The sequence below is a fragment of the Macaca fascicularis genome, chromosome 5 (genome assembly GCF_037993035.2).
Source record: "Macaca fascicularis isolate 582-1 chromosome 5, T2T-MFA8v1.1".
NCBI classification, from domain to species: domain Eukaryota; kingdom Metazoa; phylum Chordata; class Mammalia; order Primates; family Cercopithecidae; genus Macaca; species Macaca fascicularis.
The window spans coordinates 102,848,719-103,859,865 of record NC_088379.1 but is presented as its reverse complement, the minus strand read 5'-3'; the positions used below and the strand labels follow the sequence as shown (position 1 = coordinate 103,859,865).

The window sequence follows — 1,011,147 nt, the reverse complement described above, 5'->3', positions numbered from 1 at the left end:
CTGCTGGGTTGGCGGCGGCACAGCCAAGCTAACCCGGCGGAGGTCCTGTGATCCCGGGGCCGCCGCCCGTTCCCACCACCACTCGGCCGCGGGGAGAACCTGAGCAGGGCGCTCCCACTGAGGGCGTCCTCCCGACCTGGCATGCGCGTGAGGCCGGGGCTGGCTTCGGTCGTCTGCCCTGTGGGAGGAGGCTGGAGGAAACCCTAATCTTGCCCTGGCTCCTCCTGGGTGGGGTGCGGAATCTGGTCGCTCTCCGAGGCGCAGCGACCGCAGTCCTTCAGGGGAGAGGGTGCAGTCAGCAGTACAACCTGTGGGAGAAAGATAGCTGAATCGAGGTGTCTTTCCCCTGTCAACTTTCACTCGGTCAATCCAATGCTGAGACAGGGCTTTTTTTGTTTGTTTTTTAATTAGTCGCCTATTGTCACAGTCATCAGTTTCTGTTGGGTGACTGGTATTTCGAGCACACAAATCCGAAGGGGCCCTGTAATTTGTTAAGCAAAGAGCAGATTTTATGTGATTTTTCTACAGTAAGAAACGATAATTTAAAAGGTTTGGTAAAACAGGAAAATACAATTTAACTGCTGAAGTCAACTATATGGGACTTTTCTGATGCACGAGACTATCAGGCATCTCACTCTCTTAGGATGCTCTTCTTGTTTGCTTCTCAAAATAATCCCTAGTTCCCTAGGGATGCTGTAACATACCACAAATTGGGTGGCTTAGAACAACAAATTATTATCTCACAATTCTGGAGGCCAGAAGTTTGAAATCAAGGTGTAGGCAGGGCTGTGCTCCCTCTGAGGGCACTGGGGAAGCATCTCGTCCAGGCCTCTCTGGTAGCTTCTGGTAGTTTCTTGGTATGTGGCAGCATAATTCCAATCTGAACATGGCTGTTTTCCAGTGTTCTTGTGTGTTCAAATTTCCCTTTTTAATAAGAACAGCAGTCATAACGTATTAGGGGTGAACCATCCTCCAGTATGACCTCATGAACATTAATTGTATCTGCAATGACCCTATTTGCAAATCAGGTCACATTCTAAGGTACTAGGGGTTAGGACTTCTACATACGAATCTGGCCAGCCTGGCCAACATGACGAAACCCTATGTCTAACTAAAAATACAAAAAATTAGCTGGGGTCAGGCACAATGGTTCACGTCTGTAATCCTAACACTTTGGGAGGCCAAGGCAGGCGGATCACTTAAGGTGAGGAGTTGGAGACCAGCCTGGCCAACATGGCGAAACCCCATTTCTACTAAAAAATAAATAAATAAATAAATTAGCTGGGCGTAGTGGCACGTGCCTATAATCCCAGCTACTTGGGAGGCTGAGGCAGGACAATCGCTTGAACCCGGGAGGCGGAAGTAACAGTGAGCTGAGATCGCACCACTGCACTCCAGCCTGGGCCACAGAGCAAGACCCTGTTTCAATTTAAAAAAAAAAAGAATCAGGGAGGGATACACAATTCAACGCATAATACACCAACGCAGACCCCACCCTCAGGGCCCCTCACTGCCCCCACATCTGCCATGTCACACATTCATTTTGTTACTCCTCCAGAAGACCAGCCTGGGCCTTTGCATTGCTGCTCATCATTTTTTGTTCATCTCTCCTTAACCTTCATTAACCTCTTCCAGATTCTCAAGTTAACTTGCTTTATTTTTCCTACTTCCTTATCTAATTACATATTACAATAATTTCATAGAGTATCTTCTATCATTTATTTGGATGCAAGCACTGAAATTAGCAAAAGCAGCTGAAGTGGCTTTCTCACCTCCCATCTGACACTAGTTTAAGTGCCTTTTTTGTTCTACTTCAATCTACAAGCCATCTCCTTAGCCTTCCTGCCAATTAAAACCAAAGGGTTGTTCAGGCTTAGTGCATATACTGAGTTCTAATGCAATGGTGTTGTAACCATAGTGAGAACCAATACTGATTGTTACATGCAGAAGTGAATTACTTCCAGACTGGTATATTGCCTACTCCTTGCACACACAATGCCACCTCCCTTCCCCTCTCCTTTCTTGTTCTATTATAAAAATATAACGTTTCTTTCTCATATATTTACTTTCTTCCTTTATGTGTTTATTCAAAAGTTACCTGCATGAGATCTTCCCTGGTTATCTTATCTAAAATTTCAACATTCCTTCCCATTTCATATGCCCACTTCTATACTTTATTTTTTTCCTTAGCACTTATCAGTAAAATAATATATATTTTGCTTTTGGACTGTCTTCCACATTTAAATGTAAGTTCTCCTAGGGAAATAATTTTTGTCTGCTTTATTTACCATTATAACCCCCATGCCTAAACAGTGCTAGCACATAGCAAGTGCTTAATAAACATTTGCCAGGTATGGTGGCTCACGCCTATAATTCCAGCACTTAGGGAGGCTGAGGAGGGAGGATCAGAGGATCACTTGAGGTCAGGATCTTGAGAGCAGCCAGTACAAGACAGCAACACCTTATATCTACATCTCCTGACATCAGGGATGTGAAGAGACTCTTCCAAAATCAATCTACTGATACCCAAACTGCAGGTTAGGCAATGGTCAGGATTTTATCAGGCCTGCTACAAAGCAAAGGAAGTTCTGGCCCAGTGCAAAGGTTTTCAACTTCAATCTAGGAAATGTCATTTATAAAGTATCAGATTTATTTGAATGGCAATTTCTGTTGAAAATTGGTTTATGATTAGCTAAATAGCTGTTATGGGGGAGTATCAAGGAAAATGTCTTTTAGACAAGATCAGAAGCCGTACATTTTGGCAAGACTTATCACCTCATTGATGCATGTAAGCTTTAAAGAGGTTAGAAGGTGATTTAAATTCTTTAGAGGAAATCTATTGGGAGGGGCAACACAACAGGAAGTAGAAAGAGAGGAGAGAATGTTCTCTAAAAGTATAATAGGGAACTGATTGCCTCCTCTTCACCAAGATGTTCTGAATATCATTTAAGGGAATTTCACTGGAGTAGTTAATTGAACTTTGCAGTGATAGAAAATGATTTGGCAATGAACAGCCTTCTGCCTAAACTGTTTATTTTTCAAAGACTTCGTTGGTGAGATCCAGTTAGTCCAGGTTGAACAACTGAAATGTCTTAACCTCAATGTAACCTCTTTCTCCCCCGCTCTCCATTTATTTAATATTGTAGCCATTTTCTAAATGTTGTAAAATCTAAATTGTTTTCATAGGCTGTCACCTCAAACTAATGTCTACATATTTCAAGCAACTACAGACCTAGATTACATACAGTTTTTAGATGGGACATACCACTTTAAAATCAGTCATGTAGTTATTGAACATTTCTTCTGAGCTCAGTACTGTGCTAGATACTATAAGAAATAGCTATAAGAGCCAGGCGCAGTGGCTCATGCCTGTAATCCCAGCACTTTGGGAGGCCGAGGTGGGCAGATCATGAGGTCAGGAGATCGAGACCATCCTGGATAACACAGTGAAACCCCATCTCTACTAAAAATACGAAAAATAAGCCAGGCGTGATGGCGGGTGCCTGTAGTACCAGCTACTCAGGAGGCTGAGGCAGGAGAATGGTGTGAACCCGGGAGGCGGAGCTTGTAGTGAGCTGAGAACCTGCCCCTGCACTCCAGCCTGGGTGACAGAGCAAGACTCCCTCTCAAAAAAAAAAAAAAAAAAAAAAAAATCGCTGTAAGTACATATCATGCAAAACAAGAGAGTAAGACCAATCTCTCTTAAAAATCTCTTCCTACTAGTCAAAGATAGCTGTATAAGGAGAACATACCTGAAGAATGGATATAATTTTCTAGAAAGGATGGGAAGAAAATAATTTACTCCAAGACAGGGAAACAGAATGAGGTAAGACACCTATATGCCATATTCATAAGACCATTAAAAAGAGTACATATTGGCCGGATGTGGTTGGTCACACCTGTAATCCCAGCACTTTGGGAGGCCAAGGCAGGCCAATCACTTGAAGTCAGGAGTTCAAGACCAGCCTGGAAAACATAGTGAAACCTCATCTCTACTAAAAATACAAAAATTAGCTGGGCCTGGTGGCGCGTACCTGTGGTCCCCAGCTACTTGGGAGGCTGAAGCAGGAGAATCACCTTAACCCAGGAGTTGGACGTTGCAGTGAGCCAAGACTGCACCACTGTACTCCAGCCTGAGTGAGGGAGTGAGACGCTGTCTAAAAAAAAAAAAAAAAAAAAAAAAAAAAAAAAAAAAAAGATGCAGGGGTACTTATTGTGGCATCTTGAGAAATAAGATTAAAAATTTACTATGAAGAACAGATTGTGAGGGGCTGGAAATGCCAGCCAGAGGAATTTAAACTTGGTAAGTTAGGAAATAAGAAACCATTGAAAATTTCTTGAGAAATGGAATACCGTGGCAAAAACAGAATTGAAGGAGGAGAAGTAGTGCATCAAAGAAAGTAATATTTATTGTTATTTAATAATATTATAATTTTAGTAATTATTGTAATTTATTGTCTTTTTTTCTTTTTCTTTCTTTCTTTCTTTTTTTTTTTTTTTTGAGACAGAGTTTCACTCCATTGCCCTGGCTAGAGTACAATGGTGTGATCTTGGCTCACTGCAACCTCCACCTCCTGTGTTCAACCAATTCTTCTGCCTCCGCCTCCTGAGTAGCTGGGACTACAGGCATCCCCCACCACACCCAGCTAATTTTTGTATTTTTTAGTAGAGATGGGGTTTCACCATATTGGCCAGGCTGGTCTCGAACTACTGACCTCGTGATCCGCCTGCCTCAGCCTCCCAAAGTGTCGGGATTACAGGTGTGAGCCACCACACCCGGCCGTAATTATTGTAATTTAAGTAATATTGAGAGATGTGTCATTCTGTCTGGGAATTAGGTACACACGGTGAATTTTTGGGACTGAAAGAGTATAGTGATAGAGACAGACAAGTAAATAGTTAAAATACAGTGCTACAACTACCACACTGGGGTAGTGTGGAAGAATATGGGTATAACATTTAACTGTATCATAGAAAGCCTCCTGGAGAAGATGCTATCTGAGCAGAGACCTGAGGAATGAATAGAGTCAACTAGGCAGAGGGCTAAATGTACACAGACCTGGAGGCAAGAGTTTGAATTTTTAAGAAACCTGCAAGCAGTGCTTTCTGGCTAGCATGAAGCATGCAAAGATGCAGGGAAAGAGAGAAGGTCATGGGACAAGAATGGAGAAGTTAGAGGGATCAAATCTTGTAGGGCCTTGACATCTGACCTAAGATATTGGACAGTATCCTAAGGGAATCAGGAGCCATTAGAGGGTCTTAAGTTTAAAAGCGACATTGTTAAATTTATATTTTAGTAATTGCGAAGTAAAAAATGGCTAAGATATACCTAATATAAATGACGAGTTAATGGGTGCAGCACACCAACATGGCACATGTATACATATGTAACAAACCTGCACGTTGTGCACATGTACCCTAGAACTTAAAGTATAATTAAGAAAAAAAAAAAAGAAAATGGCTAAGAATGGAGTGTAGACCAGAGACTGAGAGACTATTAAGGGACTCTTGTAATATTCCAGATGTGAGCTGAAGTAAATTAAAAGCAGTGGGGTTAGAGAGTAATAGACAGTCTTGAGAAATATTAAGGAAGTAGTATTGGCTTGATGATTGATTAGAGGTTGTGTGGAATTATTTATGTGTCAGAAATTCTCATATATTACTATTAAATAATATAACAGTGCTATGTGTGAAGTATTATTATGTCAGCTTTACAAATAATGAAAAATGCTCAGAGATTAAATAATTTAACTTAGGATCTATAACTAATAAGTAAAAAAAGCAGAAGTAATTTCTAAGCCTCTCTGGCTCAGATCCTCACAGCAAAAATAATATGCAGATAAATGTGTTGAGGGAAAATGCCCTATCTATTGTGTGACCTCCACACATTAAAAAATAATACAATGTTGTAAAATATCTTTATTTCAATAAAGATGTTCATGCCTTTAAAATATGATTTATTAATATTTGTTCCTACTTCTCTTAAATTTACAGATGTAAGAAGAATCTCTGTATTACTATCATATCATTTTATGAATGGATGTTTAACAAAGATACTTTTGATTAAGACATAGGTTCAGTTATTCTTGAAATAATATTTAGCCTATTTTATAATAATTTCAACTGGCTTTGCCATTCTGCCCACCTCAGTTCTTAACTCGTTCTTAGGAGTGATATCTGCTCAGAGAAGAATGAGCTCTCATTTTAAAGAAGCCTTACTGAGTTTTCTCACATCATTGTATCTTCCACATTTCATAGTAAAGTTGTGCCAAAGTAAAATAAGAGGTGGCTTGAGAACACCAAGAAACCTGATGGCTGACAACATTACCATAGCGGGAAAGAGAGTCCAGGAAATGAGAATGTCGAGTCTCATTCCACCGCTAACTACCTCTGATAGTTAATTTTGTTTCTCTGAGCAGTTGACTTTGTCTCTGGCTCTCATATTTCCTGTTGGTAAAAATTGTGAATTATAATATCTGCATGTCAAGGGGAGAAGCCATGAATTGTCTTTCAAATGTAAGAAATATATTTCTCATGGAGTTTGGTTCTAGTAGAGGGATTTAGTTCTACCACCTAAAATCATCTCCACTCTCCACCCTCCACCCTACCTACCTACATGTACACATGTTCACAGACTCACTGAAGACATCCTCCATGTCTTAAAGCATTCCATTCTTTCTACCTCGGTCTAGCCTAAGGGAAAACTGGGAAGTAACTGAAATTTGTCCTTGATGCTCTTGGAATTATTTGTATCAGAAACTCTCATATAATGCTAACCACATAAGTTAGTTATGTTACAGATAAGGACATGGAGAATCAAAATATTTTAATTCATTTGTCTAATGTCACATGACCAGTACAATGTAGAATTGGAATTTGAACATGGTCTGTTTGATTTCAAAGTCCATGGTCTTTCCATTTCATCATACTGCCTTGGGTAAATTTGTTTCTCACCCCTAAGCTTACCTCCACTGTGACATTCCATGAGAAAGAGAAGTCTATCTTACCTACTTATCCACACTGGCATGGTTACCTGTCTGGTTCAGTTTCTATCTAGAAGTGCTTTCCTTTCCAGAGCAATAGGAAGCTAGTCAAGTAATCTATGCCAATAGGCTTATAACCATCCCTTCCAAAGTCTTGTGAAATAGGTATATGTGTTTTAAGAGTGGTCTTTTAGGCAAAAATAAAGTACAATTGACCCTTGAGCAACACAAGGTTGAATGTTATGGGTCCACATATACCTGGATTTTCTTCTGCTTCTGCCACACCTGAGAGAGTAAAACCAACCCCTTGTGTTCCTCCCCCTCCTCAGTCTACTCAGTGCAAAGACAATGAGGATGAAGACTTTCATGATCATCCACTTCCACTTAATAAATAGTAAATATATTTTCTCTTCCTTATTATTTTCTTAACCTTTCCTCTCACTTTATGGTAAGAATGCAGTATATAATATAAAACACTCAAAACTGTGAGATAATTGACTGCTTATCTTATCAGTAATGTCAACAAGTAAGCTATTAGTAGCTAAGTTTTAAGGCAGTCAAATTAAAGTTATATGGAGACTTTTGATGGGGATTTGGGGGACAGTGCTCCTAACTCCTAAATTGTTCAAGGGTCAGCTGTAATTCAAAACGGTGTTTCTGATGAGATTATCTTACTTCCTTCACATACTTCTATGTAGCTCCAGTTGCCAGTAATTACCCATCCTCCCATCTCTTAGGGTTTTTCTAGATCCTCTTGAAGTCTCTGCCATCTCCTTTTCAAGGATCCTCTTTTATCTCCTTGAAAGTTCACCTGAAGACTCACTTCCTTTAGGAGACATTTTCTAATTGAATCTCAGCCAGTCCTGATTAAGCAATTCTTAGTATTTACAAAAGTTCTGTAATAAAAGCTGGCTTATTCAGCCTTCTGAATAGGAAAACCTCATTAACCAGCATGTCTACTTACCTACAGTTCACTAATAATTGATTCTCATATGATGATCCTGAGGGGCTGCAAGATTCTAAAATACTAAAGGCTGAATAAAGTTTGCTTAATGTAGTTGTGTTAGTTTCTTATGGCTGCTCTAACAATTACCCCAGATTTAGTGGCTTCAAACCACACAAATTTATTATCTTACAGTTCTGGAGGTCAGAAGTCCAAAATGGATCTCACTGAGCTAAAATCAAGGTGTGGGAAGGGCAGGGCTTCTTTCTGGAGGCTTTAGGGGACAATCTGTTTACTTGCCCTTTCAAGCTTCTGGAGGCTGCCTGCATTCCTTAGTTTGTGGCCCCTGCCAGCCAGCAATCGCATCACTCAACCTCTGCTGCTGTAATCACATCTTTCACCCTCCTGCCTCTTTCTTTCACTTATGAAAACCCTTGTGGTTATATCCAGTCTGCCCAAATAATCCAGGATAATCCCATGCTTCTTAATTTAATCACATCTGCAAAACCCCTTTTGCCACATAAGGTGCCATATTCACAGGGTCTAGGGATTAGGACATGCATATGAACATCTTAGGGGAGTGGGACAGGGCATTATTTTGCTTACCTCAGTAGTTAATATCAAATTTATTTTGTTCCAATTTTTAAAAATTAGTAAGAACCTATATGTATAAATGATACATATGTGATATGTATATGTAAAGTTACTTAATAAATGTATTAACTTTCTCTAATCATGCTGGAAAATAGACTTTTCTTACTTTTTATTTTATATGTGTGCTTTAATCATGTCAGTGACATACATTTTTGTCTTTTCAGATGTACCATAAATTTCCTTTTTATGTCCTTTTTTCCCTCCTAAAACTTAGTCAAAGTTCCACAATGTAATTTTCAATAAACATCATTAACTTGACCCCCGCATTCTTGAAGTAACGTCTCTCTAAGGCATTTGTATTTTTAGAACTTTGTTTTTATGGCAAAAAGAGAAACAATTTCTGCTTACGTGGGAACAAAACAATTACTGAAACATGAAAAATTCACATGGAAATGAATTGAAATAAATACTTTGTAATTATCAAGTCAGAAAACCAGGTATTAATTCTAAATTGCTAGTTCCATGTAATCATTCATTTATTCAACAACTACTTATTACTAGCCTACTGTGATTTAAGTCCTGAAGATACAATAGTGAACAAGAAAGACCTATTCCCTCATTGAGTACATTTGAGTGAGGAGGACAATCAATAAGCAAATAAACAAACAAACTACACATGAAGATGTGATATGATAAATACTGTGAGGAAAGCAGATAAGGAGCTGTGATTGACAAAAATGGCAGTGGAGAAGCACCTTTATGTAACATTTTGTGTTTGAAGGCCACTCTTGGAGCATGATAATTAATTTAAGACCCAAAGATGAGAAAGAGCCAATCATGAAAAAGCCAGAGGAGAAACATTTTAGGCAGAGGGAGCTGCAAGTGCAAAGCGCAACAAGAAAATTGTGGCTATGTTTTAGGAAATAAAAGAATGTCAGAGTAATTGAAGCCTAGTAAACAGGGGAGAATGGCAACAAATGAAGTTGCAGAGGCAGTGAAAAGTCAAATAATGTGAAAGTTGGCACTTTAGTGGGTGCCAGTAAATAAAAGTCCTCTGTGTTACTCCAGAATTTGGAACCAAGGTGGGAGATGAGACTCAAGAGTCACTAGATGAAGATCAAAATGACAGCCTTATTACTGAGTTTGCTGATTGGAGAATTTCAGCCAAATGGGCTTCCAAATACTCCTCCCACTGTCATCACCCTGAATCAATTTACCTCTCTATTGACCCAGGCAGAGCGGAACTGCAGGCTTTCCTTCCAGGGTAGGCTACTAAGTAACTGGCAGAGAATTAAGCCACTCTAAGGGAAAGAACCCAGTAAGACACACATGCTCAATTTCTCTTCGCCTCTCACCAATGAGAGGATTATCTTTTCCTCTCAGGGAGAGAAAGGAGTACTAAGGGATGAGAGGAGATGAGGCAGTTAATGAGAGGGACCAGGAATGTTTCCATGATCTTCTTCCTGTTGATAGAAAGTTCTTGCCTCTCTATGAAATGTGTGGAGTGAGGATAAGTATTATCCTTACACTCCTATCAGATGGGTCTTATAGGCCATGATTTGGAATCAGAATTTCATTCTACATACTAAAAGAAAGCATTGAACGTGTTTTACCCATGAAACTACATAGACTGACCAACAATTTGGAAAGATCACTCTGGCAGCTATGGAGATAAGTGGAAATAAGGTGAGCTTCCAGGAGGCTGTTGCAGAGATCAGGGTGAGACATGCTGAGGCTGTACCAGGGCAGTTGTGGTGGAGAAGGAGAAAAACCAGAGGTTTGGTTGTCTACAGGTAGAAAAGCTGGGGCTTGCTGATGAATTGGATTTAGAAGAGAATGTAAAGGAGGAGTTCAGGTTAAGTATTAAATTCCTGGTTTAAGTGATTGGATGAATGATGATGTCATGTACTGAAATAAGGAAAACTGGGAGAGAAATAAGATGGCAACAGAATCGTACTCTGGATTTGTCAATGTGAAAATTGTTGGTCAGTTAGCAAGAATGATTTCTGTGAATACTGTGAAGGGAAGCTAGATTTAGAGTTTGAAGAACTAGTAAATGATTCTGTGTATACACACACTTTTTAAAAGAAGTTCTGCTGTGGAGGTGAGCAGAGAAATGGCATAGGAGGGGAAATACGATATTTTAAAATATTTTTGTTGTTGTTTTACACTGAAGGAAATGATCTGTTGGTGACACAGGATAGACAGAATAACTAGAGGTACAAAACTTTTGGAGAGGCAAGAGTGGGTGAAGGTCCTGAGAGAAGGACACCCAACATGAACCTTTGTAACAGAAATGAAGACCATCATACACAGGAGGGTTGGTAGATTTGATGGCAAGAAGATGGAAAGTCCCCACTGAATAACTTCGATTATATTTATGAAGCAAGAGAAGGGGTCATTAATGGAAGGTAAGAGAAGGGGCATGGGAGATAGACGATTTGAGGAGAGAAGAGAGCATGAAGCTGTTGTATCCAAAATTGTGATTGCAAACCTAAGGCAGAAATAAAATAGTATTTGCTGGGCTGTGTTGAATGGCCATTTAAGGTTTGGAATCATTGGCGAAGAGTTTAATATGTCAGCCTGGTTGTGTTATTTTCCTCAACAATTTTCATTGTTTATTTGAGGTCCTGATGTGGCCAAGGAGTGGTTGCAGTGCAAGTAATAGCACATGTGAACTGAAAGGATAAAATGTTTAAAATTTGTATTTCAGAGGTATTTCAGTTTATAAGTTTTAGGGTGTGACCATGAGAACAGGTGGTTAAGGAGGAGTAGGGTAAGAACTAAGAAGTCTCGAAACTGAGAGAAAGGTTACTAGCTGAGTCATCACATGGGTGGGATGTATTGGGCTTTTAGTAGGTGGGGTGTGAGGGAAAACACAAATGTCACTTGAGAGGACTACTGGGTAAAATTTTGTCCTCAAATGGAAAGTTACTTACAAGTCAAAAATTTGAAGGGAAAGTTCCCAGAGGATTGAGTATGTAAGAGAGGGTTTTGTTGTGTATTGCTGTCCAATAGACCGTGTGAAAACTCAATGTTTTAAAATAACAATTTTATTATCCCTCAAGATACTTTTGGTTGACTGGGCCCAGCTGGGTGATTCTTCTGATTCACATGATATTAGAGGGAGCTGAAATCACTGGAGGCTTTGACAGGGCTGAAACAGCCAAAATGGCTCATTCACATAACTGGTACCTGCTTTAGTGGAGGTGGTGGGATAGCTGGGCTCAGGCAGGATGGCTAGTTCTCTCTCTCTCTCTCATCTCAAAGTCTCTCTTTCTTCACATGAACCTTCCAGCAGTACAGCTGGACATTTTACATGGCAGCTCAGGGCTTGCAAAAGTGCAAAGGTGGAAGCTGCTAGGCCTCCTTGAGACTTAGACACAGAATTGGCACAGCATCACTTCTGCCTTTTTCTCTTGATTAAATTGAAGAATGAGGCCAATCCAGATTCAAGAGAAGGGACTCACAATGATATCAATACCAGGAGATGTGATCCAATGGGAAACATCTGTGGACATTAGCTACAACAGGAAGTGTATTGATCCTAGATCCAGAATTTTTTGAGGGTCGATTGGAAAGACTGAGGTAGAAGTGGGGGTTCAGTTTAGAAGATTACAAAGCAGTATGGGAATGAAAAAACAAATTGTAGTAGATGACAGAGGGACTTGTACCTCCCAACATAACAGAAGTAAACAGAAATTTGAGGCATGACAGGACTAGTTCTACTGAAGCAGTGATTTCCAAATTTCTTTATGATCGTGCACCCCTTACTAAAATTTTTGAACACTCCTCAAATATTATAATTAAATAATTATTAATTATATATATTTAATATTTTCGCCAGGCTTGGTGGCTCATGTCTGTAACCTCAGCACTTTGGGAGGCCAAGGTGGGTGGATCACTTGAGGCCAGGAGTTTAAGGCCAGCCTGGCCAACATGGTGAAACCCGCCTGTACTAAAAACACAAAAGTTAGCCAGGGTATGGTGGTACATGCCTATAATCCCAGCTACTCGGGAGGCTGAGGCACAATAATCGCTTGAACCCAGGAGGCAGAGGTTGCAGTGAGCTGTGATAGCGCAACTGCACTCCAGCCTGGGTGACAGAGCAAGACTCTATCTCAAAGAAACAAGCAAACAAATATTCTGCTATAATATATACTTTGTAAAACAACCAAAAACAAAGATTAAGAATGGTGAGATAAAGATTAAATAATATTTTTTGAATTATTTCATATTGTTTATCAATGGTTTAATAACTTTTTTGCCTTTTCTGGTGAGAACAATTTGACTAAAAATGCGTCATCAATTTTAAAAAATCTTGATTTTATACCTTGTGATATTGTGGCTCAGAAGTCTGGTTCTAAGTTCAGCGTATTCCCATGTTGGTTTTAATAGCTATTTTAGCTGAAATAGCTATCTCACAAAAATAAGTACAGCCAGATGGAAGAAGTGCACCATTAGTTGTGCTTGCTAAATCATGATATTCATTTTTTTTCAATCCCATCCCCAATTATGCAAAGAGTTTTATTGAAATTCAGCTAGCAAATATATATCATCCCCAATATCATCACTTTTTCTTGCAGACTAATCAGAAGTTATTGCATTTTTGTGTCTTTAAGAAATGGGTTCAAAACATTGAAACTACTCATTTGGAAGATCTTTTACAAACAGTTTTTAAAACTCTATTTTTCCAAGTTTTTAAATGTGCAGATATTAAGAGTTTCTACATTTAAATTGCTTTCAGCAATAAAATTAGATAATGTTGGAACATTTTCAAGTTTCTATTTTAAAAATTCTCTCTCCATAGCACAAATGTCTTTTGAACAGCAGCCATTTTCTCCTTCATTATTAAAAATGTCACCTTTACCTTGAAAGAACTGATTAATAATATTGTTTTTAAAAATCTGACAGTCACTTGTATTCATAGAAAAGGTCAGCATACTAGGAACACTTATTAAAATTTTTAAAGCATAAGTGTTGCTACTCAGCTTTTAGTTGGACAGTCATTTCTGCAAGATAACTGGTGAGCTGGTTACTATGTGGTAAAAAAAAAAAAGTTCATGATCAGCCCTTGTCTTATTACAAAGTATCACAATGACTCTATTATTATTTCAAAGATTTTACTTTATAAAAAATAATCACATTGACAATGTTCTGTGTAGCACATAAACTGTGGTACAGTATAAACATAAACTGTGGTGCAGTGTAATACATAGAAGAGGAATGAATTTATGAGTGTCTTGCTGCCAAGCCCTACTGGGGCTACCCACTGTACTATATTTGACTTCTGGAACATGTGAGAACAAGTGTTAGTCATTACATTATGTGTTAGAAAAACGTAAATCCTTCCATATTTTCTAGATACAAAATAAAGTACAAAGTCTATACTTTATATGAAATTTATACAAAATAAAGTATAAAGTTTATATTTATAAAGTATATATTTTCTTCTTGCTTCCCATTGTTTTGTTTTGCACACCCCATGTTAGAAACTACATTCTTTAAGGATGAGGAGAGTGGACATTTTGCTCTAGCAACATGGTCTGCTTAAAACTGTAAAACAGCTCAGTAAAACAGTGACTTGGGTGACTAATGGTTCCAGGTTCTCAAGACACCTGGCATGATAGAGAATTCATACCAAAAAGTCTCACTGCAGTACAATTATTAAGCACCAACTACATACAGACAATTGTTTAAACAGTGACTTTTTTTTTTTGAAATGGAGTCTCACTCTGTCACCAGGCTGGAGTGCAGTGGCATGATCTCGGCTCACTGCAACCTCCACCTTCAGGTTCAAGCGATTCTCCTGCCTCAGCCTCCTGAGTAGCTGGGACTACAGGCACGTACCACCACACCCAGCTAATTTTTGTATTTTTAGTAGAGATGGGGTTTCATCATGTTGGCCAAGATGGTCTCGATCTCTTGGCTTCGAGATCCACCTGCCTTGGCCTCCCAAAGTGCTGGGATTATAGGGGTGAGCCACCATGCCCAGCCAATGACTTTTACATTGAAGGAAAGGAACTGGACAGGAGAGAGAAGAATAAAGAAATTGATACTACTGGTTTATCTATCTCACACACAATTTTTAACCACCAAATCAGGGAGAATGAAAACTCTTAGTATTTGACAAGACCTCTGGATGATAAAGAGATCTGGTCTAACTCCTAGTGTTTGGGTGTATATTACATGCATATATTTATTTTTTCACTCATTCACTTAATGTTTGTTCCAGAACTTTTGGCATACTTTTTATTTTTTGTATTTGTTTTGTTTTTTATAGTACAGAATGACATTCAAAGTACACATTTTAGAAGTGAGACAAATGTGTTTCAAGGATTCACCAAATTTTACACTAGTAGTGAACAATAAGCTAAGCTCCCAGGTTTTCTACCTAAAAATGCTTCTCTTAAGAAGTTCTTCAGTTGCTGAGATGGAATTTAATCAGGCATAAAATGCTCAAAATAAAACAGAGACATCCCCCCAGAACAAAAATGCGCAACAGGACTTGTGCCATTGGGGGAAAAGCATGACATCCAATTGCTGAAGTCAGATAACAGTATGCCGAGTTCAGAAATGACTGGTGGGTGGCTTGCAGCACTAGAAATATCACTCAAAATAAGAAAGTTCTTGGAAATGTTTGTCTTGTTAAAACAAATAAGCACATTGGACCAGCATCTTATAGGCAAATCCTAGCATTTCTACATACAGTAACATAAGAAAAGAAGATCTTGTTGGCTGTTTGGTAGTGATTATAAAATGGGCATTGGATGTAGGAGTCTGCAGCTTAGTGGAGAAGAGTTCATGCTCTGTTTTTTCTTGTAACTCAGAGGCTCCTTCTCTGCTGTCCTCTAAATACTGGTGGCCTCCCGTCCCCTTTTTTTCTCTTCTCTTCTCTCCTCTACACACCTTCCCTGAATGTCTCCATTTACTCCCAAGACTATATGTCATCTCTGATCTTGACACTGAGCTCCAGATGTGTATATCCAGTTACCTATAATGATACTTCCTCTTGCATGTCATAAACAATTCAATTTTTATGTGGCTAAAAGACAAATTTTGATTATCCTCTCCTCCTTAATCTGCTCCTTTCCCATTCCTTACTATGTCATTTTATTTAAACCAAAAACCTAGAAGCCATTGTTGGGATTTTTGTTTGTTTGTGTGTTTTTTGTTTGTTTGTTTTGTTTTTTTAGACAGAGTTTTTCTCTTGCTTCCCAGGCTGGAGTGCAGTGGCGCCATCTTGTCTCACTGCAACCTCTGCCTCCTGTGTTCCAGTGATTCTCCTGTCTTAGCCTCCTGAGTAGCTGGGATTACAGGCATGCGCCACCACGCCCAGCTAATTTTTGTACTTTCAGTAGAGATGGAGTTCACCATGTTGGTCAGGCTGGTCTTGAATTTCTGACCTCAAGTTATCTGCCTGCCTTGACCTCCCAAGGTGCTGGGATTACAGGCGTGAGCCACCGTACCTGACCTTAGAAGTCACTGTTGATTGTCCTTTTTCTTTCTCTGTTGCCCTCACATTTGATCCATTGAATTCCTCCTTCTTTCAAAACGTATTTCACATCTATCCACTTCTACTGTTATACCACCTTGGTCCAAGCCACCATCTTCTCATGTCTATACTTTTTGAAGAGTCTCCCAGCTAGTCTTCCTTCCTTTTATCTTGCCCACTTACAATCTAATCTCCATAGAACAGTCAGAACCATCATTATAAAATCAGGTCCATCACTCCCAAGCTTAAAATCTTCCAAAAACCTCCTACTTCACTGATGTGGTTTGGATTTGTGTCCTTGACAAATCTCATGTTGAAATGTAGTCCACTGGAGGTGGGAGATATTTGGATCATTGGATAATCTCGCTCATGAATGGCTTTGCACCATCCTCTTGGTGATGAGTGAGCTCACACTAGATCTGGTTGTTTAAAACTGTGTGACACCTCCCACTCTCTCTCTCTCTCTTGTTCCTGCTCTGGCTATGTGACGAGCCTACTCCCACTTCACCTTCAGCCATGAGTAAAAGCTTGCTGAGGCTTCCCTAGAAACTGAGCAGATACTGGAGCTGTGCATGTACAGCCTGCAGAATTGTGAGCCAATTAAACCTCTTTTCTTTGTAAATTACCAGTCTCAGGTATTCCTTTATAGCAACACAAGAATAGACTAATACACTCACTTAGAAGAAAACTGAAATTTGTTACCCTGCTAGTAAGACCTCAAGTGCTCTATGCTATGCTTGTATTTTTGTCATCATTTTAAATCTTTTCCCCTTACACTTTGTTTCTCGAACGTGCCAAGCACATTCCTACCTTACATATTCTCTCAGTGAGGAATGTTCTTTCCTCAGATATTTCTATAACTGCCTCCTTCTGGTCATTCCCATCACAGATCAAGTATCTTGGAAGAACTCAGTTGCCTCATTTTTATAACGTATACAAACAAACAAATCTAAAATCGTCATTCTATCACATCATCCTGTTTTATTGTATTACACCCTTATTCTTTTCTGGTATTTTGTTATTTTATTTGCTTGCTTGTTTTTTCTCTGTACTAGAGTGGGATAACAATGAAAACAAGGATTTTGTCTTTCTTGTTAACTAGCACTGTTAGAACAGTGCCTGGCATGATTTTCTTTTAAACATCAATTGTATGCTCTAATTGACTGCAGTGGAAGAGACAGCTTTAAAGGTTAAAGAATTATTAAAGAATTAAATAGTATTATAAGCCTCATTAAAAAGTATCTCAAATCTAATGTTATTTAATGGGAGAATGGACCATATTCAGCAACATTTGTTTGGTAGTGGGAGAGATGTCTAATGACATAACTGTTTTCTAAAGTGTCTTCATAGCTTTAGACTTCTGTTTCAGAGAAAGAATGAATAGGCTCAAGGAGCACTTCTGAGCATGTGCCATGCTGATGACGTTGATAAGATTATATAGGAGATACCATTGTGGAATGGAGCACCTCATTTTTCCAGCTTCTTATATTATAAGGGGTTGGGAGAAAAAGACCACAGAAATAGTACTAAAATAACAATTGCAGTAGTCCCCCCATTATCCACAAAGGGTACATTCCAAGCCCACCCCAGTGGATACCTGAAACCTCAAATAGTACTGAACTGTGTATATACTGTACTATGTTTTTTTCCTGTAAATATATGCCTATGATAAAGTTTAATTTATAAATTAGGCACAGTAGGAGCTTAACAACTTCTCCTTGGCATATGTTTGGCTTCTCTTTGGCATATCTGAAATGCCAGCAGCATTACTCTTCTACTTTGGGGTCATTATTAAATAAAATAAGGCTTACTTAAACACAAGCATTTCCATACCGATACTGAAACAGTTGATCTGATAACTGAGACAAGCTGACTAAGGGGCATGTGGGTAACATCTACAGTGTGGGTACACTGCACAAAGGCATGATTCACATCCCAGGTGGGATGGAGCAGGAAAATGAGAGAGTTCATCCTGCTACTCAAAATGATGGCAATTTAAACCTAATGAATTTTTTATTTCTGGAATTGTCCATTTCATATTTTTGGACCACAGTTGACCACCGGTAAGTGAAGCCACAGAAAGTGAAACTGTGGATAAGGGGGAACTAGGTACAAGAGAAAAACAGGATAGAGCTGGATAGAATTCAAATCAATGGCATAAACAAAGATCAGTTACTATAAAATATGATTCATGCCTTTAAAGAAATTTTCAACATAAAAATTGAGGCTAACATAGTTCAAAGGAATCACTTCACGCATATCTTCAGGCCAGGCCACTAGGTTTTAGCTCTTAAATAAACCCAACTGTGAGAATACTGCTTAGAAATATAGACTCACTACAAGTTTAGTGGGAAAACAGAGGAGGGAATGATACAGCAAACAGCATTAAACTGCTCTTTCTGTGAAGTTTTTCTCATATAATTGCCTTATTTCTTTTGGTTCTGGCTCAGAACCTCCTCAGCAGCCTTTCTAACCACCTTACTGAGGTCCCCTTTTCCCTTTCCCCCTTCTGAAAATCTAGCCACCTTGCATACATGTCTCAGCAAGCAAAATCTAATTGCCAGCCAAACTATGGCCACCTATTTTTCCTCAAGTGCATTGTAGGATGGTTAGCCTAGGGGTGCGGGTGGGGAGTATGGCTCAACTCTTTGGAACATAATATAATAGAAATATATGAACATGTTACAGCTATGTTCAGAAAATGAAAAATAATCCAGTGCTATCAGAGTTCAAACTTTATGATGGAGGTAAGTTGGTAATAGATCTGAAAAGGTAGCTTAGACCATGATCAGCCTTGAATGCCACTCCAAGCATTTGGACTTTGTAGGTCAAGGGGAATCTTGAAGATTTTTGAACAGAGATGTTTCATGATCTGATTTGTATTATAGGAAGATAATTCTGGGAGCAACATGAAAGATGAATTAGAGAAATAGCCCAAGCAAAACAGGAATACAGTTGCAGCTATTTTGAAGGTATTCAATGATGAGACTATAAAATAGAGTATTGGAAATTACATGGAGGAGAAAATTTCCAGATACATTTTAAACTCAAGAATCTTTAGAATTTTATGTTTGGTTAGATGTAGATGGTGAGAGGTTCTCTTGTTTCTAGTTTTGGCAACTGGTAGGAGAGTGATGTAATTAACCCAGAGAACGTTAGACAATGAACAGCAGCGCTTTGTGTGTGTGTGTGTGTGTGTGTGTGACAGAGTCTCCTTCTGTTGCTCAGGCTGGAGTGCAGTGGTGGGATCTCAGCTCACTGCAACCTCCACCTCCCAGGTTCAACCGATTCTCCTGCCTCAGCCTTCCGAGTAGCTGGGACTATAGGTGGTGCCACCACACCTGGCTAAGTTTGTAGTTTTAGTAGAGACGGGGTTTCACCGTGTTAGCCAGGATGGTCTCGATCTCCTGACCTTGTGATTTGCCCACCTTGGCCTCTCAAAGTGCTGGGATTACAGGCGTGTGCCACCGCGCCCGGCAGCTGTACTATTTTTGTGTATATTTTATGATTTGTTTTTGTGGGCAGAGATAATGATTTAGATGTCAAGCCAGACAAATGTGAATAGGAACACAACACGCCCACATGAAGATTTACAGCGTTTGGAAATGCAGGTGTGGGGTTTAAAGTAAAGGTTAAAGTGAACCGGAATTAGCTGTACGGAATGATGGTGAAAGCTTTAGAAAAAAGATAAATGATGCATGCGCAAGTATGGAGCTGGAAGAATATAGTGCTTAGAACACATATTGCATTTAAGAAATCTGTGGGAAAGGCCGGGCGCAATGGCTCACGCCTGTAATCCCAGCACTTTGGGAGGCCGAGGCGGGTGGATCAGAAGGTCAGGAGTTTGAGACCAGTCTGGCTAACATGGTGAAACCCCATCTCTATTAAAAATACAAAAAATTAGCCGGCATGGTGGCATGCGCCTGTAGTCCCAACTACTCGGGAGGCTCAGGCAGGAGAATCACTTGAACCCAAGATGCAGAGGAGGTTGCAGTGAGCTGAGATGGCACCACTGCACTCCAGCCTGGCCGACAGAGGGAGACTCTGTCTTAAAAAAAAAAAAAAGAAAGAAAAGAAAAGAAAAAAGAAAAATCTGTGGGAAAATAAGAGCAAAGAGACAGGTTGACGAGGAGTGGTCAGGAGAAGGATTGTCAATGAAAAGGAAACTATTACTTTTGAAAAAAGAAAGAACAATGTGAGAACTCAAGGAAAAGAACTGGGATAATTTAGAAGTGGTTAGATTTTTAATCACATATTTTAATTACCATAAACTGTTTACTTTTGATGTAAGTGTTCCAAAGTATGGAAAAAAATAAATAAACTGTTCACAGTTGTAAGCCTTGATTGTAGTGAAGTGAGGAAGAGGGAGGATAGAGGAAACGTTTCAGCTCTGAGAGTGAGATGGATGGAGCAAAAGAATTCTCATTTTCAGGGCACTTTTGTGTAGGTCCAGAAATCTAAATTAGACTTCTCTTCTTTCTCCATATCTTTTTTATTAAAAGTCAGCAAACTTTTTCTATAATGGAGCAGGTAGTACATATTTTAGGCTCTTTTTGGGCTATACTCTGTCCCCCAACTACTCGACTATGCCATTGCAGAACAAATGTAGCCATAGACAATATATAAACAAGTGGGTATGGCTGTGTTCTGATCAACTTTTGTTTGCCAAAACGGATGATGGGCTGGATTTGTCCCACTGATGACAGTTTTGTGATCCCGGTTCTTGATCAGTAATAGCAGAGAGATTGATATCTGGTTAGGTTGGGACATGTTGATCTTGATTTTTCCTATTTAACTATTGGTCTTCTACAGAGGAGGTTCAGTCTTGCCCAGCTAAAAATCACTTTTATCTTCAGATTTTCATGTAAGTATGGTAAACATCAATCTGGTGATCTCTGAAGATCCAGAAAGTGTGATGATCTTGTTACATGGACAAGAGAACTTTTGACTTTGTTGAGGTAAAAACCTGTTTGATTAACTAAATATTCACAGGCCTTTGATGTTTCTTGGGATTCTGACAACTACATGCAGTTTTTGTGACTCTTCATTATGTTTTTAGTCTTCAATTTAATTGATAAATCAATGTGTCTTAACAAATAGACCAATTCCATTGATAAATATTAGTTCGATGACAGTTACTTGTCCTGTTTGTATTATTAATCAATACATTGCTTATATAATATCTATTGCTGATCACTGCATTAAAATGGGCTTAAAATACTCAAAATAGGTGACCATCACTTTTTCACTCTTCACCAATATTTTCTGTGTGCTTTATTCAATTAGCCTTTCTCTTTTCATCATAGTTAAAAATACAATATGTATTCATGCATTTATTCATTGAAATCTTGAGTGCGATGTGTCAGGCAAAATGCAATGTGCTGGGAGTACAAAGACAGTCCTGATAAATTTTTGCCCTCAAGATGTTCCCTGTCAATAGATAATAAAGATTCCAGGAGGAAGGAATGGTCAACAGTGTCAAATATGGCAGAAAATGTAAATGTGGGAAGTTAACAGAGGCCATTAGATTTAGCAATAAGAAAGTCATAGGTGACCTCAGAGAGAGTTAGTTTTAGTAGAGTATCAGTATAAGTGGACATAACTCTTAAATTATTCATACCCTCACCTATACTACTATGCTCAGATTCCCAACACAGTATGACAGCAGTCTGTTTCTCAATAGAGCTTGTTTGTTGAACTTCTTCTTTAATTTCCTGGTGGATTGGACCTCAGAGCTGTATCAGTAAGAATTGTTAGTTGTAAGCAATAGAAACCAGCTCTGCTAAGAATAAGTAGAAAAGGATTTTCATAAAGGATATTGGCTACCTCTCAGAATCTCTAGAATGGAAGTCGAACCAAGCGTGGAGGTTACACAGATAGAAACCAACTCTGAAGTCTGAAGCCAAATTAGTCCCATGAAGGCACCACTGCCCAGATGCTGCATCTCAAATAGCTGCCAACATATAAGAAACACTTAACTATGGCTACTATAGAACTGCTACCACTGCAGCTTCTGGATTGGATTCCGCAGAGTGCCTGCTTCCTTGTGCCACTAACTCCTGAGTCAAAGTGGAGCCTGGATACATTTCTTTCTACCTGCAAAGGAAAGTAGGAAAGAGAGTATCTAGCTTCTAGATGGGGCAGGGAGTCTTTGTCTCCCATCAAGATTTATAAGGCAGAGAATTCCCCAAATCCAGAAAAGGACTCCAATGCTGGGCAGTCAAAAGAAATGACAAGCATCTGCTAAAGGAATTCAGAAAGACATATACAGTTATCCTTCGCTTCTCTTACTTCAGGCTGAGGCTGAGAGTCAATCTCAAACAATTCGCTCTGTACTTTTTCCATCCCTGTATCTGTAAAACAGTAGCATTCCTCAGTCCAAGAGAGACAACAGAGCCCCAGAATTCCAAAGGTCCAAAAGACCCATGAAGTTCCTCAGCCCCAAAAGGCAAAATCCTGAAAGCTCACAGGCTAAAAGATTTAAAGCCACAAAAGCCGACAGACCAAAAATCCATGACTCCCTCAGCTTCCTTTAATGCTCCTATAAAAGTTTTAATCCAATCTTTTAAACGAAAGAGACAAAGGGAGAAGAAAGGAAAATATCTGTTCCTTGTTCTTCTAGGCAAGGTGTTCTCCCCCAGCTTTTCAGGATGTTTTCCTACTCCTAAGGCTCACCTTTACCATTGTTCCTGGTTTGGGATATTTTATGACTCCATACTCCTCTCTCCATACCTTCCTCTACTGAGTGATTTTAATGCCTTCTTCCTTCACCCTTTTCTGCAGTTAATGAAAGGATAGGATGTGGAATGAATAGTGACCACAATATTCAATTCAATTCAATATTCAATAAATACTAATTTTTTTTAGAAAGGTAGGTAGTATTTGTTTTCCCACATCCTCATCCCCTTATGGTGCAAAGTGAATTATATTGGATTGACAGGATTTTTTTTGTTTTGTTTTATGTTGTGTATAAGTTATCCATAGATGGGAATTTGTCTTTGTGTATGAAGTTCCAAACTGGCATCCCTTAAGTCAAATTCTGCCTTCAGATTTGTTTTGTGCAGCATACGTGGTTTTTAACATTTTAAAATCTGAATACCTTTTGACTGGCGTAGTCTCTTCATTTCTTTACAGGCTGTACCACTCTCTGCTGCTTCATGCATTTATGTTTTCCACTTTGATCTTTGAAAGCCTTTGCATAGAGGCCCCTGCTAATGCTAATCTGCAGTGATCAGATCTCACTTTCCACATTGTGGCAGTTAGACTCAATTGCCATTAGATATTAGTCTGTAGCTAACTTGATTTTTAAAATTACCCTCTCATTCTTGGGATAATTTGCTAATGATTATGTAAAAATGTTATGTTCTTGGGCTTTTTTATTGCCTTTCCATTGGATTCCAACTGTGGCAACTTTAGATTTTCTAAAAATTACTTTTATTTAGCCACATTGTTTATCTTCTTCTGCAAGATAGATACCTTTATCCCTAGATAATTGCGGGTAATGTAGCTGATTGAATGTTATCAACTCCTCCTATGGAGCTAGTAAGAGGTCCAGGCTCAATTCGAACACAGGTCCACCTGCCTTCAGAGCCAGTTCTCCTTCAACACCTCTTTGCTTCTTGTCATCACTTTGTGAGTGCTGTGATCACTTCTTCCAGCACTGACACCTACTTTTAAATTTCCAACTAATTCCTTTCTGTTAGCAAGAATCAGATAGGTTGTTCACAGAGCCTTCAAAAAAAATGGGTAAACTATGGTTATCTCAGTTGATTTCAGAAGAGATATTTTGGAAGTAAATATATTTTGTTTTTGTGAGACATTAAAAAAAAATTTCCCTTTCTCTCTCCATCTACCCTAAAAGAGGAGGAGCCTACATATGGGTCAACGATGTAACATGCCAGGAGTAAAGTTACTCTAAATACCCTTGGACTGCGACACATGTTCCTGCAGCACTCTTCTGCATTGTCATCCCTCTTGGTCCTTCCTTAGTGCTTTGCTTTCTTCCTGTCATGTCATTGGAATAATAAAATGGAGACTGGATGCATTTTCAGACCTCCCTGACCTTGAAAGGCAATGTGGAACACAGCGTTGGCCTACCTTTGATGTGAGCCTTAAGATAAAGCAGTAAAAGGAGTTTTTGAGGCTTTCATGTAAGTCCAGCATACTCCATCAGAGTGAGAGACGAGATCATACACAATGAAGAGTGCCTTTGCCTGAAATGCACCTTAGGATTTGAGCATGGCAGCTGGCTAGGAAGCAACCTTCAGGATGCTGGCCATATGTCTTTCTTCAGAGATGGATCTAAAAACACATTCCATTTCCTGGACTCTAAATCATGGTTGATTTGCTTGCTACAAAAAACTCATTTTGTCTTATTGCTTTAGATTTTCTACTCTGCATTTTTAATTTCTATTACCAAATAATAAGGTTACTCCACCATAATTCCAATGTGTCCTAATTGTGTTATTGAGCCTAATTTTCTGATTTGCTATGGTGGCATTGCTATAAATTCTCAGAGAGCCATCAAATGTTTCTTTTATTTCGCCTTAATTACATCTTATTTACATATTTTTCTTTTCTTTTTTTAAATTATAAAGGTGAGGCATACTGACTATTTACTTTCATGATAAATTGCTATCTCAAAATTAGACTTCTTTCAATGCAAGTTTTATGTTTTTTATGTTAATCTGTATCTAATAAATTTAGGATAAAATTCCCCTCACTATCTTAACTGACCGCCTATAGTGTATGAAACAATTTGGCTTTGGAAATAATTGTTGCATATATATAACTAGATTTTTCTTATTGTAGGAGACTCTTGATTTTAATTTCTGTATCTTTCTACTTTAAATTCATCAAAGGTAAGTGTCTGTCTGGAAAACTGTAACAGCACTGTCCAGTAGAATTTTCTATAGTGATGGAAATGTTCCATAGCTATGATGTTCAATATGGTAACCATCAGTCATGTGTGGGTATTAAGCAGTTGGATTGTGGCCCAAGCTATTAAAAAACCAAATTTTTAACTTAAAATTTTAACTAAGTTAAATTTAAATAGCCATATGTGGCATGATTAGACAGCACTGACTAGAACATGCCTTCTAAAGTTAATTTTGCTAGAAGAAATAAGACCTTGTGTTTGATAGATCGGTAGGGTGACTATACAATAATCTATTTATAATAATCTATTGTATATATCAGGATAGCTAGAAGACAATAATTTGAATGTTTCTGGCATAATATTTAATATTTAAGGTGATAGATATTCTAATCACATTGATTTGATCATTGGAAATTATATAAATGTATTCAATTATCATGTGTACCTCTAATAACTTTATTATTTGGAAATATGTATATCTATTGCATAGCAGCGAAAAAAGTTAGTTTTTTAAATGTAGGCCTTCTATTTCACTCCTTCGCATTTCAAACTTGATACATCAACAAAATATTAACACTTTATTACCCCTGAGCTTGTGTGCACAATGGAAGTAAAAGTCTAAGATTCCTTGACATTAAAGGCTGCAGTCTAAAACACCAAGTTCAGATCTGAATAGGTTCTTTTGTTTCTCTGTATCCCCAAGAACAATTGAATTTAAAAGCATGAATAACTTCATTTCAAAGTTGAGTGATACAATCATGGTTTCAATTTTTCTATCAAACCAGCATTATTTTACCCTTGTGCATGATGTACCAGAAAGAATATTGGCTTAGCGTTGTAAGATGCATGTTCCATTTACGGCTCTTTTATCTAGTAACTAGGTGACCTTGGCCAGATCACTTACCTCAGTTTCAGTTTCCTTATCTATAACGTGGAGATAATGATCCCTATCCTACCGGACTTAGATGCTTGGTGAACTATTAAATGTTAAATAAATATAAGCTCTTATTAACATTGTTTAAAATGACTTTTCTCAGTACTATATAAAATCAATCTGTCTGGGAGCTTTAAGGCTCTTAGGTCAAAGCTACTAGGTTTGTTTTTTTTTTTTTTTTTTGGCTGGTATTTCTCATACTATCTGTGGGGACAACCAAGTTTTTGAATTTCCAGTTAGTTGTGGACCAATACCAACACATTAGAAATGAATTACTTGAAAAATTCAATAAAAATAATGTTTTTAGATTTAATAGACATAAAATTATTGTCAAATTGCTATAACAGTTGCCAAAGCTATATTCTGAGTTTCTGAGCTTACTACATCACAACCACTAACAGTTTGTAGATTAGCATCAGTACACAAAACTCACTCTGAGCAACATTGTTCTAAGCAATCCAGGGCTACATAGTTAATAAAGTATTTAATATATAATATTTGTGTTAACTTACCCATTACATTTAAGCCATCACATTAATTGCTTGGTACAAAAAGTAAGAATTATAGGCAAATTAGGAACTTCTATCCTTAGAAAAAAAAAGTATCTAGCTCAGAATCAATGATTTGTGTCGAATTTTTCATTGAGATAGAGATATATATCCCCAAAGAAAACGAAGAAATGTAAAATCCATAAGATCTGTGGAAGCATGTAGTGATAAATACATAGTTTACTTATTTATCATTTATTTAAAAACATACAATCATACCATATCAAGTAATGTGTTTGTTTACACAGAAATTAATATGCTTTATTATGTACAATTCAAAAGATGAGGCAATTGTTTGTGTAATAGAGCTTAACACAGTTTCTGTTAGTTTATTAAACAGTCTTACCTCCCCTGCATTTTGTAATCCTTCCAAATCTAAATAAGTACTTTCATGATTAAAATTTGTAGCTGGTTTAAAAGCGTACGTTTTCACTGATTACAATATAGTAAATTAAACATATGTATCTGCCAGTTTCTTGATTTCTTATGAGAAAACTCAGTTCTGATGACAGGACTGTACAAATCTTCCTTTTTAATTAAAATTTATGAATTAGACCTCGTTAGAGAAAACTATGTATGTGTTTGATTTGAGTAATTGATTTGTCCCCTGTAATTAAGTGATATGGACTGGATACGCTTCTTTTCTTAGATCCTCTTAGTTTTCTACCTCCAACCCGCCTTGCATATAGCCCCTTAAAACAGCTGTCACTCACCAAAAAGAGATGCAGCCAAGATACAGATTGAGTGGGTGTGCTTAGGGCAGTTCAGCCTTCTCAGATTCCCTAAGAAGGCTAGGCGGTAGTTGCGCTTTAAGGACCTCAGGTTAACTTCAGCATTTTTAAAATACTTAAAATGGGGGGGCTGAGTGTGGTGGCCCATGCCTGTAATCCCAGCACTCTGGGATTTCAGAGGCAGGCAGACAACTTGAACCCAGGGCTTCCAGACTAGCCTGGGCAACATGGTTAAACCAAACTCTGTCTCTACAAAATATACAAAAAATTAGCTGAGTGTGGTGACGTGTGCCTGTAATCCAAGCTACTTGGGAGGCTGAGGTGAACTGAGCCCGGGAGGTTGAGGCTGCAGTGAACCAAGATTGCACCACTGCACTCACAGCCTGGGCGACAGAGTGAAATCCTGTCTCAAAAAAGTGAAAATATGTAAAATGTTTTTAGTATGCACCGTTCATTATTTAGAAAGCCTGTAATGCTGATTTTGTTGATTTAATTATTACAATATGTTTGGTAAACACTTAATGTAGATGAAAACTGTATCATATGACAACTACAACTACCATCTACTTATTTGTTCTTTTGCATATTATTATTCACTTACTAGAGGTACTTAAAGGCTATTTGTTTATTTATAAAATATTTCAAACCCGTGAAAAATAGGATAATGAATACCTTTATCTCCATCACTCGGATTTAAGAAATTCTAACATTTTGTCAGATTTGTATTCATTTTCTAAAAACTTATTTTTTTTTCCCTTTAAGCTCTGTTGAACTTGATATTCATTATTTTTTTAAACATCACGTTTAAAGCTTTCTGTGTAGCCTCCGTCATCTCTTTTCCTTCTCTTCTTTCCTAGAGACAACAACTCTCATTCCCATGTCTGCTTTTATATTTTTACTATTGTGACTGAGACATCTATCTGGTGGGCTCAGCGCCTTATTTACTCCTTGTGTACATTATTTACTCCTTGGGCATGTGGCCACACGAATAAACTGCATTTCCCAGCCTCCCTTGCAGCAAGGCAAGATTAAATTAGGGACAATTGCACGTAAGTGGAAGTGATGATGCAACTTTGGATAACCTCTTTAAAGATGCTTCCTTTTTCTCACTGGCTGGAAAGTGGTAACTGAAACAGCCTTGGAAGCCACATGTTAAGGCAGAGCCACCGTGCCAGTCAGTGTCCTTGGGTAACCTCACGGAGCAAAGTGCTTCTATCTGCCCTGAAAAGACAAATAACCTTTGATTTAATTAAAGAAACTTAGTTTATGTAAAATTTATATATCCATAGTTATATAATTATATCCATCTTTATTTCATATATATATACATCCATAAACAATTTTATGTATTTTGCATATTTTAAAACTTTATATAAATGGTCTCTGTAGTATCATTCTGCAACTTCTTTTCATTTAACATTAGATTTTTAAAAGTTACGTATGTTAATGTGGCTGTAGTTCATTCAATTTAATTGACGTGGTATTCTGTTATTTGAATATACACTTGACTTTTACATTCCTCTGATGAATTATATTGATACTTTTTTCACATTTTTTACTATTACGAAAAATGCCACAATGGACATCTTTGTACCTGTCTTTTTTTTTTACTATTATGAAGAATGCTGCAATGGACATCCTTGAACATGTCTCCCTGTGCACATATCTGAGATTTTCTCTAGAGCATATAAATAAAAGTGTAATTGATAGGTTTATGCATCTTCAGCTTTAGATTTAGCCTGTTCTGCTACCATTCAAGTTTCTGTGACATGAATTAGATTTATAAATTGGTATATAAAGAAATGATGTCAGTAAAATCAAATCACATTTTCTCCAATCTTTCAATGTTTTGTGTCATCAAGTAATAGCAGCTGAATGCAAATTACACTGATGCTACTGCACTTACAAACTGTGGGGGAATACAGTGTTGTACACAGTGCTCACCCACTCATATTCTTCCCTTGGCTTATATACTGTCTGTTACTGGTTTTGAGCTTTCTTATTTTATTGGTTTTATTCTTATTGTGTTGTTTTAATTCTTATGTCTTATTCCTTCTATGATTCTTTTATTTGAATTACCTACAACTTTTTTCTGCTGAGTTGTTTATTAAGATACATGAGTATTTACACATACATATATATGTTTTACACATATGTATATTCTTATACAGTTTATATACATTTGTAAAATAAGATTTTTTTATTTTAATAACGTCAAATGTATCAAACATTTCCTTCATGGTCTGTAATTTGGCTTTTGATAATGTCTTTCCCTGTCCTCTCTCTCTATTTTATTCCAAGTTTTGCTTTTCATAGTATTCCTTCTTTAACTTAGAACAGATTTTTCTGTATGTTGCATGATAATTTTAATTTTCCATATGGATAGCAATTGTACCAACAAACTCACTGATGGGCCCATAACTCCCTCAGTAGTTTGTAATGCCATTTCTGTCATAATTAAGTTTCCATTTAGGCATGAATCTGTTTCTGTGATCTTTATGCTATTTCATGATCTATCGCTGTGTGTATGGCATGCTGTTTAATAATCATGTTCTCATAAGAAGTTATGCCGGGTGTGGTGGCTCAGGCCTGTAATCCCAGCACTTTGGGAGGCCGAGGTGGGCGGATCACGAGGTCAGGAGATCAAGACCATCCTGGCTAACACGGTGAAACCCCGTCTCTACTAAAAATACAAAAAATTAGCTGGGCGTGGTGGCGGGCGCTTGTAGTCGCTGCTACTCGGGAGGCTGAGGCAGGAGAATGGAGTGAACCCGGGAGGTGGAGCTTGCAGTGAGCTGAGATCCGGCCTCTGCACTCCAGCCTGGGCGACAGAGCGAGACTCCGTCTCAAAAAAAAAAAAAAAAAAAAATTTTTTTGCTATCTGGGAATGTAAGTTTTCCCAATTTGTCCTTCCTGAAAATTATCTTGCTTAATTATAATCCTTTGCTCTCTGTGTGAAATTTTAGATCAGTTCTCAGGGTCCATGAAAAATCCATTTGGATACTTTCATTAGAATTACATTGAATTTATAGATTAATTGGGTGAGGTTGACATCTTAACAACATTGAGTATTCTCTGATATGTGCATGGCATATTTCTCCATTGAATCAGGTCTTCTTTGTCACCTTTTTTTTTTTTTTTTTTTTTTTTTTTTTTGAGACAGAGTCCCGTTCTGTGGCCCAGGCTGGAGTGCAGTGGCCGGATCTCAGCTCACTGCAAGCTCCGCTCCCGGGTTCACGCCATTCTCCTGCCTGAGCCTCCCGAGTAGCTGGGACTAAAGGCTCCCGCCACTACGCCCAGCTAATTTTTTTGTATATTTAGTAGAGACGGGGTTTCACAGTGTTAGCCAGGATGGTCTTGATCTCCTGACTTCGTGATCCGCCCACCTTGGCGTCCCAAAATGCTGGGATTACAGGTGTGAGCCACTGCACCCGGCCTTTGTCATCTTTCTTGGTTGTTTTGTGTTGTTGTTGTTCCCTGAACAATAAGACAGTGAAATTTGTTAATGAAAGTTTTTTAATAGTTTTCTGCAATTTCCTCCAAAATTATTCTCTGTATATACTGATAGATTTATTCTTATATGTTCTTAGGCTAATATGTATTCTTAGGCCTAATATATGTCTTTAGTGACTTTTGTGACTACTACATTTTCTAGTGTTTTATAGGTATATGGGAATGCTATTGATTTTTATATGTTGCTTTAAATTTTTTTCTTTTCTTTTATTAATTTCTATCTTCATTATTTTATTACTTTTGCTTTTTATTTAGTTTTTTGAGACTGAGTTTTGCTCTTGTTGCCCAGGCTGGAATGCAATGGCACAATCTTGGCTCACCGCAACCTCTGCCTCCAGGGTTCAAGCGATTCTCCTGCCTCAGCCTCCCAAGTAGCTGGGATTACAGGCATGTAATTACATTACGTCACCACATCGGCTAATTTTGTATTTTTAGTAGAGATGGGGTTTCTCCACGTTGGTCAGGCTGATCTTGAACTCCCGACCTCAGGTGATCTGCCTGCCTCGGCCTCCCAAAGTGCTGGGATTACAGGCGTGAGCCACCGCGCCCAGCCTAGTTTTGCTTTTTAGAAACTTTAAGACACTGTTCTTTCCCTAGCTTCCTGAGTCAACTTAAGACTTTTAAAATCAATTTCACTTATTTTTAAATAAATGCATTTAAAACTGTACAATTACTCTACAATTATTGTTTTGGTTGTATGTCACAGGATTTTTTTTAGTATATTACATTTATTTTCATTTAATTATAAATATTTCATCATTTCCATTTCTATTTAACTTATGAAGAACTTAGGAGTGCATCCTTTAGTTTACAAATGTATATCTATTTTTGCCATTATTAATTTATAATTTAATATACGTTGTTATTATTTTGTCACCTAATGCTCAATCTTCATAAATGTTCTAAGCATGCAAGAAAAGGATATGTAAACCCATAGGGAGCAGGACTGTATACATCATGTTGTTAATTCTGTTGTTCAAATCTTCTATATTCTAAATTTTTTGCCTGTTTGTCATAGTAGTTTCTGATAAGGAGGCATTACAATCTTCTATAATGACTATAGAGTTTGTTAATTTTTGCAATTCTATTTTATGTGTTTCATGGCTGTTTTGTTATTGTAACGTAATTATTGTTAACATTCAGGTGGCTGTTTTCTGTTACTATTTTGTTATATCATTTTTTTCAATTAATGTTCTATTTTTTTATAGCCCTTAATTTATTTTTTATTTATTATATTGCTAAAATAACCTTCCTCTGGTTAGTATTTGCATAGTATATCTTTATCTTTTCTTGTTAACTGTGTCTATGGTCTTTGTTTCAGTTTAGTGTATTACTAGCAGCATAGAGTAAGGTTTTGTTATTTAATCCAATCTAATAATCTTATTTATTATTATTTCTGGTACATTTGTACTGATTTTTACTATCTTATTTTATGTTTTCTCCCTACTTCTTTGTTGTTGCTTTTACATTTTTTTCTGTCTTCTCTTGGACCAAAAGTTTTCTATTTTCATACTTTTCCTCTGCTGAGTCAGGTATTACTGATTTTATATATATGTATTACATACAAATTATACTAATTTTATATATATGTATTACATACACATATATATGTTAGTGGTAACCCTTAGTTATTCACATAATATTTAACTATAATTTTTTTATACGTTTTAATTTATTTGCCATTTCTATGCTTCTCCAAACATGAAAATATTCTTAGCATGCTTGAGTTATTTACTGATTACACTCTCCCATGCTGTTATGATTGTTATTTTATTTTATTTTGAAAGTGAGTTTTGCTGTTGTTGCCCAGGCTGGAGTGCAATGGTGCGATCTTAGCTCACTGCAACCTCTGCCTCCCGGGTTCAAGTGATTCTCCTGCCTCAGCCTCCCGAGTAGCTGGGATTATAGGCATCCACTACCATGCCCAACTAATTTTTTGTATTTTTGGTAGAGATGGGGTTTCAAAAGTAGTGGGGTTTTTTTTACAGTCAATACTAATATTAATTAACTTTATTTTTATTAATTTTTGAGCATATCATTAAAAAATAAATCTTGCATCCCTGCTGGTTTTATTTGTTGCTGAAGGACATTCTTTATTATTTTAGTGAGAATCCATGGATAAAAATCTTAGTCTTTGTATATTTGAAAATGTATTTTAACCCAAATAATAGTTTAACTGGATATTAAATTTTAGGTTCATAATTATATTTCTTCATTGCTTACAGGTATTACTTCATTGCTTTTTGGCACCTATTATCACAGAGGAGAGGCCCGCTGGAGGTCAAAATGTGTTCCTTTTCTCTCTGGTAGCTTTTAATATTTTCTCTTTATTCTTGTTTTTAAAATTTAAGCTTATTGAAGTATAGTTTACATAGAATGAAGTTTACTATCTAATGTGTAAACTTGATAATGTGATAATATAGAACATTTCCATTAACCCAAAAAATTATTTTATGCTCCTTGTTATTTAATCCCTCCTCTAGTTCCAATCTCTGACAATGATCTGATTACCATCTCTATGGATTTACGCTTTCCAGAATGTTGTGTAAATAGAATCATATAGAACTCAGTGTTTGACTTCTGTCTCTTAGCATGATGCTTTGGAGGTTTATCCATGTTCTTACATGTATTGGTACTTTGTGACATCCTACTGCTGAGTTGTATTTCATTGTATGAATGTGCCACAATTTGTTTATCCATTCATTATTCACCTGTTGATGGACATTTGAGTTTTATCCAGTTTGGAGGCTATTAGAAATAGACTTGTTATAAACATTCTCTTATAGGAGTTTGTGTAGACATATGTTTTTATTTCTCTGGAGCCAGTATTTTGGAATGTGATTGCTGGGTCATACAAGAAATGCTTGTTTTACTGTATAAGAAATTGCGAAGAAGTTTTCCAAAGTGTTTGTCCAATTTTACATTGCTATCAATAATGTAGGAGGGTTCTAGTTAGCTATGCTAGTAGTGTGCAGTTGTATTTTATTATATTTATTTATTTATTTATTTAATTTTGAGGCAGAGTCGCACTCTGTCACCCAGACTGGAGTGCAGTGGGGCAATCTTGGCTCACTGCAACCGCTGCTTCCCAGGCTCAAGTGATTCTTCTGCTTCAGCCTCCCAAGTAGCTGGTATTACAGGCATGCACTACCATCCCTGGCTAATTTTTGTATTTTTTTTAGAGACAGGGTTTCGCCATGTTGGCCAGGCTGGTCTGGAACTCCTGGCCTTAAGTGATCCACCTGCCTTGGCTTACATAGGTATGAGTCACTGTGCCTGGCCTCTATTTTTAATTTTTGTAAGTTCTGTAATTGTCACATGTATCTGTTTCTTCTTTTATCTTTGTATCCTTTATTTTTTCTCCTTTTGTTTAAAATTTTTCATTTTTGAAACTTTACCTTCATATCAATTAACTTACTAAGAATTTATTTTAATATCTTTTTTAGACTGCTCTCTAATTTCATCTGAGATGGATTCATCTGATTTTTTATTTTATTAGGTGTTGCTGTTGGCTACACACACACACACATACAAATACGTATTTTGAAGTTTCACTTTGCATTTCTCTCTTACTCTCTCAACCTCTGTGTTCACATCTGCTTGTCTGGTGGTTGTATGGTTACCTCTGCTCAGATGCCCTGGCTCCCAGGCCAAAATCAGGCATCATCATATGAGTTTGGAGTCTTTGGTACGCAAATATTGACTTGGTAATATTGCAAATTTGTTTATCAAGCCAGCTGGTGGCTTGCTTTGCCTCATATTCAAGGAACTGTGCCTATTGTTCTCCCTGCCTGAGCCTAAAGTTTCAAATGAACTATGAACAAAGCAGCAGATACAACAATTATTTTTTATTTCCTTTTAGGAGGTGAGTTCCATCTCAGGTTTTAGCTTTGAGCAATAGATGTAGTGTCAGTCTTCTATCTTGCACGGTATATTTTCTGACCTTTCAGCCTGCAAAAACCAAATTCCAGCCACCAGTGCCTAGTCTTGGTTTAGAATCTAGCAGAGGTGGTGGCGTTTCTCTTCTGCTTCTTATCCGTGGATATTTATCTTGTATTTGGATCTGACTAAGTCTTTTTGGTTTTCTTTCTTAATGTTTTTATCTATTACATATATATTTTTGGTTCCATATGTTGCATGAACACCTATATTTAGTGTCATCTTAACTGTAAATCTCTCAACACTCTTTTAAAGCCTAAAACTTCATGCTTTCTCTGCACCAGAAGGATGAGATGAGAAAGGCAGCACACTTAGAAAGATTCTCTGCGTAAACTACACTATTCACTTGTGTAAGTTCTTCTGTCCAACTTTTGTGTGGAAAGGAAATCATACATTGGGTGGAAAGGTAAGGTACCATAATCTAGAAAGTTTCATTATTTCTTATAAGCAAAAGTTCATTCTATGGCATCCTCATTGTGGCCTTTATTGTGGGACTCTGGAAATTCTAAAAATGTCAAGTGCATCCATACAAATTATACTCTATGTCCGGATGCAGCGGCTCACACCTGTAATCCCAGCACTTTGAGAGGCCGGAGTGGGAGGATCACTTGAGTTCAGAAGTTTGATGTCAGCCTGGGCAACATAGCAAGACCTTGTCTCTACTAAAAATTAGAAAGTTAGCTGGGTGTGATGATGTGTGCCTGTAGTTCCAGCTACTTAAGAGGCTGAGGTGGTAGAATTACTCGAGTCCTGGAGGTCAAGGCTGCAATAAGCCATGATCGCACCACTGCACTCCAGCCTGGATGTGAGTGAGGCTCTGTCCCAAGAAATAAAGTAAATTATACTCTAAAGTTAAAAAACAATATGATTGTCCAGTCCTTAGAGTTATCTGCCATAACTTTCCATAGTACTGTTGAATGGCATAGTAGTTGCCTTCTATCTTTTAATAGTTTTATTTGTAGTAGTTGCCTTCTATCTTTTAATAGTTTTATTTGTAGTTCAATTCAAATATTTGTCCTTTTTTTAAAGTTTTAGCTTTCTCCTTTTTCCTTTATTAATTATACATATAAGTGCTTTAACTGTAAGTACATAGGTAAAAGTAAGCAGCCCTCTATATTAACCAAGTTTACTATTAATTAGAAAATTAATGTCACTTTATCTATTTTCTTGTTTGTAAAAGAAGGCATTTTAGTTTTCTATTGCTGCTCTTCTGCCAGACATCTATTGACTTCAATATGGATGGCACCGTGTTCGAGAGGCCAAAGAGGAGACCTGGAACCAGCAAACGAGACATAGGGCTTATTGAGAGGACTTACATACAGGGCGGTGCAGTAGTGGTGGGCAGGATGGGAGGATTGCAACCAAGTATAAAAAGCATGCAGTTTATATTGCACTTTCACTTAGCACCCTCCCCCTAGCAGCCTCCACCAGGCAACCTTCCTTTAACCCAAAACAAAGGGCCTTGATCTTCAATATGGCCTGTGCTCCATGGAATGGACTAGGGGTTCAGATGTTCTTCGCAGAATAAGGAATAAATCTTCAGGTTGGCCGCTCCTGGATTCCTTAACTTGAAACTTGAAACACACCCTCTTCTTAGATTATAAGGTCATTCTCAGGGTAGGCTTAAGTTAAGCTATTGTTGACAGGTGCATCTGCCATATATTGCTGTAACAAACTACCACAGACTTACTGGCTTAAAACAATACAAATTTATTATCTTACAGTTCCGGAAATTAGAAGTCCAAAGTGGGTCTCTCTGGGTTGAAATCAAGGTGACGTCAAAAGGCTCTGGGGAGAATCTGTTTCCTTGCCTTTTCCAACTTCTAGAGACTGCCTTCTTTGCTTGTCTCGTGGCCCTTGCCCCAATATTCAAAGTTATAGCATTCTCAACTCTTTCTCTGACTCTGACCCTTTTGCCTCCCTCTTCCACTTACAAGCACTCTTGTGATTACATTGGGCTTACCTGGATAATCCAGGGTACACACCACATCACAGTTTCATCTGATTAGCAACCTTAATTTTCCTTTGCCATGTGACCTAACATATTTACAGGTTTTTGGAGATTAGGATGTGGGCATCTGTGATATATATCTTCTGTCTACTGCAGAAGATATTATCACTTCAAGTGAGAAGAAAAAAGTGATTATAAATTATATTGAAATAAGTGGCTAGGCACTTGGGAAATTAGAAAAAGGGCTATCTACCTTATTCTTAACAACATAATCCAAATAGCTGGATAAAAAGCTTAAGTTTTATTAAACAAAATTATAAATATATAAGAAGAAAATGTGGCTGAATAAGGTAGACTTTTAAAAGAATATCATGAAAATTAGAAGGTACTAAATGAATAATTCTGAAGCTACTATATAAAGATTTGTATGAAAAATAATCTCAAACATAGTAAAAAATAATCAATAAACCACAAACTAGAAAAAAAATTGCCAAACATCTGCTAAACAAAGGACCAGCATCCATAATAAACAAAGAGCTCTTAAAATCGATAGTAAAAAGGCACTCAACCCAATAGAAGAATAGAAGTGAATGAAGCCAGTCACAGAAGTATAAATGAATACCAAACAAACTTTTTAAAACTTTTGCTTTGACCATGTTTGATTTTATAATTCAGAAACAAATTTTTAGTGTAGATTTCATAGTAGGTAACTTATAATTGTCCTTCCTGGTCTATCAAAGATTCTAAATTTTATAAGTATTCTATGAGATTCCTATTTGTACCAACGTAAGAAGATAGTATATACCTACTGAATAATGTATAAGAATTTTGACTACATAATCACAAGTATTTACATCTTGCTAAATTCATAGAACTAAATTTTTATTGAATACATTAAAATATAGAAACAAAGGCTGAACGCAGTGGCTCACGCCTGTAATCCCAGCACTTCAGGAGGCCAAGGCGGGTGGATCACGAGGTCGGGAGATCGAGACCATGGTGAAACCCCATCTCTACTAAAAATACAAAAAAAAAATTAGCCGGGCGTCATGGCGGGTGCCTGTAGTCCCAGCTACTCGGGAGGCTGAGGCAGGAGAACGGCGTGAACCCGGGAGGCAGAGCTTCCAGTGAGCCAAGATCACACCACTGCACTCCAGCCTGGGTGACAGAGCGAGACTCCGTCTCTCTCTCTCTCTCTCTCTCTCTCTCTATAATGTTTGTATTTGATAAATTTGAATTTATCATCATTTCTTTTCTGGCCTATACACACACACACACACACACACACATACACACACAAATATCACAATGATTACTTTCTAATAGTAATTTAGAAGGTAGCCTAATATTTTAAACTGTAAACCAAGATTAGTGTGAGGATTCCTTACACTTTTAGAAAACTACTTAAAATTGAAAAGCTTTTTCCATCTTAACTAGTCAGTGAGAGTATTATCACAATGGTTTGGTAGGCATTTAAGAATTACAATTTAGTGAAGTGTTTTTAATTAAATTCTATCTTATTTACAATTTGCTTTATTTTATTGCAGTGGCAAAATGCAAATGTTTCTCATAGGAACTTTCATATTCAAACTCAAAAATATTCTCAAATCCAGTGGGATTTATTATAAACATTAATCTTTCCTTATTTTTAGGTGGGTGTGGCCAAAGTAGGAGCCATTTATATACTACTATGCATTTATGGGAGTCTTTTGTTTTATTACTCTTATTAAGCTAAATGCTATCATGAAAATGACACTGTTTTTGACCCAAAGCAGACAAAATAACTGTAGCTTTCATTTCAGATAAGGAATATATTCTTGAAAGGAATTACTACAGTTCCCAAACAGAGAGAATGATTTAAAATGATAATGCAAAGTAATTTTACTTTCATAATCCACTATTGCTCTTTTAGCTTTAACATTTTGGTTTAAATTCTTGAACAAAATTCGTTTGATACGCTTGTTAGGTAGATGTTCTTTTCCCTGGAGGATTTTTCAGAATATTGCATCAGCTTGTGTTTTCCAAGTTCCCATATCTGAGAATTTGAATAGAGGCTCCCAAAGAGATTATAGCTAAGTGAGACCTCATTATCGAAATACATTTGATTTGAATTTATGCCCTAGGATTTGAATCTATTTATCATCATTTCTTTCCTGGCCCCAATTATCAAGGTAGCTGAATATTTTCCACAATTATCATTTTTAGTTAGCAGAAACAATTTTTTTAAAGCACACCTACCATCAGAAATGCAACGAATTCTATCTGCATTAGAACTGTCATTAAAAGAGAATAATTGGTGACTTACACTATTTAATCACGTATATATCATACAACTTCTTAAAAATACTCAGAATATTTTAGTACATAATTTCGAACAACTTCCAAATTAGACATTTACACAAATTAATTACTCTTCTGTAGATGTTCCATAGACCCTGTCTACGCTACAAAGAGATGCATGTGTCTGTAGTTGTCAAACTATCAAGGATGATAGGAAAACAGCATGTCACAGATGCAAAACTGTCTTCATCTTTAGGAGCACCCCTCTTTAGTTAAGTTTCCAAAAACTTCTAATCACCTAGATTTTCTTAACAGAACTACCAGGTGTTTGCAAGATGGTTGGAAGCTTTATGAATTCATGGTCTTTTGGTCCTGAGATATTTTTTAAGTGAAGATAGATGTTAAATTTTTGTTTTCACTATAGCCTGGATTATAATTTTTTTTTTTTTTTTGAGACAGTCTTGCTGTGTCACCCAGCCTGGAGTGCAGTGGCATGATCTCGGCTCGCTGCAACCCCCGCCTCACAGGTTCAAGCAATTCTCCTGCCTCAGCCTCCCAAGTAGCTGGGATTACAAGCACATGCCACCATGCCCGGCTAATTTCTTTTCTTTTCTTTTTTTTTTTTTTTTTTTGTATTTTTAGTAGAGACAGGGTTTCACCATGTTAGCCAGGCTGATCTCAAACTCCTGACCTCAGGTAATCTGCCTGCCTCAGCCTCCCAAAGTGTTGGGATTACAGGTGTGAGTCACTGTGCCTGGCCTCTTTTTTTTGAGAGGAAGTCTCATTCTGTCACCCAGGCTGGAGTGCACTGGTGAGATCTTCGCTCACTGCAACTCCGCCTACCGGGTTCAAGCGATTCTCCTGTCTCAACCTCCTAAGCAGCTGGGATTACAGGCGCATGCCATCACACCCGGCTAATTTTTGCATTTTTAGTAGAGACAGCGTTTCACTATGTTGGTCAGGCTGGTCTCGAACTCCTGACCTCAGGTGATCCACCTGCCTCGGCCTCCCAAAGTGCTGGGATTACAGGCATGAGCCACCATGCCCAGCTGGATTATAATATTTTAGATTTTCCTGTTAAATAAAAGTAGAGAGTTTGAGTGTGTATGTTAACTAGGACTTGCGTCTAGGGGTAAAATGCAGAAGTTCACACAAATTTTGGTTTTTCAAACTGCGAATTAGAGAAGAGTAGTGATTTATTTATTAAAATTTTATTTGAAATACGGTTTTCCAGTGAAAATTGCAAAAGATGGAAAATATTTCCCATTTGTCCTGAGTTGATGCTATGACTCCTGGCCAGTTCAATATTGAGTGATTTGAAGATGCATGTTGTGAACATCATTTGGCCATGTTATAGGAAGAAGAAACTTAATTTATCCATAGATTTTTATAACTCACCAAAGTTCACTTTATGTAACGCCCTCCCTTTTGTTCTGATATTTTTTAAGACTTTATCTTATTCAAAAATTGCTCCACCAGCTTTTCTTCACAAGGTATGGCTGAAGAGGGAAGGATTCCCTTGGGATACAGTCTCCGCTGGGGTATGAGGAGCCCTGGGTAATCTCAGCCTTCCTGTGTACTGGTGTGGGCACTCAGGATTCGGGCTGAGGACCTGCTAATTTTGCTGGAACTGATCTGCAATTTTGTTAGATTGGGTGTTTGCTTTCCTGGCCTTATAAAGATTGTTGGTCTCATACAATTTTTGAAAGAACCAAAGAACCAACATGAGAGGGTTCTTTTTTTTTTTTTTTTTGCAACAAGGTCTTGCTCTGTCACCCAGGCTGGAGTGCAGTGGTGCAATCACAGCACACTGCAGCCTCCACCTTCTGGGCTCGAGTGATCCTTCCACCTTAGCCTCCCGAGTAGCTGGGACCACAGGCATGCACCACCACACCCAGCTAATTTTTTCCTTTTTTTATAGAGGCAGGGTCTCACTATGTTGCCCAGGCTGGTCTCAAACTCCTGGGCTCAAGTGATCCCTCTGCCTTGGCCTCCCAAAGTGCTGGCATTATAGGCATGAGCCACCATGCCCAGCAGTACATGAGTCTTTTAAAAGACCAGTTACTCTTATGGCCCCGCTGAGTTAGGAGTGTTTGGTAATAAAGAGTCTGAATTTACACGGGGAAAAAGATTTGTTTTATTTTTTTCCCAATGGGTTCAATTGTGGGCATTTTTTGCTGTAGAAGATGTAACAACTCTATTCTCACATGAAAGCCATGATGGATCATAAAGTTTGCAAGCCTGGCTCAAAGATCACAAGACAATGGGTGAGGAAATTAAACAATAGGTCATTTCGATAATTTTTTCAATCAATGTCATATCCTACCAATGCAGAGGGACATAAAGAAATATGGTTGAGAAACTGGATAGCATAAAATTTGCTGGTGTCTTCCACTCAAGGATCATCTCTTTACTGCCCAAACGTAGATCAGCCTTTCTCTGGATGTCAAACTATTGCACTTATCACAACTTCACTCACAGCAATTATAACTAGATAATTATGTGTATAATTATTGGTAAGTCTTTCTCATTAAATGCTATGTTCCTTGAGGATGGGGAACATGATTGTCTTGCTGCCACAGACTCAATACCAGGCAGACAGTCGATAATGCATACTTGTTGAATGAATTAATGATAATAAATTAGGTGGAAGCAAAATCACCCTGCAGTTCCTTCAAGCTATATGTGCATGAAGTTGAATTTAACTTCTCTTCTACCCCCATGTCCTTCAAATCTTTTTTTTCTGTATTTATTAACATGGTTAATAGCATTATAATTTTTTGGTCTTCTAAGTTAGAAAGCTCAGAGCCATACTACATTCCAGGTCTTCCCCAATCTATGCCTAATTGACCTTCAAATATTTTTCATTTTGCTTTACACAGTTTCTAGATTTGTATTCTTCTCTCCCTTTATAATGCCATGATCTTAATCTAGCTTTTATAATCTATTATCTGAAGCACTGCAACAGTCACTGGATGGAACTGTTAGCCATTAATTTCCACCCATTTCAGTCTATATGATGCCATTGGTAGTATCTTCCAAAACATTTGTGTGTGGACACATTTCTGCTTATCATATTTTCATTGATTCTGTATTAACTAAAACATAGTTTTACATCACTTAAAGAGTGGTCCTCAGTGGGAATGAGACTGTTCCCTAGGGATATTTGCTAATGTGTAGGGACATTCTTGGTTGTCCCAGAGATTAGAAGTACTACTGGCTTTTATTGGGCAGGGACTGGGGAGGTTAGATCCTGCAGTGCTTGAACAGTCTTTCTCAACAAAATATTGTTCCACATCCTGCACAACTTTCAAATGTCTCCCTAGCAATTAATATAGGTGAAAATCTATTTCAGCATATAAACAAGAATTTTCTAGAAATGGAAGTATTGTGTAAATTGAGGGAAGCATATACTTTTCTTTTGTTCAGAGTTTTACAAAATTTGTTAGCTATTTTGGAGAATCTTGCCACTGTCGGTAGATGCTGCTTGGGATATTTGAGTTGCCAAAAATGTACCTGCATTGTGGCTGTCACATTTATGGCATGTAACTATAAATAGATGCAAGCATCTGACTGCTTCAGGTATTCTAGTATAGCTGTGCCTGAGCATTGACATACTGAAACACATACTATTTTATTACAAATTACTTTTTTCTCATTTCTCTTATAAAGATATAATGTTAAATATTATATTGATTATTTTTGAAACTCTGCATAGGTTAGTTTTGTTATACATGAATTTCATTTCAGGGGAGTAATAGGAGCAGATATTTGTTAATAGTAAGAATTGTTGCGTTTAAAACTATATGTGATAAAAGAGCTTAGATTTATTCACATTATACTCAGGTGAGCAAAGATGAGCAAAGAAAATGGAATTTCTTTATTTTCTCTAGGGCTGATCCTATATTTCCCATAAGCCCTCACTTACTGTGTGGTGGGTAAAAATGTTGTTCTAAATCTGTGGACATAATCTAGTAAAACAATTTTAAATATCTCTTTGGATTAATGTGTAGTCACTTAAGGTAGCATGCTTAGTTTCTCAGGTTTCTTCTCTCTCCACTATTCCTCTCCAAGAGTCTCTAAGGTGGGAGGAGAAGGTTGTGCACTTCACACAGCCTTTGGTAGTGAGGAAAGAAGTTCCTCGCTCCCTGTGTAGTTGAACCCATCATAGGTAACACTTGGCTTTTTTTTTTTTTTTTTGAATGCCATTTTTATGCTGCAGATGACCTGTAGACTGATCTCCAATCTCCAATTCTAAATTCTTCTTCTCTAGACTTGTGTATCTTTCTCCTAACTTGGTATCTCCTCCTGGATTCATTAGCATCTCAAACTTAACACAGACAAGGCAAAACTCTTGACTCCTCTGCATCTCATTTTCTACCAAGCCTTCCATGTCAGTAAAGGTCACTGTACCCCATTGCCCATGACAACAACGCAAACCCACAGTCTCTAGTCCCTTCTTCTTTTTTTTTTTTTTAATGTGGAACAGAATCTCACTCTGTCACCCAGGCTGGAGTGCAGTGTCACCATCTCAGCTCACTACAACCTATGCCTTCCAGGCTCAACAGAGTCTCCCGCCTCAACCTCCAGAGTAGCTGAGATTACAGGCATGGGCCACCACACTCAGCTAATTTTCGTATTTGTAGTAGAGAAGGGGTTTTGCCATGTTGGCCGGGCTGTTCTTGAACTCCTGACCTCAGGTGATCTGCCTGCCTTGGCAAAGTGCTGGGATTACATGCATGAGCCACCACGCCTGGCTAATTTGTTGTTGTTGTTGTTTTGAGACCGAGTTTCACTCTTGTTGCCCAGGCTGGAGTGCAATGGCAAGATCTCGGCTCGCCGCAACCTCTGCCTCCCATTTCAAGCGATTTGCCTGCCTCAACCTCCCAAGTAGCTGGGATTACAGGCATGTGTCACCACACCTGGCTAATGTTGTATATTTGGTAGAGATGGGGTTTCTCCATGTTGGTCAGGCTGGTCTCAAACTCCTGACCTCAGGTGATACACCCGCCTTGGCCTCCCAAAGTGCTGGGATTACAGGCATGAGCCACTGTACCCGGCCTTGGCTAATTTTCCTAAAATTTTTTTGTAGAGATAGGTGTTGCTATGTTGCCCAAGCTGGTCTCAAACACCTGGCCTCAAGTAATCCTCCCTCCTTGGCCTCCCAAAGTGCTGAGATTATAGATGTGAGCCACTGTACCCAGCCTATAATTATTTCTTTACCACTAGTTTGTTCAGTCCTTTAATAGCAGGGGTACAGTTTCTCCCATCTTTTTGCCATCAGCCCCTAGTATTCTGGTGAAACCTATCTCCTCTGTTATTATTTAATATAGATAGCAGAACAAATGTAACCTTATTTAGGAAAAGATTACTGAATTCCTGCAATAATATAATTTTTCCTTTAATTTGCTATGTAAAAATGTGAAAGCAACAAAGAATAAGAAGAAAGATAGTTTTATAAATAAAAAATTACCTCTTTTTATGCAAAGGATAAATAATTCATGTTAGGAAAAAACATCGTGATGAATTTTTAAAAAATCACCATTCCATACAAACTTCAAAAAGAATTATAAACTAATATTTTAAAAGTCTCAAATATTCTATTCTATATTAATAAACAATCATAATGTTTTCGATAAAATATTCCAATTATGCTTCAATGAATGAATATACAAAACTAGATTAAGAAAGGAAAAATCAATATAATAACTAATTGTACAATGTAAACATCAATTAACAACAAAATAAAAGGTTTTGTTTTATGAAAACAGATAACATGCCCATAGAATTATATCCTATTTTCTTTCCTTCGTTTTCTTCTTTCATAATGAAATAAAAGCAGGACTTTAACACAAGTAGGAAAAAGTACGTCAAAACAATGAATGGGAAAGTCATTACTCAAGGGAAGGCTATGTTCTCAAGAGTTTGTTAAAGCAGGAGCCTGGAGACATTGACTTTTCTTTGATGCCCTGTGCTTCTTTGTTCAACCAAAGCATTTTTGCTGTAACCCACCCCTATTGTGGTCTTGAGGCTGTTATTTTTTTATTTGAGCTTTTGAATCTGAACATATTGCGTTTTTACCTTTGTAAAATTCAGCAACTGTAAGAGGTAGCATTTTATTTAAGAGACTTGAAAGCATGGCCTGCAAAATATTTAGGTTTTTCACATAGATATATGTAGTGGATTAGATAAAGTTTCCCCCAAATTCGTGTTCACCCAGAACCTCAAAATGTAACCTTATTTGAAAGGGTCCTTGCAGATGTAATTAGTTAAGGATCCCAAGATCAGATCATACTGGATTAGGATGGATCCTAAATCCAATGATAAGTGATTTTATAAGAAAATGTGAAGATGCATAAAGACACAGAGAGGAAACCTATGTAAAGAGGAAGGCAGAGATTGGAGTGATGCAGCTACAAGCCAAGGAATGCCATGGATTGCTGAAAGTCACCAGAAGCTGGGAGAGGCAAGCAACGGTTCTTCCCTAGAGCCTCCAGGAAAAACATGGCCCTGTTGACACCTTGATTTCGGAATTCTAGCTTCCAAAACTGTAAGAAAATAAATTTATGTTTTTTAAGCCACCAAGTTTGTGGTAATGTTACAGCAACCCTAAGAAACTAATATAGTGGAGTAGATAATTCTTAGTCCCTACGTTATCTTAGAAAGCAGAGAGGCTAAGGGATTTTGTAGGGAAGAAGAACTCTTCTTTCTATGAACTTTCCCATCACTGTTCATAGCAATATAGTCCTCTTGTTTTTCTTCCTCTTATTGTTATCCGATATATAGATGACTGTCCCTGGTGAATTATAGAGTCTTTCGAAAACATCCCTGAAGTCATCTTGAACTGGATAATATCCGAGGACTGAATAAGTGGGAGTTCCTCAAGTTTTGCTTAACTGTTTTCAGAGATACATAAATGCTACACTCTATGACTACTGTGTACAGTAGGGTAGGTTGTATACTGCACAACTCTAGGTTGTGCTATAATTGACATTTATATCAATGTCAATATGCAGAAGAGTCAAACAGTGCACAGTGTGAACAGACATATAGTGGATGTTATTTATAAATATATATTCATCTAAAAGCATTAATGAGTTAATAGCAATTATTTGTTAAATATTTTTCTCCATGATTGGATTTTTAAATTATGACTATGATCTTGTAGGTGACTATGAGTTTCTTAAAAAGATGTCCTTACACAGAAAATATTTGTTGACTTTGCTACCCTAATAAGGGCAGAATCAGGGAATCCTTTTTATCTGTCCCCATCATTTGTTACCCATATCAATCAGTCCCAAAACTTTGCCCATTCCTTCTTTATAACATTCCTTAAATACTGTCTGTCTTCTGCATAATAACCACTTTACTCCAGGTGTTCAGGACCTCAGACTAGAATAACTATAATCAAACTCCTATATTAATTTTGTTTTCCATCTCTTGACTCCTGTTTATTCCTAGCAGAGTTGCAGATTAATCTTTGCAAAAGTAATTTTTTATTGGGTCAATTCTCTGGTCAGGAACTCTCACTGACTTACTTTTACTTGTAGAATTAAATCCAAGTTTCTCAGTCTTTCATTCAAACCTCTGTTTACTTATTCTGTCTGATCCCTCTTTTTTTGCCAGTTCCTATCACGCTCTTTTGAAGTTGGTGAATTGACTTCACAATAATGTTAAATAGCAGCAGAGAAATTTTGATTTCCCTCTATTGCTTCCCATTTCCATCTTTTGGCCTGTCATCCCTTCAAAGGAAGTTCTAAAAAGAAGATACCTGAGGTAAGAAAGAAGATCTGGCTCAAAATTATTTATTCATTTATAGCTTTAGAGAACCTGTTTTATAAAGACATTGGAAAAGAAAAAAAATGTAACGAAAGTAATTCTTCTTTGTGAGAGCTGATAATACGATACAGTTATTAAAGAAGCAAAAAACTGACAGTTACATATTTATTAGTAGTAATCAATTATTATTATTATTATTTTTAGAGACAAGGTCTGGCTCTGTTGTCCAGGCTGGAGTTCAGTGGCACAATCATAGCTCACTCAGCCTCACGGTAGCTGGGATTACAGGCGTGTGTAACTGTGCCCGGCCCCATCAGTTATTACATTTGATCACAAAATATAGTGATAACAAAACAATTAATTAAAATTAGATTTCAAGAAACTTCTCATCCAAATTGCATATTGTAGCTTAACTTTAAGAACTTATTTTTAGGCTGGGTGTGATGGCTCATACCTGTATTCCTAGCACTTTGGGAGGCTGAGGTGGGAGGATTGCTTCAATCCAGGAGTTCAAGACCAGGCTAGCCCACATGGTAAAACCCCATAAAAAAAAAAATACAAAAATTGGCTGCGTGTGGTGGCTCACACCTATAATCCCAGCACTTTGGGAGGCCGAGATGGGCAGATCACAAGGTCAGTAGTTCGAGACCAGCCTGGCCAACATAGTGAAACCCCGTCTCTACTAAAAATACAAAAAAATTAGCTGGGCATGGTGTTGGGTGCCTGTAATCCCAGCTACTTGGGAGGCTGAGGCAAGGAGAATCGCTTGAACCTGGGAGGCAGAGGTTGTAGTGAGCCGAGATCACGCCATTGCACTCCAGCCCAGGTGACAGTGCGAGACTCTGTCTCAAACAAACAAACACAAAAATTAGCCGGGTGTGATGGCACACAACCGTAGTCCTAGCTACTAGGAAGGCTGAGGTGGGACGATCACCTGAGGCCCGAAAGTTGAGGTTGCAATGAGCCATGATTATGCCACTACACTTCAGCTTGGGCAACAGAGTGACAGCCTGTCTAAAAAAAAAACGCGGCCGGGAGCGGTGGCTCACGCCTGTAATCCCAGCACTTTGGGAGGCCGAGGCGGGCGGATCACAAGGTCAGGAGATCGAGACCACGGTGAAACCCCGTCTCTACTAAAAATATAAAAAATTAGCCGGGCGCGGTTGTGGGCGCCTGTAGTCCCAGCTACTCGGGAGGCTGAGGCAGGAGAATGGCGTGAACCCGGGAGGCGGAGCTTGCAGTGAGCCGAGATCGCGCCACTGCACTCCAGCCTGGGCTGGGCGACAGAGCGAGACTCCGTCTCAAAAAAAAACAAAAAAAAAAAAAAACCCGCTTATTTTAAAAACATTAAAAACGTTCTGATTTCTTATGTAACCATAATTTTGAAAGCATTATTGTCATTTTCCAATAATTATTACACTAACAAGTAAAATTCAGTCTTTTCCTTTTATATCTCAAGTGAAAACAGATCTTTACATTAAAAAATATTTGTAGCAGTTCTTCTAAGGCGAACTGGAAGGTTATTTTTCTTTCTTTTTTTTAAAAATCAGGCAGCATCCTGAGCCAGAGTAGGTTCAGAGAGACTCCAGGCTAATTGAGTATTAATTAAAATTCTGTTGCTAATAATCCATACTTTCTATATTAATAGTGAAGTTTATTATACATGAAATGTTACTCATAGATGTCATTCATTACTTAATAAATGAAACTTCACACTTACAAAATTGACAAAATAGGGAGCTAACACATTATCTGAAGTTAAGATACTTGCTGGAGGAATACAACATGTATTAGCCTCCTATCTGTTCAGGTCCTTTAACATATTTTATTTTATTTATTATTTTTTAACATTTTTAATTTTTAACATTTAAAAAGTATAAAAGGTAGGAGAATTCTATGAAGAACCTGGACATACTCAGGCAAAACAGATTCTGCAATAGAAGGAAATAATGAAAGAGTAGATCATGAAGTAGAGAAGGCATTGCTAAGATCTGCCCAAATGTTCAAAAACCTAAGGCAAAAATTGCTCATCACTAGGTGCCTTGCTCATCTGGAATGCTATTATCTGACGATAGCCAGCAAAGCACAATGATGATCACCATAGCAATCTTTTCCTTCTGGAAAGCTCTGGACTCAGCCAAATGGAGAATTTGTTTTGCATGGTACTATCTCCCCAATTCCGTAATTAAAATAACAAATAGCATTTTGCCAAATTAGCTTTTCAGACAGTTTTATAGAATCCCATCTGTCCTTAAAGAGTCGGGTACCTGAATAATCATTTTAATACTCTTTTAATACAGTTACTGGAAAAATAATAATTGTGTTTTGGCTGCAACAATCCACATTTATTAATTGAAGCTGCAATACTACTACTGACATTGGCAGAGTCAGTAGTAAAAAAAAAAAAACCCATATGTTATTTAGGCTGCTTCTGAATATCTGCTTTTTTTTCCTCTTTAGTGTTTATCCACTTGGAGCTGAATGAAGTGTAAAGGCCAAATGAGAATCTGACAGTTATTCAACCAGAAAATGTCAACAAATCGGGAAGTTTTCATCTAGAAAACTTTGCCCAGAAATAGATGTTAGAAATAATGGCACAAAATAAAGGTTAGAAGAAGCATGAAATGAGATTGGACATCAAAAATTGACATGTACACCTATATACATTGTTTTATTCCTTGTGAAAATGTCGGGAATGTCATCATTTATTATTGGCTACATGTTAACAACTCAGGGTAACCTATCACAGTAGCAGAGATAAAAAGTACTCACCCTAGACTTGGGAGGTGGAAGTAATGGTCAGGAAAGTAGTGTATAAAAATGGTGAGAGAAAACAAACCATGGAGATGAGGGATGGGTAAGAGACAGATGAGAAACTCTCCCTTGCAAACTACATATGATCTCAAGTCTATGTGAAACAATATTCCCATATATTCTCTGACCGGGGATGCACCAAAAATGGGCCCATTGAAAACCAGTAAGAAAAAAATTACCAACTTCAGCTACTCTTTTGCAATAATGCATGTTATATGGTAGAAATCTGAACTAAGCATGCATCTGCTTACAAAGCCCTAAAGCATATAAAATCCATAATAATATTACCATTCCATAACAAAAACATGGCCCGGCGCAGTGGCTAACACCTGTAATCCTAGCACTTTAGGGCTGAGACGGGAGGATCTCTTCAGCACAGGAGTTCAAGACCAGCCTGGGCAACAAAGTGAGACCCTGTCTCTATAAAAAATTTAAAAAATTAGCCAGACATGGTGTCATGCCATTTTGTCATAATCCCAGCTACAAAGGAGGCTGAGGCAGGAGGATCACTTGAGCCCAGGACATCAAGGCTAGTTAGCTGTGTTTGTACCACTGTACTCCAGACTGGGTGAGAGAACAAGACCCTGTCTCAAAAACAAAAACAAACAGAAAAACAAAAACATGACAACTACCACCAATTCTAAATTGGATGTAATGCAGTTATTGAGCATCTTAATGATGTCTATTTCCACAAAATATTACAGTAGCATTTCCTGCATGATAGTGTTGCCTATATTGGGCAGGTTTATGAAAGTTTTATCTTACTCTCTTTTATGGAAGGCCAGGTTTGGGTGCTAGTTAAGCAGACAGATGGACTACAGGTTAGATCATGCGATGGTTACCTGAAGTACTAGGAGGAACAGGAGCCAGAGTGAAAGCAAGTGGAGTCTCAGAGAATTGAAAATAAAAACCAGGAAAATCAAATTTGTTATCCCTTTCAAGAGATAATCCTAGGCCAGGAATGGGAGACAGGCCCTGGAGACAAAAGTTCAGGGCCACTAGTGTAGGGATCACTTATAAGATGGCACTGGTATTGAAGAAGATTCTCTTGCTTAATTTAAATTATTAATTTTATAGAAAATAGGCACATGATAAAAAATTAAACAAGTACATAGAACTGTGAAATGAAATGTGAAGTCTCCCACCCCTGTCTCATTTCTACTTCCACTCTCCAAATCATCGTTACTAGTTTCTTATATATCCTCCCAGAAACTTTCTATCCACATGGAAATATGGAATTTTTACTTTAAAAATTATTATATTTATGATGAAGTTATATTAAAGTGTAAATGTAAGTCAGATAATACCTCAACAAACAAAGCAAACACACACACACACACACACACACACACAAAACCCATGAAGAGTTCCCCAATGAAAATCTACAAAATAAACATAGTCCTGAGAATCAAAATCCAAGCAGAATGGAGCATTCATTACTGATCATTTTTTATTATGTTCAATGAAAATTATAGGGAACAAACCAGTTAATTGAAACCAGATATAAAGACATTAAATATCCTTAAAGCAAACACGCATGTGCCTTTTAAATTCTTTTAAATAACAATGGAATCATGCTATAAGCTGCTTTTGTACCAAGCTTTATTTTCTTTAACAATGTTGTTTTTGGAGAATTCCATATCAGCCTATATAGATTTATCTTAAACTTCTTGATTACTGAACCATTTCTGTTATATAGATTTGCTGCAATTTCTACAACCAGTTCAATATTAGTGAACACTGAGCTAATTGCAATTTTCGCTTTCAAACAATGTTGCAATAAATAATTTTACATTTTTTTTGCACATTTGTGTGAGTATATCTGTATAAGTTCCTTTTAAATGCAATTACTGTGTCAATTTTTTTTTTTTTAAGACAGGGTCCTGCTCTGTCACCTGGGCTGGAATGCAGTGACTGGATCTCGGCTCACTGCAACCTCCACCTCCTGGGCTCAAATTATCCTCCCACCTCGGCCTCCCAAAGTGGTAGAATTACAGGCATGAGCCTCTGCGCCCTGCTGGCCTACTGTGTCCATTTTAACACTTAAAATTTAAAATTCTAACAGGCCAGGTGTGGTGGCTCATGCCTGTAATCCCAACACTTGGGAGGCCAAGGTGAGAGGATCTCTTGAACCCAGGAGTTCAAGACCAGCCTAGGCAACATAGTGAGACCCTGTCTCTACAGAAAATAAAAAATTAGCCAGGTATGGTGTTGCATGCCTATGGTCCCAGCTACTCAGGAGGCTAAGGTGGAAGGATTGCTTGAGCCCAGGAGGTTGCAGCTGCAGTGAGCCATGATCACACCACTGCATTCGCGCCTGAGCTGGAGTGAGACACTGTTTCAAAGAAAAAAAAATTGCCTGGGCCTGGGGTGGCTGATGCCATTAATGCCAGCACTTTCAGCAGCGGAGATTGGGGGGATGGTTTGAGGCCAGGAATTTGAGACTAGCCTGGGAAACATAGTGAAACCCGCTCTCTACAAAAAATACAAAGATTAGCCAGGCATGGTGGTACATGACTGTAGTTCCAGCTACTTGGGAGACTGAGGTAGGAGAACCACCTGAACCCAGAGAGGTTGAGGCTGCAGTGAGCCATGATCACACTACTGCCCTCCAGCCTCAGTGACAGAGTGAGACCTTATCAATAACGACAAAAAAACTAGATAGATTAGATAGATAGATGATAGATAGATAGATAGATAGATAGATAGATAGATAGACATTAACAACTTGTCCTTCAAAGAAATTGTACCAATTTACATCCATTAATGTGGAGGAATGTGCCTGTTTCCCAAAAATTTCCCCATGACGGGGTATTTCAACTTCCAATTCTTTGCTAATGTCCTAAGTGAGAAAGGTGGTATATCAATTTTTAAAAGTCTTTCGAATTAATAGCAACTGGTTGATTTTTTTTTAATAAGATTCTCAGCTATTTTTATTCCTTTTTTAAAATAGAGGAGTAAGATAGACCGCATCCATCTTCTCTCAAAACCATCCTATGGTTTTCCATTTTATCCAAAGTAATATTCATAGTTCTTACTGTGTTCTACAAGACCCTAAAAGACCAGCTCTTGGCGTCCTCTCTGACCTTATCTTTCAATCCCACTCTTTCTCCCTCTGCTCCAACTATATTGGTTTTCTCACTATTCTTCAAGCATGTCAGACATGTTCATGTCTTAGGTTCTTTGCTCTTGCTGTTCCCTCTGCCTGGAATTCTTCCTCTGTAGCAGCATGGCTCACTCACTTCAGCTCACTGCTCAGGTGCCAACTTTTCAGAGAGCTCTTACCTTACCATCCCACTGAAAGTTGCCTATGCCTCCTTCATTCTGTCTCTTCTCACCCACCTTTATTCTTCTTCATAACACTCTACCTGAAATGTTATTCATATATCAGTGGTTGTCAACAGGGGAGAGAGGTATTTGGCAATATCTAAAAATATGTTTGGTTTTCACAAATGGGGAGGGTGATTGCTACTGTGGGCATCTAGTGGGTAGAGGCCAGGGATGCTGTTAAACATCCTACAATGCACAGGACAGGCTCTCACGCAAAGAATTATCCATTCTTAAATGTCGGTACTGCAGAGGTTGAGAAACTCTGCTATACATTCTTGTTGGTTTATTGTCTGCCTACACTCTGCCAGCAGTGATGATACCTAAAATATTTAACAACTAAAAGGGGCATGGGCATTGACCAATAAGAGTAAGCACAAGTCATAAGCAACTAGTATGGCTATACAAGTGTTCACCAGCTAACTGTCAGCCTTCCTACTAGAATTAAGACTCATGAAGGAGACTTTTTCTGTGCCTGTGTCATTTCTTAGTGAAGTAAAGTATTTTAAATTGATCTACAGGTCTATAGACAGTGCCATTTATTTTGTCTATTTGATTGCCTTTTTTCTTATTGATTAGCAAGTCTTATTTGTGTATTAAAGAAATTAAAATTTTATTGTCATATGTTGCAAATAATGCTTTCTTCAGGTGGTTTGTTGTATTTTGTCTTTGTGGTAAGACTCTTTTTCTTACAGGACTTAGACTTACAGGAGATCTTAGTTTTCATGCAGTCAAATGTAATCTATTCCTTAACGACTTCGGATTTTCAGTCTTCCTATAAAAAGCCTCCTAGTCTAAGATTGTTAAAAAAAATCCTCTGTTTTTTCTTTTAGTTCTCTTATGATTTCATTTTTACAATCAAGTATTTATATATCTGGGTTTTATTTTGAGAGCTTTCTAAATTGCTAGCCCAGTTTTTCAATATTGGTTTTTTGAACAACTGATTTTTCTCTCAGTAATTTAAGGAGATATATTTATTAATGCACTGAATTCCCATTTGTTTTTGAGCTTACTTCTGAATTCTTTAGTTTCACAGATCTGCCTGTTCTTTGGCTATTAATAACATTCATTAATATTAAAGCTTTATACATATTAATACCAGATAGAAATATTTTCCCCACATTAATTTTCTTTTTAAGAAATTTTCTGGCTCTATTCATATATTTATTTTTATAGGTGAGCTCTTGTATTGCTTTTGCAAATCAAAAAATAAAAGAAGACAACTCTTTGGAATTTTGCTAGGGATTACATTGAATCAACTTACTAAATTTTGGGAGAATTTTCATGTTTATAAGATTGGTCTTTCTATACCAGATCAAAACATATCTCCATTTATTTAAAGTTTTAAAAATTCCCTAATTTTTTCTCCAAGTAGATTCTCAATTTTTACTCCTAAGTATTTTAGTTATGAAATCTGATTTTGTAAATGGGATGCTTTCTTTCATTTTATTTTCCAACACATTTTTGTCCAGAGGGTTTTTTGTTTTTTTTTGTTTTTGACTGGGTACCAGGCACATAAGGAATAGAAGTGTGAAACCGATTTAAAAGCACAGAGTTAAGACATCAGTTAGAGTTTCTGGGTTATATTTGGTCTTTTTTTTTTTTTTTTTTGGTCTAGCTCTTATCCTACTTCCCAGTTCCCCATTCCAAAACTAAGAATGCCTTCTCTAATTATTCAGCCAATCTTGTATCTCAGCATCTTTCCCAATTAGCCAACTTCCTACTGGCCACCTAAATCTTTGAGATTTGTAAAACAGGCTACATTGTTGTGTTTTTGGTTTGTTTGTTTGTTTGTTTTGAGAGGCAGTTTCACTCTCGTTGCCCAGGCTGGAGTGCAATGACGTGATCTTGGCTCACCACAACTTCCACCTCCCAAGTTTAAGCGATTCTCCTGCCTCAGCCTCCTGAATAGCTGGGATTACAGGAATGCTCCACCATGCCCGGCTAATTTTGTATTTTTAGTAGAGATGGGGTTTCTCCGTGTTGGTCAGGCTGGTCTTGAACTCCTGACCTTAGTTGATCCACCCCTCTTGGCCTCCCAAAATCCTGGGATTACAGGCGTGAGCCACTGCACCTGGCCAAAACGGGCTACATTGTAAATCTACATACTGATTTCTATGTTTTAATTTATTATGTTTTCTAATACTTCGAGTTATGTGGATTTTTTAAAAATAAATTAATTAACTATTTTTCTGCTCAATTTTTATGCTCCCATGGAATCCACAGAACTCTTATCTAAGTTTTGCAATATATGCAGCTTATACTCAGAGACACAGGAATACAGGGAGTCTGCCAAAACTCTAAAACCGAGCAGAGCTGGAAACCACAACTTAATTTATCAGTTTGGTCTATATCTATTAGCAATCTCCTTCTTGTATTTGCAGAAATATCAATGTCTGCCTCCTATTGCCTCCCCACAAAAAAACTGTTCATAAAAAGGAGTGAAGAGAGAGAACTGAAAATTCCATGAAGGCCTTTAATATCAAAGGTTTTCTATTATTGCACTTGGTTTTTCTACCAAGCACTTGTTCTGCAGTCTAAGGAATGCCTATTTATTACTGCTGCAATGATATCCTTTCTTTGTTCAGATCTCTTTAGCACTGCACAGTTATACCATAGTTAGGTTTCAAGTTTATACAGACACACATTTAGCCTTGAATCTCCAAAACTGACCACGTGCTAGGTTCTTAGGAATTGAAGTAGCTTAGGAACTTCCCACTTCTCACATGTGCTTTAACTGAAACTGCTTATTCTGGATGGCTAGGCTCATGAGTTGGATGGGTCTTAAGCCCAAAGCACTGAGGGAGACTTCTATTTCAAAACCTTTGATGCCATTTTCCAATTAAAAATCTTGAGCAAAGCCACCTCAATCTGTCAGAAATTTTCTAACGACGTTAAACCTCAAAAGGGAATTTAGTCGTTCAGATCTTGACTCATTTTTTCCCTAAAAGGCTCCTTCATTAGTATGCAAATTTTCCATACCCTACCCTAGACGCAAGCTCTGCATACCAAGAAGTCTTGACAAACATCAGGTTATGGGACTTCCCGGCAAGAGAACAGGTGCCTGAACATCTTACACAACTAAGAGCAAAACAGAGAAAATCTCCAAGAGGACAGGCTACAGGTACGTAAAGCAGTACATGCTGCCAGCTTGTCACTCAGTGTTCTAAATTCAGCCTCACTTGGAACTCTATTATACATGCAGGCCATCAAAAATTAGAGCAGGCCAGACGGAGATGAGAGTTTTGGGAGAGAGAAATGGAAATGTGGGGAGGTAATTGCCTAAAACTTCTCTTCGTGCTTTCACTTTGTCTTTATGGTGTGTGGGTGGATCAGCCAGGTGTAAAAGATAACTGACAGAAGGGACACTATGAAACTGCAATGGGCCTAGTGGGCAAGTTTTTAAAACAGTTCACATAAGCTCTGTTACGATTAGACTACAAATGCCACCTTTTTTATGCATTAACATAATTATATTCTAACCCCACATGTTGTTTTAGGCATCTCATTTACCAACATACTTGGACATCAGATAGGCATAAATTAAAGTATGTAATTTGTAGGGCATAAAAATCACAGAAATGCTTACTGATTCCTAAATTAGGATAACATATTTTCACTGGTGCAGTCTTTTTATCAATAAATCGTAATTGAATTTCCAAGTTAGAACCTGCAGGGCAAATGTGCTCTAGTTTTTTTGGGTTTCCAGAAACACTGAGCCTAAACATGAATATTCCCTGACTAAATGTAACTGGATCACTTTGCAAGAAAGATGATTCAATTCTCTTAATTTATTCAAATGAATATCATTCATTATTCTAAGTCCCAGGTTTTCAACTACTCTGTAAATGTAATTAGCTTTTCTTATAAACTATATTCCAACCAGTAGAATATTATTGAATATTACTCTTTCTCCTTTAAATGCATTCTCAAATTTCAGTCCTATTTTTAGTACAATCACACATTAAACCTTTACCTGTGTGTTATAAATAAAGTTTCGGTGCTGCAAAAGAAATAGTACTTGAATATAAAATTTTCTTTTTAATTCTCAGCAAGGCAAGTTACTTGTATAGAAGGGTGTGCCCTTACAGATAGAGCAATGGTGAGCGCACACTTGGACAAAGGAGGGGAAGGGGTTCTTATCCCTGATGCACGTGGCCCCTGCTGCTGTGTTGTTCCCCTATTGGCTAGGGTTAGGCCGCACAGGCTAAACTAATTACGATTAGCTAAAGAGAGTGACGGGGTGAGTGGTTTGGCGGGAAAAATGGTTATGCAGGGTGGAGAATGAGTTAGGGTGGAGCAGGTAGCAGCAGGTAATCGGAATGAGTCAGGGTGGAGCAGGTGATTGAAACAAGTCATGGTGGAGCAGGTAATCGAAAAAGGTTGCTTTATGTGGAAGTTAAGTTTAAAAGTAGAAGGCAAAGAATTGATTTACTAACATATTGATTCTTTGAAAAGAAATTTAGAACTCATATCTAACATGTGGGATAAACAAAAATTTTTTTTAAAATTTTTAAATGACTATTCACTTTAGGGAATTTTTTCAACTTTTTTTTTTTTTTTTTTTTTTTTTTGAGACGGAGTCTCGCTCTGTCGCCCGGGCTGGAGTGCAGTGGCCGGATCTCAGCTCACTGCAAGCTCCGCCTCCCGGGTTTACGCCATTCTCCTGCCTCAGCCTCCCGAATAGCTGGGACTACAGGCGCCCGCCACCTCGCCCGGCTAGTTTTTTTTGTATTTTTTTTAGTAGAGACGGGGTTTCACCGTGTTAGCCAGGATGGTCTCGATCTCCTGACCTCGTGATCCGCCCGCCTCGGCCTCCCAGAGTGCTGGGATTACAGGCTTGAGCCACCGCGCCCGGCCAAATTTTTTAGAAAATGAAAAACGTATGCCAAATACATTAATGGCATAGAAAGGCATTGGAATAATCCCAACATTTAAAAAGTGATATTCAGTATTTTAACATTTTGACTAGAAGAAAACAATGGTTGATGCATTCACTTTGGAATTTTAGTTTTAATTGCCTCTTTTTATAGGAAATATTCAAGGTTAATATATATAATTGTCTTAAAATTGTGCTTCCATTAATATGGTCTATCTTCATTAGGTTTCCTTCAAAACAGACCCTGGAACAAGAGCTTAGATGCAGATGATATATTTGGGAGATAATTCCTCATGGTAGGCAAACTGAGGAAACCAAACTGAGATAGAGAAGCAGGGAAAGCCAATAAAAAGTGCATCAATGAGCAAAGTACAGCAGTGGGCAACTGGGGCTTAATTTTGTTGGGATCCCCAGAGAAACTGTACCCCATATATGGAAATAAATGAAGACCAAATGAGAACAGACAAAGCATATATTCAGACCTTGATATAGCAAGAGAGTCAGGCATCATCACTTGTGTTTTGATATAGACTAGACTCATCACTTGGGTTTGGTAGAGGCAGACATAGGAGTGGAAAGCTTTATAGTGGAAAAAAGAGGAAGTTTCAGGTATGCCCTGATTTGAAGCTGTTGGCTTAAGAAAGCTATAGGTGGGCTAACCAGATTTGGGGCTTTCTGTGTGATTGATTAGGGGTACATATTTGGCTTTCTCTGACTCATCCTAATTTGGAAGCAGGGACAAAAATTAGGGAAGCTGTCAGTTATCAATCAAGTCCTGGCCATTTTGGGCCAATTGTTATAGGGATTATTGTTTGATTTACTGGACTGATTACTGGAGATAGTGGTCTGACTTCCTACAAATCTGACTTATAAATAATAGCCTGGCTTTCGGTAGATATGGTATGATTTCCTAGGGTGGTTGCTACAGACTGTAGGTCAGAGTTCTATCTTCATATATGGTCTAGCCATTGTCTATACATATATATAAAGAGAGAGAGAGAGAGAGAGAGAGAGAGAGAGAGAGAGAGAGAGAGAGTGTCTCTCCAGTGCTTTAAAACTAGCTTGTGGGAGGCTGGAAAGCCTGGGGCATTTATCAATCTACTTCAAGCTCGTATTGATTGTTGTTGCTTTGAGTGACTTGGGTAGAGCAGGTTCCCACAGTCTGTCCCAGAAAAAACCCTAAGGCAGAGAAGAGACACACAACGTTTGAGGTGGTAAGCTGTCCACATGTTGAAATTGTCTCCTGCAGGTGACCTATTCATAAGTTGATTACATCTGCACAGACCCTATTTTCTTTTCTTTGCTTTTTTTTTTTTTTTTTTTTTGGAGACAGAGTCTTACTCTGTCACCCAGGCTGGAGTGCAGTGGCATGATCTCAGCTCACTTCAGCTTCTGCCTCCTGGGTTCAAGCAATTCTCCTGCCTCAGCCTCCCAAGCAGCTGGGACTACAGGTGTGTGCCACCACGCCCAGTTAATTTTCTTGTAGTTATAGTAGAGACGGGGTTTCACCATATTGGCCAGGCTGGTCTCAAACTCCTGACCTTGTGATCCACCTGCCTCGGCCTCCCAAAGTGCTGGGGTTACAGGCATGAGCCACCGCACCCTGCCTGACCTTATTTTCAAATAAGGACCATTCTGAAACTCCAAGTAGACATGAATTTTGGGGGAAAACTATTCAACCCAGTCCAGGAAGTAAGAATTAACTTGCCCAAATATGATTCCTTGCAGGGTGGCCTCCAAAAAAAAAAAAACCAAAAAAAAAAAAAAAAGCAATTGGCCTTCTACAAAGCTGTATGAAAACTGGCCACAGCCAAACATCAAGGCAGTGAATCCTGGTCAACCATAAGACCTGCACTTAGGTTCCTGATTATGCCAGGGGAAGGGCTCATGTTTGCTGCAAATATAAAAACTCACTTTACAGACTAGGGCTGGAGCCAAGGTTTTGCAATGTCATCTTGTTATAGTATCCTGATCCCTGATCACCTGACAGTAGGAGCCAGTGCTTCCAATCAGTCATCTTAAAAGTCTGCACACTAGGGATTAGGGGCCCTATCCCATAACGTGACATGAGACCATGCTAGCACTCTGTGTTCCACTTTACAATGCAACAGGGGACTGCATGCTTGTTACTGCTCCTGTCTCCATGAATTTCCCCCAACAAATTTTGCTCTAGCAGATCTGGTATGTGTACTGACTGGCCATTGGTCCCTTTTTGCATAACAATATATTATTTTATTTAATTGCAACACCACTCTCTGAGGTAAATATATAGTCATCACTCTTAATATTACTTAACTAAAGCTAACTCTCTTTAGCTGATTAAGCAGAAAAGGGAGTTTTTAAAAAGACTTGGTTAGCTCACAGAAGCATTTGGAGGCCTGGAGAGCTAGACTTGAAGTTAAGCTCCTAGGAACAATTCCGAAAATCACACGGCAAAGTTGGCACAGAGAGGAAACTGCTGCTTCTCTTGCTGTCCCACAGAGCACTAGGGAAGGTGTTGCCAACTCTCAACTCCCAACTCCCTGCCTGGGCCACATCTGTGCTTGGAACTTGACCTTGAAATCACCAAGAAACTAAACTGCATACAGTGTTGTTGCTACCACCACAAGACAGCAGCATTGTTGTCCACCGTACCAGAAAAATGGATTCTGACTGGAGCCTTCTTCTTCTTGTATGCAAGATTTTAAAACGGTCCACATAAACTCCATTACTTACCTGTCAAATTCTTACATGTGTGAGACTCATAGAAGCCAAAGCCACTGTCATATCCCTAGATCCAGCAGTAAGAGAGGCTGAGAATTCAGTTTTCTGCATTCTACCTTGTGGAAGTGGGACTCTAAAGACCGAGGATTTTCTGGTGTGGTAAAATTGTTTTCAAAATATGCTGGGTAGTTAGAAAACATCACAAATATCCACGTCCAATATAGTAAGCAACTTTATTTTCCCTGTGAGGAATCTGAAAATCAGGAAATTTCAATAACATGTCTAAAATGTTACATAGCCAGAAAGGGATAGAGTCAGGCTATAAATCCAGGTCTGTCTGACTTTAAATCTCGCACTCTTATTCATTGCTTTTTTGGTCCAAACCAAAAACATATAGACAGGTATACATCCTCATACATGGAATTTTAAAGTAAGAACAGTTCACAGTTGTTATTATTACCAAAGAGTATTGACAGTGTTGTTCAAATGGGAATATATAGTGTGCCTCTGCTTTTTGTGTGGGTTTTTGGTGAGGGGAGAGGGGAGTCTGCTCATAATCCCTTCTTTATTCTTCTGGTAATAGTAACTCTTCCTTTGGAAAGCCATCCCTCTCTAAATACATATAGACCCAGTGGGACCACTGTCACAGCATTTTCATTACATCCTTCAGGAGTGGTTGTGCAAATTATGCTGTCCGACTGTCGACCTCATCCCCTTGGCCATAGTGATTGTCTTAGGGATGTGCATATTACCCAAGCTGGGTCAATAGGAATTCTTCCTGGTACTTTTGCTAAAGTTAGCATTCTAAGAGACCCTCTGTAGTTGGCTGAATAATCACCTCCCCAAATATGTTGATATCTGAATCCCTAGAACCTATGAATATGTGACCTTACACCATAAAACAAATTTTTAAAGATATGATTAAATAGAGAATATTGACATGAACAGATTGTCTTGAATTATCTGGATATTTCATTTGGGATGTGTTTGATATAATCATAGGAGTCCTTACAAAAGAGAAGTAGGAGATCAGAGTTAGTTGATAGCAACATGACCATGGAAGTAGAGACGGGAATGATGCTGCCACAAACCAAGGAATGCTGGCAGCCTCTAGACCATGGAGAAGTCAAGAAATAGATTATCCCCTGGAACCTCTAGAAGAAACTAGCCCTGCCCACATCTCAAGTTTTAGCCCTGTAAATCTCATTTTGGACTTCTGACTTCTGGAACTTTAAGAGAATAAATTTTTGATGTTTTAAGTCCCTAAGGTTGTGGTCATTTATTATAGCAGCAACAAGAAAACTAATACATCTTCTTCCCAGAATGATAAGAGAAAGAGGCACAGAGAGAGCAATTAATATGATAATAATGATGGTGATGATACTGTAGTTTGAAACCCTTGATTTAGTTGTGTCTGAGCTAGCACCATCTCTGCACATTGCAGTTAGTTAGCCTATACATTTCTTTTAAGGGACAAATAATTTGTATTATATTTCCACTACCTAGAACAAAAAGAGTCTTGACAGCACAAGGTAGCTATTTCATTTTCAAAGTTTCCAATTTGTAAAACATAAGGATCATCACCATAAGACAGGGTGAAAAAATATATATATGAGGAAAATGAGAGCATAAAGGATACAATTTTCTTCTCTCCCTTGCACACAAGTAAAATGGATTAATTGAAAAAATGTTTTCTGAATGCATTAGTATATTCAAACTATGAACATTCAGATGGAGACAGTATTAGAAATGAAAAATGCTAAAAAGATTTCTACAGGCAAGAGAAAGCAAAGTCAATGTTTCAGTACTGAATTGAACTTGCTTATTGTCTTTGGATAAAATAGCAAGCACTTACCTTGTGAATCATGAAAGATCACTGACTTCAAGAACGAAGTTGGTATCTTGGCCAAATACAAATTTTGTTCTTGGTTTAGGAGAATTCAATTCCCAGAAATATTTGACTGATGTGGAATTTAAAATAGAGCAGTACCTAGATCTTTAGGTAGCATGATTGATTGCAGCCCAACACATGGTAAATACAGGATACAGTTTTACATTAATAAGTCACTTTAGATAATAGAACTTTTATTTAGTTTGGAAGGCATTTATTACTTCAGTTATATGTGCAAAAGCAATTCAAGCAAAGGAACACAGGTACATATTTACTTTGACAAAAAATGGTTTATTTCTATGTGGGAAGTTTGTATTTATTTTCATTTTGGGGGGCAACACGTAGAAAAAGAAAACATTCCAGGTTGAATTAGTTTTGATAATCAAAAGAATGAAAAGTGTTACAACTAGATTTACTCTGCCATTTAAACATAGGTAAAGGGTGTTTTAAACTTGAATTCAATAGCAATTTAAATGTTCATATTAATTTTACTTTCATGTAACTTAACTGGTCTGAAGTTATATAACTTTTCATACTTATTGATAGCTTCTATATGCCAGACACTATGCCAAGAACTTTACACATTATTTCATTTCATTGTCATGGCAACCCAATGGAATAGCAACTATTTTTATTTTTATTGTAAAAATAATAAAATTAAAGCTTTAAGAGATTAAGAGTCTTTCCCAGTATCACACAACTAAGAAGTGGAAAAGGTAGGTTGCAAATGTGGGCAGTAGGATTCTACAGTTTGTACTTCAGAGCCTACTCCCTAAACCAATAATACCAGACCAACTCCAGCTTGAAATTATATATACTACCTTTGTTTCAATTTTATCCTTCTGGTGTTTCTGCTGTATGTTCTAGATATATACATCTTTGTGGAAATACATGACTAATAACTGTCCTATGGACCTACAAATATACTAATTTGTTAAATATCATAAAGGACCTAATATCCACAAGTAATTATTTTTCATGGAATCATTTTTAAAAATTGGACTACTTACCATTTTTCTATATAATTAATTGAGTTTGATTCTAAACTGATATTTATATACCTCCTTCTTCTTAAATATTTGAGTTTCCCAGGGTTGTGTCCAAGGCTTATTCCCATATTCTACTTACAGAATGCTACCTGCGTGATTGCATTTGACTTCATAATTTTAGCCACCACTTATATTCAGATAACTTACAAATCTGTCTCAATAGCCCAAATATCTCCCCTCAATCCAGTTGCTTAATGATTGTCTCTGCTTAGCAGATCCATAGACACCTACCAGAATTCATTATCCCTTCCCCCTGGAGCACATCCTTTTTGATTGTGAATCCCTTTTTTTTTTTTGATACAGGGTCTCACTCTGTTGCCCAGGCTGGAGTGCAGTCGCCCAGTCTCGGCTCACTGTACCCTCAACCTCCCAGGCTCATGTGATACTCCCACCTCAGCCTCCCAAATAGCTGGGATTACAGGCATGTGCCACCACCCCTAACTATTTTTTTGTATTTTTTGTAGAGATGGGGATTTCACCATGTTGTCCAGGCTGGTCTCAAACTCCTGGGCCCCAGTGGTCCTCTCACCTTGGCCTCTCAAAGTTCTGGGATTACGGGTGTTAGCCACCACACCTGGCCTTGTTACCCTCTTAATCCCTTTTTATTTTCTGCATGTCCTTTTCAGCTAGTGTGGCCACTATCCATCATCTAAGCATCTTTGATTTCTCTCATCTCTTTCACATCTTTCTTACATATCCAATCACTACATTCTAATAATTCTACCTTCCAAATGTGTCTCTTATTTTCCTATTTTTTAAAAATCTGAAATAGAAGAAAATTTAGTAGTTCATATTTTCATTATCTCTATAGTAGATTTTGTTTTCTGTTTTCCTCTTCACAGACATCCTGCATAGAGATAGGTCTAGAGGATATTTTACTTCTGACCAGGCAGACTCATCTTGTGTTTGTTGTTGTTTTTAATTTTGAAAGGAGAGCTTTATTTCTTATAAAAGATTGTAGCTGGCAGGGTGGCCATTCTAATAGGCTGGGAAACGTACAGAGCCTCCGGACAAAAATCAACACTTGGAGGGAGGGGAAAAGGGAATTCATGCTGAACTAGGTGGCTGACTGTACATATTCAATAGATTATAGGAGTCATGAATATTTATAAAAGGAGAAACACATGCACTTACGCAGTTGAGCTTCATTCATCTTCACGGGTAACATGTTTAAAAGATGGCGATGTTAGCATAACTCAAGGGTGGAGTTTTCCTCCCTGTGATGTCAGAAAGTGAGGCAGAGGACTAAAATCCCTTACTACACATTCTCACATCCTTCAAAGACTGGCAAGAACCACTTCTTAGTCTGTGGTCTCTTAGGCAAAAAAGAAGGGCAGTCTCAGGAGGTTGGTTGAGATCAGTGGTGCAGCCTTTTGAAAGGGCTGGTTTTTGTTTACCCCTTAGGGAAAAAAAGGCTAGTGGTGGTTAGCAAGGGAGATAAGGCATAAGGAAGTGTGTCTGACTTCCAATACTATCATGGCTGAGAACCCAGTTTTCAAGGTTACTCTGGTGTCTTCTTGGCCAAGAGATGGTCTGTTCAGTCTGTTGGGGGGTTAGAATTTTATTTTTATTTCTCATTTTCCCCCTTTGTCTGATATTTTCTAGATGCAGCATCTACAGCTAAACTTTTATTTTTTCCCATATTGTTGCCAGGGTGGTGTATCTACCTATTCCAGTTCCAGTCTGTCCCTCAGTGGCCTGGAAGGTCAACGGACTTAGAGCTAAAAGACTTACAGCAAATTAAACATTCTAGGCTAGAAGGGAATGGAGGTGGACAGGCACTCATGAACACTTAAAACCTTTTAAGCAACACAGGAGTCAAAAACTAAACCCAAAAACAGGTTTACAAAGTTGACTTATCTAAAAAGTCCATGCATTGAGCTACTATCATCTTGGTTTTAGTTAGATGTGTAGCAATTAGCTATACAAAACATATCCATTTTGCTAAAACATTAAAGGTAAGGAATTTAGAGACTTTTGTTGTTCTGCAATGGGTTTTGTTGTCTCTAGCAATTTGTCCTAAAGTGATCAATAAAATATTTTTTGTCATCTCTACTTGTATAAACCACACAATTGGGAACAACTGTACCCAAAAGGCTCTGTCACTAGTGTGAAAAGTAAAAAGTTCCTCTTTAAAGTTTCCCTTTTTGTTAAAGAATAAATAATAAGTGTTAGAAATAATAGTTTCTTTTAAAAACTAACTTCCTTTAAGCTTCCTTGCTTTTTGCTAATAACTTTTTGTTAAGCCCTGTGTAGCTGTTAAATATAGTAAGGGAACAAGTACATTCTATGTCCTTGTACTTTAACCAACTTATTTATTCTGGCCTATAACCTGCTCAAACATGTCTGAACATGCCCAGGCATTTCCCAGCTTACAGCCTACACCCCTTCCTTATTTGGAAATGTTATTATTCTCCTAATTTCCCATAAACAATCCCCTTCCTCTCCTTGTTCTCCATTGCACATTTGCCTTTTTAGGAAAGTTTTAAGCTTTTAGCCAATCGGGATCAGTCTAGATTGTATGGTCCAGCTCCAGCCAATGGAGACAGGACACAGAAGTAAGGACCCAATGCGTCAGGAATAAAAATCTCTGTTTTTCTTTGTTCAGGGTGCTCTCGTGACAGTCAGGCTTCCAAAAAGCACCCTTTCTGCAGAAAGTAAAATTGCCTTGCTGAGAAAATTGGTTTGAAAATATCAGAGAGCTAGGCAACTGGGAACTAGGAACCTATCAACCAAGATCTTGGAAAGAAGACACAGAAATTGAGATGATCCTAACAGTCTTTGTTGTTTATCCCCTCAAGGAATTTGCTGATTGTGGGTGATACAAAATGAGGGATTAGAAATTAAACAGAAAGTCGGGCATGGTGGCTCAAGCATGTAATCCTAGCACTTTGGGAGGCTGAGGCACGTGGATCACCTGATGTCGGGAGTTCAGGACCAGCTTGACTAACATGGAGAAACCCCATCTCTACTAAAAATACAAAATTAGCCAGGCGTAGTGGTGCATGCCTGTAATCCCAGCTACTCGGGAGGCTGAGGCAGGAGAATTGCTTGAACCCTGGAGGTGGAGGTTACAGTGATCTGAGATCACACCATTGACTCCAGCCTGGGCAACAAGAGCAAAATTCTGTCAAAAAAAAAAAAAAAAAAAAAAGAAAGAAAGGAAGGAAGGAAGGAAGGAAGGAAGGAAGGAAGGAAAGAAATCAAACAAAAAGCACTGACCAAGAAGTTGATTAAGCAGGATTTTTTTTTTTTTTTTCAATCTTATGATGCTGGGGAGATAAAATTTGGAGTTCAGGGTCCATCAGAGGCAAGTGACTTGTATAAACACTCCAGATTTTTGTTGGAAGGATAATCCTAGGAGTAGTGCAAACTGAAAATATAGAGCCATTGCAAAGACCAAAACTCAGCTGTTAGGCTGGGCATGGTGGCTCATTCCTGTAATCCCCGCATTTTGGTATGTCAAGGTGGGAGGATTGCCTGAGGCCAGGAGCTTGAGACCAGCCTGGGCACCATATCGAGCCCATATCTCTACAAAAAAATTAAACTAAATTAAGTTTAATTTAAAAAAAAGAAACTCAGCTTCGAATCAGTACAATCCCAGAGTATATTCAGGTGATCGAACTCTATTTGCCCGCCTACCAGAAAAGATAAAAAGTAATCTCCAGAGAAAGAAAACATCATTGAAAGCTTCAAGTTATTACTACAACTCTTCATACACAATGCCCAATACTTAGTAGAAAATTGTAGGCATACCAGAGCACAGACTAAATGACCACATCACAAGAAAAAAACAGAAACAGGCCACGTATGATGGCTGACACCTGAAATCCCGGCACTTTGGGAGGCAGAGGCAGGAGGATCAGGAGGACTGCTTGAGGCCAGGAATTCAAGACCAGCCTGGGCAGCATAGGAAGACCCCGCCTCTAAAGAAAATAAATTAGCTGGGCATGGTGGCATGTGCCTGTGGTCTTAAATAAATAAATATATAAAAAGAAACAGGTAAACAATTCCATAGAGATCCACATATTGTGTTTGCACATGGGCTTCTTTTTTTTTTTTTTTTTTTTTTTTTTGAGACAAGGCCTTAATCTGTCACACAGGCTGGAGTGCAGTAATGTGATCATGGCTCACTGCAACCTTTACCTCCTGGGCTCAGGCAATCCTCCTGTCTCAGCTTCCAGAGTAGTTGAGTTTACAGACATTTACCAGCACTCCCAGAAAATTTTTTCATTTTTTTTTGTAGAGACAGGGTCCCAGTCTGTTACCCAGGCTGGTCTCGAACTCCTGGCCTCAAGGGATCTTCCCAACTTGGCCTCTCAAAGTGAGGCCAGGAGCTGGAGACCAGCCTGGGCAACAAAGTGAGACACACATCTTTATGAAAAAAAAAAAAAAAAAGAAAGAAAGAAAGAAAGAAAAAATTGCCAGACATGGCAGTGTGTCTGTAATTTTAGCTACTCAGGAGGCTTAAGTGGATCCCTTGAGCCCAGAGTTTGAGGTTGCAGTGAGCTATGATCATACCACTGCACTCCAGCATGGGTAACAGGGTGAGACTTTGTCTCTGAAAACAAAACCAAACCAAAAACCCCTTGACAACAATAGCACAAAAAGAGGAAAGGAATAGTTAACGGAGTTAAAGTGAGGTGTTCTGAGAGTTCTGTTTTTTTCAATCATGTTAAGTTTTCAAAATCTAGAGCATTTTACCTTTTATAACATATCTCAATTTGTACTCACCACATGTCAAGGTCTCACGTGTGACTACTAGCTAACATATTGAACATCCCAGATCTAGAGCAGTGGTTCTCAAGAGAGGATATTTTGTCCCTCAGGGGACTTTCATTCATGTCTAAGGACATTTTTTATTATTATAATTAGGGGAGGGAGAGTGGTGCTAGTGGTATCTGATGTGTAGAATCCACGAATGTTGCTAAAAATCTTACAATATACACAGAATGGCCCTCCCCAAACCCAATAAATAATTATTCAGTCCAAAATGTCACTTGTAACATGGTTGATAAACTCTGCTATAGCATAACCCATGAAATAATAAAAAGTATGTAACCAATAAGCAAATAGTGGGAAGGGGGAAATAAACAGCAACAATTACTTCACTAATTCCAAAGAGTAAAAGAATGGAAAGAAAAAATGAATATAGAACAGGTGGGACAAATAGAAAATAAATTATAATAATACTGGTAAAATTACATTAAATATTAATGGATAAATATTGCAGTTAAAGACTAAAATTTTTAGATTGAGGCCAGGTGCGGTGACTCACGCCTGTAATCTCAGCACTTTAGGAGGCGAAGACGGGCGGATCACCTGAGGTCAGGAGTTCGAGACCAGCCTGGCCAACATGTGAAACCCCGCCTCTACTAAAAATTAAAAAATTCGCCAGGCATGGTGACGTGCACCTGTAATCCCAGCTACTTGGGAGGCTGGGGCAGGAGACTCACTTCAACCCGGGAGGCAGAAGTTGCAGTGAGCCGAGATCGTCCCACTGCACTCCAGCCTGTGTGACAGTGAGACTCCATCTGGAAAAAAAATACATTGTTAGATTGAGGAAAAGGTCTCTAACTATTTTCTGTGAAGATGAAGGTAAAATGGTTAAAAAGTCCAGAACATGCAAATTCTAACCAAAACAAAACTGGTAAAGCTATACTATATCAAAAACATTTTAAGGCAAAATGTACTACTACTAGAAGCAAAAAAAGAAAAAGTTCATAATGATGCAAGGGTCTTCCATCAGTATGATAGAAGTGATTATTTAAAATGCCATATGACCATATGACTTCACCGATATATATTTTTCAGTGTCTCTCCCATTGACCTTGGATAAGGCTTAAACTACAATATGGCCAAAAAGATCCTCTGTGAATCACCTGCTTCATCTCTAGCAGCTCATGTCATTTTTTTCCTCAAAATTTATGCTTAGGAGTGTTGAAGAACGTGCAATTCCTCAAAATCGCCACATTCTTTTATATATTCTCTATGCTTTTGCTTATATTGGTCCCTCTGCCTGGACTGCTTTTCTTCGTGGAAATTATCTGAAAAAGTCCTATTTATCTTTCAGAGATGTATTCTGCTATATCCTATCTAAAGTTTTTCTTATTGACTCCTGCATATAATCTTTCTCTCTTCCGTATACCGCTATACCTCATAAGCATTTTTTAAAAATCATTTTTTTGTAATGTATTTGCTCCTATATTCTGCCTTTTCTTCTAGCCAGCAGGGAGTATCAGACACTCATTAACTTTTACAGAACTCAATTTACTTGTGTTGGTAAATTGCAGTAGCCTTAGAGAGATCGTTGCTATAAAATTGTCTGAATTTTTAAACATTGTATTTTGCTGAGAAATATATTTCTTTTAGATTCAGTTAAGATAACTAACAAATTATTTGTCTAATGGTTTTAATTAGTATTTTTAAAACTAAAACCTCATTATTCTGTTATTCTCTCATTTTATTAATTTTATACTTATGAATGAAGTCATACGAGCAGTTAATACGACTAGTTATGCCAGTACAATAATTGAAAAAGAGTATCTATTTATATTGCTCTTTTGTTATGGATTACTTGACTCTTTTTCATAACATTGTTAGTTTTCTAGACTGATTTAGCCAAATTGTAATTAGTAAATAAATTAACTTGAAAATTTTGCATTTGTATGTATTTTTATAAAATGTATGAATTCATACTATTTGAGAATTTATAAAAATTGTTTAGAGCAGAACTATTAACCACGGTGCCGTCATTAATAAAAGCTGCAATGACAAGGTTTGAATTTTTGGATATGTTTTGGCTGATTCTACAGTTCTTTTTGCTAGACTTGCAAATTAAAATACCCAAAGTAATTTCTTAGATGAACTGATTTATAAGCAGGCTAATGATTTTTCGTAATTTTAAAATAGAGGACTTTCAGATTTGTGTTGTAGGAGATCGGTTAAAGGATGAAAAATTTGTGTCAAACTGCCTAGATCTGAATTCAAGCTTTGCCACATTTTGCCCTATATAATCTTGAACAATTTGCTTAACTTCCCTAAGCCATAGTTTTTTCCATCTATGTAATACAGATAATAATTTATCTATTTCATAGATTATTTTGAGGTTTAAATGACAATATTAACAGGATATTTAGCATAGTTTCTGTTACATAGTAAATACTCGAAGATGAGGTAATATAACAAATATAGCTAAATAAAGTCAATAAAACATATAGTTAATTTAAAAACTATTTTACAACTACCATGTATCTAAGTACTATTTATTTATTTATTTATTTATTTACTTTTATTTTTTGAGACAGGGTCTTGCTCTGTCGTCCAGGCTGGAGTGCAGTGGTGCGATTACGGGTCACTGCTGTCTTGACCTCCTGGGCTCAAGTGATTCTCCCACCTCAGCCTACTGAGTAGCTAGGTAGGTGTCACTACACCTGGCTAATTTTTTTTTTTTTTATTTTCAGTGGGGATGAAATCCCAGTATGTTGTCTTGGCTGGTCTCAAACTCCTGAGCTCAAGTGATCCTCCCACCTCAGCTTCTTAAAGTGCGAGTAGTACAGGTGTGAGCCACTGCACTCGATCTTAAGTACTATTCATGAAAGCTACCATATAGTGAGGATTTGTGCTAAATATTTTATATACATTATCTCATTTAAACTTTACAATAACTTTGGGAGTAGTTATAATGTCCTTATTTTATGGACAAGTTAACTGAGGCTCTGAGAGTATATGTCCAAAATTATATATTTGGTAAGGATATTCCGACATGATCATTTGGAGCAGATATTTTAAGGTCAGGAATATTTTGGTACAGTCTATAGGAACAAGTCTTTAAACTTTCTACTTTCCCCTGCCAAATGAAAATAGCTCTATTATGCTTGTTTCCAATATATTTTTTTAAAAGAACATGCATTTTGAAAACAATTGAGGCAATACAAGAATCCCTTATAATTTAACCACTCAGTGGTAGTCACAGTCAATATATTTGGTAAACATGAATTGCAGACACTACTTGCCTATCAAATATCCATTCTCTTCTTATTTCTTAACAACAGATCCAAATTTCTGTTTGGATCTAGCTAAAATACTCATCTCCCCAGACAAGCCCTGAGAACCAGTTCTGGCCAAGGAGATGCAAGCAGAAATCACTGAGTAGGTGCTATTGGGAAGGCGGCTGACTTGCCTAGCAACCACCTCTAGTCTGCATGGTGTGCAAACATGCTAGGAGTGAAGTCATTTCTTTGGCCCAAAGAACAAAAATTGTCCTTTTTTTGTCTGGCATAATGAAGTCTGAGTTCCTTGTGGCATCATGAAGCCCTTTGATCAGTCCTGAACTGCCTAATTTGGAAATTCTTGTTATAAGGAAAAAAACTTTTCTGATTAAGCATTTAAATTTTAATCCAATTTCTGTTACATGCAACTAAAAGCAATGTTAACTGATACACTATCATTCTGGGGTGCTTTTTCCTATTTAATTACATTAAACATTGAAAGATAACCTTATAACCTTAAAATGCTTATTATAAAAGGTCACCTTATTATATAATTATAATTTTGCAGTAAACAATATTCATTTGTATGTCATTCAGGCAGTCTGCTGGCTGCCAACCCAACAACCATTTCTCCTACATTTATGTTAACAGAATTCTAGTTTTGTTTAGATAGCATTTCATTCAGCCTCTGGGATAAATCTTGATTGGTATATATAATAATTATAGCTATCCATTCTCTTTTGCCAATAATTTGTCTAGAAATGACAGTGTAATGCCACTCTGGTCAATGAGACCTAAGAGGAAGTCTACTGAAGATACCTGGGAAAGATTTACCATCCTGAAAAAAGACATGTAAGAGGATCATTTTTTTTTTCCCTCCTTCAGTTTCTTCTGCTCGAGGTTGTATTGTATGAAGACGTACTGTTTGGAGCTATAGCAGCCCTCTTGCGAAAATAAAGGGAAATATTATTGGCATTGTAGTGATGACCTAATGTAGACAATCTGTGACACTAACCAGGTTTTCTTGTAACATAAACAATAAGTGGGGCAGGCACAGTGTCTCACGCCTGTAATCCCAGCACTTTGGGAGGCCGAGGTAGGCAGATCACCTAAGGTCGAGAGTTAGAGGCTAGCCTGACCAACATGGAGAAATCCTGTCTCTACTAAAAATACAAAATTAGCCCAGCATGGTGGTCCATGCCTGTAATCCCAGCTACTCGGGAGGCTGAGGCAGGAGAATCACTTGAACCCAGGTGTCGGAGGTTGCGATGAGCAGAGATGGAGCCATTGCACTCCAGTCTGGGTAACAAGAGTGAAACTCCGTCTCAAACAAAAACAAAAACAAAAAACAGTAAGTGTATTTATGTGCTTTAAGCTCCTGCTATTTTTTTTTTATTTATGGACAAAAGCATTCCTAATGATGTTTATTCGAAAAGCATTTATTATTCATCTTCCATGTGTCAGGCACTATTTCATGTGCTGGGAATTTATCAGCAAACATAATCAAATGTTTTGCCTTCATACAGCTTACTTTTGAAGGGAAAGTCATATTAAATAAATAAATTATATCATAAGGAAGTTATAGTATATATTAGAAAGCAATAGGGGCTACAGAGAGCAGGAAGACAGGATAGATACTTACGGAGTGTGCAAGTGTTGGTCAGGGAAGGTCCACTGAGAAAATAATGTTTGGGTAAAAACTCAGAGTTGGTAAGGGAGTTAGCTTTGTGGATTTCTAGACACAGAGAGTTTCCGTCATTCTCACAGAGAGAATGACAACTACAAAGGAGCTGTGATGGGATGGGAGAGTGCCTGGCACCTTCAAAGAGTACCAAACAGACCCCTGTGGCTACAGCGGAATGGGTGAGTAGGAACAGAAACTGGCCAAACAGACCTGGGAGGACAAGATTGCCTAGGACCTAGTTAAGACCTTGGCTTTTATTCTGAATAAGCTGAATGGTCATTCAAGAATTTTGCATAGAGAAATAACATGATTCAATTAACATTTTAAAGAATCATATAACTGCTGTTTTGAGAATAAATACAGGGGAGTGTATGGGGGTCATGGCAGTAGTTATGCTGAACAAAGAGAACTGCCAAATTACAGAAGCTTGAATAAGGTTTACTTCTTGAGATGTTGGTAGTATGGTTCTGTTCCATGTGGTCAATCAGGAACCAGATTAATCTATTAACAACATCTATTTTGTTGTTCTCTATCCTTTCAATCATGTCTTTATCTTGCTTGTGTTCACAGGATCATGACATCTTGCAGAAAAGAGGAAGAGAGAGTTTCTAGGGCAAATGGCTTGTTTTATATGTTAGAGATGAACCAAAAGTTGTACATTTCACCCCTGCTCACATCCCATCCTTCTTAATCATATAGCCACATCTTGCTTCAAGTGAGACTGAAAATACAGTCCCTAATGGGGGAGGAGATGATGACCATGTGTATAGCCTAAATTTTTTTTAAGAAAAAAAAAAGGTCCGGGCGTGATAGCTCACTCCTGTAATCCCAGCACTTTGGGAGGCTGAGGAAGGTGGATCACGAGGTCAGGAGATTGAGACCATCCTGGCTAACACGGTGAAACCCTGTCTCTACTAAAAATACAAAAAGTTAGCTGGGCATGGTGGCATATGCCTGTAGTCCCAGCTACTTGGGAGGCTGAGGCAGGAGAATCACTTGAACTCGGGAGGCAGAGGTTGCAGTGAGGTGGGATCGCACCACTGCACTCCAGCCTGGGCCACAGAGAGAGACTCCGCCTCAAAAAAATTTAAAAATTAAAAAAAAAAAAAGAAAAAAAAAAGAGAAACAAATTGGTTGGAGGACTATAAGTTTATGCTACAAGGAATAAAGATAGAACCAGAGGAAGCCTTGGACACCATTGCAATAACATCCTAGTACATGATGGTGTCTTGGACTATAGTGGTAGGAAAGGAGATAAGGGGAAGTGGTCAGATCCTGGATACATTTTGAAGCTATATCCACTAAGATTTGCTGATAAATTGCATGTGATATATGAAAAATATAGAAGAATTAGGAACCTGTCTACTGTTTTTAGCCTGAGCAACTAAAATACTCGACTGACTAAAACTGAGATGGAGCAGAGTATGGGTGATGCTGGCGCTTCAAGGAGAAAAATTATGGGTTTTAGATATAATAAATATATGTCTATTCAATATATACATGAAGATGAGAAGTAGAAAGTTGAATATTATATGTTAATGAATATATGTTTTATATGTATATACACAAAATTTTTTTTTTGAGATGGAGTTTTACTTTTGTTGCCAGGCATGTGTGCAATGGTGTGATCTCAGCTCACTGCAACCTCTGCCTCCTGGGTTCAAGCAATTCTCCTGCCTCAGCCTCCCAAGTAGCTGGGATTACAGGCACCTGCCACCATACCCGGCTAATTTTGTATTTTTTAAGTAGAGATGAGGTTTCTCCATGTTGGCAGGTTAGTCCTGAACTCCTGACCTCAGGTGATCCACCCATCTTGGCCTCTCAAAGTGCTGGGATTACAGGCGTGAGCCACCATGCCCGGCCATGAATACATATTTGTACCATTCATTTGAGAAAGCTATACTTTTTATTTTATGGAGACTTAATGTGTTATTTAATAAGCACCTTTTAATGGAAATATAGTTTTTCCCCAGTTTTTAGAAAAACTAGTATTAACAGTGCTCTGATTAATATTTTTGAACATTTATTTTTATATTTGCCTTCCTGAAAGTAGTTAAATAACAGGACTGAATTCCTGTCCTTAGAAAGGCCTGCTTGTAAATTTGGCTTCTGGTTGATGTCTGGTAACTTACATTTTGCAAGGGTTCCTACCATTAACTGATAATAGTAGCTCACTATGCCTAATCTGTTTGTATAAACAATATGGTTTTTACTGAATACTTGTTTTCCTTACGTGTCTGGAGTTTTGGTACATGCCAAGGAAAAGTTGCCTATGTGATCCACCCCCAATAAAAACCGTGGGCATTGAGTGTCTCAAGAGCTTCTGTGGTTGGTATTTCACATACGTCATGATAACTGGTTCCCGGGGAAATTAAGCATATCCTGTGTGACTCCTCTGGGAGATGACCTTTGGAAGCTTGTGCCTGGTTTTCCCTGGACATTGCCCAGTGCACGTTTTCCCTTTGCTGATTGTGCTTAGTCTTTTTTCACTGTAATAAATTATGAGTATGAGCATATGCTGAGCCCTGTGAGTCCTCTCAGTGAATTACTGAACCTGAAGGTGGTCTTGGGGATCCTCCAACACAATGTCCAATTATTTCCTTAGGCTACATTCTCAATACTAAAATTGCCACTCATTTAAAATCTGATATACAGTGCTAATCTATTCCTACCAGCAATGTTGGCATTATTAATCTTTTAAAGGATCTATCTAATAGGTGAAAAATATTTTTGTGGTTTTATTTTTCATTTTACATTTCTACTTGAAACCTCTTCTTTGTACCTATTAACTAAATTTTTTCTTTAACAAAGAAATATACTTTTCCTGCCGGGCGCGGTGGCTCACGCCTGTAATCCCAGCACTTTGGGAGGCCGAGGCGGGCGGATCACAAGGTCAGGAGATGGAGACCACGGTGAAACCCTGTCTCTATTAAAAATACAAAAAATTAGCCAGGCGCCGTGGCGGGTGCCTGTAGTCCCAGCTACTCGGGAGGCTGAGGCAGGAGAATGGCGGGAACCTGGGAGGCAGAGCTTGCAGTGAGCCGAGATGGCGCCACTGCACTCCAGCCAGGGGGACAGAGCGAGACTCTGCCTCAAAAAAAAAAAAAAAAAAAAAAAAAAAGAAATATACTTTTCCTGTTTTAAGCTTCATTTAAAATTCCAATTAATGTTTTTAATCCTATTATTTAGCTTAATATTTTTCTTCAAGAATATTTAGGGCTCAGGAAGAAAGTTAGAAGCCATTAAGTTCTTTAAAAAGTGCTTTTTTAGGCCAGACATGATGGCTCATGCCTGCAATCTCTGCACTTTGGGAGGCCAAGGCGGGCGGATCACCTGAGGTCAGGAGCTCAAGACCAGCCTCACCAACATGGCAAAACCCAGTCTCTACTAAAAATACAAAAAAATTAGCAGGGCATGGTAGCGTATACCTGTAATCCCAGCTACTAGGGAGGCTGAGGCAGGAGAATCGCTTGAACCCAGGAGGCGGAGGTTGCAGTGAGTCGAGATCATGCCACTGCACTCCAGCCTGGGTGACAGAACAAGATTTTTTCTCAAAAAAAAAAAAAAAAAAAAGTGATTTTTATTCCTCCTTTCATCTACTTCTATTTTATTCAAGACCTAAATATAGAGATGCAAGACAAAGGGAAGTTAAGAATCTTCTAATTCTTAACTTTGTGTTGAGGAAGGATGTCATAGTTAGTTTTGTGCTGCTATAAAAGAGTACCTGAAACTGGGTGATTTATAATGAACATACATTTATTTTCTCACAGCTCTGGAGGCTGGGAAGCCTAAGATCAAGGATCTGGCATATGGCAAGGCCTTTGCTGCATCATCAAATGGAGGGAGGCAAAAGGACAAAGAAACAAAAGAGGTTCAAATTTGCCTTATTATAATGGCATTAAGCCCGCTCATGTAGACAGAGCCCTCGTGGCCTAATCACATCTCAAAAGTCCCACCTCTTAGTACTGTTACAATGGCAATTAAATTTCAACATGAATTTTGAACAGTACAAACATTCAAACCATAGCAAAGGAAAAACTATTTTCTATCTCTATTTCTATTGGTATTAGGATGAACTTAAATGATTTTCTGTGCTTCTGGGTAGCACTTTAGGAATTCCAAGTGAAAGAAGCTAATGAAGGTGCTTCATCATGGAGCAGTTCTCCCAAAACTCTGTTGCTCCAGCAGTTGTGAAGTGGAAAGTAATACACGAAAGTTTGAATTATTGGTCTTAGCTTTTAAACCCTCTGCCCATGATGAGAGTATTAGCCTTCTCATCTGATCTGTTGAGTCTCTTCAGTTCTCCAACATGCTGACCTTTTCTCAGTTATCCAAAACAATGCATAAGACTAGGCTGTAAGTTTTTAATGTTTGACTTTGATAACAACACAGATAACTTAACACTGGATAACTGGCAGTTCTCAAAATAAGCAGACTGAAGCCCTTTCCTAAGTATATCCTGCTGAGCTCCTTTTTCTGATATCCTGGCTTAATATATTGTGGCAGATGTTTGTTTTCTTTCCAGCATCTGCCTGCTCTAATTCTGCAGAAACAGTTTACTTCTTCTCAACAGAAACCTGCTGCCCCTTTCCAAAGCCAAGTCCCCTAACTTCTGTCTGCCATAAAAGAAAAACCTTTTCCTTTCACCTCTTCTAAGAACTACCTTTTAAGTCTTTTCCTTTGTCATGATGGCCTGTTGCCAAGAAAATTAACAATGGGAACATGGTGCAGTAAACCCTACCCTCTGATATGTGGTCTTATTCTTTGGCTTCCCCAAAATGAGTGCCCTGTGGTGGAGCAGACAGTACAATTTCCAAATGTGGGTTATTTGGTCTTGAAAAATGACTTGTGTGAGACCACATTACTACATTACATCAGTGTGGGCCAAACCCAATCTAACTGCTTTACAATCTTGTTGAAGTGGGAACGAGTCTGCACAAATTTCCAGCTCTTGCTTTGTCTTCCTGACTTCTTTTCATTTGAGCAACATAAGCTCTCTCTCTCTCTAACACACACAGAACTAGCAGTAATATATTGTGTACAAGTTTATCTCATTGGAAACAATCTGCCGCAGGCATAGATTTGGCAAAAGATGTACCCCATTTACATTGCAAACAGAACTCCTAATTTCTCAGGCTGAGGGGTTTTACTTTCCATCTTTTAGTAGGTAGAAACTTATTGCAAACTTTAATGAAGTAATTCTCAAAGGGCACTCTCCTAGAAAGTATTTAGAATTTGTGAGAGATGTTTTTTTTGGTCACAATGATTGGGTGGCATTACTGGCATTTAGTGACTGGGAGCTATGCATCTTAAATATCCTGTACTGTGAGAAACAGTCTCATTAAATGTAAGACTGCTCTGTGTCTTGTACCACTTTTAGATGTCTCACTGCATATTTATGACTTGGAAAGCCTGTTTATAATTTTCTGAGCCTAGAATCCAATACCATTCTACCTACAAACAAAAGCATTTTCAGAAGATTTTTGTATGCTTGAAATTTTTTAGGAATGCAACTATGGGGCAAATCTAGGGAAAATTGTAGCTTTTTTCTTGTAAATCTTGCCAACTGCTGTTCACCATTTTGGAAAATCCTGTCACTGACATCCAACTCTACCCCTGATATTTGAATTGCTGGTATAACTTACTCTGATCAGTTGGCATTTATTGCCCCTTTCATGGTGATTTCAAATGTCAAACAAATATAAAGAAAAGTATCCACAATATTCAGCTGAATATTTTCTTACGTCTTTTAATTGCAAGCTATTCATGGTAATAGGTGCAAGAATCGACCTACTTTAGGCCGGGCGCGGTGGCTCAAGCCTGTAATCCCAGCACTTTGGGAGGCCGAGACGGGCGGATCACGAGGTCAGGAGATCGAGGCCATCCTGGCTGACACGGTGAAACCCCGTCTCTACTAAAAAATAGAAAAAACTAGCCGGGCGCCTGTAGTCCCAGCTACTTGGGAGGCTGAGGCAGGAGAATGGCGTGAACCCGGGAGGCGGAGCTTGCAGTGAGCTGAGATCCGGCCACTGCACTCCAGCCTGGGTGGCAGAGCGAGACTCCGTCTCAAAAAAAAAAAAAAAAAAAAAAAAAAGAATCGACCTACCTTATAGGTCTTCTTGTTTAGCTGTGCTTATAAATATACAACAATAAAATGTATTTTTTTATTTTAGACTAAATTCCTTTTTTTGTATTATAGACAGGGTACTAGATTGTCTTCTTGTGGTGAAATTATATGCTTCTTCGTCATGCCAACAATGAGTTACATTTCAGGATAATAAAATGGTTGCTTCAAAGCATTTATTCTAAACACAGGGTGTTAGGTCTGATAGGCTTAAGAAGCACTGGTTTGAAGGATGTTTTTTCTTATCTGTATCAGGAATTCTAAATAGTCTTGGTATCCATTCTCAACCTACAATTATTTCATCCCAAATGTAAAACATCTTAAGAAGTTTGCAATCTAGTTTGGAAGGTAAAACAAAGACATGTAACATTAGACAACAATGAGGTACTCACAAGATACTAACCTATGCTTTCTCCAGTTTTGGGTTTTTGTTTTGTTTTGTTTCATTTTACAACTGTGGGCAGATTTAAATCTTGACAAGATTTCAGAACTAAGCATCACAAGCACATATAAATTGCAAACATAAACTTGACACATACTTAATCATAATGCATAATTTTTATTGTCCTTAATGATAATTAGGAATCTGTGGTAAAACATTTTTTAATGACTATAATTATATTATTGTTATAAAATCAAACTATTTTTCTTTCTTTTAAAAAATTAGTTTTCCTGATATTTTTGAGTGCAAATGATAAATATTAAGTTTATCTGACTCTATAGGCAGTTTAAATTTGATCACACTCATGCCAACTAATGCATTTAAAAATCCAAAATCTTGGATTTCTGCTTTACAGACTTATAAGGATTAACTTGTTCAAGTTTATATTGTTGAAGATGAATTATGTCTCTCAAACCTATTTTTGAGCCACGACTCAGGACAGGCAAGACCACACTGCTCTTACCTGTCTCCTCTGCCCTAGGTGACCTCATCACATGAAGAAAAAGAGCAGAGTGAACAAAGTGGCTGAAGGGGAAGGTCCAGGGTTAGGGAACAATGCATTCGGTACTTTTATTCATGTCTTCATTCACAAATATGTGTGTGTCCTTCTTAGTACTGGTGGATAACATGCCTGCTCTTTCCTTCCTTAAGGGCCTGTCTGAGAGTACAGGGGAGCACAGATGGGGCTCTGAAGCTATGAATATATGCCCAGACTTGGGATAAAATATTTTCTCAGCTTTTCACATACTGCAAGGGCTAGCTATTGTTTTTAGTTGTCAAGTACATTAGTCAGGTTACTGGTCAACTCCCATCCCTTCTTCTAGTGGCAAAGGTTATTTCCTTGGGTGTATGGCTCAGACCAGGTCAATGAGAATACCTCTCCCTATGGTGAGGTAGATCACGTGACCCAAGTCGGTATTTTACCAGGATTGTTGTAAATGGAACTAACTTTTGAATACCAGAGTTAAAATTTTATGAAAATAGATGCCAATGGTTTTATTTCTTGGTCTTGTGGAGAATGCCTATTTGCAGTAGGAGATAATAAAACACCAGAGAGGGCATAGATCAAAGGAGAGAGAAAGAGAGAGATAATGGGAGAAAGAGGGAGAGAGAGAGACAATGGGGGGGAGAGAGAGAGAGAGAGAGAAACAATGGAAGAGAGTGAGAGAGAAAGAGAGACAATGGGAGAGAGAGAGAGAAAAAGAGACAACAGGAGAGAGAATGCGTTGAATACTCTTTCCAGGTCTGAGGTTCTAAAACCTGACACTCCTTACTGTTAGTGTATTAAAGATTCTGGACAGAGGAGGCTGTCTCTTCAACTCAGTATCACACTTCACCATCTGGAGCTCAAAGCAGCACTGTTCATGCCCAGGGCACTGAATGTATCTTACATAAGCAGTTCCTTCAACCTCTGGTCCCTAGGTCCTTATCTGCTACCAGCAATGTCCTCAATTCACATCTCCCAAGAAAGGCAACCATTTTCAGGTTTAGAGGAGTCTTAATCTCAGGAGAGACATTCCCTCAAGGGAACTAAATCTGTGGAAATGCAGCTCTTGTCTACCAAGTAAAAAAGCTTTTACATAATTAAACAAAATCCCATCTTTTTCTAATTCTGCCTTTGCCGTACATTTACATAACAAATCATTCAAGAGTTTAATCAGGTCAAAGTAGCCAGTTGTCTCTGATCTATTTCCATGTTTTTGTGAAACAAAAAACTGTTGGCAGTTTTGAAATGGCAGTTTTTTCAGCTCCTACTCTTCTAAAGCAAAGTGCCAAGATTCAGTTCAAGCTCGAGCTCAAGGTACCATCATGCACCTTTCTTCCCCTTAGGAGTTTGTGCAAGAAGTTCTTCATAGCTTATGCTCTACAAATGGTAACTGAGCTCATAGGGATGGTAGTGTAGGTGACTTTCTTTTCCATTTTGCTCCAGATATCACTATAATGTTCCCGGGAAGATGATAAACATTTGAGTGGGGTTATTCTGTGATTAGTTAGAAATGTAATATTGAAATATCATGAAATGCCAAGGTAAGAAAGAGAAATTTAAGAGCAAATCCAGTGGAGGTAAGAGTTGAATTAATCTGTCATGTGGTGGGTTCAGAGTACTGTGACTTTAAGAATAATTGTGGCACACTTTTGGGGACAGATCCAGAAGCCTTTAAATGAGACCAGGTTAGGACATAATGCAGTTCATTAGTTCTACTTGGTTGGACTTCAAGGCCTCCTAATTCCTTGCCTCACCTCTTCATATCATTGCCAAATAATAGCTGCAATCTTGATCAGCCCCTTTCAACTTGAGTTCTCACAATAGCCCTCTCCTCAGTCTTTATGTTTTTGCCACTTGCTTGGGTTCCTGAAATGGCCCTACTGCTCTTTCTGCTTTTGCTATTGGCATTAAGCACATAGAAGAGATTCTGGCATGACATATGACACAACACAGCTTTAATATTAGGTTTTTATTTCCTATGATGAAAAGCAATGGGCATTTAAAAGAAAGATGCATAATAACTACAATTAAGTTTATTTTAGGATGTCACTGGAAGGGAAGCTTAAAATAGACTGGATTTCAATTAGAGTGTGAGAATTAATAATGGAATTGACCTCAGTCTTTCTTCATTATCATCTCATTCTTTAGTAAGAGGCTGGGAGCACACACTCAGGTACATTCAGAGTTGGGTGTGATGCCATAGGTACATTGCATGGTTAGGAGAATCTAGGGTGTAGAACTTCTGCTAGAGATGGCTGTATTAAATATTGCCATTTTGGAGTCATGGTGTGTCAGATTCTATATGTTGGCTCCTGTGTTAGGGTTCTCTAGAGGGATAGACCTAATAGGATAGATGTATATATAAAGGGGAATTTAATAAGTAGTATTAACTCACATGATCACAAGGTCCCATGAGAGGCCATCTGCAAGCTGAGGAGCAAGGAAGCCGGTCCGAGTCCCAAAGCTGAAGAACTTGGAGTCTGATGTTCAAGGGCAGGAAGCATCCAGCATGGGAGAAAGGTGTAGGCTGGGAGGCTAAGCCATTCTAGGCTTTCCACATTCTTCTGCCTGCTTTCATTCTGGCCATGCTAGCAGCTGATTAGATGGTGCCCACCCAGATTAAGGGTGGGTCTGCCTTTCCCAGTCCACTGACTCAAATGTTAATCTCCTTTGGCACCAGACACACCCAGGATCAATACTTTGCATCTTACAATCCAATCAAGTTGACAGTATTAACCATCACAGCTCCCATAACGCCCACTCCACATTTCATACCTGCCTTTTTCTTTACTTTATTATGGTGTCTGTAAAGCCTAAAATCTCAATTGCTCAGCCTTTCTTGAAACTACAGTGGTCATGTGATATGCTTCTAGTGAATGGATTATAAGCAAATGTGATTTGGTGCCATTACTTTCCCTCTCTTCTTTTTGCCTGGTTTGTGGTTTTGAGGCCTAGAGGCACTGATGTCATTTGGTACCATGAGGCAAAGAGTAAAAGAAAAATGACAGTATGGTAAGGATGGCAGACCAAAAAGGTAGAGAGTGCATAGGTGCCCAATGGCATTGTAAGTATCAGCCCAGAACTGTCTGCCCTGGGACTTGCGTCACATTGTAGCAGGCCAGGTCTCACTAACACAGCTCTTCCTAACAACTGTTTCAGTACTAACTGAGTGGTTAAGTTAAATATTAAAAGCTGATAGAGCCAGTGCCCTTATACAAAGGCTGGAATGTAGCAAAAGCCCACCAAGAGTTTTGCCTAGGCCTTTCCTGGGCCTTAAAGCATGACAAGTTAATGAAGGAATTTCTTAATGGGACCCATTTAGGATTAAACAACTTTTATTGGGGGTCTGAAGAAACTCCCCAGACTTCCACAAACAAGTTTACTGAGGACTAAAGGAACTCCTCAAACCTCCATGACTTAGCAGTAGACAAAATAAGGGTAATCACCCCAACATCTAGACCCATTTAGATGAAGTAAATTTACCGAGGAAGGTCTTCAGGATTCAGATCTTAGCTATAGATTAAAAGAAGTTAATCACTTATGTCTTTAGATGAATATGTATAAGCTCTGGAAAACTTCTTAATTTTGATTGGTCTGGTGACAATTTCCAGGCCTTCTCCCTGTAACCGGTTACAGAAATAAACTCTCTTCTCTCCAGGTTCATCTGCATCTGGTTATTGGGGCCATAAGAATAAGCAGCCCGACCCTCGGTTTGGTCCGGGAGAAAAATGAGCCAGTAAACTCCTATTACTGTAGGCCAATGCTTCTGACCCTTTTCCGTGTCTCACCACACATACTCATGTGCTACATGTGGGTAGCTGGACAAAGCTGCTTAGTATTGGAGACAATCTGTGCCTCAAGTGACTACTCAAGACTAAATGATCAGTATCTCAGCTTACTTTTAATCATTTCCTATTCTCAGAGAATTTTTATTTGAGCCACTTTATTTTTAAAATTTTTATTTATTTATTTTTTCTTCTTAAAATCCAGTCCAATTTAGCAATGGGGGGGTTATATACCAACTTTAGTGACACCAGTGTTAATAAATTCTGATAACCCACTATCAGACTAGCCTGATTTAAGCCTCTTTTACTTATGGTTTCTCTTATCTGAAGCTGAATGCATCACAAACACAATGGAGTTTGAATAGGGTGTTGGGAGGCAAGGAGGTAAATGTTAACCTGAGAAAGAGGGAATGGTTCAGTAACTTAAAGTCATGATGAAGGTAACTACCTAGTTAATCTTTGTGAGGTAAAAGCAGGAAATGTGGCATGTACAAAAGAAATTATCTTAAAGGAGAAGGCTTTCTGATTTAAAGAATCCAGGGGTCAGTTATTGTGAAGAGAAAAACAAAGTAAAGGCTCTGCAGGTGCTTGACTAAGGAATGGGGATGAAGGTCTACAGAGTCAAGGAAGGAAAGAAATATGAACTAAAGGAACTGGAGCTGTGACATTCCCTCAGAATGTAGAAGATATTGGTGTACAGAAAGAATACGCTGTTGAAGGATGAAGGTATCAAAGGAGAAGGAAGAAGTTTTTGCTAGAGGAGAATTATAATGCTTTGAAGTGGGAGAAGAGATTTTGACTGAAGATATACTTTTATTATTATTGTTATTATTTTTGAGACAGAGTCTCGCTCTGTCACCCAGGCTGGAGTGCAGTGGTGAGATCTGGGGTTCACGCCATTCTCCTGCCTCAGCCTCCTGAGTAGCTGGGACTACAGGCACCCGCCACCATGCCGGCTAATTTTTTTGTATTTTCAGTAGAGACGGGGTTTTACCGTGTTAGCCAGGATGGTCTCAATCTTCTGACCTTGTGATCCGCCCACCTCGGCCTCCCAAAGTGCTGGGATTACAGGCTTGAGCCACCGTGCCCAGGTGAAGATATACATTTCAAATGATGAGACTGGAAGGGAGGGTGCTGATTCTATTGTCTGGAAGTAGCATTGGGAATATAGGAGAAAACCAACCATATATTTTTACTTTTCCTTCCCTTGTTCTCCCAGTCACTCACTTGACCTTTTCTTGCTCCTCCTTCTCTGGTCAATTTAGTTCAGACTGCAGCACTGGAAATAAAATATATGGATGAGTAGATTTCTCTGAACTGTCTTTCCTGATTAGGAGTTAATAACAATTAAAAATAATAATCATTATAATTATACATATATAATTAATATATGTATAATATACACCGATATATCTATAGATAATTTAGGCATTATGGATAATACATTGTTGAACATATAATAGGTGTCTGACACCATTCGAAGTGCTATACATTCATGTATTAACTCACTTAACCCAATTAATTTTATGTTAAAGTGGCATTGAGCATTACGATTTGGTTTGTGACAAAGAACGCTGGACAATTAAGGGGATGATTTTATTTGGGTGATTACAATAGGGAAAACATTTATTAATGAAAAACATTAAAGCATCTCAAAGAACAGGGAGAGGTTTGGGGTTTTATAGATGCAGATAAACAAGGGAGCCATATGGGAGTTATGAGGAAGGATGGAGACACCTTCCAACATGTGAGGCCAGGGTTGTATTTTGTAGTTAGCCATTTCCTCAAACACAAAAGGGTTCAAGGATTTCTTTTTTCTTTTTTTTCTTTTTAGATGGAGTTTTGCTCTGTCGCCCAGGCTGGAGTGCAGTGGCGCGATCTTGGCTCACTGCAACCTCTGCCTCCTGGGTTCGAGGATTCTCCTGCCTCAGTCTCCTTGGTAGCTGGAACTACAGGTGCACGCCACCACACCCAGCTAATTTTTGCATTTTTAGTAGAGACAGGGTTTCACCATGTTGACTAGGATGGTCTCGATCTCCTGACTTCGTGGTCCATCTGCCTTGGCCTCCCATGGCCTAGGATTACAAGTGTGAGCCACTGCACCTGGCCCAGTACAAGGATTTCTTAACAATTGCTGCTTAGAACCCAGGTCTCAGAACACTATCAGGCAGTTGAAGAATGCGATGAGTGTATGAATGTAGCATACAATTTCATGAAAACTTTCAAACTCTACACCCCTAATTCAAACCTTTTGACTTGAATTAAGGGTTATTATTCTACAAGTTAACTGAAACTATCTACTTAGGGTCATTCTCACTGCTACATTTTTTAAAAAGCCAAAAAAAAAAAAAAATTGAGAAGTGATTATAATACAAAATGATTACTTAAAATTTTTAGCTAGCCTCCCAAATGGTCTATTTTTGGTAATAGTGTCAACAGTGAGAGGCATATCAAGAAATTATCAATAAGAAAAATAAGATTGCCTTCTGAGAAAGCTATTCTTAGTGGCTTAAAAACAAAAAACCAGGAACAGTGTCTGTCTAAGTCATCCACAGACCTAAGCAATCGTCATCCCCAGTTAGGTTATCCCCAGACCTAAGCAATAGTTGAGTACCTAGTCTATGCAAAGCACTATTTGCATAAATTTGTGACCTTGTAGGAATCGACTTGGAGACTTTGTATAATTGCAGAACTAAAGAATTTGAGAATACTCCAAACTCCAATCAAAATAACCTGGCTGCAGTCTCAAGAGGCAGGTCTAGAATATGATTAACATTTAATAATAAAACCCTAAGCAGTGGTATTATGCCCTATTTGGAGAGACTGTATAAACAAAAAGGTAAATTCTATTTGGAGTAGAGAAAATGGAAACCCAAAATGAAAAGTTGCTAATACCCACTCAAGCATTGTCAGGGCAGAGAATGATCAGGCTGATGAAAGTGTCCTGATGAGGTGAGAGCGCCAAGCTTCTTTAACCTGATCCCATTAACCACTTGAATTCTATAACGAATGTTCGTATTCTAATTCCATGCTTATTAAGCAACATTGTAATTCTAATTTGGCTTCCTGTGGCTGCCAGAGCAACAAATCTTGGACTTAGTGAGATTTGTATTGTCTGTACTAACCATGGCAAAATTGAACTGCAACCATGCATTTAGCTATTTCTTTACAGATACATTATTAACTATTCCACCCTGGAAACTGAGAAGCTGAGAAACAGCAGCAGTAAAATGGCTAGAATTTATTTCAGGTATACTGTATATCTCAGGCTGCAACGTGAAGATGGGATTTAAAAAATACAATACTGTAATCAGGCAGACAAGTTAGAAGTGTGTTACTGTGATTGTCCAGGCAGGGAATAATGAGGGCCTGAACTAGGGGTGTGTAGGGCTATAGGAATGTGGAGCCAAAACAGGAAATAATATCTCTGCACCTGACCAGTCCTGGATACTATTTTCTAAATCTGCTCACTTGATAGGTGAGCAATGTTTTTTCATTATTTAGATTTTAATCACTCATTACTCATGAAGATGCAGATTTATTACTTGATTATTTTGCTTAACTACTATTTAACTTTTTAAAATTTAATTTTTCTTTCATAAAATTCTTTAGATTTTAAATGATGAGAGATTCAAACTCTTGAGAATAACCAACAATGGCAATAGGGGCATTTAAACATTGAAAACCAAATAGAACAAATTGAAATGCAAAGCAATCCTATTTTACTTTAATGTAATGCATTAACTTTGGTCTGACCTTCAGCTTTGATTTATACAAAGTTGCCTGGGAGACAGAATTTACTGACTCAGCATAGACCAAAGGACTTGCATTGTAAGAATCTAAAGATTTAATCCTAAGGAATAGAATAAATTCCTCCAGAATTCAATCAGTTCAAAAGCTCAGGAAAATAATTTTAAAAATAAGACTAGAAGAGCAATTCATAAGCAAACTCCATGGTAATATTTTTCTTCCTGGTGTTTATTTATTGTACAGTAAGCAAAGATCATAGCAACAAAGGACTTACAATTTTTTCCATGGACCAAAGATTTTTATAACCCAAACTCAAATTTGAATCATGTATAATTAGCATCTTTTAATTACCTTACAAATAATTTTTTTTCTCATTTTCTTTTCTTTCGTTACTCTCAAATACTTCTTAGTATGAAAGTAACATGTAAGCACTATAGCACTGTGAAAATGATTCTGAAATCAGATCTGGGCTTTTACAGTAGCCCTGTAACTTACAAATCACATGTTCATAGCATTTTTTTGAACTTTAGTTTTCTCTTCCATAAATAAAAAATTACATGATTCTTCTAAGGATTAGATAGGGCCAAATTACAGATCAAATACACAGTGAATGTAATTCTCTCTTATTCCACAGGTGGTATTTAAACATGATAATCATTTATACTGACTTATGAATTGATTTTATGGGTGTACTCCAAATGATCAATGCAAAAAAATCCATGCTTGGGCCAGTCGCAGTGTCTCATGCCTGTAATCCCAGCACTTCGAGAGGCTAAGGTGGATTGCTTGAGGAGTTCAAGACCAGCTTGGGCAACATAGTGAGACCCCATCTCTACAAAAAATAAAAAATTCGCTGGGCCTGGTGGCACACATGCCTGTAGTCCCAGCTACTTGGGTGGTCAGGTGGGAGGATCACTTGAGCCCAGGAAGTTGAGACTGCAGTGAGCCATGATCAGACTGCTGCACTCCAGCCTGGGCCACAGAACAAAATCCTGTTTAAAAAAAAATCCATTCTTACTTCAGCTTTCCTGAGCACATGTGAGGCTGCCCTTTTATTAAAGGCTATAATCTATACTTGAAATACCTTTACCTTTTTGTTCAGTGCTGCCTCCAACTCATAGGAATGCTTAATTAACTGCAGACCAAAACCAACACAATTTAAACCTTATAATAAGCAAAGGGGAATTTAAGAAATTACAAAAATTCTTGAAAATGACAAATACTAATTATCCCTAAAATTTCTTTTAGTTTTCTTATTTGTGTTATCTCTTTTTTGTTTTCCAGCACCATGCTTTGCCTAACACAGTGGGTATGACTTGAAAGAGCCCTGTAGGTAGGCACTTTGCTGCCCATCTCATGAAGGGAAAGGATGAAGAACATCCAATACTATTTGCAAAACTAGATTCTCACAGCCTGACATGAATTCTGGGTCCCACCGCTGAACTAGTGAACCAACAGAATCACTGGTCCCTTGCAGACATCCCCTTTTTCTCTCTGAGAGTAGCAGGAAAAGCAACAGACAAAACCCCTCAGACACCGAGTTAAAGAAGGAGGGCTTTATCTGGTTGGGAGCTTCTGCAAGACTCACATCTCCAAAAACTGAACTCCCCGAGTGAGCAATTCCTGTCCCTTTTAAGGGCTTACAACTCTAAGGGGGTCCACGTGATTGATTGAGCAAGCATGGGGTATGTGACTGGGGGCTGCATGCACTGGTAATCAGAATGAAACAGAACAGGACAGGGATTTTCACAATGCTTTTCCATACAATGTCTGGAATCTATAGGTAACATAACCAGTTAGGTCAGATTCGTTCTTTAACCAGGCCTGGGGCACGGTGTAGGGCTGTCTGCCTGTGGATTTCATTTCTGCCTTTTAGTTTTTACTTTTTCTTTCTTTGGAGGCAGAAATTGGGCAGAAGACAATATGAGGTGTGGTCTCCTTCTTTATTCCCCACTTTGAGAATCTCACTCATTAGCAGGAGTTCTCACTTTCATTCTCACTACCCATGTCTTCTTGCAAGACAGATCAATAGTGATTCATATAGTACACCTATGCCGAAGCATTTTGGTGAACTAAGATAGCATTGAAGCTCTTTATCATTTCAAGAAGCACAGGTAGCAAACAAGGGAGCAGCAGGCAGGTTTCTGTTAGTATTGTAACTCCTATTATAAGAGTTTTAAATCTTTCTAGCCCTAGGAACCATTTTCCAAACATCGCCCCAGGATCAAATCCATGCCACACTTGAACAGGCACATGTGCCAGTTTTGTCATATTTCTAACTATGCCTTCAACTACTTGCCCTTGATCATCTATGTGCAGACAGCAATCAGTAAGGTTAAATTTCCTACAGACCCCTCCTTCAGCTGCTAGCAAGTAGTCAACAGCCAATCTATTTTGATAGCATTTCTTGTCTGAGTTTCTTGCTGGGCCAGAATAGTCAAGGCTCTGCCGGTCTTATTAGTGATTATTTCTAAGACAGTTTGTAACCATATGATTCAGTCGAGCATGTAAATGGGGGTCTGGTATCCCCATGAGCCGTCTTGTGCCCAAGTAGTAGGCCCATAATATAGTATGATTCTCTCAGGGGGCCATTTACTATCTTTCCAATTTCCTATAGCTACGCTTCTCTTTTCATGGGAAGCATAGACAGGGAAGACCAGGAGTTCACCTGTCTTTATGGGCAGTAGGAAGAAAGATGGTTTAATAGTTCCAATAACACAACTACCTGCCCACTGGTTGGGTAATTTGGTGTAAGGTCTATGCCCACCTATCCAGTATAATCCAGTGGGGGCTGTCCAGTCCTGGTAGGACTCTGGGTGGGTCCACACAATTTGCAATTTGGAAATTTACTAAATGGATTTTTCTTAGTGTGGTTTGAACTCCACTAGGTGGCTGTTTTTGTAGTACTATTACACAGTTTTTGCCCAAGGCAGCTGAGTTTTCCCACAGGAAGGGTGAAGTCCTTCCCCACTCTTGCTATACAGTACTGTCTAATGATTGAGGCTTTTAGGACCCAGAAGTTATAAGGATGGTTTTTTTGAGCTGGGAATTCATCAGGCACTGGGTCTGTAGGTGCTAATTCTCTGGGTCCCCATGGTCATTGATCTCCTATTACAGTTCCTCCAGATACATAACACGAAGTGACACTGAGAGACTGGGCTACCTGCTTGGCTAATTGCAAAAACAAATTTCTTGTTAGTCCTGGAATTTCTTGCACTGGCACATCCAGTTCGTCATAGAAGGTTTGAAATACTGGCTCAGGAGAGCGTTTATAAACTTCTCCTCAAACCACAATATTTACTCAAGGATCCAGTCCAGCCCTATTGATTCCTAGGGTTACACACTCCCCTTTTTTTCCAGCGAGGATCAAGGGGGTTGCTTATTACTAGTTCTAAGGGGTTACACTGACCACTGGTACGGGAAGGGCCACTTTTCCTTTTCTGAAGGTAGACAGGATTTTTTTCATTTTTTATCCAAGTAGTCTAAATGACACAAGACCAGTATCCACATTCATTTCCACACAGTCCTAATTCATGACAAATGTACTTATTTTCTGCCATATAGCCTCTTTCTTAATTAAGAGAACCACATCCTATTCCTAACTTATTACTGTTAATGACAGCACAGGCATCATATTTCAAGGTGACTTGTTTGGGCACCCCTTTTTCTTTTGTTTTGGTTAACACTTTACTCATATCGTTTATGAGCCCACATCATTCCTCAGTCCTTAATGTTATTTCAAAAACTGTGGTCATGGGAGGCTCAGATGAGTCATAACACACATCAGGTTGGTCATTTCCTGAGCTACATACCTTGTATAGAATAGCATTAGACAAACAGGTTTTTCTTAGAGTCCTGGTACACTTATAATAACCATAAAATAATAGGACCATAGCAACCTTTTGTCCTACCTCAATGACTTGATGTATACACTGGGAACAGCCCTCAGTCTGAGGAAGGTCAGTTGAGTCCTTACTGCACAAGTCCAAATTTTAAGGAAAATGAGTCCCATGATGAGTTTTGTCACGCTTCAGCCATGTGTGGACCAGTCATCTTCTGGGTGTGACTGGAGTAGGGCTTGTCATCTTCTTCAGAATCACTTTGCAGGGGTTGGCAAAGTTGCTCCCACCCACATACCCACCCACAGTCTACTGATGTTCAATGATGGTCTCGGAGGTTGGGTCCACTAGAATAAACTGAATTCAACACTTCTACACAGTCATGTTCAACTGGGCTTTCTGATACCAGGAGCAAAGTGGCGGGGTTTAGGGTGTTGCAAACTTCAGTGGTTATGCAGGGATTTTCACATAGCTAGCTTTGGTACTTGGTCAATCTAACATTTGTTAACCAACGATGTTGGTATTCATCAAAGTTACCACAGCATAGGGGGTCTTTATATTCAGGTTTTGCCCAAGGGTTAATTTATCTGCGTCTTATGCTAACAGGGTCATTGCTGCCAGGGCCCTTAGACATGGGGGCCAGGCTTTGGAAACCCCATCTCGTTGTTTTGAGAGATAGGCCACTGACCTTGGCCAGGGCCCCACAGTCTGGGTTAAAACTCCAACTGCCATTTTTTCTCTTTCTGACACATAGAATATAAAGGGTTTTGTCAGGTCAAGTAGCCCTGGGGCTGCGGCCAACATGAGTTTTTCTTTTAACTCATGCAAAGCTTGTTGTTGTTGGTTGTAATAGATGTAGTTTATCCAATTTACATTTTTATTAACTATCACCCACCAAAATATTGACTCAAATCCTGCAGCCATTTGTTTTCAAGCTTTAAATTGATCTGGTATTCCCCGTGGGACTCCAATTGCATCTAAATAGATGTGAGAGTCAAAAGACCCATAAGGGACTTCTCTCGCTTTACAATGTCTTATTTTTCCTCTCTCTGGTTGATGAAATGCCAGGGTGAAAGGGACAGCCAATTGGACTAAAGTACAAGTGCCACTCCAGTTGTTCAGCAGAGTGCCCAGTAAAGGTCCACCACAATACCACCACACATCTGCTCGGGAATGAGCAAGGGACTGACTGATTGATGTGCTCTTGAAAATTCTTAAGCTTACTGAATCCCTTCAGGTCTCTAAGGAACTCTAAGTTTCCTCCCTGTCATGAAAGACACGAAGTGAACTTAGTGTGGGGAGATGGAAGCTTGATGGCCCTCATGGGCTGATCCTCAGGGTGGCAGACTTTGGGATATAGCAGAGAGAGCTTGGCACGACTTATTACTCCAGGCTGTAGAATCCTGGAAAAGAGCTACCATGCAGCCCATGCCTGGTCAACTGGGAGGACCACGTCAGTGGAAAAGGGACAGTCTGGGCCTCCAGCCTGCCATGTGCACAAGCAAAACAATTGCTTTTGTTTAACTTGCGGATGGAATATTTGATTCATTTCAACCAGGTGTTTACATCTTGGTATCCTGTCTTTATTGACAAAGTTTGTTTTAAGTCTTTAACTTCTATGATCCTCTAGTAAAATGAATGTATGATTTTAAGAAATTACAAAAACCTCTTGAGGCAGTCCATCCTTGCTCTTTAGGGGTTCACAGAACGTTGGACCAACTACAGCATAAAAGCTCTACATTGGGGGGCAAGACTCCTGGTTGACACTGGAGACTTTATCAAAATTTCCCTGGATTAAATGGTCCTAATTTACTAGTGCCCAGTCTGAGGAGAGTCAGGAGGGACAGAGGTACTTTTCTGAAGTAGAGAGCTGTCTTTGACTTGACAAGTCCCTACAGGGTATAACAAGGCAAGCATTAAATACAATGGTTTGAGGTGAAATTGACTTGGTTATGTTAATAACTAGATGGTCAGCAATAGAACAAGCAAAGGAGAAAGAGTAATAGAATAGATGAAAGAGTTAAATTCTTCCTAGCTTTAGTTTGGTAGGGTTTTCCCAGGACTATGGCCCATGACGCTGGAGAGGGTGGTGCTTTCTTGACTTGGGTGTGATAAGCCCATCTTTTTTTTGCTGTATGAACAGCAGTCTCAGTGGTTAGCAGCACAAGGTCGAGTCCTTCCTAGGTTGGCTCAAGTTTCCTTTTTTTCACCCTTTGATGAGAATGTGATCTTCAGCCTGGTGCTGGTTTACCGGAAATTCTAGGGGTGGTACAAGTGCTAAAAGACTTTTAGTTTTGAGAGAAAGGAAAGTGGAAGATAAACCAAGTACGTAATTTTTAAGAAATTGACCTTCTGTTTTAAATGTGGGGACATCAGTAGTGGACTTTATAGTCCTTGGTGCCTTTCTACTGAGAAATTTCCTTTAGCACCTATTTTTATTAGTTTTCAGACCAAAAAAGTCAAACACCGTTTCATATTTGACAACACTTCCTGTATGATTTTTATACCAGATAAGCTAAATTTCACCTTTATATTAGTGTGTTATTAATGTTAAACTTAGTTTTAATAAAACTTTGTAGACATATTTATTCAAATTTTAATGTCAGGCCATAAGGTAAGATTTTTATAGACTCTTTTTAACCTTTTATAATCTTGTTAAAGGGCAGGTTAGTGCTTTAAGAAAAACCCATTGTGTTTTTATTTTAACGTTCAGTTCACAGAAAAACTGGATGATACCCCTTTAACTTTAGCTAGCATGTTTACACACAGATTTTTTTTTAAAACAATTAATGTTTTAAAACTTGCTTAAACCTTCAAAACACATTTTTAAAATCCTTTTAATGTAGGCAAAAATTTACATTCTTATGCCTCCTTATAATCCTTTTACCAAAGGTATATTTTACTTTCCTTATACACTTTGCACATAAACTATTTTTTCAATAGTTTTACATTCAGGAGGCCTAGTTACTTTTAAATTACACAACATTTCTTGGATAATTTTTTTATAACATTTTTTTTTTCTCTTTAATGACTTTCGCAGACAATTCTTCTACCTGCCTCAACTTTCAGACAAACATTTCTTTCTTAAACAACCAGTTAATTTATTTCAGGACAAGAATTTACCCTATAACATTCTTTTTACATAAATTCTGCCCCCCTTCCCCCCTTTTATTTTTGAAGATAAACATTCTTTTCCAAAGTGAACTTCCTTTATGTCTGTCAACTAGACTGCCTAAGGCCACAAGATTAGAAGTTACTATAATACATGTTACACTGTTAACTTTTAGCAAACTTTATTTTTATTGAAAACCTTGTAAGTTTGGGATTTCAATTATCCTTTGCTCTTTGCTATTAATAAGACCTTGTTTAGTCCAAATTAATTTAGAATTGGTATAGATGGCTTTTTTTTTTTCCTTCAGTTACCTGGGAGGAACCATCTATCATCCTGTCCTGAAGGGAGTTCCTCTTAGGTCTGGTTGGAACTTTGTATGGTAATTAAGATTTAGATCCCCTGTTAGAAAACCTGCTGGGTTAAGGGAATTCTCAGTGGTTAATGTTAAATCATCTTTTTTTTTTTTTTTTTTTTCCCTTAGGATACTTCTGAACTGGTGAGGTGTACTCACAACGAGGTTTCTTCTAAAAGTTATTTTTATACTTTCTTCTGTTAGCAAAGCAGTTGCCACTACAAATAGAATGCATTTGGGCCATCTGTGGGTTACTGGGTTAAACATTTTTGATAGGAAGACTACAGGTTGTCAGTGGCCTCACTGCTTTTGGGCTATGCCCTTGTTTACACTTACAACAAGGTTGTATTGTAGTGTTGTAGGGTCATAGAGAAGACCTTCAATTGTCAAATATAGGTTTTAAATTTACCCTGGCTTTTAAAGGAATAGGCTACACTTTTTTTTTTTTTAAACTACTTGTGTATTTCTCTCTTTTCTTTCTTTGACTTTCTGTCTCTCTCTCTTTTTGACTTTCCTTTTGCCTCTGTCTCTGTCTCTCTCTCTCTCTTTTTCTTCTTGACTCCCTCTTTGTCTCTCTGTCTTTTCCTCTCTCTCTTTGCCTCTTTTCCTCTCTGTCTCTTTCCTCTCTCTCTCTCTCTGCTGGTCTTTCCCTGCCTCTGCCAGTCACTTATGTTGCTGTTCTCTCAACAACTGTGGGGCCAGGGGCAGGGAGTGTAAAACCAGCTATAACCAAGTGTCTATGTACGGGAACTGGTCTGGGTGCCCTGGCTTACAGGTTACCTTGTGCCATACCTTTGAAATGAGGTACCTGTCCAGGCTTCCTTCTGATGGCCAACCCACCTCTAATGCTGGCCAGTGTATTTCACACAAAGTTTTAAGTTTTCCTGGTGTCACAGTAACACCATAATCTCACTTAAATTCTTTGTTGAAAATTTTCAACATAGTTCCTAGTGGGGTGGGCTTACTTTGTGCCTGACCCATGCTTCCTCAAGACAAAACATCATGCTCACAGCACACGCACACCACAAAACAAAGAACAGGTACAAAGGGCACACACACACTTTTACAGTTTACACCTAACCAGAATCAAAACCAAAATCAGAGTATCAAGAAATCCAAGCCAGGTCAAAACTAAAACCAAAGTATCAAGCAATCCAAGTCAAGTCAAAAACAAAAACCAAAGTGCCGGTATAGGCATGTCGTGGGTGATCAGGCCATGCTTCCACTCACATGGAGTGGGCAAGTTCCAAAGACTAATCTTACCAAGTTTCAGATGTCTGGACTTCAAATGCCACTTCCTTCCAGGTGTTCAGCCATTGCGTTGATCCTCCACAGGGGTCTGCCATGCGTTGCTCTGGTGAGGTGTTCCACTGGGGCAATTGCCTACCCAGGAGCACTCTCAGGATCCATGTCGCTCAAGCTGGCCAGAGTCCCCCACAGGGATGCTCCACAGGCAGGCCTAAGCTACCTAAGGGGCTGTTTCAACTGTCTGTTAATCACCTCACTTCCCGGTCAGGGAACCAAGAAAGGTAGCAGGACAAACCACAGACAAAACCCCTCAGACACTGAGTTAAAGAAGGAAGGGCTTTATTTGGATGGGAGCTTCAGCAAGACTCATGTCTCCAAAAACCTAGCTCCCTGAGTGAGCAATTCCGGTCCCTTTTAAGGGCTTACAACTCTAAGGGGGTCTGTGTGAGAGGGTCATGATCGATCGAGCAAGCAGGAGGTATGTGACTGGGGGCTGCATGCACTGGTAATTAGAACGGAACAGAACAGGACAGAGATTTTCACAATGCTTTTCCATACAATGTCTGGAATCTATAGATAACATAACCGGTTAGGTCAGGGGTTGATCTTTAACCAGGCCCAGGGTGTAGGGTCGGGCTGTCTGCCTATGGATTTCATTTCTGCCTTTTATTTTTTACTTCTTCTTTCTTTGGAGGCAGAAATTGGGCATAAGACAGGGGTAGTCTCCTCCTTTATGAGCACAAAACACAGATGGGCCTCTTCTCAATCTAGGTCAGGATCATACTGACCCTAGACCTGTAGTCACCTTGTTTTTCTATTTTGATAGATGTTAAGGCTCAGAGCATCTTAAGCTAACACTTGGTCTTAGTATATCTTCTGTTCCCTTTGATTTGTCTTAGGAATGTTCCTTAGCCAGAGGTTTATGTGAGTGTTTTTTTTTTTTGGGTTGATTTCAGCTATTTGAACAATTGATTTAAACTAGTGTGTGAACCTCTTCTCACAAATGGTCAAATAGCCCATAGTAGAAGCAGGTTCTTCCAAATTTGAAATATTTGCTTCCTTTAAAATCTCTAGCATAATTTTCATTTTTGGTCTGCAGGGAATGGTTCCTAGAGTTCTCAGCTCAGCTGTCTTTCAGAGACAGATGATATACCATGAGTTCAAGGAGTCTCTGACTGTTGCCTCTTTTAATTATTTCTCTGCAATGGAAAGTAAAAAGTCTATTATTAGGTGACAACTGATTCAGGTAATCAGCTGGATGCTAAACTATCCCATACACAACAGGAAACTTACATGGTCTCAACTTATCCAATCACAAATTTCCAATTAATTATAAAAGGAAAACTAGTAACTCTATAGTGGAGAAACCTGGCAGACAGCACCTTAATTGAGTGATCAAAGTTAACATCACCAATAATGGAACTGGGTGGAGAAAACTCAAACGGTTTTTTCTCTGCTCTCACACTACAACAACACGGAATATTTCTGTGACCAGATGTGTGGGATCCCCCTCTCCCTGCCACACCAAGCATTTCTGTAGCAGACACCAGCTGAATATCCTCTAATTCAATTCAATTCATTTCTGACAGTATCTCCCTAGAGATCCCATGATTGAGGACTCAGTCTCCAAGACAGCCTCCCACTCCCCACTTCAAATGCCAATCTCAAGTCCTAGGTTGTTTTACCTGTGCTTCTGACAATTGGCTATAAATTGGGGTCTCGCAACTGCCTCCTCAGGTTTGATTAATTTGCTAGAGCAGCTCACATAACTCAGGGAACATTTACATTTACTAGTTCACCATAAAAGATATTACAAAGGACACAGATAAAGAGATGCATAGGCTGAGGCATGGAAGGGGGTGTGGGTGCCCTCCCCAGGTGAGCCATCCTCCAGGAGTCTTTATGGTTTTGGCTACCTGAAAGCTCTCTGAACCCAGTCCTTTTGGGTTTTTATGGGAGCTTCATAATATAGGCACAATTGGTTAAATCATTGGCCTTTAATGATCAACTTAACTTTCCTCTACCCTCCTCAGAGGTTGGGGGCAGGCTGGGCTGAAAGTCTCGACCTCCTAATCCTGCCTTGGTTTTTGTAGTGACCAGTGCCCGTCCTGAAGCTACCTAGAAGCTGCCAACCATCAGTCAATCATTAGCATACAAAAATACTTTGGGGATTCTAAGGATTTTTGTAGTTGTATGGGTTGGAGACCAAATAAAGCATATATTTTATAATATCACAGTGACAAATGGTCATCAAGTGATGAGAAATACTGCTAAGAACAACATGACGTTCATAGAGTATTCCAGCCAAAGATACACAAACTTAATGAAACCATGAAGAAAGAAAGCTCAAATAAATCTAGAGGGAGGGGTGGAGCAAAATGGCTGAATATAATCCTCCACCGATCATTTTCCTAACAGGAACACCAAATTTGACAACTATTGACACAAAAAACACTTTCATAAAAAACTAAAATCAGGTGAGCAATCAATACCTAGTTTTAACTTCATATCACTGAAAGAGCCACTGAAGGGGGTAGGAAAAGCAGTCTTCAATCACTGATGTCACCCCTCCCCAGTCTCCTGGCAGTAGCTTTGTGGCAAGGAGAGAGAATCTGTGCTCTTAGGGGAGGGAAAGCACATTGAATTCAGTGTTGTCCTGCCACAGTAGAAAGCAAAACTGGGCTGAACTCAGCTGAAGCCTACCTATGGAGGGGACATTTAGACCAGCCCTAGCCAGAGGGGAATTGCCTATCCCAGCAGTTGGAATCTAGTTCCAGCAAGCCCTGCCACTGTTGGCAAAAGTGCTCTGGGACTGTAAATAAACGTGAAGGGCAGTCTGAGTCATTGGGACTGCAGTTCCTAGGCAGGTCATAGTGCTGAGCTGGACTTGGAGCTAGCAGACTTGGAGGGCATACAACCTACTGGGACACCAGCCAGGGTGGCTAACGGAGTGCTTACATCTCTTCTCCCCCAACCCCAGGTAGCACAGTTCTCAGCAAAGAAAGTGAGTCCTTTCTTCTGCTTGAGGAGAGGAGAAAGAAGAGTAAAGAGGACTTTGTCTTGCATTTTGGACACCAGTTCAGTCCTAGCAAAATAGAGCATTGAGCAGAGTTGCGAGGCCCTCATTCTAAGCCCTATCTCCTAGATGACATTGCCAGATGAGACCCTGGGCCAGAAGGGAACCTTAGGCCTTGAAAAGAAAGACCCAGTCCTGGCAGGATTCATCTTCTGCTGACTAAAGAGCCCTTGCACCCTGAATAACCAGCAGTGATAACTAGGGAGTATGCCATGTGCCTTGGGCTCTGAGACATGCTGGCTTCCGTGGTGACCCAGCACATTCCCAGCTGTGGTGGCTACAGTGAAAGACTCATTCTGTTTGAGAAAAGCAGAAGGAAAAGTAAAGTGGACTTTGTATTGCACCCTAGATACCAGCTTAACCACAAAGGAGTAAGAAGCAGGTTTTTGGGGTCCCTGCATCTAGGCCTAGGCTCCTGGACAGCATTTATGGACCTTCCCTGGGCCAGAGGGAAGCCCACTGACCTAAAGGGTGAGTCCCAGGCCAGGTAGCATTCATCACAGGTTAACCAAAGATAACCCTTGGGCCTTAAGGGGACATGGGTTGTAGTCTCCTCCAATCAGTTGCAGGCTTTAAGAGAAAAAGACAGAGGTACGTCAAAGAAGAGAGAATTCTGGTAGCAGACTACCTTTGGACTCTAATTATTCCTTGCCACTCTTCCCCGAGTCTCTAGCCTGCTTGTGTACCCTGCAGATTTTGGAGGTAATAACCCCCACAACTGTGTAGGCCAATGCCTCACAATAAATCTTTCTCTCTCTCGACACAGACACAGACACAGACACACACACACACACACATACACACACACCTATTGCTTTTGTTTCTAGAGAAACCTGACTTACATAGTTCTCTCAACAGGAATAGCCTTGCCAGCAAGACAAATGGACATGCCCAGTGCTTAGTTGGGCTTACCTTGGTGATTCTTCTTCTAGTCTACTTCCATGGCCAATCAGTATCTCCCTCTCCTTTATCTGGATACATTCTTTCATCAACTGTGTTAATATAGTCAATAAGGAATAGTCAACTCTTGCTTACTTGTCTTGGCAGGAACTCTTGTCTTTTGAGTGACTTTGCCTATAAATTGATTATATGTAAGCACATAGTTTACCTCTTCAAGGACAATCTTGTTTACCCAATATCCAAATTCTTGTGAGACCATCACTGCAGCACTCTGTACTAATGACAGTAGAAACTAAATTAATGTTTTACTTATAGCTGCATTTGAGGTTGATACACCAGACATTTCCTAGACATCAATGGCTAGTCCAATTGTGTAAGATGATGTTTGGGAAATCTCTTAAGCATTGCTTTTCATTGTAATTATTTCACTTGAGCTTAGGTGTCCTGCTGTTGTATTATTTCCATGTGCCTGCATTTGCATATTTCCATTGTGATAAACATCTGCACTCATCTTTCTTTCCTCCTGTCTTAGAAAATGAAGTGACCCTCCTACTGCTCAACCCACTGCCATTTGCCTTTTGTCTTTTCCCCACCTCAAGACTGAAATGATCTTTATTGAAATAGTGTATTAAAATTGCCAAATTCATTGTAGTCTTGTCAATCTTTATCTTACCAAATCTCTTTTTATTTCTGATTGTTGAACAAGCACTTCTCAGAGCTCTATCCTTTCTGCTCCTGGCTTCCCTGCCATTATTTATTCTAATTCTAACCACATATGCCGATAAGCCCTGGACAATTTTATTATTTTCCTTGATAGGCTCCTCCTCTTTTGCTGCCAAATCATTAATCATGATTTGTTTCTGTCTTCAGGCACTGCTTTTCTCTCTTTGTCTCCTCATGTCAGATGACCAGTAACATGGTTTTTATTTTATTTTCTTTGGGTGGGGGGAGACCATATTATTATGGATTTGAGTTTTATTATTATTCAAATCCATCTTCCTGAGCATTCGAGGATCGTAGTTTTTAAGGACAACTTGGTGTGTGACAGGAAGCCAGTGAACCAGGAGTGCTGATTGGTCAAGTTAGAAATGAAATCACAGGAAGTTGAAGCTGTCTTCTTGCACGGAGTCAGTTCCTGGTTGGGGGCCAGAAGATCACATGAGCCAGTTTATCGATCAATCTGGGTGGTGCCAGCTGATCCATCAATGGCAGAGTCTGCAAAAAAAACCACAGGCACTGATCTTAGGAGCAGTTTAGGGAGGGTCGGAGTCTTGTATCCTCCAGCTGCATGACTCCTAAATAATAACTTCTAATCTTGTGGCTAAATTTGATAATCCTACAAAGGCAGTCTAGTCCCGAGGCAAGAAGGGGGTTTGTTTTGGGAAAGCACTGTTACCATCTTCGTTTTAAACTATAAACTAAGTTCCTCCCAAAGTTAGTTCCACCTATGCCCAGAAATGAACAAGGACAGCTTAGAGATTAGAAGCAAGATGGAGTTGGTTAGGTTAGGTCTCTTTCAGTGTCTAAGTTATAATTTTGCAATGGCCATTTCAATCCCGCCCTGTGGGTTTTATAAAACTTTAACCTCAAGGTGTTTGCTAAAGAAGATGAAAAAAGGGCAAAGACTGCCCTAACTTCTTTCTGCTGATCAGGGCATAGTGGTGGTAGGTGCTGACCCCAAGGTAAGAGGAGTGGAACCTCTTTGCAACTGTCTGAGCACACTCACACAGGCCTGGCTGCGGTTCCAAGGCTTGCATGGCAAAAACGTTAGTATTGTCACCTATAGTTTTAGGACCACATTTAAGGCAGGCGCATACCATAGGATAAATAATGGGTATGAGGGTAAGGAGTGGAATTTCCAGGTTTAAAGTAAAGATTTGAAAGCATTAGTTAGGGGACTTTTAGCCCACAAAGAATTTAGGATTTATTCCAAACTGCAGGAAAAGAAAAAAAAAGAAAAGAAAAAAAAAGAATAGCTAACAATATATATTATAACTTTTTTTGGAAGCACAATTTTTCTCTCTCCAGTCCTCGTTTTTATTAAAAACAAGTCATGATAGGATTGATTCATTTGCAAACCAAACTTCAGTCTTATACTTGGCCTGATTATTTGCATAAAGTGCAGCAAAAATAATTATTTTTCACATAGGCTCTATTAATATTGGCTTTGCTGAAACTTTATTCTATAAGGAATCTCAGGTTGTACTTTTTTTTTTTTTTTTGAGATGGAGTCTTTCTCTGTCAACCAGGCTGGAGTACAGTGGCATGATCTCAGCTCACCGCAACCTCCACCTTCCAGTTTCAAGCGATTCTCCTGTCTCAGCCTCCTGAGTAGCTGAGATTACAGGTGTGCACAACCAAGCCTGGTTAATTTTTGTATTTTTGTTTTAGTAGAGATGGGGTTTCACCATATTGGTCAGGCTGGTCTCGATCTCCTGACCTCAGGTGATCCACCCACCTCGGCCTCCCAAAGTGCTGGGATTACAAGCAAAAGCCACCATGTCTGACCAAAAAAAAAAAAAAAAAAGTACTTTTTAAAAGCCTTGAAGCCCAGCTACAGACTTATCTATGCCTGAAAATGCCTGTGAACTCCTCACTTTAAGGTCCCAAGATAACCTGGGCCTTCTGGGCCTATCAGAAAGCGACATTCTTCACTTATCACGGGTCAGCAACCCTATACAGGGACTGCGTAGACAAGGCATGAGGCCAGTTTTCCTGAGGGGCTTTTGTTGGCTCTATAAGTCCACTTTGATTCTTTAAAGAATGAATAACATTTTAGTGAAAGCCTTGCTAAAATAACCAGTTTCTCCAATTGTGTCCTGTAAGTAAAGAAGACAGATTCTTACTGCACTTATGCAAATAATTATACTGCCGTAAGTTGACAATACTCATAGATAGTTTCTAAATCCTGGAAAAATCCGATAGAGAGAAAGCGATATGCTCCAAATTTTGTTCCCAGGAGTACACTTTACTCACTTGTTTAAAGTTGCAAATAGGTCAAAAGAAATAAGTTCTCTTGACTCTGAAAACAAAAGGATTAGCAATGTTTAAAACATCAGCTCTCCATGACAGTCCTAGAAGTTCCATTTATTTTCTCTATTCCAATAGCACAATTTTTAAAGTTATCAGAGACCTGCACTTAGGGTCCTATATCTGATTATAAACTACCTTTTGAAAAGGACTAAAGCAAGACAAAATGTCTATGGATGACAAAAGTTTTAGGACAGCCACTATTAAAGCTACAATTGACTAAGAATTTTGGTTACTTCTGTGACATACAACAAATTTACATAACTATAGCTGTTAATAACATATACTAAATTATATCAAAATTATAGAAGTTTCCCATAATTTTGGAACACATTCTAATAACACATTTATACAAATACAGTCCAAATAAAGCCAAACACCATTTCATATTTGACAATGCTTCCTATACAATTTTTATACCAAATAAGCCAAACATATCATTTTTGAACTTCTGGGGACCTAATGTCTAAAGGATTAATTAGGTCAGAAAATAACACACTTTATAATTTGATTTTAGAAAATCTGTCAACTATCGAAGGTTTACAACACTGAATATCACAAAATAGAATAACAGGTTATCCATTTATCCAAAGTGGTAACTCAAAAAAAATTTTTTAAAAGGCAAAAACCTTTACTCTGATAGAAGAGACTTAGCTTTCCAAACAAGACCCAATGAAGACAGAATGAGGCCAACTAAATGTGTCTCTTCTCTCTCCTCCTCTTTTATTCCTCTGCCATTTACCCAAAGGGGCAAACAAAAACCTTTCATTACCTTTTAATATTACATAAAAATCTTTTTCAAAAGAAAAAACAAATTTTGTGTTTGCTTTAGTGCATTTTTAATGCTAAAACTAGTTTCTAAATAAAATTTTGTAACTCTATGCAGTTTTAATTAGTTTGACCACTGGGCGCAGTGGCTCACACCTTTAATCCCAGCACTTTGGGAGGCCAAGGCGGGTGGATCATCTGAGGTCGGGAGTTCCAGACCATCCTGACCAACATGGAGAAACCCTATCTCTACTAAAGATACAAAATTAGCTGGGCATGGTGGTACATGGCTGTAATTCCAGCTATTTGGGAGGCTGAGGCAGGAAAATTGCTTGAACCCAGGAGGCAAAGGTTGAAGTGAGCCGAGATCATGACACTGCACTCCAGTCTGGTGACAGAGTGAGACTCTATCTCAAAAAAAAAAAAAAAAAAAAAGAAAAAAAAAAATTAGTTTGACTGTAAGGTAAGATTATTTTCATAAAGTTTTTAGAACCCTTTACAAATTTCTGTTAAACAGTAGAGCAATTTTCTAAGAAAACCCTGTTATTCAGACACATGGGCCCAGATTCTGGCCTTGCATTAATGTGCTTTTACTTTAATGTTCAATCTATGAAAAAAATTAAATAATCCCCTTTAAATCTTAGCCGAATTGCTCATATCCACCAAACTTTCTTTCCAAGACCAACCCTTCACAAACCGTTTTCACCCTGCTTAAACCTTCAGCTTTGTCCCATTACTCTTTTAGTTTAAGACAATCTTTAAAACCCTCTGTACTAGACAAAATTACATTTTAACAAAAGCCATATTCCCATGCCTTCTTATAATCTTTTACCAAAAACACATTCTACTTTCCTTATGCACCTTGTATGTAAAACTCTCTCTCTAGTGGTCTCAATTACATATTACAATGTTAACTTTCGGCAACTTTTATTTTTGGGGAAAACCTGATAAGTAAACTATTTAAATTATGTTCTAGGTGTGGAGCCTAGGATGTCAGACAGAAATGAAGATAAGGTTTGTCCCTTTCCAGCATAGCCAGGGGGCATGGCTAACTCCACATGTCCTCAGGTCTCATCTAGAATCTAATGCTCTAAAGTAGGTAAATGAAACAATTTCAAAAGTCAAAGAAGCAGTTTATGACCTTAAAGCACTTAGTAAATCTGATATCTGACCTTAATTTAGACCAAATGTCTACATTTGGAAGACATTTTCATTTTGTCAATAATCTTTAAAACTGTCTTTTTTTCCAAAAGATTACTAAAGTCACATGAACAAAAAGGCATTAAAGTTTCTATTTTTCTGACAGAATATTTGACTTAAGTGCTTATTTTTCTAAGATAATTAATCAGAGCTCTTTTTATATAAATACCACACACATAACACATATAAATACATAGAAAGAGAGAGATTCAGCACTTGTAAGATTTTTCATTTACCAGTTTCTCTTTCTTTCTTTTTTTTTTGAGACTGAGTTTCACTCTTGCTGCCCAGGCTGGAGTGCAAAGGTGCAATCTTGGCTCACCACAACCTCTGCCTCCCGGGTTCAAGTGATTCTCCTGCATCAGTCTCCTGAGTAGCTGGGATTACAGGCATGTGCCACCACGCCTGGCTAATTTTGTATTTTCAGTAGAGACAGGGTTTCTCCATGTTGGTCAGGCTGGTCTCGAGCTCCTGACCTCAGGTGATCCATCTGCCTTGGCCTCCCAAAGTGCTGGGATTACAGGTGTAAGTTACCGCATCTAGTGCATTTAGTAGTTTCTTAATTGAATTACTGGCTTCAGGGTGGAGCCCTTGGAGGAACAGGGTGAGGAAAGTATGTAGTTCCTAGGGTCCAATAAGCAGGTACAGCTGGAAGGCAAAGACAGAGCCCCAAAATTAAGGGTGCCATTTTATGTTGGATCCTGGATCCCCCAAAAGGAGGGAAATAGTATGGGAGAAAATAGTGCAGCGCTTCTACCATGCATTTCATTTCAAGGCAACCCAAAGCCAAACAGCCCATTTTGTGATCAGCTCGTCCTCCACTGGAGTCTCTTTCAGTGGGGATTGGGGATGTTTCCATATATTTTAGGTGGCCAAGAGCATGCTTCTCTAATTGAAACATCAAACAGCTGAGTATCCCCCATAAATGCCATTAGCCATCCCAACAGGTATATTTCCTACCTAATTATTACACACCAAGTTTCCCTTATAATGTGAGGTAATTTCTGATACCCACAAAAGTCAAAAGCATCAGTTAACACAATGCAAAACAGAACAGAGTCTTAGATTTTGAGAGGGATCTATTCTCATTCAATTATTGGGCTTCTGTGAGGAAAACAGAGGTTTTTGCCAGAATGGGGTCTGTGGTGCCTCCTCTGCTTTTCCCCAGGAGTCCCAGGCTGTTAGAATTTATCTTAGGTTCCGTCATGTGGGTATCAAGAGTGGCAAGAAGACAAAAAGGAGAAGAACAATTTAGTCTACTAAAAAGAAAAATCTTTTTTTTTCAGAAAAACATGATTCAAGAAGAAAAAATGATAAAATCCTCTTACATAGATATAGCTTGGATATTTGTTTTTAATTCAGCTGATACTAACCAAAGAGTTTTTTATCTTAAAAGAATTCTTTTAAATCTCTTATTACCAGACTCTAACCAGGACAGCCAATATTTCTGGCTTTTGAATTCTACCACAGGTAACTTCCCACATGAAATTATTAAGTTTTAACAAAGATTATAACCTAACCATGGATGTATAAGGTGCCTCAAAGAGATGGTAAGCAGTTTCGTTCTTTCTACAAGATTTAGAATCTCCCCAATGGTAGTTTAGAGAAAGGAAAACCCAAGACAGGAAATCAGAAGTTATTCATGGGGGAAAAACCCTCAAGAAATGGCAAAGTTACACAAATAAAAAACCAGAAAGGATTCATTCCAGTAGCCAAGAATTGAACCCAGGTCAGCATTCTCAAAAGACAATGGCTTAGCTACTGAGCTACACAGCATTGAGCAGTTTCTATTGCTCTTCCCAGAAGTCTAGAGTTTCTGATTTTAATCTTGCAAAGACTCTTAACTGCTCAAGGTAATTTTTAGGGCTAACTATGATATGAACCCCCAAATTCTTGTCCTGTGGATGGCAGAAACCAAGAGAAAGTATCCCCATATGGTCACAGAGTCAAGCCCTTAAGGACACAAAACAAGACAGAGAAATTTCATTTGGTATTAGTTTCAGGGACCTGGAGCAAAAATTGTAACCGATTACCTTTCTGGGCTAAATGAAAAGCAGGCTTATAGAGGAACAGCTCCAGTCTACAGTTCCCAGTTTGAGCAATGCAAAAGACTGGTGATTTCTGCATTTCCAACTGAGGTACTGGGTTCATCTCACTGGGACTGGTTGGACAGTGGGTGCAGCCCATGGAGTGTGAGCCAAAGCAGGGCGGGGCATCACCTTACCCAGGAAGTGCAAGGGGTTGGGAAATTCCCTTTCCTAGCCAAGGGAAGCCATGACAGATGGTATCTGGAAAATCAGGACACTCCAGCCCTAATACTGTGCTTTTCCAATGGTCTTAGCAAATGGCACACCAGGAGATTATATTCTATGCCTGGTTCAGCAGGTCCCATGCCCACAGAGCCTTGCTTGTTGCTAGTAGAGCAGTCCGAGATAGAACTGTGAGGTGGCAGCAAGGCTGGGGGAGGGGTGTCTGCCATTGCTGAGGCTTGACTAGGTAAACAAAGTGGTCGGGAAGCTCGAACTGGGTAGAAAGCCCACCGCAGCTCAATGAGGCCAGCCTGACTCTGTAGACTCCACCTCTGGGGGCAGGACATAGCAGAAAAAAAGGCAGCAGAAACTTCAGCAGACTTAAATGTTCCTGTCTGACAGCTTTGAAGAGAGCAGTGGCTCTCCCAGCATGGAGTTTGAGATCTGAGAACAGACAGACTGCCTCCTCAAGTAGGTCCCTGACCCCCGAGTAGCCTAATCTCCCAGTAGGGACCAACTGACACCTCATATAGCCGGGTATCCCTCTGAGACAAAGCTTCCAGAGGAAGGATCAGGCAGCAACATTTGCTGTTCTGCAGTATTTGCTGTTCTGCAGCCTCCACTAGTGATACCCAGGCAAACAGCGTCTGGAGTGGACCTCCAGCAAACTCCAACAGTCCTGCAGCTGAGGGTCCTGACTGTTAGAAGGAAAACTAACAAAAAGAAAGGAATACCATCAACATCAAGGAAAAGGACATCCACACAAAAACCCCATATGTAGGTCACCATCATCAAAGACTAAAGGTAGATAAAACCACAAAGATGGGGAGAAACCAGAGCAGAAAAGCTGAAAATTCTAAAACCCAGAGTGCCTCTTCTTCTCCAAAGGATCACAGCTGCTCGCCAGCAATGGAACAAAGCTGGACGGAGAATGACTTTGATGAGTTGACAGAAGTAGGCTTCAGAAGATCGGTACTACAAACTTCTCCAAGCTAAAAGAGGATGTTTGAACCCATTGCAAGGAAGCTAAAAATCTTGAAAAAAGATTAGAACAACGGCTAACTAGAATAAACAGCATAGAGAAGATCTTAAATGGTCTGTTGGAGCTGAATACCATGGCACGAGAACTACGTGATGCATGCACAAGCTTCAGTAGCCGATTCGATCAAGTGGAAGAAAGGGTATCAGTGATTGAAGATCAAATGAATGAAATGAAGCGAGAAGAGAAGTTTAGAGAAAAAAGAGTAAGAAGAAATGAACAAATCCTCCAAGAAATATGGGACTATGTGAAAAGAACAAATCTACAACTGATTGGTGTACCCTGAAAGTGACAGCGAGAATGGAGCCAAGTTGGAAAACACTCTGCAGGATATTATCTAGGAGAACTTCCCCAACCTAGTAAGGCAGGCCAACATTCAAATTCAGGAAATACAGAGAACACCACAAATATACTCCTCAAGAAGAGCAACACCAAGACACATAATTGTCAGATGCACCAAGTTTGAAATGAAGGAAAAAATGTTAAAGGCAGCCAGAGAGAAAAGTTGGGTTATCCACAAAGGGAAGCCCATCAGACTAACAGCGGATCTCTTGGCGGAAACTCTACAAGCCAGAAGAGAGTGGAGACCTATATTCAACATTCTTAAAGAAAAGAATTTTCAACCCAGAATTTCATATCCAGCCAAGCTAAGCTTCATAAGTGAGGGAGAAATAAAATCCTTTACAGACAAGCAAACGCTGAGAGATTATGTCACCACCAGGCCCGCCTTACAAGAGCTCCTGAAGCAAGCACTAAACATGGAAAGGAACAACTGGTACCAGCCACTGCAAAAACATGCCAAATTATAAAGACCATTGATGCTAGGAAGAAACTGCATCAACGAATGAGCAAAATAACCAGCTAACATCATAATAACAGGATCAAATTCAAATATAACAATATTAACCTTAAATGTAAAAGGGCTAAATGGCCCAATTAAAAGACACAGACTGGCAAATTGGATAAAGAGTCAAGACCTATCAGTGTGCTGTATTCGGGAGACCCATCTCACATGCAGAGACACACATAGGCTCAAAATAAACGGATGGAGGAAGATCTACCAAGCAAATGAAAAACGAACAAACAAACAAAAAAAGCAGGGCTTCCAATCCTAGTCTCTGATAAAAAAGACTTTAAACCAACAAAGATCAAAAGAGACAATTTAGGCCATTACATAATAGTAACAGGATCAATTCAACAAGAAGAGCTAACTATCCTAAATATATATGCACCCAATACAGGAGCACCCAGATTCATAAACCAAGTCCTTAGAGACCTACAAAGAGACTTAGACTCCCACACAATAATAACGGGAGACTTTAACACCCCATTGTCAACATTAGACAGATCAAAGAGACAGAAAGTTAACAAGGATATACAGGAATTGAACTCAGTGCTGCACCAAGCGGACCTAATAGACATCTACAGAACTCTCCACCCCAAATCAACAGAATATACATTTTTCTTAGCACCACATCCCGCTTATTCCAAAATTGACCACGTAGTTGGAAGTAAAGCCCTCCTCAGAAAATGTAAAAGACCAGAAATTATAACAAACTGTCTGTCAGACAGTGCAATAAAATTAGAACTCGGGATTAGGAAACTCACTCAAAACCGCACAAGTACATGGAAACTGAACCACCTGCTCCTGAATGACTACTGGGTATATAACGAAAAGAAGGCAGAAATAAAGATGTTCTTTGAAACCAATGAGAAAAAAGATACAACATACCAGAATCTCTGGGACACATTTAAAGTATTGTGTAGAAGGAAATGTATACCACTAAATGCTCAAAGAGAAAGCAGAAAAGATCTAAAATCAACAACCTAACATCACAATGAAAAGAACTAGAGAAGCAAGAGCAAACACATTCAAAAGTTCACAGAAGGCAAGAAGTAACTAAGATCAGAGCAGAACTGAAGGAGACAGAGACACAAAAAACCCTCCAAAAAATCAATGAATCCAGGAGCTGGTTTTTTGAAAAGATCAACAAAATTGACAGACTGCTAGCAAGACTAATAAAGAAGAAAAGAGAGAAGAATCAAATAGATGCAATAAAAAAATGAATAAGGGGATATCACCACCGATCCCACAGAAATACAAACTACCATCAGGGAATACTATAAACACCTCTATGCAAATAAACTAGAAAATCTAGAAGAAATAGATACATTCCTGGACACATACACTCTCCCAAGACTAAACCAGGAAGAAGTTGAATCCCTGAATAGAACAATAACAGGCTCTGAAATTGAGGCAATAATTAATAGCCTTCCAACCAAAAAGAGCCCAGGACCAGATGGATTCACAGTCAAATTCTACCAGAGGTACAAAGAGGAGCTGGTACCATTCCTTCTGAAACTATTCCAATCAATAGAAAAAGAGGGAATCCTCCCTAACTCATTTTATGAGGCCAGCATCATCCTGATAACAAAGCCTGGCAGAGACACAACAGAAAAAGAGAATTTTAGACCAATATCCCTGATGAACATTGATGCAAAAATCCTCAATAAAATACTGGCAAACCAAATCCAGCAGCACATCAAAAAGCTTATCCAACATGATCAAGTCAGCTTCATCCCTGGGATCCAAGGTTGGTTCAACATATGCAAGTCAATAAACATAAACCATCATATCAACAAAACCAAAGACAAAAACCACATGATTATCTCAACCAATGTAGAAAAGGCCTTCGACAAAATTCAACAGCTCCTCATGCTAAAAACTCTCAATAAACTAGGTATTGATGGGACGTATCTCAAAATATAAGAATTATATCCTGTTATTACAAAAATAATAAGAGTTATTTATGACAAACCCACAGCCAATATCATACTGAATGGCTAAATACTGGAAGCATTCCCTTTGAAAACTGGCACAAGACAGGATGCCCTCTCTCACCACTCCTATTCAACATAGTGTTGGAAGTTCTGGCCAGGGCAATCAGGCAGGAGAAAGAAATAAAGGGTATTCAATTTGGAAGAGAGGAAGTCAAATTGTCCCTGTTTGCAGATGACATGATTGTATATTTAGAAAACTCCATTGTCTCAGCCCAAAATCACCTTAAGCTGATAAGCAACTTCAGCAAAGTCTCAGGATATAAAATCAATGTGCAAAAATCACAAGCATTCCTATACACCAATAACAGACAAACAGACAGCCAAATCATGAGTGAGCTCCCATTCACAATTGCTTCAGAGAGCATAAAATACCTAGGAATAGAACTTACAAGGATGTGAAAGACCTCTGCAAGGAGAACTACAAACCACTGCTCAACAAAATAAAAGAGGACACAAACAAATAGAATAACATCCCATGCTCATGGATAGGAAGAATCAGCATCATGAAGATGGCCATACTGCCCAAGGTAATTTATAGATTCAGTGCCATCCCCATTAAGCTACCAATGACTCTCTTCACAGAATTGGAAAAAAGCTACTTTAAAGTTCATATGGAACCAAAAAAGAGCCCGCATTGCCAAGACAATGCTAAGCCAAAAGAACAAAGCTGGAGGCATCGTGCTACCTGACCTCAAACTATACTACAAGGCTACAGTAACCAAAACAGCATGGTACTGGTACCAAAACAGATATAGACCAATGCAGCAGAACAGAGCCCTCAGAAATAATACCACACATCTACAACCATCTGATCTTTGACAAACCTGACAAAAACAAGAAATGGGGAAAGGATTTCCTATTTAATAAATGGTGCTGGGAAAACTGGCTAGCCATATGTAGAATGCTGAAACTGGATCCCTTCCTTACACCTTACACAAAGATTAATCCAAGATGTATTAAAGACTTTAATGTTAGATGTAAAATCATAAAAACCCTAGAATAAAAACTAGGCAATATCATTCAGGCCATAGGCATGGGCAAGGACTTAATGACTAAAACACCAAAAGCAATGGCAACAAAAGCCAAAATTGATAAATGGGATCTAATTAAACTAAAGTGCTTCTGCACAGCAAAAGAAACTACCATCAGAGTGAACAGACAACCTACAGAATGGGAGAAAATTTTTGCAATCTACCTATCTGACAAAGGGTTAATATCAAGTATCTGCAACGAACTTATTAAGTTCACAAGAAAAAAAATCAAACAACCCCATCAAAAAATGGGAGAAGGGGCCGGGCGCGGTGGCTCAAGCCTGTAATCCCAGCACTTTGGGAGGCCGAGACGGGCGGATCACGAGGTCAGGAGATCGAGACCATCCTGGCTAACACGGTGAAACCCCGTCTCTACTAAAAAATACAAAAAAAACTAGCCGGGCGAGGTGGCGGGCGCCTGTAGTCCCAGCTACTCGGGAGGCTGAGGCAGGAGAATGGCGTAAACCCGGGAGGCGGAGCTTGCAGTGAGCTGAGATCCGGCCACTGCACTCCAGCCTGGGAGACAGAGCGAAACTCCGCCTCAAAAAAATAAAAAATTAAAAAAAAAAAAAAAAAAAAAAATGGGAGAAGGATATTAACAGACACTTCTCAAAAAAGACATTTATGCAGCCAACAGACACATGAAAACAATGCTCATCATCACTGGCCATCAGAGAAATGCAAATCAAAACCACGATGAGATACCATCTCACACCAGTTAGAATGGCAATCATTAAAAAGTCAGGAAACAACAGGTGCTGGAGAGGATGTGGAGAAATAGGAACACTTTTACACTGTTGGTGGGACTGTAAACTAGTTCAACCATTGTGGAAGACAGTGTGGCAATTCCTCAAGGATCTAGAACTAGAAACACCACTTGATCTAGCCATCCCATTATATACCCAAAGGATTATAAATCATGCTATTATAAAGACACATGCACAAGTATGTTTATTGCAGCACTATTCACAATAGCAGAGACTTGGAACCAACCCAAATGTCCATCACTGATAGACTGGATTAAGAAAATATGGCACATATACACCATGGAATACTATGCAGCCATAAAAAAGGATGAGTTCATATTCTTTGCAGGGACATGGATAAAGCTGGAAACCATCATTCTCAGCAAACTATCGCAAGGACAGAAAACCAAACACCACATGTTCTCACCCATAGGTGGGAATTGAACAATGAGAACATATGGACACAGGGTGGGGAACATCACACACTGGGGCCTGTTGTGGGGTGGGGAACATCACACACTGGGGCCTGTTGTGGGGTGGAGGGAGCGGGGAGGGATAGCATTAGGAGACATACCTAATGTAAATGATGAGTTAATGGGTGCAGCACACCAACATGGCACATGTATACATATGTAACAAACCTTCAGTTGTGCACATGTACTCTAGAAATTAAAGTATAATAATAATAAAAAAAGAAAAGCAGGCTTATAGAGGTCCTACGCCCATGTTCTATCCTATGATACCCCTGTCTGCATTACAGAAAGACACATTCTTAGTACAAAGTAAACCAGATTTGCTACAGCCTAAGACTAGTCTCAGAAATCCTTTTATTTCTATTAACCAAACCCTTGTAGAGGAGACAAATAATGATGTTTATCATTACACACACACACACACACACACACACACACACACACACGCACACGAGAGACAGAGATAGAGAGAGAGAGAGGGAGAGAAACTAGAAACTTGGCTGGTAAGAATATCTTACCCTTTTTGCTGGCATACCAGGTTTCCGGGTTTCCTTTCTCTGCCCTTTCCAGAATAATGGATCAAGTTTTTGATGGCCCTGCTTGCTGTGCTCAAGCCACCTTACAAAATAAAATCACCCTTTTCTGTTTTATGAAACCATAGGCAAAATATTCTCAATTTTGCAAGATGTTGCCCAACGGGCTGTATGGGGCACTGAATTAGCATTTTTCATCCCAGTCAAAGCAAAATGCACATAACAAAACAGACACTAGTCACCTTGTTCAGCACACAATATGGACCTGGCAAGGCTCATACTTTCTCGTTGGTCCCTGTTGTCTTTGATCCACTCCAGGTTGAGAGGGATGATCTCTGACTGGTAATTCAATAGTTGGCCTCTGGGCAAGATGAAGAACAGATAGCTGCCCCAATTCAGGCCTGTTGAACTTTCTTCAGGGCTCACCAGATGTGACTAGACAAGTAAGGACGGTTCTCTGAGTTAGGCCTGATGGAGTTCTGTCAGCAATTCTTCTGAAATTCCCTCTACATACACAAACACATAAAAAAATAAAATAGAAGGACTTCCAAATCAAGATCCTTATCCAAGAATTCCAAGAGTATCCCTTCCAAACTATCCTCCTATTTCTCCTATTCTCCTTCTGAGAAATCTCCCTGAAATCTTCCTGACTGAGAAGTCTCCCAAGACTCTTACTACTAATCAGAGAGAGCCAACCAAGACTCCTGAAGGAGCCAAACTGAGACAGACACCTTACCATGGGGGAACAGAAAAACTGAGACACCGGAAGGGGCCAAAGTGAGATAGACATCTCAGAATGGGGCCATAGACAGACATCTCACCATGGGGCTTCAGAAAAACCAAGACCTCCGAGGGGGCCAAACCAATTGGAGAAGGGAGGAGGCATTGGCAGCACCTAAAATACTCACGAAACCAGACACTCCATGACAGGGCTATAGACAGGTACCTTGTGATAGGGCTACAGTTACCCATACCCCATGGTGGGGCTACAGACAGACATCCCACCATGGCTACAATTATGGGATGTCTTCCAGGACTACTTCTCTATATCAATTAAGTCCATGCACATTAGGTCAGCAGCACCCTGCCAGTAGAGACAGTACCAGAGTCAGCCTTAGTCCAAGACAACTAGGCCACTTAAGAGATTCACTAGTTGTTCTGAGATTAAGGAAATATTGCATCTTAAAAATAATCCATTATGAAGCACCTGTATGCTTCAAGAGCTGAGTTGCCAGCTATCTGTATTAGTTTGCTAGGGTTGCTGTAACAAGTAAACACAATCTGGGCAGCTTAAGCAACAGAATTTATTGTTTCACAGTTGTGAAGGATAGACGTTTAAAATCAAGGTGTCAGCAGGGTTGGCTCCTTCTGAGGGCTGTGAGGGAATAAGTTCCAGGCCTCCCTCCTTGACTTAAAGATGATCCTCTTTTCCCTATGGTTCTTCACATCATCTTCTCTCTGTGTACCCCCATGTCTAAATTTCCTCTTTTTATAAATACCCCAGTCATATTGGATTAAGTACCACTCTGAATGCCTTATTTTAACTCTAGAACCTCTGTAAAACCCCTCTTTAAGTAAGGTCACATTGTGAGGTACTGGGAGTTAGGACTTCAACATATAGAGTTCGGAGGACACAATTCAACACATAACACTATCTGAAACACATTCTCTGCCCTCAAGGAGCATTCAGCCTAATGTGTGATATATACATTTATTCTCTATCTTCTATTTATTCAACTTTGAATTTAAAGAGAAAAGACTAAGTTGCTTTGTAATAATGATAATATTAAGTATTCACATTGTACTAATTGTAGTTTCAGGTGTGTCTGGTATAATACCAAGTTGGTACTTTCTAGAAATAATTATCTTAAATACATGTCTCAATCACTTGGGCTGGCCTCTGGATCCATCACTGCAGGGAGGCTACTGAACCACGGTCAGGTAGCCACAAGGGCAATCCTAGACAAGTCCCCAAATTTGCAACTACCCAGTGGGTTCACCTTGCCTGCTGCCTAGACAGCCGATTTATCAAGATAGGGGAATTGCAATAAAGAAAGAGTAATTCACACAGAGCTGGTTGTGTGGGAGACTGGAGTTTTATTATTACTCAAATCGGTCTCCAAACATGGTTTTTATTTCTATTTTTTTGACACAGGGTCTTGTTCTGTGGCCCAGGCTGGAGTGCAGGAGGGCAATCACAGCTCACTGCAGTATCAAAGTCCTGGACTCAAGTGATCCTCCCACCTCAGCATCCTGAGTAGTAGTGACTACAGCCATGTGCCACCATGTCTGGCTAACGTTTTTTATTTTTTTGTAGAGAGAGGCTCTTGCTATATTGCCTAGGCTAGTCTTATACTCCTGGGCTCAAATGATCCCCCTGTCTTGGCCTCTCAAAGTGCTGGGATTACAGGCATGAGCCACTGCACTCAGCTTCTGCTAACATGGTTTTAATATATATCTTGTGTGCTGACTTCCAAGTCTGTAGAGCAACCCTGACCTTTCCCGTATTTATACTCATTTAACTAACTGGATACAAATTCCTGAGTATTGTCAATGTTTTGGCATTTCATACCATGAAAATAAAAATTCACTTTTGTTGACAAAACTTTACATTTTGTAACCATATAAACTGGCATTACGTAGAATTTTTTCATGTCATTACAGAGATATCTTCCTTATAATATTTTTTGAATTGTTCAATTTAATTAGATATGCAGATTTAAAAGGGAAGAAAATTAGATACTTACATGTGTGAGAAATTAAATAAATATATAACTAGGCTGGATATATTAGATTTAAATCAATTTCTCAAGATAAAGGAAAAAATAATTTAATTCAAGTGAATATTGAGACATGTATTTAAGAGAATTATTTTTAGAAAGTACCAACTTGGTATTATACCAAACACACCTGAAACTAAAATTCATGCAATGTGAGTACTACATATTATCATCATTACAAAAGCAACTTAGTGTTTTTTCTTTAAATTCAAAGTTGAATAAATAGAAGATAAAGAATAAATGTGTATATCACACATTAGGCTGAATGCTCCTTGAGGGCAGAGAATGTGTTTCAAATAGCGTTATGAGTTGAATTGTGTCTTCCCAAATTTATGTGTTGAAGTCCTAACTCCCAGTACCTCACAATGTGACCTTACTTAGAGAAGGGTTTTACAGAGGTACTGAAGTTAAAATAAGGCATTCGAAGTGGTCCCTAATCCAGTATGATTGGGGTACTGATAAGAAGAGGAAATTTAGACATGGGTGTGCATAGAGGGAAGATGATGTGAAGAACCATAGGGAAAAGAGGGTCATCTGCAAGTCGAGGAGAGAAGCCGGGAACTTATTATTCCCTCATAGCCCTCAGAAGGAAGCAATCCTGCTGACCTCTTAATTTTGGACTTCTATCCTCCAGAACTGTGAAACAATAAATTCTGTCGCTTAAGCTGCCCAGATTGTGGTTACTTTGTCACAGCAACCCTAGCAAACTAATACAGATATCTGGTGACTCAGTTCTTAAAGCATATAGGTGCTTCATAACTGATTATTTTTAATATGAGATATCTCTTTTAATCTCAGAACAACTAGTGAATCCTTTAAAATTTAAATCAATCAGATGACATGATGGAACAAAATAGTCAATGTAAATTGGTTACATTAATTGCTTTGGTTGCAAACTGTATTTATGACTTTAAGAAAATCTTTTATCTTTCTTTTAACATTATAATTTGGTTTATAACATAGCGAACATATTTTAAAATTATCTTTCTGAAAGTTTTGTATACTTTAATATGAATCATACCAGACAATAAAACAATAAAATTAGATTACTTGGCTCTCATATTTAACATTCTCTAAATTCATCCCTTACCATACCTTTAAGAAAAAAATCTTTTTAAAAAAACTTTCCATTTTTCTTGATTAACTTTTTTCTTCCTGAACAAATTTTCCTCTTTTGCTTTATATATTATTTGGGACAAAGACCCCTTGTTGAATAATTATGGTATTTCAGATGCTATGCTACATAACTTCATATTTGTATCATATGTGATTCTCACAATAACCCAGTGAATTGGGTATTAGTACTTCTGCTTTTTACTGGAGGAAATACAGGATCAGTGAGACTAGGTAACCTGCCCACGGTTATATAGGTAATAAGCGACCAGACCACAGACTATGGTATTGCCTTGTGTCTCATTTCTATGCCCAGTGTTCTTTCACCTGAAACTGTGTTTCTGGATATAATTTGACTAGTTTTATGTCAACAAGCCCATCATTTAAAATATTTTGTCTGTAAGTAATAGAAACCCCGACTCAAACTCATGTAGACAATAAAGAAATTTATTATCTCACATATTAGTAGCTCCAGGGTTAATCTCTTCAATGGCATGAGGATCTAAAGTTGCCCAATTTCTATTCTGCCTACGTCCTATACATTATTGCCACATAAGGTTTATTATGTGATTGTAGGGTGATCTAGCTTTCAGGAATTCTGTCAACATAATCCTCTACATCAACAAGTCAGCTCTAGTCATTATGCCTAGACAATGCAATATCTAGAGAAAGAAGAGATACCATTTTGTCCCATGGCTCTTTCTTAGAAATAAGTAAAATAAATACTTAGAAACACTTACTTAGAAATAAGTAAAATTTCCCTAGAACTCCTAGAAGGCTCTATTTTACAACTCTTTGGCTACTGTGTTAGCTTTCTACTGCTGTCATAACAAATTACTACACATTTAGTAGCACAAAACCACACTTACTTATTATCTCACAGTTCTGTAGGTCAGAGTCCTGGTGGGCTCAATTGAGTTCTCTACTTAGGGCCTTATAATGCCCAATCCAAAGTGGAGGCTAGGCTGGGCTGGGAGGATTTGAGGAAGAATCTACCTCCTAAGTAGAACTTAGCTCACTAAGTTCATTGACAAAATCCTGTTCTTTGTGGTTGTAGGATTTGGTCCTTGTTTCCTCATGGGCTCTCAGCTGGGGATTCCTCCCAGCCCCTTGCGGCTCTCTGCATCCCTCAGCCGGTGGTTCCCTCGAATCCTTCTCATGCTTCAACTCTCTCTGACTTTCCCTTCTGCCATCAGCTGAAGAAACCTCTGCTTTGAGTGCTTGTGTAATTAGATGTGGCCCATCTGGATAATCTCCCTATTTTTAGGTAAGCTGTGCCTTATAACAAAACTTAATCATGAGAATGACATCTCATTTTATCTGTAGTTTTTAGGAATTTAAATGGGAAATCTCTGGGGAGTCATTTTAGAGTGATGCCTACCACAGCCACAGTTGGGTCATATGTCCTTTTCTGAATTAATCAATGACAAGGGGAATGAATTACCATAATTTGCTCAGATAGCCTTCTGGGATGGAATGGAAATGTTGGGGAATAAACCACAATGTCCATTATGTAACCACATTATAATGCTTCTCTTAAGAGTGCTGAATGGGTTCATATATTCTCTATACCATATATTGATATTTTATTTTCACAAAGAATACTATCATCTGGATAGTACTCTTTTCCTCATTATTTTTCATGATGCTTAATACATGTTGGCTAGAATACTGGTTAAAAATTATCTTAGGAAAGACAAAAAAGAGGCTGTGTAAGTACAGTTCTAGTATTCAAGAACAAAAAATATTCCCCATCCTGTCATGGTAAATTATCTTAAAAAGAGAAAGCTGGTTGAGCGCAGTGGTTCACGCCTGTAATCCTAGCACTTTGGGAGGCCGAGGTGGGCGGATCACGAGGTCAGGAGATTGAGACCATCCTGGCTAACATGGTGAAACCCTGTCTCTACTAAAAATACAAAATATTAGCCGGGCATGGTGGCGGACACCTGTAGTCCCAGCTACTCGGGAGGGTGCCTGGGAGGCAGAGGTTGCAGTGAGCGGAGATCACGGCACTGCACTCCAGCCTGGGTGACAGAGCAAGACTCTGTCTCAAAAAAGAGAGAGCTGATTAACTTGTTGAGCTGATAACAGCAGCATTATGGCTATAATTTGGGTTTCTTACAAGTCTTTCTGTAAAACATTTAATAGGATTATGGCAGATATAGAGAGAATATTAGTCCACCTGTTATAGATAAGCTGCCTTAGATACCTGGGAACAACTTCATGTAAGAAATCGCTGCCCACTTAGTATTACCATTGAGAAACCATTTATAGACACAACCTACAACGGTCTCCCTTACTTCTTTAACAGTTCCTCTGTAGGAATTGTAACTTCTTTTCACTCCCAGTCCCCTCCACATCCACCACCCTGCTCTGTCTAGTTTGTTGCAATGTAAAAAGAAATCTAGCTGTATACCATGTCCCTCCATTAATAAGTAGACTAACTTGCGACAGTGTATCTAGCAAGGTAGATGTCATCTTCTCTATTCCCTTATATGTGACCTTCTAGAAGCTGTTACCTTTGCCCAAGATGATGACTTTCCTCCTAAGATATTCTTTTTCATTGGAAAAGAATATCTAAGTAGGGGCATTTCTCTCTTAGAACCTCTTTCAACTGCTGTTGATTGCACCACCTAGCAGGAGTGTTTGCCATCTAATGGTAAGGCAGGACTGCTCCAAGATCCTAAGCCACAGTTGGAAGATGGTACAAGTGCAGTGTATATTCTGTTTGTTTGGCTGATGTGCTACGTCTCATATGTCAAAACGTAGTTCAAGAACTGATAAGCTCTCTGAACTATAAGTAATCCTAGGAAATGAAGTGATAGTAAAAACACTGGACAGATCTGGGACTTTTGTGGTAAATATGGTACTTTAAAGGAATAACAAGTCGACTGAATGGTAAATCAAGTAGACTTTAATCATTTCCTACTGTTTCTAGATAAGCTTTTTCATTTTTAGGCTTGAGGAAACTAAGGTCTAAGGCAAGCAGTTAGTAAAAATAAATGAGACTTGTGAGCGTTTAGATAGTCTTTCTGGTACCTTATTTTAAGCATTTGTAGTCAATGGAATCACCAGTTCACTTTATTGTTTGATAGAGTTTTATATTATATTTAATATACTTTATTAAATCTACTTTATTGTTTGATAGTTTTATATTATTAATAAATATTATTTAATATATTATTATATAAAATGTATATTTAATACAAATCAATGTTCAATATCTGTAAGTTTTTGGTGCGTTTTATTATAGAGAGACACTTATTTACTTTGGGTAACTTAAATTATTCATGCAGGGTTGGGATTCTGGTTATTCTGTTCATGAATAAGGATATAAAATGTTGTATATTAGAAATATTATATTTTCAAGAACTTTTATATTTGTTATATAGGTTTTTTGTTAAATTATTTAGGTGTAACTATAAAGCTAAATTATTTTATATGTGAATAAAAGGATGAGTGATTTTATTAGCATAAGTTGGTGGAATTGTGCCATCTAGTGCCTTTTACTAAAAATAAAAACCCTTTTTTTTTTTTTAAGATTTATTTTTCAGTTCCTAGAATCTCAAAGTTTGAAGATTAAAATAAGTGTAGCATGTGACAGGATTTCCTTCCTTTTTAAGGCTGAATATTATTCAAGGTAATGATTTTTAAAGTACTTAGCTGAAGTCAGGCTAGCTTTAGCCTCTAAATCAATGAGAACTACAAATCAATTTAATGTGATTTGTATCTATAATAGAAAAATATAGTTACCTATGTTTAATAAAACACTGTACCATGCTGAGACAGAATCCCAACAACTGAGAATCTCCTAAAACTATAATAAACTCCTTTGGGACCATTATGCAAGAGGGTAGCTTTTGACAAATGCCATGTAAATATATTCTTAAATTTTGTTGTCAACAATTTATAAGTTGAGCTACTGAGATTTGAACCTCAATACCGTTTCCATTTTTAACATACTGAATAAAAAGAATGAGCAGTGCCAAATTCATCAATTTTCAGTTTCTAAAAGCACACACCATACTTTAAAAAGACTTTTTATTTATTATTCATTTGACGTTCTTAGAAGGAAAAGTAAAATGCCTTACCATTCCATTCATACTTTTAAAAAGAAAGTACTGCATTTGTTATTGTTTTCCTTATTCTCATACCATTACAAAAATGTTTTTTACATTCTTAGATGGTTGAACAAATTTTTTAAAGAATAATATTTAATGACATGTGAAACTCACATGAAATTCAAATTTCAGTGCCCATAAAGTTTTATTGGAACATACACGCACACCACACAGACAAACACACATGAGCAAATTAACATACACACACTAGAAAACATTTCTGGATTCTTTCTTTAGTTCTCCTGGTCTTTTACTATGCCAATGCCACATTGATTTGATTATAATGGCTTTACAGCCACTATATCTTCTGATTCATGGAAATCAGAGTTATTCTTCACCATTCTTTTTCTCATACTCTATTCCCCCACATTATTATATCAAAAAAAAGGTGAATTCTAATTGAAATCATATATTAATTTTGGGAGAATTGATATTTTAATATTGTTTTCCTATTTAACTTTGATGTCTTTCCATTTGTTCCTATCTTCTTTGTTTATATTCTATGCGTTTCCTTTGAGTAATTCTGTCATTATTTTTGTCTTTATTGAAAATGAGATTTTTTTCCAATTTCCTTTTTAGGTCATTGTTAGGATAGATAAAAACTACTGATTTTTATATGTTTAACTTTAATATGGTCACTATACTTAATTCTCTTGTAATCCTAGGGTAATTTATTACATTTTCCTGTACTATTTTGGCGTCCAATTACATCATAGGCAAAAAGAGATATTTTTATATCTTTCTTTCCAACTATCAGTTATTTTACTTAATTTTGTTGTATTCAATAGACACACCATTATTTTAGTATATGTACTGTCGAAGCAAGAATGACACACCATTATTAGATAATAGTAATAATAATAGAGGCATTTCTATTTATTTTTTATTTTAATTGAAATAGTTTTAGTATTTCCTGGTTGGGATAACATATATTGATTTTAATTTTTAAGGTATTTTTTATTATATTAAAATAGTATTCCTCAATTTCCATTAAATGTAGAATTATCATTACAAATAACTCTTTAATTTCATCAAATGCTTTTTTTTTTTTTTTTCCCCCCACTTTGGGAGGCCTAGGTAGGAGGATCACTCAACTGTCTTTTCTTCATCTATTGATATGAACATATATTATTTTCTTTGATAATTTATTAATGTAGAAGATTATGTAGTGTTTTCTAAAACTGAATTATCCGGGCAATTAGAGAAGTTACTTATTTGGTCTTAACATATTATCCTATAAAAGCATTGCCAGATTCTGTTTGCTATTGTTTCATTTTATTTGTTAGATACATATTTGTGATAGAGATTGATTGTATTATTCCTTTTTGGTAGATTCTTAAACATGTTTTAGTATTAAAGTTATATACATTCATGAATAAAATGGAAGGAATTTTTTCTTTATAATATGGAATATTTTAAATAACATTGGAATTATTTCTTTTTTAAGTTATGCAAGACTTAGTTGTAATTTTCATCTGGTATTCATGCCTGTTTTTTAACTAATATTTTATTTCAGAAAAGTTTTAGATTTTTAGAAAAATTACAAAGTACAGAGAGATACCCAATCTATAACCCACAGAGAGTTTCTGCTATTTGCTCCTATAGCAGGCAGGAGTTTGAGATTACAGTGAACTATAATAGTGCCATGGTATTCCAGCCTGAAAGACAAAGCAATACCCTGTCTTCAAAAATATTTGTGTGTGTTTGTGTATGTGCAGATGGAATTAGCAAGCAGGAAGAAACAATGAAGCAATATTAATACATTGTTATTAACTAAACTCCATACTTTATTTGGATTTTAGTTTTTACCTAATATGCTTTTTCTGTTCTTCATTGCAGCCAACATATTCAATATTGAATTAGTTTAATTTCTTGGGCCTTGTTCTTGTTCAAGCTTCATTTTGAAGTTTATTCTGGTATAAGCCAGCAGGGAGAAATGGAAAGAACTCAAATTTTGAACTCAAATAAATCTTAGCTCAAACATAGGTTCCATCTATAGAATTACTAATATAGTAAAATGGTTATATAGTGTGGTTAATTAGCATCAAAACTTTTGTAGGAATTTAGAAATGCTGAACCACATTATTTCATATTTATATGTAATTATAATTCTGTGTTAACATATTAATTTTTTTAGTAGTATACTAATTCCAGACTATTGAATAAATATTTACAATGAGAAAATGAGAAAGATTTATTTTTCTCATTAAAAAATATTTTCCAATCTTGAAATACTGTGTATCATTCTCATTACTGAACCATAAGGAGGAAATAATAGCTGGGAAATATAGAGAGCATAGCCACAGTCATCAAGGAAATAGAAATTTTCATACTAAAACAATTTTCTTTTAAGACAGGGTCTTGCTTTGTCTTCCAGGCTGGAGTACGGTGGAACCATCATAGCTCACTGTAATCTCAAACTCCTACTTGGCTAATTTTTAATTTTTTTTTTCTTTTTGTGCAGGTGGAATCTCCCTGTGTTGCTCATGCTGGCCTTGAACTTCTGGCCTCGAGCAATCCTCCCCCTGGGCTTCCCAAAGTGCTAGGATTCAGGATTACAGGTGTGAACCACTGCACCTGGGCTCATAGAAACTTTTAAAAGAAAGATTTTTTTTGTTAAGAATGCAGAATTTTGAGAGACCAATTATTACCAAATTATGAAGAGTATATAGGTTGTACGTCAGTGGTGTAATATTTAGGTAGGATCTGGCCAGAAGACCCAGAAACGCTGGAGTCCTGCCACTGATCGACTACCCATTTCTGTGAAGCCTTGAGGAAAAAGCATTCACTCAGGAGGCAGGCAAGGTAAATGTATTCCTAGGTGGTACTCAGTTAGAAACTCTCCCTTAGAGGCCTGCAAATGAGCTAGGGGGGTGCAACGAAGAACTCCCTTTGTCTAAGTTAGGTTACGTTCAATGGCTGAAAATCAAATCACACAGAAAGCATATAAAGTCAGCTTTACCATTTCCATTTCCAATCTCCAAAAATATGTATATCCCAGCAAACAATAATGCAGACTGCTGCAGACAGAATGGCCAGACGGGGCATGAAATTCTGCATCAGTCCCTATGGCAACCATGGCCTAGACCTGAGTTTGCAGTTTGGGTTGATAGCTTTGTTTGGATCATCAAGGGCAAATGATGTCCTTAAGGACATAGCGGGCAAATTTACAAGCACCACTGGATTGTCATACAGAGCACATGAATTTTTCTCTTTCATCTCTGTGACTCTTTCTAATATGTCATAGTAAATATCTAGCTCTTCTGAATGGGTATAGGTGGCAGTTTGGAAAATAAGGTTAAAATAACGTTGAGAGAATTATGAGGGTTTCTGACAGAATGCAGGGAGAATCGAAGTTGGTGAGATGTTTCCAAAATATTACAATATTCGTTTTCCTGCCATTAAAAAAAAATCTTTGCCACCTCTCGTTTTGGATTATACGTCTCTCCCCATTAGAGAGAGAACACCTGAGGGCAGGGACTTTCTTATGCTTTTGCATCCTCATAACTTAGCAGGGATGGAACCTATAGTATACACCAATTCTTGTTTTTTAAGTGCATAAATAATTTAGCTAGCTATTGAACAGGAAAAAAGGTATTACAGATACATCCTTGAGAAGCATATAGCCTCGCAAAGAGTGGGTTCTGACATATATGGCACAATGAAGCCACAGTAAATGTTGCATAGAATTGAGTGGCAAATCGTGTATGTACTACAGAATATGAAAACTATAAAAACTTGTAGTAGGAACAAATTAAAGTACTGTAGATCATTTGGAGGTGAGGTATGATCAAGGTAGGATTCGTCTAAGCCTTTGAGGATATTTAGAATCTGGACAGAATTCTTCCCGGGAAAAACAGCCTGCGAGAAGCAGAGGTGGATTCTGACATAGATTCCTTAAGCTCCCAAGGACAAGCTAGGTTTCTTTTGCCCAAGGTTGAGACCCATGGTTTAGTGGGGGTGGACTGAGCTTTTTCAGTGCCTTCGCTTTGCTTTATAAAGAGATGAATCAATATTGTGGTTGCCTGGCATCCGACAAAAGCGGCAGTTTTCGCCACTTGCCCGGCTTCAGTTGGTGAGCTTTTCGCCTCCTTTCCTGGGGTCCCCATTTCTTTCTTTTTTTTTCTTTTTTTCTTTTTTACCCTTATCTTCTTTGTGATTTTTTTTCTGGGCTCCCCATTTCTTGTCACCGCCCTAACCCCTGGGTTTGTCTTAGTTTGGACTATCTACGGGTTAAGATCAGAGGTGCTTTTCCTCTGTGAGTACGAGTGGAGTTGCAGTAGCATCCGGGGAGAACTTGCGGAACCCCAAGCTCTCTGCTTCATGCTACTGCTTTTTTCTTTCCTAGGTTCTGTTGAGTCGGGAAGCAGATCAAGGTCAAGTTAGTCCTCACCCTTCCTAACGCGTTTTTTAAGGTTCTTCTGCACACTTAAAAAATTCAAGACCTAAGTAGTTACCGGGATCCCAAGAGCTACGACGTTTAGTCCTGCCTTCTTCAAAGTGCGCCGGGCTCCGGGTGGAGAGAGCTGTGGAAGGCTCACGGTTCACCGCGCATGCTCCGAGGGCTCGGCCCAGGGAGGCGCCTCTACCTAGCTCCTTAGAGACTGGGCCCGCCTCTTCCCCAGGCTTCCGGGCGGAGAGAAGTGGGCGGAGTCAGGGCCGGAAGCACCAGGGCGAGCATCTAATCCCTAATCCCCAATTTTGGTGGAGCGTGCCTGGCAAACTGGTGATTGTGTGAGACGTCTAATCTCTAGTCGCTCACCCCTCTACTTTACCACAGGGCTAGAAATCGATTTGAGGAAATCTGATACCAATGAGCGGGCGGGGAGACAACCCCAATGCTAATTTCTCTATTTACAGAAGTTCTGTCCCGGCCTCCCCAGACTGGTGTCGGCTTCCTTTTTCTCCACACCTGTAGCCGCCTTGTTTTTATCGTTTTCGGCACCTGCCCTTCCCCAGCGCCCCCACCACCCCGAGCACTATGTATGATCGGGCTCCCCGCCTGCTCAAATTGGCTGAAGGTGGCAGCACTGAGGCCCATGTGGGTCCTGGATCCTACCAGGTACCTTTCCTGAAGCAGCAGGCGACAGGTAAGATGTAGGGAGAGGCAGATCTCCTGTGACAGGCATCCCATCTTCAGCCCGCTCCCCTTCTGCGTGTTTGTGAGTTAAACATAGAGCGGAATAGCACCATTTTGTAAATGTAACAAAACATGAAGTAGGCAGGGAAAACACTATACTTTTATTTTACAGTTGAGATTGGTGGTATCACTTGTCCCATTTCAAAAGGCTGGTGAGCATATGTCTAGGACTTTTGATTCGACAATAGTTGTTTACATCCTACTTTTGATTGTGCAGTTTAGGTCTAGGATGATTTCCTGGCTCTGTTGACTACATGAGTCCCCAAATCCTGTGCCCTTACCTCCCACTGTCTCATTGCTTTGTAATCCTGCCTGCCTCACACCTTTCCTCCCATTGACCGGAGACATTTATTTACTAAGATGCAGCTTATATTTCTATTTTGCAGTATTATTTAAAGATAGTTCCTTTTTTTTTTCCAGACAGATTTTTCTGACCATCCTCATCTTCTAACACACTTCAGGGGAGCCCCTTTTCTCCACATTCTGTAAAGAAAAGCTATATTTTTGACCAGTGAAGTGGGCAAAAATAAATACATCGATTTTGCTGTCTACTTTTTCTATTCTGATGATTTTCTGGAGCTTAATACCGTCCAAATGATAGTTTTTCTTAACTTGCATTTTCCCCATACCTACGCTATGTGTTTTCCAGCAAATGCCAGGATCCATTATTCTGTTACATGACTGATCAGATAAGGATTGGTTTAGGTTTCTTGGGGTGGAGTACAAATTTGACTTCTGTCAGTGTTTCACATGTTGAATTGTACTGCTTCACAGCATCTGATATCGCTATTCTTGCAGCTTATTCTATGTCTTTATTTTAATAGAGTTGGGCATTATAAGCATTAATTCCCCCAACAATAGTCATAGGTGGCTAACAATGACCACCTATGACACTTTGCAATCCTTCATTTTGACACAGCTGACCACTTGCTTCTTGGAAACACTTCTTTCCAAAATGTAACATCATTTTCTCCTGGTTTTTTTTTTTTTTTTTTTTTTTTTTCCCCAACTACTGTCTTGGAAGAGTGTCTGGGATGTGGTTGGGACCTAATAAACATTTGTTAAATGCTGAATCAGGGCAACATTTTCTCCCCCTCTCCAAGCAGTCCTTCATGGCCTTTTTAAAATGTTTTTATGTTTCTTGTTGATGAAAAGAGTCAAACTCTGTAAAATATTTTAAGAGATTTATTCGGAGCCAAATATGAGTGACTATGGCCTGTGACACAGCCCTCAGGAGGTCCTGAGAACATATGCCCAAGGTGGTTGGGGTACAGCTTGGTTTTATGTATTTCAGGGAGGCATGAGGCATGAATCGGATACACGTAATAAATAACATTGGTTTCGTTCAGAAAGGTGGGACAACTCAAAAGTGGGGGCTTCCAGGCTATAGGTAAATGTAAACATTTTCTGGTGACATTTGGTTGAGTTTATCTGAAGACTGGCATCAAAAGGAATGTTCAGGTTAGATAAAGGATTGTGGAGACCAAGTTTTGTTGTGCAGAGGAATCGCTCAGATAGCAGACTTCAGAGAGAAAGCGCAGGTTGTAAAATGCTTCTTATCAGACCCAAAAGGGTTGCTGGCTCTTAGTTGATTATCTCCTGTGTCTGGAAAGGAAAGAAAATGAAGGGGAAAGGGAATTCTCTATAGAATGTTGATTTTTCCCATGAGAGACTTTGCAGGGCAATTTCAAGGTATGGCAAGGAAATATATTTTTGGGTAAAACATTTTGACTTTCTTCCTTGTCTCATAATGTTATTCCAGAGTCAGATTGGAAAGTAAGTCATGATATATAGGGTTAAATAAAACCCATCTGATGAGAATTTATAGTTTGTAAGGCATGACTCTCTAGACCCCTTAGATAGGAATTTGGGCAAGATAAAAAGAAAATCAGAACTTAGTTCTCATTTGAAACATCTTTAAATGTTTATATACTGTACTTTCCATCCTTTGCTTGTTGCTTTTGTCATATGTACTTTCTCATTTGTGTTCATAGACTACTATCCATATTCTGATTCTGATGACTCCCAGAAGGAAATCTTAAGAGATATAGGTGATTTATGTCTCTAAGATGAGCTTTCTCCTAATCTTTCGGCCTTCAACACTGCTAGTCACTTTTGTTTGTTTTTCTTTTCTTTTTAATTCTTTTTTTGTTGTTGTTGCTGTTGATGTCCTTGAGTCATAACCAGTTACTTTTTTGAACATCTCTACCTAGATAGTCTGGCATCAAAGTTTTAAGTGTCTGAGCTCATAATTTTTTCCAGCAATACCGGTCCCTTTTTGAAAATTCCATATTAGTTTATGATAAACTTTTAAGTTTTGGAATTATTCTAGACTCTTTTCTCCCTGACTACTCCTGTTGATCATTAACACCTAATGATTCTATCTTCTCAGTGCCTCTTTGATTAGTTCCTCTTTTCCATTTAGCTGTCCTTGACTTAGTTCAAGCTCTCATTATTTCTATTTTGAATTAAACCTATAAAATATTACTTGTTTTTCCTTATTTCAGTCTTCAATCCATCTTCTATCTTGTGGCAAGAGTGATCTTTCTAAGATATATTACGTTATTTGTGAAAAAAAATCCTTTGTAACATCAAGGTTAAAATCTGAACTCCTTAACATGGTTTATAATGTTCTTCATGTTCTGGACCCTGACCTCATCTCCCACACCTCCACCTCCACCTGACCTACATTTCAGCAATTTCAACTTTACGGTTTTCTTAAGTTCATGCTCACTCACCTCTGTGCCTCTGTATCTGCTGATACTTTTGCCCAGTACACTGTTTTCTTTCTTCACTTGGCTAATTCCTATTTTTTCTTTGAGATTCAGCTAAGGTGAAGTTGTTCACGGGCTTTACTTTTTCTCAGGTTTTTCTTCTCTGACTCCTTAATGGCTTTTATAGCACTTTGATTCTATATTGTAATTAATGTTAACTTATCTGGCAGACCCACTAAAATGTGAGCTGCTTGAGGGCAATAACCATGATCTTTACTCCATTATTCCTAGTTTTTAGCTGAATACCATAACACGTAAGTTAAAAAACAAACAGTAATCTTGAAATAAAATTAAAACATAATGAGCCACATATAGCGTAATTTAAAACTCTTGTAACTTTGCTTAGAGAGAAGTGAGGAGCGTGTGGTAAAACCCTTTTACTGTTTTATAGGATTGTGTCTTGTTGATCTGTGAGATAAAGTATGAAATTCCATGCTGGGGAAATTTGAGCAGCTGCATCCTGTATGTTTTTTTAGCAATACTAAGAGAGAATATGCTGAAAATCAGTAGAAGGAACAGGTGTCTCTTTGGTGATTTCTCTGCTGGATTCTCTGGAAGATAATTTAAAAGGAGCTACCATCTTTCCTAGGTACATACTACCTCATCTACCTTTAGGACCAGTAACACATGGGACTATGCAGAAGTGTACAACTATTTTAGCTAAGGGTCAGGTTCATTTTGTGGAGCATGGTGTGGGAAGAACAGATGTAGGGGCTTTATATAACTTACTTGTTACTTTGAATTTCGCAAGAGGAAAATACCTTAGAGCCCTAGATACCGATACTCTTTATTCCCAACCTTTCTCCCCTAACTGCTGCTCTCCCGCTGTCCCCTCACTGTAGCCTGCTTGGCTAGGCGAGTCCTTCAGGATATTGGCTCTACATTTTCCTCAGGAAATTCTTTTTACCTTAATTGAAACTATTTCATTGGCTGTAGGCCATTTGATCAGGGAGACTCTCTTCTACCCAGGAATTGCAACCTGAGGGGACAGGACTAAGCTGTTTTTCTTTCTGCTTTCATGAGGTGGGAGAGATTGGATACTCAAATTCCAGATTAGTGAGAGCTATGCCTGATTTTCTCACGATTACCTGAGAAGCAAACATCTCTTATTAAAGTAAATATTCCCCAGAGACAACCAGCCTAGTATCATGTGATAAAAACATACTCCTTTTACTAATATGACTACTCTTGGCATTATTGTGCCAGGGAGTATTTCATTGCTTTTTGGCTTATTTATATAATAAATATCAGCTGTATATATCTCTTGGTTCTCTATTAGTTAGCTAAGCTGGGTGCCATCATCTCCTAAAAATATTCTTTCCCAGATTTCTTTTTTGGTTGGGGAGTGGTTAGCTTTATTGGCCACAGAAGGATAAGTTGGCTATGGCCTCATACCTGTGCCTATGTGCTTATGTCAACAATGATAATTTTATCTTTTTAGCCTATCAGAATATAGCTGCATCAGGGAATGCAGTCTGTCTCTTTTAAAGTTTAGATAATAATATGTATGTGATTGCTGTATATGTTGTTGTCCTGAAGATGAGTACATGTTTCAAAGATCTAATTACTGCTTATATGTGAAAAATGTCCTTTTCTTTCTTTTGTGGCTGTAGTTGTGGCTATAGTATTTGTCCTTTAATCACATACTGCCCACTTTCTCTTTCAGCATAGACTGACTATTGCTTCATACCAGTTTGATTTATCTTTCTTTGTTGGTGCCTCAAACTCAATATATCCCAAACTGAACTCATTTCTTTCTTCTCAAATCTCTTCTTCTATATACTTAATTTCTTCTTTCTGTCAGTTTGATTTATAATTTGTAGTTGGCACTTCACATGTCAATATAGCCATATGTCCCATATCAAACTCTACCATCTCTAATTCCCCAGAACCCTCTTCTATATTTTATACCTTAATTATTGGCGGTGCTTTTTGTAGCATAATTGTCTATTTGTCAGGCTTACCAACTATTTGAGGGCAGGGTTTTATCTTATTCATTATTGTACCCTCACTGCCTGTCATACATGCATGTCTCCCATACATAATAGAACATTCACTATTACAGAATGGATGACTAGTTTAGAAGATCATTTGTTAATTGGTCACCCTCACTGTAAACATTAGGCACACAGTTATGAATAAATAAACAAGTAAGTTCCTTCTCATGGAGTGTATCATTATAAACATTTAAATTTTTTTGTAGTTTTACTTGTGCTCAATATTTCTTGTATACTTTTATTGACAAAAGATTCTATATAATTAATTTTGGAAAACTTCAATGAAGATTTTATGAGTGCCAGCTTTCTTGATTCTCTTTGTTGCCCAATTATTTCATATATGTATGTGTGTGTGTGTGTGTATATATATATATATATATATATATATATTCTACAATTAATAGTATTAATAATACATTGAGTACATGCCTAGTGTGTGTTTTTTTTAACTTTTATATGAATTTCAGTACTCTCCAACTAATTTTACATTTGTTTAAGGTAGATTCATTTAGGGGCCCTGCTGTGTTCTGATGCCAACTACCTCAGAAGTAGCGTGGGTTTCACTTTCTTAGTTTTCATGTTTATCTCAGATTACCTTAATGTTCATATGAACCTAAACTTAAAACCCTTTTATTATGAGATAGAATACTTACATAGAAAACCACATAAAATATAAATGTAGATCTTAAAAAGAAGATATTCAGTTAAAAAATAGATTTGCCATCAGTGGGTACAGGAAACTAAAAACAAAAAGCAAAAAAAATGGAGATAGAACATTCCAAAAAGTTCTTTTTGGTATTTTTTATCTCAACATTTTCCTTCTCCCCTACAGTTAAACACTATCCTGATTATTATGGTAATAACTTCCTTGCTTTTCTTTATAGATTGTTAAATCCTGTTGATGAAATGACCCCTTTATCGTTATGAAATGTATCTTTTATCCCTGTTATTTCTTGTTCTAAAGCCAGCTTTGTCTGATTTTAATATAGGCACTGCAGCTTTTTGAATTCATGCATGCATGTTATAACTTTGTCCATCCTTTTAATTTCTGTTTTTATATCTTAAGAGAGTTACTTAGAGACAGCATAAAGTTTGGTCTTATTTATACAATCTGACAATCTCTGCCTTCTAATTGAGGTGTTTAGAACTTTTATAGTTAATTTCACTATCAATATCTTTGGGCTTTAATGTACTCTTTTGCTATTTGCTTTCCATTTATCTCATCTGTTCTTTTTCCTTTTTCCTTACTTTTGTTGCAGGAATAAAGGTTTTTAAAACATAATTCTTTTTTTATGTCCACTATTGGCTTATTTGCTATACCTCTCTTGTTTTATTTTTAAGTGGTTGCCTAGGGTTTACAATATGTATTTCTAATTTATTACAGTGTACCTTCAAATAATATTGCACCACTTCATATATAGTAAATAAACTTTACAGAGTATGCTTCCATTTCCCCCAGCTCACCCTTTGTACTATTGTGGTTATACATTTTACTTCTACATCTGCTATAATGCCTCAATAAATTGAGACTATTTTTGCTTTAAGCAATCTCAGACAGTCCTTTACTTATGATGATTCAACTTAACATTTGTTTAAATTTTGCACAATGGTGTGAAAGTAATATGCATTCAGTAGAAACCAAACTTCCAGTACCCACAAAACCATTCTATTTTTCACTTTCAGTACAGTATTCAATAAATTACATAAGATATTCAACATTTTATTATAAAATAGTCTTTATATTAGGTAATTTTGCCCAACTTTAGGCTAATGTGTTCTGAGCATGTTAAGGTAAACTAATCTATGCTATTATAGGTTAGGTATATTACATGCAGTTTCAATTTATGATATTTTCAAATTACAATTATTTTATTGGGAACTAACTCCATCACAAGTCATCGAGCATCTATATTTTTTAAAGGGATTAAGAATTGAGAAAAAATATATTTTATTAATCCACAAACATTTGTTATTCCATCCAGTGTATTTTTCATTCTGTAAGTTTGATTTGGGTCTTTTTTATACCTTCCCTTTATCTTGTCATCATGTTCATCTTTTCTCTACCTTGTTGAATATATAAAGAATATTTATAATAGATAGTGTTCTGTCTGCTGATTCCACCTTTTCATTTCTCAATCTGTTTCTTTTCATTGACTTTTCTCCTCTTTATGGGTCATATTTTCCTGCATCTTGAAAGTACACTCTCTGGTAATTTGTATGATTCATTTTATATGTAGTTTGAGTGGGTATGTGTGTGTATTTATATGTGTATTTGGAATGAAATCTGGTTCTTGTTCTCTGGCTATTTACTCTGAGTAAGTAGAATGTTTCACTGGTGTCCTGCATTTCTCAGCTCTACCAGACAACTGTTGCCTTTTCAAAATGAACCTTGGCTTACTTTTAAGGATTTCTGGTCTTCTGGTCTTTGTAACTAATTTAAGGTCAGTCTGTCTTCTTTCCTCCCTTTCCCTTTCTTTTGCCTTTCCCTCTTCTCTTCCCTTCTTCTCTGATTTGGGATAACCAGCTAAAACCATCAGTCACTAAATTAATACCTAGAATTTTAACATCATCCATGAAGTTTTTCCTGATCATCTCAATGTGGATGAGAATTTCTCTTCTTTTTGAATTTGCATATGTCTTCCATTATGTCATTAGAGATGTTTTTCCTTGTTTAAAATCATTACAATACTTTTCTTAATGCTTCAAGATACTACTTTTTTAGAGGTAAGATCTATATTTTGCTCACCTCTTTTATGTTGCAATATCTAACACAAATAATTCTTGACATTGGTTGCATTTTAATACATGTGGGCTCAAAAGAAACACATTATTTTATTTTAAATAGAGTATCTTTTATTATTAGTCCAGATTAGCAAGATTTTTACTATATTATCACTATACATTCTTACAGTAGCACACATTTTCCTTTAGTATACAAGATTTAGAGTAAAAGTTTTGAATCTTCACTTGCATTCTTTTATTACCTATTTGAATATAGCTGCTGCTCTATTCTCTCCCTTCTCTTCTTTGATATCCACATTGCTTAAATGCTAATAATTTTTCCAATACAGATCTTGAATTTTTTAGAATCAGTTTTTCAGTATTCAAGTTTGTATTATCTTATGATTATTTGTTCCAAAGAAATTTGTGTCTTCTACTTGTGAACCTTTGTTTAGAGTCAGCCAATCAAGAAATATTTACTGATACCAACTATGTGCCTAGGCAAGGAGACATGATGAATGATCTGCTGTAAACCCACTTTAAATTATTTCTATCTAGGCTGTCTTTACAAGTTTATATAAGATGTTTTCTACAAATAATATATGCTATTTCAAAATATAAAACAATGGTCTTCTGAGGATGAAAATGTTTTATCAGCTAAATATAACTGCTATTTTCGTCCCCATCAAAAATGATTAGAAGACAAGAGGGTTTTATTTTCTTTAGTTTTTTTTGTTGTTCAATAAGTCTCAGGTCTTTAGGTTCTTATATTAATAAAAAATTCTTATCTTATATCAGATTTTAAAAAATGTAATAACTTCTCTGACTAGCCGTTAGTTCTGAAAATAAAGTCTTAACAATTGAGGATACTCATGATTATATATATTTTGAGTGTTTTTTTCCTGAAATCCTTGGACTCCTATCTTATCTGCTGTTCATGATTTTATTTTTATAGGTAGTTATGCACCATTTCTTTCTTTGACTGCCAGAGAAAGTACTTTTACCATTGCCTCTAGCATTGAGAAAGCTGTTCCAGGTCCAGGACACTATAATGTTTCAGAAGCACAGGTAACTTTATAGTTACTATAATTGATTTAATAAAATAATGTTTTCTTGGGCCGGGCGCGGTGGCTCAAGCCTGTAATCCCAGCACTTTGGGAGGCCGAGACGGGTGGATCACGAGGTCAGGAGATCGAGACCATCCTAACATGGGCTAACATGGTGAAACCCCGTCTCCACTAAAAAATACAAAAAACTAGCCGGGCGAGGTGGCGGGCGCCTGTAGTCCCAGCTACTCAGGAGGCTGAGGCAGGAGAATGGCATAAGCCCGGGAGGCGGAGCTTGCAGTGAGCTGAGATCCGGCCACTGCACTCCAGCCTGGGCGACAGAGCGAGACTCCGTCTCAAAAAAAAAAAAAAAATAAAAAAAAAAAATAATAATAATGTTTTCTTCCCTGAATAGATCAAATGTCATTTGTTATATTTTATTTTCTGCTCATATTGTCTTTTCCTTTCAAATTATATTTTATAATTTGAATAATAGAAAATAAATGTATTCGATGTTGGTTGCATGATTGGGTTGGATGTTTTTCATTATTCTACATACTCTATAAGACACAAAACATTGTTACATGCTGTATGGTCCTTGAGAATGAGAGAATAGGACTCTTGAATGAATTATTGCCCATGGAAGTTGTGCAGATAGTCAAAATGTGTAGAAGAGGAATTGCAGTAGAGTGAAAGAATTGGTTTTTGTGCCATGCTTTAAAGCTATAGCCATTGCCATTGTCTCATCTGTCTCCTGTTTCTGCACAGTCTCAAGAGTCTGTGACCAGATTATCTTCAATGGTTCATTTATGTTTAGAAATAGTAGATATAACTCTGATATCTTCATAGTCATGAGTACCACCTTTTGCCATTTTCACATAAATTTTGCCTTTATATGTATTGGCTGCTAGCTGATCCCAGCAGAACCTTTAACTCACCTGTTGGAGGCGCAGATAAAGTCCTTGTTGAAGTGATCGATATAGATGCAGATTGCAGTTTGATTTGTATGATCATAGAGCCTATGGTAATGGCTTTTAAATTATCAAAATTTGAAAAGTTCTTCTCTTTTCACAGGATTTTACTTTTTGTTCAACTTGTTAGTGTTTTTGTAAAATAAATCATTAAAGTTATTTTCATACATCTACTCTTTAAACATAGAAATTCTGATCTTTTAAAAATAGTAATCAAGTAGTGAATTGCCTATTTAAAAATAAAATTTGACTCAATTTTTAAAAGAAGACCTCCTTTGTATGTTTCTTAAAAGCTGAGTGAAGTTGAATAAGGTGCCCACTAGAGACAGGCTCTGTGAACAGTGACTGTGAACAATTGGACATGTGAAAAGGGCTATTTGTAGATCAATGACTTAAAATCTTAGCTGATCAATCAGACGCCAGCCACTGTTATCATAACTCATCTTTTTGAAATGATTGCACTGTAATTGTTTACAGGAATCTTTATGATGTAATTTTACCCAAATTAATTGGATATTCGTCAATTGGTAATTTTCAGATTCTGGAAAATCCAGATATGTAGCATGGAGAGCCCTGGAAGATTCCACCCAAATGTTTGCTCTCTAATAAACAATGTTTAAAGTTAATCTGAACATAAAACCAAGCTGTTGCTAATAAGTCTTAATAATTTTTTCTGGAAATGACCAAAATGTTATTTGTGAAAATAATTATCAATAAACAACCTTGAAGGGTTTGCTTTTCCCCTTCAATATGAATGCCAACATTTTTTTTTTTTTTCAGTTCATTTCAGGGGTAAAATTTTTTCTAAGGGCTTTTATTCTTGCTCTACAGCTTTGGGAATTCCCATCTCTGATTTCTTCTTTAAAACAGAGTTTTCTTGTACTCTCTCAAAGTTCTCCAAGTACAGCAAATTTCAGTTTTGAGTTTCAAGTTAAAACTGACAACTATAATTGCTATCTGCTGTTGCTATCCCCTTTTACTAGAACTATGTCTTCAGTCAAAGGGTGAACTTTCTTAGCTTGCATTTAAAAACTATTTTCTGATAATAATTAATGTTTATCAAGTAGAAATTAATTGTAAAGTGCTTCTTTTATATATCAGAAGGTTTTTTTCTTCTCCATTTTAGTGTAACATAAAAGGAGGCCATAGTCTACAAAACCGGGAGAAACGTTTTAAGAAGTTTATTTCAGATAATCCAGGACCAGCAAGCTATAATCAGTCTTATCCTAAAACACAAGATATCATGAACAGAAAAGTATTAGAGACCAGAGAGCATCTTCAGTCAGTACGTTTCTATTTTAAATTATACTTGTAATGACATTTTTTTAAGTTAAAATAGTCAAGGTTTAATATTTTATGTGATATTAAGTACATTTAAAAAGCCTTCCTATAAAAATTAGATTTGTTAGTATTTATATTTTAGTTATTTTATAGGTAAATAAACTTTAGTTTTTAACTGTATTCATGTCTAACTTCATATTTGCTCCTAATAAATCTATAGTCACTTTCACTATCTGTGGTGAATAAAAAGTAAGGGAGATTTTACAGACTACCTGAGTGGTTTACCTATGTATAGAGGAAACTCTGTGTTAAGTACTGTTAATAATATATTTCCTTCCTGGTGGCAAGGAAGGAAAAAATATAAATAAAATAAGTTAAAAATATGATTCCTGAGATAAAAAAGCTTAAAATTTAGATGGGAGATAGACAAATAGGTAGCTGTTAATTCAAGACAAGATGCGACAGTTGCTAAATGAATGATCATGTAATGAAATGCCATAGGAATTTAAAGGTGGATTACTGTATTATGTGAAGGCATAATTTATGGAAGATTTATAGAGGTTTTGACATGACATTGAAGAACAGAGTTGGAATATGGATTCCAAACTGGAGTGTTACATGAGTGAAGATACAGAAGTGAGATTTTTATGGAAGATAATGAGAAGGTTATTTTAACTGAAATGAAGAATTTCTTTGAAATAAATACTATTATCGAGCAGATTTGGTCACTGTTTGTTTAGAGTGGTTCCCTTCTCTTGTCATAACTTTCATGTAGCTCATATTACATTTTAATCAGTTTTTTGTTTAGGAAGATATATTTTAAGGCTAAGTACTTAGTTGAATAATATCAGTGCAATGACATTGAGGTTAAATTTTGTAAGCATATTTAAATATCAGATATTTCGTGTGTGGGGACAAAGTAAATGTTCATTTACTTTGGGGGTTTATCAAATATTTTTTGAGTGACTATATGGCCATACATATAATGCTAGATGTTGGTAGTACATAGAAAATATTATTGCTTCCTGAGATGTATAATTTTAACAGGAAAATAATGAATGAAATTCAGTATAATACTGTTAATGAAATGCTATTTTAGAGCCATAATACAGTGTTCAGTAGTAGCTCAAAGTAGAGAGTCTTTGGAGGGAATAGGGGAGACAAATTGGACCTGATCTTGAAGAAGGATTCACCGAGTAGTTAAAAGGAATGGGAAAAAATATTTTTCCCCACTTTATGTGCAGAAAAATCCACATGAATAAAGAAACTGAAGTGTTTGATAGTATGATATATTACCGGAAAGAACAAAATTCTTTGGAATGTTTGGAGTACAGGAGTGAAGGGAGAGTTGTAGGAATAGAGAATGGAGGTAGGGGCTATGTTTTGGAAAGTCTTGACATCACACAAATACTTTTTAAATGTACTGAAAGGAGGGAAAGCCATTCAATGGTTTCTTATTTTAATTTGGTAATTAATCTCATAGGTATTACTGAAACTACTTAAAGGTTGTCTTTAATTTGATAAAAGATAAAATTCTGGCTGGGTGTGGTGGCTTACACCTGTAATTCCAGCACTTTGGAAGGCCGGGGAGGTGGGGGCAGATCACTTGAGGCCAGGAGTTTGAGACTGGCCAGGCCAACATGGTGAAACCCACTCTCTACTAAAAAAATACAAAAATTAGCCAGGCATAGTGGCACACTCCTGTAATCCCAGCTACTTGGGAGGCTAAGGCATGAGAATCGCTTGAACCTGGGAGGCAGAGGTTGCAGTGAGCCAAGATCATGCCACTGTACTCCAGCCTGGGCAACACAGTGAGACTTTTCCCCCACCCCCCTCCCAAATTATATTAAGAAAGAAAAACGGCTGGACACAGTGGCTCATGCCTGTGATCCCAGCACTTTGGGAGGCCGAGGTGGGCGGATCACCTGAGGTCAGGAGTTCGAGACCAGCTTGGCCAACATGGTGAAACCCCATCTCTACTGAAAATACAAAAAAATTAGCCAGGTGTGGTGGCATGTGCCTGTGATCCCAGCTACTCAGGAGGCTGAGGCAGGAGAATTGCTTGAACTCGGGAGGTGGAGGTTGCATTGAGCAGAGATCATGCCACTGTACTCCAGCCTGGGCAACAAGAGCAAAAACTCTGTCTCAGATAAAAAGAAAAAGAAAATTTGCTACTGAGAGTATGTTTATAACATAATTGTACATGGGCACATGAATATGCAACTATAGCATTAATTTATTCATACAGAAACTTCAGGAATCAATATATTCTTAATAATTTCAGTTTCCCAATAACTAAGTCCTTTATATGCCAGTACTTTTAGTTGATATATCTTATATTAATATTTGTAATGTATGTTATACCTTCATTTTTTAATTTAAATTATAAAATATTTTACATTAAACCAAATTTTGATAAAAGGATAATCACCCTAAAACTCCTGACTCTAACATTAATTTTCTGTTAATTTTTGCATAGCGTCTTTTGGTGTTAAATTATATGTGTATGTGACTTTATACATTTATATATGATTTCACATAGCTATATTCATAATTCACTTTTATATTTTGCTATTTCCATTTAGCATTACATCATAGACATTTTCCTGCTATATAGCTTGCATACTTAGGATATTTATACAAGACTCAGGAAATGTGGAAGCAAAAGTCAGGAGCTGGGAATGAATGAAGCCAGAAAGTATTACTGAAAAATGCAAAGTTTGTTTTTGCATAGCAGATAGTGTAATAGCATGATTGTTGATGTGAATAGGATTGCCTGTTTTTAGAATTAGTAATGATGGTTTTACTAAGCAAGATAAGTAACTGACCCAAATGAGAAAAAATCTTTGCTTCTTATGATGACTTTACTAGTTACCTATTATATTATATTCTACTCTAAATTTAATAGAAATACATTCTCTTGGTTTATAGTATGAAGCAACAGGCTTGAATTCACTCCTTTAAATTACTTTTACAAAACAAACATTTTTGGCCAGGCACAGTGGCTCATGACTGTAATCCCAGCACTTTGGGAGGCTGAGGCTGGCAGATCATTTGAGGTCAGGAGTTCAAGACCAGCCTGGCCATCATGGCAAAACCCCATCTCTACTAAAAATACAAAAATTAGCCAAGCATAGTGGTGCACGCCTGTAGTCCCAGCTACTTGGGCGGGTGAGGTCGTGGGGAGAATCGCTTGAACCCGGGAGACAGAGGTTGCTGTGAGCCAAGTTGTACCACTGCACTCCAGCCTGCGTGACAGAGTGAGACCCTATCTCAAAAAAATAATAACAGTCATTTTTGTTTTATATCATGAAACTCATTAAATTAATATTTAATAGTTGCGTTTTAGTAACTTTTAATATTTGGTTCTTCATTCCCCTTCCTCTTGCCTTGGAATAAATAATATAAAATGTTTTCCTTGTAGAAAATTTCAAGAGCACCTACACTTACCAGAAGTGTTGATGTTCCTTCAATTCCTTCTTATGGAAAGTCATATGGTTATCATATTAATGATGATGGCAGTATTATAAAATGTTTTCCACCTGCTAGTGACAGTACCCTTGGTCCAGCGTATTACAAACCTCAATTTGTAAGTATAATGTATTTCATATTGACAATTGGAAAATTGTTTATGATTTACATATGGGTTTCTTTTTTTTCTGGCTTATTTCTCCAAGAAAAAAATGATTACACGTTTTAGTTAATGTAGCACTAATTGTGGTAACAAATAGACCCCCAAATTTTAGTGGTTTAATACAGTAGAATTTTTTTTCCTCATTCATATGGGCATGCTTATTAAGTGACTTTCCTTCATGTTGAGATCCAGGGACACAGGATTATTCCAGTTGTGTTTCTGTCATCCTCTAGGGACTTGTTGTCATCTGTATCCCGCTGGCAGAAGAGGATGAGGAATTATGCATTGAAAGTTTTTGTAGGCCAGGCTTGCAGCTATAGCCGGTCACATGGCCATACTTAACTGCCAGGGAGGATGGGAAATACAGTCTGTGTATCTCAGAAGAAGAAATGGGAGTAAATTATTAGGAGTCTCTGCCACAATGAATAATCATAAATAATACATAGATATTCTTTTTCTGAATTTGAAAAGAAAAAATAACATTTTATTTTTAAAAGAATTTGAATCTGAGAATGTAAACATCATTTATTCCAGAAATGATTATTTAAAAAATAAGGAGCTTCTCTTTGACTGAAATATCAGTTATAATGTAGCTAATTCATTTCATCCAGAGTTTAAATTTCAAACCTGACCAGACTTGTCAAGATTTTGTTGAGACAGTTGAAATGTATGTGTTATCCATGAATACAGACAATGAATATAGATGGTATGTCTGGTTTTACTCAATTATAAGACAGAAATACATAGTACTTTGAACCTATGATACTTTTATACTTTAATGAGGTATAGAAGAAGTAATTCTAGTGAGGAAATTTCTAAAAGTAAGTATAGATTTAAAGAAAGGCTGAAGAAAAGGCATTCTCAGTATTTATCTTGATCTTTATTCCCAGTATTCTATAGTTATTTGTTGTTATATGACTCCATCTTTGGGCTTAGATGTAAGCACCTTCAAAAACTATTTGGTTTGTGGCAGTAGGTACACTGGGAAGTTTTGGGGGTTTTAGATCCTTTGAAGCATTAACATCTTTTTTCTTAAAATATTTTAATTGTAACATATATCAAACACATAGATAGTATGAAAATAATAATGGATACCTATGCACCCATCACACAGATAAAACACATGTTAAAATTTCGTCACATTACAATTAGCTTTATTTTAAAAGAAATATGTTATTAAGATGTTTGCCCCATTTTCCTGTCTTCATTCCTCACCCTTTGCCACAATAATTAAACCTTTATTACATATTCATATATGAATAATAATATATATTGTTTTATGATTTTAAAAATTTAAATAAATATTATCTGGTATATATGTTGCTTGGTTTTTTGCTTACTGTTATATTTTCCAGATTTAACCATATGAATATATTAGATCTAATTCATTCATTGTTCCCAGTTAGATAAGTTTCTTTTTAAAAAATAATTTAATATTTTGAAATAGTTTCAGACTTATAGAAAAACTATAATAATCTTATCCTTCACTCACATCCTGCAGGTGTTAACATTTTATCACATTTGTTGTATCATTTTTTTCTCCCCATGTATTTATATTATTATTTTTATTAAATTATCTGAGAGTACATTTTGGACATGACGCCTCTTTACCCCTAAGTAGTTCAATGTAAGTGTTCTAATAACAAGACATTCTCAGAACACTAGCCAAAGATGGCCGATTAGAAGTAGCTGTGGTCTGTGGCTCTCACTGAGAAGAATGAAAATGGCAAGTGAATTCACCTTCAACTAAGGTATCCAGGTTTCTCATTGGGACTGACTAGGCGGTTGGTACAACCCACAGTGAGTGAGGAAAAGCAGAGTGGGTTGATGATGGCCCACCTGGGAGCAGCATGGGGCAAGGGGAGTTCCCTTCCCTAGCCGAAGGAGGCAGTGAGTGATCGTGTTATCCTGTCCAGGAACTACACTTTTCCCATGGATCTTTGAAACTCATGGACCAGGAGATCCCCTCGTGAGCCCACGCCACCAGGGCCTTGGATCCCCAAGCACAGAGCTGTGCAGGCTGTTGGGGTCACTCAGGTTGGCGGCCACTCAGGCATGTGGCCACTTGGGCAGGCACTGAGATGCAGGAGTTGTTTTTCATGCTCTGGCCCCGGGAATTCCGGTGAGGCAGGAGATCGTCCACTCCTGTAGGAAGGGGACTGAAGCCAGGGATCCAAAGCAGCATCATTCAGTGGGCCCCACTCCCATGGAACCTCACTAGCTAAGACCCATTGGCTTGGAATCCCTGCTGGTCAGCAGCAGCAGGCTGGAGACTGCCTAAGATGACTGAGTTCCCCAGGGGAGGGGTGGCTGCCATCTCTGCAGCTCCAGTTGGCTGTTTTCTTCTGCCAGTGCCAAAGAGACTGAGTGGTTTGTACCGGGAGGAATTCCCCACACCATGGCACAGTGGGTGTGGCAGACTGTGGCCAGACTGCTTTAAGTGGGACCCTGAGCCATCCCTCATCACCAGGCAGGGCCTCCCCATGGGAATTTCAGCAACTCCAGCCAGGGGTTTATGGACAGAACTCTGATCTTCCTGGGACAGAGCCCCTGGTAGAAGGCGCAGCCACAGTCTCTGCAGTACACTCTATGTAGTCTTTCCTGCCAGCTGGTCCTGGAGAGTCTGGACAGTCTAGAGAAGGGGGATTTGTCCCAGTTCAGCACACCTGTTCTGCTGAGGAGCAGCCAGACTGCTTCTTTAAGCAGGTCCCTGATCTTGCTCCTCCTGTCTAGGTGAGTCCTCCCAATAGGGGTTACTAGACACCTTATGTAGGAGTGTTCCAGCTGGCATCAGGTTGGTGCCCCTCTGGGACAGAGCTTCTAGAGGAAGAAGCAGGCTGCCATCTTTGCTGTTTTGCAGTCTCCGCTCGTGATGCCTCCAGGTGGGGGAGAAACCTAGGCAAATAGGGTATGAACCCCCAGAAAACTGCAGCAGCCCTACAGAGGAGGCCCCTGATGTTAAGAGAAAAACAAACAGCAACAACAACAACATCAACAAAAAAGACCCCACAAAAAACCCCATCCAAAGGTCCAGCAGCCTCAAAGATCAAAAGAAGAAAAGCCTACAAAGATGAGAAAGAGTCAATGCAAAAATGCTGAAAACTCAAAAAGCCACAGTGCCTCTTCTCCTCCAAATGATTGCAACACCTCTTCAGCAAGGGCACAGAACTGGGCTGAGGCTGAGATGGATGAATTGATAGAAGTAGGCTTCAGAAGGTGGGCAAAAATGAACTTCACTGAGCTCAAAGAGCATGTTCTAACCCAATGCAAAGAAGCTAAGAACCACGATAAAACATTACAGGAGCTGCTAGCCAGAATAACAAGTTTAAAGAGAAACATAAGTGAGCTGATGGAGCTGAAAAACACAACATGAAAACTTCACAGTGCAATCACAAGTGTCAATAGCCAAATAAACCAAGCGGAGGAAAGAATCTTAGAGTTGACAAGTATCTTGTTGCAATAAGACAGGCAGACATGATTAGAGAAAAAAAATAAATGGAAAGGAATGAACAAAACCTCTGAAAAATGTGGGATTATGTAAAAAGACTAAAACTGTGACTGACTGGGATACCTGAAAGAGATGGGGAGAAAGGAACCAAGTTGGAAAACATACCTCAGGATATCATCCTGGAGAACTTCCCCAACCTAGAAAGGCAGGCCGACATTCAAATTCAGGAAATCTAGAGAACCCCAGTAAGATAATCCATGAGATCAACCCAAAGACATATAATCATCAGATTATCCAAGGTTGAAATGAAAGAAAACATGTTAAGGGCAATCAGAGAGAAAGGCCAAGTCACCTACAAAGGGAAGCCCATCAGACAAAAAGCAGACCTCTCAGCAGAAACCCTATAAGCTAGAAGAGATTGGGGGCCAATAGCCAACATTCTGAAAGAAAAGAATTTCCAACCCAGAATTTCATATTTGGCCAAACTAAGCTTCATAAGTGAAGGAGAAATAAAATCCTTTACAGACAATCAAATGCTGAGAGAATTCATCACTACCAGGCCTGCCTTACCAGAGCTCCAGAAGGAAGCACTAAATATGGAAACCAGCCACTATACAAACACACTGAAGTTCACAGGCCAATGACACTATGAAGTAACTACATAAAGGAGTCTGCAAAATAACTGGCTAGTATCATGATGACAGGATCAAATTCATACATAACAATATTAACCTTAAATGTAAATGGACTAAGTGCCCCAATAAAAGACACAGAATGGCAGGCCACATAAAGAGTCAAGATCCATTGGTGTGCTGTATTCAAGAGATGCATCTCATGCAAAGACACTCACAGGCTCAAAATAAAGTGATGGAGGAACATTTACCAAGCAAATGGAAAACAGAAAAAAGCAGGGGTTGTAATCCTAGTTTCTGACAAAACAGACTTTAAACCAACAAAGATAAAAAAAGACAAGGGCATTATATAATGGTAAAGGGTTCAAGTCAACAAGAAGAGCTAACTATTCTAAACATATATTCACCCAATATAGGAGAACCCAGATTCATAAAGCAGGTTCTTAGAGACCTACAAAGAGACTTAGATTCCCACACAATAATAGTGGGAGACTTTTGACACCTCACTAGCAATACTAGATCATAAAGACAGAACATTAACAAAGATATTCAGGACCAGAAGTGAGGGCTAAATCAAGTGGACCTGATAGATATCTATAGAACTCTCTACCCCAAAACAACAGAATATACGTTTTTCTTGGCACTACGTGGCACTTAATCTAAAATTGATTATGTAATTGGAAAAAAAACACTCCTCAGCAAATTAAAAGAACTGAAATCATAATGAACAGTCTCTCAGACAACAGTGTAATCAAAATAGAACTAAAGATTTAAAAAGTCACTCAAAGCCACACAACTATATGGAAATTGAACAATCTGTTTCGGAATGACTCCTGGGTAAATAATGAAATTAAGGCAGAAATCAAGAAGTTCTTTGAAACTAAAGAGAACAAAGAGACAATGTACCAGAATCTCTGAGATGCCTTAAGCAGTGTTAAGAGGGAATTTATAGAAATAAATGCCCACATTAAAAACTAGAAAGATCTCAAGTCTACATTCTAACATTACAACTAACAGAACTAGAGAATCAAGAGCAAACAAACCCCAAAGCTAGCAGAAGACAAGAAATATTATCAGAATGGTACTGAAAGAGATAGAGACATGAGAAACCCTACAAAAAATCAATGAACCCAGAAGCTGTTTTTTTTGAAATTAATAAAATAGACTGATAACTAGATTAATAAAGAAGAAAAGAGAGAAGAATCAAATAGACACAATCAGAAATGGTAAAGGAGATATCACCACTGACCCCACAGAAATACAACCAACCATCAGAGGATACCATAAACACCTCTGTGCAAATGAACTACAAAAATCTAGAAGAAATGGATAAATTCCTGGATGTATACACCCTCTAAGACTGAACCAGGAAGAAGTTTAATCGCTGAATAGACCAATAATGAGTTCTGAAATCGAGGCAATAATGAATAGCCTACCAACCAAAAAAAGCCCAGGACCAGACAGATTTACAGCTAAATTCTACTAGAGGTACAAAGAGGAGCTGGTACTACTTCTGAAGCTATTCCAAAAAAAATGAAAAGGAGGGACTCCTCCTTAACTCATTTTCTGAGGCCAGCATCATCCTGATACCAAAACCTGGCAGAGATACAACAAAAAAAGAAAACTGTAGGCCAATATCCCTGATGAACATCAATGCAAAAAATCCTCAAAAAATACTGGCAAGTCAAATCCAGCAGCACATCAAAAAGCTTATCCACCATGATCAAGTTGCAAGGTTGGTTTAACATGCAAATTAATAAATGTAATTCATCACGTAAACAGAACTAAAGACAAAAATCACATGATTATCTTGATAGATGCAGAAAAGGCCTTTGATAAAATTCAATGTCCTTTTGTGTTAAAAGCTCTCAATAAACTACATATTGAAGGAGCATACCTCAAAATAATAAGAGCCATATATGACAAACCTACAGCCAATATACTAAATAGGCAAAATCTGGAAGCATTCCTTTTGAAAACTGGTACAAGACAATGATGCCCTCTCTCACCACACCTATTCAACATAGTATTGGAAGTTTTGGCCAGGGAAATCAGGCAAGAGAAAGACATAAAGTGTATTCAAATAAGAAGAGAGGAAGCCAAATTATCTTTATTTGCAGGTAACATGATTCTACATGTAGAAAGCCCCATTGTCTCAGCCCAAAAGCTTTTTAAGCTGATAAGCAGCTATAGCAAAATCTCAGGATACAAAGTCCATGTGCACAAATCAAAGGCATTTGGTCAGGTGCAGTGGCTCATGCCTGTAATCCCAGCACTTTGGGAGGCTGATGTGGGCGGATCACGAGGTCAAGAGATCAAGACCATCCTGGCCAACATAGTGAAACCTCTTCTTTACTAAAAATACAAAAATTAGCTGGGCATGGTGACACATGCCTGTAGTCCCAGCTACTTAGGAGGCTGAGGCAGGAGAATAGCTTGAACCTGGGAGGTGGAAGTTGCAGTGAGTCGAGATTGTGCCACTGCACTCCAGCCTGGTGACAGAGAGAGACTCTGTCTCAAAAAAAAAAAAAAAAAAAAAAAAAAAAAAAAAAAAAAAAATTCATAGGCGTCCCTATACACCAACAAGAGACAAGCAGAGAGCTATATCATAAATGAACTCCCATTCACAATTGCTACCAAAATAATAAAATACCTAGGAAGACAGCTAACAAGGGAAGTGAAGGACCTCTTCAAGTAGAGCTACAAACCACTGCTCAAAGAAGCCAGAATGGACACAAACAAATGAAAAAACATTGCATGCTCATGGATAGGAAGAATCCATATCATGAAAAAGGCCATATTGTCTAAAGTAATTTATAGATTCAATGCTGTTTTCTTTAAACTACCATTGTCATTCTTCACAGAATTAGAAAAAGCTATTTTAAAATTCATATGGATCCAAAAAAGAGTTTGTATAGCCAAGACAATCCTAAGCAAAAAGAACAAAACTAGAGGCATCACACTAGCTGACTTCAACCTATATTACAAGGCTACATTAACCAAAACAGCTTGGTACTGGTACAAAAACAGAAATGTAGACCAATGGAACAGAATATAGAACTCAGAAATAAGATTGCACATCTGATCTTCAACAAACTTGACAAAAACAAGCAATGGGGAAAGGATTCCCTATTTAATAAATGGTGCTGGGAGAACTGGCTAGCCATATGCAGAGAATTGAAATTGGACCCCTTCTTTATACCTAATACAAATATTAACTCAAGATATGGATTAAAGACTTAAATGTAAAATCCAAAACTATAAAAATCCTAGAAGAAAATCTGAGCAATACCGTTGAGGACATAGGCATGGGCAAAAATTTCATGACAAAAATGCTAAAAGTAACTGACACAGAAGCAAATCTGACAACTGGAATCTAATTAAAGAGCTGCTGCACAGCAAAAGAAACTATCACCAGTGCAAACAGACAACCTACAGAATGGGAGAAAATTTTTGCAATCTATCCATTTGACAAAAGTCTAATATCCAAAGTCTATAAGGAACTTAACCAAATTTACAATAAAAAACAACCCCAGTAAAAAGTGGGCAAAGCATATGAACAGACACTTCTCAAAAGAAGATATTTATGTAGCCAACAAACATATGCAAAAAAGCTCATCACTGATCATTAGAGGAATGCAAACCAAAACCACAATGAGATACTATCTCGCACCAGTCGGAATGGCAATTATTAAAAAGTCAAGAAACAATAGATGCTGGCAAGGTTGCAGAGAAATAGGAATGCCTTTACACTGTTGGTGGAAATGTAAATTAGGTCAACCATTGTGGAAAACAGTGTGGTGATTCCTCAGAGATCTAGAAGCAGAAATACCACTTGACCCAGCAATCTTATTACTGGATATATGCCGGAAGGAATATAAATCACTCTATTATAAAGATACATGTGGCCAGGTGCAGTGACTCACGCCTGTAATCCCAGCATGTTGGAAGGCCAAGGTGGGCAGATCATGAGGTCAGGAGTTCAAGACCAATATGGTGAAACCTGACCAATATGGTGAAACCCCGTCTCTACTAAAAATACAAAAATTAGCCAGGCGTGGTACCATGCACCTGTAGTCCCAGCTACTCGGGAGACTGAGGCAAGAGAATCGCTTGAACCCAGGAGGTAGAGGTTGCAGTGAGCCAAGATTATGCCACTACACTCCAGCCTGGGTGACACAGTGAGACTCCATCTCAAAAAACAAAAACAAAAACAAAAACAAACATGCATGAGTATGTTCATTCCAGTACTATTCACAATAGTAAAGCCATGGAATCAACCCAACTGCCATCAATGATAGACTGGATAAAAAAAATGTGGCATGTATACACCATGGAATACTATACAGCCATAAAAAGGATTGCTATAAAGAGGAATGATGTCATGTCCTTTGCAGGGACATGGATGGAGCTGGAAGCCATTATCCTCAGCAAATAACACAGGAACAGAAGTCCAAACACCACATGTTCTTATAAGTGAGAGCTGAATGATGAGAGCACATGGGCACAAGGTGGGGAACAACACACACTGGGACCTGTTGGGGGTAGTTTTGGGGGATGGGGAGCATCAGAAAAAAATAGCTAATGCATGTGAGGCTTCATATGCAGCAAACCACCATGGCACATGTTTACCTATGTAACAAACCTGCACATCCTGTCGATGTACCCTGGAACTTACAAAAAAAAAAAAAAAAAAAAAAAAGACATTCTTTTTTGTAACCACAATGCAGTTATCAAAATCATGGCATTTCATTCATTATTATGAAAAAATTGCTAATTATCTCAATTATATCTTTTATAGAAAAAAGATTTTTGGTCCAGAGTTCAATCTGATGTTGCATTTAGTTGCATGTCTCTTTAGAATCCCTTAATTTGGAACAGTTCTTCAGTATTTGTCTTCTTTGATCTTTACTTTCTTTTTGAAGAGTACAGGTTGTTTATTTTGTAGAACATGTTTCAGTTATGGGTTTGTGTATATTATGAATATCTGAAGGTTTGTTTAATATTTTGGCAGGAATACTATAGAAGTGATAGGTTTTTTTTTTTTTCTTTTTTTTTCTTTTTTTTTTTTGAGACAGAGTCGCGCTCTTTTGCCCATGCTGGAGTGCAGTGGCACTATCTCAGCTCACTGCAAGCTCCGCCTCCTGGGTTCACGCCATTCTCCTGCCTCAGCCTCCCAAGTAGCTGGGACTACAGGTGCTTGCCACTGCGCCTGGCTAATTTTTTGTATTTTTAGTAGAATCGGGGTTTCACTGTGTTAGCTAGGATGGTCTCTATCTCCTGACCTCGTAATCCACCTACCTTGGCCTCCTAAAGTGTTCAGATTACAGGAGTGAGCCACCGTGCCTGGTCAGTGATAGGTTCTTAATACATCATGTAAAGAGTAACAAGGTATTTATCTCATAAATGATTATGTTAACTTGAGGTGACTTCTAGTTTTAACTCATGTAAAGTAAATATTTTTTGAGGATTACTTTAAGACTAAATAGATATTTCATTCATCAAACTCTTAACCTATTTCTCATCAAACTCTCACTTAATAGTTTTAACACCTATTGATGATTCCTGAACCAGTTTTACCGTGATGTTTATCAAATGGTGATTTTCTAACTCTAATTTTTAACCTTTATTTGTTGGCATTTTACTATAAAGAAGAGATTTTTTTCCCCCATTTATATATTTATATCAGTATAGATTTATGAATTCCTGTTTTACTCAAAGGGTTATAATTTATTTCTTTATTGTTTATTTTGAGGCATTGGTGATTCCAGATTTGACCCTTGGGAGCCTTTTAGGCTATCCTTGTGTCCTTTCGACATGTTCATATCATTCTTTGAAAATTTCCTTGCTTTCTGGCATAAAAAGATATTCCAGGTTCATTTTATTCATTTGCTTATTTGAGCCTTGCAATCAGCCACTTCTTTAAGGAGCTCTACTTCCATAGCAGCAGAATGTATTTCAAAGTAAGTTCAGTATACGAGGTACACGCATTGCTACTGGGTGTTAGGGCTTCTAGGTCATCTCAATGGACAGAGTAATACATCTATACTTAGTTGTCTATTAAAAACTTTTAGTTTATACATATACCTCCAATTTCAGTCTAACACCACAGGTTTATTTTAGGCTTTCTCTTTCCATATTTGACTCGCTGCTTCCACAGTGATAAACCAAGCTCCCATTATCCTCAGTTATGTACTTATTTGCTTAATCCCATAGTACATTGAAAGTGGTTTTAGAATTGGTAAACTATCACTGCAAAAAACAGACTTGAGAATGTACAAGCTCTTACCTTCAGGTGACCTTGAAGCTCTACACAAGCAGGAAGTGATGGCTAACACAAATTTGTAAACTGACTGCTTGAGCATTAAAATTATGCCCCAACACAGGTATGGAGAGCCTTGGCAAAGGTTGGAGATGTATTGGTTCAAGGCACTTAAGAAAATTTTTGTCCAAACATTACCTGACCACTCAGCTAATTAGGCTAAGATTTCAGTGTGCATACATGACAAAGAATACAGAGTTTAGAGAATTAGTCTAGGAAAATCACTAAACCCTCAGGGTAGGAATTCGGATCTTCATAGTTGTCACATTATGTCATACAAAGTATCTGGTTTCAGCAAAGAAGTATGAGACATGCAAATAATAAAAAAATGGCCCATACACAGAAAAAGAAATTGTTCTTAAGGAAGCTAAGGCATTAGACTTCTTAGATAAAAATTTTAAATTAGCTATTTTAAATATGTTCAAAGAAATAAAGCAAACTATGTCTAAAGAACTAAATGAAAGTATAAGAATAGTGTCTCATCCAATAGAGAGCATCAATAAAGAGATAGAAATTATAAAAACAAACAGAGTAGAAATTCTGGAATTGAAAATTACAATAATGGAAATGAAAAACTTGCTAGAGGAGCCCAAAAGAAGATTTGAATTGGCTGAAGAAAGAATCAGTGAACTTGAAGACATGTCAATTGATATTATGCAGTCTGATGAACAGAAAGAAAATAGGATGAAGAAAAGGAATCAGAGCCTCAGAGATCTAGGGGACACCATCAAGTATATCAATATACACATAGTGGAACTCCCAGAAGGAGAGGAGAAAGAGAAAGGAGAAAAGAGAATACCTGAAGAAATCATGGCTGAAAACCTCCCAAATTTGATGAAAAAAACATTACAGAAAGAAGCTTAACAAACTGTCAGTAAGATTAATGCAAAGAGATACACACCTAGACACATCACAGTCAAGCTGTTGAAAGCCAAAGAGAAAATCTTGAGGGCAGCAAGAAAAAAGTGACATTATCATGTAGAGGGAATCCCCCAAAAGGTTAATAGAAATCACGAGATCAGAGGGAAGGGGGTGACATATTCAAAGTGTTGAAAAAACAGACTGCCAATCAAGAATTCTAGAATCAGCAAAGCTATTCCTTGAAAATAAAGGAGAAATTAGACATTTTCAGATAAATGGAAGCTGACAGAATTTGTTGCTGGCACACCTCCTAAAAGAAATAACAAATGGAGTCTTCAGGCTGAAATGAAAGGTTATCAGACAATAACTGAAATTCACACAAAGAATTAAAGAACAATGGTAAAGGTAAATATATAAGCCAGTATTATTTAATTTTTGATTTGTAACTTTTTGGAAAAATTCCTATTGATTATGGAACAAAGTAGAAATAATAATTTTGTGTTTAAATACAGTAGTAGGCAGATATTTTAAGACTAATGGATTGTTTCATGCTATAAAACTTATGAAGGACCAGATTAATTCTGGTAACATGGAAATTAAGGATAATGTAAGTTACATGTTTCCTGTTCTAACCATGAGAATTCCCATTTCTTTCTGGCCATGGGAGTTTTTGTCTCAAGAATATTTCATTCTCCCTTTCTATGACATACCTGGTCTTCCAGGCCTTGACTGTCCCATCATCCTATTGATAACAATGTGACAAATTAGTCTTCATTAAGATATTTAAATATCTTAAATATTTGAGTAATATATGCTTATCTGAACAATAGGTTCAATTCTGTAAAAATTCCAGTGAAATGGTCTTATGGTTTGATATTAGGATATTCTCCCCAAGGTGAAGAACAAGTTATGCAAAGAAGTGTAATGGAGCCAGACTTTCTGGTTATGTGTCTTGACTCTACCACTTAATAGTTATTTGTCCTTGGCCAAGTTACTTAATCTTTGTGTTCAGTTTCCTTACCTAAAATATCCTGGGAAAAAAAACTATGGTCTAATATTTTGGAATTAGTATTTATTCTTCACAATTAGTTGTAGATTCTTGACTTTAGCTTAATAATTCTGTAATCACTCTTAACTTAAATCTCAAAGTGTAATTCTTGCTTTAAGCTAATTTTTTGGTTTCAGAATAATGTATCATCTATTAGAAGGCCACAATAATGCCTTCGAGCTTCCCTGCATATATAAAATCTTTTTCCCACATGAATAAGCATACTTTGACATATAAAACTTGATTACTTCCTGGCTAAATTATTATTTATAGAAATAATAATAAGAAGATGTTTATTTGATGACCTAATTTATTTGATGGCCTAATTTAATAGTTATTGAATCAATGTAACTTGTATTTATTGGAATAAAAATCTAGATGCTATTTAAAAAATGTTATATAAAAACAGTTTTCTATATCAGTTAAAGACATAGTTCATAATATTCAAGAAGATTCAGCAAAGTTTAGTACAAACTGAATTTTGATATTTTTTGAAATTCTCGTCTTGGATTTCTTGGATTTGAGAGAACTAGAGATAGGGTGGCAAAGCTCAGTAGCTGAAAGCTTTATTTTCTTCTGTTTCTCCTGTAGAAAAACACAGGTTCTTCACAAACTACTGCCAAATTGATACTGTAATAATGTTAATTCAAATCTTATCCAAATTTCTGATAATTCTGTGTAACTCTTTGCTTGCTTTTTGAAATAATATTTAATATTATATGTGGGTTTAGTTTCCAGAGGTGCATATTGATAGAAAATTAAGAAAATAATCCAATAAATGGGAGTTATTGTGATTCTTTCTTAACTGGTGAATCACATCTGCTGAAGGTGTCTAATAAAGCTTAAATACAGAATTAAGAGGTATAAGACTCTAAGTGACAAATGATAAACTTTAGCTAAATTTAATTTGTAAAGAGAAATCCTACAAAAAAGTTATTTTATATAACATTTTGAATGATGAAATTTAGCTTCTTTCTTCTTTTAGAAGAGCCCAGGTAACTATTAGAAATCTATTTTTCAGAGGTGGATTTCACAAGCAAAGTTTGTGATTGGAAAGATACTGACATATTTGCTAATGATAACATGATGAGAACTACCTGTGTGCTGCCACACTGGAAAACAGTCTATTAGTGTTTGAATTGATGCACTTTGGGCATTTTAATTCTTCACAAATTCTATTTCCATATTTAATTATGGAAAGACACGGGGGAAAGTTGCATAGCCCCATCTTCATTTATTTAATTGTCAGTGAGAGTGGCAGTTAGTAATTCTTCTTCAAATTATAGTGTAGCATTTACTTAAAAGAATGCAGTTCCATGCTGAGTTTGCTTCAATTAAGTCATATTTTATTTGCTAATGATTTTCAAAATTGACAGTGACCTTGAAGTTGGTATTGCCAACACTTCTTGACACAAAAGAAACTGTAATTTAGAGATAAAAGTGCATCAATTTATCCTTTGTTTTCTATCTGTATTTTAAAAAGGCTTTTACATTTCTGATTGAACATTTACCTGAGTACCGCAGAGGTTAATGAGTTTAGTAGTTGTCAATTAACGTGGTTTACATGAAATGGATTTTATTGTAGACACACGAAAAGGATATTGCTAGTGTCTTAAATTGTGGGTGTGTGTGCGCACACGCGCATGTACACCTATGTAATCTTTCCTCTTACTGGATTACCGTTAGAATTGTGAAACAATTGAATCATAAAATCTCAATAATGTAAATTCACTTAAAGAAAGCTTCTTGGATGGAATCCTGCTCAAGGTCTTGAATCGTATTAAAAGAGTTAATATAAAACCTTAACATGATTTTAGGCTATAAAAATGTGATGTAAAAGATGACATCAAGATGCTCTATTTTAAAATACTGCTTTTTTGACAAATGTATAGGCTATAGTAAATCAGTATATTAGATATGTTCTTGTATGAAATGTATACAATGTCTAAAATATCCAGCATGACTATATTATATTAGAATGTAGTTTCACATTTTGTACTTCACTGCCTGTTATGGTTATAATATAGTAGAAAAAAATATGCACGATTATAATCTGCTTTATTTCTGAGTTAAAAATAAACTATAACATAAATGGGAAATTTCATTCTTTCTGCCATCACAACTGCCTATGTACTTTAAAGTCCATGGTTGTATTAGGCAATTGCTTTGGAAAGGTGGTCTGGAGCACTTATTTTAGCAAGAGAAAGTGTTGGTTGGCTAGGTTCTCTTTTTTCCTGAAGTTCTGTTGGGCACAGCAGTCTTTGGAATTGCCACTGACCCTGTAAGAAGAGTCTGTTTTCAGCTATTCTAGTGGATGCTAGGGTTTCTCCCAGTGCTCTTTTACTGGCATGTCCTGCTCTGCTGGACATGCCAGGCTCTGCCACTTTTGTATGTCATTCTGCTAGGTTTTATAGCATTTGTCTCTTCCCCCCTACACCCACTAGACCCAATGCCTTTGGATGGTCTGACTCCCTTATTTCCTTTTGTGTTATACTTAGGAATTCCAAAGTAGTGTATATATAACCTATTGTCAGGCCTCTGAGCCCAAGCCAAGCCGTTGCATCCCCTGTGACTTGCACATATATGCCCAGATGGCCTGAAGTAACTGAAGAATCACAAAAGTGCAAATGCCCTGCCTCGCCTTAACCGATGACATTCCACCATAAAAGAAGTGAAAATGGCCGGTCCTTGCCTTAAGCGATGACGTTATCTTGTGAAATTCCTTTTCCTAACTCATCCTGGCTCAAAAAGCTTCCCTACTGAGAACCTTGTGACCCCCACTCCTGCCCTCCAGAGAACAACCCCCTTTGACTGTAATTTTCCTTTACCTACCCAAATCCTATAAAACGGCCCCACCCTTATCTCCCTTCACTGACTCTCTTTTCGGACTCAGCCTGCCTGCACCCAGGTGAAATAAACAGCCATGTTGCTCACACAAAGCCTGTTTGGTGGTCTCTTCACACGGACGCGCGTGACACCTATGTGTTACAGAGATTTGTGGGATAGCTTTTTCAGTTTTTATTCATAGCTTTTTTCCTTGAAGGACGTGACAAGGGGCTGGGCTTTGGAATTGTGTGTCAAACTAGAATCCTTACTTGTAACAATAATACTATTGAGAATAATAATATATTACTTTGAGATAGTGCTTTATAAGACTATCACTCATCACTCACTGTTAAAGCTGAATGTCCATAGTGAAGAAAGGCAAATACCTTTCTGCTCTTTGTGTTAAATAGAAGGGATTTGCAGATCAATAATTCAAGCACACTGAGACCACGTATAGTGCTGAAAATATTCCTAGAGGAAATAAGGATTCATCCTTTTTATTTATATAACACATTTTCCCAGGCTTCATTGGATTGGAGGTACTAAAGAGAGTCGCAATAATGTTAATAACTTTAATACCTTTTTTTTTTTGGTCTGTAACTATCAATGTAGAGGACATATAGCCTTTTGCAAAGTTCCTCTACCTACGTATTTCTAGATGTCCCCGGGGGCTGTCTCAGCTATGCCCTGGAATAAGTCTGTTTCCATTGAGTACAGCTGCTATTCCACCAGGCACTTCGGTCTCTTGCCATATGGTGCTCTCTGCTGGGCGTTTCCGCCAATGTTCTCTTTCACAGCTAAAGCTGCCGGATTAGCTGGGATGGAGTAGGGGGAGGAGGATGATGTCTTTCTTCATGTTATACTCTATTAGAAGACTTCAAAAGTAGTGCAGGTTTTTTTTTTAAGCCAATATTTTAATGAAACAGTTGTTTTAGTTATTTTTTTTCATAGTTTCTTCACACTCAAAAGGATATGAGGCCTAAAGTCATTGAAGATTGTCTGTGTTAAAAGGCAAACCCAGTCGACAGAAAATCCCCAGTATTTAGCATTGCCACTCTTTTGACACAAAGATTTTCTTACTAGGTGTTGGCCATCATGATTAGCTGCTGCTTCTCATAGGCTTAATTTTTACATTTGCCTTTTGGTTGTTTTGCTCTGTTCACTAGGTATTCCAAACATGTCTGAATTCTCTCTTGTCAGCTCCAATATTCTCTACCACCAAAGAAAGGAACAATCTTGTTTCTCTCTTGTCAGCTCCAATATTCTCTACCACCAAAGAAAGGAACAATCAAGATGATTTACTAAAATCAAAGCAGAATAACTCTTTAGGAAAACTATAATTTTCTCTACAAGTTTGCATCTAGGAAAAAAGAATCAACAAAGGTCTCATTTTACTTCATGCAAACATTAAAGTTCTGTCAGAGGTTGGGTTAGTCTTTGTATTAGGATTCTGCAGAGAAACAGAACCACTGCTTACACAGTCATGTGTCAATTAATGATGAGGATACGTCCTGAGAAATGCATTGTTAGGTGATTTTGTCATTATGTGAACATCATAGAGTATATTTATACAAACCTAGATGGTATAGTCTATGACACACCTAAGCTATATGGTATAGCCTATTGTTTCTGTGATTCAAGCCTGTATGGCGTGTTGTTATACTGTCTGGTATAGATTACAAAGATACAGATACACAATGGTATTTGTGTATCTAAATACATCTAAACATTGAAAAAGAACAGTAAATACATGGTGTTATAATCTTATGGGCTCACCATTGTATATGCGGTCCATTGTCATATATGCAGTCCATCCTTGAAACATCATTATGTGATGCATAACTATATATGCGAGATGGGGTTTATTCTGGGAATTGGCTCACGTGATTACGGAGGCTGAGAAGTCCCATGATATGTTGTCTGCAAGCTGGAGAAGTAAGGGAGCTGGTGGAGTAGCTGATTTCAAATCTGAAGGCCTGAGAACCATGGGAGCTGATGGTATAACTCTCAGTCCAAGGATAAAAACCTGAGAACCTGAGTGGCTGCTGGAGCAAGTCCAAGAATCCGAAGGTTAGAAAACCTGAAGTTCTGATGTCCGAGGGTAGGAGAAGATGGGCGTCTCAGATCCAGAAAAGAGAACAAATTTACCTTTCTTCTGCCTTTTTGTTCTATCCGGGCCCTCAACTGATTGAATGGTGCCCACTACATTGGGTTAGGATGGTTCACTGATTCAAATGCCTATCTATTCTGGAAACAGCCTCACATACATACCCAGAAATAACACTTTATCAGCTATGTGAGTATTCCTTAACTCAGTCAAATTGACATCTAAAATTGACCATCACAGTCTGCGTTTAATTTTTTCAGACCAGGCAGATGTAGAAGGGCAAGTTAATTCTATTGTGCTTATATTTTATAATGTCTGAGAGCTAGGTGTTAGTGGTAAGTTCAAGGAATTTTAGTGTGTGCCAGCTTCTTTTTGAATTTTGTTGTGGCACCTCAAAGCTTTCTGGAGTGGTGCCTCTCTAGCTAGAAAGTCACTAGGGACAGGGGAAAGTGCTTTCAATTTAGTTTCAACTGCATCTGTCAAGAATAAAGTGGAGGTTAGCATTCTCCTCATCACTTAATGTAATGGCACTGGCGCACATCTCCAAAGGTGCTAGTAGTTTTGACAATTGCCCCCTACTCACTACCCAAGAGTTTATCTGCAGTTTCTGTCTTTTTGGGGATGTTAAGAGGGTTCAGCTGAGACTCTTTTCATATGTAATGAGGTCCTTTTCTGGTTCTGGGGATGTTAAGAGGGTTCAGCTGAGACTCTTCATATGTAATGAGGTCCTTTTCGGGTTCTAGTCTTTGCTGTGCTATATCTTCCAGAAAGTCCTTAAAGTTTCTGGCATGTGAATCATACTGTTTCTAGCACTTACTCGTGTCTATTTGATATATTTCTTCTGAAATTTTGGAGTTGGGTGGGGCAGGTATGGATTTGATTCACCATTTTGAACTGAAATTATGCTTTTTATCACTAATGTTGCTACTTACTGCATTATTCTTGCTTATAATGGTAACTGAGAGAGGTTGATTCCATTGCTGTAGAATGGTAATAGCCATCTAGAACAACTTAGCGGTGACGAATCTGTATGGGTCTGCAGCCACCTCAATTCTTGCCTCCTCATGAGAAAGAATTCGATCGAGGGGCATAAGGCAGAGTGAGAGACCAAGGCAAGTTTTAGAGTGGGAGTAAAAGTTTTTTAAAAAGCTTTAGTCCAGGAATGAGAGGAAGTAAAGAACACTTGGAAGAGGGCCAAGCAGGTGATTTGAGAGATCAAGTGCGTGGATTGACCTTTTAATTTGGGGTTTTGTATGTTGGCATGCTTCCAGGGTCTTGCATTACTTGCCCCCTGATTCTTTCCTTGGGGTGGGCTGTTCACATGCTCAGTGGCCTGCTAGCACTTGACAGGGGCCACGTGTGCAGTGTGTTTACTGGAGTTGAGTTGTACACATGCTCACTTGAGGCATTCTTACCTTTCCAGTTGAATGCCCCTAAGGGTCATATACCAGTTAAACACAGCCGTTTTGCCTTTTAGTGCACATACGTGAGCCCATTCGCCCAACTCCTGAGATGTTATCTGGAAGCTACTGATCACCAGCTTCAAGATTTTTCTATCAGGAGACTGCCTTTCCCTGGTGCAAGCTGCAATCATTTATTATTTTAGAGAGACTGTTAACAACTGCCTGACCATCACATGATGGTCGTCTGACGTTCTTGGTTGGGGGGGCCCTCTCCTACCCTGCTCATGTCAGACTGTCTGCCTGCTGTAACAACCTGACACATTGTTAAACTATATGTTATGAGAATTGTAGTAAATACCATTAGTTTAAAAATATGTTTTAAAATATTCTTAAATGATTTCTCAACTTAGAATGTTTTAGGTCAAGAGAAGAGGATTCCTATATAAAAAAAAAAGCTACTGTTGTGTTATGCTTTATTGTTTTAGTTTCTGGTGAAACAGTGTGCTTAAACTTTTTGTGGTTCATGCTTAATTTTGACATTTATTGTAGTGGGTATAAAGAAAAGATGATTATTTCTCATGTCACAAATAATTTCTCTGTCATAATAGGTATCATTTTGATAGGTATTTCTATTTCCCAAATAATGTTATCCCCTCTGTCTTTTATAAATGATGAGGAGCTAATTTTCATTTTTCTTAAGGTTTTAGATTACTGGGTGTACTGCCAAGACCAAAACTGTTCTTATTGGTTGAGAATATGCTAATGTTAGAGGTACTTCTCTGGGAACCCTAGCTGACTCAGGAGTGGGATGGGAACCAACAGTGACAACTTAGCCTGGGATCTGTCCAAGAGCCCTTTAGCATTTACCAGTGGAACCCCCTTACTGAGGCTATCCTTGCTTTAGATTTAGACTTAGGTAAAGCCAAGCATTGTTTCATGACTTACTTAAACTATGTTTCATCCTCACTTTTTATTTTTTAGAATGTTTCCAATGCAACTTTGAAATACAAAGGAATTCATTTTGGCAACTCTTCAGGAAGACAAGAGTTACCTAAAAAGTCAGGTCCTGGTCCAGGAGAGTATGATATAGTCCAGTAAGTAAAAAAATATAGTATACCTTTAATGTAGCTCTTGACTAGAAAAGTATTCTAATAATTCAGACTAGGCTATGCTGTAAAGGAAGGAAAATTAGTATGAAAAACTCCAAGAAGTATTATATTTTGGCATAACATATATGAAAGTTATTATTTTTTTAAATTATACGTTAAGTTCTGGGATACATGTGCAGAACATGCAGGTTTGTTACATAGGTATACACGTGCCATAGTGTTTTGCTGCACCCATCAACCCATCATCTACATTAGGTATTTCTCCTAATGCTATCCCTCCCCTAGTTCCCCATCCCCCCAAGTTATTGTTTTTTTATAAGCCAAATCTTGTGCTATCTACTTATATGTATTAACTCATTTAATCTTCACAGAAAGCTTTGCATAGTTAATATTGTTATATCTATTTTATCAGTAAAAAATCCAAGGGTTAGAGGGGATAAATAACATATTCAAGATCATGCAACTATTAAATGGCAGAGCTAAAGTTAAATTGAAGCCTGTTTGATTACACAGTCCATGTATCCATGTACTAAAATATACTGTCCTTAATTATAAAGTAGATAAAAGATCAGAGAAAATGTAAAAGAAGGTGACCCAGAATTCTCCATTTTATCCCTGGCTCTCATCTTCATTCCTCTGACTATATGATGGATTTAGACGGCATTCTCAGTCAGTGTAGGTCAGAGAATATTTATGAAGAAATACATTTCTGGCGAAATAACTCTATTTTCTCCTACTCCTACAGTGAGGTTTTAGACATGAGTTTATGGAAGGCAAAATTGAGTATCAAATACCATGTTGTCCTCAGAATCTACTACCCTTTCTTATAATTAATTTTTTAAGAGTCCAGCTTATCTGTCTTGAGTCTTTCTCTTTCATAGGTTTTTTTTTTTTCTCCCAAAAAGCCCCGGAGTGATTACATACTCAATTAATTTGCTAGACAGATCAGACATATCTGTATACTAGCAGTGGATATATTTTAGGATCTTGCTTGGACTCCCCTGCTACTGTTCATTCACTGAGTAAACGTTGTTTGAATTATTGCTATGTACCAGTTCTGAACTTAATAACTGAGAATAACAAGAATAAAACATGACCCTTGTTTTTGGGAATTTATACTCTAATCCATTATCCTGTTCACTTTTCACTCCCTTAATATGGAATATACCTTTGTATTTTTATTCTTTCAGTAGTTATGCTAGAACCTTAACATGCATATTTAGCTTAATTAAGTCTTTACTTATTATTATTATTCCAAACAAGACGAGGTCTTTAGAATACTCTAACACATATCATGGTCTTCTTGACATATGCTTTTGCTCTTCAATATTTTAATCCTAATCTTTTCTTCTGCCAGATTGGCTGGTTTGTGCTCATGCTCTCTCTCTCACCCTCTCTCTTTCCCCTCTTCTCAGTTTTATTGAGGTTTAAATAACATAAGTCAAAATTCATCTTTTAAAATGTGTATCATTCTGTGATGATTGTTTTCCATCCATTTCACTATACTTCTGACTGAGTACCCCAGGCATAACTGGGACTCTAAGTAGTGTTAACTGATTCTGCTTGGTGGTTTTTCCTACCAGTCTGTTTTCTTCCCTAACCCTGTCTCATTCTCATTCTACACCCATTTGTTGTGCTGTTGCTTTATTTGATCTTTGTTATTTCTCCTGTTATTCCTCTTCTTTCATTTGTGTTTTAACTTTTACCTGAAGATATGTGTTAATATAGATTGCATTCCTGACTGCTTCAGTTATTTCACCATTTTTGTAATTTGTTTGCTCTTTGAGTTAGCTGCTTTCACTGTATCTTTTACTTGTAGTTGTCTTAGTTCTTTCTGGCAGTTGACATTTTCTATTTTTTTTTTCTTTCTTGCACTTTTTGTTTTATTTAGTGAGTCAGAATTATTCTGGGAGGCTTGATTCAGTGTAAAAGTGGAGATATTTGGTTGCTCTAAATGAAAGATAAGTGTATAGGTCTCTTTTTGGTAAAGATACAGACCTAAATGATATGTGATATTTCTGCTATTCCATATATAAGTTTCTTATCCATAAACCTTTTTGAGGTTTGAAAGCAAGTTTATTTGTTGAGATTTTAGCAAATAACAATCAGTGAGGAAGTGAGCCTTTAGCAGTGAGCAGGGATGGTAAATGCATATTAAATCATAGCACTGCTGAACGAAGAAAGTAATAGCAATTACATAACTTTGTATTATATATATTTTAATCCGCATATGTTTAGTATAGTTTGTTGGAAATATTGGGTATCAGATTTTTTTTTGAAATTCTCTTTAAGAAATAGAAAAAATAGTAGTGTGGTCTGTATAGCCTGTTTAAATGTGATTCTTGTAATAATAATAGCTAACAGTTATTGTGTGCTTATTATGAGCCATGTATGGCATTAACCACCTTATATATATTATCTACTTTAATCAATGCAACCTTGAGAATTGGTTATTACTATTTCCAGTTACCAGATTCCAATCACTAGATTCATTAAGTGATGAATCTGAAGCTTAGAGAAGTTAGTTTGCATAAGGTTATATAACCAGTAGGTAGCAGTAGGTAGCAATGCTGGAATCTTATCAGGCTGTCTAACTTCAAAGCTGGGGCTCTTACTTACTGCTTATTTAGTTTGTGATTCTTTCTTGAGGTTGTCTGAATTTCAATGAAAAGAAACTTCCTTTTTGTTTACAGTGATCTTTTCTGATTATTGTATGATATAAATAGCATAGGGCTATTTTCCTCTTATTTTGGTAATATTGAAATACCAAGGGATTTTGAATTTTAGACTTTTAATGGTACATAAAATACACAGGAAACTTTTTTTAGTGTTAGCTCTTTTTTCAATTCACGATGTAAATACCAGATCTTATTTTCTTTTTGTGATAATTATTCAGATAGGTTTATAATAATGTTCTGAATTGGAAAAAATCGTAACTAACCAACAAAACAAATACATTTTACAGAATTTTGAATATATTGATCTAATACACCTAGATAATCTTCTTATTCCATACTTTAATTCCAGCACATGTTGCTGTAGAAAGAACTTCTTTGCTTACATAAATATTTATAGGTTTAAAATTGAGAACTCTTAATTTCTATTTGAATTTTCTAAAGGAAAAAGACATCATATTATGAAAATGTTAACATCCAGAGAGATCAACAACAAAATTATTGCTCATTTGTCCCACGACTATATGAAATAATAGTATTACAGGAGGAAAAAAAGGTAAGTTGAAAAGTGGCTATTGCATATGTTTTCCCAATTTTAAGATCATTGAATCCTATTATCACAAGGTTACTGTGCTCTTTGATCTAATGTGCCTGATAGCTAATTGTCACTCAATGAATATTGTAGAAGGAACTACTTATTATCTCTGTCAAGTGGTTGCTGTCTCCGCTTGAAAACCTTCTTGCAAAGAACTCATGACTCCTAAGTTGATTTTTTAAATTATTTAATTGCAAGAAAAATGAAACAAAGGGTAGAACACAAAAATCCCTGTGAATTTTCAAAAGCCAAATTTTACAATCCCTACAATATTAACATTTATTACCAGTTTTTTTTTTTTTTTTTCTGACCCAGTCAGATGTAAGAGGCCTCTAACTGGATCCAAGCCTGTTAATTATAGGATCAAATCCCATCCTGGACCCAGTTCCATTTCTGTTACAACTTCCAAACTCAATTTGGAAGATAAACTTGCTCAAAGAAACTCGGAGAGCTCAAAACACAAATCCTTGGAGCGCTGAACTTGGAGAGAGAACTTACCACAATCCTCAGCCTCTCTGAGGAATCAAGGGCACAAGTGGGTCCTTGCAGGGTCCTTGTAGCTACCTTGCTTGTTCACTCAGTGCTCCTGGGGGTCGTTTAGAAGCTCTACTTTGGACCCCGCTTCTGACTCCATCTGTTAAAAGAAACACTTTAGCCCAATTTAAAGGAGTGTGATTGAGCAATGAATGATTTGTGAATTGGGCAGTCCCCAGAATCACAGTAAATTCAGAGAGACTCCAAGGATGCCTTTTGGTCAGAATAAATTCATAGACAAAAAAAGGGAAATGACATACAGAAATTGAAAGTGAGATACAGAAACAACTGGATTGGTTATAGCTTGACATTTGCGTTATTTGAACACAATTTGAACACTCAACAGTGTATGAGTGGTTGAAGTAAGGCTGCTGGGATTGACCAAGACTCAGCCATTGTTACAGGTGCAAACTACTAAGTTAGGTTTTCAGTCTTGTCTACCTATTAAGTTAGGTTGCAGTTTGTCCACAAGGACTCAAGTACAGAAGTACAGAGTCCTTCTTGGGCCACATTTAATTTGCCTTAACAGTGGTAATACTAGATATCTTGGGGTGTTAGGGGAATAGGTGGGGAAAGATGTGAATGTTCTAAAGAGCTGAAGATTTGATTGCTTCTTACTGTGTTCCTTTCTAGTGAGATCTCATATACAGTTTAAATTTGACCTTACATAAGGGTAATTTATCTCTAATTACATATATGCTTTGAATTACACAATTAAAAAAATGTGAGCCTACCCAGAGGCTTATTTATCTATTATTAAATGTAATGTGACTCTTTCTTTTGAAAATCAACTCTGTGAAAACAAGTCTGATAAAATAAGAATTTTGAAGTATCAAAGAGAATTTATAATTAAAGCAGAAATGGGAAAGTATTGTTATTTTTGCATATTTAGTATAATATCAAATAAATGCTTTGCTTAAAATTGAAGATTTGTTCAATGACTTTTTCTATCACAGTATCTTAAAACTAGAGAAAATTAGAAGAATCACTTTTTATTTCTTTACCTTATACATAGTATAAAGAATAAGGAATTAAATTGAGTGAACTGGTTGAAATATAGGGGCTTTATTGTATGTAGCATTTTCTCAGTGCTTTATTGTCATAGCAAATATTTGTTCCTAAGGTGTAAAAAATTTTAATTTAAATTTTCAGGCAATGAGGGAAGATGGACCCTTATTCATTCCCTAAATTCCAAATTTTTTGGCTTATATAATGCTAAATGGTAGTTTCCCATGATTATTTTGACATGGAACCATTAAATTTTCATTGTTTTGTTATATATACAACTAAATGCTGACACTGATTGTGCATGTGTGCGTGTGTGTATAGGCAAGCAAGTAGGAAAAGGCAGGGACGACTTAAAAGTGGATGAATTGGATGACTGTGTCACTAGCAGAGGTGGTCATCACAAAAGCTACTCATTATGATGAGCAGTTATGAGTTCAGCTTTAGGCAATTGAATTTGGAGAAAAATTACCAACACACAGTAGAAATTTGAAAATATAATTTGTAATACAAATTATGGGTAGAGATACTGATTTAGCAGTTATACTCATGAAGGTGATAATTGAAGTGATGAAGTTGCTACAGAAGAGAATACAGAGATGAGAAGAAAATTAAGAACAGATCCTGGAGGAACACAGATTTTTGGGAGTGAGGCATGATAGAAGAGCTAGAGGAGAGATAATTAGTGAAGTAGGAAGTGAGTTAGGGAATGTAGATACCAATGATAGAGATTTTATTTTTATTTATTTTATTTTTTTTAGATGGTGTTTTGCTTTTGTTGCCCAGGCTGGAGTGTAATGGTACGATCTCGGGTCACTGCAACCTCTGCCTCCCGGGTTCAAGTGATTCTGCTGCCTCAGCCTCCTGAGTAGCTGGGATTACATGCGTATACCACGATGCCTGGCTAATTTTGTATTTTAAGTAGAGTCAGGGTTTCTCCATGTTGGTCAGGCTGGTCTCAAACTCCAGACCTCAGATGATCCACCTGCCTCAGCCTCCCAAAGTGCTAGGCTTATAAGTGTGAGTCACCGCTCCTGGCCCTGAAATACTTTAATAGACAGATGGTCATGATAAATTAGTAAATAAAAAGCAAATGCATAATATGATTTTGATTACTATTAATAGATATATATACATTTAGTCATAGTAAAATATTTATATTGTTTAATTCAAACTGGTGAAGTTATGGGTGACTTTTATTTATCTTTTCTGCTTAGTTGAATTTTCTATTGTTTTATAATGAACATGTTATTTAAAAAGATAATGAAGTTGAAATAACTGTTTAAAAGAAGAAATAATGGAGAGGAATGCAGGACAAGAACAAGGCTTTGTATTTAGTTAATAAAAGGTATTGAGAGAGTAAGTATTTTAATTATTGTGAGTATTGAGAGAACAGTTTTGGTAGCAGATAAGTTAGGTTCCATGGAATGAGGGAAATGGGGCCAGACAATAGAAACATTGAATATATAATATATATAATTATTTGTTATATATTATATTACATGTTAATATATTACATGATATATTCCATATTAATATACATTGTTATATTGTTATATGTCATATTAATATTTATATATATGTTATATATTATATTACAATATTATATATAATATTCAATGCCTCTACCACCTTCTACCACCAGAACTTTGATGGTAAAGGGAAGAAGAAAAATCAGATGGTCGATTGAAAAGATAACAGAATGAGAGACATTTTGATTTTGCAGGGAGCACATTGTTAGAATAGTTGAAGGATCCAGTGGGAATAGAGGAGCTACAGAAATGCATAAATGAGATAATTAATAGAGTAAGGTTCAGGAGCAGATGATCAAAGGGACGCAAGGTATAAACAGCTAGTTTATATTAAAGACGAACAGAAATACCTCTTTTTTACGAAAAGGAAGAAAGAATGGATGATGAAATAGATCAGGGATTAGAAAGCTTTTTCTATAAAGGGGCAGGTATTAAATATTTAGAATTCATGGGCCATATAATCTCTTTCACAACTAGTCAACTGCTGTTGTAGCACAAAAGGAGCCATGGACAATATATGGATAAATAGTAATCCAGTAAAACTTTCATTTACAAAAGCAGACTAGCTGGATGTGAGTTACAGGCCATAGTTTGCAGATCCCTAAAGACAAATATAGAGGCGTATAGGAGATCAAGTAATTTTATTTCATCACCAAAACAACATAGTTTTGGTGATGTATTCAATGAAGTCCTCTTCAGAGGTGAGGGAGGTAGGTATTCAGTAATTGAGAAGAATGGAATGTATATCATAATGAATCATAAGGAATGTGACAAATAGTTAAGATAAATAAAATAGTTGCAGGTGGAAGAAAAAGGTCCCATTTTATAGTGGTTAGCACAAGCTCATTATTGACAATAAGAGCGCAAGTGTAGAAACCTGTATTGTATGGCTAAGCATCGCCAGAGGTTGGAGCTATAAGTATGGTTAAGCGGCAAGGGTTTGAGAGAATCAGGGTTTCCGAGGCCAGTATGGCTAATCTTGGAATCCAGGCTAAGTGGGGGGGATAAAGAAATCATAAGGGGATTCATGGCTTGTAAGAACAGGGAAGAACTGAGAATTGAGAGATAAAAATGAGAGTCAACAGAAGGTAGGTAGGAGAGAAGGGAGCACAAGAGGTGAAAGGATAGGAGATTATGGTCACTAAGGGTAAATGTTAGAGTTCAATGTCATAGAGAAGAGATTGTTCCTAGTGGCCACAAAATCTTGAGTGTTTTCTGTCTATAGGTAGCTGAATTGGAGATTAAATTTGTAATCAGGTGATAAGGGAACTGTAAAACATTTTTTTAGTTCTGTTTAGAAAGCTCTTGCAGGAATTGCTACTCTGCTGCTCTTGCATTGTACAGGGCTGTGTTTAAGGTGGGGTGATTCTCATGACTTGCCACTTTTCTGGCTGCTACCTAGAAAATGAGGCTCAAGCTCTTTTGTTTTTTTCTCGGAATCACAAGCCTATTTTGGATAGATCACTCCTTCACACCTCTCAACTTAGCACTTAGCCTTGAGATGGGCAAGTATAAAACTTAGGGCCCATTCTCAAATTACTGTGTTTGAATCTTTTGCTTTTCTTCCAACTCCCTTACTCACGGGATCTTTCTCTAGGCAAGGAGAGAAAATGCATGGGAAAAATCTCTCTCTCATGGTGCTTTCTTCTTTTGCTTTGATGCTCGATCCCTAACTTTTTATGATTTCTGGAAATTGTCTCTTATTCTGTATCTCTTTCATAGTCTTAGCTGCCAAATGCAGCTGAATAGAAATGAGGATATGGGAAGGGATTTCAGTGGTAAAGTGCTGCAGAATTTTCAATAGCTGCTATGAACAAAGAAAAAATCTGGTAGGCCAACTGGAGAAATGTCTTAATGTGGGGTCTCAGGGATGGGAAAAGGGGCAAGAAGAACGAACCAGGTTTAAAGGTCCAAGGGAAACAACACTTTGGAGTACGTCTCCTGCACATTAAGAGCAGCTGAAGGAGGCGGGGTGCAGTGGCTCACGACTGTAATCCCAGCACTTTGGGAGGCCAAGGTGGGCAGATTGCTTGAGGTCACGAGTTCGAGACCAGCCTGGCCAATATGGTGAAACCTCATCGCTACTAAAAATACAAAAATTAGCTCAGCTGGCGGCATGTGCCTGTAATCCCAGATACTCAGGAGGCTGAGGTACGAGAATCACTTGAACCTGCGAGGTGGAGGTTGCAGTGAGCCAAGATTTTCTCCATTGCACTCCAGCCTGGGCAACACAGCAAGGCTCTGTCTCAAAAAAAAAAAAAAAAAAAAAAAAAGGAAAAAAAGATATAACTTGGGAAGGCTGGTAAATTTGGTGTGTGATAGGCTTAATAGCTTCACTCCATTTCTTGGCTCTTTAAGTTCAGCAGATGCACCCTTACAATAGATGGTACATAAAAATGAGTTATAGGTAGTAAGTCCTTGAAATTGTCTTGGAATGCTCTTTGCTTATATTGAACCCATTCCTCTTTCTCTTGTTTCTCAAGATTTCAGATTTCCAGGTTGTATTGACCCTTATAATGCTTAATGGTGTTTTTGTCTGAACTTACGATTAATTTGAATAATAATATTTCTTGTATATGGAATGTTTTTGATATATTTATCTTACATCCTCAATTAAACCATAGTTCTTAGAGGACAAGTATCTTACATTCTCTTTTTAAAACATATAGTGAAGTGAGGTACTTATGTTTAGTAATGCTTTCTGAATGAATTAATTACAGATCTGAGAAATAGGCAGTTTTGTGTAAAATTTGGAATGTAGAGAAATAATTCTTGTTTTTTCCTTTCTTTGTACTTATCCCATTGCCTAAGCAGTATAAATTTTAAAGTAGTAAAATAATTTAAAAAGTGCTATGGTATCTTCATTTTTTGTATATGTTTTTAATTTGAAATTTTTATGGGTACATTGGTAGATATATTTATAGGTACATGAGCTATTTTGGTATAGGCATGCAGTGTGTAGTAATCACATCATGGAAAATTGGGTATCCATCTCCTTAAGTGTTTATTCTTTGTGTTATAGACAATCCAATTATGCTCTTTGTAATTTTAAAATGTACAGGCCAGTTGTTATTGACTATAGTCCCCTTGTGCTATTACATACTAGGTATGTAAAAATATTTAAAATTTTTTTTAGAATTTATTTTTATTTTAAAATTTTGCAGGTACATAGTAGGTATATATATATTTTTATGGGGTACCTGAGATGTTTTGATACAGGCATGCAATGTGAAATAAGCACATCTCAGAGAATGGGTTATCCATCCCTTAAGCACTTATCCTTTGAGTTACACAATCAAATTATATTCTTTTTCTTTTTATTTTTTTTGAGATGGAGTCTCGCTCCGTCATCTAGGCTTGATGGAGTGCAGTGGTGCAATCTTGGTTCACTGCAAGCTCTGCCTGCCGGTTCACGCCATTCTCCTGCCTCAGCCTCCCGAGTAGCTGGGACTACAGGCACCTGCCACCACGCCTGTCTAATTTTTTTGTATTTTTAGTAGAGACGGGGTTTCACTGTGTTAACCAGGATAGTCTCAATCTCCTGACCTCGTGATCCGCCTGTCTCGGCCTCCCAAAGTGCTGGGATTACAGTCATGAGCCACCGCGCCTGGCCCTCAAATTATATTCTTTAAGTTATTTTGAAATGTATAATTAAGCTATTATTGACTCTAATCACCCTATTGTGCTATCAAATAGTGGGTCTTATTCATTCTTTTGGTTTATTTTTTGTACCCAGTAACCATCCCCACCTCCCCATGAGCCTCATCCCCTGGCCATCCCAGCATCTGGTATTCATCCTTCTACGATCTATCTATAAGAGGTCAGTTGCTTTGATTTTTAGATCTTACAAATAAGTGAGAACATGTGATGTTTGTCTTTCTGTGCCTGGCTTATTTCAGTTAACATAATGACCTCCACTTCCATCCATGTTGTTGCAAATGACAGAATCTCATTCTTTTGCATGGCTAAATAGTTCTCTATTGTGAATATTTTCTTTATCCATTCATCTATTGATGAATATTTAAACTGCTCCCAAATCTTGGCTACTGTCAAGAGTGCTGCCATAAACATGGGAGTGCGTGTATCTCTCTGGTATATTGATTTCATTTATTTTGGCTATATATGTAGCAGTGGGATTGCTGGTTTATATGGTAGCTCTATTTTCAGTTTTTTTTTTTTTTTTTTAGGAACCTCTAAACTCTTCTTCATAGTGGTGCACTAATTTACATTCCCACCATACGTGTACAAGGGTTTCCTTTTCTCTACATCGCCACCAGCATTTGTTATTGCCTGACTTTTAGATAAAAGGCATTTTGACTAGGATGAGATAATATCTCACTGTAGTTTTGATTTGGATTTCTCTGATGATCAGTGATGTTGATTACCTTTTCATATGTTGCTGCCATTTGTATTTCTTCTTTTGGGAACTATCTATTGAAATCTTTTGCCCATTTTTGAATTGGATTATTAGATTTTTTCCCTGCAGGGTTGTTTGAGCTCCTTATATGTTCTCATTATGGATCCCTTGTCAGATGGGTAGTTTGCAAGCATTTTCTCCCATTCTGTGGGCTGTCTCTTCACTTTGATAATTGTTTCCTTTGCTGTGCAGAAATCTTTTTAACTTGATGTGATACCATTTGTACATTTTTGCTTTGGTTACCTGTGCTTATGGGGTATTATTCAGGAAATCTTTGCCCAGTCCAATGTCCTGGAGAGTTTCTCCAGTGTTTTCTTTTAGTAATTTCATACTTTGGAGTCATAGATTTAAGTCTTAATCCGTTTTGATTTGATTTTTGTGTAAGGCAAGAGAGAGAGGTCTAGTTTCATCCTTCTGGATGTGCATATCCAGTTTTCCCAGCACTACTTGTTGAAGAGACTGCTTTTTCCCCAATGTATGTTCTTAGCACCTTAGTCAAAAATGAGTTCACTGTAGGTGTGTGGGTTTTTTTCTGGGTTCTCTATTCTGTTTCCTTAGTCTATATGTCTGTTTTTATGCCAGCACCATGGTGTTTTGGTTACTGTAACTCTGTAATATTGAAGTTAGGTAATGTGATTCTTCCAGTTTTGTTTTTTTTGCTTAGGATAACTTTAGTTATTAGGGTCTTTTGTGATTCCATATACATTTTAGTTTTTTTTTTTTGTTTGTTTGTTTTTTCTGTGAAGAATGTTATTGGTATCTTGATAGGGATTGCATTGGATCTGTAGATTGCTTTGGGTATCATGGGTATTTTAACAGTATTCTTCCAATCCATGAACAAGGAATATCTTTCCATCTTTTGGTGTCCACGTCAATTTCTTTCATCAGTGTTTTGTAGCTTTCATTGCAGAGGTCTTTCACTTCTTTGGTTAAGTTAATTCTTAGGTATTCAGTTTTATTTGTGCCTATTGTAAGTGGGATTACTTTTTTTGATTTCTTTTTCAGATTGTTCACTGTTGGCATATAGAAATGCTACTGATTTTTACATGTTGATTTTGTATCCTGCAACTTTACTGAATTTATCAGTTCAAGTCATTTTTTTGTGGAGTCTTTAGGTTTTCCAAAATATAAGATCATATCATCTGCAAACAAGGATTAACTTCTTCCTTTCCAATTTGGATGCCTTTTATTTCTTTCTCTTGTCTGATTTCTGTAGCTAAGACTTCTAGTACTATGTTGAGTAACAGTGGTGAAAGTGGACTTCCTTGTCATGTTCCATGTCTTAGAGGAAAGACTTCCAGTTTTTCCTATTCAGTATGATATTGACTGAGGGTCTGTCATATACGGCTTTTACTATGTTGAGTTTTGTTTTTATCAGGAAAGTATGTTGAACTTTATCAAATGGTTTTTCAGCATCAATTGAAATGACTGTATAGTTTTTGTCTTTCATTCTGTTGCTATGAGGTATCACATGGATTGATTTGCATATGTTGAACCATTCTTGCATCCCTAGGATAAATCCCACTTGATTATGATGAATGATCTTTTAAATATATTGTTCAATATGGTTTGATAGTATTTATTGAGGATTTTTGCATCTGTGTTCATCAGGGATATTGACCATCAGGGATAGTTTTGTGTTTTTGATATGTCCTTGTCTGATTTTGGTATCAGGGTAATACTGGCTTCATAGAATGAGTTTGGAAGTAATCTCTTCTTTTCTATTTTTTTGGAATAGTTTGAGTAGGATTGATATTAGTTCTTCTTTTAATGTTTGGTAGAATTCAGCAGTGAAGCCATCAGGTCCCACGCTTTTCTTTACTGAGATACTTTTTATTATGGCTTTGATCTTGTTATTGTTCCGTTCAGGTTTTGGATTTCTTCATGGGTCAGCCTTGGTAGGTTGTATATGTCTAGGAATTTATTCATTTCTTCCAGATTTTTCTGCAAATTCATTCCTTTGAATGATCTTTGAATTTTCTTTTTTACCTCTGATTTTATTTATTTGGATCTTCTCTTTTTCATAGTCTGGCTAAAGGTTTGTCAATTTGTTTATCTTTTCAAAAAACCATTTTTCGTTTCATTAATCTTTTGTATTGTTTTCTTCATTTCAAATTTATTTACTTCTGCTCTGATCTTTATTATTTCTTTTCTTTTAGTAATTTTGGGTTTGGTTTGCTCTTGCCATTTTAATTCTTGAAGATGCATCATTAGGTTCTTTATCTGAAATTTTTCTACTTTTTGGTATAGGTGCTTATTGCTATAAACTTTCCTCTTCTTAATGCTTTTGCTGTATCTCATAGGTTTTGGTATGTTGTATTTCCGTTATCATTTAAGATTTTTTTTTTTCTTTTTTTTGAGATAGGGTTTCACTCCTGTTACCCAGGCTGGAATGTAGTGGCATAATCATGGCTCACTGCAGCCTTGACTTCTTGGACTCAGGTGATCCTCCCTGAGCTTCCTGAGTAGCTGGGACTACAGGTATGTGCTGCCATGCCTGGCTAATTGTTTTTATATTTTTGTAGAGATGAAGTCTCCCCATGTTGCCCAGGCTGGTCTTAAACTTCTGGGCTCAAGCAGTCCTCCCACCTTGGCCTCCCAAAGTGCTGGGATTACAGGTGTGAGCCACCCTGCCCAGCCCATTTCAAGATATTTTTAAAATTTCTTCTTAATTTCTTCATTGACCCACTGATCATTAAAATTTCTTCTTAATTTCTTCATTGACCCACTGATCATTAAGGAGCATATTGCTTAATTTCCATGTGTTTGCATAGTTTCCAAAATTCCTCTTGTTACTTATTTCTAGTTTTATTCCATTGTGGTCAGAGAAGATACTTGATATGATTTCATTTTTTGAATTTTTAAAGACTTTTTGTGGACTAACATATAATCTATTCTTGAGAATGATCTATGTGCTGAGGAGAAGAATGTGTATTCTGCATTGAGTGAAATGTTCTGTAAATATCTCTAGGTCCACTTGTTCTATAGTGCAGATTAAGTTTGATGTTTCTTTATGGCTTTTCTCTTTGGGAGATCTGGTCCAGTGCTGAAAGTGGAGTGTTGACGTCTCCAGCTGTTATTGTATTGGGGTATGTCTTTTCTTTAGCTCTTATAATATTTGCTTTATATATCTGTGTTCTCCCATGTTGGGTACATATCTATTTGTAATCATTTTATCTTTTTGCTAAATTGACCCCTTTGTCATTATATAATAACCTTCTTTGTCTCTTCTTACAGTTTTTGTTTTGGAATCCATGTTGACTGATATAAGTATAGCTACCTTGCTCTTTTTTGGTTTCCATTGGCATGGTGTGTCTTTTTCCATTCTTTTGCTTTCAGTCTCTGTGCATCTTTATAGGTGAAGTGTGTTTCTTGTAGGCAGGATAGCATCGTTTTTTTTTTTAACATCTGTTTTTTCTTTAAAAACATCTGTTCAGCCACTCTATGTCTTTTAATTGGAGAGTTTAGTCCATTTACATTCAATATTATTATTGATAAGTAAGGACTGACATCTGCCATTTTGTTATTTGTTTTCTTTTTTTTTTTGTGGTCTTCTCTTCCTTTTTTGCATGCCTTCCTGTCTTCCTTTTAGTGGAGGTGATTTTCTCTGGTGGAATGCTTTAGTATTTTGCTTATATGTTGTATGTTTTTTGATTTGAGGCTACAATGAGGCTTCCAAATACTATCTTATAACCCATTAGTTTAAACTGATGTAATACTAATTACATAAGCAAGGAGCATGCAGAAAGAAACTAATAAAAACACTACACTTTAACTTCATCTGTTTTTTAACTTTTTGTTGTTTTTCCTTATGTCCTATTGTACTACCTATGTCTTGTAGTTGTTATTTTTGATTGGTTCATCATTTGATCTTTATACTTAATCAAGTATAAGCTTATTTTAACAAGCATAAACAACTATATACTTAGTTAAGTATAACACTGTAATTTAGTGTTTGGGAATTTACCTGATGTTCTATTCTACTGTGGCTAAGCTAGCACTTAATCTATAACATGAAGTCCTTCTTGATCTTCACTCCCCTTTCCACAGGCAGAGGAGCCTCTCCCTGTGCCCACTACCACCACTGGTCCATAGGGGGTTGGGGGTAAGGAGTTCTGCTAGGCCACTGCCAATGTTCACTTAAAGCCCAAGGGCTCTTCTGGCAGTTTGTGATGAATGCTGCCTGGCCTGGGACTTACCCTTCAGGTCAGTGGGCTCCCTTCTGGCCCAAGGCATGTCCAGAAATGCTGTCCAAGAGCCTAGGCCTGGACTCGGGGACCCCAAAATCCTGCTTGTTGCTCTACTCCACTGTGGTCGAGTTGGTACCTAGGGTGCGAGACAAAGTCCCCTTTGCTTTTCCCTCTGCTTTGTAAAAACAGAATGAGTCTTTCACTGTAGCCACCACAGCTGGGAATGTGCTAGGTTATCGCTGAAGCCCAGCAGATATTTCAGAACCCAAGGCACATGGCAAACTCTCTAGTTATCACTGCTGATTATTCAGGGCCCAAGAGCTCTTTAGTCAGCAGGTGATGAATCATGCCTTCGTTTCAAGACAGCAGGTTCCCTTTTGGCCCAGGATGTGTCTAGATATATCATTCAGAAGCTGGGGCCTGGAATGGAGGCTTCACAACTCTGTTCAATACTCTATCCAGAGAAAATCCTCTTTACTCTTCACTCTCCTTAAGCAGAAGGAAGGAGTCACTTTCATTGCTATAAGCTGTACTGCCTGGGATTGTAGGAGGCATGGCACAAGCTCTCCTTTAGCTGCACCAGCTGGTGTCTCCCTAGGTTCTGTGCTATCCTAGTTTCCTGGCTCTAAACCCAGTCTACTACTGTGAGTTGCCTAGAAATTGCAGTCCTTCTGTCCTAAACTGTCTTTCAAGTTTACCTTTTTAAATTTATAAATTTTCTTTATAAATGTACTTCCTGAGAAACTCTAGTTCCAGCCATTGGGATGGGTGATTCCCCTCTGGCTAGGGCTAGTCCAAATGCTCCTTCACTGCATGGTTGCTGGCTGAGCTCAACATGGCTTTATTCTCCACTGTGACAGGGCAGCACCAAGTTCAATGTAAAGTCCCCCAGTTGCTGTGCTTTGCCTTTCCAAAATGCACTGATTCTCTCTCTGTGCTGCATGGCCACAGTCGGGGGATGGGGAAGGAGTGATATCGATGATTCAAGACTATATCCCCTGCCTTCGTCAATGCCTCTTTTAGCATTATGAAGTCATAACCAGGTACTGTGTTTGCCACCTGGGTTTTGGTGTTTGTGATGGTGCTTTTCTTCATGTAGATAGTTGTTAAAATTTTGTGTTCCAGCAGGAGGCATGAATGGTGTAGGCTTCTGTTCCATCATCTTTCTCCCCCTCCTATAGTATCTTTGGATTTAAGCATTTTCTGATATTGCAACAAAATATGTAATAATATGAATATAATATTTTAATGAATGTGAGTTTTTAAAATCATAACTGTCCTTGAATTTTCTTAATTTGTACATGTATTGCTTTAATATATCTTTTGAATATTCATTACATTATAATTTACTGAGAATTCCTATTAAAAAACACGGATGTTAACTTTTATGCGACCTGAATAGTTCACTCAGGAATGTCTTGCCTTTGGTAATGAAAAATTTTTTAGTATCTTTCTTAATATTAATAAAGTCTTTAAGATACATATTTACTATGCAAAAACATTTAGTAATTGTTTCTATTGAAGTTCTTTAATTTGGTAATACAGAATATATGAACTTGCTGTATTAGCTTCGTATTAGTTCAAATCACTGAGTACAGTTTCACTAGGTGGCGCCAATACTTTGAATCTTTATAGACATAACACCTTATTTATTCACTGATTTCTCAAATTCGTTAAAACAAATGCCTAAAAATTTTGTGGCAAGATATGAAAATTTGCCTTGAAGTTCATTTGAGCAAATCCTAAATTGGAAATTTTAGTTCTTTTGGCAGTTCTGCCAAACGAAAATACCTTGGAACTATTTAAAAATATTATTTAAATTCTGGTTGCAAACTAAGTTATTTCTATTCATCTATATAAATTTGTCAAAATTATTAGACTTTTAAAAGTTATATTAAAATATGTTATTTGTAAACTAGGTTATTCTCTTGGTTAGTATAAGTTTACATAAAATAATTTACTAATATCATAGATCTTAAATAGAAAGTTTTAGTTTCAAATAAGTAAAATTATGCTAAACAGGTTAATAATAAGGACATGAAAGGCAGAAATAATTTAAAACTTTTTGCGTTTTTTTCTTTAATGGGTGGATTATTCCATTATTTTTGATGCAAACATTTTTACTTTCTTCCTTATCATTGCTAGGCTTTAATATTTATTAAATTATCTGGTTACTTGGTTTTATAACAGGCACTTGGCAATTTATTACTGTTAGTAATATGTGGTAGTGGCCTTGGTTTTGAGGGTGAACAGAGACTTAAGAAGACTTGCACCTAATTAAACATGCTTCCCCCCCCAAACCTAAATTAGTTGTTCATGTTATAGTTACTGTATCTCAAATACTGATTGCTCACTTTTCCCATTTTCTAAGGCAAGTTTTTCAATTTTTAAACTATGGGTTTTAAAGAGGTGAAAAAAGTATCAATAAAGATGGAAGGAAAGGGTTGAATTATTAAAAGATAAATGGACAAAATTGTATGTGAGAGAATGAGTGAAGAAGAGATTGAAAGTATTTAGTTATTGCTTAAACAATGATTCAGTATCTTTTGAGAGAGCACCTTATGTCTTCAAGTCTTATTGTAAAATAGTTTGTACTACAGTGAGTGAGTTTTATGTACCGAAGTCATACTCATTCATGGTAAAATTTTAAGATCTGTATAAAATAAATAAAGCCTTTTGTGTTTATTTATGGTTTAGTGGTAAAGAATTCAGATTTTGGAATCACACTGCATTCAACTTCTTGCTCCATCACATACTAGGTGTGTGATATTTTGCTATTCTAAGCCTCAATATTCTTCCTTTTAAGTCTCTAAAATATGAATAATAATACTCTACAAAAACGTTACTGTGAGAACCCAACGACGTCTGAATATATATGTATATACACACAATGCTTAACACAGTGTCTGACATTTGTTAATACTCAGTAAATGATACATATTATTACTCATTTAATGAACAATTAATTGAATACCTTTTATATGCTGTGGATAGAAAGATGATGAATAGGGCAAAGCTTCTTGAATCAAGGAGTTCACATTCCTTAATGGAAGATACAAATACCTAAACAATTATACAATAAGATACAAATAAAGTGAATGAGACTTAAAAGGAGAAAGGCATTGATTTTGCTTGGGGATTGATAGAAATCAGGAAAGGATTCTGAAGTGTGTTTGAGTTATATTTTGAAGGACAAGTAGCTGTTTGTCAGATGGAGTACAACATTCCAGGCAATGAGGATTTGTAAATCCATGAAGGTGTGAGAAAGCAACTTGTATTTGTATCTATAGGAGATTATGGGCCAGTAAACATTTTAAGCAGTTGATTCGTGAACAGATTTGTAATCTCAGAAAGTTAAAACAGGTAATTGTGAGGCAAATGGATGGGATCGATATTAGAGAGAGAGAGGGAAATCATGAGGTAATGCATAGTTGTTCACATAGTGAATGCCTGTATTAAAATAGTTAAATGAGACTGAAAATGAGGGGAAAGTGACAAATACTTAGGTGTTAACATTGATTTTATCTAGTGATTAATTTGATCTGGGAGGATGAATGAGAAGTATTGATGATGACTGTTAGATTTTTTGCTTAGAATACCAGGTGAATAATGATATGGAGATTTGGATAGAGAGAGAATATAAGAAGCATGTAACATTTTGTGTGCGTGCGTGTGCGTGTGTGTGTAGCACTGGAGAATCAGATTATTTTTAGCATCTATTATATAGGCATAAGTGTCTTGAAGGCAGTCAGAAAATTGAGAAGGATCTCAACTGGAGATTTAGGAAACAACCTTTGTATTACATTACACAGTCTACAGGGATTAGGGACTTAATCTGGGATATGTAATGGTAAGTGGAGGAAGGGGGACATAAGAAAGAAATAAAGAAGAAGGATTAAAAGTGACAGGATTAATAGATGACACAAACAAATGGAAACACATCCCATGCTCATGGTTGGGAAGAATCAATATCGTGAAAATAACCATGCTGCCCAAAGTAATCCAGAGATTCAGTGCAATTCCCATCAAAATACCATCATCATTCTTCACAGAGCTAGGGTAAACAATTCTGAAATTCATATGGAACAAAAAAAGAGCCTGCATAGCCAAAGCAATACTGAGCAAAAATAACAAATCTGGAAGCATTGCATTACCAGACTTCAAATTATATTACAAGGCTATAGGAACCAAAGGAGGTTGAATTTCAAGAGAGTTGTTACTACCTGTTTTATATGTTAATATCTTGGGTTAGTTAATAAAAGCGTGGTGGTGGGCACCTGTGGTCCCAACTGCTTGGGAGGCTGAGGCAGGAGAATGGCATGAACCTGGGAGGCAGAGCTTGCAGTGAGCCAAGATCGCACCACTGCACTCCAGCCTGGGTGACGGAGCGAGACTCCGTCTCAAAAAACAAAACAAGACAAAACAAAACAACAACAAAAAACAAAACAAAACAAAAAACGTGGGATCCAGAAGCATCCAATGAACTTTGCAGAATTTCAAGATCATTGGTTACTTTAGCAAAGCCCTGGACTAGGTTGAAAAATGAATGGAGGGTAGAGAAGAGAATCCTATGAATACAGACAGCTCACTCTTTCAGAGAGCTTGCCTGAGATGGAAGGCAGAGAATAAGCTCTTGAATGGCTGGAGTTTTTTTTTTTTTTCCCCCCTAAAGGAGAGATTTTATAGTCCTTACCAGTATAATTTTCTACATGTATTGTTTACCTTTTGCTAATTTAGGAATACTGCCAAAATAAAATCTAGGTTTTTGATTTTAAATAACTTGATAATAATTAAATTATTATTTTTTCAATTCAAGAAGCATTTATTGAAGTGAGTATTTTGTTCAGCATTACACTAGTTGTATTAGGGTTTTAGAAGCTAAAAAGAAACTTTGTTTTTATTTGTCATCTAATTGGAGACATACATCACATACAGGAAACAATTAGAAAAAATACATAGTGTCTCCTTTAAACATTTGGTGAATGAATGAATGACTTAAATCTCTAAGGGTTAAAAAGAACATATATATGAAATATAGGGCTATACTGAGTGAGATAGGCTTTAGTCAGAGAATACTTCTTATCATGAAATACTAAGCTATTGTAATCTGACCCTTAATTATCTCCCCAACTTCTTGTTTCACAGTTTTTCTGTATGCATCCTACATTTTAGTCATATTGAACTATCTTCAGTTTCCTGAACTTAGCATTGTTTCCCTCATCCTGTCCCTCTCCCTCTGCATAAGCCAGTCTTTGATCTCAAATGCCCCCTTTCTTGTCAGGTGGCTGATTCCTGCTCATTCTTTGAGATTCAACTGCTAGTATTCTACATATATTCCAGTCATGGCATTTATGGTGTTATATTATCATGGTCTATTTCCATGTCTGTTTCTGCCACCACATCATTCCATTCTTGGGGTCAGGGATTAGGGCTTATTAATTTTAAATCACAAACACAAGATGGATTAAAATAATTATTTAATTAAGGAATAAAATTATGTTGATCTGAATTTTAAAGAAAATATTGGATTGATGGAGATACTGGATGAGGGCATTTTGAGTAGAAGTAGAAAACATAACGTGTAGCTGGCAGACTAATATGGTTGGCTAGTGAGACCGTCTTGGTGAGTACTGAGAACCCTGATTAAAGAAATAATGGAGGGCTTTTAATAGAAGCTGGAGATGTACAGATTCTATGTAAATTATATTAGTTATTCTTAAGCAGGGAAACGTGAAGTTTTTAGGTTATTTATTCTGATAGTTGTTCATTTTACAGAACTCTCTTGTTGTTCAACTTTAATGCATTCTTGAAAGCATGTTGGATAGCATATTTTTGGGTAGCAGGAACCTGTAATCTATTATCTTAAATGAGACGATAATAATATAGCCAGCCCATGCAAGATTCTAGGTTGATTTCTTAAATAAAATGCTCTTTTACGTCTGTATAACAATCACCCAAGGATTTCTGAAAGCTATTTAAGACATGTTATTTAATTTTTCAAAAATGTTTATTGAGCTCATTAGTATGTGTGTATGCTGTTGACAATGATACTGTTCTATATCAGATATTATTTTGTAATTTGCAAAAAAATTCTATAATGTAAGTAAACAACAAAATAGTATGTTATAGATAGTGAAAGTATCTAGATTGTTTGGGTTGGTCGTATCCTTAGTCATTTGGCAGAACAATGAGGTGCTAAGCCTGGGGAGCAGGGAAGGAATGGGAGGAGGAAGAAATATGATAAGATGATTGCAATAATGCACTATACTTTAAACAAAACCAGTGGCAATATCATCAAGACAACGGTTGAGATAAGACTGCAAACTACTTTATATTTCCTGCTTAGATTTGTGCAGGGCACATTTTTTTTTTTTTTTTTTTTTTTTGCTGGCATGCATCTGTAGATTCATTATAGCAGGTTTCTATTTGTATATTAAATTTTGGATAAGATGTTTGGCAAATCATTATTTAAATATTTGGATTCAGGTAGTGAGTATTTAGATAGTGATTGAGACCTATATTTAATTATTTTCTTTTAAAAATGAAATTTTTTTTTGGTGGAGTTATAGGTGTTTAAAATTTTCTAAATGTTATTATATGTACATTTATATATATATATATATAAAGCAGAAAGTGCTTTCTTGCTATTGTGTATTTTTAAAAAATATTTTTCTTCCTCTTTTTTATTTAAAGTCATCAGCACTGAAAAACTATGGCACGGACTTTATGGAAGTCGGATTTTGGTTTGAGTTCTGCTCTAATTTTACCTAGCTGTGGGCCCTTGGGCAAATTACTTAACTATTATAAGGCTCTTCTGTGAAATGAAGATTATCTTATAGCTTGTGAGAATTAATTTCAACCAATGCAAATGTGCATACTTTAGTATATATTATAGTGATAATGCTTACTACTTTATTCAATAATTTATATTTTCTATAATTCTGCAAATATACCAAGTTTAAATTAATGGTACATATAATGCCTTTCTTTTGGATTGTACTCCACTGATATGCATTCATTTAACTTAACTGAGTCCAGGTGATACATTTAAATTCTTTCAGTTTTAAATTTTTTTATGCGTTCATCTGAGCCATTGCCTACCTTAACACAAAACTGTTTCATCTTTATACTAGAACAAAATATTTATAAAAGGAACATGAGGACTGTGATAACTACTGATTAGGCTTGATCAATATGTATGGATGTGATAGTTTTAATACTCTTGTAAAACCCATATTATAGACTCATTTCCTTGGATTCCTTTTTTGATTTAATGAAATAACATATGATTGCTTAGATAAAAGCTACCAGAACTAATAAGTGAGTATAAGAAGGTCACACAATATGAGGTTAACATAGAAAAATAAATTCATTTCAATATTCTAGTAATGGAAAAATAAAATTAAAACACCATTTAAAGTAGCACCTCAAAACATAAAATACTTAGGAATACATTTATCAAAATATGAGCAATACCTGTACGGGAAAAGTATAAAACATTGCTGAGAGGATTCTGAAAAGATCTAAAAAAGTTGAGATATATGCCATATGTTTATGGATTGACAGATGCCAATACTATTAAGTTGTCAGTTCTTTCCAAATTAATCTACGGATTCAATGTAATAGTATCAACCCAATCAAATTCCTAGCAGAGGTTTTTTGCAGAAATAAACTGATTGTAATATTAATATGGAAAGGTGGCAGATTTATACTACTTGATTTCAAGATTTATAATCAATCAGATAATCAAGACAGTGTATTATTAGTATTAGGATAAACATATAGACAGTAAAGGTTAGAGAGTATAGAAATAGATGCACACATACCGGTTAATTGATTTTTGACAAATGTACCAAAATAATTCAAAGAGGATGGAAAGACTTTGCAACAAATAGTGCCAGAACAACTGGATATCCCAACCAAACCAAACCAAACCAAACCAAACCTTAAAACATACTTCATCCCACACAAAAAAATTAATTAAAAATGGGTCATAGATCTATGAAACTTTTGAAAGGAAAAATATTGGAGATAATCTGTACAATTTTGGGGTAAGAAAGTGTTATTTAAATAGGGTACAAAAAGCATGAACCATAAAAGGAAAAAAATTGATAAAATGGACTTCATCAAAATTGAATACTCAAAATGCTCAGTGAGTCATTGTTAAGATAATGAAAAGTCTAGCCAAGACTGGGAGACAATATTGCAACATATCTATCTGACAAAATAATTGTATCTAGAATAATAAAGGATTCTTATAACTCAATATGATGACTAAGAACTCATTAAAAATGAGCAAATATTTGAACTGGCACTTTATAAAAGAAGACATAAGAATGACAAATAAGCACAATAAAAGTTGCTGTAAACTGTTTGTCATTAGGAACATGCAAACGAAAATGACAATGACATACCAAGGCACCCACATTTAAACAGCTGAAGTAAAAGAGACTGGAAATAACAAATACTCATAGCAATATGTAGCAACTAGAACTCTTCATACATTTCTTATGGGAATGTAAAATAATAAACTTGCTCTGGAAAAATTTGGACAGTTAAAGTTAAAATATACATACTGTGTTATATCACAATTTCACTCCTAAATATTTATGTAACAGAAATGAAAATATATGTTCACCAAATACTTATACAAATATTTTCATAGCAGCTTTATTTGTTATGATGACTATTTCCCCAAACTGAAAACAACCCAAATGTTAATCAGTAGGGGAATGGATAAACAAATTGTGGGATATTCGTACAATGTAATACTATTTAGCACTACAAAGAACTACCTGTGGAATGACTCATTCATAAAACCACATGGCAAATCTCAAAAATATACTCGAGCAAAACAAATCAGACATTAAAAATACTGTATGATTTCATTCATATAAAACTCTAAAAAAGACAAATTCATAATAGCAGAAAACAGGGCAGGCATGATAATTCATGCCTGTAATTCGGCACTTTGGGAGACTGAAGCAGGAGGATTGCTTGAGCCCAGGAGTTCAAGACCTGGCCTCTGCAAACAAAAAAGCAAACAACAACAAAAGAGCTGGGTGGGGTGGCTCATACCTGTAGTCTCAGCTGCTTGGGAGGCTGAGATAGGAGGATTGCTCGAGCCACCCAAGAGTTCAAGGCTGCAGTGAGCTGTGCTCCTGCCACTGTATGTCAGTCTGGGCAACAGAATAAGACAGTTTTAAAAACAAAAAAGAAAAAAGATTACCTGTGGAAGAATTGTCTGAGAATTGGCACAACGAAACTTTTGAGGTGATATTCACATTCTATATCTTCATTACGGTGATGGTAATAGAAATTATGAATCTGTCAAAACTCATATTGTTTGCAAATTACATTTGTGCTGTATGTAAATTGTATGATATGTATAGAATATAAGTGGCGAGAAGGCATAGATTTTTATTTTTCATATTTTGTTCACTGTGGTATCCCCTCTTCTTAGAATAGTCCAATATTAATATAATTGTATATTTGAAGAATGAATTGATAAATCTGATAGAAATTTGGGTTGGATAACCTATAAACACTTTCTTTTTGGCACTATTTTTATACAGTCTTTTTCTGCTTGTCAATCTTGGATATTTTCCCCATTATAATAGTGTTTTCATATTTTCCAAGAATTTTTATGTATGAAAGGGTTAAGCTCCACCAAAGATTTGGTTGGCCTATTTACACTAAAGGGAAATTTATATCAATGTGATATTCCAATTATTTGGAAAAAATTAATTCTGAGATACCTAATTTCTTATTTAGTAGCGAATTCCAAAGTTATCTTTTCATCAGAATTTAAATTCACAGAAGATCTCTATTTGTTTTTCAGATTTTTAGTGTTTAAGAACCATTATTACATGTGTTAGTTTTCTGAGATGGGACTGATTAAGGTCTTGAGAGAAGGCCGGTGGAAGTGGGGTGAAGGAGAAGAGGAAGTGAAGGAGAAGGTACAGGAGGATATTGGGAGGTAGACAGAGGCCAAAATAGGGCTTTATAGGTCTTGATAAGAAGTTTTGATCTTATTCTTAGGACAATAAAGGGTTTTACATAGAAGAGAAACATGATATTTATACTATAAGGACACTAGAAAGGAGAGATCTAAAGTAGAAGATTATGGCAATAGTGGCAATACAGATGGAGTACATTTATTTAGAATACCATTTGGATTGTAGTAGAAGTGCTTTGTGTGCCAATGTAAGGTCTTTGTGCTTTACTGCACTGGCAAAAGGGAGTCAATGAAGAGTTTATCAAGAGAGTGGCATGATTAGATTTGTTATTTAGGAAATGTTTGATGTATTAAGAGTGAACCGGCTGGGCGCGGTGGCTCAAGCCTGTAATCCCAGCACTTTGGGAAGCCAAGGCAGGCGGATCGCGAGGTCAGGAGATCGAGACCATTCCGGCTAACACAATGAAACCCCGTCTCTAGTAAAAATACAAAAAAAAAAAAAAAAAAAAAAAAATTAGCCGGGTGTGGTGGCACGCGCCTGTAGTCGCAGCTACTCGGGAGGCTGAGGCAGGAGAATGGCGTGAACCCGGGAGGCGGAGCTTGCAGTGAGTGGAGATGGTGCCACTGCACTCCAGCCTAGGTGACAGAGTGAGACTCCATCTCAAAAAAAAAAAAAAGGTGGACCTGCATATGGGAAAGATGGGAAGAAAAGCGACCAGGTACACGTTTCTTTAGTAGTCCAGGTAAGAAATGCTCTAGCTCTGGGTCTCCTGTCTGTGGCAGTAGTTTTCTCATACTTCCTTTAAAATAAACAAGGTCTTGAGGTGCTCCATCTGTGTAGCGGTTATAAAGTGGGGTAGGACTAAACCGAGATGTATCCTGGCTTGAGTGCTGTCATGAGGTGAGTGTCTCTTAATATAGGAAGTAGTTTCAAAATAAAGGCCTAGAGAAATTCCCTGAGGCACTAGAGTAGAACATAGTTGCATGGGGTTTGCACTGGGTTCAAGTGACCTCATTGGTGGGTTGGAAATATATTGGTAAGGATGTCTGACTGACTTCATAACTTTCTCATAAACTTGCTTATTCCTATGAGACAATGCTTCTCAGTTCTTAATATTTAATTCTTGTATTTCTTGGTAAGGGCTTTTAGTATTTACTGCACTTAAACTTTTCTTTTATCATAGCCTCTGTTGAACTAAACTATTTGTCATGGCCCTGCTTATCAGTCTTGGGCTGACTAATTAATACCTTCTTTTTGCTTCCTTTGCTAAGTTTATAAAACTCAAGCTTTAATCCCTACTCAGTCTCCTTTTTCTCAGTGTTATGCATTAGAGGAGTTTGCAGGATTCTAGCCATCCTCAAGACTGAAATGTTTTCAAAGATTGAAAATACTGACTTTTAAGACACAGAATCTGATCCTGCTGGCAAAGATATGGGGAGCCTTGACCCATGAACACAAGTCATGCCTGTAAGCAAAATTAAGTGTTTAGCCACGTCTTTAACTTTCAATAAAATCTGATGCCATGTCAGAATAATAGTTCTTGTAAAGCTGAATCAAAGCTATCCAGGAAATTCTCATGGTTATTTCCATTGCTTATTCTGGGATTCTTCAAATAATGGTCTTCCACCAGTTTTTTTTTTTAATTTGTTTTGAAGAAAGATTGATAATTTTTTCACAAGAGAACCCCATTAGCTTTTATCTCTTATTTTCCCTTGCCTCATGCATCTAGAAATGGAAAATGGACAATGACTACCTTGTATTAGGAAAAAATACACCACATCTTCTGACTTAGAAGTAGTTGTCAGCCTGGGATTACTATCAGGAGGAGGGCTCAGCACACACTGATATTCCAAACTGACCTCACAGATAAATCAGTATAGTAGTTCCTTTAAAAAATTGAAGTATTTGCTTTTAATCTAGAACACTTAATTCTGTGTCAACACCCTTGGTTAGCCTCCAGACGACTTGAACCTCACAGAATACCTTTCCTTTCAGTTGATTCTCTTATCTGGAAGTTTTGCAATCATTAATTTTTTCCTGCTGTCAGAGCTGAAAGGTCATGGTAGAGGGCAGCAGCTTTGAGAGGCAGGACAAAGACATAAAAGTGCCCAATGCAGCATCTAAAATTTAGATAAGAATAGAGGGGAAAGTTCAAAGGTAGAAGCTGATTATTGAGTCTGAGGAATAAGGTTAGATTATTAGTAGGAAAGTGAGGAAATAGTTTAGTATTTAGGAAAATCAATAATTGGTTGGTAAACATAATAAGAAGTGGCTTAGGCAAGGAGTCAGAATGGAGATCATGAATTGTGTAAACATGTTGAGTCCCTTTTAATGCACTGCTGGCTGCATGTTTTGAAGATGGGCTTATATCACTGGCTGCATGTTTTGAAGATGGGCTTATATCACCCCACTGAACTTGGCACTTCATCTTGATTTTTTTTTTTTTGAAAAGTACAAACATATCAACTTATTTTTTCAATGTTTCCAACTCCATTTATCATTTGGGATGGGCCTCCCTTGTTGATAGCCTGCTACACATACATGTAGTATATATGTGTATAGGTATGTATATTTGGTGCATGTGTTCACATGAATTGTGACTGTTAATTATTGGCAGGTAATGAAGTTTAGTCATGGGTACCTACTTCAGTAAACTGATTTGCTATAAGAATAAGTAGTCCATTTGTGACTGAAGCAACAATAGGTTATCTTAAGTCTTTACATAGAAAGTGAAACTAGCCATATGTGGTGAGGCATGCCTGTAGTCCTAGCTACTTAGGTACTGAGGCAGGTGTATTGCTTGAGCCTCAGGAGTTTGAGTACAGCCTGGCCAATGTAGCGAGACCGTATCTCTAAAAAAAAAAAAAGGTAAATAAAGTAAAATTTATAACAATATAGTTTATAAACTATAAAAACTTTAAACTTAGTTGAAAATTATTTTACATTAAACAGTTTTTACATAGTTTTCTTTATATGTGAAATGTGCTTTTTCTGTTATGTTTTTACTTTCAGATTTTATATATTTACTTTTTATACATACTAATTTTTCTAACGACCTATTTTAACATTAGATTTTCTTTTAGAGCTTTGGTACAATGTAATACATATTTTATTCACAAAAACAACTGCATAAGTTATGATTCTTGAGTATTACCCACAGCATCTTTCAGAAAGTAAAATGACCATCTCTATAAATTTTTTAATAGATATATAAATTTTTCATAGATTGGTATCTGTAAGTGAATATTCTTTTTGGAATCTTGAGTAAAATAATTTTATATTGACATTTAAAAATATTTTAAAAGCAACATTTTAGAGATGATATTGATTATAAAATTACATGTAAATATACCTAAAGAGTTTTATGACATAGGAAAATGTTACCTTTTTTGTTTCTCATATGGAATATTGCTATATCACATTATGAAGTTGATATCTTGTGGGTCAGTCAGTGGAGAAATTTTGGAGGAATTAATTTCTCAAAAATGCTAGCAAGGTTATTTTTAAAGAGAGAATCTAATAAACAATAGTAATAATGTTTAAGAATTAATAAAGACAAGTAAGTAAAGAGTGAGTATGTAAGAGAAAGTGAAAAGAATGTCTTGGTAAGACTAATGAGTACCTGAAATACTCATCTTTGCTTTTCAAATTCAACCTTTTAGGTTATCAGTCAGTCAAAAGTGGCAGGTAGTGACCATTAGGAGGATTCATTAACACCCTGCAGCCAGCTTATACTGGGTGACCCACATCTGTCTTCATTAGAAGTTTTCTTATTGCCAGTAGTGAACAGATGGATCATTACTGCCAACAATGCCCTTTGGGTCTACCTGGAGGACATGCAAAGTCATCCTATACAGGATACATATCCACATTTGCCTACTATGGTATGAGAACAATATTTTTAGTAATGGTGATATGTTGTTTATTTTAATCAGCAGGCTGCCCATGTATATATTAATATTTGTAAACAGTTTATGCAAAAGTATTATTTTGGCAGAGAGAGAAATTATTTAAATGTATACATATAATTATTGTGAGCATCCAAAAAAGCTGGGATATAATTGAATTGTAGATTAGGCATAGGCCAATCATAAATTTTCATTCAGATAATCTGAATTTAGTAGTATATTGAAAGGCTTTAGTAGAAGCATAATGTGTAATAATACGGTTATTACTGGTGCTTCTACATCATAAATACTGTATATTTCAAGATTTCCTTCCATTATCTAATAGACTTACAATACCTTTTAACATATATTAAATTCCAAATATAAGATATTTAGAAGCTTAAAGACCTATGTATATATAATCAGTCTAATTGGTTAATATGAAAGGGAAATCATTCTCTTAGTCTTAAAATACGCAATTTTAGCATTGAATTATATCTTTCAATGCTAAAAAGATATAGATTGTCAAAGAAATAGATTGTCTATTTCTTTCTGTGGTAGCAAGCACTTTTGTAAGAGCAGATTAATTACATTTGTTGTAACATCCTGGGTGTAAATGATGGGAAGATATCAACTGTGCACATTTATCTTTGCACTCTTTGCACACCTGCTTTTCCTTTTTTTTTTTTTTTTTAAATCGATTGCAAGGCTTTGTTCATTAACGTTCAGGATCACCACAAGTGCCAGCCACTTGTATATACTTAAAACACTGAAATCATGACAACTATTCTATGAGATAGTTACTCTTTACATAATACTGTAGAATATTGTTTTAAATATAGTATTTTTTATTTAGAAATCTGAAGACTGGGGTCCTGGGGAATTGGAATACTTAGCTATTCAAGGAATTTATTTTTTCCTTAAATGTCATCTGCTAACTAGTGGTGGAATTTATGTTTTTTCATGTAAGTTTCCAAGAGAAATATAGTATGAGAATTCCCAAATTATAATAATAACAAAGGACCAGATTTCCTTTAAAACAGTATCCCTAGGTGAAGATACTTGCCTAAGGAGTTTAATGAGTGTTTAGTAGAAACACAGTTCTCTACTTTTTGTTCAAAAATGTAAGTTTTCTTCATGAGCACTCTCTTTCTTTCTTTCTTTTTTCTCTCTTTCATTTTGTAGTAATCAACTTGCTTTACAGTTGGAGAGAGACAAACATTTTTTAAGGATCATATTTGAAATGACATTCAAATTCTGTGTCTGAGATAAAATTTGTTTTATTTTGGGGAAACTGTCCTTGTATTGACATTCAATTTATCCAGGAACAAAGAGAATGAAAGAATTAAGAATATGTTGGAGGTCACTTGCACAGTATATTTTTTCTACCATAGTGATTCTCTCTGAAATAGGTAAATGTAATAGGACATCACATCAATAATATGAAAATCTTTGGTGCTGTGAGGGTAGGAATTTTAGCATTGGTGAACTTTGCTTTTTAACTTTTATTATATTTGACTGGTATAATTGGACACTTAGGATTTATCAACACAACATGTAATAATTTTTTACTATTTTTATCTTGTGTGATATATTAAAAAATAGTTCTACATATGTAGTAATATTTCTTTGTTTATCATTTTTCTGTCTAAATTTATCTTTTAGGTTGTGGGGCACTAATTCTCAAACTTTTTGGCTTCAGGATCTTTTTTTTTTTTTCTTTTTTCTTTTTTGAGACGTAGTCTTGCTCTGTCGCCCAGGCTGGAGTGCTGGAGTGCAGTGGCACGATCTCGGCTCACTGCAAGCTCTGCCTCTGGGTTCACGCCATTCTCCTGCGTCAGCCTCCCGAGTAGCTGGGACTACAGGCGTCTGCCACTACGCCCGGCTAATATTTTTGTATTTTTTTTTTTTTAGTAGAGACGGGGTTTCACTGTGTTAGCCTGGATGGTTTCGATCTCCTGACCTCGTGATTCGCCCGCCTCGGCCTCCCAGAGTGCTGGGATTACAGGCGTTGAGCCACCGCGCCCGGCCCAGGATCTTTTTATACTCTTAAAAATATTGAGGGCCGGGCTTGGTGGCTCACGCCTGTAATCCCAGCGCTTTGGGAGGCTGAGGCAGGCGGATCACCAGGTCAGGAGATCCAGACCATCCTGGCTAACACGGTGAAAATCCGTCTCTACTAAAAATACAAAAAATTAGCTGGGCGTGGTGGCACGCGCCTGTAGTCCCAGTTACTCGGAAGGCTGAGGCAGGAGAATTGTTTGAACCCGGGAGGCAGAGGTTGCAGTGAGCTGAGATCGCACCACTGCCCTCCAGCCTGGGCGACAGAGGGGAACTCTGTCACAACAACAACAACAACAACAACAACAACAACAACACTATTGAGAACTCAAAAGAAGTTTATGTAGATTACATCTAGTGTTTCTTATTGTATTAGAAATGGAAAATGAGAGACATTTAACATACAAGAATACACAAGTGTTTATGAGAGAACAAAAGTCAACTAGGCAAACAAAATCTTAGTATTAATATGATAATAATTTTGATCTTGAGGATTATCTGAAAGGACATCAGGAATATTGAGGGGTCACTGGAGATACCTGAGAACCATGATTGTAGGGTGTTTAAAGTTAAAAATAGCATCATTTTGTTTGTTGATTAAATGTCTAGACCAGAAAGTAGTTAATGCATATTAGTAATAGTAGCAACAATTCTGTTACTGTATTTGTTATAAGGTTGTAGTTTTAATGTATATGTAGGTTTTAATCGAACTGTTTTTTAGTTAAAAATGTGAGATTGTATCCTTTCTTTAAACATATAGTGAAGTTGTAATTTGGAAGAATAGCTTTTCTAACTATACCTGTTAAAATTATAGTGACCTTTAGAGATATTGCTGGCATTTGCGACTCTTACATCAAATGTCTTCCAACATTATACTGTCAGCAGGGAACATGAGGATTGACTAGTTTGAAATGGCAGTCTTAGGGAAGGACATAAACTTTGAAATATCTATAACTGCTTTTAATGTCAAAAATCACACATGAGCAATCTCAACATTTATTTTAATGCTTCTGAAATCTCTACAAATTTTAAAAATTGTCACTTTAAGGATTATCTTCTTACTTAATTTCCATCAAATGTTTATATGGAAACAAACATGTTGATATTTTCAATTGTGATTACAAATATGAGTCAGAAAATAGCAAGCTATTTATGAGATTAAGGTTATATCAATTTTAATAACAATTTGAAAGACGTTTCTCTTACAAATTAATCTGGATTTTTAGTTCTTTCAGTTTTTCATGTTGGATTATTTGGATGCTTCACTGTTCATTTGCTTCTTTAATGCTTTTAAAAATTGTATGGTCTTTTCTTTTTGAAGATTTTAAAAGTGCCCTCCAGGGTTTCAGACTTCATAGTTAAACTCTCCAAAAATATAACTTTATGTGATATTATGCAGGATAGAGTACTTACTTTTCATAATCTCCAGAGTATATTCCCATTATTGAAGCTGTATTTTATTATTGTGTAACTATTTTTTTCCTTCTCGTTTAATACTATTCAGTTACATACTTAAGTATCTTAAAAAGAGTGGTGAAGGTTTTTGTTTCTGGTGATGCTGGAGTGGCTTGTATCAGACCAAATATCCCATTGAGAACAACTGTAGACGCTGGATAAATTATGTGACTGCAAAATAGCTGAATGCAGCAGAAGCAAATAAAGGAGATAAGACTTAAGGAATAAAGATTCCAGAGAGGAGGGGACATGCATTGATGTTAACCTGACATTCTCTGGAACTTTTTCTATCAAGGCATCTTTTAATTTGTAAGTGGCATAGGACAAATGGCTAAGATACTAAGCAGAAAAGGCTAGTAAAATCTTTCAGCAGTTTCACAGGGTTAGGAAAACAAAAATTGAAATTTAGTCAGTGATTCAGGAACCAAGAGTGTTAAGTAAAGGGAAGTACAGAAGAGCAATCCTCACATGCTGTGCTGCTTTTCCCCTTGGGACATTTGTTAATTTCTAAGCTATGCAGGCAGGAAGTTACAAATTCAAATAGAAAGAAAGTGGAAGCTAAAAATGTAGACTTAGATTTGGTGGTCTCATGGTGCTCCTGGGAAGACAGAGAACAGGAGGAGGCACTGCCCAGAAAGAAGGATCCTGGTAAACACTTCAGATTTTCAGGAATAAGAACAAATGGGAAATACATCAGCAATCACAAAGATTTAAACTCAGTGTCAAAATTTCTCAATCCCTGATGGACCTAACATGTTCTGCCCCTATTTAACCTCAAGACAGACATTAAATCCTCTCTGGAGGAAAATAACATAATTCAGAGTTTATATTTTTTCTATATATAATATACAGCACTTAATTATAATCCAGGAAGACACCAGAACCCCTAGTTGATCAAGATATTTAACTTCTCAAACTTTAATATAATTGTGATTACTCTGCTGAAGAATTAGGAATGAGATAAAGAATTTAACAGATAACTGAGTTTGTAAAAACATCAAACAGATTTTAGTAATTATAATACATAAAATGAAGAATGCCATTGGTGGTTTTAACAGAAGATTAGAACTGGAGACCTCTTTGTCTTTTTACTAATCCTGGTGCCAAAGAGAGAATTAGTAAGCTTGGAGACAAGTTCAGTAGAAAATATTTGGACTAAAAAACTGAGTAAAAGAATAGAAGGTATAGAAATGACTGCAAGAGACATTGGACCATATGTGTAGTTAGAGTCTCAGAAGGAGAGAAGGGAGAGAATGGGACAGAAGCATGATATGAAAAGATACGGGATGGTCATACCCAAAAAGGGATGAAAGACATCAACCTTTAGATTCACGAAGTTCTACAAACTTTAAGCAGGATAAATACATAATAAACCACGTGAAGGCATAACATATTAAAATTGCTAAAAACCAAATACAAAAAGGAATTCTTAAAAATGATCGGAGAAGAAACAGCTGTCTTCAAAGGAGCAAATATAACCTCTAGATGACTATTCAACAGAAATGATGGGAAACCAGAAGACAATAGAGATAACATCATTCAGAAATGAAGGTGAAGTAAGGATGTTTGTTTATCATGAATTACATTTTAATAATCTAAAGAATTATAACAGGCAAAGTAATTTCAGTAGGAAAGTTATTTTTGTGTCAGTTGTTTTCAGTGGGAACTGAAAGAAAAGAACATATCAAATATATACACACAGATCCTCAGCACCTCTAAATAAAAACCAAAATTATCTAGGGGAGCAGAGATCTGAAGGGAGAGGATTTCAATAGTTTGAAAGAGATTTGCCAATGATTCTGATATTATTCTGCTTTACTCCTATTTTAGAAGTTGATTTTTTCTATTTTAAGCAGTGATGTATATTGTCTCCTCCCAATTTTACTTAAAATGTACTTGCAATGTGCCTGTAACAAGGCAATAGTACTTTAAAATATGCAGTGCCAAATTTGTGTTGTATTTTATCCTTAATTTTATTATTATTATTATGATGTACATTTTTTGAGATGGAGTTTTGCTCTTGTTGTCCAGGCCTGAGTGCAATGGTGCGATCTTGGCTCACTGCAACCTCCACCTCCCAGGTTCCAGCAATTCTCCTGTTTCAGCCTCCTGAGTAGCTGGGACTACAGGTGCCCACCACCATGCCCAACTAATTTTTTGTATTTTTAGTAGAGACGAGGTTTCATCCTGTTGGCCAGGCTGGTCTTGAACTCCTGACCTCAGGTGATCCACCTGCCTTGGCTTCCCAAAGTGCTGGGATTATAGGCATGAGCCACCATACCTGGACAATTTTATTATTTTTTTCTGTCATCAAAATTATTTATTGAATTATCAATGTTATGAACACTGCTGTGATATTATTAGTATTAGACATGCATTGATAATACACAATATGAAAATTCTAGCATAGTGCCTGTCATGTATATATACTATATTCTAACTCAGCTGAGTTAGAATCTGTATATTAGACTCTATGACTGGATTACAAAGGAGTAGGAGAAATAATTTTTAAATATGTGTTTTATATTAATGTACAAGACAGGACAAGTGGAAAAAATTCTAATACCTCTTTTAGCTAGCAGTATTAACTATGTGAAACATAGCAAGACATCTGGAAATAAATATAAAAAAACTCCTTAAGCAGCATGAATGAATACATAAATAATAATACCTGTAATAACCACCACATTTTTCAGGCATTTTAACTACCTGCATCTCATATAGCATTCATTCTTCACAGCAGTCTTTTGAGGTATTGTTGTATACATTTTACAAATGAGATTACTCGAGAAAAAGAGATTAAATAGCTTGCTCAACCTCACACGACTAATAAGTGTGGAACTAAATTCAAGCAATGAAGCAGGTTCAAAGTAGTAGTGTGGTTAGAACTGCTAGGTTGGCTTGCTACTCTTCCATAGATTTGGCTGATAAGGAGATAATAAGCCCAAATGGATTTAGACAGTTTAATACAGCAATAGTAACATCTTGGCTCTGGTGTCCTAATCTCCTAGCCTAATGGGGCAATGTGAATAGGGTCAAATGTTGTCTGCACACACAATTGGGGATGCATTACAGGAGAGAATTACTGAAATTAGTAGACTCTAGTTTTGTTTTATTTTATTTTATTTCATTTTATTTATTTTCCCTTCAACTTTTATTTTAAGTTCTGTGGTACATGTGCTGGATGTGCACGTTTGTTACATAGGTAAACAAGTGGTTTGCTGCACAGACCAACCCATCGCCTTAGTATTAAGCCCAACATTCATTAGCTGTTATTCCTGATGCTCTCCCTCTCTCCACCCCACAGGCCCCAGTGTGTGTTGTTCCCCGCCATGTGTCCATTTGTTCTCATCGTTCAGCTCCCACTTAAAAGTGAGAACATATGGTGTTTGGTATTCTGTTCCTGTTAGTTTGCTGAGAATAATGACTTCCACCTCCATTCATGTCCCGCAAAGGACGTAATCTCTTTGCATTTTATGGCTGCGTAGTATTCTGTGGTACATATGTACCACGTTTTCTTTATCCAGTCTATCATTGATGGGCATTTGGATTGATTCCATGTCTTTGCTATTGTGAATAGTGCTTCAGTGAACATACATGTGCATGTATATTTGTAACAGAATGATTAATATTCCTTAGGGTATATACCCAGTAATGGGATTGCTGGGTCAAATGGTATTTCTGCCTCTAGATCTTTGAGGAATTGCCAGTCTGTCTTCCACAATGGTTGAACTAGTTTACACTCCCACCAGCAGTGTATAAGTATTCTTTTCTCTCCACAACCTTGCCAGCATCTGTTGTTTTTTGACTTTTCATTGCCATTCTGACTGGCATGAGATAGTATCTCATTGTGGTTTTGATTTGCATTTCTCTAGTGATTAGCGATGTTGAGCTTTTTTTCATATGTTTGTTGACTACGTGAATGTCTTCCTTTGAGAAGTGTCTGTTCAGGTCCTTTGCCCATTTTTTAATGGTGTTGTTTTTTTCTTGTAAATTTAAGTTTCTTGTGGGCCCTTAATATCAGACCTTTGTCAGATGGATAGATTGCAAATTTTTTCTCCCATTCTATAGGTTGTCTATTCACTCTGATGATAGTTTCCTTTGCTGTGCAGAAGCTCTGTAGTTTAATTAGATCCCATTTGTCAATTTTTGCTTTTGTCTCAATTGCTTTTGGCATTTTCATCATGAAATCTTTGCCTGTGTCTGTGTCCTGAATGGTATTGCCGAGATTTTCTTCTAGGATTTTTATAGTTTTGGGTTTTCATGTTAATCTTTAATCCATCTTGAGTTAATTTTTGTATAAGGTGTAAGGTAGGGGCCCAGTTTCAATTTTCTGCATATGGCTAGCCAGTTCTCCCAACACCATTTATTAAACAGGGAATCATTTCTCCATTGCTTGTTTTTGTTAGTTTTGTTGAAGATCAGATAGTTGTAGGTGTGCAGTCTTATTTCTGACTTCTCTGTTATGTTGCATTTGTCTGTGAGTCTGTTTTTGTATCAGTACCATGCTGTTTTGGTTATTGTAGTCTTGCAGTATAGTTTGAAGTCAGGTAGCATGATGTCTCCAGCTTTGTTCTTTTTACTTAGGATTTCTTTGGCTATTTGGGCTTTTTTTTTGGTTCCATATGAATTTTGAAATAGTTTCTTCTAATTCTGGGAAGAATTGGAAGAACTAGAATTCATTGAGTCTGGACCCAGAGAGTCCCTAAACATGTAAATGGTAGTTTAATTGGAATAGAATTGAATCTGTAAATTACTTTGGGCAGTATAGATGTTTTCATGATATTGATTCTTTCTATCCATGAGCATGGGATTTTTTCCATTTGTTTGTGTCATCTCTGATTTCCTTGAGCAGTGGTTTGTAATTCTCCTTGGAGAGGTCCTTTACTTCTCTTCTTAGCTGTATTCCTAGGTATTTTATTCTTTTTGTAGCAATTGTGATTGAGAGTTCAATCATGATTTGGCTCTCTGCTTGCCTGTTGTTGGTGTCTAGGAATGCTAGTGAATTTTGCACATTGATTTTGTATCCTGAGACTTTGCTGAAGTTGTTTATCAGCTTAAGAAGGTTTTGGGCTGAGATGATGTGTTTTTCTAGATATAGGATTATGTCATCTGCAAAGATAATTTGACATCCTCTCTCCCTATTTGAATACCCTTTATTTCTTTCTTTAGCCAGATTACCCTGTCCAGAACTTCTAATACTATGTTGAATAGGAGTGGTGAGAGGGCATCATTGTCTTATGCTGGTTTTCAAGGGGAATGCCTCCAGCTTTTGCTCATTCAGTATGATATTTGCTGTGGGTTTGTCATATATTTCTCTTATTATTTTGAGCTATGTTACTTCAATATGTAGTTTATTGAGAGGTTTTAACATGAAGGATGTTGAATTTTATTGAAGGCCCTTTCTGCATCTATTGAGATAATCATGTGGTTTTTGCCTTTAATTCTGTTTGTGTGATAAATCACATTTATTGATTTGTGTATGTGGTACTAACCTTGCAACCTGGGGATGAATCCAACTTGATTGTGGTAGATCAAGCTTTTTGATGTGCTGCTGGATTTGGTTTGCTAGTATTTTTTTGAGGAATTTTTGCATTGATGTTCATCAAGAATATTATGTTGTATCTCTGCGAGGTTTTGGTATCAGGATGATGCTGGCCTCATAAAATGAGTTAGGTAAGAGTCCCTCCTTTTCAATTTTTGGAATAGTTTCAGTAGAAATGGTACTAACTCTTTTTTGTACCTCTGACTCTCATTTTATATGAGAGCTGCTGGCAAACCTGTCCATCCTTACTTCCAGAGAATGACATACTATCTTTATTAACCTGGAATGTAGCACTTCTACCTTTGGAAGTGGAGGTAGGTATTTCTGCTTTCATTACCCTTAAATGCTTTTGGGGGAGGTGGTGGCTCTATATTTACTATCTGAGAACATAAATAAATATGTGCCATAAGTTACTGTCATCATCTTTCTAGGGCCATCTGCTTATACAAATCTTGAAAAGAAAATCCTGGAGCATATTGACTGTTAATGTCTAGATGTATATGGAAATGTGAGAGATTCATGGAGAATTGTCTCTCAACAGTTAGAACTCAAACTGTGTTCTATAAGCAGCAAATGTTTTAGCCTCTATTTTTCATTCTTTTTTAGCTTAAGAGGGGCCGTTAGGACTTACTGCTCTTTAGGCATCTGTCAACAAATTTTGTGCTATGATATCCCAGCACACAGACAATTAAAATTGCTGATTAAGGGCACACTAATTGCAACAAATCGTGATGACAGATGGGGAAAAGGCAAAACTTTATAAATAATATATACAAAAATTAAAATATAATTTCCTAGAGTTATTTATTGTCGTGTAAGAGTTTGCATATCAGTCATTTCTAAGATAATTACTACTCAATGTCTAAAAAAACTTAAATAAAAAACAATTATTCAAAGGATTCTTTTCAATTACATGCAGAATATATGTATGTGAAATACCAGATTCTCCTATGATGAATAATAAGTTAGATAGTACAGTGCAAGTGTTTTAAAACTTCTGACCAATATATTTATATAGATGATCCATTATACTAAATTGAACAAACATACTCATATCTTTATTTATACATTTTAATACATTTTTAAAAATGTAAAAATATTTGGTTACTTATATTCTGAAATTAAGTGGCATAAAGTGATTGTCACCCTACAGTCTTGTGCCGCATAATGATATTTTGGTCAGCAATGGACTACACATATGATGGTGGTCCCATAAGATTATAATACTGTATTTTTACTCTACTTTTTCTATGTTTAGATATGTTCAGATACAGAAAACTATTGTGTTACAATTGCCCACAGTATTAAGTACAGTAACCTGCTGTTTGGGATTATAGCCTAGGAGAAATAGGCTATACTGTACAGCCTCAGTGTGTAGTAGGTCATACCATCTTGGTTTGTGTAAGTGCACTCTATGGTGTTTGCACAGTGATGAAATTACCTAACGACACATTTCTCAGTAAGTATTCCTAGCGTTAAGTGATTCATGATTGTACCTAGACTCTTACACACAACTTCTGGAACTCATTGTTTGAGTCTGGACCCAGAGAGCGCCTAAACACATGTAAGGGAAGAAATGAATAATTTTCTTCTCCTGATTTTGGTTCATTTTAATATTATCATGAAACTCAGGAGCCATTAAGATTAGTGGTCATTTTTAAATACTTGTGCTTCATTCAGTAATTTATTCAACAGATATTTAATAAGCTTCTAACAAATCCTAGGTACTCTGCTAACCTCTGGAGATACAATAGTGAAGAAATGTACATGGAGTCTCTGTCCTTAGAGGTTTATCGTCAGTCTAGCGAAAAAGCATAACAGAAACAAATGCTAAGAAGGGATACTCTAGGGTTTTTAGAGTTTAAATGAAGGAATTTGACATAGTCAAAGAAAAGGAAAAGAAGGCTCTTCTTTAGAAGTGATATTTGAACTGAGATCTCAAGGAGAACTTGAAATAGAGGAAGAGGTAAGGAAAGTATATTCCAGGTAGAGGGAACATCCAAGGCCCTGTGGTGGCAAGGGGGATAGGATAGCCGAGGGTGCACAGCCTGGATGTTACTTGATGTTCATATAAATAAGGAGGTATACAAAAGATTATGAATTACTTTGAAAAATCAACAATGTTTTGTGAAATAAAGATTAGGTTTGGACGCCTGGGTCATCTACTAGGATACACAATCAGGAAAACTTATCAGAGAAGTAAAAAACAAAACAAAGCCCTGCTTTTGTTTTCTTCTAACTCAATGATAAGTGACAGATGGGATTTGGGATAATGATAGAAAAAATATCTTACTATATAGACTTAACAACGAGAGGGGTCTTTTTTATAATAACCAATAAAGCATGATATGAGCAAGACTTCAACCACCAAAACTAAGTTTAAAGATACATGTTTATCAGGAAACTGCTTTTGTTTCAGTGCTTATTGTTGAAACCTTTAAAAAATATATTAGCCCTATCCTTCATCTCTTTTAACTTTATGCCTAATAATTTAGTAGAAACAATACATTATCTGGGTGAAGTTTCTTTCAAGATATAAAGTAAGACATTAAACATATTTTTCATATTGATATTGTATTCCTTTCCTGCTCCAAAAACTTTATGAGGCAAATAAATCTTGATATTGTTGTTTGAAAGACTGTTAAGACATTAACTTATTTTAGTATCAGAAGCACAGGCTCTCTGGCTTCTGGCAGTATAATAATCAACAATACTATTTAAAAGGTTAAATCATTTAAATACGTATTTTAAATAGCTAAATAACCCTGGTTGACTCATTGGATTGGCATTTTCTTTAAAATTGAATATATAGGAGCTATATCCATATTTTTGCCGTAAGTTTACTTCAAGCTCAAATGATTTTTTTTAGTGTTTACATTGAGGAGTTTCAGAGCTTTATCAATCACTCTTCTAAGGTACAGTTCCACCTTTGCTTTCTGTAAAAAGCCTACCTCTCTCAAATAACCACATATACTTTAATTTTCCATTGTGTAAGTGTTTTCATATAAAGAGAATGATTGACTCTTAGAGAACTACACTAGTTGTTTAGATTCCCAAAAAACAGAGGGGTGAGAAGATTAGGCCATGTTTGAATGTTGAAAACATTTTCTCAATGTGTTGTTTTAATTGATGAGGCCATGTTTGAATGTTGAATCTTTTGACATCCATAAATGCCAACCTCTTAAAAAGAGAATTGGATTTCTCTATGTTTCTGAATACATATTATACATTTAATAAAAAGAAACATAACTGATATTGATTGTCAGAAATAATAAGCTTGTAAATAAATAAAGCAGTCACTCGAACAGTTACAGGTAGAGAAAATGAATTAGGCAATTTGAATACATGCAATACACTTAATAGTGAAAGTGATTTATGGATATTACATCTTTTTGACTCATGAATGGTAACAGTAGTTGCTCTAGTAGAAAGAAGTATATATTTACTGTCATTTTTGCTGTCTTTTTTCAGTGTTCCTTCAGATGAAGATATATTTTCTTGTTAGATATGGTAAGGGAATGTGACATAAGCTCTTTTTTTTTTTTTTTTTTAAAGATGCCCTGTTGCCCAGGCTGGAGTGCAGTGGCATGATCTTAGCTCAATGCAATGTCTGCCTTCCAGGTTCAAGTGATTCTCCTGCCTCAGCCTCCCGAGTAGCTCGGATTATAGGCATGCACCACCATACCTGGCTAATGTTTGTATTTGTACTACAGGTTTCACCATATTGGCCAGGCTGGTGACAAACTCCTGACCTCAGGTGATCCACCCGCCTTGGCCTCCCAAAGTGCTGGGATTATTAGCACTTTGTGAGCCACAATGTCCGGCCAAGCTCTTTTCCAAATAGAATAAATATTAAAGTGTGACTTTTCTCTTTATATTTTGACAAATAACTTCTACATTAATACATACTATATCCCATACTGAATTTTCCTTTTGTGAGAGTCAGATTGGATGGCATTTGCCAAATATGTAATTTTGTAAAATTTTTAGCCACTAAAGTACTTTATGTACTTAGATAGGTTATATATTTAAATATATTATAGACAATATATTTTGAATATATGAAACAAACTTCTCTCAGCCTTGATAGGTATATATACCTATTTGATATACCTACTTGATAGGTATATCAAATCTATATTTTTTCAATTCTAAAGAGCTAAGGCATCATATTGTTGCATTATGTTGAAGTAATAATGTAATCCAGTAGAAAACATTAAATGAAGTTGTATCAACTTCTACTCCTTTATGACAAAACACGCTAAAATATAATACTTTACTAAACTGCAGATAGATATCCAGATGGAAACTTGGATACATACATTAGCAAATTTTCTCATACTGAGAAAGTTGCTGGTATCAAAAACGTGTAGTTTAAGCACTGTAACTGTATAAATCAATGTCATAATAATAGTCTTCTGAGTACATCCTTGTTTAAACTGTGTTGTCTTATTGTGACTAAATAGAAGGAATAAGCTAGAGATTGGGGCAGTTATTTAGGCAAAGTGGCTCTGTGTTGTTGAAATGAAAGATTGGTGGTGAGGGAGATTCTGATTTATATGTTCCAATGAATGGAATTATTAAAGTATGTATTTATTTACTTTATTAAAATATGTATTTTCCTACTTAATTTTGAAGCAATTTTAGAAAGCTTTTCCTAGAATATACTTCTCTTGGTAGTTGTATCAAGATATACTTGATAGGTGTATCAGGTAAGAGTAAAATGAGCTTAGTCCATCTTAAATAGAAAGGAAATTTATTGGTAAATTTTTGGATAAATTTAGCTCAGGCCGTGTTTCAGGCCCTGAAGAAGGCATCAGGGTCTGGGTTTCTCTCTGTCACTTCTGGGAACCTCTTCTGTACTTGTTTTATTCATAGATTGGATTTTTCCTTGTAGTAGCAAGGTGGTTGTTGCAGTGATAGACTCACAGTCTCTATTGCTCAAGTATAGTTGAAAAGAGTGAGTCTGGCTCCTGGCTAATTCAAACAAAAGTCCATTTTGAATAAGTTAATATTCTATTTGTTTGTGATATTCATTCATCATGAATATCAGATATATTAGAGTATTAAAGTCTAATATACATTAGGATTAGTTTCTGGGCTATTTGAATTGTTCATGCAGCGAATATGGGGCAGGGCTATTGTGGAAGAAATCTGTTTTCTATTGTCATTATAACTTCTAAGTGGCCATAAGTGGTATAGAAAAAAGATTTTATTTTATATAATTATCCAGTTACTGGACCCCTCACAAACTATTTTTCTTAATTTTAAGAAATATTTAAATTATTATCGTAGCTTTTCTAGATAATCCTGTCATTAAAATGATAATTTGCCTTTCACCCTTGTCAGTATTATGTTTGGTTTCCTATTTTGTTGCCTTGAATAGAAATTATAGCATAGATAATAGTAAATAATAATGGTGTTATCTGGTATTTATTCTCTTTTTTATGGGAATGCCTTTAGTTTTTCGCATTAAGCATAAGGTTTGCTTCTAGTTTAAGATGAATATCCTTCCTTTAAAAAATACCGTTTCAAATTAGCTGATCATAGTGGCATGCACTTGTAGTTCCAGCTACCTGGGAGGCTGACGTGGAAGGAAGGCTTGAGCCCAGAAGTTTCAGGCTGCAGTGAACTATGTTTGCACCACTGCACTCCAGTCTGGGTGCCAGAGTGACACCCTGTATCTAAAATAAATAAATAAACTTTTAGTACTGATTTTATAAAATTTTTCAATTTGGAATGTATGTTTTGTGCTTTTTTGTTATCTAATAAGGTCATCATGTGTTGAATCATGAATCTCACTAAACCTGCTGATACGACAGATACATTGAGGAATTTTCTAACATTAAGCCACTCTTGAATTCCTGAATGATGGTAGGCAACATACTGCTGAATTCGTTTTGCAAGTATGCAACTTTCTTGAAGAAGGTCTCTCAGGATATTGTTTTCCCAATAGAGAATGTCTCATGTTTATGAATACTTGAAAGCCATGTAATGTGTATCCTCTAAACCCAATAGGAAGTTTTAAACAAGATGATGTGCAGGAAAAGGAATCTATGTTAACATTTTACATCTTAAATATAGTTTGTTGTATATAGGGTCTTAGTTACTACACAAAAAATGTAGGTTTCAGGTTGACGTATAATGGATTATAATTGTTTTTAGCACAGAACATCTAATTTTTAGGAAAGAATTAATAATGTTATGCAGCTGATGCCTGTGTTTTATTTGGATTTTTGCACCTGTGATATTAGTCTGTAGTAGCAATAACAACAATATCAGACTATGGTATCAAAGTTGTTTATTTCATAAAATAAATTAGATAACTTCATGAACATTTCAGAGAGCTTCATGGCAAAATTTTCTTACCGAAGTCATTTTTGAATTATTTTTTGACTTTTGTAATTTAACCTTTACATCTGCTTTTTATTTAAGCAGATTTTCCTACTTAATTTTGAAGCAATTTTAGAAAGTTGTTCCTAGAATATCCAACTTAACATATTCAGTTTTATTACCATAGCTTTATATAGACTAGATGTTTAAAAATTTCCGTATCTTTTATCACCTTTCTCATTCTTAGTTGTGTTTATTTGTGGTATCTGTTTTCTTCTACTTGTCTTTTTCTTTTTTTTTTTTTTTTGAGACAGGGTCTCACTCTGTTGCCCATGTGCACACCACCACACCCAGCTAATTAAAAAAATATATATTTTTTGTAGAAATGTAGTCTCACTGTGTTGCCCAGGCTGGTCTCAGACTCCTGGACTCAAGTGATCTTCCCACCTTGGCCTCCCAAGGTGCTGGGCTTACAGGTGTGAACCACAGTTCCTGGGCTTCTTGTCATTTCTTAATTGTTATTTTTGTTATTATTTTATTTCAATATAGACTTGTCTATATTTTTTTCCCTCAAAGAACAAAGTGGTGAATTTACTTACTAATTGCTTAATTTTAGAGATTTATTCTTATCATTTTCTTTTTCCTGCTTTAAACATCGTAACTTGAATGCTTCTTAATTATTTCCATAAAAGTACAATTCTATGATTTAATGTTTTGGAATAGTTTTGGCTACATTGTATAAAATTTGATAGGTTGTGATTTTATTTTCAGTGTTATTTAAATGTTCTACTTTAGATTGACTTTTTTTTTTTTTTTTTCCCTGAGACAGTGTCTTGCTCTGTTACCAGGCTGGAGTGCAGTGGCATGATCTCAGCTCACTACAGCCTCTGCTTCCTGGGTTCCAGCAATTCTCCTGCCTCAGCCTCCTGAGGAGCTGGGACTACAGGCACTTGCCACCATGCCCAGCTAATTTTTGTATTTTTAGTAGAGACGGGGTTTCACCATGTTGTCCAGGATGGTCTTGATCTCTTGACCTCGTGATCTGCCCACCTTGGCCTCCCAGAGTGCTGGGATTATAGGCGTGAGCCACTGTGCCCGGCCTAGATTGATTTTTTTTTTTTTTAAACAATAGGAATATAAAAGACTTTGATTTTCAAAGAGGTTGTATTTTTTGTTATTAAAAAGAAACTTTGTTATTTCTGATTTTACTGTGTTATAATCAGAAGATAAGGACTAGTGTGCTGGCTGATGCCTGTATTCCTAGCACTTTGGGAGGCTGAATTGGGAGGATCACTTGAGCTCAGGAGTTTGAGACCACCCTGGGCAACATGGTGAGACCTAGTCTTTTTTTTTGTCTTTTTTTTGTCTTTTTTTTTTTTTTTTCCTTTTTGTGGAGAACGGGGTCTCGCTATATTACCCAGGCAGGTCTCCAACTCCTGGGCTCAAGCTGTCCTCCCACCTCTGCCTCCCTGACAGCTGGGATTACAGGCGTGAGCCACCGCACCTGGCCAAGACCTAGTCTTTATAAAAAATTTTTATAAAATTAAAAAAAGAAGATGATAACTATATAATTACTACTTTAAGGAGTTTAATGAATTCTTCTTTGTGGCTTGAAATATATTTCATTTAACTAATATCCAATGGATGCTTGAAGTGGCACATTATTAGATTAATACAAAAGTAATTGCGGTTTTTGTCATTACTTTTAATTATATAGTTACCATCGTCTTCTTTTAATTCAAAGTAATGGCAAAAACTGCAATTGCTTTTGCACCAACCTAATAATCTTATTTTTTATATTATAAAATTTCTAAATTGTATCTGTGAAAGGTTGAAAAAGTTGTGGGTATCTTCCAAATAATCTTGGATATGTGAATTTTCTTTTGTATTTCCAATAGTTTTTGTGTTATCTATTTTGAAGTTACGTTTTCCCCTGTGAAGGATTCTCGACTATTATATCTTTATTCCAAATACAAGTTTTTGGTTTTTTTGTTTTTTTAAATACAACTTTTATTTTAGGGTCTGGAGCATATGTGAAAGTTTGTTACATAGGTAAACATGTCATGGGGGTTTGTTGTGTAGATTATTTCATCACCTAGGAATTAAGCCAAGTACCCAATAGTTGTCTTTTCTGCTCCTTTCCCTCCTCCCCCCCCTACCTACAATTAGACCCCAGTGTCTGTTGTTTCCTTCTTTGTGTTCATAAATTCTTATCATTTAGCTCCCACTTATAAGTGAGAACACATGGTATTTGGTTTTCTATTCCTGCATTAGTTTGCTGAGGATGATAGTCTCCAACTCCATCCATGTTCCCACAAAAGATACGATCTTGTTCTTTTTTATGGCTGCATAGTATTCCATGGTGTATATGTACCACATTTTCTTTATCCAGTCTATCATTGATGGGCATTTAGATTAATTCCATGTCTTTGCTATTGTGAATGGTGCTGCAGCGAACATTCACACACATGTGTCTTTATGGTTGAATCATTTATATTCCTCTGGGTATATATTAGCAATGGGATTGCTGGGTTAAATGAATGTTCTGCTTTTAGCTCTTTGAGCAGTAACCATATGCTGCTTTCCACAATAGTTGAACTAATACTCCTGCCAACAATGTATAAGTGTTCCCTTTTTTCCACAACCTTGGCAACATCTGTTATTTTTTGACTTTTTAATAGTAGCCATTCTGACAGGTATGAGATTGGTATCTCATTGTGGTTTTGATTTGCATTTCTCTAATGATCAGTGGTATTGAGCTTTTTTCATTTGCTTGTTGGTTGCATGTATGTCTTCTTTATTATTATTATTATACTTTAAGTTCTAGGGTACATGTGCACAACGTGCAGTTTTGTTACATATGTATACATGTGCCATATTGGTGTGCTGCACCCATTAACTCATCATTTACGTTAGGTATATCTCCTAATGCTATCCCTCCCCACTCCCCCCACCCCATGACAGGCCCTGTGTGCGATGTTCCCCTTCCTGTGTCCAAGTGTTCTCATTGTTCAGTTCCCACCTATGAGTGAGAACATGCAGTGTTTGTTTTTTTGTCCTTGCGATAGTTTGCTGAGAATGATGGTTTCCAGCTTCATCCATGTCCCTACAAAGGACATGAACTCATCCTTTTTTATGGCTGCATAGTATTCCATGGTGTATATGTGCCACATTTTCTTAATCCAGTCTATCACTGATTGACATTTGGGTTGGTTCCAAGTCTTTGCTATTGTGAATAGTGCTGCAATAAACATACATGTGCATATGTCTTTACAGCAGCATAATTTATAATCCTTTGGGTATATCCCCAGTAATGGGATGGGTGGGTCAAATGGTATTTCTACTTCTAGATCCTTGAGGAATTGCCACACTGTCTTCCACAATGGTTGAACTACTTTGCAGTCCCACTAACAGTGTAAGAGAGACGTGGACTCTGACACAATAATAATGGGAGACTTTAACACTCCACTGTCAACATTAGACTGATCAACGAGACAGAAAGTTAAAAAGGATATCGAGGAATTGAATTCAGCTCTGCACCAAGCAGACCTAATAGACATCTACAGAACTCTCCACCCCAAATCAGCAGAATATACATTCTTCTCAGCACCGCATTGCACTTATTCCAAAATTGATCACATAGTTGGAAGTAAAGCACTCCTCAGCAAATGTAAAAGAACAGAAATTATAACAAACTGTCTCTCAGACCACAGCGCAATCAGACTAGAACTCAGGATTAAGAAGCTCACTCAAAATCGCTCAACTACATGGAAACTGAACAACCTGCTGCTGAATAACTACTGGGTACATAAAAGGCAGAAATAAAATGTTCTTTGAAACCAATGAGAACAAAGACACAACATACCAGAATCTCTGGGACACATTTAAAGCAGTGTGTAGAGGGAAATTTATAGCACTAAATGCCCACAAGAGAAAGCAGGAAAGATCTAAAATTGGCACCCTAACATCACAATTAAAAGAACTAGAGAAGCAAGAGCAAACACATTCAAAAGCTAGCAGAAGGCAAGAAATAACTAAGATCAGAGCAGAACTGAAGGAGATAGAGACACACACACAAAAAACCCTTCAAAAAATCAATGAATCCAGGAGCTGGTTTTTTGAAAAGATCAACAAAATTGATAGACTGCTAGCAGGACTAATAAAGAAGAAAAGAGAGAAGAATCAAATAGACAAAATAAAAAATGGTTGCATGTATGTCTTCTTCTGAGATGTGTCTGTTCATGTACTTTGTTCACTCTTTAATGTTTTTTTTTCTTGTAAATTTGTTTAAGTTCTGATATGGTTTGGCTCTGAGTACCCACCCAAATATTATGTTAAACTGTAATTCCCAATGTTAGGGGAGAGACCTGGTGGGAGGTAATTGGATCATGGGGGCAGATTTCCCCCTTGCCGTTTTCATGTTAGTTCTCATGAGATCTGATGTTTTAAAAGTGTGTGGCACGTTACCCTTCACTCTCTTCGTCCTGCTCTGCAATATGAAGAAGGTGCATGCTTCCTTTTTGTCTTTCACCATGATTGCAAGTTTTCTGAGGTCTTCTGGCCATGCTTCCTGTACAGCCTGTGAAACTGTGAGTCAATTAAACCTCTTTTCTTCATAAATTACCCAGTCTCAGGTAGTTCTTTATAGCAGTGTGAGAACAGACTAATACACCATCTTTATAGATGTTGGATATTAGACCTTTGTCAGATGTATAGTCTGTAAATATTTTCTCTCATTCTGTAGGTTGTCTGTTTACTCTTTTGATAGTTTCTTTTGTTGTGCAGAAGTTCTTAAGTTTAATTACATCCCACCTGTCAATTTTTGCTTTTATTGCAATTGCTTTTGGCATCTTTGTCATGAAATCTTTGCCCATTCCTATGTACTGGATGGTATTGTCTAGGTTGTCTTCCAGGGTTTTTATAGTTTTGGATTTTACATTCAAGTCTTTAGTCCATCTTAAGTTGGTTTTTGTATATGACAAAAGGAAGGGGTCCAATTGTAGTCTTCTGCATAAGGCTTGCCAGTTATCCCAGCACCATTGATTGAAAATGGGAGTCTTTCCCCCGTTACTTGTTTTTGTCAGCTTTGCAGAAGATCTGGTGGTTGTAGGTGTGCAGTCTTATTTCTGGCCTCTCTATTCTGTTCCATTGGTATATTCTGTGTCTGTGTTTGTACCAGTACCATGCTGTTTTGGTTACTGTAGCCCCGTAGTATAGTTTGAATTTGGGTAGTGTAATGCCTCCATCTTTGTTCTTTTTGCTTAAGATTGCCTTGGCTATTCGGGTTCTTGTTTGACTCTATACCATTTAAAAATAGTTTTCTCTAGTTCTGTGAATAATGTCTTTGGTAGTTTTATAGGAAGAGCATTGAATCTGTAAATTGCTTTGGGCAGTATGGCCATTTTAACAATATTGATTCTCCATATTCATGAGCATAGGATGTTTTTCCATTTGTTTGTTTGTGTTTTCTCTGATTTCCTTGAGCAGCGTTTGTAACTCTAATTGTAGAGATCTTTCACCTTCCTGGTTAGCTGTATTGCTAGGTATTTTATTTTTTTGTGGCAGTTTTGAATCGGATTGGCTTTCTGATTTGGCTGTTGGTTTGGCTGTTGTTGTGTATAGGAATGCTAGTGATTTTTGCCATTGATTTTGTATCCTTAAACTTTGCTGAAGTTGTTTATCAGCTGAAGGCAGTTTTGGGCTGAGACTGTGGGGTTTTATAGATACAGAATTATGTCATCTGCAAACAAAGGTAGTTTGGCTTCCTGTCTTCCTATTTGAAGAGAGGATGCCCTCTATTTCTTTCTTTTGCCTGATTGCTCTGGCTAGGACTTCCAGTAATAGGTTGAGTAGGAGTGGTGAGAGAGGTCATTTTTGTCTTGTGCTGGTTTTCAAGGGGAATGCTTCCAGCATTTGCTCATTCAGTATAATATTGGCTGTGGGTTTGTCATAGATGGCTCTTACTATTTTAGGGATATTTTTTCAATATCTAGTTTATTGACAGTTTTTAACACAAAGCGGTGTTAAATTTTATCAAAAGTCTTTTCTGTATCTATTGAGATAATCACATGATTTTTGTCTTTCATCCTGTTTATGTGATGAATCACATTTATTGATTTGTGTATGTTGAATCAACCTTGCATCCTGGAGATGAAACCTGCTTGATCATGGTAGATTAGCCTTTTGATGTGCTTCTGGATCCCGTTTGCCAGTATTTTGTTGAGATTTTTTTTTTTTTTTTGCATTGATATTCATCAAGGATATTGGCCTGAAATTTTCTTTCATTGTTATGTCTCTTCCAGGTTTTGGTATGAGGATAATATTGGCCTCATAGAATGATTTGGGGGAGGAGTCTCTTCTCAATATTTTGGAATAGTTTCTATAGGAATGGTACCAATTCTTCTTTGTAAATTTGATAGAATTTGGCTGTGAATCCATCAGGTACTAGGCTTTTTTTTTTTTTTTATTGGTAGGCTATTTATTACTGATTCAATTTTGGAGCTCATTTTCAATCTGTTCAGGAAATCAATTTCTTCTTGTAGGAATTTTCTTCTTAGAGAAGAAAACTCCAATTTCTTCTTGGAGAATTTCACCCTCCCTCCAGTCTTGGGAGGATGTGTATGTCCAGAAATTTATCCATCTCTTCTAGGTTTTCTAGTTTGTGTGCATAAAGGTGTTCATAGTAGTTTCTACTGTTTATTTTTAATTCTGTGGTATCAGTGGTAACATTGTCCTCATCATTTTAAATTATTTTTATGTGGATCCTCTCTATTTTTTCTGTATTAGTCTAGCTAGCGGCCTATCTTATTAAGTTTTTCAGAAAAACAAGCCCTGGATTTATTGATCTTTTGAATGGGTTTTCGTGTCTTGATTTCCTGCAGTTCACCTCTGAATTATTTTTTGTCTTCTGCTAGCTTTGTGGTTGATCTTGCTTTTCTAATTCTTTCAGATGTGATTCTTTAGGTAGTTAATTTGAGATCTTAATAAACTTTCTGATGTGGGCGTTTAGTGCTATTGGTATGATTTTGGTTTTTCTGAACTTGCTGAGGACTATAAGTTTTATGTCCAATGATATGGCCAATTTTAGAGTATGTGCCATGGAGTGATTAGAAGAATGTATATTCTGTTGTTTTTGGGTGGAGAGTTCTGTAGACATCTACTAGATCCATTTGGTCCAATGTTGAGTTCAGGTCCTGAATATCTTTGTTAATTTTCTGTCTCAATGATCTGTCTAATACTGTCACTGGAGTGTAGGAAGTCTCCCACTATTTTTATTTGAGAATGTCTCTGTCTCTTTGTAGGTGTCTAAGAACTTACTTTATGAATGTGGGTGCTCTTGCATTGGGTACCTGTATATATAGGATAGTTAGATTTTGCTAAATTGAATCCTTTACCATCATGTAACATCCTTCTTTGTCTTTTTTGGTATTTGTTGGTTTGAAGTCTGTTTCGTCTGAAATTAGGATTGCATCCCCTGCTTTTTTCTGTTTTCCATTTGTTTGGAAGATTTTCCCACATCCCTGTATTTTGAGCCTATGTGTGTCACTGCATGTGAGATGAGTCTCTTGAAGACAGCATACCAATGTATCTTGCTTTTTTATTTAGCTTGCCACTCTGTGCCTTTAAATTGGGCAATTTAGCCTGTTTATATTCAAGGTTAGTTTATGTGTGTACATTTGATCCTGCCATCATGATGTTAACTGATTATTTTGAAGACTTGTATATGTGGTTACTTCAGAGTGTCACTAGTCTGTGTACTTCAGCATGTTTTTGTAGTGGCTGGTAATGGTCTTTCCTTTCCATATTTAATACCAGAGGAATTCCTTGGGGTACTGTTGTAAGGCAGGTCTGGTTCCCTCAGCATTTGCTTGTCTGAAAAGAATATTATTTCTTCTGCACTTTGAAACTTCATTTGGCTAGATATGAAAATCTGGGTTGGAACTACTTTTCTTTAACTATGTTGAATACTGACCGCTGATCTCTTATGGATTTTAGAGTTTCAGCTGAGAGGTCTGCTGTTAGTCTGGTGGACTTCCCTTTGTAGGTGACCTGACTTTTCTCTCTAGCTGCCTTTAACATTCTTTCTTTTATTTCCACCTTGAAAAATCTGATGTTTATGTGTCTTGAGGATGATCTTCTTATGAAGTATCTTACTGGGGTTCTCTGCATTTCCTAGATTTGAATATTGGCCTCTCTAGCTAGGTTGGGGAAGTTTTCATGGATGATGTCCTATGTTTTCCAAGTTGGTTCCATTCTTCTTTTCTCTTTTGGGGACACCAATCTGTCATATAATTCATGTCTTTACAATATCCCATATTTCCCAGAGGTTTTGTTCATTCCTTTTCACTTTTTTCTCTATTCTTGTCTGCCTGACTTATTTTAGAAAGCAAGTCTTCAAGCTCTGAGATTCTTTCCTTCACTTGGTCTATTTTCCTATTAATACCTGTGATTGCATTATGACTTTTTTGTAGTGTGTTTTTCAGCTCTATCAGGTTGCCTATGTTCTTCTCTATACTGGCTATTTTGTCTGTCAGCTCCTGCATTGTTTTATTATGATTTTTAGCTTCCTTGCATTTGGTTTCAACGTATTCCTGCTGCTCAATAAACTTCATTCCTATCCATATTCTGAATTGTATTTCTGTCATTTCAGCCATCTTAGCCTCAGCTTGGTTCCGAATCTTTGCTGGAGAGGTGATGTGGTTATCTGGAGAAAAGAAGGCACTCTGGCTTTTAGAATTTTCAGCATTGTTGAGCTGATTCTTTCTTATCTTTGTGGGCTTATCTACCTTCAATCTTTGAGGTTGCCTACTGTGTTAGTCCATTCTGCACACTGCTATAAAGAACTACCTGGGACTGGTTAATTTATGAAGAAATAGGTTAACTGACTCAAAGCTCCAGAGGCTGTACAGGAAGCATGGTTGGGGAGGCCTCAGGAAACTTGCAATCATGGTAGAAGTGTGAAGGGGAAACAAGCACCTTCTTCACATGGTAGAGTGGGAGAGAGATAGAGTGAAGAGGTAAGTGCTACACACTTTTAAACAACCAAATCTTATGAGAACCTACACACTATCGTGAGAACAGCAAGGGGAAAGTCTGCCCCCATGATCCAACCACCAGGCCCCTCCTCCAACACTGAAGATCATAATTCAACATGAGATTTGGGTGGGTACACGGAGCCAAACTATATCAGTTGCTGACCTTCAGATTTTTTTTTTTTGTTCCTGTTTGATGATATAAGGAGGGTTTGATGGTATAAGGTAGATATGGCTTCATTTATGGGAGATTTTAGGGGGCCAGCGCACAGCTCCCAATGTCTGGACAGTGTGCTCTCACTCTGGGGAACTTGTATTGGTTCCTGACTTTGTTCTTTGGCTTCTTGAGGCTTGGAGTTCACTGCACTGGGGGCACCAAGGTGCAGCAGAGTGCTAGCTGATGCAGGGGTTCCTGCTTCCTTGTGGGCATTCACCACAGTGGTTGAGGCCTGGCAGCTGATGGGGAAGCAGGAGGCCTCTGCTGGAGACTGTGTGCTGTTGCACTGGAGGTGGTGTTGGCTTGAGGATGGGTGCTGGCTGGAGAGCTCTGGGTGCCTTCGCTGTTCCCCGCAAGCAGGAGCGGTCACTCAGGGTGTGGGAGTTCTTTGTGCAGTGTTAGCACTAGGGTGTGGTGCTAGTGGTGGTGGGGCTTGTTGGCTCTGCCTGCCAAGGCTTCCTCTGCAATAGCTGTTTATTTGGGGGAGAGTGAAGCAGACTGCACTCCCTGGTGTTGCAAGTAAAACAAAACCTGCCTTTGCAGACACATGCCAGCGAAGTGATGTGGGGAGTTGCCATGGGCTCTGGGGGAAAGCTGTCATATGGGGAGGGAGTGTGTTGGCTGGTGCATGGCTGTAAGGGCTGCCTCTCTGGAGCTATCCACTGGTCACGCATGGTCCACCAGGGCAGAAGCTATGGTGTGGGCCCCCAGAGCATTCAGAACTGCCCTGTAAACAGGCATGACCAGGCTGGGGCTCTGAGAGAGGCCAGCAGACCAAGGGTTGCTCAGGTCAGACCAGGCCCGTCTGATTTCCAAGACTGTCCTGAACAGATCAGGTCTGACAGTTTTCCTAGGGCTAAAGTCTCCTATGGGAGCAAGTCAAGCCTAGAGGGATGGCTGTCCCTGGCTGTGTTCTACTACAGATGCTCTGGCACCAAACCCTCTGGGCTCTACTTCAGCTGGCTTGCTGCCCCACCATTTCTCTAAGCAGCTCTCTTGCCACCTCTAGTGTCCATAGTGGTTGAGGGGTCCCCTCCTGCGATGGTTTCCAAGGCGCATGGTGAGAGTGGGTTGCTCCTTGCGAGTTCAACTCACCCATTCCCTCAGTGCTGTTGCGGTTCAAAAATGAATCCAGTGCTCAGTAGCCCATGTGGGGTTCCTAGCTTTCTCCTCCTTCATCCCAGCTTCTGTGTCTTTCCTCCATACACTTTCAGCACCTTCCCTCTGAAGATCTGTTAAAAGCACTCCAGTCATCTCAGTCCCTCCATGGGAGCTGTTCCACTTGTCTGTATCTAGTCGGCCACCTTGTCCTCCCCATGCAAACACTTAATTTAAATCCCTTCCACTGATGTCTTGAAATTCTTAGTGAGTTTTGAACAAGGAATTCCACATTTTCTTGTTGCACTATGCCCCAAAATTATATTGGCAGTTCTCTTTTGGCTTCTCTGCTATAGTCTAGGATTCTCCCATTAGCTGTTTCAGGTCTCCATGATCTAGTCCTCTCCCAGACTTTTTGTGGTTCAGCTTAGTCTCAGCTTTCCCTACCTCAGCGTAACTTTTAGGAACATTCCAGTAGGAGTGTCCTAGCTATAGACTCTATTTCTGGAGAGTGAAGGGCTAACAACTATACATTTTTCTGGAGAGTAAAGGAGTAAGTGCTATACACTTAATGTAAGACATTAGCTTTGTCCTAGCTGTAGACTTCAGAAATTTTTGACTATAAGACATTTTGTTCATAATTATAATAAAAAATTTATTAAATATTAAGCATGTTTCAATCACTGTAATTGTTAATTCCTAATTTTATGGCTGAACTTATAACTTACTGAAATATTGTGAAAGAAACTCCACCAAAGGAAAATTGCAATCAAATCACTGAATAGAATACACACAAGCCTCATTATTTTAATTATTTTCAGAGCTAGTGATTTGTTAATATTTTCAATAACAAACTTTCTGGATGGATGCAAGATGGATCTAAGAATTTCATTTTACAGTAAATGTAGAATTTATTAAGATTAAAATTTTTAATAACAATTTTTGAGTTAAAACATTAGCAGATAAAATAAAGATGATTTGCCAAAGAATTTTGAGCTCTAAGTATCTAGAGTGGTCACATTTAATAGTTTGTAACAAAACAAGCTTGTTATATTAGTTATTTTTGCTCACAATTATAATCCAAATTAGATAAATGCAAAGGTTATTTTTTCTCACATTCATAATCATTTAGGGGTGTTCCTTTTGAAGAAGAACTGTCCTCATTTGTATTTTGATTCTTTGGAGTAAATTGTAAGAAATGTAAAGTACAAAATTAAACATTATGTGGAGTAACACCTGTGCTTTTTGCACCCTGTTGCATGAGGTTATGCATTGTGATTTGATTATTGCTAAATATCAGCTGTTTTGCATGAAAGTTATAAAAACATAGTGATCATAAAGGGATGGTGAAACATAAAAATTGGGCATAACCTAAGCTGTTTTTATCTTTAAAAATTTATGTTCTAGAACTATGATATTTTCCCCTGTATCATAAAAATTTATTTTATTTATAAGGAATATGTCTTAAAGAGACCAGAGAAATATTTAGCTAGAAGTTAGAGGCTTCAGGATAAACCAGATAAGTAGATAATAAATTTGATTTGAATTATGATCAAAGCTAAAAATGGGACTGCTACAAAATTCAGGACTAATTTAAAAGTCTTTAATAGTTTATTTATTAGAAGCATATCATCCAACAAATGAATTTGCAGATTAAAGCATCTGAAAAAAATAATATATAACTATCTTTGTTTATTTTGTGACATGAGATATATACACAGGATTTATATATCTTTAGCTTTCAGTGAATGAACAATGTATTTACCATAAAATGTTGCCAAAAGAAACCAGTTAATGTTTCCATGATTATGTCTCAAGACAGTTAATGCAATTCTTGTGAAGGACAAAGATAAAATCATTGGTCATCTAAACTGATGTACAGAAAAAAATGGGAGGAGGAAGTACATTTTAACACAGGCACCAAATAAAAGCCTAAAGTCAGAGAAACTGTGTTTACTTTTACTCCAATTTAGATTTTTAAAAATTGTTTGCTCTTATAAGTATTTAGAGATTGATTCTTAAAGGTTTTATATAGCTATAGTTAATGCCTCTAATAGAGTTTGTCTCTGTTGGAAGTGTCTATAGAATCCAGAATATTAAAGGATATGGGATGACTATGCCTATGCTCTAAGCAAGGGATTCTCAAAAGTATGATTAGCAACAGATGTGTTTACATGAAGGGTTGAGAGTGGATCTCTCATTGCATGTTTACATTAAGTTCTCATAAAAATCAATTATATTTTTGGTTGACTATTTTGATGTTATTTTGGGGGTTAATAGAGACTAAGTTCTATTAATTATAATATACCTAGATTTCTATACCACTTTAATTATTTTTTTCAAATTCTTTTTGATCATTTTGTTGTAAGAAATTGGAAAGGTATGGTATAAATGGGCCTCAGGCCTTCTGTCTGGCCTAACAAACTGTCGGGAAAACTAACCAACTAGCCAGCCATTGAGAACTACTGTTGTCTAATGTTTCATCAGTCCTTTTATATTCCCCAAAACTTGAGAGGTAAGGCATACCTTGAGGTGCTTTCTTTATAAGACTGCCTTTTCCCTTCCTCAGTGAGGTTAGGGAGGGATACGACAGGATTCAATGACTGAATTTACTGTCTCTTTGAAAGCCAGTCAAATTTAGCATTGGGTGGTTGTTACTACCTATCTTTTAATAGGTGATGCTTGTTTATGAGTATGTAGACATAATATACAGGTTCTTCTCCAGAATGGGTCATTGGTTCAATGCCTACTAAGTAAATGATAGCCACTGTGTTAAAGCATTTTAAATATGTGATTTTATTTAATGCTTTCTAGTCACCAAATGTTTGCTTCTATTAATTATCCTAATTACTGCCTAAGGTGTATATTTTTAGCCTTTATTATTTTCACATTTATACTGATGTATATTTATTAAAATGGAGTGCTAAATTTGAAGAACATATTATTGAACTTTAGAAAGTCATCAACAAAACATAGAAACATATTTAATTTAAAACTCTGTCATACATATGTATATCCTTAGACAGAGATCTGAAAGGATGTTTACCAAAATATTAACAGTGGCTGGTTACCCCTTTGGGTGGAGCAGGAGGGAGGTGTGAGAATTCAATGAACAGATAATACTTTTAAAATGAAAAAACTAATGAGCTATTTTTATTGTAATACAGAAAACTAAAGTCAGTGAATACTAGCTTGACTTGATAAGTTCAAGTATATTCCTCATCTCAAGAGATAAACAAATAAGAGCAATAAGAAAGTTCTCTCCAATAAATGCCTTAAGCAATAAATTACATGGATTGCCAAAAAAGAAGGGCTTCTGGGGATAGAGGGTTTCAATCTCTATCGTATCTTTTTTCCCCACTTGAGAAATTTTTGGCAGATAATAGATTTTATAGCTGAATGTGAATTTGTTTCCTTTTTTTTTTTTTTTTTTTGAGATGGAGTTTTGCTCTTGTGCCCAGGCTGGAGTGCAATGGTGCAATCTCGGTGCAATGCAACCTCCGCCTCTGGGTTTAAGCCATTCTCCTGCCTCAGCCTCCCGAGTAGCTGGGATTACAGGCATGCACCACCACACCTGGCTAATTTTGTATTTTTAGTAGAGACAGGGTTTCACCATGTTGGTCAGGCTGGTCTCGATATTCTGACCTCAGGGGATCCACCTGTCTCAGCTTCCCAAAGTGAGGTGTGAACCACTGCGCCCAGCCTGTTTCCTCTTTATATATATTGGCCAAAGCTTCTGTTCCTCTATGATGCTCTCAAGCAATGTGTCCTCTCTTCTTCTCCTTGACAATCTGCAGAACCTCCAAAATCTTTGTTTCCCATTGCTATAACTGATTATTACAAACTGGGTAACTTATAAAGAAAATAAGTTTATTTGGCTCATGATTCTGGAGACTGGGAAGTTGAAGAGCATAGCACGAGCATCTGATGAGATGTCTATATTGATGCTACCTTATCAATATTTGCAAAAATTTTTTCTAGAACAGAAGAAAAACAACCACTAAATGAAGGTTGTTATGGTTTGAATATGTCCTTCCAATTTTTTCTGCTGAAAATTTAATCCCCACATTCATATGTTGATGGCATTGGGAAACGGGGCTTTAGGGAGGTAATCAGGATTAAAGTCATCAAGGTGGGAACCCCATGATAGGACTAGTGGCTTTACAGGAAGGCAGACAGACCTGAGCTGACATGCTCCCTGCTCTCATCATGTGATACTTTCCACCATATTATGATATAACACAAACATCTCAGGTAGGTACTTCAGTTTTGTTAGGATCATCTTTAACTTTGATAGAATTAATTTTAACTTTGGCAGGTTAGGGAACTAACTTCCTTTGGCATTTCTAGCCAGCTACCTAAGGTGGGATCTCTCATTAGTTAGGCAAAGATGTGAACAGGATTCAGCAATTGTTTGTATTTCTGTTGAGGGAGAGTGAGACCAGAGAATTCCTATTCTGCCATCTTGCTGACATCACTTTTTCTCCTTTTTGTTAAAAACATTGGTATGATTTTTCTCTTTTATTAGCCTCACTTTTTTGATGATTGTCTTTTATCAGATCTAGCTCAAGGCGGAAACCTTAGAGATGAGCTTTTGCTCTTGCTCAGGCTCTCCTTTTGCTTTTGCTTTTGCTTTTGCTCAGGCTCTCTTTTGGATTCAATGTTCCTCAACTGCTCTGAGTATGGTCAGTGGCTGTAATGAGCTCTCTAACAGATGCCTTCTCACTGAAAAGCAGCCTGGCCAGTATAAGCAAGGATTCCAGGAAGAGAGAGGGGCAGAACCCCTTTTTCAAGAAAAATAAAAAACTTAATGTGAATAATGCAAAACAAACGCAAAAGTGGAGAGACTAGTATAATGAATCCTCATGTGCCCATCACTCAGCTTTAATAATTTTCAATTCATGGTCAATAATGTTTTATTTCTACTTTCCTACTTCAATTATTTTGATGTAAATACCAGATATATATTTTAATCTGTAAACATTTTAATATGTATACCTCAAACATCATCACAATGCCAATATCATACTTACAAAATGAAAAAAATTTAATATCCTCAACTAGCTTCTTTGTGTTCAAATTTTCCTAATTGCCTCATATTTTTAATAAATTTTGTCTTAATCAGAATCTAAATAAGATCCATACATTGTAATTGGTTGATATAGTTCTTAATTTGTAAAAATATATATGCTTCCTCTTTATCTCTTCATTATATTTATCAAAATAAGTTTATTATTCTCTTGAATTTCCTAGTCTGGCTTTTCTGAGTATTTCCCAGTGGTATCTTTTAGAATGTTTCTTTGTCTTTTGTATTTTCTATAAATTCATAGACTAGAGGCATAATCAGATTGATGCTCAATCCTTTCAGCAAGACTGCTTCATAAATGTTATTGTGTACTAAAAAAATCAGGAGGCATGTAAATGTTTGTTTTCTCCCTCTTTGTAATATTGGTGGCCATTGATGACCGAAATCTAGACCTAATTATTTATTAGGAGTTGCAGAATCATCATGGCCTATAAATTTTAGTCTTAGTTGAAATAAAACTGTTTACTGTTGGAACTGTGGTACAGTTCATATAGAAAAGGCAAGATCAATGCTTGATTTTTAAAATTTATTGCTTTTCTTTTTTTTAAAATTTAATTTAATTTAATTATTTTATTTTATTATTATTTTTTATTATTATTATACTTTAAGTTCTAGGGTACATGTGCATAACGTGCAGGTTTGTCACATATGTATACTTGTGCCACGTTGCTGTGCTGCACCCATCAACTCGTCAGCACCCATCAACTCGTCATTTACATCATGTATAACTCCCAATACAATCCCTTCCCCCTCCCCCCTCCCCCCTCTCCATGATAGGCCCCGGTGTGTAATGTTCCCCTTCCCGAGTCCAAGTGATCTCATTGTTCAGTTCCCACCTATGAGTGAGAACATGCGGTGTTCATTAAAAAGTCAGGAAACAACAGGTGCTGGAGAGGATGTGGAGAAATAGGAACACTTTTACACTGTTGGTGGGATTGTAAACTAGTTCAACCATTATGGAAAACAGTATGGCGATTCCTCAAGGATCTAGAACTAGATGTACCATATGACCCAGCCATCCCATTACTAGGTATATACCCAAAGGATTATAAATCATGCTGCTATAAAGACACATGCACACGTATGTTTATTGCGGCACTATTCACAATAGCAAAGACTTGGAATCAACCCAAATGTCCATCAGTGACAGACTGGATTAAGAAAATGTGGCACATATACACCATGGAATACTATGCAGCCATAAAAAGGGATGAGTTTGTGTCCTTTGTAGGGACATGGATGCAGCTGGAGACCATCATTCTTAGCAAACTATCACAAGAACAGAAAATTTATTGCTTTTCAAAAGGTAAATTGTTACTTAGCATCCTCCAATGGTGATCATTTATTTTTTAAAAACTATCATTATGGATTCATAGAATTAAATATATGTGTTTCAATCAGTATTCTTACTGCTGCTCAATTTGTTCTATTTTTGACAGTTGGGAGCCATTTGATTTAGCTCCTGGGTTCTTTTTACATAAACCAAGCAATCTTTGATTCCTTCCTTGCTTTCTGGTAGAATAAAATGTTTAGTGTTATCCTTAGTGTTTACTTTTATGCTAAAGCTGAGGAAGCTCAAGCTCGTACAGGTTAAGTAATTCAACCAAAGTTTTATAGGTAGTAAACAATGGGCTTGATATTCTGACCCAGCTATATTTTATTCTAAAACTTCAAGTCAAGTGTTCATTGGAGACCCTTCTGCCCTACAAATTTAATTCTTATTTAGCATTATTTAACTAATTATAGTTTTGACAAATTCTGCTTTAAAGGAAAAAGGAAATTTTTTTTTGTTTTTCATTTTAAGCAAAAACTCTTTACTTTTAAGAAAAAGGTACAATTTTTTCATTTACTATTCTTGACATAAATTTTTGATTTTTTCCAGTGAAACCAAAATCTTCTGAACCCCCTTCAGTGTCATCCAAGGCTTGAATATCTCTTTATGTATAAAAAATTCATTCATAAATGAGCTGTGCAATTGAATCATTGTTTTGACTTCAAACTTTTCGTTTCCAAAATTAAACAGTATATCACCAAAATTTCCTCTATAGTCTTTATATGACACCAGCTCCTACATCTATAAAGTGTTTTGCAGCCAAGCCAGACCGTAGAGCAACTCTTCTATAACATCCAGTTGCAAGACATATCTGAATGTCTGTTTTCACAAGAACTTTGTCCATAGGTAGTATTGTATAATAATAGGCACTGTACAGATCATAGCCTATGGCACCTGTGGATCCCTGAGTTGAGTCTGCAGTGTGCTCGGGGAGCCAGGCAAAGGGGGGCTGCATGCCACTCTCCTCCACAGGCTGGCCGGCTTCTTGAGGGAAATGTCAGGTGTGTCTTCAGAGCAGGGCATGGTAAAGGCAGAAAGCAAGTGGAGGAGACAGCCCAGGGAACAAGAGAGCGCAGGATGGGCACCGCTGCAGGGAACCCACCAAGATCTCTCAGAAATTTTTATGTCTACTTTCTTTTGTTTTCTACATCAAAAAGCCTACATATAATGTTAACTGCTCTTTTTAATTTAAGATAAACTTTGTTCTTCGATTAGGATTAGTTGCTTTGCTACTTTCTCTAATTATATGAACTATAATCCGAGATAGTGTCTTATTATTCTTGAAAATCTGGAGTTCCTCTGTAAATTCTTGTGCCTATTTTATCTTATTTTATCTTGTAGATTAAAAGAGAAAGCCAAGAGAATCTGGGGCGGATGGTAATATATTGCTTCATCCTTTCCCACCTGGAGAGTTATGCCTTCTGCCCCCTTGGTCTGTACAGTCCCCAGGATATTTATGTGCATTAGAATTACACTTAAAGAAACCATACTTTTGTCCCTAGCATCTGAGTCAGTAGGGTTGGTAGTCACTTGTATAGTTTTAGAGTTCTTCTGGTGACCTTAATACTATGTTTAGTTGAGAAATACTGTTTCCTGGCTGTGTAATCTCTGTGAGAGTTTTCTTTTTATCAGGAAAAATGTTGTCATCTACATTTATGTATCACATATCCATTTGTTTTTGAGCTCATGTTTAATCTATACTTTATTAACATTTTAAAATCTCAGAATAAATTCTTGAAAAGTTTGCAATGCAGAGAAATAAGAATAATAATATAAAAAGTGTTATATTTAAATACAGAAGTTTCTTTTGGTTATTTCTAAAAATACAAGACCTACCTTTTCCTTGCAGCTGGCTCTAGCAATAAAACCAGGTCTTCAGCTTCTCTTTCAAAGGAGTTTGTTCACATATTGAGTGGCCAACTTTTATAGCTCCTACATGAAGGATTGGCTTCTAAACCATCTAGCTGTGGGAACTGATAGGCCTTTACACTTGTGAGTCTTCTAGGACCACAGAGAATAAAGATGTGGATTTAAACAGGTGCATGAGCACTTCCAGCAGCTATCCCATGAATTTAATGCAGAGTGAATAGGCAGAAACTCCTAGATCCCAGTTTCTCCCTGGAAGGGATTTGCCTGCACACTTTCCAAGCTGCTGCCTGTGGGTCAGGCTTCTAACTTGCCTGCATCTGGGAGCTGATGAGACAGGTAGTTAGTAGACCTCTAGGGAAGTTTAAATGAGTATGTGGGTACTCCTCATGCCTTTTATCCCTGTCCTGCTTCAGTGATAAAATCAGGTCTCCAGCTTCTCCTTGTTAGTTTATCTACACATAAGTATGCAGCTTTTAAAGCTCCTACTTGAGGGACTGGCTACTTGAATCACCTAGCTCTGAGGCTGAATGGTTCTTGGCATTTGGGAGTTCCCTGAGACCACATAGAACGAAGAGGTGGGTTTAAATGGATGTGTGAACATTTCTAAGTGGCTACTCCTTCTTGCTCAGTGCAGAGCAAGAAGGCTACAACACCTTGCTCCCAATTTCTCCCTGAAGGGGTTTGACTACATACCTAATGTCCTAACATTCCCAGCTGCCGTCTGTGGCTGAGGTCAGGCCTTTAATTAGCTTGCATCTGGCAGCTGATGAAGCAGGCTATTCGTATGTCTCTGGGAGACTAAATGGGTGTGTGAGAAATTCCTGTAGCTCCTCCTCATGGTTCACTCAAGAGATAGAACCAAAACTCCAGCTACTCCACCTGTCTCTGAGAGCAGATGGAAGCCAGGGGTGACAAAAAGCAAAGCAATGGGTTGAAAGAGTGTGTGGTCTGAATGAGAGTGGAGATATTTGCCACTGATCCTGTCTCCATCTTAGTGCAGAGTGAGTGAGATAAAATTAGCTACCAGTTTCTCCCGAGGAGAAGAGGAACTGGAACACATGTCTAACTCCTCCACTTTTTCAGCGGCATCTTGAAGAACTTAATTCCATACTGACTTTCTAGGGACACTGAATGGGCTTGGCATACCCTAATCTCCTGGGGGACAGTAAGAGCAAAGATGAGATTTTGGACAAGCTCGGTGGTTTCAGAGGCACCCAGAATCTCTGGCCAGGCTGATTGGTTAGGTTCATCTCCTACACATGGCCAGTCAGATGAGACTGGGAGAGTTACAGTCTCATCTAACATGCCAACAGCAATAAAGAGAGTCAAGGAAGATGAAGAAATAGGGAAATATATTCCAAATGAAATAACAAAGCTCCAGAAACTGGCCCTCATGACATTTAGATAAGTAATTTATCTAACAAAGAATACAAAATAATGGCCATAATGATGCTTACTGAGGTCAGGAGAGCTTTGTATGAACAATGTGAGAATTTCAACAGAGATAGAAAAAAGTCAGAAGTCTAGAGCTGAAGAATCCAGCAACTGATTTGAAAAAATTCAGTGGAGATGTTCAAAAGCAGACTAGAGAGAGCAGAAGAAACAATCAGTGAATTTGAAGACAGGTCATTGGAAATTTTTAAATCAAAGGAGCCAAAAAAAAAAAAAAAAGAATGAAAAAACTATGAAAATCACTTAAGGGACTTATGGATACCACTCAGCAGAACAATGTGTACATTATTTGAATTAAGGAAGGAGAAAAGAGACAGAGAAAGGGATGGAAAGCTTATTCAAAGAAATAATGGCTGAAAAATTTCCAAACCTAGGGAAGAAAATAGTAATCCAGCTCCAGGAAACCCAAAGGATACCAAATAAAATGAATGCAAAGAAGCACAACATATACAAATGGTCAAATGTTAAAGACAGAAAATTTTGAAAGCAACTAGAGAAAAGCAACTTGTGTACATGGGAGCTCCATAAGGCAATCAGCAGATTTATTAAATAAATAAATAAATAAATAATTTTTTTTAGCAAAAATCTTGCAGGTCTGAAGGGAGTAGGGTAATATACTCAAAATGCTAAAAGAAACAAATGGTCACCTCCAAATACTGTATGAGGAAACCTATCCTACCAAAATGAAGGGGAGATAAGGACTTTTTCAGGCAAATAAAAGCCAAGGGAGTTTATCACCACCAGACTTGTTTTACAAGAAATGCTAAAGGGAATCGTTTTTTCAAGTGTGGTATTAAGTTTATTCTATTTTCTATATAACTTTAAGTACATAATGTTTATTTCCACAGGCCTCAGGAAATGGGTAGAAATCACAGGACAATCTCTCTTCCCACTGAAAAAAGTTGGATATTTTGGTGTTTGTCCTAGAGGGAAAAAACTGAAAATTACATTAGCAGTGCTGTGCAAGATTCTGACATAAATCAAGACCTAAAGCCAGCCTGCAGTGGATGTTTTAGTCCTCTGTTCAGGTGCTTGGACAGAAGCCATAAGCTGATGAGCATGACAGGGAAAAGGAGGCAGTAAAGACAGGTGACAGGCACCTAGCAGGGAAGGAGGATTCAGGAATGCCAGACTCCTTGGAATGGTGTGTTGTTTTTCCTTTTTTTTTTTTTTTTCTTTTTAAAGTCATCTCTGTAGGAAGGTGCTGGGCAGGTATCCCAGAGAATGAAAGGGTCCAAGACTCCTTTAACTGCCCTGGATGAAGGGCACTGCTACAGCAGCTAGTACCGGAGGCTCTCCTATCTCATGGTTGAGGCAGACCCAGGATAGAATAGAGAATAAAAGGAATGCTTATGGGAAACCATTTTGCATGGAATGCTAGATGGCCAAGCCTCAGCCTTCAGTCCAGTGCCACCCTTGCCTCACTTGTCAACAGTGAGAAATTAGTTTGATTAGAAGAACCATCTGGAAACATACCAGCTTCTGCTACCTTCATGCCGATTGTTAGAAAAAGATTAACCAGTGTAAACATTCTGATCTGTTAATTCCTGGGACTGTTTTCTTCCCAATGGACTGTTTGTTAGTAGAATAACCTCCAAAAACTCAAAGCTAAAATGCATCATCAGTCCTGGTCAGCAGTTCCTTAAGAATGGATTGGCGGCGTGGTTGAGCTGATATGGAAAAGCTGCGCCATCCTGCAGAAGATGAACTGACCTGCTATCCTACCCCAAATCTCTCAGCCTGAAGTATATTTCAGTGAAGGCAGGTAGCTGTGCTTCTCAGAGCAGAAAGGTAAGTGCAGAAAGGTAGAGGAAATCTGGAAAAGAACCGTCTTGATACAGATTTATCCCATGGTGTGAAGGGAGGGCAAAGAACCCAGTGGCACTTTGCTTATCCAGCAATTTCTCACTGTGGTGACCAAATTGCTAAAGAGAATTTCCAAAGTTGAGATGAAAGGATGCTAAACAGAAACACAAGAGCATAGGAAAGTTTGAAACTTGTTGGTAAAAGTAAATATATAGGTCAAAAGGGAGTAATATATTCCTATAATAGTGATGAGTAAATCACTTTTAATTCTACTATAAAAATTAAAAAGTATTGAAGACAATGGTAACTAAATTATGCTAATGCATATGTAACAGAAATATGTGTAAAATTTGACATCAATAGCATATAATGTGAGGGGAAGAGAGGTAAATTGTAGCTGGAGGCCATTATCCTTAGCAAACTAATGCAGGAACAGAAAACCAAATTCCATATGTTCTCACATATAAGTGGGAACTAAATGATGAGAACTCATGAACACAAAGAAGGGAACAACAGACACTGGGGCCTACTTGAAGGTGGAGGTAGGGAGGAGGAAGAGAAGCAGAAAAAATAACCACTGGGTACTAGACTTAGTACTGGGTGACAAAAAATAATCTGTACAGCATACTCCCATGAATGAGTTTACCTGTATCACACACCTGCACATGTACTCCCAAACCTAAAAGTAAAACATAAAAATAAAAGTAAATTTATAAAAGAATTTAGAAAAATAATCTTAATTGTTTTAAGTAATTTTTATTAAAGAAAAAAGATGAAAGTATTAAAGACAATGATAACTAAAATATGTTAATGCATATATAATATAAATACATGTAAATTTTACATCAATAGCATATAATATGGGGCAGGAGAGGTAAATTGGAGAGTACTTGAATGCAAGGGAATTTAAGTTGTTATCAGTCTAAAATAGACTATTATAAGGTATTTTATGTAAGCCCCTTGGTAACCAGAAGGAAAATACCTATGAAAGTTACGCAACAGATAAAGAGAAAGTAATCAAAACTGTCAATACAAAAAAACACAAAAGACAGCAAGAGAAAAAGAGGGATAAAAGAAGTACAAGACAAATAATTAATGAATAGCTAACAAAATAGCAATAGGAAATCCTTCTTTATTAATAATTATTAAAGATGTATATAAAATAACCTCTACAATTAAAAAGATAACGGAGTGCTGATTAGATTAAAAACAACATCCAACTGCATGCTGTTATAAGAAACTAACTTTAGATTCAACAAATGCTAAAAGTGAAAAGATGGAAAAGGATATTCCATGGAAATTGTAAATGAAATAAAAGAATAATGATTGTAGTTATATTAGAAAAGTAGGCTTTAGTAAAACAACTATCTTTAGAGACAAAAAGGTTACTTCACAATGATGAAAGGGTCAATTCAGTAGGAAGATATAACCATTGTAATATACGCACCCAACATTTGAGTCCTTAAATATATATAGCAAATATTGACAGATCTGAAATGATAAATTGATAGCAATACAATAATAGTAGGACTCAATACCCTTCTTACAATTCGATAATAGTGTGGGACTTCAACACCCCACTGACAACACCAGACAGATCATTGACACAGAAAATCAACAAAGAAACACTGGACTTAAATTGGACTTTAGACCTAATAGAATATTCTACTCAATAACTGCAGAATATATATATTTTTTTCTCATCAGCATATGGAACATTCTCCAAGATAGATTTTATGTCAGGTCAGAGAAGAAGTTTCAATAAACTTTTGAAAATCAAAATTATAACATATATCTTCTTAACACATATTGGATTAAAAGAGAAGTCAATAACAATAGGCGCTCTTGAAACTTTACAAATACATGGAGATTAAACAACAGGCTCCTGAAGAATCAATTGCAAAATTAAGATAAAAATTAAATATTTTTTCAAATGAATAAAAATGGGGACATAACATACAAGAACCTCTGGGACACAGCAAAAACAGTGTTAAGAGGGAAGTTTATAGTGTTAAATGCAAACATAAAAAGAAACACCACAAATTAGCAACCTATTGTTACACCTTATAAGTTTGGAGAAACAAGAGCAAACCAAACCCAAAGCTAGCAAAAGGAAAGAAAGAACGAAGATCAGTGTAGAACTGTATAAAATTGAAGTAAAAAAAGTACAAAGAATCAATGAAATGAAAAGTTGTTTGTTTGAAAGGACAAACAAAATTGATAAACCACTCACTAGACTTACCAAGAAAAATAGAGAAAATCCAAGTAAACAATCAGAAATGAAAAAAGACACACTTATGACTGATGTCATAAAGATAAAAAAGATTATCAGAGACTACTATGAATGACCATATGCCCACACACTTAGAAAACCTAGAGGAAATGGATAATTCCTGGAAACATATTATGTCGAGATTGAACCACAAAGAAACAGAAATCCTAAACAGACCAATAACAAGTAGTGAGATTGAATCAGTAATAACAATTCTCCTAAGAAAAAAAAGCCTGGGACCAGATGGATTCATAGCCAAATTCTACCAAACATGCAAAGAAGAACTGGTACCAATTTTCCTGAAATCATTCCCAAATGTTGAAGAGGAGGAAATCCTCCCTAACTCATTTTACAGTCAGTGTCACCCTGATAACAAAGCCAGACGAGGATATAACACAAAAAGAAAACTACAGAACAATATCTCTGATGAACAGAGATGTAAAAATCTCCTACAAAATACTGGCAAACCGAATCCATGAGCACCTAAAAAATGTAATACACCACAATCAAGTGGGTTTTATTCCAGAAATGCAAGGAGGGTTCAACATATACAAATCAATAAATGTGATTCATTGCATAAACAAAATTAAAAAAATACTATATGATTATCTCAATAGATGCAGAAGCAATTGATAAAACTCAGCATCCCTTCATGATAAGAACATTCAAAAACTACGCATAGAAAGAACAAATACCTCAAAATAATAAAAGTCATATGCAACAGACCCACAGCCGACATCATACAGAATGGAGAAAAGTTAAAATATCGCCACCACCGCCCCCCCCCACCGCCAAGAAGTGGAACAAGACAGGATGTTCAATTTTGCCACTTCTATTCAACATAGGATGGAAAGTTCTAGTCAGAGCAATCAAGCAAGAGACAGAAAGAATACATCAGAATTGGAAAAGAGGATTTCAAATTATCTCTGGTTGCTGATATGAAACTGTACATAGAAAACCCTAGAGCCTTCTCCAAAAGACTCTTAACATTTGATAAATGAATTCAGTGAAGTTTCAAGACATGAAATCAGTGTACAAAAATCAGTAGCATTTCTATATACCAATAATAAGCTGAGAACCAAATCAAGAAATCAATCCCATTTAGAATAGCTACAAAAATAATAAAATATCTAGGAATATATTTAACCAAGGAAGTGAAAAATAAGGAAAATGGTGAAACACTGATGAAAGAAATTGTAGATGACACAAACAAATGAGTAAGCATCCCATGCTCATAAAATCAGAAGAATCAATATTGTTGAAATATTGATTCTTTTGATTCAATATTGATTCTTAAAGCAGTCTACAGATTTAATGCAATTCCTGTCAAAATACCAATGTCTTTTTTCACAGAAGTAGAAAAAATAATTCTAAAACTCACATGTAACCAAAAAAGAGCTCGAATATCCAAAGCAATCCTAAGCAAAAGGAACAAAGGAGGAGACATCACATTACCTGACTTCAAATTATAGTCTTAATACAAGGCTAAGTAACCAAAATAGCATGGTACTGGTATAAAAATAGACACATAGATCAGTGGAACAGAATAGAGAACCCAGAAATAAACCCACATACCTACAACCAACTTATCTTTAATAAAGTAAACAAAAACATATATAGGGAAAAGGATACCTTAGTCAATAAATGGTTTTGGGAAAATTGGCTAGCCATACTAGAAGAGTGAAATTGGACCCATATCTCTCACTGTATAAAAAAATCAACCCAAGATGAATTAAAGACTTAAATGTAAGACCTGAAGCTATAAAAATCCTAGAAGAAAACCTAGGAAAAACTTTTTTGGACATTGGCCCAGGCAAAGAATTTATGACTAAGACCTTAAAAACACAAGCAGCAAAAAAAAAAAAAAAAAGCAAATGGGACTTAATTAAATTAAAAAGCTTCTGCATAGCAAAAGAAATAACCAACAGAGTGAACAGACAACTTGCAGAATGAGGGAAAATATTTTCGCATTATACATCTGACAAGGGACTAATATCCATAATCTACAAGTAACTCAAACAAGAACGACAAACTCTAAAAGCCCCAATGAAGAGGGAGCAAAGGACAAAAACATACATTTTTCAAAAGAAGATATAGAAGTGGCCAACAAAGATATGAAAAAATGCTCAATATCCCTAATCATCAGAGAAATGCAAATCAAAACCACAATGAGATATTATCTTACAACAGTCAGAATGGCTGTTATTAAGCAGTCAAAAAATAACAGATGTTGGCAAGGATGCAGAGACAAGGGAACAGTTATACACTATTGGTAGAAATGTAAATTAGTACAGCCTTTCTGGAAAACAATAGGGAATCTTCTTAAAGAAATAAAGTTAGAATTACCATTCCATCCGGCAATCCCACTACTGGATATCTACCCAAAGGAAAATAAATCATTATATAAAAAGATTCCTGCACTTATATATTTATCACAGCACTCTTCATAATAGTGAAGTCATGGAATCAACCTAAGTGTCCATTAATGGATGATTGGATGAAGAAAATGTGATCCATCTATCTATCTATCTATCTATCTATCTATCTATCTATCTATCTATCTATCTATCTAAAGGGGTACAATGGCAGTTTTGTTACATGAATATACTGCACAATGGTAAAGATTGGGCTTTTAGTGTAACTGTCACCCAAATAATGTGCATTATACCCATCCCTCACCCCTCTTCCACCTGCTCACTTTTGTGTATACATATATACACAAAAGAAATATGATATATATATGTATTTCTTGTATGCATATATACACACAAGAAATATGTATATGTACACAGGCATTGGATACTCCACAAAGTGGGAGGTTGGGAGAGGGCTGAGGAATGAAATATTACTAATGGGTACAATGTACATTTGGGTGATGGTTACACTAAAAACCCAGTCTTCACCACTGTACAATATATCCATGTAACAAAACTGCACTTATACCCCTTAAAATTATACAAATAAAAGAATTTAGGATATATCTTCCAGTACACCTTGTACATTTTTACTGGATAGATATTTATTCACAAATGATCTATTTAGAAAGTTAAATAAATGGTCATATTTTAAATATTTTTAAAACTTTTTTTATCCCACGGGGGATTTATTCACATTCATACAAGTAGGATTGTTTTCATTGGTTTTCCTCCAGTGTAGAATTCTGTTGTATGACTAGTACAGTTCATTTATATATATACATACTAATATACATTTCGTTTGATTCTAATTTTTTGCTATTACAAATATTGTTGCACTAACCATCTTTGCCTGTGTCTCTGATGTACAAGGGTATATAACCAGTCAGTGGTTGCTGGTTTATAAGGTATGTGCATTTTCAACTTTATTAGATATTACTAATTTTTTTCCTAATGTGGTTATACTTATATATTATTTTGACATTGGGCAGACTTCTTGTCTCAGCAATCCTCATCAACACTTAGTATTTTCTGACTTCAGGGTGATGAGTATATGTATCTCTTAGGTTCTATTTCTCTTTTTACTCTGTAAGTTGACATTGTTTCCTATGTTTATTTGCTGTTTCTGTTTCCTCTTCTGTGAATTCTCTGCCCATTGATTTTTAGGCAGTTTTTATGTATTCTGGATACCAGTCCTAATGTCAGATGTGTTTAATATTTTCAAATCTTTGGCTATTCATTTTACTTTGTTCATGGACTTTCTCTACAGAATTTTTTAATATGGTCAAATTTATTAATATTTTCATTCACAGGTTTTGTTTTTTGGTATCTTTTTTGAGAAATATTTTTCCTACCTTGTTGAAATAAGGCTATTTTATATTTTCTTTTGATCTCCTTGCTGAGATTTTACATGTATGTGGAACACGTTTTTGTGTGTATGGGGTGTGGGATTCTCTTATTTGTGTTTAAAGGCAGTTACCAAAATATGCCTAAGTTACATATTCTTTTCTCCACTGGTTTATAATGGTGCCTCTATCATATAAATTGTAATAGTAAATGAAATAAAATTAAAAAAAATACTTGTGTCTACTTCTGAGATTTCTGTTTGGTTCTACTGATCCGTTTCTAATCTCAAACCAATACCACACTATTTTTTAACTTTACAGTTTAACAAATCTTGTATCAGTTGGACTAAGATCCCCTATACTGCCCTCACCTTTAATTCTTCCATATGAGATATTTCTTGGCTTTTCACAGACATTTGGTCTTCCATTATTAATTTTAGAATCTGTTTGTGTCAGTCTAAAAACCAAAAACAAGCCAGGTGCAGTAACATGTGCCTATAGTCCTAGGTATTGGCAGGCTGAGGTGGGAGGATAGCTTTAGCCCAGGAGTTCAAGGCCAGCCTGGGCGACATAGTAAGACCCTGTCTTAAAAGAAAAATTAAAAAAATAAAAAGTAAAAGCAAAAAAAAAAGTGTCATTGGGATCATATTTATTATATAATCGTCACATCTAAAGCATGCTATATCTCTCTGTTTGGATCTATTTTTATCTTCTTTCATGATATTTACTAATTTTTCCACAAAGGTCTTGTACATCTTTGTTAAATTTATTTCTAGACACCATGTAGGCTTTTATTTGCTGTTGTACATTTTATCTTTTTAAATCTGTATTTTCTTATGAATTATTGTTGGTATGTAGGAACAATGTTGATTTATATATTTTGTTCTTTGATCCACCAGCTGTTTAACTTGCTTATGGTTTTTCTATAGGAAAAGTTCCTTAAAATAATAACTTTGAATATTCTTTTCTACTTCTTTTGTGTTTTCCTTGAATTGTCTTCCTCTATGCTTTCTCTCACTCCCTTACTCCTTTCCTCTTTCCCTTTCTTTTTTTCCTTTCATAACATCCACTAAGACATACTATGTTGTGTATCAGTGATAGACATCTTTGTATTTCTGATAAATAGAAATGCTTATTAAATTTTACTATAGGCATGATGCTGTAGGTTTTTGGTACATATCTTTTATTATCTTCTAGCCTTATTTTGTTGGCTTAAAAATACTCATTAATGTGTGTTGAAATTTACTAATTTTTTTATATATGTTAAGATGATTATAAGATTTTTCTCCCTTAATTTGTTTGGGTCATAAATTATGTGAATACATTTTTCTTGATATTAAAGCATCTTGCATTTGTTATATATTACTAATTTTTAAATTTACTGGTACATTGGCATCTGTGTTCATAAGTGGAATTGTTACAGACTTTTCTTGTGTTCTCCATTTTTGGTTTTAGTATGAAGATTTTGTAAGTGTTCCCTCTTTTTTTCACTCATTGGAAAAGTTAGCATAAATAGGGAAATTTTCTTCCTTGGAGAATTATTAGAAATTATTTATAAAACTACCTGGGCCTGGGTGTTTCTTCTTAGGAGAGATATTTGTCTATTACTTCCGATTATTTAATCGACATTGATTTATTCAGCTTTTCTATTTTTTTTTTTTTTAGTTAATTTTGCTAATTCTAGTTTGCATAAAGTGGTCGATTTTCACTAACTTCAAAAATTTCTTGGCTTAATGCATGCAATTTTTATGACTAAGAAAACTATAATTTTAGTTGTGTCGAAATTTTATTCTTAAGATAATTTTTTATATCTTTAATCTTTGTGTCTTTTCTTTTTTAACTTTTATTTTAAGTTCAGTAATACAAGCGCAGGTTTGTTACATAGATAAACTTGTGTCAAGGGGGTTTGTTGTGCAGATTATTTTATCACCTAGGTATTAAGACTGGTATCCATTAGTTATTTTTTTCTGATCCTCTCCATCTTCCCACCCTCCATCCTCTGAAAGGCCTCAGTATGTGTTGTTCCCCTCTGTGTCCATGTGTTTTCATCATTTAGCTCTCACTTATAAGACAAAACAGGTGGTATTTGGTTTTCTGTTCTTATGTTAGTTTGCTGAGGATAATGACCTCCTGCTCCATCCTTGTCCCTGCAAAGGACATGATCTTGTTCTTTTTTATGGCTGCATAGTATTTCATGGTATATATATACCACATTTTCTTTATCTAGTCTATCTTTGTTGGTCATTTTGGTTGATTCCATGTTCTTGCTATTGTGAACAGTGTTGCAGTGAACATATACATGCATGCATCTTTATAATAGAATAATTTATATTCCTTTGGGTATATACCCAGTAATGGGATTGCTGGGTTGAATGGTATTCTGTCTTGAAGTCTTTGAGGAATCAGCACACTTTCTTCCACAATGGCTGAACTAATTTACAGTAGCATCAACAGTGTATAAGCATTTCTTTATCTTGAAAACCTCACTAGCATCAGTTATTTTTTTGACTTTTCTTTCTCTTTTTTTGAGTATTGTGTTTTTTAAAATTTATTTATTTTTATTATACTTTAAGTTCTGGGATACATGTGCAGAACATGCAGGTTTGTTACAGAGATATACATATGCCATGGTGGTTTGCTGCACCCATCAACCTGTCATCTACATTAGGTATTTTTCCTAATGCTATCCCTCCCCTAGTCCCCACCTCAACAGGCTCTGATGTGTGATGTTCCCCTCCCTGTGTTCATGTATTCTCATTGTTCTACTCCTACTTATGAGTGAGAATATGCAGTGTTTAGTTTTCTGTTCTTGTGGTTAGTTTGCTGAGAATGATGGTTTCCAGCTTCATCCATGTCCCTGCAAATGATGTGAACTCATCCTTTTTTATGGCCTCATAGTATTCCATGGTATATATGTGATTAAACACAAATGGATAGTCACCAAAACACATTGTAATCCAATTCTTTCTTTTTTAAATTATACTTTGAGTTCTGGGTTACATGTGCAGAACGTGCAGGTTTGTTACATAGGTATACATGAGCCATGGTGGTTTGCTGCACTCATCAACCCATCATCTACATTAGGTATTTCTCCTAATGCTATCCCTCCTCTAGCCTTCCACTCCCACACAGGCCCCAGTGTGTGACGTTCCCCTCCTTGTGTCCATGTGTTCTCATTGTTCCTCTCCCACTTCTGAGTGAAAACATGCGGTGTTTGGTTTTCTGTTCTTGTGTTAGTTTGCTGAGAATAATGGTTTCCAGCTATCCCTCCCCTAATCCCCACCTCAACAGGCCCTGATGTGTGATGTTCCCCTCCCTGTGTCCATGTGTTCTCATTGTTCAACTCCTACTTATGAGTGAGAACATGCAGTGTTTGGTTTTCTGTTCTTGTGGTTAGTTTGCTGAGAATGATGGTTTCCAGCTTCATCCATGTCCCTGCAAAGGACATGAACTCATCCTTTTTTATGGCTGCATAGTATTCCATGGTATATATGTGCCACATTTTCTTTATCCAGTCTATCATTGATGGACATTTGGGTTGGTTCCAAGTCTTTGCTATTGTGGACAATGCTGTAGAAGCTCTTCAGTTTAATTAGATCCCATTTGTCCCTGCAAAGGACATGTTCTCATTCGTTTTTATGGCTGCATAGTATTCCATGGTGTATATGTGCCACAGTTTCTTTATCCAGTCTATCATTGATGGGCATTTGGGTTTGTTCCAAGTCTTTGCTACTGTGAACAATGCTGCAATAAACATATGTGCGTGTGTGTCTTTATAATAGAATGATTTATAATCCTTTGGGTATATGCCTAGTAACGGGATTGCTGAGTCAAATGGTATTTCTAGTTCTAGATCCTTGAGGAATCACCATACTATCTTCCACAATGGTTGAACTAATTTACATTCCCACCAACAGTGGAAAAGCTTTCTAATTTCTCCAAATCCTCTCCAGCATCTGTGTTTCCTTACTTTTAATGATCGCCATTCCAACTGGCGTGAGATAGTATCTCATTGTAGGTTTGATTTGCATTTCTCTAATGACCAGTGACGATGAGCATTTTTTCACGTTTGTTGGCTGCATAAATGTCTTCTTTTGAGAAGTGTCTGTTCACATCCTTTGCCCACTTTTTGATGGGGTTGTTTGTTTTTTTCTTGTAAATTTGTTTAAGTTCTTTGTAGATTCTGGATATTAGCCCTTTGTCAGATGGATAGATTGCAAAATTATTCTCCCATTCTGTAGGTTGCCTGTTCACTCTGATGGTAGTTTCTTTTGCTGTGCAGAAGCTCTTTAGTTTAATTAGTTCCCATTTGTCTATTTTGGCTTTTGTTGCCATTGCTTTCGGTGTTTTAATCATGAGGTCTTTGCCCATGTCCTGAATGGTATTGCCTAGGTTTTCTTCTAGGGTTTTTATGGTTTTAGGTCTTACATTTAAGTCTTTAATCCATCTTAAGTTAGTTTTTGTATAAGATGTGAGGAAGGGATCCAGTTTCAGCTTTCTGTATATGGCTAGCCAGTTTTCCCAACATCATTTATTAAATAAGGAATCCTTTCCCCATTGCTTGTTTTTGTCAGGTTTGTCAAAGGTCAGATGGTTGTAGATGTTTGGTGTTATTTCTGAGGCATCTGTTCTGTTCCATTGGTCTATATATCTGTTTTGGTATATATGCTGCTATATACCAGTAATATGCTGTTTTGGTTACTGTAGCCTTGTAGTATAGTTTAAAGTCAGATAGTGTGATGCCTCCAGCTTTGTTCTTTTTGCTTAGGATTGTCTTGTCTTTGTGGGTTCTTTTTTGATTCCATATGAACTTTAAAGTAGTTTTTTCCAATTCTGTAAAGAATGTCAGTGGCAGCTTGATGGGGATAGCATTGAATCTATAAATTACTTTGAGCAGTATGGCTGTTTTCACAGTATTGATTCTTCCTATCCATGAGCATGGAATGTTCTTCCATTTGTTTGTGTCCTCTCTTACTTCCTTGAGTGATGCTTTGTAGTTCTCCTTGAAGAGGTCCTTCACATCTCTTGTAGGTTGTATTCCTAGGTATTTTATTCTCTTTGTAGCAATTGTGAATGGGAGTTCACTCCTGATTTGGCTCTCTATTGGTGTATAGGAATGCTTGTGATTTTTGCATATTGATTTTTGTATCCTGAAACTTTGCTGAAGTTGCCTATCAGCTTAAGGAGATTTTGGGCTGAGACGATGGGGTTTTCTAAATATACAATCATGTCGTCTGCAAACAGGGACAATTTGACTTCCTCTTTTCTCAAATGAATAACGTTTATTTCTTTCTCTTGCCAGATTGCCCTGGCCAGAACTTCCAATACTATGTTGAATAGGAGTGGTGTGAGAGGGCATTTTTGTCTTGTGCTGGTTTTCAAAGGAAATGCTTCCAGCTTTTGCCCATTCAGTATGATATTGGCTGTGGGTTTGTCATAAATAGCTCTTATTATTTTGTGATGCGTTTCATCGATACTTAGTTTATTGAGAGTTTTTAGCATTAAGGGGCGTTGAATTTTGTTGAAGGCTTTTTCTTCATCTATTGAGATAATCATATGGTTTTGTCGTTGGTTCTGTTTACGTGATAGATTACACTTATTGATTTGCCTCTGTTGAATCAGCTTTGCATCCCAGGGATGAAGCTGACTTGATCATGGTGGATAAGCTTTTTGATGTGCTGCTGGATTTGGCTTGCTGGTATTTTTTGAGGATTTTTTTGCATCGATGTTAATCAGGGATATTGGCCTAAAATTTTCTTTTTTTGTTGTGTCTCTGCCAGGTTTTGGTATTAGGATTATGCTGGCCTCATAAAATGAGTTAGGAAGGATTCCCTCTTTTTCTATCATTTGGAGTAGTTTCAGAAGGAATGGTACCAGCTCATCTTTGTACCTCTGGTAGAATTTGGCTGTGAATTCATCTGGTCCTGGACTTTTTTTGGTTGGTAGGCTATTAATTACTGCCTCAATTTTAGAACTTGTTATTGGTCTATTTAGGGATTCAGCTTCTTCCTGGTTTAGTCTTGGAGGATGTATGTGTCCAGAAATTTATGTATTTTTTCTAGATTTTCTAGTTTATTTGCATAGAGTTGTTTATAGTATTCTCTGATGGTAGTTTGTATTTCTGTGGGATTGGTGGTGATATCCCCGTTATTATTTTTTATTGTGTCTATTTGATTCTTCTCTCTTTTCTTTTTTATTAGTCTGGCTAGCGGTCTATCTATTTTGTTGATCTTTTCAAAATACCAGTTCCTGTATTCATTGATTTTTTTGAAGGGTTTTTGTGTGTGTGTGCGCATGTGTATTTCTATCTTCTTCAGTTCTGCTCTGATCTTAGTTATTTCTTGTCTTCTGCTAGCTTTTGAATTTGTTTGCTCTTTTTTCTCTAGTTCTTTTCATTGTGATGTTAGGGTGTTGATTTTAGTTTTTTCCTGCTTTCTCCTGTGGGCAGTAAGTGCTATAAATTTCCCTCTACACACTGCTTTAAATGTGTCCCAGAGATCTGGGACATGGTATCTTTGTTATCATTGGTTTCGAAGAACTTCTTTATTTCTGCCTTCATTTACCCAGTAGTCATTCAGGAGCAGGTTATTCAATTTCCATGTTGTTGTGTGGGTTTGAGTGAGTTTCTTAATCCTGGGGTCTAATTTGATTGCACTGTGGTCTGAGAGATAGTTTTTTATGATTTCCATTCTTTTGCATTTGCTGAGGAGTGTTTTGCTTTTAATTATGTGGTCAATTTTAGAATAAATGCGATGTGGTGCTGAGAAGAATGTATATTCTGTTGATTTGGGGTGGAGAGTTCTGTAGGTATCTGTTAGGTCCTTGGTCTGGAGCTGAGTTTAAGTCCTGGATATCCTTGTTAATTTTCTGTCTCATTGATCTGTCTAGTATCGACAGTGGGGTGTTAAAGTCTCCCACTATTATTGTGTGGGAGTCTCAGTCTCTTCCATTCTGACTTGTGTTGGTATCGTGTGGTTTTTTAATTTTTTAATTTTTTTCGTAAGTTATTGGGGTTCAGGTGGTGTTTGGTTACATGAGTAAATTTGTATATACTAGATTTTCTTTATCCACTTGTTGATTAATAGGCATTTGGGTTGGTTCCATGGTTTTTCAGGTGTGAGTTGTGCTGCTATAAACATGCGTGTGCAAATAACTTTTTTGTATAATGACTTCTTTTCCTCTGGGTAGATACCAGTGATGGGATTGCTGGATCAAATGGTAGATCTACTTTTAGTTCTTTAAGGAATCTCCACACTGTGTTTCATAGTGGTTGTACCAGTTTACATTCCCACCAGCAGTGTAGAAGTATTCCCTGTTCACCACATCCACGCTAATATCTACTATTTTTTGATTTTTTGATTTTTTGATTATGGCCATTCTTGCAGGAGTAAGGTGGTATCACACTGTGGTTTTGATTTGCATTTCTCTGATCATTAGTGATGTTGAGCATTTTTTCATCTGTTTGTTGGCCATTTGTATATCTTCTTTTGAGAATTGTCTATTCATGTCCTTAGCCTACTTTTCGATGGGATTGTTTGCTTTTTGCTTAATGATTTGTGTTCGTTGTAGATTCTGAATATTAGTCATTTGTCAATTGTGTAGAGTGTGAAGATTTTCTCCCACTCTGTGGGTTGTCTGTTTACTCTCCTGACTATTCCTTTTGCCATGCAAAAGCTCTTTAGTTTAATTAAGTCCCAGTTATTTACTTTTTTTTTTTTTTTTGAGATGCAGTTTCACTTTTGTTGCCCAGGCTGGAGTGCAGTGGTGCGATCTCGGCTCACTGAAACTTCTGCCTTCCAGTTTCAAGTGATTCTCCTACCTCAGCCTCCCAAGTAGCTGGGACTACAGGCACATGCCACCACGCCCAGCTAATCTTTTGTATTTTTAGTAGAGGCGGAGTTTCACCATGTTCGTCAGGATGGTCTCAATCTCTTGACCTTGTGATCTGCCTGCCTCGGCCTCCAAAAATGCTGGGATTACAGGTGTGAGCCACTGCACCTGGCCTGTTTACTTTTTTAAAAATTGCATTTGCTTTTGGGTTCTTGGTTATAAAATCCTTGCCTAAGCCAATATCCAAAAGAGTTCTTCCAATGTTATATTCTAGAATTTTTAGTTTCAGGTCTTAAATTTAAGTTCTTAATCAATCTTGAGTTGATTTTTGTATAAAGTTAGAGATAGGATCCAGTTTCATTCTCTACATATGGCTAGACTATTATCCCAGCACCATTTGTTGAAAGGGTGCCCTTTTACCACTTTATGCTTTTGTTTGCTTTGTTGAATATCAGTTGGCTTTAAGTATTGGGGTTTATTTCTGGGTTCTCTATTCTGTTCCATGGGTCTATGTGCCTATTTTTTATACCAGTACCATGCTGTTTTGGTGACTCTGGCCTTAAAGTACAGTTTGAAATAAGGTAGTGTGATGCCTCCAGGTTTGTTCTTTTTGCTTAGTCTTGCTTTGGCTACGCAGGCTCTTTTTTGGTTCCATATGAATTTTAAAATTTAAGTCTTTAATTCATCTTGAGTTAATTTTTGTACATAGTATAAAGAATGGGCCCAGTTTAAGTCTTCTGCATATGACTAGCCAGTTATCCCAGCACCATTTATTGAATAGAAAATCCTTTCCCCATTGCTTGTTTTTGTCAAGATGGTTGAAGATCAGATAGTTGTAGGTGTGTGGTCTTGTTTCTGGGTATTCTATTCTGATTTGTTGGTCTATGTGACTGTTTTTTTGTTCCAGTATCATGCTTTTTTGGTTACTATAGGCCTGGACTATAATTTGAAGTTGGGTAGCATGATGTCTCTAGCTTTTTTCTTTTTGCTTAAGATTGCCTTGGCTTTTCAGGCTCTTTTCTGGTTCCATAGGAATTTTAGTTTTCCTTAGTTCTCTGAAGAATATCAATGGTACTTTAATAGAAATAGCATTGAGTCTCTAGATTTCTTTGGGTAGTATGGCCATTTTAACAATATCATGGAAATTTCTTCCTTGATAATGTATAAAGCCAGATGCAATACTGAATTTCTGGGGAATTGCATAGATTATTGCCACCACCAGAGACTTGGAAGACTCAGGAGTAGAGATAGTTATCACATCTCTATGTAACTTGCTGATGTGACCTGTGCAGAAGTCAGATTAATTTTGGGGGGTGACTGTGGATCATTATAGACTTAATCAGATGGTGTTGATAGAGTTTGCAGCTGCTGTCTCAGTTATAGTATTTTTACTGGAGCAAAACATCGTGGTCTGGTATATTGATGGCATTATGCTGATTAGAGTTGAATAGCTGGAAGTAGGAAGAATCTTGCAAACCAGATAATGGAAGATAAACCCCGTGAAATTTCAGGGGCCTCCTACTGCAGTGAAGTTCCTGGGGTCCAGTGGTCTGGATAATGTCAAAATATCCCCTCCAAGGTGAAAGACAAGTTGCTATTCCTTCCACCATCTACCATGAAAAAGAGTTATAACTCTTGGTAGGTCTTTCTGGGTTTTGGAGATAATATATATTGCATTTGAGTGTGTCACTTTGGCTTATCTACTGAGATACTGATAAGTGTGCCAATTTTGAGTGGACATAGAGCAAGACAAAGCTCTACAGTGGGTCCAGGCTGCATTGCAAGCTACTTTTTCATTCCAACCTTATGATTTAGCAGATTAAATAATACTTGAATTGTTTTGTTGCAAACTGGGGTGCTTTAGAAAGCCTCTGGAAAGTACCGATATGAGAATAAGAGCACGCAACCCTAGGATTTTGTAATACTTCTATGTCCTCTTCTACAGATAACTAATATAAAATATAAAAGGATGATATAACTATGCTATTTCTAATTAATATACTTTGAATATGTAGATACCCATGGGCTAAAAGTAAAAGCATGGAAAGTGATATATCATGTAAGCATCAATAAAAATGCTGTAGTGGCTATATTAGTATCAGATAAAGTACATATAAGAATAAAGAGTATTACTAGAGATAAAGAGGGATATTTCATAATGAAAAAGAAAGAGATCATCAAGAAGACACAGTAATCCTAAAGGTATATGCATGTATAGAGATTCAGAATGCTTAAGGGAACAACTGACAAAACAGAATGGAGAAATAAATAATTTACAATTATAGCTAGCTATTTCACTACTCTGGTCTCAATAATTGATAGAGCAAGACCTCAGTGAGGTTATAGAAGATTGAACAGGACTGTTAGCCTAGTGTGACATAATAAGCACTTATAGAACATGCCACCCAATATGTTTATGCATAATACACATATTTCTACATGCACATAGAATGTTTACCAAAATAGAACATATTTTTGTTAATAAAACAAGTTTTAATATATTTAAAGTATTGAAATAACAGAAAATATACTCTCTGATCACAACAGTGTTTGCAAAAAATAAATCACAGAAAAATATCTGGAAAATTCTTATAATTTGGAAATTGAGCAACATACTTCCAAATAAACCATAGGTGAAAGAGGAAATTATGAGGAAAATCAGAAAATATTTCAAGCTATGTGAAAATGAAAACACAACATATCAACATTTGTAGGATAAAATATATTTAGTGGGTAATATATAGAATTAATGCTTATATTAGAAAAGAAGAAACATGTAAAATCAGTGTACTCAGCTTTCACGTTTAGGAAATAGAAAATAAAAAGGACAAACTAAACTCCAAAGAGGAAGAGAGATAACTGGAGTGAAGCAGGTGAAATAAAATTCTCTAGCTCTGTTCTCCACAAGGAAACAAGAAACTATTAAATGAGGTTCAAAACATCTACTATAAGAAAATAAGACTAATTTGTTCATATCTCTGAAAAGTAAATTATCCTAAGCAGACTGTTGGTAGAAATATGGACGTTAAAGATACTTACTGCTAGTGAAGGATCAGAAGAAAATGAGGAACACATTGTTGGAAACTATGGGAAAGGGGATTCTTGTTATAGAGTGGTAGAAAGTGTAGCTAAAATGTGTCCTACATGATTATGTAGAAACTAGATTTTGTAAGGAATGTCCTTGGATTTGTGTAAGGAGACTGCCGAGTGTTGAAGGTGTGCTGAGGTTTCTTCTTTCTGCTTATAGTAAAATGTGAGATGAAAAGCACAAATTGAAGGAAGAACTGTTAAGCCAAAAGAAACCAGGACTTGATGATGTGGGAAATTTCCAACCTATCCAATTAGAAAAAGACACTCAAATTAGATTCACTTCCAGGAAAGTCAGTTCTGGGGAGACTACTGAGGTTGTGGTTGAATTATCTTTCACTAGTGCCTTGGAAGGATCTAGAGACTGTGTTCAGTCACACAGAAGCTCTTTGAAGAAATCAGGTGTATGACTCAGTCATCTCTGAAGTGGCCAAAAATAGACCTGGCATTATCTAGAAAAGACCTGTGGAGGAGCTGTTGTGTGGAGTGAATTCCCATGACAGATGTAGGAGACTCAAAATATTCATGAGATTTTATATCAATAGCAGCACTGCCAGCTTGGACTGAAAGGGACAGAAAGAAGGGTAAATGAAAGAAGGCTATTGACACTCTAGAATTCTAAAGGCAGGAAGCAGGCTGATAAAACTACTTAGCTGAAAGCAATGCTACTCTTCATGAAAAAGGAAGATTTACTCCAAAGGCAGAGTCATCCTATTCTCTGAGGGTGAAGCTGGGAGCCACACAGGTTATTCCTAGGCCTTGAAACTCAATGGAGTTTTCCTAACAGGGTTTTGAGATTGCTTGAGATGGCTGATTTCTTTTTTCCTCCCATTTTTTTTTTTGGAATGGAAATGTTTGTTGTTCTACACTTATTCCATCTTCTATTTTGAGAGCTGTTAACTTGTTTTCTAGTTTTACAGGTCTACAGATGGAGATGAATTTTGCCCTAGATGGATCATATCCAAAATTTCATCCATATCTGATTTTTGTGGTTCAGTTGATGTGAATTTGGGTCCTTTGAGCTGATGAGATTTAGATTAGATTTCAGACTTTGAGCTGCTGTTGTAATGAGTTAAGATTCTTGGGAATATTAGGATGGGATGAATGCATTGAATGTGGGATGAATGAATCTTTGTGGGCTAGACTGCTTACTGTGGTAGAATTATATCCCTCTAACAATGTTCATGTCCTAATCCCTGGAACTTGTGCATATGTTATTTGACATGGTAAAAGAGACTTCCCAATGGGATTAAGTTAATAAGTGTATGTTATTTTAAGCTACTAAATTTTTGGTATTCATTAGAAGAGCAACAGAAACAAATACACCTTGTCTTTGGAATTGCCTGTCCCCTGGGAACATTGGCCATTTTCAAAGGAAGAGGCTTCTGCATCTTACCAGTCTGAGCAGCTGCCTGGTAAGTTTGACAGACTCATGTGGTCCAGAGGGCACAACCTGGTGAATGTTCCTTGTTTATCTGTTAAGATTCAGTCAAGAGATAGAAAGCACGCCAATAATGTAGATGTTGATAATTTAATATTAAAAAAATTAGTTAAAAATGGTCAACTACTTATAATGGAAAACTAGACTCTACACTAAAACAGCTTATGTAGGAAGCATCTACGAATGTACTGCCTTTAGTGGGATTGGGGAAAGAGAAAGAGAAACAGAGAAAGAGAAGGGCAAGAAGTACACTAAGAACTCAGAAGAATCACCTCCTACTCCTACTCCCAAGACTGAGACCTCACTGGAGAGGGCATAGCTATGGTTCACTGGGTGGCAAAGAAGTTCACTGGAGTCAGTGGACCGGAGTTTATCTGTATGTCGTTATCTACTGGAGTAATGGCAGATTGGGGCTTGTCTACAGGAAGCTGTCCTTGAGGGTTCCTGAGAAACTCAATGGGGCTGCAGCATGTCACTAGCAGGCACACCACAGACGGAAGAAAATACGCTAGAATTAGGAAGTGAAACCCCTTCCTCTACCATGACATACAATGTCCATCTGGTACCCTCTCTTGCCAACTAAGATTAGACAAACTGGCAAAAGAAATTTGTACGGGGTCCAGATCCAGTAAAACCTAGGTCAAGGATGATGAATGCAGAGGCAGAGGAATAAATCAGTAACTAACACCATACACTCCGGGTTTTTTTTTTTTTCTGTCCATATGTTTATTGTCTTTATCTGAAAATCTTCATAGAAAATTGTTTGGTTTAGCTCTCAGCAGCCCATTCCTGAGCTCTGAGGAAGCTTGCCTTCTTTTGAGCTACCCAATCTTTCTTCTGAGCAAGGGACATTTTGGGATGGTTCCACCTCTTCTTTTTAACTTTTTTCTTGGGTTTCTTTTCATAGACTGGATTCTCTCGTATAGCAGCATGAGCTTTCCTATACATCTCCATCATGTCTGGTTACTCTGTTCTTTATGTATTGAGAGAACGGTTTCTTGTAATCATCTTCCTCTTCTTCCATTAAGTAGTGCATGTAATCTGCAACATTCTGGCCCACAGTGTGCTTCCAGTGTACTTCTACATTAAATTCCTTGCTTTCAGAATCATAACCAGGGAATCATTTGGTATTGTGAGGGATAGACAAGCCTCCATCCACAGCTCCCTTCAGGGCGCCAATGATTTTATTGCCAGTGGTAATTCTGGCAAGGCCTGCATCCAAATAGCAGGTAAAGGCACCTGGCTGACCATCAATGCTTTCCACATTGTATTCATCACCAGTCACCTCCACTTGGCCTTCATAGATCTTGTCCATGCCAAACCTACTGAGAAGACTGCAGGCCAGCAGCAGGCCAGTATAATATGCTGCAGCATAATTTGTCAGGCCAACCTTCACACTATATTTTGGCAGTTCGTGTGCATATGCCGCGCAGACTATTATATCCCCCTCTGTATGGGCATAAGCAATCTGACAAGTGATTCTCTGTTTGTTACACTAACTATCATTCTGTATTTGGGTGTGTTGTATTTATTTTTATCCTTTATCACTAAGTGTTTCCAAGCATAGTAATCAGTTTTACCCTCTCCTCGTCTTCTAAATTTCAGTTGGTATCTCTTAAAGTAGGCCTTATTCTTAACAACATTAACAAAACTCATCCTGTGGAACAGAGACCTGCATCTGCAGCTCGACAGAGACCTGCAGGCCCAGTAGCACTAGGGGGTGGAAAGGGCCACAGCCAATACACTCCTTTTATCAGTCAGCTTCTGTTTCCTTTTACACAACAACAAAACAACTCTGTTTCCACCTAACAAAGCAAAGCTATTCTTTATACAATTAAAAAGTTTTGACACTTTCTTCATGAGGAGATATACATCTCCAGTAGTTGTTGTATAAATGACTTGCCAGCTATATTAATTAATCCTTAAATTCACTTGAACTGCAAGTGAATACTCTTAAAAAGAGTAAACTAAAGTAATCCCTGATAATAAAGGAGAGCCTCTTTGCTATCCTCCCCATTTTTGTTCTTATACCTTTTGGAATACAGATGGGGGTAATTAAATTTGCAGTAGTCATTTTTTGACCTTGATATATGAAAAAGAAAAGATGTTCAAGAGAATCCTAAAGACCTGAGTTTAGACATTGTTGATTCTTGAATTAATTACATAGGCTATTCTGGACTTCTTGCTTTATAATACAAACAAAACTTTATTTTTAAAAGCAATATTGGGTTTGTTGATATTTGCGGCCAAATGCATTTCTTCTAGATATTCTTATAAAACAAATTGAAAAGCCAGTGAAAGTAATTATATTGAGAGAAAGCACAGTGAAAGTAAAATTTTGTCATGAAATGATACTATCAAATGTTATATAATATCAGTGGCATATGTTTACAATAACATTTACAAATATGTCAAATATCTGAACAAACGTGTAGATACTTTCATTTGTTCTTGTATTAAACTACTAATTTCAGAGTATAAATTAACCCTTGCTTATGTGTGCTACATATATATGTGGAGACGACTTTGGCAACATTTGGTTATATTTATCATTGAAAACACAAGCAATGGGAGAAGTGGTGTTTCATTGATTTAATTTTATAGGACATATGGATTTGAAAACTTTCATTGAGATCAGCAATGACATGTTAATGTTATGGAAGGGTGTTATGTAAATAATAGATATTCCAGCTGAGTAGCTATCCATACTCTGCTTTGTTCATGGAAAACGTTTGATAATCAGCAGTGAAACTACTAGACAAGATAGCATGATGGGAGAATAGGAGTTTCCAATGCACACCCCTCTGTATTAGTCTGTTTTCACTGTGCTATAAAGATACTACATGAGACTGGGCAATTTATAAAGGAAAGAGGTTTAATCGACTCACAGTTCCCTGGAAACTTACAATCATGGTAGAAGGTGGAAGAGAAGCAAGTACTTTCTTCACAAGGTAGCAGGAGAGAGAGAGAGAGAGACAGAGAGAGAGAGACAGAGAGAGACAGAGAGAAAGACAGAGAGAGAGAGAGACAGAGAGAGAGAGAGAATGCGAATGCAGGCTAAACTGCCACTTTTAAAACCATCAGATCTCACGAGAACTCCCTCACTATCATGAGAATAGCATGGGGGAAAGCACCCCCATGATCCAGTCTCCTCCCACCAGGTCCCTCCCTCAACATGTGAGAATTAGAATTTGAGATGAGATTTGGGTAGGGACAGAGCCAAACCATATCACCTTCACAGAAACATCAGTGTAAACAATCATCTATGCATAAAAATATGTTCACAAGAGCTAAGGATTCCAGATGAGAGATTACAGTATCTAGGTAGGGCACATAAATAAGAAAAGATGCATTAAAGAGGGTAGGAAGGACAGTTTCACATTACTGCCATCACCCCTCACCCCAACCTGAGCAGCACAGTGCAGGCAGATGTGTTGGGAAAGGAAGATGAAGTAAGGACCTCACTTTGCCTCAGACTTATGTCACCAGGTCCAACCCAGTGAACCCCAGTGCCAGGATGTCCCCCACAAACCTACACTTCAATCTTGTCATGGCACCAGGTCACCCCGGCAGATCCAGGCTTCAGGCCAACCCCAGTGGGTATAGGCTCCAGTACTTGTCTGTAGCACTGTCTGTAGCAGTGATGGCTACAGACTCTAGTATGGCCACTGAAGACCCAGGAAAAAAGCTGGTACTTGCAGATCCAGGCTCCAGGCCTGCCCCAACACCAAGCCATCCTCAGTAGACTGAGGTACCAGTCTGGCCCTTGTAGATTCAGGCTCCAGGCCCACCAAAGTGCTAGGCCAGCCCCTGCAGACTCAGGAACCAGGTCAGCATCTGTGGACACAGGCAACAGGCCCACTTACTCAGGAACCAGGCCAAACGGACCAAGGATTCAGCAGTAAGCCTACCTGACCTGTGGACTTCACCAATGGGCCTACCAACTGAATATCGTGATGGGCTGACTAATGATGGATGTTCCCTGCTGAAGCTTGTATGTAAAGACTAAAATAGGAGCCTGTTCCTTCAAATGCACAGACACCAGTGAAAGACAGCAATTATGAAAAATCAGGAAAAAGTCATACCACTAAAAGAACAAAATAAAACATCAGGAACTAACCCTAATGAAATGGAGATATATGAATAGCCTGACAAAGAATCATTGTCTTAAAGAAGCTTAGTGACCTACAAAAGAACACAGATGGGCAACTAAACAAAATCAGGAAAACAATACATGAAGAAAATGAGAAGTTCAACAAAAAGATAGAATGTATAAAAGAAAACCAAACAGAAATTGTGGAGCCAAAGGACACAATGACTGAACTAAAAAATTCCACAGAGAACTCTAATGGCAGACTTGATCTAACAGGAGAAAAAAAATCAGTGAACGCAAAGAGAGGTTATTTGAAATCACCCAGTTAGAGAAACCAAAAGAAAAAATGAAAAAGAGTAAAGAAAGCCTGTGGGATACAGTCAAATAGAACAATGTATGAGTAATGAAGTTCCAGAGGAGCATAGAAAAAGAATGGGACAGAAAACTGTTTAAGAACATAACTACACAGAAGAATTCTTGAATTTGGAAAGGAACACAAACATTGAGATCCATGAAGCTCAAATAACCTCAAATAGATTAAACACAAATGGATAGTCACCAAAATACATTGTAATCAAATTCTTTTTTAAATTATACTTTAAGTTCTGGGATATATGTGCAGAATGTGCAGGTTTGTTACATAGGTATACACGAGCCATGGTGGTTTGCTGCACCCATCAACCCATCATCTACATTAGGTATTTCTCCTAATGCTATCTCTCCTCTAGCCTTCCACCCCTGCACAGGCCCAGTGTGTGACATTCCCCTCCCTGTGTCCATGTGTTCTTATTGTTCTTCTCCCACTTCTGAGTGAAAACATGTGGTATTTGGTTTTCTGTTCCTGTGTTAGTTTGCTGAGCATAATGGTTTCCAGCTTCATCCATGTCCCTGCAAAGGACACAAACTCATCCTTTTTTTATGGCTGCATAGTATTCCATGGTATATATGTGCCACACTTTCTTTTTTCTTTTTCTTTGTAAAGCAATGTTTACTTTTCCAAAATTTAAATATTCAAATTTCTTTTTTTTTTTTTTTAATTATACTTTAAGTTCTAGGGTACATGTGTACAACATTCAGGTTTGTTACATATATATACATGTGCCATGTTGGTGTGCTGCACCGATTAACTCGTCATTTACATTAGGTATATCACCTAATGCTATGCCTCCCCCCTCCCCCCTCCCCACAATAGGCCCTGGTGTGTGATGTTCCCCTTCCTGTGTCCAAGTGATCTCATTGTTCAGTTCCCACCCATGAGTGAGAACATGCGGTGTTTGGTTTTCTGTTCTTGCGACAGTTTGCTGAGAATGATGGTTTCCAGCTGCATCCATGTCCCTACAAAGGACATGAACACATCCTTTTGTATGGCTGCATAGTATTCCGTGATATATATGTGCGACATTTTCTTAATCCAGTCTGTCACTGATGGACATTTGGGTTGATTCTAAGTCTTTGCTATTGTGAATAGTGCCGCAATAAACATACATGTACATGTGTCTTTATAGCAGCATGACTTATAATCCTTTGGGTATATACCCAGTAATGGGATGGCTGGGTCAAATGGCATTTCTAGTTCTAGATCCTTGAGGAATTGCCACACTGTTTTCCACAATGGTTGAACTAGTTTACAGTCCCACCAACAGTATAAAAGTGTTCCTATGTCTCCATATCCTCTCCAGCACCTGTTGTTTCCTGACTTTTTAATGATTGCCATTCTAACTGGTGTGAGATGGTATCTCATTGTGGTTTTGATTTGCATTTCTCTGTAGGCGAGTGATGATGAGCATTTTTGCATGTGTCTGTTGGCTGTATGAATGTCTTCTTTTGAGAAGTGTCTGTTCATATGCTTTGCCCACTTTTTGATGGGGTTGTTTGTTTATTTTTTGTAAATTTGATTGAGTTCTTTGTAGGTTCTGGATATCAGCCCTTGTCAGATGAGTAAGTTGCAAAAATTTTCTCCCATTTTGTAGGTTGCCTGTTCACTCTGATGGTAGTTTCTTTTGCTGTGCGGAAACTCTTGAGTTTAATTAGATCCCATTTGTCAATTTTATCTTTTGTTGCTGTTGCTTTTGGTGTTTTAGACATGAAGTCCTTGCCCATGCCTATGTCCTGAATGGTATTCCCTAGGTTTTCTTCTAGGGTTTTTATGGTTTTAGGTCTAACGTTTAGGTCTCTAATCCATCTTGAATTAATTTTCATATAAGGAGAAAGGAAAGGATCCAGTTTCAGCTTTCTACTTATGGCTAGCCAATTTTCCCAGCACCATTTATTAAATAGGGAATCCTTTCGCCATTTCTTGTTTTTCTCAGGTTTGTCAAAGATCAGATGGCTGTAGATATGTGGTAGTATTTCTGAGGACTCTGTTCTGTTCCATTGGTCTATATCTCTGTTTTGGTACCAGTACCATGCTGTTTTGGTTACTGTAGCCTTGTAGTATAGTTTGAAGTCAGGTAGCGTGATGCCTCCATCTTTGTTCTTTTGACTTAGGATTGTCTTTGCAATGCGGGCTCTTGTTTGGTTCCATATGATCTTTAAAGCATTTTTTTCCAATTCTGTGAAGAAAGTCATTGGTAGCTTAATGGGGATGGCATTGAATCTATAAATTACCTTGGGCAGTATGGCCATTTTCACAATATTGGTTCTTCCTATCCATGAGCATGGTATGTTCTTCCATTTGTTTGTGTCCTCTTTTGTTTCACTGAGCAGTGGTTTGTAGTTCTCCTTGAAGAGGTCCTTTACATCCCTTATAAGTTGGATTCCTAGGTATTTTATTCTCTTTGAAGCTATTGTGAATGGGAGTTCATTCATGATTTGGCTCTCTGTTTGTCTGTTACTGGTGTATGAGAATGCTTGTGATTTTTGCACATTGATTTTGTATCCTGAGACTTTGCTGAAGTTGCTTATCAGCTTAAGGAGATTTTGGGCTGAGACAATGGGGTTTTCTAAATATACAATCATGTCATCTGCAAAGAGGGACAATTTGACTTCTTCTTTTCCTAACTGAATACCCTTGATTTCTCTCTCTTGCCTGATTACTCTAGCCAGAACTTCCAACACTATGTTGAATAGGAGTGGTGAGAGAGGGCATCCCTGTCTTGTGCCAGTTTTCAAAGGGAATGCTTCCAGTTTTTGCCCATTCAGTATGATATTGGCTGTGAGTTTGTCATAAATAGCTCTTATTATTTTTAGATATGTTCTATCAATACCGAATTTATTGGGAGTTTTTATCATGAAGGGCTGTTGAATTTTGTCAAAGGCCTTTCTGCATCTATTGAGATAATCATGTGGTTTCTGTCTTTGGTTCTGTTTATATGCTGGATTACGTTTATTGATTTGCATATGTCGAACCAGCCTTGCATCCCAGGGATGAAGCTGACTTGATCATGGTGGATAAGCTTTTTGATGTGCTGCCGGATTCAATTTGCCAGTATTTTATTGAGGATTTTTGCATCGATGTTCATCAGGGATATTGGTCTAAAATTCTCTTTTTTTGTTGTGTCTCTGCCAGGCTTTGGTATCAGGATGATGTTGGCCTCATCAAATGAGTTAGGGAGGATTCCCTCTTTTCCTATTGATTGGAATAGTTTCAGAAGTAATGGTACCAACTCCTTGTACCTCTGGTAGAATTCAGCTGTGAATCCATCTGTTTCTGGACCTTTTTTGGTTGGAAAGCTATTAATTATTGCCTCAATTGCAGAGCCTGCTATTGGTCTATTCAGGGATTCAACTTCTTCCTGGTTTAGTCTTGGGAGAGTGTAAGCATCCAGGAAATTATCCATTTCTTCTAGGTTTTCTAGTTTATTTGCATAGAGGTGTTTATAGTATTCTCTGATGGTAGTTTGTGTTTCTGTGGGGTCGGTGGTGATACCCCCTTTATCATTTTTTATTGTGTCTATTTGATTCTTCTCTCTTTTCTTCTTTATTATTCTTGCTAGCAGTCTATCAATTTTGTTGATCTTTTCAAAAAACCAGCTCCTGGATTCGTTGATTGTTTGGTGGGTTTTTTTGTGTCTCTATCTCCTTCAGTTCTGTTCTGATCTTAGTTATTTCTTGCCTTCTGCTAGCTTTTGAATGTGTTTGCTCTTGCTTCTCTAGTTCTTTTAATTGTGATGTTAGAGTGTCAATTTTAGATCTTTCCTGCTTTCTCTTGTGGGCATTTAGTGCTATAAACTTCCCTCTACACACTGCTTTAAATGTGTCCCAGAGATTCTGGTATGTTGTATCTTTGTTCTCATTGGTTTCAAAGAACATCTTTATTTCTGCCTTCATTTCGTTATGTACCCAGTAGTCATTCAGGAGCAGGTTGTTCAGTTTCCATGTAGTTGAGCGGTTTTGATTGAGTTTCTTAGTCCTGAGTTCTAGTTTGATTGCACTGTGGTCTGAGAGACAGTTTGTTATAATTTCTGTTCTTGTACATTTGCTGAGGAGTGCTTTACTTCCAACTATGTGGTCAATTTTGGAATAAGTGTGATATGGTGCTGAGAAGAATGTATATTCTGTTTATTTGGTGTGGAGAGTTCTGTAGATATCCATTAGGTCTGTTTGGTGCAGAGTTGAGTTCAATTCCTGGATATCCTTGTTAACTTTCTGTCTCGTTGACCTGTCTAATGTTGACAGTGGGGTGTTAAAGACTCCCATTATTATTGTGTGGGAGTCTAAGTCTCTTTGTTAGTCTCTAAGGACTTGCTTTATGAATTGGGGTGCTACTGTGTTGGGTGCATATATATTTAGGATAGTTAGCTCTTCCTGATGAATTGATCCCTTTATTATTATGTAATGGCCTTCTTTGTCTCTTTTGATCTTTGATGGTTTAAAGTCTGTTTTATCAGAGACTAGGATTGCAACCCCTGCTTTTTTTTTTGTTCTCCATTTGCTTGGTAGATCTTCCTCCATCCCTTTATTTTGAGCCTATGTATGTCTCTGCATGTGAGATGGGTGTCCTGAATACAACAGACTGATGGGTCTTTACTCTTTATCCAATTTACCAGTCTGTGTCTTTTAATTTGACCATTTAGTCCATTTACATTTAAGGTGTATATTGTTATGTGTGAACTTGATCCTCCCATTATGATATTAGCTGGTTATTTCGCTCGTTAGTTGATGCAGTTTCTTCCTAGCATCGATGGTCTTTACATTTTGGCATGGTTTTGCAATGACTGGTACCAGTTGTTTCTTTCCATGTTTAGTGCTTCCATCAGGATCTCTTGTAGGGCAGGCCTGGTGGTGACAAAATCTCTAAGCATTTGCTTGTCTGTAAAGGATTTTATTTCTCTTTCACTTATGAAACTTAGTTTGGCTGGATATGAAATTCTGGGTTGCAAATTCTTTTCTTTAAGAATGTTGAATATTTGCCCCCACTCTCTTCTGTAGAGTTTCTGCCGAGAGATCTGCTGTTATTCTGATGGGCTTCCCTTTGTGGGTAACCCGACCTTCCTCTCAAGCTGCCCTTAACATTTTTTCCTTCATTTCAACTTTGGTGAATCTGACAATTATGTGTCTTGGAGTTGCTCTTCTTGAGGAGTATCTTTGTGGCGTTCTCTGTATTTCCTGAATTTGAATGTTAGCCTGACTTACTAGGTTGGGGAAGTTCTCCTGGATGATATCCTGGAGAGTGTTTTCCAACTTGGTTCCATTTTCTCCATCACTTTCAGGCACACCAATCAGACATAGATTTGGTCTTTTCACATAATCCCATATTTCTTGGAGGCTTTGTCCATTTCTTTTTGCTCTTTTTTCTCTACACTTCTCTTCTCACTTCATGTCATTCATTTGATCTACAATCACTGATACTGTTTCTTCCAGTTGATGTAGTCAGTGACTGAAGCTTGTGCATTTGTCACGTAGTTCTCGTGTCATGGTTTTCATCCCTGTCACTTCTTTTATGGCCTTCTCTGCATTGATTATTCTAGTTATCCATTCATCCATTCTTTTTCCAGGGTTTTTAGTTTCTTTGCACTGGGTATGTAGTTCCTCCTTTAGCTCTGAGAAGTTTGATCGACTGAAGCTTTCTCCTCTCAACTTGTCAAAATCATTCTCCGTCCAGCTTTGTTCCATTGCTGGCAATCAGCTGCATTCCTTTGAAGGGGGAGATGCGCTCGGATTTTTTGCATTTCCAGCTTTTCTGCTCTGCTTTTCCCCATCTTTGTGGTTTTATCTGCCTTTGGCTTTGATGATGGTGACATACTGATGAGGTTTTGGTGTGGGTGTCCTTTCTGTTTGTTAGTTTTCCTTCTAACAGTCAATATCCTCAGCTGCAGGTCTGTTGGAGTTTGCTTGAGGTCCACTGCAGACCCTGTTTGCCTGCTCATCAGCAACGGAGGCTGCAGATGATAGAATATTGCTGAACAGACAGCAACACTGATTCTTGCTGTCTGATTCTTGCTCTGGAAGCTTCGTCTCAGGGCTGTACCGCACCGTGTGAGGTGTGAGGTGTCGGTCTGCACCTAGTGGGGGATGTCTCCTAGTTAGGCTACTCAGGGGTCAGGGACTCACTTGAGCAGGCAGTCTGTCCGTTCTCAGATCTCAATCTCCGTGCTGGGAGAACCACTGCTCTCTTCAAAGCTGTCAGACAGGGACTTTTACATCTGCAGAGGTTTCTGCTGCTTTTTGTTTAGCTATGCCCTGTCCCCAGAGGTGGAGTCTACAGAGGCAGGCAGGCCTCCTTGAACTGTGGTGGGCTCCACCCAATTCGAGCTTCCCAGTGGCTTTGGTTATGTACTTAAGCCTCAGCAATGGCGGGCGCCCCTCCCCCAGCCTTGCTGCTGCCTTGCAGTTAGGTCTCCGACTGCTGTGCTAGCAATGAGGGAGGCTCCTTGGACGTGGGACCCTCCAGGCCAGGTGTGGGATATAATCTCCTGGTGTGCCATTTGCTAAGACCCCTGGTAAAGCGCAGTATTAGGGTGGGAGTTACCCGGTTTTGCAGGTGTTGTGTGTCTCAGTTTCCTTTGGCTAAGAAAAGGAATTCCCTTCCCCCTTGTGCTTCCCAGGTGAGGCAATGCCTCACCCTCCTTCAGCTCTTGCCGGTCGGGCTGCACCAGCTGACCAGCACCCACTGTCCGACAGGCCCAGTGAGATGAACCCGGTACCTCAGTTGAAAATGCAGAAATTACCCATCTTCTGTGTTGCTCACACTGGGAGCTGGAGACTGGTACTGTTCCTATTCGGCCATCTTGGGCGCCCTCCCAAGAGAAACAATCACTTCTTATTTTTGAATTCACTTTCATTGTGACAGGACTTTGTTTCCTTTAGGATGTGATTATAATGTATGCTGAGTAGGGGTGTTTGCTTTGCTTCTGGGTATGTTTGGTGGTGAAGAATCTACAAATTTTTTGATTATTGGTAGATTTAGTGTGATGGCTTTCTCAAATGTTCGTTGTAGTGGTGGTGTACCAGGCAGGTGAGCAGGCTCACAGCTTCCTGAGAAACTGGAGTGGCAGAGGTCACTGGGTTGTGTAGATTGACCTCCAGGACAGTAGGTCGCACTTGCAGGTAAGATCTGGCTGCAGTGGTACAATAGGTTTTATGTTTGATCTTTGTTTATCAGAAAAAGTGTCTGGTGTCCCAGGCATAGGCTTGCTGTGGAACACTCAGTGTTTGGGTTTTACATTCAGCCTTGGAGCAGGGGGTGAAGCTGGACAGAAATGGACCAGGCAAATCCATACTCAGATTCCCCAATGGCAGCTGAGGGAATTGGCTCTGACAGGGATCTGGGGGGCAGTTGCCAGATGCCTGGAGATAAGCCTAGGTGAGGACTGGAGAAACTGCTGCTGCACCAATTTCTTTGCACAGGAATGGAAGGATGGTCCAAATGCATAGTCCGTGTGAACAGGGGTGGGACCCACCTCTTTCTCACACTTCAGAACTAGCTGGGCTCATTCCCCTGTCCTGACCAAGGGAGTGAGTTGGGAAGCTCAGTAGAGTCATACACAGTCTGGCTTTAGATCACAAAGCTACCTTTGACCTCAAATCTTGCTACCTAGGTGAAACCAGAGCTTGTCAGCAAATCTCTTCCTGTTCTGGTCCTGTGAAGTGCTGGAATTCAATTATAGTGTCACAGCTGGAATATATTCCATACTCATCTCTCAGTTCTGAGTGTGGAGTCCTCTCCCCTGCTCCAGACTCAGCACTCCAATCTCCAGCATGAGACTCTAATGCTGATGATAGTTGCTGCTGCTAGGTTGCTGAGTTCTGCCAAGCTTGATATGAGGCTGGATTGAGAATGATTTCTTCCTGTCAGTTTCCAGATCTAGGAGAATGCATAGGGAACCTCCTAGTGCCTTTACTTCTCACAGTCTCTCACAGCCTTTACTTCTCACAGCCTCTCCCCATGTTAGCTTTAGGGATTGGGAGAGACAAGGTGCTTTCTTGTGGCCTGGGTTGCACTGTTCCCCAGTAGAAGGGTAAATCACAGAGGGATACTCTTTTCCTCTCTTCTCTTTGGAACTTTACTCACAGTTCTCAGCCATATGCTGTCATGCAGGCTGTCTGACAAACTTCTTTTCTCTGGGATGTGAAGTATCCTTTACTTTTTGGTTGAATTCCTATGATTCTTTATGAATAAAGTTTCACAGTGTGAATCACTACACTACCAGGTGAGCAAAGCATGCTGGAGAACCTTCTAATCTGCCATATTGGAAGAAAAACAATATGGAGTAAAGAAATTGAATAATTAATTAAAAACCTCTCAACAAAGAAAAGCACAGGACTTGATGGTTTAATTGGTGAATGCTAGTAAACATTTAAAGAGTTAACACCAACCCTTCTTAAACTCTTTCAAAAAATGAATGGAAAAGGAGGGAACCATTTTCAACTCATTTTGTGAGCCCAGAATTATCCTGATAGCAAAGCCAGACAAGGACACTACAGAAAAAGAATATTACAGGTTAACATTTCTGATGAAGAGAGATATAAAATTTCTCAACAATATACTATCAAGTCAGATGAAATAACACACCAAATGGATTATACACAATGATCAAGTGGGATTTATTTTGAATGCAAGGATGGTTCTACATATTCAAATTAATAAATCAGATATATCACATTACAAGAATAAAGGAAAAAAGCCACAGTATCTCAATAGATGCATAAAAAGCATTTGACAAAATTCAGCATTCTTTTATGATGAAATAGTCTCAGCAAATTAAGTGTAGAAGGAATGTACTTCAACATAAGAAAGGCTATATATGACAAACTCACAGCTAACATTATGGTCAATAGTGAAAAGCTGAAAACATTTTTTTCAAGATCCAGAACTAGACAAGGATATTCTTTATCATGACTTCTATTTAATGTAGTATTGGAAGTCCTATTCAGAGCTGTTTGTTCTTTAGAGCATGTGGTAATTAATACTGAGTGTCACCTTGATTGGATTGAAGGATGCAAAGTATTGTTCCTGGGTGTGTCTGTGAGGGTGTTGCCAAAGGAGATTAACATTTGAGTCAGAGGACTGGGAGAGGCAGACCCACTCCCAATCTGGGTGGGCATCATCTAATCATCTGCCAGTGTGGCTAGAATAAAGAAGGCAGAAGAAGTTGGAAGGATTTGACTTGCTGAGTCTTCCAGCTTCCTTCTTTCTCTTGTGCTGGATGCTTCCTGCTCTTGAATGTCAGACTGAAAGTTCTTTAGGTTTTGGACTCTTGGACTTATACCAGTGGTTTGCCAGGGGCTCTTGGACTTTTGGCCACAGACTGAAGGCTGCACTGTCGGCTTCCCTACTTTTGAGATTTTGGGACTCAGACTGGCTTTCTTGTTCCTCAGCTTGCAGATGGCCTATTGTGGGACTTCACCTTGTGATTGTGTGAATCAATACTCCTTAATAAACTCACTTTCAAATATATACATCTATCCTATTAATCCTGTCCCTCTAGAGAACCCTGACTAATACACAAGACTTTTTACATCTTTCTGTATTTAATTTGTTGAAATTGTTTAGTTTTTAGGCAGTAAATAAATAAATGTCATCCAAATGAGAAGGAAGATGTAATATTTGTATTTGCAGACCAAATGATCTTATAAATAGAAAAGCCTAAAGGACTCCACCAAAAAATTGTTAAAAATAATAAGTAAATTCAGGAGAGCTGCAAGATACAAAATCAACATACAAATCTCAGTTGTGTCTTTATACACTAATAATGAACTCTTCCCCCAAGTCATTTTAATTACAATAGGATAAGAAATACACAAGAAAAAATTTAGGAGTAAACTTAACCAAGGAAGTGAAAGATTTATGCACCGGAAACCATAAAACATTGATGAAAGAAACTGAAGAAGAAACAAATAAATGGAAAGATATCCTATGTTCATTGACTGAAAGAATTAATATTGTTAAAATGTCCATAGTGCCAAAATTGATCTACATACTCAATTTTATTGCTATCAATATTACAATAGTATTTTTCAGAGAATTAGAAAAAAAATCCTAAAATTCTTATGGAGTCAAAAAAGATCCTGAATACTAAAAACTTGAACACAATGAACAAATCTGGAGACATCATGCTACCTGATTTCAAAATGTACTACAAAGCTACAGTAATTAAAACAGTATGACTTTAAACATACTGTTGGTGTAGAACAGTCATAAATACCAATGGAACAAAAATAGAGAGCCCAGAAACAAATTTACACATTTATCATCAATTGATTTTCAGCCCAGTTGCCAAGAGCACATAATGGGATAAATAATAGTCTATTCAATAAATAGTGTTAGGAAATGTGGATATCCACATGCAAATGACTGAAATTGGATCTTTATCTCACACCACATAAAAAAATCAACTCAAAATAGATTAAAGACTTAAATCTAAGACCCAAAACAAAAAAACTACTGGAAGAAAACATAAGATAAAAGCTTCTTGACCTTGGTATGGGCAATAATTTTTTTTTTTTTTTTTGGCTATTGTCCCCTAAACACAAGCAAACAAAACCAACAATAAACAAATGGGACTGTAGTAAACAAAAATACTTTTTTTTTTTTTTTTTGTTTTACAGCAAAGAAAATAGTCAACACAGCAAAAAGACAACCTACAGAATAGGAAAAAATATTTTAAAACCATACATCCAATAAGGGCTTAATAGCCAAAATATAGAAAGAACTCAAATTGATGGCAACAAAACAAATAACCTGATTTTAAAAATGGGCAAATAACCTGAATAGATTTTTTTCTCAAAAGAAGAAATACAAATGGCCAACAGTTATATGAAAAAATGCTTAACATCACTAATCATCAGTGACGTGGAAATCAAAAACAAAATGAGATAGCAGTTCCCACCTCTTAGAATAGCTATTATCAAAAAGTCAAATGACAGCAGGTGTTGGGAAAGATGTCAACAAAATAGAATGCTTGTATGCTGTTGGTAGGAATGTAAATTGGTACAACCATTATGAGAAACAGTATGGATGTTTTTTAAAATATAAAAATTGAACTACCGTATGATCTGGAAATCCCACTTCTGAGTATATAGCCAAAGGAGATGAAATCAATATGTTGAAGAAATATCTGTACTCCTGTGTTCATTGCAATATGATTCACAGTAGTCAAGATATGGAATCAACCTAATGTTCATAAATGAATGACTGGATAAAGAAAGTGTAACACACATATACACACAGAGGAATATTATTCAGACTTAAAAAAGAAGAAAATCCTATCATTCATGATAACACGATGAATATGGAGGACATTATGCTAAGTGAAATAAGACAGACACAGAAAGATGCATGATCTCACTTACATGAAATATTAAAAAGTTCAAGAAGCAGATAGTAGAATAGTGGTTTCTACGGGCTGGGAGGTGGGGAATATGGGTCAAAGGGTACAACATTACAGTTATGCAGGATTAATAAGTTCTAAAGATCTAATGTTAAAGCATAGTAACTCTATTAATACAGTTTACACTTGAAAGTTGCTAAAAGAGTAGCTCTTAGTTGTTCTCACCACACACACACATACACACACACACACGTAGTTATGTGAGGTGATGTATATGTTAATTAGCTTGATTATTATAATAATTTCACAATGTGTTCATACATCAGAACATCACATTGTATATCTTAAATGTATAGAATTTTAAATTTGTCTATTATACTTCAATAAAGATAGAAAAAATAATAAAAACTCCAAACCTATATGCCTTCTGATTTTAAAAATTGAATTTGAAACAAAAAGTGAAAAGTATGAATACATTCAAATTGCATTCAGTATGTTGGGATTTTAAAGTATATGGGTAAAGTTTAAAGGATAATGAAGAAATGAATAATTGATACAACCATTTGACCACATTGAAGTAAGAATCTTGTCCGGAAAACACACGATCATATGAGATTTTGAAATGAAATACAAATCTAATGCCAGTGAAGAAGATTATGATTTCATGTAATCTTTTTAAGTGGCATATATTATTATCATGAGTGGCCTGAACTCACTACCTCCAAGCCAAAATATTGTGCTTTTTAGTGTTGAGAATATTTTCTCAGGATTTAAAAAAAAAATCAAACTGTAATACAAATAGCTTGAGTCTGAAATTTGGACTTTTTCCCCGCTCAATGTCTTTTTTTTGTCTTTGGAGAAAAAAAAAAAAAAAACAACTGGTGATGTATTATTTAGCTAATTTGCAAACCAATTCCAAATGTTCCAACAGAGCATGAAGAACTAATTTTCAGGACTGAAAACCACTTAAGAGTGGATTAGTAATGTACTCATTGTTGTCTTCCGAGCTGAAACACCCAACCTTCCAGCTTCTGCCTGTAAAAGTTACAACTTTTCATCTGTTAGAGTGCTGACAGTAGTCTTCGAGCCAGCACTCCATAATTTCTGGGCCATTTATGTTTAATATGAATATCCAGACTTTTCAGACAGCCATTAAACTGTTGGCACTATTTATAATGATCAACGATTGTGAATTCAAAATTTTCTAATTAAGTAGAAGCTAGCAAGAGAAATGAACTGCAAATATAACCTAAATTATAAATTAAGCTGTCCACCATTGAGTTGCATATAGCTGCCTCGGTGAAAGACTGCAAACAATATTATCCTTCTGATTGAAATAAAACTTATTTTTATGCTAATTTAAAAATGCATGGCTGATTTTTATTACCAAAATTAAGAAACATTTAAAAAAACTTACCTAAATTGATGATCTTCATGTGCACTAATTACCCATTAATGAGTGTGTAGTTTAAAAAACTTTAGAACACACTGTTATTAAAGACATTTTGAGTGTTAATTGCCTTGTTGTTTGTCTTAATGTTCTTAGGTAATTACAAGTAATCTCAATTTAGGGAATGAGAATTTCTCTATCATCTTCTTGACCCTATATCCATACGAAATTCATATTGACATTCCACCACACAGAGTCAGAGAAAGTTCTTATTCTGGTACTTTTACTACTTGCTAATCTCCTCTACCACCTTATTCATCTGCTTGAGGGGTCTATACATCTGGCCAGCTGAGCTACTTTCCTTCTTCTTTTTCTGATTGTCATTGCCCATCCTCCATATACTTCTTAGAGCGGAAGATATGGGAAATTCTAATTTATTATGTTCACTAACTTGTGACTGTAATAGGAAGTTACATATTATGTTTTATAACAATGAGAATTGGAAAGACAAAATCAGTCTTTTTATACTATCAGGTATTATTTGATGTCACTCAGTAGTCTTAGTACCACATAATAATTTACTTAAATGAATATGAGTAATTGGGCCCTTTTCCTATACAGCACTTCAGAGATACCTTCAGACCAATGCAATCCTAGTTTCAGAGCTATCAGTGTGTGTAAAGATCATGAAACCCTGCTACTACTTATGAACATTATAATTTCATCATGATAATACTATAACTAGGCTTAGAAAACCCCAACTCACGACAAAACCTCTTTTAGACTTTGATTTCACTAGATCTGGAGTTATGTGCAGGAATTTATATGTGGAGTAATGTATATTTTTTGTCAGCCCTTACGTCATCCAGGTAGAAGACTATTTTAAAATATATTTATACTCTAAGATATTAAAGAGCTAAGTGGGGAATCTAGTGGCTTACAGGCTGAATTTAATCCACAGGTGTATTTTTATAGTTATTTCATAGTTGTTAAAAATTGAGTTAGTTGCCAACGTTTGTAACTCGTGAAATTTCATATACAAATCCAGACTTTCAGTTTGACTTAAAAATGAACAAAACAATCTAATAATAGCCAGTTGGGGCTGATTAAATGCTGCTCCTGAGGATAAGGATGAGTGATTTCCTCTACACCATTTTCCATTTAGCACTTATTTGCCTGCCTTGCCCTAGCAGGCATTTGAATTCTCTATCTTTGCAAGTGTAATAATAATTAATCTTATATGGGTACTTTAGCTTCATTTGAGATTTATAACCCTTAACATTATTTCATTTGGATGTGTTTAATTGTCTGTGTATTATTCATTAAGTGATAATGTTTCTTTTCCTTTTAAAAAGAGGAATTTGGACTTATAAAGAGCAGGAAGACTATACTGACATTAAGTAACTCTGTGGAAGTTCACGTTGCATTGCATAGTAATAAATGTTAATGAACTCTGAACATTTACATAGCACCAATTTACCAAAATAGACATTATAAATCTTGACTGCTACTAGATAATGCACCACATAGGATATAGTAATTACAGGAAAACTATATAAACTATTTGTATAGATTTCCTCTTGGTGAAAAAATTTTGAGTACAAAAGCCTTATATAATTCTTGATCATTGTGGTGAGATTTTCAAGATGGCCACATTTACTCATAGTTACTTTATTTCAGAACTTGGGAGTGTAGCTTCAGACTTAAATGATACTGAATTTTTGATTCAGCTGAATTACTAATACCAGTGTTGACACGAATTGTTACTCAGCAGATGTAATATGGACTCTAGGTGGCTTTTCATTAGTTTTACTCAATTTCGTGTTTGGTTAAAACTGCATAAGTTAACCATTAACTCCAATGCAATACTAATATGTAGTCAAACCTAGCAGCTTATGTTTAAATTCTGCCTCTCTTGATTTACTTGCCTAAATTTATGTGGAAAAGCTACTTTTGGTTTCCATTTCTGTTACTGAACATATGGTCGGCTAACTAGTATATGATTTATCCTGCAAAACATGTCTTGTCACTAATTAAATTTTTCTCATTTGAATGGCCTATAACGTAAGTGCTGCATCTGAGACCCAGTGACACTTGCAATGGTATTATTGGTTAATACAAAGTTAATTTTCAAATTATTTCCCTTACCATGTTTATTTGATTTTGTTGTTTAAATTTAATTAGTTTAAAAGAAACCACATAGAGCATGTTTGTTTACTGAGAACAGAAACAAAGAATGCATCATACTTTCTAAATCAACCAAAATTTATGTTGCAATTATGCAAATAATTGTAATAGATATACGTTCTTTTCTACAGTTTCAAGTCAAATTTATATATTTCTGTATTCAATCCGTCATGAGGATTAGATCACTTAAAGAGTTAACTGTATCTAAGACATACATCTTTTAAAATATAATCCATTTAAAATAAAAGAAGTATTTTCTTTTGTTAAGAAGATAGTGTCAAGTATAATCATATAGCAAAAATTAGGTTGATAGAAGTAGCCTGAAAATATTATAAGTTGCAAACTTTCATTTTAAGTTGCTTATAAGTTTGTTTTTCCTTATTATAAGATGACATAACAGAAAGAGGATGGTGAATATTATCTTGTTTTTAGGAATTAAAATTGATATGTTTTCATTAGCTCTGGAAAATTGAATAGTTATCAGTCCGATGAAAATATTCAATCTAGATGTTAGCTGAAAAATATAGTAAATGATCTCAAAATTATATTAGAGTCTAAAGATTATAATGATCCACAGGTTCATATGGGCCATTAAAAAGACACCGGGGCCTATCATGGGGAGGGGGGAGGGGGGAGGGATTGCATTGGGAGTTATACCTGATGTAAATGACGAGTTGATGGGTGCTGACGAGTTGATGGGTGCAGCACACCAACATGGCACAAGTATACATATGTAACAAACCTGCACGTTATGCACATGTACCCTAGAACTTAAAATATAATAATAATAAAAAATAAATGAATAAAAAAAGAGAGATTAGTGATATTAACAATATAGTATTAAAATGAATATAATACTGAGAACCACATAAATATTACATAATATTATTAGCCATTTTCACTTTTTTCTCCACACAAATTCTCTGGACACCACATTTAATTTCATGGCCTCAGATGCCATGTATATACAACAATCACTTCCAAATATATAGATCATTTCCAATGTGTATTTGTAACCCTGACCTCTCCACTGAGCTCCAGACCTCCATGAGTTATTGTCTATATGTCACCTGCCCCTTGGTTTACAGGAACTACAAAACTAACATTTCAAAATTAAACTAGTTTTTCTCCCTTTTTGTTTTTTGAGACAGAGTCTCACTCCGTCACTTAGACTGGTGAGTGGTGGCACGATCTCAGCTCACTGCCACCTGTGCCTCCTGGGTTCAAGCGATTCTCATGCCTTAGCCTCCCGAGTAACTGGAATTACAGGCACATGCCACCACAGCTAATTTTTGTATTTTCAGTAGAGATGGCCAGGCTGGTTTCAAATTCCTGACCTCAAAAGATCTGCCCACCTCGGCCTCCCAAACTGCTGGGATTACAGGCATGAGCCACTGTGCCTGGCCTTGCCCTGGTTTCTATTTTCTCTATCTGATAATTGCTAACATTCATTAGCCAGGACTGTGTCATAGTCACCTCTGTGTGAAAGATGGCTAGGACGGGAAGTTGGTAACTAGGATTGTGCTAGAAACCGATAATATCTCTCCCGACCACTTGCAAGCTATGTTGTTTTTGAAATAATTTCTTTGTGGCACAGTTTTAAAAAATCTGTGAATTGAAATAGTGCCTGGCAAATAGTATGTTCTTGGTAAATATTGTTTCAGTTATTTGTTTCTGCATAGCCAGTCACCCCAAAATGTAGTGCCTTAAAACAAATTGTTATTTTCCGTGATTGCCCCAATAGTGTCAGACAGGGTTCGATTACTAAAGCAAAATGACAGTGCTTAGCTCTGTAGTTTATTACAGAAAAAATACAAATAGAAACAGCATTAAAGTTAAGAATATTCTTTATAGTCAAAGGCTGTAGGGTTTCAGAGAGGCCAGAGTGAACTTTTTCTCCCCTCTCTAAGGCCATAACAGGACATGATTTCTGTCTTGGATCAGGAACCACTGACATGTACATGGAACACCACAGAATCAGGGAGCACAAAATGGAGTCTTGCCAGGATTTTTTACACTCTGCTGGACATGTTGGCATATTATTCATAACTAGCACCAACAGTAGAGTCCTCCATGGGTCTCACTGAGACCAGGTACAAATGATCACTTTCACTATTATTGATGAGCCGTGCTCACAAGCTGATGCAAACCACTCCAAAACTTATAGGACCCATAATTACAAAACCATAATGTTAATTAGTAGTTTCATATTTTGATCAGGGATCAGTGCCTTTTAGGTACTTTAGCAAAGTGGCTCATGCTGATTCCAAACTTACTGGAATTAACCTTCTCAGAATGCTTCTGTGGGTTCATTGGGCTTAGGTAGTTTTTCTGATGCATGTAGTATTTCTGGTTCATGTCATTATCAGCTGGGGTGACTCATTTGGCTGCATTCATTTGGTACTGGGGCTGGAACATCCAAGATATTTATACATATGACATGTCAGAAGGGTTGGCTGTAATAACTGGGAGCTGGCTGGGCCTCATTTTTTGTCTAGGTAGTTAGACTACTTGTAAGGAGGCTCCAGGCTCTGAGAGTGCAAATGTGGAACATATGCATGTGAAGGCCTAGGCTCAGAAGTGGTACTTTTCACTGTGTTCTTTTTATCAAGCCAAGTCATAATTTTCAGTGTGTTCTTTTTATCAAGCCAAGTTATAATGCCAGTCAGATTCAAGGTGAGGGAAATGGATTCCATCTTCTAATGAAAGCATGGAATTACAGGGATGAGAGGCATTTTTGGTGACCACCTTTGTAGACAATCTATCATGACTCATTATTGTTCTAATTATTTTATTATCATCACCCAACTATTTTCTAGTCAAAGAAGATGTTGTCTCTTGACTGCATTTTTGAAATAGCCTTTTTATTGGTATCTCTACTTCTATTCATACTCCATTCTTTAATATCTTCATAGGCAGTCAGATTTATCTTTTTTTTAAATTTTCGTTTTAGGTTCGGGGTACATGGGCAGGTTTGTTATATAGGTAAATTGCGTTTCACAGGTATTTGATGCAAGTAGATCCCAGTGTCTTTTGTTCCCTTTTTTGAGTACATGTATATTCAATGTTTACCTCTCACTTATAAGTGAGAACATGTAGTATTTGGTTTTCTGTTCCTGTGTTAGTTCACTTAGGATAATGACCTCTAGCTCCATCTATGTTGCTACAGAGGACATGATCTCATTCTTGTATTGTATGGCTGCATAGTATTCCAGGGTGTATATGTACCACATTTTCTTTGTCCAGTGATATAGTTTCGATATGCATTCTCACCCAAATTTCCAATGTTGGAAAGTGGGACTTGGTGGGAGGTGATTGGATCATAAGGAAGGATTTCTCGTGAATAGTTTAGCACCGTCCCCTTGGTACTGTCCTCATGATAGTGAGTGAGTTCTCATGAGATCTGGCCATTTAAAAGTGTGTAACACCTTCCCTGTTGCTCTCTTGCTCCTACTTTTGCCATATAAAGTGCCTTCTCCCCCTTTGCCTTCTGCCATAATTGTAGGCTTCCAGAGTCCTCCTTAAAAGTAGATGCCAGTGCTATGCTTCCTGAATAGCCTGCAGAACTGTGAGTCAATTAAATCTCTTTTCTTATAAATTACCCAGTCTCAAGTATTTCGTTGTAGCAATGTGAGAATGGACTAATACATCCAGTCTACTATTGATGGACATTTAGATTGATTTCATGCCTTTGCTATTCTGTATAGTGCTGCAGTGAACATATGCATGCATGTGTCTTCATGGCAGAATGATTTATATTCCTTTGAATAGACACCCAATAATGGGATTGCTGGGTCGAATGATAATTCTGTTTTAAGTTCTTTGAGAAATTGCCAAACTGCTTTCCAGCAATGGCTGAACTAATTTACATTCCCACTAGCAGTGTATAAGCATTCCGTTTTCTCTGCCACCTTGCCTGCATCTGTTATTTTTTGACTTTTTAGTAATAGCCATCGTGACTGGTGTGAAATGGTACCTGACTGTCGTTTTGATTTGCAGTTCTCTAATGATTAGTGATGTTGAGCATTTTTTTCATATGCTTGTTGGCTGTGTTGTATGTCTTCTTTTGAAAAATGTCTGTTCATACATTTTGCCTACTTTTTAATGGGGTTGTTTTTTCTTTTGCTTGTTAGTTTATTTAGGTAGGTTCCTTATAGATTCTGGATATTAGACCTTGATCATATACATAGTTTCCAAATTTTTCTCTCATTCTATAGGTTGTCTGTTTACTCTGTTAATAGTTTCTTTTGCTGCACAGAGCTCTTTAGTTTAATTACGTCCCATTTGTTAATTTTTGTTTTTGTTGCAATTGCTTTTGGTATCTTTGTCATGAAATCTTTGCCAAGTCCTATGTCCAAAAGGGTATTTCCTGAGTTATCTTTCAGGATTTTTATAGTTTTAGATTTCACAGTTAAGTCTTTAATCCATCTTGAGTTCATTTGGTATAAGAAAGGGATTCAGTTTAAGGAAGGGATCCAGTTTCAATCCTCTGCATGTGGCTAGTTATCCTAGAACTATCTATTAAATAGGGAGTTATTTCACCATTGCTTGTTTTTGTTGACTTTGTTGAAGATCAGATGGTTCAGATGGTAGTAGGTGTGTAGCATTCTTTCTGGGCTCTCTATTTCGCTCTATTGGTCTATGTGTCTGCTTCTGTACCAGTACCATGCTGTTTTGGTTACTGTAGCCTTGTAGTATAGCTTGAAGTCAGGTAGTGTGATGTCTCCAGCTTTGTTCTTTTGCTTAGAATTACTCTACATTTCAGGCTCTTTTTTTGGTTCAATATAAATTTTAAAATAGCTTTTTTTCTAATTCTGTGAAGAATGTCATTGGTAATTTAATAGGAATAGTACTGAATCTATAAGTTGCTTTGGGCAGTATGGCCATTTTCACAATATTGATTCTTACTATCTCAGAGCATGGAATATTTTTTCATTTGTTTGTGTAATTTCTGATTTGTTTCAGCAGGGTTTTGTAGTTCTCATTGTAGAGAAAGAAATCTGCCTGCATGATCCAGTTACCTCCCACCATGCCTTCCTTCAACACATGGGGTTTACAGTTCAACATGAGATTTGGGTTGGGACACAGCCAAACCATATCAGGTGGGTTCAGTGGACTGGCCTCATTTCTGTTTTCTAGGAGTCACTGGGGACCAGAAATGAGTCCTGGTGTGTGGTAACCCCATGCAGGGTTCCCAGCTTCCTCCCACTTTAGCTCAACATCTGTATTCTCTGTCTGTCCATTTTTAGTGCCTTCCCTTTGAACATCTACTCAGGGTGTGCTAGGCTTCCCGATGTCTTGGTTTCTCAGTGGCAGATGTTCCTCCTGGCTGTGTCTAGTCAGCCATCTTAGTTTCCTATCAGTTTATCTTCTTAAAATGTAATCTGACTTAAAAACAACAACCCAGAAGGAAAATGGTGGATAGGAGGCAGGACTAACTTGCAGCTTCCACTTGGAGAGACAGAGCAGTGTGGGGAGACCCACATTGTGTACTTTTCCTCCAGGAACTACCACAGAAACATACCAGGAAAGTCATGAGAATTCACAGACACATTGAAGGAGGTGATTGCCACTGCAGGCTTTGTGGGACAGCCAAGGAACTGTGAGTCAGCTTGCTTTCTCAGCTGGAAGGCTTGTAGCCTCGGGCAAGTTCTCAGCCCTGTTCACTGGCTTCCTGGAAATAAATTCAGTTCTATGGCGGGGGTTGGGGGGTGTAGGGGTAATGGTGGGAGTGAGACTGGCTTTTCAGGGTGCAGGCAGCATGGGAGTGCTGTGGGTGTCGGCTTTCTGCCACTTTCCTGGTGACCTGTGTGATGCAGCAAAGACAACCATAATCTTTCTGGGAACATAACTCCATTGGCCTGGGAACCACATCCCTATATCTCACAGCAGCCACAGCAAGTCCCACCCAAGGAGAGGCCGAGCTCAGACATGCCTAGCTCTGCCCCAACCTGATGATCTTTCTCTACCTGCCCTGGTAGCCAAAGACAAAGGACATAATCTCTTGGGAGCTCTATGGCTACACCCACTGCCTGATCCTCCCTATACAACTGCAGCTGATGTGGTCTTGAAAGCGCCAGCTCCTACCTTGGGGCCAACCAACACAAAACCAGTACACTTAACAAAAATACAATCTAGGACCCTCACAGAGTCCACTTCACTCCCCTGCTACCTCCACCAGAGTAGGTGCTGGTATTCATGGCTGAGAGACCTGAAGATGGGTCACATCTCTTTGCAGACACTCCTCTGTACCAGCCTGGAGCTCAGTAACTCTGCTGGGTGGCTCGACCTGGAAGAGAAACAATAATCACTGCAGCTCAGGTCTCAGGAAGTCACATCCCTAGAGGATAGGGGAGGCAATAGACTTAAACTATACCCTACAATGAATGGACTTAACAGATATTTACAGAGAATTCTACCCAACAACTGCAGAATATACATTCTATTCATCAGCGCATGAAGCATTCTCCAAGGTAGGCCATATGATAGGTCACAAAACAAGTCTCAACAAATTAAAAAAAAATGAAAATATTACAAGTATTCTGTCAGACCACAGTAGAATAAAACTGGAAATCAATTCCAAAGGGATCCCTCAAAACCATGGAAATACATGGAAATTAAATAACCTGCTCCTGAATGATCATTGGGTTAACAATGAAATAAAGTTGGAAATTAAAAAATTATTTGAACGGAACGGTAAGAATGATACAACCTCTCAATACCTCTGTAATATAGAAGTAGAAGAAAAGAAGTAACAAAAATCAGGGCAGAACTAAATGAATTGAAACAACAACAAAAACAACAAAACAATACAAAAGATAAATGAAACAAAAAACTGGTTATTTGAAAAGATAAATAAAATTAATAGATCATTAGTGAGATTAATGAAGAAATGAAGAGAGAAGATCCAAATGAGCTCAATTAGAAATGAAACAGGAATGATTACAACTGATACCACAGAAATACAAAAGATCATTCGAAGCTATTTTGAACACCTTTATGCATATAAACTAGAAGATCTAGAGGAGATGGATAAATTCCTGGAAATAGACAACCCTTTTAGATTAAACCAGGAAGAAAGAGAAACTCTGAACAGACCAATAATAAGCAGCAAGATTGAAATGATAATTAAAAAGCTACCAACAATAAAAAGTCCAAGACCAGATGGATTCACAGATGAGTTCTATCAGACATTCAAAGAAGAATTGGTACCAATCCTACTGATACTATCCCACAAGATAGAGAGAGAGGGGATCATCTGTCAATCATTCTATGAAGCCAGTATCACCCTAATGCTAAAACTAGGAAAGGACATAACAAAAAGAAAAGAAAAGAAAAGAAAAGAAAAAACTAAAGACCAATATCCCTGATGAACACAGCTGCAAAAATCCTCAACAAAATACCAGCTAACAGAATCTAACAGCATATACAAAAGATAATCCACTATGATCAAGTGGGTTTCATACCAGGGATGCAGGGATGGTTTGACATCTGCAAGACAATAAGTGTGATATATTACGTAAATAGAATTAAAAATCCCTTGATCATCAGAACAGATGCAGAATAAGCATTTGGCAAAATCCAGCATTCCTTTAGTATTAAACCCTCAGCAAAATTGGCATAGAAGGGACACACCTTAAGGTAATAACAGTCATCTATGATAAACCCACAGGCAACATTATACTAAACAGGAAAAAGTTGAAAGCATTCTCCCTGAGAACTGGAACAAGACCAGTATTCCCACTTTCATCACTTCTACTCAACAAAATACTGGAAGTCGTAGCCAGAGCAATCAGACAAGAGAAAGAAAGGGTATCCAAATTGGTAAAGAGGAAGTCAAATTATTGCTATTTGCCAATGACATTTTCATATACCTAGAAAACCTGAAAGATTCATTCAAAAAGCTCCTAGAATTGGTAAATGAATTCAGCAAAGTTTCAGGATACAAAATTAATGTACACAAATTAGTAACTCTGCTTATACCAACAGTGATTAAGCTGAGAATCAAATCAAGACTCAACCCTTTTACAATAGCTTAAAAAAATTTAAGTTATATACTTAAGCAAGGAGATGAAAGACCTCTCCAAGGAAAACTGCACTGCTGAAAGAAATCATAGATGGCACAAATAAATGGAACACATCCCATGCTCATGGATGGGTAGAATCAATATTATAAAAACGACCATATTGCCAAAGCAATCTACAGATTCAATGAAATTCTCATTAAAATACCACCATCATTCTTCACAGAACTAGGAAAAACAATCCAAAAATTCATATGGAACCAAAAAAGAGCCCACATAGCCAAAGCAAGACTAAGCAAAAAGAACAAATCTGGGGAAAATTGAAGGCATTACATTACTCAGCTTCAAACTATACAACAAGGTTATCTCCACCAAAACAGCATGGTACTGATACAGAAACAGGCACACAGACCAATGGAACAGAATTGAGAACCTAGAAATAAACCCAGAAAACTTGACAGTTGACTGATCTTTGACAAAGCAAACAAAAACGTAAAGTGGGGAAAGGACACCCTATTCAACAAATGGTGCTGGGATAATTAGCAGGCCACATGTGAATGAATGAAACTGGATCCTCATTTCTCACTGTATACAAAAACCAACTCAAGATGTATCAAAGACTTAAATCTAATGCTTGAAACCATAAAAATTCTAGAAGATAACATTGGAAAAACCCTTCTAGACATTAGCCTAGGCAAAGACTTCATGACCAAGAACCCAATAGCAAATACAACATAAACAAAGATAAATGGATGAGACTTAATTAAACTAAAAAGCTTCTGCACGGCAAAAGTAATAATCAGCAGGGTAAACAGACAACCCATAGAGTGGGAGAAAATCTTCACAATCTATACATCTGAGAAAGGACTAATATTCAGAATTTATAAGGAACTCTAATCAGCAAGAAGAAAAACAAACAATTTCATCAAAAAGTGGGCAAAGGACATGAATAGACAATTCTCAAAAGAAGATATACAGTTGGCCAACAAACATATGAAAAAATACTGAACATCAATAATTGTCAGAGAAATGCCAATCAAAATCACAATGTGTTACCACCTTGCTCCTGCAAGAATGGCCATAATAAAAAAAATAAAAAAAAAATTAGATGTTGGCATGGATATGGTGGAAAGGGAACAAGTTTCCCACTGTTTGGTGGGAATGTAAACTAATACAACCACTATGGAAAACAGTGTGGAGATTTCTTAAAAAACTAAAAGTAGATCTACCATTTGATCCAGCAATCCCACTGCTGGGTATCTACCCAGAGGAAAATAAGTCACTGTACAAAAAAGATACTTGCACACACATGTTTATAGCAGTACAATTTGCAATTGCAAAAATATGGATGGAGCCCAAATGCCCATCAATCAATGACTGGATAAAGAAAATGTGATATTTTATACACACACACACACACACACACACCCACACACACACACACACACACACCATGGAATACTACTCAGCCATAAAAAGGAATGAAAATAATGGCATTCATAGCAATCTGGATGGAATTGGAGACCATTATTCTAAGTGAAGTAACCCAGAAATGGAAACCCAATCTCACTCATAAGTGGGCGCTAAGCTATGAGGACTCAAAGGCATAAGAATGATACAATGGACTTTGGGGACTTGAGGGAAAGGGTGGAATGGAGGTGAGGGATAAAAGAATACACATTGGGTACAATGCACACACTGCTTGGGTGATGGGTGCTCCAAAATCTCAGAAATCACCACCAAAGAATTTATTCATGTAACCAAATAACATCTGCTTCCCCAAAACCTAAGAAAAAAAAATGATAGTAATAATCATTACTGATGATGGTGTAGGAATAAAGTTTAAGCTGTATGTTTTTCCCAGTTTTCCAATCCCTGCACATAATGTGATCAAATGGAAGATTATACTTCAGCTTTTAAAGAAAGAAAACCATTTTTTGTTAGGTTACAGATGAAAAGATGCCATAAATAACCTGTTTCAATAATTTTTAAGCTTTGTTTCCACAGCAGAATACTTTTAAGATCTGGGTCTTCTTCCTTAGAATAGATGTGATTAGTAAAAGATGCTATGGTAGTGATTCATTTTGTTCTGGTCTGTGGTTCTTTACTGTGCTTGAGAATCATCTGTGGGGCTTATTAAAAAGTAGATTCCCATACTCAACAAGATTCTGATTTACTGGGTCTAAGATGGGAACTGGGGGGCTATGTATTTAATAGGTTGATATTAATGCAGGTTGTCTGTTGCTCACAATTTGGAAAACAGGATTTTCAACCTTTGCCTAGGGTTGGTTTCTTCAAAGTGTTTTTACTTTCTTTATAATGTCATAAGTGGAAACCTGTCCTTTAGTGGTCAGTTCTCACAGACTTATTTTGGAGCTTATTTCTAAGTGGCTTATTAAATCCAAAACCTAGCTTTTTAGAAGCAAGGACCTCATTTGATTGTTCTATGTTATTTTAGTGAAGGAAAGTTCCATAACATTAGGATCTTTACAAAAAAACAGAAGAAAAGAAAAAGGAAGTATTCTTGAAGGATTCAAGATTTCATTTGTCCTTTTATGCAAGAAAGTCTTCTTAAGTTGAAGTATATTCATTTATAATTCACATGTAATCTTTTCCCTATGATCCCTAGTAGTGACCACTTATACAGTTGTTGAAAATAGTAGAAAAGTAATTCCGGTTTGTTAGTAGCTGATCATTTTGATCACGTTGGCCTGTATAGCACTCTCCCTTTATCTGCACCTTTACCTCCTGTGGTTTTAGTTACTTGTGGTCAACCATAGTCTGAAAATATTAAATGGAAAATTCCAGAAGTAAACAATTTGGTTTAAAATTGCACACCATTCTGTGTAGTGTGATGAAATATCTCAACTTCTTGCTTTGTCCCACCTGGTAGGTGAAGCCCGTTAGTCACTTAGTAGCTATTTTGGTTATCAGATTGACTCTTGGGGTATTCCAGTGCTTGTGTTGAAAGAACTCTTATTTTAACTAATAATGGCTCCAAAGTGCAAGAATAGTGATGCTATCAAGTGGGATATGACAAAGAGAAGTTGTAAAGTGCTTTCTTTGGAAAGGTGAAAGTTATTGACAATAAGGAAAGAAACAAATTACATGTTGAGGTTGCTAAGATCTGCAGTAAGTATGAATCTTCTATCTGTGAAATTGTGAACAGTATTTATTATAATTGTTCTATTTTATTATTAATTATTGTTATTAATCTTTCTGTGCCTAAAATATAAGTTAAACTTTATCATAGATATGTATGTACAGGAAAAAAAACTTAGTGTATATAGGGTTTCATACAATCCTCAGTTTCAGGCATTCGCTGGGAGACTTGAAACCTATCCCTTCTGGATAAGGAAGGACTACTGTATAGGGAGAAGAAGGATATTGCATATCTGTATAGCTTCAGAAAACAGGCTAACGCTATGTATTTGAATTTATACACCCCATATTTCTATATTTATTGCATATTTTGCAGGTTTATATAGCCACAGAATTTTGTAGAAGTTTCTTTTCTTCTGAACTTAACTTACTACAAGTTGGTAGATAAAAAAAATCTTATGTATCATTGCTGAAGTGCATCTTTTCTACCAGCCAGCAAATAATGGCGTGAATCTGCTCATTTGAGCCAAGGTGTCATGAACTTTTGGATAACTTTTTAGAATCTAACCTATTTAAAATAAAAGATACTTCTGTATTAGTTTTTCATAAATTTTTAGTTTCTCCTTTTTTTTTCCCCCCAAATTATCAGGTTAAAAAAATAGATAGGATTTACATATTTTATCATAATTAGAAGTGGCTGGCCAGGCACAGTGGCTCACGCCTGTAATCCCAGAACTTTGGGAGGCCAAGGCGGGCAGATTGCTTGAGCTCAGTTCAAGACCAGCCTGGGGAACCTAAGAGCAACATGGCAAAAACCCATCTCTACCAGAAATACAAAAATTAGTCGGGCCTGGTGGCGCATGCCTGTGGTTCCAGCTACTCAGGAGGCTGGGGTGGAGGACTTCTTGAGCACGTGAGGCAGAGGTTGCAGTGAGGTGAGACTGGGCCACTGCACTCCAGCCTGGGTAACAGAGTGAGACCCCATTTCAAAAAATGAAAAACAAAAACAACAAAAAATAAGAATTAGAAATGGCTAATGCACTTATTTGGAGCCAGATTATTTTCAATAGGAACTCATCATCAAATTCATAATGTAGTCAGTGGAAATGTAGGATTCAATTCATGTACACATCGATTCTTCTTGCAAATATTTTATTTTATTTTTTATTTTATTATTTTTTATTTTTTTTTTGAGACGGAGTCTTGCTCTGTGCCCCAGGCTGGAGTGCAGTGGCATGATCTCGGTCTTCTTGCAATTATTAACTGAACCCTACTGTGTTTCAGGTACTCTTCTATACTCTAGAGATATAGCAGTGAGCAAAACAGAAAAAGAAAATGACCCGGCCTTTCTGGAGCTTAGAGTATAGCAGAAAATCTTATTTTGGATAGTAATAAATGATACGCTTAAAAACAGCAGAGAAGGGAACATAAATTGTTTGGAGGTGGTAATGAAATTTTAGATTGGGTGGCCTGGAAATGACTCATTGAGAATGTGACATTGTGTAGTGACCTGATTATAATGAAGGAGTAATCTGCAGAGAACATTTGAAGCAGACAGACTGCCAAACGCCAAGGTCCTGAAGCGAATATATGCCTGATCTGTTTAAGGAAGAGATGTAGCAAAGTGAATGAGGGGAGAGAGAGGTAGGAGATGAGGCTAGAGAGGTAATGTGTGTGTGTGTGTATGTGTGTGTGTGTGTGTGTGTGTATGTGTGTGTAATTCAGACCGTATTAAGGATTTGGCTTGTGTTCTGAGATTGGCAACCACTGGGTGGGTTTGAGAAGCAGAGTGATACAATCTGACTCGGATTGTGCAACAGCTCCTTCACTAGCTGCTATGTCAGTAGATTGAAGATGGACAAGGATTGGAGCAGGGAACAGTTAGGGGACTTTTACCGTAATTCAGGTAAGAGATGGTGGTGGCTTTGATCAGAGTGGTAGTTGTGGAGGTGGAGAAGTGGTTGGATTTGGAAATATTATAAAGATAGAAATGACAGGATATAATGATAGAACTTCATTATACGTCTAATTTATAAGCCAATTATTCAATTAGTAAATCAAGGAGTAATTCTTTCAGACAAAGAAAAATAATTTAGGTATGTATGAAGCAGAAGATTTGAATCTAACTTTGTTTTTTTTAGTATAAAAGGTGCTTTATCAATGTACTTAAAATATTTGATGATGAATAAATAGTACTTCTTAATATTTATTTATATGACTAAGAAAATAAAAAACTCAACCTCAGAACTTACTGAATTAATTCTTATCTGTTATAAAGTATCTAGTTAAAAGCTTAATTTCTTACAGTTACCATATGTAGTGAAACTATTTCCTAAAGCCTATTTGTTGGAAAAAACACATTGATTTACATACATTTAAAAAAGACAGTACAAAATTTTTTAGAGATGAGCTAGCTGTATACTTTTAAATGGAAGAACTAGAGAAGTCATTTTTCTTTCATTTTAGTATTTAATCATGTGAAGAACTGGATAATTTTTTTCTGAGCTTTATCAGTAGAGGGCAGCAAAGTTTCAGGTAGTGTGTTTTTGGGTTCAAGGGCTGCTTCGCTAAGGAAATTTTTTTTTTTTTTTTTGCTGCTCTTAAGTTTGTTCCAGCTTGCCTTTTAATGTAGTGCTTTGGTAATATTATATAGGAATTCACTTAAAAACTCTGTGACTGTGGTTCAGATATTTAGCCAACTCTTCCCTTAGGTGCTATAGATCCTTTCTTAATGAGAACATGTATTTCTTTTTGTGATTTAGGGAGTACCAGGGCCTGGAAAATATGACATTAAAAGTCAATTTCAGAAGACAGAAAGTATGACACCAAATGCAAATGATGCATCCCCTGCTTTTCTTTCTCAATCCCAGGTAATGGTCTACAGTCATTTTCATATATTGAGTCTCATAGGCATAATGTGAGGCCAGCAACACATTCAGTGACGTTTAAAGGTTATAAGAAGAAAAGTGATATTTAAGCAAATTGGAAATAGACATGGTCTGAGAAAAATATATTACCAAAACATATTGGTAAAATGAACTGAAATAAAATTAGAAATACACAGATGAATATTTGAATAGAACCATCTATTAAACTTTTTCTATTAAGCAAATTTGCATATATGAATGTTCAATTCAGTTTATAAGAAATGTCTTCTTTAGTCTTTTTAAAAATATGCTTTGTTAATGAATGTGTGGAGTGTTAACATGTAAGCTATATAGGCTTGCATCTCTTTCTGAAAAGGTTCTGAGGGCATTCTGTGGAGCCTGGCAATAGGTCATTTCTACAATTGCCACTGGGACCTTCACTAGTGATACAACAGTCATAGAATATATTTTGCAGTAACCATTTCACATACTCCTAGGAATATACTAAGAGCACTTGAAGGTATCTGACATATTTGCAAGGCAAGACAATTATAATACTAGCAAACCTTTATTATGTGGCAGCCTCCAGACCAAAGTAATTGTGAAATTTATCCACCTATGGTATGTACAGCTGTAATTATCTTATTTAACTTGGGAAGATTATTATCCTTCAGATGACTATAGATGACTACTTTGATTTTATTGTACTTAAGAGACACCTCCTTGGAGACAAGTAGATAGATTGCAGGTATATTTGGAGCTAAAATTAACATGACTTTTTAATGGGCTAGATGTTGTTATGAGGGACTGGGAGGAATCAAGAATGAATACTAGATTTCTGCATCAAGCAACTTAATGATACTTAAGGTACTACAAGAGATGGATGTGGGGAAGACAGGATATTTTCTGTGTGTGTGTGTGTGTGTACGCGTGCGCTTGCGCATGTGCCTGTGTGTGTATGTGTGCCCTTGATTTTTTAAAAGTGCTCTTTTTACAAATAAAATCTCAGGTTTTATACTGTTTCTGTTAATCTGATATATAGCCCTAACCTTATATCACTTGACACAATCATATTTTAAAATATATTTTTAGAAATAGAAAAGAATATTATATCAATTTGGTTTAAGGGGATAATGGGAAAAAGAATAATGGTTCTGCAGTAAAAGATATGGAAGAATTAAAACTAAACAGGATAACCTACTAGGGGTAGTGTTAATGTTTATTTGAATGTGAATATATATATATATATATGTATATGATTATGATAGAAAAAGAAATAACACAATTAACAAAGTAGACTTAGAGCACAGAATTTCTGGTTTGTAGAAATAAAGACAGATACATTTCTGAGATGCTTATTTTAGTTATTGATTTAGGAGTTGTCAGGCATTTTATCTAAATGCACCGAATTGCCTTATGTCTTCAATTATTAATTTTAAATACATAGTATTTCCTTTATGGCAATGGCTCTTAACTCGGGATGCACATTAAAAACATCTGAGGAATTTAAATACATTCTGATACCCAAGTGCCAACATGCCCTTTGTTCTTCCTTCCAGAGATTGATTCATGTGGTTCAGAATAGGGCCTAAACAGCAATATATATGTTTTAATTCCTCAAGTAATTCTAATATGCAGTCACGGTTGAAAATTATCATTTTAAAATTTCACTTAGCATCTAAAATAATAAGATAGTATTTAGGAAAATAAATTTGAGACTCCTTTTTTGTACTTCCAGTAATAAATTGTTATTTTAGTAGTGTTAATATTTACCTACTTTACACAACTCAAAAGAACATATATGTTGTACTATATTTTTGTCTAAGAAATATAGGAAAATAGGAAAACATACACATAACTACTTGGCTATATAAACACGATGAAGATAAACCAGAAAATAATGATGTTAGTTATCTACAAGGGATGGTGAGGAGGTAAAGTGCAAGCACTGGTATGCTGCTGTTTATTTGTACTGGCTTGCAAGAGCCAACTGTTAAGTTTCCAGGAGTTTTGCAAGCTGGTTGACATTACGTTGGTAGTGTGAAATTAGCCACTGCTGTGGGTGTATTTACACCATGGAAATCAGCAAATGTTGCAAATTGAGACTTTTCTGTCCCAAGTGGTGCAGCATCCCCAACAGGGGGCATAACACTTCTTTGACTATACTTTAAAAAAATACGTATTTTATCTTTTGGAAAGATTTCAATGTTTTATATATTCAAAAATAAAAATAAATCAGTAAGAATGGGAAAAGTTAATAACTAAACTGAAAGCAAATGGAAACAAATGAGGCGGGTGGGTTACTTGAGGTCAGCAGTTTGAGACAAGCCTGGCCAACGTGGCAAAATCCAGTCTCTACTAAAAATACAAAAATTAGCCAGGCATTGTGACATGCACTTGTAATTCCAGTTACTCAGGAGGATGAGGCATGAGAATCTTCTGAACCCAGGAAGCAGAGGTTCCAGTGAGTCTAGAGATCCCGCCTGTGTGAAGGAATGAGACTCTGTCTCAGAAAAAAGAAAAAAAAGAATTGGAAACAAATTCTTAATTATTTTTAGTAGGTTGATTTATTGAGATGGTATGGATAAAGCAATCATAAAACTATCTTAGATATATCACAAGTTTGAGCAAAAAAGTTGATATTCTGAGGTATGGTTTTCATTGTTAAGGAAGGTGCATACAATAATGGATTGGAGGAGGTGAAAGAGGACCTTGTGGGATGGATTTGAAGGTTTTTATGTGAACTCATGATTTTTAATATATATTTATATGTATGAATATATGCATATATATGTCACATGTAAATGTATGTATGTTCATGTGTCTATATATGAGTGTATATATGTATGTGTGTGTTTCTCTCTCTCATTCTCTGTGAATGTGTGTATGTTCTAGCTCTGTCTGCTAAATGAACCAAGAAGCAAAGATACCCCAGTAGCAAGGGACACATCTTGTGCCCAGATCTTGGTCTCTAATTCTGTTCCTACTGAAAGAAAAAGGATTCCTCAGAGAAATAACTGATTCCAGGGTAGGTGGAAGAGGAAAGTGTAACACTTTATGTCAGAAAGTAAGTTCTAAACAAAATAATGATGAGAGCATATCACAGTGACATAGGAAACAACATGAAGTGCCCCCCATTGGTTCAATAATAAATTATAAATCATTAAGGTTGGCATTCATGAGTCAATATGGATAATAAATAGACAACTAAGTACAGTTGTCCTCTGAACAATGCACAGATTAGGGATGCCAACCCTCCATGCATTTGAAAATCTGCATATGATTTTTGACTCCTCTCAAACTTAGCTACAAATAGGCCATTGTTGACCAGAAGCCTTACCAATAACATAGTCAAGTCACATATATTTTGTATGTTATATGTGTTATGTACTGTATACTTACAATAAAGTAAGCTAGAAAAAAGAAAATGTTATTAAAAATCACAAGGAAGAGAAAATGTATTTACTATTTATAAAATGGAAGTAAATTACTATAAAGCTCTTGTCATTACATTCAATAGACTAGGAGGAAGGAGAAGAGGAATGGTTGGTCTTGCTATCTTAGGGGTGGCAGAAAGTGAAGAAAATTTGTATATAAGTGGAACCACATTGTTCAAACCCATGTTGTTCAAGGGTCGACTATAGATAAGTAAGTAGATAGCTAGATAATGAAGTAAATAATTGAAGGAGAAGGGAGAGCACTTGCTTTCAGTAGAATGTTAAGTACTTACTATAAATATAGAGACAGTGTTGAATTTGATCAAAATTAAAATTACCAGTGAAGGCCAGCAGACATCATATCTCCAGATATGATATCCTGGGAAAGCCATGCATCACCTACCAAGTAGTCTGTCCAGAAATGTATAACCTGGATATAATTATGAGGCAATATCAGGTAAACCTCAAGTAAGTAAGATTCTATTATACAAAAGGGTGATTCTCCCAAAATGTTAAAATCACGAAACACAAAGGAAGGCTGTAGAAATGTTCCTACATTAAAGGAGATAAAAGAGACATGATGACTAAAGCAATATGACTCTAATCTACATTATGTATTGAAGGGGAAGAATGCAATAGAGGCCTTATTAGATCAGCTGACGAATTTGGAATATGAATCCTAGATTACATGAAAGCATTAGATCATTGATACATTTACTGGAGTTGATAACTGTACTGTGGATATGTAAGAAAATATCCACATTTTTTTTCTAAATATATACTGAAGTATTTATGGGTGAAGAACCATGACATATGTAACTTTCAAAATATGTGTGTGTGTGTGTGTGTGTGTGTGTGTGTGTGTGTATAGAGTAAGAGAGACAGAGACTGGAAGAGAAGGACAAACAGACAAAACAGAGATAGAGCTGGCAAAGAAAAAAAGGCAAATGAGGTAACATGATAATGGATGAATCTGGGTAAAGGTTATACACATATTTTCTGTATTACTTTTATTCATTCATCTTTTCTGTAAATTTGAAATTATTTTCAAATAAAAAGTTAAAAAGATTATACAATGCTAGCTCACACCTGTAATTCCAGCACTTTGGGAGGCTGAGATAGGCGGATCACGAGGTCAGGAGATTGAGACCATCCTGGCTAACACAGTGAAACCCCCGCTCTACCAAAGACACAAAAAAATAGCCGGGCATGGTGGCGGGCACCTGTAGTCCCAGCTACATGGGAGGCTGAGGCAGGAGAATGGCGTGAACCTGGGAGGTGGAGCTTGCAGTGACCCGAGATCGCGCCACTGCACTCCAGACTGAGTGACAGAATGAGACTCCATCTCAAAAAAGAAAAAAAAAAAAAGATTATACAACGCTGTATCTCATGAGTTCATAGTTATATATATAACATTTTTTATATATATGTTAATAAGTTTATAAGTTCAACTGAATTGATAAACCACTGAATCTAAGATTTTTTTTTTTGAGATATCTAATGATATTGTTGAGTTAATTGAATATACATGTTGAGGAACTTTTTCAATAAATATAATTTGATCACATAAAATAAAGGGTTAGATCATATAGTTTTTTATTTATATTAACTGGCACAATATTTTGAGTATGATAATTATCCCTACACTATCATCTAGAATCTCATGTTGAGATTATTTCCTTCTAAAAGTCTGTCTGCCTTAGTAAGGCACGTAATACATTACTATATTAGTATTTAGGTGATTTTACTAAAAGCTATATATTTTATGTTTTGATGGGTACAAGATCTTAATTCATCTACATTTTCTTCACTCCATTAAGAAATAAATTAAGTACAGATGTTATATTACTCAAAAGGCAGCTTTTAACTCATGAAGTATCAAAATGTACTATAGTTTCTTATTGGCACATTTTCCTGTTCTTCACTAGAGATTTTTACCTGTGAAATCAATCACCCCGGCTCCAGGCACATATAATGAGCCTCGAACTGCTCTCAAGTCCTTGAAGAAAACATCAGGACTGAAAAATATTCCATTTGGTCAAACTGCTGTTCGATTCACACAGGACATCAGGACAGAGGAAATGCCAGGTTAGCAATTTATCTCTGTATGTCTACTCTTTGGCTTTATAAAGTAACTTAATGTTCTTAACAAGATGGATACACCAGAGAGTATGTTTTCTTTTTTGTCCTATGGTTGGTGTCATTTTAAGTCAACATTTTTTAAAGCATTCACTATACATTAAACACAGATAAATAAAAATAATACACAGTTTTAGTAAGATTTCAATTTAACATTCTGCACATCTTAATTATAATTTTCTATTGTTTTTCTTTATTTGGTAAATTTTCTGACTTTTTCTTGGCAGATGAACAATGTAATATATCAACTATGTGGTCACTATTAGTAATATAATTTATGATGTTCAGTTTTGTTAAACTTTTTATTTCAGAGGTTTACAATCACATGTTCTGGTATTCTCAGTGGATATTCTAGTGTTCAGAGCTAAGAATATAGAATCAAAATAAATTATAAAATTGCTGACATACAGTTCTGGGTATCTATTGCTGTACAACAATCTTAGTGGCTTAAAACAACAGGTTTTTCTCTTATATCTCATTATTTTGTGGGATGGCTAGAAGGCAAGGCTCAGATGGGTCCATTATTCAAAGTATGTACTTAGCTCCAGCATGGCTGCCTCAGGGCAGCCTGACATTTAACGTGGTGGTCTAGGGTTCCATGAGACCTGACCAGATGCTGCGAGATATTTTATGACCCAGCCGCAGAACTCTCAGGATATCATGTCTTCTGCATTCTGTTAGTTAGTTAAGTCACTCAGAGTAGCACATATTGATTGGAAGGACATGAAACTTTATCTTTCAGTGAGAAGAGTAGCAAAGAATTGATGGCCAGTTTTAATCTATATGACCAATTCCTTGGCCACAAAAATATTTACATTGTTCCTACATGCACCTACTCCTTCTCAAGGACCCAAAAGTTTCATGTAATTATGTCATAATTTCACAGTCCAGGATAATTTTTTAAAAAATGTTTTGAGACATGATCTCTCTCTCTCTCTCTGTCATCCAGGCTGGAGTGCAGTGGTGAGATCATAATTCACTGCAGCCTCCAGCTCCTGGCTCAAAGGATCCTCCTGCTTCAGCCCTCTGAGTAGATGGAACTACAGGCTCCTGCTACAATGCTTGGCTATTTAAAAAAAAAATTTGGCCGGGCACGGTGGCTCACACCTTTAATCCCATAATTTGGGGAGGCTTAGGCAGGTGGATCACGAGGTCAGGAGATAGCGACCATTCTGGCCAACATGGTGAAACCCTATCTATACTAAAATACAAATATTAGCTGGGCGTGGTGGCGCACATCTGTAGTCCCAGCTATTGGGGAGGCTGAGGCAGGGGAATCGCTTGAACCCGGGAGGCGGAGCTTGCACTGAGCCGAGATCGTGCCACTGCCCTACAGCCTGGCGACAGAGCAAGACTCCGTCTCAAAAAAAAAAAAAAAAAAAAAAAAATGTGGAAATGAGGCCTCCTTTTGTTGCCCAGGCTGTTCTTTAACTCCTAACCTCAAATGATCTTTCCACCTCAGCTCTCAAAGTATTGGCATTACAAGCATAAGCCACAACTCCCAGCCCCGGATCTTGTCATCTAAGTTAGGTGTAGGTACAGATGAGGATCCTTGTGTGTGGTTCTTAAGGTACAGCTCCTTCACTATAAGCAGAACTGTGAACCAAAGAGAGGGTTGTTTCATTCACCATAAGGTGGTGGGAGAGATATAGGATGATCCAATCAGACACTCCTATTCAGGAAAAGGGAAAACTGGAGGCCCACAACAGTCACAGTACCATAGCAATTCTGAAATTCAGCTGGGTACATATTAGCATTTCCTTGATGAGGATCCAGTAAGACTCTCTGGGGGGAATGATTTTCTGTGGTTCTTTATTCTGCCTTTTAGGCTCTTGGTTCTTCTCTGAGTCATCATTTTTCTCTATGAAATAGGCTGTGTTTGCAGCTGTAGCTTTCTCAGCCTGCTTCTATCAGCTTCTTTTCATTTTTACTCTTATTGTCTCTTTTATTCTTATAAAACCTTTGAATTTCTGATTGTATTAATTTATAATCAAATCCACTAGGTAAAAGCCACACTTACATTTTCTTAGAAAACTTTTTAAAATCACCTGTGAGACTGTTACATGTTTTGTATCACCTTTGTCTATTTTGTCTCTTTTGTATCACCTTTGAGACTATTGTTTTTAACACCCTTAGGTTGTTAGGGCATCATTGTCTAAGTGAAAAGCGTCTAGGATACAAGACCTTAAGATTCTTAAGGCCCCTTTTCGAGAGGTTCTATGAGGGATTACCATAACTATTTCTAAAAATTAAACAAAAGATCTTACAGCCAAATCCTGCTTTATGTCTTTGCCTTTAAGCCACTTCCTTCTTTGAGAGATTTTTGTTGTCTGGATAGACTGGGGATGAAAAAGAGTTTATTTTCAAATCTAGGAAATTCTAGTTCCTTTCTATTTCTTATACATTCTCCTTGAAAAGTTAACAGTTTATTACTTTTTATTTATTTATTTTTAACTTTTATTTTAGGTTCAGGGGCACATGTGTGGGATTGTCATATAGGTAAATTTGTGTCATGGGGGTTTCTTGTACAGACTATTTCATCACCAGATATTAATCCTAGTACCCATTAGTTATTTTTCCTGATTGTCTCCCTCCTCCCACCTTCCACCATTGCTAGGCCCCATTGTCTGTGGTTCCTCTCTATGTGTCCATGTGTTCTCATTATTTTGCTCCCACTTATAAGTGCAAACATGTGGTATTTGGTTTTATGTTTCTGTGTTAGTTTGCTAAGGACAATGGCCTGTAGCTCCATCCATGTTTCTGCAAAGGACATGATCTCATTCTTTTTTATTGCTGCATAGTATTTCATGGTGTATATGTACCACATTTTCTTTATCCAGTCTACCATTGACATGCATTTGGGTTGATTCCATGTCTTTGCTGTTGTGAATAGTGTCTCAATGAACATACACGTGCATGTGTCTTTGTAACAGAACAGTTTGTATTCCTTTGGGTATATACCTAGTAATGGAATTGCTGGATCAAATGGTAGTTCTAGAAAACTGAACACTGTAAACTCTTTCCCTTCTATCTATACCTTCTCACACATGGATAAAAGGAACTATTGGCACTTTGACATTCAGCCTGGACATTTCCTTAGTTAGAATCCAGCAGTTCATTAGGTATTTTCTTCATTACCTCAAGCATTAGTGTTACTAAAATTTCTGCCATTGCATAATACCAGTTAGCATTTCTCCATCCTCTAATAACATTTTCCTCACTGTCTTTCAAGTCATCACCAACAGTCTCCTCAAGGCCTTTATTCTAACTCATCAGGTTGCTCTACTTTCTGATCGATTGCCTGATTCCAAAGTCACTGCCACAAATTTTAGAGTTCGGTTATAATAATACACTTGGTATAATTGTTTGCTACTCATTCCATGGAGAGATTGAGTCTCTCTTATCCCCTTCAGTTTTGACTAGCCCTGGTGCTTTCTTGACCAATGCATGGAGTGGAAGTGATACTCTAGCACTTCTCAGATAAAACCATTTGCTTTACAGATTGACCTGGGCCTCTTGAAACAGTTGGTCTTGGAACCCTGAGCCTCTATGTTGAAGTACAACTACTTTAAGAGTGCCATTTGAGGTTAGCTCAGTAGTGTTTATCATTGTAAAGTTGAAATAATCAAAAGGGTCAGAATCCAGTTTAAGAGAGTTTATTCAAGTGCAAAGGTTAGAATAGCTATTCAAGTAACACAGACTCCAAAGGAATGGGGTCAGTGCTCCAAAGGTGAAAAGGTCTTGCTCTTATATTCTTATAGTCAGATAATAAAGAAATTTAATAGGATTATAACATTTTTAAAAAAGCTGGTTTATGAGTTATAGCAATTTTATTAGTTATAGCAGTTTAGCTATAGCTGTTTTTCTTTTCCAATTTAAAAGAGTGGATTTAATATTCCATCTTAGACAATGCGATAGTCATGAGATCTTTGTGTCAGAGAAGTAAAAGGAAAGTTAAGCTATAATGAAGATCAATAGTGGAGAGGCAAGGGGTCTTCTCTGGCACTTTTTAGTATTTTACAGTATTTTAGAAAAAAATGTGGATAAAGAAAAGGTGAATCTATAATCAGAGGAACAAAAGTTACAGCTGTCTGTCATGTGATTCAGGTTGCATAAACACAATCCTTTAAGGCTCAAAATAGTTTAAAGTTCCAACAGCTTTGATTTTGAGTTACTTATTTATATATCATGAATCTGAAATCCAAATTATTTCTAAATATTAACTTATTGCGTCGCCCAGTTACTCTAAGATTGGGTCTTACTGTCAGTTTGATGGTCTAGTATATTACAAATAAAATATTATACATTCTTCAAAGTTAGTTTATTTATAAAGGGCAAGTTAAATTAAGAATGAACTCTAAAATGTAATCTAGAATCTTATATGTTTTAAGGATTAGTAAGAATGGTCGTCATGGAAATATGATTTCTTTTCATGTAATTATTAGAGTACAGTAATGAATTTGACTTGTAAAGCAGTCATAGAGCAGATTTGACCACCTAATGTGGAGCTCCAGAATGTTTGCTGTTATAAGGCACCCCTAACCCTTTTAACTCTCCCATAGCAGATGTCATCTGGGGTTCCTGGGCATTTCTACACTTAATAACTCTAAGATAAATATAAGAAAGTTCTAATGTGAGTGAACCATATGATCAGAATGGCTTTCCAAGTCAGAAGCTTAATGAGGTAGTACCTGAGATGGGTATGTCTGAGGTCCCTAGCCCTGAGGATGCTATATTAAGTACTTAAGCTCTCCTGCAAAGTGCTATGTTATGCTCTTGAGCCAGAAGGGAGATAGATTTGACATAGTTACTTGTTATTTGTATATCTTAAGTGGTGGCTCAAATAGTTTTCATTATACTTTCTGTTTATCATTTTCCTAAACATTACCACTGGAAGAATGTTGAAAGGCAGCAGGAATAACATGTATTAGTGCTTAGGTTTTTTGAGAGTTGGCACAACAGAATTTTCATAGATATTTTTAGGGAATAGAATAGAACTGGAATATTTGAAAAATTGGAAAGAGTTTGTTTACAGTTAGAGAGAAATCTTATATGTCTCAGAAGTATGAAGGATATTTCTATGCAGAAAGATTTAATCACTTTTAGATCTGTAATGAACCGAAGTGACATCTAACCCAGTACTAACCAATGACACTCTTTTGTCAACTGTTTCCTGCCTGTGATGAGAAGAGGTCCTACCAGAACATAAATCAACACAGCACTCTCTTCATTCAGAAAGACTAGTTACAAAATGCTTAGTGAAATAGTCAATTTACATTTAGTTGTAAACCCCTTATCTTGTAGATTGTTCTTGGACAGATACTGATCTAATCAATTCCTATTATTTTTAGATGAGGAACTTGAAGCCCAGAAAAACAAATGAGATCTAAGTGAAGTTTCATATCTATTTAGTGGCAGGACTAATTTAGCAGAATGCAGATAACATGAGTACAACCAAGTTAAGTGTTCTTTAAGCATATTATATTGCATCTGATAGATATTGCTGCTCACTAGAATTGATTTTTTAAACAACATACTCAAGTATTTGTTTTAAGTATTTGACTGTCTTGATAAAAACTTTTCAACAGCATAGAAAGTTGTATTATTTTGAATGAAAAATATATGAACCTAAATTCACTCAGACTACCACTGTGGAAAATATTCCAGGTTATGAATATGCACAGAAAAGTAAAAGGCAAAAATTAAAATAACTTTTGTGATAGGGAGGTCAAGTGATAGGATATATTAATTTTTTTGTGAAATTTATTTTAATGCTGCTGTATTATTCTTTGAAAACTTAGTGTTGAGATTTATTTATTTATATCTGCTCTATTGAGGTATACCAAATCCATAATAAAAATTATTCATTTAAATGTACAATTTGATGAGTTTTGGTAGATGTATGTAGTCAGGCAATCACAATTACAGTAATGTTTTGGAGCACTTTAATCATTCCTAAAACGTTTCTTCATGTTCCTTTGCAGTTAATCTCTATTCCCACTCTGGCCCTAGGAACTGTTTCTACTGCTATGATTTTATCTTTTCTAAATTTACATAAAAATGGAATTATATATTATTCAAGCTTTTGAGTCTGCCTTTTTTTACTTATGATATTTTAGAGATTCATTTATATTGTTGTGTTTATCTTTCTTCTTTATCGCTGAGTAGTATTCCACGGTTTGGGTGTAGCACATTTTGTTTACTTATTCATCAGCTGATGGACACTTGGGTTCCTTTCATTTCTTTTGGGAAAATACCTAGAAATAGAATTTCTGGTCATATGGCAAGTATATTAGCCTGTGGTCATGCTGCTGATAAAGACATACCCAAGACCGGGCAATTTACGAAAGAAAGAGTTTTAATGGACTTACAGTTCCATGTAGCTGGGGATGTCTCACAATCATGGTGGAAGGTGAAAGGCATGTCTCACATGGCAGCAGACAAGAGAAGGGAGCTTGTGCAGGGAAACTCCTGTTTTTAAAACCATCAGATCTTGTGAGGCTTATTCACTATCATGAGAACAACACGGGAAAGACCCACCCCTATGATTCAATTACCTCCCACCCGGTTCCTCTCAAGACACATAAGAATTGTGGGAGCTACAATTCAAGATGAAATTTGGGTGGGGACAGAGCCAAACCATATCATTCCACCCTAGGCCCCTCCCAGATCTCATGTCCTCATATTTCTAAACAAACCATGCCTTCCCAACGGTCCCAAAAAGTCTTAACTCATTCAGCATTAATTCAGAAGTCCACAGTCCAAAGTATCATCTGAGACAAGGCACGTCCCTTCCAACTATGAGCCAGTAAAATCAAAAGCAAGTTAGTTACTTCCTAGATACAATGGGGGTACAGGCCTTGGGTAAACACACCCATTCCAAGTGGGAGAAATTGACAGAAACAAAGGAGCTACAGGCCCCATGCAAGTCTGAAATCCAGCAGGGCAGTCAAATCCTAAAGCTCCAAAATAATCTCCTTTGACTCCATGTCTCACATCCAGGTCATGCTGATGCAAGAGGTAGGTTCCTACAGTCTTGGGCATCTCCAGCCCTGAGGCTTTGTAGGATACAGCCTCCCTCCTGGCTGTTTTCATGGGCTGGTGTTTTGTCTGTAGCTTTTCCAGGCACATGGTGCAAGCTGTCGGTAAATCTACAATTCTGGGGTCTGGAATACAGTGGCCCTCTTCTCACAGCTCCATTAGGTGGTGCCTCAAGAGGGACTCTGTATGGTGACTCTGACCCCACATTTTCCTTCTGCACTGCCCTAGCAGAGGTTCTCCATAAGGGCCCCCACCCCTGCAGCAAACTTCTGCTTGGACATACAGGAATTTCCATACATAGCTGCCAAGGCTTGGGGCTTGCACCCTCTGAAGCCACAACCTGAGTTCTATGTTGGCTCATTTTAGCAATGGCTGGAGTGGCTGGGATGCAGGGCACCAAGTCCTTAGGATGCCTATAGCACCAGGACCCTGGGCCCAGTCTACAAAATCACTTTTTTCTCCTAGGCCTCTGGGCCTGTGATGGGAGGGGCTGCCATGAAGACCTCTGACATGCCCTGGAGACATTTTCCCCATTGTCTTGGGGATTAACTTTCAGCTTCTCATTAAATATGCAAATTTCTGCAGCCAGCTTGAATTTCTCCTAAGAAAATGGGTTTTTCTTTTTCTATCACATTTTTCTATCAGGCTGCAAATTTTGTGAACTTTTGTGCTCTGCTTTCCTTATAAAACTGAATGCCTTTAACAGCACCCAAGTCACATCTTGAATGCTTTGCTCCTTAGAAATTTCTTCTGCCAGATAGCCTAAATCATGTCTCTCAAGTTCAAAGTTCCACAAATCTCTAAGACAGGGGCAAAATGCTACCAGTCTGTTTGTCAAAACATAACAAAAGTCACCTTTGCTCCAGTTCCCAACAAGTGCCTCATCTCCATCTGTCCATCTGAGGCCACCTCAGCCTCGACTTCATTGTGCATATTGCTATCAGCATTTTGGTCAAAGCCATTCAAGAAGTCTCTAAGAAGTTCCAAACTTTCCCACATTTTTCTGTCTTCTTCTGAGCCCTCTAAACCATTCCAACCCCTGCCTGTTACCCAGTTCCAAAGTTGCTTCAACATTTTCGGGTATCTACAGCAGTGTCCAACTCTACTGGTACCAATTTATTGTATTAGTCTGTTTTCATTCTGCTAATAAAGACATACCCCAAACTGGGCAATTTACAAAAGAAAGAGGTTTAATGGACTTATGGTTCCACATGGTTGGGAAGGCCTCACAATCATGGCAGAAGGTGAAAGGCATGTCTCACATGACAGCAGACAAGAGAAGAGAGGTCGTACAGGGAAACTCCTATTTTTAAAACCATCAGATCTCATGATATTTATTCACTGTCACAAGAACAGCATGGCAAAGATCCACCCCCTTGATTCAATTACCTCCCACTAGGTTCCTCCCATGACACATGGGAATTGTGGGAACTACAAACAATTCAAGCTGGGATTTGGGTGGGGACACAGCCAAACCATATCTGCAAGTATATGTTAACTGTATAAAAATTTGACTAAATTTTAAAATGTGACTATGCCATTTTGCATTTATGCCAGAAATACGTGCGGGTTTTTTCTAAATAAAAAACTCTTAATTAAAAATTACTCAGTTCAAAAGATGCATATAAAAGCATGCTTATTCTTATATATGATACTTTTAATAATTTTAGGTCCTGGATTTTATAATATCTTGAACAATACTATAATTGCCAGTGTTAGAAATATCTGCTCAAAGAAACAGAAGAAAAGTGCATTTGGTTCTTCTGCTCCTCGGACTTTCTTCTTGGTTCAGAAAGAAGCTTCTGATACCCCTGGGCCTGCTGATTATCAGGTAATACATTCATACCAAAATAATATTCTTTATGTTGACTATCAAGCTCTTAGGGTTCTCTTGAAATTGCATGTTATAATTAATAGAAAAGGATGTAAAATAGTTATTATAATCATATTCCATATGTTAAGGAAAGTAGAAGAAATATTGAACATATTAAGTAATAGAGAAATGGCAGAAATAAAAAACACAAATTTAATTTCTAGAGATGAAAAATATAGTGTTTGAAAACATATGCTCTTGGGATGTGCTCATGGGAAGGTGATCAGAATGGTGAAGGCACGTAAGTTTAAACCATGTGACCCAAAGAACATTTGAAAAAAATGAAGATGCTTAATACAGGGAAGTGAAGACTTAGGGAGAATAAACTAGACAATTGATTTTAAAATGGAAAGCTTTCTAATTTGGAGAAAGTTCTGTGTGACACATGGAATTCTTTTTTTATTATGATTTTATTTTATTTTATTTATCTTTCATTATACTTTAAGTTCTAGGGTACATGCACATAATGTGCAGGTTTGTTACATAGGTATACATGTGCCATGTTAGTTTGCTACACCCATCAACTCGTCATTTACATTAGGTATTTCTCCTAATGCTATCACTTCCCCCGCCAACCACCCCACGACAGTCCTCAGTGTGTGATGTTCCCCACCCTGTGTCCAAGTGTTCTCATTGTTCAATTCCTACCTATGAGTGAGAACACGTGGTGTTTGGTTTTCTGTTCTTGTGTTAGTTTGCTGAGAATGATGGTTTCCAGCTTCATGTCCCTGCAAAGGACATGAACTCATCCTTTTTTATGATTGCATAGTATTCCATGGTGTATATGTGCCACATTTTCTTAATCCAGTCTATCATTGATGAACATTTGAATTGGTTCCAAGTCTTTGCTATTGTGAATAGTGCTACAATAAACATATGTGTGCATGTGTGTCTCTATAGTACCATGACTTATAATCCCTTGGGTATGTACCCGGTAATGGGATGGCTAGGTCAAATGGTATTTCTAGTTCTAGTTCCTTGAGGAATCACCACACTGTCTTCCACAATGATTAACTAATTTACACTCCCACCAACAGTGTAAAAGCTTTCCTATTTCTCCACATCCTCTCCAGCATCTGTTGTTTTCTGACTTTTTAATGATCACCATTCTAACTGGCATGAGATAGTTTCTCATTGTGGTTGTGATTTGTATTTCTCTAATGATCAGTGATGATGACCAATTTTTTGTGCCTGTTGGCTGCATAAATGTCTTCTTTTGAGGATATCCTTTGTCTACTTTTTGATAGTGTTGTTTTTTTCTTGTAAATTTGTTTAAGTTCTTTGTAGATTCTGGATATTAGCCCTTTGTCAGATGGGTAGATTGCAAAAATTTTCTCCCATTGTGTAGGTTGCCTGTTCACTCTAATAATAGTTTCTTTTCCTGTGCAGAAGCTGTTTAGTTTAATTAGATCCCATTTGTCTATTTGGGCTTTTGTTGCCATTGCTGTTGGTGTTTTAGTCATGAAGTCCTTGCCCATGCCTGTGTCCTGAATCATATTGCCTATAGGTTTTCTTCTAGGGATTTTATGGTTTTAGTTCTAACTTTTAAGTCATTAATCCATCTTGAATTAATTTTTGTATAAGCTGTAAGGAAGGGATGAAATGTCATTGTTCTGCATATGGCTAGCCAGTTGTACCAGCACCATTTATTAAATAGGGAATCCTTTCCCCATTGCTTGTTTTTGTCAGGTTTGTCAAAGATCAGATTACTGTAGATGTATGGTGTTATTTCTGAGGCCTCTGTTCTATTCCATTGGTCTATATCTCTGTTTTGGTACCAGTACTATATTTGCTGTTTTGGTTACCGTAGCCTTCTAGTATAGTTTGAAGTCAGGTAGCATGATGTCTCCAGCTTTGTTCTTTTTGCTTAGTCTTGGCAATGCAGGCACTTTTTTGGTTCCATATGAATGTTAAAGTAGTTTTTTCCAATTCTGTGAAGAAAGTCATTGGTAGCTTGATGGGGATGGCATTGAATCTATATATTACCTTGGGCAGTATGGCCATTTTCATAATATCGATCCTTCCTATCCATGAGCATAGAATGTTCTTCCATTTGTTTGTGTCCTCTTTTATTTTGTTAAGCAATGGTTTGTAGTTCTCCTTGAAGAGGTCCTTCACATCCCTTGTAAGTTGGATTCCTAGGTATTTTATTCTCCTTGTAGCAATTGTGAATGGAGTTCACTCATGATTTGGCTGTCTGTTTGTCTGTTATTGGTGTATAAGATGCTTGTGATTTTTGCATGTTGATTCTGTATCCTGAGACTTTGCTGAAGTTTCTTATCAGCTTAAGGAGATTTTCGGCTGAGATAATGGGGTTTTCCAAATATACAATCATGTTATCTGCAAACAGAGACAATTTGACTTCCTCTTTTCCTAATTGAATACCCTTTATTTCTTTCTCCTGCCTGGTTGCCCTGGCCAGAATTTCCAACACTACGTTGAACAGGAGTGGTGAGAGTGGGCATCCCTGTCTTGTGCAAGTTTTCAAAGGGAATACTTCCCGTTTTTGCCCATTCAGTATGATACTGACTGTGGGTTTGTCATAAATAGCTTTTATTATTTTGAGGTACATTCCATCAATACCTAGTTTATTGAGAGTTTTTAGCATGAAGGCCTGCTGAATTTTGTTGAAGGCCTTTTCTGCATCTATTAAGATAATCATGTGGTTCTTGTCTTTGGTTCTGTTTATATGATGGATTATGTTTATTGATTTGCATATGTTGAACCAGCCTTCCATCTCAGGGATGAAGTCAACTTGATCTTGGTGGATAAGCTTTTTGATTTGCTGCTGGATTCAGTTTACCAGTATTTTATTGAGGATATTTGCATCAATGTTCATCAGGGATATTGGTCTAAAATTCTCTTTTCCTGTTGTGTCTCTGCCGGGCTTTGGTATCAGGATGATGCTGGTCTCATAAAATGAGTTAGGGAGGATTTACTCTTTTTCTATTGATTGGAATAGTTTCAGAAGGAATGGTACCAACTCCTCTTTGTACCTCTGGTAGAATTCAACTGTGGATCTGTCTGGTCCTGGACTTTCTTTGATTGGTAGGCTCAATAATTAATTAATTATTGCCTCAATTTCAGAGCCTGTTATTGGTCTATTCAGGGATTCAACTTCTTCCTGGTTTAGTCTTGGGAGGGTGTATGTGTCCAGGAATTTGTCCATTTCTTCTAGGTTTTCTAGTTTATTTGCATAGAGGTGTTTATAGTATTCTCTGATGGTAGTTTGTATTTTCTGTGGGATCAGTGGTGATATCCCCTTTATTATTTTTTATTGCATCTATTTGAGTCTTCTCTCTTTTCTTCTTTATTAGTCTTGCTAGTGGTCTATCAATTTTGTTGATCATTTCAAAAAACCAGCTCCTGGATTCATTGATTTTTTGAAGTTTTTTTATGTCTCTATCTCCTTCAGTTCTGCTCTGATCTTAGTTATTTCTTGCCTTCTGCTAGCTTTTGAATGTATTTACTCTTGCTTCTCTAGTTCTTTTAATTGTGATGTTAGGGTGTCAATTTTAGATCTTTCCTGCTTTCTCTTGTGGGCATTTAGTGCTATACATTTCCCTCTACACACTGCTTTAAATGTGTCCCAGAGATTCTGGTATGTTGTATCTTTGTTCTCATTGGTTTCAAGGAACATCTTTATTTCTGCCTTCATTTTGTTATTTACGCAGTAGTCATTCCGGAGCAGGTTGTTCAGTTTCTGTGTAGTTGTGCGGTTTTGAGTGAGTTTCTTAATCCTGAGTTCTAATTTGATTGCACTGTGGTCTGAGAGACAGTTTGTTAGAGTTTCTGTTATTTTTGCATTTGCTGAGGAGTGTTTTACTTCCATCTATGTGGTCAATTTTGGAATAAGTGCTATGTGGTGCTGAGAAGAATGTATATTGTGTTGATTTGGGGTGGAGAGTTCTGTAGATGTCTATTAGGTCTGCTTGCTGCAGAGCTGAGTTCAAGTCCTAGATATCCTTGTTAACTTTCTGTCTCGTTGATCTGTCTAATGTTGACAATGGGGTGTTAAAGTCTCCCATTATTATTGTGTGGGAGTCTAATGTAGGTATCTAAGGACTTGCTTTATGAATTGGGATGCTCCTGTATTGGGTGCATATATATTTAGGATAGTTAGCTCTTCCTGTTGAATTGATCCCTTTACCATTATGTAATGGCCTTCTTTGTCTCTTTTGATCTTTGTTGGTTTAAAGTCTGTTTTATCAGAGACTAGGATCACAACCCCTGCTCCTTTTTTACTTTCCATTTGCTTGGTAGTTCTTCCTCCGTCCCTTTATTTTGAGCCTATGTGTGTCTCTGCATGTGAGACAGGTCTCCTGAATACAGCACACTGGTACATCTTACTCTTTATCCAATTTGCCGATCTGTGTCTTTTAATTGGGGCATTTAGCCCATTTACATTTAAGATCAATGTTGTTATGTGTGAATTTGATCCTGTCATTATGATGTTAGCTAGTTATTTGGCCCATTAGTTGATGCAGTTTCTTCATAGCATTGATGGTCTTTACAATTTGGCATGTTATTGCAGTGGCTGGTACCAGTTGTTCATTTCCATGTTTAGTGCTTTGTCTAGGAGCTCTTGTAAGGCAGGCTTGGTGGTAACAAAATCTCTCAGCATTTGCTTGTCTGTAAAGGATTTTATTTCTCCTTCACTTATGAAGCTTAGTTTGGCTGGATATGAAATTCTGGGTTGAAAGTTGTTTTTAAGAATGTTGAATATTGACCCCCACTCTCTTCTGGCCAGTGGATTTCTGCCAGTGGAGAGATCCGCTGTTAGTCTAATGGGCTTCCCTTTGTGGGAATTTGAATGTTTGCTTCCCTTGCTAGGTTCAGGAAGTTCTCCTGGATAATATCCTGAAGAGTGTTTTCCAACTTGTTCCATTCTCCTCATCACTTTCTGGTACACCAATCAAATGTAGAATTGTTCTTTTCACATAGTCTCATATTTCTTAGAGGTTTTGTTTGTTTCTTTTTTCTCTAAAATTGTCTTTTCACTTTATTTCATTAATTTGATCTTCAATCACTGATTCCCTTTCTTCCACTTGATTGAGTCAGCTATTGAAGCTTGTGCATGCATCATGAAATTCTCATGCCATGGTTTTCAGCTCTGTCAGGTCATTTAAGGTCTTTTCTACCCTGGTTATTCTAGTTAGCCATTCGTCTAACCTTTTTTCAAGGTTTTTAGCTAGCTTCCTTGCAATGGGTTCTAATGTGCTCCTTTAACTTGGAGAAGTTTCTTATTACCAAGCTTCTGAAGCCTACTTTTGTTAACTCGTGAAAGTCAGTCACTCAGCTTTGTTTTGTTGCTGGCAGGGAGCTGCAATGCTTTGGAGAAGAGGCACTCTGCTTTTTAGAATTTTCAGCTTTTTGCTCTGGTTTCTCCCCATCTTTGTGGTTTTATCTACCTTTGGTCTTGGATGGTGACCTACAGATGGGGTTTTGGTGTGGATGCCCTTTTTGTTGATGTTGATGCTATTCCTTTTTGTTAGTTTTCCTTTTAATAGTCAGGTCCCTCAGCTGCAGGTCTGTTGGCGTTTGCTGGAGGTCCACTCCAGACACTGTTTTCCTGGGTATCACCAGCGAAGGCTGCAGAAAAGCAAATATTGTAGAACAGTAAATATTGCTGCCTGATCTTTTTTATGGAAGCTTCGTCCCAGAGGGGCACCTGCCTGTATGATGTGTCTGTCAGCCCCTACTGGGAAGTGTCTCCCAGTTAGGCTATGCAGCGGTCAGAGTCCCACTTGTGGAGGCAGTCTGTCCATTCTCAGAGCTAAAATGCTGTGCTGGGAGAACCACTGCCCTCTTCAGAGTTGTTAGACAGGGACGTTTAAGTCTGTAGAACCTGTCTGCCGCCTTTTGTTCCACTATTCTCTGCCCACCGAGGTGGAGTCTATAGAGGCAGTAGGCCTGGCTGAGCTTCAGTGGGCTCTGCCCAGTTTGAGCTTCCCGGCTGCTTTGTTTACCTACTCAAGCCTCAGTAATGGTGGACATCCCTCCCCCTGCCTGGCTGCAGCCTGGCAGGTTGATCTCAGATTTCTGCGCTAGCAGTGAGCAAACCTCTGTGGGCATGGGACCCACTGAGCCAGGCATGGGAGAAAATCTTCTGGCCTGCCTGTTGCTAAGACTGTGGGAAAAGTGCAGTATTTGGGCTGGAGTGAACCGATTTTCCAGGTACAATCTGTCATGGCTTCCCTTGGCTAGGAAAGGGAAATCCCTCAACCTATTGCACTTGCTGGTTGAGGCGATGCCCCGCCCTGCTTCAGCTTGCCCTCCATGGGCTGCACCCACTGTCCAACAAGTCCCGATGAGATGAACCAGGTACCTCAGTTGGAAATGCAGAAATCACCCACCTTTTGCGTCAGTCACGCTGGGAGCTGCAGACCAGAGATGTTCCTATTCAACCATCTTGGAATGGCACTACATATGGAATTCTGTCAAGACCAATAGGTGAAAACTGTAGACATTCATATTTCAATTCAGTGGAAGTTATAACTGAATTTTATGTAGTGCAGTTTTAAGATGTATAGTGTGATTTTAAGAGAACAATGAAAAACAAAAACCAGAAAAAATATGTGTAACCATTTAAAGGTAAGAATTGTTATATAACTACTTTGAAATCTGTTGCCCTTAATGGCTGATACATGAATTGTTATTTGTTTTATTATACATACAATTTATATTTGTGGGATTAATTCTTATAATTTAGATATTAATTTTTTCAGGTTTTTAATGTTTATTAAAACTTATTTTTCTGAGGGTTTTCTATGTAACTGTGCTCAAATAAGTTTATTTTCTGTGTAAACATCTATTTTTATTCTTTTTTTAATCATTAAGAGACAATTCTCCGTGTGTTTTGTGTTTCTACACACCTTTGCTTGCACCTCCTTTTTAAGGATGATTGTACAGCAAACAGCCTTCAGAGATACAGTGTCTCCCTCCTCAGCAAAGGGTGTGCTTACTGCTCATTATAAAAGATTGAGGTTCCCAGAGCTCATAGTTTTTCTCCCATTTTGTGTGCTGGTATTTATTTTGCCCCATCTGCCTTGTCCCTAGTAGGACTTTAGGGCAAGGAGGACTGATGCAAGTGTGCTGTTCTCATGCTGTTTTTTATGCCATGAGGAATAAAGTCCTTTGTCTCTGACTCAGGAGTTTTGCATTTTTCTGTAAAACTGTGGCAGGTCACCTCAGTAACATGAAGTAGGGCAAAATTTCAGACCCATCACAGTACTTCCTATTCACATATAATTAACTTATAGACATTTTTCTTTTACTGTATTTTGCTCCCACAGCTCGTAGTAGTGCATCTGATGGCCTCCTCAAAACAGCTTTCTAGTTTCTGTCAATTTAATTTATTTTTCATTAAGCTTACCAGTTCATTTAATAATGAACAAGTTTAACATGCCTACATGTATTCTAAATTAATTTTTTAAGTTGTGAGATTTCTAGACTTTCAGTTTGAGTTTCTGTCATCAACCTTTGATATTTGTCTTTAATTTCTGTTGTTCTCTTTAGTCTATTGTTCTATTTCTGTTGTTCATTTAGTCTGATATAGGTATACATAAATATATGTGTGTATATATTTCGTGTGTGTGTGTGTGTGTGTGTGTGTGTGTATGTATGTATGTATTTGAAATAGGGTCTCACTATGTTGCCCAGGCTGGAGTGCAATGGTGCAGTTATGGCTTACTGCACCCTTGTCCTCCTGGGTTCAAGTGATCCCCCTGCTTCAGCCTTCTGTGTAGCTGGGACCACAGGCATGGGCCATTACACTTGGCTATTTTTAAAACATTTTTCATAGAGACAAGGTCTCACTTTATTGCCCAGGATGATCTTGAACTCCTGGATACAATTGATCCCGCGGCCTCTGCTTCCAAAAGCATTGGGGTTACAGGGGTGAGCCACCACACCCGGTATATATTTTTAATTGTAGTAAAAAACACATAATGTTGAATTTATCATCTTAACTATTTTAAGTGCTAAGTATATTTTAAATCTATTATGAATGTTAATAGTTTTTAGAACATTTCTGCTATATTTTGTTTAAAATGTACTAACAGCTCATTATTCTTAGTAACCTGACATTTAGATAAAAATAATTATAGTTTTTTTTTCTTTTTTGAGATGGAGTGTTGCTCTGTTGCCCAGACTGGAGCGCAATGGTGCGATCTCGGCTTACTGCAACCTCTGCCTCCTGGGTTCAAGCGATTCTCCTTCCTCAGCCTCCTGAGTAGTTGGGATTAGAGGCACGCACCACCATGCCTGGCTAATTTTTGTATTTTTAGTAGAGATGGGGTTTCACCATGTTGGTCAGGCTGATCTCAAACTCCTGACCTTGTGATCCACCTGCCTCAGCTTGCCAAAATGCTGGGATTACAGGCGTGAGCCACTACACCCAGCCAGAATTATAGTATTTATTCTTCACTGTAGATATTGAGAAGCCTAGCATGGTGATTATTAGCATAATCTCTAGACTCAGAGTGTTTGAATATACGTTTTTGCTCTGCCACTGATCTTCGGCAAGTTATTTAAACTCTTTGTGCTTAGCAAAATGAATACCATAATAGTACATACCTAAAAGTGTTGTTGCAAATACTAAGTGAACCAAAAAACACTTTGAATATCTTCTGGCACACAGTAAGGACTCAGTAAACTTGCTATTCTTGTTGACAATTTAAAACTACCTATAGGTATAACTAAGACTCAGTTTATAGAGTCTTTGACAAAGTCTAAAATCAAGAGTGAAATATAGACCCTAAACATGTCTGGTTTTTAAAAATTAAGTCTAGTAAACCTTGTATTTAATTGTAGTATCAATTGATTTATGTTTAATTTTGATTGTGTTTGTGTGTATACATATTACACTATTTTATGTATTGTATTGGCCCATTTGTTTTGCCACGTAGTTTTTTTTTTTTTTTTTAAATTAATTTCCATAGGTTATTGGGGATCAGGAAGTGTTTGGTCACGTGAGTAAATTCTTTAGCAGTGATTTGTGAGATTTGGTGCACCCATGGTCCCAGCAGTATACACTGCACCCAATTTGGAGTCTTTTATCCCTCATCTCCTTCCACCCATTCCCCCGAGTGTTCAACATTCTTTGTGTCATTCTTATGCCTTTGTTTCCTCGTAGCTTAGGTCCCACATATGAGTGAGAACATAAGATGTTTTGTTTTCCATTCCTGAGTTACTTCGCTAAGAATAATAGTCTCTAGTCTCATCGAGGTGTCTGTGAATGCCATTCATTCATTCCTTTTTATTGCTGAGCAGTATTCCACTGTAGATATATACCACAGTTTCTTTATCCACTCATGGATTGATGGGCATTTGGGTTGGTTCCACATTTTTACAATTGTGAATTGTGCTGCTATAAACATGCATGTGCAAGTATCTTTTTCATATAATGACTTCTTTTCCTGTGGGTAGATAACCAGTAGTGGGATCGCTGAATCAAATGGTAGTTCTACTTTAAGTTTTAAATGAAATCTCAATACTGTTTTCCATAGTGGTTGTACTAGTTTACATTCCAACCATCAGTATAAAAGTGTTCCCTGTTCACTACATCCACACCAAAGTCTATTTTTTTTGATTTTTTGATTATGGCCATTCTTGCAGGAGTAAGGTGGTATCACATTGTGGTTTTGATTTGCATTTACCTGATCACTTTGTAGTGCTGATCCTTTTTTTTGTGTGTTTGTTGGCTATTTTTATATCTTCATTTGAGAATTGTCTATTCATGTCCTTAGCCCACTTTTGGATGGGATTCTTTGTTTTCTTGCTAATTTGTTTGAGTTTCTTGTAGATTCTGGATATTAGTCCTTTGTCAGATATATAGATTATGAAGATTTTCTCCCACTCTGTGGGTTGTCTGTTAACTCTGCTGACTGTTCCTTTTTCCATACAAAAGCTCTTTAGTTTAATTAAATCCCAGCTATTTATCTTTGCTTTTATTGCATTTGCATTTGTTTTTGGGTTCTTGGTCATGAAATCGTTGACTAAGCCAGTCTAGAAGGGTTTTTCCGATGTTATCTTCTAGAATTTTCATAGTTTCAGATCTTAGATTTAAGTTCTTGACCCACCTTGAGTTGATTTCTGTAGAAGGTGAGAGATGAGGATTCAGTTTCATTCTCCTACATGTGGCTTGCCAATTGTCCCAGCACTGTTTGTTGAATGGGTTTTTTTTTTTTCCATTGTATGTTTTTGTTTGCCTTGTCGAAGATCAACTGACTGTAAGTATTTAGGTTTATTTACAAGTTCTCTATTCTGTTCTATGTGCCTATGTTTATACCAGTACCATGCTGTTTTGGTAACTATGGCCTTATAGTGTATTTTGAATTCAGGTAATGTGATGCCTCCAGATTTGTTCTTTTTGCTTAGTCTTGCCTTGGCTATGTGGGCTTTTCTTTGATTCTATATCAATTTTAGGATTCCTTTTTTCTAGTTCTGTGAGAGTGATGATAGTATTTTGATGGGAATTGCATTGAATTTGTAGATTGTGCTTGGCAGTATGGTCATTTTCACAATATTGAGTCAACCCATCCATGAGTATGGGATGTGTTTCTATTTGTTTTTGTTGTCTATGATTTCTTTCAGCAGTGTTTTGTAGTTTTCCTTGTAGAGGTCTTTCACCTCCTTGGTTAGGTATAATCCTAAGTATTTTATTTTTCTTGCAGCTATTGTAAAAAGTTTGAGTTCTTGATTTGATTCTCAGCTTGTCACTGTTGGTATATAGAAGAGCTACTGATTTGTGTACATTAATTTTGTATCTGGAAGCTTTCTGAATTCTTTTATCAGTTCTAGGAGCTTTTTGGAGGAGTGTTTAGGGTTTTCTAGGTATACGATCATATCATCAGCAAACAGTGACAGTTTTACTTTCTCTTTACCAATTTGTATACCCTTTATTTCTTTCTCTTGTCTGATTGCTCTGGCTAGTACTTCCAGTACTATGTTCAATAGAAGTGTTGGTAATAGGCATCTTTGTCTTGTTCCAGTTCTCAGAGGGGGAATGCTTTCAAGTTTTCCCCATTCAGTTGTGGTTTGTCATAGATGGCTTTTATTCATTGAGGTATGTCCCTTGTATGCTGATTTTGCTGAGAATGTTAATCATAAAGTGATGCTAGATTTTGTCAAATGCTTTTTCTGCATATATTTAGATGATCATGTGATTTTTCTTTTTAATTTTGTTTATGTCATGTATCACATTTATTGACTTGTGTATGTTAAACCATCCCTGCATCCCTGGTGTGAAACCCGCTTGATCATGGTAGATTATCTTTCTGATGTGTTGTTGGATTCAGTGAGCTGGTATTTTGTTAAGGATTTTTACATCTGTGTTCATCAGGGATATCCTTCTGTAGTTTTCTTTTTTTGTTATGTCCTCTCCATGTTTTGGTATTAGGGTGACACTGGCTTTATAGACTGATTTAGAGACGTTTCCCTCTTTCTCTATCGTTCGGAATAGTGTCAAAAGGTTTGGTACCAATTCTTCTTTGAATGTCTGGTAGAATTCAGTTGTGAATCCTTCCAGTCCTGGACTTTTTTTTTGTTGGTAAGTTGTTATTACCATTTCAATATCACTGCTTGTTATTGGTTTGTTCAGGGTATCTGCTTCTTCCTGATTTAAGCCAGGTCGGTTGTGTCTTTCCAGGAATTTATCCATCTCCTCTAGGTTTTCTAGTTTTTATGTGTAAGGATATTCATAGTAGCTTTGAATGATCTTTTGTATTTCTGTGGTGTCAGTTGTAATATCTCCTGTTTTGTCTCTAATTGAGCTTATTTGGATTTTCTCTCTTCTTTTCTTGGTTGATCTTCCTAATGGTCTATCAGTTTTATATTTCTTTTTGCTTTTTGTTTCATTTATCTTTCATATTGTTTCAATTTCATTTACTGTACTCTGATCTTGGTTATTTCCTTTCTTTTACTGGGGTTAGGTTTGGTTTGTTCTTGTTTCTCTAGTTCTTTGAGGTGTGACCTTAGATTGTCTATTTGTGCTCTTTGAGACTTTTTGGTGTAGGCGTGAACTTTCCTCTTAGCACCACCTTTGCTGTATCCCAAAGGTTTTGATAGGTTGTGTCACTATTGTTGTTCAGTTTGAATAATATTTTAATTTCTATCTTGATTTCATTGTTGACCCAATAATCATTCAGGAGCAGATTATTTAATTTCCATCTATTTGCATGATTTTGAAGATTCCTTTAAGAATTGATTTCCTATTTTATTCCACTGTGGTCTGAAAGAGTGCTTGTAATAATTTTGGTTTTCTTAAATTTATTGATACTTGTTTCATGGCCCATCATATGGTCTCTCTTGGAGAATGTTCCATGTGCTGATGAATAGAATGTATAGTCAGCAATTGTTGGGTAAAATGTTCTGTAAATATCTGTTAAGTACATTTGTTCTAGGGCATAGCTTAAATCCATTGCTTCTTTGTTGACTTTCTGTCTTAATGACCTGTCTAGTATTGTCTGTGAAGTATTGAAGCCCCCCATTATTATTGTGTTGCTGTCTATCTCATTTCTTACGTCTAGTAGTAATTGTTTTATAAATTTGGGAGCGCCAGTATTAGTTGCATGTATGTTTAGGATTGTGATATTGGACAAGGCCTTCTTTGTCTTTTTAAACTGCTGTTGCTTTAAGGTTTGTTTTGTCTGATATAAGAAGAGCTACTTCTCCTGGCTTTGGGTGTTCATTTGTATCGGGTGTCTTTTTCCATCCCTTTACCTTAAGTTTATATGAGTTCTTATGTGTCAGGTGAGTCTCTTGAAGGCAGCAGATGGTTGGTAAAGTCTTATTCCTTCTGCAATTCTATATTTTTAAGTGGAGCATTTTGGTAATGCACGTTCAACATTAGTATTGAGATGTGAGGTACTATTCCATTTATCATGCTATTTGTTGCCTGTATACCTTGGTTTTATTCTTTTTCTTTTTTTGGAGACACAGCCTCACTCTCTCACTCAGGCTGGAGTGCAGTGGCACAATCTTGGCTCACTGCAATGTCCACCTCCCAGGTTCAAGCAATTCTTGTGCCTAACCCTTTCAAGTAGCTGGAATTACAGACACTCACCATCACGCCCAGATAATTTTTGTATTTTCAGTAGAGACAGGGTTTTGCCATGTTGGCCAGGCTGGGCTCAAACTCCTGACCTCAAGTGATCTCTCCCCCTCTGCCTCCCACATTGCTGGGATTACCGGTGTGAGCTACTGCACTGGGCCATTGTTTTTTGTTTTTAATTGTATTTTTGTTTTGTAGGTCCTGTGAGACTTATGGTTTGAAGAGGTTCTGTTTTGATGTGCTTCTGGGATTTGTTTTAAAATGTAGGGTTCCTTTTAGCAGTTCTTGTAGTACTGGCCTGGTAGTAGCAAATTCTCTCAGCATTTGTTTGTCTGAAAAAGGTTGTATGGTTCCTTCATTTCTGAAGCTCAGTTTCACTGGATATAAAAGTCTTGGCTGATAATTGTTTCATTTAAGGAGGCTGAAGATAGGGCCCCAATCTCTTCTAGCTTGTAGGGTTTCTGCTGAGACATCTGCTGTTAATCTGATAGGTTTTCCTTTACAGGTTACCTGGTGCTTCTGCCTCACATCTCTTAAGATTGTTTTTTCCGTTTTAACTTTAGACAACCTGATAACAAAGTCCCTAGGCAATGATCTTTTGCGATGAATTTCCCAGGTGTTTTCTGAGCTTCTTGTATTTGGATGTCTAGGTCTCTAGCAAGGCTGGGAACATTTTCCTCAATTATTTCCTCAACTATGTTTTCCAGACTTCTAGATTTCTTATCTTTCTCAGGAATGTCAGTTATTCTTAGCTTTGGTCGTTTAACATAATCCCAGACTTCTTGGAGGCTTTGTTCATATTTTCTTATTTTTTTTCCTTGTCTTTCTTTGATTGGGTTAATTACAAAACCTTGTCTTCAAGCTCTGAAGTTCCTTCTTCTGCTTGTTGCATTCTATTGCTAGACTTTCCAGAGCATTTTGCATTTCTATTAGTGTGTTCATTGTTTCCTGAAGTTTTGATTTTTTTTTATGTATACTATTTATTTCATTGAATATTTCTCCCCTCATTTAACAGATATATATATATAATTTCCTTAAATTGGGCTTTGACTTTCTCTCATGCTATTTTCATTAGCTTAATAACTTTACTCTGAATTCTTTTTCAGGCAAATCAGGGATTTCTTCTTGGTTTGGATCTATTGCTGGTGAGCTAATGTGATTTTTTGAGGATGTTAATGAACCTTGTTTGGTCTTATTACAGAGTTGAGATTTTGGTTCATTCTCATTTGGGTAGGCTCTGTCAGAGGAAAGGTGTAGGATTCAAGGCTGTTTTCAAGGGAAACAAGACTCATTTGTCCCACGGGGTGTTCCCTTGACATATTATTCTCCCTCTTTTCCTAGGGATGTGGTTTCCTGCGAGCTGTAGTGATTGTTATGTCTCTTCTGGATCCGGCCACCCAGCAGGTCTGTTAGGCTCTGGGCTGGTACTGGGGGTTGTCTACACAGAGTTCTGTGATGTGAACCATCTGTGGACCTCTCAGCCATGGATACCAGCACAATATTTGGGGTGTCTCCTGTCTCCTGCAGGAGCAATCTGCTTTTTTCAGTGGGTCTGTGTGTTTTCTCAGCTTTCCTGATTTATTTCTGCAGTAGGTCTGTAGCAAAAGTTGATGATCTGAGATTCCACACACTACTCTGTCCTTCCAAGTGGGATGCCATCTAGTTCTGCCTCCCATCTGCCATGATTCCCATTATCCACTTTTTCTTGTTTCTTTATTTTGTGGATTATTCAAATATTATAATCAAAATATTAATCAAATATTTTATTTTATTCCATTTCATCAATATCTATTATATTTTTTAGTATTTTTTTATTATTCTTTTAGTTTTTGCCATCAAAATTATAATAAGCATTCACCTACTGCAATCCAATAAAAAGGATGACCTTTACCACTTTCTCAGTAAGACTGACTTAGAACATTTTAACTCCATTTTGTTATCTTGTATTTTGTTTAATTATTGTCACACATTTTAAAGCCACATATTTTAAGTTTTTTGAATATTATTATTTTGTTGTGTGGATTACATTTATTTATTTATTTTTCTATTGTGCTTCTTTCCTTTTTGCATTTGCATTTTTATGAAAAAGAGAATCATTTTTCCTCTGTCTGAAAAACTTCCTTTAGCATTTCTTCTGGTCCAGGTCTGCTGTGAATTATTACAGTTTTTGTTTGTCTGAAATGTATTTTGTTATTTTTGAATGATTTAGTTTTGAGTATAGATTTTTAGGTTGGTAGTTATTTTCAGTACTTTAATAATATTTTGTTGTTTTAGACTTTCCATCTTTTCCATTGAGAAGTAAGCTGTCCAGCTTATTGTTTCTCCTTCCAGAGAAATTATCTTTGATTTTTAACCTTTGATGTGTCTGAAGTATAGTTTTCTTTTTAATACATTTGCCTGAGGTTTGCAGAACCTTTGAATCTGTGGGTTTATGTCTTTTTTCAGTTTTAAATAATTAACCTTAAATTGAAACAGGCTAAATGCCCCAATTAAAAAACAGAGACTGGCAAATTGGATAAAGAGTCAAGACCCATGAGTGTGCTGTATTCAGGAGACCGATCTCACGTGCAGAGACACACATAGACTCAAAATAAAGGGATGGAGGAAGATCTATCAAGCAAATGGAAAACAAAAAAAGGCAGGGGTTGCAATCCTAGTCTCTGATAAAACAGACTTTAAACCAACAAAGATCAAAAGAGACAAAGAAGGCCATTACATAATGGTAAAGGGATCAATTCAACAAGAAGAGCTAACTATCCTAAATATATATACACCCAATACAGGAGCACCCAGATTCATAAAGACTTAGAGACTTACGAAGAGACTTAGACTCCCACACAATAATAATGGGAGACTTTAACACCCCAGTGTCAACATTAGACAGATCCACGAGACAGAAAGTTAACAAGGATATCCAGTAATTGAACTCATCTTTGCAGCAAGCAGACCTAATAGACATCTACAGAACTCTCCACCCCAAATCAACAGAATATACATTCTTCTCAGCACCACATCACACTTATTCCAAAATTGACCACATAGTTGGAAGTAAAGCACTCCTCAGCAAATGTAAAGGAACAGAAATTATAACAAACTGTCTCTCAGACCACAGTGCAATCAAACTAGAACCCAGGATTAAGAAGCTCACTCAAAACCACTCAACTACATGGAAACTGAGCAACCTGCTCCGGAATGACTACTGCGTACATAAGGAAATGAAGGCAGAAATAAAGATGTTCTTTGAAACCAATGAGAACAAAGACACAACATACCAGAATCTCTGGGACACATTTAAAGCAGTGTGTAGAGGGAAATTTATAGCACTAAATGCCCACAAGAGAAAGCAGGAAAGATCTAAAATTGACACCCTAACGTCACAATGAAAAGAACTAGAGAAGCAAGAGCAAACACATTCAAAAGCTAGCAGAAGGCAAGAAATAACTAAGATCAGAGCAGAACTGAAGGAGATAGAGACATTAAAAAACCTTCAAAAAATCAATGAATCCAGGAGCTGGTTTTTTGTAAAGATCAACAAAATTGATAGACCGCTAGCGAGACTAACAAAGAAGAAAAGAGAGAAGACTCAAATAGACACAATAAAAAATGATGAAGGAGATATCACCACCAATCCCACAGAGATACAAACTACCATCAGAGAATACTATAAACACCTCTATGCAAATAAACTAGAAAATCTAGAAGAAATGGATAAATTCCTGGACACACATACACTCTCCCAAGACTAAATCAGGAAGAAGTTGAATCCCTGAATAGACCAATAACAGGCTCTGAAATTGAGGCAATAATTAATAGCCTACCAACCAAAAAAAGTCCAGGACCAGATGGATTCACAGTCAAATTCTACCAGAGGTACAAGGAGGAGCTGGTACCATTCCTTCTTAAATTATTCCAATCAATAGAAAAAGAGGGAATCCTCCCGAACTCATTTTATGAGGCCAACATCATCCTGATACCAAAGCCTGGTAGAGACACAACAACAAAAAAGAGAATTTTAGACCAATATCCCTGATGTGCATTGATGCAAAAATCCTCAGTAAAATACTGGCCAACCAAATCCAGCAGCACATCAAAAACCTTATCCACCATGATCAAATGGGCTTCATCCCTAGAATGCAATGCTGGTTCAACAGATGCAAATCAATAAACGTAATCCATCATATAAACAGAACCACTGACAAAAACCACATGATTATCTCAATAGATGCAGAAAAGGCCTTCAACAAAATTCAGCAGGCCTTCATGCTAAAAACTCTCAATAAATTCTGTGGTGATGGAACATACCTCAAAATAATAAGAGCTATTTATGACAAACCCACAGCCAATATCATACTGAATGGGCAAAAACTGGAAGCATTCCCTTGGAAAACTGGCACAAGACCGGAGTGCCCTCTCTCACCACTCCTATTCAACATAGTGTTGGAAGTTCTGGCCAGGGCAACCAGGCAGGAGAAAGAAATAAAGAGTATTCAGTTAGGAAAAGAGGAAGTCAAATTGTCCCTGTTTGCAGATGACATGATTGTATATTTAGAAAACCCCATCATCTCAGCCCAAAATCTCCTTAAGCTGATAAGCAACTTCAGCAAAGTCTCAGGATACAAAATCAATGTGCAAAAATCAGACAAACAGAGAGCCAAATCATGAGTCAACTGCAATTTACCATTGCTACAAAGAGAATGAAATACCTAGGAATCCAACTTACGGGGGATATGAAGGACCTCTTCAAGGAGAACTGCAAACCACTGCTCAGTGAAATAAAAGAGGACACAAGCAAATGGAAGAACATTCCATGCTCATGGATAGGACGAATCAATATTGTGAAAATGGCCACACTGCCTGAGGTAATTTATAGATTCAATGCCATCCCCATCAAGCTACCAATGACTTTCTTCACAGAATTGGAAAAAACCGCCTGGATTTATTTTTAATTATTCATGTAGAAATGTGGTCTTTTGTAAACTACTCATTTCCTCTAGAGCCAAAACCATCCAATGAGTAATTAATTTCTTTGTAATTTCATTCAAAGTTGGTAGCTTTTACCCCCTAAGCACTAAAAACTGCACAACGTTTTGGAACTTTTTAATGTAATAATTCCTAGTACCATATATGTGACAGTAATAAAATTATTGTAGTTTTTTTTTTTTTTCCAAGATAACAGATTGGAGGCAAGTGTTACAATGCCTATTCTATTTGAAAAGACAAAATAGTGTATAGCGATTCTCACTGTGAACTTTTTTTTTCTGAGAAGCAATGCAGGAACTTAACAGGAAAACTGAAATAAATCACAGATCCTTTGAAAGATGTGGCAGCTGCAGCCCGCACTGTGAGCCATGTGAAAAAGTAAGCCTTCAGAGTGTGAAAAGCGGAGAGAATGCCTCCAGGATATACACCCCCACTGGGCAACCTGGCAATCTGCCCATGGGGGAAGGCCTTAAATCTACCCAGTGCTAGAACTGATTTAAGGAGCAATGGGGAATATGAAAGTAGGAGCAGTGTGGGAAGAGCCTTGCAGGCATTTTCGATCTCCAGTGTGAACCACGGGAAGCCATTTCTGACTCTGTGTCATGGGGGAATCTTGCAAAAATCTGCTAGCTAACTCAGGCATTGAGAAGGTGGGAAGTGTGCTGCGGCTACAAGTGCAGAGGCTGCACATTCTAGCTTTCCAGGCAGATTGGGAGAAGCATGGCCTGAAAGCTGTGGTTGCAGTCTCTGTGGGGAAGGCTTATGACCTGGGGCATTTTGAGTTCTGAGCATTAAGTGCCTAGAAGATAGATAGCTGCTGCTAGCCGGTGAGATTTGCTTTGCCAAGTGCATGGGTGCTGGATGGGGTTTACTGCCACCTGCTACTTCCGACTCCCGGTATAAACTCATTTGTACATCAAAGGCAGATATGCTTCTCCATAGAACATTACTCTAGTGGCCAATGAATTCTTCTGATCCTCACTGGGGCCACTGCTGCCCTGCATGGGTAGAGGCAGAGCGTGGAGCTGCCTTGCGGAGCCCCCACATGGCTTTGCCCCTCCACTTGCCCTGATAACTTAACACAAAAGACAGAAATGTTTGGGAGCTCTATAGCTCCACCTGTCACCTAAGAAACCACAATATCTCCCCTGGGTAACATAAGGCAAGTACAAATCTCACCACTACTACCACAACTGGCACTCTTTTGCAAGCACCACCTCCTGGCTGGAGGCCGACTGACACAATGCATTGCAGTAACTCCAAGTAGAACAACACTGTGTTCAGGAAGGAGAAAACTCGTGCATGACCTCTGCTATCACTATTGTCTGTATCATCCTGGCTACCATCCTGGCTAACCAGAGATCCTGAGTCTCTCCATGTGACCAATTCATTACTACTACCACCAGCATTTGAGAAAGCCAATATACTAAGGCTGTTTATACCAAGGAACCTCACAGAGTCTGTGACCCTCCCCTGCCATCCCCATCAGAGATGGTGCTTGTACCTGATGCTGGGAGACTTGAGGAATTTTCACATCAGTGGATCTCTTGCAGACTTTGCCCAGCACCAACCTGGAGTGTGGCAACTCCACTGGGTTACTAGACCCAGAGAAACAGCAGCATTCATAGTAGCCTGGCTCTCGGGGACTCCTAGTCCTAGGGGAAAGGAAAGTACACCACATTAAGCGGACACTCCATGGGACAAAAGAATCCAGATGACAGGTCTTGAGTCCCAGATCTTTCTGCTCTTGTGAAGTTTCTTTCTTCCTGCGGAGGCACAGTTGCAGTACTGGGTTCGAAGGGAAAGTCTGCAGCTGTACTCCAACAGTCAGGCAGCTCTAGTGCTCATCAAGGGTCTTGGAGAAGGGGAATTCTTTTTCCTCCCATCCACCACTGCAGACACAACCGGGTCTTCTCTTATAGGTGCTCAGCATGGGTGCTCCTAAAGATAACCTTTTTCAAAGATTTCAGGGTGACTGCATCCCCACAGGAGGAGCACCTTCCAGGTTCAGGTGTAGATGAGAGGTAGAGTCACAACTCCTCTATACTTGGAACATCAACATTCCTGAAGATGAAAATAGGTGCCTGTCTGATTGAATAGCAGGAATACTGGAACACTGGGTCATTAGTGTGTCTCGAATGTGGATTGCTTTCCTGCTGCCCTGACATAGGTGCTGAAGTAGCTCCCACTCTTCACCCCTGATAACACCTCAGTGTACTTCTCTGAGAGCTTCTCCCAACCTCCAGCCAGCTCTGTCAAGGCTGTGACCTCTCTGCCTGCCATTACATATTGCATTTACCCATCTGCTTTAATCACAACCAGTTTCTAACCTGAGACACCTATCCTACTGGCATGAAGCCTGAGTTGTTCAACCCAGTAAATAAAATGCTGGGGAATAAATAAATTAATTAAAAGCACACATCTTGGGGGAACAAAGTAGGCTTCAAGAGACCTCTGCTATTCCAACTCCATAGGAGACAGTGAACTTGCTGACACACTGAGCACATTGCTACTACAACAAGCGTCTGAGAAGGCTATCATGCAAAGACTCTATAACTAAAGCTCTCATACAGGGTCTTCATTCCTGAATGCACCAATAACTGATTTAGGCTACATTAAACTATAAGCTTTAAAGCCACAGTCTTAAGGGGGAAAAATAAATAAAGAAAAAACCACAGTCTTATAACATAAATCCAAGAATAATTAGAAGAAATAGTATACCCAAATGAGAAGGAACCGGAAAAATAATTATGATAATATGACAAAACAAGGTTCTGCAATACACCCAAAAGTTCACACTAGTGAAATCACCCAGTGGGTTCTCCTTGCCTGCTGCCTGCAGAGAGCCAGTTTATCAAGACAAGGGAACTGCAGTAGAGAAAATGTTATTAATGCAGAGCTGGCTGTATGAGAGACCAGAATTTTATTATTACTCAAATGAGTCTCCCCCTAAACTTGGAAATTGAGGGTTTTAAGGACAATTTGGTGGGTAGGGGACAGTGAGTCAGGAGTGCTGATTGGTTGGGTCGGAGATGAAATCATAGGGAGTCAAAGCTGTCTTCTTGTGCTGAGTCAATCCCTGGGTGGGGGCCACAAGACCAGATGAACCAGTTTGTTGATCTGGATGGTGCCAGCTGATTCATCAAGTGCAGGGTCTGCAAAATATCTCAAACACTGATCTTAGGTTTTATAATAGTGATGTTATCCCCAGGAGCAATTTAGGGAGGGTCAGAATTGTGTAGACGTAGCATGAGAGGAGTCCAGCTGCATGACTCCTAAACCATGATTTCTAATCTTGTGGCTAATTTGTTAGTCCTACAAAGGCGATCTGTTCACCAAACAGGAAGGGAATTTGTTTTGGAAAAGGGCTGTTATTGTCTTTGTTTCAAAGTTAAACTATAAACTAAGTTTTCCCGAAGTTAGTTCAGCTTATGCCCAGGAATGAACATGGACAGTGTGGAGGTTAGAAGAAAGGTGAAGTTGGTTAGGTCAGATCTCTTTCACTGTAATAATTTTCTCAGTTATAATTTTGCAATGGAAGTTTCACTAGCTCTCTAGCAATATATCCAAACCAAGATGAAATCTTTGAAATACCAGAAAACAAATTCAAAAGATTAATTATTAAGGTACTCAAGGAGATACCAGAAAAAGGTGAAAACCAACATAAAGAAATTCTGAAAAGATCAGCGTATTAATGAAGAACCTATTTTAAAGAGAAAAAATATCAGAACTTCTGGAAATGAAAGACACATTTAGGGAATTACAAAATGGTAGAGGTTTCAACAATAGGCTAGAACAAGTAGAAAAAAGAGTTTCAGTGCTTGAAGACAAGGCTTTTAAATTAACCCAGTCAGAGAAAAATAAAGAATAAAGAACAGAAATGAACAAAGTCTCCAGGAAATAAGGGATTATGTAAAACGGCCAAACCTAATAATAATTGGTGTTTTGAGGGATAATAAAAAGTAAAATGTTTGGAAAATTTATTTCACATACTAGAGAAAGGTGAAAATTAACATAAAGAAATTAAAAAAAATTCAGGATATGAATGGAAACATTTCTAAAGAGATAGACATTTTAAAAAGAAACAAATCAGAACTTCTGGAAATGAAAGACACATTTAGGGAACTACAAAATGCAGTGGAGGTTTTAACAATAGACTAAAATAAGTAGAATAATTTTTTTGAGGAAATTGAGGAAAACTTCCCTGGCCTTGCTAGTGATTTAGTATGCAAATACAAGAAACCCAAATAACTGGGAGATTCATTGCAAAAACAAAAACAAAAACAAAAAACACAAAAACAAAAAACAAAACACGAAGGCATATAGGCATCTAGCTATCTAAAGTCAATGTGAATGAAATAATTTTAAGAGCTGTGAGGCAAAAGCATCAGGTAACCTGTAAGGGAAAACCTTTCAGACTAACAGCAGACTTCTCAGCAGAACCCTTACAGACCAGAAGGGACTGGGGTCCTATCTGTAGCCTCCTTAAACAGGATAACCATTGGCCAAAAATTTTGTATCCAGCAAAACTAAGTCATTTTCAGACAAATTAGTGCTGACAGAACATGTTACTACCAGACCAGCCCTACATGAAATGCTGAAAGTTCTAAATCTTGAAACAAAAGACCATTATGCACCAGAATAGAATGTCTTGCAAACATAAAACTCACACGGCCTATAAAACAATAACACAATGAAGAAAAAAAAGTAGGTAACAATTCACATGATGACTGGAACAGTATCTTGATATTAATGTTGAATGTAAATGGCATAATGGTCCACTTAAAATATACAGATTGGCAGAGTAGATAAAAAGTCACAAACTAGATATCTTCAGTCTTCAAGAGACTCACCTAACATTGAAGGATTTGTATAAACTCAAGGTAAAAGAATGGCAAAAATTAATCCATGCAAATGGAAACCAAAAGTGACCAGGAGTAGCTATTCTTATATTAGATAAAACAACAAACTTTAAAGCAACAGCAGTAAAAAATGACAAAGAAGATTGTTATATGATGATAAAAGGATCGATTCAACAAGAAGATATTATAATTTTAAATTTATATGCACTTATCACTAGAGCTCTCAGATTTGTAAAACAATTACTACCGGACTTAAGAGAGGAGATAGAAAGCAACACAAGAATAGTGGGGGACTTCAACACCCTATTGACAGCACTAGACAGACGATTGAAACAGAAAATCTGAAAAGAAACAATGGTCTTAAACACTGTAGAATAAATGGACTTAACAGATATTTACAGAACATTCTACCTAAGAATTTCAGAATATGCATTCTTCTCATCAGCACATGGAACATTTTCCATGATAGACCATATGACAGGCCACAAAAAAGTCTCAATAAATTTTAAAAAATAAAAATTATAGCAAGTATCTTCTTAGATCACATCAGAATAAAACTAGAAATCAACTCCAAAAGAAACCCTCAAAACTATACATGTACGTAGAAATTAAGCAGTCTGTTCCTGAATGATTTTTGTGTTAAAAATGAAATCAAGTTGGAAATTTAACAGTTCTTTGAAATGAATAATAGTGACATGAGTCATCAAAACTTCTGGGGTACAGCAAATGCAGTGCTAAGAGGAATATTTGTAGCACTAAATGCCTACATCAGAGCCTGGAAGACCACAAACTGACAACCTGATGTAACACCTCAAAGAACTAGAGAAACAAGAACAAACTAAGCCCAAAACTAGAAGAAAAGAAGTAACAAAGATTAGAGTAGAACTACATGAATTTGAAACAAAAAATCAATACAAAAGATCAATGAAACAAAAAGTTGGTTCTTTGCAAAGGCAAAAAAAAAATTCATAGAACTTTAGCTAGAATAACCAAGAAAAGAAGAGAGGAGATTCAAATAAGGTCAATTAGAAATAAAACTGGAGACATTACAACCTACACCATAGAAAAATGAAAGATCATTTGAGAGTGCCATGAACACAAACTAGAAACACAAACTATGCACACAAACTAGGAAATCTAGAGGAAATGGATAAATTCCTGGAAACATACAACTTTTTTGGATTAAATCAGGAATAAATAGCAACCCAGACCAGACCAATAACAAGCAGCAATATTAAATCGGTCATTAAAAATTGACAACAAAGAAAAAAAGCCCAGGTGCAGATGGGTTCACAGCTGAATTCTACCAGGCATTCAAAGAATTGGTGTCAATTCTACTGATGAAACTATTACAAAAGATTGAGAAAGAGGGAATCCTGCCTAACTCATTCTATCAAGCCAGTTTTACCCTGATATCAGAACCAGGAAAGAACATAACAAGAATAGAAAACTACAGACCAACATCCCTGATGAATATAGATGCAAAAATTCTCAACAAACTACTAGATAACTGAATCTATCAGCATATCAGAAAGATAATATATCATGATCAAGTGGACTTCATTCAAGGTGTGCAGGGATGGTTTAACATAAGCACGTCAGTAAATATAATTCATCACATAAAAAGAATTAAAAACAAAAACCATATGATTATCTCAATAGCTGCAAAAAAGCATTTGATAAAATCTAGTATCTTTTTTATGATTAAAAACCCTCAACAAACTAGATATAAAAGGGACTTAATTCAAATTAATAAACACCATCTATGACAAACCCACAGCCAACATTATATTGAATGAGGAAAAGTTGAAATCATTCCCACTGAGAACTGGAACAAGACAAGGATCCCCACTTTCACCACTTTCCATTCAGCGTAATACCAGAAGTCCTAGCCAGAGCAGTCAGGCAAGAGAAGAAATACAGTGCCTTCAGATTGCAAAAAAGAAAGTCAAACTATTGCTGTTCACCAATGATATGATTATATATCATATAAAACCCTAGAGACTTCTCAAAAGTGTTGGCTGTATAAGCCTAGAGATAAGATTAGATTTGATAATCAAATTCAGTAATGTCTCAGGTTACAAAATCAATGTATACAAATCAGTAACACTGATATATGCCAACAATGACCTAACAGAGAATGAAATAAACTCAATCACCTTTACAATAGCTCCAAAAAGGATAAAATATCCTGGAATATACTTAACCAAGGAGGTGAAAGATCTCTGTAAGGAGAACTACAAAACACTGCTGAAAGAAATCATAGATGACACAAACAAACAGAAACACATCCCATGCTCATGGATTGGGAGAATCAATATTGTGAAAATGACCATACTGCCCAAAGCAATCTACAGATTCAGTGCAATTCCTATCAAAACACCAATATCATTTTTCACAGAATTAAAGGAAACAATCCTACAATTCATACGGAATCAAAAAAGAGCCTGCTTAGCCAAAGCAATGCAACGCTAAATGAACAAATCTGGAGGCAGCACATTACTGTACTTAAAATTATACTACAAGGCTGTAGTTATCAAAATACGTAGTACTTGTATAAAAGTAGACATATAGATCAATGGATCAGAATAGAGAATGCAGAAATAAAGCCAAATATTTACAACTAACTGATCTTTGACAAAGCACAGAACAACATAAATTGGGAAATTGACACCTTATTCAATAAACGGTGCTGGGAAAACTGGATAGCTAAATTCAGAAGAAAGAAACTGGATCCCTATATCTCATTTTATATAAAAAGCAACTCAAGATGGATTAAAGACAAATCTAATACCTAAAACCATAAAAGTTCTTGAAGATAACCTCAGAAAAAGTCTTCTGGACTTTGGCTTAGGCAAAGAATTAATGACTAAGTCCCCAAAGCAAATGGAACTAAAACAAAAATAAATAAATGAGACCTAATTAAACTACAGAGCTTCTGTATGGCAAAAGAAATAATCACCAGAATAAACAGACAACCCACAGAATGAGAGAAAATATTGCAAACTATGCATTGGGCAAAGGACTAATATGCAGAATCTACAAGGATCTCAAACAAACCAGCAAGAAAAAAAACAAATAATTTCATGAAAAAGTGGGCAACTCACGTGAATAGACGTTTATAAAAAGAAGATATACAAATGGTCAACAAACATATGAAAAAATATTCAACATAACGAGTCATCAGGGAAATGCAAATTAAAACCACAATGAGATACCACCTTACTCCTGCAAGAATGACCATTATTACTATTATTATTTTTTTGAGACAGGGTCTCACTCCCTCACCCAGGCTGGAGTGCAGTAGTGTGATTATGGTTCACTAAAGCCTTGATCTCCCAGGCTCAAGTGATCCTCCTACCTCAGCCTCTCCAACAGCAGGGACAACAGGCATGTGCCACCACACTCAGCTAGTTTTTGTATTTTTTATAGAGATAGGATTTCACGATGTTGCTCAGGCTGATCGTGAACTCATGGGCTCAAGTGATCTTCCTAACTTGGCCTTCCAAAATGGTGGGATTATAGGTGTGAGCCACTTCACCCATCCAATAATGGCCAATGTTAAAAAGTAAAAACAAACAAACAAACAAACAAAAAAAAACAAAGAAACAATAGATGTTGGGGTCATGAAAAGGGAATGCTTATATGTTCATGGTAGGAGTGTAAATTAGTACAATCTCTGTGGAAAACAGTATGGAGATTTCTTAGATGACTAAAAATAGATCTATGATTTGATCCAGCAGTCCCACTACTGGGTATTTAACCAATGGAAAAGAAGTCAATACATTAAAAAGACACCTGCATGTGTATGTTTATTGTAGCCAAATTCACATTTGCAAAGATATGGAATCAATCTTAGTACCCACTGACCAATGAGTGGATAAAGAAAATGTGGTATATATACACCATGGAATACTACTCAGCCATAAAAAAAATAACATAATATCTTTTGCAGCAACTTGTATGGAGCTGGAGGCCATTATTCTAAGTGAAGTAAGTCAGGAATGAAAAACCAAATACTGTATGTTTTCACTGATAAGTGAGACCTAAGCCATGGGTACACAAAGGCACACAGAGTGATATAGTGGACTTTGAAGACTCAGAAAGGGGAGGGTGGGAGGAGAATAGGGATAAAAAACTACTTATTGGGTACAATGTACACTACTTTGGTGATGGGTGCACTGAAATCTTAGAATTCACCACTATACTATTCATTCATGTAAGGAAAAACCACTTGTACCCCAAAAGCAAAGCTATTGAAATAAAAATTATTACAAAAATAAGTTATTTTTCAGCTTCAAACAATTTAAAAACTACGCAAAAATAATAATGCTGGCTTAGATGTTCTATATTCAAAGGCTTTCACATTTTTTAAAAGACGTGACTGTGATTGTTCTATTTTTGAAAGTGATAGGAGGTACCTATATTATCTGGAGTGGATATTTTAGTAAATTAATGTTACCAAAAAATGGACAAAGAAAGAAAGATGTCTATTCTCTACTATGTGTCAAATTCTGAAATATTAACTGTGAATATCAAATTTTGAAACAAAAACAATAAAATGTGTAAAATATGGGAAAATAGATTCTTATCCCTTTTGCATATACAAAGGATGTTGCTGCTGTTTATTCTATTTAATTAAATGAATACAAATAAATTGTATGACAAATTAGAAAGAGTATCACAAGGATTAATTGCTCATTAAAATATTACATTACTAGATTCCTCTAACCTATTAATTTAAATCTTCAATGCGTATAAAGAATTATGATATATAAAAGTGAGTGGATCATTTCACTTAGAAAATATATTAACCCAGAATTGCCACATAATTAAATGGTTAATTGTGAATATATTTTTATTAATAATAAATTGTAAAACAATACTATATAATTGGCTAAAAATCTTAATATATTATTGAGATAGAACTTGCTGGTTATGAAATAGAACATAGCTAATATGTTTAAGTGATGTGTGCAGATCCATTATGCTTACCTAGAGGTTCATATAATTAATTCTTTTTCTATTTTAATATCTCATTGACTTACAGCTTTTTATTTCTGTATCACATTTGAAAATTTTATTTTTTTATGAATATGTGTCTTTAATGCCAGATAATATTGACGACCTTCATCACAAACTTATTATTTATAGTGCTTCTTGTATTGATAAAAATAAATGATGTACTCTTTTTAACCCCTTCTTTCAACAGGCATGTTGGCATTCACAGGGTGGTGGAATTTCTGATGAATTACCTAACCTGACTAACAAATATGCGGCTTTCTTGTCAAGAGCCGAAAGAACTATGAAAGTATCAGATATGGTAAGAAGACTCCTACAATCAAATATTTTCATTATCTAGAAATCATGGAGGAGGCTGCATAACATAAACTTTATATTAGGACCTGAGTGAGGTAACTGATAGCCTGCTGTAGCCTCCTTGGCTAAACTGATACTTTTATATTTTTAAAGTTCAACAAAATTCTTCAAGCTATGCCAAACTCTAGAATTGCTATATGAGAGATTATTACATGGAATATCCCTTGTAGGGTCAGAGAACATTCATTCTTAGGACATATAGAAAAGCTGAACTTGTTGTGTTGTGTATGGAGTAAAATATTTACTAGGTTTAACTCATTTTACTCATAGTGCAAATGTTTTCTCTTTTCAATGTGAATTCATCTTGAAATCTAAGACTCCTCAGTGATTTATTTTTATTCCTATTGACCTGCATGTTAAATGGTATGGCTATAAATTTTTCTGAATTTCCTTTTTTTAATAAATACCTAATAGTGAGTAAATTGAAAACAGTAAAGCAGATTAAATTAAAAAATGGGTAATTGATTAATTCAGATTGAATTTACAAATATATCAAAGTAAAATTTGGAGTTAAAAAGCTGGACCCAATGGTAATGTTGCTGGAGTCTAAATGTTTGTATCCCCTTAAAATTCATATATTGAAATCCTAACTCCCAAGATGATGGTATTAGGAGGTGGCACTTTCTGGGAGGTGATCATGTCATGAGGGTGGAGACCTCATAAATGGGATTAGTACTCTTATAAAATAGGTCCAAGGGGGCTCGTTTTCCCCGTTTACCATGAGGACTCAGAGAAGGCACTGTCTTTGAGGAAGCAGGGCCTCTCCAGATACTGAGTCTGCTTGTGCCTTGATGTTGGACTTTCCAGCCTGCAGATCTGTGAGAAATAAATTTCATTTATAACCTACCCAGTTTATGGTATTTTGTTATAGCACTCCAAACAGACAAAGGCAAATGTTACAGTGTAGCCTTTTGTGAACAAGGTGTTATTAAAATACATTTTTGTAGAAATTGGACTATCTTGAGAAGATATTGTTAATAGCACATTTCAAAACAGGATTATTAAACAAGGTTTAAAATGTAGCTAATCAATAAAAACAGAGTATAGCTTGCTGAAATAAAATTCTGCTACGTGAGATAATGCCAACAGTTGATTTGTAATACTTTTGATTGTGAAATAACTGGTACAAGATCAGGATGAACTAATTTAAGGGAATGACAAATGCAATGCTAGTTAATATAACTGTGAATGTCTTGGAAATCATAGGAATTAGATTAATTTGGTGAAAGCTATTCAGGAATGGACTTACTATTTTTTTCTGAGGCATTATTGGAATCTGAGATATAGTCAAAATTAGCATCAGGTTCTATGCTATGAGTTTTTTTGTAATTATAAATTCAAAAGACAGTTTAAAATCATCTAGCAATATTCTTTACATGTAGTAGATGCTGAGTAATTTTTAACTAGTTGTGCTGTTTTAATGGATTATTTCTTCATCTTGAGGAATTTTAGAGTTCAACTGTATTTTTCAAGTGAATCATTGTTGTACACACCTCAGGATCCATTGGGAGGTATGCCATGACTAATTTATTACTAATATAATGCTTTTAGGCTTAGAAATCATTGAATGGATTCAAAGTTATTTCTATCATAATATCACAGGTAGTAGGAAAAAACAAGGGAAATTTCTGAAAGCATCCATAGGAAGGCAGCATATATATGTATATATGTTAAACTTTCTGTTTGTAGTGAAAAAAGATGGTGCACATCTGCTCTAAAGGAAGACAAGTTGCTTCACCAATATTTTTGACTTAATTTACATATTTTTCTTTTAACTTTGTCCCTCTTTAGATCTGAAAACTTCTTTTTAGTGTTTTCTTTTCTGGCATGAAACATTTGCAATTAAAATTATTCAGTGGGACTCTGGTTACCCAAGAAGCAGAATAGTTTAGTCACATAGAAAGCTTGGTTTTTAAATCTCTTTTGCAAATGACAATACATTTCAAACAGGTGGGTATATAATGTGCATGTAATGAAAAATCCAGATCATTGATCTCAAAATAAAATTGAAATAATATCTCAAATTTATGAAGTAATTGAATTAATTTTATTATTTATTTTAAATAAAAATAAAATTTACCTCCCAGGTATTTTACTTATGGATATACCACAGTCTTAAAGGATGATTTGATAGCTTAATTTTCCAAATTGTATCTTTACATACAAAATATAGCTCCCTTCCAGACTTCTGATTTCATGCGAAAGACTTATTTCTTGTACAACATCCCAGGGAAATATTTTTTATTCTTTTAAAAAAAGCTATGATATAAGCATTAGTTGATTATAAATAGAAAGAAAATATGACAAATGGAGGATGAACACAGACATCTGTTTACTGAGCATTCTAGAAGCAGAATGTAGAGACAATAATTATTTGATATAGAAAACACAATGTTGTTTCAAGCTGAATAAAAGCATAAGTTATTGATTTGAGGAGCTCAACAGAATGCCAAGGAGGATAAATATAAAAATACCTCTGTCCTTCTCACTTTTTTTTTTTTTTTTTTGCATTTTCAGAAGATCCTAACTAAATAAAATATCCTTGAGGCTTCCACAGAGTAAAGTCATTGGTTAACCCACAAAGGGATGAGAAATATAACTTCTGTCAGGTACTTGCTTAGCAGCATTAGCCACATTTCAAGGCTAGGAGATGATGAAGTAGTATTTTCTTAAATTTCTCAGGGGAAATGATTTTGGATATAGAGTTCTCCCTCTGCCTAAAGTTTCAATTAAATGAATCAAGAAAATAATTTTCCAACATGCAATAGTTCAGAAAGTTTAGTAACTCTGTGTCTTCATATGTGGAGTTGCTTCAGCAAAATAAAAAAGGAAATAAAAGAAGGGTGACATAAAGACAAAGAAGAATATGAATTCTTATATGAATATGAATTTCCTAGACAAAGTAAAGTGAAAACTCATTAATGAACAAGTCATTTTAGCTCATGTATGACATATTCTTCAAGAGGCAGGAGTTTGATGACATAAAATTTATTACTTGTGTATGGCCACATTACTTGGTTCTGTAGGGAATAATAATGATAATATAAATCCTGCTTTAAAATTGGTTTATTTAAAAATCACAATAAAGTGATATACGAGCTGAAGGATGAAATAGCTGGTATAAAAAAGTACCTAACAGGTCTAATAGAGCTAAATAATACAATACAATAATTTCACAATGCAATTGCAAGTATTAATAGCAGAATAAACCAAGCTGTGGAAAGAATCTTAGAATACGAAGACTGGTTTTCTGAAATAAGACAGTCAGACAAAATCAGAGAAAAAGAATAAAAAGGAATGAACAAAATGTCCAAGATGTATGGGATTATGTAAAGAGGCGACATTTATGAATCACTGGCATCCCTGAAAGGGAAGGGAAAAAAGCAAGCAACTTGGAAAGTATATTTAAGGATATCATCCATGACTACTTTCCCAATTTTGCTAGAGAGGCCAATGGACAAATTCAGGAAATACAGATAACTTCTGCGAGATTCCACACAAGAAGATCATCCCCAAGATAGAGAATTCTTGGATTTTCCAAGGTTGAAATGAAAGAAAGAATGTTAAAGGCAGCTAGAGAGAAAGAGCAGGTTACCTACAAAGGGATCTCTATGAGGCTAACAGCTGACCTCTCAGCTGAAACCCTATAAACCAAGAGACTGGGGGCCTATATTCAACTTTCTTAAAGAAAAAAATCTTCAACCAAGAATTTTTTATCCAGCTAAGTTAAGATTCCTAAGTGAAGGAGAAATAAGGTCCTTTTCAGATAGGCAGATGTTGAGGGAGTTCATTATTGCCAGACCTGCCTTACAAGATATCTTGAAAGAAGCACTATGTATAGAAAGGAAACACCACTACCAACTAGTACAAAACACATTTAAACACACAGGACCAATGTGACTGTAAAATAACCACATGAACAAGCCAACATAATAACCAGGTAACAGCACAATGCCAGGATCAAATCTGTACATATCAATACTAACTTTGAATGTAAATGGGCTAAATGTCCCAGTTAAAAGGCACACAAAGGCAAGCTGGATAAAAAAGCAAAACCCAATTGTATACTGTTTTCAAGTGACCCATCTCACATGTAATGACTCTCATAGGCTCAGAATAAAGGGATGGAGGAAAATCTACCACACAAACGTTAAACAGAAAAGAAGCAGGGGTTGCAATCTTAATTTCAGACAAAACAGATTTCAAACCAACAAAGATCAGAAATGATAAAGAAGAGCATTACATAATGGTAAAGGTTTCAATTCAACAAGAAGACCTAACTATTCTAAATATATATGCATCCAACAAAGAGAACCCAGATTTACTTATTTATTTTTTCTTTTTTAAAATTATACTTTAAGTTCTAGGGTACACGTGCACAAAGTGCAGGTTTGTTACATATGTATACTTGTGTCATGTTGTTGTGCTGCACCCATTAACTTGTTATTTACATTAGGTGTATCTTCTAATGCTATCCCTCCCTCCTCCCCCAACCCCATGACAGGCCCCAGTGTGTGGTGTTCCATGCCCTGTGTCCAAGTGTTCTCATTGTTAAATTCCCACCTATGAGTGAGAACATGTGGTGTTTGGTTTTCTGTCCTTTCACTAGTTTGCTAAGAATGATGGTTTCCAGCTGCATCCATGTCCCTACAAAGGACATGAACTCATCCTTTTTTTATGGCTGCATAGTATTCCATGGTGTATATGTGCCACATTTTCTTAATCCAGTCTATCATTGATGGACATTTGGGTTGGTTCCAAGTCTTTGCTATTGTGAATAGTGCCGCAATAAACATACATGTGCATGTGTCTTTATAGCAGCATGATTTATAATCCTTTGAGTATATACCCAGTAATGGGATGACTGGGTCAAATGGTATTTCTAGTTTTAGATCTTTGAGGAATCGCCACACTGTCTTCCACAATGGTTGAACTAGTTTACAGGCCCATCAACAGTGTAAAAGTGTTCCTATTTCTCCACATCCTCTCCAGCACCTGTGGTTTCCTGATTTTTAATGATCGCCATTCTAACTGGTGTGAGATAGTATATCATTGTGGTTTTGATTTGCACTTCTCTGATGGTCAGTGGTGATGAACGATTTTTCATGTGTCTGTTGGCTGCATAAATGACTTCTTTTGAGAAGTGTCTATTCATATCCTTCACCCACTTTTTGATGGGGTTGTTTGATTTTTTCTCATATATTTGTTTAAGTTCTTTGTAGATTCTGGATATTAGCCCTTTGTCAGATGGGTAGATTGCAAAAAAAAATTTTCCTATTCTGTAGGTTGCCTGTTCACTCTGATGGTAGTTTCTTTTGCTGTGCAGAAGCTCTTTAGTTTAATTAGATCCCATTTGTCAATTTTGGCTTTTGTTGCCATTGCTTTTGGTGTTTTAGTCATGAAGTCCTTGCCCATGCCTATGTCCTGAATGGTATTGCCTAGGTTTTCTTCTAGGGTTTTTATGGTTTTAGGTCTGACATTTAAGTCTTTAATCCATCTTGAATTAATGTTTGTATAAGGTGTAAGGAAGAGATCCAGTTTAGCTTTCTACATATGGCTAGCCAGTTTTCACAGCACCATTTGTTAAATAGGGAATCCTTTTCCCATTGCTTGTTTTTGTCAGGTTTGTCAAAGATCAGATGGTTGTAGATGTGTGGTATTATTTCTGAGGGCTCTGTTGTGTTCCATTGGTCTATCTCTCTGTTTTGGTACCAGTACCATGCTGTTCTGGTTACTGTAGCCTTGTAGTATAGTTTGAAGTCAGGTAGCATGATGTCTCCAGCTTTGTTCTTTTGGCTTAGGATTATTTTGTCAATGCAGGCTCTTTTTTGGTTCCATATGAACTTTAAAGTAGTTTTTTCCAATTCTTTGAAGAAAGTCATTGGTAGCTTGATGGGGATGGCATTGAATCTATAAATTACCTTGGGCAGTATGGCCATTTTCACAATATTGATTCTTCATATCTGTGAGCGTGGAATGTTCTTCCATTTTTTGTGTCCTCTTTTATTTCATTGAACAGTGGTTTGTAGTTCTCCTTGAAGAGGTCCTTCACATCCCTTGTAAGTTGAATTCCTAGGTATTTTATTTTCATTGAAGCCGTTGTGAATGAGAGTTCACTCATGATTTGGCTCTCTGTTTGTCTGTTATTGGTGTATAGGAATGCTTGTGATTTTTGCACATTGATTTTGTATCTTGAGACTTTGCTAAAGTTGCTTATCAGCTTAAAGAGATTTTGGGATGAGATGATGGGGTTTTCTAAATATACAGTCATGTCATCTGCAAACAAGGACAATTTGACTACCTCTTGTCCTACTTCAGTACCCTTTGTTTCTTTCTCCTGCCTGGTTGCTCTGGTCAGAACTTCCAAGACTATGTTGAATAGGAGTAGTGAGAGAGGGCATCCCTGTCTTATGCCAGTTTTCAAAGGGAATGCTTCCTGTTTTTGCCCATTCAGTATGATACTGACTGTGGGTTTGTCATAAATAGCTCTTATTATTTTGAGATATGTCCCATCAATACCTAATTTATTGACAGTTTTTAGCACGAAGGGGTGTTGAATTTTGTCAAAGGCCTTGTCTGCATCTATTGAGATAATCATGTGGTTCTTGTCTTTGGTTCTGTTTATATGCTGGATTACGTTTATTGATCTGCATATGTTGAACCAGCCTTGCATCTCAGGGATGAAGCCAACTTGATCTTGATGGATAAGCTTTTTGATGTGCTGCTGGATTCTATTTGCCAGTATTTTACTGAGGTTTTTGCATCGATGTTCATCAGGGATATTGGTCTAAAATTCTCTTTTTTTGTTGTGTCTCTGCCATGTTTTGGTATCAGGATGATGCTAGCCTCATAAAATGAGTTAGGGAGGATTCCCTCTTTTTCTGTTGATTGGAATCGTTTTAGAAGGAATTGTACCAGCTCCTCCTTGTACCTCTGGTAGAATTTGACTGTGAATGCATCTGGTCCTGGACTTTTTTTGGTTGGTAGGCTATTAATTATTGCCTCAATTCCAGAGCCTGTTATTGGTCTATTCAGGGATTCAACTTCTTCCTGATTTAGTCTTGGGAGGGTGTATGCATCCAGGAATTTATCCATTTCTTCTAGATTTTCTAGTTTATTTGCATAGAGGTGTTTATAGTATTCTCTGATGGTAGTTTGTATCTCTGTGGGATTGGTGGTGATATCCCCTTCATCATTTTTTATTGTGTCTATTTGAGTCTTCTCTCTTTTCTTCTTTGTTAGTCTCGCTAGCGGTCCATCAATTTTGTTGATCTTTACAAAAAACCAGCTCCTGGATTCATTGATTTTTTGAAGGATTTTTTATGTCTCTATCTCCTTCAGTTCTGCTCTGAGTTATTTCTTGCCTTCTGCTAGCTTTTGAATGTGTTTTCTCTTGCTTGTCTAGTTCTTTTAATTGTGATGTTTAGGGTGTCAATTTTAGATCTTTCTTGCTTTCTCTTGTGGGCATTTAGTGCTATAAATTTCCCCGTACACTCTATTTTAAATGTGTCCCAGAGATTCTGGAATGTTGTGTCTTTGTTCTCATTGGTTTCAAAGAGCATCTTTATTTCTGCCTTCATTTCTTTATGTACCCAGTAGTTATTCAGGAGCAAGTTGTTCAGTTTCCATGTAGTTGAGTGGTTTTGAGTGAGTTTCTTAATCCTGAGTTCTAGTTTGATTGCACTGTGGTCTGAGAGACAATTTGTTATACTTTCTGTTCCTTTACCTTTGCTGAGGAGTGCTTTACTTCCAACTATGTGGTCAATTTTGGAATAAGTGTGATGTGGTGCTGAGAAGAATGTATATTTTGTTGATTTGGGGTGGAGAGTTCTATAGATGTCTATTAGGTCTGCTTGGTGCAGTGCTGAATTCAATTCCTGGATATCCTTGTTAACTTTCTGTCTCGTGGATCTGTCTAATGTTGACAATGGGGTGTTAAAGTCTCCCATTATTATTGTGTGGGAGTCTAAGTCTCTTTCTAAGTCTCTAAGGACTTGCTTTATCAATCTGGATGCTCCTGTATTGGGTGTATATATATTAAAGATAGTTAGCTCTTCTTGTTGAATTGATCCCTTTACCATTACGTAATGGCCTTCTTTGTTTCTGTTGATCTTTGTTGGTTTAAAGTCTGTTTTATCAGAAACTAGGATTGCAACTCCTGCTTTTTTTTTGTTTTTCATTTGCTTGCTAGATCTTCCTCCATCCCTTTATTTTGAGCCTATGTGTGTCTCTGCACATGAGATGGGTCTCCTGAATACAGCACCCTGATGGGTCTTGACTCTTTATCCAATTTGCCATTCTGTGTCTTTTAATTGGAGCATTTAGCCCATTTACATTTAAGGTTAATATTGTTATGTGTGAATTTGATCCTGTCATTATGATGTTAGCTAACTATTTTGCTCATTAGTTGATGCAGTTTCTTCATAGCGTTGATGGTCTTTACAATTTGGCATGTTGCAGTGACTGGTACTGGGTGTTCCTTTCCATGTTTAGTGCTTCCTCTGGGAGGTCTTGTAAGGTAGGTCTGGTGGTGACAAAATATCTCAGCATTTGCTTGTCTGTAAAGGATTTTATTTCTCCTTCACTTGTGAAGCTTAGTTTGGCTGGATATGAAATTCTGGGTTGAAAATTGTTTTTAGTAATGTTGAATATTGACATCCACTCTCTTTTGACTTGTAACGTTTCTGCTGAAAGATCCACTGTTAGTCTGATGGGCTTACCTTTGTCAGTAAACTGACATTTGTCTCTGGCTGGCCTTAACATTTTTTCCTTCATTTCAACTTTGGTGAATCTGACAATCATGTTTCTTGGAGTTACTTTTCTTGAGGAGTATATTTGTTGCATTCTCTGTATTTCCTTAATTTTAATGTTGACCTGCCTTGCTTGGTTGGGGAAGTTCTCCTGAATAATATCCTGAAGAGTGTTTTCCAACTTGGTAAGAGAACCCAGATTTGTAAAGCACATTCTTAGAGACCTACAAAGAGACATAGACCCCCTTACAATAAGACTTCAGCACCCCACTGACAGTATTGGGCAGATTATTGAGTCAGAAAATTAACAAAGATATTCAAGAGTTATATGCAACATTGGACCAAATGGATCTGATAGGCCTCTTCAGAACTCCCCACCCCTAAACAACAGAATATATATTCTTCTCATTGCCACATGCACACACTCTGAAATTGACCACATCATTGGACATAAAACAATCTTCAACAAATGTAAGAGAACTGAAATTATACTAAACACATCCTTGGACCACAGTGTGTTAAAAATAGATGCCAAGACTATAAAAAAAACACTCAAAATCATGCAATTATATGGAAATTAAACAACGTGCTTCTGAATGACTTTTGGGTAAATAATGAAATTAAGGCAGAAATCAAGAAGTTCTTTGAAAATAATGAGAAGATAACACATACCAGTATTCTGAAATACAGCTAAGGCAGTGTTAAGAGGAAAATTCATAGTACTGAATTTCCACATCAAAAAGTTGAAAAGGAGGGGCAGACCCAAGATGGCCTACTAGAAGCAGTGGTGGTCAGAGGCTCCCACTGAAAAGAACCAAAACAGCATGCATATCTTGTACTGGCAACTAAGATATCCAGCTTCTCTCATCAGGACTGACCAAGTGGTTCACATGACTAGTGGAGAGCAATGAAAAGCAGGGTGTTTTGTCAGCCCACCTGAGAGCCACACGGGGCAAGGGGCACCTCCAGCACCAGCCAAGGGAGGCAGTGAGTGAGCGTACCATCTAGCCTGGGAAGCTCTGCTTTTTCCACAGATCTGTGCAAACCATGGATCAGAAGATCCCGCTTGTGAGACCAGGCCACCAGGGCCTTAGGTCCCAACCACAGAGCTGTGCAGATTCTCAGCAGTCAATTGACTGGAATTTGGCTAAGACTACAGAGTTCCTGGCGGGGAAGGCGGCTATCATCACTGTGGCTGCCTGCTGTCTAAGCCATCTGAGCTCCCTGGGGGAAAGACAGTAGCCATCACTGCAGCGGCTGGCTGCCTAAGACAACTGAGCTCCCTGAGGGAGGGGTAGCTGTTATCACTGCAGCTGCCGGCTGCCTAAGACAACTCAGCTTCCCAGGGGAGGGATGGCAGCCATCAATGTGGCTGCTAGTTACTTAAGACACTGGACTCTCGGGGGCAATGAGCAGTGGCCATCACTATAGCTCCAGGCAGCTGTTTTTTTCCTGCTGGTGCCAGGGAGACTGGACTACTTGGTTCCAGGGGATATTCCCCACAGCACAGCACACCAGCTGTGGCAGATCATGGCCAGACTGCCTTTGTAGGCCAGATCCTGACCCATCACTGTTCACTGGGTAGTGCCTCCCTGCAGGAGCTCCAGCAACTCCAGCCAGAGGCTTAGGGACAGAACTCTGATTTTCCTGGGTCTGAGCCCCTAGGGGAAGGGGTGGCCATGGTCTCTGTGGACCTGCAGACTATGTCTTCCTTCCTGCTAGCTCTGAGGAATCTGGCAGCCCAAATGAGTGGGTTTGCCCGGAGTGCAGCACACCCCCTCAACCAAGCAGCAGCCAAGTGTCTTTGTTAAATGGGTCTTGGTTCCTGCGCCCACTGCAGTTGGATGAGAGCCCCCAACAGGGGTCAGCAGACACCCTATACAGGAGTGTTTCTACTGACATTAGGTTGGTGCCCCTTGAGGTCAGAGATCCCAGAGGAAAGAGCAGGCACCCATCTTTGCTGTTCTCCAGCCCCCTCGGGTGGCATCTTCATGTGCAGGAGGGATCCAGATGAATAGAGCCTCAAGTGAACCCTCAGCAAACCACAGCAGCCCTACAGAAGAGGGATATGACTATTCAGAGGAAAACAAACAAGCAGAAAGCAACAAGAACAGCATCAACAAAAAAGTTCCTACGAAAACCTCATCCAAAGGTCAGCAGCCTGAAATATTGACACTAGACAAACTCACGAAGATGAGAAAGAGTCAACAAAAAACCGCTGAACATTCAAAAGGACAGGGTGCCTCTTCTCCTCTAAATGATCACAATACCTCTTCAGGAAGGGCACAGAACTGGACAGAGGATGAGACAGATGAATTACAGAAGTAGCCTTTAGAAGGTGGATAATAACAAACCTTGCTGTGGTAAAGGAGCATGTTCTAACCCAATGCAAAGAAGCTAAGAACCATGATAAAAGGTAACAGGAGCTGCTAGCTAGAATAACCAGTTTAGAGAGGAACATAAATAGCCTGATGGAGCTGAAAAACACACCACAAGAACTTTATAATGCAAACACAAATGTCAATAGCTGAATCGATCAAGTGGAAGAAAGAATATCAGAGCTTGAAGACTGTCTTGCTGAAATAAGGCAAGCAGACAAGTTTAGAGAAAAAAGAATTAAAAGGAACAAACAGAACCCCCAAGAACCTTAGGACTATGAAAAAAGACTGAACCTATGACTGATTAGAGTACCTGAAAGAGACAGGGAGAATGAACCAAGTTGAAAATCACACTTCAGGATATCATCCAGGAGAAATTCCCCAACTTAGCAAGACAGGCCAACATTCAAATTCAGGAATCCAGAGAACCCCAATAAGATACTCCATGAGAAGATCAACCCCAAGATACATAATCGTCAGATTCTCTAAGTTTGAAATGAAAAACAAAACGTTAAGGGCAGCCAGAGATAAAGGCCAAGTCACCTACAAAGGGAAGCCTATTAGACTAACAGTGGGAGCTCTCAGCAGAAACACTGCAAGCCAGAAGAGAGTGGGAGCCAATATTCAACATTCTTAAAGAAAAGAATTTTCAACCCAGAATTTCATATCTGGCCAAACTAAGCTTCATAAGTGAATGAGAAATAAAATCATTTTCAGACAAGCAAATGCTGAGGGAATTCATCCCACCAGGCCTGCTTTGCAAGAGCTCCTGAAGGAAGCACTAAAGAAGGAAAGGTAAAACTGGTACCAGCCACTGTAAAAAACATGTTGAAGTACAAAGACCAATGAAACTGTGAGGAAACTGCATTAATTGGTGCGCAAAATAACCAACTAGCATCATGATGACAGGATTGAATTTAATAACATAACAATATTAACCTTAAATGTAAATGGGCTAAATGCCCCAATTAAAAAGCACAGACTGGTGAATTGGATAATGTCAAGAACCATCAGTGTGCTGTATTCAAGAGACACATCTCATGCAAAAAGACACACTTGGGCTAAAAATAAAGGGATGGAGGAAAATTTGCCAAGCAAATGGAAAACAGAAAAAATCGGGGGTTGCAATCTTAGTCTCTGACAAAACAGACTTTAAAACCAACAAAGATTTAAAAAAAAAAAAAAAAAAAAAGACAAAGGGGGCATTACATAACCGTAAAGGAATGAATTTAATAATAAGAATTAACTATCCTAAATATATATGCCAATATATATACCCAATACAGGAGCACCCAGATTCATAAAACAAGTTCTTAGAGACCTACGAAGAGACTTAGAGTCCCATACGATAATAATGGGAGACTTTAACACATCACTGTAAACATTAGACAGATTATCAAGAGAGAAAATTAACAAGATAGTCAGGACTTGTACTCAGCTCTGGATCAAGTGTAACTGATAGATATCTACAGAACTCTGCACCCCAAAACAACAGAATATACATTCTTCTCAGTGCCGCACAGAACTTATTCTAAAATCGATCACATAATTGGAAGTAAAACACTCCTCAGCAAATGCAAAAGAATGGAAATCATAAAAAACAGTCTCTCAGACCACAGAACAATCATATTAGAACTCAGGAGTAAGAAACTCACTCAAAACCACACAACTACATGGAAATTGAACATCCTGCTCCTCAATGATTCCTGGGTAAATAATAAAACTAAGGCAGAAATCAAGAAGTTCTTTGAAACCAATGAGAACAAAGAGACAATGTACCAGAATCTCTGAAAAGCAGCTAAAGCAATGTTATGAGGGAAACTTCCAGCACTAAGTGCCCACATCAGAAAGCTAGAAAGATCTCAAATAGACACCCTATATTTAGAAAATCTGTTAGTATTGGCCCAAAAGCTCCTTCAGCTGATAAAAAACTTCAGATAAATTTAAGGATACAAAATCAATCTACAAATGTCATTAATATTCCCACACACCAACAGTAGTCAAGCTGAAAGCCAAATCACGAATGAACTCATTCACAAAGGCCACAAAAAGAATAAAATTCCTAGAAATACAGCTAACCAGGGAGGTTAAAGGTCTCTAAAATGAGAATTACAAAACACTGCTCACAGAAATGAGAGAAGAGAGAAGACACAAACAAATGGAAATATATACCATGCTCATGGCTAGGAAGAATCAATATTGTTAAAATGGCCATACTGCTCAAAGCAATTTGTGGATTCAATGCTATTTCTATGAAACTACCAATGACATTCTTCCCTGAACTAGAAAAAAATCTTTAAAAATTCATATGGAACCAAAAAAGAGCCTGAATAGCCAAGGCAATCCTAAGCAAAAAGAACAAAGGTGGAGGCATCATGTTACCTGATTTCAAACTATACTACCAGGTTGCAGTAACCAAAACAGCATGGTACTGGTACAAAAACAGGCACATAGACCAATGGAACAAAAAAGAGAGACCAGACATGAGGCCATACATCTACAACCATCTGATCTTCAACAAATCTGATAAAAACAAGCAATGGGGAAAAGATTCCCAATTCAATAAATGGCACGGGGATAACTGGTTAACCATATGCAGAAAAATGAAGCTGGACCCCCTTTTTATACCACATACAAAAAAACAACTCAAGATGATTAAAGACTTACATGTGCAACCCAAACTTCTAAAAATCCTTGAGAACAACCTAGCCAATAGTATCTTGGCATAATAATGGGTAAAGACTTCATGACAAAGACACCAAAATTAATTGCAACAAAAGTAAAAATTGGGCTGGGTGTGGTGGCTCATGCCTGTAATCCCAGCACTTTAGGAGGCTGAGGTGGGTAGATTACGAGGTCAAGAGATTAAGACCAACCTGGCCAACATGGTGAAACCCTGTCTCTACTAAAAATACAAAAATTAGCTGGGCGTGGTGGTGCGTGCCTGTAGTCCCAGGTACTTGGGAGGCTGAGGCAGGAGAATCGCTTGAACCTGGGAGGCAGAGGTTGCAGTGACCTGAGATTATGCCCCTGCACTCCAACCTGGTGACAGGGCAAGACTCCGTCTCAGAGAAAAAAAAAAAAAAAGTAAAAATTGAAAAATGGGATTTGATTAAACTTAAGAGCTCCACAGTAAAGGAAACTATCAACAGAGTGAGCAGACGGCCTACAGAATGGGAGGGAATTTTTGCAATCTACCCATATGACAAAGGTCTAATGTTCAGCATCTATAAGGAACTTAAACAAAATTTACAAGAGTAAAACAAAACCCCATTAAAAAGTGGGCAAAGGACATGGACAGACACTTATCAAAGGAAGACATACATGTGGCCAACAATCATCTGAGAAAAAACTCAACATCACTGATAATTAGAGAAATTCAAATCAAAACTATACTGAGATACCATCTCACACCAGTGAGAAAGGCTATTATTAAGAAGTCAAAAAATAACAGAGTCTAGCAAGGTTGCAGAGAAAAAAGAATGCTTATACAGTGTTGGTGGGCATGTAAACTAGTTCAACCATTGTGGAAGACAGTGTGGCAATTCCTCAAAGATCTGAAAACAGAAATTCCATTCAACCCAGCAATCTTATTACTAAGTATATTCCCAAAGGAATATAAATTATTCTGCCATAAAGACACATGCATGCAAATGTTTATTGCAGCACTATGGACAATAGCAAAGACATGGAATCAACCCAAATGCTCATCAATGACAGATTAGATAAAGAAAATGTAGTACATCTACCCCATGGAATACTATGCAACCATAAAAAGAATGAGATCATGTCTTTGTGGGAACATGGATGGAGCTGGATGCTATTATCCTTAGTAAACTAATGCAGGAATAGAAAACCAACTACTGCATGTTCTCACTTGCAAGTGGGAGCTAAATGATAATTACTTATAAACACTAAGGAGGAAACAGTAGACGCTGGGTCCACTTGAGGCTGGAGGGTGGGAGAAGGGATAGGAGTAGAAAAGATAACCAATGGGTACTGGGCTTAATACCTGGGTGGTGAAAAAATCTGTACAGCAAATCCCTGTGGTACAAGTTTACCTACGTAACAAACCTTCACATAGACCCCCAAACCTAAAGTAACAGTTAAAAAAATAAAATTGGTTTATTTTAAATCAACTAAATAAAAGAGGACTTAATTATAAGACAGAATATAAATTTTAGAAACCTTAATAATAAAATAATAAAGAGATTGGGAGATAGTGTATGTGCCACATTTATCATTTCATAATGCAGAGTTAACAGATGTTAAAAATTCACAAATCAATATTAGGCCTTATATTAAACTTGTAATGGTACATATAACAAAACTAAACCAAACCAAACAAAGACAAAAACAGAAACAACCCCACAACAAAAATCCTTTAAAGACCTAATTACTTAAAGGAATTATTTCTTAGAATGGACCCAGGGAGTATATTCCTTGAGCTAGCATTTCATTATGACCATGATTTTTCCCCACATAACTTTCCAGCCTTATGGTCCACAATTCTACTGGTCCCTAAGTATGTAGCGAACTTTCCTGCTTCCCTCATTTTGTTCTGCTTGTGCAATTTTTTTTCCACCCTCTATCTCTATCAAACATAAGCCTTCCTGACCTCTAAGACCTACCTTTGTCATGTGCCTTTACCCTCAGGCGAGGGGCAATCTCTTCTTTTCCTCTTCTACCTTCCTGTAGCTTCCCCAGGATTTGTCACATTCTGCCTTGAATCATAGGGAACAACATGTGTAGTGGAATAAACACACGCTTCTGAATCCAAGATGTGAGTTTAAATCCCAGTTTTGGAGGTGGTTACTTAAGGTCTCAGTGCCTTCATTTTTCTCCCTATATAAAATGGATATTACAATATCTACCTCACAGAGTCATTGCGAGCTATACATGCAGTGATTGGGTAAAGCACTCGGCACATGGCAAGCAATTAGCAAATGCTGGTTATTTCTACTCCCTTCTCTTCTCTTTTCCCAGTGTATCGTAAATTCATTGGGAGCAGGCACCGTGTCTGATTTACCCTTGTACTTACCACAGTACTTCCCATAGTGAGTTACCCTTAGTAACTGCTCAGTAAGTTGAATTGAATTTAAATTACCTGTAAGTCTTAAGGTGTGGGATTAAATTAAGAATATGTTGTTCTGGAAACACTCAAATGTCTATCGCTGGATGAATGGATAAACAAGTTGTGGTATACACATAATGGAATATTATTCAGCCTTAAAAAGGAATGAAATTCTGACGTGCTACAATATGATGAACCTTGAAGACATTATATGTGAAATAAGCCAGACAGAAAAGGACAAATACTATATGATTCCACTTACATGAAGTACCTAGAGTAGTGAAATTCGTGGAAACAAAGTATACGTTGACATCCCAAATCTGAAATGGGAAACGCTCCAAAATCTGAAACTTTTTGAATGCCAATGTGATGCTCAAGGAAAATGCTCATTGGATCATTTCAGATTTTGCATTTTTGGATTTGGAATTCTCAACTGGCATAATGCGAGTATTCCAAACTCCAAAAAAAATATGAAGTCCAAAACACTTCTGGTCTCAAGAATTTTGGATAAAGGATACTCAATGTGCAACTTGGAGAATGGTGGTTCCAAGTAGGGAGGAGAGAATGGAGAATTATTGTTTAATGGTACAATGTTTCTGTTTGGGAAGATGGAAAGTTTTGGAGGTGTGTGGTGGTTATGATTGTACAACAATGGTAAGGTACTTAGTACTGCTTAACTGTACACTTAAAAATGATAAAAATGATAAATTTTATGTATGTCTTACAACAATAAAAAACGTTAAAAAAAATCTTTTCTTGGCCTGGTATTTTATTTTCCTGGTGAGCTATTTATTCCTGTTTTCTTGAGTTTAGTTCAATGTGCTGATTCTTTTTTACTGTGATGGTGGGTCACTATTACAGTGTTTCTAATTGGGCTTCAGAGAAACCACAGATTAGTTATGTTTACCTTAAAAGAAATTTCTAGGAATATATGATGAACAATCAATTTAACTTGAGATAATAATTTACTTTCAGACAAAGATTACTCTGAAAACAACTCTACAGAGGGAGATTTTCTTGCTTGTTGGTGTCAAGCATTATGTGTATCCGGTTCAGATAAATCATTTCAAAGGATTGATTGTATTGCATGTGTAGGTCTATATTTCATAGCTGTTACATCTTAGAAATTTTACTTTTAGTACTTTATTCTGAATGTACAGCTTTGATTTGAGCTTGAATATTCTCAGGATTTGCAATTATAATTTTATGTTATTTCTGATTGAAATAAATACTCAAAATCGGGAAGTATCTAAAAATTATATTATTGTAAATGTTAAAATTTTTCTTCAACTTGCTCATTTAAATTTGCTTACTACATTTAATATATTCACACTTAAATTTCAAATTTAGCATCAGATTATGTAGAACATTTTGGGGTTTATGTATGCACTAGAAAATTTTAAAATTTGAAACCTGTTGATTCTGATATTTGTTATATTTAGCAACATGATGAATCCCCTATAAGGAATGAGGATTTTTACTCTTTATTCCATAATAAGGAGGTATGTGTTCCACTACTAATCACCCTTGGGAATATTGCCAAACTTGGAATTACCTATCACTGTGTACTGTAATCTTAATTGATAATTTAAAGCTATACTATCATTATTATATGTGCAAGGAGTAACAGCTGTTCTATAGGTCAGGAACCCAATAAGTTATTTATGTCTGTAGCCTATCCTCTTCCTTGACTTCAGACATATGCAAACTTGTCTCTCTGATGTCTCAGTTTGGATTTCTATTGGTATTTCTAATTTTAATGCATCCAAAACCAATCAGTTCTTGTAACTTCTTTATTTACTCTAATTCCAGACAAACAGCATGTAAGTATTGAAAAGTATAGCTCAAGTGATGGATTAGGCAGATAAAGGTTTTGAGGGAAGTAAACTTTGAGCTTGTTCTTAAAGTTAATGAAGTGATTGATAGAGATGAAGAAAAATAGAATCATTAGTTAACTTCCCAGGACAGCTTATTTATTCTCCTTCATTGCCTGTTTCTGTCTCTGTCACAACTCTCTGAATTTTCCTTGAAGCTTATATTATACAAACTATTTTCAGGATAAAGCTGAATTTTAGCACAATTATAAAAATACCTATTATGTTTTTAGCATTCTTGGAAGATAGACATCAGTGTAAATTTGTTCTGCTAAAAGAACTTTTTAAAATAAGCTCCTTCTAAGCTTTATCATAAAGGTATCCCTTTCTTCTTTAGAATTGTATTATTGGGTCATTAGTACAACTAGATTTTCCGTTTGATGGTAGGTCAAAATTATTTGTCACTTCTTTAGGCCAGTGTTTCTCAACTTTTAAAAAGCTTCTTAGAATCATCTAGAGCGCTTTACAAAATGCCAATGCATGGCATCTCCTAGATGATATCCTGCAGTGTGCTTTCCAACTTGATTCCGTTCTTTCTATCTCTTTCAGGCACCCCAATCATTCATAGGTTTGGTCTTTTTACATTATCCCAAATTTCTTGGAGGTTTTGTTCATTCCTTTTCATTCTTTTTTGTTCATTCCTTTTCATTATTTTCTCTCTATTCTTGTTTTCCTGTCTCATTTCAGAAAGGTAGTCTTCAAGCTCCTCCACTTGATATATTCTGGTATTGATACTTGTGAGTACATTATGAAGTTTTTGTGTTGCATTTCAGGTCGATCAGGTTGGTTATGTTTCTGTCTAAACTGGCTATTGTGGCTATCAGCTCCTGTATTGTTTTACCTTGATTCTTAGCTTCTTTGCGTTGGATTGAAACATGCTCCTTTAGCTCAGCCAAGTTAATTATTACCTACCTTCTAAAGCCTACTTCTTTCAATTCAGGGGTCTCAGCCTCAGCCCAGTTTTGTGCTCTTGCTGGAGAGGCAGTGTGATCATTTGAAGAATAAGCACTATAGCTTTTTGAGTTTTCAGTGTTTTTGTGTTGATTTTTTTCTCATCTTTGTGGGCTTATCTATTTTCGATTTTTGAGGCTGCTGATCTTTGAATGGTTTTTTTGTGGGGTGTTTTTTTTTTTTTCTTTTCTTTCTGTTTGTTTTTCTTCCAACAGGCCCCTCTTCTGTAGGGCTGCTGTGGGTTTTGGGGGGTCCACTCCAGACCCTAAACGCCCAGGTCTCTCCCACACCTGAAGGTATCACCAGTGGAGGTTACAACACAGTAAAGATGGCAGCCTGCTCCTTCCTCAGGGAGCTTTGTCCCAGAAGGGTACCAACCTGATGCCAGCTCAAACATTCCTGTAGGAGGTGTCTGGAGACTCTTGTTGGAGGTCACCCAGTGGGGAAGAACGGGATTAGGGACCTGCTTAAAGAAGCAGTCTGGCTGCCTCTTGGCGGGGTGACTGTGCTGTACTGGAGAACCCTTTTCCTGCAGACCACCCAGACTCTCCAGAGCCGGCAGGCAGGAAAAGCTATGTCTGCTGAACCGTGAAGACCTTTGCTGCTTCTCCCCACCAGGGGCTCCTTCCCAGGGAGATCAGAGTTCTGTTGGGTAAAACCCTTGCTAGAGTTGCTGAAATTCCCCCAGGAAGGCCTTGCCTGGTGAGGAGGGATGGATTAGGGTCCCACTGAAAAAAGCAGTCTGGTCACGATTTGCCAGAGCAGCTGTGCTGTGCTGTGGGGAATTCCTCCCAATCTGGACCACCCAGACTTCCAGGAGCTGCAGGCCAGGATGGCTGACTCCGGCTGCAGAGATGGCAGCTGCCCGTGCGCCCTGGGAACTTGGTAGTCTCAGGCAGTCTCCAACCTCTTGCCACTTGGCGTCTGGAGTTCCAAGCCAATGGGTCTTAACTTGTGAGGAGCTCTGGGAGTGGGGCCTGCTGAACGACCCTGCTTGGTTCCCTGGCTTCAGCCTCCTTTCTACCGGAATGGACGGATCTCCTGCCTCACTGGAATTCCCAGGACCGGAGTCTGCAAAAACTCCTGTGTCTCCGTGTGTGCCAGATCAACCGCTGACAGTCTGCACAGCTCTGTGCTTTTCACCCAAGGCCTTGGTGGCCTGGGCTTGAGGAGATCTTATTCGTGTGTTGCAAAGATCTGTGGGAAAAGCCTGGTTTCCCAGGCAGGATCGCACAATCACTCACCACCTTTCTTGGCTGGAGCTGGGAGCTCCCCTTGCTCCATGCAGCTTGTGCTTCCAGGTGAGCTATTGCCCCACTCTGCTTTTCCTGGCTCTCCATGGGTCACACCTATTGCGTAGTCAGTACCAAGCAAGAACCTGGATACTTCAGTCGAAGGTGTAGAATTCACTTTCTATTTTTGTTCTTCTCTGTGAGAGCCGCAGTTCGCAGCTCCTTCTAATTCTTCATCTTGGCCTGCCCCCTAATTTTTATTTTTTCCAAGAATTTGTAATTGCTTGTTGAAACTTTTGTGTGATACCTGCTTTAAATGTCTTATCAGATAATTCTAGCATTTGCTCCATCTTGGTGTTGTCATCTATTGACTGTCTTTTCTCATTTTAGTTGAAATTTTTTCTTTTTCTTGTTATGATGAGTAATTTTGAAATGAGTTCTGTACATTTTCAGTATTGTGTTATGAAATTACAGTTTCTATTTACATCTTCTGTTTTAGTAGAAAGTCAGATTATTTGGGTTTAAAGCATATATCCTGGACCACTTTTGTGGGCTGTGGTTCAGATGTCAATTTGGTGCTTAAAAGTGCCACAGTACTTTTCTCTTCTGTTTATGTGGTACCCAGAGGCATTTTCGAAACCTGGACAGTATTCCACATGATAATTTAATTTTCAGAGCTTTTGCTTTATTGATTTTAGTTTCACCTATGAGTCTTTTGGGAGTATATGCAAGATTTCATACACAGATTAGAACATTTCCTTTCTTCTCCCCCACCATTCCATAATCTACCCCTTCTCAGCTATTATCTAGCTGGGAAGAGGTGAGGTGCTGCCTTTTGCTATTATTTACTTAGTACAGGATGAGTTAGATGACATGACTGTGCCCAAGAGTTTCTGCAGCACCCGGTGGTGAGTGGGAGGAATGTCACCTTGTTAGTACAGTGCATAGAGAGTCAGCAGGACTCTGCACCACAATCTCTACAAAACTTGGTGGGGAAGGGGCTGGGTGAAGTTCCTTTTGTGGTATTTCTGTGGAGGAGAAAGAGTATAGTCACAAGTTTTTCTGCAGGAACTTACTTCAGAATATTTACATACAAAGTCATATAATCTATGGAAAGTGACTTTACAAATCCTATGATTATTATTATTATTATGTTTTAGTGTAGTGGCATTGGCATCAGTAGGATGTTGGATAAAACTGGTGCAAGTGAGTATCCTTAGCTTGTTTCTGGGGGAAAGTTTTAACAATTCACTATATTGTATAATATGCTTAGTAATTTAAAAATATTATTTATGATTTAAAGAAGTCTGCTTCTATTTCTAGTTTATCAAGGGTTATATTAGTAATATATTCTAAATCTTATTAAGCATTTTTCACATCTATTGGGTTACTTATGATTTTCTAATTCTCTTATCTAGTAAATAATATTGATTACTTTTTAAATGCAAATTTATTTTTGCATGTATTAAATAAAACTTAGCTTTTTAAATGTATTATCCTTTTAATATGTCACAGCACTATTTACTGATATTTTATTTAGGACTTTTGTTTCTATGTTTATGGGATACATTGGTCTGTAATTTTCTTTTTAGTATTTCATTGTTAGGGTTTGATGTCATGGTTATGGTCAAGACATAAAGTTTGTAAGTGTTGCCTGTTTTTCCATTTTCTGAAAGAATTTGTGTGAGATTGTTGTTGAATTTACTGGTGTAACCATCTGAGGCTAGATTCTTTATGTAAGATAGTTTTTAATAACGATTAAATTTGGTAGATTTGGTAGATTTAGAAATTATTTTTCAATTTTTTCTTCTGCCAATTTGTTTTCATTTTATTTAAATTTTCAAATGTATTTGCATAAAGTTGTTCATAATATGCTTTTATTATTTTTAATGTTTCTGGGATGTATAATTAACAATTGCTTCTTAAAATTCCTGATAATGGTAGCTTATGCCTTTTCACTGTTCTTTTTTTGTTAATCAGTCTTACTACATCAGTTTTATTGGTCTTTTAAAAATAACCATATTGTGGCTTTATTTTTGATTCTGTATTTATTGTACTCACTGTCTATTATTTTTTCCTTTATCTACTTTATTTAATTTGCTGTTGTTTTTTAGATTCTTAATTATATGCTTAGATACTTGATTTTTGGCCATTTTTTAATGTTAATTTTTTCCAGCTACATTGAAGTATAATTGACAAAAAAATTGTATATATTCAAAGTGTACAATGTGATGTTTTGAGATACACATATATATACACATACATTGTAGAATAATGCCACAATTAATCAAATTAGCATATCCATTATCTCATATACTTTCCTTTTTGTGTGTATGTAATTAGAAAAATTGAGATCTATTCTCTTGGCAAATTTCAAGTATACAATACACTGTTGTTATTACAGTCACTTTGCTGTGCATTAGGTGTCCAGAATATGTTCATTTTATAACTTTGAGTTTGTACCCTTTGACCAACATCTCATTTTTCTGATATCCTGACTCATGATAACCACCCTTCTACTCTGTTTCTATGAGTTTGACTTTTTTAGACTATATATAAGTCATGCAAACTTTTTCTTTTTAAAGGCTGAATAATATTCATTCATATATATATATCATTTTTTTTACCTGTTCATCCATTGGTGGCCACTTAGGTTGATTTCATATCTTGGGTGTTGTGAATAATGCTGCAATGAAAATGAAAGTACTGATAATCTCTTCAACATACTGATTTTATTTCCTTTGGATGTATAGCCAAAAGTGAAATTGCAGGATCATACAGTAGTTCTATTTTTAATGTTTTGAGGAGCCTCTACACTGTTTTCCTTAATGGCTGTACCAATTTACATACCCACCAAAACATGTAAGAGCTTTCTTTTCTATACATCCTCGGCCACACAGGTTACTTTTGAGTTTTTTGATAATAATCCTTCTTAAAGATGATTATCTCTTTGTGGAGATATCTCCTTAAAAGTGATATCTCCTTATGGTTTTGATTTTCATTTCCCTGATGATTAGTGATGTTGAGCATTAGTTCATATACCTATTGGCCATACAAATGTCTTCTTTAGATAAATGTCTTATTCAAGTACTTTGCCATCTGTTAGTTATGTGTTTCTTTTTATTGAGTTTATGAGTTCTTTGTATGTTTTGAAGATTAACCCTTATTGGATATGTAGTTTGCAAATATTTTCTTTTATTCTGTAGGTTGCCTTTTTGTTTTGTTGATTGTGTCTTTTGCAGCACAGAAGCTTTTAAGTTTTATATAGTCCCACTTGTTTAATTTTGCTTTTGTTGCCTGTGCTTATGGTCTCAGATCCATGAAATTATTTCCAAGACCAGTGTCATAGAGCTTTCCCCCTTTGTTTTCTTCTAGAAATCCTATGGTTTCAGGTCTTACGTTTAAGCCTTTACTTGATTTTGAGTTGATCTTTTTGTATGGTGTTAAGGATCTAATTTTATTCTTTTGCTTATGGATACTCAGGTTTCCCAAGACCATTTATTGAAGAGAGTATCATTTTTATATCATTCATTTTTGGTGATTTTGCCAAACATTTGTTGATAGTATATGTGTGGGTTTATTTCTAGGCTTTCTATTTTGTTCCATTTGTCTATGTATCTGCTATATCAGTACCATACTCTTTGATTATTATAGCTTTATAATATATTTGAAAGAAGAAACTGTATGCCTGCAACTTTGTCCTTCTTACTCAGGCATGCTTTAGCTATTTGGAGTCTTTTGTGGCTCCATATGAATTTTAGGATTTTTTTTTTATTTCTGTGACGAATGTCATTGAAATTTTGATAAGGATTGTATTGAATCTGTATATTACTTTCAGTAATGTTTTGACGGTATTAATTCTTTAGATTCATGACTATAGGATATCTTTTCATTTATTTGTATCTACTGTTTCTTTTATCAGTATTTTATAGTTTTCACTATACAGATCTTTCACCTTCTTGGTTAAATTTATTCCTAAATAAAATGTTGATACTATAAGAAATGAGATTGTTTTCTTAATGTCTTTAACAAATAGTTTGTTGTTAGTGTATGCACATGATTTTTGTATGTTTATTTTGTATTCTGCAACATTACTGAATTATTAGTTCTAACTTTTTTTTGGGGGGCAGCAGTCTTTAGAGCTTTCTATATATGAGAACATGTCATCCTTAAACAGAAACAATTTTGCTTCTTCTTTTCTGAGTTGGATGCCTTTTGTTATTTGTTTTCTTGCCCAGTTGCTCTGGCTAGAACTTCTAGTACTAGATTGAAGTGGCAAAGTAGGCATCTTTGTCTTGTTCCTGATCTTAAAGGAAAAGCTTTGAGCTTTTCCCCATTGAGAATAATGTTAGTCTTGGGCTTTTCATACATGGCTTTTTTTTTTTTTTTTTTTTTTTAATTTGGAGGTACATTCTGTAGTTATGGGATACAATGATGTAAATATGTCATTCATCCTAAATTTGTTCATTCTGTTATTCAAGCTTTCCATATACTTACATGGGTTTTGTTTGTTTATTCAATATGTTACAAGGACAACTGCATTAAAATCTGGAACTTGCAATGTGGATTTGTTTGTTTCTTTGAATATTGCCTGATCTGCAAAATCAAAACAAAATAAGAAAGTTTGAAGAAGGTTATTTTCACCTCTTATTTTTAAAAAAACCTTTTATTTTCAGTTTGACGATACATATGAAGGTTTGTTACATAGGTAAACTTGTGTCACAGAGGTCTGTTGTAAAGATTATTTCATTACCCAGGCATTAAGCCCAGTACCCAACAGTTATCTTTTCTACTCCTCTCCTTCCTTCCACCATCCACCCACAAGTAGACTGCAGTGTCTGCTTTATCTTCTTTGTGTTCATAAGTTCTCATCATTTAGCTTCCACCTAAAAGTGAGAACATGTGGTATTTGATTTTCTGTTTCTGCATTAGTTTGCCAAGAATAATGATTTCCAGATCTATACGTGTTTCTGCAAAAGACATGATCTCTTTCTTTCTTATGGCAGCATGGTATTTCATGGTGTATATACACCACATTTTCTTTATCCAATCTATCATTAATGGTCACTGAGGTTGATTCTATGTCTTTGGTATTGTGAATAGGGCTGCAGTGATTCATTCATGCGTATCTGTCTTTGTGGTAGAATGATTCTGTTCCTTTGGGAATATACTCAGTAATGGGATTGCTGGGTTGAATGGTAATTCTGCTTTTAGCTCACTGAGGAATTGCCATACTGCTTTCCACAATGGTTGAACTAATTTATACTCCCACTGACGGTATATTAGCATTTCTTTTTCTGCAACCTTGTCAGCATCTGTTATGTTTTGACTTTTTAACAATAGCCATTCTGACTGGTGTGAAACACTATCTCATTGTGGTTTTGATTTGCATTTCTATAATTATTAGTGATATTCAGCAATTTTTTTCTCAAATGCTTGTTGGCTGAATGTATGTCTTCTTTTGAAGAAAGTATCTGTTCATATCCTTTGATGGCTTTTTAATGGGGTTGTTTGTTTTTTTCTTGTAAATTTGTTTAAGTTCCTTATAGATACTGGATATTAGACCTTTGTCAGATGCATAGTTTGCAAAAATTTCCTTCCATTCTGTAGGTTGTCTATTTACTCTGTTGATAGTTTCCTTTGCTTTTGTTGCAATTGCTTTCTGGATCTTTGTCATGAAATCTTTGCCCATTCTTATGTCCAGAATGATATTGCCTAGGTGGTCTTCAAGGGCTTTTATAATTTGGATTTTACACAGAAGTCTTTATTCCATCTTGAGTTCATTTTTGTATGTGGTATAAGGAATGGGTCCAGCTTCAATCTTCTGCATATAGCTAGCCAGTTTTCCCAGCACCATTTATTGAATAAGGATTCAATTCAGTGGGGAAGGGATTCATTCCCTATTGCATGTTTTTGTCAGGTTGGTTAAAGATCAGATGGTTGTAGATGTGCAGCCTTATTTCTGGGTGCTCTATTCTGTTCTGTTGGTTTATGTGCCTGTTTTTTTACTAGTATCACACTGTTTTGGTTACTGTAGCCCTGTAGTATAGTTTGAATTTAGGTAGTGTAATACCTCCAGCTTTGTTGTTTTTGCTTAGAATTGTCTTGGCTATTTGAATTCTTTTTTGGTTTCATGTGAATTTTAAAATATTTTTTTTCTAGTTTAGTGAAGAAAGTCATTGGTAGTTTGATAGGAAAAGCATTAAATCTGTAGATTGCTTTGGGCAGTATGGCCATTTTAACGATATTGATTCTTCCTATCCATGAGCATAGGATGCATTTTCATTTGTTTGTGTCTTCTCTGATTTCTGTGAGCAGTGTTTTGTAATTCTCATTGTAGAGATATTTCACCTCCCTGGTTAGCTGTATTGCTCGGTATTTTATTCTTTTTGTGGCAATTGTGAATAAGATTATCTTTTTGATTTGGCTCTCGATTTGCCTGTTGTTGGTGTATAGTGATTTTTGTATATTGATTTCATATCCTGAAAGTTTGGTGTAGTTGTTTATTAGCTGAAGGAGTTTTTGGGCTGACACTATGGGGTTTTCTAGATCCAGAATCATGTAATTTGCAAACAGAGATAGTTTGACTTCCTCTCTGTTCCTTTTGGATACCCTTTATTTTTTCTCTTGCCTGATCTGACTAGGACTTTCAATACTATGTTGAATAGGAGTTCACCTCTTAAAGTTACTCTTTTCAAAATCATTCTTCCACTTCCTTTCATTTTCATAATACAAATAATAATGGAATTTTTGTATGTGTAAAATGTAATTCAATTATAAAAGATACAAATTTTGCTTATTGTTGTTATCTTCCCCATATCTTTTCAGAACTTTAAAATTTTAATTTATTAGCATTTCGATTCTAAGTATATGATTCTATCATTCCACTTAAGTTGTTTGTAATCTAATAATTAAAGATTTTAAATTGTACGGTAGGCAGTGTCATGTAAAACTAAATGCCTCCTCATGGAGATTATGTTAAACAAGGGCTAAATGATGGTTTCTAAGGGTACTGTGAAGCATTTTCTTGTGTAGAAGCATTCTAGATATTGATATTTTCATTTGTTTTAAGCATAGAAATAACATACCTTTGACATTTATACAAAGAACATTCACACAGATTTTAATTAATTATTCCATTACTGGAAAAGAAAATTCTAGAAGTTCAAGTATTAAAATGAAGTGAAGGATTTTTAAGAGTTTCTTATTTTCCTCATTTCCAAGAATTCTATAATTGGACAACTTATTGGTAATTAAGATTCTTTTAAATTTATAAAAGTAACACATGATCATTGAAGAAATTTTTGAAGATAGAAAAACATGAAGGATACAAAAGCAGACACATATTCCAAAGGAACAAATAGAGAGCCCAGAAAGAAGTCTGGATAGCTACAACTGTCTGATTTTTGACAAAATCAAGCAATGGAGACAGGACTTAGTATTCAATAAATGCTGCTGAGATAACTGGCTAGCCATATGTAGAAGATTGAAGCTGGACTTCTTCCTTACACCATATATAAAATATAACTCAGGATATATAAAAGACTTAAATGTAAAACTCAAGACTGTAAAAACCCTTGAAGACAACCTAGAGAATACTATTCTGGACATAGGAGTGGGCAAAGATTTCATGACAAAGATACTGAAAGCAATTACAACAAAAGCAAAAATTGATAAGAGGGATCTAATTATACTTAAGAGCTTCTGCATGGCAAAGGAAACTATCAAGAGAGTGAACAGACAACCTACAGAATGGGAGGAAATTTTTGTAAACTATGCATCGGACAAAGGTCTAATATCCAGCATCTATAAGGAACTTAAACAAATTTACAAGAGAAAAACAAAACCTCATTTAAAAGTAGACAAAGCGAACAGACGCTTTTTCAAAAGAAGACATACATACAGCTGACAATCACATGAAACAGAGCTCAACATCAGTGATCATTAGAGAAATGTAAATTGAAACCATGGTGAGATAACATATCACACCAGTCAGAATGGCTGTTATTAAAAAGTCAAAAAATAACAGATGCTGACAAGGTTGCAGAGAAAAAAGAACGCTAATACACTGTTAGTGAGAGTGTAAATTAGTTCAACTATTGTGGAAGACAAGGTGGTGATTTTTCAAAGACCTAAAAACAGAAATACCATTCAACTCAGCAATCCTATTACTCAGTGTATATCCAGAGGAATATAAATCATTCTATTATAAAGACACATGTATGCATATGTTCACTGCAGCACTATTCACAATAGCAAAGACATGGAATCATCCTAAATGTTCATCAGTGATAGACTGGATAAAAAATCGGGTACGTATATACCATGGAATACTATGCAATTATAAAAAAGAATGAGATCATGTCCTTTGTAGGAACATGGATGGAGCTGGAGGCCATTATTCTTAGCCAACTATTGCAGGAACAGAAAACCAAATACTGCATATTTTCACTCATAAGTGGTAGCTAAATGATGAGAACACATAGACACATAGAGGTGAACAATACACACTGGGACTTATTGAAAGATGAAGGGTGGGAGGAGGGAGAGGATCAGGAATAGTAACTAATGGATGCTAGGCTTAATACTGGGTGATGAAGTAATTTGTGCAACAAACCCCCATGACACAGCTTTATCTATATAACAATCCTGCACATGTACCCAGAACTTAAAATAAAAATTAAATAAAGAAAAGCAGAAGGAAAATGATAAGTTTACATAGTCCTACCATCTAACAGTAGCAACTGTTAATGTTTTAGTGAATTTTTCTCTCTTTTTTTTCATTTTTTTTTCTTTTTTATTGTACTTTAAATTCTAGAGTACATGTGCACAACGTGCAGGTTTGTTACATATGTATACATGTGCCATGTTGGTGTGCTGCACCCATTAACTCGTCATTTACATTAGGTATATCTCCTAATGCTATCCTTCCCCCCTCCCCCCACCCCAAAACAGTCCCCGGTGTGTGATGTTAACCTTCCTGTGTCCAAGTGATCTCATTGTTCAGTTCCCACCTACAAGTGACAACATGCGGTGTTTGGTTTTGTGTTCTTGTGATAGTTTGCTGAGAATGGTGGTTTCCAGCTGCATCCATGTCCCTATAAAGGACATGAACACATCCTTTTTTTATGGCTGCATAGTATTCTGTGGTATATATGTGCCACGTTTTCTTGATCCAGTCCATCATTGATGGACATTTGGGTTGGTTCCAAGTCTTTGCTATTGTGAATAGTGCCACAATAAACATATGTGTGTATGTGTCTTTATAACATCATGATTTATAATCCTTTGAGTATATACCCAGTAATGGGATGGCTGGGTCAAATGGTATTTCTAGTTCTAGATCCTTGAGGAATCACCACACTGTCTTGCACAATGGTTGAACTGGTTTACAGTCCCACCAACAGTATAAAAGTGTTCCTATTTCTCCACATCCTCTCCAGCACCTGTTGTTTCCTGACTTATTAATGACTGCCATTCTAACTGGTGTGAGATGGTATCTCATTGTGGTTTTGATTTGCATTTCTCTGATGGCCAGTGATGATGAACATTTTTTCATGTATCTGTTGGCTGCATAAATGTCTTCTTTTGAGAAGTGTCTGTTCATATCCTTTGCCCACTTTTTGATGGGGTTGTTTTTCTCTTGTAAATTTGTTTGAGTTCTTTGTAGGTTCTGGATATTAGCCCTTAGATGAGTAGATTGCAAAAATTTTCTCCCATTTTGTAGGTTGCCTGTTCACTCTGATGGTAGTTTCTTTTCTGTGCAGAAGCTCTTTAGTTTAATTAGATCCCATTTGTCAATTTTGGCTTTGGTTGCCATTGCTTTTGGTGTTTTAGACATGAAGTCCTTGCCCATGCCTATGTCCTGAATGGTATTGCCTAGGTTTTCTTCTAGGGTTTTTATGGTTTAAGGTCTAACATTTATGTCTTTAATCCATCTTGAATTAATTTTTGTATAAGGTGTAAGGAAGGGATCCAGTTTCAGCTTTCTACTTATGGCTAGCCAGTTTTCCCAGCACCATTTATTAAATAGGGAATCCTTTCCCCATTTCTTGTTTTTGTCAGGTTTGTCAAAGATCAGATGCTTGTAGATGTGTGGTATTATTTTTTAGGGCTCTGTTCTGTTCCATTGGTCTGTATCTCTGTTTTGGTGCCAGTACCATGCTGTTCTGGTTACTGTAGCCTTGTAGTATAGTTTGAAGTCAGGTAGCATGATGTCTCCAGCTTTGTTCTTTTGGCTTAGGACTGTCTTGGAAATGCAGGCTCTTTTTTGGTTCCATATGAACTTTAAAGTAGTTTTTTCCAATTCTGTGAAGAAAGTCATTGGTAGCTTAATGGGGATGGCATTGAATCTATAAATTACCTTGGGCAGTATGGCCATTAACACGATATCGATTCTTCCTATCCAGGAGCGTGGAATGTTCTTCCATTTGTTTGTGTCCTCTTTTATTTCACTGAGCAGTGGTTTGTAGTTCTCCTTGAAGAGGTCCTTCACATCCCTTGTAAGTTGGATTCCTAGGTATTTTATTTTCATTGAAGCAATTGTGAATGGGAGTTCACTCATGATTTGGCTCTCTGCTTGTCTGTTACTGGTGTATAAGAATGCTAGTGACTTTTGCACATTGATTTTGTATCTTGAGACTTTACCAAAGTTGCTTATCAGCTTAAGGAGATTTTGGGCTAAGACGATGGGGGTTTCTAAATATACGATCATGTCATCTGCAAACAGGGACAATTTGACTTCCTCTTTTCCTAGTTGGATACCCTTTATTTCTTTCTCCTGCCTGATTGCCCTGGCCAGAACTTCCAACACTATGTTGAATAGGAGTGGTGAGAGAGGGCATCCCTGTCTTGTGCTAGTTTTCAGGGGAATGCTTCCAGTTTTTGCCCATTCAGTATGATATTGGCTGTGGGTTTGTCATAAATAGCTCTTATTATTTTGAGATATGTTCCATCCATACCAAATTTATTTAGAGTTTTTATCATGAAGGGCTGTTGAATTTTGTCAAAAGCCTTTCCTGCATCTATTGAGATAATAATGTAGTTCTTGTCTTTGGTTCTGTTTATATGCTGGATTACATTTATTGATTTGCGTATGTTGAACCAGCCTTGCATCCCAGGGATGAAGTCCACTTGATCATGGTGGATAAGCTTTTTATGTGCTGCTGTATTTGGTTTGCCAGTATTTTATTGAGGATTTTTGCATCAATGTTCATCAGGGATATTGGTCTAAAATTCTCTTTTTTGTGTGTGTGTCTTTACCAGGCTTTGGTATCAGGATGATGTTGGCCTCATAAAATGAGTTCGGGAGGATTCCCTCTTTTTCTATTGATTGGAATAATTTAAGAAGGAATGGTACCAGCTCCTCCTTGTACCTCTGGTAGAATTCGACTGTGAATCCATCTGGTTCTGGACTTTTTTTGATTGGTAGGCTATTAATTATTGCCTCAATTTCAGAGCTTGTTATTGGTCTATTCAGGGATTCAACTTCTTCCTGATTTAGTCTTGGGAGAGTGTATGTGTGTCCAGGAATTTATCCATTTCTTCTAGTTTTCTAATTTATTTGCGTATTGTTTATAGTATTCTCTTATGGTAGTTTGTATTTCTGTGGGTGATATCCCCTTTATCATTTTTTATTGCATCTGTTTGATTCTTCTCTCTTTTCTTCTTTATTAGTCTTGCTAGCATTCCATCAATTTTGTGGATCTTTTCAAAAAACCAGCTCCTGGATTCATTGATTTTTAGAAGGGTTTTTTTGTGTCTCTAACTCCTTCAGTTCTGCTCTGATCTTAGTTATTTCTTGCCTTCTGCTAGGTTTTGAATGTGTTTGCTCTTGCTTCTCTAGTTCTTTCAATTCTGATGTTAGGGTGTCAATTTTAGATCTTTCCTGCTTTTTCCTGTGGACATTTAGTGTTATAAATTTCCCTCTATACACTGCTTTAAATGTGTCCCAGAGATTCTGGTATGTTGTATCTTTGTTCTCATTGGTTTCAAAGAACATCTTTATTTCTTCCTTCATTTCGTTATGTACCCAGTAGTCATTCAGGAGCAGGTTGTTCAGTTTTCATGTAGTTGAGTGATTTTGATTGAGTTTCTTAATCCTGAGTTCTAGTTTGATTGCACTGTGATTTGAGAGACAGTTTGTTATAATTTCTGTTCCTTTACCTTTGCTGAGGAGTGCTTTACTTCCAACTATGTGGTCAATTTTGGAATAAGTGTGATGTAGTACTGAGAAGAATGTATATTGTGTTGATTTGGTGTGGAGAGTTCTGTAGATATCTATTAGGTCTGCTTGATGCAGAATTGAGTTCAATTCCTGTATATCCTTGTTAACTTTCTGTCTCTTTGATCTGTCTAATGTTGACAGTGGGGTATTAAAATCTCCCATTATTATTGTGTGGGAGTCTAAGTCTATTTTTAAGTCTTTAAGGACTTGCTTTATGAATCTAGGTACTCTTGTATTGGTTGTCTATATATTTAGGATAGTTAGCTCTTCCTGTTGAATTGATCCCTTTACCACTATGTAATGGCCTTCTTTGTCTCTTTTGATCTTTGTTGGTTTAAAGTCTGTTTTATCAGAGTCTAGGATTGCAACCCCTGCCTTTTTTTGTTTTCCATTTGCTTGATAGATCTTCCTCCATCCCTTTATTTTGAGTCTATGTGTGTCTCTGCACGTGAGATGTGTCTCCTGGATACTGCAAATTCATGGGTCTTGACTCCTTATCCGATTTGCCATTCTGTGTCTTTTAATTGGAGCATTTAGCCCATTTACATTTAAGGTTAATATTGTTATGTGTGAAGTTGATCCTGTCATTATGATGTTAGCTGGTTATTTTGCTCATTAGTTGCTGCACTTTCTTCCTAGCATCGATGGTCTTTACATTTTGGCATGTTTTTGCAGTGGCTGTTCCTTTCCATGTTTAGTGCTTCCTTCAGGAGCTCTTGTAGGACAGGCCTGGTGGTGACAAAATCTCTAAGCATTTGCTTATCTGTAAAGGATTTTATTTCTCCTTCACTTATGAAACTTAGTTTGGCTGGATATGGAATTCTGGGTTGAAAATTCGTTTCTTTAAGAATGTTGAATATTGGCCCCCACTCTCTTCTGGATTGTAGAGTTTCTGTGGAGAGATCCGCTGTTAGTCTGATGTCTTCCCTTTGTGGGTAACCCGACCTTCCTCTCTGGCTGCCCTTAATATTTTTTCCTTCCTTTCAACTTTGGTGAATCTGACAATTATGTATCTTGTAGTTGTTCTTCTTGAGGAGTATCTTTGTGGCATTCTCTATATTTCCTGAATTTGAATGTTGGCCTGCATTGCTAGGTTGGGAAAACTCTCCTGGATGATATCCTGAAGAGTGTTTTCCAACTTGGTTCCATTCTCCCTGTCACTTTCAGGTACACCAATCAGACATGGATTTGGTCTTTTCCTGTAGTCCCGTATTTCTTGGAGTCTTTGTTCATTTCTTTTTACTTTTTTCTCTAAACTTCTCTTCTTGCTTCATTTCATTCATTTGATCTTCAATCACTGATACCCTTTCTTCTAGCTGATTGAGTTGGTTACTGAAGCTTGTGCATTTGTCATGTACTTCTCATGTCATGGTTTTCATCTCTATCAGTTAGTTTATGAACTTCTTTGCATTGGTTATTCTAGTTAGCCATTCATCAAATCTTTTTTCAAGGTTTTTTGTTTCTTTGCGCTCGGTTCGTAATTCCTCCTTTAGCTCAGAGAAGTTTGATTGTCTGAAGTCTTCTTCTCTCAACTCATCAAAGTCATTCTCTGTCCAGCTTTGTTTCATTGCTGGCGATGAACTGCGTTCCTTTGGAGGGGGAGAGGCACTCTGATTTTTAGAATTTCCAGCTTTTCTGTACTGCTTTTTCCCCATCTTTGTAGTTTTATCTACCTTTTGTCTTTGATGATGGTGATGTACAGATGCGGTTTTGGTGTGGATATTCTTTCTGTTTGTTATTTTTCCTTCTAACAGTCAGGACCCTCAGCTGCAGGTCTGTTGGAGTTTGCTCGAGGTCCACTCCATACCCTGTTTGCCTGGGTATCAGCAGCGGAGGCTGCAGAAGATATAATATTGCTGAACTGCAAATGTTGCTGTCTGATTGTTCCTCTGGAAACTTCATCTCAGAGGTGTACCTGCTCATGCGAGGTGTCAGTCTGCCCCTAGTGGGGGATATCTCCCAGTTAGGCTACTCGGGGGTCAGGGACCCACTGGAGCAGACAATCTGTCTGTTCTCAGATCTCAAACTCTGTGCTGGGAAAACCACTACTCTCTTCAAAGCTGTCAGACAGGGACATTTACATCTGCAGAGGTTTCTGCTGCTTTTTGTTTGACTATGCCTTCTCCCCAGAGGTGGAGTCTACAGAGGCAGGCAGGCCTCCTTGTGCTTCAGTGGGCTTCATCCAGGTTGAGCTTCTTGGCCACTTTGTTTACCTACTTAAGCCTCAGCAATGGCAGGCACGCATCCCCCAGCCTCGCTGCCACCTTGCAGTTAGATCTCAGACTGCTGTGCTAGCAATGAGGGAGGCTCTGTGGGCGTGGGACCCTCTGAGCTAGGCATGGTATATAATCTCCTGGTGTGCTGTTTGCTGAGACCCTTGGTAAAGCGCAGTATTAGGGTGGGAGTGACCTGAATTTCCAGGTGTTGTGTGTAATGGTTTCCCTTGGCTAGGAAAGGGAATTACCTTCCCCCTTGCACTTCCCAGGTGAGGCGATGCCTCGCCCTGCTTCGGCTCTCACTCATTGGGCTGTACCCACTGTCCTGTATCCACTGTCTGACACACTCCAGAGAGATGAACCTGGTACCTCAGTTTGAAATGCAGAAATCACTCGTCTTCTGTGTCACTCAGCTGGGAGCTGGAGGCTGGAGCTGTTCCTATTCAGCCATCTTGGCGTGGATCCCTGAATTTTTCTTTCATTGTAATAATGTGAAAATATCTTTTTTTGTAGTTTTTCTTCAGTTAAGACTATACTATAAACATTTTATGCTATAAACCATTTTCATTAACATTATTTAACTTTTACAAAATACAGAAATTATTTGATGTGAGATTTGCATTCATAAAGATTTCCCATAATTCAATGCTCAATTAAATTAATCGTTACATTTATGTAGGAATAAATATATAGTGATGGGTATATTTAAATTCAACAACCATCCATTATAACTTAAGAATAGATTAGTAACATAGATTTTTGAGCCATATCTCCCACAGGTTTAATTTTTTAAGTTTTCTATCATCCTTACCTACTTATGTAATGCATTTTGCAGCAACTGCCCTTGTTTACTTTTGACAGTTTACTTGGGATTTTTCTCTTGTTTTCCATTTGTGTTCTAAATTATATAGGCATCCTTAAGGGGTAGTTGACATGTTTGCTTCTGTTTGTATGTAGTAGGTTTCATTCCTTCTAGACACAAAATTTTATATTAATTCTATGTTTCTTCATTTGGGTTAGTTATGATGATTACCATAATTCTGTCTCTCTTGCCACAGTGATTGGTTCAGGTGGAATAGGAGCTATGTTGGCCCAGAGAATAACCCAAGATTGCGTTCTATGTTTGGAGAAAAAGCTTGATTTTTTTCTGAATTGTGTAACATATGGATATAAGGCTGCATCCATTATACTATTATGAGGAAAGCCTGCCTACAGGAGATGACACTTGGAAGGAAATTGGGCTTAGAGACTCAGAGAAAAAAGGAATTTAAAAACTTTTAAAGTCACATCTGAAGCCTCTTTCCTTTCTTCTAAAGCAGGGATGTTTAGTCTTGTGTTTACATTTGATGTTATATAGGAACATGTGAAATTATATTTTAAAGTACCCAAGACCACTTAAATAATTTATGGGGAGGATATATTGGGATACTGGCAAGGATATTATTTATAAACCTCTCCAGGTGATTCCAGCAGGCAGGACTGAGAACCATTGCTCTAGGGTTTTCCATATATGAGCTCATAACTTACTGTATTATTTAAGTCCATTTGTTTCTTTGTCTGTTTTATGCAACCAAAAGAAATCTCACTGATAGACAAGGAAAGGGGATTTTATTAGAAGAACTTAGGAAAGAAAGCATCACTACAGAATTCTTATACCAGCATGTAAAATCTAGGTCTAGGATTTATTAAAAATTCTAGTAGCTATTAAGTTCAATTAAGTTCAATTATTAAGTCCAATTTCAAAATTGGGAAAAAAAGGGAATCATGCAAACCATTGCTATGAGATAAGTACATGTCAAGCCATATTGCAGAAGGAATAATTATGACTTTATAAAAGGACTCATTTCATATTGGCTAATGAATGGAGTTTATACAGAATCGACCTACATGCTCCACGCTCTTTTCGGTAGCACAGGCGATACTTTGTCATAAATTTGACTTTATCTCTTGAAAGTTTATGTAACATCAGTGTTGATTTATAATCTTTTACTCTTTACATTATAGATTGCCTTTTTGTTTCCTTTGTCATGTTTTAGGTGTAGATTAGGCAGTTTAAAGGTAATATCTTAGCAACAAGCCCTGTTTTTACATTTTACTGGTGCAATGGTAGATTCTTTTATTATTATTACTACTGTGTCATCACTATCATACTTTATTGCAACTGCCTGACCCTATATCTAGACTGAATTTTCTTTCTGGGTTATACCTTGAGCGAAACACTGTATTCTTATGTTCTGTTTGAGCTGTGTGATTTTATTTAACATTTGGTCATATTTATTTTAAAACTTTAGAGAATGGTTGAAAATCATAAAATTGAGACTGCAAGTGATAGATCAAATATTCTTGCTACTTTTTGAATATTTTTTCTTGGCACTGTCACTTCAATAATTTTTAAAACAAATTTAGAAATCCATTTCTTACTCTTTCTCTGAGCTGCTTTTGCTCACTAGCCTCAGGCTGAGAGTTATTGTTGAGACCCCAGTCTCTGAATCAGGCTACCAGTATTTGGAAATTTGTGCAAGTTTCCTAAATTGACATAAATTTAGATCAAGCAAGATTTCAGTTTAGACATGTAAACTAGTAGGGACAGTGACAACTGAAGATCATATTGAGCATTTAAATATGCTTAACATTAAAATAAGCTGACAGCTGAAAAGCATGGTTAAGACTGAGTAGAGCAGTTAATTGGGAATCCTGAGATAAATGAACTGAGAAGGGAAAAGTTGAACCCATCAGAAATGATCATAAGAAATGGGAGTTGCTGAAAGGCAAAGTTACAGCCAAAGTAGACAGAAGGAATTTCTTACCTTAGAAAGGACATTTTCTTCTATTTTTGAAACTAGGAGGCAGAAGCAGTTGCTTTTGTTTGAATAACCTATATTCAGAGTAGTTACAATGGGAAATTATACTACGTTGCATTTTTTCATAGATGAATGTTGTGAGGAAAATTGTAATATTTTAATATAAGAATTTAACACCTTAAATTTCATTTGATATAAGGTGATGTATAAATAAATATTAAACAAAGTTATTTGTGAGTCATATATGTTACAAAAAAGGCATGTGAAAAGTGAATTTCAAAAATGAATTCACATTTAGAAATGGATTCATTCCTACCACAAATCTAGAATATGGTTCATTTTTCATAGTTACATAGGCCAAACTTACAAATCTAGACTTCTGCAAAGTACCTTATACTTTGTTTCTAAACACATAGACCTTTATACTCTGTATAATTGAATAGCTACTTTGTTGTTATTGGCACAGGAAGAAAACATATTTTAATTTTCCTCTGTTGCATTCTGTTTCATACCCCATCGACTTTTATCCTTTCTGTTCCTGATACCAGACTCCGTTATCTTTGCTTTCCAAGTTTATAAATAATAGATTTTAGGGGACTCAGACAAATGTAACACAGGTGTGCTAGAGATTGCCACCTGTTTCCCTCAACATCCATTCTTTCCCTTCTTCTTATTGGCAGAACCTCTGAATCTTCTGATGTAATAATGTACCATTTGTAACTACATACAGTTGCAGGCTAAGTTTTGGCCAATGAAAGGTAATTTTAATTTACTTAGTAACTCTGAACCTGGTTTTCTCTTTAGGAAAATAGTCTCCTTCCTTACATCTTGCTGACAGCAGTGAGTTTTTTTACTCTGAGAAATTTCTTGAAAATTGAGGAGGTGAGTTTTCTTTTCCATTATTTAGACAATGAGGACAAAGGTCTCACCTAGACCCTTGCAAAGCACTGAGTTGGAAGAGCTTAGATCCCTTATAACTTCTAGGAGTGTTATGTCAGCCCCGAATTGCCTACCTCTGGAATTATTTTAAATGAAAGAGGAATAAACTTCTATTTTATTTAAGCCACTGCATTTTGTATTTCTATATTTAATGAAATCTATATTTTGATTACCAAATGTTTCAATGTGAGTCATATTTTAGTCAAAGTGCTTCAGTTCAAAAATATCATTTTGATCCTTTTTTTGGGTCTTTTTTTGTGGTTCCAAATGAATAGTCCATTATAATTCTTTATATAATCTCACTCATCCTCCTACTCCCAGAATAATTCTCTCTTTCACCAACACCCTCCGTATAGCACTTAGGATACAGGCTATGCAGTACCCCTGCTACGTGGAACCTAATGAGGAATGTAGTTAGTTTCCTTCCTTAACTGGAAGAAGCTAAGCAGGTGGTATCTGAATGTTATGGTAAAAGGAGAAGGGTAAGGCTGAGGACTTTCAGACATGAATAATTTGATCTTTCCATCAGTTATCTTTTTAATTTAATTCTCTTTTGAATACTCATCTCTTTCTGTTGTTGGTGGATTGGTTCTGGTTCTCGATTTTGGCATACAATAGAATTTGAGAGCTAGTCCAAAGTAGAAGTAGGCAAAGAAGTTTATTGAAGAGTGAAAGTACACTCTGAGAGGCAGAGTGGGCTGCTCAAAGCAGGTGACAGCCCCTACTGCCTTAGGGGGATTCCCTTTATGGGAGCTGTACATACATATTCATAAAATACTGGTGAGACCAAATACGCAAAGGCAGCCCTGTGGTTGGTGTGTGTGCTCAACATCTACATACCCTAACACACATCACAGGTATCATTAGCATATGCAATTTTCACCTTGGGTTTTTTTTTTTTTTTATTTTAACTATTAAATGAGGAAAAGGTCATTATAAGGTAAACCTTAAGCTTAACTGCGCATGTGGGACCTAGGAGAAGTCCCTATCTCTCCCAAAACAGGAATTTGTAGCTGATGGCTTATTCAGTCTTTTGTGCTGATTGGAGATTAGGGAAGCGATAACATAAATAAGACATTTTGTTCTCTTTCTTGGGCTGTATAGGGTGTTAGGAACTTGTAACCATCTGGCAATAGACTGTTATTCTGTAGGACTGCTTATCTTGCAAAAGAATTAGTGCTGATGCATGAGAGTGCAAGTGATGTGAAAGGAGCTCACAGGGCTTCACACAAGGGGACAAATCAGTATGGACTCCTGACCTTACTTATTTGGCCTCATTTTTTCATCTTCTCAAAAATGGACTTACTGTTCTAAGGGTACCTTGCCCAATTTTTACACTGAGTAAATGACCCAAGTTGGAGCTTGAACTTGGATTTATTTGATTCTAAAACCCATGATTATACCTGTATATTTTATTGCACAAAGATTATAATAGGGTGTGATAAGTACGATGGTAGAGAAAATTTTAGAGAAAAGTAGATACCTGAGTGGGAGTTATGTAGTTGACTTCTGGCAGTGAGGCGCACTGGAGTGGGATACCATGGGAATACGAAGGTAGTTCAGGATGAGGAAACCTCTACTACATACCAGATAGCCAGCAGTGGGGGATTGGCTGATTTACTGAAAAACACAGCCGTAATGGTTTCTGACTTCATGGAGTTTAAACATTTTTCTGGTTTTGTAATTACATTTATTGTTCTTTCCATTCAAATGAAATATTGTTGTATTATAGTTAAATTTTTTCTTCCTTTAGAGATTTAGGTAATTCCAATCCAGAAAATTCTTCAAAACGCAAGACTAGAAATGGAGTGCATGCAAATTTTTACATTATTTTTCTATATTTTCTTTAAGATTTTTTTCTACTTACAGTAAGAAAATGAATAAGAGCAAGATATATTTTTGGCTTTCAGATAGGACTGAAAGAAATACCTAAGCAAATATAAAAAGACCCCAACAAGCAATAAATTTATAATTTTCATAAAATAACAACATACTATTTACTTATCAATTGTTCTTGCTATTTAGATATGTCATTTTTATTTTAGTTACCTGCTTTGATAAATAAAGCTTTACTTCTTAAGCATGCACTCAGGAGAATATATGAAAAATTAGAGATATTCCTGTTCTCAAAATGTCTGTAATGCAAAGTTCTCTCATAACCTTTATAGCAGTGAGAATTTGGCATGTGTTTTTAGCTTCCAGCTGATTGAGTTTCTCACATTTTTATTTTATAAAAGTCAATTTATTTATTTACTTATTTTTAAGAACTTATGTTCTTTTACAGATAAACTTTTAATGATCACAAAGTGAGATTAAGTAATAAACTATTTTTTGACATTTAAGTAGGTTTTGCTTATTAAAAGTTACTCTAGCAAAGTAATGCATTTACATAATTTAGTATGTCTAATAGTTGTACAAGTCTTTTTATAAAATCAGCCAACCCCTGTTCTGTTCTCTCTCAGCTTTCAATTTTTAGAGACAATAATTTCTAGCAGTTTTTGGTTTCTGTTTTCCTACCAATATATTTCTAAATTATATGCCTATAATATTAATTCCTAATTTTTTTCAAGAGTCAGTATTGTGTACTGGACATATTTCTATGAAAAATGTGACTTGATTGTTTTGTTTTTATATATTAATCTGTTTATATAGTTTGTACATGTGCTGGTGTATGTTTCGTATCTTGTCATAAGTTTTTTCACTCTCAAAAATTGATATGTAGTAGTTGTACATATTTTGGGGGCATACATGCTATTTATTTTGATACCTGTATATAATGTATAATGATAAAGTTAGGGTAATTGGGATATCTATCACTTCAGGCATTTACCTTTCTTTGTGGAACATTACAAGTCTTCTTTTAGCTATTTTGAAATATATAATAAATTATTAACTATAATTCCTTACTGTATTATTGAATATTAGACTTTATTCTTTCTATCTAGCTACATTTTTGTACCCTTTTACCAACTTCTCTTCAGTTTTCTTAACTTTGTATTAAATGTGGGTTGTCTTTTAAGCTGATTTTATCATTCCTATTTGGATTTTAAAATAATAATTAAATAATTTTTTAAAATTTATGTAACATTTAGAAGTTCTGGCCTCCAAAAGAATCGTAAGGACTTGTTCCTTTGCTAGCATGCTTTTCACTCTTTTACAAAATAATTTTAAACAATTAATTTTTAAAAAATTGGTATTGGCAAGTCTTGTGAGTGGTAATGCTCTATTTTGTTTTCTAGTTTTTAGACATGATAACATTTTTAAAGGCCCTTTTAAGATACCTTCACCCATCAATCTCTCTCCTAGTGGTCTTTTCATGGTAATCATGGTAGACCTGATTTTTGCCACATTTCTTCATTTTGTGGGAAACATTCAGGATTATCATGGTAACTCACAGGATCTCTGTGACTAGTTCTTGGTTTGAGAAGCTTAGAAAAAAGTTAGCTAGAAACAGATTGCTCTTTTGAGAATTATGCCACCAATTTGGAAAAATGGATTGCTTTTAATAGCTCCTTATTTCTTTAATTTTCCCTTTATCTTCTAATGTATTTCAAATTAATTAGATTTCTGAAAATTTTATCTTCCAACTCTTTTTGAGGGAGGGCAAGCCTTGCTTGAACTACTTTTAATAATAAGACACCAAATCTCCTATCATGTAGCTAACTAACAGTTAATACCTCACATCATTATCATTTTTGTACTGAGAAATGTTATATGTCACTCTCTTAGGATTTTTCAAGACTTACACATTAACTATAGTCACCATGTTATATGATAGATCCTTTGAATTTTTCCTACTGTGTAAATGAAATTTTGCAGCATTTGACCAGCACCTCCCCAAAACTCTCTTTCCTCCAAACTTTTTCCCTCACTACCAGCCATTGGTAATCACAGTTCTACTCTCTCTTTCTATAAGATCAAGTTTTTCAATTCCACATATTAGTGAGCATGCAGTATTTGTATTTCTGTGCCTGGCTTATTTTGTGTAACATAATGTCTTTGAGATTCATCCATGTTTCTGCGAATAGAAGGATTTACTGTTTATTTCTGGATGGTATTCCATTATGTATATATACCACACTTTCTTTATCTGTTCATCTGCTGATAGATACTTAGGTTGATTCCATATGTTGACTATTGTGAATAGTGTGGCAATAAATATGGGAATATAGTTATTTCATCAACATACTGATTTACTTTCCTTTGGGTATATACACAGTACTAGGACTGATGAGTCATATGGTAGGTTTAATTTTTTGCGGAACCTCTATACTGTTTTCCATAATTGCTATACTAATTTACATCGCCACCAACAGTGTGCTAGGTTTCCCTTTTCTATATATGCTTGCAAACACTTAGTATCTTTTGTGTTTTTGATAATAGGTGTGTATTAGTTTGTTCTGGCATTGCTATAAATAAATACCTTACACTGGGTCATTTATAAAGAAAACAGTATTAATGGGATCACAGTTCTGCAGGCTGTACAGGAAGCATGATGCTAACTTCTGGGAAGGCCTCAGGAAACTTACAGTGGCTGAAGGTGAAGGGGAAGCAGGCTCATCTTACATGGCTGAAGAAGGAGGAAGGGGTGGAGGGAGGTGCCATACACTTTTAAATAACTGTAACTTGTGAGAACTTTATCATCAGAATAATACCAAAATGGGAAATGCGCCCCAATGATCCAGTCACCTCCTACCAGGCCCCACCTTCAACATTGGGGATTGCAATTTGACATGATATTTGGGCAGGGACAAAAATCCAAAGCATTTTATTCCACCTCTGGCCCCTCCCTATCTCATGTTCTTCTCACATTGCAAAATACAATAATCTCTTCTTAACAGTTTCCCAAAGTCTTAACTCATTTCAGCATTGACTCAAAAGTACACAGTCCAAAGTCTTATATGAGACAAGGCGAGTGTCTTCTACCTATGAGCCTGTAAAATCAAAAACTAGTTACTTCCAAGATACAATTTTGTTCTAAATCTCCTTTTGTTTTAAAAGGGAGAAATCAGCCAAAAGAAAGGTGCTACAGGCCCTGTACAAATCTGAAACCCAGCAAGACAGTCATTGAATCTTAAAGCTCCAATATAATCTGACTTGACTCCATGTCTCACCTCCAGAGCACACTGGTGCAAGGGGTCTGCTCCCAAGGTCTTGGGCAGCTCCACCCCTTTGGCCTGAAGGGCTTAGCCCCCATGGCTGCTCTCAAGGGCTAGCATTGAGTGCCTGTAGCTTTTCCAGACTGAGGGTGCAAGCTGTCAGTGGATTTACCATTATGGGGTCTGGAGGATGGTGGCCCTCTTATCACAGCTCCCCTAAGCAGTTCCCCAGTGGAGCCTGTGTTTGGGGTCTCCAACCTCACTTTTTCCCTCTGCACTGCCCTAGTAGGGGTTCCCTTTGAGGCTCTGCTCCTGCAGCAGGCTTCTAACTGGATACCAGGGCTTTTCCATATATTCTCTGAAATCTAGGTGGAGGCGCCCAAGACTCAACTCTTGCACTCCATGTACCCACAGGCTTAACACCATGTGGAAGCTGCTAAAGCTTATGACTTAAATCCTCTGAAGCAGTGGCCTGAGCTGTACCTGAACCCTTTTGAGCCATAACTGAGACTGGAGTGGCTGTGATGCAGGGAGCAGTTTCCCAAGGCTGCACAGGGCAGTGGGCCCTTGGGCCTGGCTTACCAAACCATTCTGTTCTCCTAGGCTTCTGGTCCTGTGATGGGATGGTCTGCCCCAAATGTCTCTGAAATTCCTTAGAGGTCTTATTTTCATTGTCTTCACTATTAGTACTTGGATCCTTTTTGCTTATGCAAATTCTGCAGCCTGCTTAATTTTTTCCCCAGAAAATAGACTTTTCTTTTCTTATCACATCGTCAGACTACACATTTTTCAAACTTTTAAGCTCTGATTTTCCTTTAAATGTAAGTTCCAACTTTAGGTCATGTATTTGCTCATATATGTGAGTATAGGTTTTTAGAAACAGACAGGCCACATCTTGAATACTTTGTTGCTTAGAAATTTCTTCTGTTAGATACCGTCAATCATCACTGCTGTGTTCAAACTTCCATAGATCCCTAGGGAAGAGGCACAATGAAACCAGGTTCTTTTCTAAGGCATAACAAAAGGGACTGTTACTCCCGTTCCCAATAAGTTCCTCATCTGCATCTGAGATCTTGTCAACCTGGCCTTCACTGTTCATTTCACTACCAGCATTTTGGTCATAACCATTGAACCAGTCTCTAGTAATTTCTAAAATTTCCCTCATCTTCCTGTCTCCTTCTGAGCCCTTCATACTCTTTCATGCTTTCCACACTTTCCATTTGTTCATTTGTGGATATATCTCCATTCATTTTGGCTTTTTGAAGCCTGTTCTTCAGGAGATTTCTTTGAAAGTGCTCACAGGGATTTTATTCCTTTAGTTTTGCATGTTGACAACACATTTTATTGCCTTTTTACTTTAAAATAATATTGATTGCATTTAAAATCTTTGGTTCCTGTTTTCTTTTCTTGACTATCTTAAATATGTTAGTCCTTTCTACTGGCATAAAGCATTACTGTTGAAAAGTCAAATAAATGTCTTATTTTTTTTCTTTTAATTGATTTAATCTTTTTTGCCTCAATGCCTAAATTATTTTTTCTATAGTTCAGTAATTCTACTAGAATATACTTTGATTTTGCCACTCTAGTAAGATTTTCTCAGATAAGTACTATGCTCTTTACATATGTAGTTATAAAGTTTTTTCCTCAAGAAGATTTTCTTGAATTGTAAGTATTTAGTAGGTATTCTATTCCACTGCTTTATTTATTTTATATATGCACATTGATATTTGCCTATTGCATATTTTGTCATTTCACCTTGAACACTTTGTTCATTTCTTTTTAATTGTGAAAAATTGACTTCTTTTTAATCTTAGAACATTTTATGACATGTTTATTTATCTTAGTGTTTCTTTAAGTTTATTCTCTTCTTAGTCTTATCTTCATATTTTTCTTGAGTTTTCTCAAGTTATTTGTGAGTTTTGCTAATTTTGATTTACAGTTGTCCTACAATATGCATGGGAGATTGGTTCCAGGGCCTCCTGCGAATACCAGCGTCCATGGATATGCAGTTCCCGCAACTGATCTTCCAGAAACTATGTTTACAAATGCTGGCCCTTTGTATTTGTGGAATTCACATTCATGAATGTATTATCAATTTGTGTTTGGTTGAAAAAAATCTGTGTATATGTGCACCTGTGCAGTTCAAACCCATGTTATTCAGTGGGCAATGATAATATCGTTCTTTTATATATTATGCGGTTTTCATCTTTAGCTTGCTTTGAAATACTAGGTATCCTGGATTTAATGTCATCAACTGAATATCACTAATATTTTCTACTAGGCTGGAAAATACATTTTTCACAATTATAGTTTCACTTTGTCTTTAGGTAAGAGTTTGACTATAGTATCACATGATATTTAGAAAGTGGAAGTAAAATAGAATTTGTTATTCTGGGGATGTCATGATGCCCAGTTGCAATGGCATTAGAGATCTTTTCACATATTATTTTATAGTTGCGGCAGCTGGACCCAGCTGTCTCTCACTTTTAAATTCTGTCTGTGTTCTCACTGTTGTGAGTTCTGATACCTTCACTAACTCCAGGGTTTCAGGCTGAAGTTGTTAGTTATTATTTCTCCAGTTCACTGATGGAAGTCTTCTAGATGTATACTGTCTAGACTTTCCCATATTGATGTAAGCTCTATTTTCTATGTTAAGACTTACATTTCTGTAGTACCTTTAGTAGCTCTTTTTTTTTTTTTTAAAATCAAACCCAGACATATGCTAGGGTACAGTTTTAAATTGTTTTTATAATTATGTCTTTCCTAGAGGCTATCTTCATCTGTAGGGATGCCTTTCTGCATCTTGTTTTCTTTTGTTTCATAATATCTTTGTGTAGGTTTCTATAAGAGTCTGTTTTTTTTTTTTTGGTCATTATGATAACAAATTTGAACTTTGAGAAGGAAGAGGTGGGTCAGAAGAGCTTTTTAATTTATAACACTAAGGTTCCTCCTCTGGTTGTTTTTTAGAAGGGTTTAAAACTATTCCCTTGTCTTTTCTGTAATGTCTTAGCTCTATAACCCTTCTTTTTCTAGACTCCTCTTTTTTTGGCCTTTACTTTTTCTTTGCTTCTTTTTGTCTTTACTCAATATAGGCTGTGTCCCCAAATGAAGCTTTGTTTGTGTATTAGTTTGCTAGTGCTGCTTGAACAAATACCACAGAGCAGATGGCATAAACAAAATACATTTATTTTCTCACAATTCTGGAGGCTAGAAGTGCAAGAGCAAAGTGTAGTCATGATTGGTTTCTTCTAAGACCTCTCTTTTGGCTTCCAGTGGTCATCTTTGTCTGGTGTCTTCACATGGTTCTTCTATAAATTGTTGTCTGTGTCCTTTTTCCCTTTTTATAAAAATAACCTCATTCTGAACTTGTCCTATTGGATTAGGGCCTCTCTTTACAACACCTTTTTAACTTAATTACCGTTTTAAATGCCTGATCTGCAAATATAGTCACATTTTGAGGTATTGGGGGTTAGGGTTAAGTTCGTCATAAAAATATTGGGAAGACACATTTCAGCTCATAATAGTTTGGTTTGTTTTGAAGAGTTTATTGGACCCAGACTGATTCCGTCTCTTATAACTTATTGTGTACTCCTTGCAATTACCCATGAATGTGCAAAGTAATTCTCCTTCCCTTTTCCCTCCTCTCCTCTCTTCCCATAATAGTTTGGTTTGTTTTGAATGAGTTTATTGGGCCTGGACTGATTCAGTCTCTAGAACTTATTGTGGACTCCTTGCAGTTGCCCATGAATGTGCAGAGCACTTCTCCCCGCCCCCACAAAATCTTCTTCCCCATCTTTGCCTCTCGGCCACCACATCCTCCGTTCCTATCTGCCTTCCTTTTGTCCTTCCTTTTCCTATTTATCCTGCATGGTGTTCTCTGAGGTTCTTTGATCATTACTTTTTGAAAATTCTTGGTTATTCTCTCTTAACTATTTCTTCTGAAATATGAGGAGAGCCTTCTTTCTCTCTCTTCCCGTTTCTAAGAGGATTTCAATGACATGAGTATTAGAACATTGACTATTGTCCAGCTCTTGGATTCTGTCTAAAACTTTTTTTCTTCTTCTTGTAATTCACTTGGAATAATTTTTATTGATCCATCTTTAATGCAGTGATTCTTTCCTTGGCTTTGTCGAGTCTAATGATGAATTAATAGGGTACATTCAGGTTTTTTTCATTTCTAACACTTGTTTTGTTTATAATTTCATGTTTCTGCTAAAATTCTTCATCTGTCCATTCGTGTTATTCACCTTTTCCACTAAAGCCTTTATCATTGGTCGTAGTTATTTTAAATTCCCTGTCTGAAAGTTTCAACATCTTGTCATAACTGTATCTGAATGCTTTCTCTCTCTCTCTCTATTTTTTTTTCTTAAAAATTTTAGACAGAGTCTTGCTCTGTCACTTAGGCTGCAGTGTATTGGTACAATCACTGCTCATTGCAGCCTACACCTCTCAGGCTCAAGCAATCCTCCTGCTTCAGCTTCTTGAGTAGCTGGGACTACAGGAGCACACCACCATGGCCAGTTAATTAAAAAAATATATATATATGTGTGTGTGTGTGTGTGTATATATATATAGTGTGTGTATGTGTATATATATGCGTGTGTGTGTGTGTGTGTGTATATATATGTACTTTTTATTTTTTTTTCTTGTAGAGACAAAGTCTACCTTTGTTGCCTGTGCTGGTCTCAAACTCCTGGGCTCAAGCGATCCTCCTACCTTAACCTCCCAAAGTGTGGGGATTACAGGTGTAAGCCACCATGACTGGCCTGCTTTCTCTCTTGATAATTTTGTGCGTACTTGTGTGTGTGTGTGTGTGTGTGTGTGTGTATGTATGTGGTATGTATATGTGGCTTCTTTACAAAATTTATTTATGTTTTATAAATTTTGGTTGAAAACTAGACATGGTGTGTAGCAGAGTAAAGAATAAAGTACACAATAATTATGGTTCGATTTGCATACCTTTGCCTTATCGTTTCTTCTGATAGGGCTTAACGTGGAGGGTTGTGTCAGTCTTGTTTAGGATTTGAGTTGGTTTGGAGGCTTGGCTTGTTGTTTGCTGGAATTTATCTCAGTGCATTGCTAATTTCATGTTTCTTCATCATTACCTTATGTTTTGGGTGGCTGTTCGTTGCCAGAAGATTTTTCTTCAATATTTCTTTTCCACCCTCAGTTTTAGTCTATGCCTCATATTACTTCTTACTTAGGTCTTGCTAGTGGTGTGAGGGGCAAGGGTAGGTAGTCTACATTGTCCTAGCTTAGACATAGTTTTAGTCAAATCCATGACCCTGGGTATCTGGCTGGATCTATCACTGTTGTTTTGAACTTCTGCAAAAATGCTATCATTTCCCAGTCCTCTCTCAGAGGAAAATTTTCTTTTCTCCAAATTTACCTTCCCCCACCCATAAGGGATCTGTGCCTGTGCCCTGGAGGCAACATGGTTTACTGCCCTTCTTCCTGTAAGTTGAGTCTTTTGTGTCAAGTGGGAGAATGACCTGGGTGGAGTTTTTGCTTGTTTCACAGTGGCAGCTATTTCCCTCCCCAAGATCTACACCATGAGAAATGCTTTCTCTAGTTTTCTACCCTGTCCCTTAATATTCCTTGTGAGCATACAGTCCATAGTGTAGTGCTAATTCTCCTTGTATCTTCAGGTCCCCGGCATTCCATATTCTTACACTAGCTAGCCCGCACTTAGTCTTAAGGAACCCACTGAGAATTTCTCATACCAGCTTATGTGGTGTTTCTCATCATCCTTCTGTACTGCACTCCAGATGAACAGGTACTTGTGACATGGTATTTTTTGTGTGTGTGGCGGGAGGGGGCACCTGCCTTTCATTAAATTTCAGACTAATTTATTGCTCTGTGAAATGAACTCTTCTATAGGTTTGAGAAAAATTAAAGTCAAGTAAATTCTGTTGGGATGGTAGTGACACTCGTTCCAGCTTTTGATACCCTAAATAGATGCTGAAAATCAGTTTTGACATTAAAAACATTAAGTCTGACTAACCAAGGGTGAATAGATTTGGAGATTATGATGGAGTACTATTAGGATATTATTTCAGTAATCTTTATGTTGGACAATGATGGCTGAAACCAGAGAAATGAGAAAAGTATGAAAGTCTGAGGAGTTTTTATGATGTAGCATTTTAAAGTGCACTTAAGTAGGAAATATTTTAGTCTAAATCTTCTCTGATAAAGTCAGTCTTTTAAACCATACAGTTTGTTTCTGAATGTTATTTTCCCATGGTAAATGAGGCAGAATAGTGTTTATGTCATTTCCCAAAGAATCATCTAAGTCATTTTATTTATGACTCTAGGGATGTTTTAAACCCTGAGATATTTCTTTACTTGCCCATTTATGAGTTTGGTTGCTTCCTTAAAGAGTATTAGCCAAAAGTATAGAAAATGCTTTTGCAAGGTCATATTAATGAGTATTTAAGGGAAGAGTAATTACTAAAATAACAGCATTTTAGAGATGGAATAGACCTTAGGGAACTTTTAAAGTAACATTTTTACCTTCTATAGATGAAAAAATTAAGGGGCAAAAAGGTGAAGTGACTTATGGAAAATATTGGAAAAAGATTTCTTGTAAAAAATGAGAGGGTTGCAAATGTCCATCAGTGACAGACTGGATTAAGAAAATGTGGCACATATACACCATGGAATACTATGCAGCCATCAAAAAGGATGAGTTTGTGTCCTTTGTAGGGACATGGATGCAGCTGGAAACCATCATTCCCAGCAAACTATTGCAAGAACAGAAAACCAAACACCGCATGTTCTCACTCATAGGTGGGAACTGAAGAATGAGATCACTTGGACTCGGGAAGGGGAACATCACACACCGGGGCCTATCATGGGGAGGGGGGAGGGGGGAGGGATTGCATTGGGAGTTATCCCTGATGTAAATGACGAGTTGATGGGTGCTGACGAGTTGATGGGTGCAGCACAGCAACATGGCACAAGTATACATATGTAATAAACCTGCACGTTATGCACATGTACCCTAGAACTTAAAGTATAATAATAATAAAAAATAAATTTAAAAAAAATGAGAGGGTTGGCTTAGATGACCTCTGTTAGAGAAGAAGCTTTTTGTCTTTTAATTTGTAAGACTTAATGGCCTCTTCTCAGGCTTTATTTCATTCACTTGGTGCTTTTTACTAGTTTTTTTTACCAGATCCAGGGGACTAGATCCCACTTTTTTTTTTTCTTTACATGTATACCCATTTCCTTTATTTCCTGGGCCTTCTTTGTGACTGAGATCACCTGTTATCTTCTCAGTTTTGCTCTTCTTTTTTTTTCTTCAAAATTGGTAAATAAATCCTTTCCTCATTAAGAATAATCTTTATAGGAGAACAGTTTTAGAATAGCAGCAATAACAAAGAATATTTTAAGCTCTCAAATATTAAAATTACATTAACAATAATGCCAGCATCCTTCTGAACTGTTACTGGAAGTCTTGGTGGATGTATACCTCAGTTACTACTAAGTATGTGATATATTCAATCCTGTTCTTCAATTTCAGTATATTCCCTTTCTCCTTGAAGGCTCCCCTTACCAGCATGCAAAAATGCAAAAATTCTCAGGAAAAAAAAAATGTTCTTTAGCTGAAGTGGGTAATATTTCCTAGAAATGACTTCCAGTGATGTCAAGTCTTTATCTATCTCATATATGATCAATTCTTAAGACATATTTTCTTAACCACCAAGATCATTTTTAATGTAGGATTATCTAATTTGGGGACTTCCCTAGTGTTCTAGTTATATTGTAATGGGCCCTGAACTAGAAATACTAGAAATCAGGAATTCTGATACCCTTCTCAAGGGTTTATTTTCTATACTCTGCTGCTTCTAAATGAATTAGATCTTGCCATTTTTCATGATGTGTGAAGACAATCTTCTTTCATTCTGTACTACTTCCTATTTGGGCATGCTTCCTCTCTCTTTGCCAGTTGCTATTTTGCTTGGTCTGCTTTTTTTCATTATTTAAAAAGTCTATGCATGCAAAATGAGAAGCTCCAAATGAACCTGATGCCATTGAAACAAAATGTAAAGGATCTTTTTTAGATTTCACATATAAGTGAGATCATACATTATTTGTCTTTCTGTTTCTGGCTTATCTCAGCATAATGTCTTCCAGTTCCATCCGTGTTATAATGAATGATAGAATTTCCTTCTTTTAGAAGGCTGTATGGTATGGTATTCTCCATATGTACCCCATTTTCCTTATCCATTTGTTCATTGATGGACACATAGGTTGGGTCCATAATTTAGCTGTTGTGAATAATGCTGCAAAAAACATGGACATGCAGATATTTCTTCAACATAACCATTTCAGTTCCTTTCGATATATACTCAGAAGTGGAATTGATGGATAATATGGTAACTCTATTTTTGGTTTTTTGGACAACCTCAACGTTATTTTTTCATAATGGCTATACTGATTTATATTCCTACCAACAGTATACAGGGGTTCCCTTTTCCTCACCTTGATATCATTTGTCTTTCATTTGATGACCATTTTAACAGGTGTGAGATGATACCCTATTGTGTTTTAATATGCATTTTCCTGGTGATTAGAGATGTTGAGAATTTTTATATATATATATCTATTGGCACTCTGATATGTTTGGCTGTTTCCCCACCCAAATATTATCTTGAATCATAGCTCCTATAATTCCCATGTGTTGCAGGGGGGACCCAGTAAGAGACAATTGAATCATGGGGGCAGTTTCCCCCATACTGTTCTCATGGTATGAGAATAAGTCTCATGAGATCTGATGGTTTTATAAGGGGAAACCACTTTTGCTTCATTCTCATTCTCTCTTGTCTGCTGCAGTGTAAGACATGCCTTTTGCCTTCCAGCATGATTGTGAGGCCTCCCCTGGCCATGTGGAACTGTGAGTCCATTAAAGCTCTTTTTCTTTATAAATTACTCAGTCTCAGGTATGTCTTTATCAGCAGCAAAAATGGTCTAATACAGTAAATTGGTACCAGTTGAGTGGGACGCTGCTATAAAGATACCTGAAAATGTGGAAGCAACTTTGGAACTGGGTAAGAGGCAGAGGTTGGAACAGTTTGAAAGCCTCAGAAGTAGACAGGAAAGTTTGGGAAAGTTTGGAACTTCCTAGAGACTTGTAGAATGGCTTTGGCCAAAATTCTGATAATGATATGGACAATAAAATGCAGGCTGAAATGGTCTCAGATGGAGATGAGGAACTTGTTGGGAACTGGAATAAAGGTGACTCTTGCTATGTTTTAGCAAGGAGACTGGCAGCATTTTGCCCATGCCTAGAGATTTATGGAACCTTGAACTTCAGAGAGATGATTTAGGGTATTTGGCAGAAGAAATTTCTAAGCAGCAAAGCATTCAAGAGGTGATTTTGGTGCTTTTAAAAGGATTCAGTTTCAAAAGGGAAACAGAGCATAAAAGCTTGGAAAATTTGCAGCCTTAGGATGCAATAGAAAAGAAAAACCCATTTTCTGAGGAGAAATTCGAGTTGGCTGTAGAAATTTGCATAAGTAATGAGGACCCAAATGTTAATCCCCAAGACAATGCAGGGTAATGGGGAAAATGTCTTCAGAGCATGTCAGAGGTCTTCAGAGTACCCCCTCCCATCACAGACCCAGAGGCCAGGAGGAAATAATAGTTTCATGGACCTGACCCAGGGACCCCCTGCTCTGTGCACCTAGGGACTTGGTGCCCTGTGTCGCAGTTTCTCTAGCCATGGCTAAAAGGGAGCAAAGTACAGCTTGGGCTGTGGCTTCACAGGGTGCAAGCCCCAAGCCTTGGCAGCTTCCATGTGATGTTGAGCCTATGGGTGTACAGAAGTCAAGAATTGAGGTTTAAGAACCTCTGCCTAGATTTAAGAGGATGTATAGAAATTCCTGAATGTCCAGGCAAGAGTTTGCTGTAGGAGTGGGGCCCTCATGGAGAACCTCTGCTGGGGCAGTGCATAAGGGAAATGTGGGGTGTGAGCCCCTGCACAACAGTATCCCTATTGGAATACTGTCTAGTGGAGCTGTGAAAAGAGATCCACTGTACTCCAGACCTCAGAATGGTAGATCCTCCTGCAGCTTGCACTGTGCACCTGGAAAAGCTGAAGACAATGCCAGCAGTGAAAGCACCTGGGAGGGAGGCTATACCCTGCAAAGCCATGGAGTTGGAGCTGCCCAAGACCCTGTGGACCCACCTCTTGCATCAGTGTGACCTGGATGTGAAACATGGAGTCAAAGGACATCATTTTGGAGCTTTAATATTTAACTGCCCTGCTGGATTTCAGACTTCCATGGGGCCTGCGCCCCTTTGTTTTGACCAATTTTTCCCATTTGGAATGGCTGTATTTACCCAATGCCTGTACCTATATTTTATCTAGGAAGTAACTAACTTGCTGTTGATTTTACAGGCTCATAAATAGAAGGGATTGCCTTGTCTCAGATGAGACTTTGGACTGTGGACTTTTGAGTTAATGCTAAAATGAGTTAAGACTTTTGGGGATCGTTGGGAAGGCATGATTGGTTTTGAAATGTGAAGACATGAGATTGGGAGGGACCAGGGGTGGAATGATATAGGTTGGCTGTGTCCCCACCCAAATCCCATCTTGAATTGTAGCTTCCATAATTCCCACATGTTGTGGGAGGGTTCCAGTGGAAGACAGTTGAATCATGAGGATAGTTTCCCCACACTGTTCTCATGGTAGTGAATAAGTCTCATGAGATCTGATGGTTTTATAATGGGAAGACCTTTTCACTTCATTCTCATTTTCTCTTGTCTGCCACCATGTAAGGCATGCCTTTGCCTTTCGCCATGATGGTGAGGCATCCCCAGTCATGTGGAACTGTGAGTCCATTAAACTTCTTTTTCTTTATAAATTACCCAGTCTCAGGTATGTCTTTATCAGCAGTGTGAAAACGAACTAATACATTATGTGTCTTCTTTTGAGAAATGTCTGTTCATGTCCTTTGCCCATTTTTTACCAGGTGATTTGTTTTCTTGCTTTTGAGTTGTTTGAGTTCCTTGTAATGAATTTCATAGAAATGAGTAGATAGGTGGTTACCAGAAGCTAGGAGAAAAGGGAGAGGGATGAGAAAAGGGAAGATGTTGATTAAAGGGTACAAAGTTTCAGTTAAACTGGAGGAACTGCATGGTGACCATAGTTGTAAATGTGTATTTCAAAATTGCTAAAATAATAGATTTTAAATATTATTACTACAAAAACATGATAAATTGTTAAGGTGATGGATTTGTTAATTAGTTTTATCAATGTTTCTACAATGTATACATAGATCAAAACATCACATTATACCCCATAAATATACACAATTATTATTTGTCAACTAAAATAAATAAAAATAAATTGAAAATGCATAATATCTTTTATGGAAGATCTTACTTATATTTTAAAATTCTGCTATGACCGCGCCCAATTTTTTTCTATTCTCTCTTGCTTTTTTCCAGGCTAAGAAAACATAAGAGTCTCTTTGCAGAAAATAAATATATTCAAAATTCTCATCTATATAAAATGCAACCTTTAATGAAATATTGTTTATATAGTAATACTAAGAAAAAATGAGACTTATGCATTCTAGTATTTCATCTTCTTTTAAATAATTTTAAAAAACTTTTTAAAAAATGTTTTAAAACTTACGGAGAGTAGAATATCCTTAGCTTTTTATGTATGTGATGATTAGTATGGAAAAGATGTTCAAAGAAAATAAAGCAGCTCCCTAAACACTGGAAAACAAAGGAAGCAGCATGTAATTTAATGATAAATATCTCTGAGGACTTTATAATTACCTTCTAATATGGCATTTATATTTAGAAAATTAATTTACTCCTTTTTATGGTCCCACATCCAATTCTAGAAATATGCTTTTAAGACATCATTGCTTAATTATAAAAGAAGCATTAACAAAGTAGACTTTTAAAATCTGAATTTGCACATTTGAGCATTTCCACTAGGGTTTAAGACCTTTTCTAGACCTTTGATTTGCTATATAAAAAACTGTATATTAAACATTTGCCAACAATTTTCTAATGTGCATTGTAAATACATGATTACATCTGTTTCTTCATTTGAGTCTCATAGTGCATACTTAAGGGGATTTTCTTCTACTGATATTCAATTGATTTAATTAGGCAAGTTCCACTAATGTCCTAATTGGAAGACAGACTTTTTAGCATTCGCTTGAGATTAGATTGCATTCATGGAATCATAATTATTTTGATGGCTTGCCGCAGTGCATACAGTAGAAGAACTGTGTACTGGCTGAATTTTTAATGAAGTCAACTTTTTACTTTCATTTTCCTGAAATTTTTCTCTTTATTTTGCATATAAGGTTGTTTCTCAAAGTGCCCATTGTAGGTTTTATATTTTTTTTCAGTTGTAATTCTCTTTCTAATATGTCCCATCACAAACACTTTAATAACATTTTGTTGTATATTTATGACTGTGAAATGAAAAAAAAACAAATCAGTCTTGATCTGAAGACAATGCTGGAAAATAACAATATGAAAAATTATATATTAGAGCCCAATTGCGGCATACTACATTTTGTTTTATGTTATTAATATTTTACATACTAATTATAATTTTTGTCCAATTGTGTCTTATACTAGCTCATCTAAATTTATAATTCATCTAGAACTAGATGTACCATATGACCCAGCCATCCCATTACTGGGTATATACCCAAAGGATTATGAATTATGCTGCTATAAAGACACATGCACACGTATGTTTATTGCAGCACTATTCACAATAGCAAAGACTTGGAATCAACCCAAATGTCCATCAGTGACAGATTGGATTAAGAAAATGTGGCACATATACACCATGGAATACTATGCAGCCATAAAAAAGGATGAGTTTGTGTCCTTTGTAGGGACATGGATGCAGCTGGAAACCATCATTCTTAGCAAACTATCGCAAGAACAGAAAACCAAACACCGCATGTTCTCACTCATAGGTGGGAACTGAACAATGAGATCACTTGGACTCGAGAAGGGGAACATCACACACCGGGGCCTATCATGGGGAGGGGGGAGGGAGGAGGGATTACATTGGGAGTTATACCTGATGTAAATGACGAGTTGATGGGTGCAGCACACCAACATGGCACAAGTATACATATATAACAAACCTGCACGTTATGCACATGTACCCTACAACTTAAAGTATAATAATAATAAATAAATTAAAAAAAAATTTATATTTCTAAAAAACCCTGTTATGACCTTGCTATGCTGTAATCACTGTGTTAGCATTGGGGATACAAGGATAACTATAATTATTTTTCTGGAAGAATTTCATCCAAAAGTGGAATTAATGCCTTAAAAAATTCTGTGAAAAATAACTTGTTTTTTAAGTTATTATCTGAAATAATTTTGCTTTTCATTTATATGTATATTCTACCTATAATTTAATGTCATGATGAATTCCCAGTGTGTCTTTTTTCCTTACAAGTCATTAGGCTCTGATCTTTTTTTTTTCTTAGCCCAGCATTTCAGAGGTCTTCAGCCTTTAAAAAAATATGTAAAATTATGTATGTAGTTGCAATATATGTTAAGTATATAAAGAGTCAGTTATGTATAGCCTCTTTGGAAAAGCAGGCAGTTTTATTCAAAAGTCCAATAGTTAAAATTTCATCTATCAAAGACCCATATATTCTACTCCTAAATGTTTATTCAAGGGAAATGAAAGCAAATATCCACAAAACATCTAGGTGAACGTTTATGGCAGTCTTATTAACCAAAGCCATTATCATTAACCAAAAACTGGAAACAATCTAAATGTTCATTAACTAGTGAATGATCAACAGACTAGCATGTCCATATGATGGAATACTAATCAGCAATTAAAATGAATGGAATACAATGTCTTATGTTAGGCTGCTATAACAAATTACCTTCAATGGGATGGCTTAAATGACAGGCATTTGTTTCTCACATTGCTGGAGGCTGGGAAGTTCAAGGTCAAGGAGTTTTCTTGCTGTATCCTCACATGGTAGAGAGAGTCATAACTTTTCTCATGTCTCTTTTTTTTTTAAATGATCACTAGTCACAACATAAGGGCTCCACCCTCATGGCATAATCACCTTCTAAAGGCCCCATTTCCAAATACTGTGACATTTGGGATTAGGGCTTTAATGTACGAATTTGGGGGGGCACGTTCAGTCCATTCGATATAGGTATACAGAAGAACATGAGTGAATTTCAGCATCATTATGCCGAGTGAAGGAAATCAGAAACAAAATACTATGAAATATTTGATTCTATTTTTATAAAACTCTAGAAAATGCAAACTTACATACAGCCCTAGAAAGCAGATCACTGTTTCCATGTGGATGGCTATGGAAGGTGGGATGGATTACAAAGGAACATAAGGAATTTTTTATTAAAAGGGGTGAAGAATTTTTATTATTTTGTTTGTTGCGATTGTTTCATGCACATGACATATGTCAAAACTTAGTTGTATACTGTAAATATGTGAAGTTTACTGTATGTCAATTACACATGAGCAAAGTTGCAAAAAAATTACTTGGGAGGTAAGAGAAATTGATGTATGTTATAAGAACATGGAGAAAACCACAGCAATGACCAGCAAAAATAAGTTATTAAAAATGATAATGAACATGAATAGTCAACCCCAGGAAATAATGGATTCCCTAAAGTGTTTCCAGTGGAGTTTTAAATAACTAATTTTCATTTCAGATGATCAGAGCTTTAAAATTATCCCTTTATTTTGATTGATAGAATTTACTTTTGATATCTGCCTTTACTATTTTGTTTCTGATGGAGAATTCTTCACTGCAAAAGAGGCTATTTTAATGTTTTAAGCTTTTCTTTCATTATCTCCATTATACTTATCCATTGTTTTATTTTAATTACATAATTAGAGAAAAATAATATAAAGAAAATACTTTGACATTTTTTTCAAAAATACAATTTTCTTGGTCAGCTTCAGTAATAGAAACTTTCAAAAAAAAAAAAAAAAAAAAGGCACTGTGAACCTATTGGAGCCCAAGGCTGTTTATTAACTGAAAAGCTCCATGTATGTAATATAATTAATGTGTTAAGTTACTAACTGGAATTTTAATTTTGCAAAAGATGAAAATATCTTCAATTCAAACATGGCAAGGTTGCTGGAGTGGAATGATTTTGTTTTTGTTTCTGTGTCTCTGGGAAAATCAATTGGATGTAAGGATATGAGGATCTTAGTACTGGGATACTTTTGAGTAGTTTGAACTGAATGAAAAGGCATGACACATTGACATATTGTTTCTTCTATATGATATGACATTTTTTAGGATTGTACAACATTACTTAAAAGAGAAGACACATATGAGAGAAAGCTTTCATGTTCAATAGTGCTTTTTGTTATTGTAGTGTAACTTTTCTGCAGTTAAAATATTAGTAGTAATATAAAAATTTTGAACACTGTGCTTTCAGACTAAAATAAAGAAGAACTATAAACAAATGTTGAACTGTTTTTAGGAGGTCTGGTTTTCACAGTGGTTTAGGTTAGCAATTTTAAGCTACTTTCTCTGTGATCCAGGAATAAATGAAAGAGTAAATATTTTGAAAATAATGGAAACTGTTTCTTATTAGAGAAAGGAGTTATAAATATGGAAAGGAGAAAGAAAGGAAAGAAAAGAGGAAGGAAAAAAGGAAGGAAGAGAGGAAGGGAGGGAAAGAGAAAGAAAGAAAACTATAATTAAATAGGAATTGGAGATATAATTTGGGTGTATGTGTGGGTACGTGGGGATATAGATATAGGTAATAAATAGGTGTGTACATATGTATATGTGTATTATTTTTAACTAGCTCCGTGTGCTGAAAGGGTCCCAATAGCAATGAACATCCCTAGTTCTTAGACTTTGAGTTCTGAAATCTATTCATAACTTAAAAGTTTCCAGAGATCCTTAGAGAAATTACTGCTTTCAGTGCAGGGACAGGAATATCTTGCTGTGTTAAAAATTAGCGCACATTAGAAAATAATTGGAATATGACAAAAGGACACAAGAATTAGCTTGAAGGTGCCCCCACTGACTATATCTGGGGTAATTTAAGCATCAAAATTAAGTAATAATTGTAATGAATTATAACATAGAAAAAAACAGGAATCTGTGAGTCAACATGTATAGATTCATAAAAATGATTGTTTTATTAAATTTATTAACCTAAGATCTGTTATGTTTATGACGCCCATTCATTTTATATAGATTAAAGATGTGTTTCCATATTTTGAAATATAATTTTGCATACTTCAGAAATATTTTAATTTTTGTGTGTGTTTTCCAGATTTTTTTGAATACTTATTCTTATGTGCTTTTTCATCTTCTTTGTTGTTATTATAAATAGGGTTTTTCTACTTAGTGTGTCTTCTAATTAATAATTGTTTGTGTATGTGAAGGATATTTGTTTCTGTGTGTTGATTTTGTATCTTTCTACCTTACTAAATTATTGTATTATCATTGAGTCTTTAGGATTTTCCAGATGTGCTATTATATAATTTGCAAATAGATACAGTGTTACTTCTTTAAAAATGTTTAAGCCTCTAGTGATGTCTCTTGTTTTCCTGCATAGGCTAATACTTTCAGTACAGTACTTTCAGTACAATTAAATATTATTGGAGGTAACACTTACCTTTTCACTTCCTGATTTTAGTGAAATACGCCCAGTATTTACTGATTGAGTGAAATTGATAACTTTATAACTAAGCATATATATTGTTATCTAGAAAATATTTTTTATTCTTATTTTATTGGATGCTTTTGTTAAAATTGTGAGTAGGTATTTATTAAGCTTTGTTAAACGTCTTTCTAACATTTACGAGATGATCATATGACTGTTCTTTTTAGAGATATTAATATGGTGTGTTATGATCAATTTTATAATCTTAAATAAGCATTACATTCCTAGAATAAGCCCCATTTGTTCATGGTTTATTGTTTTCTTAATGTTTTTTTGAATTCTGTTCACAATTATTTTATTTAGGATTTTTGCATCATTTTCATAAGTGTATTTGGCCTATAATTTTCTTTTTCATATCACATTTATAAGATTTAAGAATCAACATTATATTTCCTTTATGAAAAGAATTTGGAAGTTTGTTCTTCATTTTCTATGCCTTAGAATAATTTATGTAGCTTTAGACTAGGTTTAACAGTAATAACAACTTTATAGTTAGAATTCCCCAGTGAAATCTGGGTCTGATGCTTTCTTGATAACTGTTTTTTCTTTTTATACAAAATTTGGCATTTTTTAGCTTTGTATTTCTAACAAAACAGATTTTAGCAAACTGTACTTTCTAAAGAAATTATGCATTTTATCTAAGTTTTCAAATTTATTTAAATCGAGGTCTGAAAAGTAGGCTAGTGTGACTTTTTTCATTTCTTCTGATTCAATAATTATTTCCCTGTTGTCAACTGTCAATCCTTATTTTAAAAAAATTATGATTCCCCCTTTTTAAAAAAAATTAGATTAGCTACTGGTGTGTTTATTTTGTTAATTCTTTCAAAGAACCAGGATTTTCATCTTTTAAAATTAGATTTATTATTTAAAAAAATTGTCTATTTTCAAAATTCTTGCCCTTTTTATTTCCTTTCTTTGCTTTCTTTTGCTTTATTTGGTTGTCATTTTCCTACATCTTTTACATGATAATTTATTTTTATTATTTCCTTTAATTGAGTTTTTAAGACTTTAATCACCACTTTTTATATTCCATACATTATGATAAAGTAGTGTTACTATTGTTTTTAGAAATTCTATAATTTGAGTTTGTATTTTCATTTTTACTGGCACTATTTAGTATTAAGTTCTTTAAATTTTGGATGGAAAGGTCTTTATGGCTATTTTATCTATTTTAAAATTTCTTGTTTTATTTCATTATGATCAGGAAGTGTCATTAATATTTCTATTTTATGTACCTTACTGTAGGCACATTCTTTGTAATGTAAAATGTATGATTTTTGGCGGGTGAATTTTTTATGTGTGTTTGAGAAGTTGTGTTTTATATTATCAGGCTGTAAAGTTCAACATATATCCCTAAGATTTATATTATTGGTGTATTGTTTATTTCTACATCTCTCTTTATTTTGGGACCATTCGAACTGTCTTGAACTGAATATTTGAGTTTAATGACTCCTATTAGTGTGCTTCTACCTATTATTCTCAAGTCTCCTGCAATTTTTGTTTTATAATTGTCAGAGATACATTATTTGATACATGAAGTCATAGATTGCCTTTTAGCTCAGAAAATGTTCTTTATTATAATTAATACTTTTTGGATTGAATTCTAATTTTTATAATTTATGATCACAGACTTTTTATTGTAATGTTGATTACATTTGCCTGGTATACCTTCGTCTTTGCTTACCCTTTTATTTTTCCCAGACTTTTGAAATCCCTTTGTTTCATATATGTAGTTTTGTTCATAGAATCATATGTATGTTATTATTTTGTTACCTATATGAAAATTATTTTAACAAGTGAGTTAAGTTTTTTCACACTTATTTCTGTAAGTAATATATGTAGTTTCTATTCTGTCATCATATTTTGTTATATTACATTTTCATGAAAATGTATAGGAAGGAGTTTTCTTTTTCCTGTCCATACCTTTTGGCTTAGATATCCCTCTAGCTATGAATGTATTATCAAGAACATACATACTGTGTTTTCTGGGAGAAATAATATTAATCCCTTAGGATATGACATGATTTTTAGAGAGGACAGGGCAGAAGTTGTCATATTTGAATAAGACACATCAGATTATTATGATGATATTAAATATAAATTAGCATATAAGGAGAAATAATTGTGTACTGGTTGAAAGAAATACCTGAGCAGAATTTTAAATGAAGGAGATGTAATTTACAGAGCATCAAATCACAAATGGAAGACTTGGGTTCTTGTCCTGATTCTGTCAACCAGTGATGTAAGCAAGTCATATTATTGGTGGGAAGATGACCTACAACTTCTAGACAAATATTTGAGGCTCAAACCATTACTAGATGTGAAAAGAAATTAAAAATTATATTATCTGAAATACTCTCAGGAAATTCCTGAATACTACTTGATTAGCTTCTTCTTGGAGGGCAGGACAATACTTCTAAAGGTTATGTTTGAGTAATAGTAGATAATGACAGAACTGCTTTCTAAAGTGGCAGGGTCTGGTTTACTACAGGAGCTTGGCTGCTGAGCAGACATACAAGTTTAAGGTTACAGATGCATCATTCTAGATGAAAAAGAAAGGCTGAACCCTGCTAATCAAGGGTTGTCTTTTCCAGTTATCTCCTATACTGCATTCAACTCATAATCTAAATAAATATTTTTTAAAAATCTAAATGCATCAATATACCTAAATGCTGAAAATGTCAAAAGCTTATCTGTTTAAAAATGCACCAAAATATTTACCTTCTTGTGTTGCTAAACAATTAGTCTACCTGGGCTCTGTACAACTCTCAGTCTAGTTCTGACCTAGAGCAAGTAACAGAGCCTTTAACTTTTAATTTTTTCATTAATAAACAAAGATGACATTTTAGAGGGCATTTTAGAGCTAATTTTAGTTTTAAAATTCTAAACTAATTGAATATAGATTATTCTATTCTAATTTACTACTTATTAAATTTTTGAAAATAATATTAAGGTGTTTTGTATATAAACTGAGTATTGGGGACTTAGTAACACTTTTGACAGTTAAACTCATCAACAAACAATTTAGCAAAATAACTTATGAGCTCTTCAAATTGTCTTTGTTTCTGGTCCTACGATTTGTTGACCATAGGCATATTTTTCAGAAAAGTCACATGCTCGAGATACAAAAATAATTAATACTGAAAACTGTATCAAAAGACTTCTGGTTCTGCATAATGTGAGATAAGATAACTCGAAATTTCTCTTACTACAAAAGCTTTGAAATGCTTGATAAATTATAACAAAAATTGTAAGGATGACCTTTTAAAAGAAAGTGGAGATATTTATCAGGCAACAAAAAAAGGCAATTGAAAATTGGTTTGGTAAACACATGGTTTGATACTATGTTTATCTTTGTTTTTGGAGGGAGTAGGAGAGTTACAGATCTCAGATATACATTCTAACAGCTGTGCAGGAAAAAAAGATGTAGACTTGGAGCTGTCTGAGATGGGGAGTTGTAAATGAGACAACACGAACCCAGAAACTGTAAAGGAGTACACTCTATGTGAAAAAGCAGACCAGCAAAATGTACTAGCCAAAACAAAAATTTAACAGGAGAGCATTTTGTTGGAATCTGAGCTCCAATAATTAAAAAATAACTTCCCTGAGAATTTTAACCGTGGGCCTATGCCTCACACAGGCTTATGATCTTAACTTATGCTACCTCTAATGTCTGGGAATCCATATGCTAAGAAATTAATATAAAAATTGTCCCTGAAAGGAAGTTCCTGTGATAAAAATATGAAAGTATCCTGAAAAGACATGACCTCAGGCCTGGATGCCTAACATATCCACAGATGAACCTCTGCCAAAGATGAACTCACCATCAAAATTATAGTATCAATGAGGAAATAATCCACCATAAATCTGATTCAGATGCTACAGTAAGTAGCAGAGGTAGACAAAAGAATCAGATAAAAACTATAAAAATATTTTTAAATGGCTAAAGGCATAAATGAAAAAACTGAAATATAAGGCAAGCAAGACACTATGAAAAATGAACAGGGAAATTGAAGATAAATCAAGTAGACCTTAAGAATTAAAATACATGGAAATTATAGTAATAATGTTTTTTAAAAAGATCAATGAATATGTATGACAGATACTTCAAGTTGCTTTTACAATACCCATTTTCTGTTTCTTTTAAAAAATAAAACCCCTGATTTTGTTTGGATTGGCAATATAATTATTAAACAAACAGAGACTGCATTGCTTGGCATCCTTACAGCAGTGTATCCATGTGATAATATTTTGGTCAAATTGCTATTGATGATTCCTTCCTCTTTGTTACTTTATTCTTATTTCCTGAAAGGCAACAGAAGGAATAAAATGAAGTATCCAATTTGCTATCATAAGGCAATCATGAGTATCAACCACATGTTAAGTAGAGTAGAAAACAGAAGAGCTTGGGAACTGGTATTACTATGGGACTGCTGCATCAGTCCTGGACTGCCAACTTTCAGTTGTCATGTTGTGTGATAAAAATAAATTCCTGGCCGGGCACGGTGGCTCAAGCCTGTAATCCCAGCACTTTGGGAGGCCGAGACGGGTGGATCACGAGGGCAGGAGATCGAGACCATCCTGGCTAACACGGTGAAACCCCGTCTCTACTAAAAAATACAAAAAACTAGCCAGGCGAGGTGGCGGGCGCCTGTAGTCCCAGCTACTCAGGAGGCTGAGGCAGGAGAATGGCATAAACCTGGGAGGCGGAGCTTGCGGTGAGCTGAGATGCGGCCACTGCACTCCAGCCTGGGCGACAGAGCAAGACTCCGTCTCAAAAAAAAAAAAAAAAAAAAAAAAAAAAAAAAAAAAAAAAATTCCTATTTGGTCAATACTGTAATAGGCTTCTGTTATGTGTAGCTTTATAACATCTAAAATGGGTAAAACAAAAGACAAGGAGAAAGTTAATATACTGAAAGACAGATTTGAAGTAAGTTCCCAAAATATACCAGAGATAATCAGTTGGAAAATGTATTGGAGACATTAGGAGAAAAGAATGAGAATTTACAGAATGCATCTGGTAAGAATCTCACAAGGAGTTAATTGAAAATTTGCGAGAGATTATATCTGAAGAGGTCATAGCTGACATTTTTCTAATGTAAATGAAAATGTGACTTCTCAGATTCAGTGGTGCTGAATCTAGTTCCAACAAAGATAAGTAAAAAGTACACATCTAGATGCAGCATAATGAGATAGCAAAATGCCAAAGGGAAAGGAGATTATCTAAAAATAAAGCAGCCAAAGATAAAAGATTATCAATAGTTGAGGAGAAAATAATACACTCTAGAAGGCTTAAACAGAAAGTTTATTGCAGTATATCACGGGCTTGTGTCGGTACTAAATGGATCAATAAACAGATTCTAGGCTGCACTTTCAGGAATGCACCCAAAGCTACTCCTCAGACCTGGGCCAGCATGGGACCTGCTTGCTGCTCCTGCACAATTAATTATTTACTTGTCTGAATGAGAGGTTGCCAGTATAGCTGCTGGACCCCAGACCTAGCTACTGCTGCTTGATCAGAAAGCCAAATGCCCAAGTTATTTTTACCTTGCTGCAACTGTCAGTTTGAGGCACGCTGCCTTTAATTTATTCTCCCTAGCAACGAAATTCTGATGCCCTGCCTCCTCTTTCACATAACTCAGTTCCAAATTCAAGCTTACACAAATGCATTTGACTAGCAAAAAATCTTACTTAGATCACTAGCTGTGAAAATTTCCAGGAAATAAAGTTTTCAGCTTTATAGTCTCCAAAATACAGCAGGACAGAGTAGAAGGAAGTTGAAAAAAAGTTTATGATCCCATCTATATTCTACATCACACATATCAAAAAAGGATAATTAGCTCAATATGATTTTCAGTACCAAAAATCAGCCAGAAGACAATTCAGAGTGCCAAGGAAACAGATTTTTTTTTTTTTTTTAAAGAATTTACCCTAACAGACCCGTTCTGAAAGAACTACTAAATAATATACTTCATTAAGAAGGATATCAAACCTACAGAGGAAGAGAAATATGTAAGAATAAATGATTTTCTTTTTTTTTTTTTTGAGACGGAGTCTCGCTCTGTCACCCAGGCTGGGGTACAGTGGCGCCATCTTGGCTCACTGCAAGCTCCGCCTCCCAGGTTCACGCCATTCTCCTGCCTCAGCCTCCTGAGTAGCTAGAACTACAGGCACCCGCTGCTGCGCCCGGCTAATTTTTTTTTTTTGTATTTTTAGTAGAGAAAACGTTTTTCGTTTTTGTGGGTACGTAGTATATGTATGTATTTATGGGGTACATGAGATACTTTGATACAGGCATACAGTGCATAATAATCAAATTCTGGTAAGTGAGGTATTTTTCACGTCAAGCACTTATCCTTTTTTGTTATGGACAATTCAATTATACTCTTTTAGTTATATTAAAATGTACAATAAATTATTGTTGACTGTAGTTACCCTGTTGTACTATCAAATACTGTTATAGATCTTATTCATTCTCTCTAACCATATTTTTACCCACTAACAATTCCCCATTCCCTCTACTCAGAACTACCCTTCCTGGCCTCTGGTAAAACCATTATTTTACTCGATATCTCCATGAGTTCAATTGTTTTAATTTTTAGCTCCCACATATAAGGGAGAATATGCAATATTTGTCTTTCTGTGCCTGGCTTCTATCATTTAACATAATGACCTCCAGTTCCATCCACGTTGTTTCAAATAACAGAATCTCACTTTTTTATGGTTACATAGTATTCCATTGTGTACGTGTACCACATTTTCTTTATCCATTTGTCTCCTGATGGACACTTAGGTTGCTTCCAAATTTTGGCCATTGTGAATAGTGCTGCCATAAACATAGGAGTGCGGATATCTCTTTGATATACTGATTTCTTTTCTGTGGTGCACTTGGGTGTAAACATAGCAGTGGGACTGCTGGATCATGTGGTAGCTCTAGTTTTAGTTTTTTTAGGAACCTCCAAACTGTTCTCCATAGTGGTTGTACTAATTTACATTCCCACCAGCAGTGGCCAAAGGATCCCTTTTCTCTACATCATTGCCAGCATTTGTTATTGGCTACCTTTAGGATAAAAGTCATTTTAACTTGGTTGAGATGATATCTCATTATAGTTTTTATTTGCATTTCTTTGATGATCAGTGATGTTGAGCATTTTTTTCATATGCCTATTTGTCATTTGTATGTCTTCTTTTGAGAAACGTCCTATTCAAATCTTTTGCCCATTTTCAAATCAGATTATTATATTTTTCCTATAGAGTTGTTTGAGGTCCTATATCTGGTTATTAATCCCCTAACAGATGGATAGTTTGTAAATATTTTCTGCCATTCTGTGGGTTGTCTCTTCACTTTGTTGATTGTATCCTTTGCTGTGCAGAAGCTTTTTTAACTTGATGTGATCCTATTTGTCCATTTTTGCTTTAGTTGTCTGTGCTTGTAGGGTATTACTCAAGAAATCTCTGCCTATTCCAATTCCTGGAGAGTTTTCCCAATGAAACATCATATTGAATGCGGAAAAGCTGAAACCATTTTAAACCCTGAGAACTGGAACAAGACAAGGATGTACAGTTTTACTACTTCTATTCAACATAGTACTTGAAACTTTAGCCAGAGAAATCAGACAAGAGAAAGAAATAAAATGCATCTAAATTGATAAAGGGGAGATCAAACTATCTTTATGCTGATGATATGGTCATATATCTAGAAAACCCCAAAGACTCATCCAAAAAGCATCTAGATCTGATAAATGAATTCAGTAAAATTTCAGTATACAAAATCAATGTACACAAATCAGTAGCATGGCTCTACACCAACAATGACCAAGCTGAGAAGCAAATCGAGAACTCAATCTGTTTTACAACAGTTAAAATAAAATAAAATAAAATAAACTTAGGAATATACCCGACCAAGGAGGTGAAAGACCTCTACAAGGAAAACTATAAAACACTGCTGAACAAAATTATAGACGACACAAAGAAGTGGAAACATATTCCATGCTCATGGATGAGCAGAATCAGTATTCTGAAAATGACCATACTGCCCAAAGCAATCTACAGATTTAATGCAGTTCCCATAAAAGGACCATCATGATTCTTCACAGAACTAGAAAATACAATCCTAAAATTCATATGGTACAAAAAAAGAGCCTGCATAGCCAAAACAAGGCTAAGAAAAAGGAACTCATTTGGAGGAATCACATTACCCAACTTTAAACTATACTACAAGGCTATAGTTAACAAGGCAGCGTGCTACTGGTATACGAATTGGCACATAGACCAATAGAATAGAATGTAGAACTCAGAAATAAAGTCAGATTCTTACAGGCAACTGATCTTTGACAATGCAAACAAGAACATAGGATGGAGAAAGGAACCCTGCTCAACAAATGGTGCCAGAATAATTGGCAGGCCACATGTAGAAGAATGAAACTGGATCTTCATCTCTTATCTTATACAAAAATAAAGTCAAGATGGATCAAATACTTAAATCTAAGACCTGAAACCGTAAAAGTTCTAGAAGGTAACATCAGAAAAACACTTCTCACCATTGGCTTAGGCCAAGAGTTGATGACCAAGGACTCAAAAGCAAATGCAGGCTGGGCATATAATCACGCATATAATCCCAGCACTTTGGGAGGCCAAGTTGGGTGGATCACGAGGTCAGGATTTTGAGACCTGCCTGGCCAACATGGTGAAACCCCAAAGTGAGACTCCATCTCAAAAAAAAAAAAAAAAAAAAAGAAAAGAAAGAAAAAGTAAATGCAACAAAACAAAATAAATAGATGGATCCAATTAAATTAAAAACTTATACACAGCAAAAGAAATAATCAGCAGAGTAAATATACGTACGCCCCACAGAGTGGGAGAAAAGAGAAAATACTCGAAAACTGTGCATTCAACAAAGGACCAATATCGAGAATCTACAGGTAACTCAAACAAATCAGTAAGAAAAGAACTACATTTAATCCCATCAAAAAGTGACCAAAGGACATGAATAGACAATTCTCAGAAAAGATCTACAAATAGCTAACAAACGTATGAAAAAAACAATGTGTGAAACAAACAATGTTTGAAAAAAGAGGTCAATATTGCTAATTGTCAGGGAAATGTAGATTAAAATTACAATGAGATCCCACCTTACTCCTCCAAGAACGGTCATAATTTAAAAATTTTAAAAAGTAGATGTTAGCATGGATGTAGTGAAAAGGAAACACTTTTACACTGCTGTTGGGAATGTAAACTAGTACAAATACTATGGAAAGTAGTATGGATATTCCTTAAAGAACTAAAAGTAGAGCTACTATTTGATCCAATAATCCCACTACTGGGTATCTACCCAGAGGAAAGAAGTCATTATATGAAAAAGACACTTGCACACACATGTTATAGCAGCACAATTCACAATTCCAAAAATATGGAATCAGCTTAAATGTCCATCAACCAATGAGTGGATAATCAAAATGTGGTTTATGTACACCATGGAATACTACTCAGCCATGAAAAGGAATGAAATAATGGCATTCACAGCAACCTGGATGGAGTTGGCGACCATTATTTTAGGTGAAGTAACTGAGGAATGGACAACCAAATGTCTATGTTCTCACTTATAAGTGGAAGCTAAGCTATGAGGACACAAAGGGATAAGAATCATATAATGGACTCTGGGGACTCAGAGAGATGGTAGGATGGGAGAGAGGGATAAAAGACTACACATTGGGTACAATGTACACTGCTCAGATGATGGGTACACCAAAATCTCAGAAATCACTACTAAATAACTTCTTTGTGTGACTGAAAACCAACTGTTTCTCCAAAACTATTGAAATAAAATAAATTAAAAAATGAATAATATGCCATGCTACTCTTTCCTGGCCTGTAAGGTTTGTATGAAAAATTCTGCTGTCAGACATGTTGGAGCTCCATTCTATGTTATTTGTTTCTTTTCTCTTGCTGCTTTTAGGGTTCTTTCTTGATCCTTGACCTTTGGGAATTTGTTTATTAAATGACTTGAGGTAATCTTGTTTGTGGTAAATCTGCTTAGCTTTCTGTATCCTTCTTATAATTGAATGTTGTTATCTCCTCTAGGTTTGGAAAGTTCTCTGATATTATCACTTTTATTAAACTGTCTACCCTTGTCTCTCACTCTACCTCCTCTATATGGCCAATAACTCAGATTTGCCAGTTTGAGACTATTTTGTAGATCTTGGAGGTATGCTTTATTGTTTTTTATTAGTTTTTTTGTATCGTCCAACTGCATATTTTCACATAGCTTTTCTTCAAGCTCACTAATTCTTCCTTCTGCTTGATAAATTCTGATATTAGGAGAGTGTGATGCATTCCTCAGCATTTCAATTGCATGTTTCAACTCTAGAAAGTCTACTTGATTTTTAAAATTATTTTAATTTATTTGTTAAATTTATCTGATAGAAATCTGATTTCCTTTCCTGTGTTATCTTGAATTTGTTTGAGTTTCCTCAACTCAGCTATTTTGAATTTTCTATCTGAAAGGTTACATATCTCTGTTTTTCCAGGATTGCTGTCTTGTGCCTTGTTTTGTTTATTTGGTGATTTTCTTTTATCAGAGTATAACTGAAGGAGATAGAGACATGAGTAAACCTTGAAAAAAATGAATGAATCCAGGAGCTATTTTTTGAAAAAATTAATAAAATAGATAGGCTGCTAGTTAGACTAATAAAGAAAAAAATAGAGAAGAATCACATACACACAATCAGAAATGATAAGGGGATATCACCACTGACCCCACAGAAATATAAACAATCATTAGAGAATACTATAAGCACATTTATGACCATAAACTAGAAAATCTAGAAGAAATGGTTAGATTCTTGAAACATACACCCTCCCAAAACTGAAACAGGAAGAAATGGAATCCCTGAATAGACCAATGGTGAGTTCCGAAATTGAGATAGTGATGAATAGCCTACCAACCAAAAAAAAGCCAACACCAGATGGATTCACAGCTAAATTCTTCCAGAGCTACAAAGAAGAGCTTGTATCATTTCTATGGAAACCATGACAAAAAGTTGAAAAGAAGGGACTCCTCTCTAACTCATTCTTTGATGCCAGAACCATTCTGATACGAAAAGATAGCAGGGATACAAGAGAAAAAGAAAACTTCAAGTCAATATCTTTGGTGAACATCAATGCAAAAATCCTTAATAAAATACTGGCAAACTGAATCCAGCAGCACATCAAAAAGCTCATTCACCACAATCAAGTTGGCTTCATTTCTGGAATGCCAGGCTTTTTCAACATATACAAATCAATAAATGTGATTCATCCCATAAACAGAATAAAGACAAAAACCACATGATTATCTTACTAGATGCAGAAAAGGCCTTTGATAAAACTCAACATCTCTTCATGTTAAAAACACTCCATGAAGTAGGTATTGAAATAACATACTTCAAAATAATGAGAGCCATATGTTACAAACCCACAGCCAATATCGTACCAAATGAACAAAACCTGGAAGCATTCCCCTCGAAAATCAAGACAAGGATGCCCTCTCTCACCACTTCTCTTCAACATAGTATTGGAAATTCTGGCCAGGGAAATCAAGCAAGAAAAAGAAATAAAGCATATACAGATAGGAAGAGAGGAAGTAAAATTATCTTTGTTTGCAGATGACATGATCCTATATCTAGAAAATATCATTGTCTCAGTCCAAAAGCTTCTTAAGCTCATAAACAACTTCAGCAAACTCTCAGGATACAAAATCCATGAGCGAAAATTGCCAGCATTCCTATATACCAACAACAGGTAAGCTGAGAGCCAAATCATGTGTAAGCTCTTATTCACAATTGTTAAAAAGGAATAAAATACCCAGGAATACAGCTAACATGGGAAGTGAAGGATCTCTTTAAGGAGAACTACAAATCACTGCTCAAATAAATCAGAGAGTACACAAACAAATGGAAAAACATTCCATGCTCATGGATAAGAATCAGTATCATGAAAATAGCCATTCTGCCCAAAGTAATTTATAGATTCAATGCTATTTCTATTAAACCACCATTGACATTCTCCACAGAGTTAGAAAAAACTATTTCAGAATTCATATGCAACTAAAAAAGTGGTCAAATAGCCAAGAAAATCCTAAACAAAAAGAACATAGCTGGAGGCATCAGGCTACCTGACTTCAAACTATAGTCCAGGGCTACCGTAAACAAAACATGGTACTGGTGCAAAAACAGACACATAGAGGAATAGAACAGAATAGATAACTCAGAATTAAGACCACATACCTACAGCCATCTGATATTTGACAAACCTGACAAAAACAAGCAATTGAGAAAAAATTTCCTATTTAACAAATGGTGCTGCAAGAACTGGCTAGCCATATGCAGCAAATTGAAACTGGACCTTTTTCTTATACTATATTCAAAAATTAATGCAAGATGAATTAAAGACTTAAATGTAAAACCCAAAACTATAAAAACCCTAGAAGAAAATCTAGGCAATACCATTTAGGACATAGGCATGGACAAAGATTTCATGATGAAAACGCTGAAAGCAATTGCAACAAAAGCCAAAATTGACAAATGGGATCTAATTGAACTAAAGAGCTTCTGCACAGCAAAAGAAACTATCATCAGAGTGAACAGGCAACCTACAGAATTGGAGAAAATTTTTGCAATTAATCTATCTGACAAAGGTCTAATAATCAGAGTCTAGAGGAACTTAAGTTTACAAGGAAAAAAAAACCTTATTAAAAAGTAGGCAAAGGACATGAACAGACATTTCTCAAAAGAAGATATAAATGCAGAAGACAAACACAGGAAAAAAAGCTCAACCTCACTGATCATCAGGGAACTGGAAATCAAAACCACAATGAGATACCATCTATTGGTGGCAGTATAAATTAGTTCAACTACTGTGAAATACTGTGGCGATTCCTCAAAGACTTAGAGGTAGAAATAGCATTTGACTCAGCAATCTTATTACTGGGAATATACCTAAATGAATATAAATCATTCTGTTATTAAGCAGGGAAATACATTCATGCGTATATTTGTTGCAGCACTATTTATAATAGCGAAGATGTGGAATCAGCTCAAATGCCCCTCAATGATAGACTGGATAAAGAAAATGTGGTACATATACACCATGGAGTACAATGCAGCCATAAAAAGGAATGAGATTACGTCCTTTGCAGGATCATTAATGGAGTTGGAAGCCATTATATTCAGCTATCTAACCCTGGAACAGAAAACTAAATACCACATGTTCTCACTTATAAGTGGGAGCTGAATGATGAGAACCCATGGACACATGGTGGAGAACAACACACACTGGGGCCTTATTGGAGGCAGGAGGTTGGGGGAGGGAGAGCATCAGGAAGAGTATCTAATGGATACTAGGCTTGATACCTAGGTGATGGGATGATCTGTTCAGCAAACCAAAACTGCACTTGTTTACCTACATAACAAACCAGCACATCCTGCACATGTACCACTTAACTTAAAAGTTGATGAAAAGAAAAAAAAAAATCTAATAAAACCGGTACCTGCCTTTTGTTTGGATTGTGTAATACATTCACATGTAATATCATTATTGATATGGTAGAATTGATACCTTGATACCTGCCATTTTGTACTTTACTGTGTTTCTCATGTCTGTTTTTTTCCCTGATCCCCATGTTTTTAAAAATACTTTTAATTGAATGAATATTTACTAGTGTAAATAAAGAACGAAATAAATGAGGTATAATAATTATACATATTATATAAATTATATATAATATATGATACATTATATTACATTATTATTTAATAATAACTAAAGTTTAAGTAGTGCTTATTTATGTGCCTTGTGTGCTACATATATTAACTCATTTAATCTTTACAACCCAAGAAATAGAAGCTATTATTATTATTAGACCCATTTTACAGATGAGAAAATTGAGACATATAATTTGACCATGGTTATATAGTTATATGGTTATATGGCCAGCAAAAATGTTGACTCAGGGCTTGATCCCAGAAACACAACTTCAGAGGCCATAACCTTTACTACTGGTAGACATTAACTCCAGTGCATAGGAAAGACTATAAATGTTTGTTGTTAGGCTGATAGACAGATACTAAAATAGAGTAGCATTTAAGAATAGTGGCTCACACCTATAATCCTAGCACTTTGGCAAACCAAGGCAGGAGGATCACTAGAGCCCAGGAGTTCAAGACCAGCCTGGGAAAGATGACAAAATGTTATATTTAAAAAACAAATAAACAACAACAAAAAACACACAAAATTCCCCACAAAAAGCCCCAAATTAGTTAGGCATGGTGGCATGTGCTTGTAGTTCCAGCTACTCAGGAGGCTGAGGGGGGAGGAGCTCTCAAGCCCAGGAGCTTGAAGATGCAGTGAACTATGATCATGTCACTACACTCCAGCCTGGGTGAGAGAATGAGACCCAGTTTCTAAATAAAAAAATAAAAACAGTATCACTTCCATAGCATTTTGTTTATACAGCAGGGGAAACAGCCTACCAAATTCTTCAAGAGAAGGGAAGGAAGAAGTAAGGATATTCACACATTTTTTTTTAAATGATCTGTTTTTGATTCATACGAAGTTAAAAGTATTTTGGTTGTTTTAAATAACTGTAGCTTTTAAATGTGATGGTGGAAAATAGTAATAGCGCCCTTGGAGTCTTTTTATTGAATGTTTTCTTCTTCTTTTTTTTTTTTATTTAATCAAGAAACATTTAATGTCACTAAAAAATGTGTTATTAAATTTGACATGAAATGTAAGCTAACTTGCACAATTTTTATTTCGATATTCTTTTAAAATTTTTTATTTTACTTTAAGTTCTGGGGTACATGTGCAGAACATGCAGGTTTGTTTCAAAAGTATACATGAACTTTCACAATTTTTTGATGTCACATAAGCACTATATATCTGGCAGCAGATGGGAGTATTGAAAATATATTTCATTCATTAGAAAATATATTTATTTATAGGAACATTAGGGTAGAATAATTAGATTTCCTGCAATTCAAATGTGCAATTTGCCTTTTTCTATTGAGATCTACAATCTATGTGTCATAACATGGAAAACATAGTTACCTTGGGAGTATGGTGAATATTATCAGGAATCTATATGTCTCTGTCTAGACAATGTTCTGTTCTTGTTGTTCCATACCTTGTCGTACTCATCTTGATTTTTCTCCTTTCTCTTTACCTTATGCATAGTGTATTTCTCCCTGTTACCACCATTACTATTCTCTGTCTAAATATAACTACATAATTGTTTTTGAAGTGGATAATGGGATGTTGAGATATTTGTAGCTTAGAAAAGAAAGGCTGGATCATCCTGCCCACCATTACCCTTACTATGGTGGAGGCAGGTTCCGAATATGAGTGGTTCTACAATTTATCTCACTGACAATCTCACAGGATAAAGAATACAGAGAAATGCCTTGTGCACAGTGACCTTCCACATACTTCATGGTGGGGGGTGTAAATGAGCAAGTAAGGTTCTTGAGGCCTTTTAAAAGTTAATAATAAGGCTGTAAATATAACCCAGCAATTCTGACTTCAAGTTCTGTGGTATTTTAGTAGCACTACCTTAAAATGATTCCTATTTATGTACAAGGGATGTTTCTTGCCATACTGAACCAAAGTAGATGATGTTAAGATTCATTTGATTTTAAAAAGCATGAACATAAATTGATTGGAATCTTACTTGTAGACATTTCTCTAGGGTTAATGAATAATTTTCCTAACTCTGCTGTTTAAATTCACACATCTCTCACAACTTATGTTCAAAATTTACTTCAAGTTTATCAAGGTGATTTTTAATGCCATATCCAAATCTGTTCAACTGGTACTAGGAACAATTATATCCTTTTTAAAGGATTTCTCTGTCTTTACATTCAACATTACAAAAGAATTAACTTTTAGACTAAAAGTAGAACTCTGAAGAATGGATATTATGTCAATTAGATATATTATAATTGGCTATAATCTGCTTATTCTCTGCCTCAGTAGCATTAGCATTTGCAGGAAGAGAAAGGTTATATAGGCCATTTCTGTTCTTGTATTTTACTTTAATATGCTGAGATACACATTTTTTTTTCTATAAACCTAATGTCAAAGGTGGTCATGAAAACTTAAGCATTAAAAGTCAAAGTCTACTTTTTGATAGCAAAGAGAAGAAAATGCATCTCACATTAAATATTAATCAAATTTAGTTACCTGGAGACACTCTGTAATGATTTTGTGAAAGTTAGTCCTTGATCAAAGTTTTAATGGACATATTCTTACTTCTATATCATTTCTGAGATTATAAATTATATCTACCTTTATTAGAAACAGGAACATCCTTAGCGAAAGCAGTGTTTGAAAAATATTTATACAACAGAAAGGTGAACAAAAGAAAAAGCTAGCTTTGTATTTTTAGGCTTTGCTAAATAAAGAATATAGAACTGATTACATTTGAGGTAAATTTAAGCATTGTATGGGTTGAAAATATTTTAAAGGCATAGTGTCAGCCCTACTGTTATGGAAGAACTCAACAACAAGGTTAAAACAGCTTCAAGGTAGACAGATACTGTTAGACTCATTCACGCACTCATAACTCACATATTCATTCATTGATTAAAAAATATGTGTCAATCACTTACTGTTTGCAAAGACATTTGCCATTCTGGGAGATACAATGATATGCAAAATAGAGGCTTTCTGAACACTCAAGGAGCTCTCTCATTCCTATGGTGATGGGTGATAGTAAACAAGTAATTAGAGACTTGTTTAATTGCAAATGTAATAATTGCTGCAAAGTTAAAAGTTCTGTATTGTGAGAACATATCAGAGCTGAAAGAGCTAATGAATTCAGGGAAGATTTGAGACCCAAAGAATCAACAAGAATTAGACACTAAAGTGAATGAATAAACCATGGTCAGAAAGCTTTTGACAAAGATATTTCAATATTACACATAGTTTCTGAAGTGAGTTAACTTTTTACAGTTCTAATGACCTTAAAAACAGAGAACTACTATGACTGAGATTATTAGTTTCTTACTCAGTATTCATTTATTCTTTCTTTCTTGCTAACAGAACCCAATTTTATTTAGAATAACAATGTGCCCAGGTAAAGCAACTACTTTTTCAGGGCTCCCTTGCAGCTTGAGGGTGGTTATTTGGCACACTTTTAACCAATGCAAAGAAAGCAGAAGTTACTAGCTTAGGCTTTCAGAAAAGACTTCAGAAAAGACTTTTATAGTTGTTAAACAATTTTTGCTTTTTACCCTTTCTCTGCTTTATTTTTGAAATAAAAACATTATGACAGGACCTACAGTCAATATCTTGAGAGAATATAAGGATGAGGGTCACAACCTAAATACGATGCAGCAAAAAACATGAAAGGACCTAAATACTGGATGATATTATGGAGCTTGTATACCCCTAGATTCCTACTGTCATTTTTCACTAATTTGAGAGAATAATAGAAAAATTACTCCATAAATTTGAAGGGTACATTGAATCTTATCCGAGGAAATTTTGTCTTCCTTCTCATCAGACAGTTTTATCTACTTCTTGCCCTTATATAAACAAAGTAGTAAATGTTCAAATATATATAGTATATTTGTTCAGTGTGTTATTTATGTTTATATATTTATGCAAATAATGAATAATAAAAGAATTCAGAAGAGTAAGATATCACTTCTAGCGAGGGTTCTCGAGAATGCTTAATGAAAGAGATTCTACTTGAACTGGCTTTTACAGTTGTAAATTTGCCTTCAAATTGAAAAGAGGCTTTGGATGCCAAGGAGAGTTTCCTGAATTTTTTTCCCATAGGCACTGGGGAGCCAGTGGGGGTTTTTAGCAGGTTTATGTCATTTTTAGTGCAATAATTTATTGGCTACTAGCATGCAAATAGTTGTGGACTAAAAGACCTAAAGCTAAAATAGGCAGATAGTCCAACTGCCAAGTAATAAGTATTTTGGAGCCCATGCCAGGATCTTTGTGGTAGTGAAGGACAGAAAAGTCTAAGGTGAGAGAGGTTACAATAGATATAACCTTTGTCATTTTTAGCTATGCGAGAGAAAGGTGAACAAAAGTAGAAGCCAGCTTTGTATTTTTAGGCTTGGCTGAACATAGAAATTTTTTGTAAGTCAGTGAGGAAAGAAACATCGTTTGGTAGTTGGAGGTAAGGGAAGATAATAAGTTTTATTTTAAGGCTATCTGAGGATAATGAAGTGCAAATGTCCAGAACACAGCTGAAACTTTGTGATTCAAATATGACTAGCATAATGTTATGTTGCAGGAACTAGGTTAAGTCCGTTGTGTTATTGCCTATGTGATTTCGACTATCAGTACTTTTTGTTATTTTTTACTGAGCTTTGAAGTATCATTTTTCCAGGCAATTCTAATTCCTTTCATTAAACAACATTGGCCTAAATGGTCTTTTCCAGTATGCCAGGAGAGGATGGAAATAAAGTCAATATTTTCAGTTTTTACATATTGCTTACTATTAATACTATAATTTTGTATATATTTTTAAATATTTTTTTCCTATCAAAATAACACATTCCTTTCTAAGTCATGTATTTTACGAGGCATATGTTTACAATGATGAATATTAGAGATGCTTAAAATGGCAAGGATGACATTAGTAATTATAATTTGCAACATGTAAAACAAAGATAATTTGATTATCATCTGAAATGCCTTTCTTCTTTATAGAACCAAATTTAAGCAATTTGGATAAGCAGATTGGCAAATTGCTTAAAGAAAGTTTTCTGAATATTTAGGCAAACGTAACTATATTTATAGCCCATAAAGTTTTTTACCATATATATTTGATTAAAGATTTTGCTTGAAAGTTTTGATTGAAAGTTTGAAGTCTTCTTAAGTCACTTCAATGATAATGACAAACTTCATTGTAAAAGAAGTTATATATGACTTAAAATTGTGTATTTAGGAATTTGAAATAAAATTTTAGACTAGAATATACTTAACTACGAAATAACAGCTAGAACAAGTTATAAGATATACATGCACAGAAATGGAAGAACATTTATTTCGTAACTTGAAAGACGAAGTAGTTCTGGTTTAATTGCTCAGAATTTTAACTCTAGTGTATTGTATGAATTTCTTTCTTATACCTCTTGCTATTAGACCTACTGCATGTTGTTGCAGGCTTTTCTTTCCAGTAAGTTGCCAGTAAGTTTGCTTGTCTCCTAAGCAAAGACTGATATTTCACTCTGCCTTTGTGGTCCTGTGCCCTCTATGTTGCCTTTTTTTTTTTTTTTGAGACAAAGTTTCACACTGCTGCCAAGCTGGAGTGCAGTGGCACGATCTCGGCTCACTGCAACCTCTGCCTCCTGGGTTCAAGTGATTCTCCTGCCTCAGCCGCCTGAGTAGCTGGGACTACAGGCACGTGCCACCATGCCTGGCTAATTTTTGTATTTTTGATAGAGATGGGGTTTCACCATGTTGGTTAGGATGGTCTCGAACTCCTGACCTCGTGATCCACCCACCTCGGCCTCCCAAAGTGCTGGGATTACAGGTGTGAGCCACGGCGCCCGGTCGCCTTCCTGGTTTTTTGATTGAGAGTCTGAAGTTCCCTTTCCCTTCTTTCCTGCATATTCAACCCTTCAGTGTTCTCAACTTTAGCTTTGTATCCCATTTAGATTCAAAATATGGCAACTATCTTGAGGAAGAAACTTGTATTTGTTGTCAGTCATGGCTCTAGTGTGACATTGTCTCATAGGCATCACTAGATTACAGGAGATTTTACTCTGTCTTTCCAGTCCAGACCTCTATCCTTTTGCCTGCTTCAATATTCAGTAAATATTTCATAGTAAAGAATCAGTGATGATGAGTTCAGGCTCCTCTGAGTTTAGGCTGAGGTTCAGGTTCAGAAGTTCAGGCTCCCTTCTCTCAGCCTTTATTCTCTCATAGTCATGCTATACTATGTGACTTTCAAACGCCCCACAAATTCCTTTTTCTCTTTGAATAATCTGTGACAATACCAGTCTTTAGCCCTTGCCCAGACTTAGTAAATGCCCACAGGAATGTAACACAGCTTGTAATCTCAATTTACATAGGAAGGTCTCTTCTACTTTTTGGAATTGAGCACAAAAATCCTCCTATTATTACCAATCTCTGATATCTTTCAAACAATAATTTAAAAATTTTACTATTTCTGAAATTTAATGCCAAGGTTTATCAAACCTTAACTGTTTATCAGTAATGGTTTATCAAAACTTACTCATTGGTGGAAATCCAGGAGTAGCTATTTTGATTCCAGATAAAATATGTTAAAACAAAAAGCAATTTAGAAGTAAATGGTCATGATCGGTCAATGTTTTTAAAATGTTTAATTAACCAGAATAATATGATAATTTAAATTTGTATGCACAGTTCCACATATATGCAAAGCAAATACTGACATAAATAACTTTAAGGAGAAAGAAACAAATTCAAGCATAAAGATAAACATATATATTTAGATACATCTATTCTAAAGAGATCGAATAGAATAAACCACTTTATAATGTTACTTAGTAAGAAAAAATGAGAAATGGCTTAAATGACAAATTTCAGAAATGAAAAGGACATCTCTACAGATCCTGAAAGCAAAAAGCAAACAGTTTTCATTATTAACAAATTTGAAATTTGAAAACTTAGGTGAAATGGACAACAAATCTCATTAAAGAAAAAAATAATCCAGAGTTGCTATCTCATCTTACAGTGTCCATGTTTCAACCAAAACTTATTAGATATGTAAATATCAGCTATTAAAATTTTTTTCAAAAAATTAATAGAACTTATAATTAAATAATTAAAGAAAAACACGCTAGCAGTGAGCCAATAGAGAATTTCAATAGATAATAGAAGCAAGCAAAGAAACAAATAAAAGAACAAAAATAATTCTAAAGTTGTAAAGTACAAAAACATAAATAAAAAATTTACTAACTGGGCTCAGGAGATTTGAGAGGACAGAAGACATAATTAATGAACTGAAAGATAGATCAATAGAAATCATTGAATATGAGAAACAGAGAACAAGATTGAATAGTATGAGTAGTTTGAGACCTGTGGGTCAAGGTCAAGTATTTCAGCATATGGATAATAAAAGTCCCAGAAGGAGAAGTGAGAAAGAAAGGAGCAGAAAAATATTTGAAGACATAATTGCTGAAATCTCTCCAAATGTAATAAAAAAACACTAATCTATGAATCCAGGAAGTTCAGTGAACTCCAAGTACAATATATTTAAGGAGAACTCACACTTACACACATTATAGTCAAACTAGTGAAAGAGAACAAAGGTAACATCTTGAAAGCAACAAGAAAAAGGAAACTTATGTAGTGGAAACAATATCACTAATTGTAGACTTCTCATCAGAATCAGTGGAAGTCAGAAATTAGTGAAGTGACATGCAAAAGGCTGAGAGTAAAAAATTTCAAGCAAAAATTCTATATTTAGTAAAACTACTATTCAAAATGAATATGAAACAAAAATATTTCCAGATCTTTTACCATAGCATGGTAAAGGAAAATTTTATTCTGAGACTAAAACTTGAGGTCAATCTTTATTTGCAATGTGCTACAACATGGCAGACAATTTAGGAATTGAATGCTCCATTCCTTTCTGTGGCTGAGGGGTTTACTTGTTGATGTTTTGTAACCAAGGTTTTTGAAGATCAGAGCCTACATGCAGTTTCACATGTCTGAGATCAGAGAGTATATGTAATTTCATATGTCAAAATAGCAGGGAACATTCAATGAAATTGGAAAAATTCTGAATGTGTATGAAATTGGGAGGTTTCATACCTCCTGAAACCTCTTGATTCTGGAAAAACTGAATTTTTCCAATTTCATTCAGTTGGAAATGCTGAATCTTTTTCATACTAATTCTGAATTTGTATAAAATCAGACAAAGAAATGTTAATCTCTTGGTCTATGGGGTTACAGGTCAGTCAGGCTTGAGTTTTAAGTGAGTTGTTGCATGGTATTGAGCATGTAGAATTTTACAGGGACTTTGACTTGACAGAAATGAATAAATTCAGAAGGTGTGTGATTTGGTTTTGCCAAAATACAAACAGGCTGACCCACCTTCCTTTGAAGTAGTTGAAACCAGTGAAATTTTTTTACACTTCCTGGAACATTGTCTTTATGTGATTCTCAACAACTTAACTACTTTTGATTTGTTTGTAGCTTAAAATACTAGAGACTTCCCTTTTAATATCCCATTAGCATCTCTCTTCAGGCAAGGGAGATATTACTGAGGGGTTCACGTAGTCCTATACCTAATAAAGATAATAATGCCAATGGCAATGATGATAGCAATGAAAGCCAACACTGGTACTCCTTATGTATCAGAAAACATTTTAAGAATTTTATGCACATTAATTATACGAATTTTATGCTTCCTTATGTTATTTTAGGGTAGGGCTTTTGTTTTCTGGATGAGGAAGTCAGGACACTAAGCCTAGGACAAGGATTCATGTTCTAGCTAAAAAATGAGGCCAGGAAGATGAGAGCCAGACATTTTTAGCTTTTGTGTTGGGACCCAGATTCTCTGCTGTATAATGTGGAGTTTCCCAAATGCAAGAACAGGATTTAAATATTGGCATGAGAAAAAAGTCATGCAATAAGCCAAAAAGAAAAAAAAAACATGAGAAATGTCTATTATATCCATTTTTCATGTCCCTTCTTTATTTTCTGTGATGTATAAAGAATCACCAACAAATTTGATGATCTCATCTACAAATACTATTTCCCCGACATGATATTCAACTGATTTAAGGTACTATACAGTACATAGATATTGTTTAAATTATTGTTACTAGACAGAATTTCAGATTTGTCCTATTAATCATCAGCTTAGGATATTTACTTGAAATGTTAATCTCTTGGTCAAATAAAATGAGAATTTAAGATGAGTAGAAAGAGGAAGGAACATCAGTAAAGTAGACAAGCAGGGAACAAATTTCAGAGAAGAATAAATATGCATAGGTAGAGGTTGTTATGAACAAGGGTAATATATATTGGATTAGTAGGAGAGGCAGTGAATCTACTGAATTTAAGGAACTAGTTTGACAAACTTTTCCAGGTGTGAACAAACTATTGTTGAAGAATACTGATCACTGATGCAGTTTCTTGTCTTTGCTTCAAGTTATTAAAAAAATAGTTTCTGTATGGCAGTAGCCAAACTTATGAATTATATCCAGTCTAGGCACTGGAAGAAGAAATAGATGGTGACACCAAGTAGGGTGTTATGGGAAGTGGGAACAATAATGGCTTCTGATAAGAAAACTAAAGTCATAGTAGGCACAATCAAGGTCTTCGCAAAGCTTTCCTGTTTACACTGGGCATATTGTATGCACAGGATCTCTTTGTGTTTTTATAATCTCTTCCAGTTTCTTTTCACATACTATAGAGGCAGCCCCAAAAGATACACAAATCATCTATGGAAATATTGCCTCTATTGCTTATTTTCCACCTACCCTTACTCTATATACTCTTGATGCAGGCAAAAAGAAAATGGTTTCCAGCATTTCTTAGATGACTTACCTATCATGACATTTCATGTTTAACATGGGACTCAAACCACAAGTGGGGGTTATATGTAAGAATCCCCTACCCTAGTCATGATCTTACCATATTTTATGATTCTTTGGAAGTGGGAGGTAATGTTAGCATATGCTCGAGGGTGATAATATGGATGTAAGGAACAAGAAAAAATATGTTTTCTAAAATATGGCTCCTAGAGGGACTTCAAAAGTATGCTTTCTCAGTATCCAATTTTGTTTGACTTATTTGAAACTTTAAAATACTTCCCTGTTAGTTCAAACCCTGACTGTTCAGCCTTTTTTTGTTGTTGTTGCATTGAAATTAAGTTTTCTAGAATAGTAAGATTCACTTAACCCTTTTATAGAAACAGGTACCAAACTAAGTACTTTACTCATTTTAACTCATTTAATCCTCAGAATAATATTATGAAATAAGTACGATCATTTTTCTCACTTTACATATGCAAAAACTCAGGATCACAGAGGGTAAGTGGCTTGCTTGAGGTCACATAGCTAGTCAGCAGCAGATATTTGGAACCTAGGAAATCTAGTGCCAGAGTCCACGTGCTTTGCCGTAACACTTTCCTGCCTACTGGGAAATCATTAACACTTAAAAAGTTTTAGTCTTTATACATAATCTAGGTGAACAGATTTCAAAGGAATATGTTATAATTTGAGGAAAATTAGTTTTAAAAAGTTTTCACTGAGATAATTAGCTAATTGTTTAAGGCATTACTTGTCCAACAAATACATGGCACTTATATTTCATTTAGTTTAGTATTATTATTATATTTATTAATATCCATGTGGGTTCATGTTGATTAAAAATGTTACTATGACTGCAGTTCATATAAAGAACCACAAATAATGAAAGAGGAAGCCTTCTAACTTAATTGTAATTATTAAAAATGAAATAAGCAGTCAACCTCATTTTGTAGAATAAGTAAAGTATGTTCACTTAGAACAGTAAAGCAGGAATAGTTCTGCTGCTTAGGAAAACAGGTAATCATTGTTCTCATTCTTGTAAGCAATTTGATTTTCATGATTAAATTGAATATATTTGATTTATATCATGAAAGCTGTTTTTTAAAGAAAATGATCCTAAAGTTCATACTTGTGTTTATTTTACTTTAATTTTGGCAAGTAAATTTACATTTTTATTAGGCATAGATTTAAGAATTCTTTTTTAAGTTTCTAGTTTTAATGTTTAATTAATAAAAGTTTTAGGATTTTTCTACTCATTACTTACTGTAACCATCCATCTGATATCTTCTTGGATATTTTCTATATAAGATATATTTATGCTCATCTATTAAAATTTTTTTCAGGTTATTCCAGCGCCAGGCAGCTATGATGTACACAAATCATATGAGATGTCCCAAGTTAAGCATAAATATATGCCACCTCGTAGTTTAGTGGCTAAAAGAAAACATGCCTCTTTTCTTAGTGCAACTCCTCGGTGCCTAGAAAAAATAACTGATGGGCCAGGTAAGTCTAGATAGTCCTTATAAAGCTACGAGGAAAAAAAATTCTAAGGTTTCCATATTAAAATAGCTAGAATTATTGATAGGTTCGTGGAGACTGAAAAGTTAAGCAAAATAATTTATAACAAACCATTTTTCTCATCAGTGCTTTAACAAAATAACATTGAATTAATCAACATTATTTGAGGACCTGCTGTGTTGTGCATCGTTTTACTTAAAGTCGCAGTTTCCGAGAACCCATCCATGATGTTATGTGAGGACTTACTGTAATTGTAAACACACATTTGCATTTACTGTGCCTCTCTTAAGTGTGTAGGACAAAAACCAAAAAGAGAAAATACTTATTCAGTAGAAGATTTAAGTTATTTTTTCAAATGTAAGAAGATTTTGGGGGAGGGTGGGTTATGTCTCTTAATTTTACCAAAGACAAGTTTACCACTTTTACTAAAACTAATAAAGTCATCCAGCATTCTATTAGGGAAAAAAAACAGAACTCATAACATGCTAAAGTTGTAAGAGGAGAAAGGCACTTTACCCTCGTTTGGAAAATAAGTCATATAGAAGATATACATCAAGCCAGTTGTACAGAATTATTTTTATTCTTTTTCCAAATATAAAGAAAGCAACTATATAAAAAGATAAACATTTATTTGAGCATTTACAATTCCAAAAATAATTTTAATTTTTAAAATTTGGATAGTCTTAGCTATCAGTAACCATTCTTGTTGTAAAAATGAATGCAGTAACTTTTGCTGGAAATGAAAGTAAGTCAGTTATTATGCTATTTTACACAGGAAGACTAGATAGAGAACAAGAACAATCATTTTCAACAGTAATTTACAAGTGTATTCCCACTATGTAACCAAACTGTTGTAATGAATTTTTGTGAGACTATGGAGAAAAAAAATGAAACAGAATGAAGAAACTCTTTTTTCCAAAGTTTTTAATGAAAAACTAAAACAGGAGAATATAACTTATCCAGCAAATAATACTTGGACAGCCTGAGAAACTGAGCTTTGTTTCTCACTGCCTTTTAAGAATCAGGCATATTGCCAGCCTATAGATCCATTTTAAGTTGAAATTTTACTTTTTATTTTCTTTTTCTTCTTGAGTTATTACACCATGGTTGATTTTGTGAGGTTTTAGCTTTGCTGTGAAGTAGGATTCAAACTCCTGTAGTGTGTCCCTGATTACACTCAAATGTGGTTACCCAGGGAAATAAGTTCTTTGAAATTTCAGCACCATCGCCATCATCAAGCACAATCAATTAAATAAGAAATAATATTAATCTCAGGGTCTCATGAAGTAGATTATGTTGAGTATCATGTTTCCTGATATTTTTTGTCTGTCTTCCTTTACTCTCATTTGCATAAAAATTCTTACACATGGAATGCAAAGTAAGAGTTTCAGTTAAGTGCCAGGATTGAAAGACTTTTCATTGCTTCAGTATTTAGCATAGAGCAAGCAAATTAGCTAATTCTTTCATTAGTTTCTATTTTTCACAATTGAGATATTTGCCACCTACTTGCCTCATGAGAATACAAAAGATTAATGAGAACTATATTTCAAAGTCATTTTCAGAACCTTTGAAGCTCCTTCAAAGTATAAGATCTTATCATAATTTGAAACATGTTTCTTCTTAACGTTAAGCCAACACTAGCTTCTAACAGAATTTGAGAGGTAAGGGAAATATCTTCATTTGGAAGACAGTTATTATTTGGAAGTCAAAGACATAGTGACTGTCAAAGTCACTGTACAACTGCAGAGTAGACAGCTTGTGAAATGAAAAGAGCTTATCACGTTGGTTAATACCAGTAATTCATGAAGTTTGCTATCCTGCATCTTAAAGTGGCCCATACTTCAAAGGGATAATAACAGAAACCCCACATGCCTCTATAATCAACACATTAAAAAAAGCCATATGGACCTCTGAGGCTATTATCTGATATCATGATATATGAAATTTTATATCCTCTGACATGTAGATATTGTAGTAATTATGGAATTATTCTTTTAAATTTAATCTGCTACCTTAAGGTATACCATCCAAAATACTGCTCTAACATAGATTTAGTAGGTGCCCAGGGCCAGTTCAATTAATATCATGCTGTATTCTGGTAATTGAAGATTAACTTTCCTTTGTCTAGACTCTGTTGCATTGATCTAATCAAGGACAAGATTCAAGTGCGATATTATCAAGTCTCTAAATAGGTTCCTAATTTTTAAATAGAGTTTTACTTTTTTTTTTGATCAATATAACAAAGAATTGTCTATTCTTTTTAATATTAATATATACATACTAATTGTTTTTGCTTTAAAATGAAAATAATCCATTTTTGTTTGTAATTTTGACTCTAACTTTTGCTAGAGACAGCTAATACATGACATCATTTTATTTTTAAAAAATCATTATATAATCAAAAGATCCAGTGATAATAATTCTATTTGTTATATGCTGTGGGTCAATGTTTATCTTATGAATGATGGCCTTTCATATCATAATGTTCTTAGTAACAAAATAAGAAAAGAAGTTTCTTTACCCTATTATTTCTCTATTAAACATTGGTAATTTTGTTTTGCTTTAACAGCAATGGAAAGACCTTTTTTAGTTGGATGCAAAATTTCTTATACATCAGAAAAAATTATTTAGTATTGTTATATGTATACATATGTGTACACATAAATGAAACTATAAGATTGTCTGACTTAATTTGGAGAGCATGATATGCATATTTGTTACTTGGGTCATTACATTACTAGAAAGAATGCTGTGCCTCATAGAACTTAAAAATGTACATTGTTATCTCTCTATCTATATAGAGAATTATTGGAAAATTAAAATTGATTACTGGATATCTTACATTTTTAGGTAAAAGTGTTAAGAACTGAGGTTGATGCATATGTGAATAATTATAATCTCATGGGATTTATGGAACTTATAAGACATTCAATAACTCATGTTATAGCCATGTATTTATTTCAAATTATTTTAGATCTTTATTTAGAAATATGAAAATGGTTTTATTTATAAGTAAAGTTTTTTGGAATATACTTAAGAGGGACAAAAGTCATTTTCATTAGTCTAAATTAAAGAAGGAAATAGTACATCCACAATCAGTAATTGTATATCCTTTAGTGTTGTGTGACTAATAAAACACAGTATAATTGTTTAATGAAGAAATAATTAAATTAGGCATATCACATTATAAAGCAGTCTTTTCTTATTACACCAAGTTTTAATTAATGGATATGTAAATGATTTTGTGATTGATCCAACTCAGGTAAAGTGAAATTGTTAAGTGGAAAAGTATTTAAGCATCACTTTATCTCTCATATTGACATGTTTTTAGTCATGGGTTGGGGGCAGGGGTATGCTTGACAAATTTAAAAAGAAAATGGATATAAACATCATTGAGAGTGTGGAAAATTGAGGACCCTCATACACTGTGTTGAAAGTGTAAATTTATATCAGTGTTTCTTAAGGGCAGGTTGGCAAACTGTTTCAAATATTAATGCCATTTGACCCTAGAATTCTGCTTCTAAGATCATCCTAAGGCAATTATTAATACCAAAACTTAAACATCAAGGACTTAATGAAAAGAGTAATAAAAAGTTCAAAATGTCCTAAATGGAAAGAAAAGTGGAGTTTAGTTAATTTTGATACATAACTGACTAGAGTCCTATGAAAATATTACAAATGTTATATGATTTTTTAAACATGGGAAGATCTTGGTAACAAGATAGGATTAATCTATTCAATCAATTAACAAATATGTATTGAGACTATCTTATATATTAAGCACTCTTCCAGGGACTTGTGATACAGTAAATATTCTTGTTTCATAGAGCTTATTTTTAATTTTAATTAATAATATATTTTATCAACTAAATATTAATTTATTAATTATTATCAGTTAGTAATTAAATATTGTTAATATTATAAATTAATAATGAATAATATATGCTGTGATACAGTAAATATTCTTGTTTCATAGAGCTTAATTTCAGATGTAAGAGACATTTAATAAATGAAGAGGTAGATTGATAAACAGAAAGAGGAAGAAGGAAAATCAAGCACTTTTAAATTCCATGGGGGGACAAACAAGAGGTAAAAGGATTGAGAGTTTAGAGTGGATGGTGAATCAGTTCCAAATAATGTTAATGGGGAAGGCTTCACTGAGAAATTAATAAAGACATACCTTGGCAATATGGCTTAGTTTGGTTACATACCGCTGCAATAAAACTAAGATTGCAATAAAGCGAGTCACATGAGTTTTTTGATTTCCCAGTACATATAAAATATGTTTATACTATACTATAGTCTATTAAGTGTGCGATAGCATTATGTCTAAATAAAACAAAGTAAATGACTTAATTAAAAACACTGAATTGCTTAAAAAAATGCTAACAATTATTTGAGCTTTCGGCGAGTCTTCTTTTTCTCCTGGAGGGTCTTGCTTCGATGTTGGTGGCTGCTGAATGGTCAGAATTTTGTTTACGAAAGATTGGGGTGACTCTGGATATTTTTTAAATAAGACAATGATGAAATTGGCCACACTAATTGACCCTTCCTTTCATGAGATTTCTCTGTGGCATATAATGTGACTTGATAGCACTTGACTCACAATAGAACTTCTTTAAAAGTGCAGTTAATCCTCCCTAACCCTACCACTGTTTTATCAACTAAGTTTATCCAATATTCGAAATCCCTTGTTGTTATTTCAACAGTGTTCACAGCATCTTCACCAGGAGTAAATCCCATCTCAATAAACCACTTTCTTTGCTCATCCACAAGAATCAACTCCCCATCCTTTCAAGTTTAATCATGAAATTTTAGCAATTCAGTCATCTTTGGGGTCCACTTCTAATTCTAGTTATCTTGCTATTTCTACCATATGTGCAGTTACTTCCTCTACTGAAATCTTGAACCCCTCAATTCATGAGGAATGGAATCAACCTTTTTCAAACTTCTATTTATGTTGATCTTTTGACCTCTTCCCATGAATCATGAATGTTCTTAATGATACCTATAATGATATAGCCTTTACAGAAGGTTTTCAATTTACTTTGCCCAGATCCCAGAGGAGTCATTCTGTATGGTGGCCATAGCCTTACAAAATGTATTTTTAAAGTAAGACTTGAAAGTTGAAATTAGTCTTTGATCCATGGGTTCAGAATGGATGTTGTATTAGCAGGCATGAAAATAACACTAATTTCCTTGTGCATCTCCATCAGAGCTCTTGGGTGACAAGGTGAATTATCAACAAGTAGTAACACTTTTATTTTGTAAGTGAAAGAAAGTTTATTAAGAAAATAAAGGAATAAGGAATGGCTACTCCATAGACAGAGCAGCCCCAGGGGCTGTTGGTTGCCCATTTTTACAGTTATTTCTTGATTATGTACTAAACAAGGGGTGGATTATTCATGAGTTTTCTGACATTTCTTAGAACTGAGTATTCCTTCCATTTTTAGACCATATAGGATAACTTTATGGCATTGCCATGGCATTTGTAAGCTGTTGTGGCACAGGTAAGAGTGTATCAGTGAGGATGACCGGAGGTCACTCTTGTCACCATCTTGGTTTTTGGTGGGATTTAGCTGGCTTCTTTACTGCATGCTGTTTTATCAGCAAGGTCTTTGTGACCTGTATCTTGTGCCAACCTCCTGTCTAATCCTGTGAATTAGAATGAGCAAATTACTGGGAGTGCAACCCAGAATGTCTCAGTCTTATTTTACCCAACCATTACTTAAGATGGAGGCACTCTGATTTAAACGCCTCTGACATTTTCCCCCTCCCTTTTGTAAGAGAACCCTTAATCCTAAGGGTTTGAGAGGGATGAAGATCCATCTTCTGTAACTTCAGGCTGAACAGGGGCAATAATATTGCTGCCTAACTATTGGGTCTCTTGCATTCAGAGTAGAGAGGAGCTCAGTCAGAAAGTGTAGGTATGTATGGTCAGGGCAATACATAACTCTTCAGTACCAACAAAAGGTGAGATCCATCCCTCTTGTTTCTTCTGAGCAGCGGCCAGAGATGGCTGGTTGTACACAGGAATAAGCAGGGTTAGTCTAAATTGTAGAAAAAACTCAAAAACAACTGATGAGACTAGAATCTAATAACATGTGTACCATTTTTCTTGAAACATATTTTTTTCTCTCTCCAGTCTGCTATTTTTAATAAAGACAAATCATAGTATGACCAATTTGCTTTATTATATTTGGCCTGATTATCTGTATAAAGTACAGCAAGAATAATAACTTTTTTTATTATACTTTAAGTTCTGGGGTACATGTGCAGAATGTGGGTTTTTTACATAGGCATACATGTGCCATGTTGGTTTGCAGCATTCATCACTCCTTCATCTACATTAGGTATTTCTCCTAGTGCTATCCCTCCCCTAGAACCCCACCCCCTGACAGGCCCTGGTGTGTGATGTTCTCCTGCCTGTGTCCATGTGTTCTCCTTGTTCACCTCCCACTTATGAGTGAGAACATGCGGCATTTGATTTTCAGTTCATGTGTTAGTTTGCTGAGAATGATGGTTTCCAGCTTCATCCATGTCCCTGCAAAGGGCATTAACTCATTCTTTTTTTATGGCTGCATAGTATTCCATGGTGTATATGTGCCACATTTTCTTTATCCAATCTATCATCGATGGGCATTTGGGTTGGTTCCAAGTCTTTGCTATTGTGAAGAGTGCCACAATACACATACGTGTGCATGTGTCTTCATAGTAGAATGATTTATAATCCTTCGGGTATATACCCAGTAATGGGATTGCTGGGTCAAATGGTATTTCTGGTTCTAGATACTTGAGTAATCACCACACTGTCTTCCACAACAGTTGAACTAATTTACACTCCCAACAGTGTAAAAACGTTCCTATTTCTCCACAACTTCTCCATCATCTGTTGTTTCCTGACTTTTTAATCATCACCATTCTAACTGGCGTGAGATGGTATCTCATTGTGGTTTTGATTTGCATTTCTCTAATGACCAGTGATGAGCTTTTTTTTTTTTCACATGTTTGTTGGCAGCAAAAATGTCTTCTTTTGAGAAGTGTCTGTTCATATCCTTTACCCACTTTTTGATGGGGTTATTTGTTTTTTTCTTGTAAATTTGTTTAAGTTCTTTGTAGATTCTGGATATTAGCCCTTTTTCAGATGGATAGATTGCAAATATTCTCCCATTCTGTAGGTTGCCTGTTCACTCTGATGATAGTTTCTTTTGCTGTGCAGAAGCTCTTTAGTTTAATTAGATCCCATTTGTTAATTCTGGCTTTTGTTGCCATTGCTTTTGGTGTTTTAATCATAAAGTATCTCCCCATGCCTATGTCCTGAGTGATATAGCCTAGGTTTTCTTCTGGGGTTTTTATGGTTTTAGGTCTTATGTTTAAGTGTTTAATTCATCTTGAGTTAATTTTTTGTATAAGGTATAAGGAAGGTGTCCAGTTTCAGTTTTCTGCATATGGCTAGCCAGTTTTCCCAATACCATTTATTAAATAGGGAAACTTGCCCCATTGCTTTTGTCAGGTTTGTCAAAGATCTGATGGTTGTACATGTGTGGTGTTATTTCTGAGGCCTCTGTTCTGTTCCATTGGTCTATACATCTGTTTTGGTACCAGTACCATGCTGTTTTTGTTACTGTAACCTTGTAGTATGGTTTGAAGTCAGGTAGCCTGATGCCTCTAGCTTTGTTCTTTTTGCTTAGGACTGTCTTGGCAATGTGGGCTCCTGTTTGGTTCCATATGAAATTTAAAGTAGTTTCTTCCAATACTGTGAAGAAAGTCATTGGTAGCTTGATCGGGATGGCATTGAATCTATAAATTACTTTGGGCAGTATGGCCATTTTCACGATATTGATTCTTCCTATCCACGAGCATGGAATGTTCTTCCATTTGTTTGTGTCCTCTCTTATTTTCTTGAGTAGTGGTTTGCAATTCTCCTTGAAGAGGTCCTTCACATCTCTTGTAAGTTGTATTCCTAGGTATTTTATTCTCTTTGTGGCAATTATGAATGGAGTTCACTCAATATTTGGCTCTGCTTGTCTGTTATTGGTGTAGAGGAATGATTGTGATTTTTGCACATTGATTTTGTATCCTGAAACTTTGCTGAAGTTGCTTATCAGTTTAAGGAGATTTTGGGCTGAGACGATGGGGTTTTCTAAATAATCACGTCATCTGCAAACAGAGACAATTTGACTTTCTCTTTTCCTATTTGAATGCCCTTTATGTCTTTGTCTTGCCTGATTGCCCTGGCCAGAACTTCCAGTACTATGTTGAATAGGAGTGGTGAGAGAGGACATCCTTGCCTTGTGCTGGTTTTCAAAGGGAATGCTTCCAGTTGTTGCCCATTCAGCATGATATTGGCTGTGGTTTGGTCATAAAGAGCTCTTATAATTTTGAGATGCGTTCCATCAATACCTAGTTTATTGGGAGTGTTTAGCATGAAGGGTATTGAATTTTGTCAGAGGCTTTTTCTGCATCTTTTGAGCTAATTATGTTTTTTTTGTGTGTGATTGGCTCTGTTTATGTGATGGATTACTTTTATTGATTTGCGTATGTTGAACCAGCCTTGCATCCCAGGGATGAAGCCAACTTGATCATGGTGGATAAGGTTTTTGATGTGCTGCTGGATTCCGTTTACCGGTATTTTATTGAGGATTTTTGCATCAATGTTTATCAGGGATATTGGCCTGAAATTTTCTTTTTTTGTTGTGTCTCTGCCATGTTTTGGTATCAGGATGATGTTGGCCTCATTAAATGAGTTAGAGAGGATTCTCTCTTTTCTATTGTTTGGAGTAGTTTCAGAAGGAATGGTACCAGTTCCTCTTTGTACCTCTGGTAGAATTTGGCTGTGAATCTGTCTGGTCCTGGATGTTTTTTGGTTGGTAGGCTATTAATTGCTGCCTCAATTTCAGAACTTGTCATTGGTCTATTCAGGGAATCAACTTCTTCCTGGTTTAGACTTGGGAAGGTGTATTTGGCCAGTAATTCATCCATATCTTCTAAATTTTCTAGTTTATTCGTGTAGAGGTGTTTATAGTATTCTCTGATGGTAGTTTGTATGTCTGTGGAATCAGTGGTGGTGATATCCCCTTTATCATTTTTTATTGCGTCTATTTGATCCTTCTCTCTTTTCTTCTGTATTAGTCTGGTTAGTGGTCTATCTATTTTGTTGATCTTTGCAGAAAACCAGCTCCTGGATTCATGGATTTTTTGAAAGGTTTTTTGTGTCTCTATCTCCTTCATTTCTGCTCTGATCTTAGTTATTTCTTGTCTTCTGCTAGCTCTTGAATTTGTTTGCTGTTGCTTCTCTAGTTCTCTTAATTTTGATGTTAAGGTGACAATTTTAGATCTTTCCTACCTTCTCTTGTGGCCATTTAGTACTATAAACTTTTCTCTACATACTGCTTTAAATGTGTCCCAGAGATTCTGCTACATTGTGTCCTTGTTCTCATTGGTTTCAAAAAATGTCTTTATTTCTGCCTTAATTTCATTATTTATGCAGTATTCATTCAGGAGCAGATTGTTCAGTTTCCATGTAGTTGTGAGGTTTTTTGTTAGTTTCTTAAGTCTGAGTTCTAATTTGTTTGCACTGTGGTCTGAGAGACTGTTTGTTATGATTTCCATTCTTTTGCATTTGCTGAGGAGTGTTTTACTTCCAATTATGTGGTCAATTTTAGAGTAAATCTGATGAGTTGCTGAGAAGAATGTATATTCTGTTGATTTGGGGTGGACAGTTCTGTAGATGTCTTTTAGGTTCTCTTGGTCCAGAGCTGAATTCAAGTCCTGAATATCCTTGCTAATTTTCTGTGTCATTGATCTGTGTAATATTGACAGTGGGGTGTTAAAGTCTCCCACTGTTATTGTGTGGGAGTCTAAGTCTCTTTGTAGGTCTCTAAGAATTTGCTTTATGAATCTGGGTGTTCCTGTATTGGGTGCATATAGATTTAGGATCATTAGCTCTTCTTATTGCATTGATCCCTTTACCATTATGCAATGCCCTCTTTGTCTTTTTTGATCTTTGTTGTTTAAAGTCTGTTTTATCAGAGACTAGGATTGCAATCTCTGCTTTTTTTTGCTTTTAATTTGCTTGGTAAATCTTCCTCCATCACTTTATTTTGAGCCTATGTGTATCTTTGCATCTGAGATGGGTCTACAAATACAGCACACCAATGGGTCTTGACTATCCATTTTGGCAGTCTGTGTCTTTTAATTGGGGCATTTAGCTTGTTTAAATTTTAGGTTAATATCGTTATGTATGAATTTGATCCTGTCATTATGATGCTAGGTGGTTATTTTGCCCATTAGTTGATGCAGTTTCTTCATAGTGTTGATGGACTTTACAATTTGTTATGTTTTGGCAGTGGCTGGTACCATTTGTTCCTTTCCATGTTTTGTGCTTCCTTCAGGAGCTCTTATAAGGCGAGCTTGGTGTTAACAAAATCTCTCAGCATTTGATTGTCTTTAATGGATATCATTTCTCTTTTGCTTATGAAACTTAGTTTGACTGGATATGAAATTCTGGGTTGAAAATACTTTTCTTTAATAATATTGAATATTGACCCTCACTCTCTTCTGGCTTGTAGGGTTTCTGAAGTGAGATCTGCTATTAGTCTGATGGGCTTCCCTTTGTGGATAACCCGATTTTTCCCTCTGGCTGCCCTTAACATTTTTTCCTTCATTTCAACCTTGGTAATCTGAGGATTATGTGTCTTGGGGTTGCTCTTCTCAAGGAGTATCTTTGTGGTGTTCTCTGTATTTCCTGAATTTGAATGTTCGCCTGTCTTGCTAGGTTGGGGAAGTTGTCCTGGATAATATCCTGAAGAGTGTTTTCCAACTTGGTTCTATTCTCCCCATCACTTTCAGGTACACCCAACAAAAGTAGATTTGTTCTTTTCACATAGTTCCATATTTCTTGGAGGCTTTGTTCATTCATTTTCATCCTTTTCTGTCTAATGTTCTCTTCTCACTTAATTTCATTAAGTTGATCTTCAATCTCTGATATCCTTTCTTCCACTTGAACAATTTGGCTATTGATACTTGTATATGCTTCACAAAATTCTTGTGCTGTGTTTTTCAGCTCCATCAGGTCATTTATGTTTTTCTCTAAACTAGTTATTCTAGTTAGCAATCCGTCTCACCTTCTTTCAAGGTTTTTAGCTTCCTTGCATTGGGTTAGAACATGTTCCTTTAGCTCAGAGGAGTTTGTTATTACTCACTTTCTGAAGTCTACTTCCGTCAATTCATCAAACTGATTCTCCATCCAGTTTTGTTACCTTTCTGGTAAGGAGTTGCGATCCTTTGGAGTAGAAGAGATGTTCTGGTTTTTGGAATTTTCAGCCTTTTTACACTGGTTTCTCTCCATCTTTGTGAATTTATCTACCTTTGCTCTTTGATGTTGGTGACCTTCGGATGGTGTCTCTGAGTAGACATCCTTTTTGCTGATGTTGATGCTGTCCCTTTCTGTTGTTAGTTTTCTTTCTAACAGGTCACTCTGCTGCTGGTCTTCTGGAGTTTTCTGGAGGTCCACTCCAGACCCTGTTTGCCTGGTATCACCAGCGAAGGTGGCAGAACAGCAAAGACTGCTTCCTGTTCCTTCCTCTGGAAGCTTCGTCCCAGAGGGGCACCCACTGGATGCCAGCCAGAGCTCTCCTGTTTGAAGTGTCTGCCAGCCCCTACTCAGAGGCGTCTCCCAGTCAGGATACACGGGGGTCAGGGACCCAGTTGAGAAGGCAGTCTGACCCTTAGCAGACACTTGAACGCTGTGCTTGGAGATCTGCTGCTCTCAGAGCCATCAGGCAGGGATGTTTAAGTCTGGTGAAGCTGTGCCCACAGCCACCCCTTCCCCAGGTGCTCTGTCCCATGGAGATGAGGATTTTATCTAGAATACCCTGACTGGCTGCCTTTTTTTTGTCCAGAGAGGAGGAATCTAGAGAGGCAGTCTGTCCACAGTGGCCTTGCTGAGCTGTGGTGGGCTCCGCCCAGTTCGAAATTGCTGGTGGTTTTGTTTACACTGTGAGGATAAACCTGCCTACTCAAGCCTCAGCAGTGGCAGATGCCCCTCCCCCCACCAAGCTTGAGCATCCCAGGTCAACCTCAGACTGCTGTGCGGGCAGCAAGAATTTCAAGCTAGTGGATCTTGGCTTGCTGGACTCCATAGGGGTGAGACCCACTGAGCCAGACCACTTGACTCCCTGGCCTCAGCCCCCTTTCCAGGGGAGTGAATGGTTTTGTCTTCCTGGCATTCCAGGTGCCACTGGGAAAAAGAAAAATCTCCTGCAGCTAGCTTGGTGTCTGCTCAATCACCTGCCCAGTTTTGTGCTTGAAACCCTGAGTCCTGGTGGCATAGGCACTGGAGGGAATCTCCTGGTCTGTGGGTTGCAAAGGTCTTAGGAAAAGTGCAGTATCTGGGCCAGAGTGCACCGTTCCTCATAGCACAGTCCCTCATGGCTTCCCTTGAGTTCTGGAGAGAATTCCTTAACCCCTTGCACTTCCCAGGTGAGGTGATACCCCCAGCCTGCTTTGGCTCACACTCCATGGGCTGCACCCACTGTCCAGCCAGTCCCAGTGAGATGAACTGGGTACCTCTGTTGGGAAGGCAGAAATCACCCGCCTTCTGCATCGGTCTCCCTGGGAGCTGCAGACCGGAGCTGTTCCTATTTGGCCATCTTGCCAGCAAATCCAAGAATAATTATTTTATAGAAGCTTTTTAAATTGGCTTTGATGGAACTTTGTTCCATAAAAGGAATCTCAGATAAAAAAATTTTTTTTTTTTAAAGCCAAGTCTGGTCATGGGTTTCTACCCTCAAATACCTATAAGTTGGGAAAGTTCCTCTCCTCTTGAGGTCCCAGGATAACTTGGGGCTCCTGGGCCTATAAGAAAGTGACAGTCTTTACTTACCACAGGTTAGCAATCCTGGATAGGGATTGTATGGACAAGGTATGAGGCCATTTTTCTTAAGGGTCTTTTATTGGCTTTATAAGTCAAGTTTGCTTCGTTAAAGGAAAGTGTGCCATTCCAGTCAAAGCCTTGGTAAAATAACCAGTTTCTCCAATTGTGTCCTCTTACAAAAGAGAAAATATTCTTATTGCACTTATGCAAGTAACTATGTTGCCATAAGTTAAGAATACTCATAGCTTGTTTTCAGTTTTGGAGAAATCAGGGGGAGAGAAACAAATATGCCCCAAATTGTGTTCACAGGAGTATACTTTACTTGATTGTTAAAAACTATAGCTCAAAAGTTTCCTTAACTCTGAAAAACAAAACAAACGATCAGCAACATTTTAAGCAAAAAGTCAAAAAGATTACTTTAGATTTCTATTTTAATTTAGTACATGCAGTTAACCCCTGTTTGATATTCATGAACATTTCAGCTCTCCATGAGAGTCCTCTAAGTTTTTTCCTCTATTTTATTGTTACAATCTCCAATGTTATCAGAAACCTGCATTTAGGAGCACCTGTTAAATTCCTATAGCTGATTATAAAACCTCCTTTTGAAGGAGATGAAAACAAGACAACAATTGTCTGTGAATGACAAAATGTCTTAGGGCAACCATAGTCAAAAACATGATTGACAAAGCAATTTGGTTACTTCTGTGGCATACGATGATTTTATGTAACAATTACAATTTTTACTGATAATATACACTATGTCTTACCAGAATTATAGGAGTTTCTCATTATTTTGGAATACATACCAATAACATATTTATACAAATATAGCCCAAAGAAAGCCAAACACCATTTAATATTTGACAATAGTTCCTGTATCATTTTTATACCAAATAATACAAATTTCGCTTTTGTGTTAGTGCATTATTGATGTCAAATTCAATTCTTAATAAAACCTTGTTGACAAATATATTCAATCTTAATCAGTTTGACCATAAGGTAAGGTTCTTATAAACCTTTTATAACCTTTACAATTTTTTTAAAGAGCAGATCAGTGCTGTGATTGTTGTGGTTTTACTTCTATGTTCAATTTATGGAAAAACTGAATAATACCCCTTTAACTTTAGCCAATATGTTTACACACAGAATCTCTTTTACAATTAATTTTTTATAAACCTTCCACAACTTGTTGAAACCTTTATATATTTTTTCTATCTCACATAAAACAATCCTTTAACCCTCTAAACTTAGGCAAGAAATTCACATTCTCATGTCTTCTTATAATCTTTTACCAAGAGTACGTTCTACTTTCCTGATGGGCCTTGCATGTAGAACTGTTTCCTTAGTAGTCTCAAATACATGTTATACTGTTAACTCTTAGCAACTTTCTCTTTTGGTGAAAAACCTGGTTAGTAAGTGATTGTAATTATGTACCAGGTGTGGAGCCTAGGACATCAGACAGAAATGTAGGTAAAAGCTGACTCTTCCACACATAGCTAGGGGGCATGGCTCTCCACATGACCCCAGGCCTTATCTATTATAGAATCTAATGCTCCAAACTAAGTAAATTGAATAATTTAGAAAAGTCACAGAATCAGTTTATGACCCTAAAGCATTTAGCAAACTAATATATCACCTGCCTAATTTAGACAAAATGTCTAAATTTTGAAGACTTTTATTTTACCAATAATCTTTAAAACTTTATTTACCAAAGATAAGTTACATGAAGTAAAAGGCATTATACTTTTTATTTTTCTGATAAAATACTGGATTTAAGCTCTTATTAATTTTAAACCAATGGATCAAAGCTCTTTTATATTTCACACACACAACATATATAAATACACAGACAGACAAAAGATTCAGTAGTTGTAAGATTTTTATTTACCAGTCTCTTAATTGGATTACTGGCTTTAGAGTGGAGCTCTTGGAGGAACAGGGCCAGGAGAGCATACAGTTTCTAGGGCCTAATAAGCAGGCACAGCTGGGAGGTAAAACAGGTTTCTAGAATTTAAGGGTCCCATTTTTAAACCAGATCTTGGGTCTCCCAAAACAGAGAATCAGCCCATCTCCCACAGGAGTCTTATCTCTCAGTGGGGGTGGGGTGGGGACATTTCCGTAACATGGCCAAGAGCATGCTTCTCTGATCCACATATGCAGAGCTGAGTGTTTCCCCATAACTGCCATTAGTATATCCCAAAAGTATATTTCCTACCTAGTTATTACACACCAAAGCTCTCTCATAATGTGAAGTAATTTGTGAACTAATTTCTGACAACCCCAAAAGTTAAAGTTGTCAGATAATGCAATACAAATCAGAACAGAGCCTTAGATTTTGAGAGGACTCTATCCACTTCTAATTTCTTGGATTTCATGAGGAAAAGAGAAGTTTTTCCTAAAATGGGATCTGTGATGCCTCCTCTGTTTTTTTTAACCAAGGAGTCTCAGGCTATTAGAGCTTGAATATCTACTTTCAATTAAGCTGACTTTTAACCATAGCACCCTTAAAAAAAATTTTTTTTGAATATCTTATTACCTGATTTTAGCCAGGCCAAACAGCCAATCTTTCTGGCTTTTGAGCCTTACTAAAGGTAACCTCCCATATGCTCAGAGAGAGGACAATTCAACATGGTTTTTGGAGGGGAAGAAAATTAACAAATGGTAAATGTCATGCAGGTATCAACTCAGAACGGACTCATTCCCTAAGCCAGAAATTGAACCCAGGCTGCCACCGTAAAATGGCAAAACTTTAGCTGCTGAGCTATAGCATTGGGCAGCTTCCTATGCTCTTCCCAGAGGGAGTCTAGAGCAGCCAATTTTGAGCTTGTGAAGTCTTTCAGCTACTCAAGATAATTTTTAAGGCTAACTATGACATGAACCCCCAAATTTATGTCCTCCTGATGGCGGAGACCAAGAGAAAGTACTGCCACGTGGTTGTAAGGTCAACCTTCCGAGGACATAACTGACCAGTTTGCTGGGCTGTCTTGAACAGAGGGCTTATGGGGCCCTAAGCCCCTGTTCTATCCTAAGGTACCCCTCTTTCTGACAGAAAGATACAGAAAGACAAATTCATAGCACAAAGTACAACAGATTTGCTGCAGTTTAAGACTAGCCTCACAAATCCTTTTTCCTATTAATCAGAACTTTACAGAGGAGATAAACAGTGATTTTTACCATTCATTCAATTTTGAATGATTTTCAAAGTTCATTCATTCAACTTTGAAAGAATGGTAAAAATCACTGTTTATGAGAGAGAGAGAAAGGAGGGGAAAGGGAGAAAAGCATTGCCTGCAGTGGGATGGGGAAGTCTAGGAGCTCAGGGAGGCCAGAGAAAGACCCATTCACTGCAGCCACACTGAAAAGTTTAGGCAGCTGCTTGTCAGTCACACAGGGATTTTTCCCAGCAGCCTCGTCAGCTCTCAAATCTCTCCTTTTAGGGCGAAAAACTCCCCATGTCCCATGATCCTGTACATGCCTAATCCTGTCACCCATAGCCATCAGCAAAGAGTGAAAGACAGATGAATCCAAAGAGAATAGCAATTCATATCCCATAGTGCCAACCTGTTGTTAGCCAAGAGGGACTTTACCGAATGGGGCCTTCACCCGCTAAATCTTAGGAAGGACTCTCACCTCCCTAAGTTGGGTCTCAAACCCAGGTTTAGTCAAGTATCCTTGCCTTTTAGTAAGAGGGGCCTTAACTCTCTCTGTCTTAGGAGAGACTCTAACTTTCCTAAGTTGGGCGTCGGATTCAGTCCCATCTTTTACCTGGGTAAATGCATCCCACTTACCCAAAGTTAGCCAACTGGTGTTTCACACAGATGATTTTCCTTTGGGTTGGGTGTCTCTTTAGCATCATCCCTTCTGTGATTCGCCAGAAAGATATTACCAGAAAGGGGTCCAAATCCAGACCGCAAGAGAGGGTTCTTCGATCTCACACACAAAAGAATTCAAGGCAAATCCACAGAGTAAAATAAAAGCAAGTTTATTAAGAAACTAAAGGAATAAAGAATGGCTACTCCGAAGGCAGAACAGCTGTCAATGAGTAGTAATACTTTGAAAAGGAATCTTTTTCTAAGTACTAGGTCTCAACAGCAGGCTTACAATATTTAGTAAACCATGCTGTAATCAGATGTGCATTCACCCAGGGTTTGTTTTTCCATTTCTACAGCATAAGCACAATAGATTTACCTTAATTTTTAAGGATCCTGGGATTTTCAGAATGGTAAATGAGCATTGGCTTCAACCTAAAGTCACCAGCTGCTGCATGAGCTCTAGAGTCAGCCTATCCTTTGAAGCTTTGAAGCCAGGCATTGACTTCTTTCTAGCTCTGAATGTCCTAGATAACATCTTTTTCTATTATAAGACTATTTTGTCTACATTGAAAATCTGTTGTATAGTGTAGCCACTTGCATAAATGATGTTAACTAGATCTTCTGAATAACTTGTTCCAGTTTCTGATCAGCACTTGCTTCACCTTTATGTTATGAATACAGCTTCTTTCCTTAATCTTTGTGAACCAACCTCTGCTAGCATTCAGCTTTACTTCTGCAGCTTCCCCAAGTCTCTTGGCCTTCAAAGAATTAAAGAGAATTAGAGTCTTTCTCTGGGTTATGCTTTGGTTTAAGGAAATGTTGTGGCTGGTTTGTTATTTATTTAGACCACTCAAACTTTCTCCAGAGATGTAATACCCAGTTTTGGAGGTGGTGCCTGGTGGGAAGAGTTTGGGTCATGGCTTGGTGCCATCCTTGTGATAGTGAGTGATTTATGAGATCTGGTCATTTACACGTGTGTGGCGCCCTTACCCCCTACTTGCTTCTGTGCTCGCCACATAATGTACTTGCTCCTGCTTTGTCTTCTGCCATAAGTAAAAGCTCCTTGAGACCTCCCCAGAAGCCAAGAAGATACCAGCACTATGCTTGTACAGCCTTCAAAACACTAAGCCAATTAAGCCTTTTTATGTATTACCCAGTCTTAGGTATTTCTTTATAGCAAGAATAGCCTAACACAGAAAATTGATACTAAGAAGTTGAGCATTGCTAGAAAGATACCTTTAAATGAGGAAGCAACTTTGGAACTGAGTAACAGACAGAGGCTGGGAGAGTTTGGAGGGCTCAGAAGAAGAAAGAAAAATGAAGAAAAGTTTGGAACTTCTTAGAGACTGCTTAAATGGTTGTAACCAAATGCTGATAGTGATATGGAAGTAAATTCTGGGCAGATGAGGTCTCAGATGAAAATGAGAAACTTAGTAAGAACTGGAGCAAATGTAACCCTTGTTATGCCTTAGCAAGTAACTTGTCTGTATTTTAGGGTATCTGGCAGAAAAAAATTCTAAGCAGCAAAGCATTTAAGAAATGGCCTGTTTGCTTCTAACAGCCTATGCTCAAATGCAGGAGCAAAAAAATGACTTAAAAATTAATTTGAATTTATATTTAAAGGGGAAGCAGAGCATAAAAGTTTGGAAAATTTGCAGCCTGGCCATGTAGCAGAGAAAGAAAAAGCGTTATTAGGAGATGAATTCAGAGGGGCTGTGGAGCAACCACTTGCTAGAGATAGTAGCATGGCTAAGAAGAGTCAAGTGCTAATAGCCAAGACAATGGGAAAAAGGCCTCCAAGGCATTTCAGAGATCTTTTTGGCAACTCCTCTTAGAATGATTTGGGGCACCAGGCCGGGGGCTTGGCTGCCTTGTGCAGCCTTGGGACACTACTCTAGCATTTGGGCCACTCAGGCCAAGCCTCGGCTCATAGGGCCCCAGATATAGCTCAGGCTGTAGTTCCAGAGGGTGCAAGCTGTAAGTCGGGAAGCTTCCACATGGTGTTAAGTCTGTAGGCACACAGAGTGCAAGAGTGAGGGAGGCTTGGCAGCCTGTGCCTAGATTTCAGAAGATATATGAGAAAACCTGGGTGCCCAGGCAGAAGCCTGCTATAAGGGTGGAACACTCACAGAGAAACTCTACTAGTGCCATGTGGAGGGGAAATGTGGGGTTGGAGGCCCCACACAGATTCCCCGCTGGGGCACTGCCTACTGGAAATGTGGGAAGGGGGCCATTGTTCTCCAGATGCCAGAATGATAGATCCACTTGCAGCTTGTACCCTGCATCTGGAAAAGCTACAGGCACTGAACTCCAACCTGTGAGAGTAGTTGCAGGGGCTGTATCCTGCAGAGACACAGCGGCAGAGTTGCCCAAGGTCTAGAGAGCCCACTCCTTACTGCAGTTTGCCCTGGATTTAGGACATAGGGTAATAAGCGATTATTTTGGAGCCTTAAGATTTTCTGACTGTCCTGCTGGGTGTCAGACTTGTGTAGAGGCTGGAGCCCTTTTCTTCTGGCCAGTTTCTCCCTTTTGGAACAGGAATGTTTTCTCAATTCCTGAACCTCCATTGTATCTTTAAAGTAACTACCTGTTTTTGATTTTACAGGCCCATAGGTGGAAGGAATGCATCTCCAGATGAGACTTTGGACTTGGGGCTTGGGACTTTTGAGTGATGCTAAAATGAGTTAAGAGTTTGGGAACCTATTGGAAGGCATGAGTGTATTTTGCAGTGTGAGAAGAACATGAGATTTGGGGGACAGAAGGCGAAATTATGTAGTTTGGATGTACCCTCCAAATCTTATTTTGGAGGTGGGGCCTGATGGGAAGTGTTTGGGTCATGAAGGAGGATCCACTCTGGCTTGGGGCTGTCCTTACAATAGAGAATGAGTTCTCATGAGATCTGGTTGTTTAAAAGTGTGTGTGATAACCTCTCTGTGCTACCTTGTGCTGCTCCCACCATGTGACATGCCTGCTCCCGCTTACCTTCTGCCATGAGTAAAACTCCCCAAGACCTCCCCAAAGTGAAGCAGATGTCAGTGCCATGCTTGTGCAGTTTGCAGAACTGTTAACCAATTAAGCTTCTTTTCTTTATAAATTACCCAGTCTCAGGTATATTTTCACAGCAATGGAAGAATGGCTTAACAACTTTCTTTTGATTTGTGCATTTACTGCAGTAGCATTTTTAATTTTCTTCAAGAACTTTTCTTCTGCATTTACACTTGGGTAACCGTTTGGTGCAAGAGGTCTAGTTACTGACTTGTTTTTGCTTTCAACATGCTTTCCTCACTGAACTTAGTCACTTATAGCTTCTAATTTAAAGTGAGAGACCCATGACTCTTCCTTTCACTTGAACACCTACAGATCATTGTTGGGTTATTAATTAGACTAATTTCAACACTGTTATGTCTTATGGAATAGAGAGGCCTGAGGAGAGGGAGAGAGATGCGAGAATGTCTGGTCAGTGGAGCCACAGGAACACACATGACATTTATAGATTAAGTTTGCCATTTTATATGTGCATGGTTTGTGTTGCTCTTAAAGAATTACAATAGTAACATCAAAGATTGCTGATCCCAGTCCATCGTAACAGATATAATAATAATGGAAAAGTTTGAAATATTGAGAAAATTACCAAAATGTGACGTCGAGACATGAAGGGAGCACATGCTGTTAGAAAAATGGCACTGAGAGCTGATAGACTTGCTAATGCAGGGTTGCCACAAACCTTCAATTTATAAAAACAAAAAACAAAAAACAAAACTCAACAGTATCTGTAAAGCACAATAAAGCAAGGCACAATAAAATGAGGTATGCCTGTATTTGAGTAGCCTTAGGCTTACTAAAGAGTCATGTTTTGGTTTTTCAGTGTTTTCATTGTGTTCCCTATGTGAACATATACTGCTTTATATTAAGTCAGAAATATATTTAAAAATTTAAACGTTTTAACAATAAAATTAAATAATTTAAATAGTTTAAATTTTACAGCAAAGTATTTAAATGTAAAAATATTAAATTATTTTCAGATTTTAAATAAATGAAGAAAAACGGTTGATGTTGACAGCATAATTTTTATTAGAAACCAAATATCTAAATGAATGATAGACTCAGCAATGCCTATCATGTAAGACAACATTTGTAGACCTAACCTATCAGGTACTGAGACTTACTTTACTCAGTAATGAGTAGATCATTACTCATGAAAATAACATTGTGATTTCTGTATCACATTCCCACAGGAAATTATTTTAGGAAACAGGTGTAATTTATCTTAGAAGTTAATTGAACATATCTCATGAAGATAGTTTTGTTCACTTTTTCAATAAACATAAATAATACCTTTAATGTAAAAATCACTGTTGTGTAAAAATTAATTATTTATTCTGTTTTCTCAGTGACTTATAATATTCTAGCTTCAGAAGTACTAGAAAGTTTTTCAAAACGCAGTCCATCACTCTTGCTGAGTGCTGTTAATCTGTTGCAAAAATGTGTAACTTTTTTGGTCATTTTTCTATAGCTGCCGGAAATGCTTCTGAGGTGATAGAATGCAGGATAATTCTGAGTGTGGGCAAAAGCTGGTGAGATCAGTTTTGGGGATTTGTGGATTCTATATTTTTATCCAAAGTGATAGAAATTTTATTATTAAAAATAAACTAACTTTATTAATTTTTAACCTCAAATTATTTTTGTTTCTTTGGGCACTTTATATATATATAATATATTTATGTATGTATATATGTATAAGAGATACATAAATTATATATATAGAGAGTAAATTCTCTATACATAATTTGAGAATGATTATATTTGGTAAGAAGCATATATTATAGATAAAATTATTCCATGTATAGTATACAGATTATTAGTTTTCTGATTTAGAATAAAGTAATTCACTTTCTGAGTACTATTAAAGAACTGAAGACAGGGAAAAGCTTCATTTGAGAAGGAGAGATTGAATATGCAAGGTGGAGTGGGGAGAAGAAAACTGATGAAGTGGTATTTTAGAACATAAATTAGGATAATAGAATTAAAGTCTAAAATAGAGTGGTAAGCCTCAAAGCATAAAGTGAACTTTGTTTATTTATTGAGCTGGGAAGTTAAGTGCCAAGAATAATTGAAAATACAACAGTCTCCTTTTTTTTTTTTTTTTTTTTAATGTTTTCACTTTCCATGGTCTCAGTTACCTTCATCAAGTGCAGTCTGAAAATAGGCAAGTACAGTAAAATAAGATATTTTGGGAGAGAGAGAGGGAGAAAGAGAGACCATATTCACACAACTTTTATAACAATATGTTGTTGTAATTATTCTATTTTATGATTAGTTACTATTGTCAATCTTACTATGCCTAATTTAGAAATTAAACTTTATTATGGATGTGCATATATAGGAAAAAACATAATATTTATAGGGTTTGATACAATAATTGATTTCTGGCATACACTGGAGTGCTTGGAACGTATCCCTGTGGATAAGAAGAGACTACTATAAATAGATTTTATATTAGGAGACTACTATAAATATATTTTATATCTCTCTATATAGATAATATATAGAAAAGAGCTTATCTCAAACATCTTGTGGTATGGCTTTGCATAATAGAGTGATTTATAAATCAATAAAAGCTCACATAGTTTTAAAAATAATTGTATCAGCTTGGTCTAAGAGGTACAAACAGTATATAAAATGCAAAGAGGCCTTTGGACTCTCAGATTTCTACAGGAAAGAAATGGCCAAAAAACTCTTTAGCTGTAAACATGGGCTACGTTTTATGGAAAAGGAAGGATGACTCCCAGGACAGAACCAAGAACCCACAGGGTAGAGTCGTGAAACCTACTGAACAACTCCAAGAAAGCGGGACTGAACCCTTGTCTATGAACTGGCAACATTTGCTCATCTGAATTTGAATTGCTACAAACCTGTGAATGCTGTCTCTCCTGTTTTTCTCCTTTTGAACAGTAGTGTTTAAAGCATTTGTACTATTCCTATCTACCATTAGTTTTTTGCATATGTGTGTACAGATAATTTGCCTCTTTAGTTCAAGGTCTTTAGATGGAGAGAATCACATGCGAAGAGCTATACCAGAAGAATCACAAAAAGGGAGTTTCATCCTCATCTGAATCAGGATTAGATATCAGAGTCCTAGACTTTGAATTAATACTTTAATGGGTTGAAACTCGGGAGTCTTCAGAATGGGGTTGCTTGTATTTTGTATGTGGGAGAAATGTGAAATATTGCCAGGAAGTGGTGGCATATTGTATTTTCTAAAGACCCTGTGTGTTCTTCACACAATGCTGTATTGACACTGCTTTCATCAAGTGGTGGTGTCTGTTTCCAGCCTGCTCGGTGGACCTGTAGTACTGCTTCAACTAATAGTGCATGGAAAAAGAGTTGCTATGTGACTTCTAAGACTAGACCATAGAATTTCTTGTACTTCTGTATAATTTGCTCAGAATGTACACTCTTGAACCTAGCCAACATGCTGTACAGAAGCCCAGCAGCCATAGAGAGGCCCATGCAGAGAGGAACTGAGGTCCCCACTCCACAATCCTGGCTTAGCTCCCAGACAACAGTCAGTATGGGCTTGCCAGCCATGTGAGAAGTGGATCCTCCAGCTTCCAGTCAAGCTGCCCCAAATGATGCCCCATGTGTCTGAGATGAGCCTTTCCCACTGAGTCATGCTTAAGTGCAGATTTTTGAACAAAATAAATGATTACACTTGTTTCAAGACATTAGTTTCCTTGAGGTGGTTGTTTATGCAGCAGTAGATAACCAGAACCAGTTCTCAGAAGAGCAAGGAGACAAGGGAAGGCACGTGACGTTTGTTCAAAGTAAAAATATGGAATGACTGACTGGTGGGCAAAACAAGGCTGAAATATAGGTAATGGTAATGTGGTCAAAGAATAAGAAGTTGATATAGTATGTAATGAATAAGTGAAGACATAGCCATGCCTACAGTTGAAGTAGGAAGGTTAAAGTCAAGCCCAGGTTTAGGAGCGCTATTAACAATAATACTGAACTATCCAAGAATGATGTTTGATGGAGTGGTATAATAAATGATCCATGTCCTAAAATTATCCAAGAAAATGGGGCAGTACGTTAAAGTTGGGTAGATAATAGCCACAAAGAGAAAAAGAGCTTAATTTAAATATGTTATTGATTAAATAGAAATATTTTACATTCAAATATGAATTTTAACTTTTCAAAGCATTTCACATACATTACTGGATTCTTAAAACTAGTTTTTCAGTAAACTATTACTGTCCTTATTGATAAGGGAGAAAACTGAAGCTAAGGCAATTAAAAATAGAAAAACTTGTTCTTGCACAGATAGAAAATAGCATAAACAGGAATAAAACCCAGATAGTTTGTTTTTTCACGTATTCATTGTTTTGCTTTTTGAGCACATACTATGTGCCATGCAATGTGTTTTGAATACGTGAATAAATAAGACTCAATCCTTCTCCTCGAATCTCTTATATCTAGCAAGAGAGAAAAATATTCATAATTATAACTAAGTTTAATTAGTAATTTCCCCTATATCACAATTGCTTAAAAAAATTCTACATACATTTAATTGCAAATGGAGGTCCAAATGTTAATACAAACTTCTTCAATATAAAAGATAAGTTTACAAAGCATTCAACATGTATGGTTTATAATATACTGGCAAGGCAGGAAGGTATATAATGACGACTTCATGAAATCCAAATATAATTATAATAAATCATATTAGTTTCTAATTATTTTATTTGTATGTAATATAAAATTTTGAGATTTAGTAGGTACCATTAAAAATAATAACTATATTTTAAAAACTGTATTTTGGCTATTATGGTAACATGGTATTATCTATGATAACTTCAAAGACAAAATAACTGTTTTACATATATATCATATATACTGGCATTATATGTATACTATATATGTATATATGTAATTATATATATGCCTATATAATTATATATGTGTGTGTATATATATAATTCTGAGTAGATCTGATGCATTTAAAAGACAGCTTTTGTACTGACCTTCAAATGTAATGAAGCTAGTCACATTAAGTCCTAAGAAAACTGTGTGAAAATTTGGAAAATAAAATTTTAAGAAAATAGAAAACATTTTAAATAGGTTTGCCTTTTAATGGAAGAGTTGCCTCTATTGTTAAAAGGCTTCTTATCACTAAAATTATCCAAGTATAAGCTATCTAATTTAATTTTCAGGAATGCTCTGGGATAGATTTTCTACAGAGAGTGGGAAGCTGAACTTCAGAAATTTTAAGTCCATTTCACCATTCCTAAAGTCTAATAATTCTCTAGATAATGGGGAAGCAGCCAGTGTAAAATGCAACAGTAAAAATTGTAATAGACTATAATGAAATAATTTATTCTATTTATAAGGGAAATTTGGATTTATAGAGAGCAATTCAAGGGGAAATGGCACCATGTCTAAGCAAGTATTCTAAAGTAAGAAATCTTTCTGCTAATTCTTACAATTTTATCATGACTTATTTAAAATAATTCAATACCATTTTTATTACTAATGTAGTTTATGGTAATAGATTTTGAAGAGTAATCATTACTAGTAAAAACAATAATTTATCAGATACTTCATATTGCCAGCAGGAACTTTAAAATAAATTTATATTTCTTATATGTATATATTATATATATATACACATATATACGCACAAATTTAATCTTCATCACAACTGTATAATTACCATGCTTTACGTAAAAGATAACCGAATCATAGGGAAGTTACATAACTTGATAAAGTCACACATGTCCAAGGTGGAATGTAGCTGGGATTCAAGTATAGGCAGTTTGGCATGTGGGCCTGTTCTTTTAACTTTTATTATTTGTTGAGTACACCCTGTATTTGTCAGAATTCTCCAGAAAAACAGATCCAATAGGAAATATATATATATAATATGTACTTTATATATAATTATATATATTATATGTACTTTATGTATAATTATATATAATTATATATAGTTATATATAATATATAGATTTTCTACACACACGTGTATAAATGTATATTTATATTTGTGTGTGTATGTGTATATATGAGAGAAATAAAAAAGAAAGAATGAAAAAGGAAAAGAAAGAAAGGAAGGAAGGGAGGGACAGAGAGGAGAGAGAGGGAGAGAAGGAGAGAAAGGAGAGAAAGAGAAAGAAAAAAAGAAAGAGAAAGAAAGAGAGAAAAGGGAGGCAGGAAGGAATACAGGAAGGGAAGGAGGGAGGAAAGAAGGAAGGAGGGAGGGAGGGAGGGAGGGAAGGAAGGAAGGAAGGAAGGAAGGAAGGAAGGAAGGAAGGAAGGAAGGAAGGAGGGAAGAAAGGAAGGTTATCCCTTTCTCTGCCTTTTTGTTCTATTTAGGCCCCGAAAAGATTGCATGATGCCCATCCATGGTGAGGAGGGCAATCTGCTTTACTCAGTCTACCAATTCAAATACTAATCTCTTCAGAAACACTCTCACAGACACATCCAGAAATGATCTTTAAACAGGTCTCTGAAATAGGAACGCTTTTACACTGTTGGTGGGAGTGTAAATTCATTCAACCATTGTGGAAAACAGTGTGGCAATTCCTCAAGGATATAGATCCAGAAATACCATTTGACCCAGCAATCCCATTCTGGGTATATACCCAAAGGATCATAAATCATTCTACTATAAAGACACATGCACACTGTTTATTGCAGCACTGTTCACAATAGCAAAGACTTGGAACCAACCCAAATGCCCATCAATGATAGATTGGATAAAGAAAATGTGACACATATATACCATGGAGGACTATGCAGCCATAAAAAAGGATGAGTTCATGTCCTTTGCAGGGACATGGATAAAGCTGGAAACCATCATTCTCAGCAAACTAACACATGAACCGAAAACCAAACACTGCATGTTCTCACTCATAAGTGAGAGTTGAAAAATGAGAACACATGGACGCAGGGAGGGGGACATCACACACTGGGGCCTGTCGGGGAGGTGGGGGGTAGGGGAGGGATAGTATTAGGAGAAATACCTAATGTAGATGATGGGTTAATGGGTGCAGCAAACCACCATGGCACATGTATACCTGTGTAACAAACCTGGACATTCTGCACATGTATCCCAGAACTTAAAGTAAATTAAAAAGCAGGTATTGGGAATCCTGTGATTCAGTCAGGTTGACACATGAAATTAGCTATCACAAGTCTACCTTTTGTCAACTTGGCACTTATATGAATCTACTTAAACCATACTTAATCTCCAAACGAAGATAATAACAAGGTCATACTTCTGCTTAACATAGTACAACTATCCTGTGTACAACCAAAAATGCACTATCCTTTTCCCAGAAGAGAAGGTAAAGTCCCTGAGTGATATTTACCCTTCTTCCCAACATCCTGTTACTTAAATGTTCTTACATAAAATTAGCAATGCTTAAATACCATAATATAAAGTAATTACGTCTTATGTTACATGACAAGAGTAAGCGACGAAAGAAAACAAAATATTTTATATGTATAGGTTGAGTATCCGTAATCTAAAAATACAAAATACAAAATAAAAAATTTTTGGAAAGCTGAAACTTTTTGAGCACTGAATGACGCTCAAAGGAAATGCTCATTAGAGAATTTCAGATTTTGAATTTTCTAATTAGGCATCCTAAACCACTAAGTATAATGCAAATATTCCCAAATATGAAAAATTCTGAAATCCAAAACATTTTCAATCCCAAGCCTTTTGAATAGGGGATACTCAACCTATATATACAAACATGCACACACGCGTACACAAACACACACACACACACACACCAGTAAACGTTTCTGTCACTGGTCACATAGTCATAGCTGGTATTTGTAATTATTTTCTTTCACTACCATTATGTTTTCTCTTTGCCTTTAGCAAAGCTGACTTCAGCTGGTCCTGGTTCTTTACCTGGTGAGATGACCCACACCTTTGTTTCTGAAAGGTGCCAGATGTTAGTAGTCCTGCTTGAATTGGGTCTCCAATTCAAGGTCGATCTCCTGACCTCATGATTCGCCCGCCTCGGCCTCCTAGAGTGCTGGGATTACAGGTGTGATCCACCGTGCCTGGCCCCATTTTTAAAAAAATGTTTTTACTTTGACTCTGCACGTTATACCTCATGTTATTCAAGGAAAGATTCTTATAATAAGAGATAGGAGGCTTAAGTGGAAGCAGGGAGACAGATGAGAGACTAGTGCAGAAAAAATAGGATGGTAATTTGAAAAAAGCAGTAGTGGTGAAAGAGTTAAGATTGGGATATTTTTGAAAGTAGAGGTAACAGAACTTGATAGCAGATTGTATGTGTATGGAAATGAGGGAAAGATGACTCCAAGATTTTTGACTTCAGCAACTGGTATTGCCATTTAAGATAGCGACAACTGGTGGGGAGGATGTTTTAAGATCAGAGGTAAAAAGGGAAAGATATTCTGTTTTGGACCTGTTACATGTGAAATTCTATTTGAATTGTAAGTAGTTATTTGGATATATAAATACAAAGCTCAGGGAGAATGTCTGGCCCGAAAAAAGAAGTAGGGAATCATTAAATACATATGCCTTATATCCATGAGATTGTAGGTGATCTTCTGTGGGGAGAATATTGATTAGGCGGAAAAGCGGGCCTAGAACTAAGCTACTGGGGCATTACAACTTTCAAATGTTCAGATAGGAAGGAGGAACTAATATAGACTAGACATATATTTTGTTCTATAGTTTTTCTTTTAAAGCTCTTTTTTAACTTTCAAAATCAAATCAATTAATGTTTTAGTGAGCTAGAAAGCATTTAACATGTTCAAATTATTTATTTCAATTCATCATACAAAATAAGTATGAAAAACCTCTTAGATATACTGAATACAAATTACTTCATGATATCCAGTTTTAGAAATACATGTGGAGCAGGTTATAAATGTGACTTACTTTTCAAAAACATTTCTGTAAGTTTGAAGGAAATGCTTAGAGTCCTAAATCTGTCTGAACACTAGTATAAAATCTTCAAGTAGAAATAAAAGACTTGAAAATTATGACTCAGAATCTAACAGATCATCCGTAGTTTTTTGACTCTTAGGCCATTGTAAGATCTGGTAATGTATAAGAAAATAAAAAAGTACAGAAAAGATAACTTGATTCAAATTTGCATTCTTAATTGTCACTGTGTTATGGTTTGAAAGATAAATTAGTATTTATTTTTATCTTTTCACATTGCATTTAACTATTTAGCACTGTGACATTTGTTGGTATTGTATTTCTTCAATCTTTGATTAATTTTCTAGTTTACTAACTTATGTTTATATTAGTCAGTCTCTAAAAAGGCCTGTACTTTTAAGAAGAGAACAAAAGAATATATAACCTGATCCTTACCATCATAATTCTTGATGAAAAATTCTTAGGAAAAATATGTGTTTTATGCCACCATTTACTAATGTTTGTAAAATTTGTTGGTGATTTGTAATGTTCTATAATGGTTTTAAGTACCTAGTTTCTTAAATCAATAAAATTGCTTGCTTATCCTGTGATAATTTTTGTAAAGAATAGCTTTCTGTAACATTTTATATAAATGTGGAGATAGCATAATATTCAAATTATGGTCTTTATCACAGTGTATTGTCATTATGAGATACATGTTTGCTTTCCTATTACACTTCATTTAGAATTCATTAATTTAACATAGGCTTATTGAGTAACCTGTGCTGTGCCAGGCACGGTGAGCTCCTTGAAGGCAGGATCTGTATGTCTGTTCATCTTTGTGTCCCAGAGCTTGAGTCATGGGAAGGCTTTAGGAAATATTAGATGAGTGATAAGTACATTGCTTTCATTCTTCTTCTTCTTCTTCTTCTTTTTTTTTTTTTGAGACAGTCTTACTCTGTCACCAGGCTGGAGTGCAATTGGTGCAGTCTTGGCTCACTGCACCCTCTGCCCCCCCGGGTTCCAGCGATTCTCCTGCCTCAGCCTCCCGAGTAGCTGGAACTACAGGCACACACCACCACTCTCAGATAATTTTTGTATTTTTAGTAGAGATGGGGTTTCACCATGTTGGCCAGGATGGTCTTGATCTCTTGACCTCGTGATCCGCCTGCCTTGGCCTTCCAGAGTGCTGGGATTACAGGCGTGAGCCACCCTACCCAGCCTGCTTTCATTCTTTAGGTATTAGGATTTAGTCCTTACATATGGGCAGGAAGAAGAACATTTTTTGTTACTTCACCATGATATTTAATTCATGTGTTATTTCTGTTTTTGAGTTTTGAAAATTAGTTTTGTTTGATCTTTAATTATGCTATATGTATAGTTATCTTAAGATATATTATTATTCATGACATCTGTGGGTCAGAATATCATAGCATTGTATATTATTACTGTATTATTGTACTTTTTTTTTAATACTAGTGCTTTTTTTTTTAATTGCTGTGTAACAAATGGCCACAAATACAGTGGCTTAAACCAACACCCATTTATCAGCTCACAGTTCTATACAGTGGTTTAAACCAACACCCATTTATCAGCTCACAGTTCTATAGATCAGAGGTCTGGGCAGCTCTGTAAGGTTCCCTTCTTTGTCTCTCAAAAGGTTGAAATCAAGATGTTGATCAAACTGGGTTCTTATCTGGAGGTTCTAGGGAAAAGTCTGCTTCCAAGTTGAACTAGATTGTTGGCTGAATTAAGTTCTTTAGGACAGAAGTCCATGTTTTCTTTCTGATTGTCAGCCAGTGGGCCTCTCTGAGCTCATAAATGCTGTTTACATTCCTTGAGACATGGTTGCCTCCATCCTCAAGCTGGCCAAGGCACATCAAATCCTTCTCATGCTTCAAATTCTGACTTCTTTGTCAAAGGAAAATTCTGTGCTTTTAAAGGGTTCACCTAATTGGGTTTGGCTCATCCAGCTAATCTACATATTTTAAAGTCAATGGACTGATAGTTTAATTATGTCTACAAAAATCATTTCAAAGTAGTAGGTAGATAAGTGGTGATGAAAAAAATCAGTGATGGGAATCTTGGGGGTATTTCTTTAGAATTCTGCCTGTCACAACTAGTTTACTCAGTTTTAGTTAAAACATACTGCTCTCTCTGTTACCATTATCCATTCCTATAGTCCTTCCGTTTTATAATGTCTTTTCAATATCTAGTTTCTATGTTTATAGGATTTGAGATATTTCTATCTTAGTGCTATTTAGAACATTTTCATTGTTTAAGTATTGTGTTTATTTCCTTCTTCCATATGTCACTCAACAAGTTTTAAATTTAAATTATGAGTTATAGATGTTTCTTATTTTCCAATCATGTTATCTAATCTACAAAAAACTTTCATCATCTTGTCTTTTCTGTTACTGAGAGAAGTATTTTGAAAACTGCTACTTTTTTTGCCCACTTGCCTATTTCCTAGTAATTCAGTCCATTTTTCTTTATATATTTTGAGACTGTTATTAATTATTTTAACTTCCTGGCAAAAGAAATTTGAAGTGTCACTTTTTAGTTTTAGTTTTTTTGCTTGAGAGTCTGTGTATGCATGTATGTTTACGTATGTATTCTGGTATCAATGAAGCTAAGTAAACTTTCTTTGTTTTAGTGTTTTTTTTTGACATTTTTTTCTTCCTTTTACTTTCAACCTTTCTGTATCCTTATGCTTTTGTTGTTTCTGTGGGTTTTTTTTTTTTTTTTTGGTTTTTGTCTTTTTATATCGAATTTAAAAATTTTTATCTTTTAATTAGAACTTTTGAGTAAATTTATATTTAATAATTTAAGTATTATAGTTGGGTTTAAATCTTCCACTAATGAAGTGTTTTCCATTTCATGTTGCCTGCTTATCTTTTTTCTGCGTTTTTATTACCTTTATGATTTGAGTATTTATAGGATTTGGTAAATAAAAATATTAAAATTTTTTTTATATTAGCTTGGAAATTATACTGTTTTATTTTTGTCTTAGTGGATAGTTAGCGATTACCTCTTTCACTTATCAAAGTCAGGTATTAATTGATTAGTTTTATCTTATTCTTCAATAATGCCAGAACACTGTAACATTTTAATTTCATTTGTCCTTTCCCTCACTTTCTGCTATTATTTTCATGTATTTTGATTTGTTAATACTTTAAAACCAAGAATACTAGTATTGGTTTGTACAGACAGTCAATTATATAGATTTGCCCATTTATACATTTGTTACTTCATTTGCTCTGTTTTCTTTTCATCTAAGATGCTACCTATATTCATTTACCCTCTCGTCTGAGGTACACTCTTTAGTCTTTTAGTATGGGTCTGCTGGTGAAGAATTATCTTTGTTCTTTTTATTGTGTCTAAAATACTTAAAAATACATTTTTGGATTTAGAATTATATGTTGGCAGCCATTATTCAGCACTTTAAAATATTCAATTATATTTGGCTTCCGTTGTTTCTGTGGAGAATTCAAAAACATGTAAATACTGTCTGTTTAAATATTGCTTATTTGATGATAGTATATATTTATTTTCATGATGCTTCTAAAATTTTCTCATTGTCTTTGGTTTTTGAAAATTTTACTATGATGTACCTAGCTACATTATTTTTTTGTATCCTTCTCCTGCTTGATTTACATACTGCTTCTTGAGTCTGTGTCTTGATGTATTCTTTATTTTTCCCGTTTTAGAAAGTTCTTAGTCAGTATATCTCTTCTTTTGCCTCATACTTCTGCCCACTTTTAAATTCCAAATAAACATTTCCTTTTTTATCCTCTTACAACTTTTTCATTTTCTATCCTTTTGTTCCCCCATTCTTCATTTAAGTATTTTATTGAACTACTCTTCCAGTTCAGCAGTTCTCTATTCTGTGTATAATCTGCTGTGTGAACAATTCATTAAGTTCTTCATTTTAATTATTTTATTTTTTTTTCCATGATAGGCAGTATATCACAAAATGATCAACATTTTGGGGCAGTCTGTCCAACTGAGGGTCTGTTGCCTATTCATAATGCCTAGTATATCCACAAGGATTTAAGGATTTTTTAAAATGGAGTTGTTGTATGTAAAGGAAGTAAAATAAGCATATTCTTTCTTCTCCAGGAGCTTAAAGGCAAAAATAGAAAATAGGCAGAAGGAAATATTAAAATGTATAAACAAATTTACATATTTTTAAATGAGTAAATAAATGTATTAAGGGAATTAAGGCATTTTGAGAATGAAAGTAATATTGGTGAAAATCTGAATTATGTTAATATATAATTAATATTGACAATATTATTTCAATATTACATCAATGGAAGAAAATAAAGCTAAGTACAGTATCATTTATATTATAGAAAAGCATCAGAAACAAATTATTAATAATGGAATATGTAACATAACACAGAAAATCAAGCAACTGGAATATTATTTGATGATAAAAATTGAACAGTTTATTCTACTGCCATGCTTGCTGCTTTAATGTGAATTAGCTCACCTGTTATTTGAGAATAGGAGAAAGAAGACAGTAAGGCTCAGAAATTGTCTTGGTTCATATGCAGTTATGTTTTGAGGCAGCAATCTTTATGATAAATGAGGTTTCTTATGATTAAAGATAAAGGCTTAGCAATATATTACAGTCTTAAGAAAAGCATAAAGAGGTGCAAAGATATTTCTTTTTGTATTAAACAAAACAAAACAAAGCAAAACAATGCCCCTCCTCCACAACTACCCATTGATTGATAAAATCTACTTCAAATGATATTTTTATCGTTGATGAACCTAGTTTATATTAGGGGTGAATGCACTCAGGACTAGTTCCTGTGAAAGGAGGCATAATTTCCCAGCAGAGGATGGCATGATTGTAATGTCAGTGGAGTCTGACTTTTTAAGAGAGCTCTTTTATTTATTTTCAACTTTCATTTTAGATTCGGGGGGTATATGTGCAGATTTGTTTCATAGGTATATTGTGTGATGCTGAGGTTTGGGGTATGAATGATCCTGTCACCCAGGTAGTGAGCATAGTACCCAAGAGATTGTTTTTCAGTCCTTGTGCCCTTCCTTCCCTCCTTCTAGTAGTCCCCAGTGTATATTGTTCCCATCTCTATGTCCATGTATACCCAATGTTTAGCTTCCATTTATAGTCAAGAATATGTGGTATTTGGTTTTCTGCTTCTGAATTAATTCACGTAGGATAATGGCCTCCAGCTGCATTCAGGTTGCTACAAAGGACACAATTTCATTCTTTTTTATGGCTGCGTAGTATTCCATCATGTTTATGTACCACATTTTCTTTATCCAATCCACTGTTTATGGGCATCTAGGTTAATTTCATGTTTTTGTTATTGTGAATAGCACTGCGGTGAACATACTAGTGCATGTACCTTTTTGGTAGGACAATTTATTTTCCTTTGGGTACATACCCAGTAATGGTATTGCTATGTCAAATGGTAGTGCTAATTTTAGTTCTTTGAGAAATCTCCAAACTGCTTTCCACAGTGGCTGAAATAATTTACATTCCTACCAACAATGTATGAGTATTCCGTTTTCTCTGCAGCTCTGCAGCTTCTCCAGCATCTATTTTTTTTTTTTTTTTTTTTTTACTTTTTAGTAATAGGAATTCTAACTGGTGTGTGACTGTATCTCATTATGGTTTCAATTTCCTTTTCTCTGATGATTAGTAAGCTGCTGTGAAGTGAAAAAAAATTAACAGAGTAAACAGCCTACAGAATGGGAGAAAAGTTTCACAAACTATTCATTCAACAAAGACCTAATATCCAGAATGTATAAGGAACTTAACAAATCAACCAACAAGAAAGGAATAACCCCATTCTTAAGTGGGGAAAGGACATGAACAGACACTTCTCTAAAGAAGGCATACAATTGGCCAACAAACATATGAGGCATCTTTTAAATAGATTAGAACAGGCTGGGCGCAGTGGCTCACGCCTGTAATCCCAGCACTTTGGGAGGCTGAGGTGGGCAGATCACTTGGAGTCAGAAGTTTGAGACCAGCCTGGCCAACATGGTGAAATCCTATCTCTACTAAAAGAAATAGAAAAATTAGCAGGGCATGGTGGCGTGCACCTGTAATCCCAGCCACTCAGAGGCTGAGGCACGAGCATTGCTTCAACCTGGCAGAGGTTGCAGTGAGGGGAGGTCGCGCCACTGCACTCCAGCCTGGGCGACAGAGTGAGATTCCGTCTCAAAAAAGGTAAATAAATAAATTAGAGAGTATTTGTTAGTCTACTGGTTTTGAAGTTCTTTTGGTTTTGAGGAGTTCTGTTTCAACCCAATACAAACACTGTTATATTTACTAGAAGAATTTTTAAAATACAGAGATTTTTCAGGAACACATATTGTCTTGTGTTGCTTGGTGATGGGATTATGCTCTGAGAAATGTGTCATTAGGTAATATTGTCCTTGTATGAACATCATAGAGTGTAATTACACAAACCTAGATGGTATATAGCTTACTACACAGCTAAGCCATATGGTATAGCCTGTAGCTCCTACATTACAAACCTGCACAGCATATCACTGCACTGAATACGATAGGCAACTGTAACACAACGGCAAGTATTACCCCCGTAGTGTATCTAAACACAGAAAAGATACTGTAAAATTATAGTATAAAAGATAAAAAATGGTACACCTGTATGGGGCACTTATTATGAATGGAGCTTTTAGGACTGGAAGTAGCTTTGGATGAGTGAGTGAATGTTGAATGAATTCTGTACCCTTAGGCACACTGTATTAAAATTATTTTCTTCAATAATAAATTAACCTTAGCCTACTTTAACTTTTCTACTTCATAAATTTTCAATTTTTTAAAAATGTTTTTGATTATTTTGTAATAACACTTAGTTTAAAACACATTGTACCGTGTACAAAAATACTTTCTTTATATCCTTATTCTGTAAGCTCTTTTTCTATTTTTAAACTTAGAAAAAACAAGTTTCAACTTTTGTTGTTGTTGTTGTTGTTGTTAAAAACTAAGACACCAGCACACATGTTAGCCAGGGCCTACACAGGGTCAGGATCATCCATATGTCACCAGGCCACAGGAATTTTTCAGCTCCATTATCATTTTATGGGGCCACTGTTTCATACGTGGTTCATCATTGATCAAGACATTGTTTTGCGTCTCACGATTGTGTATGTTACTCTAGCAGAAACACCTAACTTAATAAAATTATTAAAAGCATGTAGATTATGTTAGATTAAAAGAAGGTATAACATTATGTTATGATGAGCATTAACTGGAAACTATGTTTTATTCATATGACAAAGACTGGAAAATAAAGGCAAAAATAAAAACGTTTGCATTTTCATGTTTAACAGTATCATTATTCTTATTGTGTCAGAGATAACTGATACAGATAGGAGCCTCTCCTTCTGTGGCACATAGTTGTCTCTGGAAAGCAGCCTCCCAACCAGTGACTACCTTTTTAAATGTCTTGTTTAGGTGGGGTACTGTGATTCGCTCTTGCCCACAGAATTGAAATAATGTGACATTGGAGATGAATTGATTAAGAAGTCAATATTCCCAAGAAGTCAGTGTTCCGGCCAGGCGTGGTGGCTCACGCCTGTAATCCCAGCACTTTGGGAGGCCAAGGCAGGCGGATCACGAGGTCAGGAGTTCGAGACCAGCCTGGACAATATGGTGAAACCCTGTCTCTACTAAAAATACAAAAATTAGCTGGATGTGGTGGCACACACCTGTAGTCCCAGCTACTTGGGAGGCTGAGGCAGGAGAATCGCTTGAACCTGGGAAGCAGATGTTGCAGTGGCCTGAGATTGCACTGTTACACTCTAATCTGGGTGACAGAGTGAGACTCCATCTCAAAAAAAAAAAAAAAAAAAAAAGAAAAGTCAGTATTCCTGCTCCATTCTCTCTCTCTCTCTGTCAACTGGACATCCATCCCCAGGAGAACTTGGAAAGTCTCCTGCAGAAGATGGCAGAGCCATTGACAGCCTGAGTCCTAAATACCTGCTTGGAATAGATCCTCCCCCACCTCCACCTCCACCCTCACTGACCTGAATCCTGTGAGTAAACAGTTAATATTTTATTGCGATTTTTAAATTTTTTTGGTTAAGAACCTAGTATTTTCCTTTACAGATACAATCATGTTGTTTCTAAAAATATTTAACTTCTATTTATCATTTTGAAATACATGGAGTAACTTGTATCAGTGGAATATCTTTGGTGAACATATTTTAAAGAGAATTTGAAACAAATTTCTTATCAAGTGACTGAAAGAACCCCTCCTCCCCCTCCACATGTATTTGGGAGGATGGTGGTTATGGTTAAATTAATAGAGCTTTAAATAATAATGGATTTCAAATATTGGGTATAAGTATTGAGTAGCCCTGGAAGCCAAACTGAAGGTATATTTTTCGATAACAGGCTTGTTTCTTATTCCTGGCACAATCTGAAAACAAAAACAAGAGCATTGTGTTTTATGGGGTGGTGAGGGCAGGTGAGTCAGATTGTTAGTTGAAAGGAACTGACACTGTTATATATAACTAAGTTCATTGTAATAGAGGTGGCTTTGCAAATTATAAAGGAAGTTCATAATATTTGAGTTTATCTTTTTCTACTTCAAATATATTACTGTCACCTAGAGTTTATATTGGTGGTGAAAGTGTATATGTGGTCGTGTGCTTGTGTGTGTTAATATGTGTATGTGGTTTAATATTTACTTGATAGGGCTGGGTGCGGTGGTTCATGCTTGTAATCCTAGCACTTTGGGAGGCTGAGGTGCGTGGATAAGCTGAGGTCAGGAGTTCAAGACCAGCTTGGCAAACATGGTGAAATCCCATTTCTACTAAAAATACAAAAACTAGCCAGGTGTGGTGGTGGGTGCCTGTAATCCCAGCTCTTCGGGAGGCTTAGGCAGGAGAATCGCTTGAACCTGGGAGGCGGAGGTTGCAGTGAGCCCAGATCCTGCCATTGTACTCCAACCCAGGCAACAAGAGTGAAACTCCACCAAAAAAAAATATATATATATTTAACTTCATATATGTGTGTGTGTGTGTGTGTATATATATATATATATATTTACTTGATAGAAAACTAGAAGGAAAATGAGGAATGTTTATAACTCCTTGTCAGTGTGGAGAAAACACTAAAGGAGACCAGAATGGAATACTTCTGACATCCTTAGTGTATGCTTTGAGACTAATGGGAAAATGCCATATACAGTTGCCAAATGTTCTCTAGAATATGTTTTGAAAGTAATTTAGATATGCAGAGATGAATCTGCGGTGAAACCACATCATTCAAAATGTCTCCTAAAGGATAGTGGTTTTGAAGAAGAATGTGCTTTTATGGAGAGCTGTGGGTCTGAGGATAGGGCACACAATTAGACTAAAACAGTGTTTCTTGAAGTGTCGTTCCTGGAGTAACAGCATCAACATCACCTGGAACTTTATTACAGATTCAAATTCTTAGATGCTTACCTGACCTAAAGATTCAGACACTCTAAAGTTGAAGTCCAACCAAAGTCTGTTGTAACAAGTCCTCCTGGTGATTCTAATGCATACTAAAGTTTGAGAACCGCTGAACTAAAGCTTAGTCTTATTTGATACAAAGTTAACATGTTTCATTTTTACATTGTAATTCCTGTTATGCCAATCCTTTATTAAAGTTTGAAACATCTGTTCAGTTCTAATTGATGGCATTGCAGAGAATAAAGGGATAGGATAGGAAAGGTGAAGCAAGTGAAAAAGGACTAGTGCAAAACTGAGAGTGGGTTGCGGGCTGCTATGCTGTGAAGAAAGTAAAAAAAAAAAGGGAATGTGAGACAATCCTTATACTGCCTTCCCCAGTGTATATTATGGGGAAGGAGAAAGAAAAACAAAAACATTTTTTAAAGGGTTTTAATATGAAGTACTTTCTGTTGTAATTTTATTTCTGAACAGCACCCAGCCATGTCACTGGCCAAAATACTGCCCTAGATTTGTGTCTGGTTCACATACTCACCATAGCTTCTGTATTGTTGGCAAAAGAAATCATTGTGCAAGTTCTTTAAATACAACTTCAAACAGAAAGGTTTTTGTGTTTGAGAATGATGTGATATTAGTATTAGGGTTGATGAAAGGATGTAGAAAGGAAGAAAGGGAAAGTAGGAAGGGAAGGAGATAGATTTTCTTGAGCTGGGTGAATGATAAAAAAATGTAGAAATACGTGTGTTTGGGAGCAAGGAAGTGCTCTTTTCAAACCTAGGAAATACAATCATAGAAATTAAGAGATAAGAGAATCAAGGAATGAAATGTCATTAACTAAATGACAAAAAGTCATGGTTAAAGAAATAGGGGGAGATACAAAAAGACTGTCATATTATTATTATAGTGGCTCTATTTTTTTTCTGTGTAATTATTACAACCTTTGTGGCCAGAAATTATCAGTTTTGCAACCATTAATTTAACTAAGGAATTACAAAACCTGGTTTCTAATTTAGGTTTAATCATTTCCATATAGTGCACTGTTGTAGTTGAATTAAACAAAAATATGTTCCAGTTAGATATAATATTCTTTTCAAGCAAGCCATGTCTAATTTTGTAGAGCCAGTCTTTGGAAATACTGCACTATTGTTCTAAAGTGAAATTAAAAATCAAACACTTGGAACACAGAAATAACCCCTTTTATATTAGAAGCTACAATAAAGGTTTTAAAATAGTTAAATATAGGATAATTGTTATATAAAGTGTAGCTAGACAATGCTGTACATTTATGAAAACTCAACACTGTATGGTATGGTAGTTTTATATGGTAGCTTTAGAGAAGGTTCATATTATCCAATTTGTTATACTTATTGGAGCTGCATTTCAATTAAAACACTTTGCAATTTTCTTGTTCTTTTTGAAATATTTTAAAACCCATTAGTGTGTCAGTGACTTGGCATTGCACTCTAATTGCAATAGATTTCAAGTGATAAAAATTGATTTTAGTAGCGTACTTTGTAGAGTCAGCATTGGTTACCTGAATACATTATAGTTCTCTATAACTTAAAACATCATTCTATGTTGTTAGAAGGTTTCATTGTCTGAACTTGACATTATGTAGGCAGTTTGTTCTTCACTAAGAGAGGAATTTGCATTTAGAGGAAATGTAATAAAATGTGAAATTCTAAGAAATGCAAAGATATTGAAAATATATTTTAAAAGTCTTTTTTTTAACACATAAAGACAAATTATATTAACATAGATTCAATATATCCATCCCTTAAAGTATAGCATTTGGGGAATATTATTTTATATGTAACTTTTAATGATAAATATACTACAAAGCAATAACAGAGAAGATCTCAAATTTTATATTGCTATAAAGCTTTGTGGCTTTACCTATTAATTACAATCAACAACCTCCAAGCCATGCATTTTTTAAAATAAAAAATATTGCATTAAAATATATATAGAAAAGTATATGAATTATTAGTGTATATCTCAATGTATTTCTTTAAGTGAACCACCCTTGTAATCATTATCAAGATCAAGAAATAGAATGTCAGAAGCACCTCCGACCCGACCCTAGCCCCTCCTGTTATTCCCTCCTAGTCACTACCGGTGCCCCAAAGTAATCACCATTGTGACTTCTGTCGCCGCTGGTTTATTTTGGCTGTTTTTCAATGTATATGTAAATTAAATAACATGGTGTGTATTAATTTGTGTCTGACTTCTCTCATTCAGCCTTATAATTTGTGGTCTATAATCCATATTGCTGCAGGAATCAATAATTAGTTTACTTTTGATATAATAATGTCTCACAATTTCTTTATCCTATTGACTACGGATTGAAATTTGGGTTGTTTCCACTTTGGTGCTTTTATGAATATGGTTACAGTGAATATTCTTGCATGTATTTCTTGGTACACATGAATATACATTTCACTTGATTTTATTCCTTGGAATATAGTTTTTGTGTCCTAGGGTTTGTGGATGTTCCACTGTAACAGATCTTTCCCAACTCTTTTTCCAAGGGAATGTGGTAATTTATATTTCAACCATTGGTGTATGAGGCTTCCAATTGCTCCATAATCTCACCAACATATGATATTGTCAGTCTCTTTCATTTTGACCATTCTGCTTTAGGAGTATGTCACTGAGGCTTTAATATGCATTTTCCTGATAACTAATAAAGTTTAATTTTTTTAAATTTGTGTCTGGGACACTTGGTTACCCTTTTGTAAAGTACCTCTTCATGTCTTTTGCCTATTGGTTGGGTTATTTTTATTCATGATTTATAATAGTTATTTATATATTGTGATTATATTTGACAGTTATACATGTGAAATATTGTCTTTTTGTGATTTGTCCTTTATTTCTTAATGATTGCTGTTGGTGAACATAATTCATTAATTTTAATATGATCCAATTTTTTCATCATTTCCCTATAGTTATAGCTTTTAGCATCTTGTTTAAGGACTCTTTCTAAAGTTATTACAGTTTTTTTTAATAGAAGCTTTCGTATTTTGCTTTTACAATTTGATCTACAACATTATCTCAGGGAATGTCACATTTTATTTGTAAATGAGGTTAGTCTGGAATATTCTCTTCTTGATTTTTTTTTGTCAGTCTTTGTTATCAGGTTTTGTTCATTCCTTTCTGGTTTCAAAAAAAATAAAGTGGGAAGTTTTTAATCAACTCTGTTTGTAAACAATTTTAAATCCTCAGTGGCTTAAAACAATGACATTATTTATTTGGCTAGTTTTGCTATATCTCTGTTTTGCTTGTAATGTTTTTAGTGTCATTCAGCTCCAACTATATCCTAATTTACATTATCTTATTTCTTTTGGTCTTTAAATTACCTAAAATCACGCTTAAAATTTCCAACTATTTGCAGTATTATTAAAAAACGTACTGTCTTTTCATAACTGATTATTAATTAAATGCTTTGTATTCAAGAAAGATGATCTATCCACTGCCATTTTTAAAAATCTGTTGATTTATAGCCTAATACTTAGTATTTTATCTATGTTCCATTTGCATTGGGAAAAAAAGTGTATTTTGCAGTAGTTGGATACAGTATTTTACAGATGTCACCTACATCAAGCTTATTAACTGAAATTTTCTTATCTTCTGTATCCTACTTAACATATTAATTACTTCAAGTAATCTGTTAAAAACTCCCACTCTCATGATATATTAGGCCATTCTTGCATTACTGTAAAGAAATACCTGAGACTGAGTAATTTATAAGAAAAGAGGTTTAATTGGCTCAAAGTTCTGCAGCTGTACAAGAAGCACAGGACTAGCATCTGCTTCTCGGGAGGCCTCAGGGAAACTTACAATCATGGTGGAAAGCAAAGAGGGAGCAGTCACGTCACATGTCAAAATCAGGAGTGTGTGTGTGTGTGTGTGTGTGTGTGTGTGTGTGTGTGAGAGAGAGAGAGAGAGAGAGAGAGAAAGAGAGAATGAGCCACACAATTTTAAATAACCAGATCTGTGAACTCAGAGCGAGAAGTTGCTCATCACCAAGGGGATGGTTCAAGCCATTCACGAGGGATCTGCCCCTATATCCAGACACTTCCCACCAGGCCCCTTACAATTCAACAGGAGATGTGAGAGGGAACAAACATCCAAACTATGTCACATGACATATTTCACAGTTACCCCTTATGGTTCTGTTTTATTTTTGCTTAATAATTTTTGAATCAATATTTTTAGCTGCCTACATGTTGTAGCTTCCTGGTAAACTGAATGTTTTATTTATATTATAATGACTCTCTTTTATCTCTACTTGTGCTTTTTTGCCATATTATTTTTTTTTAAGCTAGAGTTTGTCTGGTATATCTTTTTTCATCTTTTTACTTTCAAGTAGTTTCTGACCATATGTTTTGAGTGGGTCTATTTTGTTACTAACATATTCAGGAACTAGGTAGATATTTGTCTTGATAAACAAGTTACAAAATCTCTGTTTTCTACTTTTCTGTTTGTCTTCTTTCTTTCTTTTTATTGAAATGATTCAGGTCTTTGCCGCCATTCTACATCTCCACCCCTATTTCACCTGTTTGCTTTACTGATTTGGGACATATATACTCTACTTTTGCTTTTTTAGTGAATACTATTGGTGTTGCTACATGCACACATAATAGTTTGTATTTCATCAATATCCATGTTCTTTGACTGAACAGTTCTTTAGCTTTACTTTTACTTGACCTTATAAATTATTTTATATAATATATTGCTGTTTAGATTCATTTGTATTTATTATTTTCTTCATTTATTGTTCCTTTTAGCATTCAGACCTTTCTAGGGTCATTTTCATTCTTGATGTATATCTTTTAGAAACCCCTTTAGTAAAAGATTTTAGCAATAAGCACTCTTATTCACTCATTCAAAGCAGTACATATTGTGTACTGGGCATAAAGTTTTATATATATATAAGTGCATATATATACACACATAGATATATAAATATGTAACTTTAATAATTTATATGTATGCTATTTCCCTTTCTATGTGTGTGTGTATATATATTTTTATATATATAAACTTTATATATATTTATATATATATAAACTTTATATATATATTTATATATATATAAACTTTAATTATATATATATAAATCCCTGCTTTCATGGAGCTAAAATTCTGAGAGATAGGCAATAAACACAATAAAATGTAAAATATATAGTATGTTACATAGTTGTTAATAGAAAAATAAAAGCAGAAAAACGTGGAAAAAACAGATAAAATGAAGATTTTAGATAAGGTAGGCAAGGAAAGTCTTACTGCGAAAGTAACTTTTTTTTTTTTTTGAGACGGCGTCACCCAGGCTGGAGTGCAGTGGCATGATCTTGGCTTACTGCCATCTCCGTCTCCCAGGTTCAAGTGATTCTCCTGCCTCAGCCTCCCGAGTAGCTGGGAGTACAGGTGCCCCTCGCCACCATACCTGGCTAATTTTTGTATTTTTATTAGAGATCGGGTCTCACTATGTTAGCCAGGCTAGTCTCCAACTCCTGACCTCATGCAATCTGCCTGCGTGGGCCTCCCAAAGTGCTGGGATTACAGGCGTGAGCCACTGTGCCCAGCCAGGAAAGTGACTTTTGAATGAAGGCCAAAAGAATTGAGGGAATATGCCGGTATCTAATGAAAAAGCACTGCAAACAAAGAGAACAGGTGTTGCAAGAAGATCTGGCAAGTTCAAGATAATATAGCAAGGAAGCTAGTAAAGTTACAACAGAAAGGAGATTTGGAGATTAGTAGATGTACCTAGACATGCAATGTATATCTAGATAATGTATGACTTGGTAGGCCTTGCTTCACAGTGGGATGGAAGGCTTTTAGAGGGTTTTGAGTAGACCACTGATAAGATCTGATTTATGTTTTGGCCAAGTCACTCTGGTTGCTGTAGATTATAGACTGAGATGATCAAGAATTGAAGCAATTAATATAGGCTATTGTCATAACAGTGAGGGATGATGGTGTCTTCAAGTAGAGTGCTGGCAGTGAGGGTGGTGAGAAGTGTTATAGTCTAGGTATTTTTTGAAAGGCAAAGCACAGACTATATGCCAATGGTTCTGATTAGACTGTGAGAAAAGGGAGAAGTCAAGGATTAGTTAAGGTTTTAGTCCCTCCCTAGCAGGGGAGATTTGCCATTATCTGAGGTAGAGAAAAACGTTAAGAGGTGCTGATTTTTGAGGGATTATCAGGAGCTTATTTTTGGACAATTTAAATTTGAGATAGCTAGAACTATTACAGTGTATACTATAGCTTTTTAAACATAAAAATATCTTAATTTCATCCTTATACTTGCAATATGGTTTCACCGGCTTTTTCACTCTATTTAAGTTTTCTTAGCACTTTAAAGAGTCATTCCACTGATTTCAGACTTCCATTGTCACTTCCATTGTTACACTTTAATTGTCATCTCTTTATAGGCGATATGTCTTTACTTATTTTCAATATCTCTTTGTCTTTCATATTATTTATTTGTCATCTTGCAGCTTGGGGTGGTATTGAGCATTCTTCTACCAAGGTAATTTTTTTTCCTGTTGCTGTAATCATTCAGGAAATTTTCTTTGTCCTCAGTTTTCATTAACTTAAATAGATATGGTGGTTTCATCAGTGTGCTTTTTTGTTTACTCGTTATGCTTGGATCTAGATGTAGCATATGTATATTTGCAGAAAAAATAGGCTCCTGTATATTGAGATCATCTTAAAATAGTTTTTTATATGATTACTGTGTCATTAACTTCAAAACAGTTCTATATATGTAATCATAATCCTGATAATAGTAGAGATATTGAAGTTTGCCTAATCTTTGTTAATCAAAATTGAATACAATGAGAAAAAAATAAGACTACTATATTTGTAAAAAATTTGTAAGGAAAGCTATCAGCTTGAGATTTCAATATGACTTTAATATATAAACTGTATTTCACAGGGATTATTTGTATTCTAAAGTACTTTTGACTTTGACAACTTTAAAATTTCATTTAGTGCTAGGCAGAAAAATGATGTTACAAAAAATCATAACATCAGTGTCGTATATGAAGTAGAGATTATAGTCATACTCGTAGCAATTTTATTTCACTCTAAATGAAATTCATTGTTCAGCATGGCCTCCTGAACTGTGTTTTCCAGTCAAGTTACTTTGTAGAGATTAAATTAAATTCATTGCAGGGTACATGCCTTCAGAGATTGTAACAATTCCTATGTGTTTGAACTATACAATACTTTTTTTAGTGTGGGAAAAAGTTCAGAAAGACAGTTTTCCGTCTCATTGCACCTTTTCCAAAAAGCTCTCATACCTCACCCGTAGGGTTTTATTAAATACAAATTGGAATGAACCTATGTCAGTAAGAAATAATGAAAACACACCTTCAGAAGTCTGCTTTGCTTTTTCAGAGTAGGGACATAAACTGTACTCCCAGGATTACTTAGAGAGTATGCAAAAGTTTGGTAGAATTTGAGTAACTGATAGAATATTAGGAATGCTGAAAAACTGAATGCTGTAAGCTTTTGGTTTTGTAGAAAGAATGGTCCCCCTCAGCCTCCATGTTCATACCTTAATCCCTGGAACCTGTGAATATGTTAATGTTATGTGGCAAAGGGTTTTACAGATGTAATTAAAAGTTGCTCACCAGCTGTGCTTAAAATAGAGCGATTAACCTGGACTATTCAGGTGGGCCCAATCTAATCACATAGACACTGTAAATTAGAGGAGGAAGGTAGAAGAGTAGTGAGAGAGATGCAACAGAAGAGGGAAGTAGAGGAAAGATTGAAAACACGAGAGAAGCTTGACCTTTCCTTGATGGCCTCGAGGAGGGAGGAGGGGAGTCAAGATCAAAGCAGTGAGGGCAGCCTCTAGAAGCTGAGAATGACTGCTGGTCAACAGCTACCAGGGAAATTAGGGCTCCTATGTCTTCATGGAACTCAATCCTGGCAAAAATTTGAATGTCACTTGAAACACATTCTCTTCTAGAATCCAGAAAGGAACACAGACCTTCAGACACTTTCATTTTGGCCTTGTGAGACACAGGCAGAGAAACAAGCTGAGATCAGCAGATTCTGACTTAAACAACTTTGAGATAATAAATTTGTATTATTTTAAGCCAGCAAATTTGTGGAAATTTCTTAGAGCATCAGTAGAAAACTCATCCAATTGGCAATATTTTATTTTTCAAAGGTAAGGGATCTCTGGAAAAGGCAAAAATCTCATCATGAAAAATAAATAGAAATGGTTGGGAAATAATGCACTGAGCACTTTGTTCCAGATGTGCCCTGTTGTTCCAGATGTAATCGTGAGCAAAAGCAGAAAAGATCCCTGCCTACATGGGTTTACAACTGGTGGGAGTTACAGACACTAAGCAAATAGAGAAATAAATGCAAAGTCACAAGTTACCGTAAAGGCTGATAATGATTTAATTTTTTTTTTTTTTTGTTTAAACTTTTCATGTATCACCTCCTTTCATGGATTAAGGTGCCACCATTTAAGTAGAATATCAGTTATTTCTTTAATCACCTGAAATGTTTACATTTTTAGAGGCAAAAGGAGAGAAGACTAAAAAGAAAGAAAAATTGCAAGGAGATCAGAAAAGATTGCCTGCTGTCTTTGCAAAGTTCAGAATCTTAGTGTAATGGGTACAGGCCTAGCCCGTTTTGTCCCGTTTTTCACTATGGTCTTTATTAGTAGTTTAGAAGAGAAACACATTAGAGAATTATGACATCTAACAAGCCTTATAAAATGTTTGTAAATGTTTTCATTCATTCAGTCTTAAAACTGTGAGACTTAATTTTAGTTTTTGTATAAATAGTTCTTATATAATCATCTGTATTTTCAGAATTTGAGAATTAATAAAATTTGAATACAGTAAGTATATAATACTTACAGTTTATCACTGATAGATGTGATGATGTAAAACGTAGATTGAAGAAAAGACTATAACAATTGTAAAATGATTTTCCCTAGTTAATGGAAACCAAGAGGCAAAAGGAGAGAAGTCTTCAAGTAGACTGAAATTACCCTTAACTTTTTTATGTTTGGCTTTAGAAAATGTTATGTTCTAGGTGATGAAACACTTGTATATTGCAAATGCTATATGAGTTGTGATTTCTCTTTCATTATATTTTAATTAGTATAAAAATTAAGAAAATTGGTATATGAGTATTTTAGTTTTTGATGTGGCATATTTTATTCGAATACCATAATCAAAATAACTAAGAAGCTAGGTGTACCTCTTTTATTTCTCTTAATTTCTCCAACTATCCTATGAGAAAGGTAACATTTTCTCCATTTTATGATGCAGAAAGCAAAAAATAGTAACGTAGCTATAAACTAGCAATATCAAGCTTGGAACTCAGGCCTATCTTAACTTCAAAATCAGTGATTTTTCCATGCACCATTCTGCATATCAGCAGTTTTTAACATTTGTATTGGAAAAGAAAAAAAAAGTTTGAAACCTAATGGAACAAAAAGTAATACTGAAAAATAAGATGACAAACTAGTTATTTTTAAGAGTTAGTAAAATTGGTAAACCTTTAGTTAGATTCATCAAGATAAAAAGAAGACACACACTAAAAAGATACAAAGGATATATACAACAAAACACATCATATTTCTGTATAACAATAAATATTTTAAAAATGAAATAACAAAAATCATATACTATCAGGAATTAAAAAGTGGGCATCATATATTCTGCACATATTAAAAAAACAAGAATGCTGGCAAGGATATAGAGAAAAGGGAACTCTTGTATACTGTTGGTGGGAATATAAATTAGTGTAGTTACTATGGAGATCAGTTTGGAGGTTCCTCAAAAAACTAAAAATAGAACTACTATATGATCCAGCAGTACCACTGCTGGATATATACCCAAAAGAAAGGAAATCATTATATCAAAGAAATATCTGTACTCCCATGTTTATGGCAGCACTATTCACAATAGCCAAGGTTTGGAAGGAACCTATGTGTCTATCAACAGATGAATGGATAAAGAAAATGTGGTACATGTACCGAGTGGAGTACTACTCAGCCATAAAAAAGAATGAGATCGTGTCTTTTGCAGCAACATGAATGGAACTAGAGATCATTATGTTAAGTGAAACCAGCCAGGCAAAGAAAGACAGACTGCATGTTCTCACTTATTTGTGAGAGCTAAACATTAAAACAATTGAATTCATGGAAGTAGTAGAATGATGGTTACCGGAGGCTGGGAAGGGTAGTGAATGATGGTAGAATGATGGTTACCGGAGGCTGGGAAGGGTAGTGGGTCATAGGGGAAGCGGGGATGGTTAATGGGTACAGAAATATAGTCAAATAGAATAAGATCTAGTTTTTGATAGCATAACGAGGTGATCACAGTCAACAGTAATATATTGTACATTTTAAAATAACTAAAAGTTGATGGGCAGAGCAAGATGGCCAAATAGGAACAGCTCCAGTGTCCAGCTCCCAGCACGAGTGACACAGAAGATGGGTGATTTCTGCATTTTCAACTGAGGTACCGGGTTCATCTCACTGGGGAGTGCCGAACAATCAGTGCTGATCAGCTGCTGCAGCCCGACCAGTAAGAGCTGAAGCAGGGTGAGGCATTGCCTCTCCTGGGAAGTGCAAGGGGGAAGGGAATCCCTTTTCCTAGCCAGGGGAACTGAGACACACAACACCTGGAAAATCAGGTGAGTCCCACTCCAATACTGCGCTTTACCAAGGGTCTTAGCAATCGGCACATTAGGAGATTATATCCCACACCTGGCCGGGAGGGTCCCATGCCCGCGGAGCCTCCCTCATTGCTAGCACAGCAGTCTGCGATCTAATGGCAAGGCAGCAGTGAGGCTGGGGGAGGGGCGCCCATCATTGCTGAGGCTTAAGTAGGTAAACAAAGCCGCTGGGAAGCTCGAACTGGGTGGAGCCCACAGCAGTGCAAGGAGGCCTTCCTGGCTCTGTAGACTCCACCTGTGGGGACAGGGCACAACTAAACAAATAAAAAAAGCAGCAGAAACCTCTGCAGACGCAAACGACCCTGTCTGACAGCTTTGAAGAGAGCAGTGGATCTCCCAAGACGGAGGTTGAGATCTGAGAATGGACAGACTGCCTGCTCAAGTGCGTCCCTGACCCCTGAGTAGCTTAACTGGCAGACATCCCCCACTAGGGGCAGACCAACACCCCACACCTCACACGGCCGGGTACACCCCTGAGACGAAGCTTCCAAAACAAGAATCAGACAGGTACACTCGCTGTTCAGCAATATTCTATCTTCTGCAGCCTCTGCTGCTGATACCCAGGCAAACAGGGTCTAGAGTGGACATCAAGCAATCTCCAAGAGACCTACAGCTGAGGGTCCTGACTGTTAGAAGGAAAACTAACAAACAGGAAGGACACCCACACCAAAACCCCATCAGTACGTCACCATCATCAAAGACCAAAGGCAGGTAAAACCACAAAGATGGGGAAAAAGCAGGGCAGAAAAGCTGGAAATTCAAAATATAAGAGCACATCTCCCCCTCCAAAGGAACGCAGCTCATTGCCAGCAACGGATCAAAGCTGGATGGAGAATGACTTTGACGAGTTGAGAGAAGAAGGCTTCAGTCCATCATACTTCTCAGAGCTAAAGGAGGAATTACATACCCAGCGCAAAGAAACTAAAAATCTTGAAAACAGAATGGAAGAATTGATAACTAGAATAATCAATGCAGAGAAGGCCATAAACAAACTGACAGAGATAAAAGCCATGACACGAGAAATATGTAACAAATGAACGAGCTTCAGTAACCGACTCGATCAACTGGAAGAAAGAGTATCAGCGATTGAGGATCAAATGAATGAAATGAAGCGAGAAGAGAAGTCTAAAGAAAAAAGAGGAAAAAGCAATGAACAAAGCCTCCAAGAAGTATGGGATTATGTGAAAAGACCAAATCTATGTCTGATTGGAGTGCCTGAAAGTGAGGGGGAAAATGTAATCAAGTTGGAAAACACTCTTCGGGATATCATCCAGGAGAACTTCCCCAACCTAGTAAGGCAGGCCAACATTCAAATTCAGGAAATACAGAGAACACCACAAAGATACCTCTCGAGAAGAGCAACTCCAAGACACGTAATTGCCAGATTCACCAAAGTTGAAATGAAGGAAAAACTGTTAAAGGCAGCCAGAGAGAAAGATTGGGTTACCCACAAAGGGAAGCCCATCAGACTAACAGCAGATCTCTTGGCAGAAACTCTCCAAGCCAGAAGAGAGTGGGGGCCAATATTCAACATCCTTAAAGAAAAGAATTTTAAACCCAGAATTTCATTTCCAGCCAAACTAAGTTTCATAAGTGAAGGAGAAATAAAATCCTTTACAGATAAGCAAATGCTTAGAGATTTTGTCAATACCAGGCCTGCCTTACAAGAGACCCTGAAGGAAGCACTAAACATGGAAAGGAACAGCCAGTACCAGCCATTGCAAAAACATGCCAAATGTAAAGACCATTGAGGCTAGGAAGAAACTGCATCAACTAATGAGCAAAATAACCAGTTAATATCATAATGACAGGATCAAGTTCACACATAACAATATTAACCTTAAATGTAAATGGACTAAATGCTCCAATTAAAAAACACAGACTGACAAACTGGATAAAGTGTCAAGACCCATCAGTCTACTGTATTCAGGAGACCCATCTCACATGCAGAGACACACATAAAGGGATGGAGGAAGATCTACCAAGCAAATGGAGAACAAAAAATAGCAGGGGTTGCAATCCTAGTCTCTGATAAAACAGACTTTAAACCATCAAAGATCAAAAGAGACAAAGAAGGCCATTATATAATGGTAAAGGGATCAATTCAACAGAAAGAGCTAACTATCCTAAATATATATGCACCCAATACAGGAGCACCCAGATTCATAAAGCAAGTCCTTAGAGACTTACAAAGAGACATAGACTCCCATACAATAATAATGGGAGACTTCAACACCCCATTGTCAACATTAGGCAGATCGACGAGACAGAAAGTTAACAAGGATATCCAGGAATTGAACTCATCTTTGCAGCAAGCAGACCTAATACACATCTACAGAACTCTCCACCCCAAATCAACACAATATACATTCTTCTCAGTACCACATCACACTTATTCCAAAATTGACCACATAATTGGAAGTAAAGCACTCCTCAGCAAATGTACAAGAACAGAAATTATAACAAACTGTCTCTCAGACCACAGTGCAATCAAACTAGAACTCAGGTCTAAGAAACTCAATCAAAACTGCTCAACTACATGGAAACTGAACAACCTGCTCCTGAATGACTGCTAGGTACATAACAAAGACAGAAATAAAGATATTATTTGAAACCAATGAGAACAAAGATACAACATACCAGAATCTCTGGGACACCTTTAAAGCAATGTGTAAAGGGAAATTTATAGCAGTAAATGCCCACAAGAGAAAGCTGGAAAGATCTAAAATTGACACTCTAATATCACCATGAAAAGAACTAGAGAAGCAAGCGCAAACACATTGAAAAGCTAGCAAAGGCAAGAAATAACTAAGATCAGAGCAGAACTGAAGGAAATAGAGACACAAAACACCCTCCAAACAATCAGTGAATCCAGGAGTTGGTTTTTTTAAAAGATCAACAAAATTGATAGACTGCTAGCAAGACCAATAAAGAAAAAAAGAGAGAAGAATCAAATAGACGCAATAAAAAATGATAAAGGGGATATCACCACCGACCCCACAGAAATACAAACTACCATCAGAGAATACTGTAAACAACTCTACACAAATAAACTAGAAAATCTAGAAGAAATGGATAATTTCCTGGACACTTACACTCTCCCAAGATTAAACCAGGAAGAAGTTGAATCCCTGAATAGACCAATAACAGGCTCTGAAATTGAGGCAATAATTAATAGCCTACCAACCAAAAAAAGTCCAGGACCAGATGGATTCACAGCTGAATTCTACCAGATGTACAAGGAGGAGCTGGTACCATTCCTTCTGAAACTATTCCAATCAATAGGAAAAGAGGGAATCCTCCCTAACTCATTTTATGAGGCCAACATCATCCTGATACCAAAGCCTGGCAGAGACAAAGAGAGTTTTAGACCAATATCCCTGATGAACATCGATGCAAAAATCCTCAATAAAATACTGGCAAACTGAATCCAGCACATCAAAAAGCTTATCCACCATGATCAAGTGGGCTTCTTCCCTTAGATGCAAGGCTGATTCAACATATGCAAATCAATAAATGTAATCCAGCGTATAAACAGAACCAAAGACAAAAACCACATGATTATCTCAATAGATGCAGAAAAGGCTTTTGACAAAATTCAACAGCCCTTCATGCTAAAAACGCTCAATAAATTCGGTATTGATGGAATGTATCTCAAAATCATAAGAGCTATTTATGACAAACCCATAGCCAATATCATACTGAATGGGCAAAAACTGGAAGCATTCCCTTTGAAAACTGGCATAAGACAGGGATGCCCTCTCTCACCACTCCTATTCAACATAGTGTTGGAAGTTCTGGCTAGGGCAATCAGGCAAGAGAAAGAAATCAAGGGTATTCAGTTAGGAAAAGAAGAAGTCAAATTGTCCCTCTTTGCAGATGACATGATTGTGTATTTAGAAAACCCCATCATCTCAGCCCAAAATCTCCTTAAGCTGATAAGCAATTTCAACAAAGTCTCAGGATACAAAATTAATGTGCAAAAATCACAAGCATTCTTATACACCAGTAACAGACAAACAGAGAACCAAATCATGAATGAACTTCCATTCACAATTGCTTCAAAGAGAATAAAATACCTAGGAATCCAACTTACAAGGGATGTAAAGGACCTCTTCAAGGAGAACTACAAACCACTGCTCAGTGAAATCAAAGAGGACACAAACAAATGGAAAAACATACCATGCTCATGGATAGGAAGAATCAATATCGTGAAAATGGCCATACTGCCCAAGGTAATTTATAGATTCAATGCCATCCCCATCAAGCTACCAATGAGTTTCTTCACAGAATTGGAAAAAACTGCTTTAAAGTTCATATGGAACCAAGAAAGAGCCTGCATTGACAAGACAATCCTAAGTCAAAAGAACAAAGCTGGAAGAATCACGCTACCTGACTTCAAACTATACTACAAGGCTACAGTAATCAAAACAGCATGGTACTGGTACCAAAACAGAGATATAGACCAATGGAACAGAACCGAGTCCTCAGAAATAATACCACACATCTACAGCCATCTGAACTTTGACAAACCTGAGAAAAACAAGAAATAGGGAAAGGATTCCCTATTTAATAAATGGTGCTGGGAAAATTGGCTAACCATAAGTAGAAAGCTGAAATGGGATCCTTTCCTTACTCCTTATACGAAAATTAATTCAAGATGGATTAGAGACTTAAATGTTAGACCTAATACCATAAAAACCCTAGAAGAAAACCTAGGTAATACCATTCAGGACATAGGCATGGGCAAGGACTTTATGTCTAAAACACCAAAAGCAATGGCAACAAAAGCCAAAATTGACAAATGGGATCTAATTAAACTCAAGAGCTTCTGCACAGCAAAAGAAACTACCATCAGAGTGAACAGGCAACCTACAGAATGGGAGAAAATTTTTGCAATCTACTCATCTGACAAAGGGCTAATATCCAGAACCTCCAAAGAACTCAAACAAGTTTACAAGAAAAAAACAAACAACCCCATCAAAAAGTGGGCAAAGGATATGAACAGACATTTCTCAAAAGAAGACATGCGTACAGCCAACAGACACATGAAAAAATGCTCGTCATCACTGGCCATCAGAGAAATGCAAATCAAAAGCACAATGAGATACCATCTCACACCAGTTAGAATGGCAATCATTCAAAAGTCAGGAAACAACAGGTGCTGGAGAGGATGTGGAGAAATAGGAACACTTTTACACTGTTGGTGGGATTGTAAACTAGTTCAGCCATTGTGGAAAACAGTATGATGATTCCTTAAGGATCTAGAACTAGAAGTTCTAGACCCAGCCATCCCATTACTGGGTATATACCCAAAGGATTATAAATCATGCTGCTATAAAGACACATGCACATGTATGTTCTTTGTGGCACTATTCACAATAGCAAAGACTTGGAATAAACCCAAATGTCCATCAGTGACAGACTGGATTAAGAAAATGTGGCACATATACACCATGGAATGCTATGCAGCCATAAAAAAGGATGAGTTTGTGTCCTTTGTAGGGACATGGATGCAGCTGGAAACCATCATTCCCAGCAAACTATCGCAAGAACAGAAAACCAAACACCGCATGTTCTCACTCATAGGCTGGAACTGAACAATGAGATCACTTGGACTCGGGAAGGGGAACATCACACACCGGGGCCTATTATGGGGAGGGGGGAGGGGGGAGGGATTGCATTGGGAGTTATACCTGAAGTAAATGAGGAGTTGATGTGTGCTGACGAGTTGATGGGTGCAGCACAGCAACATGGCACAAGTATACATATGTAACACACCTGCACGTTATGCACATGTACCCTAGAACTTAAAGTATTATAATAATAAAAAAAAACTAAGATTCTATTTGGATTCTTTATAACAAAAATAAACGATAAATGCTTGCGGTGATGGATACTCCACTTACTCTGATGTGATTATTACACATTGTGTGTTTGCATCAAACTGTGTTATGTACCCCATAAATCTATACACCTACTATGTACCCAGAAAAATTAAAAATATAATTAAAAAGATAAGAATGAATATTATGAATAGCTATATGTCAATATCCAGTTGCCAAAGAATTTGATAGCTTAGATAAAATAGTTAAATTCCTGAAGATACATAAGTTACTGAACTATATCAAAAACATTAGAAAATCTGAGTAGCTCAGTTCTGTATTTATCAAATAAATTGAATTCTTCATTAAAAGTTATCTGACAAGAAGATATCAAGCATAAACATTTAAGAAGCAAAAAATAGTGATTTTACTAATTTTTATAAATGGAAAAGAATAAAATATTACTTAACCTTTTTATAAGGCCAACATTTCCTGAATAATAAAGCCATAGAGATAGATTACAATATAAGAAAACTACAAATTAGTATCTCTCACGAACAGACACAAAATCTTTAACAAAATATCAAGTTGAATTTAGCTAAATATAAAAAGGTTAAACACGTTCACATCAAGTCATGGATCTCTGAAATGTACGGTTGTTTAACATTTGAAAATAAATCAATGCAATTTAATATACTAATGGAGTAAAAGAAAATAAAAACCCATGAGCAGAGGGGCGAAAAAGGCATTTAACAGAATTCAACTCCAATTAATGTTAAAAATTCTCAGCAAATTAGGAATAGAAGTAGTCTTCCTCAATTCACTCTCACCATTTTTATCCATCATTTTATGTGAGGGTCTAACCCAGGCACCGAAGGAAAAAAAATGCATGAAATGTTCACAGGATGATTAAACTGTCCTTATTTGCACATGATATGGTTTTGTATGTAGTAAATCTCAAGAGATCTAAAAAGAAGCTGCTAGAACTAATTAGTAAATTCCGTAAGTTCACAGGATGAAAGGTCAAATAAAATATTGGCATACAGTAGTCTCCTCTAATCCAGGAAGATACGTTCCAAAACCCCAGTGGATGCCTGAAACCATGGACAGTACTAGAATGTACCTATACTATACTGTGTTTTTTCCTATAGATACATACCTATATATAGTTTAATTTATAAATTTGCACTGTAAGAGATTAACAACAATAGTTAATAATAAAGTAGAACAATGCTGCCATAGTCGATTTGATAACTGAGATGATTACTAAGTGACCAACAGGTGAGTGGCATATTAGCCGGTCTAGCATGAATGCATTGGACAAAGAGTTGATTCACCTACCCTGTGGAATGGAGTAGGATAGTATGAGATTTCACACAGAGTTCTTTAAACTCTTTCACCCTACTCAGAACAGTGTAGAATTTAGAATGGATGCATTGCTTATTTCTGAAAATTTTCATTTAATATTTTCAGACTACACTTGACTGCAAGTAACTGCCACCAGAGAAAGTGAAACTGCACTAAGGGAGGGTTACTGCATTTGAACTTGCTAGCAATGCAAAGACTGAAAACTGAATTTAAAATGTGGCTTATGATAACATCAAAAATGTCAACTATTTAGAGGAAAACTTTACAAAAAATATATAAAATCTGAACAACAAGAACTAAAGAATATCACTGAAAAAAAATAAGGAAGTAAATTAATTGAGAGATATACCATGTTTATGCATTGGAAAGCATAATATTATTAAAATGAAAATTCTTTTCTAAATTCAAAGCAATTTGAATCCAAATCCTGGTAAGAATTTTTTTTTTTTTTTTTTTTTTTTTTTTAATTGACAAACTCATGTCTATGGCAGGGAAAGGGTGACTGGCTATAAAGTGACATAAGAAAACTTTTTTGGGGTGGTAGAAATATTCCATATCTTGATTGTTATAGATAAGCTTGTCAAAACTTATTAAAGTGGTAAATGTTTTATTGTGTGTAAATCACAGCTCAGAGTTGATTTTTAAACATTGAATATTAGACACTTGTGTTCTTAAACGTTATTTGATTCTTTAGCCACAGCTATGGTAGCAACCCTCACCACCACTAAGTGGAGTAGCCCCTTTCCTGGACCTTCAGTCCTTACTCTTCCTGCTGATTCTCATACTCCATACATCCCTCTTAAACTCATATAGTTTTTCTTTTTTTTCTTTTGCTATGTCTTCTTTTTATGGTCTTCATAAAGATTATGTCTATTGAGTTTTCTCTTTCCAACTCTAAGTAGCTAACCAAAGTATTTCTGTAACCTAAAGCAGTTATAGGAGAAGGTCTGGCACCAGGTGGGAAAGAAGATATTTTTGTTGTTGTTTTTGTTTTGTTCTTGTATTTTAGTTTTTTATATCCTGATACATGTTTTACTTTTATCGTCTTCCATTTTCTTCTTCACATATATCTTTCTGTCATAACCACTATAACATTTGAACAAAGCTTTTAAAGAGATCCATTCTCCTAGTCATCAACTTCTTCACTTGTATGAACACAAACCTATATACAATTATGTTTTAGTACAAATTATTGTATAATTTGAAATAGAAGACGCTTGGGGAAACTTATATCAATGACATGAAATTATTCTTTTAATGGTGGTAAAAGTAAGTGGTAGAACACTGTAAAGGGAAACTCTCTAATAAAAATAGACTGCAATTACTTTCTGATGTTTTGATTTAGTACATCTTTATAATATAATAATAAAGTGACTTGGAATTATTATTGCATTTCACAATGCCTACTGTTTAGGGTACTATATGCTTCTAGGTGAACAGTTTTTAAATATATGCCAAATTTGTTTTTCATTTAATTTCTATTGTTAAAAATTTCTTACTGGAAAAATATATGACAGTATAATTATAACGTACTTGAAAGACTAGTAAAATTAGGCTGCTTGTATTTTAAAAGATACATATTTTTGTTAGCTAGGCAAGATACAGAAAAGTATAAGAACATTGTAGCACCTCTGTCTTCTCACATGTAAAACATTTTGTCTTTAATTAGAAATCTCAAAAGCATCTCAGGCAGAATTCTTTAAAAATACTTTTTTAGTTGGTGGTTCTTTGAAGAGATACAGAAAGATTAAATTTTGTCAGAAATTATAGATGTGATTCACATAAGACTTCTCAGTCTCAGGCATGTCTTTATTAGCAGCATGAGAACAGACAGCTAACAAGAATTCATGCATAGATTAACTCATTAGATTGTTCTCTTTAATCATTTCCAATTGATTATAAGACCAAACATATAAATATTATTTTCTATGTTAATTTTTAGTGTTTTTTGTTTGTCATACTATAGTAATATTAAGCAACATGTATCATTGACTAATAGGGCAAAATATTCCAGAGTCAAGTTTCTGCTGTATTCCTATTGATTCAATGTAGAACTATACTTTTCTACTTTTGTTTTCTTTTTTACTGCTACCATTTATACTTTTCTCATTTGGGACAAAAATATTCAGAAACGATGAAGGAAAGTTTTTTTGGCACTGTATCTTGGTGTCTTAATTCCCTTAGTGATTTTTTCCCATATTCAATATCACAGCATTACTATAGCAAGATAAACACCATATTCAGATCTCTAATAGTGAAATGTTATAAATAATTGGCAGAGGCAATTTAAAAGTGAATCAAGAAAGTTTGGTTTTTAAAAAGTAACAAACTGTCTTTTAGTAAAAAACAGAATTTTTTACACGTAGAGAATATTCCAAATTATGGAGCTATTCTATTATTTTAGACCTAATTTAATGCAATTAAATTTTAATTTTACAAATAAGGAATAGGCCACAGATATAGCGTATCATCTTCATCTTCGGCTGATTGATAGATTCTAAAAGCAGAACATTGATAGACAGTAATTTGATATTGCAGGTTGATACTCTATCAGAGATATAATATGAGAAATAAAGAAGAATGGTTAATCCACTATGAATGAAACAACTGAAGAGCAATGATTTTTATCCTAGTTAAAGCAAGTATTAGGGCCCAAAGTATCTAATCTAAAATAATGAAATCTAGAATAAAGAAGTTAACTGAATATATCTTTTTATTCAAAAAAATGATAGGGGTTTATAATACTTCATATATTTGACTGTAAAACCAACCAAGGAATAGCTTTTATATGAAAGAAGAAGGTAAGAAACTGAGAGTTTTCCATTGATTTTGCAATCCTTTTGCCCATTCCCTAGAGCTAATAGAACCAGGTATAACAACATGACTGGGAAAATCTTGTGCTGGACCAGAAAACTGCATTGCTTTACTTATAGCATAGGGTCTGTATGGGAGATTCCTGATAGGAATTGGAATTGTTGGCTCAATTTTATGCTGCCTGGGAGGCATGATTAAATTTCCCCTTGGATCAGTTTTTAAAGTCGGATCAGAATAGGACCTTTCTGTCTGATTTAAAGAAAGAGACTATTTTATGGTATAATGTTGGCTAAAAATTGACAGAGACAAAACTGACAAACCTAAACAAGCTGTTGTTATTACAATTTAACTATAAGCTATAAGCTGAAGGCCCAATAGTATTGTCTCCTTTAACTAAATAGGAACATCTGTTACTGCATTTTTGTGAAGTTTTTCTTGGATAGATTTTTCAGTGTGATAGTGCATTTTAACCATCCTCTATTATTTACTGAGCTCATGTATAATAATTATTAATCATCACAACCTAATGTTATATTTGTATAGTACTTAATAGTTTTCAAAGTACTTAAAAATCTCTTTTAATTCTTAAAAGAAACTTGTGAGGTAGGCAGCATAGATTGACATTATTATTCTCTTATTACTCCTAAAATTAGTAAGTGGAAGGAAACCAGCACAAAATTGTAGACTTTTGGCATGCACTGCAGTGCTCTTTTAGTTTCACAGTGTTGCTTCTTCAAATCCCACTATACTGAAAAACAGACAGCAATAGTAATAAAGAACATTTTCTAGTTTTGGAGATTTTTCAGATATTATCTTTCTATGATTTATCTATTTAATTTTATTAAAGTACATAGTATATATTAATGGCTTTAGTGCTTTTTCAGACTATTTTTCTTTCCTATAGGCAATGTCCTTCTGTCCACATTTCCTATTAAAATTTCACCTATCATTCCAATAACATATTAAATGCCGCTTCTTCCGAACATTAGACAGATCTCACCAAATGGAACTTTTTTCTCTTCACTCTTCTCCCTAATCCATTCATCTTGCTGTAATATTTTGTTTAGAGAATAGCCTCTTTATAGTTCCTGGGGTTAAAGAATATTTAATAGTAATAAAATTAAAGTAATGGGAGTGGAAAATAAGTTAAAGGAGACAATGAATAGGCAATGGAGGGGAAGCATAATTAGTTGGTTACAAGTACAGACTTTGGAACCAGACTTCCAGAATTGAATGTCAGCTTTGTTACTTATTGGTTATATGACCATGAACAAGTTATTACCCAATACATTGTTATTCAATATTCTCATCTGTAAAATTTCATGATACTATTAGTGCCTACCTTACAGGGTTAACTTATGATAATGTTCCTAGCACATTTAAATATACATGTGTAAAAGTACATATTATGTATATATACAAATAGCAAAATGAACATAATTCCTTTTTAAAATTTTTACTAAAATACAGTTTTCAAAATTTAAAAACATCAATGATATTTTGCATATTTTAAAACAGTAATAATCGGCTGGATGCAGTAGCTCATGCCTGTAATTCCCAGCACTTTGGGAGGCCGAAGTGGGGAGATCACGTGAGGTCAGGAGTTCGAGACCAGTCTTGCCAATATGGTGAAACCCCACCTCTACTAAAAATACAAAAATTAGCCAGCTGTGGTGGTGCACACCTGTAATCCCAGGTACCTAGGAGGTTGAGGCAGGGGGATCACTGGAACCCAGGAGGTGGAGGTTGCAATGAACCAAGATTGTGCCACTGAACTCTAGCCTTAGAGACAGAGTGAGACTCCATCTTAAAAATAATAATAATAATAATAAATACTAATTTCTTTACCATATTGCTCCCACTAGCAATTTTAAAGACTCTTCCTCTGCTAAAGTTTTAGTGAGAGTTTGAGGATTTGTTTTACTTTGTTGTGGATATTATAAAATATTGAGGCCAATGTATTCTGCAGCTGGTCCTCCAACTAACAATTTAGAGACATTGTGCTTTTATTGCTCTCAAAGTACTAGAATATGAATTTCATAGAGGCAGAGATTGTATCTCTCTTGTTTGCCATTGTACATTCGGCAACCAAGTGTGTGTTTGGTAAATAGTAGGTGAATAAATAATTGCCTCTGTTTTTATCATATTCTCTTCACCTTGATAATTTCTCTTTACATTGCAGTGCTACTCTCCAAGGGCCATATTTACTTTTCTTCATCTCTTTTTATTATTCCCAGTAATCTACTCTTTCTCTATCATATGCTTTACATTCCTTTCTATTTATGAGCCCTTTTTATCATAACAGGATGGTAAATAGGATAGTCTGACTACATTTCAGCTTCCCTTAATCAGAATTTAATTATTCAGAACGCTATGTATCCAGCCAGAAGACTACAAACCTAGTGGTCAATCATAGCCAGGTGTAACCATTGCCTGTGTTCGGACATCACTGCACCAGTCTTATGGGAAGACTCCTAAAAGTGGAGATAGACAGCTGGCAGAGGATGCACTTTGCACCTTCCACCTCTTTTTTATTTATTGTTATTTTTTTTCTCCCTGGAACCTCAGTAGCCATTTTTACAGTCTTATGTGGTTTTGAGGTTAGAAGATAAGTTCTGTGTATGGTGGGAAAGGAGGATGGAAAGGAGATGGGTTCTTCACTAGTGTGGAGCCAACACTATGATCCTATACTGCTGATTTTGTGAGTGTGTTAGAATGAGCTAAAATTTACTTTTCTTCTGGGTTTTCAGATATATTCATCCAAACCTAATCCTAACTATTAGAGTGAACAAAGTAACACCAAGAGAAAGCAAAAGGTAGCAATGAGGTTGTGGGCAACAGCAAACACCCTGATTTGCATCCTAGTCCTTACTGTAAACATTACCTTTATAGCAAGAATATAACCATGATATACTTGGTGTAAGTAAGTGAATTTCTTAGGCAAGTCACAAAATGGTAGAACCGAGTTGTTGTCAAACTGTTTATTTGTTGGTTTTGACTTGAGGAGGTGAGGGTGAAGAAAATAAAATAGTTCACTGGCCATAAAAACAAAATTATAAGGAATTAAGTCCTAAAATTTCCAGAGATGGTAGGAAGGTCCTGTACCCCAGAGGTTGTAAAATATGGTTTTATGCCAAATTTGCTTAAAACTCAAAAGGGTAGGTAATCCACAAAGTAATATGGAGAGAACTGAAGTTACTCCAAGAGTAAGTTACAGTTACTATATCATATGTAATAGAATACGAATCTTGAGGACTGCCGAAAAGTGCTTCATAAGCAAAAGCTTATCTTTAAAGAAATTTTTGTAAATAAAAGACCAGTTTGCTTAAAATGGGAGGAATATAATTATTGAAGGTCTACTGTGGCATTTATTGCAGTCTTTCTGACACACACACACACACACACACACACACACCCACCCACCCCCACCCACCCTATATTTTAGAGGCAGAGTCTCAACATGTTGCCCAGGCTGGACTTGAACCCCTAGGCTCTGTAAATCCTCCCTCCTCAGCCTCACAAGTAGCTGGGACTACAGGCATGTATCGTCATGCCAAGCTTTCTGATATTTTTAATAGTTTATTTGTACCTATCTTTCCTCAATAGGTTGTGAGAAATTTAGGGGTGGGGCATTGTTCTTCCTTGCATTTCCTACATCACCTTGCAATGCTTAATATTATATAAATGTTTATATAATTGATGTTTTGGCTCTTTAATTGAACTTTTCAAAGTATAAATACAGTATAGTAATTTTAGGATAAAATGTGACTATTTTTGCCGAAATATTTTCTATTTATTTAAAAGTAGGCTGGATGTGGTGGCTCATGCCTGTAATCTCAGCACTTTGGGAGGCTGAGGCAGAGAGATTACTTGAGCTCAGGAGTTTGTGATCTGTCTAGACAACATAGTGAGACTCCATCTCTTAGATAGAAAAAGCATTTAGCCAGTCATGGTGGCATGCACTTAGCTACTTAAGAGGTGGAAGAATTGCTTGAGCTTAGGAGTTAGAGTCTGCAGTGGGCTATGATTCCACCACTGCACTCCAGTGGGCAACAGAAGAAGACCCTGTCTGTAAAAATAATAATAATAATAATAAATTAATTATACATTAATTTCAATGTCCACATTAGAAATAGCACCAATAATGTAATTTGGTTTTGAATCAAATAAATTCATGATTAAAGGTACAGTCCATTTCTCTCTATCATGGAGTTCACTACTATGTTTTATAAAAAAGAAAATAGGAAAGAATTATTTCTGAAAGGAAATTAGAAGTGAGCTTAAAACTAAGAAAGCATAAAATAGAAAAAGCATATGAAAGAAATTTTTGTTGACATAGTATAAAAGGAGTGATGATGCAATTTCATTAATGTACAGTACATGGCTCTTTTTGAATATTGTTGTGTAGGCAACAATTTTACATTAAAATTTAAATTTAAATATTAAATTTTAATTTTAAATTGTTGCCTACACCTGCTATTTCACATGATCAGTTGAGAATAAATTATCTTTAACATTTCCGCCCTTGGATCTAAAAATACAGCAATAGTACAGGATTCCAAAAAGACAAGTTTGTTTTTTTCTTGTAAATTTGTTTGAGTTCTTTGTAGGTTCTGGATATTAGCCCTTTGTCAGATGAGTAGATTGCAAAAATTTTCTCCCATTCTGTAGGTTGCCTGTTCACTCTGATGGTAGTTTCTTTTGCTATGCAGAAGCTCTTTAATTTAATGAGATCCCATTTGTCAATTTTGGCTTTTGCTGCCGTTGCTTTTGGTGTTTTAGACATGAAGTCTTTGCCCATGCCTATGTCCTGAATGGTACTACCTAGGTTTTCCTCTAGGATTTTTATGGTATTAGGTCTAACATTTAAGTCTCTAATCCATCTTGAATTAATTTTCGTATAAGGAGTAAGGAAAGGATCCAGTTTCAGCTTTCTACTTATGGCCAGCCAATTTTCCCAGCACCATTTATTAAATAGGGAATCCTTTCCCCATTTCTTGTTTCTCTCAGGTTTGTCAAAGATCAGATGGCTGTAGATGTGTGGTATTATTTCTGAGGACTCTGTTCTGTTCCATTGGTCTGTATCTCTGTTTTGGTACCAGTACCATGCTGTTTTGGTTACTGTAGCCTTGTAGTATAGTTTGAAGTCAGGTAGCGTGGTCTATATCTCTGTTTTGGTACCAGTACCATGCTGTTTTGGTTACTGTAGCCTTGTAGTATAGTTTGAAGTCAGGTAGCGTGATGCCTCCAGCTTTGTTCTTTTGACTTAGGATTGTCTTGGCAATGCGGGCTCTTTTTTGGTTCCATATGAACTTTAAAGCAGTTTTTTCCAATTCTGTGAAGAAACTCATTGGTAGCTTGATGGGGATGGCATTGAATCTATAAATTACCGTGGGCAGTATGGCCATTTTCACGATATTGATTCTTCCTATCCATGAGCATGGTATGTTCTTCCATTTGTTTGTGTCCTCTTTGATTTCACTGAGCAGTGGTTTGTAGTTCTCCTTGAAGAGGTCCTTTACATCCCTTGTAAGTTGGATTCCTAGGTATTTTATTCTCTTTGAAGCAATTGTGAATGGAAGTTCATTCCTGATTTGGCTCTCTGTTTGTCTGTTACTGTTGTATAAGAATGCTTGTGATTTTTGCACATTAATTTTGTATCCTGAGACTTTGCTGAAGTTGCTTATCAGCTTCAGGAGATTTTGGGCTGAGACAATGGGGTTTTCTAAATATACAATCATGTCATCTGCAAAGAGGGACAATTTGATTTCTTCTTTTCCTAACTGAATACCCTTGATTTCTTTCTCTTGCCTGATTGCCCTAGCCAGAACTTCCAACACTATGTTGAATAGGAGTGGTGAGAGAGGGCATCCCTGTCTTGTGCCAGTTTTCAAAGGGAATTTTTCCAGTTTTTGCCCATTCAGTATGATATTGGCTATGGGTTTGTCATAAATAGCTCTTATTATTTTGAGGTACGTTCCATCAATACCGAATTTATTGAGCGTTTTTAGCATGAAGGGCTGTTGAATTTTGTCAAAAGCCTTTTCTGCATCTATTGAGATAATCATGTGGTTCTTGTCTTTGGTTCTGTTTATATGCTGGATTATGTTTATTGATTTGCGAATGTTGAACCAGCCTTGCATCCCAGGGATGAAGCCCACTTGATCATGGTGGATAAGCTTTTTGATGTGTTGCTGAATCCGGTTTGCCAGTATTTTATTGAAAAAGTGGGCAAAGGATATGAACAGACATTTCTCAAAAGAAGACATTCATACAGCCAACAGACACATGAAAAAATGCTCATCATCACTGGCCATCAGAGAAATGCAAATCAAAACCACAATGAGATACCATCTCACACCAGTTAGAATGGCGATCATTCAAAAGTCAGGAAACAACAGGTGCTGGAGAGGATGTGGAGAAATAGGAACACTTTTACACTGTTGGCGAGATTGTAAACTAGTTCAACCATTATGGAAAACAGTATGGCGATTCCTCAAGGATCTAGAACTAGATGTACCATATGACCCAGCCATCCCATTACTGGGTATATACCCAAAGGATTATAAATTATGCTGCTATAAAGACACATGCACACGTATGTTTATTGCAGCACTATTCACAATAGCAAAGACTTGGAATCAACCCAAATGTCCATCAGTGACAGATTGGTTTAAGAAAATGTGGCACATATACACCATGGAATACTATGCAGCCATCAAAAAGGATGAGTTTGTGTCCTTTGTAGGGACATGGATGCAGCTGGAAACCATCATTCTTAGCAAACTATCACAAGAACAGAAAACCAAACACTGCATGTTCTCACTCATAGGTGGGAACTGAACAATGAGATCACTTGGACTCAGGAAGGGGAACATCACACACCGGGGCCTATCATGGGGAGGGGGTAGGGGGGAGGGATTGCATTGGGAGTTATACCTGATGTAAATGACGAGTTGATGGTTGCACCACACCAACATGGCACAAGTATACATATGTAACAAACCTACACATTATGCACATGTACCCTACAACTTAAAGTATAATAATAAGAAATAAATTTAAAAAAAAATGACAAGTTATCTCTGAATTTTCACCTATCTAACATTTTCTTTATGTTTATATCCTGTGTTATGTTTAGTAGAAGACAATTCAAAATAGATTCATTTGCTTTTGGATGTTTTCTTCTTGGTTAAATTTTGAGGTAACAAAGTTGGATACCTCTTTTTTTATTTTATTGTTATAATTTTGAGAAGAATTGTCAGATAGAACTTTTTCTTTTAGTACTCATGGTCTAAGTAAAATTAAATGATGACAAAATAAATATATACTGAGAGGTTATTTCATTAATGTTTTGAAGCTAAGGCAGCAAACATTTTACAAAAATTACAGTGTAAGCTAATACACAAATATTGTTTCTTGATTTATTGTTTAAATTTTGATATGCCTTTATTGTTAAAAAAGGATTTATTCTTCCTAAAGTTATCTACCTAACAAACTCTCTGGTAAAAGGGGTATTGACTGTCAGTATATTCACTATTTACCTTAAAAACTGACAGTTATTAATAATTGTTTTGTATAAAACATTACAAATTGCACAACCATTTCTTACTCTTGCAACAATAAACATACAATTACATTTTGATTGAATGATACGATTTCAACATATGTTACACATAGTGAATGTTAGTGAATTTTACTAAAAGTTATTTCTAGAATGCTTACCTGGGAGTAGCCATTCAGATATTAATTATAAATCTTAATGGCATATATTCCAGCTCTCAATTTATTGCCTCTCAGTTCCAAAATTTACCTTTTAATACACGCTCTTCAAATGGACCAAATTCCTTTAAGAATTTCTCCTTGACAATGAGCATGATGTTGTGTTTTCTCAGCAGAGGGTGCTGAAGGGACATTTCAGGAGCAAGGGGCTCTCCAGTTTCTGGCAACTGCGTGGTGGGTCAGTGGTGTGGGTAGTGTGCATCTGCAGCCATCCATTCAGAATGTACAGGCCCTCAGCAATCTCACTGCCCTTTACGGTCCTAGTGATCAGTTTCCTGCTGCCCTTTTAATATAGATCTACTTTTCCACACTGACACTCCTATTTCTCCCTTTGCACATCCATACCCCAGGTCTGTTTCCCGTGGTACTCCTGACATGGACACTCTGTGCTCCAGGGCCTTCTGCCATGCCAGGGCTTCTTTCCCTCTGCATGCCCATTTGTCTATCCCCACTAGCTGTCATTAGTCTGTGCCCCAGCTCCCCATTCCCTCTCCATGTCTGCATACCTTGCTGTGGGTAGTGGCTCACCTCATGGGCAATGTGGGCTCCAAGCTCCCTCCTTCATCGGAAACCTCATTCCTTCTACATGCTCACATGCCTAGCTATGCTCACCTATGTCCCACCTGTGTCTCCTCTGTGCCCTTCCTGCGCTCCAAAAGGATGCTTCCTGCTTCCCACCTACAGACCAGCTCCGGTCTGGGCAAACTGATAAATTTCTCTGTCATCCAGTAGACTGAACTTAACTTTCTCCAAAAAGGTCTGAATCCTAACCTTAGGAAGGAGAGTCCCCCTTCCAAGTCTGTCCTTCGTTAGGTACTCAATCTTAATCCTAGGGCATGGTACAGAGTTTTCTTATATCCTAGAGTTACTCTTTTATCATAGTTAATAATTCTTCATATTAAACTTTTTCTGTTTAAACCCCCATGTGCTTCCTATCCCTCTGGATTGACCTGACATTGACACGGTGTGCCTTGTTTCATTACCTTGTTGTTATGCCAATAGGATTTGATGGCAACTTCCTTGTTCACAAGTACAAGAAATAATGGCAACATTCAGTATATTCACTTTTCCAAAGTTGAATAATAGAATTTTCCTCAAAACCAAAGCTTAAGCTGAACTTTAGGGCACTACTACTATTAGATTTCCACTTCCAAATTTATATATACAGCATGTATTTCTTTCCCGAGCTCCAGACTTGTATATCTAAGTGCCTATGAAACATATTTGTTTGGGTGGTTAATAGGCCTCTCAAAAACACAAATCAAAACACAGACAAAAAGAAAAAAGAGCTTGTTAAAAACCAAGTGCCTGACTCATCCCATCCCTGCCTCTTACATCCTGATCCCTGTCTTCCCTGTCTCAATAGTGGCAATTCCATTCTTCATGTTTCTTAGAACATTCAGTTTTAATTCCTCTGGTACTCTCAATCACAAATCCCAGTTTATCAGCAAGTGCTGTGGAATCTGTCTTCAAAATACATCCAAATTCCGAGAACTTTTCAGCACTTCTAATGTTAACATTTGGTCTGAAGATCTTAGATGGATTTCTGCAAGCTAACTTTCTGCAAGTATACTTGCTTCTTCCCTTGCTTCTACGGTTCATTCTCATGTTAATTTTTTCTCAAAACCTCTAATAGTATGCAATCTTGTTTCGATTAAAAAACCAAAATCCTTATCCTAGCCTGCAGCTGCCTCTCTGAACTCATTTCCTTCTTTTCTCCTCGCTGCTCCTTACGCTGTAGGCACATGGCAGTTCCTTGTGCTTGCCAAGTGAGCTTCACCCTGTAATGTTCTTCCTCCAAACATCCACCTGAGTCAGTTCTTGATTTCCTTCGGGTCTCTGTTCAGATCTCAGCTTACAATGAAGCCTTTCCTGATAACTCCACACTTAGAACTCACAGTCCGCTTTACCCTACTTTATTTTATCTGTGATACTTTTTTCATGTCTTTTATTTCATTTTATTTTGTTTTTGAGACAGAGTATCACTCTGTTGCCTAGGCTGGAGTCCAGTGGCGAGATCTCAGCTCGCTGCAACCTCTGCCTCCCAGGTTCGAGCGACTTTTCTGCCTCAGCCTCCTGAGTAGCTGGGATTACAGGCATCAACAACTATGCCTGCATAATTTTTGTATTTTTAGTAGAGGTGGGGTTTTGCCATGTTGACCAGGCTGGGCTCAAACTCCTGACCTCAAGTGATCTGCCTGCCTTGGCCTCCCAAAGTGCTGGGATTACAGGCCTGAGTCACCATGCCTGGACTCTTATTTCATATTTTATGTTAATTTATTTATCATTAGTATGCCACCCCCAGAATTTCAACTCTGTAATGGCAAGATGTTGTCTGGTTAGTTCATTTCCATATACTAAAATGGTGCATGGGATGTGGTAGATGCTGTCTATAGATATAAATATATACATATTCATAATTTTGACATGTCTATGTATTCACGTATATATGTACACAATATAAATATATACATACATATATATGTTTTCATAAATTTTACATGTTCATATATGCATTAGAAACTTGTATTTTCTATATATATAATAATTGAAACTAAGATGATTTTTTTAGTAACTTTTTTTGTGAGGGTGGGCTCCTTTAGTGCTTAAGTATTAGGTCTATTTTATTGTAGTTAAGGTACCAGTTGTACTTCAGAATATCCAAAAATTATGTCTGATAATCACAAATTATCTGTTATTATTATTTTTTTTACTTTTAGTACATAACAAACTACCCTAGAATTTGGGGGCATGCATTTATTGCTCTTTTGTCTGGGAAAAGCTGGGGGTTGATCAGGAAGTTCAACTGATCTTGACTGGGCTTGTTCACATGTCTGGGAATTGAAGCTGCCCATTGCTGCAGCAACTGGAACAACTTATATGTACTCCATGTGGCTCTCATTCTGTGCTAGGTTAACCCGAGTGTGTTCTGTCATTGGCAAAAGTGGAAGAGTACAAGCTACATTGTGCACACTGTAAACTAAATCTAAAACTCTCAGTCCACCAACTGACTGAACAGACCATCTCTTGGCCGTAGAAACTCCAGAATAACCTTGGAAACTGAATTCTCACCCATGTCAGGATAGGAGGTTAGACACACCTTTTTCCCCCTCTGCAGCTTTGCTAACTGCTGTTAGGCTTTCTTTTCTAAAGGCTAAACAGAAACTAGCCCTTTCAAAAAATGCCACCACTAATATCAAACAACTGCCTGACACTGTCCCTCCTCTTTTGCCTGATAAGAGACTGCCATCGAGACCAGCCTGGCCAACATGGTGAAATCCCATCTCTACTTAAAAATACAAAAATTAGCTTGGCATGGTGGTGCATGCCTGTAGTCCCAGCTACTCGGGAGGCTGAGGCAGGGGAATTGCTTGAGCCCGGGAGGTGGAGGTTGTAGTGAGCCGAGATTATGCCACTACATTCCAGCCTGGGTGACAGAGTAAGACTCTGTCTTGGAAGAAAAACAAAAACAAACAAACAAAAAGAGAGACCACCAAACTATGGAGTGCTTCTGGCCAGTCTATGAGAATGTGTGGTAAAGGTTTCATGTCCTTTACCTTTTGACATCGGAGGGCCAAAAACTACACCTTCCTATTACTGCCAGTCTTGAACACAGAGAAGCATGAAGCACAATTGCACATATGCACATTTCTCCTTTCATAAATATTAATGACTCCTCCTATAGCTTATTAAATAAGTATATGTGGCCACTCCACTCAGCATGAATTCCTGTTCCCTTTGCCCACCACCGTCCCCCAATAAAATATTTGTTTCTGGCTTCTGGCCAGAGGCTATGCTTCCCAGCCTGTCAGAATGGCCATCTTGCAGGCTGTAACACTATAAGAAATAAAGTCTCCATTTCTCTTTTTTCTAAATTTATAAATTGGATTTTATTCAAGTTAACATTATCCACCCATTTTAAGTCTTTGCGTTGTGTCTTTAAATTCTCATTGGCCTGGCAAGTCATTTGCATGAACCTAGAATCAACAGGTTAACTCTATGTTTTCTTTTTTTTCTTTTTTTTTTTTGAGTTAGAGTCACAGTCTGTCTGTCTCCCAGGCTGGAGTGCAGTGGTGCGATCTTGGCTCACTGCAAGCTCTGCCTCCTGGGTTCACACTATTCTGCTGCCTCGGCCTCCCGAGTAGCTGGGACTACAGGTGCCCGCCACCATGCCCAGCTGATTTTTTTGTGTTTTTAGTAGAGATGGGATTTCATGGTGTTAGCCAGGATGGTCTCGATCTCCTGACCTCGTGATCCGCCCGCCTCAGCCTCCCAAAGTGCTGGGATTACAGGCATGAGCCACCGTGCCTGGCAAACTCTATGTTTTATCTTTATTATTTCTGATTTTCTCTTCTCATCTCTTGACTCTTAACCTCTATTGAGTTTCAATCAATTTTGGTTATCTCAAAAATGCCAGATTGTTAGGAAAAAGCCAAATCAAACACTATTTTTTTGTGGGCTTGTTTTATATATATATATATATGGATAAACTGATTAAAATAACACATTATTCAAATGCTCATTATGTAATGCAATCTACCAATTTAGAAGACAAAGCAAATCATTTTTATTAAAAACTGCTTCCAAAATTGCAATTTTATAAATGCCAAGTATGAATAACAAACTGCAGAGAAACATAAATTATATAATATTTATTTCCTTCCTTCTCTTTGTAATTAAGTACAGCAAATTGTATTTATATTGTAAATTTAAACTCTAATAGAATCCAGTTTATTATTAAAACATGCCACCATGTTTAATTGTCAGAGATATTCAGGCTCTCTATATGATTGTTTCCTATCAAGTGAAATCTATTTTGTTGAGGATAAATGGTAAAAATCTTTAAAAAATTAGCAAGGATGAGGCAAAATGAAATCAAATCTTCCCTGTTTCAGTTACGGCACTTCTTCATCGAGTTGTTATAAGTATGAAATGAAAGAGCTGATTAAACAAACACATTGTATTTGGTATTTAATCAACATTTTGGTAGAAGAGAAAAATAAACATAATTGGTAATGGGATAAACACTATAAAGCTTCTTTCTCAAATTATCAACAACTGAGTTTCATTTGCCTTTTAAGTCATAAAATAACTGTGACTTCTAAATTTGATGCCAAAAAGTTTTCTTACGACTCACCAAAAATGTATTACAGTTGCTTATGTTGAATATTTTGGAATTTCAGACATATAGAACATCTTGTTCACTTTTTAAAAATACTGATTCTTCTAGTTATTTTAAATTAGTTATTGGGATTTAATAAATGTTTACTTATTTAGTGATTGTACACTACCTGCTTGAAAAAAATACATTATGGTGGGTGATAAAATTAAGCATATGTTATAATAACTAAAAATTAAATATAATAAAATTAATTAGAAGAGATAGAAGAAACAGATGCTGGCAGCCACAGTTCATATGTTAATTTTTAAGATGACATTGAATTTATTTGTTTGACAAAAACAAAAGCAAAATAAAACTTACTAAAGAGTTATTTTTCTCATAAAAACAAGCATGAAAATTCTTCTGAAGATGTGATTCATTGATTTTTAATTCAAAGTTGGCTTATCTTGCTATTAAAACTTTTTAATTTTACAAACTCTATATTGGATGGAAAAATCAACATTTCTAAAATGTTCCTTTAGTTGTTATGATAAGGCCTACAAATACATATAGACTCTAGATAGATAAGTAGAAATTATGTTCTGCTCACATGCAATAGATGATCATTTCATAAATCTTTGTGTACTCATTAGTATTTTTATTTTTGAATAGTGTTTGAGATAAAAGCAATTTTATATTTGTTATTCCTTGTTTTATTTTAAATGTTTAAGTCTTTGGGAATAATATATTTCTCAATATTTGATTGCTGCATCCAGTCTGAGACTTAATTTTTGAAGCCTATGACTTAAAAAGTAATCCTTTCTTCTCTTTGCCAATTACTATACACAATGGTTGAACAAAAAAAGAATGAAAGAAGAAAACCAAGACATAATGGACAGTTGGTCTTTAGGACATGGGGAAAGTCTTTGGTACTTTGTTATAAATTTTTTGTTTTGTTTTAAATAGAGACCATATTAGTTTATTGACCCAACGAAAACATCCTTGACTAAATATGTTGAGCTGTCAGTACCTCTCAATATCAGTAAACCCTTTAAGCATCCTAAAACTGCCAATTTCATCTTTGACCACCTCTGAAAGTTAGAACGTTCCCTCTAATATTGAGCCGACATGGGTTTCCCTAAAACTTCCAGTAATTGGGTCTAATTTGACCTGATAAGAATACTCAGAACAGTTCTACTACTCTTATATTTGCCCATTCATTAAATATTTGAAGAGTACTACAGTGTCTCCACGTCTGTTATTTGACAAATAGAACATCCCAGTTCCTTCAACTATTCCTAATATGAAGTAGATTCAAAGTCTTTAATTGTTCAGGTTGTCTGACTCTGAAGTAGTTTGTTTGTATGCATTAGTCAGTTTTCTCTAATCATTGCTGTAGTAGTAAAAACCCCATAATCTTAGTGGTTACAACAATATTTATTAGCCTTCACATAACACATCAGCTATTGGTTTGTTGAAGTTCTTCTCCATATAGCTTCATTTTAGGACTTAGTTTGAAGGAGTACCCCCTAAGTTATGCCAATCTAATAGAAGGAATAGTGCAAAATTTCTTCAGGAAGGGCATAAATCACTTTTACTTATTTTTTAAGCTAAAGCAAATCACGTGTCCAAATCTATCATAGATGGGGTGGGAAAATATAAACCTCCCACTGGGATGTATCGTCACATAGCAAGTTAAGACATCTACAAGCCTCTTTTAGGGAGGACAGCATATAATTAGGAATAATAATGCAATTTTGAACAGCATCAAACTATGCTCTATCTTTCTCAGTGTATTACTTAAAGTGGAGTTTCCTGGATTGAACAGTACGCCAAGAGTATTCTGAGCAGTTCTGAGTAGAATGTGCTTATTATTGTTTTTGTTCTACATTCTGCATTATTCAATCCAGGATTTTAACATCTCTTCAGCAATTGTACTGAATATATCTGTTACTGATCATGGCTAATCCTCATGACCATTCTAAAAAATATTTCTGTGTTATGCACCAGGTAATGGTATGTTAGCTACATCCTCCATGCTAAGTAAATTGAACGCAAACAGTACCCACTGAGAATTATATTAGAGTGTCAGCACTTAGAATATTGATATTAAAACTAACTTCAAAACTATGACAGGGCCCTGCATAGTCATTCTGTGTGGAGGAGGTTCTAGCACCCCTTATTCTGGATTCAGCTATGTCTAGGATGCAAAGAAAAAGAAAGTAATACTTTTCCAATGCCGTGTCCTTGGTCGCTGACTGAGACTCCATGGAATTTAGATTCTGTCCATCATATGAATTAAATAACATACTTTTTCTCTTGTGGGGAGAAATAAGGGAAAGGGTAGAAAGAAAAAAACAGAAATATTTCTTACTATTTTGGTAAAAAAAATCCTCTCATCAACTTTTAAACATATGTATACTTTTAATTTCTTCACCCTCTTCTTGTATAATTGTTTCTTTGGTTTAAACTGAGGTATCTAGAATTTATCTCTACTGTATTTCATTTGTGATAGGTTACCTCTCTAATCTGTGATGATTATTTTGGGTACAAATTCTCTCATCTGACATATTCTCATCTTTCCAGCCTTGTGTCCTTTAACCTTCAGAAAAACTATTTTTGTGCTGCGTTTCCTTTGTAATAGACACTATGCTGCGTGTGTCAAATACAATAGTGCACAAAATGCATATAGCCCCAATCTAATGTATCTTATAGCTTAAAGGGCAAAACATCAGGTATTATACAAATATTTTCTAATTGTAAACTGAAGTAAGTGCTATAAATAAAAAACAAGGTGTGCTGTGAGAGTGTATAAGATGGAATCTGTTCTAGTCTTGAGGTTAAAATTAAGGTGGTCCACCCCAGGCAAGTTCCATTTGAGTTGAGGACTCTAAAAGTAAGTTCACTCTGTGTGTGCGTGTGCATGTATGTGTCTGTCTGTGCCTGTGTGTGTGTGTGTGGTGTTGTGGAGGTTGGATTTGAAGAGTGATCCAAGCAGAAGCTCTACCATGTTCTATGATTCTAAGCATGAAATTCACATAACTAAAAAAAGGCACGTATGGCTGAAATAGGGAGGGGATAGGAAGGTGGTACAAGATGAGGATAGAGAAATGAACTTGGGCCGAATTTTGTAGGCCTTGAAGACCATATTATGGATGTTTGATAATCATCATTATGTAATAAAAAATGTGGCTGATATTATCATCTTAGAGTTAAGAAATGTTGAACCCAGCAATGTCAAGAAAAATCAGTAGAAATATCCATACTGATTGCTATTGATAAGTAATCAGCAACATTTGCATAATATCACGTGGAATGAATTCCCTTTGCTGTTAGGGCTGGTCATAGTTTTCCTCCATGGGGCTGGAGTCTCAGGAGGGAATGCCTCTCTCTAGAATGCCAGAAATATCTGTATTAGGGGAACAAGACCCCAAAATAAATTGTGAAGCTGTGTTCTATTAATGATGCCCAGACAATAGGCATAATATATGACTATCCTGGCCAAACTGGAATATTTGGTCCCTACTTGTAGGTTCTCTATTTGCCTTCGTTACATGTCATCTGTCACAGAAATATGTGCTGAAATCCAGTAAACTAAATACTAAAAACATGTTGGATGAATTGATATTTAAATATGCTCACACACTTTAAAATCCTTCCTGCTGGATTTAAATTGTTTCTTGTTTTGTAGACTTCTAGCTTATTTTTCTATATAAAATGATTAGTCTCTTGTTTTTTAGAATCCAAGGTGCAAGGTTAGGGCAGCATGCTTAAATTGACTATGTACCACCTTTATGCTACGCAGGTAACTGACACTATATAGATAACTGTATGCTGGGCTTTATTTCATACTTGGGGTAGATGGCGGTATGTTAAGATTTACATCCAAAATATAACATAGATTATTTTATATTCTGAATGTCAAATCGAAAGAACATTAGGGAAGATTTAATCAGGAAGCTTTAAATATCAGAGAAAGGGGATATAGTGATATTTATGCAAACACTAGAACTCATTATTCCTCTTTTTTAGCATATAGTTTTAGGAATAATATCTTTTCATAATCTGATAGTAATAACTCAGGAAATGAAAATATATCACAATAAATCAAAGCATTCTTGGATGACTTATTTTATTGTTTTGAAGCTTTTTTTTTTTTTTTTGCTTCTAATTGAGAATATTTGAAGTTACTGTGGAATACTTTCCAAATAGCAGAGAGGCAATAGCTTTGATTTTCTTTTCCATTGCTGTTGTAAAATAAGATTTTTCTCTCTATATGTTTTCCCCTGAGGCATTTTTAGCTACATGTGTCCCATAATTGAAGTAAGTGTGCATATTTGTTAATGGTGTGCACATCTCTAAGGCAAATGGGATTCTTTTCATATGGAGAAAGCTTCTTGTTAGGCCAAAAGCTCTCATTCTTTTAACTGTCCCCATGCACATTCTCCTGTCGCTTCTGTTATCAGCTACTAGTTGTGTGGGCAGAACAGATCTGAGTCTAATGTTCCCGTAAAGATTGGTCACTAGGGAACAGCACAGAGTGTGCCTTATCTCAAAAGACAAATGTGTTAATCCTGCTCTATTAAGAAAGGAAAAGATAAATCTGACAGAAAAAAAAAATGGAAAATGAGTCATTTTGCTTCTGTGAGGTTAAAAGATCTTTGGAAAAATATATTTCTTTCAAAATAAGGTAAAGGAAAGAACTCTTGCCACTTTTAAAAGTATTGTTAGACATTAGCTTCACTGAATACAAATTTAGAGATGACTTTAAAACCTCCAAAAATGGAAAGCAGAACCTTTCTTCTTTTCCTTTCTGAAAACTCAAGGACACTGAGCTGGCATAGATTTTTTTCCCAGTCCACTTAGGCTCTGGCATAGTGACTAGTCTATACTTCAGCTATGCATTTTCCATTTAAATCCCGTGTTTGCCCAAACTGAACTTAAAATATCCACACATATGAGGTAAGCACTTAACATAATAGTAAATCAGCAAAAAAAAGCAGTGGTTGAAAATTGTTGCTAAGTGATCTGGAATACTTAATAGAAGTTCCAGGAAGATAAAAGCCTCAGGACAGTATGTAAATTAAAAGGAAAAAAGATCATCATCTCCATTTCTTCAGAAAGAGATTTATCTTGTTCTTTCTTAATTAGAGGGCAAAAGTCCTCTATTTTTATCACTTCCCCCACGGACTATAGCAGACCGAATAATAGTTCCCAAAGATATCTGTGGTCCTAATCCTCAGAACCTGTGAATATGTCATATTATATGGTGTATTGGTTTGCCAGGGCTGCCATAACTAAGTAGCACCCAGTACCACTGGGTGGCTTAAATCAACAGAAATTTATTGTCTCACAATTCAGGAGGCCAGAAGTCCTCAGTCAAGGTACTGGGAAAGCTTTGGTCACTCTGAAACCTGTAGGAGAGAATCCTTCCTTACTTCTTCTAGCTCCTGTTGTTTGTTGGTTATCCTTGGTGTTTCTAGGTGCATCAATCTCATCTCTGCCTCCATCATCACATGGCCATCTTCCCTCTGTATGTTTGTGTCTTCATTTCTCTGTGTCTTCTTTTATTGTAAGAACACCAGTCATATTGGATTAAGGGCCTGTCTTACCCCACTGTAAGCTCATCTTAACTAATAACATCTGCAATAAATCTATTTCCAAATAAGGTCACATTCTGAAACACTGTGAGTTGGAATTTCAAGATATCTTTTGGGGGGCACAATTCAACCTGTAATATAAGGCAAGGGAGAAGTAAAGTTGCAGGTTGCTAATTGGTTGACTATGAGATGGGAAGATTATCTTCAACTATTGGAGTGGGTTTGATGTAGTCTCATGGGTTTTTGTAAGTGAAAGAGGAAAGAAACAGAGTCAGGGCCAGAGTGATGCATTGTGAGAAACACTCAACCTGCCACTACTGGCTTTGAAGTAGCCCAGGAATGCGTGTGATTTCTAGAAGCTGGAAAAGGCATGGCATGGATGCTGTCCTAGAGCCTCCTGAAAGAAATGCAGCTTTGCAGCCACCCAGATTTTAGCCCATTAAGACCCATTTCCACTTCTGACCTCCAAAGCTATAAGATAATAAATTTGTCTTGTTTTATGCCACTATATTTGTGGTAGTTTGTTACAGCAGCAATGGGAAACAAGCATGCTGACCCTTGCTAAGAGGTATGTACATAGACAGTAAGGATTTGAGTTAGAGTATCTTCCCTTACAAGGTGACCTTCTTTAGATGCTTAGTATTATATTTCCTTTCTGATTCTCATCTGTTTCCATTTCTAACTTATTAAGCATAGAATTATTGACTTGTAGTGTTGGATGGAATTTTAAAGACTATGTATTTCAACCTACTGTTTTAAGCTCATGGCCTCTCTATATAATCCTTGAGAGATTATCACGTTTCAACATGTATATTGTATAAACTGAAATTTATGTTTTCATGAGAATTATATAGATCCAGATATGATCTTGCCTTGCCTTATTTACTTATCAGAATAAAGGTACTTATAGCACTGTGGTTCATTTATTTAAAAACATTTACTGAACATATACCTAGAGCTAGATTCTGGGAAGGGTATAGAAGGTAGGGTGGATATGTAAAATCTAAACCACAGTTCTTATCCTTGATGTTTTAGTCCAGTGGGGAAATCTGAACTTCAGCAACTGGAGCTATTGTGATAAATTTGCTGATAAAATAAATTGTGAAAAAAGCTTTAGGAGTAATGCATTCTATTTAGATGTGAAAATCAATAGATTGACATGAAAGAATTGCCCTGTTTGAGCGATAGCCCATAATATAACATGGTAAGTGGTGATGAGAGTGGCAGATTATACTATAACTATATTGGCTTAAATAATGAATGATCTTGGTGTGCCATCAGAGGCTGTAAATAAGGAAGTGACACAATCAGATTCATACTTGAGGAAACTTCTGTTAATGTTGAGAATAGATTGGAAAGAGGAACAGTGGAAGCAGATTGACAGTTAGAAAGGTCTTGCAATAGTTCAGTTGCCTATAATTCCTAGAGTCTCCAAAACTGGCATCTCTAAAACTCTCTGGCTTATTATGGGTAGATAAAGGAATGCAACCTCCTTCCTTAGGGTGCACTTTTATACTGCACCTGAAACTCCAGCAAACAAGTATTTTGCTGGCCCCTTAAATATTTTTATATTTCCTTATGAGTACGTATTTTTTTAGTTTTATGTGAATTCCCCAAATATTACCACCTGGGAATTGCTAAATCCTCCAACTTTCTTTTCTGCATACATTGAAACATCCAACCCCTTACTTCCTGACCTTGCAATATTGCTAAAGGTTCTTGATGGTATACATTCTTTCTGACCACCTCTTGTTTTAATTTCCTCTTTCTGTTCAATTCTTATTATCTCACCACCTGGATTATTTTTTTCCTCTGTTACATCGGTCTAAAACATAGAATTTAACTCTCTTTTCCTTTGGTTCTCTCAAAGTACCTTACACAGCAGAATTTACTAAAGGTAGATGGTAAAAAGAAGGGGGATTATTTCAGAGACAAGTGACAATGTTAATTGTTTTTTTCTGAGCCCTGTGTTGTGGGAAAGCAGTGAAAGTTAAGATGTCCCCCCAGTTTTTGTGTTCAGAATGAAGGCTAATGGCAAAGTACCACCACACTGCCCTCGCATACTCTAACACCAGTCTCCATTCTTTCTCATGACTCCCATGAGACTTGTGGAAGACTTTGTTTGCCTGCCTCTATAAAACTTCTAGCACCCTTCCTTTTCTTTGAGACTTTTCTCACTAATGACATCATCTCTGTAATAGCTTCAATAAAACATCTCATTATTTGTTCAGTGCATTTTGTCTTTCTCATCAGCAAGAATTTAATGTAAATATTATATATTCATTTTTTCTGTCTTTTACAGGGCTTCCCTGGCATCTTTATTATCCCCAGCTTCCTGCCATCTTGCTAAATTCTTCTTTTTTTCTGTTTTTCCATCTAAAATTTCCTTGTCTCTTTAATTATTGCGTTCTTTACTCTTTTCATATCTGAAATGCCAGAGCAAAATAAAACCAAATATCTGTCATTTTTTAAAAAATTTTACTTTAAGTCCTGGAATACATGTGCAGAATGTGCTGGTTTGTTACATAGGTTTACATGTGCCATGGTGGTTTGCTGCACCTGTCAACCCATCATCTAGGTTTTAAGCCCGATATGGATTAGGTATTTGTCTTTTTTTTTTTTTTTTTAAAGTTCTTCCAACTTTAATTTTTTTCTTAATTTTTCCATTAATAAGGAATTTATTCGTAAGTTCATTTTAACCAACACAATCATTTATTGATATATGTGAGACCTGCCTAAATGAGCCCAGAACACAGCTCTAACCATTGGATTGCTAGGTTTAAAAAACTAACTTTCAATCTACTTAAAGTTACATTAATTTTTCTAGTACAGCTGATTTTCATTAATCAGAGTCTCTATGCTTTGATTGTAGGTTATTGGGACTTTTTAATTCACTTCTATTTTTCTTTTCTTTTTTTTCTAATTTTTAGAGACAGGGTGTTGCTCTGTCACTCAGGCTGGAGTGCAGTGGTGCGATCATAGCTCACTACAGCCTCAAACTCGTGGCCTCAAGTGATCCTCCCGCCTTGCCCTCCTAAAGCATTCATTGTGATTACAGGCCTGAGCCACTGCACTTGGCCTATTTTTACTTTTATTTTGTCCACCTTTTAGGCCTTTGACAGCTTATTGACATCTCCATTCAAAGTTGTCCACCAAAAAATGATGAGAGAGCTGAAATCAAGTGTTGTCCTTTTAAATACTTCTGATTTGGAGCAGAAGAAAGTAATTTTTAAATAAAATGTTAAAACTTACGGTTTCTCCGTGGATTTCAATTATCCATTGTAGCCATGTAATTAGTATTTTAGTGGAGATGCCATTTGAAGGAACGTTTCTACTCTTACTGTGTCCAGATAAAAGTAAACCCTATGATAGAAAACCCTTCTGAATCATTAGTATACACTGTCCTACTCTATTTATTCTATAAATAGCCTCTACAGAACACGAAATTTCTATTTTGTATTTCAGTTATTAGGTACCTTATTTTATAGACAATGTATACATGATTTGTTCACCTGGAAAATTTCTGAAATAAAACCAATTCCTGAGTGGCACTGTGGTTTTTCAGAAGTAATATATTACTAATATTTCTGGGTTATTTTTCTTTTTTTTTTTTTTAATTTATTTATTATTATTATACTTTAAGTTGTAGGGTACATGTGCATAACGTGCAGGTTTGTTACATATGTATACTTGGGCCATGTTGGTGTGCTGCACCCATCAACTCGTCATTTACATCAGGTATAACTCCCAATGCAATCCCTCCCCCCTCCCCCGCCCCATGATAGGCCCCGGTGTGTGATGTTCCCCTTCCTGAGTCCAAGTGATCTCATTGTTCAGTTCCCACCTATGAGTGAGAACATGCGGTGTTTGGTTTTCTGTTCTTGTGATAGTTTGCTAAGAATGATGGTTTCCAGCTGCATCCATGTCCCTACAAAGGACACAAACTCATCCTTTTTGATGGCTGCATAGTATTCCATGGTGTATATGTGCCACATTTTCTTAATCCAATCTGTCACTGATGGACATTTGGGTTGATTCCAAGTCTTTGCTATTGTGAATAGTGCTGCAATAAACATATGTGTGCATGTGTCTTTATAGCAGCATAATTTATAATCCTTTGGGTATATACCCAGTAATGGGATGGCTGGGTCATATGGTACATCTAGTTCTAGATCCTTGAGGAATCGCCATACTGTTTTCCATAATGGTTGAACTAGTTTACAATCCCACCAACAGTGTAAAAGTGTTCCTATTTCTCCACATCCTCTCCAGCACCTGTTGTTTCCTGACTTTTTAATGATCGCCATTCTAACTGGTGTGAGATGGTATCTCATTGTGGTTTTGATTTGCATTTCTCTGATGGCCAGTGATGATGAGCATTTTTTCGTGTGTCTGTTGGCTGTATGAATGTCTTCTTTTGAGAAATGTCTGTTCATATCCTTTGCCCACTTTTTGATGGGGTTGTGTGTTTTTTTCTTGTAAATTTGTTTGAGTTCTTTGTAGGTTCTGGATATTAGCCCTTTGTCAGATGAGTAGATTGCAAAAATGTTCTCCCATTCTGTAGGTTGCCTGTTCACTCTGATGGTAGTTTCTTTTGCTGTGCAGAAGCTCTTGAGTTTAATTAGATCCCATTTGTCAATTTTGGCTTTTGCTGCTGTTGCTTTTGGTGTTTTAGACATGAAGTCTTTGCCCATGCCTATGTCCTGAATGGTACTACCTAGGTTTTCCTCTAGGATTTTTATGGTATTAGGTCTAACATTTAAGTCTCTAATCCATCTTGAATTAATTTTCGTATAGGGAGTAAGGAAAGGATCCAGTTTCAGCTTTCTACTTATGGCTAGCCAATTTTCCCAGCACCATTTATTAAATAGGGAATCCTTTCCCCATTTCTTGTTTCTCTCAGGTTTGTCAAAGATCAGATGGCTGTAGATGTGTGGTATTATTTCTGAGGACTCTGTTCTGTTCCATTGGTCTATATCTCTGTTTTGGTACCAGTACCATGCTGTTTTGGTTACTGTAGCCTTGTAGTATAGTTTGAAGTCAGGTAGCGTGATGCCTCCAACTTTGTTCTTTTGACTTAGGATTGTCTTGGAGATGCGGGCTCTTTTTAGGTTGCATATGAACTTTAAAGCAGTTTTTTCCAATTCTGTGAAGAAACTCATTGGTAGCTTGATGGGGATGGCATTGAATCTATAAATTACCTTGGGCAGTATGGCCATTTTCACGATATTGATTCTTCCTATCCATGAGCATGGTATGTTCTTCCATTTGTTTGTGTCCTCTTTGATTTCACTGAGCAGTGGTTTGTAGTTCTCCTTGAAGAGGTCCTTTACATCCCTTGTAAGTTGGATTCCTAGGTATTTTATTCTCTTTGAAGCAATTGTGAATGGAAGTTCATTCCTGATTTGGCTCTCTGTTTGTCTGTTACTGGTGTATAAGAATGCTTGTGATTTTTGCACATTAATTTTGTATCCTGAGACTTTGCTGAAGTTGCTTATCAGGTTAAGGAGATTCTGGGCTGAGACAATGGGGTTTTCTAAATATACAATCATGTCATCTGCAAACAGGGACAGTTTGACTTCTTCTTTTCCTAACTGAATACCCTTGATTTCTTTCTCTTGCCTAATTGCCCTAGCCAGAACTTCCAGCACTATGTTGAATAGGAGTGGTGAGAGAGGGCATCCCTGTCTTGTGCCAGTTTTCAAAGGGAATTTTTCCAGTTTTTGCCCATTCAGTATGATATTGGCTGTGGGTTTGTCATAAATAGCTCTTATTATTTTGAGGTATGTTCCATCAATACCGAATTTATTGAGCATTTTTAGCATGAAGGGCTGTTGAATTTTGTCAAAAGCCTTTTCTGCATCTATTGAGATAATCATGTGGTTCTTGTCTTTGGTTCTGTTTATATGTTGGATTATGTTTATTGATTTGTGAATGTTGAACCAGCCTTGCATCCCAGGGATGAAGCCCACTTGATCATGGTGGATAAGCTTTTTGATGTGTTGCTGAATCCGGTTTGCCAGTATTTTATTGAGGATTTTTGCATCGATGTTCATCAGGGATATTGGTCTAAAATTCTCTTGTTTTGTTGTGTCTCTGCCAGGCTTTGGTATCAGGATGATGTTGGCCTCATAAAATGAGTTAGGGAGGATTCCCTCTTTTTTTATTGATTGGAATAGTTTCAGAAGGAATGGTACCAACTCCTCCTTGTACCTCTGGTAGAATTCAGCTGTGAATCCATCTGGTCCTGGACTTTTTTTGGTTGGTAGGCTATTAATTATTGCCTCAATTTCAGAGCCTACTATTGGTCTATTCAGGGATTCAACTTCTTCCTGGTTTAGTCTTGGAAGAGTGTAAGTGTCCAGGAAATTATCCATTTCTTCTAGATTTTCCAGTTTATTTGCGTAGAGGTGTTTATAGTATTCTCTGATGGTAGTTTGTATTTCTGTGGGGTCGGTGGTGATATCCCCTTTATCATTTTTAATTGCGTCGATTTGATTCTTCTCTCTTTTCTTCTTTATTAGTCTTGCTAGTGGTCTGTCAATTTTGTTGATCTTTTCAAAAAACCAACTCCTGGATTCATTGATTTTTTGGAGAGTTTTTTGTGTCTCTATCTCCTTCAGTTCTGCTCTGATCTTAGTTATTTCTTGCCTTCTGCTAGCTTTCGAATGTGTTTGCTCTTGCTTCTCTGGTTCTTTTAATTGCGATGTTAGAGTGTCAATTTTAGATCTTTCCTGCTTTCTCTTGTGGGCATTTAGTGCTATAAATTTCCCTCTACACACTGCTTTAAATGTGTCCCAGAGATTCTGGTATGTTGTATCTTTGTTCTCATTGGTATCAAAGAACATCTTTATTTCTGCCTTCTTTTTGTTATGTACCCAGTAGTCATTTAGGAGCAGGTTGTTCTGTTTCCATGTAGTTGAGCGGTTTTGATTGAGTTTCTTAGTCCTGAGTTCTAGTTTGATTGCACTGTGGTCTGAGAGACAGTTTGTTATAATTTCTGTTCTTGTACATTTGCTGAGGAGTGCTTTACTTCCAATTACGTGGTCGATTTTGGAGTAAGTACGATGTGGTGCTGAGAAGAATGTATATTCTGTTGATTTGGGGTGGAGAGTTCTATAGATGTCTATTAGGTCTGCTTGCTGCAGAGATGAGTTCAATTCCTGGATATCCTTGTTAACTTTCTGTCTTGTTGATCTGTCTAATGTTGACAGTGGAGTGTTGAAGTCTCCCATTATTATCGTATGGGAGTCTAAGTCTCTTTGTAAGTCTCTAAGGACTTGCTTTATGAATCTGGGTGCTCCTGTATTGGGTGCATATATATTTAGGATAGTTAGCTCTTCCTGTTGAATTGATCCCTTTACCATTATGTAATGGCCTTCTTTGTCTCTTTTGATCTTTGATGGTTTAAAGTCTGTTTTATCAGAGACTAGTATTGCAACCCCTGCTCTTTTTTGTTCTCCATTTGCTTGGTAAATCTTCCTCCATCCCTTTATTTTGAGCCTATGTGTGTCTCTGCGTGTGAGATGGGTCTCCTGAATACAGCAGACTGATGGGTCTTGACTCTTTATCCAGTTTGCCAGTCTGTGTCTTTTAATTGGAGCATTTAGTCCATTTACATTTAAGGTTAAGATTGTTATGTGTGAACTTGATCCTGCCATTATGATATTAACTGATTATTTTGCTCGTTAGTTGATGCAGTTTCTTCCTAGCCTCAATGGTCTTTACATTTTGGCATGTTTTTGCAATGGCTGGTACCGGTTGTTCCTTTCCATGTTTAGTGCTTCCTTCCGGGTCTCTTGTAAGGCAGGCCTAGTGGTGACAAAATCTCTAAGCATTTGCTTATCTGTAAAGGATTTTATTTCTCCTTCACTTATGAAACTTAGTTTGGCTGGATATGAAATTCTGGGTTTAAAATTCTTTTCTTTAAGAATGTTGAATATTGGCCCCCACTCTCTTCTGGCTTGGAGAGTTTCTGCCGAGAGATCTGCTGTTCGTCTGATGGGCTTCCCTTTGTGGGTAACCCGACCTTTCTCTCTGGCTGCCCTTAAGATTTTTTCCTTCATTTCAACTTTGGTGAATCTGGCAATTATGTGTCTTGGAGTTGCTCTTCTCGAGGAGTATCTTTGTGGCATTCTCTGTATTTCCTGGATTTGAATGTTGGCCTGCCCTACTAGGTTGGGGAAGTTCTCCTGGATGATATCCTGAAGAGTGTTTTCCAACTTGGTTCCATTCTCCCCCTCACTTTCAGGCACCCCAATCAGACGTAGATTTGGTCTTTTTACGTAATCCCATACTTCTTGCAGGCTTTGTTCATTTCTTTTTCTTCTTTTTTCTTTTGGTTTCTCTTCTCGCTTCATTTCATTCATTTGATCCTCAATCGCAGATACTCTTTCTTCCAGTTGATCGAGTCGGTTACTGAAGCTTGTGCATTTGTCACGTATTTCTCGTGTCATGGTTTTCATCTCTTTCATTTCGTTTATGACCTTCTCTGCATTAATTACTCTAGCCATCAATTCTTCCACTTTTTTTTCAAGATTTTTAGTTTCTTTGCGCTGGGTACATAATTCCTCCTTTAGCTCTGAGAAATTTGATGGACTGAAGCCTTCTTCTCTCATCTCATCAAAGTCATTCTCTGTCCAGCTTTGATCCGTTGCTGGCGATGCGCTGCGCTCCTTTGCTGGGGGAGATGCGCTCTTATTTTTTGAATTTCCAGCTTTTCTGCCCTGCTTTTTCCCCATCTTTGTGGTTTTATCTGCCTCTGGTCTTGATGATGGTGATGTACTGATGGGGTTTTGGTGTAGGTGTCCTTCCTGTTTGATAGTTTTCCTTCTAACAGTCGGGACCCTCAGCTGTAGGTCTGTTGGAGATTGCTTGAGGTCCACTCCAGACCCTGTTTGCCTGGGTATCAGCAGCAGAGGCTGCAGAAGATAGAATATTTCTGAACAGCGTGTGTACCTGTCTGATTCTTGCTTTGGAAGCTTCCTCTCAGGGGTGTACTCCACCCTGTGAGGTGTGGGGTGTCAGACTGCCCCTAGTGGGAGATGTCTCCCAGTTAGGCTACTCAGGGGTCAGGGACCCACTTGTGCAGGGAGTCTGTCCCTTCTCAGATCTCAACCTCCGTGTTGGGAGATCCACTGCTGTCTTCAAAGCTGTCAGACAGAGTCGTTTGTGTCTGCAGAGGTTTCGGCTGTGTTTGTTATTGCCCTGTCCCCAGAGGTGGAGTCTACAGAGACAGGCAGGTTTCCTTGAGCTGCTGTGAGCTCCACCCAGTTCGAGCTTCCCAGCAGCTTTGTTTACCTACTTAAGCCTCAGCAATGGCAGGCGCCCCTCCCCCAGCCTCGCTGCTGCCTTGCTGGCAGATCACAGACTGCTGTGCTAGCAATGAGGGAGGCTCCGTGGGTGTGGGACCCTCCCGGCCAGGTGTGGGATATGATCTCCTGGTGTGTCTGTTTGCTTAAAGCACAGTATTGGGGTGGGAGTTACCCGATTTTCCAGGTGTTGTGTGTCTCAGTTACCCTGACTAGGAAAAGGGATTCCCTTCCCCCTTGCGCTTCCCAGGTGAGGCAATGCCTCGCCCTGCTTCAGCTCTCACTGGTCGGGCTGCAGCAGCTGACCAGCACCGATCATCCGGCACTCCTCAGTGAGATGAACCCAGTACCTCAGTTGAAAATGCAGAAATCACCGGTCTTCTGTGTCGCTCGCGCTGGGAGTTGGAGACTGGAGCTGTTCCTATTCGGCCATCTTGCTCCGCCCCCTCCAGGTATTTGTCTTAATGCTCTCCCTCCCCTCTCCCCTCTGACAGGCCCTGGTATGTGATATTCCTCTACCTGTGTCCATTGGTTTTCATTTTTCAGCTCGCAGTTATGAGTGAGAACATGCGGTGCTTGGTTTTCTGTTCCTGAGTAGTTTGCTGAGGATAATGGTTTCCAGCTTTACCCATGTCCCTGCAAAGAACATGAACTGATTATTTTTTATGACTGCATAGTATTCCATGGTGTATATGTGCCACATTTTCTTTATTCAGCCTATCATTGATGGGTATTTGGGTTGGTTCCAAGTCTTTGCTATTGTGAATAGTGCTGCAATAAACATGCGTGTACATGTGTCTTTATAGTAGACTGATTTTCATAAATGTCTGTTATTTTATAAGTCCTTTTGCTCCTCCCACTTCCCCTTTCCCTTTTCTTTTACACATTCCTTGCAGAACACCCTCTAGGGCCTTTCTATTCTTACAGAAATGGTCCCTTAAGGTACTTTAATAAACAAAAATTATTTTTTCCTGAAATACCTGTCCTACCTCTTAATGTACCATTTTTATTCCAATTAAAAGACTGTAGGCCAGTAATTCAGAACCCCTAGAGCCTCGACTAAACACCTTCAAATTATGTATGAAAATAATAACCATAATAATTTTAATTAAAATTGTTTGGTATTCTGCAATTTATCTCATTTAGCAACATTTACCAACAACTTTGTAAAGCAGAAATTTTATTCATTGTAGGTGACTAAGTGTCAGCAAGTTTAAGTGTCTTTCTCTAATTTTGTGTGGTACATTAGGGCTAGTATAGGACTCATGATATAGTCACACATTTTAACCTCACAACTTTTCCAAGCTATTGTCTTCTATCTACAACTCTATTAAATATGTACAAGAAAATAACAAAGAAAGCATACACCATACAGAAACAGGATGAACTTACTGACTGTTAATAATGCATGAATACATTTGTTTGGAAACTTGATATTTTTGAGCTAGTGGAGGTTTTAGTGTATTTGTATATCAGATGTTGTTAATATTAATCAGAAGAAGATCTATGGTTTTGTGTTAGGGATATATGTTCAGATTAAGAGTAAAAATAGAAAGTGTTAATTCATTGAATTCTGGAATGCACTGAGTGACCTAAAGAAGATTTCAAGGACTTTGCAAAGTGTTGATACTTTCTTGTGACCACAAACCTGAGTTAAGACCATATTGCACTTGAGACTCAATCTCATGGAACAGAGCGTTCACCTAATTGTTAATCACAGTACCTCATCTTAGTGTTAGTGATAATAAAATGAGAAAATGCATTTGTGGTTGAAGTAAGCTTAATTAGAAGAGCTGCTCGGGATCTAATTAACTTTATATGGGGGAAAGTCTGGGAGGCATTTGCAAAGGGTTTTGGTTACCAAGAAAAGATGAAAAGGATGAGATAATGAGGAGAAGGACTTGAATTGTAAATAAGAGGGACTGTACCAAGTTTTTGACTTCATGGACAATACATGTAATACGGCTGTCATCAGTGTAAATATAGAAAATATCTATGAATTCATGTTTTCTCATATCTTTCACCTGGTGTTTTTACTGCTTGGAGGGAAGTCCAGGGGGCTTTACATGGTAGGGTGCCTTCTTACAGTGGCTCTTACACATGATTGGTATAGGGTACAATCTACAGTTGTAGCTTGCTGCCTTGATTATTTTTCTGCAACTTGCTGATAGCAAAGAGGGGTGCATCTACCAAAAGAGAATAAGATAACAAAAGAGGGAGTCAAAGTGATGAACACATAGAAATTGAATCAGACATATGTGAAACATTCTTAAATATGCTTTACCTTTATTTCTGATGACCTGCAATCAGGTTTTTTTTTTCCCCCATTGAAATAAAAAGGAAGAAAATAGAAATAGTAGAAATGCTCCTATGCTTCTTGGAATGATAGGAGGGGACAAGTAATTGAGGGAGTTCTTGCTAAAAGACACTAATTTCCCCTTGAAGTAGCAGGCAAAATCATTTGTTGAAACTACAGGGAGGCTGGGAGTGGTGGCTCATGCCTGTAATCGCAGTACTTCGGGAGGCGGAGACAGGTGGATCACCTGAGGTCAGGAGTTTGAGACCAGCCTGGCCAACATGGTGCAACCCCATCTCTACTAAAAAAATACAAAAAAAAATTAGCCAGGGCATGGTGGCGGGCACCTGTAATCCCAGCTACTCTGGAGGTTAGGCAAGAGAATCACTTGAACCCGGGAGGTGGAGGTTGCAGTGAGCCGATATCGTGCCATTGCACTGCAGCCTGGGTGACAAGAGCAAGACTCCATCTCAAAGAACAAAACAAAACAAAACAAAATAAAACAAAAACAAAACAAAACTACAGGAAATTGGGATAATTTATTAAGAAACACAATCTCCTTTTTTTCTCTTTCAATAATTTTGTTTATCTAATGATTTCTCAACAACAAAACATCATAATGCACCAAGGTAGAACATGTCATTGAGTGACTCATTCATGTCCTTCAACAAGTAGAAAAATTTGCAATAATTCTAGTTGTGGGGAGGAACAAGAGAAAGACAGAGAGGAAAACAAAAACAGAGAGAGAGAGAGAGAGAGAGAGAAAGAGAGACAGACAGAGAAAAGGGAGAAGAGAGAGACAGAAAAAAGAATTCCAGTTAGAAACAATCAGAAAGATAGGCAATTTTGATTGGTACAATAGGAACCATAAAACCTGAATTTGAAGGGCTTTTCTATGTCATGGTGCCAGCTTTTTGTCACTCATGTGACCTATGCTAGTGCCATGAATATTTATTCTAACTCTTTAGAGCATTTTTCATCAGGCTCTCTTTCCTAAGACTTCTATCCAAGGACTTTTTAAAATTCAAAACCGAAAAGCATGGAATAGATACAGGAACCCATAAAATAATAACATGAATTTTGCACATCTTTCATAGAGGGTCATTTTCTATGATAATAAACTTGGAGCTTTTGATAAGTCTGCAACCTATTCAGGGAACCCAGTGAATACAACTTAATATAAAGGTTTAGCTGATTTCTTTAAGAAAGTATTGGTCAAATTTAGGTATGCACACAATTGACAGTCTATTCTTGAGAGCCAGATAGTTTGTAAACATATCAAATAAAATTGAAGAGAAATGAAGGCAGTATGAAGTACATCTTTGCTTTTTTCTTAAAAAAAATTGGCAATTTATAGTCCTAGAGATAAGAAAATGAAGGATGTCTGTGGAAAATAGGCATATGTCAGTGTAATTAAAGATAACTCAGTTGCAGAACATGGATGAATTCTTACAACAGAAAATAATACTAGAGCTTGCAAAAGAGCACAGTTTTCCCTCTTTGAACTAGGGTTGCTATCTATGAATGAGTAACTCAGGCTGAATGTTTTTCAAAGTTTTATATGTTAGACTCTGCTTGCAGTTACAAGTATATTGTTAGTGGGCATGCTTGAATTTCTGATAGACATGGCTAACCATTCTCTGCTAGATTTTGAAATATTTTGTATCTGAGAAAACATAATTAAAGATGCCTGTTTATTAGTTATTTATTAGAGAAATGAAGTTGACAAATATGAGAAAGTATGCTCTTTCCTCCTCCAAACTTACCACAGAGGATTTTTTAAAGTTTGAAGATAAGCAGAAAATTTTATTTAAGTTTATTTTCTGGTTTTGTTTTTTGCTTTATTTGACCTCACTAACCTTAGTCATCCATTCATCAGAGTGATGTTTTGAAAACTGTAGTCAGCAAAATGAGCCAGAGTTTATTTCTGTGTCATGGTTGTGGTTTGTAGGTTTCTAGGATGGCCTCAATGATTTTCACCTCCTGATATTTAAGGCCTTGTATAATCCCTTATTCTTAACTGTGAATATGGGATATGTGCAGATGCTGGTAGTTGGACAGATGGCAGTGGAGGTCTGTAGAAACCTCCTCAGATTGCCTTAATTTTTTTGACAAAATAGGGAGTACTGTAATTGGCTGAGAGTGGTGATTTATGGGGTGAGAAGAGAAAAATTGTGAATTAGTCGTTTAGGAGAGTGGGCATGTACATAGACAGATATTATATAATTGACTAACAACATTTGGAGTTCATAGAAGTGGGAGTTAGCGATCTGAATATGGGGATTCAGACTCTGATGCAAAATTTAACTCAAATTAAAGACTGCTAAAACACATAATTATAACAAATTTAGTTCAAATACCTTAATAGGCTTTTATTTGCAATTCTAGAATCCAGCAACATCTCATTCTATAAAATAGAATGAGTGTTCTGATGAAGTGAGCATAGGAGCTTGGCTTTATAGACAGACAAAGGCTGAGGAAAGCAGCAACAAAAAACAAAAGCAGATTGGTCATTACAGAGTTTTCCTTGGAAATATTATAGCAGAGTGGAATTTCTTAGCATTCCAGCTAAAACAGGGACTGTTTGAGGATTTGGCTGTTATCCCTTTCTCTCAATTTCTTGGAAGGTCAGATGAATAACTCAGTTTTAGCTTAGTGGTGTGGAACTTCTGCCTGAGTAACTCCAATTTGGTGTGGTTTGTTGAACCTAGTGCAAGAGCTCAGTCCAAACCAACGGCCTCCTATAAAGTTTATTCAAGACCTAAACTTAGCTAAAAATATAAAATTATTAGAAGAAAACACTATGGGAAATCTTGATTGCATTGGCAGTGATTCCATGAATGTGACACCAAAAGCACAAACAACAAGGAAAAAATTGATAAATGACCTTCATTAAAAGACAATCTGCTGAATGGGGGAAAATATTTGCAAATCATTTATCTGATAAATAATTAATATCCAAAAGATATAAAGAACTCTTTAAACTCAAAACAACAACAACAACAACAACAACAACAACGACGACGACAAAAAACCAACCCAATTTAAGAAAATGGGCAGGAGACATAAATAGATATTTCTTTGAAGTAGATATACAAATGTTTAACAAATACATGAAAAGATCCTGACCATCATTAGTCATTAGGGAAACACACAATGAGATAACCACTTCACACCTACTAGGATGGCTATAATACAAAAAATGGAAAATAAGTGCTGGCTAGGAGGTAAAGAAATTGAAACCCTCGTGCATTGCTGGTGGGAATATAAAATGGTTAAACATAGAGCTACCATATGTCTCAGCAATTCCATTCCTAGGCTTATATCCAATAAAATTGAAAGCAGGAACTCAAGTAGATATTTGTATACCAATTTTCATAGCCAAAAGATAGAAACAATTCAAGTGTCCATCAATAGATGAGTGGATAAGCAAAATAAGTTATATACATTCAGTGAAATGCAATGCAGCTGTAAAAGGGAGTGAAGTTTGGATATATGCTGCAACATGGATAGAGCTTGAAAATATGATGCTTCATGAAATAAGCCAGACACAGAACGACAAATATTGTACAGTTCCACTTGCATGAGGTACCTAGAATAGGCAAATTCATAGAGTCAGAAAGCAGAATGCAGGTTACCAGGAGCTGTGGAGGGGAGAAAAGGGAGGTTATTATTTAATGGGTATATAATTTTTATTGGGCATAATGAAAAAGTTTTGGGAAGTGGTGGTGGTGGTGGTGGTGGTGATAACACCACATTTTGAATGAATTTAATGCCCTTGAATTGTGCATTTACAAATGGTTACAATTATTAATATTATGCTATGTATATTTTACCACAATGAAAAATAAGAACCCATCTGAGGTTTTTATTTATGAATTTGAAGTGAGTCTAGTCAGTAGAGTTGAATATTTTCTTTGCATCACATTTGCAGAGGAAATTGACATGGCAATGAATAATTGAGATAGTTTACATCTGATGGGAAGATACTCTACTATTCATATGGAAAAAGGCTTTGTGAATTTAGAGAACTAAGAGTTTAGAGTGAGTTATGGTGGTTGAAAAGGCTTTATGAAGGATGTAGGATCTGAATAGAGCCCTGAAGAGTTTTAGTATTTGGACATATGAGAGAGGAGGAAATTAAATCTTGGTGAGGGAAACAAGATACATAAGTCTTGGGTTCTGTAATTAGCATACCATATCCCAGGGTAATGGTATGGGCTAAGTATAAGCAAATAACTAATATAAAGTATCAGATTAGGACATGGAAAGTGGTGTAAAGCTGATTTTTAAAAAGACCTTGAATACTAGGGTGAAGAGTTTGGACATTTTCTCCCATGCAGTTGGGTCCCTGTGCTCTAAAGCAGAGGGGTGATGTGATACGTTCAATATTTTAGGACAGTTATATGAGTGGCACTATACAGGGTAGATTAAAGTGAAGTAATAAAATATTAAACAAGAACTTCAGAGAAATGATTTCTCTTCCTAAATCTAACAAAACTAGCTCTGTGACTTTGGAGAAGTCACTTAACCTCTTTAAGCTTCAGATTTCTCATCTGTAAAATTAAGGGATTGAATGCTTCATTATGACAGAATATTATAAAGTCATTTAAAGGTTATACCTTTAAAGCATATTTACAATTTACTGGTATTATGCTTATAGTAAATATTAATTGAAGGAAACTGTACACTAAAATTTCTGTAGAGGAGTCCCATTAAAAATTAAAACTGCTTGTATGTGTAATTATTAATATTTTCACTTTAAAAGGGATATAAGGAAATGCAGCAAAATCATAAGGGTTTTGTATAAGAAGTGGTTTCTTCATTATATTTAATGTTTTTATTTTTTCTAAATATAATGAGTATGCACTATTTTTTAATTAGAAAAAATACTCTTTTTATTGTAGATTAGAACTTGGGATTCCAGAACTTTATCGTATTATTGTCAAGGTATGGTAGGGACCCAATGTGGGAAGATGGTTATACGTATGCATAGAAAGAGACCTGAAGAAACATCTGAGGGCAATGGGCAGTAATTAGAAGTCCTAATTAGTAATTAGGTGAGAATTAAAAGTCTTCTCACAATCTGCTTTCTTTTCCTTCAGTTCCTTTACTGAAGAGGACCTATGGAGAAATTTCCATTTCCTGAGCATGTCTGACTCATTCCAAATTGATTCTCATAAATACAAATGGACTCTGACCACTATTTGGCAATTCAGTTATGTCTGTCTATTTGACACAGTGAATACTCTTCACACTGTCTATTCCAAAGTTTTGGCTCTCCCCTTAAGATACCTAATTATCTACTAAATTCTTTTGTCTTTATTTTCACTTATGATAAAAATTTCCTAGTGCAATATGTTAATTTGAAGCTTAATCTCCCCCTTGTATTGCATGTAACTATTAATAGTGCCTCATTTCACTCTGAAGAGTACATACAGTTTGGAAAATCAGTTGCATGTCACCATAACTTTAGGAAACATACAAAACCATTTTGTAGTTGTATTGGGGGTTCCCGAGAGCAATTTCAATACTGGTGATTCACTAGAAGGACTCCTATGACTCAGAAAAACTGTTACACTCAGTTACAAAATTATTCATTTGTTACAACAGGATATGAACTAAAATCAGCAAAAGGGAAAAGGTAAATGGGTCAAAGTCCAGGAGGAACTAGGCACAAGGTTCCAGCTGCTCGCGCCTAGTGGAGTTTCCTAGATGTACTAATTTCCCAGTAATCATGTGTAACAAGGAAGAAGTGTTGTTAAACAAGGAAGCTTACTTGAACCTTGATATTCAGAGTTTTTATTTGGGGTCAGTCACATTAGACAGATCTTTCTTGGGAATATGCAGGGTTTGAGCAACTCAGGCCTGCTGTGTGAACACTTTCCTGCATGATACTTTATGTGAGAATTCAATTTTCTAAAGTTCTCACCTTGTAGCATCTTAAAGTATTTTTATTATTTTCTCATGGAGGAAGGAAAGGCATGGTGAAAGTAACTGTGATTATGAAGTGTCCACAAAGCACCTTGCTTAGAGTTTGCATGAATTATTTTATTTAATTTTTATAATTATTCCATTGATGAAGTGTTGCCTGCTTCGAGAGATTATCGTATGTCTCTCTTCTTCTTTTCTTTTCTTCTTCTTTTCTGCTAATTTCTTCAAATTAATACATTGTATATTTTTCAGGGATCACTACCCAAAATATTATTCTGAAATTACTTTCCTAAGTTCCTAGAAGTCATTTATGTGAAGCTAATGTTCTTTTTCTGACTTTTTATCTTTCTTCTCTTGTTACTGCTGCAACAGGTGGTTGATCACGTCCTTCTTGAAAATCTCTCCTCCCTTAACGTCAATTACATTCACTATTTAGGCTTTCTTCTTACCTCTCCAACTTGTCCTTTGCTAGTTTTATGCTTTTCTTTCCCATTTTTGTTCCATTTGATTCCTGGAAATACAGAATATTAGATCATTTGAAACTCTTCACACTATAAAAATGCTAGATAATGTATGGCAAGCATCCTTTGAAATGAAGAGATGAGTTTTCAAGAAAGCAAGAACTTTCTAGAGGTGTCCTGTCTTGAGGGCTAAGTAGTTGTTAACGCTTTGACTGTCTTGTGGAATGTAGACTGACTGTTTGGGTTTTGATAACCATGTCAGCTAGATGCTGGTAAGTAGAACTGATGCCTATATATAAAGTGAAGATTTTCTAAGGGCTCTATCAGTGAAATAATATGTTGGTGGAAAAAATCCCACGCACCAGCAAAGAAAAACTGCAAGAAAGAATTCTATTTTGGCCTGGATTTAAAATACAATTATTTTCTGATAACTCATAATAATAAATCTGCACTTATTCAAATAGCATTTGTATTATATTCATGGTTTTGGAAGATTTTAACCTGAGAAAATAACATATAAAGTAGTTTTGTGATAGTACCATCCCTAGGATGCTTGGCAGAAGCAAAACCTGTCTGGAAGGGAACTGCCCTCAACCAAGGCCTCACAAGATTCTCAGAAATAAATCCTGCTGGACATGAGTTTACACTCCATAATTCAAAATTTAACAAGTAAATAGCATTTCTGTAAAAAGAACAAACATCAGAATTAGGCTCTTCTAAGAGCTTTAGAAAATAGAATGATCAGACAGACACTACAAAATAGTCTCTTATGTTTCCTAAAATTACAACCACCATACAATTTGTTCTCCATATGGATGTGCTTTTCAGAATGAAATGGGGCACTTATTAATAACTGTACACAGGACAAGTGTTCTAATTTGGCATTGTTCCGGGCCAGCTGAGATCTGTGGTTACTCTAAAATAAACCACTCAAATATTTTTTTACTTTAGCCTACTTATACATTGATAAAATAATAAAGTATATTCACTTAAATTATTCTTTTTCATTTATAATTTCCATTAATTCAGATTGAGGTGTTTCTTAAGTTGGTAAGTTCTTACTATCTTGCTGTTACTTCTTTGCAATACATATTTTTCTTAAGATGACTGGTTAGCCAAATATACACAATAAAACAGTGAATAATGGGTAAGTGAAACCATTCATATGGTGATATCAAATAATAAAAAGTAGTGGCAACTTATATTCTGTAATTAGCATGATAAATAAAGATATAAAGGGTGAGGGTGCTTGCTTCTTTTGCTTTATTTTGGCTAAAAGTTTCCAAATTTTTAGGTTTAAGTAAAGCAAGATACAATTAGTAGTGGTAAGAAGAATGGAGGATTCTTGAGTTTTTTTCCATGTAACCATGAATCATTTTACTTATTTTGTCCATAGACATTGTTTTATGCAAACGCTAATGTGAAGTCCCTTGTAATGAATCCTCTAGCAACTGATTGGGAACATCTGCTTTATATAAGAGCTTTCCCTAGAGATCAGACACCCAAAACAGATTTCTCCAAAGCCCAGGGTGTATATGAAATTAGATTTATTTTCATGGTAGTGGAGAAGTAGGGGAAAACAAATTGGACTACAAGAATTATTTCTCTTACTCCAGGAGTTGGCAGTCTCTAAAGACTGCAAAACAAATCCACCTATTTTTGTACAACTCAGGAACTTAACATGGTTTTGAAGTTTTAGATGTTTGAAGAAGAACAAATCAAAATAAGAATACTATTTTGTGTCAAATTATATGAAATTCAAATCTTAGTGTCCATAAATAAAAGTTCTATTGGAATACAGTCATGCTCATTCATTTATAATTGTCTATGGTTACTTTCGTGATACAATATCAGAGTTGAATAGTTGCAACAGAGACCCTATGGTCTGTAAAACCTAAAATACTTACTATCTGACTCTTTGTAGCAAAAGCTTGTTGGTCCCTGATATATTTAGTCAGGAAAATGATATGTTACCTTTCTCTTTTTGTTCTATGACTGTTATAATCAGAAATTTTCACAAATCTGAAGTGAAGTTAGTCTTGTGAGAAAGCTTTGGGTTAGTATTATAAGTCACTGAGCAATTCAGTTTTCTTTCAGTGCACTAACCTTTCTGTTCTTTCTAACTTACGGTTCTAATATCTGGCATCTGAAGTACATTTTAATAAGATTTTCTTTTCACTAAATTGTTTAAATAATGACAAAATAGTAACATTCACATGAAAACTATGAGACACATCTTAACATTTGTATTTATGAAGAGTTTATCTTCCTCATAACAGTAATACTCTAAGTTTGTGCTTCCAGTTTCACATGATTCTGCAGTAAGAATCAAGGAGGCAGGTGCTTTCCCTCTTTCTGATCTGTCAACCCCAGAGGATTGAATTATGTCCTGAGGCCTTTTACTTCGTGGTAGCAAGGAACAGAAGCAGCTCTAAACCCCATGTTCTCACATGAAAATGAACAAATGTAGAAATGGGAAGGACTTAATTTGTGTAACTCTTTTATGAAGGATAAGACTTGTTCAAATCATCCTAGAAGATTTCCCCTTATTTCTTATTAGCCATGGTTTTTAAAATGACTATATCTAAATGATCCACTGGGAAATATTAAACAGAACACATCAAAGGTTATCCACTTGGATATTCAAACATCTGAATAAAACCAAGAATATCTAAGCAAAGATGAGGAAATAGCAATGACTGTTGAACAAGCAATCAAGAGTATCTGCCCTAACTTCTAAATTTATATTCCTATTTCAGTAAATTTCCATGTAAAAATGCACTCTTTGTCTTGAAGTAAAGCATGTTCATTAATAAAATATGAGTTTTATGAAATCCTAAAAGAGGTAAAATCTCATGAGTAAAAAGATACTGTCAAGAATGTACAAATATGAAATTAATCCCAATAAAAAAGACAAGGAAAAGGAATGTTAACATACTTGTATGGCCAGAGAATTGGCAAAGAAAGGTCCTTAAATTTGTAAAAAGTTCAAGTAAAAGGATGTAAAGGTAGGCACACAACCAAAAAAATTGGGACAGAAATTAAATTGTATGACTTGTGCTGACCTCTTTGATTCTCTTAAAAACTGAGTGTAGTCGTTGAGGGTAGGTATGAGTTTGACAACATGGATTAAGCTCCAATATTGCCACTATTCATAATTGTGGGACCTGAGAGAAGTTGCTTAATAATCTTAATTTTTGAATTACTCATTCAATAAATGGGTGTAATAAAAATAACTAATATGAAGTTTTGAAAGTTAGCTGAAATAATAGATTGCAGTGCATGGAAGTTTGTGTTGGTTGGTTGACATGATACTTATTTCCAATGTCTCTTATCCCTTGCTCTCTCCACTATTGAGATTAGATAAACCAAATACTATCTTTTCCATCCTTTCTTACAGCTAAGGTTGGTTCTGTAACTCTATTTTGGCTATGAAACCTAAGGAGAAGACTTTGGGGGATATTACTGTAAAAGATTTCTTTTTTTTTTTTTTTTTTTTTTTTGGTGTAAAAACAGATTGCACATGCTATCCTTCCCACACTTTTCCTGACTTCAAAATTGATTCATTTATGCATTTAGCATATATTTACTGAATGCCTACTGTTAGAAAGGCACTGTTTTAGGTACCTGGAACACAGGTATATAGAAATAGACACTGTAACCAGAAGATGCAGAGGGGTATTTTAGCTTATGAGTTTCTCATTGCTGTGATTATTTCTGGGATACTTTAGAGGTGCACAGAGAGCTGAATCTGCTGTTTCCTTTGCCATATTTAGGTAAAGAAAAGTTAAATAAGATGGCAACAGTGCTGTCAGTATAATTAATTTAAGCCTCTTAAACACCTCCTTTCTTTTATCCCACTGCTAGTCCTTAATACCTTTGTGATTTAGCTGACTAGATATTGGATATGCTCTTATCTCATGATTATATGCACTCTCTACTAAATCCTGACACAATTGTAACCCAGGACTTTGTCTATTGTATGTACTCCATGGCTGAATTAAAGCTACTTCTCTGTATTATTCTTTAATGAGAAAGTTTTGTCCCTTCTGTTTCTGGCAATCAGAGAAATTATTGGAGACGTTCAACTGTTAAGTCAGATAATCACATTGTGAGTATGTGGCAGAGACAGTCTCAGTCGATGAAAGAGGGGAACAAATAATTTTTCAGTATTTTTAATATTTTTAGCTTTACAATTCATGGACTTAAATATGAATATCATTCCAGCAAAGTTATATATAGCTGTGTTTTAAATTTTTTAGTGGTGTATTTTAATTTAGTGAGTTAAAGGCATATGTTTTATATGTATACAAGGTAATAGAACATGTAGAAGGCTTAGCAGTAATTATACTGTCTGTAATTCTTATGAATCTGTGTGTTTCTTAACTTTTTATTCAGACATGCTTCATCTATCATTATCGAATGACCATCTGTGGAGAGAAAAAATAAGCCTGATGTAAAGGTTATAACGTTACATAGAAATCAGCTATTGAAACATCTAAAAACTTTTAGAGAAAAAGATGAGATACTTAAGCCCGAAAGATAAATTAGCTCAAACAACTCTCATCTTCCATTACTACATCTCATGTAGAAAATTAGAAATCCAGATGTTAAGATTAACTCTTTATTTTTCTACAAGTATTGAAATGCAATGACATTTGATAACTTTTATTTTGTTAGTCTTCTAGCTGCTTTTTAATTGACTCAGAGAAATGTTTCATGAAGATAAAGTCATATGCACATATGGTATGAGCTTTCCTCAAGTTTTCTCAACTGAATTTTAATCTAGATTCATTGAAAAATATAGTCCTATGTAAATCAGCATAGCACTGTTTTATTCACCCAATGTTTTACTAAACTCTAATAGAACACAGAATGTTTTCTTATAAATTAAGAGAACAGTTTTTTAGACATTTTATATATGACAGTATTCATTTTACTAAAGGTCTTTCATGATAAAAATGTTTGTCTTAATGGAATATATAAAGCTGTGATATTTCATAATTATAGCATAATTTAAGTCCATATGAAAGAATATATAAAATGATTTTCTAAAATCAATAGATTAAGGGGAAAATGAAGAGGAAAAATAATCTTCAGTTTTTAAGGCTATCTTCTATGCAGAGATTAACACAGAATTTTATAGATTGATTTAAAATGGAATAAAATTAAATATGTCATAATTGCTTTTTACTGATTTGAATTTGATTTATTGGACCAATTGAGGACACTTTTCTGCAATTTCTTTTTTTGTTTGTTTGTTTGTTTGTTTAGTTTTGTGCCATGGTTTCTGAAAGGAAGATAATAATGACTTAAATTTGACTGAAAGTAGTTCTGGCTTAGAGTCATGTTTTGAAGTATCAATACAAGTTCATAATTTATACCATATTATAGGCAAATTTTTCGATCTCTTCTTACAACATTGGTGGCCTATTTTTAGATTGACCAAATGGGCAATTTTACAAGAAACTCTTTTCGGAAGTACCACTCAGCATAACCAAGAAAAGTGAACATCTCATTAGTAATTGGAGTAACACTTTTAAAAGCATTGCAGTATTGTGAAGAGCAGATGATAAAGAGAAAGGAATTTACTGGAGCCTTCCATTTGAGCCTGGTAATTTAATTTAATTTTCTGAATACAGTAGTCCTTCCTTAACTACTATTTCACTTTCTGTGGGTTTCAGTTACTGTGGCCAACAGTGATCTGAAAATATTACAGTATATTTATAGAGAGAGACAGACAACATTCACATAGCTTTTATACAGCATGGTGTTATCATTGTTGTATTTTATTATTAGTTATTGTTGTTAATTTCCTGATGTGCCAATTTATAAATTAAACATTATTGTAGCTATGTATTTAAAGGAAAAATCATGGTATGTACAGGGTTCTGTAGCATCCACAGTTTCAGGCATCTACTGGGGATCTTAAGAACTATCCCCTGAAGGTAATGGGGGGACTAATGTATAGTATTAAGAATCTAATAATAATAAACACACCAATTAAAACTATTATTAAAATTAAAAATTATATTGCTGAATGTTTAATAGAATTAAACATCTTTATTTAAATATTTATTGGAATTGAATACAGATGAATAATGGGACACTTCCATTCCTCAGCTCCTCCCTACTTCCTCCCAACAATTGAGAAGCCATTTGACATCAAAATAAGACCACACAATAATTACCTAAGGGCTTTCATCACAGCTGCTTCTACATTACTCAAAATAGTACATATTATATACTATGAGTAACATAAATGAAATTGTTGTTTATAGGAAATAATGTTACAGAAGAAGAAAAGAATATTGTCATCTGATAAACCATTTTTGCATTATTCTCATAGATATGTGGAAAGATGAGTGATTTAAGAGTCTTCTAAAACACAGCTCTGATCATGCCATTCCCTAGCTCGCCAACATTTCAAGGCTCACTATTGACTATTATATAAATGCAAAGTCTTCGACCTATGTATTATGGCATCTAACTTTCCTTTTCAGTTCTATTATTTTTTATTCTTCGTTCGCTCTGTATTCTGATCCTCTACTGTATCCTCTACATGCCTTATGCTTTGCTACGTAAGAACTTCACTTATGCTCTTTCACGTATGAATACTTGCACCTATTTAGCAAAATCCTGCTAACTTTTGTACTCCTATCTAAAATGTCCTCTTTTGGGAAGACTTTTCCCATCCATTCTTCCAAGCAGATGAACTTTCTCACTATTTAGAGCCCCACGGAATTAATGGTACTAACCTTCTATCTTGCATTACAGGCATTTATGTGCATTCGTCTCATTTCTACTTTCCATTCCATTGACATTTCTTTGAGGTAAAACTTGAATATTTTTCTTCTTTGTATCCCCTCTAACACAAATATGCTAAATAAATTATGCTGTATTGAATAAATGATATAATATATGGCAACTTCTTTAACTTGTTTTCTCACATTAGTCCTCCGGAATATAAAATGAAAGATCAACTATTGACAGGCGATTCAATTTGGACCAAAATGATTACATCTTTGGTTTATCATAGTGTTCCAGAAGAATAATGACTTAAAATTCAGATTTCTTTGGTTGTGGAAATAAGAGGAAATCTATGTAAATGAAAGAATGTTCAAAATGTAAACATTTCCCTAAATCCTGGAGCTGAAGTGTATTTAATGTAATATATCATCCCTTTGCTCACTCTGATAATATTAAAAAGCAGCTCCTCTGAACAAAGGCACAGTGCTAGATGTGGAGAATAATAAACTAACCTATTGGGCAACATCATTCTCAAAAATGACTTGTTCACCGTGCAACCAAAATCTTTCAGATCTTGGCTCTTGACGCTCTGTGATGCATACCTTAAGAGGAAACAAAATAAAAGAAAAATAGAATTGCTTTTCTTACTATCTCACTGTATACCTGAAACAAAAGGCACTTTATGTTTTTATGACATAATAGCTTTTTTACTTTTAATATATTTCTATTATATGTATTTAAGGTATACACAATGATGTTTTATATGCATATACATAGTGAAATGATTATTGCAGTGAAGCCAATTAACATATCCCTCATTTTACATATTATTTTTGTGTGTTATAAGAACCACTAAAATCTACCCTCAGCAAATTTCTAGTATACAATGCAATATTATTAACTATCATCTTCATGCTGTACTTGAGATCTCTAGAATTACTCATCCTATATCACTGAAACTTTGTACCTTTTTACCTACATCTCTCCATCTGTACCCATACCTCAAGTAATCAACTGTTTTACTCTGTTTTTTTTTTAATATTCCACACATAAGCAAAATTATGCAGTATTTGCTTTTCTGTGACCAGCTAATATTATTTGGAATAATGTCCTTCAATTTCAACCGTGTTGTCGTAAAAGGTAAGATGTTTTTAAAGACCTGATAGTAGTCTACACACACACACACACACACACACACACACACACACACACACCCCACAGTTTATTCATTCATCCATTGATGGACAATTAGGTTGTTCCCATATCTTGGCTATTGGGAACAATGCCAAAATGAACATGCCAGTGCATCTATCTCCATGAGGTACTGATTTTATTTTTTGGGGTGTATATTCAGAATAGGAATTTCTGGGTCATATGATAGTTCTATTTTTAATTTTCTGAGGAATTGACATGTTACTTTTCATAACAGCTGTACCAATCTACATTTCCACCAACAGTGTATAAGGGTTCTCCTTTCTCCACACCCTCACTAACACATACCTTTTATATTTTTGGTATTTGCCATCCTAACAAGTGTGAGGTGATATTTCATTGTGGTTTTGATTTACATTTCCCTGATGATTTGTGATGTTGAGCATTTCTTATATATCCATTGGCCATTTGCGTGTCTTTTTTTTTTTTTTTTTTTTTTTTTTTTTTTTTTTTGAGACGGAGTCTTGCTGTGTCGCCCAGCCTGCAGTGCAGTGGCCGGATCTCAGCTCATTGCAAGCTCCGCCTCCCGGGTTTTTACGCCATTCTCCTGCCTCAGCCTCCCGAGTAGCTGGGACTACAGGCGCCCACCACCTCGCCCGGCTAGTTTTTTGTATTTTTTAGTAGAGACGGGGTTTCACCGTGTTAGCCAGGATGGTCTCGAACTCCTGACGTCGTGATCCGCCCATCTCGGCCTCCCAAAGTGCTGGGATTACAGGCTTGAGCCACTGCGCCCGGCCGCTTGTCTTCTTTTGAGAAATATCTACTCAGGTCCTTTGCCCATTTTTAAATGGAGTTATTTGTGCTTTTGCAATTGAGTTGTATGTGTTCCTTATATATTTAGGACATTAATCCTGTGTCTATATATAAAGTTAATATACATACACATGCACATATATATAAGGATATACACTTATCCTTATATATTGTAAGAATATACACATCTATAGATGTGTATACATATATATATATATGAATATTTTCACCTGATGTATATTCTGCCTTTTTGTTACAGGGATAAATTGTATAGTGGTGAACTCTGAGATTTTACTACATCTGTCACCTGAATAGTGCATATTGTACCTAATGTGTAGTTTTTGAGCCCTATTCCCCTCCCAACCTCTCCCTTCTGAGTCACTAAAGTACATTATATCACTCTATTTGACTTTGCATACTCATAGCTTAGCTCTCACTTATAAGTGAGAACATATGGTTTTTGGTTTTCCACTTCTGTGTTATTTCACTTTGTGTATGTGTATATATACATACACACCTATATGTATCTGTATATATACATACACACCTATATGTATCTGTATATATACACATCTGTATGTCTGTCTATATAACCCTGCATATATGTATATGTATATAGAAGTATGTATAGAACTATATATAAATATATAGTTCACAAATATTTTCACCCAATCCATATTCTACCTTTTCTTTTTGTTGATTGTTTCATTTGTTGTGCAGAAACTTTTTAGTTTGATGTCGTCCTACTTGTTTATGTTTGCTTTTGTCACCTCTTCTTTTGGTATCCTATCCAAAAAAATCATTGCCAAGGCAATTTTCTTAACTTTTTTTTTTCCTGTATGACATTTGATCCTTTGAGATTTATCCTTGGGATGCACGGATGCTTCAATAAACACAAATTAATCAATGTGATATACCACATTAACAGAATAAAGGATAAGAAACATATGATCATCTCAATAGAATCATATGGTCATCTCAATAGAAAATGTATGTTCTCACTTAATAAGTGGCAGCTAAAAGATGAGAACACATGGACATATAGAGGGGAACAACACACTCTGGGTCCCATTGGAGAGTGGAGGTTGGGAGGAGGGAGAGAATCAGGAAAATTACTAATGGGTACTAGGCTTAATACCTGAGTGACAAAATAATCTGTGTAACAAACACTCATAACACAAGTCTGCCTATGTAACAAACATGCAACTGTATCCCTGAATTTGAAATAAAAGTTAAAAAAATTAGCTAGGTGATAAAAAATAAAAAGCCTATGAGAAAATTCAATATCCTTTTATAATTAAAAATTTTCAACAAATTAGGTATAGGAGGAATATACCTTAATACAGTAAAGGCCATATAACTCAAGTACACAGTAACATTTTACTCAATGGTGAAAAGCTGAAAGCTTTTCATTTAAGATCAGGAACAAGACAAGGATGCCCACTTTTGGCACTTTTAATCAATATAGTGCTGGAAATTTTGCCCAGATCAATTAGGCAAGAAAAATAAATAAAATGCACCCAAATCAGAAGGGAGGAAGGGAAAATAATCTGCTTTCAGATGGCATGATTTTGTTCATAGAAAACTCTAGGAGATGATCAACTAGACATAGCCAGGAAGTGCCTCTCCCACAAAAAAAGTTTCATAAGGAGAATGCTCAACTGGAGTCATACAACCTACCTAACCTGATCAAACCACTCAGCAGATCCTATGGAAATACTACATCCACATCAGGCTACAGAAAATATTATCTAAATTACAAACAAGCAAAGAAAAACTAACTTATCCCTACAAATATCTCCAGAAATCTTTTTATCAAAGAAATCTGTGTGTGTGTGTGTGTGTGCGTACGTGTGTGTGTGTGAGAGAGACAGACAGAGAGAAAGATACAGAGAGACAAAGAAAGAGAGAGAGAGAAAGCAGAGTGGAAGAAAGAAAGAGACAGAGAAAGAGAAAAAGAAAGAAAAAACAAGACTTCATTCCACTGATGACAAAGTCCCAAGAATTTCTCTCTCTCTTGTTTCTCTTTCTTTTCTCTCTCTCTCAGGGCTCACTGAGGAAAAAGAAAAGAGTCATAACTCTAGATCTTAAAATCCTCATCCAATTTCTGAGACTCGTGCCCTCAGCTAATTTCTGTATATGTGTGCGCGCGTGTGTGTGTGTGTATATATATATAAAGCATATATATGCATATATATGTATATATACTATATATATAAAGCATATATATATTTTATATATATATATATGGCATCTATTACCAACTTTTGGAGGAGCTTTGAGGGACACTGGTAGACTTTAGGGAAGAATACATGACTTTTGCTATCTTTCAGATTTGGAGAATAGAATGCATTTGGTTGGTGGAAAAGTATTCACGGTTTTTGCTATTCTTTAATTCTCTTGAATAAAAGTAACAGCAAAAACCACGATTACTTTTGCATCAACCTAATAACTTGTGTCACAGTTTCTTTTATTTTGGCGAAGCTACCTATATGAGTGATTTAGTCAGAACTTTGGAATCAGATTAATTTTGTCAACAGTTATCAAAATAAGAAATCTATTAGAAACTGGATTTGGTATATCTCTTTGATAATGCTGTCTCTGCAGATTCTGAATTTTGAGGGAGGAGTTCTTTCCCTTGCTATACAATCAGGAGTTTGAAACTGTACAGGGTGAGTAAAAGGGACTGGAACTAGCCCACAGATAAAAGATTCAAAGCCAGCCTGCATCCAACATCATAAACCCTCCTAACAAGAATAACGAAGAAGGAATTAAGGTAAAAGACTATAGGAAACATACTAAAGGATCCAGACAAGAGCAATACAATTTGTCATAAGTGTTTAGAAGCATAGACTTCATAAAGCCAATTCATTTTAAAGTGCCTTTTGTTCCTGCTGTTGTAAATGGGATTTTTTTTAAATTTCTTTTTCAGATAGTTTGTTGTTATTGCCTAGAAACACTACTGATTTTTGTGTGTATATTTTGTATCTTGCAACTGTACTGGATTCATTTATTAGTTCTCAGAGTCCCTTGGTGAAGTCGTTAGAGGTTTTTTTTCAACTTTTATTTTAGATTCAGGGGTACATGTGCAAATGTTACATGGATATGTTGTGTCATGCTGTGGTTTGGAGTGTGACTGAACCCATCACTCAGGTAGAGTGCATAGTAAGCACTAGGCAGTTTTTTTAACTCTTGCCCCTCTTCCCTCACTGCCCCGTCTTGTATTCCCCAGTGTTTATTGACCCATCTTTATGTCCACGTGTACCCAATGTTTATATCCCACATAGAAGTGAGAACATGAGGAAGTTGGTTTTCTCTTTCTGCATTACTTAGGTTAGGACAGTGGCCTCTGGCTGCATCCATGTTGCTGCAAAGGACATGATTTCATTCTTTTTATGGCTGTGTAGTATGCCATGGTATATTTGTACCACATTTTCTCTATCTGGTTTTGTTTGATTTAATTTTTCTCTAGGCCTGATTTGTAGTAAACCTGTGCTTTCATTTTATAGAGGTGATGGCAGGACTTTATATTTTAAGATATCTTCATTTTGCTCTTACTTTTTTTTTTATTTTGCTTCATTGTCTTCTAGAATCTGGTTTTTCTGATGCCAATACAATCAGAAGGCATTTTGCTTTTTTTTTTCCTTTGTGGGGGACTTACCTTCCTTTTTTGGGAAACATTTAGAATTTTAAAAAATTCTTAGTGTTCTACAATTTCACAGTAGTATATCTATGGCTGAATATCTTTCAGTGCCTGGACTTAGGTCATTTATGTTTTTTATGTCCTTTTACATTTGAAGAATTCATTCCTTTTTAAGCAATCTGTATTTTGTAATTTATTTTCAGCATTTTAATTTTGTCTTTCTGGAAACATGGATTTTGGCTCCAATAGAATTTATTTTTTAAATATCTTTTTATCTTTCATATTTTTTTTCTCTCTCTACCTTTTTGCTCTAAATTCTGTAAGGGTTTTTGTAAGCTATTTTTCTTATCTAATTAAATTTTTGATACCAACAGTTCCTGATACCAATGCTCCTGGAGTACATTGTTCTCAGAATGCTCTTTGTTTTATAGATGCAATATTATTGTGAATATATTTTATGATATTATTCAATTTTGAAAGTTATATATTTTCTGTATTTTCCTAAACTATCTTTTTTTCTTCAGGGTCAGTTTTTCTATTTATTTTGGTCTTTGTCTTTCATGTGGCTATTTCTCATCATTTACCGAGTAAATTTTGGTGTGTTCATTCTTAAGGAAACAAAAACTAAATATTTATCTAGTTTGAGTGCTCTTTGGGTGCACTAAAGAAAAAGTGGTACTGTTCACTTCTTGGTCTCCCTTTCAACAACAGTTCTGACTTGCAACTCTGTGTAGGTTAGCAGAGGAAGGGACGTATGTATTATTGGACTTTAGGATGAATTTATTAGTGGACGTTAAGATGAATAAATAGAACACCCGACTGCCTTCCCACTATCATACCTCATCCTCATTTGCACATGCTCCTTTCTCTTAATAGCAAGTATTAAGCATAGTAGGGGGAGATAGGCAAACAAAATTGCATTCTAAACTGCCTAGTCACCTAAAAGAAAAGATAAATCAACAGGATTTGAGTCAAGAAGAGTTCTGGGAGCAGTATTTTCTAGGATATTCTCATATTTCTTTACTGTACTCTTTTTTAAGCAATTTTTAAATTATAAACCTATTGTGATTTAAAAATCTCAGAAAGCTATGAATATAAGTAACTTTCTTAACTTGATAAAGGCTAAAACCGTAAGGCATTATTCTTGAAGAAAGGAAGACAAGGATACCTACTATTACCATACCTTCTTAATGAAGTAGGTGGTTCACATCAATACCTAAGGATAGAATACCTAATAACACAAAAAGAAGGAAGTGTTGGAATAAAAGATATAAACCTACTTTAAACTGCAAATTATAGCATCAATAGCAAATTTAAAAAATATCCAGAGACTGCTAGGACTGATAAGAAAATTTGCCACACTTGCTTGATAGATAATGGCTTACAATACCAGCAGTGATCATTTTCAAAAGAGTAATGAAATAACATACAACTCACAATAAAAATAACGTTCCTAGGATTAAATAAGAAAAAAAATTTCATAGAGAATTTTTAAACTAATAATAGACATAGATAATGGTCTGAATAAATGAAAAGCTATTCTAGGCACTTGAATGTGATGACTTTATATAATCAAGATATCAGTTTTACTTTTCTTAATCTATAAATGTAACCCCACTTAAGATTCCAGTTGGACTTTTTGAAGAAATTAATGATCACATATAAATGTGTGTAAAAATAAAGGTATATGAAGAGCCTAAAAAAAGGAATAGAGAGGGGGAGAAATCCCAATAGCATTTATTAAGACACACTGCAAATCTATATTAATAAAAACTTTGTGGTTTTGGCACAAAAGCAAGACAAATGGATAACGAAACAGAAAATTCAGAGACAGATTAATGTATATGTGAAGACAATTTATTGTAAAGATGTCACTGCAACTCAATAGGTAAGCAAAAATTATTTAGTTGACATACTGGGAAAACTGACGAACTTATTAATATGGTTTGACTCTGTGTCCCTACCCAAATCTCATCTTAAATTGTAATCACCACGTGTTGAGGGAGGGACTTGATTGGAGGTGATTGGATCATGGGAGCAGTTTCCCTCATGCCGTTCTCATGATAGTGTTATCACTAGATCTGACGGTTTAAAAGTGGCACTTCCCCCTTCATGCTGTCTCTCCTACTGCCTTGTGAAGAAGTGACTGCTTCCCTTTCACCTTCCACCACGCTTGTACATTTCCTGAGGCCTCCCTAGCCACGTGGAAATGTGAGTCAATTAAACCTTTTCTGCTTATAAATTACTCAGTCTCAGGCAGTTCTTTATAGCAATGTGAAAACGGACCAATACACTTACCAGAGAAAATAGGATTAGATCCTTACAAAATACCATGTGCAAAAATGGAATCTATATGGATTAAAGACCTAAATGGAAAGGTAAAACTACAAAGTTATTTGAAGAAAATATCAGTGAATACTGATTTTTTAATTTTAAAAAAAATCAGATTCAGTGGGAACACATGCATGTTTGCTGCATGAATATATTGCATAATGGCCGGGTTTGGATTTCCATTGAATCCATCATCCCGATAGTGAATACAGCATGCAATAGGTATTTTCAACCCTTAACACCTCCCTCCCTCCCGCCTTTTGGAGTCCTCAGTGTCTAAAAGAATACTGTTACAATCTTGAAAGTGGGGAAATACTTCTTACTAAAAACTCCAAAAGGAACAACTATATATATATTTATATAAAAAATCTGAGCTTAGCTATTTTAAAACGAATGATTTCTCTTCAACATTGGGCATCCTAGGAAAAGCTCAGTAGATGACAGAAAGAAGAAATATCTGCAATATTTAAAACTAGCAGAGACTTGGCTGGGCACGGAGGCTCACGCCTGTAATCCCAGCACTTTGGGAAGCCTAGGCTGTTGGATCACGAGGTCAGGAGATCGAGACTATCCTGGCTAACATGATGAAACCTCATCTCCACTAAAAATACTATATATATATATAGTATTTATATATACTATATATATATATATGTAGTGGTGGGCATCTGTAGTCCCAGTTACTTGGGAGGCTGAGGCAGGAGAATGGCGTGAACCAGGGAGGCGGAATTTTTCAGAGAGCCGAGATCGCGCCACTGTACTCCAGCCTGGGTGACAGAGCAAGACTCCGTCCCCCCCAAAAAAAAAAAAAAGAAAAAAAGAAAAAAAATTGGCAGAGACTCAAATATGGACTAAACAAGAAATTTATGATGAAAAGGAGAACAAGATACCCCAAAAGAAAATGAAAAAAGTATACAAAAGTATTTTATAGGTCTATTAATTATTGCTTATTTTATTATTTTCAATAGAAATTCAACTTATTCCAGAAAAACTCATGTTCCTTCTTAAGACTCATTTATTTGTTCATTTTTATATGCAGAATACAAAAATGAATATATGTAGAATATAAAAATGAATGTTAATATTTTAAACCCTAAAGAATGACAATTATTCTAACAAACACAAAATAAAACCCCTCAAAAAGTGTGGCAATTATGTGACAAACACATAGAGCTCTGATTTTAATGATGAAGTTCTCTAAAAAGACTCACTGGAGTTAGAATTATCAAGTCATTTTTAAGGAAAGGATACATTCATTTTCTAAAACAAATTAGTATAGGAAATAACGTAGTATCAGATTTCATCTAAGTGTAGAACTCACCACTTCCCCTAGAGGCTTAAACAAATATTACATGAGTGAGGGCTCTTGTAAAATGTTATGTTTTGAAATAGATTTCATTAATGGCTTCTAGTGATAATTTATGTCTCCTTTATACACAAGTCTTTTCTCATACTAATCATGGATACCTTATTTGCATATAAATAGATTTCAGTATTTGCTGAAGCAAAGACAAATATGCTTTTTTTTTTTTTTTTCCCCCCTCCCGGACATTGTTATAAAGGAAAAAAAAAAGAGGGGAGGGGGACATTGTAATAATTAGCAATCAGTTTATGTAATAATTTTCTTGATAAAAAATTTTTGCATACAACATTCTTTGGTGTTTTTATTGATATAAAAATTTCATGTCAAACATTGTGACCTCTATTAAAATTATAAAGAAAAACAATCTGCACAGTTTTTGCAGTGGTATATGGTTTAAAAAGAACATTTTGATACTGGTTGTTTAAACGTTTACTCTGACCCTCTGGATACCTTCTCCTAATTAGGTTTTACAGTTTCTGATGTGTATCATGTTCTGTTTTAGAGAATGTAAATGTCATTTTTGTAACTATATTGCTTAGCTAAATAAATTCTGAGCTATAACAAGTCATATGTTTATCGTAGAAATATGTTTTGTTTATTTCAGTTAATAGTGTACAAATGCTAAGCTTTCGGTCATCATGTAGTTAAAAATACCAAAATCTTAAATTTTTTTTTATAGAGCGTACTTCCTTTCAAAATAATTCTTATAATAAGAAGACCTTTTGAGTCTACTTTTATTTCAACTAGCAATGGACATTAGTGAGGAAATAACAATTAACTCAGTGTTTGTAAGAGGTAGCCATTTGACATTTGCTTCTTGACTTTCAGTATTTGAAATAGGATATGTTCCTGTGTTGTTGCAGTGTAAGTGAATAGTCAACTTCCTCTTATGACACACAATATATCTGAGTAATTACTTGGGGAAATTAAGATAACAGCTGCTTTCTGGTAGATATGATGTCCATTAATATGTGTCTTTCTGACCAGCAGAGGTCACTCAGTGTAAAGTGAATAATGACTTCAGCTTTCAAAAGAGACAGCAAACATGACTGTTCTATTTGAGCACTTCGTTTTTACTTGATTTCTGTTACTAGCAAAAAACACTGTTTTCATCTCTTGCTATACATGCTTGCCTAAATGAATGAGGCTGTTCCTTGTGGTTTAAAGATCTTTTTAAACATGAAGGCAAATGTATAATCCTGAAAGAAATTGTTAAGGCACTGTATTTAAATCTGTATGTTTTTTTAATATTATACAGATGATTTCTAGTTAAAAATATGAGGGAGAAGATTGTCTCTCAGGGAACACATCACATTGCATTCTACCACAGAGAGGCAGCCTTCACCCAAAGATGGGATGTAGTGCTATTGGATTCTAGAAAAATAGCATTTAACTCTAGAATTTGTTTTATTGTTGTTTATAACAGGCTTTGAAAGTAGCAGTGTGTGGCAGCCTTGACAGCTGGCAGTGTGGTAATATGGAGATTTGAAGACAACTTGATTTTTAGAATTGTGATATTTGTGCTTTCCTTAAATGTGTTTATACTTAGTACTTTTAAAATACATGGGTAAAACAAAAATTACCTTTATTTTTGGTATGCTAGTGAATTAGTAATTAATTCAAGAAAAAGATTCCCTCAATTTATCAACTATGCTTATTTAATCCATCTCCTAGACCCAATTCACCTTTTAGGGAATTGTCATGCTGAGGTAAAAGCATAACATTGTCATTTGATTAATATGATATTTGTTTGGCAAATTTGATAGTTTTGGAGGTGCTGATACATCTAATGGAGATTAAGAAGGCAGCATGAAGTAGTAAAAAGAGCTGTTAAAACCATAAAGTGAAGCCACAGCTCTGCTATTTAACTCTGTTCCCTGTGAAGTTTAAATAACAGTTTTCCCCCTTCTACCCTCTCAGAGATATTCAAGGATGAAAAGCAGGTACTTTGGTCCTTATTCATTTTATAACTTATGAAAGTTGTTTAACTTCTCTGAACTGTTTTTTTTTATTTCTATTACAAAGGAGAAGACTAAAGCTGAGCATGATTTAGAGAATTAATCAAGGTCACATGGTTATCGGAAGCTTGAATTTCAATTTAGGTTAAGATTTATTCTAGAAATAATAGGCTAAAATAACATAGAGATGAAAATATACTTATACTTGCAAGCATTGCCTCTTCAATGATCATGAAATAAGTTTGCAAATTTGGTCCAAGATTAAAATAGTATGACATCCACATAACAGAATTCATACTGTAGTGAAGGATGTACACTGAAAAGAAAGTCTTTTTCCTATCTTAATACTGCCAGTCTCATATTAATCTCTTTCCTCCCAGGTGACAATTGCTCTAACATATTTACAAATAATGACAAATTACAAATATTTATGTGATATATCATCTAAATGCTATTGCATATTATAAACAGAAATGTGATTTCAATCCATCTATTTCTTTTCATGGACATACTAAAAAGAAAGTAAAATGACAAGAAAATGGTTAAAATGCTTAAAGTCACAGAAGTAGATTCCAAGTAGCTCATAAATTGATTCTTCCTTTCTTGATTCAGTTCAGTTCAGCTCAATAAGCATTTATTGAGGCTCTACTACCGTAGGCAGGCACATAAGATTCAGATATATTTCAGAGAAAATTATGGTCTCATCCAGAATTTCAGAAGGTTTATTCTTTGTCTGGATCACTGGTTACCAAGATTATTTGAGAGAAAACTGATTTAAAGTATAAATATTTTTCAAGGACAGCAACACACTAAATTGTAGTTTAGAGGTCAAAAGCAATGGGTTTTGTTGAAATTATTTTCTTTTTCCCACTTTCAGAGAATATGATTTATTATTTTGGGATGAATCCAAGGAATCTTCATTTTTACACTAATTGGGATGATTCTGATGTCTGTGGTCCATGAACAACATAAAATATATGATGCTGCATACGATTGTTTTTGTTTTTTAGTCTGATATGTCATGCCCTACAACAAGTTCAGCCAGAGGCCAGCGGAGTAACATTTCTAAAGCTATAGAAGGAGAGCCAATAAACCCTGTGAGCTGTAGATACTAAAGCCAGATGAGGAATCCCTTAATTATTTGGAAGTAGACATTATTAATGTAAAAAATTCCACTGTTATTAGTCTTGATTAAAATTAACCAGTAGTATGAGTATGTCTTATCCAAAATGACTGGGACCAGAAGTGTTTCAGATTTCAAAGTTTTTGGATCTTAGAATATTTACATTATTTATACTCAACAGTTCAGCATCCCTAATCTGAAAATCCAAAATCTGAAATGCATCAATGAGTATTTTCTTTGAGCATCATGTTGATGCTTGAAAAGTTTCAGATTGATTTTGGAGTACTTTGGATTTCAGATTTTTGGGTTAGGAATATTCAACCTTAGTTGATGAGAAGCTTTGAAAGGGAAGAATCCTGCTGAATTCTCACAGTAGTCTGCTGTCTCTTATTCTAGTAGGACATAGGAACAAGGTTAGAGAATATTTACATTACATGATTACAGGATCATAGTAACCAAAGAAAACTATAAGGGTGAAGAAAAACATTATTATTTAGATTTCAATCTATATATAGATTTTGGTTTACTAAAAAGGAGGACAAAGGTTACTGAAATAGTCAATGATTAATCTAACAGTTCTTGTTTAATCTCCAATGAATGTAAAAAATATTTGATGACATCAAAGCATGAAAAGTATTGTATCATTCATTTCATCTATAAAATACATTTGCTTTAGGATAGAGAAGTTGCTCATTTAAGTTGTAAATGAAATATTAATCTTTGCTTAATTGACTCCTCACTAAATAAGTAATGTAGGCTCCTCTTTCTGGAAACTCTAAACTCTGTGAGTCTAGCTTTTTCCTAGCAGACCTATACAGGTAAAGATGTTAGCAGCAGATTCAAATCCAAACATATTTGGAAGCCTTACAATTTTTAACAAGTTGAGAAAAATGGCAAGTAGTCACAATTTAAATGGTATAAATTAGTGATTTTCTTTAATGTTTGTGAAGAATTTAGTTTAATTAAATCAAATGTTTTAATTATTTTTAAAATGAAGTTGATATTTTATTGAAAGGACTTTATGTAACTTCATCTGTGATGTGACATGTTTTAGCATTATCCTGATTTGTACATGTAATATTCCCAGAGATAAGTATCAGTCTTGACAGTGGGAATGCCTTGCTAATTTAGCCTTGATAGAGTGGTGCTAATTTAGCCCTGATAATGGTGATCTAAGGGAACTTCAAATATATGTTGAGACTTATTCTATTTTTTTGCCTTGATAATTTTCTTGGCAATATGGCTGTAAATCTTTACATAAGAACTGTGAAGTATAAAACCGAAATTTAATTATGAGAATTTGCTACTAATATTTCAGGACAATTGTGAAACATTCTGTTTACCTTGAAGACAACTTCATATTTTATTATTTGGTAATTCTGTTCATTCTTAAAAATAATTCATATGTTGCATATTTAGGTACTGCCTACTCAAAATGGTTTTAGGGGAAGGGTGATTATCCTTCCTTCCAGCTGGTTCCTATAATTCACACAGAAACTGTATTACACTCATATTTATGACTGGTGAAAGTTATTCAAATTTACCTACAATGTACTTACGTTATCACAGAGTGGAAGGATCTTTTTTATAGCAGCAGTTGAAAGACTTCACTTGACAGAGCTTATGGATGCACATTTTGATAAGTATGTATTAGAGGTACACAGATAAACAGACATTGCTGTCTGAAGAGATATTTCAGTCCAGCCAAATCCATACGATTTTATATTTATATGTCGTAACAGTGACAGCCTTATAGCTTAATCGGTTCTAGGAACACATGTTTTAACAGGTGCATGGTTTAGGTAGATGCCAGGAGATGAATTTCTCAGTTTACTTAGTTTGGAGTGCATGAAAATAGTCAATTTCTTAGGGGCTTTGTACACGATAACTTCCAGATACTCTATAATAACTTTAAGATATCCTTGAATATGTAAAATCTTATTTCTTAAAATATGTAATATTTTAATTGCATAATTAAAATAAAATATGTAAAATATGTAATTTTGTTTTTGAACAGATAGTTTAAGGGGATGGCGAAAATAAACATGGGTATTTTGTTTAAAATTTGTGTAGTATTGGGAGTCTTTTTTCTCTTGTTACCTATAGTTCAATTTAATAGACTGTGCAGTTCTGTGGTCATAATCTGAAGTGCCATTTAATCAAATCTAGTCTTAGAGGTAGTGGAAGAACATTAAACCTAAATGTGTCTCTGGCATTGATGATGATACTTCTTTGTGTACTAGTCTTTTCTCTTTGCTATTACTTCATTTGTAAAGCTGAAGAATAAAATCAGTATGATCAGTATGAGAAAATGTGTTCCATAAATGTATAAACTTTCTAAATGACATTTTAAAATCATGAAATTTCAATGGACAATTTCCTAAATGATTTTTAACCCCTGTTTTAAAATTGTACTTTAAGGTCTGGGATACATGTGCAGAACGTGCAGGTTTGTTTCATAGATATACACGTGCCATGATGGTTTGCTGCACCCATCAATCCATTACCTACATTAGGTATTTCTCCTAATGTTATCCCTCCCCTAGCCTTCCACCAACCCCCACAGGCCCCAGTGTGTGATGTTCCCCTCCCTGTGTCCACGTGTTCTCATTGTTCATCTCCCACTTCTGAGTGAAAACATGTGGTGTTTGGTTTTCTGTTCCTGTGTTAGTTTGCTGAGAATAATGGTTTCCAGCTTCATCCATGCCCCTGCAAAGGACATGAATTCATCCTTTTTTTATATCTGCATAGTATTCCATGGTGTGTATGTGCCACATTTTCTTTATCCAGTCTATCACTGATGGGCATTTGGGTTGGTTCCAAGTCTTCGCTATTGTGAACAGTGCTGCAATAAACATACGTGTGCATGTGTCTTTATAGCAGAATGATTAATAGTCCTTTGATTATATACCCAGTAATGGGATTGCTGGGTCAAATGGTATTTCTGGTTCTAGATCCTTGAGGAATTGCCACACTGTCTTCCACAGTGGTTGAACTAATTTACACTCCCACCAACAATGTAAAAGTGTTCTTATTTCTCCACAACCTCTCCAGCATCTGTTGTTTCCTGATTTTTTTAATGATCACCATTCTAACTGGCATGAGATGGAGATGGTATCTCATTGTGGTTTTAATTTGATTTTCAGTAATGACCCGTGATGATGAGCTTTTTTTCTTACATTTGTTGGCCACATAAATGTCTTCTTTTGAGAAGTGTCTGTTCATATCCTTTGCTCACCTTTTGATGGGGTTGTTTTTTTCTTGTAAATTTGTTTGAATTCTTTGTAGATTCAGGGTATTAGCCCTTCATCAGATGGGTAGATTGCAAAACTTTTCTCCCATTCTGTAGGTTGCTTGTTCACTCTGATGATAGTTACTTTTGCTGTGCAGAAGCTCTTTAGTTTAATTAGATCTCATTTGTCAGTTTTGGATTTTGTTTCCATTGCTTTTGGTGTTTTAGTCATGAAGTCTTTGCCCATGCCTATGTTCTGAATTATATTGCCTAGGTTTTCTTCCAGGGTTTTAGTATGCTCATATATGGGATATTTAATTGTTAGTAGATTTGTGTCACCTTCACATGAAAAAAAGTATTCATAGCAAGAATTATTACATTATTTATAATTTTAGCTCATTATAAAGCAAACAACTTATGAAATCTGAGATTTTGTAGCTTTATTTATAGAAGTTGTTTTTTTCTGAGGCCACTCTAATGTACCAAGATGTTCATATTGAAGGGACAGAAACATAGGTTTTTGTTTTAAATTACTCACTGTTCCTGTTACGTTCCATTTTTGCCCTGTAGCATTGGTTGACATTTCATAGAGACTGAGTTGGCACAGGGCTGGAAAATATGCAATTATAAGAATCACCTACTCTTGAATTTCCCATTATATACTAGCCATGATTCAGGCAGACTTTTCATAGGTGTTTGATTTGGAATGAGAAGTTTTCTTCCTTATGACCTGTGATTAAAATGTGACATTTTGGTATCTAAAAAGAAGATAGTTTCTGCATAATCTAGCTGTGAATCAGAGCTGATGAAGCAATGTAAGTCTTTGACCTGTATCATATAAGCAATAGTGTATGTAATTGAAAATATATTTTAAGACTGAGTATGATAAGCCTTTTTTTAATTTAAAAAATATTCTGTAGCTTAAAGCAGGCTAAGTGCTAAAATGCAGCAAGATGCATATTGAGAAGTTTTGTTTCACGTAATGTTCCTCAAAGGAATTCCAATAAAAAGAAATCTACAATTGCATTTGAATAATTTATTTTCTTTTAATGAGTTATAACTATGAATGTAAATAATTATCAGTTGCTGTAGCCTGATGGTAAGGGCAGAGAATAGACTATATTTCTTCACAATTGAAAATGAAAGATACAGTTACAATAGTGTTTGGATAATAACCTTACCTGTTGCATTAACCTTTATAAATCTTTATGGTTAAAACTACAGTTTTCAATTAACTGACTGCGGAATAATGATATACCCAGCTTCGGATGATAGTTTGTGTTTTTTTTAATTCTGAGTACTGTGGTTGATGATATATTTTCCCTTGCATAGTTTGTGTATGAATGTCTGTCAGTAAAGATGTTATGTATGTATATGTGCATTATTCCTCTGCACTGTAAATATAAATTATATTATTCCAAAGTTGTGCACGCTATTGTTTTATAGTAAGATGACATTGGCAAAAACACTTTCCTTGTCACTTGGCATATCAAAACACATTAGCTTCCCACAAGGAACTTCAGATAGCTATATCTTAATTGAACTAATTTAAAATGACTGGGCTAGAGCCTGGATGTCCTCCTTTATTTTAAATACCAACTTTTCACTTGATATATCAAAATACATTAGCTTCTCACAAAGAATTTTAGATACCTATATCTTCATTGAGCTGATATTAGAATGATTGGGCTAGAGCCTCGATGTCCTCCTTTATCTTAAATTTTGAAATGTCCTATATTAATGAAGCTAAAAACATTTAAAATGTTTCATACGAACCTATTAATTTTAAAATATTTTAGATTTTAAAGCATCAACAAGAATGTATTTGCCAAAGCAGGTAGATTGAATTGCATGCTTATTAGGGAAATATAGAGAAATTAATTTTGTATTTTATTAATATCATTATATCCAGTCTTCTATTTCACTGTTTATATTTATTGTCAATATTCTATGACCAAAGGTTTTATTTTCTCTCCCCATACGTTGCCTGTCTGATGCCCCCTAATTCAATTTCTTTCACTACCATTCTTCTAAAATTATATTCCACATATTCTACAGTGTCCTTCCTAAGTCTTCTCTCCTTTTGAAACATATGATATAGTATACCTCTAACATTCTCTTGAAACACAAGGTTTGGCATGTGATAAACACTCAACAGTATTGTTTAAAATATGAATGAGGAAAAAAATTACCTCTCCCTGTCTTCTCTCTGTGAAGTTGTACTAGCTAGGTTCCATTCACTAGACCACAGGGTCCTGTATCCCTGGGCCAAGGACCTATACCTGTCAATGGCCTGTTAGGAATCAGGCTGCCCAGCAGGAGGTGAGCAGAAGGCAAGTGAGTATTACTGCCTGAGCTCTATCTCCTGTCGGACCAGCCTGACATTAGATTCTCATGGGAGCTCGAACCCTATCCTGAACTGCACATGCGAGGGATCTTGGTTGTACACTCTTCATGAGAATCAAGAATCTGCCAGAATTTACTTTCTAAACTACTACTTTTCATGACTATTTAATCTAAAACTTTTAAGAGCTACCCATTGTCTATGAAAGTGGTTCTCAAAAGTTTTTAGAGATGTTGTGAATGAAAATAATTCAAATATTTTCTACTTCGACTTTACCTACAAATTATCCTCTGGTCACTTCTGTAAGAACTTGGGGGCATTAAAGAATACAAATTGGAACCCATTGGCTTAAGTACCGAAATCCTTATTTAGGTTTAGGCCCTGTTCCATGCAAACCATCTGTTTACTACGTTTGATTGCTCCATATACATTCCTTCTTTGTGTTTTGATTTCTGTAATGTTTAGTGCCCAGAATGCTATTAAAGCACCTTTCTGCTGTATTTCCAAATACAGTTCAAGCCCTAACTCCTCACTGAACATGTGAATGAATATTTAGGATATAGGAGTGAAGCATCTTCATTCATGATGTAAAAGTGTATTGAGAGAGTACTGCTGTTTTCTCTTTTCTGGAAATTATTGCTGTAATATATTTAATTATTAGGTAAACAGATGCCACCACCTTATGCTTATCATATTTCAAAGACATAAACCAAATGATTTTAAGCATTCAAAAATAATGGGTTCAAATGAAAGCTAATTTTATACATTCAGAGCACAAACCTAATATTCATATGACCAAAATCAATAATTTTAAAACATACTTTATCATAATTTTTACATTTGTTATCTCTCAGGTCCTGCAGCATACAATCCTGTTTTAAGGAAATCTTGCCCCATACCCTTATTTGTGAAAGCATCAAAGCGCTTTGAAGAGTCCAAAGAGATTACTCCAGGCCCGGCAACATATGAGGTTTGTCAATATTTCCTTCTTATCAATGACACAAGAATAGAATTAATTTCTAGAAAGCACTACGAATGGATATATTAAAGTCATTTCCATATATTTTATTCACATTGCTGATTAATGAAAATATTTTGACTAAGGAGATTTTTGAAGATGTAGTCTGACATTTAAAAACAATTATTTAAGAATTTAAGAATTATTTAAACAACTTTTCTATCTCTAAATATGCTTTACAGTATTCATATATATATAATTTATTTATATTCCTACAAATATTAAAGTTCACTTGTTTACATACTTATTTGTATCCATACGTTGAAATCTCTTAGTATTTATTGAAATAATTGTTTATCAGATAGCTTACAAGAAAGCCCTGTGAATCGAATAAAATTGTGTGTTGATCTTTTATTTTCTTTTAATGAACATGGATTCTGTACCTAAGTTCATAATAAATAAAAGTGTCTTTTAAGTTATGGACCTTCTGATCATAACCTGAAGGATTTTAGAAACTGTGTTCACAATAGTCCTTTATTGCCCTTTTGAGAGTTAGAATGAAATAGGTTCCCCATTCCTACCCTACTAACTATTGAAAGTAAAATATTTTATAGTGATATGTAACAATTAATTTAAGAATTAATTCTGAGTGCAAACCAAAATGAGTGTTCCTTTTTGGGGCTAATGACAAGTTTATTTATATTGAATATTTGTTTTTCTTCTTACTTAAAATGTCACAATCTAAGGCCAGGCACAGTGTCTCATGCCTGTAATCCCAGCACTTTGGGAAGCTGAGGCGGGCAGATACTTGAGGTGAGGAGTTTGCAACCAGCCTGGCCAACATGATGAAACCCTGTCTCTACTAAAAATATAAAAATTAGCCAGGCATGGTGGCATGCACCTGCAGTCCCAGCTACTCGGGAGGCTGGAGCAGGAGAATTGCTTGGATCTGGGAGGCAGAGGTTGCAGTTAGCCAAAATCTCACTACTACACTCCAGCCTGGATGACAGAGTGAGACTCCTTCTCAAAAAAAAAAAAAAAAAAAAAAAAAAAAGAGAGAGAGAAAGAAAAAGAAAAAAAAGGTAAATAAAAATAAAATGTCACAATCTAAATACTTTTCAGCATTCCATCCAAGGAGAAAATAAAAGAAATGAAAATGAGTAACTGAAGAATTGTTATCCTGTTGGCTGTTGATTCCTCCAAAAGACAATGACTAATCCCTGCTGGTTAAGCAAAGCTAATTTTATTAGACTTACTTCAGAAAGGGAGAATCTCTCGAGAGTATTAGTACTATTTTCGAAGGTGGAAGTCAAGGGAGGGTATTTATATGATTTTAGGATCTATGCTAGGTGACTTAAGGCAAGTCTTGTAAATGGGGAACTGATGAGGACTGGACAAAATTTATGACGTTTGTTTACTTTAGATTGATGAGCACAGTAAGGGAAGGTCATTAAGTATTGATTAATAAGGTATTGGTCTTGATAAGTTGGGTATTTTAGTTGTTCATAGTTTGATAATATTAAATCATATTACATCTTTAGTTGAGCAATTTCTCTCCTTAAAAAAACTCATTTTAATGTTACCCACAAATAATAAATGTCAGCCAATCTAATGGTATCCTTTTTCATTTTGTGATGCATTCTATGTAAAGGATGTTCCCACTAATCTTTCTAGTATTTAAGATATTCTTGCTTTTACTTTCTTAATATTTTATGAGTTTAATGTCATATATTTATACTTTATGATAGGCATTTATTATGCAAAATTACTTCCCATGTCAGAGAACACATTTATGGGTTTTATAGTGTTGTTTATTAAGGTATTCTTGAAATTTCAGACTATTATATCCTATATTTACTGAACCTCAAGATAACATTTCTGTTGAGAACTGAGTCTGTAATTTTTTTTGGCTTTTCAACACCAAATTATTTCCTTGGATAATTAAAAACCTTTTTCAATAAATACTTTTTTTGATAATTTTCCTTCTTTAAAGAAATTACTTTTAAGTTGATAGGTTAATAAATTACTAGGTCTCTTTATTATTAACTTGTTCTTTCATTTTAATATGGCACTCTCTCATGACTTTAGTAAGTTTAAGTTGGTGACTCTTGAGAACATATTTACCATAAACATTTTACTTTTTTTTTAACAGAAAAAGATAATTCTAGAAATGCATGATATTGATTTAGAATTGCAATTCAGTTATACTTGAAAATTACTTAAATGTATGATCTGCCATTGAGATAGTTATACATTTTTAATGTCTTAGGTCCACAAAGATCCCCAACTATCCAGTACGGGTGGCCCATACAATTATATTTGCAAAAATCTGGAGGCTTCTTAAATTGTACACCCACATTTGTAATGTCTGCTTGCTATTTTCTTTTTTTTGGTAAATTCTCTCTTGAGTTTCCCAGATAGAATTAGTTCTCTCCCCATTTTTGATGGGTGGAGGAAGGTCAGAGTTGCTTTTGGCATATATCTTATTTTGCCCATTTTATTTCAATTATTAGCTAAGCTGTTTGTCTCTTTTGCTCCTTCTAGTTATTGATATTTATTGGATTACCATCATTGATCTTTTTGAAGATCTAATAAAAGCTAGGGAGAAAATGTGTGTATGCTCATAACAAAAAATGTGCATACAATTTTAGAAGGTTTATTAATCTATAAAAGTTCACTTATAATTTCAACTGAGAACTCTCAGTATTACATTATGAGTTTCAAGAAGGCAATGATTTATTTAATTGTATATTATTCAGGTTTCACCCATAGAATCTGGCACCTAATAATATATTAGTAAATGTTTATTGAATAAATTAGCAAAATGGAAAAGCTGGATTTTCTTTTCATAAATCACTAATTTTTATCTAGACATAAAATTTTCCTCATTGACTTGTTATCAGTGAAAAGAATATGTATATATTCTTTTAAAATAACAGTAAATTTTATTGATTCATTCACATTCTTTTGTTGAATCAGTCTCCTGACCAAAAAAATTTTTTAAGATTTAGATAAGGCTTCAAATACGATGATCAAGTCAAATATATTGACTTTTTATTTGCTTCAAATATATTGATTTTCAGAAATTTAAATTAGATAGTGACTATGTGAGAATATTTTAAAAAGCTAAATAGAAGAAACTTCAATGAATTTCACGTTATAAAATCCTTTAAATATTAGAAAAGATTTAAATATATCTCTTAAAAAAGCAAAAATTCTGCTGAAATTAATTGAAGTTCAATAACACAATTCATTTTATGAGTATAATTTTTAATTTTTGCAGGTTACATAATTGCTTGAAAAATCTCAATTAGAGATTAGTTTCAGAGTGAATTTTTAATAGCAGAATTGGGTAAGACAATATAAGTGAGATAAAATATTACCATGTATAAATCCAGAACATGTCGAGAATTGGAATCACACTCTAGGTTTAGTTTATTACTTATTTTCAGTTCTAATTTAAAAATTGAGATTCTTATTGTTTATTACAATAGATTAACACCTTTTTATTAAAGTCAACTATATTTTAACAAAACATTTATTTGACTGTTATTTTATAAACTAGAAATTGATGCATATGTGTGATAGTACTAATTAATTCAATTGAGTCATTTACTTTCTATTGCTTTGAAATTCTTTTGATGAAAATTGTGCACTTAGAAGTTTGAATTCAGACTTCACATCACGTTTTAGACTGATAAATATCCCATGAATATGAAAACTTAGAAAAGGCACAAAAGAACAAACTTTAGTGCAATTAATTTCATTTACACATCTATTCAAGTAGTACAGAAATTAACAAAGATATATTTTTATGAAAAGAAAATTTTACTCAAATTAAATGAAAAATTATAAAGGAATTTATTTAAAAAATCCTTTTGTTAGCAGATTACCCACTTGTCTAAAACCCTCATTCTGGGTAATTTTAAAGAAATTTAAATTTTAAATTTTAGTAGATATTGTTTTTTTGTTTTTAAATTACAGAATACAATAATTTTATACTACAGAAATGAGAAAATGCATTAGCATGTATGCAATTTAATTATATTTTCACTAAAAATAGAAAAAAGTATTTTCTGTATTGCTTATTCTCAGAAAAATAATGTAAAATGGCAGGAAGATCTTTAAAAAGTTTTCAATTTTTCTATTATTATAAATAGCCCTATAAAGATGGTTTTATACCTGATCATTGTTCCTACTTAAGCCTAATACCTTTAATTACCTGCTAGATCTCATTTGCTTCATCTGCTCAATGATGTTGTACCAGCAATTTCTCCCTTTACTTCATTTTTTCCTCTCTGCCAAATCATTCATGAAACATACAACCATTTTGCATTTCGTCCAATCTAAAAATATCTCTCAGCCTCATTTTTTCCTTCAATTAAAACCTTGTTTCTATATTTTTTTTCTTTAAAAAGCTACTCAAAGTACTAGCATGCATTCATTGTTTCCATTTGCTTTTTTCTTATTCTCTTTCAATTTGACACTTATAAGGCTTTCTCCCCAACTACTCCACAGAAATGGCTCATTAATGACTTTCATAAATCTTTTGTGCAATCCTGCAGTAGATCCTGTGTTGAATCTCCTTATTTTACTTAACCTAGCAGCAGCATTTAATATAATGGATAATTCTTCTTGGAAATGTTCACCCTTCCCCGAGTTGGGTTTTCAGACTACCATACTCTCTGTGTCTGAGTTGGTTTTGGCTGCTTTAACAAACTACCAGAGACTGAGTGGTTTATAAACAACAAAATTTTATTTCTCATAGCTCTGAACACTGGAAACTCCTAGATAAAATTTAGTGTTTTGTGAGGACCTTCTTCCTGATTCACAGACAGCTGTCTTCTTGCTGTGTTCTCACATGGCAGAAGGGCAAAGGAGCTCTCTTTTATAAGGGCCTAATTCCATTCATGAAGGCTCTACCTCAGGACCTAATCATCTACAAATACCAGCTTTCTAATACTATCACGCTAGGGGTTAGGATTTCAACATACAGATTGACAGTAAGTAGAGATGGGAACAAATTTTTTAGGGCATTAGTCTCTATATTGGTTCCTACAAGCTACTTGCAGGAGATAAGGGGGTGCTGGGTATATGTGTCTAGTCTGCCATTATCTGCTTTTATCAGAAGGGCCACAGTTCCTATGCTTCATATATTATATACTTACATAAAATTATGTTAGAAAAAGAGTTCCCCTATTTACGAATAAAAAGAAAAATTCAAAGCTACAGTTACAAGGAAAAGGTAGATTCATTGGATCAAGAGAAAATAGTATAAATTGCACTTTGATCACTTGATAGCTCAGATACAAGGATAAAAACTACTATAAATGTAGTGCAAACATATACTGAAGAAAGCATTTATTACAGTACTTGATATACAGTCGGGCCATATGTTATTGTTACTGTTACCTTTGTTTCATGGCTATATTTATTTATTTCTAGTTTATAAATATGATCCTAGTCTGGTATAGGTTCTGAGTCCAAAAATGAAAAATCTCCATTCTCAAATATATAGCAATCTTTTAAGGAGAAACTATAAGCATTTTAATTATAATAAAATAATTATTGTTTGTTAACAGGTGAAAGGTACCAATATGATAAAGAATTTCTGGGTTTGGTGCAGTGACTCACGCCTGCAATCCCAGCACTTTGGGAGGCCAAGGTTGGCAGACCACCTGAGGTCTGGAGTTCTAGACCAGCCTGGTCAACATGACAAAACCCTGTCTCGATTAAAGATAGAAAAATTAGCCAGGTGTGGTGGCGTGCACCTGTTGTCCCAGTTGCTTAGGAGGCAGAGGCACGAGAATCGCTTGAACTTGGGAGGTGGAGGTTGCAGTGAGCCGAGATAGCACCACTGCACTCCAGCCTGGGTGACAGAGTGAGACTCCAGCTCAGAGAAAAAAAAAAAAAAAAAAAATTTCTAGGTTAGACAAAGGGAGTAAGACTTCAGAAAGTATTTTATATGAAATATAAAAGAGTAATGGGAATATTTTTACTTAGACAAGCCAATGGGGCTTATTCTAGGCAAAGGAAACAGTATATGCAAAGTCAAAGAGGCACTGGAGAATAGAATATCCTTGTCAAGCTTACTGTTAGTATTACTAAAATATAAAATGAATAGAATGATATTAGATATGTAGATAGTATTAGATCACAAAGCGTATCAAAAATACACAGTTTTAATTTTTCTCCTCTGAACTATAGACACCAAAGATTTCCGAGCAGAATTATAATGTTATATATTAATACAAATCAAGCAATACCCAGTGTTTTTTAAAATATTTTAAGATATTTTTTCCATATTTTTTCTTGATAGATTGCTTATAAGGAATGATAAAGCATGATTTAAATTATATATGCTTTTTAATATTGAATGACAGTTTCTAAGTTTATTACTACTGTTCATATTATCTTTGTAGAAAATTTTCAATTGTAGCTATGAAATATATTTTAGAATGTAGCCTAAACTTCTCCTTTCACAAACTCAGTTTTATACTATAGTTTCAATGTTTGTGAGACAGTATTTTATATTATTTGAAAATGTGATTTAAACTTTCAGTTTTAGAAATTGGTTTTGCACTTCAATTGTAAAGGTCATGGCACATTACTTAATACCCCAAAGTGAATGTTTAAAAGCTACCTGTCATTTGTCATTCTAAAAAGGTCTTTGACTCTCCATGGACTACAACCTTGCTTTAATTCTCTTCCTTCATTTCTTCTGACAGAACTCTTGATATTCCTTTGAACTTCCTAAGTCATTAAATTTTAGGAGACATATTATGTTCTGTCTGGGAAAATCTATTTTCAGCCTATGGTATTAGGCCTTGGGATATCTGTCAGAGGTATGATCTTCTCTGGGTTGTGTTGAGAGGAATCCAGACATATTATGTAAATAGTTCTTGTATCAGAATAGAGAAAGCTCTTTGTATCTTAAGGATAACTTTCCATCCAGAAAGATCATTTGGATGATTATATGTTATGGATCCTTTACATGGAGTTCATAAACTCTTTCATGGTGTGATGGTTAATACTGAGTGTCAACTTAACTGGATTGAAGGATACAGACTATTCAAAGTATTGATCCTGGGTGTGTCTGTGGGGGTGCTGCCAAAGGAGATTAACATTTGAGTCAGTGGATTTGGAAAGGCAGACCCACCCTTAATCTGGGTGGGCATAATCTAATCAGCTGCCAGCACAGCTAGAATATAAAGCAGGCAGAAAAATGTGAAAGGATAAGACCAGCCTAGCCTCACAGCCTATATCTTTCTCTCATGCTGGTTGCTTTCTACCCTCAAACTTCAGACCCTAAGTTCTTCAGTTTTGAGACTCAGACTGGCTCTCCTTGCTCCTCAGTTTGCAGACAGCCTATTGTGGGACCTTGTGATCACGTGAGTTAATACTTAATAAATTCCCCTATTTATATGTATATATATATACACACACACACAAATATATTATACTAATATACTATATATATACTATTATTTATATATACACTATATAAAGAGTTTCTGGGCTGGGTGCAGTGGCTAATGCCTGTAATCCCAGAACTTTAAGAATTTCTGGGCTTGGCGCCGTGGCTCACGCCTGTAATCCCAGAACTTTGGGAGGCCGAGGTGGGCAGATCACCTGAGGTCTGGAGTTCTAGACCAGCCTGGTCAACATGACGAAACCCTGTCTTGACTAAAGATACAAAAATTAGCCAGGTGTGGTGGCATACACCTGTTGTCCCAGCTGCTTAGGAGGCAGAGGCACGAGAATTGCTTGAACTTGGGAGGTGGAGGTTGCAGTGAGCCTCCACTGTATTTAGTATATATATATTATATATAGTGTATATATATATACACACTATATTAGTGTATATATACTATGTATACTACACTATATATAGTGTATATATAATATATATATGCTAACTATATATACTAAGTATACATAATAGTATATATACACTATATATACTCTAGCCAATATAGTGTGTATATACTACATATACTACATATACTACATATACTATATATATACTTTATACTAAATATATAAAAATATATGTACTAAATATATAATAGTATATATAGTATAGTATATATAGTATAGTATATATAGTGTATATATACTATATTTACAATATATATACTATATATATCCTAAATATATATAATAGTATATAGTGTATATATATAGTATATATATAGTATGTATTATATATAGTATATATATCCTATTAGTTCCGTCCCTCTAGAGAACCCTGACTAATACAGATTTTGGTAACACAAGTGGTTCTAGAAGAGTAGAGTATTAAGGATAGAGTTCTTTTGCTGGTTTTGGGGTTTCTGGAGTTGGTTACTTAATATGATTAGATCCCAAAATGGTAAGACTATACTTCTAATAATATGGAGAACACTGATAGTCTTACCCAAAATGGTAAGACTATACTTCTAATAATATGGAGAACACTGATAGTCCTTGGCATGAACTGTTTAGAGAGTTATGCAAAATAAATGCATTTGACACTCCTGATTCACTGCTTGTGAGAAGCAAGGAGTCTATGACTCTATGCATAATACTTTTGACCATATGTGGAGAATCAAGGAACATAATGAAGCTGGTTGGTTGCTCCAAACTTCAGTGGACAGAGTGATGAAAGAAAATGATGAATCTAGGGATTCTAACTCCCAGCTTCAGAAGCAGATACTCAGTCTCAAATATGCTAAGATTGCCCTGAGTGAGAGTCTTACCTCCTACAGAGAAAGACCTGAAATTGTGGAAAAACAGACACAGCTCTTATCATGCAAGTGGCTGATGTGCAATGAAAGGTGCATGCACAGCCTCACCGGGTGTCTACTGTTAAAGTGAGGGCATTGATTGGAAAAGAATGGAACCCTACAACTTTGAACCGGGATGTGTGGGAGGACCCTGATGAAGCTGGGGACACTGAGCTTGTAAATTCTGATGAAGCTTTTTTTGCCAGAACAAACAGCTTCACCATCTCCAGTAGTGGCAATATCTCCTCTTTGACCCATGCTGCCATCAGCCATTCCACCTTTGTCTCAGGAGATAAACCCTGCACTGCCTGAGGCAACAGTGGGGGCCTCCAGTGAGGCTGTTGCCAGGCAAGATAATGTTGATTCTCTTTAGGAGCCACCCCTAATGCCTCCATTTGCTTCTAGACCTATAACTAGATTAAAGTCCCGGCGGGTCACTAGAGGTGCGGTTGAGAGTGTGACCCATGAGGCAGTGTGTTACACTTGAAAAACCTGCTTGGGTTTTTAACTTAACAGAAATCTGGAGAACAGGCATGGGAATGGATATTAAGGATGTGGGATAATGTTGGAAGGAACATAGAGTTGGATCAGGCTGAATTTATTTATTTGGGCCCACTAAGTGGGGACTCTGCATTTAATGTTGCAGCTCAGGGAGTTAAAAAAGGTTCTAATAGCTTATTTGCTTGCTTAGCTGAAATATGGATTAAAAGATGGCCCACTGTAAGCGAGCAGGAAATGTCTGATATCCCTTGGTTTGATGTAGAGGAAGGGATCCAAAGGCTTAGAGAGATTGGAAAGGTGGACTAGATTAGTCACTTTAGACTTTCTCATCCCAGCTGGGAGGGCCCAGAAGATATCCCTTGAACAATGCGTTGTGAAACAGATTTGTGAGGGTAGTACCTGCATCTTTGAAGAGCTCTGTAATTGCTCTTCTCTATACGTCATAGCTAACAATGGGAACCACCGTCACTCAACTACAAAATTTAAATATAATGGGAGTAATTGGATCCCAAGGTGGCAAGGGCCAAGTGGTGGCACTCAACTGTCAAAGGCAAAGTGGACGTAACTACTGTAACGGACAGCAGAGACAAAGCAGCAGTCATCAATAGTCTGACTTATGTAGAGCTATGGGATTGGCTAACTAATCATGGTTTTCCTAGAAGTGAAATTGACAGGAAGCCTACTGCATTCCTACTTAATTTATATAAGCAGAAACCTTCTAGGTCGAATGGACAAAAGATTAATTTGAATTATAAAAACAGAATCATGGCCCCTCAATCAATTTCCAGACTCGAGCAGGTTTACAGACCCAGAACCCCTTGAATGATGGGGAGGCCGGGTCCCCTGGAGGGAGGACCCCACTACACTACTGACAATTTATGCTGTTAATCTTTTTTCTGTCCTTCCCCATGGAGACTTCTGGTTAACTGTGCATTGGGGAAAGGGAAATTATCAGACATTTTGGAGACTACTAGACACTGGCTCTGAGCTGACATTGATTCCAGGGGACCCAAAATGTCATTGTGGTCCTCCAGTTAAAGTAGAGGCTTATAGAGGTCAGATAATTAAAGGGGTTTTAGCTTAGGTCCGACTTACAGTGGGTCCAGTGGGTTCTTGGACTCATCTTGTGGAGATTTTCCCAGTGCCAGAATGCATAACTGGAATAGACATACTTAGCAGCTGGCAGGACCCCCACATTGGCTCCCTGAATGGTAGGGTGAGGGCTACTATGGTGGGAAAGGTCAAATGGAAGGCATTAAGAGCTGCCTCTACCTAGAAAAATAGTAAATCAAAAACAATATTACATCCCTGGAGCGATTGCAGAGATTAGTACCACTATCAAGGATATGAAAGATGCAGGGGTGGTGAGTTCCATCACATCCCCATTCACCTGTCCCATTTGGCCTGTGCAGAAGACGTATGGATCTTGGAGAATGACAGTGGATTGTTGTTGTGGGAGGAACAATACGGCTCCCAGAACTGAAGCCGGGACAAACCGGTTAGGAAAATCCCTGCCAGAGGTCATAAACATGTCACAAGAGTAACTGAAATAGCTCGGATGGCGGGAGATGGCAGGAACCAATCAAGAACAGCCAACTCGCACTGTTCAAATATCAACCAATCCCAAGCCTGCGTCGTTCAAAAAGACCCCTATGACTCTGTACTTGTTTACTGCTGACTATAAAAGACAGTTCCGGACCCTCCTCTGGGCTCTCGCCCGACACTCGGCCGGGGGTCCAGGTTCGAACCTGCAATAAAGATCCTTGCCGCTTGGCTTTGACTGCAGTCTCTGGTGCTCTTTGGGGAATAAACGGACTGGTTGTAAGCTTAACCAAGTGGTGACTCCAATTTCAGCTGCTGTACCCAATGTGGTTTCATTGATTTGAGCAAATTAACACATCTCCTGGTACTTGCTATACAGCCATTGACTCAGGAGATGCCTTTTTCTCCATTCCTGTCCATAAGGCCCACCAGAAGCAATTTGCCTTCAGCTGGCAAGGCCAGCATTATACTTTTACAGTCCTACCTCAGGGGTATATCAACTTCTGACTTTGTGTCATAATGTTATTCGGAGAGACCCTGATCACTTTTCACTTCCGTAAGATATCACACTGGTCTATTACACTGATGTCATTATGCTGATTGGATCCAGTGAGCAAGAAGTAGGAAACACATTGGACTTATTGGTGAGACATATGCATGCCAGAGAATGGGAAATAAATCTGACTAAAATTCAGGGACCTTCTCCCTCAGTAAAATTTCTAGGGATGCAGTGGTGTGGGATCTGTTGAGATATTCCTTCTAAAGTGAAGGATAAGTTGCTGCATTTCACCCCTTCTACAACCAAGAAAGTGGCACAATGCCTACCGGGCCTATTGGCATTTTGGAGACAACACATTCCTCATTTGGGTGTGTTGCTCTGGCCCATTTGTCGAGTGACACAAAAAGCTGCCATCTTGGAGTGGAGTCCAGTAGAGGAGAAGGCTCTGTGACATGTCCAGGCTACTGTACAAGCTGCTCTGCCTCTGGGGCCCTGTGACTCAGCAGATCCAATTGGTTGTGGTATCAGTGGCAGATAGGGATGGTGACTGGAGCCTTTGGCAGTCCCCCATAGGTGAATCACAGAGGAGGTCTCTAGGATTTTGGAGCAAGCCCCTGCCATCTGCAGATACCTACTTTCCTTTTGAGAGACAGCTCTTGGCCTGTTACTGGGCTTTGGTGGAAACTGAACGTTTGACTATGGGTCATCAAGTCACCACACGACCTGAACTGCCTATCATTAACTGGGTGCTTTCTGACCCATCTATCCATAAAGTGGGTCATGCACAACAGCATTCCATCATCAAATGAAAGTAGCATATAAGTGATCAGGCTCGAGCAGGTCCTGAAAGCACAAGTAAGTTACATGAAGAAGTGCTCAAATGCCCATGGTCTCCACTGATGCCACACTGCCTCCTCTCCCCAGGCCTGCACTGATGCATCTTAAGCAGGCACCGCCCGAAAGTGGACAACTGCGGCACTACAGCCTCTTTCTAGGACATCCTTGAAGGACAGCAGTGAAGAGAACTCTTCTCAGTGGCAGAACTTTGAGCAGTGCACCTGGTTATGCACTTTGCCTGGAAGGAGAAATGGCCAGATGTGCGATTATATACTCATTCATGGACTGTAACCAATGGTTTGACTGGATGGTCAGGGACTTGGAAGAAGCATAAGAAAATTGGTGATAAAGAAATCTGGGGAAGAGGTATGTGGATGGACCTCTCTGAGTGGTCAAAAAAGGTGAAGATATTTGTATCCCATGTGAGTGCTCACCAATGGGTCACCTCAACAGAGGAGCAGTTTAGTAATCAATTAGATAGTATGACCCATTCTGTGGACACCACTCAGTCTCTTTTCCCAGCCACCTCAGTTATTGCCCAATGGGCCCATGAAAAAAGTGGCCATGGTGGCAGTGATGGAGGTTATGCATGGGCTCAAGAACATGGACTTCCACTCACCAAGGCTGACCTGGCTCTGGCCACTGCTGAGTGCCCAATTTGCCAGCAGCAGAGTCTAACACTGAGCCCTCAATATAGCCCCTTTCTTCAGGGTGATCAGCCAACTACCTGGTGGCAGGTTGTATTGGAACTCTTCTGAAAGGGCAGAGGTTTGTCCTCGCTGGAATAGACACTTACTCAGGATATGTGTTTATCTATCCTGCACGCAATGCTTCTGCCAAGACTATCATCAGTGGACTTACAGAATGCCTTATCCACTGTCATGGTATTCCACACAGCATTGCCTCTGATCAAGGCACTCACTTTATGGCTAAAGAAGTGTGGCAGTGGGCTCATGCTCATGGAGTTCACTAGTCTTACCATGTTCCCCATCATCCTGAAGCAGCTGGACTGATAGAATAGTGAAATGGCCTTTTGAAGTCAAAATTACAATGCCTATTGAGCACTTTTTAATGTTTGTTGGCTATTCGTGTTTGTGTATCTTCTCTTGAGAACTGTCTACTCTCATCCTTTGCCCACTTTTTGATGGGATTGTTTTCTTTTGTCTTGCTGACTTGTTTTAAGTTCCTTGTAGATTCTGAATACTAGTCCATTGTCAGATGTATAGATTGGGAATATTTTCTCCCACTCTGTGGGTTGTTTGTTTACTCCGCTGATTATTTCTTTTGCTGTGTAGAAACTTTTTAGTTTAGTTAAGTCCCACCTATTTATCTCTATTTTTGTTGTGTTTGCTTTTCTGTTCTTAGTCATGAAGTCTTGGCCTAAGCCAGTGTCTAAAAGGGTTTTTCCAATGCTATCTTCTGGAATTTGTATGGTTTCATGACTTAGATTCAAGACTTTGATCCATCTCGAGTTGATTTTTCTATAAGGTAAGAGATGAAGATTCAGTTTTCTTCTGTGTGTGGCTTGCCAATTTATTACAGGACCATTTGTTGAATAGGGTGACCTCTCCACACTTCATGTTTTTGTTTGCTTTGTCAGAGATCAATTGACTGTAAGTATTTGGCTTTATTTCTGGGTTCTCATTTATGTTTCATTTGTCTGTGTGCCTATTTTTATGCCATTAACATGCTGTTTTGGTGACTGTGGCCTTATAGTATAGTTTGAAGTCGGGTAATGTAATGCCTCCAGATTTATTCTTTTTGCTTAATCTTGCTTTGGCTATGTGGGCTCTTTTTTTGGTTTCATATGAAATTTAGGATTTTTTTTTCTAGTTCTATAAAGAATGATGGAGTCTCCACACACAATGCAGTTTGATGGGAACTGTATTGAATTTGTAGATTGCTTTGGCAGTGTGATCATTTTCACAATGTTGGTTCTATGTATCTATGAGCATGGAATGTATTTCCATTTGTGATGTCTTTGATTACTTTCAGCAGTGTTTCATAGTTTTCCTTGCAGAAATCTTTCACTTCCTTGGTTAGGTATATTCCTAAGTAGTTTTTATTTTTTATTTTTTATTTTTTTTTGCATATATTTTAAAAGGGGTTGTGTTCTTGATTTGATTCTCAGCTTGATCAGTGTTGGTGTATAGCAGACTACTGATTTGTTTACATTAATGTAGTACCCTGAAACTTTGCTGAATTCATTTTTCAGTTCTAGGAGCTTTTTGGGTTTTCTAGGTATGCTGTCATCTCATCAGTGAACGGCAACAATTTGACTTCCTCTTTACCAATTTGAATGAAGAAATAAATTTCCTTCTCTTGTCTAATTGCTCTGACTAGGACTTCCAGCACTGTGTTGAATAGAAGTGGGGAAAGTGGGCATCCTTGTCTTGTTCCAGTTCTCAGGAAGAATGCTTTCAACTTTTCCTCATTCAGTATAATGTTGGCTGTGGGTTTGTCATAAATGGCTTTTATTACCTTAAGGTATGTTCCTTCTATGCCAATTTTGCTGAGGGTTTTAATCACAAAGCAATGCTGGATTTTGTCAAATGATTTTCTGTATCTATTGAGATGATCATCTGATTTTTGTTTTTAATTCTGTTTATGTGGTGTATCACACATACTGACTTGCAGATATTAAACCATTCCTACAACCCTGATATGAAACCCACTTGATCATGGTGGATTATCTTTTTTATATGCTTTGGGGTTTGGCTAGCTAGTTTTTTTTTGTTTTTGTTTTTGTTTTTTTTTTAAGGATTTTTGCATTTATGTTCATCAGGGACATTGGTCTGTGGTTTTCTTTTTTTGTTATGTCCTTTCATGGTTTTGCTATTAGGTTGACATTGGTTTCATGGAATGATTTAGGCAGGATTCCCTCTTTCTCTGTCTTTTGGAATAGTGTCAATAAGATTGGCACTAATTCTGCTTTGAATGTCTCGTAGAATTCAGCTGTGAATCTGTCTGCCTCTGGACTTTTTTTGTTGGTAACTTTTTAAGCACCATTTTAATCTCGCCGGTTGTTACTGGTCTGCTCAACATTTCTATTTTTTTCTGTTTTAATCTAGGAGGGTCTTATATTTCCAGGAATTTATCCATCTCCTCTTTATGTGTGTAACGTTGTTCATAGCAGCCTTGAATGATTTTTTTGTATTTCTGTAGTATTGACTGTAATATCTCCCATTTCATTTCTAATTGATCTTATTTGGATCCTCTCTCTTCTTGATTAATCTGACTAATGGTCTATCAATTATATTTATCTTTTCAAAGAGCTGGCTTTTTGTTTGATTTATCTTTTCTGTTTGTTTGTTTGTTTGTTTCAGTTTCATTTAGTTCTGCCCTAATTTTGTTCTTTTGTTTCTTCTGCTAGCTTTGGGTTTTGTTATTACTTCTCTAGTGCCTTGAGGTGTGACCTTAGATTGTCTATTTGTGCTCTTTTAGACTTTTTGATATAGGTGTTTGATGCTATGAACTTTCTTTTTAGCACCACTTTTGCTGTATCCCAGATGTTTTGATAGGTTTTGTCACTATTATCATTCAGTTCAGAGTCTTTTAATTTCCATCTTGATTTCATTATTGACTCAATGATCATTCAGGAGCAGATTATTTAATTTCCATGTATTTGCATGGTTTTGAGGGTTCCTTTTCGAATATATTTCCAATTTTATCCCACTGTTGTCTGAGAGAGTACTTGCTATAATTTGATTTTCTTGGATTTTTTGATACTTGTTTTGTGTTCTATCATATGGTCTGTCTTGGAGAATGTTCCATGTGCTGATGAATAGAATGTATATTCTGTAATTGTTGGGTGGAATGTTGTATAAATATCTGTTAAGTTCAATTGATGCGTGGTATAGTTTAAGTCCATCTGTCTTGATGACCTGTCTAGTGCTGTCAGTGGAGTACAGAAGTCCCCCAATATTATTGTGTTGCCGTCTATCTCATTTCTTGATCTAGTAGTATTTGTTTTATAAATTTGGGAGCTCCAGTGTTAGTGCATATATATTTAGGATTGTGATATTTTCCTTTTAGAGTAGTCCTTTTATCACTATACAATTTCCCTGTATGTCTTTTTTAACTGTGTTTCTTTAAGGTTTGTTTTGTCTGATATAAGAATAGCTGCTCCTGCTTGTTTTGGTGTCCATTTGCATGGAATACCTTTTTCTACCCCTTTACCTTAAGTTTATATGAGTCCTTATGTGTCAGGTGAGTCTCCTGAAGAAAGCAGATACTTGGTTGGTGAATTCCTATTCATTCTGCCATTCTGTATATTTTAAGTGGAGCATTTAGGCCATTTACATTCAATGTTAGCATTGACATGTGAGGTACTATTCTATTCATCATGCTATTTGTTGCCTGAATACCTTTTTTTTTTCATTATGTTATTGTTTTATTGCTCCTGTGAGATTTATGCTTTAAGGAAATTCTATTTTGGTGTATTTTAAGGAGTTGTTTCAAGGTTTAGAGCTCCTTGTATCAGTTCCTGTAGTGCTGGCTTAGTAGTGGCAAATTCTCTCAGGATCTGTGTGTCGGAAAAAGATTGTACCTTTCCTTCATTTATGAAGCTTAGTTTCACCGGATACAAAATTCTTGGCTGATAATTGGTTTTTTTTAAGGAGGCTAAAGATAGGACACCAATCCCTCCTTGCTTGTAGGGTTTCTGCTTAGAAATTTCCTGTTAATATGATAGGTTTTCCTTTTTAGGTTACCTGATGCTTTTGCCTCACAGCTCTTACAATTTTTTATTTTGCCCTGACTTTAGATAACCTGATGAACTATGTGCCTAGGCAATGATCTTTTTCAATAAATTTCCTAGATATTCTTTTAATTCTTGTAGTTGAGTGTTTAGATCTCTATCAAGGCTGGGGAAGAATTCCTTGATTATTCCCTCAATTATCTTTTCTAAACTTTTAGATTTCTCTTCTTCCTCAGGAATACCAATTATTGTTATGTTTGGTTGTTGAACATAATCCCAAACTTCTTGGAGACTTTGTACATTTTTTTAAATTCTTTTTTCTTTGTCTTTTTCAGATTGGGTTAATTTGAAAGCCTTGTCTTTGAATTTCTGAATTTTTTTCTTTTCCTTGTTCAATTCTATTGCTGATACTTTCCAGTGCATTTTGCAATTCTCTATGTGTGTCCTTCATTTCCAGAAGTTGTGATTGGTTTTTATTTGTGCTATCTATTTCACTTGAGGGTTTTTGTTTTTGTTTTTGTTTTTCATATCCTGTATCATGTTTTTGATTTCTTTAAGCTGAGCTTCACCTTTCTCTGATGCCTTCTTGATTAGCTTAATGGTCAACCTTCTTAATTCTTTTTCTGGCAATTCAGAAATTTCATCTTGGTTTTGATCCACTGCTGGTGAGCTAGTGTAATCTTTTGGGGGTGTTGAAGAACCTTGTTTTGCCATATTACTGGAATTGTTTTTCTGGTTCCTTCTCATTTTGGTAGACTGTATCAGAGGGAAAACCTGGCACTTGAGGGCTGCTGTTCAGATTTTCTTTTTGTCCCATGGGGTGCTCCCTTTATGCAGTGTTCTTTCCTTTCCCCAGGGATGGGGCTTTCTGAGAGCATGTTATTTCTCTTCTGGGTCTAGCCACACAGTCAACCTACCAGGCTCTGGCCTGGTACTGGGGATGTCTGCAAAGAATCTTGTGATATGACTCATCTTCATGTCTGTCAGCCATGGATAGCAACGCCTACTCCTGGTGAAGGTAGCCAGGAAGTGAAGTGGCCTCTGGGAGGGTCCTTAAACCTTGTTATGTGCACTGGTTTTGTATCATTTTGCCTCCAGCCAGGAGTTGGTGCTTTCAAGAGCAAATCAGCTTTGGTTGTATAAGAAGATTCAAGCTTGCCCTAGGGTTAGGTGGTGGGTGGGGACATAGAACTTTCAAGGGATTAAGTCCTTTTTCTTGGGCTACCAGGGCAGGCAGAGAAAGATCATCAGGTGGGGGCAGGGTTAGGTGTGTCTGAGCTTAGACTCTCCTTGGGCGGGGGTGGGGGGCTTGCTGGTTCTGCTGTGAGAAGTGGAGTTGTGGTTCCCAGTCCAATAGAGTTATGTTCCCAGGGGGATTATGGCTGCTTCTGCTACATCACACAGATCACCAAGGAAGTTGGGGAAAGCCGAGAGCCACTGGCCTCACCGAGCTCCCACACAGCCTGTACCCCAAAAGGCTGGTATTACTTTCAGCATGCCCCCACAACAGCACAGTTTATTTCCAGGCAGCTGGTGAACAGGGCTTAGAACTTGCCCCAGGCTGTAAGACTCCCAGCTAAGAAAGCAAACTGACTTACTCTCCCATGGGACAGTTCCTCAGCTGTCCCATGGAACCTACAGTGGTAATCCATCTTCTTCAAAGGGTCTGTGGATTATCTCGGCTTTCCTGATACCTTCCTTTGGTAGTTCTTAGAGAAAAAGTTCATAATGTAGGTTTCCACATGCTGCTCTGTCCATCCAAGTGGGAGCTGCAAGTTAGTCCTGCCTCCTAACTACCATTTCAAAAGTCACACTAATTACGTTCTTACAGGATATTGATACTTGGGTGCAATAATGTTTCATCTTCATGGATTCTGTCACTGATATTGACCTAGTCGTTTCTGAGAGGATTGATTCAACCTGTTTAAGTGCCTGGTTAACAATTCTACTCTTGAAGAACAGTGGGTGTGGCAACAAAATAATGTGTTCTTCTACTCACAGTTTTTCAGAGTCCCAAGTTTTGCTATTTCCCTTTATCTTTCTTTCTTTTCTTAATGCAGCTTTCTTTCTTAGCTTTAGGGGAAGTTGAAAGAAGAAATATTAATGGAATCATGTAAATTAACAGCCACAGATCTAAACAAATACCATCTATATTCAACCAGGGTTGCTTAAACAAGCTTGAGCACCTAAACTCTCTCTTTCTCCAGAGTGAGCTGGTTGCCAGATATGTTATGGAGAGAGATGTTAGGTGATTGCTTTTCTCAATACTGGTTAAGAGTGTTGGACCTTGGAGCAGATTGTCCCTGTCAGTTTGTGTAATCATTATACATCAGGAATGATCCTTGGTTTATATACATAGGACCTATTGCCTACTCTTGGTTGTACTATATTAGTACTGACTTGCCCATATAGATTTCTGGTTTTGCCCTGAGGACTAAAAGTGGCTTCCTTCTGGCTACCTCCTGTTATCAGTGGCCTACAGTTTTGTAAGATCGTCCATTTTGTTTCCTGGAAAACATTAATTTCTTGATAATTGACTCTGATATGATAGCCTGAACTTAATTATCATGAGTCTGAAATATATAAGTCATTTTGAGTAGCTGTTGTCAGTAAAATGTAAAAAAAATCAATTACTCTAATTTACTGAGAAAAAAGGTGATGATAGTTTTCACCTTGTAAAAGTAAAGTGCTACTTTTGTATCTTTAATTATTGGAAGCTGTATTTAAAAAGTGCTGGTCTAGATAAAGTGATACTGCTTCAGTAACTGCTTTATTGATTTAAATATGCTTAAAGTGTAAAATCAGAGAGAGAGAGAGAGAGAGAGAGGAAAAGAAAAAGAAAAAGGAAAGGAGCATCTTGGAAGACATACATCATGAAAGGAGAAGAAAACTTTAATCCAACGTTAATAATTTTCAGACAGGACACTGTGTTCATGACATGAGAACATTTAGTGGATTTCTATTTTATAAGTAGTGCATGTGAAGACTGAGTGCTGTTACCTGAACTAACTAATATGCTTTTTCTTCCATTCTTGCCCCTAAACAATCCACATTCTCTGACCTCATCTACAATTCAATTATACAAATCATATGACATTATGAATTTTGAGGGTCAACAATGTTAAATATTGACAATTTAATATAGTCTGACCTAATACGGTTCTCTGTTCTTTGTGTTACACACTGTATTGGTCAGACTGTTATCTTTGCCTTTTTACAAAAATGGACATTCTTTTTAGAGCAGTTTTCAATTTACATAAAACTTTTGCTGAAAGCGCAGTCTTCATATTACATCCCCCAGGTTCTCCTGTTACTAAATTCTTGCAGTAGTGTGATAGTTTTATTACAACTGATGAAACAATATTGAAACATTATTATTAAATGAACTCCATAATTTACATTAGTGTTTATTCTGTGTTGTAGAGTTCTATGGGTTTCTACAAATACATAATGTCCTGTATCTCCCATACACTATCATACCTAGTAATTTTACTGCCTTAAAAAAGCCCTATGCTCTACCTATTCATACCTCCATCCCTTCCTCTGACCCCTTGGCAATCATGATCTTTTTACTATCTCTGTAGTTTTGCTTTTTCAAGAATATCATACAGTCATACAGTATATAGCTTTTTCAGACTGGCTTTTTGTCCTTAATATGTATGTTCCCCCATGTCTTCCCATAGCTTGATAACGCATTTATTTTATCACTGAATAACACTCCACTGGATGGATGTTCCATAGTTTATCCATTCACCTATTAAAGGGCATCTTGGTTGTTTCTAATTTTGAAAATTATGAATAAAGTTCTTATAAACATTCATGTGCAGGTTTTTTGTCTATATAAATTTGCAGCTTATTTGGGTAAATACAAGTGTAATTGTTGCATCGTATGATAAGATTATATTAGCTTCATAAGACACTGCCAGATTGTCTTCTAAAGTGGCTGTACCTTTTGCATTTCCATCAGCAATGAAAGAATCCCTGTTGATTCACATCCTCATCAAGGTTCTTTATTATCAGTGTTTTGGATTTTAGCCATTCTGATAGATATGTACTGGCATTTTTTAATTCTTTTAAAATTGCAATTCCCTGATGGCATATGATTTTGGGCATCTTCTCATATGCTTATTTGCCGTCTGTATATCTTCTTTAGTGAGGTGTCTGTTCATATCTTTTTCCCATTTTATATTTTTTAAAAAAATCTTATATTTTGGATAAAAGTCCTTTATTTAAAATATATATGTTTTGAAAATTTATTCTTAGAGTTTTTGGCTTGTCTTTTCATTCTCCTAATAGTGTTTTTCTCAGAGCAGAAGTTTTTAGTTTTAATGAAGAGCAACTTACCAAATTTTTTGCTCATTTGTGTTGTTTTTAGTGTTGTATCTAATATTCATTGCAAATGCAAAAATTTGCTCCTAGACTTTCTTCTATATTATTATCTAAACGTTGTATGGTTTTGTATCTTATATTTAGGTCTATGATCCATTTTGAGTTACTTTTTGTAAAAGATGTAAAGTCTCTGTCTAGGTTCATACTTAGTATTTTTTCGTGTGAATGTCCACTTTTTCTGGAACCATTTTCTTTGTTGAAAAGATTATCCTGTCTCCACTGAAATATTTGCTCCCTTGCCAAAGATCAGTTGACTGTATTTGTGTTGATCTATTTCTGGGCTCCCTATTCTGTTCCATTAATCGATTTAGCTGATACCACACCGCCTTGATCACTGTAGTTTTATACTTTATAGTTAGTCTTCAAGTAGGGTAGTGTTAGTCCTCTGACTACTTCTTTAGTATTATGTTGACTATTCTGGATCTTTTTCCTTTCTATATAAACTTTAGAATGTTTATTGATATCCACCAGATAACTTTCTGAGATTTTGACTGGGAATGCATTGTATCTATAGATCAAATTGGGAAGAATTGGCATCTTAAAAAAGTGTTTTTATTCATGAACTTGAAATATTTCTTTGTTTATAGCTTTGATTTATTTCATAAATGTTTCATAGTTTCCCTCATATATCTCTTGTACCTATTTTGTCAAGTTGAAATGTAAATATTTCTATTTTTGCAAGCTAATATAAATGGCATTGTGTTTTAATTTATAAATTCAATTGTTTATTACTGTTATATAGGAAAGCAACTGACTTTTGTGTATATTTTGTATCCTGCAACACTACTATGGATGCTTATTAGTTCCAGAAGGATTTTGTTTCTTTGAAATTTTCTATATAGATAACATGTAATTTTCCAAAAAGAAAATTGTACTTCTTCCTTCCCAATTTGTATACCTTTATTTAGTTTTCTTTTTTATTGTATTAACTAGGACTTATACTATTATATAGAATAGTAGTGGTGAGAAGAGACATACATTTCTTGTTCCTGATCTTATGAGAAAAGCATCTCGTGTCTCAACATCAAATATGAGGTTATCTATAGGTTTTTTGTAGATGTTATTTTTCAAGTTGAGGAACTTCCCATTTATTCCTAGTTTGCAGAAAGCTTTTGTTATAAATGGGTATGGGTTTTGTCAAATGTTTTTCTGCATATATTGAAATGATCATATGATTTTTTTTCCTGATCAAAGCTCTTTATAAATATGTTAATGATAGACATCATTGCAATCACACTAGTGGTATTTACCAGAGACAGAGTCCTTATCTAAGTAATGCTTTTATAGCAGAATGTACCTCTCTGTCAGTGTTGCTAATTGTAAATAAATCTGAAATTATTGATTTATGAAGCATGACTCTCTGGAAATGTCACTTAATTGATGCAATTAGAGGAGTATAAAATGCAAAGCTTTAATGACTGAATAGCTTCCTTTTGTGTATGTAATTCTATGTATGCATCATTTAGAAACCACTTACTTTAAATCTGGGCAAGGGCTCATTGTAATGTGACAAGAAAAGAGAACTGATGCAAATATGCTTTTGACCATATTGCTTGCTGTGCTTTGAGTAACAAAGTTAATTTGTATCTGACCCAGGAATCTCTTTTTCTTTTTGCCAGTATCATGAAATAGTTACCAGCTAACTTACTAGCTTATAGATAGGGTAAAATGAAATGCTGACCCAATACATTTCTACATGACAACAGTTGGCTGGAACTGCATAGCATCTGCTTCTTTCAGTGAATCATATAGTTTCCAGTTTCCCATGGTCCTACTGCTATGAACCACTGTCAATTACTTTTTTTTTCTAATTGAGTTTTTATTTTCTTATTGCAATATTAAGAGGCATGATAGAGTAATGGTTAGCACCAAGGACTTAAACTATGATGCCCGTGTTCAAATCTGAATTTCACTACATAAACCTGTATGACTTTAGATAAGTTACTTAAGGTTTATATGGCTCTGTTTCCCCATCTAATAATGGTGATGGATATAATAATAATGCTTTCTTTATAATTACTGTTAAAATTTACCAAGTCCATTTGCATAAGTACTAAGGATAGTGCTGGACATATATTACAGTAAATGTTAACTGTTACTATTATAAATTATGTCCCTATTAAAAATGAGAAAGTAAAAGAGAAATATTTGGGTCAAAAACTACAAATAGGATATTATTCATGGCATAGTTCTGTGTGCTTATGCAAAGTGTATCTGTATTGGAGAATTAGTTTAGTAATATTCCAGATGGTTATAGGAAGCTAGAAACGTAACATTACCTGGTTGTCTTTGTGATGTAATTTTTGTAATTATTTTTCGGTTTTATGGAAGTTGGCAATAGAAACCTTAATTCTGAGAGAAAGTAATGGAAACTTAGATGTAATCTCAGCAATGAGAAAGGACCACCTTATAGAATATTCTAAGCTTTCACAGTATGTTATCTTGACTCTCTTGACTATGTTCTTTTTTAAATGACATACTTTTTGAGGTTAATAGATCTTTTATATGCCTAGTAGAGAGTTTATTGTGACCTATATAATTCATTAGATCTGGTAACATAAACTTTCTGCTTTTAACATTAACCTGTAGGAAAAAATACATAGAGTAGACAAATATCAACCAGACACATGTCTGTATTACAGAGATACTGCAGAAATGGTCCTAAACATTTTCAATAATATTGCTTATTACTAGTAATCATTTAGAATGATAGTAATTGATATAAATGTTTCTTACTCACGACTGCTTGACTCAGATTGGATAGTTGATTATATTAGCAGAACTAACACTGCAAATGCTAAACTGGTAACAGTGTTGTGTGCAGATCATTATGTGATTTGTATTGTTACATCACAGAAGAAAAAGACAGACATCAACAAGACATAAAAATACATTAAATAAACAATAATGAATAATGTTAAAGCATCCCTGCCACACCTATAAAATCTATTTTAAATAATCTTCACGTCATGCTATTTTAACACATAAATTGGGTTTCTAAAATGAATATGATAACTGCCAATTTGATTAAAAACAAAAGTCATGCCTTTTGTAAAATGCTGAATTGCTTATACAATTAGTTCCAATTGAAAAGAAACAGTTTCTCCTGTTGTGCTATCATTTACTATAAAAATGGAGAATTAAAAAATTAAATTCTGAATGTACAGTGCCAATTAACCAATATATAGATAATCTAGTGACATCAGTCACAGCTTAATTTTAAAAATTTTTCTATATTTTGGGCACTGAAAATGGCTATAAAATCAGGCTTCACTGATACCTACTATAGCACAGAATTTTTCCCATAAATGCTGGGTTTTTTGTACTAACTAGAACACATCCTGAAATATTTTAATAAATTTTTTTCTTATTCTATATCAAACATGAAATGAACCTCTTCACCTCTGAGGTCAGAGTTACTACTCATTTCAACACTCAACATTATTCAAAATTTATATTTTATAGTTAAGAAAAATTATTTTCTTAGACTTTTCACTTTAAAAAAAATTTTCTTCATCACTAATGGGTTTCTTTTTACATCTGTATTTCACCAGGAAATTCAGTTTTAATAATTACTGTGTTACCACATATGCAGCTGGAATTGAAATGCAGATTCCAACAGCTTAAAATGAGTAATGCAAATATATGCTTGAATAAAATCACAACATAAATCAAAAATCATATATTTTTATAAATTTTCAAAATAATTAGAACTTTATATGGTTAATTCATTAAAGCCAAATTCCTATTTTAGTTGTTTCTTCCTTTCTATTATTAGCTGAGTAGGATATGTTCTTGGAGGTGAAGAAGGCATAAATAAATGCAACATATTTTATATATTGTTATTACTCAGGTCTTCATGGGTAACATAGCGTAATGGTTAAGAATTTACCTTTTCTGATAAGACAGACAAAGGAGGTCCACCTGGCTCTTCCATTTCTTCTGACCCTACTCATATCCACAGAATATGAGAACTGAGCTCCAGATTCCTCACCTTTAAAATGGGCGTGATAATAGTATCTATTCCTGTGACACTATGGGTTATGACAAAAGTATCTAGGTTGCATGGTGCATGGTAAGTGCTGATTACATTAATACTTTTTTTTTTTTATAATCAGTAGGCACCATTTGAAGAAAGGAGACATTTGAATATGTCTACCCTAAAGTATTAATGAATAATTTGAATTTGATTGTACTTACATATAGTTTTTAAATGTTTTGTTTGTGTGCTCATTTTATTCTTACTAAGTGGATCCTTTAGTTTCTTTTCAATGTTAGTAGAGAAATCTGTAATTTAATGTACATCTATTAATTAGCTGTATATGCTCATTACTGGCCTGATTTCATAGTGATCCCAATTAGAAAACTGAAAAAATCCTCTAAGTGTAAATTCTAAATCATGTGTTAAAATACATATGATTAAAATTAACTTGGATATTTTTGTTGAAGCGTATATTTCCTTGTAGCAGTTTTGTTTGTTTTTTTTTTCTGCTGGTATATTCACACATATAATTACTAACATCTACAAAACATTTAAATAAACAATTATATAGCTTTTTTTTCCCCAAAGAACAGTATTTAATGATGTATATATAGGTTTTTCATAATTAAAAAAAATTTATACATGCAATTTGAATGAGAACTACAACAATCTCCTAATTGTAAAAATACCTATGCTAAGAGTAGGCTCAGTTGCATATAAAATCAAAATAAAAGTAACTATAGAAATGTCTTCTTCTCTTGTAACAAGAAGTAGGGAGCTTAAGGCTCATATAGAGGCTCCATGAAGTCACCAGCATCATGGGCTTCAGCCAGCTCACCATTTAGGAAGCCTGCTCATGTGTCTTCACCCTTCTGGTTCAAGATGGCTATTCTAGACATAACATCTAAGTTCTGTATGTCAGGAGGGAGAGAAAGGAAAGGGTAGCTCTTGTCCTTTTGAAGGAAATAATCCCAAATTTGCCATAAAAAATATTTTTGTAATTGGATAGTGATTTTCTTTACTTGCTAATGGCCAGTACTCAGAGATCCATAGCCACCGTCAGCTGTAAAGGGCCCAGTTAAAAGCTGGAATATTAAAATTACCAGTCTCTGCCATATAGGTTTTGGAGAATACAGGTACACATTCAAAAGTGTTGCAGACATCTATTAAATCTGGGTTTATAAACTATTAGAAATTGGTCAGGCTGTTAACAACCCAGTCATTTATTTTTCATGATTAAATTGTTATAATAGCTATAATTGGTTCTGCATCATCTGCTAAGAAAATGGTAGAGCTATTAAAAAACAGTAAGTGCCATGTCATAGTACTCAACTGTTCAATACATCAAACCATTTTAGAGTTCTTTTAAAGTGTTTTTACTGAACAGGTAACAATCTTCAGTTTCAAAGAACATTTTATGTTTTATCAGCAGATAGTGCCTGACTGTCTATTAGGAGTACTGCTTTAGGACAATATTTATATTGAGTAAAATGCTTCAGTAATTGACTTTAAAGTAATTTTTTTACCTCATACTTTTAATTTTGAAAAAACAAAAAATAACAACTATGAATATAAATTTGTTAAGGCTTTAAATTGACATAGCTATCTAATTCAGAAAGTTGTTCATATGAGTAACCATCTGCCTGTTCTTACTCTCTGATAAAAGTAGAAGTCATCAGAGAGTTTAAAAATGCAGGTTTTTGTCTCTTCTGGTTATAAGTGAAACAAGTCATTTGTGTTGGGATTTAGGAACCTTGTGGCAGTGCAGCTAATGATTTAAATTTAATTAATTTATCAAGGCATATAATTTTAGAATTCATGGAAACGTTTGAGAATACATCCTCCAATGTCATTTTATAGTTGAGGCACTGAGGTCTGGAAACTTTAAGTGACTTGGTAAGGTCATATTAATGAGTTAGTGGCAGTACTGAAACCAGGACAAGGGTTTTACTGCCTTTTAATCTAATGCATCTTGCCCATACTCCCTCCACCCACCCACCCTTCCTTCTTTCCTTCCTTCTTTCCTTCCTTCCTTCCTTCCTTCCTTCCTTCCTTCCTTCCTTCCTTCCTTCCTTCCTTCCTTCCTTCCTTCCCTCCTTCCTTCCAACTCTGTTTTCTGCATTTTAGTAGTATTAGCATAAAAATAGTTGTGTATCACACAGGTTTCAGATGTGGAAAAAGAAAATCAATTTGTTTGGGCAAAAATTAATTTAATACAGGGAATAAGGTGCTTATTATCTTGTTGGAAAAATTGATGTGGGGAACTCCAGGATGGGTTTTCAGAAATAACTTGCAAAACACCATGATATAGTCCAGCAGAGGAGCTGAAGCTGCTGCCACACATTTTCACATTTTTAAAACTAGTGACTGGAATCTGAAATAGCTGGTAGGTAAGCTACTATCACTAACTTCATAAGTGTTGTTTGACATGCATAAAGCTACTGAATAGTCTCGAATTGTACAGCAGAAAACTACATGTATCAACTATGTGTGCCAGCAGAGCTAACCAAAGACTATAAGCTAACCAAGTACTATATACACTATATATATACTATATGTACACATACTATATATACTATATATATACAGTGTGTATATATAGTGTATATATAGTGTATATATACACATACACACAAAATAATGGCCTGTGTGTATATATATACAGTAATAGCCTGTATATATATAGTATATACTATACATACGACTAAAGATACAAAAATTAGCCAGGTGTGGTGGCCTGCACCTGTTGTCCCAGCTGCTTAGGAGGCTGAGGCAGGAGAATTGCTTGAACCTGGGAGGCGGAGATTGTGGTGAGCCAAGATCGTGCCATTGCACTCCAGCCTGGGCAACAAGAGCAAAACTTCATCTCAAAATAAAAATAAAAATAAAAAAAAACAAAAGAATGGATACTTCAATATTATCAACATATACTTGGTACAGTTGAGGTCAAAAGAGATTACATGGCTTTACCTTAGGTAAAAATGGTTAGTAAGAGGCATTATAGAGGGTCAAACTAAAGATTTCGTCCCTCAAATGCTTTTTTATTGTGCCCTGTTTCTCCTACATGTATTATAATTATTAATATGGTAAGAATTTTATGTAACATTTTAATTTCAGGACTTAGATCAAAATTATTGGGAAAATACATATTTTGAATATGAATAATGAATACTTGCTTTGGTTAATCTCTTTAAAACTGGCAATAATGTCATCAATAGCAATGCAATGCTTTGTGGTTTTAGGCAACTGGTGTTTGAATCTAGGGAAATTTGAGTGTTCATGCATTCTAGAACTCTGAAAATGTTTCAGGGTTTGATTGCAGAGGATTCAGCACCATCTTTTTTTTTTTTTTTTTTTAACATGCTATTCTGTTTAACAGTGAGGAAAAATTCAGTTTGGGCTCCAGAAAATTTTACATGGAATAAACATACCCACATAATCATTGCTTTAGCGCTTTGGATTATTTTGACCAATTTACTGCTGTTTCGTATCAGGTTTCCAAATACCACCTAGAGTTCTACTTCCTCATATTCTGAATATTATGAATCACATTTAAAATTTACAATATCCCGGAAATAATACATTTCCCAATTTTTTGCTTTTGTTTCTTCTCTTTTTCTTCTCTTTTTTCACTATCATCAATGACTCAAAAAATGTTGAACCTCTGTTATGTGAAATAACTATTACTCTCACTCTTGCCCTCAAAAGAGCTTTTGATCTGATTAGAGGGACTGTGTATACACTTGCATGGAGTAGTTAAGAGGAAAAAAGAAGGCTTGAATGGTAAGTAGTAGAGAAGATCCGAGAAGGGAGAGATCACTAGTGAGTGCTTAAGGCTGGTAACAAATTTCAGAGAATATTTCGGTCTAGACTTGAAGGATACATTATAATATGCATAATTTGTGTTAAACCCTTTAGGTCAATGATAGATCCCAATGGCCATTTTAGGTAAATCTGTGATAAACTGCTTGACATTTTTAATTTATGGTAATATAAATCATCTTTTAAAGAAAAATTAAATTTAAAACATAAAATGAGAAATTTCATTGCAATGATATAAACCACTTACAAAAAGATACACTTAGAATACATACATATATATAGCAAAATGCCAGAAATATTTTATACACCAGAGTAAAGATATAAGATGTGATAGAAAAATCACATATGTTTCTGAATTTTTATTCTTTTCATATTTAATTATGGGACATTGCCAATGCATAAAAAAACAATATAAAGCCCCATATTCTTTAATTTAATCCTGGTAAAAAATATAACTGAAGCCAGAGGCTACAAGCCTCAGCTGACAATTTAATGAAGACTTTTGAAAGAAGGGGAGATTCTGGGTGCTTTGGGAAGACAAGCCCTGAGTGAATAATTACATCAGTTTAGACAAAGAAAAGGTCAACAAATACTTATACATTAGTTACTAAAATATTTGTTAAATATGTGTTTATTTTTTATCTAATTATCATGAATTTGAATTTTTCTATAAATCCATTTGCTGTGAAGGCAAAAGATCTTTTCAGTAATAATTGAAACGTTTATTTTTTAAAGTTCTAATGGCTGTTGACTTGTTTCCATGAACCCATAAATATTCTCTATAGATAACCACATGCTGAAATGTTTGTTGTGGGATACCTACTTTTTGTTTAAAATTGTAAGTGCTGTTGTTCATTGGATGCAAATTTTACCCACCACACTTGTAACATCAACTGTAAAATCACTGACATTGTTTCCCATAATTTTCTTAGTATATATGTGATTTCAGTTTGCTTGTTAGCAGTTTGCATCAGGGTTTTCTCCCTACAGGCTTATTTATAAAAATCTAATGCTTCTAATGCATTCACTTCTGGAAAGCAGCACAAGTGTACCTTTTTCTCAGACATTAGGATGTGTTGTACACAATGTAGGTCATCACTCAGGTTCAGGGCAGGAATCTGCTGCTAACATGAAGGGAACTGGGGAAGTTCAAAAAGCCAGTGACTTCCTGATTTTAAAAACAGCACATAGAAGGAAGTAACAAGAAGCCTCCAACTGCCTTTTCTTTTGGATTTTAATGTGAATTTTACATTCTATTGTCGTCTTACAGTCAATATTATCATGAGCCTTCCTGTGACAAGAGAAGATAACGCTCTTCTTCCCCTTGGCAGTTAAATGCATACTGATCTCCTCGGGATAAACTCAGTCATGTTCTCCTGAGATGCACCCCTAAAATTCCTTTCCTTTGACCCTATATGTCTTAATACTTCTTGAAAGTTTCACTGTATTACTATCTTATGTCATAGCTATTTGTGGCTATATATCCACATAACTCTGCTTGCTATATTGGAAGGTTTTTAATTGTTAGCAGATAGCTTGCATTAATTTTTACATCCCCTGGAGTTCTTAATACTGATGTAAAGAAATACTTTAGAATTACTAGTTTGTGGCCAGATACGGTGGCTCACGCCTGTCATCCCAGTACTTTGGGAGACTGAGGCGGGCAGATCACCTGAGGTCGGGAGTTTGAGACCAGCCTGACCAACATGGAGAAACCCCGTCTCTACTTAAACAGTTACAAAAATTAGCTGGGTGTAGTGATGCATCATGCCTGTAATCCTAGCTACTTGGGAGGCTGAGGCAGGAGAATCACTTGAACCCAGGAGGCAGAGGTTGCAGTGAGCCAAGATTGTGCCATTGTACTCCAGCTGGGGCAACAAGAGTGAAACTCTGTCTAAAAAAAAAAAAAAAAAAAAAAAAAAAGAATTACTACTTTGTGTGAAAAATTTAACTTTTTTGAGACAGTGTTTTACAATGTAAAATGGAAATGAAAACCTATTGTTTAGTTTTTTTGTGATAATCAAAATAATTGAAAATACCTTATAGTGCCTGGCATGTAGTATAGCAGGAAAAACAGCAGCAACAGAAATAATAGTAATGACAATAATAGTAGTAGTACCAGCAGCAGCAAAAGGAATTGCTACTGGATAGAGTTTTTATTTTTTAATGTTTTAAAGAATATATTTTCACACTTTAGTTTTTAGGAATATAGCAATAATGAAAAATTTGTTCAGGGGTTTCTTTGTGTGAGACCGCTGGTCTAAGTTCTCCTCATAACAATCCTAAGAGATAGGTGCTGTTACCATGCTCACTTACATATGTTGAACTTGAAGCACAGAGAATTTTAGTAATTTTTTCAAGTCCATGTAGTTGACAAAGTAACAAAGTAAGGTTTCAGCCTCCTTTAGTCCAACTCCTCCAGAGGCCATCTGACACTAAATGAGTACTCAATAAGCATTCATTGAATGATTGATCTCTGCATGTTTTCAAATTATGTATTTGACTTTACTCTTTTAATTTCTTTCTATATTTACAGTCTTACACTATACATTTAGTTGTTTTGTGGAGAATAACTAGTGCAACACAAAAACAAGATGCATAGTTTGTTGCCAAAAGGCATTATTGCTTTATTGCTGGGAAGCACTGTTATCGCACAATGCAAAATTTAAAAAATGTTATTGGTAAATATGAGGCCTACATATGCAAGTTTATAAGTATGTAGCCATATATTGCTGTTGCTTGTATAATCCACCCAAGAATATCAGTCTCATTGCTTTTCAGTCACATTTCCTATCTAAATATTGGTAGATATGTGTGACATGAACTAGGAGAGCAAAATATGTGAGATGTTACAAAAATATTATTTGCTTTTCTAGTGGAATCCTTTGATCTTTTTTTAAAATCTCAATTGAGTCCATTTTTAGAAAAGCCGAAAATGAGAGGTTGGGGTATTGTATCTATTGTTTGGCCTTATTACAGTCATTAACTGTAGTCAAGGTGCCTTTCAGGATGAGAGGATGATAGATAGACCACATTCTCACGATCGCTTTCACTGTCACGGAGAACAAAAGTCAGGGAGGTGGGAGGTAGCAGAAGACAGAGTGCAGTGGGATACAGGTGCACCTTTTCCAGAGAAGAGCAAGATGAATGTTCCCATTGTCACAGCTCCCTGCATTTCCTTAGTCGTTAGTATGACAGGTCTGTTATTGATGACATGACATGGGACCTGTTGTGAAGCTTCATTCCCCTTCTTTGAAGCTACTCCTGTGTCCTTTAAACAGTATATGGTTATCTAATGTGTCAGTACATCTGCCTTCATATCCCAATCTAAGCTATCTTGGTAATGACAGAAAATCACACCACTTGTAAAAAGGGAAGATGATATTAAAGTTTCATAGCTGTGTTAACTGCAATTCTTAGCAGTGGTTTCTTATGTAATAATAGGCAAGGTCAAGAATAAATTTATCTGAGTAAGAGAAAATAGCATAATTTGAGCTCTCAATCTGCTGCAAAAGAATGCTTTGTAGTCTAAAGCTCATCATTTTACTTATATGCTTTCTCCAGTTGCACTATTGAGATTAAGAGTTTCAAAGTTCTGTTTCAAGAAGTACTGCATGATATAGATCATTTGAATGGATCATTTAAATTAACTACTTGAGAAAAATAACTGAATGTCCAAATCGTGACCAACCACTATTGATTCCATTTTAATAATTATTTGAAAATTATGGAATCTTTTGGGAACTGCTAGGAAATATATTTGGTTTTAATTATATATTTAGGCTTATTTTATAATCTCTTATTAGTTAATCAATATTGTCCCACTGAGAATGTATGGGGAAGATCACTCTGAGAAACCACAGAGGTGCAGCATATGTACCATTACAGGCAATACATATTAATAATTTATAATTTGAATCCTTAAGATTGAAACTTTATTGCTCATCAAAAAATGTTATCAACAATTTAATGAAGTTTCTTTTTCTTGGATAGGTTTTTTAAAAATTATACTTATAATTTTTTTAAAAAAGGATACCTTTTTACCTTTGTTAGGAATATAGCAATAATAAAAAAATGTGCTTTTCAGAGCAATTATCTATAATGAGAAGCCCTTCACATTGGGAATAAATCCAATTTGTTATATATTAGATTTGGCTGCTGCACATGTAGAGTTGCTTTACTGTAACTCTTTTAATATGTATAACCTCATTAGCATTATAATGACTTCATGCTGAAACTTGATGCAATAAACTTTCAAAGAAAAATTTAAAATAAAAATAAAAATAGAACGGGACATCAGTGGTGATGCAATTCTAAGCTACATTTTGTCAGTACATTACTGATTTCCTTATTATTCTCTAAACTATACCCCCATGTTTCAGTCTACAAGATTATGTCTTCAGTAGAAGCACTATTAGTCACTTCCTTCATACATATGCCTAACTTTTAATATGTTGGGTATGAGACTATAACATATAACATTCATGTGACATCCAGGTAACCTTTAGGAGTCCCAAAAATATACATGAGAATATATATTTTTGCAGACTAATTAGGTCAGAGTTTGTGAAGTATTACCTTAATGAAAATAAACTCAGCCATCAGAATGTTTGAAAACATCCTTAAAATACATTTGGCTAGTCTCTTCTCTATTTGCCAAGTATACATTTTCTTCCCTTTGTTTCTGAAATGTGACATATTCCTGATTTTTTTTTTTTTTTTTTTAGCCTCTGGATCATTGTTTATGTCCTCTGTAATATGTCTTTCTTCTTTACCTGCTGCTTAATGCCAGCCTATGACTGTTCCTCAGAATTCTGCCCTGTCCTATTTTCTTCTCAAGTGTTATACCTTTATTATCAGTTTTATACCACGTAATCCAAACAAACAAACAAACACATTTTTATATAATTTCATTCTTCTTATGAGGATTGGATGTTTCTGGTCTACTAAGATCAGCTTCAGAATGACCTGCTGATAATGTCAACTCTGCTTCCTCCATTAAATCTACTCTATCTTCCCACACATTAGTTCAAATTAGAAATCTTGATATCAACTTCAATTTCTTTTCTTTTCTTTTTCCCTCCCTCCCTCCCTCCCTCCTTCCCTCCCTCCCTCCCTTCTTTCCTTCCTTCCTTCCTTCCTTCCTTCCTTCCTTCCTTCCTTCCTTCCTTCCTTCCTTCCTTCCTTCCTTCATTTCTTCTTTTATTCTTTGACCATGTTCTCATTTCTCTTGACCACTAAGCCCTGTGAATTCAGTCTTTACAGCTATTCTTGATTTCATGCTATTCTTTCTATTCTCAGAGCCATTTTTAATCTTTTACCTGGGTTACTGCACAGACTTTTCATTCTGTTACAGATTTCTCCATCTGGCAGTCACAGTTATCTTCCTAAGCCATAGATTTGGTCATTTCGCTCTTCATTAAATGACATTTGTATTAGTTCCAATATGGTTAATCCCAAATTCCTTAGCATAGCCATCAGGATATTTCACAGTCTGGCCACTTGTCTATCTTTCCAGTCTCATTTCCTAACAATTTCCTATGAAGGACTGCTGGCTAATTCTAGAATATGGTATCTGTCTCTGTGTCTATCTTCCTTTATTTTGGCTTTGACTGTTGCCTTGAATACCTTCACCTGACACTCTTCTCATTCTTCAGTGCAGTCCTCAAATACTCATTATATATTGTTTTTTAATATATTTAATTAGTTATGTGAATTGACTCATACTATAAATAAACTTTTGCAGTTGCCTCTTTTGAGGCAATATTTTTGAGATACAGTCATGTCAAAACATGTAGATTTTAGTAATTTACATTATTGATAATAATATCCTATTATATAAATAAATCACTGTTTTCTGTTCTACTGAGGGACAAATAGATTATTTTAACATTTTTCTTTTGTGTAGAAAATGCTGCAATGAGCAATCTTGCCATTGTATCTTTGAGCATATGTGCACAATTCATTAAGTAATTAATGAATTAGTTTCAAATGACTAACCTGGGAACCTGTGGAGAGTAATGAGAGAATGGCAAAATGTAGACACCTGCCATCATTTTCCAAATTTTCTTACTTAAAATGTCCTTGTGTGAAGTATAATAATGTCAAAATACCCAGGTTATGCTTGGTTTGGCATGTAGTTATATGATGCAAATAAATGTAAGGAAGGATGGGTTTGAAAAAAAAATCTCTTAATATAAGTTTTTTGGTGCCATATTAAAGTGTGAGATACCATCTTACCCAACTCTCATTAACATGCCTTGCCTGCAGGTAAAAATACAAAATTTGGACAGAAAATCCACAGCTTTCTTTGTTCTAAATTATGGAGATAAATTAGTACTTTGGGAATCATTCTTTCCTTACAAATCAAATTGTTTTAATCTCAAGTCTTGCTAGACACTTGCTTGAAAACTACACTAGGTCCTACTGTTCCAACTGCCACAAAATACAAAAAAATGAGCAATTGCATCTATAAGTTTATTATTCTTTATGTTTTTGTGGCCTTAAAAATGTTTGTTGAAGTATTTTAGTTATTGAAATACACTGAATTAAACTGAAGCACTATTGCATATTGTCATGGTCCTTTCGTTTTACTTTGTATGAGAATTGCCTGAGGAAAAAAGTTTATATTTCTAGTTTCCACTGTGGATGATACTGATTCAGTAGTTTGGGGATATTTATTTTTAATTTTTAACTTCCTTTATTTACCACAACTACCACCACCAAAGTGTGCACTGGAAACTGACTGCTTTAGAAACATAGGTTGGGGGCAAGAAATGGGATGGTGGTGGTGATGATGGTGGTGGTGATAGTGGAGGTAGTCACGATGATGTCAGTGATGGTGATAATGGTGGTGGTAGTGGTAACTATAAAGGTGGTTGGACTAATGGTGATTTAGGAGGTGGTGTTTCTGGTGGTGGATGAAATGAGCTGGCAGAGTTGAGGTCTCTGGAATCAAATAGTCTTGAGTTAGAATCCCAGCTCCAATAATATCTTTATGATCAGATTAGTTAACCTCTTTAAACTTTAGGCTTCTTGCTTATGTAACAGATATAATAATTTACCAAGTTCACAAGGCTTACCACAATACCTGCCCTCTAGTAAGTACACAATAAATGTCAATTGTTCTAAAGTGGCTTTGTTCTTTTCCCTGATTTTGTAAACAACAGTTTGAGGATGGATTATCTATGGAAGAATATAAATATGTTTGAAACACAAAGTCTCTGAAACTCATAAACAAAAGCCAAGAAATATTTGGGCATCTTCTTATCTAATTTCTGTATATATTACTTATTGATCCTTTAACATCAGAAAATCTAAAAGGCATTTCTTAAGGAAGTATTATTTATTAGGTGTCTGTTTTTTGTCCTGAATGTGAATCAATGAGAGAGTTACATGGTAACATTGCATGTTCTGGGAACTGAATTTCATCTTTTCCTGCCACTCTGTAACTGATGGCAGTGGTGGGTGTGCCATCTGGAGAGGCCACTGCCATGATGCTGGCTGTAGTGCAGGAGGAATGGCAGGGGATGCATGCTTCATAAAGCCAGTGGGAGGCAGGAACAGGTAGAAGCTCTGACCCCTTCTGAGTTTGCAGGGTTGGAATCTTATGCTCCCTGGGTGCAGCTGCAGCCACCTAAGCTGTGGCTGTGGATCTGGGCATTTCTGTGCTCTCAGGGACTGGGAGCGGGCAGAGGCCCTGCCCTCTGGGTACAACTGCAGCCACCCATGCAGTTGCTGCAGACACAGGCATCTCTGCACTCCTGGGGCCCAGGAGGGCCTCCCCTACCCCTACAGGCTTGGAAGGGCCTGCTTCTGCTGCTTGGCCTCTCCCTGCTCCTGGTATGTACCTACATCAATATTGGAGCAAAGTTGAGGCCAAGCCTGGGCGCTGTCTCAATCTAGCTGGATGTGTGCATGCTTGGGGCAGTGATAACATTGCCACCCCCCTGCCACCTCAGCCCCCTCCAGACTTTGGGCACCAATGAGCATGGGAGGGAAGCTGACGGAGTGCTGAGGGCAGCTCAGTGCTGGCCTACAGGTATCCCTCAACATGAACAGCCTGGGCACCATGAACAGTACCAGGAGGCAGATAGGCTCTGGCTGGAAAAAGGTGGGTCCCTGGTGGTCTAGCCTGAAGCCTAGGGGCCAGGATGCCAGCCCTGTAGACTGGAGTAAGAACTTATAGTACTTTTTCTAGGCCCACCCATGGCTGCCCATGGACCAATAGCATGTAATTCCTCTCCTCTGATGCCCATAAAAACCTCGGACTCAGCCAGACTCAAAAAGACAACAGGACAACCAGCTGCAGAGGGGAGCTACCCACCCCAGGGTCTCCTGTCTGCTGAGAGCTGAACCCTTGTTGGGACATCCTTGCTGCAGAAAGGCACTACCCACTCTTGGTCTCCTCTGAGTTGCTCAATAAAGCTTCTCTTCACCTTGCCTACCCTCCATTTGTCCCTGTACCTCATTCTTCCTGGGTGTGGGACAAGAACTCGGGAACCGCTGAATGGTGAGGCTGAAAGAGTTGTAACACAAACAGAGCTGAAATACTCCTCTTGCTTGCCATGTTCCAGGCAACAAAGAGAGAAGAGCTGCAGACCTTTGGGGAGCCCAGACCTGGGAGCTCCCCAAGCCAGTGCTGTGACACCCTCTTTGGGGCTCTGCAGTTCCTGGCATCTCCAAGCTTCTGGGCACCACCGCATTCCCTGATGCCAGCTGTGGAAACTGCTTACAGTACACCTGGTCCAGCCACAGCCTCGCAGGGAGCCAGCATCCATGCAGGCACCTGGTGCTATGCACCCTGCAACAGCCAGCTTCCCTGCCTGTGTGCAGTGGCTAGACCCCACGCTTGCTCACTCACACACCCCTCACCACTCTGCTTGTCCTTGGCAGGCATGGGATCCAGGCCAGTAGCACAAACCAAGTGCAGCCTGCCAGGCCAAGTGGGCCCAGCAGGCCTGAGCAAAACTTGGGCAAAGGCACCACTGGCCACAGAGGTTTCTGGCTGGTGAGGCATCACCCCAAGAATCCCATGACATAACTATCCTACTTTATCATAGGAGATACTGAGGTGAAAAATAGAAAGCTTCTTATCAGAAACACACACAATTGAGAACTGTGGAGTACCTCACAAGGAAACTTCTTAAAAATGCCTTCCCTGAGATGTATCAAACCTATAATCTGGAACTAAAGCTGAAAATCTGACCCTTTAAATGGTATCTGGTGACTCTGAGATGCATAGTCCATTGGCTATACTTTAATAAACGTACTCTGGAGCTTTAGCACTTACAAGTAACTTAACCTCTGTGAATTTCCTCATCTTTGAAAATGAGAGAGTGTGTGAAGTGCCTGTCTCATATTAGACTGTCATTAATTTTATTCTCCTTGTGAAAGGCAATATGCTTAGTGGCTAAAAGCATGAGCTTTGGAATCAGACAGAAACAAGCTTAAATTGTATTGCTGCCACTGCTGACGTCAGTGACTTTAAGCAATACTTAAGCTCTATATATATAGGTTTCTTATTTGTGAAAGGCAAGTAATAATTGCATCTACATTTTGGGCTTTTGTGAAGATTAAATGAGATAAAGGATAGAAAACACTTGGAAGAAAAGGACTGCTATATAGTAGTGCTTAGTAAGTTATACATATCTAAGAACCGTAAAAATTACTATTATTTTCTATTTTACCATATGAATATGTATGCCATATGTATATATACCTACTGTCACATCATGCATACCCATGCATATAAATAACTTTATTTCATGGTATACTATTTTAATAACAATTCAGAAAATTTTGCATGTAGGGTGCATTATATCAGTAATTTAAATATTAACATAATGCTTTTAATTATTAACTATAGAATTTGTGTCAAATTTTAAGATTACAAATTCATCATTTGGCAAGGAATTTCTTACTGTTTTAGTTTCATCGCCTTTGCTGGCCATTTGAAATAGCACAGCAGGCCTACAGATAAAAGACTAACTACATATGAAACAGCTCTCGGATATAGTGAAAAGCTTCCAGAAAAGATCCAATGACCCAGAAATGCCTTTGGCATTGGCAATGATTTGTATCTGTTTTTCATGATTATTATTTTCAATATTAGAGTTAAATATGTCTTAAGCTTTTCAATATATATTATTTTTAGAAGTTTTTAATTCAACTATAAAAGATTGGTTTGATAATGGTTAGAGAAGAAATAAATTTCAGAAGCCCTTATAAGCAAGAAAAATCTACTTTTTTGTTATAAAAATGCAATATTTAAAATTGTAACAATTGTTGGCTATTTTCTCTTGTAAACAAATTTTAGGATATTTGTTGAATTGAACTAATGATTGCAATATTTTGAATTAGTTTTTGATATCTGTAATTATTTATTTTTTAAATTTTATTTTACTTTTGAAAAATTCCTTTTTCTTTCTCTGTTGTACCAACTCAGATTTTAAAACATGGGTTTATATTTCCAACACAAGCTCATATTAACAATAACAATTATGATAATAGTGACCTACATATAGTGAGTATTAAATATGCTTGGGCATTAAGCTACGACTTCACCAACTTTTTCGGTTTATCATCTCAATAATACTATGAGATAGATACAATTATGATCCCATTTGGTATGATTTACAGTGACAGAACATTTATATGATTACATTATTTAAAATGACAACATGAAATGTTAGTAGGTGCTAAATCATAAAAGATAAATTTTTCTTGAAGATTTGCATATTAGTTCTATTGTTTTATTTATTTTTAAAATAATTTCAACTTTTATATTCAGGGGGTACATGTGCAGGTTTGTTACATGGATATAGTGTGTGATGTTCAGGTTTGGGGTACAGATCCTGTCACCCAGGTAGTAAACATAATACCCAATAGGTAGTTTTTCTTCTTCTTCTTTTTTTTTTTTTTTTGAGACCGAGTCTCGCTCTGTCACCCAAGCTGGAGTGCAGTGGCACCATCTCGGCTCACTGCAACCTCCGCCTCCCTGGTTCAAGCAATTCTTCTGTCTCGCCCTCCCGAGTAGCTGGGACTATAGGCATGTGCCACCACACCTGGCTGATTTTTTTTTTTTTTTTAGTAGAGACGGGTTTCACCATGTTAGCCAGGATGGTCTCGATCTCCTGACCTCGTGATCCACCCACCTTGGCCTCCCAAAGTGCTGGGATTAAAGGCGTGAGCAACCACGCCTGGCCCCAATAGGTTGTTTTTCAATCCGCAGTCCCCACTTCCTCCCCACTCTAGTAGTTCACAGTGTCTCTTGTTCCCATCTTTATGTCTGTATGTAGTCAATGTTTAGCTCCCACTGATAAATGACAACATGCGATATTTAGTTTCCTGTTCCTGCATTAATTTGTAGTATTCCATGATGTATATTACCACATTTAAAAAATCCAGTCCATTGTTAATGGGGACCTAGGTTGATTCCATGTCTTTGCTATTGTGAATAGCATTGCAGTGAATATACAGGTACCTGTGTCTTTTTGGTAGAATGATTTATTTTCCTTTAGGTATATACCAATCATCAGATTGCTGGGTTGAATGGTTAATTCTCTTTTAATTTCTTTGAGAAATCTCCAAACTGCTTTCCAGAGTGGCTGAACTAACCCACGGTGTATAAGCATTCCTTTTTGCAACCTCGCCAGCATTTGTTATGTTTGATTCTTTAGTAATAGCCATTTGACTTGTGTGAGATGGTATCTCATTATGGTTTTGATTTGCATTTATCTGACGGTTAGTGATGTGGAGCATTGTTTTCATGTTTGTTGGCACTTGTGTGTCTTCTTTTGAGAAGTACTTATTCATGTCCTTTGCCCACTTTTTAGTGGTGTTATTTGCTCTTTGTTTATTGATTTAAGTTTCTTATAGAGTCTGGATATTAGACCTTTGACAGATGCATAGTTTGAAAATATTGCATTCTGTAGGTTGTTTGTTTACTCTATTGATTATTTTGCCATGAAAAAACTTTTTAGTTTAATTAAGTGCTACGTGTCAAGGTTTGTAGAACTGATAAATGACTTCAGTAAAGTTTCAGGATACAAAATCAATATACGAAGATCAGTAGAACTTCTGTACCCCAATAATGTTCAAGCTGAGTGAGCCCTCCTTATTCAGTTTTAATTCAAGGCCTTATAATCCACCATTCTTGGCAATGCTTGCCAAAGTTCTGTGGAGACAACTAATACTCGTTCTTGATAGATCAGGCCTAGGAAAATTAACATTGGGTTGGGAAAAGTAAAGTATGGAACGTAAGTCTAAGTGGAGAAGTTCTTTTTTTTTCTTTTCTGTATCCATGGCCTTTTCTCCCCTATTAACATGACTTATTTTCACTTAAAATACTTATTATGGAGCATATTTCCCTTTTAGGAATTAAGATTATAAGAAGTACAGAGAATTTCAGCTATACCCTTTTTTATCTCCATTTGTAGAGATACCATTGATGGCCAATATCCTGTGTCTTCTAATTCAGCGTTCGTAAATTTTTTGAAATCCTAGGTCGTTCTTCAAACTCTCAGACCGAGACAATATAGCATTGTTTTGATACAATTTATTTTAGGAAAGGATATGATGGGTATGGATTGTGGAGGATTGGCCTGTCACAAAGGCCTTAGGACACAACTATTAATCCTAAAACAATCATGCAGTTCAAATACTGGGATCCTCATTTTATTGATAATGTAATGGGCTCAGAAAGGTTAATTATCTTGCCCAAGTGTATTCATCTCAAAAATGGCAAAGCCAGTTATCTATAGTTCAAAGCCGATTTTTGTGTTTCTTTTGCTTTTTTACTATATTTAACTTTTTCTCTTGTTATAAATTGTTTTCCTAAACTATCAAGGATGATTCTGTATTACCCAGGGAATCACTACTGTATTTGTCCTGGCTATAAGTGCATTTTATCTGGGATTTCTTTTATCACTTAATATTAGTTTGGCATTTAAGTCATTTGTGTCTTGATGGAAACATTTTTTTTTGTACATCAGTTTTAGAGAATAATCTTTCTATCCTAAAGCATGTTTTTGTTTATTATTATTGACTTAGCCAAGTGTGCTCATTCATACTAGGATTGGGAATCCCGAATCTGAACAAACCTTACTAGCTAGAATATACCTAATAAAATAATATATATACTGATTAATCTATGAAATTATTGTAATTGAAAACATCATCTATCTAAGCTCTTTAATTTACTAATTTTGTGACTCAAGGCAATTTATTTAACCTTTTGGAGCCTGCATTTCCTCCTCTATAAAACTGGGATAATGACAGTAACCTATTTCTAAAGTTCTTTGGGAATCACATGAGATAATACATATAAACCACTTTGTACCATCCCTGACCCAGACTAAGTGCTTAATAAATCTTATAACCAGATTTTACTTGCCTTGTATGTGAATTGAATGATTATAGCAAAAATCCTAGATCTGGAAATATTGTCATGTTTTAGTAGACATATTTCAGTAAAGAGTTATCAAGAAAGAACTCATCCTTTCCCATTCATTCTAGAAAGTGTTTAAGAAGTTTCTAATACAATGTGTCACATTTCCTCTTTAATTCTGATAAGATTGTTGCAGTATTCTGGTTCTAGTCATTGTATGTGATGAAGCATACAATAATTCTTGTCAAGGCAAGAGGGGTATCTTAGTAGTTCAGTTGCTCAATAGCTACAAGGCAAAACCTAATTTAATAGACCCGTCAATATAATATAAAGATTCAACTACAAATGTCTCTCTTTTAGGAGGATCATGTCCAAACTACTGACCAAAGGCTGGAAGGAACCATATTGTGATGAATTGTTGCTGAAGTGATAGATGTATTCTGTCCCAAGTTCACAGAACACACACTAGTGGGCTGTAGCTTATTTTTCCAGTTATTTTAAAATATGTGTCCCCCAGGTCAACTAAGCTTTAGCAACTCAACTTTTTTTTGGCCACTTGCTATTTATTATGTAACAAAAAGGGAGTTATGTCCAATCTCACAGGCAAACTGTTCAGAAGCCCAAAATAGTCATTATTATATCACTGAACTGGTACTGAAACCTACAAGGATTATATAGTGTGCCAAAGCACTTTGCTTTTTCTCTCCTTATTGCACAGACAAAGCTTTATCTGAAATAACTACTTCAAAAATAAAAAGGTCATTTGTTCCCAAGCTTTCCAGCAAGGTTCATGAGCTGACATAAAGTGTGAAAGTGTAAGAACACACTACCATCTGAGAGTCATCTTATAAAAGACTACTTTGCTTTTTTTAATGAAGTAGATCCCGCTCCAGTTCTGTAGGGATCGAAAGTCTATTTTTGTAAATGAAATGATACAACTCCTGAATTAAGCTGTAATTCTATCTCCAGTGCTTTGTAGAAGTTAGTCTAGAGCCTGAATATGCTCAATCCAAGCCAAATAACGATTAAAATGTTACACATGCACTAAAGTTATTTTATTTTTTTACATATATAAATGGCTAATGGGTTTATATTTCTGAGGTACAGTCTCTACAAATCCTCTTTAGTTTCACCCAAATAAAGATATGGAGTCATCTTGGTTCCTGGAGAAGTGATTCCAACAAAAAAATATTGTTTTCATGATCACTTTATTCTCTTAAAAGCTACTGAGGACTTCAAAGAGCTTTTCTTTATATGGATTATACCTATTAATATTTACTGTGGGAATCAAAACAGAGAAATTTTTTTAGTATTAATTAATTGTTTTCTCCCCAAAGGAACATGAGATGCCTAACCAAATAAGTAGGGGAGAGGCACCTGGGGTAGAAGAGGATAATAGAGACAGAGAACTCTAGGATTTATATTCTTAAATGATATTTCTACAGCATATGCATTTATTTTTCAGTGTTTGCATATATTTCTTTAATACTCTCACTGGCTACAATAGGCCCTGCTATGTTAGATTTTAAATTTAGTACGTGTGCCCCATATATAAGTGTATGTAATTTTTTAGAGAAAATTTAATTTCTTAGAAAAAGCAGTTTTCTATGCAGATCAAGTACTCCTTGCAGCACAAAGTGTCCCGCTCATGTCCATATCCTCTTAGTCTGGCCTGGTACCCAGTCTCTGCTGGCATCCCTCCTTGTGCAGGAAATGTGACTATTGCTGAGATATCCTTGGCTACTTCCAGCTTTTTGAAGAGTCTAGACTCTTTCAATATAACAGCTGGGATAGTCACTCTACAACTTACCCTGCCCTGAGAGTTGAAGGATCTATTTCCAGGTATGGATCCTTCCACCTATGTCACACTTTCCTGCAGCCTACTAGGCCACGCCTGTCTCTTTACCAAAGTATGACCTATTTTCTGCATATTGTCAAACCATAAATTATCCTGCTTTATCTTTTAAATGTTTTCAATTGAACTTAATATATTTGGAGCTAGTGTTGTAAAGTTACTAGTGATTCATCTACTGGAGAACAATGACTGAAATTTATTGTACATTTTTCTTTAAGAACACAATCTCAAATTTAAAGATGGCAGGCATGTATCTTATTTAATCCTGACACAAGAAACAAAGCACATTATAGTAGATCTCTTCAATTTCTTTATTGCTTGAAATATTGACACTCTAATTGTTAGAAAACATACCTGTGAAATGGGAAAAAGGAAGCGGTAAAATCTGGACATTAAAAAAAAATCCGTCATCATAGAATTCACCATATTGGAATGGAAAAAAATTAAACAAATCACATATGTTCTTCTTGTAAAATCTCATCATTTTGTGCAAGTCACATTTTCTGAAGAAGAAGCAGTTTTGACCACGTTTCTCACACAGTCTTCAGTAGTTTACATGGTACCTCTACAAAATGAAAACTAGTAGATGTTCATAGATGTGTTCATGGATGAGATTTTCATTATTTTAGCAAGTTCATTTGGAAATCATGTCTTTGCATAACATTCTGTTTACAAGTGATCTAGTTGACAAGTTTTAGATTTAAATCAGACTCATGGAATACCATAAAAAAAAATGACTTGAACTGGATTGGCTGGAGTAATACTTTGAGTTCCCGTTGAGCAATGTTGTAAACCTAAAATCTGTAGGTAAACCACTGTAGTGACCTATTAGTTGAGGAGTAGATATCGGTCAATTCTTGAGCAAGGCAGAATGAGGCAAAGTATCCTAAGGGAGTTCACCACCTGAGACTAGGATCTTCAGGCCCACCCCTCTGTGGGGATTACAAGTAGAGGCCAATATTCCTTCTTTCTAAATATTTTAAAGTTATACATCAAGCTAGTAAACTTCTACATAAAATATTTTATGTCATCCTGCCTTAATAGATATTCCTTTATACTCACCAAAATAAAGAAGAAATATGTGTAAAGTTTTATATGTTAGAGTTGGCATATAGCAAAGATGATGGAATTTAATTACTCTGCCTATCTGAGTGATGATTGGGCAGTAGTATTTGCCTGAGTAATAAAATAAAGATATTTATAATTCAAAGTTACTAGAATTAGCGGCTCAACTTTTTCTTGGCCACTTACTATTTATTATATGACAAAAAGGAAGTTATTTTATTTATTTTTTTATTCTATTAAATTTATTCCATTTATTTTATTCCATTATTCCATTAAATTTATTCCATTAAATTTATTTTTCTACTTATCATTTTGGCAAATCACTAATTATGTTGTTATAATCAATATCTTTCACATAATTTTGTTCTTTTGACAGTAACAATTTAAACTATGATTAAAAAATAAACTGCAGTTGCATTAAAAATGTACCAAATATGGCTGTTTTCAAAATTTTAAATTATGTGTAATAACTCATTAAAATTATTTTTCATGTATATTTTCAAAAATTTCCTTATAAACTCATTTAAATTATTTATTAAAATTGCAGGGCAAATACAACTTGTAGCTAATTAATATTTATAAATTTAATGTAATCTATGGAGCTGAATTTTCATTTAGTAATTTTAAAGTTTAATTAAATCTCATTAAATATTTCCATAAAAATAAAACTATGCACAATGCTAGTATTCAATGTCCATCTAGTTGCCAATCCAAAGAAATAATTTCATGCCATGTGCATGTTATGTCTTATATATTTATATTTAAGAGTAATATGAGCTGTTAATACTCTAAAATGTTCCTGAGCCACCTTGTGATGTGCAACTTTTGTGAAGACCATGCTAATTTGTGGTACACAAAGAGAAGACAGAAGGGGAATGCTCAGTGATACTGAGCAACAATGCCTTGCTATATAAGACTCTATTGCATTTGTCCTAAAGGAGAGAAAAGATTTGAGAGGTAATTAATATGCCTTTTCTTTTACTTAAGTAATTACACTACTCAAATCCTTCCCACACTCTGAAGCACATCTCTGTTCCATGTTGTTAGCAGTACATGCCACAAACCTTGGCATTTGAATGGAATCACCTTTTATTTTGAAGACACAAGGAAAGAAATGTGAATGTTTTCCCTTGGGCAAATAGTGTTAGTCATGAGTTGATTTGTGTAATATCATGAGTTAGGATGTGGCAATACTGAGCACTGCATCCCAAGTTACTGAGATACCCATGTATTCTTTAACACGTTTGTCTTTTTAGACTTGAGAAATTCAAGGCCTCTAAGCATAGGGCTTCAGGCAGAGACCCTTCTTGTTTGTGTTTCTATAGGTAGTCCTAAAGATTTGTGTTATTATTGCGTGGTTGCTGTGACCACTACTTACAGATCCCTGATCTTATAATATGTTTTAAGATATACATTTATGTAGCTCTTCTGATTACTATCAAATGTGGCATCTTAAAAATATGAAATAACAGTATTACTTAATAATTTAGAACAAAAGGTGTGTCCTAAATTATGCTCTAGCTTTGTATCACAACTTGGTCTTAAAAGTGTCTATATTTGTATATATTTACTTATTTTGTTAAAATATGACAAGGCATTAGGAAGCTACATTAATTTGAAGAATTGTATAATTCCCGAATTTAAGAAAAACTAGCTTGTAATAGTGCAGCAAGATCAGTCATGGATATGCTATTAAAACTGAAACAGGAAATAAATAATTCTGCCAGCTCTTTCAAGTGAATACTTCAAATCTCTTGTTTGGTGCTGTAGGCATTATTAAAATATAGTTATACTGGGTTTTATATATTTTTGATCTCAATAAACAGTGGAAATGTTTTTTGGGATTTTATTTCATCTCTTCATCCAAAATAGTAATGAAAAAAATTGACATTAATATGAATCAAGACACTAACCAAAGTGAAAAGTTCTACTTTTGTTTAATAGTATCATATCCTGAAAAGATAAAATACAACAACTTAATTTTAGTGTTATCTATAAAATATACAAAAGTAGATCCCACTAGAGAGCTTTATTTAGTAAAACTGCTTTAGTTCCCTTCCCACCATTTCTGCACCTCTAATATAGAAAGTCTAGGTCTCCTAAGAGTTCACGAGGTAGTATTATCAGATAATATATAAAAATGTTTGATCATTTTCGGATGTTTGCTCTTTGGCCAATTCACTATGTTCTAAAAGTTTAAGATTCAACCCTTTAACCACCATAGATTTTCTATATTAGACTAACCATGTTTTATCAGTGAAAATAGCTTCATAATTAATTATAAAATACATACTATATAAAATACATAGTAGAAAGTGAAAATCATTTGTAATTCTATCAGCCAGAGATAACCAGGGTTAATGTTTCTCTGTATATTATTCCAGGTTTAGATTTATACTAAAACTATGTATTTTAGCCAACATTGAGTCATACTGAATATGCTGTTCATTAAACTGCTCTGGTGACAATGATGTATAGTTTTTCATGTACAGTTTTTCATGTCCAATATATAGATTATATCATTTTTAATCTGTATTTATGTATATTATATATACCACATCGTTTGATTGTTATGCTATTTATGATTTTTTTACTATTATAAACAACATTAAGATGAACTTTATTTGATCAGTTTTTCTGTTGTTGTCTAATGATATAATCATGGAAATACATTCAAGAGATTTTAGTGACTTTCTATTATGTTCTGGCCACTCTTCTCAGTTCTAGGTGGCAGTGAATAAAGCAGACAGAAGCCATTGATCTTATGCGGCATATGTTCTAGTGAAGATAACTAACAATAAACAAAATAAATGAGTAAACAAATATGTGATTAGTACATAGTGATGTGTACTGTGGAGAAAAGGACGCATGGAAGGGTAACAGTAGTGTCAAAGGGTAGAGTTGCAATTGTAAATTGTAAAGAGTGAAAGTGGAATTGTTGGATTGATGCATATCAAACCTTGTGAAACACCTTGGCTTATTATTTCTCAGAAGTCTTTTACCAATTAGATATCCACTAATAATGTGTGAGAGTGTATTTTTCTCAAATTATAAAAAAAATTTTGAAAATATAATTTTAATACGCAAAGTCCAAATATTTTAAAATGTGTATTGCTCGGTGATTGATGATGTTCTTTATTTTTTCATGAGTATTGAACATTTGTGCATTTTTAATGTATATTACCAGTTCATGTCATCTGCTCCATGTAGCAGATGCTGTAGATACCTTCCCTTTGTCTGGAGGTGTACCATTTTAATGAGTGCCAGCCAACTTCCAGCATCTCTTTCCTTAAAGATATTCTCCAAAGCCTCTGCCTTTTCACATAGTAAAACACAAGCACCCTGGAATGAACATTCCATAGGGGCTGCATTGCAGCAATGGCTAGCAGGAGTTGGTGATAAAAACCCGTCTTCGGCCGGGCGCGGTGGCTCAAGCCTGTAATCCCAGCACTTTGGGAGGCCGAGACGGGCGGATCACGAGGTCAGGAGATCGAGACCATCCTGGCTAACCCGGTGAAACCCCGTCTCTAGTAAAAAATACAAAAAAATAGCCGGGCGAGGTGGCGGGTGCCTGTAGTCCCAGCTACTCGGGAGGCTGAGGCAGGAGAACGGCGTAAACCCGGGAGGCGGAGCTTGCAGTGAGCCGAGATCCGGCCACTGCACTCCAGTCTCGGCGACAGAGCAAGACTCCGTCTCAAAAAAAAAAACAAAAAACAAAACAAACAAACAAAAAAACCCGTCTTCCTTCACCCTTGCATTTACATCTCTAAGGCCAGGGTTCTACACCATTTCCCCAAGTTTCCCTGTGGATCAAACTGTTGCCACCTGCAGTGGTAGCCGATATGATAAAACTCCCTTTATTAGAGGGATTTAGTAGTCTTTCTTCCCTTCGCTATCTCACTTTCCCTCCCCTGCCATTGCTTACAGCACCTCCCACATAAATTACTCACATGTGAATTCTTTTCTTAGGGTCATCCTCTGGACACTAAACACCATTCTCAGACAAGAGTCATTCTACTTGTCCTTAACTGCTACAAACTTTTTGCATTATCAATAACATAATTTTGTCAGTTTCATAACTTAAATATATTTTTCTAGTTTGTCCTTTTTTAAAAGTAGTGTTTTCTTGGAGGGAATTTTTGCATTTTTGTTAGGTCCAATGTATGTAATTGTTTTCTTTATGTTTTCTGGCTTTAGAGTCATTTATTGAAACCCCCCCTTTAAAACATAAAAAATAAATTCTTTTGATACCTTTTAGTACTTTATTGTTTTGTTTTATTTTATTTTACTTTCCATGTGGAGTTTTGGTAGAAGAAGAGAGAAGTAGAGATTCAAGTTTTTTTTTTTTTTTTTCTTTCACTACTGTTCATTGAGATGTTATATTATATAAAGTCAAAACTAGTCTTTGGATATGTTGTTAAATAACAAAAATTAGACAAATAAGGAAAACTAGTTTATCTTTCTTTTCTCATTCTGTGCTGCTACATGGTTCCCTAATACCTGAGTCTGCAATGCCTTTAATACTTGCAACACCTGAGTCCCTAATACCTAATACCTTCCTATAGAAGTGAATCTGATAGTATCTATCTGTCTATCTGTCTATCTATCTATCATCTATCAATCATCTATCTAGCTATCAATCATCTATCTGTCTAATCACTTTGTTAATTTAGGTTACCTTATTACCAAGATCTCTACTTTTGTTTACATATTTAAATTTAACTCCTACTGTTGAAAAAATTTCTATCTCCTACTAAAGGTATATGAGGAATCACTGCATTACATTTGGACAAAAACTCCCCACTTAGCACCCAGTAACTCATACCAAACAATGATCATTTTAGTCTATCTAAGTTTAAGGGCAACCTTAGTAATATTAGTAAACTGAGTTGTTGCATAATCTACTTAGCTATGACTAATCTCATGTTTGAAAATTTTCTTGTCTTTAAAACTTTTCATGTTCTTATGAAACTTCAGTTATTGTCTATACCATTCATTAAGGTGTTGACAGAAGAATTTCTGCTACTTTTTTATGTATATGTGTGTTGCCTCTCCCATGACCTACCAGTATCCTTTAGGGCATAATTTCATTTTATTTCTGATTATCTCCCCAGTGTACAGTGCTAAGAATGAGGTAGGAAAATTATAGTTTTTAGATAAAAGATTAAATTTAGAAGATTTGAAATCAGGTTTTATTTTACAAAATGTAATACATCTTAATCTAATTAATTTATGGGTGTCAAGTTGTAGTACATTTTTTTGTGAGAACATATACTAGCAAGTTTCTCTTTATTTTTTAAATCCTGAGGAGAGCACTTAGTGGTCAGAGACAAAAAGGACCGATTTTAAAAGTGAAATCTATTAATATAAGGAAAACAAGGTGCTTGGCATTGTGCATAGTTTCATCAGATTTTCATTTTTCCCTTAAAGTTGTAAAATAGCTCTAAAATAAAGTATATTTGTAGGACATGTTAGAGGACATGCTAGCACTTTTAACTGTTTTTTCTTGCTTTGCTTTCTTCATTACAATGTGTAAATAGAAATATTTTTTAAAACCCCATAAAACTTTTATCATAAGTGATGTTTCAAAGCCTTTAGATAAAAACTCTTATTTGGTCTTATGCAAATTTGTGATAGTAGTATTACTATCAGAGCATCTGTTTAAGATTATACAACTGTTTTTACTATATGTCAGGCAGTGCAATTACATTAATAAGCATTACCAAAAATTTTACTCAAATTTTTAGCATAACTATAATCACAATACGTGAATGTTTTCATATGGCAAGAATAATTTTCTATGAATTTACTAGGAATCATTAAAGACACTTCAAAAGTATTTTATATTATGCAACATCCAATGTTTTCAAAAGTATGGAAAATTCTTTTAAATAATGCGAACTTGTTTTTCATTTCTCCTTCATTTACTTTTCATATTCAAACTTCTCTGTTTTAGTTCATACAACCTTCATCAGTTTGTTCTTAACTATTTCTCATCTTTTACTATCCTGTCAACCATCTCCTATCTTCTTTGCTTTCATCATGTTATCTGTAAAGTGATAAAAGCGGGGAAATTGTGCTTTTGTTAGTTGGAAAATGAAGAACTTGTAACAAAGTCTGAAATGTAAGTTTATTTGATCAAAGTGTTTTATTCAGATGTTTAAATTTTTATTTTCAAACATCTGCATCATTTAGGTATTTATGATCAATTCAAATTCTACTACCCTGATGATATTAATTTTTAATGTTCCAGATAGCTTAATTAGCAATATAAGTTATAGCAAAATAACTTACTTTGAAATCTCATGATTTTAAGTTTGGAGCTATTTTACACTCAAGATTGATTTTTATAATAACAATTTAACCTGTGGATACTCTGAGGCTGAGCATTTGTCATAATCTTTTTCAACTATAAGTTTTCTTCATATTTTTAGATTTAGAATTTTTTTTTCAAATAAAGACATATAAACAATAATGTCTGTATTGGGAAATTATACTAGTCTAACAGGAAAACTGGTCTAACACAAGTAGTCAAGAAACTTATTGATATGCAGGGTAAACAAATTGAAATGATTTTAAGGGCTCTGTATCTCTATTTACATTTTTAGGAAAAAGTGATGGGAGTGTCTTGTGCCTTTTGTACAGTCTTTTGCATATATTCAGCAAGAATGGTTTACTTTACTCACAGAGGACTAAGCTCTGATTTTTTTTTTTTTAAATCTTGCCCAAATTCCTATCTAAGGGGCCTGGGGAGCCATGCCCTACAAACCATAAATTCTCATCAGATGGGTTTTATTTAACCCTATATGTCGTGAGTTACTTTCCAATTTGACTCTGGCATAACATTATGTGACAAAGAAGAAAATAAAAATACTTTACCTAAAAACATGTTTCTTTTCCATATTTTGAAATGGCTCTGCAAAATCTTCTTTTATGGGGGAAAATATGCATCTGTAAAGGATCTCTGTTAGCATAGCTAGATCTTATTCTTCCAGGCCCTCCCAGTCCTGAAGAGATTAACTGAGAGTCTAATATCTTTTAACGTCTGAATAGGCAACATGTGTCATCTATTGTCTCTAAGGGCAGCCACTATGAGACTTCAAAAAACCTTGGTCCCCACAGTCTTTTATCTCAGCCTGAATATTTCCTTTTTATTGATCTCAGGTCTTTAGACAAACTCAACCAATTGTCAACTAAAGAATGTTTAAATTTATCTGTACCCTGGAAGCTCCTGCTTCAAGTTGTCTCACCTTTCTAAACCAAACCAATGTATTTCTTAAGTGTATTTGATTGATGTCTCATGCTTCCCTAAAATGTATAAAACCAAGCTGCACCCTGACCACATTGGGCACAGGTCCATGGTCACTCATATTTGGCTCAGAATAAATCTCTTCAAATATTTTACAGAGTTTGACTCTTTTCGTTGACATCTGTTTGGTCTTCTAGGATAGAGGTCCCCAACTCCTGGGCCACAGACTGGCACCGGTCTCCCTGTTAGGAGCCAGGCTGCATAGCAGGAGGTGTTGGCAGGCAAGCGAGCAAAGCTTCATCTGTATTTACATCCACTCCTGACTGCTTGCATTACTGCCTGAGTTCTGCCTCCTGTCAGATCAGTGGTTGCATTAGATTCTTATAGGAGTGTGAACCCTATTGTGAACTGTGCATGTGAGGGATCTGGGTTGCGTGCTCCTTATGAGAATCTAATACCTAATGATCTGTCCTGTCTCCCATCACTCCAACATGAGACTGTCTAGTTGTAGGAAAACAAGCTCAGGGCTCCCACTGATTCTACATTATGGTGAGTTGTATAATTATTTCATTATATATTACAGTGTAATAATAGTAGAAATAAAGTGAATAATAAATATAATGTGCTGGAATCATCCTGAAACCATCCCATCCCCCCTGGTCTGTGGAAAACTGTCTTCCATGAAACTGGTCCCTGGTGCTAAGAAAGTTGGGGATCGCTGCTCCAGGAGTAGCACACAATTGAACTGGTCTGTTACAACCATTTTCAATTTCAAATGGTTACCTTGGTTAACTTCCTATCTCAAGACAGTGATCTGAATGTCTGCCCCAAATTATGTACTGAAACACCTTTTAAGCTTCTTCACTCCCCTGGTGGCCCATCCCCATCTTCAGGCAAAGCCCAGCGAATCCCTCTGCTGTTTTCGGCTTCTACTGGCTAGAGATTAATCTTCCAACTTTGATAACATACCTCTAAGGCCATCAATAAAATAAGTTAAAAAACCTTTAAAACTATTTTTTTCCCCTAAAAACAGCCTGTGACAGTTAAGACCACTTCAAATTAAAGCCAAAACAAGAACTAAAGAGAAAGAAATGTTTCAGAAAGCAGAGTGTTAAAGAATACCTGTTTTTCCCATTAAATGTTAATATGATTATGGAAACAAAATAACTTTTTCTTGAAGCATTTAACCTGGACTCTGGGTCCACAGGTCTACAAGGTGAAATAATTATCTGACTTATAGAAAAATACTACACATAATTAAGATAATAAATGTTATTGCTCTGTAGTAACAAGAATGGTCGGAATGCCTGGCAGATCTGCAGGATATACATCAGAAAGCATGTTTTTCCTGCTCCTGTTCTTTCCTCAAAGCATTTTCTGACAATTAGTGAGGAGTTCTTTAATTACATCTAGTTTTTAGTGAAAAAAGAAGTGAAGTACCATGTTCTGAATTATCATCAGACAATTAGGTTTTGGTTCTATGTATGCAGCAAGTTTATAACCTGGATGTGTAGCACAGAAAGGAAAACCAGAATGTAGCTAATTAAAGTAATGGGAGCTGACCTGAGTGTTAAGACTTGTCTTTTCCAGACAAGGAGATGCTGACAGTATAATGCATTGTATTAATAACATCACCAATAATAATAATACAACAACAATAACAAGGACTATTCATTTTTTATTTCTAGTTATGAGTTTAATAAGTTTGTATACATTTCCTTGATCTCTCAACAGCCTTATAAGGAAGACATTATTACCCTTAATTATGAGAAAATGAGTCTCATTGTCTCATAACGTCAGAAAACATAAATTATGTGGCCATGACCACTAAAAATGGTAAGAATAAAACTGGAATTTGATTTATGATGTATCTGACTTCAAAGCCTATGTTCATTTTAGTCGTAATAAATTTAATTGTTGCTGAGAGAGTCTTCAGCAAGCATGAGATCGATTCAAGTAAACACAAACACTGACAGTAAGTGGTCCAAACCTTTCAGGAAGTTAAGACAGGAAAAGATTTCTTTCTATAGGTACATTTATTCATTCACTTATTCAGCAAATATCTGTTGAGCACCTTCTATTTACCAAGCTATTTTAAAGTCGGGTAGGTCCCAGCATTACAATTCTTTGAGGTTTGCATATTGCAGCAGATTACTAGCCCGTGACTGAGGGATGGGAGAGTAGTGGAGAGCACATGCTTCATCTAGATAGGACTGATGTTTAGCCACCACACATTGGGATGGCTTTACCTGTTGTTGAAATATGTCTATATCCGTTGAAAAGTGCCATTGTCTCAAGCTCACTTTACTCCAGGGCCTTTGCCACCCAGCCTTCCCCTAGGACTATTTCAGACCACCCCAGCAACTAAAGGGTTAATGCCTATCTTAAGTGGGGAGGCTTTAGGACCCTGCTTTTTACCTAAGCTATTGTAAGTGGTCAGTCAGTGCCATTGCTGACCAAACTCTCAGATTAGCTCTTAGGTAACAACATGGGATCTCCCTTCTGGCAATGCCCAAGGGTCTTGCCTATTCCGTGTCCAATCTACGTCCCATGTTCCAGGGACCTCAGATTGAGCACCATTTAGAGCCACACTGGCCGCTGCCAGCCTGCTGGACTACCGGATGGCCCACTGTAGCTCTTTGACTGGCTTATTCACACCTGTTTCCCTCTGCCCAGAACAGACCTAAATACCAAAAGGAAAGGTGGTATTTCCTACAGACAGTGCTAGCATCTTGGGGGACAAATGCTTAATGTCATTTTGGCACCGTGAGGTTGTGGCCACCCATCACTGCTTGGCCCTTCCCTGACCATCCTCAAATTGTGCTTGAGTAGACTGTAGCCCCTTTGGCACCTTGACTCCAAGAAAGCAGGTAGAGAATGGAGCAAACTCAAAGATAGGGGATAATGGGACAGCCTCAGGCAAAGACCAGGAACTGCTGAATTTCCTGGCAGGGTGGGGATTCTAGCAAAGGAGGAGGAAGCAGAGGATGGAAGGAGCTTGCAGTAGTAATTTCAGGCCTGGAGGTATTAGAAGTGCAAATTCTTGCTTTCAGCATTCTGAGTTAAATATCATCTCCATTTAATTCACTACATGAAAGCAAGTCACAGGCATTAATAGCATTGATATTAACAATAAATCCAGGATCAGACACAATTCTAAGACATTTGAGTCTTGCTCATTCAACAGGAAAGGAAACTGAAGCATTTGAGTGCTTATTTATAACTTAAATGGCAGAGCCAGAACTTTAACTCAAGCAGCCTGGCAACATGCCCATGCTCCCAACAAGCATTTATGCCACTTCTCATCTGACCAGAATGATTCATTTAATCCAATTAAATGTGCGATTCAGATTTATTATTGTTATGTTTTAGTGGGTGATAGAAAAATTGAATATATAAGGAACTGAGACTTGGACTAGAAAATATTTAAATGTCATTGCTATTTATTTAGTTGAAGCTGAACTAAGAGTCAGCACTATGAACAATGTTATTGATCTAAAGAGAAATTCTCTACTTATTGAGACACCTAATGACTATCCAGATGGCACATAATAGCTGTCAATTTAATGGTAGAAATTTAATGTTAGAAAGGTTTGGTGCAGTTCTCTATGTCAAATCATAGACTAGACAGAGGCATCACTTAGTGATAGTCACATCAAACAAAAGATTACACCAAATGTTACTAAATTTTAACAAATGATTTTGAAATTATTATAACTTGCATTATAATTTATATCATTTACTAGGCAGTTGAATAACATTTTCTGTTAATTTACAGAATATAAATCAATATACTTTATTAATAACAGTATATATATATATAGGTTCACATAAAGTATCAAAGCTTTTGGAATCTGTGAGTGCTTAGGGTGGAGAGTTAGCAAATGCTGATATGAATTATATGTATTGATGCATATAGGAATTTCCCAAAGATCCTGATGTTCTTGGTTTCCATTATAGATCTATGTTCAGTTAACATCAATGTATAATTCACATTTTATATAAAAGACTAATTTTTCAAAGTAATAGGATATATTACATTATTGATTTCCTTCATGAAATGAAAGAAGATATACTAAAAAAGAAAAAAACTAAGTGGCCCCTTTGCAACTGTAATAAGACTGATAACAAGAAGATAACATGAAACTACATTGATATGCAAATGGTGGATAGAGGGCTATGTTTTCTTATAATAAATCCTACTTTCCTGCATATAGCTTTGCACTGTGTGCACATAAAATTTGTTCCTAAGCAAAACTAAAAATTGCTCTTTATCATAGAACTTCAAGGACTCTCACAAATCTTCAAAACCACATATTTTAATTTTTGAAAACCAAATTAGGGTCTACTTAAAGCAGTATAGAGCTCATGATGGATTACACATGGGAAGACTTATAGCCCATGGGCTTCTCTAGTTAGAAAGAATCAGATCATTGAGCCCAATATTTATTTATAAAGATGAAGCAACCGAGTGAGAGTGATCTCTGGGCTCAAGGAGTGTGTTTGTTTCAGGGTTTGGCTTGGAATTTATGTATAATGAAATTTTTGTAGTATACTGTGTTGTCTTTTCACTAAGTTAAATATAGGTGTGAAAACTAAACTATTTACAGTACTAATTTTTATCTCAGTGAAGTTTTAGAGGGAATCTAGAAACAACCTATGTAGTTAGAACTAATTAAGTAAAACTGTAACTAATTTAACTACTGCAGAAGCCATGAAGTTGGCCAAAAAGGATTTGAAAGTATCCTGAAAAGGATGTCTTCCACATTGCAGTTTGGTGGTAGGACATACCATCTGGCTAATTCCTCAGAGTCTGGAATGAAAGCAACAAAGGATTGCCAACCCCCCATGATCATAAATGAGAATCTCTGACAATGTCTATTAATTATGTCATAAAACTCACTAAACAAGCCACATTCATATGCCACATGGCAAAGGTTAAAAGGCAGCTAGTGAAGTCTAAGATTCTAGAGTATTTGCAACTCTGATAGCCGCAGCCTCTAAGAATATCAATGGCAAAATAAAAAGCGTTCTTGATATTATTTTATGAACTCTATCTTTAAAATTCCAGCTTCAAGTCCTTTATCTTAAGAACACCATAGAGCTTAGCTAATCACATTGCTGTACTGCTGAATTCTTTTTTTACAGCAAGATACTTTCTGCTCACCCTAGTCAGCAGCTGCCATATAGCAGAGGCTTTTTGCCTTGTGAGTGGGATTTTTTTTTTTTTTTTTTTTTTTTTTTAAACCGTAGCTATAAAAAACAATCGGCCATGCTCAGTTCTCCATCTGTCTTTTATGTCCCTCTGGATTACTTAAAAAGGCAACAGTTTATTTATAACCTCCAAGTTATATTCTAAATAATATTTGATTAAGGCTAGTTTTTAAAGTTATCAGAGAAATTTCATAATCGTACCTTTAGAATATGAGAAAAAGCACATCGCAGCTCCCTTTAGCTTTCCCGTACTGCTGAGCCATGCAATTTGCTTGTGCACTTTATCCAATTTTGAGCATGACATTGTGAAGGAAAACATAACAGCATCCAAAATCTGGTGTTGTCACTGACAAAAGCCTTAATATCTCTTAAATCTGTGTTTGAGAAGAGGGGAACAAGGTTACTTTACCTATCATGACCAAAAGTTCAAAGTAAGGAGGCTTTAGAAAACTAGAATACTAAAGGGTATGTTACTAGTCTGTTAATTATGCTCTGGCAAATCACTTTGGTTGTTCTTAAAATGAAAGAATATTGAACATCATTGCACCTTTCCCAAGTGATATCTGCCTAATTGAAAAATAGATCATGTTATGTTTCGGGTTCCCAAACTCCTGAATGTCAAATGTTCCCTAGAAGTTTCCATGAGTGGTTAGAGCCAGGCAATGTTTGCTTGTCTTCTGATTCTCTCCATTTGGTATTAAAAGGTAGGACACATCAAGTCATTGATCAAATAATAAAACATTCCTCCAGCACAACGTCCAGACAGTTTGTCACAAAAAAAGATCCATTTGTTGAGTGTTCATCTGTTCCTTTTAAGGTGCTTATTTGTTTGGCTGGGGACTAACAAAAGGTAATTCATTTGTCAAAAGCAGTGACATGGGAGAGACAGAAGGCTTATTTTCTCCATGAGTTCTTGTGACAATTTGTGTCTTGTTTTCCTTCAAAGGGAAAGAAACTAATGTGTCCTGATGCTGTATGTGTTTGAGATGCTTTACAAACGTGTTGTTTTTTTTTTTTCATTTTTTTATCAAAAAGAAATATGTCACCCAGGTACTTCTCTTAAATAATATATAAACATGACCATTTTAAAAGGAAAGGTTTTCCTAAAGCTATTTTGTATTTCATAGGTTTGTCAAAAGATCAAAGGTTACATCAAATAAGCATCACACTATCTTTAAATCTCATTCTCTTAAGTCACTGGACAGGTGGTAGGTGAACTTTGCCATATCAATTCAAGTCTAGACTTTCAGAATTTAAAATATTTGAGATTAGAAAGATTGAAAATCATGTTTAAAAGACATTCATCTCCTTCTTTGAGGTGAATTTACTGTATCTTATTTCCCGGTCATTCCCAGTTTATAAGGCCCAGTTTGTAGGCTATAGGTATTGTTGGAAAAATAACTATGCCCCAAAATAAGGTGAATTTTACCAAAATTCTCTTTATAATAAAGTTATGTCGAATTCTCTTATAATTTCAGACACTTGTACTATAAAGTCCCTTTTGGAAAAGACACAATAAGACAACTTCAATCACTGCTAGATATGTATGCTTATAGAAGTAAATTGAAAGAGTTCTTTAAACAAGCAAATTACTTTAAAGTTAATTTAACATTAACTTAATAAGCATGTCTGGATATATAGCCTTGCAACTGTATATTTAATGTTGTTGCAAACAAGCCTTTTAAAGTAACTTACAGAACTAAAGAGTTAAATGATTGTATTTTGGAGATTTCTTATATATGCAGAATAAATGAAATAAAACTATTGTACTATGATGCCATAACAGTATTAAAATCTGTTTCAAAAAATGCTGTACTTAAACTACTTAGGTGGCAATTAAGATAATATACTTCAGGAAACTGCTATGTGACTAAAATGTGGCTGTACAAAGAGAAAGTTATTATTGCCTAAATGCATGTATAGAGTTTGTTTCATCAAATGTGAGAGCAGCACCAAAGAATTTCTCCATAATAATTTAAACAGCCGGTTAGAAAATGGAGATAATTTTGGCAATATCTTTAAAAGGTTATGCATTGAAATTGAACAACCTCTTTTTAAAAATTGTTCCGTTAAAATTTCTACTAGACTAAAAGCTCCATGAGGTTATATTCTAGTATTTCTGGCATATAACATGCATTCAGTAAATGTCTGTTATATAATGAATAAGGAGTTATTTTTATCAGTTCCATGACAAAATATATAATCGTTCCAAGGAAAAATATATAGTCACATGATTTGATTGATTGATTGATTCATCAAGTATTTATTACCACTCTGGTCTGGATATTTTTCAAAGTGGTGGCTAATATTGCCTTACTACTGAAAAGTTCCATAGCTCTTCAGCTGTTTTGAATTTGGCAATTGTTCTCTAAGGCTTAATTTTCTTTTTTTTTTCTCTGTCGCCCAGGCTGGAGTGCAGTGGCCGGATCTCAGCTCACTGCAAGCTCCGCCTCCCGGGTTTACGCTATTCTCCTGCCTCAGCCTCCGGAATAGCTGGGACTACAGGCGCCCGCCACCTCGCCCGGGTAGTTTTTTGTATTTTTTAGTAGAGACGGGGTTTCACTGTGTTAACCAGGATGGTCTCGATCTCCTGACCTCGTGATCCGCCCGTCTCGGCCTCCCAAAGTGCTGGATTGCAGGCTTGAGCCACCGCGCCCAGCCTAATTTTCTTTTTTTGTTTTGATTATTTTTTTCTAAAATTTCAGTTTATATATTCCATTACAGCCTAACATAGAAATGTGTAAGAAAAGTTCATAGATAACATGAATTTTCTTATATTTTATTGGTTGTGTGATATTTTCAATAAGTTCAGCAATTCAAAAATGGAGAATTAACGTTGTGCCTACATTAATTGTTTATAACTTAAAATCAGTAAAATAATTTTGTTACATTCAGTAAAACAACTTCAAATTTTACCATGATTTTATTATTATTATTATTATACTTTAAGTTCTAGGGTACATGTGCACAACATGCAGATTTGTTACATATGTATACATGTGCCATGTTGGTGTGCTGCACCCGTTAACTCGTCATTTACATTATGTGTATCTCCTAATGCTATCCCTCCCCCCTCTCCTGGCATTATTTACCATGATCTTTATGAAAACGAGTTATATGCTGCTTTGATTTTTCTAGAAAATGATTTAACATTAGATAAAATAGGCATTAAATGTTTTCACTTCTTTGGTTCTGAGAAGTTGATATAATATGTAAATATTTCTATCAAATTTGTTGTAAATAATATTTATAGATCAAAATTTATGACAAAGTACATTTTATATTTTTACCGAATATTATTTATCATAAATGCTATCAATAGTACTTCCTAAACCTTAAATATGTCAATGTTTATCACAGAATATGTGATACTAAAAATATTTAGTATATTTTTATAAGCATGTTTAAAGGTATATACTATATATAAAATGTGTGAATTATGAGATTTATTGACATTAATGTACACAAAATAATATATTACATGAGAGCATTTTATTTTTATTTTTATATTTATCTGCAGTTTCCGTCTTCCTAGAAAACACTCTACAAATAGGTCTAATTTATTTTCTTTGGATCTGTTTATGTTGCATAGTAAAAGTCACAAGCAAATCACTTTCATTTGTCATTATTGCCAATAAAATAATTTGGAGAGAAAACAACTTTATGATTTATTGGTTAGAGCATAATAAGTTAAATGCCAAATAAACCATGGAGAATAAAGAATAGGTGTTATTATTTTATGCTTGTAATCATGCTTTGATCAAAAAAAACTATGCCTACAACTTTCTTATGTCATATTTGCTCCAGATATTGATGACAATGAACTATCAAATAAACAGATAAAGGAAGAAATGTTTAGTAGGCATTATTTCATCTTTTAGCAAACATTTCTTACTTAGGAGAAAAATAAGAAACAAAGCAATATAAAATATTGTTTAAAAGACATCAATGAATTTCCCTTTTTATTATAGCACTGTATATTTGTATGTGTGTTCAATTTTTTTTCCTTTTTTTCCATTTGGATATAAAAAGGTTGAAAGAAGTGAGTTTTAGGTTTTTTAAAAAATCTGTGTATCTGCTCTGCTGTCATGGTCTTTGATAAGGTGAAATAAACAGCAAAAGTTATAATGAATTCAAAAATCAGCTAAAATTATGTTCTATATCTTTCTTTGATATTGGTTACAACATGTTCTGCTTCAGACACAATAGAAATACTAAAATAGAACTGATAGATATCAATGTTCATATATGTCTCTATGTGTATATTTATATATGCATATATGTATACGTAAGTGCTATGATGTATCATTAATGCTGAAGGATTGATTCATATGATTAATGCATATTCTAAGTAGAATTATTTTATTTTTATTTTCTGATAATATAAATATGGCCTATTTGTGTATGTTGATTTTAAATTTTACAATCTAACTAAATTAACTTATTATTTCTAGCAGTTGCCTTGTATATTCCTTAGGTTTTTGTGCATTGATAATAATATGTGCTTAACGAGAAATTTTGCCTCTTGCTTTAAATATTGTGTGCCTTTTATTTCTTTTATCTTTCTTTATTGTGCTGGCTATCATGTCTAGTACAGTATCAAATAGAAAGGGTGAGAGCTTTGTCTTTCCCCCAATTTTAGAGAGAAAGATGCTAATATTTTACTTTATTCATTAAAAGTAGGTTTCACATAGACATTATATATTCATTATAAGATTACTTCTTTTATAAAACTGAACTCTTTTGTACCTCATAATTCTTTGTCTTGCAGGGTATGTAGTCTATGTTTATGCCTAACCTTGTTTTTAAGCTATTTTCTTGACTGTGCCTTTTTTTCCCCACCCCTCCTTTGACTATATCTGTATCTAAATTTTACTATTTATTCTCTCTGTTTTTTTGAATTACAAATGTCTTTTGAAACATATCTAAATCTTCAATTTTCAGCATGAATGTTTAACAATTTTATATGTGTTCTATTTAATATGTTATAAATTTTTTGTTTATATTTACTTATTCATGCTCTTTTGCCTTTTGAAATATTTTTGTTTTTGTTTGGCTCTTTTGTCTTCTAAGTTAGAGTTTTGAATGCCATATATTCTGTTTTTCAATCTACTAGTCTTAATATTAACTATTTGAACATAAAAACATTTGAATCCATATTTGTCAACTTATCAATATCAATAATGAAATCATATGATTTATCTCCCTTATTAAACATTAAAAATTATTGACTCATTTTAAATACTTATTAAGCAATTCCTTATTATAGAGAATGTTCAGTTTTCTGTGCCAATTTTTGGCTTGTAAATTAATCCTTTAAAATTAGATTATTTTCAAACTTAAAAAATATATATAATCATATAGCATAACTTCTTTCAATAATGTATTTTGACTTTGGCATTCAGTTTTGCAATTACAGACATATCTGTGATTTCACTTTAAGTAATTTAAAGCTGATCATTGTTCCTTTGAAACCACAGTTTCACAGAATACTCTAGTTCTTCTCTTCGAATAGTGTTCATTTACTCAGCAAAGTTATTTGGCCAAGAAATTTTCTGAGCACATTGTATATAAATATGCCTTTCTACTGGTGTCACAAATCAATGGCAAGCTCATCTTTAGATTTCCTACCAAGTCCATAGTTAAGTCCTAAATAACAATTTTTTATTTTTACATTATATTTATTTCTTATACTATATAATTAGCATGTTAAAAAAATGAACCTATCTCATATAGTTGCTACAAAATGTTAAATGAGTTACTATATGTGAATTAGAGCTCCTGGCATAGAATAAAGGCTAAGTACTTATTAACTTCCATAATTATTGTTATCATTACTATTATGTATTGTTATTGTTGGTTTTACTTTTTTTATTATCATCACCATATTCCCAAATGGTTCCTTTTGGGAACCAATAATTGATAGGGATTTAAAGAATATAGATTAGATGTGTAATCACTAAACACATGTTTTCCCAAATTTGCTATCACAAAAGAAACCCTTAAAAATTCTGGAAAACTTTGGAATAATTTGCAATGTTAAATATTATATACTTATAAATGTTTGTATTCCTTTCAACTGTAATATGTAGCTATGCTTTATTTCAACCATTTTAATTCATTAAATAGCAAAGAATTCTACAATTTTGTCTTAAGACTTTTGAAGTTCTTATGTGAATCAGTTTTATTTTAAACATATTTATAGATTTCATTTATAAACAAATGAAATTTGAATTAAATTTCATTACTTTATTGAGAATTTTTTTCATTTTTCACTTGAATTGCCACATTAATATAGGGACATATAATTTTCTTTTGGGAGCTTGTTTGTAGCAAACAATATTCCAACTTTTTAATTTGTATATTTAATTAAGTCAATAAAAATAAAAAAATTAATAAAACATTAAAGTTTTGTATTTAACACTTAGAAGCATCAAAGACTGTCATTCAATGGTATGTCCTTCTATAAGTTTTAGATCAATTCAATTATTATATTATTATAAGAATGCAAATGGCAGAGAAACTAAAAAACTGATGTGTGTATACATATATACACATGTACATATACACATACATGTATATTGTAACATGGTTGATAATATTTTCTTAAATATTTGGGAGAAATGTCTATCTCTGTCTATCTGTTGATCCACCTACCTACCTATCTGTCATCTATCTACCACCTTTCCATCCCCCTTCTAAATATAATTAGAACAGTGTATGGAATATAATAAACATCCAATTGAATTGTTGTTGAATGAATAATTGATAATTTCTGAGGTCATGTTTAATAACTTTCTAATTATAGGATATAAACTTCCTTACCTTATTCTGATCACTTCAACATTTTAGCACCATATTATTGATGCAGAAATTAGTCCTATTTCCACTTCCCTTCCTAGTCTCTGTCACATTGAAAACACATTCTGTATCTCACTGCAGTCTTATATTGTCATTCTTTGGCATGGTGACTGGTACAGTATTTTTTATTGGTTCATATTAATTATGAATGTATGAAACATTGATATCTGTGAGTCAATAAATGTGTTATATTCTTTTTGAAAACTAAATTTTGTCTATATGTACATTACATTTCAGAGCAAGAACTCAGGATTATAAAAAAAGGTATTTTATTGAAACATGAAAGGCATAAAGTCATTATTAGGTATTAGAATTTCTTCTCACATTATGAGTAAATATTGATACTAATTGATGACTTTATTAGATTTTTTTATTATTATGAACATTAATTGATATTTAGTTTTTATTGCAGCTTGATAGTTTTTCCTTTTAAAACATAGCTGTGATCTAACTATTTTGCTTTTCCCATGCCAGTGGGAAGCTCAGAAAAAAAAAAATAAGCATGTTAAAATTTGTGTGAAATTTCAGTAAACCTAAAAACGAAAAAATGCTATTATTGCTTGTATATTTTAAGTCTGATAGTGATTTTAAGGATGAAATGGAGTTTATTGTCATAAAAAGGATAACTTACTTTTAACTTTAATTAACCTTTTTTGAAGTTATCAATAAGGAGAAACAGATTTTATTTTTCATAAATGCCTAAAGAGTATTTTAATGTTTATCTCTTTTGAATATAGACTAAATCTATGTGATATACTTTATTAATGTATTCTGATTTGGGAATGTGTTTTTGCCTGTAGTGGAAAAGCATCTATTATTCAAGATAAGCTTTTTCTGATCATTTCTTTCATTAAAACATTTAATCTATGTTTTCTTATATCTATTATAAATTGAGAGAGAGAAAAGAAAAAAGTAGTCTACTTTTTGCACAGCACATACCCTTGCATTGTCAAAAATGTCACAGGTTAATGGTACTGCTCAGCTCCATTTATCTTATTCTGACAACTCAACCAACCTAGCACAATCTAACAAAAACATTCTTCCTAGACTAGGTGACATTCTTAGCCTTTGTTCCTTTAATATGGTGGCTGTGAGAGCATTTAGTGTGTAATAACTTTGTACAGAAACTTTTTGCTTTAGGTTTCTTCAATATTTTCCATTAAGGGCAAGGGCTTTTAGAATTTCAAATTACTCATCAAATACAAATTCACAGAGTTCTCTTTTACTTTCAACTAAACTGATGATTATCTAAAACTACAGCGATCTTGAAAATTTGTATCACTTGAGAGCTATAAAAATTACAGAATATATTCTTAATTCTCAAACTTTTTGATTGTGTGAACCTAATATTTTTTAATGTTGAAAAAGCTATTTTTAACTTCAGAATTGTTATGAAGTCTTGTAAACATTGTCCAAGTCATTCAGTAAGTGAGTCTAAGTGTTTGATGAATATTTTTGCACTGTGTTGATGGAAATTTAAACAAGTTATGACACTTGAATATTTCTAAACTAATTTCTTTCTTCTGAATTTAATATTGGAGAATATTTTGCTTTCTTTGTCAAGGAAATAATAGCATTAAAAGAGTGGTTCTGTAATACTTTCCTTCTGTATTTGTAATTGCTTAGACTTGATAGAATCTTTTCCCCAATGTAATAGAAAATCAATTTTTTAAAAAGGCAAGCAATGTCTGGTTTCAGAAACAATATGTACTTAAATGTGTGTGTGTCTTGTTATCATTTTCAGAATAGTTTTTAAAATACTTTAAGAGTATAGTTGAAAAAGTCTTTGCTTCCTATCTGATCACAGAATGACAAACATTTTATCACTTTCTTCATTCGTTACTTTTACATAATCCATTTTAAAAATGTTTTCATGTTTTATTTTTTATATGAATCATGTAGTCAATTAACTCTGGAGAAATTGCATTTTTGAATCAGTTATTACGTAATATCATTATTTGTTGTATCTTACACAATTTTTTAGGTTAAAAAAACAAACATGACAAGCCACCTTCAGTTTGACTACCTCCTTTAGTAGAGCACACTGTCATATCTGTAATATTTTTACAATACACTTAATCTAATTGTTTTGGTATTTCTGCTTTCAATCCATTTGTTTTATGGATAAAGCTAATATTTATTTTTGCTAAAGAAAAAATGTGTTTTTTAAAATCTGAATTTCAGATTAATCTTCTGATAAGATGTGTGAGATGCAATGTGTTTTAAATGTATACATAAATAACAGATGCTAAAGTCATTTTCTACAATTAACAATAAAAATCAGAAGAATATAATATTAAACTAAGAAGTGGAGTCAGTTTTCAAAATACTTTATAGTAATTTATGTTGTTTAAAAAAATTGATCTGATTTCGTCTTTACTAAATTGTATCTAATAGTGCTTTTTAATATAATAGAAGTTAGAAGACAGTAGCTAAAATTGCTTCAAGTATACTTTTAAAATACAAAGTATATTAAAAATAACCACAATTGTTTTTGTTTCAAAATTAATAATAACTCTAGGAAATTAATAAAACAAAGCAAATAGACCCCTTGGACTTTCATCTTTTTGGTGAATCTAAGCATTATTTTGTAGTTCCACAGCAAAATTTGCATATCCTACTGCATCATCATTTTGTGTTTTTAAAATTAGGCAATGAGTCCTATTATTATTTTGCATTGATAAACTGAATTAGTTTTGTCTGTAAACTGTTTACATATTTATATGGATTATAAACCTAACAGCTGGTGCTTAATACATGGATAATTGTTAATTTATTTCATAACAATTCAGTGTCAGGAAAGATTGATTTCTTGTCTGATTAACAGTTTGATATTGTCTATGGAATAATGGGCATGTCAGTTTCACATAGAGCTTTCCAAGGTTTCTGTGCCTTTGCAAATTCTATTTCACTTACAAAATTTCTATTATCTTGGTCATGTTAGTGATTATTCCCACCTTGTCTATTTTGCAATCCTAATTTCTAATCCTACTTTCTTTCTTTCTAATACCCTGACATATTTCAAAATGCTGCTGCTGCTCCCAGATTTTACACATGAAATTAGATTGTTGTCAAATATTTTCCTTCTTTTCAAGGTTAGTGTTATAATTTCTACTATTTCAGACATTCATTGAATAGCTACTTGGTGAAAGTTAATGTGTTCATGAATTCACTGTATTGGCTCAAATCATTCTTATAATTTTTTTGTTTTTTAATATGAGCCCTGTCATTCTTAAGATACATGTTCAAGATTCACAACTGAGTAAATATGGGAACAAAGCCATCCCTTCCTATTATCTTCATCTTGTTTTGTTTCTAAAGGAATCCACACTTGTCTATCCAAAGTCCTATAGTGTACGCATGCATGTGTGTATCTGTTTAGTCCAGTTTTTTATCTTAAGTAGCAAAAGTGATAAATACTTTTTTTCTGCATTATTAATAAAAGTCATTAATTGTAAATGCTTTTTTTATCAGCTTTTTTTTTTTTTTTTTTTTTTTTTACTAATACTACCTTCATAAAGTAGTTGGCTTTCTTATATAAAATTTGCATGTTAAAATAATTATTTGGCTCTTTCAACAACATATGATATTGATGGCTTTTCGAGGTCTATTACTATTACTCTTATTATTGTTATTGGAAAATTCTGTCTTCAATTTATTTTTTTATCTCTTTGCAACCTATGCTACACAAGACTTATTTAAGGTAGTTAACCTACCGAATTAAAGTTTATGCATATACAAATAAATATGGGAAATCAAAGTCAGCAGTATGATATTTAAAGATTTAAATATCAAGACGGAGACAAAATACACTCAAAGCCTTTGCTTTGGAAAGCTTAAATAAGACATTTCCTTTAAAAAATGATGAGCAATTGGGACTGCTACCCCTCAGGTTGTGTACAGATTCTACTTATCAGCACAGAGTTAATCTAGAGTCAAATTGACCATGAGTGAGAAAATTGTAAAATTCAATATTATTTTATGTATCAGCAAGAAAAAAAATATGCTACCAGTTTAACTCTGGTACTTAGACTGTTTGTTGACTGAAGGATTTTATTTATACAGTCATGCCATTAGAAATAACAGCCATGTTTGTTTGCACACAGGCCGTAATAACTGAATTCTGCTATCTGTAATTGTAAGGTAAATACATATTTAGAAGCATTAAAATATAAACATAGGCTTCTTGCAATTGATGAAATATAGTAACACATTAATTGCTAAGCATAGTTATAAAATAAACATTTAATAAATATTACAGTATTATGATTTTAAAATGCAAATCACAAATTGGGAGTGTATTTAGTTTCCATTTATTCAGACCTTCAAACTTTCAGTTTAGTTTTGGTAATATTTATTGAGAATGTTTGCAAAAATCTAGACTTGTCAATCAGAACTATGTAGTTTAAGTTATTCACTCTGGCACAGGTTTATTTCTGAGCAAGGTAACATTGTTGGTGAAAAATAGACTCATACAATCAATTTATCATCCACCTTTAAAAGGAGATGTTACAATGTCTTACTCAGTCTCCCAGGATTCTTATTGATAATCCTGCTAACATCAGGAGCAATACCTCTTTACACACAGTTCTCCAAGAATACTGTTTGCCTGACTATACTACGCACTGAGTAGAATGCAAAATTATGATGGCTAATTTTATGTGTCAACTCGACTGGGACATGGGGTGCCTAGATAAACATTATTTCTGGTGTGTCTATAATAGTGTTTCTGGCTGAGATTAGCATCCGAACCTGTGGTCTGAGTAAAGCAGATTGCCCTCCCCAGTGTGGGCGGGCCTCATTCAATCCTTTGAAGGTCTGAATAGGACAAAAAGACAGAGGAAGAGGGAATTCACTGTCTGCCTGAATGCTTGAGCTCAGACATCAGTTTTCTCATACTCTCAACTAAAACTTATACCATCAGCCCCCTGTTTCTCAGAATTACATCAACCAGTTTCCTGGGTCTCCATCTTGCAGAGATTAGATCATGGTACTTCTTAGCCGCCAGTGTTACGTGAGCCAATTCCTTATAACAAATCATTTTCTATTTGTTTTGTTTCTCTGTAGAACTCAGACTAATACCAAAATTCTCTACATATCTGTAGATAATTCTATCCTGTAAACATTTTACTATAGAAAATGAAAAGAGAAAGGAAACCCATTTTTGGAAATGTTTGGCTAATCACAGGCTGTCCCTCAATATGTATGTATAAGAAAACTATTCAAGATACTCTATATTACATTTTGTACTGTCTTACATGAGAGCTTCAGAAATGCAAAACTCTCCTCAGATCAATACTTTTCTTTCAAGTATAGCTTAAGTATGTTAAGTATCCTAGTTTAAATTAATACATTAGCATAGAAAAATTACTTTGTGATTTTGTTTTTTAAAAACAGTTTTGGAACACCCGATGCTTTACTAAACTAAATATTTTTTCTATTTTTAGAATTCCATATTGAGCAGGACTATGCAATGAATCTCAAGGTGATACAAATATTAACTCTTAGAAGATTAGTGATCTTTAATGTTTTGACTGAGTAGGGAATGCCTTTAAATGTTCTTAAATTCTCCAAATATGAACTCTTCAATTTACCAGATATCTGTGTTTTAAAACTTTATAACTTTGTAAAGATTGGAACAGAAGGACAGATGGAATTTTAGAGAACAAAAACTGGACTAACAAGGTTATCAGATGCATTTTAGAAGTTGAAAAACAATATTGGTAGACGTTTGATTTAGTAGAGCATGTGAGAAACATTAGTGATAGAACATAGAAAATTAATAAAATGAAAGAATAAATCAACAACTGGTATTATTTGAAGATGATGTTGACAACATAGAAAAAAGCAATCTGTAGACAATAAAATGTGTAAGAAATTTTGCCAACCTGTAGTCATAACATCTTTATATAAAAAGCAACTGCATTTCTATATCCCAGTAGTGATTAGGAAATGTAAAATTACTTAAAATCTACTATGTAAATAGCAAAAAATATGAGGTACATAGAAATAAATCTAACAAAAGAATTATAAGTAATCTTTGGAAGTAATCTTTGGAAAGAGATTAAAATTATCTAAATAAAATGAAATGGAAGAAGAGGATAAGAAAAAGAAGAAAAGGAGGAAGAGAAGGAGGAGGAAAAATCTAATATATTTGATTAAAATATCTACATATATTTGAAAATATTGAGACTCCCAATAAATATTAGAATATTTTGGAATATTTCAAATTCCAAAATGAGTGAGACAGACTTTGCCCTGGGGAGAAGTATACTTAAAAAGAATCCTAATTATCAACTTATGACATAGCAGAGATGTGTAGAAAGGGGTGCAGTGTACCAAGAGGTTGAAGACATTAATTATATTTAGGTGGAAACAGGAGTTAGTTAAGGAAGACTCCATAAAGGAGATGATAATCTGAGCCTTGAGGAATAAGTAGGTGTTTACCGATAGAGAAGAAGAATGTATTTCAGATAAGAAAAGAAAGTGTAAAGTCTGAAAGAGCATTATGTATATTGGGGACTGCAAGTAAATCAATATTACAACTGCATATGGCCAGGGTCATTATGGTATATCCGGGTGAATTTACTTAAGGATTTCTGGAAAAACAGAATTTACGATAATTTTTTTGACAATAAATAAAAATATTATTTTATATTAAGACACATATAAATATATGATAGAGTGAATAACATTTATGGGATTTCATGTAAATTGTGTACTTGAAAATGACTACTTTGCCCATATAACTTCAGACCCCGTAAGTAAACTTTAACTTTTCACAGCAATTATGGATAATTTGCCATCCAACTTTAAGAAGCTCAACCTTAGGTGATAAGTCATTTTCCAAGTATTATAAAATCATCATTTGACCCGGGATCAGTCATATCTGTGGGCCAGAATTTGAATAACAGTATCTAATGGGTGCCCACAAATGGCTTAAAAGCTAATGTTTCAGGCTGGTCGAAGGCTTGGCTCATGCAATCACAGTGGTTATCACTCCAGTCGTCTCCACTTCAGCTAGAGGAAAGAAGAGAAGAAATCCTTAGTTAGAGATTCTTTCTTGCACCCATCTGTGTCATTAATATTTCCCTGGAGAGAGCATAGACACATGGACCATATTTATTTATCAGATAGACTGAGAAATACAGTCACAGCCTTGTGCCCAATAAGAAAGGAAGAGGTGGCCAAGCATGGTGGCTCACGCCTGTAATCCCAACACTTCAAGAGGCCAAGGCAGGTGGATCCCAAGGTAAGGAGTTCGAGACAAGCCTGGCCAATATAGTGAAACCCTGTCTCTACTAAAAAAAAAAAAAAAAAAAACATACAAAAATTAGGTGGGTGTGGCATCACATGCCTGTAGTCCCAGCTACTTGGGAGACTGAGGCAGAAGAATTGCTTTAACCTGGGAGGCGGAGGTTGCAGTAAGCCGAGATCGTGCCACTGCACTCCAGCCTGGGTGACAGAGAGAGATTCAAAGAGGCCAGTTTGCATCTATATACCTCCCAAATGCATGTATTTTAATTATTACAAAGCCCTGTTTATTGCAGCCAAATTTATTCAAGTATATCTGCCAGCATTATAAATGTTTTTCCATATTGAAAGACATAAAGCTGAATTTTCTAAGATGTCTATTACATTAGTCTGTTTGGGCTACCATTACAAAATATCTCAGACTACATGGTTTAAACAATAGAAATTTGTTTTCTCACAGTACTGAAGGCTGGAAGCCCAAGATGCAGGTTCTTTCCAATTCAGATTCTGATGAAGGCTCTATTTCTGGTTTGCATATGGCCACCTTCTACTACATTCAAATGTGGCCTTTTATTTTATTTCCTTTTCTTATAAAGGTACATGTCCTGTTGGATTAGGATCATGACCTCATTCAACCTTAATTATCCGATCTTTGACAAATCTGACAAAAAAAAAACACAATGGAGAAAGGATTCCCTATTTAATAAATGGTGCTGGGAGAACTGGCTAGCCATATACAGAATTGAAACTGGACCCTTTCCTTACACTTTATACAAAAATTAACTCAAGATGTATTAAAGACTTAAAAGGAACGTCCAAAACTATAAAAGCCCTAGAATAAAATTTCAGCAATACCATTCAGGACATAGGCACGGGCAAAGATTTCATGACAAATATGTCAAAAGCAATTGCGACAAAAACAAAAATTGACAAATGGAATCTTAATTAAACTGAAGAGCTTCTGCACAGCAAAAGAAACTATCATGAGAGTGAACAGACAACATACCGAATGGGAGAAATATTTTGCAATCTATCCACCTGACAGAGGTCTAATATCCAGAATTTACAAGGAACTTAAACAAGTTTACAAGAATAAAACAAACAACCCCATTAAAAAGTGGGCAAAAGACATGAACAGATACTTCTCAAAAGAAGACATTTATGCGGCCAACACGCATATGAAAAAAATCTCAACAACAGTGATCATTAGAGAAATGCAAATAAAAACCACAATGAGATACCATATCACGTCAGTCACAATGGCAATTATTAAAAAGTCAGGAAACAACAGATACTGGCGAGGCTATGGAGAAATAGGAATGCTTTTACACTGTTGGTGTGAATGTAAATTAGTTCAACCATTGTAGAAGACAGTGTGGTGACTCCTCAAAGACCTGGAACCAGAAATACCATTTGGTCAAGCAATCCTATTACTGGGTATATACCCAAAGGAATATAAATCATTCTATTACAAAGATTCTTCCATGTGTATGTTCATTGCACCACTATTCACAATATCAAAGACATGGAATCAACCCAAATGCCCATCAATGATAGACTGGATAAAGAAATTGTGGTACATATATACCACAGAATACTATGCAGTCATAAAAAAGAATGAGATTATGTCCTTTGCAGGGACATGGATGGAGTTGGAAGCCATTATCCTCAGCAAACTAATGCAGAAACAGAAAACCAAACACTTCAAGTTCTTACTTATAAGGGGGAACCAAACAATGAGGACAAATGAATACAGGGAAGGGAAAAACACACACTGGGGACTGTCAGTGGGGGTGTTGTGGAAGGAAGAGCATCAGGAAAAATAGCTAATGCATGCTGGGCTTAATTCCTAGGCGATGGGTTGATAAACACAGCAAACCACCATGGCGCATCTTTACCTATGTAACAAACCTGCACATACTGCATGTGTATCCTGCAACTTAAAATAAAATGAAATTTTAAAAAAATGAGTACCTTTTGCTCTACTGCCTCTCCAGCACTGTTTTTTTTTTTTTTTGACTTTTTAATAATAGCCACTCTGACTCATGTGAGATGTGTTTATGATTTGCATTTCTTTAATGATTAGTGATATTAAGCATTTTTTTCATATGCTTGTTGACCACATGTATGTCTTCCTTTGAAAAGTGTATGTTCATGACCTTCCCACTTTTTAATTTTTTTTCTGTTGTAAATTTATGTTTCTTATAAAGTTTGAATATTAGAACTTTGTCAGATGCATAGTTTGCAGATATTTTCTTCCATTCTGTAGGTTGTTTTATTCAAGTTGTCCATAGATTATTTTGCTGTGCAGAAGCTCTTTAGTTTAATTAGGTCCCATTTATCTGTTTTTATTTTTGTCACAATTGCTTTTGGTGTCTTCATCATGAAATCTTTGCCAGGTCCTATGTACAAAAGCATATTTCCTAGGTTATTTTCCAGAGTTGTTATAGTTTTAGACTTTACCTTTAAGTCTTTAATTTATCTTGAGTTGAGTTTTGTATATGGTGTATGAAAGAGTCCAGTTTTAATCTTCTTTGTATGGCTAGCCAATTATTCCAGCACCATTTGTTGAATACGGAGTCCTTTCTCTATTGCTCATTTTTGTTAACTTTGTTGAAGATTAGATGGTTGTAGGTGTGTGGCTTTTTTTCTCGGCTCTCTAATCTGTTCCATTGGTCTATGTGTCTAGTTTTGTGCCAGTATTGTGCTGTTTTGATTACTACAGGCTTGTATTATAGTTTGAAGTCAGGTAATGTGATGCCACCAGGTTTATTCTTTTGGCTTAGGGTTACTTTGGCTTTTGGGGCTCTTTTTTGGTCCCATACAAATTTTAAAATAGTTTTTTTTTTTTTTTTTATTTCTGTAAAGGATGTTATTGGTAGTTTGGTAGGAATAGCATTGAGTCTGTAAATTCCTTTGGGTAGTATGGCCATTTGAACATTATTGATGCTTCCTATCTGAGCACGGAATGTTTTTCCACATGTTTGTGCCATCTCTGATTTCTTTGTGCAGCGTTTTGTCATTCTTGTTGTAGTGATCTTTCACCTCCCTTGTAAGCTGTATTCCTAGATATTTTATTCTTTTGTGACTATTGTGAATGAGATTGCATTCTTGATTTGGCTGTCAGCTTATATGTTGTGTATAAGAATGCTGTTTTTTTGTACACTGATTTTGTATCCTGAAACTGCTGAATTTGTTTATCCAATCAAGAAACTTTTGGGCAGAGACTATGGGGTTTTCTAGTTATAGAGTCATGTCACCTGTAAACAAGGGTGGTTTGACTTCCTCTCTTCCTATTTGGATGCCTTTTATTTCTTTCTCTTGCCTGATTGCTCCTGCTAGGACTTAGAGTACTATGTTGAATAGGAATGGTGAGAAAGAACATCCTTGTCTTGTTCCAGTACTCAAGGGGAATGCTTCTAGCTTTTGCCCACTTAGTATGATGTTGGGTGTGAGTTTGTCATAGATGGCTCTTATTATTTTGAAGTATGTTCCTTCAGTGCCTAATTTGTTGAGATGTTCGATATGAAGGGATATTTAATTCTATTGAAAGTGTTTTCTGCCTCTATTGAGATAAATAATCGTGTGATCTTTTAAAGTTCTAGTTATGTAATGAATTACATTTCTTGATTTGCATGTGTTGAACCAAATTTGCATCCCAAGGATAAAACCTACTTGATATGATTGATTGGTTTTTTGATACACTTGTGGATTTGGTTTGCTAGTATTTTGTTGAAGGTTTTTGCATGTATGTTCATCAAATGTATTGGCCTGAAGCTTTCTTTTTTTGTTTTGTGTGGCTACCAGGCCTGGGTATAAGGATAATGCTGTCCTCATAGAATGAGTTAGAGAGGAGTCCCTCCCTCTCAATTTTTTGGAATTGTTTTAGCAGGAATGGTATCAGCTTTTCTTTATACATCTGGTAGAATTTGACTTTGAATCTGTTTGGCCCTGAGCTTTTTTTCACTGCTAGTCTTTTTATTGCTGATTCAAATTTGGAACTCGTTATTGGTCTGGTCTGTTCAAGGATTCAATTTCTTTTTTGTTTAGTCTTGGGAGGTTTGTGTGTCCAGGAATTTATCCGTTTCCTCTAGTTTTCTAACTTGTGTACATAGAAGTATTCATAGTAATGTCTGAGGGTTCTTGTATGTCTGTGGGGTCAGTAATAACATATCTTTTGTCATTTCTGATTGCATTTATTTGGATCTTTATTAGTCTAGCTAGTGGTCTGTCAGTCTTAGTAATGTTTCAAAGTACCAACTCTGGATTCATTAATCTTTTTATAGTTTATTACATCTCAATTTCTTTCAGTTCAGTCTGATTTTAGTTATTTCTTGTCTTCTGTTAGTTTTGGGGTTCATTTGCTCTTGTGTCTCTAGTTCCTCTAGTTGTGATGTTAGATGGTTAATTTTAGATCTTTGTATCTTTTTGATGTGGGAATTCAGTGCTATAATAAACTGTCCTATTAACATTGCCTTAGTGTGTCCCAGAGATTCTGGTATGTTGTATCTTTGTTCTCATTCGTTTCAAAGAGTTTCTTGATTTCTCTGTTGATTTTATTACTCTCCCCACCCTGGGTCATTCAGGAGCAGGTTGTGTAAAGTCCATGTAATTATATAGTTTTGAGCAATTTTCTTAGTATTGATTTTCATTTTTATTACACTGTGGTCTATGAGTATGCCCTGTATGATTTCAGTTTTTTTTTTAATTTGTTGAGGATTGTTTTATATCCGATTGTGTGGCCAATTTTTGATTATGTACCATGTGGTGACGAGAGACAATCTATATTCTGTTGTTGTTGGGTGAAGAGTTCTGTGTGTTAATTATGTCTATTGCTGAGTTCAGTCCTGAATATCCTTGGTAATTTCCTTCCTTGATGATCTGTCTAATATTGTGAGGGGGGTGTTGAAGTCTCCCACTGCTACTGTTTGAAAATCTAAGTCTCTTCATAGGTGCCTAAGACCTTGCTTTATGAATCTGGGTACTCCTATGTTGGGTGCATATGTATTTAGGATACTTAAGTCCTCTTGTTGAATTGAACTCTTTACCAATATGGGTTGCCCTTCTTTCATTTGTGATCTTTGTTTGTTTAAAGTCCCCTTTATCTGAAATTAGACCAGCAATGCTTGATTTGAAAAAAAAAAAAAAAAAATTCTTCAAGTCTCAAACTGAACCAACTAAATAGGGAGAATCTTTGTGGAAATATAATGTGAAATCAAAGTATTGAGGTCTTGTCTTTTCTCACTCATTAAGTTTTTAAAGCACTACATAATTATAGATTAGTGCTCAAAAATAATTTCTTTGGAAAACCAACCAAAATATCACAAAGAAGGGAGTTCTCCTACAAGTTTTATAACTCTTTAAAAAATGTATATTAAGACTTTGTTATATGACAGTTATTATCCTAAGCATTGATAATATTATTTTGGAACCTACCTTTATGAAGCTTAAAGCCTAGTGGGTGAAATAGTATGTGGATAAGAAATTATAATGATGTGGGAAGACTCTGATGTGAAAAGCGCAAGGTACTTTAGTAGTACTTAGGAAGGGCAAGAGAGAAGAACTTGAAGGGATATTGGAAGCTTCTTGGAATGACTAACAGACAGCTTCTGAAGGAGAAATATTTAGTCTGGAAATTATATGTGTGAGTGTAGGGCATGGGGTGCATTTTGTGTATTAGGAAAAAGAGAACAGAGTACCATTATTTTGATCAGAGAAACAGCATATGGGAAGGCCCTAGAGGTGCCCAGAGGTGAGGAAAAAAACACTGGAATCATGTCAAAATATTTATCTTCCTGTCAGCCCTCAAATCAAAATATGTATTAGTTCTCTAGTTAATGCTTCAAAAATTTAAAACCCATATTTAGGATTGCATAAGCTTATGAAGTTGGGCAGGTTACCATAATGATAAAGCTTCCAGATAGAACATGAAAGTAGTGTCCAGGTACTGCTTTTTTCATATTTTCTCTTGGACAAAATGAGGTTTTCATTTGAATTTTGAGATAATCAGATAATAGGCATTAAATACACATATAAATACACATACACACGCGCACACACACACACACATAACCTTTCAATTTTTTCTTTTATCCAACAATTGACCACTATTTGAATAGAGATACTTCGACATTTATACAAAAATAGCTTTTCAGATAGTCTTCAGCACTTACTCTTTTGTCCTTTATAGAAGGGGTATATGTAGTTTCAGAGGAGATGAGAAGGAGCGTCTGTAATCAGCCTAGGAAATCAGAAAACAAGAACAAGTGACTCCCTAGTTAAGTCCTGTGCCAATTATATGTCACTTTTGAACTGATATTTGTAAGTTACTTAGTAATAAATCATTGAACTATGTTATGTATCTTTCATATGTATGAAGGTGGAAATTTACTGCCCACTTATATCTAACACCACTCTGTTGATGAATGTCAAGTAACAACTCATAACAATAAAAAGCTTACTAGTATTGGGTGCTATTGCTGCTATTCTACTTACCTAACAATAAATGAGAATATAAAACACACAGCAAAACAGACACCACAGCGTGAGTCCTCAAATTGATCCTAGCAAGTAAACTCCTTGTAGTGAATGAGAACTCTTGATTAACAAGAAAACAGCATTATATTGAGAAACACAGTGCATTATGTATTTATACACAGGTCACTCTTCAGATGATATTAAAATGTTATGGATGAGCTATTTTCTGAACGAGCTAGAACCATAAAAGAACTCATTTATTCAAGGTTTGTCATTTCCTGATCTATTTTATATTCATGATGTGTTAAAAGCACTATGTTTCCCTATCTATTACCTACTGCTATGTATTTATCCACTCAAATGTTTTGGGGCTTAAAACATTTTTTTTTAATTTCCCATGATTCTGGGAATTGACTGGGTTCAGTGGGAAGTTGGAATTTCATACTGTGTTGCAATACGATGTGAGCTGCCCATGCCTATGTCCTGAATGGTACTACCTAGGTTTTCCTCTAGGATTTTTATGGTATTAGGCCTAACATTTAAGTCTCTAATCCATCTTGAATTAATTTTCATATAAGGAGTAAGGAAAGGATCCAGTTTCAGCTTTCTACTTATGGCTAGCCAATTTTCCCAGCACCATTTATTAAATAGGGAATCCTTTCCCCATTTCTTGTTTCTGTCAGGTTTGTCAAAGATCAGATGGCTGTAGATGTGTGGTATTATTTCTGAGGACTCTGTTCTGTTCCATTGGTCTATATCTCTGTTTTGGTACCAGTACCATGCTGTTTTGCTTACTGTAGCCTTGTAGTATAGTTTGAAGTCAGGTAGCGTGATGCCTCCAGCTTTGTTCTTTTGACTTAGGATTGTCTTGGCAATGCGGGCTCTTTTTTGGTTCCATATGAACTTTAAAGCAGTTTTTTCCAATTCTGTGAAGAAACTCATTGGTAGCTTGATGGGGATGGCATTGAATCTATAAATTACCTTGGGCAGTATGGCCATTTTCACGATATTGATTCTTCCTATCCATGAGCATGGTATGTTCTTCCATTTGTTTGTGTCCTCTTTGATTTCACTGAGCAGTGGTTTGTAGTTCTCCTTGAAGAGGTCCTTTACATCACTTGTAAGTTGGATTCCTAGGTATTTTATTCTCTTTGAAGCAATTGTGAATGGAAGTTCATTCCTGATTTGGCTCTCTGTTTGTCTGTTACTGATGTATAAGAATGCTTGTGATTTTTGCACATTAATTTTGTATCCTGAGACTTTGCTGAAGTTGCTTATCAGCTTCAGGAGATTTTGGGCAGAGACAATGGGGTTTTCTAAATATACAATCATGTCATCTGCAAAGAGGGACAATTTGACTTCTTCTTTTCCTAACTGAATACCCTTGATTTCTTTCTCTTGCCTGATTGCCCTAGCCAGAACTTCCAACACTATGTTGAATAGGAGTGGTGAGAGAGGGCATCCCTGTCTTGTGCCAGTTTTCAAAGGGAATAAGCAACAGCAGCAAAAGCCAAAATTGACAAATGGGATCTAATTAAACTAAAGAGCTTCTGCACAGCAAAAGAAACTACCATCAGAGTGAACAGGCAACCTACAGAATGGGAGAAAATTTTTGCAATCTACTCATCTGACAAAGGGCTAATATCCAGAACCTACAAAGAACTCAAACAAATTTACAAGAAAAACACAAACAACCCCATCAAAAAGTGGGCAAAGGATATGAACAGACATTTCTCAAAAGAAGACATTCATACAGCCAACAGACACATGAAAAAATGCTCATCATCACTGGCCATCAGAGAAATGCAAATCAAAACCACAATGAGATACCATCTCACACCAGTTAGAATGGCGATCATTAAAAAGTCAGGAAACAACAGGTGCTGGAGAGGATGTGGAGAAATAGGAACACTTTTACACTGTTGGTGGGATTGTAAACTAGTTCAACCATTATGGAAAACAGTATGGCGATTCCTCAAGGATCTAGAACTAGATGTACCATATGACCCAGCCATCTCATTACTGGGTATGTACCCAAAGGATTATAAATTATGCTGCTATAAAGACACATGCACACGTATGTTTATTGCAGCACTATTCACAATAGCAAAGACTTGGAATCAACCCAAATGTCCATCAGTGACAGATTGGATTAAGAAAATGTGGCACATATACACCATGGAATACTATGCAGCCATCAAAAAGGATGAGTTTGTGTCCTTTGTAGGGACATGGATGCAGCTGGAAACCATCATTCTTAGCAAACTATCACAAGAACAGAAAACCAAACACCGCATGTTCTCACTCATAGGTGGGAACTGAACAATGAGATCACTTGGACTCAGGAAGGGGAACATCACACACCGGGGCCTATCATGGGGAGGGGGGAGGGGGGAGGGATTGCATTGGGAGTTATACCTGATGTAAATGACGAGTTGATGGTTGCAGCACACCAACATGGCACAAGTATACATATGTAACAAACCTGCACGTTATGCACATGTACCCTACAACTTAAAGTATAATAATAATAAATAAATTAAAAAAAAAAAAAAAGATGTGAGCTGTAGCTGATATAATCTAAAGACTTGACAGAGTCAAGAAGGATCACCTTCCTGACTGGAAGTTGATGCTGGCTACTCACAACAGAGGGTCCCCAGAGGAAGCTTCCCAAAAAGAAACATTCTAAGATACCCAGGCAGAAGCTGTAGATTTTTTATAGCTTAGCTCTGGAAGTCCCAAAATATCTTGTCTGCAATATTCTATCTGTAAGACAGGCCAACAAAGCCACCCTAGATTCAATGGCAGGGGAGTTAAACTCCAACTCAATGTAGGATTGACAAGGTAACATTTTATAAGAGCATGTTGGATGCTCTTTCGAAAATATATTCTGCTGCAGTTCCTTAGGGTTACTCACTTTGGTTGATAAGTCCAGACTTTTACAGTAAACACTAACTGCTATCAATGCTGATTCAACAAAACTGAATAATAATAGAGACCTATCTAACCACTATTCTTAAAGACTATGATGTATATCATAATGTAGTGTAGGGTTTCCCAATTTCTAGCATATGCATCTCCCTCTATTATTCTGGCACTCTTTCTTAGCACTATCCGGACTATATCCACTGCTGGTATCTAACTCACATTTCTTTCCTGGACTAACTTGCTAGTGTATCACTTTCTTTTTTACTTAAAGAAAGTTCCATTGCCCAGAAAGGGAAAGGAACAGTCTGTGAATCTTATTAGCATATTCTTATTCTGTCTGGTTCTTCACTTAGTGAGAAAAAAAGAGAGTGAGTGCAAAAAATATTTTGGTTTGGGGAGTTCTCTCTGCTTAACCCTTGAATCTCTGTGAAACCTACTAATGCCACCAAAGCATAAAATCTTAAAAGAGAAAAAGTGTTTGCAATGCAAGCAGATCTTCCAGAAAAGTGGGAAAGTTCCTGTGTACTTCCTGGCAATTTTAGTTCCTTTTATATAGTAGGGAAATGTAATTGATTCTAATTCTGAACCTTAAACTTGGCCACAGACTAAAACAAACCAATAATGCCAAATAGAAAAAGATAAAAGCAATAATAAAATAAAAATGATTTCCTAGTCTCCAAGAGAATGTTACAATTAAAATGAAACTCTAAAGCCTTCTGTTTCTAGATAGATAAAAAATCATGTTATTTTTCAAAATATGTTATGAATAGTTACTGTTGTAGTGCTACTTTGCCTATGAAAATTGAAGTATAAAAGTTGAAACCTTGATAGGAAAGAAATGAAAAGTTAGACAGGAAGTATTGATCCCGTTCTTTCCTTGCTAATTAAAGTTACGTTGCTTAATGTTTTTTTCTTCTTGATTTCACCAAAAGCATATAGGAAATAATATGGAATATTTCCAAAAACAAAACATTAGATATTTTAATCATCATGACTTCTTTAGGAACCTTCATATTTCTCTATGATTTTCCAAATGATCTCATCTTTATATTATCTTCCATTAAAACTACACTTAGCTTGGCTTTATTTTGTCTTACTATTGAGGATGTTAATATATATACATATACATGTATACATGATGTTATATATATATATAAGAGTGTGTGTGTGTGTATATATATACATATATATATATATTTTTTTTTTGAGATAGAGTCTTGCTCTGTCACCCAGGCTGGAGTACAGTGGCATGATCTTGTCTCACTGTAACCTTTGCCTCCCTGTAACCTTTGCCTCCCAGGTTCAAGCGATTCTTCTGCCTCAGCCTTCTGAGTAAGTGGTATTACAGATGTGTGTCACCATGCCTGGCTGAGTTTTTGTATTTTCAGTAGAGATGGGATTTTTGCCATATTGGACAGCCTGGTCTTCAACTCCTGACCTTAGGTGATCCACCTGTCTCAGCCTCCCAAAGTGTTGGGATTGGAGAAGTGAGCCACTATCTTTTATTTTTGGTCTGCTCAATGGTACAAAGCATTTCATTGTATAATGAAATTCACGAACTATTCTGACATTTCTTCAATATCTGGACACAAACAATTGACATATCAGTAAAAATATACATTATATATTGTATCTACTTTATCGGGTACCATGGCAAGTTTTGGGATTTTAAAAATACTATGATTAAGCCCGATGCAGTAGTCATCCCAGCTACTTAGGAGGCCAACATGGGAGGATCTCATGAGGCTAGGAGTTCAAGGTCAACCTGAGCAATATAACAAGATTTTGTCTCTAAAAAATTTTTTTAAATACTATATTAAAACAGTGAATGGGAAAGATTAGTAAATGAAATATTTTATTATATCAAAAAATGCCAATATATTGTCAAATCAAAGATTCTCTACATATGAGGGGTTTTCAAAAAGTTCATGAAAAATGTGTATTTTGAAAAAACTATGCATAGATTTAAAAAAAAATACACTCAAATAAATTCATGCTAACTTGTTCTAATATGTCTGAACAAGATCTAGTTTGAGGCATTAAAAAGATAAGACATCAATTTAAAAAGAGACCCTTTCAAAGCAACATGCATTCTGCTAAAATTGAAGCAAGAACAAACATAACATTTATGGCAATGCTTGAGTGGAAGAATGGTGAAATCATTAATGCTTTATGAAAGGTTAATGGGGACAATGCCCCAAAGAAATCTGCAGTTTACAAAGGGAAAACTCATTTTAAGGAGGAACAAGATTATGTTGAAGATGAAGCCTATAGTGGCAGATTATTCACATCAATTTGCAAGGAAGAAAGTTCACCTTGTTTGTGCCCTAACGGAAAAGGACTGACAACAGCAGGAACAACAGCCAACACCGTAGACATTTCAATTGGTTTAGCTTATACAAGTCTGACTGAAAAATTAAAGTTGAACAAAAACTTTCTGTGCTGTGGGTATCAAAACCATTGAACCCTAATCAGCTGCAGACAAAAGCAGAGCTTTCAGTGAAAATTTTCAACCAGTAGGATTCTGAAGCATTTCTTTGAAGAATTGTAACACTAGATGAAACATGACTTTACCGGTATGATCTTGAAGATGAAGCACGAAGTGATGACTATGGAGAGGTGGAAGTGGTCCAGTCAAAGCAAAAGTGGATGTCTGGTCAAGAGTGAAGATCATGGCAACAGTTTTTTGGGATGCTCAAGGCATTTTACTTGTTGACTTTCTACAGGGCCAAAGAATGATAACATCTGCATAGTATGAGAGTCTTTTGAGAAACTTAGCCAAAGCTCTAGCAGAAAAATGACTGGGAAAGCTTCACCAGAGAGTCTTCTCTACCATGACAATGCTCCTACTCATTCCTTCTGCAAGAATTTCTATGGAAAATCCTTAGCCATTCACCTTATAGTCCTGATTTGGCTCCTTTGAATTCTTTTTGTTTCCTAATCTTCTAAAAACATCTCTTTAGAGGGCATATATTTTTCTTCAGCTAATAATGTAGAGAACACTGCATTGATGTGGTTAAATCCACAGGACCCTCAGTTCTTTAGGGATGGACTAAATGGCTGGTATTATCACTTAAAAGTGTGGGTTGAACTTTATGGAACTCATATCAATAAATGAATTTTATATTTTTTATTTTTATCTTTTGATCCTCTTTTTCCATAAACTTTTTGAAATCCCCTGGTATACAAATATATATACGTAATACACATTCATTTGAACTAATTATCATTGGTGTTGCATTTTATTTCACCATAATGAGCAATAAGCCATTATTACTTGTAGCTGTAGATGAAGCTAGGCTTGACCCAGATCTTGGTTTCTAAATACCATTTTTTAATAAAAGAAGCCAGAGCTCATTGGGAAAATTATTGATTCTAGGACTCAAGCAATACAACATAAATCTAGAGCATCTTACATAGTGCCAGAAAATAAGAAAGTGGTCAAAGAAACCTCAAAAGGATAGAGGCATCTAAATGGTCAAAACTGGAGAAACTTGAGCAATAAATAATAATATAGATTATATTTTTGTGTTATACTGGAGTATAATCCATAATATGAAATAAATATACATCAGTCCAGACTGACATAAATTAATGATTTAACAAATGAAGCAGAAGAGATAAATTGTCCATAGAGAAAAATGTAAATATTCTATATAGATACTTATACCTCCAGGAGGTAGAATGTAAACCATACTTATACCTCCAGCAGGTAGAATGTAAACCATGCCCCCCATCCCCTAACACACACACACACACACACACACACACACACACACACACGCACACACACACGGGTGATGACTAGACTTAGTGACTCACTTACAAAGAATAAAGTTATCATGTACTTTCTTATACAGTGTGATGATAAGGGCATTTCATCTTTTTATTTTTCTTCCTCAAAACACATAACCCCAGTTTAATTATGAGAACATTACACAATCACACACTGAAGGACATTCTGCAAAATACCTGACCAGTACTCTTCAATACTGCCAAGGTCATGGTAAGGAAAGACTGAAGAACTATGACAGACCAGATGAAACTAAAGAAAAATGACTAACTGCACTGTTATATTCTGGATTAGATCCTAAAAATGGAAAAGACATTAGTGGAAAAACAGTTGAAAAAGAAAGTTCTGGAGTTTAATCCATAGTTATGTACCAACGTTAACTTTTTAGTTTTGGCAGATGGTATGTAAGGCATTAACATTAGGATAAATAATAGATCATACATAGGAACTCTACTATTTTTGCAATTCTTATGTGAATTTAAAGTTATTAAAAAATAAATGTTTATTAAAAATTGGCTTGGTGAACATTTCTCAGTATGAATTACTATTATAAAATATGCTTTTAATCATCATTATATAAATAGCTGATATAACTCGTTGTCCTAAGGGTCACAACATCATTTATTATTATTACTTTGGAGTACTGCTCCCTCCTCATTATTTTTTTTGTTTATACTGTAGTGTAGTCAAGTGTATTTGCATTTACAATATCTACTCTTGACTACTTATAATTGAGATCCTTGGCATGGCAGATTTTCCTTTGTGTCAACTAAAATCTGTTTGATCCTTTTTCTGGGCATACGCCTGGGCCATATTCCCCAGCCTCCTTTGTAAGTGAGACTACATGACTGCCTTCTGGCCGCAGTATGGTCAGAGGTAATAAAATGCCAGTTTACACCAAGACCATTGATGAACTTCCCCTGTATGTTCATCGTTCTGTCCCTGTCTACAGACTGAAGAGAGAGGACACCAAAGATTTAAAACTGTTTACTTTAGTACACCCATTTGCAGGAGGATTATAAGGCCAATCGTCTGAGTATTTACAGTGTAATTTACATATATTGCCAATTTGTTTCCTTTTTTCTTGCTGAATTATTTTCTAGAATGGTTATACTGATTCTTTCTGGCCAGCAGCAAATGAATCCTTCTGTTTCACAAAATCCACAATGTTGTAATTTTGTTTTCCTTTGTGTGCATGTTGTATGTGGATTTTTTTGTCATTTTACACATTTTACAACAAGAAAATGTATCTTGTTGTAAGTCTGTGGTATTATGGGATAAATAATGATGATATTCTTAAATATTTACTAGCAAATTTTTTTTTGTATGTGAAATGTCTAGTCCTGTATTAGCACCATTTTTCAACTATTATATTCTTTTCTTCATTTTTAAAGATCTTCAGATATATTAAGCAGGTTAAACCATTTTTAGTCTTATGTTTTGCAAATATTTTGTCATAACTAACTTGAATTTTATATTGATTTGTAATATATGATTTACATAATTTCAGAGTTTCACTCTTTCTCTCTGTGAGTGCTTCTTCTACTTTTGTTCTTACAAAGACCTTTCATAACCTGAAATTCAATACCTATTCATTTACATTTTCTCCTCTTTTTAATATACTTTTTTGCATTTAACTATAATCCATATGAAATTTATTTTATTTTATATTGTGAAGTAATTACTTAATTTTCTTTTTGGTAATAAATAATTAATAGTCTCATAACTAATTATTGACTCATATTTTCCCCACTGATTCATGTCACCTTTATTGTATCCTATGTTAGATCTATTTATTGTATATTTTTAAATGCTTAGTTCTTACGTTATTACTTTTTGACACCTTATTTTCTGCAAATTCTAGCTAATTCTAGTCATTACTTTTGCATATTTAGCTTTCCTAAATCTATTTTACTACTTAGCTAAACACATGGTTTGGCCTAATATGTATCATATTTTTTAGTATTATACCACAACTTTAATATTGGAATAAACCAAACTTGCTTTTGGTATAGTCTTTTATTATAAAAGCCTAGATATTGTTTACTGGCATTTTTAATTCCTAAATTATCATCTCTGTTCATAGGTGAGTTTTATCTGTTTTTGTGTGTGTGTGTGTGACCATCATCTGGTTTCCTTTTTTTTTTTTTCTGTGCTCTGAATCTCTCTACATACTAGATTTGCAATTTCCATGAGGATAGGGATCATAGTTTTCTTGACCACCACTTTATTATTGGTGCCCAGCAGCCTATCAGCACCTAGTAGGTAACACAGAATGAATGAATTTGTTAAGTTTGTACTTTATCTGTTATTTGAAAGATTAAAAACACACATAGTTGAAATTCTTGTGCGATAAAAGCCTTGTGAAGGCAGAAATTCTGTGACATTAAAAAAAAATCTTCATAAATGTTTAAATTTTATCTGACAATTGATTTTTTCCCAGAAAACATTTGAATTCAAATTTTAAGATATCTTAGTGTATACTTATAAATAGTAGTATATTATGAATGGAAAAAATTTCATCTATGTGTTTTCTAAAATTTACTTTTATTTTACTGTAGTTCCAATTACTCAATAAGAATATTTTTATTCTCACAACCCAGTTGCACTATTTTCCTTCATTTATATTATAACTGGCATGTTATTGTTTTTGTTCCTAGCATTTAATGGAAATAGTCGTATTTGCCAATCATCAAGTATATTGATCTTACTTGCTCTGCCTCATGAATATCCGGTTGTCATTACAATCTTCCTGCCTGATCTAAAACTTTACTTTAGTGAGATGTGCTGGACTGGTGCCGGATCTCCTGCTTTCACTTCCTGATCGGCTATGTGACTTTGTAGATTGGAATTAATTTTGGATAATTTGAAGTAATCATGAAAACTATAGCCTAGAAAGTGTGCAGTCTTCCCATGGCTACTCTTGCCTTCATTTCCCTCTCCTACTGGCTTCTTTCTGGTAATTTGTTATGTCCAGTACAATTCTGTTTTGAGCCCTGTTAATTACTGGATTTGTAGCCTCAGTTGTAGTAATGGTAGGCAACAGAGAATGACTTTGAGTTGCACAGAACACTGTTCTTACTCATTAAAACAATGAATTGTTTACTTTACTTAGTGATAGTTTCATGTCTCTGAGGTAAGAATATGCATTAAGATTTGATTGACGTAATTTCTTTCTTCTTTCTAAAGGATTCCACTCAGTGGCTACATGTAACCTTTAATTATCAGACATTCCCTTTGAAATGAGACAGATGCCTGGCCACTCATCCTAATTTTCACTGCTTTGTTGGTTTTGTTTTCTTTCTTAATTTTTAAGATCTTTCTTTGGGAAAATTGAGGAAGCAAAATTAGGACTTCCTAGCTAGCCAACATTTAAGCCTGAACCTCCTCAGGAAAATTATCTTTTTTTCAATGGAAGATTTGCTTAGTGAACTGTAAGTGGTCCTATTATATGATATTATATATGTATACACATATAATATCAAAAATACATATGTATATACATACACATTTTTGTTCAGTTTTTACTGATGATAAATCAAGATAAAAATGTATATATGATATTTAATATTAACTCACTTAGGGACAGGCAATTGAATTTGAAATGAATTCAACATGTACTTAACATCAATTCAAATATAAATTCTTACATGATTTAATCTGAATTATATTTGTGATCCTCTGAATTTTCAGAGATCCCTTGAAGAGAAAAATTTAATTTTAATTTAGAAATATATGGAAATTATTAGTAATTTTATCAGAGGCACTTTTTATAGGGCATTACAAACATCTCCCTAGACAGAGTCCATGGACAAGAGAGACCATAAAGCTGTGTACAATAAAGTTCTTCCTTTCATCTGTGAACTGTGGTATTTTTGAGCCTCTAGTTACTCACTGATATACTCAGGATATTATAATGATACTTATCTTAGTGGACATTTGCTGTTTCTGTCTTTTACCTCTTCCTCCTTTCTTATGACAGCAGAGTCTCTTCTGAATAAATGGGAAATGATCTATGCTTGGTCAGAGTACTACAATCCTTTGTCCAGAATGATTAATGTAGGGATGACCAAATGACTTGGGAAGGTTCTGTGAGACACCACACTTGGAACTTTCTATTTAAGATAGTGGGAATACTATCTACTTCCTCTACCAGAGTAGGTAAACTAAGAAGATGCTAAGAAAGCACAATGTGTGGATTTTGTCTTTTACTGTCCCTTTAAACTTTAATCAGCAACAATATTCCCATGCCTCTATATTAAAAACTCAAAATGGTCTGTAAGTTTTTTAGATATTAAAACTTTGTTTTGAAATTTAATTAAAATATATTTGTAAACATATAGAATTAAGGATAAAAAGTGTTCATTTTAAGACATGTAATCATTTCATATTTGCAAACATAAACAGATGGTATAAAATTCATACCATTAAAAATGTTAATGATGCAGTACTGTGCTCATGGAATATTCTTGCTGTAATTCTAGAGTTTGTTCTCTCCACATTTCAGGGAGCTGAGAATCTGGTACACTGAAAGTCATGAGAGCGACATGGCCAAAGCAGTAATGCAGCATCAAAAACCCTTTAAAACACATATTTAAAAAATACATTTCTACAGGAATTGCCTAGATAAAAGGGTGATACAATTTTGTATTTTTCCTGGTTCAAAATGAATGATATTGCATCTTAGCATTTTAAATGAAGATTTCAAATACAAAACTGAGAGTGAAACATCACATATATCTCTCCTGCTTAATTTTCTGAAAAAGAGACTCCTTAAAGTCCCAGCCCACGCTGGTAAGTGTTCTCAATTACAACTTTTGCAAAGCCCAGGGAAAGTTGCTTTACTCTGTTTACATTGCAACATTTTAGACGCTTTAAACTACAGGACACTATTGATTCCAGAAAATACTTGAACACACTGAAGAAAACCAAAGGTAGGCAAGAAAGAAACGTGCCCAGCAGCAAAGGTACAGCAAGGATATAGTGATTCCTCCCTTCTCCTCACATGGGCTCCGCCCACTTATACCTGTGCCACCGTTCATTCCTCGGAGCATTACAATGTGATGGCCAATTTTTTTTTAATCAGTAAGGCACCTTCAATTTTATGCTACATTACTAGTAATACAATGGTAAATACTAGCCCATGAATTTTTTGCCCAGCTTTAGAAAACAGACCATATTACAATGTAGTCGGTTTATCCTGAAACAAGCCTCCATAGAGAAATTAAAATGTTCCAGTCCCATTTACAGTCCCAAAACTGTGAAACTGACTTGGCTGCACTTGTTTTTCCTTCCTTTCTCCAGCAGTGTGAAGAGGATATTGTGTAGTTGTCATCTCTTTCCTTTGACTTGAGCTTTTTCTTGCCTCCTTTCCCCGCACCTTCTAGCTGTGGTTTGGACTTTATAGGGATGGGAAGTATGGACAGGGAAAAGAGAGCAGTTCCCACGTGTATTGAGTAATCAGTTGGCTTTAAGCCCTCTGGGCTGACAGATGTATAAAACAGAACCTCATGTGCATTCGTGTGGGGCCTAGGGGTTCTTTCCTAAAACTCTATTTTCATGACCCAGGCACATACCTATTTATTCTCCTCTGCAGCAACTGGGTAACATATAGCCTCTTTCTGCCGATGTCCACTTGCCACTCTAGATGGCTCTATTAGATAACAGTCAACACAATTCTATTATGGTTTTCCATCTCTTCTGACACATATTTGATTTACGAGAAAACCTTGTGCATTTCTAGTCTTCAAGGTCTGGCAGTACATGCCAATCCCAATACCCTACCTAGGGGTCTAGTTAGTTTGGGCAATGTATTTCCAAAACCTCTAAGTCATTTTCCTAAGACTCCTTTCTAGACTTATTAGAAGGATGCACCCCTAACATTTCTCTAAATGAATGGAGTGAGGGATTTACAGAACAGTGATAGTTCTTTTCACCAGTATTTTCTTCCGCCCTCTGTGATGTCTTTTACTATCTTTGATTTGGGTGGTGGATCCAAGAGTTATGGAACAGGTTCTTCAACAGTGTTCTTGCAAATTCCTCACATCTACAAGATGGTCCCAGGAAAATCTGCTCCTTATATAAATCTGGGATCCTAATGAGATAGAGAGAGAGAAAAAGTTGCAGAGAAAAAGAGAGGAAGAGAGAGAGGAAACATAGCTGAGATAAAATATTTTGAGGCATTGGATTCTGTAGCAACAGCAGCAGCAGCTGATTTTACCATTTTTGTTGCAACTGCTACTGCTATTAGTGCAGTAATACAAAATTTTAAAATAACGTAGATCAAATTGTGGGCAAAATTAATACCTTTTTAAAAGGAAAATCTCAGTGAAGTTATTTAGTGAAGGTTTCTTTCTGTTGTAAGGAAAACCAGAAGTATTTCCAAAACTTTTAAGTTATAATTATATCTTAGTTTTATTCTTATTATTTTATCATGTAGAATGGAGATAACTGTAGTTCCATGTCAGTACATCTGATATGAATTTTAGTCTGTAAGTGCCAGTACATTTGAAATTTAATTTAAAATATGCCCAACAGTTTTTCATTTCTCTTAGCACTATCTTTGTAAATTGTATTTATAGAATTATAGGCATTTTTTACATAACAAGAAAGATGGTAAAGTGGAAGTACTTAAAAACACATATGTTTAGAGGTAAAAGACAAAATGGCATAAAGAGTCTTAAAGCTAAATAGTTACCATCATTATCTAATAATTTATTTGGACTCAATATAAATAATTACAATATATAAAAAAAGTACATTGTGATTTAAAGAATATCTTTCACAAAAATTGCTGTGCTAGAAATAAAAACAGCCAGGGAATGACTCAAACTTGTATTATCTTTAATTAGTTTTCTTGTTGAAGCACATCTCAGAGAAAATATACACAGAATTTATATGTATCTCTGAACTTGATCTATCTCTCTCTCTCTGTATATATTTGTTTTTTTCTAATAAAATATTTTTATACTTTCTGTATTTTTGGTACAATGCAGCTCACTGATAGAGAGTACCACTTATAGGATTTGCAGAAAATGTGTATTCACAGGAGAGCAGGCCTCTTAAAGGCTCATGGTTATATTCATATTCTGTAAGGAAACCAGTCAAAGTCTAAAATAAGACAAAACTTACTTAAAAATAGGAATACTTAACAGTCTTGATTTAGAAAATATTGTTCATTTTAAAAAGCTTTGCTATGCTTAAGAACACATACAATGATGCAGTCGAAGGTCATGCAATAAAATCACAAGATGCCCCATGTGATGGGAAAAGCAAACATTTAAAAATAGACATCATCAGCATCCTGTATTTTGAAAGGTCCTAAATCATTTCAAATCATTCTAAAGCAGGTGAACAGGGCTGAGCTGCTGCTTTGAAGTAGTTTATCTTTCAGTTCTTATCTAGGAATAAAAATTAGATCTAAAAATTCCATAGCAGGAGGCTTTATGACACCTATAAAACTCACAGCAATTAAATTTCATGGCTTTGAACTAGTTTTTTATATATATATTTTTTTGTGGAACGTTTTGAGATGAGACTGAGGAACTTGTAGTGTGTTTGTTCTTTGTTTCTAAACACAGATTTTTTCTTTTTCTTTGTATTAATGCAAATATTATTGAAATCCCTGATTTGGCTTTGAAAAATGTCTAAATTGTCTGATAGGTATTGAAATTCTCTAAGTTTATAAATACAACCTGATTACAGTATAGGAATCATGATGATTCTAGTATATTTACACATATTGTGATTAATTTTCATATTAGCATCAATAATTTACTGTTAAAAAACAATACCTCTATGCAAAACTTCCAAATCACGTCATTTCCCAATTATTAATTTAATTGTTAGAATGATATTAATAATAAGTGGCAACATATTTTATTCAATATTCAAAGTGCGGGTCTTAAAACCATGAACTGAATCTTAGTCACAAATCTATATATTAGTGTTTTTGCAATTTTAGACAACTAGCACAAACTTTTTAGGCTTCTGGCATTTCCTTCTTAAATGTTTCATAGAGATCGTGTGTGTGTCAAATGCATGAAAGCATATTTTAAACTCTAAACGCTTTCAGCACTACTAAGTATATTGTATATTGAAGTACCTTATGTAAATTTTTCACTAGGTTGGAAAGTTTCCTATGCTTTTGGAAATTCTTTACTTTAGGAAAGTTATTTGATATAGAAGTTCCCATGCCTATGCTTGTAAAAGCTAAAAAAGTAATGAAGTACAGTGTAAAGCTGAATATTGTTTCTGTTTATCAAGAAAGAAAAGAAGCAAATGGGTATAATTGTCAAACTAAGTAAATGTATACATCATAGAATTGAACATGATTCTTTAATGGGTTATTTTCCGTTACTGAAGGCAGTTTAAAGGTTAATACAGGGTCTTAGGCCAATAGGAGCAGCTTTAGTTTATTTTTTAGAGAGTACAGGGATATATACTAAAGTTCTATTTTATTTATTTTTCTTAAGAGGATGAGGGAAAAGGAGAGGATATTTGCTCTCTGTAGTATTTCTTAAAGAATATTAGACAGATTATCTTGCCTTTGAAATGGAGAAGGGAAAGGTATATTAAATATGATTATGCTCAGATATTTAGTATGTTTGGTTTAGAATGTAAGATAAATCAAAAGCAGCCTTTTTGGCGGCCAAGCCTGGCCATTAAAAATGTTTCATTTCTCAAGTATTAACAAATTTATCTCTTTTTACATTCTAAAGTCTTATTTCTTTGAATGGGTCTTAGAAAAAAAATGAGTCAACGAAATATGAGCTTTTACACTGGAGAGAACCAGTAGAGATTGGGTTCTTTTCTTATGGATAGCAGAAGGGTAGAGAAGAACTCCAAGAGGATTAAGCTCATCCAGATAATATTTTGACCCTCAGTCAAATAATTGCTCAAGAGGGGCATCCTGTCATTGAACATCACATCTGTTTTGAGAGAGAATGCTCAGACTGTGCCTTGGAACTAGGTGTTGGAAACTAGAAACCTACATTGTTGGTGCCACTACATCTCCTTTCTCCTTTTTGTTTCAAGGAGCTCTCTTCAAATGTCTGTTTAGATATATATTTCTTTTTAAAATGCCAATTGTTAAAGAGTTTCCAGTTCAATTCAATGCGGATATACTGTAAAATATTTTTGAAATGTCATCTTCCTTTTTCCGAATTTCTTCCAAAAACTCAGATGACTTGAAAGATATGAGGCTAGTCTTCTATAATATGGGTTACTAGATTACTATTTCAAATACAGAGCTGCCCTAGAGTAAAACTGAGTCCAAAAATTAATATAAAAGCATACCCAGATTCCCAGTTTCATGACTCAGTCTTTTCTACTATGGAAAAGATTTTCCCATGTAAAGTTTTCAGAAATGGAGAGTATCTTTAAGATTAGTTTTCACTTTTATTTTCAATTGTGGTGCAATATATATAACTTAAAATTTACCCTTTTAACCATTTATAGTGGTTTAGTAATGTTAAGTACATTCACATTTTTTGTGCAACCAATCTACAGAACTCTTTTCATCTTGCAAAACTGAAACTTTATATCCATTAAGCAACTCACCATTTCTCCCGTCAGCCAGCCTATGGCAATCACCATTCTACTTTCTGTCTCTGTTAATTTTACTATTCTAAGTACTTCACATAGGTGAAATCATACAGTATTTGCCTTTTTGTGACTGACTTATTTTACTTACCATGAGCCCCTCAAGATTCTTCCATGATTTAGCATGTATCAGAATTTCCTTCCTGAATAATATTGCATTATATATATAATTATATCTATCACATTGTGTTTACCCATTCGTATGTTGATGAGCACTTGGGTTGCTTCCACATTTTAGCTATCGTGAATACTGCTACTCTGGAGGTACAGCTATCTTTTTGAGGTCCTGCTTTCAATTCTTTTGGATATATACCCAGATATATAATTGCTTGCTCTTATGGTAATTCTATTTTTAATTTTTTAAGTAACAGTCATATCGTTTACCATAGTAGCTATACTATTCTACACTCCCAACAGCCGTGTACAACTGTTCCAATTTCTACACATTCTTGCCAAAATTTGTTGTTTTCTATTTTTTTGATAGTAGCCATCCTGTTGAATGTGAGGTGGTATCTTATTTTGGTTTTGATGAGTATTTCCCTGATATGTAATCTTGAGCATCTTTTTGTGTGTCTGCTGGATATTTGTATATCTTCTTTGGAGAAATATGTATTTAGGTTTTTTGCCTATTTTTAAAATTGATTTGTTTGTGTTTTGTTGTTGAGTTTTAAAAGTTTTTATATAGTCTGGACACTAACTCCTTATCAGATATATTATTTGCAAATATTTGTTTCCACGTCATAGGCCGTCTTTTCCGTTGATTGTGTTCTTTGATGAAACATGCTTTAAAACTAATTTAATATAAACTGTTGAAATTGATAAACCAACCAGAAGTGCAACAAAACTACATGGGTTATGTCTAGATGATGTTATGTATTTCTATTTTGCTTTTTCTGTCCCTATGATTTACATTTTCTAAAACATAAAAAACTTGCACATTTTCTATTATGAACATTTTTATAACATTATATACTTATTTTTAATAACTGCATACTAATCACATATATGTATTAATAGAATAGGTATTCTAAATTCATTTAATCATTTCTTATTTTTTAAAATAAACTTTACTGTGTATATTTGAAATTTACAACATAATGTTGTAAAATACATCTAGATAGTAAAATAGTTTCTATAGTGAATCAGATTGACATATCTATTATCTCTCATTATACCTTTTTATAAGAGCAGCTAAAATCTACTTAACAAAAATTATTAGTAAAATATAATTTTGCTAACTATAATCCTCATGTTGTACATTAGATTTTGAGACGTGTTGATTTTACACGTCCTCTTTTTTGTAGTTTTTGACCTAAGATACAAAAATATTTCCTATTTTCTCTCCCACTCTACTTATGGCAACCAATGTTGTATTCCCTATTTTTCTATATTTCATGCTTCTTAATTTTAGTTCCACATATAAATGAGATGATGCAATATTTTTATTTCTGTACTTGGCTTAATTCAATTAGCATAAAAAATTTCAGGTTCGTCCATATTACAGCACATGGCAGGATCACCTTTTTTAAGGCTGAATAATATTCTATATTAATATTTTATTATTCAGCCTTAAAAATCATATTTTTGTATTCATTCATTCTTTGATGGATACTTAAATTGTTTTTATATCTTGGTTATTGTGAATAATGCTGCAATAAGTATGAGTTATTATAAGATTAAAAGATATCTTATAATGAGATATATTTATGAAGGGGTGATTTCAACTCCTTAGGGTACATACCAGAAGAGGAATTGCTGGGCAATATGGTGGTTCTATTTTTAATTTCCTTAGGAATCTTCATATTGTTTTATAAAATGGTTGCACCAATCTATATTCCCACCAACCATGTATTAGGATTTCCTTTTAACTACATCCAACACCAACATTTTTTTTATCTCTTGTGTTTTTGATTACAGCCATCCAAATGGGTATGAGGTGATATCTCACAGTGATTTTATTTTAATTTGCATTTTTGGTGATTAAAAATGCCTCTGTATTTCTGTTAACATTAGCAATGTTTCTTGTGTGTACAACTTACAGGCTGAAGTTTTATTTTAATGGGCTAGTCTTTTAAAAGTGGGACTATTGATTCAAAGTGCATGTATGAATTTTAATAGAAATAGCTACATTACCTTCCAAACAAGTTCTATGTTTATATACAACTTCTGGGAATGTGTGAAAGTGCCTGTTTCCCTAGAATAATACCTGTATTAGATATTATTAATTTAAAAATATGGTTCAGTCAAGTAAAAAGTGGAAACTCCTTGCTTTAACTTACAATTTTTCTAAAGTTTTATATCTTTTTTATATGCTACCTGTTCGCATTTTCTCTTCTATAAAGTTACATGAATATCTTTTGCCATTTTTATTTCTTTGTTTTCAACTTACATAAATGATAAGGAACCCATCATATAGTAAAGATATATTATTTTGACTCAACATTGACTAATTATTTTCTTTATTTTGGTGTCTTTTGACATTCGATATTTTAAAAACTTTATATGTTTAATTGTGGATATCTATTACTTCATAGTTCCTGGTTTGTATTTCTTTAAGAAAACCTCTCATTCTAAAAGTAAATATATATATATTTTTTTCTAATTAAAAAATTAATAGATTTGTTATATCTTTATAGGAAGTTAATTCTTAGGTGTGGTTTGTGGTAAAAAATATTTTTGAGATATGTAGGCAGTTATATCAAGATCATTTTTAAGTAGCCATTTTCCCCCATTTTGATTATTGTATTTAGTTTAATCTGTTTCTGGAATCTACTCTGTGCCACTGAATTATTTATATTTCTATGTCAAAGTATACTCAAATCTACTCCTCTTCTCACTCAAATAAGTTTCTTTGAGTAGGAATATGCCCTCCATTATTCTAAATGTGAAAATGAGAGAGGGAGAAAGAGAGGGCAGGGTAATTCAGCTCATCTTCCTTACATTTTTCCTTGGTTTTTCAGATTTTCTAATATATTCACTAACAAGAGAAATGGAGACATGTCATTCAACCTTTGATATACTTCAGTGAACACGAGACATGCATTGTTTTGGAAATTCAAGGAAAAAAACAAACAACAAAACTATGAAATGACTATTTTGAAACCCTATTGCTTTTTTCTGCCCCCATTTAATCTTTGCTTGTCCATTTACATCCCGTTTTGTTCCTTTGTCCTTCATGTGTACAAAGCAGAAGTACTCAGTCTTGGTATTCAATTTCTTTGTTGCACAAGAACTTTTTACATAGTACCTATAACTAGAATTCCCATAAAGAGATTTGTGAATATTATGGACACACTTTAATAATGTGACTACCGATATATATTTTATGGAGAGAGGTTAGACGATTTCTTTTGGTATTCAAGTTTTGATATTCAAGTCATTCAAATTTTCTTAGGTTAGAATTCTTACTTGTCTGGTCTTTAATAGTCAGAAAGTATCCCTTGTCTTTAGACCTGTTTAAAGATGAGAGCAAACTACATAGCTAGATTTATATGTATCCAAGTTATAATCAAACTTTGGTTCTGCATTGATGAATGTTACCTAGTAAAACTCCTTTCCTAAGAATTTCCAAAGCTCCTTTCCTAAGAATTTCATAAGAATTGATTTAATTATTTCGTTATCCAAAAACATAAGCTTTTCTCTCAAGTTCCATATCGGTGCTACAATTGCCTTTCTCCTTATTTTCAGGTCTTTTGAGGGAAAATAATACTCTTAATAAAAAGATCTGTAAATTTTGTTCTTTTTTTTTTTCCTTTATGCTTTGACTCTAGAGACCGAAGTCTAAATCGAAATGCACAAAAAAGTTCATTTTGCATTATTTTACTCTTAAGACCTTGTGGTGTTCAGAGAATTTATGCTGTTTCAGAGTCATTACTAAGATAGTTGAAGTTTCTGTTAAGCATTTCTGGGAGCCAAATGTCATTGCATAGTTGAGTTCACTCATTTCAAACATAAGTTTGACTGGTTATGGATATGATAGTATACTGTAACACCTTGATCTCATCTCACCTGATGATATAATAACACATTAGTCATAATTAATAGTTAAAGTGGAATGAATCACACTATTCTTATGTAAAAATTCTAGAGATAGGAACATCTCATATGCCCTTTTCATTGGCTACCTCTTCAGACTTTTTTTTTTTTTTTTTTTGAGACAGAGTCTCACTGAGTTGCTCAGGCTGGAGTGCAGTAGCTCAATCTCGGCTCACTGCAACTTCTGCCTCCTGTGTTCAAGTGATTCTCATGCCTCAGCCTCCTGAGTAGGTGGGATTACAGATGCCCACCACCATGCCCAGCTAATTTTTGTATTCTTAGTGAAGATAGTGTTTCACCATGCTGGCCCAGCTGGTCTCGAACTCCTGACCTCAAGTGATCCTCTTGCTTCAGCCTCCCAAAGTGCTGGGATTACAGATGTGAGCCATCGTGCTGGGCTCTCTTCAGACATTTCTAAAAAAGTACCTGACCAAGACAAAAGTCTTTGATATGGTGATCTGACACATACAGTAATAATATCTATATATCAACTTATGTTGCTTCACACAAACACTTAAAATGTGTATGCTCTTCCACCCCGAAGCAACAAATGAGTTTGCTTACTGCTCTAAAAGACATATTTTCTTAAAACTTATTTTGTGATTAGAAAAGTAATATGTATTTCATACAGGTATTTTTTGATAAAAGAATTATATAGGAAAAAAGGACAAATCCTCCATTATCTCATCACTCAGAGGCAAGGAATATTTACTTATATTTCAGTGTATATTCTTCTCTTCTTTTTCCCCAAACTATTTTATGAAGTGAAAAGCATATTCTTTTTTAAAAAATTTAGCTGACTTATTAAAAATTATAACACAAATCTTTTTTTTTTGTATTTTTAAGACTTCATGATATGAGGAAACATCTATTTTCTTTCAGTAGAATAGGTAATTATGTCCCAATATTATTAAATAAGCCACATTGGTCAATGTTTTTTTGAAGTCTTTGATTTGCTGACAATGTTTTACATTGTATTAATGTTGAACATTAAATTTGGTACCAATATTTGGTATTAGTAATAACACTGCATTGAATATTTTTGGGCACAAAGCTTTTTCTGTCATTAAGATTGATTCCTTTGATTTTTAGAATTGTAATGGCTGGCCTAGACATACAATGACAAGTTGACTTTCAAGAAGATTATTTTAATTTATATTCTCACTCATAGTATGTAAGGCAATACAGTGTCAATATGTCTTCTAATGCTTAAAAAAGAATATTTTCAGCCAGGCGCGGTGGCCCATGCCTGTAATCCCAGCACTTTGGGAGGCTGAGGTGTGCGGATCACGAGGTCAGGAGATGGAGACCATCCTGGCTAACACGGTGAAACCCCGTCTCTACTAAAAATGCAAAAATAAGCCGGGCGTGGTGGCGGGCGCCTGTAGATCCAGCTACTTGGGAGGCTGAGGCAGGAGAATGTCAAGAACCCGGGAGGCGGAGCTTGCAGTGAGCCAAGACCACGCCACTGCACTCCAGCCTGGGCGACAGAGTGAGACTCTGTCTTAAAAATATATATATATATATGTATTTTTTTCTAATTTTATTATTCATATTTATGTTCATGTTAAAAATAGCCGTGATGTTAAACATTTTCCCAGATATTTATTAGTCTCCTATAAATGATCTGTACCTGTAAATTATAAATTTGGGTATTAAGATCTTAGTCTTTTCTTATTCCCTTCTCTGAGTCTTTATCATTTTATAAAAATTATCTCTGGACTTCTGGTTGAAAATGGCCAATTGATTATGTACACTTTAACTTCTCTCAATTCCAAGATTTTACTATACAATAAAGGCATAAAAGAATGAATCCATGTACAGACTAAGATAATGGAGGATTAGAAAATACATTAGTGCATTAATATCTTAGAAGAAATAAGAGAAAATCATGCAGTAATCTCAGTAGATACCAAAAAAAAAATGACAAAAAGTGTCCCATAAAACTTAACATACATTTTTAATAAAAATTCCTAGGAAATCAGTGTTGGAAGGAATTTTTGTTAATGTAATTAAGAGTACCTATCCAAAAACATAGAGTAAACATTGTATTCAATGTTATAATGTTACAAGCATTTTATTTAAATTCAGGAAAGAGAAAAAGATGCCTGATATTTTTACTTCTACCTAACAAAGTAATAGTGGCACTATCTTAAGCAGTAAGAAAAGGGGAAAATAAGTGTGTGTGGAGATTGGTGTGGAATAGGTCTGTACAGACTGGAGCAGGAGGATGGATAGAATTGTAAAGAACAAAAATTCTCCTTTGACTTACCAGGTCATCAGATGCATTTTAGGTTTTGAAAAATAAAATTGATAGCCATTAGATTTGGTAAAATGTGGGAAACATTAGTGATAGGCACCTAGTAAATTAATAAAATGAAAAAGTAAGTTCAACAACTGACATTATTTGAAGATGATGTTGACAACATAGAAAAAAGTAAAATAATCTATGGGCAAATAATACAATTTATAAGAGATTTTGGCAATGTTTAGTCATAAGATCATTATATTAAAAGCAATTGCATATCTATATCCTGGTAGTAATTAGAATATGTAAATTATTTAAAACCTACTATGTAAATAGCAAAAAAATATGGGGTACATAGAAATAAATCTAACAAAAGAAGTATAAACATATATTTAAACTACCAAAATAAATGGAGAAATGTGTCATGTTCATGAGTAGGAAGATTCTCTTTCAGTTCTCCCACCTTGATCTATAAATTTAGTAACTAAGGATTTCTCAAGGAACTTGACAAGTTTGTTTAAAATTTATTTGAAATTATAAAGAATATATAACACACTCCTAAGGAAGAACATTCTGGAGAAATTCCCGTACTACATAACAAGATTTTATAGTGCAATAGTAATTAAATCAGTGAGATATCAGACCTACGGAATAGAATTCCTCAAAACAGATTTATGTGTATATGGATCCTTGATATGAAACAGGGATATGGAGCCCTTCCTTACACCGTATAGAAAAATCAGCTCAAGATGGATCAAAGACTTAAATGTTTTTTCCACTTACAGAGCAGTGGGAAAAATATGGACTTTGAGAGTTACACTAGAATAAATTCAATCATCCATACAGGAAAAAAAGAAATTAGATTTTTGCAACATGCCATATGCATAAATCAATTCTGGTTAGATTAAATAACTTGAAAAGCACAATGTAAAAACTTTCAAAAGAATATGTAGAACCTATCCTTATATAAGATTCTTTTTTATGCTTAACATGTTAGAAGAAATCTGGGATACCAAGTATCTAATATAAGCTTTAGAACAAGCAAATAAAATAAGGAATTTAACAAAGAGGCAATATGAAAAATTCTCCCTAGATTTAAAGGCATTCATCTCTGGAGTGAAAGAGCCTACCAATGTCCTGGTACACTTAATGGAAAAGCAAGCAAAAACAAAAGCACAAATAAATACGAAGGCACATTATTTTGAAGTTCCTGCAACAACTGGAATAATGAAACCATGAAAAATCTTAACGTCAATTTTGTCTTCATCTAATCCATCCCACTCCTATCCCAATCATTTTCATCACATTTTTTCACATCATCTTTTCCCTTCTATTTATTCTTCTGATATGTGACAGTTATCCTCAGTTTGCTAGGTTATTTCAATAACCTCCAAAATAACCCCTTTGGCTAAAATTTCTCTGCATTCCAATTTATGAATCCTATGTGTAGACAAATCCTAGGATTTGTCAGTCCTAGAAATTCAGATTAGCTGTGCCCCAAAGTACTGACTGACTTTCTATTACTCTTTAAACTACGTCTAAATTTCTCATTTTAGACTTTAACGGTCTGTATAAAAATGTTCCCCTATTTTTGAACTTTCCCCCACTATGCGTATGCATAGCCTGTGCTATAGTTATTTTGTGTGTGTATGTGTGTGTGTGTGTGACTGTATCTTCTAGACGCTGCCTCATTAAGTTGCTGACACAGTGTCATCCACAGAGAAGTATTATCTGCATAGATCTTCTGTAAAAATCCCACCCAAGCTTCAAAGCCCAATTTAAATGCTGTTTCTTTTATGAAATCCATTATGAGCCCTCGCCAATGTAAAATAGGTATTAAAGTCACTGGAGATCAATATTTAGTTGAACATTTTCAAAACATTTCTTTCTTTCTTTTTTTTTTTTTGGTTTTTGCTTTATAACTATAGGTATGCTTATTTTATGCGTAGTATTTTATTTTAAGCCCTTTGAAGAAAGGACTTTATTTTAGGCATGTTTATATTCCAGCACCTAGCATGTTCTGGTACTAGGGAAAAATTGATTTGATAAATACTTGTTGCATTGAATTAAATTCTTTTTTTGTGTGCCATTATTATGTTTTAATTTTTATTTTAGGGTTAAGGGCACATGTACAGGTTTTTGCACAGATAAATTGCATGTCATGGGGGTTTGATGTACAGATTCTTTCATCTCCCTGGTAATAAAGCATATTATCTGATAGATAGCTTTTTGATCCTCACATTCCACCCACCCTCCACCCTCAAGTAGGTCCTAGTATTTGTTGTTTTTGCTTTTGTGTCCATATATACTCAATGTTTAGCTTCCATTTATAAGTGAGGACATGCACTATTTGGTTTTCTGTGTCTGTGTTAGTTTACTTAGGATAATGGCCTCCAGCTCCAATCCATGTTGCAGCAAAGAATGTGACCTCATTCTTCTTATGACTATGCAGTATTTCATGGTGTATATGTACCACATTTTCTTTCTTTCTTTCTTTCTTTTTTTTTTTTTTTTTTTTTTGAGATAGAGTCTCCCTCTGTCGCCCAGGCTGGAGTGCAGTGGCACAATTTCCACTCACTGCAAGCTCCACGTCCTGGGTTCACACCATTCTCCTGCCTCAGCCTCCTGAGTAGCTGGGACCACAGGCACCCACCACCACACCTGGCTAATTTTTTGTATTCTTTAGTAAAGATGGGTTTTCACCGTGTTAGCCAGGATTGTCTCTATCTCCTGACCTCATGATCTGCCCACCACGGCCTCCCAAAGTGCTGGGATTACAGGTGTGAGCCACCCTGCCCGGCCTATATGTACTACATTTTCTTTATCCAATCTACCATTGATAGGCATTTAGGTTGATTCCATTCTTGCTATTGTGAATAGTGCTGTGATGAACATACATATGCCTATGTCTTTATGGTAGAATGACTTATATTCATTTGGGAGCATACCCAACAATGGGATTGCTGAGTCAAATGGTAGTTCTGTTTTAAGTTCTTTGAGGAATCACAAAACACTGCTTTCCACAAGGGCTTAAATAATTTACATTCCCACCAGAGGTGTATAAGCATTGCTTTTTCTCTGCAACCTTGCCAGCATCTCTTATTTTTTTGACTTTTTAATAATAGTCATTCTGACTGGTGTGAGATGGTGGTTTAGACTTACATTTCTCTAATGATCAGTGCTATTGAGTGTTTTTTTCATAAACTTGCTGGCCGCAAATATGTCTTCTTTTGATACATTGAAAGTAGGGTTTTTGCTTGTAGAATTGTTTAAGTTACTTATAGACCCTGGATATTAAACCTTTGTGGAATGCATAGCTTGCAAATATTTTCTCCCATTCTATAGGTTGTCTGTTTACTCTAGAATCTTTTCCTGGCAGAAGCTCTTTAGTTTAATCAGGTCCAATTTGTCAATTTTTTGTTGTTGTTGTTGCTGCTGCAATTGCTTTTGGTGTCTTTTTCATGAAATCTTTGCCAGGTTCCATGTCCAGAATGGCATTTGTTAGGTTATCTCTCAGGGTTTTTAATAGATTTAGAATTTATATTTAAGGCTTTAATCCATCTTGAGTTGATTTTTCTATATGGTTAAAGGAAGGGCCCCAATTTCAATCTTCTGTATATGGGTAGTCAGTTATCCCAGCACCATTTATTGAATAGGGAATTATTTCCCCATTGCTTGTTTTTGTCAGCTTCTTCAAAGTTCAGAGGGTTGTAGGTGTGCAGCTTGATATTGGGCTCTCTATTCTGTTCCATTGTTCAAGATTTTTTTTTTTTTTTTTACCAGTACCATGCTGTTTGGGCTACTGTAGTCTTGTAGTGTAGTTTGAAGTTGGGTAGTGTGAAGCCTGCAGCTTTGGTTTTTGCTGTTGTAGTTGTTGTGTGTTTTCTTGTTTTTACTTAGAATTGCTTTGGGTATTCAGGCTCTTTTTTGGTTCCATATGAATTAATTATTATTATTATTATTTTTTTCTAATTCTGTGAAGAATGTCATTGGTAGTTTGGAACAGTGTTGAAACTATAAACTGCTTTGGGCAGTACTGTCGTTTTAACAATACTGATTCTTCCTATCAATAAGTATGGACTGTTTTTCCATTTGTTTATTTCATCTCTGCTTTCTTTTAGCAGTATTTTGTAATTTTAACTGTAGAGATATTTCACCTGCCCTGTTAGCTGTATTCCTATGTATTTGTTTCTTTTTGTGGCTATTGTGAATGGGATTGCATTATTGATTTGGCTCTCAGCTTGGATGTTCTTGGTGTATGAGAATGCTGCTGATTTTGTACATTATTTTTGTATCTTGAAATTCTGCTGAAGTTTTTTTTTTGTTTGTTTTAATCAGATCAAGGGGCTTTCAGATAGATATGATTGATTTTCTAGGTATAGAATCTTATCATCTGCAACCAGAGATAGTTTGATTTCCTCTCTTCCTATTTGAATGTCTTTTATTTCTTTCTCTTACCTGATTTCTTTGGCTAGGGTTCCAATACTATTTTGGACAGGAGTGGTGAGAGTGGGCATCATTGTCTTCTTCTGATTCTCAAGGGAAATGCTACCACCTTTTGCCTATTCAGTATGATGTGGGTTGTGGGATTGTCATAGATGGCTCTTATACTTCTGAGGTATGTTGTTTCAATGTCTTATTTGTTGACAGTTTTTAACTTGAAAGGATGTTGAATTTTAACAAAAGCCTTTTCTGCATATAGTGAGATGATCATGTGGTTTTTTTATTTTATTTCTGTTTATGTAATAAATCACATTTATTGATTTATATTTATTGAAACAACCTTGCATCCCAGGGAAAAAGCCTACTTAATCGTGGTGGATTAGCTTTTTGATCACTGCTGGATTTTCTTTGCTAGAGTTTGGTTGAGGGTTTTTGCATCTATGTTTATCAAGGATACTGGGTAAAAGTTTTCTTTCTCAGTTGAATCTCTGTCAGGTTTTGGTATCAGGATGATGCTGACTTCATAGAATGAGTTAGTGAGGAATCCATTCTCTTCAATTTTTTGGAATAGTTTCAATAGGAATGGTATCAGCTCTTTTTTATACATCTGGTAGGATTTGGCTGTGACTCTATCTGGTCGTGGACTTTTTTTCATTGGTAGGCATTTTATAACTGATTGAATTTTACAACTCATTATTGTTCTGTTCAGGAATTCAGTTTCTTCCTAGTTCACTCTTGGGAGGTTGCATGTGTACAGGAATTTATCTGTTATTCTAGGTTTTCTAGTTTTTGTGCATAGAGGTGTTCGTAGTAATCTCAGAATTCTTGTATTTCTGTTCAGATGGTGGTAATGTCTCCTTTGTCATTTTTTCTTGTGTTTATTTGGAACTTCTCTGTTTTTCTCTTCATCTAGCTGGGCATCTGTCCATTTTATTTCTTCTTTCATAAAAACAAACTCTTGGATTTGTTGATCTTTGTGTGGTTTTTCGTGTCTCATTTTTTTTTTCAGTTCAGCTCTGATTTTGGTTATTTCTGGTTTTCTGCTAGCTTTGGGATTTGTTTGCTCTTGTTTCTCTAGCTCCTTTAAATGTAATGTTAGGTTGTTAATTTGAGATTTTTCTAACTTTTTGGTGAGGGCATTTAGTGCTATTAAACTTCTCTCTTAACTCTGCTTTAGCTATGTCCCAGAGGTTCTGGTATGTTTTATCTCTTTTCTTTATTAGCTTCAAATAATATTTTGATTACTGCCTTAATTTCATTGTTTATTCAAAAGTCATTCTGGAGCCGGTTGTTTCATTTGCCTGCAACTGCGTAGTATAGAGCAATTTTCTTACTATCTATTTCAGTTTTTATTGTATTATGATCTGAGAGTGTGGGTGGTATGATTTTGGCTTTTTTGAATCTACTGAGGATTGTTTTATGGCCAGTTATGTGGTCCATTTTAGAATATGTGCTATGTGCAAATGAGAAGAAAGTATATTCTGCTGGTTTGGGTAGAGAGTTCAGCAGATGTCTATTAGGTGGCTTTGGTCAAGTGTCAAGTTTAGGTTCCAAATATCTTTGCATATTTTCAATTTATTTTTCTATGTCTCAGTGATCTGTCTAATGCTGTCAGTGTAGTACTATTATTATTGTGTAATCTAAGTCTCTTACATCTCAAAGAACTTACATTTTAATCTGGTGCTCCTGATTTGGATGCAAATATATTTAGGATAGTTAGGTCTTCTTGTTAAATTGAAGCCTTTACCATTATGTAATGCCCTTTTTTTTTTTTTTTTTTTTTTTTTTTTTTGAGACGGAGTCTCACGCTGTTGCCCAGGCTGGAGTGCAGTGGCGCGATCTCGGCTCACTGCAAGCTCCGCCTCCTGGGTTCACGCCATTCTCCTGCCTCAGCCTCCTGAGTAGCTAGGACTACAGGCGCCCGCCACCGCGCCCGGCTAATTTTTTGTATTTTTAGTAGAGACGGGGTTTCACTGTGGTCTCGATCTCCTGACCTTGTGATCCGCCCACCTCGGCCTCCCAAAGTGCTGGGATTACAGGCTTGAGCCACCGCGCCCGGCCACAATGCCCTTCTTTTTTGATCTTTATTGGTTTGAAGTCTGTTTCATCTGAAATTAGAATAGCATCCCCTGATTTTTTCTGTTTTCTGTTTGCTTGGTAGATTTTTCTTCATTTATTTACTTTGAGCATTTGTGTGTTATTGCATGTGAGGTGGATCTCTTGAAGAAAGCGTACTGTTGGTTTTTGCTTCTTTGTAGAACTTGCCAGTATGTGCCTTTTAATTATGGCATTTAGCCCACTTACATTCAAGGTTAATATTGATATATGTGAATTTGATTCGGTAATCATGTTAGCTAGTTATTATGCAGACTTCATTGTGTAGTTGCTTTATACTGTCAATAGTCTATGTACTTAAGTGTGTTTTTGTGGTGGCAAGTAATTGTCTTTCATTTTTATATTGAACACCTCCTTCAGGACCACTTGTAAGATAGGTCTGGTGTTAACAAATTCCCTTAGCATTTGCTTACTTGAAAGGATCTTATTTGTCATTTGCTTATGAAGTTTACTTTGACTGGTTATTACATTCTTGGTTGGAATTTCTTTTCTTTAAGAATGCTGAATATATGCCCCCAGTCTTTTCTGGCTTGTAGAATTTCTGCCGAAAGGTCCTCTGTTAACCTGATGGGGTTCCCTTTGATGGTGACCTGCCCCTTCTCTTTAGCTGCCTTTACTGATTTTTCTTAAATTTCATTCTTGGAGAATCTGTGCCTTGGGGATGGTCATTTTGTGTAGTATCTCAGAAGTCTTATCTGGATTTTCTGAATGTGAATGTTGGCTTTGCTGGTGAGGTTGGAGAAATTTTCATGAACAATATTCTGAAAAATGTTTTACAACTTGCTTGATTTCTCTCCCCCTCTTCCAGGGATGCCAGTGAGATGTAGATTTGGTCTCTTTACCTAGTCCTATATTTGCCAGAGGTTTTATTCTTTCTTCTTTAATCTTTTTTCTTTATTTTTGTTTGGCTATTTTGGAGAACCAGTCTGTGAACTCTGAAATTCTTTCCTCAGTTTGTCTGATTCTGCTGTTAATACTTACAATTATATTCTGAAATTCTTGACATGAGTTTTTCAGCTCTATCAGATCAGTTTGGTTCTTTCTTAAAATGGTTATTTTGTGTTTCATCTCCGGCATCATTTTATTGTATTTCTTAGAATCCTTGAATTGGGTTTTCACTTTCTTCTGAATCTCGATGATGTTCATTCCTATCCTTATTCTGAATTATATTTCTGTCATTTCAGCCATTTCATCCTCGTTAAAAACCATTGCTGAGGAACGAGTACAGTTTTGGAGGTTAGAAGACACTGGTTTTTTGAATTTCCAGAGTTATTTTGCTGCTTCTTTCTCATCTGGATGAGCTGACATTCCTTCAGTCTTTGAAACTGCTATCCTTTGGATGGGGTTTTATGCTTTTATCTTCTTTGCTGTCCTTGGGAGTTTTGAATGTGGGTTCAGTTGACTGGTTTCATTTCTGAAAGAACCTAAGGCACCATGGCTCGGCTCAGCATTTCTGGGCTACATGCTCCAAATCTGGGGGGCTCTTACTTAGCCCCTGATTTTGTTCTCTGGCTCCTGAAGGTTGTAAACCTTCTGCATTGGAGGGGCTGAGATGTTCTTGTATCACTGGCCACAGCACTCTGATGTGTAGTGCTCGCTAAAGTGCTTCTTTAGAGCAGTGTCAGTGGGATCCATGCTCCTTCATGCATTCCAGCATCAGTGGTAGTGTGATGGGGTACAGGGGCATCGGCTGGGGTGTTGTTGCAGTGGGTCTGGGGCTGCAGCATTTCTGCATGTGCTCATGCCCACTGTGGCAGCAGGGTGCTGACAGGCATTGGACTGCTGAACTCCACACTCACCTATGCAGTGATGGTGCTGTCGTCGTGGGAGAGTGGGGTTGTTGGCATCCATGTACGAGTTCTCACATGCAATGGTGGCATAGCTAGTCAAGAATTGGGGTCAGGGCTGCGGGACACAGGATGTGCTGACACTAGCATCAGTGTCGTGCAGGATGTGCACACGTGCGCACACCATTGTCAGAGGGGAGGTGACGTCTGCCCATGTACACTGGCAAAGCAGTGGAGGAGCTGGCTGTGGACAAGTGCTTGCTGGCAAAGTAGCATGAGGAGGCTACTGTGGGAGAAGAGTGGAGGTGGGCTGGTGCCTGTCGGCAAGGGCTGCTCTGCTGGAATTCCCTGATGGTCAGACATAATCTCCCAGTGAAGGAGCTATGATGAGAACTCCTGGGAAGCACCCTAGTTGGGCATCTGAGGCTGCACTGAAAGTAGGTGTAGCCAGGCTGGGTCCCTGGGGAAGGCCAGCAAACAAGGGAGTTCTCAGATCAAACTGGCCTTGTTTCAAAGGCAATACTGTCCTGCTATGTCCAGGTAGTCCCTTGTGGCTAAGGTCTCTTAAAGGAGCATGATGAGCCTTGGGCATCCCTGGTAATGCTCCCCTGCAGATGTTCCCACCACAAACACTCTGGGCTCTGCAGAGGCTGGAGTCCTGTCCCTACCACCTCTCTAAGCAGCTCTCTCTGCCACCTCAAGTGCCCATGGGGGTTGTGGAGTCTCCAGCTGCCAGGATTCCAGTGGTCTATGGTGAGAGGGGATCATCCTGCCTATTTAACTCACCCATTTCCCAGGAGTCACTGGTGGCCAAAAATGAGTTCTGGTGCACAGTAACCCCATGGTGGGTTCCTAGCTTCCTTGCCCTTCAGCCCAGCACCTATATCTTCCCTCTGTTGACTATTAATGCCTTTCTTCCAAATATCTGCTTGGAGTGTACCAGTCTTCCTGATGTTCAGGTCTCTTAGTGGGAGATGTTCTTCCTGGCTACAGCTAGTCGGCTGTCTTGAATCTGCCTATCTGAGTTAAATTCTTAACTTTGTAGAATATACTTTTAATATAAAAAAAGAGATTTGATTAAAATTTTCATAATAAAAGTAGGCTTTATATGTGTGAATTAATTACTTGAGCTTGATGTATTGAGATCTCAAAAACATATTGGCATGGGCCTAGGTATAAAAAAATGTATATGATCATTTCAGTATCGTAATATATAAACAACTGTAATGAAGCAAACCTTTTAAGTGAGCATTCTAATTTTTTTTTGCTTTCATTTATTAGATTTTAAGAGTGGATTACTATATTCTTTTATATAATAAATAAAAAATGAATATTAATTTGGGTTCTCCGGTCCCAGTATGGTAATTTAAAAATTTTACCAATTTTTAGTTATTATTTAAGTGTTAATTATATTTATTAGGATGGTGATTTTTCTATTGCCTTTTCGAATTACTGTTTCTTCTCAACTTTTGTTAAATGCAGCTTACTTATTAGAAGACTACATGTTAATATATTTCCTTTTTATACAATTCACATGTTTTTAGTTTTAGGCGTCTCATTTAATCACAAAAATGATTTTCAGGTATGGGGATATTTTTCTAAATTTTTCAAAGATATACTATGCACAGGAAATTTGTAAAAAGAGCATATATATATATATATATATTCTAGTTAAGAGCATATTTTTTAGCATTTCTTATGAATTGCAACAAATTCTACTCTGGAAATCTTAATGGACATCCTCTGAGAAGGCATTTTGGGTTAGCTACCAACATCCTGACTGATGACATTCACAGGATTAATGAGAAGGTTAGTGTATGCCTTCTGAGAAAATAATGATTTGGATATTGATACAAGAAGAGAAAACCAATTTGGTTTCAGTGAACCATGGCAGACTGGGATACAACATTGCTTGAAAGAAATAAAAAAGTACACTGGTCAGAATTGTATCCCTCTATCTCTTATTTCACATCATTTTTCATCTTCAAGTGTGGTGATCTGTGGAAGAATCGGGTTATCCAAAAAGGGTACCATTTATTTGTAAGTACAAAAACTCTCCAAACTGCTAAAACTTCCTTTCCTTTCCCTTCAAAAATCAAGCAAGTCTGCTTATGTAATGACTTACATGGAAATAATATTATATAACTTGTCCTTCATTATTATGTAAACTGATTAATGTTAAAGAAAATTGAGCTACAAATATTCATCCATTGCTACCAGAGTAAACCATTATGTTATATATTCAACTATTTTTTTCTGGTCTAATTTCATATCCAGGGTTTACTAATGGAAATTGATTTATAAAATAAAAATGTTAAATTTTTATTTAAATTCATTTTAAGTATTCTGATAAGTGGATCTTTTCTCTCTTTAGTTTTAAATTTCTTTATCATCATACAGTTATTCATTAGTTACATGCTTATCATTTCATCAAATAATATTAGTGTCTTCTGTCTTTGAACTGTTTTTACTGTTGGTCTCTCAAGAACTTGCAGGGTTATTCTGTATGTTTTTGATATTGAGATATGCAACTAAAATAAATATTCCAGAAACAACTTCAATATAATTGTTTAGTGAAGAATTCACTTTTTGGTTTTGATATCAGATGTCTTATACTTATCTGAAAATAACAATGGCCTATTTTTCTGATGCATTGTAATGTAAATCCAGAAAGCAATTAATTTGCTTGACATTTCCATCCCCTCTTTATGCAAAATCTGAGAATAAAGCTGTATCATGTTTTCTTCTCTAATTTCTTGTGTTGTAATAACTTATTTGTACAATATATAGGCATTACTATTATTGTTTTCTATATCATTCTAATTTTTACACCTGCATTTATGTTAATACTTGAGTCAGGTATACTTCTTTGTTGGTCCTTTAATGTTTCTCTGTGTGTGTGTGTGTGTGTGTGTGTGTGTGTGTGTGTGTGTGTGTCTGTTTGCATGTAGGCCAAGCAGCTCCATCTTGGATACTAATTCACCATATTGACTACTGAATAACCCTAGTTCAAGAAAGACCTCTAAGATTTCCAGTTTGTCTATCATTCCTTGTGTAAGAGTAGGCACTTACTGTAAATCCTGCCCTTAGGGCAAATAACCTCGATGTTATCATGCTTCAGTTGTCCTACACATACCTTCTCACTTACCCTTTCCCTATAGTATATATAAGCCCTGGATCCTAGGAAAAATGATACAGGCATCCCCCATCTTGTCTTGCTGCTGACTGAGACTCAGACGATTGCTTCTGTTCGTAAGTCTTTATTAAATGTTTCCAAGAAACTGAATTTGTCAGCTTCTTTCTTCAGCCTTTCAGCTTCCTTGGACTCTTGCGGGTAAGTTGCATAGACCTGCCCACCATGGAACAGTGTGCTCTGTGCGTATATAAATTATATGAGAATGTTTTCTATAGAAGTATATGTATTTATTGTATTTTTAGGCTAAAGACACCTAGACAGACTAAATTTAAGCACCTATAACAGGAGTTAGCCAACTATGACCCGTGGGCTAAATATGATCTGATGCTAAATTTTGTAAATAAAGTTTTATCACTTAATGATGAGCAAACATTCTAAGAAATGCATCCCTCTTTAGTCAATTTCACCAGTGTACAAGCATCATAGAGGGTTTAATAAACTTAGATGGTATAGCCTATTGCTCCTAAGCTACAAACCTGTATAAAACGTTACTATACTGAATACTATAGACAATTGTAATACAATGGTAAGTGTTTGTGTGTCTAAATAGAATTAAACATAGGGAAAAGTAGAACTACAGTAAAAAAGATTTAAAAATGATACACTTGTATGAGCACTTATTATAAATGAAGCTTGAAGGATCACAGTCACATTTGCGATCCGTAATTGACAGGAACATTCATGACATGGCACATTACTGTATATTGCCTACGGTGCATTTGCACTACAAAGGCAGAGTTAGATAGTTGTGACCAAGACATAGGATTTGCAGAGCCTAAAATATTTGCTATTTGGCCTTTTACAGAAAAAGCTTGCCAACTCCTGACCTAGAAAATTGTTTTATGGTTAAGTATTTAATAAGTATTTGTTAAGGGAATGAATTATTAAATTAATATATGAATCAATGAATTTAACAATTGTTTGGTTAAAAATTACTGATCATGGATTATTAACATTACTTTTATTACTTTAAAATATAACATTTATATATTTTTTAATTCACAAAACTACAAAGATGTTAATAAAACTAGGCTATTCCCTACTATATAATGGTTTCCCCATATAATGGCTATTGATGTTGCTAAATAAAAACAACACACATATATAATGCAAAATCTAGGTAATTGGTTTTTTTTGGTGATTTTTTTTCAGAAAATAAACTTCATGTATAATTATATGCACATACAAAAACATACAAGAGAACATACCTTTCACTACATTTTATCCCTTATTTTTCCTCTTGGAGGTTTTTCCATATTAACATATAGATATATATCTTCTACCTGTTTTTAACTGCATCGTATTTACTTAAGAGTAGGCACTCTGGAATCAGACTGCAGGGGTTTACATCCCATTTCTACCAATTCAGAGTTGTAAACACTGGGCAAGAACTTTCCATGTTTGCATTTTTCATCTGCAAAGTACAGGTAAAATTCCAAAATTTTGTGTGGGTTATGTAAAACTATACAAATTAAATGCTAAGAAGAGTAGGTAGCAGAAAATGCTAAGTGCTAGCTGCTGTTTTTTTTTTTTTTTTTTTTTTTATAGTATTTTGGGACACTTCAGTTGTTCCCAGTATTTCTGTTATTTTTGTTTTGCAAAAGATATCTTTTAAAATATATCTTGGAAAACTTTGATAATCCTATCTGTAAAACAAATCGAAGTTGTGGGTTTTCTGAGTCAAAAGGGGTATCTCTGTCAATTTTTAAAAAATATTGCCAAGTTATTTTTCAGAAATGGTGTTCCAACTTACATTCTCCCTGATGGTATGAGCTTCTTTTTGTTGCACTCTTGCCTGCAGTGGATATCATCAGACGTTTTAAATTTGCCAATTGGATTGGCGAAAATGATTCCTTTTTAATTTCCTTTTTGTAGTAAAGGTGGACTGTCTTTTCAGATATTTATTATTGATTTGTACATTTTGGTCTGTAAATACCTGTTCATATCTCATATTCAATACACACTAAGATAGTTTATCTCCTTCAAATTGGATGTATAAGCTCTTCATAAATTAAGCAAAATATATCTGTCTTGTGTAATATAAATAAGCTTTCCTTGGATAATGTATTTTTTTTCAGTTGCATTTATGGTATTTTTTTTCCTGTACAGAGTATTTAATTTTTTTTTTTTTTTTTTTTTTTTTTTTTGAGACGGAGTCTTGCTCTGTCGCCCAGGCTGGGGTGCAGTGGCCGGATCTCAGCTCACTGCAAGCTCCACCTCCCGGGTTTATGCCATTCTCCTGCCTCAGCCTCCTGAGTAGCTGGGACTACAGGCGCCCGCCACCTCGCCCGGCTAGTTTTTTGTATTTTTTAGTAGAGATGGGGTTTCACCGTGTTAGCCAGGATGGTCTCGATCTCCTGACCTCGTGATCCACCCGTCTCGGCCTCCCAAAGTGCTGGGATTACAGGCTTGAGCCACCGCGCCCGGCCTGTATTTAATTTTTTTAAATCAAATTTATCAATCTTTTGGGGAAGCTGGTTCTGATTATTTCTCTAGAGATGGGGTTCGTCATGTTGGTCAGGCCGATCTTGAACTCCTGACCGCAAGTGATCTGCCCGCCTTGGCCTCTCAAAGTTCTGGAATTTTGGGTGTGAGTCACCATGACTGGTTCTGATTCACTTCTTACACACATTCTTTCTGTGTCATATTACTATTTGTAATACCATACATTTGATTACCTAAGTTGAGAAAGCAAATTTCAGCCTAATTTGAGAAAGCAAATCTCAGGGTCATCTCTTCCTGCTATCACAGCCATGATGTAAACTACCTGAAGATGAATGGGATTCTGAAGTTAATTTTTATTTAGGGATCCCTGTAAATATACTGATGCCCACAGCTATCAGTATATTCATTCAGACTTAAGGACGGTCAGGATCCCTAATGTTTAATTCCTAGTTTCTAATTCCTTTAGAAAATAAACACGAATCCATTTTAATATTCTGTAACATGTTGGGGCCAGAGTTATAATAGAGGTGGGGCCTTGAATTGACTGTGAGAAGTATGAAACAGAAATTTAAGACATTTTAGGACTACAAAGACTATTCTGTAAAATACTCCCAACCTTCTACAGATCTCAGACAATGGAATGGAATTGGGCCACTATTAAAAACACCGTTAAGTTAAAAATAAGGCCACAGGACTTGTATGCTAAGTCCTATGACCCACCTCAACTGTTAATATTACCTATATTATTAAACTTGAAGGTCCTTATTATTTTTAAAAATTTTCTCATTTCTGAAATATCCTCATTGTACTTCTTCAGTTATCAAGAAGCTATAAAGCCACATATCCATGGAATATTATTGAATGTTATCTTTAGAATAGTATAACACGAAGAAACATGTTGGTCCAAAGTAATGTGGGCTACAATGGTACCTAATTATAAACAATATAATTTCTCAGGAAATTACAGGTTTAAAAATGCTTTGCATAATCATTACTTTAACATTTGAAGTATTTACCTAGTTATTTAGAGGAAGAGGGAAAATGATGGTAAATAAAAATTTACCCATTTCATTCATCCATTTACTAAATACTTATTAAACACTAATATGTGTTAATCATTCTGAAAAATACAGTGGACATATTAAGATGAGTGAATTATGAAGTTAATTCTCTAGATACTTCTTGTGTTTTACTAACAAAGACAAAATAAACATTACTTATATAACCACTTTGATAATTGCCATATACAAGAGTGGCATAAAATTTGAATGATATTTGTTATAATTTTTGTTTTAATCATCAATGTGATTTATAAAACTCATGAGGAAAAGGAAAGTCTATTGAGTGTATCCGTATTTCTGCTCTGTGGTTTCTTCTTCCTTGCTGATGCTCCGAGATTCTTTTATTATTTCCTTTCTCTTTACAGAACTTCTTTTACCTGATGTTTAATGGTAAGTTGATTGGCAACGAATTCTTTTAGTTTGCCTTCACCTGAGAATATCCTTAGTTCCCTTTCATTCCTGAAGGATGGTTTTTCCAATATAGAATTCATGTTGACAGTGTTTTCCTTTCAGCACTTGAAAAACATTATTCCATTTCTTTCTGGCATCCATTGTTTTATAAGACAAATCTGGCCTTCCAATTTGTGTTTCCCCATAAATAAGATGCCTTTCTCTATAGGTGCTTTAAAGATTTTTATTTTGTCTTTCATTTTCAAAAGTTTGATTAAGATTTGCCTTGCAGTAATTTCTTTGAGTTTATCCTGTTTGGAATTTACTAAGCTCTTTGAATATGTAATTATGTGTCTTCCATCAAATTTTGTAAGTTTTAAGCCATTAATTATTTGAATATACTTTTAACCTTATTGTCTTTCTCTTTTCCATCCAGAACTTAGATGATATAAATATTGGTTATTATTATATAGTCTCTTGGGTCCCTTAGGCTTTGTTCTTTTTTCAGTATATTTTTCTTAGTGTTTAGTGTTAGATGAATTATACCGCTCTGTCCTCAGTTTCACTGATTATATCGTCTGTCATCGCACTCTATTATTGTGTCCATCCAGGGAGTTTTCTGTTACGGAATTTTTGGGTTCTATAATTTCTGTTTGATTCTTTTAAATAATTTATTTGCTGAAATTTTATATTTTTTATTTTTTGTAAGAGGATTTGCAATTGATTGTTGAATCATTTTATGATGGGTCTGTTAAAATCCTTACAGTTAATTATGACATCTAATTCTTCTCAGTTTGGCATCAGTCTTTTCTCTTTATGGTTTTGAACATCTTGGTTTTTGGTATGATAGGCAATTGTTAATTATATATTAGACATTTCATCTATTTTTTTTTCTATTTTGTCTGGGTTATATTTTTTTATTTTTTTATTTTAGCAGACAGTCACTCCGTTTAGGTTCAGCTCACAGTACCTGATACGTATTTGAGGGTTAAGGCTCTAATAACAGTTTAATTTTTAGAGGCTTTGCAGTGTTATATTGAGCTTTTTGGTTTATCTGGTATCACTGGATATTCTACTTGTGCCTTCTGTTTCTACATGAGAAGATAGGAGCTGATTCCTGGACTGGGCCATGGTCATTCTCCTAGAGTGAGAGGGGAACCTTAAACATATGAAAACAGGATGCTCCCTTGCTGTGGCACAGTTAGCTGCCTGAAAGATCTAGAACACTTTCCAGTCTGGGTTCTTGCTGTACAAGATTCTCTCTACCAATACACTTGGGCCACATTAGTTTTTTTAGATGAGCAAAGGAGGGGAGTGTTAGACCCACAGGATCAAAGAGGCTTCTGTGTTGGGCTTCTTGTTGTGGTTAGATTTTTCTTGCTAATGCTACCTCAGCCACCTTGGTGTTTCTCATTGGATGAGGGAAGTTTCAGATCTGGCAGTGAAGGAGAACATTTTCTTGCTTGCTTAATGTTGATAAGGTTCTTAATTGATCCCATTGATGGTTTTCATTGGATATCCTGCACCTATGATTTTTTTTTTCTTTTTTTTTCTTTTTTTTAAATTTATTTATTATTATTATACTTTAAGTTGTAGGGTACATGTGCATAACGTGCAGGTTTGTTACATATGTATACTTGTGCCATGTTGCTGTGCTGCACCCATCAACTCGTCATTTACATCAGGTATAACTCCCAATGCAATCCCTCCCCCCTCCCCCCTCCCCATGATAGGCCCCTGTGTGTGATGTTCCCCTTCCTGAGTCCAAGTGATCTCATTGTTCAGTTCCCACCTATGAGTGAGAACATGTGGTGTTTGGTTTTCTGTTCTTGTGATAGTTTGCTAAGAATGATGGTTTCCAGCTGCATCCATGTCCCTACAAAGGACACAAACTCATCCTTTTTTATGGCTGCATAGTATTCCATGGTGTATATGTGCCACATTTTCTTAATCCAGTCTGTCACTGATGGACATTTGGGTTGATTCCAAGTCTTTGCTATTGTGAATAGTGCTGCAATAAACATACGTGTGCATGTGTCTTTATAGCAGCATAATTTATAATCCTTTGGGTATATACCCAGTAATGGGATGGCTGGGTCGTATGGTACATCTAGTTCTAGATCCTTGAGGAATCGCCATACTGTTTTCCATAATGGTTGAACTAGTTTACAATCCCACCAACAGTGTAAAAGTGTTCCTATTTCTCCACATCCTCTCCAGCACCTGTTGTTTCCTGACTTTTTAATGATCGCCATTCTAACTGGTGTGAGATGGTATCTCATTGTGGTTTTGATTTGCATTTCTCTGATGGCCAGTGATGATGAGCATTTTTTCATGTGTCTGTTGGCTGTATGAATGTCTTCTTTTGAGAAATGTCTGTTCATATCCTTTGCCCACTTTTTGATGGGGTTGTTTGTTTTTTTCTTGTAAATGTGTTTGAGTTCTTTGTAGGTTCTGGATATTAGCCCTTTGTCAGATGAGTAGATTGCAAAAATTTTCTCCCATTCTGTAGGTTGCCTGTTCACTCTGATGGTAGTTTCTTTTGCTGTGCAGAAGCTCTTTAGTTTAATGAGATCCCATTTGTCAATTTTGGCTTTTGCTGCCGTTGCTTTTGGTGTTTTAGACATGAAGTCTTTGCCGATGCCTATGTCCTGAATGGTACTACCTAGGTTTTCCTCTAGGATTTTTATGGTATTAGGTCTAACATTTAAGTCTCTAATCCATCTTGAATTAATTTTCGTATAAGGAGTAAGGAAAGGATCCAGTTTCAGCTTTCTACTATGGCTAGCCAATTTTCCCAGCACCATTTATTAAATAGGGAATCCTTTCCCCATTTCTTGTTTCTCTCAGGTTTGTCAAAGATCAGATGGCTGTAGATGTGTGGTATTATTTCTGAGGACTCTGTTCTGTTCCATTGGTCTATATCTCTGTTTTGGTACCAGTACCATGCTGTTTTGGTTACTGTAGCCTTGTAGTATAGTTTGAAGTCAGGTAGCGTGATGCCTCCAGCTTTGTTCTTTTGACTTAGGATTGTCTTGGAGATGCGGGCTCTTTTTTGGTTCCATATGAACTTTAAAGCAGTTTTTTCCAATTCTGTGAAGAAACTCATTGGTAGCTTGATGGGGATGGCATTGAATCTATAAATTACCTTGGGCAGTATGGCCATTTTCACGATATTGATTCTTCCTATCCATGAGCATGGTATGTTCTTCCATTTGTTTGTGTCCTCTTTGATTTCACTGAGCAGTGGTTTGTAGTTCTCCTTGAAGAGGTCCTTTACATCCCTTGTAAGTTGGATTCCTAGGTATTTTATTCTCTTTGAAGCAATTGTGAATGGAAGTTCATTCCTGATTTGGCTCTCTGTTTGTCTGTTACTGATGTATAAGAATGCTTGTGATTTTTGCACATTAATTTTGTATCCTGAGACTTTGCTGAAGTTGCTTATCAGCTTAAGGAGATTTTGGGCTGAGACAATGGGGTTTCTAAATATACAATCATGTCATCTGCAAACAGGGACAGTTTGACTTCTTCTTTTCCTAACTGAATACCATTTATTTCTTTCTCTTGCCTAATTGCCCTAGCCAGAACTTCCAACACTATGTTGAATAGGAGTGGTGAGAGAGGGCATCCCTGTCTTGTGCCAGTTTTCAAAGGGAATTTTTCCAGTTTTTGCCCATTCAGTATGATATTGGCTGTGGGTTTGTCATAAATAGCTCTTATTATTTTGAGGTACGTTCCATCAATACCGAATTTATTGAGCGTTTTTAGCATGAAGGGCTGTTGAATTTTGTCAAAAGCCTTTTCTGCATCTATTGAGATAATCATGTGGTTCTTGTCTTTGGTTCTGTTTATATGCTGGATTATGTTTATTGATTTGCGAATGTTGAACCAGCCTTGCATCCCATCCCATCCTTGAAGCCCACTTGATCATGGTGGATAAGCTTTTTGATGTGTTGCTGAATCCGGTTTGCCAGTATTTTATTGAGGATTTTTGCATCGATGTTCATCAGGGATATTGGTCTAAAATTCTCTTTTTTTGTTGTGTCTCTGCCAGGCTTTGGTATCAGGATGATGTTGGCCTCATAAAATGAGTTAGGGAGGATTCCCTCTTTTTCTATTGATTGGAATAGTTTCAGAAGGAATGGTACCAACTCCTCCTTGTACCTCTGGTAGAATTCAGCTGTGAATCCATCTGGTCCTGGACTTTTTTTGGTTGGTAGGCTATTAATTATTGCCTCAATTTCAGAGCCTACTATTGGTCTATTCAGGGATTCAACTTCTTCCTGGTTTAGTCTTGGAAGAGTGTAAGTGTCCAGGAAATTATCCATTTCTTCTAGATTTTCCAGTTTATTTGCGTAGAGGTGTTTATAGTATTCTCTGATGGTAGTTTGTATTTCTGTGGGGTTGGTGGTGATATCCCCTTTATCATTTTTAATTGCATCAATTTGATTCTTCTCTCTTTTCTTCTTTATTAGTCTTGCTAGTGGTCTGTCAATTTTGTTGATCTTTTCAAAAAACCAACTCCTGGATTCATTGATTTTTTGGAGGGTTTTTTGTGTCTCTATCTCCTTCAGTTCTGCTCTGATCTTAGTTATTTCTTGCCTTCTGCTAGCTTTCGAATGTGTTTGCTCTTCCTTCTCTAGTTCGTTTAATTGCGATGTTAGAGTGTCAATTTTTGATCTTTCCTGCTTTCTCTTGTGGGCATTTAGTGCTATAAATTTCCCTCTACACTTTAATTCTGTTCATGTGATGTATCATGTTTATTGACTTGCATATGTTAAACCATCCCTGCATCCCTGGTAGAAATTCACTGGATCATGGTGGATTATCTTTTTGATATGCTGTTGGATGTTAAGTTGTATTTTTTTGAGAATATTTTATGTCCTTTCCTCGTTTTAGTATTAGGGAGATACTGGCTTCATGGAATAATTTTCAGAGGATTCCCCCTTTCTTTATATTTTGGAATAGTTTCAGGAAGATTGGTACCAATTATTCTCTGAGTGCCTGGAAGAATTCAGCTGTGAATCCATATGGTTCTGGACTTTTTTGTTGGCAATTTTTGTCATTACTATTTTAATCTTGCTACCTGTTATTGGTCTGTTCAGAGTTTCTATTTTTTTCCTGATTTAATCAGGAGGGTTGTGTATTTGGAGGATTTTTTCCATCTCCTCTAGATTTACTTGTTTGTAAAGGTCTTCATAGTAGCCTTGAATGATCTTTTGTATTTCTGCTGTATTGGTGTAATATCTCCTGTTTCATTTCTAACTGAGCTTATTTGGATCTTCTCTGTTCTTTTCTTGAGTAATCCTGCTAATGATCTATCATTTTTGTTTATCTTTTCAAAGAATCAGCTTTTTGTTTCATTTGTCTTTTGTATTTTTTTGTTTCAATTTCATTTAGGTCTGTTCTGATCTTTGCTATTTCTTTTCTTTTGCTGGATTTAGATTTGGTATGTTCTTGTTTCTCTATTTCCTTGAGGTGTGACCTTAGATTGTCTCTTTGTGCTCTCTCAGACTTTTTGATGTAGGTATTTAAAGCTATGAACTTTCCTCTTTGCACCAATTTTGCTGTATCTCAGAGGTTTTGATAAGTTTTGTCACTATTATCATTTAGTTCTAAGAATTTTTAAATTTCCATCTTGATTTCATTGTTGACCCAAAGATCCTTCAGGAGCAGATTATTTAATTTCCATGTATTTGTATAATTTTGAGGGTTCCTTTTGGAGTTAATTACCAGTTTTATTCCACTGTGTTCTAAGAGGGTACTCAATATGATTTTGGTTTTCTTAAATTTATTGAGACTTGTTTTGTGGTCTGTCATGTGGTATATCTTGGAGAATGTTCCATGTGCTGATGAAAATAATGAACATTCTGCAGTTGTTGGGTAGAATGTTCTGTAAATATCCGTTGAGTCCATTTGTTCCAGGGTATAGTTTAAGTCCATTGTTTCTTTGTTGACACTGTCTTGATAACCTATCTAGTGCTGTCAGTGGAGTACTGAAGTCCCCCACTATTATCGTCTTGTTGTGTATCTCATTTCTTATGTCTAGTAATACTTGTTTTATAAATTTGGGAGCTCCCATGTTAGGTGCATATATATTTAGGATTATGATATTTTCCTGTTGGACTGATTCTTTTATCGTTGTGTGATGTGTCTCTTTGTCTTTTTTAACATTGTTGCTTTAATGTTTGTTTAATCTGATATAAAAAGAGCTACACCTGCTCACTTTTGGTTTCCATTTGCATGGAATATCTTTTTACATCTCTTTACCTTAAGTTTATGTGGGTTTTTATGCATTAGTTGAGTCCCTGGAATATATCAGTGTTTCCTGTCTTTTTCTCCAACCAAATAGTCCTAAATGGCCCATTGCACTGGGAATAATTTTTCCTACACTCTAAGCTGACTATGAGAACCAATGATTACACTAGGATGTTTTTCTGTCAGTTCATGTGAAAATAGCAGGAACTCTTGGTTAAGCAAATACATTTTCCAAATTTGTAAAGTGAAGTCTCAATGTTGCTAATTTTTAAAGGTTCTGTTAACTCAATTTCTGTTAATGGCTGCATCATGATGAGACTAGTTCTCTACTTTAGTGTAGCATTGTAAAGGCCCTGCTAGTTAACTGATAGTGTACAGTTGCTATTCTTTTAACTTGTTCTGAGGGATCCTAAAAACACCTCTTCCGTTGCTACTTTAGAAGTTTTTATAGTTGATAATGGGGTGGAGCTGGTAGCTGGCTATTATGAAAACTGGTGCTCTGTACATTTATCTCTTCTTCTAGTGGTTAGAAATTTCCTGTAAGTCTGTTTGCAGTTTTGCAGTCTTGGCAAGAAATCATGACAGCTGAAATCATCAAATCTATATTTGCTTACAAGTTGACAAATGATAAGGCTTAACAAGTAGAATCACAGTAATAATGTAAAGGGATTTTCATCAGTAATGTCAAGAATTGTATGTTTCTGCAAAAAAATACATTTCCCAGGATGTTTTACCGATAAGCATACTACAGTGTTCAAAAAGATCAGGAAATTGTCACGTTCTTGATAGTATTTGGCAGTTTGCAGACCTTTCTTTCTCCAGGCTTATGATAGCATTTCACATAGCACTGACCTCATTTATCTCCATGCTGCAGTGTAAATAATATAGAGCTTGCTAGTGAGTCGGTTAACCTAAAATTTATATTTTGATAGCTTTAGGATTACTACTGGCATTTGGGCGCATTGAGTAAATACAGCAGTTGAACTTATAATTGTGCCACAAATTTACTTATCATTCTAGCCTATATCTTTTGCTCAGTTATGTGGACTATGCTCTGATTTAGGCTTTTCCTTTCCCATATCTCAAAAATACTCTTTCTGAGAAATCATATTTCATATTTATCAGAGAAATAGATTACTGATGGTTGACAAAAACATAATCAGAAAAGTAAAATTATGAGTATCATTAGCAGATGAAAGAGAAATGTTAGAATATAGGCAAATGAATTTTTATTATAATAAAAATAATATCCTCTACTTATTACTGAATTGACTCAGTTTTGTCTTCATTCACTATTGCTTGCCATGACATTTTTACCAAAAGAGTTTTGTCTATATTGCATCATGATGTTTACTATTTTTTCAAACTTATCACTGAATTGATTTTCTAATCCACTAACTGATTCAACCAACAATGTGTATTCAACAAATACACTGATTAGGTATATGCATGTTATATAGGTATTGGCAGTTTGTGGTTTAGAAGACATTTGAAGAAAGCATTGATTCTAAAGTCAATGTCTGACTTCTTGCATAATGAGGGGGACCTATAGAGCAGAAGGAGGAGATGGGGTTAGGGCAGAGGGGGTGGTTCCAGGAGCCAGTGTTGAATGTAGCTGCAGATGCTAGGCAAAAAGAAAATTATTTTAAGGTTAAAGTTCTGTTTAAAATAGTTGTAAAATAATAAGACCAAATGAAAAATAATTACAAACTGTGAACAGAATGAGTGGAATAATTTTGTCCCATTGTGGACACTGGAAAGATTCCTAGACCTACTAGATGTAGGAAACAGGAATTTATGGCCAGGCTGGAAAGATAATGTGAAGATTTCAGATCAGATCAGCCACAATACAATTACAATTCTTTGGAACTTTAGATCCTTTGACAGATGTTTTATAAAATAATCTGATTTTCTGAATATTTTCTAAGCACATTATAGCTATTTTGAAAAGAAATTCAAGGATCTGGTTTCAGAGCATACAGTTCTCCTGTCTCATTTGTGTTTGACCATAATATTACAAAAATCATTTTTCTCCTGGTGAACAGCAAGGTGAAATTTGAAAACAATTGATGAGTTAAATGATAAATGTTCCAATAAGATGCTAGATATTTAGACTTTATAGTGTAATTAATAGGTCCAAATTATTTTTGAAAGTAGGCTGAGTCCAGACTTACATGTAACTATCATCATTATTAGTTAAATATAAATTAATCTAAACTTACTGCCTAATCTACTTTTAAATGATTTCTGCATTGTTCTCCATAGCTACAGAGTTGGGCCAAATATAATTTTTAGTAAGTGTTATAAATATTCCTAAAACTAGTTGGCTAATGGGAAAAGCAGAGACACCAGAGATATGCCTGGGTTTGAATCTTGGTTATGTTACTTCAAAGTGCTAACCGCCCAAGCTTATAATCTTTTTACTCTTTGTGGTGCTTCTGGAGTGACATTGCTCAAAAAAACTGTCTGAGAGAATGGAAATATTTCTTATTACCTGTCATTGAGTGACTAAAGTGTGTTTAGTGTGACCAAGGAAATGAATTTGTAATTTATTTTAATATTAATTCATTTAAATGGAAATAGCCACAGATGGCTAGTGGCTACTCTATTGGACACCACAGCTCTAGAGTGTAAAAGTGAAAAATTAACCATCATTACAATCACATCCAAATAAATATAAATAAATAAATGAAAAACTTTAACTTTCAATCAAAATGTATAATTTTATGTTTTCTGATTTAAAAAAAAACCTGAGTTTACTCATAGGAAAATCCAAAGGAACGCATATTTTTTACAAAGTAGACTTTAAAATGAACCTTGATGTTTATTTGAAATAACCGTATCTCTGTGAAAGCTTAATTATATTTCACATAATGAATCAGACTCTTCATCAACATACCTGAAGAATTAGTGAGAATAAAGTATTTTGTTAACTGACCCAACCCACATCAAATGGTGGTTGTCTTGCACTTAAATATTTAGCTAGGATAGGGTAGGATTATAGTCGTAAACTTTCCTTTTTGTTTAAAGCAGTTTGTAGTTATTTGGAGGCTGGAAGTTTTCTTGATTAGTAATTAAAATAGTATTTCTTTGACGAATTTAAATTACTCTGTGTGTATGTGAGACAGAGAGAAAGACAGAGACAGAGACAGAGAGACAGAGAGGGCGAAATGTTTACCATGGATTCTAATAATCTATGTAGGAAACCATTCATGATTGATTCTTCTTAAACAGTCAAGTAAATAAGTAGAAGAATCTTTAAATTTCCTTTAGAGATACATGTACAAAATTTATTCTAAGTAATAGTCTATCAGATAATCTTTATGTCTTGTTCTATAGCAGTGATAATAATATTATATTATATAATCATGATAATTTGTATTATATAAATTACATGTGTATGTCACCTGGTGATTCTGGTAAGGTATCTTCTAAAATGAGTGAGTTAATGCTGTCTTATGACTTTATTGCACAATAAATACAATGAGTGTCTTCATTTTGACTGCTGCTGAAGAGTTACCTAATTCTTATAGTGTAATAATTGGCTATGTGGAATGGTATTATTTTGACTTCAGTTAATTAGTATGGTTTATTACACACCAGTGCATTAAGTACCCATTGAAAAAGTTAATATACTTACCAGAGTGATGAAGATCATGAGTAAGCTGTCAATTCAAGCTTTTTTCATTATTTCTATGTTCTATCAGTTAGATTGGGCATTTATAATTCATGATAGATAAATAAAGTGCTGATATATAATAACACTTAATTTTGATGGCTATATGTATAAGTCTACAACTTATGGGGATTAGTGGTTTCAGTAAAAGATGTGGTCAATTGTAAAATATAATTGGTTTTTTAATTGCTCAGTTTACCTCAATTAGTCTGCAAAATTTTATAAATCTGATTACATGAGAGAAAATCAAGCTCCATTATTGGAGACCAGAGCATGAACTTAATGAATATAGATCACCTTAGTGTGGTACACGTTAAAACACAGCCAAAGAGTGATCTATGCAAGTAAATACATGAATTAAAAGTAAATTAAAAGTTTGTTTCTTTTGTAAAGGTGGCAGAAGTTAAGTCTCAACTTCCAATTTAGAAGATGAAGGGCCAGAATTTTGAAGTTTCACCACCAATATTTAATTTTAGTCCATTCTTAACTTTGTGATTATTTTAAAATGGAGTTTAAATATAAGTGGACCTTGTAAAATTAAGTAACAAATTTAGCAGCAGGAAATTTTTCAAACAAGATATGTATTTTATTAATTCCAAAACTCCTATTTGGATGTATTTCAAATTTTGAGATTAAATTTTTTGTAAGATGTTTAGAAAAAATTTTTAAGACACTTTCCTGAATAGGATAATTAGTCAAAATAGTTAACGTTTTAACTCACATGGACAATGTTTTGTATTTTCAGGGTGTGTATTTATGTGTATTCACGTATATACTATAAAGCTCCTGTGTATCTCAATATGTACTTTTCTAATAATGGGAAAGCAACATTGAACACACTTATATATCATTTAATATCCATAACTAATGATTATTACTATCAACTTATTAAAAATTCATGCAAGTTCTTTGCAGAAGTAGTTGTTTTGTCTAGAGGTCAATTGCAATTTGAAGATTGAGGGGGGCGGAGCAAGATGGCGGAATAGGAACAGCTCCAGTCTTCAGCTCCCAGCGCGAACGACACAGAAGACAGGTGATTTCTGCATTTTCAACTGAGGTACTGGGTTCATCTCACTAGGGAGTGCCGGACAATCGGTGCTGGTCAACTGCAGCCCAACCAGTGAGATCTGAAGCAGGGCGAGGCATCACCTTGCCTGGGAAGCACAAGGGGGAAGGGAATCCCTTTTCCTAGCCAGGGGAACTGAGACACACAATACCTGGAAAATCAGGTAACTCCCACCCCAATACTGCGCTTTACCAAGGGTCTTAGCAAATGGGCACACCAGGAGATTATATCCCACACCTGGCCGGGAGGGTCCCACGCCCACGGAGCCTACCTCATTGCTAGCACAGCAGTCTGCGATCTAATGGCAAGGCAGCAGCAAGGCTGCGGGAGGGGCACCCGCCATTGCTGAGGCTTAAGTGTGTAAACAAGTAGGTGAGCCACTGGGAAGCTGGACCTGAGTGGAGCTCACAGCAGCTCAAGGAGGCCTGCCAGTCTCTGTAGACTCCACCTCTGGGGACGGGGCACAGCTGAACAACAACAACAACAACAACAACAAAAAGCAGCAGAAACCTCTGCAGATGCAAACGACTCTGTCTGACAGCTTTGAAGAGAGCAGTGGATTTCCCAACACGGAGGTTGAGATCTGAGAACGGACAGACTGCTCAAGTGGGTCCCTGACCCCTGAGTAGCCTAACTGGGAGACATATCCCCCACTAGGGGCAGACTGACACCCCACACCTCACATGGTGGAGTACACCCCTGAGAGGAAGCTTCCAAAGCAAGACTCAGACCGAAGCAAGACTCAGACAGGTACACTTGCTGTTCAGCAATATTCTATCTTCTGCAGCCTCTGCTGCTGATACCCAGGCAAACAGGGTCTGGAGTGGACCTCAAGCAATCACCAACAGACCTACAACTGAGGGTCCTGACTATTAGAAGGAAAACTAACAAACAGGAAGGACACCCACACCAAAACCCCATCAGTACGTCACCATCATCAAAGACCAGAGGCAGATAAAACCACAAAGATGGGAAAAAAGCAGGGCAGAAAAGCTGGAAATTCAAAAAATAAGAGCGCATCTCCCCCTCCAAAGGAACGCAGCTCATTGCCAGCAACAGATCAAAGCTGGGTGGAGAATGACTTTGACAATGAGAGAAGAAGGCTACAGTCCATGAAACTTCTCAGAGCTAAAGGAGGAATTACGTACCCAGTGCAAAGAAACTAAAAATCTTGAAAAAAGAGTGGTAGAACGGATAACTAGAATAATAAATGCAGAGAAGGCCATAAACGAACTGAGAGAGATGAAAACCATGACACGAGAAATACTTGACAAATGCACAAGCTTCAGTAACCGACTCGATCAACTAGAAGAAAGAGTATCAGCGATTGAGGATCAAATGAATGAAATGAAGTGAGAAGACAAGTCTAAAGAAAAAAGAAGAAAAAGAAATGAACAAAGCCTGCAAGAAGTATGGGATTATGTAAAAAGACCAAATCTACATCTGATTGGGGTGCCTGAAAGTGAGGGGGAAAATGGAACCAAGTTGGAAAACACTCTTCAGGATATCATCCAGGAGAACTTCCCCAATCTACTAAGTCAGGCCAACATTCAAATTCAGGAAGTACAGAGAACGCCACAAAGATACTCCTCGAGAAGAGCAACCCCAAGACACATAATTGCCAGATTCACCAAAGTTGAAATGAAGGAAAAAGTCTTAAGGGCAACCAGAGAGAAAGGTTGGGTTACCCACAAAGGGAAGCCCATCAGACTAACAGCAGATCTCTCGGCAGAAACTCTACAAGCCAGAAGAGAGGGAGGCCAATATTCAACATTCTTAAAGAAAAGAATTTTAAACCCAGAATTTCATATCCAGCCAAACTAAGTTTCATAAGTGAAGGAGAAATAAAATCCTTTACAGATAAGCAAATGCTTAGAGATTTTGTCACCACCAGGCCTGCCTCATAAGAGACCCTGAAGGAAGCACTAAACATGGAAAGGAACAACCGGTACCAGCCATTGCAAAAACATGCCAAAATATAAAGACCATCAAGGCTAGGAAGAAACTGCATCAACTAACGAGCAAAATAAGCAGTTAATATCATAATGGCAGGATCAAGTTCACATGTAACAATCTTAACCTTAAATGTAAATGGACTAAATGCTCCAATTAAAGACACAGACTGGCAAACTGGATAAAGAGTCAAGACCCATTAGTTTGCTGTATTCAGGAGACCCATCTCACATGCAGAGACATACATAGGCTCAAAATAAAGGGATGGAGGAAGATCTACCAAGCAAATGGAGAAAAACAAAAAGCAGGGGTTGCCATCCTAGTCTCTGATAAATCAAACTTTAAACCATCAAAGATCAAAAGAGACAAAGAAGGCCATTACATAATGGTAAAGGGATCAATTCAACAGGAAGAGCTAACTATCCTAAATATATATGCACCCAATACAGGAGCACCCAGATTCATAAAGCAAGTCCTTAGAGACTTACAAAGAGACATAGACTCCCATACAATAATAATGGGAGACTTCAACACCCCACTGCCAACATTAGACAGATCAACGCGACAGAAAGTTAACAAGGATATCCAGGAATTGAACTCATCTCTGCAGCAAGCAGACCTAATAGACATCTACAGAACTCTCCACCCCAAATCAACAGAATATACATTCTTCTCAGCACCACATCACACTTATTCCAAAATTGACCACATAATTGGAAGTAAAGCACTCCTCAGCAAATGTACAAGAACAGAAATTATAACAAACTGTCTCTCAGACCACAGTGCAATCAAACAAGAACTCAGGACTAAGAAACTCAATCAAAATCGCTCAACTACATGGAAACTGAATAGCCTGCTCCTGAATGACTGCTGGGTACATAACAAAATGAAGGCAGATATAAAGATGTTCTCTGAAACCAATGAGAACAAAGATAAACATATCAGAATCTCTGGGACACATTTAAAGCAGTGTGTAAAGGGAAATTTATAGCACTAAATGCCCACAAGAGAAAGCTGGAAAGATCCAAAATTGACACTCTAACATCACCATGAAAAGAACTAGAGAAGCAAGAGCAAACACATTCAAAAGCTAGCAGAAAGCAAGAAATAACTAAGATCAGAGCAGAACTGAAGGAGAGAGAGACACAAAAAACCCTCCAAAAAAATCAATGAATCCAGGAGTTGGTTTTTTGAAAAGATCAACAAAATTGATAGACTGCTCACAAGACTAATAAAGAAGAAAAGAGAGAAGAATCAAATAGACACAATAAAAAATGATAAAGGGGATATCACAACCGACCCCACAGAAATACAAACTACCATCAGAGAATACTATTAACACTTCTACACAAACAACCTAGAAAATCTAGAAGAATTGGATAATTTCCTGGACACTTACACTCTCCCAAGACTAAACCAGGAAGAAGTTGAATCCCTGAATAGACCAATAGCAGGCTCTGAAATTGAGGCAATAACTAATAGCCTACCAATGAATAAAAGTCCAGGACCAGATGCATTCACAGCTGAATTCTACCAGAAGTACAAGGAGGAGCTGGTACCATTCCTTCTGAAACTATTCCAATCAATAGAAAAAGAGGGAATCCTCCCTAACTCATTTTATGAGGCCAACATCATCCTGATACCAAAGCCTGGCAGAGACACAACAAAAAAAGAGAATTTTAGACCAATATCCCTGATGAACATCAATGCAAATATCCTCAATAAAATACTGGCAAACCAGATACAGCAGCACATCAAAAAGCTTATCCACCATGATCAAGTGGGCTTCATCCCTAGGATGCAAGGCTAGTTCAACATATGCAAATCAATAAACATAATCCCGCATATAAACAGAACCAAAGATGAAAACCACATGATTATCTCAATAGATGCAGAAAAGGCTTTTGACAAAATTCAACAGCCCCTCATGCTAAAAACGCTCAATAAATTCGGTATTGATGGAACGTATCTCAAAATAATAAGAGCTATTTATGACAAACCCACAGCCAATATCATACTGAATGGGCAAAAACTGGAAAAATTCCCTTTGAAAACTGGCACAAGACAGGGATGCCCTCTCTCACCACTCCTATTCAACATAATGTTGGAAGTTCTGGCTAGGGCAATCAGGCAAGAGAAAGAAATCAAGGGTATTCAGTTAGGAAAAGAAGAAGTCAAATTGTCCCTCTTTGCAGACGACATGATTGTATATTTAGAAAACCCCATTGTCTCAGCCCAAAATCTCCTTAAGCTGATAAGCAACTTCAGCAAAGTCTCAGGATACAAAATTAATGTGCAAAAATCACAAGCATTCTTATACACCAGTAACAGACAAACAGAGAGCCAAATCATGAATGAACTTCCATTCACAATTGCTTCAAAGAGAATGAAATACCTAGGAATCCAACTTACAAGGGATGTAAAGGACCTCTTCAAGGAGAACTACAAACCACTGTTCAGTGAAATCAAAGAGGACACAAACAAATGGAAGAACATACCATGCTCATGGATAGGAAGAATCAATATCGTGAAAATGGCCATACTGCCCAAGGTAATTTATAGATTCAATGCTATCCCCATCAAGCTACCAATGAGTTTTTTCAGAGAATTGGAAAAAACTGCTTTAAAGTTCACATGGAACCAAAAAAGAGCCCGCATTGCCAAGACAATCCTAAGTCAAAAGAACAAAGCTGGAGGCATCACGCTACCTGACTTCAAACTATACTACAAGGCTACAGTAACCAAAACAGCATGGTACTGGTACCAAAACAGAGATATAGAGCAATGGAACAGAACGGAGTCCTCAGAAATAATACCACACATCTACAGCCATCTAAACTTTGACAAAACTGAGAAAAACAAGAAATGGGGAAAGGATTCCCTATTTAATAAATGGTGCTGGGAAAATTGGCTAGCCATAAGTAGACAGCTGAAACTGGATCCTTTCCTTACTCCTTATACGAAAATTAATTCAAGATGCATTAGAGACTTAAATGTTAGACCTAATACCATAAAAACCCTAGAGGAAAACCTAGGTAATACCATTCAGGACATAGGCATGGGCATGAACTTCCTGTCTAAAACACCAAAAGCAATGGCAACAAAAGCCACAATTGACAAATGGGATCTAATTAAACTAAAGAGCTTCTGTACAGCAAAAGAAACTACCATCAAAGTGAACAGGCAATATACAGAATGGGAGAAAATTTTTGCAATCTACTCATCTGACAAAGGGCTAATATCCAGAACCTCCAAAGAACTCAAACAAATTTACAAGAAAAAAACAAACAACCCCATCAAAAAGTGGGCAAAGGATATGAACAGACACTTCTCAAAAGAAGACATTCATACAGCCAACAGACACATGAAAAAATGCTCATCATCACTGGCCATCAGAGAAATGCAAATCAAGACCACAATGTGATACCATCTCACACCAGTTAGAATGGCAATCATTAAAAATCAGGAAACAACAGGTGCTGGAGAGGATGTGGAGAAATAGGAACACTTTTACACTGTTGGTGGGACTGTAAACTAGTTCAACCATTATGGAAAACAGTATGGTGACTCCTCAAGGATCTAGAACTAGAAGTACCATATGACCCAGCCATCCCATTACTGGGTATATACCCAAAGGATTATAAATCATGCTGGTATGAAGACACATGCACATGTATGTTTATTGCGGCACTATTCACGATAGCAAAGACTTGGAATCAACCCAAATGTCCATCAGTGACAGACTGGATTAAGAAAATGTGGCACATATACACCATGGAATACTATGCAGCCATAAAAAAGGATGAGTTTGTGTCCTTTGTAGTGACATGGATGCAGCTGGAAACCATCATTCTCAGCAAACTTTTACAAGAACAGGAAACCAAACACCGCATGTTCTCACTCATAGGTGGGAACTGAACAATGAGATCACTTGGACTCGGGAAGGGGAACATCACACACCAGGGCCTCTCATGGGGAGGAGGGAGAGGGGAGGGATTGCATTGGGAGTTATACCTGATGTAAATGACGAGTTGATGGGTGCTGATGAGTTGATGGGTGCAGCACACTAACATGGCACAAGTATACATATGTAACAAACCTGCACGTTATGCACATGTACCCTAGAACTTAAAGTATAATAATAATTAAATAAATAAGATAAATAAATATATTAAAGAAAAAAATAGATTGATTATTGTAGATATTTTCTTCTTTTCTCACTTAATATTGAGTTCTTAGCTGAAAACAGACTTTTTTTTTATTTTTTAGATGGCACTGATATTGTTCATTTGATGCTAAATGAGTAGGAAACTTCAAAATTCTTAAATCTTAATTAATTCTGCTCCCAGACATTTTTAAAGTTTCAGTTCCTAGCCAGTGGAGGCCTGACTGTGCCATAGCTTTGAACCCAATACCTAAGTAACGAGGTGTTTAATGTAGGTAAGATTAATTTTTAGATTGCTGTAAGAAGAAGAGCTACTCTCATAATTAGAACTTCTGGTTTAGTTAATATTTACTGGAACCCTTTCTTTTTGGTTTAAATCTTTGTTGAAAATTCCAGGGAAATTGGCTATTATGTGGATAAAGGGGGAAAAAAACAACAAACCAATACTCTTTGTTTTTCTCTCTACTATGCTCATGCCAATAATTCCGGCAAAGAAACAAACACACAAACAAATAAAAAACACAAAACAATGTGTGTGTTTGTCTTTCACACCAAGTAAGTCTCCAATTCTGTGCAGACATCAACTGAGTGTCCTACAACTCAGTTCAATTCTGGCATTATCTACCTGGAGTTAGCTTTAGATTCCATGGATTAAGGGCTCAGTTCTGTAAGACTGCTCCCTACTTCAGATGCAATTGGAGTGTTGGGTCCTCAGGATACCCACTACTTCTGTCTCAGTTGGCTACATATCAAAACTTCCTATGACTTCCTCTTCAGGCCACATAATTTGGTCATAGAAAACAGTAAAACAGCCCACTTACTAGAAACCCCATATTTACCAAAAATACAAATATTTAGCTGGGAGTGATGACACACATCTGTGGTCCCAGCTACTCAGGAAGTTGAGGTGGGACAATCACTTGAGCCTGGGAGGTGGATGTTGCAGTGAGCCTCGATCACAGCACAACACTCCAGTCTGGGTGATAGCATAGGAGACTCCATCTAAAAAAAAAAAAAAAAAAAAAAAAAAAAAAAAAAAAAAGAAAAAAGAAAAAAGAGAAAGGATAAATTATTTTCCTTTGGTAAACTAAATTGAGAGGTTAATTAAATCTTACAGGAGGCTTGTTATATTCGTAGTGTCTTCTTGCCAGTTTGTAATTCTATAAATTTCTGAAAATGGATATATGTCTGCAAAGATAATAACTTTATTTTTGAGGATCTTTAGTATATTTTGGATTATAATTTTTGAACATCCATGATCATTATTAACTGTATTGTATATGTTACTGACAGTTGTTGTTGAAATTAACAATTAACAATTAAAATAGTCTAGTTAAGTACTTTATACGTAGTGTTAAGAGAAATCTGTCCTGGTTAATAGGTGTGAAAAGAAAGAAAAAGTTGAACTCTTTATTTTTATATGTTTGTTTTAGATTCAGGAATACATGGGCAGGTTTGTTATATGATATATGGTGTGATGCTGAGGTTTGGGTTATGATCGATCCTGTCACCCACATACTGAGCATAATACCCAATAGGTAGTTTTTCAGTCCTTACCTCCTCCCTCACTCCCCTAATTGTCCCAGTGTCTGTTGTTCCCATGTTTAAGTCTGTGTGTACCCAATGTTTCACTACCACAACTGAGAACATGCGGTATTTGGTTTTCTGTTTCTAGGTTAATTCATTTAGGATAATGGCCTCCAGCTGCATCCATGTTGCTGCAAAAAGTGTGATTTTTTTTATAGCTGTTAGTGTTCCATAGTGTATATGTAACACATTTTATGTGTCCAGTCCTCCACTTATGGATACCTAGGTTAATTCCATGACATTGCTATTTTGAATAGTGTTGCAATGAACATAAAAGAGCATGTTTCTTTTTCGTAAAATTATTTTTTTTTCCTTTGGCTATATACCCAGTAATGGGATTGCTGGGTTGAATGGCAGTTCTAATATTAGTTCTTTGAGAAATCACCAAACCACTTTCCACAGTGGCTGAACAAATTTGCATTACCATCAACAGTGCATGAGTGTTCCCTTTTCTCCTCAGCATTACCAACATCTGTTATTTTTTTACTTTTTAGTGATAGCCATTTTGACTGGTGTAAGATGGTATGTCATTGTGGTTTTGATCTGCATTTCTCTGATGATTAGTGATAATGAGCATTTTTCATATGTTTATTGGTAGATCTTCTTTTGAGAAGTATCTGTTCATGCCCTTTGCCCAGTTTTTAATGAGGCTATTTGCTTTTTACTTGTTCAGTTGTTTAAGTTTTTTATAGATTTTGGACTCTAGACCTCTGTGAGATGCCTCATTTGTGGGTGTTTTCTCTTGTTCTGTAGGTTGTATATTTTCTATGTTGATAGTCTCTTTTACTGTGCAGAATCTCTTTAATTTAATGAGGTACCACTTGCCAATCATTATTTTTGTTGCAGTTGCTTTGGAGGACTTAGTGATAAATTCATTGTCAAGACAATGTCCAGGAGGGTTTTTTCTAGGTTTTCTTCTAAGTTTTTTATAGTTTTAGGTCTTTAATTTAAGTCTTTAATCCATCTTGCGTTAATTTATTTAGATGATGAGGAGTCAATTTCATTCTTCTGCATATGGCTAGAAAGTTATCCCAGCACCATGTATTGGAAAGGAAGTCCTTTCCCCATTGCTTATTTTTGTCAACTTTGTCTAAGTGTGTGGCTTTATTTCTGGGTTCTCTATTCTGTTCCATTAGTCTATATGCCTGTTTTTGTGCCAGTTGCGTACTGTTTTGGTAGCCTTGTAGTATAGTTTGTAGTCAGGTAATGTGATGCCTCCAACTTTGTTCTGTGTTGTTAGGATTGCTCTGGCTATTTGGGCTTTTTTTTTTTTTTTTCATTCCATACATATTAGTATAGTTTTTTTCTAATTCCATGAAAAATGACTTTGGTAGTTTGATAGGAATATCACTGAATGTGTAACTTGCCTTTGGCAGCATGGCCATTTTACCAATATTGACTCTTCCTATTTATGAGGATGGAATGTTTTTCCATTTGTTTATGTCATCTATGATTACTTTCAGCAGTATTTTGTAACTCTTCTTATAGAGATCTTTCACCTCGTTGGTTAGATATATTTCTAGATTTGTGTGTATGTGTGTGTGGCTATGGTAAATGGAATTGCATTCTCTATTTCACTCTCAGCTTAAACTTTATTGCTATATGAAAATGCTAGATTTTTATATATTGATTTTGTGTGCTAGTACTTTACTGAAGTTATTCATCAGTTCTAGGAGCTCTTTGGCAGAGCCATTAGGGGTTTTGAGGTATAGAATCATACTGTCAGTGAAGAGAGATAATTTGACATCTTCTTTTCTGATTTAAATGCCTTTTATTTTTTTGTCTTGCCTGATTGCTCTGGCTAGGACTTCTAGTACTACGCCAAATGAAAGTGTTGAGAGTGGGCATCCTTGTCTTGTTTTAGTTCTTAAGGGCGATGCTTTCAGCTTTTGCATGTTTACTATGTTGTTGGCTGTGGGTTTGTCATAGATGGCTCTTATTATTTTGAGGTATGTTTCTTTGATGCCCCATTTGTTGTGGGTTTTTCTCATGAAAGGATGTTAGATTTTATCAAAAGCTTTTTCTGCATCTGTTGAGATGATCATGTGGTTTTTGTTTTTAATTTTGCTTGTGTGGTGAATCATATTTATTGACTCATATATGTTGAACCAACCTTAAATCCCAGGAATGAAACCTTCTTGATTTTGGTACATTAACTTTTTGATGTGCTGCTGGATTTGGTTTGCTAGTATTTTGTTGAGGATTTAGATATTGGCCTGTTGTTTGCTTTTTTCATTGTGTCTTTGCCAGGTTTTGGGATTAGAATGATGCTGACTTTGTAGAATGAGTTGGGGAGAAATCACTCCTCCTTGATATTTTCGGAATAGTTTCAGAAGGATTGGTTCCAGCTCTTCTTTGTATGTCTGGGAAAATTGGGCTCTGAGTCTATCTGGTCCAGGGCTTTTATTCATTGATAGTTTTTTTTTTTTTTTTAATCACTGATGCAATTTTGGAACTCATTAGCGGTCTGTTCAGGATTTTGATTTCTGCCTGATTCAATCTGGCGAGCTTGTGTGTTTCCAAAAATTAATTTATTTTTTTCTATATTGTCTAGTTTGTAATTCATAGAAACATTCATAATAGTCTCTGAGGATCTTTTCTATTTCCATGTGATTTATTTGTAATTTCACCTTGGTCATTTCTGATTGTCCTTATTTGAACCTTCTCTCTTTTCTCTTTGAAGATTAACTATTAAATAAAATTTTTTACATATACATTGGAAACTTCTTAGAGTTCTTAAAATAGTGATGAAGTGGGACGCAAGAAACACCATCCCAAAATACAGCATCTTAGCATACTTAATCATTTAACCCGAAAGAAAGTTAAAAATCCACAGAAACAGAAAGGTCTTTCTGACCTCCTCCCACCACTTTTTTCCTGAAAAGGATCATGAAAACTAGAATTCTCCCAGCCCCTTTCACCCTGAAGCAAACCATAAAACCTGGGAAGGTTACTCTCTGATGTAATCCCTCTCTTCTCCTAAAGGCCTTCATATGACAAGTTTCCATCCTATACCCAGAGAGATGGAGTTTGACACAGAGATGCCAAAAAGAATCTGAACAATAAGGCCTTGCTGAGTTCCCCTCAGTTTATTATCATTAAGTCATACTCTTTTGTCTGCCAATCATACTTTTTTTTTTTACAACTGTCTATAAAGATACATTATTTTCTCTGGGTCTTTTCTATCTTTATTTCTGAAGGTTCCTATGTCACATAAAACTTATATTGCATAAATTTGTATGTTCTCCTCTTGTCAATCTGTCTTTTATTTCAGATAGGTCAGCCATGAACCTTGCAATGGGTGAAGAAAGAAATATTTTCCCTTCTACAATAGTTGTATACTTTGGCTCTCTAGAAGTGACATTTTTTGACAGAGAGTTTCATGAGTTTATTTAAACACATAATTATTATTTCTTAGAGATTAACAATTATATTCCTCAACTGCAGTCACATGAAATACCCTGTGATAAGTAGAATAAAGGCCCCTCAAAACTATCCACGTCCTAATCCCTGGAATTAGTAAATGTGTTACCTTCCATGGCAAATGGAAGATTGTTCAGATCCATAATAAAGCTTGTTTAATCCTAGAGGGGTCCTGTTAACAATTCCTTCATTATCCTGTCATGTGTCAAGGCCCAGGGAAAGCCTAGACAAAACTCTTGGTGGGCTTTTGTTACATTCCAGCCTTTGTATAAGGGCACTGGCTCTATCAGCTTTTAATATTTAACTTAACCACTCAGTCAATGCCAAAACATTTGTCATAGAGGCCTGCCTGTTGAGCTGTTAGTGAGACCTGGCCTACCACATTAGTTCATAATGCTATATAATTTCCAGTAAGCCATGCTTTCTGTAGATGAAGAAAATGATAATATGTGTGGATACATAGATATTGAGGACATTTTAAAATCTATTCATTTATATTTCAAATACCGTTGTTTTAATTGTCTTTTTCTCCTCATAGAAGAGTGCAGACAATTTCAATTTTAAAGTTCAAAACTTTAAAATTTGTTTATATTTCCATTTTTTCTTTATATTATAATTTAAAATGATTACTATGTTAATAATAAATATATAATAAAGCCTTGTTTCTGCCATGCAGCCTTTATAGCTAACACTGAATTTTTCCTCCTTTTCTCTTCAGATTTCATACATGGTGATTTAAAGCTATCTCTTGTTTTATTTGACTTTAGGCATCTGACAGAATTGACAGAACTGGTCTGTTACTTGTGCAGTTTGGGTGAATAAATCTGCTATTGAGTTGTAGAGCTTATTTAAAGCCTTATATTAGCTATAGTTTTTATTTCACAATACATATAACAATTTTCATTTTATGAAAGTAAATTTTATATAATGTATATAGTTCTTTTCCAATTATAAAAACAGTTTGCTATAGAAATTGGGAAGAATTATAGAAAAATAGTAAATTCAGAAACTTGAAGTAAAGAAGAAAATTAAAAATTACCCACATAGAAGAATGAAAATGCACATTGTATTTAGGCTTAGAAAATGTCTGAGGCATTTTTATTAAGCCACTGCAGAGGGATGATAACAAACTAGGCTTCTGTCTCAACAACTACAAATTACCCTGAGGATTTTTCTAGTGTTAAAGATCAAATACCTAAATCTAAATGGGATAAAACTTGTTAAAAGCCTATTGAATTCATTTTGCATTCATTTACATACGAATTTGATTTATAGTAGGTAAAATTTATTAAAAAATTATCATCTTTAATACCAACCATGTTTTCTTATTTCTCCTATTTAAAGTGTGTTTCACAAAACCTTGGCATCCATATAAACCAGAAATGAATGGGAATTGGGATTCTGTTTTAGTGTTCAGTGCTAAAGGTACTATTCACCTTCAACTTCAGGTTTTACAGTTTGGAGGACAGAATGGGCAAATGCTGACTCCAAGTTATTTCTGACATCCTTGAATTTACCTGTGAGTAGTAGTCATGGTATCATGTGGGTATACAAAAGCACACTATCAATCATTTGCATAAATAAGGCGTGATATTTCCCTTATGTTAATAAGCAAAGATACATTTTCAAATATAAATAAACATACAAGATTTCATTTAGAATGTGCTTTGTGTTTTGAAATTTTGTCATGACTTTAGAGATTTCAGAAACTGTTCTTATATGAGATGTTCAACTTATACAAGATCTTCAACTAAGAAATAATAATAGCTGCTGCATGTAAAAAGGTTACTTGAAAGAAAGAGAAAATCTTAACAAATCTATGATGACCCGAATGAGTAATAAGCAGTGGTTACTAACAGAAAATAGTTTGCTGGAAACTGCTGAAGTAACCAAATGGCTGTACCTTGAGAGTACAGATATTTCTTACATGATACACAGTCCACAGATCCTCCTGCCATTTTACTCCATGATCATACTGAAAAAATGAATCAAATGAAAACTTAAATGCAGACAAGTGATTATGTAAACAAGCAAGTGCATGCAAAAGCATTAGAAATAAAATATATAGTTGAGACCAATAGTCTGATGAGAACCTTGAAAATGTTCAGAAAGCATTTTATTCAAGCAGTGTACAAAATTTCATTTTGAGGGATTATTTCACTTAATTTTCCACACCATTGTGGAGCAAATGGTAAAGTCCAGGACTTAAAAAGAACATAGATATATACCTTGGATATTTACTATTCAAGTAATAGGCTTGGTGACAACATCATACATATACTTGCAGAAAAAAGCCAAAAGATATGTCTACGAAAAGAGTCAAACTGTAAAATATTTGAAGAGATTTATTGTGAGCCAAATATGAATGACCATGGCCCATGACACAACCCTCAGGAGGTCCTGAGAACATGTGCCCAAGGTGGTTGGGGTGCAGCTTGGTTTGACACATTTTAGGGAGGCATGATACATCTATCAAATACTTTTAAGAAATGCATTGGTTTGGTCCAGAAAGGTGGGACAGCTCAAGACAAGAACTTCCAGGCTACAGGTAAATTTAAATATTTTCTGTTTGAAAATTGGTTGAGTGTATCCGAAGACCTAGGATCAATAGAAAGGAATGTCTGGGTTGCTATAAGAGGTGGTAGAAACCAAAATTTTACCAGGTAGATGTAACTTTTAGCTGGCAGGCTTCAGAGAGAATAGGTTGTAAAATGTTTCTTATCAGACTTAAAGTCTGTATTGATGTTAGCGCAGTAGAGGTGTAATGAGGTATGTTCCACCTCCACTTCCCTTCATGGCCTGAAACAGTATCTTGGGTTAATTTTTTTTTTAATGCTTTATGTTCTAGGGTACATGTGCACAACGTGCAGATTTGTTACATATGTATACATGTGCCATGTTGGTGTGCCACACCCATTAACTTGTCGTTTACATTAGGTATATCTCCTAATTCTATCCCTCCCCCTTCTCCTCACCCCACAACAGTTACATTTTAAGAGCCCTGGCTATCAGGGGCTGCATTCAGATGGTTGGGGAGCCTTAGAACTTTATTTTTGGTTTGTGGATACTAGTCCTTCCACCAGCTTCAATCGAAAGCTATCATCGATTGAATTTCACATGTGTATAGTAACAAAACTAATTTTATTAACCTGTGCTATACTGTCAAACTTTTAATGATTAATACTTATATTTGGGGCAATAAAAATTTAAAAATAATTAAAATTATTTTAATTACATTTAAATACTATCTTCTACCATCCAAGAAGTTCAACTTTAGTGTTATATTGAATGTTTTAACCATTTATGTTGAAATATTTTACAGAAAAATGGCAACAAAAGTAGAAAGGTTTTGGAACCAGTTGAGATTAAGTTGTGTAGGAGAAAAATAAACCCCATAGGATTGAAATGAACCCCTGTAACAAAAGACAGATTAACACAAAAAAGACAAACAGAAGTTTAAAAATTTGTGTATTTAACGGATATGCAGAAGACACCCAAGGAATGAGTAGTTCTCAGATGGTTTTGATTCCAGTTTACATAGCATCTTCAACAAAAAAATAGCAAATTTTTAGAGAAGTGAGAAATCAAAGGAAAAGAACTGACTCTGTAGAGGCAGCAACTTGTGGGAAGGCTAATAAATGGCAGATAAAGGTTAGTTAGTAAACCTTGTTAATGTAGATTCCTCTGTACCATCTCCATTTCCATAAGACTCTAAAATTGTCTTCAGTGGTTAACCTTTGTTCCTCCTGGTAGCAGTGGGATTCAGGGCAGGAAAAAAAAATTGTGTTTTTGCAAATCTAGAATACCTAGAGTGAGGCGGGATAGCTAGAGTAGAGAGTGATATCTTTTATCTTTGGCCTGCTTTTAGGCAAATTGAGGAAGGGCAAAGAGATTTCCTGTGTCTTCTTCTTAGTTGTCTTCAGCTCAACAATCATTTATATTTTGGGGGAGTAAATCCTGACTTCCCATAGTTGTATGCATCATGCCACCCCAATGCCTTAAAATTTTAGTGTGCATTTCCAAAGAATGGCGCTATATGTATTATAAAACCAAGTTTAGCTATCAAATTTAGAAAATGTAACACTGATAGAATAGATTTAGGTAATTAATAATTCACACTTTAATTTTGTCTGTTATCAAAATAATGTTCTCTGAAGCATTTTTGGGAAATACAATATTCAATCCAGGATCTTATACTGCATTTAGTTTTCATGTATCTTTAGTTTTCTTTAATCTGAAAGAGGCTTTGTCTTTTAAGTGAGAATACTTAAAAAATTGAGAAATGTTTCTCAATTTGGATTTTCCTGTTACTTCCTCATAATTAGCATCAGATTATGTACTTTTTGTTGGAATAATATATAAGTAATATATGTACTTTTCAGGATATATTACATATAGAGGCACATAATGACTATTTGTCTCTTATTGATGAGATTAATTTTGATCATTTGGTTAAAATTTTGCTCATTTTCTCCACTGTATAGATATCATTTCCTTTTATAATTAATAATTCATAGGGAGATACTTTGAGACTGTATAAATATTCTGTTCCTCATTAACCTTTCCTTACCTATATTTAGCATCAATTGATGATTTTTGTCCACTCCAATCCTTAATATAATGGCTGTCAAATAAAATCTTTTCCAACTCTGCCACTAATTTCAATTGTATTATTACCTATTTACTATAAAGAAGAGCCCTGGCTTACACTTTATTTGTTAATCTACTATCAGTTTATTATCAGTATGAACTAATGGATTTCTGTTATAGTCAGTTGATTCTAATCCATCACTATGTCAGAGGCCTTTGAATCAGAGCGATTCCATCTTGAATAGGGGCTGGGTTAAGGCTGAGACCTGAGCTGCATTCTCAGGAGGTTAGGCATTCTTAGTCACAGGATAAGATAGGAGGTCGGCACAAGGTACAGGTCATAACGACATTGCTGATCAAACTGATTGCAGCAAAGAAGCTGGCCAAAACCAAGATGGTGACCAAAGTGACGTCCTATTGTCCTCACTGCTCATAATACACTAATTATAATGCATTAGTATGCTAAAAGACACTCCCAGGAGCACCATGACAGTTTATACATGCCATGGCAATGTCCAGAAGTTACCTATATGGTCTTAAAAGGGGAGAAACCCTCAGTTCCAGGAATTGCCCACTCCTTTCCCAGAAAACTCATGAGTAATCCACTGCTTGTTTAGCATATAATCAAGAAATAACCACAAGTATATTCAACTGAGCAGCCCATGCCTCTGCTCAGCCTATGGAGCAGCCATTCTTTTATTCCTTACTTTCTTAATAAACTTGCTTTCACTTCATGGACTCGCCTCAACTTGTTTCTTGCACGATGTCCAAGAACCCTTTCTTGGGGTCTGGATTGCTACCCCTCTCCAGTAACAACTGCAAAAAAAGAAAAAGAAAGAAAGAAAGCAAAGAAAAGAAATTGATGTTCATTCAAATTTGGCTATGCTAACCCCTTCAAATAACTCCTAGGATCTTTTGACCTGCCTCTACCCATCATTTGTTGTTGTTGTTTGTTTGTTTGTTTTTAGCACTTTTGGGGCATGTAATTTCTGGTACAAGAGAATGTTTGGGATCATTTTGTATCTTCCTTGCTCAAGTTCTGGACTCAGTAATTCGTTTGGGGAGCCTTTTTAAAAATTATTTTTATTTATTGTTGCTCTTTGTTCCTTTGTTTTTTAGTGGGAAATGGTATTTAGAAATTAAGATCTGGGTGCTAAATGTGCTCATTGCTACTGCAGTATGTATGGTTGTTTCCAGCCCTCTCAGCAGAGTGTGTGTGTGTGAGAGAGAGGGAGACACACACACACACACATATATATGTCAGCACTTGTCTCCAATCACATGAATACCCACTACAGGGCTCTTGTCTTTCTCCATTCCACTATTACATACTCATAAGTTGATTTTTCCCTGATTACATACTCATAACTTGATTTTTCCAATGTGAGATGTAACATCAACACATTTGCTCATTTGCTTAACCATCTCCTGAAATCAACACATTTATTCACTTTATCAACAGTACCGTGCGCAAAACAAGTTTCAGAATTGTAATACCCAATACGTTTGTGAAAAAGAAAAATAAAAACAACCTACTAAGAAGAGTTCATAATTTCTTTATGTTTCCTTTTTCTTTGGACTAATTTTTTTTAAGTATGTTCAAACACTGGGGATTAGTTTTGTTTAGGTTTTTGTTTTTCCCTCTCAGTGTGGCTGTGTTATTCATTTGAAATGAAAGTTGGTTCATTTGTCACTGTTTGCATCCACTGTCTTTGTAATATGAAAAACACTGATATGCTTCTAGAAGTCAAAACTATGCAACGGTATCTACTTAGAGAAACCTTATTCACTCCAACCTTTTCCTACCTGGTTCAATAGGACTCCTACTCTTTGTAGGTAAATAATTTCTTGATTTCTGGTTTATCATTCTTCAGTTTCTTTTGTTAAATGCACATGTACATCTATATATTCTTTTGCGCCTATTTCCTTACACAAAGGTCACATAATATACATATGCTATACACATATACAACATGCAGTATATCTTTTTTTCTTTATTTTATCTACATGTAACACACAATGTATCTTTTGTCCTTTGATTTTTTTACACGTGTTAATGAAGAACCCTCCATATCAATTCATAGAAATCTTCCTTACTGTTGTTATAGCTACATGGAACTTCAATGTGTAAATTCAGCATAGCTTATTTAACCAATTTCCTATATTTGGACATCCCAGTATTTTGCAATTGTAAATATTGCTGAAATTAATAACCTTGTGCAAATCTCTTTACTTATTGTAGGCCTAATATGTTTGGGATAAACTCCTGAAAGTCAGATTATGGGGACAGAGGAGAAAGGGAATATATATATATTCCCTTATATATTCCATATATATATATATATTCCTCTATTTTGGGATTGTACCAGTTTGCATTCTCACCAGAAATATATGGGAGTGCCTATTTCCACACAGCCTCACCAACAGTATGTACTGTTCAGGTTTTAAAATTTCCCAGTCTGGTAGTTGAGAAATAGTTTCTCAGTACAGTTTTAATTTAACAGATATATAATTTAAAGGGTGTATATGTGTTATAGCTATGACTACCTTTAAGTAAGCTATTGACTTGGGATATGGGGCAATAAAAATAGTGTGAAATCCAGACTGATAAATTATGTAAGGATTGGCTTAATTTTATGAAATTTTAGGGGCCATTTCTTTCTAATGACAAGAAAGAGTCAAACACATTTCCCTATAGATTTGCTTTTCTGAGTAGTTCCCTCCCCTCAATTTTACTCATTCGTGTTGTCACCTTCTGTGAATAAGTTTTGAGTAGAAGTCTCTGATCTTCTTTACTATGTTGTACTGGCTCTTTTGAAACGAATGTTCCATGCTACCAGATGTTGAATCTCTGGATTCATGCTTTCTCATTGTTTTGTTTTGTTTTACTTTGATTTTTGCCTATGGCTACTTCTCTCTTCTCTTGTAAATGGACAAAAGGAGAATTTAGATCTATGACTCTAACAGTGGACACTCATCTCCCTCAATCCAGTGTTAAAGAGGAACATATTTTCATTGCTCTAGTGCCTGATAAGTCCTCTCTTTTAAAATATTCCCTTGCATTTACAAAGAGGACCTAGTTCTTTCCCTCTCTCAAAGGGCATGGAGTCTCATTCAACAGTCATGTTCTTCACATGAGATTTATTTGCCCTTGTCTAGAAACTTCTAGTACTCCAAGAAGGAAAGGAGAGAGTCTTGTGGCTGTACACAAAGTTTTACAATATGTTTGATGAGAGAGCACATTAGATTTTCTATTTAGCCAATATTCCTAGTTATATTTCAGCAGAGAAGGGTACTATATCATAGTTACAAAACAAAGTAATTTTCTGATGATGTCATAACTCCAAAATGTTGGAATAAGAATTTTGACTTAGACTCATCTGCCTCCAAGACCGATTTCCACTGTACTACACTGCTTTGGAGTATAAATTATCCTTAGGGTCAGCATGATAATCTGTAGTCTGGGAGGATGTCAGATATTAAGGCCTGATCAATGAGAGCAGACACTGTTTAAATATGATCACCCTACCATTCAGATTTGTCTACTAAGTAGAAAAGATTGAGACTTGCAGAGGACAAATGACTTGGATCAGTTGAGGAAGGTTGGAGAAGGAAAAGGCAAGGAAATTAAAGAATTGAAAATGCTTTGCATACAGTAGGCTCTTACTGTATATTTATTAAATATTTATTATTGAGTAATGAAGTGTTGGTTAAAATATTTTGATCTTTTTGTCAAAAGGACATTAGGAATTGGAAATAGCATAAAATACTTACAGGTAAGATAACTTAGGCAGGAGCTAAAACTGAACGGGTCAAAACTCCAGTGTAGAAAAGAGAATCGAAGGTTAAATATACTGTAGTAATCAGTGCAAAATAACTAATGTTCTGGAAATCAGAAAGTTAGGACAAAGGTCAATGAGGTCATACTTGAATCAAAAAAACCAGGAAATTAATTGAAGCTGAACAGCTTTTGCAAATTTCAGAGGACAAATAAAGAACAAAAGGGATTGTAGAAAGGTTTGACTTGAAATAGTTTCATCTATAAATAGAAACACAAAGTATGCCATATCCTATTAGGGTAGGAATACCTGACCTTCGCACACTTGATGCTGTTTGCTACATATGTGGGCCTAGGCAACAGACTATTACAAGGAAGTAAGTGCACAACAATCCTACTTGAAGTAAAAAATAAAAGTACTAAACTTAGATGTAAAATTAATATTGATTATATTCACAATACATTTAATTTTTAATGAAGTAATACAACGAGCTCTATCAATGTAAGTAGATTATATTGTTTTATATATTTAACTTCTAATTTTGTAAGAATTGTTATTCTTTGGTAATGTTTAAATAATGAATATTATTTTTATTTTTGTAAGTAGATGTTTTCCTCTTTTTTTTTCTCATTGTTATTAAATAGATATCCCAGGAGAAAAAGAAAGGAAATCTCATTGGTGAAATGGCTGCTGATATAATGTGGCATAAATATATAGCAAAAACTTAAAAAGCAACTTCATGGAAGTCAGTTTATTTCTTAGTCGTTTTAACAAAATTTATTCCAAATCTAGGAGTAATAAAAGCATAATTTTCAATTGTTCAGGCATTTGCTCAGGCTTTAGTGACTATACGACACAACCACGGAGAAATAAACCATGTTAAGACAAAATTCTTTAAAAAGTCATATTGTATTATTTATCTGTCATTGTTTAACAGTTTACCCCAACATTTATTATCTTATATTAATGTTATATTAATATTAACATTTATTAAATGTTAAAGTAACATTTATTATCTCATAGTTTCTTTGCTCCGGGAATTTAGGTGCAGCTTAGCTGTGTCATCTGGCTCAGTCTTTTGCAAGGCTGCAATCTAGGTGTCTCCTAGGCTCAGTCACATGGAGGTTTGGTGGGGAAAGAATGCCACTTCCAGTGCTGTCAGACTGAAGCTTTAGTTTCTCCTTGGCTGTTGGCTGGAGGTTGTCCTCAGTTCCTTGACATGTGGATCTCTCTATAGAGTAGCATACAATGAGGCAGCTGGCTTCCCTCATGGAAGTGAGCGAGAAGAGCCAGAAAGAATTTGATAAGTGAAGTCAGGCTTTCTTTTAATGTATTCTCGGAAGTGAGATCTTATTCACCTTTTCTCTTGAGAGCGAGTTACCAGGTCCAGCCCACACTCAAGGAGGGGAATACACAAGGTTGTTGTAAATACAGATGGGAGGAAACTGTCTTAGAAGACTGCCTTCTAAGACTCTAACAGTGGACACTCATCTCCCTCAATCCAGTGTTAAAGAGCAACATATTTTCTATGTTTTACTGTTTCCTCCCCACTCTGAGATTTTTACTAATTATCAAGTAGGATTTACATAGCCCATAAATCAGTAAGTAACATTTCCCAGACTGGCACATTCATTCTCAACTTTATTAATTAATATGCTATAAATATTTGTTGAGAAAACCTGAATCCATACAATGTCACTGTATATGCTACTGTATGTATTTTATCATAAGGGTATGTATAAGAGTATATGGATGTATTTGGCACAGATATATGCAGCCACTCTGAAAGATATACCAGAGGGTTCTTATGTAAAGTGACAACTATTCCTTGTTAAGAAAATGCAGGAAAGGCTCGTTTGGCTTAGGAAGTAGTCTGTGTTCTGCTTTAATCTGGATTTCTCATTTGTGTATGTCACTTTGCTCTTGTTACTATTCCTTTCTTCCTTGGTGTTGATATCTCTTATTTCAGGATTCTTATTCTATTTGCAAGAAACTCCTAGTATCTGCTAATGCAATTGCTCAAAGGTCATTTTAAGTATAGTCTTTATAAATTGATTTCTGCAGAGTCTTTGCTGCCTTTGCTCCAGTATGCCCTGCAAAATCCTTTCTGCCTGCATTAGTTGTTAACCTCAAGAATAACTTTTGTCTATTTGCTTGGCCCTGTAGTTCCTTCTCTTGCCTGAGAAATCTATGCCTGCACTTATGTCTTTTTCTGTCACCTTATACCTCTTTGTGATGCTAAGGTTAAGGGTATGTTTTACATTCTATTCATTTTGGCCAGATGAGTCAGTTTTGGGTGGCTGAGTTGAAATGTGACCCTGCCATGTTTGCAGTACCATTGTATCAACAAAAATTCAGGAATAATTTTCTTCACAGTGTTTCATTTTCATGATTTTGTATGCTACGTGATGATGATAAGATAGAAATGATAGATACTGTGCATCTTATTTGAAAAAAATCTGAAAAACTTTTGTTCTTTATCATCACGGCAATATCAAGGACTATTTTGACCCCCTTTCTCTCTCTCTCTCTGATAGCTAACTAGAGAATTACAAATCAAGAGCCCCCCTTTATAACTTTAATTTTCTAAATGAGGAACTGTATCCAGTTTATTCAATTTAGTTTTATGCTGGCACAAACTTCCTAAGAAGGTATGACAGGATTTATTTTATTTTATTTTTTTGGACGAAGTCTCGCTATATTGCCAGGCTGGAGTTAAATGGCATAATCTCAGCTCACTGCAACCTCTGCCTCCTGGGTTCAAGTGATTCTCCTGCCTCAGCCTCCTGAGTAGCTGGAACTACAGGCACATGCCACCACGCCCTGCTAATTTTTGTATTTGTAGTAGAGATGGGGTTTCACCATGTTGACCAGGATGGTCTTGAGCTCTTGAACTCTTAATCTGCCTGCCTTGGCTCCCAAAGTGCTGGGATTACAGGCATGAGCCACCGCACCCGGCCAGGATTATTTTTTTAAGAAAAATTAATGTACTCTATTGGTATACACGTCTTTTCTCTTTGGTCCTCTTATTTAGTAACTTTAATCCTTTTATTCTTTCAATCTCATAAAAAAATAGCTATAAAGACAAGGAGAGACTTTTAATTTTATTCCAAATGTAGAAGAGAAATGATTATAGTTTTTTATAGTTATTGTTTGTTTCTCAAATAGAGCTAGATGTTTTATCATTCTATTTTAGTTTAATGCAGTAAAATCTTCAAGTTAGTGTTCTGGCTTATTAAATACTTGGGTTTTTTTGTTGAGAGAACAGAATAAAAATATGCAGATTGTGTGAATTCAGGTGTGTGATGTTTTCAACAGCCTACAAATCATAAAATGCAATTTTCTCCTTTTAGTGCCTGGTTCATGATACTAAATGGCTTAGAAAATTGTATTAGGTAATTTTCTCTAGTGCATTTGATGTACATTGCACTAATATTGTGAAGTGCCTTTGTTTTAATACATTTTCTTATAAGTTAGATAAATTAAAATTTCTGAAGGATGGAATTGGATCAAGATGATTATGATTAGGAAGATGGCTCATTCCTCTCCAATAACATTAAATATGGTTAATTCCATGCATTACTGATGTAAACCTAAGTAACTTCACCATTTACTCTAATGACCACTTTCTTGCTTACGTATTAGTAGACGAAGAGTGCTTTGTCTAATATTTATGCAACAAAGGCTCTTTATTCCTGCAAATGTATGTAGGAGATGTTACCTGTATCTTTCATAAAAATGTTTTTATCACTCAAAGTAGCTATTTTCAGACACCTAATAATGACTCTGTTCATTTCAGGGGTTTTAAAAATTGTACTCAAATCTAAAGCAAGATAAGATTCTTTTATGCCTTCTAATGCTCAGGTAAGTGATATGTGTTATGGTAAAACATTTATGGAGTGATAAAGACCTTTGTGGAATGATAAATATATGTAGCTGATGGAATGATACAGGCAGATAAGAATGACTTATGCAGAGCAAGAGCTTATCTTTGTGTCTTCTGTTTATAAGGATGAGGTTTCTATTGTATTTACCTGTTTCTAGTAGATTATTTTCTTCATGCTACTCCCAATCTGTTCTGTACTACCTATTTTGGGTTTCTGTTTAGGTGGGACTTGGCATATGTTGAGTGCTTAGCATATAGTGAACATTCAATATATGTTGATTTTGCAAATTAATCTATGGAATTATTATGCCCCCTTGCTCTTATGGTAGCACAACCGTAAATAATTGTTCTGAGTTACCTTTTAGGTTAAAAAATTAGCATCAAGTTATTAATGACAGATAATGTGATGTCTCACCATCATTCTTTCGACAGTAATCTTATTTTACAGGGAGAAAACTTAACATAGTAATTAATCTTATATAAATTTCATACCCTTAGGCAGATTGAGGTTTAAGGAGATCCTACTGGTATCTTCAGTAGGATCACATTACCTAGTATAGGAGAGGAAAAATAATTTTCTCCTCCCAGTTCTTCACTGGGAATCCCTGTAACATAAGACAGAATAACAAAGCAAAAACAAATGGTTTAATGACATGTATACTTCCTGTATACATGGGAAATAACCCAAAGAAATGAGTAAATCTGTAGCGTACGTTTCAAAGAGTTTACTTATACTTCAGGCTTAACTATCATAGTTCTCTGAAACAAAGAAAGAAAGGTATGGGGAAAGATCTGCTTAAGACAAGCATGCCAGAAAAGCACCATAGAACAAGGGAGAAGTATGTTTTAAAAATTTAAGTTGATGCTTTCTCCTTTGATTAAGAGGCTATGGTGATTTATTGTTTAGAAAGACACCATTACAAAGGGATATTTACTTTATAGAGGTAAATTTTACTTGTAAAAGGGTAACTTTTCAGAGCTTCTTCTGTGTCTGCAGTTTCTCAAAATAACCAGCTCAAATAATTCTTATGCTGCAAAGGCCTATTTCGAGTGACATATTCTGGCCTCTTACAGTCATACTTTGGGGTGGCATATTCTGAGCCCCATCACTAGCCAGTGTCTCCTGTTGAGATGAAATGAAGTTCAAGATAGTTTGCAACCACACCATTCAAAGCAAAAGTGACAAAATCATTAAAAACAGATGTTGGGTAGCATAACTATTTACAGTATTAATAGTATTATCATTGGAGTTTTATACTCTTCCTTTTCCATTCCTGAAGTTCTAGAACACATAGGCTTAGATATGAATGTTGTTTATAGCTCAAAAAAATTATATACTTGTATCACTTCATCGAAAGAGAGTTAGAAAATAAGACAGAGAGGAAGCTGAGATTTAATAGTAGAGAAATGAGACAGTAACATCAATAAGATGGTGAACTAAGAAACCCTGCTCCCCTGCCCCCACACTGCCTCAGTAACAATTCACAGATAAATTCCCTCTGTGAGAAATCCAGAACCTAATGGAAAGGCTCCTGCAACTGCAGCGATAGCAAACCAGACTCACCAAAGCCAGAAAGAAGCTTCAGGACACACTTCTGCCAGAATGCCTACCCTGGCACAACATTGTACAATCAGAAAAAGATATCCTACTTTCCAGCCTGTCTCAGAGAAGGGAAGAATTTGGTTTGGGACTCCCCTGAAGACTGGATTCTTTCTTGTCAGCCTTGGGCCTCTCTCATGATTGGCATAGTCTCGCTGTTAAGGGGAGAGCAGTGATGATAATTTGTACTGGTAGATGCCATAAGTCATACTCACTGCTCAGCATAGTATGAGTGGATGAGAAACCCCAGCTCTCACCTTTCCTTTGAGGAGGAAGAAGTTGCTCTGTTATCCAACACTCCAACTTCTCTGGGGCTGCTCAAAGGATAGAAAAATGAAACTGAAGCAATTGGAAACATGGGTTTGGAAATGGAAACATAGGTCAGAGGTTGTTTATAATGACACTTTAGAAGAGTTAAAGATAATGGTAAGAAATTAAATACAGACCTTAGAATTGTTAGAAAATAAGGAGTTGAAGTTTGAACTTGAATATGTTAAGGTGTCTGTCTGTACAGCAGGACTCAATAAATCAAGCCTTAAAATTGAGATAATGAGATTGAGCCAATACTGAGAAAAATGGCTTGTCATTGTCACTCTCATGAGGTTTGGTTTGCAAATACTGTTGAATAGACTAACCCAAAGATAGAATAGTCCAAACCAAAGAGAGGGCTATACCCCTAGTTAATCAGAGGTGCCTGCTGTTGTTAGACAGACTTGGGCTAAGACAAAATAGTCTTACCAAGTTGAGAATGTGTCAAGAAAGGTAGAAGGATTTTCCTAAGATATTGCAGATCTTGAGAAGCAGAGTAAATTTGACCCCAGTTAGCTGACACCGAGTCCTCTGTTCTTTTCAATATGTCTAGAATCCTTTTTTTCTAAAACATAAGCAAATACTGAGGATCTGAAATAGAAAAGGAGACTCATAAATGATGTGTTTAAGTGAAAGTAGTCCTAGGAGGCACTGACAATTGTCACAATTTAGAGCCTACATTCATAAAACTGCTTGCCTAACTTTTATCTCAGTTTCACAGGAAGAAATGTAATATTTAATAGTGATGAAAAAGGGATGACTTGCACTTACAGCATCTACAACAGTCTGGTGACTGTTTTCCTGAATTTTGCAGCAACATATTATTATGTAACAAAAATAAAATGGCCATGATATACCAATGTGAAAGCAAGTAGAAAAAAAAGAAAAACAATTTCATTTTCTGCCATAATAGGAATATGTTCAACAAAACCACTCATTGCAGTTTAGCCACTTATCTCCCAGATCCTTGCTATTAACATTCATGTCATAAAGAAATAGAATGTAAGCCATTAACTGCTTCCATAATAGAGAAAATTAGAGATGTACTTGAGAACTATAAAGAGGAACATTGCCATCTACTTCTATAATGGATGTAAATTATTCAGAAAAAAGGATCCATGGAAAAGAGTCTTGTGATTGCAAGTTATTACTCTAATAGAAAGTGATTAAGTGTTAAGACTACCAGTCTGGTTTGATTTGCTTTAAAACAAATAACATGGCTTGTTCTTTCTCAGGACTTAGGGCCTAGTATTAGTAATATCAAATAAAATGATTTCACTGAACTACTAGTATCATGGAAAACAACTGCTCATATGCTTTGAGAACTTGAAAAAACTATTCTTATATTTGCTACACAAGTAGTATTTGTATCTGGAAACTCAATATCTTTCATTTTTTTCTTTACATTAGAGTTTGCCTTCAAAAGTATTACACTTCAGTGTATAGTTTTCTTGGATTTTAAAAATTAAAATTCTAAAAATATTCCAAATTTCAACATATATGTTTTGTGTGTCCTCTAGCATATATATAAAATTCATTTTTTAGGTTTACCTTTTCTGAAAAGAATTCAGCAGCAGAAGAATCATATTTTGATAGTTGAAAATTATCAAATATGATATGATATCCAGTCCCAAAAAGTATTACTTAGAAAATAGAATTAAACCCGATGAAAACGTGGCAAGGAAGGGACAGAAGTGAGCACCAATTAGCTAGAAAAATTACTTACTGTCCAATAAATTTCTAGACCCATCATGATTCTAATTGCCAATATAATTTTTTATTTTATAAACACTTTTTTGGTGCTTATCCTATGTAAGAACTATTATGTTTTTCATATATTTACTCACTTCTCACAACTTTATGTTGTAAGTTCCTTTATTGTATATATTTTACAAATAAAAAACTGAGACAAAGAGAGGTAAAATAATTTGCCCATATTCTCCCTGGTGTGGTCAGAGATATACCGAATAGAATGAAATACAAATCCGTCTTAATTTGAATATTGGCTATACAATACATTTTTTTCTATTTATGTAGGTAAGATTACATTATCTTTTTGGTCAATTCCAGTATTTTCTTGGCCCTAATAGGACTTGTAGACAACCCAATCCTCAACCCTTTCTGAAGTGAACTGAACTAATTTTGATATGTGTTAGATTTTATTTATTTATTTATTTATTTATTTATTTATTTATTTTAAGCATGTATCTTTACATTTATCCTCATTGGATTTCGCATTATGTATATAATCTCATTATCTAAGGACCCATAAGCACCTAACTAGGATGTGAGATGCCCCCCAGTCCTAGGTACCAGCTTGAGTGCTTCCCTGAATCTATGTCTGTATACTTAACAATTGTCAAAGACATCTAGAAAAATACTTTTTGTAGCAATAATAAGAGTGTTATTTTTTCTGTGTACACGAGTGAGAGTTCCTCATCTTGATATTATAATTTGCAAAACATTAACTACAATCATATAGTTATCAATTAGAAAGCAGAGACTAGAATTTACGTCTCCCTTGATATTCAACAGAGATGAAAATTTCTTTTGTTCTAATTCAATCTGATCAACAGAAGATGATGTTGATGAGAAATAATTATGAAGCCACATTCTCAGAAGAAAATTTTAAGTAAAAAACTATCAGAAATGGCATAAAGTTGTATTTAGTTGTGTGAATGATCTGAGTAAACTGAAAGCCCTATTTCATATAGATAGAGCTAAATACACATTACTCAGTTTCAAAATATCTTTAGTTACTACTTTTATTTGACAATTACAGAAGTATTTGGATGCTTATTAATTTTCTTTTTTTCTTGGAGGCTTATTAGTTTTCATTATACTGACTTCTCTTTTAGAAATCATGAGATAACAATATTTTTCTCTGTAGTCATTACAGTAAATAATCTTAACAACATAAGTAATTAAAACTAACACTGTTATAATATTCCATATAAGGTGGTAAATATATGCAGAACTAGCATAAGATTTTTCTAAACTAGGCTATTCCATGTTGTAAGTCCAAACCACTCTTCCCCGTATCCTTTTTCATTCCACACATACCACTGAAATTACTTATAAGATTATACTGTATTACTGTAAATATTTCTTTGTGTTTCTTTATTCTTTTCTTCACTTATTTCTTAGGCACATTATATCTTTGCCCTACTAGATTACAAACATTAAGACACTATTTATCTTCATTTATACATATAATTCTATGCAAAATACTTTTAAGACCCCATACAGCAGATCAGACAACATAATAAACCTTTAGTACTGAGGAGCACTTCATAGTTAAAAATACTTTTATACACATCTTTTAATTTAAAAGTATCATTTAAAAGGGAGATAAACCAAGATAAAAGTATTTTTATATACATCTTTCAACTTTTGAACTGTGAAGTGCTACTTTATAATTAAAAATACTTTATACATCTTTTTATTTAATCAATATTAAATGTGACAGGATATAATTTTATCATTTTATTCAGGATAAAATTGAAACTCATATAGCTTAGATGGCTTGTTCAAAGTCATAAATATACTGTATTAGTTCCCCAGGAATTATTTAATAAATTATACCTGAAACTTGATAGGTTAAAACAACAAATATTTTCTTTAACAGTTCTGGAGGCCAAAAGTACAAGATCAAGGTGTCAGCAGGGTCACACTCTCTCTCAGTGCTCTAGAGGAACTCTGTCTGTCTTTTTCCAATTTCTGGTGGCTCCCAGAATTCCTTGAATTACAGAAACAAAACTCCAGTCTCTGCTTCCATCTTTCTGTGACCTTCTTCTCCTTCTTCTCTTAATAAGGAACTTATTGTTACCTTCAGGGTCCATCCTAATCAAGTATCATTTCTTCTTGAAATGTTCACCTTAATTGTACCTGCCAAGACCCTTTTTCCAAATAAGGCCAATTTCACAGGTTCTGGGGGAACATATCTTTTGGGAAGCCATAGTTCAAGTCATCACCCTACATATACTAATAAGAGACATCTTAGGACTTGAATCTAGGCATTTGCATTCCAAATCTATTTACAGGCCCCAAAAGCTAATTATGGCAAGGGAAAACATAGTATTTTAGAGTGACTATGAAAGTGAAAGACTTAGATATAGTGAAACTAATTTTGAGCGAATCAGAGAAAATTTACATTGTCTTTCTCACACTCATTTAGTTTTAACTAGGTCTACGCAATAGGCTAGAGAAACAATATATGTAAGAAATATTTTATTTAATTCTCACAACAATGATGTCATGTATACCTTATCCTAACTGCAGGTAGAGACATTGAGATTCAGCTGGGCTAAATAACATTTGAAGGCCACAAGTTGGTAAATGGCACTGATGAAACTGGTACTCTGATCTGTTCACCACAAAAGTCATTCCTACCATGCCTGAACTCATTTTATTCCATTTTGTATCTTGAGTCCAATGATATGTTAGATGTCTCAGAAGTTCTCAAAGTCAATTTGTCCACAGAGGCAATTGACTGTAGACAAACATAGTATCTTCTAGTGGTTCCTAGCTCACCCTCCCTTCATCTAGCCTCCTGTTTTCTGTACTCTAAACTCTCTTTCAGTTCCTTTGAACACATCATGTACCTCTTGCCACAGACTCATTTCACATGCTTATTCATCTACCTGACTCTCTTTATTGAATTTTGTTTTTAATAGAGACAGAGGTTTCTCAGAATCTGATAATAGAAGTTGTGTACCATACTAGTATGTCATTCAACATTACTGTGGTGGACATAGTTAAACTATAATAAAATATCACAATAAAAATGAGTTTTCAGGTATTAAACTGAAATACTTTTTATAATCTGGTATAGAAGGGCAATTTTAATATGTGGATATTTTAAAATAAAAATGTCAATAGTTAAGTATAGCTCAATGTCAGAAATTATAAGTAAAAACATGAAATTTTCTCTAACATATCTTGTGTATCTTTTAGTAGTATCACCAGAATTTGCAAAGTGTCTTTTTTTCTGTTTAGAAACAAAAAGCATTTTCAAATTCGTAACAACTACATAGACTAGGATTGCAATCCCTGCTTTTTTTTTGTTTTCCATTTGCTTGGTAAATCTTCCTCCATCCCTTTATTTTGAGCATATGTGTGTCTCTGCACGTGAGATGGGTCTCCTGTATACAGCACCCTGATGGGTTTTGATTTGCCAGTCTGTGTCTTTTAATTAGCGCATTTAGCCCATATACATTTAAGGTTAATATTGTTTGTGTGAATTCGATCCTGCCATTATGATGTTAGCTGGTTATTTTGCTTGTTAGTTGATGTAGTTTCTTCCTAGCATCAATGATCTTTACCATTTGGCATGTTTTTGCAGTGGCTAGTACCAGTTGTTCCTTTCCATGTTTAGTGCTTCCTTCAGGAGCTCTTGTAAGGCAGGCCTGGTGGTGACAAAATCTCTTAGCTTTTGTTTGTCTGTAAATGATTTTATTTCTCCTTCACTTACGAAGCTTAGTTTGGCTGGATATGAAATTCTGGTTGGAAAATTCTTTTCTTCAAGAATGTTGAATATTGGCCCCCACTCTTTTCTGGCTTGTAGAGTTTCTGCCAAGAGATGTGCTGTTAGTCTGATGGGCTTCCCTTTGTGGGTAACCCGACCTTTCTCTCTGGCTGCCCTTAACAGTTTTTCCTTCATTTCAACTTTGGTGAATCTGGCAATTATGTGTCTTGCAGTTGCTCTTCTTGAGGAGCATCTTTGTGGCATTCTCTGTATTTCCTGAATTTGAATGTTGGCCTGCCTTGCTAGGTTGGGAAACTTCTCCTGGATAATATCCTGAAGAGTGTTTTCCAACTTGGTTCCATTCTCCCCATCACTTTCAGGTACACCAATCAGATGTAGATTTGGTCTTTTCACATTGTCCCATATTTCTTGGAGGCTTTGCTCGTTTCTTTTTATTCTTACTTCTCTACACTTCTCTTCTCACTTCATTTCATTCATTTGATCTTTAGTCAGTGATACCCTTTCTTCCACTTGATCAAATCAGCTACTGAAGCTTGTGCATGTGTCACATAGTTCTTGTGACAAGGTTTTCAGCTCTGTTAGGTCATTTAAGCTCTTCTCTACACTGTTTACTCTAATTAGCCATTTGTCTAATCTTTTTTCAAGGTTTTTAGTTTCTTTGCGATGAGTTTGAACATCCTCCTTTAGCTTGGAGAAGTTTGTTATTACCGATCATCTGAAGCCACCTTCTCTCAACTCGTCAAAGTCATTCTGTGTCCAGCTTTGTTCCACTGTTGGCAAGGAGCTGTGTTCCTTTGGAGGAGAAGAGGTGCTCTGATTTTTAGCATCTTCTTAGCATCTTTTTAGCATCTTTTCTGCTCTGGTTTCTCCCCATCTTTGTGGTTTTATTTACCTTTGGTCTTTGGTGATGGTGACATACAGATGGGAATTTGGTGTGGGTGTCCTTTCTCTTTGTTAGTTTTCCTTCTAATAGTCAGGACCCTTAGCTGCAGGTCTGTTGGACTTTGCTAGCGGTCCACTCCAGACCTGGTTTGCCTGGGTCTCACCAGCGGAGGCTGCAGAACAGCAAATATTGCACAATGGCAAATGTTGCTGCCTGATCATTATAGATTCAATGCCATCCCCATCAAGCTACCAATGACTTTCTTCATAGAATTGGGGGAAAAAAACCACTTTAAAGTTCATTTGGAACCAAAAAAGAGCCCACATTGCCAAGATAATACTAAGCCAAAAGAACAAAGCTAGAGGCATCACGCTACCTGACTTCAAACTATACTACAAGGCTACAGGAACCAGAACAGCATGGTACTGGTACCAAAACAGAGAGATAGACCAATGGAACAGAACAGAGCCCTCAGAAATAATACCACACATCTACAACCATCTGATCTTTGACAAACCTGACAAAAACAAGCAATGGGGAAAGGATTCCCTATTTAACAAATGATGCTGGGAAAACTGGCTAGCCATATGTAGAAAGCTAAACTGGATCTCTTCCTTACACCTTATACAAACATTAATTCAAGATGGATTAAAGACTTAAATGTTAGACCTAAAACCATAAAAACCCTAGAAGAAAACCTAGGCAATACCATTTAGGACCTGGGCATGGGCAAGGACTTCATGACTAAAACACCAAAAGTAATGGCAACAAAAGCCAAAATTGACAAATGGGATCTGATTAAACTAAAGAGCTTCTGCACAGCAAAAGAAACTACCATAAGAGTGAACAGGCAACCTACAGAATGGGAGAAAATTTTTGCAATCTACCCATATGACAAAGGGCTAATATCCAGAATCTACAAAGAGCTTAAACAAATTTACAAGAAAAAATCAAATAACCCCATCAAAAAGTAGGTAAAGGATATGAACAGACACTTCTCAAAAGAAGACATTTATGCAGGCTTTATGCAACATTTATGCAGAAAAAATGCTCATCATCACTGGTCATCAGAGAAATGCAAATCAAAATCACAATGAGATACCATCTCACACCAGATAGAATGGCAATCATTAAAAACTCAGGAAACAACAGGTGCTGGAGAGGATGTGGAGAAATAGGAACACATTTACTCTGTTGGTGAACTGTAAACTAGTTCAACCATTGTGGAAGACAGTGTGGCGATTCCTCAAGGGTCTAGAACTAGAAATACCATTTGACCCAGTCATCCCATTACTGGGTATATACCCAAAGTATTATAAATCATGCTGCTATGAAGACATGTGCACACGTATGTTTTTTGCAGCACTATTCACAATAGCAAAGACTTGGAACCAATCCAAATGTCCATCAATGATAGACTAGATTAAGAAAATGTGGCACATATACACTATGGAATACTATGCAGCCATAAAAAAGGATGCATTCATGTCCTTTGTAGGGACATGGATGAAGCTGGAAACCATCATTCTGAGCAAACTATCGCAAGGGCAAAAACCAAACACCGCATGTTCTCACTCATAGGTGGGAATTGAACAATGAGAACACTTGGACACAGGGTGCAACATCACACACTGGGGCCTGTTGTGGGGTGGAGGGAGGGGAGAGGGATAGCATTAGGAGATGTACCTAATGTAAATGACGAGTTAATGGGTGCAGCACACCAACATGGAACATGTATACATATGTAACAAACCCGCACGTTGTGCACATGTACCCTAGAACTTAAATAAAAATTAATTAATTAATTTAAAAAAAACAACTACATAAGTCAGTTTCCTTTGCAAAAATTGTACTGCTATTATAGTAAGTACTCAAGAACTAAATCAATGGTGTAAAATAGAGTATGGACTCCAAATAAATGAATAATTAATGATGATAAGTTTATTACTTCATAATAAGTATATGCTTACTCTCTTTGGCTTGGTCCCAAGCACTGGGACTGTAGTTGTGAACAAAGCAGACTAAGTAACTGACCGATGGAGCTGGCATTCTGGTGGAGAGACATTGACTTACTTCACTACCTGACTCTATAATTGGCAATGCTGATGCTCCATTTTTTGTTTTGTTTTGTTTCTTGTTTCAGCTTTCGTGACATCAATAGCACACTCTGCTGATTTTTCTTCTATCTGCCTGTTTTTTGTTAGTCTTCTTTTCCACTTCTTACTAAAAAAGTTGATATCTCCCAGAGAGCTCTTTTCTAGGCGCCATACTCTTCATTTTTACGAGGAGTCTGTGCAGACTACTCATTTTTGTTTTGCTTTGTTTTGTTTTGTTTTGTTTTGAGACGGAGTTTCACTCTTGTTGCCCAGGCTGGAATGCAATGGTGTGATCTTGGCTCACCACAACCTCTGCCTCCAGGGTTCAAGTGATTCTCCTGCCTCAGCCTCCTGAGTAGCTGGGATTACAGGCATGCCTCACCACGCCCGGCTTATTTTACATTTTTAGTGAGATGGGGTTTCTCCACGTTGGTCAGACTGGTCACAAACTCTCGACCTCAGGTGATCCACCCACCTCAGCCTCCCAAAGTGCTGGGATTACAGGCATGAGCCACCGTGCCCAGCTCATGTTTCTTTTTATGTAGCTAAATCTTTGTGTTGAATAGAGCTTGCTTCCTCAATTTAGAGTACTACAAATTTAACTGCCTTGACACATCACTTGGAATGCTTTATCCTCACTACCAACTCTCCTATTCAATCAATTGTTAATCCACCTAGTAAACATTTCTCTAGTTTGTCTGCTTCTATCTATCCTCAATGTCAATACCTTACCCATAATCATCTACCTGATCTTTATAAACTCCCAGCCTTCAGTCTTTCTCCGCATCACCCACCTTCAGTCTATGTTTCACATTGCAGGCAGAGTAGTTGCTAAAATTAAAGTTTAAAAATATGCATCTACTGATTTAAAGCCATTTAAAAGTTTCTCATCTTTCTCATGATAATGTCCAACTCCTTATTATGGCATGATGACTGGGCCTTGGTTTATCTCCCTAGCCCCTTTACCCTTTTCGTTTTCAGTTCGGACATACTGAACTTCTTTCATTTGTAAGAATTTACCATGCAACTGCTTCTAGCTCTTCTAACTCTTGCTCTTCACTTGAAAAATATTTTTTTAAAAAACCCATATTAGGAATCAGGTATTTCAGAAAGCTTTACACAATGCCCTAAATTTGGATTATATGTCTCTTCTACATTTATTGCATCATATACTTATATGCTTCCTCTGTTATTTCACGTCTCACATTGTAGTATGACTGCCAGTGAAGTTGGCTTGATGAAGTCAAGAACAATGTCTTTTCTGTTCATCAGTTTAGTTTCAGTATCTAGCACAGTTATTGACATACAGTATGTATTACTTAATTAGTGATTATCATATCTTGATATCAGCTTTTCCGTTGTATCTATTTAATTTTAAATCATTTCCTTTATAAGATTTGGTTCATGTATTTTTAAAAGTGTTTTTTAGCAATATGAGATGCAAATAATTAGATCCATTCTGCTTGTCAGGTTGAATACAGCAACGTTTTTCTTTCTCCATTTTCTTTTTCTACTCTATTCTGTAAAGTATAGTAACAAAGAAAAATATTTCTTCCTACTTCTAACTTATCAGATTACTGAATATACTGTATAGCATCTTCAGCTATCTCTATAGTTATTATTTTAAAACAATGTCTGCTAATCTTATTCTGTCATTTTATTTACCTTGATAGTATAATACTTTACAATAGAGTTTTCATAGAAAAGCATTGTTAAGAGCCAATATACTCTTTATCTGTAATATTTGTCTACTTTCTAATGTAATTGGATTGTATTTTTTTCTGTTACCAGAAAATGGCCTTTAGAAATATAGGTAAATTAGAGTGTTCAATTGGTTTTGTCATTAGTATTCATTATTTTATATATCATTACATTTTCTTTTTAATTTTCCCTTTTTCAACTAAATGTGCCCTTCAATCATTTTATCCTAAAGTATGCCTCGTTTTCCTTATGAGTGTAATAGTTCTCATTGCTTTTCTGGTTCTCTATTTTTTTCTATATAGCCTCCTAAAGATGAGATGACTAAGTTGACCACCTTAGTATTATATTTAAGATAAGAAGACATTATTGATTCAAAATTGAAGTATTAAACTATGTGTGTTCTACTTCTGGCCTCTTTTAATATGGCTTAATACCTCATTCCATTTTTATTGCCCCTAGGTAGTGAACAAATGTCTTCATTGAATTGCACAAAGAGATACATAAATCTTATTCCTGAGAAAATTACATTTAGTGCAGAGCTCATCAATGTGTATGAGTAATTTAAATTTATTTTTCAAATGTGCTTTGCCTTTACATATTTTAAATGGCATATTTTAAATGGATTTCATCAACCTTTGTGTTTCTTAATTACCTCATATTGTTAGATTTTTTTGGAATTCAACCAATTTCCCTAATCTCAAGAAAATTAAAATAATTATTTTTTTGTAAATTTTGAAACTTCACCTTCTTTCCAGATTATTAACAAAAGTATTGAATAGAAGATACACAGTTCTGGGTCCTAGACTAACCCTGGTAATTAACCTCTTTGCTTTCTGAGGATTTGAAACTTATTTCCACTCCATTTCTACCACTTAACTTATTTTTAATGGCTTAGGGTCATCACCAGAGGGGTTGAGGGACCTGAGCAAATCATTTTGCAATCTCATTGCTTAACATTTTTATTCATAGGAAATCCTTTGAAAATTAACATTAAGGGTATTTCTTAAAGTGTAAAGCTCCTGGGACTATGTGTGAAGAAGCTTGTTGTTTATAGTTTGCAAACCCATTTCTAAAGCCTCCTCCCAGCCCTTTTTCATTAGCCAATGCTTCTCTAGTTTTAGATTTCATAGAAAATCACTTTATGTTTAAAATGTATGTTTTTATGCCCCTCCTTGGATGCACTAAATCAGAATCTATCATGATTTGGTTGACTCACTTTGCCTTTTTAAGAAAAAAGCCTAGCTGGATCCTAGTTGTCCAAGCTTTACTTATCAGAGCGTAGTCCAAGGATCAGAAGAATCAGCATCACTTAGGTGTTTGTTAGATATGCAGACTTTCAAGCCTTTGAATCAGAATCTGAATTTTTGACAATAATCTTATTGATTACTTGCCCATTAAACTGGAGAAGCACTCTCTAGACCACACGTTGGTAAACTACAGTGTAAGAAAACAATCACTTATGTCATTTATAGTGCCAGATTTTAATTCTTCCTCAACTCCTTTCTCTCCCTTAGCATTTGCCAGTTTACCTAGATCTAGACCTTGAAATATCTATGATGTGTCTGCTTTCTGCTGGGTAATAAGCTATATATTGGACACAAATAATTCTTGCCTGAAAGAACGTAATATCTAGAACAGCATGTTTAACTTTCTGATATAATTTGTAAAAGGCTTAAGTAGAGATTAGGCACTATGTCACCTTTAGCCTGGTGTTTCATATGTATTTTACAGCCTTTAATATGTTGGGAAATTTTTTAAGCCATGTTAATTTCCTGCTTTCATAATATTCTGGCTACTTAAAAATCACCTTGTCTTCATTTTTCATAAATATTTCTATATGATTTTGCTTTATTGGATTGCTATAATTGCTGAAGGCTATTTATAGTACACAATTCCGTTCCTTATAACTTTTTTTAATTTTCCTAGTCCTCTGGAACATTTTATATGGTTTCTGTGTTACCCTCATGAATGTTTTTTGAGTGTTTGAAGACAACTATACTATTCCTATGGTCTATTTTTAAATCACTTCATCCATTTATCCTAACTTTCTTTTAACACGTAACTCCCACAATAAACACTATAGCATATACAACATAAATATAATCTGCAAAGCCCACATACTCAGTGGCACCACTATCTGAATCTGGTCTGTGTACTTTTATGGATATCTCCCTGGATTGCATTAACTTTGAGATCATGCATTCTGAGATACTGACTTGTAATTAACTGGAATTGTATCTTTATAATTTTGTATGCATACAGTTTTCTTTCTTAATTTACTTCCTAATGAAGTGTATTTGCTTAGTTAAATAAAAAATAGGTTCCTTGTAAAATAGGAACCTATTTTACAAATATGTTTAATTTTAAATTAAACTTCCCATGACCTCTTTGTACAGTTTTCTTTTTGGTGAACCACATTCTATTATGATTAAGGTTTTTCAGTATTTGTATCTTTTGGAGGTGTTTCTCATTGAATTATATTAATGTGTGGTAAGTAGATTACATGTGTCAAGTGTCTGCTAATCATGCAAATATTTGAGCTCTACCAGGATCTACTGAAGCTAACCATCTATGAGTTTAATAAGTTCCCCAGGTGATTCTTACCAAAATTTGATGACCTTAAAAGCCTTTACTTACGTTCTCAAAAAGACTGTATCAAAATTAAGGGTCGTATAATCAATTTATTGTGCTGTAGAATAAAATTATATAAATCTTAATGTATCTGAAAGCATGAAAAGAATGGTGGTTTTAGTAAATCATACATCATTTTGATTATCACATAAATCTAGGCAGGACATATTTTCTCATCAGAATTTTGCTATCCAGTATAGTGACCTAAATAAAAAATATCAAAATATCTGGCAAAATAGAAGCCTATATAATTGGCATGTTTCTTCATTTATTAATATTTAGGATTATATGATTTTTAAAGTTTATTTAAGCTTAGCATTTTATTTTTTCCCCATAAGGAAAAAATTAGCATGTTATTATTACATTAAAACTATATTCTCAGAGCAAAAGCAGAAGCTACTTAGGTAGGAAAATTGACTCCATAGACTTATGTGCCTTTCTCTTTTCATAAGTGTATTTCTAAACTACAAATAATCAGTTATTCTCTTTAATAATAAGTCAGAAAAATCTATTTTTCCCCATGTTTCTGCCATAGGGAGCTTTTTCTTTATAAATGAAATTTCTTTCCCAGGCAACTATGTCTCAAGTGGGTATAATAAAGCCCCAGACCATTGATGTAGGATTTATTGGTCTTTATTAATAGAGAAGTCTAAACCTGAAAACAGTTTTCCATAGTGAACTTCTAGTAAATATATTTACACAAGCTCTTAATGTGACTTCTAGGAAAACAGAGGCTAGAAACCAATGGTTATGTATGAAACACTGGAACTAATGCCCTCAGAAGAGAAGTTGAATAAGGACACCCTTCATTCTTTACAGCAGTGTTACGGGTAGGCAGATAATTCATTCTCAGTTGTGAGATATTTAAAATGTGTGAGTGCCATGATGGAGCACCCTTTAGATTATCAGCAGAGAGACTGGCTGTGAAGGGCCGAGCCTAGGTCCTTTGATTCACCACAGGCCTCTTCCAGCCCGTGTTCTTCCTACGAGGAAGCTACAGATCAGAATAAAATGCAACCTTTTAAATACGTCTCTCAAGCCTTCACGTCATCTGACACCTACCAAGTCTGGAAACTTTCTCTTCCTTGCTCACTGTGCACTAGCCAGTGATGTTTGAATGTCTTTGTTCTATAATTCATAAAGGAAAGAGGTTTAATTGACTCAGTTCTGCATGACTGGGGAGGTCTTAGGAAACTTACAATCATGGCAGAAGACAAAGGAGAAGCAAGTACCTTCTTCACAAGGCATCAGGAGAGAGACAGAGCTCAGGGGAATTTGTCACTTTTAATCCATCAGATCTTGTGAGAACTCCCTCACTCTAATGAGAACAGCATAGGTAAAACTGCCCCAATGGTCCAGTCATTTCCCACCAGGTCCCTCCCTTGACGTGGGATTACAAATTCTGATGAAATCTGGGTAGCAACCTAGAACCAAACCATATCACCCATAGATCAATGAACTCAAGAAATCGTGTTAAGTACAATTACACTGCAGAAAGAAAGATCAGTGACCTTGAAGATGAAGCAATAAAAATTATTTAATTTTACAGGCATGGTGGCATACACCTATAATCTCAGATGCTGGGCAGTCTGAGGCAGGAAGATCATTAGAAGTTAGGAGTTCAAAGCTGCAGGGTGCTATGATTACACTGATGAAAACCACTGCACTCTGGACTGAGAAACATAGCCAGACCCTGTCTCTAAAACTGAAAAATTCAAAATTCAAAATAAATTATTCAACTTAAACCTAGAGAGAAAAACACAGATGGTGAAAAATCACAGAGTTCCAGTGACCTGCAGAGCAATATCCAGCAGTCTAACATATGGAACTATAGCCTCAGATGGAAAAGCAGTGGGGTATGTAAAATTATTAGAATAAATAAACTGAAAATTTCTAATTTTCATGAAATATAAGTGTATAGACCCAAGAAGGTCAACAAATCTGAAGCAACATAGGCATAAAACACCACCAAAGCGCATGATAATAATTGTAATCAATGTAAAAGAGAATATCTGAAATCAGTCAGAGAAAAAGGGTCACACTTTGTACATCAGAACAAGAAAGAGGTAACTATCAACTTCTGAACAGAAACAATACAAAACAGAGAAAATGGAACTGTGTTTTTACCATGCTAAAAGGAAAAGTCACTCCAATATTCTGTATAGGGGGATAATACTCTTCAAAAATGGAAATGAAATACACGACATTGCAGACAAACAAAAGTTCAGAGAATTCACTGCCAGCAGACTCTCTAAAAGATATGCTAAATGAAGTTCTTTAAACTGAAGTTCTTTATAATGATTGTGGATGGAAATTTGGATTTACACAAAGGAAGGAGGACAGTGCTACATATCACATGGACTTGCTTTAATACACAAACAACAAACCTGGTGGTGGTACTGGTGAGAGCTGCAGAGCAACTGGAATATTCATAAATTTTTAGTGGGAATTTACTATAATACAGCCACTTAACAAAAACGGTTGGCAGTATTTTATAAAATTAAATATCTACTTACCGTACAAACTAGCAATCCACTCCTAGGTATTTACCCAAATGAAATGAAAAGCTATGTTCACAAGAAAACCTTTACATAAATGTTTATGAGCCTTACATAAATGTTGTTCATAATTTCTCAAACTTGTAAACAACTCAAATTTTCTTCAACCAGTAAATGGATATACACATTGCATTACATTCATCAAATAGAAAAGTATTTAATAACAAAAATGGATCGATGTTTGAAACATGCAACACCATGGATGAATTTAAATGTACTGTGGTAAATGAAATAAGCCAACTTAAAAGGGCTACATACATTATGATTCTATTTATAAAACATCTGGCAAAGGCAAAATATGAGCACAGGAAGCAGAGTAGTGGTTGTCAGGGCTGCGTGTGTACAGAAGGCTTGTTTGTAAAAGGACACATAGGATTTTTGGCCAAAAAAACCACTCAATATCTTCACTCTGGTAGTGGTTACATGACTGCATAGATTTGTCAAAATTCATAGAATTATGTATAAAGGGTAAAGTTTAATGTATGTAAATTATACCTCAATAAAATTAAAATTTTAAAAAGAGAGCAGGATACAGTAATAGTCCTCTAGTTGATTTGTGCAAATAGTACAAAGGAAATTCCATGTGAAAAAGATGGTCTTTTCAAAACATGTTGCTGGAGATCCTGAATATATATCCATATGGAAGGATATGAACCCAGATCCTTAATTCACACTATATACTAAATTTAACTTGAAGTGGATTATAAACTTAAATGTAAAAGTTAACAGTGTATAACTTCTAGAAGACGTAGGAGAAGATTTGTAAGTCTATATAGGGTAAGATTTCTCCAGGCGTGAAAAACTACATATAATAGAAATATATAGAGAATTCCTGTAATTCAATAACACAGAATTTAATAAAAATTACATATAATATTTGAACAGATACCTCATGACCATGTATGACCAATAAACAATACAAAAAGTATGACCATAGACAATATGAAATATGAAATGATGCTCAATATGTTTGATTAGCAGAAACAAGCAAATAAAAACCACAATAATATACCATTATACACCCACTTATATGACTAAAATTTTAAAAAGTAACAAATCAAGTGTTGGTTACAATGTGGAAGAATTGAAACTCTCATATGTTGCTTGTAGGAATGTAAAATAGTTCAACCCCTTTGGAAAATGATTTTTGCAGCTTCTATATAATAAAAATTACTTGTATAACCTACCAATTGCATTTCAAGTCATTTATCAAAAGACAGGAAAGTATGTATTCAAAATATTTACTCATTTATTCTTATTTACAAAAAGACTTGTATACAGATTTTCACACCATTTTGTTAAGATATCACCAAATTCAAAGTAACCCAAATATATGTCAACAAAAAATAGATATCTTAATAAAATTATAATCAGTTCACACAGTGGAGGGTTACTCAGCAATAAAAAGAACTTACTGATACATGCTATAATATGGAAAAAATCTCAAAAAATTGACACAGTAGTATAGATTTTGTGATTTCATGACCCTAATCTATAATGATAATAATCATAATATCAGAAGTTTCCTATAGCTGGAGGCAGCAAGAGGAATAGACTGCAAAGGCATGTGAGAGAATATTTTGGCGTGAAAGTAATGTTATATATGATTCAAATGATGGTTATAGGGATACTTGTATTTGTCAAAACTTATCAAACTGTATATTTTAAATATGTTATATATAAACTACACTTTAATAAAATGAATTCAGAAACAATAACAACACACAGAAAAAACGTAATTTGGTAAATTAAAAACAATGTCATTCCATAAGGAATTTGATATTTCAGGATAATACAAATACTAAGTCATATAAGTTTATTCTTTCATTATATTATTTTTATTTTTTCAATGAATAGTTTTTTGAGTCCCTAGCATGTACTTTTCTGACTCTTTATGTAATTATATTTCTAAATTCTATAAGAAAATATGCTAAGTAGGCCAGGCGCGGTGGCTCACGCCTCTAATCCCAGCACTTTTGGAGGCGGAGGAGGGGGGATCACAAGGTCAAGAGATTGAGATCATCCTGGCTAACCCAGTAAAACCCCGTCTCTACTAAAAATACAAAAAAATTAGCCAGGCGTGGTGGTGAGCACCTGTGGCTCCAGCTACTTGGGAGACTGAGGCAGGAGAATGGCGTGAACTTGGGAGGCAGAGCTTGCAGTGAGCCGAGATTGCGCCACTGCACTCCAGCCTGGGTGACAGAGTGAGACTACATCTCAAAAAAAAAAAAAGAAAGAAAGAAAAGAAAAGAAAAGAAAAGAAAAGAAAAGAAAAGAAAATATGCTAAGTAAAATGGGCATTACTAAACAGTTGTTGAACTGTGTCAAGCATACATTTTTAATGTTATCATGAGTGTTTAAATGTGTATCTTCTCTTTAAAAATTGAATTTGCTTTTTTATCCATTGTTTTAGTAGCATAAGCACATCCATGCATATCTATATCAATCATATCTAACCAGTATAAGCACATTTTAGTGAAACAAATCATTTCTGTCACCCCATTAAGGCACGTTCCATTTTCCTCCTGAACTGCCATGAATACAATTAATTTATATTATAACTCAGTATGGCTTTCAAGAAACTCTCTTTCCACTTGGTTTTCTTAATTTGAGAAAAGCAAATTCTTATTTGGGTTATGTGTCTGATGACATTGCAATTCATTTCATTTTCTTGTGTATGTCGCTTTATATCATCAAGTAGAAGAAAACCTTTCTGATTTTTTTTTTGGAAAATATACAGTCAAAAAATCTAAGAAAAGAATTTATTTAAAACTAAAAGGAATACAATGCTGATTTTGTTGGTAGCAAAATAAATCAAATGAAATAACATATTTCAAATTCTTTTATAGGTTGTATGAACATTTTAACTGTAAATATAGTAAAATTTAAGAAATCTGAAGTGTATAAAATATATATTGAACTATGACATTTCACATCACTAAAATCACTAAATATCTTTCTATATGATGCATTATTACTACTGGATTAAAATAACATAAAAGTCTATTTAACCACAGGGCTAGAATTTTCTCATGTCAAACATTATATACAAAATCATTAGAAAACACCTAGATAAATATTTCCTAATGAATTCAAATTGTATAAATTATTGTTGGGCTTTCTTCTTTTTTAACTTTTAAATTGTATTTTTTTGTGCATACGTAGTAGGTGCTTATATTTATGGAGTACATTAGATATTTTGATACAGGCATTTAATGCGTAATAACCACATCATGGAAAATGGGATATCCATCACTTCAAGCATCTATACTTCTGTTACAAATAATCCAATTGTACTCTTTTAGTAATACAATGTATAGCTTTAATGTACAATTAAATTATTCTGACTACAGTCACGCTGTTGTGCTATCAAATAGCACATATTATTCCTTTCTATTTTTGTACCCATTAACCATTCCCACATATCCACCAATCTCCCCATTACCTTTCCCAGTGTCTGGTAACTATATCTCTACTCTCTTTCTCCATGTGTTCAATTGATTTAATTTTTAGCTCCCACAAATAAGTGAGAACATATGATGTTTGTTTTTCTTTGCCTGGCTTATCTCACATAATATAATGACCTCCATTTCCATCAGTGTTGTTGCAAATGACAGGATCCCATTCATTTTTATGACTGAATTGTGCTCCATTGTGTCTAAGTAACTATGTGATACTTATCATTTCATCTGCTGATGGACACTGAGGTTGCATCCAAATCTTGGCTGTTGTGAACAGTGCTGCAACAAGTACAGGAGAGCAGATATGTCTCCTCAGTATACTAATTTCCTTTCTTTTGGGGATATACACAGCAATGAGATTATTGGATTGCACAGTAGCTTTATTTTTAGTTTTTTAAGGAACCTCCAAACTGTTCTCCATAGTGGTTGTGCTAATTTACACTCCCACCAACAATGTCTGAGGGTTCCCTTTTCTCCACATCCTCACCAACATTTATTTTTGCCTATCTTTTGGATAAAAGCCGTTTTAACTGGGATGAGATGATATATCATTGTAGTTTTAACTTGCATTTTTCTGATAATTTCAGTGCTGTTGAACATCTTTTCGTATACCTGCTTGCCATTTGCATGTCTTCTTTTGAGAAATGTCTGTTCAGATCTTATGTCCATTTTTTAATCAGATTATAAAATTTTCCTAGATTTGTTTGAGCTCCTTAAATATTCTGGTTATTAATCCAGCCAATGGAATGGTGGTTCACCTCTGGCTACTTCTAACCCAGATGCATCCTCCATGTATGAGCACTGGCTAAGTCCAGTACAGCTTTGCTGTGAGTTCACTGTGAAATCCCCAGTCACTCTGCTCTCCCTCCGCAAAGTGCACAAACTCTGCACAGCTCACCGCCGCTGGGAAATGGGGGAGGGGTACCATTGACAATTCAGCACTGTCCCTCTGACCCTTCTCAATACCTGTTTCAACAACACGAAGTTAAAACCAGGTATTGTGATTGCTCACCTGATTTTTGGTTCTTATAACAGTGCTTTTCTTTTCAGTGCAGGTAGTTGTGAAAATTTGGTGTTCCTGTGAGGGGTATAAATGGTGTGAACTTCTACTCCACCATCTTACTTTGCCTTGCCTTTGATTTTTAAAAAGTACCAATCAGTGAATGATATTCACTTTTTTATTCCATCAATTTGAAATACACACACACACACACACACACACACACACACACACATTTTGGTTTTCAAACAAAATTTCCCTAAAAGATTTAAAATGTTTAGAATGTTTAAGACATTTACCTAAGGATTGACTTATTTCATGTCAGTTTATAGACTCAGTGATATAAAACATATTCATTCCTTCGCAGTTATTTACACAGTACAGCATAACCTTTGCTTTCTCAGACTATCACAGATAAAAAAGTAACAGAATGTGACCAACAATAACAATGTCACAAGGTAATCATTTCTTTCTGAAACTACTCTGTATTATCACTAGGATAATTCAACAGAGGATTCCAAGTTCCTAGGGAGTGGCAGAGCCACAAGTTGCACAGAGTCTAGTCCCTAAGTCAACACATGGAAGACCCTCCTACTGGCCAGAAATATCACATTGGAATATTGTAAAATCAAGGATTAAATTTTTATTGTGTACAAAACATTATACTATTTGTATAATTTGGGGATTTATTTCACAGGAGTTAACTAATAAACTTGCTCTCAATAATCTTAAGTACTAGTGAAGGGAGAAGAAAAAAGAAAAATAAATAATAGAAGTAAACTAATAAAAAATTAGTATAAATAAAATATTACAGAATGACATAGTAGAAGCTCCTTCGGATTGAGTTAAATGAAAAGTCTCTTTGAGGAATTGACAGTTGAGACACTGACACTTTAAGGAACCAGCCTGGAAAGATCATGGGATGAACCTATGAGGGAGCAGCTATTGCCAGAACAAAGACACCTCTACTCAAACAAACTAGAAAATCTAGAAGAAATGGATAAATTCTTAGATACATACATGCTCCCAAGACTAACCCAGGAAGAAGTTGAATCCCTGAATAGAACAATAACAATTTCGGAAATTGAGGCAGTAATTAGTAGCCTACCAACCAAAAAAGCCCAGGAGCAGATGGATTCACAGCCGAATTCTACCAGACATGCAAAGAGGAGATGTTACCATTCCTGCGGAAACTATTCCAAATGATAGAAAAAGAGGGACTCCTCCCTAACTCACTTTATGATGCCAGCATCATCCTGATACCAAAACCTGGCAGAGACACAACAAAAAAAGAAAATTTCAGGCCAATATTCCTGATGAACGTCAATGCAAAACTCCTCAATAAAATACTGGCAAAATGAATCCAGCAGAATATAAAAAAGTTTATCCACCATGATTAAATCAGCTTCATCCCTGGGATGCAAGGCTGGTTCAACATACGCAAAGCAATAAATGTAATCCAACACATAAACAGAACCAATGACAAAAATCACATGATTATCTCCATAGATGCAGAAAAGGCATTTGATAAAATTCAACAGCCTTCATATTAAAAATTCTCAATAAGCTAGGTATTGATGGAATGTATCTCAAAATAATAAGAGCTGTTTATGACAAACCCATAGCCAATATCATACTGAATGGGCAAAAGCTGGAAACATTCCTTTGAAAACTGGCACAAAACAAGGATGTCCTCTCTCACCACTTTTATTCAACATAGTATTGGAAGTTCTGGCCAGGGCAGTCAGGCAAGAGAAAGAAATAAAGGGTATTCAAATAGGATGAGAGGAAGTCAGATTATCTCTCTTTGCAGATAACATGATTGTATATTTAGAAAACCCCATTGTCTCGGCCCCAAATCTCCTTAAGCTGATGAGCAACTTCAGCAATCAATGTGCAAAAATCACAAGTATTCCTATACACCAATAATAGAGAGTCAAAAATCATGAGTGAACTATTATTCACCATTGCTACTAAGAGAATTAAATACCTAGGAATACAATTTACAAGGTATATGAAGGACCTCTTTAAGGAGAACTACAAACCACTGCTCAAGGAAATAAGAGAGCACACAAACAAATGGCAAAACATTCCATGCTCATGGATAGGAAGAATCAATATCATGAAAATGGCCATACTGCCCAAAGTAATTTATAGATTCAATGCTATCCCCATCAAGGTACCATTGACTTTCTTAACAGGATTGGAAAAAATTACTTTAAATTTCATATGGAACCAAAAAGAGCCCTTATAGCCAAGACAATCCTAAGCAAAAAGAACAAAGTTGGAGGCCTCATGCTACCGGACTTCAAGCTATGCTCCAAAGCTACAATAACCAAAACATCATGATACTGGTACCAAATCAAATATATAGACCAATGGAACAGAACAGAGGCTTCAGAAATAGCGCCACACATCTACAACCATCTGATCTTTGACAAACCTGACAAAAACAAGCAATGGGGAAAGGATTCCCTATTTAATAAATGGTGTTGGGAAAGCTGGCTAACCATAGGCAGAAAACTGAAACTGGATCTGTTTCTTATACCTTATACAAAAATTAACTCAAAATGGATTAAAGATTGAAATGTAAGACCAAAAAGCATAAAATCCCAAGAAGAAAACGTAGGGAATACAATTCAGGATATAGATATGTGCAAAGACTTCATGACTAAAATGCCAAAAGCAATGGCAACAAAAGCCGAAATTGACAAATGGGACTAATTAAACTAAAGAGCTTCTGCACAACAAAATAAAAGTAGCATCAGAGTGGATAGGCAACCTGAAGAACGGGAGAAAAATTTTGAAATCTGTCCATCTGACAAAGGGCTAATATCCAGAATCTACAAGAAATGTAAACAAATTTACAAGAAGAAAACAAACAACCCCATCAAAAAGTGGGCAAAGGATATGAACAGACACTTCTCAAAAGAAGACATTTATGCAGCCAACAAACATATGAAGAAAAGCTCATCATCACTGGTCATTAGAGAAATGCAAATCAAAACTACATTGAAATACCATCTCATACCAGTCAGAATGGTAAACCTTAAAAAGTCAGGAAACAATAGATGCTGGAAAGGATGTGGATGAATAGGAACATTTTACCCTGTTGGTGGGGGTGTAAATTAGTTCAACTATTGTGGAAGGCAGTGTAGCAGATTCCTCAAGGATCTAGAACCAGAAATACCATTTGACCCACCAATCCCATTACTGGGTATGTACCCAAAGAATAGTAAATCATTCTACTATGAAGACACATGCACATGTATGCTTACTTCAGCAATGTTTACAATAGCGAAGACTTGGAACGAACCCAAATGCCCATCAATGATAGACTGGATAAAGAAAATATGGCACATATACACCATGGAATACTATGCAGGTATAAGAAAAGGATGAATTCATGTCCTTTTCAGGGACATGGGTGAAGCTGGACGCTGTCATCCTCAGCAAACTAACCCAGGAACAGAACCCAAACACCACATGTTCTCACTCATAAATGGGAGTTGAACAATGAGAACACATGGACACAGGGAAGGGAACATCACACACCAGGGTCTGTCAGTTGGTGGGGGGCTAAGGGAGGGATAGCATTAGGAGAAATACCTAATGTAGATGACGGGTTGATGGGTGGAGCAAACCACCATGGCACGTGTATACCTATGTAACAAAGCTGCACGTTCTGCACATGTATCCCAGAACTTAAAGTATATATATAAAAAAAAGCCTTGCGAGCATCTATTTCCTAACTTTTTAATAATCAGCATTCTGACAAGCAATGGGGAATGGATTCCCTAGTTAATAAATGGTACTGGGAAACCTGGCTAGGCATATGCAGAAAACTGAAACTCCACCCCTTCCTTACACCTTATATAAAAATTAACTCAAGATGGATTAAAGACTTAAATTAAGACCTAAAACTTTAAAAATCCTGGAAGAAAACCTAGGCAATACCATTCAGGACATAGGCATGGGCAAGGACTTCATGACTAAAACACCAAAAGCAATGGCAACAAAAGCCAAAATTGACAAATGAGATCTAATTAAACTAAAGAGCTTCTGCACAGCAAAAGAAACTAGTATCAGAGTGAATAGGCAACCGATAGAATGGGAGAAAACTTTTGCAATCTACTCATCTGACAAAGTCTAATATCCAGAATCTCGAGAAACTTAAACAAATTTACAAGAAAAAAGCCCAATCAAAAAGTGTACATAGGATATAAATAGATACTTCTCAAAAAAAAAAAAAAAAAAAAAAAAAACAAAAAGAAACAAAACTTATTTGCTTTATTTTTCTACTTTATAGTAGGCCTGACAGAAACATACTGAAGCAATCTGGGAGACAACCTGTGGTAGATTTTATGCTAAATGTTAACGTTACCTCTGTTGATTTTTAAAAAAATGTGTTTTATATAATAGTTGAAAGACAAACTTTAACATGGACTGGAATAAGGAATTTTACAAATTCTCTTTAGAGAAACCAACTATAAAGTTTTAGAGTTGAATTGTGCTCCGTTTCAACTCCCTTGCCTCTCTAGTTTTCAGTTTATATTAGTTAAGTTTTAATAACTTTGAAGGGTCCTGCAAATTAATAATCTACATGAAGTATATTATTAGAGGGAAACTAATCTTACTGCTAAGCAGTGTGTTGTACTACATAGTGAATATTTGTGTTTTGGAATTTTAAAATTATTTAAGGTAATGGTGTTATGAATGGTTTAAGAATGTCTGGTGACTTGCTTATTTTAAGTGATTATCATTAAGTTAGAAAAAATGTATTTTTAAGTGTTTCTTAAATTGCCTTTTGAACATTTTTAATCAACAGATTTAAATAATGCATAAAATAAATTGCCGTGTTCAAAAAAAAAAGAAGACATTTATGCGGCCAACAAACATGAAAAAAAGCTTATCATCACTGATCATTAGAGAAATGCAAATCAAAACCACAATGAGATCTAGTTACTTTTTTCTTTCTTTTTTTGAATATACTTATAGTTGCTCCTTAAATGTCCTTGTGGGCCAAATTTATCAGCTTAGACACTCTGGGTTCATTTCTATGAACTGATTTTCCTGAGTTATGGATCACAATTTCCTGCTTATTCACACGTACGATAGTTTTTGTTTGGTTCATGAGCGGTATGACTATTATGTTGTTTAATACCTTGATACTGTTATTTTTTTTTTGAGCAGTATAGATGTTTATTCTGACAAGCAGCTAATTTACTTGTAAGTCAGCTTCTTTTGGGTTTTTTTATTTTTTTTTTTTTTGAGGAGTTTTGAAGCCCTTTTTAGATTACAATAGCCTTTGTTTGACAGTTATTGTTCTTGCTGCTGAGTCACAACCCGTCTGCATTCTACCAAATGTCCTAGCTGTTCAGCGAAGTCTATATGCTCTGACTTGTCTAAATGTAAACTTCTGTTAGTCCTGTGTAAACTCTGGGTACTATTCAGGTTATGGCTGCCCCATATATTTTCTTTTGTGATGGTTCTTTGCAATTGTAATTTTTAAAATAGCAGTAAAAACTGGATATTTTCAAGTGAAAGTAAATTATATTAAATTAAAAATATTTATATAAAATTTAATATTTATGGTTGTGCTTTCGAAAGCATATCATAGTACAATTAGAGCAAAATGCTGGAGTGGTCCAAATGTTCATTCTTTTATAAATAATATCTTCAAGTAATCACTCTGGAAATTAGAGAAAAATGGATCATTTCAATAATGTAGAATATAAGAAGGTCTCTATGAAATATAGTATGTTTTGAATATAGTATGTTGAATTTTTAAATAATGTGCAGGTTCTATATTAAAACAATTTTATACTTTGAAAGTCGACTTGATGTTTCAATCAGTTTGAGGCACTGAAGTTGAATTCTTGAAGAGAAAATACATAAACACAGGCCACTATTTAAGAAGAAAACTTCTCAGTGTGAGGAATCGTTCTCAGAATGTTAGCTTGCTTCTGCTTAGAAGACCAGTTACTGGTTGTACAAACTTTTCCAAAGAGAAACTCAGCATTGGAGACAAGATGACCGTCACTAGGAAGAAATTCAGAAAAATTATTCTCCAACAAAGAGGATTACTGTAGGATGAAAATATGTTAGTCTTTCCATTAAAAAAAGAATGAACTGGCTTGTTCATATGCCATAAAAATAAGATGGCTGGGATAAGAGCCTTGATGATCCTTTGGATTTCAACGAAACTACAAGAAGCAAGGTATCATTAATGTATAGAAGACAAAAGTAAATTAAGGAGATGAAACAAGCAGCTGTCTGTTGAGAAAAAGAATCACAATAATATAACAGCAAATGAATGCTGCTCCTCAAAGATATTTTAAATTTTCTTTCAAGAAAATTAGCACTATAAATATTTGTACCTTTTTTGTTTATTTACTCTGCATTACAAAGTTCAGACCACCAACTAAAAAGAAACAAGTCTGGCGTAACTGTAGTGATAAGTTTAGGAATTCATTGAAATAATTTTACTATAGGGAGATCATATCAGTAAAAATTATAAATTGGACACATTAAACAGTAGATAGCCAAGTCTATCTTAATTTCCTTTGCTCCCTATTTTGCTGGCTTTTATGTTGTAAGATAGATAGACCTCTTACATATTTTGCTATAGTTCAACTTTCCAGTATTTTGGGATGTGTATCTGGGGTTTCCATTGCTTACAAATTTTATAACTTTGTTGGATGTCTGATCAGAAAAATTCTCTTCATTCAGAAATCTTCCATGTCCCTTGAACCCAGGTCTGATTCCTCCTTCAGAGATTCTGGTATCTTATCTGACGTTTTAATTCTGTACTTATCACTGTGATTATTTTAATCATGTTTGTGTCTCTCACTTTACTGAAAGTCGTATGCCCTCAGGATCTGTAATGATAGATATTTGTTTGGCATTGTTTTGCCAGCATTAAGTGCTGCAGTGTCTGCCACATAATAGGTTCTAAATAAAGGATGAATTACCATAATTTGTTGTTGGATGAAATAAGATAGTTATTTCAGCTTACAGAGGACACATTCACTCCCCAATGTTTTTTCCTTCTGATGCTAAGCAATATTTTTCTAACCTTCCTGTTTTACAGTGGAATCTGGTAGAAAATCAAATAGTTGCACAGAAAACCATATTGTTACCTTATAAACATTTTTTTCTAATAAACACTTACTCCTTGGAGACTGTCAAGTCTAATAAACAATTTTTAACTGTTTAATCACTCTTCACTGCTACTAATTTGCTGATAATCACAAATTACATTTTACATAGCCTTGCCTTGAAAGAGTTTTGAAAAAATAGTAAAGTAAGAGAACTCATATTTATTGAGGATCTATTATGTGCTTGCTAGGACTTTATATAATAATTATTTTGCTTAATCATTATAACTACCCTAGGATGTGCAGATATGATCTCTATTTTTATAGATGATAAAAATGCGACTAAGTATTTAAAACATTTATCCAGCTGGTAGGTAGAAGAGACTCTATTACAGTCCAAATCTATCTGATATCAAAGCTCCTAAATGCTCTGTCCACTCTTATAGCACAGTGAACTAAATTTTTGTTCAGATTATGTGTCTAAGCCATAAAATAGTAGAAAAATGTCAAATACCATGTGCTATTTATACAGTGGATGAAAATAGTTTGCAATACATTAAAGGTGTAACTTTAAAAATCATGACATTTTAAATTGTTTGACTAGCTGGCTCCTTTCAGGAGCTACTTCAGTATAGTGGAAGAAACTCTCCCATTCACGTGTGACAAACATCTTAGGTGATACAGAAGTACATGACATTTCAAAAAATTAAAATTGTAATATCATAGCTGAGAAGACTTATGAATGATTATCTCTCCAAGCCTCTGCCTTGAAATATGAATTTGTTTAAGTGATTCAATATAGATGGCGAACCATTGTGCTTAAGTTTAAAACCCCTGCAGGACATGCTAGTATTTCATTTATTCTTCATCTGCCCAACCACAACATTTACCAGTATAACTGAAACCTTTTCCTTGTCCGTATGTAAGACAACTTCCTAACATCTCTGTGTGTCTGCTTCAATCAGCAAGACTATTACTTAAGATGAGACAAAGACGCACATACTCTCCAGGTTGGTTTGTCAGATTGACCTAGTAAAATCTGTGTTATTATAAAGGACTCAAGTCCCACTAATGATCCTAAAAGTAAGTATATATTGACATGTTGGGTTCAAATAGCTAAGTGAGTATTACTTGCATAGTGACAAAATTAATTACTTGCATAGTGAAAAAAAATAATTAAGTTTACTAAAATGATTTCATTTCTACCAGATTCCATTGTAAAACACTGGGAAAAGTGTCTAACTTGTTGAAATTATGAGTTTAAAAACCTACAAAATAAACCTTCTAAACTCTATACTACAAGAAAAGTAGTAATGATTATAACAAAATAGCAACATTTTCTTCTTACTCCTCAATGGAAGAAAAACACATGGGAACTATAATGATAATGCCAGCAATGATAAGATATGTTTTAATGCTGACATTCTTTTCCTATTTTAGTAGTAGCATCAAATTATTAAATAAGACTTTAATGTATTGAACTAATCATTTGTATAAATATTATTCAATTAATTTAATATTTGTAATTACCAAGTTTTACTGTATCTTTTCCCCACTCCCATGAATGTAGGTAGAGTCAGGTTTAAGAAAAAATTGTATTTTTGGATTATAGGAAACAGCAAAATTCAGGTTTTATTTTATTTTTATTTTTATCTATTTATTTATCTTTGAGACAGAGTCTCGCTCTGTCACCCAGGCTGGAGTGCAGTGGTGCAATTTCAGCTCCCTGCAAACTCTGCCTCCTGGGTTCACACCATTCTCCTGCCTCAGCCTCCTGAGTAGCTGTGACTATAGGCACCCGCCACCACGCACTGCTATTTTTTTGTATTTTTTTTAGTAGAGACGGGGTTTCACTGTGTTGGCCAGGATGGTGTCGATCTCCTGACCTCGTGATCCACCTGCCTTGGCCTCCCAAAGTGCTGGGATTACAGGCATGAGCCACCGCGCCCGGCCCAGGCTTTATTTTTAAAGCATATTTACTTTGGTGTTTTTGTAGTACTGGTAGCTATCTCATTACCACTAATATTTTTAATAAGATATACTTGGATTTGTTTTTAAGAGATAGTATCTTGCTATGTTGCCCACACTGGATATGAACTCCTGGGCCTGGGTGATTCTCCTGCCTCAGCCTTCCCAGTAGCTGGTACTACAGGCATGCATCACAGAGAACAGCTTGGGTATCTTGTTTTTAACCTACCTATTTTTAAGGATAATTAAGTTGGGACATGGAAGATATTTTTCTTTAAAGTGAATTTCAATTCATCCTGTTTTTGACTTCAGGATTCTGTTCTATTTTACATATTTTAAGCTGTATATGAACAAATTACATCATAGTATATTTCTGTTGAAGATGAGATTCTTAATCATTTTTCAAAAGTTATTCCAAAGAGAGCAAAATAATGTAAAATAAGTAATAGGCCTTCATTATCATTGTTGTTGGTACCAGTTTCACTGTCATATTCACGTCATCCTGTCTAAAGTACATTTCTGAGTATCAGTTTATGTATTTGTCAGTTCTGAGTAATGATCCTGAATGCTCTACAGAGGTGCACTGCTCTGGGCACTGGGAACCTTCTAATACTTGCTTCTTATCCTAGGTCTGTCTCTAACTATATCAAACTGGACAACTGACTCAACAGAATATGAGTGGTTTCCAATCAATTAAATTAGTAGATTGGCCTGGCACATTTCTTAAGTTTCCTTCATTCTTAAAATTCTTTGATCTTCTGCTGTTGATTTGTTGGCCCTGTATTAAGTCATTCATTATTTGTTTAGTCAAACATTAATCAGCTCAAGGTAAAAAAGACTATTTCACATGACATACTGATTATGGAATATATGAGGAAATGATATATTTCATTTTATTCTTTGCAATATACTGTTTAATAATGTACAATAGTAGCAAACAGTGGAGTGTTTTTTATCAGAATATATGTATTATAAAATCACAAGTGGAATATTTTTAAAAATTTAATAACATAAATATCAAAAGTCTGAACTTAATTTTCAGACTCCTTTGTTTTAAAGAAAAAATTGACCCCACACTTATCTAATCAAACCAAGAGTAGTTTTAATATTTTTCTTTTATATTTTCACGTACTCTATAACCAAAAAAAACCCCAAACTCTGTTATTTGAAAATACAGTTTACCCTTTACATTTAAGTACAGCTGAATTATCATTAGCTTTGTATTCTCCATGTAAGATAATTTTTAAAAGAGAAACAATATTTGTGTTTCTTGTGAGTGCCTATGAAGATTAATTAAATTTTATAACAGATCTGTGAAGTGGAAATATTGTAATCACTTTTTCTGAAATATCATCTTCTCTAGAGCACAAAACTAAAACTGTCTTGGCAGGTTGGGTAGCATTCTTTAATATTCTAGACCTGGAACTTAAAAAGATTCTATAACCAGTATATACAGAGAAGAAATTTACAAGAGCCTGACTTAATTACTTGTGACTAAATGTTATGGTAAAATCTGAACCTTTTTTTTTATTCTTGTAAGAGGATCCAAAGGTGGTTATTATTTGAGTTTTTCTGACTTGTTCACTTAATCATACAGAGTTCACAAGTAGAGACTGGTACAAGCTATTATACTGTTGACTTGGGGATTGGTCAAGTCTAGTTTATAGTGTACAATTAACAGCCATCATTGACATCTGTTTGTTCATGCACTGAACGCATACCTACTTGTACTAGACTTTCTGTATGTAGACCACTGGCGATGTAATGCCAAGTCCTTGTCCTGACCCTTTAAACTCAGACTCTAAATACTCCATACTTAGCTCATTTTCTCCTCTATACAATTGTTTCACTTCCACCAACTGTCTTTTACTTGTGACTGGAAATACCATAACCATTCCATTGTCCTTGGCCAGAATGTCCTCTCCACTTACACAAAAGCTTTACTCTTCTTATGGTTTATCCCCCTATTCATATGTATTGATTCATTTAATTTTCTAGCATCCCGTTGGAGTAGGTGCTATTTTTATACCTATTTTACAGATAAGGACACTGAGGTACAGAAAGACTAGGTAACTTACTCAAGTTTACACAACAAATAAGATAAAACTGGGAATTGAAATGGACATTTTGACTCAAGAGCCTGAACCTTCAACTAGTTTATTTCAGGAATTACCTATCCCTTGTCCTTTCTCCTTTTTCTTCATGTCTCCACCTCTTGTTCCCTCTTCCTTCTCTCCTCTTGTCCCCTTTTGATCTTCCCTCATTTTCTTTTCTGGAATAATCTAGTTCCCACCAGTGTCATGTCCTGGCTAGTGATGCAACATGATATTTGCTTAAATGTCATCCTCTATTCAGAGCTATCATTTACTGAGTTAGTACATTCTTGACCAGGATCATCCCTCTATGCTAGAGTTTGCAGAGGTTTCTGCATCTGTGTTTGATCCCATTTTTCTCTAGTGTCCTTCATTACGATAATAAGGTGCTTCAATATCTGTTGGATCTATGTTTCATTCAAAAAAAAATTTCTCACAATAGGGGAAATTTGGCAGTCCTTCCATACCTCGCTGGAGTTCTGGGTGTCTCAGTGGGTTTGCCTATACTGATCTCTCCACATAGCTATCTCAATTCTGTTTTCCTGTGACATGAAATTCTGGGGAACTTTCTAGACTTTGATACCTTCCAGGGCAAGCAGATGGGAAGAGAGCACTGATTTCCTCCACTCTGGATCCTCACACTTATCAGAGATGATAAGCATCCTTCCCACCATCTTTGAAGGTTTCCCTGTGGTGGATAGTGAAAAGCAGGGTACAGGATCTTTACTGATTTCTGTTTCACTTTTCTATCTCTTCTATGCTCGACTTTTTAATTACTTCCCCCATCTGTATTGGCAGCTCTGTAATTATTATAATTTTTAATTATTCTGTCTTAAATCTAAACCACTGTTTTTATTATTGGCTTTACATTTTTTAAAGTTGAGAAAATATCTCATTTTTTTATTCTACTGTCCCTTAGAATCTAAAGTTCTACAAATAGTTGGGTCATTCATATAATAAGAAGAAAGTGAAAGTGAAAAGCACTTCTAAGAAAAGTTTTGATGAGGGAACATCAAAACTTGTTAATGTTCCCTGGCATTAGCATCAGATTGGAAGTAAAAAAGGATGGTGTTGAACCTGAGCTGGTAGAGAGCCAGGATGGTGAAAATGTTGTTTTAATGTAACAAAATGGATAGTAGGAAGGCATTTATTATTTTTGACAGAAGTAACATAACAGGCAGTTCATTTGGAGCATGTTTGTTCATTTAGCCTCGTATGAAATGTAGAAGGGAGAATAGACAAAGCAAACTAAGTACTTTATTGTCAATAGCCAATTTTTGTCCCCCTGAATGGATCATATTTACCAATTTACATTAATACAGTACTTTCACTTTTCACAAAAAGAATAATGTCTATTTTCCCACCAAAGGTGATATTATTTTTGAAGGCAATTTCATTTTTCCCATATTATATACTTCTTAAATGTATACTCATTGCATTTAAAACTGCCAGTAAGTCATAGGGTTTTAATGTGTGATTTGTGTTATCATGTCATAACTTTTAACATTGTTTTATAAAAAGAAAATGAATACTTGAATGTACCTGCCCTCATTTCTAAGTGACTGTCTCTTTTATTCATGGTTTGTTTCCTCTGATGAGGTTCTCACCAGATAGTTTTTATCTTGGTGTTTTTATAGTTTCTTAATTATTCACTGTCATTTTTTAAATGAATGCTCCAGGAATACTTGAGTATTTACATACTCTTTGTCACCTTGCTTAACTTTGCGTGTCTCATAGAAGGGTCTTGATAATTATTGTAATAGAACTAGAGAGAAGTTATGTCAGCCTGCACATACCATGAGTGCATTAACGTGTCAAAATAGCAGTGAATGACACAGCTCTAGGCAGTCTTAAAAGCTACTAATGGCAGGCCAACTCTAAGGAATTGATTTGTAAGCAATACTAAAGCTATAAAACTTTCTCCTTGATATATAGTTTCAGAAAGCCTTGTTTTATTATTCACCTTATTTTTAGTAGATGAGTAATAGCTATTTGAATAAGTGAGCAATCCATAAAGACAACATGGTTGATATTCTCTTTGTTAAAGTAGTAATAGAAAATTTCAAATAGGAAAATGAACAAGGTAGCAGCGTATTAAAATTAATTTCAGTTGTTAACATTTAAACTGCAATTTAATCATGGGTTGAATCTTTTAAGTTATTGTTTTGTGGTTAATGGGAATGGATTTAGTAATGTGGTTTGTCAAATCAATAGCTTTTCGGCACCTAGAATATTTGAAGAAAAAAATATTTGAAAAGTAAAAGAAACTTTATAAATAGAAATTTATGATAAATAATGTAATAAATAAGTAAAATTTATTGGTTTTAAAAAGTGAAAAAAAATGAAACTAAAAACATTCAAAATTCAAAAGCTAAATGACCTGTTTTTTTTATGTGGGATTATAGATAAAAATGTACTGGTATTAATCTCCACATAGCAGTCAGAGATTCTTATGGCACTTTATTGTTATTAACTGAGCCAAGTTGTCTTACTCTCAGGCAGCTCTGTTAGACCAGGAGCCATTTCCTTCATGTTTGTCATTGTAGCTTCCTGGATTAACATCAATGTCCGGAACAAATTAGAAGCCCAATAATTTTTTTGATACGGGATCTTGCTTTGTTGCCCAGGCTGATTTTGCACTCCTGGCTCAAGCGATTTTCGTGCTTCAGACTCTCTAGTAGCTGAGATAAGCACAAGACACTGCAATAAAAACAGCCCAATAAATATTTTTAAATGGGCTGGGTGCAGTGGCTCACGCCTGTCATCCCAGCACTTTGGGAGGCCAAGGTGGGTGGATAACTTGAGGTCAGGAATTCAAGACCATCCTGGCCAACATGGTGAACCCTTGTCTCTACTAAAAATACAAAAATTATCCAGGCGTGGTGGCACACGCCTATAATCCCAGCTACGCAGGAGGCTGAGGCAGGAGAATCACTTGAGCCCAGGAGGTGGAGGTTGCAGTGAGCAGAGATCGCCCCACTGCATTCCAGCCTTGGCAACAGAGTAAGACTCAGTCTTAAAAAAAAAATCATAATTAAATGATTGTATGAATGTATGCTCTCTCAAGGGCCAGATCATATAATTTTTTTTTTCTTTCTTTTTTTGAGATGGAGTCCTGCTCTGTCTCCCAGGCTGGAGTGCAGTGACACCAGTGGCTCAATCTCGGCTCACTGCAGCCTCCACCTCCCATGTTCAAGTGATTCTCCCACCTCAGCCTCTGGAATAGCTGAGATTACAGGTGTGTGCCACCAGGCCCAGCTAAATTTTTTTATTTTTATTTTTAGTAGAGACGGGGTATTCCCCCTGTTGGCCAGACTGGTCTCAAACTCCTGACCTCAGGGGATCCGCCTACCTCGGCCTCCCAAAGTGCCGGGATTACACGCGTGAGCCACCGTGCATAGCCTATAATTTTAATAAAAATAATTTTTTATAAGTGTCCCAAGAATGGCACAAAGGATAATGCAAGTAAGAACATATGTTTTGTGTCTCATATTTCCTAAAGCTTGCTCCAAGTGGACAGCTGTTGAAAGAACAAGCGGCAATGTAGTATGGTACACTGTGCATTACAATTGACATTCAAATTTGCACTTAAAATGAATGGGTTAGACTAGACTATTTCCTAGGTTACTTTCAACCTTAAAATTTGTGACTCTGATTTAGTTCATAGCCAAAGTTACTGCAAATATATAAAATGAAAATTACTACAAAAATTGATATTTTGAATGAACCTGTAAATAGTTCTTTTAGTGAAAAATGACCTGACCTCAGAATCAGGTAGCTCCATAGCTCAAGGATTTTATTCCACTGTGAATGACAAACGAGGGAAAATATAAGGGAGACCCTGAGGAACTTTGAAATTTCTCTGTGTGCGCTTAGGGACAATGCCGGACAAAAAAGTTATGGGTTGCTTCATTTAATCTTATTTCTTTCCTTCACTACTACCTGCATCTTCTGTTTTCATTAAGTGTTAAAAATATGGTGACTTTTTGAAACAATTTCTTTAATCAGGCTGAAAAGGTAGTATTACAATGTAAAAACAAAATGTAGGAAATATTCAACACAACATTTAGGCGTCAACAACAAATTGCCTCTGTGTGTGCTATGTGTGTGTTTGTGTTTGTGTGTGTGTACATATATACATACCCCTCTATATATATATATGTGTGTGTATATATAACATAAAGGAAACATATTTTCTAATATGTTCTAGATGATTGAATTCATAATGAACTTTATACTTAGTAGCACAAGTACATTTTTTAAAAGTTAAAAAAAAATGCATAGTTCTAAATTTTTTCACACCTTAAGATTACTTTAAATTTCTTATTCTAACTTTACAATATTTTAACTTTACAAGTTGCATTATATCCTAACTTCCGGTTTTAAATTGCTCCCTCAACTTATAATTTATTACTCTGGAGACACTGGTTGACTTTTTATGGGGTGATTATTTTCTAGTTGTTTCTTATTTCAATTCCCTTTTCTGCTTTCCCCCTCTAAGCACCCAGAAACACATGTACATATCTTTTCTCATTTACTTGATATGTGGTCTTTACAATGAGGCTGTCTTTCTGTGAAAATGAAATTTTATATCTTGTTAAAAATTCCAGAATATTGTGTCCCAAACGGGTATACATTTCTGAATACAAGACCCTAAATCTGAAAAGCCAGAAGGAAAAATGACTTACTTGTAATATCCGTAACTACTTATTATAATGCAACCTTATAGATTTACTGAGGTCGTGATTTACAAGCGTGCAAATTGTTATAAGTAAGGTTTTCATCTCTGAAAGTGTTTTACACCACAACAAAATAGATTTGTAGTTCACTTAATTATAACTGTATATCTTTATAGCACTTATTAGTCACGTCTTGTGTTCACCTTAGGGAGATCATATTCCAGATACATTTTTGATTTTGTCAAAAGTTCTGATTATTTTGCATTTAGCTTGATTTCACTAACATCTTGGGCTTAAAGACCCATGCATATTTCAAACAATTCATCCTCAATGTTGTATTTAAATGTTTGTATTCATCATATTTTATGAACTTTTAGATAAGCTATACCAGTTGGTGCCCCCAGGACTTTGCCAGGTAATGTTAAGTTCAGGAGAAGCCAGCTGCAAGTAAAGAAATTCAGACTTGACTATGTATATGAGTTCTGGTGGTAAAAAAAAAAAAAAAAAAAAAGATAAAAGCACAAAGTAATTGAAGACTGAAAAAAAAAAATTTGAGCCAGCTGGCACAAAGAACTGTGATTTTAACCTTTATTTAAACATCTACAACTAGTATTTTCAAGTATGTAAAAGCCTATACCCTTGAAGCTAATAAAATATAAGGATATATATAAATGATTCAGTTGTGTATACTCTTCATTTAAGTCATACTAAATCATATGCTTTATGAAAAATACTAATATGACTAATAAAATGCAATTTACTTTTCTTCTTCATGAGAAATTAGAAGTCTCAGGAAGAACTTCAATTCCTCCTTTTATAAACATTCTTTGGGCATCTACTTCCTTAGCGAGAAGAAATTCACTCCTTGGGTTTGAGGACAATACTCAACTAAGTCCTCTAGACATGATCCCCCTCCAGGTTCTCACACTTTATCAATCTCCTCTAAATTCTGTTTCTTCAGACTTCTTTCTCATTCATTTCCTTTCTCCTATTTCTGTAATCTCTCCAGCTGTTTACTCTCTCTCTTCAGTAATGCAATATATTCATGACTCTGGGACATTTAGAACAAAAACAAAACCTCCTTTCCTAACATGTTAGGAACTCTCAGCCTCTCTTTCCTCATGGCCAGGCCTTAGAGAATAGGCTAAATTTACTGTCGTTATCTGTTTACCTTCCAAGCTTGCTTAAACCTGTTGTGATCTGTCTTCTGCCACTCAGTGGCAACTGATTTTGTCAAAGCCAGCAATGATTCCTAAATGCAGAATCTGAAGACCATGTTTTTGAAGCATTTTTTCTGACTTTATATATTTTGTTTGTTTTATTTTGTTTTGATAGCACTGGGTACTGTTAATAATTTCCTCAATTCTTTTTTGGGGACCCTATTTTGGCCTAGATTTGTGAAGTTGGCTAGGTAGGCACTGCTGCATAGAGTTTGTTACCATGAAACCTGTCAGAAATATCTGGATTTAGTGCCCTTGTTTTGCTGCTTATGGTCTAGATTACTTTGGTCACATTAATTTAATCTCTCTAAACTCAGTTTCCTTTTCTTTGAAGTGAAGATGATAATTATACCCACTTCATAGGGTTGTTAGAATTAAATTTTTGAAATATTAAAAGGCTTTGAGAGGTGATCTCTAATAAGGTATATATGTATATGTGCATATATATGTATTTGACCTTCATCTAGTTCCCTGGCACACAGTAGAACCCTTGGAATCTCTGGAGTGATAGGAGTCTTCTGTATGTGAGTGAGATGACTGGTGGCTGGGGACCCTAGATAGCTTCAGGATGGGGGCTGTTCACTTGAAAGACCAAGGCATGATTAGAGGGTTGGGACTTTCAGTCTCATTTCCCAACTTTTGGGAAGCAGAGGGAGGATGAAGGTTGGGTTGATCGCCAATGACCAGTGAAATCAATCAATCATGGCTATGTAATGAAGTCTCCATAAAAACCCAAAAAGACAGGATTTGGAGGAGATTCTGGATAACTGAACAAGTGGCAGTTCCTGGAGGGTGGCATGCCTAGAGAAGGCATGACAGCTCTCTGCCCCTTCTCCCCTTCTTTACCTTGCCCTGTGCAGCTCTTCCCTCTGATGATTTATGCTTTGTAATATTCTTTATAATACATGGATAAATGTAAATAAATTGTTTCCCGTAGTTCTATGAGCTGTTCTTGGAAATTAATCAAATCCAAGAAAGGAGTCATGGAAAGCCTGATTGATAGCTAGTCAATAAGAAGCACAGGCCACAATCTGTTTTTGCAATTGACATCTGAAGTAGGGGCAGTCTTGTGGGACTAAGCCCTCAACCTCTGGAATCTGACATGCTCTCCAGGTAGGTAGTGTCAGAACTGAATTGAACTAGAAGACATCCAACTGGTGTGTGCTGCAGAATCATCTGCAGAATTGTGTGATGTGTGTGTGTTACGGGGAAGCTCCACACATGTATAGTCACAGAATTATTCTTCATTGTAAGAGTATAGTATGAAAAAAAGATTTTGGATTTTCCTATATCGCAGGATTATTTTAATGTCTGGTGCATGCTGAGCCCTCAATAAGTGATAGCTATTACTAATATTTTTAAACCATGAAGATACTCTTTCATCCCCCTTCCTTCTTCTTCCTCCCACCCCTATCTTTCCTTTTTTATCACTTTCCCTTCTCTTCTATTCATTTTCCTCTTTTCCCTCCCTCTCCTCTTCTCTCCTCTGTTCTCTCCTCTTCTCAGTTTCTTTTCATTAACACTCACATACTTCGAACACAGTCCTGGCTTTAGCTACTATGATATCCCAAATCTGTTGATCCAGACCACATCTTTCCCAAGTGCTTCCAAGCTGCATATGCATTCCATGCTAAACATTTCCAGCTAGGGATTTCATAGGCACTTTAAAGACAGCATGCTCCAAACTGAAGTGAATGCTTCTCACAATTACCCTCACATTTGCTCATCACCTACCTTTCCTGTCTTAGTTATTGAGGCCAATCATGTAGTCCTAGTAGTTCTTTAATTTTACTATGTGTCATATTTTATATGGCCATTCTTATACCTTCTAGTTCATAATCTCCTTATTTTTCACCTAGATTTTTATAGTGGCCTACTATATGGGCTCACTGCCTATGGTTTTACACACTTCTAATCCAATATTCAAACTGTTGCCATTTTGAAACTTTCAAAGTGCAAGTCCAAGTTTCTTATATGACTTGTTAACTTCTTACATTTTCCCTATACAATTTCAAGATTATAAGAAGAAAAAAAAATGTTGAAAAAACCAGCAAGGCATACAGGTCCTTTCCTAGTAGAGTCACTACCTATCCCTCCAGCCTCATCTCTCGCCACCTTCCACATGTAACAGCTGCTCTTTAAGCAACTTGCAGCTCTCCAAATATGGCATGCTTTTCACACGTGTCTCTCTACACTAGGAATGGTTTTTGCTTCCTTTTTTTTCCTTGCAAAATCATACCAACTCACATTTTTTTAATGTGGGAAATTAATTACGTTAATTACATAATTGCTCTGTTTTCTATATATTTTTATTTTGTTTGTTATTATCTATGTATGGTAAGCGATCCTCAAGTAATACATTTTGATAAATGTTTGACATGCTTGAAAATAATTTTTATTCTGCAGATATTATGCATAATGATGTTTTATATATGCCAATTAATCAAGTTGGTTAATCATGTTTAAATATTCAACAGTGTTACTGTTTTTTTGTTGTTGTTTATTTCTGTTTATTCTACCAGTTACTGAGAGAGGTATACTAAAATCTCTTACTATGATTGCAAATATCTGGATTTCCTCTTACTCTTCTGTTAAAATTTTCTTTATATATTTTGGAGCTTGTTATAAGTTACAAAGAAACTCAGGATTGTTTTATTTTCTTATTGAAATTATTATTGTATCATTATGAATTATCTTGCTTTTTATCTTTAGTATTTTTTTCACCATAAAGTTTTCTTAATCAGATATTAGTATAACCATACCTCTTTATTTTAATTAGTATTTTGTAGTACAGCTTTTTCTATTCTTTTACTTTCACTTCTCTGGGTCCTCATAATTTAAACATGGTTCCTATAAATAGCACATCCTTTGGTCTTACTTTTTAAACCTATTCTGATAGTTTCTCTGTTTTGATTATAGTTTTTCATACTTTCTGAATTTACATAATTACTAAAATAGTTGTGTTTAAATCTTACTATACATTTTCTATTTTTTCCATGTACTTTGGCATTTTTACTCCTCTTTTTTCTCTTTCTTTTGGATTAATTGAATATTTTTATTCCAGTTTTTCTCCTTTGTTAGCTATTGTTATTATTAGAGATGGAATTTTGCTCTGTTGCCCAAGCTGGAGTGCAGTGGCATTATCACAGCGATGTACAGCCTCAAATTCCTGGGCTCAAGCTATCCCCCCGCCCCAGCCTCCTGAGTAACTGGGATTACCCATGTGAGCCACTGTGCCCAGCAGCTTTAATTTATATATTGCTATATATTATCATTTCTTCTCTGTATTCCTTTTTAGCGTTTATACTTAAGATTTCAACATACACAAACTCTATTGTGAACTGCACATGCGAGGGATCTAGGTTGTGTGCTGCTTGTGAGAATCTAACTAATGCCTGATAATCTGAGGTGGAGCAGTTTCATCCTGAAACCATCTCTCCCACCCCCAGTCCATGGAAAAATTGTCTTGCACAAAACTGGTCCCTGGTGCCAAAAAGACTGGGGACTGCTGCTCAAGACTGTGGAGTTTCTAAGTTCACTAACCCCAAAATTGTGTCTGTGATGTATAGAAGATAAAGTGTATATGTGAATGAATCAATGATTTGAAGTTATCTACACACTACCACACAGATTATTAGATAATTTAGAATCTTATGTTCCACACTTTTACTTCCTTTTCCTTCTGTTGTCCTAATGCAAACCCTTATTAGTTGTTGCTAGAAAAATTTTAAATGGTTTGTTGTAATGATGTGCTCTGAACACTTTCTCCATATCAATGTATAATTTAGGGCCAAAGATGCAATTTTGAGCCTGACAAGAATGTATCAGCTTACCTGGTAATGTTAACCCTTCTTCATATCATATAAAAGGAGTAAAAGTGTAGAACACAGATTCTAAATTCTCTAATAATCTGTGTGCTAGTATGTAGATAATTTCAAATCATTGATTCATTCACATGTACACTTCACCTTCTACACATCACAGACATAATCCTGGGGATACCGATTCTAGAAATTCTATAGTCTAAAGCAGTGGTCCCCACCCTTTTGGCACCAGGGGCCAGTTTTGTGGAAGACAATTTTTCCACGGATTGGGGGTGGGAGGGTTGGTAGGAGTGCTTAGTAGAGTGTTCTGTTCTTACTAGGCACTTAATGGTATATGTAAAGTCATTGCTAAGGTTTCAGTGTTCTTAAATGTTTGAAATTAATTCTAATAATCAATTGAATAACATTTGATACCTGGATTACCTTATTATGAGATGTTATCTGTGATTCTGAAGCACAAACCACTATTTTTCCCCTTCAAAATAGCTGCCTCCTTCCATCTCTTTAAAGTGTGGCAAAAATGGGGAAACCCATTGTCAGTATTTTTTATTTTGTTTTCCTTTATATTCCATAATGTCAAAAGTGCGTATTTGTCTTTATTTAAAATCAAATTCTGTGAGTAACTTTCTAGTGTTAACACCCAAAAAAAAAGACTTTGTTTTTAGATTTTTATATATGTGTACCACAAATCCTCATTAAGCTATTCTTTATCACACTTTTCTTTCTCATTTGTAACTTCTCTATGATTCTCTGAACAATGTGCTAATGAAACTTCATTGTTCTTTATGGTTTATGTTAAGGCAAGACATTATTACAATTTCTTGTAAGATTTTTGTGAACCTTATTGAAATTTAGAACATCAGTTGTCATTTTTATAGATTGGGTGTCTAAAGCTCATACCAATGAATAAAGTTTTATCTTGAAACCTTAAATGCAAACTTGCTGTATTATATAAATTTCCATCTGAAGTTTCCACACTGACCTCTTAGGAATTCTGGGAGAAAAAAAAGTCAAATTCTTTTCCACCTTTGGGAAGGAGCTACAGAGTGTCAGGAGTGCAAAGACAGAAACACACCAGGTTCAAAATTAAAACCCGGGAGAGATATAAGCCCACAGAAATATGTAGGGGCCAGATTGGGCCTAACAGTGAAGACAATGCTGTAGAGCAGGAATTTAGCTCTAATTTCATTGGTAACACATTAAAGAATTCAAATACACAACAATAGAAAAATAGAAAGTGGTTAATTAATTATGTTAATTGACTCAGAAGAACATTATGCAGTCTTTAAAAAGACAATGAAAACAGTGTAGCAATGGGAAGAATTTTTATGATGCAAGAGATGGGTAGGTAGAGTATTTGCTTCTCTACAGATAATCAAAATACTTTGGCCCTCTAGTATAAAGCACTATTCAAATATATTTTCTGTGCTGATTATTTTTAATAGGTAAATTTTAGTTCATAATAGTGAATTTATGTTTTGTATTTTCATGATGTAATAATAAAAATTATTTTTTGTTCAACAAACAAATTCTGCTTATTTTGATAACATCAGTATGTCATTATAATTCTAAACATACTTTTTTTATTAAGTTAATGAAATGGTGAACAATAAACTGTTTTGAATAACACAATACTGAATTAATAATTATTTGTTTATATAGTATGTTGCATTTTTATTTTCATTCAATCCAAAATGCTATCTAATTTGCATTCTGATTTTTTAAAATCTGTACATATATTGAAATGTATTGCTTAATTTCCAAGCATTTGAGGAAAAGATTCTAATTATTTTTATGGATTGATTTCTATATTCATTCTAAGATAGTGAATTACCATATTTTGAATAGTTTGTGTAGTATGAAATGTGCCATAGATGTGTCATGTGTCCATTATCTGTCATGAACTCAATATATGGTAAACTCTGGTGAATGTTCTATGCACTTGAAAATAGTGTGTATCTTTTTTTAAATAGACTGATTCAGTATTCTCAATATTTCAATTATGCCTATTTCATAAATTATTTCGTTTGGATTTCTTATACCCTTTGAATGTATTTGCTGTATTGGTTACTGTGGCATAATAAAGAGTTTGCCTGGTCTTTGTTCCAGGTTCCTTCACAAACCTCTGGAATTTCCCGAGTGACAGAAATAAGGTGACTCATAGTGGGCCCCTATATAGCTTCAAGATGGGGACAGGTCATGACACAGACTAACCACGTGGTTAGAAGGTAGGGACTTTCAGCCACAGGACCTCTGGGGCTGGGGAGTAGGAGGTGGCTAAAGATTGAGCTTAATCATATGACTGGTGATTTAATCAATCATGCCGATGTAATACAACCCCAATAAAAATCTTTGGATGTTGAAGCCCAGTGGAGCTTCCTGACTGGCAAACACATTGATGTGTGGGAAGGGTAACATGCCCTGATTCTTTGTGGGGAAGACATGGAAGTTCTGCATTCAGGACTTTCCTAGACCTTACCCTATGTGTATCTTTCATAATATTAATAAAACTGTCATATGTATAGCAGTTTTCTGAGTACTATGAGTCTTTCTAGCCCCTTAACAACCCTGAGTGAATCATGGAAACCCCTGAATTCATAGCCAGTTGGTAAGAGTGCAAGTGGCATGGGGACACACTGGGACTTGCAGCTGGCATCTGAAACGAAGGCAGTCCTATGGAGGATTTTGCCCTTAATTAAGCCTGTGGGATTTGCACCAACTTTTAGTGCTGGAATTGTATTGCAGTTGAAATTAGATTGTAACACAACTGAAGTGGAGTAGTTACTGAGAAAGATGTATTAAGAGCTGCAATCAGTTTTGGATTCATTATTTTCCTTTGTCAATTTGTTCTGTGTACGTTTTGAAGGTGTGTTAGATATATACCAATTTAGAATTATTATATCTTCCTGGGGGGAGTGATTCTTTTATAATTATGAAATATTCCTAGTTGTCTCTAGTAATGAATCTGGTGTTAAAATTACTTTAATATTTTGGTTTGTGTTCTCATGGTTTACCTTGTTGTAACTTTTTTCTTTCCATTTTTGATGTACTGTTTGTTTTGTTCTGTTTTTGTTTTTTTAGAGAAGGGATCTCACTATGTTTCCCAGACTACATCAAACTCTTGGGCTCAAGGCATCCTCCTGCCTCAGCCTCCCAAGAGCTGGGATGACAGGCACATGCAACCACACCCAGTCCGATGTCCTTATCTTTAAAATTTGTCTCTTATTAGCAGGATATAGTTGGATTGTAAAAAAATTCAAGTCTTGTGATTTTCAAGTTTGGATTATATATTATATTATGACAATATATTTACTGGTATATTTGTGTTTACATTGTCCTTTGTATTATTTTTAATCGATTGCTCCATCTGTTTTATCTTTCCTTTCCTTTTTTCTTGCTGCCTTTGAAATGATCAAGTTTTTTAAAATTCATTCTCTCTATTAGCTTATTAAGTATACATTTCATACTACTTTGTTAGTGATTTACAGATCATAACATGCATCTTAACTTATTGGAGTCTAATATAACTTAGTCCCTTTGCCATTTTCTAGGCAATTCTAAGAGTTTAGAATACTATGGTCCCTTTTATGATTGGTATTACTTTTGTCATGCATCTTAATTCTCCACTTATATTATTATTTATTATAGTCATTATTTATTTAGATTTAACTGTATATAACACTTTCCATTTGTGTTTTCAACTTGGATGGTTGTTTTTTTATTTCTGCCTTTTAGTTTTTCACTTAGTTTATTGACATCAAGGTTTTCAGTTTTTATTTGTCTGGAATTGCCTTTATTCTGCCTTCGTTTTTGAAGGCTATTTTCTTTGTATGTGTAGAAGTTTAGGTTGGAGCCTCCAATCTAAACCTCCATGTCTCAGCTGTAAGCCTTGTCTCTAATATATCTTTTTACTGTTGGTCCTATTTCTTGATCAGCCTATTAACTTTTTGTGAATCCAGAGATTGCACACAAAAGATTATAGTCTCTATATAACAATTTTCTTTCTCCAGAGAAAATTTACACTATTCTATTGTAGGCAGCTAAAGTAGGACAGATTACCTCAATCCAATGTGGTAGCTGTCTTAAAGTGAGTTTGCAGTTTTTGTAAACCTAAGGCGATGTTTGGTTCACACTCACTCCTACATATTCACAGATCTAACACAGAGCCGGAAGCCTTTTTTTTTTTTTTTTTTTTGGTCTCCTCTTTTCTGGTCCAGAATTCTTGCTGGTCCTCAGACCATGAGACTGCTGAAACTATGTAAAAATAGTAGCTAGTCAATTTTATTTAAAAACCTCTTCAAAATGAAAATACATAGCCATTGTACAACTAAATATCCATAATAAATAATAATTAATTAGTTGAAAAGCCACTAATACATCCACTAATAAATTAATATACATGGCACAATGTCAGGACCACCACTTAAGATACAGCATGCCTCCTGGAGTTGCACAATATAGTAGTACTGACCTGTAGTTAGGTTAATTTTACATTTGGAGAAAAGGAATAAAAAATAGAAAGTAGTTCATTCAAAATATATGCAATTGTTATACACTATGTGTCAAAATTGCATATTCAAAATAGATAAGTCATTATAAGGACAATATCAGTGCACAATTTCAATGCATAGCAGTCAAAGCAATGCCATTGAGAACTTAGGACCTTTGCATTCTCCAGCATGCATCCAATTAAATCTGCCTTTCTCATCCTATACTCCTCTTTGTATCTGAGTCCCTCTTTGCTTTTTTTTTCTCTTTTCTCTCTATTAATTTTTTAGTAATCAATATCCCCAGAAATCTTCAGCCAAGGACTATTAACCTCTATTTTCATATTCCAGGTTAGATAAACTAAGTTTCTTAAAAAGTACATATTTGCTGAAGTTGTTCATTATTGGGACAATGGTAAACAAACAGCACCTGAGGGGTAATCATGCTAAAAGTGGTAGAAATGCCATTTGGGGTGATTTGAGTCATTTTAAATACAAGGTTTTTCCAAACTAGGAAAAGACAAAGAAATGAAAGCATTAGTTCCTTCACATATCTTAGAGGTCATCTTCAGTAAATGCGTTGACCTCAAGTTGGATTGGTATATGAGTTCAGTCTTATTTTATTAGCTATTTCTAGGCTAAAGATCCTACTCAGATTATCTAAATGAAAAAAAAAAATACTACTGTAACAGGCAACCATTTGTGACTGTCCTTTTGTGCCTGGTCTTCAGATTTCTACTTTTTCCTTCTTACCATTTGGGCAAGCCTAATTCCTACAAATATTGAGCTTGCCTTGTCTGTACCATGGTGACAACAATAACTTTTTTGCAGAATTGTAAAAAACAAACATTTACATCACAATTGCCATTGAATAGTCCCTGAGACATCGTAGGTTTTTCTTTTGAAATTCTGGTAAAACAAAAGGATTTCTAAGTAAAATGTCAAGCCAATTTCCTTTTGCTTTGTGTGCATTTTAACAATCCCATAGGAAATTCCTTATAAGCACTTTCATTACTTATCTGCTGCATTGTGTGTGATTTGGGTTGTTGTTTTCCTATGTTTCACATGTTATAGATGGAGAAAATCGAACATTCAGACTTCAGGATTTTAAAGAGTAGAAAGTTTTACAAGAAAATATATTTTTCAACTGAGTGTAATAGTTGATTATATGGAACATAGCTTAGAATTTAAAAACTACTAGAGATGTTATTTTTCTCACATTATTTCCCATAGGTACTAATTAAATTTTTCTCATTTTCTAATGCTATTCTTTTCCCCTACATTCTCTCCCTACCACCAGTTCTGCCAAGTTTATTTTAATGCAGAAATGTAATTTTGATGTCAAAATTAGAATCAGTTGAGTAGACTGTAAACTATAGATGAGTTTTAGTTATATATACAAACAGCTTAAAAGAATTACCATTCCTTTCCCATGTAATCCAAATTCTAGGATACATTTTAAGGAAATAACCAGAAAAGAGGGGGTAACAGGTAATAATTGTTGAAAATGTTTAAATATATTTTAAAATATATTTATATCAATATGAAAACATATTTTGAAAATATTTAAATATTCCATAAACTCCAGACAATTTGCACACATTGTTATTTCCATGTAGTGGATAAGCTTATTAAAATGCTACTCAATGTATATTTAAATATAAAGAGATATTTGCATTATAATTTATAGTATAAAAATCAGAATTACAAGTTCCATTTTAACTTTTAAAAACATACATATTAGCTGGGCATGGTGGATCATGCCTGTAATCCCAGCACTTTGGAAGGCTGAGCTGGGCAGATCACTTGAGGTCAGGAGTTTGAGACCAGCCTGGCCAACATGGTAAAACCCCGTCTCAACTAAAATTACAAAAAAATTAGCCAGGCCTGGTGGTGCATACCTATAATCCCAGCTACTTGGCAGTCTTAAGCAGGAAAATCGCTTGAACCCAGGAAGGGAGGCAGAGGTTGCAGCGAGCCAAGATGGTGCCACTGCACTCCAGCCTGGGTGACAGTGTGAGACTCCGTGTCAAAAAAAAAAAAAAAATACTAAACACATATAAGGAAATACACTAGAATATTGGCTGCAATAAGAATTAGATGGTACATTTTGAAATATTAAATATATTTTCTTTTTCTGATATTTTGTTTTCAAATGAGTACTTTTTTAAAAGTGAGCATTATTTTAAAATACGTGGTCTTGGAAACAAATTTAACTTATTATTAAATGTGTTATCCATAAATTCTGTTCTTAGCGTTTGACTATTTCCATGGTGTAAATACTTCCACAATGGCTGATTTTAAACTACCAATGTTTGAATAGCTAGCTGATAGAGATTCTGAAAATTTAATAATTTGGTCTGTGAGCTGGTATGAGCCATTCTAACACACCATTTCAGGGATCCCACTAATCATTCTGAAAACTAGGAAAATAAAAGGAAAGAATCAAATAGTTATAATCCTATTATAATTGAACTATCCCTTGAGTAGCCAAATAGTATATAGGAAATATCTCTTTATAAATAATTACTTTAGCTATAAATTAAAACAAGATAATACAATTAAATATCACAAATTTATATCCTCAATATATTAATGGATCTAGGCTTTGAGCTTCCGTGGGAGGAAGTAAGAGAGTGAATGAGAGAGAGAGAGATTGCTATTCACAGCATAAGGGCCAAGAAAACAGTGATTAAATAAATGTTTTAAACTATGTGTTTCAATTTAATCTGCATGCAATTATTCCCTGATCTATAAGTTGTATATTTTACTATTCCTCCCACTTTCTAGTCTGTTCCTATTACTTTTTGTCAGGGTTTATATTAAAGACTGCCTTTACTCTATTTTGTTTTTTCTTGGTGGATTGCTCTAGTTCCCTATATGAATTCAATATTTACCACCATTTCTTTATTAAGCGTGGCTATTTCATTTTTAAAAATTTTTGAATTCTTGATTTTTGAATTATCTTTTGTATGTCTGGATTTCAATACTAGTTTGCTTTTCAGCCATCCAAGAACCCATGCATACTCTTTTAAGTTGTCTCCTGTGAACAATTGCCATTTGCCTTTATACTCGAAAGTCAACTTTCTGGATAACAATTTTCACTCACACATTGTTTTCCCCATCAGAAAATTGAAGACAGTGTTTCACTGTATTCTGGAATTGAATGTTGCTGTGATGAAATTTAAGGGCATCTTGAATAATTTCTTCTTGAAGTTGACTTGCTTTTTCTGCCTGTTTGCTTAAGGTATTTTTTTTAAATCAGGGACACACAATAATTTAATTATGATTTGTGTAATTTCTGAATATTCTGTTAAAGGTTTTTCCTGATATATAATATAACCTCTTCAGATTCAGATCCTCATGTCTTAGAAATATTACTGTATTATATCCCTTAATTTTTTTATTTCACTCGTGTTTCTAATAAGTAGTTTTTCATATATTCAATTATCTTTGTGTGTCTATATATCATCTTTCAATGAGAATCTGTTTCCCTTGTCTGAATTTCCTATATTTGCTTCAAATCTTTTCTTTGTGTCACTTATTTGACTTTTTATTTTGTTTATCTTGTTTCTTGCTATTTCTAATCTATCCAATCAATTTGACTGTTTTGGTTTTCAATTAATTTTCTTAGTTGTGAAATCTTGTATTTCAACTCATTTTTGTTCTCTTTCGTCTCATCTCTGAGATGCATTTTATTGACTCCTACTTACTCTTATCAAATTATTCTGTATTTCAAAATGATCTCTAGAGTATGCTTTTAGTCTTTGGATTATGTTTCATGCAGGTAGTTCTTTGTCCTTATTTTGTATATACTGTTCTTGTTTACTCTTTCCTTTTTTTTTTTTTTTTTTTTTGAGACAGGGTTTCACTTTATCACCCAGGTTGGAATGGAGTGGTATGATCTCGAACTCACTGAAGCCTTGACCTCCTGGACTCAAGCAATCATCCTGCCTCAATCTCAATGTAGCTAGGACTACAGGCATGTGCCACCATGCCCAGCTAATTTCTTTTGTGTATTTTTTTCATAAAGATGTGGTTTCACCATGTTAAGCTCAGGCAATCTGCCCACCTGGACCTCCCAAAGTACTAGGATTACAGGCATGTGCTACTGTGCCCTGCCATATATAATGTTTTATTTCTTTTTCTTCTCTTCCACCTCTAACCTTATCCTTCTTTTCCTTTTTTTTCTTCCTATTGCGATATATTTACCTAGTTCATTTACGCTATTTCTTTGAATTTTTAAAATGAGCAACTTGGCTCAGATCTTGTATTTGCACTGACTTTATGTGACTGAATTATCCTAGACAACATTTTCCACCTTTTAAGACTATTTTCTCTACACTGCTATATTTAAAGGCTAAATATTTTGATCTACATATTTTCTCTAGCTTGCATATTTGGTAGTATTCATGAACCTTTCCTGTACATATCCAAGGCCTCTCTAGTTGTGAACTGGATCAGGTCCCAAAGACACTCTTCAGCATTTCCCACTCTCCCTCCATCATCAACATTTTCTATCTCTTCTAGATGATCCCAGCAGTAGAAAAACAGGTTCTTACATGCCATAGTTTTAAAAGTGCTTGATTGACTCCTCTTTCTCTCCAGTCATTGCTGCATACCCCATCTCCATTTACTGCAAACTTCCTTAAAATATTTTCTATACTTACTTTCCCCAACTCTTTCCCTCTTATTCTCCCTGCAACTCAGTAGGCCTTCAGTCTTTACATTACATAGAAACCACTCTTGTCATAGCCAACAATAATCACCAGGTGGCTAAATTCAGTAGTCAATTCTCAGTCCTCTTCTTATCTGATTATTAATTAGCAATATTTAACATAGCACTTGACACTCATTCTTAGTGTCATCTGCTCTTGACATCCAGGACACCATCCTGTCTCACTGAGCAGCCATTTTCAGTTTCCTTTTCTGGTGCCTTCTGATCTTCTTAACTTATTAAAGCTGTAATGCTCTTAGGCCCTGCCTTTTAACTTCTTCTTTTCTATTTCTCACAACCTTGGTGAGAGCTTTAAATGCTATCCATATGTTGAGAAGACCTTATGTTTTGTCTCCAGTCAGACTCTCTTCACTAAACTCCACACATCAAATCTCCATTTGGATGTCTAATGGGCATTTCAAAATTGACATATCTAGAGCCAAACTCCTGATCTTTTTCACAGTTCCTGCTTCTTTAATATTCTTTCCCATCTCTAATGGCTACATTTTTATTTTCAGGGTATAATTTTGCAGACATACTTGACTTATTTCTTTTACACCCTCATCTAATCAGTCAGAAAATCCTACTAGCTCTACTTTCCAAATACATCCACATTTCAGCCTCTTTTTATAACCTCTTTTGCTACCACTGTTTCTCTGAATTGTTGATATATCTTCCTAATTGGTCCCCTTGCTTCTATTCTTGCTCCTCCTATTGTCTATTTTTGAGACCATAGTCAGAATGGCCCAATTAAAATGTGTTAGATCAAGAGTGTCCTGTATTTGAAACTCTCCATTGCTTCACTTCTCACTCCATGTAAAACTTAAAATACTCAAGAATGATATGAGGCCTATGCAATAGACCTGCCTCCAGGCCCAGCCCAATTACTGTTTTATCCCATCTTCTATTTGATACTGACCTCTACCTAGCTCATCCCATCTAAGTGACCCTGTCTAGCTGACTGTTTCTCATCCTTGCCCTTGCACCAGCTGTTTCTGCTGCCTGGAATCTCCACCTCCAACTAGCTACATGGTTCATTCTCTCACTTCCTTCCAGCCTTTGTTCATTTACCACCTTCTCCCAGAGGCCTTCCCTGACCATCCTATTAAAAAATTAGAACCCCTTTCCCCTCAATTCTTTTCAATCTCTTTTTTCTCCTTTATTTTTCTTCATACCATTTAAAATATTCTAGTAAGAATATGATATCCTATAAGAATATTGAATATAAAATTTATATTAGAACATAATAAATGCTGTGAAGAAAATTAAAGAAAATTTACTTGGTTTGTTTTTAATACCTGTCTCTATGATAGTGTGAGTTCTATAAAACCAGAGATTTTTGTCTGATTTGTTCACTCATATTTCCTCAGTGCTTAGAACAGTGCCAGATACATAATAGTTTTCCAATAAAGAATGGTCAAATAAACAAATAAATCAATGAAAAAATGAATTGCAGACAGGTGAGGCCTTAGCTGAAGCTGAGTGTAATTCATGCTATGAGACTTGGGCTTTTTCATATTGTTTCACAAATTTCCATGTCAGGGCACACTCATCCCATCTAAAAGTCTGACAATCCCTTGGTTTTTTGCTCTTTTCTTTAACTCAGTACAGTGTGCCTGGAGATAGAAACTCCTGATGATATTTTCTCACTGATATTTCCCTGTATTATGTAAGTTGTTTGTAGTTAGACTTACCCTGATTTTCCTAGGGCTCATGAGTCACTCCCTCAGTTAGGTTCACTCAAAACTACAGAGTATTGATGAGAATGTACAGGGTTTTTGTGACTCATCATTCCTTACGTACTGGCTTCTTGAGAGATGGGGCAAGACATGATGCTGCTGAGATCATCTGTTTTCTTGCTTTGGCTTTCTACTTTTTCTGGCTGCTATTCTGTTGTACTCCTTTCATAATTTGGGTTGTGCTTGTGACTTTAGTTGTTGTTATTTTTAATGTTTTTTTTTAATTTTGTTAAATATTGTGGGAGGGAGATTTTTCAGTTCTGCTTTTATCCTATCTTTACAAGAAATCCAGATATTATTTTTTAATGAAGCAATAGTCAAAAATAAATCAACAATCTGTGCTATTGGTATATTTTTGTTTCTTGTTTTTTTAATTATTATTTTAGTTAAAATGTGCAGTCATTTGTTGCAGATTTCAAGATCATTATGGTTTTTTGGTTTTTTTTTCAGGTTGCTTTTTACCTTTCCAGCTATAGATTTTACTGTGGAAATTTCTAAGCAATATTTGCCTAAACTGTATAATTATGTACTTTTCTTTGGTTTCAACATGAACAACCTTGTTTTGTGATATGTAAAAGCTTTTATAATTAATAGTAAAATTCAATAGTATTACATATGATCAAGAAAAAAGTAAGTTTTCTCCTATGCTAAAGCAGATCTTTATGAGGAGATTTTTCTAAATCTTAAACTTAATATGAAATTTGAGGAACATGGACTTTTAATTAAAATTCTTTTAACATCTTACATGAAAATGACACATACCTTTAAATTTTAATTTCAGCCACTCTAGCAACAAGATGCCTCATTAATAAGTTCTCTGCTATTTAAAGGTGGTCAGCATGGTTTGCATCAGAAATAAAAACTGAGTCATTATATGAGAGCCTACCTGACCCACAGTGGACTCATGGGGACTAGACTACGTTTTTCTTTCCTGAAATTCTTCAATTTACTAAACAAATGGTCTAATCATACACCCTTGTTTTCAGGAAAAAGAAAAGTTCTTATTGAATGTTCACGTTTCACTAGAGCTCACTTAGTAAGGGCTGTCTATAGCTGTTTGTTCCTGTTCCACTTCCTGCTCACAGTCAGGGGAACTGGTTCTCAGGCTGTCACCTTTAAAATTTGTTGAACCTCAGCCTCAATAACTTACATTGAGGCAATAACATAAGAATGGAATAAATAATAGAAAACCCAGGAATAATGAAAAATGTAGGCATCAGAAGAATGTGTGTATAAATATGAAAAGGATGAAAAATGTTAGTGATAACTTGCTAATTTATGTTTTCTTTATTAATATTTTGAAATCATATGCATTTCTCCAACAGACTTTCTAAAAGCATTGCAAACAGAAGGTGAATAATGGAATGGACACTTATGGTATTACCGCCCATTCTCAAAATTCTAACTCAGCATAAAAATTTTTAAATTATAGTTTCCAAGTAATTATCTTATACTGAGTGTAGGATAATTCAAATTAATTTTAGCTAACGAAAAGATATTGGCAGAAATGTATGCTTATTTTAACTAAAGATTTTAAATAACAGAATGTATAACTTTCTCTACTAATTGGGAGATTTCTGTTGGTAGATGATAGAAAACTGATGGGGAGAAAAATATTGCCTTTTTCTGTCATACTAGAACTTAACTGAAGCATTTGTATTGAGGTCACATATTTTGTTTATGTAACATAATCAATAATGTTAAATAATTGACATTTATTAAGTTACTAATTCCCATACACAGTATAGTGAAATGATTATAATTGGGTATGTAGTAAAGGATGTGTTTAATCAAGAGTTTTGCTAATTATTTTCTAGCTTTTCTCAGATTGAGATGGCAAGTAGTTCTAAGTGTATATGCTGCCTGCTTGTGTTATTTTCTGTTCTGATTTTCTTTAATGCTTGAGAAGTAAAGGGAATAAGTAAATTTCAAAACTATTTCCTCATTTGTATTTTAAAGAATGCTTATTTTTTTTTATACAACTCATCTTGAATAATGCTTCTTTTGTCCTGTGTAACATGCTCACAGGAACTTCTGCTTTAAAAAAAAAAAAAAAGGGAAAAGATGGAATCATGAAAATTTGGTTATTTTTCATAGCATTTTAATATGGATATTATTTTTTCTTTTCTAATGGAGTCATGAACTTCTATCTTAAGTATAACAGCAGAAAAACAAACAACTCCTGAAGAAATACTTGGCAGACAAAATGAATGCCCCATGCTGAGTCTCACCTTTCAGCGAAGTCAAAGCATAACCAAAGGTACATTTGTAGGAGATTATTAGATAAGAGAAATGATTCACACACTGCCGGGATACAGATATTGCTCTGTGGGAACTTTCTTCAGAGTTAGGATGCTTCAGAGAGAATGGGCTAAACTGTACAGATGCCTACACAAACATAGGGGGCACGCGTATGATTTTCCAACAGAAAGATCATTTTATTTTCGAAACCTAATGTTTTCTTGCTACCTTCTAGATTATGCAATCTATTTTGCTGGGTAACCATGGCAGTGCAGTAATTCTCAGGTTAAAGCTTTTCATGAAACAAAGCTTACATTTTTTCTAGCAGCGGGAAACATTTGACTGAAAAGCAAATCACAATCTTTTGAGACTACATGCATGCTGTGTAATTTTGAGTTCAGCATGTGTCTTGGGGAGTGTATTTAATAAATTTTTTTCCCTGAGGCAGCTCTATTTTGTCTGCCTAGGGATACAAAGGACATTCTGTTCAACTGTTAAAACTCCATATTGACCTAGGCAAGTACTTATAATTGGTAAAAAGCAAATGAAAAATTGTAAATTAATTTGCTATTCTCTTTACAATATATTCTTATTGAAAATACTTTTGGGGGGCATATAAATAGATTATTTTAAGATGTTTTTAGGTTTAAGGCAATACAATAAAATTGCTGAAAATGATATTACTAAATATTTTGCCTTTATTAAAGTGTTACTCATCCCATTTATAAGACACATTTGTTGTCATTGATTTTCAACATATGTATGCATGTTTGTGTGTGTAAATCATTTTGGAGTATTTGTTTAATGTACTTATGAAACTTGGAAGCACAAAAAACAGTTCTCTCTTTCTTCTTACAATAGTAAAATTTAAGAAAAAACCAGCAAATATTTAGATTCATGTGGATAATAGCTACTTACTGATATATACAGATGTTAATAAGCTCAATAAATTAATTCAGCCATTTATTTACTTATTTTATTTTATTTTTTATGTATTTATTTTTTTTACCAAACTTCTTATGTAGAATTCAATGGAAAGTTAAAATTTTAGAATTTGGCTTACTTTGTAGTTCTGGTTTTTTTTTTTTTTTTTCCAAACATTTAAAATTATAATATTTCCCTTTCCCAAACATTTAAAATTATAATATTTGGCAAAATAAGTTATTTTACTGCCAAGAAACTGAGTTTCCTTTGAACACTGTAAATACAGATCATTAATATGGAGTTTACCTGCATTTATTTAGTTTTTGAGATCTATTTTTTCAAACTGAACTGCATAATATATTACTCCCTTGTATTGCCTTATAGAATCTGAATACTAAATGCAATACTGGAAAGAAAATTCAGAAAGAGTAGCTTGTCACATAAAAACGAATACTGTACAAAAAGTTTGTAGTGGTTTTAAGGCTAATATTTCATTTCTAATATTTAATTTGATATTTGAGCATTACAAACTGATGTCTTGTGTTTTTGTATATCAGGTTTTATGCTATACTTTAGCTTAGGGAGAAATAGAATTGCATAAATAAAATTTGGTGACTTAAAAAAGAAAATAGGAAGAAACTACTAGGAATAATAGGATAAAGGAAAGGAAAAATAAAAGCAGAATAAGAATTATTCTATGTACAAAATGAAAAGCACTCAACCAGAAGAGCTATATGGTCTGTCACAATTTATTTGCCTTTTAAATTGTTTATTATATATCTATATTCAATATAGATATTCAATTCTTCTCTGAAACACTAAAATATGAATTCTGAAGAATGGAAACACTGTCATTTGTTAGTAACATCAGAAACATTTGTTAATTATTTTACATTATCATTTTTTCTTTTTTATTTTATCAGCAATGGGTATGGTTTAATTTAGGATTTAGGAAGACAATGTAAGTATGTGGCATATATATTTTCTTAATGTTGCATCATTCCATACATTTAATTATTATGATGGCAAAATGCTAATGTCACATTGTGTAAAAGCTTGTGGAATAAAAGATATTGTTGTAGCTATCTTTGACCACTGTTTGCTTCCTGGTCATAAATATTCAAGTATCTCCCACAAAGAAAATCCTTACTCCTTCCTCAAAACTAGAATCCCATTACAGCATTTGCTTGAAGTCTATAATCTCATCATTTAAGTCATATCAATTTCTGAGTGATGCTTCCCAGGGCTGGTATCTCAGGATTAGCTACTTGGACATAGCTTCTCTTAGTCTAAAGGCAAACCAGGAAGTTAATTTATTTGCCCTCCATTTATCAAACATATAATGTGGAGGCAAAGACCAGATGACTTTTAGACACATATAAGTAAAAGAGAGCAGAGCTGTAGGCACATAAACATCACAGATCCACAGCAATTCTAAACTTTAGCCAGGCAAATGAATTTGTGAGTTCTTTGATTGGGGCAATTCTGCTCCCCTGGATTGATTGTTGTTCTTCACTCTGCCCACTAAGTAAATGTTCATTTTCTGTGAGGAAGGCATTTATGTGCAACTGAAAAGCTTCTCAGCACGCTACCTGCCTGAAGGAATTTAGAGGCAAAAAGGCAACTTTTTAATTTTAGAATGTCTGTATCTCTCCAGCTCATGGACATATAAGTTATTTCAAAACCTCGTGGGTTTTCTAGATACCAAATTATAAATTTACTCCATTTGACGTAATTCATACCCCCAAATCTCTTTGAGATAACCCTGTCTCTGCTATACTTCAGGGTTCTGTGGGACAATTTTCTTAAAAGTTGTTTGTGTTGAATCAAAGGTGAGTCATTGAGAAATTCCTTAGGACTGATAGAAGCCCATTTGTCCAGCTAAACTGTTCTATAGGGCACCTTGTTAAATCTGTTTAACAACTTACCAAAGGATTTCACAGTAGGCCTTTGATTTGATATTTACTCCTGAAACATTATGGATTCCATCTTTGCAAAGAGTCCTTTTTCAATAAGGTAGTTGTTTGTTAGGAGATAACCAAGGAAGAAAAACAATTTCATCTTTGATCTCAGCAAATACTGGCTTTTTAATATTTTCACCAAATTCTGCTTGAAAATGGAACAGTATCTCCTTTAGTACATCTCATTTCTTATATATTTTGTCATGGGAATCTAAAATAAGACAGTTGGCACTTACAGCATTTTGTATGAAAAATCTTAGCCAGAACTAAGTACATAGGGTACACTTTTCATATTCCATGTTATTCCTGGCCACACTTTTGATAATTTTGCTGTACTAGCAGCAAATAATAACTTGTATATCCCTTTTTTTCTATAATTTTCTCTGTTGCATGCAATAGTAGTTTTCTCACTTCCCTTAAAACTCCACTAATATTCTCCTTGGGTAACTTTAGACCTATTCCCACTAACAATTCCTAAAGTCAATGCTACATGTTTTAGGTTTCCATTACAGCAGCATCCCACTTCCAGATATGAATTATGTTTTAGTTATCCATTGCTGCACTACAAACCACATCAAAAGTTGGTAACTTCAAACAGTAACAATAATCAGTTTATTTGTATATACTTTCTCAATAAGGACTGGGCTACGTTCTGTTTTGTTTTGCTTTTTCCTCAGGGTCTTACCAGTGTTATTCTTGTGGCTGTGTTTCACTGTTCAGTTTGGAGGCTGTAATAACTGATGTTTTACTCTTTCTATACAGACTAAATGTCTCTTGGTCTCTAGGTGGCCTATCCTGCAAAGTAGCTAGACATATTATAGGATGACTCAGTACTACTGAAAACTGAAAAATTGATGTCTTCAGGCTTTCTTAAGGCCTGGGATCAGAAATCTCAGGACATTACTTTTGCCATGTTCTTTGTCAAAACAGTCCCTGAGGGCATTCTAGATTCAAAGGGAAAAGCAGACTCTACCTCTTGACTGGAGAGTGCTAAGGTCACATTTCAGGAGAATATTAGGAATGGGAGATTTTGGTGTAGCCATCTTAGAAATACAATCTTCCAATATATAATACAATACATTAGTATAGATATTTGAACTTCTAACCTCATTGGGTGTTATAATGATATAGTCTCATAAGTTATTCAATTTAGTATCCTATGCATTGCAAGAATCTCTTCTTCTTGTGGAAATATAATAAAATATAAAATCTGCCAACCCCCAAATTTCTCCTCACAAATATAGAAAGAAAAAAAAAACCAGTTTTTATCATTGAATGAGCATTAAACTGACTACAATTCACATTCTAGGTGATCCCTAAAGAGATGGCAAAGAACAAAAGAATCTAACTCTTCTATAGGCAAGCTGATGCAATCCATTACATACATGTTGGATTTATGTTTAAATGTTTCCATTCAAAGGAAAAATTAAACTTACATGTTTTCAACAAATAGGAAGTTACATCTTGGAGTCAAATATCAAGGCTTAAACTTCTGAGGAGTCAGGGAGAAAGAGTGCCCCCTCCTTGATGTTTATATTTCAAAAAAAGATGTTTTCAGAGGTCCCCATGTAAGACATTCCTGGGATCAAAACTGGCAAGAGGCTCATTGAATTTTAAAAAGATTTGCATATATCTCAGAGAGACAGAGAAAAACTTTTACAATTTCAGGTGTTCTAATAGAAGACAAGTAGATCTTCGATGGTTGGGAAAGGAGTTCTCTTTCCATTTGGCACCAGGGAAAATTTTTAGTGTAAATATTTTTTAGATTTGTGTCTACCCTATATTCAGCACCATTTTTACCAGATGACCATCTAGGTGTGCACTGAGTGCTTTAAAGAGGAAATCGCTATAGCATTGTAAATTGTACTTTATTGGCAACTAGTTATGAAAGTATTCTTTACATGCAATGATAAAGTTGGTACGACTTTTACCCATTTATCCTGGGGCATCATTTATTCTCTTCACTGTCCTCTTGCCTTTTAATTGCTTGCTTTCATTATCATTGCCCCATTGAGTTCATCTTCATCACTGCCACTCAAGAGTTCTTTGCAAACCTGATCATGTTACTTTTCTTCTCAAATTGTCCATTAGGTTTTCTGTGCTTTCAGAATAAATTTCACACTTGTTTTCACATTATACAGAGAGTATTGTATGCTTTCTTTTGCCTACCTGTCTGACTTGCTTCCTTACACTTGCACCACTCTTTAGCTGTAAGTTAAAATCTTTAGTTAAGGGCATCATGCCTTCTTAAGTCTCTGTGCCTTTGCATGTACTGTTGCTTTCATGCTAAGCATTCTTCTATCCCTTCTTCATATAAACTAATATAATGCCTCTTTGTTATTCAAAGATTCAGCTGATGCTTTATCTCCTCTGAGAGGCCATTTCTTTCTACGTATAGCTTCTGTCCAATGACTCTTTTTGATACTCTCTCCTATGTCTTCTGCATTTCTGTAACTCTGGCACCAAGTACAAAGCATTTGGTGCCCAAATTTTACCAAATAAATGTTTGATAACTTTAAAAAGGAATAAGTTCTTTGAGGTAGGTAATCTAATTCTGTTCGGGGGTTGAGGTAAGAAGAAGCTGGAAATTTATTTAACATCTTTTGTTTTTTAAAGAGGAAAATTAAGAAGCTGATAAGCTCTTTTCTCCTTGGGTAAAAAATCCCAAGATTGCCAATATGTGGGCTTTCTGTGGAGTAACTTTCTTTTAAAGTGAGTATGGGTTTGGAGTAACTTTAAAAGAAAATTTTCTGCCAGAATTTGAAATGGTGGACTTAGGTCTCAGCCAAGATGAGGTTAACACCTCACCAAAGTTAGAATATGTTAAGAAATACAATAATCTTAAGTATAAAAATTAGGAAAAAATAATCCAAAAAATTGCAAGTTAGTGAATCAGAAAGAGAATAGAAGAATGCATTTGCCAAGTAAACTGAGGTCATATTAACTAAATTCCTTATGCTGTAAATGAGTTTAGCTATGTATTTGCTTGCCTTTTAATAGGTTTAATTATGTGCTTTTTGCCAATGACTGGTGTTTCAGAAATGGGAACTTCAACATCAGAAAAGAGAAAGGATATGGGAAGTCCTAAATCTAAGCTCTTTGAAGGAGAGATGTTTAGAGATATTAAAGGTTAGGAACACAGAAAAAGGGCAGTGGAAATTGGCATGTTAGTTTTCAGATTTCATGCTGCATATGTTGCCTATTTGGTACTAACCTATACATGCAGACAGTACTTTGTGAGCTGTTTTGTGTTATTACTTGGATTATAACAGTGAAACCAGGAGATACATGGAAGCAAGTACTCCTTCACTGAGTTTTTAAAAAGTTATCCTAGTGTCTCTATAATGTAACCAATTACTTAGTGGAAATGTACAGATAGAGGCTGAGAATGGCTACCATTTTTGGGAGGGACGGAGGAAGAGAATCTAATAAAGTGGCAAACAGAATAGTAGAATATAAGTAATGGCGTGGAAATTAAGAAGAGAGAGAGGGAATAATTAATATTGCCAATGGCTGAAGAGACGTTAAGTAGAATGAAGACTGAAAGAACTCATTGGGTTTGCCAAGTAGGGAACTATTGGTGGTCTTAGCAAGAACAGTTTATGTAGAATGATGAGGGTAGAAAATGTGGAAATCAGCCTGTCATAAATTAGAATAAATGAGGGGAGGAGTGGGAATATCAATAACATCACTATCACATTTATGTATCCATAACCAATGTGTAATATTGGATTGTATCTGTAAAAAATTTACAAATTATATATCTAGATAATACTATACTAGCTGGCATTGAAATCTATCCTTCTTGAGCCAACACAGCTGTAGGAAAATGAATCTTCCCTCAATTTCTTGGTGTTCCTATGAGGTCCTGACCATCTAAACTACAGAAATTGATACACTATGAGATAATGTTTGCTTTATTTGCCCCAGAAAAAAATGTTCTCTTCATATAGTATGGATACTAGATCTGCGTCTTTTGTCTCCTTAATTGTAGTCAGTTGATCCCATCTAGAGATTAAGAGTTCTCCTAATTTACCCAGAGCCAAACACTTACATTCTGGGGTAGGGACCTTCACCCTCTTCAGAAAGAGACCTTTGAAGGAAATAAGACCTTTGAAGGAAAAAAAAATGTATGTTTACATTTCAAATGAAGAGAAAACCCTGAGTAGTAAACTCAGAGATGCTAGTGTTATTTTCCCTCTAGAAGCATATTTACACTCAAAGTGTAAGAACTCAAAATTCTTTCCCTTTTCTTCCCAAGGTGAATATGCTTACATTAGGAATAAAAGGTTTTCCTCCCTTAATTTAAGAGGGAAGGAGGGACAACTGTCCCTCTACTATATAAGCCCCTAGATCCGTATTTTCAGAGTCTCTCTCCCACGGTACCATCTTTGCATATGTGTGGAACTACCTATTTGACTATATGTGGCCTCTCATCTGGTCACCTAGGTGGTACTAGCCTTGGGGGACCACTGCTACAATGTTACTCTGGCTGCTGTTATTGTAAGAAAATAAAGCTCCGATTTCTGTTCCAGATGTCTGATATATCTACTATTATCTATTTATCTGTCTCTCTATCTGTCCATCTGTATTAGTCTGTTTCCACAATGCCAATAAACACATACCTGAGACTGGGCAATTTATAAAAGAAAGAGGTCTAATGGACTTACAGTTCCAAATGGGTGTGGAGGCCTCACAATCATGCTAGAAGGCAAGGAGGTGGAAGTCACATTTTACATGGATGGCAGCAGGCAAAGAGAGAGAGCTCGTGCAGGGAAATTCTTGTTTTTCAAGCCATCAGATCTACTGAGACTTATTCACTATCATGAGAACAGCATGGGAAAGACTCACCCCCATGATTCAATTACCTCCCACTGGGTTCTTCCCATGAACTGTGTGAATTGTGGAAGTTACAATTCAAGATGAGATTTGGGTGGGGACACAGGCAAACAATATCACCATCTATCTATCTATTTATCAATATATAAATGTGAAAGTAGGGTAACATCTCAGACCCATCACAGTTTCTGACTTACCATCAGCTAGACCATGTTATCTTGACTATCATATAGTTACCATAGATGAATAACTGAATTCTAGTTATTGCAATGTGAGTGGAAATGATGTCTGTCACTTCCAGGCCTGATTCTTAAACATTATTTGTTTTGTCCTCTATGTATTTTCTCTTTCTGTTCAACTGGGATTGCCAGCGATCTTGGAAACCACTTTTTGAAAATGGCTGATTTGCTATGAGTCTGGGTTTCTGAAAGACTGCCTACTTACCCACTCCTCTCACCTCCTTTGCCTTGCAGGCCAGAAACATTGATTCTTCACTGCTGTTTGAGTGAGACATAAATTTCTATTTTGTCTATTTGCTAGAGCAGTTAAGAACAATACTGTATTTACACATGATAGAGTGGGTAAGAGCTTATTTTAGGGACAGATTGCATGTAAATAAATTACTAACTGTTCGATCTTCAGCAAAATACTTAATCTTTCTGTTCCTCATTTGCTCATCTGTAAACTGGGATAACTCTTAGGGCTTTTCTTGAGATTAAATTAATATATTTAAAGTGCTTAGAACAATGTCTGGCACATAGAAAATAGCCTGAAATACTTTGTTATTATTATTATTATACATTCATTACTTGATTTTTCTCTTAAGATAAGTTTTCAAGAATAATCCCTGTAGATAAATGTAGATTTAGTTCATTTATCTTGATGATTAGATTATATTCCATTTTATTAAGGCCCAGACTTAGTTATTTCTTGAATACAAACTATAAGAACACAAGTGTGAAGAACATGTAACAACTTCAGAATTGTAGTTATTTCTGTGGAAGAAAGAAAGAGGGGAGGGGATGCAATTGTGATGGAATTTTGATAATTATGGGTGGTAAATACATAGGTTTCTTTTATATTATACCTGTATTTTCTCCAATTTTGAAATACTATACAATTAAAATAAATTGCAAATTACTTTGTATGACCTTTTTCTAGTAAACAATAAATTTTCATATAAATTCGTGCATTTTACTCATTTATAGCTTTTTTCTAAGTCATTTATAAGTTTTGTGTTTTTCTGTACCATTAATGGAATAGTGCAGTTTTGAAAATAGCCCAAAGTATTCAATTCTTAAACATGGATGGTATAAATATGACATAGTAAACTTAATCCAACTATTAGTATTGCTATATTTTATTGAATCTAATACACCATCAAGTGTAAAATTTTACATAGCATTAAGAAAGAAAAATATTCTGATTTTAAGAAATCATGAAGTATAAGATGCATTCTAATTTTAGAGATGTTAAAATGTAAAAAAAAAGGTGTGTTGGAAATAATAAAATATATTTTTTCTAATAGCAGTTTTCATTTCTTCAATAGACATAAATATCAAAGATTTAATTTAGTTTGTTTTTTAGTCAGCTTTACTGAAGTATGTTTTATATAAAATTTTTTAAACTAAATTTAAAGGTTCAATTTGATGAATTTTGATAGTTATATTGTGTAGTAGATCATTTTCGTCACCTCTTTACTCTAACTTTCCTTTCTGTGACCCTTTACCTGTAACAACCACTATTCGGGTTTTGTAGTTAAATTTTTCCTTTTCTAGAAGTTCATTTAAATGAAATGATACCATATGTAGTCTTCTTGGTCTGGGTTTTTTTTTTCCATAGATTATTGGCATATAGACAGGTGGTATTTGGTTATATCAGTATACACTGCACCCTATTTGTAGTCTTTTATCCCTCTCCCCACTCCCACCCTTCCTCCCAAGTCCCCAAAGTCCATTGTATCATTCTTATGCCTTTGCATCCTCGTAGCTTAGCTCCCACATATCAGTGAGAACATACAGTGTTTGGTTTTCCATTCCTGAATTGCTTCACTTAGAATAATAGTCTCCAGTCTCATCCAGGTCACAGAAAATACTGTTAATTCATTCTTTTTTATGACTGAGTAGTATTCCATTGTGTGTGTGTGTGTATATATATATATACACACACACACCACAGTTTCTTTATCCACTCATTGATTGATGGGCATTTGGGTTGGTTCCATGATTTTGCAATTGTGAATTGTGCTGCTATAAACATGTGTGTGCAAGTATCTTTTTCATATAATGACTTCTTTTCCTCAGGGCAGATACTCAGTAGTGGGATTGCTGGATCAAATGCTAGTTCTACTTATAGTTCTTTAAGGAGTCTCCACACTGTTTTCCATTGTGGCTGTACTAATTTACATTCCCACCAGCAGTGTAGAAGTGTTCCCTGTTCACTGCATCCACGACAACATCTACTGTTTTTTGATTTTTTTATTATGGTCATTCTTGCAGGAGTAGGTGGTATCACACTGTGGTTTTGATATGCATTTCCCTGATCATTAGCAATGTTGAACATTTTTTCATGTGTGTCGGTCATTGTACATCTTCTTTTGGGAATTATCTATTCATGTTTTTAGCCCACTTTTTGATGGGATTATTTTTTTCTTGCTGATTTGTTTGAGTTAATTGTAGACTCTGCATATTAGTCCTTTGTCGGATGTATAGATTGTGAAAATTTTCTCCCACTCTATGGGTTGTCTGTTTACTCTGGTGACTGTTCCTTTTGCCATGCAAAAGCTCTTTAGTTTAATTAAGTCCCAGTTATTTACTCTTTTTTATTGCATTTGCTTTTGGGTTCTTGGTCATAAAATCCTTGCCTAAGCCAATGTCTATAATCTTCTAGAATTTTTAGTTTCAGGTCTTAAATTTAAGTCCTTAATCAATCTTGAGTTGATTTTTGTGTAAAGTTTGAGATAAGGATCCATTTTCATTCTCCTACATATGGCTAGGCAATTATCCCAGCACTATTTGTTGAAAATGGTGTCTTCTCACTGCTTTATGTTTTTGTTTGCTTTGTTGAAGATAAGATGGCTGTAAGTATTTGGGTTTACTTCTGGGTTCTCTATTCTGTTCCATTGGTCTGTGTGCCCATTTTTATACCAGTATCATGCTATTTTGGTGACCATGGCCTTAAAGTATAGTTTGAAATCAGGTAGTGTGATGCCTCCAGGTTTGTTCCTTTTGCTTAGTCTTGCTTTGGCTAGGCAGGCTCCAAAAAATTTTTTTTTTATAATTTTGTGAAGAATGATGGTGGTATTTTGATGGGGATTGCATTGAATTTGTAGATTGCTTTTGTCAGTATGGTTATTTTTACAACATTGATTCTATCCATCCATGAGCATGGGATATGTTTCCATTTGTTCATGATGTCTTTGATTTCTTTCAGCAGTGTTCTGCAGTTTTCCTTGAGAGGTCTTTTGCCTCCTTGGTTATGTATATTTCTAAGTTTATTCTATTTTTATTTATTTATTTTTTGCAGCTATTGTAAAAGGGGTTGAGTTCTTCATTTGATTCTCCACTTGGCCACTGTTATTGTATAGAAGAGCTATTGATTTTTGTACATTAATCCTGTTGCTGAATTCTTTTATGAGTTCTAGGAGCTTTCTGGAGGAGTCTTTACGGTTTTCGAGTTAAATGATCATATGGTCAGCAAACAGTGACAGTTTGACTTCCCCTTCGCTGATTTGGATGCCCTTTATTTCTTTCTCTTGTCTGATTGCTGTGACTAAGCCTTCCAGTACTATGTTGAAGAGGAGTGGTGAGAGTGGGCATCCTTCTCTTGTTCCAGTTCTCAGAGGGAAGGCTTTCAGCTTCTCCCCTTTCAATATTATGTTGGCTGTGGCTTTGTAAGAGATGGTTTTCATTAAATTGAGGTATGTCCCTTGTATGCTGATTTTGCTGAGAGTTTTAATCAAGGGATGCTGGATTTTATCAAATGCTTTTTCTGCATCTAGTGAAATGATCATGTGATTTTTGTGTTTAATTCTGTTTATGTGGTATATCACATTTATTGACTTGAGTATATCAAACCATTCCTGCATCCCTGGTGTGAAACCCACTTGATCATGGTGGATTATCTTTTTGATGTGTTGCTGGATTTTGTTAGCTAGTATTTTGTTAAGAATTTTAGGACCCAGAGCAAGATAGCTGAATAGGAAAAGCTCCAGTCTCTAGCTCCCAGCGTGAGTGACACAGAAGACTGCAGGTGATTTCTGCATTTTCAACTGAGGTACTGGGTTCATCTCACTGGGGAGTGCCAGACAATCAGTGCTGGTCAGCTGGTGCAGCCCAACCAGCAAGAGCTGAAGCAGGGCGAGACATCGCCTCACCTGGGAAGCACAAAGGGGAAGGGAATCCTTCTTCCTAGCCAGGGGAACTGAGACATACAACACCTGGAAAATTGGGTAACTCCCACCCTAATACTGCACTTTACCAAGGGTCTTAGCAAACCAGGAGATTATATTCCACACCTGGCCTGGAGGGTCCCACGTGCACGGAGCCTCCCTCATTGCTAGCACAGCAGTCTGCCATCTAACTGCAAGGCAGCAGCGAGGCTGGGGGAGGGGTGCCCACCATTGCTGAGGCTTAAGTAGGTAAACAAAGCCACCAGGAAGCTCAAACTGGGTGGAGCCCACAGCAGCTCAAGGAGGCCTGCCTGTCTCTATAGATTCCACCTCTGGGGACAGGGCATAGCTAAACAAAAAGCAGCTGAAACCTCTTCAGATGCAAATGACCCTGTCTGACAGCTTTGAAGAGAGCGGTGGATCTCCCAACACAGAGGTTGAGATCTGAGAACGGACAGACTGCCTGCTCAAGTGGGTCCCTGACCCCTGAGTAGACTAACTGGGAGACAGCCCACACTAGGTGCAGACCAACATCCCACACCTCACACGGTGGGGTACACCCCTGAGATGAAGCTTCCAGAACAAGAATCAGACAGGAACACTCGCTGTTCAGCAATATTTTATCTTCTGCAACCTCCGCTGCTGATACCTAGGCAAACAGGGTCTAGAGTGGACCTCAAGCAATCTCCAACAGACCTACAGCTGAGGGTCCTGACTGTTAGAAGGAAAACTAACAGAAAGGACACCCACACCAAAACCCCATTAGTCCATCACCATCAGTAAAGACCAGAGGCAGATAAAACCACAAAGATGGGGAAAAAGCAAGGGAGAAAAGCTGGAAATTCAAAAAATAAGAGTGCATCTCCGCCTCGAAAGGAATGCAGCTCATTGCCAGCAATGGATCAAAGTTGGACAGAGAATGACTTTGGTGAGTTGAGAGAAGAAGGCTTCAGTCCATCAAACTTCTCAGAGCTAAAGGAGGAGTTACGTACCCAGCGCAAAGAAACTAAAAATCTTGAAAAAAGAATGGAAGAATGGATAACTAGTATAATAAATGCAGAGAAGGCCATAAAGGAACTGACAGAGATAAAAAACATGACATGAGAAATACGTGACAAATGCACAAGCTTCAGTAACTGACTCGATCAACTGGAAGAAAGAGTATCAGCGATTGAGGATCAAATGAATGAAATGAATCGAGAAGAGAAATCTAAGAAAAAAGAGGAAAGAGAAATGAACAAAGCCTTCAAGAAGTATGGGATTATGTGAAAAGACCAAATCTATGTCTGATTGGGGTGCCTGAAAGTGAGGGGGAAAATGGAACCAAGTTGGAAAACACTCTTCAGGATATCATCCAGGAGAACTTCCCCAACCTAGTAAGACAGGCCAACATTCAAATTCAGGAAATACAGAGAACGCCACAAAAATACTGGTCGAGAAGAGCAACTCCAAGACACGTAATTGTCAGATTCACCAAAGTTGAAATGAAGGAAAAACTGTTAAGGGCAGGCAGAGAGAAAGGTCGGGTTACCCACAAAGGGAAGCCCATCAGACTAACAGCAGATCTCTCGGCAGGAACTCTACAAGCCAGAAGAGAGTGGGGGGCAATATTCAACATTCTTAAAGAAAAGAATTTTAAACCCAGAGTTTCATATGCAGCCAAACTAAGTTTCATAAGTGAAGGAGAAATAAAATCCTTTACAGACAAGCAAATGCTTAGAGATTTTGTCACCACCAGGCCTGCCCTACAAGAGACCCTGAAGGAAGCACTAAACATGGAAAGGAACAACCGGTACCAGCCATTGCAAAAACATGCCAAAATACATCAACTAACGAGCAAAATAACCAGCTAATATCACAATGACAAGACCAAGTTCACACATAACAATATTAACTTTAAATGTAAATGGACTAAATGGTCCAATTAAAAGACACAGACTGGCAAAGTGGATCAAGAGTCAAGACACATCAGTTTGCTGTATTCAGGAGACCCATCTCACATGCAGAGACACACATAGTCTCAAAATAAAGGGATGGAAGAAGATCTACCAAGCAAATGGAGAACAACAAAAAGCAGGGGTTGCAATCCTAGTCTCTGATAAAACAGACTTTGAACCATCAAAGATCAAAGGAGACAAAAAAGGCCATTACATAATGGTAGAGGTATCAATTCAATAGGAAGAGCTAACTATCCTAAATACATATGCACCCAATACTGAAGCACCAAGATTCATAAACCAAGTCCTTAGAGACTTACAAAGAGACTTAGACTCCCATACAATAATAATGGGAGACTTCAACACCCCACTGTCAACATTAGACAGATCAACGAGACAGAAAGTTAACAAGGATATCCAGGAATTGAACTCATCTCTGCAGCAAGCAGACCTAATAGACATCTACAGAACTATCCACCCCAAATCAACAGAATGTACATTCTTCTCAGCACATCGCACTTATTCCAAAATTGACCACATAATTGGAAGTAAAGCACTCCTCAGCAAATGTACAAGAACAGAAATTATAACAAACTGTCTCTCAGACCACAGTGCAATCAAACTAGAACTCAGGACTAAGAAACTCAATCAAAACTGCTCAACTATATGGAAACTGAACAACCTGCTCCTGAATGACTACTGAGTCCATAACGAAATGAAGGCAGAAATAAAGATGTTCTTGGAAACCAATGAGAACAAAGATACAACATACCAGAATCTCTGGGACACATTTAAAGTAGTGTGTAGAGGGAAATTTATAGCACTAAATGCCCACAAGAGAAAGCTGGAAAGATCTAAAATTGACACTCTAACATCACAATTAAGAGAACTAGAGAAGCAAGAGCAAACACATTCAAAAGCTAGCAGAAGGCAAGAAATAACTAATATCAGAGCAGAACTGAAGGAGATAGAGACACAAAAAACCCTCCAAAAAATCAGTGAATCCAGGAGCTGGTTTTTTGAAAAGAACAGCAAAATTGATAGACCACTGGCAAGACTAATAAAGAAGAAAAGAGAGAAGAATCAAATAGATGCGATAAAAAATGATAAAGGGGATATCACCACTATCACCACTGACCCCACAGAAATACAAACTACCATCAGAGAATACTATAAACACCTCTATGCAAATAAACTAGAAAATCTAGAAGACATGGATAATTTCCTGGACACTTAAACTCTCCCAAGACTAAACCAGGGAGAAGTTGAATCCCTGAATAGACCAATAGCAGGCTCTGAAATTGAGGCAGTAATTAATAGCCTACCAACCAAAAAAAGTCCAGGACCAGATGGATTCACAGCTGAATTCTACCAGAGGTGCAAGAAGGAGCTGGTACCATTACTTTTGAAACTATTCCAATCAATAGAAAAAGAGTGAATCCTCCCTAACTCATTTTATGAGGCCAACATCATCTTGATACCGAAGCCTGGCAGAGATACAACAAAAAAAGAGAATTTTAGACCAATATCCCTGATGAACATGGATGCAAAAATCCTCAATAAAATACTGGCAAACTGAATCCAACAGTGCATCAAAAAGCTTATTCACCATGATCAAGTGGGCTTCATCCCTGGGATGCAAGGCTGGTTCAACATACGCAAATCAATAAACGTAATCCAGCATATAAACAGAACCAAAGACAAGAACCACATGATTATCTCAATAGATGCAGAAAAGGCCTTTGACAAAATACAACAGCCCTTCATGCTAAAAACGCTCAATAAATTCCGTATTGATGGAACGTACCTCAAAATAATAAGAGCTATTTATGACAAACCCACAGCCACTATCATACTGAATGGGCAAAAACTGGAAGTATTCCCTTTGAAAACTGGCACAAGACAGGGATGCCCTCTCTCACCACTCCTATTCAACATAGTGTTGGAAGTTCTGGCTAGGGCAATCAGGCAAGAGAAAGAAATAAATGGTATTCAGTTAGGAAAAGAAGAAGTCAAATTGTCCCTGTTTGCAAATGACATGATTGTATATGGAGACACCCCATTGTCTCAGCCCAAAATCTCCTGAAGCTGATAAGCAACTTCAGCAAAGTCTCAGGATACAAAATTAATGTGCAAAAATCACAAGCATTCTTATACACCAGTAACAGACAAACAGAGAGCCAAATCACGAATGAGCTCCCATTTACAATAGCTTCAAAGAGAATAAAATACCTAGGAATCCAACTTACAAGGGATGTGAAGGACGTCTTCAAGGAGAACTACAAACCACTGCTCAGCGAAATCAAAGAGGACACAAACAAATGGAAGAACATACCATGCTCGTGGATAGGAAGAATCAATATCGTGAAAATGGCCATACTGCCCAAGGTAATTTATAGATTCAATGCCATCCCCATCAAGCTACCAACGACTCTCTTCACAGAATTGGAAAAAACTGCTTTAAAGTTCATATGGAATCAAAAAAGAGCCCACATTGCCAAGACAATCCTAAGTCAAAAGAACAAACCTGGAGGCATCATGCTACCTGACTTCAAACTATACGACAAGGCTACAGTAACCAAAACAGCATGGTACTGGTACCAAAACAGAGATATAGACCAGTGGAACAGAACTGTGTCCTCAGAAATACTACCACACATCTATAACCATGTGATCTTTGACAAACCCGAGAAAAACAAGAAATGGGGAAAGGATTCCCTATTTAATAAATGGTGCTGGGAAAATTGGCTAGCCATAAGTAGAAAGCTGAAACTGGATCCTTTCCTTTCTCCTTATATGAAAATTAATTCAAGATGGATTAGAGATTTAAATGTTAGACCTAATACCATAAAAACCCTAGAAGAAAACCTAGGTAATACCATTCAGCACATAGGCGTGGGCAAGGACTTCATGTCTAAAACACCAAAAGCAACGGCAACAAAAGCCAAAATTGAGAAATGGGACCTAATTAAACTAAAGAGCTTCTGCACAGCAATAAAACTACCATCAGAGTGAACAGGCAACCTACAGAATGGGAGAAAATTTTTGCAATCCACTCATCTGACAAAGGGCTAATATCCAGAACCTACAAATAACTCAAACAAATTTACAAGAAAACAGCAACCCCATCAAAAAGTGGGCAAAGGATATGAACAGACACTTCTCAAAAGAAGACATTTATGCAGCCAACAGACACATGAAAAATGCTCATCATCACTGGCCATCAGAGAAATGCAAATCAAAACCACAATGAGATACCATCTCACACCAGTTAGAATGGCGGTCATTAAAAAGTCAGGAAACAACAGGTGCTGGAGAGGATGTGGAGAAATAGGAACACTTTTACACTGTTGGTGGGATTGTAAACTAGTTCAACCATTATGGAAAACAGTATGGCGATTCCTCAAGGATCTAAAACTAGAAATACCATTTGACCCAGCCATCCCATTACTGGGTATATACCCAAAGGATTATAAGTCATGCTGCTATGCATACATATGCACACGTATGTTTATTATGGCACTGTTCACAATAGCAAAGACTTGGAATCAACCCAAATGTCCATCAGTGACAGACTGGATTAAGAAAATGTGGCACATATACACCATGGAATACTATGCAGCTATAAAAAAGGATGAGTTTGTGTCCTTTGTAGGGACATAGATGCAGCTGGAAACCATCATTCTCAGCAAACTATTGCAAACACAGAAAACCAAACACCCCATGTTCTCATTGATAGGTGGGAATTGAACAATGAGATCACTTGGACTCGGGAAGGGGAACATCACGCACCAGGGCCTATTATGGGGATGGGGGAGAGGAGGGATGGCATTGGATGTTATACCTGAAGTTAATGACGAGTTGATGGGTCCTGAAGTGTTGATGGGTGCAGCACACCAACATGGCACAAGTATATATATGTAGCAAACCTGCACATTGTGCACATGTACCCTAGGACTTAAAGTATAATACTAACAACAACAACAAAAAAAGAATTTTAGCCTCTATGTTCATCAGGGATATTGGTCTGTAATTTTCTTTTTTTGTTATATCCTTTCCTGATTTTGGTATTAAGTTGATGCTGACCTCATAGGATGAATTAGGGAGAGTTCCCTCTTTCTCTGTCTTGTGGAATAGTGTCAAAAGGATTGGCACCAATCTTCTTTGGATGTTTAGTAGAATTCTGCTGTGAATTCGTCTGGTCCTGGACTTTTTTTGTTGGTAATTTTTAAATTACCATTTCAATCCCACTACTTGTTATTGGTGTGTTCAGGGTATCTAATTCTTCCTGATTTAAGCTAGGAGAATTGTATTTTTCCAGTAATTCATTTATCTTTTCTAGGTTTTCTATTTGATGTGCATAAAAGTTTACATAGTAGCCTTGAATGATCTTCTGTATTTCAGTGGTGTCAGTTGTAATATCTCCTGTTTCATTTCTTAATGAGGTTATTTCGATTTTCTCTCTTTTTCATTACTCTTGGTAATGGTCTTTCAATTTTATTTGTCTTTTCAAAGAACAGGCTTTTTGTTTCATTTATATTTTGTTTTTTTTTGTTGTTGTTGTTGTTGTTTCAATGTCATTTATTTCTGCTCTGATTTTCATATTTCCTTTTGGCTGCTGAGTTTGGATTTGACTTGCTCTTGTTCCTCTAGTTATTTGATGTATAACCTTCGAAAGTCTGTTTGTGCTCTTTCAGTCTTTTTAATGAAGGCATTTAGGGCTATGAACTGTCCTCTTAGCACCACGTTTGCTGTATCCCAGAGGTTTTGATAGGTTCTGTCATTATTGTCATTTAGTTTGAAGAATGTTTTAATTTCCAACTTGATTTAGTTTTTGACCCAATGCTCATTCAGGAGCAGGTTATTTAATTTCCATGTATTTGCATGGTTTTGAAGGTTCCTTTTGGAGCTGATTTCCAGTTTTATTCCACTATGGTCTGAGAGAGTGCTTGATATAATTTCAAATTTCTTAAATTTAATAAGGCTCATTTTGTGGCCTATCATATGATCTATCCTGGAGAAAGTTCCCTGTGCTCTTGAATAGAATGTATATTCTACGGTTGTTGGATGGAAAGTTCTGTATATATCTGTTAAGCCCATTTGTTTTGTGGTATTTGTTTCATGGATTCAACAAAGAATCCATTGTTTCTTTGTTGACTGTATGTCTTGATGACCTGTCTAGTGCTGTAATTGTTTTGTAAATTTGGGAGCTCCAGTGTTATGTGCATACATGTTTAGGATTATGATATTTTCCTGTTAGACAAGGCCTTTTTACCATTATATAATGTCCCTCTTTGTCTTTTTTAACTACTGTTGCTTTAAAGTTTGTTTTGTCTTCCGTAAGAATAGCTACCCCTGCTTACTTTTAGTGTCCATTTGCATGAAATGTCCTTTTCTACCCCTTTAAATTTATGTGAGTTCTTATGTGTTAGCTGAGTTTCCTGAAGGCAGCAGACAATTGGTTGGTGAGTTCTTATCCGTTCTGCAGTTCTGTATCTTTTAAGTGGAGCATGTATGCCATGTGTATTCAATGTTAGTATTGAGATGGGAGGTACCATTGCATTCATCATGGTATTTGTTGTCTGTGTACCTTGGTTTTTTGCTTTCTGTTTTTGCTTTTCAAATTGTATTTTTGTTTTATAGGTCCTGCCTGACTTATGCTTTAAAGAGGTCCTGTTTTGATGTGTTTCCAGAATTTGTTTCAAGATTTAGAGCACCTTTTAGCAATTCTTGCAGTGGTGGCTTTGTGGTGGTAAATTTCTCAGCATTTATTTGTCTGAAAAAGACTGTATCTTTTCTTCATATATGATGCTCAGTTTTGCTGGATACAAAATTCTTGGCTAATAATTGTTTTGTTTGGGGAGGCTGAAGATAGGACCCCAATCCCTTCTAGCTTGTAGGGTTTCTGTTGATAAATCTGCTGTTAATTTAGGTTTTCTTTCATAGGTTACCTGGTGTTTCTGTCTCACAGCTCTTAAGATACTTTCCTTTATTTTAACTTTAGATAACCTGATGACAGTGTACCTAGGTAATGATATTTTTGCAATGAATTCCCCAGATGTTCTTTGTACTTCTTGTATTTTGTTATCTAGGTCTCTAGCAAGGCCAGGGGAGTTTTCTTTGATTATTCCCCCAAATATGTTTGCCAAACTTTTAGATTTCTGTTCTTCTTCTGGAAAACCAATTATTCTTAGATTTGGTTGTTTAACATATCCCAGACTTCTTGGAGGCTTTGTTCATATTTTCTTATTCTTTTTTCTTTGTCTGTGTTGGATTGGGTTAAATAGAAGACTTTGTCTTTGAGCTCTGAATTTCTTTCTTCTACTCATTCAATTCTATTGCTTAGACATCCCAGAGTATTTTGCATTTCTAAGTGTGTCCAGTGTTTCCTGAAGCTTTTATTGTTTTCTGTTTATACCATCTATTCCTTTGAATATTTCTCCCTTCACTTTTTGTATCGTTTTTTTGCATTTCCTTCCATTTGGGCTTCACCATTCTCTGGTGCCTCCCTGATTAGCTTAATAACTAACATCCTGAATTCTTTTTCAGGTAAATCAGAAACTTCTTCATTGTTTGGATCCATTGCTGGTGAGCTAGTGTAATTTTTGGGGAGTGTTGAAGAGCCTTGTTTTGTCATATTACCAGAGTTGGTTTTCTGATTCCTTCTTATTTGGGTAGGCTCTGTTAGAGGGAAGGTCTAGGACTGAAGGCTATTGTTCAGATTCTTTTGTCCCATGGGGTGTGGTAGTGGGATGTAGTACTCTCCCCAATTTCCTATGGATGTAGCTTCCTGTGAGCCAAATTGCGGTGATTGTTATCTCTTTTCTGGGCCTAGCCACCCAGCAAGTCTAGCTAGCTCCAGGCTGGTGAACTATCTGTGGGTCTCTCAGCTGTGGATACTAGCACAGTATTTGGGGTGTCTCCCGGGTCCTGCTGTGGGTCCTCTCGGGATTCTTGGTTTGTTCTTGCAGTCATTCTGGAGCTAAAATTCATGATATGAGCCTCTGCACACAGCTCTGTCTGTCTGAATTGAAGCTGCAATCTAGTCTTGCCTCCCGTCCACCATGATGATCTTGCTTTGCTTTTTTTTTTTTTCATTTACTGTAATGGTTTTCAAATTTATCTATGTTGTTTCATTAATAGGTTGGTGTTTTCAATTGCCCAGTAGGATTACATTATATAGCTATATGATATTATGTTAGTTAATTCAATAATTGATGAGGCATTAGATTGCTTTCAGTTTTAGACCATTGTGATTGAAGCAGTTATGAACATTTAAGTACAAGTCCTTATTTGAGCATGTATCTCCATTTTGTTGGAGTAAATAAGTAAGAGTGGGCTTAGTGAGTGTATATTTAACTTCATAAAAGACTGGGAAAGAATTTTCCATGGTGTTTGAAACATTGTAAATTCCCACTAGAAATGTATGAGAGTATCAGTTGCTACATTTAATCATTAACACTGGATATTTTCTTTTTAATTTTAGCTGTTGTAGTAGGTGTGTAATGTGGTTTTAATTTTGCATTTCCCTGTGACTAATAATGTTAAATACCTTTCCATATGCCTATTTGTTGTTTATAGCCTTCTGTGAAACGCCTATTCAAATATTTTGCTTACTTTAATTGGTTTTTACCTTCTTATTATTGAGCTACAGGTATTTTTAATGTACTCTGGTTACAATCCTGAATAAGCTATATGTTGTTAAAACATTTTTTCCCAGGATAAGGTTTGTTGTATTATTTTCTCTAAGATTTCTTTTGAAGAGAATTTTTAAAAATTCAATGTGGTCAAAGTTATCAATTTTTTATTGTGTGGTTCATAATTTTGGCTTTGCCTAAGGACACAAAGATTTCCTACCAGAATTTTATTTTCAATAAGTTTTATAGTTTTAGTACTTACATTTATATCTAAGAGCTATTTCAAGTTTAATTGTTTTACATGGCATGACATAGAGAAATAAGACATTTTTGGCATACCAATATATAAAGTTATTACAGCAATATTTGTTGAAAATATTTCCCATTTTCTATTGAATAACTTTAGCATCTATGTAAAAAATTAACAGACCATCTACAATAGTCAATTTTTGAACTCTGAATTCTGTTTCCCTTATCTACATATCTATCTTAATCAATATCCAAACTATTTTGGTATGTGTAATTATAGTGTATAATCTTGAAATTAAGTCCTAAATCTTTGGAATTTTATTCACCATCATTTTGGCTATTTTGAGTAATGTATTTCCTTACAAATTTTAGAATCAGCTTGGAAATTTCTGAAAAAGAAGCTTGCTGGTATTTCTATCGTGTTTCATCGGTAGATCAATTTGGAGAGAATTCACATTGCATCTTCTAATCTATTAATAAAGATTTATTAGGAATGTTAAAGATTTTCTCACCAATGTTTTGTACTTTGCAGCATACAGGTCTAACATGCTTTGTTAAATGTATCGTTAAGTTTTTTATACATTTTGATGCTATTATCAGTGGCACAATTTCAACCTCAAATTTCAACATTTCTTGGCGAGTATTTAGAAACACAATAAATTTTTGAACATTGACCTTACACCTGTGACATTGAAAAATTCACTTATTAATTCTCGTGTCTTTTTTGTAAGCTTGTTTTATTTTTCCACATAGATTTTTATTTTTGTCTGTGAAAAAAGTTTTACAACTTCTTTTACAATCAGTATGCTTATATTTTTCTTGTCTTATTAAATTGGCTAGAAACTCCAGTGCTATGTTGAATAGGAAATGTAAACAAAGGCATCCTTGTCTTACTTCTCATTTTAGGGCAAGAACACTCAGTCTTTCATCAATAAATATATTAGTTGTAATCGTTTCATATATGTCATTTATCAGCTTGAAAATAAGTCTTTCTATTTATAGTTGGCTGCTAATTTTTATCATAAATGTATTGAAATTTGTCAGATTTGTTTTGGTATCTTTTAAGATAATCTTTTTTTTTCTTTTTTAATCTATGACTGTGGTAAATTACACTAAGTGATTTTTCAAATGTTAAACAATTCTTACATTCTTGGACAAACCCCATTTAGTCATAGTGTATTATTCTTTTTGTATGTTATTCAATTTGATTTAAACAGTTTTTGGAAAAGAAAGTTTTGGATCTACATTAATGAAATATATTGGTCTCTAGTTTTCTTCAATTATGATGTTTTTATCTGATTTTGGTATTGAGGTATTGCAGGCCTCTTAAAATGAGGTAAGGAAGTCTGTCTCCTTCACTTTTCTAAAGAGTTTCAGTGGAATTGGCCTTATTTTCTCTTAAATGTCTGATAAAATTTATTGCTGAAGCAATCTGTGCCTCCCGTTTCTTTCTTTTTTTTTTTTTTTTTAATGGGAGAGACTTTTAAATGATATTCAATTTCTTTAGTAAACGGGGCTATTCATGTTAACTCAGTCATATTGAGTGAACATTAGTGGTTTGTATCTTTCATGGAATTTGTCTATCTTTTATACATTGTCAAATGTATTAGCTTTGCATAATTTTCCCTTATTTGTCTAATATCTATAGATCCATATTGAGGTTCTCTTGCTTTATATTATTTTTTGTCTTTCCTATATTTTTGATCAGTTTGAAGTTTGTCAATTATACTGATCTTTTCAAATAACCAGTTTCATTTAATTTGATAAGTATATTTTATTACAAGTGTGCAAAATAGTTTTTCAGCTCTATGCTTATTTGTGCAGCTTCCTGGATCTACAGAATTATAGTTTCAGCAAATATGGAAACATATTATCCATTACTGCTTCAAAAGAATAAGCTGATTCAATTGTAGGAATCACTTTGTTTCCCTTTTCTTGAGTATCATAGTCCTGTGCCTTCTGTTCAATAGCTGAAGACTGTTGTTTCATGTATTTTACCTAGTTTTCTAGTAGTTGAATAAAAGAAGGTAAATTTTGTCTTTGTTATTCTGCCTTGATCTATAATGGAAACCTTAATCTATTTACATAAGTCATAGATATCCAATTCTAAAATCTTCCTAAAGACTCTAAAATCTGGTTAGTGTAGAATCTGTGGAACATCTTAAGGATTCCATTTGAGAAATCTAGATGCTAATCAATTCTACAGCTATTTCTATTATGCAATCTAATATTTAATATAGAATGTCAGATTTGAAAGGATATTTATAGTACACTAAATTATTTATCTTTATGTAGTATTCTATGAAGACTATTTTAATTGGGGATTTTGGATAGATTTTGAAAGCTTTGTATCTTTTCTTTTATACAGAAGAGTTTGTACTTTATACCATTTATAGTCTGGTGTGTTTTGGTGAAAATAAGGTTGTCATGCTAAGTGTAATCTGAAGGATATTCAGAATAATCTTTCTCCCTTAACCTTAGAGTTGATAAAAATCAACTATGTGTGTGTTTATATATATACATATATATATATATATATATGAGATCAGTGATTTGGCAAATTAGCAATCTCCTTATTTATTTTAAGTATTTTAATTTCTGTTTGAGTAATCATTATTTATGCCTGTGTGTGTGTGTGTGTATACACACGCATAAACACAAACATATTCTGCTTTCTATATATCCTTCTAATAGTTTCAAATTTTTTGTTTTTATATTTAATTATTTAATCAATCTAATATTTGAGTCTGTTTGTATGCTGTTGTTGTAGGGATCCAAGTATTATTAATGTGGATGAACAACTGTCTTTGCATCCATCATCCAATTACTTATGCCTGGTCTTTCACATATGAAGTCCACACACATGCAGACACACACACACTCATATATATTTGGCTTGGTTTCTAGGGTTCATTTTGTGTTTATCATTGGGATACTTGTAAATCAATTTAACAAATTAGTAATATATAGTAAGTCTAGAGATATGGTTGACAAGCCCTTCCTCATTTTTTTAGTTATTTGAATTATTAGGCAATCGTGATAGCATAATGAAATTAAAATTTTAACAAAAGAGAAAACCTAACAAATTTATCAGTTATTTAATTTCATTAAAGCTAAACTATAACTAAATGAGTACAAAAATAATTTAAAAGTAGCATTTAAAAAAACAATCTACATAATTTAGAGACTATGTTGAAATAATTTAAGATTCAGGACAAAATGGTATAAACATAAAAACAAATACTGCCCTACTAATTGGCAGTCATCAAGGTTATCATAAGAAAATTACAGTGATCCTCTCTTATTAATTTTTCCAGTTCATGTTTCAAGTTGCTGCCCTTTTCGTCTATCAGAAGTAAAACAATCAGGTCACTGTAAAAAGTAAGAAGTCTCAATTTATTCCTAAACCCTCCATTTTTCTGATTCTAGTGTGCTTTTTAAACATAACTATTAGTTCATTTTATATTTATAATTTTAGCTTAATAAAAGTACTTGTGATTCCACATACTAGTTGACTCAGTATTTCTGCTTTATTTACTTTGCATATTCTGTTTACTCTACTTTGTGTATCACTTACTTATCATTTCCAAAATCAATCCATGCTTCAAAACCCAGTTTAAATGTTAGCTTGCCTGTCACTCTATGCAGAAATATCAGCAATCTCCTTCGAGTCTCTGTTTAACGTTTTCATCCTTTATATCATAAATGTATTAGTTTCTACCTTGTATTATTACTTATGTGATAGCTTAATCACTTTAATTAGACTTCCTGTTCTTCACAAGCTTTACTTGTGTATGATGCTTTTTTATTTTGTTAACATGCTGGTTTTTATCATACCGTAGGTGATTTACAAGTATGTGTTGAATTAATATAAACTAGGGATAAGATTTGTCAAAGGATATAGAGAAGAAATAGTAAATAACGATAAAAACAAGGAAAGGAGGGGGTTTTAATCATTTAAAAGCGAAGACAAGCTATCATAAAGAACACCTGATGATTGAAGATAGATTAAAATGATATAAAATTTTACTTTACATATTTTTCTAGGAGGATAAGGATAAATAAACCCCTAGAATTAATGGCATCCACTCAGGTGATTAGGAGTTCAGAACTGAAAATTGGAAACTGTTATACAAAATGATAAATTGCCATTATAAATGACCCTTGTGTCAGAGAACAAATGTGACTGGTATAAATTAATAGAAATAATGACAGTTACTATAAAAGCTATTGTAAAATAAAATAGTAACACCAGAAAAAATACCCAATAATAGTTAACATTTACTGAGGGGTTACATACCAATATGGACATGCATGTGCACAAACATATACACACACACTCAGAGGACTCTCATAGAGTAACTGTTCACAACCCAGTGACCGCACCTTGAAATTGTTATAGGTTGGTCTACTCCATGTTGGTGATTCCTTAATAATATCTCCAATCTGGCTGTAGTTTTGTCCCCAAACTCTGAAATTAATTATCCAACTGTCTGTTTGATATATCCATTTGAAGATGTCATTTGGAAAAGTGTCAGGTGTCTACTCATGATCAGTAAATATTTACTGAATCAAGAAATTAAAAGAATGATATTTGCAACCAAGTAGCATTTATTGTTGGGATGAAGGAAAATATTCCAATGTAACTAATTGCAATAGTAACTTAAATGATAACAACAATGTAATTATTTTAAAGGATGCTGCAAATCTGCTTCCAAAATTCAGGGACCTGTCCTAATAATAAGCTAAACTAAAATATGATTTGATAGCACATTAAAACAATTTAAAGACTATATGGAAAATGTTCATAGCAAGCATAATATTAAATGTTAAAACACTAATCTTATTTCCATTAAAATCTGGATGGAGACAGTGATATCCTCTTGAATCACTGTCATTCAGTTTTGTTTTAGAGATTCTAAACAATGCAATATGGAAAAATAATCAAATAAGGAGAAAAAATGTTAAAATGTGAGATATGAATAACATGTATATGGCAAAAAGAAAAAAGGAAACGGTATTAAAACCATTAGCATTATTAGGAGAATATTGCAAAGTCAGTGGAACAAGCTATACATAGAAAAATTTTTTAAGTTAAAATAACAAATTAAGAATTTTTGATTATGAAAAAATAACTAGGCATTATAATGTCCCAAATAAAACTAGATATATTAAGAAGTAAATTTACTAAGTTACTGGATACATATGAAGAAAACTATAGAAGTTTGTTTCAGGATACCAAATAAAACCTGCACATATATGGAAAACATGCCACAATGCTGTACAGGAAAACTGAATATTATTCAAATATTTACCACATTATAAATTAAATACAATATATTAATTCATACATTCATTGATTTAACAAATTTCCTAAGTGCCCACATGTCTTTGGCACTAGGTATACAGGCATGAGAGAGATGGACAAGATTTCTTCCTCCCAGAGCTTACATTCTAATGGTACAGAGAAAAAATAAACATATAAACAAGTTAACTTTTTTTTAAGGTAGTAGTAAGTGTTGTAAAGAAAAAGAAACCAAAATCACGCAGGAATGAGCCTGATGGTGGTGGTTGGCTGGCCTTTTAGGTAAGCGGCCAGGGAAAGTCTCTGTAAAGACTACCTTTCAGGAGAGGCATCTAAGCAGTCAAGGGTCATTCCAGGCAGCAGTCTGAAGAAAAAGCCTCTGTTCAACAAGATCAACAGGTGCAAAGCTCTGAGGTCAAAGTATTCATGGTATGTTAGGGGAGAGCAGAGCAATAACCGTGAAGCAGTGTGAACAAGGGGGATAGTATGACAGGAGATGAATTTTATGGAATAATGAAAAGAAAACCCATGTAGGACCTGTACACACATATCAACCATACATATGTAATATGCAGTATACAATATTATATGGAATATAACATATATACTATATGGTACATATATAATACATACATATTTTACATATATGCATATTTTTTTTTTTTTTGAGAAGGAGTCTCACTGTGTCTCCCAGGCTGGAGTGCAGTGGCCTGATCTCGGCTCACTGCAAGCTCCGCCTCCCGGGTTCACGCCATTCTCCCGCCTCAGCCTCCCAAGTAGCTGAGACTACAGGTGCCCGCCACCACGCCCGGCTAGTTTTTTGTATTTTTAGTAGAGACGGGGTTTCACCATGTTAGCCAGGATAGTCTCGATCTCCTGACCTCGTGATCCACCCGCCTCGGCCTCCCAAAGGGCTGGGATTATTCAATAAAAGAAATTAAAAAGAAAGTACTGACATTAATATAGGCTTTTCTCTCTAAAAGTCATAAAGGATTCTGGCTAAACCTTCTCCTTCTCTGTAACCATCTTCCTTGTCCCTGATATATACCAAGGGATAGTATGGAAAATTTGCTGTTCATGCAAGCAATAAGTGAGTATATTGTAGAAAAACTTAAAATCATGTTCAAAGCCACTAAAAGTCAGTTGGAGTATTACCACCATGAGCTGGCAATTCTAAGCAATATTAGGGATAAAACGACCATCCCACAGGAATGCTTACTATCCGCTCCCCAACCTCCACAGTTACCACTTTTTTGTGTTTTCATTTCAGCCATGATCGTTGCTTTAAAAAATGGAATGGAAAATGCAAGAAAGCCAACATTTTTACTCTCTTCTGGTCTTTTTTGTTGTTGTTGTTAACATATTTTGTTTTCTAGAGCAATTTTATGTTCACAGAAAAATTGAACAAAATGTATGGAGAGTTCCCATAAACTCCAGTTCCCACAAAAAGACAACCGTTCAATCAACATCCTAGACCATAGTAGTTCATTTGTTATAATCAATAAACCTGCACTGAGACAACAACATTATCATCTAAAGTCCAAAGTTTACATTAGGGTTCACTCTTGGTGTACATTCCATGGGTTTTGACAAATGTATAATGACATGTATCCACCATTGTTGTATAAAATAGTTTCAGTGATCAAAAAAACCCTCTGTTCTCCACCTCCTTCCTCCCTAACCTCTGGGACCAATGATCCTTTTATTGTCTCCATAGTTTTATCTTTTCCAGAATGCCATATAGGTTGAATCACATGTAGCCTCAACGTTTGACTTCTTTCACTTAGTAACATGCATTTAGGGCTCCTCCATGTCTTTTCATGGCTTGATAGCCCATTTCATTTTCTTGTTGAATAGTATTCTATTATCTGTATGTACCACAGTTAATAATTAGGTAATAAAATAATTAATAATTAGTTTATCTACTGAAAGACATCTTGGTTGCTTTCAAGTTTTGGCAATTATGAACACAGCTGCTATAAACATCTGTGTGCAGGTTTTGTATGGACATATTTTCTTCCTGAGAGCAGGCCCTGCTAAGAACAGAATACTCTCACATGTTTTAAAATGGTTCCTTTTCCCCTTTCCCTGCTGAAAGCACTAGATGTTTCTCCAATATTCACTATGAGAACCAAGGCAAGCTCCTGGAGGTGAAACTCACCCAAGTTGGGGGATGCCCACGGACTGCATCTCCCTGGAGTTTTTATCTCTTAGACTTGTCCACACTGAGCCTCCAGCAATTCATCAATTACAGATTGTCCTACCGTAGCACTGGTTCCTACGGAAATTTCAGAATGAATTTCTGCCCCACTAAGTTGCATTTCTCTGTTTCTATTTATCCCTTCAGTTTTCTGGGCAGTGGTTTGTCCTGTGACTTCAATTCTCTGATGAAACTAAAAAAACTTGTTGATTTCTTATTTTTCTTGTTGTTGTTAGGATGGAGGAGTGACTTATAAGCTTCTTACAAAATACTATTTACACTCAATATACACATAAATGTTCTCAAGTAAATCAGCCTTCATGTGATTTTGTGTGATGTATATTTAAAATTAATTTGTTAATTTGAAAGAAAGAAAAAGATTTATTTACCATTGAGATGTACCTGCTGTGTAAAAATTTGTTTTTGAGTCATGTGAAACTGAAGGGATAGCATTACTCAGATAAATCTATAAACACTCAAAAAATGTTTTTTTCAAATTCCATTCATATTGTGTTTATAATATTAATCCTTAACTGATATAAACCTTTTCTTGGAATATTAAGTTTTATTTTTCCCAACATTAAAACATTGTGTTAAAATGAATTTTGGAATAAGAAGCCAATGGGATGAACACACAATTGCAGCTTTTCTGGGAGAAAGTTGAGTGCTGATCTTTTTTGCCACTTCTATTTAGTTCCTCCCCTAAGATGGTCCCTGAGTCACCTTTTCAGAATATCTATGGATCTCCAGAGAAGTATTTTGGTATTTTGCTGCAGATAAAATGTATACCATATACAAGAATCACTTCAGTTAAAGTATTCTAAGATTATTTGCAAAACACTGAAATATTAGCAATAGCATATTATTCTAATAATATGAATATGACTATTTTTATTGTTTCAACTAGAGATTGTGGTCAGGAGACATTTACTCAGATAACTGACACGGTTTAAACTCTGTGATAATCAATATATTGTACATGACATAATAATATGCAACAAATTTATAAAGATGCATGTTTCACCATAAATCAAGTACAGTAGCTGCCCACCCCTTGTCTGTGGTTTCAGTTTCTGCAGTTTTAGTTACTTACCCACAGTAAACTGTGATCCAAATATACTAAGTGCTAAATTCCAAAAATAAATAATTAGTAAGTTTTAAATTGCCGTTCTGAGTAGTGTGATGAAATCTCAGGCTGCCCTGCTCCATTCTGCCCTGGATGTCAATCATCCCTTTGTCCAGTGTATCTAGCTGTATACACTACCTACTTATTAGTCACTGACATTGACATCGACACTGCTCCTAATACCCAACCATCGATATTGTCATGGCTTGATGATCCAGGATTACCCAAAGCAGATGACCCTCAATCTGACATATCATCAGAAAGTCAATAGTAGCCTACTGCTACGGTGCAATGCCTATGTCATTCACCTCACTTCACCCATCACAATGCTTATGTCATTCACCTCACTTCATCTCATCACAATGCCTGTGTCAGTCATTCACCTCATTTCATCTCATCTCATTGCATTTTATCATCTCACATTATAACAAGAATTGTGAGTACAGTACAAAAAGATATATTGAGGGAAAGAGAAAGACCACATTCATATAATTTTTATTATAGTATTTTGTTATAATTGTTTTATTATTGTTGTTAATTTCTTATTGTGCCTAATTTATGAGTTAAACTTTATCATAAGAATGTGTGTAAAAACAACAACAACATAGTATATACAGTGTTTGGTGTCATCCAAGATTTCAGACATCCACTAGGGGTCTTGAAACATATTCCCTGCAGATGAAGGGGGACTACTATATATTAAAGATTGCATGTTATATAATATATGTTGAAAGATAATATAATGTATTTTAGGAAAAATATATACTGTACCAAATTCTTCCTTGCAAAATAATTTTTCCCCCCACACTATAAAACACAGAAAATGTTTAGTGAAAATATTTGAAAATGTAGTACAAACCAGAAAGGCAAATGTGCCTCCAGTCTCAGTCTGTCAACTGTGTTTTAAAATCACCCGAGTCTCATTAAGAGGATTCGTCTATCATATTTCTCTAATCTCAATGCCTCCTTACTTTATTTTATTGTTAATTCTCTCTCTCCTGAGGGAGAAGGCTGATATTAAAAATCAGAAAATAATTGTCCTGAATCTGACTTTCATTTTATTTTATAAGATGGAAATAAGCATAAACCATCTACAATCATAGCTCATCATATACAGTGGTTTCACTAGGATTCATTGTTACAGAAGGATATTTTTTAGTCATGTAAATTTCTATTTCTTTATATATATATATCTCCTAGAAATAAGACATGCTCAAATTAAAATCTCTTTAATCATCTGTTCATTTGGTTACTGGTCCTTTATACTCTCCAATCATTCTCTCACTATGTCCTAACCTGCACATAAAACAAAACCTTTTTTTGGCACACATGCTCCCTCTTGCCTTTTTGACTTCTTGACATGGAGATTTCTGCCTCTGTGTTTTAGTTTCTGTGTCTGTGTCTTACTGTGGCATTTCTTCAGATTCCCTTTTTGGCTCTATGAGCTTGGTCTTTCTACTTGGTTTTGCTTGGGTCTCTGGTTTTTGTCTTCCTTGAGGTCTTGGGTCAGAAACAACTAATTTTATATCTCATGAATCTTAGATTCAAATGTACAACTGCCGCTCTTTTGCTTATCCTAGCATCCCTCAGACATATTATACTCAGAATGTCCAGAACCGAATCTAATATCTTCCTCTCTGATTCTGCGCTCTCACTGTACTTTCTCTCTTGGCAACATCCTACAAGTTGTATTTGGTTCCTTCTTCTACATTACTACCATTAATAATGGGGCAACCCAATGTTTCTGTCAAGCCGATCCTCAACATTTTCTTCCAGCTGTTACAGATTAGCTTGATCAATATTCCTTCATTTCTGGTTTTGGTTCATTTTATTCCAAAAAAGTAGAGAATGACTATGGTTATTTCAAATCCAAATTATTTAGCATGAACTCAGTTCTTTAATATATTAACATGCATTTTTTAAAAAGTTATAGGTGTCATTGGGTTGTTATTTTAGAAAACTGAGCATTCCCTTTAGCCAATAAACAGGTGGATTTTAATAGCACTACCTGAACATCATGATGGCACATGTTTGCCTGAGTTTAAAACAAAATGCTTCCAGATATGTGAGAGTATTACCAACCTTTGTTTTTCTCATCCATATTTCATAGAAAAGTGACAGCTAATTCAACTGTATAGACCAGCATACTATAATATTTTGAAGGCAGTAAACTTTGGTTGTATGTGGTTTTTATTTTGGTTCTGTTGTAGTTTTTATATCTGTGTGGAAAGAGAAGCCAGATGGTCAAGGTGGGAGAGCTCGTGTTTCTTAGTTATCTGTGAGAAACCTTAAAGTAGCCTGACTAAATAAAACTGCTTTTCTCAGATATCTTTTTCTTCATTTTCCCATTCCACTGCGTAGGCCAAATCACTATGAGGCTATTTGACACATGGAAGAATTTTCTCTGACTAGGGGAAGGAAATAGGATTCATCTGAACTGGAAGGGAGTTGATTTGCTGTTCTATAGTGTTTATAGAGCATAGGAAAAATTTAATAGTCCAGGGATTCTATTTACCATGACCACCTCCAGAAAAGCTGCTCGGACTGGTTATTACCACTTTTAAGTACCTTTTCTTCTGAAAATCAAAGGTGCCAGATACAGAGCTTTATATGGTAGTGCATGCAATACATTTAGGAATGTGAGAAAGAAAATGGAATAAAGCACAAAAGGAGATGACTGATGCTTGTAGGGAGCTCCCATTTAGGTGACGTCAGTTACAGCAATCTGTGCAATAAAGCTCATTTTCAGATAGCACAGAAGGCACTAGAGTTTTCCTTTCTTCTTGATGGTCAATCAGAAAAGAAAAGAATGTGCTTATTTTTGATTAATTAAAAAAGAAACAAACTTGGTTGGGCATAGATACGGATTTTTAAAACCCAAAGAAATAACTTTCCGTCATTGCTTTCAAAGACTAGTAAAATGTAATATACAAGTTTGTCACTGTCACAGATTTTTGAAGAAACCATTACACTGGAAAAAAAGTTTGACAAATATTTTGTGTACTAACTAATCTCTTAGAGTCTTATCAACTTTAATCTAGATATAGAAGCTTTTCTTACAAGAAATTAATGATGGAATGTTAAAGTATAATTTAATCACTGGATTAATCTTTATAAGGATATGTATCAAAATCTTTAAACATGCTAATGCCTCTCTTTTTCCTATCAACTTACTCTGTTAGAGATAATACGTTTATTCTCTACAGTCTATGTAGTATGCCACATAAGTACCTTACCTAGGAGCAAATCCATTCTTAATGCAGTAGGTAGAGTCCTATGCCATCTTTTTTTTTTTAAAAAAAAAGGAAAAGCAGCTTTAAAAACTCTATCAGCCATATTCTTACTCAAACTATGAGATGACTTATAGAGTTCCTGGCAGTGTTCTTTGCTCTCTATCTAATTATTTTTCATTAGCCTACTCTGCATTTGCATTTATCTCCTGATCCAATCAACAAAACAATCTAAACTTTTTAGCCTATTTGCCTACTTTCTCATAATGGTTTTCTCTCCATTTCCATTTTGAGTATAGTCAGTTAACAGACTGGTTTCTTTTTAATAGGTTTTAAAAATCACTTTATTATTAATATGCCTTGTGGTTCATATAACATGAATACTGTATGAATGTAAAATGAATTCTTGAACTCATTATATATGTAATTTATTTTAAAGTTGAAAACTTCGTTTGGTGAATCATCATCTGGTTATTCTGTTTTACTCTTGCCATTAGTATTGAATGATGATGCTTGGGATTTTTTTTTCTATATGAATAAAGGAAGAAGATTATTTGATTATGGTAATATATGATTAAGAATTTATATGCTTTTTACCTAATTTAAATATTAAAATCATCAAACTAAAATCATATACTTTTAACATTTTAATTTATGAAATGATAAACCTCTTTTATAATTGCCATGAAAATGAAAAATGTTCATTTAGTAAGGTTTTAAATATAATCAGATTTTGATTGTAATAATGTCAAAGTAATGTCTGGTTAAGGCTTCCCCAGAAGATAGGGTTAAATTCAGTGGCTATGCAATTCTTGTGACCTTTTTCAGATACTGGAGATAACTTAGTCATTTTCCATTTCTCAGCTATAGTATTTCTTTTGAATGTTGTGAACTTTTTAAAAATGTCACTAAAATGTTAACTATTTTTTTTCTTCACACATTTCTCGGTTTTGACTATAGTAGCTTGGGTACTAGAAAGTCTATTGCAAATATCTTTAACAAACTCTATAACTATTTCTCAACTTATAGGTAATCCTATTTCACACTTGAATGCATGATATATGGCTTCCAATAATCTATGATCCAGTCTTCTGAAATGACATGGAGAAAGATCACTAGTTTCTTTTTCTAATATTCATTAATTTACCAACTTATTCAAATGACTCATTTTTTTGTTCTTACATTTCTGCTATGTTTACTTACGTTTTGGATGATTTTGATAAACTTTGTGAAGGTGTGAATAATATAACCATAAACGATGGAAGAAACTCACAAAAGAAAAATGTAATAGACTTAGTCATCTAAAAAGTTAAAACTTTTATATGAAAAATAAACACAACATCCACAGAAAGAAGTAGAAATAGGATATTAGTAAATGCCACAGATAACTAACAAGTGTTGATCAGTTGCTATGTCCCAAGCCCTCTTCTAAGAACTGCTAATTCCCATTAATGGAAAAGGAAGCTGAGTACCTAGCCCCATTCACAAAACTATTAAGAGGCAGTGCTTGACTCTAAATGTAGACAGTATAGTTCAAGAAAACATACTCATCTTAACCATTATCACTAAAAGTTAAGTGATTAGGGCATATCTAGATATTCAGAAACAAAACTGATGCAGATGTATCCTAACTTCTATTAATTACACACTCATTAAGGCTGTATAAACACAAACATTTCTATCTCAGACAAATAGACTCTGTGGCCTTGGTGCTATGAGTTGGATGTGGCTGGATATTTGGAACAGGAAAAATTCAAATGATGGGCTTGAGTAAATCATAGGCATGGATATACTCTTTATTACCTTTTGGTATTATAATACATAGATAGAAAGGATTTATTTAAAACCCTGGAATCTTATAGAAACAAACACAAAACTTCTCTGTAGGGCTATTTTTGGTTTTGAACAAATTTTTCTTTCCTAAACTCTGAAAATGAGTTAACAACAACAACAACCACCAAAAAGTTACAAACCACTGTGAGGAAGAATAAACACATGTAAACGACAGGAGATTTAATATACTCGAGAACATTACAGTGGACCTCCTGTTTCTGTGGGTTCCTTATCCACAGATTTAACCAACCACGGATCAAAAATATTGGAGAAAAACACCAAAAAGTACAATTCAACAGAAAAAATGATACAAATAAAATATACAGTATAATAACCATTTATGTAACATTCACATTGTATTAGGTATTATAAGTAATCTAGAGATGATTTAAAGTATATGAGAGGATGTGCATAGGTTATATGCTCATATGATGCCATTTTATATCAAGAACCTGAGCATCTGAGGATTTTGGTATCCACTGGGGTTCCTGCAACCAATCCCCTATGGATACAAGAGAAGACTGTACATGATAAAAGAATCTGATAAGAGATTATGAAATACATGATTAATATGATTAAACAAATGATATAATAGAACACAGAATGAATAATCGGGAAAGCATATATACACAAAGAACAGATATATTTTTCAAATATCCAAATAGACTTCTGGGTTCAGCTGTAATATATAAAGAGCTTGAAAGTCATCACTCTTTACGATAAGAAAAATCTGGACAAAATGAAAAATAATGACTTCACTTGGATCCATCTAAAAACAAGTTGCAGTAACAGCCATGATTTTGAAATCTGAACAGAGACAAATGGAGATTGATACAGCAAATGAGATCAGGAGTTGAAACCACTGGATCCATCAACTGGGAGGAATACAATGGTAATTTTGACAAATTGCTGGAGGCTGATCCAGAACTAGCTTGGGAATTAGAAAGCTCCAGACTTTCTAACCCACATATTCACATGCTTCCTCTCTAGTAGCTCACCCACAAGTTCTTGTAGCGTGAATCCTGGAAACGTTCCTTCAAAGGAGAGAGGAGTAAGCATTATGAAGTAAGACTGTAACCTTTTCCAAAATAAAATTCTACTCTCTGGGGGAAAGAACTTAACCTAATACAATTCTGAAACTATTCCAACTGAAGAAAACAGAGGCACAGAAAAAAATAATGACTTTTTTTAAGGGTGCATGTGTTGAGTACTATAATTGAGTGGACATAAATACGATCTTTTATGACTGTTGATATATACCTATGCAAGAATACATTTAGATTTCTTGCAAATATTCTGATAAATAATAATTCAATTCACCCACTATTTATCCCCACTATTATATGGTGACATGTACCAGGCAAGTACTAGTGATAGGGTAAATAAGCATGTAAAAATATAAGGAACATTTGGGAGGCCAAGGCAGGCAGATCACCTGAGGTCAGGAGTTGGAGACCAGCCTGGGAAACCTGTGTCTACTAAAAATACAAAAATTAGCCGGGTATGGTGGTGTGCACCTGTAATTCCAGCTACTTGGGAGGCTGAGGTAAGAGAATCGCTTAAGCCCAGGAGGAAGAGGTTTTAGTGAGCCAAGATCACACCACTGCACTCCAGCCTCGGTGACAGAACTGGGTAAATTGCTGGTGAGGTTGAGGAACAACACTGACTATAACAGAATTAATTCCAGCATGAACAGTGGCACCACTACTAGTTTGGAAGATAGTTTGGCATCTTCCAAAGTATTAAGTCATCTCTAGATTACTTATAATACCTAATGCAATGTAAATGCTATATAAGTAGTTGTTATACTGCATACTTGTATTTGTGTCATTTTTTACTGTTTATTGCATTTTTATGTTTTTCCCCCACATATTTCACAAACTTTGTATAAAATTTCTTACAGAGCTAAATGTATCTTTACTGTACAATCCAATGACTGTGTTCTTAGGTGTTTATCCAACTGACTAGAAAACTCATGTCCATATAAAAACATTCATGCAAATATTTACAAAACTTTATGCAAAATTGCCATAGACTTGAAGAAACCAACATGTTGTTCAGTAGGTGAATGGAAAATCAAATTTTAGTACATCTGTGTAATGGAATACTACACAGCAATAGAAAGGAGTGCGGTATAAAGTCACAGAAAGACCTGATCTACTAAATGTAATATGGTATCAAGATGGGATCTCAGAATAGAAAAAGAACATTAGATGAATACTAAGGAAATCTGAAAAAACATATGGTGTTACTAAACAGTAATGTATCAATATTGATTCATTAGTGATAACAAATATACTAATGTAAGATAATAACAATAGGAGAGGCCAAATGTAGTGGCTCATGCCTATAATCCTGCCACTTTGGGAGGCCAAGGCAGGCAAATCACCTGAGGTCAGGAGTTCAAGACCAGCTTGGCCAACATGGTGAAACGCCATCTTTACTGAAAATACAAAAATTAGCCAGGCATGGTGGCACACACCTCTAATCCCAGCTATTTGGGAGGCTGACGCAGGAGAATCACTTGGACCTGAGAGGAAGACGTTGCAGTGAGTCGAGATCACACCATTGCACTCCACCCTAAGTGGCATGAGTGAAATTACGTCTCAAAAACAAAACAAAACAAAAAAAAACAAAAAACAAAAAGCAAACAACAAAAACACAATACGAGAAAGTGGTATGGTACATACAGAAACTCTCTAATATCCTTGCTACTACTTTTCTATAAACCTAAAGCTATACCTAAATAAAATGTTTATTAAAAGCTAATAAAACATCTGGAATTTATATATAAATATGTATAAATTCAGTTAAATAAAAAAAATGTAGTGACTGGGCACAACTGAGCAAAGAAGTAAAGGTAAATGTGAGGTATCAGTTACAGTACAATTCAAAAAGATAAAGAGATGAAAAATGTAAAAGACTGCTTGAAAGCTGGAAAATATTTCAGAAGAACAAGGTTAACAAAAATAAAACATGAAAAAATTATAATTTACCATATTTGCATATAGAGTAATGGTGAAAAATTATGTGATCATCTTAATAGATTCAGAAATAAAAGAATAAAATTTATGCTCATTGTAAACAACAATTAACAAAGAAATATAAGGAAATATATAATCAGATAAAGAAATTTTTAAAAATTATAATGGTGAATTATTGAAAGCTTTTTCTGCCTGTGACTGGGAAGTCAACAAGAATGCTAGTTATAACCACTGCTATTCAATTCTATACTGGAGGTCTTCGTCCATACAATAAGGAAGAAATAAAATTGCAAACATCTGTTGATAACACATTTTGAAATTTAAGAGTCCAAAATAATCTGCAGGTAAGTTATATGAAAATAAATGAGTTTAGCACAGTTGGTGAACAAAAATAAATTAAAATTTATAGCTATCAGCAACAAATTATTGGAAAATAAAAATTAAAAATTTCATGCCAATGATATAAAAAAGAATACCAAAAATCTAACAAAAGATGCACAAGACCTCTAAACTGACAACTACAAAAAATTATTGACCAAAACTAGGAATTACATCAATAAATAGAAGAAGGTATTATGATTATACATTCAATATTTTATGGATGCTAGTTTTTCAAAAATTAACCTTTAAATAAATTCAATGTAATCCCAATTAAAAATATCAGCGGATTGTATGTGTGTGTGAAAATTGACATGCTGGTTTAAAAATTTATATGAAAATTTATATAGAATTTGATCATGAAAGCAATTATGAATAAGAAAATAGCCTAGAGGATTTACATACCAAATATTAAGATTTATATAAAATTACTATAAGTTAGGTAATATGACATTGACATAAAAATAAAGAGACAAATGAGAGAGAAGAGCACAAGTAACAAATAGAGCCATAGATATGTAGGACAATGGAAAGTTGGTCTTATCAATAACCAGTGCTTATTCAGCTGGGTTTCCATATGGGATAAAAAGAATCTTGAGTGCTATCTTATACTACATACAAAATTGATTCCAGATGTATTGTTGATCTAAGAATGAAAAAAAAAAAAATCAAGATTCTAGAAAAGAAGAAGTAGGAGACTATCTTCATGAGGTTGTTAGATACTTCAAGAGGACATAAAAAATGCTAACTAATAATACAAAGATGATATATTGGATGACATTAAATAAAGAGCATCTATTGATTAAAAGATACCATTAAAATGAATGGAAGAGCATGACACAGAGAAGAGTGAAGATATCTAATTACAGATATCTAGAAATGAATTTAGAAATGAACTTCTAAAAATAGATTTAAAAGAGGCAGATAGTCAATAAAAATGGACAAAGACTTGAACAGGCACATTAAAAAGAAAAGAGGATATGCAAATGACAAGTCAACATATGAAAACGTTCTCAACTTCATTATAAGTGATAAATTAAAACTACGGTGTCTTTGTTAGTCAGTTTGGGCTGCTGTAACAGAATACCAAAGACTGGGTGGATTATAAACAACAGAATTCTTTTTCTCTCACAGTTTTGGAGGCTGGAAATCTGAGATCACTATGCCAGCATGGTTGAGTTCTGGTAAGGGCCCTCTTCTGGGTTGCAGACTGCTGACTTCTTGTTTTCTCACATGTTGAAAAGAAAGCTAGCTAGCCCTCTGGCCTCTTCTTATAAGGGCACTTATCCCATTCCTGAGGGCTCGACCTTCATGATCTAATTACCTCCCAAAGTTACCACCTCCTAGTAACATCAGACTGCAAGAGGTAGGATTTCAACATACGAATTTTGGGTGAAGAACAAACATTCTGCCCATAGCAGTGTTATACTACTTTATTCCCGTTAGCATGGCTAAAATGGAGAGAGAGAGAGAGAGAGAGAGAGAGAGAGAGAGAGAGAGAGAGAGAACGAGCCAAATGTTGGAAAAGATGTGGGGAAAAAGGAAACTCTCACATGCTTTACTTGGTAGATTCTGTAAAACTAAATATATGAATAATTTATGACCCAACAGTTACTCTCTTTTGGGTATATAACAAAATGGAATGTGTAGATATGTGCACCAAAAGGCATGTGCAATGATGGATAGAAGCACTATTTTTAATAGCTAGAATTGGAAACAACCCAGAAATGGTCGTCAGAAGTAGAGTGGATAAAATACATCGTGATGTATTTATAAAATGGAATGAAGAGGAGAACTGAGCATGAATGTTATATGCAACCACACGGATCCATATTACAAGCATAATGTTGGATGAACGAAACCAGACTCAAGAGGAAATTCTCCATGTGATTCCATTTATCTAAAGTTCAATATTAGGCAATGGTGATCTAATAATAGTATTAGAAGTCAAGTTTCTTGTGGCTCTTGCAGGCTCAGGAGTGCATATGGGGAGTTGTGACTGGGTGTGGGAACGTAAGAGTGTTTTGGAGGACTGGTGACACTTTGTTTTTGATTGGGTGTTGGTTACATAGCAGTGTTCATTTTTTGAAAATTCATTAAATTATAGTTACCTGTGCAATTTTCTATATGTATGTTATGCTTTTAATAAATGTTTACTTGAAGAAATACATGAAGAATAGTTTAAGAAGGTTAAACATGCCTAATAGCAGTACCAAGTAAAAACAGAAGAAAATGGAGAAGAGATGCACAAAATAATCTTAGCTGAGATTGTCCAGAAATAAGCGAAGACCTAAAGTCTCCAGAATTACAAAAAAAAGGAAAATAATTCAAGTGTCTGTGTCAAGAATAGATCTAAGTACTATATAACCAACAGACAAAAACAGCTTCCGGGAAGCTAGATAAGAAGCAAAGCAAAATACACAATAAAATATATAATATGCATATTGTAATAAATAGAAAAAATTAAAGCAGAGAAGGAAGCTATCACATGTTAGGTCTGAGGAACAATGTTGAAATATTAAATGGGGCTTCCAGGGAAAACCCTACTGAGTATAAAGGGACATAATATAGGAGTGCAGATACAGGAAAGTGGGTTGATGTAGTGGTGGGGCTTGATGGAAGAAGAGAAAGTGAAACTTCCTTCTACAGGCATTGTGGCTAATTCTCTATAGTTAAACCATAATTCAATTACTAATTACCTGATTGTGAGGTGAATGCCCTGGTGTTATATAAAGACTCTGTACAGCTTTCATAAGTGAAGCATAATGTTGCTTCCACTATCATTCTCTAATTATCTGAAAGAGTGAAATATCAAAGAAACATAACAAGACTGACAGACAGGAAACAGAAAATGCTTCTCTCTAGTATGTGTGGATAGAGTTTATGCAAATAAACTCAGTGATTAGAAGGACCCAAGCAACACAGTAATATAGATTTTATAAAACTCAAAGTGAAAAATAAATCTGAAGCCATATAAAGTAGAAACTGACATTGTTCAAAAGAAGCATCCTTTGAACTGCATGATACTGGATTGAGTAGAGGACTTTGGTTTCTAGGGAAGATGAATTGTAACCAGAATATTAGCTAAAGAGAAGATGAACACTTGAATGTCTAGAAAAGTGACTTCGTGTTTAGAGTTTAAATTTTGTTTCAAAATTTATTTTGAAAAATTCAAATATTGAAACACTAATTGTTAATATGTTGTATCATTTGCACTCTTCCTCTCTGCCTCTTTATGTGGGTGTCTCTCTCTCAGTCTCACACACTGATACACACATATTTATAAATTATTATTATTGTTGGAGAATATATTCTTAGGAGATATATCGTGTAACCGTTTGAATCTAGCAGATATCTTTTACACTCAAATACTTTACCATGTATCTCCTAACAATGAAGATAATCTTCCTATATAACCACAAAAAATGATCAAATTCAGGAAATGTTTTATTGTTACAATATTATTATCTAGAATATAGTCTTTATTTTAAATTGTCCTGATGATATTCTACACCCAGAATCATCCATTGAATTTAGTTATCATGTTCCTTTAATATCCTTTAATCTAGAACAATTGCTCAGTCTTTCTTTGTCTTTCAGGGACATCAACCTTTTTGAACCTATTTGGTAGGATTAGTTTCAGTATTCGTTGATTCTCTGTCCTAACGTGTGTGTCTAATCAGAACTACAAAAGTTAACCGGTCGTTATCCTCTCATCCTTCTTTGACAGGGAACAATGTAATGATTTTTTAAAAAATTTCCCATTGTGCTTTGAAAAGGCATTAATCACTCCAGTGGAAAAATATATTTAGTTGCTATTCTATCAAACATATGAATTAAAACACTTTAATAACCTCTTGTGACTGAAACATTTTAAACAATGTGTTTTTCTTCACATAATTAATATATACTATATATTTATAATTTCAGTGAGAATTATAAACCACGGAAAATTAGAATATATTCATTTTGCCTTTCATTATGAGTTTGAGAAAGAAAACATACAGTTTTTTAAACATGGTATTGATTTTACCTCAGTTATAATTCATATTTCAAACTCATTCATCATAATTTCAATGAAATGACAAATGAATTGTTCTTTAGTTCATATTAATTTTAAACCAATTTTGCATCCATAGAACACAGAATATAAAAATTCTAAGTGGACATTAGGCACTCTTTGCTGCAGACAAGTACTTTCAGATACTTTTGTATTCTGAAAGCTACAATTTTAACACGGTTTCAATGCAGATCAAATACACTTAGGACCCATCTTGTATTCATTCCTATTTTCAGGTGAAAAATGCTTTGAATACAAAATAACTGTTTTCATCTCTCTAGTAAGAATGCTAGTCTTTTTTCTTCTCCCACTTGCACATGATTTAAGAGAAAGTAAGTTGTTAATTGGAAAATGTTTTTGCACAGTTATGAACCTCTGATTATGTGCTGTCATCCATTTCACTTTATTTTTTTCACCTAACAGTGTAATGAGTGTTAAAGTTTAGTTCTTTCATCATTGGCACCTCTTCGTCATGGTTATTTAAGCCATTAATTTTTTCTCTAGGTTTCTTTTAACATCACCCCATTCCTCAAATGCTCTGCAGTTTAAAATTTCATGCTTAAGTTCCAGATTTTTAGTCTTTTCCAAACCCAAGCTGTCTCTTCATATACTTACCATTCTACTTCCACGTATTATTTGCAGCAATGGTGATTTTAACCCTTTATTTTTTGTTGCAAACTGTTAAAAGACAAACTTAGGCACATTAAAATGTTAGAGGTTTTTTTGTTGTTTGTTGTTTGTTTGTTTTGAGCAAACAGTGATTCGGGACTTGGACAGCACCAGACCAGAAGTAGTTCAGAACTCCACCTAGGGAGTGTGAGGTGAAAATTTATATAAGGTGTTCATGGAAGCAAGACAATGAAAATATTTGCTTGGCTAAAGGGGAATGTTCCTAGTTAAATGTTAGTTGGTGGCCTATGCCTAGTTAAGCTTCAGTCTTGTTTCACTGTTTACACTGAGTTGGGTTTGGTTTGATTACATAGGCACTGGAGTTGCCTCAGCATAATGGCCTCCTAATTATTTTTAAGTTTTGGCAATTATGAACAAGATACCTTGTAAGCATTCATGTGCAGGATTTTGAGTAGACATAAGTGTTCATTTCATCTGGTTAAATAACAAAGAATGTGATCACTGGATCACATGGAAAGAATATGTTTAGTTTTGTTAAAATACTGACAAAATACTTTCCATAGTGGCTGTGCCATTTTGTATTCCCACCAGCAAGGAACAAGAGTACTTTTGCTTTTCGTCCTCACCACTATTTGGTATTGTCAGTGTTTTGCTCTTTGATCATTCTAATAGGTAGGTAGTGGTATCCCATTGTTGTTTTCATTTGTAATTCCCTAATGACATATGATGTGGAACATCTTTTCATATGCTTATTTGCCATTATATAATCTTCTTTGGCAAGGTATCTATTCAGGTATTTTACTAATTTTTTTTTTTTTTTTTTTTTTTTGATGGAGTCTTGCTCTGTCACCCAGGCTGGAGTGCAGTGGTGTGATCTCGGCTCACTGCAAGCTCCAATTCCTGGGGTCATGCCATTCTCCTGCCTCAGCCTCCCCAGTAGCTGGGACCACAGGCGCCCGCCACCACACCTGGCTAATTTTTTGTATTTTTTAGTAGAGACAGAGTTTCACCATGTTAGCCAGGATGGTCCCGATCTCCTGACCTTGTGATCCACCCGCCTCGGCCTCCCAAAGTGCTAGGATTACAGGTGTGAACCACCGTGCCTGGCCCTGTCTTTTATTTTGTTATTGTTTAGTTTTAAGACTTCTTCATATATTTTGTATAACATTCCTTTGTCAGTAATATGGTTTGGCTCTGTGTTCCTAACCAAATCTCCTGATGAATTATGATCTTCTGCATTGGAGGAGGGGCTTGGTGCTTGGTGCTTGGTGGGAGGTAATTGAATCACAGGGAAAGGTTTCCCCCTTGCTGTCCTCATGATAGTGAGTGAATTCTCATCTGGTTTTTCAAAAGTGTGTGGCACTTTCCCTCTTTGCTCTCTCTCTCTCTTCCCTACCTGCTGGCCATGTGAAAATGTGCTTGCTTCCCTTTTACTTTCCACCACGATTGCAAGTTTCCTGAGGCCTCCCAGCCATGCTTCCTGTACAGCCTGTGGAACTCTGTGCCAGTTAAACCTCTTTTCTGTATAAATTACCCAGTCTCGGGTAGTTCTTTATAGCAATGTGAGAACAGACTAATATAATTAAATATGTCTTTTACAAATATTTTCTTGGTGTCTGTAGCTAGTCTTCTCATTTTCTTGACAGTGTCTTTTGCAGAACAAAAGTTTTTAATTTTAGTGAAATACAGTTTGCTTTTTCATGGACCATGCCTTTGGTATTGTTGTATGTAAAATGTTGACATGGGAAACATTTCCTTGTTCCCCTTGCAGGGTGTGCAACAGGGGGAGTGGCTCACTTCTTCAGTGCCCCACTGCTCAAACCTCTGGGAGGAGAATATAGATGGGCAGTTTGTGGGGCTCCATCTGCATGGCAGTGTCTAGGGGGGAATGCTTAAAGCTCCTGAAGCCTCAGTGGGCGTGTGTTACAGTGTGCCCTTTCCGTTTAGCCATCCATACGTGGCTTGTGTCATTAAGCTCAATTAGACCCTCTGCCTCATTGCAAGGACAGAGGGCTTTCTGTATCCTGGGCTTCTTGCCTTGATGTACTGGAAGAATTATATCACATGTGAGCTTGGAGAATGAATGTAAGGTTTTATTGTGTGGAAGTAGTTCTCAGCAGATGGGAGAGCCAGAAGAGGGTGTAGCGTGAAGGTGGTTTTCCCCCAGAGTCAGGCTGCTTAGCAGCCGGGCTCTCCTCTGACTGCCCCGGCAAACTCCATGTTGTTCCATTGGTGGATGGCCTGCCAACATCGGCTGATGTCTGCTGGTGTGTTCTTCCACTGGTGTGTTCCTCTTGACATCCAGCTGCTTGTGTCTCCGCCCACTAGGGTCTCGGGGTTTTTATAGGCACAGGATGGAGGCATGGTGGGCCAGGGTGGTCTTGGGAAATGCAACATTTGGGCACAAAAACAAATGCCTGTCCTTACCTAGGTCTATGGGTGGAGCCCTACCCATGGGCCCTGCCCTTCTCTTCCCAGCCCTTCCCTGCCCCACTCCTATATCAATGTCGTTGCCAAGTACAAGGTCATCTAGATTTTCTTTTGTGTTATCTCCTAGGAGTGTTCTGTTTTTGCATTTTACACTGAGGTCTGTGATCTCTTTTGAGCTAATTTTTGTGAAGGTTGTAAGATCTGTGTCCAGATTTTTTTTTTTTTTTTTTTTTTTTTTTTTTTTTGAGACGGAGTCTCGCTGTGTCTCCCAGGCTGGAGTGCAGTGGCGTGATCTCGGCTCACTGCAAGCTCCGCCTCCTGGGTTCACGCCATTCTCCCGCCTCAGCCTCCCAAGTAGCTGAGACTACAGGCGCCCGCCACCACGCCCGGCTAGTTTTTTGTATTTTTAGTAGAGACGGGGTTTCACCATGTTAGCCAGGATAGTCTCGATCTCCTGACCTCCTGATCCACCCGCCTCGGCCTCCCAAAGTGCTGGGATTACAGGCTTGAGCCACCGTGCCCGGCCCAGATATTTTTTTTTTCTATCGATCTGTTTGTTTCTTTTTTCCACCAATAAAATACTGTCTTGATAACTGCAGGTTTATAGTAAGACTTGAAGTGCTGTAGTAGGCATTTTTTCTATAGTAAACAGTAGGCGTGTTTTAGAACCAAATATACCAGCTTTATATGTTTGTCACAGCATTCTATTTTTTCTATATTAGGCATAATTTCTAAAACATCGTCAGGAATTCTTTCTAGACATTTTGAAAGACTTCACTGACTTTCTTATTATATAAAACAGCAATATAAATATCATCTCAGATACTTCTTTGTATATAGTCAGGATATATTCCTAAGACAAAATTCTAAGCATGATATTCCTTTGTATTTTCTTTTAGTTACTCTAATATTCCAGATTTTTAGACATTTAAACATGTAACTTTGCATGGGCACATAACATGAAGATATACTATATATTTATTTTTACAAATGCAAAACTGATTATTCCAGTACTGGCAAATTTTGAATCCCTTTTCTGTTGATTAAAATGCCAGCTTATACACTAAATGTCTATTTTAAGCCTGGCAAGCTTCTTTTTCATTAAAGTTACCACCTGTTTTTAAGCTTAAGCCATGTTGTTTTAAATACTATATATTTATATTGTTTTATAATGTATGGTACTATCTCAGTTTTCTAAATCTTTCTAAGAACGATCTTCAATTTAGTCTCCTTCAGATCTAGGAGCCTTTGGGGAAGAGTATAGGGAGAATGGCTGCAGGGAATAACTTAGGAAGAGTTTCATTTCTTTCCTGTGCTCTACATAAAGCCTGATCCCTCTACCTCTCTTCTACTTCTGTAGTGCCCAAATTCAGACATCCTAGTGTCTCCTTTTGGTCTGATTCCTATGTCTGAAACAAAGTTGACTATGCTTACTTCTAAGTTGGTGCTGAGCATGGTGCCGGGACTGAAACCTGGGACCTCTCAATACTGCTCGGACTCCAGTATACTATTCTCAATGATACCACACTAATTCCTCATTTTTAGAGAATGGCAAACTTTCAACTTCCTGAAGTCAATATTTTTTCTTGGAAGTTATTTGGGGATGGGAAACAGAAGGCCTGAATTCACTCTCTTACCCTCCCTTCAGTCCATTGCTGTCCCTGTTATGTCAAGCAGTAATTCTTTGAAAATTTCAGGAGATTAGTATCCTATTGTCACAGGATCTTTGAAGTCTTGCTTTTCTGACCTGAGACCTCTGGCTGGTGGTGCCTTTGCCTGAGCTTTTCTCAGGCTTGCTGGGCTGGTTCTGCCCACTCAGCCTGGCAGGCTGTGCTCAGCTCACTCTACTGGCCTGGATCCCATGCCTGCCAAGGAAGAGTCAGGCATGGAGCAGTGAAGGATGTGTGAGCAAGTGTGGGCTCCAGATTCTGCGCAGTCAGACATGCTGGCTGCTGTAGCGGGGTGGGCAGCTCCAGTGCCAACATGGCTGTCAGCTCTCTGTGAGGCTGCAGCTGGATCAGGTGTACACAAGCAGCTTTCCCTGCTGGCTCCAGGACATGCAGTGGCACCTGGAAGCTTGGAGATGCCAGGTACTGCAGGACTCCAAAGAGGGAGTCACAGCTCTGACTCAGGGATCTCCCAAGTCTGGGACCCCTGAAGGGTCGCAGCTCTTCTCTCCTCTTTGTCCACAAGGTGGTGAGCAAGTGCACGTTTCAGCCCTGTTTGTGTTCTAGCTCTCTTAACTCCACCATTTAGTGGGTCCTGAGTTCTTGCTCTGTGACCAGGAAGAATGAGGTACACAGACAAGTGGAGGATGAACAAGATGAAGGGAAGTTTTATTGAGCAATAGAACAGTTTGCGGGAGACCCACAGGGGGTAGCTCCTTTCCACAGCAGAGGGTTCTGATGAGTGTTCAGCTCCAATAGCAGAGAGAAGACCCTGGATTGGGAAGCTCCTCTCTGCAGGCAGGTCATTCCATTGTCTTCTCCGCTCTCAGCGGAGAGGAGACCCTGGAGTGGGTTTCTTCTCTCTACAGCTGGTAGTCCCAGTGACTCTGCAGGTCTCTGAAGCTCTCAGCAGATAGGAGGCCCTAGAGTGGGTAGCTCCTCTCCGCTGTTGGTCATCTTGACATCTCCTTCTATCAACAGTAAGGGTTGCTCTTCTCTGCAGTTGGTTGTCCAGTTATCTGCTCATGTCTGGCTGAGTCTGGGGCTTTTATGGGCCTCAGAGGGAAGGCATTACATGCCAATTTGTCTATGGGCAGCCATGGGCAGGCCCAGAAAAGGCACCACAAGTTCCCACTCTGGTTTGTGGGACTGGCAGCCTGACCCAGCCTTCAGGCTATTCCTGGCCTAAAAAAGGTGAGGCCTCTGTGGAGACCTGCCCCATTCCACCCAGGAATCTGTCTGCCTCCAGCTGTCCTTCATGGTGCCCAGGCTCCACCTGACTTTGCTCCAAAATTGGAGAAGGTGCAGAGAGCAGGGAGAAGCCAGGCAGCAGGAGCAGGCCTTCTGAGCCTGTGAGGGCATGAGGGTCTTCCTGGGTCCCCAAGTGTGTAGGGATGTGTAAGTCTGCAGCCAGAGTTTGGGCAGCTACAGCTGCAGCTGTGCCTAGAGGTGGTGGGGCTCTTGCCTGCTCTATGGAGTGGGAGACCTGGCTCTGCAGCTGCAGTTTGGGTAGCTGCAGTGGCACCCAGGGAGATTCTGCCTCAACTTAGTGGGGATAGGGCTCCCACTTGTCCCCAGCTCCTACAGGCTCCATGGAGTATGCAGCCCTGGCCGCACCTCCCTGCTGCAGCCTGTCTGATGGCAGTCTCAGGCTGTCTGCAGCAGCTGCTGCCATCACTATCTCTGTTCTTCAACTTTAACACATGATTTTCTCTAATTGTATGTTTTATTAGTAGTTTCCATGGGAATTTGAGTAGGAAGAATTCTTGATGGCAGTAAGAGAGAAAAACAATATCAGATGGAGAGTCTCTCAATTCCACTACATTTTATTCATAATTTATATATATCTGGATTTGTCTTATAATCCTTCGCAACTCTTGGAATAAATCACTCCTTTTCACTTATTCTGATACCTCCATATATACTCTAGATCTTATTTCCTTCTGTATTTTCTGGCACATTTCACTATCAGTTATTTCTCTCTCAAGTACAAGGCAATCCCTGTTGTCTTTTAGTTTCTAATATTTTCTGTTAACAAAAGAAAAATAAAATTGTAAGAAAGATCTCTATTTCCTATTTTTGAAACTAAATGCCTTAAAATGAAGTTTGTTGCTATTCTACCTCCTCCCTTCCCCTCCCCTCACCTCGCCTTCCCTCCCCTCCCCTCCTCTTCCCTCTCCTCCCCTCCTCTTCCCTCCCCTCCCCTCCCCTCCCTTCTCCTCTCCTCTCCTCTCCTCTCCTCTCCTTTTCCCTTTACTTCTCAATATTCTCCAGTATGGATTATATGCATTTTAATTTACCTCAACTAAACTAATTAATATCCATTTCTCTTAATATAATGGGCATATTTCTGTCCACTTCACTTTTCAGTAGTACTGAAATCTTAAAACCAGACATATACATTCACTTCTCTTGGCTCTCCTAACATACCACTCTCTGATGTTCTGATCTCTTTTATAGGCTCCTACCCCATATCTGGCTATGAATTTGAGAGTTCATAAAGTCTTGAACCTGGATCTTTTTCTCATTCTATAATCTCTCAGTAGTCTATTTGTAGATAACCCACACATTTTCATTTTTTACCCGTACTTCCCCCTCTGAACATTGGTCTATAGTGTCTTTCCTGCCTCCAGAAGGTAATTCTAACCTGAAAAACATCTTGATGAGTAACTCTTACTTAAAAATATGTATATAAATAAATATTAATAATTCCTTTTGAAATTAGTAGTACACAATTATTTTAGTAAATAAGTTCATGTAGGATATTTAATATTTATACAATAAAAACATTAATGTAAAATACAATAATAAGTGATTTTACAAAAGCAATAATCTCTTACCAACTTTGTAATAAACTTTAATGGCCTCTCATTACTTTTGTCATCACCAGAATCCTTAACATGCCCTACACAGGTCTATGGCATCATCCCTCATGAGGCCTACCTTGCTCCGTGCCACTCTAGGCTTATTAGCGTTCTTTCAGTTACTACAACATGCTACAGGATCTTTGCCTGTGTTGATCTCTGAGTCTGGAGTGCCTCCCCAACCCTATTCCCCACCATTGCCTGATTAAGTCCTGTCTTTACTTCAGATTTCAATTCAATTGTCATGTCCTTATTGAACCCTCTGATCTCCTTTACTTGGTCCATTCTTCTTATTTTGTCTCCATGTACCTCTTCTTGGGAGTTCTTATCAATGTTTGATTTTATATGCATTTTATGATTATCTCATTATTGGTAACAGATTTTATGAAACCTGGGATTATGTATTTTTGGCTGACAATTTTATTATTGGATTTCTGTACAGTGCCTGATATATAATAGGCACTTGATGTTCACTCATGGAATAAATAAAAGGAGGAGGGAATAAGTGGAAGTTTCCCAATTTTCCTTCTATAAATCATGAAATATTTTGGATTATGACTAAAGCTTGGGGGTAATTTTATGAATGTTCATTTTTTCTTTTGTATTATTTTTCTAAGCGATTTGACTTATATGTATATTTCTCTTTAGTTCCATAGTTATTCGATAGGCTCTTTTTAGATTTTTTAATGATTGAGGGACTACCTCACAAACTTTCTTCAGTTCCAATTTTATATTTTTTCTGAAACTTAATTTTGTTCATATTATAAATAAGTATTGGTGACTTTTTACAATATAGCTTCAAATTAATGCTACTTTCCTTTAGGATATGTTGTTTGCATTGGAATTGTGTTTCTGTTTGTTTATGCTTTTAAAAGAAGGCGTCTGTGCAAAACCAAAACTTGCCAACAGTAGGACATGTGGATTGCCCTGGCTCTGTGCTCTCACCCTGATCATGGAAATACTATTCCTTTTAATTTTATCCTAATGATATGCTGAAATAATCTACCTCAATGAACTTTTACTGTCTTTACAGACTGTTGGACTGAGGGCAAATTCTAACTGCCCTATTTACCACTGCCCTAATTATAAGAATAAAAGTTTATTTTTAATTAATTTGATGTAAATATTTACTCATTGGGAGACATTACACAAGATGATGATGAGGAGGAGGATAATAGTAATAGACACATATGGTTTTGATAGGCCATGCTTGATATGCTTTATACATTATTAACTCATGTAATCCTCATAAAAATATCTTATTATTTTAGCATCTTCTCTTTCCAAGTGTAAAGACCAAAGCACCTAGCAGGGTACGGTGTTGCATACCTGTAGTCCCAGCTGCTTGAGTGGCAGAGGTGGGAGAATCCCGGGCTTGAGCCTAAGAGACTGAGGCTGCAGTGAGCTGAGATTGAGCCACTGCACTCCAGCTTGGGCAACAGAGTGAGACCCTGTCTCAAGAAAAACAACAACAGCTACAAAACCAAAGCACAGAGATAGTAAGTTGCTTAAGAACACATAGAAAGCAGATAGCAGGAGTAGGGTTTCAACCAATGAAAGGCTCATGCTTTTGACCACTAAGCTATATTGCCTTTTTAAGATAAAGGACTACTTTCCATACTTTAACTCAATTATTATAACCCCTAAACCTACATAAAATAGATCGCTTTGACTCCATTTGAAAAGTGATGAAACCTAAGTTCAGAAAGGGGAGGTAACATTTTGAAGTCCACAGACATTGAAAATGTCTGAGTCAAAAATTTCTATGAATTATCTTTCCACATGAAGCTGACTTTAAACCTGTAACCCTCATTCTATTACATGAAGACAGGCAATGAAAAACTGTAAATCTAAGAATGCAATATTCTCAACTTGTACCTACTAAATATGCATCTCAATTTCTAACTTTTTAATATATCCTATTATATGATGTTCTTGTGGAGGAGAAGATTTAAAAAAGAGGATCATTGATAATAGCTATGTTAGGACTAATACATATCACATAAGAGGCACTCAAATAAATATTGATTGAATGACTATTCCATTAATTTCATTCTTCAATCAGCTCCTTTTTGCAAGACATTTGGTGGACAGTCCTCAGAGCAATGGAAATAAGAGTTTGTTTTAGTTTTAAAAGTTCCTTTGAATTTTTGTCTTTCTTAATGTTTTCATTGTTATGTTGAATGGTGAATGTAAATTGACTTTATCTTGTTACTGCATGTTAATAGTTGGAAAATAGGCAGATAATATGCATTTAACAAACATTTGTTGAAAGAATAAATGCTGAGAGAAGACACATCTGGAAAGTCAATATCTGCTTTCATTGGAAACAAGATTTATTTTGGGAATAAAAATTATTTGATATTAATACATGCAAAAATGTACATGTTGCTTTTTTTAAAAGAAATTTTAGATTTCATCAAAGGTTTTTGCCTCTACCAAATATATATGACTTTTAGAAGAATATTAAACATGCATTAAGTTCATGACTTATAACTTTTATATATTTTATTTTATTTTTTACTTTTGGATATTTTAAATTATACTTATGTATGTTAGCCCTAGGAATCCAAACATGTAAGATATCAATAAATGGTGTTGGTAAGTTATTATATGTTAATGAGTTCATTATTGATTAATGTAAAATAATACTTCAAAGTTTATGAATGATACAATTAAAATATGCTATTCTTTTTTTTAATGTCCACAGCTCAGTCCGTTTTTAAGGCATACTGTTCTGAAGAGAACATTTAATGTAACTCTGCCAAATTCTTTCTTCATTGATAGAGAAAACACTTCTACTTTAGAACAAAAAGCCAAACAAAAACACCAAGGAGGCAAAATAGAATCTTCTAAATGGTGAGTGTATCAGTTCGTTCTCTCACTGATATAAAGAAATGCACAAGACTGGATAATTTATAAAGGAAAGAGGTTTAATTGACTCATTTTCACATGACTAGGGAGGTCTCAGGAAACTTACAATCATGGTGGAAGGCAAATGAGAAGCAAGTACCTTCTTCACAAGGTGGCAGAAAAGAGAAGGAAGAGGAACTGCCAAACACTTATAAAACCATCAGATCTCATGAGAACTAAGTCACTATCAAAAGAACAGCATGGGGGAAACCACCCCCATGATCCAATTACCTCCCATCAGATCCCTCCTTTGACATGTGGGGATTATAGTTTGAGATGAGTTTGGGTGGGGACACAGAGCCAAACCATATTATTCTGCCCCTGGGACCCTCCCAAATCTTATGTCTTTTTACATTGCAAAACAAATCTTGCCTTCCCAAACTCTTACTTCAGCATTAGCTCAAAAGCCCATAGTCCAATGTCTATCTGAGACAAGGCAAGTCCCTACCACCTACGAGCTTGTAAAATCAAAAGCAAGTTAGTTACTAAGATACAGTATGGGGACAGGCACTGGATAAATGCTCCCATTTCAAATGGGAGAAATTGGCCAAAACCAAGGGGCTATAGGCCCCATGCAAGTCTGAAAGCCAACAGGGCAGTGATTAAATCCTAAAGCTCCAAAATAATCTCCTTTGACTCCATGTCTCACATCCAGGGCATGCTGATGCAATGGGGAGGGGACTCCCACAGCCTTGGACAGTTCCTTTACTGACTGGTGTTGAGTGCCTGCAGCTTTTCTAGCTGCAGAGTGCAAGCTGTCAGTAGACCTACTATTCTGGGGTCCGGAGAAGGTGGCTTTCTTCTCACAGCTCCACTAGGAAATGCACCAGTGGGGACTCTTTGAGGGGCCTCCAATCCCACATTTCCCTTCCACACTGCTCTAGCAGAGATTCTCTAAAAGGGCTCTGACCCTGTGAAAGAATTCTGCCTGGACATCCAGGCATTTCCATACATCCTCTGAAATCTAGGCAGAGGTTCCCAAACCGCAATTCTTGACTTGTGTGCACCCTCAGGCCAAACACTACATGTAAACCACCAAATCTTGGAGCTTGCACCCTCTGAAGCAACAGTTTGGACCATACCTTGCCCCTTTTAGCCACGGCTGGAGCTGAAGCAGTGGGACACAGGACACCATATCCTTAGGCTGGACACAGCAGTGGAAACCCTGGTCCCAGCCCACAGAACCATTTTTTCCCTCCTAGGCCTCCAGGCCTGTGATGGCAGGGGCTGCCACCAAGGTCTCTTGATGTGCCCTGGAGACATTTTCCCAATTTTGTTGGCAATTAACATTTGGCTCCTTATTACTTATGCATATCTCTGCAGCTGGCTTTAATTTCTCCCCAGAAAATAGATTTTTCTTTTCTACCACATGGTAAGGCTGCAAATTTTTCAAACTTTTATGCTCCACTTCCCTTTTAAATATAAGTTACAATTTTAGATCATCTCTCTCAAGTTCAATGTTCCACAGATTTCCACGGCATGAGGAAAATTCTGCCAGTCACTTTGCTAAAGCACAGCAAGAGTGATCTTTACTCCAGTTCCCAATAAGTTCCTCATCTCCTTCTGAGACCACCTCAGCCTGAACTTCATTGTCCACATCACTATCAGCATTTTGGTGAAAACCATTTAACAAGTTTCTAGGAAGTTCCAAACTTTTTCTCATCTTACTGTCTTCTTCTGAACCCTCCAAACTGTTCCAACCTCTGCCTGTTACCCAGTTCCAAAGTTGCTTCCACATTTTCAGGTTATCTTTATAGCAGTACCCCACTTCTTGTACCAATTTACTGTCCAGTCTCATACTGCTATAAAGAAGTACCCGAGACTGGGTAATTTATAAAGGAAAGAGTTTTAACTGATTCACAGTTCAGCATGGCTGGGAAGGCCTCAGGAAACTTACAATCATGGTGAAAGGCAAAGGAGAAGCAAGTACCTTCTTCACAATGTGGCAGAAAAGACAGAGGGAAGAGGAACTGCCAACACTTATCAAACCATCAGATCTCATGAGAACTCAGTCACTATCATGAGAACAGCATGGGAGAAACTGCACCCATCATCCAATCAACTCCCACCAGGTCTCTCCGTTGATACATGGGGATTTCAATTTGAGATGAGATTTGGGTGGGAATACAGAGTCAAACCATGTCAGTGAGTACACCTGTCCTCCCCGAGTTATATGGTTACTACATTTTTACAATCCATAAATTAACTGCCATAAACAATCTCTTGGTCAGGATATATTTTTCTGTCCTCAAAGCAATATATTTGTATCCCTGTTCTAGAAACTGGTTGTGTTTATGGCCCCAAGGTGTAATTAACAGATTATAATAGAAGACAATCTGCATTAGTCTAGAGATAAGTGCTAATCTGGTCAGGAATAGCCAGTACATGATCTTTACATTTTTATAAAGTCTGTTTTTCATTTGCCTTTAATAACAACATAAAATAGTTGCCTTAATCAGGTGAGTTGCTTTTTAATTAACCTATCTTTTTAATACAAATAAATTTTTGTAATGTTATGCTTTAGTCAGTTGTTGTAGGATTATATCTTATTTTAGCATGTAGACTTTTTTGGTCAAATTGCATTATGAAGCAGTTTTGAATTAAAAGTTGGTATGCTTAATAGAGACGGGGTTTCACCGTGTTAGCCAGGATGGTCTCAATTTCCTGACCTTGTGATCTGCCTGCCTCAGCCTCCCAAAGTGCTGGGATTACAGGCGTGAGCCACTGCACCCGGTCTACTTAGGTTATTTTTATTTTGATTTACCCACATATTTAACTCTTTCATTGTTCTTTCCTTCTCTCATTTCTGTGCTTCTCTTTAGATCATTAGTCTTCTGTCTAATGAACTCCTTTAAATATGTATGTTTGCACAGGTTTGCTGTTGATGAGTTTTCTGTTGTTTGGCTGAAAACATCTTTATTTAATTTCCCTTTTTGAAGGATATTTTTGCTGAATAAACAAGTACAGTTTGGCATATTTTCTTTGAGCATTTACAAAATGTCATTCTATTGTTTTCTGCCCTCCATAGTTTCTAATGAAGTGTCTTTCCTTTGAAGATAATGTCTTTTATTTATCTGACTGCTTTTACAACATTTTTATGCATTTTAAAAAAGGTCAGTTTTACTCTAATGCTTTTAGATTTTCCTACCTCATGCCCCAGTTCTCCTTGGTGTTTGTTAATGTTCTGGATTGTGTGGGTTGATGTCTTTCTATTGGCTCTGAAAGTTTCTCACCTATTATCTTTTCAAATATTGCTTCTTTAACATTTCTCTCTTCTCTTGTTATACAAATACAATTACAGATATTAAATTGTCTCATGTGTCTTGTATGCTCTTTTGTATATTATAGATTCTCTTTAGTTTTTGAACTTCAGTCTGTATATTTTATAATGATCTCTCCTTAGTTCAAAAATCCTCTCTTTAACTGTTTAAGCACATCTATTGCATTCTTAATTTAAATGTTAACATTTTCAGTTCTGTAATTTCCATTGGTTTATTATTTATAAATTCCAGTTGCATAGTGAGATTCTTGATCTTGCTAACAATTTTGTTCAGCATTTTATTCTTTGTTATTTTAAAATCTATGATGGATATCTCCAACTCTAATTCACCTTTGTATCTGCTTATATTATGTTTTAGTTTTCTGTTTTTTGATTCTGACTTCTGACATGCCTAGTAAGTTTGATCACATGTAGAATATTGCTAATGAAAAATTATAGATATAATTTGATGTTTTGTCTCATATTTTCTTCCTTCAGGGAGGATTTCCTTTAGATTTTTCTCAGGTACCTTAAATATGGGGCAGACCTGCTTTTCCATTGTGGGGTTGTGCTTGTCCGGAGCTGAGTTTCACATTTTTGTTAAGAGTTGATATAATTCTTGTTACCTATGTTTTTGGAGTATAACCTTCTTTTATTCTATTTATAATAAGAAGTCAGGGATATTAACTAGAGTCCCTTCTCCAATTTTTTCTTCTTCAATCCTGGGAAACTGCCAAATACCCTGTTTTGCTGCCCATACCTTTAGCTGCTACTCTTGACTCCATTTGATATCCTGTTAGCCCTATACCAGATAAAATTTAGCAAACGTCTTAAGGAGGAACATGACACGATGCTAAAATTCCCTTATTCTTCTCCCTTTTTCTTTGTAATTTAGTTTCTTGACATCCTGCTTTCTTAAACTACAAGTTTTATCTTGAGACATCCCAATAAGGCCAAAGTCTTAGCTTAGGTTTTTATCTGCCTTGTGGCTGTCTTCTTGGTCTTTTGGCCTTGTGCTATTTAGAAACTAAAAGATTCCTCAAGGGAAATGTAAGGCTCACCTCAGTATTACGCCTGCCTCACTATTCTCACCAAATTTCTGGCCCCTCAAAACCTGGTTGTCCGTATAGTTTTCCATTCAGTTAAATAGGTTTAAACAGAAATAAATTCTATAGATTTTATGTATTGCATGGCCTGCAACAAGTTATTCTTTGCCATGTCTGAATTTCTTTACCAGTTTGTCAAGCTCCTTTCCTTTCATCTCTCAATTTATGAAATCCTATATCTTCAATGAATAGTTACAATTAAAAAAGAATATATCCTAGATATGAGGTATCCTGCCATGTAACTATTTGCTCATAATTCTATAAAAAGCACACACCATTTTTAAGGAAATATATTTATTTATTAAACTTACTTGCAGATTTATCTTTTGAGAATTACCATTGTCACATTAGAAACTAAGAATATGTTAAGGTTGTATGTTTCATTATTTAACTATTTTTTCATGGTGTCACACAAAAATAAGCCCTTAGAAATGTTTTAGTATTCCAGGCATGCTCACTCACATTCCAAGCCCTCTGTTAAGTAAGTCTTCAACAGGCAAAGCCAGACTAGCCCCCTGTCTAACTTTGCCATTACAGATGGACACAAAGTCCCAATTCTATCCTTTCTGTTTCTACACTCTCATATTATTACCACTGAAGACCCTCAAAAAGCTACCAGAGTTGCATTCAGAATTATTCTGCATTTCAGTAAATATGATGTCATTTGGAGTCTCCCTACTTTAATTAACTTTAATTAAAAACAATTTTATTCTACAATGAGAGAGAAGTTTAATGCTTGGCTGAGCTACTACACTAACTCTAAAGAAAATGAGTGAGTTAACATGTTCAAATAGCTGTTATCAGCTCTAATTATGTTTGCATGAAGGAAGAACAAGCTAGATAACAGAAGAGTGTTGGATGATTGAAAATGGGGAAAGAGTAACCATATGAATAAAAAAAAATGTAGTAAAAGTGATACAGCCAGAAAAAATTCTCTGCAATTCACAGGTTTGCCCTTGGGTTAAGCCTCATTTTCTTCAACTGTTCCTAGCCATAATGGACATCAACATAAAATATTTTCATATAGGTAGTCTCACATACCTGAAGCTTAGTGAAAAAATGGTATTTCTGCTAAGATAATATCTAGTAGAGCCTCTAATGTGTTACAAGTTTATTTTATAACTAAATTTGTTGTAAAAGATTTTTATTCTCAAAATACTTGTCAGTGGAGAAAATAGTGTAATAAATTATATTGTGAAAGTTTTAACAGCTTATTTTATTTCTATTTCTTTTTTGCTCTGTCAGTAACATTTTATCTTATTAGACTCACTATTATCATGATGTAATGTCTAAACAATTGAAGAATATATACTTCTATATATGCCTTTAACTACTCAAATCTTCAGCAGAGTCAAAAGGACAATAAATACAGAAGCCAGAATTATGTCATAATTCTGACATTAATTTGGTTAAAAAAAAGAGTATTTTGTGAAATTTTATATCTTTTTTATTGGAAGTACCTTAACTAGAGAAGCCATCTGAAAGAATATTTTGACTTAGGTGGAGAAGTACAATAGAGATACCACTTACTGAAATAGCTTTTCTTTTCCCACAGATATATCCAAAGGTAATATCTATTAATATAAAGGTAAGCTGATACTTCTCTCACAAAGGAGTACTTCCATGTTGATGATGTCCTCTATCAGCTGCTCACAGGAACATAATTGCTCTTCTAACATCTAGAGATAGAAAAATCTGTTCTTACATGATATTTGTTTTTTTTCAGAAAAATTTTCCTATTACAAAAGCAGTATATATATTCATTGCATTCTTTCTAAGCATATACTACTGATGCATCCATATAAAATATAATGCTGAATAAAGACATCTGATGAAAAGCCTTTCTTTTTTACTTTAGAGTCTCATTCTCTAACCAGAGAATGCAATTACTTTCCAAATACCAGGCATGCTGAAACAAAGTGAACGATGTTGTTATGCATATGTGGTATTCCCTTGACTTATTTTCTTACTCTTCATTTCTCTGAAATGCTAAAAGTAGAATATAAAAATCATAAAAGGAATATTCAGTATGTTTTACTTTGTATAACTTTTATGTGCAAATAGGAAAGCAAAGAAAAAAATGATTAAACTGTGGCAATATACTGAATTATCTTCAATAGCCTACATAGTTGGGGAAGATGGGTAAAATTAAATATCACATCCCAAAACTTTTGGCATTAATGCTATTACATTAATAGCAATGTTAGTAAATGTTAGTAAATGCCATTTACTAACATGTCATTTACTAACATGGTCTAGTAAAACAAATTAGTTGGAGATAAGGATTTATCAATAGTATTTAATGTTTCTAGAGGAGCATATCCTCTTTGAAATTTTAACAAATGCTATGGAAACCTCATTGATGAAAGTGGATTTATGCAAGCAATCTAAAATTAACATAATTCTAAAAGATTCAAGTGCTCCTGAAATTTTCAATGTATTCTGATTTAAGAAAACTGTATCTAAAATATCTCCATTAATGTGCCTAAAATCAATCATTCAAGATTGGAACAATAAACCCCTCCCCCCCAAATGGCCAATAAATACTTGCTCTTCCATTGAATTGGATGAATTGAATTGAATTGAATTGGGAAAACAGCACAGAACTGGTGGTTGATGGAGAGGAGACTTTGAGCTCATCTCCTAGTTACATAACCCTAAACTAACTAGTTAATCACCTAGTTCTTTGTTCTATAGCTCCAAAATGAAGCAGTTGGTATATTAGACCAGTAGATGTCAAACATAGAGGATGTTTCACAATTACCAAGTGAGGTGGTAGAATAACACAGTTTTCCAACATCTAACAACTCTCCACCTAGTATTGCCTGTACTCTGAAATAGGTCCTGAAGCCTGTATTTTTCTATAGATTTTTATGTGATGTAGTTAAGCTCTAGGTACATGATCCCCAAGGTTTCTATCATCCCTATAGTATTTATTTTGGAAATTACCTTTTTATGTGTCATATAAACCATGCAAAATATAGTTCTTGTTGCAGAAAACTCAGACAAACAAGAGTATTTGACGTGCATTACATGTGTTGCAACACCCTTGCATGTATTCTTTAAAAACAAACAAACAAACAAACAAAAAAACCTTATGGGATGATTTTTACTTTCTTATTTTTAATTCTTTTCCTCTATAATATATTACATAATATGCAAAACCTGTTCATGAAAAAAGAAAAGAAAAATGAAAATTCAGAACGTGGGAGAGAATTGCCAGTCAACTTTTAAGACAATGTTTTAATTATTCAGTAGAATAATTCTTATGTCTATAATCTTCTTACATATTAACATTTTCTAAACCAGAACTAGTAAAAATACATAAATTTTCATACTACTGTTATAACAAAATAATATAAACTTCTTGTCACCTAAAAACAAAGTTGAGAATTCAATATGTGAACATTGCATGGGAAGCATAATTATTTTGAAATTTTTGGGAGAGTAAATAATCTTGTTTTTAAAATGATAGCCTTTCTGTAATATTAAATTAATAATTTTAAGAGAACTACAGAAGAGATAAGCAGAAAAAAATACAATAGTAAAATAGAAAAGGCATTATATTTATGTATATATATATATACACACATATTTATCTCTTTGGAAAGATGAGTAAAAATATAAATAAAATCAAACAACATGAAAGACTATGAAAACATTATATATTATTAAAAATATGAATAAGATAGAGGGTCTTAGACTATTAATCTTTCTCTGGAACAAACTTACCACAAGAAGCAAGAAATTGTTGAAAGAAATCTGCCTGGAGTCAGTAAAGCTTTCAAAAGACATTTCCTCTGTGAAAAAAGAGCAAACAATTCTGAAGTTGGAACATGTTGATGCAAAGAAAACTCAGCTAATTGAACTAAAAGTGACATTATTGATAACAGGGAAATTTAACAATTTATAAAATACAATCGATGATGTAGCAGTTCAGCTTTAATAACACAATTCACAGGGAAACAAGTAATAAAAATAATGATTAAGTTGGGATGGTTAGGAGATCCCAGATATGCCCCATTTTGCATTCCTAATCATGTCCGTGTAGACTAGTCACTGGCAATTAACTTTTGTAAAACTGGAAGATTTCCCCTTTTTCAAAGGCTTGGAACCAGAGATCCCAAGGGAGATAATGATTTACCCATTCTCTGAGAATGTATTCTGCAGAACACAGTGATTGCTTCAAATTAGAAAGGTTGAAAGGGATGGCTAATTTCCATAACTTTGACAAAAATGTTTGTAAAAATACTGAACAGCTGCCTTCTTCAGCTCAAAATTCAACACAACTAAAATAGTATTATACTGATCCATTAATATATTTTATTCCCAGGATGTTAGTCTGTTTTGCATAGTTATAAAAGACTATCTGGACTGGATAATTTATAAAGAAAAGAGGTTTATTTGACTCATGGTTCTGCAGGCTGTTTAAGAAGTGTTGTGCTACCACCACCTTCTGGTGAGTCCTCAGGAAGCTTACAATCATGGCAGAAGGCAAAGGGGGAGCCAACAAGAGAGGGAGCAAGAGAGAGAGGGAGGAGGTGCCATACTCTTTAAATAACCAGATCTCCTGTGAACTCTTTACTAAGGGGAAGGCATCAAGCTATCCACAAGACATCCACCCTCAAAACCCAACACCTTTAAAGTTCATGTGGAAACAAAAATGAGCCCCCATTGCCAAGACAATCCTAAGCCAAAAATCAAAGCTGGAGACATCACACTACATGGCTTCAAACAATACTACAAGGCTGCAGTAACCAAAATGGCACGGTACTGGTACCAAAACAGAGAGATAGACCAATGGAACAGAGCAGAGCCCTCAGAAATAATACCACACATCTACAACCATCTGATCTTTGACAAACCTGACAAAAATAATCAATGGGGAAAGGATTCCCTATTTAATAAATGGTGCTGAGAAAACTGGCTAGCCATATGTAGAATGCTGAAACTGGATCCCTTCCTTATACAAAAATTAATTCAAGATGGATTAAAGACTTAAATGTTAGACCTAAAACCATAAAAACCCTAGAAGAAAACCTGGGCAATACCATTCAGGACATAGGCATGGGCAAGGACTTCATGTCTAAAACACCAAAAGCAATGGCAACAAAAGCCAAAATTGACAAATGGGATCTAATTAAACTAAAGAGCTTCTGCACAGCAAAAGAAACTACCATCAGAATGAACTAGCAACCTACAGAATGGGAGAAAATTTTTGCAATCTACTCATCTGACTTGGAACCAACCCAAATGTCCATCAATGATAGACTGGATTAAGAAAATGTCACACATATACACCATGGAATACTATGCAGCCATAACAAAGGATGAGTTCCTGTCCTTTGTAGGGACATGGATGAAGCTGGAAACCATCATTCTGAGCAAACTGTTGCAAGGACAGAAAACCAAACACCGCATGTTCTCACTCATAGGTGGGAATTGAACAATGAGAACACTTGGACACACGGTGGGGAACATCACACATTGGGGCCTGTCATGGGGTGGGGGAGATGGGAGGGATAGCATTAGGAGATACACCTAATGTAAATGACGAGTTAATGGGTGCAGCACACCAACATGGCACATGTATACATATGTAACAAACCTGCACGTTGTCCACATGTACCCTAGAACTTAAAGTATAATAAATAAGTGAATAAATAAATATAAGCAGAGACACTTAGTAAGCCTAAAAAAAAAGTTCAATGCTGAAATTTATCTTCTCAGAGTTTAAATATGTCTTTAATCTGATAGCAAAGTGATTTATAAAAAAGACATTATTCCAAAAATAAAAGTTATCTTATTTTAAAATTAATCTTGTAGATTGCTTTAGAAGTCAATAGGATCTGTGTAATCTATAGGATTATGTGGAACATGACACAAGCCTATCTTCTTAGAGAGTAGTTCTTACTTGCCTAAATTATTATTGTTTTTTTAAGCAATTGTGAGACAACAAATTGAGCATAGCATTAATCATGCTGTGTTTTATGTAAAAATAATGATGTATTGCATGTTTTTTGGTAAGGGGTCACAGAGCAAATTTTTAGCAGAAAATTACTCATCCAGATTCTATGCCTAAAACTTCACTCTCAACTAAAGCCATGAAGTTGATAACTGGGAATAATTTTTCTTGAGTGTCAAATAAATGTAACTGCTGATCTTAGAGCAACAATGAATTTGACAATTTAAAACTTTGTGCAAATAGATCATTATTTTATTTTATTTAAACCACAATAAAAAAGTTTTTATTTAGCAGGAAGTTACCCAGATTCTATGACTAAAACTTCACTGTCAACTAAAAACATGAAGTTGATACCTCGGGATAATTTTTCTTGAGTGTCAAATAAATGTAACTGTTGATCTTAGAGCAACACAGTAGTTTACCAATTTAAAACTTGGTGAAAATAGATTATTATTTTATTTTATTTAAACCACAATAAACCAGTTTTTAAATTTAACAGTTCATAAGTACTTGTTCTATTACAGTCATTCTCAATGTAATTAATTGTATAAATTCATAGAATTTCAAGATTCAAGGAATTTTTACAACTTTAAGCTGTCAGAGTACAAACAAATTTTGCAATGATGAGATGTGGGCCAAACTGAAGAACTATGTAACGTTTTTCTGAAACTGCAGACAGTGAACATAAATGTCTTTTGTATCTTTGGTGTGTTTTGTTTTTTAAAAAATACTTTTCTTTAGGTTCGGGGTACATGTGCGGGTTTGTTATGTAGGTAACCTCGTGTTATGGAAGACTGTTGTACAGATTATTTCATCACTCAGGTACTAAGCTGAGTACCCACTAGTTATGTTTTCTGATCCTGTCTCTCTTCCCCTCCTCCACCCTCAAGTAGGCCCTAGTATCTGTTGTTCCCCTTTTTGTGTTCATGACTTCTTATTACTTAGCTCCCATTTATAAGTGAGAACATGTGGTATTTGGTTTTCCTTTTCTGCAGTGGTTTGCTAAGGATAATGGCCTCCAGCTCCATCTATGTTCCTGCGAAGGACATGATTTAATTCTTCCTTAATGGCTGCATAGTATCCCATGGTGTATATGTACTACATTTTCTTTATTCAATCCGTCATTGATGGGCATTTAGGTTGATTCCATGTCTTTGCTGTTGTGAATAATGCTGCAATGAAGATTCACTTGCATGTGTCTTTATGGTGGAATGATTTATATTCCTTTGGTTATACACTCAGTAATGGGATTGCTGGGTCAAATGGTAGTTCTGTTTTTGCTCTTTGAGGAATCACCACACCACTTTCCACAAGAGTCAAACTAATTGACAGTGACAGTCCCACCAACAGTATATAAGCATTCCTTTTTCTCTGCAGCCTTGCCAGCATTTGTTATTTTTTGACTTTTAATAATAACCATTCTGACTGGTATGAGATGGTATCTCATTGTGGTTTGGTTTACATTTCTCTAATGATCAGTGATGTTGAGTTTTTCTTCATATGCTTGTTGGTCGTACGTATGTCTTCTTTTGAAAAGTGTCTGTTTGTGTTCTTTGGCTATTTTTTAATGAAGTCCTGTTTTTTTCTTGTAAATTATTTGAAGTTCCTTATTGATGCTGCATATTAGACTTTTGTCAGATGATAGTTTGCAAATATTTTCTTTCATTCTATGGGTTATCTATTTACTTTTTTGATAGTTTCTTTTGCTGTGCAGAAGCTCCTAAGTTTCATTAGATCCCATTTGTCAATTTTTGCTTTTGTTGTGATTGCTTTTTGGTGTCTTCATCATTAAATGTTTGCCCATTCCTATGTCCAGAATATTGCTACGGTTATCTTCCAGAATTTGTAGTTTTGAGTTTTACACTTAAGTCTTTAATCCATCTTGAGTTGATTTTTATATATGGTGTAAGAAAGGAATCCAGTTTCAATATTCTGCATATGGCTAGCCAGTTGTCCCAGCACAATTTACTGAATAGGGAGTTCTTTCCCCATCACTTGTTTTTTTCAACTTTGTTGAAGATCAGATAGTTGTAGGTGTGGCATTATATCTGGGCTTTCTATTCTGTTCCATTGGTCTGTGTGTCTGTTTTATTTATCCTTGGTGTTTATATAAACACAATATTATAAAGTCTTCAAAAGGAAGGTCTTCCTTTTATATGTCTTCATATTACCCAAAATACATAGCAGAATATTTTGCATGTTACAGTCAATCAGTCAATATATGTTGATTTGTTGAGTTAAATTTTGCTCATGACAAGTTGTTGGTAACATAAGAAATGCTGTACAACAAAATAAGATGTTTTCTTATTGCTCAGGCTAAATATTATAGCAATTTGGATGAAGCCCATCAGAAAAAAATATATATATACTATATATACACAAATATTATAGCAATGTTATTGGAAGTATTAGGCTACTCTCAATGTACATGTTAGTAGAACTTCTTGCAACTTGTACAGATGAAAAAATCTTTTCATATGTGTTTGCAGATGATTAAGTTAGTATGTGGTCATTAGAGTGGGTCCTAATCCAATATGACTGCATCCTTATAAAAGGGGAAATTTGGATACAGAAACATACACACATGGGCAACACCAAGTGAGGACGAAGGCAGAGATCAGGGTGTCTTAGTGTTCCTGAAGAAAAGAAACACTGAAGATTGCCAGAAAATGCCAGAAGCTAGGAGAGAGAATGGTACAGATTCTCCTTAACAGCCCTCAAAAGGAACTGACCTTTCCCATATCTTGATCAACTCCTAATCACCAGAACTACTAAACAGTAAATTTCTGTCATTTAAGACACCACCCAGTTGTGGTACTTTGTTATGGCAGCCCTGGAAAACTACTATGCTATGAATCATAAACAACTTAAAACTTGGATATAGCTACTTAGGCTGTATAAGAATGGATTCCATGTTTAAACTTTACAATGTGCTTTCTGTGGCAAGAATACATGTTTGTGATTCAGAGTCAACAACAATCTCTAGGAAATGTCTGATTTGGTAAAAGTAGACGAAAAAAAGCGTCTGTGTATAGAACAGGATTAGAAGTGAAAATGGAAAAGAACTATAGATGAACTGGTACAGTAAAATGATCATAGAATTTTGCCCTTTCCCTGTTTCATTTTTCCACTTTTTTCAGTTTTATTAGTATTTCTTATTTTATTCATCAATAATAAAGTGCATATAAATTATATTTTCTTATAGATGGGAGGAGGTAAAGGGAATACCTTTTTTTTACTTCCAGTAACATAATTTAAAAATTATGTTAAAAATTGAAAGTCATATCGTTTAGATTATACATAAACGTTTTTTAAACTACTGTATTTAATTAGCTTGAATCTTAATTCTATACTCCCTAATATCTAAGTCCTTCATTTTTTTTTCATTTTTCTTCAATATTCTACTATCTCTGATGCATTTTCTATAATGTTATGTTGGGATCTATGGAAAATAGCCTCTGGTACACAGTTTAACATGAAGAATGTTTTTAAGAATCTTTGAGATCAACACTAAAAATGGAGAGGGAGGAAGAAGGATTGAGCAGAAGTTGAGCAGTAATACAAACTCAACAGCAGGCTCAGTCAATCCTAGGGGGCACTCTGGAGACAGACTGGACCTTCAGAGTTGTTCTAAATTGGGCCAAGATAGGTGGCCTTTATACCTTTGCCTAGATCAGTCACTGGATGTGGGCTATCCAGGAATGAGTGTGACATAGTGCAAGGTGGCTCTCTGCAGCTGAGTCAATCTTTTGAAAGCACTGACTGTTCAAAGCTGTCAGTCAACATCACTCTCCACCAGCTGAGGCTGTAAGTCCTTCATTGAAAGGAACCTCAGGATTGCATTACAATGTCCACTGGATAGAAGAATGAATATCCTCCTGAGTTTATCTCACCTTAGTATAAAAGGTGTTCTAATAATCTATGAAATTTTTTTTAACATTGGGATCATTTCAATTACTAGAAGAAGGATGTCATGTATAAAAATTTTGTAAATGAAAAACCATTTCCTGAAAGAAATAATCATCCACTAATTTACATTTTTAGTTTTAAGATACCCAATCTATTCCCATGTTGACTTTGCTGGAGGCAGAGTTCACCTTTAGGTATAAATGCCCTCTGAAATTTTGAGTGCTAAATGATTTTCTACATTGGTGGATGTTGACCTGAACTTTCCTTTTTTATATACTTTAAGTTCTGGGATATATGTGCAGAACGTGCAGGTTTGTTACATAGGTATACACGTGGCATGGTGGTTTGCTGCACCCATCAACCCATCATCTACATTAGGTATTTCTCCTAATGCTATCCCTCCCCTAGGCCCCCACCTCCCAACAGGCCCTAGTATGTGATGTTCCCCTCCCTGTGTCCATGTGTTCTCATTGTTCAACTCCCACTTATGAGTGAGAACATGCAGTGTTTGGTTTTCTGTTCCTACAATACTTTGCTGAGAATGGTGGTTTCCAGCTTCAGCCATGTCCCTGCAAAGGACATGAAGTTATCCTTTTTTATGGTGACATATTCTTTATCCATTATATCATTGATGGGCATTTGGATTGGTTCCAAGTCTTTGCTATTGTGAATAGTGCTGCTGTAAACATACATGTGCATATGTCTTTATTGTAGAATGATTTATAATCCTTTGGGTATATACCCAGTAATGAGATTCCTGGGTCAAATGGTATTTCTGGTTCTAGATCCTTGAGGAATCATCACACTGTCTTCCACAATGGTTGAACTAATTTACATTCCCACCAACAGGGTAAAAGCTTTCCTATTTCTCCACGTCCTCTCCAGCATCTGTTGTTTCCTGACTTTTTAATGATCACCATTCTAACTGGCGTGAGATGGTATCTCATTGTAGTTTTGATTTGCATTTCTCTCATGACCAGTGATGATGAGCATTTTTTCATATGTTTGTTGGCCGCATAAATGTCTTCTTTTGAGAAGTGACTGTTCATATCCTTCATTCTCCACTTTTTGATGGTGTTGTTTGTTATTTTCTTGTAAAATTGTTTAACAAGTTCCTTATAGATTCTGGATATTAGCCTTTTGTCAGATGGATAGATTGCAAACATTTTTTCCCATTCTGTAGGTTGCCTGTTCACTTTGATGACAGTTTCTTTTGCTGTACAGAAGCTCTTTAGTTTAATTAGATCCCATTTGTCAATTCTGGCTTTTGTTGCCATTGCTTTTGATGTTTTAGTCATGAAGTCCTTGCCAATGACTATGTCCTGAATGGTATTTAGCCTAGGTTTTCTTCTGGGGTTTTTATGGTTTTAGGTCATACATTTAAATCTTTAATCATCTTGAGTTAATTTTTGTATAAGGTGTAAAAAAGGGGACCAGTTTCAATTTTCTGCAAATGGCTAGCCAGTTTTCCCAACACCATTTATTAAATAGGGAATCCTTTCTCCATTGCTTGTTTTTGTCAAGTTTGTCAAAGATCAGATGGTTGTAGATGTGTAGCATTATTTCTCAGGCCTCTGTTCTGTTCCATTGGTCTGTATATATGTTTTAGAACCAGTACCATGCTGTTGTGGTTACTGTAGCTTTGTAGTATAGTTTGAAGTCAGGTAGCATGATGACTTCAGCTTTATTCTTTTTGCTTGGGATTGTCTTGGCTATGTAGGCTCTTTTTCAGTTGCATACGAAATTTAAAGTAGTTTTTTCCAATTCTGTGAAGAATGTCAAGGGTAACTTGATGGGGATAGCATTGAATCTGTAAATTACTTTGGGCAGTATGGCCATTTTCACGATACTGATTCTTCCTATCCATGGGCATGGAATGTTTTTCCATTTGTTTGTATCCTGTCTTATTTCCTTGAGCAGTGGTTTATAGTTCTCCTTGAAGAGGTCCTACACATCCCTTGTAAGTTGTATTCCTAGGTATTTTATTCTCTTTGTAGCAATTGTGAACGGGCGTTCACTCATGATTTGGTTCTCTGTTTATCTATTATTGGTGTATAGGAATGCTTGTGATTTTTGCACATTAATTTTGTATCCTGAGACTTTGCTGAAATTGGTTATCAGCTTAAGGAGATTTGGGGCTGAGACAATGGAGTTTTCTAAATATACAATCATGTCATATGCAAACAGAGACAATCTGACTTCCTCTCCTCCAATTTGAATACCCTTTATTTCTCTCTCTTTCCTGATTACCCTGGCCAGAACTTCCAATACTATGTTGAATAGGAATGATGAGGGAGGGCATCCTTTTCTTGTGCTGGTTTTCAAAGGGAATGTTTCCAGCTTTTGCCCCTTCAGTATGATATTGGCTGTGGATCTGTCATAAATAGCTCTTATTATTTTGAGATAGGTTCCATCAATGACTAGTTTATTGAGAGTTTTTAGCATGAAGGGTTGTTGAATTTTATCAAAGGCCTTTGCTGCATCTATTGAGATAATCATGTGGTTTTTGTCATTGGTTCTATTTGTGTGATGGATTACTCTTATTGATTTGCATATGTTGAAGTAGGCTTGCTCCCAGGGATGAAGTTGACTTGATCCTGGTGGATAAGCTTTTTGATGTGCTGCTGGATTCAGTTTGCCAGTATTTTATTGAGGATTTCGCTGTTCATCAGGGATATAGGCCTGAAATTTTGTTTTTGTTGTTGTTGTTGTTGTTTTTGTGTCTCTGCCAGGTTTTGGTATCAGAATGATGTTGGCCTCATAAAATGAGTTAGGGAGGAGTCCCTCTTTTTCTATTGTTTGGAATAGTTTCAAAAGGAATGGTAGCAGCTCCTCTTTGTACCTCTGGTAGATTTCGGCTGTGAATTCATCTGCTCTTGGGCTTTTTTTGGTTGGTAGGCTATTAATTATTGCCTCAATTTCAGAACTTGCTATTGGTCTATGCAGGGATTTGACTTCTTCCTGGTTTAGTCTTGGGAGGGTGTAAGTGTCCAGGAATTTATGCATTTCTTCTAGATTTTCTAGTTTATTTGCGTAAAGGTGTTTATAGCATCATTTTATGGTAGTTTCAAACACTAGCAGATCGGCATGATAAAACATCTTATAGCAACACCAAAAACAAACAAACAACAACATTAAAAAAAACTAACGGGTCACTTTACTATTACTATTAAAGGGAACTTAGCCTTAACAAAAAGTTATTTTAAACAACATGCCATTTTTGCCATAAACCTTCATCTTTTTTACTTTCATTTATCTACGAAAGTGTTTTACATAGTTACTTCACACTACTGTGTAGGGACATCAGGTACTACCAGTATCATAATTAGATACGTTATAGGTTCACAGTTATGTGGTTTAAGCTCCCTATACATCACTTACTGTGTTTATGAAGCTCTTAATTTGAAATCTGATTCTACCCAGGTTTTTGTCTCCTGTATTTGGCATTAACCATCTAGCTCCTAAAGTTTTTCTTTGTGATCAGTCTTATCCCTGAAGCAATCTATTTCTGCCTTCATTTTTTTTCTTTATTGCTAGAGAATTAAATTCTCATTTCTACCCTTTCTAAATCATAAAATTAGCTCTGAGCTAGATTCTTTCCATGGCATTTGGTCATTTCTCTCTTATCTCTAAGATTTTAAATGTTTTATAAATAATCTTTGCTTATTGATCAAATTTTCTTAACACTTTAGGACCTAAATTTCATGTATTTGTTTTCTTTGTGGTGGTAGATTTTCTGGTGCTCTGGTTTTAGCTTGTGTGTAAATACTATAAAGTTTTGACTAATAGATCAGCAGAGAAGGCATATAGCCTCACACGCACTGAAATTTTTTTGCACAAGAAATATCTGCAAGTTTTAAAGTGTTAAAATAGGCCTTTGAATATTTTTAAAACTATTCCTGTTAATTCAAATATGTTTTTCTTAACTCCTAGGTTTTTAAAAAAAATTTATCCAATGATTCGTAGGTTTGGTCTGGCGGGTTTATTATTTATCCACCAGACAAACAATTTTGTTGACATAAAAAATAGTCATTCTGAAAGCCAGTGTACATTATGATTATTTTGGTCACAGCCAGAGAGTTTTTCTTAAATACACTTTTATTGTGTGAAAGAGATATATGATGACAGATATAATATTAATTTAAATAAAAATATAAGAAAATATTTCTCTTCTTTTTAAATACAGTAGTTTTTTTTTTTCTACTAGCCTACTGAACCCAAATTATTAAGCCATTCTCTACTGTGCTTGATTAGTTACTATAATGTAAATTGATTCATGAAATTAATTCAGCAAAGTTGCAAAACATTAGTTCGACATACAAAAAAATCAGTTGTAATTCTATATACTAGCAATTAACTATCCAAAAAGGAAATTAAGAAAACAATTCCATTTATACTAGCCCAAAAGAGTGAAATAGAAGGAATATATTTAACCACAAAGTTATAAGACTTTTGCATTGGCAACCAGAAAACACTGCTTAAAGATATTAAAGAGGACTAAATAAATAGAAAAATATACTGTGTTCATTGATTTGCAGACTTAATATAGTTAAAATAGTAATTTTTTTTATTTTTTTATTTTTTTATTTTTTTGAGACCGAGTCTCACTCTGCTGTCCAGGCTGGAGTACAGTGGTGCAATCTCACCTCACTGCAAGCTCCACCTCCCAGATTCATGCTATTCTCCTGCCTCAGCCTCCTGAGTAACTGGGACTACAGACACCCGCCACCGCGCCCGGCTAATTTTTTGTATTTTTTTAATAGAGACAGGGTTTCACCATGGTCTTGATCTCCTGACCTTGTGATCTGCCTGCCTTGACCTCCCATAGTGCTGGGATTACAGGCGTGAGCCACCACGCCCGGCCAATAGTAATATTTTCTAAAATAACATTCAGATTTACATAATCCCTATCAGACTTGCAATGACCTTTTTTTTGCAGAAATAGAAGAGCTTATTCTAAAATTCATATGGAATTGCAAGGGACTTCAAATAGCCAAAACAATCTTAAGAAGGAAGAATACTCTTACAGAACTTCATTTGTTAATTTCAAAACTTACTACAGAGCTACAGTAATCAAAAGAGTATGGTATTGACATAAGGATAGACATATAGATCAATGGAATAGAATTGAGAATCTTTAAACAAACCAATACATGGTGAATTGATTTTTGACCAGGGTGCCAATATCATTCAATGGGAAAAAGTAGTCTCTTTAACAATAGGCTATTTGGTGCTGAGACAGTTGGATACTCTCAAGCAAAAGAATGAAATTGAAGCATTTTCTCGTACAATATACAAAAGTTAAGCAAAAAATGGAACAAAGACCTAAGTGTAGGAGCTAAACCTATAAACTCTTAGGAGAAAACAGAAATAAACATTCATGACCTTGGATTTGATAGTCTTAGATATGACACCACAAATACAAGCAACCAAAGGAAAAAAATAGGTAAATTGAACTTATTCAAAAATTGAAACATTTGTACATTAAAGGACAGTATCAAGAAAGTGAAAAGGCAACCTACGTAATATGAAAAAATATTTGCAACTCATATATTATATAGGGTCTAATATCCAAAATACATAAAGAACCCTTACAACTCAACAACTGAAAGACAAACAATCCTACTAAAAATTGGGTGAAGTACTAGGGGGGCTCCAGAGTAGGACCAGTACTGGTCTGATAGTGTACTGGCCCTAAAATAGCATGTGGTTTATCTCCCAGGGGATTGGTGGAGAGGGAGCTACATTGTTGCAGGTATGCATGACACTTTTGTAAAGTGGAGGCCTGGTCAATAGTTGAGGCAGGCCTGGCAAACAACCCTTCTATTCACCCCGTGATAGGCAGGCCTGTTTTTACTGTTACCAGTAAAGCAGTAGTTACGGGTTTAACTTGCTGCAAGACTTGTATACTCCTAGGATCTGTTGCTTAGTTGGGGAATGGTGGATTTTAGCATCCTTCCATAGTTGTGATCAAAATCCTAGGGGAACTGCTTTCCCTTGATGGACTTGTCAGAGGGACCAACTGGTTCACTCAGGGATAATGATCCCATTTGTAGACATTGATATTCTGGGAAGAGAGAAACATAAGACTTTTTCCCTGAGTCATTAGTAAATTAACCTTCTCAAATGCTTCCTCATGTTTTTTATTCCAGCACCCACTAGATCCCTGTTCTACTAGTTGGTATAGAGCTAAATATAGAATGAAAGCCCACCAGTATCCCAAAAGACCTAGGAAACTTTGTTACTGTTTAACTGTTTTAGGTGTGAAAAATTATTGTATTTTTTCAATTACTATGCTTGAGATAAGGCACATCTTACCTGACTAAGTGACCCCTAGGAAATTCACAGCTGATCCTGGGTCATATATCTTTTGTGGTTCAATGGCTCCTCCTCTGGATTAGAGATGAGTGCACAAGGCATCAAGGTGTTGCTGTAGCAATGACAAGTGTTTGGAGGTTAGCATAATATCAGCAAGGTAATGAAACTGTTTAACAGAATGTGGCATTGGGCTGCAAGTTAAATCTCTAGCAATTATTCCATGACAAATAGTGGGGTATGTAGATAACCCTGGGGCAACACTTGGAATGGCCATTGGTGGCCACTCCAAGGAGAAGCAAATTGGTCCTGTGAATCAGTGTATAAAGGATGGTAAAAAAAGACACTAGCTAAATCTACCACAGCACAAGTTAATGTTCATTATGCACCTGTGTCCACTAAAGCTAAGCTTCTCTTCTTGTTTTTGGACTCCAATAGATTTTGGATGCCACATGGGGCCTCCAGTTGCCTCCTACTGCTCACACGTGAAGGCAACCTTGGCCCCAACCCTAATCTGTAAGCTGAGGTGGAGTACAACCCTGGAACACAGAGACTGAGGTTCTTTTAGGTATAGTTCTTTTTGCTCCTTCTACCTCTTTTTTTTGATGGGACACTAGTAAGGAATCATTTTCACTATCTAGTTCCAGAACACTTTCATCACCCCAAAAGAAATCCTGTAGCCATCATGTAGTCACTTCTCTTTCCTCCTTACCCCCAAACCCTGAAAATGATTGTTCAACATGGTGAATATAAAAAACGCCACTGAGTTGTACACTTTAAAAAAGTTAAAATGGTGAATTCAATGTTATTAGTCAACCTTTGAGTCTCAACTGAAATTTTGGGCCTTAGACTGTAAGGTCAAGGTGGCTGGCCAAGAAAAAAGAAAGAAAGAAAAAAATTTCAAAAAAAAAAAAATGCTGTTCAAAATTGATAATTTATATTCTTTTAAAGTTTAGTTTCTCCTTAAAGTAGAAGCTTCTTGCCAAACATTTGCAATGGGTGTGATTTTATCTTAAAAATCGAAGTAAAAGAACGTTTGAGGACTCTTCCCCTTTTATTACATATAATAGCGTATGATGATAATCAATTTGCTTATTCTTTCAGAAAGTTATTTAGCTCAGTAGATACTAAGAGGTGCCACCAAATAAAAAAATTCTATAATTGATTTAAAAGCAGTGATTTGGATCATACAATTAGGTCTAATTATTGTATTTATTTTATTAAATTGCAAACTTACTAAAATAACATTGGCATATTCTCTGTCATAGATTTGTGGTAGCTGTGTCCAAAATTGTTACTCCTCAAACAATAAATTTCATCTGTAAGTCTTTTTGCCAGTAGAATTCTAGACCTGAATGACATCAATTTAAATAGGTTATTACACTGATTCTAAACTCTTCTGCCTCATTGTAGTAAAAACTGGTCCAACTCAAAAAGGCCACATCTACCCAGCAGCTTGCCCATTGTCTCAGCCCAAAATCTCCTTAAGCTGATAAGCAACTTCAGCAAAGTCTCAGGATACAAAATTAATGTGCAAAAATCACAAGCATTCTTATACACCAGTAACAGACAAACAGAGAGCCAAATCAGGAATGAACTTCCATTCACAATTGCTTCAAAGAGAATAAAATACCTAGGAATCCAACTTACAAGGGATGTAAAGGACCTCTTCAAGGAGAACTACAAACCACTGCTCAGTGAAATCAAAGAGGACACAAACAAATGGAAGAACATACCATGCTCATGGATAGGAAGAATCAATATCGTGAAAATGGCCATACTGCCCAAGGTAATTTATAGATTCAATGCCATCCCCATCAAGCTACCAATGAGTTTCTTCACAGAATTGGAAAAAACTGCTTTAAAGTTCATATGGAACCAAAAAAGAGCCCGCATCTCCAAGACAATCCTAAGTCAAAAGAACAAAGCTGGAGGCATCACGCTACCTGACTTCAAACTATACTACAAGGCTACAGTAACCAAAACAGCATGGTACTGGTACCAAAACAGAGATATAGACCAATGGAACAGAACAGAGTCCTCAGAAATAATACCACACATCTACAGCCATCTGATCTTTGACAAACCTGAGAGAAACAAGAAATGGGGAAAGAATTCCCTATTTAATAAATGGTGCTGGGAAAATTGGCTAGCCATAAGTAGAAAGCTGAAACTGGATCCTTTCCTTACTCCTTATACGAAAATTAATTCAAGATGGATTAGAGACTTAAATGTTAGACCTAATACCATAAAAACCCTAGAAGAAAACCTAGGTAATACCATTCAGGACATAGGCATGGGCAAAGACTTCATGTCTAAAACACCAAAAGCAACAGCAGCAAAAGCCAAAATTGACAAATGGGATCTCATTAAACTAAAGAGCTTCTGCACAGCAAAATAAACTACCATCAGAGTGAACAGGCAACCTACAGAATGGGAGAAAATTTTTGCAATCTACTCATCTGACAAAGGGCTATTATCCAGAACCTACAAAGAACTCAAACACATTTACAAGAAAAAAACAAACAACCCCATCAAAAAGTGGGCAAAGGATATGAACAGACATTTCTCAAAAGAAGACATTCATACAGCCAACAGACACATGAAAAAATGCTCATCATCACTGGCCATCAGAGAAATGCAAATCAAAACCACAATGAGATACCATCTCACACCAGTTAGAATGGCGATCATTAAAAAGTCAGGAAACAACAGGTGCTGGAGAGGATGTGGAGAAATAGGAACACTTTTACACTGTTGGTGGGATTGTAAACTAGTTCAACCATTATGGAAAACAGTATGGCGATTCCTCAAGGATCTAGAACTAGATGTACCATATGACCCAGCCATCCCATTACTGGGTATATACCCAAAGGATTATAAATCATGCTGCTATAAAGACACATGCACACGTATGTTTATTGCAGCACTATTCACAATAGCAAAGACTTGGAATCAACCCAAATGTCCATCAGTGACAGACTGGATTAAGAAAATGTGGCACATATACACCATGGAATACTATGCAGCCATAAAAAAGGATGAGTTTGTGTCCTTTGTAGGGACATGGATGCAGCTGGAAACCATCATTCTTAGCAAACTATCACAAGAACAGAAAACCAAACACCACATGTTCTCACTCATAGGTGGGAACTGAACAATGAGATCACTTGGACTCAGGAAGGGGGAACATCACACACCGGAGCCTATCATGGGGAGGGGGGAGGGGGGAGGGGGGAGGGATTGCATTGGGAGTTATACCTGATGTAAAAGACGAGTTGATGGGTGCAGCACAGCAACATGGCACAAGTATACATATGTAACAAACCTGCACGTTATGCACATGTACCCTACAACTTAAAGTATAATAATAATAAATAAATTAAAAAAAAAAAAAAAGAAAGTGCAATCATGCTCTCTAAGCACTAGTAGCACAATCATTGATTTTAGAATCAATGGGACACCAGGGTCACACTAGATCTCTGCTTGGCAGCCGGAAAATGGGTTAGAACATTTTAAACTTTATAAAATCAAAGCAAGTAAACATTAAATTACATAAAATCATATCTGTTTTGGCTGCTTGTATCTTAAAGTCAACTGAAAGCAGACATGAAATGCCAACATTCAACTTCAGGAATTTGAGAACTAGCCAGCCATCCCTGACCTTATAGTCTAATGTCTGATTCCAATTGAGAGCCAAATGTTGATTTCTTCTAAAGAACTCTTTTTTAGATATTTCATTTTGAAATTTTTATCAGTTTTCAAAAACTGGAATCCTGGGTTGCAGGCTGAAATATGAGCGTATTCCCTCAAAACACTCACAGCAAAAAGCCCAGCGTTGTTTTATAAGCAACAACTTGACAAATGCTGAATTTATAGCTGTGATAGTAGGTAAAATATGCTTGGTGGAATAAATGCTAAGTGGCAGTTTGATCTCATCATTAAGTGACAAGGTAGAGATATTAATTTTTTTCAAATTCATACGGATTTAGATGAGATTATACTAAGTAACAGAAAATTTGTTCTTTGAATTTTTTCTAAGCAACTCCTGGCCCCTTAATGCCCTTCCACTGATGCTTTTAACAGGGTTAACTTGTGAAAGTAGTGGCAGATTGTAAAGAATATTTGCCCTTAGTCTTTGTGATATAGTTTAGGAGAGTCAATGTTAAGTTACAATGTATTTTGTTTTACTTTTGTAGACATCTCTAACCCTGAATAGCTAAAATTCTAGCACACTGTACACAATTTGTACTTAACTTTCTTTGTCACTTTAATTTTTTTTTGACAGATGGCTGTTGCCAAGAATCAGCTTGGGTGGGGAGCTAAAGTTCCAAGAAATATAAGAAGTTGCATGCATAGCTGATATCCCTCAGGTTTTTTTCCTGCACTCCAAATGATAAACAGAGACCTGAGCCAGAGCTCCTGCCTTCTGGGATGGCCCTTACCAATGACGGCTTTGTCTCTTGACTGAGTCCCAGGTCCCCAGTCTGTAAATCAGACATAATTTTGTTTGTCATCCCCTTTACTTCACCAAGGGATTTTAAGGATTGCAAAACCACATAGCACTTGACAATACAAAATGCTATAGTAATGGTTAAAATGAAGAATTACCGTGTCCTGCCAATGAGTAATCTACTCTCAGGGAGTAAGTTAAGCATCTGGGATGTGAATTAACTCTCTCCCGCCATCAGGGCACCATTTTTAGCTGAAGGCTGGAGGGTATAAAAATGTATATTATTCCTACATGAGGCCAAAATACTTCTGCCCTTCCCACTATGCTAACATTTTATAACTAAAAATTTACTAGAAGATATTAGACAGTCTTGGCAAAGTCTAAAAATTAAGTTTAGAAAATTATTATAGCTTAATATGTAATTATCGAAGCAATCACCAATGTTTATTCCTTTAAAATAAAACAAAATGAAATCTTTTCCTTCCTTCAGGTTTTCCTCCCTGAAATCATCAAAGACTGAAAGCATGAACAATAATATTACAGTTTTCCTTTGCAGCTCATTATAGCTTTATGATTTATGAATTTATACAAACTTTTTATTCTATTAAATTATTATCACTACAAAGTGACATGTGTTCTTTACATTTACAATGTATTTTCTAAGTTAATAATCCATTTATCTTTGTTAGCTAAGGCTGCTGTGACAAAATACCACAAACTAAGTGTCTTACACAACAGAGGGTGTTGTCTCATGATCTAGAGACTAGAAAACCCAGATCAAGTTGCTGACAGAGTTGGTTCCTTCGGAGGCCTGTGAAGGAGGGTCCGTCCGGGTCTCTTTCCTAGCTGCTAGTGGTTTGTCTGCAATCTTTGAAGTTCCCGAGTTTCTTCTCCATCACCCTGATCTCTGTCTTCATCTTCACATGGTGTTCTCCCTGTGTGCATGCCTGTGTCCAGATTTCTCCTATATGTAAAAACACCCAACATAATGGATTAGGGACCCACCTTACTCCAGTATGACCTCATCTTACATTAACTAATTACATCTGCAACAACCCTATTTCCAAATATGGTCACATTCTGAGGTAGTAGAAATTAAGACTTCAAGTATGAATTTGGAGAGGGGAGACATAATTCTAATCATAGCATAACTTTATTAACTCTAAATTAAATGTATTGATGTAACAAAAGACCATAACTGATTACAGTTAAATTTATATTTGAGACCGTGTTTATTTTTTGACAGTCCACATGACTTTTTAGATTTTAATCGTATCTCCTTTCAGATTTCCCTCCTCATGTCTATAGTGTTCTCATTGATTTCACTCAGGTGTCTTAGGAAAGATGCTCTTCTCTATGCCTTTTAGAGTAATTTCTGCATTTTTAGGGTCCATAGTTCCATTACCATTTTGGGGGTTAGCACTTAGTACATGTGTTATGTATTATCTATTCACTCCAAAATTTGTACATTCTTGAAAGCCAGGCACTTGAAGCCAAGGTTTTAATCTGTCTGGCAGTAGATATATAATTCTGGACCAGTGAGTTTCTGTATATGTAAATAAATTAATAATGTTTTAATGGAGTTTTAGAGAGGATCAAATAAGATACTGAAAATAAAGTAGGAAACACTCTTAGCATAATGCTGAGACTTGGCTCAGGTAATTTTCTTGTTTTTATTTCATTATTCAGGATGGCCAAGTGTTATCTGCAAATTGTATGGAAAACTATGCAACCCTTTTTCCAGGTCATTTAACAAAATTTACATAAGATTGTGTCAGTTTTTTTTTCTTTTTTAGGTTGCTATACCAAATGCTCCCTTCTCAAAATTTCAAATAGCTTTAAAGAACAAATACTTCTTTTTTTTGGCTTTATCCTTTTTTCTTTTCCTTTTGTATTAGCTGTATTTCAGCTAATAATACAATTAATACAATACAATAATTGTATTAACAAATACAATTAGCTGTATTTCTGCTCCTGTCACACATTTTTTCCTTATTCCAGGATCCAGGCTGAAAATGGAGCCTAAAGACCTTATTGAGAACGTCCTATCTTTGTGACAGAGGAAAGGAGACCAATCCAAAACCAACAGTGTACCTTGCAGCTTCTGCACACAACTGACATACTATTTCTTCTACTCACATTCCTTTGGTTAGAGCAAATCATTTGAACAATTATGGTGTAAGAGATAGGGAAGTATATGCCTTCCATAGAAAGACACTGAAATTCACATGATGAAATGTAGAAATGTGTAATCTTCCAACAAGGGAGGAGGCAGAAAATAATTTGGAACATAACACAGCCTACCATAAAAACCAGTCACAATTCTGATACCCGAAAAACATCAATATTAGTAATTTTCTCTTCATAGGTGTGCCCTTTTATTTCTACTTAGGCTTTTTTTTGTTGTTTGTAATCTCTTAGAAAAACAATAATTGTAGTGTTGAAATGACTACAATTCTTTGACGTCATGGAAGCCTCTTCATAAAACATCTAATCAGCATACTTTCATCCACATGCATGATTACTTTCTTCAAACTCCTAAACCAACATAGTGTTTCCTTATATAGAGATTCATATTGACTTTCCTGTAATTTATATCCGAATAGTGGTCTGTTAGACATCTTTTGCTTTTGCCTACTTTGGAAAACTTCCTGACTTTTGGTAATAGTGCCCCATTTAAAAAATTACCTGTTAACAAAAGTAAACCAAAAATAAAATTCTTAGGATCCTCCAACCATCTGAATGGACTTTCTCCTGGGCCAGGGCACTCTAAAATTTAACCTGAAAGCTGGTTCAGGCCATGATGGGAAATGGGGGGTTAGACATGCCTCATTTACCCTCCAGCATTAACATCAACACAGACCTTAAATCTGATTTCTAAAAAAAAATTTACAATCTATTTTCTCTGAAGTGTGCTACCTGGAGGCTTCATCTGCACGATAAAACTTTGGTCTCCACAGCCTTTTATCATAACCCAGACATTCCTTGCCATTCCTTTCTATTGACAATAACTCTTTCAACCAATTGCCAATGAGGAAAATTTTGAATCTACATCTAAGTATGACCTGGAACCCTCCCTCACCCCCATTCTCCCACTTCAAATTGTCCCGCCTTCTAGACTGGACAAATGTACTCAGGATCTCCTGAGGGCTGTGTCACGGGTCCTGGTCACTCATATTTGGCTCAGAATAAATCTCTTCAAATATTTTACAAAGTTAGACTCTTAGTATCAACAGCATTTTCAGTCTTTGTGTCTCATTTGGGTATTCTGCACTCTAAAGAGTCACAATAATTGGTTCTTAGGCAGATATATGACTCAAATTGAGCTAATCAGAGCAAACGGATGTGAGCCTGACAACTTTTACAGGAACTATGAGGAAAGACTGTCTCTCTCAGGGGGTTTATTAACTACTAAGATTCATCCCTGGAGCTACTGGTGACCCTCTGGCCACCATGAGAATATAGCTTATATGAGAATACTTCATATCAGAGAAAAGAATTACTGACAGTGGAAGAGAAAATGAGAAGATTAACAGGATTGTTTAAGTACCTAGATACAACCTTAAATGAAGCTCAACCTCCTTAACTTCTATTTTTTGCTTAAACTGATTAGATTTCTGTCATATGCAACCAAAATGGTCTTGACTCATGTATTCAATTTTCTAGCTTTTTTCCGGATTATCAGGGAGATGTGAATATATGCTTCCTGTTTCGTTCCACCCTCCCTTTTCTTCTGTAAGATTTTTTATTTGATCAAAGTTGTATACAACTGTCTTTTATTCTTCACTCCTTTTATATAAATTTAGTATAACCAAAAATTATTAAATAAATCTATGATAAGAAAATTTTATTTCTGATCTTCATGATGGAAAGAAATAAACTAATTTTAACGAAAAAGTATTTGCTATATATTATATTCAAGCTCTAAGAGAGTGAAGTGGCAGTATGGAATCAAGGAAAAGAATAGAATTTGGAATTGTAAATCAAAGAAAATGACTGAGGTGAGTCTCCATCATTTTAGAGGTTTATTTCATCAAGATTGAGGATATGCCCAGGAAAAAGGAACACAAAACCACAAGAAACATCTCTGATTCGTGCTTTTTCCAAAGAGGGTTTTGGGATATATATATTAAAAGGGAAAGGACAAGCAGTAGGGGAAAGAAGAAGGAAAAGAAAAAGGAAGGGTAGATAAGGTAGAAAAAAGGCACAAACAGTTTCATTTCTTTTAGTCTTTGATCATTTACTGAATCCACATTTTACATGTACGAGGAGGAAGTGGGAAAATAGTTATGCATTTCTCTGGTACTCAGTGAATTTTTCCAGAAGTCAGCACAGAGCAGAAGAAACTATCATATGTGCATTTGCCTCAGGTGAGTTGTGCACAGGGGAGGGTTGACTTGTAAGTCCTGTCCTTTGTCCAGTACTTGTGAAAATAAGCTGTTAAGTTACATTGTCAGTGTGAAATTCAACAGAACTGTTTTAGGGAAAAGACCTTGAGGCCCACAAGGAATTGTGAGCAAATTGTGAGACAGGTATGTAGCCTTTTATCTTTGTAGCTATCTATTTAGGAAGAAAATGCGGGGCAGTTTTGCATGATGCAGCTCCCAGATTGACTTTTTCCTTTGGCTTAGTGAGTATGGGGTCCCACGATTTTATTTTCCTCTCATAGAATTAATGAACGTGAGTTAGAAATCTGGTTCGTGTACTTATTAGCAGTGTGACCAGAGGGAATGATTTATACTTCATAAAGTCTTAATTTTTTTATTGGGGATAATACTAGAAATTTAACAGCTATTGTAGTGAGCAAATGAAATAGTTTTTGTGACAAATAATATAAAGTTTTATAAAAATTACCACTATTCTTACCACTGGACCAAAGTGTAGTCCTAGGATTAGGAGCATTTACTTTACCCAGGAGCTCATTAAAAATACAGATTCTCAGATCCTGTCCTACTGAGTAAGACTTTTAGAGTGGTGCTCAGGAATCTATGTTTTAAGGAGCTTTCCATGGAACACTTGTGAGAGTTACAACTGAAAACCATAATCTTAAACTTTCTATATGAATAAAAGAAGCCAATCACCTGGATTTGCTATGATCTATGTTGGTAAGTAGCATTTAGTGAGCTATAAGAAGTCCATGTGCCAATAACCTTCTTTCTAGCCACAAAGATAAAATGGACACAGATCTTAAAAATTCAATGCATAAGATAATGGTAAATGAAATACGATAAGGCATAATATGTATAATTATCAAAGAAATGATATACTATGAGATATGAAATTAAGAAGAAAAGATAATTGCACACTACAATTTTCTCAGAGGAACATATAATCTGAGAATAAATTCCTCAAGCTATAGACAGACTTTTGGGGGGGTTAAGTGAATGCAAAGGATTCCAGTTGAAAGAATTACGGTGAAAACAACATAGATGGGCAAGGCTAGGAATAAGTTCAGCATCACTGGAATGTAGAGTGCTTTGCAGGAGAAAAAAAACAAAACCAAAACAAACACATACACACACACACACACACACACACACGAACTCTTTCCCATCTGCATGGCCGGTGAAAAAGTTGAGAAGCCAGATACTAAAGAGAAGAAACCCAAAGCCAAGAAGGCTGATGCTGGTGCCAACGTAAAAAAGGGTATCCTCAAGGCTAAAAAGCCCAAGAAGTGGAAGCCCCATTGCAGCCGCAATCCTGTCCTTGTCAGAGGAATTGGCAGGTATTGTCGATCTGCCATGTATTCCAGAAAGGCCATGTACAAGAGGAAGTACTCAGCCGCTAAATCCAAGGGTGAAAAGAAAAAGAAGGAGAAGGTTCTTGCAACTGTTGCAAAACCATTTGGTGGTGACAAGAACAGTGGTACCTGGGTGGTTAAACTTCACAAAACGCCTAGATATTGTCCTACTGAAGATGTGCTTTGAAAGCTATTGATCCACAGCAAAAACCCTTCAGTCAGCATGTGAGAAAACTGTGAGCCAGCAACACCCCCGGGACCATTCTGATCATCCTCACTGGACACCACAGGTGCAAGAGGGTGGTTTTCCTGAAGCAGCTGGCTAGTAGCTTGTTACTTGTGACTGGACCTCTGGTACTCAATCAGGTTGCTCTACTAAGAACACACCAGAAATTTGTCATTGCCACCTCAACCAAAATTGATATCAGCAATGTAAAAACCCCTAAACACCTTACTGATGCTTACTTCCAGAAGAAGAAACTGTGGAAGCCCAGACACCAAGAAGGTGAGGTCTTCAACACGGAAAAAGAGAAATATGAGATTACACAGCAGCACAAAATTAATCCTAAACCTGGAGATGCACAGATTTTTACAAAAAATCAAAGCTATTCCTCAGCTCCAGGGCTACCTGCAATCTGTGTTTGCCCTGACAAATGGAACTTAGCCTCACAAATGGGTGTTCTAAACGTCTTAAGAAGAACCTAATTAACTATCTGACCAAAAAAATAAGAAAAAACACAAGAAAGGAGCTTGGGATAAACTAAAAATGGCTTTTGATAACAAGAAAAATTCAAATGATGTTTTTAGCAGTAAGGAATGTATAGTGGGAGAATGGACTAGTGAAAGTACACACACATTAGAACATCATGGTGAAAAGCATGGTTCAGATAGTTCTGCCTCAATTTGAACCCTAAATTACTATTAACTACCTGTTAAATTTAACAGAAATGTAACCATTCTGTGTCAGATGTACAGTGGGAATATATTTGCATATACAGGTTGTTGCTCAGTTGCAGTTATCATAATCCATTCTGGATAGTTTAAGCATGAAGAGAGTTACGCAGAATGTTAAGTGACTTTTGGAAGCACTGGAAGAAGAGAATGGTCTTTATAATAAATGTTTTAAAATGCTGCCCAAAGCCACATTGCAGAACTAGACCACCATGGAAAGAAACGTTTGCTCCTGCCATGATTAGGAAGCTACTGCCATATTGACAAGTCACCACTACATCTCTCAGGTCCAGCATCACAAAATCTCTGCCATACCCTACAACAGGTAAATGGGGACTTCGAGTTCTGTATGTCTCTTGACTTCATTCAGTTCTAATTCAAGTTTTGCATGAACACATGGGAACAATGCACAAAGTGACATCCGCAACCTGGACTGGAATAGTCTGGGTAATGTGGCATTTAGCTTGCCTACCTCAGCCCAGGAAGGCACGTTGGGAAAAAATTAGAATAAACTTTGAAGGAACCAGTCTACATTATCATCTTCTAATTCCCAGAATTACTGTGAGGACTAGATTCAATTCTCTGTATCAAGCTTTCGGGATGACACAGAATATGCAGCATATAGTAGATGCTCAGGAAGTGGTAGCTTATAAAAGATTTTAGGATCACAGTTTTGAATAAAAAGAAAAAAAAGCAATGGAACCATTTAGAAGACAATTTCTGCAGTTTAGAGTAGAAGAAATAATGACACAGAATGAAAATGAAGGTTGTACATATGAACAAATGAAGAGATACTCGTGATATTTCAAGGGCATCATGGACCGGACTCCATGACAGAATGTTAAATGGTAGTTGCAAAGCTGATTGTTCAGATTGCTAATGATTTTCAATATGAGGCTACTTGTTTTATTTCAGGATGGATGCTGGAAAGGGAACCAAATCAGTTTCAAGTGCCACAATTGATTGTCCATAGCCATTTTGTGTTCTCAGAACTGAAAATTGTTAGAACAGACATCTGAAGAGTTCGTATCAATTTGGCATTCTCTCTGAAACAGTAAATCTCAATAAATATGCCCTAGATGGGTCTTTTGTAACCTAAATGGGTCCTAGATGGTTTGTTTGAATACTTAAATAGTGCTTACCTGTAATAAGAAATGAAATTAATACATTTTTTAAACTGTATAAACTCAAAATATCTCCATTTTAAGGTAGAAGAAGTTATTAGTAGAAGTACTTTAGACCTACTTTCTGCAAGGGATTTATTTCCCTGAAACATGACTACTAGCAAGACCAAAAAATGTGTTAAATCCAAATGCTCAGTAGGACATCCAACTTAACCATGTCATAAAATCTTCCGAAACAATCATTCACTTAGCACCTTGTTCATGTACTTAGTACATGAATAGCAGTCGTTTTCTCTGATGCCTAGTCAGAGTCTTTGGCTCTCAATCTTCTGCTGACTTCTATTTAGAGCTTTTTCTTTTTTCCTTTCTTTCATTCACATACAAACAGTGCAGGCTAGTTAGCTTAAGTAATGGCTTTTACTGATCACTGATTTCTGTCTGCCTCAAGGATTGTTTAGTTAGTGCTAAGTACACTTAGTGCATCTGGTTACCCTGACTCATCCTCTGAAGAATGCTGATTCCTCAGGCATGTCTTCAAGACGATTTTTTGAGATGGTTCTAACTTCTGAACCCCCAAGTATGTGGGCCAGGTTAGAGGAGCATTACATCTTCTCGCTTAAGAGCGTTCACTTTAGAAACAATGAGAAGTGACTTAGGATTGTCTTGGAGATGCGGGCTCTTTTTTGGTTCCATATGAACTTTAAAGCAGTTTTTTCCAATTCTTTGAAGAAACTCATTGGTAGCTTGATGGGGATGGCATTGAATCTATAAATTACCTTGGGCAGTATGGCCATTTTCACGATATTGATTCTTCCTATCCATGAGCATGGTATGTTCTTCCATTTGTTAGTGTCCTCTTTGATTTCACTGAGCAGTGGTTTGTAGTTCTCCTTGAAGAGGTCCTTTACATCCCTTGTAAGTTGGATTCCTAGGTATTTTATTCTCTTTGAAGCAATTGTGAATGGAAGTTCATTCCTGATTTGGCTCTCTGTTTGTCTGTTACTGGTGTATAAGAATGCTCATGATTTTTGCACATTAATTTTGTATCCTGAGACTTTGCTGAAGTTGCTTATCAGCTTCAGGAGATTTTGGGCTGAGACAATGGGGTTTTCCAAATATACAATCATGTCATCTGCAAACAGGGACAATTTGATTTCTTCTTTTCCTAACTGAATACCCTTGATTTCTTTCTCTTGCCTAATTGCCCTAGCCAGAACTTCCAACACTATGTTGAATAGGAGTGGTGAGAGAGGGCATCCCTGTCTTGTGCCAGTTTTCAAAGGGAATTTTTCCAGTTTTTGCCCATTCAGTATGATATTGGCTGTGGGTTTGTCATAAATAGCTCTTATTATTTTGAGGTACGTTCCATCAATACCGAATTTATTGAACGTTTTTAGCATGAAGGGCTGTTGAATTTTGTCAAAAGCCTTTTCTGCATCTATTGAGATAATCATGTGGTTCTTGTCTTTGGTTCTGTTTATATGCTGAATTATGTTTATTGATTTGCAAATGTTGAACCAGCCTTGCATCCCAGGGATGAAGCCCACTTGATCATGGTGGATAAGCTTTTTGATGTGTTGCTGAATCCGGTTTGCCATCAGAGTGAACAGGCAACCTACAGAATGGGAAAAAATTTTTGCAATCTACTCATATGACAAAGGGCTAATATCCAGAACCTACAAAGAACTCAAACACATTTACAAGAAAAAAACAAACAACCCCATCAAAAAGTGGGCAAAGGATATGAACAGACATTTCTCAAAAGAAGACATTCATACAGCCAACAGACACATGAAAAAATGCTCATCATCACTGGCCATCAGAGAAATGCAAATCAAAACCACAATGAGATACCATCTCACACCAGTTAGAATGGCGATCATTCAAAAGTCAGGAAACAACAGGTGCTGGAGAGGATGTGGAGAAATAGAAACACTTTTACACTGTTGGTGGGATTGTAAACTAGTTCAACCATTATGGAAAACAGTATGGCGATTCCTCAAGGATCTAGAACTAGATGTACCATATGACCCAGCCATCCCATTACTGGGTATATACCCAAAGGATTATAAATCATGCTGCTATAAAGACACATGCACACGTATGTTTATTGCGGCACTATTCACAATAGCAAAGACTTGGAATCAACCCAAATGTCCATCAGTGACAGATTGGATTAAGAAAATGTGGCACATATACACCATGGAATACTATGCAGCCATAAAAAAGGATGAGTTTGTGTCCTTTGTAGTGACATGGATGCAGCTGGAAACCATCATTCTTAGCAAACTATCAGAAGAACAGAAAACCAAACACCGCATGTTCTCACTCATAGGTGGGAACTGAACAATGAGATCACTTGGACTCAGGAAGGGGAACATCACACACCGGGGCCTATCATGGGGAGGGGGGAGGGGGGAGGGATTGCATTGGGAGTTATACCTGATGTAAATGACGAGTTGATGGGTGCAGCACACCAACATGGCACAAGTATACATATGTAACAAACCTGCACGTTATGCACATGTACCCTACAACTTAAAGTATAATAATAATAAATAAATTTAAAAAAAAAAGAAACAATGAGAAGTGAATTTCCCATTTCTATACATGTTTTCCTCTTCTACATCGAAAAAATACAGTCAGAATTAGTTAATGATGAAAATGTTAGATGTTATGTGAAAGATAAGAAAATGTTTATATTGTGTCAATGTTATTATTTAATATAGTTATAGAAAAACATAAAATATAATACAAATAAGAAAATTAACACATATTGAACACTTCCTATATACCAGGTATCATGTGGACCACTTTGCATATATTCTTCCAGTTATTCCTTTTAACAATCATGTATGTGAGAGACTATTATCTTCATTTTATAGACAAGCCAACTGAGGATCAGAGATTAAGAAACTAGTCCAGTGTTTCACACATGCAGCTAGGAACTGCTAGCTAGGAAACTAGCAGTTCAGGTACTCAAATAAGGCAGCCTGATTCCAGTTTCAGGGGAAATTGTGTGTGTGTGTGTGTGTGTGTGTGTGTGTGTGTGTGTGTAATGTGAACTAAGATCTTAATTTCTTAATGCTAATATTAAATTGTTTCCTAGGAAAAGCAAATATTAAATGTCACAACAGATGGAGTGCTAATTTGTTGTCTTATTCTGCCCTTTGGATGTTTCAAACTGCTGTTTCCTGCTTCAAAGTGTTGGTTAGGAAAGTCAAAGTTACAAAAAGTGAAAGCGAAAGAATAGAACCAATAAAGGGTAAGTCTATCAGAACACATTTAGGAGACTTTTTGATAAGAGAATGAAAAAGGAATCTTGCTTTTCTCTAAACCTTTTTTTTTTTTTTTTTTTTTTTTTTTTTTTTTTTTTTGAGACAGAGTCTCACTCTGTTAGCCAGGCTGGAGTGCAATGGTGCAATCTCAGCTCACTGCAACCTCCACTTCCCGAGTTCAAGCAATTCTCCTACCTCAGACACCTGAGAAGCTGGGATTACAGATGTGTGCCACCATGCTCAGCTAATTTTTGTATTTTTAGTAGAAATGGGGTTTCACCATTGTTGGCTTGGCTTGTCTTGAACTCCTGACCTCACGTGATCTGCCCTCCTTGGCCTCCCAAAGTGCTGGGATTACAGGCGTGAGCCACTGCGCCCAGCCTTTCTAAAATACTTTTTAAAGAACAAGAGTTTTTGGTCATTTCTGGCAAGATGGCCAAATACGAACAGCTCTGGTCTGCAGCTCCAAGTGAGATCAATGCAGAAGGTGGGTGATTTCTGCGTTTCCAACTGAGATACCCAGTTCATCTCACTGGGACTGGGTAGACAGTGGGTGCAGCCCAAGGAGGGCGAGCCCAAGCAGGGTGGGGCGTTGCCTCACCTGGGAAGTGCAAGGGGTTGGGGAATTCCCTCTATTAGCCAAGGGAAGCCATTAGGGACTGTACCATGAACTCCAGACCAGATTCTACACTTTTCCCACGGTCTTCTCAACCCACAGACCAGGAGATTCCCTCTGGTGCCTACGCCACCGGGGCCCTGGGTTTCCAGCACAAAACTGGGCAGCCATTTGGACAGACACCAGCTAGCTGCAGGAGTTTTTATTATTATTATTATTATTATTTATTTATTTATTTATTTTTTCATACCTCAGTGGCACCAGGAACGCCAGATAGACAGAACCGTTTACTCCCCTGGAAACGGGGCTAAAGCCTGGGAGCCAAGTGGTCTGGTTCAGTGCGTCCTACTCCCACAGAGCCCAGCAAGCTAAGATCCACTGGCTTGAAATTGTCGCTGCCAGTACAGCAGTCTGAGCTCAACCTGGGATGCTTGAGCTTGGTGGGTGGAGGGGCGTCTGCCATTGCTGAGGCTTGGGCAGGTGGTTTTACCCTCACAGTGTAAACAAAGCTGCCAGGAAGTTCGAACTGGGCAGAGCCCACCACAGCTCAGCAAGGCCACTGTGGCCAGACTGACTCTCCAGGTAGATTATCTCCTGTCTGGGCAGGGTGTCTCTGAAAAACAGGCAGCAGCCCCAGTCAGGGACTTAGAGATAAAACCTGCACCTCCCTGGGACAGAGCACCTGGGGAAAGGGGCGGTTATGGGCACAGCCTCAGCAGACTTAAACATCCCTGTCTGGCAGCCCTGAAGACAGCAGTAGATCTCCCAGCACAGTGTTCAATCTCTGATAATGGACAGACTGTCTCCTCAAGTGGGTCCCTGACGCCCTTGTATCCTGAATGAGAGACACCTCCCAGTAGGGGCCGATAGACGCCTCATACAGGAGAGCTCTGGGTGGCATATGGTGGGTGACCCTCTGGGACAAAGCTTCCAGAGGAAGGAACAGGCAGCAATCTTTGCTGTTCTGCAGACTCTGCCAGTGATACCCAGGCAAACAGGGTCTGGAGTGGACCTCCAGGAAAATCCAGCAGACCTACAGCAGAGGGGCTTGACTGTTAGAAGGAAAACTAACAAACAGAAAGGAATAGTCTCAACATCGACAAAAAGGACGTCCATTCAGAGACCCCTTCTGAAGTTCAGTGACTTCAAAGACCAAAGGTAGATAAATCTATGAAGATTAGGAGAAACCAGCACAAAAAGGCTAAAAGTTGCAAAAACCAGAATGTCTCTTCTCCTTCAAAGAATCACAACTCCTCACCAGCAAGGGAACAAAACCAAATGGAGAATGAGTTTGACGAATTGACAGAAGTAGGCTTCAGAAGGTGGGTAACAGCAAACTACTCTGAGCTAAAGAAGCATGTTGTAACCCAATGCAAGAAAGTTAAGAACCTTGAAAAAAGGTTAGAGGACTTGCTAACTAGAATAACCAGTTTAGAGAAGAACGTAAATGACCTGCTGGAGCTGAAAAACACAGCACAAGAACTTCGTGAAGCATACACAATTATCAATAGCTGAATTGATCAAGCAGAAGAAAGGATATCAGAGATTGAAGATCAACTCAATGAAATAAAGTGAGAAGACAAGATTATAGAAAAAAGAATGAAAAGAAATGAACAAAGCCTCCAAGAAATATGGGACTATGTGAAAAGACCAAATCAATGTTTGATTGGTGTACCTGAAAGTGACGGGAAGAATGGAACCAAGTTGGAAAACTCTCTTTGGGATATTATCTAGGAGAACTTCCCCAACCTAGCAAGGCAGGCCAACATTCAAATTCAGGAAATACAGAGAACACCACAAGATACTCCTCGAGATGAGCAACCCCAAGACCCATAATCCTCAGATTCACCAAGGTTGAAATGAAGGAAAAAAATGTTAAGGGCAGCCACAGAGAAAGGTCGGGTTACTCACAAAGGGAAGCCCATGAGACTAACAGCAGATCTTTCAGCAGAAACCCTACAAGCCAGAAGAGAGTGGGGACCAATATTCAACATTCTTAAAGAAAAGAATTTTCAACCCAGAATTTCGTATCCAGCCAAACTAGGCTTCATACATGAGGGAGAAATAAAATCCTTTACAGACAAGCAAATGCTGAGAGATTTTGTCACCACCAGACCTGCCTTACAAGAGCTCCTGAAGGAAGCACTAAACATGGAAAGGAACAACTGGTACCAGCCACTGCAAAAATGCCAAATTGTAAAGACCATCAATGCTAGGAAGAAACTGCATCAACTAATGAGCAAAATAACCAGCTGACATCATAATGGCAGGATCACATTCACACATAACAATATTAACCTTAAATGTAAATGAGCTAAATATCCCAATTAAAAGACACAGACTGGCAAATTGGATAAAGAGTCAAGACCCATCAGTACACTGTATTCAGGAGACCCATCTCATGTGCAAAGACACACATATGCTCAAAATAAAGGGATGGAGGAATAGTTACCAAGCAAATAGAAAGCAAAAAAGAAAAGAAAAAAAAGCTGTGGTTGTAATCCTAGTCTCTGATAAAACAGACTTTAAACCAACAAAGATCAAAAGAGACAAGGACATTACATAATAGTAAAGGGATCAATGCAACAAGAAGAGCTAACTATCCTAAATATATATGCATCCAATACAGGAGCAACCAGATTCATAATGCAAGTTCTTAGTGACCTACAAAGAGACTTAGACTCCCACACAATAATAGTGGGAAAATTTAACCCCCCCCCCCCCGTCAATATTAGATCAACGGGACAGAAAATTAACAAGGACATCCAGGACTTGAACTCAGCTTTGGACCAAGTGGTACTAATAGACATCTACAGAACTCTCCACCACAAATGAACAGAATATATGTTCTTCTCAGCACCACATCACACTTATTCTAAAATTGACCACATAATTGGAAGTAAAACACTCCTTAGCAAGTGTAAAAAATGGAAATCATAACAGTCTGTCAGACCACAGTGCAATCAAATTAGAACTCAGGATTAAGAAACTCACTCAAAACCACACAACTACACGGAAACTGAACAACTTGCTCCTGAATGACTACTGAGTAAATAATGTAAAGAAGGCAGAAATAAATATGTCCTTTGAAACCAATGAAAACAAAGACACAGCATACCAGAATCTCTGGGACACATTTAAAGCAGTGTGTAGAGGGAAATTTATAGCACTAAATGCCCACAAGATAAACAGGAAAGATCTAAAATAGACACCCTACCATCACAATTAAAAGAACTAGAGAAGCAAGAGCAAACAAATTCAAAGGCTGTCTGAAGACAATAAATAACTAAGATCAGAGCAAAACTGAAGGTGATAGAGGCACAAAAAACCCTTCAAAAAATCAATGAATCACAGAACTGGTTTCTTGAAAGATCAACAAAATAGATAGACCACTAGCCAGACTAATAAAGAAGAAAAGAGAGAAGAATCAAATAGATGCAATAAAAAATGATAAAGGTGATATCATCACCAATCCCACAGAAATACAAACTACCATTAGAGAATACTATAAACACCTCTACACAAATAAACTAGAAAATCTGGAAGAAATGGATGAATTCCTGGACACATACACCCTCCCAAGACTAAACCAGGAAGAAAAATCCCTGAATAAACCAATAACAAGTTCTGAAATTGAGGCAGCAATTAATAGCCTACCAATAAAAAAAAGTCCAGGACCAGATGGATTCGCAGCTGAATTCTACTAGCGGTACAAAAAGAAACTGGTACCATTTCTTCTGAAACTACTCCAAAAAATAGACAAACAGGGAATCATCCCTAACTCATTTTATGAGGCCAGCATCATCCTGATACCAAAACCTGGCAGAGACACAACCAAAAAAGAAAATTTCAGGCCACTATCCCTGCTAAACATCCATGAGAAAATCCTGAATAAAATACTGACAAACCAAATCCAGCAGCACATCAAAAAGCTTGTCCACCAGGATCAAGTCAACTTCATCCCTGGGATATAAGGTTGTTTCAACATACTCAAATCAATAAACGTATCCATCACATAAACAGAACCAATGACAAAAACCACATGATTATCTCAATAGATGCAGAAAAGGCCTTCAGCAAAATTCAACAGCACTTCATGCTAAAAACTCTCAATAAACTAGGTAATGATGGAATGTATCTCAAAGTAATAAGAACTATTTATGACAAACCCACAGCCAATATCATACTGAATGGGCAAAAACTGGAAGCTTTTCCCTTGAAAACCAGCGCAAGACAAGGATGCCCTCTCTCACCACTCCTATTCAACACAGTGTTGGAAGTTCTGGCTAGGGCAATCAGGCAAGAGGAAGAAAGAAAGGATATTCAATTAGGAAAAGAGGAAGTCAAATTGTCTCCGTTTGCAGATGATGTGTTTGTATACTTAGAAAACCCCATCATCAGAGCCCAAAATCTCTTTAAGCTGATGAGCAACTTCAACAAAGCCTCAGGATACAAAATGTGTGAAAATCACCAGCATTCCTATACACCAATAACAGAAAACAGAGAGCCAAATCATGAGTGAACTCCCATTCACAATTGCTACAAAGAGAATAAAAGAGCTAGCAATACAACTTACAAGGGATGTGTAGGACCTCTTCAAGGAGAACTACAAACCACTGCTCAAGGAAATAAGAGAGGCCACAAACAAATGGAAGACATTCTATGCGCATAGATAGGAAGAATCAATATCATGAAAATGGCCATACTGCCCAAAGTAATATATAGATTCCATGCTATCCCCATCAAGCTACCCTTGATGTTCTTTGCAGAATTGGAAAAAAAAAAAAAAAAAAAAACTACTTTAAATTTCGTGTGGAACTAAAAAAGAGCCCACATAGCCAAGACAATCCTAAGCAAAAGGAATAAAGCTGGAGGCATCACGCTACCTGACTTCAAACTATATTACAAAGCTATGGTAATAAAAACAGCTGTACTCGTACCAAAACAGATGTATAGACCAGAAATAATGCCACACATCTGCAACCATCTGAACTTTGACAAACCTGACAAAAACAAATAATGGGGAAAGGATTCCCTATTTAATAAATGGTGTTGGGAACACTGGCTAGCCATATGCAGAAAGCTGAAACTGGATCCTTTCCTTACACCTTATGGAAAAATTAACCCAAGATGGATTAAAGACTTAAATGTAAATCCTAAAACCATAAAAACCCTAAAAAAAGACCTAGGCAGTACCATTTGGGACATAGGCATGGGCAAAGACTTCATGACTAAAACACAAAAAGCAATGGCAACAAAAGCCAAAATTGATAGAGTGAACAGGCAACCTACAGAATGAGAGAAAAAGTTTGCAATCTATCCATCTGACAAAGGGCTAATATCCAGAATCTACAAAAATCTTAAACAAATTTATAAGAAAAAGCAACCCCCTCAAAAAGTGAGCAAAGGGTACGAACAGACAGTTCTCAAAAGAAGACATTTATGCGTCCAACAAATATATGAATAAAAGTTCATCATCACTGGTCATTAGAGAAATGCAAATGAAAACCACAATCAGATACCATCTCACACCAGTTAGAATGGCGATCATTAAAAAGTCAGGAAATAACACATGCTGGAGAGGATGTGAAGAAATTGGAATACTTTTACACTGTTGGAGAATGTAAATTAGTTCAACTATTGTGGAAGACAGTGTGGTGATTCCTCAAAGATTTAGAACTAGAAATACCATTTGATCCAACAATCCCGTTACTGGGTATATACCTGAAGGATTATAAATCATTTTACAATAAGGGCACATGCACATGTATGTTTATCACAGCACTGTTCACAATAGCAAAGACTTGGAACCAACCCAAATGCCCATCAATGATAGACTAGATATACACCATGGAACACTATGCAGCTGTAAAAAATGATGAGTTCCTGTCCTTTGCAGGGACATGGATATAGCTGGAAGCCATTATTCTCAGCAAACTAACACAAGAACAGAAAACCAGATACTGCATGTTCTCACTCATAACTGGGAGTTGAACAATGAGAACACATGGACACAGGGAGGAGAACATCACATACCAGGGTCTTTCAGAGGTTGGGAGGCTATGGGAGGGATAGCATTAGGAGAAATACCTAATGTAGATGATGGGTTGATAGGTGTAGCAAACCACCATGGCACGTATATACCTATGTAACAAACCTGCAAGTTTTGCACATGTACCCGAGAATTTACAGTATAATAATAAGAAAAGAACAAGAGTTTTTAAGGGTAAAAAATGTTTTTATCCCATTCTTTATGCAGAATTTTGTAATATGTGTTGCAATATAATGTAGCATACATTAACAGCTCCTGCATTTGAAGAATTCAGGTACTCAACTATCAGTTCTTTGCTTTTCTTTCTTTATTTCATGTTTAAACACAGAAAGCAGTAAATTGAGGCCAATGAAATGTGTACTCCAAAACCTGTGGCCAAGCAGAGCAATTTCCAGCATGTTCAGCACTCCTAGAATCCATACGGACGCTTTAAAACAAAGAGACACATGAGCTACCAGACAGCATCTTAGGCTGCATTCCACCAAACTATTATTGTAACTTCTAGTGGTCACTACCAGAGAAGGCATCTATGCAACTCCCCTTTGATTTCTTGCCATTTCCATGTTTTGCAATAGTTCATGGCAGCTTAGCAAGCTAAAGGCTTTGTCTGATTAAATCCTAGGCTTCTTTTTGTTTCTCTTTGGCCCAACTTATGACAGTGAAGCCAGCTTGAAGGGCCCAGCCTGGCAGGGTACATCCCCAGTGATTTATGCAGTGTCACTTTCTTGATGATTAACCTGAATAAATCATGCTGGTCTTTTCAGCAGTGATATAGCTGCCCTTTATATGCTTATCAATTTTCAGGGCAAGGAGAAATTAGCCCAGTTCTCCCACTGATCTTGTGAAGAAAATTGTACCTCACAGCAGGGATTCTACTGACAAACAATGAGAACAGTACAAATAACTTACTGGTTTACTTTTTAATCAATAAAGTTTCTCACAATGCATTATTCTAGCAATTGGCCTAAATCACTGTGCCTATAACTGTTGTTTTCAAAACCTTTTAATCTAATTGGAAAATCTTCCTTTGTACTAGTAATAAACACTCACTAAACTGTCTGCACCTAATTGAGCTATAGTAATTTATGGGTGCTCCCTACTGTTTTTCCCCTCTTTAATCAGAGAGACCACTTTATGTCTTTAACTAATGAATTTTAAGAATCCACCCAGTAGATCTGATCAAATGTCACTAGTGAATAAATCTTCATTAACACTGGCAGGTTCTGAACCTGGTCTCCATCTTGATTTAATTATTGTCTCACAACTGTACTCTCATCAGGTTTTCTCCATTTCTTCAAATAATGCCTTCATCACCAGATCTACTTGTAAAGCACAACCCCCTGCCGTTAAGAGTCTGTGCCAGTCCTAGGAATGAAAGCAGAGCCGACTCACTAGTATGATCAATACCACGTCACCCAGTTGTGGACATTGTAGTTGCTATTTCAGCTTCCTCTGCATCCTTTTCTGCATCCACTTTTGCCTGTATAAAGACATGCATGCTTCTATCAATTAATCTGGTAAATTAATTTATGCTACCCCCCATCAGAAAAGTACATACACCAATAAACTGTTAAGAGGAAAACATATATTCACAATAGGTCATTATCTCTATAGGAAAGTGTTCTTGGGAAATCAGTTTGATGCCATACATTTGTTAAGGTCAGAGCAAATGAAGTTAGATAATACTAAGTGTGGTGGGATGTCACAAAGCTGGCACCTACCAGTGACCAGCCAGATCCACTGAAAGGACTCCATCAACTATGTTCACATTAAACTGACAGATCACTTATTTTCCTGAACTGTTTTCAGGAATACTGACTGATGAGGTTTATTTTGAACACTGCTTGTTATCCCACCTGCTTCATTTTGAAATCATGTCCTCATGCTATCATTTATATTGTCCTCATGCTATCATTTATATAGTTCTAAAAAAGTATGCCATCCATAAATGACTCACATACATTAAATTGAAAAAACAGAAATAGATGCTGCCATGCAGGAGAGAGCAACAATATTAGCCATGATAGTTAGTTTAATTGCTAGTTAACAAATATGTATGTAGAATTTACTGTGGGCCAAATACTCTTCTAAACACTTTGCAGGTTTTAATCATCCACACAATCCCAAAAATCTGCTTATTTAAAAATCTTATTTCCCAGATGAGAGAACTGAGGCACAGAGAGTTTGAGTGTCTTGCTATAGTCACACAATTAACAAATGGCAGAACTGGGATTTGAGTCCAGGTAGACATGTTTTGGAAGTAATTATTTTTTCTCTAAACTATGCTGTTTGCACAACAGAACGTTTGACTTGTTTCTGAGTTCTAGGGTATAGGACAAAAATGGAGCATAATGATAGCTCAGGAAATCCTGATATTTAGTCATAAAAATACGTTCTAGCACATATTCCGTGAACCCTGGTCTTTCATAGTGATCCTCCAAAAAGAGATTCCATAGTTCAAAAAATTTAGGAAACTTTATCCATGTTATGACTCCCTTGGAAATTCACAAACACAGTAGCATGCTAAAGGCTCTGAGAGGATATTCAATGGAGACATAAGTGTAACTAGGTGCAGTGTAGTATTTGCAGACCTACTGGACAGAAAAACAATGTTTTCTGGAAGATTCACTAAAATCTTGCAGATCTAATGACTCATCACGGATCACCGTTATGGAAAAGTAATACTAAAGTCTTGTTTAATGTGGGTCCTTAGAGCAACATTGAATAATCTTTTCAACATTTTCTTGACTCAAATCCATAAAACAAATGCCAAAGTGGTTTTTACATGGTATGGCCATCATTCACTCTTTTATTTTTAACTGAATGTTTAGCATGGAAATAAAATGTGTTAAAGATGGTTCTAAGGGAAGCTAGACTACATATAACCTTCATATGGTCATTAGATGGAATGAAGACAGAATGCCCAAGCTAGTGGCCACAATTTCCAAGATGTTAACTGATAAAATGTGTTTTCGATTAGTTGCTTCTTAACTGAGATTTTGGAAAACACTTATTACATTATATTTTTAAATGGTACAGCTATTCTTTTTTCATAGTATAGAAACTTTTATTTCTTTAAGAGTGGTCATTTTTCTAAGCATTGGGTCAATTGCTGACTCCTAGAAAAATTGTATGTAGCCTTCTTTGTGTTGGGCCTTCAGTTGACTTTTCTATAGGCCCTACAGTATATCTTTGCACAAAATTAGGGAAGTTCTTTTCTTGTCCTTTTCTGCTTGGGTATTCTTCTGAAGCTAAGAGTATGAGCATTAGACTAATCAGAATGTAGTTAGAAACCTAGTTTCCATGTGTTAGCTTTCAGACTGTAGCTAAGTTACATTTCATTGATAATCCTCTGATTCTTTACCTCTGCAATGGGGGTAATGAAAGAATATATTTTGCATGGTTATCATGATGTTTACCTGACATAATGCTTATAAAGCACTTAGTATAGTACTTGGCATTATCCAGTAACTGGAGTCTATTCCTAATATCATAGCTGAAATCATCAATCTGCATCAGATATACTGGACAGCTTAGGCCAGGTATGGTGGCTCACACCTGAAATTCCAGCTCTTTGGGAGGCCAACGTGGGCAGATCACTTGAGGTCAAGAGTTCGACACCATCCTGGCAAACATGGTGAAACCTCGTTTCTACTGAAAATACAAAATTAGCCAGGTGTGATGGCAAGAGCCTATAATCCCAGCTACTCAGGAGGCTGAGGCAGGAGAATCACTTGAATCCAGGAGGTGGAGGTTGCAGTGAGTCGAGATAGAGCCACTGCACTCCAGCCTAGGCGACAGAGAGAGACTCGGTCTCAAAAACAAAACAAAACAAAAAGAAAGACTGGAGGGCTTGTTAACACATGGATTTCTGAGACCCACCCCCAACATTTCTGATTCATTGGATCTGTGGTGGGGCTGGAGAATCTGAATTTCTAATAACTTCCCAGGTGATGCTGATGCTGCTTGTTTGGGGACCACATGTTGAGAATCACTGCCATAGACTAAGTGACAAATGTTCTATATAAACAGAAGTTGTCAAAAGTGATCAAGTTCTGTGAAGTCATTTTTTTCCGGACACATTTATCAGATGCACATATCAGACATATTTAATCGCTTTTGGCAGAGCAATTGTCTTACGTAGATCCTGCTGAGTATGCGAGTTGTGAAGAGATATACAAAACCTTCAACTCTTCTACACTGCTCTTGCATTTGCGTCGGATGGTTTCCTTCTCCAAAGAGTACTGCACTCACACTGAACGCTAAGTAGCAATGTTTTGTGCCATTGTTGTTTTATATCAAATTCCCTTGCTATGACATAATGGCCATCTGACATAGTGGAACCTATTTTCATTCTCGCAGGTCTGTTTTAATCGTGCAATTAGGATAGTTCTCCCCTAAAAGTTATCCAATGAGAAGTAACACTTATGAGTCACTGAGGGCCTCTGAGTATGCAGCCTGGAATAGAATCATTGAAAAGTTCATCTTTTCACCTTAGAACAGATGGAAACAGTAAGAGTAAATGATAGACAGAAGGAAAACAGATTTCATTAAACTTTCCAACTTAATTTTGACCTGGGAACATACAGTAATTTCAAAGTTTGTCTTGATAGCTGAGAAAGACTTCTTAATTGGAGATAATGTCAAAAAGGTAGTTATTTCCCAAAATTCCTGCTCACCTACCATCTGCTACTGATAAAGGTTTGACAATTAAGGAATGTTAAGAATAAGTTCTAATTATCTTCCTCCTCCTGTATCTTGTTCCCTTGATGCTCTTTGATGGCCTTCACTAAAGCCCACATGTGAATCACAGCTTCTGCTGCATGCCCACTCCTTTTGCCTAAATATGCAGTTATCATCATACATCCAGAATTGCCCTCTGGTAAGTGTCTGATGTTTAAAAACATAATCTTATACTTCTCTCCATTTTGGTGGCCGTCATCTTATTTTACCTTAATAACTCTGAGTGTGGCATTGATAGCAGTTGTAAATTTAATTTCCTAGTAATGGCTAGGGAATGAGTGGCTTAGTCCACTTTGATAAATGTGATGATGTGGAAGTGGCAGCCTTTCTCACCAAACTGTGTGTATTGAGATTTATGAGGTCATATCCTATTGGTAGCAACTCTTGTCTCAAAACTCATAGAAACAAATTTTAGAATCTCTATTTTCAGTAGGGAAATTTTGCTTCCTGTGCTTTGGGTACTGCCAATAGAGAACAGAAAAGAATCACAGTATTATTTTAGAAGTAATTTCTGACTGGAGCCTCTGCTTGTATAGGAATAAGAGTTTGTTTTTCCCTCCTACAGCCAGATAAAAATGATGACATGCAGACTCTATGTTGCTATGGTGTTTTCGAGGTGAGAGATTCACCTCACTGCAGTGACCTGGAAAAGTACAAACTAATTGTTTCACTGAGCCATCATAAATATATCACCACAAGTGTGCCCAGAATCCACAGAAAACCCCAAAATATCTAAGTTTATAAAATTTATTTATACCCAGCATCTGTTCAATTTCTTCAGTAATTATTTTAGTCAAAACTGGCGAGCCAGATCCTCATAATTTTCCACTTTATTACACAATCCAAAAATGCAGCAGAATGCAAGCAGTTATTCTTTGTGAAGCACTTATAGGAGCAAAACCATATGTTGTTCTTGTTTGGGATAATTATAAATCTTTAAACATCTAAATGTAGTTGTCTTTAAAACTGATATTAACTCCAAACAAACAACTTAATGCCAACAGCTCAACACCTAGAATGTCAATGTGCAAAGCAGTTCATTAGGTTTATGTATGTATCCATGCAAATAATTACAAATGTCTTTCGTGCACTTGCATGAATAATCAAGGTAGGCTTATAAATTAACACACTTAAAAAAATTTCACTAGGACTTGAAGCCATTGACTTTTAGATTTAGGACTACATAGTCATCTAGTTCAGAGGTTCTCAAGCTTGACTATGTATCATAAGCTTTAGAGTTAAAAATGCACGTACCTGAGCCCCACATCTGAGACTGTTATTCATAGTGTCTCCAAGATAAACTTGGCATGTATATTTTTATATGTTTTACAGGTCATTCTGATGGGCACCTATGTTCATTTCCTAGTGCCACCATGACAAATTACCACAAACTGAATGGGTTAATATAACAGAAATATATTCTCTCACAGTTTTGGAGATTAGAAGTCCAAAATCAAGACATTGACAGAGCCATGCTTCCTCTCGAGGCTCTTTCTTTCTTTTCCTCTTTCTACCTTCTGGTGATTGCTGGCCATCCTTTGCATTCTTTGGCTTTCAGCTACAACACTTTATTCTTAGCCTTTGTTGTCACATGGGCTTCTTTCCTGTGTGTCTGTGTCTCTGTGTCTCCTTATAAGGACAACAGTTATTGAATTCAGGACCCACCATTGGGGGGTTGGGGGAGGAGAGTAACACAATTCAACCCTCTGTAGCATCCAAGTGAAAAGTAGTGATCTAAAGTGTTCTGAAACCTACTGAGATTATTGAGTTTAAAATAGAAAAGTTGAGCTACTTGCACTAGTTGTTACCTATTTCTTCATAAGAAACTATCACACCAAATTAAAACAATAAAGCTTTATTATTGGTTATTATTATTATTATAAGTTTCTGAGGATCAGGAATCTAGAATTTTAGTAGCTTACAATCTAGAATTCTAGCTCTGAATCTTTCATGAGGTTGTAGCAAATTGTCATGTGGGGATACATTCAGCTGATGGTTTGAAAAGGGCTGGAAGATCCACTTCTGATCTAATCCAGTTTATCACCGTCTGTTGGCTTTGGGCCTTAGTTCTTTGTCATGTAAGACTTTCCATAGGAATGTTCCCAATGTGGCAGTTAGTGCCACCAGAGTGAGTGATAGACTGAAAAAGAGAGATCAACCAAGACAGAAGCCAAAATGTCTTAGGTAACTTAATCTTGGAGTTGACATACCATCACTTCTGATATTTAATTGATCACATGAACAAATCCAGATACAGTATTGGTCTGTGTACAATGCCATCAGGTATGAATCAAAGGGGCCATCTTGGAAGCTAACTACCGTAGTAGGGAGTCACGAATTATGATATTAGGGCCAGGAGACTAAACCATCGCACCTCAAGGTGTAATCCCAGGGTTGACATCACTTGGGAGCTTAGTAGAAATGCTAAATTTCAGGCCTCACCTCAGACATACTGAATTAGAAACCATAGTTTAATAAAATTCCCGGGTAATTTGTATGCACATTAACTTTCGAGAAGCACTAGATGAGAACAAATTACTAATTCAGACATGTTGCCCTTTTCAAAGTAATTGCCTTGGGTAGTAACCTAGTTCAAAGAGATTGCCATTGCTTGAAATCTGCTATGAACTTTGCTTTGGGCCAAAGCAGAAAACACTCTAAGAAATCAATATCTTCCCACTGCGGCCACACCACCTTACTGCAATCATAACATTTTATCCTTTAGTCATACTAATTCTATTTAACACAGTTGACTGAAAGGTTTTTACTTATTTTTAAAACACCAAAAGTATATTTAAAGAGTAAAAATATGTTCTACAGTAAGGATATTAAAAGTGTATTGCATCTTCCAAAGACCATCCCCAAATCAAATTGCTGTTTTCAAAAACAGTGTCATTCATTTCCAGCCTCTTCTGAGAGAAAGGCTGTCATGTTGCCCTGAAATTGAAGCCAGTAGTGAACTAAATCTAATTACAAGTATAACTAAGCTCAGACAAAATGAAATGTAGATTACATTAACTTAGGCCCCCATACTGGCAGTCTGACAGAACAGGGATGTGATATGGTTTGGCTGTGTCCCCACCCAAATCTCAGGTTGAATTGTAATCCCCATGTGTAGAAGGAGGGGCCTAATGGGAGGTGCTTGAATCATGGGGTCGGACTTCCCCTTTCCTCTTCTCATGATAGGATTCTCATGAGATCTGGTTTTTTGAAAGTGTATAGCTCTTCCCCTTTGCTCTCTCTTTCCTGCCACCATGTGAAGAAGGTGCTTGCGTCCTCTTTTCCTTCCACCATGATTATGAGTTTTCTGAGGCCTCCCAGACATGTTTCCTGTACAGCCTGTGGAACTGTGAATCAATTAAACTTCTTTTCTTCATAATTTACCTAATCTCCGGTAGTTCTCTATAGCAGTGTGAGGACAGAATAACACAAGATGTAAACTTTTCTGGGTGCTAAATAACATTTATTTAGCATTATACTATTTTGTATTTTTTAACACACAATCACTATCATGTGATCCAAACTTCTAAGACAAATAAAACATCAAAAAAATTAGTACATCTTCAGAAGGGAAACAGTCATAAAGTCAGATGCAGAGATGGCTTAGATGTTGGAATTTTCAGACAAAAGCTTTAAAATAACTATGAGAAATAAGTTAAATGCTTTAGAGAAGAGGTTAGCAACATTAGGGTCCAACAGGAGAGAGATGAAAACTATAGAAATGAAACAAATGGGTTTATTAGAAATAAAAATATATGATAAAAAACCTGAAGAATTTATTTGATCAGTTAATGCAATCTGGGCACAGACAAGGAAAGAGTCAGTGAACCTGAAATGATGTCAAGAGAACTTATACAATCTGAAACCTATAAACATACTCACAAAATTCTTAACAAAACATTAGCAAATCAAATCACATGACAAAGGAAAAGAATAATGCATAGTGATCAGAGTTTATCTCAGAAATGCTCTTTGTTGAGCACTAAAATTTTGACTGATTTAATTCACCATATTAAGAAGAAAATATAAAATAACCTCAATAGAACCAGAACATGCATCTGGTAATATTCAACACTCATTTTAATGAGAACTTTCAGAAAATGAGAAATAGAAGGAAACTTTCTCAGTCTAATTTAGGACATCTATGAAAAACCTACAACCAACATCATACATGATGAAACATTCATCACTCTCCTTTGAGATTGGAAATAATGCAAGGGTGTCAACTCTGATCACTATGTTTTAACTTACAGCTGTTTTACATATATATTAAGACCAAGATTCTTACTAAGTAAGCTGAGACATTCTTATCCAGCAGTGTCTTGTCCTCTACTTGCCCCTGCAGCCCTGGGATTTGAGGATAACACTATACTGTAGTGATAGTCTCAATCCTTGATGTTATTCAACATCTCAATAATTAATTCATTTTATTAATACAGAGTCCACTATGTGTCAGGAACTGTGCTAGGTGAAGTCCTTACAGTTGTTCTTAAGTAGCATACAGACACGTGGAGGAGGAACAAAATAAGCAAGAATTTAGAATAGAGGTTGACACATGCTGTTACAGAAATAATCACAGACTCCCACTGGCACAAAGAAAAACACATCACCTCGTCTGGGAAAGAAGAGGAAGTAAGGAAAGTCTTCCGGGAGTCCAGGATATTAATCCTCAGATTTGACTACTGGCCATTGTTTCTTGCTATTAGGTCCCAAACCACAAACACTAAATCCAGTGCAACCAGAGAAATTTCCCAGAGACCCCACGTGTCTTTGGCCTTCTTTACTATCAATAAGGCAGAGACAGCATAACAGGAAGTACATTCATCTATCCCAACTTGAGAGAAAGGAAGTGTGTCTTCACCCTTAGCCCAATAGTACAGTAAAGGCAAGGCTTAGTGGTGCAGTAAAACTGTTGGCCCTTCCTTTTGATCTGGCTGTTTGTGTGACCATTCAGCTGATCAGTCCTTCCTGGTCTTGGTACTGCAGCTACTTTTTCTGGAACTATCTGACTTATTCATAATTTTCTGTATCCACTATTCCCAACGAATGCATGTTGAGAAACTAACTAATGAGCAGACACTGCACCACACTTACATTTCCCTCAAGCCAATGGAGAAATACTGACGGAGTTTAAGAAGGGAAATGTGTCACTGTATGATTCACTTTTATTTTAAGAAATATTACTCCAGTGACAATGTGAAAAGTGAACTTAAGGGGGCAAGACAGGAGTCTTGGAAACCATTTAGGAAATTGTTACCATAGTGGACTGGGAAATGATGACGGCATAATTCAAGGTGCTGGTGCTAAGGTGGAGAGAAAAGGACAGATTCAAGAGAATGAATAAATAGCACTTAGTGGTTAATTGGACTTGAGGAGTGACATAGGATAATTATGTTTTAGCCCTTCCTCCTTCATCATTCATCAAAGGGCATTTTTGTAACATTATATATTACCCGCCTGTATTTTATACTTTTTCATGAAAGCAGGCATTTCTCAATTACCTTGTTAAAAGCCTGAAAATGTTCATCCATTTATAATTTTTTGTCAGTTCCTACGATAGCAAAAAAAAAATGTATCTTTGAACAAACTATTATATCACGTTACAGCACAAAACTTTGAACATTATATTCGAGTATACATAAGATAAATACAAGGTGCAATTTCCATCTATCATAAAATAGCTTACATGTTTATTTCAGTGGAAACTTGAACTAAAAAAAATCAAAGAAGTATTTCAAATTATTTTCTGGTTAACCCTAAATTAACCAAGATTATCTCTTTATATCAATATATATTTTTTTGTTTTGTTTTGTTTTTTTGTTTTTTTTTTTTTTTGAGACGGAGTCTCCCTTTGTCACCCAAACTGGAGTGCAGTGGCCGGGTCTCAGCTCACTGCAAGCTCCGCCTTTCGGGTTCACGCCATTCTCCTGCCTCAGCCTCCCGAGTAGGTGGGACTACAGGCGCCCGCCACCTCGCCCGGCTAGTTTTTTGTATCTTTTAGTAGAGACGGGGTTTCACCAGGTTAGCCAGGATGGTCTCGATCTCCTCACCTTGTGATCCGCCCATATCGGCCTCCCAAAGTGCTGGGATTACAGGCTTGAGCCACCGCGCCCGGCCCTATATCGATATATGTTATTGAAAATCGTGTTAGAAATAAACTTTTCATCTCATACCTCACTAACTATACCATACCAAACATAATTTAATTTCTTTCATGAGTTAAAGATGTTTTCATACCCTTAATTCATTATAAATATCAATGTGTCATCACTCGTGAACTCACTTTATATTCAGTGATGACTTGATCCATTAAGCAAAACAAGGAAAGAATAAGATCAAGTTTCTTTATAAAACCAATAACCCAGTATAGTAAATAGCATACTTTCAGGGGCAGAATTTTAGATTTAACTTTCAGGAACACTACTGAATGCAAACAATGCGCATATTCAGAGAGGGAGTATTTTCATGTATGAGCCTAGAGGGAATAGTAGTGTTCTGAAAGAAGAAGCGTGTCTGGTCTTTTGAAAGAATAACAAGGAGGTAAGTATGGCTGGAAATGAGTGAGCAAGAAGTGGGAAATGAGATCTGAGAAGTGATCAGCTACAGCGGTTTTAAAACATAACTCTGAAGTTCTTTGGCACTCCTCCCATTGAGGAAGAAGACTTAGACCCCATCCCTTGAATCTATGCCTAGTGACTGCTTGACCAGTATTGTATGGTTGACTTGAGGCTGTGCCAGTTTCCAGGCCAGACTTTAAGAAAATGGCATATTCTACTTCCTGTTCCTTGGGATGCTTACTCTTGGAGCACAGCTAGCAAGATGTGAGAAGGGCAATCCATATGGAGAGGCTACCTGTAGGGGTATGGCCGACAGTCCACTGACAGCAAGCATCAATTGTCAGGCTTGTAATTGAGAAGGCCTGTCAGATGATTCCAGCCCCATCTAGCCACCATCAGACTCTGAATGCGTGAGAGGACCTGAGAGAGGACTGCCAAGCTGAGCCAAATTAACCGTAGAAACATAAGGTATAATAATAAAATTATCACTGTTGCTTTCATTCATTAACTATTGGGGGTGATTTGTTACATAGCCATAAATAAATGATCAAAACAGAAATGTCTACATCCAGCAAGGATGTTTAGGTCATTACAAGGCTTTCACACTGAGTGAGAGATTGCCAAATTTGAGTTGAAGTTTGCTTTAGTTAGATTTATATTTTAAAAGGATATAAGTGCTGATTTTATAGAACAGTGTGAGGGTCAAGAATGAAAGGAAAGGAAATTAGGTCATTGATGTAACCTAGGTGTGAATTTGTGGGTTTGAACCAAGGTGGTGAGCACTGATCATAATCAGGGTATATTTAAATGTAGGCTTAACAGGGTTTCCTGGAAACATTGATGTGAGTGAGTGTAGTCCATTTGTTTTTTTTTTGTTGTTTTTTTTTTTTTTTTTTTTTTGAGACGGAGTCTCGCTCTGTCGCCCAGGCTGGAGTGCAGTGGCCGGATCTCAGCTCACTGCAAGCTCCGCCTCCCGGGTTTACGCCATTCTCCTGCCTCAGCCTCCGGAGTAGCTGGGACTACAGGCGCCGCCACCTCGCCCGGCTAGTTTTTTTTTGTGTATTTTTTAGTAGACACAGGGTTTCACCGGGTTAGCCAGGATGGTCTCGATCTCCTGACCTTGTGATCCGCCCGTCTCGGCCTCCCAAAGTGCTGGGATTACAGGCTTGAGCCACCGCGCCCGGCGAGTGTAGTCCATTTGTATATGCACATTCTCTCAACAATGATTCTTATTTATAAGCATTTCCTCCTAGCACAGACGGAGTAGGTACACAGGTTTCTGGCTTCTGTTAGTCTATTATTAACACCTTTAAAAGGAACATTGTTCAGGCCTTGCTGTTTCTTGTACATTCAGTTTCATCCTATGGACAAGATTTCACTGGTCACTAGTGGCCACTTTTATAGTTTTCGTTAAACTTCCACAAGTAAGTACTCCTTCTTCCCTCTTTAGTTAAAGTAAGATAAACGAAAAGTAAAACAAAGAAAGAAAGAAAAACCCACAGCAGACTGGATACTACCTGGAGCCCATCTAGATGTTTTTACCTGGTCTCTCTCATTTAAGTGAGAGGTTTAGTTGGATGAGTACTGTATTAGGGTTCTCTAGAGGGACAGAACTAATGAAATATATATAAATTTTATATATTTATAATTATATATAATTATATAAAAAATATATAATCACATATATATAATCCAATACATATAATCCAATATAATCATACGTATATGGAAGTTTACTTAGTATTATTAACTCACATGATCACGAGGTCCCACAGTAGACTGTCTGCAGGCTGAGGAGTAAAGAGAGCCAGTCCGAGTTCCAAAACTAAAGAACATTGAGTCCGATGTTTGAGAGCAAGAAGAGTCCAGCACAGGAGAAAGATGTAGGCCGGGAGGTTAGGCCAGCCTCTCTTTTCACATTTTTCTGCCTGCTTATAGTCTAGCCTCACTGGCAGCTGATTAGATGCCCCACCCAGATTAAGGGTTGGGTCTGCCTTTCCCAGCCCACTGACTCAAATGTTAATCTCCTTTGGCAACACCCTCACAGACATACCCAGGATCAATACTTTGTATCCTTCAATCCAATTAAATTGACACTCAGTATTAACAATCACAAGTCCACCCTTTGTCAACTTGAACCCATACACATCTCCTGAGATCATATATAATCTTCAAATAAAGACAATAATAAGTTCATAATTACACCTAACATAATGCAACTATCCTTCATACAACCGGAAACACACCAATCCCCAACCCAAATACTATTACGTAAAGTTAATAATACTCAAATGCTGATGTGAAGTCAATAAATGTTATGTCCCATGATAAAGGAGAAATGAAATAAAATGAAGATATTTTCTTAGTACAATTGTATACATGCCCAAACATGTTTTTAACAAAGGAAGGAGAAAATACTCATGACAATTACAGTCCTCATTTCTGCAGTTGGTCATGTGGTCATAGCTGGTATTGATGACTACCTTCTTCTGTTACCCGTTCTGTATTCCCTTTGCCTTCAGCAAGCACCTCAGCAGGTCGTGGCTTTTTTCCCGGTGGGGTGACCCAAAACTTCATTTCTGAAAGGTCTGGGCAATTTGTAGTCCTGCTTGTATTGGACTGTTGTAGTTTCCCATTGACCTTAATCACAGGGCATGGTAATAGTAAGAGACACCCTAAGGGATCTCTTGTATTCCGTGTGTACTCTTCCTTACCTCTGTTGTGGACTAGTAGATTGATTTCATTTTGATAATCTGGGTCAATCACCCCAGACAACACTGGAACTCCCTTTTTAGCCTGTTGACTTAAAGGTAGAGGGAGCCCAAAGTGTCCACGTGGCAATCTTAACTTCTAGCTTAATGAAATTGTTGTGTTTCCTGGTGGCGATGTTCCTCCCTCGGAACTGAGACCTCTAGGCCAGAAGAATGTAATGTCATGGGAACAGGAAGCAAAAATTTTGCTAGTGGATCACTAAGGGTGATGGTGAGTGATGCCACTTCCACTTCCACCCCTTGATTCCTGGACCTGTGAATCCTGACTATGGGAGAAACAGTACCATATATTGGATCCTGATTCAAAGCATACATGGCCTTCTGGAGAACTTTGCCCAAGCCCTGCAAAGTATTGTCACCTAGTTGGCATTGTAATTTTGACTTCAAAAGGCCTTTCCACCATTCTATCAATCTAGCTCCTTCAAGATGATGAGGAACATGGTAAGACCAAAGAATTCCATGAGCATGAGCCCACTGCTGCACTTCTTGAGCCATACAGTGAGTGCCTCAGTCAGAGGCAATGCTGTGTGGAATGCCATGACAGTGGATAAGGCATTCCGTGAGTCCATGGATGGTAGTCTTGGCAGAAGCATTGCATGCAGGATAGGCAAACCCATATCCAGAGTAAGTGTCTATTCCAGTGAGGACAAACCTCTGCCCTTTCCATGATGGAAGAGATCCAATATAATCAACCTGCCAGCAGGTAGCTAGCTGATCACCCTGAGGAATGGTGTCATGTCGAGGGCTCAGTGTTGGTCTGTGCTGCTGGCAAATTGGGCACTCAGCAGTGGCCAGAACCACGTCAGCCTTGGTGAGTGGAAGTCCATGTTACTGAGCCCATGCGTAACCTCCATCTCTGCCACCATGACTACTTTGTTCATGGGCCCATTGGCCAATGACAAGGGTGGCTGGGGAAAGAGGCTGAGTAGTGTCCACAGAACGGGTCATCCTATCCATTTGATTATTAAAATTCTCCTCTGCTGAGGTCTGTTGGTGAGCACTCACATGGGATACAAATATCTTTACAGATTTTGACCATTCAGAGAGGTCCAACCACATACCTCTTCCCCAAATTTCTTTACTACCAATTTTCCAATCATGCTTCTTCCAAGTCCCTGACCATCCAGTGAAACCATTGACTACAGTCCATGAATGAGTATATAATTGCACATCTGGCCATTTCTCCTTTCATGCAAAGTGCACAACCAGGTGCATTGCTCCTAGTTCTTCCCTTCACCACTGTCCTTCATGGATGTCCTAGAAAAGGACTGTAGTGCTGCAGCTGTCCACTTTTGGATGGTGCCTGCTTATCATGTGGAGCCATCTGTGAACCAGGCCCTAGTCTTCTCTTCCTCTGTCAACTGATCATAGAGAACTCCCCATGAAGCCCTCAGTGCAGGCTGGAGGAAAGAAGGCAGGGTGGCAGGAGTGGAGACCATGGGTGTTTGAACCACTTCATATAACTTGCTCGTGCCTTCAGGACCTGCTTGAGCCTGATCACGTATATACCACTTCCATTTGATGATGAAATGCTGCTGTGCATGACCCACTTAATGGCTAGATGGGTCAGAAAGCACCCAGTTCATGATAGGCAGTTCAGGTCACATGGTGACATGATGGCCCATGGTCAAATGTTTGGTTTCCACCAAAGCCCAGTAACAGATCAAGAGCTGTCTCTGAAAAGGACAGTATTTATCTGCAGAAGATGGCAGGGCCTTGTCCAAAAACCCTAGAAGCCTCCATTGTGTTTCACCTATGAGGGCCTGTCAAAGGTTCTAAGCATCATCCCCATCTACCACTGACACCTCAAGCACCATTGGATCTGCTGGGTCATATAGCCCAAGTGGCAGAGCAGCTTGCACAGCAGCCTGGACCTGTTGCAGAACCTTTTCCTATTCTGGATCCTACTCAAAACTGGCAGCCTTTTAAGCCACTTGATAAATGGGACGCGATGAATTAACACACCGAAATGAGGAATGTGGTGCCTCCAAAATCCAAGTAGGCCCAGTAAGTGTTGTGCCTTTTTCTTGATTGTAGGAGGGGCCAAATGCAAAAACTTATCCTTCATATTAGAAGGAATATCTCAATGGGCCCCACAGCACTGGATCCCTAGAAATTTTACTGCAGTAGAGGTCCCTGAATTTTAGCTGGATTTATTGCCCATCCACTGGCACACAAATGTCTCACCAATAAGTCCAGTGTGTTTGTTACTTCTTGCTCCCTGGATCCAATCAGCATAATGTCATCAATATAATGGACCAGTGTGATATCTCGTGGAAGTGAAAAGTGATCAAGATCTCTTTGAATAAGATCATGACACAAAGCCAGAGTGTTGATATATCCCTGAGGTAGGACTGTAAAGGTATGTTGCTGGCCTTGGTAGCTGAAGTCCAATTGTTTCTTATGGAACTTATGGACAGGAATGGAGCAAATGCCAAGTCATTGACTGCATACCAGGTACCAGGAGATGTGTTAATTTGCTCAAGCAATGAAACCACATATGGTAAAGCAGCTGCAATTGGAGTCACCACTTGGTTAAGCTTGCTATAATCCACTGTCATTCTCCAAGATCCGTCTGTCTTCTGCACAGGCCAAATGGGAGACTTGAATGGGGATGTGATGGGAATCACCACCCCTGAGTCTTTCAGGTCCTTGATGGTGGCACTAATCCCCGCAATCCCTCCAGTAATGTGACATTGCTTTTGATTTACTATTTTTCTAGGTAGAGGCAGCTCTAATGGCTTTCATTTGGCCTTTTCCACCATAATAGCCCTCACCCTACCAGTCAGGGAGCCAATGTGAGGGTTCTGCCAGCTACTAAGTATGTCTATGGCAATTATGCATTCTGGTACTGGGAAATCACTGCAGGATGAGTCCGAGGACCCACTGGACCCACTGTAAGTCAAACCTGAGCTAAAACTCCATGAATTACACAACTTCCATAAGCCTCTACTTTAACTGGAGGTCCACAATGACGTTTTGGGTCCCCTAGAATTAGCATCAGCTCAGAGCCAGTGTCCAGTAGTCCCCAAAATGTCTGATCATTTCCCTTTCCCCAGTCCACAGTTACCCTGGTAAAACAACATCAGTCTCCTTGGGGAAGAATGGGAGAATGATTAACTGCCTAAATTGTTGGTAATATAATGGGGTCTGGCCTCCCCTTTATTCAAGTGTTTCTTGGTCTGTAAACTGGATCAAGTCTGGAAATTGACTGAGGCTGTGATTCTGTTTTTAAAATTCAAAGTAGTCTTTTGTCCAACGACCTAGAAGTGTTCTGCTTGTATAAATTAAGTAGGAATGCAGTAGGCTTCCTATTAATTTCACCTCTCAGAACACTGTAATTAGTTAGCCAATGCCAGAGCTCTACATGAGTCAGACTATTCTGATTGCCACTTTGCCTTTGCTGTCCATTATGGTAGCTACACCCACCTTGCCTTTGACAGTTGAGTGGCACCACTTGGCCCCTGCCACCTTGGGATCTAATTATTCCCATTATGTTTAAATTTCATAGTTGAGTGACTGTGGTTCCCACTGTTAGATCTGACATACAGAGAACAGCAATCACAGAACTCTTCAGAGATGCAGGTGCTTCCCTTACAAATCTATTTCACAAGGCACTGGTCAAGGGTATATCTTCTGGACCCTCCCAGCTGGGATGAGTAGGACTAAAGTCACTAATCCACTCCACCATCCTAATCTCCCTAAGCCTTTGGATCCCTTCTTCTACGTTAAGCCAAGGGAGATCAGGAATTTCCAGCTCACTTACAGTGGGCCATCTTTTAATCCATATTTCAGCTAACCAAGCAAATAAACTATCAGAACCTTTCTAAATTCCCTGATCTGCCACATTAAATGCAGAGTCCCTACTTAGTGGGCTCAAATCAATAAATTCAGCCTGATCCCACTTTATGTTCCTTCCATCATTATCCCATACCCTTAATATCCATTCCCATGCCTGTTCTCCAGATTCTGTTTATATAAATTAGGAAACTCAAGAAATTCTTTTTTAGTGTAGCACACCTCTTCATGGGTCACACTCTCAACCTCATCTCTATGGACCCGCTGGGACTTAGTCTAGTTATAGGTCTAGAAGCAAATAGGAGTGTTGGAGGTGGCTCCTGAGGAGAATCAACATTATCTTGCCTGGCAACTGCCTCAAGGGAGGCCATCACTGTTATCTCAGGCAGTGCAGGGTTTATCTCCTCAGACAAATGTGGAAAGCTGATGGCAGCAAGGGTCGTGGAGGGGATATTGCCACTACTGGGTATGGGGAAGCTGTTTCTTCTGGCAAAAAAGGTTCATCAGAGTTTACAAACTCAGTGCCCCCAGCTTCATCAGGGTCCCTCCACACATCCCCATTCCAAGTGACAGGGTCCCATTCTTTTCCAATCAATGCCCTCAGTTTAACAGTAGACACCTGGCTAGACTGTGCATGCACCTTTTGTTGCAGGACAGCCACTCACATGATAGAAGCTTGTGTCTGTTTTTCCACAATTTCAGCTCTTTCTCTACAGGAGATAAGACTCTCACTCAGGTCTGTCTTAGCAGATTTGAGGCTCAGTGTCTGCTTCTGAAGCTGGTCCCCTGAGTTCATCATTTTCTATCATCACTTTGTCCACATAGGTGCAACCAACCAACTTCATTATGTTCCTTGGTTCTCCACATATGGTCAAAGGTATTATGTATGGAGTCACTAAACTTGCCTCTCACAAGCGATGAATCAGGATTGTCAGTGCACTTATTTTGCATAACTCTCTAAACAGTTCATGCCAAGGACTATCAGTGTTCCCCATACTATTAGAAGTAGGGTCCTTAGCATTTTTGGGTGTAATCATATAAAGCAGCCAACTCCAGAAACCCCCAAACCAATGAAAGAACTCAATCCTTAATATTCTCTTCCTCTAGAACCACTCCTGGTACCGATATCTGTATGTCAGAGTTCTATAGAGGGACAGAACTAATGGAATATACATATGTGTGTGTGTATATATATATATGGAAGTTTATTAAGTATTAACTCACACCAATTGTAAGGTCCCACAATAGGCTGTCTGCAGGCTGAGGAGCAAGGAAAGCCAGTCTGAGTTCCAAAACTGAAGAACTTGGAGTCTGATGTTTGAGGACAGGAAGTATCCAGCACAGGAGAAAGATGTAGGCTGGGAGGTTAGGCCAGTCTCTCTTTTTACATATTTCTGCCTGCTTATATTATAACTACACTAGCAGCTGATTAGATTTTGCCTGCCCAGATTAAGGGTGGGTCTGCCTTTCCCAGTCCACTGACTGAAATGTTAATCTCCTTTGGCAACACCCTCACAGACACACCCAGGATTTATCTTTCAATCCAATCAAGTTGACACTCAGTATTAACCATCACAGGTATTGTTCTTACAGTAACACTGTGACAAAGTTTATTGCAGCATATCACTTTCTTCAATTAACATAAATATATAATTAAGGCCTATGGAAAAACATGCATACTTGGTAGGAGAGTCTGCATTTGTTACGTTCTTGTAAAACGACAGAGTGCCAATGCCACTATGCATTAAAATATAGTTTTCCTTTTGTGGACTCTTTGTCCAAGAACTGAGAAAAGAATGAGTAAGAACAAGGGTCCAGGAAATAAAAAAATGACAAAATGAAAGAATGCAAAAGGAGCACAAAAGCATATCCCAGAAAAAGGAAGGAACCCGTGATTCTGGGTAAGAGTGTGTTTAGGAAAGAAAGGCTAATAATACCTTGAGTTATATAAAAATAAATAAATATATATATATATATATATACATACATATATATATATATATATATATATATAGTCCTTTGAGATCAACAGCTCACAAACTGTCCACCAAGGCTGAAGGGTAAGCATGAGGTTTGGCATATTGTGTGATATCAAATCAGAGTTTGGCTTGTCTCACTGAGTTTGAGGGCCTGAATCATTTCAACAATCATCCTCAGAACTTTCAAGTGCAGCTTCTCCAGCAGGAGACTCACCAGTCTACCAGGTCGTGCTTAATTTTGCTTGATGGGATCTCAAAATTCAACCCATAAGATGCCAAATGGAGAGGGTCCTTTGTAGCTTGGGTCTAAAAACATTAATCCTGGAAATGGAAAGTAGTATTTTTACTTGACTTTGCATTTAAAGATAAGATCGACTAAATCAGAATTTCAGTGAAATCCTAAATAATGGTAAAAGTTGATGCCTGGTTACAACAGCTGCTGGACCATTTGTAACATCATTTTAGGTGGGGGCATAAGATATGACATGTGAAAATATAGTAAAGGTACCATCAGAGAATCATCTTTTGAAATTATAACCAAATTAGGCCTCTGGGAAGAGAATGCCTTGCCAAATGCAAGTATTCATTCATCATATTCTGAAATATCATTTTCTTCTTATTATTCTAATGTATTTATTGAGAGAAAGCTGTGTAATTCTTTTTAGTTAAGAAAAACGGTGAAACACCATATGGTAGAAAGAATTAGTAGAGTTCTAGACCTTTCTCTGCCATTAAAGTGTAAACCTGGGCAATTCATGATCTGTCCAGTAATAGTTCCCCCATGAATAAAATTTTTCTTTAAATACCCTCCTCTCACATTCCTCCCCAATCTCCTGTTTATTCCTTTGAGGTTGGCTTACCCTAGACTGTGATCAGAAAATTCAGGTGCTAGTTCTTTTTAGCCTCTGATTTGCACATGTGCCCAACATCACTGGGCTTCCACTTCTGACAACACTGATTACCTTCTAGAACTCCTTCTTTCTATAGGGTGCAGTGTGTTGTCCAGAGAGCTACTGGAGAAATGGAGGCAGAAGAAATCCATCCTCTTCTTTGTCATCTAGATCCTTCAAATAAAACCAATGCCAAAATGTACAGGTCAAAGGAACTCTTTTATTGAAGGACTGGGGTGCATTAAAAGGATAATTATTATATAGGAGGACAAGATTCAACATTATACATTGAATAATATATATTTTTAAGGTAAGTACTGCTCAGGGAGAAAGAACCATTCATGAGTGCATCTTCCTGCTTTATCCTGGCTTCCCAGCCCTCTGGCTCTATAGAGGAGTGGAAGTGGGAGCCAGAGAAGTGGCTTTGAGCCTTAGGCACCTTCGGCAAGAGTAGAGATGAGTCTTTGAGGTTCTTTCACATTTGTACTGGTGTAAACTTTAGTTATGTTCATCTCTAGAGCTTTTGATTCTAAATTTTGAATGGTTGCATATGTTGAATTATCATATACTCACACCTCCCTAAAACAAGTCTCATTTATTCAATTAGTCATGCATTCATTCATGCAGGTATTCATTCATTCACTTGTCAAGTATTATACGAGCACCTACTGTCTGCCATGTTAATAGTGAAATTGTAAACAAGTCATTTAAGTAAGATAATCTTTGATTGTAATTAGTCTCAAGATATTAAAAAGGGAGGGAATTAGAGTTCCACAGAGGGAGTACTACTTTAGGTAAGATGATCAAGAATGATCTCTCTGAGGAAACAATATTTGACAAAAGATTTTGTGCCATAAAATCAGGATAATAATTTTATCTACCTGAAAGATTCTCTGAGGAAACAATATTTGACATAAGATTTTGTGTCATAAATTCAGGTAATTTTAATTAATTTTTTCTATATGAAGATTTTTGGTGAGGAGTAAATGACATCATGTATGCAAAGTGATTACTCCGTGGCTTATAGTTAGCACCTAATAACTATTAGCAGTCCTTATGTGTATTATTTTTATTACTAATCTTTATAACATCCTGACAAGATAGGTAGAGAATATACTATTGATCTATTTTATAGATGAGGAAACTAACTCAGAAACATTAAAAATTTTTCGGGGACCACACAGCTAGTAAATGAAAGAACCAGGACTTAGACCCTAATCTTTTCACTACTCTTCCAGTGTGCTTTCAGCATAAAATTTCAAACCACTTGGAAGCGGCATTTCTTTATCTATGTATCCATCTCTTCATTCACATCCATCCACACATTTACCATCCATTCATCTATCTACTTACCCATTTACCTGTATTAGTCAGGATTCTCCAGAGAAAAAGATCCAGTAGGATCTTGATCACTCTCTCTTGGAGATTTATTTATTTTTAAGAATTGGCTCACACAATTGTGGAAGCTAAAAAGTCTGAAATTTATAAGGCAGTATGGCAGTTGGAAATTTCAGTAAGAATTGATGCTGCAATCTTAAGTCCAAAAGCAGTCTGGAGACAAAAATGCCCTTTTTGTTAGAGAACCTCGCAGTCTTTTCTCTTAAGGCCTGCAGTGGTCTGAATGCTTGTGCCCCTCCAAATTTACACATTGAAATCTAACTCCCAGTTTGATAGTGTTAGAAGGTGAAGCCTTTGGGGAGGGAGTAGGTCACGAGGGCTCTGTCTTTTTAGTCCCCTTGTAAAAGAAGCCCTAGAGAGCTAGCTCGTCTTTTCCTTATGTGAGGACATAGCTAGAAGGCACCATCTATGGAAAAGAGGGCCCTCATAAGACACAGAACCTGACAATATCTTGATTTTGAACTTTCTAGACTCCAGAACTATAAGAAATACATTTTTGTTGTTTATAAGTGACCTAGTCTTAGGTGTTTTGTTATAGCAATTCAAAGGGACTCAGATAAGTCCTTCAACTATTGAATAAAGGCCAACAACATTATATGTGCTTTACTCAGTCTATTGATTTAAATGTTAATCACATCTAAAAAATACCCTCACAGTAACATCTAGACTGATATTTGACCAAACAATTGGGCACATTATCCTACTCAATTTGATGCATAAAATTATCATGCTTTCTTTCTCTCCTTTCTTTTCTCTTTCTTTTTCTTTCTTTCTTTCTTTCTTTCTTTCTTTCTTTTTCTTTCTTTCTTTCTTTCTTTCTTTCTTTCTTTCTCTTTTTTTCTTTCTTTCTTTTTCTTTCTTTCTTTCTTTCTTTCTTTCTCTTTCTTTTCTTTTCTTTTTTCTTTTCTTTTCTTTCTTTTTCTTTCTTCTTTCCTTTTTTCTCTCTCTCCCCCTCCCTCCCTCCTTTCCTCCTCTTTCTTTCTTTCTCTTTCTTTCTCTTTCTTTCTTTCTTTCTTTCTTTCTTTCTTTCTTTCTTTCTTTCTTTCTTTCTTTCTTTCTTCCTTCCTTCCTTCCTTCCTTCCTTCCTTCCTTCCTTCCTTCCTTCCTTCCATCCTTCCTTCCTTCCTTCCTTCCTTCCTTCCTTCCTTCCTTCCTTCCTTCCTTCCTTCCTTCCTTTCTTTTCTTTTTCTTCTTCTTCTTCTTCTTCTTTTTTTCTTTCTTTCTTTCTTGCTTGCTTGCTTGCTTTCTTCCTATTTCTAGGAGTGAATGCTATGGTTTGTCATGAAATTTATGTTAAGCTATTTAATAAATGGAAGTTCCCTATTAATTTTGACTTTGAGTTTGGGAGGCACAGGCAGACTCAGGTTCCAAGCAAGCATTCTTCCACATACACTCTTTAATAGAATGTGCTTGTGTTCTAAATGCCATTATAAATCATATTTTATTTTAGTTGCCATGCATCACAGTGGATGTGTACCACTGTTGCAGGTATTTACTGTAACTATTTTACTTCTGTTCCTCAGTTCAACTGAACAAACCAAGTGCTTTCACAAAATAATTTCCCACAAATTTCATAACATTACAATATCAAAGAGCACCAATAGGAAAAAAATAGCCTTCAGAAAGAAGTTTGAAGCATATATGGGAATTATGATTCCTTGGTCATTCATTAAAAAATATAAAACAAATATTTTACAATTTTGATAAAGAAGTTGATGGTCAAGATATGTCAGTTCCATTCATTGATTCTATAATATAATACCTGTAAATTTATTGTAAGGTAGCGATATTCAATGTAGACAATAATTTATGCACATAAACATTACTTGGAATTATGGAAATGAACACAACTGAATTGTTAATAATAGGCAAATGTCTAAATATAGCAGAGTATGTTTTGCAGTCCTTCAAAAGATTTTATGGGACTTTTTAAAACACGTGAAAAACTGGTTATAAATGTATGTAATTAAAGTAGAATTCTCTCTATATATGTCTCTATCTGTAGCATATCAATTATGTAAGAAGTGCAGATTAGAGGGATTTTTACCAGAAAAAAATATGGTTATTATCTATAGTAGTTACTATCTTTGGATGGAAATAGTGATTTTTTTCTATACATTATCTTTATTAAAAATAACTGTTATATTGCCAGGAGTGATGGCACAAGCCTGTAGGCCCAGCTACTCAGGAGGCTGAGGCAGGCATATCACTTGAGCCCAGGAGTTCTAGAACAGAACTAGGCAAAGCCAAACTCTATCTCTAAAAAAGTTTTAAACGTAGAGAAAAAAAAAAATAATGTTTATATTATACAAGTACACTTTTATGATAATTAAAAATAAACATAATTGCCCTACGATTTAAAAATAAAAGGAAAGGAAATGAATGTAAGTATCCTAGTTCCACGTGATGAATTTAAGTACTATATTTTGTGGCATATAATCTACCTTTATTTATACAATAATAAAATAAGGATACAATAGTAAATTAAGGAAAACCTGGCAATATCTTTCAGGCCATTCCATTGCTACAAAACTCTTGTAGTTTAATTTATGGGATACATTATGGAAAAAAAAATTTCTCAAGTTTCAGTTTTTACTTTTAGATCCTCACACCATGAAGCTTCTCTGAAATTGATGAGTAATTTGTGTGACCATCTTTGCATTGCTTGCCTGGAATGCTCTCGCATCTTCTTTCCCATTAACTTTGGTCTGCATTTAAGCTCCTGCACAAGCCTTGAGACCTCCACGAATTTCTCTCAGATTCCTGCAGCCCAGAATAATCTTTCTTTCGCATATTCAGCACATGTTCACATTAACTGTGAGGCTTCACCCTCCCCCTGAACTCTTGAATCCATCTCAACTCTTTTCCATTAGTGGTTTTCTGTATCCATTACTGTGTCCTTCAGATACACAAGGGTGTCTTTTTCTGTAATGTGCACATGAGGGAAGAGAGAGACCCTCTCTCTTATTGTTTCATATTGTTTTATACTCCGCACATGTTTTAAGAAAAAAAACAAGGAAGTGTTAGGCCAGACTGGCCTACACCTAGTAGTTAAAAATCAACTACATTATATAGAAGAACATTATGAAACTCCCTATTCTGTTCTGTTTCACTCTGAGCACCAGTGCATGAAACCCCTGTCACATATCCCTTAGATTGCTCAATCAAACAAGACCCTTTCATGTAAAATCTTTAGGGTTGTGAGCCCTTAAAAAAGACAGAATTTGTACACTCAAGGAGCTCAGATTTTAAGATGGTAGCTTGCCGATGCTCCCAGATGAATAAAGCCTTTCCTTCTACAACTCAGTGTCTGAAAGGTTTTGTCTGCAGCTTGTCCTGCTACACACGCAGGTTCAAGCCTCTCACTGCATGCTTTTCAGCAACTTCTGGTCTTTTCAGTCAAGCTAGACTGTGTTGTCTCCATTTACTTCTTCTTCAAGTCATAGGGGTCAAGCTTTAACCCCCGGGTTGTGACTGTATGACACAAAGTTACGCGTAACCTTTAATTCTTAAATGCAACTTACAATTTTCAGTGTTTTTTATGTGACGTTCATGTGGTAATTGACATTGTCAGCTGCCACTTTGGGAAAGATTTTCCTTTGCCTGCCACCCCACTTTCTCCTTATTTTCCTTCTACTTTTTAGCTTGTTCTTTATATCAATCTTCTTTGCAGGATTATCTGTCTATTCCTTCTCATTTGGAGTTAGTGTTTTTCAGGATTACGGATTTGATTTTCTTCTTCGTCTTCCATTTATCTAATCTATTTTCTCAGGGTGATTTAATCTACTCCTAGGCTTCAACTGGAATCAACCTAATATTAACTCTCATATGTCACAATGTAGTTTTTCTTGTTTCTGAGTTTTATGCTTATCTCTCTATTTGTTTTATGAAGATGTACACTTGAATTTTCCAGATACCTAAAATACTACATGATAAAAGTGAACTAATTATAAGACCACTTTTACCTATGATCATGTCCATTTGGACTGCTGTAGCAAAATATAAGCTATGATGCTTTTAAACAACAGACTTTTATTTCTCACACTTCTGGAGGCTGGGATGTCCAAGAACAAGGCACTGTCAAATCTAGTGTCTGGTGAGGGCCCATTTCCTGGTTCACAGATGGAGACTTCTTACTGTGTCCTTGCAGAAGGAAGGGAGCTTTCTCAGGCACTTTTTATAATGGCACTAATGCCATTCATGAGGACTCCACTCTTATGACCCAATCACCTTCCAAAAGTCCCACCACCTAATACCATCACCTTGGGAGCTAGGATTTCAACACATACATTTTTAGGGAAGAAAAACTTTCAATCTGTAGCCACCACCTCCAACAACAATAACTTAGTCACCTTTTGATGTGTGTGTGGGTGTATATGTTTCATGGTTGATACTATCACCCAATCACTGAGAAATAAAATCCTTGTATTATTTTCAATTTCTACCCTTTTCTTCACTGCCATTGACCTGCTTCAATAAATCAATTATGGACTCATCATCATTTAGCAAGATTATTGCAATAAACTTCTAACTTGTTTCCTTGCCTCTATTGCACTCCCATCTAATTGTCTTCCACACTAAAGTCAGTCTTTTTCTATTTTTAACAGTTATTACTGTTCCTGTTAACCCTTTACTTGGCTTCCTTTATTGAACTTTTCTATAGCTTTGTAAAGGTCAATGGGTTTAACTCTTGACTTATGGCCAGATACTGCCTGATATGGTTTGACTATGTCCTCACTCAAATCTCACCTTGAATTGTAATAATCTCCATGTGTCAAGAGCAGGGCCAGGTGGAGGTAATTGAATCATGGGGGCAGTTTCCCCCATCCTGTTCTCATGGTAGTGAATAAATCTTATGAGATCTGATGGTTTTATAAATGAGAGTTTCCCTGTCACAACGTAAGATGTCCCTTTGCTCTTCCTTCATCTTTCACCATGATTGTGAGGCCTCCCCTACCATGTGGAACTGTGAGTCCATTAAACATCTTTTATTTATAAATTACCCAGTCTCAGGTACGTCTTTATGAGCAGCAAGAGAAAAGACTAATACACTGCCCTGCTATTTTCTAGAGTTGTCCTACTTTCTCTTTTAATCTGTGCCGCTACTACTTCTGTTCTTCAAATATACTATACTTTATTCTGTCTCTCCAAAATATGTATCCTGTTGTGATAGTCCCATAATATTGCTACATGTTTCTTTCTCAGAAATAACCTTATGTAAAAAGCTTTCCTGAAACACCTCTCCAGAAATAACTAGTGGTTTTAAGATGTTTCTGTTCATCTTAAAACCACTTGTTCATCTTTTTCCACCATCTTTATTAGAATTAATTATACATTACAAATATAATTATATACAATTCTAACATAATTATAAGATTCCTGAAAATAGTGTGATCCTGATTTTTCCTTTGAATACCCTATAACATTTAGTACATGGATGAAATATGGGTACTGCTCAATGAATACTTAATTCATGAGTTTCACAACTCAGAACTCCCTTTAGTGGATCACATGAGTCTCCTTCACAGTTATTCAGTTTATTTGTCTATAATTCAGCAAGTACCTACATCAACAAATAAAGATTCATTGTGTTTTACTGTTGGTTTATGACTTGAGACTGCCCTGCTATTTTCATGTTATCTGTGTTAAGGACAATAAACATAAGAGGACTTTCTTTTACAAAAACAAACAAACAAATACCCATTTATCTTACGGGACTTTTGAGACTAGAAATTTTTCTTTCAAAATGTATAGCTAGCCTGAGGAAAAATGATAAAACTGGTGATTTGCCTTGGGGACACTCCCACTCTACTCTTACAGCATTTTTCCCCCTCTCTTTACAATCTCATTCTTCCACCTACATCTCCAGAGTACGTAATGCCCACCCGGGCTCCTCATGAAACCCTAACTTGGAAAATTGTCTCAGGTTACTATCCTTTCTTGAAACTCCTACTCCTTCACAATGTGATTGTAGGTTGCTTTTACTAATCTAACAGAATAAATAGCCTTAGGTATGGGTGATTAAAATAATTTGATACATTACCAATCACAGGTGCATTTGAATTTTAAAAGACTTCTCTGGAGATACGTGGCTTTTCATTGTATTATTCTAATGGTAAAATTTAAGTTGCTTGTGGTGGGAGAGTGGAGTACTAGGGCACTTCTAGCATACACATAACCGCTTATCTCCTTTGTCACACAGTATTTGTATAGGCACTGGAATTTGTCAAAACTGGAGGGCAGAAGCTCTCTATTAGTCTGCCTTCACACTGCTGATGAAGACATACCTGAGACTGGGCACTTTACAAAAGAAAGTGGTTTAAGGGACTTATAGTTCCAAATGGCTGGGGAGGCCTCACAATCATGCTGGAAGGCAAGGAGGAGAAAGTCACATCTTACAGGGGTGGTAGCAGGTAAAGAGAGAAAGAGCTTGTGCAGGGAATCTCCCATTTTTAAAACCATCAGATATCATGAGACTTATTCACTATCACCAGAACAGCCTGGGAAAAACCTGCCTCCATGATTCAATTACCTGCCACCAGGTTCCTCCAATGACACGTGGGCGTTGTGGGAATTACATTTCAAAATGAGATTTGGGTGGGGACACAGCCAAACCATATCAGGCACAGTTCTCTACAAGACTGCTCTCGCTTCAATTATCAGCTCCAAGTTTGGGGTTTCTAGAGCCACCCACGGTTCTGACTAGATACCTCAGGGTTTCCCATGACCACTCTTAAGTCCAACAATTTATGGAAAAGACTTACAGAACTTACTGAAAATGCTACTCATATCATTGCAATTTTATTATAGCAACAGGATACAAATGAGAACCAGAAAAAAGAAGAGATGCATAGAACAGAGTTTGCAAGAGTTCCATTTACAAAGCCTCCATTGTCCAAAGGGATGTCTTACTCTCTCAGTATCAAAGTACAGCAATGCTCAAAGAATACTGACAACCGAGGTACAATTTTATTATAGCAACAGGATGCAAACGAGAACCAGAAAAAAGAAGAGATGCATAGAACCAAGTTTGCAAGAGTTCTATTTATAAAGCCTCCATTGTCCAGAGGGATGTCTTACTCTCTCAGTATCAAAGTACAACAATGCTCAAAGAATACTGACAACCAAGGTAGTTCACACAAGCTTCAGTGTCCAGAAGTTTTGTTGACATTTCATTGGGTACACATGATTGTTGAAACATTGGTCATGTGGATAAACTCAATCTCAAAGCCTTCCGCAGAGGAAGGGTTGGTATCACTTGGCTCAAAGCCCAAAATCCTCTAATTACATGGGTGGTTTTTCTGACATAACTAGTCTCCATCTGAGTAATCTCATTAGCATAAGCGATCTGGGGTCCTGCCATGAGTCACCTCATTAACATACACATCAGATGTGATCAGGGGTCTATCATGGATAACAAAGATACCCCTATCACTCAAGAAATTCCAAGAGTTGGTCAGGTGCTGTGGCTCATGCCTGTAATCCTAATACTTTGGGAGGCTGAGGCAGGTGGATCACAAAGTCAGGAGATCAAGACCATCCTGGCTCACACAGTGAAACCACGTCTCTACTAAACATACAAAAAATTAGCTGGGTGTGGTGGCAGGCGCCTGTAGTCCCAGCTGCTTGGGAGGCTGAGGCAGGAGAATGGTGTGAACCTGGGAGGCAGAGCTTGCAGTAGTGAGCGGAGATTGCATCACTGCACTGCAGCCTGGGGGAGAGAGCGAAACTCTGTCTCAAGAAAGAAAGAAAGAAAGAAAAGAGAGAGAGAGAGAGAGAGAGAGAGAGAGAGAGAGAGAGAGAGAGAGAGAGAGAAAGAAAGAAAGAAAGAAAGAAAGAAAGAAAAAGAAAGAAAGAAAGAAAGAAAGAAAGAAAGAAAGAAAGAAAGAAAGAAAGAAAGAAAGAAAGAAAGAAAGAAAGAAAGAAAGAAAGAAAGAAAGAAAGAAAGAAAGAAAGAAAGAAAGGAGGGAGGGAGGGAGGGAGGGAGGGAGGGAAGAAATTCCAAGAGTTAGAAGGTTACCTCCCAGGAAATGGGGATGCCAGACTAATTCTTCATTACACAATGGTAAATACAAAAATTTAACAACTTTCTTACAGAGCAGAAAAACATTTAGCTCTTTGGATTTCTGTGTGTGCATTTTGAAATGAAATGAAATGAGAAAAAGTTGGATGGCCATAGTTTATAAAATATCTACAACCTTCATTCTCCACTACCTTTATTAAAATAGATAAAACCCAATACCATACTATTCATTTCTTAGGTTTCCATTTTTTTAAATAAGGAGGAATTCCTTTCTGCTGCCAAACCATTAAAATAATAACAACAATGTGAACAATATATTTTTGTCTGAATCAAAAGCTTAAAAAATGGAAGCATAAACTATAAGCGTAAGAATCAGTGAGAACTCAAAACTGATCAAAGACTTGAATTTAGTAGCTAAAACCATAAACTTCTCAGACAAAAGCTTAGAAGGATAATCTTCATGACCCTGGATTTGGTAATGGGTTTTCAGATATAATACCAAAAGCACAGTCAACAGCAACAAAAATAGATTAATTGAACTTATTTAAAAACTTTTGTGCTCAAAGATTATTATCAAGAGAGTAAAAAGACAACCCATAGAATGATAGAAACATTTCACAAATCATATATCTAATATTGGTTTAATATTGAGAATAAATGACTCATACCATTCCAAAACAAAAACAAATCAACCCAATTAAAAATGGGGAAAGGATATGAATAGACATTTCTTTAAAGAAGACATGCAAATGACCAACAAAAAATTAAAAAGGGATTCAAAATCATTCATTGTCTCAGTCCATTCAGGCTGCTATAACAAAATACCTTAGACTGGATAGTTTATAAACAATAGAAATTTATGGCTCACTGTTCTAGAGGCTACAAAGTCAAAGATCAACACACTACTATATTCAGCATCTAATGATGGCTCTCAGCTTCATAGATGATCTTTTCTATGTGTCATCATATGACAGAAGGGGCGAAAAAGCTTCCTCAGGCCTCTGTTATAAGGACACTAATCCCATTCATGAGAGTAGATCCCTCATGACCTAATCACCTTCCAAAGGCCCACCTCTCCATAATGCTACATTGGTGATTAAGTTTCAACATATGAATTTGGGGGCTGGGAGGACACAGACATTGAGACCACAGAACTAATCATTCCAATCATTAGGTAAATGCAAATCAAAATTATGATGAGCTACCATTTCACACGCAGTAGGATACCTACTATCAAAAAAACAAAAACAAAAACAAAAACAAAACTAAAAGAAAAAAACTCAGCAGAAAATAAGTATTTAAGTATTGGGAAGAATGTGGAAAAATTGGAAGCCTTGTGTATTGTTGGTAAGAACACTGAATAATGTGACCACGATGAAAGATAGTTCCTCAAAATATTAAAAATATAATTTGTCACATGACCCAGCAATTTGAATATATACCTGAAAGACTTGAAAGCAGGATCTCAAAGAGTTATTTGTGTGGTCATGTTTATACAGCATTATTTATAATAGCCAAAAGTGGGGGCAATCCCAGTGTCCATCTACAGATGAATGAATAAACAAAATGTGATATACACGTAATGGAATGTTATTCAACAATCAAAAGGAACGAGATTCGGGTACATTCTACAGCATGGATGGACTTTGAAACATTATGCTAACTGAAATAATCCAGACATAAAAGGAAAACTATTATATATTTCAACTTACATGAGGTATCTAGAACAGGAAAATCTTTAGGGACAGAAAGTAGAATAGAAGTTACCAAGGGTGGGGTGGGGGAGGGGAAATGGGAGTTTTTGCTCAATGGGTATAGTTTCTATTTCCAATAACAAAAATTGTTATAGAAATAGATAGTGGTGATGGTCACACAACATTGTGCATGTATTTTATACTTCTGAATGGTACACTTTAAAATGATTAAAAATGTAAGTTTTGTGTTATTATGATTTTTTAAATGTCAGTGAACTAAATATTCAGGGTAAAGAGAGAAAAATAGAAGAATGTGTCATTGTTAGACAACTAGCTATTAAAAGAATAAAGTCAAACTTTACAAATTTTTGTAACTGCAGGGAAACTTTCAGATGGGTCTTTGTACAGGAAAGAGAGAAAGTGCTATAAGAAATTATATGCTTTTCTGCTTTGTACATTTTACATTATGTGCAATCAAGATTGTGTGCCCTATTCCAGACTGATCCAATTAATTGCCCCCAACTTAAAAATGTTTGTGGCTCTATACAACTGTACTAAATTATAACTTTATCTAAAGAGTAATATGGTAGACAGAATGCTGACTCCCTAAAATGCCTACTTCCTGATTCCCAGAACCTGTGAATGTATTATGGTTATATGGCAAAGGGATTTTGCAGATATAATTAAGGTTATAGTGCTTGAGATGGGGAGATTATCCTAGATTATCCAAGTTTGCTCAATCTAACCACATGAACCCTTAAAAACGAGAAATTTCTCTGCCAACAGTCAGAGATCCAGCAGAAGAGAAAGGGAGGGGATATATGAGGCAGAGCAACATGAAATGTGAGAAGGGCTTGAGCCATTGTTGCTTGCTTTGAAGATGGAGGAAGGCGGCAATGAGCCAAGGAATATAGTCAGCTTCTAGAAACAGAATGACCTTAATCCAACATCCAGCAAATAACAGGAGGGAGCCTCGGTAGCACAACTCCATGGAACTGAACTCTGTCAAAACACTGGATTCTAAGTGAGCAGGGAAATGGATTCTCCCCAAAAACCTCCAGAACAAATAAAGCCCTGATGACACATTGATTTTGGCCTTGTGGGACCCAGAGCAAAGAAACCAGCCAAATGTACTGATTTTTAACCTATGGAACTGGGGAATAATTTTGTGTTGTTATAAGGTACTAAGTTTGTGATATTTGTTATGGCAGTGATAAAAACTATACAGATAATATCTGGAAACACCACAGTGCTTGTCAATGCATCTGGCTAAATTTCTCCCAAACATTATTCAAAGTGTAATAGCAACCAAAAGAATACCCCATTACCAAACATATTCACCTTCCTTTCAGGTGTCTCTCTGACATCTAATAGTTTCTGAAATTAAGCACCATGACCCCAAAGTCTCCGAAATTCAGTACCTTTTCCCTGAGTATATCTTGACTTTTTATAAAGGGCACTCAAGAAAATCAAGGGACAACAAGAAAAATAAAAGAATAATGTTATGTTTTTACCTGGCAAGTTAGCAAAATCTCAATTCAAATATTGCATATTTGATGTTGAATAATAATGACTCAAGAGATGATTTCTCACTTGCAGAATAAAAATACTTTAACTTGAAAAAAGGAAAACTTCTATCTGTACACTTTACAAGATGACACTGTGAACACTATTCATTTTGGGATTTGCTCCAAGTCTCAAGGTCAAGACAGTTAAGGTAATCTCAGAGGTCTAGAGTATACATTTCAAGATAGGATAATTCACACAGATATGATTCAGATGCAAGTGAAATGAAATGAAGATGTCTTTTTTACTTTCTGAAATATTGCTGCCAATCTGGTTTCACATCCAGAATATTAGTTTTATTCTACTCAATAACAAGTTTCTATAAACTTAGTGGATAAAACAACACAAATTTCTTACCTCTTATTGTCCTAAGTCAGGAATCTCCAGTCACAACTTGGCTGGGTTCTCTGGTCGTTTTCGCAGGGCTGCAGTCAGGGTTTCAACTGAGCTGCATTTTCATCGGGAGGCTTAGCTGAGAAAGCATCTGATTTCAAGCTCAATCAGGTTGTTGCAGAATTCATTTCATTGTAGCTGTGAGACTGAAGGCCCTGACTTTTTTCTACCCGTCAGTTTTCAGTTGGAGGCTGCCCTCAGGTCTTACAGGCCACCAGGAGTTCTTTGCCATGTGAACTTTCTCAACATAGTTGCTTACTTCATTGAACCAGCAAGGAGAAGCTCTAAAGCAGTCGACTAGCAAGATTTATATAATGTAATGTAATCATAGGAGTGGCATCTTATCACTTTTTCATATACTATTAGGCACAAGTCACACAGGTGCCACCTACACTCAAGGGGAGGGATTATGTAGGAGTGTGAATATCAGCAGGTGGGTATTTTACTATGAGGTCAGAGTCACCTTAGAGTCTGTCTGCTAGTCAAATTTCATGATTGTCTATGCTTAGAAAATAAAAAAAAAAAAAGACCTTTTTTGCTTTTTAAAAGTTCCCTATACTCATTGAGAGACAAATACAGTAAACATTATGGGATCAAACACCAATTCTAATGTGTGATTTTGGGCTATTCAACCCCTGTAAACCTGGACTTACTCTTATGGAAAAATGCAGACAAAAAATGTCTATTTACTAGTTTTTCTGTGAGAAGTAAATGATAGAATACATGTTAACATATTTAGTAAAGTGAGACAAAAATTGAGAAAAAAATGCTATTTATACTTTTTTTGTTGTTTTTATAAAAAACTTCCTTCTGATTCTCAGGCAAGAGTCAAAATGTGTATACTGGGAAAAAACAGTATCTGTTTTAAACAGTGTCTGTAGCATAACCCAGTCTGCTTAACAGATGAAATATATGCTCTATGAAGAGATTTTTCTGACTATATATTTCATTTTAAGTCATTATTATTCTATTAACACTAGTTTTTGAACATTTGAATTTTACAAATTTTTATTTTAAGAAATACGAAATTTAAACTCAAATTTAAAATAATTCTCTCAATTTGAGTTGAACTGGATTGACTGTTTAGTAGATATACAAAATAATGGAATATCTCAACAATTTTGAGGGGTTTATTTATCGACCACCTTTAAGTAATGAGTTTGTCTTCAAGAAGCATAAAACTATCCAAGTACTTAGGATACAAAAAAAGTGGCAATGGAGAGTGTTTTGTTATGCCATATGGGCTGCACTCAGTTTCACATAAATTGTTGAAATATAAAACATGGTTCATGGTATGAGTTCATGTACCAGCTGAATTTATTTTTGTCAATTAACAGCTGCATATGCTGCTGAGATCCTTTGGCTAATATGCCACATTACTTTCATATTGCAGCACCCAATACAGATCACACCAGGCCACTGCTGTCTTGCAGAAAATAATTTTATCGTAGTCATTATTGTGATCATGGAATATTTCCTTTAGCTTTTGATTCTTGCACTTCACTCATGGTAGCCATATAAATGGCTAGATAGGTAGATAGGTAGGTAGATGAAAGATAGATAGATAGATAGATAGATAGATAGATAGATAGATAGATAGATAAATACATAGATAGATAGGTAGATAATAGATAGTACCTGTGAGTGATTCATGGCAGATACTTTTGGCAATTGAGCTGTATCAAAAGTTTCCTAGTGATAAAATTTATCAAAATGAATGTATATAAATCAGAAAAAGTATATATTAGAATTGGGGAAGAACATTGATTCCTGATTTGATTATTTAAATCCATTCTTGTCTATGCCTTAACTACTTTTTCCTTTCTGATTCTTTGTCCATCACAACTATTATTAAAACAAATAAAATTCAGAAAGGAGATTTAGACTTTTTAAAAGATGTGGGATCAGGTCTAGCACTTAATATTTTATTATTTTATGGCAATAATTTAATTCTTTTTAACTTCAGCTTCATCCCCTGTAAAAATGAGATTGTTAATTTCTGCCCTGACTACCATACACAGTTGTTAGATTGTTTAGAATAATAAAACAACATAAGGAACTCAATGTGTCTCAATTTCTACCTAAGTATGTCTTGAGGTCCTATGGGCATAAATATATAATATTGAGAATCTGCGGCTAAATTTGAGTTAGCCACACAAACACAAAATTTACTTAGTTTATTAATTTTTCTATGAAAAATGCATATAACTTTAAAAATTCTACTCCTTAATCCATTGCACTATCTTTAATAAAATTTTGTTTTATCCTGATACCAAAACCTGGCAGAGACACAACAAAAAAAGAAAATTTCTGGCCAATATCCCTGGAGAGCGTCGATGTGAAAATTCTCAATAAAATATTGGCAAACCCAAGCCAGCAGTACATCAAAAAGCTTATGAACCATGATCAAGTTGGTTTCATCCCTCGGATGCAAGGCTGGTTTAACATATGCAAATCAATAAACATAATCCATCACATAAACAGAACCAAGACAAAAGCCACATGATTATCTCAATAAATGTAGAAAAGGCCTTTGATAAAATTCAACAGCCCTTCATGCTAAAAACTTTCAGTAAATAGGCATTGATGGAACATATCTCAAAATTATAGTAGCTATTTATGACAAACCAACAGCCAATATCATACTGAATGGGCAAAAGCTGGAAACATTCCCTTTGAAAACCAGCACAAGATAAGGATGCCCTCTCTCACCACTCCTATTCAACATAGTATTGAAAGTTCTGGCCAGAGCAATCAGGCAAGAGAAAGAAAGAAACTGTATTCAAATAGAAAGGAAGTCCAATTGTCTCTGTTTACAGATGACATGATTATATATTTAGAAAACCCTATCGTCTCAACCCAAAATCTCCTGAAGCTGATAAGAAACTTAAGCAAAGTTTCAGGATACAAAATCAATGTGCAAAAATCACAAGCATTCCTATACACCAAAAACAAACAGAGAGCCAAATCATTAGTGAACTCCCATTCACAATTGCTACTAAGAAAATAAAATAGCTAGCAATAAAACTTACAAGGGATGTGTAGGACCTCTTCAAGGAGAAATACAAACCACTGCTCAGGGAAATAAGAGCGGACACAAACAAATGGAAAAACATTCCATGCTCATGGATAGGAAGAATCAATATTGTGAAAATGGCCATACTGCCCAAAGTAATATATAGATTCAATGCTATCTCCATCAAACTACCATTGACTTTCTTCACAGAACTGGAAAAAAATACTTTAAAGTTCATATGGACCCCAAAAAAAGCCCTTATAGCCAAGACAATTCTAAACAAAAAGAACAAAGCTGGAGGCATCACGCTACCTGACTTCAAACAATACTACAAGGCTATAGTAACCAAAACAGCATGGTACAGATACCAAAACATATATATATATGTGTGTGTGTGTGTGTGTGTGTGTGTGTGTGTGTGTGTGTGTGTATAGAGAGAGAGAGAGAACAATGGAACAGAGCAGAGCCCTCAGAAATAACGTCACACATCTACAACCATCTGATATTTGACAAACCTGACAAAAACAAGCAATGGGGAAAGGATTCCCTATTTAATAAATGGTGTTGGGAACACTGGCTAGTCATATGCAGAAAGCTGAAACTGGATCCCTTCCTCACACCTTATACAAAAATAAACTCAAGATGGATTAAAGACTTAAATGTAAGAGGTAAAACCATAGAAACATAGAAAACCATAGAAACCTAAAAGACAATCTAGGCAATACCATTCAGGATGTAGGCATGGGCAAGACTTCATGACTAAAACACCAAAAGCAATGGCAACAAACGCCAAAATAGACAAATGAGAAATAAACTAAAGTGCTTCTGCACAGCCAAAGAATCTTTCCTCAGATGCAGGGGTTCATCCTGCAGACCCTGGTCCAATGATGGATGAATAATGTATATTGACACATAGATATTCTGCTTTGCCAGTCCAGCTGAGCATCTGGGTCACTTAGTAGCAGCCATAGGCTTGATCAGTCAGTGAGACTTGCATTTGTTTAGTAAAGATTAATTGACAAAAGTAGTGAGCAAACATCACTAGAGTGTAATTGACATTGTGGACCTCCTAAGTAGAAAGCAATTAAGCACCCACACTAGATCAAAGATTAGTCTTTGGACCACATGAGTAAACAAGCTAGTTAGGTAAACTATTCTGCCTTCCTTTGTACTCACTTTAAGCTATTCACTTAAGTTAAGGATCAGGTTGCCTTTAGCCATAACCCTTACTACAGCTATGCAAAGTTCTTGGCCTTCCAAGAAGGTTTGTGGCTATTACTATAACTATATTTAATATTTTTCCCATCAGTCTGATTGAACACCCACAATCAGAGTGACCAGGCATCCTACAGAATGAGAGAAAATTTTTGCAATCTATCCATCTGACAAAGGGCTAATATCTAGAATCTACAAAAACTTAAATTTACAAGAAAATTAAAAAAAAAAAACCTCATCAAAAAGTATGTGAAGGATATGAACAGACACTTCTCAGAAGACATTCATGCAGCCAGCAAACATATGAAAAAAAACTCATCATCACTGGTCTTTAGAGAAATGCATATTGAAACCACAATGAGATATCACTTACACCAGTTAGAATGGTGATCATTAAAAAGTCAAGGAGACAACAGATTCTGGAAAGGATGTGGAGAAATATGAATGCTTTTACACTGTTGGTGGGAGTGTAAATTAGTTCACCATTGTGGAAGACAGTGTGATGATTCCTCAAAGATCTAGAACTAGAAATACCATTTGACCCAGCCATCCCATTACTGGGTATATACCCAAAGGATTATAAATCATTCTACTATAAAGATACATGCACATGTATTTTTATTGCGGCACTGTTCACAATAGCAAAGACTTGGAATCAACCAAATGCCCATCAATGATAAACTGGATAAAGAAAATGTGGCACATATACACCATAGAACACTATGCAGCCATAAAAAAGGATGAGTTCATTTCCTTTGTGGGAACATGGATGAAGCTGGAAACCATCATTCTCAGCAAACTAACACAAGAACAGAAAACCAAAGACTGCATGTTCTAACTCATAAGTGGGAGTTGAACAATGAAAACACATGAACACAGGGAGGGGAACATCACACACCAGGGCCTGTCGAGGGAGGGGAGTAGGCAAGGGATAGCATTAGGAGAAATACCTAATGTAGATGATGGGTTGATGGGTGCAGCAATCCACCATGGCACCTGTATATCTATGTAACAACCCTGCACGTTCTGCACATATACCCTGGAAGTTAAAATATAATAAAAAAAAATTGTTTTATATTCACTTTTGAGTAAAATTGATGTCCTGAAAAGATTTGGTTTGACTTGAAGAACTTTCTGTCATATAACTGCTTTGTAAATATAACTACTTTATAAATTGTAAATATATTACATATCTGTGTTCTTATCATAGATAACAAAGAAGGATAGCATTGAATGTTTCTGTGAAATATGCTAATGACAATTTTTATTTTTTTAATAAAATAATATACATGGATGAGATTCAGGAAACCTAAATATATGTGATAGAGAGATAAATAGGAATATTCTGTCATGGTAGTCCAAGTAGACAAAGTAGTTATTAGCAACAAACAGAGGGATATCTTAGAAATTATAAATCAGAAGCTTATGAAATAAATTTCTTCTTAGAAAGGTACTGGCAAATGCTTCATTTATCACATTGTGTAATAGCTTAGACATCACCTTGTGAAATACAGCCAGCTTTTTCTCTGATCATGACGAAGTAATTGTCGGGCGCAATTCAGTGGCAATTTAAATAATCTAGTTTTATCAACAGTAATCATGGATATTTCTAAGACCCATGGATATATTAGCCACTTTAATTTGACACTCAGAATGAGGGATTTGTTCAAGGTACAACATAATTTATTTTATTTGGTAACTCATCGGATTAGCCATGACTCCTACCAGCAGCCCTATGAAATAGCTAAGACTCCATTGCTTTCCAAATGTACATATTTGTCCATACTTCTTCACCCAACAAAATCTTAGGTTAGTGAGTATTTAAATGTCACCATTCAATGATCTCCATAGGGCTTCTTTGCATTTCAGAAAGATTGAAGAAATCATACAAGGCCATCTTGAACATATATGAGGTCATGTATCCTTAACTTCCTACTCCGCATTTACCATAGCTGTAACACAGTGCTAGTTTTATAAAAACGGGTTTCTGAGGAAGCAGAATCATTTGATATATGACACAATAAATAGAGGAGAGAACATAAATATGAAATGGAGAAAATTTACAAGGTGACTATACTCTTTCAATTTTTATGATTCTACATTATATCATTACAATTCAATTCAGCTGTTCATTCTTTTAAAGTTGGTTAAACTGCTCCATTTAAGGATTTATGTACTAGATTCCTTACAAATATGGAACATAATTATCTATGAATTATATTCTGAATATGGCACTTCTGAATCATTGTCACTTGGTCCTCAGAGAGAAATGGAAGGTTACATTTATGTTTGCTTGAGCTTACTGCATCGAACAGATGATTTTTATAAAACATGGTCAAAAATTTCTATCCAGTGATCTTGTTGAAATAAAAACGAAGTGTAACACGTGTTGTCTCATTTTTTAATTATTTGTCCCCACCCTTAGTCAATTACTGAAACAGGTAGACACATCAACACTAAATATACAATTGCTTTTCCAAACGTATTTCCCAGTTCAGTTAAAGCAATGCAAATGTAAATGGCTCCAATGATTGTATTTATTCTCTTCAGCAATTTAAATCTCTATTATATACATCTGGACATTGACAAATGTAGCCTGCGTGTCCAGATACTGTTAAAGTATTCCCTTTCTAATTCATGTATAAGCTGGGAGAAGGGGACTGTGAAAGCAGTTTGGTTGTGACAAGATTGCTAGAAACTCACCAAAACAATGAGGTCTCTGAAGATATTTTTACAGTGAGAATGGTAGGTAGAGAAAGTGAAACAACAAAAATTGGCCAATAGTGGTTTATTTTCACCATCCATTAATCCATTTGATGGGCAAATTGTAGCTATCCTCCCCAGATGTTCTTAAATAAGTATTTTTTTTCCTTTCTTTATTTCCTTTTTGACTCAGATATCTTCCCAGATTACTACCATCATTCCATGGGTAATGCATTCATTAATTTAAGAAATATTTGTTGTGTATCAACTATGTGCTGCCCACGTGTATTAGCTAGGCACTATGTGCAGGCCATCTCTATTAGAACAAAACAGACAAAAATACCCGCCCTCATGAAGCATATATGGGTGGCAGTGAGGTGCTGGATACTAAAATAACTAAATAAGTACCAGGGAGGAAATTAAAGCAGAGAGGGGGATTAGGAAATTTCAGTGTGGAGTGAGGGTTGCAGTTTTGGCTAGCGTGGCCAGGGAGGTCTCAATGAGAAAGGGACATTTGAGGGGGGATCAAAAGTAGGAATAGGGGGTGCCAGGTGGCCGTGAGGAGAAAGAACCCCAGGCACAGTATAAATGCTCTCAAGCTAGAGCATGTTGCTTCAGTAATGGCAATGAGAGTGATGCATTAGAGCAGAGTGAGGTAGAATGAGGTGAATAGGAGATGAAGCCCTAGAGGGATGGGAGAGGGCAAATCACAAAGAGCCTTGGGGGCCTTGTGAGGGCTTTGGCTTTTAATCTGAGTGAGGTGGGAAATCAGTGCAGAGTTTTGAACAGTGATGAGATACTTGATTTAGGTTTGAACAAGATCACTCAAGTGTCTTTTGGGGGAAGAGAATAAGGAGAGAGTAAGAACAGAAACTGGGAGACCAGGTTTCAGGTAAGAGGTGGGTGATAACAATGGAGGGAGAGGCAAGAGGTCAGATTCTGGACATATTTTGAGAGTAAAGCCAACAGGATTTAGTAACAGATGAGATATGAATATGAAAGAAACAAAAAGAAAAAAAAAAAAAAGGTGACTCCCAGGATTTTGGCTGAGCCCCTGGGAAAAATAGAACTAATGAACTGTGAGAGGAACAGATCTAGGAGAAACTGTCTCTGGAGCCCAGTTTTGGACATGAAAGGTTTGAGATGTTTACTAGATATCTGAGTGAAGAGAATAAAGAGCTGGTTTATGTCTGGAATTCAAGGGAATGATCTAGACTAGATATAGAAGGCTGGAAGACATGAACTTAAAGATGGTATTTAATCCACTGAACTGTATTAGACTACCTCAAGAGTAATTGTATAGTGACAAGAAGTTCATAGATGGATTATACTCCCTGTTTGACTTTGGTGTGCTGTCTTTTGTTTCTTTATTTTTTTTGCATCATTTTGTTTGATTATTTTGGGCATGGGAGGGAATGGTAATATGAGCATGCTTTTTATTACTTATTTTTAGGCTGACAGTGCTAAAATATCTTTGGAACCTAATTGTAACATATATTATATTGATATTTAATTGGGAGTTTTATATAGATATATATGGGAGTGTGTGTATACACACACACATATCCTTTTCTCTTTACTCTCTAATATATAGAAAAAGACAGTACACATTTTAATAACCAAGTAAAAATTCCCATAATACATATTACTATCATAACTCATAACACATATTGTCATGTATATTCAAGACCTTATATCTTTCCCTGGGGGAAAGGAGGAGGGGAAGGTAACCAAGAAGGCAGAAACATTTATGTGATAATAAATCTAGTCCCTATCACATATTTCCCTAATCATTATTTGAAAATGTATGCAGAGAGGCTGATATGGGTTGGCTGTGTGTTCCCACCCAAATTTCATCTTGAATTATACTCCCATAATTCCCACATGTTATGGAGGGATGTGGTAGGAGATAATTTGAATCATGGGGTTTTTTTCCCCTATACTGCTCTCATGGTAGTGAATAAGTCTCACAAGGTCTGATGGGTTTCTCAGGTGTTTCTGCTTTTGCTTCTTCCTTATTTTCTCTTGCTGCCACCATGTAAGATGTGCCTTTTGCCTCCCACCATGGTTCTGAGGCCTCCCCAGCCATATGGAACTGTAAGTCCAATTAAACCTCTTTTTCCCTGCTGAGTCTCAGGTATGTGTTTATCAGCAGTGTGAAAACAGACTAATACAGTAAACTGGTACCAGTAGAGTAGGGTGTTGCTGAAAAGATACCTGAAAATGTGGAAGCAACTTTGGAACTGGGTAACAGACAGAGGTTGAAACAATTTGAAGGGCTCAAAAGAAGACATGAAAATGTGAGAAGGTTTGGAACTTTCTAGAGACTTGTTGAATGGCTTTGACAAAAATGCTGATAGTGATATGAACAATAAGGTCTAGGCTGTGGTGGTTTCGGATGGAAATGAGAAGCTTGTTGGGAAATGGAGCACAGGTGACTCTTGTTATGCTTTAGCAAAGAGACTGGTGGTATTTTGCCCCTACCCTAGAGATTTGTGGAATTTTGAACTTGAGAGAGATGATTTAGGGTATCTGGCAGAATAAATTTCTAAGAAGCAAAGCATTCAAGAGGTGACTTGGGTGCTGTTAAAAGCATTCAGTTGTAAAAGGGAAACAGGGCATTAAAGCTTGGAAAATTTGCAGCCTGACAATGTGATAGAAAATAAAAGCCCATTTTCTGAGGTGAAATTCAAGACAGCTGCAGAAATTTGCAAAAGTAACAATAGCTGCAGAAATTTGCATAAGTAACAAGGAGCAGGGTGTTAATCCCCAAGACATTGGGGAAAATGTCTCCAGGGCATGTCAGAGGGCTCCACGACAGCCCCTCCCATCACAGGCCGAGAGGCCCAAGAGAAAATGGTTTCATGGGCAGGGCCCAGGGTCCCTGTGCTGTGTGCAGTCTAGGGACTTGGTGCCCTGTGTTCCAGCTGCTCCAGCTGTGGCTGAAAGAGGACAACATAGAGCTCATGTTGTGTCTTCAGAGGGTGCAAGCCCCAAGCCTTGGCAGCTTCCATGTGGTGTTGAGCCTATGAGTACGCAGAAGTCAAGAACTGAGGTTTTTGAACCTCCACTTAGATTTCAGAAGATCTGTGGAAATGTCTGAATACCCAGGCAGAAGTTTACTGCAGGGGCAGGGCTCTCATGGAGAACCTCTGCTAGGGCAGTTTGGAAGGGAAATGTGGGGTTGGAGCCCCCACACACAGTCCCTACTGGGTAACCACCTAGTGGAGCAAGTGAGAAGAGGGCCACCATCCTCTCTCCTCCAGACCCCAGAATGGTAGATCCACCGACAGCTTGCACTGTGTGTCTGGAAAAGCCACAGACACTCAATGCCAGCCTATGAAAGCAGCTAGGAGGGAGGCTGTACCCTGCAAAGCCACAGGAGTGGAGCTGTCCAGGACCATTGGAACCTACCTCTTGCATTGGCATAACCCAGATGTCATACCTGACATCAAAAAAGAACATATTTGGAGCTTTAAGATTTCACTGCCCTGCTGGATCTTAGACTTGCATGGGGCCAGTAGCCCCTTTGTTTTGACCAACTTCCCCCATTTGGAATGGCTGTATTTACCCAATGCCTGTACCCACTGTATCTAGGAAGTAACGAACTTGCTTTCGATTTTACAGGCTTATAGGTGGAAGGGACTTACTTTGTCTCAGATGAGACTTTGGACTGTGGACTTTTGAGTTAATGCTGAAATTAGTTAAGGCTTTGGGGGACTGTTGTGAAGGCATGATTGATTTTGAAATATGAGGACACGAGATTCAGAGGGGCCAGGGGTGGGATGATATGGTTTGGCTGTGTCCCCACCCAAATCTCATCTTGAATTATACTCCCATAATTCCCATGTGTTGTGGGAGGCACCCAGTGGGAGATAATTTGAATCATGGGGGTGGTTTCCCCGATACTGTTCTCATGGTAGTGAATAAGTCTCACGAGATGTGATGGTTTTATCAGGGGTTTCTGCTTTTGCATCTTCCTCATTTTCTCTTGCTGCCACCACATAAGAAGTGCCTTTCACCTCCTGCCATGATTCTGAGGCATCCCCAGCCATGTGGAAATGTAAGTCCAATTAAACCCTTTTTTCTTCCTAGTCTCGGGTATGTCTTTATCAGCAATGCGAAAATGGATTAATACAGAGGCCCAGTATTTAATTGTGAATTGTGCCCCTAAAATGCACACACCCTTTTCTCTGGAGTAAATGTCATTTCATGTGGTCACTTCTGGAAGTGCAGCCAAGCTCGGCAGTCAAATTCCTTTCTCTGGGACTTTGAAAGTGAGTGTCCAGTGGGAAGGAAGAGGGACTTTGACTTATCAGAGTTTGTGTACTAGAGTAGTGGAGGGCAATGTATCATCAGAAATTCCTCATGGCCAAACACACAGACACACACAACTTTTGGTGGTGTGGATTTGCATCTGCCACATGCCCGTTCCTGAGAGTAGACCTGTTTTCTAAGCCACATTGCCATACAGAAAGCAAATGACCAAGCAGAACCATTCAGGGCTGACTCTGAAAACTCCCTTTTGAGGTTCCATTTCTAGCTTTTTAAAATTTTTTTTGTGTTATTATTTTTTTTTTTATGGTGTCTCACTCTGTCGCCAGGCTGGAGTACAGAGGTGCAATCTTGGCTCACTGCAACCTCCGACTCTATGGTTCAAGCAATTCTCCTGCCTCAGCCTTCCGAGTAGCTGGGACTACAGGTGCGTGCCACCACACCCAGCTAATTTTTGTATTTTTAGTAGGGATGGGGTTTCACCATGTTTGCCAGGATGGTCTCCATCTCTTGACCTTGTGATCTGCCCACCTTGGCCTCCCAAAGTGCTGGGATTATAGACGTGAGCCACCGAGCCCAGTCTCCTTTTCTAGTTTTTTACCACCCATGGGTACCTCACTTAACAGAAGTACAATTTCTTGTCCCAAGTCTGAACCATCGAGCATCCTGTGTAAGTAGTTTTCTTCACCAATGACTAGAGTTCAGATAAACCATTGGTGGCAAGGAAAACTGGATATAAAATAAAAATCTTGAATTTTTGTGCTTTATCTACCATAAAAGTTTATCCACTAAGATTATACTCTGGTTAAATTATAGATGTTTAGATATTGTACATATTAAAATAACTATGTGATAATTTTTACAGTAGATTTAAGAGAATACTAAAAAGAGGCCTGGGGGTGTGGAATATTTTAGAAAAATCTGAGAAGTCAAAAGAAAATTCAGTATTAAAAAAATGGAAATCTTCAGCTAAATGGTAAGCTCAATAGGTTTTGTCCATATTAAGTGATATTAAGTGGATTTCCATGGAATTCAATAAATATTACTTTTGTGAACATATTACTCTCCTATCCCAATTTTAAAAATTTCTTTTGGAGATTACATGAATAAAATAGCCATTTTTGGTCAGGCATGGTGGCTCATCCCTGCACTTTGGGAGGCAGAGACAGGAGGATCACTTGAGCAGAGGAGTTCAAGATGAGCCTGGGCAACATAGTGAGACCTTGTCTCTATTTGGGAAAAAAAAAAAAAATTTTTTTTGATGAAGAATTTGGTACTCTTTTTCCTGAGAAGACGAAAAAAAAAAAAAAAAAAAAAAAGGGAGACACTTATCCTGAAATCTCATTTAGCCTTATGATTTTATAAATTCATTTTTCTTTATTTTTTAGCATGTCTGAGTAACTTTCTGAGAACAGATGTGGATTTGTCAGGATTTTTGTAAAGTCTCAAAATAATTTGCAAACTTGATTTCTATTTACATTTGTTATCAGCTATGAATTTTTCATTTGTTTTTAATACACAATTTTCTAACAAAGGTTATTACAGAAGAAGTGATAGTCATGAGTACAGAGAAATAATATTTATTTAACTTTCTGTATCATTCCTCTAAGAATTAATAGTGTTTAATACGTCAAGTATCTCAGAACCCTACCTAATCACACATACAACAATGAAAACATTGCAAGTACTGTTAATTGATAACCATCCAGGCCTTCATGAATCAATTACTCCATTGCCCAAGATTTGACACTCAATGGGTGTTCAATAAACGTTTGTTGAAATTAAGCAAATTGATTCAATTAACTTGAAGTGAGCCTCTTGTGGGTTGTTCATTTCTCTTCATAATCTTCATTTTATAAAGAAAGCAACAAATTAGCTAAGAAAATTCACAGTGTTTCTGAATTCACACATTGTAGCTCAGACAGTCATGATTAAATAAGGTGGTATTCTCTTGTATTACATGTTGAGCGTACCTTATCTGAAATGCTTGGGACCACAGTGTTTCAGATTTTGGATTTTTTCAGATTTTGGAATATTTGCATTACCAGTCGAGCATCTCTGTTCTGAAAACCCCAAATCTGAAATGCTCCAATGAGCATTTTCTTTGAGCATCTTGTAAGAACTCATAAAATTTTGGATTTAGGGGCTTTTCAGATTTCACATCTTTGGATTAGGGATACTCAACCTATATTAAAGTTACCCATAACATCTTTTGATATAAATTCTGATATATGTAAAATATTTTATCTAGGATACAACAAGTAAGTACAGTCATGTATTGCTTAATGACTGGAATGAGTTCTGAGAAATGTGTTGTTGGGTGATTTCATGTTTGTGTGAGTGTACTAACACAAACCTAGATGACATACCCTGCAATACTCCTCAACTATGTGGTATAGCCTATTGCTCCTAGGCTACAAACCTGGATAGCATGTTACTGTACTGAATATTGTAGGCAATTGCAATCACAATTGCCTACAGCAAGTATTTGTGTTCCTAAACATATTTAAACATTAAAAAAGGCACAGTAAGAATATGGTATAAAAGGTCAAAAATGGTACACTTTTCTTGGGTACTTACCATGAATGGATCTTGCAGAACTGAAAGTTGTTCAGGGTGAGTCAGTGAGTGAGTGGTTAGTGAAAGTGAAAGGCTAGGACATTACTGTACACTACTGTAGACTTTATAAACACTGTACATTTAGGACACACTAGGTTTATTTAAAAATAAGTAACTGAGCTACAATATTATGACAGCTATGATGCCTCCATGTGATAAGAATTTTTTAGGTCCACTATAATTTTATGGGCCCATCCTCATATATATGGTTTGTCATTGACCAAAACATCTTTACGAGGCACATGTCTGTATTAGGATAGTTCCGTCTTACCTTCCCTATTTCTCTCTACTATAGATGAGTAACGGGAATGCTATCATTGTAACCTTTTAAAATAATATTCAAATAAAATCTAGTAGCTGAAATTTCATCAGTTGAAAATAAAGGAGAAAATAAAAGAAAAAAATTTCCTTCCATGAGTTCAGAGCTATACAGTCCTTTGATTAGAATTTTATTATTATTATTTTTCAGTTGTTTATTGCATGTTATTATCCTGTAGTGATTGAGGAGAAAAGTAATGCAATTAGCATTTCTTTCATTATCAGATTCTTTCAATCATTAATAGCACTTAGTTTTAGATAGCAGTTGACATATTTAGCCGTATTTACATTTAGGCTTCAATTCCAGGTGTATGCTTAGCACACAGTTGATATTACATAAATGTTTCTTGGATCAATAAATGAAACAGTGACCTAGCATTGATTGCTGTGCTTCTTCAGTAAAAAATGAGATGGGAAACCTTAGCAAAATAAGCAAAATAAATGTTACTCTTTGGAGCTGCATGATGTGTTTTGTAACTTTTTTTTAAAAAAAGGAATATTCAGAATAATTTTTCTCAAAGGAGAAGGTAGACCTAGGACAGGACCTCAGATTTCAAAACATTTTTCTCCGTCTTTACAGTAGGTCACCTTACCAACAATAAGGATAATAAAATATAAGATAAAGAAATAAGTAATTAGGTAAGATTTAATTTACCTGTTAATTTACCTGTTATTGTCAAGGGAGTGTATGATCCAGGTTGACAGGCATTAACATGTACCCCTTTAAATGGTAAAGTGTGTTATTATCATAATTAAGAAATATATACTTGCCTTCAATTTGAAGTACTTATATAGTGTTCAAAAAGTAAATAAAACACCTTTATTATTGAACAATTAAAGGAAGTAATAAAATAATAAAACAACTAAAATTTCACTATATAGAAACAGCAATTGATAAAATTCTTTACATATATTTTTCTATACTTTAAATAATGCTATGTTTTAAAACTTCTTATAAAATGATGTCATTGTGTAAAGATCACTTTAAATCTTTTTAAAAATTTAACAACTTAGTATGAAGTCTTTTCATGTAATTAAATCAATCTACCATATTATTGACAATGAGTGTGTTATAGTCCATTATATACATGTACAATGAATTAGAGCACTGAATTTTATATGCTTAGAATTACTTTTTGCTAATATTAGAAAATTTTAATATTTTGCTAATAATAGAAAATTTTTAGCTAATAATAGAAACAAATTAGCTAATAACCTTGTGTATATACTTTTCATTTTTTAAACTGTGTTTATTATGGAGACTACATGTGTAATTACTTTCATTGTTGATTCATATTTCCAAGTGTGAGAATTGATTTTATGTGCCAACTTGACTAGGTTAAGGAATGCCCAGATAACTGGTAAAACATGATTTCTGGATGGGTCTGTGAGAGTGTTTTCAGAAGAAGTTAGGTTTTAAATAAGTAGACAAAATGAGCATTACCATTAATAACATAGGTAGGCATCATTCAATCTGTTGAGGGCTCAAATACAACAAAAAGATGGACAAAGGGGAAATTTACTTTCTCTTCTAAAGCTGGAAAATCTGTTTTCTCCTCCCTTCTGACATCGGAGCTCTTGGTTCTCAAGCCTTTGGACTTGGACTGGGAGTTACGCCATTGACTTCCTTGGTTCTCAGGTCTCCAGACTTGTAGTGGATTACTCCATTGGCTTTCCTGTTTCTCTAGCTGGCCGATGGCATATTGTGGGACTTCCTGGCTTCCATAACTGCATAAATCAATTCTCATAATAAATCTCCCTATATCTATCTATCTCTATATGTATCATATTGTTTCTTTTTCTCTGGAGAACCTAACACACCAAGTTTCCTTCCAGTTTGGCAATATGATTCAAGTTGGACTTCTACATATCATGAGGTATGTTTATTTCTCAAAATCATGCAAACAGTAAATCATATTATTTAAATCTTTAAATAATAAACAAATAAAGCTATCTCATTGTTATTTTAATGTTCATTTCTATACTAGCTAGCATTTTTTGAATTACTGCCGTATGCCAGCCACCAATGCATTCATTTTGTACTTTTCACAGAACACTGTAAGGTAAGAACTGTTATTGTTTTTCTTTTATAAAAAAAGACATTGAGATTTAGAATACCTTAAGTACCTTGCTGTAGGTCTTTTCCCCTCCTGACCTGGTGCTCTCAACCCTATGCCATTTGACCTCTCCCACAGAAAATAAACATTTAAAACTTTTATGTCCTGCCTGTAGGTATTTTACGAAACCTCATCCCCATTTTTAGTTTTTGCCCACTATTTTTTCCTTTGATTATCGTTTTTTTCTTTCTGATTTGCAAGAATTCTTTAAATGTAAGAAAACGACTCTGTCATACTACACTTTGCTTTGCATTTCGATATTATTCAACTTTATGCAAAAACTCAGTATATCTACATAATTCTCCCAGATTCCCATAGGTTGGGAATTACTGCTTTAGATCGTTCAAAATTTGTGACTTCCAAATGAGTAAAATGCTGCTTGAGTTGACATGGTTTAATGCATGAAATCCTTTTAAGGATCTCTTTCAACTAGGTCCTGGTTTTCAGGACATTCCAAATTACAACCCATACATTAAACAACTCTATTAATTTGTCTTTCACAATTTTTCTTCTGTGAATAGTTAAAAAGTTCTTAGTGGCCTCTTAAATTTTTCCAGATAAAATGCACAGTATCCTTTTTCTAAAGTGCTTTAAAAAAAGCACTGGTTAAGAGTTAACACTTCATTTTGAAAAAGTCATTTCAAGGCATTCATTTTTAGATCAAGGAATAATCATCATCTTGAAATTCTTTTCCATGAGACTAAAAACATGGATTATTGATATATATTTTAAGCTAGTAAAAAAGATCTGCATCATTACCAGATTAGAAGTTGCATTGATGAAATGGCCCAAATGAAGGGAAAATGAGTGACAGTAAGGGTCATAAAAACTGCTTAGCCTTTGCATGAGCTCTTGAAAGCAACTTTTACAATGAATTAAGTTTTTCCTTTATTGAGTGCCACCTTAAATTTATTGGAAAGCTTCGTGAAGTTTTTCAGTAGGAGCTTTATAAAATGTATTTTTAACCCCATTTCTCCTTCTTTTCTCTAATTTAAAAACAGCTTGAGGATACTTGCCCAGTTGGTTGTCATTTTGAGGGGGCCTTTAGTGAACATGTTCTGAGCAGGAACACCCGGGGTCTGTAAGAGACAGCTGGCTCTTATTAACAAACTTTGCATTACAAAACAGGCAGCCGCATCACTCGTGGGGCTTATGAGCCTATTTTCCTCTCACTCCAGGCAGGTGTTCCTCTCACAAAGGCCAACTCCCAAGCACTTTTATTTTAACTGTAGATGAATTATAGGGAACATGTGCTCTCCTTTAGAGAGTACTGAGTAGCCTAGAAGCATAGTTACCCAACTTTAACCACAATATGGAATGATAGCTCCCTGGAGCAGAGAGAAAATCAGAATAAATACTCCTGTGAAAAGTAAAAGTAGGCCGGGCGCAGTGGCCCAGCACTTTGGGAGGCCGAAGCGGGTGGATCACGAGGTCAGGAAATCGAGACCATCCTGGCTAATACGATGAAACCCCGTCACTACTAAAAATGCAAAAAAAATTAGCCGGGCGTGATGGCGGGTGCCTGTAGTCCCAGCCACTTGGGAGGCTGAGGCAGGAGAATGGTGGGAACCCGGGAGGCGGAGCTTGCAATGAGCCGAGATGGCGCCACTGGACTCCAGCCTGGTCGACAGTGCGAGACTCCGTCTCAAAAAAAAAAAAAGAAAAGTAAATACAAATAACGAATAAACTGTATGAAAAAAATGCATAATAACACTACAAATAGAAGAAACAGTTTGTGTGTGTGTGTGTGTTTTCTCTGCAAAGATTGTTGGTAAGGGTATGTGGAGAGAAATTGTCTCCATTTGTATGGCAGAATTTTAATTTAGGGAGGTGACTGAGTGACAGCAAAAAGAGAGGCTAATATCATTTTTTTTAAAAAAGAATTTATTACTCATATTTACTGAAAAAAGGGGCGACACCAGGCATGTTACATAGGGCCATCTGGTGGACATCAGGATGGGGGAGGAGGCAGAGGATGAGTTAGGAGAAGTCATAGGCCAGAGCCTTTATTAGGATTTCTGTGGAAAGATAAGGCAGGTTTGAATAAGATTAGCTAGTTTGAATGATTCTGTCAGGCTTTGAGTGATATTCCTGCAATCTAGTTGCCTGATACCTGGTGCTAAAATGATATAGTGCAGGGAAAATATGGGCTTGGTGTGTGAGAGTTAGATAAGGAGATGGTTGAGGCTGTAGACTCCCCATCGGTTGGTTTGCCTATAAAAGACATGCTTGCCAATAAGTTTGAAAATTAGCCCTGAGAGGAGCAGTCTTTCCCAGGTCTACAAGGCTCCCAAATGCCAGAGAATCAAGGAATGTTTATTGCAACATTGATTGTAACAGAAGTAGTTTAAATGTTCATCCATATGGGATTCATAAAATCAGTCAATGCACATCTATACTAGGGCTACAAAGTGCCTAATAAAGAGGAGGAGGTCCTTTGTTATTCTGCTTCTTAGTGAGTTAACCTTCCCTGAGGGGTCAGAAAACAATACACCAAAGTAAAGGCCTCAGAAGCAGCCTCAGAAGCAAAGTTTCTCTATGACCTTCTCTTGTCCTTGGCTGTCTCTCACCCCTCAGTCTCCTCTGAGGATAGCCATAGAAATGAGAATCCCTCTTTCCCAAGGTGCATCATAGAAACTGGAACCTCTTTTCCCCAAAGCCAGCCATAAAGCCTGAATATATTACCCTAACCTTCTCCCACCTTTCTGTGTAACTGGCTATGAAGAATTTAAGACTCTCATTCTGGAGGGCCCTATCCTATAACCAGGATGGAGGAATGTGAACAGGCCTTGCTGAGTTTCCACATTCAGTCTATTAGCATTAGATCATACCCTTTTTCTCCACTTATATTTCTACATGGCTGTCCGTGTTTTATCAAACCTAAGTATAAAAATGGATCATTCACCCTGTATCTTTAGGTCTTCATTCTGAAGCCTGCCATATCTCATAATAGTATGATCAAATAAATTCGCTTTTATCTTGTTAACCTGTCTTTTGTTAGCTAGGGCTATCATCTATGACCCTTATGATAGGGAGAAAAGGGGTCATCCCCTTCTACCTCTACACCTTGGACAATTTACCTCTTTACACTTGATTTTTTCTCACATATGTATGAGAATAATAATTGTATCTAACACACTAGTTATTGTAAAGATAAAATGAGTTAATTAATGTCAAATGTTGAAAAAGATGGCCAGCATACAGCTATTATAAGCACCGGAGTTTGTTATCTATAATATATTATAAAATAGAACTTCACTGTATTAATGATGTGAAAAAATCAGATGATACACAATATGTATATTTCTCTATATATAGTCATTTGTACTTATATGCACACATAATAAATGTTTTATACACAAACATCCACAAGTACATATATCTCCAATTTTGTCTGTGTATATAAACAAATCTGAGGGGATACTGACTGTTAAACAGTGATGGTCTCTAGGGTGACTTAAGGAGCAACTTCATTTTCTCCTCCATATATTTCTTCAGTTTGGACATCTCTATATGTGATATTTTGAGTAATCTCCATGAATTATTTTTTAAAAATAGAACAACAAGGTTATTTTGATTATAGAAACAATCTGAAGAACAAAGATATCTTCTAAATAAGGGAGAAACTTAAATCACGTATGCGAAAATAAGCCCAATACTTACTAGAAATTAAAGGAAAATATTGTGATCCAATATTATTCTGTAGATATAAAGTGTTACAATCAGATGTTAAATCTTTTGATTTTTGTGTACTTTACCAATTTCCATCAAATATTCTTAAGGAAGTCAAATAAAATAGTTTTATGCACCTGAGTTTCATGCAGCTGCACTTATTTCTTGAACAGTGCGTCATGGCTTTTATGTTCTATTATTTGCATAACATCCCAATCTTTGCATTTGTTTGTCTTACTTGATTATAAGATGTTCGGTTAATACTAGAGAACTTATTTATTTATTTTTTTAGCTATGCCAACACTCCATTACCTAAATTATGACTGTGAGAACGATTTGACCACATCCAGAGTCTAACATTCCCTGTACCTTTTCTGTAATTAGAATGATAACATTTGCATTCTTGATTCCTGGGGAAACTAAATATATTTGCCCCCTCTGACTCCTGCACTAGTATAGTACACTGTTTTACTACGGATAAAGAATAAGATGTGGAATTGCAGAGAAATTATAAAAGGATTCTCCAGATATAGCACAGAAATGAGTAGCAGAGTTGATCAAGGCTCCAATAAGTATTCAATGAACTATGCTCCAAGAAGTAGTCAATGAACTATCAGTGATCATGAAACATAAAAGAACACTTTTACATCACATTAGAAAGACCAATCATTTCCTTGTGCTCTTAAATGAAAGGTCATCAAATATATAGCTATAGACTGACAACCTGGTTTCCTAACAGCATCTGAAAATTTGCCAGATAGATCCAGTTCTGCATTTTGACCATGGGCTATTTAAAAAGGTGTTTATATTTTCACATATTTTGTGATGTTCTTGATATCTTATTGTTTGTAACTTTTAATTAATATTATTGTGGTCAGAAACCCTATTTTGTATTATTTTGGTCCTTTGGAATTTACTGAGACATTCCCTCAGCATATTGTCCTTCTTGGTGAATATTCTATGTAGACTTGTAAAAAAAGGTGTGTATCGATAGCTGTTGGGTAAAATGTTCTACAAATATCAATCAGGCTAACTTAGTTGATAGTGTCGTTTAAGTCTTCTATAATGAAACTGATAATTTTATCAACTTTTCATTTTAAAGAAAAGGTTCTTAAAATATCTACCACATGTAGATTTTGTGTGTTTCTTTCTTTAGTATTCAAATTTTGCTTCACGTACTTGAAAGCTTTGTGTTTTTTGTTTTGTGTTTTGAGATGGAGTCTGGCTCTGTCGTATGCCTGGACATACGACAGAGTGCAGTGGGCGGAGTGCAGTGGCGCGATCTCCGCTCACTTCAAGCTCCGCCTCCCGGGTTCACGCCATTCTCTTGCCTCAGCCTCCTGAGTAGCCGGACTGCAGGTGCCCGCCACCACGCTAGGCTAATTTTTTTTTTAATGTATTTTTAGTAGAAACGGGGTTTCACCGTGTTAGCCAGGATGGTCTCAATCTCCTGACCTGATGATCTGCACGCCTCGGCCTCCCAAAGTGCTGGGATTACAGGCATGAGCCACCACGCCCGGTCCCAAAGCTTTGTTTTCATACATTAAGTCTTTTTAATGAATTCATGTTTGTTATTTTGAAAATGTCTTTAGTTCTAATGATAATCATTATCTAGACATACATTCTGATATTAACAAAGGCACATCTTCCCTGTGCTCAGTGTCTGCATAATATATTTTTCCATGCTTTTATTTTTACCATTTTTGTTTATTTAAACTGTTTATTGTAAACAACATATAATTGATTTTTTCTTTTTTACCCAGTTTAACAATCTCTGCCTTTTATGTGGAGTGATTATGTTTCCCCCTGCCCCCCGACAGAGTCTTGCTCTGTCTCCAGGCTGGAGTGCAGCGGCGTGATCTTGGCTCACTGCAACCTCTGCCTCCTAGGTTCAAGCAATTCTCCTGCCTCAACCTCCCGAGTAGCTGGGACTACAGGTGCACGCCACCATGCCTAGGTAATTTTTGTATTTTTGCTCACGCCTGTAATTCCAGCGCTTTGGGAGGCTGAGGCAGGCAGACCACAAGATCAAGAGAGTGAGACCATCCTGGCCATCGTGGTGAAATCCTGTTTCTACTAAAAATATGCATTTTAAGTAAGTATATTTATCAATATGTTTGAGTTTGTCTATCATCTTTATTTGTATTCTTTATTTGTCCTATTTGTTTTTTGTATCCTTCTTTTTCTCTGTCTTCTTTTGGGTAAACCAAGTGTTTTTTAGTATGCCATTTTATCACATTCACTGGTATTATAGCCATAACTCCATATGTTGCAATATGCATCTTTAATTTACTGCAGCATACCTTCAAATATCGTATTACTTCATTAACATGATAAAAAGTACAATAATATAATTCTGTGTTCTTATTGTCATATATTTTACTTCTATATGCTAGATGTATATTGCTTTATTAAGTCAACATTCTTTTTAAAACATTTAAAGATAAATTTGTACATCTATTTGTAAAAGAAAAAACAATCAGGAATTGGTAACATTTGGCAGAAACCAATAAAGGGACTAGATAGGGTAAAAATACATATAAATATAAAATATATTTTTACTCATATTTCTTAGCATTACATATAATGAATAAAATTCTGAAGAATATTTCATAGCATTACATATAATGCAGGCCTGCTAAGGATGAATTTGCTCAGCATCTAATAGTCTGAAAATATCTTTCTTTTGCCTTGAATTTTGAAAAATATTTTCACTTGATACAGAACTTCAGTTTGATAGTTCTTGTTTCCTTTCTTTCAGCACTTTAAAGATGTCAACCAATCATACTTGGTACTCATTGTTTCTGGTGAGAAGTCAGCTACAGTATTAATTCTATGTAATCATAGAATTTTTTTTTAGTTCCTTCTAAGATTGTTTTCTTTTATATTTGATTTTCAGCAGCTTGATTATTATGAAACTAGTTATACTTTACCTTGCATTTATGCTGCTTGGAGTTTCTTGATTCTTCTCAGACTATGAGTTGATATGGTTTATCAGTTTGGAGAAAAACCTCTGTCATAATCTTGTCAAAATAATTCTTCAGGTCCATTTTCTATTTTCTCTCCTTCTGGGACAGCAGTTATACATGTATTATACCATTTGATATTGTTCAACAGATTTCAGGTGTTCCATTTTTTTCTTCTTCTCGTCTCTTTGGTTTACATTTTGGATAATTTCTATTGACAATGATCTTCAATTTTACTTGTTCTTCTGTTGCATCTGTCTGCTGTTAATTTCATAGAAAAAATCCTGACATTGTATTTTCCATTTCTAGATTTTCCATTTTTATAACGTCCACCTCTTTGTTAAGATTCCTCATTTGCACATGTAAGTTGTTTACCAATTCTTCTGGGCATACTCTTCCTAGTTATTTTGAAGCTCCTGTCTGATAGTTCCAGCATCAGAGCAAATTCTAGTTCTGTTTCCATTGACTATTTCCTCTCTTCACCAAAGGTAACACTGCTTCTTTGTTCCTTTTTGCCTTTATTTGTTTTTCCATGACACTGTATGTAATAGATTAATGTAAATAATATTTATCTCCAAAAAAGTTATCCTTCTTTTGTCAGTGATGTACGTTAAATCAGCCTAATCCTTATTCTGCTTCCATCTAGACATTTGTGCTGTTTTAATTAAATTCAGTTAATCACTGACTTAAAACATTTTGAAGAACTGACTTAATATGCCTCCTTTTACCAAGGCTTGGCATCCAATCACTGGTAAGAGTCTGCTGATGTCCTTTATATTTATATTTATATACAGCTTCCAGCTTTCTGGGTCATTAGGGAGTTCCAGTTCTACTCTTTGGAAGATCTCTTTCTGTCTTGCCACGTGCCCTTAGACTTCAGAGGCCTGGTGCTATGTACTTGGTGAAGGGTCAGAATTTCTCAGTGGGATTTCTCTCTATTCTCCAGCCTGGTTCCCAGCCTTTAGTATTCTACAGTGCAGCTGACAAAAGTCAAGTATCATCTTTATGAATTTATCTCATTGCTCTGTCCCCAGACCCACCTTTCAGGGCATTGCTGCTTTGTCCTTGGAAAAGGTCCCAGGCACTTCAGAGAGAATGTCTCTCAGCTATCTTTTCCTGGCCTCAGGCTTAAGTATACCCCATCATGGGGAATAAGTAGAGAAAGACTTGGCAAGTGGCTATGACCTGACTGTAGCTAAAGCTTCTAGTGATTCTCATCAATTATAACAGTCTACATACTGCTGAGAACCTTCATTAAAGATTAGTCAATGTTCTATATGCCTTGATCTTATCTCTGGAAAATTCCTCCTCTCATTTCTCTGTCAAGGGTGAAAGTGGCTATTCAAGCACACATAACTTTCTGGATCCTTGGTTCATTTTGGTTTATTTGTTACTCCATTTTCAAGTTAAAAATTTTTTTAAATGTTTTAATTTTTTTACTTTAAGTTCCAGGATACATGTGCAGATTGTGCAGGTTTGCTACATAGGTATATGTATGCCATGGTGGTTTGCTGCACCTATCAACCTATTGTCTAGGTTTCGTAGCCCTGCATGAATTTGCTATTTGCCTTGATGCTCTCCCTCCCCACCCTAACCCTGTAACCAACAGGCCCCAGTGTGTGTTGTTGCCCTTCCTGTGTCTATGTGTTCTCATTGTTCCACTCCCACTTATGAGAGAGAACATGCAATGTTTGGTTTTCTGTTCCAGTGTTAGTGTGCTAAGGACAATGGCTTCCAGCTTCATCCATGTCCTTACAAAGAACATGATCTCATTCCTTTTTATGGCTGCATAGTATTCCATGGTATATATGTACCAGATTTTCTTTATCTGGTCTATTATTGCTGAGCATTTGGGTTGGTTCCATGTGTTTGCTATTGTGAATAGTACTGCAATAAACATACATGTGCAGGTATCTTTATACTAGAATGGTTTATATTCCTGTGGCTATGTACCCAGTAATGGAATTGCTGGGTCAAATGGTATTTCTGATTCCAGATCCTTGAGGAATCGCCACACTGCCTTCTGCAATGGTTGGACTAATTTACATTCCCACAAACAATGTAAAAGGGTTCCAGTTTCTTCACAGCCTTACCAGTATCTCTTGTTTCTTGACTTTTTAATAATTGCCATTTTGACTGGCATGAGATGGTAGCTCACTGTGGTTTGATTTGCATTTCTCTAATGTTCAGTGATGTTGAGCTTTTTTTCATACGTTTGTTGGCTGCTTAAGTGTCTTCTTTTGAGAAGTGTGTTCATATTCTTTGCCCACTTTTAGATGGGGTTGGTTTTTTTCTTGTGAATTTGTTTAAGTTCCTTGTAAGTTCTGCTTACATTGGAATTGGTATTCTAATACCCATTAGACCTTTGTCAGATGGGTAGATTGCAAAAATTTTCTCCCATTCTGTAGGTTGCCTGTTCACTCTAATGATAGTTTGTTTTGCTGTGCAGAAGCTCTTTAGTTAGATTCCATTTGTCAATTTTAGCTTTTGTTGCAATTTCTTTTGGTGAATTCATCATAAAATATTTGCCCATGCCTATGTCCTGAATGGTGTTGCCTAGGTTTTCTTCTAGAGTTTTTATGGTTTTGGGTTTTACTTTTAAAGTATTTAATCTATCCTGAGTTAATTTTTGTATATGGTGTAAGGAAGGGGTCCAGTTTCAGTTTTCTGCATATGGCTAGCCAGCTTTCCCAGTACCATTTATTAAATAGGGAATTATTTCCATATTGCTTGTTTTTGTCAGGTTTGTTGATGATCAGATGGTTGTAGATATTTGGTCTTATTTCTGAGGTCTCTATCCTGTTCCATTCATCTACTTTGGTACCAGTCTGTCTGTTCTGGTACCAGTGCCATACTGTTTTGGTTACTGTAGCCTTTTTGTATAGTTTACAGTCAGGTAGCATGATACCTCCAGACTTGTTCTTTTTGCTTAGGATTGTCTTGGCTATGTAGGCTCTTTTTTGGTTCCATATGAATTTTAAAGTAGCTTTTTTTCCCCTAATTCTCTGAAAAATATCAGTGGTAGATTGATGGGAATAGCATTGAATCTATACATTACTTTGGGCAGTATGGCCATTTTCACAATATTGATTCTTCTTATCCACAAGGACGGAATGTTTTTCCATTTGTTTTGTCACCTTTTATTTCCTTGAGCAGTCGTTTGTAGTTCTTCTTGAAGAGGTCCTTCATGTCCCTTGTTGCTGTATTTTTAGATATTTTATTATCTTTGTAGCAATTGTGAATGGGAGTTCATTCATGATTTGGCTCTCTGCTTGCCTATTGTTGGTGTAAAGGAATGTTTGTGATTTTTTTCACATTGATTTTGTATCCTGAGACTTTGCTGAAGTTGCTTATCAGCTTAAGGAGTTTTTGGGGTGAGATGATGGGGTTTTCTAAATATAGGATCATGTCATCTGCAAACAGAGACAACTTGATTTCCTCTCTTCCTTTTGGTATACCTTTTATTTCTTTCTCTTACCTGATTGCCTTGGCCAGGACTTCCAATACTATGTTGAATAGAAGTGGTGAGAGAGGGCATCCTTGTCTTGTGCCAGTTTTCAAAAGAATGCTTTAAGTTTTTGCCTGTTAGTATGATATTGGCTGTGCGTTTGTGATAAATAGGTCTTACTATTTTGAGATATGTTCCATAAATACCTAGTTTATTGAGAGTTTTTAACATGAAGGATGTTGAATTTTATCAAAGGCCTTTTCTGCATCTATTGAGATAATCATGTGGTTTTTGTCATTGGTTCTGTGATGGATTACATTTACTGATTTCCATATGTTGAACCAGCTTTGCGTCCCAAGAAGCTGACTTGATCATGGTAGGTATGTTTTTTGATGTGCTGCTGAATTCAGTTTGCTGGTATTTTGTTGAGGTTTTTTGCATTGATGTTCATCAGGGATATTGGCCTGAAATTTTCTTTTTTGTTGTATCTCTGCCAGGTTTTCGTATCAGGATGATGCTGGCCTCATAAAATGAGTTAGGGAGGAGTCCGCATTTTCAATTGTTTGGAATAGTTTCAGAAGGAATGCTATCAGCCTCTGTTTGTACGTCTGGTATAATTTGGCTGTGAATCTGTCTGGTCCTGGGCTTTTTGTTTGTTAGGTTATTTATTACCGCCTCAATTTTAGAACTTGTTATTGGTCTATTCAGGGAGTCGACCTCTTCCTTGTTTAGTCTTCAGTAGGTGTATCTGTCTAGGAACTTATCCATTTCTTCCAGATTTTCTGGTTTATATGCATAGAGGTGTTTATAGTATTCTCTGATGGTAGTTTGTATTTCTGCGGGGTCAGTGGAGATATCCACTTTATAATTTTTTTATTGTGTCTATTTGATTCTTCTCTCTTTTTGTCTTTATTAGTCTATCTAGTGGTCTACCTATTTTGTTATTTTGTTTTCAAAAAATCAGTTCCTGGATTTATTGATTTTTGAAGGGTTTTTTGGTCTATATCTCCTTCAGTTCTGCCCTGATCTTAGTTATTTCTTATCTTCTGCTAGCTTTTTGATTTGTTTTCTTGTGCTTCTTCTGTTCTTTTCATTGTGATATTAGGGTGTCAATTTGAGATCTTTCTAACTTTCTGATGTGAGCGTTTAGTGCTATACATTTCCTTCTTAATACTGCTTTAGCTGTGTCTCAGAGATTCTGGTATGTTGTCTCTTTGTTCTCATTGGTTTCAAAGAACTTCTTGATTTCTGCCTTAATTCATTATTCACCCAGGAGTCATTCAGGTGCAGGTTGTTCAATTTCCATGTAGTTGTGTTGTTTTGAGTGAGTTTCTTAATCCTGAGTTCTAATTTGATGGCACTGTGGTCTGAAAGAGTGTTTATTTTGATTTCAATTCTTTTTCATTTGCTAAGGAGTGTTTTACTTCCAATTATGGGACCAATTTTAGAGTGAGTGCCACGTGGCACTGAGAACAATGTATATTCCATTGTTTTGGGGTGGAGAGTTCTATAGATATTTATTATGTCCACTTGATCCACAGCTGAGTTAAAGTCCTGAATATCCTTGTTAATTTTCTGTCTCATGAATATGTCTAATATTGACAGTGGGGTGTTAAAGTGTCCCACTATTATTGTGTGGGAGACTAAGTCTCTTTGTAAGTCTCTAATAACTTGTTTTGTAAATCTGGGTGCTCCTGTATTTGGTGCATATATATTTAGGGTAATTAGCTTTTCTTGTTGAATTGACCCCTTTACCATTATGTAAGGCCCTTCTTTGTCTCTTTTGGTTTTTGTTGGTTTAAAGTCTGTTTTGTCAGAGACTAGGATTGCCTCCCCTGCTTCTTTCTGTTTTCCATTTGCTTGGTAAATTTTCCTCCATTTCTTTATTTTAAGCCTATGTGTACCTTTGCACATGAGATGGGTCTCTTGAATACAGCACACCAATGGGTCTTGACTCTTTATTCAATTTGCCAGTCCATGTCTTTTAATTGGGGCATTTAGCCCATTTACATTTAAGGTTAATTTTGTTATATGTAAATTTTATCCTATTGTTATGATGCTATCTTTTTTTTTTTTTTTTTTTTTTTTTTTGCACAGTAGTTGATACCTCTTCTTCATAACATCATTGGTATTTATATTTTCATTTGTTTTGCAGTAGCTGGTATAGCTTTTCCTTTCCATATTTAGTGGTTCCTTCAGAAGCTCTTGCAAGGCAGGCCTGGTGATGATGAATTCCCTCAGCATTTGCTTGTCTGGAGAGGATTTTATTTTTCCTTCATTTATGAAGCTTAGTTTGTCTGGGTATGAAATTCTGCATTGAAAATTATTTTCTTTGAGAATGTTGAGTATTGACTCCCACTCTCTTCTGATTCATAGGGTTTCTCCTGGGAGACCTGCTGCTAGTCTTTGTAGGTACCCGGCCTTTCTTTGTAGGTGACCTGGCCTTTCTCTCTCCTGCCCTTAACATTTTTTCCTTAATTTCAACCTTGGATAATCTGATAATTATGTGTCTTGGAGTTGATCTTCTCATGGAGTATCTGAGTAGGGCTCTCTGTATTTCCTGAATTTGAATGTTGGCCTGTCTTGCCAGGTTGGGGAAGTTCTCCTGGATAATATCCTGAAGTGTGTTTTCCAGCTTGGTTCCATTGTCCCTGCCTCTTTCAGGTACTCCAACCAGTTGTAAGTTCTGTCTTTTTACATAGTCCCATATTTCTCAGAGGTTTTGTTTGTTCCTTTTCATTCCTTTTTCTCTAATCTTGTCTCCCTTCCTAATTTCAGCAAGATAGTGTTCCATCTCTGATACTTTCTTCTGCTTGATCAATTTGGCTGTTGATACTTGTGTATGCTTCACAAAGTTCTCGCGCTGTGTTTCAGCTCTGTCAGGTCATTTATGTTCCTCTCTTAACTAATTATTCTCTTTAGCAGTTCCTCTGACCTTTTATCAAGGTTCTTAGCTTCTTTGCATTGGGTTAGAACACGCTCCTTTACCTCACTGAAGTTTGTCATTACTCACCTTCTGAAACCTACTTCTGTCCATTCATCCATCTCATCCTCTGTCCAGTTCTGTGCCCTTGCTGGAGAGGTGTTGTGATCATTTGGAGAAGAGACATTCTGGCTTTATGGGTTTTCAGCATTGTTTCGTTGATTCTTATTAGTCTTCATGAGTTTGTCTAGTTTTCTTCTCTGAGGCTGCTGACTCTTAGATGAGGTTTTGTGGGGACTTTTGTTGATGCTGTTGTTACTTTCTGTTTGTTTTTCTTTCAATAGTCAGGTCTCTTTTCAGTAGGGTTGCTGCGGTTTGCTGGGGGTTCCCTTCAGACCCTATTCATCTAGTTTGCTCCTGTGCCTGGAGATGTCACTCAAGGAGGCTGGAGAGCCACAAACATGGGTGCCCACTCCTTCCTCTTGGATCTCTGGCCTCAAAGGGCACCAATCTGATGCCAGTAAGAATGCTCCTGTGTAAGATGTCTGACAACCCCTGTTGGGGAGGGTCTCACCCAGTTGGGTGGTACAGGAAGCAAGATCCATTTAACGAGGCAGTTTGGCTGTCCCTTGGTGGAGGTGGTGTGCTGTGCTGGGGGAAAACCCACTCATCTGGGTGCCCGGATTCCTCAGAGCAAGCAAGAGGAAAGACTAAGTCTACTGGTTTGTGGAGACTAAAGACACCCCTACCCCTAGAGGTTCAGGCCTAGGGAGATCAGAGTTCTGTCCCTTAGCCCCTGGCTGGAGTTGGAGTTCCTGCAGGGAGGCCCTGCAGCCACAGTGATGGCTCCTTTCCCTCCTCCATGAAGTTCAGATGGCTTAGACTACAGGCAGCCATAGCATTGGTGATGGCCACACCTCCCCCAAGGAACTTAGCAGGGTTAGGCTGATTCTAGCCAACTAGGTGTGGAGAATCTGCATGGCTCCATGGTTGGGACCCAAGGCTTCAGTGGTGTTGGCTTCCAAGTGGGATCTTTCAATCCATGGGTTGCACAGTTCTATGGAAAAAGCATGGTTTCCCAGACTGGGTAGCACACTCACTCACTGCCTCCCTTGGCTGGGGGTGGGAGCTTCCCTGCCCTGTGTGGCTCTCAGGTGGTCCACCGCACCACACTGTTCTTCCTTCCTCTCCGTGGGTCATGTCAGCTGCCTAGTCAGTCCTAAGAACCTGGATGCCTCACTTGCTGGGGCAGGATTTGCATGCTATTTTGGATCTTTTCAATGGGACCCTCTAATTGCCACTGCTTCTAGTTGACCATCTTGACCGTGCCTCCATTCTCTATTTCTTTTAGGCTGTAGTTTTGTAGCTTGTCCAGGTTGTTTTAATTGTTTCTATGAAATGACACTTACTTGTAAGTCTCTCTGTCTTAACTCTAGTTAGTGAACTTCTGTGGACAACCTTTAAAAATTAGTATTACTAATTTGAACTCTGGTGCTCTGGAATACTGAAATTCACAGTCAAACTCAGGAAATTGTAAGGAAAATATCAAGCATGCAAATTTATCTATTCCCAGTCTCTTTGTTTGTTTCATACCATGTTTCTTTTCCATACTCAGTGTTTGCCTTTAAACATTCCAGTTTGTTTCTTTAATATTTTTCTTTGTGCTGACTTCCTCAATTAATTTGAATTTACAGTTTCTTTCTTTCACCTAGCTTTTCTTTATATAAAGACGTGACTTTTCCTGATCTCAAATCTGGGTCTTACAGTAATTCTCTTCTGTTTTAAGCCCTTTCTTGGTAATTCCATGCTATTAGATACTCACTGTGGTTTCTACTAAGAATGTTTAATAAGATATGTTTCAAATAACAACATGGATCTCTCTTCCCTGTGGATCCCTCATATAAGTATGTTACTATGATTAATCAACATATATTTTCTCAGATGCCTTTAATTGAATTCCATCAAATCCATTAATCAAGAATAACATAAAAATGTAATCTACTCTAGGGAGTTTCTACATATCTTATTTTTATATTTTTCTAAATTTTATAACTACATTATGAGATTGAACACTATTTGATTTACAGATTTGATATTTTTTATTTTCAATATTATTGAGGTGATTAAATATCTGATTCAACACTACATAGATACTCATTTTAATCATCATACATAGTTTAAGTATGGAATTGTTCAAATGAAGGTAAGAAAATGAAGGCTTCTTTTCATCCAAGTTAAAATGTGGTTATGCTGCAGAGTTCACCCCACTATATGGATAGCCCAGATTATAAAATATTAGAATTAAGAGAATTTAGAGATTACACTGTGCATCACCTACATATGTGATGCACTTACACAATTGGGTTTGAATAAGAAAAAATGCCGTATAACTTTATTCAATAAAATATCACTTAGCTAATTCTTAATCTAATTAAAGATCAAAATTCAGTGTTCAGTTTTCCCATTGGTCCCATTATTACCCATTTTCAGGAAGCAAATAATCCAAAAATACTTAAGATTTAAAAGTAATTTAATAAAAATTAGAAATTGTTCTAAATTTTGGATTTTTCAGCCTCACTGATTACTATTCAAATAGGTGTTTGAAAATGTGTGTGTGTGTATGTGTGTTTATGTGTGTGTGTTTTCACCATTTTATAGTTCTGAACTAATCAAAGAATATGATGTCTACTTGTGATAGCGTTTTTTAATTCCTTAGTTTTCAGAAGAAAGGAGAAAATCCTAATCCTCTATATCAAATAAAATATTTTGAAATGAGCACTCTTAGTGAAGAATGAAATGAGAGTTCCCATAGATTATTATCTGGGAAAATGTTCTAGCAAGGAAAATAGAAGTTGTTGAAACATCTGGGTTTGATTTTTGGCATAAGCAACCAAACATTGTACTCATGAGAACCAAACCTTCTCCCCAAAAGACACAACTGAAGCTGTCTGCCTTTATTAATGTGCCTCACTGGTGAATCTCCAGTGGTGATGTATCACCATCATTTAAGGAATGATGTGCTGGAAAAATGCATTATTTTCAAGAGTAAGAGAGTGGATTAATGCAAGGGTGTGCTGGAAAAAAATTCAAAACGCTCTCATGATATATGCTGATTTTCCGGTGTTCCCTATTTGCACGGCTATTTAAGCAAGCACTCTAAATGGAAATGCACTTGACATTTTTGCTACTGGATATGATCAAACAACATTAGAATTTAGCTGATTTCTCAGAAAATGATTAAACCAATTTCTTTCTCATTTTCAATACTTGCATGAGGAAAAAGATGAATAAAAACACATATTTATAAAATAGACCTTCTAAATGAAAAACTGTCAGGGAACAATGTAGGGAGGTGTATATATATATATGTATTTCTTTTTTCTTTCTTTCTCTTCTGACACAATAGTCCCGGGCTGCATACATCATCAGAGGAGAATGTTGATCACCTGTTTCCAAGCCTTGGCAAGGCAATTCAGGATAAATGTTCTATAAGGTACCTTGAGACTAAATTATGCTTTCCATTAGTGTTTATGTCACAAGGACTTGTTAATACAGAAATATTCTTAAATGCTCTACAATAAATGATTCTGGCCTTGCAGTGCTAGCCTGTAGACAACCGAGCATTGAATTCTGCAAGGGAGATAAGGGAGAACACTGTAAAAAGACAGTGTCTGCTGCACAAATCACAAGTGCTTATTATATGGCCCAGTACAAGTTAAGGCAGCATGTGAAATAGGATGACAAGAGTGAATATAACTGTTAGGCCTGCTGGTAGCTTTTACCTATAAGAGAATTCCTGTTGTTTTATTGAAAGGAAAATAGATCAATTACTGTTTTAGTTATCTAATGCTGCACAATAAATTATCACAAACTTAAATAAATGTGTGGCTTAAAAACCCACACATTTATTACCTGACCATTTCTGTGGTCAGGAATCAGGGCATAGGCTACCCTAAAGTATCTACGTTAAAGGGGATGGGGCTACATCCAAAGTTTAACTGAGGCAGGATCCTCTTCTAGGTTTACAAGGTAGTTGGCAGAATTCAGTTCTTTGCTGGCTGTTAGCTGGGGGTTTCCTTTAGTTTCGTAACATGTGCCCTTTTATATGGCAGTTTGTCTCATCAAAGCCAGCAAGAGGGAGAGCCAATAATCCAAGTCTACTGTAACATGGAAACCTCAATTTCATATAATGTAATAATGGAAGTAACATCCATCACTTTTGTTGAATTTTCCTAGCTAAAAGGAGGTCACAGATCTTGCCTAAACTCAAAGGAAGGGGCTTACAAAAGAGTATGAATAACAGATGGCAGGGAACATTGGAAGCCATCTTAGGAGTCTACCCATCACAATTATTAAACCCTAAAGTATATCTATGTTTTTGAATCTAGTTATGTCTACATAATGCCATATTCTTGCAAAATTCTGTATAAATATTTCTCTAAAGGAGTATTTGTAGGCTTAAGGAACTCTAAATGATTCTAGACTTAAACAGTCTGGAAATTAGGGAACGTATATCTTTTTAATCCTTCCCCAGTTTTTGCCAGCTATATAGCATGGAGGTAATTCTAGCCTTCTATGCTTCAGTTTGCTACATGTAAAATAGAAAAATTATGGTTATCCTTACTTCACAGATATGGTCTTATAATTAAATGTTATAAACCCCTCCCAAATGCTTTGCACATATACGTTGTTTATAACTGTAATATATATGCACAGGTAACCTAAACTTCGCAGGTTTCACTAGGCTGAAACCTCATATAGAATAACTTGAAGTGTTTTGATCCACAGCTTGCAAGTTCACCTCTGAGTTTTTCCTGAAATATCCCCTCTGAGTTGTTCTGTGAGTTTCCAGAGACTCTCTCTCATATTCTCATAAGTATTCTCAGTTAACTGCCAAATGCCATCCACTATTTCTGACTTTTTCTTCTGCTTTGGCCTCCCTCTGTGGGTACCTGGGAACCTACCCCGTCCAGTATCTTCTCTGGGAACAATGCCCTGGAGCTTTAAAGGTGGTGGACCTGTGAGTTGAGAGTTGAAATGGAACCAAGATAGTACACAATCTTCCTTTTCCCTCAAGCTTAGAGCTCATTAAAAACTGACACAGAAGCTCAATAAATATACACTAAAATATCATTTTGATTGTCAGTGGAAGTGGATTAGCAAACACAGCTTGGGTTTGTGACCGTACATGGAGTTTTCCAGTAGCCGTTGCCTAAGTTCTGATTTTGGGAAAGTCCTTTTAGGAATAGAATATGCAGGTTGTTTACACAGACAGGCTGCAAGGGAAAATCAGCCTCATACCCACAGATCCCTGATAGTAGGGGCAAAGAATGAGGTCCCAGGGCATGTGCCTCACAAATCAATTGAGCAACGTGGACAACTGGGTGACAGATCCTCCTCAGCTCACCCATCCAATCAATCAGTCCCTTTTCTGTGGAAAGGAGGAACTAAAGGAAGAACAGACAGGCTGGAGGAAGACACGCATATAAACATGGAATAGTATATTTCCTAATACTTTGTAGTGTTCTGAGGCAAATTTGAGGACTATTTAATGTCTCCCCTTAAAAGGTTTGTCTAAAATTGAAGGTACCGATCAGTGCTACTTTTGTCCTGGTGAAGCGTTTGAGAAAAGAGTGTGTCAGCTAGGGCCTAGCTCTGCCAGCCGTATGTAGTAGAAACAAAACATTACGGGTATCAATGATGATGTTTACTCCCTGCGAAACGGACTGGACCCTAGGCTAAAATGAAACCAAACAGAACCAAGATACAGCAAGAGCAACGACAGCTCCTTGTAAACGCAGATTTATTTCTGTTAATTTTGCAAGGTCACACACCTTAGATGAAAGCTAGTGGTCACAGTCAACTGAAAACCTGAAAACAATAATGCGTGGTATGGCGCTGTATACTAAAAATAATTTTCATTTTTTGTTATGTCAATTGTAAGTGGCTATTAACATGGCTCTCAAGAAGTTTTGGAAAATCACAATGGTACTGAAGAACAAGAACTATCAAAAAAGGAGATGGTTTGCAAACTATTTTCAAAAGACCAGGTCTGACTCAGGCAATGAAAAGAAATAACATGTGAACCTGTTTATTAAACAACATACAGAAGAAAATCTACTTCTCCTTGTTCCCGTGAAATAGGCACTGAATGGAAAAATATTTTAAATCTATTTGAAGAGGCAACAAATAAAACCAATCCAGAGAACTCTTATGTCCCACTCTGGTCTCCCTGTGTCTTGTCAAGATCTTAGTAAAGCAGAGTATTTGGTTTTTATTTATGAGACATTCCACTTAGCTACATATCCAGTGGGACAATTTTAATAAGTGGCTCTCTTTGCTGTGGCCCTCCAAATAATAAGGGTTGGTTAGTGTCTCTAAGTCTGAATTCTTTCTAAGGAAATTTTTAGTTTCTCATAAAACTAGGTTTTTCTGCTCTTTAAGTTTCCCAGTTTTGACCAAGAGTACAACCAGCTTACATTCAAGCCAGGACTTCTTTCTACCCCCATTATTTTTCTCCACTTCTCTTCAGAAATAACTTGGAAAGATAATAGTAGAAATGAAACTGAAATAAGCAGTTAGAAATGAAACGTTTTCATTCAACAGTTTTTTCTGTGGATGGGACTGAGGAAGAACTGATGTTCTGTCTGTTGTTTTGATTAGATCATTTTGCCAAACTTTCTCCCAATATGTAAACAAGTTAGGATTATCAGATGTTAAGAATTTGTCATAATTCGGGTTATTTTCTTCCTGTGACGTCTAGCCCCATGTGTTTTGTTAGATGGTTACACAGTAACAAAGGCTCCAAAAAGCTGAAGGTGGAATCTGATACAGCATTTTTCTCTTGTGTAGGGTGATCTCGCATTTGAAATTTAAAATGCATTATATTGCAGGTGTTGACCCACTCCTTGCTAATGCAGAGGAAACTACACCCCATGACAGGAAAGGGAGCTAAAAATGTTCCCTGCTGTGCTTATAGCTCTGTCATCACTATCCATTAGTCGTTGTAGATGGTTTTATTGGCTGCTGTGCTCCATAACTCTTCCACTAAGCAGTGCTTATCTCAAAAACAACTCAATCATCCACCTGTCCATCACCCATCATGAGTCCCATTATGTCAGGACTAGAAGAAAAATTGCTGAGTAAAATACTTCACTTTTAATATGGAACCAAAGAAAGACAAAGACTGTGTTTTGATGTTTCCTCAAAACCAATCGTGCTGATTGCTGATTCTAACCAGTCTCTACAACAGATGCTGTAGCAGCTAAGAATATTTGTACTAATATTGGATTGTAGTCCTATTTTGTACCTCTTCCCCAAATGTTGGCAAGGCAATTATGACAAGAGGACGGTCATACATGGAGTGAATAGGATGCTTTGTCTTGGGGTGTCAGAGTTTTCACTTATCTCTTGTCACCTAAAATCATGCATTCAAATCACTGACATGGGCTAGATGGCATAAGTGACTAGGTCAAAGATTATTTCTTATAAAGTCACTTATACTATGTTTATTTGATGGATACATGTAAATTGGACATTTAGACGAGATTGATGAAAAAGAAATAAATGTGCAAAAATACCCAAAAGTTTTACTTATACAAAAAAAATCATGCTTATTTCTAATATAGATCAGAAGTCAAATAATTGTATTTATGTGTTATATACCCTCATTTGCAAAGCTTGTTTTCTGCAAAGAACTCAGATGAAGACAGCAGTCATCAGAATTGTATAACTTGTAACAGCCGGGATATGCCCTACCCTTGATTAATTCTGTTAACTTTTAGTCACTGCTGTTCTGTTTCATTGGTAATGCATAGAAACTTGTTGGATATGTTGGATACTACATTGTGGCATAATTTTGAGTAGTTATAGGTTCTGTGAGGTTATTTCTTTATTCAAAATAGAGATAATACTTAAAATAGGCTTATAAATCCTGGACGACTATAAATCTCATAATAGATCATATTTATTTTGTTGACACTGAGTACCTGACACCCCATATTTAGCACCTGAAAAAGCATACACATTTTTTAGACTCAACTTAATGTGGTTTTAGTGTGTGTGTGTGTGTGTGTGCATGCTTGTATTTGTCCTAACCACGCACACATACACTTATATACATGTACATACGTGTATATAAAACACATGTATTTTACTGTGCATTTACTGATATTGTAATTAATAATAATTAATGAAAGACTGTGAGGCATACAGACAGCTTAACTCAAATTGCCTTCATATTTGGATTAAGTGTCTGCTAACGCCACTGTTCAGAATCTCCTGATAGAAGGTACTGATGCTTATTCAGCATGCTAAAAATAGGTCAGCTATTTCTTTGTTTTTTTCTTTCTTTCCTCCCCAAATATCATGGGTTTGGTTTTGTTTAATAGATTCTTTCACAAAGGTGGGATCTTGCCCTTGGTTTTTAATGAAGCCTTTTGTTAAAGTCAGCCCAGTAATCACAAACAATGTTGAAAGTAATGGTGTGTGATAGACTAGTTTGCTCTGCTAAGGATTTCAGAGACACTTCAGTTTTTATATTCAGCAAAAGAGAAGGCTTTTAAAACCTCTCATCTGTATATCAAAGTGAGTAAAAAATAGAAAAGAATAGAGCTACAACCACAGAATTTGTAGTAGAAATATAGAGAACAAGAAAGCAATGGTCCATGAAAGAAAGATAAATGTGTTTTTAATATTTTTATAGAAAAAAACCTCGGATTACAATTCGCATCATGTATGTTTAGTACAGATAATTTCAAAGCATGTTTGATGGTAGTGTTATCAAAATTAGCCTGTGAGGAAGGGAAGGTAATGATCTGATTGTGCAGACACCATTTCCTTTCTCATTCTTTTCACTTCCCCACAGCAGGACTGCCAGGCACTATGTCTGAAGGTTCCTTCATCTGCAGTGCCCAGAAGGACAGGCAGCTCTCTTCAGGTGAGCACCTGGTATTCAGTCATTCTTCCTGACCTAATATTCCTGGGCTCACTGCTGACACCCTGGATGCTTCCTGTGTCTGTAATCACACACAGGGATATATTGTTGTGTTTAGATTTCAAAGTCCTAATTAAAGATCCTTAACTTTTTTTTTTTTAAATCAGTTGCAGATTTTCTTTCTAAGCCACAAAGCTCGTTAGAAAATAAGTCACACATCTATTGAGATAATCATGTGGTTCTTGTCTTTGGTTCTGTTTATATGCTGGATTACGTTTATTGATTTGCGTATGTTGAACCCGCCTTGCATCCCAGGGATGAAGCCCACTTGATCATGGTGGATAAGCTTTTTGATGTGCTGCTGAATCCGGTTTGCCAGTATTTTATTGAGGATTTTTGCATCGATGTTCATCAGGGATATTGGTCTAAAATTCTCTTTTTTTGTTGTGTCTCTGCCAGGTTTTGGTATCAGGATGATGTTGGCCTCATAAAATGAGTTAGAGAAGATTCCCTCTTTTTCTATTGATTGGAATAGTTTCAGAAGGAATGGTACCAGCTCCTCCTTGTACCTCTGGTAGAATTCAGCTGTGAATCCATCTGGTCCTGGACTTTTTTTCTTTGGTAGGCTATTAATTATTGCCTCAATTTCAGAGCCTGCTATTGGTCTATTCAGGAATTCCGCTTCTTCCTGGTTTAGTCTTCGGAGAGTGTAATTGTCCAGGAAATTATCCATTTCTTCCAGATTTTCTAGTTTATTTGCGTAGAGGTGTTTATAGTATTCTCTGGTGGTAGTTTGTATTTCTGTGGGGTCGGTGGTGATATCCCCGTTATGATTTTTTATTGAGTCTATTTGATTCTTCTCTCTTTTCTTCTTTATTAGTCTTGCTAGTGGTCTATCAATTTTGTTGATCTTTTCAAAAAACCAACTCCTGGATTCATTGATTTTTTGGAGGGTTTTTTGTGTCTCTATCTCCTTCAGTTCTGCTCTGATCTTAGTTATTTCTGGCCTTCTGCTAGGTTTTGAATGTGTTTGCTCTTGCTTCTCTAGTTCTTTTCATGGTGATGTTAGAGTGTCAATTTTAGATCTTTCCAGCTTTCTCTTGTGGGCATTTAGTGCTATAAATTTCCCTCTACACACTGCTTTAAATGTGTCCCAGAGATTCTTGTATGTTGTATCATTAGATGCAGAAAAGGCCTTTGACAAAATTCAACAGCCCTTTATGCTAAAAACACTCAATACATTCGGTATCGATGGAACGTATCTCAAAATAATAAGAGCTATTTATGACAAACCCACAGCCAATATCATACTGAATGGGCAAAAACTGGAAAAATTCCCTTTGAAAACTGGCACAAGACAGGGTTGCCTTCTCTCACCACTCCTATTCAACACAGTGTTGGAAGTTCTGGCTAGGGCAATCAGGCAAGAGAAAGAAATCAAGGGTATTCAGTTAGGAAAAGAAGAAGTCAAATTGTCCCTGTTTGCAGATGACATGATTGTATATTTAGAAAACCCCATTGTCTCAGCCCAAAATCTCCTTAAGCTGATAAGCAACTTCAGCAAAGTCTCAGGATACAAAATTAATGTGCAAAAATCACAAGCATTCTTATACACCAGTAACAGACAAACAGAGAGCCAAATCATGAATGAACTTCCATTCACAATTGCTTCAAAGAGAATGAAATACCTAGGAATCCAACTTACAAGGGATGTAAAGGACCTCTTCAAGGAGAACTACAAACCACTGCACAGTGAAATAAAAGAGGACACAAACAAATGGAAGAACATACCATGCTCATGGATAGGAAGAATCAATATCGTGAAAATGGCCATATACTGCCCAAGGTTATTTATAGATTCAATGCCATCCCCATTAAGCTACCAATGACTCTCTTCACAGAATTGGAAAAAACTGCTTTAAAGTTCATATGGAACCAAAAAAGAGCCCGCATCTCCAAGACAATCCTAAGTCAAAAGAACAAAGCTGGAGGCATCATGCTACCTGACTTCAAACTATACTACAAGGCTACAGTAACCAAAACAGCATGGTACTGGTACCAAAACAGAGATATAGATCAATGGAACAGAACAGAGTCCTCAGAAATAATACAACATCTACAGCCATCTGATCTTTGACAAACCTGACAAAAACAAGAAATGGGGAAAGGATTCCCTATTTAATAAATCATGCTGGGAAAATTGGCTAGCCATAAGTAGAAAGCTGAAACTGGATCCTTTCCTTACTCCTTATACGAAAATTAATTCAAGATGGATTAGAGACTTAAATGTTAGACCTAATACCATAAAAACCCTAGAAGAAAACCTAGGGAATACCATTCAGGACATAGGCATGGGCAAGGACTTCATATCTAAAACACCAAAAGCAATGGCAACAAAAGCCAAAATTGCAAATGGGATCTAATTAAACTAAAGAGCTTCTGCACAGCAAAAGAAACTACCATCAGAGTGAACAGGCAACCTACAGAATGGGAGAAAATTTTTGCAATCTACTCATCTGACAAAGGGCTAATATCCAGAACCTACAAAGAACTCAAACAAATTTACAAGAAAAAAACAAACAACCCCATCAAAAAGTGGGCAAAGGATATGAACAGACATTTCTCAAAAGAAGACATTCATACAGCCAACAGACACATGAAAAAATGCTCATCATCACTGGCCATCAGAGAAATGCAAATCAAAACCACAATGAGATACCATCTCACACCAGTGAGAATGGCAATCATTAAAAAGTCAGGAAACAACAGGTGCTGGAGAGGATGTGGAGAAATAGGAACACTTTTACACTGTTGGTGGGATTGTAAACTAGTTCAACCATTGTGGAAAACAGTGTGGCGATTCCTCAAGGATCTAGAACTAGAAATACCATTTAACCCAGCCATCCCATTACTGGGTGTATACCTAAAGGATTATAAATCATGCTGCTATAAAGACACATGCACACGTATGTTTATTGCGGCACTATTCACAATAGCAAAGACTTGGAATCAACCCAAATGTCCATCAGTGACAGAGTGGATTAAGAAAATGTGGCACATATACACCATGGAATACTATGCAGCCATAAAAAAGGATGAGTTTGTGTCCTTTGTAGGGACATGGATGCAGCTGGAAACCATCATTCTCAGCAAACTATTGCAAGAACAGAAAACCAAACACCGCATGTTCTCACTCATAGGTGGGAACTGAACAATGAGATCACTTGGACTCGGGAAGGGGAACATCATACACTGGGGCCTATCATGGGGAGGGGGGAGGGGGAAAGGATAACATTGGGAGTTATACCTGATGTAAATGACGAGTTGATGGGTGCTGACGAGTTGATGGGTGCAGCATGCCAACATGGCACAAGTATACATATGTAACAAACCTGCACGTTATGCACATGTACCCTAGAAATTAAAGTATAATAATAATAAAAAAAAGAAAAGAAAATAAGTCACACAAAGAGGATTTTTACTAACTTAACCTGTTTTTATTCTTCCTCTGAAAGCTAAAGAGAAATAAGGGAGGTGAGGGACAGCACAGAGAGCCCATTGGCCCCAAAGTTACAACTTGGAAGTGAAACTTATTTATCCTTAAATGCTCCATCAGAGATGGTAGCCACCCAGTTACAAAGTGAGATCACAAAACAAATAGATTATTCCCTTAGATGCAGAGTGCTCAGCACCAATGAGGGTCCTGTTGTCTCTATTTTTCTGTTAAACTTTATACCCATCTTTCTGTTCTCTGGATTAAAGGAATCCAGAATATTTTACTATGGCATAAAAATTATTTTGAATTGAAGGCATTAGAGGTCCTCAAAATCCCTTCTCTGTTTAAAAGCAGAAACTCCGCAAAGAACTCAAAAGATTCAATTATCTTAAATCCCCTCCCAAAGAGCAACCAGGGAAGATAGACTCTTACCATCAAAGACAAAAAGAAGTTGGCACCACACCTAAACAGAAATTACCACAGAACTGTTGTATCTCCTCTCCGTTCTCCTAAGGGCCCATTTATCTTTCCAAAGTCATTTGTTTTCCCTAAGTGTGCCCTTTCTTTCCCTTCCTCACTTCTATGAAGTCATTTTTCCCTCATAAGTGATCTTCTCCCTGTCCCCTTCACCTATTAAGTTTATAAGCCCCAAATTCTAACCAGTCTTTTTGAGTCATATTTCTTTGTGAACTGCCTTAGGTACATAGGCAATTAAAATCTGTCTTTTATCTTGCTAATCTGTCTTTTATGCATTTAATTCACAGACTCTCAATTAAAGAACCTATTTGGGCAGAGGAAAAGATTTTCTCCCTGATAGAATTTTATGTTTAACAATTTTAGCAAATTATTCTGTCAATTTTTTAATTGGCTTCCAGTGGTCAATGTATTATATAATTTTATGTGTGTGTGTGTGTGTGTGTATATATATACACAGATATATATATATATATATGTAGAGAGAGAGAGAGATAAAGTCATGGCATGTACAGGCATATGTATGCACATATTTAGTTCTTAAAATTTTTAAATGTATTTGTTCATATAAAACTATTTTATTTTATGTGTATTCATTCATATACAACTATTTCTAAGGCACCCTTGAAACAAAAGGATAATCATGAAAAAAATGTGTTTGTTAAAAACAGAGGTCTCTAGTAAGAAGGAAGATTTTCTCCAAATTTTATCAAACTACAGAACTCAGTGATTCAAAAGAAGATTATATTATTACAAATGCACAGAAATACTTTAAATTCATGTTCATATTATCAAAACATTTTTGATTTGTTGCTTTCTTTCCCTTTGTATTTTTCATTAGTTTGATACAGAAGGGAAAGATAGAAACTCGACCTGTCTTATTTACTTGTTACTTATCATCTGTTGCTTTAGAACCTGGGTAGCTAGTTTATAGTTGAAGATAAAGAGTATTAGGATAAAAAGAATCAGCATTATCCTAAAGCCAAAATTGGGAAGAGACACAACAAAAAAAGAAAACTTCAGGCCAACATCCCTGATGAAAATCAATCTGAAAACCCTCAATAAAATACTGGTACACTGAATCCTGCAGCACATCAAAAACCGTATCTGCCATGATCAATGAGCTTCATCCCTGGGATACAAGGCTGATTCAACATATGCAAATCAATATATATAACCCATCACATGAATAGAACCAATGACAAAAACCACATGGTTATCTCAATAGACGCAGAAAAGGCCTTCAACAAAATTCAACAGTGCTTCATGTTAAAAACTCTCAATAAACTAGGTATTGATGGAATATATCACAAAATAGTAACTATTTATGACAAGTCCACAGCCAATATCATATTGAATGGGCAAAAGCTGGAAGCATTCCCTTTGAAAACCAGCACAAGGCAAGGATGCCCTCTCTCATCACTCCTATTTAACATAGTATTGGAAATTCTGGCCACGGCAACCAGGTAAGAGAAAGAAACAGAGTATTTAAAGAGGAAGAAAGAAATTCAAATTGTCTCTTTTTGCAGATGACATGATTTTATATTTAGAAAACCTGATCATCTCAGCCCAAAAACTTCTTGAACTGATAAGCAACTTTAGCAAAGTATCAGGATTAAAAAACCAATGTGCAAAAATCACAAGCATTCCTTTACACCAACAATACGCAAGCAGAGAGCCAAATCATGAATGAACTCCCACTTACAATTACTACAAAGAGAATAAAATACCTAGAAATACAGCTAACAAGAGAGGTGAAGGACCTATTCAAGGAGAACTACAAGCCACTGCTCAAGGAAATAAGAGAAAATACAAACAAGTGGAAAAACATTCCATCCTCATTGTTAGGAATAATCATTTTCGTGAAAATTGCTATACTACTCAAAGTAATGTGTAGATTCAATGCTATATCCATCAATCTACCGTTGACATTCTTCACAGAATTAGAAAAAACTAAAATTCACATGGAACCAAAAAAGAGCCTACATAGCCAAGACAATCCTAAGCAAAAAGAACAAAGCTGGAGGCATCACGCAACCTGACTTCAAACTATACTGCAGGGCTACAGTAATCAAAACAGCATGGTATTTGTACCAAAACAGACATATAGAACAATGGAGCAGAAAAGATACCTCAGAAATAACAACGCACATCTACAACGATCTGATCTTTGACAAATCTCACAAAAACAAGCAATGGGGAAAGGATCTCCTATTCAGTAAATGGTGCTGGGTAAACTGGCTAGCCATATGCAGAAAGCTAAAACTGGACTCCTTCCTTTCACCTTATAGAGAAATTAACTTAGATGAATTAATGACTTATATGTAAAACCCAAAACCATAAAAACTCTAGAAGATAACGTAGGTAATACTATTTAGAACACAGGCATGGGTAAAGTCTTCATGACAAAAAAAGACTTCATGACAAATGGAATCTAATTAAACTGAAGAGCCTCTGTATGGCAAAAGAAATTATCATCAGAGTGAACAGGCAATCTACAGAATGGGAGAAAATTTTTGTAATCTACCTATTTTACAAGGATCTAAAGTTCAGAATTTACAAGGAAATTAAGCATATTTACAAGAAAAAGACCAATAACACTATCAAAAAGGTTTGGGCAAAGGATGTGAGCAGACATTTCTCAAAGAAGACATTTATGCAGTCAACAAATGTGAAAAAAACCTCAACATCACTAATGATCAGAGAAATGCAAATCAAAACCACAATGAGATATCATCTCACGCCAGTCAGAATGGTAACTATTAAAAAGTCAGGAAACAATAGATGCTGGAGAGACTGTGGAGAAATAGGAACACTTTTACACTGTTGGTGGGAATGTAAATTAGTTCAGCCATTGTAGAAGAAGACAGTGTGGTGATTCCTCAAGTATCTGGAACCAGAAATGCCATTTGGCCCAGCAATCCCCTTACTGGGTATATACCCAAAGGAGTATAAATCATTCTACTATAAGGACACATGCACATGTATGTTTATTGCAGCACTATTTACAATAGCAAATATGTGGAACCAACCCAAATGCCCATCAGTGACAGACTGGATAAAAAGAATGTTGTATATATATACCATGGAATATTATGCAGCTATGAAATGAATGAAATCATGTTCATATGCACAATCTGATATTGTGTGTATCAGCAGGGACATGCATGAAACTGGAAGCCATCATCCTCAGCAAACTAACACAGGAACAGAAAACCAAACACCACATGTTGTCACTCATAAGTGGTAGTTGAACACTGAGAACACATGTACACAGAGAGGGGAACAGCACATACCAGGACCTGTTGTGGGATAAGGGTGAGGGGAGGGAACTTAGAGGACAGGTCAATAGGTGCAGCAAACCACCATGGTGCATGTATACCTATGTAACAAGCCTGCACATTCTGCACATGTATCCCATTGTATTTTATTTTCTTAGAAGAAATAAAGAAAAAAAAACATATAATATCTAAGTAACACCTAGCAAAGGGCATGCTGATATGAATGCATGAAAATCTGAACTTAAAATGAAAAAATGATTGATATTGTACTATCTGAAGTATTCCTTATTCTGCAATAGCATGCGCTATAGGTGTCTTTTAAAAAAATTTTAGCAGAATGTATAATTTCACTTTCTTATAGAATAGTCTTCATAATATTGTCATGTCAGTTAATGTGGCATTCAAGCCTAATTATTTCTTTCCTTCACTCTGTTACAGCTTCATCATAGTTCTATCATTATCTGTTTACTGTTTTTCGCACTAAATTAATATCCCATTAAGACAAGTGCACTTAATGCCTGTATTCCCAGAAACTAACACAAATTTTATCTGTATGCCAGCACCTAACTCTTATGTTTGGCATACAGCAGATACCCAATATATGTGTATTTAATGGACTTGTTTCTGGAAGATCCCCTCTGATCTTTGCACCTGCTTAGATCTTAGACTTCCATTAATATTAAGTTTAAAATTATCTTTCTAATACCTTTCCTGGTCTCATAGGCTGAATTAATCAGACGTAATCTATGCTCCCAGGGTACTCTGATGATACCACTCGTATCACATTTAAATGTAGTATTTTAAGTATTAAATATTTGTTTCCATATATCTCTACAGATAAGAACTAGATTTAATTCATTTTTATTGTTCAGAATCTGATATTGTGCATATCACAAAAGAGTTGCTGAATAAATGATTATGCAAGGAATCAAAGTATAACCTCCATTGCAGAACATAGAGGTTTTATTTTCCTAGTGTATAGGTTGAATTGTGTCCTTCAAAATAATATGTTGATATCCTGACTCCTAGTACCTCAGAATATGACCTTATTTCAAAATACGGTTGTTGCAGGTATACTTAATTAAAATGAGTTTATACTGGAGTAGGGTAGGCCCTTAATCCTATATGACTGGTGTTCTTATAAAGAAAGGAGAGACAGATACAGAGAAATGAAGGCAGAGGCAGGGACTGGAATCGTCCTGCTACAAACCACAGGATACCTGAGGCTACCAGAAACTGGAAGAGACAAGAAATAGGACTCTAGGGGCTTTGAAGGAGCCTGGCTCTTCCAATACCTGAATTTTGGACTTCTAGCCTCCAGACTGTGGCAGGACATATTTCTGTTGTCTAAAGCCACACAATTTGTGGTGCTTTGTTATGATGCTGCTATAAAACTAATACATGTGGAATATTTAAACCATCTTATTTTTAATTGCTCTGGGTTAGCTCTCAAATGGAATTAATTTAAGCGAGAATAAAAGTAAATGTAACATTTAAGAATTGCCTCTGTTGTGTAGCTCCCTGGTGCTAAGCATCTCCCAACACGGCATTTGACTGGAATGTTAGAGCTCCTTGAGGTGAACAAATGAAGGGAGATATATATATATACACACACACACACACACACATATAAAAAGTATATATATACACACATATAATGCTATGTTATTTGCAACATATATATAATGTTATGTTATTTATAACATATATATTATAAAATGTAATGACCTTTGTTTCCAAATGTCTCAAAATGGGGAACAAACTGTCTTTAGAATTACAAAATTAATGAAAATATTTTAGTGCATTTTTATTTGGATTCTATAGTGGAGAGGAAAACAAAATGGAAGATAATTGATTAATCTCTCCATTTATTCATTTATCTGTTCATTCATTTATTCATTATCCTCTTTCAGGGATACACCAATGAATACAACAGTCAAGATCTACTTTTATGGAGATTACATTCTATTGTAATCAAACAGAAACACTAAAATAAAGAACAGATTGTGTGATGCTCTGAGAAAAATCCAAAGTAGGATAAGAAGATGGAGAATATTGATGAGACATTGCTCTGTTAGTTGGGGTTGTCAGGTGAGGTATCTTTCATATAGTGGCACTTGAATAGAATGAGAAAATTACCTGTATCAGTATATCTGTGTGTCTATATGTTTGTGTGCATGTGGTTGTATAGTTATATATATTGTAAGCGGTTGAAAGCAGGCCACCCCAAAATATGACATCTTGGCATATTGATTATTTTGAGTTAAAGGCACTTGAAAAACAGTAGATGCAAGAAGGGCACCCTGACCTGCTTTTTCTTCCTAAAAGCAGGAGGTTAAACTTCTATGTAAAGGTTGGTCTTCACATGGGAAGGAAGGAAGACATTCTTATCACCAGACATGAGGAGGCAAGGCTGAGAGAAACTTGTACAAAGTAAGCTTTTCAAACTAACTCTTATCTTCCTAGTCATTTTTCCACAGTTAACTGGCTGAGCCCAAGCCCCTTGTCTTGCTATATTTTCACAATTTACTGCTCTTTGTCCAATCTAGTATATAAGCTTTCAGCTCTAAATTATTCTTTAGGTCTTCATTTTCCTTCTGAAGACTCCCATGTACATAGAAAACTTACCAAATAAAATATGTATGCTTTTCTCCTGAGAATCTGTCATATGTTAGTTTAATTCTTAGGCCCAGCTAGAGATGCTAATAGGCTACAGAAGAATTTTTATGTCCATGACAGTATGCTAGAAATGTATATATACATATGTATGTATCAGATATATACATATGTGTGTATGTAATCTGAAGGTGGAGTTATGGACACAGGGAATACATCCTAAGATGGAAGTGTGTTGCTGGAATAACAGTGCCGGTGTTGCTTAAGTAGTGTGAGAGAGCAGGTGAAACATGTGACATGAGACCACAGAGGTAATTGGGGACCAGATAATGTGTGCTGTGTAGATCATTAAAAGAATTTAACTATGTCTCTGAGTGAGTCCATCCATGGGTTATAAACAGGGAAGTAATATGATCTGACATAGGATTTCAAGAATCTTTCTGGCTATTATGGGAGGAAAAACACTAAGTCAACAGACTAATATGATGAATATTGTAATAATCTATTTCAAAAGTCATGGTGACTTGAACTCAGGTGATAGGAGAAGAGGTGATAAAGAAATGATTGGAGTCTGAATGTGCTCTGAAAATGGCAGTTATAAGTTTTGCAGAGAGTATGTGGGTAGACCTGAGCAGAGTTTTGGCAGACTAGTAAACATCATAAACATCATGGAGAAGATAGGAAGACAGCATTCTACACATTTTACAAGGGGCTTAAGGACATAATGCATGCCTGAGGAATTAGAAATCCTCTGAAGAAGGAGAAGAAATGACAAATGAGATTTCAGAACTCAGTAGGCCCCAGCTTATGTTGGATAAACTTGGAGTTTATCTTGAAGGTGGTGGGGAGTCATTAAATAGTTTTTGAAAGGAAATGAGGCAGCATCATATTTATGCTTTAGGATGTTCCTGCTGACAGTAGAATGCAGAATGAACTGGAGAGAGCACAAAGTTTGAGGTTAGAGTCCACATTGGAGACTTTTGCAATATTTCATCAGAGAGATGATAGTGGAAATAACATTGGAAACAGACAGGAGTGGGTACGTAAAATATATTTAATGGGAAGAAGTGGTAGAAGGTAATCGTTTGTTGGGTATAGATGGTGAAGGAGAGTATAAAAGCAAGGACTATTTCAAATTTTCTGACTTGGGTAACTGCTGTAATTGTGGTGGGCCACGATTAGGATTGCCCACAAATAGCTCCTAAAAGGACATAAATAGGAAACTCATAGGGCCTGGTAGCAGAAGTATAGATCAAGAAGGATTGCTCAAGTGCTGGCACAGCAAGAAAGTCAAGGCCTCGAGGCCCAAGTAACACAGTAGCCCTATTTGGTCTTATGTTTCAGAGTGCTAAGGTAGCAGTAGATAAAGAGCTAGTGATTCCATAGTTTGAGCCAGGCATAGTGTGTTCTTCCTATAATCCCAATTTTTCAGGAGGCTGAGGCAAGAGGATCACTTGAAACCAGGAGTTTGGGCCCATAGTCCTGTTATTCTCTCACTTGGCATACTTGTTCCTCTCTATGGGTGGTCAAGAACACCAAATTTTCAGCGCTCCTTCTCATGAGAGAAGGGAAGAAATAGACAGTCATGTTCACCAGTTTTATCCTTTGTACTTCCTATTGTCTCTTCACGAATAGACCAGAGAAAAGTACACTTGTGCGAGGTCAAACCATTACCATCTCTAATCTTTCATCTATTACTAGACTTTATAATCTGGCCTAGCTCATCTATGGATAATAATGTGTGTGTGTGTGTGTGTGTGTGTGTGTGTGTGTGTGTGTGTGTGAATAATAAAGGATGAACATATTCATGTGTAGGGGGGAGAGTAAGAGGGGACTATGTGTTATTTACAAAGAGATTTCGTGGGCCTGTAATTCAAGTTTAAAACCTGTGTCTGGAGCTCAAAAAAGAGACCACACTTCAATCATAGATACGGATGCCATTAGGTGAAATAAGAGATCTGAAGAAGTGGTTAGCATAAGGAGAGAAAAAAGTCAAGGACTGATTTTAGGAAACATCAGAATTCAAGCTATGAGTGCAGAAAGAACATCCTAGAAGAGGAAACTAAGATAGATGGGAAAGCAAGGAGAGAGTGAATCTTGGAACCCAAAGGAGAAAAGATATTTATACAGCTATAGGGAGGCCAATTGAGGGAAGGAATAAAAACTCTCCTTTGGATTTAGCTACTGGGAAATAATAGATGATGTTAGCTATAGTAACTTTGAATGTGAAGTACAGAAATCAGATTTCAGTGGGCTAATTAAATGACTCTGGAGACAGTGTGTATATAGCACTCTTTCTGAACTATAGGCTTTTAAGGAAAGAAGAGACTGGATGATGGCTAGAGGAGATCAAAGAAGATTCATTAAAAATGGCAGAGATTGTAGAATATTTATTTTTTATTTTATATTTATTTCTTTATTATTATTATTATTATGAGATGGTGTTTCGCTCACGTTCCCCAGGCTGGAGTGCAATGGCATGAATTTGGCTCACTGCAACCTCCGCCTCCCGGGTTCAAGCGATTCTCCTGCCTCAGCCTCCTGAGTAGCTGGGATTACAGGCATGCACAACCACGCCTGGCTAATTTTGTATTTTCAGTAGAGACAGGATTTCTCCATGTTGATCAGGCTGATCTTGAACTCCCGACCTCAGGTGATCTGACTTCCTCGGCCTCCCAAAGTGCTGGGATTATAGTGTGAGCCACCACGCCCAGTCTAGAATGTATGTTGAAAAGAGAAGCACATCTTTGGCAAATTTGAAGAGGCATCATTTGAACAGACTATAGGTGGGATTTATTAGTCTGTTTTCTGTTGTGTTTAAAAGAGTAACTGTAACTGGGTAATTTATAAAGAAAAGGAATTCATTTCTTACAGTTATGGAGGTTGAGAAATCCAAGGTCAAAGCCCACATTTGGTGAGGGCTTTCTTGCTGGTGAGACTCTTTGTAGGGTTCCAAGGCAGCACAGGGCCTCGCATGGTGAGGGGGCTGAGCTTGCTAGTTCACGTTTCTTGTCCTCTTCTTAGAAAGCCACCAGTTCTACCTTCATGGCAACCCATTAATCTTTTAATCCTTTTTCTATTAATCTATAAAAAGATTAAGCTATTTATGAGGGCAGAGCCCTCATGACCCAATCACTTCTTAAAGGTCCTTTTGTCTCAACACTGCCACCATGGGGATTACATTTCAGCATGAGTTTTGTAGGGGACAAGTATTCAAGTCATAACATGGGATAAGCTATAGAGTGAGATAACAGATAAAGCAGATGATTAGATTATTCCGAAGTTTGGATTTCATCTAGATATTTTTTGTCAAAGAATATTTGCACACGGCGTCAAAGTGATGGTTGGGAGAGTAGTTTAAGTGATCGAATACCAAGTCTAGACTAGTAGGAATTGAAGCCAGGAAATGATGAACTAATTAAAAGTATCTCTCTATCCTCACAAGTACTGGAAGGTTAAAGTGAGAAAATGATGTTACTACACATAGTATGTTTTCCATTAATACTAGCTCTCTTTATTCTGAATGTTCAGAAAAAGATATAAGAATATGAGACCCCCAAATCTATCAACATTAGAGAGCTCATTATGAGCTCTAAGCAGACTAGTCTCAAATAGGACCCTGTAGAAACTGGACAGAGGAGACACAACAAAGGCAAATCAGGAATTCACAGTCTGTTCATGAACCTTAATAAAGAAAAGGGCTTGAGGAAATCTGTGGCACAATGGCGCATGATTCAGACAGCTTATCAATAGCTCATGAAATGCTGTACTTGTGAGTTCTTTTTGAATAGATACTATAAATGCTAGACTCTTAGGAGAAAAAGAAGTGCTAGAAATATATCTAGTGATCTCCGAGACAAATAGAGCAGACCAACTCTGTGACTGATTTTGGCCTTATTCCTAGTTAAAGGCAGATGCCACCAAATATATGGACCCATTCACAGTCCACAATGAACTCCTATGATCATGTATGGATTTCAAAATATGCTTTTAAAATTTTTTACTTATCCTTATACTTCATACATTTTTTTGCAGTATATTTTTTTTTCCCAAAAAGCTTTGAAGAAGGAGCCTTTGCTGAAAGAATCTATATTTCAAATAATTCCTCTCTATCCTCCTTCAGTTGGGTATTACTTTCCTTTCTTTGGCTGTCTTCTCCCATCCTGCTTGATGACTTGCCTCATTTCAGTCTGTGAGCTTTGCCCTTTGCACCTTTCAGGACATCATTAGTTATTTCAAAGATTTTACACAGAATGATAGAGAAAAAGGTTATTTGAAGGATTTGGGGCTGTTTTTTATATATTTTTGGCATTGACAAATACCCATTGTTAATGAAGACTTCAAAAGCCCTTCATTAAGAACTATGAAAAGAATAGTGGGGGGCACGAGGGGGAAGTTAATTACCTGCAACCAAAAATCCTATTTTCACTTTAACAACCTAGGATTGCACTTTAAAGGCAATCAAATGGAGTGCTGTTTGGCAAATAGTCAGTCTTTCTGGAAATGCTGAGTGTAATTACATGCTCTCCTGTCTGTCATTAGAGATAAAATGTTTATAAATGGTTAACATGTAAGTACTGTACTGTCTTCAACCTTTATCATAATTATATTTCCAATATTGAACAAAATATTCCAAACTAAGAAATGGGAGCTTATTACAACACTAATTGCTTGATAATGACTTACTTTTAAGGAAACTTGCACTATTTCTTTTTGTGCCTTCGTTTTCTTTAGGGGTTTTGATATTTGCAATTCAAATATACTCAGAAGAAGTCTTCTGTGAAAATAATCATCCATCCCGTGATAGTGGCTAATTTTGTTTCTAACTGGGGCTGTGAACCATTCAAACAAAAAACTTTCAACCCTGTCCAAAATCCACTGGCTGGAAATAAACCTAGATGTCATTAAGGTTGTCAATGCTCCTTGGTGACAGAAAAAAATGAATAAAGCATTTTTGACTTTTGGGGATGTTTTGAGACTATGATGTCATCAGCTTCTCCTGCACTTCATGGCAATTTACTTCATTATATTCTAATTTAATTAGTTTAATTCACATTCAGTCACTAGTTACCCTACATAAAACTAGGAGGCCCAGACTAAAGGACACTAGATTCATATCATATTATGATAGTACCAATTTAGAATCTTCTGCATCTTTCAAATTGCTACTTCTGCCGATTTCTTCTGAATTACTGGAGAATTATGAACAAAATAATAAGGACATATTTTTGGTTATAAAGCATATTTTTAAGTGTAATTATCATTATTAAAATGGGATGTTCTAAGGTGCAGATATTAAATCTATTGTAGGGATATTAGTAGAACCCAAATTCACATTTCTTCATTGACTGCTCAATAAAATTTCTGTTTATTAATAAATAATAAACTACACACAATAATTTAGCCAATAGTTATTTAGTGGTTACTACATGCCAGGGAATGTGCTAACTCCTTTTATGTATTTTCCATTTAGTTTTCATAACCATATGAAATAGATATTAATCTATTTATTTTATAAAGAAACTGAGCCTTGAAGACAGTATTTTCCCTGGACCTACAGCTAGTATGTGGTCCTCAGCTATGAGAACCTACATAGATATTTCTTGTCCTAAAGGAATTTCTTGTATTATTGTTGTAAAAGAAATTCTATCAAATGAGCCTAATTCAAATTTTGATCTGATATATAGTGTGTATGTGACACAATAAATATTCAAGTGGTTTATGTCTGAATAATCATTAATTCTACTTTTAGCATTTTAATAGTTTGGTCATTTAATGATTAGGTATGCATACTTCCTATTTTTGTGAATTGTTTCTTCGAATCTTACTGATCTCATAATTAATTATATGTCCTATATATACACATATACATAGGTGTGCATTTGCTTTTAATTCTGTGTGCTCTTTTTGTAGCAGTCAGATATTTTTAACACTAGTAACATTTATCTGTATTTCTCTCTATGATTTTTTCAATCACTTGTACTTCTAGTCCTTAACCTTTCCTGTAATTTACTGTCAGCTCACATTTTCTTATGGTGTGATTTTTTTTGTCCAATTCATTCTTTATTATTAATACATATGAAATTTCTATAGGAGTATATTAAGCTAACACACCTACACACACACATTTTACCTCCTCCCTACTGCAACCACCACCACTCTCTACCACCAGGTAGCTCACTAAATGCCATTGATAAAAATGTTTGAAGGAGAATTGGGAAATTAGTGGGAATTTCAAGGAGATGATGAGAGGCAAGAGAGGATTCAGGAAAGTTGGGAGAAAAGCAATAGATCAATCTAATGTCATTTTCTTCACCTTTTGCAGAGTGTAACACAGGCCTTAAAAGACTGATTTGATGATTTCACAAATGTTTCTCATTCCTTAATCGATGTCAGTACTCATAATATGACAGTGATATATAAAAAATAGTGAAAATCAGCAACAGTGGTGGATAAAACAAAGCCTCACTTTCACTTCTGAGATGCTAGAGTAGGAAAAAACAGACAAGCTAGGGACCTCAGGACTGAGAAACAACACAGTGGTGAGTACCCTTGGTTTCCTTTTTGCCTCTTATATCCAAGACTTGGAGCAGAAGATGCTGGCAACCGAGAAATATGTGGCCCATAAAAGACCTTAACAAATTCAAGAGAATTGATATCATACAGAGTATGTTCTCGGACCCCGATGAAATCAAACCAGAAATGAATAACAAAAAATCAAATGAAAAAATTCCAAACATGTGGAAACTAAACATGCCCCTCAATAATCAATGGGTCAAAGAAGTCTAGGCAAGATAATACATGGAACTGAATAAAAATTTAAAGCAACTTATTAAAATTTGTGTGACACAACTAAAGCAGTATAGCCCTATGATTATATACATATGTATATATGTATATGTATGTATATTATATATGTATATATGTGTATATGTGTATATATGTATATATGTATATGTGTATATATGTATGTGTTTATACACACACACACACACACACACACACACACACACGCACACAGGTTTTTTGTCCACGATTCCTGGCTCACACTTCCATTGCCCTTATTACTCTTTGTTATAATGTTGGGGCATGTTAGGCCTTAGAAGCAAGCTTTCGGAAGCAGAATCTTTCTCTCTGATCTTCTCCTGCCCTCCTTTCAGCAGCCCAAGGCAAGACTCTCAGCGGATTGTGGGTCATAAGATCCTCATTTGAGAAGAGGTTCTATCCCATACCCTGGAGGAAGGAATGCTGCACAGAGAGGCCAAGAAGAATCTGAACAGACAGGCCTTGCTAGGCTACCCCACTTGGTCTATTAGTACAACCTTTTTGTCCAGTCACATTTCTACATAGTGGTCACTCATGCCTATCCAATGAAGTATCCATAACAGGCCCAAGAGGACAGAATTCAGAGAGCTTCTGGATAGCTGAACACATAGAGTTCCTGGAGGGTGCTGTGCCTGAGGAAGGCATGGAAGCGCCACACTTCTTCCCATACCTCACCCTATGCATCTCTATCTGTATCCTTTGTAGTATCCATAATAAAGTGGTAAATGTAAGTTTCCTTGAGTTCTGTGAGCCACTCTGGCAAACTAATGAGATCCAAGGAGAAGGTCGTCGGATCCTTAATTTAGAGCTGGTAAATGAGGAGCACAGGTAAAACAACCTAGGGCTTGCAATTGGCATTGGAAGTGTGGGAGGGGCAGTCTTGGGGACTGAGCCCTCAACCTGTGAGAGCTGATGCTATCCTCAGGTAGATGTTGTCGGAATGGAATTAGAGGACAACCAGTTGGTGTGTGCTACAGAATTAATTGTTTGCTTGGTATGTGGAGAACCCTACCAACCCACAACACACACATACACATTTGGTCCCAGAAGTCTTCTGTGTTGATTGTTGTTGTGATAGGAGAGCAGAAGAAAAACTGTTTGAGATCTCTCTCCTCTCAGAGACCTATAACCAATAAGGAAATATAATTCAACATTTTAAAATTCCCCCCAAAGAAATCTCCATGCTTAGATGTTTAACTGAAGAATTTGATCAAAGTTTAAAGAAGAATTAGCACTACTTCTACACAATTTCTTCCAGAAAATAGAAAAGGTGAAAATACTTCCCAATTCATTTTATGAAGCTGGTATTGCCCTGATACCAAAACCAGATAATGGCAGCATTACAAAAGAAAAGGAAAAAAAAAAGAAAAAGAAAAAGAAAGTAAACTATAGACCAGTATTCCTCATGAAAATTGATCCAGTCTTTACAAGTATTTACAAGTAAAATCTAGCAATATATAGAAAGAATTATATATCATTATCAAGTGATATTTGCTTTAGTGATCCAATAATTGTTCAATATGCAAAAATGTTGTCTACCAAATGATCAGGCTTTGATATAGATATATAATTAGACAAAATTCAACATTCATTCATGATAAAAAATCTCAAAAACTAAATAGAAAAACTTTCTCAACTTGATAATGACCACCTGTGAAACAAACAAAAAAAACTCACTAGAGCTAACCTTATACTTAATGGTGAAACACTGAATACTTTTCTTTTAAGATCAGGGGCAAGGTAAGGATGTTTGCTCTCATCACTCTTATTTAACACAGTGTTGGAAGTTCTAGTCAGTATAATAAAGCAAAGCAAAGCAATACAGATTGGAAAAATACATATACATAACTGTCCTGATTTTCAGATGACACGTCTACATAGAAAACTCTTAGGAATTACAAAAAACTTGCAGGACTAATAAATGAGTTCAGCAAGGTCACAAGATACAGGAGAAACAGATTAATTGTGCTTTCATATACTAGCAATGAGCACATGGACACCAAAATCAATAACATAATACCACTAATGATCACTCAATTAAATGTTTAGGTATAACTCTAACATAACTTGCATAGGATTTATATGCTGAAACTGCACAAGGTTGATAAAAGAAGTAAAAGTAAATCCAAATAAATATGTGGAGAGACATGTTAACGTTCATAGACTGGAAGACTCACTGTAGCAAATATGTCAATTCTCCCCAATGATATGTAGGTTTAACACTATTCCTATCAAAATCCCATTAAGGTTGTTTTGGCAAGATTTTTCTAAAATTTTTATGTAAAGGCAAAGAAACTAGAATAAAACAATTTTGAAAGAAAATAAAGTGAGTGAAATTGATCTACCTAATTTCAACTTGGTATATAGCTACAGGAGTAAAGACTGCATGGTATTGTCAGAAGGTTAGTACATAGATTAATGGAAAAGAAAGAGAATTCATAAATGTCCTCACACAAATATATCTGTGATATTGTAATATAACAAGAATTATATATTTGGTCTCTGTGTCCAAATATATAATTTGTCCAAATATATAATTTGCTTTTGAGATTTGAGAGTTTTTATTGTATTCTACATACTATAATCTAGTATCTTTGATCTAGATACTAGAATCTAGTATCTCTAGTGTCTTTTGTCAAATACATGGTTTGAAAATATTCTATCTCAACAGGCAATTTTTCGTTTCATCCTCTGAACAGGTATTTCTCAGAGCAAGTGTTTTAAATTGTGAAGAAGTTCAATTTGTCATTTTTTCTATTAGGGATTGTGCTAATAGTCCCTGCTTCCTGGCACACAGCTTCTAATTTCTTGGAATTTCCTGGATGATAGGAATATCTTTTATTTTCATGAGGGAACTCTTGGTGGAATTCTGTATAGTCTTAAGATGGGGACTTGTGGTCAAGGGAACAAACCATGCGATTGGAGAATTGGAACTTTTAGCCCCACACCCCAACCTTTGGGGACAGGAGAAGGAGTAAAGTCCTGAGAGTTGACCATCTTGACCTATGATATAATCAAATCAACCATGACTGTGTAATAAAGCCTCCATAAGCCCCTAAAAGAACAAGATTTGGAGAGCATCTAGATTGTTGGCCACATGAGGTAGTGTTCCCAGAGAGGGCATGGAAGCTCCACACCTTTTCCCTCTTACCTTGCCCTATGCACCGTTTCCATCTGACTGCTCCTCTATATCCTTCATGATATCCTTTATAATAAATTTGCAAACTAAGTAAAGTGTTTTCCTAAATTATGTGAGCCAGTTTAACAAATTAATGCAACTCAAAGAGGCAGTTGTAGGAATCCTGATCTATAGCCAGTTGGACAGAGCACAGATCACAACCAGGGACTTGAGATTGGCATTGAAGTGGGAGACATTCTTGAGGGACTGAGCCCTCAGCCTGTGGGATCTGATGCTATCTCCGGATAGTCAGAACTGAATTGAATTATAGTACATTCATCTAGTATCTGATGGAGAACTGCTTGTTGTGGGGAGAATCCACCACAACCCCCTCCAACACCTTGTATCAGAAATGTGTTGAGTGGTATGTGAGAATAGAAGAAAAAAAGGGTTCATTTTTTTTTTCTTTCTGAAATGCCCAACTGACATTTGGCAATGGTGCAAAAACAATTCATTGAAGAAAATACTGCATTTTAAAAAATGGTGCTGAGTAATTGAACATCCATAGACCTCTGCCAAAAGAAATAAGCCAGCAAGCAAACAAACAAACACCTTAACCTAAGTCTCACATTTTATGCAAAAAATTAACTCAAAAATAGACATGGACTTCAATATAAAACCTAAAACTATGAAACAAAAAAAGTAGAAGAAAATCTAGCACTAGGTTGTTTTTAAACTCGATGCTAAAGCACAATCCCTAATAGAAAAAATGACAAATTGAACTTCTTCACAATTTAAAACACTTGCTCTGAGAAATACCTGTTCAGAGGATGAAACGAAAAATTGCCTGTTGAGATAGAATATTTTCAAACCATGTATTTGACAAAAGACACTAGAGATACTAGATTCTAGTATCTAGATCAAAGATACTAGATTCTAGTATGTAGAATACAATAAAAACTCTCAAATCTCAAAAGCAAAAAATAAATAAAAATAAATCATCACCTCAATTAAAAAATTGACAAAAGACAAGAGATATTTTACTTAAGACGATATGCAAATGACAAATAAGGACATGAAACATTATTAGTCACTAGGGAAATTCAAACTAAAACCACAGTGAGATATCACTAATGCCTATAAGAATGGCTAAAGTAATGATTCTAAAACGTTACATCAATAAATATCAATAAAGATGTGGAGAAACTGGATCACTCAGACTTGCTGATGGGAAGTGAAAAGGTGAAGCCTCTCTGTAAAACAATTTGGCAGTTTCTTTTTGAACTAAACATACAGCAACCATATGAGACAACAATTATACCCGCGGGCACTTATCCCAGAGAAATAAAGATGTGTGCACATTGCAAACCTGTACACAAATATTTGTAACAGTTGATAATATTCCCAAACTGGAAATAACTCAGATGCCTTCAGTAGGTTAAAGAAACTGTGGTAAATTCATGCCACAGAATACTATTCAGCAAAAAAGAACCAATTATCAAAACAGGACAACCTGGATGAATCTTGAGAGAAATATGCTGAGTGAAAAAAGCCAATCTCAAACCAAATACCTCATTTTCTCACTTATTAGTGGGAGATAAACATTGAGTACACATGGACATAAACATGGGAAAAATAGACACTGTGGACTACTGGAGGTGTGAGGGAGAGATGGGAAGAAAGAGGGATGTTGGCTGACAAACTACCTACTGGGTACTATGCTCATGATATGGTTAGGCTTTATGTCCCCACCCAAGTCTCATCTTGAATTGTAATCCTCAGGTGTTTAGGGAGAGACCTGCTGGAAAGTGATTGGATTATGGGGACCGTTTCCTCCATGCTGTTCTTTTGATAGTGAGTGAATTTTCATGAGATCTGATGGTTTTATGAATGGTAGCTTTTTCTGTATAGACACACACTTGCTGTCACACCCGCTGCCATGTAAGACATGCCTGCTTCCCATTCTGTCATGATTGTAAGTATCCTGAGGCCTCCCCAGCCATGTGGAATTGTGAGTCAATTAAACTGCTTTTCTTTATAAATTACCCAGTCTTAGGAAGTTTCTTATAGTAGTGTGAGAATGGACTAATACAGCTCACTACCCGGGTGATGGGATCCATACCCCTAACCTCAGCATCACTCAATATTTCCATATAGCAACCTGCACATGAAACCTATGTATTTAAAATAAAAGTTGAAATTAATTTTAAAAGGTTATGGTCTATAAAACTCCATTTATGTAACTTTTTAGAAATGAAAAACTTACAGAAATTATAATAAACTACTGTCAGGGGATTTGCCAGGGGATAAAGGGGTAGTCAGAGGGTAATGATTGTGGTTAGAAAAGAGCAGCAGGATGAAAGAATCCCTGTGGGGCTGAAACTTGTTATGTATCAGTGTTAAGATGCTGGTTGAGATGCTGTGCTACAGTTTTGCAGGTGATACCATTGGGGGAAACTGCATGAAGTGTCCATGGGATATCTCTGTTTTAATTCTTATAACTATATGTGAATCTACAATTATCTCATAATAAAAAAATTTAAAAGGCCTAAGCTTTAATTTCCACCAGAAAATGACTCCTGGACAGGGTTTGCTTTTGAAGCTGTTCGGTGATTAATTGCTCTTACAACTTCCAAATTAACATCAATATTTTGGCTTAACAAATATTTTTCAATGCTTATTGCAATCAAAACATAGTGATAATTGCAATGGTTAAGTGGAAATGATGAATTCAAAGTTTATTCTAGGAGCTTGCAATCTATGGAGAGAAAAAGAAAGATGTGCATAGTAACTACATTCTATGTCAAATAATGGCAAACATATGGTTGAAATGTGAGGAAAATATAATAAAATAGCATTGAAAGGATAGATTGTCTACACCTGCAGTTATAAATGTCATGGGAATTGGGGGTGGAGAATACATGGTATGACCTGAACCAGACTTAAACAGATAGGAAGGATTTCCTTAATTAATTATACAAATATTTGCATTTCATTAGGCTAATTGGGTAATGAGTGCTTCTGAGAAAATCTGGATTATGCTGAAATTCTTGTATGATGTTTAATATTTGCCAATTTCTATTCATAGTGATAAGTAACATGTGCCATGATGCCATATGGTGGCAAATCCCTTTCTAATTCTTGGAGAAGGAATGTTAGCAACTTCCTTTCATGAACAACTTTCAGGGTAAATTTAGTACAAAAACCATTTTAGTCACTGTCATGCAATTATATATCCAGGTGGTCAATTAGGACAATGAGTTAAAGTAACAATCAAGTCTTTCTTTGCTTACTGCTACAGTGCAAACAAAGGGCAAGAAGAGAGGCCCCTGCTCCCTCCAGTTTCATTTCCCCCGTGGAACGGCCACAGGGTGTGGAGTAGATAGATGCAGCACAGATGAGGGGAATCATCTCACTGACGAGGAGACCCAAACAAAAGTTTCATTCCTTCTGATGGACCTGTTTGGGGCAGGGGAGAGCGAAGGGGAAGGCTTAGGTATAGAAAAGTACCAAGTCAAAGTGGATAAAAGTGTCTCAGGCAAGACCCGCAACAAGGAGACCTCCAAGTGGAAGAAGCTGGGCTAGGAATGCAGATAGTGTATGAGAGTATGAATATGGTCAGCTGTGGCAGGGCAGAAGTCGGGGGCTGGAGGGGGATGTTTTTGACTGTAACGCGCTCCAGAAAACTATGATGTACTGGCTGTGGTATAGGGAGGGCAGTTTCCCCGTCTGAGATGTGCCAGACAAGGCCTTGTGATTGTGTGTGGTTATGCCTGAAAGGTCATGACAGGATTTTGGCCTGGAGCTATATTCCTTAGTGGCCCAGTAGCATTCTGACTTCAGAAACATCTCTTGAGGTCCCATATCTACATATACAATTTTTTGTGTGTGAATCTTTCAGGCAGTAGAAAAATACTCTCATCGATTATTTCTAGTGTCAAGCAATATACTAGGTCTGGGCATGATTAGGAATTTGCCAATACTATATTTAAGTATGGATAGAGCATTGATTTTATTTTTCTAGCAACGTATTACGTAATTTAGAAGTTAATTTGGATAAATAGGTAAACATTGAATCTAATTTAGATGTTAATTTGGATAAATAGGTAAACATTGGATCATATCAGAAATTTCAATCTACCAAACCATCTTGGCAGAATAACAATAGCCATTAGAAGTTATCACATCCAGAATACATGTTTCATTTTTGGTGTACCATTGACACTTCTAATATGGACACTTCAATGTAGACGACACAATAACTGTACGTGATGTGCATTACTTTAGTGCTTTTGCTTTCAAAAAGGTAAATTTATAGCAGGAAACTTATATTAAACTGTTCATAAAAATATTTCTGGCCGGGCGCGGTGGCTCAAGCCTGTAATCCCAGCACTTTGGGAGGCCGAGGCGGGCGGATCACAAGGTCAGGAGATCGAGACCACAGTGAAACCCCGTCTCTACTAAAAATACAAAAAATTAGCCGGGCGCGGTGGCGGGCGCCTGTAGTCCCAGCTACTCAGGAGGCTGAGGCAGGAGAATGGCGGGAACCCGGGAGGCGGAGCTTGCAGTGAGCCGAGATCGCGCCACTGCACTCCAGCCTGGGCAACAGCGTGAGACTCCGTCTCAAAAAAAAAAAAAAAAAAAAAAAAAAAAAAAAATATATATATTTCTGTACTACCTACAGCCTAATAATCATAACTAGTAGCATATGTTTATCAGTGGGAACCAAAAACTTAATTTTAGAAATATAAGAATTAAATACTACTCGAATGTGAGAATATTAATGCTTTTCCTGGTATATTACAAAGATCCTTTTATATGAGCCTAACAAATGTATATTGTGATGGAGCGCAGGAAATGCTACTCCAAAATGTGGCACCTTGGTGTACTGAGTATTTTAAGCTGAAGGAAATTGAGAAAACTGCAGAAGCAGGCAGGTCTCTTTGACCTTCTTCCGCCCTCTCTCCTGAAGTGAGGAGAGTTCCCCTCACCTCTTCATCCCCAAAGCAAACCATAAACTGAGGAAAGTGACTCTGACCTTCTTCCTCTCCTCTCCCCTGAAAACGCTCATGTGACAAGTGTCCTGCCCTATATGCTGAGGGAAGGAATGTTACACAAAAAGGCCCAGAAGAAACTGAACAAACAGACCTTGCTAACTTTCCCCAACTTTAGTATCATTGGATCATTCCTTTTGTCTTCGAATCATACATCTGTGTGACTGTTCACAAAAATACAGTGTTCTCTGGGTCTTTGGGGCTTAATTTCTGAAGGCTGCTGTGGCATACAAAACTTAAATAAATGTGTATGCTTTTCTCTTGTTAGTCTTTTTGTTATAGGGGTCTCAGCCATGAACATTGTGATGACTCAAGAAAATATATTAATTTTTCTCCCTTGTAGTTGAAGAAATGAAGAAATGGTAGTATTTTTGATTTTATTTGATATTGAAGGTAGCTTCTCCTCTCAGCCCTTCCTTCCAGTTTTGGCCCAGGTCTCTTCTTTCTTGTTCTCCCTTCTAAGACAATACATAAGAAATAATCCCGCTTGCACATGTAGTTTTTCATTTAATTTAAAATAGTTTTAATTTCCCATGAAAGACATCTCCAATTTCTTAATATTCAAGCTTTGTGAGAATAGCATTTTTTCCTTTCACTAAATATTATAGCTAGCCAAAATGCCCGGAATATTGTAGATGCCGAATTCTTTGAAGGATGAATTTTAGATATATACTATTTTTCCAGTACACAATATTATGTTTTCAATGTTTTGGATACTATATTTTCAAATCTCCTTCCAAGTAATTTTTCCCCATATGTTCACGTTAATCTTAAAGTACAGAATGTAGAATTAAAGGAATATTTATTTTGGTGAGTGTATAGTGATTGATGCACTCCAAGATCAATTACTCCTTTAACAAACATATTATATTGTTAGATTAATTATACCTCCCTATTCACAGTTGGCTTCTAAATATTTAGCCCACTGACAAATACATATGCACAAATGGAATGCTAGAAAGAGATAAAAGTATGTGACTTTATCATGTTTATCCCCCAGGGCTCTTGGAGCCAAGTGCACATTTGAATGTCTTTAAATTTTCTGAATTTTCTTTTTTAAAAAAGAAAAAAATTAAATGCGAGTGATGTTTTGGCTGGTGATATAAATCAAACCTTAAAAATACCACAAGAAACACTTTTATACAAATCCCCATTGACCTTTGTTGTCTAACGTTTATGCTTTTTAGTTTCTCAGGATTGTTGAGGTTTTAAACATAAAAACAATTAGTGTTATTTACTGGGGGTCTGATAGAAACTGTATGTATTTTCTCTCTCTCTCTCTCTCTCTCTCTCTCTCTTTCTCTCTCTCATCTATCTATATCTATCTGTCTATCATCTGTCTGTCTGTCATCCATCTATCATCTAATCTATCATCTATGCATCTATGTATCTATCTATCTCTATCTAACCTTTCTCTCTCTCTCCATGTAAAAATATATATATTTCACAGTGCTTTCCACTTAGTATAAATGATTTAAAAGAGCTTGAAAATGGAAACAATGGTTCTTTGGCATATTTGTACTGCACATCCCACATTTTAACTGTTAATCTCCATGTCCGGTCCTGGGGTGTCTATGCAGTCAGCCTTCAAACTGGCTTCAAATCATACACACCTTCTGGCTGCAGAGAACTGGGAAATAAACTCATGGCTGAGCACATATTAAGGAGCATGGTAAAAATCTAATCAATCACTTGCATTCCCATAGTTCCGCTTCCCAGTACATAATAAAGATTAAGAGGACAGTAACAATAATTAAAGAAATCTCATAATACGAGACATATTTTTAGTGGTCTGTTTTGTTTTGTTTTGTTTTTAATTATTATTATACTTTAAGTTCCAGGGTACATGTGCATAACTTGCAGGTTTGTTACATATGTATACTTGTGCCATGTTGGCATGCTGCACCCATCAACTCGTCAGCACCCATCAACTCGTCATTTACATCAGGTATAACTCCCAATGCAATCCCTCCCCCCTCCCCCCTCCCCCCTCCCCATGATAGGCTCCGGTGTGTGATGTTCCCCCTTCCTGAGTCCAAGTGATCTCATTGTTCAGTTCCCACCTATGAGTGAGAACATGTGGTGTTTGGTTTTCTGTTCTTGTGATAGTTTGCTAAGAATGATGGTTTCCAGCTGCATCCATGTCCCTACAAACGACACAAACTCATCCTTTTTTATGGCTGCATAGTATTCCATGGTGTATATGTGCCACATTTTCTTAAGCCAGTCTGTCACTGATGGACATTTGGGTTGATTCCAAGTCTTTGCTATTGTGAATAGTGCCGCAATAAACACACGTGTGCATGTGTCTTTATAGCAGCATGATTTAAAATCCTTTGGGTATATACCCAGTAATGGGATGGCTGGGTCTTATGGTACTTCTAGTTCTAGATCCTTGAGGAACCGCCATACTGTTTTCCATAATGGTTGAACTAGTTTACAATCCCACCAACAGTGTAAAAGTGTTCCTATTTCTCCACATCCTCTCCAGCACCTGTTGTTTCCTGACTTTTTAATGATTGCCATTCTAACCGGTGTGAGATGGTATCTCATTGTGGTTTTGATTTGCATTTCTCTGATGGCCAGTGATGATGAGCATTTTTTCATGTGTCTGTTGGCTGTATGAATGTCTTCTTTTGAGAAGTGTCTGTTCATATCCTTTGCCCACTTTTTGATGGGGTTGTTTGTTTTTTTCTTGTAAATTTGTTTGAGTTCTTTGTAGGTTCTGGATATTAGCCCTTTGTCAGATGAGTAGATTGCAAAAATGTTCTCCCATTCTGTAGGTTGCCTGTTCACTCTGATGGTAGTTTCTTTTGCTGTGTAGAAGCTCTTTAGTTTAATGAGATCCCATTTGTCAATTTTGGCTTTTGTTGCCATTGCTTTTGGTGTTTTAGACATGAAGTCCTTGCCCATGCCTATGTACTGAATGGTACTACCTAGGTTTTCCTCTAGGGATTTTATGGTATTAGGTCTAACATTTAAGTCTCTAATCCATCTTGAATTAATTTTCGTATAAGGAGTAAGGAAAGGATCCAGTTTCAGCTTTCTACTTATGGCTAGCCAATTTTCCCAGCACCATTTATTAAATAGGGAATCCTTTCCCCATTTCTTGTTTTTCTCAGGTTTGTCAAAGACCAGATGGCTGTAAAAGTGTGGTACTATTTATGAGGACTCTGTTCTGTTCCATTGGTCTATCTCTCTGTTTTGGTACCAGTACCATGCTGTTTTGCTTACTGTAGCCTTGTAGTATAGTTTGAAGTCAGGTAGCGTGATGCCTCCAGCTTTGTTCTTTTGACTTAGGATTGTCTTGGAGATGCAGGCTCTTTTTTGGTTCCATATGAACTTTAAGGCAGTTTTTTCCAATTCTGTGAAGAAACTCATTAGTAGCTTGATGGGGATGGCATTGAATCTATAAATAACCTTGACAGTATATGGCCATTTTCACGATATTGATTCTTCCTATCCATGAGGATGGTATGTTCTTCCATTTGTTTGTGTCCTCTTTGATTTCACTGAGCAGTGGTTTGTAGTTCTCCTTGAAGAGGTCCTTTACGTCCCTTGTAAGTTGGATTCCTAGATATTTTATTCTCTTTGAAGCAATTGTGAATGGAAGTTCATTCATGATTTGGCTCTCTGTTTGTCTGTTTACTGGTGTATAAGAATGCTCGTGATTTTTTGCACATTAATTTTGGATCCTGAGACTTTGCTGAAGTTTCTTATCAGCTTCAGGAGATTTTGGGCTGAGACAATGGGGTTTTCTTAATATACAATCATGTCATCTGCAAACAGGGACAATTTGACTTCTTTTTTTCCTAACTGAATACCCTTGATTTCTTTCTCTTGCCTGATTGCCCTAGCCAGAACTTCCAACACTATGTTGAATAGGAGTGGTGAGAGAGGGCATCCCTGTCTTGTGCCAGTTTTCAAAGGGAATTTTTCCAGTTTTTGCCCATTCAGTATGATATTGCCTGTGGGTTTGTCATAAATAGCCCTTATTATTTTGAGGTACGTTGCATCAATACCGAATTTATTGAGCGTTTTTAGCATGAAGGGCTGTTGAATTTTGTCAAAAGCCTTTTCTGCATCTATTGAGATAATCATGTGGTTCTTGTCTTTGGTTCTGTTTATATGCTGGATTATGTTTATTGATTTGCGAATGTTGAACCATCCTTGCATCCCAGGGATGAAGCCCACTTGATCATGGTGGATAAGCTTTTTGATGTGCTGCTGAATCCGGTTTGCCAGTATTTTATTGAGGATTTTTGCATCGATGTTCATCAGGGATATTGGTCTAAAATTTTCTTTTTTTGTTGTGTCTCTGCCAGGCTTTGTTATCAGGATGATGTTGGCCTCATAAAATGAGTTAGGGAGGATTCCCTCTTTTTCTATTGATTGGAATAGTTTCAGAAGGAATGGTACCAGCTCCTCCTTGTACCTCTGGTAGAATTCAGCTGTGAGTGCATCTGGTCCTGGACTTTTTTCATTGGTAGGCTATTAATTATTGCCTCAATTTCAGAGCCTGCTATTGGTCTATTCAGGGATTCAACTTCTTCCTGGTTTAGTCTTGGAAGAGTGTAAGTGTGCAGGAAATTATCCATTTCTTCTAGATTTTCTAGTTTATTTGCGTAGAGGTGTTTATAGTATTCTCTGATGGTAGTTTGTATTTCTGTGGGGTCGGTGGTGATATCCCCTTTATCATTTTTTATTGCGTCGATTTGATTCTTCTCTCTTTTCTTCTTTATTAGTCTTGCTAGCGGTCTGTCAATTTTGTTGATCTTTTCAAACAACCAACTCCTGGATTCATTGATTTTTTGGAGGGTTTTTTGTGTCTCTATCTCCTTCAGTTCTGCTCTGAGCTTAGTTATTTCTTGCCTTCTGCTAGCTTTTGAATGCGTTTGCTCTTGCTTCTCTAGTTATTTTAATTGTGATGTTAGAGTGTCAATTTTAGATCTTTCCTGCTTTCTCTTGTGGGCATTTAGTGCTATAAATTTCCCTCTACACACTACTTTAAATGTGTCCCAGAGATTCTGGTATGTTGTATCTTTGTTCTTATTGGTTTCAAAGAACATCTTTATTTCTTCCTTCATTTCATTAGGTACCCAGTAGTCATTCAGGAGCAGGTTGTTCAGTTTCCATGTAGTTGAGCAGTTTTGATTGAGTTTCTTAGTCCTGAGTTCTAGTTTGATTGCACTGTGGTCTGAGAGACAGTTTGTTATAATTTCTGTTCTTGTACATTTGCTGAGGAGTGCTTTACTTCCAATTATGTGGTCAATTTTGGAATAAGTGTGATGTGGTGCTGAGAAGAATGTATATTCTGTTGATTTGGGGTGGAGAGTTCTGTAGATGTCTATTAGGTCTGCTTGCTGCAGAGATGAGTTCAATTCCTGGATATCCTTGTTAACTTTCTGTCTCATTGATCTGTCTAATGTTGACAGTGGAGTGTTGAAGTCTCCCATTATTATTGTATGGGAGTCTAAGTCTCTTTGTAAGTCTCTAAGGACTTGCTTTATGAATCTGGGTGCTCCTGTATTGGGTGCATATATATTTAGGATAGTTAGCTCTTCCTGTTGAATTGATCCCTTTACCATTATGTAATGGCCTTCTTTGTCTCTTTTGATCTTTGATGGTTTAAAGTCTGTTTTATCAGAGACTAGGATTGCAACCCCTGCTTTTTTTGGTTCTCCATTTGCTTGGTAAATCTTCCTCCATCCCTTTATTTTGAGCCTATGTATGTCTCTGCGTGTGAGATGGGTCTCCTGAATACAGCAGACTGATGGGTCTTGACTCTTTATCCAGTTTGCCAGTCTGTGTCTTTTAATTGGAGCATTTAGTCCATTTACATTTAAGGTTAATATTGTTATGTGTGAACTTGATCCTGCCATTATGATATTAACTGGTTATTTTGCTCGTTAGTTGATGCAGTTTCTTTTTAGCCTCGATAGTCTTTACATTTTGGCATGTTTTTGCAATGGCTGGTACCGGTTGTTCCTTTCCATGTTTAGTGCTTCCTTCCGGGTCTCTTGTAAGGCAGGCCTGGTGGTGAAAATCTCTAAGCATTTGCTTATCTGTAAAGGATTTTATTTCTCCTTCACTTATGAAACTTAGTTTGGCTGGATATGAAATTCTGGGTTTAAAATTCTTTTCTTTAAGAATGTTGAATATTGGCCCCCACTCTCTTCTGGCTTGGAGAGTTTCTGCTGAGAGATCTGCTGTTAGTCTGATGGGCTTCCCTTTGTGGGTAACCCGACCTTTCTCTCTGGCTGCCCTTAAGATTTTTTCCTTCATTTCAACTTTGGTGAATCTGGCAATTATGTGTCTTGGAGTTGCTCTTCTTGAGGAGTATCTTTGTGGCATTCTCTGTATTTCCTGGATTGAATGTTGGCCTGCCCTACTAGGTTGGGGAAGTTTTCCTGGATGATATCCTGAAGAGTGTTTTCCAACTTGGTTCCATTTTCCCCTCACTTTCAAGCACCCCAATCAGACGTATATTTGGTCTTTTTACATAATCCCATACTTCTTGTAAGCTTTGTTCATTTCTTTTACTTTTTTCTTTTGGTTTCTCTTCTCGCTTCATTTCATTCATTTGATCCTCAATCGCTGATACTCTTTCTTCCAGTTGATTGAGTCAGTTACTGAAGCTTGTGCATTTGTCACGTATTTCTCGTGTCATGGTTTTCATCTCTTTCATTTCGTTTATGACCTTCTCTGCATTAATTACTCTAGCCATCGATTCTTCCACTTTTTTTCAAGATTTTTAGTTTCTTTGCGCTGGGTACGTAATTCCTCCTTTAGCTCTGAGAAGTTTGATGGACTGAAGCCTTCTTCTCTCATCTCGTCAGTCATTCTCCGTCAAGCTTTGATCCGTTGCTGGCGATGAGCTGCACTCCTTCGCCAGGGGAGATGCGCTCTTATTTTTTGAATTTCCAGCTTTTCTGCCATGCTTTTTCCCCACCTTTGTGGTTTTATCTGCCTCTGGTCTTTGATGATGATGGTGACGTACTGATGGGTTTTGGTGTAGGTGTCCTTCCTGTTTGATAGTTTTCCTTCTAACAGTCAGGACCCTCAGCTGTATGTCTGTTGGAGATTGCTTGAGGTCCACTCCAGACCCTGTTTGTCTGGGTGTCAACAGCAGAGGCTGCAGAAGATAGAATATTGCTGAACAGCAAGTGTACCTGTCTGATTCTTGCTTTGGAGGCTTCCTCTCAGGGATGTACTCCACCCTGTGAGGTGTGGGGTGTCAGACTGCCCCTAGTGGGGGATGTCTCCCAGTTAGGCTACTCAGGGGTCAGGGACCCACTTGAGTAGGCAGTCTGTCCCTTCTCAGATCTCAACCTCAGTGTTGGGAGATCCACTGCTCTCTTCAAAGCTGTCAGACAGAGTCATTTGTGTCTGCAGAGGTTTCTGCTGCTTTTTGTTGTTGTTGTTTAGCTGTGCCCTGACCCCAGAGGTGGAGTCTACAGAGACAGGCAGGTTTCCTTGAGCTGCTGTGAGCTCCACCCAGTTCGAGCTTCCTGGTGGCTTTGTTTACCTACTTAAGCCTCAGCAATGGTGGGCGCCCCTCCCCCAGCCTCGCTGCTGCCTTGCAGTTAGATGGCAGACTGCTGTGCTAGCAATGAGGGAGGCTCCGTGGGCATGGGACCCTCCTGGCCAGGTGTGGGATATAATCTCCTGGTGTGCCTGTTTGCTTAAAGCTTAGTATTGGGGTGGGAGTTACCCGATTTTCCAGGTGTTGTGTGTCTCAGTTCCCCTGGCTAGGAAAAGGGATTCCCTTTCCTCTTGCGCTTCCCAGGTGAGGCGATGCCTCGCCCTGCTTCAGCTCTCGCCGGTCGGGCTGCAGCAGCTGACCAGCACTGATTGTCTGGCACTCCCTAGTGAGATGAACCCAGTACCTCAGTTGAAAATGCAGAAATCACCGGTCTTCTGTGTCTCTCGCGCTGGGAGTTGGAGACTGGAGCTGTTCCTATTCGGCCATCTTGCTCTGCCCCCGAGTGGTCTGTTTTAAGATTCAGCTTTGTTTTCATTTTGTTTTTTCAACTTTGGAGCTCATAGGTAAACAATTAACAGGACAGAGTATAAGAATCATAGAAAAAGATGATAAAATAGGTTGTTCTAAAGTCAGAGAATTTCCCTAAGAAAATATTTGTAATGTGTCAAACCTGTTTTCTAAGTTTAATAAATATGGTAAAATTTATATTCATAATTTCTAGTATTATCTTATGAGTAGTTACAGTTATCTCATATTTATAACCCAAGTGACCATATCATTTTCTCATGAATTCAGACCACTTTAAGAGTGACTAGATGAGTCATTAGGCCTGGGCAATAGGCATAAACACAGATTGCTGCAGACAAACCAACACATTATGGTCATGCCCTTACAGTATTTAATGACTAAATTGAATTCAACCACATTTCAAGCTTTTGTTTCTTTGATTTCTTGAATTTCCGTCTTTTATTCTTGCCTTTTCTACTGCCTGAAATGTTTTTTTCCTCAGATATTCACATGGATGACTGCTTCTTATCATTCAAATTTTAGCTTGCTCATTTTTGGAGAGCTCTTTCAGGGACCACGTTACCTAATGCCACCTCCTCCACTGCCTTCTCACACCAATACAGCATCCAGTTTCCTTTTCTACGTAGTTACAATCATGATCTGAAATTATCTGGCTTATTTGTTTACTTGTTAATTCTTTGTCTTTTTTCATTCAATTGTAAGCTCTGTAAGCAAGGGAACTGTTCTACAGAGAAAAATCTTTAGAACTTGAAAGAATTTCTGGCTTGGTGAAAATGTGTTGAGTTCATGAACAAATAACTAACAAAGTGGTAGCAATACCAAATGAGACTGGTGTTTAGATATGAAACTAGAAAGAATGAAAACTAAGTTGAATTTAATGTTTAGATTAATTGAGGTTTCTATGTTATTATGAATTTTGAAAAATGTAAACTTGGTTCTGTTAACTTGATTTTAAGAAGTTTGGGTTGATTTGAATAAAAGATATAGTTTGGGGTTCGGGGTGGAACATCTAATGGTTTCTGTTCTCAACCTCATCAGATGATAATTCACCTTAGTTCTTAGTCCTCTTTATAATCACAGAAATAACATATGAGGAATTCCCAAAATGAATACCATCCACATCAAAGTGTTTACAATAAATGGAAATCCTACCAGGTTGTTAGAGAAGTATAAAAATAGCCAAGTATACTCTGTACCATGGATGAGATTTAACTTTGTGTTTGGAAATGCCCGGATGTTTCTAAGTTTATTTTTTATGGATATATAATAGTTGTATATTTTGGGGGATACATGTGATATTTTGATGCCTGTATACAGTGTATAATGATCAAAACAGGGTAATTGGTTTATTTATTACCTCCAACATTTATCTTTTCTTTGTGGTGGGAAAATTGCAGTTCTTCTTTTCTAGCTATTTTGAAACATACAATAAATTATTGTCCACTATAATTTCCACACTCTAATATCAAATGCTTGAATTTATTTCTTATATCTAACTGTGTTTTTGTATACCTTAACCTACTTCTTTTTATCCTCCTTCATCCCTTCCCTTATCAACTTCTGGTAACCACCATTCTACTTTCTAAATCCATGACACCCACTGCTTTAGCTCTCATATATAAGTGAGAACATGCAATATTTGTCTCGGTGCCTGGCTTATTTCACTTAACATAATGGCCTCCAGTTCTACACATGTTGCTGCAAATGACAGGATTTAATTATTTTGTATGGCTGAATAATATTCCATTGTGTATATATATTGCATTTTCTTTCTGCATCTGTTCATGGAGACAGGTTGATCCCATATCTTGGCTGTTGTGAATGACACTGCAATAAAATTGGGAGTACAGATTTCTCTTCAACATACTGATTTCCTTTCTTTTGGATATACACTCAGCAGTGGCATTCTTGGATTACATAGTAGTTCTATTTTTTTTTTTTAGGAATCTCCATACTTTTCCATAATGGCTATACTACTTTACATTCCCACCATCAGTGTACGAACATTCCTCTTTCTTTGCATCTTCGTCAGCATTTGTGATTTTTTTTGTTGTATTGTTGATAACCATTCTAACCAGGGTGAGATGATATATCAATGTGGTTTTGATTCCCATTTCTCTGATGATTAGGAATGTTGAGCATTTTTTTTCATATACATGTGGACCATTTATATGCATTCTTTTGAGAAATGTCTATTATGGTCTTTTGCTCATTTTTTAATCAGATTACTTATTGCTATTGAGTTGTTTGAGTTTGTTAGATATTTTGGTTATTAATTACTTCTTGGATGGATAGTTTGCAAATATTCTCTCCCATTCTGTAGGTTGTCTCTTTATTGATTGTTTTCTTTGTTGTGCAAAAGTGTTTTAGTCTGATGTGACTCAATTTGTCTATTCTTGCTTTGGTTGCCTGTGCTTTTGAGCCTACAAATCTTTGCCCAGACTAATGTACTATAGCATTGTCCAATATTTCCTTTTAGTTTTTTCATAGTGTCAGGTTTTACATGGACATATTTAATTAATTTTAAGTTGATTTATATACCAAGTGAAAGATAAGTGTCCAGTTTTATACATCTGCATGTGGTTACCCAGTTTTCCCAGCAACTTTTTTTCAAAAGACTGTCCTTTCCCCAATATATATTATTGACACCTTCATTGAAAGTGAGTTGGCTGTAGATGTATGGATTTATTTCTGGGCTTTCTATTCAGTTCCATTCGTCTAGGTGTCTGTTTTTATGCCAGTACAATGCTGTCTTGGATACTATAGCTATGTAGTATAATATAAAATAAGATAGTGTGATGCCAGCAGATTTATTATTTTTGCAAGGATTGTTTTAGCTATGTTGAATCTTTTGTGGTTGCACGCAGATTTTGGGATGGTTTTTTCTATTTCTGTGAAGAATGTCATGGGCATTTTTATAGGGATTGCATTGAATCTGTAGACTGGTTTGGGTAGTGTAGACATTGTAACAATATTAATTCTTCTAATCCATGAACCTAAGATATCTTTCCATTTTTTGTGTGTCGCTTCAATTTATTTCATCAGTGTTTTATAGCTTTTCTTGTAGAAATATTTCACTTCTTTTTTGAAATTGACTTCTAAGTAGCTATTGTAAATGGTATTGCTGTCTTGATTTCTTTTTCAGATTGATTGCTGTTAGTATATATAAACACTACTGGTTGCTATATGTTGATTTTATATCCCGCATCTTTACTGAATTCATTTGTGAGTTCTAAGAGTTTTTGGTAGAGAGTAGTTTATATAAAAATAATGTACCATCTGCAAACAAGGATAATTTGATATCTTTCTATCTAATTGAGATACCTTTTATTCTTTCTATTGCCTAATTGCTCTACTCCCATTAATAATTCCAGAACTATGTTGAATAAATGTGGTGAAAATGGGCATCCTTATTGTGTTTCACATGTTAGTGCAAATGGCCTTCAATTTATTTTTATAGGTGAAGCGAGTTTCTTGTCGCAGCATGTATTTGGGTCCTATTTTTAAATGCATTCATTTACTGTATGTCTTTTAATTAGAGAATTTAGTCCATTTACATTCAATGTTGTTATTGATAGGGAAGGTCTTACCACCACCATTTTGTTACTTGTTTTCTAGTTGTTTTGTAACTCCTGTCTGTTTTTCTTCTTTTCTTACCATCTTCCTTTGTGGTTAAGTAATTTTCTCTGGTAGTATGTTTTAATTTATTGATTTTTACTTTTAGTGCTATTACAGGTTAGTATGAGGTGTACAAAAAACATCCTATAGTTATAAGAAGTTTTTAAGAAATGGTACCAACTTTACTTTGATTTCCAAAAATAATAGGACCAAGCCAACAAGAAAAAAAACTAATGCTGTACACATTAATTCTGTTCTTCCCCCACATTTTGAATTTTTGGTGTTGTGATTTACACTAATATATTGCCTCTCAACAAATTGTTATTGGTATTTTTAATAGTTTTAGCTTTCTTAGTAAAGCTATAAGAGGTTTACATACCATAATTACAATATTGGTAGCATTCTGTTTAAATTTTTTTTTCGTTTTAAAGAACTTCTTTTAGCATTTCTTGTAGGACAGGTCTGGTAGTTATCAATTCCCTCAGATTTTGTTTGTCTGGGGAAATATTTATCTTTCCTTCATTTCTGAAGGACAGCTTTACTGAGTACAGTATTATTTGTTGACAGTTTTTTTGCTTTCTATTTTCTTCAGCATTCTGAGTATGTCATCCTACTCCCTTCTAGCTCATAAGGTTTCTACTGAGAAGTATGCTGCTAGGCATTTTGGATCTCCCTTATATGTTATTTGCATCTTTTCCCTTGCTGCTTTCAGGATCTTCTTTTTGTCTCTGACTTTTGAACCTTTGAATATAATATGTCTTAGGGTATTCTTATTTTGGTTGAATCTGCTTGTTGACCCTTGACATTCCTGTACCTGGACATTTATATCTGCTTCTGGTTTTGGAAAGTTTCTTGTTATTATCTCTTTGAATAACCTACTTCTCTGACTTTCTCAGTTCCCTCTTTAACACTAATGACCTTCATACTTGCCTTTTTGATGTTGTCCTATAGAATCTACAAGATTACTTCATTCACTTTCATTCTTTTTTCCTTTATCTCCTCTAACTCTATATTCTTAAATAGCATGTCTTTGAGCTCACTGATTCTTTCTGCTGTTTGATAAATTATATTTTTGATGTGCTTCATTGCATTTTTCATTCCATTCATTGTATTTTTCACCTCCAGGATTTCTGTTTGATTTTTAAAAAATTATTTAAGTCTCGCTGTTAAATTTCTCTAATAAAATATTGAATTGTTTCTCTGTGTTTTATTTAAATTTGTTGAGCTTCCTTAAAATGGTTATTTATCTCCATTACTTTAGGGTCAGTCTCTGTTACCTTATTTTGTCCATTTGATAAGTTTATATTTTCCTAATGTTCTTTATGACTGTGGATATGTGACAATGTATGTGCATCAGGGATTAGGTAATAATTTTAGCCTCTGAATTCTGACTTTATGATTATTCTTAGAAGGTCTTCCAGGGATTCTAAGCAGATTGACCATAATCTTCCCTGAACCTGTGACCACTACACCTGCATCAGCACTAAAGGATGCTCTAAGTCCAGGCTTTCTGGATGTCTTGCAAGACTGTGAGGTTGATGTGGCTTTCCAGCCCAGATAGATCTGGGGAAGACCCAAGTAGGTTACTGGGACTGTGTGGACATGCTGGCCAGAGAACTAAGTCCAGAAGACTGTCCCAGTGGCTTGGATGGGCATATTTTCCAGCATGTCACTGCACAAGTGGAATGGGTTCCCAACCGTAGCAAGAAGAGATAAAGTTGATACTGTGACCCTTTGGGATCTACTGTGAGAAGGAGGCTGGTGAGACTGTCTTGTTGGACAAGATGGGTGTTCATCTCCCAGAAGATCATCGCACAGATGGAATAGTTTCCCAGCTGTAGCAGAAAGTCTGGAGTTGAGTCTGAGCCCCCTCAGAATCTGCTGTGTGACAAAAGCTAGAGTGCCTGGTCTTGTTGGCTCAGAGGACCATGTGTCTCTTAGCAAGTCCTAGGAAGGCAGGATAGGTTTCTAATTTCAGCAGGAGGGCCTAAAGCTGAGGTGACACTCCCTTGGGGTATGCTTAGGACAGACGCTGGAGAGCCTGGTCATGACTCTGAGGTGTGTGCATCATTAAGCAAGTTCCTGCCCAGATATTATAGTTCTCCATCTGCAATGGAAAGAGCCAAAGCTGAGACTGGGTCCCCTTGAGATCTGCTGTGTGATGCAGGCTGCCATGTGCACCATATTGGCACAGATGGATGTGCATCTCCCTGAAGGTTTCTGCACAGATAGGATAGTTCCTTAACTATAGTAGGAGGGAACAGAACTGAGACTCAGCACTCTTGGCATCTGCTGTAGAAAGAGTTTGGAGATCCTAGTTTTAGTTCATAAGGGTGCACGCTGCCCAACAAACTTTCACAGATAGGATAGTTCCCTCATTGTGGTAGAAGTGGCTGGAACCGAGACTGGGTCCCTCCAGGATCTACTGTGGGATGGAGCCTTGTCTCATTGGCTTGAAAGGCATGTGTTTCCTAAGAGGACCCTACACAGATAAGAGAGTTCCACAACTATAGTAGAAGGGGCTGGAGCTGCATGTGAACCCCTTCAGAATCTGTTGTTGGATAGAAGCTAGAGCTTCCTTCTTATGGGCTCAGACAGTATTGCATCTCCCAGAAGTTCTCACAGCATAGATGAGATAGTTTCTTGACTACATCAGGATGGACTCAAACTGAAACTGCCCCCACCCTTGAGATTTGCTGTGGGGCAGAGGCTGAAGAGTACAGTCTTGTTGCCTCAGAGAAAATTGTGTCTCCCAGAAAACCTCTGCAAAGAGGGATAATTCCCTCACTACAATGGGGGGACCTGGAGCTGAGACTGAGTCCTCTTGGGATCTGCTGTGGGATGGAGGTTTGTGAGCCCATCAGGGAGGCTCAGACTCCTGGGCTACAAGATATGGGTGAGTCTCCCTGTGAGTTCTTGTGTGAGTAGCTCTGAGCTCAGGGAGCAGCTGAGAGTGACTGCAGCTGAGACACAGGACAACTTTCAGGTTCATAGCTGAAGGCAGACAAGCCTTTTTGCCAAGGAACTAGTGTGTGCAGTTCCTTCTGGACCCCTTGGCAGATGGCTTTGGTTGCATGCTCTAGGCCAGTCAGGGCTATAACCAAGCCCTTTGGGAGACTGAGACATTTCAACGTTTGAACCCAGAAGCAAGCCTGGCAGATCAGCCACTTGGATATGAGTCTGCACTTTCAAAATGATCCTCCAAGGTTTTGGGCTCCGCTGGGGTTTTACAAACTTCTATTTGAATCCTGAAACTCCTGTAGAGAGACTGTTGACTATGGATGGGTGCAGAATTCTCGTCGTTGGGGGATATGTGCAGGTTACCTTCTATTCTACCATCTTAGTGAAGTCACTCCCTCTCTAGGTTTGTTTTACCAATATGCAATCACAACACTGAAACTGATTTATCATCTACTGTTAATAGAAGACAGACTGAAATTTTAACTGGCATTCAAGACAACTCTTCTGTTGTCTTGAATATGATTCAAATTTCTTTATTATATCAATATTAATTGCATCAACATTTCTTGAAAAGCACGTTGTTTGCCATTGAAAGAAAAGAAACATTCTGAAATGGATTGATTTTTCTGGAGACTTTTTTAGAATGAAAAACAAAAATCATTAAATTCGTACATATACTACTTGTAAGTTGGATAAGAAAATCACTACTCTTCAATTGAAACTTTTTTATAGACTGAAGCATTCTTAAAACAGCTGTAGGAGAAAAACTGGAGATCAACTTTATCTCATATGTGATAATTATCTAACTTGCTCTAATTCTGATAACACAGCTACAGTTCTAGATAAATACGCAAGCAATTTTCAACATTCGAGGGACATTGGAAGGGTATCCTGTCTAAAATTCTCTTAAGCTGTTATTTTCCTTGCTTCCCCAAATTTTTTTCTTTGTACTTGAAATATTACCTTTAGTTAAGGTTTTATCCATGGCCAGTCATGGTGGTTTATGTCTGTAACCCCAGAGCTTTAGGATGCCAGGGCAGGAGCATCACTTGAGGCCAGGAGTTCAACACAAACCTGGGCAACATAGTGAGACCCTGTCTCTACAAAAATTTAAAACATTAGCTGGACATGGTGGTGTGTGTCTGTAGTTCCAGCTAATCAGGAGCCTGAGGCAAGAGGATCTCATGAGCCCATGAGTTCAAGGTTACAGTGAGCTGTGATGCCAATGCACTCCAGCTTGGGTAATAAAGTGATATCTTATCTCTAAAGAAAAAAATAAAATAAAACAAGAGAAGAGAAAAACCATAGGCATTTGCCAAAATCAGTATTTAAAAAATATTCTATTTACAATGTATTTATGATAAAAGATTTCTTTCTCTATATACTTTTCCCCCAAACTCTTCTTTCCCACACTTACTCTTTCTTACGTTATTAATAAAAGCATTTTATGTTGTATGTTTTTTTGTGAATCCTGGGAGACGTTATTGTAAATAGTATTTTAAAGGTTATTTCTCGATGCTAGTTAAATGTTAGTAACCTTTAGGGAAAGTGACAAGGATACTCAGTGACACAGGGTAAGAATTTTTTAAATATGATGAAATTTCCAGTAACAAATAGTTAACAAGAAAAAAAAATTCTTCTGAGTCCTAACAAGATGAACTGCCATGGCTGCTGGTTTACTCCTCAAACCTAAAACCAGACAAAGAAAAGAGAATGACACTGATGTGTTCTGTGACCTAAGACAAATGGTAATAAACTCCTAGGGAGAGAGAAAATATTTGGGACTCTATCTGCAATGGAGACATTGGGAGTTGAGGTCAGAAGAGAATTAGATGTCACATACTGGGTGACAGCTTTATGGTTGTGCCTTTTTCTCTCCCCTACTTAACCCTGAAGCGGCAGTTGCTTGTATATGCACTATTGTGCACATAAAACTGGTAGTACCAAAGCAGAACCAGCCAGAGGTGATAGGGTGACATCACTACAATGTGGAAGTCCAGCTGAGCTGATTATATTTAGAGCAAATAAGTGGGCTAGCCCCTGAGAATTTTCTTCTCCCCATTCTTTATCTAAGTAATTCTAACTGAGAGAAGCAGCTCAGGGCAAAGAACAGAGCCAGGGATCAAAAAAGATATACTGAGAAAATATCAATTCAAGGGTAAGTATTGATGTTGATTTTAAAACAAAACAAAATATAATCTAACGAAAACATCATATGAGTCAAGTTATGGGAATTTTTGTTTGAGACAGAGTAACTTTGTGAGGGTGGAGTATGGGAAGAGAGTGCACCAGAGGTGGGTGAGTAGCTGATAATAACAAAGACTCTCTTCCTCGAGTTGTGTCCCACATATTTCCGCTAAATTGTCCTAGGGGCAAAATCTCTGTGCTGTGTATACAACTGTTCCCCTAAGTAACTAATAACAAATCAATGAAGCTGAAGCACTCAGAGGAATGTAAGTTTCCAAGAAAATTTGTTTATAAATAGAAATTGAACTGACTGACAGAAATAATTAGAAGAATTCATGATTTAGTGCATTTATCCAATACATGTTTATTTATTTTTATCATGTTAAAGGTACAGCATTCATCAAAACACTGAAAAGACAACTCAGAGGATGGAGGCAATTTTTGCAAAACATATGTCTCATTATTAAATCACATATGTGATAGAATATATAAAGAACTTAAAACTCAATAATGAAAGACAAAGACAATAATGAAAACAATTAAAATGGGCAAAGGATCTGAACAGACATATTTTCAAAGATGATGTATGTACGCATGGCCAATAAGCACATAAAAGTGCTCAACATCTGTAGACATAAGGGAAACATAAATTAAAACCATAAAGAGATATCACTCCACACACGTTAGGATGGCTATAATAGAAAAGATAATAAGAAGGCAGAGCAAGAGCGCAGAGTAGAAGCCTATATTATTTGTTTTCCACCACCTCCATTCCCACTGGAACACCAAATTTTAACAACTATCTTTATACAGAAAAGCACCGTCAAAAGAACCAAAAATCAGGTACCGGCTTGGCTACAGTGGGATAGAGCAACAAGCAGGCTCTTGGAGAAACCGAGTCCAGGCCTAGGTTCCTGGACAGCATTTCTGGACATGTACAGGGTCTAGGGAAACTTACCACCCTGAAGGGAAGGACCAGTGCCATGCTATCTTCAGGTCTGACCCAGTGCAGTCCCAGTGGTGGTGGCCACAAAGGTACTTGAATCACCACATCTCCAGTCCCAGATGCATAAGAACAGAGAGCAAAATTCTGTATGCATGGGATAAAGTAAGAGAAAAGAACAAGAGTCTCTGTCTGATAATCTAGAGAATTCTCCTGGATCTTATCCAGGATCACCAAGGAAGTACCTTTATGAGTCTACAAAAACCACAGCATTATAGGGCTTGGAGCCCAAGTCCCTTTGAACACCTGGAGAGCTTTCCCAAGAACAGGCACAAACAAACCCAGACTCTGAAGACTATAATAAATACCAAACTCTTCAATGCCGAGAGCATAAAGAACACCTACTAGCATCAACACAATCCAGGAAAACGTGACCTTACCAAATGAACTAAATAAGGCACCAGGGACCATTTCTGGAGAAACAAGACAGAAAATTCAAAATAGCTGTGTTGAAGAAACTGAGAGAAATTCAAGATAACACACAGAAGGAAATCAGAATTCTATCAGATAAATTTAACAAAGAGATTTTAATAATTACAAAGAATCAAGCAGAAATTCTAGTGTTGAAAAATGCAAATGACATACTGAAGAATGCATCAGAGTCTCTTAATAGAAAAAATGATCAAGTAGAAGAAAGAATTTGTGAGCTTGAAGTCGGTCTATTTGAAAATACAGTCCAAAGAGACAAAATAAAAAAGAATTAAAAAAAAAATGAAGAATACCTACAAGATCTAGAAAGTAGCATTAAAGGGCAAACCTAAGAGTTATTGGCCTTAAGGAGGAAGTAGAGAAAGAGATAGAGATAGAAAGTTTATTCAAAACAAAAATACCAGAGAAATTCCAAACTTAGAGAAAGATATCAACATTCAAGTACATGAGGGTCATAGAACACAAAGCAGATTTAACCCAAAGAAGACTACCTCAAAGTATTTTATAAACAACCTCCTAAAAGTCAAGAATAGGGAAAAGATCCTAAGAGCAGCAAGAAAAAGAAACAAATAACATGCAAATGAGCTCCAATACATCTGGCCGCGGACTTTTCAATGGAAACCTTATAGGCCAGAAGAAAGTGGCATGACATATTTAAAGTGCTACAAGAAAAATTGTTTATCCTATAACAGCATATCCAGTGAAAATATCCATCAAACATGAAGGTGAAATAAAGAGCTTCCCAGACCAACAAAACCTGAGGGATTTAATCTACACCAGATTTGTTCTACAAGAAATGCTGAAGGGAGTTGTCCATTCTGAAAGAAAATAGTGTTCATGAGCAAGAAGATACAATCTGAAGGTACAAAACTCACTGATAATAGTAAGCACACAGAAAAACACAGAATATGATAGCACTGTAATTGTAGTATATAAACTTGTATTGACTTAAGAAGAAAGACTAAGTGATTAACCAATTAAAAATAATAAGTATAACAACTTTTCAAGACATAGAAAGTACAATAGTCTTATTATTTTTATTACATAGAAAGTACAAGGAGGAAAAAAAGTGAAATAGCAGGGGGATGAAGTTAAAGTGAGGAGTTTTTATTATTTTTCTTTCTTTTTGTTTATTTGTTTTGTTTATGCAAAGAGTATTAAGTGTCAACAGCTTAAAATAACGAGTTATAAAACAGTATTGGCAAACTTCATGGTACCTTCAAATCAAAAAACATACAATGGATATAAAAAAATTAAAAAGCAGGAAATTAAAGAATACTACCAGGGAAAATCACCTTCACTAAAAGGAAAACAAGAAAGATGGAAAGAAAGAAGAGAATACTGCAAAACAACCAGAAAGGAGATAACAAAATGGTAGGAGTAAGTTCTTACTTATCAATAATAACATTGAATGTAAATACACTAAGCTCTTCAATGAAAAGATCAAAATACATAGAGTGACTGAATGGATGAAAAAATAGGAATCAATGATCTGTTGCCTAGAAGAACCACATTTCACCTATAAATACATAAGAAAACTGAAAATAAAGGGCTGGAAAAAGATATTCCATCTAAATGGAAACCAAAAAAGAGCAGATTTGCTATACTTATATCAGGTAAAATAAATTTCAAGGCAAAAACTGTGAGAATAGAAAAAGAAGGTCATTATATAATGGTAAAGGGGTCAATTCAGCAAGAGTATATAATTATTATAAATATATGTGTGCTCAACACTGCAGCACCCAGATATATAAAGCAAATATCACTAGAGCTAAAGAGAGAGGGAAATCCCAATACAATACTAGCTGTAGACTTTAACACCCCAGTTTCAGCACTGGACAGATCTCTCAGAAAATAAACAAAGAAACATTAGACTTACTCTGCACCATAGAACAAATGAATCTAGTAGATATTTACCGAATATTTTACCCAATGGCTGCAGAACACACATTTTTCTTCTCAGCACCTAATTGTTTTCAAGAATAGTCTATATATTGGGTCAAAAAACAAGTCTTAAAACATTTAAAAAAATGAAATAATATCAAACATCTTCTCTGACCACAATGAATAAAACTAGAAATCAATAACAGGAGGAATGTTGCAAACTATACAAACACATGGAAAATAAACAACATGCTCCTGAAAGACTAGTGGATAAATAAAGAAATTCAGAAGGAAATTGATAAATTTGTAGAAACAAATAATGGCAATACAAAATATCTAAACCTATGGGATACAGCAAAAACATTACTAAGAGGGAAATTCATAGCTCTAAGTGCCTACATCAAAAAAGAAGAATAACTTCAAATAAATAACCCAATGATGCATCTTAAAGAACTGGAAAAGCAAGAGCAAATTAAAGTAAAAATTAGTAAAAGAAAATAAATAATAAAGATCAGAGAGAGATAAATGAATTTGAAATGAAGAAAATAATACAAAAGATCAATGAAACAAAAGTTGTCTTTTGAAAAGATTAAACTGACAGACATTTAGACAGACTAACAGAGAAAAAAAGATCCAACAAAACAAAATCATAGATTAAAAAGGAGACATTACACTGATACCACAGAAATTCAAAGGATTACTAGTGGCTATTGTGAGCAAATATAGGCCAATAAATTGGCAAATCTAGAGGAAATGAATGAATTCCTAGATTCATAAAACCTGCCAAGATTGAACCATAAAGAAATATAAAACCTGAACAGACCAATATGTAACAAGATAGATGTCATAATAAAAAGTCACTAAAACAGACACATAGACCAATGGAACAGAATAGAAAGCCCAAAAATAAATCTACACACCTACAGTGAATTCATTTTTGACAAAGGTGCTGAGAACATACATTAAGAAAAGACGGTTTCTTCAATAAATTGTGCTGGGAAAGGGAAAACTGGATATCCATATACAGAAGAATGAAACTAGACTCCTATCTCTCACCTTACACAAAAATCAAATCAAAATGGATTAAAGGCTTACATTTAAGCCTCAAACTATGAAACTGCTACAAGAAAACATTGGGGAAACTCTCCAGGACATTGATCTGGGCAAACATTTCTTGAGTAATACCCCAAAAGCATAGGCAAGCAAAGTAAAAAAGGACAAATGAGATCAAAAGTTAGAAATCCTTATAGCAAAGGAAACAATCAGCAAAGTAATGAGATAATGCACAGAATGGGAGAAAATATTTGCAAACTACCCATCTGATATGAGATTAATAACCAGAATATATAAGGAGCTCAAACAACTCTATAGGAAAAAATAATCTAGTAATCAAAATTTTTAAATGGACAAAATATCTGAATAGACATTTCTCAAAAGGAGACACACAAATGGCAAAGAGGCATATGAAAACATGCTCAATATCATTAATTATCAGAGAATTGCAAATTAAATCTACAAAGAAGTATCATCTTAGCACAGTTAAAATAACTTATGTACAAAAGACAGGCAATAACAAATGTTGGTGAGGATATGGAGAAAAGGGAGCCCTCAGACACTGTGGGTGAGAATGTAAATTAGTACAACCACTATGGACAACAGTTTAAAAGTTCCTCAAAAACTAAAAATTGAGCTACCATATGATCCAGCAACCCTAGCGCTGGATATATACCCAAAAGAAAGGAAATCAGTATGTCAAAGAGATATCTGCACTCCCAGGTTTGTTGCAGCACTCTTCACAATAGCTAAGATTTGGAGGGAACCTTAGTGTCCATCATCAGATGAAAGGATAAAAAAATGTACATGTACACAATGGAGTACTTTTCAGCCATAGTAAAAATGAAATTCTGTCATTTACAATAATGTGTATGCAACTGGGGGTCATTATGTTAAATAAAATAGCACAGGAATATAAGCATCACATGTTCTCATTTATTCGTGGGAGCTAAAAATCAGAACAATTGAACTTATAAATATGGGGAATATAAGGATGGTTACCAGAGGCTGGGAAGAGTAGTGAGGAGGATTTGGGGGGAGGTGAGGAATGTCATTGGGTACAAAAAAAATAGAATGAATAAAACCTAGTATTTGATAGCACAACAAGAGGACTATAGTCAATAATAATTTAATTTCTCATTTTCAAACAAGTAAAAGAGTATAATTGGATTGTTAGTAACACAAAAGAGAAATGCTTGAGAAGATGGATACTCCATTTTCCATGATGTGATTATTATACATTGCATATCTATACCAAAATATCTCATGTACTCCATAAATCTATACATCTACTATATGTCCACAGAAAATGAAATAAAAGAAGAAAAAGAAAAGATAATAATCGTTGGTAAGGATGTGAAGGAATTGAAACCTTCATATTTAGCTGGTTGGAATGAAAAATAGTACAGTTACTTTGGAAAACAGTTTGACAGACCGTTCAAACGTGGTTAAACATGGAGTTTGCATATAACTCAGCAGTTCTATACCTAGGTATATTCTTGTCTACAAGACAAATGAAAACACAAGCCCAAACAAAAGTTTGTATATGAATATTAATAGCAGTACTATTAGAAACAACACAGATGTTGATCAACTTATGAATGGATTAAAATGTGGAATACCCATACAAAGGGATATTATTGAGCAACAAAAAATGAAGTCCTGATGTACATTACAACATGGATGGACCTTGAAAACATTATTCCAAATGAAAGAAACCAGGTACAAAAGACCACATTTTGCATGATTCTACTTACATAAAATGCCAGTATATGTGAATCTATAGAAGCAGAAAATACATCAGGGTTGCCCAGATCTGACAAAACTGGAAGGAAACAGGGAGTGACTGCTAATGGGTACAGGGTGTGTTGGGGGGGATAATGAAAAAATTTTAAATTTATTGTGGTAATGATTGCACTACTGTGAACATACTAAAAAACCATTAAGTTGTATACCTTCAAAGGATAAATTTTATGTTATGTGCATTATTACTCATTAATTTTTTTAAGAAAGTACTAAGACAAATAGATAAAACCAAAAAAGAAGTTAGTGACTTGAGAGATTCAGTGGAGGAATTTCACAGAAGGAATAGGAGCATTAGAGTGGATTAAAGATGGTAATTACAAAATGTATAAAGGATAGACTTGAAACGGTCAATGTTCATGTATAGGAGTCCCAGAAGAAGGGGGTAAAATTTAAGGCATATCTAGGCATGAGGGGAAGGGAAGAATAAGAAGATTATTGTATGCAAAGACATCTGTTTTGTTGAAAAAATAGCTTAACAAACTAAGAGAGACAAATAACACAAATATGAGTATTAAAAAGTTGTCAACATCACACAAATTAAAATCAAATGTATAATTTAATCTGTCAGTTAAAAAATATATCTTTAAAGAGATAAAAGCAAAGAGAAAAATAGAAACCAAAACTAAAGGGAAATAGAAAACATAAGATGTCAGAAATAAATCCCAATAAAAGAATAATTACAATATACAATATAGATTAACTCAATGATCAATAAACAGCAACTCTCATGTTGGATGTTAAACCAAAAATAAGTCCAGTGGTATATTTATCGAGAGAGACAGATTGACAATATAGGATGAAGAAGGGTTGGAAATGAAGGATGATCTTAAGTTCGGCTTTAGCTGCCACATTGTTTTTCAAAATCTGTTATTTGATATTGGGTTTTGTCTCACACTTTGGAAGGACACATAGCTGACTATTCGCTTCAATATTATTCTTCCACCCTTTCTTGATTTATATTCATACGATGTTTTCAAACAAGATGAAACATCAGGTTTTACATATCTAAAAGACTGCTTGAGGCAAATGCACTCTTTAATAGCAACTTAACAGAACTTATTAAGAAGGAAGTGTGGCTTGCATAAAAAAATGGGCTAGTTGTAGGTATCTGCTGAAATTTCTCTGCCTTTATCGTTCAGATTTTTTTTTATAAGTCCACCTGCAAATGTTCTCTCTTGTCAGAAAGATTCAGAGTCAGTTTTATAACCTATCTATTGATCATCTCTCTATATATATTTTGTATGCAATGATCTTAAATATGTATTTTTAATTATTCAGAAACATATTCAAAGGGTACGCAAAGCCTCTGAGTAATTGCACAAATTATATTGTGCTATCACATTGTCTAAATCTGGATTTCAATGAGAGATATGTTTTTAATTTGGTAAAATAACTTGGTAATATGACCATTAACAGCTGAAAATACCTGGCATCAGACACTCTCACTTTTCTACTAGCTTCAGTGGAAAGTGGATATCTATTTAATATCCTAAGTGTGCAGTATCATGCCTGCAGGAGCAGTCTAGCAGCTAACAGTGCTAAGAAATTATTTCTACATTAAAGTGTCGAACTTCTCAAATTTGACCGCTAAACAAAATTGTAATAAAATTATCATTTTGGGATGAACTATCACATTATCACGTTTGTTATTTGGTGGTGATATTTGACCTTTGCCTCAGTGTTGGTCGAATACTAGTTTTTACATTCAGCTGTTCTCTATTTGATAAAATTATGTAATCAGTATGTTTCTCTAAGTAAATATATAGAAAAATACACTCCAAGCAAATATAATTCAATAGAAAAGCTGGGGTAGCAATTATAAAACCAAACTAACAAATCTTTATAGCCAGTAAATATATATTCATTTCAAGCACACATGGTCTACCCAAAAATGTTACTGTGATTAAGTTTGCAAATAAAATTTCAAAAAATAACTAGCAAAATGATATAACTCTAAAAAGTCATAATTTAGTTGCAATAAAATTTGAAGCTAAAAGATGATAACTAAAAAATATTATACATATGGGAACTAAAAAAGCACTAATAATTTTGGGGCTTATGCGGCACAGAGAAAACAGTATGTGACAATCTGGATGGAAATGGAGGACATTATGTTAAGTGAAATAAGCCAGGTACAGAATGAAAATGTCGCATGTTCTCATTCACATGTGGGAACTAAAATATAAAAAAATGAACTTGGAGACAGAGAGTAGAATGATGGTTTTCAGAGTCTGGGAAGGGTTTTAGGGAGGTAGAATAAAGAGGGGATTGTTAATGTGGACAAAAATACAGTTAGATAGTAGGAATAAGATCCAGTGTTCTGCAACACAATAGGGTGACTACAGTGAGCAATAATTTATAGCATATTTAAAAATAACTAAAGGAATCAAAGTTTCCTAACAAAAAGAAATGATAAATGCTTGAGGTGGTAGATACTTCAGTTAACCCAACTTGACCATTACACATTGTATACTTTTATCAAAATATCACATGTACTCCATATGTAAAACTATTATGTAAATACAACAATTAAAACTAAATTTAAAAAAATGAATAAACAAAAAATTCACTAGAAACAACCGAAATATTCAGCAGCAGAAGTTTGGTTAAATCAACTAAAACATAGCCCTATGATGGAACAGTAACAGCTATTACAACAGTGCTGTAGAGTCATGACACAGAAAAATAGCCATGCTATACAATTAACTAAAAAAGAAACCATTTGTAGTATTTGGACACCAATAATAACTGTATTTTATAAAAACTTATTGATATATGTGCATAAAATGAAAATAAAATATTTTAAAATCAGCTTGTAGAGAGAAATTTGTAGTTTGTATTTAAAATGATTGAATGCCAAGGAGCCAAATATGTAACCCCAAAAATAAGAAAATAGCAACAAAATAAACTCATACAATGAAATAGAGAAAAATGTGGAACAGATACAGAAAATTGAAAATCAGTTTTTTGTAAAGAATCACAAGTGAGGCAACCCTACAGCAAGACAGATCAAGAAAATATGCAGAGAATGTTAAAAGAGAACTAGTCAGACATAACAAGGTTAAAACATGCTAAAAATATTGAGAACAGCAATACATTTGAAAACTGAAAAGTATAAAAACATTTATTTAAAAAAATATGCCAAAATTGGTAGGACAAAAAATGAACACTTGATATTATTGAAACTACTAAAAAGCTAAAAAGGCAAGAATATAAATTAAGGGCCAAATCTTGTAAAATATATACTAAACAACAAATACTCCAGATTCAGACAATTTTTATGAATACATAGTACCAACCAAACTTTTCAGCAAAATATTCTCTGTCTTCTGTAAGTTGTGCCAGAAAATAGAAATGGGAATGCCCTGAACTTATTTTATAATGCTAATAAAACTTTGATTTCAAAGCTGATTAAAGATAATGATAAGGAGTGTGTTCAGCTTCTAGTAACAGAAAAAATAATTTACAATGGTTTAAATAAACAGGGATTTATTTTCCCTCATCAGACACTGGGAGGTATGATTTTCTTTTATTCATTCAGCTACTTAATGATGAAATAAGAGACTCGGGCTCATTTTTAACTTTCTACTCTTGTCACCTTACGGGTTGACTTCCAGCCTCATTTTTTGCAGTCTTATGGTTGCAAGCGGCCTGTTGCAGCTCCACAGCTTATAACCACTTTTAAGACAATGACAGAGGAGAAAGGGTGAGCCAGTCACATTCCCACTTTTTCCTTTTTATCACTAAAATAAGAGCTCTCCCATAAATCTCCTCTATTTACTTCTGCCCAAATCCCATTGGCCAAAATCAGATCACTGGGTAACACGTTGCTGTAAGGAGATTTGGAAAACTAGGGGCGTGACTATTTTGATTTACTTACATCAGAGGTTCTCCAAGGCTGATCTGGGATCTCCCCTCTTTTCAGGAAATCTGTAAGGTCAAAACAATTTTCATAATAATACCAAGATGTTATTTGCCATTTTCACTCAGTTTTTTTTTTTTTTTTTTTTTTTCCGTTTCCTGAGATCACCTCATGTATGATCATGTCAATGCTCTGATGGTTATGGGATGTATACCCACTCATTTTTGTGTTTTAAACATTTATCTGTTTTAATTTTTTTTTTTTTTTTTTTTTTTTGAGACGGAGTCTCGCTCTGTCGCCCAAGATGGGGTGCAGTGGCCGGATCTTGGCTCACCCGGCTAGATTTTTTTTTTTTTTTTTTTTTTTTTTTTAGTAGAGACGGGGTTTCACCGTGTTAGCCAGGATGGTCTCGATCTCCTGACCTCGTGATCCGCCCGTCTCGACCTCCCAAAGTGCTGGGATTACAGGCGTGAGCCACCGCGCCCCGCCACTGTTTTAATTTCTAGTACAGCAACTATCAGTAGACTTAGCCCACATAAATAAAAACGCGTTGGGATTCTCTATACTGTTTGAAAATATAAAAGGGACCTGAAAAAAGAGGTTTGAGAACTGCTGGCTTAGATTGATCAAGATTCATGAACTACAAGATCATTGTACTGAATACATTAGAATTTTATTAGCAAAGAAGACATGAGGGTTTGGTATTGAATAGGGAGCTAATGAAGTCTGACCAGTTTCTAAAGAAAACAAAATTACAGGACTGCTCAAATTAAAAACATAGACAATTCCTAAATGAATTATTAGAAAAATGACTGTAATATTTATATTACAAGTTAATATATCATGACCAAGTAGAATTTATTTCTGAAATGCCTTGATGGTTCATTATAAAAAAGATATTAATGTAATTCAACATATACATGGTCTAACTTATTAAAATTGCAATTACCTCAGTATGAGCTAAAGTTCAAAATCAATATTATACTAAAAATTATCAGAAAATCATGAGCAAAAGGGGAATTTCACTTGGTACAGAGTATTTACCAAAGTATTTTAAGCAAACACCGTGCTAAATGCATTTTTTAAGATTAAGAACAAGATAAGAATATCCATCACAGAAACAGGATAATACAGGTTTGAAGAGCCTGGCTATCTTATCTTCAGATTATATGATTATCTGCGTAGCCCAACAGAATCAACAACTAATTAAAGCTAAAAAAGAGTTAGTTCAATATGAAATAGTCTTACAAATATTATTAGCATTTTTCCAATCTACTACTAAGCAACTAGAAACTGCAATTGAGAACACAAGAAACTGACACTTAGGAACTTAGACATCTGAGCTGTTGTTCCTACTGTAGCTATTAGGAGAGCGCTAATATGTCATTTAATGAATATTTGTTGATAATCAAATATTGCAAAGCACCATTCTAGGTGATCGGCATACAAAGTTGTCAAAAAGACAAAATATCAGCCTTGCTTTAAGGGAACTGCCAAGTAAAATGAGAAAGATATTTATCAAGGAGAGTAAGTTTTTATGTTTACATGTAATATAATAATAAAACACATTTTTCTTAACAATATTCCTTTTAAAACTAAGTTTCCAACTCAAGTAAAGATTCATAAAACAAAATTTTTTTTCCACTTGAGAATACTAGTAACTTTCTTTGAAACATCTATCCAATTATCCAACATCAATTAAACATTCATTGTAACCTTGTAACCTTGCAGGTCTTTTAGATAGAAACTAGAAAATATACTTCTTGACGACGAGGTCCTTAGAAACTAGCTAAGGAGATAAAACACAGGCACACCTAACAACATGATAGCAATTGCAAAATAACAATGATCCTGTGCAGTAAAATCCCTGCAAAGAGAGCTAAGTAGAAGCCAATCTAAATTATTAAAATATATACATTTTTCTTCCAAGAATATGAAGCAACTCACACGAAGCTAAACAATGTTCCATAAAGTATGCTAAATAATTATGCATAAATAAGCATGATTTAATTTTAAAATATTAAGCTATGTAAGGATATTTTTTCCAAATTCCAAAACCATGCCTATTGCTCTAGTTAGATACTCAAACCCTAGTTTTTGATATGAATGATGCCATTTAAGTGCTGGCTCCTAAAAAACCTGTCCTCAAATACTTTCACATTCCTTGTTCACATGATTTCTATTCCTATAGTAATAATTTCTAAGGAAAAATAAACATCAGTCCCCAAACTTTCTATTTAATGATAATTCATCATGTTATGGTAAAATCCAATTAAAGGCAGTTTTTTGTACAAATTAAATCTGTACAAAGTAGAATCGCTGAATTTATTTAGAATAACACTACCAGTTGCTTTTATGTATAATTACGTAATAATCTCAATGAAAGAAGAAAAATGAGAAAATATTTTATCATTTCACTTAGATTTAATGAACAAGCAAAACGAGTTATTGAAAAGGTTTTTCCTAGTTTTAGTGTTGTGCTTACAAACCAGTCAGGGGGAGGTGGAAACAGACATCCTAATTTAGAGCTTGTTGATTTCTTTTTTTTTTTTTTTTAATTAATGCTTTAGTAGATTTATTTTTTATATATGTATTTTCTTTTTTTAATTATATTTTAAGTTCTAGGATACATGTGCACAACGTGCAGGTTTGTTACATATGTATACATGTGCCATGTTGGTGTGCTGCACCCGTTAACTCATCATTAACATTAGGTATTCCTCCTAATGCTATTCCTCCCCCCTTCCCTCACCCCACGACAGGCTCTGGTGTGTGATGTTCCCCACCCTGTTTCCAAGTGTTCTTATTGTTCAATTCCCACCTGTGAGTGAGAACACATGGTGTTTGGTTTTCTGTCCTTGCAATAGTTTGCTGAGAATGATGGTTTCCAGCTTCATCCATATCCCTACAAAGGACATGAACTCATCCTTTTTTATGGCTGCATAGTATTCCATGGTATATATGTGCCCCATTTTCTTAATCCAGTCTGTCATTGGTGGACATTTGGGTTCCAAGTCACTGCTACTGTGGATAGTGCCACAATAAACATACGTGTGCATGTGTCTTTATAGTAGCATAATTTATAATCCTTTGGGTATATACCCAGTAACGGGATCGCTGGGTCAAATGGTGTTTCTAGTTCTAGATCCTTGAGGGATCGCCACACTGTCTTCCACAATGGTTGAACTAGTTTACAGTCCCACCAACAGTGTAAAAGTGTTCCTATTTCTCCACATCCTCTCCAGCACCTGTTGTTTCCTGAATTTTTAATGATCGCCATTCTAACTGGTGTGAGATGGTATCTCATTGTGCTTTTGATTTGCATTTCTCTGATGACCAGTGATGATGAGCATTTTTTCATGTGTCTGTTGGCTGCATAAATGTCTTCTTTTGAGAAGTGTGTGTTAATATCCTTCACCCACTTTTTGATGGGGTTGTTTGATTTTTTCTTGTAAATTTGTTTAAGTTCCTTGTAGATTCTGGATATTAGCCCTTTGTCAAATGGTTAGATTGTAAAAATGTTCTCCCATTCTGTAGGTTGCCTGTTCGCTCTGATGGTAGTTTCTTTTGCTGTGCAGAAGCTCTTTAGTTTAATTAGATTCCAAAATTTGTCAATTTTGGCTTTTGTTACCATTACTTTTGGTGTTTTAATCATAGAGTCCTTGCCCATGCCTATGTCCTGAAATGTATTTCCTAGGTTTTCTTCTAGGGTTTTTATGGTTTTAGGTCTAACATTTAAGTCTTTAATCCATCTTGAATTAAATTTTGTATAGGGTGTAAGGAAGGGATCCATTTTCAGCTTTCTACATATGGCTAGCCAGTTTTCTCAGCATCATTTATTAAATAGGAAATCCTTTCCCAATTGCTTGTTTTTGTCAGGTTTGTCAAAGATCAGATGGTTGTAGATGTGTGGTATTATTTCTGAGGACTCTGTTCTGTTCCATTGGTCTATCTCTCTGTTTTGGTACCAGTACCATGCTGTTTTGGTTCCTGTAGCCCTGTAGCATAGTTTGAAGTCAGGTAGCGTGATGCCTCCAGCTTTGTTCTTTTGGCTTAGGATTGTCTTGGCAATGTGGGCTCTTTTTTGGTTCCATATGAACTTTAAAGCAGTTTTTTCCAATTTTGTGAAGAAAGTCATTGGTAGCTTGATGGGGTGGCATTAAATCTATCAATTAACTTGTGCAGTATGGCCATTTTCACAATATTGATTCTTCCTATCCATGAGCATGGAATGTTCTTCCATTTGTTTGTGTCCTCTTTTATTTCGTTGAGCAGTGGTTTGTAGTTCTCCTTGAAGAGGTCCTTCACATCCCTTGTAAGTTGGATTCCTAGGTATTTTATTCTCTTTGAAGCAATTGTGAATGGGAGTTCACTCATGATTTGGCTCTCTGTGTGCTATTGGTTTATAAGAATGCTTGTGATTTTTGCACATTGATTTTGTACCCTGAGACTTTGCTGAAATTGCTTATCAGCTTAAGGAGATTTTGGGCTGAGATGATGAGGTTTTCTAAATATATAATCATGTCATCTGCAAATAGGGACAATTTGACTTCTTCTTTTCCTAATTGAATGCCCTTTGTTTCCTTCTCCTGCCTGATTGCTCTGGCCAGAACTTCCAACACTATCTTAAATAGGAGTGGTGAGAGAGGGCATCCCTGTCTTGTACCAGTTTTCAAAGGGAATGTTTCCAGTTTTTGCCCATTCAGTATGATATTGGCTGTGGGTTTGTCATAAATAGCTCTTATTTTTTTGAGATACATCCCATCAATACCTAGTTTATTGGTTTATTGGGAGTTTTTAACATGATGAGCTTGCTGATTTCTAAGGTGTTAATATCTCCACTGTGGTCAATATCAAACTACCAATGGTTTATTAGAATTCCTTAATATTGACAACATTTCCTTAATACTTACAACTCAGCATACCACTATGTTTTTAAAAATTTTTTTAAAATTTAATTTAATTTTTAATTTTTGTGGGTACATAGTAAGTTTATATATTTATGGGGCGCATGAGATGTTTTGATACATGCCTGCAATGTGAAATAGGCACATCATGGAGAATGAGGTTTCTGTCACCTCAAGCATTTATCCTTTGAGTTACAAACAATCTAATTATACTTTTTTAGTTATTTTTAAATGTTCGATTATTCTTGACTATAGTGATCTTGCTGTGCTATCAAATAGTAAGCCTTATTTATTTCTTTAAACTATTTTTTGTGCCAATTAACCATCTCCACCTCCCCAGCATTGGACCCCCACTACCCTTCCCAGCTTTTGGTAACCATTCTTTTACTCTTTATGTCCACAGGTTCAACTCTTTTGATTATTAGATCCCACAAATAAGTGCAAACATACAATATTGTCTTTCCGTGTCTGGCTTATCTTACTTAACATATGATCTCCATTTCCATCCATGCTGTTGCAAATGACTGGATCTTATTCTTTTTCAAGGCTGAATAGTACTCAATTGTGTATATGTAGCAGATTTGTTTTATCCACTCATCTGTTGATGGACACTTAGGTTGCTTACAAATCTTAGCTATTGTAAACAGTGCTGTAACAAGCACAGGACTGCAGATATCTTTTTGAGATACTGATTTCCTTTCTTTTGGGTATATACCCAGCAGTGGGATTGCTGGATCATATGATAGCTCTATTTTTAGTTTTTGTGAGGAACTTCAAAACTGTTCTCCATAGTGGGTGTACTAATTTACCTTCCCACCAATGGTATCTGAGAGTTCCCTTTTCTCCACATCCTTGCCAGCACTTGTTATTGCCTGTCTTTAGGATATAAGCCATTTTAACTGGGGTGAGGTGATATCTCATTGTAGTTTTGATTTGCATGTCCCTGATGATAAATGCTCTTGCACACCTTTTCACATGCTACCACCTATATTTTAAAAGAACACTCTCTCCATCATCTCTTGGAGTTACTACATCTCTTCTCATTTGGATTACTAGAAAGCAGTGAGGAGCTGTGTTTTTACAGATAATTCAAGTGTCAAAATGTCATATGTTTCATATATTTTTTCAGGAAAAAATTTTGCAAATGTCTTCTGAGATATTTAAAATCTTACTATCTATGAAAACATAGCCTTAACCACCATTTGCATTTAAAATAAATTTTGAATTTTGTGACAAGATATTTGTATGGGTTTTGTATTTGTTAATGACATGTTTTCTGTATTTTACTGAGTTTTCATACTTCGCAGAGTAGCCTCATCTGAGCGAAGACTTAATCTTCTCCTCAGTATCCTCCAGCCAAATTCATTTCTCTCAAATGTTCTTTCTGTGTTAGCCTAAAAAACCCCATTGTTTCATAAAAACTCAGCACTTACTTGTTGCAAGACAGTTGGACTTGGTTTATCTAAGATTCCACTGTATGGGTTATTGATGACAGAAATGTTAGAGAGCCAGAGCCAGATCCTATTCTTTGTAACGATTGTTCTGTGAATGTTTTTTCATCAGGCTTCAGAAAACTGCCAGTTCTCTGGGGCCCTTTGATGTAAGTAGGTTAGTGCCACAAACAGGTAGTAGTGCACTGGCTTTGAGCTTGGCATGTCTGGAAAGCAAGAGAAAATGTAGACAGTTTGATAGCCTGAATTTCCAGCTGTCTGCCTCCTTTGTACATGGAGAAATAAGGTTGACACCCCGATTATTTTCGTTTTCCAGAAAGACTATGGGAAATGTACTCTTTTAAATTACAATGGCAGTTTTACGTTAAATCTTTTGTTAAGGTATTTACATTTAGTCTCCATAAATCTTGATAGGCCACTTAGAAGAGCCAAGAATATGACACGCAGTAATGCAACATGAGGAGGGGCCCATTGAGGATTTACAGAGATTAAAATATTTTGAAAATGTGTTGAAAATAAATGTACATAAAAAAGACACAGCTTAAAAGTGTTCAATTTTGATAAGAAAAGGAAAAATAACTAATTTATATCCTGGGCCATGGACAAATATATATAACATATTTTGAAATCTCAAAGAATGAATTCCCTGGGGGAAGTTTTTTCCTTTGATACACTATGTTATTTAAAAAAAGTACCAGTAACGAGGGAAGGTATGATCTTACATGTATGGGTTTGAAAGCATCTGTAAAGATGTTTATACCTTTACAAACATGACTGAATAGAAATGAAGTTGGTTTTGATGAGATGGCAATTTCAACTTGAACAATGATTTACTGATTATGTAACATATTCAAATTATCCTATAGCTTCTATAGTGACCACAGATTTGAAGAAACTGCATGCCCTTAGCCATTAAGAGCTTTTAATTTAGCAGAAGAAATAAAATTATTTATAACTATTTTACTATGTGACAGGCCATGTTAAGAGCTTTATGGTAGTACAAATAGGCCATGAGAATTTGGCAAAGGAAGGAGTTAGGATCTGGGCAGAGGGCACCTAGGAATACTTTGGTAAACATCTATCTTTGAAGCAGAATATTAAAAGACACCTCAGAGTTGTATAGGAGATATCTGGGGAGCAGGGACATTCAAAATGTAGAACTTCTCTTTGTGTTGTTCATTTATTAATCAAGCTTTATTGATTGTTCTATCTGATGCCAGACACTGTTTGAGATGCCGGTAGGAAGCCTGGGTAAAGCCTGGTCTCTGCCCTCAAAGATATGATAGTGACTGTTCAAGTCAGGGAAGCAATTTATCTTTGTTCATTTTTCATCCTGCAGTATAAATATATTGATACAAATTTTTAAAAATTGTCTTTAACTCAATTAGAGTTCTAAATGGAGAAGATAATGGAGGCAGCAAAGGTGGGAAATTCATGAATCAGAGAAGATGGCATGTAAGTGTGGTGGAATAGGGAAGAGCTCAGGTATGCCTTTAATGCCAACAGAATTCTTGAACGTTAGCACCATGCTGTGAGGTACCAAGCATACAAGCATACCTGACATCTTCCTTTCAACACTCTTCTCTTATTGGTGACAATAATTATTTTAAGGGACAACATGTTATATTTAGTAATAATCATTCTGTTGACTTCTTCTTAATAAACAAATTTAGAAAGAGAATTACTTGCAATTGTAAAGCTATTTAAATTTATTAAAATATTTTGTGTGTGAACAAAAACTGCACTTAACCAATTGTATTAGTTTCCTGTTGATGCTGTAACAAGTTACCACACCCTTAGCAACCTAAAACAACACAAATTTACTATCTTACACTTCTGGAGACCAGAAATGAAAAATGGGTTTCATGAAGCTAAAACCAAACTGTTGGACAGGGCTGTGTTCTTTCTGGAGCCTCCAGAGGAGAATCGCCTTCCTTATGTTTTCCTGCTTCTAGAGTCTGTGCTCCTTCCTTCTTCAAAACCAGCAATTACACCACTCCAACCTCTGCTTTCCTTATCACAACTCCTCTCACTCTCCTGACTTCTGTTTATTTTTTTTTTCTTCACTTACAGAGACCCTTGTGCTTACATTGGGCACATCTGGATAATCCAGACAACCTTTCCATCACAAGACCTTTAATTTAAGTACATCTTCAAAGTCTATTTTTTTTTTTTTTCCTGTAAAGTGACATTTTCATACATTACAGGGATTGGGGCACGGACATTTTGTGGGAGGTCATTATTCTGCCTATCATACCAATTACAAATATTATGGGTTTTTATTTTATTTTGAGATGGAGTCTCGTTCTGTCGCTGAGGCTGGAGTGCAGTGGTGAGATCTCAGCTCAATGCAAACTCCGCCTCCCGGGTTCAACCTCCTCCCTCACCCTCCTGAGTGGCTGGGATTACAGGCACCTGCCACCATGCACAACTAATTTTTGTATTTTTAGTAGAGACAGGGTTTCACCATATTGGCCAGCCTGGTCTTGAACTCCTGACCTTGTGATCTGTCTGCCTCGGCCTCCCAAAGTGTTGGGATTACAAGCATGAGCCACGGCACCCGGCCAATTATTATGTTTTATAATTTGTTCTTTGTCTCACTGCTTTACACTGAAATCACAAATGAACAGAATTGAAAAAAAAAATAAGTTCTATTTCTTTGTGAAATCACTGTGTTTTGTTTATTTCTAATCTAACAAACTGAATATAAGAATTCTAGTCTAAATAAACACAGGGTTTTCACAGGCAATAGAGAAATGAACAGCACCAAGAGTGAGCTTGAACAATCCTGAGCTGCTGTGAATTTACACCTGATATGAATATGTATAGTTGAGTTCACACATATCAGTGGCAACTGTATAAATGGAATTTGCCTGAAATCACTTTAATGTAGGAAATAGTATTTATTAAAGGATATGCAATAAAAATGTGCTCATGTTAATCTTATTTGTAGATTAGTAAAACTCAACAGTAACTGCAGCAATTGTTTAAAATTTAGATTATCAAAAGAGTTTTTTTTTCATGAAGGAGTAATTTACCCCAACATTCTTTAGAGTCACTTGTGTGTGGTGATAATGAAAAGCAGGTTGATGTGCTTCTCTTTATTGCCTGTACGCCAGGGGGATTGTTCCTGTTGCCCTACCCTTGGTTTGCTGTTGGATCAGTTGCATTCTTTCCAGGTGTGTTTTTTAAATACTTGTTTATCAAAGTCTTATCTTAGCACGTAGCAGTAAGTGCCACTATATACTGAGACATACACATTCCTAAAAATCACTAAAAATTCACATAATCAAGATCTCAGTACTTATAGGAAAAATGAGGTTAGAGGCAAAACACTGAAAATTCTCTTCAGTGATACATACAAAAATATATAAGAATCTAATAAAATGGTGCCATAGTTTACAGATTTTAAATGGTAAACAAATAGATAAATAGTTAAATATGGCACTTCGCGTTGATAGATCTGAAGTTCACTTGGAAATGGACCTCAGAAGCATTGTGGCTTGAGAATTATTGTGACATGGTGAAGGAGGGTGTTTGAAATCAGTTGGAAATTTGTAATGCCAGATATGGAAAGGTGTGGCTCCTAACACACTCAGTGAATTGAGACAATAGGTCAATGTTTGAGGTGTGCATGCTTGTGCATTTTATTTTTTAGTTTTTTACTTTTTGAGACAGGGTCTCACTTTTTCACCCAGGCTGAAGTGCAGTGGTGCAACCTTAGCTCACTGTGACCTTGACCGCCCAGGCTTAAGTAACCCTCTCATCTTAACCTCTTGAGTACCTGAGAATAAAAGTACACACCGCCACACCTGGGTAAATTTTGTAATTTCTGTAGATATGGGGCCTCGCTATGTAGCCTGGACTGGTCTTGTACTCCTGGGCCCAAGTGAACCTCCTACCTTGGCTTCCCAAAGTGCTAGGATTATAAGTGTGAGACACAGTACCTAGCCCTGTGTGCATTTTATATATGCTTATGTGGTTTGCTTCAGGAAAGTGCAGCTTTCTGACATCACCTAGCTTTTCTTCACTGATGAAATTGTGGATGAGCAAATATGAAATTTATGTTATGCTCACATTGTTTCTTAACATAGCAATCTTATTGTAACAAACTTGTGTTTTCAAAGCAAGCATTATAGCAGAACCTACTATAATGTCACTTAATCTGTGAGTGACAACATGAAGAAACATAAAATCCTGTTTTCCAATCTGTAGATTAAAAAGCAGGCTTTGTACTGGTAGATCAAATGGTTTCATGTAAGCGACACAACACCCATCATAAAAGTTCCTTTTCCAACTTGCTCAGGCGTCACTAACAGATCCTAGTACTTTCCCCTCTTAGGCCTTAACTTGACTTCAGAATCTTTTTCAAGACAAAGTTCCTGGAAGCGACTGCCCATCAAAAGTTGAATTTTTTTTTTTTCGCCATCATTGGTGGTAGAAAAAAGCATGAGTTCCGAAGTCATTTGGACCTGGGTTCAAATCTTGGCCCTTAGCTCTAACTTGTGTCTTGAAGAGTTACCTAAACTCTCTTGGCTTCTCTTTTCTATAAAACTAAGCTAATAATGCCTATTTTAAATGGTGCAAGAATGAAATAAGAACATATAGATCGAGTACAGTGCCTGCATGTCTGCCTTGAGTAGGTTCCTTAAATTTCCCTTAACCAAATAAAGAAACAGAGAAACAAATTGACTTTGAGCCTTGGGTTGGGAGTAGAGGGTAAAAAGAAGGTATGTCAGAAAACACATAAACCAAAGTGACCATCTTTGTTTCAGCATGGGTGCTTTACTGTGCACTGTACATAAAGACAGATCAAGTTGAGTGAAATGTTCCCATACCACAGACACATGGAACATGTTATCTGAGTTCACATGGCAATTCTGGGTGAGATACAGATCCACTGAAATTTTTCTTATCACTTCTTGTCATCTGCCCTAGCCACAAGCCAAGGCTCTACAAGTCAACTTTGAACGAAATATGTTGGCGGCTCCTCGTGACAGGTGTCTATGACATGAATTTTAAAGCTAAACCCAAAGCCAAAGATGTCAGTGGAAAATGCTTGGTTCTTCTCATACTAAAAATGTTGATAATTCATTATATGAACTCAGGCATGCTAGACTGAGGTTGAAAGGTCACAATCATTCCTCAAGGATACCATAAAAAATTGAGCAAATGCACCAGGGAAACTCCTATTTTATTCAAGAAATAAAGAAATAGCTAAGCATTCAAATAATTTTAAAAGATGCTGATGAAAGGTAATCTGCATATTTCTTTCAGTGAAATAGAGACCATTTTAAAACTGATTACAATCTGGCAGAAAGATAGGAATGTATGCTACCTTTATGCTCTAGGATGTAAATTGCCTAGCAACAACTTTTGCTATCAAAGACACTACATTCTAAAGCTTTAGTCCTCATTTCAGAGGCAGAGACCTCTTTTTTGTATTGTAATCTTTAGACAAGAAGATTCATGCCCATAAACATATGCACAATAATAAAGCTGCCCAGGAAAGATGAAATGGAATGTTGGCAGAACGCAGTGTTGTTTCTGCCATGGCTATGCCAGTTACATGATACCTACTGGAATTGTTGGCTGAAACACTTTTTCAATTCAGGGGAACTGAATACCAGTGAGGGTTCATGTTCTGGTGTAGAAATGGCAGTGCTCAGCTAAAGTCAAATAAAAGTCAGAGCTCTAGGAAAGTATAAGAGGAAATTATTTCTGCTCCAAGCTAATTCTAAGACTATAGAAATTCAGGTCAAACCTAGCCTGAGTTTAAACTAAATAGGGCATCAGATATGTTTTCTTTAATAGTGAGGAGGAATTTTATACTTTTAAAAATCTTTTGTACTGTGAACATGCTGATTTTTGATTATCCTAGGCAACTATACTTGATGGGAGAAAGAAAATACAGTATCACTATCTGTTTTTTCAACCAGACAAAAAGTTGTGGGTTAAATGTCTGATGTATAGAGAAGATACATACTAGTTTGCTAACCCAATAGTTCTTCTAGAATGTGGGATGAAATTATACGCACTCCCCTGAACAGTTAAAGGGCAGAAATTCACCTGGAGCCTGGAGTGTTTTTGTAATAAACCTCTAGGATTACACTGTTAGAATATTCCAATGACTGCTGGAGATTCTCTATTTTCATGTGGCAACAGGTCTGATGGAAAGCAGCAGATAGTTTAGTGGTGTGTCAAGGTGGCACCAGCGTCCGGTGAAATTGACATCCTGCTGGAAGATGTCACTTAATATGACATAATCTAGACTACCCACCTAAACCCAGTTGACTTGCCATCTGCTCCGCAGTGAAACTGGCACGGTCCCTAAGAGGAAACATACTGCCGTCCTATATGATGGCCTTTGGGATGGAAAGCCAATTGACCATGTTAAGTTATGTTGATTAATTGTTGATGTTAAAATCAAGATTCCAAGCCAGAAAAAGAAAACAATTATAAGAATCTTGTTCATTCTGGATTTTTAGTCTGAAAATGTGTTATAATTTTAGAACTCATATTTATAGTAAAACATTTATGTCTATACATATTTGCCACCAATAATTACATGCTTCCAGGTCTTGAGATAAATTACTGATTTTGTAGTTTTACACACACTACACATATACACATGCACACATGCACGCAGACATATTTGTGCTTGCACTTGCTATACTATGACTTATCTGAACATTTTAAGATATATTCCTCATAGGCAATTATTTCTCTGCTAAAAGAAAATGACCTCTGTAGCTATACTCATTAACTCACATAAGCGTACTCTTCTCCATACAGTTCCCTTTCAAAGGGATCACTGTGTCAGAAGCAGCATAGCACCAGGAACACAGAATGAGATGTGTGATTATCATTCTTATTTCATACTACATAAAATGATCTCCATGAACTTCTTAGGCTATAACTTGTTGACTCTTGGACTCTGCAGCCATCAGAGCTGCAGTTTTTCTCAGTGTGTGTTCTTTACCTCTCCACGATGTGCTATTACATCTAAGTCTTTCTTCCTGTAGTTTGTGGCTAGTATATACTTATGCCCATCTATTTAATGTTTAAGTACACACCCATATTATCCTTCACATAGAGAGATCAGTTTTTCTTTTGCCTGTATCATATTTAAATTGGTTGTATTGGTTTCTTCATGAATTTTCTAACCAATCTCTGTTTCATCTAAATGACAAGAGAACCTATGTTTGGGGCTAGAGGCAGCTCTACTCTGCAAGTAGAGCAGGTCAGACATGGGCAGGTGCACCAATCAACCCCACGGTGAGAGAGCAATAACGATGAGATATGTTATGGACTTGTTGGCTTCAACTCCATCAATCGTGGGAAACCCTGAGAACAATTAGATTTGACACTGACAGACCCTCATACTCAAAAAACTAGGGGGAGGGATCTCCCCTGCCAACTGTTTTCCCAATAGGACTCAACTGTTTGTCTAAAATGTCTGGCTCCTAAGCCAGTGTCTAGAAGAGCTCCTTAAAAAGTGAAAGTGCACAAATTAAATCTAAGCAAGGGGCTGTGTTAATTTAGAAATGTAGCTTTAATCTAGGCAAGAAGGCAAGTGGCATTTGGAAAGGATTTTAAGATAATCCTTGAAAATGCTTCTGCATTTTATCTTTCCAACATGCAGATAGAAAATTATAAAAGGTGAGGGAGGCAAACTGTGTCTGTAATTTATCTAATTCTTTTCTGGTTTTACCAGTACCTTTGAAATTTGCGTTTCTCTCCATCCGAGGAGTGTAAAATCTTCCATGTTTGTTTATATATTTATAAGTACATAGTTGTTTTTATTTCCTTCTATTACAGAAAATTTTGCATATATGTATTTACAATATTTACATATATAATATAGATACATAATGAAGACAAAACAAAGCAAGAAAACATAATAATTTCTGAAGTTTTACACATAGTAATTTTATTTTAATTTAGTCACTACTTTGAAGATAATGTGAACTCTTTTGAACATTGAAAACATAATTTAGTAACTGTGGTTCTTAAACATTTAAGGAACATTTATTCCAAAAAGCAAATTTTAAAAAATCTCCAAATTCTTCTATTTTGTTGTTTGCTTAAGATTCCCTGCCTAAGAGAAATTATATTGTATAAACGGTTGAAAGATGATACAAATTGTTTTCTAACATGCCTTTTCTTTATTAAGCTCTTAAAGAAACTTGCCTTGTCATTTTTATTGGTCAAATACTTTGAATATATTGTTTTTCACCTCTGTGGCTTTATATATTCATACTTTATTAAGTAAAATTCAATTCAAAGCTATTTCTTGACTTTTGGAATATATTTGGGACAAAATATATAACAACGAAAATTCTTTAAGCCCAGCTGACCTCTGTTTCATAGCAAAACTGACATATATGAATGTAGCCTCTGTCTTATCATTGCAAAAGAACGCAACTCAATCAAATTTATTGAACCTTCAAGATTATCTTAAGAAAAGATATCAAGAAAAGAAACAATATTCTTGCCCAGCATCTTTTTCTTCTCTAGAAGAAGAATCTGCTCTCTCTGATAGCAGATGTAATCTCTGTCATATTCTTCCCAAAGCAACCACTTCAAAGAAAATAACTTGTTTTAGTCCCAGGCAAGAGCCCTTACTTTCCCTATTGTCACCTGTCTCTATTATAGGTTTAGCTATATTTTTTAATGGTGGTAATGTAAACAAGATAGAAGTTCATTACTATCTTATACAAAAGAAGCCATCATTGATTCTGTTTCTGTTCCTAGAATGATGGCCATCTTAGTGTCATAATATTTAAATTTCAGGCCCACAGAAGGAGAAAACAAAAGGAAAAAGGGTTTCTCTTCCAGAAAAATTACGTTTTATGAAGCAAGTGCTATAATTTTCATAGAAGTGCTATAATTTTCAAGTTCATCTTACATTTGATTGGACAAAACTTAATCATATGACCACATCTCGCAGGAAGGTAGGCTGGGAAATGTAATCTTTTATTCTAGGTGGCTATATGTTGTATATTAGAGGTTGTAGTATGTTCCTAATAATCTGCTATCATAGCTGTTAGTCCTCTATAATTCTGTCTCTTTCAGAAAAAAAATTTTCCAATTTTTCCCGCATTGTAGATTTCTGTATCTACACTTGGAATCAGTTATTTTGCATGTAGCAAAATACTGACAAACATCACTATTTACTATAATTCATTTATGAGCGCCTTGTCCACTAACAGTGACACATTCAATTCTTTGAAAGGAGACTCATATTGTAAGCTCCCTTTGATTCTCCACAGCATCCTGCTTTGTAAGAAACACTGCTTATTTTAAATTAGGCACTATTATACCATCTATTAATGTTTTTTGGATCAATTCATTTTATGACTTAACGTTTCTGTTCTTAATTGTACTTGAGTAAGGCTCTTTGACTTATGACTTTATAAGGACAACAGCAACTATTTGAAAAGGACTGAAATCATATTAGAGAATGACAAATAGTCACTTTACTGACAATAACCTTATGCCTAAAATAAGTCATATACTATATTAACTCCTTCATCAGAATATTTATAAAAATGTTCATTAATATATCATACGTAATATACAAAGACAAATTCCTACAACTTGACAGGATCTATTTATTCTTTGCCTGGATTTATTAAAATTATGTGGAGATTATGGATGTATATATTTGTAGTTTTCCATGTTTACTTACGCTTTTGTAATATGAATAGAAAGTCAGTTCACTCCAAAACAAAGATCAAACAAAGTTTTTATTTTTCTTTTCATTCCTCGTGCAATAACTCATGTGGAGAGAATCCATTCAGGGCAACCTAACAAGAAGCACATGGATGCTGGCTCCCTACTCTGCTGATCGGATTGGCTTGAGCAAGTAAATACTGGTGCTCAACTGATACCCAAGAAGTAAAATCCCTGTTGAACTATATGTCCTCACAAATGAACATATCTTTCCTCCTGCTTACTGCTGAAGCATGAAGTAGAAACAGTGTCTGAATGTGTCTATCTGCAACTTCAAGGACCTTGACGGGGTTAGATGCCCTGAGAGCATATCCAAATCTAGAGGTTTGTTGTAATTTACAGTTTCCTTGAGAAATCTGTTGAGAATCAAAGTTTACATGGAGAAACTCCTGAGAAGAGGGTCAAAAGTAGTATTTCTTTCTTCCTACAGCAGTTATAAGAAAATCCAAGGTACATTGATCCAACTAGAATCTCAGTTATACTTGAGAACACTATTCCTTCATTTAATCACAATATATAAATGTGAAAGGAAATTATTCATATAAGTTATCAAAATTTTCAATGACAAGGTATTCAAAACTATTATATTGTGCAAATAATTAAACTACCCACACAAGCAACTATGCAAATTTTATAAAAAAGAACTATTTGTATGTATATATTTCAACCTGATCTATGTTTTAGGAACTCTGTCATTAAATATGAAGGAAATCCATAATTTTAAAGTACACTAGAATTCCAAAGTACACTTCTTGGATTTCTGTTGCCCTCTAAAAGCCTAATTCCTGAGGTTTTAATGGGTAGCTGCAATATAAATATGCTAGAGATACTGCCACTTGTCCATTGTGTTAATTTTATTAAGTCAGAAAATCTGTCCTTTGTGTACTAGAAACAAGTGGACACAAGTTTACAATCTTTGTGGAAGCCTCAATTTTATCACGTGCAGCTGTGAAAGTAGGTTGGGTGCATTTAACTAAGTTATTTGCACCATGCTGTTGAACCTACTGGATGCTCCTTTCAGCATTCCACTTTATTATTTTTTTGTAGATCTGCATAGATATCTGGGCTGAATCAAATGTGTAGCATACAGAGCAGAACAGTATACTTTAAAATGTATTTTTTTTTCTTTACCCAGAATGAGTGTGTTAATCTGGGAAGACATAAAGTTGACATTTATCACTGGGACTCAGAGAAAATTTACATGTATTCCCTTAATATATAAATTGCGAAAAGTCAAAATGTGCATAAGACATTTTTTTCCTGTGCTTAGAGTTATTTGATCATGTTTTGCCTACTTCTCTGTTTTATTTTTAAACATTTTTATGTGTGTCAACGAAGCGTAATGCAGATCTTATTAGTTGCCTATCTAGTATCTATTTCTCACCTTTTTTCTTCTGTTACGGAACTCCAATTTTGTTCATGTAAGCATGTGTCCCCAGTGTAACTGAGAGGAAACTGACTGAGCCACCAGAGCCTGATTTATCTAAGCCAATAAATGCATGGCATTGCCCTGGTGACATTACTTGTGCAGAAGAGGGCATATGAGCGAAGTTTGCCCAATTATAGTCCATGATTGGGGGAGAGGTTTCTCCAACTCTTTCAAAAGATGTGAAAAAGAAGGACAATGATTCACTTGATGCTGTCAACCCTGGACCCTGAGGGCCCAAGGTAAGGAAAAGCCAACAGATGAAAGATGACGCAGAGGAATTTTAAAAACCTCGGTTCTTGATGATAACACTGAGTTAATGAATCTATCAGCCTAGAAAACTTCCTTATTTCTGAGCGTCTTGTTACATGAGATGATAAATACCCTTATTGTTTAAGTTAGTTTGAATCTTTTTTTAACCTAGAAGTCAAAAGTAATTGTTTTTTTTTAAATAATAATAACATTAATAGAAGTTTGTCATAATCACATGAGAAAATATGGAAAAGTAAATGAAAGAAAATAAAAAGATTTGTAGCAGCAACACCTGGAAATGCCACTGTTAACACTGAGGTATGACTAGAAGTTTCTTAGTTTTTGCATAAGCACATCATATTTATTGTATATGTGATTTGAATGACTATATTTTTATATATTTATCAATCAATTTTCTTGTTTTTATCTATGTCTTTTGTTCATTTTTCTAATGGGTGCTTCAATGTTTCTCTTTCTGATTGACAGGTTTTTAAAATAATCTGAAGATATGGATTCAATAAATGTTTATTAATCACCTACTAGATATTTTGTTAATTAATCACCTGCTAGACATTTTGTTGAGTCTGAGGGTACAACAATAAGTGAAAGTAGATAATGTCCTGAGTTCATGGAGCTTCTTAAACTTAGAATTCAAAGAAGAGCCATATTTATAAAATAATCATTCAGATAAATGCATTGTTACAAGCTAATTGTTGTGAAGAAAATACACATGATGTTAAAAGTGCTTCTAATAAGGGAACACTACTTATTAATCCGTCATGGCAAGTTTTGGCAAAGTAACCTGTGAAGAAAATTAGAAGACTGATTCACACAGTGGGCAGGCAAGAGTATCTTCAAATCTGTGTGTGTGAAGGGCCCGTGGTACCTTAGATCAACTAAAATAAGATCATGAAAATCGGATCACAAAGAGTGCCATACAGGAAGCAGACAGGGTTTGATCATGCTAGGCTTAGAAGAAAGCTTGCCGTTATTACACAGTCAGTGGAGAATAACTAAAAGTTTGAGATTAGAGGTAGGGGCTGGGATAAGATTATTTTTTGAAAAATAATTACACTGGCTTCAGTGTAGAACTGTATTGAACAAAGGAAAGTATAGATAGGAGCAAAACTAAAGAAGAAAATAAATTTAATTTGATACACAATTGTGGATTAAAATTGGTGCTAAATTGGTGGAAAGGGATTACTGTTAATTCTTATGTTTCGTCTCATGGAAAGAAATAATGGAACATTTTACTGGATAGCTGAATATATCAACTTTTTTCCCTTCTATCTTTTAATATCACTTTTGTGCTTCTTAATCATAACTTATATATTTCCCTATATGTTCTTGTTGCATGTTATTTTTTAATATTCCTTGATATTGACTGTGTCTCTGAATTTCTCAAGATTATAGTAAGAGGAAATGCTGTACTTCAAAAAATAATCTATAATTGTTTTGTCTGATGATGCTAATTGTGGAAGATTTTGAAATTATGAAGAGTATAAAAATAAAATATAAATATTAACAACTTCTTGTCTCAAAGATTACTATTATGCTGCTTTTCCCAAATGCATCTCTATACTATAGACAATTTTTTAAGAAAATTATAATCCTGCAATATATTCTTTCTTATTTGTTTTCACTTAATTATATGTTATCAGTGATTTTCCAAAGCATTATTCTTTAAAGTGTGATGTTTATTACTTGTATCCCTCTATTGTAGTAATATACCTTGAATTATCACTTTATTTAGACATTGCTATTATAAATGATGTTGCATTGAACATCTTTAAACAGCAATATTTTATTACCTCTCTTGAGTGTTTTTTTTTTTTTTTTTGAATTACTAGGTTCAGAAGAGATTTTGCGCCCTGTATAAGATGTTCATTTGCACATCTAAAAATAGAGATTTTTATTTCATACCCACAAGTGATCTGGTAGTATACAAAGACATGCACGTAATACTAAGCACATTTAATTCAAAACTTACTTGGATTTTCTGATTTTAACATTATGGAAAGTCAAAGATTTGTATGGCTTTTGTCCTTATTTCAGTATGTAGCTTGAGAGCAAACAACTTTATCATGATTGATTTGCTATTTTACCAACTGTCTAAATTAGCTTAGACTGCTATAACAAAATTCCAGGCTGGGAGGCTTAAGCAACAGAACTTCACTTTCTTACAGCTCTGGGGAGTCCAAGATCAAGGTGCCACTAAGGCCTGTTTCACTCTGAGGCTTCTTCTCTTGGCTTGTAGGCAGCTACAGTCTCACTGGGTGCTCACGTGGTCTTTCTTTGGTATATGCCCAGAGAGAGAGAGAGAGAGAGGGAGATTTCTAGTGTCTTTTTTAAAATATAAGAATACTAATTCATTGGATCAGGGCCCAAACCTATGACTTCATTTGACTTAATTACTTGCTTAAAGACCCCATCTCCAAATATGGCCACACTGAGTTTTAGTGCTTCAACAGTTTTAAGGGGCCACAAAGTTTCAGTCTATAACACTAATCCAATGTTTTTATTGTCAGTAGATATTCTGTACCCCCACATGGATATGGAAAACTAACAGAAATTTATTCTAGACAATATAGAATATAAACGAGTGACTAAAAAGAGACAAACAAAAGAGCAAATCTATAATTATTTCTTAAAGATTCCACTGCTAACACATAGGTGTCATCTCTTCAAGACTTCTATAAATAATTATTTTGATATTTTCCTTTCCAAAGTTATAATTAGGTGCTCTATACCGTATTTTATATGCATATACACTTTTACTTTAAGTAAGATGCCAGTTGTTGATATGCCTCAGTTGTTCTTGACAAAGTGAAGGACATGTCCTTATATTCATCCTGGCACATAAGAGTTTCTATTCACCCTTCATTCTGCTAATATTTATTGGACATCAGCCATGTGTCAGACTCTGTTCTATTGGAATAGAAGGTAAATAATACATACACAAAAATGATGATTTCCCATTGATATACAAATTTTAAAGAAAATAAGGCAAAATTGGGAAGTACCTTAACGTGGGGAGAAAGAGGAAAGACCATCATTTCTCACAGGAAGGTCAGGAAGGCTTTTTTAAGGAATGTTACTTGAACAGAAATATGAATGACGTATTTCTTTTCCAAGCTTTTCCAGGAAGTTAGGAGAAATTGAAGCAGGTGCTGCCAAGTTAAAGCACTATATAAACTGACCATCTTATTGATAAATATTTGTAAGTTTCAATCTAATTATTTCTGTCTGAAACATACCTTAAAAAGTGACCAGAACAAAACTTGCACATGTAAAACCATATTTGAATTAGCAGGGTATAATTTTAAAATGAATAGGTTATCATAAATATTATTCATCCTTTGTTTCTAGATGAGAGGTGAAAAGTCAGTATAGCATGTGAAACAGTACAGAGGTTTGGTAATTAGTGTTCTATTGATTTAGATGACTTCATTCTTTAGTAGAATAAAGCAATAAAATAAATAAATGCATGAATGGATAGGTGAATAAATGACTGCCATTTGCAGAATACTTTTCAAAATACAAAGCTCCTTTTACCAACATTATTTTATTAAAGATGTGCAACATTTTAAAAACAAGAAATACTTTTTATAGTTAGCTAGAAGAGGCAGTATATTAAAGTGAGTAAAAATATACAGAATGCCAGGTTACAAATTCCATCTGTGCCTCGTACCACATGAAAAATTTCTGGTAAATAATCCCTTTGCTCCTCAGTTTCCTCATCTGTAAGTTGAAGATGGTAACATTTCAAGATTTTTTTTTGAACATTAAATGAATGAGGAATTTAAAATAATGCCTGTAGAATAGTACGTGTTTGATAAATATTACCTTATAAAGATGGCAGAGGTAGTATTAGACGTATGGAATAGAACTAGCCTCAAATTTAGACAGAAGTTGTCTCACAGTAGTGTTTTTTCTATTTAAAAATGCTAATAAAAATATAATAACAAGGGATATGCTGAAGAATTTGGTCTATCAGCTCAATGTTCTCACGTAAAACAGACATAATGAATGTTTAATATTTTGCACAGTAACTGGCATCTAAGGGTTATATGGTTATTATAAGTACATTCAGCTAAATAAGAACCCAACTATTTTAAGGCCAAAGCACTTATATAAATAGAGCATGTTGCTAGAGAGACTACAGCAAGCTATATAATAGCCAGAGATTTGCTACTTGTCTCTACTGGCTATGGACAATTCCTGTCAAAGCACAGCTTGCTGTATCTCCTTAAAAGCCATTCAGCCTAGTTTTCCTCTAATGTGCCCATATGGACAATGTTATTTTGTAATGTTGCTCATCTGATTGGGAAACAATATCATTTTTAGATGTCACTGGAGATGACTATGTCATCTGGCCAGGACTGTTAGTTGCTCCCCTACATTCATCAGTAAGCATGGCAACGGGGAATTCTGCCTGCAGTGGCACCTCTGTATTCAAAAGCTTTTACTCCCCTTTGCTCAGAGTTTGGAAGCATGTTCAAGCTCTAAAAGTCATATAGCAGCTGGGTGGGAGGAGAAGATAATAGGCCAGAAAAATTCATCCCTGACCACCCGAAGATGAATTTCTAAACATATCACCTGACCCGAAAATGTTCTACCTGAATTGAATGCATGTACTACCTAACATGAATGAGTGTACAATGCAGCACATTTTTTATGGTATAGTAAAATTAAATGCAAGAATATGAATAATTAGTCCTGTTTATGCTGTAATTTCAAATATTTGAGTGATAATTATAGCTAGTCTCACTAGAACTTGACCTTTAAGAAAGTTTTGCCATAACAGTCATCGTATCTTTGTGTCTGTGTGAGTGTGTGTGTGTGGTTAAATATATGTCCATTTCAGCTGAATATATTGTTGCTTCCAGAGGTTTCTCTCTCTCTCTCTTTTCTTTTCTTCATTTTCTTTCAGTTTTTTGTCAGCATGTCAAGATTTCAAGCTTATTCTTTTATTATGCTTAGGTATTCTGTCTTTTATGATAAATTCTTTACGATGTACTTTCAGATACCCTGTTAATAGTAAATGAATGCATTTAATTCAAATTAATAAAAATGGAAGCTCAAATAGGTCAAATGACTTAAAAATATACAAGCTAACATAGAAATTCTAACATTTCTTAGTAGTTTTATCTTCTTGAAATACGAAATACCTCTATAACATCTTCCTATTACTTATTCCTCTCTGTGGAAATATGATTTATCCAATAAACCACTCTGCAAATATAAAGTCGGCCTCAACTACTTAGGGAGTTTGTTTTTAAATTTAATTACTCTTTGTGCTCTTTAAAATGTCTTTTGTTAAAACAGTTTTAATCATGAGAAAATTGGGTGAACCCATGACTAATACTCTGTAGAGAATAGTCTTGAATGTCTGGCATCATATTTCGCAAGCAGTCTTTCTGCCTCAGAAAATGATTTATTAACCAGAGTTCAGCTGCCTTTTGCTTTTGTTATTGATGACAAAAGGCATGTTTAAGCATGTGAAATTGGCTTAACATAGTGGACAGAAATGATGGTTAACCATAGGAGAATTTGTTGCCAACACATATTTTGTCTTTTTGTTGCATATAAGGAATAGTTAATCTGACCTCAAAGAAAAGAAACATATGCTCCCCCAGATAAGGTTCCAGAGATGAATGAGTCTGTCTGTTCTATAGCATTTGTTCGTCGGGGAGAAGGGAAGAAAAAGGAGGGCGGAAAATAAGCAGAAAATGAGACTCATCGAAAACCTGATTCCAAAGGGAAAAAGTGAAGTAAAACAGAGAAATTATCTGTAAAATGGAATGAAAGTGGGGTGAATGGACAGCGAATGTAAAGTAAGCACACTTATATTGGCAGTCAGTAGTCTCTCTGGGGTCATATTTGTTATGTGTCCCTCAGCAAATGATTCTGGAATGTTAAACAGTTGATGTGTTTGCTCTAATGAATTAGACTGTCAAAAATAAATAAATAAGCTCAATTTAGAGACTATGGCCCATCAATTACAAAATTCCACCACACACGAACATTAGCCAGGTTCTATTTTGGGTTTTGCCTACACATACTAAATGAATTGAATTAAGACTGTAGAATTCTTGACTTACTTTGGTGTGCTTCATGTAGTTGGAAGGTCAAAGTGGTGGTTTCACCTTTTCATAGCATTAGGACAATTCTGGATAGCTGTTTTAAAGTTCCACAAAGGATTATCCTCTATGACACTGTTTTATTGTGTGCCTGCATCTCTTACTCACTACTCTTTTCCCGTTCTGTTCCATTCCAACCCATTTTCTAAACTGGTTATATTTTGTTTTGTTAGAAATATTTACACTAGTCAAATCCTCTTTGATCCTCCAACATTACTTAATTTATTGAACACCATTTTATTCTTGATTCTTTTATTTTCATGATGCTTCACTTACCAGTTTTCCTTGGTACCTTTATTACTGTGTTTCCTTTATCCTCTCTTTTTGTTTCCTCTCTAAACATATATAAATCAGTGGTATTCAGTGAGAAAAATGTTATTTGGTCAAATATATTTTAAAAATATATGCAAATTATATGCAAATTATAACCTCTTCTTGAGGATTCACCATAGCATGGTAGAGTCTTTCCCAAGTCCTAGCATAAAGAAACATGTGTAAATATATGTAACTCAACATCTAGCACTATTTTAAACTCTCTTATTGGTTTCTGGTTTGTTGCTATGCTTTAAAGGAGCATGTGTTTGTAATAACTTATATATATAATATATAAGTATATATATAATGAGCCACATTTTCTAGCTGAAGCATCAACTCAACATGTGCAGTTAACTGTTGAATATATTAGTCTAAATATTATGCCAAAACTTTGAATTCAATATTTTCAATAAAGATTCATGATTTCCCTCCTTAATAAAAATAGTTATCAATTGGCTTCAGTGAGCCAGGCACAGCTAGGTGCTAAGGATAGAGCAATAAACAGGATATTGTTTCTGTGGTGGACACAAGTAAGCAGAAAGTGGGATGAGGGTTGAGATCAATGAGGAAAGAAATGGGAGACTGGAGAGCTAAACTGAGATCAGATCATGAAAAGCATTGAACATCATTCTGTGGTGTTTGAAGTTTGTCTTGAAAGCAATGGAAGCCATTGATGGGTTTTAAGGTAAGCAATGATCTAATTTGCAATTTTTAGATCATTATGACTCCATCACAAGGTGGACATTAAAAAAGGCAAGGCCGGAAACTGAAATCTCGTACCATAAGCCAATGAGATGACAATGTTTGGAGCTTACCAGAATTTGTCTTACAGTATTCTTTAATGGGAGTACTTTGCTATTTTCTCTACTAAGTGTGAGGTCCCTAAGGACAATAACTTTATCTTGTTTATCCTTGTATATTTGCCCATCCTTAGCTCATTTTTTTGCACATAGTACACGCCTTCTTAATGTTTGCTCAGTGAGTAAATAAATATAAACTTGTTACTAGTTAAAACATTTTGTGGGGCACAGTCCTCATACAACTGATAATCAAAAAGATATAAAGGAAGAAGTTCATGAGAACCAGGAAAAATAGGGAATTAGCAATGGGTGAAATACAATCATAAAGAAAGAAAATAAAATTTGATGATAGGAATTGCCTATTTAGGAGACATATTAGTTTAAAAGACAGGTAACTTTTTTTTTTTTTTGAGACAGAGTCTCGCTCTGTCCCCCAGGCTGGAATGCAGTGGCCGGATCTCAGTTCACTGCAAGCTCCGCCTCCCGGGTTCACGCCATTCTCCTGCCTCAGCCTCCCAAGTAGCTGGGACTACAGGCGCTCGCCACCTCGCCCGGCTAGTTTTTTGTATTTTTTAGTAGAGACGGGGTTTCTCCATGTTAGCCAGGATGGTCTCGATCTCCTGACCTTGTGATCCGCCCGTCTCGGCCTCCCAAAGTGCTGGGATTACAGGCTTGAGCCACCGCGCCTGGCCTAAAGGCAGGTAATTTAATACAAACACTTTCACCATGAAGTCACAGAACCTCAGTCCTACTATCACCAATGTGTATGTGTGTGCATGTATATATTTATGTATAGTCTAGTTCTCACAAGCTATGATATGTAAATTATTTACATATCATTAATTATTAATTTACATATCATAGCTTATAAGAACTAAAATAGGCAGTAAAATTATGTGGGCAGAACGGTCTCAATTTGGTTGCTGTTGAGGAAATCCACCTGAAGTGAATTTCAGTCTAGAAAATGAGTAAACAGCAGCTTCAAATGCTGATGATTCCGTTTTGCACCCACAGAGTGTAAGGTGGGGTGATTGTTCTGAACATCCGCTGGTTACTATGTTATTGAATTTAGGCTAAGAGTCTAGAAATATTGTTCCGTTTTGGTGAAATTGGGGGAACTCTTCATGCTCTTGGCAAAAGTTAAGAAAACATAGTTTAGCATCAACAAAGTTTACCTCTATTATACGTTTATCATGTGCCAGGCTACGTGCTATCCCATGGGAATCATCTCCACCTGCCTGTTCTTATCCCTACAGTAGAGGCAGGAAAATTGAAGATCACATGGGGTTAAATAATAGTTAATAACTGGCAGAGTATAGCTGACTTCAGTATGTGCTCTTCAACTATGTATTTCAAGCTTCTCATTTTTATTTCAAGGAAGAGAAAACAATTGGCTTCCTCATGAGTTCAGGGTACCTGTGAATTGTCTTGGCCTCAGTTTGGAGTAAAGCTGCTAAAAAGCCACCTTACATCAACTGTGTTTATTAGAAATTCTGCTGTCCTAGTCAATGTGTTAATAAAACTGACAGCTACAGTTTTTGTTAGAAAATGTTATTTCCCTTGGTTATGTATTCATCTAGAGCAGAGATATTATCTTCCCAATATCAAGAAACATGACTAGGATTTGTTCAACACAAACCTGGGAATTGCCACACCTAAAAAGAATATTGCTAATAGTCATATCACCAAAGTAAATTAAAATCAAGGTGTAGAAATCTCTGGTGATGCAGCTAATACTGTTCCTGATGTTTAATGAGTATTCTAGACGCAGTCAGAATGAATGCTTTGTGTTTTATAATATATTTTTAAAAAGATTCTTCTGTTTTTAGCTTTTCAAATACGGTCTTGGCCTCTGTGTGGATGAAGCGGCGACTGAGCTTCATTTTGTGTACTGTGCTTAAAAGAAAACAAGCACATTGTTTTAAAGTGTCAGCAGGGATATACGTAAAGACTATATGTGAATTACTCTTATGAAGAGTAGGGGAGTCAATCAGCCCCAAACTGGCTCATTAAAACCAACCTCATCTAGTATCACAACCAGTGCTCTGAGAAAAAAATCTATGGTAGCTATTCTGTGGGCAAGAAATAGCTATGTCATATTTTAAAGGAAAATCATTGATCCTGCCTTTTTTTGTCAACCTTGAAACATATAATAAAGTACAGAAAAGAGAAAAGGAAGCTATTCTGATTATTTTCCCTGAGACAGGGCATAGAAAGGCCTAGACCTAATAGGCAGGCTGGTTTGGAAAAGCTATGACTGCTTCAATTGCAAAGTGCTGTGAATAGATGCTCAACCTTGAACAGCTTGAATGAAACACTGCAAAACTTCTAGATGCCTAGGGAGCACATACAGAAGACTCAATGAACAAGGCCTTTCAAGACAGGTAACTCATACATTTTCTCTGAAGTTTTTTGCTGAAGCTGAAGGCTGAAGTAGAATAAAAATAGACAATTCTCACCTTGGTGACATTTACTGACAGCAAAAGTGATATTATGAATAGAGTTTATTCTGCAAACAATCAGAAACTGAGCCTTTTACTCTTAACTGGGAAATATTTGTATAGGCAGAGGCTCTGTTGAATTAATACATACAGCAAGGACTATGTTCTTATTTCTTATAATCCTGGTCAGAGTTGTCCTTTGGTAGAAGTGTTTCAGAGGGCTTTGCTTCTCTGGGCCATACAATTTCCCACCTTTACCCTACTGGATCAAGTTTTATGTTCTTTTTAATGAGGTACCAGGAATTTTTGTTTTCAGAATTAGAGAAATGGCATAACTATCTATGGAAGCATACTTCATTCATATTAACCTAAAGTTGATTTCATTTACTTTGCTGATTGAGGAAAATAGGGTAAGACAAGAGATACCTTCTTGGGGTTCAGTTGTTGAATGAAAGATGATAAGCATCAAGCCTGTAATCCCAGCACTTTGGGAGGCCGAGACGGGCGGATCACGGGGTCAGGAGATCGAGACCACCCTGGCTAACACGGTGAAACCCCGTCTCTACTAAAAAAAAAAAAAAAAAAAAAAAAAAAAGAAAGATGATAAGCATTAGGGAAAAGCATGTGGAGGAAAAGATCAGCTCCTTAATATGGGAGCAACATGTACTTCTCTGATGCTTAAAAAAGCATGTGCAGGCTGGGCACGATGGCTCACTCCTGTAATCCCAGCACTTTGGGAGGCCAAGGCGGGTGGATCACTTGAGATCAGAAGTTCAAAACCAGCCTGGCCAAGATGGCGAAACCCCATCTCTATTAAAAAGACAAAATTAGCCAGGTGTGGTGGTGTGTGCCTGTAGTCCCAGCTACTTGGGAGGCTGAAGCAAGAGAATCGCTTGAACCTGGGAGGCTGAGGTTGCAATGGGCGGAGGTTGCAGTGAACCAAGATCACGCCACTGCACTCCAGCCTGAGCGACAGGGTGAGATCTGCTTCAATAAAATAAAAATAAAAAATAAATAAAATTAAATTAAAAAGCATGTGCAGAATTCAGTGTCACTGGAATGGATGAGTTGATGAAAGGCCAAAGTTCAAACCCATTTTGCCTGATGCTCATAGATGTCAGGCCTTCTTCTTAGAATGCAAATATATTTTTTTAAATGTTAAGACTGCAGAAATAAAGTCAGCTCAGCTGACCTAGGCAGACATTTTCCCATGGCAACATCAACAGCTTCACTAAAAGAAGGAAGCTAAGGCTGACAGTTGTGTGAAAACACATACTCCCACCCTCATACACAAAACACAAGTTACTCCATAGGTCACTGAGAAAAGTGACCATTTTCCTGCAATATTCTATTAGAATTCAATGAAAAACAATATTTCTTTCCTGTTTTTAAAAACTTGCTAGTATCAGATGACCCCAAAGCAGTTTGAACTTTATTGAAAATATACTAGTCTACAACCATTATGGAGAACAATTTGGAGATTCCTCAGAAAACTAAAGATTGAGCTACCATATGATCCAGCAATCCCACTGCTAGGTATACATCCATGAGAAAGGAAATCAGTATATCAAAGAAATATCTGCACTCTAATGTTTGCTACAATAGCTAAGATTTGAAAGGAACCAAATTACAATAGCTAAGATTTGGAAGACATCCATCAGCAGATGAATGCATAAAGCAAATGTGGTACATATATATTATGATGGTTTGTTAGATTGAGATAGCATCCTCTGTGAAGAGAGGGTGCTTTATGTATTATTCAACCATAAAAAGAATGAGATTCGGTCATTTGCAACAACATGGATGGAACTGGTGATCATTATGTTAAGTGAAATAAGCCAGGAAAAGAAAGACAAACATTGCATGTTCTCACTTATTTGTGGGATCTAAAAGTCAAAACAATTGAACTCATGGACATAGAGAGTAGAAAGATGGTTACCTAGAGACTGGGAAGGGTAGTAGAGGGTGGGGATGGGGATGAGGATGGCTAATGGGCACAAAAAATAGAAAGAATGAATAAGACCTATGATTTGATAGCATGATAGGATGACTATAGTCAATAATAACTTAATTGTATTGTTTAAATAACTTAAATAAAGTAATTGGATTGTTTGTAGCTCCAAGGATAAATGCTTAAGAGGATGAATACTCCATTCTCTATGATGTGCTTATTTCACATTCCAGGCCTGTAACAAAACATCTCACATACCCTATAAATATATACATCTACTATGTAATCCCAAAATTATTTTTGGCTGGGCATGGTGGCTCACGCCTGTAATCCCAGCACTTTGGGAGGCCAAGGCAGATGGATCACGAGGTCAGGAGATCGAGACCATACTGGCTAACACTGTGAAACCCCGTCTCTACTAAAAATACAAAAAAATTAGCTGGGCATGGTGGTGGGTGCCTGTAGTCCTAGCTACTAGGGTGGCTGAGGCAGGAGAATGGTTTGAACTGGAGAGGTGGAGCTTGCAGTGAGCTGAGCTCGTGCCACCGCACTCCAGCCTGGGCGACACAGCAAGACTCCGTCTCAAAAAAAAAAAAAAAAAAAAATGCTAGTCTAATTTCTCAAAAGAAGACATATGTGGCCAACAAATATATGAAAAAAATGCACAGCATTAGTAAATGCAAATCAAATCCACAATGAGATACCATCTCATACAAGTTAGAATGGCTACCATTAAAAAGACAACAACAAATGTTGGAGAGGTTATGGAGAAAACAGAACACTTATACACTGTTGGTGGGAGTGTAAGTTAATTCAGGCACTGTGGAAATCAGTTTGGAGATTTCTCAAAGAACTTAAAACAGAATTACCTTTCAATCCTGCTGTCCCATTACTGATTACAAGTTTTGTTTCCTTTGGGTATACAATCAGTAACAGGACAGCAGGATTGAAAGGTGATTCTGTTTTAAGTTCTTTGAGAAATCTCCAAACTGATTTCCACAGCGCCTGAACTAATTTACACTCCCACCAACAGTGTATAAGTGTTCTGTTTTCTCCAGAAAAAAACAAGTATATGTCTTTTTAGTAGAATGATTTGTTTTCCTTTGGGTATACAATCAGTAACGGGACAGCAGACATGCACTTGTGGACGGGCGCGGTGGCTCACACCAGTAATACCAGCACTTTGGGAGGCCTAGGCAGGTGGATCAGGAGGTCAGGAGATCAAGACCATCCTGGCCAACACGGTGAAACCCCGTCTCTACCAAACAAAATACAAAAAAATTAGCTGGGCGTGGTGGCGGGCGCCTGTAGTCCCAGCCACTTGGGAGGCTGAGGCAGGAGAATGGCGTGAACTTGAGAGGTGGAGCTTGCAGTGAGCCGAGATCGTGCCACTGCACTCCAGCCTGGGTGACAGAGTGAGACTCTGTCTCAAAAAAAAAAAAAAAAAAAGGAAAGAAAGAAAGAAAAAAAAAGAAATGCACTTGTATGTTCATCAGAATACTATTCATAATAGCAATGACATGGAATCAACCTAGACACATGTCAAGAGTGGACTGGATAAAGACAATGTGGTACATATACATATACATGATAAAATACTACACAGCCATAAAAACAATGAAATCATGTTCTCTGGAGCAGCATGGATGCAGCTGGAGGCCATCTCCTAAGAAAAATAATGCAGAAACAGAAAACCAAATACCACATACTCTCATTTATAAGTGGGAGCTAAATACTGAGTACACACAGACATAAAGATGGTAGCAATAGACATTGGGGACTACTGGGTTGGGGAGCATGGCAGGGATCAAAGTTTGAACAACTACCTTTTGGTTATTATGCTCATTACCTGGATGATGGAATCATTCATACACCAAACCTCAGTGGCCCACAATTTACTCATGTAATGAACCTGCACATCTACCCCCTGAGTCAAAAATAAAAGTTGAAAAAAAAATACTAGATGAATAGTTTCATTTTGTAAAATATTGAGTATGTTTTAATTTTTATTTTAAAAGCAATCACAAGAAGTTATATATGTAGGATTAGCCAAGAATCCTGTTATATTCAAAAGTGTACATTGATTTTATTGTAAATCATTTCCTTGGCTTAGATTTGGGAAAGATTCTCTGTAACTTAGGAAGTTGAATCACTGCCCCCCCAACACACACACACACACACTTTTTTATCCTCCAAGTTGCCTTTGCTGAAACTTGTTGCTTAGTGGGCTTCCCAGCAAGTGCATCTGGCTCCATGACAAGATGTGTCAGATTCTATCAGTCATGATCCTCCACGTGATATCACAAATCAGAGTAGAGTATAGACAATGAAAAGCAAGGTGTCCCTTTCCAACATGAGGTCTCAGGTGGGAAAGTCTCAGAAACCCTTAAACCTTTCATTAAAAGGAACACAAGTCAGAGATGAGACGTTCAGCTTGCTGGACTCCTTAAATTTATTTGGTACAGAATTTTATGTCAAAAAAAGTTAGAACATGTGGGAGTAAGCAAAAATGACAAAGTTGAGTCAAGAGATCTGTCAGTTTGGAGATAGATTAAAATTCTCCTCTTAACTCAGTTGAAGTTTCATCTCATGTGTCACTTGCCAAAATCTTTCACTTATTTGAACAATACTTTTAAAATATGTTTCAAGTTAGAAAAAATCTATCTTGGCTTTTCAACTGATGATACAATCTATTGTAATATTACTTAAATCTACATAGTACTTATTACTTTTTAGAAACAAATGCTTTTGTTTTTGCATTATTTTGTTGTGTTATTTGTGTCAAATGGCACCTATGATCTTCACAACAACTCTGTGTTTATGTGATATCATTTCAATAGAGAAACCTGAGATCTGGCTTGGTTAAAAAGCAGATCCAGATGTAAAGAGAACAGAGATCCAGTTAGGAAAGTTAAGAGTAAAACTATAGAATTGGAAGTTTTCTTGGAAATCATCTAATTCCTGAAGTTGATAGTCTTAGAATACTATTTCCACAATATGTTCTGAAGAAAATAGTTCTGCTATCATAGAAATATGAGTAATGATGCATTCTATACCCTCATCTGGAGAGGCTCATTGTATTTATATTAAAGACCTAAGAATTGCTAAAAAATTTAATAAAAAGCTTATTTAACTTTTTTATTCATTGTTTCCCCCAAGGTACTACAGTGTGGTGGTGACAGTGCAAACAGATTTGGCTTAGAATCCTAACTTTACTATTAATTAACTGGATGTACCTGGTAAATCAATTTGTATCCCTAAGCCTCAAATTCCTTATCAACTATCCCTCGAATGAAGAATAATATTACTTACCACCTATGGTAGGGTGAGGATTAAATTTAAAAAATGATGAAAGTGTTTTTAGCTTTATAGGACCTCAGGAATAGTATGTTCTCTTCAAATGGTAGCTTAATTATCTACAAGATAAATCTGTGATGAAAATGTCACAGGATAACATAGTTTTTGTAGGTGTGAACTGCAATACGTAATTTTGCAAGACAATTTTAACAAATTATCAGGGAAAGTAAGTGTCATCTGTAATACATCGGGCCACTAGAAGGACATGAAGTCTTTTAACTTCTAATATCATCTTCTATCCATTGCAGGTTAGTCATTTTTCATGAATTGTGGATTAGGTCGCACAGAGTAATGATAAGGATATGCAATTTGGTATTGTATCATCTAGGTTCAGTTTCTAATTTGTCAGTTCCTAGTAGTGTAAACTGAGGCAAGTGATTTCTCTTTTGAGCCAGTTTTTCTATTTGCTAACTATAAACTACAGTATTATTTCTCCTCATCTGATGAGTTGTAGAAGATAATTAAACTACCAAAAAAGTATTTATGAAGGGCTTCCTGTTTCTTAGACATATTCTCAAGTGTCTCACATAAATTATGTGAGACATATATAGCGTGAAAATGCTGTACACGCTATAAAGCAATATGTAAGCATTAGTTAATATCAATTGTGTTCTGAGTAGTTAACTAAATATCTGCATGATTTCAATGCCCAGTAATTATGTGGAGGAGGAAAATAGGATATACTCAGTCCTAAGTAATTTTTAACTCTTAAAGAAGATTTTAAAATTTATTATAATATCAAATTTCAAACCATCCAAGAGTCTAGGCTCATTTGCCCTATGCTTTACTAGGATATGTCTTTTCATAGCTCAACACCTCAGGGTATCTGTCCCTAAGCAACTGTAGATGCAGACTTATCAGAACTACTTAAAACATTTGTGAATGAGCCTAGCAAAAGTTAAAATACAGGGCTGGTGTGGTGGTTCATGTCTGTAATCTCAGCACTTTGGGGGTTGAGGTGGGCTAAGGTCAGGATTTTGAGACCAGTCTGGCTAATGTGGTGAAACCCTGTCTCTACTAAAAATACCAAAAAAACCCCCAAAAATTAGCTGGACATGGTGGCAGGTGCCTGTAATCCCAGGTACTCTGGAGGCTGAGGCAGGAGAATCACAGAGGTTGCAGTGAGCCAAGATGGCCCCACTATACTGTAGCCTGGGTGACAGAGCAAGGTTATTATTCTCATTTTCCATGTGAGGAAACTGAGTTGTCAGACAGGCTAACTGACAGAAAATTGTAGAGCCAGGACATGCATGTAAGTTTCAAATTTAAAGTATAAACCACCTTATACTATGTTTGAGGTATGAAGAAGAAAAAATAACAACAGATCATTTCTACAGCTCAAGCTCTATAAGATCAATTTTATTTAAGGATTAAGCTACTTTACTTTGTAAAATGATCCCTGCATATATATTATTGATCTAAAAGATAGATATATTATATATATATACACATATTTGAAAAAGTTTTATATAAATGACAAATGATCCTCGACTTACAAAGAGTTACATCCTGATAAATCCATCGTCAGTTGAATATATCATAAATTGAAAATGCATTTAATATACCTAACCTACCAGGCCTCATAGCTTAGACTTGCCTACCTTAAACATTCTCAGAATGTTTACATGAGCTGACAGGCAAAATCACCTAACACAGTCTATTTTATAATGAATTGTTGAATATCTCATGTTATGTATTGAATATTGTACCGATAGTGAATGAAAAACAGAATGGTTGTATGGGTACTCAAAGTACAATGATGTCTACCAAATGCATATCACTTTTACAACATCATAAAGTTGAAAAATCTTGTTTAACCATCTTAAGTCAGGAATCATCTGAACTTTATTTATTTATTTATTTTTAGCAATTGAGGTTCACAGCAAAATTGAGAGGAAGGAACAGAGATTGTCCATAAAACCACTGATTGTGCATCTGTGTAGATACTGGGAGGCTATCAACATCTTCAACCAGAGCTGTACATTTATTACAATTGATGAGCCTGCATTGGCATATCATCACCCAAAGTTGACAATTTACATTAGGATTCACTCTTGGTGGTGTATATTCTATGGATTTGGACAAAGGTATGTCCACCATGATACACTCATGCTCTAAAATTTCTCTGTGCTCTGCCTATTTATCCCTTCCTTTCTCCTAAACCCTGGAAACCACTAGTCTTTTTACTGTCTCCACATGTTTTCCTCTTCAAGAATGTGAAATAGTTGTATTCAGACAACACGCAGATTTTCTGATTGGCTTCTTTCACTTAGTAATATGCACTAAGTTTCCTCCATGTCTTTTCAATGCTTGATAGCTCACTTACTTTTAGTGCTCAATAAGAGTCCTTTGTCTGGATCTATCACAATTTAGCCATTTGCCTACCGAAGAACATCTTGGTTGCTTCCATGTTTTGACAACTATGAGTGAAATTACTATAAACATCCATGTGCAGGATGGATAATATTGAGTCTTCTTGTCCATGAACAAGAAACGTTTCTCCATTTATGTAGCTCTGCAATTTCTTTCATCAGATTTTTGTAGTCTTCCTCATATAGGTCTTATATATGTTTTCTTATATTTATACAAAATATTTTATTTTTTTAGGGGCTTGCTGCTTTTGTGTGGAAATAAGTTTTCAACTCCTTTGCATGAATGCCAAGGAGCATGATTGCTGTATCGTGTAGTAAAAGTACATTTATTTAGTAACAAACAACCAAACTGTTTTCCTAGGTGGCTGTACTACTTTGTCTTCCCAGAGACATTTCTAATAATGTTGCTTCACATCATTGACAACATTCGATGTTGCCAGTCTTCTGAATTTTGGCCATTCTAACAGGTGAGTAGTCATATCTCATTGTTTTAATTTGTATTTCCCAGATAATATATGATGTGGAACATCTTTTCATATGCTTATTTGCTATCTGTTTCTCTTCTTTGGTGAAGTGTCTGTCAAGGTCTTTAACCCACTTTTTAGTTGGGTTGTTTATTTTCTCATTGTTGGGTTGTAAGAGGTCTCTGTGTTTTTTGGACAACAGTCCTTTGTGAGATATGCTTTTTAAAAAATATTTTCTCCCAGTCAATGGCTTTCCTTTTTTTTCTCTTGACAATTTTTTTTTTTTTTTTTTTTTTTTTGCAGAGCAGAGTTTTTAATCTTAATGAAGTCCAGCTATCAATACTTTCTGTCATGAATCATGCCTTTAGTGTAATACTTAAAAAGTCATCACCAAATCCAAGGTCGTCTAAATGTTCTCCTATATTATCTTCTCAGAGCTTTCTAGTTTTGTGTTTTACATTTAAGTCTGTGCTCCATTTTGAGTTAAGTTTTGTGATGGGTATAGGGTTTTTGTTCAGATTCATTGTTTTGCAGGTTGAGGTCCAGTTATTGCAACACCATTATTGAAAAGATGATTTTGCTTCATTGCACTGCCTTTGCTTCTTTGTCAAAGGTAAGTTGGCTATTGGCTATGTTTTTGCAGGGCTATTTCTGGGCTCCTTTATGTTTCAGTTATTTGTTTGTTTATTCTCTCACCATTAACACTCTGATTACTTGATTATCATAGCTTTACAGGGAGAAAGTCAGGTAGTGTCTGTCCTCTAGCTTTGTTCTTCTCCTCTCATGTTATTTTGGATAGTCTTGTTTTTGGCCTCACTGTATAAATTTTAGAATCAGTATTTCAATATCCATATATGAACTCGCAAGGATTTTGTCTAGGATTGCATTGAATCTACAGATCAAGTTGGGAAGAACTGACATCTTTGCAACATTTCTGTGAATGTGAAATATCTCTCCATTTATGTGGTTCTTCTGCTATCTCTTTTATCAAAGTTTTGCAGTTTGCCTCATGTAGGTCTTATACATATTTTCTTAGATTCATACAAAAATATTTTATTTTGTCAGGTGCTAATGTAAATGGTAATGTGTTTTTAATTTCAAATTCCACATGTTAATTTTTGGTGTAAAAGAAAGCAATTGTCTTTAGTATATTAACGTTTTGTCCCGCAACCTTGCTATAGTCACTTACTAGTTTCAGGAGATTTTCTTCTTTCTCCTCTGCTGCAAAGATGAGGTTTTCTCCAATATTTACTCTGAGAGCCTTTTAGAGCTCCAAGAGATAAAATTCACAAAAGCATGGAGGCTCGCCAGTGCATTTAACACACCTAACCTATCAAACCTCCTAGGGTCTCCTAGAGTTTTGAACTCTCAGACTTGTCCATACTGGACCTTCAGTAATTTGTCCATTATAATTTAGATTTTTCTGCATTGGCACTGATTCCTCTGGAGGTTTCTGTTTGTGGGCTTCTGCTCTTAGGACTTTTACATTATTAGGGAAGTTTAAAATAATGGCACATTGATTTTCTATCAAGTAATTGATAGAAGTGGCTCCTTCTCTTAGGAATACCCTTAAAGAATGTTCTTTTCTGGGACGATGCCTAGACAAACACAAAAGTAAGCCAATGCATATTTGGTTTGCAATTTATTTTTATTTCTTCTTTTGTATTACTCCCTTTAACCCTCACTTATTTTTTATTATTCATTGTCTCTCACCCTGAATATGAGTTTCAGAAGGGTCATTGTCATCTTGTCAAGGACTGAAGAGCTGTTTCCCTTGAGTTCCTCAGAACCTGAGGCACCAGAGTTAACACTGATTCAGATTAGCTCTGGGTCAGTTGTGCTGCAAGGAGAGGGTTTTAACCCCTTGTAGACCTGGTTTCTTTCTTTGAGTGAGTCAAAGGAAAACCTATTCACAGAATTTCTTTTTCCCTGATGTTTCCAGCTCACTTCCTGCCCTCTCTACTGAACAGGCCATATTTTCTCTCCTCAGCCTGCAAGCTTCTGTTTTCTGCCTGGCTGCGCTCACCGCCTTCCTATGGCACTTCAGGGAATTGCCCTCTTATTACCACAATTACAATCTGTACACATTTCATTAAACTAATATCGCTTTGCACAGGCTTTCTTCACAGAACTGCACAGCTGGAGGCCCATTTCTTTTCCTCAGCTTAAACACTTTGACAGGTTAAGAAAGCTATTATGGCTGAATAACAGGTGTTGCAAAACAATGTGCATTTGATGTTTAAATGAGAGCGCTTCTTTATTGACTGCCTTTATTGCAGCTAAGGCTCTCCTTTTTCATGATGACTGAATTTTTATTGTTTTTAGTGCTTTTTAAAGTGCATTCTGTTGTTTCAGAATAGGTCCGAAGTGACTCTATGTGGTTATTTGTTATTCTGCTGTCCTTTGCTTTTTTTATTGTTAGTATTATTTGTGCTTCTTGCTTTCCTTTCCAGGTGAAGAATAGTTTCAGAAATGCAAGGATCTTATTGGGTGTCTATCTCTATAACAGAAGCACACCCACTCATAAACAGCTCTCAGAGGGCGTCTAAGGGGATCTGTCTCCATTATTTTGCCTCTGTTTATATTGTCTACCTCAGTCTACTCCTCCACCTTCCAGTGACCCAATGAATTGGTTTCCAAATGAGAAACAATAAAATGCAGACAGAAGGATGACTTCCTGTTAGAACTTCCTTATCTCAATAGTACTATTGCATTCTTTGTTCAAAACCTCACAGCATAGAACATTAGCATTTATCCTTTATCTCTCGACATATTGTATATTGTTCTTTACCTTCACCAGTGTTAAACAAGTCTTTATTCCTTTTCTCTGTTTCCTTACAGAATATCATGCTCAGCAGGATACAGTCGGTTTTATTATTTCAATAAGATGACTTTTGCTGAAGAGATAGTCAAGTGTTAAAATACCATTTTTAAGGGCAAGTGTTCAGTGAGAGAGAACATATGACTATGAAAGAAAGCATGGAAACAAATGGAAATAAAAGATGACTTTGAAATATTTAGATTTGTACTTTTGCCGTATCAAGCATAGTGCTTTTCATATTACAGTCACCGAAAAATGCTTATTAACTCAACTATAATGCATAATGTGCTTTTTAAAAACAAAATTTAGATGTCCTGTTTACTTACATTTTGTGATAGTAAAAAGCAGGAAGCAAAAAAAAGGGGGAAGAGAAAAAGCTTATTGTTTCATTTAGCTGAATATTTTCAATTCTCTTACTGTATTCAATATTCAACTGTAATCATTATAATTACTTCCCATTCATTTTTGTGAGGTAAAATGAAGTCATTTCTGTGATGAGGTAAGATACACATTTTATCCAATATATGTGTAGTGCCACCAGCACTGGGACAGTGCCTCTTTCACTGTACCTCTTCAGGATCTGCAGCATTTCTCAATATAAAGCAAGTGCTCAGTAGTGATTGTTGGATGGATTATCTTAGCCCTTCTGGATATGATGCATTCTTTACCTAGTTTTCAAATGGTTTGAGGACTTCTTCAAATTCTAAGTACAATTTTGTAGACATGCCTAGAAATGAGGGATAGTGAGATTCTTGGTTTTTATTTGATTCTTAAAGGAATCTTTGATTCCCAAAAGTTCATAAACCCCTTAGAGAGAAGTATTGAGAATGGCAGTTTCATAAACATTTGATTAATAAAGAATTATTTATTGAGTCAGTAGCTTGAGTACATTTTTTTTTTATTTTAAAGTTATGCCTAGTTAGACATGGAATTTAGAAAACTGGGTAAGTTTTATCTGATCTGATTTTATTTAATTAATTAATTTATTTATTTTGAAACAGAGTCTCGCTCTGTTGCCCAGACTGGAGTACAGTGGTGTGATCTTGGCTCACTGCAACCTCCACCTCCCAGGTTCAAATGATTCTCCTGTCTCATCCTCCTGAGTAGCTGGGACTGCAGGTGTGCGCCACCACATCCAGATAATTTTTGTATTTTTAGTACAGATGGCCAGGATGGTCTTGATTTCTTGACCTCATGATCTGCCCGCTTCGGCCTCCCAAAGTGCTGGGATTACAGGCATGAGCCACAGCCCCTGGCCGCTTTATGTGATCTTGTAAAAATATGCTCTTACATTGTTTCTCTCCAAAGCCAGAGACTGACTGTGATTCTCCAACCTACAGTTGTGAGACACATGTATATTTTTAATAAGAATACTAAAACTTATATTCTCTTTAAGCTCTTTACAGTTAAAAATTCTTTCTCATTTAAAATACTACCAAAATCCATCCCACTAGTGTATTGATTCACCAATATCCCTGGAAACAGGAAAGGCCAGTTTTATTTTCAAGGATTTCCAAGTATAGTGTGTTTCTCAATCTCTGTGATATCAAACTCAATTGTTATTATTTTAATGTTAGTAACCTTAAATTTATGAGGCATATTTCCTCTAAGAATTTCAATAAATTTCATGAAACTAGTGCAGAGCTGTTATTCTCCTCACTTAACAGTAAGGAAACTAAAATGTAGATGTTGTTCAGCCATTTTTCTCATAGTTATCTGGACCATCAGTGGGGATAAATTACCCTGGGTTTTCAGAATAATTTTTTAAATTTTTCTTTCTTTCTTTTTTTTTTTTTTGAGACAGAGTCTTATTCTGTTGCCCAAGCTAGAGTGCAGTGGTATGATCTCGGCTCACTGCTACCTCCACCTCCTGGGTTCAAGCAGTTCTTCTGACTCAGCCTCCCAAATAGCTGGGACTACAGATGCGTGCCACTATGCCCAGCTAACTTTTGTATTTTTAGTAGAGACGGGGTTTCACCAGGCTGGCCAGGCTGGTCTCAAACTCCTGTCCTCAGGTGATCCACCCTGAGGTGCTTCCTAACGTGCTAAGATTATAGGTGTGAGCCACCACGCCTAGCTGAAAATAATTTTACAAATACATGTTTATAACTTTAGAAATATCTTTACCAAAAAACCTCCTAATACATATTTCTCTTTCTGGTTTAAAACCAAAGAAAAATGCCTTAGGAAAATTGCTTTAAAATTAAAGCAAAAATACTTTGATAGCTTTTAGCCAAAATGTTAAATAAAATGTTACAAATACCTACCAGTATATTCAGATATAGTAAAATAGTATATGATATAGTAGTTTGTAGAAATACATTATAATAGCTTCTTAAAATTATCTGCTTTCCTCAGATAATTCCATAGATGTGGCTAATGCACGAATTTTTTGGAAAGGTTTGGCTTTAATGAAAGATAACTATCAGAGTGAGAGGATTTTGATTTCTTCTTTAAGTCTCAGTTATATTAACTAATGCTTTAGCATGACATGGATTCCTTTTATTAGTGTTTACTTTAGGTCATTCTGAAACTTCACATCTTTGGATATTTATGTGAAGGAGTATGAAAACGTTCAATTCGGTTTTGCCTCTGTACATGCCACCCTTCCAAATGTTATTATAAGGTATGACTATGTTTGAACAGATTCTCTGATTCAGCCTATTGAAAATAATAGAATCAGTTGCCCATAACAGTTCTGTTAATTAGATTGTATCTGTGCTGTCTTTCTCTTGTCCTAGAAATTCATCTTCTTGAAAGCATTTGTGTTATTGAAAGCAATGGAGCCTGGTAATGCTGGCCATTACCTTTACTTCATTTACATTATTGTCCAATATTTTTTCCCCAAGTTCACTTCTCTCCCCTGAATTCCCCATCACTCCACTGCATCTCATCAAGCACTATCTCAGCCACACAGAAGTAGCCTGCTGTGCAAAAATGAACTGGGTACAAAACACAGGTTCCCACGTCTGGGGCTTCCCAGGCTTGTTCCTAAGCCAGCAGCAGCTGGGCTGACCCAGATACAGGAACTGTTTTTCTCTCTGTGTGTTTGACCAATTCCAGGAATGACCATTGTTGCATTACCACCAGGATTTGAAAACACAGCATGATCCCTGTGGGTGGTACAATTTCCTCTGAGGAAGAATGAGGGCACAATGGGAAACTTAAAGCCCCAAAGAGCAAGAGGGTGAGTGTAGCAAAGCAGAAAATATTTGCTTGGTGCTCCGCTGTGGCAGCAAGTATTCCTTTCTGCATCTGTGAGGACGGTAGGAGAATTACACTCACCTGCCTGGTATGTTCAACAGGCACCAAGACAATGCTGTTCTCAAATACTATATGGGAAACTGGAGAATTTATTCAGTCTAGGGGTTAAGTCTAAACAGAAAAGATGGAATAAAAAAGAGGATTCATTTCATAGTAAGATTCATTTTCTACGCAGTAAATGCCAACATAAAGAAACAGTCCCTAGTCATGGAATGAAAATAAATAAATTCCTTTGTGTGTGTGTGTGTGACTTCTGTTGAAAAACAACTTTAGCTATTAGTCAATATCCCTAAGAGGTGTTGTTTATCCAAACCTATGGTTCTTAAACTCAGACATATATGAAAACCACATAGGTAATTGGTGAAACTATAGACTTGAGTTCTATCTGGCACACAGGAGCCTGCAACTCTGAACTCTCTGTTAGAGCTCCAGGTGATTTTGCCACACACCCAGGTTTGAGAACCACTAATCCAAAATGTGAGGGGAAAGAGCCAAAACCAATGAAGACTTTACACTGCTTTATTTTAAAATGTTTGTACCTTTTTAAGTTATACAATTTAATAATTTCTGAGCCATCTTTAACTCTTACTTTCATATCCTGCATCCAATTCACCCTCTTGGCTTTTTCTTTGTTTTTATTTTAGGGTAAATTGACAAATCATAACCCTTTATGAGATACAAAGTAATGTTATAATACATAAGATTATGATATATATATATATAGGTAAAACAATGTGGAATGATTAAATCAAGCTAACTAATATATCTGTTACCTCAAATACTTATCACTTTTGTGATGAGAACATATGAAATTTACTTTCTTAGTAATTTCAAAATATACAATTTTATTTACTATAGTCACCATGCTGTTCAATAGATCTCAAAAAATGTATTTCTCCTATGAAACTGAAACTAAGTGAGATCATGTGCTATTTGTCTTTTCATGCTTGACCTATTTCACATAGCATAATGTCCTCCAAGTTAACCCATGTTGCACAAATGACAGGATTTCTTATTTTCTAAGGCTGTGTAGTACTCCATTGAGTATATATACCAATTTTCCTTATCCATTCATCCATGGATGAATCCACTTAGATTAATTCCATACCTTGGTTAGTATGAATAATGCTGCAAAGGACATGGGAGTACAAATGTCTCTTCAACCTACTGATGTTAGTTCCTTTAGATTTATGTGGGATTGCTGAATCATATGGTAGTTCTATTTTTCATTTTTTGAGGAAACGTCATACAGTTTTCCACAGCGTCTGCACCAACTTACATTCTCACCAACAGGGTACAAGGATTCCCTTTTATCTGTATCCTTGCCAACACTTGCTATCTTTTGTCTTTTTGATAATATCCATTCTGACAGGTGTGAAGTGATATCTCATTGTGATTTTGATTTGCATTTCCCAGATAATTAGTGATGTTGAATATTTTTTCAGAGACCTGTCATTTTTATGTCTTCTTTTGAGAGATGTATATTCAGGTCCTTTGCCCATTTTTTAATTAGGTTGTTTAATATCCATTGACTTGTTAGAGTTTCTTACGTATTTTGGATATTAATCCCTTATCAGATGTATGGTGTGCAAAATTTTCTCCCACTCTGAGGCTTATTGCTTTACTCTGCTAATTGTTTCCTTGGTTGTGCAGAAGCTTTTTAGTTTAATGTAATCTCATTTGTCTACTTTTACTTTTGTTACTTGAGTTTTGGTATCAAAGCCACAAAATCATTGCCCAAAGTAATTTTGTGTAGTTTCCCCTCTGTGTTTTCTTCTAGCAGATAGCTCAGGTCTTGCATATAAGTCTTTAATCATTTTGAGTTGATTTTTTACATGGTCTGAGAAAAAGGGTCCAATTTTATTCTTCTGCATGTGGACATCTAGTTTTTCTCAACACACTTTATTGAAGAGACTGTCTTTTTTCTATTGTGTGTTCTTGACGCTTTTGTTGAAAATCAATTGACCGTTAATGTGTGTGTTCATTAATGGACTCTCTATATTCTGTTCTACTGGTTGATTTGTCTATTTTTGTGCCAGTATCATGCTGTTTTAATTCTATAGCTTTCTAGTATAGTTTGACATCAGGCAGTGTGATACTTGCAGCTTTTTTCTTTTTGCTCAAGATTGCCTTGGCTACTTGGATTTTTTGTTGTGCCATAGGAGTTTTAGGGTTTTTTTTTTTCTATTATTTTGTGAAAAATGACATTGAAATTTGGTAGAGATTGCATTAAATATATAGACCACTTTGTGTAGTATGGTTTCTGGTTATCCAAGGTACCTAAGTTAAAGTAAGATCAGTAGTTAAAGTAGTTAAGTTTAAGTAATTGTTTGTTAAATTGATTATATGTCTTTTTTGTCATACATATCTGGTATAAAGTTATAGCATATTACATTTTTCCAAAAAGAGGACACGCCCGTATTTCCAGTCTCATATGCTCTTCCAGAACCTCGCCACTTCCTTAATCAAGAGGTAGAGTGTGTTTATTCTCCACTAAAAATTGGGCAGATCTTTGTAGATGATGTAACTTCTCTCTCTCTCTTTCTTTCCGTCTTCCTTTGAATACTCATCATTGTTACCTAGCCACCATGTCATGAAGAATTTCAGGATATATGTAGATATTCTGACCAATATCTCCAGCTCAATTGCTGTAATAACAATAGATTCCAGACATGTGAGTTATCAAAAACTTTCAGATGATTAGAGCTTTCAGCCTTTGAGCTACTTTACATGATAATGAATAGAGAAGAGACAAACTATCCTTGATGAGCCCTGTTCAAATTACATATTCAAGAACAAAATAAATGCTGTTTTAAGCCATTAAATTTGAGGTCATTTGTTGTTAATATCAATGAACCAAAACTACACACTCTTCACTGTTTTTCATACATTACAATATTAACTGATATGGTGATTTCTCATAATTCCGTTAACTTTTGTTTTCTACATTTTAGAGTTATGTAATTAGGCACATGAATGTTTAGAATTATATATTTCTGCTGAATCAATCAATATTTACTATTCCTGAGAGGTTTTTTTTTTTTTTTTTAATCTTAGAGCATCATTTATTTCATTTTTATATAGCCAAATCAGTTGCATTCTGGGTAATATATGTCTAGTATATTTAACCATTCTGGGTTTCATTTTCAAATTTTCTTTGTCTTTATGATTTAGGCATGTTTCTTATAAAAAAACTATAGCTGTATTGTTTAAAAATGTGAAGTATTTATTTTCAACTAGTTAATTTAATTCATTTATACTTATTGTGATTACCAACATATTTGTATTTATTATACCATTTATTTTCTACTTTATTTTTATCCATATATCTCCATTCTTCTCAGCTTCCTTTTCCCTTGCTATTATTCTTTATCCATTTATTATTATTATGTTTTTCAATTTGGAAACTCTATTTTTTAGTGTATACTCACATTTTTAGTTACATATATAACAAGGTCTGAAATGAATCCATGTCTCAACTTTCTTATTGAGCAATACAAGAAACAGAAAACTTTAACCTTGCTCATCCCCTTATGTCTTTCATCATTTTTCTGTTTTAATTCCATTTTGTTTTCCTAATTTTATAGACTAGTCATATTTTGTCATTGTTTTATGCAGCAAGTATTTACCACATGCTGGCCAAAGTTTTTGTTTGTTTGTTTGTTTTTTATTCTTTTTCATGTCACAGTCTAGCTTTTGAGGTTAAATTTCTATTTTCCTAAGATGGGGCTTTTAGAACATGCTTTAGCAGTTGCAGTAAATCATATTGTTTGTTAATTGGAAAATATCTTTATTTTGCCTTTATTCTTGAGTAATGGTTATAGAAGAAATTGTTAATACTCATGAAATAACTAAACACTCACTTATTGTTCATACTCACTAAATAACCAATATCCAATTCACCAGTTAAATTTATTGATCTATCTGAAACATTTGTCTCAAATAAATCCATTCTGCTTCATCAAATTATACTCCCTAATGAAGTTCCTTCTTGTTATTATCTGAATTACTGCAGTACTCTCTTAAGTGTTTGCCTTTGCTTGCCTCTCTTGGAGATCAAAATGTGCCACCTCAACATATCACAATAGGGGACCAGAATATGCCATCCCAAGATATGCATTTTTGGCACAGAATTATTTTGAGCTAAAAGCACTTAAGAAACAGAAAACCCAGGAAAAGTGCTGTCTACTCTTCCCCTTTTCTGCCTATAGGCAGGATATATGTACTTCTTTACCGGATATGACTCTAGGCTTTTATCAATCCAGAGATGGCACCAGAAGAATCTGCAAACAAACCTTTATTAGTTTTCTCTTGTATATTTACCTTCCCACAGTTTGTTACCCGAGACCTAAAACTGCTTTCTCTGTCCCGTCATTTTTCTACATAGCTATTGTTCTTTTTGAAGATCCTATGTAAGCTGGAGTTCTAAGTCATCTCTTTGAGTTACTCATTTCTGGGTACTCCCTTATGTTATGTGTGCAATACACATGTCAATAAACATGTTTGCTTTCCTCCCATTAACTTGTCTTTTGTTACAGGGGCCCCAGCTGAAAACTCAGATGGATAGAGGAAATTTTTTTTTTCCCTTACACCTGTAGTATGGTAGACTAATTTTTTAAAGATGTAAACTACTTTTGCAAAAATCACTTAAGCTTAGAATAAAATGCATTTAGAGTAAAATCAAATATTTTACTCTAACTTATAAGGCCCTACATGATTTGCTCCTTACTCAGCTCTTCCAGCTACGATTCTCAGTCTCAAAATGAAAACTGGATATCCTAAGAGATATCCTAAGAAAACACAGCTAGGAAAATGAATACTAATGACTTTTTAATGTTTTTCACCCTGATATGCAATCCATAATTTGATCCCTCCCTCAATTTATTTTTGTTTCAACTTTGCTTTAATATGCATCATTAAGAGTAGCACTGTAATAATTTACATCATCAATTGAACACAATTATGAAATATCTGAGACAGCCAATATGTTCCCATTGTTGGTGAGCCCACTTATTGAGGCTTAAAGAGGTAGCTCTATGATTCCCCAAATGTGGCTACTAAATTCATTATAAATATCAAAGGAGAATACAGACCATATCTGGAAGATATGCTTCATTCTTTCAGACAGTATTCAATTTAATTATTTTTAGCTCAAAGTATTTTTCTACTCAAAGCATGCTGAAAGAAATTGCCAGGAACTTAAACACTTAATAGATAATAGACTTAACATTTTAATGCATCCCTTTAAACTCATGAAATAAGTAAATAACAATGACAGCATCCCTAAGTAGGCAGATTATTGAAATGCATCATTGAAGTGTTATCTAACTGAACAGTTACTGAATTCCTTTGATTGTTTTTGTGTGTTCATTCTTCTTATATCACTTGGCCCTTCCAATCTTCAATAATATTACCTTCCCAATGAAAGTAATAATATTATCTTGGCCATTTTCTAACATTTATGTAGTTTTCCATTATCATGTATTAGAGCAGTATTGTCTGAACTTATCATAGAAATTACTTAAAGAATACATTAAAAATACTAATTCCAGGTTCCTTTTCTGGAAATGCTTTCTAGAAGACACTGTCAGTCCACAATCCATACCACCCTGCACTCACTTTCTAGCCTATGTCTTACTGCTTCCCACTATAAACAAGTACAACTCTATACCTGGGGGTTCTATTTTGGCCATGCATGTGAGACCAGAAGTGCTGGGGGCATTACTGCTCTTGAGAACAACCCTCAACCAGTGACTAATCAGTATTGGAATCTCCTCATCCCTTGGATGGGATAAATATGAGATAGATTTTACATGGTTCCAGAATTACCCAACAGTATTCAGGCTCAGCTACCCACAGGGGTGACCTGCTCAGTGATACACAACTTATTGCCTTATTGCCTCTCCTTCCCTGTTTCATTTCTCTGCTCCCTGGCCATTCTTAGGCTCACCTTGCAAATGTGTCACTCCCTGAGCATCCCAGACCTTCCTAGGATCACGTTGCAAATATACTACTTGCACTCAAATAATTTTCTCAGAAGGTTTTTGTGGGGAAACCTGACTTCAGAGAGTCTGACTCAATAGGTTTAGAGTAGAACAAGGTTCGTAACAAGCATCCCATATGATTCTTATGATAAGAGTGGTATCTACTACAAAATAAAAACCTATATTTTCAATAGCTTTAAGCTTGATTCTCTCCAAAACTTCTGCGTGGTGAACAACTTAGCTATAAACAGTTCTCCTATATATTTTCTTTGTTCTCGTCCTGTATAATCTTCTAAAAATGTTCTGTATCTTTGCGTTCCAATCATCTTTTATTTTAGACATTTCTACCTCTTTGTGATTTCTGCTTATCGTCATGTCAATCTATAAGTTAATATACATTTTAAAATTTTAAACTTACAAGTTTCTGATACACTTAAAATAGTTTTGTCATATGAAAATCTCAATCTTATATAACCTGTAATACATTGCTAAGGAATCAGTATTGATGCAGTTGTGTTCTCACAATTTCAATAAATTCTATGTTTTTTATATGATAGCTCAAATTGTTATGTTGAATAAATTTTGTGATTATACAAAGTGAACAGTGGTAGGGAGAGGAAGAGACTTTTATCCAAAATGAGTATATAAAACCTTCCTTTTTTTAAAACATCTCCTCACTAGTGACTGCTGTGATGCATTTTCCAGATACCTCTTTAGGACTGAAAGATATATTTTCCCAGCTACTGGGAGTAGTGCTGACTTACAGCACTTATCCATAAGACCTCTCCAGAAATTGCCCTCAGGAAAAGAGAACTCTCTCAACCTAGGCCATGTTCCTTTCTCATGGGCAGACTACACTCAATGACTGATTGATAAATGGGTATAAAGGTCTGGCCTCCTTGCCACAAGCTGGTCAAATACAAAGGATTATAGCAGTTTCTGAGCTCCCCAAGAGATTAGCTAAATCTGTGTAGACTGCATAACAACATAGTATCTCCCTCGTTCAATTCTCCCTCCTTCCTTTTCTTGCACCTGGTGTTGATTCCAAGACCACTCCCCACTACATATTCTGCATGTTGCTCTCCATCTCAGAATCTTCTTCCAGAAGAATCTAACTTGCAACATTTGGTTCTATGAGTAGTTGTAAGAGTGTAGTGAGAAAACAGAGGCTGAGATGAGATTCTGGAGCTGATCAATCTCTGGCTCTCTAGCATGAAGGACTTCCAGCCACTGGTGATCAGTGGAGCACACATAACTGCTGGAAGAAGGTGGCAAATGCAATCCTTAAAATGATCACTAGTGGTGATCTAGAATGATATGACTGTGGAAGGGATTGTATTAATGGGGCCAGTGTTTCAGGTATTTAAGAAAAATAAAGAAATATTAATTGTAAAAATAATGGAATTGTATGTCTATTGCTAGGTACAGTTGATGCCTTGGGAAAAGATAACAAAAGACTGGGAGGATTAACTGGGAATTAAAACTAAGTATGAAAGCTAAGGGCCCTCCTGCTAGAATATAAAGAGGATCTCATTTCCTCAACCTTGAGAACAGAAATCTGCAGACCAAGTCTAGGTCTTAATAATAACTATAGCAGAGCTCCACAAAATGCCTAGTCAAGGACACTATACAAATATCAGGGCCCAGAGTCATGCAATGGTACATCCATGTTGAGGCACTCAAATAATTATCAAATGTGCCTAATGCCTCTGAGCCTGGCAAAGTGACTCACTCCTTCTTATTAAGGGTTAGTGTTTCCCTTGGTTTGAGGCAGACGCAGTAGCTTCTACCTACAAGTAAATGTGACAGACACACCCTTACCCCCACCTCTGAAACTTCCCTACCTCCATTCCTGGACACTAAGGCAATAATTAGGGCTAAGCCCTAATATAATCTGGCCAGGAAAGTGCTGTGCCTTTTAGTGGAGAAAAATAACTACACTTCCAAAGAAGTGTGGAAGCTATGCAACATATACCAGTAGGAACTGGGAGGATACTGACAGAATTAGGTTTCGAGGGTGCTATCTCAATGGAACAGAAGAACATAAAGTTGGAGAAGTTATTAAAATGAGCTCACTGCTATAAGACATAGGACTTGACATCCTAACACAGATCTCAGGAACACACTTCTAGAATGTGCCTTAGAAAGTGAAAAAAAAAAAAAAATCAAGGGGCAGCACAAAATGAGATAAAGATACCCAAATACTCATAGCAGGCAGAAAAGGAGGGATTTAAAGCCTCAACCAAGAGGGCATGTCAGAATAATTATACTATGTAAGGTCTCAAAGACCACCACAGATTCTGCTCCTTAGGCGCACCCAGTATTCGTTATTTACTGAAGCAATAAAAAATGTATTGGCAATAAGAGAACCATATCACAAAGAAGCTCAGTCATGCCTGTCTCTGTCAGGTCAAGATGATGGTAGGATATGCCATTACAGAACAGTGTTCCCTGAGAGCAGTGGGAATGATAGAATTCCCAAATAATACAAGGCAGGTGGGGAGGCAGAACCAACAGAATCCAGGCGGATGTAATTATTGTAATTAGTGTCAAGGTAGTTGTGGGGGAAGGGAAAGGGTGGCTTGACACATGGAGAGTTATGGAGATGGTTAATGGAGCATGGCTCCTTTAGGAGAAAGACAGGTGGTAGCCAATAAGGGTATGGTAGCCAATAAGGGTATGGCTCAATATAAATAACCTAAAGCAATCAAGGATGATGATCAGAAGGTTGAGGGCAATTGTCCCAATAAAATTTCATGATGTCTTACCCAGTGTTCAGAACAGGAATCCATTGCCTGGTCACGCCACATACCACATCATCTAGAAGCTTTCAGCCTGATATAGTAATGAACTAATCTGTCGAAGGCACAGCTAAAGTGCCAGCTTATAGACAGCACTTTGAGAGCATAGGATGCTATCCTTCAGGATTCGGTGTAGACAGAAGGTGCTCCATCTCTGACAGGTAAATGATATGAATCCAAGAACCAAAGAGTAGAGATGAAAGTGACTCTAACTCCCATTACTTCCAGTAACTCCCTTCAGAAATTAACGTTTCCCATTCCATCAACTCTGGGCTTCATGAGGTTAAAGGTTCTAACTTGCAAAGACAGAATGCCTCCATCTCAGCACTTACCAAACATCTCACTGAACTATAAATTATGATTGTTGCCTGATATCAGGCTCCCTATGCCAAGGGACCACCCTGGCGAGGGCAACTTACTCTGATAACCAGCATGATTATACAAGAAAAACAGGAAGGAAAATGTTTGGCACCAGGTGATTCACTTTGGTACCTGTTGCTAGTCCCTTGCTCGCCATTGACAGTAAGTGGGCTAGTGCATAAAACGGTCTAAGAAGGTAGGTTCACTTTCCATAGGAATCAGTATCATGGTCACATCACCTGGTAAGCCACCTAGACCAGCTGAAGTGCTAGCTAAGGATAGAAAAATCTAAAATGTAGGATAGGAGGAAGACCATGAGTATCAGTTGTGATCCCACAATCAGCTGTAGCAGTGGGACTATAGTTTTTCTCACTAGTCTTCCTCTTCTAAGATTTCCTAAGGAAAACGAGCACACCAGAATCCTGGAGAATCTGCTCCAAGATCTGATACCATGAATTGAACCTGAGAGGTAGAAGAATGAATCGTAGTGGATGCTGCACCATCTATATCTCCTTAGGGCTCAAAGACTTAGTCTTCCAGTTGCCCGCTGATTACCTCCAGCTGTCAGGCCTCCAGGAAACTGTGCTCAGCTAGAGAGAACTGGTTTATCCAAGATAACACACCCTTCCTGGGGAAGTCTACATTCAATGGACAGGTAAGTATAAGACTACAAGACGCAGTTCCCTTTCTGTAACTCTGAAGGGTCATCTAGCCTCAGTTTCCTCTACAGTTAGTTGAGGCCTTTTGTTGAAACAGGCTTGGAACCCAACACATCTCCCTTTGCTCCATCCTGCTTCTTTCTCTTTCCTGCCACAGATGCTGATCCTGAGAGCATTCCTGAATGCCAATGCACTTTCTGTGTACTAATCTCCATCTCTGTCTCAGAGTCTCCTTCCTGGGGAATTCAACACTCTCAAGTTCTCTCTCCTTCTCAACTAATCTCTCTCAGATAGAATTAATTTATTTCTTTCATTAAAAATAAACCACAGTATTCTCTTAATTCACAACCTTTGCTCAGGATGGCCGGTTTCAAGGCCTTCTTTTTCTATTGTGCCAATCCAAGCTATATTCCACTTACAAGGCACAAAGTCTCAATTCACACTGAAATTTCCATGCTTGGATCATCTATCTACAAGGTTATTTGTAACCCTCCTTTCCACTTTACATGAAAATACTTTATGTTTTTATGTAAATGTGTTTTTCTTCTAAATAAGAGAATTATCCCCTAAAATTTGAGATTATGTTTTATACTTTTCTTGAATTATTTAATGAATCATTTGAAAAACTAGGTAAGTCATAAAAGGACAATACATTTTATTGATTTGTTGATTATCTAAACGAATATCACACACACCTTTACTTCTCTGCCTCTTCTCCTGTAGCTATGTTTGAGTATTACTTTGAGGTTTAACCTCCCTCTCTGCCATCCCATTTCTAGCATCAATTAATGAATCAATTGTGGCAGAAAAAAGCTTCAGCTATTGTGATTTCTCCATACATTTTCACATTTTAATTAGTGTCTGAATGAATAAATGATTAACTATATTAAGTTAAGCACCTAGAATAAGCACCCAGACCTAGAATCCACCGACTAAACCATGATTAATGGACTCTTGCATACATGTATACACCCACTTGAACCCACCTCACCCCTGCACCAATTCTCCGATATCCTCACGTCTCATCTATGGCAATCTAGATAGAAGATCTGGTGTACTGGCTATCAGAATGAAAAATAGTTGGCAGACGAGGTTCATTCTGCTTCTGGTTTTAGCATTTCCATCCTCACATGACACCGAGAGTGCACCTGCTTCCCATTCTACTCTACCTGGTAATCAAGGATGGTGGCCCTGCTCTAAATCTCAACCAGTACTAAGAGGCCTGCTGCTTTACTACCTACCCTATGCCTAACTCTTTTTTGGCTTACCTCTGGCTTATGTCAGGTCCTTCGCTGTACGGACAAATTGCCTGACACAGAACACTACTCCGCTTTATTTCAGAATTGATTTACTGCATAGCCTTCCTTTATTGCTATGTCTCAGAATGCAGACTGGAATACTTGGTCTGTAACACTGTCTATGCTTACGCTTCTTCGCACGGGGCTTTAAATACAAACTTGTTCTCTTGTGCTCTTTCTTCCCGATTATTTGTATGGGGTGAGGGACCCTTCTTCAAGAAATATTACTTCCTCAGTTCCATTTGGGATGCCATTGCCTCCCTTGACTTGCAGATGGCTGCCTTTTATTTTTATACCGTGTCCTCACATGGTCTTTCTTCTGTGTGTGTTTCCCTGGTGTCTCTTCTTGTGTCCTCGTCTCCTTTTCTTAAAAGGACACTCATCAGTTAGGATTAGGGCTATCCTAATGGCTTCATTTTAACTTAACTCTTTAAAATCCCTGTCTCCAAATACAGTCACATTCTAAGGTACTGGGTATTAGAGCATCAACATAGGCATTTTTACGGTGGAAGAATTCAGCTTAGAACACCCAGTATGCACATTGCTCTGCGTTGCTGAGGTCTTAGCGTTCTTACATTTAAGTGATCCCACTTAGCAATCTCTTATAAAGAAGCTTGTAACTATTGAAAACAAGCTAAATAGCTGCCCACAATACTTTGACAGTATTTTTATTATTAATGCAGTTTAGTCTATGTAAATAAATTAGATTAGTTTGCTAGCCTCCATTTTGAGTAGTCAAATAACAAGCTGTTAATAACTCAAATGTACAAAACTCTTGCTTCCCTCAAATCCCACGTTTTTCTGTACATTCCAAGGAAACATGCTGTATTATACATAAATGAATACATACTCATTTCAAAATCAGCAAATTCCTAATGGTTAAAATGTGTAGCTTTGACTTCTGTTAGAAATTTTTCCTCTTCAAAATATCTCTACTCATTCTTGGTATACTCTCAAGGAAAATGTGAGTATGAGTTTTCTGTATGAGTGAATAAAAATCTTTTGTTTATATAGTCAAAACATGTATAAAAGATTTATAACAACATAATGAGAATTTGAGAGGCCCTGGAGATCCTGAAGACTTGGAAATATTTTTCTAAGATATCATATATTTATATATTCCTTTACAAGTTTATTGAACCTATGAATGAATTTTAATCCTACAGTATTCAGATACACAAATATTAAGATTACAAGAATACAGCACCACAGTGAGATCTGTAAAGATTGTCTCTTTGTCACAGTGCTAAGGGAAGTAGCAGGATTTGTGCTATTTTATCAATGCTCAGAGACTGACTATTCCTGATGGTAAATTATAGATGATAGATTTGTCAGGAAATTAAAATTCCCAGGAGTGGATATTAGAGAACTATCTGAAAGATCTCTATTATTGACATCAGAGAAGAGAAAACTTGCAATGATATATAATTTTAATTGGACTCTGTTCTGACAGGCTGACCACTTGCCAATGGTTATCCTGGGAAAAAAATAACATGAAGGGGTATAAAATTTGCTATACATTTTAGAAAAGCTGTCACAGTTTTTAATTCATTTCAAATGCCCTTTGTTCTGGACTTTCATCTGTAAAGTTACTTTGACAAAGAAGTAATAGATAGAGGGTCTGTCTGGCCAGTATGAAATTGTCTAATGAGGAATCTGTACACTAGATTTCGTATGAGTAATGGAAACAGTCCCTAGTCTGTGTACTGTAATGGTTTGTTTTCTTATTTCACTTTTTATTATGTGTTAACTGGAGAAAATACTTTAAAATAGCTCACTCAAAACATCTTGTTTCAGGACTGAAAATCAAGAATGGAATACAGTTAAGTAAAACACTGAATCTACCTTGATAACATCATTATTACGGGGGCCCAGAAAGCCCTAAACCCTGGTGAACTTAATTATTTATTTCTCTGATAGTTTCTGGAGAACAGAGTGGTTCTCTAGGTTTCGGGTCCGTTTTTTTTGGCCCTCAAGATGTTGGTTCTTGTAGGACTTAAAAAAAATTAGCCAACTATTTTCACAAAGGGTCTATGTTCCTCGGAAAAGGAAATTGAAAGATTTGAGAATATTGGTTCCTCATTCCTGCATTACCTCTGGTTTATCCTTAAAATATTAAGACATCACTTCTAGGTTATCCTTAAAATATTAAAGGTAAAATGAAATTTGCTTTTATTTTGCAACTATAAACTCTTTTTTCTAACTCTAAAAAGAATTATCAAATGTTGAGTTAATTTAGTTCATTTTCCTGATATGATTATAGATGAAAGAAAAGTAGGTGTTTATTACCCTTTGCCTTGAGGTCCTCAAAAAGATATTCTACCTGGGATCAGGCAAGAGTCCATCAACGTAAGCTTGAAGTGATTATAATTATGGGTTTGATGATCATGTTATACCTTCTTCTTTTCACTTCAGTATGTTATCATTGAACACCTGTACTAAGGTCAAACTGTGTCATGGCTTTGAGAGGAGCAGAAGAGATATGTGACAGTATTTTCAAATGAGGATATTAAAAACTTTTAGCAAAATAGCAAATGCACAAATGAAATAGTACTAATATAATATGAGATCTTGTATATTTAGAAACCAAAACAAATTTTATAGATAATGTTATAACCTCAGATAAGGGAGATATTAATTCAAGCCAGAGTAAGTGGTAAAGATTTCATGAAAGGGATCATTTATACATTGCCTATGTTAGTCCCACAGTTTCAGAAAACAGGAAAGAATATTCAAAATAGTCAAAATATGAAAGCTCCCTGGCATAAATTCTATAAAAATATACAGAAGGAGGCTAGTTTGGTATTAATAGTTTGGGGTAGTAATATGAGAAAAGGATAAATTATGAAACTGGCACAATTGTCCTGTAGAACTGATGTTTATGCTTTATTTTGAATAAACATAGAAATTGACCTTCCCAGTCTTAAAACATGAGAAAGTTACATTTGTCTTATCTGAATTCCTTTCTCAGAAGCCAACAATCAAAGAAATGAGACTTACCAGATCACCACATCTGGACAATGAGACACCAGACACTTTACCTGTCATGGTTGCCTAACCAACCACTTGTTTCCTGTTGACCAAGTCCTCTTCCTTACCACTCTCTAATCTGTGTTTTCCCACACATAGTTACATTTTTTCCCTGCTATATAAACTTCTAATTTTAATTGGTTGAGGAGATGGCTTTGAGACTGATTTCCCATCTCCTCAGCTGAAGCACCTGAATAAAGCCTTATTTCCTGGAAATATTCATTGTCTCAGTGATTGGCTTTCTGTGTGGCAAGCCACAGGACCTAGACCAAACCCCTGGTGTTTTGATAACAAATACACATGGTATCAAAAGATTTGATGGAATTCAGTAGTTATTCCAGGCAAAGGAAAGTCTTATTTCCACATCACTTTTATTTAATTTTTGAAGATCTTTTGAGACAGGGTCTTACTCTGTTGTCCGGGCTGGAATGCAGTGGAATGATGTCAGCTCGCTGTAGCCTCAGCTTCATGGAGTCAAGTGATCCTCCTGCCTCAGACTTCCAAGTAGCTAGGACTACAGATGCACACCACCATGCCTGGCTAATCTTTATTTTATTTTGTTTTTT

The 1,011,147-nt window shown here is 36.0% G+C and overlaps 2 protein-coding genes, 2 long non-coding RNA genes and 2 pseudogenes across 7 annotated transcripts; 3 read left to right on the top strand and 3 right to left on the bottom strand.

Moving 5' to 3' along the window:
- Nucleotides 1-95,268: 95,268 nt before the first annotated feature.
- Nucleotides 95,269-126,505, bottom strand: LOC102144059 (uncharacterized). Of its 2 annotated transcripts, XR_006698245.3 has the most exons (3): nt 126,403-126,505; nt 100,034-101,236; nt 95,269-97,244 (listed from the first exon to the last, which is right to left on the bottom strand). It is a non-coding gene; the product is annotated as an uncharacterized lncRNA (long non-coding RNA). The 2 variants fall into 2 exon arrangements; XR_277249.5 differs by having other exon boundaries at nt 95,269-101,236.
- An 89-nt stretch (nt 126,506-126,594) lies between these two features.
- On the top strand, nt 126,595-142,046 carry LOC123566774 (sperm-tail PG-rich repeat-containing protein 2-like). Its single transcript, XM_045392669.2, has 5 exons — nt 126,595-127,035; nt 135,533-135,645; nt 137,721-137,879; nt 141,300-141,464; nt 141,743-142,046. Exons 1-5 carry the CDS (start codon nt 126,927-126,929, stop codon nt 141,827-141,829), a joined length of 633 nt encoding a protein of 210 aa, XP_045248604.2. The 5' UTR covers nt 126,595-126,926; the 3' UTR covers nt 141,830-142,046.
- Nucleotides 142,047-246,504: 104,458 nt separating this feature from the next.
- LOC102141702 (large ribosomal subunit protein uL18 pseudogene) lies at nt 246,505-247,392 on the bottom strand (annotated as a pseudogene).
- Nucleotides 247,393-278,879: 31,487 nt separating this feature from the next.
- STPG2 (sperm tail PG-rich repeat containing 2) lies at nt 278,880-795,841 on the top strand. 3 transcript variants are annotated; one of them, XM_065545253.1, is made up of 7 exons: nt 278,881-279,113; nt 284,476-284,635; nt 293,398-293,558; nt 321,709-321,819; nt 527,993-528,108; nt 788,077-788,225; nt 794,200-795,841. In XM_065545253.1, the coding sequence occupies exons 1-5, from the start codon at nt 279,063-279,065 to the stop codon at nt 528,017-528,019; spliced, it is 510 nt and encodes a 169-aa protein (XP_065401325.1). In that variant the 5' UTR covers nt 278,881-279,062; the 3' UTR covers nt 528,020-528,108; nt 788,077-788,225; nt 794,200-795,841. The 3 variants fall into 3 exon arrangements, 2 of the variants coding, with proteins under 2 accessions (XP_045248605.2, XP_065401325.1); XM_045392670.2 differs by lacking the exons at nt 527,993-528,108; nt 788,077-788,225; nt 794,200-795,841 and having other exon boundaries at nt 278,880-279,113; nt 321,709-322,062; XR_012434968.1 differs by lacking the exons at nt 278,881-279,113; nt 284,476-284,635; nt 293,398-293,558; nt 321,709-321,819; nt 527,993-528,108 and adding exons at nt 675,341-675,542; nt 678,841-678,905.
- Nucleotides 795,842-795,982: 141 nt separating this feature from the next.
- Nucleotides 795,983-814,252, bottom strand: LOC102143797 (uncharacterized). Its single transcript, XR_277248.5, has 3 exons — nt 814,018-814,252; nt 808,837-808,948; nt 795,983-796,444 (listed from the first exon to the last, which is right to left on the bottom strand). It is a non-coding gene; the product is annotated as an uncharacterized lncRNA (long non-coding RNA).
- A 3,485-nt stretch (nt 814,253-817,737) lies between these two features.
- LOC123573600 (large ribosomal subunit protein eL6 pseudogene) lies at nt 817,738-819,815 on the top strand (annotated as a pseudogene).
- The last annotated feature ends 191,332 nt before the right edge of the window (nt 819,816-1,011,147 follow it).

What these genes read in the sequence shown, in the direction of transcription:
- STPG2 (XM_045392670.2), top strand. Translation starts at nt 279,063, where the DNA reads ATGACACCAAATGCAAATGATGCATCCCCTGCTTTTCTTTCTCAATCC. An exon ending in CTTTTCTTTCTCAATCCCAG is followed by an intron (nt 279,114 to 284,475) that starts GTAATGGTCTAC and finishes GTTCTTCACTAG; the next exon opens with AGATTTTTACCTGTGAAATC. An exon ending in CAGGACAGAGGAAATGCCAG is followed by an intron (nt 284,636 to 293,397) that starts GTTAGCAATTTA and finishes TAATAATTTTAG; the next exon opens with GTCCTGGATTTTATAATATC.
- LOC123566774 (XM_045392669.2), top strand. Translation starts at nt 126,927, where the DNA reads ATGTATGATCGGGCTCCCCGCCTGCTCAAATTGGCTGAAGGTGGCAGC. An exon ending in ATAATGTTTCAGAAGCACAG is followed by an intron (nt 135,646 to 137,720) that starts GTAACTTTATAG and finishes TCTCCATTTTAG; the next exon opens with TGTAACATAAAAGGAGGCCA. An exon ending in CCAGAGAGCATCTTCAGTCA is followed by an intron (nt 137,880 to 141,299) that starts GTACGTTTCTAT and finishes TTTTCCTTGTAG; the next exon opens with AAAATTTCAAGAGCACCTAC.